At 46.6% G+C, this 1,123,522-nt stretch overlaps 6 protein-coding genes and 2 pseudogenes across 13 annotated transcripts; 4 read left to right on the forward strand and 4 right to left on the reverse strand.

Annotated features, from left to right (window-relative positions):
• Positions 1-197,084: 197,084 nt before the first annotated feature.
• Positions 197,085-198,031, forward strand: LOC114217093 (large ribosomal subunit protein uL18 pseudogene; annotated as a pseudogene).
• A 67,930-nt stretch (positions 198,032-265,961) lies between these two features.
• Positions 265,962-306,296, reverse strand: CUNH1orf94 (chromosome unknown C1orf94 homolog). Of its 2 annotated transcripts, XM_088023016.1 has the most exons (8): positions 305,831-306,296; positions 295,649-295,663; positions 284,864-285,534; positions 281,717-281,980; positions 280,485-280,660; positions 276,060-276,137; positions 272,286-272,482; positions 265,962-266,326 (listed from the first exon to the last, which is right to left on the reverse strand). In XM_088023016.1, the coding sequence occupies exons 1-8, from the start codon at positions 306,157-306,159 to the stop codon at positions 266,251-266,253; spliced, it is 1,806 nt and encodes a 601-aa protein (XP_087879142.1). In that variant the 5' UTR covers positions 306,160-306,296; the 3' UTR covers positions 265,962-266,250. The 2 variants fall into 2 exon arrangements, with proteins under 2 accessions (XP_087879142.1, XP_027969801.1); XM_028114000.2 differs by lacking the exon at positions 295,649-295,663 and having other exon boundaries at positions 284,864-285,549.
• A 12,523-nt stretch (positions 306,297-318,819) lies between these two features.
• Positions 318,820-907,343, forward strand: CSMD2 (CUB and Sushi multiple domains 2). Of its 2 annotated transcripts, none has more exons than XM_088023017.1 (70): positions 318,820-319,009; positions 384,659-384,875; positions 427,853-427,965; positions 518,659-518,853; positions 540,314-540,521; positions 608,093-608,205; positions 621,264-621,341; positions 626,303-626,390; positions 627,084-627,208; positions 634,442-634,563; positions 651,683-651,786; positions 654,903-655,015; positions 669,887-670,069; positions 695,265-695,591; positions 699,898-700,092; positions 710,867-711,005; positions 712,033-712,220; positions 712,979-713,167; positions 713,381-713,497; positions 727,080-727,295; positions 728,726-728,914; positions 733,603-733,772; positions 742,972-743,128; positions 744,872-745,063; positions 750,022-750,148; positions 772,449-772,651; positions 777,585-777,776; positions 782,911-783,049; positions 786,311-786,498; positions 795,611-795,805; positions 796,640-796,756; positions 799,223-799,336; positions 805,837-805,932; positions 807,328-807,531; positions 807,887-808,011; positions 808,962-809,058; positions 810,383-810,487; positions 815,178-815,296; positions 815,787-815,856; positions 817,755-817,871; positions 819,611-819,820; positions 824,972-825,160; positions 827,606-827,783; positions 829,122-829,267; positions 836,641-836,721; positions 837,202-837,315; positions 843,120-843,308; positions 845,757-845,903; positions 848,271-848,459; positions 853,109-853,294; positions 854,373-854,567; positions 856,244-856,417; positions 857,657-857,830; positions 863,259-863,432; positions 866,055-866,243; positions 876,562-876,735; positions 881,112-881,294; positions 885,334-885,510; positions 886,701-886,880; positions 887,314-887,487; positions 892,850-893,023; positions 893,300-893,373; positions 896,089-896,200; positions 896,774-896,953; positions 901,214-901,279; positions 901,992-902,153; positions 903,848-903,957; positions 905,147-905,234; positions 906,809-906,947; positions 907,151-907,343. In XM_088023017.1, exons 1-70 carry the CDS (start codon positions 318,820-318,822, stop codon positions 907,308-907,310), a joined length of 10,824 nt encoding a protein of 3,607 aa, XP_087879143.1. In that variant the 3' UTR covers positions 907,311-907,343. The 2 variants fall into 2 exon arrangements, with proteins under 2 accessions (XP_087879143.1, XP_027969639.1); XM_028113838.2 differs by having other exon boundaries at positions 901,217-901,279.
• HMGB4 (high mobility group box 4) lies at positions 588,869-589,450 on the reverse strand. Its single transcript, XM_028113839.1, has one exon. It carries the CDS (start codon positions 589,448-589,450, stop codon positions 588,869-588,871), a length of 582 nt encoding a protein of 193 aa, XP_027969640.1.
• Positions 907,344-935,159: 27,816 nt separating the features above from the next.
• On the reverse strand, positions 935,160-960,639 carry ZSCAN20 (zinc finger and SCAN domain containing 20). 3 transcript variants are annotated; one of them, XM_028113979.2, is made up of 8 exons: positions 960,588-960,639; positions 954,063-954,589; positions 942,295-942,481; positions 941,761-941,837; positions 941,390-941,474; positions 939,346-940,032; positions 937,483-937,908; positions 935,160-936,911 (listed from the first exon to the last, which is right to left on the reverse strand). In XM_028113979.2, exons 2-8 carry the CDS (start codon positions 954,477-954,479, stop codon positions 935,656-935,658), a joined length of 3,135 nt encoding a protein of 1,044 aa, XP_027969780.1. In that variant the 5' UTR covers positions 954,480-954,589; positions 960,588-960,639; the 3' UTR covers positions 935,160-935,655. The 3 variants fall into 3 exon arrangements, with proteins under 3 accessions (XP_027969780.1, XP_027969778.1, XP_027969779.1); XM_028113977.2 differs by having other exon boundaries at positions 937,483-937,911; XM_028113978.2 differs by having other exon boundaries at positions 937,483-937,911; positions 960,592-960,630.
• Positions 960,640-964,141: 3,502 nt separating this feature from the next.
• On the reverse strand, positions 964,142-979,491 carry LOC148164546 (toll-like receptor 12; annotated as a pseudogene).
• An 11,905-nt stretch (positions 979,492-991,396) lies between these two features.
• On the forward strand, positions 991,397-992,050 carry LOC114217200 (ATP synthase F(0) complex subunit C2, mitochondrial). Its single transcript, XM_028114024.2, has one exon. It carries the CDS (start codon positions 991,458-991,460, stop codon positions 991,881-991,883), a length of 426 nt encoding a protein of 141 aa, XP_027969825.1. The 5' UTR covers positions 991,397-991,457; the 3' UTR covers positions 991,884-992,050.
• Positions 992,051-1,062,934: 70,884 nt separating this feature from the next.
• On the forward strand, positions 1,062,935-1,115,625 carry PHC2 (polyhomeotic homolog 2). 4 transcript variants are annotated; one of them, XM_088022509.1, is made up of 14 exons: positions 1,062,935-1,063,075; positions 1,065,790-1,065,948; positions 1,067,027-1,067,104; positions 1,067,560-1,067,724; positions 1,069,539-1,069,691; positions 1,070,827-1,071,139; positions 1,083,799-1,084,211; positions 1,084,468-1,084,633; positions 1,103,072-1,103,274; positions 1,105,017-1,105,146; positions 1,106,009-1,106,123; positions 1,109,785-1,109,926; positions 1,110,894-1,111,170; positions 1,114,195-1,115,625. In XM_088022509.1, exons 1-14 carry the CDS (start codon positions 1,062,935-1,062,937, stop codon positions 1,114,347-1,114,349), a joined length of 2,610 nt encoding a protein of 869 aa, XP_087878635.1. In that variant the 3' UTR covers positions 1,114,350-1,115,625. The 4 variants fall into 4 exon arrangements, with proteins under 4 accessions (XP_087878635.1, XP_027969552.1, XP_027969553.1 ...); XM_028113751.1 differs by having other exon boundaries at positions 1,069,605-1,069,691; positions 1,083,799-1,084,208; XM_028113752.2 differs by lacking the exons at positions 1,062,935-1,063,075; positions 1,065,790-1,065,948; positions 1,067,027-1,067,104; ... (3 more) ...; positions 1,083,799-1,084,211; positions 1,084,468-1,084,633 and adding an exon at positions 1,088,966-1,089,168.
• The last annotated feature ends 7,897 nt before the right edge of the window (positions 1,115,626-1,123,522 follow it).

The following is a 1,123,522-nucleotide window of genomic DNA, read 5'->3' on the forward strand; positions in this document are numbered from 1 at the left end:
TGCCAGTTCCTGGTGGTGTGTGACCTTAGGCGAGTTGCTAGGTCACCTAATCTCTAGCCTGGGTGTTCCCCTCAGGTCCCTGTGAGGGCTCTATGTCTGTCAGGTACTTAGAATAGGGGCTGGTTCCTCATGAGTTCTGAGTTTAGCCGATTTAGCAATCTCCTGACTTCATGCGTGGTGTAGCGGGATATGTGGTGGATACAGCAGCAACCATGACATCATTGTCTAAGATATTATTATCCAGGCTTGGCATCAGGAAGGGAGAGGCCAGCTGTCCTCATTATAGTGTTCTAGTAGCAAAAAAAGTTTGCCGCCCCTGCCCTAGAGCCTTACATCACTGACTGCTAGAAATGGGGTCTTTTTAAAGAAATGCAGACTCCCAGGCTCACTCCAGATCTACTGAATCAGAATCTTCATTTTCACAAGGTCCCCAGGTGATTGCGTGGAGTTTAAATCTTGTGAAGCACTGAACTAGAGCATCTCTGAGGGAAGGGTCAGACGTGTTCCTGGCGCTCCCTCTGAGGTGGTGCCTTCCTGTGAGCCTCTGGTACCCTCCATGCAGCCTCTATCCCTCCTTGTTACCATTGCCAGGGTCCCTGACTGTCACCCCTACTAGCCTGTGGGCCACGTGGGGCCAAATCGGCCTCAGTCTCCACTGAGGGACGGTATGTACAGTGATTCAGAACACCGGCTTTGGGCCTGGATTGTGGGGCCCCCGTCCCATCTCTGTCACTTACTAAGTGTGTGACTGTGGGCGAGTTATTTTACTTCTCTATCCCTCGGCTTCTCTATGCATAAAAGTGGGAAAATAACAATCGCCCAGGGGTGTTGTGATGAGTAAAAGAGTCAGTGAGTGCCGGGCATTAGGCATTCAGTAAGAGTTAGCTCGTCCTATTGTTGCCGTTGTCATCATACCCCTAGTGCCAAGCCCAGTACCGGGCACCCAGTGAACACTCAATAAACATTGAATGATTGAATGAGGGATCTCAGCTGGGTGCACATTAATGTGTTTCACACCCTGACATGGGCAAAGCTCTTTCAGATGTCGGACATTGAACTCTGCTTCTGTTGTGTAACTTGAATTCCCCGGGGAAGATGAGCGATTGGGAGCAGACTTTCTGTGTCCTCTGAAAAACAACCTGCTGAATGTGCAAGACCACGCTGGCTTCGGTCTTCAGGGCCAGGTCAAGGAAAGAACAGCATTTTAAAAAATATGGTGATTATGGTTTAGGGAGGCAGCCCTTTTAAGCCAAGTAAGTATGATCCAGGAAAAACAAATGCTGCTCATTTATATTTAAGGCAAAGGCAGGGGGCAAAACATTGATGCAGCTTGAAAGCATCCTCTTGCTCTTGAACAAGATATTGTACTTTCAGAATTTTGTCTTTTTTCACCCAGGATCAACGGCTGGAGGAGGGAAATGAGAGGCTCTTATAGTGAGTCCTCGGCTTCTACTTCCGTATCCCATTCTTGAAGTAATTGGAAACATAGATTTCTGGTTCTGTGCCCTCCCAGGCAGCTTGGCCACCAGGGAATAGCACAGAGTGTGTTAGAAATGGTAGAGAATGTTGGAGGCACACCATTTCCAGACAAAAGCACAAGCTGCAGAGAGATAGTGAAATCGTCTTACCGTGGGCTGCTTCCATATCCATGCTCTTGAGTCATCCTTGCAAGCTTGGACACCTCTGTTCCTCCTAGCCTGAGACAGTGGTGACTCTGGACCTGGTTTCCCCAAGAAATTTGAGCTGAGGTTTCCTTGCTGTGTCCTCTACCTGTTTGTGAGAGATTTGAGGGTCATTATCCTATGTGATTCATCACTGTGTTCCTGCAACTCTGGACAGGGCGTGACACATAGTAGGTGTCGGTAAATGTTAACCTGAATTGAATTTAGCCAAGGATCTGCAGCCCTACAAAGAGAGGACACTTCTTGGAAGCCATTGTGGGTAAAACTGAGGGGCAGGGACTGGAAGAGAGGGATTCCAGAGTGATGACAGTAAGAGTTTGCCAGCCTCTGAGCGAGGCCCGTAACATACATTATCTGTCGTCCCCACATTACAGATGAGGAAACTCAGAGAAGTTAAGTAACTTGTTCAAGATTAAACAACTCACAACTCAATATGTGGTGGAGTAAATGCATGCACGTTTTTTCTATTTCCTTTATTTACTCCACTACTGATAGTACTTAAACTGTAGACTAGAACTGACAATCCAGGTGACCTGGCACGAGAGGGCAGAATCTCTGTGTTTGAAGTGCCTGAAAGTCCCTCAGTTGTTGAGGAGAAGGAGCAGTCCTGTGGCAGAGCTCCAGTAAATGGGAGGAGCCATGAGCAGGTGGATGTTAACTCATTGTGAGATCTTTCCGATAATGAAAGTAGAGCCACAACTGAATCAATGCATGTGATTGAATAACTTTAAAAATTGTGTTCCGGGGAACTCCAGGCCTATCAGATCCCTGGGGCAAAAATAGTCTGGGGGAGGTAGAATTTTGATATCAAATAGTTTGAGAAGCTGCATCCAATATTCCTTCTTGAAGATTCACGATGCACCTTCGCCGGTTAAATACTCAGAGACATCCCGAGAGAGGAATGATTGACTTCCTTAAACCCAGTGTTTCCCACGTTTATTGGACTTGTGAACATGTGTTTCAAGGAACGTTTTTTACATTCCACTGAAATCTGTTGGGGAAGGTTGGCCTGGAATACACTCTCTGTGCTCCTTCTTGCCCTGTGGCCAAGTGAGTATGCTGTGGAGCTCTGTGACAGAAAAATCCCACTTAGCCTATTTGTAATGATTTCCTAAATTCGACAAATAACCTCATCCAAATGGCCGACGTGATAAGCTCCCGGGAGGAAAAGGTGCCGGAGGAAGTGCCATGTGCCCAGCTGCACGTGGGCACCTCCAGCAAGGTGGTGCTGATAGCGATGTTTTTATTGAGTGTTTGCAATTTTCATCCCACAATTTTGTCTTAAGCCACAGATAAAATTCACATCCACGTTTCACTCAAGATAAACCTAACATAATAATAATACAAAAAGATTAATTCTTTGGGGAAAAAGAGAGGGAAAAATGGCCTCAGCTTAAAAGGAAGTCAACGCTCAAGACAGGATTTCTGCAGTACTGCACTCCACACTGCCATGGGGATCTGTGTGTTGGGCTCGTTAACACAGGCATGTCTGTGCATGTACCACAACATGCTCCCCCACACATACCCACAAGTGTGACTGCCAGAGGTCCATTTTAAAGCTCCTAACCTCAAAGTCCAGTCCACCCCTTAGGACTCACTGCAGTCTTTTCTCTGTGACCACGTAAGAATCACTAACTTTTCTACGTCATCTTGGAGAGTGTACTGGTTAGCTATTATCACAATCTGCTGCATAACCACTCTCCCCCTCCCCTCCCCCCCAAAAAAAACCCCCAGTGGCAAATGACAATAAGTATTTTTGATCTGTAGCATCTCATGTCTGCAGGTCAGCTGAGGATTGACTGATCTAGGCTGGGCTTTGCTGTAGGTTGTGGGTTTGGTTCAGATCTGCTTTGCATGTGTCTCATTCTTCTGGTTCCAGAAGAACTTGGGTATGTTTTTTAGGATTCCTCTTAAGGCCTAGGTTTTGATTCATAACATTGTTACTTCCACCCATGTTCCACTGGCTAAAGCAAGTTTCATGACCAAGCCCAAGATCTGTGGGGTAAGGAAGTGTATTGGAGGTCAAGTGCATGGAGGTCAAGGGGAAAGGAGCCAATGTTTTGTGAACAACACATGATACACTAGAGAGGGTTTGTAGTCATATCCCTGACTTAGGTGCTTGGTTAGATACTGTGTACCCTAGGAATTGTGTTTCTGTGTCTATCAGAAATGATAACATTGGAGCTGAGTCTTGAAAAGCTGAGGTTTCCTCCAACACCTCTGTGATGCCTTCTGTTCCCCACAGCAGTACTGAAGGAAAGCTGCAGTGAAATGTAAAGTGTATGGATGGACTGGCAGACATAACCATGCATCCTGGCTCTGCTGTGTGCAGGGGACCCTAGCAAGCCCTTTATGGTCTCTTAGTGTTGGAGTTTATGAGTCATAATAAATCACACCCCTCCCTCCTCAAAGTCCTGAACTAAATTCGGCAAATAACCGAATAATAAATAAATAAATAAATAAATAAATAAATAAACAAATAAATAAATAAATAACTGAACTGATTTAGAATTATACATGTTAATTTGATGGGGATGAGAATACTCACTTTTATAACTGGCAAAGCTGAATTCAAGAACAGCTTGGATCTGAAGCTGAAGTGGTTTTCTTGATACCTTCCTTTATAGTTGGACTCTGAAACCCACCTGAGGGTAGTTCTGGGCCTTCAGAACATATTTTTAGCTAGATACATGGGGAACTGTGGCCAGGAGAGAGGCCACTGCTGGGAGGGATGTTTACACATTAGAGAAACATGGACCAATGGGTGTCAGCCTCTTGTCATCTTGAAAATCATGCCAGTCTCTCCTCCACCCACATTAAGGAGGATGTGAAGGGTGGAAGGAAAGATGGAACCATTTCCCTTCCTCCACACCTCCTCTGAGTGGGAAGCCATTTCTGTTGCATGGAACAGCAAGAGTTGGGGAGAAAGGAAGAATGTCTCCAATGACCCATAAAATGAGACTGATTTTATACAGAAAGGGCTACCATTGAGTCAGAAAGCATAGGCCTTTCAATGCCACTTGCTGCAGATGAGCCACTGCACCATGTCTAGCATGCCTATAGCAGCTCTCTCTTGCTCCCAAGTTCAGATGGGGAACATTCTACCTCCATCCCAAATTCTTCATCCCAAATCTTAACCCCAGTCTTCCCCCATTTCCAACTGAACAATGCCACCTGTTTTTGGTGAATTCATCCGTATATGCTCGCCACCTCCCGGGATGGAGCCCATACCGGTCAGGAGACTTGAATTTGTTGTGTTAAACCAAATGCCCTTTTACACTCTCCCCTCTTATCTTGGATGCTAGTTTGTTATGCAGACAATCAGAAGCTAGAAATAAAGCATGGTGACTGGTCAGAGAGTAGAGAAGGTATCGTTAGGCTGAGAGTAAACTTCCTGAGTTTATGAAAAGTTACACAGTTGGCTGGGCGCTTATACACATTCTTCTGGGGCAAGACACTGAGTGAAGTGGAGCCGGAGGGAGATCCTGGGGAAAGGATCTTGCATTCATGAGGACGATGGTGTCATTATTTACAGAGTTACATCTGATGATCCCAACAACCCAAGTTGAGTGGTTAAGAGCACAGCCTCTGGAGTAGCTTACAGGTTTCTTCATATAACAGTTACATGACCTTAGGAAAATCTGTGTCCCAGTTTCCTCATCTGAAAAATGGTAATAAAGGAGGATATTAACAATACTTCCCACATGGTGTTACTGTGAGGATAAAGTGACTGAATGCACATGGTGGGCAACTTCTGAGATGGCTCCACTGATCCCTGCCTCCAAGTATTCACATCCTTGTGGATTCCCCATCACTTGAGTGTGGGATGGACCTAGTGACTTGCTTCTAATAAGAGAATATGGCAAAACTGATAGGGTGTTCCTTTGAGATTCAGGTGCAAGAGATTGTGACTTTCATGTTGCATACCTTCTCTCACTCTTTAGCTTGTTCTGATGGAAGCCACTGCATGTGTGAGCTACCCAGTGGAGAAGCTCATCTGGGAAGCACCTGAGGCGGCTTTTGGTCAATAGCCAGCTAGGAACCAGGCCCTTAGTCCAACAGCCAGTGAGGAACTGAATCCAGCCAACAGCCAAGTGAGTGAGGTTGGATCAAGATCTTCTTTCTTGAGCAGTGAAATGACTATAGCCCCCCCAACACCTTAATTGTGGCCTGTGTGAAACTCTAAAGCATAGGACCCAGCAACGTCATGCCCATGTTCCTGACCCACAGAGACTGAAATGATAAATACTCATGGCTTTGTAATTTGTTAGACAGCAATGAATAATATAACACATAACACATACACAATTCTTAGAGCAGTACTTAGTGTATAGTAAGTCCTCAGGGAGATATTAACTGTCTTTATTATTAGTAGCTCCATTTCACAGATGAGAACAATGAGGCTCAGAAGGAGGTGACATGCCTAGAGTTGCACAATGAATATGTGGTAATGTAGGGTATCCACCCTTGTTCTATCTCTCTCCGAAGTCAATGCTCTCAAAGCATTACTATTTGAAAGATCTAGCTCGTGAGGGTCCCTAGCAAAAGTTATTGAAGAAGAGAAGGCAGATTTGCATGGGAAACTCTGGAGAGGAGAATAATTCCCTAAAGTTGCAGAGGGCCTGTACCTGAACTAGGGAGAGCTATGGCCAGCCCTTTAGGGGGTCTACATAGGGGAGAAGGACCAACTCCTGCACTCAGACTTAGTTAGGAGCTAGGCACATGGGAGAACTGATGCATGGCTGAGTCTGTTCCAAGGGTTAGTAAGACCATGTGGACCAAGGGATGGCGCTCTGGTCTCTCCTTGCCTTTCATTCCCTCCATGAGTTCATGAATACAGTACCTCAGTTAAGTCCCATCCAGAGAAGTCCCATCCGGGCAAAGACCATTTTCATTGCCATCTTGTCATGGTACTGACAATAATGATGAATCATATTAGCTGATTAAGGGGCAGTTATAACCACTTGGGACATCATGTTCTTTGAGCGAAGTGACTACTGGGAACATCAGTGAGATCTCTCAGGTTGTATGAGCAGCAAACACAGGAAGCCTGCAGAGAGGCAGGTGAAGCAGCTGAGTTTTGAGGGAGTGGGTGGCAAGAAGGGTGCCAATTCAAGCTTTGCCACACAAACACCCAAAGAATCAGACAGATACACAGAGGCACACAGCCACTTTATTTTTTTTAACTTTTTAAAAATTTTATTTTATTACGTTATGTTAATCACCATACATTACATCATTAGTTTGTTGATATAATGTTCCATGATTCATTGTTTGCGTATAACACCCAGTGCTCCATTCAATATGTGCCCTCTTTAATACCCATCACCAGGCTAACCCATGCCCCCACCCCCTCCCCTCTAGAACCCCCAGTTTGTTTCTCAGAGTCCATAGTCTCTCATGGTTCACACAGCCACTTTTATTAATACAAACATACTCCCAGACACCCAGCCACACTTATAGGCATACCTACAGAAAGACACACACCCTTAGATATTCAGAAAGAAAGACAAAAATGCTCAGATAAATGTCCAGATGTAATAGAGGAACATTTATACACCACAACTCATGTTTCCAAGAAGGGGAAGACATTTTTATTGCACCATCCAGGAGAGGAAAGTATAGAAGAAAGTCTTCATGCTTTTGTCCATCCCTCAACCATTTTTCCCCCAGAGAAGTTACTTATTTGATTGGTGAGTTTGGGAGAAGAACTGAGCATGCTCAGCTTAGCCCCTCCTAGGGCTTCTCTGTCTTCTGCCCTGGCTGCTTGTAGAGAGGTAACAGCATTCTGGCCAGTTCTCTGGTACTGGGTAGCCTCTCAGGGTTGGCTTCACCCCTCTGGGGAGTTGACTGATGTGACCAGCACTAAACAGATAAGTCCATCTAGCTCAGTGGCAAAGGATTTGCAAACCCATTTGGCTACAGATCTAAAGCCACATCTTCCACTTGACTTTACTTTGTAGAGTTGACATTCTGATCTCCACCTTCTGTCTCATGGGTCTTATTTCTCAGTTGGTTTCAAAATCGGGATTCCCTGGTTCCAATACTAGACATTCTCACTGATAGAAAAAAAAAACAGACATAGACAGATGTTCAAAGACACAAGCGTGGACACGTAGATGAGATGGTACCTTCATGGTTATGAGAACAGTTCTTAACCCTTGCTGGGCATTAGAATCACTTGGAAGATTGACAAATGCATGCTGATACCTAGGTTCCACCCCAGACAAACTGAATCAGAATCCACTGTGCGAGGGGCCTGAGCAGTGGTAATTTTAAAATTTCCTGTGATTCCAACAGGCAGCAGCCCCATCTCCTAATGCTCAAAGGCTCACACAAACTTTTGCCTCTATGGGGAGCCTTAGCGGTCCCCACATCCTAATCTTTCTTCTCTGACATCACCTGCTCCCAGGTGCAGCTCCAAATTTCACTCCCACAGACAGCCTGGAGATTCCAGCAGCAGCTGAGCTGAGGGCTGTTTATAAAATTACAATGGCCTGTGGCTGATGCCATTTCAAGTCTTGTGACTCTTCTGATGGACCAGGAGGACCTTCTCACCACTCTTCCCAACCCTGCCCCAGGGTCTCCAGCATACGTGAATGCTTGGGAAAACTTGGTCTCATGGTATTATGTGTCTTGCTCCAGCCTGCTTCCCACTGCAGCTTTGTCTCAGGTCCTTTGTGGTGCAGGTGCCTGGGATGTTGAGCAGAGAATGGCCCCAGTGACAGTGGGCAGTCTGCTCTTCCTGCAGCCAACAGCACTTTCCTTGCAGTGGATGGAGGCCAAACTTCTCTGCCAGCAACCGAGAGGGCAAGGCCAGGATGGTGGCTCCAAAATGGGGAACTTCCCTGGCGCTGGACCTAAAGCTGCCCAGCTTCCTTCTCTGCCTTTCTCTATGCATCAGAAGTCATTGGCATCCCAAACAGGAATCTGGCCTTCTCCACCTGCCCCTTGCTCTAGGCTCAGAATTCTCAAATTTGTGTGTATCAGAATCACCTGGAAGGCTTGTTAAAATACAGATTGCTGGGCCTCACTTCCAGAGTTCCTCATTCAGTGGGTTTGGGGCAGGCCTGAGAATCTTCATTTCTGACAAGTTCCCAGGTGATGCTGAAGTTGCTGGTCCAGGAACCACACTTTGAGAACCACTGCTCTATGCTGTTTCTCCTCCCACTTTTGAGTTACCTTGTTGTTGTTGTTGTTTTTCTTCTGTCATGTGAAGATTCAGGGCACAGCAGGGGGCCCTTAAGTCACTTCAACTACAATGTTGATTCTGATCAAACTTCTCCTTACTGACCCTTTACTATGAGCCAGACACTGCGCTGAATGCTTTACATGCATTATCTTCCCAAATCTTCCCAACTACCCAACTAGTATTCTTCTGTTTTACCCACAGGGAAACTGAGGTTAGGTAACCAATCCACGGTAGTGGAGTTACTAAGTAGTTCAGCTGAGACTGGAACCCAAGTCAGTCATGGTTTTAAGATATCCATTCATTCATTCGTTCACTCATTCGTTCATTTATATATAACAAATACATTTAACAAAAATATATTAAGCATCTTCTATGTTACCAGCACTGTTCTAAGTCCTAATGAAACAGCAAGGAATAAGGCAGAGCAGACGGCTGCTTTCATGGGCCAGTTCAAGAGGAAGAGAGAAGACATAGCTAGTAGATAAAAAATGCATGTGGATTTTGGTCAGCTGTTCCTTTGTGGTCCACAGTGAGGGAGGACCTGACTCAGTATGTAGTCAGGGTTCGGGGAAGGGTTTCTGGTGTGGGAGAAGGCAGTGTGGTCCTCGGCACCCCCTCCATGCTCCCAGCTGAGGCCAGTGGGTAGGAGCCTGTGGTTCTTGGAAGCAGGGCAGAGCCTGGGGCAGGCCCAGCCTAGGGATTAGCAGTGATCACCCCTAACCCCCAAAACAAATCCAGCCCCCTCAGAGAGCCACTCAGTTCCCTCCATATGAAGGGGTCCTTAGCCCTTTGGTAAACCTCAGCCCCAGTCCTGGTGGTATGGCTGGGTCTGGGCAGAGATCATCTGATACTCACTGTGTAAAGAGAAATGGTTTATTGAGCCACTTCACTGAACTCATTCACAGGGTGAGCAGGTAAGGGGGTCTGACATGAAGCTTATTTTAGAAAGCAGCCATCAGCCTGATCTTTATACAACTCGTATTGAATACCCATGTGGATGGCATGCTAAACTGTCCCCTATTGGTTACAAATACCATCATCACAGCCACTGTCTGACTCCCCATCATTTATCGATACGTGTCCTCAGCTTACTGTGGTTGTCAATTTAATTCAGTGTCAGGCGTCTGCTGCTTGGGGGCTCCATGAAGGCACTGAATGGATCTTAAAACTCTTAATTTCTGCAGTACCCGTCAGAGTGCCTGCCACTTAGATTTCAGTAAACATTGGATGGATGGATGGTTGGATGGGTGAGTGAATGAATGAGATACTCCCTGCCCTCTGCCTGTCCCTGCTGGCCTAGGTCTGCTTAGCTACAGACACTAATGACCTCCAGCATACAGGTTAAGCCTCTGACTTAGCCAGGCTGCATCTGAGGAGCCCAGTCACACCAGCAGAAGGAACTGGGGTGAGCTCCGTTGCTCTCAGTGTGGTTTCTGGAGGGGGAGGAGTGGCTGGTCCTGAGTCCTCATCAACCTTGAGCTGCTGCCCCCTCCTTTTCCACTGTATGAGTACATGCCTGCCTCAGTTTCCCAGCTGTCTGCCAGTCCCCTGTGTGGACTGAAACTTGCCTTGAATCTCCACCTGTCTTTCTAGGATCCTACCATCCTGCCCAGCTCTTTCCAGCCCCCTCGCTCAGGGTCTGAACTCTGCCACTGTAATTCCAGCTGCAGGATGGACTCTCTGGGATCACAATGCCCCTGGGCTCCTACTGCTTCCGTCTGGATGGATCCATCATAGCACCTCCAGCCTGAAACTGCCACACTTCTGATCCCAGCACTGGCACTGACCATGAGTCGCTACCCTTGGCCTGCCAAGTTAGGCACCTGAGATGCCAGCCCCATGTCATTCCGATTCTTCTCCCCTTTCCTCAGTGACTCACTGAAGCATTGGCCTCCCTGGGTCTCCCCAAGTCAGGATACCTCCTTTTCTCACCTTTTCTCTTTCCCGAGTCTCCCTCTGGGTCTGGGAGGGTCTGATGAGCATCTCCTTCCCTCTTTCTGCTCACTCTGGGTCAAGCCCTGTGCTTCCCACCCCCCCCCCAGCACCCTATCATTCTGAGGCTGTCAACTGCCCCCTCCATCCCTTCCCCCTTCTCCTCACGGCTGCCTCTGACCAGACTCCCATGGCCTCCCTGAGCAATAAGCCATTTCAGACAAAAATCCGATCTTCCCAGCATCTAATGTATTCTACTAATCTGCTCACAGGTGCCTTTGTTGATCCTGGTGAGAAAACTTGCTTTAAATATTTTAAGGAGCAGTTAATGTATTAGTTAACAGCGCAGCTTCTGGTGTCAGACTGCTAGGATCCAAATCCTGGCTCTGTCATTTTCTAGTCGTATATCCTAAGGCAAGGTAATGAACCTCTCTGGAGATTGGTTTTCCCATCTGTAAAACGGGGATAATAATGATACCTGCTGTTAGGGCTTTTGTGAGAATAAAATGAGCCAATATGTGTAAAATGTTACCAAAAAGATCTAGTGCATAATAAGCACTCTGTAAATGTTAGCTATTGCATTACACACACCGATTGTGGCCAAAGAGCTGTTTATTTATCCATTTATTCAAGATACAGTTATTAAGAACCTACTATGCATCAGGCTTTACAGAACAATCAAAGATAAAGGAGACACCTCTGGAGCTCCCAGTATGAAAGGAAGCAGGCCTAGACTCAAACCATCCAAAGGGATATGGGTATGTGTGAGCAGGGTAGACAGGGGCAGACATACCAGCCCTCCCGGAGGGATGCACACAGGGCTGCTACATGGGGGTGTGTTGGGAGATCTCAGTTATATCTTGTCCTTGAGGCAGTCTTGAAGGAGAGGAGTCCCCAGGTCTGTGACAGGAGACCAGGCTGGAGAGGAAAGCACTTCTCAACTGGGGACGCACGAGGCACTGTCCCCCAGGGCTCCAGGATTCACAGACCCTACAGCATGTCATGGTGCCCCAAGCAGCAGGGTATCTTGACTGGCAGGGGCCTGTGGGGATAATTTGACCAAGATGTTGGTGTCACTAGGAGTGTGTGGAGAAAACCTCCTGAGTCAGTGGATATTGGCGTGGGGGGTCTCGGCTACCCCAGGATGGGGCTCATTTCCTCTCCAAGGTTTTCTTCTGAAGGCCACAGCCATACTTTTCCCTGCTCTCACCCTCCTGCCCCAGCACCAGAAAGGGCTTTCTTTAATCTGCTTCTCATCATCTTTGTTGAAACTTGAGCTCTTGCAGGGTTTTTTTCCCCTTGGAATTTAGTGGAAAAACAATGACTACTGCTTGCCTCTTCATTTTGTCCATGGTTTAGGTCCTATCCCTTTGCAGAGTTTGCCTTTGCCTTCTGCCTTCCCCAGTCAACCCGCTTCTGTCCACCCCCACAGCGCCGCCACCCCAGGATCATCCCCAGGGGGCTCCCAGGAGAGGCCCGGAAGACTCGCTCTACCCTGAGGCTGATTACAGTTACCCGGCAAAACAGTCCTAACCACCAATGGTACATCGCTACCTTCGCTTGTAGAGAAGGTATGAGATGTTCTACCGCCCAAATAAACTGAACAGACAGAAGACAAATGTCTCAACAGAGAACTCACAAACACTCAGGACTTCATTATCCTGAGATGGCCTTAAGAGATTCCAGACATCTGGTGGGAAACAGTAAAAGCCTGCAATGACCCCATTGTGAGAAAATGAAGCCTGCAGTCAAGGGTAGACCACCCTTTCTAGAAGCTCTTAGTGGAAAGAGGAGGATAGGGTGGGGGCTTAATAACAGATTGAAAGCAGGTTTTCTTTCTTGCGGGAGCCTGAAGGGAGGGGCCCAGAGGAGAGGGGTATTGAAGGCACATGAGTGGGCATGCGTGGTAATCAGTGGATGAGCTCCCTCAGGACAGGGATGCATGTGCTGGAGGCTAGCCCTGGAGAGGGGACATGAAGGAGGCCACCACTCTAAGAGGAAGTACAATTTATGGAGGGCTCACTGTGCCCCAGCCTTCACGCTGAGAACTTCACACAGATCATGTCCTTTTACGCCTCAGACAGGTGTTGTCATGTCCTCATTGTCAAATGAAAAATCTGAAGGTCAAGGAGGCTAAGTGACTTCCTCAAGGTCCCAGAACGAAAAAATAACAGCCAGGAATTCAGAGTTCACATTCGCAACACCGCTTTATCTCTGTTTACATGTTGTGCTTCTTACATGAAAATAATAATCACTGTTTACATTATTCAGTTCATACCCTGTGCTAGACACTGTTTTATATATGCTAAATCCTCATTTCCTCCTCAGCAGCTATAAAGTGGAGGGTGCGGCTGCTATCGTGTTTTGCACAAAAAGCGAATCGCCTAAGGTCACATAGCTAGAAAGAGGCAGTACCTGCTCTTGACGCTGATGGACAGACTCCAGAGCCCAGCACTTTACTCACGCTCCTCTTGCTGCCCCTCTCCTTCAGTGAGAGCATGGTGTGAAGGAAGATGGGAGAAAAGGTGGGGAAATTCCCACCTGGTGGCCTCCATGTTTCCTTGAAGGTCAAGGTGGGGGAATCCCTTGGAAGTGGTGTGGGGTTCGGGGGTAGGCTAAGGGGGAAGGGAGGTGGTAAGGCTTCAAGAGAGCAGGAATCTTGGCTCAGGGACCAAAGAGCTGGCGGCAAGGCAGACCCAATGGAAATTGCTGTGATTATCTCAGCTTGAAATTCCCTTCAGGGCCTCAGCAGAGAGCTCAGCCTTGGGCCTGAGCTGGGCGCCCAGGGATGGAGATCATGTGGTCCCAACTCTGAAACTCCAAGAGCTGGTGGGCCCTATGTTAGCTTTAGGAACATCTGATGGATGAAATGGACTGTGCATGTAGAAGATGCCTGCAACGAACTGAATGAGTCTCCTTTCCTCACCCAAACTTCTATGCTGATGTTCTGATTCCCAATGTGGTGGCATTTAGAGGGGGAACATTCAAGAGGTGATTGGGTCATGAGGATGGAGCCCTCATGAATGGGACTGGTGTCCATAGAAGACATGCTAGGCATGATCATTCTTTCTATGTGAAGATATAATGAGAAGTCAGAAGTCTGCAAACAGGAAGAGGACACTCATCAGAACCCAACCATCCTGAAACCTTGATTTTTTACTTCTTGGCTTCAGAATTGTAAGAAACAAATATTTATCGTTTAAGCCACCCAGTCTGTGGTATTTGTAATAGCAGCCCAAACTGACTAAGACAAAATCCCATGGAATACAAGAGATTGTTAGTTCTGGAGAGAGATCCCCAAGAATGTGCCCTAGGGGCATTAATGGTAGATGTTTATCTTGGCACAATTGACCACTGGACATCTTTAGCTTCAGGGAACTGCCTGGGTATAGGCTTTCCAATGCCAAGTATTTGTGGTCTTTAAAGCCTTGGGAGCTGAGCCTTCAGAAGAGATCCTGGTATGAAAGGTCCAGAATTAGTCAGATGACCACAGCCCCTCCTCCCATGTCCTACCAGTCTCTCTCTGCCTTGACTCTTTCTCCAGGGGCTGACCCTGGCTACTGGCCTTGACTGGTATACCTATTGGTCTCTCTGTCTCTCTCTCTGATGATCTCCTCTCATTGGCCTTGGTTCCTCCATGGCTCTATTTCTGGAATCATGAACAGAACTTGGTTCAGAATTGGCCACTCCACAGCCCAGGAGTGTTGTGGCTCTGTATGTTCCCTGCACTTGAAACTCACTGCCATTAGTGTCCGGTGTCCAAACAGACAACAAACTGCAAGGCTCTAAGAGGAGGCACTCAGGTCAAGTTTGATCCAGTAAGATGCAACCTGTGCACAGATATGGATAGATGTGAGGATGGCAGCCTTTTATTCACAGCTATCCTCTAGGATAAAAGCCTGAGGGGGGCTCCTTGCTCAGTTCTTGTCAGCTGGAAGGACAGCAGCACTCAGCCTCATCCTTGAAAGGAATCTCAGATGCAATGTCCAGAGGCAGCTGGCTTAGGGATGCATCCAGAGAGCTCAGAGGACTCATTAGAGCATCATCTTGCTCTGAGAAGTTGTTAAAAGTTCATGGTGGGGGATGGCTTTATTGCACCCCACTGAGAATTCCTACCCTTTCTAGATGCACACTATTGGGAATGAAGAATTTTATAGATGGTATAAGAGCTAAACATTCTGAGCATTATTTAAGTCTCACATAGTTGTGCTCTTTGGACCTATAGAAACCCAACCTTGTGCTGACTGGGTGGCGATCTGAGGAATCGTGCTGGGGCAGAATTAGGGGACAAACAGACATCCTAATGGTAACAAGAGCAGGAAGATGAAGAGTATCAGTAATTTATGGAGCTTCTATATTCCAGGCACTCTGTCTAGCACCTGCAGTAGGTTGAATAATTGTTTCCCAAAATGTCCAGGTCCTAACCCTTGGAACATGTTAATGTCACCTTCGATGGCAAAGGGACTTTGCAGATGTGACTGAATTAAGGATTGTGAAATAGGGAGATTGTTCTGGATTGCCTGGGTGAGCCCTACATGTAGTGTAGGAAAGCAGAAGGAGAGTCAGCTCAGAAAAGAAGATGTGACAACAGAAGCAGAGACTGGAGTGATGCGGCCACAAGTCAAGGAATGCCTGCAGCCACCAGAAGCTGCAAGAGGTAAGGAATGGATTCTCCTCTGTAGCCTCCAGAAGGAACCAACTTAGCTGACCCCTTGACTTGAGCCTGGTAAGACTCTTCAGGTGCCTGGCCTCCAGGACTATCCGAGAATACATTTCTGTTTTAGGACACTAAGCTTGGGTCGTTAGTTATAACAGCAGTTGGAAACCCATGTAACACCTTCTATACCTTCGCTCACTCAACCCTCATCTATCCTTAGCATTAGGTACTCTTCCAATCTCTATTTGCAGATGAAGCTTGTGGCTCAGAGGGGCTGAGAGGCTTGCTCAAGTTTACAGAGCCAGCAAGTAGAAGAGCAGGAAATCAAACTCAAATTTATTTCCTGAGCTCCTGTTCTTCACCATGAGTCTATATGACTTGCAGCTACAACTCAGTATCAGCCATGGCAAAGGTGGCTAGGAAATCAGGCAGTCCCTGCCAGGTAGTGCTAAGAAATCATGGAGTTGTGACTGAGGCTACTTCGCAGAGGGTTCTTGCATGCAGTCACTGTCATGAGAGAAGCTTCCAGAAGGGAAGGGGGAGGAGCAGTTACAGGTGTCATAATCAAGATATTGCAAGGGGTGGGGGGAGAAGTGGGTGGGAGTCAGCTATGGGGACACACAGGTAGTTGGGATGCCAGGCAGAGCAAAGCCAGGGGTAGAGGTGCTGATCTGGAGTTTGCTACCCCTCAAAAGCGTGTCAGGCATCAGAATCTCAGTGGGCCTCTCAGTTGTGACCAAGCCAGTGTTAAAGGTGTTAGTTCCTGGGAGAGCCCACCGCAGGATGGGGTTGGATGTGTGTGTGACTGCAGTCCTCAGGTCGGACAGGCATGGTGCTTCTCATCCAAAGGGGGCATTGCCCAGTCCCTGCCTGAGGGGAGAGAGAAGCAAGACACCAGTCCCAAGCCCTTGGAAAGGCGAGGAGTGGGCAAGGGCTTGGACCTCAGTCAAGGTGCTGGGCCAGCCAACCAAGGTTGAACCCAGCCGTTTGGGCTGAACCCATTCTGCAGAGGCTGGGAAAGCTGTGACTCATGGCGCAGGCAGGTGCCCAAGGCTCATCTCAGACCATCAGACTCCCCCCAGCACTGGGCCAAGTTCAGCACAAGCTCAGCCTGCAAGGGACAGGCTGGAGCCGAGGTTCTTCAACGGTAACCAGCTCTGCTCAGGACCAGCTCAACGAGAATTCCACAATTGAGTCGGTGGGGGGAGGGTGGGGAGAGGGCAGACTGGCAACAGAGTCCCCTCAGAGCTAACTCCTGGTGTGACCATTCAGGAAGGCCCAGAAGGTCCAGGGCACTGCCTCTCAAGTGTGGTCCCCAGATGAGTAGCATCAGCATCACTTGGGAATTTGTTACAAATGTAGATTCTTGGGGCCGTCCCACACCTCCTGAATCAGAAACTTTGGAGGTGGGCACAGCAATCTGCGTTTTAACAAGCCCTCCAGGTGATTCTGATGCAGGCTGAAGTTTAGGAATCCTGGCCTAGAGCACCAACTAGGATTATCATTGGGTTCCCCTAGGAATATTGGGGTCATAGCCTAATCCTTTGCATTTTCTCCCCATGCCACACAAGTGGCAGATTTTTCAAAGCTGTTCAGAGCTGTATCCAAAGCCATCCTCTGTATGAAAGGAGCCTTTTCTTCCCCTTTCAGGGATGTGAATTCATATCAGGAGATGAGTATCTCCTTTCACTGGGGCTTTTGAATTATACAGGACTGTGGGAGGAGTTCAGGGGATCAGATATTAACTAGACCTTGAAATATATTTTTCCAAATGGATGCGTAGTCTTTATTTAAATAGAAAGCATTTCTGGTTAAATTTGGTAGCTCATTTGTAGGAAAACCAGTGAAAACCTGACTTCTGGGAGTCTCGATGATTTAAGCCCTGCTAATATTAGCTGCCGGTTGAATCACAGGGAGAAAATCGACAGATTCATTCTCCTGGGGGCAGGGAGGAGAGGGAGCTCCCAGCTGAGCCAAGAATCCGCAAGTGTGTGTCTGGGTGATTAATGGCATCAGACCTCAGTGCCCTCCTTAGCAGTCCAGCCAGTGGCCTCAGGGAACCCGGCAGCATTGGGCTTGTTTATGTGAAGCGGCTCCCTGAGCAGTGTTGGGGACAAGATGTAGTGGGGGGGTGCAGTCACAGAGGAGACCAGGTGAAAGAAAGCGTCTCCATGTTCCCTCCCCAGCTGAGCCTGCAGCCTCATGTGCCATGAAAAAATGATGACTTGACTTCATTAAAGCCTTGTCATCTTTCCCCTACTGACGGCTTGAAAAGAGCACTCTTGCCTGAGCAGAACGGGATCCCAGAGGCCACTGGGGGCATGGAAATCACAGACTGAACATTCAGAAAGAAAAATCCTTTTGCCCATGTTAAGCAAATGCTGATTATTAAAATGAAGGGGGTGGGGGAAAATGTCTTCTGAGTGTCGGCAGTTTTGGGGCACATACCCAAGCACACCAAGTCATCAGGCCCCTCCTCTGCTCTGGCCACTTAGTGGAGGATTCTTGGGCATGGTCACTGTCACAAGAGAAGCCCCCAGAAGGGAGGGAGGAGGAACCATTACAGAGATCATAACTAGCAAACACCTTGCTGGTCTTGCCTGGTGTCGCAGCTTCCCTGACACGATCTTGCCTGTTTTGATCTGATCTTACTCCAGCCCACATGTTTCAAGTCCTTGATATCTAGTGAGCATCTAGGAGGCCGTGTGGTGGGCACAGCCCCACGTGTGACCAGCCTGATGCCTTCTTTGAAGGTGGTATCATTACTTCCATTTTGCAGAAGCTGGCAGATGGGAAGAGAGGTCATTTGTTCAAGGTGACCCTGAGAAGGCACCAAGTCTGGGCATAGGCCTGTCTAACTCTGGTGGGCCTTCAGGTCATAGAGATATGGAGGAAAGCTTAGAGAGTTTCTGCCTTGTACTGAACCCCAGATATTCAATGCCTTGCTGGCGGCCACTCAGTTGGTTAGTGGAGAGACCAGAACAGAACCCTGATCTCTGACACGTGCCCGGTGATCTTCTGATTCATTCGTTCATCAACTTAAAAAATATTTTCTAACTTCTAAAAAAATTTTTTAAACAATATATGCATACGGTTAAAAATAAATCAAGTAACAAAAGGCTTATAGTGAATAAGAGCAGTCCCTTTACAATCTCCCCAGAGGAGAGCATTTAAAACACTTTCACATATTTCTTTAATTTAACTTTAAATCTGTATTTCTATGTTTATGCCTAAACTTGTATTTTGTGATTTGTGGGGTTGGGAGAATGTAGCTTTCTTACAGCAGCTCTTATCATCCTCACCCCCCAACCCCACCAAACCATTTAGTCCTATCATTGTTTTTACTTAGATAAGTGATCAGAGTTTATTGCAACTTTATTTTCCTTCTTGAAGTTTTTGCTTTTTCTTAGTTTCTTAGAGTTGCCTAGTATTTTCCTTGCATCCTTCTCTACGTATATATCTTTAAAGTTAAAAAAATCAATCAGATCTATCATCAATCAGATATCATCCACATATCATTAGTTTTTACAAAAATTCCATCATGTCACATATTTTATCATCCCCTCCCCCTTTTTTATTCCTGAGACCTCTACTGTGACGAATTCTTTCCTATCGATTCCAATTGTGCTGGTTAATTTGTAGGCCTCCTGCACAGTTATCCTCCAGGGACTTCTTTTACTCCTGTCTTGGGTTGGATCTACCATTTCTTAATTGTCCATATTACTCTTTTCTTGGCTTACTCCCTAATTTTGCTGGAGCACACCCTCCAGGACCTTCTTAAGGAAAGGTGTGTGAAAAGTAATTTTTTCTGGAGGGCGGAGCAAGATGGCGGAGGAGTAGGAGACCTGGATTTCGTCTGGTCTCAGGAATTCAGCTGAATAGGGATCAAACCATTCTGAACACCTACGAACTCAACAGGAGATCGAAGATAAGAGTAACAACACTCTGAACAGAAAGCTGACCACTTTCTGGAAGGTAGGACGTGCGGAGAAGTGAATCTGAGGCGATATTCAGGAGGGTGGATGGCGGGGAGGCGGGCTCTGTCGGCCACTTCTGGCAAGTGATAGAGCCGCGGAGCACAAAATCGGAACTTTTAGAAGTCGGTTCCACTGAGGGACGTCACTCCAGTGGCTAAGCGGGGGGTGAAACCCTCGCGGGACAGTGTGGTCTCAGGACGCTCGGGGTCACAGAAAGACCGGGGGTGCCTGAGTGCGGCAGAGCTCCCAGGTATCGGAGCGGGGAAGCCGGCTGCAGAGACGGAGCTGAGGCGCGGGCTCTCAGCTCGGGGTTGCCATAAACTGTGATCCGCGGCACAATTGGGCCACTGTACCTCCATCAGGGACCCAACAAGCGGCAGAGCCGGGGAGACTCCCCTTCCTCCCCCAGGAGGAGCGGCGCGGGAGCATATCGCAGAGATCTGCTGGGTTTGGAGACTCCACACGGGGTCGGGTGCCAGACATAGAAACGCTCGGTCACAGGCCAGGTGAGCACGGAGTGTGGCTGGAGACCAGGGAGATGGGAGTGATTGACTGCTTTTCTCTGGAGGCGCACTGAGGAGCAGGGCCCTGAGTTCTTAGCTCCTCCGGGCAGAGATTGGGAGGCCACCATTTTCACCCTGGTCCTCCAAAGCTGTACCAAGAGCTTGCAGGGAACAAAAGCTCCTGAGAGCAAACCGGAGCAGCTTACTTAGCCCGGACTCACAAAGACGGGGCAATTCCGCCTCCGGCAAAACATTTGGGAACCACGGCAAAAGGCCCCTTCCCCAGAAGATCAGCACGATCAGCCAGCAAGCCAAGACCAAGTTTACCGATCAAGGACAATGAGAGAACTCCAGCGCTACGGGAATACTGCACATAGAATTCATGGCTTTTTTTTTTTACCGTAATTCATTAGTTTTTCAAAGTTAATTTTTTTAACTGTTTTTTTTTTGAATTTTTCTTTTTCCCTTTTTCAAACAACATCTTATCAATCCCTTTTTTAAAAAAAACATTTTTTATTTTTCATTTTTAGAGTCATATTTTATCCCTTCAGAGTAGTTACCCTTATTTTTGGCATATATATATAAGTTGTTCTCTCTTTAAAATTTTGAGATACAATTTCTTCTAACAGATCAAAATATACCCTCAATCACTAGTGTATGGCTTTGTTCTATTCTCCTGCCTGATCACATTCTCTCCCTTTTTTTTTCTTTTTTCTTTTTCTTTTTAAATCTTCTTCTTTCTTTTTAAAAACAACTTCTTATCTATCAATTCCTTTTATAAAATCTTTTATGATTTTCATCTTTACAGTCATCTGCCATCCCTTCATTATATCAACCCTTATTTTGTACATATATGTCTTTCTTCCTTTAAAATTTTAGCAGGCACTTTCTTCTAACAGACCAAAATATGCCCAAAAGCTAGTGTGTGGCACTGATCTAGGCACTAGCCTGATCATATTTGATCATATTCTGCTTTTTTTTGTTTTGTTCTGTTTTTGTTTGTTTTTATCTTTTTCTTTTTCCTGTTTTTTTTTCTCCTCTTTCTTTCCCTTTCTTGTCCCCTGGTTTCAGGTCTTTTCTGATTTGTATAGAGTATATTTGCTGGAGACGTTGTTAACCTGTTAGCATTCTGTTCTCTCATTCATCTGTTCTCCTCTGGACAAAATGACAAGATGAAAAAAATCACCTCAGCAAAAAGAACAAGAGGTAGTACTGTCTGCCAGAGACCTACTCAATACTGACATTAGTACGATGTCGGACCTAGAGTTCAGAATCATGACTTTAAACATACTAGCTGGGCTTGAAAAAAGCATGGAAGTTATTAGAGAAACTTTCTGGAGAAATAAAAGAACTAAAATTTAACCAAGTCGAAATCAAAAAGGCTATTAATGAGGTGCAATCCAAAATGGGGGCACTAACTGCTAGGATAAATGAGGCAGAAGAGACAGTCAGCGATAGAGAAGACCAAATGATGGAAAATAAAGAGGCTGAAAAAAAGAGAGATACACAACTACAGGATCATGAGGGCAGAATTCGAGAGATAAGCGATACAATAAGATGAAACAACATTAGAATAATTGGGATCCCAGAAGAAGAAGAAAGAGAGAGAGGGGCAGAAGGTATATTGGAGCAAATAATAGCAGAGAACTTCCCTAATGTGGGGAAGGAAACAGGCATCAAAATCCAGGAGGCACAGAGAACCCCTCTCAAAATCAATAAAAATAGGTCAACACCCCGAGATCTAATAGTAAAACTTATGAGTCTCAGAGACAAAGAGAAAATCCTGAAAGCAGCTCAGGAGAAGAGATATGTAACCTACAATGGTAGAAACATTAGATTGGCAACAGACCTATCCACAGAGACGTGGCAGGCCAGAAAGGACTGGTAAGATATCTTCAGAGCACTAAACGAGAAAAATATGCAGCCAAGAATACTATATCCAGCTACGCTATCATTGAAAATAGAAGGAGAGATAAAAAGCTTCCAGGACAAACAAAAACTAAAGGAATTTGCAAACACAAATCAGACCTACAAGAAATATTGAAAGGGGTCCTCTAAGCAAAAAGAGAGCCTAAAAGCAGCATAGATCAGAAAGGAACACAGACAATATACAGTAACAGTCACCTTACAGGCAATACAATGGCACTAAATTCATACCTTTCAATAGTTACCCTGAATGTAAATGGGCTAAATGCCCCAATCAAAAGACACAAGCTATCAGATTGTATTAAAAAACAAGACCCATCAATATGCCGTCTGCAAGAGACTCATTTTAGACCCAAAGACACCCCCAGATTGGAAGTGAGGGGGTGGAAAACCATTTACCATGCTAATGGACACCAAAAGAAAGCTGGGGTGGCAATCCTTATATCAGACGAATTAGATTTTAAAACAAAGACTGTAATAAGAGATGAAGAAGGACACTATATCCTACTTAAAGGGTCTATCCAACAAGAAGATCTAAAAATTGTAAATATCTATGCCCCTAACATGGGAGCAGCCAATTATATAAGGCAATTAATAACAAAAGCAAAGAAACACATTGACAACAATACAATAATAGTGGGACTTTAACACCCCCCTAACTGAAATGGACAGATCATCTGAGCAAAAGATCAACAAGGAAATAAAGACTTTAAATGACACACTGGACCAAATGGACTTCACAGACATATTCAGAATATTCCATCCCAAAGCAACGGAATACACATTCTTCTCTAGTGCCCATGGAGCATTCTCCAGAATAGATCACATCCTAGGTCACAAATCCTAGGCATCCAAATTGGCAAAGAGGAAGTCAAACTCTCACTCTTTGCAGATGATATGATACTGTATGTGGGAAACCCAAAAGACTCCACCCCAAAACTGCTAGAACTCATACAGGAATTCAGTAAGTAGCAGGATATAAAATCAATGCACAGAAATCAGTGGCATTCCTATACACCAACAACAAGACAGAAGAGAGACAAATCAAGGAGTCGATCCCATTTACAATTTCACCCCAAACCATAAGATACCTAGGAATAAATCTAACCAAAGAGGCAAAGGATCTGTACTCAGAAAACTATAAAATACTCATGAAAGAAATTGAAGAAGACACAAAGAAATGGAAAAACGTTCCATGCTCATGGATTAGAAGAACAAACATTGTGAAGATGTCAGTGCTACCTAGATCAATCTACACATTCAATGCAATCCCTATCAAAATACCATCCACCTTTTTCAAAGAAATGGAACAAATAATCCTAAAATTTGTATGGAACCAGAAGAGACCCTGAATAGCCAATGGAATGTTGAAAAAGAAAACAAAGCTGGCGGCATCACAATTCCGGACTTTCAGCTCTATTACAAAGCTGTCATCATCAAGACAGTATGGTACTGGCACAAAAACAGACACATAGATCAATGGAACAGAATTGAGAGCCCAGAAATGGATCCTCAGCTCTATGGTCAACTGATCTTTGACAAAGCAGGAAAGAATGTCCAGTGGAAAAAAGACAGTCTCTTCAACAAATGGTGTTGGGAAAATTGGACAGCCACATGCAGAAGAATGAAACTGGACCATTTCCTTACACCACACACAAAAATAGACTCCAAATGGTTGAAAGACCTAAACGTGAGACAGGAGTCTATCAAAATCCTAAAGGTGAACACAGGCAGCAACCTCTTCGACCTCAGCCGCAGCAACTTCTTCCTAGAAACATCGCCAAAGGCAAGGGAAGCCAGGGCAAAAATGAACTATTGGGATTTCATCAAGATCAAAAGTTTTTGCACAGCAAAAGAAACAGTCCACAAAACCAAAAGACAACTGACAGAATGAGAGAAAATATTTGCAAATGACCTATCAGATAAAGGGCTAGTATCCAAAATCTATAAAGAACTTATCAAACTCAACACCCAGAGAACAAATAATCCAATCAAGAAATGGGCAGAAGACAGGAACAGACATTTTTCTGAAGAAGACATCCAAATGGCCAACAGGCACATGAAAAAGTGTTCAACATCGCTCAGCATCAGGGAAATCCAAATCAAAACCTCAATGAGATACCACCTCACACCCATCAGAATGGCTAAAATTAACAAGTCAGGAAACGACAGATGTTGGCAGGGATGTGGAGAAAGGGGAACCCTCCTACACTGTTGGTGGGAATGCAAGCTGGTGCAACCCCTCTGGAAAACAGTATGGAGGTTCCTCAAACAGTTGAAAATAGAGCTACCATAGGATCCATCAATTGTACTACTGGGTATTTACCACAAAGATAGAAATGTAGGGATCCGCAGGGGTACCTGCACCCCAATGTTTATAGCAGCAATGTCCACAATAGCCAAACTGTGGAAAGAGCCAAGATGTCCATCGACAGATGAATGGATAAAGAAGAAGTGGTATATATCACAATGGAATATTATGCAGCCATCAAAAGGAATGAGATCTTGGCATTTGCAACGACATGGATGGAACTGGAGGGTGTTATGCTGAGTGAAATAAGTCAATCAGAGAAAGACATGTATCATATGACCTCACTGATATGAGGAATTCTTAATCTCAGGAAACAAACTGAGGGTTGCTGGAGTGGTGGGGGGTGGGAGGGATTGGGTGGCTGGGTGATAGACATTGCGGAGGGTATGTGCTATGGTGAGCACTGTGAATTTTATAAGACTGATGAATCACGGATCTGTACTTCTGAAACAAATAATGCAATATATGTTAAGAAAAAAAAGAAGAAGAAGAAGATAGCAGGAGGGGAAGAATGAAGGGGAGTAAGTCGGAGGGGGAGACGAACCATGAGAGACGATGGACTCTGAAAAACTAACTGAGGGTTCTAGAGGGGAGGGGGTAGGGGCATGGGTTAGCCTGGTGATGGGTATTAAAGAGGGCACATTCTGCGTGGAGCACTGGGTGTTATGCACAAACAATGAATCATGGAAAACTACATCAAAAACTAATGATGTAATATATGGTGATTAACATAACAATAAAAAATTATTAAAAAGAAATGTAATTTTTTCCAAGCTTTTGTGTTTGAAAATATTTTTATTTTGTCCTCACACAATTTCTAGTTTGGCTGAATATAAAATTCAAGGCTGAAAGTAATATTTATTTCAAAATGTTATTGCACTAATTGTTTCATTGTCTTCTAGCTTCCGGTTCTATGCTTGGGAAGTTAAAGACCATTCTAGTGATCTGTCTTTTACATACAATTTTTTTCTCTTTGGAATCTCCTAGGATCTGTTTCTTTTTCTTTTCTTTTCTTTTTTTTTTTAAGATTTTATTTATTTGACAGAGAGAGACACAGCGAGAGAGGGAACACCAGCAGGGGGAGTGGGAGAGGGAGAACAGGCTCCCCACGGAGCAGGGTGCCGGATGCGGGGCTCGATCCCAGAACCCTGGGATCATGACCTGAGATGAAGGCAGACGCTTAATGACTGAGCCACCCAGGTGCCCCTAGGATCTATTTCTTATCCCTGATATCCTGAAAATTTATATAATCTCTGAGGTAGAAGATGCAGTCTAGTTCCAGGAAATATTCTTAACTCAGTTCTTTGACAATTTCTTCTTTTTCCTCTGTTCTCTCATTCTAATTTTTCTTTTTGTCAGATATTGGATTTGCTGATTGGTTATCTAAAGCTCTTGCATTTTCTTCCATATTTCCCACCTCTTTTGTTCTGCTTTCTAATCAATTTCATTATCTTTATCCTCCAAAGCTTTTATAGAATTGTCATATTTTTTCTTTTATTCTTAATTTCTAACGGTTCTTTCCTGTTCCCTAATCGTCTCTTTTTAAATAAACCCTATTCTTCTTTAATGGAAGAAGTATCTTCTCTTATGGCTCTAAGGGTACTAATTCTGTTATTTTAAAGTTTTCTTCTGAGTCTTGCATTATCTCTATTTTCTTTAGTTCTTTTTTCCCCCATTTTTGACATCAGAATTGTTTCTTAAAATTTTTAAAATTCTTTCAATGATACGTTGGTGCATTTTTTCAAGTGTCTAGTAATCCTTTGTGCCCATTCATGAAATAGGTACTAAATAGATGATTGAAATCTGTGTGCAGGGCTGGGGTGGGAGGATTAAGAACTGGTAGGTTTTCACCATAGGACGATCAGATGCCAAACTGACTTTCTTTTGGAAAGTTTCAAATGACAGTGTGTGAGTCTTCTCTTTGGGGCCATTCCACTTAGCCAGAAAAGAACTTTTCAATACCTTGCCTGGTTGGCATCGTCCTGGCTTCTAAAAGGTTGGACGTGGGACATGCGGTAGGGGCCAGGGGATATCACCTTTCCATGTGCAGCTTTAAAAAAATATTTTTATTGAAAAAAAATATTTTTATTGAGGTATAATTTATGCATAGTAAAGTGTAAAAATCTTAGCTGCATATTAAGTGAATTTTTATATTTCTACCATTCTGAAAGTTCCTTCATGCCTCATGCATGCACAGGTTGTTAATTAATTCCTGTTTTCAGTATTGTACCTGGCTCCCAGCCTCCCCTTCCCCTACATCCAATGCCCCTGAATCCTGTCTGTTCCCATTTTCCTTCTCCAGAGAACAATCTTCTCCTTACCACTTCCAGGGTATAGCTGTAATGGATGGAAATTTGACTTTTACTGGCTTAAGCAAAAATAGTCTTCCATATGACTAGAAGTTCAAAAGTAGGGAGCGCTCAGGATACAGTATGGATCAGTGGTTCAATGATGCCATATAGAATTTAAGAGTTTTTCAGGCTCTTTTCTTTGCTCTCTTCAACATCTGATTCAGATGAATTGATTCCCTTCATGACCATAAAACTGTGCCAAAAGAAATGAGCTATCCCTTTACTACTCAAAGTATGGTCCTTTGACCCGTGACATCAGTATTACCCAAAAGCTCGTCATAAATGCAGAATCCAAAGCCCTGTTCCAGACCTACCAACCAGAATCTGCATTTTAATAAGATCCCCACATGATTCATAACGCACATGAAAGTTTGAGAAGTCCTCAGTTATACATGTCCATATCCAACTGAAGAAAGTGAGAGAAAATGTCTCTCTGTTAGTGCTTTTCTTCTATTGTATTGGGTCAGCCTGCATCATGAGCCTACCCCTAGAGCTCATGTGACCTGTCTTGTGCTGACTGGTTCAGACTAATCAAGTTTCATCTGCTAGACCTGGGATCGGGTCTCCCCTTGAAACACATGCTATGTGGAAGAGAGGTTGGTCTAACAAGGCAGGGTTCTGTTGGGAATGAGGAAATGGAAATGTGGACAGACTCTTCACATCCCACTAGAGAGTCTGGTTGCCAAGTGTATCCACTTGGATCTCTGTGTGCAGCCCTGAGCTCCACCTAGGCTCTCCATGGTACCCCGTGCCTCCGAGCCCTGACCTGCCTGGGGGCCCTCAGGCAGAGCACATGAGCTGTCTTCTCTCTGCTCCCATAGGTAACAACCTCTGGAAGGACTTGCAGGCATAGCTTCCTCCTCCCTGATGAAACACCTACCGTACCTCCTTCCACTTTACATCCTCTACAACTTCTTGAAATCTCCCATTTGTTGCTGTTCTTCCCCCTGTTCTTTTTGTCCTTTAAAAGATTTTATCATTATTATTTCAGTGGGCCCTAGAGAAGTAGAGGAGTTGGTGTTCAATCAACCATCTTCCACCAAAAGACTTCACCGCGGAAGGGGTTGATAGAGAACACTATGCCACACCCATGAACATGATTCACCTATGAAAGTGACAATGTCCCTATCTACTGATACGGAAAGTGTCACACAATATATTGTTGAGGTGGTGAGGGTGGGAAGCGATTTCAAAGCAACAAGTAGAGGACATGTCTACTTTTGTCAAATATCTATTTGTAGCCAGAATGTCTCAGACTTCACCAGCCTGGGAGAACATAGCTCAACTAATGCTGTAAATTACGGAGGCTCCAAATCTTGGTTTTGCTTGATCTCAGGGACAGAGCCTCTCTCAAAGTATCATCTGGCCATTTCTGAGAGTCTTCCAGGGCATGGCCTGCCCACGTTGTCCTGCCTCTTCTTCCCTGCAAGCGCCAGGATGCAGGTCCAGCTCTCTATCTGGGACTGGTGACCTTCTGCTGGCCCCCACAGTACCTCCAGGCTGGCCTTAAGGGGGCCACCACTGCCCTTCTCTTTACCATTCTAACTCCAGCCCGGAAGAGCTCTCCCCTTCGTTACACAGCACAGCTAGGACTAGTCTCTGACTGTTCACCAGATTTGGGGAATCAAGTCCCAAAAGGAACCACCCCTCAGAGCAAAACTGACAAGTCCCACCAGAAATGAGTGCTTTCAGTCTCCCAGCCCAGGCCCATCCTTGGGCTCCCCTAGGGACCCGCACTGCCTTGTTGCCACCTCTACCAAGCTGGAGACCATCTCCCTCCCCACCGGAAGTCTCTGTGCTGTCCCGGCTGTGAGGTGTGTCCAGTTGCCCCAGGATGTGGGGAGAGGGACACAGGCCTCTGAGGCTCACCTGTAAGGCCCTAGCTTGCTTTCTGTCTCGGGATCGTTCTTCCCTGGCGGACGGCACAAATGCTCATTTCTCCGTCAGTGAACTGGGTGGGCCCTGTCTAATGGCCTCCAAGTGGACAATGGCAGTGAGTACAATAGTTCAATATCAGTTCATTCCCCCAGAGCCGCAGGAGGGAGGTATTTGCTTAATGTTTTGTTCAAAGGGTTTTCCCAAAATAAACAGTTTACTCTTAAGGTCAATTCTAGTTTCTATCACTTTCTGGACAAAAACTGTTTGTATCAAAACTTTAACCGTCAAGGCTTAAAAAAAAGCCTTAGGTCCAGAATTTTAGCTTGACATTTATTTATACACGTGCATGTAGTAAGTATGGCAGATTTGCACAGAAACATGACGAAGGGTGGTTATTTCAGAATAGTGAGATGGAGAGTCATTTTTCTTAATTTTCCTTTGGCTTATCTGCTTTTTCTATAATAAACATGTATTATTTGTGAAATGTTTTCAAAGTTAAAAAAAAAGATGATGAGCCACGCTGTTCATGTTCCTTCAACCAGATCCTTAATAAAGATGCTAAACACACCAGTTCTGGGCACTGCCTGTCAATGGCCATGCGCCCATTGACCAGAGAATCCATCACCCTTACATTTCCCCACCAGTTAACCTTGCAGTGAATTTCTGTCTGTTACTGTGTCCCAGCAAAGGTGACTGCATTTTCAAAGAAGAGTAGCGTCAGCCAACCTGTATTCTAGAATCTGAGTAGGAAAAGGGCCACTAAGATGGAAGCAGTCTTTTCTGATGGTCCCCCAGGTGTGCCTCCCCACACCCCTGTCCTGCGAAGAGCCACAAGTGGTAGTCATAAAGCCCTGAGGAGAGGACCAACTGGGGTGGGCTCAAGGCTGTGACAACACAGGAGGCAAAGCAGAGGTGGCCCAGGTGCCGGGAACAGAGCTGGACCTCATCAGGTGTGACTCACAGGAGGCTGAAGGAAACCCCTGGTGCTGCCAAAGGGTCTTCAGGACCTAGGGCATCGGAAACAGAGTCCATGAACTCTGTGAGTCCCTAACTCTGTAGTTGGGGGCTTCGGTTGTGGGATCGGAGGACAAGGCTGATGGTGCTCAGATGCTCACGCTGGGCTCCCTAACCCGGATCCTTGGTGGGGTGATGGCTCAGCAAGGTGTACCCTGGCACTGTCATGGGTGTCTCACGAACTTGACCCCTTGGGGTGTCATCCCAGCAAAGGGTAGGTGAGAGTGCAGTTGTCTCCTTGGAACAGGACCCCAGCAGAGCTGGGGAGTGAGATTCAAGGTCCACCCCACCCTCCTCCTCCAGCAGAGGGATCACCCGCTGGGCCAGAGAGCAGGGATTCAGGGCAAGATTCCTTGCCTTGGGAGAGGGGTGTAAACCCTGGGGCAGAACAGCAAAGCAGAAGCTGATGCTAGAGATTGCTCTATAGGGCTGGTGGTTACAGGAAGGCAAGTGACCAGGAGGTGTCTAGGAGGTGAGGCCTGTCCCAGGGCTTGAGGTCTGCCAACTGAGTGAGGAAGGTGTCTCCTGGCATTCTTGAGCCCCAGGATTAAGGCATTAAGAGTGATTCCAATCTCTACCTCACGGGTGGGAATGGGGCTTCCCATGTATTCTCAACCCAGTGGACCAGGCTGAGCTGATTCATTTACTGAGCATCTCTATGCCAGACACTGTTCCGAGTGCTGCACACACACTGACCTGTGTGATCCCACTCCAACCCCACAGGACAGGGAACGCCGTTAGCCTCACTGAAACCCTGAGGACACAGGTGCAGAGATGGTGAAGAAAACAATGTGTTGCTCACACAGACAGACAGTTCCACCGTGTTCTCTGCATCTTCCTCTGTCCTCACTTCTCCTGACCTAGAACTAATGAAACGGGAACAGAGCTGTCCTGTTCCTGTCCCCTTGAAGGGACCATTCATTCTCCTCCCCGGTGACAGTTTTCCACTGCAAGCACCATGTCCCTCTACCTGAGCGCCTTCTCCCGTCGCAACGTGCTTGGCCAGAGGGCAGGACTGCCGGGGAGTTAATAACACCCCTGGGAACCGTCCTCAGCCAGCCCCTGGAAAGGATGAGTAGCTAAATGCCCACTTTCTTCGCCCTCAGGTGTGACAGCTCTGAGGCATGTTCCCCACAGTCTGCCAGAGGTTCCCTGAGGTGCTGAGGTCCAGTTGCCCACACCAGAAAGCATGTTGGCTTCCTTTTCTTCCCTATGTTATTCCCTACTCTTCTCTTCTCATCCCATGTAAATGACTTGCTCCTAAATCCTTGTCCCAGAGTCTGGTTCTGGGGGACACAGCCCCATCCACCTGCTCTTCATTATGCCTGAGCTTCAGGACTGCTTAGACGCCATCCATTGGAGTTGGCGTCTTTCTTTCCAGGTGCATTCTCAGAGGGTGTGGGAGGATGGCAGAGGCACAGTTTCTGGGGACCTGTCAGCTCCGTCCCTGAGTTGAAAGGAACAATAGAACAATGTGCTGTCAGAGGGAGCTGCCGCTTTACTCCTCAAAAGGCAGATGCAGAAGCGTCCCCTTCGTTACTTGTCTCTTAGAAACACCAGTTCACATCTGATCTAGGCAGTCTGTGGAAGATGTGTAAAGATGAGGGTGTAAAATTCTGCTCTGCCATTCAGCAATTTGGGAACAGCGTGCCGCCTCTCTACTGCACATAATTTGACCGGGAGCTCAGGACGACAAAGCCCAAAGGAACCGGAGTCAGTCTTCCTCTTCTGATCTTCATGGGAACTTGCAATAACAAAGAAGGACTTGTGGTCGGAATCAGATTTGCTCAGTTACTCCGAGCCTCAGTTTTCTTGCCTTAAACGGGGAAATAACGATGTACGTAGAGCATTGTTGATGCAAGACTGAGAGCATGTGGCCCACAGGATGTGTGTGTGGTTCTTTCTGAGATGGTTCAGCAAGGCTGCCAGGTTGAGAGGTCCCACCACGGGAGGTCAGGGCGAGCTGCAGTCGGATGGCTTTGAGGAGTGAGAGAGGAAGGCTGTGAAATTGGGATCAGTGGTATTGAAAAGCTCCGCCACTGCTGTCAGATTTCCCTGAAGTTAGTGATGGCAGGACATGTGGTCAGATCACCTAGAGATTGCTCATACTTCAGCTGCTTGCAAGGTCAGACCGATAGGGTAGCATCAGTGTATGAGTGGGCGTGGGTGTGCGAGTGTGCATGCAGTGGGGTGGTGGAGCATGAGCCTGGCCCTGGACTTCCACCGATGGATTGTCTAGTTCCCCGAACTGTTACCCTTAAAAATAAACCTGCCAGGGGCACCTTGTGGCTCAGTTGTTTGAGCATCTGACTCATGGTTTCAGCTCAGGTCATGATCTCAGGGTCGTGAGATCGAGTCCCATGTTGGGCTCCATGCTCAGTGGGGATTCTGCTTGAGATTCTCTCTCCCTCTCCCTCTGCCCGCCCCCCCACTCTCTCTATCAAATAAATAAATAAATCTTTTAAAAAATAGATCTACCAGTAGTTTGACCAGCAAAAAATGGGTTCATTTGGGAATAGCAAAGAATTATAATTCTGGGCAAGCAAGCTAAGGCAAAACCATAGATAAGTCCAACAAACAAAGGAGAGGAACATACTTTATGGAGAAGGAGGAAGTTGGGAGGGGTTGTTTTGAACAAAAGTCCATGGGAGAAAAGCAAGAGTTCAGGATGATGATGGTTTCTCATTGCCTGAATTATAGGGGTTGTCAGATTCTTATAGGAGATACAATGTATAGCTTTCCCTGTTGGGCCTATATTTGATGATTCTTTCCCACTGAGATTCTTCTGTTAGGGTCTGTAATTGACAATTTTTCCTATAATTGACATTAAGTGGTAGGGCTCCTCCTTCCAGCCTCCCCTTCTAGCCTCCCGGGTCCACTTTAGTGAGGTTTCCCTTTATTAAATTTAACATTCACATATCCCTCCTGTCCCCCTAGGGAGTCTCTGGGGGCCCATACATTCTCCTCAATGGCTGTGGAGTTTTTCCCACTACAGCCCTTGGGTTTAAGTGCTACTAGCCCCATCATGACCCCAGTCATCAGGCTCCTGTGCTCATTGCCTCTGACTGCTATATGAATGCCCATCTTGCTCTCAATGGTGTGAGTGCTCCTTATGTTCCAACATTTCTACTGGACTTAAACTCATAGGTCCGATTGGTCCTTTTTTTGAGGAACTTGGGGAAATTTTATCCAGGCCTGGGTTGGAAGACACTGTGTGGTACCACACCAGATCCAAAGTACTGTCTCCAAATTTAGCCACAATAGCTACATTTTAAATACCTTTCTATTTAAATTAAAACAACACTTCCATTTCAGATATATATTTCTAGATCTAGTTAATATCTGACCCCTTGAACTCCTATACAAATCTAAGTCCCAGTGAATGAAGATACTCTGTCCCAAGATTCCCAGCTCTGGGAGGGTGACATGTAAGAACCAAGAGGGTTTTTGTCTTCTGCCTTCTTGTTAGGTTTGGCTAATGGGGAACACCAGTAGGAGATCCCAGGGAAGGAGGAAAGTAAGGAGGGTGCTATTTTCCCTTGCTTCTCTCCTTGTGGTGTCATCATGAAATAGCTGACACCATGAAAGAAAACCATAGCTCTTTTGGCCTCCAGACTCCTGTACGTGCCCTCTCCCCTCATTCCTTCAGGCCTGGGGTCTTACACCATCTTTCATGGTGTCCCTACACCTTGCCCACCCCCTTGTAAACTCTCCTCACTTACCCAAGCTGAGCATGCCACCTATTTTCTGCTGGGACCCCGACTGGTACACAGAGCCCAGGCATTTTGACTAACTGAGAATCTTAGTCACAGGATACAACCTTGGGTTCCAGTGAGGGCACGGTTTATTCCAGAAGATTCTCTACAAAGAGCTCACAACTCCTGTGCCCAGCACCTGAGATGGTAATGTTAGGAGTTAGTTGGACAGTTAGGCAGTCAGGGGCAGGGTTCCCAACAAGAAAATATGGAAATGGGACAGCTAAGGTAAAACAGCACTGACGTCCTGTTCTGCAGGTTAGATAGAACCGTACTAACATTTTGATCTGCAACCTTTGCAGAAATGACTTCTGCAAAATATCCTAAAATAAGACAGTTAACCACAAAAGCATTTGTCAATATCACAGGCAAGGGGCAGTTAAGACTTAAGCCCTCAGACGTCAGCAAAAAAAAAAAAAAAAAAGGACCATCAGCACGTGAATATTAACCTAATAGGTAGACAGATACATGACCAAAGCCCTGATTGACACAACTCAGCACACCCTGATTGCTTAAGACAGTTCCACAGAAGAACTTATAAAACCCCCTAAACTTAGAAACTCTGGGGGCAACCCACTTGGGCCCCCTCCCTCTCCAGGAGCTTTATAGGATTGCTCAATAATCCACTCTTCATCTGGTCTACCTCTTCATCCTTCCAAGTGGCATGACAAAGAACTGTGGGCATTAAGGGAACACAAATCCTGTAACAGTGAGATAATGAGACCCTGACTGTATAGTTAATGAGATTATGTCTTCACCAGTCCATGATCACTTAGGGCCTTCAAAAAAAAAAAAAATGGTGTTCATCGTTTTTCTCTTTATTTATATTTCCTTCCCTACAGATATCAGTTTCCAGAAAAGGGAGCATCCTAAGCCCTAGAACCTGGGAAGAGGATACACTTTTAGCATTTTTTTTTTTTTTTAAGATTTTCTTTATTTGAGAGAGAGAGAGACAGCGAGAGAGGGAACACCAGCAGGGGGAGTGGGAAAGGGAGAAGCAGGCTTCTTGCCGAGCAGGGAGCCCGACGCAGGGCTCGATCCCAGGACCCTGACCTGAGCCAAAGGCAGACGCTTAATGACTGAGCCACCAAGGTGCCCCACACTTTTAGCATTTTTATAACACTTAACAAAATGAATGGTTCTCTGTTAGTATTTTCAATCAATTTTATTTATTTTCTTGTATGTCTCTTTGAAAAGCCATTTTTTCAGTATTTTTTTCTTTTCTTTCTTTCTTTTTTTAAACCAGAATTGCTGTGAGCTATCCCCCTGGAATCTGGCTGGAGGTTGCTTGTGAAATTGGCATTTTTCTTTTTAAGATGTAACTTTTCTTTAAAAAAAAAATCAATAAGCCCATTGTGATACTTTACTAGAGATTAGATCAGCTTTTCTTTAATAAATACTAGCTCTTACCTCAGGATACCTCAGAGTGATAGTTGGACGTTGGGAGGGACTTGGGCCTTGAGGTATTGTATCACGTTCTGAAGATCCTGAAAAGAACTGTCATGTTTCCTGCTTTGCAGGTGGAGGGTGATTTAGGGCAGCAGGTCCCAAGCGCCGTCCGTAGATTCCAGTGGGGCTGGGATGGCATCTCACCTGGCTTGGCATGCTTCTCCGATCCATTCCTGCCTGTGCCCGGGGGGTCGAATCTGGGCTCCAGGATGCACTGTGCTGGGTGTAAACTGGAAGGGCCCCTTCCTGCCGCCCTGGTGAGGCCACAGCCTCCATCAGGGAGGAGGCAGGAGCCTCAGTTTCCCCATCTGGATATTGAGGCCAATATTTCCACCTCACAGGTTGTGTCTTAAGGAGGTCAGGTTTGCATATTACTGAGCATATGGCCCACAGTTAGTACTCACTGAATGTTTTCTATTACCACTGTGGTCACGGTGCTTTGAAGATAGATCCTCACACTGACAAATTTATATCAAGGACAAAAAAATTGCCATGTGACATCATAAAATAAAATTCCACATTATCACTTTTCCGCACCCAAAAAAAATTTTAAAGCCCAACCTTTGGAGGGGGGTGAGATATGTTAATCTAAGTTTGCTAGTTGTTTGTTCTTCGGGAGGACTGCCGTTTATTCTGATAATATGTCCTCTTGGTTTTGCAGTTAAAGTATCCGTGAAATGATTGTAATCATAGATTTTTAAACATAACCTTGTTTGCCAAAATAATAAAAAAAAGTCACACTTTTTAAAACTCTGATGTAGAGGTGGAGGGCTTGGGGTTTCTGCAGTGTCACGTGGAGGGTGACAGCGAGGGAGGGGGGATGAGGCTGCCGTGGGCCAGTGGCTGTTCTCAGGAGTGAGTGTGTAAAACTCCGCGAAACCTTGAGCCGAGCCCCCTGCATCTTGGGTACTGGGGATGTTCTACACTGTCCTAGAACGAGCCTATTCACAGTGGGGAGGAGCATGGAAGGGAGCCAGCGTCCCGGCATCCAGTTAGGCCTCAAGTGTTTACTGAACACCTACTACGTGCCAGCACTGTCCTAGGCAAACTCTCCGCCCTCCTGCAGTTCACATTATCGTGGGTCCGTCCGCCTGATCCTCCAACAACCTTGGTGCGATGGGTAGAAGGCCTCCATCCTCAGGGTGAGGAAACAAGCCAGGGAGGGAGAGGCACCAGGAGCTGCGGCCCGCTCTGGTGTAGGGCGTGTGTCTGTCTCCAAAGGAGCCAGTGCCTCCTAGTGGTCACCTCCAGGGGCGCACTCTGCCACCTGGATACCTGTTTCCCAGGTGAGCGTGCACAGGTTGGCCTCGGGAGCTGAGCTGCATTATGTGCTTTTCCCTCCAGAGCTGTGGTGTCAGCAGAAGCCATGGGCCCTGATGAGAAGTCCGCACTCCATCCTGTAAGCCAGTCTTGGGTAGCGACAGGCTCCAAGCACAGCTCTGCCAATAGCCGGGTGACCTTGAGGCCATCTCTTATCCTCTTCTTTACCGGGGCCATAATATTACTCCCTTGCAGAGCCTTAACAACTCTTCACAAAATAGCATATGTGGAAGCACTGAGCTCATTGCCTGGCAAATATAGTTGCTCAATAAATGTTAGCTAAATTGGAAGCTGAAAAATTGAAGCAGAGGCACGGAGCCTAATTCCTGAGCCTGGAGACCTCATCTGGCTCATTGATTTGCCTTTAAGTGAATGATTTTATATGCCAGGGCACACACCAGGATGGTGTAGGGAACCCAATTTAGCAAGCTGGTTTTATCTGGTGTGGATGTGATCTGTGATTGAATTCAGGCGCGTTTCCGCACAGGGATCCACAAGCTCCATAAACGGATGGCTTAGCACACACACCTGTGGCTTGTGTGTACCTCCATGCCAACCTCATTGGCACTTCAGTGCAAGGTGGGCCCTTCCACCCTTCCTCAAGGAGCCAAGCACCTTCCCATCTCCATTGCCTCCACCACACTTAAGATGACAGCCTGATGCCCTCAGTGAACAGAGAGCTCAGTATCTTCAAAGGTGTTCATTCCTCTTTGGATTGAGGAGCAGGCAGTCAGGAAAAGCCCCCTTGGTAATGTCTTCAGATGTTGACGAGGATAGCAGTGGTGGTGCTGGTGGGACTCCCAGCCTAGGCTGTGGACTTCATTGTCTTGATGCAAAATATAGGCGGTGCTAACCACTGGGTCAACCAGGAGTCAGTTAAGGGACGGTTTCTTTGGATAGAAGGTCATGCCCTCTTTCCTAATGGGGAAGCACAGAGAAAACAGGCCCAGCCAGTAAGTCCTTTGGGCCGACTGGAAAGGAGTGCCTCCTGTGCACAGCTTTGGATCCTGGGAGCAAGAGCCGGAATGGTGTCCCTGGGACAGAGGGCCAAGGCCAGAGACAGTTGTCCAAAATGAGTCATCAAGCAAGTGTGCTGGAGGTGGGTGTCAGGTGCAAGGGTCCAGAGGGGCGCTCTGCACTTGGACATGGGAAGCCCCCATTGCCAGCTCCTGTCTACTCCAGGCGTCGGGTGCAGCAAAGGTCTGGCCGTGGACCTGGCCACAGGTCAGAGTGGGCATGGTGACCACACAGGGTGAAGGGGGAGGTCCCTGGACTCCTCCTGGCAGAGGCAGGATGCAGACTGGAGGTCAGGCTGCTCACAGGGCCCTGGCTGAGGGGACAGCAGGGAGGTGAAGACCCGACAGAACAAGATGTGCAGTGTAGGCTGAGTCCTGGGCCCTGGTGAAGACCTGGAAGCTGAAGGGAGCTCAGAGCCTCTCTGGGTCTGGCTGGCAGCGGGTATGTTCCAGCCCCCGGGTGGCCTCACCCTCAGCCCATGTCTGGCCTTCCAGTCTCAGGCCGCCAACGCCTGAACCCAAATGACCAATGTGTCACACCAGCTGACGGCCAGGCAGTGTGTTCCAACAGACTCTGACGTCCACACAGCTGGTGGTTTGGGGGAAATCTTTGGCTAGAGCCATGTAACGGGGTACTGTTGGTAGACTCATCATTTGTCTACTGATTGTAGCTCTGATAAGAGAAGATTCCTTCCCCTCCTTTGACCCAGCAGAAGGCCCCCTCCTCACCCGGCCCAAGCAAAGCAAAGAACTGAAGCAATTAGCCAGATCATTCAGGCAGAAGTCCCACACTGCAGCTATTGAGATGGGGAAAATGCTAGTAGCACCTTCCCTTCAGAAATCCTACCTCCTCTATTTCGTAGCTTTTTTGAAGAAAAAACAAAAAACAAAAAACCCCAGACCTATTGTGTTAAAGTTACTCTGGAGTTTGACTCAGCTGGGCTCTCACTGTGTGCCCCCCAGGATTCTACATGGGCCCCAGCCTTCCCCACCCCTCCCAGGATGATTACAGCACTGAGTTAAAATTGAACAGATTAATAAATAGACTTCCATCTTTGTACTACACAATAAACAGCATTGGAGAGAGCACAGGAAAGGATTACTGGATACAAAACCCAATCAATCCAGTTGGAAGGGAAGGAGTCTCTGCTGGGACAGCAAAGGAGTGTCAGAAAACACCTGGAGGAGAGGAATGGCTGCAAGTGCAGAAGGTCCCACTGGGGACCTCAGCTCACCCCTCCATGAGCAGAGGTTCTTGCTGGTCCCTGTTCCTCCTTTCCCTGAGGAGCAGCAGACTGACATGTCCACAGCAATATCCACACCGCCCCTGAGCCCATGCTGACCTCCCCACTTCCCTGCTCCTGGGTGAGTTCCTCCAGCCAGAGAGGCTCAGGCTCAGGCTGTGTTCCTGGGCCTCCTGTATCCAAGGAGCCATGCCTTCCTCCTCCTCCACCTGTGTGCCTGGCCTGCACACTGGCCTCTGCCTTGGGTCTCCGTAATGTCCTGTGCATGCCCCAGTGCATCTAGACCAATGCCCAGCATGGAGAGATTTTCTTTTTTGGATGATGAAGGAGCATGCATGAACAGGGGACTTCTCTGTGTCCCTGTCAAGCCTCAGTATGGGGGTAATCGTTACATTCCGAGCAGGTAGTAGGAGTGCTGGGCTTCGAAATCCATCCTAGGCACACAGGATCCTGGGCTGATGGCAGCATCACTAAGCCTGGATCCCCCTGCTTGTGGGGTTCTCACCCAGGCTGGATGGGGTTGAGATGGGCTAAGGGCCTGAGTGGGCAAAGCCTGCTGGGTTATCTGAGTCTAAAAAGAAATAGGAAGGCGGTGGGGAGGAGGGAACAGACAGCAGGCTGCTGGCTGATTATACAAGTGTGATCCTGTGGATTGTAGTTGGGATGTGAGCCAGTGTCAGCAGCTCTTACTAGGCCAGCTTTTGCCAACACTTACTTCATGTCATACCCTCATGACACGAAGGAGTCATCCCAGATTCCCTCCCGCTTGGAACTTGACAGACTGCGTTGGTTGAATTTATTTCAGTCATCTTTTTGTTTGCTAATTCTGGAGGTGTCCATTTGCTGGTACAAAAATACAAATCCTTGTACTAGCATGATCAAATTTAACTCAATATGACAATCACCAGCCTGATGCAAGCATTTCCTCTTTCTAATCCACAAGGTCTCATAAGGAATTAATTTGAAAGTATGTCGTGTCTTTGGAGTTAGATGCTGAGCCTGAGCACATGCCCCTAACTTCCGTGTGACCTCCGCACTGGTGTGGCCTGCGGTGTACAAACAGGAGGAGGATGCCGTGTCAGCCCAGCAACAAGGGGACCAGTCCACAGGCTGGATGTTGGGCTGGCTGGAACCATCTCCTTCATACTTTCAGCCTTTTGATCTCAGATCCTGGTGCTTGGTTGCTGGCACTCACACTTGCTCTGGTCCCTGCAGTTGCGTGGTTCCTCTCATCTGTGTGTGTGTGTGTGTGTGTGTGTGTGTGTGTGTGTGTGTGTGTGTGTGTGTGTGTTTCAGGATTCAGCTTTGGCTTTGTTCTCAGCTTTGTACAGTTTTTTGGTCTTGACGTTCTCAGGTCTCAGGTAAGATACTCCATTCTTCCCTTGCATTGACCGCAAGGTAAGAACTACTCAGAGCCTCTCTCTGTCTGTGGCCCTTCTGGGCTATTGGAATGGCAGAAAGAGCACAGACTTGGGAGTTGAATGAGCATGACTTTGAAGCAAGGCTGTGCCTCCTTATCGCCCCAGGGATAGGGCACTGTACCCTGCCCCCATGGGCATTAAGAACTGTTGTGCCTAAACAGATGACCCCACTATTCTGTTGTCAGGGCTTCACTCTGGTGGGTAACGGGATTGGGAAGGATGGGTTCTTGGTTTTCTTTACCCGAAATAATGGACGTCTACTGCTTTTGTCAACTTAGTGTTCCTTCCCCTCTTATCATGACCACATTGTCTTCTCACTTATCAGTTGCTGTCTAACAAATCCTTGTAAAACTTAGTGGCTTAAAACAACCATGTTTTGTAATGTCTCATGATTCTGTGTGTTGACTGGGCTCAACACGGTGGTTCTTCTACTCCTGGTATTGGCTGGGCTTTAGTCACCTGAAACTGATCTGGCTGGGAGGTCCCAGGTGCTCATTCACATGCTAATAGCTGGTTCTGGCTGGGAGCTGCACACTCATGGGGGCTGTGGGGCCCAGCACTTTGCTCTCCTCCACAAGGCCCATCTAGGTGGCATAGGCTCCTCATAGTATGGTGCCTGGGTTCCAGGCAGGAACATCCCAGTGCCTGAAAGCAGAAGTTGCAGGTCTTTTAAACCCAGCCTTGTAGTAAAACAGCACCATGTCTGCTCCATCTTATTAGTCAAAACAAGTCAAAACCAGTCCTGATTCGTGGGGAGGAGAAATAATCTCCACCTCTCAATCACAGGCAAACCAAAGAAGTTTGGACCCTTTTGTCTACCATACCTTCCTTTGGAAAACTGCCTGGTGGAGCTGCTAGTCAGAGGTTTAGCCATCAGAGGTCTAGCACCCTGGCCATAAAAATGGACAATTTGTCCAGGTCTAGACAATCAAAGTTCCCTGTCCATACTTCCATCTCCACAGGCTCCACCATGACAGTTGGCTCAAGAATGGGCATGTGGCCCAAGTTGAGTCACCCACACTTCTTCCTTGGGATCTAATATATGGGCAACACAGGAGACAAGTTTCCCTCTTTACTGTAGGGTTGGGTAGCTGGGATGACGTAAGCCTGAAGCTACCCACAGCCAGAGTGCATCTCCAAGCCATCCATTAAGGAAGCTCATTTGCCTAAAGGCAACAGTGAAGCAAATGTTCAGAAAATAGTAGGAGAGAGAGAAAGGGGGTGGGGAGAGCTAGTGAGAGAATGGGGAAGATAAAGAGGAAAATGACAACGATGATGACAATGTCATCATTTATTGAGACCTGGAGTCCCCAGACTTCCAGTTCTATAAAGCCAACAAATTCTCAATTTTGCTAAAGCTAGTTTGAGTTAGTTTTTATCACCTATGATCAAAAGTGTTCTGGCTAGGAGAAAGTCACTCATTAAGGTTTGATTTTGCCTCTAGAAAATGATAGCAATTGTAACCAGAATATACTGAGCTTCTACCTAGCGCCAGGCACTGTGCTGGGCATGTGCCATACTTTTCTTCAGTTAGTGTTCATCAGAACCCTGAAGAGCATGGGTACAATAGGACCCATTTTACAGATAACGAAACTGAAGCTCCGATAGCTTCAGATCCTATTCAGTGACTAAACGGTGTGGCCATGTTTCCAACTTTTTAAACAACCAAACTTATTCTGCCCACTACTCTACTTTGCCCCAGGTTGGGTATGCGGACCAGCCAGATAAGGCCTGATTAAAGTCAGCATGACTTTTGGGACTAGTGAGCCAACAGTACAAAGGCATTGTGAGAAAAGGGGGAATCTCTTGGTCCTTTTAAATTCTCCTTCTCTGGGGCACCCTTCAAAATCACTAATTCATGGACAGAGGGCAGCACAATCAGGCCATAGATAATTCTCACATTTTAGGAAAGGAGCATCTCTTTACATTTCTGGTCCTAACAAACTGCAATTGTTGAGGAAGAGGAGAGGGAATCAATAGAGTGTGAGACCCCCACCCTGGTTCTGCCCCAAGTTCCCAGGGTCTCCTGCTCCTGCATTCTCAGCTCTCCTGCAGGAGTCACATCCCATCTGTTGTTTGCAAGTCACTCTGACAATTGTCAACCAGATGGGTGTCTAACAAGGAGTAGGCATAGCAGAGCAGATTAGGGCAGTTTGGGGATTGGACTGTATGCCAAATGCAAAAACAACTTCGCTACCTTCATCTGAAACATTTATTCCAATACCCATTACCCACAGGGGTCAGCTCGAGGCCAAGATGCTGGAGCTGTTAAATGTCTGTGTACAAGGAGCGTCGTGCATTTCTGTACTATTTACTGGGCACCTTCAATGTGCCAGACTTGACCAGCAGTGAACCTTTGATGTTGCTTCTTTTATTGGGGGTTTATTATCCAAAATCTCATCCCTAGGCTGCCTGCCCTCTGGCCCGAGGCAAAGAAATCTGCAGAATTCAATTTGCTTCCTGATGGAAATGGACTTGAGGGCCTTGTGAAATATATAAATGAGCACACACCTGATGGCGTGCAACATACCTTTTCCTGTTGTTCTTGACTCTGCCTGGGCTTTGCTCAACCTGTCCAGATTAAGGCAGCTTTTAAAATGACACATGCCAGACCTGAGATCCCAGAGATGCAGTAGCTGCCCTAAAGCCTCATTGGCAGGGCAGGAAATGATACTCTTGCCCTAACTCGCCTGCCTTCCCCCTCCCCCATTTCATAGTCTGGGTTCAGGTATGGTCTCCTTCACTCCAGGTTCTCTCACTGCACTTCAGAATAACCTTCAGGGCTCCAAGACCTGGAGCAACTCTTACTTGACAAGAGATGTTAAAAATGTAGCTCACAAAAGACATCAGCGGTAACTGACCCCAGGAGAGGACTCTCCCCATTTGGGTGACAAGAGTGGGGACCAGCCTTCTCTCTCGAGGAAAGGGTCCTTTCTGGGCAATCTGGGAAACTAACTTTTGGGCCTCCTGGGACGCTGGCCTTCTTCCAGATCCCAGTGGCCCCACTGCTGCTGCTGGATCGTGCTTTCAGGCCTTTCCTGTATCTCCCAGTACATGCAATGCACCCAAATAGTGCCCAGAACTCTGGAGGCCACCCCTCACCCCTTTTCATCCCATCCTCTTTGGACTAGAATCCTTAAAGACCAAGGCTGAACTTGAACTTGCCCCATGCCCCCAGACATGTGATTAGATGGATCACAGCCATCTCTCTACTGTCTTCGAAGGCCCCCTCCTCCTGCCTCAGAAGGTTGCCCTGGGCTGTGCAGCACCCCACTCAGTACCACCGTCCCACTGCACAAGCCCCCACTGACCCCCACCTGCTCACCGCTAGGCCTCGGTCACACATGCCAGTCAGGAAGGTGTGTCAAACCTCAGGAGTCTCCTTCTCTATGCCAAACTGTCCCCTGGCACTTGCATTTGGAAGCCTCTGCATCATCAGGGTGGTGGGTAGGGCAAAGCCAGGTGTGGGGACGTGCAGATCAGGGGGAAGGGTTTGGGGCTGGGAGAGAGAATATGCCAAATGAACTCTCAGTGTGGGTCTGTTGAGCAACAACCCTGTGGGTAGATGCACCAGGAGGGAAAGAAGGTCAAGTGGATTGCTGAGAGCAGCCTCAGACAGGCTGCACCCGGAACTGGAGCAGCTGCGTGTGGGTAGGGCAGCAGACACGGAGCAGAGGTGTGGTGGGGGGCTGAGCAGGGCTCGCTGTCTTCTGGGTATTGGGGAGCTTGCTCAAGGAAGCAGCGGTGCTAGGACCCAAGGAGTGAGGTTGGGCCCAGCAGTCACAGTTCAGCTCCTTCATTCCAAGAGGGGCTCTCTCGTCCCCTCCTCTTTAAAGCCCTGTAAAATACCGTAACACAGCCTTGCTGCCAACTCCTTTGGCATGAGCTTTTGCCTCGCAAAGGTACCAGTGGGAGATACCTCTGTAGGCCTGTAGGATGGCCTTTTTCTCCTGCATCAAGGACCACACCCTGGGTCTGGTGGGAGTGCCCTGAAATGCCCCAGGGGTGGCCCTGCCTCCTGTCTGCACAGAGCACAGAGACTCTGATGCCTCTTGCAGGCCGTGTCTGGTCCAGAACTCCCTAGAGACCACTGAAGGCTTCCAGGCCTGCCCGCCGCCTCCCACAATGTCCACGTTTTGTTGCCCCAGGCTTTTTGCTCTCCTACAGCTTCACTCATTATTTCTTCGCTCAACAAATGTGGTACATACATTCTAAAGATGTGGTGGAGCTACAGCAGTGAACAAGTCAAACAAGGTCCCTGTCCTTATGGAGCTTACTGACTAATTTGGAGCAGACAAGTAATCCCATAAAAGCATAAAGGACAAGTACTCCGGTGAGAGAGCACGGGGGCTCTGGGAGCACCTGGCCGGGGCGTGTGTCACTTTCCTAGGACTGCAGTAACGGATTACCACAGTTAGGGGCTTTAGAACAGTAGCACTGTAGTCTCTCATCGTTCTGGGGCCAGAGGTTCAAAATCAGCTGTTGGCCAAGCTGCGTTCCCTCGGAAGACTCTAGGGGAGGCTCCTTTTGTATCTTCTTAGCATCTGGTGGTTGCTGGCCACTCCTGGTGTTCCCTGGCTCCCAGGTGCACCTCTGCTTCCGTCGCCATGTGGCCTCCTCCTTCTGCGTCTGTGTCTATATTTCCCTCTTCTTATAAGGACGTCACTCATCAGATTAGGGCTCATCCCACTCTAGTGTGACCTTATCTTAACTTGACTACTTCTACAAAGACTATTTCCAAATAAGGTCACATTCATAGGTACCGGGAATTTAAAGATTTGAACATACTGTAGGGGACACAATTCAACTCACGACAGGACCTTTAGTGTGGACTTGGATCATCAGGGCAGGCTTCCTGGAGGAAATGAAATTAATCTTTGAAAGCAAGTGGGAGTTAGCCAGGTAAAGAAGGAGGAGGGACCAACATGTGTGAAGTTCAGGGGCAGGAGAGGGTTTGGAATACTAAGGCTATAAAGGGCACGCCTTCTGGCTGGGGCAGTCATAGGAAGTTGGAGTGACCTGGATGGACCTCGACAGGGGCTGGCTGGTGCAGGGACCTGTGTCACATGTTAAGGGGTTTGGATCCTGGAAACCCTGAATCTTCAGAATGGGAAGAACTTCAGAATGGGAAGACACTGAAAACTTTCATGCAAGAGACTGACATGGTCATATTTACATTAAAGAGACATCTCTCTTGGAGCTGCACGGGGAATCGATGGGGGAGGGGCAGCCTGGGAGTGGGGACCGGGGGCAGGGGGAGCCTGTGTCACAGTCCGAGGTAAAGAAGACATTGACTTGGACTATGGTCAAGACACAGGAAATGGAGAGAATCGGATAGAGTGGGGAGGTATTTGCAACAAGACTGTATGACTGAAGGCATATGGGGGCATGAAAGAGAAAGCCAAACGAGGATTTCAGGCAGGCCTCTAGCCCAGGAGATTTCCAGAGAGGCTAGATTATACTTCCCAGGGGAGTTTATGCCAAGAAGGAGGGGGACCTCCACATAAGGAATGAACATAGTTGTCTCAGGCTTTGATGTAAAACGCACACAGCATTTACACAGTGTGGAGCGAAATGCCCAGAGGGCAAGGGTCCTGTCTGCCTTCAGAGAAAACTGTAGTCAGGTTTCTACCAACATGGGGCAAGCACAAATTGTGATCTTATTTGGAGGAAGAAAGCTTCAAAGGGGAATGGTCTAGTGCAGGATACTACCTTTAAGATGGGGGCTGGGACAGGGACTCTGAATGGGCAGGTAGGGAGCAGAAAGAAGGGGCTCTGGGCCTCCATCCTGCCTGACCTTTCTCTGGTCTCTGGAGGTCATACCATCCTCCCATCCCCTCTGCCCTCCCCCTCCCCCATGCTCTGGATTGATGATGATTTCTATGCCCTCCGCCCCCAGCTGGCCTGACCTGGCTGCTCCTGGATTGCAGTGTGTAGGTCTGTCCAGCCCCCCGGAAGCTGCCAGCAGGCCTCCCAACCTGGTCCCAGGTACTCACTGTTGTCCCGATAGTGGCCTCAGCAGCTGCTGATCCAGCACCTCTCCCATCAGAAAGCAGCTGACCAAGGATCATGGAAATGAAGTCACATTTCCCATTCTGAGAATTCGTGGGGTTTGGGGACACTGGGCAAAAACCCCAGGAGAAGAAGGTCTGCTGTTTATGAAGCCAAGCACTGTGCTGAGCCCTTTGCAGGCATCATCTCGTTTGACCTCCATACCCAAGTATTGTTGTTTCCATTTTACAGATGAGGGGATGGAGGTTTGGAGAGTGAAGTGACCTTCCAACAGCCACACGACTAGCCCAAGGTCACACAATTAGTTTGTGGCAAAGTCAAGACTGAAACCCTGGACTGTCTGATTCTGAAGCCTGTGCCTCCAGCCCCTCTATTGCCTGCCTCCCTGCACCTGACTGTGGCCCCTCCCCCGGGGATCTTTGTGGCACCTTGTCGCCCATGATCCCCACAGCCACAGATAGGATGGTCCCACCCCAAGCCGTCCCCACTGTAGACCCACTTGAGATGAAAAACAAACAACAGATCTCAGATATGGAAATTAGGTTTATTACATTCATTACCATAAAAAGTCTGTGTGAGGCCTTCTCTTGTTTTATGGGCTTTTTCCCACTTTATCCTCAGCCTTCATGCCTATCCCTTCTCCTTCCCTTGGTATTCATTCCAGTGTGTTTTGATATATGGCCTAACATACTCATGGATCCTTGTTAAAATATAACGTTGTTTTGTGGTGTGTATGTGTTTTTAATTTACACTAATGGTATTGTGCCATAAATCTTGTTCTGTTTCTTACTTTTTTTCCCACTCTGCATTACGTTCTAAAGATCTATTCCTGTTGCTCTTTATATAGCTAGTTCACTGCTTCAGGTGCATCCACCCCCTTTCTCTTGTCCATTCTGCCAGGCTTCAGCTGACCAGAAGCAGCACGAGGATGCTCATTCTGGTACACATGTCTCATGAATCTGGTCAGGAATGTCTCAAGCTCTACACCCAGGAGAGGATTGCTGGGTTATAGACTTTATACAACTTAGTTTCGGTAAATATTTCCATAACACTTTCCAGAATGTCTCTACCAATTTATGCGGGTACTAACAAGAGTTCCAGCTCTCTATTTTTTCTCTAACCCTTGGTTTCATCCACCTTTCTAAATGTGTAACTCCCTTGAGATAAGTTGGCACCCAAGGGAGGGGATTACAAGATCAAGGGATTCAGCTAGTTGCCTACCTCAGGATTGGTTGCTGGCCTGTAGAAGTGTCCATGCACTGGCCTGCCACTGCCTGCCCTGTGGCATCTGTGAATGTCCTGACTTACCTAGCCCTGTTTAACCAGAGTCACCCATCAGCATGGGTAGAACTCAGAATTCGTTGGGCAGTCTGGTGTTCTCGTGTCTGGGGATATGCCCACCATATTGGTCTTCCTCTTGGCCCTCACTAAGTTGGCTCCCAGTGGAACTGGACTCCTTCCTCATTTCTACTGCCAGTCCTTCAGGGCCAGACTTACTGCTGCTTCAGTTTCCCTAGTCCTCTTGATCTCAGCTACTTACCTCCCCCGCCCCCTCCCCCCCCCCCCGCACCACCAACCTGCCTAGGGAGCAATCCCAGCATGCTCTCCTCCCTATGACAGATGATTATTTGCATAAGTAACAGAGTGACCTGCTAAGGAACTTGTTTTTGGCTTTTTACTGTGGCAAGACGTTTCCCTGGGGGAGACTCAGAGAAAGGAACAGTGCTCCTTCACCTACACTCCACCCTCTGGGAAGCATAGAACACTCCTTTGTGTTTCTAAGGTTGTGTTTCTTCCTGATTGACCATCAAGTTCCACTGAGGAGTGGAGAAGTAGGTAAGTCCTCTGTGTCCTAGATTTGACAAAGGACATGGTCTAGGCTGAAAGACACTCAAGGGCTGATGGTAGATTCCTGAGAGCCAGGTTGGGAATCTACAAGGGAATCATGTGTAAGAGGAAGAGAAACCAAAGAAGCTGACCTTTAGAAAAAGAATAGATGAAGCAGAAGAGCAAGGAGAAGCAGAGACAAAAGACCATGAGGAATCTGAGAGCAGAAATAGAAATGGGAAGAATCCTGCTTGATACCTATATTGGTTAACAGTTGCTCCCAGATGCTGCATAACACACAACCACAAAGTCTCAGTGTCATAGGCCAAGGATTCATGCAGCCTATGCTTCTTTTGGTCAGCTGGGATGTGCAGATCTAGGGTGGGCTCGGTTGATACTGGCTCAGCTTCACATGTCCCTCATTTTCACCCTGGGACTAATGGGCTGGCCCAGGCATGTTGTTCTCATGGCCATGGCAAAGCACAAGACAACAAGTCTAATCAGGCACATGCTTCTGGAAGCTTTGGGCACATGATGCTTGTCCTGATTTCATTGGCCAAAGCAAGTCACATGGCAAAGGGCATGGCAATAAGGGAGAGGTGAAGATTTGGGGTCATCAGTCCACCCTTCCATGCAAACTTCCAGTTCTTGCAAGAGCTACTTGTATTCCCTATAGTTTAGTTCATGAGCAGGCCTTTTCTCCCTTACAGCCAAACAATTCCCAGTCAAGGTGGAGTGTCAGGATATAGCTTAGGTAACCAGTTTGACTCTCTTTGCATCCTTCTTATGGCTGAGGGCATGGGGCCAGAAGACACTCTAGACTCTTGATAAGGAAAACTGATGGATTTGACCAGACAGAGAGAAAAGATCGAGAAAGCAGGGTTGTCTCTGGGAACTTGCCCAAGTCACCACATGCAGAGGAGTCTGGTAGACTCCACCCCTCCTGGCAGGGATGCTTTCAGTGACATTGTCTGCAGAGGTGGGGTATAGTGAGCACAGGGACAGGGCTTCCAGGCAATGTGGTTCTCAGCATCAGGTGGAGTGTCAGACAGGGAGGTCTCTCTGGGCCAATGTGAGAGCTTCCAAAAGGATGTTTGTCTCAAGGAAGGAAGAGGGACTGGTGTGAAAGTAGACCCAGGGGTCAGAATCCAGCTGATCAGGCTGCAAGTCAGCTTGAGGTTCAAGTCTGACAGAGAGCTGGGGTAAGAGCCAGGCACCAAGCCCATGATAGAGGGCAGTCCCATCAAAGGGCAAAGCAGTGAGAAAGGCTCTGGCTCCATGCTTCCACGGGTGCCTGAAGCTTTGTCTGCCCAGGCTTAGAAATGGGGCAGTTGATGATTCCCAAACCCAAGGAAGGTCCTTCTAGACCCAGCTCCTGCTGGTTCAGGGCCATGGGGTGAAGCCTTCAAATGCGTGTGTGTGTGTGTGTGTGTAGTTTTATCATCATACTTCAGTGGGCTTAGCACAGGTAGGTACCACAGAAGCAAGAACCGGAAGCCTAGAAATTTAGGCGAGAGCTTTCTCTCCCTTCTTCCACCTTCTAGGAGGATGGGAGCAGTCTGGGCTGCCCCAGCTGCCTGCTAAAACTGCTTCAGAGTTATTGGTGGTCCCAGGGGCCCTATCCCTCACTTACAACAACTGCTCAGGAGCCATATCCTTGGGACGTTTATGGGTGATGAGGATGTATGACCCAGAACAAGTGTGACTCCCTGACCCACCATTGAACTGGCAACAGGAGAAATGAAATCAATTCTGGTAACCTGAGCAGTAGGAGAAAGCCGGCTAGAGTAACGGGAAACTGTCAAGGTCATTTTCTCACCCACACAACAGGGAAGAGGAGAAAAAACGAGCCAATAACAACACAATGATTGTGTATTGATGCCCACTATGTGGCAGGTCTTGCACTGAATAATGGGATATGAAAGTGCATGAGGGACGGTCCCTGAACTGGTCTTGGTCTAGTTGACATTGAAGGGGTACACACAAACACAAAAATAAAACATGCCACCAGGGGAGAAAAGGCAGAGTGCTGTCTGAGCCTAGGTGAGGCAAGAGCAGTGGGCTCAGTCAGGGAGTGTGTATCTGTCAGCACAAGCTAGGTTATGCTGCAGTAACAAACAACCCCAATATCTTGGTGGTTTCAAGCAAAGGTCTCTTTCTCCACTGTGGGTTGGTGGGGCTCTCTGCTCCCCATCATCATTTCTGCTCTGGGACCCAGGTTATCAGAGTAGCCACTATCTGGAATGTTGCTATACTTGCCATGCCCCAGGGAAAGTTCCTAGAGAGTGTCACATGGCAAGCAGGTGCTCGGGCCCAGAAGGGACACGTTTCATCCTGCTCAAGAACCCCTGGCCAGAACTTGTCACAGGGCCTCAAAAACAAGAAGCCCAGAAATGTGATCCTATCATGTGCCTGGCATGTAGGAAAAATGAAATATCTGATGAGCTGCACTCATGAGTGCCACAGATTGTTGGAACTACTTCTCAGAGGAGGAGACACTTGAGATGGGGCTTAGAGAAGTAGACAATGAGGCAGAGACTAGGGAACAGTGTTCCAGGCTCCTAGGCTTCACGGAGACGTAAAAATGTGAGACGTGCTCCAGGAACCCTGGGGACACAGCGAAGTTGGAACCTGGGGCAGTGGGTGGGGGAAGGAGATGAGGGTGAGGGGGCCTCAGTATGAAGCTTCCTGTGAGTCTTGCTTGGGAATTAGGAGTTTAACCTCCAGCAGTGTGCAGGCAGCAGGCATCATTCAGCAGCCCAGTGCTGGGGATGCTTAAAAGGGAAACACCCGGGAGGATTTGGGGAGAGCTATATTGGGCACTGAGCTTCCCAGGCAGGGGCCTGCAGTCAGCTGGCCTCAGCCTTCATTGTCTTTGTTTCCCTGGATAATGCTTTTTATAACTCTGTAATATCCAGAGCTCTGCTGTTTGGACTGGGGTGCAGTTAGACCGTCTGAGCTGGGATCCTCAGAGTGAATGGAACTGTGGTTTTTGTTGTACTCTGGTGACAACACGTATGAGTGATAGCACGGATGCCAAGAGCTGGAGAGCTCCCAGATGTTGCCAGAGGTTGTTCCCAGCAAGGGTTGTACATCGCAAGTCGCCACAAGATAAGAGTGAGCAGTATGATTTTGCGGTCAGACTTCTGAGGACAAATGTCTCTGGAGAGGATATAGAGCTGCATTTCCAAGTTGCCACCGCCCATCTCTCTAGATAATTCTCCTGTCACCATCAATGGAGGAGCTTGGTGGGAGGGAACTTTGAAAGAAGTCGGGATGCGGGAAGGGCTGAGCCTAAAATACCTTTGTTGAGTGCCTAGAGCCATGTTTGAGCATTGTGCGTTCACAGGGGGTGCCCCCTGTGGGGGAGCCCTTATCACCCTCCCTGTGCCCTGCTTTCTCAGAGGGGAGAGGACTTCATTCCTGGTCCCCAAGACAGGTAAGTGTTGGAGAAAGCTCTCTTGGTTTCTCTCTTTCTTGCACCATTGTGCTCCCTTTTGTAATTGTGTACTTTCTGGCATGACGTGCGTGAGCTGACGCTCACAGGTAGACTTTCTCCTTCCTCAGGGAAGCCCCAGCTCCTCTTAAGGCCTTTCAACTGATTAAGTCAGGCCCACCCAGGTCCTCTGGGCTGATCCCTCTTACTTCTAGTCAACTGATTATGGACTTGAATCACATCCACAAAATACCTTCACAGCAACACCTCAATCACTGTTTGGTGGGATAACTGGGGATTGTAGCCCTAGCCAAACTGACACACAAAACTGACTGTCCCAAAGGGCTTTGTCTATTTTTCTTATACCAGAGACTCTGATATGTCAGAACATTCATGAGAGATGTATGCACAGGCCTTTGGCTTTGCTTGTTGGTGGCCACAAGCTCCAGAACTGGGTTTTCATAAAGTGCCACCTGAGGTAAGGAGGAACCTGGCTGCAGAATCATGAATGGCTTGTTAGAAGTCTACCCCGAGGTCCGAAAGAAGGATTTACATCGCCTCCAGGCAGAAGCCCCAAAGAACTGGGCTCCCACGTTGCCTCCGGTGTAACATGGGGATCCTGATACATACTTCAGAGGGTGTTTCTGAGGATTAAATAAGCCGGCAGTGACTTGTAAGCTGTAATGCGCTGCACAAATGTATCAGCTTCATGTTCATACAGATGAGAAAATAATTCCTAAGTACTAGGCTCCAGTTCTAAATGTCTTCCCCGATAAGACTGGTGTTCCTCTTCTATTATTAGTCATCTGTAGCTGTATTGTACGCTAGATTCCAACAACATAATAACAAAGCTTAGCTTTAAAAAGCATGGACCGGTATTCTAGAAACTTATGTGAAGCTATTTCAAGAAGTGTGGTAGAAATGACATTTATGTGACTCGTTTTGTACATAATCTTGGAAAACGCCCACTTATCTTCTCACGTCTAACTGAAATGTCACCTCCTTGGTGAGGGTTGTCCTCATCTCCCCAGGCCTGGTTATGGTCTTCATCTGATGATGACCACTGATGATGACCATCCAAACACAGACTTGACCCCTTGCTGCTTGCCTCGGCTGCCCCCACCTTGAGGTCACCTCCAGCCTTCACACTCATCCATCACCCATGTTCCTGCCTGCTGGTGTATTTGGAGTCCCACTCCTTTTGATGAGGGGGGGTCTGGAAACCTGTTCCCAGCATGCCTGATGTTTGTCGTCCCTGAGGAACGGAGCCCTGGTACCCAGGGTAATGTTGAGACCGCCCCCTGTGGTCTACCATGTTTTAGGCACTGGGCTGAATGCTTCAGGTGGATTATTTCAGTTATTCTTTTACACAATACTAATAGCAACTGACATTTATATTTTGATCTACACACTTCTATTTCAGGTAACTTTCTTAAAACTTGCCACATATTAATTTATGTAACCCACATAATAAATCTACAAGTAGGTACTATTATCATTCCATCGTATAGGTGGTAAAATTGAGCTTAAAGTTCTTGCTCAAAGTCATACAGATTGGTGAGTGACAGTCGAGTTCATCTAACTCCACAGCTGGTGTCCTTAACCACTACCTTGTATCGCCTCCATTAAAACAGCTTAGAAATTCTATTTCAGTCTCTGCCACTCCCACACACACATGCACACACGCGCGCACATGCACACACACACACACACACACACAAGCCACTCAGGCCCCTAAGACATTGCTGTTAGTTTGGAGTTTGTGGTAGCCTAGACCTGGTGATCTGGGCTCCTCCTGGTGTCCTGGCTTAGCTGCACCTCCCGCCCCCTGTCAGCCCTCCAGGAGCCACAGAATCCCAGTGACTCCTTGCGTGCCCGTGACATTGGCCCAGGCTTCTATTCTCCCTTTTACTTCACCGTACTGCCTTTATTTGATTATGTCCATCTCTTCACTGACCCGTGAACTCCTTTAGGGCAGAGACTGCATCTCCACCTCCCTCTCCTCAGATCCTGACTCAGAGGAAGGAATGCCAGAGTGAGTCAATCTGCAGCAACCCTTTCTTTGGCACAGGGTGGAAATAACACCGACGGAAAAGGTGAAGGGGACCAGAGGGGGCTGGAGGTGCTGGAGAGCAGAGTCTGCCACCCCACTGAGAGCCGGAGGCACTTGGGGGGCCAAAGAACTCACACCAGGACCCCAGCTCTGCCAGTCAGGGGCATGACAAAATGTGGCTGACAGCACCCACACTTCTGCTCAAGTATCACTGTCTGATTGCTCTGCCGTTCGCATTTATTGAAATTCACTGCTATTTCTCAGGAAAGAATGACAAAAATACCAACAGACCCACCTTAGATAGCTTGGAGGAAGGAAATGAGGGAAGGAGAATGAGAGGAAGAAAGGAGAGAGCACAAGAGGGAAGGAGAGAGAGGCGTGAGAGGAGAAGATGGGGAAAAAAGCAAAAGCAGGGGAGGTGAGGAAGAGAATATTTCAAAACAGCCTTCAAGAGGCTCCGTGGCTTGGCTGTTGAAACCAACAATCACACGTTAATGGGATCTAATCTCATCTCCACCACGTGTCTCCAGAGTCTCAGTTTTGTCTCCTGTAAAATGGGCAGTAACAAATCTTTCCCCACTCTAAAATCTGCCGTGAAGGAGGACTTAGGTATGATCTCAAGGATGTGTGGTTCCTCAAGACCTCCCTCCCTCCCAAGAAGGCCACGAATCTTGTATCTTTTGCTGGATTTGAGAGAGCTTTGCACAGAGATAGATTTACTCACCTGACTTCTGGGGGGCTGTGGAAGGTAAATCGGCCTCACGCTGCTCCTGGTTTAGGAGCGATGGGCACCCGGCTCATTGGACCGCAGCTCCTGGGGGCTTCATGTTAGGATAAGGGTCTCTCAGCAGGAGGAGCAGCTCTGAAAGACAGCGAGGCTTGAGGGGATGCACTGGAGCTGTTAGGTGTCTTAAAAATTATTGAGGATCCCAAAGGGCTTTGTTACGTTCATTACGTTTATTATATGTACCATATCAGAAATGAAAGTTGAGAGCATTTTAGGACACCAGAATACACAGGCACGTACTCCCTCAGCTCTCAGAGTGGTGACATCATCAAACATTCAGTAGGTGCTGGAGAACTCTGTATGGTTTGGAGGGAAAGGCAAACAGCATCTTAGCGTGGTTATGAAGAGGTTTTTTTTTTTTTAAAGACTATTTATTTATTTGAGAGAGAGAGAGAGAGAGCACAATCTCAGGGGATGGACAGAAGGAGAAGCAGACTCCCTGCTAAGCCGTGAGCCTGATGCGGGGCTCGATCCCAGGACCTTGGGATCATGACCTGAGCCGAAGGCAGACGCTTCACTGACTGAGCCACCCAGGCACTCTTGAAGAGTTTTGATCTCACAGATACTCTGGATATCCAAGGGTCCCTGGACTCCCCTTTGAGAACCTCTGACCTACACACAGGATGGTGTACCTGATGGAATTCCTGCTGTAACTCCTCAAGCCCCCAGACAAAATAGTAAGACGCTGAGCAATGGAATCAAGACCATGATTGGGTTTCTCGAGCTATGGGTATTCGTAGATGTGCAGACAAGTCAAGATGGCTCACCCAGCCAGAGGAGCAAAACTGGAGGGACCCAGGAAGAAGAATGGGCAGGAATTTGCAGAGAAGGCACAGGGAGGGCCCTAGGTCCATGTGAGCTGTGGAATTTGGGGGTTTGGACCCCATTTGTGTAAATCTGCCAGAAGCAGAAAGACCCCATGTATCATTGAGGTCCCGGCTTGTTGTTGCCACCTGAGGGCTTGCCCCCTCCAACAGCCTGTGTCCCCGGGCTGTGAGGTCAGTGTCTGCCCTCAGTCCCCCTACTCCCCTCACTTTCTCCGTGCTAGAGGAAACAAGAAGTGGCTGCAATCAAAATGAAATGTCAAATTTTTTAAAACCAGAGGAATAGCTGTAATTTGCAAGGAGACAGAATGCAATTAGCATACACTTGTCAGAACGGGAGCTGGTTTTGTGAGCGCGGTATAAGACGGGGGCTGATTCCTGCCATTCCATTTGCATCTTGCCCCATTACTGGCCAAACCAGTACAATAAACGGGAAGCCAGTGGGGAGCATTTATGAGCAGCATGGCATGACCCTTGAGCTTCTTCATGGAGGAGAGAGAGGAAGTAAGTGCCTGCCTGTGCCTTTCTGCTTGGAGCAAGGCCCCAGCCTGGGATCCTTCAGCCCCCTGGCCCAAGCACTTTGTGTAACCTTTGCTTTCCGGGTCACAGCTTTGGGGCAGAAGGCAAGAAAATCAGGGCAGATGGTCAGTAGCAACAGTGTTAGCCTGGTCATCTAGATGAGGTCCCAGGGGTTGGGAAATCACCGTTCCCTGGCAGGTCCCAGGGTGGCGGTTTCTGCTGGGGCCACTGCTCTTCGCTATACAACATTTGTCTGCCCCTACCTGACCTTGAGGTTGCCACAGAGGCTTGCTGCCCAAGCCAGTGCTTCTCGAATCCTTGCTGCTGTAGCCTCTCCCTGCAGGTTCTGCAGATCCTTGGGTCAGACCAAATTCCCTGGCGGGGCCGGGGGATGGGGACTGCCGGCCTCCCAGACTCTTATGCATGTGTCCCCCTTCTTCCTCCCCCCCTCCTGCTAGAGTCTCTTCCCTGGGCTCCATTGAAGGACACGGCAGCTGCACGTGGAGCCAGCACAGCCCACGGATACAGCTGAAGCGCGGTTTTATTTTTGCTCCCATTCTCCCCTTAAAATGTATGCAGGGAGGACCATTTCTTGCTTGAGGATGAAATCTCCGTCTCAGGCAGGGCCCATAATTTTCTACTGGCTGTTCGGTAATAAAAGGATCTCTGGTCACTTTTAACCACAAATACAGTCTCAGTTCAGTAATTAAAATGGTCTAGTTCTAGATAATAAAAATTCTGAACTTGCTTTAATGCCAGTCCCCCTCCCCCCGCCGCCCCTGCCGCCCCTTCCAGCTTGGCCCATGACAGAGGTCCTTTGCCGTAGAGCAGCGGCGCGGTCTTTGTCTAGCTTCAAGCTCAGCGTTTCTCCCTCTTTTCCAGCTGAACTGGGAGTTGCTGAGGTTTCTGACCCTTTCTGAGGCTAGCTTGGGGCAGGCAGGATGGGGAGAGGGCACGGGTTTTCAGGTGGAGGCAGTTCTTTCTCATGTAGACCCCTCAGCCTCTGGTTTTGCAGGGTCTCTGCCACACAGCGTCACCTCACTGGAGCCCCTTTGCCTGGATCTAGATGGACCCTTGGCAGAATCTGGACAGCCCCAGGCTTGTATGCTCTGCTTGCAGAATGATGTACAGACATTTGGGGGGAGCACCCTACTTGCCTCCTTACCCATGTGTCTTGGTGGGAGTTGACTTCATCCCAACCCCAGCCGTGGGTCCTGTGGGCTTAACCCAATCAGCTTTCTCTGTCCCTCTCTCCATGGGGACTGGCTAAGCTCTGGGAACCTCGCCAGTAAGAGCAGAGTAGGGGGAGGAGACATGAGCTGGGATTTTGCATGTGGTTTCTGTTCTGTACAAATGATCCAAATCAACAACCTCTCTCTTCCTAGACAGCGAGGTAAGAAGCAGTGAGGTCTGGACTTATGACAACCATTTTGCTACCATAGGGTGAGAGGGTGGGGCTGCCAGGGGATGACCACGTGGACCTAGGATGAAGCCAAGACCGTAGAAAGCATGTGCCTTGATGGTGAGAAACCAGGGCCTGGTGATGTCATTTAGTCACTAGTCAGGCTTCCCTAATGCCAGGTGCTCAACAAGGGGATCCAGGTAGCAATTTTGTCCCCAGAGGACATTTGGCAATGTCTGGAGGTCTTTTGGTTGCCACAACTTGGAGGTTACTACTAGCATCTACGGGTAGAGGCCAGTGATGCTGCTAACCCTCCTGCAATGCACGGGACAGGCCCTCACAATGAAGAATCATCTGGCCCAAAATGTCACCGGTGCTTGTCAGTAATCCGTTGAGAAAGTCTGGTCTAAAGCCAGAACTATATCTGGACTTTTCCATTATATGAGCCAATGTGTTTCCTTTATTTTTGAATCAGTTTGAGTTGGTTTTCTTAGGATTTTTTAAATAGAAAGAATCTTAACTGATAGTTTTCAAAAACAACGCCACCTCTTCTTTCCTCCCCAAACTCTCTCCTCTGTGCCTCTCCTTGGCCTTGCGGATTTCCTCTTGGGTACACTGACATAGCGACTTCTTCTGCCTCCTTGTTGGGCCCTTTCAGAAATGAAGTCCTGCCTATCACTGCACCCCTGTCAAAAATCCCATCTCCTCAAGTGTTAAAGATACTTGGGTGAAAGCATTTACAATTTTGCTTAAAAATTTCAAGGTTGATATTTAAAATTTTTTATTATGAAATATTTCAGCCCTACAAAATGTGCTCATTTCCAGCTTACTGTGTCCTCTTCCCCAATAGCACCTTCCTCTCCTTCCCCAAGAGAAACTAATATCCTAAATTTGAGATTTACCTTCTCATGCGTAGTTTTTGCTCTGTATCATCCATTTATGTACTCCTAAGCAATATCGAATATTTCTTTGACTCTTTTATGTGCACTTATATAAAATGACATTATATTGTATGTGTTCTCTTGTGGCTTGTTTTCTTTGTTATGTTTCTCAGAATCCTCTAGGCTCTTAGGCCTTTAGGTATCTTTGGGTCTTCCAGGTCTGCATCGTGCTCCATTGTGGGAATTTCTAAATCCATTTGCATGGAAAACACCTTCCAATTTTTCACAAGTAGAAAGGATGCTGTTCAGAAGATTCATGAGCCCATGTTCTGGAGCACATATACAAGACCTTCCAGTGGATCTGGCTGGGAGTGGAACTGCTGAGTTATAAGCTATGTGCCCCTTCAGCTCTACTTACTGCTGGTCTCTGATTTTTACTTATGATGTCTACATTGTATAGCTGTGTTGGAGGACACAGATTTTTCTTGGTCTTCATCCATCCTGACACTCCTGAGATTCATGGGGTCTTTGAGTACAAAGAGTGTATGAATAAGTGTGGTAGAAAGAATAATGGCCTCTCAAAGATGTCCACATTCTAATTTCTGGAACTTGTGAATATGTTACCTTACATGGCAAGAGGAACTTTGCAGATGTTAAATTAAGGATCTTGAGATAGGAAATTTATCTTGGATTGTCCAGGTGGGCCCAATGTAATCACAAGGATCCTTATAGGAAAGAGGCAGAGGGATTAGAGTCAGAGAAGGGGGTTGGAGCGGTGCAAGGAGGGGCTGTAAGCCAAAGGAGGTGGATGGCCTCTAGGGGCTGGAAAAGGCAAAGAACAGATAATCCCTGGAAATTTCAAAAGGAACACGGCCCTGCTGACCTATTTTACACCTCTAATCTCAGGAACTGTAAGATAATGCATTTGTGTTTTTCAAACTGCCATGTCGGTGGTGATTTGTTATAGCAGCTGTAGGAAACTAATAAGCAAGGCAACTCAGAATAAAATCCAGAAGGAGAAGCTGGTCTCTAGTGACTCCACACACTTACTATTGTGCCTGATTTACAGTAGATTTTTAACAAATACCTTCCCCATTCCCTTCTCCCCATTTTCAATCCATCCCCACTGCTGGCTCTTCAGGCTTATCTTCAGGTTCTAACAAGGGGCAACCTCCTGATTCAGGTTCTAATTGTGAGGACACCTAGGAGAGTGTTAGGAGCTCTAACCCAAGAGAATCATACTTATTACATGTCAGATGCTGACCAAGGTGCTTTCACATGGTATCTCATTTAAGCTTCACAACAAGGATGTAATAATAATGATGATAATAATAATAATAATAATAATAATAATAATAACAACTACTTACTACTGAGACCTGAGGTTCCAGGCTCCATTCAAAGAGTCAGTTTAACCATAGAGCTGGGCATGGTTGTCCTTTTTTTTTTTTTTTTTTTTTTTTGCTGAGAAGGAAATTAAGGAAGGCTAAGTGACTTGACTGAGACCTCAGAGCTAGCATGACATAGAGCAAGTGTTGTAACCCAGATTCGTATGATCTCAGAGTCTCTGCTTCTTTTATGACAACTCGCTGAGAAAACAGCCATGAAGGTTTCCCTCCATAGCACTCAGATCCAGTCTTCTTCCTGTCAATTCCACATGTCTACCAGGAATCTCCACCCCTCAAATCCAAGAGATACCTGTGTCTGTGGCCATCAGTTATGTTTGCTGAAAGAGGAATATGTTCCTGCTGTTACTAAAGCATGTTGACAGGACACTCCCAGACAAATACAGTAGCGACTTCAGAAGATGCAATGACTCTTCCTCAGTTCCAATTCCCCTGCAAACATTTCCTCTTCCATCTACTGATGATAACCTTCTGGTCTGCCTCCTCTCCAATCAGAAGCAACTAGCATAGGGTATCTGTAAGCAAACTCTGGTGTGTTGTTGTCAACCTGTTCATGTGTTTGTGTGTGTGCTTGTGCATGCACATATGTAAGTGCATGACTCCTGTATGATGGCTGGGTTTGGCCAAAGATTTCAAGCACAGAGATCACTGCAGTCTTTGATCTGTTGATGAAGTTTGGAGACAGGAGTGGGGCTGTGAATGAATGAGGAAGCCCTAGTGGCCATTACAGTTTCCTGGCCATGGCAGTACTGTGGGCCAGGAAAATAGCTCATCTCTGATCAGGCAGAAGATGGGTTTAAATGGCAACTCAGTTTACCAAAAAGAAACAGATTTTTAATTATGTCCTCCAGATCCACTGTCCTCTCCCCATAAACTCCATTGTTCCCTCCCCCAGATTTATTCTTTTCTTCCTGAACACCACTTGTGCTCAGAGACTATTTCCCCAACTTTACTTACAGGTAGTTGTGATCACATGACTAGGTACAAGGCAATGGAATGTGAGCAGAAGTGATATGTGTAACTTCTGAGTCATCTCCAATGAAGACAAGTTGTCTTTCCTGGATGTGGCTCTATTTTTTCCCTTCTTGAGATCTGAATGCTAATGTGCCAATGAATCCAGCTTCCACAATGCAAATCAGAAGGTCCTATGAGAAGAGCAACAGGATGGAAGGGGTCTGGGATCCTGACTGACTTCGTGGAGCACAGGGGCCCATCAGCCTAGACTGTCTGGACTGTTATATAAGTGGGAAATAAACTTCTACTTTATTTAAACCACTTTGTCTTGGGGTGTTTTTGTTATAGAAGCTGAGTAGTTTTACCTTAACATCTACATTATACACAGCACCAAAAGAGAGATTACCCAGGCTTCATACTTGCAGAAAGGATTAAAATTATTTGAGGAAGTAAGCCTTGACTTTTGGCTGCATGGGTTACAAATTGGATCATTCCTCCATCTCTACTTTATCTTGACTATATAGTACAATTGCATTCTAAATTGGGGTTAATTTCTAAAGTTAGGGCATAAGATAAAAATGATTACTATTCAAAATATACTTTAGTACTCTTAGTATGTTCAATGCAGCAGTGTTTTCTTCCAGCTTTGAAATGTGGTTGTTTTTGGTTAAACTCAATGAAGACTAACATTTAGGGACCTTATTGTATGAAAAATACATTTTTTAATATGCTTACTTTTTTTCTTTCTTTCCAACTTTTTCCTTCTTTCTAGTGGGTAGAATCGAATGCACCTAAGTTTAATGTGTGTATGAAGCAATTCAGTATAAACACTGGTGGCCAACAGCTTGGCTGCCAGGAATGAAGTGGACTTTGAATGCTGGAGGCCAGAGAGCTCCCAATCCATCTGGTTTGCTTCAGGTGCAGTCCTGCCTTGGGTAGGGAGCTGGACACAGTGACTTAATGAGATTGCTTTGAGCAAAGACAGGCAGCTCCCGGAGTAGCAGAGGAAGCAGTTGCTTGCATGGGTAATTATTTCTCTCTTTTTCCATCCTCTCCAACATCTATCCTAACAGTAGTCTGATTTACACTTGGAATTCCACAATTAGAAATCTCTTTACTCTGACTCAATGCATTAATAGGTATTTCAACACACATCATCAGAGTGTTTTCTATTTTCATCATTTACACATCATTTTTGCAGGCTCAGCTTGTTTATTAGATGTTCACTATGGATAATTGATAGAGAAAAATATATCACCCACACTCCCATCACCCTTCCCCAACAACTACATTCATTTTAATTCAATAGCTTCAGTCTTTGTCCAAATGGATATATTTTTCCTTACTTGTAATTATATCAGACATACTGTTTGATATTTGACCTTTTTATTTCAAAATTTATTGCCTAAACCTTTCTATGTAGCTACATCTTTGTAATTATAGTTTTAAGAGTTTCACAAAAGTCTGTGGAATTTATGTACTATATTTTACTGCACAGCTGCTGCACCTATAATGGAGAGAACAATCCACTTCTCAGAGTTGTTGAGAGGATTACATGTGGTGCTCAGCCCAGTACCTTGTATATCACAGGATTAGTGGAGAATATAGTTTTGGGACCCAGACTTCCTGGCTTGGAATCCCAGCTTCACCTCTATCTAGCTGTATAGCCCTTCAGAAGTTACTTAACCTTTCTGTGCCAGTTTCCTTAGCTATGAAATGGGAATGATAGTAACTCTAGATCACAGGTTTGTCATGAGAATTCTATAAATAAGGACTACATGTGTTAATCGTCATTTTTATTGTCATAGGTTTTATTTCGATCCAATATACTCCATCTTTGCCAAAGCCTGGGCACCAATCCTTTCAAGTAATTCAATTTCATGTCTTATTGCTTTATCTAAAACTCCCACAATAATAGTAAACTATTATAGGATTATTTGGCATAATTGTTCTGTTGCTTAAAGTTGATGTGTTTTTATGGTTATCATTAAGCATACAGTGGGGATTTTGTGTACAATGAGTATCACTTTTTATATAAAAAGGGGACATTTTTATTCTTTTTGTTAAAATTCTTAACATAAGGAATAGCTGTTAGGTTGTATCAAAGGCTTTGTATCACCTCTTAAAACAGTCATGTTGTTTCTTGCTTACCTATTGAAAGGATGTGCTTTTGTTCTTAGTTAAATGTACTCGGTTAGGTTTCTTTATCATATAGTCTATTTATTATTCCCTTCCTTTTGATGTCCTTTAGGTTTTTGTTCTTGTTGTCCTTTTCCTGTCTTTGTGTATAGCCTCTATACATATATTGAATGGTGAGAAAGTTTACAAGGGCCAAGTGAGGTGACATGAAAAGTTCATAATAGCCAAGTGAGGTCACATGAAAACAACTTCTATTAACTTTTGAACATTGACATTCACAGATGACTAGGAACTAGGTGACCAGTTAAAGGAATTTAATGCATTTTGAATGCTCATTTATTTAATATTTGAAAATAAGCCTTAGCCTTCCTTCAGTATATAATGTTAAATATTTCATCTATTTTGAACTTAAAAGGATTTGTTGTATGTGGTTCTGTGACTGTTATAAGAATGGACTTTTGACAGAATTTGCTTATACTCTTGGACTCATAGGCAACACTGTGTGACTCTTTTAATTTTTTTTCCAGGATTCATTAAGTGTTGTATCTGGTAGGAATATGATTATTAATTGTGTTTACAATTGAATATATACATAAATAATAAGATAGGCAATATTAATAACTATTAAGATCTTCTAGAACAGCATATGTTATGCCAAGTATGGCTGATAAGAATAGATTTCCTCATTATAAACCACCTTTATTTTGCTGCAATAAATTATACATGCTTCTGGTATATTATTCTTGTAATGTAGGGCTGATTTATTGATACTTTATTTCAACACTTTTATCTGCATTCAGATATTGTGTTGGCATAGATTTTATTTTGTTATAATGTCTTTATCAGATTTCAGGCTTTGTATCGTTCTGACCTCATAGATTAATATGAGCACTCTGCAATTCTTTTCTTTGTTTTGGAACAGTTTATAGCACACAGAAATCACTTGCATTAGGAATAATTTGCAGCACATCTCTATGACCCTTGTAAATAATCTTCTATTTAAGCCTAACAATGTTTTCCATTATTTTCTTGCATCAAGCTTGGAATGCCATGTTTTTAAAGATGTCCCCCCTCCATTTTACTGAGGTTTCAAATTATCTGACAATTTGTCATAATATGCCTTTATAATTAAAAAAATATTTTATATTGGTTGTTATATCAGCTTTCTGGTATTAATTAATTTGAATTTGTTTTTGATTAGCTTTGCTAGTTTAGCTTTCTTTATTTCATCATTTACTTATTTTTTCCTTTTTTTCTTCCTTTGGGGTTCAGTTGCTATTATGACCCTACCTCCTTTCCTTAGCCACCAATGTCTGGCTGATGCAAGCACAGGTCTTCCAAAAGGGAGGATTAACCATTATATTCTTACTCACTAGAAATGCAACTAAGAGACCCAAAGACTGTGATTGCTGGCCGTAGGGAGCCGAGCTACAACGTCAGAGTATGTATGAACGAATATTGACACCAGCAAAGCCACATGCAAACTGAAATTGAGGGCCAAAAGGATACCAGTCTGAGCTGTGGAAGTTAGTAGGGAAAAACACAAAGATGGGCAGACTAAAACAGAGGTTAGGGACCAAGTAGCCCCAGGGAGAGGAGGAAGAGAAGCTAGCTGCTTTTGTTCTTCCAGCCCCTTGGGGCCTCACTTTATTCCTCACCATGAATTTCCATGAGGATCTCCATTTTTTACATAATTCCATTTTGTCCTTAAACTAGAATTTCTGTTTCACGCATCTAGACACATCTTAAGATTTTCTTATGCTTTTAAACTTAATGCTTATTTGACTTACTTGATTTTTTTAATAATAGAAGAATTTTTAAATTAAAAGGCTAAAGTGATACAAATTCATCATTTCTCACACTAATTATTCAGATGTATTCATACTCCATGATTCTTTGATAATCTTTGCTTTGCCCATTTTCCCATATGCCTAGCAGCCAATACTGGGACAATTTCTTCACAAAACGATTGTCTTGAGCTTCTCCCAAATATGCAGGGTACCAGATTCTCATCTCATTCTCTCTCTTTCTCTCTGGATTACAAATCAAATTAAGCAAAAATCTTATCAGTATCTCAGTGAATATATATCTAAATCTACATAGAAAAGAAAAAAGAAAATATACAAAAATGTTATCAGTGGTTATCCACAGTTTTTATTTTCTTGTTTGTTATTTTCTATTTTCTGCAAACCATAAGAATACATTATTTTATAATCAGATAAATGTAATTATATGATACTAAAAAATGAACAGTTAATTTTCTCTGAGTCTGAATTTGCTGTACTACAGAAGTTTTTATATAGTGTTTTTATTTTCATTGATTTCCACATTTGCAATTATCTGACCTTAATGCAATTTTGCAAAGGATTTCTTTCTCTTGCAAGCTTGAAAAATGTTTTGTCTGTTCTAACTTATATTACTAATAGAGTATTGTTTACCCGGCCACCAGACTTGGAGGAAATAGGGTCACAACACTTGTTACTGTTGACTGCATCTGTTCTCTTAACTGGTTCTGACCTGTCTTTCCCAGGCACTGAAAGAACAAAGATGATTGATGCAGGTAACTTTGTTCTTTCATTGTTTTCAATAATTATTTGTGTGGGGCTTACCAGGTACCTGTCTCTGTTCTAGGGTCTGAGGATACATCTTAACAATACTGAGTCTTCCTATCCATGAAGGTGGAGTATCTCTCCACTTATTTAGATCTTCTGGATTTCTTTAATCAGAGTTTTGTAGTTTTCTTCATATAGTTCTTGTATCTATTTTGTTAATTTAATCTTAAGTATTTCATTTTGGGGGGGTGCTAATGTAAATGGTATCGTATTTTAAATTCAAATTCCGATTGTTCATTGCTTACATGTATGAAAGCAATTGACTTAGGTATGTTAACCTTGTATCTTGCAAACTTTCCATAAATGCTTACTAGTTTCAGTTTTTGTTGGGTCTTTGGGATCTTCTACATAGACACTGTGAACAGTGACAATTTTGTTTTTTCTTTCCCAATCTGCATACATTTTATTTCCTTTTATTTTTTTATTTCATTAGCTAGGACTTCTAGTATGAGTTGAATAGATTGGTGAGAGGGGAATTTCTTGGGGTGCCTGGGTGGCTCAGTTGATTAAGTCTGCCTCTGGCTCAGGTCATGGTCCCGGAGTCCCGGGATGGAGCCCTGGATGGAGCCCTGCATTGAGCCCTGCACTGGGCTCCCTGCTCAGCGGGGAGTCTGCTTCTTCCTCTGACCCTTAACCCCCTGTGCCCTCTCTCTCAAAAAAATAAATAAAATATTAAAAAAAAGAGAGTGAGAAAGGGGAAATTCTTGCTTTGTTTCTGCTCTGGGGGACATCATCTGGAATCTCATCATTAAGTATGATGTTAGCTGTAGGTTCTTTGTGGATGTTATTTATCAAGTTTAGAAAACTCCACTTTATTCCTACTTTTCTAAGGATTTTGATCATGAATGAACATTGGACCTTTATTTTCTTAATTTTTTATTGTTATGTTAATCATATATTACATCATTAGTTTTTGATGTAGTGTTCCATGATTCATTGTTTGTGCATAACACCCAGTGCTCCATGCAGAATGTGCCCTCTTTAATACCCATCAGCGGGCTAACCCATCCCCCTACCCTCCTCCCCTCTAGAATTCTCAGTTTGTTTTTCAGAGTCCATCATCTCTCATGGTTCGTCTCCCCCTCTGACTTACTCCCCTTCATTCTTCTTACTCCCCATCCTTTCCCTCCTTCTTCTTTTTCTTTTTACTTAACATATCTTGCATTATTTGTTTCAGAAGTACAGATCTGTGATTCAACAGTCTTGCACAATTCACAGGGTTCACCATAGCACATACCCTACCCAATGTCTGTCACCCAGCTACCCCATCCCTCCCACCCCCCACCACTCCAGCAACCCTCAGTTTCTTTCCTGAGATTAAGAATTCCTCATATCAGTGAGGTCATATGATACATGTCTTTCTCTGATTGACTTCTTTCTTTTTTTTTTCTGTGCTCCCTCCTTTTATTTTTTAAATTTTTTTATTGTTATGTTAATCACCATACATTACATCATTAGTTCTTGATGTAGTGTTCCATGATTCATTGTTTGTGCATAACACCCAGTGCTCCACGCAGAACGTGCCCTCCTTAATACCCATCACCAGGCTAACCCATCCCCCCACCCCCTCCCCTCTAGAACCCTCAGTTTGTTTTTCAGAGTCCATCGTCTCTCATGGTTCATCTCCACCTCCAACTTACTCCCCTTCATTCTTCCCTTCCTGCTATCTTCTTCTTTTTCTTTTCTCTTAACATATATTGCATTATTTGTTTCAGAAGTACAGATCTATGATTCAACAGTCTTGCACAATTCACAGTGCTCACCATAGCACATACCCTACCCAATGTCTATCACCCAGCCACCCCATCCCTCCCACCCCCCACCACTCAGCAACACTCAGTTTGTTTCCTGAGATTAAGAATGCCTCATATCATTGAGGTCATATGATACATGTCTTTCTCTGATTGACTTATTTCACTCAGCATAATACCCTTCAGTTCCATCCACGTCGTTGCAAATGGCAAGATGTCATTCCTTTTGATGGCTGCATAACAGTCCATTGTGTATATATACCACTTCTTCTTTATCCATTCATCTGTCGATGGACATCTTGGCTCTTTCCACAGTTTGGCTATTGTGGACATTGCTGCTATAAACATCGGGGTGCATGTACCCCTTCGGATCCCTACATTTCTATCTTTGGGGTAAATACCCAGTAGTGCAATTGCTGGATTGTATGGTAGCTCTATTTTCAACTGTTTGAGGAACCTCCATACTGTTTTCCAGAGTGGTTGCACCAGCTTGCATTCCCACCAACAGTGTAGGAGGGATCCCCTTTCTCCACAACCCCACCAACATCTGTCATTTCCCGACTTGTTAATTCTAGCCATTCTGACTGGTGTGAGGTGGTATCTCATTGAGGTTTTGATTTGGATTTCCCTGATGCTGAGCGATGTTGAACACTTTTTCATGTGTCTGTTGACCATTTAGATGTCTTCTTTGGAAAAATGTCTGTTCATGTCTTCTGCCCATTTCTTGATTGGATTATTTGTTCTCTGGGTGTTGAGTTTGATAAGTTCTTTATAGATTTTGGATACTAGCCCTTCATCTGATAAGTCATTTGCAAATATTTTCTCCCATTCTGTCGGTTGTTTTTTGGTTTTGTGGACTGTTTCTTTTGCTGTGCAAAAGCTTTTGATCTTGATGAAATCCCAATAGTTCATTTTTGCCCTGGCTTCCCTTGCCTTTGGCGATGTTTCTAGGAAGAAGTTGCTGCGGCTGAGGTCGAAGAGGTTGCTACCTGAGTTCTCCTTTAGGATTTTAATGGACTCCTGTCTCACGTTTAGGTCTTTCAACCATTTGGAGTCTATTTTTGTGTGTGGTGTAAGGAAATGGTCCAGTTTCATTCTTCTGCATGTGGCCGTCCAAGTTTCCCAACACCATTTGTTGAAGAGACTGTCTTTATTCCATTGGACATTCTTTCCTGCTTTTTCAAAGATGAGTTGACCATAGAGTTGGGGGTCCATTTCTGGGCTCTCGATTCTGTTCCATTGATCGATGTGTCTGTTTTTGTGCCAGTACCGTACTGTCTTGATGACAACAGCTTTGTAATAGAGCTGGAAGTCCGGAATTGTGATGCCGCCAGCTTTGCTTTTCTTTTTCAATATTCCTCTGGCTATTCGGGGTCTCTTCTGCTTCCATACAAATTTTAAGATTATTTGTTCCATTTCTTTGAAAAAAGTGGATGGTATTTTGATGGGGATTGCATTGAATGTGTAGATTGCTCTAGGTAGCATTGACATCTTCACAATGTTTGTTCTTCCAATCCATGAGCATGGAACGTTTTTCCATTTCTTTGTGTCTTCTTCAATTTCTTTCATGAGTATTTTATAGTTTTCTGAGTACAGATCCTTTGCCTCTTTGGTTAGATTTATTCCTAGGTATCTTATGGTTTTGGGTGCAATTGTAAAAGGGATCGACTCCTTGATTTGTCTCTCTTCTGTCTTGTTGTTGGTGTATAGGAATGCCACTGATTTCTGTGCATTGATTTTATATCCTGCTACTTTACTGAATTCCTATATGAGTTCTAGCAGTTTTGGGTGGAGTCTTTTGGGTTTTCCACATATACTATCATATCATCTGCAAAGAGTGAGAGTTTGAAAGTCAGGAATCGACAGATGTTGGAGGGGATGCGGAGAAAGGGGAACCCTCCTACATTACTGGTGGGAATGCAAGCTGGTGCAACCACTCTGGAAAACAGTATGGAGGTTCCTCAAACAGTTGAAAATAGAGCTGCCATACGATCCAGCAATTGCATTACTGGGTATTTACCACAAAGATATAAATGTAGGGATTCGAAGGGGTACGTGCACCCTGATGTTTATAGCAGCAATGTCCACAATAGCCAAACTGTGGAAAGAGCCATGATGTCCATCGACAGATGAATGGATAAAGAAGAAGTGGTATATATACACAATGGAATATTATGCAGCCATCAAAAGGAATGACATCTTGCCATTTGCAATGACGTGGATGGACCTGGAGGGTATTATGCTGAGTGAAATAAGTCAATCAGAGAAAGACATGTATCATAGGACCTCACTGATATGAGGCATTCTTAATCTCAGGAAACAAACTGAGGGTTGCTGGAGTGGTGGGGGGTGGGAGGGATGGGGTAGCTGGGTGACAGACAGTGGGTAGGGTATGTGCTATGGTGAGCCCTGTGAATTGTGCAAGACTGTTGAATCACAGTTCTGTACTTCTGAAACAAATAATGTAAGATATGTTAAGAAAAAAGAGAAAGAAGAAGATAGCAGGAGGGGAAGAATGAAGGGGAGTAAATCAGGGGGAGATGAACCATGAGAGACGATGGACTCTGAAAAACAAACTGAGGGTTCTAGAGGGGAGGGGGTGGGGAATGGGTTAGCCTGGTGATGGGTATTAAAGAGGGCACATTCTGCACGGAGCACTGGGTGTTATGCACAAACAATGAATCATGGGACACTACATCAAGAACTAATGATGTAATGTGTGGTGATTAACATAACAATAAAAAAATTTAAAAAAATAGAGTGAGAGTTTGACTTTTTCTTTGCCGGTTTGGATGCCTTTGATTTCTTTTTGTGTCTGATCGCTGTGGCTAGGAACCCTAATACTATGTTGAATAGCAGTGGTGATATTGAATATCCCTGCCGCGTTCCTGATCTTAGGGAAAAAGCTCTCAGCTTTCCCCATTGAGAATGATATTTGCTGTAGGTTTTTCATAGATGGCTTTTATGATATTGAGGTATGTACCTCGATCCCTATACTCTGAAGAGTTTTGATCAAGAAAGGAATGATGTACTTTGTCAAATGCTTTTTCTGCATCTATTGAGAGGATCATATGACTCTTGTTCTTTCTTTTGTTAATCTATTGTATCACGTTGATTGATTTGCAGATGTTGAACCAACCTTGCACCCAGGGATAAATCCCACTTGGTCGTGGTGAATAATCCTTTTAATGTACTGTTGGATCCTATTGGCTAGGATTTTGGTGAGAATTTTTGCATCCATGTTCATCAAGGATATTGGTCTGTAATTCTCCTTTTTGATGGGGGTCTTTGTCTGGTTTTGGGATCAAGGTAATGGTGGCCTCATAAAATGAGTTTGGAAATTTTCCTTCCATTTCTATTTTTTGGGCCAGTTTCAGGAGAATAGGTATTAATTCTTCTTTAAATGTCTGATAGAATTCCCCTGGGAAGCCATCTGGCCCTGGGCTTTTGTTTCTTGGGAGATTTTTGATGACTGCTTCAATTTCCTTAGTGGTTATAGGTGTGTTCAGGTTTTCTATTTCTTCCTGGTTCAGTTTTGGTAGTTGATACATCTCTAGGAATGCACCCATTTCTTCCAGGTTATGTAATTTGCTGTCATAGAGTTGCTCATAATATGTTCTTATATTGTTTGTATTTCTTTGGTGTTGGTTGTGATCTCTCCTCTTTCATTCATGATTTTTTGATTTGGGTCATTTCTCTTTTCTTTTTGATAAGTCTGGCCAGGGGTTTATCAGTCTTGTTAATTCTTTCAAAGAACAAGCTCCTAGTTTCGTTCATCTGTTCTACCGTTCTGTTGGTTTCTATTTCATTGATTTCTGCTCTGATCTTTATGATTTCTCTTCTCCTGCTGGGTTTAGGCTTTATTTGCTGTCTTTCTCTAGCTCCTTTAGGTGTAGGGTTAGGTTGTGTATTTGAGACCTTTCTTGTTTCTTGAGAAAGGCTTGTATTGCTATATACTTTCCTCTTAGGACTGCCTTTGCTGTATCTCAAAGATACTGAACAGTTGTGTTTTCATTTTCATTGGTTTCCATGAATTTTTTTAATTCTTCTTTAATTTCCTGGTTGACCCATTCATTCTTTAGTAGGATGCTCTTTAGCCTCCATGTATTTGAGTTCTTTCCAACTTTCCTCTTGTGATTGAGATCTAGTTTCAAAGCATTGTGGTCTGAAAATATGCAGGGAATAATCCCAATCTTCTTGTATCGGTTGAGACCTGATTTGTGACCTAGGATGTGATCAATTCTGGAGAATGTTCCATGGGCACTAGAGAAGAATGTGTATTCTGTTACTTTGGGATGGAATGTTCTGAATATGTCTGTGAAGTCCATTTGGTCCAGTGTGTCATTTAAAGTCTTTATTTCCTTGTTGATCTTTTGCTCAGATGATCTGTCCATTTCCATCAGGGGGGTGTTAAAGTCCCCCACTATTATTGTATTGTTGTCAATGTGTTTCTTTGCTTTTGTTATTAATTGCCTTATATAATTGGCTGCTCCCACGTTAGGGGCATAGATATTTACAATTGTTAGATCTTCTTGTTGAATAGACCATTTAAGTAAGATATAGTGTCCTTCTTCATCTCTTATTACAGTCTTTGTTTTAACATCTAATTTGTCTGATATAAGAATTGCCACCCCAGCTTTCTTTTGGTGTCCATTAGCATCGTAAATTGTTTTCCACCCCCTCACTTTCAATCTGGGGGTGTCTTTGGGTCTAAAATGAGTCTCTTGCAGACAGCATATTGATGGGTCTTGTTTTTTTAATCCAATCTGATAGCCTGTGTCTTTTGATTGGGGCATTTAGCCCATTTACATTCAGGGTAACTATTGAAAATAGGAATTTAGTGCCATTGTATTGCCTGTAAGGTGACTGTGACTGTATATTGTTTGTGTTCCTTTCTGATCTATGCTGCTTTTAGGCTCTCTTTGCTTAGAGGACCCCTTTCAATATTTCTTGGAGGGCTGGTTTCGTCTTTGCAAATTCCTTAATTTTTGTTTGTCCTGGAAGCTTTTTACCTTTCCTATTTTCAATGACAGCCTAACTGGATATAGTATTCTTGGCTGCATATTTTTCTCATTTAGTGCTCTGAAGATATCATGCCAGTCCTTTCTGGCCTGCCAGGTCTCTGTGGATAGGTCTGTTGGCAATCTAATGTTTCTATCATTGTAGGTTACATCTCTCTTCTCCCGAGCTGCTTTCAGGATATTCTCTTTGTCTCTGAGACTCGTAAGTTTTACTATTAGATGTCGGGGTGTTGACCTATTTTTATTGATCTTGAGAGGTGTTCTCTGTGCCTCCTGGATTTTGATGCCTGTTTCCTTCCCCACATTAGGGAAGTTCTCTGCTATTATTTGCTCCAATATACCTTCTGCCCCTCTCTCTCTTTCTTCTTCTTCTGGGATCCCAATTATTCTAATGTTGTTTCGTCTTATCGTATCACTTATCTCTCGAATTCTGCCCTTGTGATCCTGTAGTTGTTTCTCTCACTTTTTCTCAGCCTCTTTATTTTCCATCATTTGGTCTTCTATATTGCTGATTCTCTCTTCTGCCTCATTTATCCTAGCAGTTAGTGCCCCCATTTTTGATTGCACCTCATCAATAGCCTTTTTGATTTCGACTTGGTTAGATTTTCGTTCTTTTATTTCTCCAGAAAGGGTTTCTCTAATAACTTCCATGCTTTCTTCAAGCCCAGCTAGTATCTTTAAAGTCATGTTTCTGAACTCTAGGTCCGACATCGTACTAATGTCTGTATTGAGTAGGTCCCTGGCAGACGGTACTACCTTTTGTTCTTTTTGCTGAGGTGATTTTTTTGTCTTCTCATTTTGTCCAGAGGAGAATAGATGAATGAGAGAACAAAATGCTAACAGGTTAACAACGTCCCCAGCAAATATACTCTATACAAATCAGAAAAGACCTGAAACCAGGGGAAAAGAAAGGGAAAGAAGAAAAAAGAAAGAGAAAAAAAAGAAAAAGATAAAGATAAAAACAAACAAAAACAGAACAAAACAAAAAAAAACAGAATATGATCAAATATGATCAGGCTAGTGCATAGATCAATGCCACACACTAGATTTTGGGTGTATATTGGTCTGTTAGAAGAAAGTGCCTCCTAAAATTTTAAAGGAAGAAAGACTTATATATGTACAAAATAAGGGTTGATACAATGAAGGGATGGAAGATGACTGTAAAGATGAAAATTATAAAAGGTTTTATAAACGGAATTGATAAGATAAGACGTTGTTTGAAAGAAGAAAGAAGAAGATTAAAAAAAAGGAAAAGAAAAAAATGGGAGAGACTGTGATCAGGCAGGAGACTAGAACAAAGCCATACACTAGTGATTTAGGGTATATTTTGATCTGTTAGAAGAAACTGTATCTCAAAATTTTAAAGAGAGAACCACTTATATATATATGGCAAAAATAAGGGTAACTACTCTGAAGGGATAAAATATGACTCTAAAAATGAAAACTAAAAAAAATTTTTTTTAAAAAAAGGGATTGATAAGATGTTGGTTGAAAAAGGGAAAAAGAAAAATAAAAAAAAAAAACAGTTAAAAAAATTAACTTTGAAAAACTAATGCATCATGGTAAAAAAGCCATAAATTCTATGTGCATTATTCCCCTAGCGCTGGAGTTCTCCCGTTCTCCTTGATCAATCAGTAAACTTGGTCTTGGCTTGCTGGGTGTTCGTGCTGATCTTCTGGGGGAGGGGCCTGTTGCCGTGGTTCCCAAATATCTTTGCCGGAGGCGGAATTGCCCCACCCTTGTCGGTCCGGGCTAAGCAAGCTGCTCGGGTTTGCTCTCAGGAGATTTTGTTCCCCGCAAGCTCTCGGTACAGCTTTGGAGGACCAGGGTATAAATGGTGGCCTCCCACTCTCTGCCCGGAGGAGCTGAGAACTTGGGGCCCTGCTCCTCAGTGCGCCCCCAGAGAAAAGCAGGCAATCACTCCCGTCTCCCTGGTCTCCGGCCGCACTCTGTGCTCACCCGGCCTGTGACCGAGCGTTTCTATCTCTGGCACCCGACCCCGTGTGGAGTCTCCAAACCCAGCAGATCCCTGTGGTGCACTCCCACGCCGCTCCTCCTGGGGGAGGAAGGGGAGTCTCCCCGGCTCTGCCGCTTGTTGGGTCCCTGCTGGAGGAGCAGTGGCCCGACTGGGCCGCGGATCACAGTTTATGGCAACCCCGAGCTGAGAGCCCGCGCCTCGGCTCCGTCTCTGCAGCCGGCTTCCCCGCTCCGATACCTGGGAGCTCTGCCGCACTCAGGCACCCCTGGTCTTTCTGTGACCCCGAGGGTCCTGAGACCACAGTGTCCCGGGAGGATTCCACCCCCCGCTTAGCCACTGCAGCGACGTCCCTCCGCCGAGCCAACTTCTAAAAGTTCCGATTTTGTGCTCCGCGGCTCTAGCACTTGCCAGAAGCGGCCGACGGAGGCCCCCTCCCCCGCCATCTATCCTCCCCGAATATCGCCTCGGATTCACTTCTCTGCACGTCCTACCTTCCAGTAAGTGGTCGCTTCTCTGTTCAGAGAGTTGTTGCTACTCTCCTCTTCGATCTCCTGTTGAGTTCGTAGGTTTTCAGAATGGTTTCATCCCTATTTAGCTGAATTCCTGAGACCCGATGAAATCCAGGTCTCCTACTCCTCCGCCATCTTGCTCCGCCCCCCTGCAGTTTTCTTGATCTGATTTGGTTTAGCATAATGCTGGCCTCATAGAATGAGTCAGGAAGTGTACCCTCTGCTTGAATTTTCTAGAAGAGACTGTAGAAGATTGGTATCATTTCTTCCTTAAATGTTTGGTAGAATTCATCAGTGGAACCATCCCGGCCTGATACTTTCTATTTTGAAGATTATTAATGGTTCATCCAATGTCTTTAATAGATGTTGGCACATTAAAATTACCTATTTCTTCTTGTGTGAGTTTTAGTAGATAGTGTCTTTCAAGGAATTAGTCCATTTTATATAAGTTAGCAAATTTGTGGGCATAGAGTTTTCATTATTTTTCTTTTAATGTTCATGGGATCAGTACAGATGACCCTTCTTTCATGTCTAATATTAATTTGTGCCTTCTCCTTTTTTTTCTTAGTTAATAAAACGGATAGACCTCTGGCTAGAGGTCTATCATTTTTATTAATCTTTTCATAGAAACAGCTTTTGGTTTTGTTGATTTTTTCCCATTGTTTTCCTGTTTTTACTTTCATTGATATCTGTTCTAATTTCTATTATTTATTTTTTTATACTTGTTTTAGGTTTATTTTGCTCTTCTCTAGTAACCTAAGGTGGAAGATTAGACGATTAATTTTAGATAGTTATTCTTGTCTAATATATGCATATATTGCAAGAAATTATCTGCTAAGCATGGCTTTTGCCCCATTCTACAAATTTTGATATATTTTCAGTTTCATTTAGTTCATAATTAAAATTTTTCTCTTAAGATTTCTTTTTTTGACCCATGTGTTATTTGAAAGTGTATTGTCAGGGCGCCTTTTTGGCTCAGTCAGAAGAGCATATTACTCTTGAGGGAATTCTTATGAGTTCGAGCCCCATGTTGGGTGTAGAGATTAAATAAATAAACTTAAAGAAATGTGTTGTTTTCTCTTCAGCATACTGAAGGAGCACCAGGAGAAGCTGGGATACAAGTTAGAAGATGTCACAGTCATCCATTCCAGAGCAATTTGGGGCACCTGGGTGGCTCAGTCAGTTAAGTGTCTGCCTTCAGCTCAGGTCATGATCCCAGGGTCCTGGGATCAAGCCCCACATTGGGATCCCTGCTCAGCGGGGAGTCTGTTTCTCCCTCTCCCTTGCCCCTCCCCCCTGCTCATGCTCTCTCTCTCTCAAATAATTAAAATCTTTTAAAAAATGGAATTTATTAAAAAATAAAACACAATTTTAATAAATACATAAGATTCGATTATGGGATACATGAAAATTTACTCTGCTCATCTTCCATTGTTGGATACTCAGGTTACTTTCCATTTTTCACTCTTATAAACACTTACCACATATATTTATTCTATTAGCTAAATGCACACATTCCTACTTATTTCTTTAGGGTACTTTCCTAGATGCAGACAGAGGGTTTGCCCAAGTTAATATAAATGTATTAATTACCCTCCAAATTATCCTCTGATCAGCAGTTTATGAATACCCTTTCCATAGCACCCTTATTAAGCATCATCCATCTACTTACCACAGAGTATTATCGTTGCATTTAATCTTTGCCAAGTTTCTAGGCAAACAATGTTATCTCATTGCTTTAATTGGCTATTCTTTGATTTTAAGTGAGGGTGAACATTTCCTTGACTACATTGGTTGACTCTTCCCTAGTCATTACTCCAGTCACAGTTCACCTGTGCTGGCCTGAAGGCTAGACGAGGTGAGGGGGCGGGGCATTTCTATTTCAAGTGACAAATAACCCAACTAACATAATCGAAAAGTCCAAGGGTAGAAAAGCCATATTCAGGTCTAATTGGATTCAGGGCTCAAAGGATGTTTCCTGGGCTTCATTTGTCACTGTTGTTTTAGTTCTGGTTTCTACTGTGTTGTTTTTTGGTCTCAGCCTCCTTATGGTACCTCTGTGGTGGCAGCCACTGCAGAACTTACTCCTCTCAGCACCAAGCACAGCTGACAAAAACACCTGCCCCTGCCCTGAAATGTTACCCAAAGCTTCAGGCATCCCATTGGTTCTGAGGGCCGAGCTGCCAATCCTGAGCCAAGCCCTGGGAGTGGGGGCTCCTGTTGCTTTGGATCTGGGGCATGTGTTCTGCCTCTGTGACCAGGGGTAGAGACAGCCTCATCTGAAATGGACAGAGAGAAGGAGGAAAGTGGGGAGTCTCAACTGGACATTGAGGTACTGTCATCACTTTGGGGCAAAAATGGGAAACTTCTACCACAAAGGAAGTAAATAACCCTTGTTTCTCTCTACCCCCTCAGGTTCCCCAAATTCATCAAGGACTCTTTTTCTAATATGTATGGCCCTTGGCAGGGCATGAACAGAGCATGGCTAACCAGCCTTGTCTTCAGTGCAATGCTATGCAGTACATATTTATTGATTACCTACAACAGCCAAAGAAATAACCATGGTGCTGGAAAGGAAGGAGGAAGAGACATCAAGATGTCTTAGACATGGTCTCACCCCTCAGTGAGTTTTCACTGAAAGAGGCAGACACAAACAGCCATAATTCAAAGTGAGATTGAAGTGAGATCTAAATGCAGGTGAAATGACCCAGGGAGACTAGATAAAGTGGGGGAGGGGGCAATGATCTAGGAATGCTCTGCAGGGGCAGTGCTTGAGCTGAGCCGGTTTTCCATAGGTAGAGAGAATGATGACACCCCAGAGCCCACAGCATTCAATATATGGTTTCTGAACCCTTTCTCACAGAGCTCTGTGCAAATGACGACTTGTAAATTACAGAGAATTAATTGCATCATTTATATTCCCTACAGATCCAAGCCAGATCTGGTCAAAGCCGCTTTAAAGCAAACGGCTCGGCCACTTTCCTCCCCTATGGCAGATGCTGCTTCTTTCAATAATTTAAGCTTATTTGGACCTAATGCCAGGGCCCAACCACCCAGACAGGCACTCGGCTGCTGCCTCGGGTCACCAGGGGCACTGGGAATGCAGGTGAGACAGCACCAGGCTGGCCCCAGCTGTGTTCGGTCTTTTTCTGATTGGGAAAGACTTGTTAGTCAACAACCTTCCTAATAGTTACTGTTTTAAATTTCTCCTGAAATATCAGCAGGAGAAGGCTGCAGGAGAAAAATGGACCTTGAGAAATTATTCACGGACTCAAGGTGCAGCCATGCTCACAGCCATGCCAGGTTGCCTTATCAAAGGCTGCTCTGTCCATTCTCTCTCCCCAGTTCCCATCAATAACCCGCTAACAATGACAAATTGCTACATGACATCCACACTGTGCAGTTGGGGCTAAGCCCCTGATGAGGTGTTTGTAGGAAACCTGACTCCTCTCCTTGCTTTTCTTGTTCATATATCAGAGAGTCCACAAATATTTATGGAGTGCTCACCTTGGGCGGGGCACATAGCGACAAAGGCTGGGAAGGACCCTCCCCTGTGATATTTACATTCTATGGAGGGACACAGACCTAGACGAAGAAAAACAAACTTGCACAGAAGGCTGTGAAAGAGACAGAATGAGCTGGTGTGACAGAGCGGGGTGACTGGGCAGGGGAGACCATGTCTTATCGAGTGGTCAAAGGTGAACCTGGGGAAGAACATTCCAGAAAGAAGACACAAGCCAGGAATGTGGGGGATGAAGAGAGAGGCCTGGGGGCTGGGCTGCTCTGGGCTGGGGGAGGGCTGGAGTCATCCAGCACTCTGCTGTCTTCCTCTCTGCCTTCTTCTGCCTCCTCCCTCCAATCCCCCACTTGACCCCGTCCCCCTCCCTTGCCCAGGGCTATAGGATTCCTCTCTGTCAGCCCCTTGGTCTAAATCCTCCAAACTCATAGACTTCTGGGAGTCCAAGATATTGTTTTTTTTTTTTTTTTAAAGTTTGACTCTTGGCAAAGAGCCAGCGCTATTTCCATCTTGCGTGGAAAATATAGAATTACCGTGAATTATATTGAAAAATTAGATTCATTCACTGCTGTGATAATTTATCTCCCAATCTGTCTCAGAGAGTTAGCAGCTGGTGAGAAAATAAAATGTAATTTAGGCAAAAAAAAAAATCACTTTTAATCTATGTCTGGCAGGGAGAGAGCCTATTAAGTGAGTTTACTCTTTGCCAATCAGGTGGTTTTCTTTAGCACCCCCTCAAATGCAATGTTGTGATGGAGACTAATGGGGAGATGGTTCTCCTTGGATGGGCCCTGCTGATGGGTTGAGAAGTCAGACCCCATCTAAAATTTAGAGCTTCTAACGAGGAGCTCCTCCCAGGGCTCATCTCCCACAATCCTATTGGACTTGCCCCACTAAGAGAAGGATATACTTCATAGCACTGGGGTTTTCCATGACAGTTTCTGCCTTGAGAAAAGAGGAGAAACAGCCCCCAAATTTAAGCCTTATCAATTTAAGGTGTTTGAAATATTCCTCTCCAATTGGTAATGACGGTCATTTTTCTTCTCTGGAGTGCCTGATTATGTGCCCTGGAATGGTCCTGACATCACTGCATGAGTCAGAACACTGAGCTAATCGTGCTCTGCCCAGAGTCGAGTCCAGAACTCCCCGCCTCTGTGAGTCAGCCCTCCCATTAGCAGGCCAGGCGAGGCCACTCGGGAACAGCAGGCTCGAGGCTGTACCTTTGGGGTGGTTGACCAATGCCCCGCCTCACTGCATCCTGCAGTGGCTGAGGAGGTTTCTCCCTCCCCTTACAAGGGCTCCTGGCCACCCTGAACAGAGCAGGACGAGGTTGGTGCAGCCCACCTGCTTCCTGGAGAATGAATCCCCTGGCTGACAAGACTGGAGGGGCCTGGTAGTAGGCACTTGCTTCTTTTTACCTTTCTTCCTAGCCTAGAATCCTGCAGCCCTGGGGAAATTGAGGCACTACTGAGCAAGAATGTTCTGGACTAGAATCAAGAGATTAGGGATGAAGTGGAGGTTCTGTCATTTGCTTACCATATGACATTGGTGGGGAGTATTCCCTTCTCTTAGCTCGAGCTGCCTCTTCTGTAAAGTGAGGAGCCTGAGCAAGATGGGCACATTTCCTTCAGCTCAGAGTTTATTAATCTGTGAATTCGGAATTCAGGCTACACAGATGTGTGCGCAGCTCCGCTCTTTCCCCACTGGGCAGAGCAGCAACCTTGAATCTGCACTCGAGCCTACTTGGAGTCCTTGCTCAAAAGATAGTGTCTCAGGTGACTTCAGGGAATGGATGGGGGGGCTCTCATTTGGGGAGGGTACCAAGTAGAGGGGCACATCAACTTCTTAGCAGTGGCTTACACACCGAGTGCATCTGACAGAATCACCCGCTGTGTCGACAGTCGGTTTTCTCAAGGAGACTGCAGCAGCCAATGGGACCCTCCTGATTGGCAAAGTGACAGGGAGCCCTGGTGTGGAGGGCCCCCCTAGAAGTCACCTGATCCACCAGGTGTCACTCCGGGCAGAACTGTGCCTCATCCAGTTCCCCAAAGATCTCGACAACTTCTTGAACATGACCCTCGAGGTCAGGTAAAGAGAGAAAGGGTTTGATTTAGATTCAGTTTGAACTTGTGAGAAAGCCAGGGTTCTCATTAGAGATTCTACCTGCCCCACCTCCCTCCCTCCCACCGCTGGTCAGGTTGAAATTACCAGTGGAATATCAAAACAGAGGAGAACATACACCGGTGCTGTAGAGTAGGCAGAGCTGATGGAAACGTAGGGAAGTTTTGAAAAAAGAGGGCAGGCTGGTCTGACGAAAGGAGGGCTGCCGGTGCCTGCCAAGGAATGGGCTGTATCTCTTCACGCATTCAACAAGCACTTATTATGTACCAGGTGCTGCTCTAGGGATTGGGGACACAGGTGAGAACAGGGAAGACACATTCTCTGTTCTCATGAGGATTACGTTCCATTCTGGGGAGATGGACAGAAAACTAATAAACAGAGATGTAAACAGTGTATTTCAGAGGAAGAAGCTCCGTGAGACCTAACGGGGAGTGCGAGGGCCAGCAGGGGCCACAGGTTAGCTCTACAGGTGGTGAGTAAAGACTTTCAGGGGACGTGAGGTTTGGGTGAAGATAGACAAAAGGAGCCAGTCACGTGGACGACAAGGGGGATATTCCCAGTGGTTTTGGAGACGGAAGCACCTGCGTGCTGGAGGGAGAGGCGGAGGGCCGAGTGGCTGGGGTATGGGCAGGGAGGGGAGGAGCAGCTCAGAAGAGGGCTAGGAAGGCAGCTGGGCCACGGTGAGAAATCTTGATTTGATTTTAAGAGCGATGGGGAGACACTGAAAGGTTTAAGCAGAATAGATAAGTTGGTTTATATTTTTTACAAAGCACCCAGTCTATGAACAATGGATTTGGTAGCCTCCTAAGTTACAGCGAGAGACCCTGGGAGAAGTCCTCTATTAGCAGCCCCTGCCCCATCTCAAAGGGAAGGCCTGAAGGTGAGGGCAGGCTGTGGGCATGTCAGGGGCTCGGGAAGCATGCCAGGGTCACAGGAGTCTCACTGTGCTGGGAGTCACAAGTCACATCAGTTCCCCTGACTGGGCCTGAGGAAGCAAGGGCCACTGCCCCATTGCTTTGGGACACCTCACCAGAAATAGCCAGACCACCTTTGGGAGCTTGGGTAAAGAGTCCTGAAACACCTGCCTCTCTCTCTCCTTCCTTCTCTCCTCCCTTAAACTGTGGGGTCTCTGATCACCTAGTACATTTTCAGTAAACCTGTTTTTCCCTCTTCTCTCCATCCAGACCTGACAGATTAGAACAGGGGCCCACCTTGACCATCTCAGCCAGAACTGATCTCACCTCTCAGTACTGAGCGAACCAAACTTGCCCCCGGAAGGACAAAGGGGCAGAAAATAATCAGACACAGAGAAAGAAACGAAAGTTCAAAAGAAGGGGTCCATCTGGAACATCAGACAACATTATGGGAAGAAGCAGGAGATAATTTTAGACAATTTTTAATATTCCTCTCAACGAGATTCAAAATGTCATTGCATCTATGAATCTAAAGCAGAAGCTCAGCCATGAAAGTATGAAGAGAGGACAAATTAGGACAAACGGGGCTAGACAACCATGCAGGGCGAGGGTGGGAGCCTCACCTGAGTAAGAGCTCCACACTCTCTGGTTCTGTGGTCCCAGACGAGTTCTAGATCTCATCAATTTCCTGTAAAAAGGGAACTTAAAATAGTGCTTCTTCTTAGAGAGTCGCACAGCTTAAACCAGATACCACCGTACAATCAGTTCTTAGCACAATGCCAGGCCATCGAGAAGCACCCAACACTGAAGACAAAAGACAGTAGGTTAGAGTCTTCAGAAAACCAAGAGCAAAGTAGAAATCATGTTTAGGGACTCTTCCCTGATTTCTTTTCTTTTTTTTTTTTTAAGATTTTTATTTATCTATTGAGAGAGAGAGAATGGTAGAGAGAGAGCATGAGAGGGAAGAAGGTCAGAGGGAGAAGCAGACTCCCTGCTGAGCAGGGAGCCCGATGCGGGACTCGATCCCGGGACTCCAGGATCATGACCTGAGCCGAAGGCAGTTGCCTAACCAACTGAGCCACCCAGGCACCCTCTTCCCTGATTTCAAAAGAAAAGTAATAAGAAATGAAAATAATAAAGGTTGTTTTTTTTTTTTAAAGAAGCTTAAATCACAGGGGCAGTATATTCAAGACAGAGAGGAAGCTGGGTAGGAGAAAAAAGAGCAAATGAAGCCGGATTAATTATTTTTATAAAATTATTTTCTGCTATTTCTGCAAATTCAAAGAACCAACTGAGCAAAAGCCAAGGAAAACAGACCCACTAGAAACATCCTCGTGGAAATCTAGAATCACAGAGCAGAGGAAAAAGGTTTGCTGAGTGTCAGAGAAAATAAAAGAGGTTTATTACAAAGGAAGAAAATTGGGCTTGCTTTAGATCTCTGCACAAAACCAAACAGCAGATGAGAGGCAACATAAGAGGAAATGCATGATAGAAAATTCTGATTGTCATCCCAGATTATCATTCCTGTGAGGGCAACAGAAAGGGTTGCTCATACATGAAAAGGCTCAGAAGTATACCTCCCGTGGGCCTGGGATGAAAAAAATCACTTGAAGATATGGCTTAATGCTTAAAAAATGAATTAAATACAGAATTTCAGACTGTGGAAGACATCGTTTGAAGAAGAGGAAAATAAACTATGAGATGGATTAAAGCTAAATGATTATCTTTAATGGAGTTTCACAATATGCAAATATAAAAAAATAAATCTGAAAATAAGTTAATACTAACTCAGATTTGAAACCCTGCATTTTTTTTGCATGTCTCTGATGATTGAGCCTTGTTTGAAGATGTTGAGCGTCTTTTCATGTGTCTGTTGGCCATTTGTGTGTCTTCTTTGGAGCAATGTCTGTGCATGTCTTCTGCCCATTTTTTAATTGGATTATTTTGTTTTTTTGTTTTGGTGTTGAGTTGTATAAGTTCTTTATATATTTGGATATTAAGCCCTTATCACATTTGCAAATATCTTCTCCCATTCAGTAGATTGTCTTTTTGTTTTGCTGATTGTTTCCTTTGCTGTGCAAAAGCTTTTCTTTTGATGCAGTCCCAATAATTTATTTTTTGTCTTTGTTTCCCTCACCTTAGGAGACATACTTACCATAGTCAAGACATGGAAGCAACCTAAGTGCCCATTGATAGATGAATGGATAGAGAGGTGGTAAATATCTACAATGGAATATTACTTAGCCATAAAAAAGAATGAGATCTTGCCATTTGCAATGACATGGATGGAGCTAGAGTGTATTATGCCAAGTGAAATAAGTCAGTAAGAGAAAGACAGATATGATCTCACTCATACATGGAATTTCAGAAACAAAACAAAGAAAAAAGAGAATCAAAAAGACAGACTCTCAAATATAGGGAAGAAACTGGTGGTGGCCAGAAGGAGGAGGGTGGGGGATGGGTGAAATAGATGGAGGGGATTAAGAGTACACTTACCATGATGAGCACCGAGTAATGTATAGAATTGTTGAATCACTATATTGTACGCCTGAAACTAATACAACACTGTATGTTAATTCTACTGGAATTAAAAATAATAACAAAAGGTTATTTCAGTTAAGAAAAGAAAAAAACCCTGCATTTCTTTTTAAAAAATTTTTATTGAGGTACAATTGATGTATAACATTACATCAGTTTCAGGGGTACAACATAATGATCCGATATCTGTGTACATTGTGAAATGATCACCGCAATAAGTCTAGTTACCTTCCATCACCACACATAGTTACAACAATTGTTTTCTTGTTTTGAGAATTTTTAATGTCTACTCTCTTAGCAATTTTCAAATATGCAATACAATATTATTAACTCTAGTCACTATGCAATACAATACATCCCTGTGACTTATTTATTTTATAATTGAAAGTTCATACATTTTGACCCTCTTCACCCATTTTGCACAAGTTTCCACACCCCTGCCTCTGGAAAACATCAATCTGTTCTTTGTATCTGTAAGTTTGGTTTGGTTTTAGATTCCACATGTAAGTGAGTACATATGGTATTTGTACTTATTTCACTTAGCATAAGGCCCTCAGGGTCCATCCATGTTGTTGCAAATGGCAAGATTTCCTTCTTTTTTATGGCTGAATAATATTCCATTGATATATATGCCATATCTTTATCCATTCATCCATCAGTAGACACTTAGGTTGCTTCCATATCCTGGCTATGGTAAATAATGCTGTGGGGAATGTTGGGGTGCATATGTCTCTTCGCTTTGGTGTTTTGGTTTTCTTTGAATATGGGAGTTCTACTTTTAATTTTTTGAGGAACCCCCATACTGTTTCCCACAGTGCCTGCACCAGCTTGCATTCTCACCAACAGTGCACAAGCGTTCCTTTTTCTCCACGTCCTCACTAATACTTGTTATTTCTTGACTTTTTGATAATAACCAATCTAACAGGTTCTTTTTTGTAGCAGAGAAATGGGGGTGATAAGAAAGAAGCCAAAATTTATTGGGTTTTTCCTCTTTTCAACAAGGAAGTTTTGATAAAGATTTCTCTTTTGATATGAAGTAGGGAGAAGGTGGTCATTTTTACATTTGAGAACAACTTTTCAGGACAAAAACGGTATAAATTTCATCAGACAAGAAGAAGAACAACAACAAAACTTGCTTTTCTGGAGTGCAACAACAAAAGCAGAACAAAGGAAATGATACATAAGCATAAAAACAAAAGCTTGAAGTAACGGAAATAAAAAGACCAGTTTTTTTAATTGTGATAACAGCTCTGAATGAGCTAAGTTCCTTTGTTAAAATGAAAAGTCCTCAGTTAAGTGATGAATTGAAGTCCATGCCATTTACATCATAGGAGATTTAAAACCCTGCTCTAGGATGTAAAAGTGAATTAGTGATAAAATATACCATGTCACTGGATAAGCAATCTCAACATTTTAAAGATTCCATTTATTTCTAATTAATTCATAAATAAAATATAATTCTAATAAACATTCAAATACAATTTTTTGGAACTTGGCGAAGTTGTTTTTAAGTTATTCTAGAAGAATACATGTGGGAGAAATCAAAATAAAAATTAAAAAAAAATAAAAATGAAAGCAGTAGAATGAAGGAAACACTTTTTTTTTTATATTAAAACCTATTTTAAAGTTGCATTATTTCAGAGAATGTAGTAAGGATATAAAAGTGAAGATATCACTGCAATATCCTCAAAACCCCCAGAACAGACCCACATAAATAAGGCAGCATTTTACATAATTGGGTAAAGAATAAGTTATTCAACACATCATGGTGAAATAAATTGCTAATTATTTGCAGATTAATAAAATTGGATCACTACATCATAGCACATACCTAACTGAAGACCAGATGGATTAAAAAATAATATAAAACTGTAAAACAACTAAAATAAAATAAATGTAAAACAAGGATAAATGTTTGCTTTATCTCTGAACAAAACAAGGATTGGTAGATCCAAAAAACAAAGGAAGGAAAAAACACATTAGAAGAAAATGTAGGACCTCACTATATTATATAAATATAATCATAATCATAACTACTTCTCTTTTTGAAAAAGCCTATAAATGAAGTTAAAAGAGAATAAGCAAAACTAAAAACTGATGTTTACACATACACACACACACACAGTTAATATCCTGACTATATAGAAATTAATAGTAATTAAAAAAAATATAAGCACCAGACAGGAAAAAGTGGGCAAAATACACAGCCTGATGTATTACAAATAATGAAACACAAGTGGCCAATCAATATGAAAATCAACCAATATCAATCTCATTAGTAAAGAAAGATATTCAAATTCAAACAACATGCCCATCAAATTGAAAAAGATTAAAATGTATACAATTACTGAGAGCTGGAGAGGCTCCAAGAAACAGGCGCTCTTACACCCACGGGTGGAGGTTTTAACAATATACATCAAAATCCTTAAAAATGTTCAGCACCTTGGGTATAGGTAACCTATTCCCAGGAATTTATCCTAGGTAAACGTTCAAGGATTTACACTAAGATTTACCTGCAAGGATGATCTTTACAGCCTTTTAAAGGCAGGTCAAAATTGATATAAGATATGTAATATCTATTTATTGAGCACATGAAATGGCTAGGCGCTCTGCCAAGCCCTCCATACGCATTATCTCCTTTTATCCGCAAACAGCCATGTGAGGTCCCTTCTATTGTTACCTCTATTTTACAGATAAGAAGACAGATAATTAAAACAACTCAAATGCCCAGCGGAAGAGGAAAAGGAGGGGTACACATATCATGGAACAAAATGAATATGAATGTAGTATAGCCATGCAAAACCATATTTCTCAGAGAATATAAAGGGGCATCACTAAAGACTCACAGTACATTTGTAAGCGCGTGTGCGTGTGCGTGCGTGTGTGTGTGTGTGAACAGGTATCAAACATGTGACCATGACTTTGGGGAAAAATATATATAGAACATATGTATCTCCCTAGGAGCAAGGATAGATTCAGTGAAAGGAAGCAGAGAGGGAGGGGGAAGCAGAGAGGGAGGGAAGAGTGGATGTGGGGAGGAGAGAAAGCTGTTAACACTGGTTTTCTCTCTCTAGGTTATAGAAGGATGATCATATTAATTTTCTTCTTTTTTTATCTGCTGTCTTCAAAGTTTCTTCAATGAACATGCACTTTTCAAATAAAATAGAATTGTATTTAAGGAGGGGCAGATAATTGATGTCATTTCGAAGGTCTTTTTTATAGAAAAAAGGGTTGTTTTCAGATTTACAGCTGAGCCCTAATGGTTTATCCAGGGTTGCTGGGTCACTAAAGTTCTCAGAGCTACCTGATCCTAGAAGAAGAACAGGGATGATTTATTTACCTTGGAATAATTCTACCCTTCAGTCCAGAGAGACTCTGGCTTAAAAGACATTCCTTAGATCACTAAGTCCTCCCTCTGGCTAAGGGTTTTGTTCTGAGGCTGAAACCCTGTGTGTTTTCCAGCTAAATATACATGTCCTGATGTTACATATTGATATGTCTGAATGCTTCCAGATTCATGCTGGCCCGGATGGAGCGACAAATCCACTGATAGTCTCCTGAATTTCCACAAGCTAAGGTTTTCACTATTTGGGAAAAAAATCCCAAGATGTCCTGATCTGGTCATTGTGGCAAGGGGAGTGGGCTACAGAAAGAGGGGCTTCAACGTGGAAGGGGGTGTTAGGTCAAGTCTGGTTGGCTTGGGGAAAGCAGCCACAAGGATGACCACCGGCGGGTGGGTCACAGTACGCTCAAGGCCAAAGCCCATAGCCTGGAGGCTCTTTCCAGAAGGACAGAGCATCAGAAATCTTATAGGGGATGGTCATCAGGTCAGAGAAGTAAAAGGCTGCCTCTCTGTCAAAGAAGGCAGAGTGCTGGCAGTGTGTGGTTCTATTTGATCTTTTCATTCACCTACTCATTTATTCATTCATTCCTTCATTCATTCAAAAAACATCAATTGAACCCTTGAAATGTGCCAGGTACTGGAGACATAGGGATGAACCCAAACAGATAAAATTCCTGCATTACTGGAAGTTTATAGCTTGATAGAATTAGATATGCAATAAACATGTACACATATAGACAAACAAGTCCACAAGCGAATAATGTGATAATTTCAAATAGGGGTAAGTGTTCAGAAGAAAATAAAATAGGTTACTGAGATGAAAGGGGCTGGGGGATTACGTTCTAGATGACCATGGAAGGCCATGCCAGGTAACCGCGGAGCCAGGATGAATGCGCAGGAGAAGCCTGCCACCCCAAAAAGCACCGGGTCTCCTTATTTCTTCTAGCTTGGCAATGCCTGTCCATTTCATGTCATGTCCATCTCCTCCGGGAGACACTGGAGGTCTTGGCCATGTCACTGTCTTCCTCCTAGAGTGCCCAGACTGTGCCACACAAACCATCAGACCATTTTCCCAGGGATGTGCCTCGGGTGGCTCTACACACGTGGGTACCACAATGCACACACATGTCCTGCCCTTCCACTAAGCTACATGGTCTGGAAGGGGGGTAAGCTAGGGGTGCATTCTGCTGGTCAGTCTACAGCTGAGGGGTCTGAGTTCTTCCCAGGCACTCGCCCGGATTCCCTCACACAGCTGCCCACTAAGTGGATCTCATTGCCTTGTGCTCTGTACAACAAGAACTGAATTCATTACCTTCCCCCTTCCCAAGCCCACCCTTCTTTGTATGTTTCCCGTTTCAGTGACATCTCAGCATTTATTTCTTAAAGGTCTGTCTCTGGCAGGATCGATGGTGTGGCTGGGGAGTTGGTGCACGGCACAAAGGCCAAGAAGTTGAATGGAACTGAAGCCTAAACCGTACTCTCAGTAATCCAGTCAATCTGGCACAAAGCTGGATTCCCCCAAAGGAAAGGGTGCCTTTCTTTTGTCCAGCCCTGTACCATAGGTTGCACTTGCCAGAGGAGGTAGCTTTCTCTAATTTGTACAAATGTGCCCTTCAGCTTGCTAGGCCCCAGGCCTCCCTTACAGTGTGATCTTTCCCAGCGTATCTTTGTATTCCAAGTCAGTCGATATTTCTTCAACCACCTATGCCTTCGCCAACCTTCAAGGTCATTCTAAAATCCTCCTTCCTCCAGGAAGTTCTTCCGGCACCTGAGCCCACAGTAACCTCTCTCTAGAAACCACAGCATGGGCCACCTGCCCTGCTCCCCTCTCCTGGCCCAAACCTTCCACAAGTGAGTTTTGTCACCCCAACTGAACTGGGAGTTTGTAAAGGCTGGGCCTATGTGCTGAACTTCAGGGCCGTACACTGACTAATGCATGGATCCTGCAAACTCCAAACACGCTGCCTTTCTCTGCACATGGAAATCTCCTCGTGGCACTATTTCCCAGTGTGGCTTCTGCAAACTGTTGGCACCAGTCACCTGTGTGATCCTTGGCCCATGTTGGACGTACTACATCAGAATCTCTAGGGAGTGGGTCCCTGGAATCTGAAAGATTAAGAACCTCTCAGGTGGTTCCTACACACATGGAAGGGTGAGAACCACTGTCTTAGTCCCATTAAATCTCAGGGAAAAGAGCACCATGAAGTGAAGGACCAGGCTAGGAGAGACGCCATGGGTCACTGTGTGGTGGGTCACTGCTCCTTGCATCTTCCTTACACATTTCCAACCGTCCGAAGAAAGAACAGAGACCTCTGAGTGCTGACTGGAGAACTTTTTGAATTGTATCTTTGATTGAATAAAAGCAAAGTCCAACATCGGATGAGTATGTGGAATGTTTATAATTTGGTACAAGTAATTAGGTGATAGTTGATAGATAGATAGATAGATAGATAGAGATGTACAGACACATGTTCCTAGGTGCATAGGATATTGCTGGGGGGACACAGAAGACCGGAGGAATGGAGATTGCCTCTAGGGAGAAGAACTTGTAGGTTAGGGGAGTTGAGAAAAGTTTTCCTCATATACTTTTTACAGCCTTTAAATAAAAACAATAATTGTGAAATACCTAATTTCTCCCATATTGTCATAGCAAACCATTATGCGATGAGTACTATGTGCCAGACACTGGTGTGCAATTTAACAATCCTAAGAAATAGGTACTATAATTCTTCCCTTCTTATCAATAGGAAAACTGAGGTAGAGCTGAGCAAAGCAGTTCTCCCAAGTTCATACCCGTAATGATGGAGGAGGCACTGACACGCGGGCATTCTGACTCCAGAGGCCATGCCGTTGACCACTGGGCTACACTGCCCTTGGGCCTCCAACCCTGGATTGGTCTTTGGGAGAAGTTCATCTGTATCTTGGCCTAGCAGGATCCATAAAATTCCTGACTCAAATATTATCTTCTTTCTCCCCAGCTGTTGGGCCAATCATAATTCCAGGCACAGAACTTAGACCCAAGTGTCGACTATCTAAAAGTGAATGAATGAATCAATGAATCAATCATCAATCAATCAATCAACCAGTCAGTGAAGCGGGAGGCCAATCAGTCATGGAGCAGGTTCTTTAAAAAGGCCGTTAGAAGGGAGACCTCTCCTACAGATGGGGTTAGCCAGGAGAGGGTGAGGGGGGTACATTCCATGTGAAGGTGGAGGAAGCCCAGAAGCACAAGGAATGAAGAGAGCTCAGCGGCTGGAGCGCGTGAGGTGGAGTGGGTGACCAGAAAGGTTGGAGAAGCAGGCAGGGGCCAGCTCGTGCGGGCCTCTACAGAGGATTTTGAAACGTGTCCCGTCAAGGAGGCGGCCATTTATCCCTGAAGGCTGCTTGGAGTTCAGAGGCTCGTGAAAGAAACAGTTGGGGGTGGGGATTCTGTCTCTGGCACACACGTGGGGAGCGAGAGGGTGTCCTGGAGTGCCTGGAGGGGGTCTTCGAAAAGAGAATGCTAGAATTCCCTACGGCTAACTCACATGCTGGCTCAGGCCTCCCTCCTGTCCCACCCGCCTAGTGGCCCTGGACTCGGGCTTTTCTCCAGCTGAAATCTCAGCGAAGAACTGGCCTTTCAGGAGATGGCCTCATCCTCTAGGAGTCTGAGTCCTGGGAGCAGTGCTGACAGAGGTGGGGAGGCCAGGCACAGACGTATCAGCGCCGAACAGTCCCTGAGCCTGCGGGGCCAGCCGGGCTTCGGCTGGGGTCATGAGGACAAAGCAGATTGAAGCGCACGGTTGCCCAGGGAGGAGACAGAAGTAGTGGAGCCCATCCAAGTCCACGCGGCCCTTCAGCCTGAAGCACTGCCCTGGCCTCAGCGCTTGACCCAGACCGGAGCCCTTCCCGAGCACCAGCCGCGTCAAGAGGCCCCACAGCCCACATCTTTGCAATCCCCTTGCCCGAGTCAGGGAGCTGGGGCGCAGTTGTAGGTGTAAGACCCGGGGAGAATGCAGTTCGGCTCACTTCCAGTTCTGCTGTAGGTCCTGCAGCTGCAGACACACCTCCTGCTGGGGGCGCGTGGTCAGGGGGATTAGAGTCAGGAAGAAACACTGGAGCTGGACGGTGTTCTATTCTGTTCTATCTTCTATCCAGAAGACCGAATAGAACTTTGAGTGAACGGGGAGAGGAAGGGCATCCGAGGTCTGGGTGGGGAAAGTATAAGCAAAGCCAAGGAGGCATCAACGTCCTCGTGATGTTTCAGAAACAGAGGAGCAGAGTGATTAAGCGGGGAAAACTCTAGAGCCAGACTGCTAAGGTTGGAACCTGACTACCACCACTAGCTGTGTGACCCTGGGCCTGTTACTTAACCTCTCTGTGCCTCCGTTTCTTCATTATTAAAAGAAAAGGCAGTAATAATTGTACTGACTTCATAGGATTGGAGTGGAAAATTTGAAAGTTAATATACATCAAGTGCTTCGAAGAGTGACTGCCATGAAGGATGTAGTCGGCACTAGAAGTAGTTGCTGTTACTATTATTGCTGTCGTTGCTGTGGTTCTTCTCTTTGGAGGGCTGCCCGCGGTGGATTCAGAGAGGCTGCAGGTGGACGAGTGCTCAGAACCCAGAGCCGGAGTGGGAATGGCGGACCAGCAAGGATTCCAGCCCTGCTCTTCCACCGAGCCTCCTCCGGAGCAGAAGGCCGGAGGTGCAGTGAAGGGGAGGCTTGCCCGTGCCCAGGCGCTGGACCCGGGGAACCGAAGTCTCCTCAGAGCCGGAGCCCCAGGTTCGACCCCTGCTCTGACCATCTGGCAGGCTCAGGCTGTGCTCCAAAGATGACCAGATCAACCACGAATGCCGCCGTCCGTCCCGAGGGCCCGAAGGAGAAAGCGCCAACGTACGTCTTGGTCCAAACCAGACAAACCCACAAACACTGTGGGTCTGCAGGGCCGCCTGGAGGCCTGGGGGCGGTGGAAAGGAAGACAGTGGCTGGGGTTAGGACCCGCCCGCCTCGCGTGTCGCACTGGCCCCAGAAGGAGAGCTGGAGACGTTAAGGGCAGGATGGATGGGGGACCTGACCGAGGCCAAACGGAGGGTGAGGACCAGGAGGGGATCCCGGGTGTGCGTCTCAAGCCCAGAGGGAGGCCCCAGTGAGAAATGGCCCCAGCCAGGCGGAGTGCCTCGCGGGTGACCGTCTCAGTGGGTGGGTCAAGCAGTGGGATGATGCCCCGAATGAGCAGGATGTCAGGGGGAAAGCAGAACACAACTTCTTTTCTCTCACACCTGTCCTTTTAATCTCCGCTTTTCTACCTCTGGGCCTATCTCCTGATCTGGGCCACACGCTCCTTCACCATCAAGGCCTCTGGGCACTTTCCGGCACCCAAAGTATCCTGTTTGTCGCCACTGAAGTGCCCAGTGCGGTATTCTAGTGAAACGCAAAGCTTTCGTTAAAACGGCCTTTCCTTCCTTTCCCCCGTGCGTGGGGTCTGCTTCAGTGCAGTTGGGGCAAGAGCAGGAGGTGAGGGGCTGTCTCCTCTCTTACTCCGCTCACACATCCCCTCCGCCTCATCCAGGCCCAGCGGGGTGCCTCTCACTCCTCCAGGGACAAAGCAGAAAAACGGGAGAGGAAGTTAGGGGAGCAAGGTCTTCCCAGTCCTGCTGCGATCAGAATGGATTCTCTCTGGCACTGACTGATGTCAGTGCCCGCACAAGGACCCTTCTTGGGTAAATTCCTTTTGAAGGTGGCTTCAGGCCAGTGCTCCCCCTGTCTTTGTGACCCGTGAGGAAGCTGGCCCCCATTTCACTCTGCTCTGTGGGTGGAAGAGTAGCTAGTCTCCAGCACAACCTGGCCTCTCTCTTTCTCCTTCACCCCATCAGCCAAGACTTGACCTCTTGCTTTAGATTTCTCAGATGAGTGTTGGACACCAGGTCATTGTCTCCCCTTATTTCCAAGGAACACATATCAAGCTTTCCAAGAGGTCTCCTCAAAGTCCCCTTCCCCACTTGCCTTAAGGTAAGGAGGATGTTCCTCCCATCCCCATGTGGTGGTGGTGGGTAGATGCACAGTGCTCGGACAGCTCTCTCCAATAAATCACTCCGGCTCTCATCCTGCAACGTTTCCAACTGGACCCTTTATGCCCTTGCCCTGGTCAATGAGCTAAAGTTCTCAAAACTGGTTTTTCCCACTCCTTCCCACGTGTATGTCCTGTGTGGGCAGTCATCAGCCTCCTTTCGAGACTGAGAGCTCCTGAGGACAAGATTTGTGTCTATGCACAATTGTCTTCTCAGCTCTCCAAACTGCATTTGACACTTAATTGTTATAGTAGGCAGAATAATGGCTCCTCCAAAATGTACACATCCCAAATCCACAGAGCATGTGAATATGTTAGGATACATGGCAAAAGGGATTAAGGTTGTTAATCCAACCTTGAGAAGCAGGAGATGACTGGATTTTGCACGTGGGTACAACATAATCACAGGGGTCCCTGTAGGTGGAAGAAGGAGGCAGAAGATCAAAGGCTGAGAGGGATTTGAAGATGCAACCCTGCTGGTTTTGGAGACGGAAAGAGCCCCAAACCAAGAAATGAGGGCAAGCTGCCCTCATTTCCAGCTCCCTTGTAGGAGCTGGAAAAGGCAAGAAAGTGGATTCTCCCCTCAAGCCTCCAGAAAGAAACACAGCCCTGCTGATACCTTTATTTTAGCCCAATGGAAGCCAGTTGGGACTTCTGATCTCTTCTGAACTTCTGTTAGATAATATACTTGTGTTGTTTTAAGCTGCTAAGTTTGTGGGAGTTTGTTATGGCAGCCATAGAAAACTAATACAATCGGTGCCTGATAAATATTGGTTGAATCATGATATTATATTGAATTGGAGAATTGTCTGACAAATGGGGAAGGAAGGACAAACATCTGGAGGGCTGTCTCTTCCAAGCCACGGGGAGTCTGTGGAGCTATCCCTGGAAGCTCCACCTGCCCATCTCTGTAGTGACAAGTGTTCGGGTCCCTGTGCTCAGAGGTGCTCCGTCCTGGACAGGGCTGGATTCCCAGTGCCAATCGCTGGTTTGCAAACTTCTCCCTTTCCAGTCTGCCTGCACACCTTTCTTTTCTGCACTGCTGTTGTTATTTTTCAAAATTATAAGTTGATGTATGCACCTACTGGATGTTTTCCTTGCAATTCAGGGAAGTATGATAACATGAAAATAGAAGCCCCCCCCATGTATGTGTACACAAACATACTCGCACACACACACCAAGTAATTTGACACACAATGAATCGCGCTGTGAACATTGTTCTGCATCTTGCTTTGTTCGTGTTATATCCTGGAGAGCTTCTCCCATTAATACACAGAAATACACTTCGTTCTTTTGAATGGTTGCATCATAGTCCACTGTACTGTAACTTATTCAACCTCTGCCACAATGGCATTAAGATAGACTGGTGTACAATAGAACTGATTCTTCAATTTTTAATCATGTTCTCCCAGGACCAGACATTCACGGGCATTTTGTGCCTTGTATAGACCCTGAGTACTCATTTACACCCACATTCCACATCAAATATAAATTTTTGTTGTAAAAACTGAAAGGATTTTTACGATTTTGCTTTTGAAATAATTTGACTCTGAGTAACTTATTTAATTTATGGCTGACTACAATTTCTCAGCAATCACCGTGCAGACTCAGGAATTCTCGCAAAGTGAGACAATCTAACCTGCAAATAGTTTGTTAAGTGTGATGACATTTTTATGGATATGAAATTTAATAATCAATGAATGTGACCTAATGCTGCTCTTCACAGACATTTAAATAAACACTTGTTAATTTTTGTTTTGCTGCTTTCTTTTTGTAGTTGGAAGCCAATTGTTGTCTTTGTCAGACCTCCTGTTTTGCTGAGGGTTTTTTTGAGAAGATTGCTTTTCCTAGAGACAATGAGTAGAGTACCCGAGGGGAAAACAGCCCTGTTCCCAGTACCCCTTGGTCATTGGCTGGGCTTGCTCACAAGGTGAGAGGGCAAGAGGGTTGAGGTGTGCCTGGGCAGGAACCTCACGGGGGCCCCAAATGGGTATTTCCCAAGGTCTGAGGCAGCAGATCAGTCTATGAACTGGAATGGGTCATAAAGAAGAACCAGAATCACAGCTAAAGAGTCAAGGGGGATAACCCGAGGCTGGCCTTTTAGGAAGGGAGCGAGACAGATCAGGACTTGCGTGCCCCCAAATTCCTCATCCCCATATTCCAATACTATCTCTGAGAGGCTTATTTTATTCATTGTTATGGGGACAGTCTCCCTCATTTCCCTCCCAAGGGGTGACCAAAGCTTCAAGGCCTGGGGGTCTCTGATTTTATGCTCTGCCTACTGTAAAGCCAGAGCAGGAGATGGATGGGCAAATGAGGGGTCTCCATCAGGAGGTAAATGTCCCGATCTGCATTGCTACATGTGAAAATGTCATACTGATCAGAGCAGTAAGTGCTCAGGAGGGAAGGGCAACATAATGACAGAGACAATTTGGCATCTCATTTGATTTCCTCACACACAAAAAATTAACATTTTTGAAAAGATTGACTTTCTCCATGGAAATTCCTCTCCAATATAAGCACTTGCTCGATGATGGCCTATTATAAATGCTTATGATCATGAGGATGAGATTTCTATAGCATCAGATGCTGTTATTACTTTGAATGAAATCACTGTGAGGACAATTTCAGGTCCCACAAGCAGCTCTTAGGTTTAAGAAGTCCCCGTGGATCAGAACACAATTTTCATAGCTCAGTAACACAGGCAGCCAAGAAGCTGGGCAGAGCCATAGGAAAGGAAGGGAAGCCAAGGGCATGGGATGCTATGTGACCAAGAAAAGAATCAACGAGACAAGGCAAAGATGTGTAATCCTGTCTCTTGGGTTATCCCACCTGGGATAGGGAAGAGCTCACAATGTCAGGCACATACAGTATTTCCTTAGTTTGGTCTTTATAGACTCTCTGGGACTCTCTGGAAGCCTTTTGCCTGGGTCCATGTGTGCACAAGATTTTATTTTTCTTGGCCATCATCTTCCTCCTGTCCACTCTAGGTCACTGCAGTAGTGACTTCTGCACCAACAACAGCAAATGTGTCCTCTTTTATAGCCATGTTTAAGACACCGATATTGCAACGGCTACCAGAGTAGCCACCTATTCTAGATCAAGATTGATGTCGCCCAGTATCAAAGGTGTTTACCCTGGTGCAAGAGAATGCCTGTGGTCCCCCAATACCTATGTATATCTTTTTTCTTAGTAAAAGAACTCCAACTTTTAGCTAGACATATTGTCATCCAGCAAGAAGACCGTATCTCCCTGCTTTCTTGTGGCTACATGTAACTGTGAAAGTAAGTTCTGACCAGTAAGATTTAAGCAGAAATGTTGTGAGAGACTTCAGAACCTCTTGAGATGATGAGGGTATGAAGGCAACCCTCCCATTTACCTTTCCTTTCCTCCTCACTTTGCACAGAATGCAGCAGATGTGATGGGTGGAGCTCTAGCAACCATCTCAGACCCCAGGATGACCCTAAGGATGGAAGCCACATACTAAGGATGATAGAGTCTTGCTCCCTAATGACACCATGGAGCCACCACACCAGCTTGTGCAAGCCACTTTCATTCTGGGTATTCATTCACTCATTCATTTAGAAGCCAAAGCCATTTCCTTCACAGTTATTAAATCAGTTCTTAGAAAACACAAATGGATCTTATCCACCATAATTTGCAACATCATCTTCGTTGTTTTTTTAAATCAAGATATAATTGACAAATAACATTGTATTAGTTTCAGGTGTACAACATAATGATTTGGTATTTGTATACACAATGAAATGATCACTGCAATAAGTCTAGTTAACACCAGTCACCCTCACATAGTTACAATTATTTTTCTTGTGATGAGAATGTTTAAGATCTATTCTCTTAGCAACTTTAAAATCTAAAATATGGCATTATTAACTAGAGTTACCATGCTGTGCATTATATTTCTGGGACTTATTTATCTTATAACTGGAATTTTGTACCTTTTGAACCTTCATCCATTTCACACAACCCCTCCCACCCCCCGACCCTGCCTCTGGCAACCACCAGTCTGTTCTCGGTATTTATGGATTCAGGTTTGTCTTTTCTTTTCATTCCTTTTCTTTTCTTTCCTTTTTTTTCTTCTCTCTCTCTCTCTTTAGTTTCCAAATATAAGTGAGATCAGACACTATCTACCTTTCTCTATCTGAGTTATTTCACTGGGTCTTTGTGTTTTATGTAGTCATACTGTATGCTAACTTAAACACAGCATTTGTTGTAGAAAGTCCTGGTCCTAAAGCTTCTGGAAACCATACAGCAATGGTTCCCTGAGACTTTTCTCACTGTCCATTGAAGTCTTTTTACCCTGTATCTAGATAGGAGTTCACGGAGGCTGAGTGACACTGAATAATAGATGAGGCACTCTGCTATCCCACCCTTGACCACTTACCACAACATCATACACCTCCACCCCATCTTTCCTGGGATAACTCACCTCCCTGCAGACTCCTCTGTCCCCCCTCAAAATAGACTGCTGGTGGACCAGCCCCAGTAGTTGTTTGGTTCTACTTCAATCCCAGGGAGGATACAACTCATGACAAAAACCGTCGAGTCCTACTATAGTCTTTCTCCTATAAAATGCATGTACTCCCCTCATACCTGACCTTCCTTCAGGGTGGTCTCTTTGAAAAGATGAGAGACAGTGGCTTCTTGTAGTCACACTGGGCTTCTCCAGCTGGAATCTCATAGCTCAGCAAGGAGCACAACTGTGTGTGGGGTACTTTCCCCTGTTACGATGGCACAAATTTACCCCTGGGTCAGTGAGTGCTCCTTGGTAGTAACTATGCTAGCTAGATATTTGCTCCACAGGTAGTTTCTCCCTGCCATCTCCATCTTCATGAGAGGAGTAGAGTCTCTCACCCACTGATGCTCAGCTTTGCTATGTGACTTGCTTTGATCAACAGAATATGTGGAGAAGTGATGACATTTGAAGGCTAAGTTTTAAGATAACGTTCCTTCGAAGGAATCCCATGCTTCTGCTTGTCCCTCTTGGAACATCCCACTTACACTGTTAGAAGAACATCCTGGGCTCCAGAAAGATACACATGGAGTAGGGCTTCTCCAACTAACCTATGGCCTGAGCAGAGGCACACCGACTGACCAATGGACCTGCAGGCTTGAAAATAAATGAGTACTGTTTTAGGTTCCTAGATTTGGGGGTGATTTTTTTTTAAGGTAGCATTATTTCAGTAAAAGCCTAGCCAATACACTACGATAAGAATCCCTCTTATGCCTTACAACATCTTTCAAGTCCCCGGGTGGAAAAAAAATCCTTCGAATCCGTTGGGTGTGAATTCAGACCTGTGAATATGGACAGACTGGACCCATGCCCTCTGGGGTGCTCTAGCTCTTGATTTCTCTCTATCCCAAAAGATAAAAGTTATGGACCCCCAACACCTGCCTGGAGGAGGGCCTCCTCCATCTGATTTGTTGCTGGCCCCTTCCGAGACCTACCACCCGCATATGCTTTCATAAACAGTAGATTCTTTTCAAACCACCCTCCAAAACGTAGCCAGATCTGCCATCTCAGTGCCTCTTCAGAACAGCTTAACTGATCTTGTCAGCCCCGTGCTTACAATCCTGCAACAACTCTCAATAAATAATGAAAGCTCCCATTTCTTAGCTGAAGGGACAAGGCCCTTCACATTCTTGCTCCTTCCTTCCTGGTCTGCCAGTCTATGCCACCCCTACCCCCTCCAACTTTAGAGAGGACCAGTAGTTCCCAAAGGCATCCTGCTGCCCCATACCAATGCACATGCTTTCCACAGCTTGCATGTCCTCCCCTCATTCCCTGGGGTGTGGTTGTCTCAAGGTGACAGTGATATGACTGATGGAAAGATGCCAACAGTCACGGGAAAAGGAAATGACTTTCTTTAATATAAAGTAGGGGATACAGCTAATTACACAGAGCAGGGGATACAGCAGCAGGCCCAGTCCAAAGGGGCAGTAGTTAAGAAAGGGGCAGTAGTTAAGATCTAGTTTAACTGCTGTCACAGAGAGACCCAGATTCCCAATGTGTCCTTCAAACCCAGCTCAAGCCTTGCCTCCTCAGACCTTCCTTGGTCTTCTTTGCCACCCACTGCCCAAGCTCTGGGCCCCTAAGGGACCTACCATACTATTGTACCACTGGTCTGTACAGGTCAAAGAGCCAGTCTGGGAGCTTGGGGAGAGCAGTGATCTGTCGTGTGCTTTTTCATTCCCCAGACATCATCTGGCATATTGCAGGTACTCAATGCCTATTTGATGAGCAACTGGGCTGTTGAGTTGGGGGTGGGAAAGGAAGCAGCCCAACTAGTTGATATGTGCTACCTGGATGACAAGGGCCTGCCATGGACTCGGAGGTGTGCCCTTGTAGCTGCCTCCCTGCCTCTTGGCTCATCTCCAAAATGCGGCCAAACAATTTTTCATAGCACAGAACCAGCCATGTCACTCCCCTTCTTAAAACCTTCCAAGAGTCCCCATTACTCTGAGGTTAGAGTGTGAACCCTCCCATGTGGCCTCCAAGGGAGGGTTGCCATATTTAGCAAATCAAATAGGACCCCCAGTTAAACTTGAATTTCAGATACATCATAAGTAATGTTGGTGTAATTATGTCCCATGCAATATTTGCGACATATACTAAAAACAAACTTGTTTATCTGAAATTCAAACTGAGTGTCTTGAATTGTACCTGGCAATCCTGTTTGCACATTCTGTGGCCCTGCCTTCTTCTGCATTCTCCACTCTCAATAAGCCTCTGCCCCAATCCTATGAAACCACTTCAGTCCCTCCTTTTCTTCTTCTTTATTTGCTCCTATGAAGATCAAATGAATTAAGACCTACAAAGTACCTAGAACAGTCCCTGTTGTGTTCAGTCCATGGTAGGAGATACTGAAGTTTTGCTGATAGTACCCACCTCGTTGGGCACTCCCATCCCACCTCATTGTCCTATGTTGCCAGGCTAGCTCTTACCCATCTTAGAGTATGCTGGTGATCCCAGATCGTCAATCTTCTAAAGAAGCTTTCTCCAGGGGCACCTGGGTGGCTCAGTCAGTTAAGCGTCTGCCTTCGGCTGAGGTCATGATCCCAGGGTCCTGGGATCTAACCCAAAGTCTGGCTCCCTGCTCAGCAGGGAGTCTGCTTCTCCCTCTCTGTCTGCCTCTCCCCCTGCTCGTACTCTCTTGCTCTCACTCTCAAATAAACAAATAAAATCTTAAAAAAAAGAAGCTTTCTCCAACCACACTTTTGGCAAGATTTGGGGGTATATGCCTCCAAGCACCTTGCATTTACCCTATTACAGCTCTTATCACCCTGTGTTATAATTTCTTAGTAGTTATAAGTAGTATAAGTAGTTTCTGTATCAGACTGCAACTTCCAGAGGGGAAGGGATTGTGTCTGTCTTGTTCACATCTCGGCACTTGGTGCCAAGCGCAGCATTTAGCATGGGAGGCGGCACTCAGTACATCCTGAATGAAGAAATGGCACTGTGTGGTCCTTAGATTATTCAGGAGCTGGTTTCCTAGATAACTCAATCCCTTTGTGCTCAAGGTCAAGAGAGAGTCTCATGCTGCCCATTTGGGGTGCTCATTCCCTTTGGGGTACTTATTCCCAGTCCTTGCAGAAAGGAGGCAGAATAGCAGAGCTTCCAATGTGGTTCTATGTCACCGCCTGCAAGCCATGTTTGACATCAGGAAAGTTACTTCTGTGCCCTGAATCCAGTGTCCTCATCTGAGATGTGAGGCCAGTAAATCCCCCAACTGGGTTGGGGGGGTGGGGGACGTGGTGATCAACTCTAGTGATGCTGATGGAAGGGACCAGTGCATAAGCAGGTACTCAGCAAATGCTAGTTTTGTTTCTCTCTCTCCCAGTGGGCTACCAAGGGCCTCTTTCCTTCAGAGGAAATATAAAGTTTGGAAGCAGGTGACTGACACCTGGTAATATATTTAAAGCCGTGTATTTTGGTTTCAGATCAGAACCAAGAAACCCCACACTTTAAAGATGAGAGAGGGAAAATGTGGACGTGAGAGAGAAAGGCCATGTCTAGGGACTTGAGAGAGAGAAAAAAGAGTCTGGCAGCAGCAGTTCAATCATCAAGGTGAAGACTTAAAAGATGATTGATTTTCCTCCTTGATGTCCACGTTTCAAGGGCCTTGTTGGATTCCTCCTGGGAAATCAACTTTGAGGCTCATGTGCTGTACAAAGTCATTTCCTCTGAGCTCTGTTACCAGTGGCTCCTGGGCTCTGGGCAGGGAGGAAACACCAGTCACTGGAGATCGGTAGCCTGACCTTGGGGCCATCCCTCACTCTTCCCCTGTAGCCTGATGGTGTTCAGAGCACTGAGCATGGAGTACCTGGGTTCAACCCACCTGCCTGGCTGTGTGGTCTTGGTTGAGCAGATTCACCTGTGTGACTGACTATTGTTGGATAAACTCCAGGGAGCACCAGTGTGGGGTCTTGAAGAGTAGGGGTAAATAGACAAGATAAGGATGAGCCAGATGATAAGGACAAGTGTCCTTGGGACACTCAAAATCAGCACAAGAGAACCAATGTTTCCCAAGGCAGAGTTTGAGTAGCAAGCAAGGTAAAGGGGGGTTGAGGTAGGTACAGAGTGAGAAGGGAGTGGAAAAGGTAAAAAAGTCCATGCTTGCTGGGAGATGGGGAAGGCACATGGTGAAGGGTCTGGAAAGCCCAAGGCCCAAGTTTACCTCTCTCTGGTTGAAATGGGCAAATCTGGCTTAAAAGCCTATGGTCAAGGTTGACCAATGTGACTTTGACCCTACAAGGATGGCATGAGGAGTACATGAAGTAATGAATGGGAAGTTCTGTCACACAGGGCTTGGTAAATGTGCTGAGTCAGAAGAAAAATATAAGTCAGGCAGGCAAAGGACCAAAGAATGAAATTGAAATTTATCTTCCCTGCCTCAGATACCGGTGTTCTCTGCTGGACTCTTGGCCACCTTGAGCTCCCTTGACAAGTGTGGCCAGAGCTGACCTGCCCTAGGCAGCAACCCAAGCTAAACCCTTCCCCACCATCAGCTCCTCCAACAGTGTTGGGCTCTTTCTCTGATTTCCTAAGGCAACTAGGACCCGTGGACCAAATCTGACCCACTGTCTATTTTTGCAAATAAAGTTTTATTGAAACACAGTTACGCCCTTTCATTAACATACTGTCTTTGGCTGTTTTCATGCTACAACAGCAGAGCTGAGTCATTACAACAAAGACCATATGGCCTGCAAAGCCTAAGTATTTATGATCTGGCCCTTTACAGAAAATGTTTGCCAGTCCTCAGATTAGATATATAAATGTTTGTGGGTGAGGCCAGACTCAAGACTTCCTGTCCTGCTCAGGCAACACTGTCTTTTGCCAAAAGGCTTTGGAATACTGCAGCTTGGATTTTGTTGTTCAAATCAGAGGAATAGGAAAGAAGGAGAATTTCAGGGCTGGAAAGAAGGAATGGTAGAAGAGATAGAAGGATGTATGTTGGTCTGACAAAAACTTTCTATCTTGCTCCCAAAGTGAGGAGCATCTGTGAAAAGAGGCAAATAAGATTAAAAAAGTTAAGAGCAAGTTGACTCAAGGTCAGTTCAGTTCTGCCCTCTCGTTGCTGTGTGACCCTAGGCTGTTACTTAACTTCTCTGAGCCTCAATTTCATTTCCTATAAAATAAGAATAATAGAGTGAGAATAATATTTCTCACAGAGTGGAGAGTGACATCACCAATGTGGCTATATAGATTGTTCCTACTTTACTTCCCCTCACAAGAAGAACAACTAAATAACTATTCAAGAACAAGACACCCCTGAGGGAATCCTAGAACATGGGGATGAGGCTGAAGCACTCCCTGCACCACAGAGACCCTACATTTAAAGGGTAAGAGAGGTGGCTACACAATGACTACATTGTACTTCCCCCAGGCCAGCACAGCATTTCAAGAGGTCTCCCCTGAGCCTCCAGTGGGAGACCTGGGGGGAAAACCAGCATGCCCCCAACATTGGGGTTCTCTTTGTAGGAGCCCCTACTCTGATCTCACACCACTGGCATTGCAAGGGAATCTGTGGGGCTCAACAACTGGAAATCTGTCTGTGATGAAGAAGGAGGAAGGGGCTTGGAACAATCAGCCATGGATCTTGGCAGACCAAGTTCATACCTGCAGTGGCCAAGCAGTAATCCAGACTATAGGCTTTGCTCATCTGCACAACCAAGTCAGAAGTGGACTCTGACTGGGGAACATGGCAGAGAGCAGATCTGCCTGATTCAGATCCTCAAATGAGGAGTTTTGCAGGCCGTAGAGCCTGGTGTGCCCATATCAGGTGCTAAGTCACAGCCCCAGTCATTGTGAAGAGTACCTTCTGGCCCCATTTGACCAGAAGGGCTGGTGACAACTCCTGGAAGCCGGGTGGCCCAACAGCTCTCAAGTGGAGAGGCAGGCAGGCAGAGCTAATTGTCCCCAGTACAAAGGGGAATAGTATTCCTGGACTATGCACAGGCAGGGGAATTCATTCATAGCCAAGGCTGAAGGTAGCTCCTGGCCCTTATCAACCAGAGAGCCTGTTTGGGAAATTGAAAGTAGCCTGGAGCAGCCCCTTCCCTTCCCACCCATCCAGGGGAGCTGTGATACAGCCCCATCCACTGTGAAGGGTATCTTCTGGCCCCTTCTGACCAGAAGGGCTGGTGAAAACTCCTGAAAGCCATGTGGTCCAGTGAGGACTTGAGCCTAGAGTTGGGCAGGCAGATATGATAGTTTTCAGAGCAAAGCCAGTGGCCCTGTTCAGTCAGAGAACTTGGGGTGTGGGTCAACTTGAGTTAAGATGACCAACTAAGAGTTTTAACCAGCTTTAAAGCTGCTTTTCCCACTAGCCCAGGCAGGGAGTGTGATTCATAACCCCACTCATCGCTGAACATAGCCTTTAGCTTGTTCTACCAGGGAACCGACCCACAGCACACAGGAAACTCCACAGCCCATTTGACAACCCCTCCTGAGGTGTATTTTGAACAAAGAGAATAGCCCATGTCTTGCTCCATCTGCAGAGCAAAATCAGTGGCTTCACCTGACCAGGAAATTCAGTGCACACTCTGGCCTGATTCATATCCCCAAATGATGGCCCTGAGTTCCATCCTGTTGCCCTGCCAGGGAAGGAAAGTTAACTCATAGCCCCATTTAGTACTGAATATAGTACCCAACCCCAACTATCTAGTAATTAACCTGACTAGAGAATCTAGGTAACCTTGGAGCCCATCCTACAGCCTCAGTTGGTCAGGGAACCAAGCCAGCAGTTCTATTCAACTGTTTTCAGCCAGTGGCATACATCCCCATCCCTGTCCTCAGACCTTCAGCTTTAAAGATGGTGAAAAGAGACAAAGAAGGTCATTATGTAATGATGAAGGGGGCAATATATCAAGAAGATGTAACAACTATAAATATTTATGTGCCCAATAGTGGAACACCTAAATATACAAAGCAAGCACTAACAGAGCTAAAAGGAGAAATAAACAGTAATACAATAATAACCGGGGACTTTAATACTTAACTCTCAACAATGGATAGATCACCCAGACAGAGAATCAATAAGAAAACAGCAGATGTGAACACTATATGCCAAATGGATCTAACAGACATATACGGAATACTCTATCCAACAATAGCAGAATACATATTCTTCTCAAGTAAACGTGAAACACTTTCTAGGATAGACCATATGTTAGGTGACAAAAAAAGTCTTAGTAAATTCAAAAAGATTGAAATCATACCAAGTATCTTCTCCACAATGGCATGAAACTAGACGTCAACAGCAAGATGAAAACTGGATAATTTACCAACACATATAAACAACATGCTCCTGAACAACCAGTGGATCAAAGAAACAATTAAAGGGGAAATAAAGTGGTTTCTTGAGACAAACAAAAATGGAAGCACAACATCCCAGAACTTGTGGGATGCAGCAAAAGCAGCTCTAAGAGGGAAGTTCATAGCAATAAATGCTTACATTAAGAGTCAAGAAAGATCTCAAAAAAATAACCTAACTCTACACCTGAAAGGACTAGAAAAAGAACAAACTGAGCCCAAAGTTAGCAGAAGAAAGGAAATAATAAAGATTAGAGCAGAAATAAATGAAATAGAGACAGAAAAACAATAGAAAAAATTAACCAAATAAAGAATTGATCCTTTGAAAAGATAAACAGAATTGAAAAGCCCCTAGCTAGACTAACCAAGGAAAAAAGAGAAAGGACCCAAATCAACAAAATTATAAATTAAAAAAAAATTACAACAGATATCACAGAAATTAAATCATAGGAGGCTATTATGAACAACTATATGCCAACAAACGGAACAATCTAGAAGAAATGGGAAAAATCTTAGAAACATGCAACTTAACAAGACTGAATTAGGAAAAAATAGAAAATCTGAATAGAACAATTATTAGGAAGAATATGAATCAGTAATCAAATATCTCCCAGTGAAGAAAAGCCCAGGACCAGATGGCTTCGCTGGTGAATTTTACCAAAGCAAACATTTAAAGAAAAACTAACACCAATCCTTCCTAAATTTTTCCAAAAAAATTGAAGAAAAGGAAATACTCCCCAACTCATTTTATGAGTCCAGTATTATCCTGATACCTAAACCAGAAAGGGGTGCTATTAGAAAAAAAAAGCTATAGACCAATATCACTGATGAACATAGCTACAAAAGTTCTCAATGAAATACTAGCAAATTGAATTCAGCAGCTCATGAAAAGTATTATTCACCATGATCAAGTGGGGTTTATCCCTTGGATGCAAGGATGTTTCAACATACGCAGATCAATCAATGAGATACATTGCACTAACAAAATGAAAGAAAAGAACCATAATCATCTCAATAGATGCAGAAAAAACATTTGACAAAATTTAACATCCATTCATGATAAGAACTCTTAATAAGTCAGGCATAAAAGGAACATATTTCAACATAATAAAGGCCATATATGACAAACCCAATGGTGGAAAGTTGAAAATTTTCTCTCTCAGATCCAGAACAAGGGTGCCCACTTCTACCACTCCTACTTAACGTAGTACTGGAAGTCCTAGCTAGAACGATGAGACAAGAAAAAGAAATAAAAGCTATCAGCATTGGAAAGGAAGAAGTAAAATTTTCTCTATTTGCAGGTGACATGATTTTACATAGAGAAAAATCTTCAAGACCCAACCAAAAAAACTTTTAGTCAATGAATTCAGTAAAATTGCAGGGCACAACATTACCATAAAGAAATCAGTAGCATTTCTCTACACTAACAATGAATTTTCTGAAAAAGAAAGAAATCAATTCCATTTACAATAGCATCAAAACCAATAAAATACTTAGGGATAAATTTAACAGAGGAGGTGAAAGATCTCTACTCCTGAAAATTACAAGACATTGATGAGGGAAGGAACTAAGAAGACACAAATAAATAGAAAGGTATTTGATGTTTATGGATTGGGAGATCTAGTATTGTTCTTATCACAAGGAAAAAAGTTTTTTCTTCTTTTTTTCTTTTTATTGTATCTATATAAGAAGATGAATGTTAGCTGAGCCTATTGTGGTCATCCTTTTACCATATATGTACATCAAACCACCATGACACAGGATTTAAAGCCATACAGTGATAAGTATCAATTATTGCTCAACAAAGCCGAGATGGGGTGACGGGGGGAGAAAACAAAACTGACCCTACTTTCACCATCCAGAAAAACTACTGCTAATATTTTGAGGTTTGTATCTCATTTGAATGATGTACTTGTTTCTAATGATCATGTTATGGTATATTAAAATTAAACATAGTTTTAAAAAAATAATAGTAATTCTCACAGGGCAAAATGCATGTGAAGTATTTAGCATGGTACCTGGTACATGGTACATAGGAAGCATTTACAGGATGCCATTATTATCAATATCATCATAAGCAACACTTGAGATGAAGAAAGGGACCTATGTTCCCTTCACTCCCAAGTTCCCAAAAGGGAGCCATTTTTAAGTGTTAGAAATATGACACAAATTGCCTGGGGAACAGGAAACCTGCTATGGAAATTGCAAAGCAGAAATCATCGTTCTATATATTCTGCAACAGTGAAATACTAATAACTATCTATCACATGACAAAATAAAAGTTATGTCTATGCCCACTTGATTGGTGCCACTGCCTGTACCCCAATTTTTTAAATTGGCCAATGAAAGTTACTCAGCTGAGTTCTTGAGTCTGGGACTTCCTGATGAGCACCAGGCGAGCTGCTCCAGCTTCTCCTCCAGTGCCCACTGCAGCTCCAGCAGGAAAGCAAGGCTCTGTCCTGCCTGCCTGCCTGCCCGTGCCAGAGTCTCTTGCTGTGGATAGCTCTTCCCAGGCCTGCCCCATCTCCCCACACACAGGCCTTGGCCTCCACATGTGGGTGAAGGATGCTGGGGGAACGGGTCTGAGGTCAGTCTCTCTCTCACCAGCCCCCAAGTGGGGCGCTGGTTAACCAGCTCTCTGGGGAAAAAGAAAGAACTCTGGTTGGTAAGGGTTTGCTGGTGTCTAAGGTGTGAATACTCCCACCATGGCCAATTTCAAGCTGTCAGTGGCTTACAGAATTATTGAGCTAGTGTAAGCCAGCTGCACCACACCAATGTCTTCTTCCTCCACCTCCATGCTGGACTTAGTCCTATTTCCCTGCTCCAGGTACCCTGTTTGAGGGCATTTCTTTTCCTTTTTTTTTTTATTATGTTATGTTAATCACCATACAGTACATCATTAGTTTTTGATGTAGTGTTCCATGATTCATTGTTTGTGCATAACACCCAGTGCTCCACGCAGAGTGTGCCCTCTTTAATACCCATCACCAGGCTAACCCATCCCCCCATGCCCCTCCCTTCTAGAACCCTCAGTTTGTTTTTCAGAGTCCATAGTCTCTCATGGTTTGTCTCCCCCTCCGATTTCCTCCCCTTCATTCTTCCTCTCCTGCGGTCTTCTTCTTCTTCTTCTTTTTTTTTTAACATATAATGTATTATTTGTTTCAGAGGTACAGGTCTGTGATTCCACAGTCTTACACAATTCACAGTGCTCACCATAGCACATACCCTCCCCAATGTCTATCACCCAGCCACCCCATCCCTCCCACCCCCCACCACTCCAGCAACCCTCAGTTTGTTTCCTGAGATTAAGAATGCCTCATATCAGTGAGGTCACATAATACATGTCTTTCTCTGATTGACTTATTTAGCTCAGCATAATACCCTCCAGTTCCATCCACGTTGTTGCAAATGGCAAGATTTCATTCCTTTTGATGGCTGCATAATATTCCATTATATATATATATACCACATCTTCTTTATCCATTCATCTGTTGAAGGACATCTTGGCTCTTTCCACAGTTTGGCTATTGTGGACATGGCTGCTTTAAACATCGGGGTGCATGTATGAGGGCATTTCTTAACACCACCTCTGGGAAATTGCCTCTTGGCCCTGGGCCTCCCAGTGAGTTCTTCTGAAGAGTCTGGGCTATTGGGGCTCTGGCCCTGATTCTGGATGGGTCCATACTGTTCCTTACACCAGAGCTAGCCTCCTCTGTGACCCACGGGGTGACCCACCAGCTCACAAGCTCATCCCATCCTCAAAGGCTCACTTGCCCCTCCCCATCTTTGACCCCACCCAGCCATGACCTTCATTCTAGACTTGGATGCAGCCTCCTCACTGGTCTCCCCTGCCCCAGACATTCTCTCCCCCAATCCATTCTCCCCAGAGCCACCTGAGAAATTGTTCTAAAATGTAAATAAAATTTGATCACCCCCTCCTGTTTAAAAAATCAAAAACATAGAACAAAAAACAAAAAACTTTTTGTTTCCTATCATCTGCAGGATAAAGTGAGGAATACTTTTCATTGTTAGAGTGGGATTTTTGTTTTGTCTTATTTGGGGCTCCTTTTTGATCTCAGGTACAAAGGGTCTAGTTATCACAACATTCCTTGCTCTGTGGGATGTTAATGTCATGATCCATAGAAGACCACTCTGATTTAATTTATTTATGCATGCTCCTCTCTCACTAACCCTCTCCTCATTAAAGGCAACCACATGAATATATTTTATGTGTATTCGTGAATTCCTAGGCTACCTTGGAAAATAAGGATTGTCTTAATCTATAGAAGTGGTACTGTGCTAAAGATCTTGTCATATTTCCTGTCTTTTCATTCAGCACTCTGTCAACTTCTGTCCACTCTGTCATGCTTGTACCTGGTTTCATTGCTTCCACTGGTTTTGGAACACCCAGCTGACCTCTGAGAACACCTAGCTGACCTCTGATTCCTCTCCCACAGCTGTATTGCTCTGTGCATTCTTGTGCATATCCCCTGTGGACTGGTCTGAGAATTTCTCGGGGGAACAGTGGGGTCATAGAGTAGATGCTTCCTTAGTTGACATCCCACCACATTGCCCTCCAGTACAGCTGCACAGTCCGTATCCCAGCGGCCTAGACCACTTCACCATTTGACCCCTGGCCCCCTCTCCAGGCCCTAACCCTTAACCCCATCCTAAGTACTTGCCACTCAAAGTACTCACCAATTCACTGAAGGTGAGTGTTTCTGAAGACTGGTTAGCCCAACTCCCTTATTTTACAGATCAGGACACAAGGGTCCAGAGAGGGGACATTACAGGCTCAAGTTCACCTAGCACAGAATGGCTTAACTAGGAAAGCCTAGGTGTTTTTGATGATTCAAGACTTTTTCCACTTTACTCCAAGGTCAATTTTGTCCTCCATTTTGCAGAAGTGGACAAGGGAGTTCCAGAATAATGAAGTCACAAACTTTGGGTTACATGGGAAATTTTAAGAAGAGGGAAAAATCATAGCTCTTTTGACCCTGGAATTATCTTCCTTCCTGGTATAGAATAAGCAAGAGTTAGATGCTCATGTCAAAGATGCCTGGGGGGTATGCTGGGCTCACTCCAAATCAAGCAAAGCAGCAATAACCAGGGCTCAGATGGCCATGGCCCACCCCACTGTGCTCACCTGTCACCCAGCACCAGGCTGAGGCCTGGATGATTGAATGGGTCTTTTATCGGCCTGATCTTCCTGAGGCTTCAGCTAGGGGTAGTGCATTTAGAGTGCAGTTTGTTTCCATGTAATTGTCAATTACTCCAATGGATCAAAGTGGGTTTGGGAAACCCAAGGCTAAATTTAAAAGTCAGTTTAAGCTTATGAAATTGTTTGGGGACAACACTAATGTAAACAAGCTGCCTCTTTAATACATTTTAAATGAATTTATTTCATTTTTCATGGGGTTTTCATCTCCTGTGTCCCCTCCACCTTCAGGGCATCATCATTCTTACTCTGAAGAAAGGCTGGGAGGGAGAGAATGGAGTAGAGAAAAAAGTGATGTGTGGCTGCCTTCCCTGGGGTGCCTTTCCAAGCAGACCAGCCACAGGGCACCCTGTGGGAGTGGTTCGTTTCACTGAGTGAGGAAGGGAACTCCCCATTTGGACTTGGGGCCACTGGGTACCCACAGATTACGTACCCAGACTGTATCACTTTCCAGCTTCTGTGGCAAGAGGCAGAGAAATGGTCTTCTTTGGTGCCTGTTCTTTATGCAAGAACAGCCACATCCTGCCTCCAAACCTCTGCCTCCCCTCGGCTCCCCAAATCCACCCACAAGTTACAGGCAATTTAACAGGCAGATCTAATCTCACCAAGATTTCAAGGCCATCCTGTCAGTGCATTCTAACTCTGCCTTTCTCTGCCTGTCCTTCCTCAGCCTCCTCTTCTCCCGCCTGCCAAACTGCACCTGCCAGAGGGATCGGAGCCTCTCCCCCGTGTGGCCTTGGCACTTCCACTGAAATTCACAATGGAGGAATACAGAGTCTTCATGCTTTCTGATAAAATGCAATGCAAAATGGCTGAGAGCATGGACCCTGGAGCCAAGAAGCCTGATTTTTATACTTGCTCTCTGAACTTGAGCAAGTTACTTAACCATTCTGTGCCTAGGCTCCCCAGTTGGGAAAATAGGAGTATTAACGTGTGCCTACCTGTTAGCAGGACCTGCCTCATGGGCTTGTTGGTGAGATTTAAATGTGTAACATGCTAAGAACAACGCCTAGTCTATAGTAAGTGTTGTGTCAGTGTTTGCTGTGATGAGCACGATTGATTATTGTAATAATGGTGATTGGGGCACCTGGGTGGCTCAGTCGGTTAAGCAGCTGCCTTCGGCTCAGGTCATGAGCTCAGCGTCCTGGGATGGAGCCCCGCGTCAGGCTCCTTCCTCAGCGGGGAGTCTGCTTCTCCCTCTCCCTCTGCTGCTCCCCCTGCTTGTGCTCTCTCTCATTGTCAAATAAATAAATAAAATCTTTAAAAAAACGGTGATAACAACGATGATGATGGTGATCAGCAGCTTCAGGAGAGGAAGAGAGGTGGGGATTGGTAGAATTGGTTATATTTGGATCCTCTTCCTCCATTTTCTTTGGAGCTCAGAGATTCTACAGGAATGCAAAGGAACCTCCAGGAGACAGCCTTCCATTGGCTGGAGTGAGGTCGAGGGTAGGAAGAAGTTCTGGACTTGGAAGGGAGTGGAGCTCATCTCATCCAAGACTGTTGCCCAGATGGCTGGGATTTTATTTTCTTCGGACAGAGAAGGAGCATGCTGCCACGTGAGGTGTTCTAGTTTTTCACTACTCAAAATGTGTCTGATAATGAACAGCATGAGGTTCCCCTGGAAGTCTACCAGCTATGCAGAACCTCGGGTCCAACCCAGATCCACTCAACTGGAATCTGCATTTTAATAAGATGTATTTCAAAGTTTGAAAAGGACTCTTCTTGTCCAAATGCAAGGGAGTAGATTTGGTGGCCCTCCTATGGGGCCCCACTGGACTGTAGGTGCCACGCAGGCAGGGACCGTGTCTGTCTTATTCCCACTGTATCCCTGGCATTTGGCATCATTCCCCTCACTTAGTGAGCACACACAAATGTCTGGGAGAGGGATGGATGAGTGAGTAACTGAAGAGGGGAATGACTGAATGCCTGACTGCTGGGTTCAGGAGCTCTGTTGGCTTATTTGGGGGTCCTCAGGGAATAGTGCTAGGATATCCCAGCAGGAGGCAAATGGTGAAGCAGATAGATGCTTCTGTAGCACCTAATTTACCACTGAGATTGAGCGAGATTGGCTTGAGGGCCTTGAGACTTTCTGTTTTGTGTAGCTGGGCAGAGCTGAGGCAACCAGGGCCTGACCTCATGTCTACCACATGTCCCTGCTCTCATCCTCAAGTATCCCTGACAAAGAACGAAGAAATCAGGTCAGTATGACATGACTTGTTCTAAATGTGCCTGTACAGCCTGACAGTGAGCCTTGAGTCCTCATCTGGGCACTCAGCGTCCAGCCCCTACACACACTGGATATGCTTTCCTTAGAGAACTCATCCTTTCCAAGGCTTTGAAAATATGAATGACATTTGCCTGTTTCCAGGCTTGCAGCTGCTACCAGACTGGCATGGTTCCTCAAAGATCAACAAATCACGGATGGGCAATCGCGTTTGCAAGTGTTTCTAAATGCCTTAGCACGTCATTTGTCTGGGCCAAGAGGCAAGGGACAAACATAGTAGCTCAGTGTTTGGTTGTAGTGACCTCTTCCTCCTCTTTTGGATGTCTTTTATCCTACTAATATTTGCTCTAACCTTTATAGTCTAAAGATTATGCTAAAGATCTGTCCAAAGGATTGGGGCCGTTTGGATAGCCCCAAGGCTTTTGAAGATCTATGGGCAGCTCAGAGAGAGTCCTGCTGTTTAGGACTCTCTTTATCTTGTTCCCTGCCAGCCCCTTCTGTGATTACTCAACTAGAAGAGAATCTTTAAGAATGGAGGGAGAGGGGAATGTGCTCAAGGTTTGATGTCAAATAGACCACGGCTTGGAGCAGACCAGCAGGGAGTGCTACTCACTGGGCACAAAGGAATCCAGGTCTCCACACACTTGTGAGTGTGAGGCTTATCCTCTCCTCTTACGTTCTGCCCCTGCCCTGCACCTCTCCCATGCTCTGCCTCAAAGCAAAACATTCCTGCTCCCCCTTTGTGACATGAGTTGGTAAGTGTGGAGGACATGGTGATTGCCTACCCCCAGGATCCATTCTCACCCCGCCTTGCTCCCTCCCAATGGAACCCCTAGTTTGTTCTAAATCTACTTTCCCTGTGTTGCCCTGTCCCTTGGGAGAAGTGAACACAGCCTTGGCCTCACATCCTAATGAGTCTAAACGAGTCTTGGTTAATCCCACTCTTACTGCCAGGGCCTGGGAATCAGTTCTAGACAGTAAAATGAAAAGGGAGTCTGCAAAGGAGCTTCTGGGAGAGATTCACTTGCTCTTGAAACCGGACCCATGGAAAAGAAGGTATTGTCTTTTTCCCAGTGTCAGCAGGCCTAGGCCTAGATAAGATGCGGGAAATGGCTGCAGGTTTGGGGAGAACCAGACTTAGGAGAAAGCGAAGATATTTTGGATAGCAGACAGAAAGTATAAAGCGAGCGCGGGTCCTTGATGACATCTATGGGCCACTCAGTTAATCAACCTGAGAGCTGCCCTACCTCTGGACTTCTTGTAATATAAGATAATAAAACTTCTTATTGTCTGGAGCTGTTGAGTTGAGTTTGCTGCAGCCAAAAGTGAAAAAGCAAAATGTGTGATTGGATATAGACATCTCAGGAGGAGCTTCTGTGCATCTGTCTTCTTTGTGGTGATTGATCTGAAGAGCAATCCAGCCCTCAGTCTCAAGTTTTATGCCTCCCATAAACACACACACACGCATGAGCATTTCATAGACACTCGCACAGATGCACATGTCCAAAATTGGCCAAGAATTGGAAGCAATTATGTAAATATTCTTATGAGAAGAAGCTAGTTATGCTTCAAGTCTGAAGTACAAGGATCCAGTTTTGTTCAGATCAGGGAAATGAAACACCACCAGGTAGAACTGGGTGAGAACAAGCTAATTAAACTGTGGCATTTATTAGTATCTTGTCCTTGAGCTTGGGCCTAATTGGTGAAAATTTGGAGAGGACTTGGAAGCCATAATTCTGTTGCTAAAGCTAAAACTCATCCTTTTGATGCAAAAAGTCCTTCTCTTGCTCAGAGCTCATCATGTAATTCAAGAGATGTATAAAATTCTTGTGAGAAAGGTAAAGAAGATGGCACCAAGCCTGCTGCGTTGAACCTCACTCATGCCAGCATGCTGTGGCCCTAAGAATCGCCTTGCATCCATCCATCATCTTCAGCCAAGCAAAGGCAGGACCTTAGACCCATCTCAGGAGATAGAGACTTGCACACAGACAGTCTATCATGCAAGAGTGGAGGCATGGGAGGCTCTGCTCTTAGGAACTCCTGAAGGGGATGAATGAGGGAGACAGGATTGGGCAGAGGGGAAGGTTGAGTTAGGGCATACTAGCTGTGACTGAGATCTCAGCAGATCCTACAGGGTACTCTGGAACTAGAGTGGCCCTTCAAAGTTGGCCTGAACGAAGGCAAGGAGGCTGGGCCTTTGACTTTACTCATAGATCAGTTATGGGATATGGGCTGTCCCTGGAGAAGGCATATTACCTTGAGTGAGGCAGCACCCTTTGAGGGAAGGAGGACACCTCCCAGGGAGGGATTTGAGAGCCATCAGCTGCCTACATTCCTGACCACTTGGGGAGTAAGTGACTTAATCCTATGGGGGCTTTAGGTGGCACACCACAGCATCAACTACACATTTGATGTAGACATTGGAAAGCACTGAGCAGAAATGCCCTTACTCCCCCTCTATTCCCAACACCTTCCAGAATGCACATTGTAGGTACTTTGCAAATATTCTTGGATAAGTAATGATGGACATGCAGGACCCAATTGGGGCAAAGATGAAAGCATCATGTTCCCATCCTCTCTTCCATCTGTTACTCCCTTCAGAGGAATCACTGTGATCTGCAGAGCCATTAGGTATTATTGTTTAAATTGCTTAGATGGGCCTCAAATTAGGGAAGGAAGAATAACCTGGTTCTGGGAGGGTCTGTTAACTATTTGGGAAACAAGTTAAAGCTACAGCATTAGCATAACATAAAACAAAATAAATTTCAGTGGTTAAAGAGTTAAATATAAAATAATTGAAACCATGAAAGAATTAGAGAAAAATTCTAGAGGAATGTTTTTATAAACTTGGGGTGGTTGGGTCTTTCTAAGCATTACCAAGCATTCAAGCATTTCTAAGCAAAAACAATAGAGGAAAAGACTGATGAATTTGATTACTTAAATATAAAATCCTCACTGGGTCAAAAAAACACCACAAGCAAAATTAAAAGGAAATGACACACTGGGGGAAAATCTAATAAACATATATTATAGACAAAAGGTTGATCTATAGGTTGCGCTCTCAGAAGTCAAAAAGGAAAAGATAAGCAAATGGGTAATTGGCATAAGTAGGCAATTCACTAAAGAAAAATTACAAATCGACAATAAACATATGAGAAAACATTCAGCCTCACTGGAAACAAACGATATGCAAATTAAATCAACAACGAGTGTGGGAAATTGGGCATTCTTGGAGCCTGCTGGGGGAGTGTGATTTGGTGCAACCTTTTCAGAGGGCAATTTGACAACGTCCATCAAAAGCCTTAAAAATGTGCATACGGATCTTCAACTCAGCAATTTACTTTTGTGAATTCATCTAAATGATCAAAACAAATATATGTGCAACAATTTATGTATAAGTATATTCAATAAAGATTTATGTTAATGAAACCTGGAAATAATCTGCATATCCAACCACAGGCAGTTTATTAAACAAATTATGGAATATCCATACTATGGGATGCTGTGGAGCCATTAAACTGAAGTTAAAGAAGAATACTTACGGACCTGTTTGCAACATATTGCTGAGTAAAAAAAGCAGGCTACAAAACAATATAGATAACACCATAAATGGTGTGTGTTTGTGTACCTAGAAACATGCATTTTCCAAATATTTTTATTTTTCACTTGGTGGCCAATTACTGGCTTTGTTTCCCTTGTGTTTTTCTGTATGTTGTCCAAATTTTCTGAATTAACCAAGAACTCCTTTTGTATTTAGACAATAAAATGTCGTGAGCAAAATAATTGGATCTGGTAGAATTAGCAAAAATAATGTAATTGTTGGTATTGAGTATCGGGAATGGACCCCGAATTCAAAGGTGAGTCATACTGGTACCTGTCTCATGTTTGAAGTTGAGGACCAACAGCCAGAGAGAAGCTCACCTGAGTTCCACGGAAGATGCCCAGTGTGAAACAATTGAGAGTATAAGACCATTGGTGGTTTGAGGGCAGGGATGAGTCCCACGTATCTCTGTGACCTGAATAAGACTGACAGTGAGTTGAATGAAGGTGTGAGTGAGTAGCATAGTTATCAAGCCTGTCTTCTACCCCTTCCCTCTCATGTGAAGTTGACTGCATATAAAAGGTGAGCCCCATCCTTGCTCCTGCAGGAACCAGCAGGATGCCCTTGTCACCAGGGCAACCTGCTTGTGAGCAGAGGTCGTAGCCCTATGGAGGCCACTTTCCACCTTGGTTCTCTTCCCTGTGCCTGTCCTTCTCTCCCACTCTTGCCTGAGTCTTTCTCTAGGGACTTTCGGTTAGTTGCATGGTAGAGAGAGTTGACTGCTCTACACAAAGACATTTTGTATTAATTTTGGACCACAGCCACAGCCACAGCCACATGAAACTCCTGAGGCCTCAAATACAGACTATTGATTCAGCTTTACTACTGGAGCAGAGGGTGAAACTGTAGTTAAGCTTGGGTGGGTGGGTGGATGGATGGATGGATGGATGGTTGGATGGATGGATGTTACATTAAGGTTACATTAATTCTTAGGACAACTAGTTTCTGGTAAGCTCACTCCACATATATCTGAATTTCATTCAGACTCAAATGGAATCTTGTTAAAATTGGTATGATTCTCCTCTATTTTACAGTTAAAAAAAAACCCTGAGGACCAGAGAAGTAAAGGCCCTTGTCCAAAGTCACACAGCTAACAAGTGGCAGAGTTGGGATTCAAACCTAGTGGCCACTCAAGTCTTTTCCTTTTTCACTCCACTATGTCCAAGGAAAGATGTTGGACTCTGTGGTTAATGAGCTACATGACACTGACTTATGCAGGAACTCTATCACTGGCTGTCCCCTGTAGGGTAGGACCTCCCAGACAATGTCGGCACTGCCTGCTTCTCCATTTCACCTTTAGATAGAACAAATCCAAGTTAAAGTTCCCCATGGGTGGCCCATCCCAGCAGTTGGTTTGCCTGCCTGTTGGGAGGAGGAAGGCAGCTCCATCTGGCCAAAGCAGATTTCCCCTGATTGTCTGCCAATAGCACAGCTGCATCTGAGAGACCAGCTCTGTGCTGTGAGTCCTCCTGACTCCACAGGCCACCACAGGCTTTCCCAGCTATCTCTGGCTTAGAGGAGCAGCAACCCTGAGCAGCATCTCCATGGGCTTCCAGAGAAGATGGGTCAGCCCTGTGGGGTCATTTCCACCTAGTGGGGCAGGAGCCCTTCAAGGTCAGAGGCTCCTGAGAGGGAGTTGTGCCTGCCACATGGGCTAGAGATAGGTCTCACAAGTCCCAAGCCACAGCCTCTTTGTCCTGCATGTGTGCTTGGCCCCTACTGACAGGCTTCTGACCTAGCCCCTGGTTTCTCCTTCTGCTTCTAAGTCCTGAATCATGGCAGCTTTGCTGCCTGGGGCCTTGCCTCCCCTCCACCAAGATGCCTCCTCCATGCCTGCCTCCAAGCTGGTCTCAAACCCTGTGCTTTTAGCCACTGTCTGGGTCCCACAGACCCAAATAGTACATTTTCACCCTGGCATGATCAGAGCCACCTATGGCTGCCTTATTCCTAATTCTGGGGTCAACGCTTTGGGTGTCAACCTCGGCCCAGGTCAGACAAAATCCACTGGACTTCTTGAACTTTGGGGTTTGGACTGCTGGTCCCTCTCTCAAGCCTGAATAGTCTCTGCCTTAAATTGCTGCCTGGAAGAGCTCTCTTCAGGGCTTTCAAGTGGACAGAGCTGAAAGCCATGGCATTGACTTCTAGTAGGAGAGTTTGGAGGTGACCTCTTACGAGGAGCAGGTGGGGCATCCATGAACCTACAGCTCTGATTCTGTAGCTGAGGGGCCAGGTGATGCACAGTAGTGAATGCTGGGCTAGACTCTGCCCTGCAGGAATCACTAAACAGGAACTGGGAATTGGATTCACAAGATTGCACACACGTGCATGCTTGTGTGCATTTTACTAGAGGGGTTTCCATCACTTTTATTAACGACAACAAACATTTACTCAAACTTACTGTGAGCTAGGCACTCTTTTGAAGCTCTAACATATTTACTGATTTAATTCTTGTCACGCCCTACAAGGTGGGTACTACTGTTATTCTCATTTTATTCATGAGGAAACTAAGGCACAGAGAGGGTATGTAACATACTCAAGATCACACAGCCAGCAAGAAGTGAAACGGTATTTGAACCCAGGTCTTTCTGAATCTCAAATCCATACCTTTAGCCTCTACATTTTATTATTAAGAACTCAAAGACATGTGTGACCCAACAAAGGCTAAGAGCCTCACACAAGCTGAAAAGGGAGCAAAGAACCTTGGCTGGGTCAAAGGGCTGAGCAAGGGAGTGTTAGAGAAACCAGCATCTGCTTTGCACCAGCAGCACCTGCTAGCAGGTCTTTGTGTGCATTTTTCATTTACTCCTCATGACAACCGTGTGCAACAGGCCTCACAAACCCCATTTTACAGATGAGTAAAGCATGGCTCAGGGAGGCACAGTAACCTGCACATGCACAACTTGCTACTAGTACATGGTGGTCAGAGATTCAAACCCAAACCTGCTTGAATCTCAATGCGGGGCAGTATGAGAGGTTTGGTTTATTATTGTGGACTTGCATGCCATAGGCAGGGGTAGTGGCAGGAAGAGAAGGGATCCCTGCTCCTCTTTCTTCGGTCCTGCCCGTCTTCTCTCCTCCTCCACACCCCCCCCACCCCGCCCCATCCACCACATCTATCCCTCTTCACTTGCTGGGGATTAAGTTAGGAAACCAAAAGTGAAATGAACACTGCTCCCCCAACCCATCCCTGGAGATGCCGACTTATACACGTCTGATGTTCTTGATGATGTTCTATCGATTTCCCCTCTAATTGCTGCAGCTGGATCTATATTCATTTTCTGTCTCAAACTTCTCCTTTGTTGGTCAATCAGCTAAATGAAGGGCCCATTTCTCTCTGCTCGTGTCCTGAAAAGTCAAAGAAGTTTCAAATGAAGAGCTTTCTTCAGAAGTCAGAGAGGCCGGTAGACTTAGAGACTAAGAGGGTCAAAATGGGGTGGCCTCTTTTGATTGGCAAAGAGCAAGGCTGGAAAAGAGAGGCCTAGGGGACACATTCACTTGGCAAGAAGCATAAATATCCCACCTTGAATTCATACATCAGCTGTTTACTCATTCATTCAACACTGTTATGGAGCACCTACCATGGACCAGACCCCATGGTAGGATCCAGAAATCTTCCCGACACAGAACCTGCCCTCATGTGGTTAAATGTGAGATGGATGGACAGATATCAGTCAAATAATGTCATGAGTAAATAATTTATGCTATAGAAAATGTCTAGGTCAACCTCAAGAACCACAGGAGAGAAACTCAGGAAGGAAATCAGAATTAATTCAAGCAAGATCCATCTTTTCCTTTGATAACTCAGGAAGCTTTTGAGTTCTACTCAACTCAAGATATACCATGAAGACAGCAAAGAACTGAGGGGGATCTTCAATCTGAATAAGAATTGGTGCCTTTCTCCCAGGAGCTCACTATATTACAGAGAAGCCAGGTGCTGGGGCAATTGCACCGGCTTGCATAGGACCTTGGTTGGAGGGTGGAGTGCATGCAGAAATCAACCCTCTTCCTTTGTGATCTGTGTGTAGCTTTGGCCCTTTGGGTAAACGTGTCACTTTCTCTCGGTGGTCATTTCTGACTGTTCATTCTTTGTTCAAGAGGATTTGAGATTCAGTCCCTATTCTTGAAATCTGACCACACCTTTTCTTTCCACTCCATCCATTGCCAGTTACTGGCCTTCACCAGGCCTTCTTCCCTCAACCCTTTAATTATCAGGCCAGGTGAGTGTATGAGTTATATAGTGGCATTAGTCAGGATAAACTAGGCTATGCTGCAAAAACAACCCCAAAATATCAGTGGCTTAACACAACAAAGGTTTGTTTTTTACTCATGCAAAGTCTGCAGCAGGTTCAGGGGCTCTCCAGGGCCATTCCTTCCAAGCAGTGATTCAGGATCTGATGGTGTTCCACCTTGTGACTCTGGCATCTTAACACATGTTTGCCATGGCAGGGGAGAGGGCCAGAGAGTCATTTAGGAGCTTTTACTGCATTTTCCAAAGTGACACATATTATTTCTGCTCACGATCTTGACCAGAATTAGTCATGTGGCACCACCTAACTTCAAAGCTTCCTAGGAAGAAGAAAATAATCAGATATGTTTAAGTTCTAGTCATGTTCACCACAATTGGTCCAGCCTCTGAACAGAGGACTTACTTACAGACATTCTTATCTGGAGCCCCAAACTTTCAACCCATCATAGCCCAACTTATATCTCATCCGTATTTCTTTAAAGCAACCTTAATTCACAGTCTACATCTGTCTTCTCTAGACATATTTCTTAGCCAGTAACTGGTAAGCTATGTTTCAAGCTCATGACTATCTTCAAAAGAAAAGCACATACCTTTCCCTTTCCCTTAGACTACCTCCATGGGGAAAGCTCATGTGCTTGAAGCAATTCTGTTCTTGTTGGGACAGCAGTATTGAGACATACATGAAAGGCAGGATGGCTCAAGTGTCGGGTGAAGAGTTTAGTTTATGAAGTGAGGCACACATAAGTTCAACTGTCAACTCTGCCATTTATTATTTGGGTGACCCACAATGAAATGACTTAATTTCCAACTTGCACATCTGTAAAATGGGAATTGTAATAGTACTAACTCAGAGTGGTTATAATGCCAAAAGAGCTAATGTAGTTAGTAAGGGCTCAATAAGCAGTAACTGCTATTAGTATTATTATAGATTTCTAGAAGTCAACATCTAATTAAGAGTTTGATAGTGTGTTTCAGACTCAATGCTAGAGATTCTGGGAAAAGAAGGGAAAGGAAGCAGAAGCACTTGGAGATCTGAGTTTTCTGCAGCCTCCAAATAAGTTGTTGGGCAATTAAGCTGCCAAGAAAGCCAGGATGGTGAAGGCATGTACCTCAAGAGTAATGGGGCCTGGAGATAGGGGTCGATAAATTCCTGAATATAACGAAGAGGTTAAGGGTACGCCTATGTAACTTGCTTTCTCCATTCTGCAACCTTGAACTTGGGCTGGCTCCAACACTGCTTGAATTAAATATCACCATGCTTGTAAAATGCATAGCACAGTCCCAGGCTTATAGTTGATGCTCAATAAATAATAATTATTGTCATGATGATAATTATGATTCTCATTCTACCCCAATAAGTTGACACATTAATCTGGGAGACCATAACAAAGAAGTTATCTCTAAAGAGACTTATTCTATGAATTGTTGATCTCCACCCACAGCTTATTAAGGGACCCTATTCTAAACAAAACTTCCCTTAAATAAAGTTTAAAACTAGGAAATGTGCTGTTCCAGACCTTTGAGGAGCTTATGGTCTAGAACGAGAGTTGGATATTGTGCAAAGACAAAGTGTGTGGAGCACTTTGTCTTATATTGTGCACACCACTAACATTATCTCCAGACGTCACAGCAATCAAACAAAATAGGTCTTATATTTCCCATTTTACAGATGAAGAGAATTAAGCCTCAATTCCTTTAGTCTTAAAACAAGAAACTTCACTGACTTGCTATGAAGATTAGGCACAGCACCTATGAAAGGCATGGAATGATTCCATGCAGAGTGATGGTACAGAAGATGATGGAGTCTCCAGTCACCAGAATGTGTCTGTGTAGTTGACGTCTCTACTAGGAAGGTATACAGGAGTGGGGGTTGGTGACCCAGGAGTCTGACAGCTAGAGTATGGGAAAAGGGAGGTGTGTTGAGTGAACTCACAGAAGAAGGACGGAGAAATGAAGGAGGTGATATAAAGCATGTCAGCTCATCCCCATGGAGACAAATCTCAGACCCTCAGGGCTGGCAAGTTGAAGGTTTTGCAGGGCTGTGACCTGCTATGAGTATGGGACAGCTTTTTCCCTGTCCCAACCCTCCATCCCACCCCCCGTCCAGGGTAGGATAACTCAAAGGTCACACCCAGCTCCTAGTCTGAGATCTAAGGACTGCCTACAACTTTGACTTCTTGTGTTTCCCCCAAGTCTCCTTTGTAACCAACTAGATGCAGAAGTCAATGGGTGGGGGGCGCCTGGGTGGCTCAGTCGTTAAGCGGCTGCCTTCGGCTCAGGTCTTGATCCCAGAGTCCTGGGATCGAGCCCCACATCGGGCTCCCTGCTCTGCGGGAAGCCTGCTTCTCCCTCTCCCACTCCCGCTGCTCGTGTTCCTGCTCTCACTGTGTCTCTCTCTGTCAAATAAATAAATAAAATCTTAAAAAAAAAGTCAATGGGTGGGGCAATTCCAAGTTTCCCCACAACCTACCACTCCTTCCCTCTGTATAATTTCAAGGTGTAAGGATAGAATCCTGCCTTTCATTCCCAGTAGCTGCATTCTGGAGTGTGATCTGGTACCATCAGCTTCTCTGCACAGGTTCTGCTATATATTCTCTGCTCCTGAATATACAACTCAAGGTGACATAGTTACAGGACCACAAGGAAGACTTTTGCAAGAATAACAGGGACACATGCTTCTCAAGGTTAGCTGGAAATAGCCACCTGTAGGGTGGAATTTTGGAAGGCCCCTCTGTCCAAAATACTCTCTTTTGTCTGTAAAAGGTCTATAAATTGCACCATCAGAGATATTTCATTTTAATTTAGATTAAGAATCCTTTAAAGTGCAAATATTTCTAATAAGGGTAACACGGTATCAGAGTTCAGACAAAGTCTTAAAAAGGTGAGCTTCTTGATGAGGTGGCCTGTAGCAAAACCTGTAGTCAGAAAGCTGGAGGGTGGAGACAGAGGTCAGCATGGACTTCATAAGGCCAGGACCATGGGAATTTCCTTCCTGGCTTGTAGCAATTTCGGGGAGCTTTCCAGATCACCTCCATCTCTTGTGGGCACCATTGTCTTTAGGCCATCAGCCTCTCTGGAGAAGAGTTCTCTAGCACAGACATTAGACAACCAGGACTTCATTCCTGGGGGAAGGTAAAGGTCATTCCTTTGGACAGAGTTAGAGCTTTGCTTGAAGGTTGTGCTCAAGAGATCAAATCAGGACTTAAGGACACTGACTCCCTTCCCGAATTTATCTTGATGATGATCATGATGGAGATAGTAATAGTAAATATAACTAACATTCACTGTATGTTTACAGTGAATATATTTTCCAGTGCCACTATTTCATACACTTCACATGGGTGAACTCACCAAACACCCAGAATAAGCCTAGAAGATGGGTACTATCATTATTCTCATCTCACAGATGTGGTAGCTGAATACACAGAGAGGCAGGGCTTTCCTATGCCACTGCATCACATGAATCCAAGTGTCATTCTCATTGTGGTCCATGTGAATGGTGCTCCCTGGAGTTGTGTAGGGCACAAACTGTGCGGTCAGTCTGGAGTAACTTACCTGAGGTCACAACGCTAATTAAGAAGTGGGCTGAGAACCCAGGAAATGAAGTTCTTGCGTCCCCATTCTTAACCACTACACTTGATAGGACCCTCTTCATCAGGGCTTTCTCTTCAGTTAAGTGTTCTGTGGACATAACAGGTCAGGTAGTATTTTTTTTTCATTCATTTTTAATCGTTATTTGTTATTACAAAGATAATACATACTCTAGCAGCAAATCCAAACATTACAAAAGCAATCAACGCGAAGTCAAAATTTCCTCCCCCAGCCCCTATCTTCACATTCTCCCCTCTGTGGGTGTCTCTACCCCACACACTTCCACCAGTGCCCTACTGACAAGAAATAGGAAGGGAAGAGATAACACTAGACTGATTGGATTAGTATTTGGGGAGAGGGTGTTGATATAAAAGAGAAGGAAATGAAGCTTGAATTTCATGACAACTTTTTGGCACTCAGAGTAGATGTCCCACCTGGATCTCTCCCATATATGCAACTTTGAGGGGCATATTTTAGAAAGCTTTTGAAGGGGGCTTTCAGAGCCCTTGAATCTTACCACCACCTATTAGACCCCAGCTAGGAGAACAAAGTGAGCATCAGTATATCATACCAAGAGCTAGATGGTTTCTGCTCTCATTTTATGACTTTGAAGTTTGTGTGGCTCTTCTGAACACTCCCTTGGCCATAACCATAGCAGCAACTGCAGGGACATTGCTAACTAAGGGTCATTCAGCCTATTAATACTTCTAGTCTTAAAAAGATCTGCATATTTTTCTTTTATCAAAATGAGATCGTACTATATTTGTCTACAGTTTTCTGCTCAACATACTGTTACATGTCGTGCATGTCTCCCCACATCAGTACAAAAATCCTATGCTTCTTTCTAATAGGGGTGTGGTGACCCTCTGTGCAACGGCACTACGATTTTTTTTTTGTCAGCTTCCTGTTGATAGGTATTTAGATTATTTCTAATTTCCCCTTTTTCACTGTTGCAAGCAATACCATTACAAATGTTCTTACATATATCCTTTCATCTTGCACTAATATTTTTGTATGGAGGAGAATTGCTGTGCCAAAGGATAGGCAATTGGCCAGTTTTAATGATATAACCAGATGGCCTGAGAAACAAAGGAAACACATTCTAATATGAGGATGCAGGCGTAATGGCTTGGAAGTGGTCATGAGGAGTGAGGAGAATGCTGACCTGAGTTTTTGTACCTTAGCAGAATGAGCAGCCTGGACTTGAGAAGACCACAAAGGCAGCAGTGTCCTCCCAGGACATTTCATTCTCTGTTAAGGTTGGGAGTGCAAAGAGTGTTCCGGAAAAAGTCCAAGTATGTAGGGAAGTCTGTTTGGGAAACAGACTGGGCAGGACTGGGAGAGTGGAAGCTGTAAGGCTGGATCGGTGAAGGAGCAGAGAGCCATGTGGGGATGTGAGGGCTGGAGAAGGTAAGAGACTGGAGGGGAGAAAGGGTCTTCCATCGATGAGGTGAATAGTCACAGATGACAAGGCTGTGAGGCTGGGGGATTGTCTGGCTACAAGATTCAAATGGATCTCAAGTCCTAGTCCCTGAATGGTATCCAGAGCTTAGTGACATTTGCAAAATGTGGTCTTAGCACAGTGTCTGTCCTAGGTCTGATTCTCTAGAAATAGAGCCTGCGAGATTTGGGTGCACATGATTTGTTGAGGGAGAGCTCCTTAGGAAATCTTGTAAAGGAAGGAGGGAAGCAGGATAGGGAAGGGGAAAGAGCCAAGAAAATCTGTGGCCTCCAGTAAAGTTGAACCTTGCCTGACCCAAAGGGTGTTCTGGAGTGTCACGTCATAGAGTGGTCATTCAGTGAGACAAAGGGGCCAGGTGTTTGTGCCCTCATGTCAGCCAATTAAGTCATTGGACACCTCTGGAGGAGGTAGTGTAACATCCCAAGCTTCTCTAGGCCAGGAGATTCCTATTAGCCACATATGATATATAGAGGAGGTCACAGTTATAAGCCATTAGCTAGAGCATTTGCAGCAGCTCAGGGAGAGATGCATGAACAGGTAAAATGATCTGGGAAATCTGAAAGTGCTACCAGCCAGGAAGGGACTCTTCAGGGTCCCGGTCTTATAAAGTCCAAAATGACTTTGCCCTCAAGAGACAGTTGGAGTAATCTATTGAGAATGCCTCCAGGGACATACAAGCTTGACACAGAACGGGGGAAGAGTTCACTCATTCCCAGGAAACTTGCCCCACAGCAGAACAGCAAGAATGCTAGCAGGTGGGAGGACTTAGACTTCCTCAGGTGAATGGCTTGTCAAGGTCTAGCTTGGGCACACTTCAGAGGAACACTTGTTTTGTGAACAGGGCCAGTTCTGACCCAAACAAGACTAAAGGCTGGTGCTGACATGGGACATCTGGACTAGTCATCAGCACTGGCCATCTTTCCAGGGCTGTAGAAGGATGTCCAGTGGAACCTGGAAGTTTTGCAGTGAATTGCAGACAAAGGCAGGGTTAGACACCCTCTTTCCTATCTTCTGCCCACATTTTACCTCACTAGAGCATCTCACACTTACTGATGCCCTGCTCCCATCATGGGCACTGGAATTAGACGGACTGGGCATGTCTTCAGATTTGGTCCCTTTCTAACTGAGTGAGCTTAGGTGAGTTACCTCACCTCTCTGAGCTTCAGTATTCTCATCTGAAATATGGATGAAATGGTAATCACATCACTGAGTGGTTGTGCAAAGGAGCTACCGAGTATAAAGCACCAAATATATAGTGGATGCTCAATAAATAGCAGTTGTATTTATAGTTGTATCTTTAAGTCATTATTATTTTCATAGTTCTGGAGTGTCTATGCTGGTTCTCTCTTTGCCTATAGGTCTAAAAATAGACAGTGCATAAAAGGATTTCTCCCTGTCCATTACTCAGAGAATCTTGCCAAGCTCTGCTGCCACTTTGTCCATGCCTCATTCATGACTGATCACAAAAGACTTGTGTTTTTATGGTTCACCCAGAACAGGAAGAAGATAGGACCAGATGGGACCAGGACTGAGCAGGTGGCTGTGCTCTGTGCTGGCATCCCAGAAAGGTCTCCATCCATCCTTTATGGGAGTATGGAGAAGTCACGCTGGACTCCCACAAGCTCCTGTGTTGCCTAGGAATGCATTGAGTCGCAAGCAACAGAAAAATTGGTTAAAAGAGGTTTAAACAAATAGGAGTTAGTTTGTTTTTCTCACACCACAAGGAGCATACAGGTGGGAAACTTCTGGAAACGGCTCAGCAGTTGGATTATGAAAGAAGTGCTCTTGGCCTTTGAAATGCTCTTGGTCTTTATTTTTGCATTTTGCTTCATGGTTATAAGATGGTTACAGCTCTGGACATGGCACCCATGCTCAAGGCAGGAAGAAGGAGGAAGGGAGGGAAAGGGAGAGATTGCACTAACCTTGCCTTTTCCTTTTTATCAGAAAGTAGAAGTCTTCCCAGAACCACTCAAAAGACTTCCATGCAGGTCCAACTAGCCTATGTACAAGAAAAACTCACTCCTATGTTTCTCCTATATGGTCACACTACTACCACACTTCACTCCTGCTTACTAAGTGCCCAGGGGCTCTCTCTACACATCAAACCATTCCCCAACACTAACTAAGTGTCTACAATTTAACTCAATTCTGACAGGATCTATGTGGAGTTAGTGTCAGATCCCACAGGTTAAGGGCTCAGTCCCACAAGACCCCTCCCCACCACTTCAGATGCCAATCGCAAGTCCCAGGTTGTCATCTGTACTTCTGACCAACCAGTTGTAAATCAGGGTCCCCATGACTCCCTCCTTTAGTTTGACAATTTGTTAGAATGGCTCACAGAACTCAGGGACACACTTACTCACATTTACCAGATTATTATAAAATAAAGGATATGATAAAGATACAGGTGAACAGCCAGAGGAAGAAATACACAGGGCAAAGTCCAGAAGGCTCTTGAGTACAGGAGCTTCTGTCTCTATAAAGGACACCACCCTCCCAGCACATGAATGTGTTCCCAACCTGGAAGATCTCCAAACCCCGTACTTTTGGGGATTTATGGAGGCTTCATCATTTAAACATGATCAATCATCAATGTAATCTCCAGCCCCTCTCTCTTGCCCAGAAGATGGGTTGGGGCTGAAAGTCTCAAACTTCTAATCATGACTTGGTCTTTCTGGTGACCAGCCCCCATGCAGAAGCCAACCAAGAGTCACCTCATTAGAACAAAAGAGACTCCTATTACCCAAGAAATTCCAACAGATTTAGGAGCTCTGTGCCAGGAACCAGAGACAGACACCAGTATATATTTGTTCTTTATTTCACAACCCAAATAAGTTCAAAGGCCAGCATTAATTGCCAGGAAAGCCAGGACTAGAAATGTCACATTTGGATTAGAGACTAATTATGGCTCATCTCCAAGGACGGGGTACATTGCTTTCTGATCAAAATCAGGGTTCAGTGGGCAAGAAAGAAGGAAGGAAAGGATATTGAGTAGGCAGTAAACAGAGTCTTCCCACCTTCACACCCAAGAAAGTCAGTCATTAAGAGTGTAGATTGCTGCAGAGAAGCTACAGCTAATGAGGTACCACACCCAGAGTGTGGGGGGCAAATGCCTTCAAAGCTCTGCCCCAAATCCCCAGATCCCTGAGACATTTTTGTGCACCCAGCTCCCAGGGTGCTTTTGCTCCCCTCCAGATCCTGTATCTCTTTGTTAAAGGGTTGTCATAGGACACAGGAGCTCATTTTGTCTGTGCACGCAGACACCAGAAGGGTATAAACACCAACTCCCTTGCCCCTGATTGGGGCAGCTCTGACATGTGACATGGGTTGTCTTCAGAGCCCCCTTACAGAATTAAGCCCAAGGTACCCTACATCAGATTTTGCTTGAGGTCATACCTTGCCTGGCTTCTTCCTTCATTTGTCTCACCTCCTCATTCCCCTGCTAGATTTTCCTGGAAACCCTTTGTAATAAATTGTTTTCACATGGATCTTCAGGGTCTGCTTTTGGGGGACCCAGCCTCACAACCTGTGACAGTGGTATGATTCAAGTAGTCTGTCCAGAGGAGCAGGGGGAACAGGGAGAGGAAAGAGGGGGACAGGATCCTGGAAAGGTCCGAGCAGTGCATTGGAGTCTAGCTGAGGAGGCTGGGATTTAGGACAAGTCTCCCGGCTCAGTGGTAGCTGTGGGAGAAGAAAGGGAATGGAAACAGAAGCTTGAGTAGAGGAATAGGAACAGCATCACAGGAACGAATCCCAGAGCACACCTCCCAGGCACTGAGTCCCAGTGACCTTGTAGCCTGGGTCAGGCTATGTAGGGCCGGGGCATGCTAAGTCCATGGTACTAGATACTAGCCCAGAGCTCTTGCTGAGCACTGAATGCAAGGAGAGTGCTGACTCACCCCATCCCAACTCATTTTATTTAGGAGAGTATCACAGCCAGGAGCAGTTTTTATACTGCGACCCCCAGGGCCCCTGTGCTCTCAGCACAGAACTTCCATATATGATTGCGTTTGAACAAAAGGATCTGCCTTTCAACCTTAAGAATGAAGGTGGAAAATCATCATTGAGGTTCAACCCCTTGGTTGAATCTCTAGACAAAGCTAGTTTCTCCAGTACTCTCATATTCCATCTACACCTGTGTCCCCGGAATTTACCAACCTGATAAGTGAGAGTTAAGATACAAATAACACTGCAAGCCATGGCTCAAAGAACCATAAATTCAGAGTGAGGACTGTTCTGCACAAATGAATTATCTTGGGCAATTGAGGTAGGGTAACCAAGCACTGAAGAGTGTGGGCTCTGGGTTCAAATCCTGATTCCAGCACTTACTAGTCGTACTACTAAGTGATAGGGAACGAGCCTCTCTGACCTCTATTCCCCATTTATGAAGGGGGGATAAATAAAATCCATAAAATAAGACCCATACCTATCAAAAATTTGTTTAATGTCATCTGTGAAGATCAGATGAAATGATTTCTGCAAAGCACTTAGCAGAGTGCCTTATACGTAGTATATATAGGTAAGAACCAAAATATTTAACACTAATATGGCACTAGTGCCAACCAATCAGCATGTTGCACTGACCAATCAGGGCAGATCCACTGTTCAATAAGAATGGATGCCTGCTTGAACTGACCTACAAAGCAACATCCGTGGGTTCTCTCTATAACTCTTACAGTAATTTTATAAATGGTGGCCAGCTAGCATGAACCCTTGAACAATTTTGTTTTGCTTCTTGCTATAGAAATTCCAAAATGCTCTAATTTCTTTATCATAGTCAATAAGGACAGAGGACTGCTTTCCTGAGTGAGGGTGACTTTCTGCCTTCCTTTTCCCCTAATATAAGACTCCAGTGAATATGGAGGGGGGAATCTGAATCACAGCTCCTCAGTCTTAGGTATGCCCTTGTCTGAACCAGAGCAGTGAGAGGAAGATCAGGCATAGGAGCATCCCTTGGGGACTCCTTCAGCTTCTGTGCTGGGAAGCCAACATCTGGATTAAATTTCTCACTGAGAACAGTGTGTTTTACCCTATGCTCTTGCTCAGGATTCAAAGTTTAGGGAGACAGAGTCTGAAAAGATGAACTTTTTTCATGGGTTTATTTTTGACTGTACCAAGGCACTGAGCAAAAAGATCCACCAGAAGGAGATAATTCTCCAAAAGAAAACTGAGAAGGTGTCAGGAAAGGAAGATGCCCAGATCATTGGCCGGCAAAGCGAGGGAGACAGACAGACATGCCAAATGCATAAGGAGACATATGACTCACTCTTTAATGTTCATCCTCTAAGTGTTGACAAGACATCAGTTCACCAACTCACTAGAAACCTTATTACATATACTGTACACTGTTCAACTCCATTCCTTCCAGTAATGATGACCAGAGGAAGGCAGAGAGGTGTCTGTTACCAGGATTTCCTGGAGGTGTCCAAGTCCTGCCCGTTCCAAGTGTGATTTCGTCTTCATGTCCCTTTCAATTGGTCATTCTCATCACCCCTCATAGGTTTCTAACAAATGCCTTTTTTGTGTAAGATACCCCAAACTTTAACTAAAAGACTATGAATAACAGGTTCCCTTCATGCCTACAAATATGACATGATAAGTGGACACTCATTGTACATATAATGTCACAGATTGTACAAAAGAAACTCACCTCAAACTCATTTGCCACAATCACACGATGCACCTTTTTGCCTCCATGTCTCACTGCGTTTGCCAACACATTGTCCTCCAACCAAACATCCTGTCTCCTTGCTATAGCCATCTCTTGGGGTGGACATCAAGCTCTGATGACTCCTCTTTGGGAAGTGCCCTAGGTCAGCGGCTGGGTCTGAACTAACTAAGCTGCATTTTTAGGTCTGGCTAAATAAACCAGGAATGGATCTCTGACTCCAGGGGGGCTGATCAGATTCTTCTAAGAATCTGGAATTTTGGACTGAGACACCCAGGGAGGAGATGTTGGTGGAGGAGAGTTTTGTCCATGTATGCCCTCCAGAAAAGAAAATCATAGATTCCTGCCACCAAGGTCTCCCAAACTTCTGGGGTATTGCCATATGTGAGATTTACTTGTTCATCTCTCGCTTGGATGCCTTGAAACAACCAGGAGCCTTACAGTAACTCTCTTTTATTTAAACTAACCAGTCCATTTTTGTTACTTGCAACCAAAATAACTTTGTTAACACACTCCCCATTCTCTGTTTCCTCAACACGGCTTTGTCCCTCTTTCCATGAAGCCATCTCTGGCTCACCATCCCCTGGCAGGCAAAATTTAGCCCCTTCCTCTTCTGTGTTCCCATAATACTTGATGCTCACTTGTGCTGCAGCATTTTGTACACTGTTATGTAACCTGTTGTGTATTTAGACACATGGGTTCCTCATGGAAAGAAGAGGCTTTATTTACCCTGGTGTCCCTAAAGCTGGTCTTAGTGCTTACAACGTAATAAGTGTTTATTAAATTCTTCTTGATTAACTGATTAAATGAACGAATAATTAGAGCTAAATTGGAGACAGGCTCCATGAAGAGTTAAATCTTATTTCTTTTTTGTGTGTAGGTGAATACTGCAGAGAGATGTCAGCAGCAAACCTGCTCCACTGAGCTCACATCTCTACCACAATGAACTCTACAAGCTGTCAGAATCCCTTTGTCCTGTTGGAGTGTCTGTTTGTTGCATGTTGCTTGGAATGAAAGGCCATCAGATAGGCAACTAGAGATTCCCTTGGTTGTACAGAGATTTCTTGTTTCCGGAGGGTTTGACCTGGCGGAACTTCTGGCCATCTTATTGGCCCCTGGCTGTCTGGAGTAGGTCCCAGAGGAACAGGGAAGGATGCCTCTCTGCCTGGGGAAGGAGGGCTGACAGGGAGCATCAGAGAGTCTAGCCAATCTCTTTTCGTTCACAAGGATTTGATTCTGACAGGCTTCTGAGAGACCTCCTGGGTCTGACTCTGGGCTAAGATTTAAAGACAACTGCATCATGGGTGAACATGAGTCTCCTGGCAAAGTAAGGATTCCAGAACAACTGCTCCAATGAATATAACTCTGACCCAAGCTGCACAAAGCAAGTGCAGTTATGAAAAAGCAGGGCAAGAGTGGAGAGATGAATCTGATGCTGATCAAAGTTCAAGCACTCAAAACACATGCTAACTGAAAAGTTGGGCCACAAGGCCAACGGTTGGACCTCAGTTGAGCTGCAGCATCTATAAGAAAAATGCAATTTGCCCCAGGGGGCTGTAATTGTGCCATTTGGGCACTGGATTAGGAAGGTAGCAACAGCCTGGAAGGATAAGTTCTCTGAACTAAGGACCTAGGCAAAGGATGGTTGATAATTATGATAAAATAGTAGTGATATAATAACAATCATAACAGCGAACATGCCAGACACAGTTCTGAGTGCTCTTGATGTGTTATCACATTAAATCCTCACAATATACTTATGAGATCAATGCCTCTATTATACAAAAATAAAAACAGCCCTGGACATTACATGACTTGTCTAAGCCTACACAATGGGTCAGTGGTAGACTTGAGAGGCTAACCCAGGCAACCTGAAACCAGAGCCATCACACAGAGTCTGAAGGCCACAGATTCTCTTAGCCACCCTGGGCTCTTTCCTGCCCCAGGGCCTTTGGATATGCCGTTGCCTTTGTCTGAGACATTCTCAATGATGACAATAATAGTGTAACAAGATGGAAAATTTTCCTCCAAGCCTCCGTGCAGCAGATCTCAGGTATTAGCATGGGTTGTGAGATAGGCCAGTCAGTAGAATTCAATAGAAAAAGTGAAAAACTGGCTAAGTGTGGGCAAACAAATTTTAAACTCTTCACCCTTTTGAAAGGTATAGTAGAATTAGGAGAAAAGGGAATTGGGGTGAGAGTATTTTGGAGAGTGAAAACTAACGTATAGTGATTTTAACTTATCCAAAGTTACCCAAAAAAACAGAATTGGTCATATGCCCTGGAGCAGGCTTATATTGACTTTCAGTTTTTGTTTGTTTGTTTGTTTTGGGTTTTTTTTGTGTGTGTGGCAGCTACTAAACTACTATTCATCTAAACCATTTCCTTTTGGGAACCCTCGTGCACTGTTGGTGGAAATGTAAATTGGTGCAACCATTGTGGAAAACAGAATGGAGGTTCCTAAAAAAATAAAAAATAGAAATATCATATGATCCAGTAATTCCACTACTGGATATTTACCCAAAGAAAATGAAAACACTAATTCAAAAAGATATGCTCCCTTATGTTTATTGTAGCATTATTTACAATGGCCAAGATATAGAAGCAATCCAAGTATCCATCAATACATGAATGGATTAAGAAGATGTGATACACACACACACACACACACACACACACACAAAATGGAATGTTACTCAGCTATAAAAAAGAATGAGATCTTGTCATTTGCAACAACATGGTTGGACCTAGAGGGTAAGTGAAAGAAGTCAGTCAGAGAAAAATCAATACCATACGATTTCACTTATATGTGCAATCTAAAAAAACAAAAAACAAACAAACAGAAACCAAACAGATTCAAATACAAAGAACAACTGGTTGCCAGAGGGAAAGGAGGGGAAATAGATAGACTAGATAAAGAGTATTAAGAAATACAAACTTCCAGTTAAATAAATAAGTCACAGAGATGAAAAGTACAGCATAAGGAATATAATCAATAAGACTGCAATAACATTGTATGGTAACAGATGGTGACTACACTTATTGTGGTGAGCATTAAGTATAGAATTAATTAATCAATATGTTGTACACCTGAAATTAATATAATATTGTACTTCAATAATTAATTAATTAATTTTTAAAAGGCTGTCTTAGTCAGTTTGGGCTGCTATAACAAAAGTACCATAAGCTGGATGCCTTATAAACAACAAAAATTCATTTGTTAGTGTTCTGAAAGCTGGAAAGTTCAAAGTCAAGGCATCAGCAGATTGGGTGACTGGTGAGGGCTCACTTTCTGGTTCATAGGCCACCATCTTCCTTCTGTGTCTTTACCTGGTGGAAGGGGGAAGAGAGTTTCCTCTTACAAGGGCACTAATCCCATTCATGAGGACTCCAACCTCATGACCTCATCATCTCCCAAACAGCTCACTTCCTATTATCATCACACTGGAGATTATTTTTTAACATATGCATTTTGCAGGGACACAAATATTCGGCCTATAGTAAAGACTATTGAAATAATCCAGGTAGGAGACATCCATTCATGTCTTTGGCCCAGGGTGAAAACATCAGTGGTGGTGAGAAATAGTCTCATTCTGGCTTGATTCTGAAAGGAGAGCCATCACAATTTGCTGACAAATATCCATTTGGATATGGGGGATAGAAGGAGGAGTTGAGATCATTCCAAGATGTGGGGCTTGAACAGCTGGAAGAATCAAGTTGCCATTTTCTGAAATAAGAAAGCTCCAAGAGGAGCTAGTGTGGGGAGAGCTATCAGGAGTTCAATTTTGGGTACTTTAGGCTAGAGACATCCATTAAATGTTCAATAAGTCATGTCTGGGTTGAAGACAACACTTGGGAGTCATCAGCCTAGACGTGGTATTTCAAGCCACAAGACCAGATAGGACAACCTAGTTCAGATGGAGAAGAGAAGTTTGAGACTGCCCTTCAGTGTTGAAAGGCAAGAGAGATAAGAAGGAGCCAGCAAAGCAGGCTGAGAAGACTTCTTGCCCAATAAGCCTAGAGGAGGGTCAGAAACTAAGAGAAGAAAAGGAAGGGAAGAAGGAGGGAATGATCAGCTGTTTGAACCACTGCTGAAAGCCTGAGAGCCCACCTTGGATTAGGCAGCATGAAGGCGCTGGTGACCGTGACAAGAGCTATTTGGTGGAGCCATAAGAATGGTCCAGTGGGTTCCAGGGGAATGCGAGGAGAGAACATAGATAGAGCAAGTACAGGCCATGCTTCTGGAAAGCTTTACTGTAAAGGGGAGTGGAGAAATGGGGCACTGTCTAGGATGAGGGAGGTGTAATCAAGAGGGTTGTTGTTTTGTTTTGTTTGTTTTTCTTTTTCTAATCAGTCATTGAATGCTTTTGAGATTGGTCAAAAAGAGAAAGAAAATTGATGTGAGGGAAACAGAGAAGATACTTTCAGGTTGACAGCTACTCTCCTAAGGCCAAAAGGGTTGAGAGCCAGTGCCCCAGTGGTGGGAGGCTGGCCTAAGACAGAAGAAAGAGCAAGGTAGCACTTAACCAGCAAAGATGCAAGTATCAATCAGGACATTAGCTGAGGCATTTGGAATCTGTGAAAGCTACCTTCTGAGTGTCTCCATTTTCTCAAGGAGCTAGGAAGCAAGGTTATAGCTGAGGGTGAAGAGGAGGAGGAACAGAAGGAAGGAGGTGTGAAATGGTTTTCTAGGACACGGGAGAGAACAGGAGCCAGGAGCATGTAGGATAATTACCAGCTTGCACGAAGAATCTATTTGAGATTGGGGACATAAACAGGGAGAGCAGTCAACATGGTTTGGGGTTTTCCTACAGCCATGTTCAGCTGTAAAGTTGCAGGTGTGATGCTAGGCAGGAGGGTGGGTTTAACCCAAGCTGGGCAACGGTGGACAGTTGTGGCAGGGGAGGCCACCTGGTCTGAGAGAGAACTCACTGATGGCACATTTGCTTTGTGTTGTTCCAAAAGGTCTCCTGTACTAGGATGCCTTCATGCTTTTGGAATTTTATGAACTTCAGTCGTAGTAGTTGGGGTTGTTAATGTTTGCTGAGCCCCTCTCTGCCAGATGGCATTCTAAGCACTTTACCCGGATTATCTTATTAAACTTCTTGACAACCTTATGAGGCAGGTGTTCTTATTACTCCCATTTTGCTGATGAAAATACTGAGACACACAGAGAGATTAAGATACTTGTCCAAGGCTATACAGGTAATAAACGACAGCATTAGAAGTGGCATCCCAGCAGTTCCTAGAAAGCACAGAGGCTCCACCACAGCACACCTCCCAAGCACCGGTAAATACCACAGAACCCTGGGCTTTGCCGTGTATCCTGGTGGCTCATGCAAAAATCACAGATTTCCTAAATTTGGATACCAGATGGGGAAACATATTCTGATTTATTGCCTAATTTATAAAGGGCTCTAACTTAGCTCAAGTTCTGGAGGCATGCTTGTTTAACAGAGGGATTCTACCCCAATTACAAGAGTTAGAAGAGAAAGGAAAGATGGCTGGTAATTCACAGCCAGCCTGCCTTAATTGTCAGCAAATGGAGGTGGGAGAAAGTTTGCCTCGATTCCTAAACTTCCTCTTGATTAACAATATTGTGACTCAACATCACATCCACACACACCCACAAATGTTTGCATTTTGGCTTTCCAAGGGCGGATGCCATATCCACCATGCTTCTCTTTGAGTAGCCAGGGAAATGACCTTCTCCATCAACCCAGAGATACTAAGGAAGTGCCTCAGCTAAATATTTTAAAAATCAATATATTATTCCCCTAAATCCTATTTTCTTGGATATTCTCAATGCCTGCTCCTTGTGCCCCCAGTCATCTTGCCATTTTAGCAGCTATTTCCAAATCTTTTCCAGCTGCTGGGATCCAGCCATTGCTGCTTCATGAAGGTAACCTGCCTTTACCCTTAGATGTCTGTTCCTGATGGGACAAGTATCTTTTTGGTAAAAAGCATCAAATCTCCTCTTGTGTAAGTGGTTGGAATTATTAATTTTGCTTTCAGCACTCTTAAGAGGATAAACTGACCCACAAGACTCCTATAGGAAGAAGTAGGTCAGGTAGGAAGGGAAGGACATAATGGAGGTGCTTCAGGGCCCACGAAAGAGCACAGAACCCTGGAGCAAAGTCAGCTGGAGATTTAGGTGAGATGGGGTTGGACAGAGCTGCCCTGAGTGGACCATTTATTTCCACAAAGGCCCCAGTGGTCTGCTGGGTGAATTTATGGCTACTGGACATTTTTGATTTTTAAGTAGTTCAGCCCATCAAAATAGGGTGGTGAGAGCTGCCTCCTTCCCTTTCAGGGTTCTGTCTTCCTAGTGGAAATGGCATTAATTGGCACCCTCCCTTGGGCCCAGTCAGTGAAGGCAGGACAGGAAGCTGGAGTCCTGCTTGGTTGGGAATGGAGCAGCCCCTGAGGATAGCCACCCCCACTCTCCCCAAAACACTGGCTTCATGGGAACTGTGGGAATGTTGTGGGAAGCACAGAGAGAAGAGACAGATGCAGCTCTAGGTACTCCCAGGTAAAAGAAAACACACAATGGGGGTTGGGAGTGAACTCTGGAGCCTCTGAGGAGCCCCAGGGAGCATACCCGTAGCCTCATGGAGGAGCCAGCTTCCCAGAAGTGGGGCACCCAGTACAGGACCAGACAGCATCAGGCTCAAAAACTCTTTGTGCCAAGTTCAAGGCCTGACAACATAGCCATGGTTCTGACGCCTGTCTTCATGGTGACCTAGAGTGGCTCTCCCATTGCAATTTTTTTTTTTTTTAATGTAGCGAGGTAGTAAATTTCATTGCAAAGAAATTAGAAAAACTAAGATAAAAGGCAAAAAATCCTATAATCTCAACACATAAAGACAGACATGTTCACATTTTCATATCTTTCCACCAAGGCATCTGTGTGCATATCTACACATAAATATATTGTATACAGATGGCTTTGTACTGTATGTACTATTTTGTAACCTTCTTTTTCACTTGACAATGGCATTCTAAGCACCTTACCCGGATTATCTTATTAAACTTCCTGACAACCTAATGAGGCAAGTGCTCTTATTACTCCCATTTTGCTGATGAAAATACTGAGACACACAGAGAGATTAAGATACTTGTCCAAGGCTACACAGGTAATAAATGACAGCATTAGAAGTGGCATCCCAGCAGTTCCTAGAAAGCACAGAGGCTCTACCACGGCACACCTCCCAAGAGGTGTTCAGCTTTCAATGTCAGCACATATAGCTTTACATCATTTTTAATGACTGCACTGCAATCCTTTGGGTAGGTATACTAAAATTCATTTAACCAACCCCCTATTGTTGGATATTTATGCTGCTTTCATTTTTTTTCCTACTATAGACAAAGCTGTAGTGAATATTGTTGGACATACGGTCTGTGCCCTTGAGGAACTCATGGTAGAAGAATTGGGGAGGGGCCTTCCATTGCTTGATTTTATGGCAGGTGAAATAGTGAGTGTTGTTTTTAATGATAACACTGATAATACCAGTCACTTTCATTGAGCATTAACTTCATGCCAGACACCGTGCCAAGGGCTTCACACCTATACATCTGTCATTTAATCCTTACAACAACTCTGTGAGGTTGGGATTATTACCATTCCTATTTTGCAGGAGAGGAAATGAAAGCTCAAAGGAGCAAGTGACTTGCCCAAGGTTTATACAGAGAGTGTGTATTAGAGACAGGATTCAAGCCTAGGTCTGAAGGCTCCAAAGGACAAACTGTAGGCCAAACACTAGACTTTCTTTTGACTGTTACCTGGAACCTTATTCCTGGATTTTAGCCTCAGACCCACTCTCTATCAGGTTCAAGTTGGAATAATAGACCAGCAGTAACAGACTATTTGTGGTAGATGTTTGTTCCCCCTGTATATGCACGCCTTTTTGCACGGTGAGTTCGAAGCTTCTCCCTTTGAGAGTGGTACCTGTCTCTCTGACTCTGGGATCAGCGCCAGCCTTTGTGGTTTGCTTTAGCCAGTAGAATGAGGCGGATGGGATGTTGTACCAGTTCCAGGCTTAGACCTCAGGAAGCCCCACAGCTCCTGCCCTCGCCTGGGAACCTGCCTCTGTCATGTGAACGCACTCAGGCCAGACTGCTGGATGATGAGAGCTATGTGGTTCAGTGGCTCTGTGTCCTTGCCGACAGACTAGTTGACTGACAGATGACTGAAGATGCAGGAAGAACCCCAACCAAGCGCAGCACAGCCACCCACCTAATTGTGAGCTCACAATGCTTATTGCTTTAAGCTCACAAGTTGTGGGGTGGTTGTCAGGAAGCAAAAGCTGCTGGGTACCTGGTTCTGTTAGTGTGGGTGATGCGGTCTGCGAGAGGGGGGCTCAGGTGGGGGTCGGGAGCCACGTGGCTGGGCTGGCTTCAGAGAAGAGGTGACAGCTCTTGTGTTGCAGGGTGTGCAATAAATAGCAAAGTCTCCTGAAGCAGAACAGGGAGGTGGGCCTACATGCACAATCAGATAAACCTCACCGCTGAGGCTGCAGGTTGCCAGAGACGTGTCTCCAGAGCCTGAATTAAGCAGAAACCTCCCTCTGGCCGGAAAGGCAGCTAGACGTCATTTACACACCAATGGGAAAAAATAAAACACCTGGTAGATTCCCTGGCAGCCTCTCAAGTGTGCCCTGAGGGCTGGAGCAGAGATAAATTGGATGATGGTCCCCCTTTCAAGTGGAGAATTGGAATTCCAGTCTCAGGCCAAAGTAAAATGTTTCTCCTTCTCCTGCCATCTTCTTGGCCCTGAGGCACCCTGTGCGCTGGGAAATCCCGAAGGGAGAACTTTCCTGCACCCTCTGACAAGGAATGTAGTGCAAAGTGTTTTCCAGTAACCCTTACACACGTGACCTCTCAGGGCTGCTCTTAGCTGTGTCCTGATGAAAGAATTGAGTCAAATAATCTGCCAGAGCGAGGGACTCAACAAATCATTTGTTCATTCATTCATTCACTCATTCCACAAACACTCTCAAGGGACCTAAGATGCCTGGGAGAAGCTCACAGTCTGGTGGTAAATGCATATCTTGAAAATTCTGTGCCTTGTCTTAACTAAACCTAGGTGGAAAAGCAGGTCGTCCAAGAGGTGGACCAAGAATGGATCCTGCGTACTCTGGGTTGGTGATGGAATCAGTGAGTTCTGTTCCCCAGCATCTGAAGGAGCCTGGAGGCCTGGGAGAGTGAGAAAGGAAAGACCAATGAAGGGGTGTGTGTCCAGATGCTGAAATTGAAGCACTTTGAGGTTTTGGTGTTGCCTAGGAAGACAGCAGGTACAAGGGTGGAGTTGCTGTCTGCGTTCTTGTAGGAAGCCAAGGTGAGAGGTTGGAGTCCTAAGAGCACTCACTGTAAGGGTATTGTAACATCATAATAACAGCAACAATGTTTCACACCTGGAAGTATTTTTAGCACTCTTTTTTTTAATTTTATTTTATTATGTTATGTTAATCACCATACATTACATCATTAGTTTTTGATGTAGTGTTCCATGATTCATTGTTTGCGTATAACACCCAGTGCTCCATTCAATACATAGCACTCGTTTGTTAATGGCGTATCATATTGGCCTGGTGGGAGCTGTTGGGGAGCTGGGGAGGATCCTGCCTCCAGGACCTCACGGCCTGTGGGACACATAGGTCTGCAGACAAGTTATCGCATTCCAGTGTAATGGAAAGAAGCCCAAGATGCTCAGGGAACACAGATGAGGGATGAGGGGACCAGGGCAAGTCAGTGCAGGCTTCATATTTGAGTTGGGTCAGTAGGAGTTTTTGGGCAATTAAGAGACATTTCAGGAGGAATAAGGAATTGAACACACTAAGATGTAGCAGCATGAAAAAGCACAGAACACAGCAGTGTCCCTGAGTGTAAGATGAACAGAGTTCAGTGGGAAGGAGCCTGAAGCATGGCAAGCAAGAGCCAGACCAAAGAGATTTATGGGCCAGTTGAAGGAGTCCGGACTTCAAACTGTGGGAAAATGGAGAGCCCTTGAAAGGTTTTGAGCAAAGAGTGATGTGATCAGAGCTGTCTTTTAGAAGGAGTTCTCTGGTAGCTGTGTGGGGATGGTCTAGAGAAGGGTAAGACCAGGGGCAGTTATACCATCTAGGAGATGCTGCAGGAATCTCACCAAGAGATGATGGTGGCAGATGCAGTGGAAGAGCATTACTGCACTGGTTTTATGAAAAGCTCTGGAGGCAACACTGGGGACTCGAAACCTGCCAGGATCCCTTACCAGCTATGTGATATTGGACAAGTTACTTAACCTCTCTGTACCAGACTTTCTTCATCTATAAACTAGGGATAATAAAAGCAACTACCTCATAGTAGTTGTTCCATGAATGAAATAAAATGGTCCATGTATAGCACTTGAACCACTCCTGGTACACTGCAAATGCTCTATAAGGACTGGTTATTCTCATTTAATCCATTAGATCTGATGATGATTACATGTGGACAATGAGTAGAGGGTGACTCTAGAAGTCTAGACTTTCTTCCACAGAGCTAGTTAGGGTGCTGCCATTCCTGAAAGTTGAGAAATAGGAGAATATTACAAAATATTTACTCTCTTTCAGGAAAATGGAAGTGGTACCCAGTGTACAGAACTAAGCTTCTGCTCTCCACTTCTCTCTGAGCACTCCTAATGCTGTCCTGGTTTTGTGTAAGTAGACTGGACCCCTGCCCGAGACTAGCAGCAATAATGAACATCAGCAGAAATCATCATGCCTACTTATCCTCTGCAAGCCTCACAATAAGCTTGCAATACTAGTGAGACAGGCATACTATTGTCCCCTTTTTACAGATAAATAAACTGATGCTCAATGCCACTGCCCAGGAGAGGTGGCTAAAAAGGGAAACATCCATGAGTCTGATACTCAGGTCATCTGACTCCCAAATCCAGTATTCTTTCCATGACCCCTAATTGCTACCATCCTTTTGCTTCCTTGTGGGCTTGCCAAAGTCCAAAGTCCATGCAACAGTGCAGAGCCTCACTGAAGCTCCAAACTGTGATCTTACTGTCTTCCAGGGGTGGAAGGGGGTCTTGTAAGTACCAAAGAAAGGGTGGAACAAGAAGGTGCCCCAGTTTTGCTTGAATTTCTGTAGAAGGAATTCAACCCCTTGAAAGCCCTTGTCACAAGCCTGGCTATCTTGAGAGGAGGGAGAGATGGAATACTTAGCCACCCTTTAGAGAGTGGCCCAAAAAAGAGCAGAGAGGGAGGTAAGAACCATTATTCTTTGAGCTCTGTGTTCTAGGTGCCAGACATTCATCATCTCATCGACTGCTCACATTCACTGTGAGATAATCAATATCATTTCCATTTTTCATACAAGGAGACTGAGAGCCAGCAAAGTTAGGTACCCAAATTCTTAATCATTCTGCTATGGCAATCCTGACTTCAGATGGACAAATGAGGACATAAATGCTGTGTTAGGACAGCCTCCTCTCACTTTGAGCACATTTTCTGACCAATTCTGGAAGGTATTCTACCCAAATCACTGTTTTTCTGAGGACAACCAGGTTAATTAGGTACTGTTAAAGGGGCTTTAAGGGATAGCCAGCGTCAACCCAGATTTTCCTGGATCTTGACACCATAATCTCAAGCTCTGGGCAATTCTGCTATTGACATTAGCTTAAGGGCGGAGCAAGATGGCGGAGGAGTAGACCTAGATTTCATCTGGTCTCAGGAATTCAGCTGAATAGGGATCAAACCATTCTGAACACCTAGGAACTCAACAGGAGATCGAAGAGGAGAGTAGCAACAACTATCTGAACAGAGAAGCGACCACTTACTGGAAGGTAGGGCGTGCGGAGAAGTGAATCCGAGGCGATATTCGGGAGGATAGACGGCGGGGGAGGGGCCTCCGCCGGCCGCTTCTGGCAAGTGCTAGAGCCGCGGAGCACAAAATCGGACCTTTTAGAAGCCGGCTCCGCTGAGGGACGTCGCTCCAGTGGCTAAGCGGGGGTGGAACCCTCGCGGGACAGTGGGGTCTCAGGACCCTTGGGGTCACAGAAAGACCGGGGGAGCCTGAGTGCGCCAGAGCTCCCAGGTATCGGAGCGGGGAAGCCGGCTGCAGAGACAGAGCTGAGGCGCGGGCTCTCAGCTTGGGGTGGCCATAAACTGTGATCCGCGGCCCAGTCGGGCCACTGCTCCTGCAGGAGGGACCCAACAGGCGGCAGATCCGGGGAGACTCCCCTTCCTTCCCGGGGAGGAGCGGCGCGGGAACGCACTGCAGGGATCTGCTGGGTTTGGAGACTCCACACGGGGTCGGGTGCCAGAGATACAAACGCTCGGTCGCAGGCCGGGTGAGCACGGACTGCGGCCGGAGACCAGGGACAAGGGAGTGACTGCTTTTCTCTGGGGGTGCACTGAGGAGCGGGGCCCCGAGTTCTCAGCTCCTCCAGGTGGAGATTGGGAGGCCACCATTTTTGCCCTGGTCCTCCAAGGCTGTACGGAGAGCTTGCAGGGAACAAAAGCTCCTGAGATCAAACCTGAGCAGCTTGCTTAGCCCGGACCGACAAGGGCGGGGCAATTCCGCCTCCGGCAAAGACATTTGGAAACCACAGCAACAGGCCCCTCCCCCAGAAGATCACGAACAGCCAGCAAGCCAAGACCAAGTTTACCGATCAAGGAGAACGAGAGAACTCCAGCGCTGGGGGAATACTGCACATAGAATTCATGGCTTTTTTTTTACCATGATTCATTAGTTCATCAAAGTTAATTTTTGTTAACTGTTTTTTTTTCTTTTTCTTTTTCCCTTTTTCAACCAACATCTTATCAATCTCTTTTTAAAAAAAAAAAAATTTTTTATTTTTCATTTTTAGAGTCATATTTTATCCCTTCATGGTAGTTACCCTTATTTTTGGCATATATATATAAGTTGTTCTCTCTTTAAAATTTTGAGATACAGTTTCTTCTAACAGATAAAAATATACCCTAAACACTAGTGTATGGTTCTGTTCTAGTCTCCTGCCTGATCACATTCTCTCCCTTTTTTCTTTTTTTTTTTTTTAAATCTTCTTTCTTTTATCAAACAACTTCTTATCTTATCAAGTCCTTTTATAAAATCTTTTATAATTTTCATCTTTACAGTCATCTTCTATCCCTTCATTGTATCAACCCTTATTTTGTACATATATGTCTTTCTTCCTTTAAAATTTTAGGAGGCACTTTTTTCTAACAGACCAAAATACGCCCAAAATCTAGTGTGTGGCACTGATCTATGCACTAGCCTGATCATATTTGATCACATTCTGCTTTTTTTGTATTGTTCTGTTTTTGTTTTTATCTTTTTTTTCTTTTTCTTTTCTCTTTCTTTTTTCTTTCTTTCCCTTTCTTTTCCCCTGGTCTCAGGTCTTTTCTGATTTGTATACAGTATATTTGCTGGGGACGTTGTAAACCTGTTAGCATTTTGTTCTCTCATTCATCTATTCTCCTCTGGAAAAATGACAAGAAGAAAAAAATCACCTCAGCAAAAAGAACAAGAGGTAGTACCGTCAGCCAGGGACCTACTCAATACGGACATTAGTATGATGTCGGACCTAGAGTTCAGAATCATGACTTTAAAGATACTAGCTGGGCTTGAAAAAAGTGTGGAAGTTATTAGACAAACCCTTTCTGGAGAAATAAAAGAACTAAAATCTAACCAAGTCAAAATCAAAAAGGCTATTGATGAGGTGCAATCCAAAATGGGGGCACTAACTGCTAGGATAAATGAGGCAGAAGAGAGAATCAGCAATATAGAAGACCAAATGATGGAAAATAAAGAGGCTGAGAAAAAGAGGGAGAAACAACTACAGGATCACGAGGGCAGAATTCGAGAGATAAGTGATTCGATAAGACGAAACAACATTAGAATAATTGGGATCCCAGAAGAAGAAGAAAGAGAGAGAGGGGCAGAAGGTATATTGGAGCAAATAATAGCAGAGAACTTCCCTAATGTGGGGAAGGAAACAGGCATCAAAATCCAGGAGGCACAGAGAACCCCTCTCAAGATCAATAAAAATAGGTCAACACCCCGACATCTAATAGTAAAACTTACGAGTCTCAGAGACAAAGAGAAAATCCTGAAAGCAGCTCGGGAGAAGAGATATGTAACCTACAATGGTAAAAATATTAGATTGGCAACAGACCTATCCACAGAGACCTGGTAGGCCAGAAAGGACTGGCAAGATATCTTCAGAGCACTAAATGAGAAAAATATGCAGCCAAGAATACTATATCCAGCTAGGCTGTCATTGAAAATAGAGGGAGAGATAAAAAGCTTCCAGAACAAACAAAAACTAAAGGAATTTGCAAACACGAAACGAGCCCTCTAAGAAATATTGAAAGGGGTCCTCTAAGCAAAGAGAGAACCTAAAAGCAGCAAAGATCAGAAAGGAACACAGACAATATACAGTAACAGTCACCTTACAGGCAATACAATGGCACTAAATTCATACCTTTCAATAGTTACCCTGAATGTAAATGGGCTCAATGCCCCAATCAAAAGACACAGGCTATCAGATTGGATTAAAAAACAAGACCCATCCATATGCTGTCTGCAAGAGACTCATTTTAGACCCAAAGACATCCCCAGATTGAAACAGAGGGGGTGGAAAACCATTTACCATGCTAATGGACACCAAAAGAAAGCTGGGGTGGCAATCCTTATATCAGACAAACTAGATTTTAAAACAAAGACTGTAATAAGAGATGAGGAAGGACACTATATCCTACTTAAAGGGTCTATCCGACAAGAAGATCTAACAATTGTAAATATCTATGCCCCGAACATGGGAGCAGCCAATTATATAAGGCAATTAATAACAAAAGCAAAGAAACACATTGACAACAATAAAATAATAGTGGGGGACTTTAACACCCCCCTAACTGAAATGGACAGATCATCTAAGCAAAAGATCAACAAGGAAATAAAGACTTTAAATGACACACTGGACCAAATGGACTTCACAGACATATTCAGAACATTCCATCCCAAAGGAACGGAATACACATTCTTCTCTAGTGCCATGGAACATTCTCCAGAATTGATCACATCCTAGGTCACAAATCAGGTCTCCACCGGTACCAAAAGATTGGGATCATTCCCTGCATATTTTCAGACCACAATGCTTTGAAACTAGAACTCAATCACAAAAGGAAAGTCGGAAAGAACTCAAATACATGGAGGCTAAAGAGCATCCTACTAAAGAATGAATGGGTCAACCAGGAAATTAAAGAAGAATTAAAAAAATTCATGGAAACCAATGAAAATGAAAACACAACTGTCCAAAATCTTTGGGATACAGCAAAGGCAGTCCTGAGAGGAAAGTATATAGCAATAGAAGCATTTCTCAAGAAACAAGAAAGGTCTCAAATACACAATCTAACCCTACACCTAAAGGAGCTGGAGAAAGAACAGCAAATAAAGCCTAAACCCAGCAGGAGAAGAGAAATCATAAAGATCAGAGCAGAAATCAATGAAATAGAAACCAAAAGAACAGTAGAACAGATCAACGAAACTAGGAGCTGGTTCTTTGAAAGAATTAACAAGATTGATAAACCCCTGGCCAGACTGATCAAAAAGAAAAGAGAAATGACCCAAATCAACAAAATCATGAATGTAAGAGGAGAGATCACAACCAACACCGAAGAAATACAAACAATTATAAGAACATATTGTGAGCAACACTATGCAAGCAAATTAGATAACCTGGAAGAAATGGGTGCATTCCTAGAGATGTATCAACTACCAAAACTGAACCAGGAAGAAATAGAAAACCTGAACAGACCTATAACCACTAAGGAAATTGAAGCAGTCATCAAAAATCTCCCAAGAAACAAAAGCCCAGGGCCAGATGGCTTCCCAGTGGAATTCTATCAAACATTTAAAGAAGAATTAATACCTATTCTCCTGAAACTGTTCCAAAAAATAGAAATGGAAGGAAAACTTCCAAATTCATTTTATGAGGCCACCATTACCTTGATCCCAAAACCAGACAAAGATCCCATCAAAAAGGAGAATTACAGACCAATATCCTTGATGAACATGGATGCAAAAATTCTCACCAAAATACTAGCCAATAGGATCCAACAGTACATTAAAAGGATTATTCACGACGACCAAGTGGGATTTATCCCTGGGCTGCAAGGCTGGTTCAACATCCGCAAATCAATCAATGTGATACAATACATTAACAAAAGAAAGAACAAGAATCATATGATCCTCTCAATAGATGCAGAAAAAGCATTTGACAAAGTACAGCATCCTTTCTTGATCAAAACTCTTCAGAGTATAGGGATCGAGGGTACATACCTCAATATCATAAAAGCCATCTACGAAAAACCTACAGCGAATATCCTTCTCAATGGGGAAAAGCTGAGAGCTTTTCCCCTAAGGTCAGGAACACGGCAGGGATGTCCACTCTCACCACTGCTCTTCAACATAGTATTAGAAGTCCTAGCCACAGCAATCAGACAACAAAAAGAAATCAAAGGCATCCAAATCGGCAAAGAGGAAGTCAAACTCTCACTCTTTGCAGATGATATGATACTTTATGTGGAAAACCCAAAAGACTCCACCCCAAAACTGCTAGAACTCATACAGGAATTCAGTCAAGTAGCAGGCTATAAAATCAATGCACAGAAATTAGTGGCATTCCTATACACCAACAACAAGACAGAAGAGAGACAAATCAAGGAGTCGATCCCATTCACAATTGCACCCAAAACCATAAGATACCTAGGAATAAATTTAACCAAAGAGGCAAAGGATCTGTACTCAGAAAACTATAAAATACTCAGGAAAGAAATTGAAGAAGACACAAAGAAATGGAAAAACGTTCCATGCTCATGGATTGGGAGAACCAACATTGTGAAGATGTCAATGCTACCTAGAGCAATCTACACATTCAATGCAATCCCCATCAAAATACCATCCACTTTTTTCAAGGAAATGGAACAAATAATCCTAAAATTTGTATGGAAGCAGAAGAGACCCCGAATAGCCAGAGGAGTATTGAAAAAGAAAAGCAAAGTTGGTGACATCACAATTCCAGACTTCCAGCTCTATTACAAAGCTGTCATCATCAAGACAGTATGGTACTGGCACAAAAACAGACACATAGATCAATGGAACAGAATCGAGAGCCCAGAAATGGACCCTCAACTCTATGGTCAAGTCATCTTTGACAAAGCAGGAAAGAATGTCCAGTGGAAAAAAGACAGTCTCTTCAACAAATGGTGTTGGGAAACTTGGACAGCCACACGCAGAAGAATGAAACTGGACCATTTCCTTACACCACACACAAAAATAGACTCCAAATGGTTGAAAGACCTAAACGTGAGACAGGAGTCCATCCAAATCCTAAAGGAGAACACAGGTAGCAACCTCTTCGACCTCAGCCGCAGCAACTTCTTCCTAGAAACCTCACTAACGGCACAGGAAGCCAGGGCAAAAATGAACTATTGGGATTTCATCAAGATCAAAAGCTTTTGCACAGCAAAAGAAACAGTCCACAAAACCAAAAGACAACCGACAGAATGGGAGAAAATATTTGCAAATGACCTATCAGATAAAGGGCTAGTATCCAAAATCTATAAAGAACTTATCAAACTCAACCCCCAAAGAACAAATAATCCAATCAAGAAATGGGCAGAAGACATGAACAGACATTTTTCCAAAGAAGACATCCAAATGGCCAACAGGCACATGAAAAAGTGCTCAACATTGCTCGGCATCAGGGAACTCCAAATCAAAACCTCAATGAGATACCACCTCACACCCGTCAGAATGGCTAAAATTAACATGTCAGGGAACGACAGATGTTGGCGGGGATGTGGAGAAAGGGAAACCCTCCTACACTGTTGGTGGGAATGCAAGCTGGTGCAACCCCTCTGGAAAATAGTATGGAGGTTCCTCAAACAGTTGAAATTAGAGCTACCATTCGATCCAGCAATTGCACTACTGGGTATTTACCCCAAAGATACAAATGTAGGGCCCCGAAGGGGTACGTGCACCCCAATGTTTATAGCAGCAATGTCCACAATAGCCAAACTGTGGAAAGAGCCAAGATGTCCATTGACAGATGAATGGATAAAGAAGAAGTGGTATATATACACAATGGAATATTATGCAGCCATCAAAAGGAATGAGATCTTGTCATTTGCAACGATGTGGATGGAACTGGAGGGTGTTATGCTGAGTGAAATAAGTCAATCAGAGAAAGACATGTATCCTATGACCTCACTGATATGAGGAATTCTTAATCTCAGGAACAAACTAAGGGTTGCTGGAGTGGTCGGGGGTGGGAGGGATGGGGTGGCTGGGTTTTAGACATTGGGGAAGATATGTGCTACGATGAGCGCTGTGAATTGTGTAAGACTGTTGAATCACAGATCTGTACTTCTGAAACAAATAACGCAACATATTTTAAGAAAAAAGAAAAGAAGAAGATAGCAGGAGAGGAAGAATGAAGGGGAGTAAGTCAGAGGGGGAGACGAACCAGGAGAGATGATGGACTCTGAAAAACAAACTGAGGTTTCTAGAGGGGAGGAGGGTAGGGGGATGGGTTAGCCTGGTGATGGGTATTAAAGAGGGCACATTCTGCATGGAGCACTGGGTGTTATGAACAAACAATGAATCATGGAACACTACATCAAAACAAATGATGTAATATATGGTGATTAACGTAACAATAAAAAAATTAAAAGACATTAAAAAAAAGGGGGCTTTAAGGAGTAGCAAGAGTGGGGAAAATGTTTTTTTTCATAGGCTCAATATGTATGTGTCTCTAGCTTGAAGGGACATTTAACTGGAATGGAACATATTAACTGCCAAGAAATGTGGTAAGTGCTTTACATACAACATTTCATTTAATGCCCCCAAACAACTTTATGAACTGAGGTCTATTATCATCATCCCATTTTCTAGCTGAGACACCTGCAGCTCAGAGAGGTGGAGTAACCTCTTGCTCCAAAGTCATACAGTCAGCCACTCAATGGTAGAGCCCAGTCCGTGTTCTTAACTGGCCATTTATGCTGCCTTCTGAAAGAGAAGGTAATACCCCTGTTAGTTACACAAGAGTGTGGGCATGGGGCATAGACTGCCCAGGACATGTGGATCCACTTGGAGTCCAGAGGGCAATCCCTGAGGTTAATTAAATCTCTGATATGAGCCTAGAACAAGAGTTCTCAACTTTGGTTTTCATCCCTAAATAGGGATCCACAAGCTAAGAACCCTGTATCACCCCTCACTGGGCTTCACAGACCCTTGCTTAACAGGTGGACAGTGATCACTCACAGGTTAATGGCATAGGCCTGTAATGTGAAAGACCTAAGATTCTGGTCCTACCACTTATTAGCTCTTTGACCTTGGATGAGGGATTTATTTGGTTTGGTTCTCAGATTCCTCAACTGTAAAACACAGCCAATAACAACACCCATTGTTCTGGTTACTATTGCTTTGTAACAAACTATCCCAAAACTTACAGGTTTAGAACAGCCACTCATAACTTTGTGGGTCAGGAATTGGGGAAAGGTGAGGATGGGCAGATCTGCTTGGGGACTCTCATATGATTACAGTCACATGTCATCTGGGGCTGCTGGCATGTGAAGGCTCAACTGAGCTGGACATCCACAGCTGGCAATTAGTGCTAGCTGTGGGCTGCAAGCACAGGTGGGCTGCACTTTGGAGTGCTTACACATGGCCTCTCTAGCTTCACAGTCTCAGGGTTGAACTCCTTACATGGCAACTCAGAGCTCCAAAAGGGAGACTCCTCTAACAAGGGGAAGCCACACCCCTTTCTATGCCTGAGCCTCAGAAATCACACAGTCATTTCCACTGCATTCTATCGATTAAAATGAGTCACAGGGCACCCAAGTTCAAGGGCAGAGAATTAAACTCTTCCTCTTATTGGGGGAATGGTAAGGATCTTGAAAAGCAGGTGAAACAGGAGGTATTGTGGCCACCTTTGGAAAATATCATCTGCCAGCCTTGTATTATGGAATTGTACACAGATTAAATAAGACACTGCATGGAAGATACTTAAGACAATGCTTGGCAAATAGAAAGTGCTCGTAAAGGTTAGCTATTGTTAATGGATGTCACATGTTTGTGAGATGTGTTTCAACATATCAGGATGGTGGAAGGGGTTGAAGAAAGACTAAAATTGATTCAAAGCAATGGCAAGGAAAGATTTCCCCAAGAGGAAGAGTCTTAATCATTTAGCTAATCAATGGCCCAAGGAAAGATAAAAGGGAGAGTAAAGGAGTGGGTATCAGGTTTATGTTGGCTGAAGGGCTTGAAGTCTTGGTGAAGGGAAGTGTAATCTGGGAGCCAGGCAGGAAGAGTTGAGAACAAGAGCAGGACTGACAGGCTGAGGTGAGTGGGAGTAGCACATCCCAGACTCATGGTGTGTGAAAAGAGAAGACAAATCTAGGAGGGAAAAAGAGTTGACCAGCCCTGGAGGGGAGTCCAACATGCAGTTTGGAGCTGCCTAGCTTGGTCCACGGAGGTTGGGCTTATGTCTGGGCTGGTCCTCAATGACAAAGAAGTTGGCCTGTAAATGTGTTCACTTCAGGGAATAGGGGGATGGACTGGAGGTGTCTGCCTCCTGGTTTCCTAAAACATTTGCTAACCTAGGAACTCTAACAGAGAGTGAGGGTGGCCATATCTGAATTTCCTGAGAAGATCTGAGAAAACACTTCACTGTTTTATTATTGCTTTTACAATAAAATCCAAACTCCATAGCATAGCCTTCAAGAATCATCTGGCCTCTGCTAGTTCTACACTCTCATCTTGAACTTCTCTCCTCTACTTGCTAGACTTCAGTTCCATTGAACTTCTTTGGGGTGCTTCAGCTCTAAACTCCTTCTCATCTCAGAACCTTTATACCTGCTGTTTCCTCTACTTAGAATGGTCCTTCTTCCTCCCCTTTACATGACTGGCCCCTTTTCATCCTCTAGACCTCAGCGGGAACCTCGTTTCCCTTCATATCATGTATCACAATTTTGTGTATTTACGTACTGGACTATTTTCTTGTTTACTGCCTCCTTTCTGCCAGACTGTGAGCTATATGTGGGCAGGGCAATGACTTACTTTCACTTTATACCCCTAGCACCCAGTCAAGATCCTGGTACTCAGCAGCTATTTAGCGACTATTAGTCGTGAGAAAATCTATAACCTCACGGTGGCTGAGCTAAGGGGTATGGACTTTGTTCACTCTGCAGCCACAAAGCTAGAATAGGTTAAAATGTACTAGAGTGTTGGAAGTGGTGGCAGCCATGAACCTTCATGTAGAAACCTATGGGATTGAGGGGCTGAAGTGTTTTTGTTCCTAAGGGTGAAGACCTTTTCAAGGCAGCTGTGCATGAAACTAGTGTCCTTCTTTTAGTGTGTTTCTTTTGAGATGATTTTCCACAAAATCTGTGGAATTTTTCTGTGTGGATCAATTAGAGCATTTACTGATGTCAGACAATGAAAACCATTGTTACTCAATGTGCAATTGCTACCAAGAACAGAGTGTAATTTATAGTCTGCCCCTTGAAATGGGCTCTGGTGGGGGCCTGACATCAGCAGCACAGGCAGGTTAGACTGCTCTCCTTGGTCCTGAAATGTCCTGTCTTTATATTGTGTCCTCACAAAAACATGCATCTCAAAATATGTAAAAGAATACAAATTTACATGTGTATGTGTGCACACACAAACACAACCCTATAGACACAAATACATCATAAACTTATCCACATGCACTCTCATGAATAGTGAGACAGCAAGACTCATTTGATATGTATGCATTAAGCTTCTGCTGTATTTACGCCAAGAACTCAGATGGTCTAGGCCCTTTTTAAAAAAAACAAAGGACCATCGCATCTCCTGAGGTAGATTGTTTGCAAATCTGCAGTTATTTCCCTCCACCCCTGCTGGCTGCAATGTGAGTTTGCACCTTTTCCCATCTAGAAGGAGAATCTATTTCAACCTGTGAGTCTGGGCTTATCTTATGAATTTCTTTAGCCAACAGGATGTGAGAGGAGTGAGATTGCACCAGTTTCAAGCCTGCATCCCAAGAGGCTTTGAACACTCCCATTTCCCCTGCTTGGAAACCTGACCAGCTGCCATGTGAACAAGCTGAGGCATTCCTGCTACAGGATGAAAAACCACACAGGGCAGAGATGAGCCATCCTAGCTGAGCCCCTTCTGGACGAGTCAGTCCCCATCAGACAGCAGACACGTGAGTAAGTGCTGCTGTAAATGGCCTGGCCCAGCTCAGACCAGAAGAGTTGTCTAGCCAATCAGTGGACTTATAAGTAATAATAAATGGTTTAAAGTCACAAAGTCTAAAAGTCACAAAGTTTAGGGTAGTTTGTTACTTTAAAACAGAATCAGATATACTTCCTTACATGAAGGATAGAATCTGAACTATTCCTGAAAGTAGTATGTCCTTACCAGTCAGATGTCTATGTAGGACCCGGAAACATTTCTACTACTGATGATAAAGCCCCAATAGGATGTGGTCAAAGAGCACTGCTTTGGAAACAAGGAGATTTAAATCTTCATCCTGACTTTGCCACCAACTGACTGTGTGACCTTGGGCAAGTCACTTGACATCATCTTGAATCCTTTATAAATTGAAAGAGCAAGTTTAGCTTATTTTAGGCCTCCAGACTCTGACACACTTTCTGTGGTCCCATGATTTTCAGTCTCTGCTACTTTCATCTGCAAAGCAAGAAAAGATAATTCACAATTCTTTCTGTCTTGCAGGATAATCCAAAAGGATGAAGTGTTATTTCCTTGGTGGCACCTCTGCTTCCAGACACTTTCAAGAATTTGAGTGTCTATGCAGCAGGAACAGACACCCTGAGATGCTGGCTTTGTGATAATTCACTAGGTTTTATCAACATATGTGAACACACAGATTTTCAGCTAATATTAGAAGCTGAAATGGAACTGGTGAATGTGATCCCCAGGCAGTCTCCACCACATCTCCTGAAAGAAGTGCAAGCATCCTATTGAAATATGCATCCTGCTCCCTCTTCTTTTCTCCTGGGTTCCCACTGTAGGTTAATAAAACTTTATTTGTGAGGTGAGATTGGTTTCCCAGGCCCAGAGAGATCCTGGACAGGCAAAAACATACGCACACCATGATTGGAAGAGAAGGTTGCTTGGAGCTCTTTGCTTGCTTCTGAGCACACTTAGATCAGTACAAACGTTGAGTGGGGTAAAATTATTCCTGTGGAAAGTTCCAAATGAGCTCTAATAATCTGATTGAAAATTGGTTTCAGAAATGGTATTTAGGGGGTGCCATAGACTCCAAAACCTGGAGTCTGGCTCAAGACAGTGTCAGTGACTAAGGAGATAGCATGGCAGGCAGATGGTGAGGTTGTAGGACAGGGCCAGGCATTCCTGGAGAGAACACAAAAATCAAGGCCCACAGAAAGCAACCAGCCAGTCAAGGACCATGCAGATATGGCCAGCCAGCATCAGCACCCAATAGAGGATAAAACAAGGAAGGTACCTTGTGCTGGCAGTGTTTAAAGACAAGACGAATAGTGGATTGTTCACATTTTTTTTTTTTTGGCTGTGTATCACAGAAAATCCACCCCCAAGTGACTTAATCTGAAAGAATGTGGTGGATCACAAAACTGAAAAGGTCAGGGAAAAAGACCGTTTTCAGTCATGGCTTCATGCGGGCATTGAAACAACATTACCAGGACCCAGATTTCTCTGTCTTTCTGTTTGGCTCTGCTCTCCCCACTGTGTTGTCATTGATAGGCTCCTACTTTATGAGCACAATGAGGCTACAATTGCACTAGATCTTTCATCCTCTATGATCTGTAATGGGCAGGAAGGTAGAGTCTCTCTCTCTCTCTCAACAGAGTGCACCAAGTTCTGGGTCTGACTTTTGTTGGTCCAATTAGGCCACATGATCATACTTGTATCAATCCCAGTGCCTAAATTATGTCATACACTGATTGGCTTAGGCTGATCAGGGCCTACCCTGGGACCTGGCAGGCACCAACCCTATCCAAACCACAGAAACCTAGACAAGAGAAAGAGTAGCTCCCCAAAGGAAATTCAGACCCACAGGCATCCATGACAGGCAGCTATGGATAGAAATATGGAACAGAGGGCCCCTGGGTGGCTCCGTTGGTTAAGCGACTGCCTTCAGCTCAGGTCATGATCCTGGAGTCCCAGGATCGAGTCCCGTATCGGGCTCCCTGCTCAGCAGGGAGTCTGCTTCTCCTTCTGACCCTCCCCCCTCTCATGCTCTCTCTCTCTCTCTCTCAAATAAATAACAGCCTGAAAGTTGAAGATTTTCTGAAAAAGAGTAACAGTTGTTGCAAGCAGGCAAGGATCTAGATGAAGAATATTAGTAAAATAAGACAAATCATGCTAGAGATGAAGGAAACAGGCTTCCTGGAGAGCTCCTTCTGGATTGGAGGGCTCTGGGGTCATAGGACTTCAGATCTCCTGGATATGTATCCAGAAGAGGGCTCTCCCAGCCTAGGTTGGATACTGTAAGACAATATATCTGAAACTATAAAACCATTCAAATGGAACTGATGTTTCCAGGGACTAAAACTCAGAGTAAAGATAAGCTGCCATGAAAGGAAACAGTTTTGACTTAAAAAAAAAAATCTAGACATATTTTAAGGCATATCAAGCAGAGCTCTGATTCTTTTGTTCATTGTGTATACCCCAAATGCAGCCTGCAGATGCAAAGGTCACTTTTAAATTATCATAGCTCCAAGCTCCTACCTGCTGGATTACAACATATATAAAACAGGATCATAGTTTTCACTACAACTCCCTCACACTGTTACTTAAACCCAAAGCAGTTCTGCTTATCCCCTGAGTCCTCAATATCTCTCAACAAAACAATTCAATCAGCTGTTGGCTTTAGCCCTCTAGCCAGTGATGCTTAAACCTGGCATCTGGAAAAACTAAGGAGGAACAAATATTGTGGCATCTCTCCCCTCTGTTTCTTTCATCTCTATCCTGCACCTGGACTACAATAAACTGCTGTCTTCCTCCCATAGCTTCTCAGTAGATACAAATAAATATAAGTGGGTGATGGTTTATTCATTTAACTAATATTTATTGAGTACATAATATAGTAGGTACTTGAGTTTACAGTTTAGTAGGAATGACAGAGAATGAAAAAGTAAAGATGTGTGTGTGTGTGTGTGTGTGTGCGCGCATAACTAGTGATAAGTGCTATTAAAAACTGGGAAATAATGTAATCCATCACATCAGCTACCTAAAGAAGAAAAATCATGATCAGATCGACAGATGCAGAAAAAGCATTTGACAAAATCCAACACCGCTTCATAATAAATACTCTTAACAAAATAGGAAGAGAGGGGAATCTCCTCAACTCATTATAGAACACCTACAAAAATCCCTTCTGCTAACATCACACTTAATGATAAGAAACTAGATGCTTTTTTTCTAAGACCAGGAACAAGGCAAGGATGTCCCCTCTCACCACTCATTTTCAACTTCATACTGGAAGTCCTATCTAATGCAATAAGACAAAAGATAAAATGTATACAGAATGGGAAGGAAGATATAAAACTGTCTTTGTTTGTAGATGACATGATTGTCTCTGTAGACTATCTCAGAGACTCATTAACAACTAAAAACTGGAACTAATAAGTGATTATGTCAAAGTTTCAGGATACAAGGTTAACATACAAAATCAGTTGCTTTTATATAAACAAGGAATGAACAACTGGAATTTTGACATTTAAAACACAATATCATTTACATTAGCACAAAAATTAAAAGTTTGATATAAATCTAACAGGATATATACAAAATCTGTATGAGGAAAATGAAAAAAAAAACTCAGTAAAAGAAACAAAAGATCTAAACAAATGGAGAGATATTACATGCACATGGGTAAGAAGAGTCCATATTGTCAAGATGTCAGTTTCCCACAACCTGATACACAGATCCAATGCAATGCCAATCAAAATCCCAGCAAAGTTATTTTGTGCATATAGACAAATTGGTTCTAAAGTTTATATGGAGAAGCAAATGACCTAGAATAGCTAACACAATATTGAGAAGAACAAAGTCAGAGAACTGATACTAACCAACTTTAAGACTTGCTATAACGCTATAAAAAACAAGACAGTGTTGATTGAAGAACAGGCAAATAGATCAATGGAACAGAACAGAGACCAGAAATAGACCCACACAAATATAGTCAATTGATCTTTAATAAAGGAGCAAAGGCAATAAAATGGAGAAAGGAATAGTCTCTTCAACAAATGGTGCTGGAACAACTGGACATCCACACAAAAAATGAATCTAGACACAGATCTTCTTTCTCATAGCTGAATAATATCCCATTATACATATATAATACAAAAATATGTATTATATAATATTTATCTCTACATGTGTATTATATATATTTCTGTATATATAGAAAAAACCAATGAAGCAAAAACTCATTCTTCAAAAAAATCAACAAAATTGATAAACTTCTAGCAAGACCTAGAAAAATAAAAACAGAAAAGATACATGAATTACCAATAGTAGAAATAAAACAGAAGCTATCATTGCAGATCCTGCAGACACTAAAAAGATAACAGAAGAATATTATAATTTGGTACTCATAAGTTTGACAACATAGAAGAAATTAACCAATTCCCCCAAAGCGATAAACTACCAAAACTCAGCCAAAAAGAATAGGCAATCTGAGTAAGTCCTGAAACTAGCAAAGAAGTTGAATTCATAATTACAAAGTTCCTGAAAAAGAAATATCCAAGCCCAAAGGGTTTCACTGGAGAATTCTAGCAAACATTTAAAGAAGAATTAACACCAATTTTACACAATCTCTTCAAAACATAGGAGATTGGTAAGCAGGATAATGATGCTGGAACCTGTTAATTTTACTTTATAGGACAAAAATGACTTTATTAAGAATGCTGGGAGGGGGGAGATTATCTTGGATTATCTGGATAGGCCCGATGTAACCACAGGGGACCTTACAAGTGAAAGAGGGAGGCACTAGGGTCAGATTCAGAGAGAGGTTTGAGGATGCTATGCTATTGGCTATGAAAATGAAGGAAGAGGACATGAACCAACATCTTATGTTTAACCCAGTGAATCTCCCTTCAGACTTCTGACCTCCTAAACTGTAAGATAACAAATTTCTTGTATTACTTGTGTTAATGTGTTACAGCAGCAATAGGAGACTAATATGAATAGAAAATTAACACAGAGAAAACATTTCTTAGCTCATTTTATGAGGCAAATATTGACACCAAAACCAAACACAGTACAAATAAAGAAAATAGGCCAATATATCTCATGAATTTAGACACCAAAATCTGAAAATATTAATAAACTGAATCCCACAATATATAAAAATAATTACATGCCTATATATGTATTGATATTACCAATATATGCCATGCCATTATCAAATGAGACTTATTCTAGGTATGCCAGGTTGGCTCAATATTCAAACCTCAGTGTAACCCATCATGCAAGCTAAAAAAAGAAAAATCATATGATCAAATGAACAGATGCAGAAAAAAAACTTTTGACAAGATTCAACTCTCATTTATGACAAAAACTCTCAGAAAAACAGGAATAGAAGGAAATTATTTCAACTTCATGCAAAGCATCTTCAGAAAACCTACAGTTAATATTGATACTTATTGGTGAAAGTTTAAATCTTTTCTCCCTAGGATTGGGAGCAAGACATGGATTTCCATTCTCAATACTCTTACCAAACAGAGCTGGAAGTTCTGGCTATTGCAATAAGGCAAGAAAAAGGAAATAAAAGGAATACAGGCATGGAAAGGAAGACATAAAATCTCTGTTTGCAGATGACATGATCAAATACAAAGAAACTCCCAAAAAATCTTCATATAAAAAAAAACCCTCCTAAAACTAACTAGTGAGTTCAATAGGTTGCAGGATATAAGATCAATACACAAAGAGCAATTGTATTTTTCCATACCAACGTATACACCTATGAACATGCAGAGATCAAAATTAAAAACACATTAACTTTTAAAAAGGAAAAAACACAATACTTTTGCTCCGAAGAAAAGAAACTAACTAGATGTAAAATTAATAAAGCATACAATCTGCATACTCAAAATTACAAAATGCTAATGAAAGAAATAAAAATCCTAAATAAATAAAGATATATACCATGTTCATGGATTTCGTTTCAACATAATAAAGATGTGAATTGTCCCCAAATTGATCTATAGATTTAATGCAATTCTTATAAAAATTTCCTGCAAATATTTTAATAAACATAAACAAGATTATTCTAAAATTTACATGGAAAGATACCAGTCTTAGAATCGCTAAACAATCTTTTTTATTGTTATGTTAATCACCATACATCATTAGTTTTTGATGTAGTGTTCCATGATTCATTGTTTGTGCATAACACCCAGTGCTCCACGCAAAACGTGCCCTCTTTAATACCCATCACCAGACTAACCCATCCCCCCAACCACCTCCCCTCTAGAAACCTCAGTTTGTTTTTCAGAGTCCATCGTCTCTCATGGTTCGTCTCCCCTCCGACTTACTCCCCTTCATTCTTCCCCTCCTGCTATCTTCCTCTTCTTTTTTTTTTTTCTTAACATATATTGCATTATTTCTTTCAGAAGTACTGATCTGTGATTCAACAGTCTTGCACAATTCACAGCGCTCACCACAGCACATACCCTCCCCAATGTCTGTCATCCAGCCACCCCATCCCTCCCACCCCCCACCACTCCAGCAACAATCAGTTTGTTTCCCGAGGTTAAAAATTCCTCATATCAGCAAGGTCATATGATGCATGTCTTTCTCTGATTGACTTATTTCACTCAGCATAACACCCTCCGGTTCCATCGACGTCGTTGCAAATGGCAAGATCTCATTCCTTTTGATGTCTGCATAATATTCCATTGTGTATATATACCACTTCTTCTTTATCCATTCATCTGTTGATGGACATCTTGGCCCTTTCCACAGTTTGGCTATTGTGGACATTGCTGCTATAAACATTGGGGTGCACATACCCCTTCGGATCCCTACATTTGTATCTTTGGGGTAAATACCCAGTAGTGCAATTGCTGGATCGTATGGTAGCTCTATTTTCAACTGTTTGAGGAGCCTCCATACTGTTTTCCAGAGGGGTTGCACCAGCTTGCATTCCCACCAACAGTGTAGGAGGGTTCCCCTTTCTCCACATCCCCGCCAACATCTGTCATTTCCTGACCTGTTAATTCTGGCCATTCTGACTGGTGTGAGGTGGTATCTCATTGAGGTTTTGATTTGGATTTCCCTGATGCCGAGCGATGTTGAGCACTTTTTCATGTGTCTGTTGGCCATTTGGATGTCTTCTTTGGAAAAATGTCTGTTCATGTCTTCTGCCATTTCTTGATTGGATCATTTGTTCTTTGGGTGTTGAGTTTGATAAGTTCTTTATAGATTTTGGATACTAGCCCTTTAACTGATAGGTCATTTGCAAATATTTTCTCCCATTCTGTCGGTTGTCTTTTGGTTTTGTGGACTGTTTCTTTTGCTGTGCAAAAGCTTTTGATCTTGATGAAATCCCAATAGTTCATTTTTGCCCTGGCTTCCCTTGCCTTTGGCGATGTTTCTAGGAAGACGTTGCTGCGGCTGAGGTCGAAGAGGTTGCTGCCTGTGTTCCTCTTTAGGATTTTGATGGACTCCTGTCTCACGTTTAGGTCTTTCAACCATTTGGAGTCTATTTTTGTATGTGGTGTAAGGAAATGGTCCAGTTTCATTCTTCTGCATGTGGCTGTCCAATTTTCCCAACATCATTTGTAGAAGAGACTGTCTTTATTCCATTGGACATTCTTGCCTGCTTTGTCAAAGATGAGTTGACCATAGACTTGAGGGTCCATTTCTGGGCTCTCAATTCTGTTCCATTGATCTATGTGTCTGTTTTTGTGCCAGTACCATATTATCTTGATGATGACAGCTTTGTAATAGAGCTTGAAGTCCGGAATTGTGATGCCTCCAGCTTTGCTTTTCTTTTTCAATATTCCTCTGGCTATTCGGGGTCTCTTCTGGTTCCATACAAGTTTTAGGATTATTTCTTCCATTTCTTTGAAAAAAGTGGATGGTATTTTGATGGGGATTGCATTGAATGTGTAGATTGCTCTAGGTAGCATTGACATCTTCACAATGTTTGTTCTTCCAATCCATGAGCATGGAACGTTTTTCCATTTCTTTGTGTCTTCCTCAATTTCTTTCATGAGTATTTTATAGTTTTCTGAGTACAGATACTTTGCCTGTTTGGTTAAATTTATTCCAAGGTGTCTTATGGTTTTGGGTGCAATTGTAAATGGGATCGACTCCTTGATTTGTCTCTCCTCTGTCTTGTTGTTGGTGTATAGGAATGCCACTGATTTCTGTGCATTGATTTTATAGGCTGCCACTTTACTGAATTCCTGTATGAGTTCTAGCAGTTTTGGGGTGGAGTCTTTTGGGTTTTCCACATACAGTATCATATCATCTGCAAAGAGTGAGAGTTTGACTTCTTCTTTGCCGATTTGGATGCCTTTGATTTCTTTTTGTTGTCCGATTGCTGTAGCTAGGACTTCTAATACTATGTTGAATAGCAGTGGTGAGAGTGGACATCCCTGCCACGTTCCTGACCTTAGGGGAAAAGCTCTCAGCCTTTCCCCATTGAGAATGACATTCGCTGTAGGTTTTTCATAGATGGCTTTTATGATATTGAGGTATGTACCCTCTATCCCTATGCTCTGAAGAGTTTTGATCAAGAAAGGATGCTGTACTTTGTCAAATGCTTTTTCTGCATCTATTGAGAGGATCATATGACTCTTGTTCTTTCTTTTGTTAATGTATTGTGTCACGTTGATTGATTTGCGGATGTTGAACCAGCCTTGCAGCCCAGGGATAAATCCCCCTTGGTCATGGTGAATAATCCTTTTAATGTACTGTTGGATCCTATTGGCTAGGATTTTGGTGAGAATTTTTGCGTCCATGTTCATCAAGGATATTGGTCTGTAATTCTCCTTTTTGATGGGGTCTTTGTCTGGTTTTGGGATCAAGGTAATGGTGGCCTCATAAAATGAGTTTGGAAGGTTTCCTTCCATTTCTATTTTTTGGAACAGTTTCAGGAGAATAGGTATTAATTCTTCTTTAAATGTTTGATAGAATTCCCCTGGGAAGCCATCTGGCCCTGGGCTTTTGTTTCTTGGGAGATTTTTGATGACTGCTTCAATTTCCTTAGTGGTTATAGGTCTGTTCAGGTTTTCTATTTCTTCCTGGTTCAGTTTTGGTAGTTGATACATCTCTAGGAATGCACCCATTTCTTCCAGGTTATCTAATTTGCTGGCATAGAGTTGCTCATAATATGTTCTTAGAATTGCTTGTATTTCTTTGGTGTTGGTTGTGATCTCTCCTCTTCCATTCATGATTTTGTTGATTTGGGTCATTTCTCTTTTCTTTTTGATAAGTCTGGCCAGCGGTTTATCAATCTTGTTAATTCTTTCAAAGAACCAGCTCCTAGTTTCGTTGATCTGTTCTACTGTTCTAGAATAGCTAAACAATCTTGACAAAAAAGAATACATTGCGAGAAATTACCCAACATTAAGGCTTACTATATAGCTGCAATAATCAAAACAGTGTAGAATTGATGAACATGCAGATGAATCAGTGGAAAATAATAAAGGATCCAGAAATAAAGCCACACAAATAAGCCCAACTGATTTTTGACAAAAGTTCAAAAGCAATTGAATGGAGGAAAATAGTCTTTTCAATATTTAAACACAAATTAACTCAAGATGTATCATAATTTAAATGGAAAATGTAAAGCTCTAAAACGTTTAGCAAAAAAACATATGAGCATGTAAATCAAACCATAAACTTAGACAGTGATGTATGTCAATTACTTCTCAATAAATCTAGGGAAAAAATCTTCTTTCATCTTTAATCTATCAATTTTATATCTAGTAATTTGTTCAAAGTAAATAAAGAAAAAACTGCCTGCATTCATATTTAACTATTAATATTAGCAGATTATTTTAAAACAATCTAAATACGCAGTAGGTAAGTTGCCAAATAAAATTTATTGCATCCATGCATAGAAAAAAAATGTGAGGATATTTTCAGGATCTAGGGCTAGGCAAAGTGTTTCTACACTTGACATCAAAAGTATGATTCCTAAAAGGAAAAACTTGGTGAATTGAATCTCATCAAAAGTTAAAACTTTTACAGGGCACCTGGGTGGCTCAGTCAGTTAAGCATCTGCCTTCAGCTCAGGTCATGATCCCAGGGTCCTGGGATCGAGCCCCCTGTCGGACTCCCTGCTCAGTGGGGAGCCTGCTTCTCTCTCTCTCCCTCTGCTGCTCTCTCTCAAATAAATATATATCTTTTTTTAAAATTTAATTATGTTATGTTAGTCACCACACAATACATCATTAGTTTTTGATGTGGTGATCCATGATCCATTGTTTTCATATAACACCCAGTGCTACATGAAGTCCATGCCCTCCTTAAGACCCATCGCCAGGCTAACCCATCCCCCCTCCCCCCAAAATTAAAATTTTTGCTCTGTAAGAGGCCACGTGAAAAAGATAAAAACATACGGGGTGGAGCAAGATGGCGGAGGAGTAGGAGACCTGGATTTCATCTGGTCTCAGGAATTCAGCTGAATAGGGACCAAACCATTCTGAACACCTACGAACTCAACAGGAGATCGAAGATAAGAAGAGTAACAACACTCTGAACAGAAAAGTGACCACTTTCTGGAAGGTAGGACGTGCAGAGAAGTGAATCCGAGGCGATATTCGGGAGGATAGAGGGTGGGGGAGGGGGCCTCCGTTGGCCGCTTCTGGCAAGTGATAGAGCCGCGGAGCACAAAATCGGAACTTTTAGAAGCCGGCTCCGCTGAGGGATGTCGTTCCAGTGGCTAAGCTGGGGGTGGCACCCTCGCGGGACAGTGTGGCCTCAGGACCCTCGGGGTCACAGAAAGACTGGGGGTGCCTGAGTGCAGCAGAGCTCCCAGGTATCGGAGCGGGGAAGCCGGCTGCAGAGACGGAGCCGAGGCGCGGGCTTTCAGCTTGGGTTGCCATAAACTGTGATCTGCGGCCCAGTCGGGCTACTGTTCCTCCAGCAGGGACCCAAGAAGCGGCAGAGCTGGGGAGACTCCCCTTCCTCCCCTGGGAGGAGCAGCGTGGAACCGCACCGCAGGGATCTGCTGGGTTTGGAGACTCCACACAGGGTCGGTTGCCAGGCATAGAAACGCTCGATCACAGGCCGGGTGAGCATGGAGTGCGGACGGAGACCGGGGAGACGGGAGTGACTGACTGCTTTTCTCTGGGGGCGCACTGAGGAGCGGGGCCCCGAGTTCTCAGCTCCTCCGGGTGGAGATTGGGAGGCCACCATTTTCACCCTGGTCCTCCAAAGCTATACCGAGAGCTTGCAGGGAACAAAAGCTCCTGAGAGCAAACCTGAGCAGCTTCCTTAGCCTGGACCGACAAGGGCGGGGCAATTCCGCCTCCAGCAAAAAGGTTTGGGAACCACGGCAACAGGCCCCTCCCCCAGAAGATCAGCACGAACACCCAGCAAGCCAAGACCAAGTTTACCGATCAAGAAGAACAGGAGAACTCCAGCGCTCGGGGAATACTGCATATACAATTCATGGCTTTTTTACCATAATTCATTAGTTTTTCAAAGTTAATTTTTTTAACTGTTTTTTTTTGAATTTTTCTTTTTCCCTTTTTCAAACAACACCTTATCAATCCGTTTTTTAAAAAACATTTTTTATTTTTCATTTTTAGAGTCATATTTTTATCCATTCATAGTAGTTACCCTTATTTTTGGCATATATATATAAGTTGTTCTCTCTTTAAAATTTTGAGATACAATTTCTTCTAACAGATCAAAATATACCCTAAATCACTAGTGTATGGCTTTGTTCTATGATCTGCCTGATCATATTCTCTCCCTTTTTCTTTCTATTTTTTCTTTTTTCTTTTTCTTTCTCAATCTTCTTTCTTTTTAAAAAACAACTTCTTATCAATTCCTTTTATAAAATCATTTATAATTTTCATCTTTACAGTCGTCTTCCTTCCCTTCATTGTATCAACCCTTATTTTGTACATGTATAAGTCTTTCTTCCTTTAAAATTTTAGCAGGCACTTTCTTCTAACAGACCAAAATATGCCCAAAAGCTAGTGTGTGGCACTGATCTATGCATTAGCCTGATCATATTTGATCATATTCTGTTTTTTTTTGTTTTGTTCTGTTTTTGTTTGTTTTTATCTTTTTCTTTTCCCTTTTTTTTTTCTTCTTTCTTTCCCTTTCTTGTCCCCTGGTTTCAGGTCTTTTCTGATTTGTATAGAGTATACTTGCTGGAGACATTGTTAACCTGTTAGCATTCTGTTGTCTCATTCATCTGTTCTCCTCTGGACAAGGTGACAAGACGAAAAAATCACCTCAGCAAAAAGAACAAGAGGTAGTACCGTCAGCCAGGGACCTACTCAATATGGACATTAGTACGATGTCAGACCTAGAGTTCAGAATCATGACTTTAAAGATACTAGCTGGGCTTGAAAAAAGCGTGGAAATTATTACAGAAACACTTTTTGGAGAAATAAAAGAACTAAAATCTAACCAAGTCAAAATCAAAAAGGCTATTGATGAGGTGCAATCAAAAATGGGGGCACTAACTGCTAGGATAAATGAAGCAGAAGAAAGAATCAGCGATATAGAAGATCAAATGATGGAAAATAAAGAGGCTGAGAAAAAGAGAGCTACACAACTACAGGATCACGAGAGCAGAATTCGAGAGATAAGTGATCCGATAAGATGAGACAACATTAGAATAATTGGGATCCCAGAAGAAAAAGAAGGAGAGAGAGGGGCAGAAGGTATATTGGAGCAAATAAGAGCAGAGAACTTCCCTAATGTGAGGAAGGAAACAGGCATCAAAATCCAGGAAGCACAGAGAACCCCTCTCAAGATCAATAAAAATAGGTCAACACCCCGACATCTAATAGTAAAACTGACGAGTCTCAGAGACAAAGAGAAAATGCTGAAAGCAGCTCCGGAGAAGAGATATGTAACCTACAATGGTAGAAACAGTAGATTGGCCAGAGACCTATCCACAGACACCTGGCAGGCCAGAAAGGACTGGCATGATATCTTCAGAGCACTAAACGAGAAAAATATGCAGCTAAGAGTACTATATCCAGCTAGGCTATCATTGAAAATAGAAGGAGAGATAAAAAGCTTCGAGGACAAACAGTACCAAAGACTGGGATCATTCCCTGCATATTTTCAGACCACAATGCTTTGAAACTAGAACTCAATCACAAGTGGAAAGTCAGAAAGAACTCAAATACATGGAGGCTAAAGAGCATCCTACTAAAGAATGAATGGGTCAACCACAAAATCAAAGAAGAATTAAAAAAATTCATGGAAACCAATGAAAATGAAAACACAACTGTTCAAAATCTTTGGGATACAGCAAAGGCAGTCCTGAGAGGAAAGTATATAGCAATATAAGCCTTTCTCAAGAAACAAGAAAGGTCTCAAATACACAACCTAACCCTACACCTAAAAGAGGTAGAGCAACTCTATGCCAGCAAATTAGATAACCTGGAAGAAATGGGTGCATTCCTAGAGATGTATCAACTACCAAAACTGAACCAGGAAGAAATAGAAAACCTGAACAGACCTATAACCACTAAGGAAATTGAAGCAGTCATCAAAAATCTCCCAAGAAACAAAAGCCCAGGGCCAGATGGCTTCCCAGGGGAATTCTATCAAACATTTAAAGAAGAATTAATACCTATTCTCCTGAAACTGTTCCAAAAAATAGAAATGGAAGGAAACCTTCCAAACTCATTTTATGAGGCCACCATTACCTTGATCCCAAAACCAGACAAAGACCCCATCAAAAAGGAGAATTACAGACCAATATCCTTGATGAACATGGATGCAAAAATTCTCACCAAAATCCTAGCCAATAGGATCCAACAGTACATTAAAAGGATTATTCACCATGACCAAGGGGGATTTATCCCTGGGCTGCAAGGTTGGTTCAACATCCGCAAATCAATCAACGTGACACAATACATTAACAAAAGAAAGAACAAGAGTCATATGATCCTCTCAATAGATGCAGAAAAAGCATTTGACAAAGTACAGCATCCTTTCTTGATCAAAACTCTTCAGAGCATAGGGATAGAGGGTACATACCTCAATATCATAAAAGCCATCTATGAAAAACCTACAGCGAATATCATTCTCAATGGGAAAAAGCTGAGAGCTTTTCCCCTAAGGTCAGGAACGCGGCAGGGATGTCCACTCTCACCACTGCTATTCAACATAGTATTAGAAGTCCTAGCCACAGCAATCGGACAACAAAAAGAAATCAAAGGCATCCAAATCGGCAAAGAGGAAGTTAAACTCTCACTCTTTGCAGATGATATGATACTGTATGTGGAAAACCCAAAAGACTCCACCCCAAAACTGCTAGAACTCATACAGGAATTCAGTAAAGTGGCAGCCTATAAAATCAATGCACAGAAATCAGTGGCATTCCTATACACCAACAACAAGACAGAGGAGAGACAAATCAAGGAGTCGATCCCATTTACAATTGCACCCAAAACCATAAGATACCTAGGAATAAGTCTAACCAAAGAGGCAAAGGATAGGTACTCAGAAAACTTTAAAATACTCATGAGAGAAATTGAAGAAGACACAAAGAAATGGAAAAACTTTCCATGCTCATGGATTGGAAGAACAAACATTGTGAAGATGTCAATGCTACCTAGAGCAATCTACACATTCAATGCAATCCCCATCAAAATACCATCCACTTTTTTCAAAGAAATGGAAGAAAAAGTCCTAAAATTTGTATGGAACCAGAAGAGACCCTGAATAGCCAGAGGAATATTGAAAAAGAAAAGCAAAGCTGGCGGCATCACAATTCCGGACTTCAAGCTCTATTACAAAGCTGTCATCATCAAGACCGTATGGTACTGGCACAAAAACAGACACATAGATCAATGGAACAGAATTGAGAGCCCAGAAATGGACCCTCAACTCTATGGTCAAGTCATCTTTGACAAAGCAGGAAAGAATGTCCAATGGCCAAAAGACAGTCTCTTCAACAAATGGTGTTGGGAAAATTGGACAGCCACATGCAGAAGAATGAAACTGGACCATTTCCTTACACCACACACAAAAAGAGACTCTAAATGGCTGAAAGACCTAAACGTGAGACAGGAGTCCATCAAAATCCTAAAGAGGAACACAGGCAGCAACCTCTTCGACCTCAGCCGCAGCAACGTCTTCCTAGAAACATCGCCAAAGGCAAGGGAAGCCAGGGCAAAAATGAACTATTGGGATTTCATCAAGATAAAAAGCTTTTGCACAGCAAAAGAAACAGTCCACAAAACCAAAAGACAACCGACAGAATGGGAGAAAATATTTGCAAATGACCTATCAGATAAAGGGCTAGTATCCAAAATCTATAAAGAACTTATCAAACTCAACACCCAAAGAACAAATAATCCAATCAAGAAATGGCAGAAGACATGAACAGACATTTTTCCAAAGAAGACATCCAAATGGCCAAAAGACACATGAAAAAGTGCTCAACATCGCTCAGCATCAGGGAACTCCAAATCAAAACCTCAATGAGATACCACCTCACACGTCAGAATGGCTAAAATGAACAAGTCGGGAAACGACCGATGTTGGCGGGGATGTGGAGAAAGGGGAACCCTCCTACAATGTTGGTGGGAATGCAAGCTGGTGCAACTACTCTGGAAAACAGTATGGAGGTTCCTCAAACAGTTGAAAATTGAGCTACCGTACGATCGAGCAATTGTACTACTGGGTATTTACCCCAAAGATACAAATGTAGGGATCCGAAGGGGTATGTGCACCCCAATGTTTATAGCAGCAATGTCCACAATAGCCAAACTGTGGAAACAGCCAAGATGTCCATCGACAGATGAATGGATAAAGAAGATATTGTATATATATGCAATGGAATATTATGCAGCCATCAAAAAGAATGAGATCTTGCCATTTGCAATGATGTGGATAGAAATGGAGGGTGTTATGCTGAGTGAAATAAGTCAATCAAAAAAAGACATATATCATATAACCTCACTGATATGAGGAATTCTTAATCTCAGGAAACAAACTGAGTGTTGCTGGAGGGTTGGGGGGGTGGGAAGGATGGGGTGGCTGGGTGATAGATATTGGGGAGGGTATGTGCTATGGTGAGCACTGTGAAATGTAAAAGACTGATGAATCACGGATCTGTACTTCTGAAACAAATAATGCAATATATATGTTAAGAAAAAAAAAGAAGAAGAAGATAGCAGGAGGGGAAGAATGAAGTGGAGTAAGTTGAGGTGGAGACGAACCATGAGAGACGATGGACTCTGAAAAACAAACTGAGGGTTCTAGTGGGGAGGGTGGTGGGGGGATGGGTTAGCCTGGTGATGGGTATTAAAGAGGGCACATTCTGCGTGGAGCACTGGGTGTTATGCACAAACAATGTATCATGAAACACATCAAAAACTAATTATGTAATGTATGGTGATTAACATAACAATAAAAAATTATTAAAAAGAAGATAAAAACATAAGACTGGAAAAAACATTTGCAAAAGACATATCTAGCAAAGGACCAGTATCTGGAATATATAAAGAACTCTCAAAACTCAACATTTAAAAAAAACCTAAAAAATAAGCAGAAGACAGAACAAATATTTCACCATCGAGGAAATGCAGATGGAAATTAAACCCGCAAAGATGTTGAATGTCACCAGCCATCAGGCAAATGCAAATTAAAACCACATGAAATATTACTATGCATCTATCAGAATGGCTAAAATTAAAAATAGTGGTGGGGTGCCTGGCTAACTTGGTAGAGCATGTGACTCTTGATCTCAATGTTGTAAGTTTGAGCCCCACGTTGGATGTAGAGATTACTTAAAAATAAAATCTTAAAAAAACTAAAAAAATATTTTGTGTGGAACAATGATAGACCTATTCTCATGTTGGCTTAATCAAACTCTTTGATGAAAAATATTCGAAGGACCCAAATCTGTAGCAAATTCCATGGCAGTTTTAACCTTGAAGCTGCATTGTAAATAAACTGGGCATTCTTGATATTTGAATATGGAATATGTGCACAGGGAAAGGAAATAAACATTGCATTTTATAAGCACTGTATTGTTAAGTGAAAAATGTAATGTCTTAAATAAAACATTATTTTTATTTAAGTAATTAAATAAATTATTTAAGTAATTAAATAAATTATTTAAGTAATTAAATAAAACTATATTTAAAATTGGCACAATAAATAAATATATAAATAAATAAATACTGTAGCAACACCAAATGCTGGTAAGGAAGCAGAAAAACAATCATCATGCATTGCTAGGGGAATATAAAATGGTACAGTATTCTGGAAAAGTCTGGCAGTTTCTTTAAAAACTAAACATGCAATTAACATAAAATCCAGCAATTGTAATCTTGGGCATTTATCCCAGAGAAATGAAATTTTATGTTCACACAAAAACATACACATGAATGTTCATAGCACCTTTGCTTGTAATAGCCAGAAACTGGAATCAGCCCAGAACTTCTTCAACACATGAATGGTTAAACAACTGTGTTACATGCATACCATGCAATACTACACAGCAATAAAAACTAGTAATACATACGTGGATGAATCTGCAGAGAATTACGCTGAATGAAGAAAGCCAATCATAAAATGTTGCATACTATATGATTCCATTCATATAACATTTTGAAATGACCAAATTTTAGAAATGGAAGACAAATTTGTGGTGGCCAGAGGTTAGGAAGGGGAGGTGAGGAGATGGGGTGGGATGGGGAAGTGGGTATGGGTATAAAATGGCAACATGAGAGACTTTGTGGTGTTGAAATTGTTCAGTATCCAGGTGCTGGATACAGGAACTTATACAAATGATCAAGCTATATGGAACTTAATGCATACTGTACACACACACACACACACACACACACACACACACACACACACAAGTAAAACTAGGGAAATCTGAATAAGATTGTTGGATTGTATCAATGTCCCTATCCTGGTTGTGATAATATACTGTTTTGCAAAATATTACTACTACTGGGGAAACCTGGGCAAAAAGTGCAAGGGATCTCCCTGTATTATTTCTTATAACTGCATATGAATCTATAATTACCTCAATAAAAATTTATATTAGAAAGTCAATTAGCAAACAGTAGACCTAAACTCAAATTTTTTAATAATTATGTTAAGTATACATGGATTAAACATTTCAGTTAAAAGGCAGATATTTTCAAAATGAAAATCATGGCCTAGCTATATGCTGTCTATAAAATATACACTAAATACAAGGATATGAGGGGTGCCTGGGTGGTATAGTCAGTTAAGCATCCAACTCTTGGTTTCAGGTCTGGCCCTGATCTCAGGGTCATGAGATCAAGCTCCACACTGGGCTCCACACTCAGTGCAGAGTTTGCTTGAGATTCTCTCTCCCTCCCTCCCTTTGCCCCTCCTGCCCATGCTCTCTCTCTCTCAAATAAATAAAGAAATCTTTAAAAAAAATAAATAAATACAAGGACGTGAATAGTTTGAGGTTTTTTTTTAAAGGGAAACAATTTCCCATGCATAAACATATATTTAAAAGGTGAAATGACAGTATAAATATCAGACATAATAGACTTTAAGACAAGGAGTATTACCAGAGATACATTTCATAAGATTAAAGCATCACTATTTTAGGAAAACATAAGAAAAATAAAATACATGCACCTGATAATAGAGCTTGAAAATACAGGAAAGAAAGATTGATAAAATTAAGGGGAGAGGAGTTAGGTAAGATGGCAGAGGAGTAGGAGACCTAAATTTTGTCTGGTCCCAGGAATTCGGCTGGATAGGGATCAAACCATTCTGAACACCTACGAACTCAACAGGAGATCGAAGAAAAGACTAGCAACAACTCTGAACAGAAAAGCAACCACTTTCTGGAAGGTAGGACGTGCAGAGAAGTGAACCCGAGGCGATATTCGGGAGGATAGACGGCGCGGGAGGGGGCCTCCATCAGCCGCTACTGGCAAGTGATAGAGCAGCAGAGCACAAAATCAGAACTTTTAGAAGTCAGCTCCACTGAGGGACGTCTCTCCTGTGGCTAAGCGGGGGGTGGAACCGTTGCTGGGACAGTGTGGTCTCAGGACCCTCGGGGTCACAGAAAGACCAGGGGTCCCTGAGTGCGGCAGAGCTCCCATGTATCAGAGCGGGGAAGCCGGCTGCAGAGACGGAGCCGAGTCCTGGACTCTCAGCTCAGGGTTGCCATAAACCGTCATCCGCAGCACAGTTGGGCCACTGCTCCTCCAGCAGGGACCCAACAACTGGCAGATCTGGGGAGAATCCCCTTCCTCCCCCGGGAGGAGCAGCATGGGAGCGCACCGCAGGGATCTGCTGGGTTTGGAAACTCCACATGGGGTCGGGTGCCAGAGATAGAAACGCTTGGTCACAGGCCAGGTGAGCACGGAGTGCGGCCGGAGATGAGGGAGACGGGAGTGACTGACTGCTTTTCTCTGGGGGTGCACTGAGAAGCGGGGCCCCAAGTTCTCGGCTCCTCCGGGGTAGAGATTGGGAGGCCGCCATTCCACTCTCGTCCTCCAAGGCTGTACGGAAAGCTTGCAGGGAACAAGAGCTCCCGAGAGCAAACCCGAGCAGATTACTTAGCCCGGACCAACAAGGGCGGGGCAATTCTGCCTCCAGCAAAGACATTTGGGAACCACGGCAACAGGCCCCTCCCCCAAAAGATCAGCAAGAACAGCCAGCCAAGACCAAGTTTACTGATCAACAAGAACAGCAGAACTCCAGCGCTAGGAGAATTCTGCACATAGAATTCATGGGTTTTTCCCCATGATTTTTTAGTCTTCCAAAGTTAATTTTTTTAAACTTTTTTAAAATTTTCTTTTTCCCTTTTTCAAACAACATCTTATCAATCCCTTTTTTTATTATTTTTCATTTTTAGAGTCATATTCTATCCTTTCATAGTAGTTAACTTTATTTTTAGTATATATATATATATATATATATATATATATATATATATATATATCAGATGTTCTCTCCTTAAAATTTTGGGATACACTTTCTTCTAACAGACCAAAATATACCCTAAATCTCTAATGTATGGCTTTGTTCTAGTCTCCTGCCTGATCACATTCTCTCCCTTTTTTTTTTATTCCTCTTTCTTTTTTCAACCAACTTCTTATCTCATCAATTCCTTTTATAAAATCTTTTATAATTTTCATCTTTACAGTCATATTCCATCCCTTCATCGTATTAACCCTTATTTTTGTACATATATAAGTTTTTCTTTCTTTAACATTTTGGGAGGCACTTTCTTCTAACAGACCAAAATACACCCAAAATCTACTGTGTGGCACTGATCTATTCACCAGCCTGATCAATTTGATCATATTCTTTTTTTCTTTATCTTCGTCTTTTTTCTTTCTTTCCCTTTCTTTCCTCCCGGTTTGAGGTCTCTTGTGATTTGTTTAGTGGATATTCTTCTGGGGTCATTGTTACCCTGTTAGCATTTTGTCCTATCATTCATCTATTCTCCTTTGGACAAAATGACAAGATGGAAAAAATCACCTCAAAAAAAGGAACAAGAGGCAGTACTGACTGCCAGTGACCCAATCAATACGGACATTAGTAAGATGTTGGAACTAGAGTTCAGAATGACGATTTTAAAGATACTAGCTGGGCTTGAAAAAAGCGTGGAAGTTTTTAGAGAAACCCTTTCTGGAGAAATAAAAGAACTAAAATCTAACCAAGTTGAAATCAAAAAGGCTATTGAGGTGAAATAAAAAATGGAGGTTCTAACTGCTAGGATAAATGAGGCAGAAGAAAGAATCAGCGATATAGAAGACCAAATGATGGAAAATAAAGAGGCTGAGAAAAAGAGAGATAAACAACTACTGGATCATGAGGGCAGAATTCGAGAGATAAGCGATACGATAAGATGAAACAATATTAGAATAATTGGGATCCCGGGAGAAAAAGAGAGAGAGGGGCAGAAGGTATTTTGGAGAAAATTATACCAGAGAACGTCCCTAATTTGGGGAAGGAAACAGGCATCAAAATCCAGGAGGCACAGAGAACCCCTCTCAAAATCAATAAAAATAGGTCAACACCCTGACATCTAATAGTAAAACTTACGAATCTCAAAGACAAAGAGAAAATCCTGAAAGCAGCTCAGGAGAAGAGATATATAACCTACAATGGTAGAAACATTAGATTGGCAACAGACCTATCCACAGAGACCTGGCAGGCCAGAAAGGACTGGCATGATATATTCAGAGCACTAAATGAGAAAAATATGCAGCCAAGAATATTATATCCAGCTAGGCTGTCATTGAAAATAGAAGGAGAGATAAAAAGGTTCCAGGAAAAACAAAATTAAAGGATTTTGCAAACACAAAACCAGGCCTATAAGAAATAATGAAAGGGGTCCCCTAGGCAAAGAGAGAGCCTAAAAGTAACAGACCAGAAAGGAACACAGACAATATACAGTAACAGTCACCTTACAGGCAATACAATGGCACTAAATTCATATCTTTCAATAGTTACCCTGAATGTAAATAGGCTAAATGCCCAATCAAAAGACACAGGCTATCAGATTGGATAAAAAAACAAGACCCATCTATACGCTGTCTGCAAGAGACTCATTTTAGACCCAAAGTCACCTCCAGATTGAAAGTGAGGGGGTGGAAAACCATTTACCATGCTAATGGACACCAAAAGAAAGCTGGGGTGGCAATCTTTATATCAGAAAAATTAGATTTTTTTTAAAAGATTTCATTTATTTATTTGACAGACAGAGACAGCGAGAGAGGGAACACAAGCAGGGGGAGTGGGAGAAGAGGCAGACCTCCTGCCGAGCAGGGAGCCTGATGCAGGGCTCGATCCCAAGACCCTGGGATCATGACCTGAGCTGAAGGCAGATGCTTAATGACTGAGACCCAACAAATTAGATTTTTTTTTAAATTTTTTTACTGTTATACTAATCACCATATATTACATCATTAGTTTTTGATGTAGTGTTCCATGATTCATTGTTTGTGCATAACACCCAGTGCTCAACGCAGAATGTGCCCTCTTTAATACCCATCACCAGGCTAACCCATCCCCCTACCCTCCTCCCGTCTAGAACCCTCAGTTTGCTTTTCAGAGTCCATCGTCTCTCATGGTTCGTCTCCCCGTCCGACTTACTCCCCTTCATTCTTCCCCTACTGCTATCTTCTTCTTTTTCTTTTTTCTTAGCATATGTTGCATTATTTGTTTCAGAAGTACAGATCTGTGATTCAACAGTCTTGCACAATTCACAGCACTCACCATAGCACATACCCTACCCAATGTCTATCACCCAGCCACCCCATCCCTCCCACCCCCCCACCCCTCCAGCAACACTCAGTTTGTTTCCTGAGATTAAGAATTCCTCATATCAGTGAGGTCATAGGATACATGTCTTTCTCTGATTGACTTATTTCACTCAGCATAACACCCTCCATTTCCATCCACGTCATTGCAAATGGCAAGATCTCATTCCTTTTGATGGCTGCATAATATTCCATTAACACCCCATCAAAAAGGAGAATTACAGACCAATATCCTTGATGAACATGGATGCAAAATTTCCCACCAAAATACTAGCCAATAGGATCCAACAGTACATTAAAAGGATTATTCACCACGACCAAGTGGGATTTATCCCTGGGCTGCAAGGTTGGTTCAACATCCGCAAATCAGTCAATGTGATACAATACATTAACAAAAGAAAGAACAAGAACCATATGATCCTCTCAATAGATGCAGAAAAAAGCATTTGACAAAGTACAGCATCCTTTCTTGATCAAAACTCTTCAGAGTTTAGAGATAGAGGGTACATACCTCAATATCATAAAAGCCATCTATGAAAAACCTACAGTGAGTATCATTCTCAATGGGGAAAAGCTGAGAGCTTTTCCCCTAAGGTCAGGAACACGGCAGGGATGTCCACTCTCACCACTGCTATTCAACATAGTATTAGAAGTCCTAGCTACAGCAATCAGACAACAAAAAGAAATCAAAGGCATCCAAATCGGCAAAGAAGTCAAACTCTCACTCTTTGCAGATGGTATGATACTGTATGTAGAAAACCCAAAAGACTCCACCCCAAAACTGCTAGAACTCATACAGGAATTCAGTCAAGTAGCAGGATATAAAATCAATGCACAGAAATCAGTGGCATTCCTATATAGCAACAACAAGACAAAAGAGAGACAAATCAAGGAGTCGATCCCATTTACAATTGCACCCCAAACCATAAGATACCTAGGAATAAATATAACCAAACAGGCAAAGGATCTGTACTCAGAAAACTTTAAAATACTCATGAAAGAAATTGAAGAAGACGTGGAAAAACGTTCCATGCTCATGGATTGGAAGAACAAACATTGTGAAGATGTCAATGTTACCTAGAGTAATCTACACATTCAATGCAATCCCCATCAAAATACCATCCACTTTTTTCAAAGAAATGGAACAAATAATCCTAAAATTTGTATAGAACCAGAAAAGACCCTGAATAGCCAGAGGAATGTTGAAAAAGAAAAGCAAAGCTGGCGACATCACAATTCCGGACTTCCAGCGCTATTACAAAGCTGTCATCATCAAGACAGTATGGTACTGGCACAAAAACAGACACATAGATCAATGGAACGGAATCAAGAGCCCAGAAATGGACGCTCAACTCTATGGTCAAGTCATCTTTGACAAAGCAGGAAAGAATGTCCAATGGCCAAAAGACAGTCTCTTCAACAAATGGTGTTGGGAAAATTGGACAGCCACATGCAGAAGAATGAAACTGGACCATTTCCTTACACCACACACAAAAATAGACTCCAAATGGTTGAAAGACCTAAATGTGAGACAGGAGTCCATCAAAATCTTAAAGATAACACAGGCAGCAACCTCTTCGACATCAGCCACAGCAACTTCTTCCTAGAAACATCACCAAAGGCAAGGGAAGCAAGGGCAAAAAAGAACTATTGGGACTTTATCAAGATAAAAAGCTTTTGCACAGAAAAAGAAATAGTCAACAAAACCAAAAGATAACAGACAGAATGGGAGAAGATATTTCCAAATGACGTATCAGATAAAGGGCTAGTATCCAAAATCTATAAAGATCTTCTTAAACTCAACACCAAAGAACAAATGATCCAACCAAGAAATGGGTAGAAGACATGAACAGACATTTTTCCAAAGAAGACATCCAAAGGGCCAACAGACACATGAAAAAGTGCTCAACATCGCTCAGCATCAGGGAACCCCAAATCAAAACCTCAATGAGATACCACCTCACACCAGTCAGAATGGCTAAAATTAACAAGTCGGGAAATGACAGATGTTGGTGGGGATGCACAGAAAGAGGAGCCCTCCTACATTGTTGGTGGGAATGCAAGCTGGTGCAGCCACTCTGGAAAACAGTATGGATGTTCCTCAAAAAATTGAAAACAGAGCTACCATACAATCCAGCAACTGCACTACTGGGTATTTACCCCAAAGATACAAATGTAGGGATCCGAAGGGGTTCATGCACCCTGATGTTTATAGCAGCAATGTCCACAGTAACCAAACTGTGGAAAGAGCCAAGATGTGCATCGACAGATGAATGGCTAAAGAAGAAGTGGTATATATATACAATGGAATATTATGCAGCCATCAAAAAAACCATGAAATCTTGCCATTTGCAATGACGTGGATGGAACTATAGGGTATTATGCTGAGTGAAATAAGTCAATCAGAGAAAGACATGTATCCTATGACCTCACTGATATGAGGAATTCTTAATCTCAGGAAACAAACTGAGGGTTGCTGGAGTGGTGGGGGGTGGGAGGGATGGGGTGGCTGGGTGATAGACATTGGGGAGGGTATGTGTTATGGTGAGCACTGTGAATTATGTAAGACTGTGGAATCACAGACCTATACCTCTGAAACAAATAACACATTATATGTAAAAAAGGAAGGGAAGAATGACGGGGGGGGGGAAATCGGAGGGGGAGATGAACCATGAGAGACTATGGACTCTAAGAAACAAACTGAGGGGATAGGTTAGCCTGGTGATGTGTACTAAGGAGGGCACATATTGAATGGAGCACTGGGTGTTATATGCAAACAATGAATCATGGAACACTACATCAAAAACTAATGATGTAATGTATGGTGATTAATACAACATAATAAAAAAAAGTTAAAAATTATGTTTATAATGGAAAGGTCTAGTAGTCACTACCTTAATCAGTGAACAAATTTAGCAATACCAATAGCAATACCCAGCAATACTGGGACAACTTCTTTTACTTATATAATGACATATTTAATGCTTTATGTTATGCATAGTATACATTTGCTATAATAAGTACATATCATTTTATTTTTACCAAAAAAAAAAAAGTCTATGCTACCCAGAGCAATCTATACCTTCAATTCCATCCCAATCAAAATTCCAATGATATTTTTCAAGGTGCTGGAACAAACAATCCTAAAATTCGTATTGAATCAGTAAAGACCCCAAATCGCCAAGGAGATGTTGAAAAAGAAAAACAAAGCTGGGGGCATCATGTTGCCCCATTTCAAGCTATATTACAAAGCTGTGATCACCAAGACAGCATGGTACTGGCACAAAAAAAGACATATAGACCAATGGAACAGAATAGAGAGCGAAGATATGGACCCTCATCTCTATGGTCAAATAATCTTCGACAAAGCAGGAAAAAATACGCAATGGAAAAAAGACAGTCTCTTCAATAAATGGTGCTGGGAAAATTCGACAGCCACATGCGGAAGAATGAAACTCGACCATTCTCTAACACCATACACAAAGATAAACTCAAAATGTATGAAAGACCTCAATGTGAGACAGGAATCCATCAAAATCCTAGAGAAGAACATAGGCAGTAACCTCTTTGACATCGGCCACAGCAACTTCTTTCAAGGTACATCTCCAAAAGCTAGTGAAACAAAAGCAAAAATGAACTTTTGGGACTTCGTCAAGATAAAAAGTTTCTGGACAGCAAAGGAAACAGTCAACAAAACAAAGAGGCAACCCACAGAATGGGAGAAGATATTTGCAAATGACACTACAGATAAAGGGCCGGTATCCAAGATCTATAAAGAACTTCTCAAACTCAACACCCAAAAAACAAATAATCAAGTCAAAAGTGGGCAGAAGACATGAAAAGACACTTCTCTGAAGAAGACATACAAGTGGTTAACAGACACATGAAAAAATGTTCATCATCATTAGCCATCAGGGAAATTCAAATCAAAACCACATTGAGATACCACCTTACACCCGTTAGAATGGCAAGAAATGGACAGGGAAAGAAACAACAAATGTTGGAGAGGTGGTGGAGAAAGGGGAACCCTCTTACACTGTTGGTGGGAATGCAAGTTGGTACAGCCACTTTGGAAAACAGTGTGGAGGTTCCTCAAAAATTTAAAAATAGAGCTACCTTGTGACCCAGCAATTGCACTCCTGGGTATTTACCCCAAAGACACAGATGTAGTGAAAAGAAGGGCCATATGCACCCCAATGTTCATAGCAGCAATGTCTGCAATAGCCAAACTGTGGAAAGAGCCGAGATGCCCTTCAGCAGATGAATGGATAAAGAAGATGTGGTCCATATATACAATGGAATATTACTCAGCCATCAGAGGGGATGAATACCCAACTTTTACATCAACATGGATGGGACTGGAGGAGATTATGCTAAGTGAAATAAGTCAAGCAGAGAAAGTCAATTATCATGTGGTTTCACTTATTTGTGGAACATAAGGAATAGCATGGAGGACATTAAGAGAAGGAAGGGAAAATGAAGGGGGGGGAAATTGGAGGGAAAGATGAACCATGAGAGACTATGGACTCTGAGAAACAGACAGGGTTTTAGAGAGGAGGGGGGTAGGGGGGATTGGTTAGCCCCAGTGATGGGTATTAGGGAGGGCACATACTGCATGGAGCACTGGGTGTTATATGAAAACAATGGATCGTGGATCACCACATCAAAATCTAATGATGTATTGTATGGTGACTAACATAACATAATAAAATTAAAAAAAATGAAGCCAAGAGTTTGAGAGTAAAAAGAAGCATTAAAGTGTAAAAAATTTAGTAACAAGGAGGTTGCTGGTAACCCTGCCCAAATCAATTACATTTGAAGTGGTGGTAGCTGTATTAAGTGCACTGAGTAAAAGAATAACTAATAGGGAGTCGAGCAAATATAAAGTAAATGCAGTCATCTCTTTCTAGAACTGTTACAATGAAGAAGCCAAGAGAATGGGCAGAGGAGGTTTGCAAGAGGGAGAGCATGAAGTAGGCTTCTTAGAGAGTGGAAATTGAGGTACCAGGAAAACCTATAGGCTTGCTGGCCACTGCTGAGGGTTCTCCTAAGATAGGCTGATCTTCCTATGGGATTAGCAGGATGTTTCTTAGTATAAGTCTCAGTGAAGAAAGGGGTAAATTAAAAAATGAAACAAAGATAACCTGGTCAGCATGGATGTGTACTTGGATGCAGACATGGAGAACAAAATGGCTGAGTTCACCTGCAGTTGGAGTTTTTCAGAAGAGTATGTTAAATGAAGAGATGAACAAGAAGGTGAGGCTCTTTACAAGGGGGTGATTATAGCAATGGACCACAAAGTCTCAGTGATAAAAGAAGGGAAGTGATGACCAAGGGAAACTAGTGGACAAAGGAAAAGATACATGTGTTGGAGGAGGTGAGAATCAATCATTGGGTTTCAGAATGATCAGTGGGAGCACTTGAGAAAATAAATATAGGAGTAGGGTGCAGTCAGAGGGCAGGGTGCTGGAGTTATAATTTTGGAGGTGGCAGTACTATTTGGGCTGGATATTTTAGAGTCCAGGAGGCAGCCTTGGGCATCAGTTTTGGAGGAGAAGTAAGTGTCATGGAGGATGAGGAGGTACCAAAACCCAAAAGATGAGTGTATTAGTTTGCTAGGGCTGCCATCATATAACACTGCAGACTGGGAGGCTGGGATTTGTTTTCATGGCAGAAATTTATTTTCTTAGCATTCTGGAGAGTCTGGAGGCAGGTTTGGTTATTTCTAAAGCCTCTCCTTGGCTTGCAGATGGTTATTTCCTTACTGTGTGCCCATATGATCATCCCCCAGTCTCTATATTTATGTGTGCACTAATCTCCTCTTCTTGTAAGGACACCAGGCGTATTAAACCAGGGCCCACCCATATGACCTTATTTTACTTTATTTGCCTTGTTAAATACCCTATCTTGACAAAGATTCTCTCCTTTAACCAAACTTTACTCTTCTGAACTCTCTTCTCAAAAAGGTCCTTACTTTGGGGCTTCCATGCTCATCTCTGCATTGTCCAATTTTTAAAAAAAATTTTATTGTTATGTTAATCACCATACATTACATCATTAGTTTTTGATGTAGTGTTCCATGATTCATTGTTTGTGCATAACACCCAGTGCTCCATGCAGAACGTGCTCTCCTTAAAAACCATCACAAGGCTAGCCCATCCTCCCACCCCCCTCCCCTCTAGAACCCTCAGTTTGTTTTTCAGAGTCCATCGTCTCTCATGGTTCATCTCCGCCTCTGATTTACCCCCCTTCATTCTTCCCCTCCTGCTATCTTCTTTTTTTTTTCTTAACATATATTGCATTATTTGTTTCAGAGGTACAGATCTGTGATTCAACAGTCTTGCACAATTCACAGCACTCACCATAGCACATACCCTCCCCAATGTCTATCACCCAGTCACCCCATCCCTCCCACCCCCTCCACAGGCAACCCTCAGTTTGTTTCCTGAGACTAAGAATTCCTCATATCAGTGAGGTCATAGGATACATGTCTTTCTCTGATTGACTTATTTCGCTCAGCATAACACCCTCCAGCTCCATCCATGTCGTTGCAAATGGCAAGATCTCATTCCTTTTGATGGCTTCTGCATTGTCCAATTTTAGCAAGAATCCTGCTAAGTCACTTTAACCAGAATGCTCCACCATCAATGTCTGATCACCTTTAATATCTAATCTGATTCCTCATCCTCCATCATCCTCAGGTGATATCGGATTACACTGGCCTGCCTCCAGTGAGAATCTCATTAGGTCTTTTAGGCAGCCCCGCCCCCCCTTACCTCTCTGGCTTCACCTTAGTAACTTTCCATTCACAGACCACTCCCCGCTCCAGCTCCTTGGCTGTAAAATCTCCACTTTTCCTTGTTGTATTAGAAGTTGAGCTTGATCTATTGCCCCTACTCCAAAACCCCAGTGTGGCAATCCCTATACCTAGTGATAGTCCTCCTAAAAACAGTCTGCCTTAGTGTTCTTCAACAAGTGTCAAGAATATATATTTTTTCTTTTTTTTATAATTTTATTATGTTATGTTAGTCACCATACAATACATCATTAGTTTTTGATGTGGTGATCCACGATCCATTGTTTTCATATAACACCTAGTGCTCCATGCAGAATGTGCCCTCCCTAATACCCATCACCAGGCTAACCAATCCCCCCACCCCCCTCCTCTCTAAAACGCTGTCTGTTTCTCAGAGTCCATAGTCTCTCATGGTTCATCTTTCCCTCCAATTTCCCCCCCCTTCATTTTCCCTTCCTTCTCCTAGTGTCCTCCATGCTATTCCTTATGTTCCACAAATAAGTGAAACCATATGATAATTGACTTTCTCTGCTTGACTTATTTCACTTAGCATAATCTCCTCCAGTCCCATCCATGTTGATGTAAAAGTTGGGTATTCATCCCCTCTGATGGCTGAGTAATATTCCATTGTATATATGGACCACATCTTCTTTATCCATTCATCTGCTGAAGGGCATCTCGGCTCTTTCCACAGTTTGGCTATTGCAGACATTGCTGCTATGAACATTGGGGTGCATATGGCCCTTCTTTTCACTACATCTGTGTCTTTGGGGTAAATACCCAGGAGTGCAATTGCTGGGTCACAAGGTAGCTCTATTTTTAAATTTTTGAGGAACCTCCACACTGTTTTCCAAAGTGGCTGTACCAACTTGCATTCCCACCAACAGTGTAAGAGGGTTCCCCTTTCTCCACCACCTCTCCAACATTTGTTGTTTCTTTCCCTGTCCATTTCTTGCCATTCTAACGGGTGTAAGGTGGTATCTCAATGTGGTTTTGATTTGAATTTCCCTGATGGCTAATGATGATGAACATTTTTTCATGTGTCTGTTAACCACTTGTATGTCTTCTTCAGAGAAGTGTCTTTTCATGTCTTCTGCCCACTTTTGACTTGATTATTTGTTTTTTGGGTGCTGAGTTTGAGAAGTTCTTTATAGATCTTGGATACCGGCCCTTTATCTGTAGTGTCATTTGCAAATATCTTCTCCCATTCTGTTTTTTCCTTTAAAAATTTCCAAATTAGGGTGCCAGGGTGGCTCAGTCAGTTGAGTGTCTGACTCTTGGTTTTGGCTCAGGTCATGATCCCAGGGTTTTGAGATTGAGCCCTATTATCAGGCTCTGTGCTCAGTGAGGCATCTGCTTGAGATTATTTACCCCTCCTTCTCCCTTCCTCCCTGCTCCTGTCCCTGCTTACGCTCTCTTTCTCTCTCTCTCTCTCTTAAATAAATAAATAAATAAATAAATAAATAAATAAATAAATAAAATATTTTTTAAAATATCTCTAAATACAGTCACATTCTGAGGTACTGGGACTTAGGACTTGGAGGGGGAAACGCATTTAGTCCCTAACATCAGGGTTTTAGGTGAGTCATTTATGTGGACCTTAGGCTACACAGCAACTAGGACATAGAGGAACATAAAGAACCAGGAGCTAAGTCTTCAGTGAATGAGGGGGAGTGACCAGGCCAGCAGTGGCAGCAATGCGTGTGAGTGTTTGAGAGGAGCGGGGTATATCCTCATGCATGAGTCTCAAAGGAGGGATGACTTTTGAGAAGAGGGACAGAAGTGGTCTGGAAGTAGCCAAAGAGTCAAGGAGAACAATCAGGCTTCCCCCAACTGGCCCTGGGGCATCTGGAAATACAAACCTGAAAATACAGTTTCCACCTGAGAGGGCTACATAAGCAGGGATATGCTCAGGCAACAGCATGTTTTTACAAAGGCAAGAGATGGACAGGATGTTGGGAGAAGGGGCTGAGGATACAGGGGAGTTAGCCAATCAGAGCAGGAGGCTACATTAGTGGTGTCTGAGTCCCAGCCTACAGTGTCCACACATTTGTGTATGGGTGTGTGTGTGTGTGTACATTCCATCTATTTCAAGACCACCAATCAGCCTTTCCCATCTCCAAAGCCATAATTCTTATTGTCTACTGCCTATGTGGGACATTTTCACCACTTAAATTGGTGGCTGAAAGAATCACACTTACTCAATGGTAACAGTGGGCCACCTGTGAAATGGCAGCTGACTCTCCAATTGAACTTTCAAATCCATTTGTCAATTTGTTCCTGGTGAGTAGGGCCCCCAAGAGCTCACACAGTCAGCTTTCTCTCCATTATTCCAAGGACAGCTTGAAGTTAGAGAATCACATCTTGGGATTTGGTGTCTCCATTGGCTTCTCCCATGAAAAGGATCCAATTAAAGTGCCAAGGGCTGAAATGCTTCTTTATTTCATTGATGTAAGGCCAGGTGATTCCTCCCTTCAGATTTGTACATTGATGTTCAAAATAAGAAGTCAGCTGCATGTAGTGGCTTAAACTAATCCTACAAGATACATTTAGCCAAATAAGCATGTGCAAATGCAGAAATTTGAGTTTTGAGCTGGAACATCTGAAGGACAGGATGTGCCTGCACGTTTAGTACATTTTACTCTGTGGAATGAGCCAGGCACTTTACTAAGATGATGCATTGCTGAAAACTGTCTAGAAACAGAAAAATGAACCTGAGCCAGGACAGGCTTGGCTTAAACAGACAGGAATCCAAAATGAGGACCTTAAGGAAATGGGCTGAATTTGAATTATCTTAATCACTAGGAGGAAAAAAAATCAGGGCTTTTTTTTTTTTGAAATTGAATATGTGAGAATATCGGGGCACCTCTCTTTAAATAATAATAAAACCATCATGTAAATAATTCTATTTTCATTCATCCAACCAAGATTTTTAAAAAACCATTTTGTCTTCTGTCCTATACTAGAAGCTGAGGATATTGAAAAGAACAATTTCTCTGCCTGAGGATCTCCCAGTCTAGGGGGAAGACAGATAGTTACAGATGGTATGAATTGCCATTTGTCAATGGTCTAGACTAGACCCTGATTTCCAACCTGTAGACAGAATCCTGGGGCGGAGAGCATCCTGATTTGCAAAGTTTTACCACACCAGGCATTTTCTAGAAAAAAAAATTATTTCACACATACATATGCTACTTTAAAGGTGAGTGGATAAAGTTATGATTAACAAAAAGAAAAGCTTTTCTGAATTCATGAAGTTTCTTGCCATTATGTAGTTTTTAATCAATGGATATTAAAAGTATAGCTACATCTGGAAGAACAGGAAATATTTTGAATTTCAAAGAGGGGCTTCAAGTGAGGAAGAGCTGAGAACCAGGGGTCTTATCACCAGCATGGGACCTCTGTTTCCAGTGTAATCCCAGCCCAGTGGGAGTGCAGGACTAGATGTTTCCTCTGATTCAAGACTGATCCCCAACCTAGGTTCCAGATTCCATGCCCCTCTCCTTAGGGTAGGACTCTAACTCTGCTGATTACCTCTTCAATTTGATATCTTCACTCTCTTCTTACCAGAGCTTTCTCTTATCCATATTCATGCTCAAGTCTCTTTATCTTTACAAGAATATTTTCTATCATGTTAGTTCCACAGACTTTTATTGGGATTGTGTACAACCTCATCTGGAATATCAGAGAAAGACTCCCTGAGATGGTAGAAGTTGACCTCAGAAAAATGAGTAGGCATTAGCCAGCAAGCAAAGGAGCAGGGGTAGAATAGGTATTCCAAACCTTTCATTTTATCTCCTAAAGTGTCTCTCAAACCATTTGCTTTTCTCCATCTCCAAAACCAGCTAGTGCAAACAGTCATTAATTCCTGCCTGGATATTTTAATGTCCTTATAACTGGTCTAACTGTGGTCACTCTTGCCTCCTGTCTGCTCCATACTACAGTCAGAGTGGTCTTTTCAAAATGTGATTCTCCCAAACTTCTTGCCACCAGCACCTCCAGAGCCCCAGTGGCCCAGCCTCTGCCTGACCCTCCTGCCTCACTGAACATATCTTATTTCCTCACTCCTTCCTCCCTAACCTACACTGGCCTCACAGTACTCTGTGCTTGCTCCACTTGCTCCCATCCCAAGAAATTTTCACATGATTCTTCAGCCTCAACTCAATGGTAAGGAATTTGATTTCATTTTAATAGTGATGGGAAGTTTTGAAAGGATTTTTGAGCAGAGAAATGACTACATATGATCTGGCTTACATTCCTGAAAGAGCAGCCTGGCTACTGTGTGAAGAGTGAGTTTGAGGGAGCAGAGGATGAAGCAAAGAGACCAATGGAGAGGTTATTTCTGAGGAGAAATCATGGTGGCTTGGACCCAAGTGCTGGCAGTACAAATGGAGAAAAGTATTCAGAATTGAAATATATTGGGAACTGGAACCAATAGAATTTGGTGATGGATTCAGTGACAGAGGGTGAGGGAAATGGGGTTTTCAAAGATGATTCCTAAGAGTTTGGCTTGAGCAATTAAGTGGGTGCTGGTTTCATTTACTGAGAGCCTGTAGAAGGGACAGATATGGAGGCTCACTGTCCCACCTCTACTGAGCACCTGCTCTTTCCAGCTCTTTTTGGATTGTGAGTTGTTAGGGTAATTGGGATGTGGAGTTCTCGATTAGCAAACTGAAAGGCATTGTGAAGTTCACTCCTTAGAGATGAACTTGAGATGTTACCTTGCTAACCTGTGACACCAGCATTCATTTCTCTCTATACCAACTCCCCCCTGTCTTTCCTTTCTTCCCTATCCAGCCTAGATCCCATTTCTTGTCACTTCAGCCTCTCTCTTACTAAATACCCTTGCCCCACTATTTCCCCAATTCAACTTCTGGCAAAACACCAACTTGGATGAATCCAATTATTCCCCATCTCTGGTTGCTAAGCACTGCTGGAAATCCACACAGATTGGTATCACTGTAAATCACTGGTGCCACTCTGAATTTATGGTCTCCAACTCCAAATGGACCCTCCGTGCTGCCTGGCAATCCTTCTCTATTTCCCCTGTCAGCTTTCTCTCATTCTTCACAGTGGCTATTTCAGATTTTAACCATTTCTTAAACCCTACTTCCCCTTCTTTCTGAGCAGATGAAGTCACTCCTACTTCACAGAGAACGTACAAGCCGCCAGAATGAAGAACGGCCTCAGCCTTCTCCCATCAACCTATATTCTTACTTGAGTCTAAAACTATCCTTTCTTATCCCTCTCCAGTTACATGTCTCTTCCTGTATCTAAAAGTAATACTTCAGCTGGCTCTCATTCCCTTTTACTTTTTAGGAATCTTCTTTATTTATCCCCACTCTTCCCTGTATTGTTCAACCATTCCTTTACCAGCTCCTTTCCAATGGCGCTGAAACTTGCTCAGGGCTCCCCTATATTAAAAAAAATTTTTTTTAAAGAATCTATTCTTCTCTCTATTCCTTACTACCAGATTTCTCTTCTTTCTTCTCATTAAAACTTTCTGATAATATTGTCAACACTGTTTTTTTCTCCAATTCTTATTGCCCACTCTCTACACAAACCATGGAAGTCTTGCTTTCACCATGAACCTGCCCTCACCATTGTCACCAATGATCTCCATTTGGAATTCCAATGGTCACCTTCTGGTCACTATGTTCCTTGGAGTCTCGGCAGCCTCAATGCTTTTCACCACATCTCCCATCTAGAACTCTCTCTTCTCCCTTGCTTTCTGTGAACCACACTCTCCTGGTTTTCCTGTGACCTCTTAGGTTACTGCTCAGTCTTCCTCTTTTTGACCTTGAATGACAGAGTTATGTGCTGGGCTTTCTTCTCTTTTTCTTCTGTACCTTAATCTTGGATGTACTCTGTGGTAGATTATTTGCAAAAAATGGTACCGATTTTCTATCCCTCCTTATATCTATACTCTTTGTTATGTAACCTTGCAACTCCTGTGAAGAGATAGAATCTATTTCTCTAGTTCTTGAACCTAGACAAGCCTTGACTTATTTGACCAAAAGAATGTGGCAAACCAATATTGTGCCGGTTCCAAGCCTGGGTCTCACTTCCATGTGAGCAGACCTGGGCTGCCTTCCTGGACAATAAAAGTCCTATGACCCAGTCGCCTCAGCCAATAACCAACCAAGCAGCTGGTGAGTGAGGCCAGCTGACACCAGTCAGCCTCAGCCAATCTGCCAGCTGACCATAGACACATGAGCAAGCCCATCTGAGATCAGCTGAGCCTGGCCCAGATCACAGAACTTATAAACTCATGAACAGATACACATGGTTGTTTTAAGCTACTAAGCTTTGGAGTGATTTGCTATGTAGCAAAAGCTAACTGATATAGTTTCACTCCCTTTTATGCCTCAGTGGATATCTTTATGTTGGTAATTTCCTAGACTACATCTCTAACATAGATCTACTTTCCTAAGTCCAAATTCACACTTATACTTACCAAATAGACAATAGCATTTATCCAGCTTTATATATATGTATATAATATAGTTATAATAATATATTTTATATATAATATGTATGATATATATATATATAATTTTATCTAAGTCCAGATACAATGCAATGCTACACACATTTCTCTTCATCTTTTCAATCCCCCCAATGTGGTGGATTTTGTCCATTACTCCATCTTACAGAAGAAAAGAAATAGAAGCAAAGGGAAATTAATAACATGTGCATGATCTTACAGCATAAATTGGTAGGTCTAGGATTTGCACACAGGTCTGTCAGACTCCAAAGCTGATGATTGCCACCACTATATTGCCTTCCCCCACTACTTGCATTCCAAGGACATACCACATTCTCATATCTCTCATTTTGCTCATGTTGACTTTCTCCCTTAGGTATTTTACCCTTCTGCTCTTCCTGTTTTACCTTCTGTTCTTATTGGTTAACTTCTCTGGCTTCCCCTCAGAACGGATTAGGTGACTCCTTTCTCAGCCACCGTAGCACCCCCTGCATACCTCTACCTACTCTTATGGTATCATATTGAAGTTGTGTCTCTGTCCCTAGATTGTGAACCCCTTGAAGACAGGGATTCTCACCCCAGGAGGGGATCCGATGGGCATCAGATTGATTTCACCCAGCCAGAAACCATGATCGAATATATTCTAAAATAATAGTTGCTTAGATATCACCTTGGCACAGCCCAAAGTCAGATAAGTAGAACTGGAATACCTAAAACAGCTCCAAATGCCAGCTATTCATATAGAAATGGAAATTTCAGTCCATTTGACAATTTCTAAGACAGTGGGTCTTAGACTGAACTTTTCACAGACAAAGAATTTACAAAGCCACTCACCCCAAACTCTAATACATGGCTTGAAGACAAACTGCAAGCAGATTACAAAGTTCTTCCTCTTCTTTCTTCTGTCAATAGACACTTTCCCATGAAAGCACACTCTAGAAGATGCTGGAAATGAGTGATTTAAGGAATGGAATGAGTCATGCTGGCCATATCTTGGGCAATGCAAGATTCAAATGGCTCCAGAAGGGCACTTTGCTTTTGACAATAAGAGCAAACCCTCTCTAGGCTGACCTGGACTTCCCCAGAGACCCTGTCTCAGAAGCTGCTGTCATCAAGCTGGGAAAAGAAGATGCCATATAGTATAGGCCCATCAATTCCACTTCAGGCATCTTTGATGTGATGAGACAGTAATGAAAAAAGCTGCCTTCGAGAGAGGAGAATCTTTAGAGAACAGAATCCTGGGTTCTAGCAAATGTCTCAAGCAATTAAAAAAACCATTTCAAAGTATAAAGGGTGCAAAAACTGATATGGTGATATAACATGTCTAGAATACATTTTGCAAAGTTTCTCAGAGAAGCATCTACCTTTTAATCCATGTAGCTTTTTAGAGCTTTCTCTTAAAAGTCCTAGATTCTAAAATTAAGCACACACCCATGAAGAACTATGGAGTCAGTATAATCATGTGGGGCTTTGGGTTAGTTTGTCCTGGAGTTAGTGGTTTTTACATTGTAATAATGGCTTCGTATTATTTTGGCATGTAGATGTGTTATACATAAGTGGAGAATGACTAGTGATGTCTGCACAGTGATGTGAATGTATTTAATACCACTGTTCTGTATACTTAAAAATGGTTAGAGAGGTCAAGTTTATATTATGTATATTTTACTACAATTTTAAAAAAATTAATAAGTTTTGAAAAAATTCCCATGCATGCTCAATCACTCTCTTCCTTCCAAATGGCTGAAGTGGAGACAACTTCAGGACAATCTTGGAAGCCACTGAAAATATTGAAAATGACAGTCTCTATAAGCATGGTTACAAGAACTAGAAATAAGTTTCTATCATATTAGAACTATTAAACATATCAGGGTCTGTATTAATTATCTATTGCTGTGTAAAAAATTGCCCCAAACTATAGTGGCTCAAAACAACACCACTTATTATCTCACAGTCTCTGTGGGTCAGGAATCTAGATACAGCTTAGTGGTGTCCTCTACTTCAAAGTCCCTCATAGGCTGAAATCAAGATGTCAGCTGGGGCTATAGTGATCTCAGCCTCGCCTGGGGAAGGAAGTACCCACTCCCAAACTCACCCGTGTGATTGTTGGCAGGATTTATTTCCTTGTGTGCTGTTGGCCAGAGGCAGCTCTCAGTTCCTGGCTATGTGGACCTCTCCATGGGGCAGCTCACAACATAGCAGCTTGCTTCATCACAGCAAGCAAGCAAGAAGAGCCAGAGAGAGTGAGCAAGACAGAAATCACCATCTTTTATAAACTAACCTCAGAAGTGACATCCCGTCTTTTTTGCTGCATTCTACTCATTAGAAGCAGGTCACTAGGTCTGGCACACACTCAAAGGGAGGGAATTACACAAAAGTATGAAAGCCAGGAGACAGGGATCTTTGGATGCTATTTCAGAGGCTTCCTACTACAAGGTCTATTTGTTACAGCAGCTAGCCTATACTGTTACAAGAAGCCTAATGGAGCAATTTGCAGCTTTGGTATTGGTGAGAGTTTTGAAGATTGTTTGAACATTTTACCCCATGCATCCTGCTTATTCCTGGGAGCAGAAGCAGAAATACCCAATTTCAGGTTATTCATAACTGAAGAGATAAGTGATGACATTTCAAAGAGGACTGAGTTTTCCTGGCATGATTAACAGCAGCATCATACCACAGCTGACCAAATCTAAGACCAAATGGAGAATTCATTTCTTCTCACTGCCAGAGGCTCCCTTTTCCCTACATCCAGTGACTAAAATCCATGACAGCAGGATTTTCCCCACATTGGTGGCTTTGCCTAATACTTTGGAAGGTGGAGAAGAGCACATTGGTTTGGCTTTCATAAACTCTGGATTGAGGAAGGGCTGGCCAGACAGCTGCCAGATGCAAGGATCTTCCCTATGTGTATAGTTCAACTTAATTGCTCATCTGGCTAAGCCCCATCCCTCTCCAGATGTTGTATCACGGCACTGCCGGAATTGCTGCTTTCAGCCTCCTTTCATCACCCTCATTAAGCCAAAATAATAAGGCAACATGTTAGACACGATGATCAAGTTTTAATTAGACTTTGATAAACCCAATGTGAATTTGGTCTCGTCAGGTGCAACATTTTTGACAAGCGGTGAGGACAGCGAATCATGAGATGGTTTTGGTATAAATAGCAGCTATGGTTTCAATCTCATCTATGTGGAGGGAAGCCAGGGATTGGGTATGTGCATAACCATAATAACCCTTTACATTAGAGGAACACTTTACAGTTTGCAAAGTTCTTTCAGCCCTTTGCTATGTGATTGCGTGGGCTGAAGCTCATTTGGCAGCAAGGCATCCAGGTCCAGATGGGGAGAAGAAGGAAGAAGCTAACATTTAGTCGGTTCCTAAGACATGCCAGGAACTGTGATAGGAGTGTCTTATATGGAATAGAAGTCAAATGTCTCACCCTGAGTCTCAGGACTTAAGGATTGTTAGGGTGAGAGTGACCACCCAGGGTCTGTTCATTTCCTTTGTAGGACTCTCTTCACCACTTCATGCAAACAGTCTTCCAAAGCCAACTTAGAAGGCAGCTATTGCAGAGGCAGAGCCACAGACTTAGAGCTGAAAGTGCTCTTAGAGATAGATCCAACCTTTTCACTGTACAGATGGGGAAACTGAGGTACAGAAAGGCAAAGGCATGCACCCTGGTCGCAGAATGATTTGGGGGCAGAACCAGACAAAAACTTAAGCCTGACACTGTCACTCTTTCTAATTCATTTGATTCAGTTTGATTCAACAAATATTTGTGAGAACTGTGCTGAGTATTCTTTTAGGGATATGCCAGTGGATTAAAAGAGATAATCCATTCTGGGGGATGGGGAACAAAGAGTAAACAATAGATAAGTAAATTATAAAGATGTGAAGAAAGACTGAGTGCTATGGTCAAAATAAAAAGGTGGAGCAGGATAAAGGGGACTGAGAACAAAAGAGATGGGCAAGCTTACATTTAACACAGGATGGTTAGGGTGCGTCTTTTTGAGAAAGCTTACAGAGAAAGCTTCCTAAAGGAAAAGTTTCCCGTTCATTCACTTATTCATTCGTTCAGAATTTACTGAACAGTTACTTATGTCCAGTCTTTTGACAGGGTGGGCAGTGATGTCAGTAGAACCCAGCCAATCATCTCTCTCAAAGATCTCTGTTGAATTCCCAGGAACACCACTGTGGTCTGAGGCACTTTTTGCTAACAAATGGCATTCCACAAGCTTATGACCAGTGAAATGGCTTCAGTGCTCCTAACTCCTTGTACATGGCACAGAACATCTGGTCACAACATGCAAAGTTTGATAGCCAAGTTGTGGTTGGGCCTGGAAGGGACAAGGTATTCCCAGCTGTGGTGGGGAGCAAGCAGTTTGTCTGCAGGAGCCTTCTTCTCCTCCCTAATGCACCACACCTTGCATCCCTACAGGTCTCTCTGGAAAATGCCCCACCTAACCTTTGTCTGCCTTTCTCCTTCAAAATTTCCCTAGACTGGATTGAAGCCCTGTTTGAAACCCCAGGGTGACAGCTAATTACGCCTGTAAGCTAAATGAACTTGTGGATTCCTGTGTCTTTTCCAGTCTGCTAATTGGAGTCTACTGACCCCAGATCATTCATTTTCTCCCTCCTTCTAATTTGTTTAAGTAGCATTCCAGAGATAAGTGGTCTCTGTCAGAGGCCTTCATGTTACACTATGTGAGAGCAATCATCTTTTGCGTTTAGACAGAATTTCACAATTGACGAGGCACTTTCATATCCATCATGTTATTCGAACCCCACAGAAGTGTTGGGTCATTATTCCTTTTCTTTTCCCTAGATTAGTAAGCCTACACTCTTAGGAACGAAAGAGTTTTCCAACATCACACAGCCATTGAAACACAACTGGATGTCCTGTGCTGTTTCTAAAACCCCAAACCGGCTGGCCCTGTGAACAACATTTGGTGACATGCCAGATGGACAAACTAGAGGTGGCCCAGCCTCAAGTTGAATGAAAAAGTAATAGAGAAAACAAGATGAAATCTAGGAGCAGTAGAGTATAGTATTTCCCAAACTTCATTGTGCACAAAAATCTGCTGGGGATCCTGTCAAAATGCAGATTCTGGGTCCATAGGTCTGGGAAGAGCCTGAAGTTCAGCATTTCTTTAAAACTCTCAGGTGATGCCAATACAGCTGGTCCTCAGGCTACCCTTTGAGTAGCAGGAGGTTGATGTAAGTCCACACACTGAATCATCTGATTGGAAAGAGCTCAAATCCCAGTTCTGCCCTTTAGCTCCCTGTGACTTCAGGCAAGTCTCTTCACCAAGCTGAAACTTAGGGTGGTTGTTCTTTTTTCTCCCCAAACTCAACAATAGAAAAGTGGCATAGTGTGCACTCAAATTAGTCTTGAAGAAGATCTTGATCGATCAATGGCCTGAGACTGTCAGGTAGGGTTATGCATGGTGTGCTCTGCACCCATGGGAAGGTGGGTGTCAGCTGAAATCCAGCCCACATTCCACTCACCATGCAGAGCCCCCTGCACAAGGCTACGTCTACACAAAGAAGGGAGCATCGTTTCTTTCATCTACATAAGGGCACCATGCAGACCAGTGGAGACCTTATATAGTTTGCCACCATCCCTGTCAACTGCTCATGGTCTAATTGATCTGCTTTTATAAGGCTTAATCTAGTTGCCAGGTTTCTTGTTTACATTTACACTGTCTCTTTCTCATTCAGATAATGACCTCTTTGACTCCTCTTCCAGGCCTCTATTAAGTCTCACCCCCATAAATAGCTTTGTGGTGGGGTCCATGTTCATTCATTACCCTTCATTTGTTCAAGAGCAAATATTTATGTGGCATCCTCTGTGTGCCCGGCGTGGTTCCAGGTACTGAGAATATAGTAGTGAACAAAAACAGACAAAGCCCCCACCCTTCTGGAGTTACCATTCCTAAAGGGAAGAGACAATCAAATAATGTTTAAGATAATGGCAGGCAATCATATGCATAGTGAGGAAAATAAAGCAGGAGGTGACATTTGAAGAGAAACCAGGAGGTGAAGGAGTGAGCCTTGTGGGGTGGTGGTGGAGAAGTGCAGTTTGACCAGAGGGACAGTCTCTGCAACAGATCTTAGAGCAGCAGTGTGCTTGACAAGGTCAGCAAAGCTGCAAGAAGGCCAGTGTGCTGGGAGCACTGCGGGTCAACAGGAGCATTTGGGTCAAGTGGAGAACTTTGGGTTTTATTCTAAACACAATGGGATAACATTTAAGAATTTTGTGCCATGACCATTGTTGTTATGCCCCCTGCATGAACTGCCCTCCAGTTTAAATGTTTTAAAGAGTTTGGACTGTGGAAGAATTCATTTATCAAATTCAATGTATGTATCTTGAGTCCCTACCATGTGCCAAGTACTTTTCCAGGCCCCAGTCTAGGTCCTGGCAATATTGGCAGTGAGCTAGATAGGCAAACTTACATTGTTTTTTAATTGAAGTATAATTAACATACAATGCTATATTAGTTTGTGATGTTACTCTCAGGCATACAACATATTAATCCAACAATTCTATCCACTAGTCAGTGCTCACCTTGATAAATGTAGTCATTGTCTGTCACCATCCGTTATTACTATATTATAATATCCCCTATGTTGTACTTCTCATCTCCATGATTCACTTATTTGACAACTGGAAGTTAGTACCTCTTAATCCCCTTTAACTATTTCACCCATCCTCCCACCCACTTCTTCCTGGCAACACCAGTTTGTTCTCTGTATTTAAGAGTCTGTTCTTTTGGTTTGTTTATTTCTTTGTTCATTTGTTTTGTTTTTTAGATTCCACATATAAGTGAAATCACATGGCATTTTTCTTTCTCTGTCTGACTTATTTTACTTAGCATAATACCCTCTAGGTCTACCCATGTTGTTGTAAATGGCAAGACCTCCTACTTTATGGCTGAGTAATATTCCATTGTATATATGTACCACATCTTCTTTAGCCATTCATCTGTTGATGGACACTTGAGTTGCTTCTGTATCTTAGCTATTGTAAATAATGCTGCTGTAAGCATAGGTGTGCATTTATCTTTCAAATTAGTTTTTTTTGTTTTCTTTGGGTAAATATCCAGTAGTGAGATTCCTGGATTATATCAATGCGACATGAATGTCCATACTGCTCTCTTCCTAATGAGATCCACATGGGGAGGAGGGTGAAATGACACTGTTTAACAGAGCCTCCCTCTCTTTAGATTTGCAGATTGGGTTGGGTGTGAAGCCAGAAAGTGCTGAGGGACACCCTACTACCTACACACCAATGTTTTGTGTTGGTGACTCTTGTGGAAATCAAGAACAAGAGGTTGATTCCATGTTTGGGTTAATATAATGAAAAGCCTGTGGGGCTGAGCTTTCTGAGGGACCTGGCATTGACCTTGGGTGTGGACATAAACCTTGGGAATGCACATAAATTCTGGGAAGAAAAGGGCCTGGGACAGAAAGCTTGATGTTGCTTGTATTTGCATACATGTACACAAGCATCCTGCCAAGCTGTGCTTGTCCTTCAAGATCAAGCTTACAAAAATCATTTCCTTTACAGGATCATCCTTAGAAATCTTCATCACTTCTGCCTTCCAACAGGTGTCTCACCTGGTAACAAAGCTTCCAGTGCCTATCACAGAACTTAGCTCATAGCACTCAATAAATACTTGCTGCGTGGTGGATGGATGGGTGCATGGATGGATGGATGGACAGATAAAGTGATGCCCACTGGGGTATAGTTTCATCTCAGACTAGTTTGTTGGTTCCAAAGCGTAAGCCTGTGGGGTAAGGAAGCCTGCAGGAAAGATCTGAGACTGATTAATCTTTTTCTCCTACAGCACCTAGACTGTGGCCTTATACATAATAAGAGTCCAATAAGTGTGTGCTGAATGAAAGAAGATAAGATTTGACCAGAAATATGAGCCCAAGGGTTTGGTTTTTCCCATGAAACTTTAATGCCAAAAAGGATTTCTGCATATGAAATTCATCCTTCTCTGTTCACCTTTACATAATTCAAGCAGCATGTGGTTCCTTGGAGACTTCTTGGACATTAAGTTCTCTCTCAACAGTCCATGGATTGAACAGCTGCACTTAAGCAATTACCATTGATTTGTCATCACGAGGAGGGTATGGGAGCTGTGGGAGGAAGGGCATGGAAATGAGAGCCAGGGACAAAAGGACCCAGCGGTTGAGAAACACAGGGACTGCATTTGTGGAGGCAGGGAACTTGGAGAAGTCAGTGTCCCTGGAAGTGCCAAAATGCTGGACAAGGCCATTAACACACCCCAGAGGCACGGGAGCCTTTAAGCTATTTCTTGGCATCCTTGTTTCTTTCCCCCTGATCAGTATCTAACTCATGCCCCTCAACATCTGCTTGACAAGCACATTTCAACAAGGGAAGACAGAAAAGGGAAGAGGTCAGAGAAGCCGTCTTTGTTTTGCAGTGAAAACCCAGGAGATGATGAGGAAAAGCCTCGAGGCACTCTGAGATGAGAGTCCCCTGGGAGCTGTCAGAGGGGTGGGAAAAGGCTCAGGCAGAGTTTGCACGCTCCCCCATCCTCAGCTCCCAGAAATGCCTGCACTGGTGATGGACAAGGAGAGAGGACCTGGTGAGCATGGATGTCTGGATAAGGTCAGGTCCAGGGCAGAGATGACCAGGACTGCAGAGCAGCAGCTGACTAGGACCTTCCCAGAGGACAGATAGTAAAGGACTTCTGTAAGGGCCCAGAACTCAGAATGTGGAAGCCCTGAGAAAAAGAGGCGTGATCTCCCTCCCCTGACTCCACCTCATTGAGAAGGAAATTCCCTCCAGTGGAGGTAGGGGGAGAGAAGAAATCCCTCAGCCCCTCCCACTGCATTGTGAATTAGCTAACCCCTCTCGAGGACACAGACACCTGGAGGAGAAGAAATGGGGAGAAAACCAGCATTCCACATCCACCCCACTCTGAGGCAAGCAGCTTCACAGACCTTGTCTTGCCAAACCCTTACCACAATCCTCTGAAACAAGTCCTGTGACTCCCATCTATGGTTTGTTGAGTTGTGGTCCCCCCCAAAAAATAGGTCGTTGTGGTGTTATTTGGAAAAAGGGTCCTTGCAGATGGAATTAAGTTAAGGGTCTTGAGATGAGATCATCCCGGATTGTCAGGTGGGGGCACTAAATCCAATGTCCTGTGTCCCTATAAGAGACAGGGCAGCCCCTAGCAGAGCACTCCTAGGCCTGCTGGTCTGTGGCGAGTGGCGGACGCTGGTCTCTGTTCCGCCGGATGGGGTTTGTTAAGGTTGTCAAGAATAAGGCTTACTTCAAGAGATACCAAGTGAAATTTAGAAGAAGACGAGAGGGTAAAACTGACTATTATGCCCGGAAATGCTTGGTAATTCAAGATAAAAATAAGTACAACACACCTAAATACAGGATGATAGTTCGTGTAACCAACAGAGATATCATTTGTCAGATTGCTTATGCCCGCATAGAAGGAGATATGATAGTTTGTGTGGCTTATGCTCATGAACTCCCAAAGTATGGTGTGAAGGTTGGCCTGACAAATTATGCTGCAGCATATTGTACTGGCCTGCTGCTGGCCCGCAGGCTCCTAAATAGGTTTGGCATGGACAAGATCTATGAAGGCCAAGTGGAAGTGACCAGAGAGGAATACAATGTGGAAAGCATTGATGGTCAACCTGGTGCCTTCACCTGCTATTTGGATGCAGGGCTTGCCAGAACTACTACTGGAAATAAAGTTTTGGGGCCCTCAAGGGAGCAGTGGATGGAGGCTTGTCTATCCCTCACAGTACCAAACGATTCCCTGGTTATGATTCAGAAAGCAAGGAATTCAATGCAGAAGTACATCGAAAGCACATCATGGGTCAGAATGTTGCAGATTATATGTGTCACCTAATGGAAGAAGATGAAGATGCTTACAAGAAACAATTCTCTCAATACATAAAGAACAATGTAACTCCAGACATGATGGAGGAGAGGTATAAGAAAGCTCATGCTGCTATATGAGAGAATCCAGTTTATGAGAAGAAGCCTAAGAAAGAAGTTAAAAAGAAGAGGTGGAACCATCCCAAAATGTCTCTTGCCCAAAAGAAAGATCGGGTAGCTCAGAAGAAGGCAAGTTTCCTTAGAGCTCAGGAGCGGGCTGCTGAGAGTTAATAAACCAAACCACAATTTTCTATGAAGATTTTTCAGATAAAGACAATAATAAACTTATTCATCAAGCAGCTGTCTGTGTTAAACTCTTATTAATGAAACTGTTGGAAATAACCTGAAATAAAAAAGCGGAGGAATTGAAAAAAAAAAAAAGAGAGAGAGAGAGACAGGGCAGAAGACACCAACACAATGGGGAAGGCAGTACAAAGATGGAGGCGGAGGTTGAAGCAATGCAGCCATAAATCAAGGAACTGGGGCCTCCAAAAAGCTGGCAAAGGGAAGGGAGAATCCTCTCCTAGATGCTTCAGGGGGAATTGCAGCCCTGCTCACACCTCGATTTCATGTTTCTGGCCTCCAGAACGATAAGAGAGTAAGTAGGTTTGTGGTCATTTATATAGCGGCCATATTATATCACTATATTACTTCATAGATGAGAAAATCAAGGCTCAGAGAGGGTGAGCAACCTCTCTAAAGACATCTGGCTCCAACGGGATGGTTCTGGGTTACAGACTTTGGAGTAGAGCAACAACACCTGCAGAAATAAGTCTAGAAAGACCACCTGAATACACTTCCATAGTCAAAAAGTTGGGGACCACTCTGTTTTGAAAATTCTCTCTGCTAGTGTGTGTGGTAAAAGCTCTCAGAAACCTGCTGACCCATCCCTTCCTCAGCAAGATCGGCCCTCACGCTACAGAAGGTTAAGACCTCATTGGCTATTCCTTCTCATAGTACCTTCCCTGGGCTTCCCTTCTTTGCACTTACAATCACAAGCCTGAGTAAATGCATATTTGGAGCTTGTTTTTGTCTAATGTCTTCCTCCCCAACCATTCCACAAGCTCCATGAGAAACAGGACTGTGTCCAGTTTCTTCCCCATGGTGCTCCTAGTTCTGGGCCCAACACTTGGTACAGGGCATGTGCCCATTAATATCTGCTAAAGGGATGATCAAGAAAAAATTGTTTAACTTTACTTGACCTAAGGTTTTCCAAACTTACTTAACCATTTAACCTGTCTCCCTATAGCACCTGAGAATATCAGATTTGGGGAAAGGTGGGGGTTTCTGCCAGCAAGTTGGATTGATGACACTGTTTTCCCCTGAGGCAGGCATGAGTGCAAACCTCTCCATCCAAAGGGTCTCTTGGCCCAAGGAGAATCTGCTCTCTCCTTGGGAAAGAAACACATTCATAAGTCAATGAAATCCAATGATAAGACGTAAGGGATTCGCAGGGTGAGAAGGAACAGACAAGGCAATTTAAAGTCTATAGTGAAAAACAAACATGATACTAGCCAGGAACATTCTGAAATTTAAAGGAAAGAATAAATAAAAATGACAAGTCTTGCCAGATATTAAGACATAATAGAAATCTATAATACTTAAAACTGTTTGGTACTAAGATAAGCCAGGTGCGTAAAGGAAAATAGAATCCAGACAGAAATCCAAGAACACACAGGAATTTAGTATATAATGAATATGGTGTTTCAAATGAGGCAAAAGGATTCTTCACTGACGAGTGTGAAGACAACCAACTTGCCATATGGAGAAAAGCAAAGCTGGATCTTGTCTTCACTTCTCATGTCAAAGCAAATTCCAGATGGAGCAAAAATTCCAACATAAAAAATAAACCCATGAAAATACTAGAAAGGAACATGGAAATTTTTTTTTATGACTATAGAGTAGAGACAGCCTTTCTAAGCAAGACACAACCTCTTAACTGAAAAAGTAAAGAATTGGTTCATTTGAGTAGAAAAATTAAAATTTTAGAACTTTGAAAAGTACTTATAAGTAAACTCAGAAGTCAACCAACAAACTAGGGGAAAAAAATATCTGACAAACAAAGGCCTGGTTTACTTAATATATCAGAAGTTCTTATAGATCAGTAAGAAAATGACAACCTGACGGGAAAAAGAAATGGACAAAATCCAAACCAAAACAAAAAACACAGACAACTCAGAGAAAAAGACCTGAGGATGGCTAAAAATGCACGTTTAAAATGACAAGTTAGGGGCGCCTGGGTGGCTCAGTCGTTAAGCGTCTGCCTTCGGCTCAGGTCATGATCCCAGGGTCCTGGGATCGAGCCCCGCATCAGGCTCCCTGCTCCGCGGGGAGCCTGTTTCTTCCTCTCCCACTCCCCCTGCTTGTGTTCCCTCTCTCTGTGTGTCAAATAAATAAATAAATAAATAAATAATCTTAAAAAAATAAATAAAATAAAATGAGAAGTTATTTTTTTTTTATCTCTCAGGTGAGCACACTTCAGAAATGCGATAAGACACAGTGGCAACAGGAGTAGGGAAATAGGTACCATAAGGCCTGTTGGTGGAACATAAATTGGTGCAGGCTCTTTGCTGGGGAATTTGGCGACATTTTTCAAAATGACAAGGGTGAGTCAGATGCTCAGTGGATACCGATTCCTGCTTCAGCAGTGCTTGGCTAAACCCTGGCCAGCCACTCTGGTGTCCCAAGGCCACCTCTCCTCTGCCACCTGCTAGGATCCACATACTCCCTGAACTACCACCAGCACTGGAGACCTCCCTCTAGCCCAGATCAACCTGGGGTTCTGTGCCTCCTGCATCTACTGTCCTTGTCTCAGCACCCTCCCCACCCCCACCGGAAGTGGAGTAGTAGCTTTGGAGAACTCTGCCATATCTTTTCTTCTCAGATCCCATTAAAAGAGAGAACACACTGAGAAATCACAGGGACTGAAGACCCTGCAATGTGGCTGAACTTTCTTCAGAGCACCAAGAAAGGAGCCTATAGCCAATGGGAATGGCTCACAATGTGCATTTACATTTGAACAAGAGTGTGAATTTGTTATTAACAGAAATGGCACAACTTGGCTGTAGACCAAATGATCCCCACTTTGTGAATTCTCTGAGACCCTCACCTGAACAGATGTGATCCATCAAAGAATGGGGTGACCATTGAACCAACTTCTCCACCATGGAACTAACTTCCATAAGATGTGGCCCAGGAGTCTGGCATAGTACAGTATCTTTTCGACAAGCACATCTTGAGAGACAGTGACAGTGGGAGCTAAGCCCCAGGCTTCCCTATAGCCATGGGGGTGGCTTCCCAGTGCAGTGCATTTGCATTGCTGGGTCACCTTTAACTTTCTGTACGCTGTACCAAAATATCTACCATGTTTTCTTTGAACATTTCCACTCTTGCTTCCATAAAGGAATCTTGTACCCCTTTGTCAATACAAAAAGTATACAATAAAAAGGCCCATCCTGTTTTACTGCAGGTCAACCCCACCTTAACTCTAAGGGAAGGGAGATCTATTCCCTGAAAAGTGAGGTATGCCTTCAGGTATGCCTGTTCTCTCAACCCAACAGTCTAGAGCATAAAATTGGGCTCTTATTTAGGTTCATCATCCAAATGTGCTTCAGCAACTGAGCTCCCAGCAAGGAGAGGGTGGGGCTGTTCTGCTCTAGCCAGACCTCTAACATACAACCTGGAGGCAGAAACCCATTCCTGGGACACATGTCTCCATTACCAGCTGCCCTTGACGTGTGAAGTATAGTCTGCAGGGAATACCCAGCACCATCTCCTGGAGTCCTGAGTCATACCTCCTGCATGAACAGTGCCTCTTGGAGTATTTACAACTGACATCTGGAGTATCAGGCACCACTTCCTAGAGTGCTAAGCTGTGCCCTCAGGAAAACCAGATACTACCTGCTAGAGTCAACAGCCTGACAAACACCGCCTGCAGTCCTCAGTGCTGTTCCCTGGGGTCCTGAGTGCTCTGCTTTGACTGCTGATGGCTGGCTGTCTAGAGCACAGAGCTCTGCTTGCCTGGAGTTCAGAACACTTCAGTCCTGAGCCCTTGCTGCTGGGGACCTGAGCAGGGCCCCCAAGTACTACTGAACACTACATGCGTGGGCCACGGAGTTGAGTGTGCTGAGGGTTTTGAGTGCTCTCTCTTGCAGACAGGATCATTGTACCTGGAACACTGGAAAGGACCTCCACCTAGCACCACCACTTCATCATGAATGACCACTGTTTCAGACCAGGTTTCTTTCTTCCTGCCATCTGACCTGCTCTTTAGCATCTTCCCCAGGACAGCTCTACCCCATAACACAGTCACATATTTATTGAACACATACTGTGTGCTACCAATCACAGGATTGGTAGTAATAACAGAAGATGGGACCCACTTCCTTGACCCAGGGCTTGCTCAAATGCATGCAGGGTGGTCTGGCAGTTTTCTGAGTTGCTCAGAGTGAGTTTAGCAGCCAGGATATAGATCTTGGCTGGCCAAGCTCCCAGAAAGCTGAGGACTAGAAAGATGGATTGACTTCATTTCAGGAGAGGCCAGAAGATCTCAGATTGGTTGTGAATGTTGATAGATTGGAGCCCAAGATGTGCCAATTTAGTCTCAGTGTGGATTAGGGAAACCCATGCACGTCCTACGGGTCAGAGGCTAGACCAGAGGGTGTCCAGGTTATGCCACAGTACCCAAGACCCTGTCTTTCTCTTGTCTTAGCCTCTGCACTGCCCACTCCTTCCCCCAGCAAAAATTCAGACTAGAGTTATAATTAAACCACTCCAAGTCATGATTGCAGATTTTGCCAGGTGCTCCCTAGTACGTGGCATCAGCAGCTGGCTTGCCTCTGGGCTGCCAACCTGAGCACATGGTCAATGGTTAATACCTGGTAAATGTAGTAGTCAATCTCTGCTGGGGGTCACTTTCTCTCCCCCTCTTTCCCCATGCTGATCTGTATCCCCTATGCTGACCCAGGCTTTCTGGAGAAAGATACCTCCAGGCAGTCTCACATCTGCTTGAGATACATCGTGGGTTGTAATATCAACCAGAAAGTTCTGCAGCCATGACTATCATGTGTGACACCCCTCCTGGTGTCCAGTCATAACTAAGCATGTGAGCACTGACACTGGAGCAACTGGCTGCAAATTGGAGTCACAGCAAGTTGCTTAACTTCTCCTTGCCTTAGTTTTCTTCCTGGCAAAAAAAGGCTGAAACTCGTATCTAATTCATAAGGTTGTTGTGAAGACTAAATGGATTAACATATTGAAAAGCACTTAAAATGATGCCATCACACACTGAGTGCTCAATGAATATTAGCTAATGTCACTACTCACAATGTTATGCTGCCTGTCAGACACTGTCCTTCACATACACCATCTTACTAGAAGCTCACACAGTGTTCACAGGCAGGGTATTATCACCCCCCTTTGTTGATTAGAAAATTGAGTCACAGAGAAACCAAGTAACTTGTCCAAGGTCTGATGACTAGAAAATGGTGGGGCTGACATGGGAACCAAGGGAGTTGGTCCTAGAGCCCATTTTGACTCTAACCACTGTACTATATGGCCCAGCAAAGCAGCCTCCTCAGATGGGTTTGCTTCAAGCATCTCTGGACACCAGGTTTCTTCAGAGACAGGCAGTCCTGCAGAGTTCTCCTTCTGGTATGCAACTCCTTCCTTGTGGCACAGAAGGTTACCTGGCTGAGGTCACTGCAAGAGTAGTTCTTGGTATCAGTGAACCGGCTCCAGCGAGTGCAGGGAAATCAGGACAGGAGTCTGGACTCATACCAGTAGCATTTATCCAGCACTGAGTTAAATACTTCCTCCTCATTTAAACTTCAAGTAGCCCTATGAATTAGATATATTTTAATACCATTTTATAGATGATGAAGCTGAGATACAAACAATCTACAAGATCACACAGCTAGGAAGTGACAGAACCAGTAGGGAACCCCAGACAGTCTGGGGTCATGTTTATTTATTTATTTATTTATTTATTTTTTGATGTAGTGTTCCATGATTCATTGTTTGTGCATAACACCCAGTGCTCCATGCAGAATGTGCCCTCTTGAATACCCATCACCAGGCTAACCCATCCCCCTACCCCCCTCCCCTCTAGAACCCTCAGTTTGTTTTTCAGAGTCCATCGTCTCTCATGGTTCGTCTCCGCCTCTGACTTACTCCCCTTCATTCTTCCCCTCCTGCTATCTTCTTCTTTTTCTTTTTTCTTAACATATGTTGCATTATTTGTTGCAGAAGTACAGATCCGTGATTCAACAGCCTTGCACAATTCACAGCACTCACCATAGCACATACCCTCCCCAATGTCTATCACCCAGCCACCCCATCCCTCCTACCCCCACCACTCCGGCAACCCTCAGTTTGTTTCCTGAGATTAAGAATTCCTCATATCAGTGAGGTCATACGATACATGTCTTTCTCTGATTGACTTATTTCACTCAGCATAACACCCTCCAGTTCCATCCACGTCGTTGCAAATGGCAAGATCTCATTCCTTTTGATGGCTGCATGATATTCCATTGTGTATATATACCACTTCTTCTTTATCCATTCATCTGTCGATGGACATCTTGGCTCTTTCCACAGTTTGGCTATTGTGGACATTGCTGCTATAAACATTGGGGTGCACGTACCCCTTCGGATCCCTACATTTGTATCTTTGGGGTAAATACCCAGTAGTGCAATTGCTGGATTGTACGGTAGCTCAATTTTCAACTGTTTGAGGAACCTCCATACTGTTTTCCAGAGTAGTTGCACCAGCTTGCATTCCCACCAACAGTGTAGGAGGGTTCCCCTTTCTCCACATCCCCGCCAACATCTGTCGTTTCCTGACTTGTTAATTCTAGCCATTCTGACTGGTGTGAGGTGGTATCTCATTGAGGTTTTGATTTGGATTACCCTGATGCCGAGCGATGTTGACCACTTTTTCATGTGTCTGTTGGCCATTTGGATGTCTTCTTTGGAAAAATGTCTGTTCATGTCTTCTGCCCATTTCTTGATTGGATTATTTGTTCTTTGGGGGTTGAGTTTGATAAGTTCTTTATAGATTTTGGATACTAGCCCTTTATCTGATATGTCATTTGCAAATATTTTCTCCCATTCTGTCGGTTGTCTTTTGGTTTTGTGGACTGTTTCTTTTGCTGTGCAAAAGCTTTTTATCTTGATGAAATCCCAATAGTTCATTTTTGCCCTGACTTCCCGGGATTGCCTTTGGCGATATTTCTAGGAAGACGTTGCTGCGGCTGAGGTCGAAGAGGTTGCTACCTGTGTTCTCCTTTAGGATTTTGATAGACTCCTGTCTCTCATTTAGGTCTTTCAACCATTTGGAGTCTATTTTTGTGTGTGGTGTAAGGAAATGGTCCAGTTTCATTCTTCTGCATGTGGCTGTCCAATTTTCCCAACACCATTTGTTGAAGAGACTGTCTTTTGGCCATTGGACATTCTTTCCTGCTTTTTCAAAGATGAGTTGACCATAGAGTTGAGGGTCCATTTCTGGGCTCTCGATTCCGTTCCATTGATCTATGTGTCTGTTTTTGTGCCAGTACCATACTGTCTTGATGATGACAGCTTTGTAATAGAGCTTGAAGTCCAGAATTGTGATGCCGCCAGCTTTGCTTTTCTTTTTCAATATTCCTCTGGCTATTCGGGGTCTCTTCTGGTTCCATACAAATTTTAGGATTATTTGTTCCATTTCTTTGAAAAAGGTGGATGGTATTTTGATGGGGATTGCATTGAATGTGTAGATTGCTCTAGGTAGCATTGACATCTTCACAATGTTTGTTCTTCCAATCCATGAGCATGGAACATTTTTCCATTTCTTTGTGTCTTCTTCAATTTCTTTCATGAGTATTTTATAGTTTTCTGAGTACAGATCCTTTGCCTCTTTGGTTAAATTTATTCCTAGGTATCTTATGGTTTTGGGTGCAATTGTAAATGAGATTGACTCCTTGATTTGTCTCTCTTCTGTCTTGTTGTTGGTGTATAGGAATGCCACTGATTTCTGTGCATTGATTTTATATCCTGCTACTTGACTGAATTCCTATATGAGTTCTAGAAGTTTTGGGGTGGAGTCTTTTGGGTTTTCCACATACAGTATCATATCATCTGCAAAGAGTGAGAGTTTGACTCCCTTTTGCTGATTTGGATGCCTTTGATTTCTTTTTGTTGTCTGATTGCTGTGGCTAGGACTTCTAATACTATGTTGAAGAGCAGTGGTGAGAGTGGACATCCCTGCCGCGTTCCTGACCTTAGGGGAAAAGCTGAGAGCTTTTCCCCATTGAGAATGATATTCGCTGTAGGTTTTTCATAGATGGCTTTTATGATATTGAGGTATGTACCCTCTATCCCTATGCTCTGAAGAGTTTTGATCAAGAAAGGATGCTGTACTTTCTCAAATGCTTTTTCTGCATCTATTGAGAGGATCATATGATTCTTGTTCTTTCTTTTGTTAATGTATTGTATCACGTTGATTGATTTGTGGATGTTGAACCAGCCTTGCAGCCCAGGGATAAATCCCACTTGTTCGTGGTGAATAATCCTTTTAATGTACTGTTGGATCCTATTGGCTAGGATTTTGGTGAGAATTTTTGCGTCCATGTTCATCAAGGATATTGGTCTGTAGTTCTCCTTTTTGATGGGGTCTTTGTCTGGTTTTGGGATCAAGGTAATGCTGGCCTCATAAAATGAGTTTGGAAGTTTTCCTTCCATTTCTATTTTTTGGACCAGTTTCAGGAGAATAGGTATTAATTCTTCTTTAAATGTCTGATATAATTCCCCTGGGAAGCCATCTGGCCCTGGGCTTTTGCTTGTTGAGAGATTTTTGATGACTGCTTCAATTTCCTTAGTGGTTATAGGTCTGTTCAGGTTTTCTATTTCTTCCTGGTTCAGTTTTGGTAGTTGATACATCTCTAGGAATGCACCCATTTCTTCCAGGTTATCTAATTTGCTGGCATAGAGTTGCTCATAATATGTTCTTAGAATTGTTTGTATTTCTTTGGTGTTGGTTGTGATCTCTCCTTTTCCATTCATGATTTTGTTGATTTGGGTCATTTCTCTTTTCTTTTTGATAAGTCTCCAGGGGTTTATCAATCTTGTTAATTCTTTCGAAGAACCAGCTCCTAGTTTCGTTGGTCTGTTCTACTGTTCTTTTGGTTTCTATTTCATTGATTTCTGCTCTGATCTTTATGATTTCTCTTCTCCTGCTGGGTTTAGGCTTTATTTGCTGTTCTTTCTCCAGCTCCTTTAGGTGTAGGGTTAGGTTGTGTATTTGAGACCTTTCTTGTTTCTTGAGAAAGGCTTGTATTGCTGTATACTTTCCTCTCAGGACTGCCTTTGCTGTATCCCAAAGATTTTGAACAGTTGTGTTTTCATTTTCATTGGTTTCCATGAACTTTTTAAATTCTTCTTTAATTTCCTGGTTGACTCATTCATTCTTTAGTAGGATGCTCTTTAGCCTCCATGTATTTGAGTTCTTTCCGACTTTCCTCTTGTGATTGAGTTCTAGTTTCAAAGCATTGTGGTCTGAAAATATGCAGGGAATGATCCCAATCTTTTGGTACTGTTTGAGACCTGATTTGTGACCTACGATGGGATCAATTCTAGAGAATGTTCCATGGGCACTAGAGAAGAATGTGTATTCCGTTGCTTTGGGATGGAATGTTCTGAATATGTCTGTGAAGTCCATTTGGTCCAGTGTGTCATTTAAAGTCTTTATTTCCTTGTTGATCTTTTGCTCAGATGATCTGCCCATTTCAGTCAGGGCAGTGTTAAAGTCCCCTACTATTATTGTATTGTTGTCAATGTGTTTCTTTGCTTTTGTTATTAATTGCCTTATATAATTGGCTGCTCCCACGTTAGGGGCATAGATATTTACAATTGTTAGATCTTCTTGTTGGATAGACCCTTTAAGTAGGATATAGTGTCCTTCTTCATCTCTTGTTACAGTCTTTGTTTTAAAATCTAATTTGTCTGATATAAGGATTGCCACCCCAGCTTTCTTTTGGTGTCCATTAGCATGGTAAATGGTTTTCCACCCCCTCACTTTCAATCTGGGGGTGTCTTTGGGTCTAAAATGAGTCTCTTGCAGACAGCATATGGATGGGTCTTGTTTTTTAATCCAATCTGATAGCCTGTGTCTTTTGATTGGAGCATTTAGCCATTTACATTCAGGGTAACTATTGAAAGGTATGAATTTAGTGCCATTGTATTGCCTGTAAGGTGACTGTTACTGTTTATTGTCTGTGTTCCTTTCTGATCTTTGCTGCTTTTAGGCTCTCTCTTTGCTTAGAGGACCCCTTTCAGTATTTCTTGGAGGGCTGGTTTCGTGTTTGCACATTCCTTTAGTTTTTGTTTGTCCTGGAAGCTTTCACTCTCTCCTTCTATTTTCAATGACAGTCTAGCTGGATATAGTATTCTTGGCTGCATATTTTTCTCGTTTAGTGCTCTGAAGATATCATGCCAGTCCTTTCTGGCCTACCAGGTCTCTGTGGATAGGTCTGTTGCCAATCTAATATTTCTACCATTGTAGGTTACATATCTCTTCTCCCGAGCTGCTTTCAGGATTTTCTCTTTGTCTCTGAGACTCGTAAGTTTTACTATTAGATGTCGGGGTGTTGACCTATTATTATTGATATTGAGAGGGGTTCTCTGTGCCTCCTGGATTTTGATGCCTGTTTCCTTCCTCACATTAGGGAAGTTCTCTGCTATTATTTGCTCCAATATACCTTCTGCCCCTCTCTCTCTTTCTTCTTCTTCTCGGATCCCAATTATTCTAATGTTGTTTCATCTTATCGAATCACTTATCTCTCAAATTCTGCCCTCGTGATCCTGTAGTTGTTTATCTCTCTTTTTCTCAGCCTCTTTATTTTCCATCATTTGATTTTCTATATCGCTGATTCTTTCTTCTGCCTCATTTATCCTAGCAGTTAGTGCCCCCATTTTTGATTGCACCTCATTAATAGCCTTTTTGATTTCGACTTGGTTAGATTTTAGTTCTTTCATTTCTCCAGAAAGGTTTCTCTAATAGCTTCCACACTTTTTTCAAGCCCAGCTAGTATCTTTAAAGTCATGATTCTGAACTCTAGGTCTGACATCATACTAATGTCCGTATTGAGTAGGTCCCTGGCTGACGGTGTTACCTCTTGTTCTTTTTGCTGAGGTGATTTTTTTTCGTCTTGTCATTTTGTCCAGAGGAGAATAGATGAATGAGAGAACAAAATGCTAACAGGTTAACAACATCCCCAGCAAATATACTGTATACAAATCAGAAAGGACCTTAAACCAGGGGAAAAGAAAGGGAAAGAAAGAAAAAAGAAAGAGAAAAAAAAGGAAAAAAAAGATAAAAACAAAAACAGAATAATACAAAAAAAGCAGAATATGATCAAATATGATCAGGCTAGTGCATAGATCAGTGCCACACAGTAGATTTTGGGCGTATTTTGGTCTGTTAGAAAAAAGTGCCTCCTAAAATTTTAAAGGAAGAAAGACATATATGTACAAAATAAGGGTTGATACAATGAAGGGATGGAAGATGACTGTAAAGATGAAAAGTATAAAAGATTTTATAAAAGGAATTGATAAGTTGTTTGAAGAAAGAAAGAAGATTAAAAAAAAAAAAGAAAAAAGGGAGAGAATGTGATCAGGCAGGAGACTAGAACAAAGCCATACACTAGTGATTTAGGGTATATGTTGATCTGTTAGAAGAAACTGTATCTCAAAATTTTAAAGAGAGAAGAACTTATATATATATGCCAAAAATAAGGGTAACTACTATGAAGGGATAAAATATGACTCTAAAAATGAAAAATAAAAAGTGTGTTTTTTTTCAAAAAGGGATTGATAAGATGTTGGTTGAAAAAGGGAAAAAGAAAAATAAAAAAAAAACAGTTAAAAAAATTAACTTTGATGAACTAATGAATCATGGTAAAAAAAAAGCCATGAATTCTATGTGCAGTATTCCCCTAGCGCTGGAGTTGTCCCGTTCTCCTTGATCGGTAAACTTGGTCTTGGCTTGCTGGCTGTTCGTGCTGATCTTCTGGGGGAGGGGCCTGTTGCCGTGGTTTCCAAATGTCTTTGGAAGGCTGAATTGCCCCGCCCTTGTCGGTCGGGGCTAAGCAAGCTGCTCGGGTTTGCTCTCAGGAGCTTTTGTTCCCTGCAAGCTCTCGGTAGAGCTTTGGAGGACCAGGGCGAAAATTGTGGCCTCCCAATCTCCACCCGGAGGAGCTGAGAACTCGGGGCCCCACTTTTCAGTGCACCCCCAGAGAAAAGCAGTAATTCCTGTCTCCCTGGTCTCCGGCCGCACTCCGTGCTCACCCGGCCTGTGACCAAGCGTTTGTATCTCTGGTACCTGACCCCGTGTGGAGTCTCCAAACCCAGCAGATCCCTATGGTGCGCTCCTGCGCCGCTCCTCCTGGGGGAGGGAGGGGAGTCTCCCCGGCTCTGCCGCTTGTTGGGTCCCTGCTGGAGGAGCAGTGGCCCGACTGGGCCGCGGATCACCGTTTATGGCAACCCCGAGCTGAGAGCCCACGCCTCGGCTCCGTCTCTGCAGCTGGCTTCCCCGCTCCGATACCTGGGAGCTCTGCCGCACTCACGCACCCCCAGTCTTTCTGTGACCCCAAGGGTCCTGAGACCACACTGTCCCAGGAGGATTCCACCCCCTGCTTAGCCACTGGAGCAACGTCCCTCAGCGGAGCCAACTTCTAAAAGTTCCGATTTTGTGCTCCGCAGCTCTATCACTTGCCAGAAGCGGCCGACGGAGGCCCCCTCCCCCACCGTCTATCCTCCCGAATATCGCCTTGGATTCACTTTTCCGCACGTCCTACCTTCCAGAAAGTGGTCGCTTCTCTGTTCAGAGAGTTGTTGCTACTCTCCTCTTCGATCTCCTGTTGAGTTCGTAGGTGTTCAGAATGGTTTGATCCCTATTCAGCTGAATTCCTGAGACCAGACGAAACCTAGGTCTCCTACTCCTCCGCCATCTTGCTCCGCCCCCCTGGGGTCATGTTTTAAACACTACCCCAAACTGCATCTGAAGTTGGCAGCCTAGAGCACATCCCCAGACAGTTAAGGGTTGGTTCCCCAGGACCTCCTATACTTCATCAAAGCAAGAAGACCAGCGCCTGAGAGATCCAGGAAAATCCGACAATCCAACGTGAGCATATATTTGGAACTTGTCAGGAGGTGCAGGACTCCGGTCACCCCCTTGGGTTGCAGTAAGACCTGCAGGGAGGAGGCTGCAGAGCAAGGGGCTGGGGATATGGGGAACTGGGTTCTGGTTTGACATGTTTGACCCATGGAGCCTCATTTCTCCCCTCTAAGCATTAGTTCTCTTGTTTGTGAATTAAGGGGATCAGTTCTCTTTTGTTCTGCCACTCTTTTATGGCAAGAGAATTATGGCCCATTCTGGGGACAGAGACTTGTCATGGGTTGATCCACCTGAAGCTGACACCTCCCAGAGGGTGGGGATTATCCCTCTATTTGTCTTGGGAGGGGTCTGGCTGCGTACAGCAAATCTATTTAGCATTGGCAGATGTCAAGAAGGCAATGCCTCTACCTCTGATGTGAATGGTCCCGCAAAGGGCCCAATGATCCTGGGAAGCTCCCAGGTAAAGGTGTGAACAGAATGTAGAAGCTGAAGAAGGACAGAACTCAGCTCTGAACAGGAAAATCAGTGTAATGAGTTATCTTATGAAAGAGGGAGCTCCCCATCACTGAAATTATCATGCAGAGATGCAGGTACATCTACAGAGGTCTTGGAGAGGAAGTTCTTTCCTTCCTCAATGGATTTAGGATGCACCATATCTTAGTCCATTCATTTACTAATCATTTACTCACTCAGTGAATATTTAATGAGCATCTATTTTGTGTCAGACACTGGGTTAACAACAATTGATATAAAGATGAATAAGGTTCAGTTGTACCTCTGACCACAAATGTATAATGTGGTATTAGGGGTATTAAAAAGTTCTCTCAGTCACTGAGTTGTAACCTTTTGGTGAATCATGCACCCACTTGAAGAAAGCTTTGGACATTCACACCTGCACAATATTTTATATTCAAATTTGAAACCCACAGAGGAATGAAAGATGGTGTCATAGAGCCAATGCTTCCAACCTATTAGCTCCCATGCCTGCACAGCTGAGCAAGGGACTGGCTAGTGGCTGGCCATGTGAGGAAGATGGCAGACAAGTCCAGGCACAAGAGTAAGGAGATAGAAGGGATGTGGGGCAACTGTGGGCTGAACTAGTGTCACGGGATGTTGGCCATGGTAACAGAACCCAAGCTCTAAAATGGCACGGACAGACCTATTCCATTAATTTAGGGTCCAAGAGAAAATAATGTTTTTGGTAGGATGAGCAGGGAAGGATGTTTCTAAAATGCAGGGTAGGGACTAGAGGAGAGAGACTCAGGGGCAGGTATTTCCTGGAATTTCAGGAGGAAAACCAAACTAGGCTCATTCTGGGGCAGTGGGAGTTGAAGTCCCAGGCAAAAAACAGGGCCCCTTCAGTATCTTGAAGGATTAGATGGAGAGGTCTGGTCAAAGAAGTGCAGGCAGCTAGCCCAATCTCCCACAGGGATTTCTCTGCTTTTTCTCTGCAGAAAGCAGTCGAAACTATTTCTATTCCATTGCTGTTTCCAGGACAAAATCCCTTTCCATTGGGCTCAGTGGAGGATAGGGCTGGCCAAAGACCAGGGGTGCCCAGAGGGGTAGAACTTGAATGGGTGAGGGCTGCCAAGAACCCACAGAAATGCTACTAGATTCCAAGCCCAGGGTCAGTCCGGGTCATGGGGGGTGGGGGGGGGTGAGCCAGGTCTTCCAAGCAGCCTTCTCAGGGGCCACCCTAGAGAATGGAGGGCCCAGGACCTCTCCTGAACAGGCCCTAGAGACAGCAGAAAACTAGATAAAAGTTGGGATTAGAGGACCTGTCTTGTAGATGAAGCTGACCATTGATTCATCTTCCATCAAGAAGGGATTCAAAGAGCTTCTGTTAGGGTGACGTCGTTCCCAGCACTGGTCTTTCATCATGAAAGCCAGGGGTAGCTGCTCTCATCAGCAGGAAAGCCCATAGCACAGCGGCAGCCTGTCTCTATCCACCTCACCATCAACTTTCAAAACACAGATCCCACACTCTCCCTCCTACTGTATGCCAGACACTTCCGGCCACTTTGCTCACACATCTCCTACAATTCTCAATGACCATTACTGTCTTTATTAGCCAGGTGAGGGAAAAAAAGGCTGAGATGTGGGGAGCTTCAGTAATTGTCTAAGATCACAAGTTAGTAAGAGTAGAGCTAGGACTCAGACCCAGTCAGTCTGGCAGCTGCCTGGGCAACCCTGCCCCCTTGTCATTTGTCGGACCCCACTCCTCCAGCGATGCCACGGGGGCACCTTGCCTCATGGCTTTTCCTACTTTGGCATTTGATGACCACAACAACCACCCTCCTTCTTGGTGAGGATCTGGACTCAGCTTCTGGTTGGTCACCTCTCTGGCTTTCTCCTTCAGATGGCAGCATGAGCTCCAGGCAGCTGGTCCACCTCCATCTCCACCCTCACTCCTGGCGTCCTCCACATGGCAACTGACACCTCCATGCCACGGATCCTTAATGTCAGTGTTCTTCTTTTGGTAATATTTTTTCCAAACTTTTCAACAGTGCTATTGCTCTGCCTAATCCTCACTTGAGTATCAGCCCACCCACAGCTCTGCCAGCTGAGACACTGGAGGCTGGCCGGCTGGACCTGATGCCATCCACTTTGTCTCCCCCTCACAGTAATCCCTCCCTAAATATCCTCTGATGATGTCACAGGCTTTAAGCCTGAGCCTCATCCACTTTTAGTGGATCATCTTTTTTCCAAAACTGGTCCTGCCAGCTGAGATTTTCTATCCTCAAATGGTCTAGTCTAGGATGTCCAAAAATCTGTCTCTAAGTTAAGTGAGGTCTGCTCTGTTGCATCTCAGCCCAGGGTAGATCTGGAAGTTCTGCATATTGGCCATCAAGATCCACAGGAGGAGATGGACCCACTGCTCCATCTGGCACATTTCTGAACAAGCCCAGGCACTTGGACCTTAAATTAATGCCATTGTGAGTCATGACTTAGCTGTTTCCTGTCTTCTCTCCCCACCTAGATTATAGTATCTTAAGGTTAGTCTCATATGACATGCTCAAAATAGCTAATTAAATCAATGATTGGATGAAGAGGAGAGGGAACTCTCATTTACTGGACACCTACTCTGGAAAAGGCACTCAGAGACTTCTATGTACTAAACAGTGTCCCCTTCCAAAGCCCTGTGTTGAAGCCCTAAAGCCCAGTGTGATGGTATTTGGAGATGAGGACTTTGGGAAGTTATTAGGGTTAGGTGAGGTCATGAGGGTGGGGCCTCCATGATGGGATTAGTGCCCATGTTTGCAGAGACACCAGAGGGCTCCCTCTCTCCCATCCTACCACTTCCGTTTCCCTCTCCCTCTGTCTCTTTCTCTCACATACACCTGAAGGAGAGGTCATGTGAGCACACAGCATGATGGCAGATGCCCAGCACTCAAGAGAAGAGGCCTCAGAATGAAACCTACCTTGCTGGCACTTTGACCTTGGATTTCCCAGCCTCCGGAACTGTGGGAAATAAATGTCTGTTGTGGAAGCCTCCAGGTGTATGGTATTTTATTATGGCATTCCAAGCAGATTAGGACGGGGACATTCCATCTTTTACCTGTCTAACAACTGTATGAGGGATCAAGGTAGGCATCTCTGGTTTCTATCTCAAGCCAATCCCCCTTCTTCCTTAGTTTATAAAACCCCAATTTGGCTTGTGTATTAGGCAAATCTAATGCATTTGGGAAGGTAAGTCCCTTCCCCAGCTCCAGCTTCTCAAATTTCACCAGAGTCTAAGGCTAAACAAGTGAACATGGCCTTCATTTAAGTCTGGTTACAGAGCCTGGACTTTATAGACAAATTCCCTGGGTTCACATCTCACCTCTGACAATTATCTGTTGAGTAGCTTTGGGCATTTTTTTTTTAAAGCCCTTTGCACCTTAAAAATGGCACCTATTTATCGGGATTGTTTTGAGGATTAAGTTAGCCCCTGTAGGTATTATTATTTTTTTAGAAGATTTTATTTATTGAGAGAGAGAGAGTGAGTGAGAGAGAGAACACAAGCAGGGAGGGGCAGAGGGAAAGGGAGAAGCAGACTCCCTGCTGAACAGGGAGCCCGACAAGGGGCTCTATCCCAGGACTCCAGGATCATGACCTGAGCCGAAGGCAGATGCTTAACCGACTGAGCCACCTTGGCGCTCCCCCATGTAGGTATTTAGAAGGTGTCTGTCATGAACTAAATACTCTGTAAGTGTCACTATTACTATTGTTGTTGCTGTTACCATGAGCTGTAATGGGGAAGTCTCCTGGGTGCTTCTATGCAATATTATGCTACTTGATAGAAACGGAGGTGACAAAAAAGACTGCCCCCTTCTTTCTGCCTTTAATTTGATTGTGATATGATTTGATGCCTGGAGCTGCCATCTTGGGATATTGAATCCATAACCTAAGGACAAAAAAGCAAACATGCTGGTATAGCAAGATCAAAACTTGGAACAGCCTATTTCCAAACTTCTCTTTCTTTGAGATAATGATTAGCTGTACTACGTGATTTTTAAATTTTTTTGAGTATAGTTGACACAAAACATTATACTAATTTCAGGTGCACAACATGGTGACTCAACAGGTTTATGTTGTGTTATGCTCATCACAATTGTGCTATTATTATTCCACTGTACCAGTGAGGAAACAGGCAGAGGGAGGGCTGGGGAGTGGTTAAGTAATTTGTTCAGGATCAGCTAGATGGCGGATCTGGGATTCTAACCCAAAGCCCAGGCTCCTCCCTTAGAACCTGTAGGTCTGGAGGCTTGGGGAGAAAGGTGCATGCCTTGGAGAGGAGGTGAGGGAGGGGTATGCTCTGCCTGACTCTGTTCTTCCTCTGGAAAAGGTGTATTAGAGCAGGTGCCTGCCTGCCTCCAGTGCCTTGGCTGTCAATAAAACCCCCAGCCTGGCTGTGGCAAGCTGCAGATTCATGCAAATTCAGGGCCTATATTTAGCAGTAATTTAGCTGTCATCAGTCAGAGGGAGAAGAAAAAGCCCTCCCCAACGTAATGGTTATTCATATCAACTACCTACTCCTCCGGTGCCTTATAAATCCAACGGAATCTGACTCAAAGCGGTGGTGGTGCTCAGGGGGGCTGGCTGGCTTGGGTTATTCGACCCTCCCTCATCCCGGGCAGAGATGATGGGGCAGTGGTCTGAGTACAAAGGAAAGGAAGTTTCATTTTTCATGGAGGGTGATGATAAGGGAGAGAGATGGAGAAAGATGAGCCAATCGTAGAAATCTAATAAAAAACACGAAACAAGAAGGATGCCAATGAGTCAGAGGATTCAGAGCTGGGAGGGCCATGGGAAAGAAAGCAGTCCAACCCCGAGGAAACCAAGGCCAGGGAGGAGAGTAATCACAATAAAAGCTATCATAATTACCATAATTGAAAGCTTGTTCTCTGTGCCAGGCGCGGTACTGACCACTTCACAGGTATGTAGCCACTCGGTCCTCCTAGTAACTCTGCAAAATCAGAATTATTGTCCCCATTGTACAGAACAGGGACCAGAGGTGTGGTCACTTGCCCCATGTCCAAAAATGGCAGAGCTAGGATTTGAACCCGGGTCTGCCTGACGCCACAGTCATTGCTCATAATACTAACAATACTGTGTGATTTGTCAACAGCTTCAGGGTCAATGTCAGAGCTGGACCAGCTCTTGGCTTGACCAACTCCTGGTCCTTTTGTTTTGTTTTGTTTTTTCTGTATCCTCCAAGTAGAAATGACTGCAAGACAGAAGGAGAAAGTGAACATGATAGGTGGAAGGAGAGTGGGTTTGTGCTTGAGGTAGTTGGAAGCTTGGGGAAAAATGATTGTAATGTTTTCTCCCTCTAGTGATGCATCCACTGGATTTGTTTGAGGGTGCTGTGAGGTGTCTGGAACTGAGAGGAGAGGCTGCTTTGGGAAGGGCTGAGGGAGGCACATAGGGGGAGGCATGCTGATAGGGGGCTACAGGCATCATGGACACCCAGTGAGTGGAGGGACTGGACACAGAAAGGGGAGGCAATGAAGTTAACTCCACCTACTTGTGCCAAAGTTCTTCTGCTCTGTTGCCTAAAACAGACCAGGCATCACTTTATATGAGGAACTTCAGGAAAAGAAAGAGTCCTAGGAGAAAGTAAGATTCAGACAACACATGTGATCATATAATGGTTGGGCCAGGAGGGAGCCACGTCTCTGCTCTTAGCCCACAGAACCTGACCACAGACTTCAAGAGAACTCAGAATGCATGTCCTGAGCTGGTGCCAGGACCCCGCACAAGCAGCAACTCCAGGACTAAACACATGGACTCTGGGGCCAAAGTGACTGTCTTCCAATCCTTATTAGCTGGCTGACCTTGAGCAAGTCACTTGACTTTTTGCCATGCCTCAGTTTCCTTACCCATACAACAGGAGTAATAAGCGTCCCACCTCCTAGGGTTGATGTAAGGATGAAATGAGTGAATATATGTGAGGCACTTAGCACAGCGCCTGGCACGGAGTCAGTGCTGTGTAAGTGTTAGCTATTACTATTCATTCTGAGATGCTTTTGTCTGCCAAAGCAGAAGGTCTACAGGACTGAGCATTTTCCCTCCGTAAATTCAAGACGATTAAATTATCCCCAGCTATGCCACAGAATATACACACCACTCAGATAATATGCAAAAAGATTATATTTCTATCCCTGTCATTCTCTCGCATGTCTCCCCACCTCACCCTACCCACCACTACCTATACCACCTCTTCATCACTACAATTCTCTGGATAATAATGGAGGAATAAGTCCACTGCTCTGTCCTCAAATTGCTCAGGTATCTCAAGGCCAGTTCATTTGGGGATGCTTTGGCCCAGAGTGACTGACTCTGGCCAGATTCTTCTTCTGCCTCCACCACCGCCCCTGCCCCGGGCTGCTAATATGCCATGTTCCCCCACCCTTGCCTTGTGCTGCTCTGGTCTCGTGGGTCACAGACCATCATATCCCTCCTTTCTGCCCTGGAAGTTTCACGCATCAAGTGTGGCTCCACAGTCAGCACTTTATATCCTGAGCAGCCAGGAAGAGGGATTGCCACAAATAACCGTGCTAATGGAGGTAATGGAAGGCGGGAGACTGATGTCTCTGTTTCCCGGGAGGGCTGGTGGCCTGAGCGCGTTGAGCCAAGCCTGGCCAGAGCCCTCCAGCCAGCTGCTAACTTCTAAAAGGAAAATGCTGTGGACCAGGCTGCCTATAGCAACTGCATTTCAGGAAGGATTCCCGCAATTCTCAGGCCTAGACACTCTGTCCATTCTCCTGCCTCTAAAATGCCTACCCCCCGGGTTTCCCCTTCAGAGCCCCTCGCAGCAGGGAAATGCACAGAGAGCACGTGGAAGCATCCATCAGTGGCTCTCAGGGTGTGAACCTGGACCAGCAGCAGCAGTACCACCTGGGAACTTGTTAGAAATCCAAATTCCAGGGCTCCACCCCACATCTTCGAAACACTGAATCAGAAACTCTGGAGGTGGATCCCTGTAATCTGGGTTTTAACAAGCCCTCCAGGGAATTCTGCAGCACGTTCAAATTTGAGAACCACTGGTCTCCTCAATAGTTCCCAAACTTTGCTGAATATTAGAATCACCTGGGGAGCTTTTAAAACTCCCAGCGGCCAGGCCACACTCCAGCCCAATTAAATCAGAGTCCCTCAGGGTGGGATTCAGACATCAGTGTTTTTAGTTTCCTCCAGGTGATCTATGTTGAGGGCTGTGAACCACTGATCTACATATTTAATAGGCAATCCACAATCATCCTCTTTTTAATACAACTGTGCTTAGTAAAAGCTGTAAAGACAGTTCGCCTTCATGCAAAGAAATCAAGTTTGTGCTGCATCTATTGGATGCCAAGATGGTACTGTGTCTATTTTACCAAGGCATAAAGGAAGGCATGTATTTGTTAAGTAGCTTGTCCAAAGTCAGAAGCAAAGCCTCCATAAGGCAAACTATCTATGTCGTAACCCAGGGCCTCTGGCTAGACCAGACCACAAGCAGAGTCAAAGGCGTGCACCACTACTATCTCAACCACAGCAGTTCCTTAAACTGCCTCAGCTCTTGTGAAGGACACGACCAGCTGACAGACTTCCTGTCCATGCGATCAGTGAGGACTCAGCAGGGTCCAGACCACACACCAGTAGGAGTCATTTGTCTACACTAACAACACAAGATGGAAATTAAAGTGTAGATATAGAGGGGTGGTATGTATATGAAACATGAAAAATTCATCATGTCTGGCTACTACCTAAGAATATAAATTAGAAATCTTTAAGCACCACAAATGGAAGATATGATGTTACAGGTGAGAAATCGAAATCAGATTAGGAAACAAAACCAAAACAGTGATTTCCTCTTTGCTGGTTTCACACACTTTCTGGCCTTGGTTCTTCAATGAGTAAATTTCAGAGCTAGAAACTGACTCCTCCTTCGCCTGATCCCGAAGCTCAGGCACTCATCACTCTTCTTGAGGATTAATCATTAGGGAACAAACTTCTGCATAAGGATGTTCACTGAAACACTACCTATAATTGCAAAAAAAAAAAAAAAAAGAAAAAGAAAAAACATAATAACAGAAAATTAATAACAATAATGGTGGTGTCTGTCCTTACTGAGTGCTCTCATGTTCCTGGGACACTGTGCTAAGTAAGAACTTTGCATGTGTCATTCCATTTTAATTATATGTTGTGAAAATTATCAGTTTTCTAGTTGTCCCTAAGACACAAGGTAAGATTTACTTCTGGTTCCCATTGTTAGTGGGTGGGGCCAGGTTATTCTGTTAAGATAGTTGTAAACATGTGATATATGTATCACATTCTTCATCAGCCTGAGTCCCTAAGTAACTGCAGTGAACAGAACCACAGTACCACCAACCCCCTCCCACCACCAAATAATCCGTGATGCATATGTAACATGAGGAAAGAATAAAATTTGTTTTATTCAACTGAGACTTGGGGGTTGCTTATTACCACAAAATAGCAGCCTATGTTGACTGATACATATAATATACTATAATATATTTATAATATAAAATATTATGTCATTTTAACAACATCCCTGAATGATTAATATTGATTCCATTTTATAGATGTAGAAGCTGAGCCTCCATGATTAAGACCATGTTCTTACTACACTAAAGAAATGCTATATCCACTCCAAAGGACTATTATGAAATCATTAAGATCAATAATTTTAAAGATAATGTGGAAACAGAGAAAGGATATGTATGATGAAATAAGAGATGGAATAAGCAGATTACCAAACGGTGGAACTACTACATGATTTATATATTTGAAGTGAGCCAAACCAGGAAGGAAATATGCAAAAGTGGAAATGGTTGTTATTTTAGAACAATGGGATTATGTGTGACTTGTCAAAAGTTTCTCCAGTGTTATTTCATCACTGTTTCAGTAATAAAACAAATCAATCTTTTTCAAATGTCTACATCTGCACAATGTCAAATACGTGGGTAGAAGGTAAAAAGTGCCATACGTCAGCATCATGCACCTCTTGCCCAATATCAGACATCTGGAAAGTCTGAATGAGCCAAATGACTGAATTTTTCATGCTTCACGGAAGATTTTGGGGAGTGGGGTGGGGAGGACAGATGTCTCTGAATAGCTGGTGAGCTTCATGGAGAAACTGACTTAGGTAGAAATGCTGCGGACAGCAATACACCACTGAGAAAAAGTATGGGAGGAAACAGAGAGTCTCCCAAGCAAATCGGATGAAAGATGTTTCTCTATTCAGCCACCTCTACCTCAGGTCCTAATGAGAAACATGGTCACTGGGAAGTGAACATTTAGCTATTGACAGTGTTGGAGTTTGTGAGTGCTATCTGGACAGGCCCTACAGACCCCCACCACTGAATGTGGGAAGCTCTGAAGACTGTTTTACCCCCTCCCTCTGAAGGAAATGATACTCGGGTCAATATTCATCAAAAGACAGTGCAGATGCAGCCTCCAAACAGGCATGCCCATCATTCCCTTATAATGGAGGCTTCCACAAAAGCTGTCATGCTGGTGCTATGTGATCATCTTCACCAACACCCCAGCTGATGCTATCACAGGGGAGCCCCTGAGCCAAGGGGAAGACAAGATACAGGCTTGACTTGGTCTCAGAAAGCTCTACTCAAGGGACAATGTCCTCCCACAAGACTAACTCAACTCTTTCTAATGGAGGTAGTAACACCAGAAGGAGATTGGGCAATAGATAATAGCAATGGAAGTGGGCAGAAACACAGGGAGAAGCTGAGATGAGAACATGCTCTAGTCACCATCACAGCAGAGCACTGGACACACTCTTGCTTCTGGGGAAAATGAGCCATACTAAATTACCTGGTGTCATTAATTAGTGTTGGATCCTGGAGGATTTTCCAGTTCCCACACTATCTTCCATTCCCAAAGTTGTGAGACTGTGCAGCTGGTCCTAGGATACCTTGTTTGGGGATTTTTCCTAGAGATGTTCCTATAACCTGGGGTCTGTTGGAGGGACAAGAAGCTTTGCTCAGGGAGCTGGTCTAGGACAGGGATGCCAAAGCAACAATGGAGGGAAGTGACCACCAGGTTCTTCAGATAAGCTTCTGGGACTAATATTTTGGGTCAGGAGTCAGCAAACTTCTGAAAGGGCCATAGAGTAAATATTTCAGCTTTGGGGGCCAAATAGACTTTGTTACAATGACTCAACTCTGCTGTTGCGGCTCGAAATGAGTCACAGACAATCTGTAAATGAATGGGTGCCAATAAAGCTTCACTTATAAAAATAGGCAGTAGGCTAGATTTGGCCTGTGGGCTGTAGTTTGCTGACCCCTGAGTTGGGCCATCAGGTTCCCCCACCTGACAGTAATATGTCCACTTGCATCTCAAAGACAGTGTGCCCAAAACTCGTTGAATGCCTTTCCTGTACACTGGCAGCTGACAATGGTAGTGGAGGGATTAGCTCAGGGGAGCAATGGCATTAGTCTCCAGCTAATGTCAACTTCTCCAACTTTGTGGCCCTGTAACTCTTTTGCAGCTCCTGAATTGCAGGGACAGCCTGATAATGAGGAGATATAGGGATGATAGAGGGCCCTGATTCTCCTAAAAACTCTTCTGCCTTCTGGGAAAAAAACAGCTTCTTAAGGTGTGCAGAGATGGTGACTGTTTCAAGAAAAGAAAATACCATCTGTGAAAATCCCCATCCTATAACACTCTCCCTGCTCACAGTGTTCCTTCCACTCTGGTCTCCTTTCTTTTGCTTGAGTCCAGCAAGCTCTCGCTAGCCTCCAGACCTCCATACTTGTTGTCCACCCCCCCCCCCAACACACACACCTTCACCTCTCTTGCTCCAGTTCTTGGCATAATTGGCCTATTGTCACCCTTCAGGTCTCAGTTCACATGCAACCAGCTCATGGAGTCCGCCATATCGAAAACCCAGCCCCAGGTTCCTGCCACACGCCCATCCATTTCCTTCACTGCCCTTATCTTAGTCTGAAAGGATCATTTTGAATGTTTGTATAGTTGTTTATTGTTGCCTTCTCTACCAGAATCCAATCTCCAGGAAGACAGAAATCTTGTCAGTCTTCTCTGCTGTTGCCTCTGTGAGTACCTGGCACAGAGTGATCAGTAAATAATTCTGGTTGGTTGAATGAGTAATATCACCCCACAACATATGGGATGGGGTGGGGGGAAGCCAGTGGATCTTCTCTCTTTTTCCTTCTCCCTAACCACTCAGGGTTCTTGGTCTTAATTACTTGGCTCAAATTTCCACCTCATAGAAGGAAAGAAGGGACTGTGTGTGTGTGTGTGATAGGAACAGTGAACATGAGATTTACCCTCTTAATAAACGTTTAAGTGTACAGTGCAGCGTTGCTAACTATGAACACAATGTTCTGTAGATGATCTCTAGAACTTATCTTGCATAACTGACACTTTATACCTGTTGAATGGCACTCCCTATTTCTCCTTCCCCTCAAGCCCCTACTACTTTCTGCTTTTATGAGTTTGACTATTTTGGATACTTCAAATAAGTGGAATCATGCAGTATTTGTCCTTCTGTAACTGGCTTATTTCACTTAGCAAAATGTTCTCAAGGTTAGCCACATTGTCATATATGGTGGGATTTAAGAAGGGACTCTTTTTGAATTGTGCTGGGGAGCCCACATAGACTTTGCCTCACAGTGAAGAGCAGGAGGAATCAGACAAGTGAGGACATGTGAAGTACAAGATCCCCCATTGGCCTTTTATAGCCTTTACTCTAAGGAAATCCCTTGACTATGTTTCAGCAACCTTGCTCTGAGATGGGATCAATAATAGCTACCTCACAGGGTACTGTCAGGATCAAGTGATAGAATACACATGAAGCTAACTTTGTGCCGAGAAACTCCAGAAACTTGGGGCAAGGCTAGGGTTTTAGGGTGCTTCCTTGGCAGCCATGTTAACCAATGTCACTTCTGAGGAGTCTTCACATCAAAAGCCACTCTAGAGGAATACAAGCTTCATGGAGCAGACACTTGGTTTTGTTGCTGTTGTCTGTCTGGTGCCTATAGCAGGACCTGGTATGTAACATGCTCTCAAGATTCAATGTGAATTTATCAGTGGAAACAAAGTGTTCTTACTTGTTGTTAGTCAAGAAGAATGAGAGACTGGAATCAGAAAAATTAGTCTGGGTTAACACAGCTCAAATCCTCTCCTCTTAGTTTAAATAAAAGGGAGGGAAGGGAAGGGAAGGGAAGGGAAGGGAAGGGGGAAAGAGAGAGAGAGAGAAGAGAAAGAAAGGCAGGAAGGAAGGAAAGAAGGAAGAAAGGGGGGAGGGAGGGAAGGAAGGAATGAGGGAGGGAGGGAAGGAAGGAAGGAAGGAGGGAGGGAGGAAAAGAAGAAAGGAAAGAGGGAAGGGAGGCAGGAAGGAAAGAAGGAAGGAAGGAAGGAAAGAAGGAAGGAGAGAATGAGGGAGGGAGGGAAGGAAGGAAGGAAGGAAAAAAGGAAGGAAGAAAGGAAAGAAGGAAGGGAGGGAGGGAGGAAGGAGGGAGGGAAGGAAAGGAGGAAGGAAAGAAAGGAAGAAGAAAGAAAGAAAGAAAGAAAGAAAGAAAGAAAGAAAGAAAGAAAGAAAGAAAGAAAGAAAGAAAGAAAGAAAGAAAGAAAGAAAGAAAGAAAAAAGGGCGTAACCAAACATGGTCAGAACTGTAATGAAATATCTTGAGCCTGTTGGGGAATTAACTACAGGATTTAGCACTCTGGAATCTTGTTCTGGACTCTTACTTCGCCCCTCCCTCATCTCTCTCCTGTTTGGACTCAATATATTTCCCAGCAGCAAGCCTTCCATATTACTTTTCTACCATGATTCACTTCCCCCAGACAGACTCTGGGATTAACGTGGGCAATCCGTTCTGTTCAGATGAGGGAACTCTTCATTTGGTCTGATCAATGTGGGAATGCAAGTAGATTATTCACTCACAATCAGTCACTCTTTGGCAACTGTGGTGAGAGCAGCACTCTGGACTCTAGCCTTACCACCTCCTGCTCTGGTTTCTGAGGCTGATGGTTCTTCCTAGGTCACTCAATCCTGAGAGCTGCCACTTTCCTCCTAGGTCAGTTCCCAAAGTGAAGCAATTCACGGTAGTCATTTTGATGTCTAGACATAGCCTGAGGCACAAACCAGGGACTACTACTGGCTTGGGACTTGAGTCTGAGCTTTCTTAGCAAGGTTCAATGTATGGATGAAATTGGGGAGGGAGGGAGGAGGATCCCAGAGGCCCTCTGGTCCCAGCCCATCTTAACCAGTCCTCAGTTTGCAAATGCTGTGAGCCTCTGCCTGGGATGCTTCTGCAAGAAAGATGCTCGCCCTCCTTCTTTTGGATGGGGAGCTTATATGTCCCTCAATATGCCTACTTCCAGGAAGTCTTCCATGATTTTATTGAGTCAGGGGTCCTTCTCCCAATCCTTGTACTGGCGCCTAACAAAACCCTTAACTCACTATCTCCTCCACTACACTGACAGCACCCCCATGGCAGAGCTTGTCTTATTCTTCTTTGATCAATAGTGTCTAAAACAGGAACTATTACATAGTAAGCATTAGTGAATTATGGTAGGCATCAGTGAATCTGTTGGGTTTGAATAAATGAAACAACTTTCTGAAGATTACACAGCCCAGAAGTAGCAAGACCTTGTATATTTGTCAGCTTTGAAGTATAACAAACAATCCCCAATCTCAAGGCTTCAAACAACATATATTTACTTTGTGTTTATGTTGCATGTTGGCAGCTGCAGGACAGCTGTGGTTCTACACGGCTCTGCTCTGTGCACCTTCTTATTCGGAACACTAGTGGAAGAAGTATTCCCTGTGGGATACACTCATTCTCAGGGCAGAGGGGAAAAGCAAGAAGCTGACATGAACCACATATTTAAAGCTTCTGCTCAGACATAGTGTATGTCAGGTTCACTCATATTACATTGGCCAAAGCAAATAACATGGCAAAGCTCAAAATCAGTGGGGTGGGGAGATACACTCTTCCTTTGGAGAGTATTTACGTAGAATGAAACAGTCTGCCACACCAGGACAGAATGATTTCAAAGTGGCCCATCTTTCCTTTGTATCTACTTTCTAGTTTAGAATCTCCCTCCCTAGGCTCAAGCTTAGGGATCCAAGTGCAGAGAGGGAGGCTGGTAGTGAAGAACAACTGGAACACCTTTCTGAAAAAGCTGTGTTTGTCTTCCATCTTGCTGAAAAATTTGCAGTGTTCACACCATTGCTGCACAAGTAGAACCATGACTTAAGTTTCACATCTCCTGTAACTGATTTCATGCATTTTTGGCAGTCGTATCACGTTTTCAAGGAATCATAAATGTTCTTTCTCCTCCAGGAACCATGTCCTCAAAATACAATGCTTATAGAAATAATCACAGGAGACACATACAATACAAGCTCAATTCTCTTCCCTGGTCTACATTTCTGAGGCCCAAAATAACAGGTGATGTGAGAAAGAACTGTACTGAACTGGTCCCTGGAATGCAAACCAACATTACAATAATACCCCCTGGCTGAGAGGTGACATGTGTCCTCAGGAACATGGACCTGACTTTCCCTTTTCCCTCAATGCCCTGCCTGCTTGTGGTGCTTGTAGGATCTGGTATCATTTTGATTCCCCAAGGAGCTGTGAAGAAGAAGAAATTCAGAGAAGGACTAAAGCCTATTTGCAAACCAAACTCCAATTAGTGACAGGAAATGTGAAAAAAATCTGGAGATATCACTCAAAAATCCAGGGTTCTGGACCCTAGAAAAATTGGAAAATGAAACAAGGTTAGCCTGCCATCCCACATGGCAATAGTTGGCTAGAGCTGAGTAACGGTGTAGTTGAATAATGGCTGTACACTTTAACTGGGACAGAGGCTCTGGTCTCCAGATGGACATAACCATCTCCCAATGTCAAATGTGTATCCACCTAAACATTCTAGCCTGCCTCACTCATTTATAGTACTTGTCTGGTCCCTGTGTGTATCTGTAGTTTTAAGCTCCTTATTTATTAAGTGCCTACTGTATACAAGGGACTGTTCTAGAAGCTACCTGGTCTCCTTTTTCAGTGGCCTTCCCCATGATCAATGGAAAAGACTGGCCCTTCTTTACCAAACTTCCTATTAAATTAGTGTTCTGCTGAGAGGGTCATGTAATGACTTTGGGGCCAAGGTGACTGATATGCCTAAGGCCCAGTAAATGGTCTTGTTTAAGTCATTGATTCCTTTCACCTCTGGAACATTCCCTAATTACTACACCCATGCTAGCCTTCATAGTGGAAAGAATAAGGTTTTTGGTCAAATTGATCTAAACTCACATTCCAACTCCAAATCACATCAATTCTCTGAGCCTGAGATTCCCTATTTGTAAAATGGGCATATTAATTCAATTTTGGTGGGTTGCTATGAGGATGGAATAAATGAGATCATGTATGTAAAAAGCAGACTTTGCATTATAAAGTATTTGGTAAAGTTAGCTCCCTTCAGAAATCCCATCCACTTACAGCCTCACAAAATATGAATACCTGACATATGTTATAATTACATATAGAGAAAGTTAGCTAACAGACATGAGTTGGAGTATTCTCACAAAGGAATAATGAAAAACTTGGTAGGTCCCTCTGTTTTAGGAAAGGAATGCACTATTACCCATAAACACCATGTCCTATGATGTAGCTTCTTGTGGATGATCTAGTTCTGTTTGGGGCTGTGAAATTGTTTTCTTACTTATTTGTTTGTGGTATTGTTTCTGACCATTGCACTCTGCTTTATGAAGTTGGTTGGACAGACATTGTCCTATATTACAGTTACAGAAATTAAGGCTTCAGTGTTCTAGTCAGGACTCTTGGTTGCAAAAACCAAAAGCTACTTGGGCTAGCTCTGCTTGGGTAATCTAATGAACATACAAGGACTGGTGCCAGAAGATCGCTGAGACTGTCAGGGACAGAAACTGGCAAGTCAGAAAACCATGCTGTTTTTTTCCTCTCTCTGCTGTGTCATATTGTCTCTCATCTTTTTTCTCTGATTATTCAGCTTACAGGTGGCCCAATATGATGAGCAGCCTACCTCTATCCCATGTCCTTTTAACTTATCAGTTTTCCATACCCCAAGGTTGAGCCCCAATCCTGGAGTCTGAATTTCTTTCCCGGCTGCTGGAAATAGGATGCCAGGTGGAGGACCCTACATTGGATACTATACCCACATCCATGAGTTTTTCCTCCCCTCTGGCCATTTTTCATAATAGAATGGAACAGAGGCAATAATCAAAGTGATAGTAACTTAGAATTTTCCAGAATTGGTAAATGAATATATTAATGTGTGGGTATATCCAAATATATATTGACTGTATACATAATAATCATAAGCATAATGTCTAATTTGGGATATTAAAAATATTGAAAAACAATAAACTTGAGGCAGAAGGAGATTAATAATAATTAGAGTCCTTGAATTTGGGGATGGAAAACATATATACTTTGCCTAATCTCTTAAATATGCATAATAAAATGTCTAAAATAGCATTAAAGGAACAAATATAGGATACGTAATTTCCATACTACTTGAGAGATAGTGGATAAGTTTAGTGGGGAATCAATCTAAAAGAAGATCTAATCAACCTAAAAGTAGAACAGAGTGATACAAAATTAAAGAAAAGGGCAAGAATAGTAGGAAGCACAAAATAAAATGATAGAATAAAGTCCAACTCTATAAGTGATTCCAATAAATATAAAGTGACTAAATTTCCCAGTTAAAATTAAAAGGTTACCAGAATAAAAGCAATTTGCTTCTATACTGGATACAAAACAGAAAGCAAATAGAAGTAAACAGAAATACTAAAGCATAAAGATGGGAAAATGTACATCATTTAAATGCCAAACAAAAGAAAGCTGACATAGCTGTATTAGTATTATCTGATTAAACAGATTTTAAAGCAAAAAGCATTACTGAGATAAGAAGAGTCATTTTGTATTGATAAAAGTTCAATTCACCAGAAAATTAAGTAACTCTAAACTTGCATGCACATGATATTGCTTCAAAATAAATAAAACAAGAGCAGTCCAAGTTGGCAGTGTTTCTGTTGGTATAAAATTCTCAAAACTCTTGTTGGCCTCCTGTGCAATTAATGGGAGAGCAAGCTATTAGACAAGAAAGTCCTCCACATATCTTTCCTAAATAACACTATCTCTATTCTTGGATTATGCTTAGATGGTTGATTGGGTCCATCAGTCACATTCCTAGTCTCTTTAGCAAATGGTTGTCCAGCCACTATTTTAGTCCCATTTCCAGAGCATGCCATCTGGATAAACAGATTCGTCCAATCGAATGCTGTATTTTTTTTTTTTTTGCTTAGTAGTTCCTTCTTCAATTTACTTCTCTCCTTTCACATCAAGGAGACACCAGGCTGAAACTTCAACACTTTGCTTAGAAATCTTCTTAGCTAAATATCCAGATTCATCACATATAAGTTCTGTTCTCGATCCAACAAAACACAATACAGCCAAATTCTTTGCAATGTTATAACAAGGATTGCCTTTCCTTCAGTTTCCAAAAACATGTCCCTCATTTATGTATAAGAACTCACCAAAAGCATCTTTAACATTCATATTTTTAGCAAAATTCTATTCATGATGATATATGTGTTCTCTAAGACAACAGAATCTTTCCTTTCTGAGCTCTCACCAGAATCTTCTTTAACATCTATATTTTTACCAAAAGTCTCTTTAAGGCAATGTAAGTTCCAATTCAACCCACAACAATATTGAAAGGATAATACATTATACATTATACATTACTTAAATCAAAATTAATAAGTTAAAGAAATATAAATCCCAGGTATTCACTAAAAAATTTTTAAAACCCTGGAGTATAGTTAATAAGCCAAAGTGGAAATGAAATGGAACACTAAAATATAAGAGAGAGAACTCAATATGAAAGAGGGTAAGAAAAAGTAAAAGAAATAAAAAGTAGATGGGACAAATAGAAAAAAAAATTACAAGATGGCAAATTTAAATCCAACCATATTGATAATTACATTATGCATAAAAAGTCTATGCACTCCAGTTATAAGACAGAGATTGTCAGACTGGATTTAAAAAGCCAAGCTTGGAATGACATCAGAAAGATGAAGGAATAAGAAGTTCTAGCTCTTGTCTCCCCACAAAAACATCAATTTAATAGCCATCCATGGATAAAAATACCTTTATGAAAGCTCCGGAATCCAGCTGAGAAATTACAGCACCCCAGTGGGCCACATAAATTCAGTAAGATGCATTAAGAAGTGTAAAACAGTTTTTATTCACCCACATTACCCCTCCCATAACCCAGTACAAAGGTGCACCAAGAGATATCTCCTTGGCTCAAGTTACCCCACATGGGAAAGAGAGAGCAAGCCTGCCTGTGGACTCTGGCACAGTTCTGTCTACCTGTGGACCCGAACACCAGGTCTGCAGCCCCCACCACTCCTATGGGTTCTGCCACATGGCCTACCCAGAATTTCTGACTAGGCTGACTGGTGAAGGGCTTTTCCTACTGAAGCCATTCTGTAAAGACTGGAAAAGGTGACTACTTCCTCAAATGCTCAGACACCAACAGAAGACTACAAGAATCATGAAGATTCAGGGAAGCATAACACCGTCAAAGGGTCAAAATAAATCTTCAGTAACTAACCCTAAAGAAATGGAGATCTAGTAACTGACTGACAAAGAATTAGAAATATTCATCTTAAAGAAGCTCAATGAGCTACAAGAGAACACAGATAACTAAATGAAACCAGGAAAACAATACATGAGCAAAATGAGAAGTTCAATAAAGAGATAAAAAACATTAAAAAGGGTCAAAGAGAAACTTCGGGAGTAGCAGAATACTATGACTGAACAAAAAAATTTAATAGAGGGGTGCCTGGTTGGCTCAGTCAGTTGAGAGTCTAACTCTTGGTTTTGGCTCAGGTCGTGATCTCAGGGTCATGAAATCAAGCCCCATATCAGGTTCCATGCTTAGTGGGGAGTCTGCTTGAGATTCTCTCTGTGTGTGCCTCCCCCACCTCCCCAAAATAAATAAATAAATCTTTAAAAAAAAAAAACAAAACTTAATAGAGAGCTTCAACAACAGACTCAATCAAGTAGAAAAAAGAATGAGCAAACACAAAGACAAGTCATTTGAAATTATCCACTTAAAAGAACAAAAAGAAAAAGACAATGAAAAAGAGTGAAGAAAGCCTATGGGACTTAGAGTACATCATCAAAAAAATCAACAGATGCATTATGGGAGTCCCAGAAGGAGAAGAGAGAGAAGTAGAAAGCTAATTTAAAGAAATAACGGCTAAAAACTTCCCAAATCTGGGGATTGACATGGCTATCCAGACCCTTATGAAGCCCAAAAGACTGCAGATAGGTTGAATCTAAAAAGATCTACACCAAGACACATTACAACTGAATTGTCAATAAAGATAAAGAAAGAATCTTGAATGCAGCAAGAAAAAAGCAACTTATTACATACAAAGAACCCTTATAAGACAATTAGAATATTTCTTAGCAGAAACCTTGAAGCCAGGAAAGGGGTGGAATGATATAGTCAAAGTGCTAAAAGAAAAGAACTGCAAACCAAAAATATTACACACAGCAAAACTGTTCTTTAAAAATGTAAGAGAGATAAAGACTTTCCCAGATAAACAAAAACTGTCACCAGTACGTACACCTGCCATACAAGTGTTAAAGGGAATCTTTCAAGTTGAAATGAAATAAAGCTAAACAAAACACCAAAGTATAAATCCCACTAGTAAAGGTAAATATATAGACAAATACATAGTAATGTAATACTATAATGTTGGTGTATAAATCACTCTTGACTCAAGTACAAAAGCTAAAAGACAAAAGCATTAAGAATAGGGGCACCTGGGTGGCTCAGTCATTAAGTGTCTGCCTTCAGCTCAGGTCATGATCCCAGGGTCCTGGGATTGAGCCCTGCATTGGGCTTCCTGCTCGGCAGGAGGCCTGCTTCTCCCTCTCCCACTCTCCCTGCTTGTGTTCCCTCTCACACTGTGTATCTCTCTGTCAAATAAATAAATAAAATAAAATAAAATAAGAAAGTATTAAGAATAACTTAAAAAAAGTTAAAAATAACTATAGCCACAAAAATTTGTTAATGGATACACAATGAAAAAGAAGTAAATTCTCAGAATGACATGAAGTATGGGGGACATAAACGTGTAAAGTTTTTGTATGTGATGTTTACCAGCTTAAAATAGATTGTTATAACTATAAGAAATTTTATGCAAGCCCCATGGTAACCACAAAGGAAAAAACCTATAATAGATTAAAAAAAAAAAAAAAAGACAGGGAACCAAGGTATATCACTACAAAAAAAAAAAAAATCAAATCACAAGGGAAGACAGCAAAAGAGAAACAAAGAACTACAGAAAAGATAGAAAACAATAAACAAAATGGCAAAAGTCAGTCCTTATCTATCGATAATGACTTTAAAGGTAAATGAATTAAGCTCACCAATCAAGAGATATAAAGTGACTGAATGGATGAAAAAATCCACTTATATGCTGTCTGTAAGAGGCTCACTTTAGATTTAAGGATGCATATAGCTGAAAGTGAAGGGATGAAAAAAATATTACATGGTAATAGTAACCAAAAGAGAGCAGGGGTGGCTATACTTCTGTCAGACAAAATAGGCTTTATGTTAAAAACTGTACAAGAGACAAAGAAGGTCATTACAAAATGATAAAAGAATCAATTGAACAGGAAGATATAATGATTATAAATATTTATGCATCCAATATCAGAGGACCTAAATACATAAACTTTGACAGATTTGAAGGGAGAAATAGATGACAATACAACAGTAATAGGAGACTTTGATACCCCACTCTCAATAATGGATAGATCACCCAAACAGAAAATCAATAAGGAAACAGCAGACTTGAACAACACTATAGACCAAATGGACTTAACAGACATAAATAGAACATTCAACTCAATAGCAGCAGAACACACATTTTCTCAAGAGCTCATAGAAAATTCTCCAGGAGAGATCACATGCTAGGTCACAAAAAAAATCTTAACAAATTTAGGAAGATTGAGAGCAATTTTAAGTATCTTTCCCAATCACAATGGAATTACAAAAGGAAAATGAGAAAACTCATAAATGCATGGAAATTAAACAACACACAATAACAGAGCTTCAAAATACATGAAACAAAAAATGACAGAACAGAAAGGAGAAACAGATGAATCCACAATTATAGTTGAAGAATTTAACAGTTTTTTTTTTCAGTAAATGACAGAATAGACAGAATATCAGTAAGGATATTGAATACGTGAATAATGCTATAAAAAACTGGAAGTAATTGGTATTTATACAACAATCTTTGCAACAACCCCAGACCACACATTCTTTTCAAGTTTACATGGAATATTCACCAAGATAAACCAAAAATAACAAATTTTTTAAAAATTTAATAACAAAGTTAAAATAATTGAAATCATATAAAGTACATTCTCTGAATACAAGGAAGTTAAATGAGAAATTACTAATAAAAATATATCTGGAAAGATCCATGGATATTTGGAAATTAAAGCAAACTTTTCTAAATAATCTATATCAAAGAGGAAAATCACAAGATAAATTAGAAAATATTTTGAACTGAATGAAAACAAAAGCAAAACATATCAAAATTTGTGAGATGAAGCTAAAAGAGTGCTTTAAGAAAAATGTATGGCTTTATATGCTTGCATTAGAAAAAAAATAAAGGTCTCAAATCAGTTATCTAAGCTTCTGTCTTAAGAAAATAGAAAAGGGGGGGCGGAGCAAGATGGCGGAGGAGTAGGAGACCTGGATTTCCTCTGGTCTCAGGAATTCAGCTGAATAGGGATCAAACCATTCTGAACACCTACGAACTCAACAGGAGATCGAAGATAAGAATAGTAACAACACTCTGAACAGAAAAGCGACCACTTACTGGAAGGTAAGACATGCGGAGAAGTGAATCCGAGGCGATATTCGGGAGGATAGACGGTGGGGGAGAGGGCCTCCGTCGGCCGCTTCTGGCAAGTGCTAAAGCCGCGGAGCACAAAATCGGAACTTTTAGAGGTCGGCTCCGCTGAGGGATGTCGCTCCAGTGGCTGAGCGGGGGGTGGAACCCTCGTGGGACAGTGTGGTCTCAGGACTCTTGAGGTCACAGAAAGACCGGGGGTGCCTGAGTGCGGCAGAGCTCCCAGGTATCGGAGCGGGGAAGCCGGCTGCAGAGACAGAGCCGAGGCGTGGGCTCTCTGCTCGGGGTTGCCATAAACTGCGATCAGTGACACAGTCGGGCCACTGCTCCTCCAGCAGGGACCCAACAAGCGGCAGAGCCGGGGAGAATCCCCTCCCTCCCCCGGGAGGAGCGGCGCAGGAGTGCACCGCAGGGATCTGCTGGGTTTGGAGACTCCACACGGGGTCGGGTGCCAGACATAGAAACGCTCGATCACAGGCCGGGTGAGCACAGAGTGCGGACGGAGACCGGAGACAGGGGAGTGACTGACTGCTTTTCTCTGGGGGCGCACTAAGGAGCGGGGCCCCGAGTTCTCAGCTCCTCCGGGCGGAGATTGGGAGGCCACCATTTTCACCCTGGTCCTCCAAAGCTGTACCGAGAGCTTGCAGGGAACAAAAGCTCCTGAGAGCAAACCCAAGCAGCTTGCTTAGCCCAGACTCACAAGGGCAGGGCAATTCCGCCTCCGGCAAAGAGGTTTGGGAACCATGGCAACAGGCCACTCCCCCAGAAGATCAGCACGAACAGCCAGCAAGCCAAGACCAAGTTTACCGATCAAGAAGAACGGGAGAACTCCAGCGCTAGGGGAATACTGCACATAGAATTCATGGCTTTTTTACCATGATTCATTAGTTTTTCAAAGTTAATTTTTTTAACTGTTTTTTTTTAATTTTTCTTTTTCCCTTTTTCAAACAAAATCTTCTCAATCCCTTTTTTAAAAAAATCACTTTTTATTTTTCATTTTTAGAGTTATATTTTTGTCCCTTCATAGTAGTTACCCTTATTTTTGGCATATATATGTAAGTTGTTCTCTCTTTAAAATTTTGAGATACAGTTTCTTCTAACAGATCAAAATATACCCTAAATCACTAATGTATGGCTTTGTTCTAGTCTCCTGCCTGATCCCATTCTCTCCCTTTTTTTTTGTTTTTTTTTTCTTTTTTCTTTTTCTTTTTAAATCTTCTATCTTTTTAAAAACAACTTCTTATCTTATCAATTCCTTTTATAAAATCTTTTATAATTTTCATCTTTACAGTCATCTGCCATCCCTTCAGTGTATCAACCCTTATTTGTACATATATAAGTCTTTCTTCCTTTAAAATTTTAGCAGGAACTTTCTTCTAACAGACTAAAATATGCCCAAAAGCTAGTGTGTGGCACTGATCTATGCACTAGCCTGATCATATTTGATCATATTCTGTTTTTTTTTTTGTTTTGTTCTGTTTCTGTTTGTTTTTATCTTTTTCTTTTTCCTTTTTTTTTTTCCTTTTCTTTCTTTCCCTTTCTTGTCCCCTAGTTTCAGGTCTTTTCTGATTTGTATAGAGTATATTTGCTGGAGACGTTGTTAACCTGTAAGCATTCTGTTCTCTCATTCATCTGTTCTCCTCTGGACAAAATGACAAGACGAAAAAAATCACCTCAGCAAAAAGAACAAGAGGTAGTACCGTCTGCCAGGGACCTACTCAATACTGACATTAGTATGATGTCCAACCTAGGGTTCAGAATCATGACTTTAAAGATACTAGGTAGGCTTGAAAAAAGTGAGGAAATTATTAGAAAAACCCTTTCTGGAGAAATAAAGGAACTAAAATCTAACCAAGTTGAAATCAAAAAGGCTATTAATGAGGTGCAATCAAAAATGGGGACACTAACTGCTAGGATAAATGAGGCAGAAGAAAGAATCAGCGATATAGAAGACCAAATGATGGAAAATAAAGAGGCTGAGAAACAACTACAGGATCACGAGGGCAGAATTTGAGAGATAAGCAATACGATAAGATGAAACAACATTAGAATAATTGGGATTCCAGAAGAAGAAGAAAGAGAGAGAGGGGAAGAAGGTATATTGGAGCAAATAATAGCAGAGAACTTCCCTAATGTGAGGAAGGAAACAGGCATCAAAATCCAGGAGGCACAGAGAACCCCTCTCAAAATCAATAAAAATAGGTCAACACCCCGACATCTAATAGTAAAACTTACAAGTCTCAGAGACAAAGAGAAAATCCTGAAAGCAGCTCAGGAGAAGAGATATGTAACCTACAATGGTAGAAATATTAGATTGGCAACAGACCTCTCCACAGAGACCTGGCAGGCCAGAAAGGACTGGCATGATATCTTCAGAGCAATAAACGAGAAAAATATGCAGCCAAGAATACTATATCCAGCTAGGCTACCATTGAAAATAGGAGGAGAGATAAAAAGGTTCCAGGACAAACAAAAACTAAAGGAATGTGCAAACACAAAACCAGCCCTACAAGAAATATTGAAAGAGGTCCTCTAGGCCAAAAGAGAACCTAAAAGCAGCATAGATCAGAAAGGAACACAGACAATATACAGTAACAGTCACCTTACAGGCAATACAATGGCACTAAATTCATACCTTTCAATAGTTACCCTGAATGTAAATGGGCTAAATGCCCCAATCAAAAGACACAGGCTATCAGATTGGATTAAAAAACAAGACCCATCCATATGCTGTCTGCAAGAGACTCATTTTAGACCCAAAGACACCCCCAGATTGAAAGTGAGGGGGTGGAAAACCATTTACCATGCTAATGGACACCAAGAGAAAGCTGGGGTGGCAATCCTTATATCAGACAAATTAGATTTTAAAACAAAGACTGTAACAAGAGATGAAGAAGGACACTATATCCTACTTAAAGGGTCTATCCAACAAGAAGATCTAACAATTGTAAATATCTATGCCCCTAACGTGGGAGCAGCCAATTATATAAGGCAATTAATAACAAAAGCAAAGAAACACATTGACAACAATACAATAATAGTGGGGGATTTTAACACCCCCCTGACTGAAATGGACAGAGCATCTAAGCAAAAGAACAAGGAAATAAAGACTTTAAATGAAACACTGGACCAAATGGACTTTACAGACATATTCAGAACATTCCATCCCCAAGCAACAGAAGACACATTCTTCTATAGTGCCCATGGAAAATTGATCTGTTCCTGATCTGTTCCTGATTTTTGATCTGATCAAAAATCTCCCAACAAACAAAAGCCCAGGGCCAGATGGCTTCCCAGGGGAATTCTATCAGACATTTAAAGAAGAATTAATACCTATTCTCCTGAAACTGTTCCAAAAAATAGAAATGGAAGGACAACTTGCAAACTCATTTTATGAGGCCAGTATTACCTTGATCCCAAAACCAGACAAAGACCCCATCAAAAAGGAGAATTACAGACCAATATCCTTGATGAACATGGATGCAAAAATTCTCACCAAAATACTAGCCAATAGGATCCAACAGTACATTAAAAGGATTATTCACCACGACCAAGTGGGATTTATCCCTGGGCTGCAAGGCTGGTTCAACATCCGCAAATCAATCAACGCGATACAATACATTAACAAAAGAAAGAACAAGAGTCATATGATCCTCTCAATAGATGCAGAAAAAGCATTTGACAAAGTACAGCATCCTTTCTTGATCAAAACTCTTCAGAGCATAGGGATAGAGGGTACATACCTCAATATCATAAAAGCCATCTATGAAAAACCTACAGCGAATGTCATTCTCAATGGGGAAAGGCTGAGAGCTTTCCCCCTAAGGTCAGGAACGCGGCAGGGATGTCCACTCTCACCACTGCTATTCAACATAGTATTAGAAGTCCTAGCCACAGCCATCAGACAACAAAAAGAAATCAAAGGCATCCAAATCGGCAAAGAGGAAGTCAAACTCTCACTCTTTGCAGATGATATGATACTGTATGTGGAAAACCCAAAAGACTCCACCCCAAAACTGCTAGAACTCATACAGGAATTCAGTAAAGTAGCAGGATATAAAATCAATGCACAGAAATCAGTGGCATTCCTATACACCAACAACAAGACAGAAGAGAGACAAATCAAGGAGTCGATCCCATTTACAATTGCAACCAAAACCATAAGATACCTAGGAATAAATATAACCAAAAGGCAAAGGATCTGTACTCAGAAAAGTCTAAAATACTCATGAAAGAAATTGAGGAAGACACAAAGAAATGGCAAAACGTTCCATGCTCATGGATTGGAAGAACAAACATTGTGAAGATGTCAATGCTACCTAGAGTAATCTACACATTCAATGCAATCCCCATCAAAATACCATACACCTTTTTCAAAGAAATGGAACAAATAATCCTAAAATTTGTATGGAAGCAGAAGAGACCCCGAATAGCCAGAGGAATGTTGAAAAAGAAAAGCAAAGCTGGCGGCATCACAATTCCGGACTTCCAGCTCTATTACAAAGCTGTCATCATCAAGACAGTATGGTACTGGCACAAAAACAGACACATAGATCAATGGAACAGAATCGAGAGCCCAGAAATGGACCCTCAACTCTATGGTCAACTCATCTTTGACAAAGCAGGCAAGAACGTCCAATGGAAGAAAGACAGTCTCTTCAACAAGTGGTGTTGGGAAAATTGGACAGCCACATGCAGAGGAATGAAATGGACCATTTCCTTATACCACACACAAAAATAGACTCCAAATGGTTGAAAGACGTAAATGAGAGACAGGAGTGCATCAAAATCCTAAAGGAGAACACAGGCAGCAACCTCTTCGACCGCATCCACAGCAACTTTTTTCTAGAAACATCGCCAAAGGCAAGGGAAGCCAGGGCAAAAATGAACTATTGGGATTTCATCAAGATAAAAAGCTTTTGCACAGCAAAAGAAACAGTCCACAAAACCAAAAGACAACCGACAGAATGGGAGAAAATATTTGCAAGTAACATATCAGATAAAGGACTAGTATCCAAAATCTCTCAAGAACTTATCAAACTCAACACCCAAAGAACAAATAATCCAATCAAGAAATGGCAGAAGACATGAACAGACATTTTTCCAAAGAAGACATCCAAATGGCCAACAGACACATGAAAAAGTGCTCAACATCGCTCAGCATCAGGGAAATCCAAATCAAAACCTCAATGAGATACCACCTCACACCCGTCAGAATGGCTAAAATGAACAAGTCAGGAAATGATAGATGTTGGCGGGGATGTGGAGAAAGGGGAACCCTCCTACACTGTTGGTGGGAATGCAAGCTGGTGCAACCACTCTGGAAAACAGTATGGAGGTTCCTCAAACAGTTGAAAATAGAGCTACCGTACGATCCAGCAATTGCACTACTGGGTATTTAGCCCAAAGATACAAATGTAGGGATCCGAAGGGGTTCATGCACCCCAATGTTTATAGCAGCAATGTTCACAATAGCCAAACTGTGGAGAGAGCCAAGATGTCCATCGACAGATGAATGGATAAAGAAGTGGTATATATACACAATGGAATATTATGCAGCCATCAAAAGGAATGAGATCTTGCCATTTGCAACGACGTTGATGGAACTGGAGGGTGTTATGCTGAGTGAAATAATTCAATCAGAGAAAGACATGTATCATATGACCTCACTGATATGAGGAATTCTTAATCTCAGGAAACAAACTGAGGGTTGCTGGAGTGGTGGGGGGTGGGAGGGATGGGGTGGCTGGGTGATAGACATTGGGGAGGGTATGTGCTCTGGTGAGCACTGTGAATTGTACAAGACTGATGAATCACGGATCTGTACTTCTGAAACAAATAATGCAACATATGTTAAGAAAAAAAAGAAGAAAAAGATAGCAGGAGGGGAAGAATGAAGGGGAGTAATTCGGAGGGGGAGATGGACCATTAGAGACAATGGACTCTGAAAAACAAACTGAGGGTTCTAGAGGGGAGGGGGCTGGGGTGATGGGTTAGCCTGGTGATGGGTATTCAAGAGGGCACATTCTGCGTGGAGCACTGGGTGTTATGCACAAACAATGAATCATGGAACACTACATCAGAAACTAATGATGTAATGTATGGTGATTAACATAACAATAAAAAATTATTAAAAAAAAGAAAATATAAAAGGAAGACCATATTAAGACCAAGTAAGTAGAGGGAAGGAAATAATAAAGAGCAAAAATTAATGAAATAGAAGACAGTCTAAAAAGTCAGAAAATTGATAAAAATCAAAATATGGTTTTTAAAGAAAATTAATATATTGAACACTACATCTGAAACTAATGACATACTGTAAGTTGGGTAATTGAATTTAAATTAAAAAATGAAAATTAATATAGTTGTTGATAAAACTATAGTGAGCTTGATCGAGAAATAAAGAAGATATAAATTACCATCTTCAGGAATAAAGAGGGGCTATCACTATATATCCTGTAGGAAATACTATTAACTTTATGCTAACAAATTCAACACTTGAGATGAAATGGGTAAATTCCTTGAAAGACAAAATATACTATAGCTCATTTAAAAAGAAGAAGTATGAATCTGAATAGTCCTATATCTATTAATGAAATTAATTTCTGAATTTAAGCCTTCCCACAAAGAAAACACATGGTTCAGATGGTTTTGCTGGTGAATTCTATAAAATATTTAAGGGGAAAAATAATACCAGTTTCATACAAGATCTTTTAGAAAATGGAATAAAAAGAAACACTTCCCAAATAATTTATGAGTCCAGAATTACCATGAACCAAACTAAACAAAGATATTTACAAGAAAAGCGAACTTTAGGCTAATCTCATTTGTGAGCATAGACACAAATTCCTTAGGAAACTACCAGCAAATTCAGTTCAGCAATATACAAAAAGATAATACATCTTGACTAATTGGGGTTTAGCCCAAGAAAGCAATATTGGTTAACATTAAAAAAAATCAATGTAATTCAGCATATTAACAGAATAAAAGAGAAAAACCCTACTATCACCTCAATAGATGGAGAAAAAAACATTTGAAAACTTCAAGACCTAATCATAACACAATCTCTCAGCAAACCAGGAATAAAAAGGGAACTTTCTCAACCTGATAAAGGATAGCTATAAAAAACTCTACAGCTAGCATCATACTTAATATCAAAAGATTAAATGCATTACCCCCTAAATTGGGACAAGGCAAAGATGTCTTCTATCACTGATTCTATCCAGCATTGTACTGGTGGTCCTAGGCAATATAAAACAAAATATAAAACAGAGAGCTAATAAAAGCTCTCGGTAGAAAATTCTCAGCAATGCATAAAAGTAATCCACCAATACTAATAAGTGAGTTTAAACAAGGTCAATACACAAAATAGATTGTGCTTATATAAATTCCAGCATTCAATTGGAAACTGGAATAAGAAAACCATGGCATTTATAGTAACATCACAAAACATGAGATTCTTAAATATAAATGTAATAAAATACGCTCGGACCTATATACTAAAAATTACAAAATAAAGACAGAAAGTGAAGAAGACTAATAGAAAGATATATCATGTTGATGGATCAGGACTCAATATTGTTATAATATTTGTCAATTTTCCCCAAACTGATCTATAGATTCAATGTAATCTCAACCAAAAATCTAGGGGGCTTTTATATAAAAATTGAAAAGATGATTCCAAAATTTATATGGATATGCAAAGGAACGAGAATAACAAAGACTATTTTTTAAAAGAACAAATAGAGAATTTACACTATCTAATTTTAAGGTTTACTATAAAACTAAATACAAATGTATAGTAAGCAAGGAAATGTGGCACTGCATAAGGGTATAAACGTAGACATCTAGATCAATGGAACAATACGGAAATAGATCCACATATATGTGGTCAATTGATGGTGCCGTATTAGTTTGCCATTGCTGCTATAACAAATTACCATCAATGTAGTGGCTTAAAACAACACAAATTTATTTTATCGTTCTGTAAGTTAGAAGTCCAACACCAAGCTCACAGAGTTGAAGTCAAGATGTCAGCAAGGCTATGCACCTTCTAGAAGTTCTAGGGAAGAATCTGTTTCCTTGCCTTTTCCAGTTTTTAGAAGGTGCCCTCAATCCTGTGTTTATGGTTCCCTTCCACCATCTTCAAATTCAGCAGCTCTGGGTCAAGTACTTTTTACATTGCCTCACTCTAACTTCTATTGTGCTTCGTTTTTCTATTGTTAAGGATCTTTCTGATTACATCAAACCAACCCAGACAACCAGGAATAATCTCCCTATTTTAAGGTCACTCTATTAGCAAACTTAGTTCCACCTGTAACCTTAATTACCCTTTGCCATTTTACCTAATATTTACATGTTGGGTAGAACATGGACATCGTAGGGGCGGGGGGGGTCATTGTTCTGCCTACCACATACAGATGCCAAGGTAAGTCCATGGGGAAAGAGTAGTCTTTTCAACATCTGGTGCTGGTACAACTGGATATCCACGTGGAAAAAAATAAATCTGATTATGACCTAACCCCACCACAAAATTATCCTAAAAAATATCATATATCTAAATATAAAAATGAAAACTAAAACTTCTAGAAGAAAATCTTTATGACCTAAAAGAAGGCAAAGATTTCTTAGGACAGAAAGGACACAAACTGGGGGACGCCAGGGTGGCTCAGTCGGTTAAGCATTTGCCTTCGACTCAGGTCATGGTCCCGGGGTCCTGGACTCCAACCCCACATTGAGCTCCCTGCTCTGTGGGGAGCCTGCTTCTCCCTCTCCCTCTGTCCTCCACTCACGCTCTCTCTCTCTCTCACTCTCTATTAAATAAAATCTTAAAAACAAAAAAAGAAAAGAAAGACACAAACTATAAAAGAAAAATTGGCTAATTGTTTTGCAACAATATTAAAAATTTTTGACTTTAAACGATGCTGTTAAAAAGTCAAAAGCAAGCTTCAGACTAGGAGAAAATATTCGCATGCACATATCTGATGAAGAATTTGTATACAGAGTATATAAAGAATTCTTACAATTCAATAATAGGAAGACAAAAACTCAATTTAAAACATAGGCAAAGGGTTTGAATAGACATGTCTTCAAAAAAGATATATAATAGAAAATAAGTACATGAAAAGATGTTAGACATCATTAGTATTTAGGAAAATGAAAATCCCAGTGAGCTAAAACTAGCAAGACTGATAATGCTAACTGTTGATAAGAATATGGTGCAATTGGGTGTCCACAATAGCCAAACTATGGAAAGAGCCTAGATGTCCATCAACAGATGAATGGATAGAAGATGTGGTATATATATACAATGGAATATTATGCAGCCATCAAAAAAATGAAATCTTGCCATTTGCAATGATGTAGATGGAACTAGAGGGTCTTATGCTAAGCAAAATAAGTCAATCACAGAAAGACAAGTATCATATGATCTCACTGATATGAGGCATTCTTAATCTCAGGAAACAAACTGAGGGTTGCTGGAGTGGTGGGGGGTGGGAGGGATGGATGGGGTGGCTGGGTGATAGACATTGGGGAGGGTATGTGCTATGGTGAGCACTGTGAATTGTGTAAGACTGATGAATCACAGACCTGTACCTCTGAAACAAATAACACATTATATGTTAAAAAAAAAAAAGAAGACAGTAGGAAGGGAAAAATGAAGGGGGTGGAAATTGGAGGGGGAGATGAACCAAGAGAGACTATGGACTCTGAGAAACAAACTGAGGGGATGGGTTAGCCTGGTAATGGGTACTAAGGAGGGCACATATTGAATGGAGCACTGGGTGTTATACGCAAACAATGAATCATGGAACACTACATCAAAAACTAATGATGTAATGAATGGTGACTAACATAACATAATAAAATAAAATTTAAAAAAAATTTAAAAAGTAAACCCTCAAAAAAAAAAAGAATATGGTGCAATTGGTGCAAACTCTCAGATTCCATCATGGGAATATAAAATATTTCAACTACTTTGGAAGTTTCTTTTCTTTTTTTTTAAGATGTTATTTATTTAAGAGAGAGGGAGAGAAGATGAGTGGAGGGGAGAGGCAGAGGGATAGGGAGAAACAGACTCCCCACTGAGAGGGAAGCCCAAAGTGGGGCTCGATCCCAGGATCCTGAGAACATGACCTGAGCTGAAGGCAGCTGCTTAGCTGACTGAGCCACCAAGGCGCCCCATTTTGGAAGTTTCTTATGTTAAACCTACATTGAACATACAACCCAGCAAGTCCACTTCTAGCTATTTACTTAAGTGAATACATTTGTCCATACAAAGATCTGTACTTGATGTTCATCGCAGCTTTATTTATAACAGCCATTAATTAGAAACACAGACCCACCTTCAGGAAAATTATAATATATTCATATGGTGGGATGTAACACAGCAGTGAAAATGAATTAATAACTATTAAGCACAATGTTGATTGAAAAAAATGTCACAGAACAATACATACAGAATGGAGTCTATATATAAAATGCATAAACATGTATATCATTTCTGTGCTTATGTATGTAGGAGAATTATTTTTAAAAACCAGTGAAAGATAAACACAAAATGCAACATAGTGGTTACATCTGCAAGGGTTAGGAAGGATAAGGGTTTACAGTAAGGCGTGAAGAAAAATTCAAAAGTATTGGCAATGTTCTTGCAACCCAGTGTTTACAGCAGCAATGTCCACAATAGCCAAACTATGGAAAGAGCCCAGATGTCCATTGACAGATGAATGGATAAAGAAGACATGGTATGTATATACAATGGAATATTACTCAGCCATAAAAAAGAATGAAATCTTGCCATTTGCAATGATGTGGATGGAACTAGAGGGTATTATGATAAGTGAAATGAGTCAGAGAAAGACAAATACCATATGATCTCACTCATATGTGGAATTTAAGAAACAAAACGAATGAACATAGGAGAAGGGAAGGAAAAATAAAATAAGGTAAAAACAGAAAGGGAGGCAAACCATAAGAGACTCTTAGCTACAAAATACAAACTGAAGGTTGCTGGACGGGAGGTGGGTGGGGGGATAGGTAACTGGATGATGGGCATTAAGGGCAGCACTTGATGAAATGAGCACTGGGTGTTATATACAACTAATGAATCACTAAATTCTACCTCCGAAATTAATAACACACTATATATTAACTAAATTGAATTTAAATAAAACATTTATTTATTTTTTAATTTTTATTGTTATGTTAATCACCATATATTACATCATTAGTTCTTGATGTAGTGTTCCATGATTCATTGTTTGTGCATAACACCCAGTGCTCCATGCAGAACATGCCCCCTTGAATACCTGTCACCAGGATAACCCATCCCCCCACCCTCCTCCCCTCTAGAACCCTCAGTTTGTTTTTCAGAGTCCATCGTCTCTCGTGGTTCGTCTCCCCCTCTGACTTATTCCCCCTCATTCTTCCCCTCCTGCTATTTTCTTCTTTTTCTTTTTTCTTAACATATGTTGCATTATTTGTCGCAGAAGTACAGATCTGCGACTCAACAGTCTTGCACAATTCACAGTGCTCACCATAGCACATACCCGCCCCAATGTCTATCACCCAGCCACCCCATCCCTCCCACCCCCCACCACTCCAGCAACCCTCAGTTTGTTTCCTGAGATTAAGAATTCCTCGTATTAGTGAGGTCATATGATACATGTCTTTCTCTGATTGACTTATTTCACTTATTTCTTCTATATCGCTGATTCTCTCTTCTGCCTCATTTATCCTAGCAGTTAGTGCCCCCATTTTTGATTGCACCTCATTAATAGCCTTTTTGATTTCAACTTGGTTAGATTTTAGTTCCTTTATTTCTCCAGAAAGGGTTTCTCTAATAACTTCCACGCTTTTTTCAAGCCCAGCTAGTATCTCTAAAGTCATGATTCTGAACTCTAGGTCCGACATCGTACTAATGTCCGTATTGAGTAGGTCCCTGGCAGATGGTACTACCTCTTGTTCTTTTTGCTGAGGTAATTTTTTCCATCTTGTCATTTTGTCCAGAGGAGAATAGATGAATGAGAGAACAAAATGCTTACAGGTTAACAACGTCCCCAACAAATATACTCTATACAAATCAGAAAAGACCTGAAACCAGGGGAATAGAAAGGGAAAGAAAGAAAAAAGAAAGAGAAAAGAAAGAGAAAAAGATAAAAACAAACAAAAACAGAACAAAACAAAAAAACAGAATATGATCAAATATGATCAGGCTAGTGCCACACACTAGATTTTGGGCATATTTTGGTCTGTTAGAAGAAAGTGCCTCCAAAATTTTAAAGGAAGAAAGACTTATATATGTACAAAATAAGGGTTGATACAATGAAGGGATGGCAGATGACTGTAAAGATGAAAATTATAAAAGATTTTATAAAAAGAATTGATAAGATAAGAAGTTGTTTGAAAAAAGAACGAAGAAGATTTTAAAAAAAGAAAAGAAAAGGAAAAAAAAGGGAGAGAATGTGATCAGGCAGGAGACTAGAACAAAGCCGTACACTAGTGATTTAGGGTATATTTTGATCTGTTAGAAGAAACTGTATATCAAAATTTTAAAGAGAGAACAACTTATATATATATATATACATATATGCCAAAAATAAGGGTAACTACTCGGAAGGGATAAGATATGACTCCAAAAATGAAAAATAAAAAATGTTTTTTTTAAAAAAGGGATTGATAAGATGTTGGTTGAAAAAGGGAAAAAGAAAAATTAAAAAAAAACAGTTAAAAAAATTAACGTTGAAAAACTAATGAATCATGGTAAAAAAGCCATGAATTCTATGTGCAGTATTCCCCTAGCGCTGGAGTTCTCCCGTTCTCCTTGATCGGTAAACTTGGTCTTGGCTGGCCGTTCTTGCTGATCTTCTGGGGGAGGGGCCTGTTGCCGTGGTTCCCAAATGTCTTTGCCGGAGGCTGAATTGCCCCGCCCTTGTCGGTCCGGGCTAAGCAAGCTGCTCGGGTTTGCTCTCAGGAGCTTTTGTTCCCTGCAAGCTCTCGGTACAGCTTTGGAGGACCAGGGTGAAAATGGTGGCCTCCCAAACTCCGCCCGGAGGAGCTGAGAACTCGGGGCCCCGCTCCTCAGTGCGCCCCCAGAGAAAAGCAGTCAGTCACTCCCGTGTCTCCGGTCTCCGTCCGCACTCTGTGCTCACCCGGCCTGTGATCGAGCGTTTCTATGTCTAGCACCCGACCCCGTGTGGAGTCTCCAAACCCAGCAGATCCCTGCGGTGCACTCCTGTGCCGCTCCTCCCGGGGGAGGGAGGGGATTCTCCCCGGCTCTGCCGCTTGTTGGGTCCCTGCTGGAGGAGCAGTGGCCCGACTGTGTCACTGATCACAGTTTAGGGCAATCCCGAGCTGAGAGACCGCGCCTCGGCTCCGTCTCTGCAGCCAGCTTCCCCGCTCCGATACCTGGGAGCTCTGCCGCACTCAGGCACCCCCGGTCTTTCTGTGACCCCGAGGGTCCTGAGACCACACTGTCCCGTGAGGGTTCCACCCCCCACTTAACCACTGGAGCGACGTCCCTCAGCGGAGCCGACTTCTCAAAGTTCCGATTTTGTGCTCCGCGGCTCTAGCACTTGCCAGAAGCGGCCGACGTGGGCCCCCTCCCCCGCCGTCTATCCTCCCGAATATCGCCTCGGATTCACTTTTCCGCACGTCCTACCTTCCAGTAAGTGGTCGCTTCTCTGTTCAGAGAGTTGTTGTTGCTCTCTTCTTTGGTCTCCTGTTGAGTTCGTAGGTGTTCAGAATGGTTTGATCCCTATTCAGCTGACTTCCTGAGACCAGACGAAATCCAGGTCTCCTACTCCTCCGCCAACTTGCTCCGCCTAAAACATTTATTTAAAAAGTATTGGCAATGTTCTCTTATGATGAATGATTTTTCTTCTTCTTCTTTATAAGCAGACTTTATAATTATTTTTTTGTATAATATAATATTTATATTTAAAATTTTAAAATCACAGCATTTCAAATGGTAGAACTGGGGCTTGAACGCAAGCCTCTTGATGCCAATCTCCCTGAGTCTATGGACCCTGAGCAAGGGGACGAGAAGCAGATCTTATCTCTCTGCTTCCAGGTTGAATCTGAATTTTGGGGAGGGGAGGTAAGAAGTACAGCACCTGGCTGGGAAGATAACCTTTGCCCCGCTCTCCATCACTTATGGATATAGTTGATACTATCTGCTTCTTCTCTCCATCAAGTATCTCCTCTACGTACTAAGACATTGGGCAGCAGATTAGATCCTATACAGGTTAGATCCCTACCACAAGGGAAATTTTCTCCTTCCTAATGAAAAGTGATAGACAATGAGGATGCTGGCAGATGAAGAAGCAGATGTTCATTCCATCCTGAAGCAGTTGGGATCTCAGGGACAAGCTCCCCAGGAGGTGAAGAGCAGTCCCCTGGGCTCCCTTCCCTAACCACAGGCAGAGTGGAAAACCACCTCTGACACAAAGGAAGGGCTCATGAGGCTCTCTGGGAAAGATGGTCTCCATGTTCCACCCACCCTCCTGGCTTACATGAGCAGCCCATCATTTGTTGCTCCCCTGGGACTATATTAAAATGCACATCCTTTACCTTGGGCAGCCTGTTGGCCCTCTCCTATTAACACATCGACACTGATGAGCTCGAATTTCTTTAGAGACTGCCCCTCCATCCTTTCACTGGTTTACCATTTATTAAGCAGGAACCAATCGCAAGAGCTGTCTTAGTGGATGGGGCACAGATGATAAAGCCAACAAGGTATCTTTGCATAGGGAACTTACAAAGGGAGAGAAAAATATATCAACATATAATTACAACACATTAAGCTTGTGCTAATTGAGTTTTGTACAGAGGAAAGCGTAGCAAGCTAGTGGCCTCATCAGAGGAGGTGACATTTTATATAGGGTTTGAAAAAGGAGTAAGACCTCACCAGAGAAGGTGGAGGGGACGGAGACCCTCTAAGAAGGAGTGAGAGGCTCTGGTGTGCTCTGGAGAAACAAAAGAGATCCCCGTGGCTGGAGCCTGGACAGATGAAAGAAGATAATGTGCACAGAGGCCCTTCAGGAGAGCTGTAGGGAGCAAGAAGTTTGGAACTTAAGTTCTAGGCCCCATTATCTTCAACCTGTGAGCACCCAGAGACTTTTGCGGGGTCACGAAGTTATGTGGAAGAAGTCCTCAAATTCCTATGTGCACTGCCCTGGGACGGTTGAATGACTAAATACTGTAAACCTCCATGCTATTTTTAAATAGAAATAAATTTTACAATGATTTTTCAAATTCAGATACATTTGAAAGTCATGGTATTTTTTGGCACTATGCATTTTTTCCAGATGACAGTTACCACCAGTTCATCTGCTGTCACAGGTTCAAGTGCAAGGCCTCTAGGACCATTTTCAGTGTTAAAGGTGGGGAGCGATGGTCCTAACTCAAGTCCGAGCCTTCTCTGAGGAGAATAGGACAGTTTTCAGTGAGGGAAGGACTTGTCAGGTTTCTGGTTCGGAAAGGCTGCCTCGGCTGCCCCTGGGTGGGGAGAGGAGGCAGGATGAGTCACGGAAGGAGACAGAGCCACCAGTTTGGGACTCTGGGAGTGATGAAATGAGAGGTCCAGGTGACCTGAGCAAGACAGACGTGGTGAAGATGGACGAGAGAGGCATTTCAGGAGGTTTAAAGTCAGAATTGTGGGGGAGGGATGAGTAGGCAGAGCAAAGAGGGATTTTTAGGGCAGTGAAAATACTCTGTATGATATTATAGTGATGGATACATGTCCTTATTCATTGATCTGAGCCCATAGGAAAAAAGGCATGAAACCTTGACCAAGTGTTTAAGATGGTAAAAAGGCAAAAGAAATGAAGTGAGAAGGTGATAACTACTGACGGATACTTATAGGGGAGAAGAGAATGAATGACACAAGTCACTATGTACAGGTGAGGGGTCATTGCCAGGGTGATGGCCAAGCAAACTAAAACCATTCTGAGCCTGAGGGTGATGAGGCCTGCCTGCTAACTGCTCCAGCTGCTCATGGGAATGAATGCGCTGCTACAGGATGATGAGGAGGGTAGTTCTGAAGCTGGGGCCTAGATTAAATCATGTGCACAAGGGTTCACAGCTGGTAAGCAGAGAGAGGTTTCAAATAATAATATCTAACACAGATCACTAACTGTCAAGAACTGTCCTCAGCTCATGACATGCATGGGTTCCTTTAATAAACATCCTAGCTCTGTGAAGTAGGTAATATTATTATTCTTTGTTGTTCATTCATTCATTCATTCATTCATTCATTCCCAGATGAGAAAACTAAAGCCCACAGAGGTTAAATAAGTATCCAAGGAAGCACATGCGGTAAGTGCAGGAAGCTAAGAATTAGATCCCAGCAATCTGGAATCAAAGCTTGCTGTCTTGGCCCTTACTCATCACCCTGAGTCTGTCTGTCTCTCTACCTTTGAGACTGACTGAGATGCTATGTGTAACTACAGAGCCACACTGTCCTAACACAGGAGGGAGTCCAAGGGTAAGGGGAAGTGGCTCAACCAGCTCAAGTTCAGGGCAGTGAGGCCTGGAGGGGCGGGGGGGGGGCACCCAGAGGCATCTTTGCTCAGTGAGGTGGGTCCGTGCGGGCCTCTGGGTCCAGGGGACCAGCGGCAGCAGGATGGGTGGCCGCAGCCGGCTCTGGACAAAGGAAGGCAAAGGATGGAAAGGCTGCAAGTGTCTATCCAGGCTGGAGCAAAGGTGAGGTCCTGGGAGGGTTTAGGAGACGGGGGCGGGGGGGAGGGGTGCGAGGGGAGGGGGGAGGAGCAGAGGTATGTTGAGATTCTATGGGGATACTTCATAAGAATCAGGGTTTCTGGGTCTCATGAAATTGATTTTATTTTTATGTCTTAAGTTTGTGCCAGGATGTTATTTCTCAGTTGAATTCCTTTGACTACTTCTATCTCCCAATTACACTCTCATCTTCCTCCTGCAGCCGTGCATTCATTCCCATGTGCAAACAAGGACTGCAAGCAGACAAGCCTTGTTTCCTGGAGGCTAAGCATGTTGTCTGCCTGTTGGTCTTGACCCAGAAAAGGAGCGCTTTTCCGAGTCTTGGAACCTGTGTGAAGTCAGACCTTCTTCCTTGCTTGTTCTTTTTTTTAAATTTCTATTTGCCACATCCCACTTTTTTTTTTTTAACTGTAGAAATTCAGTGACTATCCAAGTTTAAAAAGTACCAGGAGCACTAAGTTTATTTCCTGCCTTTGGCCTCTGCTAACAGGCTCCATCCAAACTTCAGTGCCCCTGGGCAAGGCTACGTCCTACTTAAGACCCAGATCTATCTGATGGAAGCAGCCTCAGGAATGCGCAGAGGGGCAGGGTGTGGGGATGCATATTTACTGAGCCCCAGTTCTGTACCCAGCAAACACTAGGCATTCTCCAGTTTAATAGAGACATTTACTAGGTACGGGACTCCATGCTCAGTACTTTACAAAAATCACAGCAGTCTTTAAAAATACAAATCTAAGCCTGCCATCTTCCTGCTAAAAACCATTCAAGGGTTGCCCAGTGCTCTTAGGATGGAGTTCAAAGTGGAGTTCTTGCCACGGGCTGCAAGGCTGGCTGTGGTCTGGCCCCTGACTACATCACCCCCTTCTCCTTCGACCACTACCTGAACTCTGCTACTCATCCTCAGAACTCAGCTCAGAAACTATAGTATATGGGAGGATGGGGAGTGCAGTGGTTTCAGGCCTTCTAGCCAAACTATCTGGGTTCAAATCCCAGCTCTGGGCCTGGCTGGTCTGATTGGATCAGGTGCCCATCAATAATCCAAGCGCTGGCCAAGGTGATAGAATACGCAGGGCTGTCCCTGGGGTCCAGGAGTGAAATCAACCTCATCGTGAGCACCTGGCTTACAACTCGGGCGAGTGATTCACCAAGGCACATTGGGAAATGTTGCCCCAAGAAGGGCAAGCAGATGCAGGAATAACAAATGTCCACTTTGCTGCCGTCCTGTGTTTTCCAGACCATGACCACTGTGCTCTCTCTGTGATACTTGCTTTATTCCTGTATCACGTGCCCTATAATTTCATTTTCTACCCCTCCCTTTTGGTACTTAGAGTCTTGTTTTAAAATAAATGTATTTACATCAGCACTGTCAATGAAAAGCAAATATTGCTTCCCATAAAGAGGAGGTAATCTTAATGTAGTTTTTTTACAGTGAAAACAAAACAATGCTATTAAATTCTAGCTGGAGATGGTGGCCTGCTAAAAATGCTCTGGGATTGTGGCCTTGTTCTCTCTTTGTTAAAAAGAGAGATTATCAAGTGTTAGAGAGGCGTAAAGACATAAAGACATACTAACACCAAACTGAGCCTTTCTCCCTGATGTAATCGGAAGGCCTAAGAAAGAATTGAAAAGGAAATTACTTTCTCACTATGTGATTCGATGTGATGTGATGCCGTATCCATACAGCATTGAAAAGTCGTTTTCCATGCCACTCACTATCATTGGGCGCACCACCAGTGCTACCTGCCCGACACTTTAGGGAACACTGTCTTGGAGTATTTGAACCTGGTCAAAATTGTTGAGTGAATGGCCAAAGACAGTGAACCTGAGAACTAGCTGGTTATCAGAGAGGGTGGGAAGCAAAATAGTCAGCCCATTTTAACAACCGGAAATTACCTTTGTCCAATTGGGCCTTCTTGACCAATTAGTTCAGGTCGCCGTGTTTCTCTCCTTGCTTCGGCCAACTGCGCTTCCTCTATGTCCCACACTGTCCTTCCAGGCTGGTGCCTACATAGTCTTTCCAGTGACTGAACCCTCCTCCTGCCCAGCCAGAGACCTGACCTCCATCCTCGACACCCCCATTCACTCATCCCCCTCACACAACAATTTCCCTGGCATATTCAGCCATTTCCACAGTCTAAATATTTTCTCACATCTGTCCATTTCTGTCCCTCTCCACTGCAGCTGCTGTGGTTCACACCGTCATTATCTCCCCTCTGGACCCCTGCAAGTACCCCTTATCATTCTGCCTCCTATTTTGCCCTCATTCCTTGATCCACTTTCCGCCGATCAGCCAGAGTCATTTTTTCAGAAAGTGGATTGGAGCACTCACTGCCTTTCATTAAGACTTCAGTGATTTAGGGGGCGCCTGAGTGGCTCAGTTGTTTGAGCGTCCGACTCTTGATTTTGGCTCAGGTCATGATCTCAGGGTTGTGAGATCAAGCCCAGCGTCAGGTTCTGCACTGGGCCCAGGGCCTGCTTAAGATTCTCTCCCTCTTTTCCTCTCTTAAAAAAAAAAAAAAAAAAAAAAGACTTCAATGGTTTATTGAGGTTAGAATAAAAGAAATAGCGAGGCTTACCTGACCGTGCCATCTGGACCTGCCTCAGTCTCACACCTCACTGCACTGCACCCACAAAGCATAAAATCCATCCCTGCACTGGAGCCCCATCATTCTCCTTCCTACGATCAGTTGGCTCCCAGTCCTTAGTGCCTGCACTCTGCCCCAGCTCTTCCTCTGGCTCGTTCCTTCTCATCCTTCAGGAATGCCTTCCCTCACCCCCCCAGTACAAAACATATCCCCTTATCATAGGACCCCATTCTTGGCCTGTATGGCACTTCTCACTGTTTTAACCGTATATATTTGCATGTGTGTTTGCTCAGTGTCATTCTCCTCCATCTGACTAAAAGCTCCATAAGAGGAGGGAAGAAATCTATCTTTCTTATTCACTGATACATCCCCAGCCATTAGCCCAGAGCCTGGCACTCATTCATGTTTGTTGAAAAGAATAAATACTTTCCATGAAGCAAATAACGTCCTTCATGCCTAAAATTGGCTAAGAGGGAAATGCATTGCATTAGAAGAGGAGAATTTGTAGGTTAGGAATTAAGGGTATTGGATGTATTTGGTAAGAGGTTTGACAGTGGATAATTATGTGGCTAAATATGTTCAGGAATGATTTGTGTTTTATGTTTAGTTGGTGGAAAATTTTAAAAATCTGTTAAGTTGGGGGATTCAAGAAAACATGAAGAGCTCATTAAGACACTGCACAAAATAGGCGGGACAACTCAGAGGGTGCTAAGTGTTCACCTCCTTGAGACCACAGGTGTGAAGTGAGCATGGACATGGCTGGATTCTAAATAAGCAGAAAAAAGGACCTCGCAAAGACGAACCCATGGGGCCACCCCTCGACTTACCCGTTCCTCCTGCTGATTACACCAGAGATGGAAAATCCCCCTACAAATGGGGTGGTACAACATGGAGTCAAGCTAGGTCCACCTCGGAGAGGAATTGGGTAGAAATAGGAGGGGCTTGGGGGGATTATGACATCATCTGCAAGCACGGGGCAGCCAGTGTTAAGAAATTAGGGATTTGTGCGGCCACATTTCCCCCTCCCCACCCCTGTCCTACTCACCCCTAGTGCTGCTTAGAAGGGAACCCCACGGGGAGCAGGACAAGGAAAAGCCAGTAGTCTCCACCAGCTGTTAAAAGTCAGATATCTTCGGGCGCCTGGGTAGCTCAGTCGGTTGAAAGTCAGATATCTTCGGGCGCCTGGGTAGCTCAGTCGGTTGAGTGACTGCCTTTGGCTCGGGTCATGGTCCTGGAGTCCCGGGATCGAGTCCCGCATCGGGCTCCCTGCTCGGCGGGGAGTCTGCTTCGCCCTTGGACCCTCCCCCCTCTCATGTGCTCTCTCTCTCTCTCTTTCTCTCAAATAAAAAAAAAAGGCAGATATCTTCTTCCCATTGTGCTGATAAGGCCCATGGGGCCAGCAGACATGAAATGTAGACAGGATGGGCTGTGATGAGGTGATCAGTACCTTGACAGTGTGTGCATAGTCAGTGCACAATGCCCAGAATTTAGAAGTAAGATCACTCTTTGGGAGTGGCTCTGTTAAAGGTGTCAACGAGGGTGAGTTTGACCATTTGCACAAGGCCCTAACTAAATAAACCAGAGGTGTTTTGGAGCCAGATCATACCAACTCTCAAATGTGAATTGGTAAGTTTTCTGGAATTTTGTGACCTGATTGTTAAATGTGGACATTATTAAAAATTAAATTCTCTCAACTTAGAATTAAATAAATTTTACTACAAAGATAACAAATACTCAGAACTCCAACTTCTTAATTATTTTACATTTTACTCCTATCTGTGCTCTTGGGGTTGTTTACTTCTATTATATCTGTATGGTGGAAATGCTTCATAATGGTGTACTCACCATCTCTTCCCCACTGCGGGTTTAGTGACATCATGTTGGTGGCTTGAAATTGGCCAAAGTGGGAGTATTTTTACCATGGAAATCAGAAAATGTTACAAATTACAACTTGATTTATTGTGTTGTTGATTGTTTAGACTTAAGAAAGTGATGGGGAAAAAGTTAATAATGCAGATAAAACTTAAAAGCCTGCCATGTCTGTAAATGTCCCATCGGGAATGGCACAAAAATTGAGGAAATATTCTTGCAGTATTTGCAAACTATTATCTGGTTCAGCAAAGCAGTCACTTACGTCACTGATGAACAAATGGAGTTTCTCATGCTCTTGTTGTTTTAATTCCATCTTACTTGTTAAAGTGAAAGAAAATATTGGCCAATATCCATGTCACCATTCACCAATTCCTTCCTTAGGTGGGCTGTAGATACAAGCATTCAGCAACAATCAATGAAAGCATTCTACGAGAATTTACAAGAAATAGTGTTGCATATTATATTATTTGCAAAGTGCGTGCTACACATCCTTTGTCAGTAGAATTTTAACAAATGTATGTATACATGTACAATATGTACGTATCTTTTTGAGAGCTGGTTATTGAACGCTGACCAGCACATTGCTTGGTATCTCCCAAACCGAAGCGGAGGAATGAGCATAAGAGGTCACTGGGTCCAAATCAATGACATTGATAGTATTGCAGAAAGACATGCCATTGGAAGGAAGCTGAACTTCACAAACCCCAGGAGGATCCCTCAAAGGGGAATTCCACTCTTTATCCAATCCTGCCCAACCAAGTGAGAGGAGACGTGGAGACTGGGAGAAACAAGTTGCAGAGAAATGTTTTTTTGTTTGTTTGTTTGTTTTTTCCTGCTGGGAGAACAAAGACTTCCTCAGATCTCAGTCTACACCATGGTTTCTCAACCTTGGCGCTATTTTGGACCAGAAGACTCTTGGTTGTGAGGGGCCGTCCCATGCATTGCACGGGGTTCAGCAGCATCCCCTGCCTCTACCTACTAGAGGCCAGTAGCACCTCCCTAGTTGTGACAACCAAAAATATCTGCAGACCTTGGCTCTGGAGGTAAAATTGCCCCCGGTTGAAAATCACCAGCTTCGATGAAATATCACGTCCATTCCAGTCAACTCAACGAATAGTTATCATCACCTGTTATGTGTGAGAGGCACTGTTCTAGGTGCTTGGGATACAGAAGTGAACAAAGCCAACAAGGAGGCTTGCTTGCTCTTGTGGAGCTGCCAGTTTACATGCCTTTGATGATCCACTAAGTTCATCTTCCCCACCATACAGTGAGCTCCTTGAGAGCAGAAACTGTGTCTCCAGATCTCCAGCCTCTTTCAGAACAAGGCCTGGCACCCAGGTCCTCAGTAAATGTTGAGCTAGAGTGACCCAAATACCTCGGCTAGGGGAACACACTGCCTGGCTCTACAACCGCACCCCTTCATCCACCACTGAGCTTCAGCCGCTCTGAGCTGATGCAGTTCCCCAGTGTCTCATGCCCTCTTTCTCTTCAAGATCTCTCTTAATGTTACCCTCTGGGTGTGTTAGTTTTCTGTTGATGGGTAACAACTTACTACAAACACAGCAACTTAAAGCAATGCCCATTTATTATCTCACGATCTCCACAGGTCAGAAATCTAGGCACACCATGTCTGGGTTCTCTGCTTAGATTCTCACTAGTCTAAAATCAAGGTGTCAGCTGACTGCATTCTCATTGGGACCTTGGGGCTCTTCTTCCAAGTTCATTTGGGTTGTTAGCACAGTTCAGTTCCTTGCTGGCTATCTGGGGGTTTGGGGGATTGCACTCAGCGCCGAGAGGCCCCTCCTCTGTCCTTTTCACGTGAACCCCTCCATCTTCAAAGCCAGCAGTAGAGAACTTGTGACACATTAGATTCCCCTCATGCCTTGAATCTCTCTGACTTTGATCTCTTTCTCCAGGAAGGGCCTCGTGCCTTTTAAGGGCTTGTGTGAGTAGGTCAGGCTCACGGAGGATCATGTCCCTTCCTTCCTCATGGGTGCTGTGTAACATAACCTAATCATGGAAGCAATGTCCCAACATATTCATAGGTACATCCCACCTCGAGAGAGAGAGGGGGGTTACACAAGGGCGGGGGTCCCTGGGGATCGCCTTAGAATTCTGCTTGCTACACATGGGTGCCCCCACTCTCCCCAGCCCCCCTTCAACTTGGCTACCCCAGTCCTCTCACCTGTTAGGTCTCGGCTTAGGTGTCACTAATGACAATAGCTTCCTCTTAACGAGTTATTTCTAAAAGCCATGCGCCACACTTTACATACAGTGTTGTATTTGCTTTTCACAATAGCCCTCTGAGGTAGGCATTGTTTTTATGCTTTGCACGTAGATTTCCATCTGCCTAATGATCTTCCAGATAATCTTCCTGTTCATTCCTTTACTTTTTTCTGGTCTCCACTCAAATATCACCTCCTCAGAGAAGCCTTCCCTGATGACCCCATCTAAAAACAGTTCATAGTGGAATACCCACTAATGAATGCAGAAGGAATGGTGGCATGAGAAAACCACCACGTGGCAGCCATCATATTAGTAATTGATTCAGGAAGGAATCATCAGTGGATGTTAAAACTGGTGAGTAGCATCTTGAAGAGGAGCAAGATATTTTGTGAGGATATCTCCTCACAAAATATTTATTAATTATAAAAGAAAAAATAGTGACTTTATGATGGACAAAGCTGGCAAACACCACCTTAACTAAATGATTAGAGTTCATATCACCAGTAATGGTACAAAGCTACTTTGTGTGCCTCCTCATACGATGCGCTGAGAACACATTACTTCTGTGTTTTTCCTGTTTTACCAGATTTGCCCAAATTGAGGAATCATGCTACAAAATAACTAGGCTGTATTCTTCAAAAATGTCAAGCAAGAAAAGCTGAGCAGCTATTCCTGATTAAAGGAGATTAAAGAGACTTGACAACTAAGTAGGACATGTGATCCTGGATTGGATCCTAGACCAGAAAAGAGAAGCTTGCTTTTTTTTTTTTTTTAGTATAAAGGACATTATTGTTACAAATGTTAAACTTTTAATCAGGCCTGCACAATAGATAACAGTATTAAGTTAATTTCCTGATTTTGATCATTGTACTGTGGCTGTGTAAAAAAAAAAATGTCCTTGCTCTTAGACACTATACACTGAAGTAGTTAGGAGTAAAGGGGCATCATGTCTGTGACTTACTATTCTGAGTGGTTCTGGAAATAAATTAAAAAAATAATCATGAAGCAGGGGTGCCTGGGTGCCTCAGTCAGTTAAGCGTCCGACTTTTGATTTTGGCTCAGGTTGTGAGATCAAGCCCCGTATCAGACTCTGCAGCTCTCTCTCTCTCTCTCAGAAAGAAGGAAGGAAGGAAGGAAGGAAGGAAGGAAGGAAGGAAGGAAGGAAGGAAGGAAGGAAGGAAGGAGGAAGGAAGGAAGGAAGGAAGGAAGGAAGGAGGAAGGAAGGAAGGAAGGAAGGAAGGAAGGAAGGAAGGAAGGAAGGAAGGAAGGAGGGAAGAAAGGAGGGAAGAAAGAAAGAAAGATGAAGCAAAAGTAGTAAAATGTTAACTGCTAGGGGACCTGAATAAAAGGTCTATGAGAGCCCCTTGTACTCTTCTTACAACTTTTCTGTATATTTGAAATTGTTTCAAAATAAAATTTACCAAAAGAAAAGAAAATATAGTAAGAATAGCTCACTGCCCCACTCTTCATGGCTTACTCTGCTTTACTTTTCTGCATGGCCCTTATCAACACTGGCTAGAGCATGTGCTTTACCAAACTTCGACAACACCATATGAGGTAGGTACTCTTATTATTCTTTGCCTTTATCACCCTCTCTGCCTGCAATGCCCTCTTCCTCGGGTCTCTGCAGGTCACTCCCTCACCTCCTTCTGGCCTCCACTCACGTGTCACTGGTGAGAGCAGCAATGTTAATTTCTTCCTTCACTAGACTTCAGACCCCACGAGAGCAGGAACTTTTGTTTTGTTACTGGTCTTCATCTTCTTCCATGAAAGGGGGCACATAGTAGGTATTCAATAAATATGTGTTGAATGGAACACCTCCATTTTAAAGAAGAGACTTAGAAAAGATCATGGGTGTTGGATTCAGTCTCTGAATTCAGGCAAAGTGATTCTAGAATTACTATTAACTACTCTGCTTTAGAGTAGTTGTTCTAGGAAGTTGTTCTAGGAAGCCCCTTAGCCTCTGTGTACTCCCCTACTCTTGGGTGTGAGATGGACCTTGTAACTCACTTCTAATGAACAAAGTATGGCTAAAGCGATGGGATGCCACTTCCATGGTCAAGTTCGTTGCAAAAAGTTTGCGACTTCCATCTTGCTGGCACTTGGTCTTGCTTTCTTGCTTGTTTGTGGCCATGTTGTAGATGATCTATAGAGAGGCCCATGTGGCAAGAAACCAAAGAAGGGCCTCTAACCAATAGCCAGTCTTGCCAACCAATGCATGAGTATTCACTTTGGAAGTGGATCCCCCTCCCCAGTTAAGCCTTCTGATGGCACGGTGGTCCCAGCCGACACTTGGACTACAGCCTGTCAGAGACCCTGCAGCAGACCAGCTGAGCCACACCTAAGTTCCTGACCCACAGAAACTAAGAGTCATTAAGTGTTGTTTTTAAGCCACTACATTTTGGAGTAATTTCTTACACAGCAGTAGAAAACTAACACTACAGCCTTCCGTACCCCCACAGCTATGTTCTGCTATTACAGAAGCATGTTGGGTGATACTTATCTGTATTTTCCACCCTCCCAGCATGCACCCTATAAGCTCTTTGTGCACATGGACTGTGGCTAGTTTATAATTTTATCTATGCTTTGTAGCACATTGCCTGTTTCATACTTGGAGCTCAATAAATGATTGTCAAAAATTATTGAGAAGTCCCTCATTAAAAATAAATTGCAGTTGGTTTTATATCAACCTATGAATTTGGTCAGATCTAAGGACCCTCACAATGCTCTTGAATTTTCTGCAGGCATCCACCAGGTCTCTCCTCCCCTTCCTCTACAAGAGGCCCCATCTGGGTGGCCAGCTGGTCCCCTAGATGGTGTCTCTCTCACCTTCTTTAGCACCATAATTCTCAAAACTGGTGTTTGTAATACTAAACCACATAAGAGGACAAAGTGACCTGCCCATCCACCTATTCTGATTAATATACTTTTAAACCTCTCAAGAAAAACCATTTCTCCTCCTTCCTTTACACCAAACAAAGATTTAGCCATAAAATTTTGGTTTAGAGTAATCACATCCTGAATCAATGGCTTCTGTTCTGAGTTAAAAAAAAAAAAAGAGCCCTCTAACATGTTCATTTTAATTTTAAAAGTGCTATTTTAAATGGTAGGGAGCCTTTTAATTCTCCACTCTGGGTTATAAAAAAATAATAGATAGGCAGAAATGTGTTATTAAAGCTATTTTTCTTGGTGTTCTGGTAATTTACTAAACTGCTGAAGCTAAGCCTTGAGACTTTATGATGCAGCAAGAAGACAACTTGTCTGTTGATTAATATTTCCTGATCATCCCCCCCCAACCTCCCCCCCCGCCGCCTCCTGGGGGTGATTCCTGAAGGACGAGTGATTTCTGAGGAGTGGAGATTTGGAGAAACATTGTGCAAAAAATGTCTTGTTCAAGGAAGTTTAATCTCTAGGAACACCCGTATACCCTTCTCTAGGACTCAGGGTGCTAGGGAGCTGGTTGAGATGAGTCCCAGAAGGTAAGTCTTAAGGTGGCCACTCACTTATCTGACCACTTCAGAGCATGTCATCAATGTCAAGATCACTGGGGAACATCTGAGTCTGTTCGGGCTGCTGTGACAAAATACCAGAGACTGCGTGGCTTAAATGACAGATCTTTATTTCTCACAGTTCTGGAGGCTGGAAAGCCTAGGGTCAAGGTGCCAGCAAGGTGGGTTTCATTCTGAGGCCTCTTCTTTTGAGTGCTTGGCAGCTACAATCTTGCTGTGGGCTCATACGACCCCTTCTTTGTGTGCATGTGGAGAAAGAGAGCAAGTTCTCTGGCGTCTCTTCAAGCATAGGCTCTAATCCCATCGTAAGGGCCTCACCCTCATGACCTCACCTAACCCTAATTATCTCCCAAAGGCTTTATTTCTAAATAGCCTCACATTGGGGGTTGGGGCTTCAACATATGAATTTGTGGGGGACACAAACATTCAGTCCATAACAGGAGGTGTTCAGTTATTAAGTCTTCATTACTTGGCTTCGAACCCACTCCTAAAGATCCTGAAGTTCTGCGAACCACTTTTCTGCTTTGCCTGCTGGCTCTCTGTTAGGCTCTTTTGAGAAGGGGTACTAGAGGAAGCCCCAAGGCTGGAGGAGATAGAAGGGCCTGTTCATTCTTGTTTGGTTCCTATTCTGGTCAGCATCACCCAGCAATGCCAATATTTTGCATTAGCAACCATGTACCTAGGTTGCCATCTTCCCAACACTTGTAGAACCAGACTCATTGTGCCTTCTTAGAACACCAACACCGGTAGGCTGATACCTCCTCCTGTGAGGTCTGCGTTTCTACCTCAAGGACCCCTTCCTCTGAACCCAGACAACAACGCTGGCCAAACAGTCCCTGCTCCCCAGACCCATATGTCTGAGTTTCAACTCCTCAGGGATCCTCCTCTGGGCTTCCAAGTTTTAATGATTCCACCCTCTTCTCTATGGATGCTATCTGCTTTCTGCAGTTGCCACTTCTGTGTTAACCTTCAATCCCTTTTTTTCTCCTTTTTTAGTTTTTCAATAGAGAGTTAATAATTATTTACTTATATTAAATTCTATTAAAATAACTGAAGTGGCTTTGTCTCCTGTCCGGGCTGGGCCCTGACTGATAGTGGGGACTTGGCCTCATTCATTTGATAAAAAGATGCAAGCCCCTAAAATGTAGATTGACTACTTTTGCATTCTCTAGGCCTGCTGCTCTCCTTGTAAAGTGGAGCAACTGGTGAATACGTTTCATGTATGAGACTGCCCTCACTAAGTCAATTTCCTCCTTCTCCTTTTGGGAACTGCTAGGTTGTATGATTGTGACAAGGAAAACCTTTCTTGTTGGAAAGTTTTCTCTCTTTATAATCAGCTAGCTCTGTGATGGCAGAGAATATGATTGTCCAGCTATGTAACTCAGCACCTGGTTCAATGCCCAATGTACTGGGGAAGTAGTAAACTCTTACTAAGTGATGAATGACTAAATGGATGGATGGATGGATGGATGGATGGATGAGGAATAGATGGGTGGGTGGATGGATGGAAAGATGACATTACCTGATTTCAAAAATATTTAATAGTAGAACAAAAAAATCCTCTTGAAAAAATGGTGTTACTTCATTTTTGAGTATGTGGATTAGGATTAGGTTTGGCTATGTGAGAAAGCTAAGTAACAGTGGCTTTTAAAAGGTGTTCACTTTCTTCTCACATAAGCAAAGTCTGGGGACAGACACTCCAGCTGGCCTGGTACCTCCACTATTAAAGGTTCTCTCTTTTCCGTCTTCTTGTTCTATCTACCAACTTCATACTGTAGCTTTGACCTCCAGGAATCACACAAAACACTTTGCCTACATCTCCTTTGGCTAGAACTAAGTCACATATTCTGGGTGGCCATGTGCAAATCTGAAAAATGATGTTCTATTACTAAGGAAGAAGGGGGAAATGTGTGGTTGGTGCCAAATGGAAATCCTGTCATACAGAGGAACAATAACATAAAGCTGAGGGAGCCTTGGAGAACCTGAACTCCTGGAGGAGGAGTTTCAAGGCTGAGACTTCATTTGGGGATTTACCGCCACATTTCTAGATAATTATGGGAATTCCACTCTCTGGAATCATCCATTTTAGATGTTACATATTGACTTCCTCTTATGGTAAGTGAGGATTTTAGCTTTATTCACACCTCTCTTTTCACCTCCAACCTTCCACTACAGTTATAACACAATTTTTGGTAAAGTCTATAATTGAGCTTTTTATTATTATGACCATGTAAATATTGTCTGCTGCCAAGTTAACAATTGTTTCATTTTGCACTTGAATTTACAGCTAAGTCTTCCCACCCCCGCCAACCTCTATAGAACAACTCTCAGTGCAATGTTCTACACGGTCAACTCTGTCAGGATAATCTGGTGTTTTCTTTTTCTCCAGCCCCGCAGGCGCCTCGTGGACATACCTCCTCTCTTAGGTCTCTAGCTTCCTGTTGCTGTTTGGACGGGTTGGGGTGGTTTCCCAGGCTCTGCCGCATGGTTCTGAGCTGAGACTTTCCTCTCTCACCACCTGGGATGCCTCCTTAGCCTCCATTCTGCTCACGTTCCATTGGCTACCTGCTTCCCGGATTCTGCATCCTCTTTTTTGGCTTACCCACCTGGCTTAGTGGAGCACATCCTCTCTTAATTTGTTGACAAATGTGCAAAGAGGTAACATTTTTGAGACTTTGCATGTCTAAAAACACCTCCTTTCTACCTGTACAGATAGAAACTGAGTTTTAAAATTCTAGGTCAAAAATCATTTCCAATCAAAGTGATGACAGCTTTGTCCTGGGATCTTCTAGATTCACCATGTTACTGTTGAGAAATCCGATGCCGTTCTGATTCTTGCACATTTGTATGTGACTGGGCTTTTCTGAAATTATTAGAATCCTGCCTTTATTCCTGATATTCTGAAATTTTACAGTGATATGCCTTGGGACAGTTCTTTTTAATTCATTTTGCTCAGCACCAGTCTGGACCAATATATCCGGGAAATTTTCTGGTGTTTATCTGTCAGTATCAACCTCCCCTCTACCTTCGCTATTCTGCCTAGAACTCTTGTTAGGCGGATATCTGGTGTCCTGGATTGATCCTCTCATTTTCCCATGTTTTATCTCCTATAATCCATCCCTGTGTCTTTTTTTAGTGTTCTTTTCCATGAGATCTCTCTGATGTTAGCTTCCAACTCTCTTCACTGAAAAATATCAACTATCACTGTTTTAATTTGAAAAGCACTTTCTTGTTCTGATTTTTAAAAATAAGTATATGGCATATTGTCTTATTTTTTTTAAATGTACTATCTTATCTCCCTGAGAATATTATGGTCTGTCTCTCTTTTTTTTGGTTTCTTTTTACCTTCGTTTTGATCTGTTACTTTCTTGTTGAAGACTGTCCATTCCTATTAAGACTCAGGTCTTTAAAAGTTGATTGGGAGCTCTTTTTGATGGGCGTAATCATAGGATAATTTTTGTTGGTGCCTGTAAGTGCCTTTGTGGTAGTTCAGCTTCTCCAGAGGACCCTCCAAACTCCTACCTCTTGGTTAAGACCTAGCTGTTGGCATTAGATGTGTATTTGTATTTCACTTAACCCCCATTTTCAATCTGGACTCTCAGCTCCACAATCCTTAAGTGTGGTCTCCAAGGTTCCCCAGAGAAAATGCCTCCCATCTTCTATAGAAAGGTCCATGACCCCTTGCTTTGTGGGGCTGGGATAGAAGCTACCTCCTACATCACCTCCTCACTTTCATCCCTCTCCAGCCCCACCTTCCATGATGTCCAGCACCCAGCACCTCCTGAGACCTTCAGGACTCTACAGGAGAAAATTGTTCGCTTCTTGTCTCCTTCAGCGGGCATCTCAGCATGATCTCCCCCTGCTCCACTGAGGCATTTACCATTCCCTTATCCCATTTCTGACTTTGTACATAGTGGATGGGATTGCTGGCTTCTCCCAGTTTCACTGAGAATGGGGTTTGTATAAGTTTTCTTGCTCTCTTTCCTATTTGGGGAGCAATTTCAAGAGAAGAGGAACAGAAACATCTTCACTCCACCATTGTAAAACCACAAGTCTGCATTAAGTAGACATTAAATCTATATTAAGTCTACCTTATCTTTTAATCCCCGCAACTATCAACATTGCCATTAATAAAGTTGAGGTTTAGAGAGATTAAGTTCTCTGCCCAAGGTCAACATTTGGAAAGTGGCTTAGAACCAGGTCTGGCCAAGGGCAAATCAGTGCTTTTTCTCTTACTCTCTCCTGCCTCCAAACAGCCTGAGATCAAGAGAGGGTAGTAAACTATGGTCCAGCCTGGGGTTAATACCTGGAGATACCATGTGAGGAAGCCCTTCAGGAACGAAAAGGGCTCCTGAATTTGTCAGAACGCCTAGGTGACTAATGTCTCTCAGAGTCCTTGGGGAATCTAGACTGTTGGCCAAGGCAATCAATAAAAAAAATAAGATATGCTAGAAATAGGGTCCAGCTTTGGGGGCAGGGGCTGAAGAACTTGGGGAGAATCCCAGACTCAGACCATGGAGAAAGGGAGAGGGCCTAAGTCCTAAGAGAACTTAGAAGAGAAATTGATTTCCAGGTTCCCAGAAGGAAAGGCCAGTGAGGCCAATGGTATCACACTGTGAGGGCAGGAGAAATGCTCTTGTGGGCACAGGGCTAAAGCCTGTCCTGAGACATCGGTAATTTCCAGACCCCAGCCTGTCATTGTTATCAGGTTTGGATTCAGCCAGGGTGGGGTTGAGCTTTCAGATAACTAATAGGATTGGTAATAGAGCAACTTAGAACTGATAGTGTTGGTCTGTCTTTTATTTGCGTAGCTCATTTTTTTTTGACCCAAGAGCAGGTCCTTATATTAACTTGCTGTTTAATTTCACCTTGTTAGAGTCTGTCAAAGGATGGCACACAGGTTTCATTTCACAGACCATCTCTGATCAGTGACGGTTGCCTGGACCACCATGGGGAGAACGATTCTATGGCTTTGTACAGGCTCAGGGGAACCGCTGCTTATTGATGCCTGCCATGGGTGTAAGAGAGTTTAGTACATGTGCTATTACCGATTAAGGCCATCTCCTCTCCCCAGATTTGTGTCCTCCACACATGTGGTCAGGATGCTCTGAACACCCTTATTCAAGTCCCTGATAAAAGTTGATTGAGATAGATCCAAGGGCAGTGCCATCATGTACAGTTTTGAGATTGGCCTGGAGCTTAGCCATTGATATACAATCTCTGGATATAGTCCACCACATTTAGGATTGTTTTTGGAATTGATTTCCAGGTCACATTTTCCCATCTTGTGTCCAAGAGAGGTTTTTTCCCCCTATAAAACAGCTCCCTGAGGAGGGTGCTTTACTTTTACATCCACTCCCGAGATGCAGGAACTAGGAGGTTGAGAAGTGAGTGGGTCACAGAAGAGAAGACGTAAGTCCCTTATGTTTATGACTCCTGGGGTCCCATATTTAGACAGCAGCGCTTTGAGGACTCCAGCCTGTGGTCTCTTGTCATGTCCTGGGTTAATGCTGTGTCTGGTGCATGGGGGAAATAAGCAGTGAAGATGACACAGAGCATGATCAAAATAAGCAGGCACACTCCATTTCAAGCAGCTCACACTTTTATCATAAAATACAAACTTTCTATAATTAAGTGTCTTACTTCTATTTTACCAACAACAACAAAAACAAAAAATCACTCATGTCAGCTAAATACAGGTGCATATGTGGTTGAGCAGGTGAGTATGAATATGAGGGAGGTGCGTGTGCAGTGAACAGTGTGTGGTGTGTGTGAGAGAGTTGGTCAATAGATGAGTCTGGTCTTGCTGTTTTCTGCCTGTGACCTGGTCGGAACCTTGGCTTTCCAAACCTCAGGCCACGCTATTACAGAATCCAGAGTTCCAGAGCCCTTAGCCCTAACCCAAGGGCTAAGGCAGGAGGAGGGAAGAGAAAAAGTCATCTAAAACTTTATACCATTCCCACTGGAGGAAAAATACGGGCTGTTCATGACGGGCCTGCCAGCCGTTGAGCCAAACCTGGAAGAGAAAGAAGATGGATGTTGCGATGGCACTCCTGATGTTAGCAAAGATATCGGGAAAAGGACCGTGTTAATGTTGTGGCTGTCAAGGACTAGAAAGATCATGACAGGCTTGGAGGCTACATGCTTTAACACAATAAAAAAGCTTTGGCTCTGGAAAAATAAAATATTAAAATGATACAATTGGAGGACAATAAAGAGCTTCTTCTGCCACTTCCTTAGGACAAGGAGCCCTTGGCAGCCTGTAGGGAGGCTGCCTCTATGGGCCCAGGGCTCTCTCCTTTTCCAGGACCACACTGCAGGGAGTCTCTCTGAATCTGAGCACCTTACCTGTGGGCCTAAAGCCATTCTACCTGCCTGAGAGGACCAGGTGTGTCCTTCAGGAATTCCACAACATTACGGAACTCAGGGCCATGTCCCAGTGTGAGATCCCAGAGTCTAGACAATCCCAGGGCTCCCTCTCCCTTTATCAGCACCAAGCTAAGTCAGGCTCCCCATTTCAACACCAGTTCGAGGAATAAGCGTTGAGACATCACTGCATGCCTGGAACTTTGCTTAGATCCTCAAGGAAGGAAGGGCTGGAGAGCATTTGAACCTCACCTTCCAAGCGTAGAAATATGTACACTTCTGCTTTTCCCCCCGGCACCACTGCCATGCATCCTCCAAAAGAGAGTTCAAAAGCCATCTCCTCTGTGACCTCTTCCTTGACCTCTCCAGATGGAAACATTTACTCACACTTCTGCGATCCTATAGCAATTTCTTCACCCATCTGCTAGGATGCTTTGAATGAATGGGAACGGAGCTCAGTACAAATTGCAGCAGAGCAAATGGCTAGATTTAGTCTAATCCAGGGATTCTCGGTCCCTTTTCAGCTGGGCAGATGCATATGACAGAAGATGTTCACGTTCACGTTCACCACACCCTCCCGTGAATTAATGAAACACAGAAAGCGGGCCCGGGTGGGGAGGGAAGAAGTGATGGGAACAACCACCGCAGTAATGCCTCAGCTGGTGTTGTATCTCTCGCTCGCTCTGTGTCAAGGGCAAGCTAGGCTTTGGGTTGGTTTGATTCCCTTCTCATTAAATAAATTCCAGGAGAGCAGGGACATTATCTGGACTGTTTGCCATTTTATGCCCAGAGGCCAGCACATTTTATGCCCAGGACCTGGCACAAGGGAGGTGCCTCGTAAACAAGAATGCTGGCTGTAATCCCACCTCTTCTTCCCTCTTCTGAAACTCGTACTGGAAAAGAACTGATTAAAAGTCATGTTGTTACAGGGATACCCTGGATTCTGCTCTGATTTACAAAATAAAAACCGGAACCCATACTTCAGCATTTAATAATTCTTAGTAACAAATGACTCAGGACACACCTCATATCTGATTGCCATGCCCCACGCATCTAGGCCATTCAGGTTGGGAACTTCTGATGGGTTCACCTGCCAAGGGCATGGTCTGGACAGGATGTCCATTAGAAGACCAGGAGGAGAGGCAACTCCGTGGACTAGAGTTATCAAGGAGTGCTTCCTGGAGGAAGAGGAAAAGCTCAAACTCGCTCGAGCATGGCGAACTGTCCCGGTGTGCCTGCAACAGCTTCTACACTGGCATTTCCAATGTGATTATTATTGGTGCTCCTTCCAAGTCTCAAGCTTGTTATTGTTTGGAAGATAAATTGCATGATTATCCTGCCCCATGAATGTATGCAATTGATTGGCAGAGGGAGGGGAGGGCTTGGCCCCTCCTTCCCTGAGAGCCACGGGCTCCTGCCTCTCCCTCTTCGTATGGCTGAGTCTCTTGGTTTGCTTCTTTGCTCCTGACCCTGCTTGTCTCCCGGGCTATACTCTCCCCCAGTGCCCGTGGATGTTTCCTGCCCGGTGCAGCCTCTTCTAGACCTGCTTGGCGCCCATCACTGGGAACTCCGGACACCACTGCTTCCTCCATGTACACTGTGTCCCAGCCAGCAGGGCCTGCGTCGTTCTGTGATCTCTCCCTCTCCCCCAGGAAACACTTCCTCCCCCGGCCTCCTGTACTCCACACTCACCCATTTCTTCTCTCACCTCACTAAGACTCCCTCTTAGATCCTCTGCTGGGTCCTCCACATCTCCCCAAGCTCCCTACATGTAGGAGGCCCAGGGCTCAGACCTTGGGCCTCATCGCTTCTCCATGCACACATACTCCTTGCACAATCTCATCCCATCCCATCACGCTTTTCTCCTCCCTGCCCCTCTGCAGACAGCCAGAGACCAGGCATGGACCCTCGGCTCTTCGGCTCCCAATCGGTGCTTCACACCTGCTGACTGCTGAGACCTTGCAGCCACACCCCCTCCCCAGCACAGCCAGTTCTGGCTCCTGCAGTCTGGCCTCCGCTGGGCCCAGCGTCATGGTACAGAATGGGAAGTTGTTGGGTGCAGGTCGTCTGTCTTGATTCAGACAGGTCATTAAATACCATCTATATGCTAATGACTCCCGAATTTATATTGCCAGCCCCGGCCTCTCCTCTGAGCCCCAGACTCACGTACCCACCTGCCTGTCAACAGCCCCGCTCATATGTTTAACAGGCATCTCAAACTTTGCATATCCAAAACCAAACTCCATCAACAGACCCTTCACTAGTCATCTTGACCTTAGTATTTTGTTTTTTAAATTTTTTAATTTTAAAGATTTTATTTATTTATTTGAGAGAGCGAGCAAGAGAGCGAGCGGGAGAGAGCACGATCGGGGGGGGGGGGAGGGTCAGAGGGAGAAGCAGACTCCCCGCTGAGCAGGAAGCCCGGTGGATGTGGGGCTCAATCCCTGGACTCCAGGATCATGACCTGAGCCGAAGGCAGCCGCTTAACCAACGGAGCCACCCAGGCGCCCTTGACCTTAGTATTTCGGCATTGCCACTTGTTCAAATAAAAAATCAGAGAATGATGCTTGACTTCTCTCCCTTTCCACATCCTGCTATCATCAGGTCCTGTCAATTCGATCAAGAAAACAAATACTCCAGATTTTTTCACTTACCTCCTTCCCACAGTCTCTGCCCTAGTCTACACCGCCAGCATCTCTTTTTATTTATTTATTTATTTGTTTGTTTGTTTTAGAGAGAAAGAGAGCAGGGGGGAGGAGCAGAAGGGGAGGGGCAAAGGGGGAGGGAGAGGGACAAGCAGGCTCTGCACCAAACAGGGAGCCCAACGCAGGGCTCAATGAGGGGCTCAATCCCAAGACCCTGAGATCAGGACCTGAGACCTGAGCTGAAATCAGGAGCCAGATGCTCAGCTGACTGCGCCCCCCAGGCGCCCCCCACCAGCACCTCTTGCTCCAACAGCTGTCAGGGCTCCTATCCTGCATCCCTGCATCGGCCCTGTGGTCCAGGCTCCATACATTGACCAAAGCCACCTTCTTTAGACAGAGAATTAGAACATGTCCTCAGCAGTGTAAGAGCTTTAATAGCTCCCCACTGCTCTTAAAACTCCTCACCATGCCCCCCAGGCCCTATCTAGTTCGGCCCTGCTTCGTCTCTGATTTCAATTCCACTCATTCCCTCTCCTACTCACTGTGCTTCAAGCCACATTCCCCCCTCGGGGGCCGCTGCCCAGAGTGCTCCTTGCCCGTATCTATTCTCTCATTTCACTCAGATCTCAGCTCAAGAGACATCCCTTCATTCTCTCGCTCCTTACCCGCCCCCCGCCCCCGCACTTGACATGTGTGCTGCTTGTTTATTTCTTCCCCTGGAATGAGAGAAGGAAATCCTTTTCCTTGGTCCTTCCCCCCAGGAAACGCTGCCTAGAACAAATCATCCTTTAGGGGGACATGGGCCTGCACCCCGCCCCCTTGCCTCACTTTTCTGACCTCACTCTCAGGCCACCAGGCCACCCTGCTGACCACTCCTCCCCCACATCACTGTCCTCCTGTGCCCACAGTGTCTCCGGCAGGGCCCAGGCTCTCTCCCACTTCCCAGACAGCTCCTTCCTCAGCCTCTTGCTCACGCTTTTCTCCTCCCTGCCCCTCGGCAGACAGCCAGAGACCAGGCGTGGACCCTCGGCTCTTCGGCTCCCAATTGGTGCTTCGCACCTGCTGACTGCTGAGACCTTGCAGCCACACCCCCTCCCCAGCACAGCCAGTTCTGGCTCCTGCAGTCTGGCCTCCGCTGGGCCCAGCGTCATGGTACAGAATGGGAAGTTGTTGGGTGCAGGTCGTCTGTCTTGATTCCGTTGCTGTCTCGTATAGTCTCACCCCCAAGGGAGGTGAGAACCTCCGCTCCAGACCCTCCGGTCACCTCCAGGCTGCACCCTGTCTCGCGTCCTATTTCCTCCCCTCCAGCCCATCCATGCACTCCAGTGTGCACAGATCTGCCTTGGGTCCCAGGCCTACGAGTCAGAGCCTTTAATATCCAAGCCCAACCTCCCTTTCTAATCCTATTTTCCACCTTTTTCAGGGATAAATCGAATACTTCAAGCAGACACCTTTGTTCCCCAGGCCTTAAGCCTGCCACACACTTCCCATCTAGGGCTGGACCCTCCTCCAACTGTGCTCCCTGGAACCTCCCCACCCTGCAGGCCACCCAGCAGGGGTGTTCCCTCTGTCCTTGGGCCACTGGGATGGTCCTCACTTTCTCCCAGCACGAGGTTGCGCCCGTATCTCATGCACTCTCAGCCTCTGAAGGGAGGAGCCGTGTCCTTGTCAACTGTGGGTCCCCCACGGGCTACATATTAACCACATGAATTAACACAGCTTTCCAGGGTGGGTTGGATGAAATGCACCCTGATATGCTGTACAAGAAAAGGGAAGAATCGAGGGGGAAGGAGGAAAGGAGGAAGGAAGGGGAGAAAGGAAGGAAAGGAAAAAAGAAAAAAAGGAAAGAAAAGGGGTTGTGGATTTCATGTTCAAATAACACTATCAACCACCCCCGTGAACGTTTTCTATGCACCTTAGGAAATTAAATGATCTGAGAATTCCAACAGTTAAGAAACCTGTTTATCTTTGTTTCTCACAGCTTTTCCTGAACAGATCCGACTCTGGAAACCTCTTTCTAACATGTAATTCTTTTACAAGGCATTCAGGGGAAACACTGACTGAAAGGATGAGAGTTTGGGGACACCCAGGTGACGTCACACTGAAGGTCGGTGGCAGAGGGCTGGACAGGAAGGGAATCCAGGTCAGGCTGGGGAATTTGCCCTCATCTTATCAGCTGAGTTTCTCCAGCTGGGGCACACGTTCCCCAGGGTGTGTGGAGACTCAGACCGTCAGGAGGGACGCGGCACCGCCTGCCTCTTGGAGCAGGAATACGAGCTGAAGCTTGGGTGGGTGGGAATGAGCGGCCGTGTGTTGTTCTATCGAGACAACGAACATTAATTTATGGCGGACCAGCATGTAAAATTTGTGTGGAATTTTCAGCTAAAATATTGAGTTTGTGTTGGCTGCTTGCTGCGAAGTCCTCTGCTGTTTGGGGCCCTTTGGTGGAAAAGCGTCAGCAGCCATGATAAGCCGTGGAAGCCCCTTCGGCGGGGCCTGTTACAAAGTCAATGGGATGTTGGCAAGATTAGCCTGGGAAGGAGCTCAGGCTGCAGTAACTGGGGGGAGAGAGCTCTAAGAAGATTACCTGGCCGTGTCCTGTTGTAAACCATGCAAACGGGTAAAGGCAGATGTGTCATGCTCCACCACCTGCCACCGGCTAAAGACAATGTATCCGTCGTCCACTGCCAACGGGGCAGCTACGTTTCTGCAGCCGGACTGTGGGGCCCCAGCCCCATCATGGGCCTACAACAGCGGCCCAGCAAATCCTGGACCAGCCTCCCGTCCATACCAGGTCCATCCAGGACCCACAGAGCCCCCCGACAGGCACAGGGCCCCTCCCCCCTTCAGCCACGGAGCATATGTACCAAGAACACATCAGGGAGGCTCTCCCAGCATGCCCCCTCCCCTCCTCGGCAGCTTTCTGGATACAGGGTGGACTTCCTGTGTGGGTTGAGGACTCACCCGTACGCCTGGGGGACCAGGTGCTGTGGCCCATCTCCTGCCATGGGGGAAGGGTCTCGGGGATTGGTGGACAGCTTTGGAGGTGTCCTCTGAGGGTATGGATAGTTGGGCTGGACGAAGGGGATGTAGCTCAGCAGGGGCGTGTAGGAAGAGCGGAAAATCTGCTGTCCCATCTGCTGTGGATTGTACGGCGTCACCTGCAGGTCAGAGATGAGAGAGGGACTGGGTCCAACAGAGCCCACTGCTTGCAAACCTTAGAGTTCCTGGCTCTAAGCCCAACCCCAATCCCAGCACCCCCCCCTCAGGCCCTGTGCCCTCAGTCGCTGTGAGTGTATAGACGGCACCGTGTTGGGATGGCAAAAGCCCAGGACTCAGCTTCTGTATCTGACTGGCAAGATACTTAATTTATCTGAGCCTCGGTTTCCTCGTCTGTAGAATGGGCAAACACTCCCTTCACTGTATGGAGACTGAGTCAGTTGATAAAAGCAAAGAGCCTGGTGCATAACAAATAGCAAATAAATTTTATTTCCATTCCTGGCCCTGCCTCCCTACTTCTTCCTCCGTCAATAACCATCCCAAAGTCCTTGTTCATTTTTAAGCCTTTTACTACCTCAAAAAAAAAAAAAAAAAAAAAAAGCTGTTGAGATTTATACGTCCCTGGCTTCTACCTCAGGATCTCAACAGACTCCAAGTCCAAGACAGCCCAGCTCAGTGGAAATGCCGTGCCCGGTGACGGGGCTGTCCTGTGCCTGCACCGCCCGCTGGGGCAGCCGCCAGCCCCCCGTGGCTATTGGCCGACCACTCGAACAGTGACTGCTGTGAATGAGGAACTGAATTGTACCTTTTACTTAATTTTAATTGATTTAAATGTAAGAAGCCACACGTGGCTGCTAGTGGTTACAGTATTGTACAGTGAGTCTAGGAGAAAGGGCAGGAAAGGGCAAAGAGATTCAGCTCAGGGAAAATCAGGAACTCAGTGGGGTTTTGGACACTACCCAGGTCCGACTCCCACCAAGAACCTGGGGTGCCGCTATCTGGCCCTTGACGGACCAAGGATCCCGTCTGTCTTATCTACTGATATCTTCGCAGCCCCAAGACAGTGCCTGGCACACAGTAGCTGCTCAATTAACATGCTAAATGAATGAATGCAAGAAAGAAAGAAAGAGGAAGAGGAGAGAGGAAAAAACAGGCCACTAAGTGCCTTCTTGAATACCCAAACTGATGGGGAGCTCATTACATTTCAGGCACTGTATTCTACCACTGACAGCTCCAAATGTCAGAAAACCCTCTTTTGTATGGAGCCGACATCCATCCTCCTGGATGCTGATGGGAGTTTCCGTCAAAACTGGGGAAACTTCTGGGCTTCCTCTTTAAAAGCAAGAGTCTGGGGTCTGAGGTGTGCAGGGATTCAGCACACTGACAGCCCTCTCTCACCCTGCATGTCCTTATCTAATTAAAAAAAAAATCACAAAAGCTAGGGCTTATTGAGAGCTTAGGGCAGGCCAGGCCCTTCCTATGGATTCTCTCATTTAAACTCCAAACAGCTTGTGAGGCAGACCACCACTCTTCCCATTCTAGAGATGAGGAAATGAGGTTCAGAGAAGTTAACCTTGCACAGTAAGTGCTCCAAGTGTCTGAATTGCAGTCGGAACCCCCAAGGTGTAAGCCTGGTGCCTGTGCCCCTTTATGGCACCTCTACACCTGTTCCCTCTAGAAGCCCGAGCCCCTTCCTCCGGGCCCTCCCCATGTCTCCCCCAGGGGAAAGGTAGGACCTGGTGATGCTGGGCATGGGCCCCCAAACCCCACGATGATGAGTTAAAGGTCCAAAAGAGCCCAGAGCTCACAGAGAGAACCCAGGAAGGCACCTCCCTCCAGGACAGACGCAGAAAGAGCCGAAAATCCCCCTGGTTTTCTTGGAGGTAGGGGGCCGGCAGAGGCCCCAGACCTGGGAGGGGACTGACAAGAAAGAGGAGATGCAGGTCCTAGAGCTCATGCAAGCCTTCTTTAGGGAATGTGTCCCTAACTACGTGTAAACGGTAAACACCATAAAACAGCTGTGTATGCTGCTCGGGAACCACCTCCAGGATACATTTTACTGACAAAAGTAATGATAGATCAGTGTGCCCAGAAAGCCACATTTGTATAAAATGTTTGTATAAATAGGTGTCACTGGAAAGAGACTGAAGGAACCAGCAACAGCGACTGCCTCTGAGGTTTTTTTATTTTGTACCATGTTCTTCTATTACTTTTTCAGATACACGCACATACATGAGGTGATCTCAACATGCTCCCTCTGGGGCTAGATGGATGCATTGCTGTTTGTGGGGTGGGGGTGACTGGTGGAGATCCCGTGAGCCAGACTCTCTCTCATCTCTATTCTTCTTGAGGATGCAGAGCCCCTACTGCTAGAAAAGCAGCTCTGGCCCATGTAAAAAAGTAGCCTATACCTATGGGCTCTTCTCTACCCTCTGGAACATTCCAGCATACTTCAGGTCGGAAGTACAGTTTGCTCCCTGGCGGCGGGGGGCAGAAAAGAGGCCAAGGAGTGTGAGTCTGAGTGTGGGGTCTGTCCACCTGTGTGTGAACGGGGCAAGACCAGCCTGGGGACGCAGTGCAGTGTCAGTATCTCCCCTCACACCCCCATGTCTTCCCCAAGACTTTCAATATCTCTGGATACACATGTGTGTGCAGCTTAGCAGCATGCATGTACCTACATCTTCCTTTGTGTCTCTGTGAGTGCGTATCTGTCTCTGCTGCTTTATTTTGTGTACAAGAGGCAGTAAGCCATGGTCATTGGCAGCATGGACTCTGAAGCTAGGCTGCCCAAGGTCTGACCCCAATTCTGCCATCGTGTAGTCTTCAAGCAGATATCCACTCCTGGCCTACCCATGGAAGTGGGGGTGCCAGATTTAGCACACGAACGAACAAAAAGACCTACAGTTCGGTTTGAACTTCAGGTAAACAGCAAATCATTTTTTAATATAACTAGGGCCCATGCAATATTTGGGGCTTCCTTATACCAAGACTTTACTCACCAACTACCTGGAGTCTAACTGGATGTCTTAGATTTTAACTGACAAACTGACACGGAAGGAGATGACTCCCCAGCCCCACCGACGCCAGGCAAAACCATGTGATTTTCCTTGGCCAGTGGAAGGTGGGTGCACATGGCCATGTGCTAGCTCCAAGCTGAGGTTCTCAGAAGCAGTGGGTGTTTCTGCTCACCCTTCCCGCACTCCCGTCATCCACCGCGGCAGGAGCCAAAGCTACTGCATCGTCAGCATGGTCCCCAAAGGGGAGACTCATGAAACAGGCTTGAACCCAATCCCAGCCCAGCTCCACCAACCCATAGACCTGTGAAGGAAAACTCAGCATTTATTGTTGAAAATCTCTGAGATATTGAGGCTGTCTGTTGCCACAGCAAAAGCTAACTGGTGTGCTAACCTTGGGACCTTGCACACGTTATTGAATCTCTCTGTGCCTCGGTTTCTTCATCCCTAACCTATTCCACAGGGTGGCCGTGAAGTTCATTCAGGTAAAGCCCTTAGAGAGGGGCTGCAACGCAGCAAGGGCCATGGAGGTGCCAGCATTTAGCACCTGGGGACACGGGTTTCTTTCCACGTGCATGTTGGCCTTCATGTCTGTTCTCTAGGGCCAAGGGCGGGCCAGAAAGTCTGGCCAGTGTCCTGCTGGACCAGGATGAGGAAGCCAATGTCCTTCTGACCTGAAGGCCTTCGTGGAGCTGGGATCGAGGGGAGGAGGTTGTCTGCTCACCTGTCGGGAGTAACAGCCCAGCTTGGGGTGCAGGGCCTGCTGATAGGGCATCCTGGTTGCGCACTGTGGGTACTGGCCCTGCAGGGAGAAGGGGCAGGCTCAGCATGGTGGGGCAAAGGGCTCCCCGCCAGAGAGCAGCAGCTGCTCCGCCCAGCTTCCCGCTCACAATGCCTGGATTGCCAGCCTGCTGGAGTCCGGCCCACCATGCTGCTGGCCAGACCCACCCGTTGCCTGGGCAGCCATCAGGCTGAGCAAGCGCAACTCACACCGCACAGGAAGCCCCTGCTGAGCAGGATTCATAGCCTTTCCGGGGAGTATTTCAGGTAAAACTTTGAGGGACCTGATTGCCTCTTGAATCCCAGATCTACTCCTTCAGTGGCTGTGTGACCTTGGGAAAGTCGCTTCACTTCTCTGAGCCTCTTTTCCCTTGTCTATAACATGTGTTCAAACTGGGAAGACCTGTGACGGCAGCCAAATTATCTTTGTTGCTATCTTTACCCTTTTCTTAAGTGCCTTTCCCCAAACTCCATTCCTGCCCCAAGACCTGAGGTATCGATGTGCATCTCTGTGTGTGTGTGTGTCTGTGTGTGTGTGTGTTGGTTTGTATCCATGTTTATTTAAGCACATCAACACGTGTGCTTCCATTTGTGTCCTCAGCTGTGTGTTTCGGAGAATTCGTTTGGGTCTCTGCTGCTGTGTGTCTATGTGCCCACACATAAACCTGTGTCTGCACCTTATGATGAGGATTGGCAGGAAGATAAATAAGTTAGTGCATCTAAAGGGCTTAGAACAGAGCCCAGAACGTAGTAAGGATTCTGCGAATGTTAGCTATTTGCAGCATCTCTCACTGCTCCCCCACCTTGAAGAGGTGGTCAGGCAGTTCAGCCAAATGGGAAGTAGAACCTTTATTCAGAACTCCGTCTGGGGCAGCCTTGGGCGCCCGGGTACACGCGCACCCGCACACACACACACACACACACACACACACACACACACACACACACAACCAGCTTCTGGGGGTGGGGTCAGATCGTAGCCCCTCCGGGCTCAGACTGCCTCTACCTGCCAATTCAGAGTTATCTCCTAAGACACAGCTCAAAGCACCCCTCAGGCCAGTATGTCTTTCCAGAAGATTCCAAACCCCAAGATGGTGCCCCCATTCTGGACTCAGTTTGTGCCAATGATCAAAGTGTTGATGGCTGACACTGTGCCCTTGATGACTTCCTCAGCGCGCATGGGCTCCTCATCAAAGGCTGCAGAATCCGTGATATGGGGCCCCACCTACCAGGTCCCCAAGTGTACGCATCCTCTAGAACCTCCCCCGGCTCTGTGTTCCCGGGCGACTGACAGAGAATGCGGTCGGGCTGCTCCCACTTCCACCAGCCCCTTCACCTGCAACAGGAGCACCTGCTCCCCTTTTCTCCAAGCCCTGTAGCCCCGGGGCAACCCCACTCACGGCCATGACCACGGCCTGGTCTGTGCACCCCCTGCCATGGCCTGAACCTCAACAGAGCAGTCAGACAGATGGGGCCTCCCTGGCCTAGTGCACGGCGAACTCGGAGGCTAGGTTCTGCGTGCCCCTCTCCCTCCCCATCAGCCTAGGCTCTGCGGCACACGGCCAGCTACCCCAGGCCACCGTCCTCCCCACGCCTGGGCTGGGCTGCCCCTGGGGCCTGTGGAAGGCAAACAGCCACCTGTCCCTGCTCCGTCATGGATGGATTTTCAGGAGACAGTACCACATGCATCAGTATGAGTAACACACTCGCCGACTTTGAGGACATTCCTAGTTGTTCAAATTGCAATTCTGCAATTCTGTAAAATCACAAGCAATCACAATCACAACATTCATTCTTCTTTGCTTGAGGTCACGGCCCCTTTCTACCTTCCCTCCTTAACTGGGAACAGAGTTCCTTTATGCCAAGCAGCCCAGGAGCCTCCAGATCTCCTGGGTGCTGCGGACTTAGTTTTCCATGGCTCTGCATCGCTCCACAGTGGAGCTCTGAGTAAATTGGATTTGGGACCTCATCTTTATTCCTAATACCGTGCAAGAAAAGAGACTAGGATAGACCGTTCCCTGTTTCTCCTCTCTGTCTCCTCAAGGTCTGTGCAGCTCCCTGACCCTCTTTCCTAGGAAGATCAGGGCTGAATAATAATAAAAACCAACATCTGTATCGTACTTTAGACTTTTCAAAGCCCTTTCTCACCCATGGACTCAATTAAACTTACAACCGAGTCAAGTACAGGCCGTGCCGCTGCTGCTAATTTTTATAAGCCCATTTCACGAGTGAGGGAAGGAGGGCTCAGAGCCTTTAGCTAACTTTAGCTTGCCCAGAACCACACAGCTTTAAGCAGCAGATTTCTTTAAATGCAAGTCTGCCAGTTCCAAAACCTGCATTCTTTTCATTACGTCAGGCCCCTTGATGAGCCGTCTCAAAGCTAGATGGCATTATGAAATCATAGGAAGCTTCGAGAAGGTAAATTGCCCTGTTCTCCGTCGTTCCCTGGGAGGGTCAGTTTCTCCAGCCGAGGCCAGGAAGCCTTAGAGGCAGCCGTGCGCTGCAAACACCAGCATCTCTGAAAACAAAGGACCTTCGTGCTCAGATAATATGGTCGAATCTCACTCCCTCCAAAAAGTCAAGCCAGAAGCAGTTGACATAGCAAGGAGCTATTATCTTTCCGCTCTTTATAACGCAAGCCAGCATGCATCCACTTTATACACTGAGTTCCAAGTGCACTTAGAGTGAATCGGTTTACACTGCATAAAATTATGCAGCTGCTTCTCTTTCAGAGGTGGGGTGCACAAAGTGCAGGTCTCCGATTTGTGCCTGATGTGTGCTGGACTCTGAGCGTCTCAGTCATCTTTGAAAGCCCTCGCCTGGCCGATACTCGGCCTGTGGTCAGGGTGGAGCAAAGGTTTTTAAATTACTTAAATGAACGAGTAAACACATAAATAAAAATGAACATGGTGGTGAGTAGATGAATAAAGGACTGAATAGTGAAGGAGCAAACACAAAAACGCCAGGGTGAGGAGTACTAGAGAAGACGTTGGTGAATGGATAAGGGTGCGAACAGGGCACTTCGCTCAAGACCTGGGTAAGGACGAGACAGATACAGGACTGATGCACGCTGGCCTCCCCCTCCATCACGCTTCGTGACAGCCCCAGCCCAAGGCTCTCCATCCTGCAGGGGGAGGGGCTGGGCACTTGTCCTCTTTAGCAAACAAACAAAAAGCCTTGAAAACAAAACATCAGAGAGAAAGACAGAGACTTTGCTAAACTCTGTGAGCTTCTGTTTAAGCTTCTGGGGCGAAGTGTGGCGGTCCAGCTCACAGAGGCTCTGTGTGGTGTAGAGAAGATCCACCTTCTGCGCAGGGGACACCTAAGCCCTAAGGCTTGCCGCTCTGTTGTAAAGGAGGAAATGCACAGAGACCGGACAAGATGATTTGCAGGTGTATTGTCTTCTCTGTGTGCCTTCTCCATGCTTTGCTGGGCCAGCCGGGGGCAGCAGGCCCCCAAGGACCTGGGTGTACGAGTTGGTGTGTCTTGCCCATATAGCTACGTGCCATTCTGGAGAGGAGCTAGGGCAGGGACCAGAAGACTAAGAAATCTCAGATGCTGAGCACCTTTCCTGGAGAAACTGAGCACTACCTAAAGGGACTGTTGATGTTGTTGAATTAGACTAAGGTTTAAACCAGACTGGACATTGATTTGATTTTTTTTTTCCTCCTTCTGCCCAGTGGGTGACAGCTCTTAAAGGAGATTGACTTAAATAGACAAACTAAAGAAACTACATTTTCCTGCATAAATAAGTTCTGTGAGTAAAATTTCCAGCCCTGCTCCTCAAGTTACACCATCCCTTTGTGTCTGGTCACTAATTCCCTTTAGGTTAGGAGCCCAAGACCGCGAATGTGTGCCAGGCCACCTGAGCTGGTACAAGCTGAGACTACTCAGATGTTGTTTAAATAAGGTGGCCATATAGTTTGGCATCCACACCAGGACACTTGAGAGTGAAAAAGGGGTGCTTTTAATAATGCTGGGACAAGAGACCAAAACCGGAACTGTCCCAAGTACTCTAGGACACATGTCATCTAACTCTAAAGGAAGTCATAGCATGTGGGTGGGAAACAAGGACTATGCCCTCATCCTCTGCTGGGAGCCCGAGCACTTCACCGGCCAACACTAGCAAAGCAGATACATAACACAGAGTGAGCTGGATTTTGGACAATGGAAAATTTAAGAGTGTGTTTGTGTGTGTGTGTGTGTGTGTGTGTGTGTGTGTGTGTGTGTGTGCCAAGTAGTTGGTCTGATGTGGCCACAGTGAAGAAAATAGCAAGTCTAAGGCCTCATTATGAATTAGGCTCCCTGCAAACCACCACTTCTCCGTGGCTGGAACCTGGGGAGCCAGGCCCGGGACCCACTCACTCACCTGGTACTGTGCGAAGGTGGAGTGATTTGTGAACACGGGCGGGGGTGGATAGTTCAGGTTGAGCCAGAGCGGCTGGTTCGGGGCGGCTGAGGTCAAGGCTGTAGCAAAGCGTGGGGTGAAAACATTCCCTGTGTATTTGAGGTTGCTCTTGTCGGCCGCCGTCACAGGTGGGTTAACTGTGAGCCACAGGAGAGGTAGAGTGTTTCAGTGACTGAGGAGGAAGAGGCCAGCACACCCTTAGCACCATGTCTACCCCGGGATTCATGTTCTCAGATGTCAGGTCCTTTAAGCTCCAAGACGGTTCTTCAAAGTGTGGGTGACTTTCCAACTACAGGAAAACATCGTTAGCACACACCTGGCCAATTTGGAAGAGGTGTGCATCCCAGCATGGTCTGGCTTAGAGTTCTTTCTCCATCATTCACTAGTAAAGGAGGTAGTTTAGCAAGAGAAAACAATAAACCAGGATGCTAGGGCTACAGTTCACCTATGTAGAAAACCAAATGCTTTTCAGTGCTTTACAAAAATCCAGTTTTATACCAACAATTGCTATGCCGTTGGCATTCATTCTTACCAAATTATTTAAAGCAGCCCCGGAGGACCTATACTTGGCGACACTGAGGACCCTACCCAGGTTGTTGTATCTACACTGGCATCATTTTTTAAAAAAATCTTCAACATTATATAATTGACACGGTATGACCCCAAATTAGTCTGAATGAATGAGATCTGGTTGGGTTGTTCTAGGATATGAATCCCAGGTTCTCTCCCTCTGGTAAATGTCCTGTGCTTCCAGAGTCCAAGATGGGACCTCAACTTCCCCTTAGGGGCATCTTTTTGGACAAAGGAGGTTTGGCTGAAACAGTTGTAGGGAGAGAAAGCAGGGACATGAATAATCTCAGGGTAGAAATAATCTGAAGCATGGATTTTTCTTTGGCTTGAGCAACTTGAGCGGATACGATGTATGCTGGCTCGGGGCTGTATTCAAACTGACCACTCATGACACCCCCGGTACCCTGAAATTCACCTGTATTTCTCTAGCAGTTGTACTCCTGATAAGGGACATGGGAGAGAGTCATTTCTCCCATTTTATGAGTTTAAAAACTGACGCCCAGAGAAAGCCAGTGACTTGCACATGGACGAGGCAGCCATTTGGCGGCAGAGCCATCATAAGCCTATTGAGAGTTTCTGGAACCCCTTCCTCTACAGACTCCCCTGGGGCAGGGTCAGCTTACGTTTCAGCTCCAGCGCATCCACCTCCACTTTGCTGCGAAGCTTTAGCTGCGCGCTTGGGTTTTTGGCGGCCCCAAGAAACTCATAGAGCAGGTTCTTCTTGGCTGGCCACGCAGGCTTCTTGGCTGGTAGGGCCATGGAGATGGAGCCCGCTGGGTCACTGCACCCTTCCTCACCACGCGTGTCCTTCCGGTTCTGGGGCCACTGACTGAGAAAGAGGCTCTCTCGACGACCCTTGGTCGGCTCCTTGGCACCAGAGTTCCATTCTACAGCAGGAGGGAAACTGAGTCAATGGCTTTGGGAAGCCACGTGCTGGATGCAGGGAGCACTGTCTTGTGGACAAAGCAACAGGTCCTCCCTAGCACACACCTGGGGCTCAAACCACTCTGGGGTCTTCCTCCCAGCCCAAGCCGGTCCTAGTCTTCTCCCTGACACCTTCATGGACCACTGCCCACTGCAGCCTTCCCCTCTCATGCATGTGTACATGGGTCCGTCCGTCCGTCCATCCATCCATCCATCCATCCATCCATCCTCCCTTCCTTCCATCCAAACTTCTTTCCTTCCAATTACCTTTCTTTTCTTCTCTCCCTTTCTTTCCTTTCTACCTTTTTTCTTTCCTCTCTCCCTCTTTTTGTTTCTCCCTTCCCTCTATCCATCCACAACACCAAGCTTGGGATACAGAGCTGCTTTCAGCCCCGCCACCCTGGCTCCGTGGGGGAGGCTTGTGTTCTTATAGAACACGTGGCCTAGCTGAGGTCCAGCCCCTCACCGTGGACTCTACTCCTGCTTTGTTGCTCATGGGTGATCCAGCCCATTTGTCAGCGCCAGGCCCTGACCTGAGTACTGAGGACACTGATGAGTCAGAGCCAGACTCAGCCCTGCAGGAGCTCACAACAAGGAGGGAGAGAGAGAGACAGACCCAGAAATAGCTCCAGGACAAGGCAGATGGGGACCGTGAGGTGACAGAGGGACACAGTGGGAGAAGAGGGTGGCTGAGACGGCTTCTATCGGAGACTGTCAGAGGCTTTCCAGAAGGAAGTGGGCCTTCCGGGAGGCCTTCCATCCAGGAGTACGGGGAGATGGTGCAGCGGGTGTGGGCATCAGAGAGACACGGCGAGTGCATGTCCCCTCAGTGTGTGCAGTGGGAGCCAGGCCTGGGTCTCTCTGCAAACAGACGGAGTGGTCCCCTGGTGTGAGGGCGCTGCCTGGACCATCCCAATACCCTCCACAGCAGTGATTTTTCACCTAGATTTCCCTTTAAGCAAAGGGACTCGTTCTTCAAACAAAATTAACTATGGGCGAAATTGTATATATGTGGGTTTGTTTGTTTTTAAGACACTGTCTGGTTGAAGCCACACTCTTCACTCCTTTCCCAGCCTGGAGACTTTGCAGGTCTCCACGGAGCTTGGCTGGGAAATCGTGCTGGACGCACAGCAAGCACCTCGGATCATTCCTGTAGCGGCTGGACCAGAGGACCTGTGCCTAGTGTCACCTGTTGGGAATGGATCTGATCCCTCCAGCGTGTGCCCTCACTGCAGCCCAGAGGTCTTGTGGCTGAGTCTGGACAAGACTGGGCCTGCCCTCCTAGCACCCTCCCAGCGAAGGAAAGAGTGCTCTAGCCTGAGCCAATTTAGAAGAAAATGACATTTTTAGCAAAACATGTCCCTAGAGTCTCTTCCAAGAGTTTCTCTGGTTGCCAAGTTTAGCCCCCAGCCAGTGTGCTGAAATAACAGTACCCACTAATAATAGCCCTTTCCCCAGAGACCCACACACCTGCAGTCTCTCACATACCTCCCATTGCCTTGAACACGCGTGCCACTCACTCAACTTCAAAGCTTCCTCTTCCAACGTCTGGGTACACAGACACACACACACACGTTCTTGCCTGTCGTTCCTCTGCCCCACTTACATGTGCGCAACGATGCACACAAGATGGATACACACAGACACATACACACAGACACACTCAGATGCACCCACACCCACATTTTCTCTAACACACCTAGACCTATAAAATTTCCTTTGGCACACCTTTGCCCACACATCGATACACAGCGACAAACACACACAGTGGGGCAGGTGGGTGGGACAGGGCCACCTCCAAGCCTGCAGCCCCATCCCTCAGAGAGCTCTCAGGCATCCTTCCTGGAGAAAGCGGTGGCAGGAAAGTCCCACCCTCCGGGCAGGGCTCAGCCCTTACACACACAGCTCCCAAAAAGCCCACTGGGTCCCAGAGGACTTCCCAGGACCCAGAGTCCAGGTTGCTGTCCCCAGCTCTGATTCCTCGGCCTTCCCACAATGTTCCAGAACACAGAACATGCACCTCTTTTATTAAGGAGATGGATTTGTGCCGTCCCAACACAGCGTCTCAGTTATCCATCCATGCTCACAGCCTGGGGGTGATTTTTCTTTTGGTTGATGTATGATCAACTCTCCTAAAGACTGCTGACTGTAGGCAAATGCCTCTGCCTTGGAACCGTCCAGTCTGCGTGGCTGGATCAGAACAGGCACATCAGGCAGAACCTGGAGGTGTGGTGAGGGGAACTTGGGAGGTGGCTGGGCTTTTGGGAAAGGGTATGGACTCCTCAGTTAGCAGGTGGAAATGCACTGTTCTAAGGCTCAGGAGTCCCAGGGAACAAGTCCAGGCCAACAGTCTGAATGGCACGTGGAGAGTTTGCACGTTCACCCCCAGGCCCAGGAGTGAGGACCAGTTGTCGGGGTCAGAACAGGTGCCTCCATCAGAAGCCAGATGACCCCAGCTGCTAATCATATTTCTCTCCTCCCATCCAGCTTAAAGTCCCCATGCTGCAGTTTCAGCTGGGGTAAACGCTTCCTTCAATGTGCTCTGGATACCTGGATTCAAAACATGAGCCAGGTACCACATGTGCCTATATCTCTTCTCAAAGTGCGTTGGGATACAGGCCACTGTGTTCGCTTACATAAGCCATATCCCCATACATGGGCATCCAGCAGAGGGGGCCTGTAAGTGCTGAAAACAGCCTGCACTTGGGGACTGCAACACATCAGAGAGACCACCCTGTCCTACTCTGCTAAAGATGCTGCACGTCCCTGCTGCAGCCCTGATTGGCTTTCTGGTAGGTCCCTCCCTGCAGGCCCACTCACTAGCCTTGCTCCCAGCCACCACTCACCCATTAAGAGGTGACCCTCCATGGCGGAGTCGGCCTCGGGCTTGGAGCAGATCTTGGCAAACACCGGGAGCTGCTTCTTCTGAGCAGGGAGCTCAGGGAGCTTGTCAGGAGGTGCGGGACACGGGGGCGGCAGCAAGAGGAAGGGGCCCAGCTCCGTGGGTTCCCTGGATCCCAGGCCGCTGAACATGCTGTTCTGCAGGAAGTCCTTGATGACCCTCATCTCCTCCAGCACCATCTTGTTGTCAGGAAACTTGGTTGCCTCTGTGGACTTCAGTGGGAACTGGGCCAGGAGCTTATTGATTTCCGAGTTGGAGGCACCCAGGATGTGGCCCCCATCCTCTGTCCCCTTGACACTCTTGACCTTGGCAGCACGCAGAATGCCCGTGACTGTAGACATGACAGAGTCGCAGTCCTGCCGGCTGCTGATCACGGACACGGCCACCTTCGGCTCCAGAAGTGTGTCGGCGGCAATGATGGTGGTTCCGGGGTACTCACTGCTGTTTGCCACAGGAGGAGGGGCGAGGAGGCAGGGAGCCGGCTGTCTGGGCCCCTCGGGGGAAACGCCGGGTGTGTCCAGCTCCCCCAAGCTCTCTGTGACTAAGATGAAGTGCTCTTTGGTCAGGCTCAAGAACTCTTGCTCCACCAACAGGGAGATCTCATCTTTGTCATGGCTGAGCTCCAGAGCTCTGCAAACAGGTCAGAAAGAGGGGCTTTGGTACCAGCTTACTCGGGGGGGTGGAGGTTGGGGGCTCTGTGGCAGGCCCCAGGCCCCAGGGAGAGGGGATGGAGAGAACACATCTCCAGGTAAGAGAAACCTACTGCTTTCTCAAGAGAGAAAATGGACAAACAGTGGATTCCCAAGACGTTTCTATGCCAGGCCAGCAGGACCAGGACCAAGAGCACAGGTCTGGGAATCGGGAATCGGAGTCTTCTCCAGATACTCCATCTTGCTGAATGAGCTGAGCCTTAATTTCAGTCCATCCCTCCCTGTTCGGTTGTGCCCAGGACCTGAAGCAATGAAAGACCAGCCACATCAGGGCCGGGAGTGAGTAAACAGCTCTGAGCATGGAGGCCAGAGTGCTGGGGCTGAGCCCTGGGATTAGACAGCTGGACTCATGCCCTGGCTCCCTCACTTCCCCACTGTGACTGTGGGCAGGTTGCTCAGCATGTCTGTGTCCTGTCTCCTCATCTGGTCAACAAGAATAACAGACATGTGCAAAGCTCTGGACAGGGTCTGGCACAGTTGGTAAGGGCGATCCAAGGTGTGACAGCCTGGCTGGATCCTGGAGTCCACATTGTGGCCCCGTGGGTGGATACCTGCGTTTCCCCCCATGGCTGGCACAGCCCTCTGACCAGATCACGGCCTCTGGACTAAGCCCTCCTTCCTGGGAGCAGGAGCAGTAGCTTGGGGACTGCACTGATTCCCAAGAATCTCCCTGCACCCACACACTGGCCTCTACCTGCACCTCCAATCCTGGGCCCCAGCTGGACGCTTGATGGTCAACACCAGCCCAATGGGGCCGACTGGGCGCACAGACTCCAGGCTGCTGCTTGCTGGCTCTTTCCAGGTGTGGGAGAGGATGACAATCCTGCCGGCCTGGCATCCTTGGCAAGGGGGCACCTTCCTCCCTGGCACCACCAGAAGGACTGTGGTGACCTAGCTTAAAATCACCTGCTCTCCATATTTGACGGGCTCCCATAAAAAGTGGATGCGGTGGTCTACAAAGAGCATTCTGGAAACTGCTCAATGCCCCTGGGGGAGGCTGGTGAAGACAATGAAGAAGGGGCAGGGGGGAAGATGAAAGTGCCCACGAGTGGCGTTTTACCGTGGGGGGAGGCCTGGTGCACACTCCTACTCTGACAGACCCTCCCCAGGGCTCAGCGACTCCCTCGAGCAGGGACCATGAATCCTGCCAGTAGGGATGTGCCTTCCTCGTAATGCTCTTTGTGTTTGAGCACATACAGCCTCATGCGTGCACAAGAACAAATGCACACACTTGTGAGTGTGTTTGATGCACACACCAGCGCGGGCACAAAACGACTCATACGTCAAGACCCCCACACGCTGAGCCAGGGAAAAAGTCACTGTACTGGACAACCACTCAGAATGGGCACACGCGACAGTCCCAGGGGCTTCCAGCTGCGCCAGGCGTTACCCCCTTAGTTGCTGGGTCCTCGTGAGGCCCAGGGGGTCCTGGGAAAGGAGGTGGGTGGCCAGGGCCCTTGGGAAACATAGGGAAGAGCATGTCACTATACCAACTGAGCCGGCGTGCCTCCTGGTCACCAGCCCCACAGGTGGCCTCAGCAGACTTAGAAGCAGAGAGGGGCCAGGAGAAAGCAGACTCCAGCCAAGCAGACCAGGGTCTCCATCAGGCACTACTGCCTATTTCATGTCAGACCCTGGAACCGCAGGGCCTCCCCTGTAGCCTGGGCATGACACCTGAACCACGGGAGTGACACCAGGGTGAGAACGTGGGGAGGTGATCCGGGTGCGAGCTCGGCACGTGTCGGCTGGGAGCTCCGGAGGGTGGCAGAGCTGCAGGGAGACGGGGCCATCTTCCACTCTGGCTTTCTCGTTCCTTCCATTCTCTCTTCTCCCTCTTCCCCCTCCTCCCTGCCCTCTCCCATTCCCTTCCTTTCCTCCGTCCCATGTCTAGACTTCAGCTATAAATAGGACCCACTCTCACGGCTGTGTCCCTGCGAACAATCAGAATAAAGAGACCCCCCTTCTTCCTCTTCATCATCATCCTCAAAGGGAACAGGTGAATCTCGAGTTACAGAAACCAGACATTTGAAGGATCAGTTTTTGACTCACCCTTCTACAAAAAAAAAAAAAAAAAAAGACTTGCAAAGCAAGCTATACACCAATAGATATTTTTTTAGAAAGACCTACTACAATTATATCAATTTTAAAACACTGTGATAATGTTATTGTGGTTTATACTGAACAAAAAAAAAAATGAGTCCCTATCTCTTAGAGGTAGATAAAATTATGTCTAAGATATTCTTTAAACTTAATCCAGTAGGGGTGGAGGGAAGATGGGGGCATAATGAAACAAAATGGCCATGCGTTGACCATCACTAAAACTGTGTGATTGATAGGTATGTGGGTTCATCACGTACTATTGGTTCTACTTTTGGCTGGGTGCGTGCGTTTTTAAATAAAAATGTGACATAATAGATACACATAGGAAAAGTCTCACCACTTGAATCGTCTCAAGTACAAACTCCAAGGAGAAGTCAAAGCAGATTCTAAAATACCCTCAGGACCCTGGGGTCCCTGTATCAAAAACCACCCACAGATGGTCCCTTCTTAGCACCTGAGAGGACCCACCTGCCCCTCCCCAACCTCGGACACAGGCAGAAGATGAGGCTCAACCCCTGTCCTTTGTTTTTGTCTTTTTCATTATGTTCAGTTAGCCAACATATAGCACATCATAAGTTCTTGTAGAGTTCAATGATTCATTAGTTGCATATAGCACCCAGTGCTCATCAGATCACGTGCCCTCCTTAATACCCATCACCCAGTCACCCCACCTCCCACCCCCTCCCTCTAGAACCCTCAGTTTGTTTCCCAGCGTCCAGAGTCTCTCATGGTTTGTCTCCCTCTCTGATTTCTTCCCGTTCAGTTTTCCCTCCCTTCCCCTGTGGTCCTCTGCTCTATCCCTTATGTTCCACATATGAGTGAAACCATAGGATGATAATTGTCTTTCTCTGCTTGACTTATTTCACTTAGCATAATCCCCTCTAGTTCCATCCATGTCGATGCAAATGGTGGGTATTCATCCTTTCTGATGGCTGAGTAACATTCCATTGTATATACAGACCACATCACCTTTATCCATTCGTCTGTTGAAGGGCATCTCGTGAACCCCTATTCTTACTCCTCTGGCACATTACAGCAGTCGGGGCCTCTTAGGAAGCTGGCATTCCCAGCAGGCAGGGGCAGCGCAGTGCCAAGAATGCAGGGCCCGCTCTGGCTCTGGGCCCCCCATGTACCCCTGAAAGGCTGTCCCCGGGCCCCCAGCCCTCCCTCGGGCCAGCCTCCACAAACTCCTATTTCCCTTGCATCAGTCACAAACCCAGTACAGGCCAGACAGGAAGCCAGGCATCCCTACACATGCTTGAATTTCATCCTCTCCACACTCCTGGGCAATAGACAGCAGCATCCCCACTTTACAGATGGGGAAAAATGAGCCTGAAAGAGGCCAAGGACCTTGTCACCTAGAAAGTGTGGGGATGCGGGTGGGTTTGGCTGCCTTCACGACCTCCTCCTACCCCACCCGGCTTCCTTTCCAGGGATAGCTATCCAGCAAGGACCCCTTGCTCCACGGCTGAGCTCTGTTCCCCAACCCAAGTGCAGTCGGGGTTATTGCTGGTTTCATTCCGTCTCTCCAGCCTGTGGAGGATCATCACGGTGAATCCTGAGTCTGTCATCCATGGCATTAGCTGTCCCTGACAGCTCCATGTCAGCTGCATGTCTGACGAGCATGTCTCCTGGGTCTTCTGCCAATTTATGGATAGAAATGTTGAAGGGAACGAGTCCAGGGCCGAGCCTTGGAGACACTGCCGGAGACCCTCCCCACAGCCTGACAGTAATCCTGGATCAACACTTCAGGGGAATAAATCAATTCTGTCACTATCATCCCATCTCCTCTTCTCCAAGACAGCCTTTATCAAACACCTCACTGCAATCAAGATCCATCACACAGTTACAAGTCCCTGATCAAGGGTGTCCCCACCTGTCCCCCAGCCCCCCAAGAAAACAAGATTCATTTGTTCTTGTTTGTTCTAGAAAAATGTATGCCTGCAGAGTTAGGATGTTCTCAGAACTCAGATCAATCCATTTCTCTGCTTAAACCCTCATGTGGACTCTCATTACATATAGGATAAAATTTAAACTCCTTCCTGACCTTCAGGGCAGTATACAAAGTGGCCCATTCACCCCTTCCTGCTTTAACTCCTCCTTCATCCAAGCCACTCTGGCCTTAAAAATATTCCTTTACATGCCAAGTTCACTCCAGCCCCAGGGCCTTTGCATTTCCTGTGGAATGCTAGATCATGCCCTGACTGCTTCTTCTCATCATTCAGGCCTCTGTTCATGTTTCCTACTCCCCAAGTAGCCTTTCCTGCCCATTTTTAAAGTGCCCCCCCCGCCCCAGTAGGCACTCTGTGCTCCATCAGTCTGTGTATTTTCTTCATGGTATCAACCACCATCCACAGCATCTTTTTTATGTCTTTACTCCCCACAAAAACATAACCTTCCTGAGGGCAGGGACAGTATCTTGTTCAGCACAGAGCTCCGGGGTCTAGATCAGTGCCTGGCATCTGATTCCAGCTCAGGGAGAATTTGTTGAATCAATGAGGAAACTAGCTCATGAACTTATCTTTACCCTTGTCCATCTCTTGGAGCTCCTGACATCAAGAGCTCTGTTGCCAAAGACTGCCCAACTCCTTCCACAGGTTGCAAACTCTCTGGCTTTGGTTCCATTTTCTGGCCCCCGCGTCTGGCCTGGCATTCCTAAGCTGGTCAGATGACACAAACCACCTGCTCATCCCGGTCCTAAGAACTCCCCACCTCTGCACGGCGGTTCCCATGCCAGACCCCACACAAAGCCTGCCTGATCTCCGCAAATACTTTGGGGAACCCAGGAAGACTTTTCATTCTTCCCACGACTTCCCTGGGTTCAATGTCAAGTCTGCTCCCCTGCATTTCCTGGAATCTATCTTTTCTTCTCTCTTCCTAAGAAGTTTTGCCGATTCTGGCACCTCTCCCATGCTATTTCCTTTCTCCTTTGAGCTGGTAAAAACCATAAAATCTGCCACAGACTCTATCACAGTGAATCATTCAGGAAGGTTATTAACCCAGCGCCCGGGCGCTGACATAGGAAGAAGTCGGGATTGGTGCTGTGACCCCAGCAGCTGCCACCACATCTGCGTTGCCCACCTCCAGAAGTGACAGGTGTCTGGTGGCGGCTCTGGATGCAAGCACTGTGCATGATTTCTGCATTCACAATGTACAGAGTCAAAGAAAAATAAAGGCTATTGACTGGTTGGCACCCCTTCCCAGAATAATGACTAAGCAAGCACACTGTTAGCTCCCAACAGTGGTTCTGTGTACATGATAACACAGAGCAAAGATGAAAACTGCTATTCATCTGAGCCAGACAAGAGAAAAATGCAAGCAGAGAATTGTTAGTGCTACAAGAGGACACCCAAAACAAATATTTCTTCCCACCATGGCATTTCAGACCAACGACAAACACGGTGCCCAAGCCTGGTACCTGGGCAACATGGCTGGTTGTGACTGAAGCAGGTGAAGGGCCCCAGGTCTGATGTGGACCCGGGCCTGAGTGATGGTCCCTCCACAGACTGACCTCATGACCGTGGGTGAGGTTCTGACTTCTCTACCTGTCCACACAGCTAAGCAGAGAGTAGTGGCTAAGAGCTCACTCCCTGGGAAGAGTCAGGAGTGGACTCAACACCCCCCCCACCTCGGTTAAGGGGGCCATACCTTATGCAAGCTGGCTAACATGTCTAAGCCTCAGGTCCCGGGTCACAAAATAATAAGAAGGTTAAGTGCTTATGGAGAGCTAACTAACCGGCCAGGCGCTGTGTTAGGTACTTTCCATGCCAAAGTCTCATTTGAATCCCCACAACAGGGCACCTGGGTGGCTCAGTCGGTTAAGCGTCTGCCTCTGGCTCAGGTCATGATCCCAGGGTCCTGGGATCAAGTCCCACATCAGGTTCCTTGCTCTTCGGGGAGCCTGCTTCTCCCTCTCCTCCCCACTTGTGCTCTGTCTCACTATCTCTGTCTCTCTCTCTCTCAAATAAATAAATAAAATCTAAAAAGAAAAAATTTTTGACTCCCCACAACAGCCCCAGTGGGGTAGTGTGGTCGACTGATCACTGTAACAGCCCCCATTTTATCAGGCCTTCCTGTGTCCAGGCCCTTTGATAGTTTCCACACATCTTGATTCAGTAATAAGCAAAAATACCTAGGAATAAATGTAACCAAGAAGATGAAAGACCTGTACTCTGCAAACTCTAAGACACTGCTGAAAGAAATTGAAGATGACACAAATGAATGGAAAGATACACCATGCTCATGACTGGAAGAATTAATGTTGTTAAAATGTCCATACTACCCAAAGCAATCTATAGATTCAGTGTAATTCTTATCAAAGTACTATCATATAACTAGAACAAATAATCCTAAAATTCATATGAAACCACAAAAGACCCCAAACAGCCAGAGCAATCTTTTTTTGTTGTTGTTATTATGTTAGTCACCATACATTACATCATTAGTTTTTGATGTAGTGTTCCATGATTCATTGTTTGCGTATAACACCCAGTGCTCCACGCAGAATGTGCCCTCTTTAATACCCATCATCAGGCTAACCCATCCCCCCACCCCCCTGCCCTCTAAAACCCTCAGTTTGTTTCTCAGAGTCCATAGTCTCTCATGGTTCATCCCCCCCTCCGATTTCCCCCCTTTATTTTTCCCTTCCTACTATCTTCTTTTTTTTTTTTTTAACATATAATGTATTATTTGTTTCAGAAGTACAGGTCTGTGATTCCACAGTCTTACACAATTCACAGCGCTCACCATAGCACATACCCTCCCCAATGTCTATCACCCAGCCACCCCATCCCTCCCACCCCCCACCACTCAGCAACCCTCAGTTTGTTTCCTGAGATTAAGAATGCCTCATATCAGTGAGATCACATGATATTTGTCTTTCTCTGATTGACTTATTTTGCTTAGCACAATACCCTCCGGTTCCATCCACGTTGTTGCAAATGGCAAGATTTCATTTTTTTGATGGCTGCATAATATTCCATTGTGTATATATACCACATCTTCTTTATCTATTCATCTGTCGATGGACATCTTGGCTCTTTCCACAGTTTGGCTATTGTGGACATTGCTGCTATAAACATCAGGGTGCATGTACCCCTTCGGATCTCTACATTTGTATCTTTGGGGTAAATACCCAGTAGTGAAATTGCTGGGTCGTGGGGTGGCTCTATTTTCAACTTTTTGAGGAACCTCCATACTGTTTTCCAGAGTCAGCCAGAGCAATCTTGAGAAAAAAGAACAAAGCTGGAGGTATCACACTCCCAGATTTCAAACTAGACTACACAAAGCTATAGTAACCAAAACAGTATGGCACTGGCACTTTTAAAGTAGACCCATAGATCAGTGGAATAGGATAGAGAGCCCGGAAATAAACTCATGCTTATATGGTCAGTTAATCTACATAAAGGAAGCAGGAGTGTACAATGGAGAAAAGACAATCTCTTCCAATAAGTGCTGGTGGGAAAACTGGACAGCTACATGCAGAAGAACGAAACTGGACAATGTTCTTACACCATCTACAAAAATAAACTCAAGATGAATTAAAGACCTACATGTAAGACCTGAAACCACAAAACTCCTAAAAGAAAACAGGCAGTAAACTCTTGGATAATAGTCAGCAGTATTTTCTTGGTTGTCTCCTCAGGCAAGGGCAACAAAAGCAAAAATAAACAATTAGGACTACATTCGAACTAAAAAGCTTTCACAGAGTGAAGGAAACCAATAAAACAAAAAGGCAACCTACTGAATGGGAGAAGATATTTGCAAATGATGTACCTGATAAGGGGCTAATATCCAAAATCTACAAAGAACTCATATAACTCAACACCAAAAAAACCCCCCAAACAATAATCAATAATTTGATTAAAAATGGGCAGAGAACCTAAATAGACTCTTTTCCAAAGAATGCAGATGGCCAACAGACACATGAAAAGATGCTCAACATTGCTCATCATCAGGGACATGCAAATCAAAACCATAATGAGGTTATCACCTCACACCTGTCAGAATGGTTACTATCGAGCAGACAAAAAATAGCAAGTATTGGCGAGGATATGGGGAAGAGGGGACCCTCATGCACCGTTGCTGGAAATATAAATTGGTAAAGCCACTATGCAGAATAGTATAGAGGCTCCTCACGAAATAAAAATAAAAATACCATACAGCCCAGTAATTCCACTTCTGGGTACTTACCCAAAGAAAATGAAAGCCCTAATTTGGAAAGATATATGCACCCCTATGTTCACTGCAACATCATTCACAATAGCCAAGATACGGAAGCAACATAAGTGTCCATCAATAGATGAATAAAGATGTGGTACACACACACACGTGCACGTACACACAGAAATATTACTCAGCCATCAAAAAGAATGAAATTCTTGCCATTTATGACAACATGGATGGGCCTAAAGAGTATTATGCTGTCGAATAAGGCAGACGAAGAAAGACAAATACTGTATGATTTCACTTATATTTGAAATCTGAAAAAGAAAACAAATGAACAACCAAAACAAAATGGAAACAGACTCATAAATACCAAGAACAAACTGGTGGTTGCCAGAGGGGAGGAAGGAATGGGCAACACAGGTGAAGGGAATTAAGAGGTACAAACTTTCAGTTATAAAATACATGAGTCACAGGGATGTAAAGTACAGCACAGGGAATAGAGTCAATGACACTCTACCATAATAACTTTGCTTGGTGACAGAGGGTGACAAGACATCCAGTACTCATTTTGTAATGTATATAAATGTTGAATCCCTACATTGTACAACTGAAACTAATATAATATTATATGTCAGCTATATTTCAATAGAAATATAATCCGAATTAAAAACAAAATATATTTCATTCAGAAAAGAACAATAAGCAGAGACTCATAAAGTGCTTGGACATTAGGGCCCCAACCCTTGTGTGTCTTGGGACTTAGCCACCTCCACCGGCACGAGCGCAGGAGAGCCTGCCAGAGGATGACACAGCCCACGGAGGGAAACCCCAAGGTCCCTGGGCTACCCCTCGCCACACCCAGCTGACTGCAGACGTGGATGAACACGAGTCACGTGTGGTCAGGCCCAGCGTCTCCCAGAAGAACCACTCGGCTGAGCCCAGGCGAGCTTGCTGAACCGCAGAAATGGGAGCTAAGTAGATAGTTGTGGTTTTGAGTCACCAAGCCTTGGGGTGGTTTGTTATAGATCAAAAGCTAACACGGAGATAATTTTCCCAGTTTTTAAAAATGAAGAAGCAAAGAGACAGAGAAGTCAGGTCATTTTCCTAAGGTCACAGAATTGAGAGTTAACAACGGGAATGAGCTGAGGCAATCTTGCTCACAGGCTACTCTTCTCAACCCCTGGGCCACATTGCTCTGAAAACCAAGAGTGAAAAGCTGTGTGGGAGAATACTAGGTGCATACACCTAGGCTGGGAGAATGAAAAAAGCCTTTTTGAGGAAGTGTCATTTAAGCCGGGGGAGAAAAGAGAGAAGAACATATTCAGGTAAAGAATGCAAGGAAGAACTTTCCAGACACAGGGAATAGCACACATGAAGGCCATGAGGCGGGAAAGGGCTCAGTGTATTGGTGGGACTGGTGCTCAAGGGCGTGGGGCACATTAAGGGCAGGGTCACGTGAGGTGACATTAGCGATAAAGGCAGGAGGCACTACAAGCCAGGCCTCGAAGTGATGTAAGGGGATTTCATTCTAAAGGTGCAGGGAAGCCACTAGAAAGATTTCAGCAGGGAATTGCCAGGCATAGGTATTTTTCCTCCAGGGAGCAGCCCAGAGGAGTGACAGGAAGGGTCCAGGGCCTGAGCCATGAATTGTGCTGTGTCTATTGGGTGCCAGGTATTATGCTCGGCGCTTGTCCTCCCAGCAATTAGGAAGGATGGGTAGCATCTTCATTCCCAATTTAGAAAGAGGAAACTGAGGCTCAGGAAGTCTAAAAGGTAACTTCAAGTTCACCCAAGAGCAGGGTTGGAGCCAAGGCCACATGGCTCCCAGCCTCTACCGTAGCCACTGCCCTACATTGCCCCAAACGGCAGAAGTGGGAGAAGGAACAGGGCCTTTGCAGTCCGGAGACCTGCACTAAGACCCCCAGGTCTTGTCCTTTCTGACGGGGTGACCTGCAATTCACTTCCTTTCTCTGACCTTGGGCACAGGAGGCCAGAGGCCAAGGAGCCAGCCAGGAGTTAAGAGGATGAGGCGGCAGAAGGCAGAACTTGGTGGGCAGGTGAGTGGCTGTGAGTGGGGGTGGGCAGGAGATCCAAAGGGCCCCAGACAAGGAGAGGCCTTCATCCTGGAGGCAGACGCGCTGGTGTCCAGCCTGGCACCATCCCTAGTGAGCACCCTCCCTTGCTTGACCGAGGCTGGTGGACATTTCTGGGTCTTCCTGTCTGCATGAGGAGCAGAGACCCAGTTTCTGTTCCTGTGGTGCATTCGTCACAGCACCCAGGGTGCCCTGCCCAACATGGAAGGAAGGGACACAGCCATCTTGGTCAAAGCTACCTTGTGTCTTCTATCTTCCCTCTCCTCTAGATGTAGAATTCACTGAACTGCCCCGGGTCTCCCTCCCCGCACACACACTGCACACATACAGAGCAGAGCCACAGACACACACGCCACACCCGTGCACACACACACACCACAACCAAGCACACACACACATACCACAGCCATATACACACACACACACCAACCCCCCCCCCCACACACACACACATATACTGCCACAGGCTTGTGGAAAACCGGCAGGAAGGAAAGGAATGAGGAGGGCGGATACTCTGTCCATGGATAGCTCTGACGGGCTGAGTTTAGGGTGGAGGGGGCACCTGAGAGAAGCGGCAGATTCACTTGCAACCCCAGGGCCTGCGCACCTGGGTCCCAAAGGTACCTGGGAACCCCCTGAGCTCTGTCTGCTGGGACATCTGGGGGGGCAGAGGGGCGGGGGGCCTTCAGAAGCCTCGGCCTCCCACCCCTCCTCCACCCTGCAGGCTGTGGGGAGGATTAAGTGAGCCGGTGAACGTGAAGCACTTGGTAAACTGTAAGGAGCGCTATGCAAATGTTAGCAGCTCCAAGGAGAGCCCAGGGCTGCAGGCTGGGAGCCCTGCTGACCCTTCACCGCCCAGGGCCTGGCTAGGGGTGGAGGGGGGGACGTCCCCGGAACTCAGTCTTGTCACCTGCACCATGGGGATGGTGACACCCCTCAGGGTTAAAGGAGGTAACTCTGTGAAATCCCTCAGCTGCCCCAACGCCCAGCCTGGACGTCGCGTTCCTCTCACTTCTCAGCAAAGGCTTTCACACTGAGTAGAGCCCATTTTTTTACGACGTCCTTGGCATACGCTTACAGCTCACTCCATAAAGCTCAGTCTCCTTCCTTCTCGCGCTTCTTTGGAACACCTTCTCAAAGCTGTGTCCCTTTTAAAGCTGAGGATCTGTCATCGTTAACCCCCAAAGTACGGGAGAACTCTCACACAAATGCACAGGAGTCACGTGGGGCAACTGTTCCAAATGCAGATTCCGGGGCACTCTTGGGGAGATGGCAGTTCAGGTGGTCCAGAACAGGGCCCGGGTATCTGCATTCTGAACAGGCATCCCGGAGGCATTCCTCCACTCCCCCACCCCCCCCCCCAGGGTTTTGATGCAAATGATGCCTTTGATGCAAATGAGACACCCAGCCAGGTGGGACTTTCCTGGGACAGAGAAGGCAGACTGGCACAGGGAAGTGGGACACCTCCCACCGCCCCGCCCTGACCCTCATCCCCCCAGGACAGGAAAGGAGAAGCTGACAAACGGGAAGCTGGTGAGGGCTGGGTCCCCCAGACTGGAAGGGTTTTGGGGTGGGACAGGGCCTGCTGAGGAGTGAATATAGGAGTAAAGAGCCTCAGCGGCAGCTGTGAAGCTACTATAATTCGTATTGTTCAAATTATCTTTAAAACTTTTCATTTGAATCTGTTTAATAAGAGAAGGCCTACCCAAAGGAAGAGGTATTTTTTTAATGCGACTTGGGAGCTGAATTGGAAAGAACGTTGCAACAAAGATATTAAAAAGGGGATTAAACCAAACCACCGGTGGCCCATCTCTGCAGGCTCCCACAACCTGCGACTCAGCTTCTGAAACCATAAAAATCAAATTAAAAGGGGGGACACGGGCATGGGACCTTAATCATGATTCATCTTCCCTCTGCTGCTCATGGCTCCTGGTGCTAAGCAGACGCGGAAGGGCTATCCTGATGGGCTCCTGGTGTCCAGGAAGGAGCTCAGGCCTTGAAGCCTCACGGGGTGCCTACCTCTGCTCTGTCCCCTCCTAGCAGGATGACTCTGGGCCAGTTGCCTAGAGTCTGAGCCTTGGTTTCCTCATCTGTAAAATGGGAGTAATATTGACCATCTACTGGGAAGGGTTGCTAAGACAATGAGATAAACAGAAAATTAAAATGGAGAGCCTGGCAAATATAATACAAGTACAGGAAAACGTTAGTTCCCCTCCCTGCAGCTTACGCAGAAGGAGGAAAAAACCCTGTAATGTCTTGCCTTATCGTTATTCTGTCCTTGGGTCGCTCAACGCTTCCTCTGATGGCTGTGGCCCCTTGCTTGGATACTGGCCACCTCCGGGCCTCACCCTCCTTGCAGTGCATTTTTATGGTCCATCCATCATTCGCTTCCTCATTCATTCATACACACTGCATAGCAGCCACCCAGTGCCAGGAACTCAGCTGGGCACCAGGAGACAAAGATGAGTAAGACACAGTCCTTGCCCTTAAGGAGCCCTGGTCAAGTGGGGGAGGAGGGATTGTTGCCACAAGGCAGTGTACAAAATGTGCCTGATGATCAGAAATCTCCTGCCAGAACCACAACAACAGATCCCATGGGATGCTGTGTCCTCCCCTTTGGCCAATGGTCAACACAAGAGTTGGGCCTGAACCAACTTTTCCATTCCATCACCCTCATGTAAAGACCCCTACCTCACAGTCCCTAGAGCTAGGGAAGCATTCGTCTCTCCCGACGATCTCTCCTGTTTTCTCTTATGAGATGATATAAGTTATAGAAACCAACTGCTATGTTCCCACTGTTTGCCCTGGCGGCCAAGAATCTCAAAGCAAAACGCTAGCCTTGGTTGCGTGGTTTCCATTAGGTTAGGTTTTCAGGTATATAAGTTTCCTCCCCTCATACCATTCTTGATTACTTAAACCCTGTTATTTTTCTCCTCGATCAAAACAATAATGGTGATGATGATGATGGAGAATAATTTGGAGTCCTTATGCCAGGTGCTATGTGAGCTTGGCATGCATTCTTTCATTAACCTCCACAAGAATCCTTTAAGGTGGTTGGTCACTACAACATTTTCCATTTTTCCGATGAGGAAAATGGGGCACAGAAAGTCTGAGCAACTTGGTTATAGCTAGGAAGTGTGATGGGATTCTAATCCATCTCTTTCCTTATTTTATTGTTTTCCGAGGCACCTTGAAACTCTTAGGAAAAAGAGAAGGTATAATTATGTATTTAAATTAAAAGGAAGAACATGGAAGAGGGAGGAAGAAAAAAAAATGTTGAGTGGGTGAGCTGTGAAACATTCAAGGGATGACACACTTATTCTACGTTTTTAAGGATGGATAGGATTTCAATAGGCAGAGATATGGAAGAAAGGCATTCCTGGCACTGGAATAACCAAATAACCAAATAACCAAAGCAAGGAGCTATGCACCTGCTGATGGTCCATCTCGGCTTACAGAGAGTTTGGAGAAGAGCAGCAAGACATGCAGCTAGACATGTAGGCAGGGCCGACACAAAGACCCTTGTAGACCAGGTCAAGGGGTTCAGAAGACAAAGAGGGAGCCATGGGAGATTCCTGAGCAGCTCTGTTGACATGCTTCACCTGACATGAAGCAGGTGAAGGGTGAAGCACATCCAGGAAGGAAAGGAACCAGACACAGCCGGATGAGATGTTCTGAAAATGGCAGAAAAGAGAGCAGCAGGGAGGCAAGGAGTCAAAGACCATCCTGAAGGTGAGTGGAGGACAGAAGGGTTGGGGGGGCCTTAAACCTCTGTCTGCCATTTTGTGCACTCATTCACCTGACAGCCAGGATGGGGGATGTCAACGTGACTGGGTCACAGCAGTGGTGGAGACCCAGCCCCAGGAAGCGTAAGGGAGGGAGACACACAGTGCCCAGGTGTAAAGGATTCCAAGCTGGGGCCTGGGGGGGGGGGGGTCTCTGCCATTTACAAAATGTGAAGGGATGTAAGGATGTGTTTTTAGCGAAAGAGTGCACAGCAGCTTTCCTCAGATTCTAAGATGTTTGACCTCTTAGAGAGGAGAAGACTCTAGCCTAGAGCATCAGACTCCAAAGGTCTTCGGAGCTGGCTTTGGCTCTAGGACACCAGTCTGCGTTTCCATGTGTGAATCGTGTCCTAATCAAGCCCATCACCAGGTTTCAAGCTTTTTAAAAAACAATAACAATAACAAATAAATAAAAGTGAGCATATATTCCAAGCAACTTCTCCAGGAAAGAAGGATTCATTCGATTGTTCAAATAACCACAGCACAGAAGATTGGTTTGCTGAGAGAGTGGCTCCAATAACACAGCACTTTGGTTTCCAAGTCCCAGGGTCCCTGCCAGCCTGGAGGAGTGGTCGGTGGGCGCAAACGGCACGGATTTACTAAAGCAAGTGCAGAACAGCCCTCTTCCTTCTTGAGGCAGATACCTCAGAAGGCTGTCAATCAGGAAATCATTTGTTTTTTTAAATACTTAAGTGGATTTCCTTTCTTTGCGTAGAGTTATCTTCCTCCTTAGGTCTGGCTCAGGGTAACACCCACCACAGCCTTCCGACTCTGCAGACCCAAGTTCTGTCTGGCCTGGGGACATGGGAAATCTCTCTAGTGCTGCCTGAGGGCCTGGAAGCCACCAGAGAAGGTAGCCACACACAGCAAGTCCCAGGCCACGTCTCCACTCTCATCCACCCCCACGCATGACATGCCATCTTCAGGGAGCTGCCTATCCCTCCCCGCACCTGCAGGATGCTTTCTGTAGGCCGTTCTCTCTTCTCAAGACCCAACCATGGATCCCCTTTGCAGCGACAATCTTGCCATCCTCTGCTCCCAAGGGGCCGTCTCTGTACCCTTCACCACACGCACTGCGCAGGGGCCTTGTCTCTTGACCTTCCAGCTCGCCTCCCACAGCCTCCTCCAGGAAGCTTTCCCGGAACCCCAAGCCCAGCCCCTGTGTGCCCCTCGGTGTGCTCCCACGGTGCTGGACTTCACCAGCACATGAATTGTAATATGTTGGGTTCTGCCTTCCTCAAGACACTGAAGGCCTGTGAAGGGCAGAGACTGCCCCCGTCTTTCCCACCACTGTATTTGCATTCTTTACCAGGCGTGCAGCAGGTGCACAATAAATACTGTCAAATGTCGTTGCTGTATCTGTGTCCCTCCTGGCCACCAGACTGGGAGGCTCTTTGAGAGAAGGGCCCCTGTCCTGCTTATCTCTGTGTTATGGGACCCAGCGTAGGGCCTGGCACCCAGAAGGCAACTCTGAGTGTTTGTTGAATGAATCTGTAAACAAAGGGACGAACCACTGCCACGTCCCAGTCAGGGCAACGGAGTCAACAGCAAACCCAAAACTCTATTCTGAGGCTGTGAAGGGTCAGCGACAGGGGGAGTGAGGGAACATGTGGTCCCAGGCTCTGGGTCAGGAGGTGGCTTGCCACAATGCTCTAAGCCCAGATTTAAGTCTACTTAAAAGATAGCTGAGTAAGATTCTGGAGTTGAATGAATACTAGACCGAATTAGTGATTTCTTGCCAAAAGCCCATTTCTCCAGTCTCTTCCCCACCTCAGGAAATGGCCCCTGGTCCAGCCAGTGGCTCAGGCGGAAAAGCTCAGTGGAACCCTGATGTCTGTTTGTGTGCCCCAAACGTCCTGCTCCTCGCAGGACAGCCTCTGACTCTCCTGCTTCTTCCATCTCCACCGCAGTTGCTCAGATCCAGCCACCACCGCCCTGGAGCATCACCTGGACCACTGGGGCATCTTCCAGAGGTCTTCCCACCTCCTCTCCCTGTCCACTCAGCAGCTAGAGAGGTCTTTAAAAACCAGTGAATCCGCTCATGCTACACCCCCTTCCTTCAAGCCCTCACACGTGTCCCGTCATACCGCGACTCAAACCCGCACTCACTACATTGACTCCCCCAGGCCGCCTACACCTTGCTGGCCTGCCTCCGATATATCGCCTTGTCCCATGTCCCATCACTGGTTTGGGCCAAGTGCGGTGCCTCAGCCCCGCGGTCCCTCAGTCCCTCTCCATGCTCACTCCTACGTGGGGCCCTCTATCGTCGCTCTCCAGTCTGCCTGGACGCCCCTCCTTGGATTTCCCCTGACCGACTCCTTCTTGGGATCCAGGTTTCAGGTCACATGACCACCTCTCCTCGGAGAGCCCTTCCCTGACCACCCTCTACCGAAGGGTGTTTCCCTTGACGCGGTTTTATTTCCATCAGAGTGCTCGTTGCTATCTGAAATTATCTGGTTTATTTTTATGTGTTTGGTTTCCTCCAACTAGAATACCAGTCTTTTTCATGTTCCAAAACTATCACAGTCTTTTATCTACTTGTTTTCTGTTTCTGTCCCCTACTTGACCCGTAAGCTCCAAGAAGGAGAGCCTTATCGAGTTCACGACTCTATTCCGCTTGCTCTTAGCACAGTGCCAGGCACAGAGTTGATGCTTATGAAATATTTGCTAAATGAATAATTGAATGAATGAATGAATGAATGAATAAACTCCAAACGTGCCCACAAAATGAAGCTGGCTCATGGAGAAAAGTGAATGTGACATTAATCGCCATTACCATGAATACAGAATAGAAACAGAGAAGATCCAGTTTGCACAAACTGAATCATACCTGGATTCCTGTATTTGGTTCTGGTTACCGCACTGCCAAAGGGACCCGCACACATGAGGGGAAACTTAGAAAACCAGAGATGATCAGCTACAGAAACAAGAAATCCTAGGAAGAATATTGTTGCCATCTTTTAATATCGAAAGGGCTATGGAGAAAACGAGGGGATTGATTTAGTTGGAGCCCTAAGTCCATTGATCTGAACCCAGATCAACGAGTATGAGTTTGATAAGAGATAGATTCGATATCGGAAGAAAACGGTCTTTTGACAGCCAGCATTCATAGCAAGGGACAGGACTACCTTAAGAGGTGGTGAGCTTCCCATCTAAGCAAGTGTACAAGTAGATAACCACTTGGCAAGGATGTTGAGGAAGAGATTCAAGCAGCAGAAGATGGCCTCCAATATCCCTTTCGGCCTTGAGATGTTTGGGGGTTTGTGATATAGAGGGATTGAGTCAAGAAAAAATTTCTGGCTAACAGGAGTTTTAGAATTTACTTATCTAGCCACCCTGATAGCAGAAAATATCACCAAAACCAGGTCTACAAATGAAGCGGTGGGAAGATTAGCTGAGAGGTATCTCATGGGCTTGAAGCCATCCCAGAGACACACCGCACTGGATTTGAAATCCGTTGTCTCTGTGTGACCATTGAGAACACGGGGCTGCCAAATATGATAATGATCCAAAAAGATGCTTCCATTTCCAGGAGAACAGAGCCCACACTCTCTATCACCCAGTAGCTAAGATGAACTTGGGTTTGCTTTCTGAAATGCTACCTCTTCCTCACCGGGAGGCCTCGGGCAGAGAAATGAACCCCTCCAACCTGTGACCTCATCTGTGAAAATGATTTCATTTAAAAACCAGGGAGGGAGGACTCGAACCAAGAACGGCACAAGTGTGGTGATTAATGAACCTCGGTGACAGACCCACATTCACTATCCTACTCTATCTTATGCACAAGAACATCTGCATAATACAAAGTAAAAAAGAAGGGGAGTTTTAAAATAGTACCAACCTCATGTAATAATTGCAGGGCTTAACAAGACCATCATCATCATTATTATTATAGGGAATTTATACAAATCCTAGTCATTACCGTTATTACCAGGAATGTTTAAATATCCCATTGATTCATCCCAACCGCCCTCCGAGATGGCGGTAATCGCCATCTCCCCTTGGTAGATGAGGACACTCAAGCTCACAGAAGCTGAACAGATCCCGCATCGGGCGCAGGGTGGCAACTCCGTCTGAAGCCGGTGATCTGACTCCGCCGTGGCAGCTGCTTTGATTACAAGAGGAGCCCCTCCTGTCCTACCGGGTTGATGTCTACATGGTTCTGACATCAGTTATTCATCTACAGCTGTGGTCCCCCGGCTCCTTTCTCAGTAGCAAAATCATTGTTTTTTTGTTTGTTTGTTTTCTCAAATACAGCTTTTACTGAGAACTCCAGGAAGCAAGACCTCAAAAGGTCCAACAGCCCTCTGGCTGAGGTGGGGATGGGGGCCCAGCAACCAGGCCCCTCGATTCTAGGGTGGCCCTTTGAAGCACCTTTGGGTCTATGAGCAGAGTGTGAAACCCCTGAGTGAAGCCAGCAGCAGCAAAAAAACAAAACAAAACAAAACAAAAACGCCAAACTCTGAGAATTCCATTTAAGGACAGCCTCCCTTGCATAATGTGTGTGTGGTGGGGGGGGGTGTCCTGTGTCCACCACATGTGATCCTCCTTATGGACTCTGAGGTGGACCAGGCAGGGCACATCATCCTCGATTTGCAGATGAAAAACATCAAGGCCAAATGGAGTTAAGCAACGGGCCAAAGGTGCACCAGTTCACTTTTGGGCCAAGTGCAGACTGGAAGTAGAGTCTGTCTCCATTAACTCAGTGTGACCTGGCAGAGAAGGTGCCATCTACTGGAAATTGCCACTGACCCTTGGTCCACAAAGTGGACAATCAGCTTCTTGGCCACTGAGAGCTGAGCACAGCCCCAAGGGCCCCCTGCCAAGGCCCTGTCCCAGAGCAGATGGCAACGGGCAGGGGAAGGGGGCTCAGTGCCACTGGAGGGCTGGACAGCAGGATTTTGGCAGTAGATGGACCATTCCCATCCCAGCCATGTCATGCTGAGCACAGGGCAGGATAAGCAATAACAGCCAAAGTGCCTCCCACCTTCATCTGTAGACCGAGAGGGGACGGCAGGTAGTGCACACCTGGGGAGCAGTTCCGCTTTGTCTCTCTTCCTAGCTCTTTCATAGAAATCCCTGAAACCAGACACAGTTGATAATTGCCTAAATGGTCCCCCCGCCAACTCTAGCATCTCTGAGCTGACCTGGAACATGTGTTGGAACAGGCGACACTTAATTATCACTTAGTCTTTAATTAGCACTTAATTATTAACTCTTAATCCATCTGTAAAATGGGGACACTAATACCTGGCTCATAGGGACTCTGAGAGGATTAATTAATGTTTGCAGCCCACTCTGAGGATGCCAAACATTGAACGGAGGCTCAGCAGTGGCACTGAGGACCGTGGTCTTTTATGTGCTTTTCCTAATGAGCTCTCTCCGTCCTCTCCTTGTGAATATCCACCCCCAACAAGATCTGCCCAACATGAAGCTCTGTGTTTCCCAGACACAGGATTTCCCATCCAGGAAAAGGGTTATTTACAGCCGTCTTCCCGCACTTTAATTATCTATTATGCCCTCTGAATATGTCAATGCCTTCCCAGTAAATATTTTGATGTGCGCTCTTGCTGCGGCTTCTGTGGAGGCTGAATGGGACAGCTGCTCCCTGTATTAGGGAATTCCAGATGTGCTTTAAAACCACCAGACTCATCTGTGCCAATGCCTAGCCTTTGGGGGTGGGAAAGGGAAAATATCATGCAGTTGCCTCCAGGGAAAGCCATGGGCATCTGACCCTCAGCCCAGGCCAGCGTGGGTTTTCAGGGTCCTCAGATCTACATCTGGGTTGCCTACGCAAAATGAAAAAATGTTCCCTTAGTGGGCTGGTAAAGAGGCAGCAGAAATACAGCCCTGGTCTGGCCCTTCACCCTGATAACTTCAGGACCCCAGTCACCTCCCCTATAAAGATTGGACAAAGGACCACAACAGGTGGAGGAAAAGCATACAGCCTTTAGGGTTTAACCAGACTGAACAATGGGCCAGAACGTTCCCCCAGAAGGTTGGACCTCAGCTCCTCCCACCGCCCTTGATGCCAGCCCCAGAGGGGGACACTCACTCTTCTTGGAAGCTGAGCCCGTTGTCTCTTGGAGTCCCAGCCATGGGGGTGGAGAGCTGTTCCTTCGAGGTCCTGGGCTTCAAGGCCTCAGGCAGGCCTTGAACTCTTTTCCAGATTTCATGGCAAGTCTTGTCTAAGCTGTCTTGGGGTGTGTCCTGGTGGATCCAGATGTGTCTGGGGAATGGGCCCAGGGCAGAGGGTCTCTTGGCCACCAGGGCCGAGGATAAAGGGAGCCCATTCCCACTGGCCATCTTCCTCCTCTCTTTCTGGAAGCCTCTTTGTCCCCCCAGGGCTCGAAGACAGGGAGACCATCCACCACCACCCCTCATTCACCAGAAAGGGAGATGAAGATGGGCAGAAGCAGGTCAGTTCTGTTTGGCTGTTGCTTCAGCAAGGTGACTATGTTCAGAGGCCTTCGATTTGTGTGTGAGTGGTGGATGGAGGACAGCTTTCTTTTGGGGAGGGGGAGCTTATTTTGATTTCTTTTTATTTGCTCTTTCCTGGCTTTTGCCCCCCTCCTCCTCTCCCTTAGAAGAAAATATTTGAAAGTCAACAAAAACCAGTAGCTTAGTAACCGTGGGATCCCCCTGAGCTCAGGAACCAGGCGCCTGGGCGGGCAGAATGACATCTGGGAACAGCTGGAGGGGGAGTGCGGGCTCTCCCCACAGTCCCTGGCACTCCCCCGTCGCGATGTGCCCGTGACACCTTGCGGCGCCTGCGGCTCAGCCCATTCTCGCCCGCCAAGCCGCGCGGATGGCTGGGCCAGGGCCCGGCACTGGGCACTGTGCTAGGCGCCGTGGGGGCGGCGGCCCGCCATCAAGTTCTCAGCCGGGCCTTCCCAGGGACCCCCGCGCACCCCGAGGGCCAACGGCCCGCCCAGCCCCGCCTAGCTCGGCCCCCTCCCCGCCCCCCCTGTCGCCCTCTCCAGCGCCGCTCTGCCTCGGCGGGCAGGAAGACCCCAGGGAGGGCGGGGCAGGCCCCCCCCCCCGCTCTGTACCCCGCCCCGGCGCTCCCAGCAGACACCTGCGGCGCGCCCCGCACCGGGCTGCGCTCGGCCGCGGCCGGGGGCCCCACGCCTCAGAAAGGGCGCTGTCTCGGCAGGCCGCGCAGGGCGTGGCGGCTTGGGCCGATTTGCTTGCGGGTGGCGCCCACACCCTTCCCGTCCAGCTCCGGAATTCCCCTGTGGGTTTCAAACGTAACGGCTCCGTGCGCGGGCCGCCCTGGGTTCGGTGCCCAAGGCGCCCCGGCAGGGTGGGGGTGGGGACCCAGAGGACCCCGGAGCACTTGCCCCTGTTGGAAGTCAAGGGCGCCGCGCCTCCGCCACTCCGTGCGGAACCTCAGCGCCTGCCAAGGGCCCCTGGCGCTGAATTGTGTGATCTTACCCCAAACTGCCATTGTATTGGCCGCTGACCCTGTGCCAAGCTCTGGGCTTTCTGTGTTATATTCAACGAACAAGTTCGTGAAGTTAGTACCATTGTTTATTACCGTTCAGCGTTTGAGGAAACCCAGTCTCTGAGTCAAGAAGAGGTGTGTCCAAGGCCCACTAGGAAGAGGGGAGCACCCAGCCCCCACCCCCTACGGCGGCCCTGATCCCTTGCTCTCAGCCTTTGAGATCCACCAGTCCCTCCTGAGCTGGGTGCAGCGGGTCCCCGGGGTGGAGGGTGAGCCGGTGGGAGTGGGGTCAGGGGCTCAGGTGCAGAGAGAAGGGCTAAGTTAGCATTTTGCGCCCAGTGGGCTCCCCCTTCTCACTGGATGGGCTTCATTAAACTCCTAACCGACACAGAGCATTTGCCTGCCCAGGGGTCTCTGGTCCCATGAGTCAGTCGTCGTTCCTCCGGGGTTTCACCCAGAAAAGGGAGAGCCAGATCACTGGGAAGAAGAGTGGATGGGAACAGACCAGAGCCGGTTGAACCCGGACACTGCCACCTCCTAGCGGTGGGACCCCAACCACTTTTTTAACTTCTCCCACGCTCCTTCCTTCTTTCATTCCCCAGGATTGACTGAGGACCTCCAGGTGATTGCTGGGCACTGAGGAAGCATGCAGGTGAACAAGCTAGCATGGTCCCTGCTCTCCTGAAGCCTATATTCAGGGCAAGGAGACATCACAAGCTAGCAAGGCAAGTAAATAAGCACAAATTACAGATGAAATAAGGGCTCTGATGGGACAGGGGGAGGGGAATGGTGGCAGCATTAGATGGATGTCCAGTTAGGCCTCTTTGAGGAGCTAAGGTAGTACTGGAGATGAGACTGAAGGAGGAGAAGGAATCCTTTTATGTAAAAATGGTGTTAAAAAAAATTCTTAAGAAAACCGCATTTCCAGCACATAGTCGGCACTCAATAAATACGTGTTGGATGAATTAATGATATATCATATGTGAAGTACCTGGCATGCAGTAGGTGCCCAATACACAACCCTGCTCTTTAGAGAAGGCCTGAGTTCCTGGAAATGTTGACTCTCAATTTTGAAATCCGAGCTTCATTCCCCTTTGATTTTCATTATAAAATTGAAGATGTTCTCCTTTGGGGAAAATTCTGAGGACCTAGACTGAATAAAATTATAGTTAAGAATGTAGAAAACCTTTTAAGATAGTGTATTTAAAGGAAAAGTGATCATTTCTGATGAAATATTAATAGTTCTGAAAATGTCACTCAGTGTTTGTACTGCTTGGCATTTGGTTGGCTAACACCTATGCTTAGAGCAGAACGCCAACAACCCAGCACTGCCCAGGCCAGTAAGTTAGCCAGCTCACTCACTCCTGTTCTTTCTCCCCCCACAGCAGGAGACTAGGCAACAGGGGCTAAATTGGAAAAGATTGGGGAAAAAAACAATAAAATGCAGCAGGGATATGGAATAAAGATAGGAGCATGTTTCCTGGAGCACACAGCTGAGGTTTCTAGAAGATTCTGCAAGAAGAAAAAATGTAAGTGAAGTAATTTGAAATAGTATAAAACTATGTCCAATATGGTAGTTGCTAAGCCACATGTGGCTATTTTAATTCTACTTTAATGTAAATTAAGTTAAAATTTTCGTTCCTTGGTTACATCAGCCACATTTCAGGTGCAGCTTGCGCCTTGTGGCTACCATTTTGGACTGCACAGAGAACATTTTTATGGTCATGAAACACATGGACTCTAGAACCAGACTGGATTTAAATTCTGAGCTCATGTGTTCTGGCCTTGGTGTATTAGTTCTCTAGGGCTGCCATGCCAAAGTACCACAGAATGGGTGGCTGAAACAATTGAAATTCATTTCTTCACAGTTCTGGAGGCTAGAAGTCCAAGATCAAGGTGTCTGCGGGATTGGTTCTTTCTGAGGCCTCTCTCGTGGGCTCATAGATGGCTTTCTTCTCCCATGTCTTCATATGGTCTTCTGTGTGTACATCTGTCCTCTTCTTATAAGGACACCAGTCATATTGGATTAGGCCCCAACCCATGATCTCATTTTACCTTAATTGCTCTTTAAAGGTTCTGTCTCCACTCACAGTCATATTTTGAGGTACTGGGGGTTAGGACTTCAACATATGAATTTGGAGGGACACCTTTTAGCTCATAACATTTGGGTCTCATCCGTCAAATGGGATGATAATAAAAAACACCTGCTTTGTAGAATTGTTGTAGATGTACTATTATTAAGTGATTACTTAACACATGAAAAGTCCCTAGAATGTGTGGCACATAAGACATCCATAAAAGGCTGTATATTAGTTCCTTTGTTGATTACACTGAAATGTGTGCTACTGGAGTTTCTAAGTAACCGCTTTTGTGCTACATATAGGGAGGGAGGACTTTAGCTGTACTGGGGAAGTTAGTCTGTGATGGAGGGACAGACCCAAATCATCCACTAAGCCTTTCTAGGCTTTGTTCGTTTTTGAGCACCTACCATGGGCCAAGATTGTGCAAGGCACAGGACGAGGAGATGAAGAAAACCTCTCACATAGACATTGTTACAGGTGAGTGAAGGGAGCAAAGCATTCCATAAGTGCCTGGTATATAGCAGATGTGGGGAAAAGTGAGCTTATTCCAGTCTTGTTCAACATATGTAGTTGTGTTCCTTCAGCACATATGTATCTGTGTGCCCGGCACATGAAATGATGTCCGTGACCACTGAATGCTTTACTTCAAGGTCTGCAAAGGGGCAGGGACCAGGCCCGTCTTCAGCACCTTGAACAGTGGGTTCAATTTGTTTGGACAAATTCTTAAATTACCTGTTACTGCCTTTATGACACTGGGCAGATTGTTTAACCTCTGTATACCTCAGTTTGCTCATCTGGTGAAACAGGGATAATGCCAACTTCATAGAGTTGTTTTGCAACAGCTGAGATAATGCAGGTACGGGGCTTAGGATAGGAACCCAGTGGATATTAGCTATCAGTATTTAGAAAGCAGGAAAGCCTCAGGAAGAAGCAACCCTCCCTCCCTATTCCCCAGCCTGGCTTCCATCATGGGCACTGTCATGGCCAAGCTCATCCAGGTGGGCAAAGCCTGCCCTCTGCAAAGGCCTTCATAGGCCCCAAAGCAGCTTCCTCTTGTAGGCCCTGTCCCTCATCTAACATATTTGAAACACACCCACCTCTCACCACAAATATAACTTTCTGGCTGTACAAGAAAATTGAAAGGATTTTTGCCATTTTGCTTTTGAAAAATTTTGGCCATGAGTAATTTAATTTACTGTTGGCTATGACTTCTTACTGTGCTTGGTGCCTACCTGGGAGATCTTGCACGGTAAGAAAACTCCAACCTACAAATTGTTATCAAATGTAAGGAAATTTTTATGACTACTAAATTCCACCGTCAATGAAGTTGACATAATGTTACATTTTGCATTTAATTACATATTTACTGATTTTAATGTTGCAGTTGTCTACTTTGTATTGTGGAGCTAATAAAAACATCTTTAGGCTCCTGAAAACCCATAGAGAACCCCCCTCTTCATTCCCAGGCCAGCGATGCCCTAATGGGGTCAGGCTGCCCAGAGGCAGGGGAGGGGAGGCATGCATAGAGAGATGTCAGGTAAATTTCCTGAGGGACAAACCATCAGAGCTGGAGGAAGGGGAGGGTGCAGCCACGTGTCACAGGAACAGGCCTTCCTGGATATTGTCCCGGCAACTGAAGCCAGCCACAGAGCAGCCAGCCATTTCTAGGACTTTGAAAAGGACACCAGAATGCTCTGGAAGCAAAGCTATGACTCTGGCTTTTTTCTCTCCTGCTTTTCCATTGGAAAAATAGAATGGCAATAGATGGCAAACCTTGCCATGGCCCAGGGGATTTCATCTCTTATTCTTGCCCCCATTCCTGATCTACAGGTGGGAAGATTGTTAAGGGTTTAGGCTGTGGTCACTGACATACTTGAATTTGAATTCCTGCTCTGCTACTTACTGTGGATGGCTTTACACACGCTTACCTCCGCTGGCATTTCATCATCGGCAAAGTGGTTGAAACAACAGACAGGTGCAGAGGGGGAGAGGTTCAGATAGGAAAATGCAAAGTTCTCAGCACAGATACCTGATTATTGTTATTACCAGCTAATAAAGTAAAAGTGGTAGCTTATGAGATGTCCATTTAACGTCAGGGAAAAGGAAGACCATAGGTGATGGAAGGAAAGAATACAACTTGGCATTGGTGGCCCAGTAAGGTAGCAAAAAAGTCAGAATGCATTTGACCTTTCACTTCCTGCTCTGGCTTTCCCGCCAGACTCATCGTGACAGGAGCCCCAAGAATTTCTGGAGGGGCTGTATGTGGGATCCTTCTCAACTACAAGCTTGGTGTTCTGCCCTTCCATAACTTCCATGCCAGGATGTTGGTCACCAATATGCATTCATTTAAGATTTATACGAGCTGACTGCTGAGATAATTTGAGGCAGCTTTCAGATTAAAAAGTACAAATTACAGCATTGAAGAATAAAGCAAGAACTGACTTCATCTAAAGAAAATAAAGAGTTGCTACTTTGGTAGCCCCTGAATTGGTCAGAACACACGGAGGTAATAAGGTAATAAAACTGGCTATCCCTATATTTCAGCTAAAGCGAAAATGGAAACACGTCGGAAGGCAGAGTTTTTATTTTCTGACAGCAGAAAATACACATCTTCATCTGTGGAGACAAAATGTTTCCTGGAAATAACCCCAAGCATGAATTTATCATGAGTCCCTGTATAAAGGACACTGAATGACATAGTAGGCAATATATTCAATTCTGTTTTCATAAAGACAGAAATGCCATTAAGTTGGTCAGTTTCTCATATCAGGGGTTCTCTGAAGACATAAAGCATAACATGAAATCATAACTCAGAGAAGGCATTTCTTTAAGGAACTCAGATAATGAAGTCTAGGGGAGACACCTTCGGGTCCATTCCACAACCATTACTGAGCACCTAGTCAAGCATCCCTCCATCCATCCACCCACCCATCCATCCATCCATCCATCCATCCATCCACCCAGCAGAGCTCTACTGAATGCGCACCATGTACCAGGCCCTCTAAGTGGCACTGGTGAAGACTGCTTGCAAGAGCTGACACCTGGACTGTGTTCTGAAGGACAAACAGGAGGACACCAGACACAGCAGCAGGAGGAGAGTATCCCAGGCCGAGGGAACAGCACGCATAAAGGCCCAAGGCAAAGGAGAGAGAAAGCTGGCCCATCTCAGGAGCACAAGGGGCTCCAAATGGCCAGAGCATGGGTGGGTGGGTATGGGGAGTAGGGGCACAGGGGCTAGAGGAGCAGGTTGGGGCAGGTTAATGGAAGCCCCTGTAGGAAGAATCTAGCAGGGAGCTTGGATTTTACTCTGTAGGTCATGGGGAAATGTCCTGGGAAGGTGGGGGAGCTGTGAAATCAGGGTAGTGCTTGCGAAATAACTGGTGGCAAAGAGGAGGCTACCCTGAATGGGGACAAGAGCAGAGCTGGGGCACTTGTGATGTGGCTGTTGTAAGAAACTGGGAAGAAAGACCGCAAGTCCTGGGAGATATTAAGGAGGCAGAATTTAGATAACTTGGGGGGCTTCCTGGATGTGGGGGCCCAGGGAAAGGGTCCAGGATGAGCTTCGCAGCTTTTTGGCCCAGGCACCTGTGGACATGGAGACACCAAGCAGAGAGGTGGGGTGCGGTGACAGGTTAGAAGCAGGGGAGTTCAGGCGTGAGCAGGCTGGGGCACAGCGTCCTGTGGGACATCCAGGAGGACAGGATGCCAGATACCCTGCAGGCACTAGGGACCACCGAGACCTTCAGGAGGAGGTTTCTGCCGGAGGTGACTCTCAGCCCACCAGCAGTGGGGGATGGTGAGACGTGGGACAATTACAGAGCATGGAGAGTGCAGGAGGGAGATCCCCTGCCCCTTCCATCCTTCTGCCAGCATCCTGGACTGCACAAACGCTGCAGAAGCCTCAGACTGTCTCCCTCCCGGCGCTTGCCCACACTGCTTACTTCCGGGACCGGGCCACCTCTCACCGGCCTCTCTCCCTAGGCTGAGCCAGGTGCCTTCCTCCTCTCTACCCCTGGCTGTATTTAATCATGGCTTGCTGTTTATCTCCCTCCCCAATAAACTATCAACCCCCTAAGGGCAGGGACTACTGGCAATGTCTTCTTCTTCTTTGTTCATTATTTGCTTCCTCAGCACCCAGCACAGACCTGGGCATGCAGATCAACATTTGAGACGTGGACAAACGAATGAGTGAGGAGGAGGCCCATGACTACACGGGATACTCCAGAAAAAACCAGGGAGGGTTGTATAAGGGTACTGCTGCTGGGACATGCCCCAGTATTCCAGTGGCTTAATGCTGTTGAAGATCATTTCTCATACAAGGGTCTGATCCTGGTGTCTCTGGTTGGTGGTGATTTTCCTCCACACAGTGATTTGGGATCCAGGCTTCTTCCAGCTTGTGGCTCTGCCATCCCCAAGGGACACAAACGCTCTGTACCGGCCGGCAGATGGAGGAGGAAGGATGAGAGGATTTTATGGGATCAGCCTTGAAGTGGCATACACCACTTTTGCTTACATTCCTTTGGCTGGGACCTTGTCTCGTGACTTCACCCAATTACAAAGGGGACTGGGAAATGTAGCGGCTTCTCAGGACACTTCAGCACTATCGACATCTTGGGCCGAGTAATTTGATGAGGGTGGAGGAGAGCTTCCCCGGGCATTGTAGGATGTCCAGCAGCATCCCTGACTTCTACCCTGTAGAGGCTAGTAACACCCTCCAGTTGCGAACATAGTCAAATATTCCCTGGGGGCCAGTACTGCCCCTGGTTGAGAACTGCTGCATTCTATGGAAGGGGAAGCCTGTGCTTCTGAGAGAGCTGGCCAAGCTGCAAGGGGGCCCCAGCAGGGGGACCAGGGGCGAGGAGTTGGTTAGGAAGGGCCACCTGGGGGAGGTGCCATAGAGCCAAGCGGGGTGGTTAGGACCATTTACTCTGCACGGTGAGAGAGGAATGGTACTGCTGTCAGAGGCAGTGTGAGTAAAGGCACGAGGCATGATAGCATAGCAGACTGGAGCTTCCAAATAGAGATGAGTCTAGAATAGCCCCCAACCTGTGCATTATGGCCTCTGAGAAGCCAAGGAGAAATCTGACCTCTTTTGCCACCGATGGGAGTGCTATCCCTTTCCTTGTATCACAAATGGACTTTTCTACAAGAAATGTCAGAATTCGGGGGCCCGCACATTTGGTAGCCCTGGAGGAAAGGCTGACCAGGGGCCCTTCTCACTTCTCCCTCCTGGCGTCTGAGGCCCACAGCCTCACCACCCTCTGTGCTGGGCTTTTTCTTCCTCAACCCTCGCTGTCACCTTTCCCTGGGAAGCGGATCCCTGTCATCTCCACAGTGACAGCCTTGCTCTTGGGACAGATGAACTTTGATCATGCTGGTGATTTACAATCCCCACCCTCCACTCAGACCCCAGGCTCCTCCTTGGAGCCCTTGCCTTTGCTCTGTGGCCCTTCTCTGCCCTCTGGCTGACCTACCCCCGCCACCCCCCCCAGGGGCCTCCACTTCTGCCCTCATCCTGCAGAGCCTCCTATTGGCCCCTGCCCCCACCCCTTGGCTTCAGAAAGCTCCTGCATTTTCTTCTTGGGTCAAAATGAAAATTGTAGGACATCAAGTCTCCAGCCCCTCCTTGAATCAGGCTGAATTCTCCAGCGCATCAGGTCTTGTTTTCTTTCTAAAACGAACTCTGATCTTATCTAGATATTAGGCTTATCTTGGCGAGTGACTATACTGCACTGGGCTTTTTTGCAACGTGATATTGTGGAGACATCTTGACCCGTGGCTGCCTACTGCTCTGGGGAGAATGGAAGGGGAATGTAGGGGGCCAGTCCTGGAGGCTGGGCTGAGGGCCACCCTCTCCTAGGCTAGCAGGGAGGGCTGTTATCAGCTCCTGGACTCCTGCTTCTCCCTTGCCCTGTGAATGTTCTCAAGGCTCCTGTCTCTGCCTGTACCCACATCACTTCCAGCAAAGACTACTGCAGTCACCTTCCAAGTGCATTCCCTTTTTCTGCCCCCTCCTTCCCATCTGTTATGGGTAGAATTGTCTCTCCTTCCTCAAATTTGTATGTTGAAGTCCTAACTTCCAGTACTTCTGAATGGGACTATATTCAGAGACAGGGTTTTGAAGAGGTCATCAAGTTAAAATGAGGTCAGGGTGGGCCCTAATCCAGTGACTGGTGTCCTTCTAAGAAGAGGCGATCTGGACACAGGCATGTTCAGAGGGGAGACAATGTGAAGAGAGAGGGAGAAGGCCATCTGCAAGTCAAGGAGAGAGGACTCAGAAGGAGCCAACCCTGTGAACACCTTGATCTCAGACTTCGAGCCTCCAGAACTGTGGGAAAATGAATTTCTGCCGTTTAAGCTACACACTGTGTAGTACTTTGTTATGGCAGCCCTAGTGAACTAATACGCCTCTTATTTCTCACCGCCCACGACTAAAACCCACACTCCTCACCACCCCCCACGCCTCTTCACGTCCGCTTCTTGTGCTCCCACCTCTTCCTGCATCTGCTAGGGGCCCCCCGTCTTGCTCACTTGATCCCCTACACTCTGTCTCTCGCCCCTGTCCCTTTTCAGAGACTTGCCCATGGCCCCTGTACCAAAAACCTCTTTCTCACCTCTTTGCAGGGCTGCGCTGCTTAATCTGGATCCCACTTTCGAGGTCACCACCTCAGAGAGGCCTGCCCAGACTACCTATTTAAAGTTACATTCCCCCCATATTCTTTCTCAGAGCACGATGACTTTTCCTTCATCACATCCTTAGTTAGTAACGTTATATATATTTATCTATCACCTACCTTCATCAAGCCAGGGACTGTTCACCTGGGTGTATATTTATTATCTAGTACAGTGTCCATCGTGTAATGATGCTCACTAAATATTTGCTGAGTAAATCTTCATCTTGCCAAAATCTCTATCCAGGCCTCAGGACCCTGCCAAAATCCTGCTTCCCTCCTTAGGTGAGCCTTTCGATCCCCCCAAGTCCAAGACAAGCTTAGTCTTGATTTGTCTCTGTAAAGTGTCCCTTGTGGCATGGTGATCACCATGGCCCGACTGTATGGGTTGTGTGTGGGGTGCCCACCTCTGCCCCACATCCTCCGAAGCTGGCCTGCACACTGTGGATGGCCTCAGTAAATGTATGTGGACCCAAGTAGATCAGAGAGAGGGACGAATGGTGGAGGAACTGGGCCATTTACAGGGATGAAAAGTGCACCCCTGCCCTCCACAGCCCCCAGTGAGAAGGATGACAGACATTCCTTTTGCCAGGGAGGGTTTGGGGGCAAACCTCAGCTGTGGGTTGCAGCCACAGAGCAAAGTTCTGGGGCTGAGAAGGGGCTAGGGGCAGTCCACTGGCCTGGAGCCCCAGAATTATAGAGCAGCCCAGACTCTTCTGCCCAGCTGTGGGCTGCTGGGGAGGGCTGGGCATCTGCCAGCTTGTCTCTGTAGGAGAACCCAGCAGGCAGGAAAGGGGGAAGGCCCAAGCTTAGGAGCCAGGAGCCCACCCCAGGGAAGGCCCCAGCCAACAGCCCCCCAAGGCTGCCATCCACTCACCGCAGAACCAGCCCCTCCCTCCTCCCCAGGGCTGGTGGGAAGGCCTTGGCTAGTCTTGGCTGGCTGAGCCCTCTCTTTCAGGGGCTGGGCCTGGACAATGGGAAGTGAAAAGCCCCCTCCCCACCGCCCTGGGGACATAAAGCAGGCCTTTCACTGTGGAGTTCTGGCTGCTTCGGTTGGTTCTTGGCACCCAGCAAGGCGGTGTCGGGAGGGGCGAGAAAGCAAGTGTGTTGGGGGTGGGGATGGGCCGGCGATTCGGAGGATGCTCGCCGGCCCTGGGCCACCGGGCAGGCTCCCCAGCTGTGGGATGAGCTCATTCAGGGAAACCGGAACAACTTGGGGTGGGGGTGGGGGATGGGCATCAAGGAAGCTGGGAGATCGTGGCTCTAGGGAGCAAGTTTTTCGTGGGGAGCAAGGACAAGCACCTTCTCCTCCGGCCCTGCCCATCACCCCTCTCCATTCGAGATCGGCAATCCCGTAGCCCTTTCCAGGCTCTTTCCCGAAAATTCCCAGGCCCCCGCCGACCGCCGGCCACTGGCCCCGGGACTCGCAGATAGCCGAGCTCCGGCTTGGCCAAACCCCTAAGCCCGGAGCTCAGCCTCTCTCCGGTGCCTCAGGCAAAGGGGGTGGGGTGCTCACCGAGTAGTGTCTCTCCGCTGGGCGCGCCAGCGGGAACCTTCCCCACCCCCAGCCTTGCCCCTCCCGGTCCCCTCCGGCCTCCTTCTCCCCCCCCCCCGCCCCCCGCAGTAGCTCTTCCCTCTCGCCCAGAGTTTGGCGTAGACAGCGAAGGAGCCATCGTGACTGACGGAGGAGTCTAGGGAAGACGAGACAGAGACAGCGACCGACTGGGGGTGGGGGATGGGGTGGGGACCGACGCTGAGCGTTTGGGGGCAGGCGGCAGCGGCGACGGGGGAGAGGTGGGGAGCAGCTCACGCCACTGGGAGAAACTCTCCCGGTTTGGGGCCGTGGCTGGGAGGGGGAAGGGAGAAGAAGCAGGATCCGGTTATTTAATTTTGAGGATAAATTGTACAAGTAACTCTTGCATCGTCCTTCCACCTCACCTGCCCCACGCACCCTCCCAATCCCTCACCCCTCCACCCGAGCGCATACATGCATTTCTCCCTCCATCCTGATTTTGTCTTAGGGTAGGGGCAGGACCGCATCGAGCCAAATAACCGGTCGCCCCCCCGACCCCCGTCACCCAATTCTTAACCCTGGGTGTGAGCGCACACACCCTTCCTTCTCCTGGGATGGGGTAGAAGGCTATTGCGAATGGGTCTCCTAAACATCGGCCCCGACCCCCAGATTGCAAGTTCAAAGCCACCACCCATGATCAGCTCGTAAGAGCCGTGACTTGGGGAACCGCATCCTTCTTTGGTTACCTTTTCACAGACAGTATTCCAATTTCCAAACGTGGAAGAGGCATGTGTGTGTGTGTGTGTGTGTGTCGGTATCACTGTGTGTATGTGCGCGCGTGTGTGGATGGGGGGGTGTATTAATGGGTGATCTTATAAATGGAAACGAGAGGACTGAACTTAAAAGAAACTGGTCAATTGTAAAACAAACAGGAATAAACAACCCTTTAGATGTAATTTGTGTTTTATCTGGAGGTGGAGGTGGCGCTGAAGAGGAACCCCCACCCTCCAATATTTTTTCCTTTGCTGCGCCTCCACCCCCAGCATTTGGAGCGGCGGAGAAGCGGCTCCGGAGTGATTAATCCGGGGATAATTCACCCCCCCCGCCCCCCGGCGCGAACCCCGCGAAGCGGGATTGGAGCGAGTCATTTCCGAGAGCGCAGCGCGCCTCTCCCCGGCCGGGCGGACACTTGGTTCATTCCAGCCGCAGAAGCTCAGGGCTCCCGCGTACCGGGATTTTTTTCCGAGCAGAAAAAAAAGCTCCAGAGCTCTCCTGACCTCCTTTCTCCTCGGCGGCGAGCGGAGCCTCTCCCTCGGCGCTGCCGGCCGCGCCATGCCGCGCTCGCGGGGACGGAAGCAGGGGTGCTGCGGCTGCCCCGCGGGGAGGGCTCGAGGCGAAGCCAGAATTTCGGCGCTCGTGTCGGGCGCCCGGAGCCGCTGGGGCCGCCGGCCGCCGCAGCCAACGCCGCTGCCGCCGCTGCTGCTGCTGGGCTGGGGGCTGCTCAGCGCCTCGGCCGCCGCGGGTAAGTCCGGCAGCGCCGGAGAGCCGCGGCCGCCGCGCGCCCCACCCGAGCTCCTCGCCCACCCCTCTCCGACAGGGTCCCTGTCCCTTTCCCCGCTCTCTCCCTTAACCTTCTCCACTCCCAGTCGCCCACCTTCCTGCTCAGCCTCGCTTCAGTCGATCCCCCATCCTCCTCCCACCCTCAGCCGCGTCCTCACCTCCACCCTCACCCTCATTGCTACCCTCAACCCCAACCGCAACTTGGCCGGATGCGGCCGGCGTGGGGGGCCTGGGAGACAGACATCCCCGCCGGGGGCTGAGGGGCACCCGGACCGTGGCTTCAGTTGCTCCAGCCTCCCAGCCCCCCTAGGTGCCAGGCTTTTCCCCGATAAACTTTCCTGGAGCCCTACCCCCACCGCCGCCTCCCGATTCCGGTTGGCACACGGGTCCTGGGGGCTGGAGAGGAATGGCGCGCCCCCTCCCCGTTTCTGCGTCCGCAGGGTCTGCCCTTCCTGCCCCCGCCCATTTGCTCGTGGAATGAAGCCCGCGCCCCAGCCGGAGCCGTATCGAGATTGCGCCCACCACCCCCCTACCCAAGTGTCCCCCTCCCCCGGGCTCGTGGCTAGAGGTGGGGGGGCGGTCAGGTGGGCGCGCGCCCAGGGCCAGGGTCCCGCGCACGCCTTGCGGGAAGACTAAGGTGGGGGCTGGAGGGTGCTGAGCCACAGGGAGGCGGGGGCGGGGGTTGTGCCCAGGGGCGAGGGAGGGAGTGTCGCCGCCAGGTTCCGCGCCGCCACGTTCCCCTCGGTTCCCACTCCGCGCCAAAGTGCCCTTTCCCGCGCCCTGCTGCAGCCGAGCGCCGGGGCTGCGGCTGCGGCGGCGCGGGCGGCGGGACCTGCTCCCGGCGACCGAGTCAGGGAGGGGGGCGGACCTGGCGGGTGCGACGAGTCCCTGAACTTCGCGGATGTCTGGCTGCAGCTTGCGGACTGGGGGAGGCACGCGGGCCTTCGGGAGAACCCAGTCCCCAGTGGGGACCACTGGCCCCGACTGGTGCCCTTCCACTTTATCTCTCGCACCCCTCTGAGGCTCAGTGCTAGCCACAGCCTAGAAAGTTCCGTGTGCCCGGGTGGGGACGGGTCCAACGGGCGACGCCTGGGGCCGCATTTTCATTTAGCGGGGAGGCTGACACTGGGGGAGAAAACCTGTAACACCTGCTGCCTAGGCCTGGACTCGGGCCACCTCCGGCCTGGATCCGTGGTTTTTGTTTTGTTTTGTTTTGTTTTGTTTAAACCACCGATTGAACCTCTGAAGGCTTGGCCTCCGCCACTCCAGCATCCCAGGGCTCCCTTCTTGGAAAGCGCGCCCCTTCCCTGGCAAGCTTTGTGGCCCATTCTGGGCTCCAGCATCTTATGAACGCGTCCCTTAGCCGAGAATGTTAGGGTTGCTGTTCTGGGAAGGCGCCCTGAGCTCGCCTCAGCCTCCCCATCCCGACTTGACCGGACTTTCTTGGTTCTCCTAGGAGTCATAGCTGCCGACACCCAGAGAGGGGCGCCCGCGGTGCGCTCGCCTAGGAGCTCTGGCCTCGCACACACCCACACCCACTGGGTGGCTGCACTGTTCACCACGACGCCGCTGGTCCCCTAGACTTGCCACATGGGCGGTGAGGGAACCGCTTCTCCGGGCTGGGACTGTCGGGGCTCTCCGACGTTTGTCCAGGTGTGGCCCTTGCTCTGGCTTAGCCGACTTAGATTTGCCCTGAGGCGATGGAACTGTTTTTCTGGCTTAGATTTGTCCCTGCCCCCGGGCATGTCATTCTCCCGGGGAAAGAAAAAGACCGACTCACTGGAGCTTGCACACTGCTGGGCAGTGCTGGAATCCTGCCTTGTGGGGAGAGATCCATTGACTTCCACCTCTTTGGTCAGTAGAGCAGTTGGCCATGGTGGTGGTGGTGGTGGTGGTGGTGAATGGCTTGGGGGAGGAGGCATTTGCTCTCTGGCTGGGGGCTCTGGCTTCCAGTACATTTCTTTTTAAACCTTTCCCGCATTTGGATGTGCTGTTTGGCCTTGCAAGCAGCAGAGGTTTGGAAATGGACCTGGTGACGGGTGATCGCAGGGTTTGGCAGTTTCGAGGGGGAAGCACATTCATTTTGTGTTCTCTTTACACTGTTGACTTTACAAGACGCTCAGGACCGAACTGTCTCCCTTCCTTGGACCCGTGATGACTGAATACAATGAATATAAGGATTTGAGAACGGGGAGCCTCCTCACTCACCTTTACCTTAGACCCTCAACCCTTCATCTCGCCCGTGCCTCACACTCCCCCTGGCTCCAGCCTCCACAGAGACCTCCCATCAGTCACCTCCTCTCCTAACTGTGGCTCAGTCTGTCTCCCTTCCTCCGTGTCCCCTCGGCGGGTGAACAGCTTTCTCTATAATCTAAAACAAGCTAACCAGACTTCTTGGCCCTGTTGACCTTTGAGCTACCATCCATCTCTTTACCTTTACAAGTGTTTTCAAAGGGGTCTTCAACTCACTACTGTTGACTCTCTGCTGTCTGCCTTCTGTCCCCAGGATTGGTACTCTCTAGGAAAGATCACCAAGGACCATCCTGATTGTCAGATCCCTCATACTTAACTGTGTTTATCTTCCTTTACCTCTCTGTGACTTCGAACCCTTTGGGTTACTCCTTTTTAAAATTTCTTCCTTGGGCTCCTGGGATACTGTGCTCTGCTGATTTCTCTCCTGCCTCTTGGCTGTTTCTTCCCAGTCTCTGGTAGTAGCACTTCTTCCCTCCTGTACCCGTTTCCTGCAGCCTTCTATTCCTTGTGCCTTTCCTTTGCTTCCTTTCACCACTTTGTGGGTGAGCTCATCCAGGCCCAGCCCTTCCACCACCACACTCTGAAGCTTCCAGACAGATGTCTCCTGCCAAGACACTTCTCCTGATACATCTACTGGCTTCCTAGTCCATGGAAACTCTGGGTCTAGACAACCCATATATCCAGCTGACTCTTGGATATCTTCACCTAGATGTTTCCCTTAAACTCATTAGCTCCTTTCCTGAGCCTCCAGGATTCCCTGTGTAGGCTGGTGGTACCTCCCAGTTACCCAGCCCAGAAACCTTAATGTCATCTTCAACTCCTTCCCTATCAGGTGGACATCAAGTGCCTACCTTCAATTGTTACTAAACCTAGCTACTTTTCTCTGGATTCAGAGGTTCTGAGCATTGACAAGGCTGTCGTGCCTCCCATACGCTTACTAAGTAGTTCAGCATAAAAGCAATATTGAACCGTAAGTATAAGGAATTCCACCAAAGTTCTGATTTTTCCTGTGCTAACCACTGCATTGCTTTTAAGAAAAAATCAAATACCAAATTACTTTTTGAAAAAATTCTCCCTGCTTTGCTTATTCCCTAAGTGCTTGTTTTCAGAGGTTTCTTGCAGACTGGAGCACTGACCATACCCAGTGTTTGATTGTAGTACTAATTGAATTGTCTTCAAAGTATTTATTTATTTGTCTCACATATTGAACTGCGAGCTTCCCGAAGACAGGGACAGCACTTTATTTCTCTTGGTATCCCCAGCACTCAGCTCAGGACCTAGCAGAGAATTAGTGCCTGATAAATGGTTGTTAAATCAGTGGATGGTTTTGAAATATTTTTTTTTCTTGGATGGTTTTCTAGAGACTGATAAGGCTAAATCAAGAGTTTTAGCGGCCAGGACAGCCAGAGATGACAAAGATGCCTGGTCCCCTGTTGCTTTCCCCCTGGAACTAAATGTCACAGATTGGTAAGATAGTTCCTTAGACTTCAGAACCGATGCACAAGCCCTTCGATGTAAATGTGCCCACCCCACCCCCTCCCCCCGCAAAGGAAAGATATTCAACGACTTGGTCACCAGTGTATGGATTTGAATTTTCATTTGCAATTGAGCTGCAAATTTTTGGTTTTCAAGAAAGAAGCTGACTATAGCAGGTAACGTTGACCATGTCTCCGGCTGGCAAGAGTGTGGCTTTGTTGAAGGTGAGGCAGGGATCGTGTGCAAGGGGACTGGAGAACCAGATTGCGGGCTCTTCGATTGCAGGGTTTGGGTTTGTCCAGAAGAGTCCAGCAGGTGGCTTCGGCAGCACCACCTTGACGCATGTGCATGACCTGCCTCTGCCTCATCATCATTTTCATGTCCGCAGGATTAAGGGACTCTGATTGCCCAGCAGAGCCAGATGCTCCTTGTGGAGAACTGGTTGATCTTCAGACCTGTCCAAGACTCAGGGTCCCCACTTGGAAAAGGGGCAAGTCATTCCTGTGTTGGGGGAAGCACTAGAAATCGGAGATGCACCAGACCCAGCATGTACCTACTTCATCCAGCGTGCCCATTTAGTGGAAGCTGGGGCTGAAGCGGGAACCCTGAGGTCAAAGGACTCAGCCTGGAAGTGTGTGAGCCCGCAGCCTGGCCTCAGCCCCCCAGGTACCCCTGAGGTACCCAGGGGAGTAACACTAATGGCTGGTGGTCAGAGTCCTCATCATGAGCTGGCACCATCCCAAGCACTTGGTTATATTAACTCAAGCCTCACTGCAACCTGGTGAGGCCGGCAATATTATCATCCCCATTTTGTACGGGAAGAAATAGGTTCAGAGAAGCTATGTAACTTAACCACACAACAAGTCAATGGCCAAGCCAGGGCTTGAAGTCAGTTTGCCCAACTCTGAATCCTTTACTTATAACCACACTGTCGTCCGACTTCTAAGGGGACCCAACGGGTGCCATGGCCCCGGAATCCTTCTGCCCAGGCTGCCTGCCTCCTCCCTGCTCTCCCCCCTGGGCTGCTCCCCGCTCCCCACCCTCCAACCAAGTGATGCTGTTCTGCTGTTGGCACTCGAGGCTTGGACCCCAGACTTCCAACCCCGCAAGCAGCCATGGTCCGTCCGTGGTCTCCACCACAGCTCCCATGACTGCACAGGCATCGTTGGTCTGCTGGTCCCAAACACCCATCTTGACTGAGCTCTCCAGTGGGCTCTCACAGCCCCCAAGCTCCCCTGATGTAAAGCTCACCAGGACATATTGGAGTGTCTTGGTTAGTGAGGTGGTACCTGTTCATATTCCCTAAAGGCCTATGTGCTCAGGCAGGGAGGTGTAGCCCAGACCACAGCACCCAGCACCCAGCAGACACCCAATGAGCATCTGTCCAGAGGATGAGAGGCAACTTCTCGGGAACCCAAGGCCTCCTTATCCTCACACTGCTCTCTTGGACATTCCCAAGGCCAGGGGTTCAGAGGAGTGGGGAGGGGCAAAGAGGCATGCCCAAGTGGGAGGCGGCCCAGGCCCTTCTGGGGAGCCCTGGGGTATTTGCTGTCCTTTCAAATGTCTGAGACATTACTATTCAATTCGCATAACAATCCAGGTACTTTATCATATTTGAAGAGATTGAGGCTCACAAATTAAGCGGTTTGGCCAAGGTTATAGAGCAGATGGGTGAAGGAGGCAGAATCAACCCTCAGGGCCACCTGACTGCAGGGACCACTCTCTTAATTCATGGAAAGCAATTGTCATGGTGCCAGACACCCTGTTAGCATTCAGTGCATGTTAGATGCTGCCACCACCGCCATTACCCCTACTGGTGTTGCTGCTACTGTCTCCGTGCTTCGGGCACCAGCCTCGCAGAACTGGGAAGGAAACACGTCTAACACCGTGGCACTCTGAGGTGCTGCTAGATGAATCTGCAAGTCTTCCCTCTTTGTTCCTCCCGTGGAAAGGACACCCCTAAGAACCTGGCCAACTCACCCAACGCCATCAACCCCGGTCACTCCTCTTCCTAGCAGGGTACAGCGGGAGGGTCCTTTAGCTCCCCCTAAAAGTTGGACAATGCCACTGATACTGTGCTGGGGTTTTGCTCCTTGAGAGGGGGAGACGGCCTCCCACCCTCTCCTCTCCGCCTGCTGCAGAGATTTTCCACACAGGGGAACATCTGGGTGAACCTGAAAATGGAGGATTATTTCAGAGTCCTCTGCCTCACAGAGACACCGTGTCAGGATTCACTGGCTTTGAACAGAACTTGGCTCTCCCTTGAACCCACAGAAAGCAAAGGGGAGGCTATGCAATGTGGGGTTTTCTCAACCTGAAAATGATGGCGAGGTTCTTAAGAGCTCTCTCCTGGCTCTTGTAAGTTAAGAGAGACAAAAGAAACTCATTTGTTTTCTTTCTGGACTCTTGAGAGCTCAGTTCCCTGGATTATCTTTTCATACCCCTCCTTTAAATGAGATTCTGTCTTTTTTTTTTCCTCCGCTCCCTCCCAGATACACATTTAATTGTTAGATGTTTGGGGGAGGGTGAGACCCTTTGACTTTCTCGTGTAGCTTCATGTAACACGAAGCATGGTCTCGCCTCTGTATACGATCATAGATGAGAGCTTTGACAAAGCGGGGCATGGGAGGGGAGAGAACGTAATGGAATACCATGGCTGGGAATTGGAGAAATAGGGTAATTTGAGGCGGACTGAGCTCAAGTAGGAAGGAGTGAGTTGGGGCAGGATCAAGAGCCTCCGGGAAGTTTTGGGATGTGATAGATGGAATGAATTGGGGTGGATTGGGATGGGTGGTGGAATGGAAAAGAACAGGGTTGAGTGAAATACAACGGTCTGGGGTGGGCTTGAGAGGGTGGGAGAGAGAGCGTTCAGGGGACTGACTGGCAGGATGGGGTGGGTGGGGTAGGAATGGATTAGATGGATTGGGGTGGGATGGGATAGGATGGGATGGGTGGACTCCGGGTGGGGTGGAATGGGACAAATTAGGATTTGGTGGAGTGGGGGCGACTGTGTCCTGGTGGGATGGGTGAGATGGGGATGAGTCAGGATATACTGGGACAGCTTGAGTTGGGTGGATGGGATGGGATACGGGGAGACGTGGGGTTTATAGGCAATTGAGTGGGCACTATAAGGACATGGAAATGAGTGAGGGCACCAGAAGCAACCTGCTTCACATGATTGTAGCATTTTCTTCTTCCTCTCCAGGGCTCCTCAGGTTTTTCTTTACCAGGCTTGTGAAATCTCCAGCAGATGGGAAGTCCCCAACAGCCCTTGCTTCCACTCTGGCATGGATCCTAAAATGCTGGAGGCTCCAGTCTCCTGCTCTCAGAGGTCATTCTTCAGGGAGAAATTGGGAGTCCTCTGTGGCCAGCACCATGAACCCTGTCAGAGAAATATGCCAGAAACATGACAGGAGCCCCCCGTGTAGTCCAGCTCCAGAGAAGTGCACCGTGTCCTCCCTAAAGCTAATGGGGTGGCTGTACCCACCAGAAGCCATCTGCTTGGTGGTGTAGGGGTTCACTTCAGTGGCACTACTCTCTTGGGGAGCCTCCCCACTGGAAACTGCCTTTTACTTTCTATCTACTTGTTTCTGTAAATATCAGAATGTTTTAAACTGAATTAATATCTATGAGGATGTCCCTCCTATCATTGAAAGTCATCATTATAAAGAACTTTTATGATGCTAGAAATAATATTATTTAACCATATATGGTTAAATTACTGACAGCACCAAGATAACTCTTAGAAACTTACTTGAGAATCTCCCATGGGGTCTGGAGCAGAACATAAACGCTGGCATTGGGTCACAAATAGCCTTCCTCCCTGCCAATTTCTAATTTATACTTAATTAAGGGCAATTGTAATCCCAAAACCTCAAAAAAAAAAATGGTGTGTCCATCCTCTGGGTTTTCAAACTGGAAATCGCCTAAGTTCCATTATGAAGTAGCTACATCTGTTTATTGAATGGAAGCGAGCAAGTGTGACGGTTTCAAGTTTAATGGGAGAGAGCAGAGACTTTGAAATTTAGATCATCTGAGAGCCACGTCCCTGTGAGAGCTCCCCGGGCGTTTCGTGCGGGCTCTTCTAGGATGAGCAGGTTTGGGAGGGTGGACTCAGCCCCGGGAGCTGTGTCTGCTGGTTGCTGCCCTTCTCTCGCCTACTACCTGCTGACCCTCACTGCCTCCTCCCTTGCTGTTTCCGGGGAGGGGGTTGAGTATGGAGAGAGGCGGAGAGATCGAGTGAGACTTGTGTGGGCTTCTGGCACGTTCCTTGGCAAGAAGAAGGAGGTGAGAGTGTGATGATTCATTTTCAATCCCTGTGAAAGACTTCCTAGCATGAAAACAGCTACTTCTGGCATGGTGTCCCCTCCCCACCAGGGACCCGGGTGGCCCTGCCCTCCTGGCCCTTGCCATCTGTGTAGCTCCGGAAGGGCTGACCCGCAACAGATCCTCGGCTGGAAGGAAGGGATTCTCACGTGTTTGATATCTGTCTTGAAATTTGGCGTGAGGGTCAGGAAACTAGTATTCCAGCCTTGGTCGTGCCTCCACAACTTCTGTGAACATGATTTCATCTTCGTGGGCTTCTATTTCCTCACCTGTAAAATGAGGATACTATTACTCACTGTGCCTATGTAATGCTGGACTTGGAAGCTCTTTAATGAACCAAACAAAAAGGATCTGGAGATGTGAGAAGAGGCCACTAGTCTGAGCCCCGTCCAGGTGGCCAGGCTGGCTTGGCTTGGCTTTCTAGGGATGCAGAGCCCCCTCCCTCTGCAGACCACCTGCTTCATAGGGGGAGCTAGTGAAGAAGGGCAGACTTGCTGGGCTCCCTTAGCCCTGATCCATTCTTAGCCCTCCGATGGCCTGCGTGGCTGCTCAGGAGAACTTGGAAGGGAGGGGACCAGCACTTGCCCATCAGACATAGGGCACAGCCTTCTCTGTACCCACCAGCTGCCCTGGGGCAGCATCACTGTGTGCTCCGTGGGAGAGGGGTGATTGCCTAGGCTTCTCCTTCACTAACACATTCATCCAGGGGATGTTCTGCACTGAGGCCTTTTAACTCTAGCAAGATGAAAATTCCTTATGTTTCAGGGCCACTGGGACTCATATCTCCTATGACATATTTTTTCCGAGGAACATGGAACGAGGAGTATGTTAGAGAGAGTTTTCCTGAGTGCCGTGGAAGACACAGGTGTTTTTTTTTATTTTGTGCCTTTTTATTTGTTTTGCGCTCAGGTGCATAACATTGAATTCATCCCACCCTCAGACCATGACCCTTTAAGATCATCTTTGGATCCAAGGCTACTCTCTTGTTTTATTTTCTTCAGTCCCAAGGCATTACTGCATATTCCTCCATCTGTACCCACTCTGATATATTTGATAGATGTCTTGAAATATGCATGGATCCTTATATGTAGGGTGGTTTTGTGTGTGATATGTGTTTTTAATTTACATAGATGAGAGTGAACTACACATTTCATGTAGTTTCTTATTTTACTCAACACTATATTTTAAAGATCTAGCCCTGCTCCTGTGTTTGTCTGGTTTGTGGTTTCTAACTGCTGTGTTGCATCATGAGCTACGCATCACATTCTGTGTATCCCTTCTGCCCGAGCAAAGACTCTGGCTTGGCTGTAGCTCCTGGCCACACATGAAATTCTGAAGAACATCGTCATTCATGCTCTCCTGGGACTCTGTGTGAGAATAACTGGGGGCTCTATCAATGGGGAATTGGAATCCTTGAGTTAATGTTAATTTTCTATGTTCTGCCGGAATGTTTTCCAGAAAGGCTCGGCCAGGGCCCATTTCCCCCAAGAGTTTCTGTCTCCCCATGTCATCACCAATACCTGATATTATCCATCCTTCTAATTTTTGTCGTTCTGATGAGTTTAAAGTGCCATCTCATTGTTTTAATTTGCATTTCTCTGATTACTAGTAAGTTCGAATATCTCTTATATGCTTGTTAGTGGTTTGAGCTTCTCTTTTTGCAAATTGTCTATTCATATTCTTTTGCCTGCTTTGCAGTTGGACTTCCTGTCTTAATCTAGGAAAATTTTCAGTCGATTTGCAGAAGTTCTTTCTATATTCTAGATATTATCCTCTGTCAATATTAGAGGTTACACATAACTTCTCCCAACCTTTCATCTGTCTGTTTTATTTATGGTGTTTTCTTTGGACAGAAACACTTCATTTTATATGGTCAGATCTATCAGTGGTTTATGGAAGGCAGAGGTTGAGACATGTGGGGACAGTGAGGAGCTAGAGGCAAGGCGGGTTCCCAAACCTGTCTGGCTCTGCCCTCTCGCAGGACTGGCTCTCTGTATGGAGGGCTTTGAGGATTTTCAGAGCCTTTCTATCCATACGGGGCTCCTAAATCTTACAAAAGGTCTCTCTTCTGGCTCAAGGCCCTGTGTTATCTGAAGGTGCTAAAGTAGAAATTAATTACTTAATGCTTGCCACACATAGAGAATGTGAGGGACTACTCAGTCCTTCAGCGAGGCATTTATGGAGGGTCTGTGCTGTGCCCGAGCCCTCAGACGCACTGGGGACATAGACGAGTTTCATAAATGAGGAGACAAAAAAGAGGCTTCATGGCTGCATGATTCAGTTTCCAGAAGGTGGAAGCCAACCAAGTGTCCATCAGCAGATGAGCGGATAAACCAGATGTGGTCTATACCTCCACAGGGGAATACTATTCAACCCTAAAAAGGAGGGAGACTGTGCAGGCTACGATGTGAATGACCCTTGAAGACATTCTGCTAAATGAAAAAAGCTAGTCACAAAAGGACCAATACTGTATGATTCCACTTGGATGAGGTACCCAGGGTAGTCAAATCCATAGAGACAGAAAGTAGAAGGGGGTGCAGGGGGAGAGGGGAACAGGGAGTTAGTGTTCAGGGCGTGCGGAGTTTCCTTTCTCTTCTGCGTGTCCCCCACCCCGCTCCCCGCCTTCCCAGAGAACATAAGCGTCCGACAGAAGTGCCAGGAGTCCGTGAACCCCCACTCCATAAATTGTGGGCCGTAAATCACGGTGCCATTAATCCTGCCTCAGTGAGAACAGCACCACACTTTCCTCCTGAAAGAATAAAAATAGGAAATGTACCAACTACCAACTCGGCGATGACTCAGCAGACTGGCTGGCGGGGCGGGCGCGGTGTTCCTCCCGGTCAGTCACGCACGCCCCTCACCATTTCCCTCCTTCGTCCTTCTCTTCCACCTCTGCGGCCTGTCTCCTTCCCCTTGCCTTTTCTGCTCCCTCCTTTTCCCCAGCCCCGTGACCTCCCTGGCATAATCGTGGTCCTCCTCCTCACCCCCGGGTCTCACCTTTAGGTCGACCCTCTCCCTGACCTCTGACCTCATGGTCTCCACCTGCACCTGACCTGGGACACTCCCTGTCCCTGGCCTCTCCTTTGGCCAGCTTTCAGCCCAGCAGCGCTGTCAACTAGGAGGATTTTTAAGGCCCTTGGCCTCTCTTTCATCTGCATAGGGCCAGTGGGCCGCCTGCTGGGGCCCTGGGCTGGGGGTCATGCATATCAATACTACTTCAAAGCGCCGGCCTCTGGCCAAGGACGGTTATAAACTCCCAGGGAACTCCAAGAGCACAGTGGAGGGGAGGAAGGGCAGGGCGGGTGCCCCTGAGGAGCAAGCAGGCTCTCCAGGGGTGAGCACACGTCCCTGGGATGCTGAGGATGCCGGGTAAGAGGTCTAGGACCAGGGAGTGCCTTGCACAAAGGCTGCAGGCCCTGTGGCCTGCCTTCCCCTCCGGTGGCACCACTGTCTCTGTCCCGGAAGCTGGGTGCTGTCCTTTAGGGCACAGTCAGGCCCCTGGCTGAGAGCTGTATTTTCCCCTCCTTAAGCCTGGTGCTCCTAAGAAGTCAGTCTTTCGCGGTTGGGAAACTGAGTTGAAGGAGATGTAGTTCCTCGCGCCAGACCATACTGCTGGGGAGGGGAGAGCCCGGATTTAAAGCTGGTCTGATTCAGGCCCAACTGGGCACTACCGTCACTGTAGCCAGGTTTCCAGTTTCACATGGAGAGTCCCAGGCCCTCCCTCCCCTGGTCTTCTGAATCAGAGTATGTATTTAGGAGCAGGGTGTGCCGTCTGTGTCCTGAAGGAGTTCTTCTTCTTCTTATTACTACACGCATGGGGTCTGTCTGTGAACCTCTCAAGCAAACAGCTCCCCAGTTCCAAAAGTGGAGCTCAAAGGACATAGGCCTTCAACCACCACTCCTGCTCACTTTGCTATGGCCGCAGTCTTGAGGGGCTCCCAGGACCCAGCAGAGGAAGCAAGGAAAGGAGGCCACCCCCTCCCCTCCTTTACTGTTACAGGAATTTTGTCCCCTTAGTGCCCGAGGTTCTCAGTCACACCTCTTCGAAGCATGAAGAGGTAGGCCAGACGAAAAGTGGTGGGCAGCAAAGCAAAGTTTACTGAGCAATCCTATAAAGCTCCCAGAGAGGGAGGAGTGGCCTGAGAGGGTTACCTTTGGAGTTTCTAAGGGGTTTTTATGAGCTCTTTTGTGGAACTATCTTGAGCATCCTGAGTGGGGGGTGGGGGGGTGGGGGCGGGGCTGTGGCCTGTGGATTGACTGCTGAGGTGTGCCAGTCAGGGTTTTGATGATGTACGGGCTACCTATCAGGTTATTGTTCACGTGTTGATGGTCTTTTGGGCTGACATTTGGAGACTAAGTCCCCCTGAAAGTCCCTCCACCGAGCTAGGGCTGTCCTCCCAGCCTCCCCACCCGCCCCCCGCCGGGTGGGCACCTGGTCTAGCTCCAGCCAGGAATGTAAGAAGGCTGGGTTCCTTGGCCCCACTTGGGAGCTTCCTCTGGAGGCCTGCCTTTACTGCACCCTAACCCCAGCCTCACCAGGCCCTGAGCCCACCTTAACCTGCCTACAGTGCCAAGAGTGACCAATGTTTTATGGTTACTTGTTTTGTCTCAGGATGTTTGGCAAAAGTCACTTTTGCAGAAGCTGCAAAACAGAATGCTAGTGTGGTTTTGTCTGTCCCAGCTTCCTGCTTTCTTGTTGGGGATCCTGGCCCTGACTGCCTACGTGTCCAACAAACTCCTAAGCTACTCCCAGCCCTGCCCTGGTGGAGGCAGGAGCAGCAGCACCCCCGCCCCCACAGGTAACCAGATTTGTGCTGTCAGATTAGGCGGCCCCCACAGGAGACAGGAAGCCACGTAGTTTGGCAGGCAGGCATTTACATTCCTAAACTGCTTAACCCACTGAACAAAGGGCCTGTGGGTGAGGGTCGGCCCGCACCGCTTGGAGCTCCAGAATCCCAGAGTCCTTCCAGCCCCTGGTTTGTTAGGTGAGAAATCAGGGCACTCAGGGGAGTCTTATCCCTAACTTCCTCTGTGTACTAATTCCCATTATTCTAGATTTAATATTCACTGAAGAGCAGACAAAAAGCGCTAAATGCCACTTTGCTCAGGCCTTGTGGTGGGAGGCAGCCGGCATTCTAAGGAAGAGGCACTGTAGGCAGGCTAAGGCCGGGTCAGTCAGGTGGGGTCAGGGCGGGGGGAGGCTGGGGTTAGGGTACAGTCAAGGCAGGCTTCTGGAAGAAGCTCCCAGAGTGGGGCCGAGGAATCCAGGTCCCAGCCCTCTTGGCTTCCTGGCTGGAACAGGACCCGGGCCCCCAGGGGAGCGGCCCAAGCTCAGTGGAGGAACTTTCAGAGAGTCTGCCTTCCCTGTGAGGAGCCAGAGACCCAGCAGGGAGACTGAGGCAAAGGGCCAGTAACACAAATAAGGATGCTAAGGCAGAAAGTACAAAGATCCTGGGAGGCCCAGGAGTGACATTCATTTGTGAGGTAGGGACTATTAAATCAGTGCCGTGGGAGAAAAATATTTCATGATCAGATGAGCCTGGGAAACACTAGGTCCTTGGTACCCAATGTGTGGTCCAAGGCCTTGCCAGGAAACTTCTTAAAAATGCAGCCTCTTAGGCTTCACTGCCCACCTACTGAATCATAATTGCATTTTAATAAGATCCAGGTGATTCCTGTGCCTGAGAGAGTCTGAGAAGCACTAGCGGACACACTTTCTCAGCACAAACTTTGGAGTAAGTCCAACCCAGCCCAAATCCTGGTTCTCTTCTGGGCCTCAGTTGTTGCATTAGTAAAATGAGGCAAAAAACCTGACGTTGCAGTTACACCTGTAAAGGTCTTTGTTTGCAAGGGGCCTGGCTCTGAGCACACAGCTCTCCTGCAGGGTTTGGGTTCTTTTATTCACCCCGACAGTGTCCCCAGCACGTAGGACAGGGCCTGGAGGACAGTAGATGTTCAGTCCATGTTTGTTGAGTGAATGAATGCATATCAAGTGGTTGTCAGGAAAAACTGAACACCCTGGAAGCTAGTTTTTAGAGCAGCGAAGACACAGCGAGGTTTTCCTTTCTGTTCTTTGTTGCTGCATCAGATTATGGCAGATTCCCCAAGGTGAAGGGTCGCTGAGAGGCTGGGGCAAGGGAGTAGTTGAAGCTTTTGACACAGAGCGATGAGTTTGCTTGTCTGGGTCAGGCTGTGTTGCAGGAAGATTCTGTTGTTGCTGTTGGTAGAATTAAATTATTTTGAGCAGTGTTAGCCTTTAACACTTTAGTAGAAAATGAACTGATCAGTCTAGAGAGATCAGGGTCGGGTAAGGTGGTAAAGGAGCCACTGTGTCTGAAACCACTCAGCATCCCTAGTCCTCAGACTTTGAACCTAGAAGTTCACCTGACCCAACCTGACTCCTCTCCTTTCTCTTGGATCCACCCCTTGTTGACCCCTGCCCCTCAGTGCGGTCCCTGGTGTATCCCGCCCCCGGCTCTGTGCTCCTCTGAACCATAGGCTCCATCTGGGGAGCTTTCTCATTGCTGGGGCAGCCTTGCCCACTTGCTGTCCTGAGAGTCCTTGTCTCCTCCATCACAGAGAAATTGTCATTGAAGGAAACAACCACATGAACCTTGCTGCTGAATTTGGGTAGGGAGGCCCTGCCCAGGAATGGCACGGCTGTCGTTGGCATCCCTGCTCTGCATGAGCCCATAAACACACTTTGTTTTCATCTTAAAAGCATACTAGGGGCACCTGGGTGGCTCGGTCGTTAAGCATCTGCCTTCGGCTCAGGGTCCTGGGATCCAGCCCCGCATCGGGCTCCTTGCTCAACGGGGAGCCTGCTTCTCCCTCTGCCTGCCGTGCCCCCCACCCCGCTTGTGTTCCCTCTCTCTCTCTGACAAATAAATAAATGAAATCTTTAAAGAAAAGCACACTAAACAACACCCCTTCCTTGACTCTTCACCCCCTTTGGCTGTCACCCCGTCTCCTTCCGTTCCTAGCCATGCTTCCTGGGAGGGTGCCTGCCAGCTCCCTTCTCAGTGCCTGCCATTTGGCTCCCACCCTCCCCACTCCAGGGGAAGGGCATTAGCCCAGGGTGCCACGTGACTCCCTCCTCCCCAAGTCGAAGCGTCTGTCTTGGCCTCTAGAGCTTTCTCTGTCAGGCACAGCCCGCTCTTGACCTTCTGTTTGTCCCTTCCTCTCCTCAGCATCTGACACTGCTCATTCCCCCTCCCTACCTGAAGTTGCGTTGGTATCAGTGCTTCCATGGCTTTGCCCTTAGCCTTCCTCTCTGTTGATCTTACATTTCCTTCCTTCCTGGGGCTTAACACCCCTATCCAAATGCTGATAAACCCCACATTTGGGTCTACAGAACTCCGGATCCAGCAGCACACACATGCGTTCATGGTCCAGCCCCTCCCCGCCCCCCAGTGCTCACCATCCCGTGCTCTTTTGTGTTCCAGCCCCAGAAATTGCCGCAGTACCATCGAATCTTCCTAAGCTGGAAATCTGAAAATCATTCTTGAATTCTACCCTCACGCACTGCCTTCCGCTAATCAAATCTTATGGACTCTGCTTCCCAAATATCTCCCGAGCCTTCCCACGTCCTCCCGGGTGCTGCTGTGACCCAGGCCTGGACACTTGGGACCCAGTGCTCTGGCCATGGCAGTGGCCATGGTGTTGTCTAGCACATCTTTCTTGCCTTCCTCCAATTGGCGAAGCACACTTTGTTCAGAGAGAAGGAGGGGAGGCGTTGCTCTCTGGGGTGCAGGGGAGGGGCATCCCTTGAGGAAGTGGCAGAGACTGAAGCTCTTGGGATAAGCGTGAGCCTTGGCAGGAGTTCAGGCTGATCTGTCCCTAACACCCCCTCCCTTCCGGGGTTCTGACAGATGGGGCACAAGGACAGAGAATGCTAGCTGGATGGAAAAGAAAGTTCTGATTCATTTATTAACAGCTGGGTGTGTGCCTGATACCTGTCAAAGCACAGACTTTGGGGACATCCTGTTGGAGGACATGGCTCAGCCTGAGCCCAGGGGTTCTTTCCACCTCCCACGGTGAGTGTGACTCTTGGCTCTCAGGAGCTTCTGCAGAATTAGGGCTGGGATGGGGGTCTGTGGAGCACCCTCAGTGTCCCCTTCCTCAACCACGAGAATGATGGGTGGCTCTACCCACTGGTTTTAGGTCGGATGGGGGGTATCCAGTGGACACACTTTGCCTTTCAGCTCAGTGGCCCTGCCCACTGGTAAAACGCAGCCCCGCCAGGGGTGAGGAGGGAGGGGGCAAGCGGCAAAACTGCCTTCTGAGCCTTCCCTAGCAGGGGGCAAGGGGGGAGCTCCCCCTCCTCTGTGTGCTCAGACTGCCGCGGGGTGTGGGGGTGATGGATGGGGGCGAAGCAAGGCTCCTGAATGTCTCTCCCCCTCGGTCCGCATAGCCCAACTTTGTTAGGACGGGGACACTGAGTTCCTTCCGAGAAACTTGTGTTTCAAGGCACTGTTTCCACCAGACTGCATTTATTAAGAGGTGCATGGATTCGTTTTTATTCCTAAAAGACATACGTCACTGCCGTTGTTTTCTGGTCTGTTGGCACTGATCAGCTCTCCCAAAGTCGCCCACCCCGAAAAGCTTACCAGGAGACTGCCAGGGGGCCCGAACAAGTTCGCTAGGCTTCCCAGCTTCCTTCAGCTCTGTCCCTGGACTGAGGAAGGCGAAGCCACATCCCCCACGTGGAAGCAGACATGTGACATTTTCTACCTTCCAGCTCTCCTGTTCCAGAGCCCTGGCCTCTCCCCCCCCCGCCCCCCCCCGGGGGGCTGTGGCCTTCTTTCTCCCATCATATATTGTCTGAGTCGAGGTGATGAGATGTTCACTTTCCTAACAGGTGGTTCTGATCTTTGGCTCTGGGAAGAGGCATCTTCTTGGGAACTCATTCTCATTCCCTTTATCTGAGGTTGAGACTCCCCCCATTTTTTCCCACAAATGCACCTCATTGCAGTTTCCCCTTTGGGTGCAGTGGACAGCCCTGCCCAAGGGGCTATAGTTTTCGATGCAGTAAGCAAAGGGCCTGGGGAAACCAACATCCTTTCATTCTCAAGCCTTGTGGGGGGTGGGGTACGGGAGGGCCACGGCTCCGTCCCACCAATCAGAATGGACAAAGGGCAGTGTGACCTCACTGATTGGGAATACTTCCAGCCCAAGGCAGACACTCAGCATTTATTTGGCCTGTGCGTTTTGATCACGGACAAATGCAGCTTCTGTTAGGCTCTTTGAAATATTAAAAATAGCTCACAATTTCTCATTACTGCTTTTGAAGACCTGTAGGGGTCTGGGAGCCCCAGGCTGGGGGCAGAGGTCTGGTCCAGTTCCTCCTCTACACCTTGCCCACCATACCTTTCCTCCCTCTCAAGTTTGGACCAAACTGAGTGAAAACCAGGAGTCATTCATTACTGATAAAGCTGATTGGAGAAGCTGGCTTTGGATATGCGGCCAGATTGGCTTGTTACTACATCACCCCTGAGTGGGCGGGATTTACCTATCCTTTCCCAGGCACTAGGGGACAACCCCCCACCTCCCTCACAGGAGCCAAGCCTGCTGGATAAATTTAAGGAGGTGCCGGGCGGGTGGGGCTGAGCTGAGTGGGCCAACTTCTTCCCGCAGTCTCATTATTTAGACAAGTTTCTCCCTGGAAACATCTGCGGGCCTGCAGTACTCTGCCCTCTGGGGCACGGAGTGGGAACTCTCTCCCTTCTATGGAGACCAGCCTGGAGAGGGCCTGTGCTGTCCCGCACGGATCCTGCTGTAGTGGATCTGGACCAAGCGTCTGCCTCGCTGGAGGCTGTGGGGGCCCCGGGCAGGCAGGACCTGTCTCACGCACCTTGGGCGCAGCTGGAGATGCCAGCCAGCCTTGGAAATTTTGCAGAGCCCCTATCCAGATGGAAAGACGTTACGAAGATGTTGATTATCTGGGCTGCTTATCTCGGTGACATACTTAAATAAGAAAATAAATTGTTCATTTTTCTTTTCCCTTCATTGTCCCCTGGAAGAGTAAATGGAGAATGAGCTTCATCCAGGTGAATTGTTAGGAAATGGGACTGCTGTTTAAAATGCATCCGCTCTGGAGTCAGACCTGATTCTCCTTGGTTAACTCCTTGATAGGAACTGATGTCAGATTAGGGCCGGGCACCATACATTTGCTTTGCAGATGAAGGATCAGAATTGAGTGGAAGAGGAGAAGGGGGGGTGACAGAGGAAAGCAGTGGCAGGTGCCAAGACCTTTTCCTTCTTTCCTCCCTCTCCTCCCCCCTCCCCCGCCTCCTTTTCTTCCTTCCAGACACTCAACCATCTATCCATGCATCTGTCCAACCAGATTGTACTGAGTTCCCACTTTGCTGGGCACTGTGTGGGGTTCTGGGATATAGAGCTGATGGCATGCGTGGTATCTCTCTCCCCACTTCCACCCCCTAAACTTCCATTCTTTCTAGTACATCACCCTTGGGGTGATCTTTTATTTTTATTTTTATTTTTTTAAAGATTTTATTTAGTTATTAGAGTGAGAGTGAGCAGGGGGAGGGGCAAAGGGAGAGAGGGAGAGAATCTCAAGCCCCCTGATGGGGTGCTCACTCTCACCACCCTGAGCTGAAATCAAGTGTCAGATGCTTAACCAACTGAGCCACCCAGGCGCCCCTGGGGTGATTTTTTAAATGCAGTGTGGTGAATATCAGCATAGAGTTTAGCCCAGAACTGGGGTAGGGGTTATGGGCGCAGACAGGAAGGGCAGGAACGCAGCCAGGGAGTATCGGGGAGGACTTCTGGATATACTTTGTAGGTAGAGCCCACAGGTCCAGTGGGAGTCAGTCTGGGAAAGATAGAGAAGAGCAAACCAGAGCTTTGTTATCTGGTAGCTGTTGTTGGTAATGGCCGGGAGGCAATTACCCTAGGGTGAAAGTGCGTTGCCTGGATGGGGCACCTGTCCTATTCTGATTGTTGAGCTGTACCTAGGCACCATGCCACAAGACCCCACCAAGTTGTTCCCATTTTATAGAAATGGAAACCGAGGTCTGAAGGAATGAAATGACTTGCCCAGGGCTCATTCACACAGCAGGCGAGTGATGGAGCTGGGACACCACCCATGTGGGGTTTCTACAGCTGGTTCCACCACAGTGCACAGACCAAAGATCCCTACATGAGTCTAGCACCAACCCTAATCACAAACCATTCCCATGATAGTAGCCATAAAAACATTATCTTCATGTATGGAGCTCTTACTGTGAGCCACTGCACCAAGAATTTTATTCTGTCGTACAATGGGTTTGTAAGCTAGATGGCATTATTATCCCCACTTTGCGGATGGGCAGACTGAGCCTCAGTAATGTTAACTAATGGCTCAAGGTTACACATGGTTGTTACACAGGAAAGCTAAATTAGAACCCAAGGCTGCATGACCCCAAAACTCCTGCTGGTGAGCAGAACATTATTTATTTCCTCCTCTGTAATTTCACAAGAAAATAGGGAGAAGGGGCCCTTCTCATCTTGTGTCACTCCCTGCCCATGCTCCTGCCACTTGCTGGGCCTCAGTTTGCTCCTCTGTGTAGAGTGGACAGTCATCCTTGCCTGTCTTGACCAGGCGTGAGACGGGGACAGGCTCACCAGGGCTTGAAGGGCCAGTTTCGCCGGGCTGGGCAGGCACGTGCTGCTGAGCTCAGAGTTCCTGTCGCTCCAGGGCTGGGTGTTGTATGTAAGGGCAGAGAGGAGCCACTCTGGGCCTCGGCGCCCGTGACCACCTGTCTGAGCCTGGCGTTCAGATCCTTCGTCTCTTAGATGTGCGTGACCATCGGATGTGAAAGGATCAGAGCCTCTTTGGAGGCTGAGGGGGTGCCTAAGGGCAGGACAACCCCTGCCTCTTCCCCCAAAGGCCACACAGCGAAAGGAAGGCACAGAGTGGCAGCTCGGGGACACTCGATGACTGGGACACTCGATGACTCGCACACTCGACAGACCTTAACGGGCCTGGCTCCGCGCAGTGTGGCCAAGGTGGACGGCCGCCGCCCCTGCCCCACAGAGCTCACCTTCCTGTGGGGAAGGCACACGTGGACACACACACACCGTGCTGGTAGGGCCCAGAAACCTGGCTGTCGTCCTGGATGCTGCCCCTTCCCCTTTCCTCTCTTGCTACGCCAAGCCGTCGAGATGCGAGCAAACCCTGTTGGCTCCACCTTCAAAATATATCCAGATCCTACCCCTCCTGCCACGGCCCTGGAGTCTGAGCCAGTGTCTCCTTCGCCTGGACTTCTGCGGATACCCCTCTGTGGTTGCCTTCCTTCCATTCTTGCCTCCTGCCAGCCCAGCCGCTGGAGAGCTTTGAGCAGCGTGGGTCGGATCATGCATTCCCCTGCTCAGAATCCTCCAGTGGCCCCCACTGCATTCCGAAAGAAGTCAAGCCCCTTCCATGTTCTTGCCCCTGGTTTCCTCCCTCTGGGAGGTTTCCTCTCCTCCGAGACGTGGCCAGCTTACTCTTGCTCCAGGCAGGGGCTCCCGGCCGTTCCCCAGACACACTGGACGGCCGTGCTCTCAAATAGTCTTCGGCCCCACATCTCCGGAGGGCCACAGGGCGCAGTCCACCTGCTCAGATGCCATCTCCTCAGAGTCCCTGTCCGCAGTCAGACCACCTTCCCTTGCTCTGCTTTAGGTTTCTTCACTGTTCCTTTTCACTGCCTAATGTATTACATATGGATTTCTCCCCCATTTCCTGTCTGTCTCCCTGAGTAAGTTCCGTGAGGTGAGGTTGAGGGGCTTGTTCCCTGCAGTATGCCCAACTCCCGGGATGGTGTCTTATGCACAGTAGGGGCCCCATGGCTATTTACTGCACATTGAATGAATGGAGATGTAGAGCGTGGGAAAGCCCAGAAGATGGAGCAGAGGACTCCAGTGTGGGTGGGGGTGAGCGGGGTCACTGTCGGAGGGGGTGTCGTGGAGATGGGAGGTCGCAGGGGAGTGTGCAGTTTTCAGGGGAGGGCAGGAGGGGGCGTGACCCCTGGCAGAGCCCCCAGACCTCAGAGGGTCTGCGCTGAGGGAGCAGATGAGAAGTTCTGCGTGGTAGGCTGTGTGCTTGTGTGGTGGCAGGGCCGCCAAAATGAGCTGGGCTGGAGGGCTGGTGGCCTGGGAGCTGGGGGGAGGGTGGCTACTCCCTGCGAAGCAATCGTGAACTTGGACTCTGGAGCCAGCCTGCCCTGCAGGGAAAACTCATCAGTCACTCTCTGAGGTGGCTATTTCATCATCCCTCTGGACCTCAGAGGAGAGCATCGGGCATTCTCAGAAGCATGAGGTGGAGCTTTAGAGAGACGTAGGCTTAAATCATGGCCCTGCCAGGTACTAGCTGGTGCAAGAAAGTGAAAAATCTCTTTTGGCCTTGGTTCCCATCTCTACAGCGAGAACAATAATCCCTAATTCACAAAATCTTTGTAATGATGCGGTAAGGTGGTGTCCAGGAAGCACGTACCTAGGCCTGGCCTGGTACTCGGTCATGGTTGCCAAGGCAACGAGAGGCCTGCTGAATCCAGGGGGATCAGGAACATTGAGAGAAACTTGTTCTTTAAGCTCTCAGTGGGGCCACAGGTGTTCTCCAGACATTTCCTGGGCATTGCCCTGCAAGGGGCTGCACTTTTGCTCAGCGACCCAGCAACCCTGCCCTCCAGCCTGCTCCTTCCTTCAGGTCCTCAGAGCACTATGTTCCCTCCCTCCTGCCTCTGGGCCTTTGCATGTGCTGATTCATCTGTCTGGAGTGTTCCTACTCCCTTTCACTTCATTAACCAAGGCTCATCTGTCACATCTTGGCTCAAGGTTCATGTCTGCCTCCTGGACCCCTGGTCTAGATCATTCTCATCGAATTGTGTTTCTTGCTTTTGGATAGCTTATCTCAGGTGATAATTATACGTTGATCAGAGTCATTAATTTGTTATTGCTCTCCCTCATAGACTGTGAGCCTCAGGAGGGCTGGGACCGTGTGTGTCTCTGCCTGTCATCTCTTTGGACCACAGACATTCCCCGGCCCATAGTAGGTGCTCAGTCAATATGAAGAGTGACTCAGGACATGTGGAAGTTACATGCACAGCCATAGTGACCTCGCCTTCCCCTGCGCCTTCCCAAATGAGGCTGATAATACTGAGGGAGGCCCTTCCCTGTGAACCTCACAGCATTAGGAAGGATGCCAGTTCTTCTCAAATTTACGACAACAACAAAAACAATAATAAATAACACATACTCAGAGCCCCAAGTCGCTATGCTAAGTACTCTGTAGACATTACTTCATTTAATTGAAACGTCATTATTATTGAGTGAGAAAAGCAAGATGCTGAGAAGTGTGTATAATATGATCCAATTTAAAAAAGATAAACAATGTCAAAGCCCTACTATATATGTAAATGTGTATTTGGGAGTACATAAGTTTATGTTTGTATATGGTTTTATGAGCAAGAATAAAAATATGGAAAGATGCAAACGAGATTGCTGCTGCGGGTGATCTAGGGGTGTGTGTTGGCTAGCGGGCGGTGTGGGTAGGTGAGGGTGGGGCTGAGGGAGAGAAAAACGAGTGAGTGAAAAAAGGGACAGTAACAAGCCAAATGGCACTAAAAACCCAATATGCATAATAAGATCATACTTACGTATTCATGCCAGATTATATATGAATTTGTATGTAAAAAGAAATACAAACATTGTTCTGGAGCAAAAGTCTATGTGACGGCAAGGGTGCCCCATGATGGGCATTTTCACAAACTGCCTGTAGGGGTGTAAATTGTTACAAACTTTCTGGAAAGCAACTTGGCAGTATATTCTCAACAGCCTTAAAAATATTAGTATATTTGGACTCAATATTCCACTTCAAAGAGCTTACCCTGAAGAAATAAGCAGACTTGCAGTCAAGCATTTCTGTGTAAGATGCATAGCGTGATTTATAACAGAGGGAAAATGGAAATAAACTAAATAGCCAACAAGGAAAGGTGAAACAAACTGTTCCATCACAAAATAAGTCACAGTAGTTACAGTGTCATGGCCGTCCTGCAGACAGGAGCACTCTTCCTGTCTCCATCTTCCAGAGGGAGGAAGCAGAGGCTACAGAAGGGGAAGCAGGTTGGCCAGTCACATGGCACGTAAGTGGGGAGCAGGATTTGAACCCCTATGGATTGGGAAGGATAGAAGAATTCCTGTCTTATGGGGGGGGGCGCCTGGGTGGCTCAGTCAGTTAGGCGTCTAACTCCTGATTTCAGCTCAGGTCATGATCTCAGGGTCATGAGCTCGAGCCCTGTGTCCAGCTCTGCGCTCAGCAGGGAGTCTGCTTGAGATTCTCTCTCTCCATCTTCCTCTGCCACCACCCGTCCCCCCCCGCTATCTCTCTTTCTCTCTTAACTAACTAACTAACTAACTAACTAACTAACTAACTAACTAACTCTTTAAAGAATAGAAAATGCCTAACATAGTTCTTGCCTTGTAGGAGGTGTTTTTTAAATATTCCCAATTAGAAGACACATTCTTCAGTTGAAGCCTTGCTGAGTGGCACTGGATTGTGAGTGGCTTTAGGCCAAGGTGGACTGGGCCAGACTAGGATGTAAACTGGGCCAGAGGCACAAACAGCATGGCTGGGGCTTTACCCCGGGTTATAGTTCAGTGTGGCAGGTGGGGTCGGAAGGAAATGAACATGTGGTTACTCAGGCCCAGGATGGTGCTAGAAGTTACAGGCAAGTTTTGAGCCTGATGTTTTTGCTCCTGCTGGTACCTAGAAGTTACAGCTGATAAGAGACCAGTGGGGGAGCCTGGGCATGAAAGAAAGAGGAGGGATGCGAAGTTTGGATAAGACTCACTGTTGAGAGTGCTCAAGTATGAGCAGAGCTGGGTGAAAAGAGCTTAGTAGGCCTTGGGAAAGTAGCAGGTTTTTCAATCACTTTTTTTTTTCTTGTAAAGTCATTGGATGTTGGCTGCCCCAGTCTCTTCGCCTCCAGAGGTATACCCAGGTCCGGACGATGGGGTGAGATGAAGAGACACAGTTGATGAATGGATGTGTGGATGGATAAATGGATGGATGAATAGGGTGGATAGAGCGTAGATAATGGAAGGGTGGATGAGTGGATGGGTTAGGCTATTGTATACGGGGGATGGGTGAACGCATGGATGGCTGGGGCGGAAGGATGGGGTTGATAGGCTGGTGGGATAGGTAGGTTGGGTGAATGGACTGGAAGCATGAATGGAAAGATGAGTGGAGAGATGAATGGGGAGGTGGAAGTATTGGCTTGATAGATTATACAGATGAAATGGGATGGTTGAATGGAAGGACTGAAGGAATGGACGATGAGTAGCTTCATCGGATGGGTAGATTTAAGAGTATTTGGATAGATAAATGGATAAAAGGAAGGATGATTGGATAATGGATGGATCAGGGTTTTCATAAGTTATTATTCAAGCAAATCCGTTTGCTTGTTGGCTGGTCAAAAGTGGAAATACAAGCTGAATGAGAGAATAAAATATATTGGCCTTCTTAGAGGGGATAGGAACCTGAACTCCTGTACATCACTCTCTTATCAGTTCCCATGATGTAAACACCAATACAGACCATGAACATACCTCTGTGAGAATAGACTGTGTCTTTTCTAATGCCCAAACATAATCTTTATTGACTCTGACATGCAAATATGAGGTATGTCCACACTGGCATTTACACTCACATGTAATTTTAATGGAGATCGCCTGTTTGTATTCTTCTGGAAACCAGATGAGATCAGTGGCCAGCAGTCCACAGCACACCCAGTTGGGTGGGTTGGGCCAACAAGGAGGAAAATCAGGTGGCTTAGGGGCCCTTGCCTTGTTTAATGGATATAGGGTTTTGGTTTTTGTTAAACAAGTATTTGTTTTGAAAGCCACCAGTTCAATGAAACCAGTTACTTGTTCTTCATCAAAGCAACCTGAAGATAGAGCACAGAAGAGGCCTCCAAGGTTCTCAGTTGGGCCTGTAGTCTCCAGGATACTGTTTTCCAAACGGCTGAATTTCCCTCTTCCCCTGGCTGTGCTCCTCTCTCTTGCTTGCTCTTTCTCTTTCTTTTAAGTTAATGAGTTATGACTACTTTTCAAATTATTATGATAGTCATATATACTTAGGGCAAAAATTTAAACAATGTAGAAGGGCATATGGTGAAAAAAGACCTTCTCCCCACTGCAGATCCCCAGTCCCACTTACTAATAGCTTCTTCTAAATTACTCTAGAAATCTTTAAAACACACAGAAAGAAATATGACAGAAATGCTTTATATCTCACACAAATGGGATCCTTCTGGTTAGAGCAAATATACTATGCTGTAACATGCTTTTTTCTCCTGGCAACATCTCATATGTCTTTCTGGGTGGGCACACGGTATTCCCCCCTTCTTATCCCTGGTTCTGCTTCCCAGGGTTTCAGTTACCTGTGGTCAGCCGAGGTCTGGAAGCAGATTATCCACCTTCTGACAGATGGTCAGGAGGTCAGTAGTACTGGAACTCTAGGTCAGCATGCCTACATCATTCTCCTCACTTCATCTCATCATGTAGGCATTTTATCATCTCACATCATCACGAGAAGAAGGGTGAGTAGTATCCAATAGGATATTTTGAGAGAGGGAGAGAGAGAGAAAGAGAGAGAGAGAGACCACATTCACATAACTTTTACTATAGCATATTGTTATGACCTATTTTCTTATTAGTTATAGTTGTTCATCTCTTACCATGTCTAATGTATAAATTAAACTTTATCATAGATATGTATATAGAGGAGAAAGCATAGTTATATATAAAGGGTTTGGTTGCTATCTATGGTTTCAGGCATCCACTGGGGGTCTTAAAACATTACTCTGTGGGTAAGGCAGGGGGAGGCTACTGTATATTGATTCATCTCATTCTTGTTAATGATTGCATAGTATTTCATAAGTTACCACAAATGACTGAATCAGTACTGTATAATTTAGGCTTTTTCTAGTTCTTGGCCACCCCAGATAATACCATAATAAGATAATTGGGTGTGTGTGTGAGTGATTTCAACCTGAATGGATAGTCTATAGAATGGATTTATTTCCTTAACAGGTATATGCATTTATGCCACATGACATTAATTTAAATATTACCAACAGTATTTGAGAATTCTTGGTTTCTCTACAACTTAGAGTACATCAGAATCAGCTAGATGGTTTGTGGAAGCAGATTTCTGGGCCCATGAAATTCTGATTCAGTAGATCTGAGGTGGAATAGGTCTGGTGTAGGATTGAGAATTTGCATTTCCAACAAGTTCCTGGCTGATGCTGATGTGTTGGTCCAGGAATCACTGCTCTGCACCTTTCCAACAGCTTTTTAAAAATTGCCAATCTGATATGTATCCAGCATCTCACTATTGCATTTCTTTAACTATAAAAGAAATTGAACATCTTTTCATATTTCTTATTCATCTTTATCTCTTTTCCTGCAAACTGTCTGTTCAAATACTTTGCTCATTTCTTATGGCATTGTTCATATTTTTTCTTACTGATTTGTAAGAACTTTTTGCATATGAAGGACATTGGCTCTTTATCATAGCAGTATGGCAAATCTTTTTCCCAGTTTGGAGCTTGTCTTTAGATTTGATAATTTTTTTCCCTTCCTTCCTTCCTTCCTTCCTTCCTTCCTTCATATAGCGGTTCTTCATTTTTGTGCACTCAAATTTGTCAATATTTTGGCTTTCCTGTTTGTTTTATTCTTAGAGAAAGGTCTTTCTTACTCTAAGATTGTATAAACATTAACAACGAATGTGTGTTAATGCTTTTTTTTACTTCTAACCTAAGATGGGGCAAATTAATGAAAAAATAAAATGGGTCAGCAATGTTACTATGGCAGTGTCGTAATTACCTAATGGAAAATGAAAATGTGAAGTCTTCATGTTTCTGAATTAACCTGATGGGATCTTTTCAGCCGCTTCATCCCTTGGGCCTGTAAGAGAGAAAAGAAATTCCCCCTTGTTGGTTTCCCTCTCTTCAGGCTATTGCTCTGATGAGTTCAGATTAAAAAAAAAAAGACAGAGTTTGAAGTCTGAGGGCAAAGTCTGAAGGCTGTTTTCAGGCAGATATTTCCAAAGTGAGGGAGGCACAGAAAGAGCCATGGAGGCTGCAAACATGAGGCAGCACAGAGAACGAAGCTCCCTCCCCTTCTGTCAGTCTGGCTGCCAGAGCCGCCCGCCTGGGCTTTCTCTTGTGCACTGCCCGGCCCTGGGCACGCTCTCTCCCGTTGAGCTGCAGTGCTTACCACTGGAAGAGACATGGCCAGGAATGCGCAATTGTGAAACATGGCCTTTTGCACGACCCATAACAATATATGAACCAATAAATGTGGACTAGCTGATTTAATGGAATCCTCATGATTTTGCAAGGTGTGCTCTTTCTATTATTCAGACAACTTCCTGCTCAGGGTCCTAGATGCCAGGACAGTATCCTTAACAGGCTATGGTGCTGGCCTTGGAGGAACTAGCCGTCCAGTGGACAGCTAGATACAGTAACAGTGATGTTTTTGAAAAGAGAGAGAGGGGCTAATAAAAGGTGCTAGACTGAACCAAGGCAGGGATCGTGTTTTACTCATCATTCTGTCCTAGGACCTAGCGTGGAACCTGACATTTAGGGGCTCCACCCGTGTTTGGTGATTGAATGAATGACTTTGGGGGCAGAGAGGAGGGAGCAAGTCAGTCTGCCTGGGGAGGGAACATAGGAGGGCATAGAGGAGTCCTAACAGGAAGAAGGGTAACAGAGAGAAGTGGGTCATAAGCAAAATGAGTCTCTGTGGGTGTCACCTGTTACTCACCAGGGCTTAGGATGAATTCTACAGTGTCATGTAGCAAAGGTGAGAATATGTAGGCTTTATTAGGGAAATGGAACATTGACAAAGTCAGGGTCAGCAAGATGGGATGATGTGGGTCTCTGATTCTCTGTTATCTCTGTGTCTGGCAGGGTCCTCTGCCTGACACTCAGCATGGGTCTGTGTTCCGGAGGAGGATCACCTTGTCCATTGCTCTTTCTCCTTACAGGTCAGGCATGCAAACAATGTGAAAATCAAAAGGATATTTTATGACTGGAAGGGAATGAGCAGCTTGGTGAATAGTACCAGGGAGCCCCTCTCCCAGCTTACAAGGAGGCTTGGGCTTGGCTGCTGTGGATGTGGGTTAGCATGAGTCTGTGTCTTCATCCAGCACCCCATCCCCCTTTCTGTGTTTCCTGGTGGTGGACAAGCACCTCTCAACCTGGGTGCTGGGGGTGGGGCTGAGGGAGGAGGTACAGGATGCTGAGGCCAAGTCTAGTCTACTCTCATGCCTAGAAGAGTGCAGGATGGAGAAATCCCTAGGCCAGGCTAATCTGCATAAATAACATGTAAGAAATAGTCACCCGTTTGTTTATTTAAAAAATTGAGACACGAACCCCTACTGCCCCACCCCTCTCACTCCACTGGAGCAGGCAGGAGAACTTGGACTCTGGGTCAAATATAACTTGATCCTCATCTGCTACTATTCCTCCTAGCTGTCTGTGCCACCCCGGGGCAAGTTATTTAACCTTTCTGCACCTCAGTTTTCTCATCTGTAAAGTGGGGTTATACTAACCCCTGTCTCAGAGGGCAGCTGGGAAGGTAAAATGAGAACATGTACTTGAGGACACTCAGCACACTGCAGGTGCTTGATAATGTTTGTTGACAAAAACAAGGCATCTGTTGGTGAGATAAGAGGTGGGGGAATTGGGGGAGGGGTGCTAAACCCTGGGCAGGAAAGGATAGGTGCCATATTACAAATATGCATTTATTGAGCACCTACCGTGTACTATATCTTGTGGGTAGATACATAAAGGAGAATCAGATGCCATGTCTGTCCTTGAGTTGTAAGTAAGATAGCATTGGTTTGTCCTTTAAACCAGGTACCAAGTGTTGTGGATGTGCATAGATGGGGACCCCGGGAGGGTCTTCTGGGGAGGCAGCCTTTGAAAAATAGGCTCAGAAAGAGTTGGGGAATGGCCTGTATAACCTGGAGTCATCCTGAGTGAGGAGCCCGAGGATGGGTAGGAGGGTGGGAGATGGGGAGGAGGCAGGGACAGGGTTGGTGGTCAGGGTGGTGCAGGATGAGTCTTTAAAACCCTCTCTGTCTCTCCCCAGGGACAATAGCTCCCTGGCTGATCTGCCTGCTTCCCGATGTTGTCGCCTCTGTTCATTCTGCACACAGCAGCGAGACAGAGCCTCACACAGAGGGATCAGATCAGGTCACCTCTTCCCCCGTTTGCACAGAGCTCAAACCCTCCAGATGGGTGGCAGCCTTGACTGCCCATCTGCTGCATCTCACCTCCCCACTCCTCTGTATGGACTCCATCCCAGGGGTGCTGGCCTTCCTGCTGTTCCCTTGCAAACAAGCTGGTTCATTTACACCTGCCCTTCTCTCTGCCTGGAATGTTCTCCCCCCTAGATCTTCCATGGCTCACCCTTACTTCTCCTCAGATCTCTGCTTCCAGAGTGACACCCTCGGAGTGGACCACCGCGGATGAAGCTCCCCCACATCCCCTCCCCCAATGCTTTGATGGCGCTCCTTATACTGTCTGCCTGTTGGTCATTTGTTGACCTCTGCCTCCCCCAGCAGAAAACAAGCTGCGTGGGGAGGAGCATAGGGAGGGACTTGGCGCCTCCAGTGCCTCTAGCAGGCTTGACACACAGTTAGCCCTCCAGAAAAACTTACCCATTGAGTGAATGAAAGACAGAATGGGTGGTAATTAATGTTTATTGAGTTCCCTGTTCACATCCATAATGTCATTGAATCTTCCCAGCATGCCTGTGGGGGAGCTATTATCCTGCCCTCCTGCCTGAGGGCGCTGCAGCTCAGAGAGGGTAAGCAGGGTGCCCAAGGTCACACAGCCAGCCTGCAATGGTGGAGAGAGCCTGGGAATTCAGGGCCGTCTGACTCCATAGGCAGAGCTTGGTCCTCGCTCCTGTGCCGGGAGCAGCGATGTCCTGGCTGATGTCCTGGCACGTGCATGGGTCTGCAGGAGTAGGGGGCGGTGCAGATTGAATTGCAGCTACCATGGGTTTCTTTTTAAAGGCCTCCACGCTAATGCAAGCTGGTGCAGCCACTCTGGAAAACAGTATGGAGGTTCCTCAAACAGTTGAAAATAGAGCTACCCTACGATCCAGCAATTGCACTACTGGGTATTTACCCCAAAGATACAAATGTAGGGATCCGAAGGGGTACGTGCACCCCGATGTTTATAGCAGCAATGTCCACAATAGCCAAACTGTGGAAAGAGCCAAGATGTCCATCGACAGATGAATGGATAAAGAAGAAGTGGTATATATACACAATGGAATATTATGCAGCCATCAAAAGGAATGAGATCTTGCCATTTGCAACGACGTGGATGGAACCGGAGGGTGTTATGCTGAGTGAAATAAGTCAATCAGAGAAAGACACGTATCATATGACCTCACTGATATGAGGCATTCTTAATCTCAGGAAACAAACTGAGGGTTGCTGGAGTGGTGGGGGGTGGGAGGGATGGGGTGGCTGGGTGATAGACATTGGGGAGGGTATGTGCTGTGGTGAGCGCTGTGAATTGTGCAAGACTGTTGAATCACAGATCTGTACTTCTGCAACAAATAATGCAACATATGTTAAGAAAAAAGAAAAAGAAGATAGCAGGAGGGGAAGAATGAAGGGGAGTAAGTTGGAGGGGGAGACGAACCATGAGAGACGATGGACTCTGAAAAACATACTGGGGGTTCTAGAGGGGAGGAGGCTAGGGGGATGGGTTAGCCTGGTGATGGGCATTAAAGAGGGCACATTCTGCATGGAGCACTGGGTGTTATGCACAAACAATGAATCATGGAACACTACATCAAGAACTAATGATGTAATGTATGGTGATTAACATAACAATAAAAAAATTAAAAAAGAAAATAAAGGCCCCCATGCTAACGTGTATCCTTCCATGCTTTCCAACCTTTGCGTATAAGCCTGGGCACACACAGGCTTCTACTCACATGTACAGTTTCCCCAGACACACACACCGCTCTGCCACTCACAGGCGCAGCACCGGGTGGAAGACACACCCAGAGCTTTGCCCAGATTCTTACAGAAGGCCACCGGGGTCGTGGTGGAGGGCAGGAGGCCCTCCCTTTGGGATGGTGGAGCGACAGCGCGGGGGAGTGGCATGTGCACACAGCAGCCCTGTGTGTATGAGGCGTGTGAGTGGGGGTGTGTGCACGCATGTGGTGAACTTGGATGTTTGTGTCTGGAGGTGCTGATGGGGTGTACCTCTGAATGCTGGCTGCCGGGAGCTGGATGGTCTCAGCTCCCAGCCCCAGGGTGGATCAGGCCTCCCATCCCCAGTCACTGTCCTGAGCTGGTGGAGTTGATGGGCCGGGCCCCTCCCAGACCAGACTTGAGGGCTCTTTTCTCTCTTCTCCCGTCCGCTTTCTGATGACCCCAGGATGTGAGCCTGTGCTTGGCTGCCATGCCTGGCAACAGCCAGGGCCCGGTCAGGCCAGCAGCCTGCGGGCTGTGGGGGGCTTTGGGGAGGTGCCGGCCTGGCGCTCGGAGTTCAGCCAGTGGGGCTGATGCCTCTGCCTGAACTTCAGGCCTCCTTGAGCACCTGGGACTTCTCCTTCAGGGGAGCCTCTTCCTCTTTGAGAACCTGCTTTCTTGGAGCCTGCACTGTGATTTCTGGGTGGAGGAGGAAGAGAGAAGACGTACCCTCAGACCCAAGCGAAGGGCCCTGGCTGTGGTTCCAGTCTTCGGAGGAGATGTGATTCCCCAAAGCTTCTATGAGCCCGAGAGGTTTTCTTGCCTCTGTCTCTTTAGACTCAGTCCTTCCTCAGAAGCTTCTAGAGCTTCTAGGGTGGGTGGGCCAGGCAGAGATGTGCTTCCTGGGCTTTATTTACTGCCTTGGAGCAATCAGCCCTGAGTCTAGGGCAGAGAAGCCCCCAAACCAGTCTAGACTGAGCTCAGAGTCCAAAGAGAATGTGGGAGAAAGGATGTCCATGGCCTTGGTGTGGGCAGAAGTGGAACCAGGGAGCAGTGGAGGCTGACAGTTGGGAAGGTGGAGGGTGACGCTGCTTCCCCAGATGGACTGAGAACTACAGACAAGGGCAAATTGAGGTCATGGCTGGTTGTGACGGCAGAGGAGAGCCCAGGAGGTGGGTGGAATGAGGGCCTGCCCAGTCTGTGCAAAGCCTCTTGGAAAGCTGGAGACCTCTGGCACACTGCCCCCTCCACAGCAGCTTTCCTCAGCCCCTGTCCTTCAGGACAACCCCTTGAATGACTGCTCCACAAGGAACCTCAACCTTTAGTCCTCTGCTGCACCTACCCTACACACAGCAGCTCGCTGCCTGCCCTCCCCGCCCCCCCCCCCCCCCCCCGGGGCTGTGGATCCTGCTGCCAGTGCATTCTGAGCCCAGCACAGTTTAGCTCTCTCTTTATCAGCTTCCTGCCTTAATCCCGAGAGTGGCCATTCCAAGACACAAATTCCTGGTCCATCTCAAGATGACCTGACCAGTACCCCCACTGAGAATACACACACCATCAGGAGTGGACTTCTCCCACATCCTGTCCCCTTCCTGCCGCCCCTGCTGCATGCCGCTGCTCTCCCTCCCCCCACCCCCCACTCCCCAGGAAGCGGTCGGGTCCCTGCTGCCCTTCCTAGTTCCCAGACCTCTGGATCCCATCTCTTGTCTCCAGGATTGGGCTCTTCTCTCCCCTCCACCTTTCCCTTTTTATTTCTCTCCTCTACCAGCTTTACTCTTTAAATTTAAAAGATGTTCGTAATAAAAAGGGGGCTGTCTTGAGTCCCTGAACTCCTCTGGCTACTACCCTGTTCTTCCTCTTAAAGCAAAGCTGCTCCCTGTGGTCTGTGCTCAGTCTCCCTTTCTTCTCCGCGGCCTCATGCGGGGGGTCTGTGTGTTAGGTGCCGCGGAAGGCCTTTGTTGGGAAGCTGTGGGGAGCTGGTGGTTCTCCGTGTTTCTCCCTCTCCCTCCTTCCTTCCTGTTACTGTTGCCTTGTCTGCCCCTGATTTGGTCTTCTCCTTTTCTCTCTCCCCATGTCTGCCTCTGTGTCTCTTCTCTATCTGCCCATCTCTCTTCTGCCTGATTTTTCTGACCCGTGGTTTTCTCTGTCCTGGTCTTTCTTGCTTTCTTCCTTTCTTGGGGGTGTCCGGCCATGGGTTGTGTGGTTAAGGGGGTCCTGATGTCCCCCCTCGAGAGCCTCTCCTGGGGCCTGTACAAGGAATAGTATGGGTCTGGCTGTTCGGGGGGGCCTGGCACCGCAGCCCCACTTCAGGAAATGCCCTCCAGGCATCAGGGGGTTGGGAGAGAGTCTGTCTCTATATGGATCTGTGGAGGTGTGCAAACGGCAGGGGCCTGGAGCGCCTCCAGTTAGTGTAATTACATTCTTCCTGCTGACAATTCCCACCATGGTCTCAATTGGATGTGACATTCTTATTAAATAACTTCACCAGTAACTAGTAATAATAACACAGTCCTTACTTCGTGACTTAAACTGCTCGATGCTATTTTGGGGAGCGGCAGCCGTGCTGCCAGGCTTCTGCAGAGTGGCCTGCAGGATCGCTGCCTGCGTGCACACACATGGATACACGTGTGTGCATGATCAGGGCCGATGGGAAGCGTGCATGCGTCGTTTGTGCACAGCCTACAGGCCTGTGCCCAGGAGCGCACAGGAGGGCAGCACCCCCTCTCCAAACTGGGAGTCCTGGTTGTCTCATGGCCCAGCATCCCATGCAGGGATCTCTCCCCAGCCTGATGGTCACACACAATGGAGGCTTGACTTCCAAAGGATCTCTTGATCCTGTGTCTCTTTCTTTACTCTACCCCAGCCTCTGTGCACTTACATCTGCCTTCCCTGGAGTGTATGTCCATCTCTGGAGTTTCTGTCCCTTTTTTTTCCTACCAGCTGACATTTTATTCATCCTTCAAGGCCCAGTGCAGATGTTGCCTCTTCTAAGAAGCCACCTCTGATTCTGCCATGGTGGAATTAGTCACTCCCTGAGTTCTGGTTTATTTTGTCTGGTCTGGCACTATGTTCTAATTTTGTTAGCTGGATATGGTATTGTCTTTTGGCCAATAGGCCACATTTCCTTAAAATCAAGGACTGGGTCATAACCCATCCACTCCCATAGTAGAACTCATTGTTTACTGAACAGAAGTGGATATAGGTTCATGATGAGGGGTGGGTGTTGCTGGAAGCTGGGACTGGTGGTCGTGGGTTTCTCCACAAAGATGGAATGCTTGCAAGACCCCTAGTCTATCTGTCTTTGTTTTTATTTTCCATCTTGATAAAAAATGTGAGATGTTCACTCTCGCAGAACAAATAGAACTGTGACTTCAGTTTCACAATTTATGTGGCTGATTTTTTCTGCTTTTGACAGTTCTGTCGTGTTCCTGACAGTTACAATTTGGTTTCTCTCTGGGACCTCAGGATGATAAGTTGGGATGCCAACCTTGCATTGATCCACTGTGGGAGAACATGGCCCCTCTTGCTTTCTCCCCATTCTGTACTTATGGATTTGGAGTTCTGCACAAGCCAGGGGGAGGACAGATGGCAAGAGAGTAAGGCAATGTGGGTGTGCAGGTGCGTGTGCCAGGGGAGGGGCGTCACTGGGATCACCTGACCCCAGTGACCATCTGAGGGCATGAATGGGATGCACATGTAATTCCCTAGACCTGCTCCCCACAGCTGCTTAGTCTCCCAGAGGGCAAGTCTCAACTGACTCCCTGCTCTCCTGTGCCCTTTCCTTCCTCCCCAATCCACCCACCAGCCTGCAGTGTGTCTCCATGCTGACGTGAGCTCTTGAACAGAGGGATCACAGCTGATTTCTCTCTGGATCCTTAACGCACAGCATGTGACCTCAAGAAACATCAATACGTGTGCCGAGTGCATGATGAATGAATGAATGAATGAATGAATGAATGAATAGACGAAGGATGAGTGAGTTGTTCTCTATAGCCTGTAGTTTCCTTCCCTGACCTGAGCATAGAATTGAGTTTGTCTTAGATTTCAGTCCTGGGTCCACTGCTCACTAGCTGAGTAATTTGGAAAGGTTATTTTGCCTTTGAGAAGCTGGTTTCCATCTATAATATCCAGAACAGAATCCATGCCTGCCTGTGTTGTTGTCAAGGTGAAAGGCATGAGGGACCATATTTGGTGTAGTGGTTAAACCCCTGGGCTCTGGACCCAAACTGCGTGGGTTCATATGCTCATTCAGCTGCTTCCTAGCTGTGTGACCTTGGGCAAACTACTTAGTCTCTGTGCCTTAGTGTACTCATCTGTACCTGGGGATAACAGTGGTACCTATCTCCCAGGGCTTTTGGGAGGATTTCATGAAGCAAAGCATTTAAAGCAGGGCCGGCAGATGGTAGCTACGCTTGTAGTGAGTGTCGCATAACATATAAACTTGTTGAATCACTGTGTTGTACACGTGAAACTAATATAACATTGTGTGTCAACCTTACTTCAATTAAAAGAACAAAAATTAAAAATAAACCAGACCCTGGTATATAACAAGTGCTCAGGACATGGGCACTTGGATGGGCAACTTGGCAGAGTCACAGCTAAGATTCAGATATGAAGACTCAGGAGTCAGGCTATGGTACTCCTCTGTAGGGAGCCCTTCTGTCCCTTGGTCAGATGTCTCCTTCCCTCTCATGCAAGTTTTGGGTGACTGGCCACACTCCTGGCTGGCATGGAGTTTGGGAGTTTCATGAGGAAGAACTTGAGTTGAGAACACAGATGGGGTTTAAATACATGTAGACCCGTGTAATGGGGGGGGGGGACTGTAGGTGAGATAAAGGGGCACCAGAGAGAAAATTCACTTTGAGTGAGTCATCGATCAGACAGGGTCCCAAGGCTTGAGGATCAAGAGAAGACAGGGGTTCTGAATCAAAGGCAATCAAATATGTCTCCAGACATTGCCAAATATTCCCCATAGGGGAGAAAATCACCTCTGGTTGACAACCATTGTTCTGTTAGACTGGAAGAGGATGACAACTTCCTACCAGCTGGAGAGAGAAATGAGACATGGGAGTCAGGTGGTGGGAAAAACAGGGAAGTTCTTTCCAGCTGCCCAAGGCTCTTAATGCTCCTGCACATCCCAGATCAAAGTGGCAGGTCGGCGCTGCTGGGCTCTCAGCCTACCCTCAGCAGGAGTGGTGAAGTTTCAGGCCCTGAGGCTGTTGAGGAAGGGTGCAGTGGCTGGATGAGAAGGCCCGCAGGGTCCAAAGGGGTGGCTCTGCCTCCATGGGAGTTGGCAGCCTTGTTCTGGGATCCCACTCTCAGATGTTCTAATTTAATTGGTCCAGGATGAGGGGCCTGGGCACTGGGATTTACAAAGCTTCCCATGTGCCACAAAGTTGAGAACCAGCCACTGTAAGCAACAACCCCTGCGTTCTAGAAATAAATTCTATTTGGTCATGGTGTATGATCCTTTTAATGTTATTGAATTCAATTTGTTAGTATTTTGTCGAACATTTTTGCATCGATATTCAACAGGGTCCGTGGTTTTCTTGTTGTATCTTTGATTTTGATATCTGATCGAAATCATACTATTGGCCTCATAAAATGAGTTTGGAAATGTTTCCTCTTCTTCAGGTTTTTGGAAGTTTGAGAAGGATTAGTGTTTTTCTTATTTAAACGTGTGGTAGAATTCTCCAGTGAAGCCACTGAGCCCTGGGCTTTTCTTTGTTGGGAGGTTTTTGATTACTGAGTCAATCTCCTTACTAGTTACCGATCTATTTCGATTTTTTATTTCTTCATGATTCAGTCTTGGTAGTTGTATGGTTCTAGAAGTTTATTTTTCTAGGTCATCCAATTTTCTGGCATATAATTGTTAAGAGTAGTCTCTTGTGATCCTTTTTATTTCTGTGGCAACAGCTGCAATGTCTCCTCTTCATTTCTAGTTTTTGTTCTTTGAGTCGCCATGGTTTTTTCTTAACCTAGCCAAAGGTTTGTCACTTTTGTTGACCTTTTCAAAAAAAAAAAAAAAACAACTCAGTTTTGTGGATTTTTTTGGTATTATTTTTCTATTCTCTATTTTATTTCTGTTCTAATCTTTATTATTTCTTTCCTTCTGCTAAGTTTTCATGTTGAGTTTGTAATTGTTGTTGTTGTTTTTCTATTTTCCTGGGATGTAAATTAAGTTGTTGATTTGATATCTTCTTTCTTAGTGTAACCATTTGCAGGTATAAGCTTTCCTCTTAGTACTGCTTTTGCTGCATCCCATAGTTTTCGTATGTTTTGTTTTCCTTTTCATTTGTTTCCATATGTTTTCTAACTTCCCTTGTGATTTCTTCTTTGGCCCATTGGTTGTTCAATGGTGTGTGCTTTAATTTCCAGACATCTTTGAATTTTCCATTTTTTTTCTTTTGCTGTTGATTTCATTTCATTCCACTGTGGCCAGAAAAGATACTTGGTATGATTTCAGTTTTCTTAAATTTGTTGAGACTTGTTTTGTGACCTAACATGTGATCTGTTCTGAAGAATGTTCTCTGTGTGCTTGAGAAGAATGTGCATTTATTCTCTTGTTGTTGGGCAGAGTGTTCTGTATAGGGCTGTCAGGTCCAGTTGATCTATAGTGTTGTTCAAATTCTCTGTGTCCTTATTGAACACCGGTCTGGGTGATCTATCCATTTTTGAAAGTGAAGTATTGAAATATCCTACTATTATTGTATTATTGTCTGTTTTTCCCTTCAATTCTATAAATGTTCACTTCACATATTTGTGTGCTCTGCTCTTAGGTGCATCTATATTTATAATTGTTATGTCTTCTTTGTGAATTGACCCTTTTATCATTATTATGATGTCCTTTTTTTTTGTGACAGTTTTTGACTTGAAGTTTATTTTGTCTGATAGAAGTATAGCCACCCTTGCTCTCTTTTGGTTACTATTTGCATGGAATATCTTTTTCTGTAATTTCACTTTTAGCGTATGTATGTCATATCCAAAGTTAGTCTCCTTGACAGTATACATTTGGATCTTGATGTTTTCTCTATTCAGTCACTTGATATCTTTTGACTGGGGAGTTTAATCCATTTGCATTTAAAGTAGTTGCTGATAGAGAACGACTTAGCAATTACCATTTTGTTAATTGTTTTCTGTATATCTTTTAGTTATTTTGTCCCTCTTTTCTTCTCTCCCTGCCTTTGTATTTCCTTCCTTTGTAGTGACATACTTTGCTTCCTTTCTCATCCTTTTGTGAGTTTTCTACAGATTGTTACCATTGGGATTACATAAAATATCTTATAGTTAATACAATCTATTTTAAACAGTTACCTTCAATCACATACAAAAACTCTACTTCTTTACATTTCTCCACCTACCTTTGTTATCCATGTCACAAATTACATCTATTTACATTTTGAATCATTAACATAGTTTTATAGTTATAGCAAATTTTGTGCATTTATCTTTTAAATTCTATACCAGAATTAAAAGTGATTTTATATGATTACGGTTTTACAGGATTCTTTATTTTCTGTATATTTAGTTTATCAGAGAGCTTTATATTTTCAATATGCTTTTGTGTTGCTGTGTAGTGTCCTTTCATTTTAGCCTCAAGGACTCCCTTTAACAATTCTAATAAGGCAGGTCTAGCGGTGAACTTTTTCAGGTTTGTTTATCTGGGAAGGTCCTTATTTCTCCTTCCTTTCTGAAGGACAGTTCTGCTGGATATAATATTCTTGGTTGGCAGTGTTTTCCCTTCAGCAGTTTAAATATATCTTCCCACTTCCTTCTGTCCTGTAAGATTTCTGCTGAGAAATCCACTGATGATCTAATGAGAGCTTTGTTGTATGGGGTAAGTTGCTTTTTTTCTCGTTGCTTTCAAGATTCTTTTTCTTTGTCTTGACTTTTGACAGTTTGATTATAATGTGTCTCAATTTGGGCCATTTTGGGTTCATCCTAGTGATGGAGTTGGAGTTGGAGTCTCTTGAGCTTTTTGAATTTGGATGTCCATTTGCTTCCACAGATTTGGGAAGTTTTTGGCCATTTCTTCAGATAAGCTTTCTGCCCCCTATCTCTCTTCTCCTTCTGGGACTCCTATAATATGTATATTGGTCCATTTGTTGATATCCGCTAAGTCCCTTAGGCTTTCTTCACTTTCTTTATTTTTTTTCTTCTTTTTTGCTCCTCTGACTCAATGATTTCAAATGACCTTTGAGTTTAGTGATCTTTCCTTTTGCTTGATCGAGTCGGCTATTGAACCCCTATAGTGAAATTTTCAATTCAGTTATATTCTTTAGCTAAAAAATTTCTGTTTGATTTTTCTTTATAATTTCTGTCTCTTTGCTGATATTTTCATTTTACTCATGCATTGTTTTCCTGGTTTAATTTAGGTGTCTGTGTTCTTTTATAGTGCATTGAGCTTCTTTAAGATGATTATTTTGAATTCTTTGTCAGTAATTCTCCATTTCTTTAATTTTGGTTTCTGGAGATTTATTTTGTTCCTTTGATTGGACCACAGTTCCCTGTTTCTTCATGTGAAATATTATTATTATTATTATTCCTGTGATTTATGCATTTGAAAAAACAGCCACAAAAAATCCCTATTTTTATGGACTGGCCTCATACAGTGAAAGACCTTCTCCAGTTAGCCTGGCTAGAGCTTCTGGATCTGGAGGTCACTCAAAATTTTTCCAGGGATGTGTCTTCTCTGGGCTTGTGCATGTAGTTTCTCAATTAGAAAGAGGTTTGCCATTTCCTTTCTTAGGATCTTGCAATTTCTTGCTCCCTCTCAAGTCTGTCTGTGTTACTGTAGGTTCTCTGGTGCTATAGCAAGTGTTGGGCCCCCTTTTGTTTCCTGTGGTTCCCAGGCATCCTAAGTATGCTGGTTCCTTGTTTGCACTTTAAGTCAGATGAGATAGAAACCAGTCCTTTGGGCAATTTCCTAAAAAGATGGAGCACTGGACTTATGTTCTACTCTTCTCTTTCCTTCCCAAGGGAGAAGGTGCTAGTTGGGCTATACTTCTCAATCATGCTGAGCTGTGTCGGATTGGGGGAAAGGCTATTATGGTTGCTGTGAAATGACTTTTCTCACCTGTTTTACTGGGACTATTCTTGACTTTGAACTTGCTGGGCATACTGTGACTTTTTCTTTAAATTTTTTATTGCTATGTTAATCACCATACATTACATCATTAGTTTTTGATATAGTGTTCCATGACTCATCGCTTGTGCATAACACCCAGTGCTCCATAGAACGTGCCCTCTTTAATACCCATCACCAGACTAACCCCTCCCCCCAGCCCCCTCCCCTCTAGAACCCTCAGTTTGTTTTTCAGACTTCATCGTCTCTCCTGGTTCATCTCCCCGTCCGATTTACTCCCCTTCATTCTTCCCCTCCTGCTATCTTCTTCTTTTTTTTCTCTTAACACATATTGCATTAATTGTTGCAGAGGTACAGATCTGTGACTCAACAGTCTTGCACAATTCACAGCACTCACCATAGCACATACCCTCCCCAATGTCTATCACCCAGCCACCCCATCCCTCCCAACCCCCACCACTCCAGCAACCCTCAGTTTGTTTCCTGAGATTAAGAATTCCTCATATCAGTGAGGTCATATGATACATGTCTTTCTCTGATTGACTTATTTCACTCAGCATAACACCCTCCAGTTCCATCCACGTCATTGCAAATGGCAAGATCTCATTCCTTTTGATGGCTGCATAATATTCCATTTATATATATATATATATATATATATATGTACCACTTCTTCTTTATCCATTCATCTGTCGATGGACATCTTGGCTCTTTCCACAGTTTGGCTATTGTGGACATTGCTGCTATAAACATTGGGGTGCACGTACCCGTTCAGATCCCTACATTTGTATCTTTGAGGTAAATACTCAGTAGTGCAATTGCTGGATCATAGGGTAGCTCTATTTTCAACTGTTTGAGGAACATCCATACTGTTTTCCAGAGTAGTTGCACCAGCTTGCATTCCCACCAACAGTGTAGGAGGGTTCCCCTTTCTCCTCCTCCCCGCCAACATCTGTCGTTTCCTGACTTGTTAATTTTAGTCATTCTGACTGGTTTCAGGTGGTATCTCATTGAGGTTTTCATTTGGATTTCCCTGATGCTGAGTGATGTTGAGCACTTTTTCATGTGTCTGTTGGCCATTTGGATGTCTTCTTTGGAAAAATGTCTGTTCATGTCCTCTGCCCATTTCTTGATTGGATTATTTGTTCTTTGGCTGTTGAGTTTGATAAGTTCTTTAGAGATTTTGGATACTAGTCCTTTATCTGATATGTCATTTGCAAATATTTTCTCCCATTCTGTCTGTTGTCTTTTGGTTTTGTGGACTGTTTCCTTTGCTGTGCAAAAGCTTTTTATCTTGATGAAATCCCAATAGTTCATTTTTGCCCTTGCTTTCCTTGCCTTTGGCAATGTTTCTAGGAAGAAGTTGCTGCGGCTGAAGTCGAAGAGGTTGCTGCCTGTGTTCTCCTTTAGGATTTTGATGGACTCCTGTCTCACGTTTAGGTCTTTCAACCATTTGGAGTCTATTTTTGTGTGTGGTGTAAGGAAATGGTCCATTTCATTCCTCTGCATGTGGCTGTCCAATTTTCCCAACACCATTTGTTGAAGAGACTGTCTTTTTGCCATTGGACATTCTTTCCTGCTTTGTCAAAGATGAGTTGACCATAGAGTTGAGGGTCCATTTCTGGGCTCTCGATTCAGTTCCATTGATCTATGTGTCTGTTTTTGTGCCAGTACCATACTGTCTTGATGATGACAGCTTTGTAATACAGCTGGAAGTCCGGAATTGTGATGCCGCCAGCTTTGCTTTTCTTTTTCAACATTCCTCTGGCTATTCGGGGTCTCTTCTGGTTCCATGCAAATTTTAGGATTATTTGTTCCATTTCTTTGAAAAAGGTGGATGGTATTTTGATGGGGATTGCATTGAATGTGTATAGATTGCTCTAGGTAGCATTGACATCTTCACAATGTTTGTTCTTCCAATCCATGAGCATGGAAAGTTTTTCCATTTCTTTGTGTCTTCTTCAATTTCTTTCATGAGTATTTTATAGTTTTCTGAGTACAGATCCTTTGCCTCTTTGGTTAGATTTATTCCTCGGTATCTTATGGTTTTGGGTGCAATTGTAAATGGGATCGACTCCTTGATTTGTCTCTCTTCTGTTTTGTTGTTTGTGTATAGGAATACCACTGATTTCCATGCATTGATTTTATATCCTCACACTTTACTGAATTCTTGTATGAGTTCTAGCAGTATTGGGGTGGAGTCTTTTGGGTTTTCCACATACAGTATCATATCATATGCAAAGAGTGAGAGTTTGACTTCCTCTTTGCCGATTTGGATGCCTTTGATTTCTTTTTGTTGTCTGATTGCTGTGGCGAGGACTTCTAATACTATGTTGAATAGCAGTGGTGAGAGTGGACACCCTGCCGCGTTCCTGACCTTAGGGGGGAAGCTCTCAGTTTTTCCCCCATTGAGAATGATATTCGCTGTAGGTTTTTCATAGATGGCTTTTATGATATTGAGGTATGTACCCTCGATCCCTATACTCTGAAGAGTTTTGATCAAGAAAGGATGCTGTACTTTGTCAAATGCTTTTTCTGCATCTATTGAGAGGATCATATGATTCTTGTTCTTTCTTTTGCTAATATATTGTATCACGTTGATTGATTTGCGGCTGTTGAACCAAACTTGCAGCCCAGGGATAAATCCCACTTGGTCATGGTGAATAATCCTTTTAATGTACTGTTGGATCCTATTGGCTAGTATTTTGGTGAGAATTTTTGCATCCATGTTCATCAAGGATATTGGTCTGTAATTCTCCTTTTTGATGGGGTCTTGGTCTGGTTAGGGGGTCAAGGTAATGGTGGCCTCATAAAATGAGTTTGGAAGTTTTCCTTCCATTTCTATTTTTTGGAACAGTTTCAGGAGAATAGGTATTAATTCTTCTTGAAATGTTTGGTAGAATTCTCCTGGGAAGCCATTTGGCCCTGGGCTTTAGTTTGTTGGGAGATTTTTGATGACTGCTTCAATTTCCTTAGTGGTTATAGGTCTGTTCAGGTTTTCTATTTCTTCCTGGTTCAGTTTTGGTAGTTGATACACCTCTAGGAATGCACCCATTTCTTCCAGGTTATCTAATTTGCTGGCATAGAGTTGCTCATAATATGTTCTTATAATTGTTTGTATTTCTTTGCTGTTGGTTGTGATCTCTCCTCTTTCATTCATGATTTTGTTGATTTGGGTCATTTCTCTTTTATTTTTGATAAGTCTGGCCAGCGGTTTATCAATCTTGTTAATTCTTTCAAAGAACCAGCTCCTAATTTCGTTGATCTGTTCTACTGTTCTTTTGGTTTCTAGTTCATTGATTTCTGCTCTGATCTTTATGATTTCTCTTCTCCTGCTGCGTTTAGGCTTTATTTGCTGTTTTCTCTCTAGCTCCTTTAGGTGTAGGGTTAGGTTGTGTATTTGAGACCTTTCTTGTTCCTTGAGAAAGGCTTGTATTGCCATATACTTTCCTCTCCGGACTGCCTTTGCTGTCTCCCAAAGATTTTGAACAGTTTTGTTTTCATTTTCATTGGTTTCCCTGATTTTTTTTTAATTCTTCTTTAATTTCGTGGTTGACCCATTCATTCTTCAGTAGGATGCTCTTTAGCCTCCATGTATTTGAGTTCTTTCTGACTTTCCTCTTGTGATTGAGTTCCAGTTTCAAAGCACTATGGTCTGAAAATATGCAGGGAATGATCCCAGTCTTTTGATACTGGTGGAGACCTGATTTGTGACCTAGGATGTGATCTATTCTGGAGAATGTTCCATGGGCACTAGAGAAGAATGTGTATTCCGTTGCTTTCGGATAGAATGTTCTGAATATATCTGTGAAGTCCATTTGGTCCAGTGTGTCATTTAAAGTCTTTATTTCCTTGTTGATCTTTTGCTTAGATGATCTGTCCATTTCAGTCAGGGGGGTGTTAAAGTCCCCCACTATTATTGTATTGTTGTCAATGTGTTTCTTTGCTTTTGTTATTAATTACCATATATAATTGGCTGCTCCCATGTTAGGGGCATATTTATTTACAATTGTTAGAACTTCTTGTTGGATAGACCCTTTAAGTAGGATATAGTATCCTTCCTCATCTCTTATTACAGTCTTTGTTTTAATATCTAATTTGTCTGATATAAGGATTGCCACCCCAGCTTTCTTTTGGTGTCCATTAGCATGGTAAATGGTTTTCCACCCCCTCACTTTCAATGTGGGGGTGTCTTTGGGTCTAAAATGAGTCTCTTGCAGACAGCATATCGATGGGTCTTGTTTTTTAATCCAATCTGATAGACTGTGTCTTTTGATTGGGGCATTTAGCCCATTTACATTCAGAGTAACTTGAAAGGTATGAATTTAGTGCCATTGTATTGCCTGTAAGGTGACTGTGACTGTATATTGTCTGTGTTCCTTTCTGATCTATGCTGCTTTTAGGCTCTCTCTTTGCATAGAGACCCCTTTCAATATTTCTTGGAAGGCTAGTTTCATGTTTGCAAATTCCTTTAGTTTTTGTTTGTCCTGGAAGGTTTTTATCTCTCCTTCAATTTTCAATGACAGCCTAGCTGGATATATTATTCTTGGCTGCATATTTTTCTTGTTTAGTGCTCTGAAGATATCATGCCAGTCCTTTCTGGCCTGCCAGGTCTCTGTGGATAGGTCTGTTGCCAATCTAATGTTTCTACCATTATAGGTTACATATCTCTTCTCCCGAGCTGCTTTCAAAATTTTCTCTTTGTCTCTGAGACTCGTAAGTTTTACTATTAGATGTCGGGGTGTTGACCTATTTTTATTGATTTTGGAGGGGTTCTCTGTGCCTCCTGGATTTTGATGCCTGTTTCCTTCCCCACATTAGGGAAGTTCTCTGCTATAATTTGCTCCAATATACCTTCTGCCCCTCTCTCTCTTTCTTCTTCTTCTGGGATCCCAATTATTCTAATGTTGTTTCATCTTATCGTATCACTTATCTCTTGAATTCTGCCCTCGTGATCCCGTAGTTGTTTATCTCTCTTTTCCTCATCTTCTTTATTTTCCAGCATTTGGTCTTCTATATCGCTAATTCTCTCTTCTGCCTCATTTATCCTAGCAGTTATTGCCCCCATTTTTGATTGCACCTCACTAATAGCCTTTTTGATTTTGATTTGGTTCGATTTTAGTTCTTTTATTTCTCCAGAAAGGGTTTCTCTAATAACTTCCATGCTTTTTTCAAGCCCAGCTAGTATCTTTAAAATCATGATTCTGAACTCTAGGTCTGACATCGTACTAATATCCGTATTGAGTAGGTCCCTGGCAGATGGTACTACCTCTTGTTCTTTTTGCTGAGGTGATTTTTTCGTCTTGTCATTTTGTCCAGAGGAGAATAGATGAATAAGAGAACAAAATGCTAACAGGTTAACAATGTCCCCAGCAAATATACTCTAAACAAATCAGAAAAGACCTGAAACCAGGGAAAAAGAAAGGGGAAGAAGGAAAAAAAGAAAGAGAAAAAAAAAGATAAAGATAAAGATGAAAACAAACAAAATAAAAACAGAATATGATCAAATATGATCAGGCTAGTGCATAGATCAGTGCCACACACTAGATTTTGGGTGTATTTTGGTCTGTTAGAAGAAAGTGCCTCCTAAAATTTTAAAGAAAGAAAGACATATATGGACAAATACGGGTTGATACAATGAAGGGATGGAAGATGACTTTAAAGATGAAAATTATAAAAGATTCTATAAAAGGAATTGATAAGATTTGTTTGAAGAAAGAAAGAAGAAGATTTAAAAAAAAGGGGGGGAGAGAATGTGATTAGGCAGGAGACTAGAACAAAGCCATATACTAGTGATTTAGGATATATTTTGATCTGTTAGAAGAAACTGTATCTCAAAATTTTAGAAAGAGAACAGCTTATATATATATATGCCAAAAAGAAGGGGATCTACTATGAAGGGATAGAATATTACTGTAAAAATGAAAAATAAATTTTTTTTCAAAAAGGGATTGATAAGATGTTGGTTGAAAAAGGGAAAAAGAAAAATTAAAAAAAAAACAGTTAAAAAAATTAACTTTGAAAAACTAATGAATCATGGTTAAAAAAAAGCCATGAATTCTCTGTGTAGTATTTCCCTAGTGCTGGAGTTCTCCCGTTCTCTTTGATCGGTAAACTTGGTCTTGGCTGGCTGTTCGTGCTGTTCTTCTGGGGGAGGGGCTTGTTGCCATGGTTCCCAAATGTCTTTGCCGGAGGCGGAATTGCCCCGCCCTTGCCGGTCGGGGCTAAGCAATCTGCTTGGGTTTGCTCTCAGGAGCTTTTGTTCCCTGCAGGCTCTCGGTACAGCTTTGGAGGACCAGGGTGAAAATGGTGGCCTCCCAATCTGCACCCAGAGGAGCTGAGAACTCGGGGCCCCGCTCCACAGTGCGCCCCCAGAGAAAAGCAGTCCCTCCCGTCTCCCTGGTCTCCGGCCGCACTCCGTGCTCACCCGGCCTGTGACCGAGAGTTTCTATCTCTGGCACCCGACCCCATGTGGAGTCTCCAAACCCAGCAGATCCCTGTGGTACGCTCCCGCGCTGCCCTTCCTGGGGGAGGAATGGCAGTCCCCCGGCTCTGCCGCTTGTTGGGTCCCTGCTGGAGGAGCAGTGGCCCGACTGTCACCGATCGCAGTTTATGGCAACCCCAAGCTGAGAGCCCGCACCTCGGCTCCGTCTCTGCAGCCGGTTTCCCCGCTCCGATACCTGGGAGCTCTGCTGCACTCAGGCACCCCCGGTCTTTTTGTGACCCCGAGGGTCCTGAGACCACACTGTCCCATGAGGGTTCCACCCCCCACTTAGCCACTGGAGCAACGTCCCTCAGCGGAGCCGACTTCTAAAAGTTCCAATTTTGTGCTCCGTGGCTCTAGCACTTGCCAGAAGGGCCGACGGAGGCCCCCTTTCCCGCCGTCTAATCCTCCCGAATATTGCCTCGGATTCACTTCTCCGCATGTCCTACCTTCCGGAAAGTGGTCGCTTCTCTGTTCAGAGAGTTGTTGCTACTCTCTTCTTCGGTCTCCTGTTGAGTTCGTAGGTGCTCAGAATGGTTTGATCCCTATTCAGCTGAATTCCTGAGACCAGACGAAATCCCGGTCTCCTATTCCTCCACCACCTTTCTCCGCCCCCCCCATACTGTGACTTTTTAACTGGTTTCTGGAGTTCTCATAAAGACTCTTTGGGTCATACATTATTATGATCCAAGGTTGGTGACTCTGTGGTGGAACAAATTCTGGGGCTTCTTATTTTGCCATCTTGCTGATGGCACTCTTCAAACCCCTTTCTAATGGCACTTCATCTGGGCACCCTCCCCACTGTCTGTCAGCAGAGACTGCTGGACTGGTAGGGTTGTGACGGTCATCTGAGCCTTATACTTGTAAAGGCCTTGCTGGATCATAATAATCTCTCTCCTGCCCAGCAGACCATGTGATGCTTGAATGTAATTTCGTTCTGCTTTGTCTGACCACGTGCAGCCTGCATGGTCTCCATGCTTCAGGTGACCATGTGCTCTTAGCCCTTTCAGGGACAGATGTGTTTTGAGAGGACATTGCACCCATTGAATCATCAAGATTCAGAGGTCCTAGGTACCAGCTCCATGACCCCAGTAGATGTGACACCTCTGGTTTCTCTTCTGTCATGCATGGTTAGACCTATATTTCCCTCTTGGGAGGCAGAAGGAGATGGGTACCTCTAGATCCCAGGAATGCACATGGGAAGTGTCCCTGGGAGGGTACAAGGAAACAGGTGGAACGGATTCTCCAGCTAATGCCACGAGATCTGAGCTAAGAGGTGGCCCAGCCAGGATAGAGCTTAGCTTACAGCAATGAGGATGAAGCTGTCCCCCACCCTCCCTCAATGTCCCTCTTTCTCTCCTTTCTATAAATTCCTTGCTCTTCCCAGTTATACACCTGCTTGCCAGCTGCCAATCAACTAAGAGCATTGTCAGGGAAGCTCAGATTGTCTTGTAGAAGGCCCTAGTGAATACCCATTGAATTGGCTTGAATTCTGTTCTTTCCATGGCCCTGTGCTACTCCTCAAGCCAGTGTGTTTCCTGCCAGAAAATGTCCAGCAACTAGAGTCCAGAGCCCCCATTAGACTTGCCTTTTTATAGATTCTCCCATTAGAAAGTTCATTCATTTATTCATTCATTCATTTGTTAGTCCGTTTGTTCATTCATTCATTCATTCATTCATTCAGCATATGCTTTTGATTTTTCTTAAGACCACCCAGCAGTGAGCCTTAGGAGTTCCTGTCCCAGTCTCTGGCATGGTGACATCATTTTGGCGTGGGCAGAAGAGAAGAAAGCTAGGATTGGCAGGATTTTGGGAGGCCCTAAAGGGTCTCTAGGACTCTCATCCACAGAACTCTGCAAAGCAGCCCTCTGGTAAGCCCTTTGAGTAACTGAGCACCTCTCGATGGGGCTCTCAGCTGGAGCGAGGAGGCTACAGCAGGTAGTGATTAGCAGGTGGGACAGCAGGTGGGTGATTAGGCAGAGGCTGTGGCTGACCAGACTGGGGGAGCCCAGGGTGAGCAAAAGCCAGTAAGACCAACACTGGGCATCTGGGGAAATGGCCATGGAGATGTCTTCTAAGCCGAAGTCTGAGGTCACTGGGGCAGGTTCTGAATCAGCTGCTTCCACATGCCTAACCTCGTCATGCTGTTGGCTTGCATGTGTATGGGATGGGGGAGGGGCAACAAGAGAGCTGTGATGATTTCCTTTTATAGAGATTCTAAGAGGAAGTACATTTCTCCATTACTTCCTGACACAATTTTTAGATTATCCACCTACTCAGATACATTTTTCCCTCAGTTCATTCAAGTTTAGAGAGGAGAGAGAGGGAGGGGAGAGGAATTGAAAGGAAGGTTTTCAAAGAATTAATTAAAATAAAGTCTCTTCTAGGACCGGATGTGCCATCTCTGTGCTTCCTTTGGGGTAGAGGGTAGGGTGGGGACAGGGCTAAAATGGAGTCGTGTCCAGCCAAGAGGAAAAGCTCCTTAGCTCTGGTCAGCAATTTTAGACTGCCATGCTACATTTGGCATGTGGCCTGCCCACCATCTTTCCTTCTTCCTCCCTCCCTCACGTCTTTCCTCCCACCATCCCTCTCTCCCTCCCTCTGTCCCTCTGTCCCTCCCTCCTTCTGTCTGTGTCTCTCTCCTTCCTTATCTCACTCCCTCCCTTTCATCCCAGTACAGTGGTAAAACATATACTTTCAGATCTCAGTCTCAGGAGTCAGACAGACCTGTGTGGAACCTCAGCTTTGCCATCTATTATTATACGTGTGAACTCGGGCAAGTTATTTAGCCCAAACCTCATTTGTTAAACAGGGTAAAAAAAAACACCAACCTCCTTGGGATGTTTTGAGATTTGAAAGAAATCATGTGAGTAAGATGCTCAGCACTGTGTGGGGCACATAGTCAGTGTTGGATAAAGGATGGCTGGAATTCCTTCATCCTTGTGCTTACTGGTATTGTATTCCTTCAAAAGCCCTGTTCTGCGCCCTCAAGGATGTGTTGGTTAGAAAGGCCGACAATGTCTTCTGCCCTCAGGAGGTCAGTCTGGTGGGGAGATGCCACTCAGGACCCCCCTCCCTGGCTGTAATTCCACTGTGGGCTGAATCTGTGGGCCCTCCCATTCCCAAAATTGCTTTCAGACAGAGCCATACCAGCTGGTTTGGCTTCCTGGGGCTTTAGAGAATTGGGTTCACATGAGCTGTGCATTTGTGATTGCACCGAATTGTAGTTTATTCATTCATTGAACAAATATTTACTGAGTACCATGTGCCAGGCACTGTTCTAGGCATTTGGGATGGAACAATGAATAAAGCAGAGATCTTGCTTTTGTGAAACGAATGTTCAAACAGGAGGAAACAGACACTAAACACACATAAATAAACTACATAGGGTGCTATAGAGTGATACCTGCTATGGGAGAAAGGAAACTGAATAGGTAAGAGAGACTGGAGGTGTTGGGGATGGAGGTGGGGGAGGGTTGTGATTTTATTAAGGGCCATCAGGGTAGATCTCATTGAGAAGGGAGCGTTGAGATGTAAAGGAGGAGAAGGAGTTTGCTTTATCTGAGGAGAAAGGAATTTATGAAAAGAGGGGAGAGCGAGTGCAAAGACCCTGAGGTGATAGCATGGCCTCTTGTGGGAGGAAAAGGCAGGAGGCAAGAGTGGCTGGGGAGGGAGGAGCAAGAAAGGGAAGCTTTGCCAGAGCAGAGACTGAGTCTGTCCTGTGCCTGGCGGGTGATAGATGTACAGTGAGTATTGGTTGAATGAGTGAATCCTTGCTGGCATCTAGGTCTGACCTGAGCTGGGCCAGGCTAGGACTGACCTCATCACTAATTTGCTTGAACAGAGTGGCTCTTTTAAGCTTTCCTTTTTGATAGGAACAATTTTCAGATCACCAACAGAGCTCATATAAAATTCAAATGTGCAGTTGGGGGCATCAAAACACAAAGCTCTTTCCTTAGCATGTAAAAGAGCCGCACATCTGCTGAAGAGTGGGAAAAATAAAATGAAATTGCAGATGACCTTTGAATGCCTAATTTAAAGAAAAGTCTGTACTGGGCTTTCCCTGTAGCTGCTGTGAAAGTCTCTGTGAGTCAGCTATTTGGATTTCCAGTAGATGTCCAGTCTAACGGGTAGGCCATCTATGGAGGAAGAAGAAGTTGCACCCAACTGCTGGTGACCATATGTTATGTCCTCCCTTTGGCCCTTAGGATGTCTGATTTTGTGTCTCACCCCGGATCTCAAGTCTCCCCACCCCTCATCTCTAGAGAGCTAGTCTCCTACCTGTCCTCCTCCTCTTTCTTGGCTGAGGACTGAGTGCCAGGAATATCTCAGGGACACACTCCTAAGGGACCACCCCCCATGCCTCACCCCAGGCCTTCTGAGGCAAACCGTCGCTAGTGTGCCCTCTGGTTCTGTCTGGCCTAGGGCTGATGGACATTGTCTTAGTCACTCAGGACCCTGAATGGAGCTCCAGCGCTCTCTGCCCTCACCTCTGCTCCATTAACCCCTTTCACCAGAGCGCGCTCTCTCTCTTGCTCTCCCCCTCTGCTTCTTCATCTTACTAATTCCCTTTTCCTTTCTCATCTGGTACAGAAATCCGGAGAGAAATTGGACATGCATCCCCAGTGGCCTAGGGTGGGGAGAAACAACCAGCCCTGAGGACATTAGTGGTTCAGGACCATGGATAGGGCTCTTTGGTTCCCTCAGCACCAACCCTTCACTTGGGTCAGCCGACTCAGGGCATCTATATGAAGGTGGCCTTGAGAGGCCCATTTTAAGATGGAGGGGCAGGGGCCTATGTGACTAAGGGACTTGACCATATCCCTTGCTAGTAAGTGGCAAAACAGAATTGAGAACCCAGGCTCTCTGATTCTTTCCACTGCACCATGTTGAGTACCCCCCATTTTTTTTTAATTAATTTTCAAATATGAGTCGCAGAAGGGCAGAGGGCTTAAAGTTGCTTGTGTTCCTCAGGGATGAGGCCAGTTACTCTATGGGTGTATGTAAACCAGCAGCCATGAGCTTTTAATGAATAGAGAAACAAATGAAAATAAAGGGTACAGATGACAACTGGATGTATTAATCTATTTACTCAATAAATATTAACTGCGTGTCTATGAAATGCCAAACCCCATGTTGGGGATTTAATAGCGAATCAGATGTGGTACTTGCCATCAATGTGGCACTCAGGCAAGTGGGAGAGACAGACAGAAGCTTGACTTCACATGCTTTTGACAATTCACTTGTTTCTCGGGTTACTTTTTTTCTTTCTTTGGGAAGTCCAGCGTGCACAGAATTCCTCATGTGGTCTCCCTTCTGATGCCTCAGTGTAGTGAGCTCAGCCTTGAGAAGGCAGGCAGTGCAGCAGAAACCTAGGAGTTTGAGCTGAGGTGATTGATTCTTGAACGAAGGCCCTTCCGAGGCAAGGTTCTTTGCCTGTGAGTATGCTCTAGAAAGAGGTGTGACTGATCACTTTGGCCAAAATAAGCATCTAACCACACTCCTAACCTCCCAATCCATCTATCCATCCATGGAGAAGTAGTTAAGAAGGCAGAATTTGGTACCAGATTACCTAGGGTTGAATCCTGTTTCTACCATTTATCAACTGTCTGACCTTCGGCAGGTTACTTAACCTTCCTGGGCCTCAGTTTCATTGTCTATAAAATGGGAATCGTAATAATACCTATCCAATATAGTCGCAGGGATGGAAGGAGTTTATTTGCTATAAAGTGATAAAAAAGCTCTTGGCACAGGAGGAATGTGTAATAATTATTATTAGACTTAGCTCCATGAGGCCAGGGGTAGTGCCTGGGATACGGCTGGTGCTCAACACTATTTTTTTAAGGTTTATTTATTTATTTTAGAACAAGTGCATGAATGGGGGGAGGGGCAGAGGGAGAGGGAGAGGGAGACAATCTCAAGCAGACTCTCCACTGAACGCAGAGCCCCATGTGGGGTTCAGTCTCACGACCCTGAGATCATGACCCAAGCGGAAATCAAGAGTTGGATGCTCAACTGACTGAGCCACCCAGGTGCCCCTCAATACTATTTTTTAAATGTGTCAATGCATGAATCGAACATTTGCTAAGACCTGAGTTTTTGTGTGTCAGCCCCTGTGCTTAGCCACCATCCCTTGAGTCAAAGCCACAGCTCAGGTGTCTTCTCAGCCGAGGAGAGCGCAGTGCTAGCTCTCTGTATTTGCTCTGAAAGACCCAGCCCAGGAGTAGGACCAACCTGGCAGAGGTGCCTGTCCCTTGATATCCCTGGCCCCTCCTCTCGGTGCTGATCCAGGGATGTAGCACAATCTGACGAGTGAGAGGCCCTGCCCTCAGCAATGCAGAGATCCCTCTGCTGGTCCAGGATTCCCTGTCAACATAATAAACCACCCCTGGCTGGTGTTGGCTCAAAATGATGACAAATGAGCTGCCTGTGTATTGCCAGGCAGGGAAAATCATATTTGGAACACAGTGGTGGCTTCTGAGTTAAGCATGTCCAGGAGAATCAGAGAGCCTGGAGGTAGAATTAGAAAGCTGAACGGCATGGGATTACTCCCCTGGAACAATTGGATGTGGTACAGAGGCAGGCTTGCCGCCTCACCCTGTCTGCTATGCATTGTTTTATACCTTTGCTGGATGCATCCCCAGCTTGAGAGGAGGGAGACCCTGTTTTGTTTTCATGTCCCTGAGGCACAGCAACTGCGTTAAGCTCTTTTCAATAAATCCCAGACTCTGCCCCCAGCGCTGGGGGCAGAGTGTAAACAGGACCGTAGCTTAGGAAGTGTGTCCCCTGATGGTGTGTGGAAGCCTTGCAGCCTGGCAGAGAGAGGCACCGGAGCTTTGCTCTCCCGCAGACCTGGGTTTGACTCCCCGCTCTTCTTCCACTGCTGCTACCTATTTGACCTTGAGCATGTTCTTAAGCCTTGAGGAGCTTCAGTTTCTTCACATATAAAGTGGTAGGGGTGGGACGTAATAGCCATTTCAAGGGGTCATTGCAAATGTTAGGGAGATAATGGTAGTGAAGCCTGTGTATAAATGATGGTTTCCTTCTCAGACCTGCACACAAGCACCAGTCTTTCTGGGTTTGTTTGTACAGTACTCTCTGCTGTGCCCCTGGGACCCAACAATGAGGTGTCCCTAAACCACTTGTTAAGTGGAGAGTTAGTAAGATGGACCATGCGTGTCTATCTCTATATTCCACTGTGAACTCCTTGGGGACGTGGAACACATTATACAAAATCCATCCCTCCCATCTTCCTACCCACATACACATACAGACTGGGACTAAGGAAGCTTCCCCAGATTTGCTGAATGAAAGATTGAATTTGGTTGGATCTCTGGGATTCTTGATAGAATCTAGGGGCTTCCTAACTTGGAGAGGGAAAAATTAGATCTTTATTTTCACTGATTTCCTGTTGAGACTTGGCATTTCTACCAACGATGAATATAGGCAACAAAGTACAGCAGTATTAACCGTATCTGTGAATTTGTCACTGATAAGATCACAGGTATTTTCGTTACCTGAAAATACGGTTGTTGTAACCATCCAGAAATAACATTTATGGTTTGGACTGCAGTATTCGCCAGGCCCACTGCTAGATCTTATTAATAACGCATTAATAGCGGAGTGCCTGTATTACCAGATGACACATCTTCAAAATGTTTTGAAAATTGTATTTCAATATAATTGGTTTCCTTTGTAATTCTATATATTTTGTTTTATTTAAAACATGTCATTAAAAACATTTATTTTATTCAAAAACATCATCTGTGAGGGCTTCATCAGGCTGCCAAAGAGGGTCATGGCACAACAAAGGTGAAGAACCTCTGGTGGAGGAGGTTTGGGAATCCTTTGACATGAATGACAAAGGTGGCAGGTTAGCATCTTATGTATATTATTCTAGAGAGTATTTCTAGCTTTCATTGGGAGCTCCAAAATGGCAAGGAATTAGATCAGTGGCTCTCTACTAAGGGTGATTTTTCCCACCTCGGGACATTTGGCAATGTCTGGAGATATTTTTGGTTGTTTCAAGTGGGAGGTGCTCCTTGGCATTCAGCGGGTAAGGCCAGGGATCCTACTAAAACATGCTACATGCTACATGCAGAGGACAGCCTCCACAACAAAGAATTCTTCTGCCCCGAATGCCAACAGTGCCAAAGCTGAGAAACCCCGGACTAGACTATCACATCATTGGTGGGAATTTCTCTGATTGTTAAGACCTCTAGGGAAAAAAAAGAAAAAAAAAATCAATGCACAAATTCATTAGCAACACCTGCACTAATTCTCTTGTCCAGCCCTAATGCACATCTGCCTTGTGTACCAGGTGCTGGGCCCTGGGATTCCAGAGAGAGGCATGGCTCTGGAAGAGCTCTGGGTCTGCCATTCAGTAGGATGTGTGACCTAGCCGACTGGTGTGCAAGGTACAGCCATTATGCACATATCTACTGGGCACCTGTTGTCCAGGCAATGTGCTGGGTGCTGGGGATTGGTGTGAATAGGACAGAGCATGGTGTCTACCCCCACGGAATCCACACCTCTGAGGGGAGACATGTAAACCACATGTGATGGTTTGGAGATGCAGTGTACTGTGGAGGATGGGCAGCGGGGTGTGTGTTTGGATGCGTGTTGGGTGAGGACGATTCACCCTAGTGTAGTGGTCTGGAAGGTCTCCCCCGGGGTGGTGAACTTTGGAGATGCAGTGTACTGTGAGGATGGGCAGCGGGGTGTGTGTTTGGATGTGTGTTGGGTGAGGACGATTCACCCTAGTGTAGTGGTCTGGAAGGTCTCCCCCGGGGTGGTGAACTTTGACCTGTGCCCTAAAAGATGAATAGGAGTTGTCCAGACCAGAGGATGGGGAAAGGATGCTTCAATCAGAGGGAATGGCAGGTTTGAGACTCAGAGTGAGCCAAGGAACACGGAGCATCCAAGGAAGGAAATGGAGTCTGGCTTGGACCGGAGTGTCATTTAAGGGAAAAACTTGCAAGAGGTGAAGCCCAGGAGAGGAGCAGGGGCTGGCTCTTGCAGGGAAGGGGCGTCTTGTGCACCATATTGAGGATTAAGGCCTTTGTCCAGAGGAGCCACTGAAGGGGTTTAAGCAAGAGTAGCAGGCCATTTTTGTTTCGTTGAAAGGCACAGACTGGGAGAGAAGAGAGAAGAGATCTGGAATTTGGAGATGGCTCCTGGAGAGAGGGAGGAAAATAGGAAAAGACAAACAGAAGAAGGGAGGGGGGGAAGGGAAAGAGAGGAAGAGAGGAAAGGACAGACAGAGGGAAGGAGGGAGAGGGGGAGGAAAAGAGGAAAGGACAGATGGAGGGAGGGAGGAGGGGAGGGGGGAGGGAGGAACTGCCCAGGAAATCAGGGAAGACACCTCAGAGAAGGTGCCATGTGAAGTGAATCTGGAACAGGGAGTAAGGTTGGCTAGGTGTAGAAGGCACAGGAAGGGCATTCCAGGCCCAGCATTGTGAGGGCCAGAAAGGGCCTGCAGTGTCTCTGGATGGTGAACTATTTGGCGTGAGTAAAGCTCGGTGTGCAGGGGAGAGGGGTGAACACGAGGCTCAGGGCCACCCACTCCTGAAGGGTGATTGCCGAGGGCCAGAGGTACTGTGTGGCCCCTGCTCCCCCATCTGTCCAGACAAGGGGCCCCTGCCAGAAGGCATGTCTACTGCTGGGCCAGAGTCCCACTGTGGACTCGAGGTTCCCAGGTGGCTCTCCATGTGGCAGGTGAGACACCTGCAGTGGACATGATGGTCTGCCTCACATCTGCAGCTTTCCCCGGCGTTTCCTCTTAGGGCAGCTTCATTCATTACATGGCTTCGACGAATCCATATCTCAGCCCAGAGTGCACTCCCAGATTCCAGTCTACAGCCCTAATTGCCTTCTGGCCATCTCCGTCTGGAGGTCCCACTGGCTTCTCCAACTAAATTTATCCAAAATTGACCTTATCAGTCAACAAATATTTGCAGAATTGAATTGAATTTTCCTGCCAAACTTCTCAAAAGAGTTATCTCCTCAAAATTATCATTATTTGTAGACAACATGATTGTGTACCTCAAACACCCAAGGGAATCAACTGAGAAATCTTTGGAATGAATGAGAGTTCAGAAACCCAGTTGGATGCGAGATGAATATATAAAAATCAATAGGTTTTATGTATATCTGTAAAAACCAGCTAGAAAACTAAACTAATGGGAAAAAATATTATTCACTAGAGCAAGGAAAAGTGCATAAAATGTCTGGGAACAACCTTCTTAAGATATGATTGGGACCTTATATAAAGAAAAGTACAAATCTTTATGGAAAGATGAGTTGGTATTTATTGATCACGTATTGTGTGTTAGGTACTGTCTGAGCATTTAGCAATGTAGCAGGTATTATTGCATTAATCTATGCAGTCATCCTTGAAGTGGGTGTTAATTTTAAAGATATCCAAACTAAGTTTAAAGGGTTCACATGAAGCGCCCACCAAGTATTAAGTGGCAAAATGGAAATTTGCACACAAGGTTTTTGCTTCTCAAACCCATGCTTTTAACCTTTTCCTAAGCCACCTCCCCAATAAACCCTAGATACACAAACAAATGAAGTTGGAAGGTGTTGTCGTCTGAATATTATAAAAAGATTAATTCATTTCGCCCATCCGTTCATCCCCACAGTGGGTATTGAGTGTCTGCCATGGTCAAGGACTGAACTAGGTGGTAGAGATAAAAATATGCATAAGCTCTCGAGGAGTCTGCTGATGGACATAAACGTGTCATCATGTCACCATCGGTGAAGGCAAGGATATTCATAGTGGATGAGTAGCAAGTAGAGGAGACATACATGCCATTGTCTTGAGGATCCCAAGATGGCTGCTTGGAGGAGGGAAGGAGTACCTGTTAGTCAGCTGGGTGAAGGAACTGGAGAGCGAGTATCCCAAGCATAGAGAGTTGGGTGGGCAATTAATATTTATAAATTCATTCATTCAACCGACAACTCTTCCGGGAGCATCTGCTATGTGCCAGTACAGGTCTGGGAGCTGGAGATAGAGCAGAGAACAAAAGAGCACCTCTGCTTTCATGGACATGGCATTCTCATGGGAAGAGGCAGAAAATAAACAGGAAAATCAACGGCAGTGGGTGCTAAATGCTATGGAGAAAAATAAAGCAGGAAGCTAGAACACCTGGTCTGAAAGCAGGGAGGCCTGGATTTTAGGTAGGGTGGGCTCCGAGGAGGTGATACTTGACTCCAGAGCTCAAGGAAGTGAGGAAGTGGGTCACATGGCTCTTGAGGGAAGAGGTTTCTGGACTGAAGAGTCCCAAGGTGGGCATGTGATGGGCTTCAGGAATGGCCTGGAGGCTGCATGGCTGACCGTGGTAATGAGGGGACAAGAGAGGAGAGGAGCTCAAGAGGAAGCGGGGCATCCTTTCAAGGTAGGGCTTTGAAGGGCCAGGACTTTAGCTTTTATGTTGAGGGAGATGAGAAGCCCGTCCATCTTCAGCAGAGCAGTCTTTCTAAAAGCATGACCAAGAAAGAGGTCAATGTCACTGCTTGCAAAACTGAACATTTTAGTCTTCACGAAAAATCGAAACAACGCAAAAAGCACACAGCCAGGTAGACAACAATATTTGCAACAAATATGACAAAAGAGTAAAATCCGGATTCTATGAAGAGTCAGTACAAGTTGGTAAGAAAATCGTAGGAACTTATGGAAGATATAAGTACATAAAATTTAGGAACCTCTTATGTCAAACATCATAAAATTAAAAGGCTAAAACGGCGATAAACCTGTGATGCCTAGAGGACATAAATATACAAATCAAAAAGAAAAAACTAAAGACTGTAGTGGAAAATTAGCGAGAGTTCATCAGACGGTTCCTAAAGGGAGTATTTAAAATTATTAGGGAATGTTGAAAAAAAAATGTTGAGTTGAAGTTACAAAGAGATACTAAATAAAACAAGATAGCTTTTTTTTTTTTTTTGCACCTGTCAAGTAGGGAAAAACTTTTCAATAAGAGAACACACAATGTGAGTGAAGATGGATTGAGATAGGCATTCGTAAGCATGGCTGTTGAGAATGGAATTGGAGTGTGTTTTCTAGAAAGTATTTTCTAGACTGGGAGATCCAGAGCCAGAGCATCACAAATGTTCCTACCCTTTGACCCAATACCCTGCACTTCTGGAAGTCTGTCATAGGAAAATCATCACCCCAAAGCGTTTAATTCTCCAGGATTGTTCTTGAGCCTGAAATGGGTCTTGGCCATGTCTGGTAGCTGCGCTGACTGGAGAGAGGTATGGGTGAGTGAAGGCAGGCCATCCTGGGTACAGAGAAAGAAATGCAAGGTGCCCTTGGATCAACGTGCACAGCAGCATTCCCGTCCACAGGGCAGTACACTGGTCATTAGATGCGAAGAACAAAGAATTTGAAAACACTCATTTAAAAAGATACAAGCACCCCCATGTTCACCTCAGCATTATTTACAATAACTGAGATATGGAAGCAGCCCAAGTGTCCATGGATGGATGAATGGATAAATGAGATGTGGTGTATATAAACGTGGGCTATTACTCAGCCATGGAAAAGGATGACATCTTGCCCTTTGCCACAACCTGGATGGATGTCTTATGCTTAGTGAAATAAGTCAGAGAAAGACAAATGCCATGTGATTTCACTCATATGTGGAATTTAAGAAACAAAACAAACAAAAAAAGAAACAAAAAGAGACAGATTCTTATTTATTTATTTATTTATTTAAAAGATTTATTTATTTATTTGAGAGAGTGAGAATGAGAGAGAGAGAGCACATGAGACGGGGGAGGGTCAGAGAGAGAAGCAGACTCCCCGCCGAGCAGGGAGCCCGATGCGGGACTCGATCCCGGGACTCCAGGATCATGACCTGAGCCGAAGGCAGTTGCCCAACCAACTGAGCCACCCAGGCGCCCCGAGACAGATTCTTAAATGCAGAGAACCAAGTGATGGGAGGGGGGAAATAGGTGAAGGGGGTTAAGAGGACACTTACCAGGACAAGCACTTACTAACGTATAGAATTGTTGAATCGCTAGAGCATACACCCGAAACAAATAGAACACCGTATGTTAACTCTACTGGAATTAAAAAAGATAACAATTTAAAAAAAGGATGAAGAACAGCTAGCCCTTTTCTTGGAAGAAATTCAGCATTTTATAGGCATGAAAGGACATTTAGCCCTTTTGGCACGGACTCCCACTCTATTAGCATTTCAATCTGGAGTGGCTGCTCTCTGGGTTACAACTTCCTCAACTCACTAACGAACTAACATTTGATTTCAGGAAGTTTTCCCAATGAGTCAGGCTTCTAGCACTATCTGTCTTCAACAGTGCCTGCCACAGAGGTCAGCCAGCCTCCTGTGGACAATACCACCACCCCCAACCTAGAAACCGAAGCTGGATGCGGTTACGGTGTAAGTGAATATTCGTTCTGGGACTCTGGCCATGGAAGAGCATTTTCCACTGCACTGACCAGCATTCATTCTGTCACCAGACCTTACGAAGTGTCCAGGTCTTTTTTAAAACAGAAAAAAAAAAAAAATCCAGAAACAATTTAAATGTCTGACAGTGGGAGAATGGTTGAGTAAATTCTAGTTTAACCATAGAACAGAATGTTGTTCGTCCATTTAAAAGGCTGTTTATGAACAGATTCAATATCTTGGGGGAGAAGCTCGTGTTATAATGTTTACTGAATTGTTGCAAAAGAAAACCAAGAAATGACCTGAATGGCCATCAACAGGGGAGTGGTTGAATAAATTGAGATACATCCATGCTGTGGAATATTACACCTTTATATAAAAAATAAGTGAGATATGTATCTATTGCCTGGAAGTTGTCCCTGATGTATTGTTAAGTGAGAAAGCATGGTGCAGAGAAATGAGCTAACATAGGATCTCATTTTTAAACAAAATAATAAAAATTCTCCCAGAATGTGTCCATTTGCTTGCATGAGAGTGGAGAAGGTTGGAGAGGAACAACTAGCCTGGTCACTTTGGATTGGGTGGAAGGGAGAGAGATAGGAGATCAGTTTTTCTTTACATGTCTTTGTGTTGCATATATGCATATCTATATATATCACCTTGCCTTTGTCATTTAAGACAAGAATAATTTACTGAAGAAAGAGCACACACAATTATATGTGCAGTATTAACTGCACAGTGTGAAATGTGTCTGGAAAAATCTAGGAAAAAAAAGAAAATATTAATAGCAGTTGCCTCTGGAAGGCAGGTGCAGTTATAATGTTTCCTCTTTTTTATCCTTGCCTGTATTTTTCAAATCGAACGAGCAAAATGAATAAATTATTATTTAAAATATACAGGCTTCCACCTTCTCACCATTCCATCTTGCCTTTACTTATTACGATCTGGCCTCTGTCGGCCTTGCCTCCAGCCACCTGCCTTTGCTGCAATTCATGTATCCATTCAGCGCATACTTACTGAATTCTCGGGATTGGGGAGGCAGCGGGAACCAGGATGAATCCCTCGCTCGGCGTTCTCCTTCCAGAGGGACCACTGAGACATCAAACTGAGTGACCTCGCCCCAGACCCTCCTCTTAGTCTGTCTGTGGTGCTCAACACATTGAGTCAAGTTCTCCTGCATGGAAATGCCCTCTGGTTCTCCTCCCGCCATTCTGCCTGCCTCCCTGCCCCCTACCCTGTTACCCTTCTTGTCCCCGTACATGGAAAATGTTCCCAGGGGCTCTGTTTTGAGCCCCTTCCTTCACTTCTTTCTCCATAGCAGGAGTATGGTTTATACCCAGATTCTGACTCAGAAACGGCAGATCTGTGCCGCTCTGAGCCGAGGCAGCGGCCCAGGATGCTGGGGATGGTGGTAAATGTTGGTATCTGTGGTTGCCAGGACATGGATGATAGTGGCCTTTACGGTGTGGTCCCCATGGGCTCTGTACTTCAGATGCACTCTGTGCATCACTCGGTGCCCATGTTGGTGTGTTTGCTTATGTCTGGTCTAGGATCTGGGCCCCATGGTCCCTCACTGGGTCTAACCTAGAGGAATGAATGAACAAATGAATGAATGAATGAATGAATGAATGACATAGTACAATGATATCTCCAGGCAGATTTTAGAAACATGAGTAGATCTGGTGCCTGTGCCAATGAGGGGAAGTTTAGGGAAGTGAATTAGGGGGCTCCTTTGAAGCTTTATTTCATTATTATTGTGGCTGAATATTTTTCTGGTTTCTGGGCCATTTACGTCTTCTTTAGTAAATTAATTTGTTCAAGACCCTGATTTTTCAATTATAGCGCTTGTTGTTTTCCTATTGATTTGCAATGGTTCTTTGTATATTAAGGCAATTACTTTTGTGCCTAACATTTTTGTGTCCTTTTCTCTTCTGTTTCTGTTTTTGACATATACAAACTTTTTGCATAAAACTATCAGGCTGGTAGTATTTTCCAGTTTTTCTGCTCAGAAAAATCAGCCAGATAATTATTTGCCTATTTTTTTTCTAATTACTTTTTTGGCTTGATTTTGTTTTAACTTCTAACTCTTTTCTCCATCTGGAATTTATTTTAGTAGATGGTGTGAGTTGAGGAGGTCGTGGTTCTTTTCCCAGTTAATTCGGTGACTGTGCAAAATGTTTTTCTTTTCTCATTGATTTTTTAATGTTGTCTTATATGTATTTCAATTTTTATGTGTGTTAAGACTTCCCACAATACTGTTTCCCGTTCTGCCTGTCTGCTCTTAGACCACCCCTCCACTGTTTTCATCAGCATCATTTGGTGATTCTGGTTAGTATCTTGCAGAAGGAGGATACTGCATTTTCAAAAAATATGCATTGTCTGTGACCATCTATTTTTCCACTTAAACTTAGGTATCATCTTACCAAATTTAAAACAGGTCATTGGACTTTTGATCAGAATTGCATTAAGCTTATAAATTAACTTTTCAAAAGGTTAATATTCTAAATTAACCTTTCAGTAGTTCGTCTTTCTGCTCAAGATGACGTTATGTCTGTTCAATTATTCAGTTTTTTAAAATCCCTTTCTAAAAGGCATTTTCGTACAGTGCCTGCTCATTTCTTACTGAGCTTATTTCTATGTCTTGCATGCATTTTGTAGTTATCATAAAGAAGAACTTTTTTCTTTATATTTTTATCTGTCACTGGCATATGGAAATGGTATTGATTTTGTAAACTTATTTTGCATTTGGCTACTTTACAGAGTTTTTTTTTTATCAGTACTAATAGCTTTATAATTGATTTCTTTGGGTTTTGGGTATATTAAAATGTCATTTGCAAACCATGTTTTTCTTGCTTTTTTTTTTTTTTTTTTTTTAGTGTGTGTGTGTGTTGCATGAGTTAGCTCTTTCAATAAGTCATGAAACCTCACAGGTGATAGTAGCACTCCTGATCTTAATGAGGTGTTTCGCCGTAAGTATGATGTTGGTTATTGTTCTAAAATGGATGCTGTATCATGGCAAGGAAATCTTTTTCCTAGTTCCAAATGCTTATTTTAATCAGGGTTACACGTCTAATTTTATTAAATGCCTGTTTAGCATTTATTCAGAAGACTTTAACTTTTTTTCTTCTTTAATGGGATACTTTGTGTTAAGAGAGTTCTCAATAGTAAAGTCATTTCAGAGATTAACTGTCCTTTGTCAGTTAATCCCTAAGCGGGCTTTAAAAAAAAAATTGGTGTTGAGTCCATTTATCAGCATCAGAGTTAAGGAGGGGGGTGTGAAGTGGCTGCTCACATGTGAATCCTTCTGTGAGCCGTGTGGTTTGGGCTCCGTTCCTTAATTTCTCTTTGCCTTAGTTTTTCATCTGTAAAATGGAGACGATATTAATAGTATCTGTCTTAAAGGGCTGTTTGTGAGGTTTAAACAACTCGGTCTATACAAAGTACTGAGAAGAGTATCTAACCAAACACTCACTAAATAGAAGCCATATATTAAATTATTAGAAATTTACCATGTGCCTGATACCGAGTTTGGGGTGTGGATTCAGAGATGGGAAAACTCACATATGGTCTGTCTTCTCATGGAGCTTACAGCCTGGCAAGAAGACAGATCCTTATGAAATAATCATGTGGAAGCATGGAAATTTGCTTCTATGATAAATGCTATCAAGGAGAGCTATGGTGTCATAAGAACATGTAATAGGGGGGTTGAGCTAGTCAAGGAGAGACACTGGACTGAGATCTGAAAGATAAATATGCCCCGAAGGTAGGGAAGAGTATTCTAGGAAAAGAGAAGAGGATATGCCAAGGTCCTGTGGCTGTGCAAGGAAGATAGTATGGCTGGTACAAAAGTTGAGAGGGTGGTGTTTGAATGGAACACTAGTGGACACTGGGTCTAAGAGGTCACTAAGGGCCAAACCATGCAGAGACCATCCCAGGCCTGCAAGTGGTTTTCTTCCTTATTGAACAGCAATGAAGAGTCATGGAAGGTTTGGTGTAGGTTGGGGGGAGGGGAAGTGACCTGATCAGATTTCTGTTTTAAAAAGACACCCCTGGCAGCAGTGTTGGTAAGGACCAGAGTAAATGTGGTTGACCAGGTAGGAGGTTATTATGGCAGTCCAGGAGAGAGACTGGTGTGGACAGGGAGTGGTGGGGAGTGGAGGTAGAGACAAGGTGGTAGATTGCCAGTGGGGTTGTGATGGAAAGGAAGGTGTCAGAGGGGAGGGAGGGAGGGAGACATCACAAACCTGAGCATCCCAAAGGAGATGTCGGGGCTAGAGCTCAGAGGGAAGTCTAGCCTGCCAAGTGAAGTTGTGGGTTGTCAGTGGGCAAGTGGGGAGGTCCTCCAGACTAGACAGAGAGGAGGAGAGGTCCCAACACCGAGCCTGGAAAGGGGCCAGAGGAAGAGCAGGGGGCGGAAAGAAGGAGAGAGCAGTGGTGTGGGAGAGAGCCTGTGGTCCCCAAGCAGCAGCATCATTGGATCCAGTGAGAGGAACAGCTTCTGGCCCCAGGAGGATGCTGTCCATTGGAAGGTCAGAGTTCATATTTCAGCCAGGTGCACCCAGGCGGTGTGCATGCACGGTGAAGTCTGAGATGTTCTGGCCTGGCAGGAGTGTTTCCAAAAGGAGGGTACGTGTGAGCAACAGTCTTAGAGGCAGCAGAGACAGAGGTCTGTTAAAGGGAAGACTGAAAAATATCCACTGGACCCATCAGTGACCTTAGTACACCAGCTTGGGTGGATCAGTAGGACCCGAAGGCAGAAGTGACAGGGCTGGAGAGCGAGTGGGAAGTCAGGAAATGGAGACAGAAAGTATAGACAGATTGTGTTTTCCAGAAATTTGGCAGCGAAGGGGAAGAGAGAGACAAGGCTGGAGGGACTGCAGTGGGAATTGTTTTCTCGGTGATGGAGTCCTGAGCACGCTTAGAATGGGAAGACTCCAGCGGAGAGGACATGACTGGACGCATGTAGCGTATGCAAGAGAGAGACACAGGTCAGCTTCGTGATGGGGAGCGGGGGTGGGATTCCAAGGGCAGATCGGACGATCATGTTTAGATCGGAGCAGGGGTGGTTCCTCTGTTGGGGGAAGGAGGACAGCCCAGGGCAGAGTGGATGGGTTCAGAATTGGTGGGGGGAGACAGAGGACCAAGGGATCCATCCTTGTGGCTTTGTTTTCTGTGCCAGGTGGGAGGAGAGACAGTGAGCTTGGAGGAGGGACCTGCAGAGTCGGGAGGGCAGGGAAAATGGAGAAGATTGCAAGTCTTCATTCTGGCATTTGATGTTCTAGAGGGGAAGCCTCTGTTCTGCCCTGTGTGGTGACTTTTAGTTCCAACTCTCTGAGCCTTATTTTCTGACCACACAGTTCTTCCGAGGCTTGAGTCCAACGACACACATTTTGTCATCTGCGCAGTGCATGGCACAAGCAAACCCAAGTTCCGTCTGTCACCCACCCTCCCTCCCTCGGTGCCCAGCCTGGAGCGGCCTGGGAAGCCCGTGGGAAAGTGGGTCAACATTGCTCCTTTTTCTCTGGAAGCTTCTGGGAGTTCTTCTGGCCATACTGACCTGCTCTCTTTCTCTCTCCCAGGCCAAAACTGCACGTTCCAACTACAGGGTCCCAATGGGACAGTTGAGAGCCCAGGGTTCCCGTATGGCTACCCCAATTACGCCAACTGCACGTGGACCATCACCGCAGAGGACCAGCACAGGATCCAGCTCGTGTTCCAGTCCTTTGCCCTGGAAGAGGACTTTGACGTCCTGTCGGTGTTTGACGGCCCGCCCCAGCCAGAGAACCTGCGGACCAGGTACTGTCTCTGTAGCCAACAGCGGGGACCTGAGCCAAGCCCGTTTGCCAACAAAGCCCTCTGTTCCTATGGGCTCTGCCCTCAATTCCTCTGCTTTCTTTATGTTTCCAAATGCCTTTCTCCAACTTAGAAGTACCCAGTAGGTGGGACTGGTGGGTAGTGTACTTAGGAAGATGAGATAGAAGACACAAAGTGTTGTAGAGAAATTCAAGTCTTTCTATTAAGACGGATTTTGCATGGATTTGTGTGTATGTGTGTGTGTATCCATTGGTGTGTATTCTTTGCACCCACGGAGATCTATTTTCTCCCCTTGGATCCAGCAGATATGTGTTGAAAGCTAATAATGATCATGTCTTACATTCTGTACTTGAAAACCATCAATACTTTGTTGGAGTTTGCCTTGCATTTGCATGGCCTTGACTGTGGCCGTAGAATCAGGAGTTTGGGGCAGGGGCACTTGGGTGTGCAGTCGGTTAAGCGTCTGACTCTTGATTTCAGCTCAGGTCATGATCTTGGGGTTGTGAGATCGAGCCCTGCATTGGGCTCTGTGCTGAGTGTGGAGCCTGCTTGAAATTCTCCCTCTCCCCTTCCATTGCCACCCCCCCCCCAAAAAAAGGAGTTTGGGGCAAATTTCCCACTCTCTCAAACCCCATCCTGGTTATTGGAAGAGAAAATTCTGGAAGGGCTTTCCTGACCCCCTGAGCTGTCTCCTGAGGGGGAGAGAGAGTTCACATCGAGGAGGGAGACAGGCAGGGAGACTGCTGCCTTTGCAGTTGGGTAGACTTGTCTGGGACAGAGGTCAAGGCCCCAGAGTCCTAGCTCTCCAGCTTTTGTTGACCTGGTGGCCAGCCGTGCTCTATGGCCAGCCTTATCCTGGTTCTGCCAGCCAGGCTTTGGGCTCCCCAGGGAGCCAAAGGGTTAGTGGCTTACCAGCCAAGCCTTGGGGAGCTCGGGGTGCTAATGAGCAGAACAGCAATGAGCTGGTCCCTGGCAGGTGCTTTAACTCTTGAGGCTTTGTTTAAGATGCTCTGTGCCCTTAGCTTGCAAGCTTCCGGAGCAGGGTCACAAACAGCACTTACAGGACAGCGCTAGCCCTCTTCTCTCCGACTCCCTGCCCTCTCAGGGCAGTGCAGAGGTGAGGCTGCCAAGCCTGCAGCAGAGGTGGGGGCAGCTGGGGCCCCTCTGACTAGTAGCTCCTCCCGGACAAGGCTGGGCTTATCCATCCTGCCTTGACAGCCAGCATGTTTGGTGCACGGTAGGTCTTCAGTGACACGGTGGGGGGGGGGGGCAGGGACTAGAGTCCTCCTCATTTATTCACTGCCCAACTATGTCATGAGCACCCCTTATGTTCCAGACACTGGCCTGGGTGCGGGGGATGCGGCAGCGAGCACAACACAGCCACTGTCTTCACGTGGGCTACTGGCTAATGGGGGCCGGCAGGCATGGATGTGAATATGTCAGTTGAGCATTCAAAGACATCAGAGCTAGAGAAAAAGCAGGAGGAGACTGGGACTGGAGAGTCTGGAAGAGGTCGCAAAGGAGCGAGTCCTTACAACCGGGTGCTGAGCTCAGGTGACACCATCTGTGGGGCCCCTGCATAGACTTTTGATGGATGTTGAATGAAGCTGAAAGATGGAAAGGCTAATGGCGTACTTCGCTGGGGTGTGGACAGCTGGAGGCTGACTCCGGTTCTGCGTCATAGAGCTGATTTTAGCTTTCCTTGTTCTGAGGTTCACATGGACGTGGTCAGACCTCTGCTTTCTGACGCTTGGGTTTGCTCACTGGGAGAGTGAAATGCAGAACATCCACGGGAGGTGGGGGGACTGGTCTGACCTGGAAGGGTGGGAAGGTGGTCCTGGGAGGGGAGGCCCTGGTTGTGTCCCCTGCCCCAGCACAGCCCACTCTGGCCAACCAGTCTTGTGTGAGGAGGAGGCTCCCATGGGTTGTGCCTTCACTAGGTGGTCCCTGCTTGGGTTCTCCCTTTCTGTGATTTTCCCCATCTGCTCATTTCCTTTCATTTCAGTAACCAAGGGCCTGCAGGCTTAGCAGAGGGGGAAGAGCGCTGGGCCTCTTGGGGCCCCTGCAGCCAGAGGAACTCACAGCTTGGAGGACACTGGGCAGGGAGATGACCCCAGAGGACAGCCTGAATAGCAGGAAGGAGTGGAATGTGCGCTCCTTGAAGGTTTTGGAATGGAGCTCCTTCCAGGGGTGTAGGGGGGACAGCATGTGTGTTTGGGGAGGACTCTTGGGTCCTTGTGAATTATTTTCATGTTTTTTGCGTGGTTATTAGTCTACTCGGGTTTTCTTCTTATTTGTGAATCAGTTTCTTTTTTTAAAATTTTTTATTGTTATGTTAATCACCATACATTACATCATTAGTTTTTGATGTGAATCAGTTTCTATATGTATGTTTGTCCACAAAATCATCCCTTTTATGGAGATGGTCAAGGGTCTCAGCCTAGAATCATATGCATTACAGTTTCCCCATCTGTCTGGTATCTGGGAGCGCACCTTCTATCTCGCGTCTGCTCCTGTGTGTTTGTGTTTTCTTTCTTTTTACTCAATTAGTCTTGTCACACAAGTTGCCTCTTTTATTGGTCTTTTTAGCATTCCACCTGTAGGGGTGTCGGTTTTATTCTTTCTCTATTATCTACTGACTCATCTTTGCTTTTATCTTTATTCATTCTTTTCTCCCTCTTATCTTGGGCAGATGTTGCTCTTTTGCTGATTTTGTGAATTGAATTAGTTTCATTATTTCTTGTTTGATAACAAAAACCTTAAGAGACATTGTCCCCTAAGTATAACTTTGACCATATCCCATAAATTTTGATGGATAGTCATTATTTTAGGAAGAGTCTCTAATTATGGTTTTTGTGCCTTCCTTGACTCTAGGGTTTTTTCCCTCAGATTTTCCAGTAATATTTTTTATGCGTAAGACATTATTATCTAGTTGTATTGCATTATGATCAGATGATTATTTCCACTTTGGGGAACTTGCTTTTTTCCCCACAGTATAAGATCATTTTTTTGTTAAGTGTTCTATAAGTATTTGCAAGAAATAATTCTTTGTGAAAAAATTTGTGTTATTAACATTATGCAGTTTTACTAATTTCTTATTGTCTGAATGAGGTTTGTCAAAGATAAGCAATGCATTGTTTTCACATTTTCGCTATTGTTCTTGTCAATTTATCCTTTTATTTCTAAATTTTTACTTTATATATTTTGGTGCTATACTCTTCAGCATGTAAGTATTTAAACATTAGATATTGAGTGAATTTTATGTATTTTTTCAATAAAAAAGTTATCTTTATTCCTCCAGTTTTTTTTTTTGATCTTAAATTCTACTTTGATGCTAATATAACCATCTTCATTTTCTTTGAGGTTTGTATTTATTGGGTCCCCCTCTTTCCCAATTCCTCTGTTTTAAATTTTTCTGCCATTGTTCTAGTTATATCTCTTAGGACATCATATCATTGAATTTTTTTTTAAGATTTAAAAAAATATATTTATATGAGAGAGAGAGAGAGAGAGATACAAGAGCGAGCACAAGCCAGGGGGCGAGGGCAGAGGGAGAGAAACAAGCAGACTCCCTGCTGAGCAGGGAGCCTGACCCGTCCCAGGACCCTGGGATCCTGGACTGAGAGCAGACACTTAAACTGAGCCACCCAGGTTCCCCTGGATTTTTATTTTTAAACCTTTATTGAGAGTCTATTCTTTAATAGGAAAGCTTAATCTACTCACATTTTTTGGTGACAACCTATATGTTTGCTCCAGTATAATACTTAATGCTTTCTGTTTTTAAGTTTCCCTACTCTTATTTACTATTATTTCCTTTTCTCTACTTTCAAGTACAAGTTTTCTTTGCCTTTTCTGTGATTTTGATTCTACTAGTGGTTAAGTTCTTTCTTCAGAACACTTTTTTTTGAGATTTTATTTATTTATTTGACAAAGAGAGAGCGCACAAACAGGGGGAGCTGCAGGCAGAAGGAGGGAGAAGCAGGCTCCTCACTGAGCAGAGAACCAGACATGGAGCTCGATCCCAGGACTCTGGGATCATGACCTGAGCCGAAGGCAGATGCTTAACTGACTGAGCCACCCAGGTGCCCCCAGAACACATTTTAAGGTGTATTTCTCTGTCAACATCTTGTCTGGGTAGGTTTTTTCTTAATCAGGTCATACTGACACTGCATCTTGTAGAAATTCCTTAGTGTTTGTAGCATGTAGTTATCTGTCTCTTTTTCCTAGTTCCCAGAGTGGACATTTATATTGGCTCTTTTTAATACACCTTCGATTATTTCTATGAGAACTTAGGGATTCAGGTGGAAGGGGAGTTTAACATGTTGGCTTGGCTCTCCATCTTCAACTGGAAGTTTGTCTTAGGATTTTTATTCTTTTTGATGCTATTGTGAACAGAACTAATTTTTATTTTATTTTATTTTTGGATTATTCACTGCTAATATATAGAAATACAGCTGGTTTTTGTAACATTGGTCTTATGTCTCATGACCTTGCTGAACTTACTATTAATACTTCTAAGTTTTTTTTTTATTATTATCTGTGAATAAATGTTTTTGTTTTACTTTTTCCTTTACAATCTAGATGTCTTTTATTTCTTTTTTTGCCTAACTGCACTGGATAGGATCTCTACTACCATCTTGAAAGAAAGTGGTAAAACTGGACATCCCTGTTTTCACTCCTGATCTTAAAACATTCAGTCTTTCGCTGTTAAGTGTGATGTTAGCTATAGATGAGTGCTAGATGCCTTTCGAATGGAGGTTTTAAGCAGATGATTTCGGCACAGTCTGGCTGCAGTGGGGAAAATGCACCGGATTGGGGGCCAGACTGGTGACCGCCAGGCCAGGCGGGAGACAGTGGTAGCCGGAGCTAGACCAATGGAGAGAGAGGATGGAGTGGCTTTGTATGATATTAATGGAAAGGCATTGTCCCTGAAGTTAAGGGCGAATTTATAGGGACTGTGGAGTGTAAAGAAGAAGAAAGGGGTGGAGGATGACTCCACTGTGTCTGGCTTGGAGGCAGAAAGCAAGCAAGATCAGTGTGCGGTGAATTTCGGTTTCCAGGGAAAGGTGTTCTCACGGCATACCAGGGTCTTTTCTGTACAGATGTTTTTTCTTTATTCGTCTAGTGGAACAGGAGGGTCATGTCCTCTCAAGTTGTTTTCCTGTGAAACAATATCACACAAGGAGGAGAGAGGGGCAGGCCTAGATTTATACCCAGGTAGGTACTACATTTATTAACGCTGTGACCTGTGTTAAGTTTGGCCTCTTGAAGCCTCATCTATAAAATGGAAGTCACACTGCCCATCTTTGCCCATCTTCCCGGGTGGTGGTATGGGAGCCCCCTGCTACAGATCCCTTAGTGCTCCAGCAACAGTAATCTGCATCCTTCCCCACCCCTTTGTTCCCAGACCTAGGAACTCGGGCTGTTCTAGAGGGCTTTGGCGTCTGTCCTGCCACTGCATCTATAGACTTTTTAGATCACAGGAGCACAGGTGTGGAGCACGGAGAAGGAACCGGGCTCAGGGGCGTCACTCACCATGGGTGGCATTACCGAGCAGCAGGTTTCTCTCTGCCCAGATAGCCCGTGGCTTGCTGTGTTTATTGTCTACAATTCCACAGCCTCAAGTTTTGCAGTTCTGCTGTCTGTGCATTTTGAATGCATTTCTCCTTTCTTCTTCTTTTGCTCCACCACCGATCTTTTTCACTTGGTGGGTGCGTTCCAGAACAAGGCTGAAGGGTCACCTCCCCACCTCAGTCCCCAGCCCCCTTTAAACTTAACCTTTCTCCAACTGCTTGCTCATGGTTGTGCTATGAGCGACAGGCTTCGTAACTGGTTAGATTCTAAGCTCCTCGAGGCTGAAAGTCAGGCCTTCTATCACATTTTGCTGTGGCAGAGCCAAGCAGTGAAATATACCTCTTGCTGGTGGATGACGTGAGCTTGCTTTCCAGCTGTTCCTTAGCCAGGGCATCTGCCAGTCTCTTTGACTCTCAGCCTCAGCATCCCCATCTATGAAGTGGGTATATCAATATCTGCTTCATAGGTTGGTTGGTGAGGATTAAGTTAAATCATGTGGGTAAACCACTTTGAATTGTGATAAGATATAAACAAAAGGAATACTTGTATATTTGGAGAAGAAAATCAGAAAACACAATTAAGCAAAAAGACACCCCCCCCCCCAGTAAATGTCTAAGTCATGTGGCAGAGCAATGGTTCTCAACCCCCAGGGGACATTTGGCAAGGTCTGGAGACATTTTTGGTTGTCACACGGGGGGTGGGGGGGGCTGTGGCGTCCAGTGGGTCAAGGCCAGGGATGCTGCTAAACATCCGGCCATGCCTAGGACCGCCCCCGGGACACATGCCAGTGGTGCTGAGGTTGAGAAATCCTGATGGAGGCCATCGAGGGGTTAAGGCCTTTGGCATCGGACATACTTAGGTTCTAATCCTATTTCTAGGCCAGTGACCTTGGACAAGTGAGTCAACCCATCTGAGCCTCAGTTTTCTCCCCTGCAAAATGGGGAGCTCTGGGTGGTGCTCTGTGCTGACAGCTGCACTGGCATCGTTAATGAAGAGGTGCCAGTTGACACACTGTGCACGGCTCGTTCTCTATGCAGATGCCATTCATCTCCCAGCGACTCCCTTTCTCTACCAGCAGTTCAGAGCCATCTTCTTGAAAGCATCTCACATTTCATCTAGAGCTATTCACAAGCAGCAACATCCCAGGGTGCCAGAAGGCTGCGTCTGGCTGCTTGAAATTAAATTTACAATAGAAGCTGATCAGATTCTTCTCATAATGGATCAGGGTGGGAAGTGAGAGTAGAAGCTGGTCTTGAAAGCCGCAGAGCCTGTAGGAGTTTGGAAATTAGCAAGAAAAGAACAAAGAGCCTTCCAGATAATGCAATGTCAGCTCTGCCTGGATGAATTACTGAAACAATCCCCACATCTCTGCTTTGGCACAATTAGATAGCCTATCCGTGCTGGCAAACATCCTATTGCATTGCAGTTTAATGTGGGAAGAAGTTTTCTAATGAAACACGAGCAAACGTAATCTACGGGGACGCTGCTAATAAACAGCATCACTGTATATTGGAGGATTTATAGGGCGCTGGTGATGACTGCACGAGTTAAGCACAGCTAAGCATCCCTTAATTTAGACATTTGGGCTCAAGTTATGGGAAACACTACAACACGTTCCCTCAATTACTGGCAATACGCATTCTGTCATCTGCCTAAGGTGAAATGCAGTTTAAGTCATTTGGAGCTGGTTGCAGATTTCACTCAACTGGCGTTAGACACCTGTTTGGAAGTTGTAAAAAATCCACAAATTTGCCAGATTTACTGTCTTCTTATAAATATGTATCCCAGCAGAGGCCCCTGAAGGACCTGTCTGTCTGGATTCCTTAGAAAGTATTCCTTGCACATCAGCAGGGTTGTCCTTGGAGAGTCCTCTCTCTCCCCAGACTGCGTCGAGAGTGTGCTCCTGTGTGCAGGAGGTGGCTGGGAGGAGCCATGGGGATGAGGGGCATTCTTTCTTTACCACTGAAGCGGGGGGGTGGGGAGAGGACGCTGAAAAGGGGAAAGACGAGATGGTGGCACTGAACAGCTCTTATGGTCCAGCCACCATGCTAGACATGGTCATTCATGGCATTTATTAAACATTGAATGCCTACCAGGAATGCCGAGTGTTGGAGATGCAACAGTTAACAAGACAGCTTCTGCTTTCAAGGAACTTACACTCTCTTCAGGGAGACAGATAAATACGCAGGCAGTGCGAGTCCAGGATGCTACACACTAGGGAAGCTGATGGCCTCGAGGGAGCTCTTCGGAGATGCTGATCTATGGGCCTGGGATACCCTCCTTCTGTCTGCCCCTTTGCTTAGTTACTGCTTACTTGTTCTTCATACCTCAACTCACTTGTCAGTTCCTCACTCAGGGATTCCTCAGAGCCACCCCCACTTCTCAACCTGGTCAGACCCTCCTATGATTAGCCTCCTCCGTTTACCATGCATCCGTCCTTCATGGTTTTACGTGTGCACATGTGTGTGATTTTGTGATCTGTGTCCATCTCCCACAGGACCGGAAACTCCTTGGCTACAGAGACTATTCCTATTTTACTCTCCATAGTGTCTCCAGGGCCTGGCTGATAGTAGGTGCTCAACAAATGTTTATGGAATGAATGAATGAATGCTGTCTGGAGGAAGGGTCACCTGGCAGGGCACAGAGGGAGGGATGAAGACAGTGTTTCAGACCAAGAGAATAATATGTGTACAGGTCCAGTAAAGCAGAGAAGGTGAGGTATCGGATGACAGTGGGTTCATCCTGGGGTGGGTTGTAGTGGAGAGGTAGGGGTGTGGCCCAGGGAAATCACCAGTGGCCCTATACGCCATGCCGGGGAACTTGTCACGTATTCTAACAGAAGTAGGGACACACCGAAAGGTTTTAAACGGGCATTGTATGTATTATCTAATCATTCAACAGCACCGCCATGAAATAAAGTCGTGTTAATTTTCATTGTAGGAGTTAGATAAGTGTCTGAGGTCTCTAAGCTGCTAAAGGGCTGAAGGAGGAGTAGACCACGGGTCTCCTAGAGCCAGAAATGAGGCTCTTTTCTCCACAACAAAATGCTTTCTTACTACATCGGATTCATTTGCATTCATTTCATTTCCTTTTTAAAAATTCATTCCGTTTTCCTTTTAAAGCAGCTTCTTTAAAATTGTGAAAGTGGTAAGCGCTCACTACTGTAGAAAAGTCAGGCAGTCCAGCAGTGTGAAGTAAAATGATGTAAGCGTCTCCTTCCCCAGGCCCTTGTCCCAGCCCCGCTCCCGAGAGGTAACCGCTGTTCACAGTTTGGTGTGTGTCCAATTTCTTTTTAAATAAAGATTCATTAAACTGCCCGTGAGGCTTATTGGGACATCCATCAGCCCTTTAAAAATTGTTCTGATGAATTAAGTGTAAACTAATTAGAAACATGGATTCAATTACCCTCGAAACACACAAGGGTTTAATAATTAATAGGAAGAGGGCTTGAGGCCAAAGGCATTACGGATTTTATCAAACCCCTAACATCTGAAAAGTAAATATGTTTGATTCACCCTAAATGCTGGCAGATTTGCCATCCGGAGGCAAACCTGTTGGTAGGAGCTTTGTATTTAATCAGGACAGTTATCTGTGATTAATAAGGGGTCAGCTGAAGTGCGTGAAAGCCGAGGCCTTCTGGCTGTTGCTAGAGATGTCAGGACAGGGACAGGACAGCCTGTCTCTCTGGGTTCCTGGAGTCAGCTTTGTTCACGATCTGTCACCAGGCTAGCCTTGGGGGGGGGCGGTGGGGAGGTATAGGGGGGTCCACTGAGGTCCCCCGTGAATTCACTGATCGTTCCTGTGGGTCCAGAGTATCTGGGGAGCATTGCTGGGCCAAGAAACCCTGCAGGATTTGGGGGGAACCTTCTGTTTGTCCCCTTCGATGATGAGCCACAACACCTTAGATGGAATTGGAGGAGAGCCGGGGTGGGGGAGGGAATTTAAATATTTACCTGTTGTGCCAGGGGCTGTATGTACCATAGCTCATTGAATCTTCCCAGTTGTCCCGGAGGTAAGAAGTATTGCCTCCATTTTTACTGTTAAGGAAACTGAGTCTCAAAGAGGCTACATGCCTCGGGGCGGCTGTGTTCAAAGTCTAGATCTGCTCGACAGCCAAGTTCACACAGGTCTGTGCAACGACACCAGGGCTGAAAGGGGTGGTGGGAGGGGAGGAAGCAGGGTCTGCCTGGCTTGGGGCTCAGGAAACCAACTGCCATGACCCGCGGGGCAGCCAAGTGCTCCATCACCTAATGCCAGACGTGGTGGGGGGAGGGGTTGGCAGCAGGTGGTATATAAAGCCAGGTGGGCAGCAGTGTGGGGTCCTGAGCAATCTCTCCATTCACAGTAGGACCCTGTGGTTCAAGGTCAAAGTCAGTTTCTGTGGCAGAGCTTCACTTAGCTTGTTTGCCAAGTCTGCTATTTAATAGCAGCCAAAATTTAAGGCCCCGTGGAGCCCGAGTCTCAGGCCAAAAGGCTGTGCTAGCTCACCCTTCCCCACGATTGGTTCTGCCAGGTGTTGGTCAAAGAGGCAACATCGCCCCAGAATGGATTTGGCCACCCCTTGACCTTCATCTGCCCCTTTCTTGCAAGTGGTGGCTGACAGGGTTGTTGCTGAAATAGGAAGTTGCCCCCTCGTTTATCCTCGGTGCTTATTCCCTGAACCTTTAGGGCACCAGAAATCACTGTGCAAGGACCCTGTAACCCAGGATATGGTCCTCAGGGTAGAGGCGAGTTTGGACGTGTAATTCTAGCCTTCACTCTGTTCGTCAGTAGAAACGGTACCCAAACAAACCGCCTCCTAGATACTGAGTTCCTTGTTCCCTTGGAATTAAAATAATTATAAAAGACAACCAACTGTCAGCTTTTCAGTGAACCAAGAGCCGAGTTACTGCTTCCTGGGGTGGGTGTGAGCTGCCCGGAGCCAGGGGTGGGTCAACAAGACCCGGCTTCCGTCCAGCCTGCTTCCTGACTTACTTGTGATCTTCACCAGGTCTGTCCCTTCTCAGGCTCGGCGGCATCTTCCTGACTTGTCAGTGGAGGCGGTGAGTCCAGAGAGACTCCAGAGCTTCTCCCAGCTCTGCAATCGAGTGATTGAGTGTTGCTGGAAATGCATGGGGAAGGACTATAAAATACTCCGGATCTTCTTGGATTATCTCTGCCCTCCTCGGGTACTGCTCTTGGCTCTGTGAACAATGCCACCCTTTGTCTTTGGCATTGGGGTTTGTTTTCCAGGAGCCTGTCCAGCCCCATGGTAGAGAAGGCTAACTGTCCACCATGGTTCTTGGTCTGCTTCCAGGGTGCAGCGTGGTCTGTGGGAAGCTGCAGCCTCCCCTGTATCCCAGTGCCGCCGTGTGGTTTAGTGGTCAACAGAAAGTAGATGGAAGCAACGCGTATCCCTCCCAGCCTGGCCCAGGAAAGCTCCCCTGCAATCTTGTGTTCCCTCTTCTTCCCTGGAGACAGGAGATGCCCGCATGACTCTATGAAGTAAAGCCCTCCCACCTGCTCTCGACTGGCTGGGTTAAGCTTCAATCTCTGAGGGCCCAAGGTTTATCTGTCACTGTAGTCCGTGTTTTCTTAGCCATTGCAAGCTCTCAGTCCAGCCATTAAGGAATGTACTTTAGAACCTAGAGCTCGGTGAGGATTCTAGATAGCAGAATCCACGAGCTTCCCAGAGTTGACATTTGGTCTTGTTTGCTTTTGGGGAGATGAAGCTCCTGGACGATCTGGCCTCTGTGCCTAAAAATGAGGCCATTGATGCAGAGCTCAGATATTTTTTAAAGCGACTTTTTGTGCCCCTGACTTCTGGTGGATTCCTCTTGGCATCGTGTGGTTCCAGCTGCAGTGCCCATCCCTGTCCCATCTCCTGGGGCCTCAGCCGAGAACACACCGTGGTGTGGTGGTTAGGAGAGAGGCTTTGGAGCCAGCCTGCCTGGATTCATGGCCTTGCTCTGCCTCTTACTGGCTGTGACTTTGAGGAAGTCACTTCTCTCTGAGTCTCCAAAGTTGGGATTCCAGGGGCACCTACCTTGTAGGGGAGTTGTGAATATTCAGTTACCCTACAAGAGCCAAAGTACGTAGCAGTTGCTGGGCCCTTGGTAAGCACTCAGTAGATGTTTATTATCTTGTCATTATTGTCCTCTCCAAAGCTCATGTCTTCCGGCTGTCCCCACTGCCACCTCCCTGGCTCATCCCCACCCCCTTTATCTCCTGCCTTGGTTGTCACAACAGCCTCCGGCTTGCTCCCCTGGCTGTTGCCTTGGGTATCTTCAGTCTATGCCTAATACCAGAGCTACAAGGATCTTTTATTTTTTCATTTTTTATTATTGTTTTAAGATTTTATTTATTTATTTGAGAGAGAGAGTGAGAGCAAGAGAGCATGAGCGGGGGCAGGGAGGGGCAGAGCAAGAGGGAGAAGTAGGCTCCCGCTGAGCAGGGAACCCGACGCCCAGGATCCTGGGATCATGACCTGAGCCGAAGGCAGATGCTCAACTGACTGAACCACTCAGGCGCCCTCATTTTTTAAAGAACAATCTTTTAATTGAAATATATAGAAAGAAATAGTTTTAGATTTACAGAGAAATTACAAAGATGGTACAGAGAGTTCCTATACATGGCTCACTCCGATTCCCTTACTCTGAACATCTCACATCTGTGTGGTACCTTTGTCACAATTAATGAACCCATACCGATTTATTGTTATTAACCTAAAACCATATTCTATTCAGATTTCCTTAGCTTTTACTTAATGTGCTTTTTCTGTTCCAGGATCTCAACCAGGGTGCCTTAGATCCTTAGGCTCCTTTTGGCTGTGATAGTTTCTCAGACTTGACTTGTTTTGGATGATGGACACTTTTGAGGAGTATGGTCAGTTTTTTTGTAGAATGCCCTTCAGTTGGGATTTGTCTGATGTTTTTCTCATGATTTGACTGGACAAGCAGACTGCGTTGATGCGGGGCTTGATCCCATGACCCTGAGCTCATGACCTGAGCCAAAATCAAGAGTTGGACACTTAACCGACTGAACCATCCAGGCACCCCAAGGACTCATGTATTTTTGAAAGGAAGATGGTGTTTTCATCACATCACATCAAGGGTACATACAATCGACATGACTTGTCCCTGCTGATGTTGACCTTGATCACCTGGCTGAGGTCCTGTATGGTAACTTCTGCACTCCACAGTTACTCCCCTCTCCATACTGTCCTCTTGGAAGGAAGTCACTGTGCACATTCCACACCCAAGGAGTAGAGTGTTAGCCTTCATCTTGAGGGCAGAGTGTCTACATAAACTATTTGAAATTCTTCTGCACGAGAGATCTGTCTATTCTCTTCCATTTGTTAATTTGTTTATATCAGTATGGATTCATAGGTCGTTATTTTGTACTTTGGGTTATAATCCAATACTGGTTTATCTATTTTGTTGCTCAGAATGTTCTAGCCCGGCCCCTGGGCACTCCTGTAGTTGGCTCCTCCTGTCTCCTCTGACATTTCCCAACATCATCAGTCTTCGTTACGGATGTTGATGGTGCTGCTATTTCATTAACGCTCTTGGGAGCAATGAGCTGGGGTTCGCTTGATCGGAAAATGATATCAGAACCCAAGATCTGGCTCTGTGTTGGGGCATCACTGCTTCCGGACTCTCTTTGCTACCAGAGCAAGGAACTCTATGTGTACACTAACCCACCTATATACACGTAGCTATGATATTTTTATGTGCATCCATCTGTGTCTCCATTAAGCCAAACGTGACTTCATGGTGCTATCTCCAACTCTGATCCAGTACCACCTGGATCATTGTAGCCTCCTTCCCTTGCTTGTCTGGAACCTCCCACTCCAACAGGGAGACACCTGGCCGCCACCATCTGCCATGCGTTTACTTCATTGTTCAATTGCAGGCTGCATGTATGGTGGTACCAGAGTTGGGAACCTGTGCCCCTGTGGGAAAGGACTTTTTCAGCTAGAGGACGGTCATTATGCTTCCCTTCCTTTTGCCTTTAGTTTCCCAGATTTCACTTGATTCAAAAGTTACTTCAGATAAGCGCTATGGAGAAAATATACATCAGGGCAGTGGTGTGACGTGTAAGGGGTGAGATTTTAATAAGGTGGCCAAGGAAGCCATGTCACTCAGAAGGTGACTCTTGTCTAAAAGCCTGGAACAAAGTGAGTTCCATGTCTCCATCTATCTGCAGGTGGCTCCAGGGGGCACCTGTTGTGTTGGGTTCTGTGTCTCACATGTGTTTCCGTCTCAGGGCCCAGCAGGTTTATTAAGGAAATTTAAGGGACAGGAAATATATTTATCAGTAACTTCAGGGGACACGAAAGACACTCAGGCACACGTTATGGGCACCTGTCCTCCGGGAGCTGCAGCTGACTGGGGTTTCCTGGGGAAATGAGAAAACAATGAAGACAGTGTAGAGTAGCCTGACTGGTGAAGTCAGAGAAGCGATTTCTGAGCTCATGATGCCCCCGAGCATAGTGGAGGCTGGCGACGTAGCGCCTTCCATCCCACCTGAAGGAGAAAATGTCTGCACGAGGTCTCTATCGGTGAGCTCCCCTGCACCCAGCAAGGTCTTTCACCGGACCCTCCTGGTTCTGCCCTCCCCCGTCAACCTTTGCCCCTTTAGGCTCTCACTGAGCAGTGATAGCCTCATCAGGGAAGGAAGTCTACACATTTGGTTCCACCTTCCCAATTTGATTATTTTGTCCCCAAAGGCTCTCAGCTAGTGATCTGGGGGCTTTGTGGTGTCCTGGCCGATCAGTAGAGGCACATCTAACTTGTCTTGTCTGGGATCCTCCAGCCACCCATCATAGACAGGGTGGATCTTAGACTTCTATAAACCCTACAAGGCGAAGGGGATCTTAGACTTCTGCAAACCCCACAAGGCAGCTGCATTTCAGTGATGGCAGGAATTCATTGCTGTTCCTAAATGCCCGTCCCCCCATCAGGGTCCTTGGTGGGTGGGGGAGCTGAAGACAGGAAGAGTCCCTGCAGACCAAGGCAGGTGCAAGGCTCCTCCCTCTGAGTGCTCCTCCCTGCTCTCTGTGACTGCTTCAGCTTCCCAGATGCGCTGTGTTACTTGCTTTCCCCAATCAGCCCGTATGGGCCTTTTCTTTGGTCCCATTTTGCAGAGGAGAAAGCTGAGGTTCTAAATGGTGAATAAATGGTGGATAATAATACAAGGTGGCCGAGTTCTCAGTGTTTTCGATCTGCTCCGACAGTGTCCTCCAGCCATGTAGACTGCGGGTCCAAATGAGGGGCAGGAGAGAAGCAGCCTGGACACAGAGCCAGCGGTCCTAGAGGACATGGAGTCATGGAAACTTCCAGAGATAGAATTTCTCTTCCATAGTCTACCCCTTCCTCCCTACTGGAATTTACCTCTGCTTGGGCAAAAAGGAGAGCAGAATGGACTAACTGCCTTCCCCCTGCTGTACTCTTCCTTCTTCATGGAACTAGGTGAATGCCTGGACGTGGCAAAGTCTTTGTAGAACCCCAAAGGAGTGGGTTCCTTCTATTTTGGAGTATGTAGAAGAGTAAAGATTTTCTTTAATTAGATAGTGCCGGATAGATTTAATTAAAGCTTCAAACCTGCAATTTTCTTTGTTTGATTGATCAGTTGGTGCTGATTGCCTGGAGTAATTACGAAGGGGGAGGTGGCGTTTTCAAAGTCTGGTGGCGATAAAGAGGCAGACTGAGTCAGCTCCTGGGTACTTGGTTGTTGGAGTAGATTCCGAAAAGGTTTAAATTGCATAAATGTTAGTTGGCCAAATGAAAAACAAGGTGTCTAAATTACACTTTTGTCTAAATCGTGGCTCCTGGCTGATGTGCTTCTATAGAAAAGTTCCTTTTTACCTCTTTTCTCCAAATGTAATCGTGCCCCCGAGACCAGGCGGTATTCTGTTTTGTCTTCTTTTTGGAGGGGAACAATTGAAGCACCTTGTTGGGAGTGTCTTGTAGTGGCCTCTTTTAAATTGCTAGAGCCCATGGAGGGTCAGGTGGGAAGGACAGCCTCTCATGAGCTCTGCATTTAGGGAAGTCACGGAGTTTTGGAGTTAGGCAGCCCTGGGTTTGAATCCTAGCTCTGTGACCTTGAGCAATACCTTCTCTTTCTCGTCAGCCGCAGAGAGGAGAGGTATGGAGAGGACCCGGCTAATATTTGGTATCTGGTGCCTGGCCTGCCATGGGTTCTCACTGGATGCCTGTCTCTCCCCCGTCCTGGGCTCTGTTGCCTCACTGAGGTCACCACCACCACGACCGAAGCTCAGTGAGCTCATGAGAGCAGAGCCATCTTGCTCAGCATTACAAAATCACCCCTGGTACGACGGCCGCGGCTTGGTACATGGCCGTTCTCAACAACTATCTGTCCAGTGGTGAATAAGTGAATGAATACCCTGTGTATATAGGTGCCCCCCACCCACCAAAGCAGGTGACACCACTATAGTATGCAAGAAGAGGCTCCATTCATGAAAACCTGAGGGGTCTTGGTTCCCCACTGGACATGGCGTGAATGGCATGGTGGGATCTGCTATTTGAAAGCCATGGTGGGAGAAACTGTTCTGTTTTCTTCGGAACTAGTCAGACCATCCTGGGAGACTGAGTTGACTTCTCAGTCATACACTGGAAGGGGGGTGTCCGGGGGACTGTCAAGGCTGTTGTAGCACAGAAGGATGTTGGAGTTGTAAAAACAGAGCAGGCCGTGGAAATCGCCACTGCATTCCGTATTTCACCACGGAAGAACGTATCCTCGGGCCGGAAACACTGGAAGCGGAGTACGACGGTGTGCTAATAATACAGGTATTGGGATGGCCCGATTGTGAATTTCTTTTTCTTCTTTATTTTAAAATGTTTCGGTCATGTAGCGTGTTATTTGGACAATAAGAGTGCATTTTCAATGGATACAAAGTTAAGTGTAAAGGAAAAGCCAAAAGCTTCAGTGTGTCACTCCTCACCCACATCCGTAGAGGGACAGGGACAGACGAAGTTCTTCCAAAGGAGAATGACCAGGATGAAGGGAGATTGAGTCTGTGTTTGCAAGATGGAAGTTGAAGGACTTTGGGGTGTTTCCTTGGAGGAAGGAGGCTCTCGGGGCAAGCGATGGCTGTTGTCAAAGGCCTGGGAAAGGACTCAAGAGCCGACATCAGGTGGCTGCACTCAGGCTGAGAGGTGGACGTGCCAGGACCGCAGACTTCAAGTCGTGGCCAACACTCGCATCCCTCTAGAATTGGGGGTCCTTGCTTCCTGCTTCTGGAAGAATCAGTGCAGAAGGTAGTGGGGGAGGCTTGTAGGGCTGCCCCTCTCTGGGCCCCAGATGCCCCACTGGAACACTGGAGACTGAGGTTCTTTAGATCAGTCATTGTGTACCTGGGGACTTGCCTTATGCTCAACTGTGACCCCTGGAGTTGGGGGCGTGGCATCCCAGTAAATATTCTAGACAGGAGCCCAAGGGGAGTTTTATGTGCAGTTTGACAAGCATCTTCAGAATCACCATTGCTTCAATTTATGTGTAGTCAATTTATTTTAAAATTTTGAGCATTAAAGAAAAAAGTGATCATTTCATGTGGATTGCAAGGGGCCCCAGGGATAAACAGCGGTCTAGATGGGTGCTTTGCAAACTTTAACATGCAGGCAACTAACTTGGGGGTTTTGCGGAAGTGTCAATTCAGGTTCCGAAGGTCTGGGGTGGGGCCCAAGATCCCGCAATTCCCTGCGAATTTCTGGGTGATGCCGGTGTCTGTTCACGGCCCACCTAGCACCCAACACAACCTCTGAAGCCCTTCCTGGCAGCTCCTGGGGCCTTGGCTCCCTAGAATGGCAGCATATTGGTTGCTTATGTATCAGCGCTTGGCTCATCCTTTATAGAGTCTGTTAAATGAAGAGGAACCAAGTAAGAATGCGAATGAATCCAGGCAGGACTTAAGAACTGTGTTTTAGTAGTAATAGAACTAGGCATTCATTGCTCAGATTTACATCTGCACATGTTCATATCTGTGTTCATCACTGTTGATCATTTGCAAATAATGCTCTGTTATCTTAATCCTAATTTTATGGCTAATGATGTGTGTTTCATTCCGATCAAGCGTAGACTTTGAGTAAACATACATTTCTCAGTATGTTTCCCTCCGATCACTACGAAAGGACTGCGAGTCACTGAAAGAAATCGTGTGTGAGGGAGCAGGATGGCGTCTGGAGCCCATCCGCTAATGGCAGCGTTCTCTGGCTGCCCACTAAGGGCCTGGCAGGGGCGAGCCTGCTCATCCTTGCTCTTCCCTGCTGGTTGAGGGAGCCCCTGCGACTCTCTGCATGAATCTCCATGGGCTTGAGGGAACTGCCAGCACCACTGGCCCCTGCAGAGCAGAGTCTCTGGCTCTCCTTTCCAGGAATTTGTGATGTTTCCAGTTTGATCATTCAGGATCACTCTCTGCTGCCCCCATTCCTGCTCAGCAGCAGACAGCTGTCATTCCCCAGAACCCCAGCACATCCTGCCCCAGCCTGACTGTGCAGAGGGCCCATCCTCACCAGAGGTGGCTCAGGACTCAGCCTCCTGGGCCCAGGATCTGAGCACCTTGGACACGTAGGTGCCCGCAGCCCTGCAGTGTGTGGCACCCCGGCGGGGCCCTGCCCTGCTGGGCCCCGGCTCTCTAAGCCAGGCTTTGGATGCCACTTGACTAACTGTGGCCCCCTTCTCCCAGCAGCTGACTCTGCTCCTGCCTCCTGGTGGCAAGTGAGACAGGGTCCCCAGGGCCCTGCCATTCTCCAGGCCTTCAGCCTCCTGCGTCCCTGCATGCCACACCCCACCAGGCTGGCGGCTGAGCCGCAAACTTTGGTTCTTTGCGCTCCCTTCCTTCCCTTGTCCCTTCCCTCTGCCAGCTTACAGGGTGTTTCATGATGCGAGTGAGCAGGGAAAGCTGAGGGAGAGGTAATTCCAAGGCAGAGAGTGGGGAGCAGGAAGGAATAAGCAAGCAGGAGAGTGGGATGAATCAAAAGCTGGCTTTGGGACAGCGGTTCTTGACGATAAAAATTAACACATGCCATTATTTGTATATATACAGATTTTATACATAAATATAAAATTATCTTTGTGTATTATTTATACGTATGTGCGGTTTTGTATCCCTAGATAGATAGATAGATAGATAGATAGATAGACAGATATAATATATCATGTATGTATGCCTGGCATTCATCTAAGCTTGATGGGCAACATGCCATTTAGTACTCTCAACAACCCCGTGAGGGAGGTATATCATCTCCACATTATGGATGGAAACTGCAGCGGGTCACGAAGTGACTTACTAAGATCACGTAGCTAGTAAATGGCAGAGTCAGGATTTGGACCTAGACCGGCAGACTTCAAAGCTTGTAGTCTTAACCTCTCTGCGATCTGGTCCCAGGTTCCCACCTTGGGCCGAGTGGGGGTTATGGACCCCCGTTAGTATCTGATGTCAGCCATGGGCTCTCCCCTCTCCACCAGATACACGCACCGTCATTTAACCATGTGTATTTGATTCTGATGGACGGACGCATAAACCCCATGGGACCCATCTTTGAGCCTTGGGTTCAAAAGCTCCTGCTTTGGAGGTGGTGCCCATGGCTGGCAGTAAGAGCAACAACAGAAATTTATACTTTGTTGAGTATTTACTATGTTCTGGGCACAGTGGTAAAGGCTTTCTGTGAATTACCTTGTTTACCCCTCACAACGGTTTCAGGCGGAATTATCACCCCCATTATGCAGATGAGAAAGCTGAGGTTTAGAGAGGTTGACTCACTATCCCAAGCTCAAGCAGCTGGTGAGCCCCACAGATGGACTTAAACCTAGGTCTGTTGGCTCCAACGTCAGCACCCTGTATGCTCTGCAGAGGGCCTGCTGAGGGCTGGTGGTGCCCTTGTCCCCAGGCTGACCTAGACTCGAAGGAGAGAAATGGAGATTTCTGGGAATGGTTTCTAGCAGGTGCTTCTTCACCCCAGCCCAGTCCTGCTGGAGTCTGCTTTGCCATCACTGGTTCTGTGCACATCCAGCAGAGTTCCCCCATCTTTGAGAGCAGGAAGACAGCATGAGGAAAAAAAAGGAAGGGTTGGAGAGCCCAGGGCAGAGCCGGGCATGGAAGAAGGAGGAGGATTTGTTCCAAGAAACCTAGAAGACACTCACAGAGGAAAGCACATTGTGAGGAAAGGAGGGGCTGAGGGAGGCTGTGGGAAAGGGGGGGTTTCGGGGAGCATGCTCTTGCAGAGTCGGGTTTGGGCATTGGTTTCTGCAGCCAGTTTTGTCGTTTTGCTTCTGCAGAGACTGTCAGTTGTGGGGTCAGAGAACAGGGTCTTAAAGCCTGGCAGAGGCAAGGGTGGGGCTGGGGACCATCAACCAGGACAGGCCACGGTGGAGCTGGGCCCAGATGCAGAGATTGGAGGCTGCTCTTGGCTGCCCTGCCCTCTGGGATGGGCCCTCATAGTCTGTTCTCCTGCTCATGGTCCTTCCCTGTCCCCTGCATCCTCGTCTTTAGCACAGCCAGCTCAAGCATATGTCCTGAAACACGGCCCCCACAGGACTTCCCGGAGTGGCCATTTTAAAGCATTCACATTGAAGTGGCAGTGTCAGAATGTACCGGCCACTCTTTTGTTCCCAGGTGCATGTGCCGTGGACACCCCGGATTGATGCCCCTGGAACATGCTGCTTGGTAATCAAAATAGCTGAAGGGCTTAAGGGCTTATTTTTAGGCTGGGCCCCAAAATGCTTCTGCCTCAAAATGCCACTGCAGAGCCTCAGAGGCCAGGTGCTTACTGGGTCTTGTCCTGAGCTATTGCCAGCCCCCGGGTCCCAGAGAGGTCCAAGGCCGTGGTGGAAGGTGCTCTGGTTGACTGCAGATTCACTAGGGTCAGGGGTGGAGAGTGCTAAGAGCCACATCTGTCTTACCGGCAGGGAGGCCAGTGAATTCCCCACAGTGGGGTCTTGTCCCGTCCTGGTGCCCCACTGTGGGGATCCCGTACCCAGAATCCCATATGGAGAAGCTTGAAGCAAGTCTCCTCCCCCAGCCGAGCCAACAATATCCTCCTTGGGACAACGGCAATGATACTTCTGACTTGCTGGCCTGCACATGTGAATGGCAATAATAGTACCAGGTTGTATGGGCTCAAAGAGGACCGTGGGAACCCGAGCTGGGGTGTGGTGTGTGGTGGTGGGGATGCTTGCTGCCATGGTGAGTTCTGGTGCCCACTGATCTGTTCTGCTCACCTGGGTAATAGGAATGGCTACTGTGTACTGAGCACTTCCTACCTGCCAGGCACTGCTTTAAGTACTAAACATGTATTAACTCTTAAGTCTTACAAACAGTGTTAGGAAGTAGGTGTTCCCATTTTGCAGTTGAGGAAGCTGAGGCACAGGGAGAATAAGCTACGTGTCTGTGGTGTTGGGATTTGAATTCAGGCAGTGGGGTCTCTGAGCCCCATGCTTGAGGATGAGAGGTGCAGAAACATAAGTGGTGGCCTTTGGAGCCAGGGCCTTGTCTTCTGCTGCAAGAGAGCCTTGAGGAGTGTGTGGGTCCCCAAGGACGGGTCAGAGTCAGAGGCCGCCTTGCAGCCAGATGAGAAGATACCCGTGAGGGGCCTAGCACCGAGCCTGGCACACTGTCAGGCAGGCTTTCTCCACTGGGGCCCTGCTGCCCTTGGGGGCTGGGGAATGCCTCCACAGGGTAGGATATTTAGCAGCATCTTTGGCCTCTGCCAGCAGCACCCCTTTGCAGAAACCAAAAAATGCCTTCAGATGTGGCTGCTCCAGTCCCCAGGTCTCTCCCCCACCGACAGGTTACCGTGGCTTGTGTGATTGATTAGCTAGCTGCCTCCGATTGCTGCAAAAAGCTAGCTTTCCTGCCCCTGGGGATGCAGGTGGGTGGGGCCTCTGTGCCTCTGAGCTTCTTTGCGGAAATCGGGGTGGGGGCGAGGTGGGGCATGCAGGTGAGGCCGGGCTGTGGTGGGGACCCAACAGTCTGGCTTCCAAGCCTTCATGGCCTTTTTATCCTGCTCCATTAGCGAGATGCATGGCATTTCTGTTACAACGTTTCCACAAAGAATCAATTGAAAAGATAAAAAGTATGGCATCTGGAGAGTTTAAAATTAAATTCTTACAAAATACAAAGTGGAAGAGAGAATTAAAAAATAGAAACAGGGAGCCCCATGACTTGCACAAATCCTCCATTTGTTGCCTGGGAACTGAGCAGCCTGGCCTCAGAGGAGAAGGAATTCCAGGCTGCCTGGGGCAGGGTCCGCTGAGGACCAGGGGAAAGGGGGGCCTGCCCTGCAGAACTCAGTCCAGGCCAGCAGCCCGCCTCTCCTCCCCCAAAGGCTCCCCATCCTTGGCTTCCAGGTCCTTCTTCCTTTCCTTTCCATACAGATGCTTCCCTTATATAAATAGATTCTTATTATAGAAAACTTGGAAAATGCAGACTATTATAAAGAAGAATTTAAAAAAATCAGCTGTGATGTTGCAACCCCAGAGAACCACTGATAACACACCCCCTGCACACTTATTCTTGGAGTTGACCAGAACTGTAAATACTGCGTACCTGTTTTGTACGTATGTCATTTTTTTCCCCACTTAATTTGTCCTAGACCAATGGGAGGAATCCAGCTTTTCTGGGGTCTCCCTGTCCCTCCTGTCAGCCACGAAACACCTGCATGAGCCTCCCCGGCACTCAGTACTGTAGGGTCAGACAGACAGAAGGACAGGAACACCCGGACTCCCTTCTTGTGCTCACAGCCTGGAAAGGGGTACAGGACCACTGATGGCCTAACGGTTGTTACAGGGCAGTGTCTTTATCTGTGAAGACTTCCTTGAAGGACCCAGGCTGGGTTTTTGGAAGAATCAATCAAACTTGGCTGGAAGGAGGGACAGGGGAGGACATTCCCAGTAGGGGGTAGAGCATGAACAGTGGCTGGGTGGAGGAGCCATTCCAGGCACATTTCGGGGGGGAATCTTGGAAGGGAGGCTCAGAACATACACGAAACAAGCACTCAGTCCTGTTGACCACACTGATGATGAACAGTTGTTCGGAAAGGTGGGGTTTGAGGCTGCTTACAGAGGAGTTGGATTGTGCTGGAGGCACGGATTTGGGCAGTGGTGGGGCTGGTGAGGGTGGGCTGGAGGGGAAAGGCCTTGTAGTTCCTGGACAACTCTTGCTCTCTGCGTCCGGGGTCCATGGAGCTGCAGCTGTGAGCTGGGCAGCCCTGTTTTGGCATCCTGCACTGGCCGCCTGGGTTGTTCTTGTGGTCTAGACCGCCCCGGTTTCATCTCTCCTGCAGCCAAGATCATGCCTTCATTGGCCTCTCCAAACCTCTTCCGGTCCCCCGACCTCATCCACCCTTCCCTTCTCTGCACACAGCCAGGGCCAACCTCACGGGCACGCGACCTATGCCATCACCCAGGATGCTGTGCTTGGAAAGGGCCCATGTTGGTTGAATGCTCTGCTGTCATCGTCTTCAAATTCCTAATCATTTTTGAAGGAGGGGCCTGCGTTTTTGTTTTGAAGGGGGCCTCACACTTTACGTGGTGGGCCCGACACTCAGTAGAAGGTCTCATCCCTCATTTTACCAAGGGCTTCATCGAGGCCCTCCTGCCCCCCAGACCTGCCAGGTTTCTGTCTGTCCCTCTTTCTCTGAGGCCACCCTTCTCCCTGGCTCTCAGGTGCATTCTCCACAGATTGTCCCTCTCTGCACCTTGCATTCACCCTCTTTCTGCTCCTTCACTCCAGCCCACGCCTAGGCTGGGTTACTATCCTTCTTCAAAATTTAAAAAATCACTACCTTGCACACCTACTTGCCCCTCCTTCCCGTGGCCCCTGCCTTCTCCTCCACCTCATGGAGCTCCCCGAGAAATCTCTGCAGGTTTGCCGGCGTCGGCATCCTCTTTGGGGCATCTTATTTCTGATCTCCCTCCTCCACCTGCAGATCCTCTCTGCAGGATATTCACACCACGCAACCCAGGAGGACCCAGGGGCCTTTTCTTCGCTCGCCCTCCTTGCCCTCCGAGCGTCACCTCTCTGGGCCCTTCCCGTACACCTGGTCCTCATCCTCAACTGCCGGCACCCTGTGTTTTCTTGCCTTTCTACTTTCCCTTGCTTCTCCACCTCATGGATGTGGCAAAACCCAAGGGGTCCATTCCAGCTATGTCTGTGGCTTCTAGAAGCCCGGACAGAAGTGGCCCCATGACGATGAGCCGATGGTCCAGCATGGGGGATGGGGGTTGGGAGGTGAGCTTTAGAACCAACAGAGATGAGCTGGGACCAGCCAGGTGACAGTCCAAAGGGTGGTGGCTGATGGGGACTCAGGCCACAGGGATCTGGGGCAGGGGATTAGGAAAGCGAGCACGCCCCCCCCCCCACCTGGGCGTGCTCAGTAACCACAACAAACAGCAGTTCGCTGCCTCCATTTGATCCTTCATCACACGAGCCCCCAAAACAGTCACCCAGCACCTATCCTAGCCCGGCACTGAGCTTGACCGTATAATGTGTGAATTCTCCTGGGCCCTGTGGTCACCTGCACTGGTCAGCAAGGCATTGGCAAAGCAGTGGGAGAACAAAGACACCAATTCCAACCATCCCCAAATTTAGCCTCTAGTAGGAGAAATTAACAAGTACACAAAGAAACCGACAAAGCCATTACAGCTTTTGATAAGCTTTCTGCTGGAAATAAATAGGGGGGCAAGAAGAGAGACTGTGGGAGTCTGGCGTGAGTCTTCACAGAAGGAACCCCAGGATCAGAGGGGGGGTGGGCGGACCCGACTGGAGGGGGTGCCAGGTAGAGACACACCTAGCAAAAAGCCCTGAGCCAGGAAGTGGGGGCCTTTACCAGGCACTGAAGGAAGTCTCCGCTTGCCTGTGCCGGCCGGCCGGGCATCACCTTTACTGGTGGCAGGAAGCACCCTGACTCCTGGTGATAAGGATAGCTCCATCCTTTTTCACCTGTAGCAAAATGTCACCTAGTACTTGAGCCCTCATGACTCCAGGAGTGCCCCGCCAGACACATTACTGTGGTCATTGCTCATTTCTTTGTGTCCTGCATGACCTTCATGCTTCCATCCCATGCAAGGACCTCAAATATGGGATGGGCTTGGAAGCAGGTGTGTGTGTGTGGGGGGGGGACCTAGGTCTGGGTTTCATTGCCTGGGACGTTCAGTGACAAGTGCCCAAGAGGCAGAAGGTCCTAAAGCTGGTTCAGGCTGGGGTCCCCTAAGGTTGAAAGCAAATTGAGATCTAAGCATCCAGGACCCCCAGCCTGTAAAAAATGCCGTGCCTCTGGCAGGGGATGGGGTGACCATGCAATTCGGCGCTGACATGTGGGGAGCGGGGGTCCAGTCTTCTGGGGAAGGAGGCTGACCAGAGCACAGTAAGGCAGGATGAGCCAGGCTGAAGGCCCGATGTGTGTATTGGGAACCAAGGCAGGGTGGCCCTGCGGGCATGTGTGGACCCTCAGGGCTGACCCCACCCTGATACCCACCAGCCCGAGACAGCAGGCACAGGACGCAGCTCTAGCTCCAGATGGGGCCTGCGTGGCTTTAGTGGCCGTCTGCTGCTGTGGGTCCTTCACATATTTCCATTCCGATCCCACAGCCTTGCAGACTGTGGCCTGACAGTGAATTCCTTCCTTTTCCTTAGAGGAAGTCTTGACTTCTTTTTCTTCGTAAATTTTGTTTGATAGCTGTAGGAATGTAGAGAACTTGTTTTTATATCATCATCATCATCATTGGCATCATATTAACCCCTTACTCTGTGCCAGCATCCAGAGGAAATGAGCATCAGAGAGGGGACGTGTGCGTAAGGTCATAGAAGGAGTAAATGACAGAGCCCGGGGTCTGAGTGGGACCAGCTCCCGTGTGATGCAGGCCCCGGGGGTGGGGGCTTCCTGTGCTCCCAGCACAAAGTCCATCCTTTTCAAAGGGACAGGTTGGAGTGGCACCTCCCAGTACACCTGGGCCGCCTCCGCCCCCGGGAGATGGCGATGCAGCTCCCTCCCCACCCCCACACTGGTTCCCTCTGCTCTCAGGCCAGCGGAAGCCAAGCCTGGCAGCACTCTGAGTTAAAGGAGGGGGTCAGAAGCTGCTCTGTCCAGTGTCACCACCAGCCTGGTGCACAGCTCACCTCCTTCTCCCAGCGGCCCCCCCCCCTTTGCCTGCCAGCGCTCAGAAGTGTGGTGCTATAAAAAGCCCAGTAGTAATATGCAAATCGCCCTGATTATTTATGGCCAAGTTTGTAAATAAGCCAAAGAGACAAGGTGGGTTGTTGTTTTTACGATCTCTGCAGTCCTCGCAGGAAAATCTACGGTAAGCAGAGTTCGGGTGAGCCGAGCCAGAGCTCACGGTTTAATAAACACAGCCTAATTACCAGGCACCGGGGACAAACAAGCGAGGGGGTTGAGCCAGGGACGGAAGCGCGCCGCAGCCCAGCCCGAGGAGGGGGTGGGGTGCGTGGACGGACGGCAGGAGCGGGAGGCGGGGCCCTCTCCCCGCCCACTTCCCTCTGGCCCCGCCTCCAAGCGCCCGCTGGGAGGGGCGGGGCCTGCCACCACTGCCCTACCTGGCTCGGGGTTCTGCTGTGGGTCCTGCCAGGGGCGGGAGCGCCGCTACCCGGGCTGCAGAAAACGGTGTCAGGGACGGGCCTGGCGAAGGAGGCTCGGGGAGAGGGAGATGGGAAGCTTTCTGCCCGCCATCAGCCTGGTGGTGTTGTGGCCCCTGGCTGGTTTCCCCGATCTCTGCCATGGCGGCCCTTGGGAAGCTGGGATCAGGATGGACTCAAGGAGAGAGATGGGGCAGGGGGGCAGGGGGGCAGGGGGGCAGGGGGGCAGGGGCGCTCCACGGACTTGAGGAGAGCAGAAGCCAGGCTGCCAGGGGCACAGTCAGAAGTCGCGTTGGGCATTTGTTCCCCACCCTCTCCAGAGATTATGTGCTCACGTGTCAAATGGGAGTGGAGGGTCCCACCCTGTAGATGCCCCAGCCGTAGCTCACTGGGCGGAGTTAATGGCCCCAGGAGCACCAACAACCAACAAAGGAAAGAGTTTGGTGGATAAATTCCCCAGCCTACTCTCCCTTCAGTCGGACAACTGATTTGCATGTGCTACACCCACTCCCAGCGTCCCTTGTAGGATTCAGCCCCATCCACTCCTATTGGCACCTTATGCAGCTGGGACCCCTTTGTAGGTTGTCTTCCCTTTCCTGTCTCACTGCCCTTCTTCCTCACTGTACTTCCAGGGGTCAGTTCACAAATAAACTGACTTGCATCCAAATCCTTAACCCAGGTCCTGATTTTGTGTAAATCTGACCCAGGTGACTACCAGGTGCTAAACACTACGATAGAATTAATTATAATAATAGCTATTGAGCACTTACTATGTGTCAAGCACCATTCTAAACATTTTACTTATAATAACTCATTGAATCATCTCAATGCTCTATGAGAGTGATACCATTATTAATCTCCCATCTGACGAAGGGGGAAAAGAAGGCACAAAGGTATTAAGGAACCTGACCAAGGTCTCACAGCTAAGAAGTAGCAGAGCCAGGATCCAAACCCAAGCACTACTAACTTTAGAGACTATTTTTTTGTGATCATCATACTAAACTGCAGGCTTCTCAAATATTCCCCAAGCACCTCTCTACTCCAGGCCTTATGCTTGGACCTTGAGATCTAGAGATGAACCATATGTGGGTCCTGACCTTGGACAGCTTGAGGTGACCAGCAGAAAGATGATGGAAATAGACAAGACAGTGCATTTTGGAGAGATGTGTCCAGAGCGAGGAGGGTTTAGAGGCAGAGCACCCGGAAGAATTAGGGAAGGCACTAGGAGGGGGGTGTCACTTGAAAAAGTCTTAAAGAAGAAACGAACTGGAAGATGATGGGATAAAGGGGGTGGGAAGAGAGTCCAGGCAGAGGAACAGTGGGTGTAAAGGGTCAGAGTATGTGCCCAATGGTGAGGTTCCGTGTGGCTAGAGAGCCGGGATGAGTCCGCTTTTTGCTTGTTTGTTTATTGTTATTGTTGTTTGGGGTGGGGTGGGGGCCGGTGACTGATGGGCAGAGAGGCGAGGCCAGACTATGAAGGGTCTTGTCTCCAGGCCAAGGGAAGGGAGAGCTCCCCAGGGGATCCAACTGTGTTTGCATGCTTCATTTCCTTGTGGGAGCTGAATACACAGGTGCTCATTATATTCTTCTCCATGTCTTCTTGTGTTTCTGAAAGATTCTTAGTTTTAAAAATGATTTAGGAAAATAAAAGCAGTTAGCAGGTAAACAGACCCACACGGATAGACCAGAATCATCATCTCCCTGTGGACACTAGTCCTGGGAAGGTACCCCAAGGTCTTATTTCTGGGCACCAAGTCACACAATCAGCTCCAAGAATGTTAGGCAACTAGACTTGTATAGTTTGCGTCTAGGATCCAAGGACACAACTTACTCTTCAATGCAGGTCCTCTTGGATTAAGTCGGAGGGGGCCTTTTGGATTTGGGTCTTGGTCACACCAGCCACAAGGTGACCAGTGTGCCATCCGTGTTCCCATACAAGACATTAAAAATTATGGTGCTAAATGCAAAGTGGTATCCTGGATTGGGTCTTGGAACAGAAAAAGAATGTTTGTGGAAAACCTAGTGACATCAAAATAAAGGCTGTAGTTTGGTTAATAGTAAAATGCTAGTGTTCATCATTTTTGACCAACTACCATGGTTACGGAGGATGTTCACATCAGGAGAAATTGAGTGAAAGGTGTACGGTAATTCTCTGTACAATCTTTGTAACTTTTCTGTAAATCACAAATTATTCCAAACTAAGGAATTTATGTAAAAATTGCAGTGAACAGAGGAGGACTGAGAATTGGCCTCTGTTACAAAGCCCTAGGCCCAGATGACATGTGCACATGGTTGTTGAGCCGGGAAAGAATTACGATTGCGTTAATGTCCAGCCCACCCTTCCTCTTCTTGTGCATGTATAAATGCCTTGTTGGAACCCAAATATTCCATACTTGTTACTTTTTCCTGATTTTCACACCTGGTAACTCTTTTCAAAAGGGAATGAAGGTGATGATAAGGCACTTTGCAGAGAGCATTCCCCTTGTTCAAAAGATTCACCAGAGGTTGCCTTGACACGGCATGCTTTCTTCCTACATTTTAAGAAGTTCATCTACTAAAGTTGTATTTTTGCTTGCCTCTTTGGAAATTCCTGGAGTAGTACAGACCTGTTTTCCCCAAGGAAGAGAAACAGGAAGAGGGCTTCAAGGATGGCAAAGCCCAGCAATGAAAATGGACTCTTACTGACTCCCTATGTGTGCCACTAAATTTTAACTTCTCTGGCGATTTCTTGTCTCCACTTTGCTTGGGGAGACTAAGAATGGACTAATGAGGAGTCAGTCACCCATGGAAGTCGCCATAGGAAGACCTAGAGATAGTGGGGAGCTTTCAGGCTTTCTTAGACAGGCAACATGGCAAATTGTCCTCGTTCTAATTGACCCTGCTGATTAATGAGGTCACTTATGGTATCAATTATTATCCTGCCAAGAGAATGTGTATCAAACTGAAACAAATGCCCATGAACTTGCTTATTCTGTTAAAAAATAAAGTAATGAGAGATGATTAACGGTATGTGCTCTGAGAGAAGCCACAGGAAAGGACAGGCGGGAGAGAAAGGCAGAAATGAGCCTTTCTGATTAGGGGTTTAAAAAGGCTTTTGTTTAAAAGTAGCTTTCTATTGACCCTCTTCCTTTCAATGCCGTGCCTTGGGGGAGCGGTCTAGACTCAGTGGTCTCTACTTCCTTCCTTCCTGTGAACAGCTTAACCCACTGCAACCCACTTTCAGCCTTACCACTCCACTTAGACTGCTCTGGAAAAAAAAGTCACTACTGTTCTACCTGCCAAATCCATTGGCCCTCCAGTCCTTCTGTACCAGTCCCCTCAAAAGTGTTGACCACCACGGACCTCATTCTTCTTGAAACACTTTCTTTTCCCAACTACTCTGACACCACCAACTCCTCCTTCCTCCTTCCTTCCTTCCTTCCTTCCTTCCTTCCTTCCTTCCTTCCTTCCTTCCTTCCTCCCTCCCTCCCTCCCTCCCTCCCCCCTTTCGCCCCTCCCTCCCCTCCTTCTTTCATTCTTTCATTTACTTTCCCATGTATTTATTGAGCACCTACTGTATGCTAGGCACTGAACGTAAAAAGGTAAACAAGACGACAAAGTCCTTGTTCTAAGTGGAGCTTAGGTTCAAGCAGAGGAGGAATAGGCAATGAACAAAAAGTGCCGGTAAATAAGACATTCAGTGTCAGGAGTAGGAAGACAGTAAATCTGAGTGACCATAGAGTGTGAAGACCGGGCAACATCAGGCAGCGTGGTCAGTGGGACCCCTCTGTGAACGTGATACTCCATCCCTTCACACAGCAGTCCCTCAAATCTTGCCATTATCTCTGGAGCTTTCATGTCTTTCTTTGTGTCATTTTACCCCCTGTAGACGTGGGCCAGACCTTGGGGATCATGGGATTGTGCTGGATCAGTCCCCGCTTTGCACCAAAGATGATTGAAGATGTCATCCAGGGGGCGAAACTCAGTTCCAAATTCAAGCTGACAGTTGTCTAATTCTGAGGTTCCAGGCAAAGAGACGGAGCCCAGGGACAAGGCAACAGTTCTCAACCCAGGGCCATCGACTATGATATGAATCACAGCCCTCAGAGTTATGCAGTATGGTGGCCTGAAAAATCCCGGAAGCCAGACTAGAGTTAGAAATTCAGACAGATGCTGGGGAAAAGAGCTTGAGAGATTGCCCGGACCCCCTGCAAAAACTCCCAGGTGACCAAGCTGTCTCACTGCCCCTGGGGCTCAGTCCCGTCCTATCTCCAGCTGAGGGCACAGGGAAGGGCTCTTTACTATTAACTGCACCTGTCATGAAAGGCCAAGTTGGGTCAAGGTTTTCCAGGATCCCACGAAAGCAGATAAAGTCTGCATCTGCTAGAAGGCTGAGCAGCCTCCCGAAAAATCCCCTCTCTTGGGGAGACTAGTAATTAAGCAGTCATGGGAAACACATGGAGGATGAACAGCTGGTTGTATCCATTTGTTCTCCTGTCATTGGTTGGAGACCAATTTCATAAATTACATGTGGAGTTGGATTTTGTCTTTCCTCTGCTCATGCCATCCTCTTTGCTTGAAATGACCTCACTGTTCTCCTGCTACCCTCCATGCCCTTTGGATGATTGGCTAACAATTTATCCTTTTAGATCAGCTCAGGCTGATGATGTCGAATTCCCTGGGAATCGCTCTCACTGAACTTACTGTGTTACATTTTCATTGTGTCTTCAGCAGTAGTACAATTAATTAACTCCTACTGTGTGCCTAGCACTGATCTCTAATGATGGGCATAGACCAGGGAACCAATGGATCAAAATCCCTGTCCTCATGGAATTCACAGAATAATGGGGAAAGGTGGACTTAATAAATAAGGATTAATCAAATATATAGTATGTCAGGTGGTGATAAGAAATGTAGAACTAAGAGATCAGGAGACAGGAAGGGGGGAGGGGAGAGGGTTGCAATTTTAAATAGAGTGGTCATCGAAGACCTTGAAGACCTCGGTGGAAAGGTGATATGTGAGAAAAAAGCCTGAACAAGATGAGGGAACCAGTCAAGTACGTGCAGGGGAGGAAATGGAATAGCTGGGAAAAGCTGAGGGAATAGCAGGTGCAAAGGCTCGGAGACAGAAACTTGCCAGCTACGTTCAGGGAACAGAGAGGGGGCCATTATGGCTGGAGTGAGCGAGCAGGGAAGACTATTTGGTGATAAAGAGAGAGAGAACGGGAGTGCGTGATGGTGACAGAGGTTTGCCCAGGGCCTTTGGGTCATTATGAAGCCTTGGGCTTTATCCCAAATTAAGCGGGACACCTTTAGAAGAGTCATAAGCAGAGAAGTGACATAATCTGACTTAAAGTATCATGCCGGCTGCTGTATTGAGAATAGTCTGTAGGGGGCAAGAGGGATGTAGGGAGAACAGTTGGGAGGTTATTGCAATCGCCAAGGCAAGAGATGGAGGTGGGGTGAACAGGATGATAGTAATGAAGGTGATGAGATGTGGCTGAATTTCTGGGATACATTAATGGAAGTTTCTACTTTTGAGGGTGAACTTCTTGAGGACCAGGTCTATGTCTTATACATTTCTATCCTCAGAACTAAACATAGTGCATGACGTTTAATAGCGCACACAATTAATATTTGTTGAATCCATGGTTGATGAGAAATAATTTTTAAATGTTAATAATAGGAATAAGTCAGCCTCTGGTCACTTTTTGGAACCTGTCAGATCATAGAGCAAATCCTGGCTAACAGCCACCTAGATTTTCCAAACTTTTGTCGTAAAGAAGGCTGCTCATGGGTGTGCTGGACCAAGAAGTATGGGGCATGTTGGCTTCAACTGTGTTTGTCTATTTTTCTGGCTGCAGGACTTCTCAGAGCCTTTAATACACTCATGCACAGGTTCCCAACATTTCTTAGTTTGAAGTGCCATTAAGTGCTTCAGTTATTTTTCCACGGGTAAAATGGGTGCTCCATGGGTAAAAGACACCTATCAGTTCTACTTATTAAATAGTTAAGGCCAAATGGCTAAATAAGTATATACACCATAACAGTTTTATAGCTGTTTGAAAAAATAATAAATTGAAAGAAAAAAATCCTATTTTTATTTCATTCTTAAATAACCACCGCTGGTTACTAATGGAATGTGTGTACTTATTAGGCTATGCACAGCTTCTCAAACCTTGGAATCAGATTGGACACCACCACCCTCATATTGTGTTCCACAGTGACTTCATACAGTACCTGCTTTATATCACACCAACCACCAACTTTGCAAAGATATGATGTCATTTAATGGAATGTAGCTTCATGTTGAAACTGTGAACTGCCTCGAGCTATACTTTGTGTGGCCAACAGAAACTGAGTGTCAGAGATTTCTTTGAAAATTTAAAATATTCCACACTGCTCTTACAAATTTCCCGCAGCACCCTAGCGTGCCGTGGCACACGGTTTGAGAACTATGGTGCTTCTTTGGATGTAGCACTTCCCAAAATTATTTGCAGGTTTTCTCAGGCAAATCTACTAACATAACACTGGATGCAGCATGGAGAGAGAATATCCAAGACTCCTTCCTGCAGAATCAGGAGCTGCAGTTCTATGGCAAATACTCCTGGGTATTGACAGAGTGAGCGTGCTTAACATTTGCATTCTGAGCATACAATGCTGCTTCCTTATTTTTAGCTGTCAGCAGGTGGGCCTGCTCTGACTCCAGACCTTGCTTCTTAAAGCCTGCATGCCTCCCAGACAGTGTATCTAGAGATTTGGATGCCTAGCATTGCTCCTACCCAGCCATACTTAGGACAGGTATACTGGCCTCCCCCAAAATGTCTGTACATGCGCAGCTGAAGGCGGACGTTTTTGAAGCCAGTGGATGTTTTCGGAATAGACTGAGACATTTTAGAGAAGATCCTTTGGACTTAAGCTGGGATTTTTCAGCAGATATCTGGCTAATGCCAGGTGATCCTCAGAAATGGGGGGTGTATTCCAAGGATCCCCAGTCTTGGGATGGCACAAGACCCATTGCTACAGATTTTTGGTTACTGTGGGTTTCAGGGCTTCCGAGACCAGGAGTGTCAGTGCTCTCATGACCTATGTAGCAATAGCATGAGCTCTGGGACCTGCCTTCTCTGGGCATCCCATCTCCCAGAGAGTGCTCCACAGCACCCCAGCCCACAGGGTGCTCTAAGAAAAGAAAGAGCTTATGACACAGACACTTAAAAGCACAGAAAGCCCGTTGTTGTTGGTTTTTTTTTGCAAGTTTCCATTTTAGAAGCTCTTGATGCAATGCAAATGGGAATCACCAGAGAGAACGTGTGTCTATAGGGGTGTATGTGTGTGTCTGTGTATTGTGTGTGATTATGACTAATGTCCATCAATTACCTGCAAATGACTAGACAGTGCCTGTAATGATAGTTCTGTTTTTAGCTTAATGGTTTATATATCTAACTAGTGGTTGCTGTCTGGAGTAAGGCTGCTGGCAAATCAAAACACTATTTGCCAAGCCTGTCAGTGTGATAAATGTTGCTTGCATTTACTCTTTTATTCCCAAGGTCAATTGACATGTCTTTTTTTATATTACTGTTTGATGTGCTAAGAACCTTAAATGAGAGCCATCCAATAAAGGCCCAATTTGCTGTATTCCTATTTATTCCTGGATAATTTTCTATTAGTTGGGCTCTTGAAGATTTCAGGGAAGTGACACGCATGAATCATCCTCAGAAATAGGGATTTATTGCCAGGATCCCTGGGTCTTGGAACAGCACAGGGACCATCTCCTTGGCCTTTCGGTCATCCTGGGTTTCAGGGCTTCCAAGACGAGGAACATCGGCAGCCTCGAACATTGTGACCTGCCTTGTCTGGGCATCTAATTTCCTAGAGGATGTCCCACAGAACCCCAGGCCATACGCTCTTAAGAATAAAAGGGTCAAATGTGTTGGGAGCTCTCGGCATCATCTATTCCTGTCTTGCGAGTTTGCTATTCAGTTATTAAATGCCTCCACAAGCACTTTATTTTTGTTTATTTTCTGAAAACTCCTTGCCTAACTTTGTTTAACCCAGCATTTTCCAATTCTGTTTAACTGACAGACACCCTAGAATATCCTTTGCAGAACAGTCTAGTATTTGTACTTTGCAGACGGATCTGGTTGTGGTCATTGTCGCCCTCTGTGCTGGGGGTCCCCGTGACCACCCTCAGCTTCCATGATGTGCTGGAAGGACTCAGAGGAGGCAGCCTATAGTTGTCCTCATGACTATGATCTGTCACGGTGAAGGCTAGAGAGCAAAACGGCCATGGGAAACCGTGCACGGGATGAAGTCTGGGGGAAGCCCGGCACCGGCTGCCAGGAGTCCTTTTCCAGTGGGTTCACGCAGAACGTGCTTAATCGCCCCGACAAGGAACTGTGACGACACATGTGAAATGCTACCCCCAGGAAGGCCCACTGGAGACTGAGTGCCCAGACTTTTTCCTGGGAGCCGGCGACATAGGCACTGTCTGCCCGGCATGTACCAAAGTTCCAGACTCCCAGAGGGAAGGCAGGTGTGTAGTGTGAACTGTAATGTTCATGCAGATAGTTTAGGCCACCCTTACCAGTTCTGGGAAAGGTGGGGACCCTCCCGAAATCCACGTTCAATACCAGCCAAGGCCAACCTTGTAAGCTGGCTTCAAACAATAGTCAGGCCTTTTCTGTCTATTCTCTGATGGTTGAATATTCATTCATTCATTCATTTTATATTTGCCTTAATCAGCTTGGCTGCAATAACAAGCGTTCCATAGACTGGGTGGCTTGTAAACAACAGAGATGTATTTCCCATCACTCTGGAGACTGACCTGCAAGGTCAGGGGGCCAGCATGTGAGGATCTAGTGAGAGCTGTCTTCTGGGCTGTAGACTGCCAACTTCTCCTTGTACCTTCACATGGTGGAGAGCAGAGATCCCGTTCAAGTATCCCACACAAGAGAGCTCCGCCCTCACAACCTCATTTAATCCTAATTACCTCCCAAAGGCTCCACCTTCTAATTATCACACATGGGGGGAGTTGACTTTCAACATAAGAATTTGGTGGGGGGGCATTCAGTTTATAACACTATCGCATCTAGCATGTGCTATATACTAGTGATGCAGAGAAAAAGGTAACCCTAGTCCTTGCCTTCAAGGGACTTATCATCAGAAAGGAAAGACAGATATATCCCAAGTAATTCAATAAGAAAATCAAGCCATTACAGTTGGAATGAATATTGCAAAGGAAGAAGTACTCTGTCCTCTGAGAACAATGATCAGGGATCCCTCTGCCCTTTCCCAGAGGAGGTAACGTTCAATCTGAGACCTGAGAAGCTAGTGGGAGATGGGTAGGTGAGGTGGTGGCAGTTTGGATAGCTAAGGCGGGGGGGCAATGCATGCAGCCCTATGGACAGCCGATGCAAAGGCCCTGGGGTGGGAAGAAACATGGCACATTCAAGAAAAATGTACAGGCCAGTGTGGGTGGAGGGGAGAGAGACGTGAGCTGATGCAGAAAGAAAGGCAGGCCGAGTAATGCAAGGACAAAGCCTTGAGCAGCATCACGCGAGGGGCGTCCCGTCTGTGTCATCCCTGGGAGGATAGATCTCTGCTTTCGCTTGAGGCGTGGGGCTTTGCAGTCACAGCGGTGTTTGGGCAGTGCTCTGTCCCTGTCCTCAGAAGGCTGCCCTGTGCCCCTTTCTCTTGGGAATCGAGAGTAAACAAACTATCATTTTGCTGGCAATCCTCTCCTGATCTGCTGGCCTCACCACACCTGAATAATAATAAAAGCTACATTTGAAAACACTGTAGTAACAAACAACCCTCAAATCTCAGTGGTTTAACTCACCAAGTTTATTTCTTGCTCAAACTGTAAGTTCAAGAACAGCTCACAGGGACTCTGCTCTCTGCTGCGTGGAGTCACCCGGAGACCCAGGTAGTCAGGGACCCCGGATTACTGCAGTGGGGGAATTGGGCAAGAGGTGCACAGGGTCCTCAAGCCTCCCTCCCAGAAAGAGCACACTCCACTGCTACCCGCGTATCCTTGGCAAAGCCAGTGCCATGGCCAGACCTGCCCAGAGCCACGGTGTGTCCGGGAAGAAAGAAAAGCCAGGGGTACGTGCTGAGGAGCACCAGTGACTTCCCACAGGGACCCATGAGGATGCAAATGGATTGACTGGTCTGGGAGGTCAAGGACGCCTCTTTCAGAAGCACTGAAATGTTGAGACATTTGTGACGAGATTTGAACGATGAGAGGGAGTTTTTTAGCCCAGGAGGTGGAGGGGATGTGAGAAAGTGCTCTAAAAAGGAAACAGCATGTGCAAAGACCCTGAGGAGGGGCAGGTTGGTGTATTGAAGGAACTGAAGCCAGGAGGGGAGTGGGGACAAAGGTGAGGGAAGAACATTTTATCGCTGACAAGTGTTTGGGGTGCAGCCTCATGGGAAGCTGCCATTTTACTATCATTTTCGAATTCTCCACGGGAAATGCACCCCTTATTGCCTGCACTCTGGGCTGACCACCACCCCTGCCCTTGACCAAGGAAGACTGGAGGGGCCGGAGCCAGGTGGGATACAGGGCAGAGACTCTGGCAGGGGCTGAGTCTTCCAAGCTGTGTGGAAGTCACTAAGGGTCCTGGCCTTAATCTTAAGAACAACGGGAAGCCATTGGTGGATTCAGCACTGGGAGAGTGAGAAGTTTGGGGTCTTGGACATCACCAGGGTCCAAGAACCTGGGTGATCTGGGCGTGGAGGCAGAGCAAAGAGAAGGTTCTTGAGGAGCGGGAAAGACAGGGAGGCTTGAGAAAGCGGAAGAGGAGTATTCACTTACATCTGTGGCCATGCCACCAAGCTCTCTGCACATTTTAGAATCAGTGAGGAAGAGAGCCAACAGCAGGAGGGGCTCTTGCTGGTTTTGTCATCCTATTAGCCCATGTCTCTGATAAGTCTGGATTCCACTCTTGAAGGATGCCCCACTCCTTTCAATATGGTATGTAGATGCGTCAGATAAACGACGGAAACATTTGAAAGTTTTATTTGCTTATTCCGACATGCAGCATGGTAACTCTTCCTGACTGTGAGGTCATCAGCGTGTCTCAGATTTATTCAGCGATCAGGAGTGGGTAAGGGAAGAACAGGCACAGAGGCAGGGGAGTGATGATTCAAGGATCCAGACAGGAGATCCAGACTTTCACCCCCCGCTCCAGCATTATCGCTTTTGAGGAATTCTCCATGTTAGAATTTATCTACCAAGGCTGGGAAAGAAAGAGCAGAATGGTAAATATCTGATTAGAAAAAATGCCTTGTAAGCTGCAATTCCATATATTGCAAGCGATAAAACTGTAATTGTTTGTTGACAGTGTACATTAGCTATGCGCGGCCTGTGTCAATATAGTACCAAGAAACTAGGGCCTAGGAGTCTTTAACGGCAGCTCAGAATTATCATGGAAGCAGCCTCGGTGAAGTGTGAGAGTCCTACATGAAGCTGTATGTTGTTGAAGGAAGAGTTTCCCAGACTATCTGGGAAGGGCACCCAAGGGCATAATTCTGGCGAACACGGGTGAGAGGCAAGTTGCACCTGCTGTGACCTGGGCCCATTTGGAGGTTGGAGACACCTAGGGCTGGTTGGGATAGGGCCTGGAGAGCAGAGGCAGATAGAGGTCTGGCCCCAGTGGGGACAATTTGATATTTTAATGGCAGGGTCCATTGGGGGCAGGAATCTGTCATTGGCAGACACGCATATCTGGGTGTGGGCATGTCGGAAGGAAGCCAAGGGACAGGTGAGTTTTGGGGACAGTGGCTTTGGGGCTGGAGTATGGTTCTGGTGGGCAGGGACCCAGCCAGGCTGCAGGTATGTTTGTAGTGGCGGTGGGGTGCAACGTAGGAGCTGGATTGTACAGGAGGCAGCTGAAGAGAGGGGCCTGGCAAAGACCAAGTAGGAGCTCAAGGCTCGATCTAGGTAGACCGAGTCAGAGCTAATGGAGGACTCAGGTGCTGTCTGATAGAAACATAGTGTGAGCCATAAGTGTAATTTTTAAAAACTTTAAATTTAGAAGTCATTATAGATTCATAGAAAGTTGAAAGGGTAGTACAGAGGTTCCATGTACCTTTCCCAGTTTCCCCCAATGGGTACATCTAATGTAACGATAGTAAAATGGTAAAACCAGGAGACTGACAGTGGCACAGGGAATATGCATATGACTTTGTCCGTTTGTCACATGTGTGCATTTATGTAACGACCACTGCAATCAGGGTACATACCTGGTCCATCGCCACAAAGGTCTCCCCCGTGCTACTCCTTTATAGTCACCCCACTTCACTTCCTCTCCCCATCCCTCACTCTTGGCAACCACAAATCTGGATGGAAAAGAGAGTTTTCCATCTCTCTTTTTTAAAGATTTTATTTATTTATTTGAGAGAGACAGAAATCACAAGCAGGGGGTGGGGTAGAGGGAGAAGCAGTCTCCCCACTGAGCAGGGAGCCCAATTAGGGGCCCCATCCCCGCACCCTGAGATCATGAGCTGAGCCGAAGTCAGATGCTTGACCTACTGAGCCACCCAGGTGCCCTGTTTTTGATCTCTTTAATGTCATTCCAAGAACCTGATATAATAGAATCATCTGGTATGTCATCTTTTTTTTTTCTTTTTAGAGAGACCGAGAGAGAGCACATGCATACACATGAGTGGTGGGGAGAGGGGCAGAGGGAGAGGGGGAGAGGGAAAATCTTAAGCAGGCTCCACACTTAGGACTGAGCCTTGTGCGGGGCTTGATCTCGTGACCCTAAGATCATGACCTGAGCTGAAATCAGGAGTGGGACACTCAACTGACTGAGCCACCCAGGAGTCTCTGGTGTGTCATCATCTGAGATGAGCTTTTTTTTTTTTCCACTCAGCATAATGCCCTTGAGATCCATCCAGATTTTATATGTATGAATAGCCCATTCCTTTTTATTGCTGAGTAGTGTTCCATGGTGTGGAGGTGCTGTGGTACATGGAATGGTGTTCATCATTCACCTATGCAGGGCATTTGGGTCATTTCCACTTGTTGATTATTACCAAAAAATAAAAGCTATGAACAACTGTGTAAAGGTTTTTGTGAGGACACAAGTTTTCATTTCTTTGGGATGAATGCCCAGGAGTGTGACTGCTGAATTGTATGATTGGTGTATTTGTGGACTTTTTTTTTTTTTTTTTTTTTTAAGAAATGGCCTGTTTCCAGAGTGTACCATTTTACATCCTACCAGCAATGTTTGGGAGATTCACTTGCTCTGCATCATTGTCAGCATTTGGTATTGTCACGATTTTTATTTTATCTGTTCTAACAGTATGTAGTAGTAAGTAGCTCACCTTACTACATGGTCTCACTTTCCATTACCCCAATGGCCAGTGATGTGGAACATTTCTAATACACTTGTTTGCCATTCTTATATCTTCTTTAGTAAGATATTTCTTTTTGTCTTTTGCTGACTTTCTAATTGGCTTATTAGATCTTTGATTCATTGTCAGTCTTCAGGGAAAAGCATTCAGTCTTTCACCATTAAGTGTGAGGTTAGCTGTGGGATTTTTGTAGATGTTCTTTACCAAGTTCAGGGAATTTCCTTCTCTCCTTAGTTTTCTGACAGTTTTTTTTTTTTTCCCCTATCATGAAGGAGTGTTGAATTTTGTCAGGTGTTTTTTTCCTACATCAGTTAACATAGTTGTGTGATTTTTCTGCTTTTGGCCTGGTAATGTGGTGGATTACAACGATTGACTTTCAAATATTGAACTAGCCTTGCATCCTTGGAATAAACTTCACTTGGTTGTGGTATATAATTATTTTATTATATTGCTGAATTCTCTTTGCTAATAATTTTTAAGGAATTTTGTGGTTATATTCATGTGGGATATTGGTCTTTAGTTCTTTTGATTTGGGACTGTCTTCGGTTTTGGTATCAGGGTAATACTGATCTCATAAATGAATTTGGATGTGTTCCCTCTTTTCCCTATTTTCTGGAAGAGATTGTGTAGAATTAATGTTAATTCTCCTTTCTAAGCTTGGTAGAATTCTCTAGTGAAACCATCTGGGCTGGTGTATATCTTTTTTGGGATTTTTAAAATTACTAGTTCAATTTCCTTAATAGTGATAAGGCTTTTCAAATGATCTACTTCTTATTGGGGAGCTTACAGTAGTTTGCACTTTTCAAGGAACATGTCCATTTCATCTAATTTGTCAAGTACATGTGTATAATCTGTAGTATTTCCTCATCACCTTTTTGATAGCTGCAGGATCTGTTTTCTGTAACCTTTGCCAAGTCTGGATATTTGCCAATGTGAGAGGTGAAAAATGAGTCTTGTGGATTTAGTTTCCATTTTTTTATATTAAGTAGGTGGATCATTTTTCTGCTTTTGTTTGTGTCCTTTGCCCTTTTCCTTTTTACTTATCTTTTTCATAATTTGTAAGTGTTCTTTATAGATTATGAATGCTCACCCTCTTCTTATCATATATATTATAATCTTCCCAGTTTGTATTTTTCCTCCTTTTTTTTCAGTTTCTTTTGCTTTGCTACATGCTTTTAATTTTCACATAATTAAGTCAATCAATATTTTCCATTAATGCCTCTGGGATTTCATGCTGTCTCCATCAGTAATCAATTGCAAGAGATAGAACCCAAATCAAACTAGTTTGAGCAAAAAAAAAAAAGAGAGAGAGCAAAAGAGAAGAAGGAAGGAAAGGAAAAATGGATGGATGGATGGAGGAATGGCTGGATGGAAGGATGGATGGATGGATGGAAAGTAGGAAGGAAAGAAGGAAGCAAGCAAACAGAAAGAATGTTGGCTTATGTAATTGGGCACTGCAGAGGTCGATGTCTCTGCATGGCTGGATTGAGGCTCTCAACAATATATCATCAGGGTTCTGTCTGTCTTCTCTCACTTTCAGCTTTGTCTGTATCATGTGGGATATCATTTTGTAAAGCAGCTAGGCTCTGGGTAATGATAAGAAGTCTACTGGCACTCCCAAAATTACATTCTAATGATTTAGAATCCAAAACTGAAAGCTCTTGGAATCTGTATATCATACCCTGTGGAAGGACTCAGAATGATCCTGTTTGGGTTATGTGCCCTCCTTCTCCATGCCTTGAACTGGTCCACAAAGATGAGGGATATGTCATGATTGGTCATTTGCCCAGTTCTGTAGCAGGTGAGCAGGTGAGGTATTCCGCGCAGCAACAGCATCCTAGAAGAATGATGGTAGAAAGTGGGAGCCAAAGGAGTCCTTTAAACATGTCACTCTTAGAAAGACCTTCCCTAGCATAAGATGATACAAGAAAAAAAATAGCCTGTTTTTTCCTAATATGTATGTTTCACTATTTTACATCTAAATTTTTGACCCATGTGAGAAAGTGAGGGAGACAGAGACAGAAGGCCAGGGGCAGGGAGGGGAGAGATTATGGGGTGATGTAAGCATCTTTTGCTGGAGGCTCTTATACCAGAAAAGAACATGACCTTGGAACTTCTTTGGTCACCCGTTTCACAACTCCATCACTTTCCTTCTCTGTTTCTTGGGTTTATTTTGAGTTAACATGAATCCTATAAGATTAGGATGGTGAGAAGGGCAAGGGCTTCATCTAGCAGAGGGCTTTTCACAGTGGGCATTAACACATGTCTGATTCAACGTGTCTGAACCCGAGATTCATGACTCCAGGGGACATCTGGGCATCCAGATATTATATGACAATGGGAGGAATAGAGCAGGATCCGGGGGCACCACGGTATCCCAAACTACTTGAAAATGAGGGTAAAGGTTAACCTTGAGTTCCCTCCCAGAGCCCTGACTGGGGTGCGGCGAGGCAGGGTGAGCCTCAGGGAAGAGATAAAGGACAGAGGCAGACAGGGGATCGGCCCCCTCACCACCTCCTCTGTGCATCCTCAGGTCATGTGTGGGGGACCCAGCCGTGGACACCTGCTCTCCTAAAATACGTTCCCAAGTATTAAGTAAAAGCTTCCTTATTTTATCTTTTTAACATTAGGAGAATCTTTTACAAATGATTCTCTTGTGTTGCAAACGAATTATCTCAAGTTCAACAATTCTTTCTGTTTCACCTCTGTTTCTTTTTCTTCACTGAACTCACAGAAAAAAAAAATTAAGATTTTAATTTTAAAAGCATGTACAGTATGATCCCATTTGTATGAAATTATTTCATTGACGATGGTCCCAGCTGTTGATCCCTCCATCTCTTTGTATGTCAACTGTCAAGAACAGTTATTTCTAGATTGCATTGTTTTTTTTTGTTTTTTGTTTTTTGTTTTGGTTTCATCTTTTAAAACTAGTAAGCACTTACATTTTTATAAAAGCAGTAGACTCATTCCTTTTAAAGAATAAAGTCTGCAATGAGAAGCATCCACCTTCCGCTACTTACCGTTGGGTATATTTTCCTCAGTATCCAAGTGAATGTTGTCTGTTGGAAATTATTAGTTGTCAATTTGTGGTGAAGTCGACCCAGAGCCGCAGAGGACCTTAGCCAGAAAGGGGAGGGACGAGAGAAGACACCCAAAGAGGAGAAAAGAGAAGAGACATAAATGAGGCAGACCTCCGGGCCAGGGGATGGCCTGTGGCTTCGGGGGGGAAGGGCCTCCACGTGTCTATGACAGAAGACTGCTGCTTGTCACCACCTCGGCTCCATCACCTCTTTGTCCTCGGACACCTTGCATATGCCCGGTGTTAGGCTGCTTTCATATCCCTCCCTGCGCCTAAATCAGCATTGTGCATCCAGCAGGCGCTCAGTAAATGCTTAACAGATGCTCATCTCCCAAGGGGGTCATTCTCCCTAATTGGCACCTCTTTGTCTTTCAGGCTCACAGGCTTTCAGCTGCCAGCTACCATCGTCAGCGCTGCCACCACCCTCTCTCTACGCCTCGTCAGTGACTATGCGGTCAGCGCACAGGGCTTCCACGCCAGCTATGAAGGTAGGTGCCTCCCGGCCTGGCCACAGGGGCCTGGCGTGTGAGGTCAGAATGGCTGTGGGCAGGGCCGTGTGGCTCTCAGCTGCAGGGGTGGGGTGTTCCTGATTCAGAGCTTCCTCCTGTCCTAACAAGGCTGCCTACTAACCAGTAACTTGGTTACCTAAGTTGTCCATGCCATGTTCCCAGGAACCTGAAAATTGAAATCAGAGCTCAGCGCCAGTCATTTACCCTGAGGGTCTGGTAACATCCTACTTGTCTGTCCTCTAAATGCGTTTGGTTGCGTTTTTATTTTTTTAATTCCGTTTTTCTATCGGGCTTAATTGTATAAGGTATCTCTGCTTGGTTTTGGAAATAAGAAAGATAGAAAGTCTAAGTGAAAGAAATACAAAACGTAGCTGAAAAAAAAATTATGCTCCGTCTTGTCACTGCAGAGAGTCAGTGTTAGATCATTCAGAGAAGAAAAATCCATTTTTCCTTAATAGCACAGATTAGGGTTTCTTGGTTTGAGCTATGCAAATAATTTCCACTTCTCTCAGCTTGTTTAAATATAGTGTTGGCATTCAAATTAACACCAATATCTTCAGATTATACACTATTATTATTATTAATTTTATTATATTAGTTCAGAAGGTGGTACTTCTAGATCTCTGTCATTTCCCTGGGAAATTTACATCTCATTAATAGGTAATTGTGCTGCTCTTGGCTAAGACCCACACTGCTATTTTGTGTTGAGATCATTAATAGGCATATTTCAAGACCGTTAATGATAATTAAGAACAGTAATGACATAACACCCTAGTAAAGCATGCCAGTTATTTGAAAGCTTTCTTGCCTCCAAGAACTTAAAGAATAAGTGATGCTTTTTCAAATGGAGCTAAAGCAGTATAGAAACAGATACCACCTTTGTCCTGACTAGGAATAGACTATGGAAACAGGGCAAGTCCTACTTCTTCGGGAAAATCCACCCGTGGTAGTCGGGGTGTGGGGACAGAGTTTGATGCTTTAACCTGAGCATTTGAGGACTCCTGAGAAAGGTCTGTTATTTTTAACTAAAGCTTCCTGAGAAGGCTCCAGAGAAAATTCTGCATGCCTTTAACTGATAGTTTCTGACATAACTCCAGATCACTTTAACAGAGGGCTCCTGACATAACCATAGTCACCCTTAGCTGAGGGCTCCCGACAAAGACCTAATGGTCCCTAAAGGTCTCTTGAGGTAGCCCAATTTCTTTAGAAAAAAATGATCAGTTCCTCCCAGTATCAAGTCTGTGATCTTGGTCATTCTAGCTACATCTTCACCCCAAACCTTTGGTCCCTGAACCCAAAGTAATTCTCTCCAAGTTTGAGTTACAACCTCCTTACCAAGAGACGCCTCTTCAGGAATCCCTTACGGCATCTCTGGTCCTGAGTTCCTCTTACAGCATGTGGGCCTTGGGGAGACTGGGTGTGTTTGGGGATGGTGGTGGGAATGAGTCAGGGGCACCACAGTTGGTGTCTGCAGAGATGCTGGGAGGGGCCGAGCCAGAGGGCCCTGGCTGGAACCTCACGATGTCCTCAGGCCACCATCCTTTCAGATATTTGTCTGAGGCCTGGGCTTTCATGAGTGTCCTATTGACCCTGCCCACGTGGCCCCCTCTGCGAAACAATGCCAAGCACTCTTCCACCAGGCAGAGCAGATCTGAGGTTATAGTCACTGATATTGTTTAAATCAGAGCTGGTATGTAGCCTGGGAATCATGGGCGGGGCTTATAGTTGGACATCAAAGGTCTATAAACCCCTTGAAATTAGGGGCAAATTTCTGATACTTAAAAAAATTTTTTTATTTTTATTTATTTATTTATTTTAGAACAAGTGCTAGCAGGGGGTGGGTGGGCAGGGGAAGAGGGAGAGAGAGAATCTTAAGCAGGCTCCACGCCCAGAGCCGAGCCTGACACGGGGCTCGATCTCACAACCCTGAGATCATGACCTGAGCTGAAATCAAGAGTCAGATGCTTAACTAACTGAGCGCCATTCTGAATTTATATGGATGTGTGTGTGGATGGGTGTGTTTTCTTTTTTTTAAGGAAGGGTCTAGAACAGAGATCAACAAACTATGGCCCGCTGGCTAAATCCAGTCCGTGTTTGTTTTTGTAAATAAAGTTTTATTAGCATGCAGCTAAGCCTATTTGTGGCCATGTTGTCTATGACCGTTGGCCTGCGCTACAACTTCAGAGTCTCGCTGCTGCCACAGAGACCACGTGGCCTGCAAAACCTAAAATCTTTACTCTCTCGTCCTTTACAGAGAAAGCTCGTTGACCCTTTGTCTAGAGCTGTGCCGTCCAGTGTGGTCGCCATTAGCCACACGGAAATATTTATATTTACATTACTCAAAGTGAAATAACACTTAAAATTCAGTTTCTCAGTCCCATTAGCTTCCTGTCAAGTGTCCAGGAGCCACACTTCCATCAGCTTCACAAAGGGTCTGCGATTCAAAAGAGGTTATAAAATAGTACGGTAGAGTAGAGGCTGATGGGTCCCTCCTTCCACCTGCCTGGCACAGAGGAGGGAGCCCAGACACGAAGGGGCTCAGCATTCTGCCGCAGGACCAACGGGCCAGAGGAAGGACCTGCCCTACCCCAGCCACATAACGGTGTCAATGGTGGTAAGAGGACAAAGCCTTGCAGGCAAAAGGCCCAGGCAAACCCCATCCGTGCACACAGGTTGCTGTAACTGAGTCCCCATGCAGTCTCCTGGGCAACGTTTCTTCCAGCTCCGGTCTGTGTGGCTGCTGTCTTTGTGTGGCCTGGCAGAGTGGCTCAGAGATGGGTGTGCTAACAAGGGAGCCAAGCACAGAGAAGCCGAGGCTGGGGCTCTCACCAGATCCCATGGATCTGGCCTGGAACTGGACCCTGGGGCGACCTGTGCATCCACAAAAGTATGAATTGCACTGACTTCTGGAATACCCCAAGTGGAGGGGCCGGGGCGGGTGGCCGAGAAGGTGGGAGGAACCAGTAGGGGCAGCCGCCGCTGGGAGTAAACCACGTGCTACCTGCATTCACTGTGGCGGCCTGGGCCTGTCTGTCACCGGGCTTATCAACATGACGCCAAATAATCCCGTCTTTGCGGATTTACTGATAAACACTAGCTTCTTAGGCCTGTAACTGACTAACCGACCTTGGGCAGAATTTTTGGAACTACCTGGGCCTCATTGAAGGGGAGGGGGGTGATCCAGTAGTCAGAACGACTCTGAAGATTTGGCTTTCTGGGGAAGAGGTCAGCTCCATTGCGGAGTGCACCTTAGACAATTGTGCTGGACAAGTCCTAGACAGACAGGGTCCAGAAGAGGAAGGCCCCGCTCCACCATGAGGCCGGGCTGCCCCCCGCCATGTCGGCCCCCTTGCGTTCTCTAGTCAGGATGTTGCCGAATCCATTTAGAAAACACCTGGGTCCTGCTCTGGATAGCTCCCCTTGGCCGACGTCCCTGAGAGTCCACTATCAAAGCGAGTTTGTCTCCTCCACTGCATCGGGAGCGTGGAAAGTGCTGATACGGGGCTGAGCTCCTGCGGAGACTTTGGAGAGAGGTGAAGTCAGGTGAAGAGTGTCAGCCCACGGCAGCTGGCCCTTCAAGGCAAAGATCAAAAAGGCCAGTCGTCTAATCCTGAAGACGACAGGAGATGCTTGATTTGTAATCCCCGGGGGACAAGAGCGTGGGCTGCGGCCTCGGACCAGAGGGAAAGGGATCAACTTGTATTATGCGCTGACTGTATGCCAGGCACTTTACATACATTTTCTCACTTAATCCCCACGGCAGCCCTGCGGACAGACATTGCTATCTCCATCTTACAGATGTATGGGCTGTATGCGCCTCGAGAGTTTTGTGTTCAGCTTCAGGCTACTTGATGGCCAGGAGTTTTTCCGTGGCTTCACTAAAGACTGCGCTCCCTGCAAAATTCCTAGAGTAGGGCAGAAATGGGTGACTCCATTTCATGGGCAGGTAAACTGGAGCTAAGTCAGAGGCTGGGGGAGGACCCAGGAAGCCTGCCTCAGCTTCAGCACCCCTCCTGGCTGGTGTGGGTCATCCTGGGGAGGCCACAAGAGATGTGTCCAGAACCTCTCAGCTAGGGTTGCCAGATAAACTCCAGGATGCCCAGTTAATTGGAATTTTAAATTATTCAAATTAGAAATTTGAATAGTTAAAGTAGAAGTCTGTCCCGAACATGCCACGGGATATACTTATACTAAAAACTTGTCCATGGTCCATCTGAAGCCCGAATTTAACAGAGTGTCCTGTGTATTCATTTGCTGGCTCTGGTAACCCTATTCTCAGCACTGAGTCCCCAGGAGTCCTCACCCCATTCACTCCCTGCCCCCCTTCCTGACTTCCAGATCCGCCCGTCCTGCTTTGCCCCCCTGGGGTTGCCCATCCTCCGCAGAGGGTCCAGGCTCACCTCTGCCAATCTGGCGAGTGTACATTTAGACAGCTCTCCGTGCATGCACACAGAGGTGTGCATCTGCCCAGGGATGCAGATCCACATGCCTTTGGAGTTATGCTCTACGTGCAGTTCTGTAATCTGGTTAATGGGGATGGCGTTTTTCTATGTTAATAGAAGTAGCCCTGCTTTGTTTGTCCTTCCGAATGAATATCAGCAAAGGGACCACTGTGGTTTGCATATATCACAATTATTTAACCAGTAGTCTTCTGTGGACACTTAGGTGAAGAACATTCTTGTACATACAACTTAAACCCTCATCTAATTATCTTCTTAGAATAAATTCTTGGAAGTGCAATTGCTGGGTCAAAGAGTGGGTAGATTTTACATTTTAATGCATAATTCCACAGTGTTCTTGGAAAGGTTATGTTGATACACACCTCCACCAACAGCACATGAGGGCCTAGCCCTCTGCCCCCTACTTTACCTACATTGCATGTTGGTGAGTTTTAAATCCGTTTCATTGATTAAAATAGATAAAAAATGAAATCTCATTGGTTGTTACAATTTCTGTCTTTTTGATGACAGGGAGGGTCGAGCACCTGTCTTCACTTACTGGCCTTTTGTAGATCATTTTGTAAATTGCCTGCCCTCCCCCCCGCACATTTTTCTTTTGAGGTGTTAGTATTTTTTCTTATCTCTTTTTTTGTAAGTGGGTTTGCATATTAAGGATATTAAAGTTATGGGTTTCCTTTTGATGTGTGGGAGTTTTAATTTTTATGCCGCCGATTTTAAATTAAGAAATTTACTTTTGTGATCTACCTTTGGTGTCATGTTTGGAAAGGTCTTTTCCATGCCATGATCAGATAAATATTCATTTAAATGTTCATCTTATTCTTTTGGAGTTTTATTTTTACATTTTACTTTTTAAAATCCCATTGGAATTCAGCTATGTTTGTCTTGGTTTCAGTGGCTATTTCTATCTCTGGCCCTCCAATGCTCTTTCCTGCCTTTTCCCTCTTTGAGTGTGTGGAAGTCCCTTACTTCTCAATTTGTCCCCAGTGTGACTCTCCCTGATGTTGTCTTTGGGCATTATTTCTCCCAGCCTAGCCGCCAGGCTTCTCGCCTTCTCCATACACGATCTCAAAGACTATGGGATTGTTTCTGTCTATTCCAGACTCATCAGCATGTAAACAGGAGTTATTATAAGCAGACCAGAAAAGTCAATTAGATGAGAGTCTCTGCAGGTTTTAAATGCCCAATCCTGGTTGCACCTTTGCGTTTTCGGACCATTAATCCAGAGTCGTCCGTCTGATACTTCCGTGAAGGAGAACCCATCCCTGAGTGCGGGGTCTCAGTCAATCAGATCTATTTTCATCATCCAGATCTGACAACAGGTATTTCTGCTTAGCCGACTCTGACTGTCATCTTGGAATCCCACTATCAAAATATTGTAGGCTGCCTTAAAAATCAGGCCTGTTCTTTTTCACTTAGTATCTCCACGGAATCTAGAAGGATGAAGAACCCTTATTCTTGCCAATTCCCTGGTAACTGTTAAGGAGAGAGGTGGCATCATACAATGATTAAGACTCCAGGTCCTGAGTTCATACGTGCCCGGAATCAAAGCCCATATCTGCCATTTACTTGCTGTGCAAACTTGGGCAAGGAATTTGGGTTCTCTGAGCTCTGACCTCCCCATCTGTGAAATCAGGGTAAGAATATGCTTCACAGAGTTGTGAAGACTAAGGAAGAGAACACACAAGTCACACGATGTGCCCAGGGCCCTGGCCAATATCCCTGCTCCATAAATGTCCGTGGATTCATGAAGTTCCCCTCATGCTAGCCTAACTCGCCAGAGATTATCTCAGGAGATGGGAGAAAAGATGATGCCATTGCCAGAGGTCACAGTCCCAGCTCCACCCCAGTCCCCTGGCTTCTGAGTTTGCCCCAGACCCTCAAACCAGTTGTTCATGGTGTGTCTGGTCTACAAACGGACCATGGCCTCTGTGGGGAAGGAGCAGAGTGTTGTCCATAACCGTGAACCCCAGCACTGCCATTCAAGGAGTCCACTGGACAGGGATGAGGCTTTGGGCCCTGCCGCCTGGTGACCTGGAGCTGCCCAGGTCACGGCTGGGAACTTAGCCTTTCCGTGGCCTCTGCTCTTTACATCAGAGACGTTGGCTCTAGAGCTAAAAGTGCTAGTAACATGTCCAGCAGGCCCGAGATGGTTGGAGGTTAGAGTCCTGGACTTGAAAGCTGTGACTGTCTTTGAAGACACACACATGCTCGTGTGTGCACATACATGCATGCGCATGCACACACATGTGCACACACACGTACACGCACGCATGCTCACACTTGCATGTGTGCACACGTGCACACACACATACACACATGTACACATGCACATACATGCACACACCACTTTTCCATATTTCCTTTCATCTAATTCAGGTGCCCTGAAGCCCACCCATGAACCACTAGTCCACCTGAAAAGCTGAGCCCAGAGGGGCCGACATCGCACGTGAAGTTGGTGGTAGAGACTCTTTCCTTCACTGAGCCAATATTTCTTGAGTGCCTACTGTGTGCAGTTGCTGATTTTTCAGCCAAGCCCCACCTTCCTAGCCACCCCCTCTGCCCTCATCCACCTGGCAGGGGAGGAAGAAGACACGCTCACTATACCGTCACTTCTGAAAAAATGCCATGGTGACCTTCTGCTATGGGGGAAGGTCAGCAGCGTCCTTGGGGGGGGTCAGACACACGTGTAGGGGACAGAAGAACAAAGATGGAGCTCCCTGCGGGCGCTGGACCAGAAAAGGCAGGTTTGAAGCAAGCTTCAGGACAGAGTGTGCTTTTGTGGCTTTTGGAGGTGGGAGCAGGGTGGGAGGTGACCATGACACTCTGCACACAGGGAAACTGGGGTCCAGAAATGGACTCCTCCTGATTTTATCCCTTCCTGTCATTAGGCCCGCTGATTCCCAACTCTTAGTCTCTACCTCTCAGACAATTTCCTCATTCTGGAAGGGCTCCCCAATTCTGGGACATTATGCAGACATTTCAAAAGTGGACTAATGGAAGCTATTTGACTATATATGTATGTGTATATATACACATATGCACTGAATATGCAATTTGCATCATTCAGGCCACTCTGGTCCAGAACAGCAGGGCTGGCGAGGCCTCTTCTAGGGTGGGAGGCGATGAATGTCCATTTCCTCTGCCCAGGAGGGATGGTGTATGCTTCCTGAGTGAACCTGCTCCATTTCCGATGGCTCTGCCTTGGGAGTTGGAGAACGTTCCTTTTAATCAGTACCGTGGAGTAGCAAATTAATACATAGAGATGTGACATTTGAGACAAATTGTGCAGCACTTCTCAATAAGTGGGGAATCAGGATGAATTTCATATCACGTCCTCAATAATCCCACAAACAGTTCATCATGCACAGTGATATTTCCCCCCTTTGGGGGAAGAGTATTAACATAATTTGACGATGATATCATACCAGACTCTAGCGCCCTGACCCTCTTCACGTCAGCATGCTGGAAGACAGGGCGGTGAAGGCGAAGGAGCATTTTCAGGCGGCTGTGTTACCTGCCAGTAAGGTGCACATCCACTTTACTTCCCTGCCCTCATTCATTCCTCCTTCATTCAACAAATATTTACTGCGCACCTACTCTGTGCCACGTCTCAAGGTAGCCTTCGAGGAATGTGAGTGAATAAGAAGAGGCCCCACCTTTGAGGAGCTCTGACACCTAAGACTCATGGAAGGAGTCAGAGCAGAGGAAGAGGGCTCACAAAGAAGTGGGTTCAAACCCTGGCTAACTGTGAGAACTTAGGCAAGCCTCCCAACCTCCCTGAGCTGATTTTTTTGCAAAAGAGAAACTGTAATGCCCACCTCAAGGGATTATAATGAGGACTAAAAGAGTTAATGCATGCAAAATGCCTGGCACAGAGTCTCTATTCAATAAATACCAGCTCCTCTCTCGCATGGGGAAAATTGCTCTCCTGCCTGGTTGGGTCTCTGGAGATCGATTTGAGCACTGCCCTGTCCCCACGGTGTGACCTCGGGCAAGGCACCAAACCTCTCAGCTCCCTCCTGTGGAAAATGGGATAACCCACTCTTCCTTTCCAGAGGAGTGGGAGCATTAGTTAAAAGGTCTGGAAAGTACCTAGCATGACATTTGGCACACAGTTGACACTCAGCAAAAGGAAGCTATTATAATATGGCCTGGTGTGTTTGGTGGGAGTAAAAAAAAAAAAAAAAAAAATTTCCCAACAAAGCCTTTGGTCAAGCCTTGTGGGTCTCTAAGAATAAGGAATGCCACCTATGTTTTTGTTTCTTCTGTCATCACCATACCTTAGTCCCAGGCTTCGCACACGGGGAACACCACAGTGGTAGCTAGTGCCTGCCTCTGCTAATCTGGATCCCTGCTAGTCCGTATAAGGCTTTTGTGCAAATTAGCACGAGTGGCCACCCTGAGGGGACACAGCCCTGTGAGCATATGGTTTAGGGGGTGGAGGATAGGCTGGGTTTTAGTTCTCATCACCCCCCTGTCCGGGTACCCTTTTGCAGTACTCAACCTGAGCAACTGCACATGGGGGACTTGCTTCAGAGGCTTCCTTTTAGGAGTTCACAAAGAGTGACTCTTTGTCCAACAAAAGATTCAGAGAATCATTAGATGCTTGGATGCAAAGATCTTGGGCAGCTTTCACTTAAACCCTCTGGTTACTTCCTGGATGGAGAACAAACTCCTGACCCGGCCATGAAAGCCCGGGACATCAGCCCCACCTCCACCCCCTTCCTCCTCCTCCGGCCACATCTTTGTCCAGTCTCTGTCTCACCCTCATTCCTCAGACTCCTCCACCCACTGCTCTGCTCTTCCTCTTGTTTTCCTTCCAGACTCTGCTTAACCCAAATCCACAGGCTGCCCATGGTGCAAATGCTGCCTCTCAGCTCCGGGTCTTTCTCCTCCCATCCTGTGCATCGTTCATACCTTCCCTCTTCCTCCTTTGCCTTCTCCCCACCCGCGTATGTTTCTGGATGGCTGGGACATGCAGGAGAGCACCGAGATCATAAGATCAGGTCTGGAGGGAGAATCGATTCCCAGCTCAGCCGGCTAGCAGCTGTTGTGGGAATTTGACCTCCCCTTTCATAGGAGGACTGTGAGAATCCCTCCTCCGTGCACTTCTCACTGGGAGCAAATGAGACCACCCATGTCGGGAGTTCCTAACATGCCCAACAAGAAGACATGGGGACTGTCGTGATCACTGTTGACAGCTGTGTGCCTAGCCCAGGATCTGACACGTGATGGATTCTCAGTAAACAACGATTTAATAAGGGGGAGTGGACAAGCGGTCACCTTGCCCAATGTAAAAGACCCCGACAAGGAGAGAGAGATTTGCTCAAGGTTCCCGGGACTGTATTCAATTGAATGTGAGATGCCGTCTGTTATGATATAGCTCGATCTGATGTACCGCAGAGAAAGAAAAACAGGTTGCCAATTAAAGTATGACATGCTATTGATTATAAGACACAGCCCAGTTTCAAAGATATTAAAATATGGAAAAACGGGTGCCCTTGAACCAATGAAATATGGTAATTCCTTAATTGCTTTTGACCACCCCCAGCCTCATTTGCAAGGGGCTTGTCCTTTTGACCTCTTCTCTGACCCAGGGCTCTCAGATGGTCTGAGCTCGCCCTTTTCAGCATTCAGGTGGTGGCTCTCTCGGCCATGTGATCACCTCTTAATTTATTCTCATGGCTTTGAGTCTCATTACTTCTCAATTTTCTGCATTGAACTCTATTTAACACCTATTAGCACAGGTCTTCAGTTGATAAACGCCTTTTTCGCGGGAGGCAGCACGATGCCCCAGTTTTGACCCTCCCTCCTATATGTGCCTGACCGTTCATTTTAACAGCAGGAGGGAAAAACACCATGTTAGGTGGGAGACTCGGATTTGGAGGTTTGCGGGTGGATGGACTACATCTCTACCCTCCCCCTTCCCATCCCGATGCACGATAGTTACTTCAGAGTCCCACGTCCTCACACGAGCCACAGCGGCCATGCCCAGGGGCTCCAAGAGCAAGAAAACCAAGGAATCAGCATTTGTTGAGCACCTTTGACATGCCCAGCCATGTGGCGGAAGCTTAGCAGACACTGGACATCACCACCTCGAGGGCAAGACCTTCCTTAAAATCCCCATTTCACGGAGAAGGAAGTCCAGGCCCAGAGAGGTTAGATGGCTTGTCCGAGGTTATACAGCACCTAAGGGTCCTGCACCCTTCTCCACTCTGTGCTGCCTCCCCAAATAAGTCCCAGTCGGTCCTCCAAACCCATCTCTCCAGCTCTCCTGACCCCACAAGAAGGAGGGGTGGTGGAGAGTCAGGTGGGTCCACACAGGGCGCTGGGATGTTTCCCAGAGCCTGCAGTCTCCAGTCTTGACCCTTCCGAGGACGCCGTTGCTGCCAGAGACCCTGTCTTGTGGGTGACGGCTTTGCTCTCCTGCTTTTCAACCTTTACCTCCAGCTCTTCATTTCCTACTCTTTCCTGAAGACCTTTATCCATATTCCTGGGGCTTTTTTCCATAATGCATTCCAGGAATTTAGGAATTATTTAGGAATAATGCAGATTGCATTTGGTAATGAATTACATGACCAGGAGTGGTCTTGTGAAATGGAAGGGGGCAGAGAAATGGCAAGCCAAGCACGTTTCAGCCTCAGGGCCTCCACACATTCTGTTCCCTTGACCTGCTCTGCTCAGCCCTGGAGGTCCCATAGCCTTCTCACTTGTCTCGACTCAAATGCCCCCTCATCAGAGAGGCCTTCCTTGACCATCCTATATAATAATGTCATCCTATATGACATCCTATATAGCACCCGCACCCCCATTTCTCCCTCTCACCCTTTCATGGATGATAACAATTATTTGTTTATTTGCTTATTATCTGTCTCCCCTACTAGAATGTGAGTTTTGGGGGGCCAGGGTCTTTGTCTTTTTTGCACTATTATTGTTGTTCTCTGCTGAGTCCTCAGCTCCAAGAACAACAGGTCTTGATGCGTTAGGCACTCAGTAAATATTTGCTGAATGAATGAATGAATGAATGAAAGAAATCAAAAGTCAGAAGAAAGAAAGAGCACATGTATTTGAGCACCTGCAAGAAATCTTGCAGGGCAGAAGTATAGAATATGAGAAGCAGGAGTAGCAGGAACTGAGTTCAATGAGGGTCAAGGGCCAGCTCCTGCAGGGCCTGGGAGGCCACGGGAAGGAGTCTGGGCTTTATTTGCAGAGAAAGGCCATCACCAAGAGGTGCTGGGCAGGGAAGTGACACGGTGAGATTTGTACTTTGGGGATGGTGAGGAGGGCAGGGGGCGGATTGGAGGCAAGGGGCCATTGCAGATGGGGACCACTGCCCAGCACAGAAGGTGCCTGAACCTTCATCAGTGCTGGGGAGGGTGCCAGGACAAGGGGACACATGGCCCCGGGGCTCATACCACACTGCCCACATTCCCTATGGAAGGGTATCTAAGCTGCTGGAACAGAAGAAATGACCTACCCGTGAAAAAACTTGGCTCTCCCAATGGCTTAAACAAAAATATTGATGATATTCCCGTCTGCAGGCATTCATAATGTGACTGTAACTGATGGAACAAGCTCACCTGAAGAGTCCAGATGAATATATGAATGTCCAAGTACTGGGGTCTCCAGTTTTAAGTGCTGAAGCCCTAGAGATCACACTTGGAAATTTTGCAGAGGATTCAGAGCAGGGAGGAAGAGCAAATACATAGGACAATGATGACTGTAAGGACGCCTCATGTGGCATCTGCTCTGGCCAGGTGCCAAGTCCTCTTCAAAGTACCTTACATTTTAACATTTAATCCTCATGATGCTTCTATGAGGTAGGCACGATTATTATCCCTATTTTACTGATGAAGCACAGAGAAGTTAAGTAATGTGCTTGAGGTCACAAAGCTAATAAGAGGTATAATGAGGGTTCAGACCCAGGCATTTTGATTGTCAGCTGGCAAAAAAGAATAAAATAATTCCATGCAGCTGGGACCCTTGAATCAAAATAAAATATGTTGCTATAGGAGAGAGCAGTGCCAAGCTTTGTGCTTTAAAGGACCTGGCAAAAGGAAACAATGTACTCATCTGACTATATTCAAATGTAAAAGTTCTGTATAACAAAAACCATCTCCAATGGAAAAGAAACAGTTGACTATTGAATCATATTATGCCAAGTATGGTGGGAAAGGATTATTCTTTCTGTTACATAACAAGCCTATCCAAGGTGGTAAGAAATCTGGAGTTCACACCAGAGGAAATAGAGTCAGCAAGTAAATATACAGGAAAGCTATTTCGTCTTGCTAGTCATCGAAGTAATGTCAATTAAACCGATGAGATGGCACTCTAGCCCTAGTAAATTAACTCGAAGAGCCTTAGGAGGAAAGAGAGTGCTGGTGTAGATGCAGAGAAACGAGCACACTCACAGGTTGCTGGTGGCTATGTAAATTAGTCCTTTGGGAATCCAATTTGACAACACGTATCAAGAGTCGTAAAATGCTCATGTCGTTTGACCCAGTAACTCCTCTCCTGGGAACATATCCTACAGAAATAATTCACCAGAAGAAGAAAGTTATATGTGTGAAAGTGTTGATTTCAGTGTTATTTATAATGATGAAAAATTGGAAACTGTAAAAATGTCCAACAATGGGGGAATGACTAGGAAAATCATGGTATATCTACCTAATGGATTTATGCAGCCATTTAAAATTATAATAGCATTATTTAGTAATATAGAAAGATGTTTATGAGATTATTTTCAGTGGAAAAAGCAGAATGCAAAGTTACTTCCCCATATTTATTACAAGCATGTAAAGTAGGTCTTCTATGGACAGGGACTGGATGAAAATCTAAAAAGGAAGCAATTGCTATGGGAGGGCAGTGAGACTGTGGGTGATTTTTTAACTTCCTCTTAATAGCTGCTCCAGTGTTGATTGTGTGATAAAGAGCAAACAGGAGAAGATCCAAAATCAAAGAGTGAACTAAAACCAACAGTGGGAAGGGAGGGAAAAATAAAATAAGATGAAATCAGAGAAGGAGACAAACCATAAGAGACTCTTAACCATAGGAAACAAACTGAGGCTTGCTGGAGGGGTGGTAGATGGGGGATGGGGTAACTGGGTGACAGGCATTAAGGAGGGCACGTGATGTAATGAGCACTGGGTGTTATATGCAACTGATGAATCACTGGCCTCTACCTCTGAAACTAATGATACACTATATCTAATTAATTAATTTAAATAGAAAAATAAAATAAAATCAACAGCAATGAAGTCCTGACTTAGTGAAAACTACAAAGAGGTTTCAGTTGGCTGTAAATAGAACATGAGCCAAAGGTCACATGGCTCTATTAATAGAAGTATAGACTCCGATCTTGGGAAGTGGGTGCCGTCCAGAGGAAGGAAACCCACACAATGAAGCAATGATCAGTAAAAAGGTGTTTTTGAGGGTCGTGGACTGTATCTCCAGCATAAGAACCAGCACTGAGTAAATGTTTGGGAAGAATGAATGAGAGAAGTAATGATTAAAGAGAGGACTTGGGGGTGACTTGAGGATTTGTTTCATTGAAGACAAATGAATGTTTATTCTGAATTGTTCCAGAGAGCAGGACAATGTCCATTGCATTGATGTTAGAGATAGGTGAATTTCAGCCAAGCGGCAAGAAGAAATTTTGCATAGCTTTAATTTTCAAGGTAGTGAGCTCCCCATCTCTGAGGTGCACAAGCAAAGGTTTGATCAATCAGGTCAACCAGAGATGCCATTAGCATACTTCTCAAATTGGTGTATGTCCCTGGATCTCACCAATTTCACATTCCATCGATTGTAACGCGCCATTATTTTATGCACCACTAAGAGAGAAAAAACACTACCAATTAAGCTCTGACACACTCTTGATTGTAAAACTCCTCCTAATTCCTGAGCTGTTTAAATGTTAAATGTGAAAAAAGAAATCAGTGAAATACTCTACCACCCCAGGTGAGATACATGGTGTGTTTTGAGTGCCCATATCTATAGGCTAAACATGTCGTATCTTCTGGTTTTATTGGGGGTAGCAGTATTAAGGCTTATATCTTATATTATTATTTATATCTCTATGTATCTCTACATACACATATACACAGAGGGAGAGGGACAGAGAGGCAAGTCAAATGCAGATGGGCATTTTTTCAAAGACAGGGCAGGATACTTAGAGCCATGTCCTGCTGGTGTCCAGCCACACTAGCTTGTCCCCTAGGACCCTGGGTACATGCACACACATTCTTTTCCTGCTGAGGATTTCTTTGGTGTGAGAAGATGTGCTGAACTGGATCGGGAGTGTCCCTAGATGCCTTCTATAATTCGTGGTGAATCTACGAGTTGCTAATTCAATGGCTCTGTGATTCTGGAACTCACTACTTTAATCAGCGATCCCCATCCATTAATTCGATTGACTTTGATCCAAAGCATTTTGTAATCCCTAGTCCTGGCCCAGACCCTGCCAATCAAGCCCCATTAAAACTGAGACGGCAGCGATACAGGCACGTAGCCCATCCCCCACCCCCCATCGCAACCCTCTACCTGACCCATGTTCCAGCAGCATCCTTGGAACCACAGTGGCCCTTTGTGACCCAGGAAGCTGCAGAGAACCCGGAGAAAGGTGTGTCACCTGGAACTTTATCTTTCCTCAGGCACAGGGAAGCCTAGATCCAGTGCCCACATTGCCCCCTCATGCCTCCCTAGTCTCCTACCCCCTTTTAGAGGTGGGGGGGAAAGCAGGAAGCAGTGGGATGAGCTTGCATTTTGGAACCAAATTGTTCTTGGATTAATCTGCTGTGCACTGTGTGTTATCTGGAGAACATGCTGTGATATTTCTGAGCCTCAGTTTTCTTAGCTGTAAAATGGAGTTGGTGCCTGAGCACACTGGAAGAACAACAGGCTCATTGAGAATCATTCATTGAAGCCATGCCCAGCCGAGCTGAGTGTGCCTCCTCCTGCAGACCCTTTCTTGCTCTGGGGCCACGTGGGGCTCTTCTTCCATGTCCATCTTGAATGGAGGCTGAGATGGGGGAAGATTCCATCCTTACTTGGGAAAATATGTCTGGAAGTCTGTGGTTCTGGCAGCTCCACCATTCACAAACCAGGGAGAATGTTCTCTCTCTGGGGCTGCGCACTCAGCTGTTTTGGAGAACAGCATGGCCCTGCTTGGAGGCGGCACATGGGCTGGTTGGCTTCTGGGGATTCTTCTTGGAACACAGAGCATATTCCTTGGTTTCTCGCTGTTCAGTCAAGCACAGATAGGAGAAAATGCCCCAAACACTTGTAAAGCTTATGAAAACCTAGGTTTTTGTTCATCCATCCATCCATATCTCCATCAATCCATCGATCTGTCCATTCATCCATAAACATGCCTTGAATACCTACTCTGAACAGGGCCCGGGAAAACACAGATGGGTAATTTCCGGTCCTTGACCTTGGACAACCATGATCTAGTTGCGGAGATGGATAAGAAACCCCAATCTGTGATGCGACTGCTTGAGGGTGTGGGCTCGGTGGTCGCTTGCTTAAGCCCAAGGAGGAGAGCTCCTTGGATGGAATCTGGGGTTCCATAACACCACCTCCTGGAGAATCCCCAGGCTCTGAGTCACCAGCATCCCAGAGCCCCTGAAGCGAGAGTTTGCCTGGCACATTTGAAGAACAGAGTTGAGCCAGTGTGGCCAGAGTAGAGTGAGCTGTAGCCCTGTGCCAGGACTTCCGGCTCCCTTTCCTGTCTTCCTGAAGCAGGTGCCCAGCGCCCACAGGAACTCGGGAAGTGCTGTTCGAGTGGAGGGATGCAGGGTGTCAGGAGGGTGGCAGAGTTGGCGGGTCCCACCCTGAGCTCCGGAGAGAAACACGACACAAGCAGACACCCTCCGAACCAAACAGCGAGGCAGGTCGTGCATGCGCATGCGTTCGGGTGGGTGCGGGGTGCGGGGCGGCTGGCGGCAGCGCGGCTAAGGATTGCCTGCAGCGTGGGGAGCGGAGCTCGTCTCTGCCTGGCGGGCACCCACTGCCTGGGGGGCGATGGATTGAGAAATCCATAACGGGCATGGCAGTGAGTGATAATACTTGAAACCTGCGGCGGCTGCTTTCAAAGTAGCGCTTTCTGGAATGCAGGTCTGCGCGCGGTCCCCGTAGCTGTCCTTTGGAGAGGGCCGTGAGCACTCAGCCAGCTTGCTGGGGTTCGCACGCGGAGGACAATTAGCAAGACTGTGGCTTGGCCATGGTGTTGGGCTTCTTTCTACGGGCTAATCATGGGTTCCCAAAAGTGAAGCCTTGGGTGGGGCCCCCGGAAAGCAAGGGCTGGTCCTGGTGCTGGAGACACACCGACTAGCTCAGGGCGAGGCAGGTGTGTCACCTTGGCTCTCAAGCCCCGACAGCTATAAAAAGGAAAGAGCTATCTGGGATTCAGCAACAATTTCACTGGCTTCGTTTATGGGACTGTGTGCTTCTGGTGGAGAATGATTCATTCATGCGACAAATATTATTGAGCACCTACTATGTGCCAGCGCAATTTGAAATCCTGGGCTTGTAGCAGGGGACAAAACCAATGTCCTCTGGAGCTTGCATTCTAGCATACAGAATAGATAATAGACAAACTAAATGAGTAAAATATACAGTATGTAGATGTTGATGAGTTCAAAGCAAACTGAAAGGCAGACACATGGGATAGGACAGGTCCAGGGTAGGGAGGTTACAATTTTATATTGGGTAGTCAGGGAGGCCTCCTTGAGGAGGTGCCATTTGTGTGAAGACCTGAAAAAGGTGAAGGGGTGAGCCAGGAGTCTGTTTGGGGGAAGAGTGTTCCAGACAGCAGGAATAGCAAGTGCAAAGGCCCTGAGGTGGGCCTGACAGGTTCAGGGAACGACAAGGAGTCAGGGGTGGCTGGAGGGGGTCCGTGAGGGTGAGATGAATAGGAGGCAGAATCAGAGGCCACAACACCAGGTGACATAGGCCCTGATAGAGTGTTTCCCATCTCGAAGAAAACTCTGAGCCATTCCACCTACAGCCCCAGTTTTTCAGATGAGGAATCTGACCCTAGCCAGGCAAGGTAGTCTGTTCATAGTCTTGCTGTCAGTAGCTGACCTTGTTCTAACACTCAGGTCCCCTGACATCCAGATCATAACTTTTCATTCAACTTACTTAGTCATTTAAAAAATGTTTATAGACATTTCCCTCACTATTGGAAATGAAAAATAAACAAAACTGATGGAGAGGCCCGGAGAAGCAAAGTGGAGAATGGTTGGGCTCTCATGAGAAGATGCTCACAAGACTCTCTGTTTTGACTTTCCATCTGGAGAGAAGCATTTGAAAACATCGCTCCAGAGCCAGTGAAAGTCAGGATTTCTGTTGCCCAGTTTAACAGGCAGATTTCTGGGCTTTTGACAGTTTTGCCCTCAGTCCGCCTCCAGCCACCTTTCCATCTAGAAGTTATTAGACAGAGTTATTAGACCAGGGCTCGGCCTCCAGTGGGAAAAGAAGCAAAGCATGGAGTACTTTGAGCAGGAATTATTGGCATAGTGCAAGGCAGTGGGGGCCCTTTGGTAATCTAGAAGCCTTTGCCTGGGCCCTCCTTGGAGCTCCGAGCCCGGCAGGGGGCAAGCCTGCAGTCCCAGCACAGTGACGGGGACTGTGAGGAGGTTGACGGGGCCATGGGTGTGCAGAGGGTGGGTGTCTGAGCCAGACTCGAGGTGAGTGGGTTAGACAAGGTCTCCTAGAAAAAGCAGTTTGCTGGAGGGTGAGAAGGTGATACCAGGCCTTTCCAAGGCAGAGGGAGACCACAAGCAAATCATCGAGAGGGTTGGTGTGGCCTTTTTGACCTTGGGGACATCACTGAACCTCTATGTCTCGCTTACTTCATGGATAACATGGGATAATGATAGAACCACCTTCCAGAATTACACTGAGGATAAACTAGGGAATGCAGGAATACTTCTGAGCCCACTGTGAATGCTCGCTTGATGGTACATGTCATCATGGCAATCCAATATGTGGGGTGGAAGGGACCAGAACTCCCTGCCTGGGCTCTGCTTCCTGGAGGTGGTGCCACCATGACTGAGCCTTAAAGGGAGTGGTCCACTGAGCCAAGGGAGCGAAGACATGGAGAGGAAGGCCTTCCAGCAGGAGGGGCAGCCTGAGCCAAGGCTTGGAGGCCAAGGCCAGCATGGTGAGAGTGAAGAGCTCCAGGTGGATCAGTATTAAAATTAATGAATAACAATCAGAAGGTAAGGAAGGGGGTTTGGTGACACCGTAAAAACAGGCAGGGTCTAGAGTCAGAGGCCTGTATGCATGTCAGGGATCTGAGTGTTGCCTGTGGTCAGTGGAGAGCCATGGAAGGGCTCTCAGAAGCAAGGGAGTGGCATGATCAGGTGTCTAGAAAGGTCACTGTGACTGCCGAGGAGAGGGTAGATTGCAAAGGTTCAAACCAGGGAGGGGGGGCCCTCCTGGGAAAACAGGGTGTAGGTCCAGGTATAAGATGTGAGGCCTGAACTCGGATAATGGCAGCGGGGATGGGGATGGAGAGGGGAGGCCGGGGATGGCTCACTCAGGGGTGAAATCAGCAGGACTTGGTACTGGATTCAACTCGGGGGGATGGGAGAAGGCAATGAAAGAAAAGGAATATCCAGGAGGTCAAGCAGGTTTAGGAAAAACACTCCCAATGGATTTAAGAGTTTATATATGTATATTTATGCTATATATATAAACATATATATATATAGTTTACTTATATATATAGTTTATGTATATATAACTTGTATATATATATAGTTTATATGTATATGCTATAAACTCCTATTTTTATATGTATATATAAGATATAAAATAAAAAAATGTATAAATAGAAAATATTTTATATATACACAAATATATATTTGTATATATTGTATATGTAAAAATAAAATAATGTATACATATATAAATATATAAATACAAAATATCTTATATATACATATATGTACATATAAGTTGAGATACATATATAAGATATGTACATATATATTCGATATATGTAAGATATAAAAAATGGGGAATTGGCATTGGCTCACAGGATTATGGGGGCTAGGGAGTCCCACCCTCTGTCACCTGCGGGCTGGGGGCCCAGGAAAGCCAGCAGTGTGATTCAGCATGAGTCTGAAGGCCTGAGAACCAGGGGATTTGATGGTGTACATCCCAGTCCGAGGGCAGGAGAAGACAAGAGGAGATGCCCCAGCTCAAGCAGGGAGGCAGGAAAAAAGGGGCCATTCCTCCTTCTTCTGTGCTTTTGTTCTATTCAGGACATCAACAGGTTGGAGGATGTCCGCCTACACTGGGAAGGGCACTCTACAGAACTCACGGATTCCAATGCCAAACCCACCCAGAAACACCTTCACAGACACACCCCGAAACAGCGTTTAATCTGGGCACTGTGTGGCCTGTCGAGCTGGGGAGGAGCGGGACTGAGTCACCCAGGGACAGGCAGTCCCAGAGCAGGGTGCCCTGGGAGACACCCGGGACAGGCAGAGGGAGGGGCTTTCACAGAGGCAGAGCTCCAAGTAAGGTGCCCAGATTGCAAGGGGTCGGGGCCTCCAGGAGAAGAAGAAACAGCAGTGGTAAAGGCAGCTGAGCATCCAGGAAGAGCAAGACTGTGCCCTGTCTCCTGGATTCTGCCCCGGGGGATTTAGCCACGGAGCTCTCCCTCACCCCCAGCGCAGGGAGCTGAGGCATGAGTTGAGTGCTAGACACCTCTTTAGAGACGTTTGAGTGATAGGGGGAGATGTGGGGCCAAGTGAGCTTCTGGGTTTGTTTGGCTTTGTTTTTACTATAAGAGAGACGAGGGGTTTACAAACCGAGAAGGTACTTTCTGGAAAGGAAAGGGATGACAAAGTCCTGTGTAGTTGAGAAATATTCTGTGAACCTAAACCTGTTGTTCTGCTTAGTTCTCCTATTGGACAGGACAGGACAATGATAGAGCCCTGTAGCAGACCACTAGAGACCTACTAGAGATGGACAAAAGCCCACTGCCTTAATCTAGGTCATTTTCCCGGCACCGATGCCTAGCAGTGGTCATGACTCCCTGTTGACTCACGGGAACCTCTGCCTATCCACAGTGCTGCCGATGACAAGAGGCAGCCCTGCACAGTTGAGAGACCGTGGGAGCTGGAGGCAGGACATCCGGATGAAAGTCTCTGCCTGGCTCTTCCCTAGAGCGACAGGTTGGAGTGGAACATTTCACCTTTCAGGACCTGCCTTCCCTCCTTTATAAAAATGGGGTCAGTGCTGATACCTGCCATGATTTCTCCATGTGGTGCTTGGGAAGGTTAGACGGGAGAATGTGGGGGGAGGTGGGTGGTGACGTGGAGGGCCTGAGCACAGCTGTGGTTTCTACTTCTCACCTGTGCCCACTTGGAGTCAGAGCCACTGACGGATGAGTGCAGGGAACGGGCGGCACATTTCAGAACCCTGATTCGGTTGTACGTGCTTTATAAAGCATGATCATTTGTTGGTTTAAGTGAGATCTCTACGCTTTTTCAAAGAGTCAAACAATTTATACTCAAACTGCAGCTTGACAGCCAGATTTGGAGATGCGCATCTTTTTTTTTTTTTTTTTTTAAAGACCACGTCTTGCTTTTATAGATTATAAAAGTATTAGCTGTTCACGGGAGAAGATGGGCGAAGTGCACAGAAGCACAATGAAGAAAATTAAAATTAACCGTGATCCGACCCTTTAGATATCACCACAGTTAATATACTGGTGTTTATCCTTCCAGGCATAGGTTTGTAAATGTGTGTGTAAAATTGAAATCTTATATATTTATATTGCTATAATTATTTAACTAATCTCCTGTGTTTAAAATTGGAATTCTTTCCCCTTTTTCCCTATGAATAATGTTGCAATGAAAAATCCTTATACATAAATCATTGGATGCATCTGATTATTTCCTTAGAATAAATCCATAAGGGCATGGCCTATTTCAAAGACTTTTGGTAGGTGGTTTCAAATTGCTTTCCAGAAAGATTTATCTTCTTGCCAGCACTGTATACACATTTGCTCACGCCCTCCCCAACACTGAATATTAACATTTTTAAACAATGGCTCACCAATTTGACAGGTTAAAAAAGGTGGCGGGACAATCAGCGGAGACCAGTCCTGAGGGGTTGCTTGTATCCCTGCCACTGTAAGGATTACAGCAGAACTCCTGTTTCTCAGGAGCATGTTGTTCCACGGACACTGTCCTGGCCTGCCCCTCACTCACTGAGGACCTAGTAAGTGTCTCTGCGTGTTTGCCCCAGAGTGGGACACTTCCAGGAGGCCGAGGTCAGGCCTGACGGGGTAATGACGCGCAGGGGCATATGAGTCCTGAAAAGAGAGGAAGAGAGAAAGAATGCATTTCAGGCAGAGGCAGGCCAGTCGCCTGCATATCATCTTGGATGTATTTCTAGGCTCAGATTCTAGAGCCTTCTTTTGGGCTCCACCCATAGTCCAGAATGCTCTGTTTGTGCACGGGACCTGCCTCTTTCCGGACTAGATGCAGACCTTCTGGAAGCAATGAGCTCGGCGAATGTTCGGAGTGTCCATGCTTACGGCAATCTATGGCCAGTCGGCTCCCTCGCGGATGCTCAGCCTTCTCCTCGCAGTCCTTTCTTATCTCTTGGGGGCTTCTACTCTCTCAAACCTGGGGCAGTACCCTGCTCCATCTGGAAATGGTCATGCCTCCACCCTGGACATGACTGGGGGCCCATGGCAGAGGAGGAGGCAGAGAGCATAAATGTCCCGTGTCAGGCCCCAAGAATGTACCGTGGCACACTCAGTTAGTCATCCTGTCTGGCAGCGTGCTGATATTAGGACAGAAATGAAGACGAACAGGACCAGGTCCTTTGGTGCCCTCTGGGAGCTCACAGCCAAATAAGACAGAGAGGCCCATAAACCAGCAATCACAAACGCAGGGCTGAGGCATAAGCCTCAGAACACTTTCTTCCAGGCACTCTGGAAGCCCAGGCTGCTCACTTGTCTTCATCTGTTACTTGGACTTTAGAAAACATTCCTCCAGGAGCAGTGTGGGACGGTGAACTGGAGTCAGGGAATGGGAACAGGGGTGGGCTGGGTGGGATATGCGCAGAGGACAAGGAGAGGGAGGGACAGAATATGGCACTGCTCCAGTGCTTGGTCCATGCATGGTATCCCTCCCAGAGGGGGGCTGCCTCTGCACATGTTCCCCACACAGGGACATGAATGTCCACAGAGAAGGAGCAAAAGAGTTGGGGAGGCTTAGGGCAGCCTAAGCTGTGCCGACAAGGAAGGAAAAAGCAGAGGAGAGACCACATCTTCTCTGAAGATAATGCATGGGGATGCTTAGCCCAGTGCCTGGCACCCGGCGCCCAATCAATAAATAGTAGCTATTATTATTACCCATTAGGGATCATCCCTCAGCGCCTGCAGTCTGGACATGATGGATGCAGGCTGTGTTTGTGTAATGGGGATTATTTATTAGTCACCTTGTAAAAAGCAATGACAGAAAGGCACAACACTGTGTTACCACAGAGGGATCTTATCTCATGGCAATCAAAAGCTTCTGTTTTTCCACTAGGAAACAAGAGCACTTGTTCTCAGAGATTAAATCCAATTCCTCAGTTAAGACCTAAAGGGGAAGGAGGAGATGTAATTCCCACAGATCTCAGCGCAGCTTTTAGGATAATTCTCCTCCAGTCTCTAAGTACCTGGGACACGGGGAATGCACCTGTTGCGGGGAGGGCAGGGGTTGGAGGGAATGGGAGCTGGAGAGGGGAGTGGGGCCTGGTCCCCTTGGAGCTCCCTTAGGCCTTGGCCCCAACTTCCCTACCTTTACTGGCTCAGGGCAGAGACCCAGAAGTGATGTTTCTGCGAATCTGTTTCTGTTGGTTGGGGGAGGCTGGACCACCCTGACCACTCCCCCTCCCCAGCCACAGGTGCCTTCAGCTGCCTCCCCTGGCTCAGTGCTCCATCAGGAACCATGTTTTTGTTTTTTTAAGTATTTTATTTATTTGACAGAGAGAGACACAGCGAGAGAGGGAACACAAGCAGGGGGAGTGGGAGAGGGAGAAGCAGGCTTCCCGCCGAGCAGGGAGCCTGATGCGGGGCTCAATCCCAGGACCCTGGGATCATGACCTGAGCCGAAGGCAGACGCTTAACGACTGAGCCACCCAGGAGCCCCAGGAGCCATGTTATAGAACTGTGGCCCTCTACTCATTGCCATCTAGCGGCATATACTATTTTAGAACTACTTACACAAATGTCTTTTAATTTGATATTTTCAGTTAACAGAGGTAGCCAGAACACATTTATGTGGCAGCACTCATATAATTCTGAGCGGCCACAAAGTCCCCATGCATGAGAGTAGGTCTTTTGCTAATTATTTGTTTAATAACAGTTGCCTAACAACAGTTGAAGACCTAAAGACAGCAATCAGCCACTTTCCCCCAGAGAATATGGGGACATTTTACATTTATGTAGATAATAGAAGAAAACGTACAAGTCACTTCTTCTTATGTAGTGAGGCTTAATGGCCACTCTGAGTATAAGATTTATTTAGCACTTACGTTGACTGGCACTTTATGAGTATTGTTTTACTTAAACTCCTCCAAACTGTTCTCCTAACATAGGTGTTGTCATCCCTATTTTATGGGTGAGGAAACTGAGGCACTGAGAGGTTTTAGTAGACTGGGGAAGTGTTGAACTCAGAGGGCCTGACTTCAGAGCTGGTGCCTGCCACTACTATTAGATGGGGCCTCGTATAGACCCACCACATCAGCATGTAAAAAGGGATCGTGATTTTATTCTCCTTAAATGATTCACGTCTATTATAAACATTAAGGAGATGCGGTAAAGTTATAAATACAAAGCGTTTTGTAATTGCACAGAATTCCACGAATGCAAAAGTAAACCATCGTTAACACTTTGAGACCATCACTTCTAGACATCTGGCTACCTAGGGAGATAACAAGCTAATGAGGCTGCTGGACAGAATGAATTTTAGGAAAAAAAAATGGGGCTGCTGCATGCTCTCTGTTTCATTTTTACTTTTTGAAAATTTGACTTGAATTTAACAGATGGAAAAAACAAGTTAAACAGAAATGGAAGGGATTGGTGAAACTTGAGATAAATAGACATCAGTTCCTAAAACATCCCTGGGAAGCTAAGGACAAAGATTAAAGAACACGTTGGGAAGTTGGAGTTTTCCACCTCCTCTTCCTCCTCATTCCCCTTCTCCTCCTCCTTCTTTGTGTAATATTTATTAACCTCCCTCCTCAAAAGATGAGGAAGTCAGTGCATTTATGTTTCTTTTCATTTCCTCAGCCTCTTTTTCCTGGTTAAAAAAAAATGTGTCATCTTTTTGCCCAGCAAGGTCTATAACATTTATATTCTTTCTGTGCAGTCATTTTCACAGTTGTGTTATCTTGGCCCATATTTATAAAAGGATTTAACACTCGCCACCAGTCTTCTTACCACGTGTTTTATATTCCAGAGTTCTGTATTTTGATTGATCTCTTGGTTTGCTGAAATGCAATCTCAAATACTTTTTGCAGGAAGGGCTCATGGATGTTGCGTTCTCTGAATTCCCACATGCTCAAGAGTGTCTGCCTGTTGTCTAAATACTTAAGTGGCAGTTCCACTGGGTATATGATTCTTAATTCTCATCAGAGCTCAATCGGATTGATCTAAGGCTAAGCAGACTTATTTTTCTGTTGGTTAGCTTAGTTTTTCAGCTTGGGTGCCCATATGATTCATACTTTTTCCTTGAAATTTAGTAAATTCACCGGCATGTCCTGGAGGTGATTACTGTACATAAAAGTTTTAGAAACATCATGTGCCTTTTGATCTTCAGATTCAGCTTTCTCGATTTCAGTATCTTTTCACTGATTATATCTTTGTATATTTTTCTCTATGGATATGTTGGATCTCTTTTGTTAATATTCCATACCTATGATCTTCTCCATAATCATGTTTCTATATTTGATCTTTTCCATTTGTTTATTTAATTTTCACGAACCTGCCCGCCACATGCCTGATTTGGGTTTTTGGACATGCCTCATGCACCCCTCCCCCACCCCCTTCTTCAGTTGCTTTAATGTGATCTTTCTGTCTTTTTCTTCCTCCTGCTCTGCAGGCTCACCTTTCCTGTCTTTTGTTTATCTTATAATTTCCCTTTTAGATCCTTGAAACCCTTCTTTGAATTTCCTCTTTTAGAATTTCCTTTTTTAGAATTTAGACTTTGAGACTAGAGAACCATGCTTTTCTGAACTCATATTGTTTCCTTTGATAATTCTTTGAGATCTATTTTTCCATAGCCTTTTACTTCATTAATTTCTTACTTTCTTATTTTGTTCGTTTATTTTGTGAATTCAACCTGTACTTCTCTGGCTAGTTCCCTACTAATTGTTTCTGGTTTTTTGAATTGGACCACATATTTGCTGATGAATAGCATGCAGAATTCTGGGGCGTGGACAACGAGGGATCATGAGCAAGCAGTCCTGCATTACAAGTCAGGTTTTGTAGTTCAGATATCATCTCAGTAAATTCAGTTTTTCTGTTTACCCAGAGTCAAAAAGCTTCTCTGTGTGGTGGTTTGGGATGGATGCCTCCCTCATCCACTGCCTTACTTTGCAACCTCCCTAGGACAGAGGCAGGGCCATAGACCATTCAAGTGAAAGGCAGTGTGGCTCATCCTTCAGCCTCCCTGCCTCCTTTCCTATTTCCAGTGCCGACTGGGTATCTGCCCTTCTGCCAGTTCTCCCATGGCTGGCCCATATTCCGGCAGCTTGTCGGTCTCATCACAAGTTCATGGAAGACTTTCAGGTGCTGAGATGCTTTGTTTTAGGGAGAACTGCGTTTTGCTGAAGGTCTGAGGATGCCCTCAGCATCCTTCCTTGTTTAGGTCCAAATTCTCCAATGTTTGGTGAATGTGATGAGTGGCTTGTGGTTGGGATCACTTCCTTGTTTCACCGAGGATGTGGCTTTTACTTGTTGCTGCTTTTTGTGTTTTTCATCAGTGGATTTTAAGAGAAAGGCAAGTGTAAATGCCCTCACTTGACATTTTTAAAAAAGAAGTCTTTCAGGGCATCATTGTTGCATAGAATCCCGCGGTACCAGTGAGCAACATTTAATGAACTAAAATTCTCAGTGAAGGTCATTTCTGTTTCTTTTTCTTCTTCCTCCTCTTTTTGCATATAAGCCATGCTGTGATGACTATCTTTGGATATTTGTCCAGTTGCCCTCACCCACATTGTGAAGAACTGGGGAAAGCCTCAGAGAGGGTAAGGGATTTGCCCAAGGTAAAGAACCTAGTCACTAGTAGATGTGGGATAGGACCGTGTTTCAGAGCTGTCCAGCCGCCACAAACCTATGTCTCTGTTCATCCCAGCAAAGACCCTTCCCACCGCCCATCCTCTCAAATTTGCCTTCTCTGGCTCTACATTCTTGTAAACTTAGCCCCTGTTCTCAGAGGGATTAACTGTAAGAGGATTTTGGTGCAGCTTTTCTCCTGGATTCACACAAAAGGACTTAGATAAGTCTTGGCTTATGGGGCCTTAATGGGCCATTAGGGGAAACTGGAGCATCTGGGGCCAGCTCTAAGCAGAGGAAGGCATCAGGGAGGCTAGGACATGCCTGGGGAGGGCCTTTCCAAACCTCTTCTTCAATGTCCTCCTGAATAGCATACTCTGGGAGTCTGAGCTGTTTATGCGACCTAGATTTTTGGAATTTCCTAAACTGGGGATCTACTCTTTGGGGGCATTCACCCGCAAATGACAAATCACTGAGGATCTAACATATACTCAGGCCTGGCTTCATAGACATTTGACCTGTCCATTGCACAGGGCTCTGTACCCAATTGGAAGGACCCAAGCTTGGTTTAGTGCTGTGCTGTTGACCTCTTTGAAATTCTTATTTATGTTTGAACAGGGCCCGGAATTTTCATTTTGTACTGGACTCTGATTAGGTAGCTCCTCCTTTGTGTGCCAGATACAGCACTGAGCTCTTACACCTGGGCTCACTGAGGCTGGCAGAGGGAGAAGCAGAGAATGGGGTCTGAGAGGCGTCAGGCTGTGAGTCTTCAAATCCTGCAGGCTGCGGTCCAGGCGGCCAGGCATGATAGAAGCAGCTGTGCAGACAGAGGGACCCCTGGTCATGATGACTGCCCTCTGAGCCCGAAGCCACAACTGGTCACTCTGCAAAGGCCACCACTGGGGGTCTCGGGGCTGCACCTGAAAGGCAAACAAGATGCCCTTCCTGCCTTCTCAGACTGCAGTCAGCTGATGGAGGCGGCTAGAAAAGGTTTTCGCTCCATTTTTGTCCCATCACCAGCAACATCAGCAAAGTGAAGGAGTCCAGTTTCAGGAATTGTGCAGACAGATCTCAGCGCTCCTACTTAACCGTGGCTGGAAGACAGCCTCCCTCTCTCCCGGTCCAAGTCTCTCTCTTTCTCTCTTCCATCTTCTGCTTTATTAGCTGCACAAGAAAAGATTTTTATTACTCAAATGAGCTCTCAGCATGTCTGCTAATACACTCCTAATGGGTTTTAAGACTTAAAAGCAACAGCACGGATCACCGTTTGCTTGCTCAGCAAGAATTTGCCTGGTGGGAGGGCGGGGTGGGAGGGAAGGGAGGCAGGGAACAGGAGTTACCTCTGTTGGCCAGACCCACCATGCAAGTAAGCTGGGATGTGCTCCCAACATATTAAATGGATCAGAGCAGCTTCTCGTTCACATGTGCAAATTAGATTAATCAGAACAGACAACAGAGAGAGGAGAATAATAATGCCGTTACTAAGGACACACGGGCACCCCCAGGGACGCGCAGGAACCGGCCTTGGACCGGAAGTCGTCTTTGGGCCATGGGTCATAACCCGGCTTCTCCAGCCACCCAGCCACCCAGCCACCCAGCCACCCTGCTGGATTCAAAGCCATCAGATGATCCCTGTCTTGCCAGCCTCCAGGGCCTTCCTGTTGGGCCCTGCAGCTTCCAACTGCCGAGCAGGAAATCTGGATTTCTCAGGCCCCGGAGAGACGCAGTATGGTCTGCGGGTTCACAGCACCGATGACCTGGCCCTGGCACTGACCCACTGCCTGACCTTGGGCAGGTTCAGACCCTCACCCGTCTTGAACTCCCAGTTCTGCAGGTGTTGGTAGCTCCCGCCAAGGCTAGCTCCGCGGGTCGAATGAGATAATACCACAAAGTAGTGCCAGACACAGTACACGTAGCTGCTGCTTCCTTCCTCTTTTCTTCCCTGACTCACAGAATTAGTTCCAGTTTTCTCTAAGTCGACGCATAAAATCGACTCCAGGATTCCCCTGATTTGATCTTCCAGGAGAGACATACAAACCCATCCCACCCAGAGGTGGTGCCCTTTGAAAATTGCAGCTGTGTGCCTGGCGTAGCCCTGTGGGCCGTTGCCCCTTTCCTTCTGTCTTCCCATGCTTCTCGGTCTTCGTTCTCGGGGGCCCTGGCTCAGCCCCTCTGTCTGCCCAGGTCTCAGTAGCCCCAGGACAATCAGGACCTGCTGCCAAGACATTCTGTTTGCCCCCTGCATGTTGTGCTCAGACAGCTGATACGTATGGAGCACCCACACCTGTGCGGGGCTCTGCGGGCAAAGAGATTTTTGTGGAAAGGCACGAGCTGGGAGAGAGGAACTCAAAGCTTGATAGAGCGTGGCTTCTCATCCTCCTTGGATGCTCTCCCATCCCTCTGTGCTGACTTTGATTGTGGCAGGCGGTGAGTGCCCTGGGTGGGGGCTGGAGGGAAGGGTGGCTGGCGATGTGGCCGGGGGGCATGGGCGATGCGTCTGGCTCTGCTTCTCAGTGAGCTTGAGCATCTTTCCCTGTTTACCAGCCATTTACATTTCCCGTGAATTTTCTCTGCTATCCTTTGCCTGTTTTCTGGGGTCCTTTGGATTTCTTTTTCCTTTTTCAGTAATTTGCAGGAGCTCTTAATAATATCCGGGCATTCATTCTTTGTTTGTTATGAGTATTGTGCATATTTCCTTCCAGTCGTCTGCTCACTCATCCTTACTTCCTTGTGTTTTTCACCTCGTCCATCACCCCAGCTGACATCAGCAAGGCCCGCACCAGCGCCAGGGGCAGGGGGCCACCGTTACAGATGGCTGGGGTCACTCCCCCCTGGGAATCAGAACTGCCTGGTGTACATCAATGGAAAAATCTTGATGGACCGCCGCCCCAGGGTACTGAATATTAGCACAACTGGACTTTGGCATTTTTAAAGGATTGCTTTTCCTATTTGCAGTGAGTCAATTTCTTCAAAGAAATTACACTTTCTTGTGAAGAGAGTGCAGAGGCATGACGAGCTCGCAGTCCTGCTGGAGCTGGGAACTGCGTATGAACGAAATTGGTGGGGAATACTCCAGGAGTGGGGGCTGGAGAAACAACTGCCAGGTTTTTCTATTTCCTGAGAACTAAGGCTGACCAAAGGCTCTGGGGAATGTGAAAGATCGGAGTAGGCCCTAAGTCTCGATCAGAAGGCCAATTATAGATGCCAAATCCCTCAGCAGGAGGCTGGGCAGTGGCTTTTGCTCCTAGATTGTCAGGCTGGTAAGAAGGGGTGTTCAGGGGGCCTGGGGCTGATGTCACAGAGCACAGCCCTGGAGCCCCCTGCCCTGCCCGCGGCAGCGACCTGGCAGCCTCTGATGGTGACCTGGCAGCCTCTGATGGTGACCACGCCGCAGTCCAGCAGTGGGGGTTTCAAATGGATGATTCCAGCGTTGGCAAAGCCAAAGACCCCCAGTTGGGGTGGTCATTCTATGAGACGCCAAGACAAACTGGGAGTCCAAGTAGGAACTTGTGGGGAGTCTCCCTGGGTCCATGGTGAGAATTTACAGTCTTAGACAACATTGCTTCTCTTTCTCTTCTTCATTGAGAGACACATTTACCAAGTGCCTAGTGGGCTTGGGACTGATGGGAGTTCACGAAAGTCGTCCTTAGTTGCATAAGCCGGCTGCTGGATGTATCGGGACAATGAGATAAGATTCCCGGGCACATTGGTGTGTGAGAAATAAAAGCCGCTTTGGGAAGTGCTTGCAGGGTAAAGGAAGTTTTTTTTTTTTAAGATTTTATTTATTTATTTGAGACAGAGAGAATGAGAGAGAGAGAGAGAGAGAGAGCACATGAGAGGGGGGAGGGTCAGAGGGAGAAGCAGACTCCCTGCCGAGCAGGGAGCCTGATGCGGGACTCGATCCAGGGACTCCAGGATCATGACCTGAGCCGAAGGAGTTGCTTAACCAACTGAGCCACAGGGTAAAGGAAGTTTTAACCAACAACTGGCCCCCCCTTTCTTTTCTTTTTTTTTTTTTTGATGAATATTTATATATCTACCATGTGTTGTGTATGAGTTGGGCTCCAGAGATACAATGAAAAACAAAGACAGGTGCATGCCTTCCCTTCATGGATCTGAGGGAAGAAATTAATCAAGGAATGCATAAACACATGGAAAGGACAGCTGTGGGAAGGACCACTAAGGCGCAGCCGTTGCTGTGAGCAGGAGGGTGGGGAGAGCCAGCCACACGAGAGGTAGTGATCACTGAGCCCTGAGCTGGAGGGGGAGGGCTTCACCAGGGAGCAGGGCGGGCTTTCCCAGCTCCATGAAGTGCTTGGGCCATCACTTATCCCCTCTTCTTCCGCGCCCTCGCCCCCACCACACCCTCAGCCCAAAACCCACCTGCTGTATCCAGTTGGTCATACAGCCTGTTTATTCTGCCTCCTGGAAATCCCTGAAACCTAACCCCCGCCCTCTTTCATGGGCCCCCACTGTGTGTGCCCCTCTTTGCCCCTCTCTCCCAGATTCCCCTAAGCATCCCTTTGCTGGTCCCTAGATCCCCCTTCAGTAGGTCACACATCCTGGCGTCAAGGGTTTGCCTTCACATGTTGGCAGAGACTTTCTTCACAGAGTGTGTTCCTTATTCAGTTAACTGTTGGAGGGTGGCTCTAAGCTAGACACCCAGGAGGATGGAGGACTTACCAAGGAGAAGGGATTGGGCTTCCGGAAAGGCTTGGCCTTTGTGCTGCCATGGCAGAAGGACTAGGAGTTGGATGGAAGGCGTGGTTGAAGAGGCCATTGCAGGCAGCCAAGGAACAGTGGGAAGTGTTGGGGCGCAGGGGCGTGAGCCTCGAGAGAAGGCCCTTCCGGGGAACTTCCAGAGCAGTGTTTCTTTAATTTGGCCAGAGCACGGGAGAACTAGGTAGCAGGGATTGCGAGTCACCAGAGCCACAGGCAAGGGGATGGAGGCCTCTTTCAAGAGGCTGGGTCAGCCGGAGACAGAGAGGTGGGGAAGGGGCAGGAGGGAGAGGAGAGCAGCTTGCTGATAGAGAAGGGCCCTGAGGAAGCAGAATGGGCAGCGTGGGGCCTAGAGGGGTCAAGGGCTCCAGCGCAGAGCTTCACCTTGGACAGGAGGGGGGAGGCTCCTTCTGAGAGGAGGCAAGCGAGTCAGTGCCATTATGGGGGCGCCGTGAGAGGGGCAGAAGCACGGGAAGGAGGGAGCTGTCCAACCCCATCCCTGTTCTGTAAACCAAGTTCTTTTTTTTTTTTTAAGATTTTATTTATTTATTTGAGAGAGAAAGAGAGCAGGAGTAGGGGGAGGGGCAGAGGGAGGAGAAGCAAGCTCCTCACTGAGCGGGGAGAGATCATGACCTGAGCCAAAGTTAGATGCTTAACCCACTGAGCCACGCAGGCACCCCTGTCAACCAAGTTCTCAAGTGGTAAATCTGTGACTAGCACAGAAATCTCGGAAGTAAAAAGGGTCCCCCTTCATGGCCCTCTTCCCCCATTTGCCTCCCAGATTTTCAAGGCTCACAGTTTTCTATGCAATTTAGATCTTTTCTGTACACTTACACCACTGTGCATATATCGAGATAGAGATATATGCATATGCCTAGACCCAGACAGACACATACACATGGACACACACCGATATAATTATACTTCCTTATATAAATGTCATAATACAAAATGTACTATTCTGAAACTGCTTTTTTTTTTTTAATATGCCATATGTCTTTAGAGTTCTTTATATATGTGTATTCATTCCTTTTGGTGGCTCCAAGGATTTCTGTGCCATGAGTTACCCATTTTATGGATGGACATTGAAGTGGCTCCCAGTGATCTCTGTCGAAGCCACAGTGGCGGCGAGTGTCATTGTTCATGCATGTCTGTGTGCAGCTCTAAGAATGCTTACGGGACGGGAAGCTAGAGGTGGAATTGGCGGGTCGGAGTATGCAAGCTATAATTTTTATATTGTTCATTGTCCTCCCCCAAAGCCACACTAATTTACATTCCCACCAAAAACCTAGGTTGATTTCCTTCCCAACCCTAGATTTTATCAATGTTTTACATTTCTGCCATTCGGATTGTCAAATATTGCTGTCTCGTTTTGATTTGCATTTTCCAGATTGTTAATGAGGTCTGTCTTTTCATAAGCTTATCTTCCACTTGTTTGTTTTCCAGTGAGTGACCTGTACCTATCCCCTGCCCATTTTTCCCCCTCTTGGATCACCTTCTTCTCCTTATTGATTTGGAACTCTTAATATATTCTGGGCATCACTGCTTTGTCCATTATACACGTTGTGACTTTTTTCCTCCTACTTTTTCATAACTTGTATTTTAACCTTGTCTTGAGGCCCATTTTATAGATGAAGAAACTGAGTCAGAGAGAGAGAGATTTGAGATGACTTTCCCAGAGCTATATTCTGACTCCCAGTGCTCTTTCCACCAGATGGACTGTTCCTTTGCAGAACAGCGAGGCTGTGTGGTCCTCTGGCTCCCAGTCAGGAGGATTGGTAAAATTGAACGCACCGCTAGGAGGGAGCCGGCATCTTACCAAGCTGCAGAGCTGGGTAGAGAAGGCAGACTCACTTTGGGGGCGCCTGCTCAGCTCTGTTCCAGCCCCTTTCATCTCCTTTCTGTATTCCAGTGGAATAGTTTGGAAGGTTTACCAGCCCACAGCTCATGTTGGCTTGGGACCTGCTGCTGTAAACAAGAGGGTTTCAAGCTGTGTTCTCTGGATCCCTAAAGGTTCTAAGATAGCATACCAGGGCCAGCTGGAATAGGGTTGCTAGACTTCATAAACAAAAATAACAGGACACCCAGTGAAGTTGGAATCTCAGACAGGTAACAAATACTTTGTTAGTATAGGTAAACGCCCTATGTCATATTTATCGATACTAAAAAGATCATTTGCTGTTTATCTGATATCAAACTTAACTGGGATGATGATTCTGTCTGGCAATCCTGACCTGAGGAGGTGGGAAAGGTCAGGGGAACTGGGTAGACTCATGTTCCTTCCCCAGCCCCCAGCATCAACCAAAGGGTGACATTTTCAAATGTCTTAGATTTTTAGATTTAGAAATTTAAGGTACAAAGAGATGAAGTGACTTGGCAGAGCTGGGATCTGAATCATGATGTTTCCCATGTGTCTTGAATTTGGGGAGGTCGGGTCTCCTCTTTAGGGCTCTTACTGTGCTGGGGAGCTATAGAGGGGCCGAGGAGATTGGCCTATAAAGGGCTTCCCACGTGGAGAAAGTATAGGGTGAGGGGAAGTGTAGGGAGAGAGAGTAATGTGTGTTTTCTGCAAGACTCTCATCACCTTAAATGGAGTGCATCCACATTAATTCAGATTAAATAACTATTTAATTGGCTCGAACTCCATTTCCAGGGGCCTACAGCCCATGTGTGCATCCTAGGGCCTCTGATTACTACAGACCTTATATTACTATACATCCTATTACTGTTTTTTGATAACTGTTCGTAATGTGTGTTTTTTTAAATCTACTTTAGTAAAATATAATTAACATACGATAAAATGTACCAATCTTAAATGTGCAATATGAGTTTTGACAAGTGTATGCATACACCTAATGACCCAGCAATCGATACACAAGTATTTCCACTACCCCAGAAAGTTCCTTTGTGTCCCTTCTTAGTTGTCCTCATGCCTCCCCCAAACCCAGGTAACTGATCTCCCTTCTGTCACTTGAGATTATGTTGGCCTTTCCATGAGTTTCCTATTATCGAGTCATACAGTGTCATCATAAAATGGTTATACTCTTTTGTGCCTGGCTTCTCTCATGTCATGATTTTGAGACTCATGCATGTTATTATGTGCATCAGCAGTCCATTCACGTTTACTCCTGAATTATGTCTAGTGGTATTAATGCGCCATAATTAGTTAAGCCATTCCCCTGTTGATAGAAATGTGCTTTATTTCAAGTTTTTGCGCCATCACAAATAAAGTCGCTCTGAATGAACATTCATATAGAATCTTTGTGTGGGCATATGTTTTCGTTTCTCTCAGGTGAATGCCTAGGGATGAAATTGCTAGGTCATGTATGCAGTACACTTCATTAAAAAAAAATTGCCTGACTGTTTTCTGAAGGGGTTGTGCCGTTTTATATTCCCATTGGCAATGTGTGATGGACATACGCTTGCTAAAACTTGGTGTCCTCAGTCTTTTCAGTTTCACCATGCTGCTAAGTGTGTAGTAGTATCTCACTGTGACTTTATTTTTTTATTTTTTCTTTAAATTTTTATTGTTATGTTAATCACCATACATTACATCATTAGTTTTTGATGTAGTGTTCCATGATTCATTGTTTGTGCATAACACCCAGTGCTCCACGCAGAACGTGCCCTCTTTAATACCCATCACCAGGCTAACCCATCCCCCCACGCCCTCCCCTCTGGAACCCTCAGTTTGTTTCTCAGAGTCCATCGTCTCTCATGGTTCATCTCCGCCTCTGATTTACCCCCCTTCATTCTTCCCCTCCTGCTATCTTCTTCTTTTTTTTTTCCTTAACATATATTGCATTATTTGTTTCAGAGGTACAGATCTGTGATTCAACAGCCTTGCACAATTCACAGCACTCACCATAGCACATACCCTCCCCAAGTGTCTATGACCCAGCCACCCCATCCCTCCCACCCCCCACCACTCCAGCAACCCTCAGTTTGTTTCCTGAGATTAAGAATGCCTCATATCAGTGAGGTCATATGATACATGTCTTTCTCTGATTGACTTATTTTGCTCAGCATAAGACCCTCTAGTTCCATCCACGTCGTTGCAAATGGCAAGATCTCATAATTTTTATGGCTGCATGATATTCCATTGTGTATATATACCACATCTTCTTTATCCATTCATCTGTCGATGGACATCTTGGCTCTTTCCACAGTTTGGCTATTGTGGACATTGCTGCTATAAACATCGGGGTGCATGTACCCCTTTGGGTCCTTACATTTGTATCTTTGCGGTAAATACCCAGTAGTGCAATTGCTGGACCATAGGGTAGCTCTATTTTCAACCGTTGAGGAGCCTCCATACTGTTTTCCAGAGTGGTTGCACCAGCTTGCATTCCCACCAACAGTGTAGGAGGGTTCCCCTTTCTCCGCATCCCCGCCAACATCTGTCATTTCCTGACTTGTTCATTTTAGCCATTCTGACTGGTGTGAGGTGGTATCTCGTTGAGGTTTTGATTTGAAGTTCCCTGATGCCGAGCGATGTTGAACACTTTTTCATGTGTCTGTTGGCCATTTGGATGTCTTCTTTGGAAAAATGTCTGTTCATGTCCTCTGCCCATTTCTTGATTGGATTATTTGTTCTTGGGGGTTGAGTTTGATAAGTTCTTTATAGATTTTGGATTCTAGCCCTTTATCTGATATGTCATTTGCAAATATTTTCTCCCATTCTGTCTGCTGTCTTTTGGTTTTGTGGACTGTTTCTTTTGCTGTGCAAAAGCTTTTGATCTTGATGAAATCCCAATACTTCATTTTTGCCCTGGCTTCCCTTGCCTTTGGCGATGTTTTTACGAAGAAGTTGCTGCGGCTGAGGTCGAAGAGGTTGCTGCCTGTGTTCTCCTTTAGGATTTTGATGGACTCCTGTCTCACGTTTAGGTCTTTCAACCATTTGGAGTCTATTTTTGTGTGTGGTGTAAGGAAATGGTCCAGTTTCATTCTTCTGCATGTGGCTGTCCAATTTTCCCAACACCATTTGTTGAAGAGACTGTCTTTCTGCCATTGGACATTCTTTCCTGCTTTGTCAAAGATGAGTTGACCATAGAGTTGAGGGTCCATTTCTGGGCTCTCTATTCTGTTCCATTGATCTATGTGTCTGTTTTTGTGCCAGTACCATACTGTCTTGATGATGACAGCTTTGTAATAGAGCTGGAAGTCCGGAATTGTGATGCCGCCAGCTTTGCTTTTCTTTTTCAACATTCCTCTGGCTATTCGGGTTCTCTTCTGGTTCCATACAACTTTTAGGATTATTTGTTCCATTTCTTTGAAAAAAGTGGATGGTATTTTGATGGGGATTGCATTGAATGTGTAGATTGCTCTAGGTAGCATTGACATCTTCACAATGTTGGTTCTTCCAATCCATGAGCATGGAACGCTTTTCCATTTCTTTGTGTCTTCCTCAATTTCTTTCATGAGTATTTTATAGTTTTCTGAGTACAGATCCTTTGCCTCTTTGGTTAGATTTATTCCTAGGTATCTTATGGTTTTGGGTGCAATTGTAAATGGGATCGACTCCTTAATTTCTCTCTCTTCTGTCTTGTTGGTGTATAGGAATGCCACTGATTTCTGTGCATTGATTTTATATCCTGCCACTTTACTGGATTCCTGTATGAGTTCTAGCAGTTTTGGCATGGAGTCTTTTGGGTTTTCCACATAAAGTATCATATCATCTGCAAAGAGTGAGAGTTTGACTTCCACTTGCTGATTTGGATGCCTTTGATTTCTTTTTGTTGTCTGATTGCTGTGGCTAGGACTTCTAATACTATGTTGAATAGCAGTGGTGAGAGTGGACATCCCTGCCGCGTTCCTGACCTTAGGGGAAAATCTCTCAGCTTTTCCCCATTGAGAATGATATTCGCTGTAGGTTTTTCTTAGATGGCTTTTATGATATTGTGGTATGTACCCTCTATCCCTATATTCTGAGGAGTTTTGATCAAGAAAGGATGCTGTGCTTTGTCAAATGCTTTTTCTGCACCTACTGAGAGGATCATATGATTCTTGTTCTTTCTTTGGTTAATATATTGTATCACGTTGATTGATTTGTGGATGTTGAACCAAACTTGCAGCCCAGGGATAAATCCCACTTGGTCGTGGTGAATAATCCTTTAATGTACTGTTGGGTCATATTGGCTAGTATTTTGGTGAGAATTTTTGCATCCATGTTCATCCAGGATATTGGTCTGTGATTCTCCTTTTTGATGGGGTCTTTGTCTGGTTTGGGGATCAAGGTAATGGTGGCCTCCTAAAATGAGTTTGGAAGTTTTCCTTCCATTTCTATTTTTTGGAACAGTTTCAGGAGAATAGGTATTAATTCTTCTTGAAATGTTTGGTAGAATTCCCCTGGGAAGCCATCTGGCCCTGGGCTTTTGTTTTTTGGGAGATTTTTGATGACTGCTTCAATTTCCTTAGTGGTTATAGGTCTGTTCAGGTTTTCTGTTTCTTCCTGGTTCAATTCTGGTAGTTGATACATCTCTAGGAATGCATCCATTTCTTCCAGGTTATCTAATTTGCTGGCATAGAGTTGCTCATAATATGTTCTTATAATTGTTTGTATGTCTTTGGTGTTGGTTGTGATCTCTCCTCTTTCATTCATGATTGTGGCTTTGGGTCATTTCTCTTTTCTTTTTGATAAGTCTGGCCAGGGGTTTATCAGTCTTGTTAATTCTTTCAAAGAATCAGCTCCTAGTTTCGTTGATCTGTTCTACTGTTCTTTTGGTTTCTAGTTCATTGATTTCTGCTCTGATCTTTATGATTTCTCTTCTCCTGCTGGGTTTAGGCTTTATTTGCTGTTTTTTCTCTACCTCCTTTAGGTGTAGGGTTAGGTTGTGTATTTGAGACCTTTCTTGTTTCTTGAGAAAGGCTTGTATTGCTATATACTTATCTCTTAGGACTGCCTTTGCTGCATCCCAAAGATTTTGAACAGTTGTGTTTTCATTTTCATTGGTTTCCATGAATTTTTTAAATTCTTCTTTAATTTCCTGGTTGACCCATTCATTCTTTAGTATGATGCTCTTTAGCCTCCATGTATTTGAGTTTTTTCCAACTTTCCTCTTGTGATTGAGTTCTAGTTTCAAAGCACTGTGGTCTGAAAATATGCAGGGAATAATCCCAATATTTTGGTACCAGTGGAGACCTGATTTGTGACCTAGGATGTGATCTATTCTGGAGAATGTTCCATGGGCACTAGAGAAGAATGTGTATTCCGTTGCTTTGGGATGGAATGTTCTGAATATGTCTGTGAAGTCCATTTGGTCCAGTGTGTTGTTTTAAAGTCTTTATTTCCTTGTTGGTCTTTTGCTCAGATGATCTGTCCATTTCCATCAGGGGGGTGTTAACGTCCCCTACTATTATTGTATTGTTGTCAATGTGTTTCTTTGCTTTTGTTATTAATTGCCTTATATAATTGGCTGCTCCCATGTTAGGGGCATAGATATTTACAATTGTTAGATCTTCTTGTTGGATAAACGCTTTAAGTAGGATATAGTGTCCTTCCTCATCTCTTATTACAGTCTTTGTTTTAAAATCTAATTTGTCTGATATAAGAATTGCCACCCTAGCTTTCTTTTGGTGTCCATTAGCATGGTAAATGGTTTTCCACCCCCTCACTTTCAATGTGGGGGTGTCTTTGGGTCTAAAATGAGTCTCTTGCAGACAGCATATCGATGGGTCTTGTTGTGATAGCCTGTGTCTTTTGATTGGGGCATTGAGCCCATTTACATTCAGGGTAACTATTGAAAGGTATGAATTTAGTGCCATTGTTTTGCCTGTAAGGTGACTGTTACTGTATATTATCTGTGTTCCTTTCTGGTCTATGCTGCTTTTAGGCTCTCTCTTTGCTTAGAGGACCCCTTTCAATATTTCTTGGAGGGCTGGTTTCGTGTTTGCAAATTCCTTTAGTTTTTGTTTGTCCTGGAAGCTTTTTACCTCTCCTTCCTTTTTCAATGACAGCCTAGCTGGATATAGTATTCTTGGCTGCATATTTTTCTCGTTTAGTGCTCTGAAGATATCATGCCAATCCTTTCTGGCCTCCCAGGTCTCTGTGGATAGGTCTGTTGCCAATCTAACGTTTCTAGCATTATAGGTTACACATCTCTTCTCCTGAGCTGCTTTCAAGATTTTCTGTTTGTTTTTGAGACTCGTAAGTTTTACTATTAGATGTCGGGGTGTTGACCTATTTTTATTGATTTTGAGAGGGGTTCTCTGTGCCTCCTGGATTTTGATGCCTGTTTTCTTCCCCACATTAGGGAAGTTCTCTGCTATTATTTGCTCCAATATACCTTCTGTCCCTCTCCCTCTTTCTTCTTCTTCTGGGATCCCAATTATTCTAATGTTGTTTTGTCTTATCGTATCGCTCATCTCTCGAATTCTGCCCTCGTGATCCTGTAGTTGTTTCTCTCTCTTTTTCTCAGCTTCTTTATTTTCCATCATTTGGTCTTCTATATTGCTGATTCTCTCTTCTGCCTCATTTATCCTAGCAGTTAGTGCCCCCATTTTTGATTGAACCTCATTAATAGCCTTTTTGATTTCAACTTGGTTCGATTTTAGTTCTTTTATTTCTCCAGAAAGGGTTTCTCTAATAACTTCCATGCTTTTTTCAAGCCCAGCTAGTATCTTTAAAATCATGATTCTGAACTCTAGGTCTGACATCGTGCTAATGTCCGAATTGAGTAGGTCCCTGGCAGACGGTACTACCTCTTATTCTTTTTGTTGAGGTGATTTTTTTCGTCTTCCACAAAGTGGTCACTTTTCTGTTCGGAGAGTGTTTGCTGTTCTTTTCTTCCATCTCCTGTTGAGTTCGTAGGTGTTCAGAATGGTTTGATCACTATCCAGCTGAATTCCTGAGACCAGAAGAAATCCAGGTCTCCTACTCCTCCCCCATCTTGCTCCCTTCTCTCACGGTGATTTTAATTTACATTGCCCTGATGGCCAATGGTGATAAACATCTTTTCAGGTATTTATTGGCTATTTGGCTATTGTCTGTTCAAGTCTTCCGCTCATTTTTTAATTGAGTTATTGGATTTTTTTGTCTTCCTAGAGTGAATTAGTAAATTCTACATCTCTCTCTATATATTTATACAGTCATATGTACTTATATTTATGTATATATAGAGAGAGTCAAGGTTCATTTTCTCCCCATATGAAAATGCAATTGTTCCAGCACCGCTGGTCGAAAGACCATTAGATTCTATTAAGATGCAACATGATTGATTCTTTATCAGCCTTTTCCATTTTTCACCTTTTTTCCCAATTAACAAATATTTGCTGAGTCTCCACTACATGTCATGCGTTGGTTTAGGTGCTGGGCATCAGCAGGTGGAGCAAGTGCCTGTTTGTATGGAAGTCATAGTCTAGCGGCAGGAGATGGACAGTCGACCAGGTACTGGAAAGAAATCCAGGATGGGGCCCAGGACCCAGAGAGCAGCAGGATGCGCTGGAGCCGGTGGGGGGGGTGGCAGCGTTTCTGATGAGCCCGCTTGAGCAGAGCAGAAGGATGCAGGGGGCAGGCCTCAGCTCTCTGCAGATGGGCATTTAGGGAAAAGCCTCATTTCAAACTCCACCCCCCCACCCCTGCCTTCTCAGCTTCCCAGAAATGCCCTTGATGGGGAGTTTGTGGCAGGGTCCCTCTGCAGGGTCCTATGTCCTCTTAGCTGTCAGACCTCTTCTATATCTGGTAGCTCTCACAGAGCTGCATCTTACAGCAGTGCTGTTGCTGCACGTCCCCCGGGAGTGGCCTCAGCAGACCTCACTCCTTCATTCATTTCTTGGATCGAAGGCCGCATATTTGGCCCATGAAGTGCGCTTGACACTGTGCTTGAATCTGGGGAGACAGAGAGGGACAAATAAAGGGGGGAGAGTTGAGGAATGGGCCTGAGTGACTGCACCAACAGGAGCCAGCCCAAGAAGAGTCTGAAATACGCTCGGTACATTGGGTGTGTCCTCAGCAGGTGGAGGCGCTCTGTGGGGCGGCTGAGGCCCTGACTGTTCTTGCTACTGTGCAGCTTGGGTTTCATTTGGGGGCGGGGGAAGCTATAAGATTCCATATAGAATTATATATATATATGTATAATTATATGTACTCTCCCTATATATATTCTATATATATAAGATTCTATATTTGGGGGCATGGAGGATGAGGATTGAGCCTAGCCGACGTTGCAATAGGCCAGGCAGGACGTGCTGCCGGTGTGATTTAAAGCAGTGGAGACTGAAGTGGGGGGTGTGGGAGAAAGCCTCTCGGGGGACTCCAGGTTTCCGACTTGAAGGAAAGGGTCTGGTGGTGCCATTGATGGCCTGAGGGGACAGAGGAGGAAGAGCAGGTTGGGAATGGGTGGGTGGGGTGATGATCTCATTTGGGAGCATGTTGTGAGTAAGGTGTGCCTGATAGAAACGTCTAGGGCTTAACAGCACTTGAAGGTCTGAAGCTTATAGAAGAGGTCTCCGCTGGAGGTCCAGCCTCGGGAGCCATCACGGAGAGATCACAGTTCAGGCCAGAGATGGATGAGATACTCCCAGGAGGTTTCTAAACAAATACTCCGTGTCACCCTTTGCTCCCGGCACTCTGCTAAATGTATAGTATACTGGTTATGACACTGTTGGTTGTTTTTTGTTTGTTTTATTTTTAGTTTTTAGTTTTTATTTTTTTAGGGAGAGAGCACATGCGTGGGGTGGGAGGGGCAAAGGGAACAGGAGAGAGAATAAGGCAACCCCACACCCGCATGGAGCCCAACTCAGGGCTTGATCTCACAACCCTGAGCTCATGAGCTGAGCCGAAATCAAGAGTCGGACTTTCAACCGACTGCGCCACCCAGGCGCCCCATGACATTGGGTTCTAATGCTCAGCTCCCTGGGTTCAAATCTCAGTGCTCCTATTTACTAGCCACTCACCTCTCTATGCCCCTGCTTCTTTGTCTACGAAAAGGTGATAATAAATTTGCCTTGTTGGGGGTACAGTGAGGATTAAATTATTTAGAACCTGCATAGCTCTCAGAACAGTGTTATACGTGTGAGCAGTAAATGTTAGTTAACTCTGATGGCCTTTAATTCTCTCAGCACACTTATGAAAGGGATTAGGGATGAGGATTACCCATTTTACAGATAAGGGAACTGGGGGTCTGACAGGTCCCTGCCCAAGGTCATGGAGTCATGAAGTGGAAGAACCAGGCCTTGAACCCACCCAGGTGTGCGTGTCCCGGAGTCTACCATGCAAGACTGCCTCCCGCTGTGGTAAAAGCCCCGAGCGTTCATTGACTTCCTGACTAACTCGGCCCCTCCAGGCAGAGGATTTGTGACACGAGGCTGAACCCCCATCACCACCGTGGCCTCAGCCAGCGCCAGCTTCTTCCTGCCCCCAGCCTGGAGCCAGAGGACCCAGCAGATCAGCTGCCGGCCTCACGCATGCATGAGTAGGACTTCGCTTTTCTTACTCCTCCAGATACTTCGGGAGTGGATCCTCCCACCTCTCCCAGGAAGCCTTCCCTAACCACCCCAGTTCCTGGAACCCTCTGCCTCTGGGCACCCTTAGCTCTGATGGCCCAGCCCACTCACTTGGGACATGCACACACACTGCCCTGGGCAACCTTTATTATCTCCTGGTAGGATGTTCTTCTTGGACCGACTGCCCTGTGTCTGAGTCAGGTGCTGTCGGTCCCCTTCCTTGTCGCAGGGCAGAGGGAGAGAGGAACCTTCGAGTCAGTGCTGGTGGAAGCCTGCTCACCGTGCCTGGGGCCTGGAGTTATGCTCCAGGTGCCCCATTTGGAGAAGAGAGCTAGCCAGGAGCCCTGGCTGAGAAAGCATGGTGGCCAGGGGTTGAAGCCAGGAGAGCAGACTTAGAGAGACTTGAGGACGTTAGCAGATAAAGCACAAACAGTTCTGCCAGGGACAGGGGTGGAGGGGCTGTCCGATACCAGCCCAGCGGGGAAGCAGGAAGGCAGCCAGCCCTAGGGAGAGCACTGAGAACGAGCAGTCCTGGGCTGGAGGCCTGGCTCTACTTACCCTCTCAGTCACGAGATGCCCGGCCTCCCTGAGCCTCGGTTTCCTTGACTGTAAAATGGGTGTGACATAGGTACATCCTTTCCGGGGTTGTGAGAACTCCGGGTGGTGCTGGCCTTCCCTTGTCCCTGCCTCCCCAGGGAGGGAAGACTTCTTACAGAGGGGTAAGCTTTAAGCAGCATTTGGGAGACGAGGGAGGCCTTGGACTGGCTGAGCAGAGGGAGGAGGGTATTGCTGCCCGGGTATGAGGCTCGCAGCCCATCAGCTGAGCCGAGGGCTCTGAGAGGAGAGGTGAACGGGCACACATACATGAAAAGGGAAGGAAGAAGTGGCCACTGTCATTCTGAGTCCTGCATGGTGCCAGGGTGGGCGAGGTGCCACCTCTGCCCTCACGGAGCCCCTGGTGGGAGGACAGTCAGACGCGTCATGGGGCAGCTCCATCCGGGGTGTTTGGTGATGGTCGAGGGTGGGCCAGGGACATAGATCTCATGTTAGGGAGATTTGCTTTTGCATCAATGGCTGAGAACTGGCAGCCTGTGAGTGAGCTGAGGCCTCCACATTCCTTGAAGGTGGGGAAGCAGAGAAGCTGTAGAGGCTGCATGCTGAAAGAGAGCACAGCTTTGTATCAGCAGACTGAGCTGGGCAGTGCCCTGAGAATGTGGGCTCCCGCTGGGGAGGAACAGGGGCATGAGATCTCATCTGCAGAACTGCGGCTGTCACGAACGGCATCCCGCTAACCCCCGTGATGTACAGAGTATCTCTTATTTCTCTAAAAGCCCAGAGAGGTCCAACGCCTCACCCAGAACTGCACAGTGAGGGAACGGGGCACGCTCAAGGTTCGCCCTGGGGTCCTTCCAGCTCCACAGGCCTGATCTCTCCCACATGCCCCCTCCTGCCAGCCCTGGGCCTTCCCAACAGATGGGCCGCTCCCATGTCTCTGCCAAGCCCTGCAGACACCACTAGGTGCTGCCTTCCTCCAGAGGAGCCCAGGCCACCTCGGGGCCTGGCCCACCACCATCCCTCCTGTCCTCCCCAGCTGCCAAGCCACTAATTAGCGGGTCTGGCTTTGTGGACTCGGGTGTGCATGAGCCATGGTTCCTCGCAGCTGCCCGCTCACCCGTGCCTCTCCTCCAAAGCCGGGCTGCCGGCTATAGTTAGATGTGGCTACTTGTCAGGGAGGGGTGGGGCGGATGAAGGGAAGGAAGGCTCAGTCTGGAGCTTGGAGTCTGCACACGGAGCGGGGCAGCCCCGGAGCAACCTCTCCCCCATCACCGGCAGGTGCAGCCTTGCCGCTGTGGCCCTAGGTCCACTAGTACATACTTGGTTTGAATCTGATGGACGCTGAGGTCCATGTACGATAGCAACAGAAATCTTGAACATCAGACCTCATCAAAGCTGCCTTGTTTTCACTGACTGGTTTCACAATAGGCAAGCCTTATACATTTGTATGTGTACGATATTTTCATATTCATGTCCTCTTGTTTCATACACTGGGGTTCCATGCAAGGTTGTTTTCAAGATGAAACAAAGTTTGGAAACCAGAAGCTTCAGCCTTTAGTGCCTTGTGGCTCAGAGTGTGGTCTACGGACCAGGGAGCAGGGGCCCCACCTGGGAACTTGTTAAAAGGCTGCATCTCGGGCCCCACCCCAGACCGAGTGCATTGGAACCTGTGCTTTATAAGATCCATGGGTGATTCCTCTGCTGTTTGAGAAGAACGGCCTTAGCAGAAGTCAGAATCTTGGGGGGGGAGGGGTGTAGAGTGGCTGGCCTTGCTCTGTGAGATTCTGAGTCAGGGCTCCTGGAGGGCCCAGGTAATGTCCGTGCTTCATAGCACCCTGGTGATGGGGCAGGCCCTCCGTCTGCCCTAGGTGATAGGAATGCCTGCACTCTGCCTGCAGCAGCAAGGGGGCAAGCTGGTGAACACTGCACAGAAACAAGCTTTCCTGGACAATCGCTTGTCTCCTTTCCAGAGACACTATCCCCCAAGGTCCCTGGGCCCCGGGGGTGGTAGGATGGGTGATGGCCTCTCCATGTTCAGTCCCGGGGGCAAACACCCCTGGGACCACAGCTTCCCAAGTTTTCCCTTTGGTTGTGGACATGGAGACATCCTTCTGCAGGAAGGAGAGAAGGGCTGAGACAGTGGACACTCGGGGGACCAGGCTTGTCCCCACGAGGAGGCAGCCGTGGTCCCAGACCAGATCGGCACTCTTCCAAATCACCTTCTACGTGACCACTCACCAAGGGGTTCATACCAACTCTTTCCTCTCCTTTCTGCCCTGGCCAGACCCTCCCACGGGGAAAAGTTCCCAAGGAGAGAGATGATGTCCCAAGGGAGGTGATAGGAAGAGGAGAGATAGGTGATCAGACCCACTGGATTATTCACATCTCTCAGACAGCTTATCACAGGAACCCCCTCCCTGGTCCATCCTTCCTTCAGTTATACAGCAAGAGCTCAGAAAGGTCCTCCCATACACCACATACTGAGCTAGAGTCTGGGGTATAAAACACAGCCAATGAACTGAAAGGACTTGCAGGCCAGAGGCCTCTTCTCAATACCACCCATCTCCTCCGGCTTCCCCTTCCATGTCCCTGGTCTTCTTCCCGTGCGCCCAGCTCCGAGGACAGAAACACGGGTCACCCAGGAGCCCAGCCAGAAAGCTGCGAGTCCTCTGGGCTCTGCTCCCTACATCAGCCAGTCCTGTCTGTCTGCCTCCTAAAGTCGCTCACATCGGTCCCCCGCCACCTCCTGGTCCCAGGGCCCCTCGCCTCTCACCTGGGTGACTGCAACAGCTTCTTCGTCTTGCCTTCACCTCATTCACTCTTGCCTTCCTGCAGACCGTTCTTCCCAGAAACCCACCGCCTTTCAGCCAGTCTGACCAGGTCGCCTGGCTCCCACCGGCCTCACGTGCCGCCCTCACTGTCTGTTCTCCTGCCACCTGCCCATTTGTCAGCACTGCCCGGAGGCTCCGCTCATCCCTCACCCCCAGCCCCACGCGGCCAAATCAAACGGTGCCCCTTCATCAGCTCCCAGCTCCAGATTCATCCCGCGGGGGGCCCTCCTCTGATCACCTGACCAGCTCGCACACCTGGGCTGTCTTCATGGAACTGTCTCAAGATTACACACTTACTGGTGTCATTGCTTTATTGGCAGTTGTCCCCTTGACGAGACTGAGAGCTCTAGTGCATCAGCGATACGTGTGCTCAGGGCTTCTCTGTCCCCCCGCACCTGCAGCACCCGATGGATAGGGGGCAGGCCAGAAAGACCTGATGAACCAGTGAGGGTGTGGCTGTGAGCTCACATCAGAGAGTGTCCGCAAAGGCCGTGGCACGGTCCCTAGTATACAGCAGGCCCTCAATTATCGGCTAATAGTCACTGCTGTTGTTGTTGGAACTAATCTTGAGCAAGCCTTACCTGATGCCCAAAGAGGGATGGAAATTGCAAGTAACTGGGAGGGTGGCTGCAGACAGCTGGGGAGGGGACCTGAGGATGTGGGTTGCTCGGAAGTGGGTAGGGGGGCTGCACACAGCTGGAGGGCTGAGCTGCGAACAGCCGGGAGAAAGGCCTACAAGCAGCTGGGGAGCAGCCCATGACAGGCACGCACGCACGTGGGTACGGCCTGCTCTTCCCATCGGCCCTACCCCATCTGCCCATGCAGCGCCCCGGCCCCGGCAGGTGGTCCTCACTCCTAGCTAAGTGTGTCTCTCGTGGGCCACCATCTGTGTCGAGTCACCCGGTGGCTTCTCTCCACTCTTCCTGTGCTCCAGGCACGGCGCCCTCACTCAGCTCCTCAGGCGGGCTGTGCCTCCTCTGGCCGCCTGACCTGGGCAGGGGCCAGTCCCTCCTCCTGGGAGTCCCCACCCTTTCTTTCACATATGAGTTCCAGCCGCACTTTGTCAGGAGGGCTATAGCTCAGATTCTCCTTCTCCATCTTCCTTCACTTCCTCTTCCGCAATGAGAACAACAGTCGCTCTTCTTTGTTTGCAGATACTTGCAGGTTTTCTGACGAATTCCCACTGTCCCTGCTAGACTGTAGCTTCTAGAGAGCCAGGGCCGTGACGCGGTACTCACTCACCTGGCCCTGAGCCCAGCCCCCAGCAGGTGCTCGTAAATGTGAGATGGTGCAAGGATGGTTGGAGGCACAGAGGTGGTGGCTGATGGGGAGCACATAGGTCCTTGAATTCCAGGGCAAAGAAAATAAATAACTCCTTTATGGAGTGCCTACTGTCTACCCAACCCTGGGCTAAGTCCCCTTCTAGTTGGTGCTCAGGAAGCACACGTGTGAATCACTTTATGTTTCTCCGGAGTCTGTCAGAAGGCCTTGATCCCCACGTGGCTCAGCCACTGCTTCTCTGTGGGGGCTGGCCTGTGAGGAAGTCCATTAGGAGGAACAAAGCAGACCTGCCAGGGCTCACACTGACAGCCGCCAGCTCCTACAGCCTGCTTCCGACACAACAAGGAAGAAACCGACCACCCCAGGCCTCAGTTTCCCTGTCCTTAAGAGAGGGCTCCTAACCCCGATGTTTATAGCAGCAATGTCCACAATAGCCCAACTATGGAAAGAGCCAAGATGTCCATCGACAGATGAATGGATAAAGATGTGGTATATATACACAATGGAATATTATGCAGCCATCAAAAGGAATGAGATCTTGCCATTTGCAATGACGTGGATGGAACTGGAAGGTGTTATGCTGAGCGACATAAGTCAATCAGAGAAAGACATGTATCATATCACCTCACTGATATGAGGAAATCTTAATCTCAGGAAACAAACTGAGGGTTGCTGGAGTGGTTGGGGGTGGGAGGGATGGGGTGGCTGGGTGATGGACATTGGGGAGGATATGTGCTATGGTGAGCGCTGTGAATTGTGTCAGACTGTGGAATCACAGACCTGTACCTCTGAAACAAATAATACAGTATATGTTAGGAAAAAAAAAAAAAGAAGATAGCAGGAAGGGAAAAATGAAGGGGGAAATCAGAGGGGGAGATGAACCATGAGAGACTATGGACTCTGAGAAACAAACTGAGGGTTCTAGAGGGGAGGGGGGTGGGGGGATGGGTTAGCCTGGTGATGGGTATTAAGGAGGGCACGCACTGCATGGAGCACTGGGTGTTATATGTGAATCATGGAACACTATGATTCACATATGGAACACTACATCAAAAACTAATGATGTAATGTATAGTGATTAACATAACATAATAATAATAAAAAAAGAGAGGTATCCTAGGTGATGCCTGAGGACCGTGTCAGGTGTGATAGTCTGAGTCGAGAGTGGATTTCTCAGTCTGGGACTTGTATTTTCATTCCAGAACTACCCACACCCTCCCGGGAGTGTCAGTCCCCAGACTAGCATCAAGGGGTCTGACCACTAATGTCTATGACGTTGACCAGGAAAGTGTCCAGAGTGAAGGCTCTGCCCAGCTCTGGTCACACGTGGCATCCACTGAGTTGCTTGCAGGAGTCTCACAGATCCATAAAGCAGGCACAGAACCCAGAATCCCACAGGCACATAAAACTACTAAGAGACCCCAAGTAATAATAGTAAAGCACTGGCTAGATGTTCTAAACTGAAGTTCAGAGAGGTTCAGGAACTTGCCCAACATCACACAGCTAGCAGGTGACAGGGCTGGGCTTTTGGCTGAGGCAGTAAGCTCCAGAGCCCTGCTTTGGCCCCTGCATCATAGTCTGAGACACTCAGGCTCACCCACCAGCAGACACACAGGCTCCCCAAAGTACACAGACAGACACACACACACACACACACACACACACACACAAAGCACACACAGGCGTTTTCAGAGAAGCCAACAAAACGGCTCCTGTCCTTCCCACTTTCCTCTCCTGAAGCGCGCTTAGGCTCTGCTGGCGCAAAGCTCTGCACAAAGCCAGAAAAGGGTCTCTCGTTCCTGGGAGCTTTCTCCCTCGGATGGACTGGCGCGCCTGGTCTCTCTGCCAGCCAGGCTGGAAACGAGGCTCAGCAAGCCCTGAGCCTGCAGTTCCCTTGGATACTGTACCCCTGGCGGAGGCAGGGTGGCAGGGGGGGGCGACAGGGCTGTTTCTCAGCGGGCCCCTGGCCCGGCTTGACAACTGCTTTGGATGGTAGCCGAAATGCCTCCTTTATCTTTGTCCCGTTAACTCAAAGATGCCATAGGAAACCTGTTAAGGAAAAAACAAAATGGGCCTGCCTGTGCTCTGCCCCACCAGCCGCCCTTCCCCCTCCCTGCATCGGACCCAGCGAGGAAGGGGAAGCCAGGCAGCTGTGAGGGGCCTTGGCTCCTGCCCGGAACAGCCAACCTGGGCATCTCACCTGCAGAGGATGGGACATGGGGTGGGTGGGGGGAACCTGAGCAGGGCTGAACAAATCAGCTAGAGGGGTGGGAGCATGACAGCCGGGTGCATAGAGCCATGCACTTGTGGGGACGAAGTCAAGGAGCTTCTAGAAGAAGTCATGCACCTGTGAGGGTGGGGCAGACGGTGAAGACGGGAGGGTGGGATGGTTACTGTTAATCCTGACTCCACTACTTGCAGGCTGTGTGGCTTTGGGCAAGTGACTTAACTCTGTGCTTCAGCTTCTTCTCTGTAAAATAGAGATGGCAGGAGTGCTCACCTCCTCGTAGGGGGTTGAGATGAGCTGGTGCGGTAACTGCAAGGAGCTTGGTGCAGTGCCTGGTGTGTCCTAAACATGCAGTCGATGCTAGCTCTGATTATTGGAATAAGGAGGAGGAGGAGGAGGAGGCATCGGGGAAGGAGAGCTAGAGGCGACTGTGCCCCGGGCAGTGATCCTTGCCAGCCCCCCGGAGCTTCTTCAGTTCCTCGGGCATGCTGCTCTGGCTTGGTCTTGAATATGCCGTTCCCTCTCCTGAGCACTCTTCCCCAATTCTCCTTCTGATTAATTCCTGCAGTGGGTGCTAAATAAACATTCTGAGGATAAATGAAAGAAGTACTCATATGTCAGATATTAGAGTCTTGTCTCATTAAACCCGAGTGTTTCTTGAAGACCAACTTTGGCACCTGTCTCAGCACCTGGCAGAGACACTGAACCTGGTGCAGTCAGGAACCCCGGGCGCTGCAACTCGGACTTCCCTGCTTTTAATCCCATCTCCTTCCTTTGTAGCTGCGTGACCTTGGGCAAGGCACTTAACCTTTCTCTTCCTCAAGCTCCTCATCCACAAAATGGGAATAACAAGGCCATTGGGAGGATGAAGAGGCTCATACTCTTCAGGGACTTAGAACAGGGCTGGCCCAGAGTGAGCTCTGGGTAAGGCTTGGCCATCTTGGACTTGATGTTCAACCTGACGCCTGCCCTGTCCACACTGTGAATCGTGTCTGCCACGTACTGGCCCCTTCTCTCTTCTGTTGGCTGTTTTGATAGGTTGCAGAAACTGCTGTGATTTTTCCTAATTTAATGGTGATAGCGTTTATGTCCTCACCGAAAACAAATAAAAAATAGTATAAGGTTCAAAAAAGAGAAATGAAAGCCATTTTGGTTATGGGGCAGGGTGGGGTCTCACATCTGAGCCTTGGTCAGCGGGGTGTGGCTTTTCAGTCCCCAACTGGGTAGATGGGAGGGCAGCTTCTGATGCATCCCAGCCCCCAGCCCCCACTGGGCCCAGGACATTCCTGGGCATCCCGGGCCAGCTATGCAGGCTCGAAGCCACTAGATCATGGACTGGCCAGGTTGCTCTCAGCCAGAAAACTTGTGCTGATGTTCCTCTCTCTCTCTCTCTCTCTCTGTGTGTGTGGGGGGGGGGGGGCGGTAGGGTTCAGGTCATCCCTCTCCTTGTCTCACAGTCTTCCATGTGATCTCACTCTCTGTTTCTGGACTAATTGATTCATCTTCTGGTTTCTGGCTTGGGCTAACAGTCTCCAAACTTCAGCCTGCTTGTCTGAGTCCTAACATCCTGAAGACTCTCACCAGCCCCTTTCCTCGGGGCTGGATCTGCTGTCCATCCCTCCAGCTGCTAGCTGGGCTTGCTTCATATCTGGTAACTGCCCCCTACCCCAAATCACCCAGAAGTCTGGTGTGAATGCCTCCCCAGGTCAGATCCGAAGACCGCTCTGGCTTCCATGAAGGTCCTGGCATACCTCAAGGACTTTTCCACAAAGGCGAGGACTCAGAATCCAGACCAAATGCCAGACATGGCCTGAAAGTTCCCACGGGCTGGGTCCACGCTCACCTCTCGGCCTGCACTCACCATGCTCCTGGCCACACTGGCCTTCCTCAAGTTCCTGGAGTGCATCATGCCTCCTCAGAGCCTGGGCAGTGCTGTTCCCTCTGCCTGGAATGCTGTTACTCTGCTGCCCTCTCCTTTCTTTTTCTCCCATCCTGCAGAGCTCAAAGGTCACATCCCCGGCATGCCCTCAAGGGGCTCCCAAGACTAGATATAGTACCCCTGCTGCTCACTCCCAAGGCCCCCAGAATCTGTTTACCTGTTCCCCATCAATTTTATCATCACTTATAATTGTTAGTAAGCATTGTTATTTGGTTATTGTCTGTCTTCCCACTCGACTAGAAGCCCCATGAGGGCAAAGCCTGTGCCTACTTTACTTGCCCTGAAGCCTGGCCAGTGCTCATTATGAACAAGCTTTTCTTGATCCCCTGCTGCACTAGGCTCTGAGCTAGATGCAGCAGGTGCAGTGGGGAATGAGCCATGGCCGAGAAGATGGATCAGAAAGGTACCCACTTGTGATAAATGGCGGTGATCCAGCTGCTGGGGGAGCACAGCAGAGGGAGGAGCCCCAACCCCCAGTCTGAGAGGAAGGTGTCCTCGTTGAGACTCTGGTCCCACTACTGAGTAGTAGGGTTCTCTTTCTTGAGCTCTTACTCTGTAGGGTCAGCTCTGTTGAAGGGTTGTGTTGAGGAAGGGTGTTTGGGGTCGAAGAGACAGGAAAGAGTAGACATGGAGCTTCGGCAGCAGCTCAGTGGTCTTGTTGCCCCAGAGGGAGCAGGGGAGGAGGCTGAGGGACCGGCGAGGGCTTGATCTGGGTGACAGTGCGTCATGGCGAGCGTTTGGAATCTAGCCTGAGGACAGCAGCATGCCACTGAGGGCTAAGTAGGAGAAGCTTTAGGGGAACACCCCAAGGGAGGCATCCGTAGAGGAGAGCGTGTGGGGTGATGGACGGGGGTGTCTCCTGCTTCCACATCACTCACTGCCCCACACTAACCAGGCTTGTTTGCGGGTCTGCCCACGCCCCCCCCACCACCACTACCAGCCTGGCACGCCTATGGGCGGGGTCCTTGCCTCCTGGCCCTCTCCCTCAGCACCCTGAACGGGGCCTGGCCCGGCCTGGCCCTGTTGCCTTCCTTTCCTTCTTCCATCCTTATGTAACCCCTCTCCTCCTAACTCCTAATGACTTTCTTTACCTCTCTTCCTCCCTCTCTCTCTCTCTCCCCGAAGAATGGTTTGGGCTATGAACGGATTTCTCTCCTGCTTCCCCTCCCTGCTCTCCCCCATCCCATCATCTGCCACTTCTTTGCTGGAAAAGCTCTGAAGTCAGCAACGCTTGAAAGAACTAAAAGGATGGGTTAAAAGAACTAATGTCAATTGAACACCTTTTGTATGCCAAAAACTATGCCGGGCCCTTTACATGAATTACTTGATCTAATTTTGAAATCAACCCAAGGAGGTAAATATTAGTGTCCATCTTATCAATGACGGTCAGAGGAGTTCAGAGCTTCCCAGTGTCACGTTGCGGTCGGGCCAGACGCCTCAGCAAAATAAAGTTCTGTAGTGTCGGATGTCTGGTGTCATGGTAGGGCCGTGGGAGAGGGATTTAGAAACACGGAGTCCTTCCCAAACCCTGCACATCACGTCCCAGCGGTGGTGCCCCATCCCTCCTGCCTTGAGTCAAGGATGCCCAGTAGCAGCCCTTCTCTGGGTCTGACTCCTTCGATTCCCCCGCACTAGACGGTGCCCTGGGCAGGCAGGATGAGCATCTGGCTCGCAGAGCTGCAAAGGTGGTTTTGGAGCCAGACGAGGAATGAGGCCGGAGGCCATGTCCCCAGAGTTGTAGTGTGGGGTTAAGGCCATACCTTATGACAGCATCCCCTGGTGGGTCCTGAGGGCTCCTGTCATCAGCCCCCCCGCCCCTGGTCTGGATCCTTGTCACCACGTCTGTAGTCATCTCTGCCCCCTGCCCCTATGCATGTCTCCTTGTCCCCATCACAGCCCTTGGCCAGGACAGAAAGCTTTTTTTCTGGACCTCACTGCAGCCAATGGAGACCCCGAGGCATGCACCCCCTGAGCTCCCTCTGAAATTTAAGTCAGTCCATTCTACTCAGGTGAGAAAGTGACCCTGGTCCCTTAGCTCAGCATCAAAGGGCCTGGAATTATCAGCAAGTTGCTTCTGAAAAAGTATAGAAACAAAACATGTGAGGATATAACTTTTAACTTAAAATCCTGTGCCCTCTGCATTTGGATGTCAGGAGGGATCATGAGTGACATTTGCGGAGTTGCTGGGGTGAGCGTGTGAGGTCAAGCATACTCATTAGCCATGCTCAGAGACGGCGACGGAGGGAGTGGGGAATAAATCGGTTTTACCAGCTGGGTTCCTCCCTATCAGAGGGAAGCAGAGCTAGATTCTCTTTGGCATCCCCCAGGCGGGGCCACAGCCAGGCATGGAGTGAGCATCCACGGGGGTCATGGCAGAGCATCAGGAGGAAATCCACACGGCTTCTGAATGTCCCTAGCCTGCAGGGGAGGGGAGACCGACAGGTGGCTCCCTTGGAGGTAGCACCCTGTGGCATTGTCTCTGCTTGGAGCAAACCAAATTGTGGCTGCCAGGAATTTTATCAGGGAAGGAACCTGGATGACCGGACGTTGTATGGAATTCCCTGACTCACAGACCTTGGATATTTATGCAGCTGTGTGTGCGTGTGCGTGTGCGTGTGTGTGTGTATGTGTGTACACTTGGGAGGATCCATAGATTTTTTAATTTCTTCAGATTCTCAAAGGGGTCCATTCATTTCTTTAAAAGAAAAAAAGCACCTCATTGACCAATTACTATATACGTGGCACAGTTCTACGCCCCGGGGGTATAGCGAGTGAACAAAAACGAAGTCTGTTTATACTCTAATCCAGGAGACAGAAAGTAGGTACATGAACAAAACACATGAGAACTGTGTTTGCTGGCTCTGTGTGCCACGAAGAGTAAAGCTTGATAAGGAGAAGAGAGAGGTATGGACAATAGTGCTGTTGGGTGCACCACCCTGAAAACATCAAGAGCGCTTGGTATAGACAGTAAGTCCGATTCCGGTGCGCGGATTCATTGCACCTCACAGAACAGGTCTGGGTATGAGCCAGATGCCTTTGGAAGCCAGGTCCTCTGGTGATGGGGATGGGACTCTGGGGAGACACGGTGACCCCCATGCCCCTCCTTGCACCTAGCCCAGTGCCAGGCTCCTAAAGGGAAGGGTGGAGCTTGTCTAGCCAGGGGCAGTCAGAGTGGAGCTCTGTGCTGTGGAAAGCACGTGTCTTGTGTCCCCAGAGCTGGGGAGGTCCAGCCTCCTCCTCCCTCGAGAGGTGAGCTGGGTAAACACATCAAGCACCTGGCTTCCTGTCTGGCTTTTGGCTGCTCATTTCATAGAGTACCCTTCTTCTTTGGCTTACGAGGGACACTCACAGATAAGAAGTGTGCAAACATCCAAGTGTGCTGGTGTGGGAGGGGCCAGGAGGCTTTTGTCCTGAGAAGGACGCTCCTTGAGAAGCTCCTTCTGCTTTCCGGGACTTGGTGGCTTCACTGTGCAATATGGAGGGTGGTGGGAGGGGTTGTGTTCTGAACTTGCCCTATCGTCCCTTCTTGGGCTCATACACTTACCAGTATTTTCCTGAGGGCTGCTTTGTGCTGAGCCCTGTGCCAAGATGAGCAACGCGTAACCCTGACCTTGGGATGCTCGGTCCAAGGGAGGAACTATGCAGGCAAAGTGGCTCTGCCTCTAACCAGCCCCGTGACCTTGAGCAAGTTACTTGCACTTCCCTGGGTTCCGGTTTCCTCATCTGTAAAATGGGGATCGTCAGAATACCTCCTGGGGCTTCTGCAAGGATTAAACGAGTTACAACGTACAAAGCACTTAGAAAAGCACGCAGTAAAACCAGCCTCTCTGGGGACAAGCCGCCTGATGTGCTCATGTTTGTGTACCCAGGGCCTGGCCCAGTGCCTGGCCTGGAGATGCAGTTCCAGAAGAAAAAGGCAGAACAGGCAAGCGGCAGGAAGTATGTGTTCTGCACGCTGGGTTATCAGTTTTGGGAGCCACGTGAGATTTGTGCGAGCTCATGTGGCCCTCCGACAGCTCTTGCAGGCTGCTCTAAAGCTCTCGCGGGCACCTGTCCCTGCGAGCCCCCGCACCGTGTATTTGAGCCTTTGATATACAGGGGATGTTTGCCAAGGGAGAGAAATGTTATTGGACATTTTTTTGAGGTTGTAAAGATTACTTCTTGATGAAAACACACGCAAAGAAAGACTTACAAGCCGCCCTTAAGGTAGGCAAATGAATGATGTGTGTTTACAGCATCCCAGCCATTGCCCAGGGCTGTCAGCTCTGTGGCTCCTTGCAGGGGTGGGGGGGTGGGGGTTGGGCAGGGGAGGGGAGGGGAGGCAGCCCCGTGGCCACATGCGCATGCATGAGGGGGGCAGGTCTACACTGAAACCACAGCAACCCATTATTCTGAGCCATCCCTGGACTCCCCTTGCTTCTCTCAGCTCGGCTAAGTTTTTCCTATAAAAGAGCCAGGCTCTTCCTTGAGGTCTGGCCTGATCGCTGCTCCCCTCCCTGAACTGGAGAGGACCTTGTGCTGCCCGGAGCGTCCATCCCCTGCTCTGCTACCATGGGGGCTCAAGCTTTTTCCGTGTGGGAGTCCTGTCTCCCCAGACAGATCCTAAGTCCAAAAGGGCAGGTTGCAGGGCCACTCCTGGAGGCCCGAGCCTGAACAACCCCCTCCCTGAATGTAGCAGGCAGGTCAGAGAGGGCTGTGGCTGAGGGGGAGCTCTGGGGAACAGACTTCAGGCAGCCTGTGGACCCCACTTCTCAACTGACCTGGGAACCTTGTCTCATTCAATGCAGGACTCCCTCAGGGTCTGTAGAACGGGGGCAATTCATGGAGTGACTCTGGAGGCACATGGTCAGCCTCCTTGCTGACCTTCCAAACCATCTCGGACCCCACCTCCTTTGCCAGGAAGCCCCTTCGGCCACCGCCCCGGTGGGAAGGAATGCCCTTCTCCCAGCTGGCTGCACTGTTCTCTGGATCTGCTTGCTGCCTGGCATCGAGAATTCTCCTTCATGCTGTACAGAGACATTGGTGCCCTTGCTACAAGGATGTGCGCCGTGCCGGGGTGCCAGGAAATAGGCCCAGAGCATCCACAGGTGGTCAGCGTGGCCGGGGTCCCGGCTGGGCAGGGCCTGGCCTCTGGTTGAGGAAGGAGTTGGAGACAGATAGGGCCTGGGTCAGGATGGGAGGCTGAGAGCTGGGGTGAGAGGCCAGATTAACGTAAAGCTGTGCCAGCTTGGATGGCTGGCTTACCCTCTCTGTGCTCAGCTTTCTCTCGGGCGGCAAGGGAGAAGCCTTGAATGGAGACGTTTAGTCTTCTAGCTGTGGGGCTCATCCTCCCTCTCCAGCCCTTGCCGGGCCTCGCAGGGACATCTGTAGACCGTCGGCAGCCTTCCTGCCGTTCATAGTATGTGTACCGGCTTCTTATTGTCGCTGTGACAAATTACTAAAAATCTAGTGGCTTAAGACAACAGAAATTTATTCGTGTATGGTTCCGGAAGCTCAGAGTTCAAAATCAGTCTCCCTGGGCTGAAGTCAGGGTATTGGGAGGGGACTCCTTCTGGAGGCTCTAGAGGAGAATCTGTTTCCTTCCCTTTTTCTGCTCCCAGAAGCCACCCACATTGCCGGATTTGTGGCCCTGTCCTCATGTCACTTCAGCTTCTTGCTTCCGTGGTCCTATCTCCTGCTCCTGACACTGGCCCGCCTTCTTCCCTCCTGTAAGGTCCTTTGGATTTCGCTGTGCCTACCCAGATGATCAAGCTAACCTCCCCATCTCAAGATCTGGACTTAATCACATCTCCTTTTACCAGGTCAAGGAACACATCCACAGGTTCCAGAAATTAGGACAACTTGGACCTCTTTGGGTGTGGGAGGGGGGACTTCCACAGTGTGGTAAAATATTCATCAAATAATCATCAGATAAAGGTATTATTTTGAGCGCTGATAACACCATGCCCCACAGCAGCACTGTGCTGGAAGAGTATAAGGGGCACTTGGCTTAGCCCAGTGGGGACAGCGAGCTCTGGGCCACATTTCTCCCATTTTCCTCAAGCCCCATCAGGCCTCATGGCCCTGCCTGCCATCCAGAAGTCCCCAGTGAGTCCCTTTCTGCAGCCCCCTCCACCCTTTCCCCCTGCCCTGCTCCTGGCCGGGACGGCCATCAGCGTCGCCAGACTGTAAGGGTAGCTGAGGGGACTTTGGAATGTTTCTAGGCAGCATGTGGTTCTATATAGACCAGCTTCCCTCGGGAGGATCAGTGACATAAATAAAAATATAAATATTTGTCTCCTGGGCTGGAAGAAGTATCAGGCTGTAATTTACTTGGTCAGTTGTGCTGGCTCTTTCTCACCCGTCCACATCCTCCAGAAAAAAGTCCTCCACCTGTCTGTGAACAGTAGACTATTTGCCTCTTTGGAAGTCCTCCAGCAACAGGTATCACCACCAACCTGGAGGGCTCCCGGGGTCCTCCGAGGGGCTGGGCTGCTGAGGACAGGCAGGGTCGGGCCCCCTGCCGACACTCTCCTGCACCCCTCTCCCATCCTGCTGAAGCTACTAGCACATCCCACTTGGCCTTCCCAGAGCTTCCAGAAAGGGCAAAGGAGCAGTCGGCCTCCTCACCACTGGGCTCCATGGGGAAACCACAGCCCCGTTCGCTTTTCACACACTGTGTCTCCCAGAGCCACTCCGGGCTGGTGGCTCTGCTCGGGCCTGCACACACGCAGGAAGGACGTCGGCACATGCCTGGCATCGCACAACAGCTAAAGCAGTGGGGAATCAGGAAAAAGGCCCAAGACAGGCGCCCTGCTTCTGGGGGCCCTCGCAGAGCTGGAGGAAGACTGGGCATGAGCATCCATGTCCATGAGGCTGCCGGGGCTGGCTCACCTGTGCACCCAGGGCCCTGGGGACTCCAGAGCTCAGGCTGCTGTGGCCTGGGCGGGGCGTCCAGGGAGGACAGCCGCTGATGCTTCAACACATGTTCATCTTGGTCCTTCTCTCCTGGAAGGTGTCTCTGGCCATTGCCAGAAGCCTTGAAGCCTTTCCACAGCCAACGACTTGCCAATAGTCACTCTGGACACCAGGAGGGCCGCCATAACGATCGTGGTGATGATTCTGATAATGGTAATTGCGCTCACTTCCCGAGCGTCTGTGCCGTGGCAGGCACTGTGCTAAGCTTCTCGCACGCGGTATCCCAATTAACCCTCCCGGCCGCCTGGTTCTTATCATCCTGATTTTACTGACGAGGAAACTGAGGCTTAGGGAAGTAAACAGTGTTGCAGGGGGCTGGTGCTGGAGGGAGGCAGTTATGGAAAAAAGAGCACCCAGTTTGGAGTTCAACAGATCTGGACTAGAATCCAGAGTTTACCACTTACCAGTTCAGTGGCCTGCAAGTCACACCCCTGCTCCAAGTCTCAGGAGGCAGGAGAGGGCAAGTGGCAGGTCTGCCTCCCCAGGGCTGAGCCCTGTACCCACAGGTATTTGAGCTCAGTCTGGGGAGGCCCCCTTCCTCCGGGGGAGGCTTGGGCTGGCAGGCAGGGCTGCTCTGTAAAGTGGCAGGCAGGGCAGGGAGTGGGAGTGTGCCAGGAGATCCTCTATAGAACTGCCTACTCCCAGGTGCCAAGCCTGAGCTCCGTCTCCAATACGATTCGATGTCACCTTGTGATTCTGCCAGGCTGACCTCTCTTTGGGGACCGGAGACCAGGGGTAGATCTGAAATGGTGGTCGGATCAGTACCTGCAGATAGGGATTCCAGAGGGAGGGTGTGTGGCAGCCTCGCTGGCCAGTGGGGGTAGGTGGGGGGCAGGGAGGCAGGGGTGAGTGTTGGGGTGCCATCTCTACAACGTGGCCTGCTTAGAGAACCTCGTGACAGGAGCTTTCATCACCTCAGAAACGTACACATTTACTCACTCGTTCATGCATCTGAGGGGCCAGCAGAGCATAGTGGGCACCAGTCCTGGCTTTTGAGTCCCAGGGACCTGGCTTTGAATTTCTGACTCTTTATGAATTCTTGTGCCATCTTGGGAAGATCTCCTAATCACTTAATCTCTCAAAACCTCAACTTTCTCATTTGTAAAATGGAAGTAACAATATCTAATTTACAGAGTAACAATGAAGATCAGATGACATAGTGCCTGGCATCAGTAAATACTCGATACATCATTCCAAACTATCTATCTATCTATCTATCTATCTATCTATCTATCTATCTATCATCTATTTATTCCTCTGTTTAGGAGAAATATAATATAAATCTCAAATGCTGCAAGCCATGGATATAATTTTTTTCTATTCTTTGAAATTAGTTGCCATGTATGTAATTTTAAATTTCTGGTATCCATATTAAAAGAGTACAAAGAAACAGGTGAATCAATCTAATAATATATTTTATTTGACCTAACACATCCAAAATATTATCTCTTAAACATGTAATCCTTGCAAAACCTATTGAGATATTTTACGATTTTCCTTCCATATTAAGTCTCTGAGATTGGGCACACATTTTTACGCTTATAGCACATCTCCATTCAGACCAGCCACCTCTAAATATGAGCGTTCCCCAGGGTTTGGTCCTTGTTCTGATCTCTCCACATGCTCTTTCTCCTATGATCTCACTGACTCCCACAGTTTCAATTATCACCTCTAAGCGCATGATGACGGGAGTGTCTTAGGGGGCCTTCTTCGGGGAGCTAGGTAACAGAAGGGATGTACACAGAACATGTCAAGAGGGGCATGCAACCAAGAAAGCTGGGGGTTAGCAGAGGCCTGAGAAAGGAGCTTCAGGGTGGCAAACTCCCAGCAAAGCTGAGTGTAGTAGTTATCATCACAATATCAATGATCACAATTATAGATTATCCCAATTATAAAATTACCACAAACTGAGCAGTTAAAACAGCACACATGTATTATCTCACAATTAATAACATTAATGCAGTTATCTTGTGGATCAGGAATCTGGGCATGGGCTAACTGGATTCTCTGCACAGGACCTCACAGGCTGCAATCAAGTGTTGGCTGGGCTACATTCTCATCTGGAGGCTTGACTGAGGAGGAATCCCCTTCCATGCTTGTTCTGGTGGCTGGAAGGCTTTATTTCTTTGCAGCTGTATCACTGAGGGCTCCCAGATTTCTGCTGGATGTCAGCTGGTTGCCTCCCTTAAGTTCTGGAGGAAGCTCTTGGGTCCTAGAGACCACTTCCAATTCCTTGTCACATGGGCTTCTCCAGCATGGCCACTTAGTTCATGGAGCCTGCAGGGAGAGTCTCTCTCTTCAGTCTAAGACACGGTCTTATGTAATGTGACATTATCATGAGAGTGACATCCCATCATCTTTGCTATATATTCTGTTGGGTAGAAGCAAGTCACAGGCCCCACCCACACTTAAGAAGATGATATTACACAAGGGTCTGAACATCAGAAAGCAGGGAATTTGTGGGAGATCACTTTAGGGTCCATCTGCCACCTGGGATTTGTGAAAAACTATAAAGATGAGTAACAAGAGTTCAGGGGACTTAAGACCCTCGTCTTATTTGAACTCTGAGTCAAAGAAAGGAGATGCAAAGATACCTCACCAAATAGGAGTCAGAGAACCAGCTTTACTTATATCTGAACAGGTTCCCTAAAGTGTGGGACTTCAATAGGGACAGACTGGAGAATAAGGTGGGGCTGGCCATCTTCCTTCCAAAGAGAAGACGTCAAGGTCCATGGGGCAAGGCTGACATGATTTACTTACCTGGCCACAAATAGAAAAGGCAGACCAGAAGGAGAGAATGGTGTGCTTCCCTCTAGAAGGCAGATTAAATTGAAGCAAAATGCAAGAGTCAGCCCTTTTGCTGTCTAAAACATGGCCTGATGGATTTTAGGTTCTCAATAACCAGTTGTGCTTCTCCTCTTTTTTTTTTTTTTTTTTTGAGGAGGAATGAATAAGGGGTTGGGGGAGGAAGCCAGGAGTGTCCTCTCCTCTATAGAAGAGAGATAGGGACCTGCCTTCAACAAACATAAAAGGAATTTACAATTTCGTTGAAGCAGGAGGAAACGTCAGGCCCACTGCTAGGTAATAAATTCCTGCACATGCACTGGAATTTATAGATTCCCAAGCCGCTTTCATGTCCACTGACTCACTGCATCTTGAAAACAACAACAATCAGCAGGCATGATAGTGACCGTTTTAGAAATGAGGAAGCTGAAGCTCTGACAGTCAAGTGACCTTGCTGACAAGTTGCACGGCTGGACCTTGAATCTCAGTTTTCCAGTTCCCCATCTAGCCCTCCTCCCACGGTCTATTAGGCGGCCACAGAATGGAGGGAGAATGCAGAGCAGCTCAACCTCTCTCTCCTGTCTGTTTGGATTTTTGGCAGCAACCTAATAGAACGTTTAGCAAGGACTGTTAATAGCTGGAGAGTACGTAGGTGCCGAATGAGTGGAGGTGCACCAAGAACATGTCCCATCAGAAATTAAGAAAACAATCCCATTTACAATTGCGCCAAAAATGATAAAAACACCTAGGAATAACCCTAACCAAGGAAATGAACAACCTGTGCTCTGAAAACTATAAAACGCTGATGAAAGAAATTGAAGATGACACAAACAAATGGAAAGACATTCCATGCTCATGGACTGGAAGAACAAATATTGTTAAATGTCCATACTACCCAAAGCAAGCTACAGAGGTAATGCAATCCCTATCAGAATACCAACAGCATTTTTCACAGAACTAGAACAAACAAAATTTATATGGAACCAGAAAAGGCCTGGAATGGCCAAAGCAATCTTGAAAAGAGGAACGAAACTGGAGGTATCACAATCCCAGATGTTAAGACATACTATAAATCCAGAGTAATCATAACAGTATGGTACTGGCACAAAAATAAACACAGAGATCAATGGAACAGAATAAAGAGCCTAGAAATAAACCCACAGTTATATAGTCAAGTAATCTTTAACAAAGGAGGCAAGAATATGCAAGGGGAGAGAGACAGTCTCTTCAACAAATGGTGTTGGGAAAACTGGACAGCTATATGCTAAAGAATGAAACTGGATCATTTTCTTACATCACACACAAAAATAAACTCAAAATGGACCAAGGACCTAAATGTGAGACCTGAAACCATAAAAATCCTAGAAGAGAATACAGGCAGTAATCTTTCTGACATCAGCTGTAGCAACATTTTTTTAGACATTTATCCTGAGGCAAGAAAAACAAAAGCAAAAATAAACTATTGGGACTACATCAAAATAAAAAGCTTTTGCACGGCAAAGGAAACAATCAACAAAACTAAAAGACAACCTGCTGAATGGGAGAAGGTATTTGCAAATGACATATCTGAGGGAGGGTTAGTATCCAAAATATATGAAGAATTTATATAAGTTAGCACCCCCAAAACAAATAATGCAATTAAAAAATGGGCAGAAGACATGAACAGACATTTCTTCAAAGACATCTAGATGGCCAACAGACACATGAAATGATGCTCAACATCACTCATCATCAGGGAAAAGCAAATCAAAACCACAATGAGATATCACTTCACACCAGTCAGAATGGCTAAGATCAACAACACAAGAAACAACAAGTTTTGGCGAGTATGTGGAGAAAAAGGAACTCTCATGCACTGTTGGTGGGGATGCAGACTGGTACAGCTGCTATGGAAAAGAGGTTTCTCCAAAAGTTCAAAACAGAGCTACCGTATGATCTAATAGTTCCACTACTGGGTATTTACCCAAAGAATATGAAAACACTAATTCACAAAGATATGTGCACCCCTATGTCTATTGCAGCATTATTTCCAGTAGCCAAACGGGAAGCAGCCCAAGTGTCCGTTGACAGATGAATGAATAAAGATGTGGTATGTATACACAATGTAATATTATTCAGGCATCAAAAAGAATGAAGTCTTGCCATTTGCAACAACATGGGTGGATCTAGAGAGTATCATGCTAAACAAAAGTAGTCAACCAGAGAAAGACAAATATGATTTCACTGATATGTGGAACTTAAGAACCAAAACAAGTGAACACAGAAAAAAAGAGACAAACCAAAAACAGACTCGTAACTATAGAGAGCAAACTGATGGTTACCCGAGGGGAAGTGGGTAGGGGGACGGCCAAGAAGGAGACTAAGGAGGGCACTTACTGTGATGAGCGCCGAAAAATGTATAGAATTGTTGAATCACCATATTGTGCACCTGAAACATAGAACACTGCATGTTAACTCTACTGGGATGAAGGAAAAAACTCTTTAAATTTACCTTGCTTTCCACAATCGTCCAAGCACTGAAAAGACAACAGATGTGGGCAGTTCCCAAGCTTTATTATCTAAGAGTGCTTCAACTGGGGTGCTCTTTCATCTCCAGGAAACCGTCCAAGGAAAACTTGATGTCCCCCTGAGTTTCTTTTACCCTACGGGATGCACCCTTCAAACCAGCCCCCTTCTGCTATCTCAAGGCTTATCCTGCTCCACCAAGGCCCTTCTTCACAGACTAGAAAAGTCTGAAAGTGCAGCAGGAGAGAACCCATTGCCCCAAGTGAGGCATTTCTCTTGGGTTAGTCCAAACCAGTTGGCTCTGATCTCACCGGGTTGGCCCGATGGGGCATTTCTGCCCAACAAAGAAGACCTGACTTCCTGCTGAGCACCTGGTTTGGGGAAGTGGTCACAGACTGTGCCTGCATTTTCCTCAGCATACCTCTAGAAGACCCTGCTGAGGGACTTGTATGGACTTTGGCTAGGATTTGATCTGGGGAACAGAGAAAGGAAGAGGCGGGATTGCCATGGAAGGAGGAAGAAGTCGGTAGAAATATCTGTGTGGTGTATGGGAAGGGGGTGTGTGCACACTGGAGTCTGATACACCTGTGAGTGCACTTGTGAGTGCAGGTGTGCTGGGTAATTAAGCAAGTGTATGCCTGTGTATGTTCACGCTGGGGTGAGGGTATGTACTTGTGTATGGAGAGCCTTGAAATCCAAGTAGGGTATATTCTGAGACCTTGACGTTCCCAAATCCTCGAATATCTTTATAGACTCTTTCTCCTATTAAAAAATCAGTAAAGTGTGTCCTTGAAAAAAAAAGTATTTTGGTGACCTCTTCAGACCTTTAGTGATTACATAAGTGTAAGACCAAAGCCATTTATAAAATATTAAAATCAGTTCTCCACTGAATGAACTCTCCTCTACCCTGCCTCATATCATCAACCTACAAACATTCATGTGGAGTTTAAGTAAAGCCTCTAAACCGCGCTGGGATCATGATGAATAATAATGCCCCGCCCCTGTTAACTTCTCCCACAGCGAGGGAGAGCACTTTGCCAAATGTTTAAACCTTTCTTTGTGCTTAAAGGTCAGTTCCTCAACCACACACTTGCCTCTACCACCTGGCGCTCTATGGAAATGTTTATGGGCTCCCAGCTGCATTCCAAGCGCATTTCCAGGGATGGTCGCAGGTTCCCCGGGCACATTGTCACAACACACTCAGCCGCCTTTTGTAGCCGTCACCGAAGTATTCATTCCCACTCCATGAGCAATTTTTGCCCTGGATGAAGCACTTGCCGGAATGATTTCAGACATCATCTTTTCCTTGTTTCCAAACACTTGCGAAGCAGAGCCTCCATCCGCTTCAACGTTCGCTCCTGGATGCACCCACAGCTTCTGTTTTCAAGCTCAACACCATTACTTCCTGAGGCTCCCTCACTTACTTTGCACTTTCACTACCACTCCGGGCAGTTGGCTCTATTTTGGGAGATGATTTTTCAACAATAAAGATTTTCATCACTTCGGAGGAGTTGGTGCAGAAGCCCACAGAACCGGAGCTGCCGAGGGCTCAGCGAGGTTTCCTCACTAGCTGAGCGTCTCCCTCGCCGGCCAGCCCCCAGCCTCCATGGCCCAGGTCTCAGCCTCAGCCAAATTAGGATTTGCGGCCTGGGCCAAAGGTTCACTTTATGTGGCCTGGGCCTGGAAAGATGTGCAACCCTCAGGATGGAAAACTTACACGGCCGCGGTTAGGGATGTGCAAGTGGGACCCAGCTTGGCCTAGCATCACCAGCTTCCATTGCAATTCACTGCTAATGGGCTGGCTGGAACCTGGGGTCAAGATCAAAGGCTCCACAGGCCAGTGGACTTCCTAGGAGTTGAAGGAGCCTTGTAGGTTTCCTCTCCTATAAAATTCAGATCTTGCATCGTTTCTTCTGGAAGCCATTCCCGACCTCCCCCTTGCCTCTGCACAGCAGGACAGCTCCTTCCGGGAAGTTCACACCTTTCCCCATCATGCCTCGGCCGCGTGACCTGTTACTCTGTACTGCACTTACCTGCTGACTTATTTCCTCTTCTGCATCCATGATTGGACTGTGAACGCCTGAAAGCGAGGGCTGTCCTCCCTGTCCCCCGTCCTGACCTTCCTTCTGTCACTCTGGGTTTGTGGAAAGGACGTGCCCTTTATCCAGGACCAGCTTCTAGGATATGTGGCCTCTGCGGTCACACAGCTGCTTAAGAGACCACTCTGGGAAACAAAGGCAGAAAAAGGTGGGACTCAGGCTCTCAAGTCTTTGACAGCAGAGTCTGTGCTTTCTGCAGCGGGCGCCTGCTCTTCATTCCTTGCTGCACTTACTCACACAGCACGTATTTCCAGAGGGCAGGCCCGGGCCAGGCCCTGCACTCAGCTCTTAGGGCTAGGAAGGAATGAAACCAAAAGAAACCCCTTTCCCCACAGAGCTTACCTTCTAGACAACACAAACGACATAATTGGTGACGATAGAATATGCTAGATGCTCATGAATGCTGTTGAGAGAACAAAAGCAGGGAGTGGGGGTTGGGAGTGGCAGGGCTAGGGGTGGGGCTTGTGATTTTAAAACAGGGTGGGCAGGAATAGTGTCACTGAGAAGTTGACATTCGAGGAAACCCCTGAAGGAGGTGAGGGAGTGAAACTTGCTGATCTTTTGGAGCAAGATGGTTCCAGGCAGAGGGAAGTGCAAGTGCAAAGGCCCTAAGGCAAGAGGGGTAAGCAGAAGGAGATGGGGAGAGAAGGCAGAGAAGGCGTTGTCTGTGTGGGGCGTTGCAGACCATCGCAAGGATGTCAGTGTGCACTCTAAGTGAGAGCGGAAGCCGTTGGAGCATTTGAACAGAGAAGAGGTAAGAAATCTATTCCTGCAGGGTTATTTGTAAATCAGATGTTTGGCAAGTGAATCCTGCTTAAAATCCCCTATGAGAACCCAGCTGACCCAACGGTTCTTGCTTGGAGGCAGCTGGTTCCCACAGAGCAGGTGCGCTTGCAGAAACACTGCACGGGCTTTCTCCAAATGAAATCTTTATGTGCCCCTTGCCCCACCCTTTCTGGGTGAGAGAGCAAGTCTCCCCTGCCACCAAATAGCAACACTGTCTACCTACAGAGCCTGCTCTTCCTCCCTGGGGACTGCGTCCAGGCTGAGCTTCTCCCCCTCTCAAGTGGATGAGGCCTCAGAGAGAGAAGGGAGCTTGTGAGGGTGATGTCAGGGGGAGAGTGAGCCATGTGGGCCCTGCAGTCAGAACTCCAGAGCCAAGGAGGCTGCACATTCTGTCTCTAAGCCAAGCTGCATGAATTTGCCAGAATGATTTCCGTTGTAGCCAGTTGAAGCAGCTACTGTGCCGTTCACTGAGCACTTACTATGTGCCAGGATTGGTGGTAGGTGCTTTGCATGATCTCTCATTTAATCGTCTCAACACTCCTGACTCCTCATAACTCCCATTTTGCAGATGAGCTCATGAATGTTGGCAAATGAGTGTTTCTGTGTCCACAGGAAATGATCGTGGCCCCAGGCGCCCACGCCCCCCCCACCCCCATGCAGGCTTCTGCTCCAGCACCCCCTCACGTCCCTGTAATTATGTGCTTACACATTTGTCTTCCCACAAGGCCACGAGCCCCTTGAAGGCAAGGTCTGAATCTGATCCTTGCCCCTGTTCCTGATGCCCGGCGCAGGCTGATCCATAGAGTTATAAAATAAATTAATGAATAATTAGGAAAAACTGGCTGCCAGAGAGCACTGAGGTTCCAAGTCAGTGGTCTGATAATGTCTTTGTGAGTGAATCCAGCTCCCGTGGACTTTGTGTGTTGAATAATTGAGTGAGGTATGCCAGAGGCAGAGCAGATGTGAGATTTCTCAAACCCAACAAATGAAAGAGAGTTTTGAAACAGAGGAGGTAGACGTGGGGTTGAGACCCATCCTGGGGGCTCATCCTCTGGGGATCCCCAGGAGGCCAACCTCAGCAGGAAGAAGGGGTGGGGAAGGGGTGCAGCTTTGGGTAGAGGGCGGTGGGTAGGTCAGCGCAGTGCTGGGCATCCCAGGGACGACAGAAGGGACCAGGCAGCTCTGAGTCCTGGGACTCAGAGGGCTGCCATCCTAGCGGGATTGAAAGTGCAGGTAGAAAATCAGGCTTCATTTACTCCGTCGACACACGTCCTTGGCGTTGGGATCCAGCAGTGAACAAGGCAGTCACTATCCTTATGGAGGTGACTTCTAGAGTGAAGACAAGTCAACAAGCAAACAATCTCATTTCAGATTGGGATAAGTGATGTGCAGAGGCAAGAGGAGGGGGAAGGGGCAAGAGAGCAGGGAACCGGATTATTTTGGACAGGGCAGAGTCCGAGAGGGCTTCTCCGAGGAGCTGACTCTTTAGCAGATTCCTGAGTGATGCAAATGATGTCTTCCTCGGTGGCTGTCAGCTTGGCGTGTGTGAGGGGCTGCCCAATGGCCTGTGTGGCCAGAGTCGGGGACACGGCGGGAGCGAAGGGGCAGGTGACCAACCGTGCCTCTGCAGCCTGCCCGTGGGGTCTCCTGGGACATGGGACTTTCCATATTAAACCTGGAAACATCCCAGGCAAAGTGGGACTAAGTCGGTCACCTAGAGGTAGGACATGAGAACAGAGGAGGGGCAGGGACCAGAACATGCAGGGTCAACTTTGAGGCCGCGGGTTTTATTCTATGTTTGATAGGAATGGAAGACAATGGCTCATTTTTGATTGAACAAGTAACTGTGAGCGCGTCGTCTGTGCGTGGCACTGGGCTGGCGGGTGAGCAAGGATGTGGCGCGCGCTCCCACCTCCTCGGCGTTTCGGGCTTTTGTGTCCACTCGCGTTGGACATTAAGCCAGCAGAAGCACACTGTCACCACATGCCTGCTTTTTTGCATTTTCCGACCAGGCTCAGGGCAAACAAAGAAAAGCATCCATAGCCTTCAGAGCAGGTGCTTTTCTTTTCCATGCAGAACAACAGGACACTATTTCCAGACGTCATTGTGACCGAGAGGGAAGCGCATGTTATCTGAATCCTGTGTTGTAGTCCGGGTCACCCTGAACATCGAACGCCGGCTCGCTGTGCGCATCTGAGTGGGAAGGTCACAGGATGGCTGGGGAGGCCAGGAGAAGCGGGCAGCTATGGGGGAGCAGAGTGAGGGCCGGGGGAGCTGCGTGCGCAGGGCGGTGTCACACCAGCCATAGGGAACAGCCTCTAAATGTTAACCGTATCAGCTTCTCAGTGCTGCGTGACAAAATGCCACAAACACAGCATAAAACATTTATTATCTTGGGGCGCCTGGGTGGCTCAGTCGTTAAGCGTCTGCCTTCGGCTCCCGTCATGATCCCAGGGTCCTGGGTTCGAGCCCCACATCGGGCTCCCTGCTCAGCAGGAAGCCTGCTTCTCCCTCTCTCACTCTCCGAGCTTGTGTTCCCTCTCTCGCTGTGTCTCTCTCTGTCAAATAAATAAAATCTAAAAAAAAAAAAAAAAAATTTATTATCTCACAGTTTCCTTGGGTCAGAAGCTCTGGGCATGTCTCCGCTGGGTTCTCAATTCAGGGTCACACAAAGCTATACTGAAGGAGTCAGCTGAGGTGGGGATCTTATCAGAGGCTTGGGCTCCTCTCTCCAGCTCATGTGACTATTGGAAGAATTCATTTCCTTGCAGCTGTAGAACCATGGCCTCTTGCTTCCTCAGGGTCAGCAGAAGAATCTGCTGCTTCAGGTCTCTGACCACCAAACCCTCGGGCTCACCTGATTTGGTCAGGCCCACCCAGAATAAGTTCTTTTTTGATTAACTCCTAGTCAACTGATTTGGCTTTAATTCCATCTGCAAAAAATCCGTTCACCTTTGCCAAACAGCTAATCATGGGCGTGATACCTCAGCGTATGCATGGGTCCCACCCACACCCAACGGGAGGGGGTTCTTGGGGTGGGACCAAGGGGCGGTACTCTTGGGGAGCCGTCTCAGAGCTCTGCTTATATTAGCAGCCATGTAAGACGGGCTTTACACAATCTGTGTGATGGACACTGTTATCGTCCCCATCTTACAAATGATCCAACTGAGGCAGAGGGAGGGTAAGGAAAAGTCCGAGGTCCCACAGCCGGGAGGGGCTGATGCTGTGCTAAAGCACAGCCCGTTGGAGCAAGGATCGCTGGGGCAGTCAGGGAAAGAAGAGGGGGCAAGCCCACCAAAGTTCCCATCTCTGTTTCATACAGCGTTGCCATGGAAACCATGCAGGAAGCATCACTTAAAGAGCTGTTTGATTATTTTTTTCTGGGTGGCCTCTGTAGGCGCATAGCAGCAACACAAGCACACGCCGCAGTGGAGTTAATGGGTCTCGTGGCGGGCACGTGGCAAGAGGTCCGGGAGGTCCCTTGATAAAGGAACATGCTCATTGGCAATATTAGAGTCTGGTCACTGTCCCTGCTGCAGGGAACCCAGATCCGGGGAACCGATCGGGTCCCCGTGGTCGTGGTGCTGTCAGTTTTAACTTACTGTGGGCCCGGAGGGACTGTATCTGCCACTGACCCTCTCCTCCCACTGGCCGGCACTCCTGGCCCGTCCCTGCCCTGCTCTTCCTGTTGCGATCTTGGGAACTCTGCCCAGCAGGGGGGAGGCCAGGACAATGTGCAATTTGTGGAAGGCCTGGACCGCAGACCTAGGAAGGCCCCCAACCTGCTCTCTAAGCCCCTTCGATGAGTTCCAGCTCCAGCCATGACACAGGTCGTCCTGGACACTTAACGATCTTGTTCCAAATCTTCAAGCGAGGGCCACCCTGGCAGGTCAATGAGGCAGGAGGTCCAGGGTTATAATTATGACCGCAGTGGCAGTGGCGATCACAATGACTGCCATCTAGCATGACTTCTTGTCAGGCCCCACTGGAAGTGCTTTCTGTACATTGAGTTTAATCGCTTATTTGTCAATTCATTCAACAGATATTTATTGAGCGATGACTCTGTGCCAGGTTCCGGGTCTCACTGGTGAAGCGTTTAGATAGCGTCCTGCTTGTATGGAGCTTGCATTCTAGTTGGGGGCAGGGGAGAGAGAATAAGCAAAGGGGGGAAAATACCCAATTGTGGTAACTGTTGTGCAAAGAAGTGGAATAGAACCGTGTTGCAGAGAGGGCCTGGGGACTTCCTTGGTCTGTGTGGTGAGGGGAAGCCTCTCTGAGGAGGCCATGGTTCAGCAGATGGTTCATCAGACATCTCAGTAAAAGGCTGTGCCGGGGAAAAGGTACAGCTGATGCAAAGGCCCTGAGGTAGGAACTGGCTTGGTGAGTTTGAGGAACAGGAAGAAGAGCCGGTGTGGCTGGAACATGGCAAGTGAGGAGTAGAGGGTACAAGCAGAGGTTGGCCAAGAAGACATTGTAGGTGCAGGCAGGGTGTGGGTTTTCTGTGAAGGGAGATGAGAAGCCTGTAAGTGTGTTAAGCAAGGGAGATACGTGCTGTAACTTATGTTTCAAAAGATCACTCTGCCTGCTGTGTGAAGAGTGGTTGTGTGGGGGACAGGCGTGGAATCAGGGAGTCCAGTTAGTAGGCCTTTGCAGGGACCGGGTGAAGGATGCTGGTGGCTTGGGCCACAGAGGGAGCAGGGCAGCTGGGGAGAAGCACATGGATTCGGGTGTAGCCAGCCGGGCTGGCCCACAGTGTGGACATCAGAGTGGGGAAAAGGATTCTGGCATATTCTTAGGGTCTTGGTCTTGAGCAACGGGTAGATAGAGATTCCATCCCTGCAGAAACTCTTAAGTCGTATTATGATCTGTGTTTCATACCTTAAAAAGCAGACCCCCCACAAAGGCCTGACATATGCTGCTACACAGGTGAACCTTGAGGACATTATGCGAAGTGACAATAAGTCGTCAGGTTCGCAGCAAACAGAGAGCAGACTGGCAGTTGCCAGGGCCTGGGGGGGAGGAGGGATGAGGAGTCCATGTTTAACGGTTGTGGAGTTTCTGTTTTGCAAGATGACAAGAGCTCTGGAGTTGGAGGTGGTGATGGCGGCACCATGTGCATGTACTTAATGCCACTGAGCTGTGCCCTTAAAAATGGCTACAATGGTAATTTTTATGTTACGTGTATTTTTCCCCAATTAAAAAACACAAAACAGGCCCAGGATCCCACAGGGGGTAAGACGTCAGCCAGGTTTTGATCTGGGCCCAGTGAACGCCAGAGCTGGTGTGTTTAACTGCTGTTTCCTTGTCCCCAGAACACAGGGCCCTGGCCGCACGGGAGCTCAGCCACAGCCCTGGCACCAAGGGAGGACGCAGTGCCAGGTGTGGCTGGTGTGGGTGCCTGCCCGTGGGTCGTTTAGATGGGGAAGGGACAACAGGAAGCCCACCGAATCCTGGGACTTCATGACAACGTTGATATGTACAAGGAAGTGATGATGATGGAGATGGCACTGCTGACCACAACAATGACAACAAAATGACGCAAGTGTCAGCTCCCACCCTGGATGAAGGTGGGCCAAGCCCTTAGCACGTAATATTTTAGCGGTCCTCACCATAACCCTACACTGCAGGTAGTTCCATGATCCCCATCCTACAGATGAGAAGACCGAGGCTAAATGCCGTTAAGAGACTCTCCCGGGGCCATCCGCCAGTAAATGGGAGTAAAAATTCAAAGCTTGGCCTGCCTATCTCCAGATGCCTTTCTAGTAATGGCCCAGGTTAAATGAGGGGACTAATTACGAAGGGATAACTGCGCTGCTTCTCAGTGATCTATTTTTTGGGCCAACCTGAAGGGACACAGAGTAATTATTTCCTGGAATGAGCATCTTCTGCACAGGCCCCAGGATGCTCCACACTCAGCCTCCCGCATGGAGGCTGACACTGCCTTTGCTCGGCTACAAGTCCCAGCAAGGCTCGGCACACTCCCACCCTGCCCCGCTCAGGCGGCACCTCACGGCGGGGTGGGGGGGGTACGGGGGGAGAGAACAAGATAAAACAAAATCCAGCTGAGCTCCTAATTCACATTCCATCTCCGGCAGCTCCTCGATGATAAATAATTCTGGAATTGGAAATGAGGTGGAGGGAGGCGGGTGGAGACTTGGGCAGTGCGGCTCACCAGAACTTCCCACTGGGGGTCTTCCTCTCTGCAGCTCCACCGACCAGTGAGGCAGGGCCCACGAGGGGCAAGCGGCCACCTGACCGTCCTTCTGTCTCTCTCTGTCTCCCGCTTTACGTATTATTTTTAATCATGGTAAAGTAGACATAACAGAGTTGACCATTTTCACCATTTGCAAGAGTACGTTTCACTGACATTAAATGAAATGTTTTGCAACCATCCCCGCCACCCGTCTCCAGAACTTTCTCATCTTCCCAAATTGAAACGGTGCTCATGAAATACCTCTCCCCTCCCTTCTCCCAGCTCCTAGCAACCACCATTCTACTTCTGTCTGGAAGGATTTGACTATTCTTGGTGCCTCGTGGAAGCGGCATCGTACGATATTTGCCTTTTTGTGGCTGGTTTATTTCCCTTGGCATAGTATCCGCAAGGTTCATCCATATTAGCGTATGTCAGAATTTCTTTCTCTTTAAGGCTGAATAGAATTCTGTTGTATAGATTTGCCACATTTTGTTTATCCGTTTGTCTGTTGACAGATGCTTGGGCTGTGCCCGCCTTTTGGCCACTCTGTATAATCCAGCTGTGAACACGCCCCATCCCTACCCCAGGTGGGACGTGACCATGTATCACCAGGGTATTCAGGTGGCCAAGTGAAGTGTGCATCCCCTGGACCCCCAGGACTGCCCCCCTGCACAGTGCCCTGCAGACCCCTCCCCTCGCCTCACCACACCTCATCCCGGGCCTTGCAGGTTTCCATGGCAACCCCGTGCCAATCAGCTGGGAAAGGCAGTCCAGTGTGGCGGTTTGAGTCCCAGCTGTCCGCTTACCAGGTTTGCGACCTCGGACAAGCTGTTTCATGGCTGTGGTCTTTCATTTCTTCACCCGTAGAACCAGGTCATACTAGTCCCCACTTCACAGCGAAGGGGAGAAGTTGCAGGAAATGGAATGCGCTTGTTCTCTGCCCGGGTCATACTAGGTGCTCGGCATGGATTACTCGGCGTGGCCATCACAACTACCCTGATGAGTAGTTAGCCCCTTGGTTAGTCTTGCTCTGTCTGTAAAGTTGCCTGCTCTCTAGATGAGAAAACTGAGCTGAAGGTCTTGCCTGAGGTCCCTCCCCGGTCAGCGGTGAGGCTACAGTTGTGAGTACCCAGCTTGCACTCCTGCCTAATGTTTCCTTCTGCCTCCTGTGCATGGAAGGCACCTAGCATAGGATCTGGTCCGCAGGAGGTGCCCAGCAAATGCCGAGCCGCCTGATAAACTTTGGACATGGCCACAGCTGGCTCCTGACTTGAGGAAATCCAGAAGCAAAAGCAGAGTTGACTGTAACAGGCAAGGCCCTTGTTTGGCCCAGACATTCTGATCTTGCAGCTGGGCTGACGGATCATATCTGCCATGCTGGGCAAGGGCACTTGGCATCCATGCTTGTGACCTTGGTAATCTGTGGATGCTGTCTTCCTGTGAAGAGGGGCCGCGTGTTTTATCGTTTCTCAAAAGGTCCCTGATCCCCAAATGAAGACCCACTTGGATTCTAAAGCTCATGGATCCCACAAAGCCACAGGCTCTAAAGTTTCTGAGCAGCAGAGATTGTGTGATGCTGAAGCTCGGAGAGGAGTCAGCTCCTAGGTCAGCGGGGCTGCAGTCATTATGGAAACATGGCAAGTCAGCAGAAATATGTGCCGGAGGACAGACAGAACCAGTCAGGCCTCAGGGTCATAGAAGAGAAGCTGGTGTTGGCAGTAAGTGGGATGAGGTCAGACCACTGTGAATGCTAGGCTAGGCCGTGGCAAACAGGAGACACCACACCTTCCACGGTTCAGCAAATAGCAGTTTATTTCTTGCTCTTGTGTCCGTCCTGAACAGGTGTTCAGTTTGGTGGGGCGGCTCTCCCTCACATGGTAGTTCAGGGACAAAGCCTCCTTCCATCTTGGAGACCCACCATCCCCGGGGTGTGGTCAGGGATATCCAGGTGAGATGGAAGAACTTGGAGGAAGCTGCATGGAGGGTTTTATGGGCCATGCCTGGAAGTGGCCTAGGCCACCACTGAAGAGGGCCCAACTGCAGGGAAGTCTGGGAAATGTCATCTAGCTGTGTGCCCAAAGGGAAGAATGAGTTTTGGTGGGCAGCTGGCTTTTTTTTTTTTTTTTTTTGCCAAACACAGCCAATTTGACATTTTCTGATGCCTACCACTTTAGGAAATGTCTAAGGAACAGAAACCCCCTGAGGTAAGTTCAGTAAAGAGGGGTTTATGTTAAGTATTCAGCTGACAGTCTCAAAGAAAACTAAGTACATGGTGGTTGCCATGCACCCACTCATTCATTCAACAAATAGTTGTGTGGTCTGTTGTTTTTTTTTTTAAGATTTATTTATTTATTAGAGAGAGAGAGAAATCACGAGCAGGGGGAGGGAGGGGCAGAGGGAGAGAGAGAAACAGATTCCCCGCTGAGCAGGGAGCCCAACTCAGGGCTCGATCTCAGGGCCCTGGGATCATGACCTGAGCTGAAGGCAGACGCTTAAGGACTGAGCCACCCAGGCGCCCCCAACAAATAGTTTTTGAGTGTCTGCTGTGTGATGTGCTAGGATACAAAGGTGAACATGTCAGACAGGGTCTCCTCATGGGGTCTGCATACTAGTGGGAAGAGGGGAATAAACAACAAGGAAAGCAACAAGAACACATAAAATGATGACACATGGTGGTTAGTACTCCGAAGGTAACATAAAAGGTGGTGAGACAGAGAAGGTAACATAAAAGGTGGTGAGACAGAGATTGAGGCCAGGTTAGGTGCCACGGTAGGTCTCTCAGAGGAGGTGGCATTTGAAGTGACATGTGATGGATGAGCATGTATTAGCCATGCAAAGATCAAAGGCCAGAGCCCTTCTGGCCAGAGCCCTTCTGGGCCAGGGAAAGTTGTACAAAGACCCTGGGGCAGAAAAGAGCTCATGTACCTAAGCATCAACCACCACCGTCATCCTTATTCAGATCTCTTAACTCTTTACTCCGTTACTTTTCCTCTGTTTAATTCCACTGGTTTCACAGCGGGACCACCAAATTCGGTGGCTCTGTTTCTTCCCTTTCTGGCTTGAGCTCTTAGCAGCACTCCACACACTTTGGGCCACGTTGTCATTCTCGAGATCCTCTGAGGGCCCCATAGCCTCCTTGACCCACCCGTACCTATTTGTACAAGCTTCCCAGAGTGGAAGCAGGGTGGAGGGTTGAAGGGGGGCAGGCAGGGAACCTGCGGTGGGGACTGGATGAGCCGGCGGGAGAAGGGCTGGGAGGATATCCCATGTTCTTGGCATTCAGGAATGTAAGGTGCCCAAATAATGCCTGGCACAGAGTGGACCCTTAGCGGTCATTGCCTCACCTCTCATGGGGCTGTGGCCTGGGGCAGGTGCTCTGGTAGTTTCTTAACTCTAAAGCCTCACAACCCAGAGTGAAAGCACTGTGAGGGCAGGGAGGGTGCTCCTTGTTGGGGCCCCAGCACCACGAGTGTGCAGAGGCATTGGCTGCCTGAGTGAACGAACAAACGAACGAACGATGCCTGTACACCAGTGTGTCTCCTGAGCCGCGGGCCGTGTGGAGGGACAGATTCCCATGACTTGGCTTGAGCAGGTGCAGAGAGAACTAGGCCTGTTCTAGATCACCGCTCCAGCCCTGGAGACGCTGGTAACAGACAGGCCTAAGGAAACGAGGGTGGGGAGGCCAGAGACCCAGACCACGGCAGGCAGGGACCACGGTGGGTCAAGTTCAGACACAGGACAAAGGGGAAGGGGAAGTTGGGAGTCCTCAGGTGTCCGGAAAAACTCCCGAGGCTCTGGGTGAAGTGTGAGGCCAGGCTGTACGCAGTCAGGAGCCAGAATTGAGAGCTTGCCTCTCTTTGGGAAACAGTCCCAGTGATAGAGTGATCGGGTCACATCAGCTCTTTGGAGACACGGAGAGGGGTACAGGCTTTCTGGGGCCTCTCACCCCCTCCTTCCCTGAGAGGGAGGCAGAGCAGTGCGCAGGGACCTGGCCCCTTCTCCCAGCCCAAGCCCCGTGCCCCGGGACAGCTGCAGGCCAGGTCGGGAGATGACTGAGACGTCCTTCAGTTCCCTTGGGGAGGGGAGGGCGGCAAACTCCTGCCTCCGGGCCCTCGTTCCCCCGGCACAGCTGTGCCCACCGCTGTCTTCTCAACTATGTCCCCCTCAGTCCCCATCCTCAGCAGGCTCTCCCTCGTAAATACACGTATGCCGCCCATGTCCCTGCACAGACGCAAATTTTGTATCTACACCTACAGTCTACATATCTATCCACACCTGTAACACCAGCGCGCGGGCACACTTGCGTACACTGTAGAGACACAGTGTTCTTGTTCACACACACACACTGTGCTGGAGGGGACGCAAGAGTTCGGCATTGCTAGAACATCGGGTGTGAGGAGAGACAGGGGGCGCCAAGGTTGGAGACAGGGGTGGGGCCAGCTCTTGGAGAATCTCAAGCGACGTTCGAGGGAGTGTGCATCCCACGCGAGTGATGGGGAGCCACCACAGGGCTTTCGGAGGGAATAGTGTGATCCTATTAGCTCTTTAGAGAATGGGTTGGACTGGGGCAAATCTAAAGACAGAACAGGGAGGAGGGGACTGTCTCCAAGTCCATGAGAAGAAGGTGAGATGGGGGAGGTAGCCCTGAGGCATTAGCAGGGGCATGGGGTGGAGGGACAGAGAGGAGAGAGGAAAGGAAGCCGACTCCAGAGACTGATGTGAGAGGTTTTGGCAAAGGTGACTGGAGGAACCCCCTCCCCGGGGGACAGGTGGGTTTGGGAGAAAGGCAGGAGTTCAGTTGGTCCACATGCAGCTAGAAGCATCTGTACGACTTCCCCATGGAGAAGCCTGGCGGTGGGGAGACCTGGGGCCTGGAGTCGGGAGGAAGGTCTGGCCTGGGACTTTGCAGATAGATGAGGAGTCAGCAACACACGGGACAGCACTGAGAAGACAGCAGCGTGCTCCGGGGGCTCCGTGCTCCTGGCCGCGTGCCACCTCCTCTACCTGGAATGTCCTTCCTTCGCTGCCAAGACCAGACCTAATGCCTCTTCCAGGAACCTTCTCGGAATTATTCCTTCCCGTCATCCCTGAGGCCGTGTGCCGCTGCCTGGGGCAGCCAGGAGGAGGGGTGGAGAGGGGCAGCGCGGGGCCGAGCGGGGCCGAGTGGGGCAGGGTCCTGGGCCCATGTCTGTCCCCTGCCGGGTCCCTGTGCTGTCTGCATTTCCCTAGCTGCTTTGGGGCTGGTTAGGACCACTCAGAAATTGTTCTTATTAGGCCAGGGCAGGCCTTTCAGACCAGCAGCAGACTAGAAGCGGGTGAAGCCGGGCCCTGCTTGGCTCCACAGAAGTGATGTGGGTCCAAGTGATGCCACCTGCCTGGCAGAGACCCGCTGCTCCCAGTTCCCGGGACCCACCTGCTCCCCGCGACTACTGTTCCCACTTACTGTCTCTCTCAGCTCTGGCCTCACTCACACTGCCCTGGCAGCCTTTCCCAGGGAGCTCCTGGGACTTATATATAATTGCATCCCCAATTTAGCGAGCATTTACTATGTGCCAGACACCAAGATAAGTACTCCGTCTGGTTTATCTTATGTAATCCTCTCAGCGGCTCTCTGAGCTGGGTGCCGGGACGACTCCCATTTTATTGGTAAGAACCCCAAGGTGCCGGGAGGTGAAATAACTTGCTCACTAAAGAGCAAGGCTGGTATTTGAACCCAGGCCATCTGTCTCCAGGGTCCGCTCTCCTCACCAGGGCACTCTGCTAACTACATATTAACTACTAACTGGCGGTGGGGTGGGGGGGGGGGAGGTGGTGCAAATTCAAACCCAGGTCTGCGGGACCCTGGCACCATTCTCTGAGCCATGGTGCTCCGTGCCCGCTTGACCCCGACAGCCTCGCCGCCCGCCTCATAGCCCCTGGTCAGCGGCGGCAGCTGCCTGCATCATCACCACAGCTGGATCTGTGTCCCCACCCCAGTCCTGCCTCCCGCTCTGGGCCTGGGTGACAAGAGCATCAACCCGGGAGCTAGGCGGGCCCCGTGAGTGTGGGGATAGTGACACCTGCTTCCAAGACGTGCTCTGCTTGTAGGAAGGAGACACCTGTCAGCAAGTGTTACTCACCCAGGAGAGGCTATGCGGAAGGGGATTGTCATTTCGATACATAATATAGGTTGTTTATCGTGGGGGGCGGGGGATGTGTTGTGCCTGCGGTCATATATGCAAATGCAAGAGCTATGTAAAGATGCCTTCTGTATTGGTCTGTTTTTATATACACATGTTTGAGTATGAGAGAGAGAACATGCTAGAGCGTGCGCGCATGTGTATAAGGAGGGCGTTTGAATGATGGATTTGTGCCTATGGGATGTGAAAGTTCATCGGTATGCTTCTGTGATGTGTAAGAGATTGTGGGGTTCCCCCAAGTAAAGAGCTTGTCTAGGGCAGAGACAGTTTGACCTCTTGCCTCTTGACCCTGGAGGGCTCAGGCGGGTGGTCTTCAGCTGCACAGGGAGCTCCACAAAGACTTTGGACTTTGGGATGCATGTAAAGTTAGACCACAGAAGCGGTCAGAAAGCTCGGGGCTGCTGATGGAGAGAGGGAGAAGGGCTCACAGACTTCCTGCGGGGACTCAGACACGGCGTTTCATCCATGTCTTATAGTCACTGTACCCACCATCCTCTGCAGAAGGGACAGGAAATGGGGGGGTGACAGTGGCTGGACGCCTCTCTTCTCTGTTCCTCTTTGGGCCCCTCTGTCAAATTCTTCTTAGAAAGAGGGAAGCCGAGGGGTGCAGAGCCTTTGGATTATTGTGCTTCTTCCAGTGGAATGCAAGCCAAAGTGTCTCTTGCCTGAAGAAGAGAGATGGCCATGATGTATGCTGTAGCTTCTGGGCCCTGGACAGGGAGCCAAGTGCAGGAAATGGGGGCCCTGGGGCTCCATTGTCCACAGGGCTGGCACTGGTCCACAGCGGGTTCTTATGGGCATCCCAAATGGTGCTGGTGTCCAGACACAGCATTTCCTTGCTAGCCAGCAGAGTATCGGGGACTTAAGCCCCAGCCGGAGGGAGGGGGCTGCAAAGCTTGGGGGAGGTTCAAGGGAAAGCAAGGCCAAGTATGCAGCCCAGTGGGACAGCCCCAGCAAGGGAAGGATGACTTCCCATATGGGCATCCTCACCCAGGGTTGTAAGTCCCAGCCTTATGGCAAGACACCCTGCTAAGCCAGGTCAGGCCTCCCCCTCTTCAAGTTTCTTTTCCAAGATTGGTTCAGGATCCATGACTTCCTGTCTGCAGCTGGGCAGGGCTGAGGGCCCAACATGGCTAGCCCTAGCCAGAAACCTTGGGAAGTCCTAGCCCACCAGGCCAAGAGTCATTCTGCCTCAGCCAAACAGAAAACATACGCTTTTTATATATCTAAAAGTCATCAGATGAAAGAAAAAATCCTATGCCTTTGCCGTTTTGTTTTTTTTTTTAAGATTTTATTTCTTTATTTGACAGAGAGATAGAGAGAGAGCATGAGCAGGGGGAGCAGCAGAGGGAGAGGGAGAAGCAGGCTTCCCACCAAGTAGGGGGAGCCCGATATGGGGCTCGATCCCAGGACTCTGGGATCATGACCTGAGCCGAAGGCAGCCGCTTAACCAACTGAGCCATCCAGGTGCCCCTGCCTTTGCCGGTTTATAACATATGCTGAATTCAACTGGAAGTGATAAGTTTACTTCTTTGATAAGAATTGATCCCATTCCTCAAAGCTCCTGACCAGTGGAGCCTGGGAAACCTCAGGCCATCCCAGCTTCCAGAAGAACATAGGTTTGGATGTACCGAAGGGGGATTATGTTTTTATTTTTATTTATTTATTTTTTAAAACTTTATTTATTTGAGAGGGGGAGAGAGAAAGCAGGAGCAGAAGAGCAGGGGGAGGGAGAAGCAGACTCTCTGCTGAGCAGGGAACCCAATGTGGGGCTCAATCCCAGGACCCTGGGATCATGACCTGAGCAGAAGGCAGCTGCTTAACCGACTGAGCCACCCAGGCGCCCCGGGATTATGTTTTTTAAAAAATTCGTGTTAACTGGGAAAGTTCTATGTAAATGTCAACTATCACTGCTATTGTCCTTTTATGATGGTGATGATTAATAATGTAAACCAAGCAACTCGGGTTTATCTTATCCTAGGATCTAGCAATTCCCGAAACGTGTTCCATAGAACGATTCTGAAGTTACTAGGTGATTCTGAGGAAGAAAAAAGAGGCGGGGGGAGGAGAGATTCTGTAGTTACATTTTTGGAGATTCTGGTTTAAGTAAGGTTCAACAGGTTTCTCGCCTGAAGAACCTCTTGGGTAAACTCGTGAGCATTGGTTTCTGCTAGAGGAGGGAGTTTCTGGAGTATTTTTTAAAAATTACTTGACCCACCGAATGCTTTTTTCACGGAATGTATTTCTCATTTTCGTATGGAACATACTTTGGGAAACATTTCTAGGCTCCATTCTGCAGTTAATCAGATTTAGCCCCAAACTGCATATTTAGCTGCTCTAACAGTATTTTGTAGCATTTCCCCACAGGGCATCAATGATTCTCCATGCATTGCTCTGTCCAGACAAGCTGGAGAATCCCTGTGCTCGGCTGGGGTGGGGGTGGGGGGGGCGGCGGGGGCGAGAAGGCTGAGCAGGGAGCACCAGGGTTTGGGGCTGCAGAGGTCAACAGAGGCTGCCTCATGGAGAGCCTTGTGCCAGCCTAAAGTACTCATCAGAGGGGCTGAGGCTTGCCACCGGCTCTGGAAACAGGAGAGGGACATGTTGGTGCATAAGAACAGAGGCTGGGGCTTCGCTTAGGGATTGGCTAGGGGAAGGAGCGGGTGGCTCAGCCCACTGCTCTCCTTTAATCCTGCAGGGGATCCTCAAACTCATGTAGGCCCCACTCTGGGAGGCTCTGAACTACCCCTCCACAGCCTCTCTTTCTGTTCAGTGTTGTGTTCTCTAAAGGAGGGCTACCTGTCTCCTTTTCTTCTTCCTCTTTTTCCCAGAGAGATCCTAGTGCCTTAAGAAGCTGAAGTCATTGATGGGAAAGTGACTCCCCTCTGGGGCAGGGTTGCCAAAATTGACAAATTAAAATATAGGGTGCCCAGTTAAAGTTGAATCTCAGATAACAAATTTATTTTTAGTGTAAGTATATCTCAGATGTTGTATGGGATATACTTATGCTAAAAACCCCTGTTTGTGTTTCTCTGGAATTCAAATTTAACTGGGCATCCTTTGTTTTAACTGGCAACTCTATTCTGGGGCCTAGGATGTTGCCTTCTCGGTGCTGCTTCTAAAGAATGGCTAGTAAAAATGAGGAGGCCATGGGGTCCTGTGGTTACAAAGCATCAAGGAGAATCCTGCACTGACAGCCCCTGTGGCCCCTGCTGGGGGGAGGGTGGATGCCAGCACAACCCCAGTTCATTGGGATGGGGAGATGGGGCCAACAAGGATCTGCCTGGGTGGGGGTGGGGCCTGCCCTAGGTCTGGCCGAGAGAGGGACTGTGCAGGGGCCCAGAGCACCATCTCCATGCTGGGAAAACAGCCTTGAAGCCAGAGAGGTCAAGGTTCCAACCTGATGAAGGACACGGCACCATAGTCAAATGGCTTGAGTTTCAACCCCAGCCCTGATCCCAACCAAGAGTGTGACACTGGGTCAGAGTTAGCCCCGCTAACTTCCTCATCCCCCAGCCCCCAAAAGGCGACCTCCATGGTACCTCTGTCAGGGGAAGATGAAATAGAAGAGCCCAGATTAAGCGCTGAGCGGAGGGCCCGGCTCATATTAAACATCCAAATGGTGACAGTTACGATCATTACAGCTGACACTGTGACTCTTTTTCCTATAGTGGGGCTCACGAATGACAGCCTAAAGAGGACCATGATGACTAAGAGAAGTACGATTCTGACAGGAAAGAGTGGAGACTATATGTAGGCAAGCCCTCCCCTGCAGCCGGCACAGCGCTACCTGTTTCCAGGGCCAAACTGAAGGGGAAAGGAAAGGGGGCTTGCCTCTCAGTCCTCGGGTGCTTACTGCCTATGTTGGCCTGGCCCACTTCCTGCCAGTCACCTCTGTCCAGGACTCCCGCCTGCTTGGCTCACTCCCCTCCCAGCCTCTGCCCATCCTTGATGCCCGGCAAAAAAAAAATCATACACCTGAGCTAAGTGCATAACCGAATCGACCGTAGTTCGGGGCTGCCCAACGATGGCTCGTGGGCTGGCTGCCTGTGTTCTCAGTAAAGTTTTATTGGAACATGTGTTGTCTGTGGGTGCTTTTGCACTACAGTGGAAAAGTTGAATCATTGAGACAGAGACCATAAGGCAGGGCCCAAAATATTTGCTATCTGGTCCTTTACAGAAAATGGTTTGCCAACCTTGCACTAGTTTATTGCCATATATATTTTTTATGCTAATATATAATGCATATTTTTATATTTATATAATATACATTATATATATGTACATATAAAATTCATTCAACGCATTCCAACCAGGCACCCTCTTCCTGCCAGGCATTAAGTCAAACACGAGATAAATACAGAATAAGTCATTCCTGCCCCTCGGGGGAGTCCAGCGTTGAACACAGACACCTAAAGAAACACTGAGAAGCAGGCTTAGCTCCCGTTTGGAAAGCAGGGTGTCGTAAATGGATGGCTGAATGAGTTGCAATGTTGTGTGACAAGTGCAGGAACTGACGTGCAGCTAGAACTCCAAAGTAATTCTGTAAGTGAGACCCCAAGGCTCCAGTCATGTAAAATGTGGGGTGTGAGGTCACAAAATGACGAGATGACCAGAGGGGCCTGTGTAGTTCACAGACGGGCATCTCCAGGTTTCTGGGAGCTGATTGCCAATGACATTATGCTTGAATTGACCTTCTATCACAACGTGTTCTCCAGGGATCTTCCAGTTTCTATCAGACACGAAGGGCATCAAGGAGGGCTTCACAGAGGAAGTGATGCTGAAGTGTGGCTTCAAAGGATGAGTAGGAGTTTTCCAGATGGAACATTTGAGAGAACGGCAAGATGTGCTTGGGGAGCCTGTGGTTTAGAAGAGCAATAGTGGAGGGGACAAGATTGGGGGAGCAGGAGATAAAGCAGAAGCTGTCAGCCGGGGTCACATCATGGAAGGATGGGCCTGCATGAGCGTAAGCTTTGATTTATCCTGACAGCCATGGGAAAGCTCTCCAGGTTCTTTTTCTTTCCTTTTATTTATGTTTATTAATCTTTCAAATCATTATTATTCGTGTGTTAATAATGCAAAGGAGAAGGGGGCCTGCACTGGCCCGTGTGCCTTGGTGGTAGGGAAGCCACTTCTGGCCCATGCGCGCCTGATGGGGCGAACAAGGCAGGGCCGTGCTAAATTTGCCCTTCTAGGATGCTCACTCCAGCATCAGTGGGGACAGTGCATTGGAGAGGGCAACACCAGCAGCAAGGAGATCAGAGTGGGGTGCAGAAGTCCAGGGGAGAGGCGAGGAGGAATATCAAAGGAGACGCAAGGATAGGGCAAGTGTGATTTATGGAGCACAGCCAAGTCCAGCGGAGAGGCCAGACTTGCCGCCCCCAGAAGTCAAAGTCCAGCCACAAGAAAGGCCCCAGAGATTGAACAGTTCACAGCTCAGAGAGAGAACCCCAGGGGTTAACGGAATAACCGACATGAATAGGTTACCGTGAGTGGTTGTCAATCCCAGCTCTGCTTTGCAGACCCCTGGACAAGCCCAGGCTCTGCCTCTGAAATTCTGATTCAGCAGGTTGTGGGACAGGCTTTAGTAGCTTTATAGAACTCCCCACATGACCCCATGTGGAAGGTTGCAAAAACTGCCAACCTGAGCCAAGAGAATGTGCTCACAGTGGAAGGTTATGGCTGGCGCTGGTCGGGAAACCTGCAGGTGGCGTACCCCATCAGAGGCCCTGGTGCCCCCCTGTATTTGTTTGACTGACAGGCAGCAGGAAATGTACGGGGCCAGGCTAGGGGCTGACTTGCCTGGTGGACACTGCAAGACATCCCCCAAGGGAAATGAGGGTGAGTCCCCTGTGAGGATGTTTCAGGATACACGCGCCACCCCATGGTGGAGTGACTCAAGGTAGAGTGGTCAAGTGTAAGCACAATCTCATGCAGCTGCAGAGTACATGGGCTCAGCAGCCAGGCACTGCCGTGGAAACCCAGCCTTACCCCGCAGTGAGCCATGTGGCCTTGAGTAAATGCCCCAGCCCCTCTGGCAAGCATGTTCATCTCAACAAGGGATAATAATGGCATCTCTGTCAATGGGTTGTTGAGAGGATTAAATAAGAACATTAAGTCATTCAATAAGCTTTTATCAAAGTATTATTATACATGAGGTGGCGTGTTCTAGGAATTGGGACACAGAAGTGAACAAAATAGACTAAAACCTGTCTGTCTTTACGGAGCTTACATTGTAGCAGGGTAAGAGGAAGAATAGCAAATGATTCAAATATATAATAAGTCAGATGGGAGGAATGGAAGCGGAGGCAGCAAGTGGAGACAGTTCTTTGGGGATGGAAATATGTACAAAGCCCTTGGCACTGGGGCTAGCATGCAGTAAGTGGGTGATAAATTATGTTTACAAGGCCAAACAGCTAAAGGTAAGGGAGTTATAAAGAATAACTTGATAAAATAAGATCATGTGTGTGATGCAGAAGTGTCTAGCACAGAGTAGTTACTTGGAAGAGAATGGTTTTTATTCCTCCCTCTCCTGACCATGCCCCCTACCCCTCAGTCACACACACACACACACACACACACACACACACACACACACACACGGAACACCATCTCTTCTTTCCATGTTGAGGGTTGTGGGAGATGTAATGCTTCTCTCTGAATCCTTTTTCCCAGCCGTCCTGCCACTTAGTATCAACCGTAAGGCCACGCAGATGAAACAAGTTACTTGATGGAAGATAAGAAATCAAAACATATGGAGGGTGCTTGTCCAGAGAGCATAAATGACTCTTCTTTCTAAGATGGGAACTAAAGTCTCAAATTAAAAATAAAAGAAGGCACGATGTAGCTTTTGCTGCCCTCCAACCACAGAGGAGATTCATTGTCATACAATCACTGAGAATATTATGTTGATTGGCAAGAGCCAGGCTTTGTAGAAGGGACAAAATTCTCCACAGCTAATCTACAATGGAATTGTTCAATGTCAGGCACAGCTTTAATAATATCGTTCTGGGCTGCGTTGGATGTAAATATCCCCCTCTTCATTTTGTAAGCAATCAAAGGGAAGTTTTATAGGTGGGAGAGCATGAACAGCTATAATATCTGTGCCAAAAAACACATGGGCAAAATAAAAAATAAAAAAAAATCAAAGAATGCCGCACCTCGAAACGCTTGCTTTGTGGCTTATCGCCGATCTCCTCTGTCTGTCCGGCAAGTTGCACATCAGACACATTATAAAAGCCCTCACTTTAAATGTTGCCCTTGACATTATTAAAAAATACAAGGTTAGTAAATCAGACTGGAGGGAAAAAAAACAGACTGTTAAATCTGGACAATCAGGTAATCACCCTTCCTTCATCTTGTCTTGGCACCTACAATGATGGAGGGAGGGAGGGAACTCTGGTTGATTAAGCACCCACTATGTGCTGGATGCTGTCTCTGTCAGAAGCAGTTTCACAGTCCAGTTAAGAGTGCTGAACAATGGAGCCAGAAAGACAGAAATTCACAACCTAGCTCTGTCATGTTGTAGCTGTGTAACCTGGAGGAAGTTGCTTAAATTCTGTGTGCCTCAGTTTTTTCATCTGTAAAATGAAGATAACAGGTATTCCACTGGATTTTGAGGATTAAGTAAAATAAATTTGTAGCCCAGGGCCTAAAACATACCAGGAACTAAATAGTGGCTATTATAGAGCTAACTTTACTTAATGTGTACAACAGCCCGCTATAAGTTGAATTGTGTCCCCAAAAAGATATATTGAAGTCATAACCCCCAGTAGCTGTGAATTTGACCTACCTTATTTGGAAATAGGATCTTTGCAGATGATGAAGTTAAGATGAGCTCATTGGAGTGTGTCCTAATCACAATCCAAAATGATCGGTGTCCTTATACATAGGTGAAATTTAAATACAGAGACACAGAGTAACAATGCCACATGAAGATGGAGGCTGGAAGTGATGTGTCTATAAGCCAAGGAATGCCAAAGATTGCCAGAAAGTCACCAGAAGCTAGAAAGAGACAAGAAGGGGTTCTCTTACAAGTTTCAGAAGACTGTGGCCCTGCAGACACCTTGATTTTAGAATTCTAAACCTGCATATTGTGAGACAATAAGTACCTGTTGTTGTTGTTTTTTTAAGCCACCCAGTTTGTGGTACATTGTTACAGCCTTAGGAAACTAATACAATACCCACCATAGGAAGAAAAGGTATCCTCATTTTCAGATGAAGAATTGAAGGCCAGAGGTGACAATTACAGCTTAAGATCACTCAGCTAGAGGTAATGAGCTGAGATCGGAAGCCACACCTCTCTGAGCCCAACATCTGCCCTCTCTCCCCAGCCACTGTATGGCCTCTCAGGAGCAGAACTCAAGATAAAAAAGGAGGTGGTGTTGGGACTGAGCCCCCATTCATCACACCCAAGTCCCAGCCGAGGTGCCAGGTCAGAGTGGCCTGATTATGAACAGCTCATTAAGTAAAGAGCAGTGAGTGTTTGAGAGTGACTTTTTAAAAAGAATCGACTTTTATTTATAGTGACGTTCCAGTCATTAATTTCAAAGGAAGAAAGCCCAAAGCAGAAGCAGGTTCATTAAAAATTTGACATTAGTAATTTAATTAAATTGGGTCTTTGTGTCTCATTGTGGAAAATGAAACGTTAGTTCTACACCAGTTCTCAGCTCATTTCCTCTGGTTGGCTCCCTCCCCTCACCTTAGCTTGCTTTCTTCTCCAAATGTTTACCTGGCCCGCCCCTCCAACCCCCAACACTCACAAACACACACACATCACAGTCACTGCCTCCGCTGCAAGCCAGCAGCGAGAGCTCATGGGAAACGTCAAGGAAGCCAATAGTGTGGGATCATGGGAAACGCCAAGCTAGCCAGCAGCATGGGATCATGGGAAATACCAAGGAAGCCAGTAGTGTGGGATCATGGGAAATGCTGAGGTAGACAGTAGCGTGGGATTCATGGGAAACACCAAGGAAGCCAGTAGTGTGGGATCATGGGAAATGCCAAGCTAGCCAGCAGCGTGGGATCATGGGAAATTCCAAGGTGGCCAGCAGTGTGGGATCATGGGAAATGCTGAGGTAGCCAGTAGCGTGGGATCATGGGAAATACTGAGGTAGCCAATAGTGTGGGGTCATGGGAAATGCCTAGGTAGCCAGCAGCATGGGATCATAGGAAGCGCCCAGGTAGCCAGCAGCAAGATCGTGGAAATGCTAAGCTGGGCCAGTGGGCAGGATGATAGAGGTAATCCTTTCATCTGGGTCATCATACCCGGTCGAGAGAGAGCATGGGCATGGAGAGCTCTTCAGTCCTTTAGATAACTCACAAAAACATCAGTCTCTCGAGGGCAGGGACCCGCCTTGTCTAGTTCACTGCTAATTCCCAGCATGATAGGTAGGCCCACAATAAATTTTTGTTGCATAAAGGAATTAATTCATGAATGAGTAACTTGCCCAAACAACTAATTAATGAACACACAATTATGTCCCTGCAAGTGCCAGGCATTGTGTTAGGGCTCCCAGGATACACCTACGGACCAGATAGGGCCCCTGCCCTTGTGGTCCTGTGACCCAGTGGAGTCAGGCATCTGCCATTTTCCGAGCACCTACTACGTGCTGGGCACTGTGTCAGCCAACCATGCATCATGTAGTATCGGTAACCCCCTCCACCACTAGGTATTGTTCTCCTTTCTCAGTTGAGGAGATCAAGGCTTAGAGAGGTCACATGACTCAAGGCCACAGAGTAAGACAGAGACAGCGCCTGGTAGCAGACCCAGATCAAGGTGATTGCAAAGTCTGCCATTTCTCTCTACACCATGCTTTCTCCTCCTGGAAGGGGAAGATAAGAAGAGGGAGGGAAAGCCTTCTTTCTGAGGGTTTCTAAGATCATCAGGGTTGGTAGAGAGGGTCCTGGAAGACGGCAACATGGTCAGGAAGAGTGTACGGCAAGGGTCCGGGAAGCTCTCTAGGATTCAGGCTGGCCACCTCCACTTCTTCATCTTTATTCCTCATCCTGGCCAACCCTGCCCTCTCATTTCAGGTTTCTTGAGCTCCTCGGTTATCTTTGGCCTCAGGGCATTTGTGTATGATATTTCCTTTTCCTGGGACACTCTTTGGCCTAACTAATTCTTACTAATCTCTCAGGATTCAACATACATGTCACCTCTTCCAGGAAGCCATCTCGGACTGCCGCAGACTGGGTTTGGTCCCCTGCCTGGTCCCTATCCCATCAGAACATTTAACATACCTTTAATTGTGCACATCTCTCATGAAGTGTGCTCAGATTCACATGTGTCTTATTCACATGTCTGCCAGGCTCTGTCCTAAGCACTTTGCATATCTTCGCTCATCTAATTCTCCCCAATACCCGGTGAGGGAGGAAAGTACTGTTGTGATCCCTGTCTTGCAAACGAGGAGACTGAGGCACAGGGGGTTAAGAGAGTTGCTCGGGGTCCCACAGGTAGTAAGCCGTCTGTCCAGGATGCGCACCCAAGTTCTTGAGTCTGTACTCCCCACCACCCTGTTCTACAGCCTTTCAGTGATGTCTCAGTGAGTGATGGACACGGACAGGTGTGGCACTCTGGACGTGGCTGTGAGCCCTTGTCATTGCCCTGTGGGGACATCTCAGATTGGTAGGCGGTCTGACCTTCAGGGCGCAGGCAGTTCTAACTCTGGGGAGAAAGGAAGAGCGTTGGGGGAGCTGGGTTGGGTTGAACCAGTGACTCAGGCAGAGGAGCTCCCCCTCTCCTCCCCCCAGATTGGCAGGTTACAATGCTCTGGCACCCTCCCCAGTTTCTCGGGATAAAGAGAGCGCACCCACAGCTGGCCGTGATTGCTCTGGCTTGGGTCACACATTGTACATTGTATTCCCTGGCTCCCCATCTCCCCCTTTAAGTGGGTCAGTCGGATCAGAACTCAGGTTCTTGTCTTCCCACTTCACTGTCTGGTCCAGCACTAACACCCTTCAACTCTCCCAAACCTGCTGGGCCGAAGGACCGCTCTGGCTGCCAGGGCAGACAGGCATGAAAGCAGAAACACTGGGTTTAATGAGCACCTACTCCCTGCCATGCTCTGCGCCCCTTCCCTGGTCTTGAGGAATGTGGAGTGTGAAACCAGGGCAACTGAACCCAAGAGATTAAAGTGACTTCCCTGGGGCATCTCGAGTGATGGGACAGACATAATCCACCTCCATGGCTGTGCGGGAGAAAAGGCAGGAAACCTGGATGTCTGGCTAAAGCCACAAGCGTGGCTCCTCCTTAACCCAGGACCACCGTGCATTTTCAGGGACTAGGCAGCCTTGAGAGGGCCAGTCCGTCTACCGGGGAAATAAGACCCGGGGAGGTGACTCGCCCGGGCAGGTGCTGCGGGGAAATGGGCATCAGGGCTGAAGCTGCGCTCACAGGCTGCGTGTCTCCCTCTCTCACAGTTCTCCCCAGTCACACGTGTGGGAACCCCGGGCGGCTGCCCAATGGCATCCAGCAGGGCTCAACCTTCAACCTCGGGGACAAGGTCCGCTACAGCTGCAACCCCGGCTTCTTCCTGGAGGGCCACGCCGTGCTCACCTGCCACGCCGGCTCCAAGAACAGTGCCACGTGGGACTTCCCCCTGCCCTCCTGCAGAGGTAGGCAGCCAGAGAGGGTCTCAAGGGTGGGCAGTACCCGGAGGGGGATGCTGGAGATTCCAGGGGGGGCCCGGTCTTCAGTGGGGGAGCCTACGCCGTCCGCTCCAACAACGTCCAGGGTGCCTGCTCTGGGGAGTGCCTGTCTGGAGACCACCGCGGGTGCTCAGGGTCCCCAGCTATTCTAGAGGCTTCTCAGCCTTACTTGACCTTCCAGCCCTCAGGTGTTCCTTCCTTCGATCCCTTTCCCCCACATGAACAAACTTATTTTTAGCCAGTCTGCCCTCCTGTCTAGAAGAAACACGGTTTCTTTTCCGTTACGGAGCGTCTGTGCCCGAGGATCTCCCCCAGCTGCTTCCCTTCCTACTGACCTCACCCGGGCAGTCCTTCCTTTCCCTCTCCTATAAATATCCTATAAATTCAGCCTCTCTCCCTGTTTCACGGAGTCCTCCTCTCAGCCTCCAAATATGCTCAAAACCTCTTTACCCCAACAGCCACCCCCCCCAAAAAAACCTTCCACCTCAGCCTCCCAGCTAGAGTGACCAACTTATCCTGGTTTCCCTGGGATTTTCCCATTTTTAGCTCTGAAATTCCCACATGCTGGAAGCGCCCTCAGTCCCAGCCACACTGGGATGGTGGGTCATCCCCTTCCCAGCCTATTTCTTATTGTTCCTCCAGCCCATAATAGCTGGGTTTATTTCTAAGCTAATTTCCCATGCCTCTAATCTGATGATAAAAATAGCGCATGATCATTTTTAAATGATCTCAGAAAATTCAGAAGAGTAAAACAAAATCTGTTCATTTTAACAATGATTTTCACGTGTTTCCTTCCTATCTTCTAATTTATACTGCACTATGCATATATTGTGAATATGTGTATAATTGAGATTAGCGTGCATGTAGATTTTTTTAAGGCACCTTTTAAATGCTGTGACATTGTACTGTAGGGTTTCCCAGGCCACCAGGAATGCCCAGCATCTCAAAAGCCCCATCCAACCTTCTCTCTCCGCGCCCCCACCTCCCATTTACTCCTCTGCAGACTGGCCTTTGGCCCCAATATTCTGCATCATGTTGCCAAATCAGATGGGAATTGTTTTGGCCCTTATATTTCTTGACCTCTCAACAGCCTTTTGCACTATTCACCACTCTTTTCTCCTTCAAACTCTCATCTTTAAATTGTGTGGGTCCCAGAACACTCTGCTATAGGTCTGGGGGGGGATCGTTTCAAGGAGTTGAGAAATGATTGGAACATGCGGCTCTCCTTGGGTTCAAGTTTTACCTCTCTGTTAGAGGCAGCTTTTCTGTAAATACTGTCCAAAGACTCGCTCGGGAGCCTGGCTCCCCATTCCCACCATATGCGCACGCCCTTTGTATTGTCTTCACCAGGGGTGGAAAATACTTGGCACATATATCTCCTCCCTTGTTCCCATTCCAATGGCAGACATAATTAACTGATCACGGCACCCTTTCCTGAGCCCACACACGGCTATGAATTCCTTCCCAACAGGCAAGCCACAACCAGTCAGCGTGAGTCGCCACATGATCTCATGTTTGTTTATTCCACTTCGCCATGTTGGTCCTTCTTGGTGGAACCCAGGGGAATGAGAATCTCCCTTCTTACCTTCCTAAGTGCTCCTCTCAGGCCCCATTTCTAAGTTGGGATGTGCCTCTCGTCCCGTGATTGATACCAGGAATGACCAATCCCATCAGGTGAGACCTTGGCCCCTCCGCACAGGTGTGTGGCCCTGAGTGGCCAACCACGGCCTAAAACTGCTGTCTCCACTCCTCTTAGAATCCCTATCCACCCCCAGCCCAGAAGATGTCACGGCTGAACACTCTGACCTTCCCAGGAGGGGTGTCAGAGTTGTGACATGATAATAGAATATGGAACCTGATAGTATATGAAATCAAGTATTTAAGTTGTGAAACAAGACCCACCATTCGCTTTCCTCTTACAACACGATACATACCATGCTCTTTTAATATGGAAATGAAAACAATGGTAGCCCAAGTATGAGAGGCAGAGGGGCTATCACCCCATCTTGTGCCATATAGTTCACATCAACACCCATCCCAATATGGTGGAAATCCACTTCCCCTCCCAGGGTCTCCGGGGATCTTCATCAGCTTTAGCCTCCTCTGAACCTGTAATTCACTGCCATCCCTCATTTCCCTGGGTTCTGCTCTGCGAGCTTAAGTCAAGAACCTGGCCCATTGGTCTTTAGTCTCTCCTTGTCTCGGAGGAAAAACAAAACAAAAGCAAAACCCACTAACAAAGGTGTTTGCACGCAGCGCAGCCTTTATTGAAGATGTTGGTGGCAACACAGGGAGTTTGTGGCTCAGCAATGCAAATGGCTGAGAATGAAAGTCTGAGTCATCATGAGCCTCAAAAGCTTTTGGCCCCTGCTCCCTGGAAGCTTGTCCCTGGCTTCTACCTTGACAGGCTCAGGCTTCCTTGGGGGTGTGCATCACACACTCTCTTCTTTCTCCAGCCAACTCCACTTGGTCCCTCTTGACTTTGGCCCCACGAGGGGACTTGCATTGACCTCTTAGGCACAAGAGCCCCATTGCCTCTTGGTTTTGCCATCTCCTTATAGGCTAATGTGTCTCTTCCCAGGGTGGTATTGTCCTGAACAAAGAGAGCCTTCACCTGGAAGAAACTTGGCTGATTATGAAAATGCCTTTTTTAAATTAATCCACCAGTAAAAGATAAATGATGAGGGCCATCTCCTGGAGGTCTTCCTTGGCTAGGTGGGCTCATGGCCCCCAGTCTAGTGCCTGCACGTCCGGACGTGGGGGGCGGGCTGGTGTGGGCTGGGGTGATGGTACTCCCCCAGCACGCACACCACAGCAGTGGTTCATGGGCGTGGGAGGCCTTTTTGGGGCAGGACTTTCTCCCAAGCCCTTCTCCTTCCTCTCTTGGCCTCTCAAATGATGACGATTCTTCCCCTTAATGCCGGAGGGCCCAGCATGGCCTCGCCTCTGGGGACATCATGCATCTCTGTGGATTTCTCATCCACTACATGGCTTCTAATTGCCGCTTGGAGGTGACTCTCCAGTGTCTGTCTCCAGCCCCACTCTCTGCCATATGCTGCAGGCCCACATGGGTATCAGACTCTACTGAACCTTTCCTGGAGTGTGCTTCAAATGGGGCACATCCAAAATCTAATTCTGTCTTCCCAAACCTGCTCTTTGTGTACCTCCCCCAGCTCAGTGAAGAGTGTCACCATCCAAGGTGGCCAAGCCAGACACCCCAGCAGCATCTTACCCCCTTCACCGTTCTTGCCCCTGACACCATCAGCCACCAGGTCCTGGTGCGTCTCTCTCTGCACCCGCCCTCGCCTCCCAGCCTCTGCCCTTGTTCAGGGGCTCTGGCTAGTGATGGTCCGGACTACCTCACGTCTCATCTCACCTGTCCCACGGCAGAACAGCCCTCCCCGGGTGGCCATCTGCCAGTCCCCCACCACAGGTGACCCAATCCATTCTCCACTGCTGGAGTGAACTTTCTAAGCCACAGATCTGACAGAACACTTGTTGCTTAGAGGCTATCAGTGGCACTTCACCCCTGACGGGGTCAAGTTCAGATTCCTTAGCATGGACAAGGCCCTTCCAGAAAGAGTCCCAGGCTGATCTTTCTAAGTCTTTTCTAAGTAGCTTCCAATTTAGCCACACTGGAGAAGGCCCTCTTCTGGAACACACCAGGGAAGCCAGCCAAGGGTGTCAAGTGTGGTTTCTGAAAAGGCTTCAGGTCCTGGAGGCTCCTTGGTGTCGTAGGGGGCTGAGATATGGCTCCCGCCGTCGGGGAGGACAGATGGCTTTCCTACTCTCCGAGTCCCAGCACCTCCCCTATTCTCTGGGCTCCAGGTCCGGTTCTGGTCCCTAATTCACCACAAGCTGCAAGAATAGTCTGAGAAGTGTCCTCAGTAATGCCAGTGATTTTCTGAAAGCGATTTTCCAAACTGCACTTCCTTAGGAGGCCAAGCTGTACAGGAGCTGAGGGTGCTCATCAGGAGCCACGCGATGCCAGGAGCTGTGGTCATGCCAGAGTTAACAGTTTGTACTCGGGAAGGATTAAAGCCTTTTGGCCTTTTTTCCTCTCATGTAGAACTCTCAAGGGCTGGCATCTGTGAGTGGATAAACCTCATCCACTGGGCAGTGGTCCGTAAATATTTGCTGAATGAGCGGGTGGCTGGATGGGCCTAATTCCCCACCCGAATCTTGCAGTCATACAAGCCCGAAAGGCAAATTGCTGGCCTGGGTTAGCCCACCTGCCCAGCAGTGCCAAGGAACACAGAGTCTGAGGCCAAGGCTTCCTGGAGCAGGTTGGAGGGCAGGGAATGCCACATGCCTGGCTGAAAGGTAGACTCAGCCTGAGGACATAGCCTGCATTAAGGGGGAGTAAGGACCCACTGGGATATTAGGGGACAGAGCAGGTGTGAGGCTGACCTCCAAGGAGGCCCATCCTAAGGCTGCTGGCCCTCTGAGACTTGGTCTAGCTGGCAGAGGGAAGGAGGCAGAGCCTGTGGCCTCCCTTTGCTTTGTGTCATTCTGGGCACCTTGGCAAAGGCAGAGGTCCCTGGGAGGCTCTGAGCTTTGTGGAACCTCTTTGAATCACAAGAAGGAAAACCACGTGGGTTTTAGCAAATGTCCTCTGACTTGTGAGGAGCATGGGCCCTGGAGTAAAGAAGCCTGTCTGGGGAAGGCATAGGGTTCAGATGTGCTGGGGGCTGCGAGACAGGTGGAGAGAAAGCAGCTTGAGCAAGCAATGCTTGGCCTCTGAGGTTTAAGCCAGACACTGCCGGCTGTCCCGACTCAGGGAAGGGGGCATTGGTCTGCAGAAGCTCAGGCTGCACGTGTAGAGCTGCGTTCCCGATTTTCTAGCCCGGGGGAGGAACCTGGGGAAGGCGAGACAGAGGCAGTGTGCCATGGAAAGAGCGTGGAGTCAGACGGGTCCAAGTCAGCCCTAGCCATGCCGTGCCAACTCAGAGCTGCGGGTCACTGGTGTGTTGCTAAGCCTCTCCGCGTTTTCAAGTGGGGAACACAAGCAGCGGGCTGGGTCGCTTACTCATTCATTCACTCAGGATCCAAAAATTTCATGAGCGCCTACTGTGTGCCAGCCAGTTAGTAACTCAATCCCTATTTATTGACTGCCGGTTGTTAGACATTTATTATTCTAGATACAGAGAATTGCAGTGATGAAAAGTCAGACCAGACTCCAAGAGATCATGGAGTATTTATTTGATTTTAGCAGCTGGGAGGCAGAAAACAGATAAAAATCAAATATACAAATTTCAGATCTGAGGGAAATGAAGCAGATTGTGATAGGAAGACTACTTTAGGTGGGGAGAGGACCCTCTGAGCAGGTGATATCTGCACTGAGTCTTGAATGATAAGAGGAGGTTGTTATGTGAAGACCCAGGGAATGGCATTCCCAGCAAAAGGAACAACAGGTGCAAAGTCCCTGAAGCAGGAGAGTTTGGCTTGTTAGAGAAACAGAAAACAGGCCCATGTGGCAAAGTAAAATGGGGGGAGGGGTGGGGGGAGAGGGGTTGCTGTGGTGAAGCCGGACAATAAGTTTGGGTTTGGTTCTAAGCTCAGAAAGGAGCCAGGGAAGAATTTTAAGCACAGGTATAGTGCAGCTGAATTTTTTATTTTTTTTTCAAAAGATCACTCTGAATGCCAGAATGAGAGGGACTGTAGTCGGTAAGAGGTACAACCAGGAGGACTGGTCAGGAGGCCTCTACTGCAGGCAAGCAGGCTGGAGATTCTGCATTTGGGTCACGGGTGGCCATGGGAGAGATGGAGGGGAGGGGGTAGACGGGGACTGTGGTTTGGGGGCACAGCCAACAGCCCTGCTGATGGGATGCATGTAGGTGCGGATGGAATGAAGGGTCAAGATTGACTCCTAGGCTCTTTGTCGAGTGCTGGCAGGGTGGGGTTGGATAACTGAGATGGGCGTGGCTAGCACAGAGCGGCAGAAGCATGTGCCCTGAGGGGAATCAAGAGAGCTCCTTTCATCCAGATGAAGACTGAGATGCCTGTGAGACGTCCAAGGCTGGGGGGAGCGGGTATTAATTCTGTGGCTGGGGAAGTTCTGAGCTAGAAAGAGGTGGGGAGAGGTATACGAGGCCCTAAGTTGGCACTGCAGGTGGCAGAGAGGGTCTGGGAACTGCATGCTGGGCCCCTTTGTGCTGATCACACTACACGAAATGCAGAAAGTACCAAATATCATGCCAGCCAGTGTGGATCTTGAGTAATTCTGGAATGCACCATGGCTCCCAGATACCGTTCCTAACCATGGGGTTCCTCTCCTACCACTGGGGTCACCAGTCCTTCTCCAGTCACCTTTGCCATCACTGTTACTGTAGCAGGACCATCCAAAGTGTGCTCCGGAGTCTAATCACCTGGATTCAAATCCTGGCCTTGCCACTCCTACCCACTAGCTGAGTGACCTTGGGCTAGTCACTCAACATCTCTGTGCCTTGGTTTGCTCACCTGTAAATAATACCAATAACGGTGCTTAACTCACAAGGGGGAAGTGAAGCTCAAGTTGATAAACCCTCCGTGTGTGGCAGAGGGCCCTGCTTGTAACGGTGACTCAGGGAGAGTGAGCTGCCATGATTCTGACTGGCGCCAATGCAGGCTGGCATTCAGGGAGCACTAACTCTCCGCCAGACCCCGCTCTGCCTCCTTCAAGCCTCACAGAAGCGTCACAGGAACCCCAGGAGGTTAAGAGCTTGCTATCCCCTAGTGCACGTGAGGGAACTGAGGCACGGAGAGGTTAGGTACTTTGCCTGCGGCCACACGGCTCGAGCACAGCAGAGCCAGGACTCTAGCCAAGGCCATGCGTCTACCAGCCAAGATCTTGACCACCACGGTTTGCTGCAGACAAGAAGAGTGGCCTGTGACACCTGGCAGGAGACTCGCAACAACGCTGTTGCTTCCAGAGCTCCGGCTTGGTGGCCCAGGGCCCGAGAGCTTGATCCTCTCCTGGGTGCGTCCCCTGAGGGGTCCACGCGGCTAGGCACTGCCCAGTCACCTGTGTTCCCCCCGGGCCCTCCTCTGTGGCCTGTCCCATGAGCTCCAGGAGAGAAGCCTCAGGGAAGGGGCCTGAGGTGGTCCTGCTGGGCAGATGCCACTTTGGTGGTGGGGGGTGGGGGAACCAGGGTCTGGGGGGCTACTTTCATCCTTTAGAGGAAGCCTGACTCAAGACTCACCCACCTCCACCTGAGTACAGGTAGCTGGCCTGCACTTTGGAGGCAGCACAAAGCCCCCACCTCAGGCCCCTCAGGCAGGGGAGAGGAGGAGCGGGTGGAGGCTTCTCAGGCTCAGAAAAAACCCTCTCCGGGGCCTGGAGCAGCATTGGAAACAGGTGGATAACTGCGTGGGTCTGGAGTCAGAGTGTCCGAGCTTCGAATCCTGGCTCCAACAGTTAGTAGCCATGTGACTGTGGGCAAGTTTTAAAAACCACTGAGCCAGGGCGCCTGGTTGGCTCAGTCAGTTAACCATCTGCCTCCAGCTCGGGTCATGATCCCGGGGTCCTGGGATCGAGCCCCACATCAGGCTCCTTGCTCAGTGGGGGACTCAGCTTTTCCCTCCCTCTCCCTCTGACCGTTACCACCGCTCATGCTCTCTCTCTCAAATAAATAAATAAATAAAATCTTTTAAAAAATAAAATAAAAACCGCAGTTTCTTCATCTGTGAAATGTAGCTGATATTATACCTATCTCTTCGAGCAGTTTGAGGAGTAAACAGAAGTATCAGCTAAGCATTTAGCACAATGCCTGGCCTATACTGGAGCCCAATGGAGTCATGTAACTGAATGCCATGTCCCGCCTGCATTCTTCTCCCCAGAAGGATGCCTTGGGGGACCATATCCATGGAAGGCATCCGGGGTTGGGGAGGGGCAGAAATAGCGATGCTCTCAGGCAATTGCAGTTTCTTAATTTCAGGAAGGGGTGTCTTTGATAAAGCCAAGGATAAAGGGGCGAACCCTGAACCCCCAGAAGAGGGGTTGAGCAGGTCACTGGAGCCCCTGAGGACCCTGAGCCACACAGCACAAGGAAAAGGGGGAACATCGAGGCTTTAGGGCACTCGTGCTCACACTTGAGTTGTCAGATGGCAGCTTCTCCCCCAGGGCCTATGGGGATTTTTGTTTCCTCAGAGGTGGAGTAGCCTGAGGATTGAGGATATGGACAGAAGCCCAGAGCCAAGGGCCCCAAAACTTGCAGGCGTCCAGGAGTTTGCACTGACATTGGCCTGAAGCGCAAGGAAGGGAGAAGTAGGCTGTTTCCTCTCTCCCTACCTGAAATTTGTGAGTCACTGGAGAGTTAACAGATATCCCGGGGGACCCAGGGGTAGTTCTCTAACATTATAGTTAATTGAAGAAATTTCAGTGGAACTTAAAGTCGATCATAAAGAAAGTCATAAACTTGGAAGGGCAATGCTCAGCATCACACACCTGCACCTTAGAATATACACGACTTAATGGCGGTGCAGACTGCCCATTACCAGAGAAGGAGAAAGTGTAAATTAGTATTTTAGGACTGTGGTGTCAGCTGAAGGTTATATTTTATGGCTCTGAACTTGTAACCATGAAATACGATGCCTTGTTTAAAGTGAGAGGAAATCTCCAAACAACTTCTAGAGCATCTTCAATCAAAGCAGGATGTTCAGGAACCAGGGTGTTGGAGGAGCCCGGGAGACAGGGACCATTCAAACAGGAAAGGTGCCACCTCTACAGTGGACTCGCAGCTCTGGGCAGAGGGCCTCAAACTCTCGAGTCCTCAGTTCCAGCACAGTCTAGAAACCATTGACTAAGGTTAGGAGCTTTGATATTTGTGGAGCTACTGAGATTTGTGAGTCACTAGAGAGTGACCATCTCAGATTGGCTTACCAGACTGCTTTTAATAAAAGCAGGGACATGTGACTCTGGAAAACAGTATGGAGGTTCCTCAAACAGTTGAAAATAGAGCTACCATACGATCCAGCAATTGCACTACTGGGTACTTACCCCAAAGATACAAATGTAGGGATCCGAAGGGGTATGTGCACCCCAATGTTCATAGCAGCAATGTCCACAATAGCCAAACTGTGGAAAGAGCCAAGATGTCCATCGACAGATGAATGGATAAAGAAGATGTGGTGTACACACACACACACACACACACACACACACACACACAATGGAATATTATGCAGCCATCAAAAGGAATGAGATCTTGCCATTTGCAACGACGTGGTTGGAACCGGAGGGTGTTATGCTGAGTGAAATAAGTCAGTCAGAGAAAGACATGTATCATATGACCTCACTGATATGAGGAATTCTTAATCTCAGGAAACAAACTGAGGGTTGCTGGAGTGGTGGGGGGTGGGAGGGATGGGGTGGCTGGGTGATGGACATTGGGGAGGGTATGTGCTATGGTGAGCGCTGTGAATGGTGCAAGACTGTTGAACCACAGATCTGTACTTCTGAAACAAATAACGCAATATATGTTAAGAAAAAAGAAAAGAAGAAGAAGATAGCAGGAGGGGAAGAATGAAGGGGAGTAAGTCGGAGGGGGAGACGGACCATGAGAGACGATGGACTCCGAAAAACAAACTGAGGTTTCTAGAGGGGAGGTGGTTGGGGGGATGGGTTAGCCTGGTGATGGGTATTAAAGAGGGCACGTTCTGTGTGGAGCACTGGGTGTTATGCACAAACAATGAATCATGGAACACTACATCAAAAACTAATGATGTATAGTGATTAACATAACAATAAAAAATTTTTTAAAAAGACCCTGCTTTTGTTTTTCATTTTTTATTGTTATGTTAATCACCCTACATTACATCATTAGTTTTTAATGTAGTGTTCCATGATTCATTGTTTGTGCATAACACCCAGTGCTCCACACAGAACGTGCCCTCTTTAATACCCATCACCAGGCTAACCCATCCCCCCAACCACCTCCCCTCTAGAAACCTCAGTTTGTTTTTCGGAGTCCATGGTCGCTCATGGTCCGTCTCCCCCTCCGACTTACTCCCCTTCATTCTTCCCCTCCTGCTATCTTCTTCTTCTTTTCTTTTTTCTTAACATATATTGCGTTATTTGTTTCAGAAGTACAGATCTGTGGTTCAACAGTCTTGCACCATTCACAGCGCTCACCATAGCACATACCCTCCCCAATGTCCATCACCCAGCCACCCCATCCCTCCCACCCCCCACCACTCCAGCAACCCTCAGTTTGTTTCCTGAGATTAAGAATTCCTCATATCAGTGAGGTCATATGATACATGTCTTTCTCTGACTGACTTATTTCACTCAGCATAACACCCTCCGGTTCCAACCACGTCGTTGCAAATGGCAAGATCTCATTCCTTTTGATGGCTGCATAATATTCCATTGTGTGTGTGTGTGTGTGTGTGTGTGTGTGTGTGTGTGTGTGTGTGTGTGTGTGTATACCACATCTTCTTTATCTATTCATCTGTCGATGGACATCTTGGCTCTTTCCACAGTTTGGCTATTGTGGACATTGCTGCTATGAACATTGGGGTGCACGTACACCTTCGGATCCCTACATTTGTATCTTTGGGGTAAATACCCAGTAGTGCAATTGCTGGATCATATGGTAGCTCTATTTTCAACTGTTTGAGGAACCTCCATACTGTTTTCCAGAGTAGTTGCACCAGCTTGCATTCCCACCAACAGTGTAGGAGGGTTCCCCTTTCTCCACATCCCCGCCAACATCTCTCATTTCCTGACTTGTTAATTCTCGCCATTCTGACTGGTGTGAGATGGTATCTCATTGAGGTTTTGATTTGGATTTCCCTGATGCCGAGCGATGTTGAGCACTTTTTCGTGTGTCTGTTGGTCATTTCGATGTCTTCTTTGGAAAAATGTCTGTTCATGTCTTCTGCCCATTTCTTGATTGGATTATTTGTTCTTTGGGTGTTGAGTTTGATAAGTTCTTGAGAGATTTTGGATACTTGTCCTTTATCTGATATGTCATTTGCAAATATTTTCTCCCATTCTATCGGTTGTCTTTTGGTTTTGTGGACTGTTTCTTTTGCTGTGCAAAAGCTTTTGATCTTGATGAAATCCCAATACTTCATTTTTGCCCTTCCTTCCCTTGCCTTTGGCGATGTTTCTAGGAAGAAGTTGCTGTGGCTGAGGTCGAAGAGGTTGCTGCCTGTGTTCTCCTTTAGGATTTTGATGGACTCCTGTCTCACATTTAGGTCTTTCAACATTTGGAGTATATTTTTGTGTGTGGTGTAAGGAAATGGTCCAGTTTCATTCTTCTGCATGTGGCTGTCCAATTTTCCCAACACCATTTGTTGAAGAGACTGTCTTTTTTCCACTGGACATTCTTTCCTGCTTTGTCAAAGATTAGTTGACCATAGAGTTGAGGGTCCATTTCTGGGCTCTCTATTCTGTTGCATTAATCTATGTGTCTGTTTTTGTGCCAGTACCATACTGTCTTGATGATGACAGCTTTGTAATAGAGCTGGAAGTCTGGAATTATGATGCTGCCAGCTTTGCTTTTCTTTTTCAATATTCCTCTGGCTATTCGGGGTCTCTTCTGGTTCCATACAAATTTTAGGATTATTTGTTCCATTTCTTTGAAACAAGTGGATGGTATTTTGATGGGGATTGCATTGAATGTGTAGTTTGCTCTAGGTAGCATTGACATCTTCACAATGTTTGTTCTTCCAATCCATGAGCATGGACCGTTTTTCCATTTCTTTGTGTCTTCTTCAATTTCTTTCATGAGTATTTTATAGTTTTCTGAGTACAGATCCGTTGCCTCTTTGGTTAAATTTATTCCTAGGTATCTTATGGTTTTGGGTGCAATTGTAAATGGGATCGACTCCTTGATTTGTCTCTCTTCTGTCTTGTTGTTGGTGTATAGGCATGACACTGATTTCTGTGCATTGATTTTATATCCTGCTACTTTACTGAATTCCTGTATGAGTTCTAGCAGTTTTGAGGTGGAGTCTTTTGGGTTTTCCACATACAGTATCATATGATCTGCAAAGAGTGAGAGTTTGACTTCCTCTTTGCCGATTTGGATGCCTTTGATTTCTTTTTGTTGTCTGATTGCTGTGGCTAGGACTTCTAATACTATGTTGAATAGCAGTGGTGATAGTGGACATCCCTGCCGTGTTCCTGACCTTAGGGGAAAGGCTCTCAGCTTTTCCCCATTGAGAATGATATTCCCTGTGGGTTTTTCATAGATGACTTTTATGATATTGAGGTGTGTACCGTCTATCCCTATACTCTGAAGAGTTTTGATCAAGAAAGGATGCTGTACTTTGTCAAATGCTTTTGCTGCATCTATTGAGAGGATCATATGACTCTTGTTCTTTCTTTTGTTAATGTATTGTATCACGTTGATTGATTTGTGGATGTTGAACCAACCTTGCAGCCCAGGGATAAATACCACTTGATCATGCTGAATAATCCTTTTAATGTACCTTTGGATCCTATTGGCTAGTATTTTGGTGAGAATTTTTGCATCCATGTTCATCAAGGATATTGGTCTGTAATTCTCCTTTTTGATGGGGTCTTTGTCTGGTTTGGGGATCAAGGTAATGGTGGCCTCATAAAATGGGTTTGGAAGTTTTCCTTCCATTTCTATTTTTTGGAACTGTTTCAGGAGAATAGGTATTAATTCTTCTTGAAATGTCTGATAGAATTCCCCTGGGAAGCCATCTGGCCCTGGGCTTTTGTTTCTTGGGAGATTTTTGATGACTGCTTCAATTTCCTTAGTGGTTATAGGTCTGTTCAGGTTTTCTATTTCTTCCTGGTTCAGTTTTGGTAGTTGATACATCTCTAGGAATGCACCCATTTCTTCCAGGTTATCTAATTTGCTGGCATAGAGTTGCTCATAATATGTTCTTATAATTGTTTGTATTTCTTTGGTGTTGGTTGTGATCTCTCCTCTTTCATTCATGATTTTGTTGATTACGTCATTTCTCTTTTCTTTTGGATAAGTCTGGCCAGCGGTTTATCAATCTTGTTAATTCTTTCGAAGAACCAGCTCCTAGTTTCGTTGATCTGTTCTACTGTTCTTTTGGTTTCTAGTTCATTGATTTCTGCTCTGATCTTTATGATTTCTCTTCTCCTGCTGCGTTTAGGCTTTATTTGCTGTTTTCTCTCTAGCTCCTTTAGGTGTAGGGTTAGGTTGTTTATTTGAGACCTTTCTTGTTTCTTGAGAAAGGCTTGTATTGCCATATACTTTCCTCTCAGGACTGCCTTTGCTGTATCCCAAAGATTTTGAACAGTTGTGTTTTCATTTTCATTGGTTTCCATGAATTTTTTTAATTCTTCTTTAATTTCCTGGTTGACCCATTCATTTTTTAGTAGGATGCTCTGTAGCCTCCATGTATTTGAGTTCTTTCTGACTTTCCTCTTGTGATTGAGTTCTAGTTTCAAAGCACTGTGGTCTGAAAATATGCAGGGAATAATCCCAAACTTTTGGTACCGGTGGAGACCTGATTTGTGACCTAGGATGTGATCAATTCTGGAGAATGTTCCATTGGCACTAGAGAAGAATGTGTATTCCGTTGCTTTGGGATGGAATGTTCTGAATATGTCTGTGAAGTCCATTTGGTCCAGTGTGTCATTTAAAGTCTTTATTTCTTTGTTGATCTTTTGCTTAGATGATCTGTCCATTTCAGTCAGGGGGTGTTGAAGTCCCCCACTATTATTGTATTGTTGTCAATGTGTTTCTTTGCTTTTGTTATTAATTGCCTTATAAAAGTGGCTGCTCCCATGTTAGGGGCATAGGTATTTACAATTGTTAGATCTTCCTGTTGGATAGACGCTTTAAGTAAGATATAGTGTCCTTCTTCATCTCTTATTACAGTCTTTGTTTTAAAATCTAATTTGTCTGATATAAGAATTGCCACCCTAGCTTTCTTTTGGTGTCCATTAGCATGGTAAATGGTTTTCCACCCCCTCACTTTCAATGTGGGGGTGTCTTTGGGTCTAAAATGAGTCTCTTGCAGACAGCATATGGATGGGTCTTGTTTTTTAATCCAATCTCATAGCCTATGTCTTTTGATTGGGGCATTGAGCCCATTTCCGTTCAGGGTAACTATTGAAAGATAGGAATTTAGTGCCATTGTATTGCCTGTAAGGTGACTGTTACTGTATATTATCTGTGTTCCTTTCTGATCTATGCTGCTTTTAGGCTCTCTCTTTGCTTAGAGGACCCCTTGCAATATTTCTTTTAGGGCTGGTTTTGTGTTTGCAAATTCCTTTAGTTTTTGTTTGTCCTGGAAGCTTTTTACCTCTCCTTCTATTTTCAATGACAGCCTTCCTGGATATAGTATTCTTGGCTGCATATTTTTCTTGTTTAGTGCTCTAAAGATATCATGCCAGTCCTTTCTGGCCTGCCAGGTCTCTGTGGATAGGTCTGTTGCCAATCTAATGTTTCTACCATTGTAGGTTACATATCTCTTCTCCCGAGCTGCTTTCAGGATTTTCTCTTTGTCTCTAAGAGTCGTAAGTTTTACTATTAGATGTCGGGATGTTGACCTATTTTTATTGATTTTGAGAGGGGTTCTCTGTGCCTCCTGGATTTTGATGCCTGTTTCCTTCCTCACATTAGGGAAGTTCTCTGCTATAATTTGCTCCAAAATACCTTCTGCCCCTCTCTCTCTTTCTTCTTCTTCTGGGATCCGAATTATTCTAATGTTGTTTCGTCTTATCGTATCGCTTATCTCTCGAATTCTGCCCTCGTGATCCTGTAGTTGTTTCTCTCTCTTTTTCTCAGCCTCCTTATTTTCCATCATTTGGTCTTCTATATTGCTGATTCTCTCTTCTGCCTCATTTATCCTAGCAGTTAGTGCCCCCATTTTTGATTGCACCTCATTAATAGCCTTTTTGATTTCGACTTGGTTCGATTTTAGTTCTTTTATTTCTCCAGAAAGGGTTTCTCTAAAAACTTCCACGCTTTTTTCAAGCCCAGCTAGTATCTTTAAAGTCATGATTCTCAACTCTAGGTCTGACATCGTACTGATGTCCGTATTGAGTAGGTCCCTGGCAGACGGTACTACCTCTTGTTCTTTTTGCTGAGGTGATTTTTTTCGTTTTGTCATTTTGTCCAGAGGAGAACAGATAAATGAGAGAACAAAATGCTAACAGGTTAACAACGTCCCCAGCAAATATACTCTATACAAATCAGAAAAGACCTGAAACCAGGGGAAAAGAAAGGGAAAGAAAGAAAAAAGAAAGAGGAAAAAAAAGAAAAAGATAAAAACAAACAAAAACAGAACAAAACAAAAAAAACAGAATATGATCAAATATGAGCAGGCTAGTGCATAGATCAGTGCCACACACTAGATTTGGGGTGTATTTTTGTCTGTTAGAAGAAAGTGCCTCCTAAAATTTTAAAGGAAGAAAGACTTATATATGTACAAAATAAGGGTTGATACAATGAAGGGATGGAAGATGACTGTAAAGATGAAACTTATAAAAGGTTTTATAAACGGAATTGATAAGTTGTTTGAAAGAAGAAAGAAGATTTAAAAAAAAGAAAAAAGAAAAGAAAAAAACGGGAGAGACTGTGATCAGGCAGGAGACTAGAACAAAGCCATACACTAGTGATTTAGGGTATATTTTGATCTGTTAGAAGAAATTGTATATCAAAATTTTAAAGAGAGAAGAACTTATATATATATGCCAAAAATAAGGGTAACTACTATGAAGGGATAAAATATGACTCTAAAAAGGAAAAATAAAAAATGTTTTTTTAAAAAAGGGATTGATAAGATGTTGGTTGAAAGAGGGAAAAAGAAAAATTCAAAAAAAACAACAAAAAACAGTTAAAAAATTAACTTTGAAAAACTAATGAATCATGGTAAAAAGCCATGAATTCTTTGTGCAGTATTCCCCTAGCGCTGGAGTTCTCCCATTCTCCTTGATCGGTAAACTTGGTCTTGGCTTGCTGGCTGTTGGTGCTGATCTTCTGCGGAAGGGACCTGTTGCTGTGGTTCCCAAATGTCTTTGCCGGAGGCGGAATTGCCCGCCCTTGTCGGTCTGGGCTAAGCAAGCTGCTCGGGTTTGCTCTCAGGAGCCTTTGTTCCGGGCAAGCTCTCGGTACAGCTTTGGGGGACCAGGGTGAAAATGGTGGCCTCCCACTTTCTGCCCGGAGGAGCTGAGAACTCGGGGCCCCCTCCTCAGTGCGCCCCCAGAGAAAAGCAGTCAGTCTCCCGTCTCCCCGGTCTCCGGCCGCACTCCGTGCTCACCCGGCCTGTGACCGAGCGTTTCTATCTCTGGCACCCGACCCCGTGTGGAGTCTCCAAACCCAGTAGATCCCTGTGGTGCAGTTCCGCGCCGCTCCTCCCGGGGGAGGAAGGGGAGTCTCCCCGGCTCTGCTGCTTGTTGGGTCCCTGCTGGAGGCTCAGTGGCCCGACTGTGTCACTGATCACAGTTTATGGCAACCCCGAGCTGAGAGCCCGCGCCTCGGCTCCGTCTCTGCAGCCGGCTTCCCCGCTCCGATACCTGGGAGCTCTGCTGCACTCAGGCACCCCCGGTCTTTCTGTGACCCCGAGGGTCCTGAGACCACACTGTCCCACGAGGGTTCCACACCCCCCCGCCCACTTAGCCACTGGCGTGACGTCCCTCAGCAGAACCGACTTCTAAAAGTTCCGATTTTGTGCTCTGCGGCTCTATCACTTGCCAGAAGCGGCCGACGGAGGCCCCCTCCCCCACCGTCTATCCTCCCGAATATCGCCTCGGATTCACTTCTCCGCACGTCCTACCTTCTAGCAAGTGGTCGCTTCTCTGTTCAGAGAGTTGTTGCTACTCTCTTCTTCGATCTCCTGTTGAGTTTGTAGGTGTTCAGAATGGTTTGATCCCTATTCAGCTGAATTCCTGAGGCCAGACGAAGTCCAGGTCTCCTACTCCTCCGCCATCTTGCTCCGCCCCCCCCCCATGTGGTGTCTTGAAAGAGGCCACAGTCCTGGTGCCAGAGAGACTCGGCTGGAATCCTAACTGGCCATCCACTGTATGACCTTAGGGAAGTTACTTAACCTCTCTGAGCTTCCCCGTCCTGTTTCATTTCCTTGTTCAGCAGCTGTTTACTGAGTGCCTGCCATACGCCAAGAGAAGTGGTAGATGTTGGAGGCATTTTCATTTCCTCTGAGCTGAGTAGCCCCGAGGCTCCATCGAGCGCCATTAAACCCTTTGCTTGATGTCAACAGTCCTTTGTCCTTCCCAGCAAGAGAGACTTGCTACCGAGCTTCTGGGTCCAGAGGCAAAGGTATGTTGTTCTAAAAGATGTTCCTTCGGGTGAAACTTACACCTCACATGGAGAACGAACTTCGCAAAGCCCCTGCCTCAGGCGGCAGCTGGATGGCAGAAGGCACTTAGGGCCATGACAGGCTGCACACCACCCAGCCACAGTGACCGAGCAGCCTCTGCCCAGGCTCGCTGCCCACAGACATGGCCCCTGCCCTCATGGAGTTTACAGTCTAGACATTAAATAAGTGACATAACCCATCAATGAATTTGGGAAAATGATTCATTATGGGAAAGTATGTCCTGCTCTGAAAGCATAAGATGGGGGGAAGGGGTTTCTGTATCTGGAAAGATTCTTGAGGAAGTGACACTTAGACTGGCACCTAAAGGCTGAGGAGGGGCCGGCCAGGCCCAACGAGGTAGGGAAGAAGTTTCCAGAAAGAGTAACTGGCACTCTCCAGGTCCTGGAACAGGGAGATGCTTGGTACATCAGAAGAGCTGGAAGGAGGCCAATGTGGCAGTGGGAAGTGGGCGGGGAGAGACTGGTGTGAAGTAAGGCCCTATACGTCTTTATAAGCCACAGGATGTTCTACTCTCATGAGTGACAGTGGGAGTTATTGAAGGTTCTTACAGAGAGGAGGGGTGTTCTCAAGTCTGTGTTTCCAGGATCACTCAGGCTTCTGTGTGAAGAATAATGGGCTGGAGCAGGAGGGATGTTTGGAGACCAGGAGGGAGGCCTCATGGCTGTGGCTGACTTGGACGGTCGCGTGGCTTCACGTGGAGCAGGTGCAGGGTAGATGGGAGACCCGGTCAAGAGCTACTTACAAGGAAGGACGGGTTTTGGTCTCCGGCTAGGTGTGGCATGTGGGCGAGGGGGCTGATGACGCCAGCCCTCTGGCACGAGGCACTGGGTGGATGGTGCCGACACACTGGGAAGGAAATGCCAGAAGGTCAGGGTCAGTGGGCGGAGAGCACGAGGGTGGGCTTGGGTGGCTGAGGTTTGCGAACAGTGTAGGATGTCTGCTTGGGTTTCTAAGACCAGCACCACACAGAGGCCTGAGTCACTGTCTTCCCCCACGACCTGCTCCCCTCCAGCATGGCCGGCTGCTACGCTGACCCGGACTCACAGGCCCGAGGAAACGGGACAGCGTGGACCAGGGCTTGCCACTCCGTCCCTCACTCCTGACACTGCTCCCTTCCCCCATCCCCCCTCCCGGAGTTCCCCTCCTGCCTGACCCTGACCGCTCTTCTTTTCAGGGGCCTCTGCTTCTGCCTGCTGATCATTAAATGTCGCTCTTCCCGGGCCTTCTTTACTCCCGTGGAGCCGCCGTTGCTCTTCATCCCGCTGACTCCCAGCCTCGCAGGTTCCCCAGCTCGTGCTCTCTGTGGGAACCGCCACCTGTTAGCCCTCAGCAGCTCATAATCAGCATGGGAGTGCTGAGGGCCATCACTGTCTCGCAGAGCTGCTTCTCTTTCCCCCCCGCCTTTACCCAAACAGCATCATAATGCTGCCCTGTTAGAAACCTCCACCTCCTCCTTGCCTCCTCCTCTCCCTCGCTGGCCACTCCCGGGTGGAGACCATGTCCTTTCTCTTCTTCCCTGCCTGGCTCCTGAACCCTTCTGTTCCTTCTCTTCCTCCCACTGCCACTGCCACTCATCCAGGCTTTGATGATTAAGACAACCTCTTCACGCTAAGAGTTGGCATTTGGAAATAGGCTCATTCTCTTGAAATAGATCTTGACCCTGTACAATGACATTGTGAGAATAGTTCAGGACCCCCGGATGAACTCACCTTGACCTCCATCCCACACTGCTTCTGCATATGCAGCTGTCAGCTCAGTCTCTCCAGCAGGACATCCCACATAAACACTCAGCCCCGGGATCCAAAACTGGACTCCTGCTTGCCTTCCCCACCACAAGGTACCCTTCTCCTGGGTTCCCTGTCACAGGAGGTACATTTCATTCATCCAGATTCTCATGCCCCAAACCGGGAGCTCATCCCTCCCAACTGCCAAAGCCTGTAGATTCTGCTTCTTAAATCTCTCCGAAATCAGCGCTCTTCCTGCAGTCCCCATGGCCTCAGCTCTGATGTCATCTGGCTTCCCCTGGACTTTGGTGACTATGTCCTACCAAAAGCATCCTGCCCACTCCCCTGACTCAGACCTCCTCTGTGCCATGGCCCCAGTGATCTTTCTAAAATGCAAACTCAATCATATTCCTTCACTACCTTTGATTCCCAAGATGAAGTGGAAGGAAAAGGAGAACTTAGTACTTGTTGGGCATCTACATGGGCCAGCCACTGGCTGACACTAGGCACTGTCCCGTTAATGATCCCATTCAGTTATCCGAGCAAACCATCGTACAGGAAAGCCAAATGAAGCTGCCAGAATTGAAGCTGGGGAATTGTGGAGGCTGAATTCAGATCTAGGCCTTCCTGACCCCCAAATCCATTTTCTTTCCAATATAGTCCGCTGCTTCCAAATCTTCTTGGCCCAGTGTTCTCTGTCATGTGGCTCCTTCTCCATTTCCAGTACTATCACCCACCATTCCTCTCGGTTCGCTCTGTGATAAGCCATCTAGAACCACTTATCTTAGGCATGCCGTGTGCCTTTGTGCTTCTGGGCTTATGACATTCGTCTCCCTGTTTTCTTAAATGCCGTTCCCTTTCTTCTCTATCTAGAGAACTCCTATTCATCCTTCAAAACCTAGCTCTAAGGGCATTTCCTCTGTTAACTTTTCCCAAACTGACTCACCCAAGCAAAGTAATTTGCTGTTTTATCTGTGTCTTCCAAGTATGAACTGTACTCCTGGGAGATGGGAGGCTGTATTGGGTAAGGGCACAGGCCCTGGAATCAGGCTTAGAATTCCAGCTCCTTCAGTCACTATGAGTTGTGTCACCTGTGGCAAACGCCTGAATCTCTGCATGCCTTGGTTTCCTTAGCTGCAAAATGGGAATGATTCTTTACAGGGTCAAAGTAAGGACTACATGAAATTCATAGCATCGTTAGAATGGTGCTTGGTGTAGTTTAAGTGCTCAAGAAATATGAGCTTTCATTATTGTCACTAGGCTGCCTCTGGCACACGTTGGAACATGGCTACTGCCTTTCTCCTTCCTTCCCCACGTAGTCCTGCCTCTAACAACACATGCTAAGTGTACTACACTCACTCGCGTGCATACAGGCTCCAGGACAACAGGCTTAGGGTTTGGATGACTTCCTTTACACCGCCCAGCTAGTGAGCAGCAGGGAAAGGATTCAGATTGCCGTCTGCAATAATTCCGAAGCCAGGCCTCTTAACTATTCGATGTCAGAGCATGTTCCCCAGATCATTTTTTTGGAACATCAAGCCTCAACTGGGGCTTTCAGCCAGAGTGGTGTGACTGCCAGGTTGTGTGGCAGGAGGAGTAAAATGCGGTCCCTGCCCTTGGAGGTTCCCAGCGGAGCTCAGAACCGGTGTGGCAGACAGACGGATGAATGGGTCTCTTGGACAGGGCAATGTACCATGTCTACCGTCGGACGTGTTGCAGCCCAGCGGAGAGAGCAGTCCCTAAACACTGGAAGGCATGAGGCGCTCCCAAGAGGCGGCATTGGAGTCGGGCCTCAAGAGGGCATCCTAGGCCAAGGGAGCAGTGTGGGTGAAGGGCAGCAGGCTGACCGTGCATGGCGTGAGAACAGAGTCGGCCCACAGACAAGGGTAGGACGGAGGATCGCAGAGGTCTGGCCAGGCAGCCCTTCTGAGTGTCGCCCCAGGGATCTGTGTTGCGTTTTCGTTTTGTTTCCCCACATTGGAGGCTTCCTAAGATCAGGTGGGAAGAAATGTTCTGTTCCCCACAGCGGTGACCGTGGCAGTAAGGGTGAGAGCTGAGTCCTTCCTTGCTCATGACACAGCAGGATGTGTGGCACCCCGAAGGTGCCCTGAATGTCAGAGTTCAGTCACAGCTCTGTGGCTGTGTGACCTTAAGTAGGTGACATGACCTCCCTGTGCCTCGGTTTCCTCGTCTGTTCAGTGAGGACAGTCAGATCTGAAATTCTCAGAACAGGGCCTGGCGAATGGTAAGGGCGATGGAAGTCTCTGGCAGCGTTATTCTTAGGCCAGGTCGGACTCGGCTCTCGGCCCACCTTGCCTGTGTGTCCCGTGCTGGGACCCTTCCTGCCTGTCCTGGGTGAAGCCCATGAGTGCCAGGGCCTGAGAACAAGACCAGCTCACGTGAGCCCCTTGTCTTTGTGCCCACAGCTGACGATGCCTGCGGGGGGACGCTGCGGGGTCAGAGTGGCATCATCTCTAGCCCCCACTTCCCGTCGGAGTACCACAACAATGCCGACTGCACGTGGACCATCCTGGCAGAGCTGGGAGATACCATCGCCCTGGTCTTTATCGACTTCCAGCTGGAGGACGGGTACGACTTTCTGGAAGTCACAGGCACTGAAGGCTCCTCCCTGTGGTAAGCACACTGCCCTGCCCCCTCCCTGGTCCCCGGAAGCTGGGGCTCACCCGGATGCACAGTCTCCTCAGTGGCGGGGCCTGCGCTCGGAGGCCCCTTTGCCGGGGCTCACCCGGATGCACAGTCTCCTCAGTGGCGGGGCCTGCGCTCGGAGGCCCCTTTGCCGGGGCTCACCCGGATGCACAGTCTCCTCAGTGGCGGGGCCTGCGCTCGGAGGCCCCTTTGCCGCATCTTGGACCCACAGTTGACGAGTGTGGTTCTCATTGTGATGAAAACTCACTGCATGTTTTCAGAGCCGGGGTCCATTTTTACAATGATTTTGGTATCTGATTTGAAGTATACCCTTGCTGAAGAATTTCGTGTTGGGCCTTGGGGGAGTGACTTGCACTGAGTCTAAAAATGTCCTGTTTCTCAGGCCATGGACATCCTGTTTCTCAGGCCACGGGTCTCAGTGCAATGACTGAAGTACAGTTGCAATTGTGGAGGGCATATTCTAGCATCCAACAAAGGGAACAGAATCGTTAAGTGGCAGTTCCCAGGGCCCTGCACCGGGCAAGGCGTTTCGTCTGGGTTTCTGATGGGAAGGACTAACCTTCTCCCTGTCGTTCTGGCTTGCTCTACTCGCCATGGAGACTCTGTGTTGATGGATTCAGGAGGAGAAGGATGACGCGACTTCTCAGCCTTAGTTGCTCGTACTGTCCCAGACTTAGATCCTTAGGACATGCCTGAGCGGAGGTTGGCTTCCAGAAGTGTCCAGCTTCCTGTCTGGGTGACAAGCCTTGAATGATGGTATGGGGTTAGAATATTCTCTTGTCGTCTCCTCGTGGCTGTGTTATCAGGATGAGGGCGCAGGGGGACCTGTGTCCGCACCTCAGGTGCCCACAAAAGGGTGTGTCAAGATGTGCTTCAGATAAGATAGGGGGGCATCTTGCAGGCTTCATTGCGGCTCAGGGGAGGAGGGCAGAGGAGGTGTCCCCGAGGACTCTGAGAGTCAGGGGAGGACAGTGCGTGGGAAGGAGACGTGGCAGTCAGTGTGAGTGGGAGGAAGGGAGGGGGAGGAAGCAAACAGGAGGCAGGGGCACATTTGTTGAATACCTCTTTCAGACAAGGTGTCATGCCACATGGTAGAAACATCAGCTGTGTAAGAGAAGGTCCTTGGAGGGTGAGAAAACCAGACAAACCCACAGTAGGAACCAAGTTTGACTATTTCAGGGAGATAGAATGGGAACTGAAATCTTCCCAGTATGGACTTGGAGATTCGGGGACCGGTGTAGCCCCGAGAACTCAAATCTCCTGGTACGGTGGAAGGCAATCCGACCTGGGAGTCAGAAGACCTTGGTGTCATAAGCTTGTTGAGTGAACTTGGCCAGATCATTCACTCCCCTGAATGGGGAGTTGAGAGAAGCACATGTGAGCCAAAAACAGACAGCTGTGGGTAGGTGGCTGTTCTGTCAATAGTCTGGGGCAGGGGCTGGGCATGTGGTGCTAGGAGTGGGGACAAAAGCCTGGGTGTCCCCCTTCTGCACTGGGACCTCAGTGCCCTGCCAGCCTGAGGCCCTCCGTCCCCTGCCTCTTTTTGTTAAATACCTGTTTTTGTGACTGTAAATGTAACACAGCTGCTTCTTATAGAAAACATAAAAAGGCATTGAGAAATGAATATGAAATATTAAGAGTTTGATGTACTCCCCTTCGGCCTTTTTTCGCTTTGCTTGGATCAAGCTAGCTGGCTATTTATATATGTTTTAATATTGCAAAATTAGGATCCTAAAATCTATCTGTGGTTATATATTCTTAACTTAGCATTTTATAATGAAAAATTTCCCTATATTATCGCAGATGCTTCCAAAACATAAGAGGCATAATAATAAGCATCATTTGTTGAGCATTTGTTACCAATGTGTCGCAGGCTGGTTCTAAAGCTCTTACGGCTGGAATTTCATTTCTTCCTTATAGAAACTCTGTGAAGTAGGTAGCATCCTCTTCCTCCTTTTACAGATGAGGAAAATGAGGTCCAGAGAGGTTGTGTCACTTGCTTGAAGTCACACAGCTAGTAAGAAGCAGAGCCAGGATTTGACCCCAAGTCAGTTAGACGTGGAAGGCCATCGTTGTAGCCATGACAGCACGTTCCGTCACACACCTTACGTTTGTGAAGGCTTGCCACGGCTGTGGGGCATTCCCTCGTCAGACCGACAAGGGTTTACTCATTGGATCTCTTATTAGGTCGTTCCCAAGTTTTCGCTTCTGTAAACAGTTGCCAAGATGAATAGGCCTGCCAGTTCTGTCTCTTCTAGTCCCAAGGCCTCTTCGACTCCCTTGTTTATCTGTGTACCAAATGGTATCCCACAGCTTCTGCCCCCGCCCAGGTGTGAATCCACACGTTGTCCAAACTTCTGGAGTGAAACAAATCTGAAAGACTATTCCTTTTCCTATTAAGTTCACTCAGTGGGGAAGGAATTAAGCAGAGGAAATCATTAGGGGAGTCATTCAGAACTCTTCGCTATAAGATTAAATTATAATTATTTACAGGGTTGGTGTCACCATTTCTAGGCAGGATGCATTTGTTTTTCTAATTTATACTTGCATAGCAATTACTGATAAACAAACTTGGAGGTTCAGGATGTGTGTGCAGAGGACTCGCGCTCTCGCCTGCCCCTGTCCTTTATGGATCCCTGGGTTCCTGTGAAAATGTGATGCTGCTGGTTTATGAGGATGCTGCTTTATATCGCCGTGCATTAAGATTTTAGGATGTTTTCTTGAGGGCTGTGCCAAGTCATAGAAAAACTGCAGATCCTGTTAGAAAACATGAATGTGAACAACTGGGCATCCCTTCACCTATTGAGAAGATAGAGGCAGCTTTGAAAGGAAAAAAAAAAAAATCCACTACCTCTTTCCCAGATGGCAGATTCCCACTTGATTGAGGATGGTGGGGCGGGGGGGGGGGGGGGCGGTGGCATGGGATGTTCCTGACTCAGTTTCCCCACTCTTCTCCTCCCCCTGTGGGATACAAGCAGGAGAGTTTTCATTAGGGGTTCCGGTTGTTTGGATTTCACCGACCAGTAAAATTTCCAAACAATTAGGGAAATAGAGGGTTGATCATTTTTTATTTTGCCGGGTTAATGAGTCTTTAAAGAAAAGCTGAAGAGGAAGGTGGACCAATGTGGTAATAGTGGCTGTTCTGGGCAGGGCTAGGAGCAGGGGGACTTGGCTGGGGGTCAGGCACAGTGCCTGCCTAGAGGGGGCCTGCAGAGTTGGGGAGAAGGGGCAGAGAATCTGGAGAAGACATTCAGGAGACCACTGTCCCAGACCCAGAGGGGAAGCACATCTCTGCCTGGCACCCTCTCGCTGGCTCTAATCGATGATGCCGCAGAGTTCCGTTGGGCCTTCCTCTCTCCTTTGCTCCTTCTCGTTCTCTGCTTCTCTCCTTCCCTCCCGGGGGGGGGGGGGTGTACAGTTTCGTCCTGTAACAGGGACGGCAGGCAAGGCCGGACCCATGCTCAGAACTGAAGCCACCCTTTTCCTGGGGGCCGGCCAAAGGGCCAGCCGCAGGGGGTGTGTTTGTGGTGGGGAGGCTGGTGGAAGGAGTTCAGAGCTCCTTCCCACCTGTGGGATTTCTGTGCAGATCCTAGAACCCTCCCCCTCCAGCTTCTTGATTGTCACCCCCGCGGTCAGTCTCTACCAGTGATTCCCATCCTCTCTTCCCTGCCCCCTTCAGTATACTTGGACTTCCATTCTTTATTTGTTTCACTCAGATCATTTGCGATCTCCCTGCCCATTCTCTATGTCCCCACACCCCTAGCCAAGCCCCCATGGACTTCTATGTGACAGACTTGCCTCCACCAAACCTTTGAAGTAGGGAAGGAAAGGAGGGCACGCTGCAGGGCTCCAGAAGAGAATGCTGCCCTCAGGTGGGAGGACCAAGGCCTCAAGGCAGGGGCTGCATTGGAGACAGGCTTCGAAGGGTGGGTACCATTTGGATATGGGAGAGAAGGGGACAGGGAGAGCATCATCCTAGGGCTGCTGCCGGGCATCCTACCCAACATGGGAGCTGCCGTGATCCCTGAGGTGCAGGGCCAGGAAGTGGTCCCAGGACTCTCTCCACTGCACCCACACTGGAGTTCTACCGTCTGCCTCTGAGCCTCAGTGGCTCCTCCTCCTGGAGAACAATACAAGAGAACCTGCTGGACTGTCTGGATCTCCTGCCACTTGGGGCTGCCCAATACTCTTGGGCTGTTTCTAGAAAGAGAATTTCCCTGGAGAGCAGGTTCAGCCTCCTCTCTGGATCCAGCTTTTAGGGTTTTTCTTTCCTTTGTTCCCCTTCCTTTTTTGCTTTTGTTTTTTTTATAGGTGGAAGTACAAAAGTTCCCATCCACTTTACAGACATTCAGTTTGATAATTTTGCTAGCAACAGTCTTTTTCCTCTTTGAAATACTTTGTTTTAATTATTAAGCATTTTACCCATGAAATTTGAGCCAACTAGAACCATTTGATCTCAGCGACTTTTAACTAGATATTTCATTCAGGAGTCATTAGATCCAGATATAATTAGAATGAGAACAGCATGCCAACGGGGATTTGTTAATAATAACTATTCATTTATTTACTCATTCGCATGTACTTCATCAAACCATTGGTTTAGATCATTTACGTTCTTTGTTACTTTTCCCCTATTTATTTTCAGTAATCATTTATTGAGAGCCTTCTAGGAACTAGGCTCTCCTAGGTGCTGGGGAGACAAAGACACAGGCCCGTCCCCAAGGAATTATTTATCCCCATTTATGTAATAGCCATGCATCATGCCGGACCCTGGAGCTCACAGTCAGGGCGAAGAGGCAGACTATAATTAAATGCTTGACAATATCCTATGTTAGGGGCTTTTCTAAAAGGTGTAAAGAAGCTCCCGTGGAGACTGAAAAGAGAAATGTAATAGTTAGTATTCTTTTGGTTCAAGAAATAGAAACCCACCTCCAGCTGACTCAAGCTAAAAAGGGAATGTGCTGGCTTCTGTAACTGAAAAGCCGAGGGATTGGCTTCAGGGACTGCTGGATCAAGGTATGCAAATAATACCATCAGAATCTATTTCTCTCCCTCCCACAGCTTTGCTCTCTTATGTGTTGGCTTCCTCAGGCATGCTTTCCCCATGATGGAAATGCAGCTTCGTGCATTCTGTTGGTTTAGCAATCCCAGCAAAAAGGAAGCTTCTCTTTCCTGGTGGGTCCCACAAAAGCCCTAAGATGCACTGTGAGTGTTCTCTTGGGCCAGGCCTAGGTCGCGTGACTCTGTCCTGCTCAAGCTCCCGGATGGGGAGTGGAGGAGGGTGGTTCACCAAAGGCAAACTGAGTCACAGAGAAGATGTTTTCCTGTCATGATGGGAGGGGCTGCTGGAAGGACTCTGATCAATGAGCCCCAGAGGGGGTGACTTTTAAATTCAACTGAGTTGCAGGAGTTTACCACGGTCTCGGAGCAGGAAAGGGCCTTGGTGTATTGGAGGCACTGCAGGGGGGTGCAGGGTGAGCGCAGGGAGACCATGGGTCCGGGAGAATCTTGTCCCGTGTTCAGAAGCTGGGAGAGAATTCCAAACACTGTAACAGGCTGTGGAAGTGTTCTAAGCGGAGAAGTAATGCAATTACTCTGAATTTTAATTGGCTCCAACTGGAAGGCTCGGAAACCAGTGATAAAACTGTTTTCGTGACCACCCAGGCAGGAGATAATCCAGCCTTGAATTAGGGCAGCTGTGAAGGGATGGAGAGGAGGGGGTGACATCAAGAAACATCTCAGATGCAGAATCAGCTGTTTTGGGGGGTTCATTAGAAAGGAGGAATGGAGAGAGGGGAGAGTCTGTGTTGACTCCCAGGTTCCTGGCTGGCTGACTGTGGTAGGAGGGACACAGCAGAAGGAGCAGGGCTTGGGGACAGGGACACAGGTGCCCTTGAGTGCTGACCTACAGGCTTTTGAGGCTCTCTAGTGGAGATGGTCAGGGGGAATCGATAGCGAGGCCTGGAAAGCTTGGAGTTGGGCTAAATACCGTGGCAGGGCCTTGAGAAGTCACTGTCAGGAGCAGCACCAGCACCATCATCCTTGGCAGTATCTCCATCATCATGGTCACCCTTACCGACTTCGTCTTTATTACCAACACCTTCCACCATGATTTATTCATTCAAGCAGACTACTTAGGGCTTCTGTTGCCAACCTTGGGCTTGGCATGGGAATATAGTACTGGAGGAGGCAGATAAAGCCTCTGCCTTTGTGGGACTTCTGGTCTACCTGGCAGAGATTGACATTAATAAAAATCACAAAATAAATGTAAAATGCCTTGTGTTGACTGTCATGAAGGAAATGAACCGGATGAGGACTAGGAGCAGTGGGGCCCTATCAATATGAAGTGGTCAGGGGAGGCCTCTCGGAGGGGGTCAGATTTATGTTGAGACCTGACTACTGAGAAAGAGCCACCATGGGAAGGACTCAGGGATCAGCATTCAGGGCAGAGGGGATTGCACCTGCAAAAGTCCATCATCACAGCGCCCTATATGTCCTTAAACTTCATACATGGGAGTGTCATGAGCCTAATGCCTGTCCTCTGGGATTTTGGTTTGTTTGAACATCAAGAACAAGGCAGGGTCAAGGTCTCAAGCTGGCAGAGAAGCTCAGGAAGCAGCTAAGATGGTGCATGACCAAGGCTGCTGAACCCAGTGGCACTTGGAGCTGGGAGGGGGATAAGCCTATTCCAGCCGAGACGCAGAACCTCCCGCCTTCCTGTGGGGTCCTGAGGCCCTTGCTTCACCCTCCTTCCCTGCCACATTACAATGCTTTCAGCCACCCCAAGAAGCTGTTCTCTTCTGATGGAGCCCATGAAATTGCATCTGTTGTATCCATCAGGAGCCAGGCCATAAATAACCAGCCCTTTAAAATGTCATCTCCCCTATCTCTCAAGAGTTGGAAATAGCATTCCCAGCCCCACTGCTGAGCAGTAGGAAAGGATTAGTGCCCTAGCACGCCACTGGCAGAACACGTCTGCAGAGTCCGGGCTGCGCCTTCTGCGCTCTCCACGGAGCACCAACGTGACTTCCTCACTCCCCTGAGCCTCTGAGAACTTGCTCTCAGAAAGAGAACAAAAGCTGCAGCTGAAGGAGCAGGAAGTGAGCTGGGGTTGTCCACTGTTGGCACAGTGACTCGGCTCCAGAGCTTGTGATTTGGCCAAGTTCTCTGCGTGGGAAGTGAGGGTCAGGCAGCTGTCCTGCCCCCCGTGGATCTGACTGCATGCAACAGGTTTGTACTAAGTACGTCGTCTGCACAGGGGCCCCGGGCCAGGACTGGGAAGGGCACCAGACAAGATGCTCTTTTCGACCTCTCTCTATTGAGGAGCTGCCAGATGCCTGATGGTGCCACTAAGACAGATGGAAGGAACTGTTCCGGGCCCTTCCAGAGACCTCTCATTCTGGCAAAACCTGCCTTCCAGAATGACATCAGTTCATTCAGAATGTTTAAGACCCCAGTCCTGGTCTCTGTTTTCATGAAGCTTGACCATAAAAGTTTGTTCTACTCAAGTCTTGGCCTCACTTATCCCGTGGTTCATCTTGATTTTGCCTGTCTCTTGCTCCTACAACATTTTCTGGCTTCCTGAGCCTGACCTAAACCCTTGGTTCTAACCCTGAGCCTCTACTTCCTTCATCCCAGCTGGCCCTCATTTGGTGGCTGAGGGGCCCAGTGTGTGACACTCCCAGACCCACCAGGGAAGCAGGATTCATACAGAAAACCAGCATTTGACAATGTGAGGAAATGGCCGATGATCACTGTTGAACTCAGCAGATTTCATCATCTGGGAAGCAAGAGGGCCAAGTTGGCTTGAAAAGTGGGAGGCTTCAAGGAGAACCCTATCCCCTCTGGGAACTTCTCATCCAAGGTCTCAGACGAGTGATCTGCCTCGAAGTCCTCTCTCCACATTAATTCCTCACTTACTTCTCCATGGCTTCTATCCCCAGCCTTCCTCTGAAACCATTCATATTAGGATCATCATCAGAGACCCACCCCTCACCCCATCGCTAACCACTTCCAGTGCCAAATCCATGAGATGGTCTTCAGGTCTCCTCTTACTGGCACTTCTTCATTCTCTTAACTTGTTGGTTATTCTCTCCTTTTAGAACATTCTCTTTGTTTTATGCTGCTCTCTCTGATGCTTCTTGGACCTCTCTGACCATTCCTTCTCTGTTTCCTTTGATGTCCCCAAGACTCTGCGCTTGCCTTACCGCTCTTCCCATTCCATACGCTCTCCTGGGGTACTCTTATCTGCTCTCACGGTTTCAGGTACCACCTGTTTTTTAGAACTCCCAGATCTGGCTCCCCAGCCTGGCCTCCCACTGAGCATCAAACTGTAGAGCCTACTAGCTGTGGGACGTCTCCACCTTGATGTCTACCAATGTCCCCGAGTCAGCATGTCTCAACGTCACTCATCATTGACTACTAAAATGGGCAGAGTTTGTTTGCTTTCTTAGTTGATGGTATCACCTTCCACCAAGTCTTCCAGAAATCTGGGAATCCTCCCTGTTCTTGGAGTTCTCCCCATGTACCTCCTATAACATATTTTTCCATCTTTACTGCCACTCCCCCAGTTCAACCCCTCATCTTTTCTTCTTTGTGAGTTGTAATAACCTCCTGACTAATCTCCCAGCCTCTTGGCACTCCCCACTGGTACCAGAATGGTTTAATTAAAATACAGATCTGACATGCTAAGCCCCAGGCAAAAACTTTCAATCATTTTCCATTGTCTGTGGGATAAAATTCCAGCCACTGATAAGGCCCTGTTTGATCCAACCCTTGCCTGTCACCCCGGCCTCAACTCTTGCCACTTCCTTCTTTGAGCTTCATTAACCTTAAAACTCAATGGTATAATACCTCAAAGGTTTCTTTTTCACTCATGTGACCTGTCTGCCATGGGTCAGTCCAGAGTGGCTCTGATCCACATAGTAATAATGCAGGTGGGTATCCAGGCTCATGGAAGTTCCATGGTCTTATAGATGCACCATCTGGAATGTGTGGCCTTCTCCAATGCCATGGTAGGGAAGAAGAGTGGAGAACCTAGCACGTGCTTTTCATTGCCCCAGCCCAGATCTGATACATATCACTAATGTATTTCATTGGCCAGAAATCACCATGTGGTCCAGCCTAGCTGCAAAGAAGCCTGGAAACGTGATGAGCAGGTGAAAGGGTTGGTGAGTCAGTATCTCTCTGCCACACCTCATCTTTCAGGATGACCCAGGCTCCTGTCAAAGGCCAGCCCCTCCCTTTATGTTCTAGACCTCCTCTTCCCCAGACTTCCCTGCTAAATTCATCTCCTTTTTCTTGCATCCATTATTTTTTTCTTCTCTCTTGAACATTGCTAACAGCATAGAGACATGTTCTAGTATCCACTGTCTAAAATCAAAACAAAAGCAGCACGCCCCAAAATCCCATTTCTCATTCCCACGCAGCTGCTGCCAGTTATTGGAAATGGACCCTTTCTGTGTCTGCCCCACCTGCCACTAAAGCTGACCTCGAGAAGATTGCCAGTGACCTCTGGATTGCCAAATCCAGGGTGGCTTCTCCCTTGTCACCTGACTTGGCCTCTTGGCAGCACACGACACCGGTCATCTGTCCTTGAACTGTTCCCTTCCCTTGGCTGTCATGGAGCTGCACAGCTAGCCACCTGTGGCCAGTCCTGCTCCATCTCCTTGTCTGTCTCCTCCACCTTCCAGCCTCTGGCCTGCCCTCACATGCGGACTGCCCAGGCTCCTGGAAACCTCCTCTTCTCCATTTACTCTCTTTTCCAGGTAACCTCAACAAATCACATTTTGGCTTTCATTATCATTTATTTCTATGCCAGTGGCACTCAACTTTAATGTCTAGGCTGGAGGGACCCTCTGGGCTCCATATATATATATATATATATATATATATATATATATATATATATATATATAGTAACAGGAATCTCAAAATTTTAACAGGAATCTCAAAATGAACACTTTGAAGCAGATATTTTTTATTGTGGTAAAATGTACATAAAATTTGCCATTTTAACCATTTCTGAGTTTACAATTAAGTGGCATTAAGTACCTTCACATGGTTGTACAACCAACAGCTCTCCAATTCTAGAACATTTTTCACCTTCCCAGACTGAACCTCTCTGTCCCCACTGAGTAACACCCCATCTGCTCCCGTCCTCTGAGAACCACTTCTCTGTCTCTATGAATTTAACTGGTCTAGGGACCTCATATAAGTGGAATTATACAGTATTTGTTCTTTTGTGTTGGCTTATTTCACTTAGATTGTTGTCAAGGTTCATCCATATTATAGCACATCCCAGAATTCTCTTCCCTTTTATGGCTGAATAATACTCTGTGGTATTATATATCACATTTTGTTTATTCATTCTTCTGTCCGTGGACATTGGTTTCTCATTCCCTCCTCACCCCTAACCTGTCCTCTGCCCAGCCTTCTCCAGCTCTGTCTGCTCCCAAGAGGAAGCTGTCCGTGCCCATTCTATGCCCCAGTATTTCTGGCTGCTCAGTGGCCTTGTCTCCCTGCTTCTGCCCCTTGTAACCCATTCTCCATGCAGTAAGTTGGGTGACTGATGTTTATATACATCAAATCATGTCTCCCTTGTTTAAGGCTTGCTAACGACTTCCCATTGCACTTAGAATAAAATCCTACAACAAGACTCTATGTTATTGGGTCACTGCCCACCTCCTTGACTTCCCTCCTACCACTCACACCCCTCACTGTGCCTCGGCTACACTCGCCTTCCTCCTGTCTCTCGGTGGGCTAAGCAGACTTCCTCCTAGGCCTTCTGCACTAGCTCTTCCCAGGGCTTAAGATTCTCTTCCTTCAAAGTTTTTTTTTTTGTTTTTTTGGTTTTTTTTTAAGGACCCAGCTTTTTTGAAATGCAAAAGTTCAATTTAAATCTTCCCTCTTTAGGGGCACCTGAGTGGTTGGTTAAGTTGGTTAAGCATCTGCCTTAGGCTCTGGTCATGATCCCAGGGTCCTGGGATCGAGTCCTGCATCGGGCTCCCTGCTGAGCAGGCAGTCGGCTATCGTTCTCCTTCTGCCCCTCCCTGCTCGTGCTCTCTCTCTCAAATAAATACAATCTTTAAAAAATAAATAAATAAATCTTCCCTCTTTAGAAAGGCCTTCCCTATGCACACAATCTAAAGTAACCCTTGCTCACTATCCCAGCATCTGGTTTTATTTTAGGCATTTGTCAATACCAGATATTTTCTTGCTTGCTTACATGTGTCTCTTTTCTTTGCGCTTCCCCTGCCCCTCCACTGCCTGCAGAACCTTGAAAAGCCCCAAATGCAGTGCTTGGCACTTAGTAGGTGTCCAAGATTGGCTTGTAGGAGGAGAGACCTACTTCTGTCTCACCAGTACCAATGTCCTGTGGCTAATTGCAAAGGTTAACATCGAGCCTCTCCACCAAGTATTTTAAGTGATAACCTTCTTGGGGGACATTTGCAAATTAGCCCTGACTCTTGCTGATTATTCATCCTAAACTCAGTCTGATTAATAATTAATCAGCAAACTGCTTGGCCAGAGCAGGCTGATCAGTGCTAGAAAGGATCTTAAATTATGCAAGTCACTTGGCCAGTGTTGAAAAATAAAAAGCTCAGCAGTCGACAGAGCTGGAGAGGTTTGATTGCAATGTGAGTGAGGTAAGGTTTCTCGCTTGTTTGTTTTTCTTTCTGTCTTTTTTTTTTCTTTTGACGAAGAAATCAATTAGGCTTCAACTTGCAACCTCAGAGAGAGACTGAGTAGCACAGAAATAGAAATGTGTTAAATATCACTTTCTTTCTTTTCTGTTCCTCCCCTTCAAAGGAGTTTTGCTCTGGGAGACAGAGGTTAAAATTAGCCAGTTTGTTAAGCAAATGGGTGTCTGGCACCTGATGTCAATTTCTGCAGCCACCTGGGTTCCAGCAACAGCCTTCACCTCCTCTGAGCAGCGGCACGCTGGGCCTGGCAATAAGGAGGTGAGAGATTTGATGGGCAGTGCTCACTGCCTGCCCCGGGCTTGGGGCAGAATCAATTTGCCAGCAACCTGTCCCACCAGGAGGCCTTCTTGTACTCTTTGCCTCCTGCCTACAAACCCCAGGGAGACAGGAGAAAAGGCAATCAGAGGGTGATGAACGGGCTCCCCATTGCCAGGAGTGAACTCGGTGACCGCTGGGGACCCTTTCAATCCTCAGTCTGCAGCCTCCACCCTCAAAGGCAGGTCCTGTGTGTGGCTTCGTCTTTCTTCCAGATGCCCCTTCTGGTCATTGGAGATATGGCTGTTGGGGAGACTCAGGGAAAGCCAGAGGGGGTCTGCTAACATTGATCTCTGGGCCCGAGAAAAGGTGCAGGGATACAGGATTTAGCGAAGTTAGTGCGGCCCTGACGTTTGTCAGAACCAGCAGGGGTGACAAGACAACACCCCAGACCAACTGAGTCAGACTGCCTCGGGGTGGGACCCAGGCATCCATACTTTCAAAGCTCCCCGTGGGCTCTCTGTGCATCAAAGGGGCGAATCACGAACTGATGGAGCTTGCTAGGCTTTTAGGAAGGAGGTAATGAAGAACATCAAAGAGGGAAATAGGAAATGGGCTTCTCCTGGGATGATTGTCTTCCCCAGAGTTGCCTGGAAGGTGTTTAGAATGCTGAATCCTGGGTCCTACCCCGGCCTACTAACTCTGAGATTTCCGAGTGGGTCTAAATTCGGGATTTGTAATCATTGTCCCAGGTGTTCGGAAGCAGATGACATTTTTAGAGCCACGCTAGACCTAAACAGAACCACCCTTTCCAGAGCAGCAATATGGAGAGGGTGGACTTTTGCCCGTTATGAAATGTTCCATCTTTTCAGGAATGGATCCATTATCAGATTTCTTGGCATGGAAATCCCTGGGTCACATTTGACGTATATGTCTGGTTATGGTTTATGTTCCAGTTTGGGCAAGTGCCTGTTTTACATAAAATGAGGCACACTGATTCCTAAATACTGTTTTTTATTAATATTTTTATTAATTTATTTAACAAATGATTTTTCTTGCCTACTCTGCATCAAGCTCTGTGATAAGCCCTGTGATTATGATGCTGAACAAGAAAGTCTCAACCCTCTGGCTTTGAAATATAGCCTCACCGCCTAGTCTACCTGGGATGGGCCTATGCAGTGTCTCCTTTCTGAAACCTTGAGACGTGCTGGCCTCTCTGCCCCACCCCACCCCCGCTGGGCTCCTGCTGCACTGGCATAAGCCACTTAGTTTCTCTGGCATCCTTCTTCCAGCAGAAACTCTTAAAAAGCATGAACTTACCCATCATCTCTGAATCAAGTCGTGGCAACAGACAAGGGCAAAGATTTGCTGACAGTTCGTTGAATAGTCAAGAGATTGTTTGCTTGTTTATTTGTCTTGGCATTCATCCTGTTACCAAAGGGCTCTGAGACAAGGCCGGTGCGACCAAGCGCCATATGCCTTTCTTTTGGGTGGTGGTGAGGAGGCGCCGAGGCTCAAGGGTCTCTTGATTGCCTCCATGAGCCCGTTGGTTCCTGTGCCGAATGACGTCTCACATCTTGTCTCATTGAATTTTCAGTACCATCTGCAGGTTAGGTGTTTGCCTACCTACCTTGCAGATGAAGAAACTGAGTCTCAGAGGCTTCGCCTTCTCCTCCCCTGCACACTGACCTCTTAGGCTGGGTTCTACCTATTCCCCTCCCCCTGGATCCTAGGCCAGCCACTCCTGGGACCCTATCTTGTCCTTTGAGCAGGTGCTGCTCTGGTCAGTCTGGCCTCTTCAAGTCTGATTATCTGCCTCCCTCTTGCCTTAACCTACCTCAACAGGTGTAATAATCTTTAAGAGCTACTGCATGTCAGGCCCTGTAGTAAGGGTGTCATGTGCATTATCTCATTTAAATCCCGACAAAACTCTTGTGAAGGGATGTGTCATCCTCCCTGTTTTTCAGGTAGAAAAGCTGACTCTAGGAGGTTAAGAAACTGGCCAGAAGTCCTACAGCTAGTAAGCGTTTGAGCCAGGAGTTGGACCCCTGTTCTCTGGACTCTAAACCCTGGTCTACCCCCACCCCCTCTCTCTTCTGCTCCTCTGAGCTCTGATTCCTTTCCAGGTCTGACCCTATTGTTGATGTGGCTTTTTGATTTTCTCTTTACAAGTCACAGGTCCTCTCTGCCCTCCCTGCATGAGCCCTGGTGAGTCCGTCCTGGGTCCCAGCCCACAGAGAGCAGCCCCTGCCCACCCCACCCTGCAGATGTCTCCAGGATTCTGTCTCCTCCTCATGTCCCACGATAGTCCGATCTGCAGCAGGTCCCTGGCCTTTTAATCAAGCGTTCAGTTTTGCCTTGAATGAGGCTAGAGTCTTCTCTGTTCCTGTGACCCGCCATTGAACCTTGCAGGCTGCTCCCCGAGTAGGGGGTGGGTGTCACGTGGTTTCTGCACGGTGCTTCTCCCGCCTCCCAGGTCTCTCTCCTGATGGTCTGCGTCGCCAGCTCTGTGAAGTAGTTGTGAAACCTCCTTGGAGGATGTCTGTGACAGGCCCATCTAGAGGATGTTTGATGGCAGAGCATGTGGGCTAACTTCCACACGAGGTGCGTGCTGAGTTCCCAGGAGGCTTGGTCCTGCTCCTGGGATGCCTATGGTCCTTCTGCATGATGCCGTGACTCCAGGTGTCCCTGGCCCAAGTGGGGAGGTAGCCGGGACTTGGCCTGCCGTACCTCCGGCTCGGCTTCATGAGCCCAGGTCTGCAGAGAGGCCCCACATCTCCCCTCCGGTATCCTGGGAAAGATCCCCAGGACTCCCGCCTCACCGTGTGGAATAAGGGAAAGGGCATGAATTTGGGAGTTGGTGTTGGGTTCAATGCTGGCCCTGTTGCCAACTATTCACATGATCTAGTGAACTTACCCTCCCAGGGCCTTACACAGAGTCACAAGAAACATCTGGCATGGACGATTTTGGACAGGCCCAGCTTCCCAGCTTTTAAATCCTGCATATGTCCTTTCTCTGACCTTGCGTGGCTAAAGCACCTGGAAGGGCCTCCCCTGCCCCACCTGCTGCCCCAACCTGCCCCTGTCCACACTGCGCCTCCCGCTCCACTCCAACAGCATCCTAGCAGACAGACAGCTCGCACTGCTCCCTTCGGGGCTTCCCGGGTACCGGGGGCTTAGCCTCTGCAGCTGGTGGGTCAGGGAGGCAGCTGGGGCCTGAACCCAAGTAGGACAAGAGATTGGCATCACGGTCTGGGCCAGGCAGCTCTGAGGTCCCAGGGCTGTTTTGGCGGTGCCCTCAGGGGCAAACAGAGAAAGACAGGAGGAACGATGTGGCTTTGACACTTCCCTTTGAGCAGAGTGTTCAGTGTCTGAACCTCAGCTGCCTCAATTTTATGGGGCGGTGAGTCCTTCGCACCCCTCCTCAGCCTGCCACCTGCTGGGGACATGCATCTCAGCGCACAGAGACTTCCTAACTTCTCCTGTATGAACACAGCACCACCAACTCCCTGCCAACAGGGTCCACGCCTGCCAAGGTGATTTTTCCTGGAACTGGGAGGGTTTTATTTTTGTTGTTTTATGTATTTGATTATTTACTTATTTATTATTTATTTTTAATGTTTTTTAATTGAAGTATAATTGACGTACAATATCCTGTTAGTTTCAGGTGTCTATCACAGCGATTGGATATTTTTATGCATTAGGAAATGATCCCCATGATAAGTCCAGTTACCATCTGTCACCATACAGAGTTATTATAATATTGATTCCATTCCCTAGGCGGGGCATTACACCCCCATGACTTGTTTCTTTTATAACTGGAAGTTTTTTACCTCTGAACCCCCTTCACCTGTTTTACCCACCCACCCCCACCTCCCCAATTTGGTGATCAACGGTTTGTTTCCTGGAGGATTTGAGGAAGGAAAGACAAGGACTCTGTCAGCGCCAACTGCATGTCAGGCATTGACGCTGAGTACTTCCTTTGCATCTTTAACTGGGAGAAGCCCAGACTCCAAGGGGTCCTTGCGCAAGGTCACGTGGGAGCTGGGAAGCTGCAGCTTGAGGACTGGGGGTGGGAATTCCGGACTGGGTGTCGTGGAAGGCCTCCTGGGCCCCCAGCCTCGGCTCCTGTTCTCCCCTTGTGCTGCCTTTGTCCTTCGGGCTGGGCTCGGTTGGCGCCGCCGGCCAGCTTCCCAGCTGCCAGGCTCATGGCGGCCTCCACGTACCACCGGCTGCCTAGAAGACACGCCGTGAGCCCGGGACAGATGGCCAGCCGCCTCCCCCGGTAGGAGAGCCCTGTCACTGCAGACAAATGGCCCGTGTCGTTCAACCACGTCTTTCTCGTTGCCGGTCTGCGGCCTGAGTTGTCCAGATAACCTTGTTCATTTAGTGTTGTCTTGAAGGACGTCACAAAGGTCCCCGGGCAGTGACAGCCCAGCCTTTGCCCCAACCAAGGAGAGACGCAGGCAGGCCTGCTTCCTGACTTGTGTCGGCGGCCCGTTCAGCTCTTGCAATTATCAGAATCTGTCAAACTCCATCAAGTGGCGTTTTTCCACATAAAGGCACGTGTCCCTTAGGCCTGGCTCTGAGCTGGGGATGACATCCTGGATGGCTTCCACCAGCCATCTCCTTCACAACTGTGTCTCCCAACCCCTGCCCATGGATGCCACCCTCAGCCCCCTTCAAAATGCCCCCAGTCCCCCTGCTTATAATTACCCTCCTCAACCCCCCACCCCCACCCCCGGTGCCTTGGCAAGTAATTACCTTCCAGGGAAGTTAAGTCTCTGACAACTCCTAGCCCGGCTGGAAAAGATTCATTATTCTGTATCTGGAAATAACCAGGCCCATCAGCACAGGGCTGAGATAACACCAGTGTAAAAGTTCTCTATTCAGGAGAATTAATTAGGATTCCTTATTAAAGATCCCATTAGGCAAAAGGGCATTTTTATCTGTGATAGTCAGCTGCTCCTATTTTTCTAAAGCTATAACTCTAAGTTTTAAAAAAGAGAAAACCAGGGGCTGTGCTTTCCTCTAAAACAATTCAGTGTCAGTTATGTCTTCATCAGGATGTGAAAATAGATTTTCTCATTCAATTTGCAATGCTTTATCTGTTCAGAGTCTGGTAATGACTCCACTGTATCCCTTTAGCAAGAACCACAGCCCCAGGTGGGTATTTGGGGGAGTGGGACGTTCGGTTAGAATGACTGCCAGAGAAACTGCATTTTTTTTTTAGCAACCTGGGCTGGCAAGAAACGCTGACTCTACCATGTACTCTCTCTGTGACTTTGGGCAAGGCGCTGAACCTCTCTGAGCCTCACTTTCCTCCTCTTTAAGTCTATCTCCCGGTGCAGGGGGTGGGGGATCAAGAGTATAGCTGACCCTTGAACAACACGTGATTGAACTGTGTGGGTCCATTTTATATGCAGATTTTTTTCTGTAAACACAGCACAGTACTATAAATGTGTTTTCTCTTCCTTATGATTTTCTTTTCTTTTTTAACTTTTTATTTATTTATTCATGAGAGAGAGAGAGGCAGAGGGAGAAGCAGGCTCCCAAGGAGCAGGGAGCCTTATGCGGAACTCGATCCCAGGACCCTGGGATCATGACCTGAGCCGAAGGCAGACGCTTAACCATCTGAGCCACCCAGGCGCCCTTCCTTATGATTTTCTTAACATTTTCTTTTCTCTGGCTTACTTTATTTTAAGAATACAGTGTATAATACATATGAATACAAAACACAATTGACCTTGAACAATGTGGGGGTTAGAGGTGCCAACCTCCCGTGCACAAATCTGCACCTAACTTTTGACTCCCCCAAACACTTAACTATAGTAACCTACTGTTGACTTTGATAATATGAACAGCTGATGATCACATATTTTGTATGTTACATGTCTTATATACTGAATTCTGACAATAAAGTAAGCTAGAGAAAAGAGAATGTTATTAACAAAATCTTAAGAGAAAATTCATCTTCAGTCCTGTAACTAAAATATCCACGTATGAGTGCAACCCATTCATCCCTGTTTTGTTCAAAGGTCAGCTGTATGTGTGAACCACTCTGACTACCCCTTGGTTTCCTCATCTGCAAAAGGGGAGGGCGATCCCTCTTCCAAGGCTCTGGAAGGGTTCAAGAGCAAGTAAAAGCATGTTGCCCGTGGGAGGCGTTTTATACATGCACATCAAGCCCGAAGTGGACCCATTTGGTATTTCCCTCCAAGAAGCCCTGTCAGGACCCCTGGAGAGAGCTGTTCCTGCTCCCCACCCTGAGAGAACTGAACTCATTTGTCCGGCCTGGGGTCTGGGTATTAACCTCCCTGGGCTATTCTAGGGTGCAGCTGGGGCTGAGACACCTCGCTCTGTATCATCTAGGTGAACCTCAGTGATGGACACACCCTGGCCTCCGTGGCTCCCAAAGGAGGCAGTGCAGGGGTGGGGAGGGGTCGCCTCTTGACCTCAGCGGCTGTACTGCTTTCCCCTCAGCCTGGGACCCAATGCCCAAATAGACTTTGTGAGATGGGCGCTCGCTGTAAACCCCACAGATTTTTTTTAAATTGTCAAAGAGAGCAGCCGCAGCTTGTTTATCTTGAGCGAGAGAATGGGAGGAGTAACAGAATCTGAGGCCTCCAGAAAGTTCTGAACAAAGCGTGTTGTTGTTTTTCTCTTGCCTCACCCCATGGATAAGGACGTGAGTCCCTAAGCACCTCTCAGCAAGTGCATGGCGTAGCCAGGGTGGAATCCGGGCTCTCCGAATCTCATCCAGACCTGTTTCCACCACCTTCCATGCTCCTGGGCTCCCTGCCACTGCACCAGCGTTTGCCAGACTTCTCATGAGAGAGTCACAGCTGCGTCGCCTTCTGCAAGATCTGTATCCACACAAATGTGTTCACACCATGTTCTTCTGTCTGCCTGTCCTGATACACCCCCCCAATTGCTTGTGCCTCAGTTTACCCGGTAGAGGAGCCACCTTAGCTTCTGGGTTTTCTTCTCACTTTTCCTTCATATTGCTTTGGTTTCAATCCTCTTTTAAAGCCTCTGACCCTGCTCCCTCCCCCATTACCTCTCTGACCCCCCTCCTCTCTCATCCACTTCTGCAGCCACACTGGCCTCCTTGCTGTTCCTCAGACACCAGGCTCGCTCTTTCCACCTCAGGGCCTTGGCGCTTGTGGTCCCCTCCACCTGGAATGCTCTTCCTCCCAGGCATCCACACGATTCACTCTTTCACCTCTTTCCGGCGTCACCCCTCAGGTCATCCCCTCAGCGAGATCCCCCTGACCCCCTATTTAAAATTACCAGTGCCTCTCCCCACTCTTTAGAACATCTGCTTACATCCGTTTTTTTCCTCAGCTGGATCTCCACACCTCAGAGTGTCTGGTGCACAAAAAGCCTGGAACTGGGGGGTTCCAACCCCTCTCCCTGGTTCCATCCCTGGAAGCTCTGCTCAGAGCTTCACACCCATCATCCTCATTCTCCAGGTCGGAAAACTGAAGCAGGGAGGTGGCATGTGGCCCTCCCCAAGGTCATGTCAGGTGATAGTCAGGAGTGACTGTGCCAGGTCGTCTTCAACCAGCCACAAAGACTGTCAGGTTAGTTGTGTCTGTCTCCACAGCCTGCCTTGGGCCTCGGGGTCTGGCTTTACTAGGTGAGGCCTCCTGGGTGCAGCTGTGTTCAGCACCCACGTCATGCAGACAAATTGCCCTGCTGCACAGATGTGTTGCTGGGAGAAAACACAGTCTGGGCTGAGAACCAAGAAATCCTCTCCGCCTTGGCACTCCCCTCTTCACCCCCATACCCCGCCCCCCCTGCCAATTCCCCCATCAAATAATTCCTGATAATGAAGTTAGGATGATTCATTGGTTTTCTGATGAGCGTGAATTCATCATCAAAATCTACATATTTCAATCCCCTGATATGTGCTCTCAGATTCCTATCCTGATTAATATGTAAAGTGCTTTATCCTGTGACTTCACAAGAGAAAACCCAGCTTGCTTTTAGGGGCCCGCAGGGTTCTGGGCAGGGTGGGAAATGCTGCCTGCTCCGTGTTGGGGCTGGTAGAAGTAGCTCAACAGGCACCTCAGCTGAGAGGATGTTGGCTCAGAGTTGGCTGAGCTCAGAGTCCGGCCCTGGGAGACCAGGCAGTGAAGCTTCAGACGCACTGTCTCATAACCCGAAAGCCCTGGATGCAAAGTTGTTCAACATTCACAGTCCCCCAAGCTTGCAGGGGCTAGGAATAGCCTACACCGCATGTCTGGGAGCCTGGCGGAGATGCAGCAGTCCCCTTCTGAGCCTTCTGGAAGGCCAGCCAGTGTGCAAGCCACTTTTCAGCCAAGACCATCTAAGCCTGATCCCTGCATCCGGTCCCCTCACCTCTCCACAGAGCAGGCTCAAGTTCAGCAAGCAGCCTTGGGCCTCCCTTTCCCAACCCCAGCCCCTAGTACTGCCCTGGGACTGTTGACCTCCTGTTGTGTCTAAGATGCCTATCATGTCAGATGGAGCCTGCTCCATCCCCTTTCACCTCGCCCACCAGACATCCCTACCGCTCCGCCACCAGATTCTGCTGGCACCTGGACTGGACCAATTCTGGCCCACACCTCCTTGGATTCAGACTGTTGCCTCCTACCCCCAGGTGGGGCCACCCCTGCCTCTCTCAGCCTCCTTCCTCTCTGACCCACAAACCCAGACACAGGTGCACACACACCACAGGATCTCCCACCAGGTGCTGTGGCCACTGAACCCACGAGTGGCTGTTTGCCCAGAGGGCAGTAGAGTCAGACATGATTCAGACCTCAGGGCCAGGATTTGGGCAAGGTTTTCACCTCCCTGAGCCTCTATTTCCTTAGCTTTAAAATTCGGGCCATGAGGAATAATAATTTACACTGCGTCAGGCTGCTGTGAATTTCATCCTAGCACTAAGCGACTTGTCTAGCATGTAGGTGACACTCGGTAGTGAAGCTACGGGTGGCATTCATTCTCATCGCCACGGACTGGGGTGAGCAGGTACTCCCGTTTTCCTGATATGGAAACGGAAGCTCAAAGATGTTGAGGTTGGGGTGTGGTTCAGAGGAGCAAGGCAGCACCTCTTCTCCACAGAAGGACCTGGAGCCTCTTGGGGGAAAAGGATCTGGGACCCTGCAGAAGATGGGAATTCCCATGAGGAGACCTGCCCTGTAGGAGATGGGGACCCCATCAGCGGCCTGGATGTCCCAACAAGGCGGTCGTCCCGACGGAGGAGTGCTGCTTCCTGGCACATCATATGTGTCTGATGCTGGAATTCTTGCCCCTGGTACCAGGATATTTTCCTAGTTTAGGTTTTCCCAAAAGCAGACCTGAGACAAGGGTTCAAGGGCAAGTAGTTTATTGGGAGGTGCAGATGACACCAGGAAAGAAGGGGGACATGATATGGGGAAAGGGCAGAAGTGGACACGGGGTATGTGAGCACACCAGCCCCCACAGTGGGGGCCTGGGGCATAATCCCACCGGGAGACTCTGGACAACCCAGGTCTGCAGAACCCAGGTCTTAGAGTCATGCCACCCAAGGAACAGGGAGCCGGGGTATTTATATACCGATTTCTACGAGTCACTGACTGAGAGCTGCTCCTGGGGGATTAGTGCCTGGCCCTCCCTGCTTGCTGTGCTTGCAGGCAAAGTGGTCCTCTGTGGGGGGGGGGGGAATGCCCTCGGGCACAGGGTCCAAGTGCTGGCAGTGGACGGCTGTCCCACTCTGAAAGACCCAGGAATACAGGGGGACACTAACTGCAACTGTGACAGATTTAAATGTATAAAAACACAGTGTGGAAATGAATTGAAAGAGCTGTAACTCTTGGGGCCTGGGCAGTTCACTAGACATGACCTTGGGGAAGGAGCATCTTCCCTTAAGCATAGAGGAGCCACTGAGACTTTGGCAAATCTACAGAAAGCTGGGGACACTAAGTCCCCTGCCCCCAACACCACCGCCTGACAACAGCCTGGAGACCTCCCAGGACAGGGGGAGGGGTAGACCCCATGTCACGTTGTGTTTAGATCTCCTACCCTTCCCTGCAGGGGCCAGCATCCACCACCCCCAGGGGCCTCAGAAAAGGCTAGGCTCCCTGCTAGTTTGGCAATTAGCCATTGAGATTTGGAAGGTCAGGAACATGAAACGTATTTTGTAGTCACAGAACGGTAAATTCTGTGGATTTAGGTCACACACACACTTACAAAAACCAATTATTCACTGGAATATAAGCGTCTGCTGTCAACATTCAAATATTTTTGGAAAGTTTTGCTTTTTGCTGGCTGTGCATTAAGTGAAGTCGTGCTTCTTCCACCAGAGGTAGGCTCTAGGGCGAAGTCCCCCAGAGCTCATGCAGAGTTAAGCAGCAACGCCCACTTGGGGGCTTTATTTAGACACACCCCAGCTCTCACTTCCTCACTTTCTGGAACCACCTCGGGAAGTTTCAGAACTCAGCCTGGGGAGAAGGAAAGAGGCTCCGAGTTCAAACACATTCCTGACCCATTTACTGCTCTTTCTAAATTATGTGGGTGAAAGCTCCTTTGTAGTTCACCCCCACACCCTTCCTCCTCCTCCTCCCCCTCACCCCAGTCCTCTCACTGGTAGGCCAGGAAGAAAAGCCCAGGACCTGGAGTCAGACAGATCGAATACCATGGGTCAGCCTTGGGCAAGTGCCTGATCAGTGTTCCCATCTGCAAAGTGGGTGCAATATTGCCAACCATGGCCCTCCAGAGACAAGTGTGACACCACGGGTGCCGAATGAGGGCTCCTCTCCTTCCTTTCTTGTGATCTGAGTTCTCTCTCTGCTTTCAGTCCGCCCCTCCCTCCCTCTCCATGCAGACTGTAGCAGGGAGAGTCGTGACCCAGATGTTTCTGTTGATGTGGGGCGTGGCTAGAAGAATGCTGCGATGTTTCATTCATAATCATAAAGCATCACCGACTTACTACACACCTACTACTCCATGAGGAAACTCCCATTGATCATTTTGAAGGTGAGAACCTGAGCCTCTTGCCAGGCCCATCTGCTTGGTCCCACCTTCACTTGGTCACTCACCTCCTACAAAAGCCATCGAGTCCAAACTTGGGGACCGGGGATGCTGGACTCCCACTTTTTGCTTCAGAATCACCCGGCCAGCTTCTGTGGAAAAGACAAACAGCACAATGATTTTACTGAAATGGTTTCCAACAAAAAGGAAACAATTTAAAACGAATAGAGAGCATTTGTTTTTTATTTCCATTATAGATGTAACACACAGTCATTAAAGAAAATTTAGAAAACAGAGAAACTAGATAAAGAAACTCTTATGCATGACCGTTTTGACATACCGCCTTCAATTTTTCCTAGGCATCGCTTTGGGGTTTTGTTTTGTTTTTTTTTAAGATTTTATTTATTTATTTGAGAGAGAGAGAATGAGAGATAGAGAGCACAGGAGGGGAGAGGGTCCTAGGGAGAAGCAGACTCCCTGCTGAGCAGGGAGCCCGATGCGGGACTCGATCCCGGGACTCCAGGATCATGACCTGAGCCAAAGGCAGTCGCGTAACCAACTGAGCCATCCAGGTGCCCTGTTTGTTCTGAATTTAAAGAGCCATGTTCTTGCAGTGTGTGTGTGTGTGTGTGTGTGTGTGTGTGTGTGTGTGTGTGTATGGATAGATAGATCCTTTTCATTATTTACAAAAACAATTCATGTTCATTGTGAAAATTCAAAACATACCCAAGAGTACAGAATAAAATGTTAGTTTTCTGCTTGTTGAGCCCCCACCCTAATTCCACACTCCCTCCCCCACCCACCCCGCCTCCCCCCAGGCAAACATTATTAACAATGTAGCTTTCTAGTCGAGTCCCTATGCGTTTACACACACACACACACACACACACACACAGAGGCAGGATGGGGTTAAATGTAAACATGTCATTCTACAGCTCGTTTTTATTCCCTTTGGTGTATATGATAGATATTTTTCTGTGTTACTTCCTAGATCTGCCTCATTATTTTTTTAACAGTTGCCTTCATGTCGTATTTTTCACCATCAAACAGTGCTATAGTGAACACCGCTGTGCATCTATCGCCATGTGCATGTTATAGCGTCTATAAGATAGCTTCCTTAAAGTGCAATTTCTGGGTCAGAGTGTATGTTTTTTTAAAAACTCAGATTCCACCAGAGCACACTCCAAAAAAGCTGTGCCAATTTAACGTTTTCATCAATCATGTATGAGACCAGCTATTTTCCTACATCCTTCCCAAATTAAAATTTTGCTATTTTTATCCATCTCAATGGGTGAAAAATAACACCTCATTCTTCTTTCGATTGCCATTCCTCCAGTTATTAGTAGTGGATCATCTTTTCATGTGTTTATGGTCATTTTCATTTTATTTTTTTTGATTAACCTATTTATATCCTTTACTCGTTTTTTCTGTTGAATTGTCTGTGTTTTTCCTATTGATTTTTAGGAGCTCTTGTATATTTTTAATATTACTACTGCATCTGTGTCTTAGTCCATTCAGGCTACTATGACAAAAAAGCCACAGACTGGGTGGCTTATAAACAACAGAAATTTACTTCTCACCGTTCTGGAGGCTGAGAGTTCCAAGGCCAAAGTGCCAGCCGACTCTTGGGGTCTGGTGAGGACCCACTTCCTGGGTCCAAGCTGGCAGTCCCTTGCTGTGTTCTCAAGTGGCAGAAAGGAGCTCTCTGGGGCCCCTTTTATATCACTACTCCCATCACAAGTGCTCCACCCTCATGACCTGAGCACCTGCCAAAAGCCCCATCTCTTAGTACCATCACATTGGGGTCAGGTCTCAACATACGAATTTGGAGGGCAGGGGAACACAAACATTCAGTCTCTAGTAGTCTGTCCTACGTGTTGTAAGAGTTTTCTATCAGCCAGTAACTTGTCCTGTTTCCTTCTTCCTCGCAGCACACATTTTATTTGTATGTGACCAAACCAAGTTGATCTTTTTCTTTGTGACTCCCGAGTCTCGTGTCTTGGCTAGAAGTCTTCCCATGGAGTTTATAAAAATAGTCTTCTCTATGTCTTCTAGAACTCTCAGGATTTCCTCTTTTACAGTTAGCTCTGTAAGCTGTCTGAATTATGTTTTGTGCCAGGTGTGGGATATAGATCTAACTTCTAGTTCCAAATGAATGATGAATTGTCCCCAAACCTATCCTTTCTGATTTGAAATGGCCCTTTTATCATAAACTGAGCTCACATCTATCCATGGTTCTGCATCTGGATTTTTTTTTCTTGTATTTCATTTAACCATTATTCGGTTTTTGTGCCAGAATCACATATTTTCAATGACCATAGCTTTTTAGCCCTCCCCCATTATTATTTTTAAGACATTTTATTGGCAATTCTTGTGCATTTACTTTTCCAGATAAATTTCAGAATAAGGTTTTCAGACATCTTCAAGAAATTCCATTGTGATTTTGCTTAGGATTTGTAGGTTAATTTGGAGAGAACTGACATTTTTACAATAGTGAACCTTCCTATATAGGACCACGGTATTCCTCTCATTTTTCAGGTCTTTGTTTATGTTCTTTAATAAAATTTTATGGTTTTCATCATTTAGGCCTAGTAAATTTCTTGTTAGGTTTTATCCCTAGGTAATTTTATAGTTTTTATTATTGTGAATAGTGTCATTTTGTCATTGCACTTTCTAATTGTTGATTGCTGGCGAATAAGAAAACCATTGATTTTTTTACATTTCTTTTGTAACTGACCATCCTATTGAGCTCTCTCATTGGATCTAGTAGTTTTAACGTTGATTATTTTAGATTTTCTAAGTTAGACAATCATATGAACTGCAAGTAATGTAATTTTGTTTCTTCCTTTCCAGTATGTATGCTGGTTGGGTTTGTTTGTTTGTTTTTTTAATTGGGGGGGCGGTTTCGGCACTTTTTTGGTTTCTTACATGACTAGTGCCCACAGAACTGTATTAGAGAGAAATGAAACGTTTGGCAGCCTCATGATTTCTGCAAAGGAGAGACTTACAGGCAAGCACAGCTTTTACTAAATTCTGCATCACGGATCAATAAAAATCACACAATTTCTAAAGATGTTTTTATTCCCACTTTATACAAGACTGAGAAATCACATAGTGTCCACATTAAATGATGCTACTATTTTTTAAAATCTGGAAGGATTTAGAAGGGACTAATGGAGATCGGAGGGACAAGGGCTAAAAAACGCAACCTCAGGCAGCTCCGTGGTACCATCACTAGATGACGTGTTGCATCATTTCATATCCTGATTATTTTGCACTTACACCATTGGCATTTTCCATGTTATTATAAACCCTTGGCCCCAAAATATCTCCATTAGGTGGAGATATCACAACTTACTTAACCATTCCTTTCTCTGTGGACAGTCAGATCATCTCCAATTGGTCGTGTTATAAATATTGCTGTGAAGAACATTGTTGTGTGTAAAGCCTGGTTTTTTCCTCTCTGAATTTATGATTATTTCTTTAGGAGCGATTCCCAGAATGAATACTTTTTAAGACTCTTGATTCTTATTGCCAAATTGCTTTCTAAAAGCTTTTGATCATTTTACCCTGCCACAAGCAGTATGTGAATGTCTGAAGAAATGGGACTTTCAAAATTAAGAGTATGAAATATGTTGTAGAGGAAGGAAGACGGGCTTTGGAGTGAGTTGGGTTTGGATCCTGGTTCCTCCACTGACAAACTGGTCAGATTGAAAAACAAAAACAAAAAACACTCTGGAGCCTCTGTCGCCCTCTTTGGAAAATATGAGGCCAACTCTGCAGTCATGGTCAAGACTGAATGAGAACAAATGGGTGATGGCACTTGGCACAACGTAACTATAAACAAACAGGTGTCATCTTCCCTTTATTTGAACTATTTTCAGAGATTTTTCTTTCCTAACCAACTTTGGAGACTTCCCCAGGAAAGCATACTTGCTGCAATGAGGAGTGACTTCCGTCCCTTAGCTGAGCCTTGTCTGCCTCAGAGGAAACCCTTGACTTGCTGCTGGCCGCTGGTCCTAGCCCTGAGCTCCAAGACATGTCCCATGGAAGAATCTCCCATGGGCTGCCTGCCGGGCCTGCTCAGTGGTTGGGCCACTCACGAGCCTCACAAGGGTGGGGACAGGAGAGAGCGGCGAGGCCAGCGTTCCCAGTGGAAACTGTGGCCGGGGGCTTCCAAGGAGGCCGTGGCTTCTCTCCCGACTAACTGGATTTTCTCCTTCATGGACATTGCACAGAGTGGGGCAGTCGACATCTGCTCACATTTCCTGGCTGCCAAATCCCGCCGTTCTACCTCCGTGGTATCTCTGCAGTTTGTCCCTTTTCCTGCAACCCCAGGACCCTCCCACATCCTTCAGGCTCTCACGCCTGGAAGGCTGAAGCAGCCTCCCGCCAGCCTCCAGGATTTCTGCCTCCCGTCCATCCTCTATTCTGGCCCAGTGTGATCCTACTAAAAGCCCGTGTCCAACCTTGTTGCCATATCGCTGCTGAACACCTTCAGTGGTTGCTGTCGCCCACAGAGGATAGTTCAAACTCTTAGCATCCGGGCCCCTCCAGCTGGCCGTCACTCCTCAGCTGTACATTCCACGCATGCCTTTGTTTGCTCAAGAGACATTTATTACGTGTCAGGGACCAGTCGAGGCATTGGAGTTACACCTGTGATTTGTTTCAAGCTAACCATCCAGAATCGTATGGGCTCTCATGCTTCCTGCACTCTTTTTAGGCACTTGGTGCTGTGCTAAGCACTCCATATGCATCATCTCTCTTAACCCTTTCAGTAACCCTATGAGGCAGGTGTGATTTTCATTTCCCTTTTACAGGTGAGGATGCTGAGGCTTGGAAAGTTAACATCGGCTGCCCAGGGTGGCTCTGCTGGGAAGTAGCAGAGCCAAGTCCTCTGGCGCTGGAACCAATGCTCTGAGCCACTCATCAATCCCAGTTTCTTTCGTCTGTATTATGCCTGAGAATTCCTGTTAGACTGAATGGTGGCATCCTCTCTATATACATATCTTCTAAGAAATATGGGCAGAGGGGCGCCTGGGTGGCTCAGTCAGTTAAGCATCTGCCTTTGGCTCAGGTCATGGTCCCAGGGTCCTGGCATCGAGCCCCACATAGGGCTCTTCACTCAGTGAGGAGTCGGCTTGTCCCTCTCCCTCTGCCCCTCACCCCTGCTCGTGCTCTCTCTCTCTCTCTCAAATAAATAAATAAAATCTTTAAAAAAAAGAAATATGGACAGAGACTTCACAATTCTAATGAGCAGAATTACAAAACCTGCCGCCGACCAGGGACTAGCACAAGGACTTGGGCAAATTCTCTACCGCCTAAGTGCTCCCGGGCTGACCACAAGATTCCTGCCTTGAACTCCGCTTCCTGGCACCCCAATTCCTGCTTCCTTCTAGTGCCCCATACCCAGGTTAGTTATGATTTCCCAAGAGGTGTCTCTGTCTTCCTCTCTGAACCTTCCATAATCAGCCCTTACAGGATGCATAGTGGCCATACGATAACTGCACCGAATTAAACTGGATTGAATTGAACCAAATTGAATTCAGGAGCAGATATTTCCCAGCAGTGGCTGGGATTTAAGTTCACTGTTGTCCTGATCATCTTGTTGTAGATAACATTGCCTCCTCCATAAGCCAAGCTAAGCACTTAGGTGTTTGAGGATAGTATATCTTAAGGGGTTTCTATTCAGGCAGCATGGCTCTTTCAGCATACACCATTGGAAAGAGATCTGAGTTGTGTGTATTCTTTGATACAGTTCTCTGATATGTCTCGGAAGTGGGACAATCTAGGCTTAAGAATCTTCTGTACCTCTTGCACTGCTGCATGACCTTGGGCAAGTTACTTAGCCTCTGGTTCCTCATCTGTCTCTGTCCCATGAGGATATTGCAAGGATTAAAATGAACAATTGAATATAAAGCTCTTACTGTGGAGCTTTACGTGCAAGGAAAGATGCACAAGGCATAGTAGGAGCTCACGGGTGTTGACAATAATTGTAATAATTGTTCTCCTATCCCCGTTTCTCCTGTCTGTGCTGAATTGCATGGATTGGGGGCAGTGACAGTAAGGAAGGGGCAGAGGGAGGTAATCAGAAGCATGGTCTTCAGGGAGATTGCTCAACCCTGGGGCCTGGGAAGGAGGGGGAGCTCTCTGGTTTCATGCCTAGAAAAGTAGCTGACGGGTGTGAATAATGGAGATAGGATGAACCTGGAGAGGTAGATGGAGGCCAGATTATTTGCATTTAATTCCGGGGTCAATAGGGAGCCACCAAAAGGTTTATAGCAAGGAAGTAACACGATCAGCTTTGCATTTTTGAAAGACCACTCTGGCTGCTGCTGGAGAACAGGATGGAGGGATGCATGCAGGCACAGACACCGACTGCTCTTTGTTGCTGTAGCCCAGGTGAGAAATGATGAGGCCTGAATTAACACGAATTAACACAGATTGTAACAGTGGAGACCGAGTGGAGGAGTGGGTTTAGGGAACTGGAGGAACAGAAACACGGCAGCACCTGGTGAGTGATCCAGTGAAGCTGAGGGACAGAGGAGGAGGGGGAGGAGAGATGGCTCCCAGCTCTTGGCTTGAGTAGCTGGTGGATGTGCAGGAGGTGGCCAAGGGAGTGAAGGCAGGTGACGTTTCAGAGGCCCATGGGACTTCTAAGGTGGGTGGATTAAGGAGCTGGAATTTGAGTGGGCTATGGGTTATAAATAGACATTTAGGAGCCATCAGCAGAAAATTGGGTGCAAGGAGAGGACTTACCCCAGGAGATAGCAGGGAAAGAGAGTGGCACACAAAGGAGAGAAGGCAAGAGGGTGAAAACACTGGTAGATGTGAGGACTCGCTCGGGGCCCCAGCTCCTCCAGAGGGCGGCTCTTGGCTTGGTCGCACTGACATCCAGTGCACTGGGGGGAACATCTGGGCATTCTGCTGTCTGCTGTGTGTCCGCCGTTTGTCTGCTGAGGTCATGGTGAGCCTCTGGCTCCCCGCCCAGCCTGGAATTGGCCCTGAGTGTCCATCTGCTTGGCTGGCCCATGAGCCCCTGCCCTGCCCTGCTTCTCCTTCTCCCAAAGGCTATTCCTCTCTATGAAGATTACAGAAATAGTCGAAGCCCTGATCTACCTGGCAGCACATTTCCTAGTCCCCTCCCCCTTCCACATTCTAAATCCCATAATACGGAGGGAACTATCTCTACTCTCTCTCTGAGCGGAAGACAGCCTGAAAATGGGGTCTTGTTCTCAGTTTAGAGGCATATGTCCTCTTTGGGGCATCTCACCTGGGGATCAGATGGGCCCTTGATTGTGGACTCCCTGAGAAGCTTTGGAGTGTTCCCATATGTGTTAATGCCTTCCAACTTCTTGGCACCATGGATAATGCTCTGAACTAAACAACGATAGGTGTTTCCAGATCCCACTCTCACAGGATGTGTCTCAGATTAGAAATCTACGTTTCAAATACTCACCTAGACCACTGTGATTCAATAGGTCAGAGGGCACCTTTGAGAAACAGGATTCAGCAGAAGATAATTCCAAGGGGACCCAACATCTAACCACCACCCGCCGTTTGCCATACTGCTGACATTTCATTTAGTACTCACTACTCCCCAGTAAGGTAAATGCATCATTATGTATGGTCTAGGAATAATTTGAGACTCAGAGATGTTTAACAACTTCCCCAGGGACACACAGCTTGTTACTAGCAGAGTCAGAATTGGAACCCCAAGTCTGTCTGACTCCAAAGCCTAAGACATTTATACTCCAGCACATCACCTACTGAGAGGGAAATGGTACCTGTTTTCAGGTAGTTAAATGTCCACAGAGGAAAGAAAGTCTGGTAATTGGCAGAAACAGAAACAATGGGTAATTGCCAAGAGTCAAACCTTGAGTCAACACAAGCTCTAATAGAATAGAGTAGCTTCCTGGGGGTGACCACTGGAGTGTTAAGTGGGTGCTGGACAGACACTCACTGGAGGCGCTGTGGATTTGTGGAGTAGGCTGCAATGTGACTGAGTCATTGTCAACCTCGTGATGTCTACAAGACAGTGTTTTGATGAGATGACTCCCTGAGTCGGGTCCTCATATTTGCTCTAGACTTATTACATTTGCAGCCATGAAGGGAGGGAGAGAGGGAGAGGGGAAAGAAGTCAGCTCATAGTTCAACATATGAGGATTGAGAGCTATGGATCTTGAATATTTTATCCCTCACTGAGTTAGGTCTTAATGATGAGAGAACTAGTCCCCTCCCCCTTCCACATTCTAAATCCCATAATACGGAGGGAACTATGTCTACTCTCTCATCACTCTACCTGGTGAGTGATCACCAGGTAGAGTGTTGACATGCCTCGTGTTGACTTGTTCTGTAAACCCAAGGCATTCCTGAGGAATCCTCCCTGAATCCAACCTCACATGACCAGATGAGTTTTCACACGTGCCCTTCCTGCTAATGCCAGCCCAAAGCCTGGGTCAACAAGGCAGTAATAGCCAAGAGAAAGGTAGATATGTTATATTCTCTTTGGTCTGAACTAGAAAGTAGTTGCAGAAAAATCGGTATAAGTTAAAATACATTTTGGGGATGCCTGGGTGGCTCAGTCAGTTAAGCATCTGCCTTCGGCCCAGGTCATGATCCCAGGGTCCCAGGATCAAGTCCCCGTATCGGGCTCCTTGCTCAGTGGGGAGCCTGCTTCTCCCTCTGCCTGCCGCTCCCCCTGCTTGTGCTTTCTCTCTCTGACAAATAAATAAAATCTTTAAAAAAACTTAAAAATACATTTTGATAGCTCCCACCACCTACCGGATGAAGAAAAAGCTACTTAACAGGATTTTTATAATCTGACTCCACCCTAATGTAGCAGCTTCATCTTGTGCCACTTCCCATCCTCATCAGCTCCCCACACCATGCTGATGTGCCTTGCTTTAGTCACTCCGAGCTACTTGCCATTCTATAAACACATCATAACCATCATCCTGTCATGCCTGTATCCTTCCTGTGTTCTCCATCTAGAATGACCTTCTCCACATTTTTCAAGAACCAATTCAACTATCTCTACCCCCTCATTGGCAGTTAATTAATTTTTGCTTTTTACTCCTGCAGAACTTTTTTTTAATTTTTTATTGTTATGTTAATCACCATACATTACATCATTAGTTTTTGATGTAGTGTTCCATGATTCATTGTTTGTGCATAACACCCTGTGCTCCCTGCAGAATGTGCCCTCTTTAATACCCATAACCAGGCTAACCCATCCCCCCACCCCTCTCCCCTCTAGAACCCTCAGTTTGTTTTTCAGAGTCCATAGTCTCTCATGGTTGCAGAACTTTTATATATACATAGAAGTTACATATTTAGTCTCTGTCATCTCCACTCTCCCTTTCCTCAAGATTTTGTGGGAGCCCCAAGAAGAAAAGACTAATAACTCTGTTTTGGGGAGTCTGGAAAGTGTTCACAGAGAAGAGGACATTTGATTGGGTTCTTAAAGAATGAATAGGAGTTTGTCAGGTACGCAAAGGACAATAGACATCCCACACAGTTCTGGAACAAGCTTTCAGTTTGCCTACTGGCAAACTCTTGCACTTATTTCTATCAGAACCTGATCTCTCTGCATAGCATGTTGCACGGGGGAATTGTCTGTCCCCTAGCAGACTGTAGGTCCTCTAGGGCAGAAAATGTGCCTTGTTTTCCTTGCAGTGTGCAGCACAGTGCCTGACAGATGCTGGGCATCATAAATGTATTTTTGTACTGGGGCATGAAGGCGTGAAAGTACCAATCCAGGAACTACCTTTCTCCTTGTCTTAGTGCAAGTGGGGAAATGGTCATATTCTTATTGTCTCTTATCACTGGTTTCAAGAACAGGCTCAGAGATGCTGAAAATACTCTATAAATTGTCTGCTGATTTGAAACAAATTGAAGAAGTTGCTCACCTGGCAGGCATTAAGAGGACCTTCTGTAACATTTGGACTTCATTTGAGTATAACAATTTCACCAATATAAGCTTTGCTTCCCCTTTAAACAACATGCCACAGTTCCAGAATGATGCCTTTGAAATAAATCCTGTTTGAGTAATGTTTCTCTTGGACTCATAAAATCTTTATGGCAATCTTCTTTCATCCCATAGACTATGAGAAGGAAGAGAAAACCAGAACCACTGAGCTAGAAGTGGGGAATGCAGTATTTTCTCATTATGTGGGTCACACATTTAATGTAAATAGTTTTTAAATGCAAATCCAATACTGACTACACACATTAGCTCAAAAATCCTAGCTCTGTCCAAAGTGCTGAATCTGTGAGTACTCTCTGATTAAAGAGTAGGTGGTATGGAAATGATGTATCCTTTCAGATAGAAGGTCTGAATGTATTAAAACATCTAGTAATAGCCATACTAGGGATAACAACACAAATGCCAGGAGAAATAAAACACAGATGAACAGCTTAGTGCCCCCACTGCAGGAGAGAGGGAGGGAGGAAGAGAGGGAGGGAAAGAGAGAGAGAGACAGTAAGTTGATAGAACTGAGCTCTTAACCCAGTTGTACAAAGGAGCACTGAATTGGGAGTCATGCATTAATTCAACACAATTTTTTTGAGTGACTACTATATACTAGGCATCGTACTAGAACATTAAATGAGATAAATCATAATCTTTGGTCTCCACAAGAGCACTGTCAGTGTTTACTCAACCACTGACCAGCTGTTGACCTTGGGCAACTTACTTAAACCTTTCAAGCCTCAGATTTCTCCTTTAAAAATTTGGGATAATAGAATCTCACAAGATTACTGTGCAAATTAAGGTGACACTTACAAGCACTTTGCACAGAATTTAACATGTTGTAAGCCCTCAGTGAACATTACATGTTAGGATCATGTGTGGTACATTATGGTAAGTTCTTTATACCCGTTATCTTTTATGCTCTCATTTACTCTGCACCAGTCACATGGGATAGGTTTTAACATCCCCATCCCCAGGTTAGGAAAGTGAGGCTCAAAAAAATGGAGTTCATTAACTTGCCCAAGTTCATATAGTTGTTCAGTCATGTGGACAGAATTCAGGGCCAGCACTTTTTACTCTAACACCAATGCTTATAATTATGGTGATGCTGTCTAGAGCAGGACTTGAAAACAGACTGACTGTTCCTGCCAACAACCAAAGAAATAAGGCCAACTCCACCCTTATCTGGGCTGGCACTTTTGGAAAGGCAAATTCTCAGGGACTGGGGTGGGCATGCAACCCAGATGCCTGTGTGAATTTTAAGTTAGGGATACTTGCAGGTTGACAAAGATGAGGAGGATAAATCTCAACCAGGAGAATAGGGCCAAACCCCAGCCATCCAGGAAGAGTCTCACCAGTCTCTCAGCCCACAAGGGAGCAAGAATAGGGACCAGAGACTAGAGCAGACCAGTCAGGCAGATGGGCCACACTTAGATAGGGTGGTTAACTACAAAGGCTGCAGGGGCTCCAGGGGCTAAGTCCCACAGGGCATATAGATTTTGGGGGGTGGGCAATAGACTATTTCCAGAATCCATTTGACAAGAGAGGAAAGGGCTCATGATGAATTGCCTGCTGGAGAATCACTGGCACCCAGACAGGGCAAGTTAAACCCAAATATGTGGTGAGGCAAAGGCTGGGCAAGAGCCGACATCACAGAAGCTACTGTCTCACATACTCCATCTGGAACCTCCAGCTGAGAGAAATCTGTGATTTTTCTGGTCTGTGTCCTGTGGAGCGGGGGTGATGGGGCTTCTGAATTAGTGACAACACATTGCTACCTCCATGGTAAGAATGTTCTTTTCCTTCTAGTCCAAGAGCTTATGATCTAGACCAATGGACTTCACATAAATATATATTCTCTTTGCTTTCCTCCCTGTGGGAAATAGAAGGCTACAAAGTACAATACCCCCCTTCCCCCCCTCCAAAAGCTGTTCAGTAAACAATGGGAGCTTTGGACTCCTTTGACTGAAACCGAAAAGGTCACATCTCAGTAGTGTCTTTGAGTCTTGCTTGTCGCATTTGTGACAATCCTGGGCTGTCGTGGGGCCTCCCTAAGGTGTCCTTCCAGCTCTGACCTTCCATAGGTGTCTTTTAAATGCAGAGAGTCATCAACCATCAGGCAGGTAAACGGATCAATGTGGGCTGTTCATCGAATTGTGTTCCCAGGGCCTTTGTGTCTGCTGCCTTCCGCCCCTGCTGCTGCTGTCAGATCAATGGGGGAACCAGAGGGCTGTGCGGTGTCATAACAGCGACTCCTTTACAGGGACTTTTCTCAGTACTTCTTCAAGCTGGGAGGTCAGGGGCACCTGGGCCCCACACCTCAGCAACTCTGGGGAGGTCTGTGTTGGCTTCTGATCAAGGTCAGCCGGGGGTCTCCAGAATGGATGGCGTGCTGGTCTCCCACTCACCTGTGGTGCTGTCTGGTCTGTCCCCGTGAGATGGGAAGTGTAGGTGCCCCATCGCATGTACGTGGAGCCCATGGGGCCTGGGCTCATCGTCCACTCAAGCTAAGGGAAGGTGTGTGGTGACAGAGAAAGCAAAGCAGGAGTTACAGGTTATTTCCAATGCTTCACCTTCCTACGGTAATGGCCCCAGGCGATGGCTCCTGGCTCAGGAATTCAGAGGGTTTATTGAACAAATGCACAGGACAGAGAGTGCCGAAGACCAGCTCTCTTGGTACTACGTGGTCTCCCCGCCTCTCCCTGCTTGTGAATCAGTACACACGGTCCTAAATGGCCCCTCCAAATGCTGGGTCGGACTGACTTCCAGTTTTCTGTATCTCTTGATTCGAGTTATCAAGAGAAAGAATCTGATTTGTTCAGCTGGCTAATCGAGTGTCAACTCCTCATCCAGTCAGATGACACTAAGAAGAGGCACACTCAATGGGGACAAGCATAGCTGCCGGAGCCCACCCCTCCAGTGGTGGTGGCAGGGGGCCAGTGAGGAGCAGGGCAGCCCTGAGAAGAGAGCATGGGCTGGGCGCCAAACCCGCGACATGGCTTCCACACTAGTCTAACCTTTCCACCTTCTCTTGGGTCTCCCTCACAAAGAAATGAGGGAAACTTCTTCCTTTCATCCACCTCCTTGAGCTAACCAAAATAAAGCAAAGGGCCCGGCGCTCCATGAAGAGAACTCGAGAGTAATTTCAGGGTGTCCCCACCACTACAATATTGTCTGGCTGGATTTCACAGTCTGCAAAAGGAAGCTCTGTAAACACCGGGGATTACTGTGATGATTACGAATCCTTTAAGAAGCTAAATTTCCCGAGTTCTCAGAGTTGTAACGCTTTGGGATTTAGAGATATAATGAAGAACAGATGAGCCTCAAAAAGTTGATGACCATGATCGGGGGTTGCAGGGAAGAGCAGAGAGGATGTTGGTGGGGGTTCCAGGACTCCGTCTCCCCCACGTGGTGGGAGAACACAGCCTGGGGAAGGGGTGGGGGGTGGCAAGTGGCCTGAAGGACCTTAGTCACTGGAGTCAGGAGTCCCTGCCTCTTAGGCTCCTAGAACTGGGGACACAACCTATAAACCCTCTCAACAGCTTAGAACCAGACAGTGCAGAGTCAGCCTTGGACTGTAGTGCTGTGGCAACAGCTCTCTGCTGTTCTGGGACCCAGGGAGACTGCCACATCTGGCCCATTTCCTCTCGGGCAGACATTTGCCTTCTGCCCACACATCAGTCTTGCACAAGAGGGTTTCCGCTGCGGCATTGGGCCATTCCCCAAACCCCTTTAGTTTTTACTCATTTCCCAGTGTTTTTCTCCGACTTCGGTATTTACTAAAAGGCACGGAAATACCAAAAGGCAATGCTATGTTTTATTTAATTTATTGACCATAGTGACCTGAATCTATAGCATCTGTAACGCCAAGACTGTTTTGACCTTCTAAAAGGAAATGAGTGCGCTCAGAACCAGAGCCAAACGAGCAGCTTAGACCCATCCACAAGCAGAAGTCTGGGGCCTGGGGAGTTTCAGGGCATTAAATTGCCATCAAAATTTGAGTAGAGTCTTGAAACCCTTGCAGTCAGGGAAGGGAAGGAGCAGTGATCCAACAGTTACCATTAGAGGAGGTAGAATGAAGATGTTAGAGCCTGAATCCCTGAGTTCTGCTACTTGATTGCTGTGTGACCTCAGATACATTGCCTAACCTCTATGTATTCCATCTTCCCACCTGCAAACCATAGATTATCATAGACTCTGCCTCATGGGGTTGCTGTATTAAAGGAGTCAACACATGCGAAGTACTTAGAACAGTGTCTGGCATGCAGGGCATGTGCAGAATGGTCTCTCTTGTTCCCAGGGGTTGATTAGGTACTCTATCCTGTGTCTTTTCATTTTAGACTCACAATAGCCCTGGGAAATAGATTTTTTATATTCCCAACGGACAGAAGAAATGGAATCTCTGATGTTCAATAAATTGCCTAGGACCACCTAGCTAGTAAGTGGCAGGGATAGATCTCTAGACTCTAAGTCCTATGTTCTTTCTATTCCCTGTTCTTTCTATTCTAAGGCCAGTCCCCTTCATGGTCTGCCTTCCTTCCCATAATTATACCCCCGGTTTCCTCTGCTGAGTCCCTTGGCACCCACCCGAGTTATTTCAGTGAACTTGGAATCACAGCACCACTTCCTGGCTATGACAACTCTCTGAGCCTCAGTTTCTCTATTTCTCTAGGCTGGGCACGATCACAGGGCCTGCTGAGGAGGAGAGCAACAGCCCCTGAGGGCCAGAAACTGGCCTGGCATCATGAGGCCACCCTTTTGCTGGGAGCTAGCCTGGCACCCACACCAGACCTGGGTGTTTCCTGTTGAACGTAAATGTCAGCATCAGACAGGCCACTTCATGACCGTGATGGACTGAGATAAAAACAAGCCTACTTCATAACCACATCTGAACTCCAGCATAAGCAAGAACATTACCAAACACAAAACCAGCCAACCGTTCCCCTCCCTTCGCATCTTGGCTAACGTGCGAGACACCTATGTCTCTACCAGTTGCAGCTTTAGTCTCGCTTCATTCCTCCTGCCTTTTAGATAAAATTTATGAAGTACCCAATCATAGAAATACACCTACTTCCTCACAGCATCTAATCTAGAGCAAAGCTCCACTTCCTTGGGCCCTCCCCAAATCACCTAACACAAGCCCGAATCCTGCAGTAGGTTCTTTCCAACACCCTCTTACTGACACCCCCATGGTTCCTGGTGGTAGGCATTCTCGCTCATTGCCACAAGCCAATAATGCCAACTGTGTCCAGCTACAGGGGGATTCCTGGTGGTCTTTGGCAGTGGTTTGGTGGGTGGGGTGAGCGTCCACACTGCTTCTGGAATTGAATACGATGATTCCTGAAGAGCACTTAGAAACAGGGCCTGGGACATTGAAAGTGCCGTGCTAGTTAGTAGCAACATATTTATTGCCAAAAATGTCCCTCTTTGGACAAAGCTGGTGCACACCCATTAACCCTCACTAACCAGCCCCCTTCTTCTCAAAAGTCCGTGCAGACCCCCTCTCAGGTTTGCCTCGGGCCCTGAGCATGCCTCATTTGCACTTGACAGACCTTCCCTCCACGCTGCAGACCCCGAGCCTGTGAATACTTTTACCACCCATGACTTTCGGGGCTGCCATCTGCCCACTGGGGCCCCTCTTGGAGAACATCCTGTCAGAGTGTTCCAGCAGCAAGATAGGCAGAGGGGAGGCCAGGCGGGCAGTGGGATGGTGATCAGGTGTCCACAGTCCTCTTTCTGCTTCCTGGAGGAGGAGACCCTGTGCAGATAGAAGCGCCCCTTCCCACTCTCCAGAGGAGTCTGGCCAGAGTCTTCCACATGAGTGTACTCACAGCTGCAGGGGGCAGCCCCAGGGCTGGCAGACCTCTTCCATGCCCACTGCTGCTAATTGCAGATAATGCATTAAAAATACAGAGCCACATCTGTTCATTTCAACATGAGTATCGAGGAATTTACATGGTTTATAATGACAGAGTGTGAGGGGTAGGAAAATCCTTCTTTTGCCTGTGGGCCAGAGGCACAGCTATGAGCAGAGAGCTGGAGGTGTGGTTTCCTCTGGATGCTAGCCAAGCCCTTTCTTGGAGGTGCCAAGAGATAGATCCAGGTATTTCTCTGGAAATACAAAATTATGTAACCAGTCGAGCACAGAGTATGTGTCTTGGTGCTCAGGAGGCCTTCTGGGCCAACTCTGCCATTTGCAGAGTTCCTGTGAGGAGGGGACCGGCCACTGCCAGCCACAGAACAAGAGGAGCAATGTGCCTGTTGTGATTCCAGCAAGCAGGCACTGAGCACCTAGCCTAGAGTCTCAGTTCCCTACCTGCAAAAAGGGGCGTTTAAAGTTCTTGCCTCATTGGGTTTATTATCAAATAAAATAATTACATCTGAATCACCTCAAACAGTACCAGCATGGCATAGGAATGCAATAAATGTTTACTATTATTATTTGAATGCATGTCAGGCATTGTATTAGATTTTAAGAGTACCAGGATGAATAAGGCAAGGTCCCTGCCCTTCTCCCCAAGTCCAAGAGATAAACAGGTGATACAATGTGATCTGCAGTGGGATGATGATATGTTATGGGAGCACAGGAGGAGGGTGGGAGAGTCAGAGAGGGCTTCCTGGAGGAAGGGACACCTGACCTGACTTTCATCTGAAGGTGGAAGTTTACCAGACCTAACAGGTAAGGAAGAGGATCGCAGCCTGGAGTAGCATGTGCAAAGGCCCTGAGGAGAGCGTGAGGGTATCATGTTTCTGGGGGAAATAACATGTAGTAGGGCCTTCGGGTGGGACTATTAAGCATCTGTTGCTGCATAACAAATTGTCCCAGAACTTATGGCTTTAAGCAGTGTTTATTGTCTCACATGTTCTGTGTGTTAGGAATCTGGGTGTGGCTTAGCTGGGCCCTCTGGCTCAGGGCTTCTCACAAAGCTGCAATCAAGGTATCTAACAGTGATGTAGTCCTCTCAAAGCTCAGCTGGGGAAGAAGGTGTGTTCCAAGCTTGTTCACGTGAATGAAGAATTGAGGGCCCCAGTGCTGTTGACCAGAGACCACCTCAGTGCCTTTCCACAGGGCGGCTTTCAACATGGCTGCTTACTTCATCAGAGCAAGTCCTAGAGAGAGAGAATGAGACCAGGAGGCCCAGTCCTTTATAACCTCATCTCAAAAGTGACAGCCTACCACTTTTGCGGCATCCTACTTGCTAAAAGCAAGTCACTGCATTCAGCCCGCACAAAGGGGAGGGGACTGACCAAGGGCACAGATGCCAAGAGATGAAGATCGTGTGGTCATTTCTGAAGCTGCCTTATTACAGGCTGCCCACTGGTCCCCAGTGACTCCTTCCCCTTCCACATGCAAAATGCAATTACCCCTTCTTCAGGTCCCCCAAAGTCTCATCCTATGATAGAATCAGCTGAGAGTCCAGAATATCATCATCTAAATCAGGTTCAGGTATGGACGAGGCTCCTGGATGTAGTTTCTCAAAGGCAGGTTCTAGAATACTGTTACTCTAGAACTGTAGTTCTACAAAACCAGACAGAGAAACATTGCCTGCCCCCACATACCCAACACACAGTGGTACAACAGGCATAGGCTAATGGTTAAAGACATTCCTACTCAAAAAGGGGGGGGAATGTGAGGCATAAAGGAGTCCTTGGTCCATAAGATTTCTAAAATCCATCCAGGAAAATATTGGAACCTTCTTGATTACTTCCAAAATCTGGGAATCATTCCCCATGACTTGCAGCTCCACATTCTGAGCTCTTGGTTCCTCCCTCTGAGTCATTCTTCTCTCTCTCGTGGAAGAAAGCATATGTTGAGAATTTTGGGAGTCCAGTGACCTCTTTTTATTTCATGCTATCTCTGTCCCTTTCAGTGCAAGGTAACAGTGTTTCTTCTAATGAGTTTTCTTAAGACCTTCGGGGGTCTTCTCTAAATCTGAGACTCACTCTTTATACAGAAGCCACGCCCACAGATTTCTTTGGACTAAACCCCTTTCTACCTTGAGCTTCTACTAAGATGAACAAGGAACAATGCTCTGATGCTTCCCAGAGGCCATGCTGTTTGATCTAGAGGGTCTGTGAGACCCACCCTAATTTCTTTAAAGGGCCTTGTGTGACTGACACTATGCTCTTTTTTAAAATTTAAATTCAACTAGTCAACATATAGTACATCATTATTTTCAGGTGTAGGGTTCAGTGATTCATTGCGTGTGACACCCAGTGCTCATCACATCACATGCCCTCCTTAATGTCTATCACCCAGTTACCCATCTCCCTACCTATCTCCCCTCCAGCAACCGTCAGTTTGTTTCCTAGAGTTAAGAAACTCTCATGGTTTGTCTCCCTCTCTGATTTCTTCCCATTCAGTTTTCCCTCCTCTCCCCTATGATCTTCTGTGCTGTTTCTTATATTCCACATATGCGTGAAACCATATGATTACTATCTTTCTCTGACTGACTTATTTTGCTCAGCATGACACCCTCTAGTTCCATCCACATCATTGTAAATGGTAAGATTTCATTTTTGATGGCTGCATAATATTTCATCGTATATACATACCACATCTTCTTTGTCCATTCATCTTTCAAAGGACATCTGGGCTCTTTCCATAGTTTGGCTATTGGCATTGCTCTTACAAACATTGGGGTGTAAGGAGCCCCTTCGGATCACAATGTTTGTATCCTTTGGCTAAATACATAGTAGTGCAATTGCTGGGTCAACACTATGCTCTTTTGATATTCCTGAGGTCTCACCCAACAGCTGGACAGTCATACCTTCACTTTATCTCCAGACCACCTTTCCCTGACAGTGCTGGAAAGCTGATTCTTGATTTTAGTATCCTTTGCTGTCTTGGGAGTCTGAGAATTTTCCAAAACTATCAGGTCCTGGCTCCTTTTTAACAATTGTTCCCTCAATTTATCTCCCTTCTCACCTAAGTGGCAAGAAGAAACCGGACAGTGCCTTTGACACTTTGCTTGGACATCTCCTTAGCTGGATTGCTGAGTAGGCATGTGTTCTGCTTTCCACATAACTGCAGACAACAGTGTTACTAAGCTTTCTGCCACTATGTCACAAGGATCCCCTCCCTCCAGTTTCCAATAACATGTCCTCACTGCCTTTTGAGCCTTCGCTGGCAGCATCCTTAAAGTTCAGATTTTTCTAACAAGCTTCACAAAATATTCCCAGCCTCACCCCATGGTCTGATTCCAAAGCCATCTTACATTTCAGATATTTTTCATGATACTATGCCTCTTTTGATACCACAATCAGTATTATTCTCTCTTTTGGTTTATAACAAATTACCCCAAACCATAGTAGCATGAAACAACAGCATCTATTAGCCTAGTTTCTGTGAGTCAGGAATCAGGTGTGGCTGATCTGGGTCTGTCACAAGGCTGCAGTAAATGTGTGCACAGGAGCCCAGGAGTGGTCCACCTCTGAGCTACTTCATGGCTCTGGGCAGAATTCTTTCCTGGCAGGTAAGCCACCCTCAGTTCCTAGCCACATGAGCCTCTTCACAGGACAACTTTCAACATGTCCTTTTGCTTTGAGAGACAGATGGAGATCATCTTTTGTAGCCTAGTCACTGGTAAAGAAGTGATGTCTTATCACTTTTGCCCTATTCCATTCATTAAAAGTCACTAGGTCCAGCCCACACTTAAAGGGAGGAATTAGACAAGGGTGTGAATTAAAAGAGGTGGGGATCACTGGAAGCTACTTGAGAAGCTGAGTGTGGGCGACAGTGCAGAGGCAGCAGTGGCTTGATTATGCTGCGTCAGACTCCCATAGGTGATGGGCAACCACTGAAATATTTTACTGTTGAGTGGGAAGTCTTACATCAATCAGGCAGCCAGAGCTGAGAAAGGATTGGAAAGGGAGCAATGGGTAGTGAGAGCTAGTGCATGGAAACTTACAAGGGGATGGCCACATGAGAATGTTCATGGCATCCCACCAACCCAGAGGTCAAGGCCAGCCTGGAGCATCACATGACCCCCTTTGGGCCCTAGGCTAAGCTCCCTCCTACTTCAACTGCCCTTTTGTATGTGGCTCTCACCTTCTTTAAACCATCCTTTAGAGACCAGTGCAGGCACCCTCATTCACAGGGTACTTCCTACACACCAGACTTCGTTTACAATGATACACACATCTTTTATTATCCAGCACGCCTGTAGGGCAAGTATAATTTTGGGGAGTGTGATTAGAGGTACGTGACAAGACAAGAGAGTGTCATTGCCTTGGTGATTTCACCCTAAGAACCATGCCCTGTCAATGGACCTGATCCTTAAGCTTGACAGCCCAGAAACTGGATCTTTTGGTCCTCAAACAATTGGAGATTTAGTGGAAGGTAAAATCATTTATAAGATCCCAACACGTGGGGCGCTTGGGTGGCTCAGTTGGATGGGCATCTGCCTTTGGCCCGGGTCATGATCCCAGAGTCCTGGAATTGAGCCCTACATTGGGCTCCCCACCCAGTAGGGGGTCTGTTTCTCCCTCTCCCTCTGCCTCCACCCCCCTGCTCATGCTCTGTCTCTGTCTCTCTCTTTCAAATAAATACATAAATAATATTAAAAAAGAAAAGATCTCAACACAGTTGTGTGTTCCAGATGGTAATCAATTGTTTTGCAACTGGGATCAACTTCTCTGTTGAGATTTGAGGAAAACCCAATAAGTAAATATGCTTATTCCTGTCAGGTTTGGAGGAGTTGCAGGAGAAAGACAGATGAGGATCAACAAATGAACTAATTGAAGTGCAGACCTGAACACATTCTGCAGGCAAGGCTGTGGGGGTGGTAGAGAGAAAGAAGAGTATGGTTAGTTAGCTCCTCTTCTCAAACCCATTAGGCAGATAAGTCTTGCTTATTACTCTTCCAAGTGAATGCCTGGGTTGCAAGAGGGAGAAGTATTCCCCTGTGGGCCTTGGACTGGTAGCGTCAGTGTTACCTGGGAACTTTTAGAAATGCAAATTCTAGGTCCAACTCCCAGAAAAATTGAATCAAATTTTAGGAGTGGGGCCTAGCAATCTGTGTGCTAACAAACTCTGAGATGATTCTAATGTAGGCTCAAGTTGAGAACCACTGGTTGAGTGGAAGCTGTTCCACATGTAAATATGAGACCTGGGAAGAAGTGTCCTTATGGAACATTTTGCAACTCATGCCTTCCCTTCTCCCCATCCCTGGGAAAATGAGTCACAGAGGTAGAAGTTTCACACTTTCCATGTTTGATTTTTAGCTTACAGCTGCTCCAGTGAGTACCAAGTAGAGGCTCCTGATTATCTCCCCTCCAAAAAAGAAAAATGTCATGGGCTTGGTATTTGTTAGCCTTGTCTCTTGCTCTTGCAGACCTTGGAGGGTCTAGCATCCCCTTGTTGGCACTGAATAGTTTCTCAAGATGCTAGAATGACCAATAACCAGAAGTCAAAGTGGAAACACATGGCTCTTCCTACAGAAAATTCTGTGGCTCCCCATTGAACTTAGATTTCAAAATAAACTCCTTTCCAAAGTCTGTCCCACTCCGACTGCATCTCACATCTTGTCACTCTGGCCTCCCTACTCTCCCTGTAATATGCCAAGCTCACTTCTGCCTCAGGACCTTTGCACTAGCTGTCCTGCTGCTTGAAGAACTCTTTCTTCAGACCTTGGCATGCCTGGTTCCTTCTTGTCCTTTAAATCTGAACCCAAATGTCATCTTTGATGACTGATTTAAAGTGCCCTCAACCCCACTTGTCACTGTTTATCTCATTACCCTTGTTTATTTTCTTCAGAGCACTTGACACTATCAAAAAATGATCTCGTGTGTTTATTTGTTGACTTATTATCTGTCTCCCCCTCCCTGGAATCAGGGATCAGAGATCAGGGACCTTAACTGTATTCCTAGCACCAGAACAGTTCCTGGTATATTGCAGGCATAAGATTTACATAAATATTTTTTGAATAAATGAATAAATGAATGAATAAGTGAACATAGGAAAAGCTTTAGGAGAGAAGGATCAGAGTGCAGTGATTCATTCATTCATCAAGATGGCGATGGGCCCAAAGACTCTGCCTTCCTCTTCCCAAGGACAGGGGCACGGAGCCCAGCTGAGTGGGTCTGGAGTCAGCACTCCAGACTCCCTGCCTGCTTCTCCTCTAGCCCACTGTCTTAGGCCCGGCTCCCCCTTCTCCTCCCCCTCCCTCCCTCCACCTCACTATCATTACATTACAGTCATTAGAAGCCTGCAGATTCACACCCTCCTGTCGACTTTTTCATAAAGGAATGTTAATAGAGTTGGTCTTCAGCAGGGCCAACTCTGACTTGGCCACCCACATTCATGTAATTAATCACACAGGAAACCAGAAAAGGGCGGCATGAGGGCTGGGCCTGGCCGTGTGGTGGCCCTCTTCCCGGAGAAGAGGATGGTATAACACACAGCTGCTGCCCACCAAGAGCCCACATGTCAGGTTGGAAGCAAGACAACCCAACTGGAACCACTACAGAGGAGTCCAAGCCAGGATCCAATCCGCCCTGGGGTGGGGAGGGTCTCCTCCACCTTCAAGAGGGTACCAAGGAAAGGAAATTAAACAGATAAAGTAGGAGCTAGAGGGAGAAATAAGGTTAAAGATGGTCTCTTCTAAAATTATAAGGAAGCTGGCATTCATTGAGTACTGTATTGGTTATCTATTGCCATGAGACAAATTGCCATACACCTGTTGGCTTACACACATTCATTATCTCACACATTCATTGTCTCTCAGTTTCTGTGGGTCAGGAATCCTGTAACAGCTTAGCTTAGCTGTGAGACCTCACAAGGCTGCAGTCAAGGTGTCAAGCAGGACTGGGCTCTCATCTGGAGGCTCAACTGGAGAAGGACCCCCTTCCCTGCTTCTGTGATTGCTGCAACACTCAGTTCCTTGTGGTTGTAGGACTGGGAGCTTTAGTTTTTTGCTGGCTGTTGGTCTGAGGCCATCCTCAGCTCCTAGAGACTTACTACAGTTCCTTGCTATGTGAGTTTCCCAGCTTGGCCTCTTCATCAAGCCAGCAAAGTCTCTCGAGCAAATCAAGTGGCAAGATGGGGTTTTATAGATCATTACATAATCACAGAGGTCACAGCTCATCTCTTTTGCATCATTCTATTGGTTAGAAGCAAGTCACAGTTTCTGCCCATATTTAAGAAGGGATCATACATGGATATGGACACCAGCGGTGGGGGGTATCAAGAGACTGCACGTAGAGGATGCCCACCACAGTACATATTAGGTGTTAAGGACTGTGCCAAATGCTCTTGCACATATTATATCATTTATTCACTAAAACAACCTGTAAGGTGAGCAGCATCCCATTGCACAGGGGAGGACTCAGAGGAGAGAACTTGCCCAAGGTCCTGCAGACATTAAGATCAGAACCACCTGTATCATAGCACCAAGCCACCCTGTGCAAGCTTAGAGGGCTGAAGGATTTGCATCTTTGCATTGAGGAGCAAGAGCCCGAGGGAGGCAGAGGAAGGGGGTCGCAAGTGTGTTCTAGCTCCCTGTGAGACTTGAAACAAGGAAGAAGGGATGGGTGTGGATTACATGTTGAGAAAGAAGAAAACTGAGAGCACTTATGTTTGATGATCTCTGTTTTCTCAATAAAACAGAAAATGAGGGCATCTCCTGAGAGTGGGGATTGGGATGGAGGGGAAGCAGAGCCAAGTTGGAACAACAGCTGTAGGGAACAGGGAGTCGGAAACAGGAATCTTGCCAGCACCAGTACAAGGTTGCCAAATAGGATAAAGCTGCTTCCTCCTTGAAGACTTCAAAGGTCTCCTGGGTAGGGGGTACCCACTCCCGCCCCCTGCACTCTGTGTAGCTTGCACTTTCATCATGCCTTGTAGTGCTGTAGTTTATGCCCACATCCATCTCATCAGAAGGGAAGTTCTTGCGGGTCAGGAACCTGACCATAGTCTATGCAGGGGCCTGCCGGTAACCAACACAGGATCTGGTACATGTGAGTCTTCCATAAATGGCCTGACTCAGATCTTGAATTTCTAAATCACTCCACTGTTATCACCTTCTATTCCCTAAAGTCTCTCCAGTTCTAGACTTTTCAAAGGATGTATTTTTACTTTTGTTTTGAGAGTAAAAGTTCAAATAGCAATAGAGGACAAAGTCTAAGTCCATCCTGGAATAAGAGTGGAGATTGAATTAGGGAAGTCTGTTGTATGCATAACGTGTTGACAAAAAAGCAGTTTTGCATTTTGGCCCAGTCTTTTTGATTTCGAGAAGTCAAGAGCCATTTCAAAATATTCCATACCAACGTATATTGATTGATATGAAGCATTGCTCATGGTATGTTGTTGCCTGAAAAATACAGCACAGACACAGAACAGTCCCATTTGTGTCAAATTACCACTTTTGTCTCATTTTAAGTGGCAGAACCCTAACTCAAACTACCTTAGACAAAAGAAAGAAAGAAAGAAACAAACAAACAAACAAACAAACAAACATTGTGGGCTCATTTTCAACGAAAAGTCCAAGACTATACTCTGATGCCAAAGGGACTAACATTTTGGCCCAAGAATGAGGTAGATGGCTTGCAGCAGCCTCGGGGCAGGGCTCTCCCCTAGGACCTCTTGCACAAGTCCTGTGGTCCACTCTGATTGAACCACCCTGGGTCACATGCCTGTAACCAAACCAATCAGTGTGACCAGGGGACTTCAGAGGTGGGTGCTGTGAACAAGAGGAGAAGGAATGAATACCGGGTGGTCATAAAGGCACTAAATGTCCACTCCATGTGTTCTATGCTTCTAACCACAGACAAATGATTGGGTGGATGGCCACCAAAGCCATGACAGGGTTTTCTCCAGGATATAGGACTTGAGCAGAGTCAGATGCCCATGTTTGTAAAATCAGCCCTGTGTTTCATCCTCACCAGAGCAGGGACCACCCCTGGGGTCTCCTCCTGGCCCACTGATGATACCTAAGTCTCGCTGGAGGAGCAGTTCTGGAATTAACTGTAGAAACTGAGTCCCCCTCAACTCCAGTTTGCCAACGTCTGCTGGGGCCTCAATTGGGGGCCTGATCTGAACTCCAGGCCTTCTGGCCATGCTGGTGAGGATGATGGCAGGACTGGCATTCATGCACCTGACCCTGAGGAGGGTCTTCCACCCTAGATAACCACTTGCAACCAGGATGCCCCTACCTCTGTGATTTCCACTTTACACCTGGAGACTCCCATTCCACCTGCCCAAGCCAAGCCCAGTAGCTACTGACCTCAAACACTGCCTTAGACCCATTTGCCCTTCTTTCAAAGCCAGCTCTCCCCAGGATCAGCTTCCCACCCCAATCTCAACCGCCACCCCACTCACTTCCTCAAAGCGGCACCAGCCGTCGCTGCGCTCACACGACACAAGAGACCAGTGACGGGCAATATAGTTGAATGGCATTTTATTTCTAATTGGATCCATCAGCTTTGTCCGAGTCAGTTTTCCCCCTATGCCGGTTCTTAGCCGACCCTTGGAGGCCCTTCCTGGCATTACGTTGTTTACGGTAGATTTCCAGCTCCTCTTGGTATTTGGCTCTCAGGAGAGCTGCCTTTTGCTCATACGGCTGCTTTTCAGCATCTGTTTTTGCTGACCACATCTTCCCCGAGGCCTTTGCCACCTGCACTACTGACCAGTTCGGATTCTCCCTCTTCAGCTGAGCATAGTGGTCTTGGCAGAAGAGCAGGAAGGATGATGGGGGGCGTCTGGGCGCCTGGGGGTCCCGCTTTCTCCGCTTCTTCTTCTTGCCGACATAATTCATCATCTCTTCCTGGTACCGGGCTTTGTCGAGCTTGGCCAGGGCTTCATATTTGGCCTTTTCATGCTTTGAGATGGACCTCCATTTTTCTGAACACTTTCTAGAGAACTCTTTAAAGCCAAGGTAGGTATTTGGCTGCTGCTCCTTGAACTTGTTCCTGTAATTCAAAAAAAAGTGGATGTAAGAAGAGACATTTGCCTTGGGCCTTAGCTGGATTTCTTTTCCCATGTTCATAAGGTCATTTTTTTTTTCTGGATTCAGTAACTTGGACAGCAGAGACTTCTGTCTCCACACTCCAGGAGCAATCTAGAAGGTGCTCTGCTTGCGGTGAATTTTTCCCTCTGCAAGAGCTATGGTCAGGGATCAGCCTTTTCAGCGGTGGTGGCATTATTGAGTCAGAGGAGGGGACTGTGACATCATTCACCAGCCTGTGGCATTTGCATACAGCTCCTCTTGTTGGTTGGCTACCTGAGGGTCCATTTCTGCTTCTCGTGTGAGATGGTGGTTCATCCAGAAGAGGCTTGAGAGCAGCCACTTCCCCTGGAATATTTCTCCTTGACTTCCTGGAGGCAATGGGCTTTGCCTGACTATGGGAGCTTTCAGTCCCTCGGAAGTAGTAATGAGCCGTGGGGTCCGCCTTCCTCACCGTAAGATTGCCAAGATGCCTCATGATCCCTTCCAAAGTCAGGATGCAAATAATGAATGTGAGGAGGTGGATGGCTCCAGAGCTGTCATGATAAAATGTGAAGTCTTTCTGTTTGCCTTGAATGGTGGCAGCTCATGCCGTTCAAAGAGTTTAGTAGTAACTCTAAAAATAATCAGGTATGACAGCCGTGACTCGGTTCCTGTCAGGACAAAGTTGTCTAATTTAAAACCTGAGCACGTGGGCTATGTACATCTGAACTCTTCATTTCTCTGAAGAAACTGGGGTGAAGTGGGCGGAGGGAGGAGAACCTTGAGGGTTTTACTCATTGCACTTGAGTCCGCGAAAATGGGGTCAAATCCTTGGCCTGTCAGGAGGCTTCCCTGCTCTCATCTCTGGGGTCCCTGGCTCTCGGGGTTAGAATAGAGAGCTCTAATGGCTACACTCAAACTAGTTGGCTTCTGACTTTTTGTGGAAACTGTTACCCCTATCCTACTAGTCTTCCAACTGAAGGAAAAAGAAAAGACAATAAAAGTGTCATCTTGTGACCTTTGGACACTCTGAGGGCCTTGCTTGTGTGGGACTGGAGTTAATACAACTCGGTGGTTGATGATAGTGCCAAATTTATAGGACTAGAAAATGGAGCCTCAGGGCACCTGGGTGGCTCAGTTGGTTAAGCGACTGCCTTCGGCTCAGGTCATGATCCTGGAGTCCCGGGATCGAGCCTCGCCTTGGGCTCCCTGCTCGGCAGGGAGTCTGCTTCGCCCTCTGACCCTCCCCGCTCTCATGTGCTTTCTCTCTCTCATTCTCTCTCTCTCTCAAATAAATAAATAAATAAAAATCTTAAAAAAAAAAAAAGAAAGAAAGAAAGAAAATGGAGCCTCATTAGCAGAAAAATTAGGGTAAAATACCCGAACAAGTGGGAGTCTGAATTTGGACTGATGTGCTTAATGCAAGCCTGTGGTTCTTGCTGCGTCCTCAGACCCGGCACCTCGAGGGCCGGTGGCTCTGGTGTGCAACTTTAGCAACTGAGCTGGACAGGGAAACTCGCCTAAGACTAGACCACTTTTCCAGGGCTTCCAGTCCACTCCCAAGCCTCCAAGACTGACTTCAACTTCCATCTTCTGTAAAAGAAAGATGGAAATTGACGAGAGTCACCAGTCCTGAATTCGAGCCCCAGCTCTGCCACAAGGCGGCTGGGTTACCGATGCTAGCCTCTTCCTTCCTGTAAGCCTCTGATTTCATGTCTGTAAAATGGGTGCTTTGGCCTGGCCAGGAAAGACCCTCCAGATGACGTGCTGTAGCTTTGTGGCTGCATTTAGAGGCCTGTAAGATCTCAGATGCCAGCCGAGGAAGTCTGGGCTAGTGGTGGGGCAGAGGGGTCTGGCCAGGGGGAACAAATTAGTCTGAGAACATTTCTCAACATGGTTAGCTTTTTTCACTCTGGTTCTTTCTCCCAAGGGCCAGGGGTTGGCTCGCCTGTTTGTTGGATTTGAGCTGGATTGCCAAGGTCAATAAGACTTAGCTCCTTTCCGAGATGGAAGGACGGGTTAGGAGGAAGAATTTGGCCGATGTGTATAGATATGAATTAGACTCTGCTCAGTCTCACAAAACCCCCAGCAGCTCATTGTGCCTCCGTTCATGACCTTCTACCCTTCTCATGATGAAAACATCCAGAAGGATTAACCCTATGAGAATCATCTGGAGCCTAGCTGGTCTAGAAAGATAAGGTAGTAAAAGGTATAAGTTATGGCCACCCTGTGGTGTTTGGGCCACACTCTCGCCTTGGAGGGATGAAGTAGGGGAACTGTCTGGAGAACCTTAGGGAGGGTCAATATTGGCTGGCTAAGTCAATGCTATGTGCACTAGTAGCTGAGGCTTTCCAACCTTCTCCACTCTGTTCTGTGCCCTGGGAAGCTGACCCATATGGACCACATCAATGGGTCTCATGCCCTGTGGCTTCCATTTCAGTTTGGTCACTGTGGACCCCAACAGTAGATCAGGGAGAGAGGAAGGTGACCCCAGGGCATTTATTCTCCTGGCTTCCTCCTTAAGAGGTCACTTGGAGCTGGCCTCTCAGGCCCTGGACCGAAGGTGTTGGCTCCTATTAAGTTGTCCTTTCTAAATGACTGGCTCCTTCCAGGTTCAGGAATTGAACCCTCTCCTTGTCCCCTCTTGCCAAGGGTAGTAAGAGCTCTGTTTTTACTCTGCTATCCCTTGTGGCTTTCCTACACCTTCCCCTTCCCTTTGTAGATAGCCTCTTTATTAAACACTCTTCAAATTATTCTCATTTGAGTGACCATCTGGTTTCTGCCGGGACGCTGACCGATGTACCTTGTTCCTCGCTTTCCACCATGAACAGCCATGGAGGTGGATAAATAAAGCAAGCATGGGCATCGGTCCAGGGTAGAAGGGTATTGAGCTTCTCGAGGCCCGAGGACCCAGCAGGCTCACAGCCTAGAATGTTCTGCAGGGGTAAGTGTGCCTGCCAGAGCAGTAGCAGAACGGGGCCACGTGGCCTCCACAGGAGGCATTTAATATCCCTTGTATTATAAGATGGCCTCTAGGCAGGAGCGTTGGTCTAGAGAGCCAGATAAGAAAGATTTCCAGCTTTGTGGGCCATATGGTTTTTATTGGATGTACTCAACTCTACCATTGTAGCTCAAAAGTAGCCATAGACATGGGGTGCCTGGGTGGCTCAGTCGTTAAGCATCTGCCTTCGGCTCAGGTCATGATCCCGGGGTCCTGGGATCGAGCCCCACATCGGGCTCCTTGCTCCGCGGGATGCCTGCTTCTCCCTCTCTAGCTCCCCCTGCCTGTGTTCCCTCTCTCGCTGTGTCTTTCTCTGTCAAATAAATAAATAAAATCTTTAAAAAAAAAAAAGTAGTCATAGACAATACATACACCGATGAGTGTGGCTGTGCCCGCGATAAAACTTCACATAAACAGGCAGGTGCCTGGAGGTCATAAACTGCTGACATCCCAGTCTAAAGCTGTGAGTTCAGTGTTTTCTAATTTGTTCATTGCAGTTTACAATACGAATTACATTTTACATCATGACTGTTTGTGCACATGTGTACTTCATAATATTTATATAATACGTACTGTGTGCCCGTCTCTGTTCTAAGCGCTTTACATTTATCAATTCATTTAATCTTTATAACAACTGTGTGGGTGTGTTGGGGGCAGTGCCATTTTTTTTAAAGATTTATTTATTTATTTTAGAGAGAGAGCAAGCACGGGGCAGGGGAGGGGCCGAGGGAGAGACAGTCTCAAGCGGACTGCTCTGAGCACAGAGCCCGATGCAGGGCTCGATCTCATGTCCCTGCGATCACGCCCTAAGCTGAAATCAAGAGTAGGATACTTAACCAACTGCACCACCAGGTGCCCCTGGGCGGGGGCGGGAGAGCTGTTATTTTTATCCCTATTATAAAGATAAAGGTCTCTAAACACAGAGTTTACAGAAACAACATGGTAACACATTATACTTACTATGTGTGTGATGTACTCTTTTCTGTTCTATTCTGTTATGGTCCGTTTTGTTATTCAAAGTGCAACCTGCAGACTGATCGCATGACCCACTATGGGTTACAATCCATGGACTGAGTTGGAAAACACTATCCAGGCAAGCCGAGGGGGAGCTCTCACCTTGGACACTGTGAGATCCTCTTGATTTAGCAATGATGCCATGAAATGGAAAAAACATGGTCTTGGGAGTCAGACAGACATGAATTCAAATTCTAGCTTTGCCACTTAGGCTCTGGGGGGTCCCTCCTTACAACCTTGTCAATAAAGAGCAGTGAGGTGGTAACAAAGCTGTGGGGAGGAACTAACTGAAGTGATGGGAATAATGGAGCCGGCACCCCCCTACCGTGTGGGCAGGACTTAGGGACTCACTTCTAATGAATAGTGTGTAGAAAAGGACAAATTGTATCTTTCCAGTGGAGAAAGCTGGCAGATACCACCCTAACCAATAATGGTATTCTTCCTCCAATTCCATAACCTCTCGTCTAATCATGAGAAAATATTAGACAAACCCAAATTAAGGAGTATTCTACAAAACACTTGACTAGTACCCTTCAAAAGTGTCAAGGTCCTGAGGAAGCAAGGAAAGCCTGAGAAACTGACGCAGATTAGAGATCAAGTAGACTCGATGTCTCAGTGCTCTGGGAGGTGCTGGACTTGATGCTGGACCAAGAAAAAAGGCATTAGTGGAAAGACTGGGGAAATCTAAATGAAGTCTTCCATTGGGCTAACAATACCGTACCAATGTCAACTTTTGGATACGTGTACCACGGTCATGTAAGATGCTAATGTTAGAGGAAGCTGGGTGATGGGTCTATAGGAAATTTCTATACTATATTTGCAACTTGCAACTCTATTCTTGTTTCAAAATAAAGTCTTTCAGAAATCTCCCTCGCTGACAGTGATGTGCACCCAGAGTTGAGATACCCTGCTCTTGATCCATCTCCTCCAGAAATCGCTGGGCAGATTTGACCCTCAGTTGTAACATGTGCTCTTGGCGTGTCTTCTGTCACAGTGTTCCCCGAATTGCAGGGCATGCTGGAACCACCTGAGGAGCTTTCAAAAATCCCAGTGCTCAAGGGTATTATATAAGACTGATGAATCACTGACCTCTACCTCTGAAACCAATAATACATTATATGTTAATTAATTGAATTTAAATTAAAATAATAATAATAATGATAAAAATCCCAGTGCTCAAAGCCCCAAGAAGAAGAGCAAAAGTACCTGGCTCGGGCATCTGACAAATGCTTTGATGCTTCCTCCATTCCCCTCCTGCCCCTCTTCCTGTGGGTTGGGAATCACAGGCAGAATCCCTGCATGTGCCCTCTGAGTGGAGTATCTGTGGTAGGCAGAAAATGGCTCCACAGGGATGCCCACATCTGAAACATGGAAGCCCATAACTATGTTATCTTCCAGGAAAAAAGAACTTTGCAAATGTGATTATGTTAAGGATTTGAGATGGGAGGATTACCCTAGGTTACATGGGTGGACCTGATGTAATCCTCTGGGTCCCTATAAGCGGAAGGCAGGAGTGTCGAAGTTTGAGATGGAGATGTGGTGACAGATGCAGAGGGTCGGAGTCAGAGATCTGAAGATGCGGCATGGCCAGCTTTGAAGATGGAGAAAGAGACCACAAGCCAAGAAACGAGGTGGCCACTAAAAGTTGGGCAAGGCCAGCAAACAGATCATCCCCTAGAGCTCCAGAGAGTGCATCCCTGCAGACACCTTGATCTTGGCCGGGTGATGCCCATTTTGAACTCCTACCCTTCCCCTCCCCGCCCCCCAAGAACTATAAGACAACTGTATTCTTTCAGGCCACGAAATTTGTAGTAATTTGTTAAAGCAGCAATAGAGAAGGAATACAGTGTCTTTCTCATCCAGCTGGTGGTCTGTAATGTTTCCTGTGCTATTCTTTAATAAGTTTTTTTTTAAGATTATTTATTTATTTATTTGAGAGAGAGAATGAGATAGAGAGAGAGCATGAGAGGGGAGAGGGTCAGAGGGAGAAGCAGACTCCCTGCTGAGCAGGGAGCCCGATGTGGGACTCGATCCCAGGACTCCAGGATCATGACCTGAGCCGAAGGCAGTCGCTTATCCAACTGAGCCACCCAGGCGCCCTCCTGTGCTATTCTTAACCCCTGCTTATGTTAATAAAGATGAAAAATGTATGCCACCGCTTATTGGATTAGTTGTGGGAGCAAGGAGCGTGATCTACTCAATTTTACACACTCTTCTTCACTCACTTGCTGACTCATTAAGTCACTAATTCACTCATTTGCTTACCAATTAATTCACTCTTGGATTCCTTCAGTTCATTCACTCACTCATTTGCCATTCATGTACACACGCACATGCACACACATCTCAATAAATAGCTGTGAGTTGTGGAGCAGTGTGGCTGATTCTTTGATGGCCACTTATAAGCAGTGTCTGAAGGATGGGTATGTCTTAGGAAAGGAGGTGATGGTAGAGAGAAGCATCTGAAACTTCCGGGAAGCCAGACTGGTGGGAAAGGCAGGGTCATAAGCACTAGGCCTAGGCTCTTTGGCACTAACCTCGTGCCAAGAACTATTACTCAATCCCATGTAACCATAATATTTTAATAAGAATGATGATAATGTTTTAAGTATATCATCTCCAGAAAAGCCTAAAGAGAGAGATTAATTTTTCCAGGGCTACATAGCAGAGCCAGGCCTCAGACTCAAGTTGGTTTGACTCTTAAGTCCATGCGTTTGGCCTCTACTGGGAGTCTAGGAACTCTCTTGGGTAGGAACAAGTTGAGGAGGGAGCCAGCAGGGAACAAGGCCAAGTATTGCAGGAGGAGGGCAGGTGGAAGGAGAATAAGGTATCTAAATCTCAACACTTAAGGGATTCAGGGAAGACTTTTCTCATTTGGGTTGATGGATCTCTCATGCCAGATGGATCTGCTCAGTTTACCCCAGTTCATAGAATGCCCTGAGTCTAGCGGGTAGAATGACCTAGATAGCCCATAGAACCACACCAGCATGTACAGGTACAAACAGAACCTAGGTCTATTACTGAGAACACAGGCTGGTTGAAGTGAAGTGTCCACACCTAGTCCAGTGGCCTAGTGGATAAGTGGACAGGAAATGGAACAGATGATCAAGCCCAAGCCTGGGATCAGCATGGTGTGGGCCAGGCATGCCTGCTTACCTCTGGCAGGATACAGTAAAGGAGGAGAGGATGAGATCTAGAACAAGACCAACTTTGGGGCGAGAACACCCACAGTGAACTGTGGATGGATATACCCCTCGCAGGCTTTGAGAAAGCCACTCCATTATGCCACAGCATAGGAAGAGTGGTCCCTGATCTTTTTGTCCAGCCCCCTGCCTCTTTCAACCACCATGAACATCTTTCATTTTGTCTGCCTAGCACCGACCCCTCCTTCCCTTTGAGCACAGCCCTTCTTTTGGAGAACTGTCCTCCAAACAGTTCTAGCAGGGGCCTATGCCCTTGGCCCCAGGAGTGGGCACACCCCCCAGCTGGACTAATCAGAGGCTTCCAGTGAGCTTTTTCTAATTAGAACTAAGGGAAGGGATTTTCATCTTGTTTCTGGAAGTGAAGGTGTGAGAATGCATTGGAGCTGCTAAGGGTGGCCATAGGTCCAGCCTTGAGCATCGCCATTTGTCACGGAAAGAAAGAAGCAGGCAGACAGAGCACAACGGAGATAGGGCACAGAGAGGGGGCCCTGGTGGCGTTTGGATCCCTGGGTCTATTCATTCCTGGGGCCAGCTATGGCTTGACTATAGCAGCCAGTCATTTCTTCTCAATTCCAGGCTGATTTGACCTGGATTTCTGCCACTTGAAACCAAAAGTATTAGCCCAGATGTGATGGAGGTGAGCAATATGAGAAGACAGGAACTTTGCTCCCCCTCATTTGTCCATTCTCTCCTTCCTACCTCCTTCCTCTCCCCTTTACTTCCTTTTACTCCACTGTACAAATGGCTAGACCTCTGGCTGGTTATTCAGAATGTATACACACAACACTGGCACATTGTGGACCCTCAATAATAATAGCAAATAGTCTTTGAGCACTTGCTATGTGCCAAGCACTGTACCGAGAGCTTTTATACCCATTGTCTCACTTAGACCTCCTGTCAGCTCTATGAGGTGGGTGATATTGTCATCTTTAGTAAATAGAAGGGCAAACTGAGACCCAAAGCAGGTCAGTTACTTGCCCACAGTTAGACAGCTGGTAAGTTTAGAGCTGAGACTTGAACCTAGGCAGGAACCTTACAGGGCCCATGTTCCTAATCTCCACCCCAACTGCTTCCTATTCAGTAAGTGTTAGCCCTTTGCCCACGAGCCTCCCTTGCTGCTTGAAGACATGTCGTGACCAAGAATATGTGGCTGCTGTGTCTTGAAGCTTTAGCAGGAGTTTACAAGCATCACCATATCACCCTGAATTGTCACAACTCACTGTGAGACACATACTGGGAAAGAGAGACTCCAAGAGGTGAAGCAGTCTCCCAGGGTCACACAGCTAGTGGCTGTGGAGGCAGGATCTAAATCCAGCTCTGTCTGACGAGGGCACCTTGCTCACTGGCCTGCACATCCCCAAGATGTTTTAGCCCACCCATTTTCCAGCCGACGGGAAGTTCATGCCCTCAGCCAGGCCTTCAGAGCTGCCAGGCTCTCGGGCAGGGCTGGCTACCTGCTTCCTTCTGGGGGTGGGGGGTGGGAAGGGACATCGATGATGCTCAAGCTCAGAATGGCAGTCGAGTGGCAGGTAGAGGCTGGTGTGGGAGGCTCCTCGGTAAGCCATCTGCAAACATTTCCTCAGGATGAGAGGTTTATCCAAATATAATCCCCAGGGGCCTCTGAAAGGCATACACTGCCACCCTCCCTGGGAGGGGGACAGGCCCCTTCTCTGACTCATGTCTGCCAGTGACAGGTAGAAAATGGACAAGGCTGAGAAAAGCAGGAGCTGTGGTGGAGGCCAGGCTGGGGCCGCCGAGGGAGAAGGGAAGGTGGCTGCCATGTGGATTGGCTACCCTGGGAGCCACAGAGTACCCTGTCCTTTCCCCCCTGCACTGTCCTGTCACCAGACTGAATGCAGGCATCCTTACTTCTCCAGGGAAACCAAGCCAGGCTACTCTGGGGTCTACTTAATCCCTGTATACTCTGGAAGGTCGGGTTCAAGACACTGATAAGATCCCATCCCTTCTCCTCTCAGACTTAACTAAGCAAGGGAGGAAAATAGTGCACATTTGTGAGGCACCTGCTGTGTGTCAGGCACAATCCTGGACACTTTATATATACAAGCACAGCTGTTCACAGGTCTCCCATTGCACAGATGAGGAAACTGAAACTCAGAGAAGTTCAGGCACATCCCCATCGTATATAACTAGTAAACAGTGGAGCCCAGACTCAAATACAGGACTGTGTTGATTCCAGAGGCCCGGCCCTTAACCTTTGACCTCCTTAAACCCATCGCCTTTGTGTAGGGAAACAAGACAGGTGATGACCCAGACAGGCTGGCATCTCCACCCAGGCAGAGACCTGAGCCAGGAAAGCGTGAAGGTCCACGTAGAGTGTGAGCATGCCTTGGTCACCACGCTCCTAAGGCACCCAGTTCCTAGGCCAGGCCTGATGGGGCAGGCTTTAACATCTTAGGCCATGGGACCATCAGGTCTCCAGGCGAGCTCTCCGGTCTAACCTGGAGCGAGAGAGACTCGGGCTGGGGGCAGGAAATGGCTAGCTAAGGATTCAGCAGCAGGGCAGAGACTGCGCTTAGATTCTGTCCAGGCAGGCGGCCCCAGGACGTGGAGGAGGACAACGTACGAGGCGCGGCACGTCGTGTAAGAGTGATGGGGCGGGGGCTGGGGTGGCAGCCACAGAGGCGGACGCCATGACCCCGCGCCACCCTTTCCCCGAATCTCCTTCCTGTGTGCGAGCCAGGCCTGCGGGGCTCTCCCTTGGTCGAAGCCCCTGCACGGTCCCATGGGCTGATTGGCCCCGCTTGGGTCACATGGCCACCCTGAGCCAATCAGCTGCGGCCTGAGGGTCACGTGGGGCCAGCGGGGCGCTTGCTGTTCAGAGAGAGGCTTGTAGCTCTCGGAAGGGAGTGGAACTTCCCGCTTTAGACGTGGAGACAGAAAACGAGGCAGGCAGACGGGCGGCCCCTGGAAGGTAGTTGAGGACCCGCCACCAGCCCTTTCGCCCAGAGCTCGGCCCCCGGCGCCGCTCGCATCCGCAGACCCAGCGCCAGTGAGCACGGCCTCTGCGCAGAGGCAGGAGACGCCCCAGCCAGCAGCCCTTCTGGGTGAGCAGCCGAGCAGGGAATGCAAGGAACGGGCACCCCAAACCACTCCCAGACCTTCTCAAGGTGCCACCCCCAACGCACGAGCCCCAGGACGCCCACTGGTGATGACACCCGCATCCCAGGGGCAGACACACTGCCAGGAGACCTGTCCCTCCCTCCTCCCTCCAGGGAACAGTGTGTCTGGAGGAAAAGCGTTTACCTGATGTAGCTTGTGTAGGTTCCCTGGAGCTAACAATTAGCTGAGCAGGGAAGAGCCCTGGTAATTCGTTGAGTTTATTGAGTTGCTTCTGGGGAACAAGGAACATTTGCCCACATTAATTACCAGATCTCACTGTTAGTGCATTGGAGATAGGTCAGGATGAGAAGAGTCCCCCAGAAAGGTTCCAGCAGCTGCCAAGTGAATGGGGAGCACGGTGAGGGCTGAGGGACCAAGGGGGTGGGGTGGTCCATCTTCATAGGAAACCGAGATGAAACCCAGCACGGCCTTGGAGGCTCTCCCCACTGTCTCCAGGTTCACCCGCTTGCCTGCTTTTCCCCATATATGCCCTCTGCTTTCACTAGCAGGATCTCATTCGTTCATTCGCTCATTCAAGCGTTCCTTCTAGTAAGCAATATTATTGAGGTCTTTCCACGTGTTAGGTTTCCATGCAATGTACTGAGGAAAGAACTGAAGAAAGAAACAGCTCCTGTCTTCAGGAGCACACAGTTTGGAGGATGAGGCAGACCCCTGGACGATGCTTGGTGAGACAAGCACCAGGGTAGAGGAAGTGCAAGGAGTCACGAGATACACAGGAGAAGCCAGCCAGACTCTCTGGAGCCACTGGCTGTAAGATGCCACCTAAAGGATGAGCAGGAAGTAGCTAGAAAAAGGGTGGGAGTGAATCAAAGTGGACAGGGAGAATTTGGCAAGGAGCTGACTTCTCGATCTTTGGAAACATTCAGAATAGATCTGGACTGACCATCTGTAGAGAAGGCTGTAGATGAGATCCATACATAGCTGGCCCTTAGACCTGGAAGTCCTCTGAAGTCCTCGTCAATTAGGATTTTAGTGTTAACTGATTCCCACTCTCCTAGTAGCAAAGGGGATATGATTAGAAAAGATGCCCACAGTTGAAAGCAAGAGACTGCCGTTCCTTCATTCATTGATTCGTTCATTCACAAAGCAGGCATAATGAAAGTGCTCTCAGGCCTCTCCACCAGAGCAGTTCCCTGGGGTTAGCTGGCACTCCCATGGTCTTGCTAGATCTTCCTGACCGATGCCCCGTGGCACTCTAAGCACCAGCTGCCCGCGGGCCGTCTCCCACCCCCACCCTCAACGCCTGTGCACTCCATGGTCCCACCAGCTGAGTCTTGCACTTTCTGAGAATCAGATGGGTTTGTTGCCAACTCTCTTGGTGCCAGTCATACTTGTTATTGTAATTATGTGATTTAAATTAAACATCACATAAACCGATGAAATATGAGTGTGAAAGGAAATAGAGTTGCATCTCTGGAAACTGAATTGAATGCTTTGGAAAGACTCCATGAAGGAGAATCTCTAAAAAAGATTGCTTCCTAAATATTAGGTGTGAGTGACTGAGACAATTGCTCACTTCCGTCAGGGCAGGGACCAGGTCTGTCTTGCTCACTGCTGCATCCCCAGTGCCCCACACAGTGCCTGGCACATGGCAGGTGCTGCGCGATAGATATTTGTTGACTGAACGAGCTGTAGCAGAATTGGTATGGCGAACGATGCATTACGTATGGGTGGAGTTTATATAAGAGAGACAGTGCGGAGAAGGAAACCTTAGTTAAAGGAAAGACCTCGGTCCTGCATTGAATGGACTGATGCATGAATGTACATTGAAGTCTTTGTACACCATCATGAAATGTTTTAGCTGTGTGTGTTCTTTTATTATTCCTTACTTGGAAATTACTTTTCACCAACAAGCTACGTCGTCTGCAAGGCTTAGGGTAGGTGTCAGGAAACTTTCTTTAAAGGGCGAGGTAAATATTTGGGGGTTTGCAGGTGATAGTTTCTGTCCCAACTACTCAACTCCGCCATCATAGCTTGAAAGCAGACAATGTGTAAATGAATGATCATGGTTGTGATCCAATAAAACTTTATTTACAAAAACAGACAGCCAGCTATAGTTTGCCATCCCCTGTTCTAAGGAATTGACTTGTTCCACGTGCCAGGCACTGTGCTGTGTTGCTGGACATGGCGAGACAAAGAAAATCCTGTCCCTGCTCTTGCAGAGCTTGGCTTCTAGTTGGGGACATGGTTACGATTTGGTGTGTCCAGTACCGTGGCAGGGGCATGAGTGTGGTGCATAGGCGTCACAGTGAAGGCAAATGCTTTTCCCATGGGTTCAGGGAAAGAGAGAGGTGGAGAAAAGGAGACATTTTGGTTAGGTTTATGGGAGCAGTGATATTTCCCCCAGGAAGTCAGGTGGGGCAACAGGAAAGGACATTCCAGGTAGAGGGAGTAGAATATGCAGAAGCATGGAGACATGAAAGAAGCTGGGGCTCAAAGTGGGTGTCACTGGAGGGGGAAGGCATGAAAACGTCTAGACTTTATGATACTGGAGCCAGTGGGCCTTTGTTGCTGGGTTTCCAGCAAGGCAGGAACTTGGGCGAATCTCCCCACATAGTACAGAGATGGATTGAGGGCAGAGGGCTATCTCAGTAGTCCAGGGGAGAATGATGAGGTCAGGAGGCAGAGAAGACTTGGCTGCCATTGGCCATGGAGGGCAGGAATGGAGGAGTTAAGGATGATGCCTGGGTTGGGTGACAAGGAGGATGGTGTGGATTATGGGGAGAAAGAACACTGAGGAGCAAGAATGACTGGCAGAAGCTTGGGTTTGTTCAAACAAGCCCCCAAACCTCCAAGTAGGTAGTTGGGATTTGGATCTTCATACCGTGGCTCAGCTGCTCAGAGCTGCCTGAACTATTGGGATGGGTAGGCACTGCTGAGAGAACCAGATCTTGGGCTGCCTTTCCAAAGATAAGTCTTAAGACTCAGGAACTCCAACAGTCCATATCCAAAAGAGAACTGCATTCATCCTGGGCCTTTGCCCAGTTCCAGGAAAATAGATAACATTATGGGTTTGTCCTGGGGAAAGCATTTATCTCAACATAGCAAGAATCCTAGGCATTTGGCTAAAGGAAAACTGATACGGAAATCATTGGTGATAAGAATGGGTATCAGGGCTGAGTCAATAAAGGCTCTCTTCAGAGATGAGAGGTAGCTTGGGCGGGGACAGAGGAGTCAGGTCTCCAACAAGAGCCTTGGTGCCCTTTGCCCACCACCACCAAGCCATTTCCAGAAGGGTTTTTCCCTGGTTGCATCATGGTGCCCTCTCCATCCCCCAAAGAGGAGAGCCGATGGCAGGTGGGGAGGGAAGAGGGTGTGGGAGTGGGGATAAAGTGGCACGCACCTCCTATATTTTGTATTCTCCCCAGCCAGCTTTGGGGTTGGAAGCATGGTTTCTGCTGGCCCCTGGGATGCAGAGCTTCTCCAACCTTGTATCAGATCCAGGCTGTGCACACAGCTTAGCTGAGAGATAAAGCCCACGGGAGATGCTCTGGGAGCACAGAAGCCAGATGCCATTGACCGAGGAGTGGAGGTTGTGCAGAGAATGGGACATTGCAGCTGAATCTGGTAGATTTCAGGCTTTGCAAGGACTCCCCATATCCAGGGAACCAGTGGGAGTGGCACCCACTGGCAAGCGCTATGCCTCGTATCCATTATGTGCTTGGTCAGTAAATGAATGAGTGAATGTTCTCCTGACCTGAGCATGTCAGTTTTCAGGAATACTGAAACTGAAACCAGGAGCTCCTAATACTCCTCCCCCTCTGCGTACAGCTAGGCAGTGATTCCTTGCAGACTCAGTTATCATCTCAGCGTTCCCAACATCCTGACTGTAGGAGAAGCTTCTTAAGAAGAAATGTTTCCCATGAAGTCTGCTCTGAGCTCTCTTATTACCAAGACAAGAACTAAGAGATTTCTGTAGGGGAATTCAAAGCCACTTTCCCCATAATCAACTACATACATTAAAGGGAGCCGTTGTGGTGTTTTTGTTGTTGTTGTTTTTTATTCTCCCCAAGCCAGATTCCATTAATGAAGCCCCATTTAACGGAAGTCAATTTACCAAAAAGAAAAAAAAAATTGAGTGTAATTGCTTAAATACATTTTATGCTGTACTGCAATAGCAATTTCCTGGGCGAACTTGGAGTTCCCCAGGCCCCCCAGAGTGAAGTTAATGTGGACAGAAAGGGTTGAAGGGGAGAATCTCTCTTTGTGTTTCTCTCCTTCAATTATGATTCTAAGAGGGAGCAAAATTAAAGAGGATCCTGGGGAGGGGGGGAATGGGAGGGGAGGAAAAAGAACAGAAATGGAATTCAGCCTGAACTGTTCTGCCTTCCTTCATGCTTGTGTGTATGTGGCAGTACAATGCAGTGACTGAGTACATAGGCTCTGAGTGGGGTGGTTTGAGTTTGACTCCTACCTCTGCCCATTTAATAGCTGTGTGACCTTGAACAAGTTTCTTAACCTCTCTGTGCAGCCAGGTGGTACAATGGGAAAGGGCAGAAAGAGCAGCAAGTGCAAAGGCAGAGAAACACAAAAAAGCAGTGTGTGTTCCAGTACAAGTAAGGTCTTCTGTATGGTTGGAGATGGTGTGTGTGTGTGTGTGTGTGCATGCGTGCACGCACGCACGCGTGCACATGTGCTCAGGGAAGGAAGGCAGGCAGGCGTCAGACCAGAAAGACTTCACCGAGAAGGTGACATTTCATCAAAGGCTTAGAGGAAGTGAGGAGGTGAGCCACATAGATGTCTGGGAGAAGAGCCAGCTAGCAGGCAGAGGGAATGTCAAGTGCAATGGCCCTGAGGCCAGAGGAGGTCTGGCCAGTTTTGAACAGCAAGGAGACCCATGTAGCTAGAGTAGAAAGAATAGAGATGAAGAGAGGAGGAGGTAGGAGAGGTGAGGACACACTGACTTTTTTTAAAGCCTGAGGCCAGAGTAAGGTCTTTTACTCTAAGGATAGAGCCACTGAAGATTTGTGTTTAATTAACTCTATTCAGGTATAATTTGCAAAAAATAAAGTGACCCCTTGTAAATGTACAGTTTTTAAAGCTTTGACCAACGTGTACATGCCACATAACCACCATCTCCTTTAGAATGTAGAACATTTCCATCACCCTAGGAGGGTCCTTTGTACTCCCTCCCATGGGACCCCCACCAGTGTCTCTCACCCCCAGCTCTGGCAACGGCTAATCTACTTTCTCTCGCTATAGATTAGTCTTTTCCAGAGTTTCATATAAATGGAACCATACCGTATGCCCTCTTTTATCAGTATAATCAGCTTCTGAGAGTCATCCATGTCATTGTGTGTGTCACTGGTTTGTTGGAGAGTTTTCAGTGAGGCACGGCACCATCTCAGTGGCAGAGTCTGATGTGATGACTCCAACACAGAAGCCCCCAATTCTTGAGATAGTTGCCAAGAAAACTTTCCAGTGCACATTTATGTGCAAAGGCAGGAGCAGAACAGAGTAAAGGTGTGTAGGCACCACAGGGCCCAGAGAGTTTAAGCCTTAGGAATGAACAGTTAGCAGGAATCCTAGGGATGGATAAAGCTTTGGGAGAGATAGAAAGACAGATGCCCCTCGGGGCTTCTCCAGGCTGGACAGCTGGAGTTAAAGCAGATACCGGGGCTGGAGGAGCCTCACTGACTTCCGCTTACCGTCTCCAACATTACTCTCATCCTGCTCCTGGGACCCCGGCACCCTCCCCACATTCCATTTTGCAATAAACAGCCTTTGGTTCTGAATTATTCAGGTAAATTCTCCCTATTTCTACTTCCCTTATGTAAATAGTCTCCAAGCTTTGTCATTGAGATAGAATTGAATTTGGCCTGGGGAAAAAAAACCCACAGTACTGTTTGTGGCTCCTTAGAAAACTTAAATGACTCAGCCAAGTAAGAAACTATTTTAAATGGGCTCTGGTAAAATACGGTAATTGGTTTCTATAATAGCCCTTACCATGGTAATATGGGTTGTATTATTGGAGTTTGGTGTGTGTCAGCATTTTCATTATAGTAAAAATTCAGTTTTGCAGGGTATGAAGCCACTTGGTTAGTTCCTTTGTTTAATACATATTTATAGGGACCCACCATGTCGGATCTCTTCCATTTGCCCCTCCAAATGCTCTCCCCTACCTTCTCCACTCGGTTCCATGTCTAGGAAGACTTAGCTGTGGGTGAGGCTACATCAGATGTACGCTCCTTTGCTTCTGGCTTCCAATTGGGATAGATCAACAGAAGCATCAGTAGGAGATTGGAGGAAGGGAGAGAGGAAAGTGAGTTCCAGGTATCCATTCCTTGATCCCTCCTGGTGGGACTTGCACAAACTGCCTGAAGATCTGGGTCCTATATGGTGGCCCTTTCCATACGGCCTTCTTTTTCAGGGATACAGTTTCCTCTCCAGGCCCTCAAGTGGTAACAGGCTGCATGGATACTGCCCCATCCCTGGTGGTTTCCCCTTTATAAAGAGTCCATTCATGGAACTCCTGGAATTATTCTCATACTAGTGCACCACCTATTTTGTATAGGAATCCTGACGTCCCTGCTTTGTACCAACCGTTATGCTAGGTGCTTGGTACAGAGATGAAGAATGCAAGTGGACAAGAAGAAAAGAGCAGCCGCCATTTACCAAAAGCTCTCATTTGCCAGGGACCATGCTAAGGTCTTTGTTGTGTATTGCCTCATTTAATCCTTGCAACTCTGAAGGAATGGTTCTTGTCCCCGTTTTAGAGATAAAGCCACAGAGAGCTGAAGTAATTTTTGTGAAGATAACACAGCTGATCCCTCTAGAGCCCTAGCTTCACCACCAGGCTACAGCGTCCTCTTTGAGGAGGTATCATAGGGAGACACACACCTAGATAGGGAATCATAATCCGAATGCAGTGCTGTGGCATGACGGAGGAGGGAAAAGGAAAATGAGATTTCTTGAGCTCCTATGTGTCTGGTACTGGGCTAGTTCTTTGCCCACAGGTCTTCAGGCTGCTATTCGTATTCTCATCCTCAGAAAGGTTCAGTAACTAGTCCTAGGTCACACTGCTGCTAAGTGCTGAAGCTGGACCTGAACCCAAATCTGTATGGCTTCAAAGCCAAGCAGGGGAGGTAGGCTTTCCTGGGACGTGGTGTTTGAGGACTTCCTGAAGTCATCTCAGGCGACACGGGGGGTGCAGGAGAGAGGACTACAGGTGGCTCTGTTCCAGGCAGAAAAGGCAAAGACCTAGGAAAGGACAAAGCATGTGTGCTTAGGAGATGCCTGTGGGGTGTCCCCGCGGGGGTGGGGGCAGGCAAGAGGGAGATGTGATGCTGTCAGAGGGGAGGCATCCGGAAGCTTTGTACCGATTCTTGTGCGGGGTGGGGGGGGGGGGGAGAAAACACCAGTGCAATGGGCCAGCTGGGAGGCTGTGGGGTAGAGGAGGGAAGGTAAGATGGAGGGGGTTCCTGGGGTGCAGGGAACACGCAGGGGGTGGGGGGAATCACGGTTTAGCTTGAGTGTAGTGGAGAGGGCCAGCGCTAAGCAGAGGCTCGTTCCGGCAGGGGACAGGGTGGGAAGTTTGAAAGGCAGTGGGTCTTGTGTAGCTACTGGGGAGCCGCTGAAGTTTCCTGTGCTCCAGGAGGAAGGATCTGGTTGACCTGGAAGGTGGCTCAGGATGGCAATTGGCCAAGAGTCTAGGGCAGTGAACAGTGACAGGGGGAGAGACCCTGGTGCCCCGCCCTCTGGGCTGGACTGGCTGGGAGCCAGAGGAGGCTAATCTAAGGGAGGAGGGACCCAGCAGGGAAGGGGATGCCTCTTATGGAGGCAGCAGTAATAAAGGAGGAGCCAGAGGAGACCTGGGACCTAGTGAGTGACCCCAGAATGGGCTCTCAGACCCCTGAAGGGCCGCACTGCCTGGAGTGCCTGCCTAGGCCCTTTCCACGGACTCCTTGGGGGCTCACTAGGGGTAACCGATCCTCAGCCCAGGGGTCGTGGGCTGGACTTTTGCTGGGGGATCAGGATCTTAGGTGGGGGTGGGTGGGTTCTGCTAGGAGGGCTGGGCCTCTCTCCTGCAACTGCAGTCCGTGGCACAAGGGAGTGACACTTGTCAACACTCCTGGCTTGGGGGGAGGGGATGGGCCTCTGCTCCTGGCCTGGGGAACCCACCCTTTCCGCAGCATCTCAAGGTAACTCAGTGGTGGGAAGGGCCCCTGAAGAGCCCCCTGAAGCTGCTCAGGCCCCAGGTCGCTGGAGGGCAGCCAGGGTGGCACCGCCCCTCCTTCCCGCTCCAGGCCTGGGCTGAGGCCCCAGCTCGCTTGGGAAGTGGGGACACGCCTGGATGCCTGCCCCTGTCTCACCTCTAACCCCACCCACGTCATGTCCCTGCAGGTTCACCGGAGCCAGCCTCCCAGCCCCTGTCATCAGCAGCAAGAACTGGCTGCGGCTGCACTTTACTTCGGACGGCAACCACCGGCAGCGCGGCTTCAGTGCCCAATACCAAGGTAGGCGGGGCTGCCATGCTTCCTCCGGGGGCCGCAGTGACTCCTGGGAGCTCATCCTGTCCCCAGACTGGGTTCGGGGTGACTTCAGGGTGGGCGTGCCTCTATCGTCCTGTTCTTATTTGCAGGCCTAGGGTCTCCACATCTGCATCTCTGCATCTGCCACAATGGCCTGTTGCCCAAGGCAGCGACGGGGTCGTGTAGCCCGAGCTGCCCCTCTCCAGGCCCCTCCTCAGGTCAGGCTGATCATAATACTGAGTGCCTTCGAAGAGCTAGGCCCTGTGTTGGGCAATTGATAAGCATCGTCTCATTTAACCCTCATCATTCCCCTGTGAAGTCGGTGCTATCACCATCCCCATTATATGGACAAGGAAGCTGAGGCCCAGAGAAATTAAGCCAGTTTCCCAAGGCCATCTGAACTCCTCCTGCCTTTTGAATCCAGAGCCCAACCTCTCTAACCACCAGCATTTCGCCTCCGGCCGTGTAAAGTGGAAGAGGAGCCGTATTTCAACTCTCTTTCGTGTTATGTAGCGCACGAATGCATTACACACGCAGGCTGGGAGCTCTAGGAGTGCTCTAGCTCAGGTGCTCCAATCTGTGAATTGCTGCCTGGCAGCCAGAGCCCAGACCAGGAATGGCAGGGGGGAATCGCAGATTTCTGCTCCAGTCCTAAAGAATTGTCTCACCCCAAGGTGGGGAGCTCCTCAGCCCTGGAGGAGATCCAAAAGTCCAGTGGATGTATGGGAGCAGATGAGGACATTCCTTTCAACCTTGAGTTTGCTCTAAGTACACAAAATTTATAAACACCAAGCGTGGGCTTTAGAACTTGCTCATTAAGCCTTTAACTGCTACCAATTACAAGCCGATGTTGGTTCTGATTGATTCAACAGCAAACTTGTATTGCACACCTATTAAGCAGAAGGCCCCGGAAGGCTCTGGGGAATAAAAGGTGAGGTGGGCTCAGGTTGTAAGTGAGTGAGTGAGGAAAACCACTGTTTTTTCCCATTCTCTGTGTGCAGAGAATGGGACCATGTAAGGCTGATAAAAAGCAAGAAGTGCCTCCCAGTGAGGGTGTGCTGGGGTTGAGGGGGAGGGGGGCGCTCAGATTCTCACGGTGGAGAGCGGGACAGCTGGTCCCTCCCAACCCCAGCTCGGAGGCTCTGGCTCCGGACAGTAGCAGCCCATCACTCGCCTGGAGGTGGCAGGGGCAGGGGGCAGCCCCCGCCACAAGACCCCTGGGGCCAGGCTTTCCAGTCAGAAATTAGGATAAAAGTGGCACTAGAAGTAGAGGCATTACCTTTAAAATCTGGACCTTTCCTAAACAACCTCATTTCCTTAGCATTGGGTGGCAGGACACCTTTGAAATATTTAAAAAATAAACCCAAAAGCCAACCTGGTCTGACAAGCTTCACAAAGCCTCACTCTGAAAGCTTTCCTGGAAACATTTATCCACTGCGGGCGATGGGCTTTTGTGGGAGCGAAGCACCTGTCTGGATCTTTTTGTTGTATTTTCCAAAATAGAAAAGCAGAGATGAATATTATCATTTCATCTGATTAAATAGGTACCAGGATCTCTACTATTTTGGGTGCCTGAAGGCCTGTCTGGCATGGTCGTGGGTTACAGTTTGATGCCAGACAATGGGCGACAAGAACTGAGCCATGGCAGCCTCTAGAAGATCAGGAGCACACCTGCTGTGCAGGAGGCTCTGTCCCCCACTGCCCCGCCGCCCCACCCCCCGCAGTGCAGTGCAAAATGTATTTTTAATTCCCACATTGCAGCTGAAGAAGCCAAGGCTCAGAGAGGTTTTGTAACAAGCCCAACACACACAGATCACACAGGCTGTAGGTGGTGAAGCTTGAATTCATTCACAGGCTCGTGTGAGTTTTCTGCAAAACCAGAGGGCCTTCTCTGGTGCCTCGAGTGTCTTACCTTTCCTATTTAACTGGGAGCTTTTAAACTTTATTTGTTAATCTCATCCCACCATAAAAAAGTACATTTTCCAGCACAACCCAGTACACACATCTATCTATAGAACTGTAAAGAAAATGTCACCAAGTGGCATTTACCTTTATAAATCATGATGCACCCTGAAAATTTCCAATTTTTAATGTTAACTGCAACCTCTAAATGAATTTCACAAGTCTACAGCAGGGAACAACCCCCAGTCTGAAAATCTGCTTTAGTGATGAACTTCTCAGAAGCAGACCCTATCTTATCCTCTTCTGTCTCCCTGAATACAGCCATGAACAGGGTCTGCAAATTCACGTGGGCCAGTGTTTCCAGAGGGCTTTCTAGGCTTCAAGCACTTGGCATTTATTACTCATCCAGTCCTAGCAGCGGCTGTGGGAAGGAGGTCCTCCCCTTAGCCTACAGGTGAGAAGCCAGGGTTTCAGAGAGAGTGCGTAACTGGCTTAAGGTCTCATTGATGGAGTGTTGGAGGCAGGATTTGCACCCCACTGGTATTCATTTGCAGCCAGCATGCTTATATATGGTGGCATATATATTGTGTTAATAAATGATTCTACCCTGGGAACTTCTTTTTCTAATGTTTTCCAGACTGGGGGCACATAGTGCAAGTGTATGCAATAATCAGTTGGCGACTCAAGCAAGGTTCCTCAGCCTCAGCACTGTTGACATTGTGGCGTGGGGAGTTCTTTGTTGTAGGGGACTGTCCAGTGCATTTTGGGGTGATTAGCAGCGTTCCTGGCCTCCATCCACTAGATGCTAGAGGCCAGTAGTGTCTCCCCGCAACACACGCAGTCATGATAACCAAAAAGTTTCCACACGTGGCCAAATGACCCCTGCATACAAAATCACCCCCCACTGAGAACCTCTGCTCAGAAGGAAAGGAAACTTGGGAATGACTAAAATAATCTGTTTTGCAGCTTGCAAACCCAGCCCCAAAGCATGGCTGAGACAGCTTTTAGTCAAGGGGCTAGCAGGAGACAGAAAGCATCCTGCCCTGCTTTCACTGAAGAAGGTTTAGTGATGGGACCTTTTACAGAGAATAGCATGGGATTAAAGGACCCCACAAGGATGATGAGGCCCTCAGGGACCATGCAGCAGGGAGGCCTTCGCCACAGTGTGGGGGGGAAAGGGCCAGAGGGAGTAGAAGAAGCGCCACCTGGCAGAACTGAGGAGCCTGACCCCCACCAACCCACAGTGCTTGGGGAGGGGGCCTGGGAATCAGTAACCAGAGCAGGAGGAGGAGCCCAAAATCAGTAACCAGATCTCTCTCTTCTCTCTCCCTCCTGTCTGCTGTGCCTCCCATCTGCCAATCCAAAAGGAGCCAGAAACGGGAACAGAGGCCCTGCTGTGGCCTGCTGTATACCCTGCGAGGCTAGGAGCCTTACCAGCGGGCCCCCTTGCGCTAGCAGTCCACAGAGCAGGCCAGAGAAGTGTGGGGACTGGACCTGGGGACACATCAGCATGGGGTCAGTTTCCGCCACCCTCAGCTTGATGGCATTAGTCTCAAGTGATTTATGGCACTTCGGGGCTAATCATTATAAACCCCTAAATGGATTGATGGACAATTTTTTTCCCAGAAACCAAATCATACATTGAATAAATAAATGAATAACCTACAGCATGGCATATTCCATTCCCATCTCAGTCCAATGAGAATTTAGGGGTATTCCTGGCCAAACAGGATTTTAAATACTACCTCAGGGAATCAGGGACCAGAGTTATAGTGTGACTGTGTGTCTGGCCGGCTGTCGGACGGTGGGTGAGTGTGTTGAATTTCAAGCATTCTGGCGTGACGCGGGCATGTGACAGCACAGAAAGGGGAACGCGGCTAGACTAGGCTCTGCTGTCAAGGAGAACGAGTTAAAGAGAGGAACGGGCATAAATCTATAGGTTGTGTGCAGCCAGATAAGAGCTATAATTGAGGCCCGGGAAAGGGTTCTAGGATTAGAGATAAAGGAGCAATTAGTTTGGCTGGAAGCACTTAAAGAAGCCAAAAAAAAAAAAAAAAAAAAAAGAAGAAGAAAAAGTGGCAGCGGCATCAATGTGAACTTCAGAAAGATGCCACGCAGATGGTGAGGAGCATTCCGGGTAGAGGGAAGGCAAGAAAACCTGAAAGGGCTAAGTCTTAGGAGCCCCAGAGACCTGCGTGTCCAGTGCGGAGCTGGGCCAACCACAGCCCGCAGGCCTGACCGCACCATCTGACTGCTTCCATGTGGTCCTCAAGCTGAGAATGGCTTTTACGTTTTTAAAGATTGAAGAAGAAAATCAGAATGAGAAGGTTTCATGACACATGAAAACTGTATGAAAAATCAAGTTGCTGCATCCATAAATAAAGGTTTATGGAACACAGCCTTGCTTATTCATTTGTGAAGTGTTGAGAGCCTCCGGAGTGCTACCAGGCCAGAGCTGGGCTGTCTGCAGCTGAGACATGGCCCACAGCCCAACACACGTGCTCCCAGGCCTCTCTCCGAAAACGTTTGCCACCTGAGCATGAAGCCTGCCACCCATAGCTCAGGGCAGCAGTCTGGGCAGCAAGCTCCGAGGCCGGAGAGGGAGGCAGGACTCACACTGTCGGAAACTGCACTGAAGACAGGAGATCAGAAGTCTTTAAAAAGAGGGAGACATGTGGGCGCCTGGGTGACTCAGTCAGTTAAGCATCTGCCTTCGGCTCAGGTCATGATCCTAGGGTCCTGGGATCGGTTCCCACGTCAGGCTCTGTGCTCAGCAGGGAGTCTGCTTTTCTCTCTCTCCCTCTGCCTCTCCTCCCTGCTCATGCTCTGGGGCAGAGGCAGATGAGGGTGGATTTGCTTGGAACACGTTGATCCTGGGGCAGTATTAGCCCACCAGGGCTTGGGGGCCATCTAGCAGGTAGCTGGCTGGTCTGTCAGTCTGTAGCTCAGAGAAGGGTCTGCACTGGAGAGAAAGATGTGAAGACTCAAGGCGAAGTAGAGGCAGAGGCCACCGATCCCCTCCCAAGGCAGGAGTCTTCCTCAGATGTATGTAGCATGAAAGAAGGGAACCCAAAAGAGTGGTTTTCAAAGTGAGTTCCTTGGAGGTCAGAGGGGTTCTCCCTGCAGCTATTTTGATAGGGCCTGAGTGAGTGGGGCTCCAGGTTCATCCCACCCCCACACCACTGACTTGAACCAGAGCAGTTCCTCTTTGATTTGTTTTGTGTAGTGGGCATTTACCTAGAAGTGTAATCACAGGTTCCTGCACCTAAAGTGTTTGGCAACCACAGAAATCAAAATTCCTTAAGTTTCCTTCTAGTTCTGGGAGACCACTGAGGTTATGTAATCAATCCTTCTACCTCCAGGGGAGGACTATTTTCAGTCCTCGCAGTGCTAATTGCTTTCTTGCTTTCTTTTCAAGCCTGCAAGGAATGACATCGAGATGAGCCTTTCTTAAATGCCCCCAGTGGCTGATGACCACAACTGGTGAGGGTCTTCCCTGGCTGGGAAGAGAGCATACCCCACAGCTCACTATTGCCCTGCTGGTCCGTAGAGAGGGAATAATATTGACCCCCACGGGGCTATTGGAAATTGAAGGAGGTCCTGCTAAAATATCTGACCCATGGCAGGTGCTCAGGAAATGGAACCCTCAGGCCTCAGACTCCACCAGTCACCTTGATTCTCTGTTATAGGGGGAACCCCTTGTGCAGTGAGAGGTAGAGCTGGTGGCTCTAGTCCTCAGATGTGGGCTCTCTGCCTGCCATCCTGACATGATGATCATTGTCCAGTTCCCCGAGCCTCCCTTCAGCCAAATCCTCGCCTGACTCTGCCGTCGACTAGCACCGCCTATCTTGTCAGGTGAACTGTGGGAACCAGGAGTTGGGAGATATTCCACAGTGAGAGAATCGGCTCCTCTGCTTTCTGGAAGTCCGATGCCAAGTCTCAATTGTCTGCAGAATAAACTCAAACATTCGAAACCAATTTGCATGTATTAAGATGCTTTTTAGAGTAACAAACCCAAGCTTCTGTTTTCCACATGCACTTGTCTCTTTGTGGCGTGTGACTGAGCCTGTGGTCCATGCTCAGACTCTTTTGTCCGATTCCTGTCTGCATGCTGAGCTGCTGAACCCTTGCCAGCCTCACTGTTAGGTTCTGGGCCTCCGGGACCCCTCCATGAATCGCAGGGTTGCTTTTACTTACAGGCTCAGGAGCCCAGAGCCCAGTGCCCATGAAGCCAAGCCTCTAAACTCAATCGAAAGTGAGCCTGAACTGAAAACAGCATGAACACAAAACACGGCACCCCTCACCTCACCTGCTTTCAAGTGTAACCCCTTCTTTTTGCCAGGAAATGAACTCAAAGCACATATTCTTCTAACAGTTGGTCATTCATTCATCCACTCAGTCATCAGACGGTTCAGGGAACCATCTGAGTGCTTGGCTCTGTCAGTCACAGGTTACAGACCTAGGAGCTCAGGGGACCAATAGCTGGGCTGTCTGCAGAGAGAACAGGACATGATGTCACAGTGTCAAAAGGGCTTCAGCAGATGCCTGAATCAAGTCTTGTAAGGGCAGTGACTTCTCCCCGAGATGTAGACACAGCCACAGAGAGGAGATAGCCTTTGAGTCAGGCCTTCACCAGCGCAAGGTAGCCAAGCAGAGAAGTGGGGAAAAGACGTGCCAGGTAGAGCAGACAGCATTGCCCAGGCCATGAAACCAACAACCGATAGCCATAGGGAGTCCCTTAAATATCTTTCTTCCAGTTGTTTTCTGACTTGTCAGAAGTGGTTTGTGAAGACCACCACACAGCCTATTAACAATGGCAAAGCACTCTTCTAGAAATTAGAACATGCCACTTCCCGCACTGCCTGCCATCTACCCTGCCCAGGTCCTTGTCTTCTTCAGGGATTCTAGTGACTACAAGTTTTGCTGTGGTTAACCCACTTGCCATACCAGCAGCATCCAACAAAGTTCTTCTTACAGACTTCAGCTGCTTTGTACATCTTACAGCCCCGTAGTTGGGCTGATGATTCCTTTTCCCTTCCATATTCAAAATACCACCCAGCATAGTACATAACCAGCTTCTAAGGAGCTGTGCATCATATTCTAAATTATCAACAATCCTTCCACACCTGCATTCTTGGCAGTGGTCATTGCTGGAATTTTGAGTGTTCTTTCCGTTGTTGCTGTACCAGTTTTTTTGCTCTTCATTAGCTGGAGCTGTAAATTCAAGGCAGGAATGCCCCAAAGCAAAGCACCCAGACAGTGCCTTTTCCAGCAGCGGGTCTTGGAGCATTCACTGTACCTGTGACTCCTTCTTTTCATTCTCTTCCACGTCACTTGTCCTGGCAACCTTCAGCACAGCTCTGCCATCTGAAGTGTCCCCAGATGTCCCTGGAGCTTTTCTTTTCCACAGTCACTAGTAGTGATTCCTTGAACATTTCTCTTTTTGAATCTTGTCACTTTTCCCTTGCAAGAATGTGGCATCATCTTCGGTCACAATAACCTCTCTAACTTTTCCTAAATCATGAAGCAAACGATCTTGAAAATTCAGAGCCCGGCTCTCTTCCAAACACCACACCATCAATAGCAACGGCTTTGTTGGTTCTTTCCGTGACACTAGAACCTGGAACTTGGGCAGCTGTAACCTGCAAGCTGACTTTTATCCTTTTCCAAGTGAGTGCTCTGAGGGCATCTTCGGCAGTCATAACCCAAGACTTTCATTGGATGTTGGCAGTTTCAAGAGTGGGCACCATGGACCGGACACCGGAAACCCTAAATACCCTAGAATTTCCACTTCTGAACTTTTGATGTATTATGCAAGTAGGGAGATAGACAGTCTTCGGCACATTCTGTGCCTTCGATTCCTGTTTCAATCCTTCAGTGTTTTCCTGCCCCGTATTGTGAGGATACTTTTTGAGCTTTTGTGATTACATCAGAAATGATACTGCTGATTTGTCTGTCTCTGTTTGCAGAAACTCTAGCAAACTGAGCAGTATCTTCAGAAGTTATAACACCTTTAGGCTCTTCCTAAGTTCAGCAATTACAGCATCAACACGCAACATCACACCTTTCCTGATTTCCACTGGATTAACACCTTTGCTCATCTTCTCGAAGCGTTCCATGGCCATGGAGCGTGCCAGTACAGTGGCAATGATGGTGCCACCCCAGCCTCTTTATTCATGTGTTGGCAGCATCCTGGTCAATGGTGGTGCAGTCGTTTTATATTTATCCCTCAGGTCCACTGACCTGGTAACAGACACTTCACCTTTCGTTACATCGAGGCTTCCCCAGCTCTGTTCCATACCACTGCTCTTCCCACTCTCCTTCTCCATAGTAAGGGCTTCAGCCTCTGCTAGAAGGTTGGTACCTTGAAGCATTAGATCTTGGGCATCTACAGCAAATTTTCCATATTTGGCATAAATCTGAGTGAGATGAGGAGCCAGTGTGCTAGACACTGACTTTTTCTAGTGAAGAACTGTGAGTAATGAAAGCATTTGTGCAGGGCTGGTGGCCAAGCAAGAGGCATGCCATCAGTGACAAGGGAGGGGCAGAGTGCAGGGTGCGCACCCACCAAGTTTTCTAAGGGAAAAATCAGATTACAGTTTTTAAAAGATCATCCTCTGCAACATTTTGGGAGGTGAGTTATAGAGAGTGAGTCGATGAATAAAATCCAAGCAGAAAAGAGTTTAGGGCAGGAGTGGCTTAGAATCCTGAAAGAAAGATATACATTGGAAACTTTTTCTAGGATTGAATGAACTGGGTTTGGTGAAGGAACAGATGTGGGGAGATGAAGGGATGGTCCAGCCAGTAGGACAGCCAAGTGGCGGGGAAAGGGGAGTGATCAGGGTTAGTGCCAGGGCTCACCCTTGTGAAGGGAAGTCTGGCTCCATTGGGAGGAGAAGAAGCTACAGGTTCCCTCCACTTCGTGATTCCCAGAGCCTTGGAGACAGGTTTAGCAGCTCCCCTCCTCCACTAACTGGTCCTTGTCTCTGCTAGCTCAGCCCAATAACTCATGCTGCAGACTAGAGAGGAATTTGTATTGCCAGATTCTTCTAGCTAAATGTGTACCATGTGTCCCGCTAACCTTTACAACAGCGAGGAAATGTCTTGTAATTAACCAGAATATAAAGGATGAATGGAGCAGCCTGGCAGTCTCCTATAGTCATTACCATTCGGAGGAGATGAATGTACCTAGTAAGATTTCCATCAACCAGTTCAAGCCAGCACTTTTCTCTGGGAGTCTTGACTTTGTTCACGGTGCAAAAGCATGTGCAAGTGTGAATTACATTTTGTATGTATTTGGAGCCATGCGTACCCAAGGGCACAAATGTGTTGTGGGTGTGCCCATTGTAGACACAAGATGCCTATGTGTGCATGGATCTATGCACAGGCACATACATACGTGCATCGGGGGTATGCATTCAAGTGTAGCCAGAACCGTGGAACCAGCCCCAGGCTCCATATAATCTGCAGTGCATAAACAATTACAAAATCCATTTTAGAGACCAGAGCTTCAGTGTAATATCATTGGCACTACACTGGTGGGCGCTCCATGAATGAATGAATGAATGAATGAATGAATGAACGAACAACGACCGAATGAACAACATGAACAGATACATGCCAGAAATTCTCTAGGTTCTTTCTACTTTATCCTGCATTTCTGATTGCGTCTGTCAGTAGCACACTGTGGAGATCTAAAGGGAGAAGGGCTCTTGTTTTCTGAAGATTTTTACCTGGCCTGCCCTTGTCTGTCGAGCTAGCTCTGACTAAGCTCATTTTGTGGCTGATTTCCCATGGTATTCCTTTTTCCTTGATCACTCACCACCCACTTGGTCATACTGTTTAAAAGACAAATTAGTTGTATATAATTGAGGGTGTGACAACTTCCCTGGGATTGCTCAAAAACTGAAGCCCCAGCATATGGAGGTGATTTCTCGATGTTCAAATCCCCGGTAATGTGGATCTTGCCAAAGGCTTTCCCCCAGCCAAGGCCACTTTCCTGACCCATTCATCAGCTCCCATGATGGTATGGGTCCTCTGTATGGGCTCCCCTCCCCAGAGCCTGGGCCTGGGCCAGCTGGGCCTGAACATACATCTTCTAGAGATTGCATTGTTGGTGTGAGGAACCACAGTCCAGAGAGCAGGGCCCCTGCCTTCCCCATGCTTGTGTGGGGTGCACACGGACAGCATGGGCCATGCACCTCTGGGACCAGTTCAGAGGAGCCAACAGTCACAAGGTTTATATGTAAATTAAGAAGCCCTAAGGCTTCTCGGGTTCCTTCTCGTTCACTTCTTCTTACTGCCTTTGCAAGTTCCATCCTGTGGTAAGTAGCAGGAAGGAAAAGAGGAAGGACAGGGGTTCGTTCCTGCCGGGGAGGATGATGGTACCAGCCACTGCTAACAGTGGCCCCGGAGGTAGGAAGTATTGACCTGGTGGGTTACAGCCCTTCTCGGGGAGGACCGAGTAGAGCGGGTGGGCACAGAAATTGGAAGGATTCCTTCTGGAGCCGCTTCCTGAGTGCAACCTTGAGAAGAGAGGAAGAAGGGCTCCCTCTTAGCCATCTTCTCATGCCCACCTGCCTCTCCCCGTCCCCCTTCAGCAGCTGCAGGGAAAATTGAAGCAGCATTTGCCCCTGGGAATGACGTTCCTGGTGCACTGGCCCCTCCTCACCTCCCTTCCTCCAGAGGGCACTAGGACGGGAAACGAGGCAATTGGGAAGACTCTCACCTCCTCCTTCTTGGCCAGGTGCCCAGAGCCATCTGCACAGACCTCCCCTTGAGTGGGCCAGCCTTGCTCATGGAGACCGCTCTCCCCACCCCAGCCCCAGGGCCAGGGCATCAGGGAGAAGAGCTCGAGCTATCCCCACAGTACTGGGACAAGCCCTGTTCTCTTAGGAATGACTGAATCCAAGAAATTCCCCCCCTGCTGCACTGTATTAGCTAGGCTTGAATGATGCATGTTTCCCTACTAATAATCTCTGTTTGAGAATGGGTCCACGTTAGCGTTCATTGGAAATTTTCCTGCTGGATATGCATGGAGAGTAATGCACATTTATAAAAAGGCTTTGAATGCACGTTGGGCAGCAGTGACTCTGTGGTAGCAACTGAATTTGATCAGGCATTCAGTTTAGCAGCTTGCCAGGGGACAAACCCTTGGGGAGCTTTTTGATGTAGGCAGAGCTGGGGATTATTGGGGAACTGGGAGATGGGCCCTTGCGTGCCTGATCACTGTGGACTCTAGTTTCGGGACTGGCATGTTACCTCAAGTGCAGAGCAAGTACCGAGTTTTTCGGGCCTGAGCCGGGGCAAAGGAAAGATTCTGGAGAAGGTTAACAGTGCCCCTGGGATGGCTTTGGCGGCAGGTCAGAAGAGAAGATGCTAAGGTTCAACCAAGAGCACAGCTGCCTCCTGGCTGTGTGACCCATAGCAAATCACTTAAACCACTCTAAGCCACCACGTGATTATCTATCAAGTAGGTATAGTAAGTACCGGTCAAGGTCAATGGATGTGTAAGGAGCAAATGAAGTCATTATCAAGGGCCCACCATGTGCCAGACTCTGTTCTAGGCATGGAGGAGGCACCAGTGAACAAAACAGACACAAACCCCTGCCTTCCTGGAGCTTACATTGCAATGCGGGGGGGGGGGGGGGCGGCGGGGCTAGAAACCACCGAGTCAATGATCCCATGTGTTGGAAAGTTAGGGAGATAAAGTAGGGAAGGGAGCCAGGGAGCCAGGGGTGCAGCATTGCTGTGAACAATGGTCAGAGGAGGAGTCTGCGAGGAAGCAGTGTTTCCACAGATGCTTCCAGGGAAGGAGGGAGTCAGGAAGATACCCTCAGAGAAGAGCATTGCAGGGAACTGGCCTGTGTGGCTGAACAAGAGTGCTTAAGGTTGAAGATAAGGTCGGCGGGGTGCTAGGAGGGCAGATGGGTCTGTGCAGGCCACTCGAAAGACTGGCTTTTACTTTAGGAGAGGTGGGTTGCCACTGAAGAGTTTTGAGCAGAGACGTAATATGGTCTGACTTATGTCTTTAAAGATCCCTCTGGCCCTTGTGTTGAAAACAGGCTATATGGGGCAAGGAAGATGGGAAGTCATGGCAACCAGGGGGGAAGTACCAGAGACCTGGACTATGACAGATGTAGAAACTGCACTTGGGATATACTTGTAAGGGTTTGATGGGTCCTGGTGGATCAGATGTGGGTGGTGGGTGTGGGGGGAACAGACGAGTCAGGGACGCTGACATGAGTAAAGGACTTGAAAGGCATTTAACGCAGGGCCTGGCACACAGGGAGGGCCTGGTCACAGTCGCCGCTACCACTGCTGGGTAACCCGTATGAGAGGGGCTGAGCCACCCGGCAGGGGCCAGCTGAGAGAGGGCGTGGGGGTCTGGGACAGATGCATTGAGCAGTAGACCCAGAGACAGGATGAAGCCCTTAGAGGCCAGCAGAATGCCTTAGGGACCTGGGGCAGTCAGACACAAAGGAGGTAGATGGCTTCAGAGGAATGGCCTTTGGAACTGTGGCATCCTCACTCTGGTGCCTTTTCTGTGCTACTTGGCAAACTCCTGATGAGTTGTGGACTGGACTGACATTGGATCAGAACCCAATTCAGTCATCAGGCCACCTCCTGAGCCAGGCACTATCCCCCAGGGACCTCCAGGACTCAGCTTCCCCTGCCCACAATAGGTCGGCCGGCATAAGCTGGGCTCAGCAAGGCCGACTGGCTCTGCTCCACATGTTCCTGATCCTCCTGGGACCAGCCATGTCTTCTCCCAGTGATGACAGGGATGTGAGAGGACAAGCCTAATCTGGCAGGCACTCTGCAAGTCTTCGGGCACATCAAGACCTCCTCCAAAATTCCAGTGGCCAAACCCAAAGTCAAAGGGTGAGGGAATATACCCCACCTTTTTAATGGGAAGAACTATAAAATCACAGTGCAAAGTGTCTGGATACAGGGAGGGTGACAATTCAGGGGTGTTGCTGCACTCCAGTGCCACCTTTGGTGTGTCCTCACCCAGAGGGACTTCTGGCTTTGACCCACCCTGGACTATCCCAAGCCAAGAGAGGGGATCATTCTAGAAGAACCCCATCCCCAGTCACAGATAACAACTGAAACGGTTTTCCCTCTTACCTCCTCTCTAGTCAAGAAGCAAATTGAGTTGAAGTCTCGAGGTGTGAAGCTGATGCCCAGCAAACATAACAGCCAGAAGACATCTGTGTGTAAGTGTCCGCCTGCCTGCCCGCCTGCCGGGCCTCTTGCTTGAGGTCACACCCGCTGGTGCTGTGACCGCGGGGAAGCCAGACGATGCTGGAAGGATTTCCCTTCAATCCTGCCTCCTTCCGTCCCGTTCTGCACATGGACACACTGACCTAGTGGCCAGCGAGCAGCCCCAGGGTCTGACCTTTGCCTCCTCCTCCCCCTGCCTGCACCTCCCTCCCTCCTCCTCTCTCCCCCTCACTTCCCATTGTAACTGCAGTCCAGGGAGTCATTACTGCTACATTTCTCTCTTTATTTTTCCTTTTGAATCACTTCCACCTGCTGAGACAGTCCTCTTTCTGCCCCTTGCCTAGGAGTCAGTGACCCCCAGCTGGGGTCTTGGAGGCTGCAGGGTCCCCATTCCAACTCCCAGGGCAAGACCCTGCTCCAGGGACCCTGGACCTGGCTGGGCTAGAGGGTGGGCTTCTGCGCTCGAGCCCGTGGGGCAGTGCTGGGGTCTCTGCTGGGGGACAGGGGGACTCTATCTATGAGAGCAGGTTTCTGCTATTGGTGTTTGAACGATTAAAAGGGGAACATCTGATGCTGGGGAATGGGCTGGAATGTCACCCTGGAAACAACTGATGAGAGCCTTTGCTAAGGGACTTTTGGGCTAGAGTATAGGAAGGGGTTCAGGAAGGTTCTGGGCCAGCCCAGAAAGCTGGACTTGAAAGCAGTGGAGATTTTCCTGAGAACCCCTCAGGTTTTGTTCTGAAGTTGAGTGTAGGGAGCCTTCCGTGGTCAGGGACACCCCCCCCCAGATGACCAGCCTTCTGCTTTCCTTCTCCTGCGCTTCCTTTGCCTTTCTGCTTCTCTCTCTCCTAACCCCCCCTCCCTCCTTCTTCTGCATCCTCTCTGCTGTTTCCCCCCTTCGTCCTGACTCTCTCCTTTCATCTCACCTCCACATGCTCCCTTCTCTTGAGGGGCTGGAAGTGCTTCCTGAGAGGGCTGGAGAGCAGCCATCGGCAGTTCCAAAGCTCTGTGTGGTGTGTGTGGCAGGGAGCTGGGTGGGGGAGAGGCCCCGACTGAATGGAACCTGGCTGTGGGATTTTTCTCTGGTCCTGCAAGTCTCCGGGGACTGCCGTCTCTGAGCATTCTGCCCTTGATGGCAGAGGGGTGGCCAGGAGCCCTGCTTCTGTGTGCCACGAGGGTGCCAAGGGAAGGAGCGAGGAGAACCGGGGGTTAGGCCAGGAGTCTGCAGAGCAGGCTTGAGCCACAGCCCTGGCCCTCACAGGCTCATTCTTTCTGGAGCCACAGGAGAAGAGAGGAACTGAGGTCGGCATGATTTCACTTTGGAGTTTGCCCTGGAGCCACAGGTGGACTCCAAGGAAATGGCCCAGATTTGGGAGAGCAAGTGTGTTTTCAGGTGACTGTGTTACTCCAGGCACTAGTGTCTCCGTTTCCAAATCTGTGAAATGGGATGCAAAACCTTACCCTCCCTTCTTCCCAAGGGTGCTGTTGGATCTAAGATGGGCGTCCCTGATCTAGGACTTAAGGAGGTCCGTGAACTGGCTAAAAACTACATGTGATATTGTGGGTGCATTTGGGAGAGGGGCGTGTTTTTCATTAGCTACTCAGAGGTGCCTGAAACTCCCTCAGAAAGATGAAGAAAGCTTATTCTCATGAAATAATGCAGAAACTCTGAAAAAGTTACACACACGTCTCTACTACAAGACACTGGTCTCCCCTCTGAGAGTTCCTCAGAGAAGGATGGGTGCGCGACTCAGCTGCTGGGGAGGCAGGCCACCAAATGTCTGCAGGTGTCTATCCCTTGGTGGCCTGCCCACACTCCCTGTGGACAGATGTCCTGAACTTCAGGAGAGGAGTGGACCCCGCTGACCTATCCCGAATCCTACTTACTGCCTTCACTGGGTGGTCCGCGGGTACCACTGACCCCTGGCCATCAGTCCTGACTGCCCACGTGTCCATATCTCCTTCACTTTGGGTGGAAGGCACTGCCTTTCTGAGTGTGTTGCGGCTTTTTGGGGTAAGGCCCACTCTCCCTTCCATTCTCTGTAGCCAACAGTGAATCAATGCTACAAACATGAGCAGCTGGTTTTGAACAGGCAGGAGAGCCTGGGATTAAGGAAAGAGAGGGGAAAGCCCCCTTGACTCCGTCATTCAGACATAAAGTATTCACTGGGACTTATCTTTGCTTGTTTCCTGGGGAGCCTGGATATCTGTGCGCTCAGGCCTCCAGGAAGACAGGGTCTTGGGGTGCTGTGAGTACTGACCCCTGGGCTGCTGACTTCCAGGGCGGTGCCTGAGCCTTACTTCCAGCGGGCTGATGAAAGGAGGGTGGCAGGGTTGGCTGCGCATGTGCGGGGCTGGGGTTGGGTAGGTGGGCTCTGCTGTGGCCTCTCCTCTGGGCCAGCCGCATCCTCATCGCGCAGCCTTTAGCTCTGCGTGCTCCCCGGGTGGTGTGAGTACCAAGCAAGAGGGCAGGAAAGTGCTGTATCGTGTTAACGTGCTACCAGGGGCGGCACGGTTCCCATGCGGTGGGCGCGGGGGACTGTGGGAGGGGTGTGGTCAGTGGGCAGGGGTGAGTAGGCGAGGCCGGAGGAAGGCGAGCGCTTAGCTGATGAGTCCTCAGTAGGGATGGATCGTGGTGAGGCTGGCTTACCAAAGGTAAAGCACAAGATGTCCTCATCTTAGAACAGAGCCTCCCCTTGCCTTTCTATCCCCACCCTGTCACCTCCTTCGTTCCCATTGCTTGTGGAACATGGAGGCCCCAGGAAGCAGGACTTCCGGCTCATTATCCCCGCCTGGAGGGTCCTGCACTGGCAGGAACAGTGACTTTGCTGAGTTTAGGACGTGGAAGCATTGGAAGGAGAGGCTTAGTGGGGAGGGGGATGGGAGCAGGGGAAATGCCTGGCGGGAGTGACTGGCTTTAACAGGGCACTATGGAATGTTGGAGAAGGTGGCTCCCTGAGAGGCCTTGGGCTCAATGCCGCACAACCAAGAAGATACCGGGTGTGCGGCTTGTGTGGCGTCTGCCCAGGTCCCCGGGTTCCCTTGGCCAGCTACCCCCTGGGGTACCCGGAGGTTTGAACGGGGTCTACACCAGTCTTCTCACTGTAGAAATGAACTCCAGGCTCCGTGGGTCTGAGATGGGACTCCACAGGTCCCCGGGTGAGGCACGCCCTTTCTCCCTCTCCCCACACTTTAGTCTTCCAGGAGCCCTGGGGACTCCTTCTTTGCCACATCCATTCCTACACCCTCATGTCCGTCCCCACTGCCAGGCTCTTGTCCTTTGCCTGGACAATCCTAAAACTTCCCAACTGGTCTCACAGGCACCGGCCTCCCCCTGAGCATCTTACTGTGCCCTTCCCCACCCTCAGGACTCTTCAGTGGCTCCCCACCATTTTCAGGATCAGACTTGAACCCCTTAAAGGTCTGACCTCCACAGCTTCACCTTCCGCTCTTCCATGTCACTGGTACCTTCTCTTCTATTCTGGCCACACTGGGCAACCCCCAGTTCTGTTTCCATGTCTTCACTCCACTCCACTGTGTTCCTCTGTCTCCCTGAACTGCCGTTCCTCTGTCACCATGTGTTCAAATCCTACTATCTCAGACTACTCATGTTAAATGCCACCTCCTCCAGGCAGCCTTCCATGCTTCTCTCAGCAACATAAGACAGGTCTTCCCTCTCAGCCTCCCTGTAGCTGCGTCTTCATCACTTCCCCTTTGTGGTTCTGCAGTTTGTTTCTGTTTCATATCTTCACTTGACTGGGAGCTCCCGGAGGACAGCGGTCATATCCGAAATCTGACAGTTGCATCTCCCGTGGTATCCATAATAGGGTCTTGTACACAGTAGGTGCTCACTGAATGCTTGCTGTGTGCCAATGTATGGGAATTAGTGAGTGGGTGAGTGAGTGAGGAATGGAGCCGTTGCTCATATTGTGGGACATTGAGTGGGTGGGATATGGGCCAACTCAGAGAATATTGCTCCACGCTCCCTGTCATCTCTGTCTTGAGGGTGCTGTTGGGACTGTGGGATGGGCAAGGCCTTGAATGGAACTGTATGCCAGGCCCCAGCTCCCGGTGATACCGAAAGCCGGGAATCCAGAGATGTGAGAGAGCTCCAGCCTCATGAGTATGAGCATCTTGAGAACAATAAACCGGCAGGGTCCAGAGGGTTTCTACCCTCTCCACTGGAGACAGGAGAAAACTGTGTGTTTCTGCCACCCCCTGACCAGGCTTCTCCTTCGGCAGAGAGGACCATGCACACGGTTGTATAAACAGCACTCTGGTGTTGGCAAGTGTGAGAGCATCCCACCACCTGCCAGAACCACCATGGGTGCCATCTCTGCGTGGTGCCCTTGGCCAGTGGCATTGGACAGGGGATGCTCTGCTTACTGCTTACTCAGCTTGAGAAGCATCCGATGGGGAGAGGTTTCTTGGCAGAAATAACCACATTTGAGCTGAAGGCCCTGCTTTGAACTTCAGACTGCAGCTTTCTCTTACATTCTTTACTGTTCCTGATCACATATCCACCTTTTATTTAACTTCCTTTGAGTCATTCCTCCATTTGGGGCTGAGGTTGGGGGTGATCATCTCATCTAGAGTCGCCGCCCCCGGATCCAAAGCGCAGGGTGAGGAGGTCACTGGGGGCTGAGGACCGTCCACCTCTGGCCACTGGCGTGGGACGAGGGAACAGGGTGGTTGCTGGTTTGGGGTTCCTGCCTCTGAGCCCCTATGCTCTTGATGAATTTCACTTGGACTTTGCTCACAAAGGAATTTGTCAAAAGCAGCTCCCCACCTTGCATACTCATGAAACCTGAGCCAGGAGACCCCACAACCCCACACAGCCCCATGGAGCAGGGCCTCATTCTGTCTCTGTATCCACCCCCCACCCTGAGCCACTGCCCTGGACATGCCTTCCTGTGATTACCCATCTCTGTATGTGCTGTTTTTTGCCTTGTAGTAACTCAGGTTGGTGTGTCCCAAGGGCATAATATGTGTCCAGACCCTGGCATACCTGAGAGGGGCAAAAGACTAGGCTCGGATTTCAGGTAAGACCCGTTCGGGAACTTTCTAATTGCAAAGAAGGGTGGATGGCCTGGTTGGGGGGAAGACAGGGGCTGGCCTTCCTAGAGGTACAATGCAGAGGACAGTGTGGATTCAGGAATAGACGCTTTCTGGAGAAGAACTGTGGCATCTGGCATTCTTTCCTGGGCCGGTCCTGGGACTGGTGCCTGTAGGTATCAGGGGAAGAAGGGAGCCGCAGACTGCCAGGGTTACACAGCACACCTGTCCCTAGGGTACAGGAACTGCCCTCACCAGTAAGGACGTGCCAGCAGGCAGCTTATGTCTCCCCTCGTCTGGAGATCCTAGCTAGGCCCCAAGATGGTACATCTTGCAGAGTTTCTAATAATCTAAGTATCTTCCCAGAATCCTCCATGTTCATTAAAATTTATGGGTGTCATCCACCCACTCTTAGCTGTCCTAACTTAGAGCATGGCTGTTTTGCTCCCAAAGTCACATTTTAACTCAATCCTAAGACCATTAAATGGTGCAAAAAAAAAAAAAAGATGAAGAGCAGACGTTCCTTTCAGTGGAGATTTTAAGTGATAAAACAGTTGAGTAGAGATGAAGGGACAGAGGAGAAATGATGTTTGGTGTGGTACTTGTTTGTGGAGCAGGAAGGGAATTGGGTGGGCCTGGTGGGCCCAGGGCTGAGCTCACAGACATGCCTTGTCTCCCAGGTTAGGATCCAGCGTCCAGTTCACCTGCAGCGAGGGCTATGACCTGCAAGGGTCCAAGCGGATCACCTGTATGAAAGTGAGCGACATGTTTGCGGCCTGGAGCGACCACAGGCCGGTCTGCAGAGGTGAGGGTGCCCCTGGAAAGGGAGGCTGGCCAGAAACTGGGCTGGGCAGGGAGGATGGAGCCCAGCTCCTGGTCCCTGAGGGTACACGCTTGCGTCCAGACTGACTTTGCCTCCCTCTCGCTGTGCTCCAGGCCTTGGGTTCTGCATTCATTGACTGATTAACTTACTATACTTAGTTAGCACCATCTCTGTACCAAGGCCTATGCTGGGATCAGGAGATACAAAGGTGGGGATGACAGACACGGCCCCTGCCCAGCATGGACCTTACGGTCAGGTGGGGGAGGCACGTAGGAAGCAGGTTGCTAGCTCACTGCGCAAAGACATCACAACTACACTTCAAGTGGAAGGGAAGCCAGCTTGAATAATGTTACCTTGACTCCCTCCAGTATAACACATATACACCCCAAACCCTCTATCTCAATGCCTTTGTTTCTTTCCATGTGCTCGGCAATCCACAGATCTGTCACCTCTAGAAGAATGCTCTTAGCTAGGCAGGAGTCATGTGGACCATGATATCAGAAGGCTTCTCTGTAGGAATCCTCTAACCCCACACCTGGGCATCTTGTTTTCAAAGGCCCCACCACCCACATTCCCAGCCATCACATGGCCTGAGGCTGGGCTGCCAGAGCCCCCATCCCCCACATCTTAAAAAATAATAGACCTGAATGTTTTCCTTTCCTGAGACAGGACAGCGGCTGCCTCTATGGTAGAGAAGCCCCTGGCCTCAACCCCCAGGGCAACGGTAGCTGGCTTTTCATTTCTCCTGCCGTGTGTGCATCTCTCTTCTACTGTTTATGCACATGACCAGAGCTCAGCTCTTGGTGCAAGACTGAGCAGTCTCTCTGGAGTTTGTGAACAAAGCCAACAGTTGCTCTCTTGAGTGCCTCTTTGGAAGCGAAGGTACATTGCCTGCCATAAAGTTACATTCTGGATCCTTCCCAGTTTAAGAAGGAGATGCTTTGCCTCTCTCCAGGCTTATATACTAAGATGAAATTGATGCACAGAAAGGGGTCCAGGAGAAAGAACTTGGATGATGATTACACTAAGGAAGGGAGAGAGTTGGAGCTGAAACCCACTCCCTTCTTTTTTTTTTTTTTCAATGTGTTGTTGAGTAATCTTGGAAGAAGGTCATGAAAATACCTTTGAAAGAAGCTTCAGACGTATTCATTCTCACTCAGCTTTGAGGTGGCCATGACCCACAATTAATAATGTACTTTGTGTTCCCACTGATCTTAGTGATATTATTTCAGAGATTCCACTTAGCTAATATTTTTTAAAAATCAAACAGAAGACGGAGTCTTACGTATAACTCTCAGCTTTGCCACCAGCTAGCCATGGGCAGTTTGGCAAATCATCTATTTTCCCTGGCCTTGTTTTCTTAACCATGTAGATAATGGTACCTACCCTACCCATCTTGTGTTAATGTGGGAGTTGTGGATATGGAAACATCTAATGAATCAGAAAGAGCTTGACAAGAAAACAAATATCCTCACGCTAGAATATCAGCTCAACAGGGCAAGAATGCCTAGAATGGGGCCTGGCAGATAGTAGGTGTTCGATAACAGATGTTGAATGAGTGATTGAATGAATGAATAATAAGATAGGAAACATTCCATTTCCAGGGAGCCAAGAAACCAGCTGTGTAGAGAGGCATAGAATTAATCATGTCTGAGGACCAAAAGGACCCTCGGTCAATCTGTTCTTTCAAAATTCCTTTTGAGGAACCAGAATAACAGTGCCTTTGGGCAGTAGTGGAATCCGATCTCTCCCAAAACCATTTCATTGGCAGAAGATTCTTCTCTTGGAAGAGGGATGGTTTACGTGACTATGCCCAGGCTAGGGAAGGACTGGCATTTTGGAAGGAAGTTCACAGTCAAGTGATCACGCTTATCCAGATGTGTTATGTGGTCCATTCAGGTCATGTCCAGTGATTTTGACACACTGGACTCTAAATTCTCTGCCACCCTGTTAACTGAGCTTTGGGCTAAGCTTTATACATCCATTCTCCTCTCATCCTCTGCCGCTGGGAGGCGGAGGAAAATCATGGGAAACAAAGCCAGGCAGAACTGCATTCAGATGAAGCCCCCACCACTTTGTAGCTCGGTGTCCTCGGGCCAGTCCCTGCACCTCTCTGAATCTTTTCTTTTTTTTTCTGCTAAAAGGCAATGATTATAGAACATGACTACTCCTTGGCATTACCGTGAGGCCTAGAGGAGGTAGTGGATTGAAAGTGCTCACTTAGAAATGATCCAGGAGCATCTGTGAGGCTTGTGTGCCCTCATGGCACCGTCTGCACGTGGCCTCCGCCCGGCCTGGGAGCACCCCCTCCTTAGCATCTAGGGGCTGCAGGGTTTTAGAAGCCTGTGCCCTCACTGTCTTGGCCAATCTTACCGCAATCCCAGCAGCTGGAGGGTGCACACAGACTTTGACCTAGAGCATAACTCTGCCTCCTATTAGCTTGCTGGCCCTGGGCTGGTTCCTACCTCATTTTGAGCCACAGGTCCCTCCCTTGTGAACTAGGAAAACAAATCCTCCTCTCCCTGGTGCTGGCGACATTTAAACAAGCCATTTTATGGAAGGTGACCAGCGCCAACTGTGGTGGAGAGAGAGGGGCTTCTCAGCGCAGGGGAGAATATGCCACTCTCCCCCTCCTGTTCCCCCCACCCCCCCCCCAGGTCACTGGGAGGGAGGAAGAGACAAGGCAAAGCCTCCTGGGTTTGGACTTGGATGGCCTGTCCTCAGCTTCCCTGAAGGCCATGGCCTGAGACAGAGATGAGATTCAAGGGTCCTCTCATTGTGGCAGTTTTGAAAGTTTTTCTTTTAAAAATCTCTTGTTTTTAATTAGTTAGAATCACTATCATAATTGTAAATTTTTATAGAAGTCTAAGTGAACCCCACTTCAAGAATAAAAAGGGACAAAACTCTTTGAATTCCAGGATAGCTCTACTAATAAGCAGGTTATCAAAAGATCACATTCTAAAAAGGATTCACCACTAATAACAGTGGTATTATTTTTCCTCTAATGCATTTAAAATATGATTTGATATTAAATATTCATTTTCCATGCAATTAATTCTGCTAAAACATGGGGACTGGCAAATAATAGGTTCTCAACTAATGTTGCAGGGTGACCTGAATGGATTGGTGATTGAAATGAGCGAACAATACGGACTGTGCCCTCATTTTGGAATTTGAAATTAGGTATTAACAGGTTTTTATTCTCTTTCCATCCCACCGAAGAAATAAGTTCCAAAAAGAAAGGGGGGGGATAGAGTTTTGAATTTCATGTGTCCTAGACAAGTTTGATCATCTAAAGTAGATTGAGGGAAACATGAAACTTACTAATTCTCTTTAGCCCCAGAGAGAGGCGGGTGGTAGAGTACAGAGCTTGGCAGAATTATTTTACAGATGGAGGCCAGTATTTAAAAATCAGCGTTTGCAGAAGCCTAATAATAAAGCAGATACAAATGGAGCTTCTTTCATTGAAGTAGGGGTAGGATATTTAGGGTTGCCCCTCCCTCACCCCTCTCAGCAGCCCCCAAGCTACCTCCAAGGAACCCCGAGGCTCCAGGGAACACTAAACACTAAACCACTAATAGTGGATAGGACCAAATTGACAACCAGGAGACCTGGAGGCCTGGTTTCATGTGCCCACAGGTTGGTGTTGACAGAGAATAGGAACTGAGTTATCAGCCCCAGAGGAGATACAGTTACTGAGCCATAAAGTAGATACTCAACAGAAAACAACACTCTTCTTCTCCTTTGTGGAGAAATCCCCTATTTGCTGTGCAAATGCACATGCATAAACACACACACTCACCCACGTATCTATATATACTTGTATAGCTCTATAGAATAAAAACCTTTTTCCCTCCCTTCCCCTATGATCCTCTGTTTTGTTGGGGGGGAGGTGGGTGGGGGATGGGTAACTGGGTGACAGGCATTAAGGAGGGCACATGATGTAATGAGCACTGGGTGTTGTGTGCAATGGGTGAATGACTGGGCTCTACCTCTGAAACTAGTGATGCACTATATGTTAACTAACTGGATTTAAATAAAGTCATTTAGTAATAAAAAAAAAAAAGAATAAAAGCCTTCTTATGGATAGAACACCTGACTCAGGACTCAGAGACCTAAGTTCAAGTTCCAGCCTTGCTATTAACATACCATATGGCACAGGGCAAATTACCAAAATGCTCTGAATCATCTCCCTCATTCTCAATAAGATGGGAGTGAAATGTGGGAAATAGGGCACAAACCAGCGGAATGAAAGCATGACAGTTACAGGTGGCTGTCTTCCTTCTTGGTGGCCAGCGCTGGATCAGCTTCCCAGGTCCACTCCTTAAACACTAATGTTGTTCAGAGTTCTGTTTTCATGCCCCCCTCCCTCTCTCCGCGCCCCCACTCCTGCTCCACCCTTCCTCCCCTCTCCTTTGTAGTTATTCCCCTGTAGGTAATGTACTGAGGGCATGCCCCATTGTTCCCTGACACTCGTACCTGTATATTTGTACTAATGATAAAGCTCCCAGTTGTTACACTATTTGTACTTGATAAAGCATTGCAGTATATACATTTTCCATAATTTCTTTATAAGGAAAGTGGCAATATCCACATTTTATGTTTGGCTCAAGCTTGGAGTGGTCAGCCTTCTTGCCCAAGGGCACAAACCTAATGGGTTGATCTGGGATTCAAACCCTGACTCCAAAGGCGCTCTTCTACTTGAAAATGGCCCCTGGACATCCTTTGGAGTCAGTATTCTGGATGGAACCACATAGAACAATACCCTCTTCCCTACTTTTTGGTTAACTTTTATTTTGATTTAATTGTAAACTCAAAGACCATTTAAAGGAAGCATGCAAAGAACAATACACTCTTTACCCAGATTTAAACAACTAATTTTGAGGACTTAACGAACAAGAAGGAAGCTGAGAAGGATCAGTCAGAGAAGTAGGAGAAGAGCCAAGAGGCACCATGGAAGCCAAAGAATGTGAATGTCTACACATTGTAATATTTTATTTAAGTCCTTAAAGTGGTAAATGCCTTTTTGACCTGTTCTCTGTAATGACCTTCGGCATGTTTCAACAGAATGCAAATACCATATAATTTTCAGAAACAAGTGCGGGATAAATTGAGTCTGAAGGTGAGGGCTTTTAAGGCAGCAAAACCTGACTTTGCAGAAGAGATATAAATGGTGCTGGTGGAGATTTGTAGGAATTCCCTATAGGGCTAGGGTTCTGAATCCACAAGTCCCCCTTGCAAAGGTAGGCGGGATCATGGTTCTGGTTTTGATGGTCTTTTTCTAATTTGTGTACTAATGTTCTCAGCTATGGGAAAAATTCCTAAGTAAAGAAACCAAGGAAGGTAGGAAAAAGATTTTTGGCCTTTAGACGTGAATGAACGTGGCTTTGGGAGTCCCATAGTCCCCTTTGTGGAATATTGATGATGTCCCAGGACCTGAATGAGTCTTCCCATCCAGTATCTCATCCAATTTCATCCTCACCATGCCTCGATGAGGTGGTATCACTAGCCCCATTTTACAGATGAAGTAGAATCAGAGAGCCTTTCCAACTTAACCAGCAAATGGATTTCAAATCTAGAAGGCTAAGCTGGTAAACCCCACAGCCTATGCTCTCCTCACCATGGTGATCTACCTTCAGGCCCAGTTGTATCAAGTACAATCTGTGAATCTAAGAGTTTGCCAGCACAGAATTATAGGCACAGTGAGCTTACATGGAGGGGTGGAGGAAAGGGTTCCTCTAGGGCTTCTTTCAAACTTGACTCAACTACCATTGGAGCTCCTGAGGGAGAAGATCCTTCAGGTAGAAGACCGGGGCCAGCCACCAGAAGGAACATCCTCGCTGATGGTGCTGTCCCAGTAGAGAAGGAGCCTTTCAGAGCCAGCAGCCTCTTACAAATAACCCTCTGACAACACTTGCTCTGCTTGATTATGGCTGTTCGCACACCTGCTTCCCCCGCTTACCGGTGGCCCTTTCGAGAGGAGGGGTTGTGTCCTAGATATTTTTCTCTCCCCACATTCTGCCTGGCCCATGACAGGCACTCAGTATATGTGGGAATGAGTGAGTGCAGGAACAAGTGCAGGAAATGAGCAGATTGATTATGTCCGGGGGCCGTGGAAGCTGCTTCCCAGGCCCTCCAAGAAGGCTTTCCCAGGAAAGGTTTATCGTGGCTGTTATCCACCTACAGAGAGGAGCCCTAGGATATTTTGCCCCATCAGAGGAAACCAGGTTTGACACCACTTTCATTTTATATACTTAAGCTTGTTGAGTTTGCTCACTATTTCTTTACAGTTAGGCACTTTGCCTACAATTAGAATAAATTGCCATGTGGGCAGCAACAGAACAGACTCATAGAACTCTTTATTAAAATAGCTGAGCGCTAACACTGAAGAATGATGTGGCCAGAACTAAAGAGCACGTTTTTAAAGAAGGCAAACACCTAGGTACAATGTAGTACCTTAACTGTTATCAATCACTACTTGATCTAATTAGTTTAGAAGCTATTTTAAAGAGCTTAATTAGATTAAGCTGTGATTGATAACACTTTATATCTACTTGAGTAGAGCACTTCTAATTCACCTTGAATCTTTATGCTTCCAGTCAAAAGCCTGTTTCAGACATGTGCTGAACATGGGGAAGGAATTGGGAAGTACTTGATTGGCCCGGAAATCACTCTGGGTGCCTTGCACTGGGCTGAGCAGGGGACCTTGGCAGAGTCCTTGGGTGCAGACATTCTCAGACCTCATAGGGTGGCTTTGACAAGGACATCCTGAGATTCTACTTCAGGAGGCTGAGAGCAAATGGGGAAACACAGGTCAGCAGAGCAAGGGGGGAGCAGCTCAGCACTTCCATAAGTGCCTGGGTCCTACCTGGCTTTAGATCAGCATGAGTAGTACTAGCCTACGCCATCCTGGGGGAGATGAGCTGCTCAATCACAGAGGAGTCAGGATAGGGAGGCTTGCTTAGCCTGACCATGGAGGTTCATCATTGCCTACAGAGCAGCAGGTGAGGACTTGCAGGCCTGCCCCTCCACCAGTGTTCCCAGAACTGTGACTTTCCTTTGAGCCTACGGAGAACTGGGGAAGGAAATAGGAAGCAGGTTATATCTGGGGTGGGACTATACAGACTCCAGGCTCTTCTCGCTGGAATTAGGAGGGGGGATGGGAACTGGATCTAGTCTAAACTAAGATGCTTGCCTTTCATCTCCTCTCTGCAGCCCGCATGTGTGATGCCCACCTTCGAGGCCCCTCGGGCATCATCACCTCCCCCAATTTCCCTATTCAGTATGACAACAATGCACACTGTGTGTGGATCATCACAGCACTCAACCCTGCCAAGGTAAGGCTCCTGGGGTGGATGGGGAGAATCCTGTGGGCAGGTCTGACTCGGGAACAGTTGGTCTCCAAGGGGTTTCAAACCCAGAACTTGGTTGTGGTAGATTCTCTGCAGGAAATTCTTAAAAATTGTTTTTTTTTAATTAAATATCAAGTAGTTAAAAAGCATATTTCTAAAACAAGATATGAAGAACATCAATACAACAAACAATTGCCTAGTCATCTCCCAACTTAAGAAAAAAAAAAACACACAGTTACCTTAGTGATGCATGTCCCTCACCAACCCCATTCCATTCCCTATCCCTCAGGTACCTTGACTGTATACTTACTGTTCCTCTGCTTTTCTTTATAGTCTGCATACAAATGTGTATCCTTAAAAATATATTATTTAGTAAGGCAGCATTTGAGCCTCATAGAAACATACTCATGTCATATATATTCTTAATCAACTTCACTCAAAATTATATCCCTAAGATTTGTCTGTGTTGGTGTGTGTAGTTTGCCCTGCTATATACATCTCTTCACATGTTTATTTCACATTTAGTTTTTTTCTATGCAATGCCCTTTATTCTCTCATTTACAAGTATCTTGCCAAGATCCACAAAACAACCTGTGAGAATCTTTATTTTAATTATACCAAAACTACAGATCAATTGGAGAAGAACTGATATCTTTATGATACTGAGTCTTCCCATCCATGAGTACGGTATATCTATTTCCCTAGGGCTGTCAGTAAACTTGTGTAATTTTTTTCCATTATAGGTCTTGTTTGTTTCTTAATACATGTACTTCTAGATATCTTATATTTATTGTTACTGTTATAAATCATATCTTTTAAAATTTCATTTTCTCCCAAGTTCTTGCTAGTATTTAGAGATGCAGTTAATTTTTATTCTTTGGTTTTTTAATATAGCAATTCTTGTAATGATTTATCTATGAATTACTTGGGGTTTCTAGAAAAGACAAAGGATGATGGTTTTATTTCTTCCTTTCCAATCCTTATACCTTCTCTTTATTCTTTTCCTTGCCCTAATGTTCTGGCTAGACCCTCCAATATAATGTCAGCCATTGTGGTGCTGGTGGGCACACTTGTCATTGTTTGATGTTAAATAGAATGTTTTTGGTGATTAACATAACAATAACAAATTAAAAATAAATAGAATGTTTTTATCATTAAGTATGATGTTTGCTGAAGTTTTTTTTTAATTTATGGTTCCCTTCTGACTAGTTTTCTAAGTGCTTTTATTGTGAATAAATGTAGTGTTTTATCAAGCACCTTTCTATATCTAATGATATAATCATGATTTGCTCCTTAATTTTCTTAGTGTGGTGAATTACATTGGTTGATTTTTCTAATGTTAAACCAACCTTTCATTCCTGAGATAAACCCAACTTGGTAATTTAGTATTAGATGCTTAAATAAGCATCTAAGTGTTATAAATGCCTATATTTGATTTGCTAATATTTTGTTTAGTAATTTGCTTCCATTTTGTTAGTGAGATTGGCCTTCTTTTTTTCATCTTATATATTACCCTTGCCAGATTTTTTTCAAGAAGACATCGTTAGCCTCAAAAAATGACTTGGCAAGTGTATCTTCTCTTTCTATCCTATGGAGTTAATAGTAGAGGTTGGAATAACTTTTACTTTGGAAAGTTGGTGGAACTTTTCAGCAGAACTATCTGGATTTGGTGTTCCTTTGTTGGAAGCTTTCAAACTATAGATTTAAGACTTTTAATGACTAAAAGACTATTAGATTATCTTATTTTTTTTCTTGAGTCCATTTTAGTAAGTTTTTTTTTAAGATTTTATTTTTTATTTATTTGGCAGAGAGATACAGAGAGAGAACAAGTAGGCAGAGAGGCAGGCAGAGGGAGAGGGAGAAGCAGGCTCCCCGCTGAGCAGGGAGCCCGATGCGGGGCTCGATCCCAGCACCCTGGGATTATGACCTGAGCCGAAGGCAGCCGCTTAACCGACTGAGCCACCCAGGCACCCCTTTAGTAAGTTTTCTAATTTATTGGCCATAAAGTTGTGTATACTATCTCTCACTAGATATATTTTATTCCCTCTTTTATTTCTAATTTTGTATCTCTTTTTTTGTCAATATTGCCAGAGGTTTCACATTTTTTATTCTTTGCAAAGAACCAATTTTAGTTTTGTTAATATTCCATTTGATATGTTTATTTCCTATTTCACCAATTTTTTTCCTTCTGTTATATTTGGGAATGTTCTGGGGTTATACTCCTTTTTTAGCATTCTAACTTTGATGCTTAATTCATTATTTTTTAATATTATTTAAGCATCTAAGGCTACAAATTTCCCTCTGAGGACTATTTTGGCTACATTCCCACATTGGTACTCAGAAATACTGTAGGTAGTATTTCTGTGATCCTTCAGTTCTGAATATTTTCCAATTCCATTATTCTTTTATCTTTCAACCATGAGTTTTTTTAGAAATATTTCTTAATTTCCAAATAGAGGATTTTTCTAGCTGTCTTTTTGTTAACTGATCTAAAGCTTGTGGTCAGAGAACATTATATTTGAATCATTTGAAATTTGTTGAGACTTTTAGGATCAGGAATGTCATTTTTCACATATATTCTTTGTTGGAAAAAATAAGCTATATTTTGCAGTTTTTGTGTTCTAATATCTTCATTACATCAACCTTGCTAATTGTGCTTATATCTTTTATATCTTCATTGTTTTGCCTTCTTTATCAGTCAACTGTAAGAGAAGGCAAATTAAAATTTCCCACTATGATGGTGGTTTGCCTAATATTCCTTGAAATTCTGTCAGTTTTTGCTTTATATATTTGAGGCTGCTGTTAGAGCTTGCAAGCTGAGAGTTTTATATCTTGCTGGTGAATTGAGCTTTTTCAAAAATAGTTATTTAATGACTCTCTTTACCTGGAGTAATGCTTTTGACCTTAAAGCTTTTACCCCCGCCTATTCCATCAGTTTTTTGTTTGGTTTTTGGTTTTTTTAGTTTTGATTTAATAAATCATTCCTGTTCTCTTGCTTTCAACGTTTCTACTTCCTTATGCTTTATATATGTCTTGTGTATAGCTGGATTTTTAAAAATCCCCTCTGGCAATTCGTCTTTCAACTGGAAAAGTTAGACCATTTAAATTATACTATCATTTGTATTTTTTAGGGTTACCCTAGATGTCTAGTGTTAATATGCATACTTAGCAAAGTCTAATGTAAATAGTAATTTTGTGTTCCCCCTGAAAAGTCAGAGGTCTTAGAACACTGACTTTAATTACTCCTTCCCAGTTCATACTCTATGGCGTGTATATTTTCATGTTGCCTTTCTTTTGCTCACAAGTCATTATTGCTCTTGTTTAATAAAACTAATGTCCATTTAGATTTACTCACACATGTACTGTTTTGTTCACTGTTTCTTCTTGCATATCAGTCCTTCTCTTTGGAATTACTTTCTTTCTGTCCAAAATACATGCTTTGGAATTTATTGTCCTGTTAATGACAAACTTTCTTAGTTCTTGTTTGTCTTAAAATGTCTGTTCTCCCCTTGTTCTTGAAAGAACACTGCTATTCACTAAGTATTTGATTCTTGTTTGATAATTACGTTCTCTCTGCCCATGGAAATATTATCCTAATGTCTTCTAGCTCCCATTGTTGCTGTAAGTTTATTGTCATTCCTTTGTATGATATTCTTCTGGCTGCTTTTATGGTCTTTTCCTTGTCTTTATTGTTCTGCAGTTTCATGATCAAGTGTCTAGTTGTGGATATCTTGGCATTTATCCTGATTGACTTCATTAAGCTCTGGAATCTGTAGATTTTATCTTTCATTAGTTTGGGGAAATTTTTAGTCATTGTCTTTTCAACTGTTTTCTCTCCTTTATTCTCTCTCTTTTCTGCTCCTGAAAGCCTGACATGTTAATATTTCTCACTTCATCTTCTGTGTTTCTTAACTTCTATAATTTTCTGTCATTCTCTTCACCAATTATCTGTTGAGCTACATCTAACCTCTGTTGAATTCATTCACTGAAGATTTATTTTAATTTCAAGTAGCACCATTCATATTTTATGAGATCATATTTGGTTTTTAAAAAGTGTTCTTGATCATATTTTATAGTATTTTGCCCCCTACTCATATGTTCCTTAATTCTTTAAATATGTTAAACATATTTATTTTATACTCTGTATCTGTTAATCCCAATATTGGAAGTCTTTGCAAGTTTGATTCTGTTGTCTGTTGTTTCTCACTTCTTGCCTCCCAGAACATGTTTCCTTCCTGGTCCTGTCTGTAATTCTATGTGGTTAGAATCATAAACTCTGTCTGTGAGACTCCTTTGAGACCTGGGTAGAAGGTGGTTTCTCCCAGAGAGAATTTATATTCACTTCTGCCCAGTGCCTGGGAGCATTACCAGCCAGAAACCTCTCATACTAAATTCTCAGTATGAAGGTTTCAACCCACCCAAGTAACATGCAAACCCATATGAAGGTAGACTTATTGTGAAGGAGTCTCAGGGGAAGTTTTGTTTGTGTCCACTTAGTGTCAAGGTCTCAGATAAGTAATCAGCCTCCAGATCCACCCAGAGGGCAGTAGTGGCAGATGAGAAGGAAGGCAGTCTTAACTTCTCACTCACCCTCACACTATGGGTGCAACTTTAATCAGCCCAACTTTATTCCGGGGTGTCATACTAGAGTCCTCACCTTTGTGGGTCCTGACCTTTGTCTCCTGTTCCCTCTTCTCCACAAGGCCCTGAAAATCAGAGCTCTACTTCACCAGTTTTTAAATATGCACCCGAGGCCAATGCCAGCTTCATGCTCTGAGTCACAGTTTGGGTCGCTACATTCACTGGGTTTGGACTCTGAGTATTCTTACTTTATTAGTCTGCCCAGGCTACCATAACAAAACAAAACAGACTGGGTGGCCTTAACAGGGGACATTTATTTTCTCACAGTTCTAGAAGCTAGAAGTTCACAATCAAGGTGCCAGCAAATTCAGTTTCTGGTGAGGCCTCTTCCTAGCTTGTAGATGGCCTCCTCCTCACATGGCCTTTACTCTCTATGCATGCAGAGAGAGAAACTCTCTGGTGTCTTCTGCTTCTCTTATAAGGACACCAATCCCATTGGATTAGGGCTCTACCCTTATGACCTCATTTAACCTTAATTACCTCCATAAAGGCCCCGTCTCCAAATTCCATCACACTGGGGGTTAAGGCTTTAATATATGAATTTTAGAGAGATATAATTCAGTTCATAACATTTACTAATTTATAAAAAAAAAAAAGTTTTTTTTTCCTTTTTAAATTGTACTCAACATTTTAAAATTGTTTGGTCAGGGTGCTTAGGACCACAGTGCTGGGGACAATGGAAACAGATTTTCTCTGCAAGGCATATTACAAAGAAAGACTCACATTTCATCAAACCATTTGATGATGAACCTAGTCAATGGGGAAGGATGCTTCAGCCACATGGGGATGGAGTCTGGATCAGAAGAAGGACTTCCTATCACAAGGTTATTAAGTTCTTGATGAGAAGGCTCTTTCTTGGCTATTGTTAAAGATGCTTATCTCAATTTTCTTTTGAACCTGAAGGTGAGGTGCAGGGGAAAGTGTAAATAAGGCCTGAGAAGTTTCTGAGAAAAAATTTGATTCACCCTCCCCCCCGGCCCCACAGAAGAGCTAGTCTTACCCTGTGTGTGGAGTTCAGTGGCTCCGTATCAGTCACTCCCTCACATGTCCTGCAGGAGGTCATGCCATTCTGGGTTCCTGAAGCCAGCCCCTCTGAAGGGTACTCCCTCAGAGTCAAGCTGTGAAAAAGGATGTTCTTGTCATCTCCATGCGTTCTTTATGAACTTCAGGTAGTGCTGAGGAGCCCAAAGAGGCTGAAGGGAGTACCTTACTGATATCACACTGGAGGAGAGCCAGGGAGCATTGTGTGCAGAAAGAAGGGTGTGAGTGTGGCAACCAGAAATCCAAGACTGAAGAATCAGAGCTGCCTTCCTGCAAACATCAGGGAAGACGCATAATGTGTTCCCAACCCTGTTCACTGGCCCACAGGAGAGATACAGGTGTGTCGAGGACTGCCTGTCCAATCACCCTTGGAACGTCCCCCTCAACGAAAAGCCCAGTCTCTCCAAGTTCACAATATGTCTTATGAGATGAGCACTCGCTCATTCTTTGACTATAGATATGATCTCTGTCCTTGAGGAACATGTACACAGGAGGGATGACAGGCATGCAAATAAAAAACTAGAGCATGGGTAAATGCTGATGGAGGGGTGTCCAGTTTGCTATCTTGGAAAATGTTGGAAGGAGCCACTGACTGGAAGGTCAGGGAAGTTTTCACATTTGAGCAGCATCTGCAAGGATGAGTAGCTTGGAAATCCATAACTCAGAGTAGATGCCTGTGCAAAGGCACCGAAGTTTGGAACAACCTCTCAGAACTGAAAGGAATTCAGCATGTCTGGGTCAAGATGAGGATGGAAAGGTCACAGGATCCAGATCATACTGAACCTACATGCTCGGCAGAGAGGCTTGGGTTTTGTCCTGAAACAGATTTTTAAGGGCAGAAATGCTAGACTGTTGGTAGTAACAACAATAGTTATGTCTTACTCTAAGTAGCTCATATGCCAAGCACTGAGCTAAGCCTTCTATATAAATGCTTTTATTTCATTCTCTTCATAGCACAATTAATTAGGTGGTAAGAGACCCACCTGATGGGTGAGGAAACTGAATCGTGGCTAGGTTAATCGGTATAGGAAACGTAGCCACAGTGCGTAGCCAGTAAGTGGAAGCGCCAGGATTTAAACCCAGTCCTTGCGGCTCCACTGCCCATGCTCTCAGCAGCTGGGCTGGGCTGCTAGATGGAACAAGGCCCCAGAGCAAATGGGAGGGCATGGGACTGACAGCCCTGGGGTCGGCCTTGGAAAGGACGAGGGTCATCCTTTCTTCTGAACCAGAGCAATATCAGGAAGGTCTGAGTTTTTACAAGATGACTCTGGCAGCAGTGGAGAGGATTAGAGAGGTCTCCCTCCTGGAGGGAGCGAGACCAGTTAGGAGGCAGAAACAGTTACCCAAGTAAGAAAAATGGGAGCATCCACCAAGGCTTTGGAAACATTGAGGGGGAGACAGATTTAAGAGAAATGTAGGGAATGGAATGGGACTTGGTGGCTGACTGGATGTGAGGATGGAGGGAAAAGGAGGGTCCTACTCAACATTGTTTGCCAGGTGACCAGCACAGTGCCTGGCACGTAGTGGGCATACGGCAAACATTGATTCAGTGAACAAACGAATGATGATGCGATATTTTCTGACTTGGACCGATGGGAAGCTTCAAAAGGAAATGGAAGAGGAGGGACATGTTTTACAGGGTCAAGAGGAAAACAGGGTGCATTTGAAGTGCCTTTGTTTCATGCAGTGACATTTGGATGTTACCCAGTTGGAAACCGGGTAAATCTGGGTTCAGTAGAGAGATTGAGTGTTACCTCCTCAGCACATGAGTGAGAAGAGAAGCCTAAGGAATAGAACACTTCCTGGAGAGAGCAAAGAGAATTGGAAGATTCCGAATGGATCTGGAAACACCATCCTTATAGATAAAAGAAATCCAGTGCAAGACCCAGAGGAAGAGCAGCATAAGGTAGGAGAAGAAAGGAGAAAGAATTTCTAAGCAGGATATGTCTGACAATGGTGGAAAGGAACAGGTCTTGCTGGGGAAAGACTGAAAAAAGACCGTTGGCTTTGGTCTTGGAAGAGGACCTTTCAGTGAAGCTTTGGGGGCAGAAACAGCCATGGGGTGGGGAGAGAATGAGGGGAAGGGAGTCTCTAGGAGCAAGGAGCCCAGACAGCCCCTCTGACAAGTCTCAAGGTGACGTGAAGGAAGGAGAAAGGGCATGAAAGGGAGATAGGGTGGACAGAAAGCTTGGGGCTGCTTAGAGTGTTTGTTTAGAATATTGGAAACTGGAATATGTTTGCAGGCTAAGGGCAGAGCGGCGAAGAGGAAGAGAGTGAAGATGTAGGAGGATCTGAAATAAGTGAGAGGCACATGGACCGAGAATGCAGGGGCTCTCTTGAATGGAACATGTGAAGAAGGTTGGTATTAGGAGAGGCTGGGATGTTTACCTTACTTTACCTGTAAGCGTGCAGAGCAGGACACATGTCTGCCCCTCTTTATGATCATGAGATGATTATTCATCCAGGCACCTGGATCTCTGCGGACATGAGGACTCTTGCTGGAATTCCATCCCCCTTGTAGGACCTCTGCGGACTGAGCTTGAGAGGGGGCTGTGAATGTTCCAGTAACTAGGGCCCCCCAAGGGCAGTAAGAAGGTCCAAAGAGAAACGAAATGCTCTGGTGTGGAAATGGCCAAGAATATGTCAAGACACCAGCATTGACTGAGTACCTATGGACCATGCAGCAATGCACGGTGGGGACAAGAACTTACAGTCTTATTGGAGCGGCAGGGGAGGAGTATGTCTTTACTCAGTAAACTAAGAATAAAACAATGAAAAACACCCAGGCCATCCTCCTGGAAGCTTGGCAGATTCGGGGAGAAGAAAGAAGGCTCAGAGCAAGTGATGTTGGCCTACTCCAGATGGGTTCCACATTCTCCCTTTGGTTGAGATGTCCTCAAGAAATGTGAGCCCCACCTTGGCCATTTGGGCTACCTTAGTCCTTATAGTCATTCTACTCACATTCTACTTAGAGCGGGATCCTGGAGGGATCACAGTACTATTTCCCAAATTTGGTTAATCATCAGAAAAATACCTGGAGAGAACTTAAGACACAAATTCCAGAGCTCTTTCCTCCAAGATAGGATTCCATGGATCTGGGATGGGTGCCTTTGAAGGGCGCCCTGGTGGCTCTGACCAGCCAAGCTTGTGTGCTAAACAACGACCCCCTTGCCTCACAGCAAAGTGCACAGCACCACCCCCGCACCCCCCCCCCCCCCCGGCAGCCCTGGCTTCAGCCACGCTGAACTCCTGGTTCATAGATACACGCGGCCCTTTCAGACCTCTGTCTGGACACACCCTGTCCCAGTGTGCCTCCGTTCCCCTCCAGGCAAGTTCCTGTCCCCCTTTAACACACAATCCAAATACCCCCTCTTCTGAGAAGCCCTCCTAACTCCACCAGATCTTGGTTCTTCCTCCATTCGTACAGCATTCCATCAGCACCTTTTGTCTGTGTGCATATCATGTCGCACTGGGTTTAGAATCTCCTTCGCCCATGGCCCAAGAGCACCCTGAAAGCAGGGACAGTGCTTGGCATAGGAAGAGCTCAGCAGGTATTTGAATACATTAATGATTAACGGAGGAGACTTGGCCCCATGTCAGGTGGCTCCTCAGGTACAGCCCTGCCCCCGTGGGGCCCTGGGGCCTCCTTCTCTGAGGACCTCTCAGCCGGGCCTCCCGGAAGACGTGCTGATGGAATTTCTGCGGTCAGAACTAAAGCCCAGACCCGCATCCTACCTGCACACATCGGCCTTTCTTTTGCAGCTCCTCAGGATGAACTTGAGACCTATGATCTGATTTGTATGTGAACCTTGCTGGGTTTGAGCAGGAGAGTCAATCCACCTTTACAAGAGAAGAAGTAAAAGCAAGGCAGATGGGGGGTGGCGGGGAAGAGTCGGGGGTGGGAGAATGGACTGGAGGGAGAAAGGAAAGCTCATTTCATGAACTTCAAAGCCAAAGATAACAGGGTTTTGATTATTCCCTCCTCAGGGATTACCAGTGTCACTCTTCCCTTTGTGCACCTGAAGAATTGGGAAATCACTCTCCAGGCAAATGATTGCTTCCTAGTGCAAATGTCAGGGGCACATTTGCTGGCCCATTTGCTCACTCACTTACTCATTCAGCAAACATTGACTCATGCCCTGTCTGTGCTGGGCCCCATGTGAGATGCTGGCCCCTGGAGGGCTTTCCCCCAAGTGCCCCAAGCCCATTCCTCATGACCCCTTAATGGCCTCCTCCAAGTCCTAAACCTGATTCTGTTCCTCTTACAGTTGTCCTCACCTCACATCACCTCTTAGTGTTCCTCTGTCCCCACACCTGGCTGTGGCCTGGATGTCCCCACACCCCCTCCTCTGTTCTTGAAGGCAAGCCCTGGCCTCTGCTAGCCAGGACTTTCCGTGGCCCTCATACTTGCCCCATCCCCTTCTGACTCCAGCACCCATCACACTGTATGGTGTTTTCCACAGACTCATGCATCGCCTCTTCCAGACTGTGGGGTCTTTCAGGGCAGTGGCCATGTTTAGCTTGCCTGCCATTTCCTTCCCAAAGCCCAGCACGTGGCAAGTGCATTTTAACTGTTGAATGACTAAGTGAATAAATGAACTCATCAATCAGTGAGTGAAAGAGCCAATGAATGGATGAACAGGTTTGGTACTCTCCAAGCCTCCAAAATTCAACCTGAAGTAGTGACCAAAGTTCCAAAACATCTGAAAGTTTTCAGTCTCTGCCCCTGGGCTTTCTTTAGTATATGTGCTGCCGAAGCAAGCACTGCCCCTGGGCTTTCTTTCCCAGCCTCCTCCAAAGCCTTCTCAAGGATCCTGGGGGCCATTCTGCTTGAACTCCTGGGGTTAAGGTCAGCCTTCCCTCTGGCCTCCCCAGCTCCCCACCCCGGGAGCCACCTGTCCAACCCTGCCCTGGGCCCTCAGCAAGATCGGGCCAGGAATCACTGTGCAGGCTATGTTCAGGAAAAGGAACTTCCCTTCCTTTTTTGGAGCTAATGGTCAAACTGACAGAATTCATAAACCAAGGCTGGGTGGGCCAAGGTCAGCCCTCAGGAGCTCAGAAAAGTGCTCTGAGGAGGAATAGGGAAAGTGGGACTACTGCAGAGCAATGTGGAAGGGAGCTCCAACTAGCTAGGAAAGCCATTTCAGCCTGGGCTGTCCTTGCCAAGATGCTAAGCTTTATCCTGATGGTCAAGAGTCGGCAAACTTTTCTATGGTGACGAAAGTCTTTCTTCAGAACCTGTAGCTATTAGGTTGCGATTGGCTATGAACTACAGAAGATGCCTCCACAGAAGCTGAAACAAAGCACAGTTTATTTCCCATATACCAAAGGCCTAGAGGTGAAGAGTCCAGGGCTGGTTTAGCAGTTCCTTTGGGGTCTGCATTACCTTCTGGTTTTCCCTCTGCCATTCTCTGTGTGTGGCTCTTGTCCTCATGATCACAAGAAGGCTGCTCCAGCTCAGTCCTCACATCTGCATTCCAGGAAAGCAAGGAGAAAGGTGGGAAAATGCCCTGAGGGCCCCTCAGCTTGTGTCTCATTGCCCAGAACCCTGTTACTTAGCTCTTAGCTCTGAGGTTAGCTGAGTACATTGCCACACTCCAAACTCAGAGTTCTGTTAAGCATGGGTAAACTGAGGGAGAGACATTGAGTAAACCACTGTCCGTGTCTGTCACAGAATCCCAAAACATGAACTAGATCAAAAGGAGCTGCTTTGGTTGGAGCAGGGTTCTGCTCACTCTGGCTCCTGCTCTACCTTGGTTGATGGCTGCTCAGGTACGTTTATGGAACCCTGGGGTGCCTGGGAACCCGATTTGAAAAACCTTGCTCTACACCAGCGGTCAGCAAACTTTTTCTGTAAAGAGCCAGATAATAAATATTTTAGGCTTGAGGACCACGTGAAGTTTTTGTTGCACATTCTTCTTTGTAGTGCTTTATTTGTTTTTTAAACCTTTAAAAATGTGAGAACATGTCTTAACTCAACGGGCCATACAAAAACAGTCCGTAGGCCAGATGTGGCCCAAGGGCCATGGTTCTCCAACCCCTGCTTTAAGGGATCCTGGGACACAGAGTTTGGATACAGAGTGAAGGATGACAGCAGAGGCAAGGAGCCCAGAAAGGAGGCTCTTACAGAAATTTAGTCATTGGACAAAACTGTCTCAGGTTAGGTCTCTGAGACTCCAGCTTCCAAAAAAAATGCCTGTGAGCAGTCAGATCCTCTGCAGCCTCCCCAAGGCATCGGGCACAGGCTGACAGACCTGGGATCCCTGTCCTTTGGGTGGTCCTGGGCAGTGTTCAGGAAGCAAGGACTGTCCTCCTGGACCCAGTGTGGGTACCCCCCGCCATGGTCTAGCTCCCATCCCCCGCTGTTCCGGGAAGGCAGCTGTATGCTGAGGTTATAGTCTCCAGACCCCTGCCCTCTCCTGCCCTCTGCAGCAAACACAGACTCAGGCTCCCCTGAAGCCCTCCTGCCACTCCTGGACCCTGGACCAGCCTCTTGGCCGGTCTCCCTGCCTCCAACCCTCCCTTCATGCTGAGTTGTAACTTCCCCTCATCTTCACCATCAAGTCCAGACCATGCACTCTGGCCTGCCAGGTAAAAACCAACTGCAGACTCAGCCAGGCTGCTCTTACCCCCCACCCCTCCCCTACCCCGGCTGCCTGCCCTGCTCTTCGCTCCCAGTTCAATGCTCCCAGCATCTCCTGGACAGAGCCCACACCCTCCTCCATCATGCGAGGCCCAGCGCATCCGCCTCCTCCGTGTACCCCCCTCTCATTTCCCCCTTCCTTGTGATCCCCAGCACTCACATCTGCCCCGGACTCTCAGTGTTGGGATTCGGCTCTAAGTTGCCAGGAAAGTGAGATAACTTCCGGGAAGCAGCTAGCTCGGTGCTGGACACACGGCAGGTGCTCAGTAATTACGTCCTAGATGATGGGTTCGTTTATCGCTTTATCTGATGGGTGTAAATTAGGTGTGTGAGCCATATACAAATATGCCTCTTTGATCACACCTATTTCACGTGCTGCCACTCTCCTGCCTCAGAAAGACACTCTGTGAGTTTGATTGATCTGCATGTTAGTTAATGAGTCATTATAAGATCCTGTCTTTAAACAAAGGCCAAAGAAGAGGAGAAAAAAAATGAAAGCATCAGTACATTGTGCAGTGGGGGCTGTCCCAACACTGCAATGTTAGTCTGTTGTACGGTCTACTTGCTGTAATTAGTTCCTGCGTTAGGGTCAGATGCCCTAAAATTCAGTTCACATCAATGGCTGCTCTAACCAGTGATGTGAATCATTTTATGACTCTGGGTTCTGGCCTTCAAAGCAGTATTTTCCCATTATAGACATAACAATCCTACACTCCCTCTTTTGGAGGTGGCTTGGTGAGCCAGTGTCCTCTGCCCCGAGGCTGGCTGGAAGGGGGTGATGGTGGCGAGAGTGTGCATCCAGGGCCATCACTCCCTGCAGAGGCCAGGCCCCTCCTCCTGCAGAAGGCACTGTGGCCTTGCCGGATTTTATATGCAGCAAGTGTTTGCCAAGCTGCTAGGATTCAGCAAAAGAGCTGAGGGAAGATTTGGGAGGGTCAGTCATGGTGGCTACCCAGTGGAACTGAGACCTCTCTGGGGCAGCTGTGAGGCAGTGAGTGGCAAAGAGCCTGGCCTCTGGCTGCCTGGTGAGGTCCAGTTCTACCACTCAGCTGTGTGATCTAAGGCAAGTTGCCTAACATCTCTGGGCCTCCATTTTACGAATGGTTTTTCCATTCGTAAAATGGAGGTATTCCTAGTAGCGGTTGTTGTGAGTTTCCCTGAACTGATGTGTCCTAACTGCTCCAAACAGTGTCGAGCACGTGGTAAGGGGTCCGCGCTTGCAGTGAGGAAATCTCATAAGAGAAGATGATCAAAAACTGTGATTAAGTGTCTCAAAGAATCTCCTCGACCGGGGGTCGGCAGACTCACCCCTGTGGGCCCAAATTAGTTCATTGCTTGATTTTATAAACCGCATGCATACTGTCTCTGGCTACGTTCATGCTACAGCAGCAGAGGTGGGTAGTTGAGACAGACATCCTATGGTCTGCACAAGGCAAAACAGTTACTCTCTGGCCCTTTACAGAAATGGTTTGCCAGTCTTATGTTCTAGAGAGTAACTCCAGTGGGGGACCGAGGGCCTAGCCCTTGGTAGGTGCTGGAGAACTGGGAAGGGTTTGGAAAATGTTGTCTGGTTCAGCACTGTCTGAGCCTTTGGCCTTTGCCTGGTACAGTGACAGGCAGGGGCATCAGAGACAGGGAGACCTGGCCCCTGCCCACCCCTGCCCCCGGAAGTTCCCAGTGTAGTGGAGGAGCAGGTAAACCGATCAGTGCCAGTACAGGAGGTAAGTGCGGACCCAGAGGTGAGGAAGGGTATGGGAGCGCCTGGAAAAGACGGGCCTCAGGGAGGAGACATTGCTAGCGGAGCCAGCAGGGAAGGAGGGGTCTGTGCCAACCAGAGTTGTGAACGGGCCAGTATGAGGGGATGCCCAGGAGCTCAGGGAGCCACACAGGCTTGCAATGGGGAGGGCCCCAGGGAGCAGATGCCCCGGGTCCCTCGGTGTGCATCTGGCTGGGAAATGGTGACGTCAGGACAGGACCAGGGAGGCTGAGAGGGGAAGGAGATTCCGAGACGAGCAGATAGTCCCATGATGTTGCCATTGGCCATCAGGGAGCGTGAGGGGTGAGCTGGCCTGGCAGTGGGACAATCAGAGGGGCGAAGGCATCCCCACTCACTGCCAACCATTCCATGCCATCCCTCCTTCTGAGCACACCTCAGCCGCTGCCTGCTGCAGGCCCACCTCCCCCCTCCCCCCACGTGACTGCCACAGCCCAGAGATGGCTCTCCTGGTTTCCCACCATCCCTCAGTGCTGTTGCTCCGAAAACAAAAATTGTGCGTCACACCTTTGCTCACAACCCTTCCATCACTTCCCCTTGTCTTTAGGGCAAAGCCCCAATCATGACCGACAGCAGGACAGACAGCCTTTCCTACTCTGCTCCTCCCACTTCCTCCCAGCACCAGCCTCCACTCCCCTCTGCATTCAACCACTGCAGATCCGTTTGGAGTCTCTGATGAGTCTCGTGTCCCACACCTTTGCCCGTTCGCCTACCCCGCTCTCTCTTGACGGCTCTCCCTTCCTTACCCATTTAGCTAACTTGGGTTCATCTCCCAAATTCAGCCCCGGCTTCATTTCTTCTGGGAAGCGTCCTTTAACATTTCTTCCGGCCTCCACTTTACTGTTCTGTGCTCACGGGTGTTCTTATACAGAGATGCTCCTCTCTGTGTGGAGGGGCCCTCGGACATGGCAGCCGGGCTGATGAATCAGTGTGGCAGCAGGTGGTTCCTGAGGTCCCTGAAGGCACCAGGGAGTGAGGCTGTGCCAGCACCCCGCCAGTATGTGGGTTTGCACCGAGGAGACCTGCACAATGAGAAAGAACCATCCATGGAACTCTCTACTTCTTGAGTCGTAGAATGGAACACAGAGGAACACCTCCAGCCTCCCCACTGGGAGATGGAAGATCTTCACCACATTGGAACCGCAGATGAATGGAGAAAGAAGATGTGGGAGATATCTACAATGGAATATTACTCATCCCTTAAAAAGAATGAGATCTTGCCATTTGCAAGGACATGGATGGAGCTAGAGAGTATACTGCTGAGCAAACCAAGTCAGTCAGACTAATACCATATGATTTCACTCATACATGGAATTTAAGAAACAAAACAAATGATCATAGGGGGAAAAAAAGAGAAAGGCAAACCAAGAAACAGACTCTTAACTCTAGAGAACAACCTGATGGTTCCCAGAGGGGATGGAGATAGGGGAGGGGGGAACGGGGGAAGGGACTGAGGAGCGCACTTGCTGTGATGAGCACTGAGTACGGTACGGAAGTGTGGTATCGCTGTATTTTACCCCTGAAACTAGTATTACACTGTATGTTAACTAACTGGAATTTAAATAAAAACTTTTTTTAAAAAATGAAACAGACAAAAAGAGGCCCAGATTAGCCATTAGGAGTGGTGTTCCCTGTGTCCCATCTTTGTGCATGGCACCACCTCCCACCCGTCCAGGGGCCCACAGGTCATCCTGAATCCCTCCCCCTCCCTTGGTTCCCACACCCATGCAGTCACAAAGCCCTAAATACTGCTAAGAGCTGTCTCCTCCAGCCCCACCGCCCTCCTCCATCACTCACCTGGACGGGAACCCCCCCCCCACCACCTCTGGCCTTGCTCCTACCACATCTGTTTCTACACAAGCTGCCAGACTGACGTTTTTCTCAAACACCGATGTGCCCCTGTCTCCCACTATTTGAAACTTTTCTTACCCACCCCGCCCCCCCCCCCGAATAAGCCCCAGCTCTTTGGGCCAGGGGAGATTTTAAGACTCTTTGGACTTAGCTCCAGGCAACTTTCTCAAGTTCTGGACCTTCCTGAGTCCCCTCCTTGCACTGAAGGCCCAGCCACATTGTCCCCCAGGGTGAAACAGCCAGTGGCTGTGCTCACTTTGCAGACCTTCCATTGACAGGCAGTCAGCACTTGTTCTGGAATGTCCCATCTCTGCCGAAACTCAGGCCCTGTGCATCTGACTCCTTAGGATGGCCCCCTCCATCCCCCAGCATCCCCCTGTGGCCTGACCATCTTCCTCAGCCTTCAGAACCCTCAGACAGCACCCTCACAGACAGACCTCCTCCAGCCCCCACCGCAGGCTCTATGAGCCCCAGGCTGCCCTGTGTACCTACAGCCCTCACTGGAACACCTGCCACCCGGCAGGGGCTTGGTGGTTCTCGGTGTACATTCTGTCACCAAGGGCAGGGACCATGCTCACTTTTGAAACCCCACCTCCTAAGTTTGGCACATGGTGTGCGCTTAGTAAATACTGTGTAAGGCAGGACTAACACAAACTAAGAGAGAAGAATCTTATTGAAACCTCCTTCCTGAAACATTCATTTATTCAACGAATAAACAAAAGAGGATAGAGAAAAGCAGGCAGAGGAGAGGCTAAGAGAAACTTCTGCAAGTCCCCAGGGGCCGGCAAGATGGCTGAGATTCCACATGTGGCTTGAAAAATTGCCACCAAGTCCAGGGGGACTTCTGTGCATTAAAGCATGAAGAGAGAATCTAATCTTCTCACAGCCAGCCAGATGTGCCTGATGTTGCCATGGCAGCCCCCAGAATTGGCCAGATGTGCTGTGAACATCTTTGGAAAACATCAGGGGACCCCAGAGGCCGTAAGGCCTGGAGAGAAATAGTTCACACTACAAAAGGTGGTGTGAAAACACTCCGCTTGAGGTGGTGTCCCAGGGACTCTGGGCATCAGGACCTAATGGGGGGACTTCCCAGAGCTGTATGAGTGTCTCCCGGAAGCCCCTGCCTGCTCCCTAACCCAGTGCTCCCTCCCCAGGTGATCAAGCTGGCCTTTGAGGACTTTGACTTGGAGAGGGGCTATGACACCCTGACGGTCGGGGACGGCGGGCAGGACGGAGACCAGAAAACTGTTCTCTATGTGTAAGTGAAGCGGGGCTGTGGTCCGGAGGGCGGGGAGCACATGGTCCTGGCCTGGGGGTGGTGGGATGGTGCGCTGCGTCCTGTCTGGTCCCCAGGGCCACGCCGCATCAAGCCAGGGGACCAGCCCCTCTCCTCTGACTGAAGGAAACAGAGCACTGGCCACATTCTCTCTAGGAACTCCCAGGAAAAGTGGGCAGAAACAACAGTTTCTCAGGGAGGAGGGGAATTGAGGTCCTGGGTGTGCACCTGGAGCATTCTATGTGGTGGGCTGCTTCTGCGCGGCCCCTGCTTCTGCCACCCACCGGTTTCTCCTCAAGGCCATGTCCATCCATGGCAGTCTGACTTCAGACAGAGACGGTGGAAGTGTGGTTGCTGACCTCCCTGCAAGCTCAGAACTATCTGGGAAATGAATGGTGTCAGGGATTCAGGACCCCGTACACACAGTGGCCACAATTTGTGAGCCAAAAAAGGCTCACATGGTCTAGTCAAGGGAGAGGATAATGCCGCACTGTCCTGGGATTCCATTCTGTTGGATCTTCCTTTGCCCGCCACCATTAGCCTGACATAAACACAGGAGAACACGCTTATTCAGTGCATGTGGCCTGGCACAGATGGCCTGACCTCTCTCATCTCCCTTACCCAGATGGGTGGGGTGGGGAAGTTTTCCTATACACCGCACATCCATTGTGTGCCCAGGCACTGGGAAGGGAACTTTCACATCAGATATCTCATTTAGTTGTGTCATTATCCCCGTTTAACAGGTGGGGAAACTGAGGCCCAAAGGTTGCAAAGCTAGCTGGTGGCAGAACCAGCTCTTGAGTTCATGCCTTTTAACTTCAGTGCAGGAAAGCATCCCGTGCCATACCCCTTCCCCAACAGGCTAGCCCCTGGCCAAGGCCCTCTGGTTTTCATGCTGAAGGAGAAATGGCTCTTCAGTCCTAGCTGCCTTGTGCAGGAGCTGTTCTGCTCTGGGCACTTCCCACACCTTCCCCACACCTGCCAGAGAAGATCCTTTCAGGGCAGTTAAAGGACTCACGACGTTACCCTCAGAATCAGGTGACATGGCTGGGACTTGGAATCTCCTAGGAGAAAGGAATGGGTTGTGAGCCTGAAGGGCATCCTCCCCCCACCTATTCCACTGTATTAATCAGGATTCTCCAGAGAAACAGAACAATAAGATAGACACAGAGAGCCAGGGATTTAGTATAAGGAATCGGTTCACATGATAATGGAGACTGACAAGCCCCACGATCTGCAGGGTGGGCTGGCAAGCTGGGGCCCAGGAGAGCTGATGATGGCCTTTTAGCCCAAAGGCCAGGGGGCTCTAGACCCGGGAAGAGCTGATGTTTTCCGTTCAAGTCCAAGGCAGGAAAAAGGGAAAAAAAAAAAAAAAAGCAACGTCCCAGATGGAAGTCAGGCAGGCAGGAAGAATTCTCTCTTACTTGGGAGAGGGCTAGCCTTTTTGTTCCATGCAGGCCTTCAACAGATTAGATGAGGCCCATCCATATGGGGAAGGGCAATCTGCTTTATTCAGTCTACCAATTTAAGTGTTAAAGTCCTCCAAAGGCATCTTCACAGAAACAGTCAGAATAATGTTTGGCCAGATATCTGGATACCCCATGGCCCAGTCAAACTGGCACATAAAATTAGCCATCATACTCACTTTCCCCTCTGGCTCATCCCCATCACTCACCTGCCCTGTATGGTGCTCAGAAGGCCAGGGTCCTGGTTCTGTCTCCTCCCAGGACAAAATCCTAGTGAGCTCTGTCAACAGAGAGAACCTTAGAACAGCAGAGCCAGAAAGATTCCTACAACCCAATCCTCTCATTTAACATGAAATGAAAAATCCCGGAGTGGCTCAGCCTCTTGCCCTGGGCCCCACAGCAAATGCATGGCAGCTCCAGGGCTTACACTCAGGTCTCTGTAAGTTTTGAGTGAGCTCTCAACGAGTTCTGTAACAGCCCAGGGGCTCCCCCAGCACCCTCGGATCTCTGTAGGTCAGCATCCGTCTCAAACTTCAGGGAAACGCATGGCAAACTTGCTGGACTCCTTTGCTGTCAGAACTGGGTCAGATGGACTCTGCCGCCCTAGAGTTAGGCGCCAGCCCTGGCTTGGCCTCGATCCTTCCTCACGACAGAATGCCAGCACCCTAGCCCTGCAGTGTCACACGGGCCAGGCCAGTGTGCCCCAGGCGTCTATCCCAGCTCCACCCCCACAGCACTCACACGGTGCCGATCGTCTCATAGAGCCAACCCAGTGCCCCCCACAAGCTTTGAGACCCCAGAATGGAGCAGGCATTAAGACCCATGAATCCAATCACACCTTCCACCACCGCCCCCTGGTCTGTGCTGGTGATCTGTTTGGTCTCAGCAGCAAGAGGAAGCCAGGCTCCTTCTGGAAAGCCCAGCCTCTGCTGTGGACTCTGGCTCTGCCACTCTCCATCAGGCTGACCTTGGGAAAGCCACTGCCCATTTTGCACCCTTATCTTCTCATCCATACGGTGGGGATAACACAACCCCCACCTCACTGGGCTACTGGGGTCATTAAATAAGAGAACGGAAGGAAAATTGTCTGGCTTGGATAGGTATTTGGTTAATGTGAGTTGAATCCTCCCCATGCTTAAACTCTGTTCTTCAGAAAGAATGTGGCCCCGGAGTGACTGGTGTACTTTAAGCCTTGTTTCATATATGGAAGTAGAAATTTCCATATGGAACAGAAAGAGATGTCTCATTAAAAGGAATGGCTGGGATCAATTAGGGAAATGGGTTTCTGTCTGTGTCTTTTTTGCAGTAGTTCACGTGAGAAATCAAAGGTGGCAGGAGTGTAGGCACCCCTGCAGTAGATGTGGCTACACCTAACCCCGGCCCCTGAGAAAGCAAGGACACAGGTCTCCCTCGCAAGCCCAGGGGTCTGGGCTAAGGGGTCATGGGTAAACACAAGCCCTGCCCATGGCCGGAGGGGAGAGGTGGTGAGCCTCCCAGCCTCTGGATCACATGCCTCTGGGCTCCAGTGTTAAACACCGTGGACCCTGAATTTGCCTGACTGGGCAGGGCTCCTAGTCATTCCGTGGGGTGCCAGAGTCGGGGGCACATCTCTAAATCTCACTCTCCTGACAGCCTGACAGGTACGTCGGTCCCAGATCTCATTGTGAGCACCAACCACCAAATGTGGCTCTTGTTCCAAACCGATGGCAGCGGCAGCTCCCTGGGATTCAAGGCTTCTTACGAAGGTAACTGCTGTTGGGGGGCTTATCCACTCACTCTGCAGTCAGACTTGGGGTCCGGATGTGGAGTCAGCAAGCCCTGGGTTCGAATCCTGATTGTGTCCTGCACTAGCTTCCTCTCCTTAGGCATATTATTCGACCTTATTGAGCCTCAGCTTTCTTTGGCCAGTGGGTCTCCTGGATTGTTTTGAGGATTATCTGGGATAAATCACTTGAGGCGCAGGTCACACAGCACCAAGGGCGTACATTAGTTTCATCTGCAATTCATACCTGGCTTGTGTAGACCTTTAAAAGACCCCATAGACTTTTGGAGCTTCCCAAGCTGCCATACTTGGATGTCATATAGTGCTGAGTGACTGTGCATGGGGCTAGAGACAGACATACACCACTGGTGGCCTGAGGGTGACTTGAATCTCCCTGGGAACCAGCATTAAGGGAACAGTGAACTCTGGGTCCAGGAGATACCACCACCATCATCAGCCTTCTGTGTGCTTCCAGATTTCCCATTGGTGATGACTGCTAATGCCAATCCCCACAGAAAGGGGAGCAGAAGCCATCCCCCGAGCATTTGGTTGGCAGATTTGGTAGGTGGCAGAGCTTAGCCCAGCACTCAGGGAACAGATGCATCAGATCTGAGCCCTTGCAAGGGGTCTGCACTCTAGGGGTGAGACAGAGGAGGAAACACACGAGCTATTATTAAAGCAAGATATCTGTGGCCAACAGCCAGTGGGAGCACAGAGAAGGGGGTGGTCATCCCGTGTGTGGCATCTAGAAAGGCTCTATCGAGAAAGTGAGCCTTGGGTCTTGAAAATGACTGAGAGAGACAGGGGCCAAGGGATGAGAGAGAGAAGGTCTTTCTCCACCCCCGTTCAGAGACCTGATAACTCTACATGAGATGAGTTGGGGGGGAGCAACTCCAAAAGGCTCTTATTCTGCTCAGTGTGACCCCCACCCCCAGGGACCAGGAGTTCTTCCTGTACCAGGACCTGTACTCTGTCTCCAAGCTGGGGACACAGGAGGCCTGTCGGTTTCCTCCAGCTACTTTGACAAAGGACCACACACTGGGGGGCTTAAAACAACAGACACCTCTTCTCCCTGGGTTCCGGAGGCTAGGACAGCGAAGGTCCTGTTCTAAGAACAAGAAGCACGTGTCGAGGGGAGACAGAATAGCAGCCAGAGAGGACCGATGGGATGACAAGTGCTGAGTTCACATCCCCGGTTCTGTCCCTCTCTAGCCCCGTGCCAGGTCAGGGAGCCTCCCTGGGGCTCTGTTTCTTCATCTGGGACATGGAGGCAATAATACACTCTAGGTCCCAGGGCTTCTGTGAAGGGTAACTGTGGCCAAGGATGTGAAAATAAGAATTGCACTGCAATTATGGGTGACTAATGAGTGAGGACACAGGTAGTTAAGCAAATGGCTCTTCGGGTACATAGAGTTACACACACGCAGCTGGGGGCCGGCAGAGAGAAATCAGGAGACCCCAATTCAGGGCCAAGCTCTGACACTCACTACTTGGAAAAATGGGAGTGGATTTGGACTCAGAGTTTCAAAAGTTTCCCCCATGTCTGAAGTTCTCTGGATGTTCAGCAGTGAATGTTTCCAGAAGTGGGGAGGAATGATCCTGTGTGCCACCCACCTGCCCTTAATCTGTCCATATTTTATCAATGGTATAGATGAGCCATAAATAGCATGAGCCGGAAAGGGATGGCAGTCAGCAGTCAGCAAACAAATGGGCAGAAAGACCTTGACGGGGTAGAGCTACTGGCTAAGTCACCAGGATAAGAGGAAGTGGGAATAAATAACAAGTCCTCTGTGAGGGTTCAAAAACTTAGCAGCTAGAATTTACCCCAGGGAGTTAGTGATGTTTGATTCTCGGGCATCGAGAATTGGGCTTAATTGTGGGGTAGGGAGAGGGCTGAAGTCAAACCCTGTGAGAAAGGTTAAGAGCCCCCTGAAAGTGCATTCGGGAGAAGAGTGGACTCAGGGGAGAGCTGAGAGCTGTGTCTAAATATCTGAAGGGCTGTCATGCAGGAAAGAGGAATTAGATTTGTTTGGCATGATTTCACCGGAAAAGAAAGGGACAGAACGTTGAACGCCCATTATGTGCCTGAAGCTTTATGCTAATTTTCTCAAGGTTTTCAAACAGTGTCACGCAAACATTTGGGGTACCCTCAGGGACCACCAAGGTCGGGTAGGGGTTGCCTAGCAGGGCAGGCTCTGATCCTGCCTTCTCCCTTCTTCTCTTCTGTTCCTTGTAAGCCTTCTTTTAAGAGGGGATTTGTAGCTACACACCAGTCTGAGAAACTCTGCCTCATCTCATTCAGTGTGACAGCTAGCCAATGGCTGCTCTTTTGTACCTGAGGAATCTGAAACTCAGAAGGGTGGAGTGTCTGCCTGGGGTCACATGAAGTCTGGGACCTGGAAGAGCCGAGATTCAACTCCATGTCTCGCTGGCTTCAAAGCCCATGATGTTCCCCGCCCCCCACCAGGGATCTCCAAAATGACAGAATTTCAATTCCTTATAAAATCTCTTAGAAGCCAACATTTTGCCCCAGTCCCATGAGCCATATGGCATGAGCCCGGGCTCCTCGTTACTAGCAGTTGGGGTTTTGTTCATCAGCCCATGTGTCTACCTCGCCCAGCCAGTAGTGATGACCAGGATGATGCTGGGGGCTGGGATTACAGCAGGGAGCCACACGGACTAGAACAGAAAACTAAAGCAGTCGAGAAACATCCACAGTGGGACTGCTGGTCACAGACTAGGGACATCCTCCTCGGACTCCTGACAGATGAGGAACAGAGTCTGGGCATGTCTGTACATCGTTAATCCAACGGTCCAAGTGGGTCCTGCTCACAGAGGCAGCTGTTTCTGTGAAGATGGAACAGACTCTGGAATTGGACCAGACCTGGTGAATTCCAGCATCGTCCCAGCTGTGGGATTGGCCAAGTTCTGTGGTCTGTCAGAGCCTCAATCTCCCACTCATAAAACGGAACGGATAGTGGTGACTATAACGCCTTGTGAAGAAAGTGAAATGGGGTTCCAGAGAGCTCCTTGCACAGTCCTGGCTCAGAGAGCCGTCTTCCCTGGGGGCCACTGAGGTTCCTCTGCACCCAAGCCCTTGGTGATCAGCACTGTTCCGCACTCCGGGCGTGTCCCCTTCTGCCAGGGAACAGAGCTCCTTGCCTGTCCTGCGGGTGGCCTGGCGCTGGGTCCCCACCTCCCACCTGCACTCTGCATCCAGGGCCCCCACTCCCCAGACCGGCTGGGAAATGAAATGGTTCGCTCTGGCCGCAGCGTAGGGAGGGGAGGTAAAAGTGGTAGGAGGCAGATCCAAGTCACTGAGAGACTTGGCCTCAGAAAGAGTTTGCACTTCGTCTCCAGGGAAGAAGAACCTGTGGAAGTTTAAATGTAGGAATGGGCCTGCCCTTCCACCTTGGACCTTTTGTTTGAGGGTAAAAGCCATCCATCTCTTGCCTTCACGATGAGGAGCCCCCTCTGCTGTGAATAAAGCTGGGTCAGTTAAGTCCCCTGGCATCCCAGCGTGACTTCCCACGCTGCTCTCTGGGCTTCTGTCACCTGCAGCCTCCTGATCGTCTACCCCCGCTCTGGCTGCTCCCTCGGGGCTCCTGCACGGCCCCTCATGGCCCCCACAGAGCAGGCACTTCCCCAGGGTCTCTCCTCAGCTTTCCGTCTTCTTTTTCAGGATCGCATCTACGCCCATGGCTTCCAGCTCAATCTAAACACTGGTGACTTCCAAATCTGTTCCCCATTTGCATATTGGTCTCCCTGTGACACATTTTATACACTTCTCCTTCAGACACCTCAAACCCAAGGCATGTGTGCTAGTCTGCACAGGCAGACATAACCAAATACCATAGACTAGGAGCTGAAACAGAAGTTTATTTTGTCACGGTTCTGAAGGCTAGAAATCCGAGATCAAGGTTCTGGCTGATTCAGTCTCTAGTCTGGGCGGCCTTGTCACTGTGTCCTCACCTGGCCTTTCCTTGGTGCTTGCACAGGGAGAGAGGGAAGGAGCACAAGCTCTCTGGTGTCGCTTCTTATAAGGACACTAATCCTATCGGATATGGGCCACACCCCTATGGCCTCATTTAGTGTTTATTACTTCCTTAGAGTCCCCATCTCCAAATCCAGCACCTTTGAGGTTAGGACTTCACAATATGAATTTGGGGAGGCACCAACATTCAGTCCATTAATACCATCCAAACTGAGCTCACCATCTCCATTTATGGTAATTCCAAGCCATGTTCCGGCTCCTGAGAACCCATTCTAGGCAGAAATACAGCGTGTTCATCTCTTCAGGCCTGCAGGACCGAGCCCAGTGCTTGGCACATGGCGTGTGCTCAGAAAAGCTCTCAGATTAAGTTGTGATGACTTTCTGCACAAGCACAATCAAGCACCTTTCCTCCGTACCCTCTCAGCTTCCCAGCACTCTAAGGCAAGAGCCAGGCATTCTCCATTGTCCCATGGCTTTGGGGTCAGACAGACCCAATTTGTAATTGAGTTCTGCCATTGGCTCTGTGTGTGGTCTTAGCCAGTCCCTCCACATCTTTGAGCCTGGGTATTCTCACCTGTGAAGAGGGGCTGATAAACACTGATCTCTCAGGGGTCTTCCGAGGGCTCGGTGTCGTGAACCTCCCAACACAGGGCCGGCATTTAGGAAACACTCAGTTAAAAGCCGGCTCCCTCCCCTGCTTCCCTAGGCCTACAGCTCCTCTCCCAACCTGCACCCGTGGCCCAAATCTTTAGAACGAACTCCACCCCCACTCTAGTCCTCCTTTTATCCAGCTTCTGGGGGATCCCATGCAGGATAGACACCTTGGCTCAGCGATGGAAGGGTAGCTGCGGCATAGATGTTCTACAGGTGACATGAGGCATTTGTGGGTAGAGACCGCTCCCGGGCACTCCTGGCCCCATCATCATCAATACGCCTTCCGCCCCAGCTTAGGTAAAGAGAAGCTTCCTTGGGGCAGGCAGATGGCACCACAGTATCACCCCTCCCCCCTCATTAAAAGTGTGAGCCCCTGGGTGAGAAAATTGGGGGATTTATTTTCCAGAAATTCTTCCAGTTCTGCTTGTCACAATCACAGATCGGGGTGGGGGAGGGGACTCAGGCGCCATCAAAATCTGAGTACTCTTTGGAGCCTAGAAATTCAGTCCCCCTCCATGGGGGCAGCCAGCTGTAGGAAATGCATTCATAGTTGCAATTGCTTTGCTTCCCAGTAGAACAAGAAATATTTAAGGAACAGGCAATTAGCACTTACCAGAAACATTATAAAATTACATACAACTTGCTAACAAGTTTTAGCATCAATCTGGGAGTCTCCTCGCTTCCTGACTCAGAGCCTGGAATCTGGCAGCCTAATGCTAAATCTGGGGATTTGGCTGGCACAGGGAGGAAGGAGCGGAGACCTTGACCCTGGAGACATGAAGGAGCAGGGCGTTAGGAACTATGCAGAAAGGACGCCCAACAGCAGGGACTCGCGTTAGAAATGAGGTCACCTTGTATTCAGTGTCGTCGAAGGCCCTACTGTGTGTTACAGATGCTGTTCAGGACATGGGGGCCATGAGGACAAGGAGACAATCTGTGCCTTCACCTAAGCCGTAGGCTATGTTCAGTAGAGTCGAGAACGTGTAAGAAGATGGGGAAGTATCGGGGAGGGGCAGCTAACCTTGTTTGAGGGCATCAGGGAAAGCTCCCTGGAGGGGCGGGTGTCTGAAACTGAGACTTGCGTAAAGGATGAAAAGAAGTTGGTCAGATATCCCTGAGAGCAAATAGGGAGCATACAGGCAAGACTAGCCCACTGCTGTTGGCACCTCCGTCCCCTTCCCTAGAACTTAATTCTGCTGGGCGGCATAGGTGAGCTTCCTAGAAGTGATGGCCTTAAGCCAGGCTGGAACGAAGACCAAGGGCAACAGACCCGCGTCGCTGGCTCCACTCCTTTTCGGACCCTGCCTTGCCTCAAGCACGAGGCCATTTTCAACCTCAGGTCCACTATTTTCAGGACACCTCTGCTTCTTACTTGATCTCCATGAGCAGAGAGGCCCAAACTTCCCAACTTTGGCCAGGAGTAACACCAGGCATGTTCCTAAGACACTCACTGAGTTTCCATGAAACCCCTAAAGCTCTCTCAGGCACTGGGAGCTGGGGTCTCGTTAGATGCGGGCAGCAGTTGCCTACTCTCAGGCAAGCCCAGTGGGATCCACGGCTGTACCCAAGTCTGTCCTGGCCCTCGGGGGCGGGGGAGGCAAGCGGCCGAGGATGCTGTACCATTAAAATTTGGCAGGCTGCAAGCACAGCAGCAGTCTGCAATAAACTGGCATTATGATACTGAAGAGAAAATTGGCAGGAAGTAATTTGTCCGTGAGAAATACTCTCGAAATACATGGGCTTTTGCAGATAGCAAGCTCCAGTGTGGGGCTAATGCAAACAGCTTGGAGGTAACCCCGATGCTTTACGTGTCCACATGCACCCCTGGTTCCTGACCTCCTTCAGCTGTGACATCCCCACGATAGTGTTGTGGGGGAAGGAGATGGGGCGGGAAACATGTCACCCACTTCATCCACCCGTGCCTCCATCCCATGTGTGACAACCTTTGCAAGGAGATGCGCGAACCCCGAGATGCACTGGCAGAAGCAGTGTCCCTTGCCTCCTGGTGCCCTGCCCATCAGAAGCAGAAAAGTGGAGTGGGATGTGGTTCTGAGGAAATCCATGAGATCCAGGCATGCCCAGGGGTTATCTTAAGCACCAAAGATGTCTCGGTCACTCGACAGGAGCTTGTGCTCATTGAACAATGGGTCTGGGCTGCTCAGTAGGCATAAGACACTGTCTCTGGTTCTGGAGATACAAAGGGCAGAGGAGATGAGACCCTTGGCTTTGAGGAGCTGATAACCTCCAAGACCACACATAGGTGACTCATCAGTCCTTGACCCAGGCTCCTCACGGTGTCCCTGAGACCCTCTCTGTGGCCTCCTCTGTCTTCCCTGTCACTTTCTGCCACCATGAATTTCTAACTCTTCTCCACATACTACACTCTCTTCCTTCCTTCCTCCTTCCCGCTTCTTTCCTCCCATCCTTCCCTCTACCCGCTCCTCACCATCCTGCAAAATGTGTATTGAATGCCCCCCCTCTGTGCCTTACACCCTACTAGAAGCCGGGAGTATAGACATGTCAAAAACAGTCTTGATCCTCAAGAAACTTGCCATTTAATAGGGAGAAACCCATGCCACAATGGAGCCATAGCTGAAAATTGTCGGGAGGGCTGGGAGTGAGAGAGAAAGATCCCCTAAGTCTGCCCAGCGATGCGAGGGAGGATCCCTGATTGGGGAGCATTTGAGCTGACACTCAAAGGTGATTCTTTGTCGGACAGCCAAGCAGGGGATGCTCATTCAGGGAGAGAGGACACAGGTGCCAAGTTAGAGCCATGTGAGCGTCAGCTGGGCTCTGCCAACTGCAGGGTGATAATGACGATGGGAAACACCTACTGCCCACTGGTTACATGCCACGTGCTGGATATTCTGACAATCATCTTATATATATAAGCTCATTAAGTCTTCACAACAGCCCTGTACGGTGGGCATGATTACCATTTCCATTTTACAGATGACAAAACTAGAGCTCAGGGAGAATCAGAAATGTGCCCAAGGTCTCCTACTTGTGTTGGAGGCAGGATTTAGATCCTCGCTCATCACAATTGCTCTGGTTTGCCTCCCCACAGGCAGCCCAGTGGGGAGAGGGGTGTCTAAATTTCAAGGTCGGTGATGGCCAAAGATAAATCTGGAGCGGGAGGGGTAGGCAAAGTCCTGCCATGCCGAGCAGTTAGGGACTTAATCTGTGGATTTTAGGCAGCCACGAAAGAATCAATGAGCAGGGCACAGTAATGATCGGATTTTCCTTTCTGAGCGATCTCACCCTGCTTTGCAGAGTTCAGAATAGAGGCAAGAGGCAGGGGACCCCCTCTTGCCAGATGCCACCATCCCAATAACGGTAGGGGGTGGACTAGCCAGTGAGAGAGGGGCCGGAGAGCAGAGGGTCCTGGGATGTTTAGTGGGGGAAGCCAGCCTGAGGCGGTTGGTGAGGCTGCAGGTGGGGAGGGGAAGGCAGGATACAGGCTGACTCCCAGGTGACTGGGACTCTCCGACCCTCCCAGCCTGAGGCCGGAGCTGCTGTCCCAGAGGCCGTCCGGTCAGGAGCACACCTGCCCCCTTGCCCTCATCATTTCCCTTGTACTTATTTCTGTGCCCACTTGACTGGGACTCTCCAAGGGCAGGAGCCGTGGGTCAGGCCGCTCTGTATCTGTAGTGCTGAGCGTGGCATTTGGCACAGTTTCCATGCAGTAAATGCTAGCTTGAGTCACACACTGAACAGAATGTTCTCTGTGTTCCAAGCTCTGTGCTAAGCGCTGGGTACGCAGTAGTCCATAAGGCATCTCCAACGCCTGCCTTCGTAGAGCTGACCTCCTAGTGGGTGGGGAAATGGGGGGCCAAGCTTGCAGCCAGTGAGGAGCCGGGGGGCTGAGTTGGGGAATCGTTTTGTCCCTCACACCCCACAGATCATAAGCATCCCGAGGGCACACATTCTTGTCCTCTTTCCCACTGGTGTGCCCCCAGGGTCTAGAACAGTAACTAATAAAATGAATAAATCCTTACAAAGGGTAGTCAGCGCCATGAAGGAAAAGTTGGGGTGCCAAGTGAGGCAAGAGAACAGGACCCACATGAGGGGCATGGTCAGGGACAGCGTCTCTGAGGAGGTGGCCTCTTGAGCTGACCCGTAGTGTGAGGAGTCAGCCATGGGGCATGGGGGGGGAGGAAGCGGGACCCCAGGCTGAGGGGACATTGAGTAGGTAGAGGGACACATGGAGTCCTGCCCATTTGGAAAAGCAGCAAGTCACAGTCCACGCGTGGACTCCCCTTTCTCCGCCAAGTGGCACCACTCTCCTTGGAGGGCCTCAGATGGTGAATTTAGAGAGACATGTGATGCACTTCCCCCCAGACAGACGTTGTCATAGAAGAGGATTGCAATCTGGTATTCGCAATTGAAAAACCCGGAGAAGACAATGAGTTTGACCACAGATGACAGGGATAAGGCTGCCGAGCAAAGGGAGAGCAAATCCACCGAGTTGGCAAGCCCATCACAGCGGAGTTCCAGGCGTCTCTCAAGCACTCCTCTTCGGTCTGCTGGTTGGCTTTTTGTAGACAAAGGGAGAGGGGGAGGGAGAGAGCGAGAGAAACACTGACAAAATGGAATTACATGCGAGATTTTCTACAAGTCGAAATTTGGCTTATCAATTTGTTTTTCTGGGCCCTGACATCAAACTTGGTCAGCAGCTGACCCCGAGGGCCAAGGGCAAGTGCCTTTCAGGCAGGCAGGGGAGCACCAGGAGCCCTCTCCAGGAAGGCGCTGGGCTAGGAGGGAAGGCCCAGACCCAGAGAGGGGTGTTTGAGGCACACAAGCCTGGCGGAGGCTGGTCCCCTCCGCCTCCCTGGAGGGAGCTGCGAACTCTCAAACCACCCTGCTCTGCTCTCCTCCCCTCCAGCAGGTCCTGGTCCTGGCTCAGTGTGTCCCCCTCTGCGGTGCCTTGGACCTCTTTGCTAAGTCATCCCTTAAACTTGACGCCCTCTTGAGGACACCATTACCCAGGAGACCTCTCCAGGGACAGCCCCATGAACTTCACCTTGGAGAGATTGGTTCGAGGTCCACTGTCCAGTGCCGTTCCAGCCACATGCACCCTTTCTCGCTCGACCTCACACTGTCGCCACGTCTGGTTCTTTCTCTCCTCCCATCAGTGTCCCCAGCCTCTTTCCCTCCACTCCAGGTCTTGCCATCACCTTGCCTTGCGGCCAGTTGACCTCACTTACTCTTAGCGTGCTGCACCCTGGCTGTAGCCGGACCTCGTCCTCCAGCACCTCTGACATCCGAGCCTCGCCCAGCCTGCGCCGGCCCTTTGTCTGCTCAGCTCTTCCTCCCCGCTCTGCTCCCGGGCATCATCTTCCCTGGCCTGGCCGTCGCCTGTCCCCTCCCGCTCTTGCCCCCTTTAGCTCGGCCCCGAGGGTAGCACCTCTGCCCTTCTTTTAGCAATATCCTTGGCTCCCTGCCCCCATGGCCTTCCGTTTCTCCAAACTCAGCCCCACCCCTCAAGTCAGTCCTGGAGCCTCTCTCTCCACTTCCGCAGGCACCCAGCTACTAAGGGCTTCAGGGACAAGTCCCACGGCTCTGCTGGGGGGGAGCCCTGTACATGTGTCACCTCCACCTTCCGTGGGCCTCAGGTGGCAATCCGTCTGGCCGTGATTTCTTCTCCAGGGGGAGTGCCTCAGACAGTCTTGTCAATATCATACCCCTTTCGGGGCGCCTGGGTGGCTCAGTCGTTAAGCAGCTGCCTTCAGCTCAGGTCGTGATCCCAGGGTCCTGGGATCGAGCCCCGCATCGGGCTCCTTGCTCAGCAGGGAGCCTGCTTCTCCCTCTCCCTCTGCCTGCTGCCACTCCCCCTGCTTGGGCTCGCTTTCTCTGTCAAATAAATAAATAAATAAATCTTTTAAAAAATGTCATATCCCTTTCCCCACGACCAGACCCCATCCTTCAGCAAAGACCATGAGACCAGTGGACCCTTCCTCCATTTAGAAAGTAGAGCCCATGCCATCGCAGTACCTCCTTCATCCTCCTGCATCGCACCTGAAAGCTCAGTGAGCACCTCATCCCTCCTCCCTCCTGCCATGCAGGAAGGATCTTCCTGGTCTCTCAGGCTAGCCTCGCAGTGTGCTGTGGGTCCCCTGCCCTGCCTGCTCGAGGACCTCGGGCTCTCATCCCCCTCGGTCCTCTAGATCTTCAGCTAACATATACTCTGTGTCTTTCTGTCTGTTTCCTTACTTTAAATATGGTTAAGTTTCTCCAGTCTTAAAAAGATGTTCAGCTGCCCCCTTCAAGGCCGTGTTCCTCATGCATAACCACCCAAGTTCTCTCTTTTCTTTTACTTCCAAGAAATGGCTCCTTTAAAAGTCATCTGCTCTTCCTGTATCATCTTCCTCTTCTCCCATGGCATGTGACCCCGTCACTACACTCAGTTACTCCTGCCAGTCAGTATGAGCAGTGACCTCCTTCCACTAACCTGCTCATCCGTCCCACCTAGACTTCCCCACAGCATTTGAGGCTGGAGATCTCCTCCTCGAAAGTCCTTCTTCTCCAAGCCTCTGTGACCCTGTGCTGCCTGGGATTTTAGTCCAGCATTCTGCCAGTCTATCCGGGGTTCCTAACTGTTCTGCCCAGGACTGACATCTCTCACTCTCTGTGGGTTGTCACATCCTTCTCGTGGCTTCTTTTACCATCTGTGAGCTGAATCCCAAATTCTGTATTCCTACGCCAGACTTTTCTCCTGAAATTAAGATCCATGTAGCCACTCTCCACTAGATGTGTCCACTTGGAGGTACCACAGGCACCCCAAAACTCAGCATATCTTACTGGTGACCCCGCAGACCTGCTACTCTTCCTGCATGCTTGTCTCAGTGAAAACGCACCTGGGTGCCCAGGCCAAACCCTCAGTAGATCCCGGCCTCACCTTTATCCCAGACATGCTCCCTCTCCGGGTGGCCTGTGGCTTCCTGCTCTACACCTCCCAAATCTGTTTGCCTCTCCCATCCCCTCTGCCTTGGCCCAGGCCAGGATGTCATCAAAACATCTCCCAGATGACTGTGAGCCTCCCACCAGAATGGAAGCGTCATGGAGGCAGGACTTGTGTCTGCCTTGTTCTCTGCCGCACCCCTAGAGCCCAGCATGGTAGCATTTGCTAAGGAGACAGCTGTGTGTTTGTTGAATGAATGAATGAATGAATGATCGTCCCGCCTCCAGAATTGCTGCCCCCAGACCATTCTCCAGACAACAGTTAGGGTGATCCTTTAAAATACATAATATGAAATGCCAAATCAAATGAAGCCCTTTGCTGACTCCCCATTGCCTCCCATCCGTAGTCCAGTCTCTTTAGCAGATTGCACAGTGCCTTTTGTGGGTTGGCCCCGCACACCTTTTGCAGCCTCATCTCCCACCACCTTGCAGAAAACCCCTGCGCTTGTACTCGGAGAAAGGCGGTGCAGTGCAGCAGTAAGAGCCTGGGACCGTACAGCCCACGTCTGGATCTCAGGTCACTCAGATGACCTGGGACAGCTACATGATCTCTCTGTGCCTCGGTTTCCTTGCCTTGAAAGTGGGAAGAATAGTACCTCGCTCCTGGGGTTACTAGAGGATGAAATATTCAAATGCTCAGAGTGTTTGCCAGCACGACGTCTGCACCAATGTTTTACAGTGAACTCACTTATACTAAGGATGAGTTAGTTGTGATCTCTGCTCTCCTTGCAGTCAGACAAACGGTGTCACCTCTGAGACTTTGCATGGGCTCTTCCCTACCTGAAGGCCCTCCCCCTCCCTTCCTTCCCACTCCTTCCTTTCTCTTTTTTTAACCAGCTTTACTGAGATATAATTGACATCTAATATTGCATAAGGTTAAGGTGTACAGAGTGATGATTTCGTACATGGATGTATTGCAAAATGATTACCACAGTCAGGTTAGTTAATATGTTTATCACACCACCTCACAGTTTGTGTGTGTGTGTGTGCTGAGAACTTTTAAGATCTCTCTTAGCAGCTTTCGAAGATACAATACAGTATTGTGAACTAGAGTGACCATGCCGCACATAACACCCCCAGAACCTATTCCTCTTAGAACTGAAACTTTGTACCTTTTGACCCCCTTCATCAGTCTCCCCCACCCCACCCCACTGTTTTTATGAGTTTGTTTTTTTAGATTCCACATATAAGTGAGATCATCCAGTATTTGTCTTTCTCTGTCTTGACTTATTTCACTTGGCATAATGCCCTCCATGTTCCTCCATGTTGCGAATATCAGGATTTCCTTCTTTTTCTTTTTTATGGCTGAATAATAGTCGTGTGTATGTGTGTGTGTGTGCACATGCGCAAGCACGCATATACATTTTCTTTACCCATTCATGATGGGTAGTTAGATGTTTCCGAGTCTTGGCTGTTGTAAATAATGCCACAATGAATCGCACTTGTTCCTTTCACCTGCTGGCTCTTGCGCAGCCTTCAGGCCTCAGTGTGGATGTCACCTCCTCCAAGAAGCCTTCCCTGATGCCAGGGCTGGGACTGGGCTGAGATGAGAGAGGCATGTGCCTTGGGCATAAATTGTAGGCTGGAGCTGCCGAATAATTGAGGAGCTGCTCAATAATTAAGTTAATTTAAGTTAAATAATTTAATGTGGTATTTTTTTAAACGAAGATTAATGCAAAATATCCATGATAAAAAATATCAACATTTTAAGTAACAAGAGGCTCTGAAGGCCAGGATGAGGGTGAGGCCAGAGAAGTAAGTCACATGAGTGCTGGGTCAGATCTGGTCTTTTTTAAGCTCTGATATTATTCTTCCGTGTAGGTTTGATTTATATGCATTAGTTTTGATTTTCTAAAAAATATTGCATTAAGGTATTATTTGTCTTGACTGCCCTAAAATTTTGTGCTGAAATTTAATGTCTTACTCCCCACAGCCTCACCTTCCAAATTTGAGTTAGATGCTCCTTCTGGTTGCCTACACACACACACACACACACACACACACAGAAACACTCCCAGCCAGAGAGCTAGAGGCCCTGGTTTTGGGGGTAACACAAATGGGACAATCAAGAGCGTGTCCATGTAAGGCAGTGCGTGGGGCTAGCCTGAGCAGCCCACAGAAACCCACCAGTTGTGGTTAGAAAGTTTTTGCAGCATGATTCCCGTTAGGGTCACACATGACTGCTTTGGGGCCTGTGCCTCCTGATGACTCATTATGGCATCTACAGCAAAGGCAGGGTCCCTTTGGCCTGACAAGCCTGGGAAGGTGTCCAGCAAACTTCCCCAATTACTCCAGCTGCCTCCCTTCCAAGTCACAGGACCCAACTGTCCTCCCTTCACCATCTGCCACTAAATCCATTACTCCCTGTCTTTCCTGCAGGAGGCCTTCCTCCCTGGGAACAGCTCCTCCTCCTCTTCTCCTACCTCCCTTCTGCCCCCCTGCCCCTCCCCCCGCTTCATCTCTTACAGCACCAAGGACAGGGCTGCTGGAAGTGGGGTGACTCCAGAGGAAACTCCAGGGACTTGGCCAGGACAGCCTCCTTTCCTGAAGCCTCCAGGGCTTAACTGCCTCCCCCGTGAGGCTGCCAGCCCATCATGCCCCCCCGCACTGTCCGGGCCCCTGAGCTGTCTCAGGGAACCCACTCCATGTGTGACTCACACGGTTGAATCAAACGAACTTTAAAAGCATACTCAGTGAGCCACTTGTTTCATTTTACCTGCACCATCTCAAATTGAATTTTAAAAAAACCTTTATGAAAGTGCTTCCATGTCAGAAGGCAGCGAATATTGATTCTCACTTAATCTCTGGTTTGGGGAATGGCAGACAGCAAAGCCGCCTCATTTCATGCTTGTCTTTGCTGCTCAGGAATGGACTGAGCAGAAGGTCTGTCTGGTCGTCTGAATGCAGAGGCAAGTTCAGTATGCTCCCCACTGAGATCCGTTAGCTCCTGGGACAGGTATCTCACAGAGGATGGAGACCCACCTTCACTGAGTGAAAATATCCAAGCCCCTCGAGGGCTCTTTGTGAACCCAGAGTCTCGGGCATATTATTGGCTGGAAGGCCTCTTGATCCTGGGATGGGGTTTTGAAGGGACACAGCAGGATTTCTCATGAAAGGTCCTACCTGTGTCACTCTGGGCACTGAGTTGAGGCGGAGGGGCAGCAGAGTGTGTAACGTGGACCTCCCGCTCCAAGAGAGGTAGGAAGTCACCTTTTGTCTCTGTTTTCTCTTCTTCCTGTCTTTCAGAGATCGAGCAGGGCAGCTGTGGCGATCCCGGCATCCCTGCCTATGGCCGGAGGGAAGGCTCCCGGTTCCATCATGGTGACACACTCAAGTTTGAGTGCCAGCCTGCCTTTGAGCTGGTGGGGCAGAAGGCAATCACGTGCCAAAAGAATAACCAGTGGTCGGCTAAGAAGCCAGGCTGCGTGTGTAAGTGAGCGGGGAGGAGGTCTCTTCGGGGTCTCCACCAAGAGGCAGGGGGCCCCGTTGGCTAGCTAATCCAGGGCCACTTCCTTGGGAACCTCGCAGGTCCTAACAATAGCTCCCCTCGTTGGTTTCTTCTGTTCCTCCCAACGTTGCTGGTCATGTCCTCGTTTCTGGCAGTAACATGGACTGTGGCACTGGGAATGATTGCTCTTGATGTTTGGGGGGCCTTCTTCAACGTCATCTTGCCCTCCCCAGTGATCCTTGAGAGCAAGGTAGAGGCCACTGGGGCCTGGTCCATCAGGCTCTCACCCAGACGTTTGCTCCTTGCCCTTGTTGTCACAAGCGATACCATACAGTCAAGCCAGGGTGGAAGGGATGGGCCGGTTTGTAAGATCATAGACTCTGTACCAGCCTCTGGGTACAGTGGGAAATCATGGTCTTGCCAGGGTATTGAGGAGTTTCCTCACATTGCTTCTTCTTGGATTGGAGTTGGGGAGGGATGGGGGATCAAACTGTCTTTGGATTATTGATCCTTTGGAGTGCCCATCCAATGGCAATAACAAGGAAGCCCTTCTTCCTTCCTCTGGGATGGGATGACCATACTTTCCGGCGAAAATAGTACTTTAAGTATGAGGGGCTGTGTGCAGCAAAGGGAGGAGCCCACTTGGTCTCTATTGAGAAGTCGAAGGTTCCAGCCTCTCTGGGCTACCACCTCTTCTTCCCCCAACCTTCACCACCCCACCTTCTCCATCTCTTTCCATCTGCTTCTCGCAGGGGAGGGCAGAAGCCTGACCCTCTGATCATTTCTCCCACCACAGTGGGCTTCTCGGGGTCTCTAGGTGCTATAGACTAGAGTGGCCCCCCAGGGCAGAGGGGGAGAATAGCCTGGGGGTTACCAGGGAACATCAGTGAGGACTGAGACTTTGGCGTATGAGTTGGTGAGTTGGGTCATACCTTTTCAAACCAAAAAATCACTTTGTTTTGACAAAGCATTTGTGATGACTTGTGAGTTTATGCAAAGATTCTTGCAGAGGTTTAAAGAACAAATTGCTCTTAGATATATATCAAAGTGCTCTTAGATATACACCCTTGTTGCAAAAAAATAAAATTGCACAAAATCTGCCCATCTCTGCGGCCGGATGTGGTTAGAATATCGTACCCAACAGTGTTAGCCTCTTAGCACCCTGGGAGCCAAGGGGACTGGGGCCAGGAGAGGCAGGGGAGACTGGCACAGAACAGCCCAGGGCAAGCAAGAACAAAGGCCCGATGTGGTGAGTGGAGCTGGGCTCTGCTCTGCAAGTTGGAGGCAAGGCCTCAGAAGACAAAGGTGTAGACTGTGGGAGTCCCAGGTGTTGTGGGGGCTTTATCTTGGAAATCCATTAGATAAAACAAGGCAAGGAGAACTGGAAGAGGGTCAGGCCTCTGGGGTAGAGAGCTGGTGGGAATGAGGTGGGTAGCCGAGCCAGCTGGCTTCTCAGGACAAGATAAAGTTTCCTGCATCACAAGCTGAGAGATGCAGGTAGCAGAATATTACCTGAGGGCTGTCACTCGAGTCCTCCAAGAATTTACTTGACCCTTTGGCCCTGAGGAAGGGTTTTAGGAAATCTTTCTAGAACCTTCCATAAGAACAGAGGGCCATGAAGTGCTGCTCAGCAGGCTCTTCATTTTCCAGGAGCAAGGCTGGCAGCCTCCAGTGAGCTGGGCACTGTTTACGAACAGCTGAGAAGAAACAAAGACAGAGCTGTTCTGGCAAGTATGGAGCAGTGCACTCTGTGGCATAAAATAAGGAAGAGGAGCCTGACGCTTATTGATGAGAACTGTGAAGCAGGCACTCTGGGGGGCCAGCACAGCATTGCATCTCCTGGATGATTCTGGGATGTATGGGGCTGGCATCCCCAAGGCACTCCCATTGCTCAGGTTTTTTTCTGGTCCTCTTGGTGTAACCGAACACAGCTTGAGTCTCAGAGATGCTGGCTTCAGTGAAGGAGGCCAGAGAGAGCCAGCTGGTCCCATGCCTTTGCACCACAGAGCAAGGTCATGTTCCTATTCCACGAAGTCAAAGGAGCGCCATCTGTCAGCTCCCTACTGAGTAGCCAGCCCCTAAGCTGACACTTCCAAGGGTCCCAGGCTTTGCCCTCAGGGAGTTCACAGTCTAACTGGGGGTGAGAGATGGTACTCAGATGCCCTAGTGCACGGAGATAGCTTTGGATTCAAACTCTGGAGACTTGTTTCTCCGTCCTGGTTCTGCATCATGACGACAGCCGGGGCATCCTCTCGCTGGATTTTGGTTTACTGATCTATCCAGTAGGGTAGCACTCCATTCTCTCTCCCCAAATCCTAAGCATCTATGATCGTATTCATAGAACAAGATAACTATGGCATGAACAGTCCTCACTCCCCACACCGAATGCTTGGGAACAACTACTTAAAGTGAGTCATTGACAGAGCAGGTCATATACTTTGCTTGAGGGATATGTTAAACTGGGGTTCTGACCCTGACCCCAGATCACATGTATCATAGTAGGTGGTCACACCCACTATGGAAAGGGCCAAAGTCTATAAGCATCCATAAAAATATAAAAGAATACAGTCTGTATTTTACAGAGATAAATGTGCATGCAAAAGCACCTCTAGCAAGAGTCAGCATACACGCCCTAAATTTTCCCACACATTAGTCACAATGAATATTAGTACACTATTTAGCAGACAAACTATTCTTACCTTCTTAGGATTTAGAAGGGGATTGGAAGAAATATTTTAATGGTTCAAATTTCTACGAACAATGGTCCAAAGAAGTGCAAAGTGGTGCATTGTTCTTCTCTTGAAACATCTTCAAAACAGCTCTTTACTTGGAAATTGCCCTGCCGAGACTACGCAAATACACACTTTCCTTCGTGTTCCCAAACATTTTCTGCAGCAAGCTGACTTCAGAATCATTCTGTTGGCTTTTGCGCTGCCCTCACAGTAGTAAATGCTCGATAGATGGCCTTTTTTCATCTAGGTTTTAAAGAAGATGGTGTCTCTCACAGTGAAAAGCGTTTTGAAAGATGGGGCTAGCTTCTTGCCTCTCACTGCCTTCCTCCTTGGTCAGTTCACATCTCCAGGGATCGCTGCTCAAAATCAGCTGGAAGTAGTACTACTTGCCATCCATCCGACAACGTTTACTGAGGGTCCAAGCGCCGCGTATTGGATTCAGAGCTGTTCAGTCTCTGCCTGGGAAATGTGTCCAACCTGGTGTCCTGGTGGGCACGCTCTGGCCAGGCTGTGCATTTTCTTCCCTTTCCCAGAGCTCCGCCCATTTCACCCTGTTCCTTGCAAAAGAAGAGAGAGCCCTTCCCATACTACTGTGTCTGGCTAGTCCTCCACCACGAGAGCTCCAACAGGAAGGAAGAGACAACCCTGATGGCAGGCGGTGCTCGGATACTTGATGCCTTGTTGACAGGCTAGCAGAATGCTTCACACTTCATAAGGAAGCCAGGAAACCAATTATCAGTCCATTAGCAGCCACGTTCCAAAGAAGTTTCAAAACGGGCTTCACCAGAGATATGCCAAGGCTTCACAAGCACAGGCTTTCTTTCGCCATTTTGTAAACCGTCTCGGGAGAAGGTGTGAACCCTAACTGCCAAGCCCCTAATGTATACGGGGCATATGTGTGAAATGTGAAGGCAGGGTCCCCTAGGATGGATACAGTGTAAGCTGGGAATCAGCAGCCAAACCTTGAGAGACCAGAGGAGGGGGAAGTGGGTCTTTGGGTGCCCCAAGAAAATGTCACAGAGGATACAGGACTTAAGCTGGGCCTAGAAGAGTTGACAGGTAAAGGAGGGTGTTCCCTATAGGAAAGCTACAGAAAGTGGTCCTCTCCTAGTACCTTCTTGTCCTTTACCCCCGAGTTCCTCCCCTAAACGCCCCCACCCTGCCCTTCACTGGACGCACACACACATACACACATACCTGCAAAGGAATGAATAGGGTCATAGGGTCATCAGGATTCTTAGCCTCAGCACTATTGACCTTTTGGACCAGATAATTAATTCTTTTGGTGGAGGAGGGGCAGTCCTATGCATTGTTTGAGCCACATCCCTGTCCTGTACCCACTAGAGGCCAGTGGCACACACATACCCCTCTTACTGCCAGTTTGATGACCAAAATGTCTCCCTATTGGACATTGCCCAATATCCCCAGAGAGAAAAACCAGCCGAGATTGTGACCCACCAGACCTAGGGTACTGTAGACTTACCAAATTCTAAAAATGAAGAAATATGTGTTTTTGCATTTTAAGTGAGGCTCTGATGAAAACAAAGTTCAAGGAGATGAGGTGACTAGCTCAGAGGTTATAGAACCACCAAGGGTTGGGCTGGAATTTGAAGTGTTCATTGACAGAGAGTTTCCTACTTCCAAACCCTGTACTCTCTCCACTGCGCTAGATTTCCAGAATCCGCGGGCTCATCTGCAGCAGGAAGGACAAGGAAGCCTTAGGACAAAAATACTAGCCCAGAGTACAGGCATACTGTTGCCTGAGTTCCCCCCATGAAGTATCAGAGATTGCCAAGCATTAAACAAATTCATGAAGGCTGGACCCATGACCCTGTTGGAACTGTATGAATGCTGTATACCAATGTGCAATATACCGGCGCCCAAGCATGTCCCTAATCTTTACTTTTTCTCATTCCTTCTACCCATCCATTTATCCATTAATCTTTGATTTATTGAGCACCTACTGTATACAGACTCAGCTGCATAAGAGGGTACGGCTGTTCCTTGTTCCTAGTCAAATTGTAACCTGGAGGGCCTCTGCGGATGATCTTGCTCATCTGGGGATGGGGTTGAAGGGGAAATCTCTTCGTGCCTAGCCTTATGTAATGTGTTAGAACTCTTTCAGAAGTATCTGGAGCTCAAAGGTCAAAACTCAGCACAGCCTCTTGGTATATTCTAGTGTTTTAAAAGTTTAAATAAATCTAAAGGTTTAAACAAATAAAATACTCTTAATTTCACTTCTTTAAACCAAAGCCAATTTCAACCTTGACCATTCTTTTTTGACTCTTACCCATGTGCACACATATTTCGTGTGGTTTTAATCAAAGTGAAAATATCAACTCACATTCTCTGCTTCACAGTTCACATTATGTTGCCTACTTTACCATGTTGCTGCATATGCCTTTCATACTCTCTGTTCTTAGTATTTATGGAATATTCTGTTTAGTGGATGAAGCCATGACTTAGTCAAACAGTCATGTTCAATTATTTTACATAAGCTGTAATGAACATCCTCATGCATGTGGCTTTTTTCTTTCTTCTCTTGAACTATAATTCCTTTGGATAGATTTCCAGGAATGAGGTTATCAGGCCAGAGTATGAACATTGTTATGACTTTCAATGTTTGCTCTTATATTGCTCCCCAAAAACGTTGTGCTGGTTCATAATGCCAATAACAAAAGCTCTGTGATTAAGAATATGATTCATATGCTATGCGGCCTTCCTACCCAGAAATATGGCATAGCTCTCTTTCATGTTCCTCTGCTTTTACTTTTCTAGATGTAACAACTTCGTGGTTTTCTTCATATAGATCATGTAACATATTGCTTACCTTTATCTGCATTGCCAAACCCCAAATATTTGCGTGCCCTTTTATAAAATTGCTAATTTAATAAGTTGAATACCCCACCAGCAAACCCTTGTCGACTTCTGTAAGGTGCCAAATGTTATGATGAGTGCTGTGAATCCAGAGATGAATTGGACACAGCCCTTGACCTCAAAGATCTCGTTCTGGTAGAGATCTAATTATGAGAGAGACATAATTATGTAAATTAAAGGGGGCTCTTGTGGTTCAAAATTTAGTTTTTCAACTAAAAAGCATTGGTGATACAGACGTATTTAGGATCCACCCCATGAAGTGTCATTCTTTTACTTAACAAATATTTGCTGAATGCCTGCGATGGGGCAGATATCATGGTGGGTGCTAACAGGGGAGCAACAGACCCCCCCCTTCTCAAGGAACAGCCTCTGCTACCCAGTCCTCTGCCCAGCCTTCCCGTAGAGGAGAGTTGTGCTCCTGTTGGAATGAGGACGTCCAAGGGACAGCACTGGGTCCTGAGAGAAGCCGTGGGGTTTGGGCCTCTGCAACAGGGGGTTGTTCAGTGGATTTATTGGTGCACACCTGTGCACACATGCATGCATTGCCCGTCCGGGTCCTTGGTTCGCAGTGGTTCCTACAGGGGTTGGCTGCTGCCAATGTATGTGAGTGGAAGAGGAAAGGTGGGGGTGCATGGGGAGCAGGGTCTGGAGAGAGATTGCTGGGTACTCCCAGGCCAGAGGCATATCCCTGGTGGGCCAAGGGGTGTAAAAGTGGTGTCGGGATTTCCAACCCAGGATCTGAGACAGAGACTCCAGTCCTGGCTTTTCTCCAGCCAGCCGAGGTCCACTGCTGTCTAGAGGGGGACGGGAGCACTTGCCGTTTGTGATCCCCATAGGGCAACTGCCTGCACTGAGGTGTGGCTACAAGAGTGTTGTGTTGGTATTTTCCTTTACAATTTGAAGGCGCTCTTTCTCCATTGTGGTGAGAAACTCTGCGGTATTTGGTATACATAGTTTCCCAATCTCTTGTTTTCCTTCTTTTTTTTTTTTTCTATTTTGCATCGTATACTTGTTTTATGTAGACAAACCTTCAATATTTGTGATTTCTTTTCAGTGCTGACAGAGTTATCATTCTGCCACGGATCTGAGAAGCAGTTTGTTCTGTTTTTGGTTATTTGTCAGTAATCTGATTTTTTTAAAAATATAATTTGTTAATCCATCTGGAGTTTATTTAGATAAACGTAGAATGTATGGTCCAAACTATTAAGCAGTTTTCCAACACAATGTATTAAGCAATTCATTTCCCTTTTGATTTGAGGGAAATGAATTGTTTTATCACATACTGAATCCTCACATGCAGTTAAGTCTGTTTCTTGAGACACCACTTTGTTCTGCTGCTCTATTTCTATCTTAGCACCGGCATTGAATAATTTTAATTGTTGTTTTATAATATGTTCTAATATCTGGCAGAGCTGGAAACTACTCCTTCCTCCCTTAATTATTTTCTCTTTCAGAAATGTTCATTGTTATTCTCATCTGTTTGTTGTTCAAGATTAATTTTAGAATCATTTTGTCAAAGTAAAAAAAAAAAAACCCTATTGGGATTTTGTATGTGCACTCCTATTAAACCATAAATTAACTTGAGGAAAATAGGCATTTTTATAATACACAGCCTTCCCATCCAGAAGCATGGCATGTCACTCTTTTTGTTCATCTACTTTCATTTTTCTAAATATAACAACTTTGTGATTTTCTTCATATAGGTCACATACATTGCTTGCTACCTTTATTTTTAAATAGGCAGGTACTTTTTTCATTCCCCTCCCACCTCGACCTCAATGCCCCATGCACAGGTGAAGCCTGTCCCTTTTGCCTCTTCTCTATAGCTGAACCCTGACTTTCCCTGTAAATATATACTCCCAGATTTTCCAGGACAAGAACAATTTCAAACATCTTTTCGTTTGGCCCAGAAAATATGATTGCAATAGCTAGTCTCTTTGGAAATTGCCTTTTTCAAATGTTTGGAGCCAGAATTGGGATCAACTGAGGTTTGAAAGCATCAGCCTCAGCGTGGGGCATAATATCCCTGGGCACTGCTTGTGATCAGGGGCTAGGGGCTGTAACAAGGGCTATGTGAGTATTCTCTGCTGACGTCATGTTCTGCTCAGTTCTCTAGGCTTCCTTAAGGGCCTCACTAGACCACAAGTGGCCCCAGGAGAGAAGCAGGGAACCTGGGGATTGCTTTGGTCCAAATTTGTATTTCAGGCCAATTCCTAGTAATTGAAAACCAGCATGTGAGGTCCCGGGTCCCCCTTCCTCTGCTACCCAGTCCTCAAGAACCCAGACATTGAAGACCTAGTGCTATGCAGAAGTTTTTTTGGGGGGGCGGGGAGGGGGTATTGGTACCTGCTCTGTACAAGGGCCTCCAGTAATCCAGAGGAGTCTTTCCCTTGAACAACATCCAGTAGTGGTAGGAGGCGGGGAGGATCCCTGTCTGCCCCTGCACTGGGGAAGGGACACTGCAGTCAGGGTGGGGAAGCATTCCAGAACCACTGTGCAGCATGGGGAGGGCAAGCCAGGGCTGAGGAAGGCTGGGGTTGGGAGAACTGACCCTGGACAAAGGGATGGCTCATGAAGGTGGCTGCCAGCATTTCCTATCAGAACATCTTAGGAAGTAGAGTCAACACTTGTCCTACCAGACCAATGTGGGTCATACATCACTTGTTAACCTTTACTCCTAAATAGGCAGATATTAGTGGAAGAAGGCAGCTTCTGGGTTGAATCAAGTCTTCACCAAGGAGAAGAAAGTCTACCCCTGCAGGGTAGCCCTGTCCCAGCCAGAGGCTGCAGTACTAGAAAGGGCCTTCCTTACAGTGGGGCCTAGAGAAGAAACCAAGAATCAGAGCAGAAGCTCAGTCCCTAGGCGGGGGCACACATATGGCACAGAGATGACAGAGAGGAGGGTCCTAAAACTCCTGGGTGTATGGGTGTGCTGGACTCCTCACGAGCCCACCAGATGCCGACTCTGGAGCCATGCTCAGACCCCACCCCATGGTTTGAGGGCATGGGCCTTCCCATGACCGTGAGGCATGTCTGGGCCTGGGCTCAGGATTTGGCTGTAAGAACTGAGCCCACGGAATGAAGGTCATCAGTGGATCTAAGCAGGGTCCAGTCAAGCAAAGATGAAGGGATGGGCTTTGCAAAGGAGGCTGCCAGCATGTTCAAAGAAGTAGAGTCAACACTCCCTAACAGGCCAGTGTGGGTCACAAACATCACTTACTATCACTTTATTTTTAAATAGGCAGATATTTTATGGGGAAAGGAGGTGTCCTTCGTGGCCCTGCCCAGTCTCAAGTGGGCCCAAATGTAGCTAATCATTAGAATCCCTCAAAGGCTTTTTACTGTTTTTTATTATTATTATGTTATGTTAATCACCATACATTACATCATTAGTTTTTGATGTAGTGTTCCATGATTCATTGTTTGTGCATAACACCCAGTGCTCCATGCAGAACGTGCTCCCCTTAATACCCATCACCAGGCTAACCCATCCCCCCACCCCCCTCCCGTCTAGAACCCTCAGTTTGTTTCTCAGAGTCCATAGTGTCTCCTGGTTCGTCTCCCCCTCCGATTCCCCCCCTTCATTCTTCCCCTCCTGCTATCTTCTTCTTCTTCTTTTTTTTTTTTTTATTTTTTAATAGATTCTATTTATTTATTTGAGAGAGAGAATGAGATAGAGAGAGAGCACGAGAGGGAAGAGGGTCAGAGGGAGAAGCAGACTCCCCGCTGAGCAGGGAGCCCGATGCGGGACTCGATCCCGGGACTCCAGGATCATGACCTGAGCCGAAGGCAGTCGCTTAACCAACTGAGCCACCCAGGCGCCCTTCTTCTTTTTTTTTTAAACATATAATGTATTATTTGTTTCAGAGGTACAGATCTGTGATTCAACAGTCTTACACAATTCACAGCGCTCACCAGAGCACATACCCTCCCCAATGTCTATCACGCAGCCACCCCATCCCTCCCACCCCCCACCCCTCCAGCAACCCTCAGTTTGTTTCCTGAGATTAAGAATTCCTCATTATCAATGAGATCATATGATACATGTCTTTCTCTGATTGACTTATTTCGCTCAGTATAATACCCTCCAGTTCCACCCACGTCATTGCAAATGGCAAGATTTCATTCCTTTTGATGGCTGCATAATATTCCATTGTGTATATATACCACATCTTCTTTATCCATTCATCTATCAGTGGACATCTTGGCTCTTTCCACAGTTTGGTTATTGTGGACATTGCTGCTATAAACATTGGTGTGCATGTACCCCTTCGGATCCCTACATTTGTATCTTTGGGGTAAATACCCAGTAGTGCAATTGCTGGATCATATGATAGCTCTATTTTCAACTTTTTGAGGAGCCTCCATACTGTTTTCCAGAGTGGCTGCACCAGCTTGCATTCCCACCAACAGTGTAGGAGGGTTCCCCCTCAAAGGCTTTTTAAAATACAGAATCTTCATCCCCAGAAATTCTGATTCAGCAGGTCTGGGATGGGTCCCAGACACTGTGGTTCTAAAATCCTCCTAGGAGATCTAGATGGTAGGTCAGCTCTGTGAGCCACTAATATGTAACTCCTACTGTGTGCCAATTGTTTGCTGGGGAGTTTCGCATCCTTGCTGAGGGGTTTGGCCCCCCAACAAGATGGTAGCCTCTTGGAGGCATGGGGCTATGACATATGTGGCCATATGTTGTTGTTATGAGTCTCACCAGCATGAGGCTGCCATAACTCATGATGCCAGTCATCATGATGGCAGTAACCTCCTGGCATCCAAGAAATGTAGACCTCCACGTTGCTATCCCCTGGGGGATGCAAAGTCCAGTCCTCTGAACATTACAACCTGATGCTCTTGTTGCCTGCCTCTCATTTCATTTGAACACAGCAAAATGTGAATGGGAGCTGCATGCCGGGCATTGTGCTCAGCCCTGGGAGAGTAAGGGGGATGATTCTAGCATGGCTCTTGCTCTCTAAGAGCTCATAGTCTAGTGAATGTGATAAGCACATACTTATATTACAAAGCAGTCTTCGAATTATTACAATAATAGAGGTGGCCACAAAGTGCCCCCAGAATGTAAAGGAAGAAAAATTTATCCCAATTGAAAGATTCTCAGGAGACTTCTTGGAGAATCATTGCACAGGCAAAATTTCAGCCCAGTCTAACTCAGGAATCTGCCCAGAACCAAACTGTGAACACAACTGAGTATAAGGCCCAGTCCAAATGCTATATTCCTACAACTAAGAGTCCTAGTCCAGGTATCTTGGGACCATAGCTACCTGGGTGAAACAAGCCTGGGGAAACTGACCAAGCTTTGGGGGTCTAATCCTGGACCGTGGCCTCTGCTTATAGTGGGGACGGCACATATCTGCCATTCTCACTTCAGTTTTCACCCGTGGTATCAGAGCTAACAAGTTCTTCTCTCTGTAAAATTTCCAAAGTGGTGTGTATGCTAAGTGTGTCCTCACTGCAGACCATGCTTTCTCCACTGTGCTCTGCCACGTTTGACTAAGAGGACTATGGAGGAGACACAGAGTTTCACCAAGAGGATCTGTTTTCACGGCTGTTGGCTCAAGAGCTGGGGCTTGAAGCTCTTACTGGTACCCCTCCTCCATTCTGTGAGCCTCTGGGCAAGTTTGTCATCTCACTTAGTCATAATCACATTGCCATCAGCCCTGGCTGTCTTGGGTGTCACTGGGCTCTGGTTCCTGGAGAAGGTACCACTCACTTTTTCTGGAGTTTGGCTTCCTATGAGAGTCTTAGACTATCCCTCTTGGGTTTATAGGCCCTTCCTCCAGTCCTTTTGTACAAAGGCAGTATTCTGGCAATCTCAGGGAAGATGGGCCAAGAACAGGACTGCTGCCATAGGCTGATTAACTCCCGTCTTGCTCTGGAATTAGGTGAGACTCTCCTATAGTGCTAAAGGTAGCTCTCTCAGGCCAGCTGTAAACTCCCCTGGATCCTTGTGGATTCCTGTGGAGGGAAATCCAAACATACTTCCTACTGATCGTGGTAAGCAGCCACTAAGTGTTCTTCTCCAGTCTTCAATGGGAGATAGTCTGAGGTATGACTGGGCTCTGGGTGGCCAGGACCATGGCTGGTTCCAGACTCCCTGGGTGGAGATGCTTTGCTGAATAGCCTTAGAAAAGATGGTGAGACTCTCTGACAGGGCTTAGATGAAGAGGACAGGCCCTGCGGGCCCCAAAGTACAGTCCCAGGAGCACCTTCTGAGCTGTTGAAGATGTAGTCTACACCCTTTCGTGAACTCCCCTTCCCCATTAGGGAAGGCTTGAGCTCTTGGGCTGTATCACACCAAAATAACTTTTTCCCCAGATAATGTGTTTGGCTGACCAGGATAATAATCTGCTGGAGCTGATCCCCTCACTTGACTGAGATCTGCTCCTGTGGCAAAGAAAGAACCCTACGAGTATCATTCAGGGATCCCAGGGTTTGGGCATGGGCAGCTGAGAGACCTTACAACAGTGAGATGCACCTTTGCTTGGCACTCAAGGAAGACTGGGTCATTGAGGCACCCACTCTTCACCCCTCATGGCACAGCTCATCAGAATCCCAGACAAAATTCGAGACTAACAGAATATATAATACTCAGGTATAGATCTCTTCAGCACCAGGTACCCCCTTATAGCTGATAGACTATGTCTCCTTTTATAAGTTGGTCTTCCCACAGAAGGTAGCACCAAGCATAGTTAGTAACCAAGCCCTCAAATCATTCCTGCAAATGAGTTTTGTCAGAATCTTCTGGATTTGGAGTTACCCACTCACTCATTGAGGAGAAGAGGGACTAAGGACCAGAGAGCAAACCTTGCTTGGTTGAGCAATGGGCTATGGGAAGAGGTGGGGAGTTAGCTCTCCTGCTGCCTCAGTGGGCTGGCTGAGACTCAGAGATAGGCTGACCAGGAGCATGTGTGGAGACAACCATCAGCAGCAGAAGTGGGAAATGCCTCATTTCAAATTCAACAAAAAATTGATTTTATACCTCCCATGTGCCCAGGTATGGTGCTGCACTCAGCACCTTCAGAAGCACAATCACAATGAATCTTCACAGCAAATGTGTGATTTAGAAGTTATTAGTCCCATTTTTATACATGTGGAAACGAAGTCAGTGAAGAAGTAGCCTCCCTCCCCCCCCAAAAAAGGTATATAACTGGTAAGTGAAAGATAACAGGCAAACCCAAATTTTTAAGGCTTCACATTTGTTCCAATTTGGGGGTACTGGCTTGGCTTCGCTATGCATATTTTTCAAAGAATTTATGGTCTATTTTCAAGGTAAAAGCTGAGCCCCGAAAGTATAGACTCAGCCTCTTCCCACGAGTACAGAGCAGGGACTTTCCTCATGCTTTGTTCCATAAGGTTCTAGACCTATCTTAGGAGCTGGTGACAGGAGTCCTCAGCCAGAAGCTAAGGAGTACATCAGACCCAGTTCAGAGCCTGGCTCTGAATAGGGTCTAAAGGCTAGGGTAAGCACCAGGAATGGTTTGGGTGGGCATTATTCCAGAGGCGTGGCAAGAAGCAATCATGGCTGCAGGTGGGTAATTGCAAGAGCTGAACAGGAGTGGCATTGTCCGTTTAGGCCAACAACTTAGCCAACCTCTAAAGAGGTACAGGGAACAGGGTCTGGTTGTGGGAGGCAAGAACTTAGGAATTGTCAGAACCCCACCAGTGAGCTTCAGTTTAAAATTCCAGCTCCAGAAGGGGCCTGGATTGTGAATGGGGAGCTTGAGCCAGAAACCACCCCCTCAATATAAAGGATACTCTTGCAGAAGGAAGATAAAAGTACCATGAGTGAGGTGACCATACATTTAGATTTGTGTGGGACAATTCCAGTTTAAATCTGGTGTCCTAAAGTAATTATTAGTATTCTCAAAAGTGTCCCAATTTGGGCAATGTATGATGTGGCTACCCTAACCATGACCCAACAGACTTTATGCCAAGAAAGGGATTGGTCCTCAGCTGAATGTTTTGGATGCTGAGGGAGATCTCTGAGCGAAAGGTCTATGAAGCACGATGTGACTGACCCCTTCTTACTTCTCTCCTCATCCCATGCCACTATATTTCAGATCCTCAGAGTCTCTAAACTCCTTCCTACCCCAGTACCTTTGCACTTTGTAGTTCACCATGTTGGAATATTCATCGGGTGGCTGGGTCCTTCTCGTTACCTGTTAGCTGCCACCTCCCCAGAGAAGCCTTCTCTAACCAACTTATCCAAAAGGCAGTCCTTCACTTTCTGAGTTCTTCATACCCCTTTTTATAGTGTATTAATCAACTTCTGCTGCGGCATCAACAGCCCAAAAATCTCAGTGGACTGCAACAACAGACATTTATTTCTCACTCATATCCCATGAGGGCTGTAAGTCAGTTACAGCTCTGTGGGGCTTGGCTGGGCTCTACCTAGCCTCTCATTCTGAGATCCAGGCTGAAGGACCAGTCTGTACATAGAGCATTCTGTTCTCGTGGCAGAAGGCAGAAGCTCAAGAAGATAAGGGCGAAGCCATAGCAGGCACTGAGTGAGATGAACCTGGTGTACAGACTCCGTGACCGCAGCCAGGAAGGATAAATGAAAGGTGGGAGGGACCCACACCACTCAAGAGATATGATGCTTAACAGAGTTTTCCAGGTGGATAGGAGGAGAGAATATTCTAGAAAGGAAAAAAGGCCTGGGCAAGACATGGAGTTAGCCTTGCACATTTGTAGGGCTGTGAGTCATCTAATACAGCTGGGGTGGAGGATGCAGTGCAGGAGTGGGAGGGCCTTAGGGCTTTGGGGGTCTTTTGTGCCCTTTTGAGGAGTTTGGGTTTTATCCTCTGTGCAATCGGGAGAATTTAAAGAGGTCCAGGAAAGGATGTAACATCATGAGAATTTGTGATTTATGAAATTCACTCTAGAGGATGGATTCAGAGGGAGTGAGTTTTGAAGCCAGGAAACCAGGTAGACTACTGCGGCAGGAAGAGGGCCTTAACTTAACAGGGGAGTGATGGGGATGTGACAAGTACAAGAGATATTGAAGAGATAGAATCAACCGAAGTTACTGATTGGATATGGGAGTGAGGGAGAAGGAGTCGATATATTTTGCTTAGGTAACTGGGTGTTGTCATTCATGGAGATAAGGAATGAGGGAGGCTTAGGAAAACAGATAAAGAGTTCAATTTTGTACATGCATTTGAGGTGCCAGTGGGATCCCCAGTAGAGATGTACATCACACAGTTCCCTCCCCGGTCTGCCGTGTGCCGGAGGGCCCGGGCTGCTGGAATTTACTTGGGAGGCGTGGCAGAAAGCAGGAGTGGCTGGGTAGTGAGAATAGAAAAGCCCATCACTGAGTGATGACAGGGCTGAAACATTTGCTGACACCCGGGAACATTCCAGACCCAGGAGAACCAGGTTTGGGAAAGAAGACTTCGGATTTCAATATTGGACATATTTAGTTTAATCCGCTGTGACAAAATCCAAACTCCTTCTCATGGTCTGAAAGCCCTTTGCCATCCTCTTCATGTCACCTCCTGTTCCTAGTCGCTCTGGGGTTCACCTTGCCTCTGCCACAGTGCTCCCCCTCTGTCCCTCACCTGCACCAAGCTCATCCCCTCGTCTGTGGCGGTCTTCCCTTGTGATGGCTGGCTCCTTTTTCACACAGGCCATCTCTGACCTCCTCACTGGAAGTAAGCCACCCCCACTATGTTCACTTTTTCCCTGCGCGCAGGCTTACGTTCTATTACAATATCGACCTCAGGGGAGCTGAGGGCTTGCTCCTCTTTGGTTGCCAACCTATGTTCCTCATACCCGGAGCAGTGTTTGGCACACAGCAGGTGCTCCAGTGATCCTTGGGCGAGGTGGAGATGTTGCAAAGACCAGGATATACAGGTCTGGGGCTCTGAAGGGTGGCCTGCCCAGGGGGCATACATTGAGGAGTCATGTATGGGGTGGGGTGCCCTAGAGAGGATGTGAGTTAGTATTAAGACAACCCTGATGGCTGGGTGATAGACACTGGGGAGGGTATGTGCTACGGTGAGCGCTGTGAATTGTGCAAGACTGTTGAATCACAGATCTGTACTTCTGAAACAACGCAACATATTTTAAGAAAAAAGAAAAAGAAGAAGATAACAGGAAAGGAAGGATGAAGGGGAGTAAGTCAGAGGGGGAGACGAACCATGAAAGATGATGGACTCTGAAAAACAAACTGAGGGTTCTAGAGGAGAGGAGGGTAGGGGGATGGGTTAGCCTGGTGATGGGTATTGAGGAGGGCACATTCTGCATGGAGCACTGGGTGTTATGAACAAACAATGAATCATGGAACACTGCATCAAAAACTAATGATGTAATATATGGTGATTAACATAACAATAAAAAATTAAAAAAAAAAAAAGACAACCCTGAAATCGATCCCTTCATGTTCCACAGTGTGAATGTCAGGTAGAGAAGGAAAGCTTGCAGATGACTGCAAAGGGACGCCAGAGCCAGAGGTGGGAAAAGTGAGTGGGTGTGATGGAGGACAGAATGGACATGGTTCAGGAATTAGGGGGAGATCAGCTCGGTTGAAGGCCCTGCTCATCTAACTCAGGACACCAGCTCCCCAGTCTTGCTTGCCTGGGAGGTGGGGATTGGACCAAATGAAAAAAAAGAAAAAGAAAAAAGGAACACAAAGCCATGAGCACAATTCATGGCCTGTGGATTGAATTACATCCAGTATGAATGTAAGAGGACATACCGTGTGCTCGGGAAACACGTGGCCAGCGCTGCCCATTGATCCAATGCTCCCTTTGGAATGTGGGAGTTTCTGTAAGACATCCTCAGTATTCTCAAGAGAACCCCACCTTAACCTAATCTCCTTTAGGATAAGGATGAGCCCTGCCGGGGGGAGCAGTTTCACCCCTCCTGCATGTGACTTTGAGAACCTCTCACCACTTGCAGAGCCCCAGGGAAGTTCAATGAGAACTTTCGCCAGGCTCCAGCACCAGAGATGATATTAAGATAACACGAACATACGCTGAGCTTCTGAGCAGGAGGCCAAAGACATTCAAGGGTGGGTTTGTGAAGCCTGAAGAGCTGCCTCAGTTTACTGGTCCGGAGACCCACAATGAAGCAAGAACGACCTGACTGGGCCTCTCCTGCTTGGGTGAGCACTGCTGGAGAAAATCGCCCAACCAGGCAAATTGGTGCTGCTGCAGGTTCCCGGGTGCCCAGCTCAGTAGAGCCTGCCGCGGCGCCAAACAATCCATCTGTGCTTCTCAAGTCAGCCCGTTGTTTTCTTCTCCGTGGAAGCTGTCCACTCGCCGCTCCCCTCAAACCCATGAGTAGCCCCTGCCCCCACCTGGCACTGGAGAGTGACCTTGCCTCCCACCCAGCAAGCCTGGCGACAGTCCTCAACTTGCAAATACCAAAGTCACCCAGCCTGCAGATTATACTCCTTCCCATCCTTCTCTGCTTTATAATGGAGATGTTCACTCCTCTCTCCCATCAAAAAGCAGTCCCCCTGTAGATTATACATCCCTTTTAGGCTTTAAATCAGGGACCTGTGAACACCTTCGAACTTCCAGTAAGAAATGCAATTTGGTACACACGCGCTTGCGCTAACTGAAGTGTACAATTTACAAACAGTCCTTACCTTCATTACAGTGCGCTCAGAAAATTTCCATTCTCTTCCTTTTTTCCTTTTTTCTCTTTTTATCTCTTAGCATCCACCTCAATACACACCACATCACTTTCACGACCAGGGATTAATGGACTGTTCTCACTATAGAGTCTCCCTCACCTCCCACCTTCTCAGGAACCTTATGCCTTATGTGCAGTCCATCCTCCCTGTTCTGTGTCTCTAGCCTCTCCCCGTCTGCCGAGTCCTGCCCATCACCATTTAAATTTACCCCGGGTCTCTAAAACTTAGAAGGAAAGCTCTTTCTTCACACACCCCCATCACCCTGCCCGTTCTCTAATGCTCCTTTTTACACCCGGACTTCCTTGACAGGATGTCCTCCCTGCTGCATCCTTTCCTCAGCTGCCGCTCCCTTGTCACCTGCCCATTCTGGTGTCCCCCACACCCGGAGACTGCTCTCACCAAAGTCGCCGATGACCTCTTGTCACTAAAACCCAAAGGGTGGCATTCTGCCCTCCTCAGATGCTCCGCTGTATTTCAGAACAGATAGTCCTTCCTTCTAGCAACCACTCTCCTGTTTTTCCTCCTCCCTCAGCTGCTTAACCTCCATCTGCCCTTCCAGCTTCTCTCCATTCTCTTGCAAAGTTCCATGCTGTCTGTTTCTCCTTGCCAACGTGAGAGCTCTGTCACTTGACGTTTCTGTTTTCCAATAATATTGTACATTTCCCGCATCTCTGTTGACCAGCTTTACTCTTCTGTTAGTGACCTCTTAATTTCCTTGGCGCATATTCCTATTTTGAATGTTTGTCTTCTTTATTGAATTGTCGTTCTGTATATGGCAAACATAGTAAATATTTAACTAGAATAACCGCAAATATTTCCTCTCCATTTGCTCCTCAGTGTTGAGGTTTTGTTTGTGGTGATTTTTTTAAAATCCAAAAGTTTCTCATGTCTGTAGGTAAAAATCATTTCCCATATGATTTCCAACTTTGGTGTAATGCTGAGAAAGTCCATCTCCACCTCTGAGATTATATGAATATTCCTTATATTCCTTATATTTTTTTTCTAGTAGTTCTGTGGTGCATTGAGTGAGGTATGAATCTAATTTTTCCACAGCTGGTTAGCCATTTGTCCCAGCATCCTTTATTGATCCATCCACCTTTGCCCTGCCAATGTGAAAAGCCCCCCCTCGTCATATGCTAAATTTTTAGATGTCTGTATCTGTTTCTGAACTTTTCTTTTCTGGCTCCATTTCTCTCTCATTTGAAGCTAATACAATACAGATTTTACTATTGCAGATTGAGTATATGTTTTAATATCTGAGTGGGCAAGGCCTCCTTACACTGGGAGAAAGCAGATGTCATGGCTGAGAGCTTGGGCTCTGGAACCAGCTCGACTAGGTTCATATCCCAGCCCGTCACCCCCATGCAGTGTGACTGGGGGCAGGTTACCTGAACACCTGGACTCAGCTTCTGCATCTGTAAAGTGTGGATAATAGCATCCACCTCAGAGGGTTGTTGTAAGGGACTACTGACTGGCACCTCATCTCTTTAAGGAGACGTTGGCTCTTTTCACCTGTTTATTCCAACAGATGGATCTTACAGTTGTTTTAAGTTTCAGAAAGAAAAAAATTGGTGTGTGCTAGGCCTGGAGTTATGTTCAATGTATACAACGATTTGAGGATAATTTTCATTTTAATAATATGAACTCGTCACCCAGAAAAATAGTGCGTCTCTCATTTTGAAATTTTCTTTTCTGCCTATCAGTAAAGTTTTGTTGTTTTCATTATATAGGCTGTGTTTGTTCATTGTTGTAGGGCTGAATTTGATTTGCTAACACTTTGCATATGGGATTTCTTTTTACACTGTGGGTATGTTGGTGTGTGAGTAGGTGGGTGTGAATATGTGTATCATATATACTGTTTTATGGGAGTAGTTGTATCAAAATTAATTTAAATAGCATGGCTATTATGGTGTGTTTAAAGTTTTAAAGCTCTAGCCACAAAACCACCTACTCCTTAAGTACATTCCAGTTTTCTTGTGTTTTTCTCTTCACACAAGTTTGGTAATTCAGAATTTCCTAGGAAATTCTGTTTTGTCAAGATTTCAAATTTATTAGTATGTTACATGTACTATTCTTTTAAAATAGACTTATCTTCTTAGTTTTACTATCCTATATTTATATGTACCGTCTATTTCTTGAGTAGACCAGTGAGAAGTTTCTTATTTATGGGGCTTTTCTGTTATTTTTTTTCTATTTTTATCTTTTCTAAGTTTATTCTCTGTTCTCTCTTTGATCTTGTTCAGTTATTCTCTCCATAACTTCTGAGTTTAAACATTCATTTAACTTATTTTTCTACAATTTACAAATGAATAAGGCTATGAATTTTCTGTGAACTACAGCTTTGACCTGATACCATCATCATTCTTATAACTAGTCTATATTGACAGATTTCATTTCCTTTTTGAACTCAAGAACTTATTTAAGAAAGGGCTCTGTGAATTTTCAACTGATTTAGAGATTCTCCTGTATTCTTTTAGTACGGATTTCTAGTTCATTTGCACTGTGAACAAAGAATATGGCCCCATAGTTTTTGCTTCGTGGAGAGCTTTATGGAGATTTCCTTGTAGCATAAGATAAAGTCCATTTCTGTAATATTCCATGGGTGCTTGTAAAGAGGATGATTCTCCTTGTTTGAAGGCCACACAGTTTCATGTAACACATACACACTCATAGTATTTTACAGATCTGCTTTATCTTTACTTATTTTTGATTTCAGATTAGTATATTTTTCTCCAACTCTTATACTTTTTTAAAAATAGTTTATTTGATCTGTGTCAGTGCTTTGGGCTATAAAGTATCATAACTGTCATATCTTCATTTTGGAATCTGTGCATCATCCATTGTTTAAATATCATCTTTGGATTTTGTTTTGCTTTGTCAGCTCCCCCCACCCCGTAATTGAATTATCATTTTGAAAGCAGTGAAGCCAGCAATAACAATACCAAAAGAGAAGATAGTAAAAGGGGGTTTTTCCAACAAGCCCCTTGTGTTTTCTATCAAATAATGATCTGATATTACACACAGTAATTATGCATACACCTGCTAATGAGTTTTCCACCTTTATCAGTTTTCAAAAGTCTGAGCGATGGCAGAGCCCTCTGATTTAAAGGTTTATCCAAGGTTGAGATCCATAAGCATAACTACTTCCAAAGGGGGTAGGCACCTTATCTCCCTCTTGTAACCTGGGTGATTGATAATGATGAGATCCAATTATAGCACTTGATGTTTTCCTCATTTTGGACACTGAGAAGCAAACTGTGCTCTCTAACAGAAACATTCCAAAGTAGCACGCAAACATAATTTTCCAGAGCGAGAAAGATTAGACCTTTGTAGCACAATGCATATGCCCTTTTCCTGCTCTCATGGCAGCAAGTCTGAGTTATCTTTTAGGGCATTAGACTGAGCTTTGTAGGGCCACACTCTTTTCTATGAGTGTCAGTTTGTGAGCTTCATGTCCTTCCAGGTGCAAGAATAATGTCTTTTGGTAGCTGTTCAAGACTCTTGACCAAAAACAAGGATCACCCAAGAGTCTGGTGTGACGTTATAACATCCAAGGGTCTGATCTTAATATTAAAACCCCCTTTTTGGGTGGTTGGCATTTGCCTCCACTGGTCCTTCTGAAACCTTGGTTGCACATTTAGGATCACCTGGGGGAGCTTTTGGAACCTGTGGATTCTCTGGACGACTCCACCAAACACATAGGAATCTCTGGAACCTGGCATTGGTGAACTTTAATCCTCTTCTAATGTGAAGTCTGAGCTATGTTGGCCCCTTCCCTTGTTTTTAACTACTCTGAGACACTTTGTGTAAGTCGTGTGTCTTGTTCCAAAATGAGAACTATATTTTACTGGGCTAGGTTAACCTGTACACGTATATTGTCATAAATAATATTTTGTCTCTTTTTTCTTTTAGCATTTACTTTACATTTCCCCTCTTTATGCTTCCTTGTTTTGTCCTTTCAATTCCATGTTTTGCTAAAGTGACTGCTTTCCTTTTTCCCCCTTTGGTAATTTTGAAGATAAGCTACTTTATAGTCTATTACTAATTACTCTTAACATCTTTAAAAACATGGTCTAACCTATATCTCTCTAATTAACCACAGAAACTATATAAGAGAGTTTCTCGCAAGATGAGGAAATTAGCATATCTCCTTGCTCCAACTTTATGCTTTCTACCAGTGTCATCTACAGAGTTTTATCCTGGGGTTTGGGCAGGAGTGGTATCTTTTATCTTCTCTTCGAAGGGATATTTGTATTGCTTGCATTCTGTTTTATAACTATGTTTATAGCAATTATTTAGATTCTTTACTATACCGTTTATTTGCTTTTTCCTAATCTTTTTTTTTTATTAACCAAAACTTTCCCACACTTGAGTTCTTCATTTTGGTTTATCTCTTGGTTGGGTAGAAAACATCTTTGAGTGTTTTTTTTTTTTTAATGAATTTTATGTGACTAATATATTTTTCGAGGTCTTTGACACTGGGAGCAGTTTCTGTTGTCTTTGCTGTTTAGCAACTTGGCTGGGTCATTCTCTTTTCTACTTTAAATTATTTAGGAACAGATCTGTACTGTGTCTAAGAGAAGTGCCTTGAGGGTCATGGCCTGGTATTTTTTCCTAGTTTCCAGAGCTGACTCGGGTATCCACCTGGTTTTCAGACTTTGGTCAATTCTGTTGCTTGGGGGTTAGAACGGGTTGGGAACGTGAGGCACATGTATTCATGTCCCCATCTTTTGAGATGGTATCAACCATTAAATACAGTTAACCCTTGAACAACACGGGAGTAGGGTGCCAACCTCTCCCCACCCAACCCTGTTCAGTCAAAAAATCCATATATAACTTTTGACTCCCCCAAAACTGAACTACTAATAACCTACTGCTGACCGAAAACCCTACCAATAACATAAACAGTTGATTAACACATATTTTATATGTTACGAGTATTATATATTGTATTCCTACAATAAAGTAAGCTAGAGAGAAGAAAATATTATTAAGAAAATCATAAAGAAGAGAAAATGCATTTACAGTACTGTGCTGTATTTATTTAAAAAAAAATCCACGTGTAAGTAGATGTGTGTGGTTCAAACCTGTGTTGCTCAGGGGTCAACTGTATTCATTGATTCATTCAGCAAATATTGATTTGCTGATTGAGCACCTACAATGAATGCACTAGGCATCATGGGAGCCATTAGGGACCGAGAGGAATCAAACAGACAAGATTTCTACTCTCATGGAACATATGTGTATGTGTTGGGGTGAGGGAGGGACAGACCATAAACAAACAAGTGAACAAGATAATTTTAGAGAGTGATAAGTAAAGCTACCATATACAGCTGCTCAAAATAGTGCCCCTGTAGCTTTGCAAGATGGCAACCCACTACAAAGGTATAAAGAAAAAAGAATAATGTGATAGAGTGATGGAGTGGGGGTGGGGACTCAGGTGATGTTAATTAAATTCTCTGCAGCAGAGCCACTTGTGCACATGTTTACAGTTCTTCTGATGGTCTTCCCTCTGAAATCATAGCACTTCTTCTTGCCTTCGGTCTGCCTTGGTACGGTTCTACTGGTAGGCAGGCCTTGTGATTTTGCCCCTTGTCTTCAAGGTCGTTGGCTCTGTTGGGTTAGGATTCCTCATGATTTGCATTATACTTGCAGCTGGAGACAGCATGGCTGTGTGGGGGCACCCATGACCAGCCTAGAGCCCCCCCACTTCAGTGCTAATGTAGTGGTTAGGAGTTGACAGGTCGATATTCAGCAAATTCTAAGAACACCCCATGGACTCCACTTTTAGGCCCAGTGGGCAGTACTGTTCTCATAAGCAGATGTTCGGGGGTGGCTAAGAGCTTGGCCCCTGAAGTCAGATGGATTTGAACTTGCCGTTACCATTTGCTGACCAAGCAACACTGGCAAATTACTTAACCTCTGCGGGCCTCAGTGTCTTCATCTTTAAAATGAGCTACCTACCAAATAGTGTTATTGTGACAGCTAAATTGAGTAATTGATGACAGTGCTCAGAACAGTGCCTGCACTTAGTAACCACCATTAATATATCATAATAATCACTATTAACCCTATATTGTGTTGCCTAAATGCTTTTTCATATCCATCTCTCCCCTTGGCTCGGACTCTTTCTATACCCCTAAAACGCAGAGACTACAGGGGTAAGACTGAATATGTCTTAGGGACCAGGTTCGCTTTGCAGAACTGGATGGGAAGGCTTTGAGTAGCAGGTTGGAAAAGGGGTACCTAATGTGGAAAAGGGGAGGATGAGTAGAGTCAGGGAAAGGAAGGAGAAGCTCAACATAAGGAGTCACCAATTCCTTTGTTTTGTGTGTGTGTTTCTTTTGCAAGCATGATTTCATTATTATTTTTCACCTTAGCTTCATTATAATTAATAAGCCAAATATTTTGCTAACTTAAGTTTCAATATTATTAACACCAAACATCAATATAAATGTTATAAAGGTATTTAAATATTTGCCCATATTAGTTTTTACCCTCTTTATACTTTTACATTTAAAAGTGTTTAGTATGAGCCTATATCATTTTTGCAGTCAGAAAAATTAAGTGTTGTTTTCATTTTGAAAAAGTATTACCCCAAAACCTATTACTTGAAAACAATTTTTATTCGGGGGCTCATGTCCAGTCTTTATCCACATGTAAATATGTAATAGCTATAATCGGAAGTATACATATAATTTTATGATCTACTGTTTTACTTAAAATGATGCTTAATGTTCTTCTTTCTGCAGGGTCGTATTTATCACTTTAATGATTTTGTTCAAACAGCATCACATTAAAGGCTATAATTTACCTCATATTATTAGGCTGGCATATAGGTTGTTCACATTTTTTTTCTCTAATAAAATTATGTCACTATGAACATCTTTGTCCATGCGGCTCTTTTTCTTCTGAATTAATTCCTAGAGACTACGGAGTCAGAATATTTGAATAGTTTTGTGGTTGTTGATAAGAATTCATATCCTCCCTTCCAAAAGGATTATATCAACTTTACTCTGCAGCTGGCAATAAATACGTATGAATTTCCACGAAGCCTCAACAATATTGGGCTGCGTATTTTTTCTTTATTTTCTTTTACTAGTGAAATAGACTGTGTTTTCATTTTAATTCTATTTTCTCTCCTACGAATCCTGTGAGCACACTCTTTGCTTATCCTGGTGATGTTCTTATGCAATTATAAAAGCTCTAATTTAATATTGATATTCACCCTTTGGCATATTTGTTGCAATTTTTTTCGTTCTATTATTTTCCATCTTAATTTTTGTTTAGTGTTTGCTTGTTTGTTTGTTTTTCCACTTATAGCATTTCCCTTGCCTCAGCCTTGTTCCAGGGTCTGTTAGTCACTGGCATGAAAAGGGTTTAAAATAAGGAATTCCAGAAGAGTGAGTCCTTAGGATAAACTAGGAGAGAGAACAGGAAGTGGGCAAGGCATGGAGATGAGGCCACCATCACCCCTCCCCCATGGTTCTTCCAAAGCTTTGGTCTCTGAAAGACCGTGTTTACCCAACACCTCCTTGGCATAGTTATGTAGCTTTGTAGCTTTCAGGTTGCCCAAATCCCCAGGGCATACCTATCATAATGTTTAAAGAGGAGGAATGGACTTGGGTGTCCTGACCCTGGTTACCACCCAGGGAATCACCAGCAGCTAAGAGGACCAATTCCACCCGCCATGTCTGCAGTTGGTCAGAGGGTCCCTTCCCAGCACCATGCCCAGCATGGAACCCAGCACATCTCCCTCCTAGAGCTCAGAGCCCAGCCAGTCCGGCCCAACCCTGGTGTTAGTTTCTTTCAGTTGCTCTTTAGGCCAAGGAAATGCTCCCCACACCAACCCCTGATAGCCCAGGCAGAATGCCGGGACGCGCACTGACCTCCACGGCTCTTCTCTTGCAGTTTCCTGCTTCTTCAACTTCACCAGCCCCTCCGGGGTCGTCCTGTCACCCAACTACCCAGAGGACTACGGCAACCACCTGCACTGTGTCTGGCTCATCCTGGCCCGGCCCGAGAGCCGCATCCACTTGGCTTTCAACGACATTGACGTGGAGCCTCAGTTTGACTTCCTGGTTGTCAAGGATGGGGCCACAGCCGAGGCCCCGGTTCTGGGCACCTTCTCAGGAAACCAGCTCCCCTCCTCCATCACAAGCAGTGGTCACGTGGCCCGTCTCGAGTTCCAGACTGACCACTCCACAGGGAAGAGGGGCTTCAACATCACCTTTACCAGTGAGTCCCCACTCTGTCTCCAGCAGACCAACCCTCGGAGTACTGGCCTCTGAGCATGGTGGAGGGTGCCCCCGTGGAGGAGCATCAATGTGGGTGGGCCATGGGGGGCCCCCGGCATGGGGCTCCAGCATGACTGGAAAAGCCGAAAGTGCTGGCTGCTGGCCAGGGTGCTCTTTTCAGTGGAGTCACTCTCTTTTGAGCATTTCTTTCCTCTAAGGGCAATATGTAACATCAAAGGAGCCCAGGACCTCATTTGTTCGTCCCACCCTCCCCCTCCTAGAAGGCCCAGTGAGCACCGGGGAGGGCCCCCGGGAGAGCAAGCCTGTGTCTTCCTCTCATTGTTGCCCATCCCTCTCAAGGGGCTCTCCCTGGTCCTTGAACACCTGCTTACTGTTGACTTCAGGTATTCCCCGTGGGCTCACACTTCGCCTTGCCCAGTTCCCACCCCTGCGGTCAAATCGGAAACGAGGGTCCAGAGCAGATTTCTGCTTGGATCTGAGGCTTATTAGCCTTGTTGCTGGGGCACTTCCTCATCGCCCCTCTCAGGGCCACAGTCCAAAAGCTGTCACCTCCAGTTCAACCCTGGGTCCCTTCTCTAGAAGGAGCCTGAAGCTAAGTGGAAATTCTTTGCATTTCTGTGTCTCCTGGGGCTATCGTGAGGAGGCGGAGGAAGGCCAGAGCTCGGAGACCAGAAATAGAAAACTGCCAAAGGTAGCAAGAAGTGCTTCTCGGGTCATAATAAGCTGTAGACCCAGTGAACTTAGCCAATGGCAAATAGTCAAATTTGGGCTGAAGTTGGGCCTGCCTGAACCATTCACCAGATCCACTTCCAGGGGCTGCTTGTGAAATGCAAGCCCCCAGTTCCCACCCCACCCCATGCATGCAAACACTCACATAGTCCGGTGCTTTTTGACAGAACAGATCTCCTCCCAGCCCCCACCCCTCTCCCTTGGCATAGATGTCTTGCTTCTTTGTCCCACCTGTCCCTGGAGTCTAGTTGAGATGGGGCCGTTGGGGACCTCAGATTCCAAGGAACCACCCAGGCTCAAGCCCTCTCCCAGCATTCCCTTCAGCACCTTCTTCAGGGCAGTGAACTTGCTAGAAACCATCAGTCTCCTCAGGGCACGCCTCTTCCAGGGCGTACCTGTCCCCACCACCCACAGTCAGGCAGAAGCAGAACCCAGCTCCATCTTCCCTAGTCTTCCCAGTCTAGCACTGTGCTCTAGCTTCTAGCTGATCTATCCCCATCCTTGCCTTACCATGAGATCATGAGCTCTGGGAAGGTGGGGGGATGTATACTTACCTTCTTATCCCTTCTGCCCAGCACAGAGTCTGGACCTGGTAAGGATCAGTAAATGTGTATTGGATGGAAAGGTCCATAAGTGACTAATGCCCTTTTTTCCTGCTGGTGGGAACAGAAAGAGGGGTGAGAGGTATCCCAGGGGGCCCACCTTCCAGGATAGTGAGGGCTGGGAACTCTGCAGGTTCAGTGTAGGTGTGGACATCAGTGGGCAGCCTGGGACAAAATGGCTACTGAGTCTCCCAGCAAGACCAAATCCTAGGAAGTGCCCACTTTCCAAAAAGCATCAAGTGCTGAGTCCTTGGTGGGGAGGGGAAAGGGGAAGCAAAATGCAGGGACCTGGCCTAAAAGAGGATTGAGCCTACCTAGCATTCTTCTCCAAGCCTTCTCCATCACCATAAAAATGATACACATTCAACACATTACATACTCAACAAACAGGGCAGGTCAAAGAAGTACTAATTACCACCCAGAATCCCCCTCACCCAGAAATGGTTCTTGCCAGCCTTTGCTGAACACTATTGCAGACATCAGATATTTCTCTGTGCATTTATAGAGATAGTGGGGGGATAAGTAGACATAATTGTTTTAAATTTGGGCCGTGTTGCTAAATCAGAATCCCTAAAGGGGTGAGGCCCTGTAATCTACATTTTTACAGGCTTCAGAGGTGATTCTGATGTAGCTGGTGAAATAGTAGTCCACAGACAAGTGTCTGGGAACTGGGACGTAAAGCTCCTCAGTCACATGCAGGTGATGATCATCTAGGCTGAGCCTGAATCTGCCCAGCGTAGGGAACTCACTTCCCAGACAGCTAGCTTCTCCATAGTCAAAGAGCACTGGGTGCTTTCCGCTCAGGCTGACTTGAAGCCGGTGCCCCTGGAACAAGGATCAGTGATCCCATTTTCACCCCTAGCACTCCTTAGAGTAAAGCTAATCCTTCCTCCACGTGGGGCATTTGGAACAACGGTGATGGCAGCAGCTGTCCCCCGAGCACCTGCCGTGTGAGCACCTCTGTGGTCATCACCACCGGCTGCTTCAGCAGAAACATCAGTAGCTAAGCTTTATCTACCCCTTCCACATGCCAGGAACCTGAGGTTGAAAGGCCCTTGACTTAGAGCTTTTGCGCCCTGACATTGGAAGTAGCTTCATATTCCTGCATGTAGGCATGCCTGCGTGTAACTGATCAGATTTTTAAGAGACATGTCTGGACTTCTGGGCCCCAAGCACCACTCTTCTTCCCAGGGCACCTTCCTATAAACTTTTTTTTTTAAGATTTTATTTATTTATTTGAGAGAGAGAGAATGAGAGATAGAGAGCAGGAGAGGGAAGAGGGTCAGAGGGAGAAGCAGACTCCCCGCTGAGCAGGGAGCCCAATGCGGGACTCGATCCCGGGACTCCAGGATCACGACCTGAGCCGAAGGCAGTCGGTTAACCAACTGAGCCACCCAGGCGCCCCCCAGGGCATCTTTCTAAATGTCAGGGCAACCTCATAGTCATCATTCCTCATGAAGGAAGGTGGGGAGCCTAAAGTCTGGGCTGACCTGGGCTTTGCATTTCAGTGGGAAGGGTGTTGGGGCATCCGCTGAGGGATCATCACAATCATCTCTGCATCACATGCTCCCGTGGCTTGCCTTCAGTAGGAAGGATCTCCAGGTTTGCAGGTCTCCTGCCTCCAGCAAGATCCAGCAGCCTCTGGGGCCCTTCTGTCTCTGGTTGGGCAAGTGTTTAAATCACTAGTGAGGGGCGCCTGGGTGACTCAGTTGTTAAGCATCTGCTTTTGGCTCAGGTCATGATCCCAGGGTCCTGGGATCGAGCCCTGCGTCAGGGAAGGGAGGAAGCCTGCTTCTCCCTCTCCCACCTTCCTGCTTCTGTTCCCTCTCTTGCTGTCTCTCTCTGTCAAATAAATAAAATCTTTAAAAAAAAAAATCACTAGTGAATTTCAGAGGCTTGCAAATTGATTTCTTGATTTAAAGTGGCACCCGCCTGCAGAGCCAGGGAGCCTGGTCTCCTGGAAAGCTGCGTCCTCACAACAGCAGGGATGCAGATAGGGTGTGGCTCTGAGACTTGAGCTCCAGAACTGTGGCACCCTGATGGAGGCAGGCTGGGAACGTGCTCCGTGGAGACGGGGTGGGAATGGGAAGAAGGCAGTGGACTCATATTCAGGGAGTACTTACCATCTGTCAGGCGCCATCCCAAACATTCTCCACTTTCAAATTCATACCAACTTTCCTTTTATTTCTATCCCAAAATGACCCTGCTGGGGAAGTACGGTTTCCATTTTATAGGTCAGGAAACAGAGGCTCAGCAAGATTACATAAATTGCCCAGAACCGTGTAACTAACAAGAGGAAAAGCTCAATTAAACCCGCAAGTGCTCTCTTTCCTCTGCCCCCTTCCCACTGCATTATCAGTTGCCTGGACAGAGCGAGAGGCAGCCTGACAATACACAAGGAAATGAAGGAAATGGCTTCAGACAGGGTTGAGTCCAGGGCACCTACTTTATGATGCTTAGTGTCTATTAGTGTCACAGGACTTGGAGTCCAGCTCATCTGCAACATAAACGATCCCATAACTGTCTGAAGTTAGGGAAGTGTGGAATGGATGTGACAGCAGGAAGTAGCTCTTCTCCTAAGCCATGCTGAGCCTCAGTTTCCTCATTTGTAACCTGGGGTAATTATGTCTACCTCATGGAATCATTATATGATATAAATGAGCTGACATGAGAAATACTTAGTTCGCTGCCTGAGCTCGATATGTTCATTAGGTTGAAATTGAATCAGGTGCTCAGGAAGGTAGGAGATCAAGTTTTAACAATCACCTGCTTTCTGCCCACTGTGGCTCACTGGTTCTGGGGCATCTGGCTCTGACTCCAGTAGGGTGGGTTCTTGTGGAAGTGATGGGGTCTAGGATTGCCTATCGTAATTAAGCTTATTTTCTCTGGCGGCGGGGGGGGGTCCATCTGCATGCCAGTTCTGCCTAATCCCGTCCTTGGCCCCCATCCACACAGCCTTCCGACACAACGAGTGCCCAGATCCCGGCGTTCCAGTGAATGGCAAACGGTTTGGTGACAGCCTCCAGCTGGGAAGCTCCATCTCCTTCCTCTGTGATGAAGGCTTCCTCGGGACTCAGGGCTCGGAGACCATCACCTGCATCCTGAAGGAGGGCAGCGTGGTCTGGAACAGTGCCGTGCTGCGGTGTGAAGGTACGTGCCTGCCGGGGCTGGGGGCCGGGGCTGTCGGCCAGAGCAGATGTGGAGGGGGATGAGTGGCACTAGTCTGCACCATCCTTCCTCTTCTCCCAGGATGCAGGCCACCCTCTCGCCCTCACACTGGGACAGCAGGGGCTCTATAGGCCGACTTCGCACAGAAATTTGAATTGTCACCAGAGATTCATCTGGAGAAATGCTGGTTTTTGATGGTCAGGCATCAAAGCCCCCTCTCCTTTCAACTGAGAACTCTCTCAGTAACACAGCTGTTAGAAGCCCTGCTTCCAGCTCCTGTCCCAGGGAGCTCTGGGGCCCAATGCATTGGCAGCAGTTTGAAGGCTCGCAGACTGCCTGGCACTCTCTTCTGCACGTGCTCATTTCCCCCAGTTCCCTGGGACGTCTCCCCGCCTTGGCTTTATGCTCCTAGTAAGGCTGCCTCTGTGTCCTTGCGGCTGGTCTTCAGGAGGCTGAAGGCAGACCAGCCAGAAGAGACATAGCTCGAAGCAAGCACAGGGTTATTACGGTGCTCCCTCAGTCCTGCCTGGCCACGCAGAATAGGTTTTGTCTCAGGCTCAGAGACCATTCATCTGTTCCACCAAATTGCAGGCATTTAAAACCCAGATGAAGCTTCCTGAGGGCAGGAAGCATGCCACATCTGCATCCCAAGCCCAGGGCCTGCCCCAGAACAAGCCCTCAGTAAAATTCGTGAATAATGGACGCAAAGTGAGCAGCCCAGCAGCCCCTTGGAGGCAGTGACGGCAGACGCGGAGGCAGGGGCTGCAGTTCTCTATTTTGGGGAGCCAGGAAGCTGCTTCCTCTCGTTTCACATGATGGACAGAGGTGGAGACCTAACTGACCTCTCCCCATACCCAGTCCCCAAACCCAAATCTGAGCACCCTGGCCAGCAGGTGGGAAGGACAGGGGAGGAAGGGGAGCGTTAGGCCAAGCACTCACTGCCCCGGAACCGACGGGGAGGGGAGGGGAGGGGAGGGGAGGGGAGAGGAGAGGAGGGACCCTGACCACTCAGTGCACGTGGCAGAGTGTCTGGGGTTAAGGTGGCCTTCCAAGTCCATGGAATCCTGGCAAGTCCCCTTTTCCCTCTGAGCCTCTGTATTGTCCAGCTGAAAACAGAAGGGAGGGGACAAGAACAGGTACATTATAAAGGGCAGTTCCTGGCATAAAGCACTCAAGTTGGTTTGCTGTGCTGCCACTGGGTTGTAAGCTCTGTGAGGTTAAGAGATCTTCCTTGGCTTCACATCCACACAGCTGGCAAATTGTTAGACTCTTCGATGCTCAGCCAATACTGGTTGATGAATTACTGAATGGATGAATGAAGGAAAGACCTTTAATTAGGTTAGCCTCTCCCTAATGGCCTCCAGAGCCTGCCTCCCACCAGACTGCCCTTTGCCTTCACCCTGAAATTTATCATCTGAGTCACCCTGGGCAAATGACTTGGCCCTTTCGTGCCTCAGTTGCCCCATCCATAAAGTGCGATTAACAACGGCAACCTCCTCACGGGGTCATTGTGAGCACGCACTGCCCTTGGAGCCGTGTCTGGCAGAGAGGCAGCGATCAGTGAGTGTTGGTCATGAGCATTATTTTAACCCAGTTTTAACCATTTCTTCATTCGGAGCAATCAGATAAATACCACTCTACTTCATGGGATCAAGTGGTACTCTTCCATCCTTCCAAATGCCTGATTGGGATCATGCCATAAACGGACTATTTTCTGCCCTCCAGGTTCCCACAATGGGGTCCACACAACCTCATGGCCATTTTCCCCAGTGGAGTGAGCTTTTTTGGAAATGACATTCTCAGCTGTGGAACTAGTAGGTGAAGTCACTCCATCACTGGCAACAGTGGGGTGATCATGCGTGTGTGATCGTGGGTGAAGCCCATGACCCTGCAAAGCCACCATGCAGAGCCCAGGATCTGGAGGACTGTCCACTTTTCCTTCAGGCTTCCCCTCATTCTTCCTCATTCTCTCCCCTGACCTCTTTGGTTGTCCTTGTCTTGGTCCATCGCATCCAAGACACCTACCCTGCTGTCTCTTGCTCACCGGATCTGTCCCTTCTCCTAATTCCTTTTGTTCTTCGGGGGCCACCACTGGACCACGCTGTTGGACGCTTGGTCTCACCACCATTTCATTTTTCTTTACCAGTTCCCTGACCTTTGGACCTGTCTGCCCACCAAGATTCTCTTGTGGGGTAAAAGCCCAGGCTCTCAGTGCCTCCGAGCCTGTGGGGACTCAGTCCCAGTGGAGCTGACCCCCCCCCCCCGAGGAGGCACCAGGGCTTAGTAACTACAGACCCCACTTCTTGGCATGACCCGCCTTCCTGAATCGGGGGCTCCTATACTCTAGTTCCGCCAGTGCACTGAGATACTCGAAACCACGTATGAGTGCATAAGAGAATTAGACTCACTGTTTCAGGGGCAAAGTCCTAATTTTGAAATTAAAAACTATCCCATCCATTCCCTCGGGAGGATGGGGAATGCTGAGGTTGGAGGACAGCAGGCAGCCAGACATAGGGAGCAGCCCATTGGAGAGACCGTGAACTTGGCACAGGGGAGAGCCTGCTCAGTTTCCTCAGAGGGCTGGGCATTGGCCCCTCCGTGGCTCCTTTCCCCTGTGTCCCAGCCTCGGGAGAACCCTGCTTTGTAATCAGTATCTTTTGTCTTTTCCATTTTTTCTAGTTTTGTTTTTGATTAAGTATCCCCACCTTGTGGACAATTAAATGCAAAAGCTAATGGTCTTTTAAAAAATCTTTTAATATATGCTAAGAGCCACTTAGCTTTTGAGAGGCTATAATGGGACAAGGGAGAAAATGGCATCTTCTCCTAAATTTAGAAAGAAGGATGATCATCTCGTTGCTCGAAGGCGCAAGTCAGCAAACTTTTTCTTAAAGGGCCAGCTGGGAGGTATCTTGGGCTTTGTGGGCCATATGGGTCTCTACTCAACTCTGGCACCGTTAGGCAAACACAGCCATAGACAGCACTTAAGTGGATGAGCTGGATTTGGCCCCCAGGCTGTAGTTTGTTGACCCCTTATCTAGAGAACAGAGGACATAGGGGATCCTTATGCTTAAAGTCAGAAATATCTTTAAAAAGCCATCTAGGCAGTGAAGGCATCTACACAGGCATGCCTGGTTATCCCTCCCCCATTCACCCCTTCCTTGTCTTTTTTCAGGAAGAACCAAGTAACCATACTGCACTGGGATAAGTATTTTACAGGTGTCCCTTCATTCCAGCCTTGCACCAGGTAGGAAGCAGGTGTAGTTGTGGTCCCCACTGGGGCCCGGAGAGGTTAAATCACTCACCCAGGGTCCTCCCAGCTTGTCAGTAATGGAGCCAGAATTAAAACCCAGACCCTTGGCTACACTGTTTCTGTATTTTTCTGGAATTGTTTCACTACAGAGAATATCATTTCAAACCTGTTTATGAAATACTTCCAAGCATCCACAAGTAGCATAAAAAGCAAGTTTCTATTTTCCTATCCCAGTAGAAAATTAAAACAAAAGGAAACATAGTGCCTATTGCAAGAGACAGAGAAGACAGGACACCACATGGAAGCATCAGAAATTGACAGCATAAAACAAAATGACAGCAGTAAGACAAATATCAGTTATGACAGTAAAGGTAATTAAACTCCCTATTAAAAGACAAAGAATCTCAAACTGGGTTTAAAAAAATATGCTGCTTATATAAGAAATACACCGGGGGGGGAGGGAAGGAGATAAATTATCTACAGTGAGTGTGTATTCTCATTTTTACAGTAATACTTGGTGGTTGTAAAAAATTTAAGCAATACGTAAGTGAGATAAAGTTCAAAGTGAAAATTCTCATTTCCCCATCCCACTCCCTAGAGGAAAATGGTTTGACTGTTTGGTGTAAACACATCCACATTGTTTTTCTCTGTGTGTATACCAGATGTGTTACTTTTATAATCAGAAAATTAAAAAGTCCTATAAAAAAGACAGAAGGCCAGTTCTCCCCATTCCCACAAGAGGAATCCAAGCAATAGTTGTAGCTCATTTAGGCCTCCAAGGAAGAAGTAAGGGTAGTTACTGAGTTTCCAACATTATCTCACTGAATCTTCTTGGCCACTCTTGTGAGAAAGATGTTACCCTCTAAGCACTAGAAAGCTGCAAACCAGCGAGGTCAATTGACCTGCCTGAGATCCCACAGCTGGTAACAGTTGAGCATTTACTATGTGTTAAATACGAAGCCAAGTGCTTTGCGTACGTTGTCCTTTTGAATCCTCATGACAACCCTAGGAGGTAAGTACTGTTACGGTCCTCATTTCATAGATGAGAAAGCTGAAGCACAGAGTAGTTATGTAACTTGCCCAAGGTCACACAGCTAAACGAATCGGAGAGTCGGGATTCCAGTCCCAGTACTCTGATTCCACACCACCACTTTGAATCCCCCGAGGAGGTCTGACTCCAGAGTTCACTCCCCTGTCATGCTGCTGCAAAACGGTAGTGTAGCAGGCCACAGGAAGAGGCTTTCCCGACTTCTGGTCATTCACACGGGACACCTTGTCACCTAAAACCCCTCTGGCCCATGTCCACCCACAGTGGCTATAGCAACACAGGCCCTGGAGCCAGCCCGCCCAGGTGTAAATCCTGGCTCTGCCACTTCCTAGCTGTGTGTTTCTGGACCAGTTAGCTAACCTCTCTGTTCCTGTTTCCTCCACTCTGAAATGAGGCTAATACCCGTCCCCACCTTATAGGTTGTTGTGAAGGTTAACATTCAGGAAAAGAAAAAGTGCATGTAAATCGATGTCTGGCTCATATTCTTGTGTCCCGTCACTGTTCCCAATTGCTCCTGGCCTGACACAATGTTAGCTTCCATCCTGGAGAACACCAGGCCCTCACCAGAAGCCCTATGTATTAGTCATCTCATGCCATTGTAACAAAATACCGCAGACTGGGTGGCTTAAACAATAGAAATTTGTTTTCTCTCCATTCTGGAAGCCGGAAGTCCAAGGTTAAGGTGCCAACCGGTTTGGTTTCTCTTGAAGCCACTTATTCCTTGGCTTGCAAATGGCACCTTCTCGCTGTGTCCTCATGTGTGCCCATCCCTAGTGTCTCTTCCTCTTCTAAAAAGGACACCGGTCCTATCGGATTAGGGCCACATCCTAATGATCTTATTTAACCTTCATTACTACCTTTTTAAGAGCCCTAGTTCCAAACAGTCGTACTGGGGCTAAGGCTTCAACCTGTGAATTTGGGGGGACACAAATCAGTCATAATACCTGGTCTTCTACCTTTCAACCAGTATTTCATTCCTTCGACAAAGTATTTATTGAGTACCTGCTGTGTGCCAGGCACTGGGGTAAGCACAGGGTCCCTCGTTTTTCTTATTCCTCTATGCAAGGCAAGAAACCTCCCTCTTTTCTTTCGTTGTGTGTGTGAGTGTGTACGGAGTGTGAGTGTGAGTAGGTATGAGTGTGCATGTGCTCGTTTCCTTTTTTTGACCCAGAGTGGAAAATTTCAAACAGAATAATACACCTATGTGCCCACCGCCCAGCTTCACCAGTTACAAACTCATGGCCTATTCTGTTGCATTCACAGCCCTGCCTATGGCCCCTGCCACTGCACTTTAGGATTACCGGGAAGCAAATTTCAGGCAAAATATCCATCCACAGCATTTTAGTGTGTATCTCTAACAGATAAAAAGAACTCTTTATAACATAACTGCAATGCTACCCTCCTAAAAAAAATAAAAATAATCACTTAATACAATCAAATTTCCACTTTATTTTATTTATAAAGATATTTTATTTTAAAGATTTTTTTTTTAAAAATCAGAATCCTGCTCAGGTGTACTCACTACAGGTAGCACATATGTGTCAGTTCATTTAATCTGTGGACCTCTGTGCCCACCCCTTGTTATTTTTTGTGGAAGAAGCCAGGTCATTTGTTCTGAGGTGTCTCCTGCACTCTGAATTTTGGCCACTATGTCCCTGGGAGGTTGTTTAACATGATCCTCTCTCTCTTGTATTTCCTTTAGTTGGCAGTAGGATCTAAAAACCTAATCATAGATTTAGGTTCCATTTTTCGACTGGAATATTCTACGGGCAAGGCTCTGTGCCACCATCAGGGACGCATAATGTCTGGTTGTCTCTCATTTGAGGATGTTAGGAGCCATAGATGGGATTGCAAAATGCCCACATGCTCTCATTTCATCTTCTTTTATAAGCTGGAATACTTTAAGAAAACTCGCCCTTATCAACTATTTGGTTACCCTGAGGTATAATTCATGAAGGAAAGGCAGAGAAAAACTTAATTATTTTCCTTTATTCACAGGTTTTTATTCAATGAGTTAATTCCCTGACATCTCCTAAAGTTGAACATTTTAAAATATCATTACGGTTCAGTGGCTTTAAACATATTTTATGTATTTAAATCCATTGCAATTATCACTCTAACCAACACTCCAATTGTCCCATTGGCCAGTGGGAACTTTCTGAAAGTGGTCCAACCTCAATTTGAATATTTTCTGTCCCTGACCTGGAAGCAGCTGTTTCTCCAAGGAGCCCTGGTCCCTTTTGGGTGGAAAATGATATTGAGAATCTGGGCACTGGAGGTAATTATTCCTATTGAGTTGGCCCTTGTCTCTAAGGCTTTTCAATGAACAGAGCTAAAGAATTGTTTTCTAAAGATAAAGTGCGTAATGGGTTCATTTCATTTCAGATGTAAGAATACTTTCTTTTTTACTTTCTTGATGTCCTGTCTGTACCTGTGTTCATTTCTGCTGAAAATTCCAGTTTCCTACAACATCAGCACAATTTCCCATTCCCTACTGCATATCCAAGACTCGGAGGATGGTACAACCACTACGGACATCAGTGTGATGATGACTGAAAATGGTTTAAGTTGTTTTACTTTCTATTCCTCTCGTTCCTAGATCCTACTAAGGATGGCTATGTCTTAAAATCTCTTTCGCCAGTTACTTCATGTGTGATTATGCCACCAACTGATATAGTCCTGTATTCATTTATTTCACTCTGCTTTTGAGTTTTGAGAAACTGCTTATCAAATTTAAATCTTCCTTTTTAGTTGTGAAAAATATTTACATAACTCCAAACTTAAACCTCTAAAAGAAGATACATTCTGAGAAAGTCTAGCTTTTATCCCTTTCCTCTCTACCCTGTTCCCTCCTTTCCATAGATAATCTTTGAGTTTGGACCTCACTCTTTCATCCAGTTGTTAATATGGGTCAATATATGTGTGTGTCTCCCACCCCTCTCTTCAATAAGTGGAACCATACGATTATTTTTTACCTCTTTGCCTTGCTTTTTTTTTTCACTTACTAATATATTCTGGGGACTACTCCAGGACATTATATAGAATATTCCTCATTCTTGTTTATAGCTGCATCATCCATCTTGTTGATTATTCCAGTTCATTCAGTCAGCTCCCTATTGTGGAACATTTGGGCTCTTTCCATTCTTTTGCTACTATAAATCACGCCGCTTTGGATAGCCTTGTACATATATATGTCTTTTCGTGGATTTGCAAGAATATCTTTGGGATTGAGTTCTAGAAGCAGAATTGCTGGGTCAGAGAGTGAATGCATAGGAATTTTGCTGTACATTAGCAAACTTCCTTTTACAGGAATTGTGCCATTTTGCATTTCCACCAGCAAGGTACTAGAATACCTGCTTTCCCTGAGCCTCATGTGTCCTTGAACTTGGATTTTGCCTATCTGTTGGATGAAAAATATTTTCTCATTGCAGTTTATTTATATATATATATATATATATATATATATATATATATATATATATATATATTTCCTTAGAGTGAGGTTGAACATCTTTTCAAATGTTAAGGAGACATTGCATTTAGGACCCTTCCCTACTCCTCCCTGCCTGACAACTGTCTCCATGGCATGTGAAGATGAACCAGAGAGTGTGAAAGACTGAATGCATAGAGAGGTCATTTGAGCAGCACATGAGCAGGAGAAGAGATGAGCCAGCCAAGGCAATAAAACAATACAGCAGAGAAAAACAAAGTGGTGACCAAAGGCAGGATTTGGGTTTCCCTGTCTGGAGATTTTAGATAGGGTTTTGTTGTTGGTATTTGTGCACTGAATGAAGGGCAGCCTAGACAGAAAGTGACAGTGTGATCTACAGTTTTCTGGAAAGTAAGTGAGGAGATCACAGCTCACAACCCAAGAGGCTGGGCCTGTGCTGAATTGAAGCCAAGAGAGAGTCCCTGCTTCTGCAGGGGCTCAGACCTGCATGGGGACCCCAGGACCAAACAGTAGCCGCCCCCCCACACACACACACCTCCAAGGTCTTACATGTCTATCGGAGAAAGAGAGGAATGTATTAGCAGATTCAATGAGATGCAGAGATGGATCTGGAAAACTGGGGTTACCCAGGAAGTGACAATACGCATGTGCAATTCACTCTCTCAATGTTTGATATAAATGCTGTGTTATTACTTAATTTCTCCATGCCTCAACTTATTGAAAATGGGGTGATAATCCCCACCTATAAAATGAGGATAACAATAGCATCTGTCTTTTAGTGTTGCAGTTGTCACAAAGATAATCCTCCTTAAGTCCTGATGTGCAGTAAACTCTCAATCCCGTGAGCTCATTGTTACCAGCGGTGGCTGAAATACCACTATGTGCCACAGGGGGGGTTGAAGACAGAGGTCTTGAAGTGAAATCCCAGCTCTCCTTTCCTTATTTCTTGATCTAGTCTCTTAGCCTACTTATCCTTAGTTTTCTCATCTGAAAATGGGCATAATAACTGCATAAGTGTTGTATGCCTTTAAATGAAATAATACACATAAAGTAGAGCTGTCATTGGTATGAGTTTCTACTACCAGTATTACTGTTCTTATCTCATGTTAATTAAACTCCCTAATGTATCACAAGAATGCCTGACAATCAGAATGCCTAGGTGGCTCAGTCAGTTGAGCCTCCAACTCTTAATTTCGGCTCAGGTCATGATCTCAGGATGGTGAGACTGAGCCCAGTGTCAGGCTCTGTGCTCAGCAGGGAGTCTGCTTGAGGCTCTCTCTCCCTCCCCCTCTGCCTCCCCCAACCTTCTCTCTCTAAAATAAATAAATCTTTTTAAAAAAAGAATGTTGACAATTATTTTCTGTCTTTCCAAGAAGTTCATAGAATTGAGAGAGGAAAGGTGCAGTATATTTGATTCCGTTTTATGAAACTGATTACCTAGAGAAACACAAAAAACTGCAGAGACAGAAGTGCTGGGTAGCTCTTTATTTCCTTCCTGGTCTTGTTCAGGGCATTTTTGGCATCTGATAGCTCCATAGTAAGGGATTCCAAAGGGCGCGGGGGCTCTTTGAAAACTGGGAGGCTGCTTAGTTTAGGATCTCTGGACTTATGGTGTCTTCCCAGGTCCGAGTCCAGGCTCTATCACTAACTAACACAGGGCTAGTCGCTGCACCTCCATAAATCTGTCTTAGCTGTAAAACGGGGAGGATAATAGCGCCACCCTCGCAGGATTTGTGTTCTGTGAAGAGTGAGCATGACTGTCCCGTGTGAGCCCGTGAGTGGCAGTGGTGATGACAGTGGCCGCAGCGTGGGTGGCGGCTGTTACCAGCATCCTCCGCATCGGTCCTGGGGAGGGACCGGGTGGGCGAGGTTAGACTGCATTAACAAACAAGCCCCAAATCTCAGGGGCTTAAAAACAGGAGTTGATAGCGCACACAGACTGCCTGAGCTGCATGTTTAACATTGGTCGTCAGGGGCCCAGCCCCTGAGTCACTTAAAGGTCCAGCCCGACGGGACTTCCATCTTGACACTTGCTCTCACGGTCGATGAGGCGGAAAACTGCAAATCGGGCGCCAGCGCGTTTCCCCGTGGGCGGGACGTGCGCCACTACTGTCTCATGTAATTGGTCAAAGCGGTCACGTGGCCTAAGATAACTTGAAAGGGGTGGGTGATGAAATCTGACCACCTGTCGGAAGGAGGAGGACTGGACTCGCTCTGATGAGCGCCACAAGGGCCAAGGGTCCGGCTGCGGGAAGAGGCGGTGGTGAGGGAAGGATGCGGGTGGGAACGCGAAGCTGAGGGATGCGCAGAGAGAGACCAAGGGACTGAGAGCACAGGCGGGGCAGGATCAGAGGCATGTCTGCACCACCCAGTGTTTTGTGGAGTCACCTGCCATGAACCACTTTCATTCGCCCTTCCATCCCTTCATGTATTCATTCAGGCAATAATTACTGATTTCTGGCACAGAGGGATAAGTGTGTGCCAAGCTCTAGGCTAAATGTTGGGGATTCCCAATTGTGTAAGACCATTAACAGGGTCCCTGCCCTCAGGGAGCTTACAGTGGAGCAGGTCAGGCCGGCGCTCTGAGCTGAGCTTTGGGGTCTGCCCACTATCCAGTGCCAGAGCACCTGGTGCCAGGTTTGAGGAGGTGGCCCAGTCTCTGCTTTTGCCACAAGCCTGATGGTTGAGCGAGGAGAACAAAGGAAAAACCAGTGTGACCCAAATATTAGCTGTACTTCAACCCTTCTAGAATGACAGAGGACTTGTTTAAAGGATTATTTTTATTTCTCCCTTCTGGCCTTTAATAAAAGTCCAAATGATGTAACTGAGCATGTCTATAAAGGTCCCAATAGACAGAACTCACGGTTTATATAGTTTATGTAATTTTCCATTAAAAAAAAAGCAATACTTGTTGGCAGATACATTTTATAGACAGAGTTTTTATTTGTTTCTTCATTTGTTTGCCCCTTCCCCCAAGAAAGCTGCTTCTCTCCTTTCTGTCCCCCAGCTCCCTGCGGTGGTCATCTGACTTCGCCCAGTGGCACCATCCTGTCTCCGGGCTGGCCTGGCTTCTACAAGGATGCCCTCAGCTGTGCTTGGGTGATTGAAGCCCAGCCAGGCTACCCCATCAAAATCACCTTTAACAGGTGCCTGCAACCACAGCCTTTGAGAAAGCAGAGCCGGGGGGGGGGGGGTGGATCTCGTAGGAGTGGTGTGGGAGGAAACCTGGGCTTGAGGGTGGAGGACCAGCACCTTTGCTGAAACGTCAGCAAAGTCAGAGAAGACTGGAGCAAGTTGCCGTGGGTGGGGACAGGGCACATAGGCTTCGCCCTTGGCCTTGGTTTCACCTCAGTAGTGGGGTTTGTGTTATGACCAGAGGAGTGAACAGAAGGCTGGGGTATCACTTGGGATGTCAGAGGCCTTCTGTCCCCCCACCCCCAGTGATGGAGAGTGGGCAGATAGACACCATCAGATGTTGAAGCAGGCATTGGCATCTGAGGCACATAGCTCTGAAATTTGCAGTATGGGAAGGCAGCCTTCCTGACCTCTGACCCAAATCCTGCTCGTATGCCGCATTTCCCGCTCACACCCCAGGGTGCCTCTTGGATGGGGAAAGTAGTCACACAGATATGAACAGAAGCTTCTTCCAGACAAAGCATCCATGACCTAGAATAGCACTGTTCAGACTTTTCCATGAGAGTCGATAGTAAATATTTTAGGTTTTGTAGGCCACCTGTGGTTATCTGTTGCATATTTTTTGCTTTTTAAAAACATACCCCTTTATAAATGTTAAAAACCATTCTTAGCTCTTAGGCCGTACAAAAACCGGCTATAGAACAGATTTGGCCCTGGGCTATAGTTTACTCAATTCTGGCCTGGAACGTTCTGACTGCCCATGAGGCTAGTCATTGTGCCCCTAAGTCTTAAGATGAGTCTTGGCCCAGACCGCAGGGAGGACTGAGAGAGTGCCTGGCCATGGGAGGAGGGGGAGGGGCTAAATGCAGCAGAGAAGGCCCTTCCCTATTACTAGTGAATGTGTGCAAATTGTATTAAAATGTCCCAGCCTGCCAAAATCTGGCTGTTCTGAAGCCCTGGGTCAGGCAGGGCCTTTTGTCATTTGCAAATTAATAAGCCTCAGGTTTCTCAAGAAGTCTACATTCCCATCTTCGGTAGATTTAAAACGGAGGTCAATTATGATACTCTGGAAGTTCGAGATGGACGGACATACTCAGCGCCCTTGATCGGGGTTTACCATGGGACCCAGGTCCCCCAGTTCCTCATCAGCACCAGCAACTACCTCTACCTCCTCTTCTCTACCGACAAGAGTCACTCGGACATCGGCTTCCAGCTCCGCTATGAGAGTGAGTCTTGGCAGGGAGGAAGATGACAGGGTGGGCTGTGGGGGGTGCAGGGACCCAGGACTGTTCCAGCAGCGGGCCCCCAACTCAGCCCCATCCCCATGGCTTCTTCAGTTAGGCTGTGCTCCTGGGGGGCACTCTCCTACTTTCAGCATCTGTCAGAGCCCACGGGAGCTCAAAGGGGAGCCTTTGGAAACAGTGGAAGCTGATGACCTGCACACATACAAAGCCTCTTCTACCTGGAGGTGATTGGGTGCCACCATGCCAGGCTCTCAGGGCACAGAGGGTCTGAGGATTTTGAGGTTGAAGTGTGATGGCATCTTCTGCTCACCCTCACCCTCCCTCATCCCTTTCTGTATCCACCTCTGCTGCCTCAACTGAACGAGATGGATGTCATTTCCATTCCTTGTAGACCAGTAGAGAAAGCGATGGTTGAGAGAGCTGAGGACAGCCCCATGTTCTTACTCATGTCTGTATCCCTAAGACTTAGCATGGTGTCTAAACCATAGTGGATACTCAACTTATATGAACTGAATGAACAGATGAATGGATAAATACTAGAATCAGCTTGTTTTCTCTGACAGACAGGTCTTCAAATAACCCTCTCAGCAGATAGTGACAGCCACACTTGACGCATGGGTAAATGACAACTTCACCTTTCTGTAAATCAGGGTTCTCTCCTCCCTCCCTTTGTGAGCCAGCTGGGGTCTTTCTGTGGTGATGGTTAGCTGTCTGTTCCAGCTGTGGGCTCTCTTTTCCAGCTATAACCCTGCAGTCAGACCACTGTCTGGATCCAGGGATCCCCGTAAATGGGCAGCGCCATGGGAATGACTTCTACGTGGGCGCTCTAGTGACCTTCAGCTGTGACTCAGGCTACACGTTAAGTGATGGGGAGCCCCTGGAGTGTGAGCCTAACTTCCAGTGGAGCCGGGCCCTGCCTAGCTGTGAAGGTGAGAAACACCCCATAAGGGGGTGCAAGGTAGTGGATTCCTTTCCAACTGTGAAAGACCAGGAGCTAGAAGGGGCATTGACTCTCCCACCCATCAGTGAGGGTTGAGAGGAGATGGCTCCCAGGCTCCCAGGATGATTGGTTGGGGCTGGGGGTGTGGGGGTGGGGCTCCCCAGGCCACTCCAGTCTTTCACCACCATCTTTACTCCCATAGCACTCTGCGGTGGCTTCATTCAAGGCTCCAGTGGGACCATCTTGTCACCAGGGTTTCCTGACTTCTACCCCAACAACTTGAACTGCACCTGGATTATCGAAACATCCCATGGCAAGGGTGAGTGGTTAGGCCTGGAGCAAGTATTGGGATGTGACGTGGCCAGGGCCCCATGTTCCTCAGGTCAAGTTGGCCTCAGTGGGGATCTCCCTATGTAGTGACCTCAGGGCTTTGTCTGAATTTTTCTAGTCAACAGGAAAACTCCCAGAAGCTTCCCATCTCTTTGAATCATAGAATATATTCCATAAATATTTTTAAGAATCTAAAATCTCCATGCTAGAAGAGATCATAGAGATTATCAGCTGTCAAACCCTACATAATGATGCAGACATCTTGTCTAATTGCTCCCCACAAGATGGCACCGCACCTTCTGCCTAAACACCCCCAGCAGTGGGAAGGTGGCCAACCCATTCAGCAAATGGGCACCTGCTGTCATTTTTTGATAGATCTGACCCCTCCTCATAGCCTATGAAGTGTTCCTGGAAGTCTTTTCCTTGTTCTGTGTCCTGGAGGTACATAAGATCCATCTGCCCCCTCTCCTCATGTTCACTCTTCAAACACTGGACCCATGAACCTCTTCTTACATAGCACAGCTGTTCCTCAGATGCCATGTTTTCACATTCCTCATCAGGCTGGACTGTTACCTCAACTTACCCTAACATGAATAATCTTTGGAAATCCAAGTTCAAAGTAAGGGTGCTGGTTAGAAATAAACAGGAAATAATATAGTCTTTGATTCAAAAAATGTATATTGAATAATGCCACCCATGCGGCAGACTCTGGGGCTGGGAATAAACAGAAGCCAGGCACATATGGCTTCTATCCTCAGAAGCTTATTCTGAAGTTCATCCAGGGTCATCGTTCTTAACCCCTCCGCACTGTAGCAATATATATTAATGCTTAGTGACCTTAGCACCTTAGAGGTTTTGATTCTCCACGTTGGAGGTGGAAAACAGGCATCTTTGATTTTAGAACACTTCACTACTAAATCTGATGCATGCCCTTGAATGAGAACCTCTGATCTAGAAGAATTAACATGTAGAAAAGCCAAGAAAATATTTTAAAAGAAAGAGTAACTAACTCTTCCAGATAGTAAAATGTTATTGGCTAAAACAGTTTAAACCATGTGATACAAGTATCGGAGTGGACACACAAACCAGTGCGGGTGTAGGAAGGTCTAGAAGTAGAGTCCTGTGTGTGTGCACGCGCATGTGTGTGTGTGAGTTTGTGCCTGCACACACATGCACACTCATTTATGTGTGTGAGAGAGACAGTTTGTAGTATATAATTAAAGTGTCATTTCTAATTATTGAAGAGAGGATGGATTATTTAATAAATGGTTTTAAAACAGTGGACTTAAACACTTGGGAAAAAAAGAAAAGAACCAAACAGACCTCCTGCATTTAACCACATAAATTCCAGTACTAGAAGAACATGTAAATCTAACCTCAGGTGGGGATGTACTATAAAGACTAATACTAAAAGCAGAATCCATAAGGGCAAAGACTATAAAATTTGATTAAATAAAACTTTGAGTGGATTTATGTAAAAAAAAGGCCATAAAAATTTCAGAGGGTGGAGGGGCGGAGGAAGATGGCGGAGGAGTAGGAGAGCTGGATTTCGTCTGGTCTCAGGAATTCAGCTGAATAGGGATCAAACCATTCTGAACACCTACGAACTCAACAGGAGATCGAAGAAAAGAATAGCAACAACTCTCTGAACAGAAAAGCGACCACTTACTGGAAGGTAGGACATGTGGAGAAATGAATCTGAGGAAATATGCGGGAGGATAGACGGCAGGGGAGGGGGCCTCCATCAGCCGCTTCTGGCAAGCAATAGAGCCGTGGAGCACAAAATCGGAACTTTGAGAAGTCGGCTCCGCTGAGGGACGTCGCTCCAGGGGCTAAGCTGGGGGTGGAACCCTCATGGGACAGTGTGGTCTCAGGACCCTCGGGGTCACAGAAAGACCGGGGGTGCCTGAGTGCGGCAGAGCTCCCAGGTATCAGAGCAGGGAAGCCGGCTGCAGAGACGGAGCCGAGGCGCGGGCTCTCAGCTTGGGGTTGCCATAAACGGTGATCGGTGACAGTCGGGGCACTGCGCCTCCAGCAGGGACCCAACAAGCAGCAGAGCCGGGCAGACTCCCCTCCCTCCCCCAGGAGGAGTGGCGCGGGAGCGCACCGCAGGGATCTACTGGGTTTGGAGACTCCACGCAGGGTCGGGTGCCAGACATAGAAACGCTCCGTCACAGGCCGGGTGAGCACGGAGTGCGGCTGGAGACCGGGGAGACGGGAATGACTGCCTGATTTTCTCTGGGGGCGCACTGAGGAGCGGGGCCCCAAGTTCTCGGCTCCTCCGGGGCAGAGATTGGAAAGCCGCCATTTTCACTCTTGTCCTCCAAAGCTGTACCGAGAGCTTGCAGGGAACAAAAGCTCCTGAGAGCAAACCCGAGCAGCTTGCTTAGCCCGGACGGACAAGGGCGGGCAATTCCGCCTCCGGCAAAGACATTTGGGAACCACGGCAACAGGCCCCTCCCCCAGAAGATCAGCACGAACAGCCAGCAAGCCAAGACCAAGTTTACCGATCAAGGAGAACGGGAGAACTCCAGAACTAGGGGAATACTGCACATAGAATTCATGGCTTTTTTTACCATGATTCATTAGTTTTTCAAAGTTAATTTTTTTAACTTTTTTTAATTTTTCTTATTCCCTTTTTCAACCAACATCTTATCAATCCCTCTTTGAAAAACAAAATTTTTATTTTTCACTTTTAGAGTGATATTCTATCCCTTCATAGTAGATACCCTTATTTTTGGCATATATGTATAAGTTGTTCTCTCTTTAAAATTTTGAGATACACTTTCTTCTAACAGATCAAAATATACCCTAAATCACTAGTGTATGGCTTTGTTCTAGTCTCCTGCCTGATCACATTCTCTCCCTTTTTTTCTTTTTTTTTAAATCTTCTTCTTTCTTTTTTCAAACTTCTTATCTTATCAATTACTTTTCTAAAATCTTTTATAATTTTCATCTTTGCAGTCATCTTCCATCCCTTCATTGTATCTACCCTTATTTTGTACATATATAAGTCTTTCCTTAAAATTTTAGGAGGCACTTTCTTCTAACAGACAAAAATACACCCAAAATCTAGTGTGTGGCAGTGATCTATACACTAGCCTGATCATATTTGATCATATTCTGGTTTTTTTTGTTTTGTTTTGTTTTGTTTATCTTTTTCTTTTTTTTTTTTCTCTTTCTTTTTTCCTTCTTTCCCTTTCTTTTCCCCTGGTTTCAGGTCTTTTCTGATTTGTTTAGAGTATATTTGCTGGGGATGTTGTTAACCTGTTAGCATTTTGTTGTCTCATTCATCTATTCTCCTCTGGACAAAATGACAAGACGAAAAAAATCACCTCAGCAAAAAGAACAAGAGGTAGTACCATCTGCCCGGGACCTACTCAATACCAATATGAGTACGATGTCGGACCTAGAGTTCAGAATTATGATTTTAAAGATACTAGCTGGGCTTAAAAAAAGCATGGAGGTTCTCCAGGAAAGGTCTCTAAGACACCCTTCCTGGAGAAATAAAAGAAATAAAATCTAACCAAATCGAAATCAAAAAGGCTATTAATGAGGTGCAATCAAAAATGGGGGCACTAACTGCTAGGATAAATGAGGCAGAAGAGAGAATCAGCAATATAGAAGACCAAATGATGGAAAATGAAGCTGAGAAAAAGAGAGAGAAACAACTACTGGATCACGAGGGCAGAATTTGAGAGATGAGCGATACGATAAGACGAAACAACATTAGAATAATTGGGATCCCAGAAGAAGACGAAAGAGAGAGAGGGGCAGAAGGTATATTGGAGCAAATTATAGCAGAGAACTTCCCGAATGTGGGGAAGGAAAGAGGCATCAAAATCCAGGAGGCACAGAGAAGCCCTCTCAAAATCAATGAAAATAGGTCAACACCCTGACATCTAATAGTTAAACTTACGAGTCTCAGAGACAAAGAGAAAATCTTGAAAGCAGCTCGGGAGGAGAGATCTGTAACCTATAATGGTAGAAACATTAGATTGGCAACAGATCTGTGGATAGCTACAGAGACCTGGCAGGCCAGAAAGAAAGGACTGGCATGATATCTTCAGAGCACTAAATGAGAAAAATATGCAGCCAAGAACACTATATCCAGCTAGGCTGTCATTGAAAATTGAAGGAGAGATAAAAGCTTCCAGGACAAACAAAAGCTAAAGGAATTTGCAAACACGAAACCAGCCCTACAAGAAATATTGAAAGGGGTCCTCTAAGCAAAGAGAGAGCCTAAGAGCAACATAGACCAGAAAGGAATACAGATAATAGACAGTAACAGTACCTTACAGGCAATACAATGGCACTAAATTCCTATCTTTCAATAGTTACCCTGAATTTAAATGGGCTCAATGCCCCAATCAAAAGACACAGGCTATCACAACAAGACCCATCGATATGCTGTCTGCAAGAGACTCATTTTAGACCCAAAGACACCCCCACATTGAAAGTGAGGGGGTGGAAAACTATTTACCATGCTAATGGACACCAAAAGAAAGCTGGGGTGGCAATCCTTATATCAGACAAATTAGATGTTAAAACAAAGACTGTAATAAGAGATGAGGAAGGACACTATATCCTACTTAAAGGGTCTATCCAACAAGAAGATCTAACAATTGTAAATATCTATGCCCCGAACATAGGAGCAGCCAATTATATAAGGCAATTAATAACAAAAGCAGAGAAACACATTGACAACAATACAATAATAGTGGGGGACTTTAACACCCCCCTGACTGAAATGGACAGATCATCTAAGCAAAAGATCAACAAGGAAATAAAGACTTTAAACGACACACTGGACCAAATGGACTTCACAGACATATTCAGAACATTCCATCCCAAAGCAACGGAATACACATTCTTCTCTAGTGCCCATGGAACATTCTCCAGAATAGATCACATCCTAGGTCACAAATCAGGTCTCCACCGGTACCAAAAGATTGGGATTATTCAGACCACAATGCTTTGAAACTAGAACTCAATCACAAGAGGAAAGTCGGAAAGAACTCAAATACATGGAGGCTAAAGAGCATCCTACTAAAGAATGAATGGGTCAACCAGGAAATTAAAAGAGAATTAAAAAAAATTCATGGAAACCAATGAAAATGAAAACACAACTGTTCAAAATCTTTGGGATACAGCAAAGGCAGTCCTGAGAGGAAAGTATATAGCAATACAAGCCTTTCTCAAGAAACAAGAAAGGTCTCAAATACACAACCTAACCCTACACCTAAAGGAGCTAGAGAAAGAACAGCAAATAAAGCCTAAACCCAGCAGGAGAAGAGAAATCATAAAGATCAGAGCAGAAATCAATGAACTAGAAACCAAAAGAACAGTAGAACAGATCAACGAAACTAGGAGCTGGTTCTTTGGAAGAATTAACAAGATTGATAAACCCCTGGCCAGATATATCAAAAAGAAAAGAGAAATGACCCAAATCAACAAAATCATGAATGAAAGAGGAGAGATCACAACCAACACCAAAGAAATACAAACAATTCTAAGAACATATTATGAGCAACTCTATGCCAGCAAATTAGATAACCTGGAAGAAATGGGTGCATTCCTAGAGATGTATCAACTACCAAAACTAAACCAGGAAGAAATAGAAAACCTGAACAGACCTATACCCACTAAGGAAATTGAAGCAGTCATCAAAAATATCCCAACAAACAAAAGCCCAGGGCCAGATGGCTTCCCAGGGGAATTCTACCAAACATTTCAAGAAGAATTAATACCTATTCTTCTGAAACTGTTCCAAAAAATAGAAATGGAAGGAAAACTTCCAAACTCATTTTAGGAGGCCACCATTACCTTGATCCCCAAACCAGATGAAGACCCCATCAAAAAGGAGAATCACAGACCAATATCCTGGATGAACATGGATGCAAAAATTCTCACCAAAATACTAGCCAATAGGATCCAACAGTACATTAAAAGGATTATTCACCATGACCAAGTGGGATTTATCCCTGGGCTGCAAGGTTGGTTCAACATCCACAGATCAATCAATGTGATACAATACATTAACAAAAGAAAGAACAAGAATCATATGATCCTCTCAATAGATGCAGAAAAAGCATTTGACAAAGTACAGCATCCTTTCTTGATCAAAACTCTTCAGAGTATAGGGATAGAGGGTACATACCTCAATATCATAAAAGCCATCTATGAAAAACCTACAGCGAATATCCTTCTCAATGGGGAAAGGCTGAGAGCTTTCCCCCTAAGGTCAGGAACGCGGCAGGGATGTCCACTCTCACCACTGCTATTCAACATAGTATTAGAAGTCCTAGCCACAGCAATCAGACAACAAAAAGAAATCAAAGGCATCCAAATCGGCAAAGAGGAAGTTAAACTCTCACTCTTTGCAGATGATATGATACTGTATGTGGAAAACCCAAAAGATTCCACCCCAAAACTGTTAGAACTCATACAGGAATTCAGTAAAGTGGCAGCCTATAAAATCAATGCACAGAAATCAGTGGCATTCCTATACACCAACAACAAGACAGAAGAGAGGCAAATCAAGGAGTCGATCCCATTTACAATTGCACCCCAAAACCATAAGATACCTAGGAATAAATCTAACCAAAGAGGCAAAGGATCTGTACTCAGAAAACTATAAAATACTCATGAAAGAAACTGAGGAAGACACAAAGAAATGGAAAAACGTTCCATGCTCATGGATTGGAAGAACAAACATTGTGAAGATGTCAATGCTACCTAGAGCAATCTACACATTCAATGCAATCGCCATCAAAATACCATTCACTTTTTTCAAAGAAATGGAAGAAATAATCCTAAAATTTGTATGGAACCAGAAAAGTCCCCGAATAGCCAGAGGAATGTTGAAAAGGAAAAGCAAAGCTGGCGGCATCACAATTCCGGACTTCAAGGTCTATTACAAACCTGTCATCATCAAGACAGTAGGGTACTGGCACAAAAACAGACACATAGATCAATGGAACAGAATTGAGAGCCCAGAAATGGACCCTCAACTCTATGGTCAACTAATCTTTCACAAAGCAGGAAAGAATGTCCAATGGAAAAAAGTCTCTTCAACAAATGGTGTTGGGAAAATTGGACAGCCACATGCAGAAGAATGAAACTGGACCATTTCCTTACACCACACACAAAAATAGACTTCAAATGGTTGAAAGACCTAAATGTAAGACAGGAGTCCATCAAAATCCTAAAGGAGAACACAGGCAGCAACCTCTTCGACCTCAGCCGCAGCAACTTCTTCCTAGAAACATCACCAAAGGCAAGGGAAGCAAGGGCAAAAATGAAGTATTGGGATTTCATCAAGATCAAAAGCTTTTGCACAGCAAAAGAAACAGTCCACAAAACCAAAAGACAACTGACAGAATGGGAGAAAACATTTGCAAATGACATATCAGATAAAGGACTAGTATCCAAAATCTCTCAAGAACTTATCAAACTCAACACCCAAAGAACAAATAATCCAATCAAGAAATGGGCAGAAGACATGAACAGACATTTTTCCAAAGAAGACATCGAAATGGCCAACAGACACATGAAAAAGTGCTCAACATCGCTCGGCATCAGGGAAATCCAAATCAAAACCTCAATGAGATACCACCTCACACCAGTCAGAATGGCTAGAATTAACAGGTCAGGAAATGACAGATGTTGGCGGGGATGTGGAGAAAGGGGAACCCTCCTACACTGTTAGTGGGAATGCAAGCTGGTGCAACCCTCTGGAAAACAGTATGGAGGTTCCTCAAACAGTTGAAAATAGAGCTACCATACGATCCAGCAATTGCACTACTGGGTATTTACCCCAAAGATACAAATGTAGGGATCCGAAGGGTTACATGCACCCCGATGTTTATAGCAGCAATGTCCACAATAGCCAAACTGTGGAAAGAGCCAAGATGTCCATCAACAGATGAATGGATAAAGAAGAGGTGGTATATATACACAATGGAATATTATGCTGCCATCAAAAGGAATGAGATCTTGCCATTTGCAACGACGTGGATGGAACCGGAAGGTGTTATGCTGAGTGAAATAAGTCAATCAGAGAAAGACATGTATCATAGGACCTCACTGATATGAGGAATTCTTAATCTCAGGAAACAAACAGTGTTGCTGGAGTGGTGGGGGGTGGGAGGGATGGGGTGGCTGGGTGATAGACCTTGGGGAGGGTATGTGCTATGGTGAGCGCTGTGAATTGTGCAAGACTGTTGAATCACAGATCTGTACTTCTGAAACAAATAATGCAATATATGTTAAGAAAAAAACAAAAAGAAGAATATAGCAGGAGGGGAAGAATGAAGGGGAGTAAATCGGAGGGGGAGATGAACCATGAGAGATGATGGGCTCTGAAAAATAAACAGGGTTCTAGAGGGGAGGGGGGTGGGGGGATGGGTTAGCCTGGTGATGGGTATTAAGGAGGGCACGTTCTGCGTGGAGCAGTGGGTGTTATGCACAAACAATGAATCATGGAACACTACATCAAAAACTAATGATGTAATGTATGGTGATTAACATAACAATAAAGAATTTAAAGAGAAAAGAAATTTCAGATAGTAAGTGGACAAAATTATTTTCAACATATATAATCAACTAAAGATTACCAACCTGATGCATGAAGAGCTCTTAAAAATCTTAAAGAAAAATATGTCTGGTCTCTGGTCCTGTAAAATGAGACAAGCTATAAATGCTTCATAACAGAAGAAAAAGAAATGAAAGGACATTGACCCCACTCATAATTAAAGAAATGCAAATTTAACCAGTAATGAAATATCATTTCTTTTTTCAAGTCAGCAGAGAAAATCATAACAGTGTGGGAGACAGTGTGCAGACACAAATACTCTTCTTCAACGCTGACATTTTATGAAATGGTTGAAACTCTCTGGATGATGGTTCCGTGATGTGAATCCAAAGCCTTCAAAATATATGTGCCTTTGGACCCAGCAATTCCACTCCTTGGAATTGATATGAAAAAAAATAAGTACAACTGTACATCAAGATTCAGCTGCAAGGATGCTTCCTAAAACACTTTATTAATTGGAAGATTAGCTACTCAAATGTCCATTGATAAGGAAATGTTAAATGCAATACTGTGCAGCTGCTAAAATGCAATACTGTGCAGCTAATAAAAGGCATAATGGAAGAGAATATTTAAAGATCTACAGGAGTAGGGGTGCCTGGGTGCCTCAGTCGGTTAAGCGACCAACCTCTTGATTTCAGCTCAGGTCATGATCTCAGGGTCATGGGATTGAGCCCCGTGTCGGGCTCCATGCTGAGCATGGAGTCTTCTTAAATTTCTTCTCCTCCCTTTCCCACTGCGCCTCTCCCTGTCTCTTTCTCTCTCTTTAAAATAATAAAATATTTTTAAAAAATAAAAATTTAAAGACCTACAGGAGTAGTTGCAATATGTTGTTAAGTCAAAAGAGATGTTTGCCAAAAGAACATAGTTTATAAAAAATAAACAAGGATATGTGCATAGAAAACTGAAAAGATACACCGCAAGATGTTAGTTGCTACTACTCTCTTATCTTACCCTATTTTATCTTCTCACTGTTTTCTAATTTTGAGCAATAAACTGTGTTACATGTAAATGATACTATTTGTGTAAAAAAAGAAAATTTGTAAGAAAAGTCACTTAAAGTCTCCTCACATGTGCTTAAGTGCTTTCACTTTTGCCTCTAATAGGCCTCACCTCACTGGGATTAGGATGGTGTGCAGCTTCTTGGGGACAAAGGACCCTCCAGACAGCCAGGGTGAGGCCCCGTTGTCCCCTTCTCCCCATAGAGGAGAGGAGGGATCAGGGCAGCATCCTTGTTCATCTTGCAGAGCTGTTTCCAGCAAGTCTGGGCCAGAGTTGGCCATTGCAGGAGCCAGAAGCTCCTCTGTGGCATCAAGAGGGCAAGAAAGGCAGCCCCTTATGATCCTTAGAGGAACAACCCCAATAGTCGTGATTTTCTATCTGGCATCTGTAATCATAGGGGGGGTATGTTTCTCTATGCCTTTCTATATGTGTCTTTGCCTAGAAGTCAATGCAATTCAGATATTTAGCAAATGCTTATTTTATACTTGCACTTACCCTGGATGCTAGGAAAACCCAGTGGCACAAGCTACTCCAGCGTTGCCTGCCTTCAGGAAGTTTACAGTCCAGTGGTAGAGATAGACCATCTCATGTACCATGGCCAAGAGCAGATAGAGGTGGCAAACATCCAGAGGCCAGCTTGAAGGCTTGGTTAGGTAGGTGTCCTGAAGTTGAAACTTAGGCCAGTCTTCAGCGATGAGCAAAAATTAGCCAGGACAAGAGGTGTTCCAGGCAGAGAATTGACACGGGGTCACTGATGTGTGACCAGGTCACTTCTTCCTTAGAACCACTTAAAGTCTTCACCAGACCCTTATAAGGCATAGAGCTCGAAATTGTAAAATAGCTGGTATGAGCCTGTAGCCCTTGCTCACCTTTCTCAGCCTCCTTCCGAGCCCTGTAACTACTAAGTCCTAGCTACGTTGAAGCTTTCTCCGTTTCTAGAACTTCCCAGGCTTTCATTGTCCTCTAGAGCTTTGTGCATTGGGATGCTATTCTCTCTGAACACTTTCTCCCCCTGCACCCTCTCCACCCTCCCTCTTGTGTGGCCAGCCCTTCATCTTCTGAACTCACTTGCTCTAATGAACCTTCGCGACCCCTTCTCCCCAGCCCTGGGTATGAGTTGGGTTCCCCTCCATGGGCTCCCACATGATCCTGTGCCTTCCTGCTCCCCCCACACAGACTCTAAGCTCTTTGAGAGACATGCCTGCCTTGTTTCCTGCAGCTTTCCCAGGTGCCGGCTCTATGTCTGGCACGTAAGGAACTCAAGAAATATTTATATGAATTGAGTTAAACTGAACCCAGACCCTTCTCCGGAGGGCAATGCCTGTAAGAGTTTCTCAGGTTAACAGATCCATTAGGCTACTGACTCTGATTGATCCCTAGCAGGCAGAGGAACAGCTGGGGAAACTCAGAACTCTGTGAAATTCAGAATTGTTCAAATTCCCAGCCAAAGGGAATGGACAATTCAGGAGTCCAAAGAACGTGCCCTTGCTGAGACCCCAGAACTGACATTTTTTCAACCCATAAGGCTGCCTGGAAGTTAGACAAGCTGAGCAAAAAGAATACCTACTGTGTGCCGGACACCATGCTGTGGGCTGTGCATCTGCTATCCTAATTGTTCCTTGCTCCAAGAATTAAATGTTACCTATGAGGAAAGGCTATCATCCCCATGATATAGTGGAGGAAACTAGAACTCAGGACACACTGAGCAACTTCAGCTCAGACCCTTCAGCTCGTAGATGGGCTGTTGACCCAGGTCTGTGCTCCCGCCACCAAAACCCATGCCTTTTCCACAGCTCTGCATGTCTGCTTGGCGTGGTATCCACATCCTTCATAGGACTCGGCATGTCACTCCAGTGAAGTATTGGTTTGTGTGTGCATCTGTCACACCAAATCTGGATTCAAACTCCCAACACGGGGCCTCTCTATCTCTGTGACAATGTCTTCATTTTCTCACAACGGCCAAAAGAGCCCCAAGCAATCAGCACAGCTGGGAAACCCCAGGACTTCATCTCAGTTGTTTACTCATCCTTAGAATGCCAGCCAAATGTTTACTCGTACGGAGGAGCTGTGTTTGCACGCTAAAGAATAGAGTGCGTGCACGCTAAAGAATAGAGTGCGTGCACGCTAAAGAATAGAGTGCGAGGCTTAGTGCTTCATCAACTCCAATTCCCCGTCCTGTGTTTGATCCACTCTCCACTCAACCCGTGCTCTAGCCAGGAGGGAAAGGACGTATATTCCACCGAGACTTTTCCCAAGCTCTGTATACTAAGAACGCTTTCTCGTGTGCACTGGCGTTTATGTGTTGGGAGGGCAGGATACATGTGGGCACACATACCTGTACATCCCCAAAATGCTCACACCCCTCCTGTCAAAGACTGTGACCCTGTGAAGTCTTCCCAACCCCCCGGGCATAGTTGGCACTCTTCTTCTACGCCCCCATTCTGGACTCTTCACCATGGATGTGTCTGTCTCCTCCACTAAACTGGGAGATCTTTCTTACTGCTTAGCCCAGGCCTGGCACTTAGGTGCTTAGGATCTGTTCCCTTGAGGAAATAGATCAATAGCTGCATCTCAGTTGCCCAGGCACATTTACAAGCTGCATGCCTGGTTCTACCACCTCTATGGGGTTTTGTTTCCCCTATCCCCACCGATAGAATCCCAAATACTCTGGGATCACCAGCTCCTGTCAACAGAGAAGCAAGACGATGAAACCATCTAAAATATTTTAGCATTGAAAGCTTGGATCCAACCATCATTTATCAAAAAAACTTGTCAGTAATTATCTAGAGAAGTATTCCTCAAACTTTCATGTGCCTACAGATCTCTTGGGGATCTTGTTAGCATGCAGATTCTGATTTGGAAGGTCTGTGACAGAGGCTGAGATTCTGCATTTCTAACAAGCTCACAGGCGAGGCGCAAGCTGCTGGTCCATGGACTTTGAATAGCAAGTGGATCCAGCCCCCCTAGTCTAGCCAAGCACCTGCCCTTAGCACGTCCATGGCAAATATTCCCGTGGGCACGCTGATGTCTGGGTGGGCTTGCATTTACACATATGCCCACCTAAACACGACTGCCATGTGGACAAGTCCAGGAGCCGCTTTGGGTGTTGAGATCCTGCCCCCCCATCTTTCTCACTGCCTGACCTGTCTCGCCGCCTGACCACTCCTACTGCCTGTTCCCTCTCCATAGCGTGAGAAGCAGTGTCGTGGAGCAGTTGATTACACAGCCCTGCAGTCAGACTGCCCCCAGATCCCAGCTCTGCCACCTGCTAGCTGGGTGACCCTGGACAAGTGACTTTATCTCTTTATGCCTCAGTTTCCTCAGGTGTAAAATGGAGATGAGGGGTAGTCATACCCAGGTCATAGAGTTATTGGTGGGATTAACTGGGTTTTCAGATCTTCTCTTCCAGTTGAGAGGGGCCAACTACAGGGCAACGAAAACACATGGCTTAGTGACACACAGATAGTTAGTGCTGAAATGTTAGTGAATATTATTGCTTTTGTTTAGGGCTTGCCATTCTGCCCCCGGCACACTCGGAACTACATTTGATAGAGCATTTATCACTCTGTACTCTAGCTGTTTGTTGACTATCTCCTATATCCCCTTGCTCCTCCCTGGCCCTGGATCCTAGCCCGGAGGAAGCACTCGGCAAATATAAACATTTGTTGAGAAATGAATGAGTGAACCCGCGAATGAATGAAAGGCTATGCAGCATTCTCACGGGCCTAGCCATAAATCTTTCAAATTTGACAACCATAAAGCAGTGTCCTTCTCCCTGACCTGTGGGCAAATGGCATGTTCCGGATCATTCAGGCCCGTTCATTCCGGTTCACCTGTATGTATTCATCAGTGCATGCTCGCACCCCTCCCCACTGATAGACATCCACAAGTCAGAAATATTTGTGCTGACCCCGTCTCGCATGGGGGCTGCTGCAGCCATCTGTTTGTCACCCGGACCCTTCCGGTCTCTTGGCAGGTGTGTTCTTTACATTCCACACCTTCCACCTGGAGAGCGGCCATGATTACCTCCTCATCACCGAGAACGGCAGCTTCTCACAGCCCCTGAGACAGCTGACCGGCTCGCGGTTGCCGGCCCCCATCAGCGCCGGACTCTATGGCAACTTCACTGCCCAGGTCCGCTTCATTTCCGATTTCTCCATGTCCTACGAAGGATTCAACATCACTTTCGCAGGTAAAGCATGTCGAGGTCCCTTGGCGGGGAAGAGATGGCAGAACATTCTGCCTTTCCCTCTGCTGCCAGCCTCTGGTCTTCCCAGCAGATGGATATTGATCCACTTTCCAGTCCCTGGGAGAATGACCTCAGCACCGCAGCAAAAGGTAGTTGGGTTAGACACAAGGAGGACCTCCCCGTAATGGGCTGGGAAGCAGGTTTTGGGGAAATCTTCCCTGAAGGTGTTTAAGATCCACTCTGAAAATCACCTACCCAGCTGGTTGGATTAGGACGTTCCCTCCTACCCTAGTAATTCCAGATTCTTCCGCGGTTTCACTTCCACTTTTTCATGACCCCGGCAATTAAAAAAAAAAAAAAAAAAGAGTAAGGGTATTTGAAATTCACATATTGGAGTATTTGAGTCTTATGTGGGGACTTCTTCAGCAACACTAATTTAGTAATAATAGATATTTATCTCTGTGTTGAGGAATCCTGAAAAGAATGCTCTTTAATTTGGCATTCGGGAAGAAAATGGCCCCTTCACTGCTCTGGTCCCAAGTACCCCCACCACTCTTGTCCCATTGCTTCACAGAGCCCCCCTTCTCATCACTCTGATTCCCCCCAGGATGGGCAAGAGATATCTGGCCTCTAGGAACTGGGACATGGCCCCACTCAACCCAGCGTTGTCCCTCCAACAGAAGCCACCTGCCATGGGCCTGGGCAGGTCTGGCCTGTGGGACATATCCAGCCACTGTGCCTCATTCCATCTGAGGGACCCTCCTTCTCTTTACCACATAGAGCCCTGGGGCACTGTGTCCCAGAAGGGAGATACCCTTGGGCACAATGGAAATTGTCACTTCTGTACTGTCACTAGAGGTATCGGGCAGATCCCTGGCTGATAAATGCCATCCCATCATGCTTGCCGTCTGCCTCAAGCGCTAGCATTGCAGAGACATAGTTTGAGTGAAGCATTTGGATTCTTTCTCCTGATGTAAGTTGCCCTTGGCTGGGTTATACGTTCTGACCCTCTAGAACCAAGCTGATTGAATTTATCTGGGTCAATGCCTAGGGAGAGAGAGGCAGGAGACTCTTCGAGCCCAGAGGCTTAGGGTTAATATGGGGATGAAGGGACAAAGGAGGGAAAGGTCAAGTCATGAGGAGCCTCATAAATACTCTCAGGAAGCGTGCTTCCAGAAACACCCCGTCCTCTCTCTGCTTGCAGCGGTGAGGTGTCCTCACTTCCAAAAACATGGTGCTGCTCACCTCACTCTATGTCTCTGTGCCTCTGTTCCTCTTAGGATCATTCTTCTTTTCTCTTTGCCTTTTGTGGGTCAGTGTGTATGTATTCTGACCTCTCTCTGTCTTTATCTCTGGCCCTCTTCTCCCTGGTGTTTTTGTGTGTATGTTTCCACATTCTGCCTCTGACCCCAGCTCTCCTGCTCCTTTTCCAGAATATGATTTGGAGCCCTGCGAGGAGCCTGAGGTCCCAGCCTACAGCATCCGGAAGGGCTTACAGTTTGGCGTAGGCGACACCTTGACCTTCTCCTGCTTCCCCGGGTACCGTCTGGAGGGCACAGCCCGCATCACGTGCCTGGGGGGCAGACGGCGCCTGTGGAGTTCGCCTCTGCCAAGGTGTGTTGGTAGGTGGTCACGTGCTTTCATTTTGCTTCACTAATGGGGTGGGCCGAAGTTTAGTCGACTGCTATGAGGTAGTGAAACACGTGGGCCCAGAGGCTAAGAGGCCTGGGTTTCGGGGACTGCCTTAGCACACACTTGCTGCTGCGGGGCCTTAGGTGGGAGGCCTAACCTCCTTGCCAGACTCTGAAGAAGGCTCTCCGGAGCTCTGGGCCCCGTGGGTGGGAGGAGGTAGGGTGATATCCCAGGGAGTGGGGACAATTGCTGGCTGGCCCTCATTTATAAGGTTGATGGCTCTGCTCACTCAGGACTCTCAGCATAGGGCCGGGCAGAACACAGGCTGGGTTAGTGCTCACTGTTAGCATGGAACTCGGGCTTACAGTGAAAACTTGCATGAGACCCCAGTATGCCGGAGAGCTAGACGCAGTACCACACTGACTGAAACAGGGGTTGTGAGGTCAGCCCAGCCAGAGACATCTCTGTGGAGCCTGGGGCTCAGCGGAGGAGAGTTGTAAACAGGCTGGCGAGATGGACCCAGCTGGGGCTGCACAGTCACACAGGGTCAAGGTCAGGTCTCTGCTCAGCCACTTACCAGCTGTTAGATCTTGGGCAGGCCACCAAATGCCCTCGGCCCCAGCTTCCTCACTTATAAAACAGAGATAGCAATAGGCAACTCACAGGCTTCATTCCAGATTAGATGACATGATTTACATAAACCAGTGGGGTGCCATATAATTATCACCATTTTGCTAGTAACCTTTTTACTGTTACTTATCTAAACCAATAACATTTTACAGTCTCAGAGGGCACACACTAAGACAAATAGATGCAGAATTCCATTCTGACCAGTTAAATCATCCCAAAGTTTTTCCTTTCTCCCATAACCATCCCCCAGAGCCTCCACCCACCCTGACCCAGACACACATTCAGACCTACACGTTCACCCATGTAGGTTCAGTGTCTGGCCACCAGCAGCTCTTTCCTTCTCCGGGAAAACATCCTCAGCTAAGTAGTTCTGGGGGAAATTTTTCTTGAATGGGATTATCCGGGACCACAAATGCACACATTCCTTAAGCTCTTGCCTCATTGATCTCATTACATAAACTCATTTTTTACTTATTATTCCAATTACTGTGTGTTCATGACACCTCACAACATTTTCATTATTACATTTGTCTTCTGTTTCGTGTGTTATTAATAATGCACAGAAATTATAATCACTTCTAATTACTACCATCCCTGCAACAGAGCCTCGGGCTTGGAGGTTTCATAGGAATGCCCACCCTGGGGATGCTCCCAGTTGCCACATGCACTGTGGGTGTAAATTGGATGACTTAGCTCACACAGTGTTACCAGGAAATATTCCCAGCTGCGAAGGAGATGAACAGCCCTGGGCTCTAATTCATGGTGTGATGGGGTGACACAGCCCCTGGACTAGATGTGGAAGAGACAGCCCTGACTCCAAGGGCCCCGGTCTGCGGCAGGAGACATGGCCCTGTCCTTGGGAGCCCTGGTGTGATGGAGAAGAGTGAACCCTCTGCCTCCAGAGCCCCAGACTGATGGATCAGACACAGCCCCTGCCCTTAACGAGACCTCCTCTGATGGGGACGACAGAAGTCACAGATGCCTCAGTCAGTGGCAGGACTTTCCTGTGCATGTGACTGTTTCTCCAGAATATTTATTTGTTTCCACTGATGCTTGTGTTTAGCTTTTCAGTGCATCTGCTCACCATCCCTGTTACTTTGGAAACTCTCCCAGAAGCAAGTAAAATGTCCCTCTACCTTCCTGTACCTTCCCTGGTGCCCAAGACAAAGGCCCTGGCAGGGAGTCAGGCCCTGGTGATCAGCCAAGGACTGGCCCCATCTGAAGCTACTAGTTCTGTGTCTCCCCTCACCAAGGTGTCAGGCTGTGCGGGAGAGGAGACGGGCATGCTGGGGCAGCGGCGGCCTCAGAGCCATCGTGCAGGAAGCCAAGGCCAGGGAAGGTGTCCAATAACATGCCAAAGCCCATGCTTAATTTGGCTTAAGCCAAATTTAGGAACGAGGCAGAGGGCAAGAGGCATCAGACTAGTGAGTGTGCTGTGAACACCAGGCAGCTAATGCACACTTCCTAAGAAGCTTCTCAGGCTTTCTGCCAGACCCAGAGCACAGGCACTTAGGGCTCCAGATGGAATCAAGGAAGCCGCATAGATTCACTTGGGTTAGATGGGGAAAGAGAGGAGGAATAACACTTGTTGAGAGCCTACTATATGCTCCCCACTCCCCACATGCTCACTTGTTTTATCATAAAATCCCATGCATTTATTCTCTGTAGTCTTACGTGGATGCTATTATTGCCCAGATGAAGGCAGATGAAGAGAATGAGGTTCAGAGTGTTGATATAACTAGGCTGTCTGACTCCAACGTCCGTGCTCATCCCACCGCTCCCCATGCCTCTCCCTAGGTGAAGGGGAATAGTGTGTGACTCCAGAAATAACGGAGAGCTGCTTCAGGGTGCTGCCCATGTGATAAGACTGAGTAATACAGGGGCACAGCCCTTAGCATCCCTCCCCAAATCCCCGCCCTTGTCTCCGGGCCCCCAGAAAATGTCCAGAGGGTGCCTGTCCACAACTATCACCTTAGTCATATACCCCAGCTCAGCATATTCATTATGCACATTTGGACACTTTGCAGACAGGCTCTAAGACAAATGATCAGGCCTCTGTAGGAAAATACCGTGGGTGGCTTAAACACCAGATATTTATTTCTCATGGTTCTGGAGCCCAAACAGTCCAAGATCAAGATGCCCGCAGATTCAGTATCTAGTGAAGTTCCTCTCCTAGCCTGCAGACGGCAGCCTTCTTCCTGTCCTGACAAGGCAGAGAGAGGGCTCTGGTCGTTTCCTCAGCTTGTGTGGTCACTAACCCCAATCACTTGCCAAGGGCCCTCCTGAGGATACCATCACACTGAAGATTAGGGCTTCAACGTATGGATTTGGCCTGAGGCCACGAACATTCAATGCATTGGAATGGCTTATGTAAACTCCTAGGAAGGTGAAGCTGTCCTGAACTGGCCAGAGCCCAGGGAGTAGGGCCCATTGAAATAGTAAGGACTTGTGGGACACTGACACTGTCTTCAAAGGTCTAAGGAGCAGCCTTGGGGACGAGAAAACACACAAGGGTATAACTAAGACCATAAGAGGTTCAACTCTGAATGTCCCTATATCACAAGCTCCAACTACACTGCCTTGGCCTAGTACACTTCAGGTTTAGGACAATTAGGGTTAACTGTGTGGCCCATTGGTTGACCTCAGGGACAACCTTCCACCAATGACTGTGCCTAGAATAGGGACACCGAGGGATGGTTTGGAGAAAGCAGACTTGCTACCATCAACCTCAGAGATTCAAGATGTGCTCCCAATTCCCCATATGTCCAGACAAGTAATGTGCCTGCCATCTGGACTTGTATTTTCATCCTTCTGGAACCTAATTATTTTTAGGACTGTACATCTTCTGAGGTCTGTGTCCTCCATATTCATTCATTCACTCATTTTGCAAATATTTATTTTACAGACAATCTGGGCTAAGCCTTGGAAGTTTAGATTCATTAAGCATGACCCTAGCCCTCAAGTAACTCCCATTTTGTGGGGGCTACAGGCAAGTAACAAGCAGTCAGGGTGCAATGTGACAGATGCTCTGATACAGGGAAGCACAGGGAGGGGCTTTACAACTATTAAAGACCCTAGAGAGACAGCTGTGGGGCTCTGCAGCCATGCCCTGCCACTGAGCTCCCTCCCCTTTCACCTGCTCATGCCCGACCCCCCCAGGCACTGGGTGGGGGCTGGTGAGAGAGAACTAGGACCCAGCCCTAAAGGACTGACAGTGGAAGAGACAGAAATGTTAACAAATGGGTGAAATACAATGGGATGACTGCTATAAATAAAAGTACGGGAATAATGGGGAAAGAAGGCCTAATTCTGGAGGAGGAGAAAAAGATGTCGAGAGGTGGCTCTGAATTCATTAGCTGTTGAATGAAACAGGGTTTCAGTGGGTCTGTGCTAAAACTTTCTCCAAAGCCTCGGTGGCCTTAAACTCCAAGACCAGGAGGGTTGAATTCTCAGCCCCCTCCTCTCGGTAAATGGAGAGACTTGATCTGAACTGCTAAGTACCAGATTCTTTATTTTTAAAATAGGGATCATAATTATGCCTCCCTTATGGAACTGGTTGTTGTGACTAATGACTGAAGTTTGGAAGATGCTAGCAATAACTATTCAATGTTGACCCCTCTGGATTTCTAGCCTCTGATACTGAAAGGATTCGTCTCTCCTCACTTCACCACCTCCATCCGCCCCTGACATCCTCCTCAGCCATTCTGTTGCTATGATACTAGATGAACAGGTGTGGGGAAGGGCTGCCTCAGGCCACCAAGAAAGTACAGGATGCCTGGTGGGTTCATTTCTATCCCTGCAGAAGAGAGACAGACACACAGAACAAGAGAGATAAAGAAATGGGGCAAAACTACAGGTGGGCAGATATGTTAGAAAACTTTGATAAGCAGCCCCACAGACAGGCAGACGAATGGACAGATAACCAGGCATTTGGGCAGGCAGAAAGGCAAACAATGTGTCATCCTTGTAAGGTCCTCCAGTGCTGTGAGTTGTTTTCTAGATTTGGCTGATGGGGGTTAATCGGTGATTATTGTGGTTCTCTTTCCAGCTGAGTGTGGGAATTCAGTCACGGGCACTCAGGGCACATTGCTGTCCCCCAACTTTCCTGTGAACTACAATAACAACCATGAATGCATCTACTCCATCCAGACCCAGCCGGGGAAAGGCATTCAGCTTAAAGCCAGGACGTTTGAACTGTCAGAAGGAGATGTCCTCAAGGTAAAACCAATAGATCTCATAGAGGATGTAAGTGACAGTAGGCAACAGTGCGCTCAGCACCTACTCATTTACTTCTGTGGGAATGACCCAAATGTTCATCTTCCCTCCTGAGTTCCAGGGTATTGTCCTCACTCATCTGGGAGAAGGTAGGAACCCGAAAGAGAAGGGTCTGTGAGGGTCTAAGAATGTGGCTTTCGAGTGTGCTTCAGAGCTGACTATTCTCAAATACATGTGTGGTAGAGAACAGGCTGACTGTGTGATAAATCATCATAAATTCAGCTGGAGGGGCCAGTGGATCAGGTTTTTCACCATGAACTGTGACCATCAAGCTGGATAGTGAAGAGCTTATAGAATATGCATGTGCATTTGTGTAGACACGTGCTTATGGATGTAGATCCTTTTATTACATTTCCACATGTGTGTGAATCTAAGTCTAGGTACTGGCTTGGTTTAAGGGACCTGTGTGTGTGCATACGTGTCTCAGTGTATCTTATGTGTGTGCACACCTGGGGATGTTTTGCACATAAGTTTCGGTAGGTTAGTAGCTCATTGTGCCATGGTGATGGCCCATGTGTGGCAGTGGGGTTAAAGAAAGTGGATTCAAATTACATGTCAGGCAAAGAGGTGTTGGGACTTGATTGTAGAAAGGGGATTGTTACGACACTGAGCACACATGATTTGCATGTCCTTGTACGTAGGTGATTCATGTGTATCTCCAGTAATATATGGTTTGTATGTGTATGATCGAAGAATGGACTCTGGAGAATTTATCCAAGAGCTGCCTTATTGAAATGAATTATAAGGAAAATCTCACACAGAGTGTGTCCATTTTCATCCTATGCCAAGAAATTTTTTAGCTTATCCTAATACAGTTTTATTCCCTGCAGCCCAAGAAGTCTTGACATCAGAAACAATCAGAGGTCACTACTCTGGAAAACCCAAAGAGAAAGAATTAAATAATCCCCATCCCTTAGGATTCTCTCTAGATATGATGAGTGTACGGTGCATTTTATGCTCACTCTCTGGGGCATGTGTTCTCTGGGGTGTGTGCGCATGCATTTGGAAGGTGTTTCTCACTCTCACCTGGTTATCCTTAAGCCCATAAGATGACTGGTTGGGACCGGATATACCTGAAATAGAAAAGAATATGCGAAGTGGCTGAGTGGGGATTAGGGCCTAATTACTGGCTTCTTAAGCTCTACTTTGCAACCTCTGAGCTCCCCAGACAGAAAAACAGTGCATCTCCTTTTAAGCGAGCAATAGACAAGATTTTATAATTTCCAAGGGCCATGTCTTCAGGCAGCCCCTGGACCTCACCTCTCTCCATCTATGTGTTCATCATCCACACCAGAGCCTCAGAGGATACAACCGGGCCCAGCAAGGCCAGAGTGACTTCCTCTCTCCAGTGCTGCAGATGAAATTGATGCAATGCAGAGCCCTTCTTGCATGAAGGCTGTCGTCAACCCTGCAGAAAAAGGAGTTTTGGAGACGTAACTTTTAAGTTTCAGGTTTTGAAGGGAGTCTATAGCAGCAATTCTGTGTCTGGCCTGATAGGACCAGAGGGTTCCTTGGCTGCCAGAGGTCACACGGAGTAATGGCTGGTGCCTGAGCTTCTTCCCCACGGTGGTCTAGATTCAGAGAAACACCTAACATGTAGTCAACAGGTGCGCACACCCAACTGTCCTGTCCCGGTGCTGTCTCGGGATTAGGTAAGCAGCTCAAAAGATACAAGAGAGACTTTCTGAGGCATTCAGGGTAAGAAGGGAGAGACATGGGCTGTAAGACCCAGGTCAGAGGTCAGGGAGGACTTGTGTAGGAGATAGAACTCCAGGTAGTCCTGCAGGGTTGTGGAGAGATGGGAATGAATTCCTGTATCTTAGGGGGATGTTCCCAGACTTCCCTGCCCAGCTGGCCCTACCACCCAGCCTTGGGGCTCAGCCTTCTTGTCGAAGAAGACCCTCTTCGTCCTGTGTCCAGGCTTCTGTAGTGTCCTCCTCAGAAGGCTGTGTCTCTGACCTGGCTGAAAGGCCACTCACGGGACCCCGGGACCCCCAGAACTTCTATAGAACAGGGTCTGGGGAAGGGAGGGCAAGGCACCCAGGGAGATGGGGTGGTTTCCTGGAACCCCTTCCTGTTCTAAGTCTTCTCCTCAGGGTGGAGAACCTGGGACATGAACAGGTACAGAACTGTTTCAGAACTAAGAGAAACCCATGGTTATGGTTTCCCAAATAGGATTCAGAACAGCCTTGCAGCCATGTCAGCTGCCGGGCACTGCTGGGTCAGCGTGTCACTCTGGTCTACCTTGACAGGAATGTGTGCAGGAGCTGCCCAGAGCAGTAGTCAGGTCCAAGAATATCTCGCCCTCGCCCTCACCCCTCTGGAATTCACCCACCTGCCAGAACACCAGTGGATTCCTAATCCTGAGGACTTTCTTGTCCTCCAAAGAAACCCCCATGCACACCTGAGCTCCTGACCAAGGACACCTGTCACCTCCTCCACACTTTATTTATTGCCCAAGATACAATACTCTATGCAAATTTTATAGTCTTGTTTTTCTGACCCATGAAATGACTCTTTGCTTGTGTTTGTGACTCCTGATCTGTTTCTTACCTTTAATAACTAAAAATTCCTTAAACTGTATCCCTGCTCACACTTCAGCTTCTCTCCCAGAACTGATTCCTTTTATTTTGGCCCCCACCAAAATTTTGACCTGACATCAGCAAGACAGGAAGGGCCTTTAAATTGCAATAGAATGGAAAGACGACTTCCAGCTCAAGATGCCAAATGAAGCACATGGAGATATATATATATATATATATATAACTTCGTCCTCTGCCGGTCCCCACTGAAATGACTAAAAGGATGTAAAAGCAGAGGACTGTGGCCTCAGCACTGGAAATTAGGCAAGGGTACCATTCACATATCACTTAAAGGAATTTTTGCCAAATGGAATATCCAGAAAAGAGTTCAGATTGAGAAAGGGCCCAATCAAACTATGATTCACGTAAGCGAAGTGAAATCCTGACTGTGGATGAAGTGTTAGAAACCGGAAGGAAAAACGCATCTCCGGCCACCTAGCTCAGAGCAGCAGAGCCTGGAGCAAGGACATGCCATGGCCCCATTGGCAGGGACCAGATGTCCACACCACTGGTTCCTCTGGAAGCGTACTAGGTCTGAGAGAACACACAGAGCCACCATTCCCTCTCAGCGGGACATTCTGGGCTTCATGTGGCTTTTGTTGGCAAGCCAGGTGAAGGAGGGCAACACTGTGGTTGGTGCCTAACAAGAGTGGTCAGGCACGTTAGAGGCACCACACTCACACACACACTTCAGCACCAGGAGACTGGAAAGCTCCTGCGATGGCCTATTCTTGTGTAATTCCTCCACTCCCCTCCAAAGACCACTGGGCATTTCCATTCCCCTCTTTTATGCTCCCTCTGTAATGGTGTGCTAACAAGAAAATTAACTGAATGTGTGTAAATAGTCCGTAGATCAGAAGAAGGGGACCCGTCTGAAGAGTCAGAGCTAATTGCCCCTCTGTAAGCAACAAAGAAGAAAAACTTTAAAAACAGCTCCTGCTTTGTATTCTTAACAGGATTTGGGAGAATCTTATATTTATGACACAAAAATAGGCATTAATGAAAACAGAGCAATCTGAGATGAGTAAAGATTAAATAAAGATGAGAAACATGATCACCCAATTAAAAAATGTGATGGAGGCAATGAACAGAAGAGGGTAAAGCACGGAAAAATGAAACCGGTTTATTATGAGATGACTTTGAGAACTTCTCTCACACCTCATAAGGAAATTAAAAAGAGGATTCTTTTATGTTAATAAAATGTACAATCAATCTACAGTCAAACTTTATGTGCCAAATAACATAGCATGAATAAATTAAATAAAAACTGCAGGAAATGTGAAAAAATGTTTAATAAAGTTGCAGTCATGGTGGAAGATTTCAATATACCTCTGTTAGTCTCTGATGCATCACCTAGGTTAAAAATAAATAAGGAGTTGGGTAGCATGAATTATATAACAATAAATCCAAAGGAAGTAGGAGAAAGAGCCTTTTTTAAAGGTAAAGTCAAAAATGACCGAAAAAAAATAGAACCAAAAAGCAATAGCAATTGTCAATAAAACCAACTCGTTCCTTGAAAAATAGCTAATAAAGATCACAAATTTTGCAGGACTGATCAAGGAATAAAGAAGCCACCATTATATAATTTTAGGAATGGAAAAAGGTACATACTTAGAGATGAGGTAGAGATTATGAAACTAACAGAAAATATTTAGGAACAACTATAAGCTAAGAAATCTGAAATGGACATTTTGACAGATTAAAAAGTACTAATATCAAGAAAAGATAAAAATCTGAATAAACCAATACTTAAAAATTTTGACTCCCCCCATCCTGTCTCAAGGGCCCCAGGCATAGACTATTTTACAAGTAAGCTAACAAAAATTCAAGGAATAATTAATACTGCGATAATCAAACTGACTCGGGAAAGAGAAAAATTGGAATCTATCTCCTCATTCATTTTATTTAAATGAGGCAAGTAGAAATATTGATAGCAGACTGAATAAGAGCCATAGAAGAACAAACTATTAGACCAGTCACGTATGATCATAGATCTGAACACCCTACATACAATGTCATATTGAATCTAGCTGTGTATGAAAGCAAAAATGACCAAGCGGGATTGATTCCAGGAATGTGAGGATGTGTCAATATTAGAAAAGCACACAGTGTTACACAATAAGCAAACCCTATGAAACTGACATTTTTGTAGGTCAAAACTGGTCACATATTGGCAACTTCATGTGGTTCAACCTAATATCCTATAAACAGATTAGAAGCCAAAAATACGTAATCCTCCCAGTACACCCCAGAACATCACACGATGAGATTCAGTACTCATTCATGATTTTAAAATATCTCAAAACTATGAAGAGAACTTTATTAATCTGATAAAAATTTCCTACCAACACCTATAGCAAACATTCTTTTTTTTTTTAAGATTTTATGTATTTATTCATGAGAGACAGAGAGAGAGAGAGAGAGGAGCAGAGGGAGAAGCAGGCTCCCAAGGAGCAGGGAGCCCGATGCGGGACTCAATCCCAGAACCCTGGGATCATGACCTGAGCCGAAGGCAGACGCTTAACCGTCTGAGCCACCCAGGGGCCCAGCAAACATTATTCTTAATAACAGAACTTCCTAAGGTTCCCAGTACAGTCGGGAGCAAGACCAGAGTTGTGCTATCACCGTAGTATTATTCAACATTTTGCTGCAGATCCAAGCCATCACAATCAGATCAAAGAAAGAACAAAGAAACTATAAAAATTAGAGAGGAATATATAAAGTTGTCTCTTCTATTTAGAAAATACAGAAGAGTTGACGGATTAACCAACAGAAACAATAAGACAATTCAGCAAAGTGGCTGATGTGTCTACAACCAACTAAAACATAATCAGAAAAAAAAAGATCTCATTCATAATAGAAGAAAACCTATAAAACACCTAGGAATAAGTCTAAAAAATGTGCATAATCTTCACTGAGAAAACTATGAAATTTTATTTTGAAGGACATAAAACCGAAATGCAGGGAGGTTTCATATTCATGGATAAACAAAGGATATGAACAAGAAATACACATAAGAGGAAAGTAGAATTATGGATAAACACATGAAAAGATGCTCAACCTCAGTGATAACCAAAGACATACAAATTAAAACAAGATACCATTTCACATCCATCAAACTGGGAAAAATTAGAATGCCTGAAAATACCAAGTGTTGGCGAAGATACAAAACAATGAAAGCTGTCATACAGTGTCAGTGAGAGATTAAATTTGTATTACTCTTTGGAGAGCAATCTGGCAATATCTAACGAAGTTGAGGATTCCCCTTCCCAGCAACGAGCTTCTCCATTGGAGGCATATGCCCTAGAGTAACTCAAGCGCGTGTGCAAGCAGACATGTAGCAGTGTCCGACCATGGAATGTTTGCATTGTTTGTAACTGTGTGGACAAAGCTGTTAGTGTAGTTACTCTTAAATCTCACTGAACTGTCATATCAGATGTAATGGTACATGTGCATCAAAATATCATGTTGTACACCTTAATTATATACAATTTTTATTTGTCAATTATACTGCAACAAACAAGAAAATAAAAACATCTAATAGAGCAAGAAGAAAGAAAGAAGGTTCGGTGTAACAGATGTGTATGGATTGTCTCGGATTTCTCAGAGACCGATCCATCCCCAGTATATAATAAGGAACTGGACCATCAAAGCATTCTTATAGACAAGCAGTATTCTGTTAGAAAATAAATGTAGACAACGGCCCAATTCCCAATTGCAATAAAAAATTTTAAAATACCCAAAAATAAATACAGAATTTTACTGAGAGACATACAAAACAACTTGATTAAATAGAGCCAGATGCCAAAAAATGAGTAAGAAAATTCAATTATCATGTAGATGGACTTTTTCTCTTACTAACCCATACCTATGATGTTAATCAATCAGAATTACACAAGTTGTCTTGGGGTTTTTCTTGGCAGGGGGGAGCAGGAGGTATTTTTTATTTTTTAATTTAAGGAAGTTCATCTTGAGTTTATCTAGCAAAATAAACAAGGGAGAATAAATTTTTTAAGTTAAAAGAAGGACAAATGAGAGAGGACTTGCCCTATTAAATATTCAAGTATATTATAAAACTATGATAACTAAAATGGTGTGGGTCATGCACAGGAAAAGACAAATAGGTAGCAAATAGGAATAGAATAGAATAGAAAGTTGACAGACAAAACCAAATGTATATAATGTGATATATATGTGATAAAGGTGAATTTAAAATTGGTGGTGAATGGAATATTTATAGTGTTTGGTTAAATGGCTAATCAATCAAGGAGAAAAAAGTAGACTCATCTCCTATCATATGCCTAAGTAAATTCCAGGTGGACTTAAAGACAAAAGTACTAGAAGAAAACGTTGGTTTATTTAATTATCATACTTTTATTGAATGCCTCTTATCTGCCTGGGCACACATTCTGGACAATGATGTGTGAGTAAGTATAGTGTGGGTGGGTTTAATTTTGTGATGAAAATTCCTTAAATTATTTAAATGCCGTTGGGGAAAAATATTTAATGCTTAAAAAAATATGCACATTATATTAAGTGAAAGATCAGGTTACCATATAGTATCTATAGTTGGATCTTGTTTTTATATAAAAAAATAAAGAAATAAATATATATAAGGAAAAGCATGCATAGAATAAAGCCTGGAAAGATAGTCACCAAAATGTTGTGAGTGCTGAAAGTTGTTTTTATCTTCTGTGTGCTCTTCTGTTTTTTAAGTTTTCTGCAATGAATATTTTATCATAATGACACATTATGAACATTTTTGTCCTTAATGAATTAGAATGAATTATGCTTGGAAATAATCCTGTTCCCATTATACTTTTATTAATTAACAACAATCTCTTAACATCATCATATATCCAACAAATGTTCAAGTTTCCAATTATCTTATAAACGTTCTAATATTTTTTTAAATATACAGTTTTTTGAATCAGGGTCCAGATAAGGCCCATACATTGAACTGGTTTTCTCGTACGGTTTTTAATCAATAGATTTCTGCCTCCATCTTCTTTTTTTCCTCCATCCCTTGTAATTTATTTGTTGAGGAAGTCAGGTAACTTGCCCAGTGGAATTTTCACATTCTGGGTTTTGCCAAACATACTCCCAGAGTATCATTTCATATATCCCTCCGTCCTCTGTATTTGCTATAAGTTAAAATTGGATCCAGTGACTTGATACGATTCAGGCTTGATTTTTCTCTTTCTTCTTTCTTTCTTTCTTTCTTTCTTTCTTTCTTTCTCTCTCTCTCTCTCTCTCTCTCTCTCTCTTTCTTTTTTTTTTTTTTTTTTTAAACAAAATGACTCCATAGTAGTGGTGTTCATGTTATCTGGTTGTTTCTCTATGTTTCTCCTATTGTGATGTCAGCAAGTGTTGACGATTAACACCTTGATCAGTTAATTTCAATATGCGTTCATGGGTACAAATATTTTTATTTAGCAACTTGGATGCCCCAGTGGGCTAAACTCTGAACTGGTGTCATCTCTCTGTCTGTTGGAACTCCAGAATTCTCTCAATCTATCAGTGATGTGGTACATGGAATGTGGAAACAGACTTGAGGCTCCCAGGGGCCTGAGCAAGTCTCTGTAATATACAGCACTGTTAGCTTGAAGGATGGCTTCTTTTAGAAAGCTTTGCTTCATAAATAGTAGAATGGAAATACTGTTCCAATTTGCTGACAGCTGGCATCACATCGTGCGCCATGCACAAATATTCATCACCCACCCATAGATCCCATCTTTGATATTTACCAGAGCACCAGGGGGGTCCTCCACTCAATCACAACTTCTGTTGTTATTTGTACAATTATCTGGAAAGGAGCAGCAACCTCAGAACCTGGGGAGCCAGTTCATTATTCTGATGATTGTTGTCTTTGCTAGTGCTCAGAAGTTCAGGGGACAGATGGGCATTGGGGAAGCCAGATGCCTGCACGATTCCACCCCTGGCAAGCCCAGCAGGCCCTTGCTGGAGCCCTCATTTTAGGAGGGAAGGGTGAGCTTGGGGAAAGGAAAGGCACCATGACACACTGGTCATTTTTACTCTGTGCTGCTGGATCCCGGGGGCCATGTCTAGAAGAGTAGTCAAGACAGGCCACTGCCACAGTGCGGTGGGGTTAGGCAGAAGGACAGTTGTCTCATCTGGAAGTTTAGCAATGCAGAGCTGTCGAACGCTCTCCGTGTGCCTGTCTGCAGAGACAGATGGCTTGGGCCTTCTGGTGGCCCCATCCTGACCTCCCCAGGCTGCTGAAGAGTAAGCTGGTGCCATCTCGGGGTTGGGGGACAGAGCAGAGCTCCACTGGAAAGGTTAGAACAGCAAGCAGTTCCTAGAGACCGGATTCACACTGAGATGGGCTGGGCACAGAATGGCACCGAGTAGAGATGGGAGGGGCTGATCACTCTCTCCGTCGCTGCCTCCCGGTGCCATCTTCCCTGAGTCTGATGCTCGCGGCCCCTCCAACAGTAAGCATTGGTGCTAAAGTCTGGGAACATAGGCTATGGGATGAAAAGCTGTTATTCAAAATAAGGCCATGCTGACATCAGGTCGGGGGTCTCTCGTACATCCAGGTCTACGACGGCAACAACAACTCCGCCCGTTTGCTGGGGGTGTTCAGCCGTTCGGAGATGGTGGGGGTGACTTTGAACAGCACATCCAGCAGTCTGTGGCTTGATTTCATCACTGACGCTGAGAACACCAGCAAGGGCTTTGAGCTGCAATTTTCCAGTAAGTCCTTCTTGCATCAGAGTGGACAATGAAGTCAAGCTTTCCCTGGTCCCCCAAACAGGGAGGTCGGGCTTCAGGACGTCACCCCTCATTTAAGAGGTTCGGTTTTCTCTGACTGGTGCATGCTGAGCGGACTGTTTCCTCTGAGACCTTGTGCCTTTGCTCTGGGTAAGCAGCCACTTGGCATCCACTCTAAGGTTTACATCTCTGGTTAACTGAGAGTCACGCACACCTGTTACTCACTTATACCTCCAAAATATAAACACTGAGGCTTTTAACTAAAGCAACCAAACAAAGCCTTTCCTAATCACGGCATTTAAAAAATAAGGTTCGGCTACAGCCAGATGTAAAACATGCAAACGCTAATGTGTAATTATGTTCTTTTGCACTACTCCCTAAAGACTTCAATCTTGATTCTTTCCCTTTTTCGTGGTCTTAGCTTTCCCGAGATTTCAAAAACGGAAAGCACCCAGATTTGTGCACAGCCCCAGGGTACTTGGGATTACATCTCCACACCTGGGCTTCACAGCCCTTGTGTTCATTGATTTGAGCTCCTGTACTTGCCCAGGAGATGCCAAGAAATGTGCTTTTCTAGGTTGTTTTAAAACCCAATGAGCATCCATCAGCTGATAAATGGCTAAACAAAATATGATATACCCATCCGTACAATGGAATGTTATTCAGCTGTCAAAAAGGAATGAAGCGCTGATCCATGCAACACCATGGATGAGCCTTGAAAACACTGCTGAGTGAAGGAAGCCAATCACAAAGGCCACGTGTTATATGATCTATTTATATGAACTGTCCGGAGTAGGCACATCCATAGAGACAGAGAGGAAATTTTGGTTGCCAAGGGCAAGGGGGGGGGGGTGTGTATAGGGTTTCTCTAGAAGTGATGAAAAGACCCTGAAGTTGATTGTGAAGATAGTTGCACACCTCTGCGAATATACTAAAAGACAGTGCATCAAACACTTCAGATGGGTGAGTGTTCGGTATGTGAATTCTATCTCAATAAAGCTGTAAGAAAACCAGTGAATCCAACCAAGATTCCTCTTACCTGGGCTCTAGGCCATCTGGCCTAAGGGTCTGTGCCTGGTATAGCAGGCCCATCAGGGGAAGAGGATTGAATAAAGTGGCATGCGAGTTCCATCTCCATCGTCTAAGAATGTGTGACTTTGGAACCATTTATTAAACCAGGCCAGTGTTCTCGGTCATTACCCCTCCCTACAAGACCGCTGTGGATAAGGAACGTGAAGCGCCCTATAGCAGGTGCTCTGTGGAGACGTTCTGCATAAGCCTTCCCCAGCCTTTCTCAATAGACTGTATTTAAACAGGACGTAATTGAACTCTGAAACATGCATTTGAAGTGACGTTTCCCTATTACAAGATCCCATCAGAATGTCTCAGCGAGCCAGATGGAAAGAGCAGCCCTGCTAACAAAACGCTCTGGGGGTCAAACAAAGGAAATAGAAAACCCAGACCCTGTGTCTGAAAACTATTAAAAGCTGTCCTGGGAGAAAGAGCTGAAGCCATTTCCACGCCACAGCTGGGAGCGAATCCTGCACGCTGCACCTCTCCTGAGCACAGCCATGTGGGGCCCACCCGAGCAGTGAGGCCGGCAGAAGCCAGGGGCACATGCCTGGTGGCTTCCGTGAGGACGTGGGCTTCACACTGAGGGAGGAAAGGGCGTGTGGCTTCTGCCACGCTGGGTCTTGCTTACCCTCTCTCTCCTCTCTTCGGCAGGTTTTGAACTCATCAAATGTGAGGATCCAGGAACTCCCCAGTTTGGCTACAAGGTTCAGGATGGAGGCCATTTTGCAGGAAGCTCTGTGTCCTTCAGCTGTGACCCTGGATACAGCCTGCGGGGCAGTGAGGAGCTGCTGTGTCTGAGTGGGGAGCGCAGGACCTGGGACCGGCCTCTCCCCACCTGTGTCGGTAGGAGGCCTCTTGCTCTTCGAGTGACCACTCGGGCCCCCCTTCCAAGTCCCAGGCTCCCAGCTCTGGTCTCGAGAAGGCTCTCCCGTTGGACCCCACGCTCCAGCACCTTGGGGCTGCCTAACTGGACTGAGCGTCGCTGTTCACAGGAGCCAACACTCGCCCTGCCCCCCTTCACACCTCATTACGCCCATGCAGCAGCACACTCAGGCGGGGGGCTTGCCTCTGTCACATGTTGAGCCAAGTGGGACCACAGCCAAGTCATGCCCTCAGAATTGTAATGCTGGTGACAGAGAAAAGGGGGGAGCGTCAAGTAGGAAGAGGTGGAGCACTTGCCTGGGTTCCAAGGGTTCCTGCAGCACCCAGACTCAAACAAGCCTCCGACTCCCTCTGGGCCTCAGTTTCCCCATAGGCAAAATGGGGCTTATGCCCCCTTTTCTGGGGGAAGTTGGAAGAAAGAGTAAGATAATGAGCAAGCATCTATCTCATTCTTGAGAAAGAATATAATAATGAACCAGCACCTTCTTAAGCCTGCGGTGCTTCCAGAATGTCAGCAGAGGCTCTCTCTAAGCTTTCTCCATGTGTCATAGGATGAGAGAAGCCTGGTCCACATCAGGAGTATGAAGTAGGCAGAATCTGTCATGCCGTCGGTCTGGCCTTTTCCTCTCTCACCACCCACCTCACTGCATCTCTTACCCTCCCTGCTGATCAAGATTCCCACCACCCTGCTTTGTCCTGCTTCCCCATTGCCAAACACCAGGCCTTTCCCTCCATCCCCTTCCCCTGGTGCCACAACCTCAGCATGTTTGCTGTACAGCACCGGCTAATCTTATAAGAACAAAACATCCACTGGGAAAACATTTAAGTACCTACCAAGCGCCACACACCAGAATTGGTGCAGTTATATGTTTGGGTATGTGCAGAAGCAGAGAAATAAAAAAAAGAAAGAATAAAGCATTTTCCCCTGCCCTTTGGGAGCCTATAGCCTAGCAAGGCAAATAGACACATGAACAGATAATTATAATACAAGATAAGCACCATGCAGACTTATGGGCAAAGTGTTGGGGAAACATGAGGAAAGGAAGGGTAAGAATTTACCAGCAGGAGGGGAGGATGGGGGCTGGGCTTCTAGCCTGAGCATGTGTGAGGGCTGGAGGGGTGAACCAGCATGGTGGGCAGTGGTAATAACCAATATTCTTTTCCCCTAGACAGCTCCATGTTAACAGGATCTTCAACACTGTTACAGAACAGAGGGCCTGAAGGAGAGGATTTAAGCTTGACAGTGGACAAACCAGCATGGCGACCTCTAAGTAGCTTATAGAGTCTTCCCCTCCCTCTGAGCTTAAGATCAGCTCAGTCTGCAGGCATGCCCCATCCCTTTCTCCCTGCATCCCTGTTCTTATCCCCTGCTTTCATTCATGTGCCAGGCCCTATGCTGGGCACTAGGAACCCTGACAAGGGCAGATCCCAGGCCAGCGAAGGGGGCACATGCATAGAGATGACAGTGTAATACCACAGGAAAGCTAGAGCAAGTGAAATAGGAAGGAGATGATTCACGTTACAAGACAGTTACGTGCTTTGCAGGAAGGATTCACTGTGAGGTTCTTTTGAATATCAAATGTGCCAGTTGGGCTGAACTTAGCAGATCCACTCAAGCAGTGCTAGTAAGGGTACTTAGATTTTGAACTTCGGGGGTTTTCCCCACTGAGACTCCCTCAGGCCCCACATAGAGGAGTGAAGCTGTGTATCTGGGGTGGCAGGTGTATATTTTTACATATGTCATGTTGTGGTGGACTTTATCACAGTCTAGCAGTAATGACCACTGTAGCTTAAAACATCCCAAGGCTTTCTTCATTGTTGAGTGGACACTGCAGCCCAAATGAAGCAGCCAAGACTCTAAGGATGGGAAGAAAGGCAAAGAGAAGAAAGAGTAGAGTCTTCTGGTCTTATCAATGCATCTGCAGCTTGCTGGCCTCTGGGCTCCTCCCACCCACGTGCCAGCCCCCAGATGTTAGGTCCGGGAGGAAAGGAACAGTAGTGTCCGTAAGGAAGAGCACCCCTATGCTGCCTCCAAACACTCACCTTTAGGGGAACAGGAGGGGCTTCTCCATCTGGAATATGGAAGGAAGCTCTAGCCAAGGGCACGGATAATGTTCTGCCACCTCTCCACTACCACCATTATTTGTGGGGCCAGATAGGCTTCTTTCCCCCAGCTCACGGTCCGTCCTCTTGCACACACTCACTCTTCAACATGGCCCATTCAGCCCTGAGTCCTTCAAGCACCTCCTGTCCCAACAGCACACTGAAGGGACTCGTGACAAGGCAGGAGCAAAGGATCCGGTCTCAGGAGAGTGCCTCCTTTCTAACCCTGCCATAGCACTCCCCTCTGAAGCCATGGGGCTCTTGAGATGCTTAACGAAGGTGAAGGCCAATTTCTACCTGCGACCTTGATCCCATCTTCTTCAGTTTCTTCTAAGGATTTTGCTCAATCATCCCCTTTCCTAAAAAACTCCGCAATAAATCTCCTGCTCTTCATTTTCACTCATGCTCCCTTGACTCAGACCCTTATAGTAATTTTCCTGGGAAGCAGTAAGTGTCGCTTATTCATCTGATCCTCCATGTATCTCCCCATTCAGTAAACACTAAAACGTCTGTGACATGCCAAGCACTACAGCGGCACTGGGTGTGCAAATAGTAGAATGAGGTCCCTGCTGCCAAGGTGTTTGGAGTCTTGAGAAGGAGACTGACGTGACTGTCACACGGTACACGTGTTGTGATAAAAACCTGCTCGTGTTATAATAGAGACACAAGGGAGGACAGTGGCAACTCTACCTGGGAGGGGAGAGGCCACGAAAGGTTCCCCAGGGAAGATGTTTTCAGGCTGTCAGTCCGTGTGGAGGCATGGAGAGGCCTCGTGTTCCTGGCTCATAGCATTCATGAGGCTTGACTGGACTGAGGGCTGTCGGGAAGGGGCCCAAGAGGCCAAAGGGAGCCCGTCTGGGCCTTGGACTTCATTCCAGGAAGGAAGGTTTGAAGCAAGCAGTGACCCAGTCAGTTTGCATTCTAGAAAGATCCATCTCGTGGCACTGCTGGGAGGAGAGTGGGCAACTGTGCCACCCTAGAGATGGCCAGGGCCTAGGCCAAGGCTCTAGCAATGGGGCCGAGGGGCATCGATGTAACAGACACCCCAGGGGTTCGGGGGCTGTGTCTCGGAGGCAGATCAGACGGGGGGGAAGAAGGCCAGAGGATCAGCAGCTTCTGACCTGGGTGACTAGGTGCTCCAGCGGGGCGTGTAGACCTCTGCACTGGTCCCCTGCCTCCAGTTTCTCCTTTCCCGTCCCTCCATGCCCTTCAGGCTGCTCCCAGAGTGTGTAAAGTTCACTAGCATGTAAGGTGACCAGTTCTTCCCCAACAGAGTACATAGACACTAGCCTCATGCACAGCACCCTTGGACGTCTGACGCTGGGCCAGCTTCACAGCCCTGTCTCCCACCCCCATCTCCTCCCCTAGCCCCCGTCCACCACGCTGTTGCCCATCGCCAGGACATCTGCCTTTTCTCCTCTCTCCTGCTGTGCCCCCTACCCCACCCCTGCCACCCAACCAGCCCAATCCACTCCTGCTCCTCCTTCACAACTGCCCCACCCCATGTGAGGGGAAGTAGTCACTTCTCCTCTGAGCTGTCACCTACCACCAGTGTGCCTCTGTTGGGACCCGCGGTGGCTGTCTCCTCCTCTAGACCGTTAGCTCTCGGGAGGAAAGACGCAGTGTCTTGCTTGCCTCCACATTCCTGGCACCCCACACAGGCCCCGTGGCTGAAGGCACAGGTTCAAGTGTCTTGCACATGGCCAGGGAGGCTTCAAGGAGTTTGGGCGCAGAGTAGGCTGTCAGCCATCCACCCAGGGACCTTTGTAAAAATGGCTTTATTGAGATACAATTCACGTCCCATACACTTCACCCCTTTAAAGTGTACAATTCAGGTCTTTTTGGTCTATTCCCAGGGCTTTGCAACTGTCACCACGTGGGATTTTTGAACATCTTGTCCACCCAAAGAAGCCCTGCACCCATTAGCAATCCCTCCCACCTGCCCACTCCCTCCAGGCCCTGGCTACCTCCACTGTACTTTCTGTCTCTATAGATTGTTCTGTCCTAGACATTTTATATAAACCGAATCATATGATACATGGCCTTTTGAGTCTGACTTCTTTAACTTAGCATCATGTTTTCAAGTCCATTCCTGTTGTAGCAGGTACAAGTCCTTCACCCTTTTTTACGATCAAATACTATTCCATTGTATGGATTACACCATATTTGTCTACCCATCCATCGGCTGATGGACATCTGGGTTGTTTCCATCTTTAGGCTGTTATGCATCATAGTGCTGTGAGCATTTTTGTGTGAACATATGCTTTCATTCTCCTGGGTCTGTGCTACTCGTGGAATTGCAGGGTCCTATGGTGACTACGTGCGACATTTTGAGGAACTGTGAACCCGTTTCCCAAAGCAGCTGCGCCCTGTTGCCTTCCTACCAGCACACGCGTATGGGTCCCAGTTTCTCCACATCCTCACCGACACTTTTCCTGTCTGGCTTTTTGACTGCAGCCATCCTTGTGGACATGAGGCACGCCTCACTGTGGTTTTCATTCGCATTTCCCTGATGACTAATGACGTTGAGCAGCTTTCCACGTGCTCGCTGGCCATTTGCATACCTTCTTTGAAGAAATGTCTGTTCAGATGCTTTGCCCATTGTTTAATCGGGCTGTTTACCTTTTCATTGTTAAGTTGTAGGGGTTCTTTGTAGATTGTGGATACAAGTTCCATCTGGGGGCCTTTCTGTATGCTGTGTTCAGTCACCTGGAGGGAACAAGAGGGGCTTGGGCACACTGACAGGAGGAGCCACTGAGTCACTGCTGGCCATGCAGGCCACCCCATAAAGCTCACTTTTTTGGGATTTCTTTCAGCTGAGTGTGGAGGGACAGTGAAAGGAGAAGTGTCGGGGCAGGTGCTATCACCCGGGTATCCGGCTCCCTATGAACACAATCTCAACTGCATCTGGACCATCGAGGCTGATGCTGGTTGCACCATCAGGTAAGTGTCATGGCTGACAAAGTCACCGCATCGTCGCTGGACCACTCAGCCAGTGGCTGGCCCTGCCCACCTCACCTGGGGGCCCTTGTGATCAGCAGTGGTCGCTGTGACCCCAGGCTCGGGCTGGGGCCCGTGGAAAACCTGAAGAGGCCAGTCTGGGCCTCACAGGGCTGCTGTCCAGGTTCAGACAACTCTGGTCTCGATGGCACAGTCATGGAAGAGTAGCTGAGGGCAGAGCTGGAGGTCATACAGACCCCAGCAGGAATCCCAGCCCTGCCACCTGCTGTTTGCAAGACTTTGGGCACAGTCTTTATTTGCTATTACAGTAGCAGCGTCTCGGGGGAAAGCACTAAATGGGACAGCAACACGCCCAGCATCGTACTGGGAACATAGTAAATTCCTAGGAACACTTCTGTGGTTATTTCTCAAACAGTAGTGTCTGCTCAGAGCGGTATGATCCCAGATTGTTTCCTGTTCTCAGTCTGCGTGTCCTCATCTGTAAAGTGAGGGCAAAAAATGCTGGTGTTTGAGGGTTGCAGAGGGAGTAATTACAAAAGCGCAGCAGTATCTGATACTTCATACACACTCCCTCAAAATATAACTTCCTTTCCATACTAGCATCTGACCAGCAGGATTTATTTCTGAGGGTTCCAGAAAGTCAGAGAAGAAAGGAACATCACCATTTGCCCAGCACAGGGCCTGGCACATCTATCCTCTTATCAGTTATTCACTAATAGTAAGTACTAATAATAAATAGACATTGCTCTTGGTCCCATGTTATAGATGAGAACACTGAGATCCCAAGGGAATGCATAGTGTGTCTCAGTTCGCACAGTGAGTCGCACGGAAAGCTGGACTGTGAACCCAGGTTTTTCTGAATCTTCGCACTATTCACACTGCTGGCAAAGCTGGGCCTTGCTTGAGCTGTGGTTCAGAAGAGCTGTGAGGAAAGGAGCAGGTTGGGGTGACAGGATGAGCAGAGGTCTGGAAGGAGGATCGAAAAGGCAATTGGAGAGGAGACAGAGTCTGGCTGGAGAGGGGGAGGCATGAGGAAAAGGAATGAGAGGTAGAGAGGGTTGAAGTATGGCATGGTCATGGAAGATCTTAAATGCCAGCAGAATAGAGGGAGCCATGGTAGGTTCTTGAGCAGGGTTGTCCCACCAGGGTCGTTTACAGTGGAGAGAGCTCACGGGAAGAAAACTGGTCAAAAGTCTATCGCAGTGACCCAGGAATGAAATGTTGAGGATTTGCAATAGTGGGGAGCCAAGGCAAGGAGAAGTGTAGCTAGAGAAGATTCTGCCCTAGAGAGTTTTCAGTTAAAGGGAATGGACGGAGTGGATACCTTGCTGCAAGAGATACAGACGTTGTGTTTTTGCTGCTGTACACAGACGGGTCCTTAGACGCAGTTCAATTACAATTAAATAAATGCATTAAGTGTTTGCTATGTGCACGTTTTTGAGCCAAGCCCTGTGCAAAATGAGGTCAGCAGAGCTCTTAGGGGTTTTGCACTATTGGGGGGACAAGTTAAATATACAAATTCATCCTGCACACTGCTGCTGGAGTAAGCTTCTGGAAGCACACCTGACCAGCTCACCTGCTAATTAGAAACCTTCCATGACACCCACGCTCACAGAAGCCAAACATCTTATCCTTGTTTTCAAGGCCTTCGTGACCTCAACCTACCTGCCCAACCTTATTTCCCACCCCTTCACTCCAGGGACACTCCGGCAGAGCTGAGTGACGGGTGGCTCCTGTGCATGTCCACGCTCATGGCCTCGCTCTGTGCTTCTGTTTCCACTCAGCCCTCCCTGCAATGCCCTCCTCCCTCCAAAGGCTTACATCTGAAATTCCCCATCCCTCAAAGTCAAGACCCCGGAAGTCTTCTGATCCCCTGTCTCGGACTCCTAGGTGTCATGTCCCCCTCTTTTGAACTCCCATTGCCCATGACCTGCATTTCCCTTATGACACTGACCACTTTCATCCTCTCTTTGTGCTCCTGCCATAGCTGCCCGGCCAGAGCTGTGGTCTCTGCCCGGTTCATTTCAGCAAGTCTGCCGGCTCTCAGCACAGTGCTCTCAGCACCTGGCTACACAAGTGTCCAGTGCTGAGTGAATGAATGAATGAATGAATGAATGAATGAATGAATGAAGCAGGACTCGGGTCCAAAAGGGGATCATATGACTAGTAGATCCATGATAGTCCCTCAGTAAGTGTTAAGTGAGCAATGAGTGAATCGGGAGCATAACGACTCTTCCACGGTAATGTGCCTGTATGCAAATCAGGAGGCTTTCCTGCTTCCCTACCTTGGAGCATCGCTCACTCATTCATTCATTGATTCATGTAACACCCACCTGTCTGTTGAACATGTGGTGTTGTCTGGGCGAGGTGCTGGCGTCGCATACGTGATCGAGACCCAGGCACCCAGGTTGTCAAAGGGGAGACGTGTGCATACACACTGGGAGGTGGAAGGATAGGGAGGGGCAGAGAGCAAAAGGCAGGACAGAAGGCCAGAGATGCTCTCCTGGCAAAGGTGACACAAGAGCTGAAGGATGGAGAGGACGTTGCCAGGGAGCCAGGAGGAAGGTCGGCCGGAGGGGAAATGACACAGTGTGGTCAGGCACAAGGCCCGGAGCATCAGCTGTGATCTAGTAGCAAGGGGCAGCGGCGGGAGGTAAAGCTGATGGAGCGGGCTGTGGCCAGAGGGTCAAAGTCGAGGACTGGGTTTGGACCCATCCTGGCCCGAGACGCTGGGTTTGGACCCATCCTGGCAGCCTCATGGAGAACGGGGCAGCCTGGGGCAGGGAGTCCGAGGAGCAGGCTGCCCCAGATTGTAGTCGGGATGCGGAGCCGGAACCCGGGCAGTCGTAGTAGGGGTGTCCAGGAAGGGAAAAATTCAGGAAACCCTGAAGTGGTCACACAAGTGGTCTCACTCTCCTCAGTAAATAGGGAAAGTGCAGTTTCTTCTGTTTCCCTGGGTTTTGTTGCATAACACACAATGTGTAACATACACGGAAAAGTTGAAAGAACAGCACACGAGCACCTGCACACCTACCACCTAGACTCAGCCATTATGAATATTTTGCCATATTTGCATTCTCTCTTATTTCCTTTTTGCTGAATCACTCAAGAGTACATTGTGGACTCTAGTCCTAAGTACTTGGGCAAGCATCTTCTCAAGCGGAGGATGTGCTCCTCCACGACAGAGTGACATTAGCATACCCGAGACAGGCAGCGTCATCCCCAGAAGGAAGGTTTAAGACAAGGGCCAGAGGAGAGCAGAGGGACCTAGGAGCCGCTGACAGGCGAGCACAAGAAATCGATGATGGAATTTCTGGGCAGGGGTGAGGACCATTGTCACTTATGGGAACGGTGAGCATGGGGTGAGCCAGAAGGGAGCCAGGAGGACCCCTTCATGGCGCTCAGGAAGAGACGGTCAGGACAGGGCCACCAACTGCCCTCTGCAGGGTGACGCAGCAAGGACTATAAAGTCGTGGGGCCTGCTGAACGTGTGTGCGAGGCCCCCACACGGGGAACAGCGGGCAGAAGGTGAAGGGAGCTTCCGTCCTCCCTCTGGAAGGTTCTGGCAGCCTCACAGCCTCAAAGGAGCTGATGCCAAGGGAGCAGAAGGGGGCTTCCAGCTGCACTGAGAGCAGCCGAAAGATGGAGATGAGCCCCAGGACACCTTTCCCTTTCTCGCTCAGTGCCCCAACCCAGCTGGCCTTCCCAGACAGTGTGTGTGGTGTCCACACGCACACCTATGCTCATGCCTGGTCTCTCTCTCTCTCTCCTTCTCCCTCCTTCTCCCTCCTTCCCTGGTTCTCTCTCTCCCTCTTTCTCCCCTTCAGTACCCCCCACACCCCTCACTTCAATAGCCAGCAGCAAAGTTAAGGGAATTCATGATTAGACCTAATTAAGACAAACACAAAAAGCCCCGTTTGTGTTTGAGTCCTTATTCAGAGTAAGATCTATTATTTTTTTAAAGGGGAATATCTTTATAGAATGTTTCTATATTTTAAAAATATACACTTGTTTTAAAAACTCAGAATGCAAACAATAAAGACATTTGTAGAGATCAAAAGTCCCCTTAATCTTACTCTGGTTTCCTCCATACACCCCCACAGAAGATAACCCTTGAGATCTGTTTGTTCTACTTGCTCAGCAATACATAGACCAAGCAGTTGCGGCAAACATGGTTTCTAAAGCAAGATCATCTCTATGCATGGCTCAGTGACTTGCTTTTGATTTACTGTTTAATCCTCTATCATCATATTATTATGTCAATATGTATAGATCAGCCTTATCCTGTTTGATGGCTACAGAGGATTCTGTTGTAGGCACAACCGTAATTTATTTTTCTACTCCCCTATTAATAAAGTAAATATTTTCAGTTTTTCACTCCAGTGAACATCCTTATACATGAATCTTTGAACAGTTGTCCAATTATTTCCTTAGGATATGTTCTTAGAAGGCAAATTTTAATATATGACCTCAGATTTCCCTCTTGTTACTGCAGCAATTTACACATCCACCAAAAGCCTGCCTCCCCACACAAAATCATTAGCTGTTGTCAACCCTGTCAGTGTCTATCCGTTTGACGAACAAAATGATATCTAATTGTCTTTGCTGCTTCCAGTTCTTAGTATATTTTTCTTTGGGGAGTTGTTTTTTTTTTTTTTTTTTTCCTTACAGAGTGCTCAACTGGGTTGATTTTTAGATAGTCTGTCATTTCAGTTTAGATTTCCTTTTAACCTGAGGATTTAAATTTCTTTAAAAACATACTAATTGATTATATATATTTCGTATAATCTTTTTTGTCATTTTTACCACATTGTGCCCTTTTTACCTCTGGGATTTTTGTCTTCTTCATGTTCCATGTATATTTGAAAAAAGTGAAAAGAGCACAGGGTTTTATATATTTCTTTTCCATCAACATATTATGCTTTTTTTCAAACAAAACAGGCGATGCTTCTTTATTGCTTTCTTTCGTTTTTAACTCTTGCTATTGTTAGCTGATTTAATTTAATTGGTTTTGTTTTTTCCCCTAGTTATTTGAAAGTTCTCTATCCTATTTTTTTTATTCTGCCAGTGATCTTGTGTTTAATTCTGTTTTCAACAGCATTTATCTTGTTCTCCCTTATTTTGGAAATCTTGTTTTCATTTTTATTTTAAGGAAACTGCTCTTTTGTTTTTTTTTTGTTTTCAGGTTGCTCTTGACAGCTTACTTTTGTTTTTTTGTTTTTTGTTTTTTTTTTTTGATGTATTGTCATTTTGCATCTCCCTGAGAATACTATTTATGTTTTGTTTTACAATGTCTCCTATTTTTTCCTGCATTTACTGCATTTTGCAGTTGGGCCATTTTGTCTGATCGGTCAGGTGGATTCCTCTGAGGAGCTACTTCTCTTTCCATCCCAGGAGTTTTGTTCATTCAGGATCAAGTTGTAGCTCAGAGCTGGACTCCGGCACCAGACTGCCCACCACTCTCACCAGCTGTGCAGCTTGGGAAGATCTTGAAGCAGGTGCTCCAGGCCTCTGTTCTCTTATCTGTAAAATGGTGATTTAAGATGGTACCTACCACCTAAGGTTGCTATGAGGATAAGTGAGTTAACTTATCTAAACACTCAGAACAGTGCCTGGCATGGAATTCCCAAGTGATGAGAACTCCCTCCTGGGGCTGGGTAAGTGGTTGTTCATTTTACCCAGATGGGACATCCCCTAAGCACAGCAGGCTATAAGTCACCCCTGAGCGTCGCAGGTGGTGGGTGCCATGCTGTTGGTGGGAGCAGGTGTCAAGCAAGCTGCCCCTTGGTGTGCCAGATGGAATGAGAAGTGGGAAAGCCCACAGGCCAGTCCATGAGACCATTCCCAGGGGCACAGACAGGACAAAGCTTGCAGATGCCTCTCCTTACCCCGCCCCAAACCCATCCAAGCACTGGAGGTGATCAGAGGGATCTGTGGTCAACCTCACCCCACAAGCCAGGCAAGGATAATCCCTGGCCAAAAGTGCCCAGGAGGGACAGTGGGGAGCTTCAGGGATCACACTCAGCCCTGGGTGGCGTCCAGGCAGGAAAATGGGCCCTTCTTGGATGTGTGTGACAAGCATGGGCTGACAGTCAGATTCTGCCCTTGAACACAGGGGGTGTCTGCAGCCTTTGGCAGGTGCTTTTCCCCTGAGTGCAAAGAATGGGACAGGCTGGCCAATGAACTCTATCCAGGCCTGGCAGCTAACAGCTGGAGAGCAGACAGTGATCTGTACCCTCCATGTCACTCTTTCCTGTGCGGTCAGTACATAGAACATGGAAGTTTCATCCCCTACGGATGAGACCTCTTCTCAGTTTCCAATGTTGGCCTAGAGTTTTCCCTATTATAATCAGTGGACCAGCTCAGAGGAAAATTAGAGAGGAGAGGGAGGCAAAGCCTTCTGCTCTTTGTCCTCCCCTCTACATAATATTTATCAAACACATACAGCATATCATATTCTTGATAGGTTATTACTGTCCCCATTTTACAGATGACACCATTGAGGCCCTGGAAGGGGGACTGTCTCACAGTTACCCAGGGATATGGGTTTCAGACCTGTTCTGTCTAGCTCCAGGCTTTTCTCTCCCCTGTCTGTCATTCTGACCCTGGTTTAGTTCCATTTAACAAAACATGCATTGAACACTTTCTCTGTGTCAGAGACTGTGCAATGGGAAACACAAGAATTAGACTAAGGCCGATCTTTGTCTTCCAGGGGCTCACATTCTATGAAGGAAATAGTCAAACAGGTCCCTCCAAGACAAAGTAGATACTGTAAGTGAGTGCAAGCCAAGTTCAGTAATAGAGAAGAGAGAGAGAGAAGGCCTGCCTGCGGGCATCAAGGCAAACATTCCAACTGAGGGGAGAGTGAAGGCACGAACAGAGGGCAAAATGTAGGGTCTGTCCACAAAAGAGTGCTCCCTTGATGTGGCTGGGGGGTATGCAGGGGAGGCGAGGTTGCCTGGGTATAAAGGGCTTTCTGCAGGACCCTGCGTGCCAAGACGAGAACTCTAAATGGATTTCTCAGTATAATGAGGAGCCATTGGAATATTTTGAAGACAGTAACGACATTCAGTTCAATTAAAATACTTGGAGCATTTGCTCAGTGCCAGGCGTTCTGCCAGGTACTGAGGGTATACATATAAATAAGAAACAGTCTTTTCCCTTGAAAGTCTCAGTCTTATAGATAGACATTTTATCAGTTAGGAATGGAAGCTGAAAAACCAACTAAAGCTGGCTTCAACAGATGGAGGTTCACTTTTCTCTTGGAACAAGAATGCGAAGGTCCCATCCAGACCCAGGACAGCCGCTTAGGAGGCCAGCAGCACCTTTCTTCTCATGCTGCTGTCCTTAGGCCCTGTCCTCCCGCTTACCCCGCTGCACTGCGGCCTCAAAGAAGAGTTGAGAGGCCAGGGCGCAGAGCTTTCTCCTAGCGAGGGTTTGTGTATTTATTCGGGTAGAATCACCATCCTTACAGACATCTTCCTACATTCGATTAGTCAGAACTTGCCATGTACGCCTGGCTGGGAAAGTGGGAAATCAATTCTGTTTTGTTTTTACAGTTTCAGTAGTAGAGATAGATGAGCGTTTTTGGAAATGGAGTGCAGACAGACCATCCTACAGGGTCTGCTACAGATTCTAATGTGACGTGATAAATGTGATAGTGGAAGTTATGTGCAACACACAACCGAAGAGCATTTGCAAGGATGGTTCCTCATTCCAGGTGGCGGCGGCGAAGGGATAGCAGGGTGTTCCAGAGAAGAGGGGCTATGCTAGCTGCATTTGAAAGCACAGTAGTAGTTCACCATGCAGGGCGGAGGTCAGGGCCTTACAGGCATGTGGAAGGGAGGAGGAGGGAATGTATGCAGCTGCTTCTGGAAGAACCCATTATCTGGTGTGACTCCATGATATCTCCATTTCTAAAACGAGATCATTGGTGGCAATGCAGAGGAGAAATTGGCTGGGAAACCAGGGAAGGAGTCTAGGATAACTGAGGGTTCCTGGTTATATTCGGAAGAACTGAGCCTTGTTTCTGAGTACAGATCTGGCTAGGCTGGAGAGCTGCATGTGACTGGGGTGCGGGGGGTGGGGGAGAAGACACGGTCGCTTCCAGGTGTACCTTTCCTAGAGAGATCTGGGGCCCATGGAGGCTGGAAAACTCATTCCAGAAGCTTTAATTTCCACTCCTAATGCTCATATTTGGCTAACGGTCCTAGTTTGTTGATTTTTAACTATAGGGATGCTTTTTAATGATTAATGCAAAGGGTGACCTGGAAGCTCCCTTCTTGGCTATTGGTCACAAAGCAGTAGGATTACTGAGAGATGGAGACCCACAGTTTTGATGAACCAGAACCCCTGCCCACTGGAGCTTGTCTTCCTGGGAGGAGCCTGGGCCAGACAAAACATCTGGCTGCGCCCAAGACCCAGAGTCCCTGCCTGCAGTTTCCCATCAATCACAGGACCGCCAGCCCCAACTGCGGTCAGCGTCACTTTCCTTCAACAGCAAGTGGGCAGCTGGCCCAGAGGAGGCAGAAGGCACCAGAAGTGAAGCTTCTGTTTGTAGCTCTTGCCAGGAATTGCAGCCGCAGGTTTAGCAGCTTCCAGAAGGTTTGTTTTTAAGCAGTGGCAGTGAGTTAAGCCTTAAACAGAGAAGGTCCATGTACTTGCACTGTGAGAGCTGACCTCCTGCAGGAACTGAACAGATAAGCACATACACGGCAGGATGGCCCTTTGTCAGACTTAAGATTTCAACAAATCAGGAAATCGTCAAAAGGAGCTCAGAAGTTTTTTGAAGGAGAGGATGTGGATCACCCTGTCGGTGCCAGTGTAAGAGTGGTGGTGGTCTTGGCAATTTAGTTTTCATGGATCACTTCTAGAAAAAGAACACAAAGTACTTCAAATCATCCAAGAATGTAACCCAGCTGAGCTACACTGGATAGTCGAATTGGCCAGCAGACATGAACTTGACTGCCAGTTTACCATCCCAAAAATAGATTCCAGTATTTCTTAGAGGGGGATACCATTCATTCAGCCATAGACATGCAGACCTGCGTTTCTGTCCATGCTGGACCAGGTGAGAGCTTGCCCTCTCAAAAGATTAAGTAAACAAGCAAAAAGGAAATAAAAGAAACTTGTGTGATGCCATGTCATACCATTCTTTAAAAAAGGGAATTGTTTCCCTAAAGAAAATAGGAAGATATTTTCTGAAAAAATTGTGTTATAACAAACAAAAGAAAATGTAAATGGATAAATGGATACTATTCTCATTTAAATATAAGAAATAGGGATGATCGGTAGCAGAAGGATGGATGATGGAATGGGTGAGGGGAGATCATGAGCTAGAGCGACCATGATAGCGGCAAGTAAAGAATGAAAAGAAGCTAATGACACAGTGGCCAAAATCTACAAGAGCAGCACTTACCTTGTAAGAAATAAAAGCACTGAAGAAAGAAACAAGCTGGAGGGTCTGTCTGAGACTGCAAAAAAAAAAAGTACGAGGGTGTGGAAATAATGAAAGAGAAGTTACCCAATGTGGAAGACAGAGGACCAACCAGGCAGCACAGATGGAGAAGATAATAATAAAATCGAAACTGTGAGCAGCCTCCTCTGAGAAGGGGCAGAGGGAGGGACCGGGGCTAAAGTGTCTTTGGTGACTTGAATGGACTCACTAAGTTCCAGCCAAAATGAATTAGATACAATTTGATGAAAAATGGATCAGTTCCAAGGATAATAAAAGATCCCTGAAAGTTTTTGGCAAAATACACTCACACAGGTAAGCACACAACCAGTCCTCCTCAAATAAAACAGTCATTTACGAGAAGCCACCCCCACACCAAATCCAATCCTCCTAAAATCTCCCCTCCTTCACATCAAAGGCTGAAGCCAGCGGTGTTGTGAGACCCAAGAATCATTGATTCAGCCAGGATCTAATATTCACAAAAGCCACAGAAAATTGCCACTGGGGCTTCTTGAAAAACTCGCAAAGACATTGTAGTAGGCTGAATGATGGCCCCCAAAGACATCAGGTTTTAATGACAGGAGCCTGTAAACATTAGCTTATTTGGAAAAAGGATCTTTGCAGTTGTGATTAAATCAGGGCTCTTAAGATGAGGAGATTATCCTGGATTCTCTAGGTAGGCCCTAAATGCGGCCACATGAATCTTTATAAGAGGGAAGCAGAGGGAGATTTTGTACACATAGAAGTGAAGATACAGAGATTGGAGTGATGCGGGAGCAAGCTAAGGCATGCCAACAGCCGCCAGGGACAGAGGGAATTATTTCATGGGACAAGTGCTCATGCCATAATAATGTTAACAGCCATGGATCTTTATACAACAAATAACCTACCAAGAAAATGTAGAGAGAAATCTGTCATAAATATAAGAAATTGACAGTTGTAGAGGACTTTAACACATCTCTCTTAGTCAAGTAAAAGAAAAAAAATGTCATACACCTGAAACGAATATAACACTGTGTATTAGTCACACTTCAATAAAAAGAGAACAAAAATAGAATTTCTTTTAGGTGATTTCACCATTTATTGATTTTTGTACTATGTAACAAGCTTGGTGCCAGGTACTTTATATGTGATTTCATTTACAATAGTCCTCTCAGCAACACTGCTAGACAGAGGCAGTTACTGCCATTCAACAGAGAAGTAAACTGAGGCTCCACAAGGCTACCTGATGAGCTTTCCCAGAACTAGATTTGAAGCTGTGTCTTTGACTCCATAACCACTGGTTTTCCCTCTGGGTTACAGCCCCTTCAGGAGGCATGAACCTTTCATTTTATGGACAATATTTCTTCCAAGAAGAATAAAGACACATCTGCCCCTCACAGAATCCCTGACACCTCCAGGGCAGGTTCTGGCTAATGACAGGCAGTCACACAGCCTTCATTTACAAGGTGCCCATGATGAGAAGGAGGCCGGTCCAAGGTCACCCGGCAAGGAAGCCTGAAACACACGGCAATAGCCTAAGTCCTGCGTTTGTGCGCTGCCCCAGCCTCCCAGAACGCCATCACCGCGGTCACTTCAGTGACCCGAAACTCAGCTTTATTCTCTCCCTCATGGAAGTAACAAATGAATCTTTTTTCTATCAAGTACCAACTGGCCCCAGGAAAGAAGAGCCTCTTATTTTGCTTTAGACACCAGTGCTTGCTTTGGGCTTTTGTCTGTCTGCTCCGTTTTTTGCTCTTTGGATGGTAGGACGCTTTGATTATTATTGTCTGCTATTATGACCATGGTTTAATTGTTGGTTTGCAGCTCCATGGCTCAGAAGTGGGCATTTTATAAAACAAGTATTATTTTCTTATTGCCATTTCCAGTGTCACTGAGGATAATTTAGGCTGCATTCTCATTTGGGGGAAGGAGGGATTTCTGACCCTCTCCCTCCTGCAGCAGCTGTTCGTTCGTGGACCATTTTCCCCTGATGTAAAGATTCACCCTTAGGACTTGTGTCTGTGCACCATCCGTTGTGTTTATGGGGTGGCAACAGTTGCTCAGGAGGACCCAAGGCCCTTTCACATTCTGGGGCCTGGTCAGAATGCAAGTGAAATCAACATGTCAAGATGCTATGGGTTTTTTTTTCTTGTTTTTGTGTATCTGTCTGATGTGCGATGGATCCAGATGAGCCACCTGTAAGCGGTGGGGTGGGCAGAATCCAAAAAACACCCGAAGTGTCCAAATTTCCTTGGGACTGAGGGAACTGAGGACCCAATCCCAGAAGCAGGTTTTGCCTGGGGACAGCTCTTGAGAGGTACGGGCACCTGCAGTGAGAATCCAATTTCCCCTAGCTTTTTAGATGGAGACTCTGGTGGAAAATCTCTTTGTGTCATTGAAGCTGAGTGTCATGAGCCTTACTCTCTTGGCAGCAAAGTCTGGTGGATTCTTGGTGTCAGGCTGGTAGGAAGAGGTAAGGGAGCAAGGGCCAGGTGGGAGTGCCCTCCCCGGGGCACCTGCTACTGGGAGATTGTGGAAGAAGGTGGGACTCTGCAGAAACACCACAAGAAAAAGGTGTCTGGAGATCCTGGAACAGGGCCAGCCCCATGATTCAGGTTGCCCTGGGGTTGAAGCAGGTGGCAGCCAGCTGAGCAATGAAGACCAGCCCCAGAGAGAGCAGAGTTTCAGGACAGTCCCCAGGGGAGCCAGAGAGAGAACTAGAAACCAGTGGGGCTGAGGAGCTGAGTGCCATATTTGTTGGTCACCACAAGCGCCCATGTTACACCCCAGGCAAACCAGACACCAGACTTAGGACACTGAGACCAACTCCAGCCCCTCCTTTGGTGGGAACTGGTCCTCCCACCCCTGCCCCCAGCCCTGCCCCATCACCATGGAAACCGCTGTGGCTAGGATCACAAGGCCACACCTGTCTTGCCTTCTCTGCAGCAGCTTGGGCATGATTGCCATCCCTCTGAGACTCTCTCCTCTCTTGGCTTCTAGAGCTGCACCTATTCCTGTTTTCCTTCTACCTCTTAGTCTTAGTCTCCATGGGCTTCTCTTCCCCCACTCATCCCTAAAGCCAGCATCCTCCAGAAACTCCCTTCCCTGTGTGCATCTCACGCTGCATACTCATTGGACCTGCTTGTCCAAACCCACCACCTGCACCCCGTGCTTGTGTCCTCCTGAAGAACTGGTACTTTCCTGGGGGGCCAGTCTCTCTAGCCCATCTGTGTCTTTGTGCAGCCTCTCTTCCTTCCCTGGCATTCCCTTTTCTTCTCACACTCCTTGTCCCCCCCGCCCTTCATCTGGACACATCCTGTGCATCTGACAAGACTCAACTCAGTTGTCACCTCCTCCAGGGGGCCTTGCCTCAGCCCCTCCACCTAGGTAGGGGTCTGCTCTGTGCTTACCTTGACCACAGTACTTGTCACACCACACTTAGGGGCAGAGACATGCCATGTTCCCATTGATGCCGTCTGCATCTAGTACCTGTTGTCTCTTGATTGAATATGTGACTCTCAGTATCTGTATATAGACTCAGAGAACCTACCAGGCTGGGCTTAGCCAGTGTGAGACCATGATTGCATCCTCCCCATGTCTCCTGGGTTTGGACTAGGCAGCTAGCTCTGGCCCAGGGTCGGTGTGGCTAGCCCCTCTTACTTTGGTAGTGATAGAGCACCAAAGATTCAGTGGTAAGATCCAAGAAGGTGCATGTGGGCAGTAAAGAGAGATGTCAGAACCTCCAGCAAGATAGGACATATCTTCCTTAGTACAGAGGATTTCAGTTGCCTCTCACCATGTGGCACGCACTTGACAAGGAGAGTGGGTGAGTTTGGCTGAACTATGGGTGTTCCTGAAAGATGGTGAGCAGTTCATTCATTCATCAGTTCAACCAAACCAAGAGCTGAGCGTGGACCAGGCCTGGTGCTGGGTACCAAAGATATAGAAATGAATGAGTCAAAAACACAGCAGTTAAGGAACTCGGTAGGACGGGCATGTCACTGGATGGCTCTGATGCAGCGGGAGCACATGGAGGGAGCATCTCTCCAGACTGGGACCATGGGGTCGGGGGTGGGGGGGACATGGAGACACCCGGGGAAAGGTCACCTCTGGGTGTGGGGTATCAGCTGGTACACACTAGTCAGGTGGTGGAGGAGTTTATGGGGTTGTTGTAACAAACAGAATGGCTTGAAATGAGAACAGAAATGTACTTTCTCACAGTCCAAAATCAAGGTGTCAGTGCTCCTTCTGAAAACTCTAGGGAACAATCTGTTTCTGTCCTTCTGGCTTCTGGTAGTTGCCAGCCACCTTTGTCTCATAGATACATCCCTCCAGTCTCTACCTCCGTGTTCACGTGGTCTTCTCCCCGCTGACCCCTCTGCTTCTCCGCATCCAATCTCCCTTTCCTTTCTCTTATGAAGACACCAGCCATTGGGTTTAGGGCCCACCTTAATCCAGTATGACCTCGTCTAAACTTGATTACATCTGCAGCGATACATTGATTACCAATTAAGGTCACATTGACAATTCCAGTTAAGGTGACATTGAAGGGGTTGAACTTGAGCGTATCTTTGTCGGGGAGACAATTCAGCCCACTGCAGGTGGCAGGTGCGGGGGCTTGAGGGGTGGGTAGGAATGTTCCGGGCAGAGAGAAGTCCCTGAAGCAAGAAGGCAAGAAGGAAACAGGTGGAGCAGAGAGGATTGGAGGATGGCAGCTGGGGCTTGTGAAGGCCTAGGTGAAGGAAGGAACAGTGTGGTTCAGAAGGATCACCCTGGCCCACATAGAAAAGGTGGATCAAAAGGGTGGGAGGGATTCTGGATCCAGGAAGGCCAGCCACACGTTTTATAAGGCTCTGTGTATGCTCTTCCCTCTCTTGTGATCTTCCTCTCTCTCAATCTCCTCCTGCTTTTCTTTTCTGTCTTCAAAACTGCTGCAAAGACACCTCCTCTTTAGAGTTTTCTTTGCTTCGCTCAGGTAGAAAACAATGTAAAAGGAAGGCCTTTGGTACTAGAGAGACACGCATTGAATGCTGGCCCTGACCCTCACTAGCTGTTTGGTACACACTCTCTCCGCTCCCCCCCCACCACCCCCACCAGTGGTCTGTGTGAAACCCCGGGGACTTCAGTCCCCCCCATCAGCCAGGTGGCAAAAGTAGCCTGCAAATCACAGGGTTTTTATAAGGATCCAGCACACATTATTGTGTTTTCTTCAATCCCATCAGCAGCCTCTGGGGCAGAGGCAGAGCGTGACGCACAACACGCTTCAGCCCTCTTCCCTGGCCTGTGTCATGTCTGTGGCCCAAAGAAGCAGGGAGAACCCATGGGAGCAAGGCTTCTTTGTGAAGGAGCACCTTTCGCCTCCTCCCCTCCCTTCAGTGCTTCCCCACCTGGGGGCATTGGTGGGGGAGCTGCGAAGCAGGATCCTCAAAACTGTTCCCAGCTTTTCAAAAGCCAAAGAAGACTGATGCTCACCTGCAGAGGAGATGCTCAGGCAAGCCTACTGTCTGCCTGGGCCTGGAATTAGCCCCATCAATCAGAACCTCTGATTAGCATTTTTACAGGCTTTGATTTCTAGAAGATGAAAACAAGTCTTCAATAAGAGTTTTAATCAGTGTGGTTGGTTTGGCAAAGGAAGTCTTCCCTGGCTCTCATCAAGGATTTCTAATACAAGGGATCATCACATCCCTGCAGCAGCCCCCCCAGCTACCTGCCCTGCACCCCCTCGAGCGTCTGCCCCTATTCCCATCTGGACAGCTACCCGTGAAATGGAAATTGGATCCTGCCAGGCCTCAGTGGGGAAATCCCTCAATGAAACCCAAAGTCCCACCCCCACCCCACCCTCGCCCCTCAGGGCCCCACCTGAGCTGGCCTCCGAAGCGTCAGCCTCGGAGGCCTTTCTGTTGCTCACACGCTCCGGGCTGGCTGCCTTTGGGGGCCTTTGCACATGCTGCTCTTTACCACAGGAAGCTTCCTCCTACCTCTTGCTCCGCCCTGCTCTTCCCAGGGCTGGCACCTGCGAGTCTCGCCCCTTGCTTCCGTGTCCCCTCCTTCCGGAGGGCCTCCCCGGCCACTCTCTGGAAAGCAGGTCCTCCGTCTCAGCACGCTGCTGCCTTCAGCGCAAGTGCCACGGCAGCTGATCGTCTTTCCAGGAGTTTGTGCAGGAGGGAGTATTGCCCATGTCCAGAAACCACTGGAAAATGACACCCTGTCTGTCCTTGTCTCCATTATCTCCCCGCACCCAGCTCAGGGAGGTGTTGAAACAAATGAATGCAGTAAGAGGTCTGGCACTTCAGCCTCTGTCCTTCCCGCTGCCGAGCTGCATTGTTTCTGCCTGCAGAGGACCTCGGGCTCCTGCCTCCCGCCTCCCACCTGCCGTTCTCTAGACCTCCTCAACGCCAAGCCTTTGACTTTTGTCTGATTATCAGATCAGCTGAGCTGAGTGCAACGAGCTGGCACTTTTAATTCATGGTCTCAAAGATTAGCCCTTTCACCCTGTTATGATTCACATGTAAACTATTGATTACTGATAGGGCCTCTCAGACACACACCTGGCTCCCGGCCACAGCCTCTTCCTTCCCGAGGCGCGGGCAGCATTCTCAGGGGAAAGAGTGAGAGCACCAAAGTTGGACCCAGACTATAATTACATAATGTAGTTCTGGCTCACTCTCAAACCAGCCCTTGACCTTGGGCAAGTTATTCCACCTCTCTGAGCCTCCGGAAGGTTTTGTTTTGTTTTGTTTTTTTAAGATGGGAAGGATGTCACCTACAAAATAAAGATGCTCACGGGGGCCTAAGTGGGACCACGAGAAAATGCTTTGTACACGGTGGTTGTTATATAAACATGTTTCTTTTCATCTCTGTTCCGTCTCCATATTCTCTCTTCACAGCTTCCTAACAGACTGCTCCTCCTGGAATTTCATTCATTCATTCATGGATTCATGCACTCACTCCTTCAGTTATGCACCCTCTGGGACCTCAGTGGGTCTCTTAACTAAAAGGGGACGAAACCCAGACTCCGCTAGCTAATTCCGGGGCCTCATTATCTTCCCTCTCTCAGCCCAGCTCTATTGCCTATACCCTCCTGACGCCACTTGAACTCCATTGTGGGAATCACCTTTCTTCCTAGCCCCTTCACCTGCATGAACAGGGGAGAAGCAGGGAGCCTGATGCGGGGTTCGATTCCAGAACCCTGGGATCACGACCCGAGCTGAAGGCAGACGCTTAACTGACTGAGCCACCCAGGTGCCCCTTGTCTCACGTTATTAATGCAAAGAAAACACACTCCCTTTCATGCCATACAAACTTCAAGTCTCATCTCCTCCCTCCTTCCCTGACAAGTCCGGCCCCCGAGAACCTGTATTTTCTGAGAACGCGTCCCGCCGCACCACACAGCTTACCCCTTGGTCTGCTCCTGTGGTTGGCACCAATTTCACAGTCCATCAAGTAACATGGAGAAAGCAGAGAAGGAAGGGGGCAGCTTGGCACAGCAGTGGGTATGCATGTTTGCTCTGCTTCCTGGGGAGCTCCTACTTCCTCTTTCCAATCAAGTGTGGGGCCCCAGGCTGCCAGTCTGTTTCCTGCTGAATTCATGGAAGGGAAGCCCATCTGTCTTTACCCTGTCAGAAGCCCTCCGAGGGGATGCCTGCCAGGCAAACTAGAACCCACACAACTTCTGGTGTGGAGGACCTGCACCTCTATCTATAAAAGGGTTTGCTCAGGAAATCCAGGAGATTCACTTGAACCCTAGTAAAACTAATTGGTAACTGAAAAGAAACATGCGCACACATCCAACGATAAATACGTAACTAAAAATTAAATCTCATTCACAATGGAATAAAAAAAATTTAATAAGAAGTATGCAAAAAGAAAAACATAACAAAGAAGAAAACCATGACACTTTACCAAGGTACCTGAACGAAGCCCTAAATAGGTTAAGATATCTATAGTGTTCCTGGCTGGGAAAAATAATGTACAGGTATCAGTTTGCCCAAATGAATTGATGTATGTGTGCAATTCCAATCAAAATATCAATGGGAATTTTTTGGAACTTGATAACTATGAAGTTCATCTCAAAGGATCAATTTGGGAAAATAGCTAAGAAATTTGGGGGAAACAATATAAAGGGGGAGTTGCCCTGGAAGAATATGAAAATATGAAATATGAAAACAGAAGTAAGTTGCATAGGTGTGTTTGTGGTACCACCAGTAGCATCCACAGAGACCCTGGAGCTAAGGAGGGCATCTGGAATCAGAGTCATGACCAAAGTGACATTTCAAACCCATGAGGGGAGCCTGGATTATTCAGTGACAAATGTCTTCATTCCCCAGACATTCGTGAGCACCATCCAAAGTGTCAGGCACATCATAGGCACTGGGGCCCCCACTCATGAAAATTATCTTCTAGTTGGGGACACAGGTAGTAAACGAATAAACTAAGTATGGACTGCAATAAATGCTCAGGAGAAAGTAAACAGTATTTTGATAGTCAAAACAGGGACGAGGCTACTTTAGACAGGTGGTGGGAGAGTTGGTGTCCATTTGGAAACATAATGAACCTATACCTCAAAAAATAGAACTAACAAGTTCTGGGGAAATATTCAAGTTTGGTTTTTTAATCATTGTGGGAAGAAAAGGGTTTGCCTAAGCATAACATGACACCCAGTATCTTTTTTTCTAAGTTATCTTTTTAAATAAAAAAAAAAGATTTTATTTATTTGAGAGAGAGCACAAGCAGGGGGAGCGGCAGGCAGAAGGAGAAGCAGGCTCCCCGCTGAGCAGGGAGCCCGATGTGGGGCTCGATCCCAGGACCCTAGGATCCTGACCTGAGCCAAAGGCAGATGCTTAACCGACGGAGCCACCCAGGCGCTACGACACCAGCATCCTTAAGGGAAAAGATTAGCATATTTGTTACATAAAATGAGTAAGTCCAGGTGCGCCTGGGTAGCTCCGTCGGTTAAGTGCCCAACTCTTGATTTCAGCTCAGGTCATGATCTCAGGGTCCTGGGATCGAGCCCCACCCATGTCAGGCTCTGCGCTCAGCAAGGAATATGCTTGAGGATTTCTCTCCCTCTCCCTCTGCCCCTTTCCCCCGCTTACATGCTCACACACTCTCTCTCTCTAAAATAAATAAATAAATCTTTTAAAAAAATAAGTAAGTCCAAAACCAAAATAGACACCATAAACAAAATTTAAAGGGCAAAAAGACAGCAGATGCTAGGAGAAAATATTAGCAATATATGAGAGAAATCAAAATATATAAAAAATAATAATTAAAAATTATAATAGAATTATAATTAATTGTAAATTGAATTTTAAAAGACAAAGAACTCAGTTAAGATGGGTAAAGGTTATGAAGATATATAAGTGGACAATAAATATATGCAAATATATACAACATAACTAAATTATCTAAAAACACCAGTGAGATTCCGTTTTGGTTTAGCAGATGGGCAAGTATTTTAATATAGAATATATTTACAACATTGTAATATCTGATGTTGATGAGGTGAAGTTTAGAGAGAAGAGTCACATTGATACTGTTTAGTGGGAATGTAAATTGATGCAATCACTTAAGAGAATAATTTAGCAGCATTTATAAAAGATTTTAAGTGTATACCCATCCCCCCCCAAAATTCTTCCAACAGTCAACTGAAATATTAACAGAAATTGCAAAGCAATGTAAAGATGGGAATGTTCTTCGCAGTCTTATGTGAGATAGTGAAATATAACAATGTCCATTTTTGTGGGAAAAAAAATGAAGTATATGTATTATGTCCATAACAATCTTAAGTGAAAAAAAGTGACTTAAAATTATGTAAAATATGGTCCCTTTTGGAGAGGGGGTGGGGAATGCGTGCACACTGAAAGAAAGTCTGGAAGGATGTGCACCAAGACTAATAATCAAAAAGCTTTAGAGAACAGATTGGTTTGTGTAAGAAAGGGATTTTTTAAAAATTCAGTACAGCTATATATTGTTTGTCTTTTTCTGCCTTGAGCATGTCTTATTTTTATAATTTAAAAAGGTATTTTTTAGGGATTTTATTTTATTTATTTGAGGGGGGAGGGGCAGAGGGAGAGGAGAAGCAGACTCCCCACTGAGCACACCAAGCCAGCCAATGGGGGGCTCAACCCCAGGACCCAGAGATCACGACCTCAGCTGAAACCAGAAGTCAGGTGCTCAACCGACTGAGCCACTCAGGCGCCCCTCTAAAGATATTTTTAAAAGGAGAGAGTGGTAAATGAGTTGGCTTCTGGAACAGGAAAAGGGCATCAGCGGATAAACTGGTGAGATCCAAATGAAGCGTGGAGCCGAGTTCACAGCAATGCACCGATGTCGGTGCCTCAGTTCTGACAAACTGCACCTGGTAAACATAAGACATAAGCAGTGGGAGAAATGGTGAGCGGTCTATGGGAATTCTCCATTTTAACTTTGCAACTTTTCTGCAAGTCTAAAATTGTTCCAAAATAAAAATTTGATTAAGAGAGAGAGGCTGGTAGTCAGTAGCTTTGGCAGCCAGAACCTCTTTGTCCTGGGAGAATTCAGGGTTCCTACTCAGCTACCTTGCCCTGAGAGCTCTGTGGCCTGCAGGCACCCCCCGTCACATGGAAACCCCTGCCTGGCCTCCTCAGATCCCCAGGGATTATCTAAGCCAAGACTGTGTGTAGCCAGTATCTCAAGTTCTGCTCCTGGAAACCAAGATGTAGGCTCACCCCTCCCCCCCACCACAACTGGATCAGCCTCTCAAACCCCACAACACACCCCTTACCTTTACCCGCACACCCCTTCTTCTAAGGCCAAGTTTCTTAGAGCAGATTTAGGTTCAGAGTAAAATTGAGACCAAGGTGCAAAACTTTCCCATTTGCCTCCTGCCCCACCATAGGCACAGCCTCCCCATTATCAACATCCCCAACCAGGGTGGGACATTTGTTACAAGCCTACACTGACACGTCGTTATTGCTCAAAGTTCATAATTTCCATTAGGGTTCGCTCTGATGTCATACATTCTATAGATCTGGACAAATGTATGCTAACATGCGTCCACCGTTATAGGATCCTAAGAGTGTATCCACCCACCCTGAAGACCCTTTGTGCTCCACTATTCATCCCTCCCACCCATCCAGCTCCTGGCAAACAGGGTTTTATTTTTTTTTATACCATTTCCATAGTTTTGCTTTTTCCAAAATGTCATACAGGTGGAATCCTACAGTATGTGGCCTTTTCAGAATGTCTTCTGTCACTTAGTAGTATGCTTTCACGTTTCCTCCATGTCTTTTCATGCCTTTTTAGCTCATTTCCTTTTAGCACTGAATAATATTCCATTGTCTGGATGTACCACAGTTTATCCATTCACCTACTGAAGGACATCTTGGTTGCTTCCAAGTTTGGGCAGTTATGACTACAACTGCTATAAATATCTGTGGGCAGGTCTTTGTGTGGACCTAGGGTTTTCGACTCCTTTGGGTAAATACCAAGGAACATGAGGGCCAGATGGTATGGTAAGGAGAGTATGTTTACTTTTGCCAGAAATGGCGAAACTGTCTTCCAAAGTGGCCGTACCATACTGCGTTCCCACCAGCAGCGTGTGAGAGTTCCTGTTTCCCTCCCCCATCCGCGCTGGGTAGTGTCAGTGCTCTGGGTTTTGGCCATTCTCATAGACATGTAGTGGTATCTCATTGCTGTTTCCATTTGCATTTCCCTGATGACAGGATGTGGAGCATTTTTTCATGTGCTTATTCCCCATTTGTCTATCTTTGGTGAGAGGTCTGGTAAGGTCTTTGGCCCATTTTTTAATCAGACTTACTTGTTTTCTTCTTGTTGAGTTCTAAGAATTCTTTATATATTTGGGGTAACAGTCCTTTATCAAATTGTGTCTTTTGAAAATATTTCCTCCCAGTCCACGGCTTATCTGCTCATTTTGTTGACATCGCCTTTTGCCGAACTGAAATTTTTAATCTCAGTGAAGCCCAGCTGATCAGTTGTTTTTTTCACAGATCATGCCTTTGGCGTCGTATCTAAAAGTCTTCCCCACACCCAAGGTCGTGTAGGGTTTCTCCCACGTTGTCTTCTAGGAGTTTATAGTTTTATGTTTTCATTTAAGTCTGTGATCCAGTTTGAGTTAACTTTTATGAAGGGCCTCAAGTCTACAGCTAGATTCATTTTTTGCATGTGGGTGTCCAATGGCTACAGCACCCTTTGTTGAAAAGACCGTCTTTGCTCCCCGGTCAAAGATCAATTGACTGTATTTCTGTGGGTCTGTTTCTGAGTGCTCTATTCTGTTCCATTGATTTCTTTGCCTGTTCTTTCACTGATACCACACTGCCTTGATTACTGCAGCTTTGTCTTAAGTCTTGACCTCAGGTAGTGTCAGTCTCCAGTCTTGTCCTTCTTCAATAGCGTGTAGTGGTTCTGGGGCTTTCTTCTCTCCATATGAACTTTAGAATCAGTTTGTCGATAGACACTAAATGGCTTTCTGGGATTTTGACTGGGTGTATGCCTTCTCAGCATCCCCCTCACAATCTAGAATGATATGGATGTGGACTCAGGAAGAAGTCTGGGGACTATTGTGTACAGTGAAGAGACCGGGGGGAGGGGGGGGCTTTGACAGTGGCAACACGAAGCTCATGATAATCAACAACAACAAAACCTGCCCCCCTTCACCCCCTCCCTGTTTGCTGGGGACCCCCAGTGGGAGGAGCAGGCCAGCTGGAAGCTACGAGGGTGCTGCTGGACACTGCTGTCCCTTCCTTCTGGCAAGTCTTTCTTGGGTTTCCCACCTTCTCTGACCGGAAGCCCCTGGGAAGAAGGCACTGAGCCCACAGTGACAGCCTTCCTCTTCTCTCTGTTCAGGCTCCACTTCCTGGTGTTTGACACGGAGGAGGTCCACGACGTGCTGCGCATCTGGGATGGGCCTGTGGAGAGTGGGGTCCTGCTGAGGGAGCTCAGCGGAGCAGCCCTGCCCAAGGACCTACACAGCACCTTCAACTCGGTCGTTCTGCAGTTCAGCACCGACTTCTTCACCAGCAAGCAGGGCTTTGCCATTCACTTCTCAGGTCTGTGCTCACTTCCTGCCCACCCCTGTCCATCTGTCCTGCGGCATAGCCCCGCTCCCTCCAGTCCCTCCTTTCCTCCAGGCCTCTCCTCTTGTAGAGAGAGTCACTGAGCAGTGGCTGTGTGCCTGGTACCTGGTTAGCACTTGTTCAAATATATGTGCTAAGCTTACTCTACGGGGGAAGACAAGCAGCTTAAGAGACACGTGCAGATTGATGAGCATCTGGGGGGAGAAATATAAATTATAATGTTTACCGTGGAGCATCAAGGAAGAAAGATATTCCAGAAAACACAATGCCCAAGCTCAGGCCCGCGGGATGAGTAGTAGAAGTTACAGAAGGAAAGACCGTGTTTCAAGCAGGCGGTAGTTGATGATGCTGTGGAGTGGGAGGTGCCACAGAGTAGGACTTGGGGGGCATCTGTGGATCCCTGTTAGACGAAAAAGAGAGAAAAGGGCTCCCTGGGTGCAAAGAACACGTGCACAAGTGCAGAGGCGGGATGAGAGGATCCAGAACATGTGAGCTGAAACACGGGGAGCACGGAAGGAGGCACGCAGGCCCCCGGTGATGGTGGGATGGGGCTTGGTTATGGACAGGCTGCTCTACATGCCGCACACTCTGGTTCTTAATCTAGTGTGGGTTTCAGGAAGGACTGAGAGCCAAACATGAATGATCTAAATTCGATTAATTATGTACTATAGTAGCCAATTATGGAGGAGCATGACGGAGAGCTACCAAAAATGGGCAGTGCTCACACATCCAAGTCCCGGTATTAGATAATTCATGTGTTGGTCCTGCCTCCCCCTGTGATGCACCATCTCATCTCTGAAGTGCCTCTTCCATCACTCATCTCCCTGCATAAGTGACTGTGCCTCGGTGTATGCTTATGTTTATTATACAGCAGCTGTCTTCATTACCATGTCCTTACTCCACTGTGGGGGGGGGGTGGCGTTGCCATGGTGATTGCGGAGCAAGCCCATGTGGCACCCATGCCATGGCTTTGCCTCCGCAGTCTCCCCTTGTTGGTGTATTAACTAAGGGTGGTTGGGTATATTTCTGGTACCAGGTGGGCTGGAATGGTGTTACAGACCCTGCTTCTAGCTCTTGTACACATCTGTCTTCTCCGTGGAGATGAGCATTCAATAGTCTATAGGGCAGATGAGGGCCTCCAGGATTATGTTCCTTTATACCCATTAACTTGCCCAGTTAACACTCATGCAAGCTTCTAGCCTGGCGGAGGAAGAGCTCCTTGCAGGGTTCACTGGGATTCTTCTTACTGGGAATCCTGGCACCCATTCACCCATGGAGAGTCTCTGGGGATCCAGGGTAACGCTGATCTCATCCAAGATTAGGTCCCACCACGGGGCAACAAGGGAGTCATTTTTGATAAGCATTTCCCCACATCTGTTCCCTGGAGTTCCACGAACTGTTAACTGATGTTGCTGAAGAAAGAACTTTGCACGATCAAATGATGTTGAGAAGGTGCTTAGGTCAAGGCAAACCTAAGAGGTTATCTGTAATTTGGGACCTCTGAGAACTTTTGGTATGCTAATTTAGCAGGTGAATTCAGACGGTGTCTATCTAGTAGGTCACAGTTCCCAAACATATTTGACCATGGATGACTTTTTCCTAGACCATCTCAAGAGACTAGCATTTTATGGGACGGACTTTAGAGATTGCTGGGATAAGCCATAAAGGGTCCCCCGGCAGCGAGGAGAGCAGAATGCCGAAGAGACGGCGCGGTCCACTCTCTGGGGAAAGGAGTGTTATGAATAATTAAACCAGAAATGAATTTTCTCTGACTGTGCCCAAGCTAATGGTTATGGCTTTAAAAAAAAAAAAAAAAAAAAAAACTCTAAATTGCTCCGACAGATTCCCCTGTGGATTTGCATTATATGACCTCCCATGCACCGTTAGCGTGTCCACGTGGGACAGTATCCCTGGGCACTGTCGCAAGCCTTGCCTTCGCCCAGCAGCTCAGGCTGCTTTCTCACGCATTGCCCAGCCCATAGAAGTGCTATTCATCCTTCAAGGTTCGTGGCAGATGCCACTTCCTCCTCATCTCCCCATTCAGAATAAATTGCTGTGGCCTGTGGCACCCCGAGCACTTTACTTCAGTTTCTTCAGCACGTGGCCAGTCCCAGACACTCTGCCTTGTTTTGGAGGTGGCCACCCCCTTGCCATTCCACAGACAGCTCTTAGAGAGTCGGGACCATGTCCTGCCAATCAGACCCCTCCACGGCGTATGCATGCAGCAGGTGCTCACTCACTGCTTACTGGATAAGCAGGCACATGAACACACGCACACGTGAACACATGGTTTTCTCTAATGCATGGGTGTCCTGAGGCAAGCTGCCCTGAGCATCACTTAGGTCCATGGAGAGGGGAGTGGGCTAAGCTACCTAGCCTGGGCTCCAGAAAGGCTGCAAAGACCTGGCCCGGGGTCCGGGTGTAACCGAGGTTCAGGAAAGGTCACCTTGCCCTGTGGCTGTCATCAGTTAGCAAATACCAAGACTCCTCTAGGGAAGGGCAAATGGCTCACCCCATGTTAACTTTATAGTGTGTGTTTGACAGGGGATTGTGCAGAAATGCCAGAGACGATTAGTGCAGACTTGGCTTTATTAAGTAAACATGACTGTGTAACATCTAACATCCTGTCTGAAACACGTGGATCCACCGTGTCCCTGGGGCTTTGCCAAGCAGCTCAAATTCAGGAGCATTAAAGAGGGAAAGTGGGAACAAAGAGAGTTGGGGGGGACACTGAAGGAGAGGGAAGCATAGTCACTGCTACCCCTTGAGCCGGTACCATGCCAAGCACTCTGCTATTAATTTTCAAGGAAGCCTTAGAGTATGGTGGCCATTATTAATCCATGCTGCAGACGGGGGCTCTGAGGCCCAGGGAGGTTTCTCATACAAGGTCATCTAGTTAATAAGCAGCAGAGACTGGATCAAAACCCCCATGTCTGATTCCCAGACCTAGGCTCGTCATCATTGGACTCTGTCGCCTCCTATATAAATAATCTTTCTGAGTATGGTCAGAACAGGGAGCTGTTTTTCTTTCAGGGAATCATTTACATGTGTACAGTCACTGTAAAGCTAGAGATGAAAGCTAAGTCTGTTTTTAATTGGGAAGGAAGAAGATTGATTCTTATTTGACTTTATAAATAAATTCAGTAAGTGTCAGATGGTGATGATTTGTTCATTTATTTATTCATTCAACAAATATTTACTGAGCATGGCTGTGTGCTGGGTAATGTTCTAGGCCCTGGGGATACAGTTGGAAGCAAAACAGCCGAGGTCTTGGTTCCCACGGAGATGCACAAGTGATAGTACAATAAAGAGGCAAACAAATTAGCGAGAGTATTACAGATTGTGCAATGAAAAGAACAAAACAGGATAATGTGACCAAATTGATGGAAGGGGGTCAAGGGATGAGCCCAGAAGAAGGTGGTCAAAGAGGCCCCTCTGAGGAGGTGATTCAGGAGCTGAAAACTGAATGACAACATGGAGCTGGCTTAGGAAGGTCTGTGGCACCATCGTTCCAGGCAGAAGGACCAGCAGGTGCAAAGGCCCTGGGGGGGACGCGGGGAGGGACCTGAGCTTGCTGTGTTGGAAGAATTTACAGTTGTGGCTGGAGTATAGTATAGCATATGTAAACAGATGAGCATGCCTGTATTCTGGTAAAACTTTATTTACAAGAACAGGCATAGAGCCAGGTCTGACTGTGGGCCCTAGTTTATCGCGTGTTGCTATTGGGTATGAGGTATCAGATGTTGTAACTCCAGACTTGTTCACACAATCTTAGATCTTATAGTTAGTGATATTAGTGTGTACAGTTGCCCTGGGCTGGGGCTTCTCGAGCTTTTCCACTGAAGTCCACCTCAGAGCAGAAGAGAGTAAATGTATCTCCCCCTGCCAATCTGGAGGCTGTAGGAGGCTACAATCTCTTTTAGGCTTCATGTTTTTGCTGAAGAACTCGGGTGAATTTTACATTCTACTCCACAACAAATTCATTTGGTTTTGTGCATGCTATTTTTCCCAAAATTTGGGGGCAGGGGGAATCTGACCCTCCAAGCAAATGAATGTTACGTGTCCTGTGGCATCCGGTGCCTCCTGCCCCCGGGGCCCGCCAACCACAGTCCAGAGGATGACTAAGTTGCCGCTGCCCCGATTCTTTCTCTAGACTTTCTCTTCTATCATTTCCTTTGCTCACGATGCATCCTCTCATTCATTCGCTCTTTCATTCTTTTATTCATTTACTCCTTCCCTCCATCATTCATTTGACATTCACTTTTAAAGCACGCAGTCCATCTTACACTAAGTTAGGTATCAGACTGCGAACATCTCCCGCATTCCTGAGGTTTTTGAATGTTTACATACATCTCGGCTACGAGTGTTTGTTTTGAACTCCAGTTTATCACCTGCTACAAACATCAGACTTTGCTCCGGTTTCAGTCTGATGGGTCGCTGGGCGTTTGCCGCGCAAGAGAGGGCGCGGTCTCCACCTGACTGCAGTTCTCCCTGTGCCTTCACAGCCGCTGCTCGGCGTGCAGGCAGACCAGCTCCCAGCCCGCCGGCAGACCCTGCTTGTCTCTGCTTATCTATGCAGCAAGGCAGGTATCGTTAAATCGAACCCAACTCACTTCTTCTACAATCACAGCTCTGCAGTCACACCTAACTCATGGTATCTCGTGACAGGTGGATGCCAGCGATGGTGAAGGTTCTGGTAGGGCTCTGATGGTGGTCCCCAGTGGTGGTGGAGGCAGTGACAGGAACGGGGGTGAGAACAGAAACAGTGGCCCTGTTGCCAATGCCGCCAGTGGGAGGTGACAGAGATCATGGCCGTGGCACTGGCAGCGGGCACGGTGGTGACAGTGAGGGTGATGGGCTGGGAGCCTCATTGTCTGGCACTTGTTCTTCTGTTCCCTTGTCCCAGTGTCCACAGCCACATCCTGCAACGACCCTGGGGTCCCACAGAACGGGAGCCGGAGTGGCGACAGTTGGGAAGCCGGAGATTCCACGGTGTTCCAGTGTGAGCCTGGCTATGCGCTGCAGGGGAGCGCGGAGATCAGCTGTGTGAAGATCGAGAACAGATTCTTCTGGCAGCCCAGCCCGCCAACGTGCATCGGTACAAAGCAGCCGCAGGGTGAATCCTGCCCTCTGGGCCCCCCACTTGTGTGTTCCAGACCCCGTGGCCTAAGTGGTAGCTGCATCTGGAGGCTGGCCAGGAGCCTCGGAGCAGCTGAAAGTCGCAGAAAACCCAAAGTTTACGCTGCTTTGCGTGCATATGTGCACACACACACTCCCTCACATTCATACACTCATACTCTTCACACGTGACAAATTCTTCACTCTCCAAAGTGGGCCCCAAAATGTCTAACCAAGCATGTCTGCGTCTTTTCTCTGTGGCTCAGGCCATATAGGTTGGAAGGAGGACGATGGGTGAGCTCGGGTAGAAAGGTCAGCAGGTTCCAAAATGCCCCTTCTAATATCTAAAGCACAAGAAGGGTATCCACAGGCTTGGGTGTAAAGGGAAGAACCTTGCCCTTTCTCTTCTCAAGGAAATTATTGGTTACCTGGGTGTTAGATCCCTAGATCTGTCCTTACTCTTAAAATCTCCCCATTTGACCCATGCAGAAATGGAAGCTCTGTGACTTGCCCAAGGTCAGGTAGCTTGTAAGGGTTAGGGGGTGAATAATCCTGCTCCCCAGCTCCTTGAGCCTGGGAGGAGGAAGGAACTTGAAGGGAGAGAGAAATAGAAACATTCCAGGTGCTCATTGCCCCATGACCCTTTTTCTCAGGCAAAATGCTGAATGCATTTATCTCCTGTGTCAACGACAGGTGTTAGAAGAGAAGCAGAAGTCCCTGGGTCCTCTTACTGTGTGCTAGCCCCACACTGGACATTTTCTTACCCAGCCTCATTTAACTTTAACTTTCCCTACAGCTCTCTGAAATGAGCACCATTCCCTCATTTTACAGTTCAGGAAACCGAAACTCAGACACATTTGGATATCTTGCCCAAATCACAAAGCTAGGATATAGCAGTGCCAAGATTCACACCCACATCAGTTTGAAAGCAGAGCCTTTCAATTTCCTACCTCCCACACTGGCTCCTATGCTGGGGATGGGTTCCAGGGACTTCCCAAGACACAGCCCAGCGGCCTTCACCCTGGCGATGCCCTGCATGGCTTTCCACAAAGGCTCAGTGGGAGGCTCTGTCCAGGCATCCAAGGACTGGCCTTTGCCAGCCAAGCTCTCAGGCCTGCTGCTGAAGGTGAGACACTGAACCCTGTCTCTCGAAGGTGATTAGGAGTCACCCGGGTTATGTGGTAGGAGCATGGTGAATACACAGCTGACAGGAAGTTGAGACCTGGCTTCCAGAAACAGCCCCGATCTCAGCTACATGGAGCAGTATGTGGGAAAGAGTGTGGGATACTGAAGTAGACAGATCTGGGTTCAGATCCTGGCTCTGCCATTGACTAGTTCAGTGGCCTCGGGGGAACTGCTCCATCTCTCTGAACCTCAGTTTCCTATTAAGTGAGAATAAATATACTCATGGCATCATGGCGTGAGGACACAACTAACCCAAATCTCAAGAAATCCTCATTTCCCTCCTTCCTTTTCTCTTTCCTTCTTTCCTTCCTTCCTTCCTCGCTCCCTCCCTCCCTCCTTTCTTTCCCTTCTTTGTTGACTTCTCTCAAGTTTTTGGACTCACCTCCCTTCCCTGAACCCAAATCCCACCTGGGTAGTGGAATTATTCTAGTGAGGCCCAGGAGGGAATCAGATGACCTCTGAGGCCCCTTCCAAAGTTAACATTCTCTAGGGCTGTGATTCCTTAGGCTTCTCCTACAGGAAAGCAGATCCTGAGACAAGATTGGCCCAGGTGGAGAAGAGGGGGTTGCGCACGGTGTTAAGCTGTTGAGAGCAATAAATGTGCAGCGAACAGGGCAAAGAGGTTAATTCAGCTTTCATTACCCATTCTTCTGTTCTCAGCTTGGGGAAACGTTCCTCAGGCAACAAAATGAATGTCTTTGTCTCTTCTCTCAAACAGTCTGGAAATTCCAGTGACAAGCCCCTAATTTCCAGCTCCCTTGGCAGTCTGCCATGACTGGTCTGGCTGGCCTTGATATCCCTTCATTATAGGGAGGAAGCAAAGGGAGAAAACAAGTATTTATTGAGCGTCATCCCCATGATAGGCACTGGGCTAGACATTTTAGCTTCATTCTCGCTAATGGAATCATCAGATGGTAAGTTTAGAGCTCAGGTTCTGGATTGCAACTGCCGACCAAGTCTGGTGGCTTCACCACAACAAGCTGTGTAGCCTTAGGCAAATTACTGAATCTCCCTGGGCCTCATTTTCCTCCCCTGTAAAATGGCATTAGGAGTACCTCGCTCACCGGGCTAGGAGGAAAGAAGTTCATGCCGTAAAGCGCCTAAGACCACATCTGGCTCACGGTGAACACGGTGTGTGTTAGAAGTTATTATTGTTGTTACTCTTTTTTTATTATTATTTATTTTATAGATGGGGAAGTGGAGGCTCAGGGAGATGGGAGAGCTTGCCCAAACTCACAGCTAGTAAGCAGCATAGTCAGAATTGGAACCCAGGACTATGTAACTTCGAGTTCAATGGCCTTTCTCACACCTCTCGTCCCTCGGGTCGGCCCGGCCACTGCTTGGCCCTCTGGGGTGACCAGCTGCCTGCTGCCACCCCCTCCTGGGCTTCCATGGTTTGTAAGCTCCAGCCTGGGCCTGCAGACCAGAGCCCACCCTCTGTTTCTGACTCACAGTAGGGAGGGGACAGGGCGTGACCCGAGGTGCGGGGCAAGCGCCCTGAATTGGGAGCGACACCTGGCTTCTAGTTCCCACCTGGCTTCCCGTTCCCACCTGGCTTCCCGACCTGCTGAAAGGACCAGGCAATGCTGGGATGTTGCCAAGGCCTCATTTGGTCTCCTGCAGCTCGGCTGTCCTGCTGGCTAGTGCCGGGGCCTAGAAAGGGAAGGTGTACCCCTCCATCAGCCCCGAGCAGCGGGAGTGCTCCTGCTGGCGAAGTCGCTAGGAGTCTGGCAGGCCTTGACACACAAATGGTAGAGGGTGATGAAGCCCATGTTGGGTCCTGAGTGGGAAGCAGATGCCCAAATGTCCAACGCCAGGGAACCATCTGGAAGGGAACTGCTCCAGGACAGAGGCCTAGAACCCAAACCACAAGCACTTTGGGGGTGGGGGCAGTTTCAGAAACAGCCAGGCTCACCCCCATCCCTGGCTAACTTAAGGCAAGAAACCCCTGAGCCACAGAGGAAGCTCACGCCCTGTGGCCCTTGCCCGCATGGAGGCGGCACTGTGTCCCCTTAGGAAGGTTTCCAGGGAGCTGGGACTGCCCACGTGACCGCGGCTGCCTCAGACAGTTGCTAGGGTCAGGCCACTCTCGGAGCACGGGACAGTGGGGCCTGTTGTGCAAAGGGCAAGGTCTTAGCCCGATCGTACAGGCCTCCAGCGTGTCGCCTTCGTGTAACCCTCTTCAACAAGAGGGCGCGGGGGAGAAGCGAGCCACACACTAAGCAGACCTGGGGCAGGGAACCGTCCTTGCTCACTGAAGCTCTCCCAGCGGGGGCTGCTCCCCTGCTCCCCCGCCCGCAATCCCGAGCCGAATGGAAGAGTGCAAAAGTGCTGCCCTTCCGAGCCAGACGGGTGAAGGTTGAGTCTCAGAGTGACTCTGGGCGGGTCTTTCAACTCCCTGAACCCCGGGCTCCTCAGTTCTAAACCAGGAAGAGGAATCCATAGCTCACTGAGTGGTTACGAGACGTAAATGAGATGAGGTATCTAGAATGCTGTGTGTCATGTCGGACCTACAATAAGTGCCCCCTTGAGCGTTCCTGGTGTTGCAGTTGAGACTTGGGATATATTTTCCACGGGGCAGGGGGCAAATTCACTACTCTTGTGATCATTCAGGCTTTATGTTCAGCCATGTTAGGGCTTTTATGGCCCAGCCCGAAGCCTGCTGTTTCTTAAAAAGACCCGGTGGGCATTGACCGAGCCCTCACAGGCTTACCCTGGGTGAAAGCTACAGCGTGAGGCAATAAAGCTCAGCTCTGCGACAAGCGAGTGGCTGCTCTCGATTTGGATCTTGGATACGCCCTTGGCTCCCACCTCCGTGTCCAGTCTCAGATTTTCTGGCCTCTCCTTGAATGGCTTTCCCTGCTCCTATGGGCTCCCTGCTGACCTACTCAACCTCAACCCCCAATGGCGCCCTGTGGGGTTTCCTAGACCACGCTATATTGATAGTCTCTACCATCTTTCCTGTTGACGACCCCATACACTTTCCAGCCCCTGGTTTACCAGACCCCACTGCTACAGGGCAGTGGCCCAGCCATTTAGGGGAGAACCTGACTCGGGATCTGGGAAGTGCCCCAGCAGGCTCTGGGTAAGCCGCTTGCTGCATCACCAGCCACTTGCGCCCTCCCTGCCCGTTAAAAGGTCCGTCCTCGGCGGGGGGGGGGGGGGGGACCACCATGGACGAATGGAGCTCTGTCATATCTCCACCCAAGTGAGGTGCACACGCTGTCTTAGACAAGGTCTTCTGGAAACTTGGAAGGTATCTGCAGCTCTAGGCAGATGCTGAGAACACTGACAGGAAGGAGGCCAGCTGCACTTGGCAGGTAAACGTGGCTGTGTTCACACCTCCTGATGGCGGGCGCACTGAACTCGGGATCAACACCCACAAAGCTCACCTGGAAACTGGACGTGAGGCAGTGGAAGGAAACCATGTGGTTCAAATGTCTAAAAGATGAAGGAGTGTCAACTATTTCCAAATATTGACTATTTACCATATGCCAAATGCTTTAACAGACCTCTCCAACATCTTTACTACCATCCCTGAGAGAAATAGTACCTCTTCCTGCAATAGGGAAAGGATGCTGAGGTCCAGAGAGGTTAGGTAAATTCCATAAGGTCACACGGCTAGGAAGTGGTGGGGCTAGGTAGTTTGGTTTTGTTTCTAATAATTTCTTGATGTGAAATTCACATAACATAAAATTCACCTTTTTAAAATGAATGATTCAGTGGCATTTGTCACATTCACAATGTTATGCAACCACCACCTCTGTTCTAAAACATCTCCGTCACTTTGAGGTAAAACCCTGTATCCATTACATCCCACCCTCTTGGCCCCTAGAGTCAGGTTTTCACTCAGGTCTGCCAGACCCAGTCCCTCCTCCACTGTGCCTCGCCAGCACCCAGGGCTGACCTTTGTCTTCCTCTCTCCCCAGCGCCCTGCGGGGGAGACCTGACGGGACCATCAGGAGTCATTCTGTCGCCAAATTACCCAGAACCTTATCCACCAGGCAAGGAGTGTGACTGGAAAGTGACCGTCTCTCCAGACTACGTCATCGCCCTGGTATTTAACATGTATGTACCTGTCCCCCGGGTGGGAGACAAAGGGCTCAGAGCAACTAGGGGTTTTAGACAGGGGTCTCCAGGTGAGTGCACACAGGTCTGCTGGGAGCAGATGAAGGAGCCCGAAGGAGGGAAACTAGCATTTATTGGATGTCTCCTGGGTGCCCTGCACTGTACTCAGCAGCTTCACCCATATTGTCTTATTTCATCCTTATAAGATGTTGAGATTCAGAAAGCAGGGCCTTGCTGGACCCTTTTCCCATGGCTCCGCTGTGTTTCCCCCCTTTGCTGTCCCCGGGCTCCTTCCCTCCTCCTCCCTAGTTTGTGAACAGGCTCAGGTTTTTCTCAGGTCCTCCCCCAACCAGCTCCTGCATTGCCTCCTTTATCCCTTTAGAGGCAAACTCTTCAAAAGAATCATCTCTGCTTGCGTCTACTTCCTCGCCTCCTGTTCGCTCTCAGACCACTGATAGCTGGGTTCTGCCTCCGTGGTTCCGCCAGCAAGTCCTCTGATAAAAGACACCAGCGACCTCCTGGTTGCCACACAAGATGACACTTCCCATGTCTTATCCCGCTGCACCTCTCGACCCCTCCGTCCATCTGTACCCTGCTTTTTCTCTTTGGTTTCTGTGAAGTTACTCCGCTCCCATTCTCCAGCTTCTTCTGTGACTTTACAGCTTCCTCATCATACCCCCCTTGCTCTCGGCCAGGCTCTATTGCCTTTTCTCTTCTCATCCACACTTCCTTCCCGGGCCAGCTCATCTGCTCCAATGGCTTCACCTTTGTCTCATAAACTGGAGACCCCACACTACCACAGCCCAGACTGCCTTCTGAGCTGCAGGCTCTCCTATCCAACTGTTGGGGGTCTGGTGCCTGCAGGCGCCTCAAATGCAGCATGTACACACCTAAGCCTATGACTCCCTCCCCTCCCCAGAAGAGTGCTCTTCTGACCCCTGAGGAGTGCCACCATCATGCACCTGCCCTGCTGCTTCCATTAGTGAGCAAGCTGTGGAACCTCTGCTGCCTTAACAAGCCTCACATTTTCCCCTCTTCTCCAGCCTCCCAGCCACTGTGTTGGTGGAAACTCTTGTTACTTCCCATCCAAACTACTACCATAGTCTCCTAACTGGTTCCTCTGCCCCCATCTTCCTCCCATGCCAACCTCTTTTTAAGTTAGCCGTGGAAGTGATCTTGTCATGTGAAAATGCTAAAATAACCACCTCATCTTTCATTTGGAACACATGATATAACGTGCTACTCAGCGATAAAAAGGAATGAATGACTGATACATGCAACATGGCTGAATCTCAAAAATACCACACTGAGCGAAAGAAAACAGACCCAAAAAAGTCCATAATGTATGATTCCACTTATACAAAATTTTAGGATCAGCGAAATGAATCTATGATGACAAAAATATGTTCAGTGGTGGCTTCTGGGGGTGGTGAAGATTGGCTGGGAAGGGGAGCATTTGGGGATGGTGGGAATGTCCTGGGTCTTGCTATGCATGTGTCAAAACCCATAGGGTGATACACTTAAGAGCTTATCATTTCATGGGGTATAACTTATACCTCAATTTGAAAACAAACACACAAATAGATCTCTTATTTTAAAACCCTGTCATGGCTTCCTCTTCCCTATAAAGTCAGAACTTTGGTTTTTCAGTCCAAGCAATCTGGCCCCTGCCTCCCTCTCCACTCTGTCCCCCCCTCCGCCACCCCGTCATAACCCCTGAGCTCCAGCCAGACTGAACTGCTCACAGCTTCAAGACTACTCCTTGCCCCTGTGACTTCACCTCTGCTTCTCCCTTCGTGGAGGCTTCCTTTTCCCTCCTTGTCCAGCTACCGGGGGGTCTCTGCATCTCCTAAAACTTGACACCAGCTTGGCCTCCATGAAAGTTTCATTCCCTCCTCCCCGAGGAACTTTGTGTTGTGATCCCATGTGCCTGTACAGACTTTATACTTTGCTTTGTTGTCTTCACATCCGTCGCTTCCTTCAGCCCCATCGCCATCTTGAAGAAGGTGTGGCGTCTGACATATGCCTGTGTCCTGAGCACCTTGCACAGTGCCTGGCATATTGAGAGTGCTCAGACGAAATGTGATGACTGAAGGAAGACAGGGACAGACAGAAGGCAGTTAGAAAGTGGTGGAGCCATAATCTGACCAATACTGACTCCCTCCAAGACGCTTCCCTGGTGACTTTTGCAAGAGCAGGTGGTTGGAAGCAGAGTTATAGGAGCAAGAAGACCACACCACCCAGCAGTGGTGGTGTGCCTTTGCAGGTGACCCCAGTGTGAGGGTGCCATGGAAGAAGGAGGCCGGTATACATCTGGCTCCCCCCCCACACACCCCAGATCCCAGGGGCTCCACATTCTTGCCAGTCTTGGCATTTTCCATCATTTTCACTCTAGCCAATCCAATGGGATCGATGATATTCAAGAACTCTAATATCCAATTTGCCAATTTTTTTAATTTCAGTTTTTTTCCCACATGAGGGTCAAGATAACTGAGAAAGAGGCACGCCCGTGGGTGCCAGGAGCGGGGTGATAGCAGAATCTGAGAAGAGCTGGAAACTGGCTCAGGGATGAGGGGACGGAGCCAGGTTCTTTATGAGATCAGACCCCTCCCTGCCTAGGAATGGCCCCCTGGGTGACTCTTTCCCTCCTGGGAATGGAGGTGCAGAAGAACACAATCTAAAGCCCATCGGAGGCAGATAAGAGAGCTCCATATATAGAATTGGCAACTTGTTTTCCCTTCTGTGCAGAGTATAGTGAATACAGACAACAATACTGTGCTATAACCCTCAGACTTACTAAGAGACTAGATCTTAGTTGTTCCAACCACTAGAAAGACGTGATGCCTGTGTGCAATGGGATAGGGGGGCTAGTTTTCACCACTATGGCCATCATATTACAGTATAACATGTATCCAATCAAACATGTTGCACACCTTAAATTTACACAATATTATATGTCAAATGTATTTCAATTAAAAATATATTTTTTGTTGTTTTTTTCCGGAAAGAGGGTATTGGGTTTTGAGCTCTAGCTTTCTGGGCACTGACTGTGGGGCCAGTCTCCTCTGCCCCCAGGCCTGGCTTATCCATCTCTGGGCCCGACTGGGAGGCCGTCGGGGCTTCCCCTTCTCCCTCTCACCGGGAAGTGTCAGGAGTTGGGCGCCGGTGGGGGGGAGGGCTCACTGTGTGGGAGGCCCCCCTCCCTCGGTGGAGCCTGTTTTGACCTTAGTGGGGTGGGGGTGGGATGTTTTTGTTCCCCAGCTTTAACTTGGAGCCTGGCTATGACTTCCTCCATATCTACGACGGACGGGACTCCCTTAGCCCTCTCATAGGAAGCTTCTATGGCTCCCAGCTCCCAGGCCGCATTGAGAGCAGTAGCAACAGCCTCTTCCTCGCCTTCCGCAGTGACGCGTCCGTGAGCAGTGCGGGCTTCGTCATCGACTACACAGGTAGGGCCCCGGCGGCCGAGAGCCGGCCCGAGCCGGCAGAGGGGAGGGGTCGCCGGCAGAGCCCCTGCCCTCCCTGTGGCCCTCCAGGTGGCTTAGCCTTTCCCTCCCATGTGCCCCGGCACTGTCCTCACACCTCATTTCTATTTCCACATCCCTGCTCCTCTCCTGTCCTTTCCCCGTGAGGGTCAGTCCTTGCAAGCCCGAGCAGAGGGGTCAAAGCAGGCCGCAGCACGTTTTTCCTTAAAGGCCCAGAGAGTCCATATTTTAGGCTCGTGAGGCATTCGGTCTGTGTCACAACCGCCCAGGGCTGCCACTGCAGCACTCCAGCGGCCCAGGACAAACTACAGAGGAATGGGTACGACCATGTTCCCATAAACATCTCCTTACAAACAAACAGGCCTCGCTCCCTGCCCAGTCGAGAGCCTAGACTGTCAGATTAACTGCGTCCCAGGCTCATGTTTGCTACTTCGCAGCTGTGTGGCCTTGGGGAGAGTTACTGAACCTCTCATCCGTTCCTTCATCATAAAACGATGGTAGACTGATCCCTGCCTCACAGACACGTTGTGAGGATCCGTGACCCTGTGCTTCAGAGCCCTTAGTCCGGCGTCTGGCACATAGCAGGCGCTCCATAATGTTCCAACAGCAAGAGTAAGAGAGGCTCCAGGCTCCCAGCCACTCCGAGTGCTTCTACCCTGTTATTCTCTGGGTGACCTTTTCTTCTTCCCTAATTATCCCAGACACCATCATCCAAATCCTAGCTCTACTTCTTGCTTGATTTGTGCGCTTGGCAAGTTATTATCTCTTGGAACCCATTCCTCCATCTATAAAGTGGTGGTAATAATAATTATGCTGCAGAAGGTTAAAATTAAAAGATATTTTATACATACATATTATATGTAGGAGTACAATGCCCAGTAGGTGCTAAACACTCTACAGATACTCTAGAGATGATCGATTTTGTTAGTGTTGCTCTAACCCAAGTTCACCCAAGCCTCATCAGCCTGTGTAGACAAATGAGGTCATATTACCCGTTAAAATTAAAAAGTTTCTGGCTCGTGTCCCCCACTTGCATAGTGTCGGACCTCAGCAACATTTTAAAGGGTTCCTTAATTAAATATTTCTGGCAACTGCTGGGAATGTCTCACATACACGCGCAAATAATACCAATCATAACAACAGCTAACGTACCATCTACCACCTGTCAGCACAGTCCTAAGTACTCCACATCCATCAACACATCGAAATCCTCGAAATTGCCGACCGCCTGCTCTGTTGTCAGATACAGTTCTAGAAGATCCTTAGTGCACAAAGTAGAGAAGGTTTTGCCGTGATATTCTCTCCCCATGGGGCTGGCCTGGATAATGGATATTTTGCCATCCTCTCTTCCTCCAGATACCTGCCACTCAATAAACCTCCTGTCCCCAGACCCTACTGCATGCGCTGGAATCAGAACAAATAAGGTCACATAGCGTGGAATTCTAAGAGCAGCATGACTTGGGGGACTTAGACTCAGCCCGGGACTGTCGCTCCACCACTGCCGTCCCCACTGCTATATTATCATCTTCATTTTTCTTACCGTTCCCCTCTTCCATCACACCCACAGAAGTACCCTAAGTCCCCTGCCCCCGGGCCCTTCTGTCGCAGCCTTGCAGAATGGCACCCTGTGTCACACCCACGCTCAAGTGGCTGAGCTCGACCAGAAAAAGTCACACAAACGTGGCACTTGGAGCCACTGCAAGTGATGGCTTTTAGCCCTGGCCGAGCATTAACAACTGCCTTAGCCACCTCTAGCTTGTCCCTGCTGGGGTCTTCTCCCTGGTGGAGATTCCAGAATGTGACCCCAGAGGTCACCCCTCCAGCTCCTTCACAAGAGGACTTCAGCTCATCGTCCCTGGATACAGTAAGCTCCTGGGTTCACGGCATCCTGGCCGCAGCCACCTCTCCCCGAGTCCCTTCCACTGAAGCCACGGGCCAGAGCCACACTTACAGGCCCTCTTTCCCAAAGAAGCCCTTCCCACTTTCAGCTGTTGGTCCAAGACCGCATCTGGAGGGGTCCCCAGCTCCGAAACACAGCCCCACGGAATAAGGCCTGCCCAGCAGCCATCTGAGCCAGCCGAGTGGCTGAAGGAGGCCAATTACTGGGGAGAGGGGAGAGGTGCCCATGCACTCTCCGCCACCTTGTTGGCGTCTGTGGTTCAAGCACTAAGATAAATGTGCCTGTTTGGGGTGGGAGGTGCCTGGTGAGGCCTGAGGCAGCCTTCCTTCCTTCCTTCCTTCTGAGATGGCACACTCCCTAATATCAGTCATCCCTCTCCTGTGGCCCTGGCCTCTGGTCAGGCAGCCCATTTCGTGGGACCCAGGGACCCTCTGCCTTGCCCCCATGGTCTCCTTCTCCCCATCCCAGGATCCCTGGATTCCTGGAATGGGTCTACTCTGCTACTGAATCCCATGGCCTCAATGATATCCCCGCCATGCTCAATGTCTTTACGGGGTGGCCTTCATCACTTACTAACTGTATGACCTTAAGTAAGTCCCTTACATTCTCTGAGCATCCCTGCCTCACCCATCAAAGAGGAACAGTGCAGTGCATGAAAGAGCTGGTGTGGGGGTAGGAAAGAGGAACAGCCCCCAGCACAGGGCCCAACGCCAGGAGCTACCTGGCGCACACTTTGATCCACCTTCTCCATCTGTTGCCTTCTTTCCTGTGAAATGGATATTTCATGTGTTCTGCTCTCGTTTGGAAGAGAGAAGAGTTTGGAACCCTCCTCATGGGGCTAGCCCCGTCGAATGCAGTACAGTTTTCTTTTCTGTTTACTGGAGATATAAAGTGTGAGATGATGTTTTGCACACACGTGAGTGTGAAATATTTATAACATGAATATTTGTGGTGTGTGTGTATATGTGTCCTATTTATGTCTCCGATCCACGGCAAAGAATTGAGACACTGTGCTCTGCGAGTCCGTAGAACACCATACATTGAGAGGTAGCCCACTAAGGACCAGCACACTGAGGCTGGTCTGGATCCTTAGGAAGAGAAGAATTGGCCGCATTCATGTAGATGCCATCCTGTGTCCAGGGCAGAATGCTGTCTTGTCTTTTAGAGAGATCCAGGGCTCCTCTAAGGCTGAGTATCTGGGTCTCTTGGGAGCTGTGGCTTCAAGGGTCCTGGTTTGGGAGGTGAGGGGAGTGATGTAGAGAGATGTTGCCAGACTTCGCTGGGCTTAGTCCAGTGAAAACCACTCTCTGAGGTCAATCCCTCCTCTGACCACAGGCACATAGACCCCTTTCCCCACATCCTGCCAAATTCCCAAGTGGGAAGCAAAAACGATGTGGTTGCAGCTGAGTCAGGGGTCATTTAGTTTCAAATCAAGAGACCCACTCAGACCAACTTCAACAAAAAAGGGGGTAATTTATTATAAAAATGCAAAAAAAACAAAACATGTTCAAACCAACTTGAGACAAAAACTTTCTTATAAGAAAATTAATGGCCAGACTAATTTAAGCTAAAAGGCATTCTATATCTTAATATACATAGTACACATAATAAAAATTCCCTCTCACTTAACACAAAAAGGGAACATATTTTTAAAATATAAGAGCTCAAGGGCAAGAAGCATAAACTTCCAAGGGACTGAAATCAGGAAGGAAGACTCGAAGGTTGGGATTACCTCCTGTCTCCAGGGCCACTTGGTCTCCTCCCTGCTTCTTCCTGAGGATCTGCTACATTCTCCTCTCTCTGCAGATGCATGTTCATTGCTTACCCCAGGACAAGTATGGCTGTCTCACTCTTGACTCTGAATCACTTCCCAGTCTGGGTCCCAATTCCAGCTCCAAAGGACCTTCAGACTGACCAGGCTTAAGGCAAGCATCCAGGGAACAATGTCATGGAATTAGACTTTTTCATTAGGGCCAAGGGCAGATCATTGCAGTTTTATTCTTTTGTTCATTCAGTAAATATTTATTTAGCACCTTCTATATGCCCGACACTGTTATAGGGGCTGAGAACAAAGCAGGGAGCAAAACAAAATTCCTGCCTCCATGGACTTCACATCCTCCTGACAACCAGATGGATAGACATTTCTGCCACCAATGAGATCTTGGAGGTTCCCCTACTTATAAGGCAGTGATCGGCAAGTTTGTAGATGTCTCTGTCCAGTTGCTCCTGGAAGGTGGTTGTGGTGTCTAAGTCATTCTAGGCAGGTCTTCTAGATGATTCTGAACGTAATCATGTCATTTGTGGACTTTTGTAAGACCATGCTCTGAGGCATTCTCATCTGAATTCAGCCACCTGAGTAGCTTTACCCTTTGCTAGAAGGAAATGGGATGAGAAGGATCCTGGTTTTTGGATACAGTTACTAAAAATGAGACTCAGAGAGACTTAGTGTCTTTCTCCAAGCCAAAAACATCAGAAGAATGGGTGTATGGTGGAGGGGACTTTTGTTGTCCTCTTCCAGCAGGTGTGGTGGTCTCCTCCTGGGCAGGGACAGGCTAGGACGCCCATGCATGAGTGTAGAGACCATTCATTCATTCAACAAATGCTTATTGAGCTCCCACTTCCTGCCATGCCCTATGCTGAATATGGATGCTACTGTGGTGAGCACAGTGGTCATGGCCCCCACCCTAAGGTAACATAAAGGTGAGTGAGGGAAACAGACAATACATAAGTAGACCAACAAGGAATAAGAAGCAGAAGTTAGGAAAGAGAAAGCTGCTGTGAGAAAGAAAAATGGGCAGTCAACTACAGAATGGCAGTTGGTGAAGGTGAGGACCTCGCCCAGCGGGTGATATTTAAACAGAGGCCTAAAGGTTGAGAAGAAGCCCGCTGTGCAAGAACGGGGCTGGGCGAGTGTTGCAGACAGAGGGAGTTTGAAGAAGTTCAGAAGAAGAGTTTGAAGCCTGCGTTAGAGAATCTGAAGTAACTCAGGAAAGGCCAAGGTCAGCTTCTACCAGAAGGTACTAAAAAGTACCTGTTTTCTCTTTCAAGCCCTTGGACGTGACACTATGGGCCAAGGAGTTACAACCAGATTTCCACTCCTGCTACCACTACCACCACCCACCACTGCCATGGGTCTTTCTTCTGTAAATTCAAAATGGAAACACGTTCATGGTTGCCTCTTTTAAAAGTAGCACCTGTTTGTTGGAAAAATTCAAATAATATAGAAGCATATAAGATGTACTCTAAAAACGTAACACCTCCCATTACTACCATCCCCTGAAGTACCATTATTAATGGTTTGTTATCTCAGTCCAGATATTTTACGTAAATATCAAGTAGTGTAAATTCTAGAACAAGGGTTAGCAAACTTTTTCTGTAAGGGACCAATCAATAAATAGTTAGGGTTGGCAGGCCCGATGATCTCTGTTACATCTGCTCAGCATTGCTGTTGTAATGCTAAAACAGCCATGGGCAGTATTTAAACAAATAGGCGTGGCTGTGTTCCAACAAAACTTTATTAAAACTTTATACAAAGACAGGCAGTGAGACTATGGGCTATAGTTTGCTGATCTCTGTTCTATGTGAATAGAGATCACACCATATGTACTAATCTGTCATAGGGGTTTGTTTTTACTTTGTTTTGGTTTTTGTCCGATGATAGATCTTGGTCATCTTTCCATATCGGTAGTCAAAGACTTCTGCAGTTCTTTTTAAAGCCTGCTTGTATTTTGGTGGATGGCTGTAATCCAGCCTTTTTAACCAGTTCCTTACTGGTTGGGTGTGTGGACTGCTATTTTCAATGTCTTGCTATTACAATGTTTAGAAATGTTCCTTATCTATTAGGACAAAAAGAAGTTGGTTATTTTACTGCCCCTGTTCTGGAGGGCTTGGTTTTTTTTTTTTTATTATTATCCCAATGATGTTTCAGACATTATAGTTTTATCATTCGCAGCTGAGCTCTGGTCTGGCTGACTGAAGACCTGATTTTGGTCTTAATTCTTCTTACCAGCCGAATGGCTTGGGAAACTCATTTAGCCTCTCTGATCACCACATTTCTCATCTGTAACCTGAGCAGGAGCACACCTGGCCCTGTCTGCTGCAGAGGCCATCGTGAGGCACAAATGAGATAACAGATTGGAAGGTACTTTGAAAATCACAACGTGATACTCCTCTGTAAGGGGCTATCATCATTATCATTACCTTTGTCATTTTCATTAATGTGATAATGCTTGAAATGATGAGCTCTTCTTGCTCTGACATGTGAGTAACTATAAAACACAGTCTGTAGTTGGAATCGCTGATGTGATGGTGGATTCGCCAAGCCCTGAGGTGTTCAGCCAAACAATTCAGCATTCATTTATTAAGCAGCCATTATGTGCTAAACAGAGCCAGCTCTAATACCAGGTTCTGTGCTAATTGCCAGGGTTATGAAGAGAATAGGTGATAGTCCCTGTCCTTTAGGAGTCCAGAATCCACTGGAAAGAAATACACTTATCCATCCTACCAAGATAATGCCACACATGCTATAATTCAGGAAATAAAAACAGAATTCTGCCAGACAGGAGGCAGAGTTCAGGAAACTCGCTCAAGAGAAGGTGGCATTAAAAAGTGTAGGAGTTTTTGCCATATGGGGAAGGGAAGAAAGGGCTTTCTGACAGTGTAAAGTTCTGGGACAGATGTGCCCAGCTGTTACCTAAAAGACAGCTTCTTACATGAGGTAGGCGTTTATCCTCCTTCCTGTAAAAGAAATCTAGAGATTGTCATCCAGAGATGATGAGGTCACCCCCAACCCCATCCCTGCTCCTTTTGTCTTTCTGCTATACCATGCTAAGACATGGCTCCCATCATCATGGCTATCTCAGGATCCAAAATGGTGACTGGAGTTCCAGCCATCATGTCTAAGGTCAGACTGGGGGAAGGAGGAAAGAGGAATAAAAGGCCAATGAGCATCCTCTAAGCTGAGGATATCTTTCTAAAAGAAAGATAAAACTTTCTTTTAAGCAGCCTTTCTAGAAGTCCCACATTTATCCATTTATTGAGTGCCAACCATGTACCAGGCATTGGACTAGAGCAGTACATAAAACTGGATAACTGTCTCATGGAACCCACATTCTAGTGGAGAGAGATAGAAAAAAACTGGGTAGATATATAGTACATGAGATAATATTGATGCCAGTGCAGAGAAACAAAAGCAGAGAAAGGGAGTGCTGGGGAGAGGAATATCAAAAATTTAAATAGCTGGTCAAGGAAGTGTCTCTAAGAAGGAGACACTGCGTTAAATCCTGAAAGAGATGAGAGAGGGAGCCATGCATACAGAGGAACATTCCATGCACAGAGGCCAATGTGGTTGGAGCAAAGTTAGCAAAGGAATGATGGGAGTTGAGATCAAGATCGTAGAGGGGTGGGGATTGGGGATAGAAGGTGCAGGGCCTGTAGGCCTGTAAGGACTTGGGCCTTTACTCTGAGGCAGGAGACTCTCTGACCTGACTGTTTACATCTCTCTGGCCAGATATAGCTGCTTAGATGCTAGAAGGTATGGATTTTAGCTGGTGCCTTGGTACTCTGGATAAAATCTGGTTTCTATTATTTAAGGATGAAGAGGGGAAATGGTTATTGGGGGCCACAGCTAGTTCTGCCCCTTATGAGCTATGTCAACTTAGTCCTAAGTTACCTAATTTCTCGGAACATCAAATTAGGTTTGACCTGCTGTCATTTGTAAAAAGAACAGATGAAATATAAGATGGTGACAGTTCCATGTGTCTCTGTTATTCTCAGATGGGTCACCCAATGGCCAGTTGTATTCTGGCCAGAACCAGTGGGCTTCAGGAAAAGACAGATTTGATGAGGGGGTGAAGGGAACACACCACAGAGCACACAAGGACACCACTGAGGTGTCTTCTGCTAGATGAGGGACCATTTTCTGGGTCCCACCTGAGTTTAAATGCAATAGCATATCCGGGACTACTGCACCCTTAGCTATAGACATAGACAAAGAGCAGGGCCATCATAAGGGCTCCAATGCAAGAGTGGCCAGACTTGGCCGGACCATGGACTCTCAGAGCCCATCCCATCAGTCACTGGGCTGACTGGCAGCTGAGCAACAACCCCCCCCCCCAAAACAGCAGCTATCTCAGATAGATAGCTTAAAAGATGCCCAGGTGACAAGGACAGCCTCAGCAAAATTCCTCGGCTATTCATCCCTGAACTCTGATCCCTTCTATTCTGGCTCTTTCTGCCTTAAATCTGCTATTTGAGCTTCTGAGTCCTCCTGCAAGGACTGCCAGCACCTTTTTGTGAGCCCTGATCTCCAGACCTCCCTGTAGTGTAGCCTCCAGGAGACCAATGGAACCCTGATACCCAGTGGCATGTCCCTGACCCTGCCCAGCCTCAGCTGTGTTCTGACACTGCCCAGCCATGACGACACCAGTGGTCTTTGGACAGGAGGATGAGGAAAAACAGCAATGGGTGCAAGTGAACATTGGCTCCCAGAGCTGCTCAGGATTTCCAGATAATGGTGAGGGAGGCTGCGGAGTGCCCTTCTCCAGAGATGTGGGGCCCCAACTAGTGCTCTCAGTTGCTCAGGCAGCACCAAGTTTGCTCTCGTCCAGCACAGAGGGACAGAGTGGGTGCCTGTTAGGTACCTTATGGGATGCCTAATTGGGAAGACATATATGCAACGAAAATCAAGTGGAAAAATACTACTGTTTTAATAAACTAGCAAGCACCCAATAGCCCAGTGCACAGCCCTGGAAAACTGTTTAGAAAGTCCAGGGCTTGAAATGGGGTTTCCCACTTCCTTCCTAAATCTAAGTATTGGTACCCATGCACTCAGAAGTACCTGCCAGGTATGGATATGACAGCAGGCAGCCTCCCTTGGAGAGGAGTGAGTCAAGGCATGACAACGGGCCCCCAACATTTAGCTGCAACTTGCTCCTTTATGGGTTAGGGCAAGAATGTGGGAGAAGAAGGAAAATTTCATCCTCTAAGATGACCTCCAACCCTAGATTTAGAGAAGTTTTCAGACCTGAAGGGAGAAGGACCACCAATCCCAAATCCCCATATGCTCTGTGGCTAATTTGAGTCAAGGTCTTCTCCTGGGTGCTGCACCATAGACTTGAGCCACTAATGAGTCCTCTGCATGTGTGGTGTGTGTGTGTGTGTGTTTCTTTTTTCCAGAAAACCCACGGGAGTCATGTTTTGATCCTGGTTCCATCAAGAACGGCACGCGAGTGGGGTCCGACCTGAAGCTGGGCTCCTCCATCACCTACTACTGCCACGGGGGCTATGAGGTTGAGGGCGTCTCTACCCTCAGCTGCGTCCTGGGGCCTGATGGGAAGCCCGCGTGGAACAACCCCCGACCAGTGTGCACAGGTGGCGGAGCAGGGACAGGAAGGGGCAGAAGGGAGTGCCAGCAGCGGAGGGGGCTATTGGCTGGGGGGTGGGACATGGCCCTCCAAGCGGGCTCCTCGTGTTCACTGTGAATGAGAAAGGCTGGAAATTCACCAGATGTACTGTCCCTATCAACGTGTCCTCGCTCTCAGATCACATAGTGTTCCCACCCCCACTCAGATAGAGGTCCTCTGCAGAGGCCTCCACACATGCCACCAGCTCGTATGAGGGAGTTGGGAGTTTCAAGGTGACCTGGGCTTATTCCTGAGCCTAGGAAGTCACTGAGAGGTCAGGTGTGTAAAACTAAGGCCAGCGGGGTCTGGCTCAGCCATGGGGCCCTGGCAGGAGGCATGGGCTAGAGTGTCAGAACTTCAAGAGCATGGTGGCCATCCAAGTTGGAAAGCAAGGAGACCCGTTTGCTCAAGGGAGAGGGGCTGGGTTGCATGGGCCAGCCGCTTCCAATGGGACCTTCAGCTCTCACTCATTGGACACTAACTGCCTTGGGGAGACTTCAGCCATGGGGCAGAAGATCATTCCTAGGCCCCTATGCCTCTAGGGACAGATGCTAGTGTTATTAGTTAGAGGGCAAGATCTGACCTGTGGCCTGGAGGGCCTTGGATGGCATCAGGGTGGGTTTCGGGCCACATACCAGGCCAGGGATGTCCTCAGAACTCCCCTCCTCCACGCTAGTGGCTGCAAACCTCAGGGCAGCCCCACCAGGGCCAGTGGTTCAGGCTGGGGGTGGGCAGAACAGAGGATGACTGTTGATGAGAGGTCTACAATGTCACCTGGCCCTCTCTCTGATTTCTCTTTCAGCCCCCTGTGGGGGACAGTATGTGGGTTCAGATGGAGTGGTCTTGTCCCCCAATTACCCCCAAAATTACACCAGTGGACAGATCTGCCTCTATTTTGTCACCGTGCCCAAGGACTATGGTATGGAGGTGTTACATGTCTGCTTGTATGTTTTCTGACCTCTTCCGGGACCTCTGGCCCTTCTCAGTTGTGTCCCAATCCTGCCCTCAGTCGTATGCACGCCCACTGTAGGAACAGGAAGTCTTCTATACAGGACACCTGGGGGCAGATGGCATGAAGTGGAAGGAGGATACACTGTAGGCACGCTCCTGACACATGTGGGAGGAGGGTCCCTGGTGAGGCCAGCAGAACCAGGGGATGCAGCTGGGGAGGGGCTAGCCAGGACAGAGGGAAGGCATGGACACCGGAGGCTAGCCAGCACAGCCTAAGCCTCAGTAGAGGGGCTGCAGTTCCAGGCTGATGGGGAGCCCAGGAGAGGGCAGCCAAAGGGCAGGAAGAAGGAAGGAGTGGGACAGAGCTGGGAACCACCGAGTTCCAGTATTCCATCTGAGACTGGGAGGCTGGTCCAGCAACTATAGGTAGGGCCGACAAGAAAAGTGAGGAGCAGGCCAGTGTCCCGAGACAGCAGAAAAACCTCCAGATTCTAAGAGACGCAGCCAAAAAGAACCAGGCTTGTCACCTGGTTGGCAGTGGGGACATCGAGGAGTCCTGCCATCCCTGGAGGATTCAGGAAGTTCAAAGGGGCAACCAGGCTGGTTGTACCTGGGCAGTCAATCAGGTGACCCACCTGGATGCTTTCTCCCTGGATCTCCTCTTTGTAGGAGGAGTAACAACTATTTCTAAGCAGGATTGGTGTTGGGTGGGGTAAAGGGCACTGATACATCCTGACCATCTGGGAGAGGGACGGATGGGGCAGCCTGCAGAGAGCTGGCCGCTGATTCCTGAGATAGGATGGCATGGGTGTAGGGCAAGGCCTGATATCACCAAACATTTATGAAGCACCTCTCAGGGACCACGCGCTCTGCTGCAGACATGAGCTTGACATGCTCCCTGCCCTCTGTAAACTCCCACTCTCATCTTAACCTACAGCTCCAGCCATCTTGAACCACTCCCACCCCAGCCCCTGTACACTTAGGTGTGTGGGCACATGCTCCCCAACATACTTAAGTGGAAGGAATTTTTGACCTTCAAGGTCACCATTAGCAATGTCCTAAAAGGTTGTCCAATCCAATCTGCCACACAGAGGAGAATCCTCGATAAGTGGTGTGCAGTTTGTGCTTGGATTCCTCCCTAATAAAGAGCTGGGGCCTTTAAAAGGACCAACCCCAAGGCTGGTCAGTTTCACTGGGCTGAAACCTGCATGCAGAGAGCTGGTTGGAGGAAGGGCAGTGATCTGTCCCAAGTATCTTCTCTTTGCCAAGGATGCTGAACCCGGGGATTAGGGGCAGATTTTTGCCTCTGGGTCTGCAGTATTTGTCCTCTAGCTCAAGTCTCAGCTCTGACATCCTCTTCCAATAGATCTTCCTTTGATCCCCTACCTAAAGTGACCTGCCTCATCCTATCATGTTTTCCCATTACCTCCAGGGCTTAATTTTAACACTATCTGAAATTATCTTGCTTATCTCTTTGCTTAAGTGGGGTTTTTTTCCCCCTTTATTGACTTACAAATCACAGGGGCTTTCCTCAGCCACCCCCTCTCTGCCAGTCACTGCTGGAGGGGCTGTGTGTCTGACCCCACAGCGGGCACAGCTCCAATTAAGCTATCTGCAAGACCTTGGTTCAGTCTGCCTGCACCGGCCTCCCAGTTTGTCAGGTGCATCTGAGGGCAAGAACCGGGGGAGGAGAGAAAGGAGCAGAAGTCAGAGGGGTGGGAGGAGGAGCAGGGGGGAGAGCACATTTTGGAGCCCTGAAAATGGGTGCTGAGTTAGGTGAACAGGATAGGAAACATTCCTGCTTTCACAGGGTGTGCATTCTAGTGGGTACCTGGCACACAGCAGGTGCTTAATAAATGCCATTTTGCCTCTTCCTTTGGGTTGGCCAGAGGGAAATGAGCTAAAGATGTTTGCCCATTCCTTAGACAGTTGTTCCTTCCCCAGGAGCAGCTGCTACTCACCACCCTTATTCCTCTTAACTGTGGGGAATCTTGTATCAGAGCTATCCTGGTCAGCTGAATTTTTGAAGAAAAAATAAAGGAAAATACAGGGTCCTGAGATCACATGGAAAATGGGGGATGTTGCCAAAAGCCCTCCCATGTCCATGAGTAGCTGCTGCCACTGCTGAGAAAGGAATAGGCTTAGCTCAGCTCCACTTCCACCAACCCTGACCATTGAGTTCAGTCTTCAATGTTACCTTGACAGGTGAGGGAGAATGCCAGCCAGCCCTCTCCACCTCCCCACAACCCTGTGCCTGGTGTCTGGCCAATGTGCTGATCAGCAGGTAGAAAGCCTCAGCAAGCAGTTAGCCCCAGGAACCAACAACTTCTTCCAAGGCTTCCCTGCTTCCAGCCTGCAGCCCCCACACCTCCAGTCCTTGCCCCCAGGATGGCGGCCAATATTCCATGCTGAGGTCTCCATGTCTCCTCCACAGTGGTGTTTGGACAGTTCGCCTTCTTCCACACGGCCCTCAACGACGTGGTGGAGGTGCATGATGGCCACAGCCAGCACTCCCGGCTCCTCAGCTCCCTCTCAGGTTCCCATACAGGTACCCAGGGCTCAATCGGCGTTGGGAATGGTGGTGGGCTGAGGGCATGGTGGGCCAGCTGAAAGGAAAGAGGCCCTATAAGCCTGGCCACAGGTGGAATCACACAGTTTTGTGTCTATCTGCGCTGGTGCTGTCTCTACAACGCAACAGTCAGCTCCTGGTAGCCCAGACATAGAAGGGGGCTTCAGAAACTACCCTCTCCACAAGCTGTATCTACACACCGCTGCCCCCAAGTGGTGTAATATTCCCTTGTTGGTTTATTCTTGGCCCATGTTTTTCTAATTATAAGCATACTGTGTTTTCAATGTAGAAAACTTAGAGGCAAGGCAAAATAATTGTATGGAGAATTAAAACAAAAACCACCCAGAAAGAACCACTGAAAGATGGAGTGTATCCCCCCCAGGCTTTATTTCTACTTAGACTCAATCTTTTGCATATTTTATTGAATAAAACAATATACATATTTTTATTAAAACGTTCATTGTGAGCATTTCTGTCATTTTCATCTATAATAGGATTTTTAAATGATGCAAAATAGTCTATCATGTAGTTACTTAAAATTTATGTAAAAAATTTACGTAATGAATTCCTTATTATTGAACATTGAGGTTGTTTCTAATTTTTCACTCTCACGAATAGTAGTAACTCTGTATTATGCATATGTCTTTATATACATTTCTGACTATTACCTTAGATTATCTAGAAGTAGAATTGCCAAGTTAAAGAATAGGTGTGATCTTTATTAAGGCTTTTTATGGGAACATAACTATATTCTTTCAAATTTAGTTAATCAGCTGTTTCAAACAAAATTCTCAAAATCCCAGATTTTAAGATATGCCAAAATACTAGTCATCCCTCTAGAAAGTTCTTGCCACTTTGTTCACCACCAATAAATAAGAGGGCATGTTCTATTCTCACAAAAACTAGTTAATTAAGGAAACAAAACATCATCAGTTTGAAAAGTGAAAATGGTATCTCATTTCTTAATTTGCCTTTTTTTTAATTACTAGTTGAGTTAACCTTTTCATAATGTAATTATTGGCCCATGCATTTTTTATCTGTGAATTTAATTGTGAATTGCTGTTGATTTTTCTATCAGCATTTATCTTCTTATTGACTTAGGAGAGCTCCATATTATTACAAGCTATACATCTCATGTACCATAAAAACTTCATGTCCATATTATATGCTATAAAAAGCCTTCCCTTACAGTTTATCATTTGCCATTTAATTTTCTTCAGGGTGTGTTTTAATGTCAGAAAATTTAAATTTCCCATGATATCAGATCTATCAGTGCTTTCTTTTATAGTTTTCTCCTTTACTTTTATGCTGATTAAGTAAATATTCTGTGTTTTCTTTCACTTCTTTTCAGTTTGTTTTGCTTTAATACCTTTGGAATTTATTTTGAGTTCTTATTTGTTTTAGGAAATCTAACCATATTCTTTCAAATTTAGTTAGTCAGTTGTCCTAACAGCATTTTCAAAATGCCAGATTTACATCTATTAAATTTTTATGAAGTTAAGGATATGTTTCTAGAGTTTTTATCCATGTCTTTAAGTGTCTGTTTATTTTTGTATCAGTGTCAAAAAGTTTTTTTACTTTTTTCATAATGTAAGATTATGAAAATGTTTAATATTATGATAATTTTAAACATAGGGTACTATAAGTCCCCAAAGTCATTCTTTCTTTTGAATTTTTTATTGGCTGTTCTTGTTGATTTTTGCCTCCAAATAACTTCTTAGAAATACCTTGTCAAGTTAAAAAAATTTGCATCAGAGTTTTCATTGAACTTCCATTAAACTTATTGATTCATTGAAGGAGAACTCACATCTTTATGATAGTCACCCTTCTTCCCTTCCAGGAACATGGTATGCCTCTCCACTGACCTATCTTTTGTAACCTTAGGGACGGGACTCTAATTTTCACTTCGGCCGTATTCGTTTTTTGTTAACTTCCCTCCTAGATATTTCATGGGAACTTTTGTTGTTTTTGTTGCTGCTGTGAACTCGTCTCCCCTTCCCTCCATTATATTTTCTAGCTGGTCTCTGCTACTATAGTAGAAGACTGGCGTTTTTGGTATAGTCATTTTGTAAAGTCAATGAACCCTCTGTAATAAAGCCGACACTGCCGACTGATTTCTCCCAGGCCCTTAAGGCAAGAAGCAATATCTTCTGCAAATAAATTTGTCTCATTATTTTATCTCTTCCTTTTTAGTGTTTTTTCTTTTATTTTCTTCCATGGTTATTGGTCTATTCAAGCATCTTATCTCAATATCAATGTGGATACTTTATATTTCAGTAAAAAGCCCATTTTGTAATTATTTTAAATTCAGCAGCATAGGTTATATCATCGACTCTAATGCTGTTGAATCTCCTCTGTGTTAGCGGTTATAGCCCCTGCCTTTGCACGCTGAGGGCTGTATTCCTAGTGACTCTCTTTTCCCATAGGGACCAGAGGTTTGATGTTGTTTTGTTGCATTTCTTACTGCTTCTACTTCTCAATTCTTCTGTGGACTTTGTTATTTTTCAATTAATTAACTTATGGCTTTATTTCATAATGTCTCTCCTCCTGTTTTTCTTCAGTTTATGTTGTTCTTCTTGTGCTAACTCCTTGAACTAAGAGCTTTGTTCATTATTTTCCCTGTGTAATGAAAAGCATGTGGATGGTAGTACACTCCCCTCTAAGCAGTTTGGGCTTCATGCTATGAGCATTGATGTGTACTATTGTCCTCCTTGTTACTTTCTGGATAATCTGTCATCATGTTTTCCTCTTTTTGCCTGAGTCCCTTAAGGCTGCCTCTTCTTTTCCTCCAGGAACTTGGATTTTGTTCTTGTTACATTTAAACATTTGTGTTAATTTCTCATTTTATTGCCGCATGGTGAGAGAATATAACCTGTACCATTTCCGCTCTGGGGATGAAATGAGGTCTGCTCAGTAGCCGAAGACCTTTTTTTTTTAATTCTTTAAGTATCTCAGAAGAGAGTGTGTGCTCTTCAGGGTTGAGAGGCCACAGAGAGATGGGGAGCTCAGGCCCAGCACTCACTGCCTGGCCCCTAATCTCAGCCCTCCCCTCTGCCAGCTAGGTGCCTGTGGGGGCTGGAGCTTGACCCCTCTGAGCTGCAGTTCCCTCAGCGTAAAATGCAGAGAGGAAAACCTTTGCCTCCTAGAGCTATTGTTAGGATTAAATTAGCTTTGTAATAGCCATTAGACCAATCTTACTCAATTTTATTATTCAATTCCATTCTATCAGTGGTTCTCAATGGAATGAGGTTTTGATATCAATACCCCACATATGCACACCCAGCCAGGAGTGTAATTCAGGATCTCCTGGGGGGTAGGATGCTTTTTCAAAACCTCGTGATTTTCAAGATAGATAGAGGTATCAGTTTAGCTATAGATATAGAAGTGTAGACACAGGCAGAGAGAGAGAGACAGTTAGGACCTGTATATGCAAATGTGGATATAGATGCATGTACAGATACAGATGTAAAGGACCAATGGGTAGAAAGAAATGGGTATAGATGGATAGATGGATGGATGGATAGAGAGGTAGGTAGGTAGATAGATAGATAGATAGATAGATAGATAGATAGATAGATAGATAGATAGATAGATGATAGATAGATAGATAGAACCAATAGGTAGAAATATCAATATTCTCAAATCCTCCCTTATTCCTCATTTGGAGAAACACCGATGAGGTGATGGGAGTGGTATGCCCCTGTCCCTGAGGTGTGTTGATGGGGGAAAAAGAAGCTTGAGGACCACTACTCAACAATCTTTGTTTTGTTTTTCTATTTGTTACATCACTGATTGAGAATGTTGCAGATTTAAAGATCCCACTACAACTGTGATATTTTGTTGTCTTCTTGTGTTTCCAACCATTTTTGTATCTGTGTTTCACCTGATAGATCTTTCCTCATTTTCTCTCAGAGAAAATGTTTGCTTTGATTTCTCTCAGAGAAAGAGGACGTTTACTTATTATTTTACATTTGGTCTGATAACTGTCATCTGGTTTTGTTCTTTGTGGGTTTTTGTTTCTTTTGTTTTGCTTTTGCTTTCTTGCTTTTCTATTCATATCTGACCCATCTCTAACTTCCAGGGTTTTTCTTATATATATTTAGACTTTCATATGAATGTTATTATTAATTACTTGTAAATTATGGACTTCTTCCCCAAGAACAAGTGTTTACACTTGCATTTAGTTTTGCTATCTCATTGATAATAATTATTTGGGTTTAACTATTATTTTCCTGGTTGTCTTTATCCCTGAGAGTTTCTGATTTCCCTACTTCCAATCATTTTTTTTTTAGCAGGCTCATCACTGCAGTACTTTCTGTCACCTTGCAAGTATGAGTACGTCTTTCCTTTGACGTATCATATAAATGACAACTTGATTGTAAATCAAATTACGGGTCACAAACTTCTTTCAAAACTGCAGCTGCTGTTCTACTTCATTCCACCCATTAATATCAAAGCCAAGTGGACTCCAACCTGATTCTTTATCATTGTAGGTAACCCCTTCTTTTCTCTCTGGATGCCTCTCATATGTTTGTGTTTTACATTTAAAATTTAAAAGCCCACTAGGATATGTTGCAGTGGAAATCTCTTTTTGTTAATTACATCTGGCACTTTGAGTACAATTTTAGTCTGAGCCTCAAGTCTTTCTTAAGCTTAGGAAAGTTATCTTCTTTTGTAAACTGTTTCTTCTCCTTCAATTTCTCCTGTCTTCTCTCTCTCTCTCTCTCTAGAATTCTTGATGTGTGCATATTGGAGTTCCTTTGATCTATCTTCCATGTCGCTTGTGGTGTCTCTCATTATTTTCATCTCTTTATCCTTTTCCTGTGGATTCTGGAAGAATGTCCCAAATTTAATCTCCACTTCTCTGTTCAATTTCTACAGAATCCAGCCACCATGTACTAGTGCTTCTCAGTTTTGAAGGCTTTATTGATATCAGAACTTTCTTTGGCACGCCTGCCCTCTCTGACTTTATAGATGCAATACTAGATCTAATCTTGTGACAACCACAATTGAAAATCTTCTGAAATTTTTCCCTGTTCTTTTTTGTAGTTCACATAAAAATGTTTGCTTTGATTTCTGAGTGGTCTTTACCCTTAAAACTTTGGGAGCTTGTCTTTTCTCCAGGGATTTTACTATGTGCTTGTCCATGGAGAGGGAGGTTTGTGTACATCCAGGGTTGGAAGTTGAAATGGGTTTGTGAGAGATCACAGGGGTCCTAATCCACATATCAGGCCAGAGGATGGGAGGATGGAAAAGTACAGTTTTATTCTGCTCACATCTGTTAAAAAAAGAGGCTTTTGCTTCATGAGTTTTCTTTTTGCTTTGACAGCCAGAAATTATCTGGGGCAATGACTCCTAGCCAGGCTCAGCCATCTGGGTCACATGTAAATAGTGTGCTATATAAAACTCTCTACTCCCTATGGCCAGTAGCATCACATGGGCTTTCTGGAAGCACTGGTGGACCCCAGAAGTGCTTCCCAGTGGCTCCTCGGCTGGTCCCAACTCCAGCCTTCACTGCAGTGGAGACTTAGCCCGGCCGTCTGCAGCCCCAACTTCCCTTCTGATGGTGGCAGGGCGTGGGGGTGTGGTGTGGGCAGTGGCTATCTCAGGGACCCCTAAGGCTGTGGAGGGGCAACATGCAGAGTGGCCGTGCCACTGCCTGCCAAGCCATATTCCCTCAGCTGTCTCAAGAGAGTGACGATAAACAGGACTGCACTTCACAGCTATCGGTCCAGTTAGTGTTGTCTTTACTCTAGTCCATTTGTACCACATCAAGGAGAAGATGGAAATTTATCTTCTGATATAAAGGTATCCTATGCCCATACAGGTTTTCCCCAATTTGTGTGCTATCAGTTGGGTGGCAATACATCTTGCTTTGCTTGTGACAGTCCCAGCTTTCACTTGGTTGTCCCAACATAATTATTAATAACACGCCCTTTGGCTCTCACAAGTGTTCTAGTGTGAGCAATAAATTACACAATTGCTGTGGTTATCGATCATTTTACAGCATCTGGGAAGGGCCAGTTACTCTCAGATATTCACATCACCCTCCTTCCCAGAAGCTGGTGCCATTTTTCTTTTTAAAGTCCATTTTCCAAGTAAACCACCAGTCAGGTTGGTAACGGCCATTCTCCCCATCCTTGTGAGTCAACATATGTCTAGATGCTTTCTCCTTTCTGGGAAGGTCATTTAATCTTTCTGATCCTCTCTTGATCTATTAAATGGGGCACTGAACTCTTGTCATGCCAACCTCGCAATGAACATGGGTCAAGGTAAGACCATAGATGCTAAAGCCTTCTGCAAACCTTAAACTATAAAGTGCAGTAAAAATGGGAGGTTGTATTTCAGGAAGACCTGGGATATGGAAGGAACTGCTGTGGGGGGTATGGGCAGCCTCTCCTTCCTGGCCAGGATCTTCTCTGCTGGGCCGACTGCTGGACTCACTGTCTTCCTCTCCTCCTCACCCCTTACCTCGGCAGGAGAATCGCTGCCCCTGGCCACCTCCAATCAAGTTCTCATTAAGTTCAGCGCCAAGGGCCAAGCACCAGCCAGAGGTTTCCACTTTGTCTATCAAGGTATGCAGGAAGTGGGTGTGAGAGGTGTGAGAGCAATCTCAGCTCTGTAGTGACTTCCTGACCAAAGGAACAGGGACTTTTGACCCCTAGTCTGGGCCTCAGTCTTAGGGTGCTGGAGGGCAGTTGCTGATTTGTAGTGCAGTTCCTTGAAATTCAGTTGAATTTAGACATCCATTTGCCCAACAGACAATTCTTAGGCCAAACTCCATGTCAAATGAGGGAAGAAATCAGACACGGGAGGCTGACTCCTGCCCTCCCCCTCCCCCATTGGCTGGCACAGTCCCAGTGGTATTGGGACGACCAGCCCAGGCCTCATACCTAGGCTCTCTCCCATGGAGTTTGGTTTTCTCTGCAAAGCACAGTAAAGGTGTGGAAAAACACAGACTTGGAATTAAGGTGGACATGGCTTTGAATCTGAGCTCTGCCACTTTCTAACTGGGCACCAGCTGCTCCACCCCTCAGAGCCCCAGTTTGCTCACCTATGAGATAAGAGTAAGCATATTACCTCACTGATGGAGTTAAGAGAGTTCACAGAGTAATTGGCACCAAGCAGGTGATCAATGTCTGTTCCCTTCCTCACTGGCCTTGAAAGGCAAAATCTTGGATTTCCCTGGCTTTCACCTGCAGGCCCCAACCTCTCCTTGTCCAGAAGCATGCCCACTTTTTTAGGGCCCGTTCTAGACATGTCCCATTCATCCCACTGCCCAGGAGGAGCTGAATTCCCCTGCCACAAGGGCACGCCATATCTGGGGCCTGGGTTAAAGCATACTATGTGCCAGTTGGGCAGGGGGAGGGGAGGTTCAGATTCAGGTCATGAGAGTAGAGCCCTGGGCAGAGTCTTTTTTTTTTTTTAAGATTTTATTTATTTATTTGACAGAGACAAAGCGAGAGAAGGAACACAAGCAGGGGGAGTGGGAGAGGGAGAAGCAGGCTTCCCGCTGAGCAGGGAGCCTGATGCGGGGCTCAATCCCGGGAACCTGGGATCATGACCTGAGCCGAAGGCAAATGCTTAACGACTGAGCCACTCAGGTGCCCCAACCCTGGGCAGAGTCTTAAGGCACCTGGGGAAAGAGGCCAAAGACAGGGCGAAGGGAAGAAGAAGGGCCATTCTAAGGGGACATGGGACCCTGATAGTTGAAGAGCATCATGGAGAAGCCACTGAAAACAACTGAGCCTAAAGTCTGCCTCCCAAGGTTTCCAGAAGCTGTGCTGCAACTATATTTCAGTAAAATGGGCCTTGTTCTGGAAAACCCCTACCCCTGCCCTGAGAGAAAGCGCACAGAGCCTCTCAGGGTCCCATCCAGACGGGCTCAGCTCTAGTACCATTGTGTGTCCATCCCTGGGCCAGTTTCCAGAAGGGTGAGGCCTACCCCTCAGTGCCTTTGTCCCCTGCAGCGGTACCCCGAACCAGCGCCACACAGTGCAGCTCTGTGCCGGAACCCCGCTATGGCAAGAGGCTGGGAAGTGACTTCTCGGTGGGGGCCATCGTCCGCTTCGATTGCAACTCCGGCTATGCCCTGCAGGGGTCCCCAGAAATCGAGTGCCTCCCTGTTCCCGGGGCCTTGGCCCAGTGGAACGTATCAGCGCCCACCTGTGTGGGTGAGTACCTGGACAACCGGGACTCTGGGGAAGGGGTGGCCAGCGAGACCCAACAGCAGCCCTTGCTCACCAGCATAACTTAAGTAGGGTGTCCCATTCAGGACAAATCACTAATCCTGTGGGTTGGGTGTGAAGACAGCAAGGAGGAGGAGCTGGGGTTGCTGGGGGAGGGGTGCATGGGAAGGAGGGTTATAGGGATAGGAGCCATGGAAGGAGCAGGGATGAGGGCCTATGGGAGAAGCCAACAGCCAGCAAGGGAGGCTGGGGGACCCTGAGAGGAGTGTTTGGGGAGGCTCCCATAGGGGACCCAAAGATAAGCAGGAGAAACCTCTGACCAGAACTGCCTCCTTCCCAGTGCCATGTGGAGGCAACCTCACGGAGCGCAGGGGCACCATCTTGTCCCCTGGCTTCCCAGAGCCCTACCTCAACAGCCTCAACTGTGTGTGGAAGATCATGGTCCCTGAAGGCGCTGGTATCCAGGTAGGGGCTAGGGGAGGCCTCAGTCCAGCAGGTGGCCTGGAGAAGACATTTCAGCCCTGTCCCTGCCCCTCGGGCCAGATGTGGAGGTGAGGTCCACAAGCAGAAAAACACACCAGCTCGAGGCCCAGAAGCTTCAGGGGGTGTGGAGAGAGAGAGCTGGGTACCTCAGGAAAGAGAAGGGGTGGCACCAGCTTGGGCCATTGGGGAAGGCCGGAAGAGGAAATGGGCCTGGAATGAAAGAAATACAGAGATTGGGGAAGATTCATAGAAGATGTTTTTCTGATGGTTTGAAGGGTTCTTTTATCAAGATGATGGGGGATGGAAGAGGGGACATTGCAGGAGAGGAGAAAGAGCAAACAAATGAGGCATGGAGAAGCCCCAGGCACACACCTTGGTGTCACACATGGAGCCCAAGCTATAGGAGCAGAATGGGGGCCCAACTGGTCCCCAGTGGTAAAAGTCGAGTGGAGAAGCCCTCAGAACTGGTTATGGCAGCAAGGCTACCAGAGTGGCAGCCAGCAGGGACTCGAGGTGGGCAGGTCTGGCCAGGAGTGTGTTCCTGGACCATCACTGAATGATGTCTGATGTCATCCATACAGGAAAGTAGGGAACCTGAGGAATGTGTGAGAGATGAAGACAGGGCCATTCAGACTGAAGTAGTCCCACTTCCTGAAATTCCCTTTCCCCATTCTCTGACTGACAAAGTACCCCACTGTCTTACAACCCTTCGTTTTACATCTGTTTCCCCCACTGGGCAAATGAGGTCCTTGGGGGGGTGGGGATGGGTAGAGAGAGCATCTCACTTTTATCGGAAGGACCTAGCACAATGTCAGCCCCAGAGTGGGTACTCAGTACTGGAATGAACTACATGAATGGAGAAGAGGGGAGGGAGGAACAGACAGACGGACACAGGCTGCCTAACCAACAGTTCAATTACTCTGCCTTCCTAGATTCAAGTCATCAGTTTTGTCACAGAGCAGAACTGGGACTCTCTGGAGGTGTTTGATGGTGCGGACAACACCGTAACCATGCTGGGGAGTTTCTCAGGTGAGGTGGGGCTTCCAGGGACCTCAACTCGGAGGGCAGTGGTGGACTTCATCATCATCATCACCATCATTATTATTACTGACATGTAGTTCACATGCTGTAAAATTCACCATTCTAAAGTGTATAATTTACAGATGTTAACTAGACTCATTTTGGTGATCGTGTTGTGATATATACAAATATTGAATCATTATGTCACACATCCAAAACTAATATAATGTTATATGTCAATTAGAGCTCAATAATAAAACAATAATAATAATGCTACAGTGAAAAAAGAGTGTACAATTCAGTGACTTTTAGTATATTCACAAGATTCTAAAACTATCACTGCTATCCAACCCCAGAACATTTGCATTACCCCAAAAAGAAACCAGGTACTCATTTGTATGCACTCCCCATTGCTCCCCCTCCCCCATCCCTTGGCAACCACAACTTGACAACCTACTTGCCATCTTTATAGATTTGCTTGTTCTGGAAACTTCATATAAATGGAATCCTACAATATGTGGCCTTCTGGGTCTGGCTTCTTTCACTCAGCCTTCTTTCACTCAAGGCTCACCATGTTGTAATATGAGCCAGCACTTCGCCATGTGGATAGACCAGATTTCACTTACCCATCCGTCAGTTGATGGACATTCGGTTGTTTCCACTTGTTGGTTCATTATGAATAATGCTACTATAAACATTCATGGAGAAGTTCCTGTGGGACATGATTTCAATTCTCTTGAGTATATACCTCGCAGCGGAATTTCTGGGTCATATGATAACTCTATATTTAAATTTTTTGAGGAACTGACAAACTGTTTTCCAAAGTGGCTATACTGTTTTCCATTCCAATGGCAGACTTTTCACTGAGTGTGGTGTGTGCTTTTGCCCAATGGCCAGGGCAATCATCTGGGTCCTTCGGGCTCCAGAATTCCATGTTGCCAAGATATAAAAAGGAGTCATGTGCACCATATATACAGTCTACACTGCCTGGATTGCCCAGAGAATTATACGTGTCAGAGTTTTTTGAAGATGGCTGGGAAGGGGACCAAACTCTTGGTCTGCCTGTGGAACTCTCCCTCCTTCTGGCATATGGCTCTGCCACTGCTCATTTTGCAGAAAGTTTGAGGTCTCCTGTTCCTCAGCCACTGAAGAAGACCTAGCACTCTGTGGGGGGGAGGGGGGTGCTAATTTGTCATGTAACAAGTATGATAACTGGGGACATTTGAGGGTCTTGGGAGAAGAATGTCAGCAGGTAGTGAAAGCAAGAGAAATGGGAAGGAGCTCGGGGGCTGGGGGAGGCTAAGTGTGAACGGTCTCTGTGTCCTTGCCCTAGGAACAACCGTGCCTGCCCTTCTGAACAGCACCTCCAACCAGCTCTACCTTCATTTCTACTCAGATATCAGTGTGTCAGCAGCTGGCTTCCACTTGGAGTACAAAAGTGAGGATCCAAAGTCTCAGCTGTGTACAGGGCTCGGGGTGGGAACTGACAGGTACCAAGGACCCACAATGAGCAGGGAGCATACTGGGGCTGTATATTCTCCATCCCACATAAACCTTACCACAGACCTAGATGAAGATGCTAAAGCTCAAAGAAGGTCTGAAACTCCTCAAGACTGCACAACCAGTAAGTGGCGGAGCCGGGATTCTCACCCCAGTGTCTGTTACTCAGACACCTGTACACTTCCCCTGTTTCCCCACCGGGATCGGAAGGGAGCCCCGTCGTTGACTTAGGTCCAGTATAGAATCTGGGATGTGTGAAAATGCAGGTGCCCTCCTCTGCTCCTGAAACCTGTCCTCTCCAAGCCCGGGTTCTGTGATGCAGCCATCTTTGAAGTTCTTGTCCTCATGAGAAATTTCACTCCTCTTGCACCAGATTTCTCTCTCCCCTCTTGGAACCTTCCATCTTGGCTTCCAGTGTCCCGAAGTGATCACAACGAAAAACTCTTAAAAGAAAAAGGCTTGTGGACGTGCCTGGTGGGGCAACAAAGACAGAGGCTGCTGGGGAGACTGTTTTCATCCTGGGACAGCCTGCCATTCTCCTTCCCCTCTGGGTAGAGGAAAGAATGGGTAGACAGAGGCATCTATTATACATTCATCTAGCAAATAGTTATTGAGTGTTTACAATGTGCCAGGTGCTGTGCTGGGGTTTGCTAGGACTAGGTAAGATCAGTAAGTCCTCTCCGAGTCCATTAAAGAGAGGCAGACACATGGACAGAGAAGTGCATTACAAGATTCCAGGTGCTCTCATGGATGTCCCCAGATGGTAGGGCAGTAGTTCAAAAGAGAGCATGGTCACTCCTCCCTGGGGCAGGTGGAGAGGTTGATGTCATGAACCAACACTGAGTGTACCCAATGTGGCAAGCCCTGTGCTAGATGCCCACAGAACAAAGATGAGTAAGAGATCGTTCCTGCCCTCACACACACAAAGTCTAGGGAGATAGAGGAACAAGGGAGCAATAATTTTAGTGCAACCTAATACACTAAGGAAGTACAGAAGAGGGGAGCTAAACCTGGTCAGGTGAGACCTTACAGAAGGAGTTTGGATTGAGAAGTAAGAAATACAGGAAGGTAGAGTTGACTTGACCACCTTGGTCAGCGTGGGCCTTTGCAGATGGGAGCCCCCTTTGGTGCTAGAGGCCTGAGAAGGTTAGCATTGGATGTTATGCAGATGCTCAGCTGGTCTCCAAACAAATGAGCTTTATCTAGATGGTTGGGAGAGGATTGGTTGGATCCCGGGATGCTCGTGGCCTGAAAGAACAGAAGTGTGCACCTGGCAGGAAAGACCTGGGAGGACAGCTTGAAGCAAAGACCCTGAGGGGCAGAGGATAGGACAGGGACCTCTGATGCCCCCCCACCACCCCTGCAGACCTCAAAGGCTTCACTCTCCTGGTGGAGTCAAGTATGCCGGGTTTCTTGAATATTTCCCATTTTTCTTTTTACTCTTTTGCTCTGTTCTATCCAATTTTGTTTTCTTATCCACTGTTTCCACTGGAGTCCTTAAAGGTTCCCTCGAATCTTTTCTTTTCTTTCCTCTTCCAAAGATACATTTCCTTCCTAAATCTCTTTTCATTCTGCTTCCTCATTCCCAGAAAAAATTTACCTCTCCTCAATTTCTTGTTGTTGTTGTTGTTGTTGTTCAAGGGAACTGGTAGTTTTCTTTGTAGCTAATGTTTATCAAGCACTGTCCTCTCATGGCAGGAAGGGCTGAGGGAAAACAGAAGCGACTGAAACTCCTAGGAGCCAAAACCGTTTTTGTTTTGTGAACCTACTGTTCTCTTAATATTTGATAATCTACAAAGAGGGTGCAGAGGGGAAGAATTAACTGTAGAAGCAAATGGTTTTGAAGGGTACTGAAAAGTCATAGCTGCGGCTATGACTCACTTAATGTTGATTTAATTGGAATGGAAATGGAACAATATGCTTTTGAAAGCAATCGATTGCATATGATAAAAAAAATTCTTCCTTTGTTGTATGCATGGCTTAAATGAAGTCAGGCTGTGCACTGTAGGAGAAATGAGAATGGACTTTCCTCTGTCTCTTTTTTTCTCTTGGATTTCACGTTCCTCCCCGTTCCATTTTTTTCTCCTACCGCATTCTTTTGCTTTTGCTTTCCCTCTCTTTCTCTCTGCCCCTCCTTATTCTATCACTGCCCAGTGGTTAAGTAGGTTTCAGGTTACTAAGCTGTGGTCACGCCACTAAATACCAAGTTGAGTAGCTTTGCGTTTTACTTAGAGTGCCAGGAGGAGTGGGGAGAAAAAGACAAGATGACAGCCAAGATGTAGTACTTCAAATTCAGCTTGATGGTTGTTTGAATCCTGCCCTTGGGGTCTCTTGCCTAGCTGCTGAGATCTGTGGATGGACATAGCCCCAAACAGCTTTCGTTTCCAAGAATCCCATGCACTTCTTAAAAGCACCTACAGGGGGCGCCTGGGTGGCTCAACTGGTTAAGTGACTCCATTTCGGCTCAGATCTTAATCTCAGGGACTTGAGATCGAACCCTGCCTCGGGCTGCGCACTGAGTGTGGAGCCTGCTTAAGATTCTCACTCCCTCTGCCCCTCCCTGCCCCCACTTGCACGTGTGCTCTCTCTCTCTCTCTCTGTCTCTAAAATAAATAAATAAATAAATAAGGCACATGTAGGACGGGAATTGCCTGGGACAAAGGAACTTTCTAGAGTTAGCAATGTTCTGTAGTTTTGATAGGGGTTTGAGTTATACAGGTGCAGGCATTTGTCAAAACTCAGCAAATGTACACGTAAGATGTATGCATTTTGTTATATGTGAATTTTCCTCTGAAGAAAAAAAGCACATGTAGTTATCTAATGCACATGCCAACTGTCAGCTCGGAATGTGGAATGAGGGCTCCTCAGCTGTACACCAGGAGCTGGGGTGGTGGTGGTGGTCTACGCTGGCCAGCCCTTCCCATTCCTTTTCTGCACACACCTGGCTCCGTGCAGGCACTGCATACATGTGGCTTCCCCAGGGAACCTGTATCTCCCAAGGGATCTGGGATCTACTAGGAGGGCTATCAGAAGGTATCCACCAGGAATGGACCAGGAGGGCTGAGGCTGCCCCCTCCCGAACACTCTGAGCTGTACAGGTGCCTAGGATCAGACCCAACCATAAAGTCTGTTTGCTCTTGTCCCTGGAAGACTGCACCACCGGTCCCATGCATCCATACACAGGGATTTCTCTAGCACATCTTATTTCATCTTAGTTAGTTAGTGCATCTTAAGTGCCCGCACCTGCAGAGGGGCCCCTGTGGAGTGCATCCCACCAGTCGGGAGATACTCCACTCCCACTTGCTGCGAGTTTCCACCAAGAGGGAATTCAAAGCTGGATGGAGATGATTTCAGGAGAGGAGGTGGGGAGAGCAGGGCTCAGTCGCCTGTGAGCTCATGTGGCCTGTGGGTTTGGCCTCCAGAGGTAGACTGGGCTTGGTCTGAATCCCAGCTCTGTGGCTTGCTAAGGGCATGTCTCTGCCTCTTGGCACGCATCCTCACCTGTGAAACAGGGTGTGAAGACCTTCAAGGGGCTGAGACGGTGCGTGGGACACATATGCCCCAGCCCTGCTCGTGGGGAGTCTCAGCCAGCGGGCGGGCAGCGAGGGGGGCGGCCACGGGGAGGAAGAGTAGGACGGACGTCCCGTCGAAGACGGCATACAATGCTGGGTATAGAATAAGGGTCAAATCAGTGCAGAGGGACGTGGGAACTCAAGAAAGGAGAATGAAGGAGTGCTCGAGAGCCCTCCGAGGGGGTCTTGGAAAGGGACTGGGCCAAGTCCTAGAATGTCCAGTGAGAGGACGAGATTCTGAGTAACACCGGGCGGAGACCCACTTTGAATTGCTGAGTAAGGCTGCCCATGATTCAAGGAGAGAGACTCAGAAATGTCAGCTGCCTCTGGACGCAGGATGGCCCTAGGGCTGGGAAGGAGAGGGAGGCTGCGAGGGGTCCGGCAGTGGGCAAGGACCAGAGTTGACAGTGGGGAGCTAAGCATGAGGAACACCCAGTATTACTCCCAGAAAGGAACTGGCCTCACCTTAAAAACACAACAGGAGAAATAAGGCAGAGAGTCTCACCCACTGGCAAATTTTTTTCTGGACAGCCCGTCCCAGAGAGTGGGACTCTCTGAGCCTCCTGAGTGACACTGAGGGGCCTCTCTCTGATAACTGCTGTCCTTCCTTCTTGCCTCTCTTTCCCCTCTCCCAACTTCCTTGCCCCCAGGAATTGTCTTCTTAAGGCAAGGAAAATGGAGGGAAGTTGAGGGTCTGGGAGTGGTGCAGGAGAAGCCGGGTGGAGAGGTCTGGGGGTTTGTAGCCAAGGCTGGGCTTCTCCCTAGCTCCAGAGTCTTTCCGCTGAGCCCCAGGGGGCAGCCACACGCCCTGCGTAATGCCCACCCACCCCAGGGAGCGTCGGTCTGTTGAGCCTCTATGCTGTATAAATGTTCTGACTTTCTCTGTGTGCTCAGAGGGCAAGAGAGTTAGGAAGCACTGGCCTCGAAGTGAAGGGTGGAGAAAGCACAGATTGGAGCCCCTTCTCCTTCCTGCTGCCAGCAGCACCCTCTGCCTACCAGTGCACTGACCTGCTGGGCTTGTCCCTCCTCCTTTCTCTTTGTCTCTGTCTCGTCTAGCTGTGGGCCTGAGCAGCTGTCCAGAACCCGCCGTGCCCAGTAACGGGGTGAAGACTGGCGAGCGCTACCTGGTGAATGACGTGGTCTCTTTCCAGTGCGAGCCAGGATACGCCCTCCAGGTACCTCCCCTCGACACCCTGGGCAAGAAACAGGAGTCCCCTGAGATGGGCTTGGCCAGCCTCGAGCCAGCCGAGCCACAGTCACTAAAGAACAGGGAGAAGCCCCTCGGGTCCCCCGGGGACCACCGTCAAGCTTTGCTGACTTTGGCGATTTAGCACCAGCCAGCCTCAGAATGTGTCCCTGCAAAGTTTCGGTTTGATTAGACTTCAGGGAAATTTAATCTTCCTTCGAAGGCCATGAGGGAATCTAGTAATTAAAGGAGTCTCACAGGAACCTTTAGTAATGAGAATTCCTTAGTAATGGCTGTTAATAAGCATCCTTCCCCAAAGTCTCTCTCCCTCTGCCTCATCCCACCCCACAGAGGGCTCATGGATCTCTGTGTATCTTGTTGCTCAACACAAGGCCCCTGAACAAGCCCCCTGCTCTGGGTTGTACATGCAATTGGGCCCCCGGGGGCACTGAGCCCACTCCTGTTCCTGATCCCTCCAGGGCCACGCGCACATCTCCTGCATGCCTGGAACCGTGCGCCGCTGGAACTACCCTCCGCCGCTGTGTATTGGTAAGAGAGCCCCGACCTTCTCAGTCCATTCATACCCACTCCTGCCAGAGACTGGGGCTCAGTGACATCTCACGGGGATCGAGTTCAAATCAAAGGACAGTTTGGCATCCCGGGTCTGTCCGAAGGGAGTCCCTGTAGGCTGGCGTGCTGCTCTCACACAAGCTCGACCTGACTTCTGCAGACCTTCGCCACTGAATGAGGGATCACAGGGGGCTTGGCCGTTTGAAAACATTACGACGACCATCCTGAGCGCAGATAATTGACCAAAGCCCAGGTGGAACCACTGGGCAATTAAAGCCTTCCCCTGTGACTTTTCATGGGACAGACGGGTAAAATCCGCCACTAGAGAAATGGTGCGGGGCGGGGGGTGGGGGGGGGTTGGCTACAGGTGAAACAAGGGCTTAGCTCGGTTGGGTTGCGGGAGGGGGATGCAACATTTATTGAGCGTCTACTATACGCAAGTTACGGCGCTACCTGTTTGTTCACAGCAGCGCTTCAGGGGAGGTATTGCCCTCATGTTTGCAAATGGGAAAACTAAGGCTTTTTAGGATTAAAAAGTGATTGGCACCATCAGGGACGGAAACCTACTTTTCTCTGATGCCTCGCCAACTATAAAGTGCAAATCAAGGCTGACCTTGGGATAAGAAGCGAAGTGAGTGAAGGGAGCATCCCTTGGGCATAGTGGCATTTCCCTTCTGAGATTTCACCAGGGACTAGGGTTTGGTTGCCTGCCCTGCAGTCAGAAATGTGGCGGGGCAGGCCAAGGCACTCCCCTCATTCCAACTCCATATTACAAAGTTCCTGCTGGGGAAACCACTCATGTTAGGAGCAGCTACTGCTGATAGAGTGCCTGTCACCCGGTTACTGTGTGCATCGGCCCCTGTTCTAAGTGACACGCAGGCCTTCCTGCTGTAACGTAAGGACCATCCCGTGACATAGGTGCTGTAGTCGGCTCCATTTTATAGGTGAGGGAAACTGAGGTTTGGAGGGGTTTAGATTCACCCAAAGTCACACAGGAAGTGAAAGCGTTGGAATGGTGACCCCGGCGGTCAGTTCCAGAGCTCCCCCCACTCTGAACCCGGGCACAGTTCTGTTTGTCGCCCTCTCCCCAAAGGCCTTCACTTGGACCCTGCAGATCCCTCCCCTCCGCCTCTTTCTCCCAGCTAATCCCTTGTAGCTCACAGGACCGTTTCCTGAAAGCTGTGAAAGAAAAGAATTGATGTCCACTGACCAGGCTGTATTCACCCTCCAGCCCTGCATCTTAGGTGACTCTGAAGTCACCTCAGTTGGAGTGTCAGATGCCCCAGCCCCTCATGGTTGGCTCCCCATGGAATGCTAATCACCATCATTTTGGCTGAGGGTGGGCCCCGGTAGGGCTCGTCTGCTGACCACCCAACCCTATGGGATGTATATTTGCAAAGAGTCCGGTGTGGTGCCAGGCACAGAGTGGGGACTCAGTACATGCCAGTCTCCTCCTTTCATCCTTTCTCTTCAGTCTTGGAAGAGTTGATTGGACAGTGATGGAGGGAGATTTGAGGCATAGCATAAGAAACAGTCACACTCCTCTTGGAGCAGACCACTTCTGCTGCATGACCTCACTAAGGGAACTGACCTGCGAAGGGCGTGCTCAAGGTCAAGAGTCGTAACTCGGGTTTGTGGCCGGCTGGGCAGTGCCAGGATGCTGAGCAGCCCTTCCTGAACTTACATCCGTACTCAGTTTCGCCCATGTGTGCAGTCGTTTAGGGGAGATGAACTGCTGGTTCCTTTGGATTCTCAAAAGGGTTAATGACTTGGGAAGGGATCAGAAACTGCTGCTCTAAGGGAGCATCCAAATGCTGCCATGGCCCCATGCTCTCCTCCATGCTGTCCTAACCCTCTGTCTGGTCTCATTGTCACAGCGCAGTGTGGGGGCACAGTGGAAGAGATGGAGGGGGTGATCCTGAGCCCCGGCTTCCCTGGCAACTACCCCAGCAACATGGACTGCTCCTGGAAGATAGCGCTGCCCGTGGGCTTTGGTAAGTCTGCACGCCCAGGCCCCAGATGACCCTTCAGCCCAACCTTTTGACGGAGGCAGGCCCGTCTCTACTTCCTCATCTGTTGACCTCTCATACAATTGTGCAGATCCGTTAAGAATGCTAGGAATGAATGCTTTGGTAACATAAAATATAGGGAAAATAATCTTAGGGATTGCCCTTACTATTACCTGAGTAGTAAGCTAAAATTCAGGATTGTGGAATGAGAAATTACTCAGGGGTGGTTGAAAAAGAAAAAAAAAAGTCTTTTACAGAGACTGGACCTCAAGTTGTGCTTTTAACTTCAATATCCAATTTCTCATCCTAATTAAATTATACAGCCAAGGTCAATATGATATAGAGTTTGCGTTCTTTATACACACATTCTGGCTGGTCTTAAAGAGTGGGAGATTTTTTTTTGTGGAGATGGAGTATGCCAGGCACGGGGGTTGATGGGGTGTGGAGGACATCGGTCTGGGCACAAAATTTAATTGCTGATGATTCATTCCTGACTGGGAAAATAATTTAACCCCAGCATCTCTGTTGAAGAGATGAAAGATTTGTGGTGACGTGGACCTGATGGATCACCTTGCCTGAGTCACTGCCCTGCTCCCAGGGAAAGGATGTCCTGAGGGGATCGCTCCTGCACAAGCCTGTGATCTCCCAATCTGTGACCTCAGGAATGAAAGCCACCTCTTTTTATTCTGTACTGTTCAGCCTGGACTGGGTCTTCTGATGGGAGAAGGGGCTTTCAGGAGAAAGGGATCCAACTGGCCTGCTTTAAATCTGTTCTGAGGGGAGGAGAGACATTGGTGACCCTTCAAAGGATGGAGTCTTATACTTAGTACCATCTTCTGGAGGAACCTGGGGACAGATGATCAGGGTACAAAATGATGAGGACTTTGGCAGCCTTGGGAAACTCCAGATTTTAGAGATTGAGGGAAGGGGAGCTCTGCATCCAGGTATAGGCCACAAGAATCTCAGATGATAGATGGAGGGAGCACAACATCCAAAGGAAAACAGACGTTTAAGTGGAAGGTACATCACTCTTCTTGTAAGTCCTGATGTTCAGTCACCAGAGCTCTCTAACTCTAAGGCCTGGGTGCTTATTCAGCCTTTGGAGAATAAGCCCCCTGCAGGGTGCAATCACAGAAGAAAGATCTTGCTTTCAAGTGAATGTTGGACTCCAGTAAGGACCCGAATATGGCCCCTGGTTTCAGTGTGTAAAGAACCTCTGCATTTACAAGCTGTTACCACTAGATGGCAGTGGTCATACCCAGTTCTTTCCACATCCGTTCAATTCAGAAATCTGGAAGTGTTCTAGAAGATACCAGTATTGAAGTTCATGTCTTTCGATTGGGTATAGTTATTTTTAAGTGGTGATATTTTCAAGTAAAAAGTTTATTTTAGCAAAGCTATCTTTGTATTGATAGTAGGCCTAGGAACTACAAATCAAATGTTAGCCCTGAGCTTTGTTTTCAGTAAAATAAAATGGACACGGGATGGAGCTCTGGAATGATTGATGCCCTTCATTCTGAATGAATAATACATTTTTAAGTTCAATCCTCCTAAGACATCTGGACTGGATGGTGTCTCCCCGAATTGTGTTCTGGGAATCTCGGTTGAGTGGGAAGCCAGTAGTAGGAACGTGTGAGGTCTGGCAGGAAAAGCTTCCAAGGGGCCACACATTTGAAGCAGGACTCTATTGCTTTGGGCACTGTCTGCCTCTGTCTTGCTCCCAGGAGCTCACATCCAGTTCCTGAACTTCTCCACCGAGCCCAACCATGACTTCATAGAAATCCGGAATGGCCCCTACGAGACCAGCCGCATGATGGGCAGATTCAGTGGCAGTGAGCTTCCAGGCTCCCTGCTCTCCACGTCCCACGAGACCACTGTGTATTTCCACAGCGACCACTCCCAGAACCGACCAGGATTCAAACTGGAGTACCAGGGTAAGGACCAGGATTCCCCTTTGGCTCCTGCCCATCCCCTTCTCTTATATACAACCATCATCTTCCCAGCCTTCCACGTAGGGAAAGAGAGAACACTGGAAGGGCTTTGAGGGATCGGGGGCAGGCCTATCGATGCAGGCTCCCCTTTGGTGGCATGTCTCTCCGGCCCCATGAAGATATCCAACCCCCTTTGACAAGTCTTTTCCAGGGCTAAGGCCCAACAGCACTGCTGAAGGCTCCCTTCTGTCCAGGCCCAACCGCCAACAGTTTTCCCTGAGCGTTCCCATCGGGCATCCCTGAGTGGCCAGCCGGCCACTTCCCCGCAGCCTTGATGGGCTTACTTAGTCCCTCTGGGTCCTCCCCTGTGTGTCAAGCCCAATCACCCACGGCAGAGCTCCTCCTATCACATGATGGAGGATTCCGGTAACAACCCTGGAGCGCCCACTGAGCCTTCGCAATGAGACAAGCCCATTAACTCCCACTGAGGGTTTCCTGACTATGCTTAGTGGGGCTCTGCATTACTGAGGTGAAATCCTGTGATAGGCCCCGCTCCTCCTGGCACACTTCCCCTGGAAACAGCCCTATCCACTCCCTTTCCCTGTGTGAGGGGCCATCACCTGTGTCTGGGCCACTTGTACCTGATCTGTGCCACTATACACAGTAGCCCTAGGTAGGCCCAACGTTTCCCTTGGATGCCTCCCTAGTGACTGACTGAACCATTTGTGCTAAGCTCTTTTTCAAGATTCTTCCACTGACTTTTTTTTTTTCATAATTTTGGACTTTTCTCCAATCTAATACATGCTTATAAAAGATTAAAGCATTACAGATGTTTTTGTGAGTACATCATAGAAAGTCAAAATTTTCCCATAATCCCATCTCCTACCCCACCTTATGCAGAGAGAACCAACTTTTTTTAAGTTTGTTTTTCCCATTTTTTCTGTGCATATGTTGATGTAACTATATTATTATACATTAACCAAAATTGGATAATACTATAAATACTGCTTTTGCACTTTTCTTTTTTAAAGTTAATTTTTAATTATATTAACAGTTATCAAACACACTTTGTTAAAAAGAAAGAGAGAGGGGGAGGGAAGGTACTTTGTTACCAAAGCCTGGAGGGCTTAAACAACACACATTTCTTCTCTCACATTTTTTCTTTAAATTTTTTTATTGTTATGTTAATCACCATACATTACATCATTAGTTTTTGATGTAGTGTTCCATGATTCATTGTTTGTGCATAACACCCAGTGCTCCATGCAGAACGTGCCCTCTTTAATACCCATCACCAGGCTAACCCGTCCCCCACGCCCCTCCCCTCTAGAACCCTCAGTTTGTTTTTCAGAGTCCATCGTCTCTCATGGTTCATCTCCCCCTCCGATTTCCCCCCCTTCATTCTTCCACGCCTGCTATCTTCTTTTTTTTCCTTAACATATATTGCATTATTTGTTTCAGAGGTACAGATCTGTGATTCAACAGTCTTGCACAATTCACAGCACTCACCATAGCACATACCCTCCCCAGTGTCTATCACCCAGGCACCCCATCCCTCCCACCCCACCCCCACTCCAGCAACCCTCAGTTTGTTTCCTGAGATTAAGAATTCCTCTGTTCTGAAGGCTGAAGTCCCAAAATCAGGGTGTGAACAGGGTTGGTTCCTTCTGAGGGCTGTGAGGGAGAGTCTCTTCCAGGCCTCTGTCCTTGCTTCTGCCGGTTTGCTGGCAGTCTGGAATTCCTTGGCTTATAGAAACATCACCCCCCATCTCTGGCTTCAAATCCTTGTATGTCTCCAAGTTTCCCCTTTCTGTAAGGACACCAGTGAAATTGGATTAAGGCCCTCTGTAATGACCTCATTTCAATTTAGGTAAAATGGCAAAGATCCTCTCTCCAAATAAGGTCATATTCTGAGGTACTAGAGGTTAGGACTTCAACATATGGATTTGGGCAGGGGACATAATTCAACCCATAACACCTCTGACAGGCCCACATGCTCTCCCCAGGGCTCCTCATGTTGGTTAAATGCAAGTACTGATGACACCACCATTGTGACAGGGACAGCTTCTCAGGGGCCTACCCATACACATTGTGCCTTCACCCCTATGATGGAGGCCTGCCCACTGAGTCCACACGATGGGACCAGACACTCACTGCGTTCCCCATGTGATAAGCCCGCTTGTCTCTATAAGAGTTGTCCCCGAGTCCCTTGGACTTCGCTGACTTCTCCCCGTAGAAGAGACCTACCTACTTCCACAGAGCCCTGGTCTCAAGCTCAGCCCCTCTCACACTCACTGAGGCTTCCAAGACACAGGCCAACACCCTGGGCCAGCCGTTCTCTCTGTGATATGCCCATTACTCACACTGGAGCTTCACATGTGCAGAGGCCCACTCCTCCTCCGAGGATTTTCCCTTGTTAGGGGGAAGCAAGGCACAAGGGCAACAGGTTTCTAAGTATGCCTTTGAAGGCCCAACACCTCCACTGGTCCAACTGAATGACAGGCCCAGAGGTGTCTACTCTCTGGTGGGCCCACCTCCTCCCGCTCACATTTTACCTTCATGACTTGGTGGATGTTCCCCTTGAGGCTTCCCTCAGGCCCAGCTACTCCCTCAGTGCCTGCCTGAGCTCCACAGACCTAATGATGCCTGTGAGCCCACTCTTGGTATCAGGGCAGTTGCTCCCCTTCAGACTTGACCTCAGCTTCCGTTAAGCTTCTCGTCTGTGGTGGTCCCACCCTCTGGGAAGGGGTTGTCTCTAGTGTCAGAGGCCCAGGTCCTCCTGCCAAGGCCTCCTAATTTATGTCAGGCCCGAATAGTTCTCCCTGCCCAACAGGCCCACATTCTCTACTTACACCTTCCTTAGCCCCATGGAGCTGTACCTTATACACAAGCTCTGACCACTCACCCCAGGTTTTCCCTTATGAGAAGACCCGTTTCTGAAAGGGCCACCTGTCCCCACTGAGGCATTTTGTATGGAGCAGGCCCATCTCCCTGTAGCCCCACGACTTTCTCTGAGGAAATCCAACTCCTTACTTTTTCTCAAAATCCCTCCTGTTAGACACTCTGAACTTCCTAGGCTGGAGTTTTCCTTTCTCCTCTCAGGTAAATATTCCCATAAAATTGCTACTAACAGCTTAAGCCACTCTTCCCGGGCCTCTCAGTTGGACAGGCTTAACTTATATCATTAAAACTTTTCAGGAGATCATGTTTATAAAGAACTTAGCAAAATGACAAGATACATAATTGTTCCAAAATGTTAGGCATCATTATTCATATTTTAATAATACGAATATTTTAATCATTTTAATATTAATATTTGCAGTTGTGGCACTTTATTAAAAATTTTATCTATTCCCACTGTAGTGTCTCCATGTGGGACAAACCCAGGAGCGCTTCGTTAGGAAAACTAATGATTCTGACCTTTAGGGTTCATTTCTGCCTGTAGTGCCCAACCTCTCCGATTGAAGCTTCTTCTGGTAAACAGGCTCTGAGATTTTTCTGTTTGAAAGCAGTCCAGGTTCTCTCACTTAAGTGTCTCTTTTTTCTAAAAAGCCCAGCTCCTTCTGCCTGAGACAATTCCTGTAAGAGACTCCCTCAGGGATGCCTGGGTGGCTCAGTCATTAAGCGTCTGCCTTCGGCTCAGGTCGTGATCCCAGGGTGCTGGGATCGAGCCCCGCATCGGGCTCCCTGCTCAGCGGGAAGCCTGCTTCTCCCTCTTCCACTCCCCCTGCTTGTGTTCCTTCTCTCTCTGTGTCTCTTTCTGTCAAATAATAAATAAAATCTTCAAAAGAGAGAGAGACTCTCCCTCAGGCTGCTCCTGGCTTCTGACGTGCAGCCACTCTCTTCTGGTTCCTCACCATCACGGGGTCCATGGCTTCCCCCTGAGGCTTCTCGTTAGAGGCCCAGCCCATCCATTCAGTCAGCTCCCTGGGCAGTAGCTCCCCTCTCTTACACTAAGGCCTTTATTTGCCGAATCACCCAAACCCCCTGCTGCTGACAGGGCCACGTGTCTCTTTTGGCTGACCAGCCTACCCGCTCCCACAATAGCTGCTTGGTTTTTTTGACACACCCAGTGACCCTGATGATTTCCCAGTGAAACCTGCCCAGTTCCTTCCACTGAGGCCTCCGTCAGTGAGACAGTGAATGGAAATACACAGCACAGGTGCCATCCCAGAGGGAGGTCTTCGGAAATGTCAGCTTCATGATCATTGTTATTTATATTGTTATTACATGTAATGAATGCATCCACTTCCATGGAGCATTCATTTGATCTCAACTCCCACTGAGAATTTCCACTGTCAGAACGCTCTGTCTACCCACTGCCAATTTCCTGTGTAGGAAGGGCCTGACTCTGGCCACAGCAGCTGTTCCTTTTTCCTGTGGATCCGATTAATCGGAGTCTGTGCTCTGTACACGTGCTCAGCAAACCCCGCGGCGACCTCTCCCTGTCAGACAGGTCTCTGGTCCTTCCATGAAGGTGTCTCCTTTTCGAGTTGGGCTCACCATTCTCAGGGAAGCAGCTTTCTTTCTCTTTGGAGAGGCTTCCTTATCTTACAGGCATACACATTCCTTTTGTCATCCAGTGATTCCCTCTGAAAAGTTTCTCTCCCAGCCGCAGACTTGGCTTACTCCCCCCAAGTTCCTCCATCTTGAAAGGTTGTAGTTTCTCAGAGTCAGAAAGACCCCACCCAAGTCCTCCCCTGACTGCTTTCTGTATTTGTGATCCAGAACATGGTTGTCATGGTTAAATGAGACGATCCACATGAAAGAACTGAGGTCAGTGCCCAGCCCCAAGCAGGTGCTCAGCAAATAAGGCTTCAGTCTAGCCTTGTCTTCCTTGAGACTCCTTTTCCCATGGAGACAGTAACAACAGATAACATTTATTGAGCTCTTACTTTGTGCCAGGACTATGCAAAGAGCTATGCATATATTAGCCCACTTAATCCTCACAATAATGGTTTTCTATATAAGAAACCTGAGGCATAGAAAAGTTTAATGTCTAGCCCAAAGCCAACAACTGGTAAATGACAAGGGTCCATCTGAGTCCAAGTCTTGGTGCTTCACATTATGTTAACTCTCTGCTGCTCCTATACTCTGGTTGAGGAGAAAATGTCCAGAGAGAATAAAGTGACCTTCTCTCCTGATCTTTTCCAGCCTATGAACTTCAAGAGTGCCCAGACCCAGAGCCCTTTGCCAATGGCATTGTGAGGGGAGCTGGCTACAATGTTGGGCAATCAGTGACCTTCGAGTGCCTCCCAGGATATCAACTGATTGGCCACCCCGTCCTCACATGTCAACATGGCACCAACCGGAACTGGGACCACCCCCTGCCCAGGTGTGAAGGTATGTCCCTCCCTCATCCCTGGTGATTCTTCCTAAGGAGACTGATTCAGAGTACTCCTGTGCTCCATGGAATCACCCATGCTGGGGAGTCCAGGCAAACCCTGTCCATCCTGTTTTCATATGGAAGGGACCCAGCCTATCCAGGGAAAGAGTCTTGGGGACAGACCTCTGGGCCAAGCTTGGGAGGACCTGGAAGAGATGTAAGCCACAGCCAAGGGAATACCTACTCAGCCCTTGGGAAGATCCAACCCCGTCAGAAGGGAAGACTGTAATTTTATCTCTTTCCTAAGACTTACACCTGTATATCCAATTCCTTACTAAAGAGCTTCACTTACCAGAGGCATCTAAATCCTAATATATTCAAAAGTAAAGTCATCATCTTTCTGCCATTCAACGGAAGTCCTCATTAGTGAAGGGCACCTCTAGTCACCTGGTTACTCTGCCCTTACTTGGCACCTCCCTCTCGCCTATCTGACTTAATTCACTGAGTCTTGATAATTCTACATCCTGATTACCTTCCAAATGCATCCACTTCTTTCTCTGCACTGCCTCTGCTTTTACCCTGCCACCACTCGGATGAGGCTCCTCGCTGGTCTCCCAGTCTTTGGTCCTGCATTATTCAAACCATTTTTCACAGCATAGCCAGTGTGAGCCTTCCAAACCATCAACACACTCCAGACCCTGCCCTGCTCAGAAGCCAACAGGGCATCCCCATCTCTGTTGGGGTAAATTCCAAACCCCTTCGTGTAGCACACCATGTCCCTCTGGGCCTGGTCCCTGCATACCTCCCAGTATTCTCCACTCTCACAGATTTTATGTCCAGCTAAGCTGAAGTGCTTTAGTGGTCCCAGTGTGCCATGTTCCCTTGCCTCTGGTTCTTAGCACATGCTGTCCCTCCCTCATGGAACATCGCTCTTCTCTCTTGCCTTGTCTACTTAGCCTTGTCTACTCAGCCTTGTCTAAATGGGAACAATACCAAGAATCCTTCCCTACCCTCACCAGCCTGGGTGAGGGGTGCCCCCTGTTGCTCCTGTAGCATTCCAGGTTGATGTGTTCCCCCCACCCCCGGGCTGGCATCTACAGAGATCGGTTTACTTAGCTGTATCCCAGTGGGCTGTGAGTGCTACAGAACAAAACCACGTGCTTGGTATCTTTGCTCCCCTTGGTCTCCCCAGGCTGTGCCTGACCCTGACACTGAGTGGATGTGCAGTGTGTGTAGGAGGAATGGTATGTCCATGCATACCCCTTTCAGGACGCATATCTTCTGCCTGGAGGCATTGGGATTCTTTCTCTTCACTCTGGTCTGCCCCCATCCAGACGTCTGCTTGTTTCCCTGTGCCAGCCAAATACACTCATTATTCTGGACCAGGGTTTGTTTGTTTGCCCTTTTTTTCTCCTCCCTGATGACTAAATTGGAACATTATGGAGATTTCAAGGCCTCTCCATCCCCCTACCCAAAGCCTAGATGAGAATGAGCCTAAAATTGGGTGTCACTTTTGGGGGACAGGAAAATAGGGAGAGAGGATCATATCTAGGCAGCAAATGTCTTCTCTGTGAGCTAAGTGCCAGGTTGGACATTTTGCATCCATCAGTTCACCTAACGGCCGCCACAGTCCTACAAGGTGGGTGCTCTTATTTCCATTTTACAGGTGAAGAAAGAGAGTAAACTACTGTCTAAGGTCATCTAATTAAGGTTTAGCCATGATTTGAACCCAACCTTAGCTTCACCACAAGAATCCTTATCTCTTAGGTCAAGACCAAAAGTACCACTCTGGGTACCTGAGTGGCTCAGTCAGTTAAGTGTCTGCCTTCAGCTCAGGTCATGATCCCAGGGTCCTGGGATCGAGTCCCACATCAGGCTCCCTGCTCAGTTGGGAGTCTGCTTCTCCCTCTCCCCCCACCTGCTCGTGCTCTCTTTCTCGCGCTCTTGTTCTCTCTCAAATAAATAGTTTTTTTAAAAAAATCTTAAGAAAAAGAAAGAAAGTTTAAAAAAAAGTACCACTGTAAGAATCTTAGAGCAAATAAGAAGAGAGAAAGAGATAGTTTCCTATTTTCTTAGCTCATCCCAGCAAAAGTACTACAGCCCTGATCCTGACATGTGTCCTCCACTCCATTCCTAGGAAAGGAGAGAGGAGTGCTTTAGTGTGTCCTTCTTTCTGGGCAGGTCCTATCCACAGGAAGAAGAGGGGGGCTGGGGACTGAGGCTGGCCCACAGAGGCACCTGCACTGAAGATCAGGGGCTGGATGGGGAGTGGTGTGCTGGGGTTGGTGGGGGAAACCACGCACAGTCATCCTCAGCCGCATCACCTCTCCCCATCCTGCCTGACCTCCTGGAGCAGAATAATTTGTGCTGGGTGCTGGCACTTCGTAAGGGAATCATAAGGGAATTTTCAGGCGGGGGGTGATCTCCCACACTCATCTGTGTTTATGTTCCCTCCCTGGCAGTCCCCTGTGGTGGGAACATCACCTCCTCCAATGGCACTGTGTACTCTCCTGGCTTCCCCAGTCCATACTCCAGCTCCCAGGACTGTGTCTGGCTGATCACCGTGCCCATTGGTCATGGCATCCGCCTCAACCTCAGCCTGCTGCAGACAGAGCCCTCCGGAGACTTCATCACCGTCTGGTAGGGCCAGCTGCCATGTCGACAGCCAATTAGAAAGGGGCATTAGCTGGGCTTTAAACTGGGTTACTCAGCTTTTGGTTCAGGAAACCAAGAGCTGAATGGTTTTCAATGGTGGTCAGCTTCCTGGCTTTCAAATAAACATAGTAAATGAGGGCTCAGTTTCAATTACCCTCTGTGACCCCTTGAAGGGAGAGGAATGGGAGGACAGTGGTTTCCAGCCCAGAGTGCTCCTAGGGGTCAGAGTACCAATGGGTGGGTGTGTGGATAGGAATGGTCGCAGATACACAGACTTTTCTCACTTTTTCCAGAGTCCAAGCCAAAATTCTACATTTACCTAGGATAAGCTACCCAGTTTTGGGGTGGAATTCCGTAAAGTCCCACTGGTCATCTCATGCTAAACAGTATTGTCCAATACAACGTTGTGCAGTAGTGGAAACATTCTCTATCTGTGCTGGCCAGTACGGTAGCCAGCGGCTACAGGTGGCCATGAGTGCTTAAATGTGACTAGAGTGACTGAGGAACTGATTTTTTAAACTTTATTTAATTTTAATTAATTTAAATATAAAGAGCCACATGGAGCCTAGTGGTTACCAAGTTGACAGTTCCACTCTGAGTGATAGAGTTAGAATATCTTGAAGTGACTTTAAAATGGGAGTACGAGTTATGAGCCAATAAGTGTAGTCTCTTAGACAGTTCTTCCCAAACCACTGGGCCTTTGGACAAATATATAATTTAAGGATTCTTTTGTTTAGGGGTTACTGCCATTCTGGGAATCAACAGGGGATAGTGAGAGTCTCTTCCCAAAATTCCCAGGGCTGGATAACTGTAATCAGACTACCCTGGGTTAATTCCCAGTTTCCTTTCCAGGCAATGATTAAGAACAGATAGGAGGGACTAGATACGTTTCCGGGAAAGAAATCCTTTGCCTAGAAAGGCAACATGGGTGTGTGTCTGCTTGGAGACAAGGAAGTGGGGCTGGCATGGAGAGCAGCATGAACTCTTCCTCAGCCGCATCCTACTTCTGCCCAGAGAGAACCTGCCCAGTGGCTCCTGCTTCTCAGCTGAGACTGTTGCCCCCAGGAGCCCATTACAGAGGCTGGTGAAGAATCAGGTGAACGAGGAGTCAGTGGGTGTTTTGCCAACTCTATCAGCTCTGTTGGCAAACTGAGTTGGGAGAGATTAGACGGAGGTGCACAGGGCATTGGAGAAAGACAGTGTTGGGCACAAGTAGAGTCATAGCCTCCCCCTCCAGGTGACTGTTAAGGCCACTGATGGTAGAGGCAAAGCAAGCAGCCATGGTGACTTGCGACATACCAGAACATTCTTTCCTACGTGCAGGGATGGGGCCCAGCAGACAGCTCCACAGCTTGGAGTCTTCAGCCGGAGCTTGGCCAAGAAAACATTGCACAGCTCGTCCAACCAGGTCCTGCTTAAGTTCCACCATGATGCAGCCATGGGTGGGATCTTCGCCATCGCCTTCTCTGGTCAGTATGGAAGCCTGGCAGGGGAGGGAAGCACCATGCTCTCAAGTCAGGGCCGCGCTTGATCCCTGGTTCCACCATTCCCAGTCTCATGATTCTGAATGAGTTACATAGCTTCTCAGCCTCAGTGTCCTCAGAGTTATAAGAGTTAAATGTGTTAACCTACGTGAAATCCCCCAGCACAGACCTCTACACTATTAGGGTAGAGAGGTACACGGCACTGATCTTGGTGCCGAGTCCAAGCTTAGAGGCAGCAGGATGAGGCTTCTCATTCCACTCATTCACATCAACTCACTGGCTGGGTAACCCACTTACTTGTTCCCCAGCTTGTCCCTTAGCACCTTCTAGAGGGTTGTCCCACTCCAAAGGAATCCAGGGTCTCTGCTGACCTCACAGGAAGTACTGTGCACAAGTGAAGTCATGGAGAATTCAAGCAGGAGGAGCATGAACAATTCAGGGTGGGCTTGTCCTTCTCGACAGCCAGCCAGTTTTCTTCTAAAAGTCCAAAGTTATGGATCTGGATACTTCCTCATTTTTGTTACAGTGGAAACAGCATTGAAAAACTTAAAGAAAGTTCTCTGTGGGCTTGTGTCCCATCTAAAGAGTAATCCTCCATGTTACAGTTTGCAGAGCATTACATGTATTTGAACTGGAGCTTGACTTTATTCCTGGCTCCATCTTACAGACACTGGATTTTATCAGATTTTTAAATTTTTGCCAATACGGTGGATGCATGAAATAGCATTTCACTCTTATGTTAATGATGAGGTGAGCATCCTTTCATATCTTCATTAACTATTCATGCTTTCTTGCTCTGTGAAATATCTGCTCCCCATAGAGCTTTCTTCCTCTGAGGAGAGAAAGATAACAAACAAATAAAGAGACAGATGAAATCTTTGCAATTTGTAATAAGTTGCTATGAAGGAAACAAATAAGATAGACAAAAAGATGAGGAACTCTGCTTCATGTAGAATAATTGTGGAAGACCTGTCAAAAGGCAATATTTGCAATAAGAACTAAAGAAAAAGAAGGAGGTAGATTTGTGGAGACTGGGGAGTAGGGACTGGTATGCGAGAAAGAATGTCTGGCATTCTGTAGGCAAACATTAGCTTTAAATGAATTTCTTCTCATATAAGGACTAGTAAGTAGAAATGAAAAGTACCTTAAGGACAGCTGTGAACAAGATTCTACAGTATTTTCTTAATGAGATAATCAGACTTGAATTACAGAGAAAAATGTCCTTGGAAACATGTAGTTTAGGAAATAGAAATAAATTTTGGAAAGCATCTGCTTCCAGCATAAAAGTCTAGACAACATGGACTCCAAATAAGAGATAACTAAAAGGGGATCTAAATGTCTTCTCTTCCCTTCCTGAAAAATTCAGTCCCAAAGCTGTTAAATGGGATGAAGCAAAGTGGGAAAAGCAAAGAGGAGAGAAGCAAAGAGGAGAGAGGGGGTCCACACTGAGGGGCGACATCTGTACAGAGACCGGGCTGGCCTGGGGTATCAAGGCTCTGAGCAAACTGACGGAACATCCGTGTAGGGTAAGAGCCCCAGCAGAGTGAGAAGGCATCCACACAGAGGATCCATCAGACTCCAAGGTGGGAGAGCAGGGAATTCACGTAAGGGAGGAGTGGCAGTAGAGATGGGGACTTGATTCCCTATGGGTAAGTAAGTTAATAGATTAAGGACAATCAAAGGTAGGTGTCTCACTAAGAGAAGAGGGTTAGAAATGTGGCAAGAGCAAAAATTAGAATATACCCAGGGAACTGGATTGGAATTGGAGGTCTGAGTTTGAGCTATGGTTTTCAATATGTACACACAGATACAGAAGGAGATCTGGGTATAAACGTGGGTGTGCACACGTACATGTGTTCCTTAGCTCTTTCCACTAAGAGGGCTTGGAAGCAATGACTCCTCAATAGCAATGAACACACCTAGCTCCGGATTCTGGTTTCAAATACCATTTTCCACTAAAACGGACCAGAACTCCTTAAAGAAAAGGAAACTATAGGAACAAAAATACGGGCAGCCCAGAATGAAACGGTAAAACCGTGACCTACAATGGCTGTTGCCCAGTTGGCTGCCACTTGACATAGCGCAACGAGCCCGCCCCACCAGTTAACATGTTAACCAGTACTGGAGTCTGCCTACGCTGCATCAGGGCCTCACCGCCAAGGGGAGCAAGGGGAGTAGGGACAAAGTGAAGTGGAGGAGTCCCGAATGTCCCCCCGCCCTCGAGTTCTTTAGCAATAACATGGTAGATACAGTGTGTGCTCTGGGGGGAGGAGGGAGGGATTGTCTATAAAACACCGAAGGTCATGCACCAAAAGACTAGCAATAGTTGTGCCTGGGTGCTGGTGGGACTTGGAGAGTTTCCATTTTATTGTTTTTTAGTATTCCACCAGCTCTCTGCATTGAGCAGAAATGTGTAGTTTTTTAAAAAATATAATGGGAAATCTACCCCAATCAAACTAGCAACCACAATATATTAAACACTCAGGCTGTGTTGAAGTGGAGGTTTCTTTTTACTGATTTTTTTTTCCTGAAAGTTAAGTGTGTCTAAGAGGATATTTTTTTCAGAATTTGAGACCCTTTATTTTTTCAGTTTTATTGAGATACAGTTGGCATACAGCACTGTGTAAGTCTAGGGATACAACATAATGACATGACTTACATATATTGTGAAAAAATCACCACAGTAAATTCAGTTAACAGCCATCATCTCATATAGATACCCCAAAAAAGGGAACTTTTCCCTTGTGATGAGAACTCTTAAGATCTGCTCTCTCTTAACAACGTTCAAATATACCAAACAGCAGTGTTAACATCATGTAACACATGATATCCCCAGTACTTATTCATCTTATAACTGGAAGTTTGTACCCTTTATTCAATTCCCTACCTGGAAAATATACTTTAAAGATATGCACGTGGCCGAGATTGAAAGATATCAAATTTAAAAAAAACTTTATAAAGGAAAACGTTAAGAATTGGCTAAGCAGAGGGATGCCTGGGTGGCTTAGTCAGTTAAGTGTCTTCCTTCGGCTCAGGTCATGATCCCAGGATCCCGGGATCGAGCCCTGTGTCAGGCTCCCTGCTCAGGGGGGAGTCTGCTTCTCCCTTTCCCTCTGCCCCATCCCCAACTCAAGCTCACTCTCTCTCACAAATAAATAAAATCTTTTTTTAAAAAAAAGAAAGAATTGGCTAAGCAGAATGAGCAGAAACTTCATGCATCTACAAATCCAAAGAGTGCCCTAGATAAATATAAGCAGAGGATAAACTGTGAAAATATATTTAACCGGCAGAAGTCAGTCTTTTCTTTTTAAGAGAGGGAGAGGAGGGTAGGGGGAGAGGAAGAGAGAGAGAATCTTAAGCAGGCTCCATGCCCAGTGCTGGGCCCTACCTCACAACCCTGAGACCATGACCTGAGCCAAAATCAAGAATCAGATGCTTAAGTGACTGAGCCACCCAGGCGCCCCCAGAAATCAATCTTAAATATGCACCAGGTTCTTCAAATTTGTAAGAAAAATAGGGGCAAAGGACTAATAGAAGGTTAAGAAGAAAAATCCAAATAGTCTATTACTCTATGAAAAAAAAATGTTTAACTTATTATCAAATGTCAATTTAAGAAAAAAGAAATACTACCTTTTTTGTTGTTTTATCAAATTGACAACGATTAGAATTGATGACTGCTTCCCCCAATTGGCTCTGAGTTCCATGAGGGCAAGGACTGTGTTTTGTTTCCTCTTGCATCCTCAGTGCCTAACACAGTGCCTGACCCAGGCTAAGGCCTCCACAATCATTAAATGAATTGGATGGAAGAATGATAGTACCCAGTGTTGGAAAAACTGCCACTCTGTTGCTGACATCAGTTATAGCCATTTTCCTGGAGAGAAAAATGGAAGCATACATCCAATGCAGGCATGGTCCTCCCTGGTTTCTGTTAAATCACAGTTAAAACTTCGTGGTTACCTCAAGAGTGCCTCTTGGTTTTAATACCTACATTTCCTGAAGCTTCTGTGTCTCTCAATACAACATTTTTCAGACAACACATCTATAGAAAAAAATTGGTTAAATCATCAAAATATAATACAACATTTTTAATAAAACTATATGCAGGGAAATTCTCAGGTTACATTCCAACTGCAATTGGTAAAATGTCAGGATCCCAGGTGAACATTTGGAATGTGTATCTGCATTGCTGCTGGTTCTGAGAGGTTATGATAATGTGATGTTCATTGTGAACCATACTGTACCCCCCACAGTGCCATCCTGAACACATGCCCACATTACCCTTGTTTTCTGGCTAGGGTTTCTCGATGCATCATGCTGAGAAGGCTCGCATGGTGTGCTACGGTATGCAAAGTGCATGTGCTACAATGCATAGAGCCGCTGTTTTGTTACAGCCATAGTCATTCTTGGGTGGTCAAGCAGTAATGTTTCAAGTATTTAACTTCTAGCATTATGGTTTGTTGCATATATATATGTATCTCATTATTTTAAATACTTTCTGGATTTGGGATTACCCACTGTAATTTTTTCCCACTTGAAGTCCTGGGAAATAGGCTCCTAGTTAACATCCTTACACGGAGTTTCTGATTTCTGGAAGTGGGTTACTGATGTTCAGTAGGAGATGCTTGTACTTTACAAAGGTCATACAATTTAATCATTCCTATTTTTTTCAATTTTTTATTTAAATTACAGTTAGTTAACATGCAGTGTAATATTAGTTTCAAGTGTAGAATTTAGTGATACAGCACTTCCATACATCACCTGGTGCTCATCACAGGTGTATACCTTAATCCGCATCACCTATTTAACCCATTGCCCCCACCCACCTCCCCTCTGGTAACCATCAGTTTGTTCTCTATACTTAAGAGTCTGTTTCTTAGTTTTGCTCTTTTTTTAAACCTATGTTCATTTGTCTTGTTTCTTAAATTCCATATATGAGTGAAATCATCTGGTGTTTGCCTTTATCTGATTTATTTTGCTTAGCATAATACTCTCTACCTCCATCCATGTCATTGCAAATGGCAAGATTTCATTCTTTTTGATGGCTGGGTAATATTCCACTGTAGTGGAATATTATATATACCACATATATATACTATATATAGTGTATACACACACACACACACACACACACACACCATATATATATATATGCCACATCTTTATCTATTCACCAGTCGATGGACATTTGGGCTATTTCCATAATTTGGCTATTGTTGATAATGCTGCTATAAACATTGGGGTGCATATATCCCTTCAAATTAGTATTTTTGTATCCTTTGGGTAAATACCTAGTAGTGCTATTTCTAGATCGAAAACTATACAAAGAACTTATAAAACTCAATACATAGAAAACAAATAATCCAGTTAAAAAATGGGAAGAAGACATGAAAAGACATTTTTCCAAAGGAGACATCTAGATAACCAACAGACACATGAAAAGATGCTCAGCATCACTCATCATCAGGGAAATACAAATCAATACCCAACTTTTACATCCACATGGATGGGACTGGAGGAGATGATGCTGAGTGAAATAAGTCAAGCAGAGAAAGTCAATTATCATATGGTTTCCCTTATTTGTGGAACATAAGGAATAGCAGGGAGGACATTAGGGGAAGGAAGGGAAAAATGAAGGGGGGGGAATTGGAGGGAGAGATGAACCATGAGAGACGATGGACTCTGAGAAACAAATGGAGGGTTTTAGAGGGGAGAGGGGTGGGGGGAGGGGTTAGCCTGGTGATGGGTATTAAGGAGGGCACGTACTGCATGGAGCACTGGGTGTTATGCACAAACAATGAATCGTGGATCACCACATCAAAAACTAATGATGTATTGTATGGTGATTAATATAACAAAATAAAATTAAATTTAAAAAAATCACCTGGTAAAGAAGAAAAAAAGCTACAATGAGATACCACCTCACACTTGTCAGAATGGCTAAAATCAGCAACAAAGGAAACAACAAGTGTTGGTGAGGATGCAGGGAAAGGGGAACCCTCTTGCACTGTTGGTGGGAATGCAAACTGGTGCAGCCAGTCTGGAGAACAGCATGGAGGTTCCAGAAAAAGTTAAAAATAGAACTACCCTATGACCCAGCAATCATTCCTAGTTTTAAAAAAGGAAGAAAAAAATTCATAAAAGATGCATGTATAGAGAAAGATGTTTATCATAGTTTTATTTTAAATTGCGAAACTTTGGAAACCTTTACAGTTAATAATAGAGCATCTATTAAATTCTAGTCAGTCATGACAATCCTTATGAAGTCATTTCAATCATTTTTTTAGAAATTTAATTACATCGGAAAATTCTTGCAGTATAATAGTAAGTGCACAAGGATCGATGTAAAGTTTGTAAGAGAAAAATAGATATGCAGAACGTGTATACGCTAAGAATTCACAGTACAGGGTTAACAGTGGTTATCTCCAAAAGGCTGGTAGATGAGTTTAATTTTCTTCCTACTGTTTTTGTAGAAAATCTCATATTTTCTCTAATGACAGTGCATTACATTTGTAACTTTCTTTGAGAGAATGTTCTTTGTAAGAACAAAAAACATAGTGGGGTTTGGGATGATGTATGGAAGTGTTATATCACTAATAACAGCAGTAGCAATGGCAACAGCAGCTTGCACTTACATAGTACATGCCAGGTAGTGAATGGAAACCAAGCTATGAGCCCACACTGAGCTTTGTCTTGGTAACACCATCCATACACAGTCCAGTCTCTGCCCAGAGGAATGTTTTCCAGTGTAGAAAATCCACTGAAGCCAGAGATGTTTGGCCAAGGGTCAAAAGGGAAACTAGCTGGCTTTAGTGGGCATTCGCATGAGCTACACTTGGTACTTAGATGCTATGGAAAGAATGTGGGACTTGAGAGCAGCCAGACCTGGATTCAAGTCCTATGGCACTCACTTCCTGTGTGACCTTGGAGAAGTAAGTGAAGCTTTTCGAATCTCAGCTTTCTCATAAAGAAAGTAAGAACACCTCGCAGGGGGATCAGCCATCATGAGAATTAAAGGTGACAGCGTGTGAAAGTGCCTCACATATAGTAGGTGCTTGGGAAATGCTTCTCTCCCATTCCCTTCAATGCTAGTGACTATTGCTGACTTCTTAGATTCTCTCTCCTTTATCGTTGGTGTTACTATATGGCTCCTGGCTTTTGCATCAAAAACAAACAAAAAGAAAAGGATGACAGCAGATAAGCAAAACAGTACTTGGCTAAACTTGCCCTGTGTGCAGATCAAGTCACTAGTATCTGTGTGAGTGAATGAGGAATGAGAAGGTGAAGTATTGAACAGGTGAATGACAACAGGCCCGGAGAATGATGCTCTTACACCAATTTGTCTGCTTCTGTCTTTTCAGCTTATCCACTCACCAAATGCCCTCCTCCCACCATCCTCCCCAACGCCGAAGTTGTCACAGAGAATGAAGAATTCAACATAGGTACCCCCCCCCCAAACCAGCAAGGACTGGGCAGGCGAGGAGGGGCCAGGTCAGGGTGGGGCTGGCCAGCAAAGTGCATCTCTCTCTCCCGTCCATGGAGAGAAACGGTAGGCCCAGTGCAAGATGGCTGATGTTCTGTCAACTGAGTCTGCTCCAAAAATACAAACACTTCCTTTTAGCCATCACTAGGCAGAGGAGACAGGAAGGCAGTTTTCTTCTGTGATTCAAGTCAGTATGTTTTTGAGAAATAAATCCACGTGAGACATTATAAAAAGTTCCTGGAATGTAGAAGCTCAAGGCTGAGCTGTGAGAAGCAGGTAGCAGCTTTCTGGGTCATTTGATTGGAGCTGACCTGATTATTTAAGTCTGAAAAGAACACAACCCACCACTGATTGACTTGCCTGGAAGTGGGTTTAAGGACTAAGGGGAGCCCCCTCCAGACTTCTCCAGGGAATCCCCATGTTGGTCTCTCTTTGGCAGGTGACATCGTTCGCTACAGGTGCCTCCCTGGCTTTACCTTAGTAGGTAATGAAATCCTGACCTGCAAACTTGGAACTTACCTGCAGTTTGAAGGACCACCCCCAATATGTGAAGGTAATTGCACAGAGCCATGCCTTTATGGGCCTGAAGTTCCTCCAAAACGTAGCCTTTATCTTATGCCTCCCTATCTTCCCAGTCCCTGCCCATAAAGTAAGAGGTCATTTGGTGAATGTTTGTTTATATGAATGAATGATTGTTCTAGAGAAATTCTCTGTCCTACTCTTAGGTCTGGGCTACAAATCGCCATGGTAACCACGTGTATCTTTGTCTTCCTTTTTTCTAACTGGTATTGTCTGGAAGTGGCACACTGATCATTAGAAGGAGGAAGTTCTGGAACCTCAAGGAGAGGTGGGCTTGCACACCAACCTAGCCCTACTGGAGTGCAGATGTGCTCAAGGTCCTGTGTGCTGAACTTCATTCCAGTGTGACACCTTGACAGAAAATGGGAATTGGCTTCACCAAGTGATCCTTACTAAGACCAAAAACAAACTCTCCACTCAAAAAGCATCTGACCTAGGACAAGATATTTAACTGTCCCATGGCTCAATTTTCTCATCTGTAAAATAAAGATAATAATATTACTTATACTATGGATTTATTGTGAGGAACTAAATGGATTAATAATGTAAAGCACTTTAGAACTATGCCTGGCACAGAGTAACTGCCCAATGGGAGTTATTATTTTTACTAGTACTGCTAGTACCACTACTGCTTCTGGCACTAGTGCTACCAACAAATATTTAGTAGTCTATGGAGAAAAGGTCAGCTTCTCCCCCACTTCTCATAAGGTGAGGGTAGAGAATCCACAGTATGGATTGTTAGTGAGAAAGAAAGAAGCTGCAGCCCTAGAATTAGCTGCCCCGATACCTTGAGAAATTCATTATCTCTGAGTTGAGCTGACCTACCCACACACCAAACAACCAGCCCCCTATAAAAGTGGACTTTAGCTTTGATCCTGCTCCGGAACGTCTCTGCTTTGCTCCAGCCCTAGTTCCTCATCTCTGGCTGTTTCTGTGTCTACATGGCTCCAGCCTTCTTGGCTTTGCTCCTATCCTTAGCCTCATGCTTCCCTCTAGGACTTGGTGTCGTACTTGGCTTCTCAAGATGTGACCCTTTGCTGGCTTTTTTATAATAACAGCTTTATTGGGATAGAGTTCATGTAGCATGCAACTCATCCATTTAAAGCACTTCAGTGATTTCTAGTGTATTCAAAGTGTTGCAGCCATTAGACAAATTTAGAAGATTTTTGACACCTCAAAATGAAACACTTTACCCATTAGCAGTCAGCTTCCATTTCTTCCAGGCCCTCCCCCCAACACACAGTTCTAGGCAACCACCAATCTAGTTCATGTCTCTATGAAATTGACCGTTCTGGATATTTCGTATAAATAGAATCCCACAAGAATTTTTTTGTATGCTCAGGAAATAAAAATAAAATCTAATATTGGTAAAGAATGGAAATATCTACCACAATCATTAAGAAAAAAATGAATACAGGTAGAATGGTTCAGACGCAAAAAGTAACAATGAGCTAAGAAATCAGTAAAATAGGGTAGTAAATCTAAACAATACTGACCATAGTAAATTTAAAAATATAACACACAACTAGACAAATAAATGGCGTTGGAAGAAAAAAAAATGAACTCAGGACCCTTGCTTGTTGAGGAGAAGCATAGATATTGATTAACCCTCTATGTTAGTTAAATATATAAATTAAAAATAAAGCTTAAATTTATGGATAGTTTTTTGAAATTATGGATAACCACAGTATGTTTAAGTTCTAAGTCCATAATCAAAAATAAAGATAAAGAGAACTCAATTAATCCAATAGAAACATTGAAGGAGGAAAAAAAATCATGGTAAACAGAAAACACAAAATAAGGTAGCAAATCTAAGTGCAAATATATGTGTAACCATAGTAAATATAACTGAATAAAACTGCTAATCAAAGGAAAGAGACTTTCATATTATTTAAGTAAAAAAAAAAGTTTAATTACAGGCTTTCTATAAACTTAGACTTGAATATCTTCGTCTGCCTCCCTAAAGACATAGCTAGAAAGGTATCACTCATCCCTGGTATGAAACAAAACTTTGAAAAAGTAGTAAGTACTAACCTCTAAAATCTGGTGTAGCAAAAATCCATCAAAAATATATAATAGTCATAAACTTCTATGTACCTAATAATATAGGTTTGAAATATATAAAGGAAAATTGACAGAATTTTAGAGCAAATTCATAATTACAGTTGGAGATTTCCACACACCTCTTTCAATGACACACCAAAAATAAGTAGGTACATATAATATTTGAATGATATGGTTATGTCAGTCAGTAAATCTTTGCTGCATAAAAACCATGCCAAAATTTAGAGGTTTTAAACGGTAACCACTTATTTCCTACAAAAGATGCAGTTTAAATATAAATACCAGATAGATTGAAAGAAAAAGATGTATCATACAAATGGCAAACATAAGAAACATAAAGAAATTTTGGATAATACTGCAAGCAAGGAGTATTACCAGAAGTAGATTTTAAAATGACAAGAGTTAACTGCATTACAAAGGATATATACGTTATGTGCAGATGATAAAAGAGCTTCAAAATACATGAAGGAAAAACAGAACTGAATGTGAAAAAGAAAAGGCAAACTACAGAATAAAAGAAGATATTCATCATACATATATTTTTTAAAGGACTTGTATCTAGGCTATGTAAAGAACTATAACAACTCAATAATAAGACAGTCCAATAAAAATATGGACAAAAGACTTGACTAGACACTTCACAAAATAAGATGTATGAATAGCCAATAAGTATATGAAAAGATGCTGAAACATCATTAGTCATCAGGAAAATGCAAGTTAAAACCCTGATAAAATACTACTGCATACCCACTAGATTAGCTAAAACTTAACACTGAAAATACCAAGTGTTGACAACAATGTGGAGCAAGTGGAATTTTTATACATTGCCAGTTGGGATGTAGAATTATACAGTCACTTTGGAAAACTGACTGGTAGTTTCTTTCAAAGTTAAACATACACCTGCCCTACCTCCCAGCAATTATACTCCTAGTCATTTTCCCAAGAGAAATGAAAACCCATATCCACAAAAAGACTTGTATATGAATTCCATAATAATCCCAAACTGGAACCGGCCTAAATGTTCATTAATAATAAATACAATGAATTAATAAACAGATTGCTATGATTGCTACAAAGCAATAAAAATAAATGAAGTGGTAATACACAAAATACCATGGATTGACTCTTAGAAACATTATGTTTAGCAAAAGAAACTAGACACAAAAATAACATGTCTGATTCCAATTGCATGAAATCTAGTACAATCAAAACTAATCTGTTGTTAAAGAAATAATATCAGTGATTTCCTGAAGCATGGGACAGGTCATACTAATTGCAGAGGCGCATGAGAGAACTTTCTGGAGTGATGAAAATAATCTATATCCTGATTATGGTAGTGGTTAGACAGGTATACACATTTGCTAAAACTCATTAAACTGCACACCTAAAATCTGTTCATTTATTGTACATAAATTATATCAAAAATTTTGAATTTTAAAAAGAAGTTAAATGAGTTATAAAACAGAAAAACAGCCTTACTGATCAATAAAAAGAAGTACCTGGAACAAAGAGTCGCAAAATAATCAAACCATTAGGTAAGTTAAACAAAGGGAGAAGGCAGGAATATACAAAAATAAGAAAGGGAAAGTGGGACATAACCACTGAAGCAAGAGAAAATTTTAAATTATGAAACTATCTTGTACAAACCTAGGCCAAAAAATTAATGATATGAATGATTTTCTAGGAAGGTATAATTTAATAAAATGGACCCCAGCGGATAGAAAGTTTATACTTTCCTAATTCTTTAAAAGAAATAGAGAACGTTATCAGAGGAAACCCCATCAAAGACATCAGGACTGGATGATGGTTTCATGGAAGAATACTACTAAACCTTTAAAGGTCAGACGTCTTGAGCATAATGGGAAAGAAAAACTTGTAAACACTAATGCCCAGATCTGGTAAAGTTGCTCACAAAAAGGCAAACCTGTGGACCAATCTCATTTGAGAAAGCATGCCTATTTCCCCTCAGTGGGAGAGTTTCAAGTAGAAAGGGGAGAGCTTCAAGAGCAGACCTGGTACGGGCTAGAGTGTACCGTGAAGCCTAGGGGAATGTAAATATCACCACACCACACTTCAGGGACCTATAGGTATCAGTTTAGTGAAATCAGGAGCATTTCAAAACCGAGGCGGTTTTTCTCCAAGAAGCCATTTGTTTTTCTTTCCCGTTTACAAAAAAAGAAGGAATTACTCTCTGGAGAAGCTAGTTAGTACCTTTCAAAGCTACTCAGAGAGGGGGTACCTGGCTGGCTCAGTTGGTAGAGCATGCGACCCTTGATCTCAGGGTTGTGGGTTTGAACTCCATGTTGGGCATAGAGATTACTTTTAAAAATAAAGTGTGTTGCAAAGCTACTCAAAGGAATCCGAGATGAGTTGTGTGAATTTGGGGCACAGCAAGCATTTTTGTCTGTTAGCCCAGACTCAGTGCTGATCAGCAAGCCCCATTTCTGTGAAGGCAGAAGGTTTGAGGGAAGCAGTGGAGATGGGTGGAGAGTGCATGGCTAAATCTCCTCCCCAGAAGAGCCACATCTCAGATTATGATCCGGGGATTAGCCCTTGGCTTAGCAGTTCCAGAAACTCTCCTTTATCAGTGTCCTAGAATCCAGTACATTCAGGAAGCCTGTCTAAAGGCACATACAGCAAAATCCCAATTTCTCCATTTGTAGTGATTGGGATACTTGCCACTACTGCCTGGGGACAGGCCTCTTCCAAGGTCCTGAAGAAGTTGATTTGGTCCTCAGAACTTTACTGTGGTGTCCTCAGCCCAAGCAAATGGAGGGGGATCATCCTGAAGTTTGTTTCACATGGGAGGTAGTGACAGGTACCTGTACCCCCAGGAGAGAGCACCTCCCTGGTCTCCAGGATGTGCAGGGCCCCTTGGGACCAGTATCTTCTCTCACCTCCCTGGTGACAGACACAGGAAACCCAATCTAGCCCCTCCAGCAACTCCTTTTCCAAGTTCTACATTGACTGTCTTCCTTAGGGTGACATGTTTTTCTTTAGTTATCTTAATACTATTAATCAGGCCACAGCCAAGCTCTGCTAGTTCCTTCTGCTCCTGGTATAATTACCATCATTATCATTATCATCCCTACAGTTTATGAAGGCACTATGTTGCATGCTTTATATGTATTATTCCCTATAATATTATAGATATTATAATGTTTTTATTAATATACAATGATATAATACGTTATATAATACAATAGCCTTGTAAGGCAGGTGTTATCTTTCCACAACGGAGGTGGAGAAGCCATTGCACAGAGAGGAAATAATTTGTTCAAGACCACACAGCTAGTAAGGGACAGAGGTGGGCTATAAATCCACGTGTGTTTGACTCAAAACTCCATGTACTTACCACTGCCCAATATTCTCTTTGTACAAATCAACCCTGTTTAATAGAATAACTCTTGAATTTGGGGATGCCTTCTCTTGTCTGTCTGTATCTATCATCTTCAACTACTCCAAAGCCTATATCTGAGACAGGAGGCGAAGCCAACCAACTGGCCAGGCCTGAATCCTGGCAATATAGTAACATTGACACAGAAGCTGAGGTCACCTCATGCCATGGAGCAGTGTAATGATGGGCGTTGGGGTCTTGTTTGAATGTGCTCAAATACTCGTGTTCCAGTGGTTGTCTTTTGTACCAGGGAAATGTGTTGGCCCTGATTTCATCTCCATCCCATGTACCTGGTATTTCTCTTTCTTTCTCCCAAGTGCACTGCCCAACGAATGAGCTTCTGACAGATTCCACAGGTGTGATCCTGAGTCAGAGCTACCCAGGAAGCTATCCCCAGTTCCAGACCTGCTCTTGGCTGGTGAGAGTGCAGCCGGACTACAACATCTCCCTCACAGTGGAATACTTTCTCAGTGAGAAGCAGTATGATGAGTTTGAGATCTTTGATGGTAAGTCAGTCAAATGTTGAATAGTTGCCTGCTTGCAGATGGCACAGATTTGCCTCAAAACCCTAGGGATCTGTGCTATTACTTCTCCCATTAGAGCTTTCCAGAGGCTCCATGCAACATCTTTCTCTACCACAGAAACCCCAGTACCACGGGAGCTGGTGGATTGTATGGCCCACGGGGCAGGGATTCTTGTGTTTCCGCCTAGTCCTACTACAGAATCCTTTCTTACTCCAGCACCCACTCAAAGCTGGCACCTTGAATGTCACCCAGTAAATGGATCAGAGCAGTATTCCCACGTGAAGAGTATGCCACTGAAACTCAAAGGGGTCTACCAAACTTTGCACTTCTTTCTTTGTAGTAAAAGGGAAAAGGCACACTAACTTCCTCTTTAATTTGGAGAGAATGTTTCAGCGTGTCCTCAAGTCACTGGGGAAATTTTACCTGCCTCTTCGTAGGACTTAATTTTACCCTCTGGAGCCATGTTTGTCTTACAAAAGCTTCTACACTAATTGTCCCTTCTGGCTCCTCAGAGGCAATTAATACGATGTCTTCATAGAGAGAACCAATATGCTATATTCTGCAGGATGTCCAGATGGTCCACATCTTTTCATAGTATATTCTCACAGTGAGCAGGAGAATTAACAGAGCTCTGGGGCAAGACCGTGAATGTATACTGTTGCCTATCTCACGTGAATGCAAATTGCTTATGATCCTCCTTTCTGGTGGGTCTGGAAAGAGCACGTTGCTAGGTCAATAACTGCATTTCATGCAACCAAGGCTGTGTTAATCTGCTCTAATGAAGATACTACATCTGGCATAGCTACTGCAATCGAGGGCTACCACTTGGTTAAGTCGGTACCATGAGATGGACCTGAGCCAGGACTCCATTCATTGCCAGCTCCAACCCTCAGACACTTCTGTTCTAACAGAGGGGCCATGATAATGCTTTGGGTACCCAGGTATCAGCATCAATTCACACTCTGTATCCAGAATCTTGGGAATACCTGGACATTCCCCTTTTTCCACTATTCAGTTGCCTGAGGAAATAGCAGTAGGTTTTTTGGGCAAGGACTGGGAGAATCACTACTATATACAATTGATGTCATTTTGTTGGGTCCTTTTTCATGGGAACCCAGTCTCTCCTTCAGCCAAAGTGTTCTGGAATAAGATGGAACCTGGCTCAAGTCTCCAAACTGGGTGAGGGGTTGCAACTTTCCATTGGGGTCCGCTTTCCTCACTGTTTTCACTATATGTTCATGATTTTTTTTCATATATTCATACATTGGGGGGCTTCCCATCTATCTTGCCCTTAGGAATATCATGTTCTGTGAGACATCGCCATAGATCCTACAGGTTAGGCCCTCCCAGCTACCATTCCAACCTTGCTGCCCATGTTAGTAGTTATGCTAGTCTCACTTCCGATTGTTAAGTGCCTCCACCTGGCCCCTGTATTCTAGAATCTTCTCATCCCCATCAACACTAGGAAGCCGAGTTCTCTGAGAGTATCTCCTTCCATCAGTTTAGGCTTCAGAGGACAGCTATTACTCAGGTTGTCAATGATGCTGGTGCTCACCCCCTCCACCAGTGTGTTCCTTGTTGCTTTAGGAAATGGAGTGTCCCCCAGGTCCTCCTGAGGGACATGGTCAGCTAGTGGGCGTCCTGGTCTGATGTGGTAGACCTATTCTGGCATGCCACTTCTCTGAGCCTTCTGACCCCTTCCTTCATAGTTTGTCACAGCAGTTCTGTGGTCCATTACCTTTGCCAAGCTTCCACGAGCTGTCTCAGTAGATATCAGAACCATCACTCAGGGCTATTTCCAAGGTAATAAATCCTGTTATGGATTATCGAGCTTTATACTCTGCCTCCCTTGAACCAGCCACCTTAGGATGCACTCCCAGGCATTAAAGGTAGGAAAATAGAAGAGGGAGGGCTTTCTGGAAGAACCTTGGAAAGGAATATTGAGGAACTGTGTTATGTATGACATTGAGATACGATGTTTGACTATAGTTTTATTGCTATATATTCATTCAGTACATAGTTTTTCTATATGACAAGCACTGAGCTATTTTTAGTATGCATGTGAGAAGTAGGTGGCAAGGTAGAAGTTCCCGGTTTGCAAACCAGCTCTCTCATTAACCAGCTGTTTGGCCTTGGCAAGTCCCAAGATGGCAAATAGATTTCATCTCACCTGACAACTCCTGTAGGTTGACAGTGACATCCGGGAGCATTGCTTTAGGGCTCCAGAGGAAAGAACACCCAGCGCAGTGCCTAGAGATGCAGAGAAAGGACAGAATTACAGACCATTGCACTGACCCTGACCATCTCAGCCTAGTGTCATCTCTTGAGGAGGAGAAGTGGGAGGTGATTACATTCGAGGTATCGAACCAAGGAACCTAATCTCTTGCAGCTGTGCTAGTCTGTAACCCTGTGTCCTGTACTCTTGCCCAGGTCCCTCCGGACAGAGTCCTCTGCTGAAAGCCCTCAGTGGGAATTACTCAGCCCCCCTGATTGTCACCAGCTCGAGCAACTCTGTGTACCTGCGCTGGTCGTCTGACCACGCCTACAACCGGAAGGGCTTTAAGATTCGGTATTCAGGTGAGTAAAACATAAGGACACATGAGAAGGGCCACAGCCCCTGAGCCTCTGAATTTGCTTACCCCAAACACCCAAGTAAGCCATGGGCCATATCCCCATCAGTGGCGGAGGCCCTCCATGACGACTGGCAGCCTCTCTCCTCTGAACCTCTCTCTCACTGAACCTCTCTCACTACAGTGGCACGAGTGTCCCTGACGGTCTCTACGCCCCCCCCCTTCTGCTCCTTTCCCCGCTTTAAGCTCTTCCCTCTCCTCTGCTCCTACTGCCAGCCTATCGTGTCTTTTGGATAAGTTTATTATATGTCCTCTGATAATGCCTCTAAGGTGATCCCATCCCCAACACTGTTGAAATGTTAATACAAGTTCCTTAAACCTGAGGAGCCCTAAGACGTGGGTCTCCAGGTGGGAAGTGTTGGACAGGCAGCAAAGGATGGCCTATATTTTAAGTCCAGGGGCCTCTCTATTGCTCTGCCCGCCATAACTCCCAGGCAGAGGCAGACCCAGGGCCATGCCAGGCAGGCGGCTGACCAGGGCCGCAGTCTACAAGAAACACAGAAAGATGCCTGGAAATGTAAGGAGATGGGAAAAAATGACATTTATCTGAACACCCATCATGGGGATTACTGTCTATGGTTGGAAAGAAAACTTGATAAGCAGCCTGGTGCCCATTTTGAAGGGGAGTAGGTCCGCAAACCAACTGGGCTCTGCAAGCATGGAAGCGGAGAGGAATTACTGAAGACTGTGAGGCGTTCTGGGAGATGAGGTTGAGGGGTGCCTGGAAAGAAGACCTTTACTACCTCAGAGTCCATGTTCTCTGCAAACTGAACCCAAAATCCCTTTCCCCCATGCACACAAGGGGAAGGGTGGCTTCACGACCCCCAGGGGCAGTGATCAGCTCTGTCACAAACTAGCTGAATGATTATTAGACAAGTCACTCACCCTCTCTAGGCTTCAGTGTCCTTGGGATGAAAGAGGAACCTTACAGCAGCTGTCGGGGAGGTTCCGGCAGCTTCTGGGGGGTTCCTGGCAGCTGCTGTCATGAGGGAGATACAACAGTGTGATGGTCGCTACACAAGGAACTAGAAACCACCAGGAGTTGCCCTTTCCTTGATGTTTTGAAAGACTGATCACGTTTGGGGGTAATGAGTCAGTCATAACTGGAATACTTATTCACAGAAAGTTGATTCATTACATGGTGAAACCATTAGAACTTAATGAAAATACAGTAGACTTGTGTACTTTGCCCATGCAGCTGTCACTATGACTCAGGATATTTTATAACTGAGACTCTTATTCTGACTAAGGTAAACACAGAGATAGATTGATGCAGGGGGCAAAGCAGGAGCCAGGAAACACATCTGGCATTGAAGGGAGGTCTTTAAAACACCGTTCACCAGCAGAGGGATGTGATCACCAAATAGGAGGCCAGAGGACCTCACCTTGGGATCTTCATCCTCGCCTGTCACATGTCTGCCTGGCAGACTGAGCCGGGGATTCTTCGAGCGAACAGAAGTACATGTTCAGAGTGTTCCTCCGGTCAACCCCATTCCCGGCCTCACAGAGCATCCCCTGGGGATCCCTGGCAGGAGTCTTTAGGGTCAGCCCCCTGAGGCTGAGATTTTTGCCTGTGTTCTTCACTGGTATTCCCGGCACTTAGAACACCTCCTGGCACATAATAGACCCTCCATGTCTATTTGTCGCATAAACGAATGAAATCAGTTGAAGCCATACACCGAGGGGGAAATAGGAGTGTGGATGTGTGTCCTGGATTGCCATGCTCCCTCTCCCCCAACCCCCTACAACAGAAAGGAAAAGGGCCATTTATTGAGCACCAGGTGTCCTGCACGAGGCTGGGGGGCTTTACAAACACAATCCCATTTAAATTGTCCAAAAACCTATGAGGTGGGCGTTTCCAATCCCGATACACAGGGGAGGAAAGGGGACCTCAAAGAACTTCAGGGATGTGTCCCATGTCACAGACACGGAAAGGTCAGATCCAGGACCCCAGAGTCCACACCCCTGCAGTCACACTTTTGTGGAGCCAGCCACCACCCCACGCCCCCGGCGGGGCTTGGTTCCTGTGCCTCTTTGGGAGCTGACAGGTTTCAAGAGCCTGAGCGCAGCAGCTTGAGCAGCACTGCGTCTGGGCCACGAAGGGGATCCAGTGTTTCACGGCTTTTCTGCTCTTTTCTTTGGCTTTTACTACACTGATCAGCTGTTTTTCAATATCAACCACTCAGACCTCCCTAAATAACAGTGGACCCAACAGTGGCAGAGACAAGGCAACGGGGCGGGGGAGGGGGCCATGCAGGAAATCGCACATCTTCCTGCTTGCCTGTGGTCCCCTGAGCCTCATCCTGTCGTCCAGCTCCCTACTGCAGCCTGCCCAGGGCTCCACTCCATGGCTTCCTTCTGGGCCAGCCCAGCACCCAGCCCGGAGGCTCCGTCCACTTCGGATGCAACGCCGGCTACCGCTTGGTGGGACACAGCATGGCCATTTGTACGCGGCACCCCCAGGGCTACTACCTGTGGAGCGAGGCCATTCCTCTCTGTCAAGGTGAGGAGCACTTGGAAAGGGGGTGACAGGTGGCTCAGATCCTCCTCACCTCTTGGGTTCATCCCAGGACCAATCACTTCCAAGTGTGGGTGTCCTCATTGATAATTAATTCATTCTTTCAGCGAGCATATATTGAGGATCTGTAATATCTCGAGCCCTGGGGATATACAGATGCATAAAACAGTCTCAGTGTTTTCAGAGCAAGGAGGGAGATGGGTATGTAGCCACATAAATGCAAAATGGCAGAGGAAGGAAGTGCTGTATCAGGAGTACAGTGTTGTGGGAGCCCAGGGCTAAGATGGGACCTACCTCCTCCCAGACAGCTAGGGAGGGCTCCCCTCTTCTGGGCTCGGGCTCATAGAGCAAGTGGGGTTTGGGGCCAGGCATTGGCAAGGAAAACATTCTAGGCAACAGCAAGAGCATTTGCAGAACCACGGACTGGAGAGAGACCACAAGATATGCAGAACAGCTTGGGCTGGCGGAAGCCCTAGGTCAGAGGAGGCGAGGGGCAGAGGGGACCAGGAAGCAACAGAGGCTCACCGTACTCATTGCCCGCAATCAAGCCCATGATCTCTACAAGGTGTTTGCATGCATTGCCTTTCATAATTGACGGCATTTGTTTTCCCTTAAAGTAACATAATTCAGACTAGAGATCTGGGGGGAAGAAAAACTATAGATAATGCAAAGGGTTGCTGGAGAGGAGGTGGGTGGGGCAGGAGAGGGGGGTGGGTTAAATGGTTGATGGGGATTAAGGAGGGCAGATGTTGTGATGAGCACAGGGTGTTGCATGTCTGTGATGAATCAGTAAACCCTACACCTGAAACTAATAGTACACTGTATGTTAACCAACTGGAATTTAAATAAAAACTTGGCAGAAGAAAAATGACCTGTAATCCCATCAACTGAGATCACTGGGTAACGTTTCAGCACATTTCCTTTGATCTTTTATATATTGTTTACAAAAATGGCATCCTCGGTGTACAAAGCTCTTAATATTTTCTTAACATCTGTCACATAATTAAATACACTTCCTCATCACTATTTCCAGTAGTTGCATACCATTATGGAAAAACTGTCACATGCTTAAGTATCGTCCTGTTGGTGGTCATTTGAATTTCTCCATTTTTTGCTACTGTAAACAGTGCTGCTGTTAAAATCCTTATAATTCCATCATTATGAACATCCACATTTATTTCTTAAAATAAATTCCCAGAAATGGGATTGTTGAACCATAACCTATGCAAAATCTACAGCTCTTGACACTCACTGCCCTCCAGGACATTTGTCTTCACTTAACTTCCACCAGCATGTGAAAGTAATCTTTTCTCCCACATTCACAACATTGTGTACTGCATTAAAAAAAAGAAAAGGAAAACTTTGCTGATGATACAGACAAAAGCAAGAAATCATGCTGATGTTTGATTTTCTTGTTCTTTGATTCCCAGTGTGGTGACAGACTATTTAGTGACGTCTGTCATCTCTGACCCTCACAACCTTCTCACCTCTGCCTGAGCTTCCTCAAACAATGTGTCAGTAGCATTCTGTTTGATGCCCTAAGAATAGGTCCCAGAGAACAGACTGATCACAAATGGCAAATGTCATTTGGCTTTGGTCTCTGTGTCTCTAACTGTATCAACACAGACAAGTCTTTCTTCCAAAGCTCCAGTTGGAAACCACCATGCCTCTCATCTCTGTTTTCTTTTGTAACTTCCCAAAACTAAGCCCCTCTAGGCTTCTCTGTACTCATCCCCATACTAGTTTGTACCAGACCCAGCCCCAAGCTTACCACTGATGCCATTCCACTCAGCCATTCCCCCTGAGTTCTCTGGAATCCCGGTTCCATGGCCAGCCAGCATACACCCTTGGTCACTACCCAGAAGGCTGTCTTCACTTCCTTCCTCCACAGAGACTGGCTCTGCTCTAAGAACATGAATGCTGGGGCCCTTTCAAGTAGAGGGTCCCCATAACCCAGGGCCACAAAAGTCCCGGCATTCTTCCAATTCCATATTGCTTCTTCCAAACCATGACTTTCCACCAACAAATGTATCTCATTAGAGATCCTGTGCCTTCTAATGCTTTCTCTCTCCTTCCCCAGCCCGTTCTTTTGCTACATATTCTCTCCCTCAGAGATCTCATTCCACCACCACCTTCAAATACTTGGATTCTGTCCCCTCCTCTCCTACCCACAGAAAGTGCCCCTCTTATCTTGGGGTTTGGGGACTCTTCTGGCATGGAGATCAGGAGACGGGCTTTTAGTGTTTCGGGCTGGGAAGGTATTCTCTGTCCTCTTAGTTATCTGCATGGAAGAGCTGGGCCAAAAGCTAGAGAACAGTCTGCTGTCCACTTCCTTCACCTGCTGTCTCCAGATTGACTGACTCCTCATACAAAATATCGGTAGGGATCTAAGTATTTCTTCAAAAAAAATCCAAGGAAGCAAGGCAGTTCATTGATCACAATTTGACTACCCTAGTACCACCAAAGGAGCTTACAGCCTTGCTGTTTAGGTACTAAAAGAGCATCATATTCAAATACTCCTCATTTCTTTATTCCACATTTTCTCCTCAGTTCCTCCTTATTTATTCATTCCTTCCGTTTTCCAGTCTTTAAAACCTTCTTCCATCTTGATATCCCAATCCATTTCCCTCTGACGAGTCTATCCTTCCCTATATCATAGTGAAGCCCTGGCCCTGTGTCTCTTCTGGGTTCCAGGAGCATGGAGGATCATTATTGGCCAGTGTGGATGGGCACTTCGTCTGCTTGAGCTGGCACTGAATGAGGGAGGTCTGAGCTCTAGATGAGTTGCAGAGGTGGGGGGTAGATGAGGGAAAACAGTGGGAAACCTGATTAATTCCCCTCTGTCTGTACTAGCTCCTGAACTGTCAAAGGGCAAACATGGTTTGTAAGTATTAATTTCTTTCAAAGACAACACGAGCTACTCCTGCCTAAGTAATGTGTGTTCCTCCAATAAACATAGTGTCGACCCTACTCCTTATAATAACCATGGCCATGTGCTGCATACCTGTGTCTCCTGAGCTGTCACCTTGAAATTCCTTTTCTTTATACTCCTGGATTAGCACTACCATTTTTTATATTTTTTATATCCCGTATCCTCCCCTTTCTTGGTTTTTACCCCCTTTTTGCTGGAGCATAGCCTTGAGTAAATTCCTCATAAAGGGTTCATGAAAAGGAAATTCCCTGAGTCTTTAAATGTCTGAAAATATCTTTACTTTTGCCCTCATATGTGCTTGGCAGGTTGACCAGGTAAAATTCTAGGTTACAGATCACTTCCTTCAGAAATTTGTTCCATTATCTTTGGATATCCATTGCTGCTGATTGGACGTGTGATGCCAGTCTGATTCTCATTCCTTCACGGGAATGTCCTATTTTTTTCTCTCTCTCTGGGAACTTGTAGGAACTTGTCGGAACTTGTCTTTCATCTTCTGAAATTCCATGATGATGCATCTAAGAATGGTTCTCTCTGCATCCCTTTGGCTCCCTTTCAATCTGAAGACTTGTGTCTTTTCAGCTCTGGGAAATTCTCATCTGTGACCTCTGTTCCATCTTTCTGGAACTCTAACCTGTTGGGTGTTGGACCTCCTGGATGTTGACCTCCCGTGTTTTCAGTCCTTTTTTCTCATTTTCAGTTTCTGTCTTTTTGATCTCTCTTCTGGGAAATTCCCTTTACTTTTAATCTCCAGCCCTTCTATCTAATACTTATTTTAGCAATCATATTTTTAAGAGCTCTTAAGAGAGCTTTTCCTTGTTCTGTTGTTGTTGTTGTTTTTTTCAAAGCCCTCTGTTCTCATTTTATGAATACAATATGTCACCCTAACTTTCTCAAGATATTACTAATCAAAAGTTTAAAGCTTATGTATCTTCTATTTTCTGGGTTAGCTCTGTTTCCTAAAAGAGAACTTTATTTCTATTTTTGTCTATTTTTAATCTTATCTTTGTTTATGTCTTTCATGCTGCTGGTTTTCTTCATATGTACAGTGATCTCTGATTAATCCTATTTTAAAGGAAAGGCAAGGCTGATTTTTCCAGGGAGCAGATGTGGGTTACCTTTGTTGTGATTATATACAGGTATCATTCCCCACTAGGTCTCCCACGTGAATAAGAAGTTGAGTTGAGTATGTAGCACAGATGAGCAGGCAGAGGGGCAACCTTTAGGCTGAGAGCTCTTAAATCCTAGAATTAGAAGAGCTTCACTTTGGGATGCCATCTCACACCTGAGCAGCCCTGATTCTCTCAAGGGAGCGCCTTTTATTTTTTTTCTTAAGTGGGAAAGAAAACCCTCTCTATTTTATTTCGGGAATAGATGCATGAATGCCTCTACACTGTATTTGTGGGAAAGGAGGGAGGAGAACTGTTCTCACACTATAGCTCCCTCATATACTTTAAGCTGCAGCTTCTCAGCTCCACTTAATCTATCAACACACTTCGATCTGCATTCCATCTTCCAAAGTTTTTTTTTGAAATCTCCTCTGCTGCTGATCCTCCCATTTTGTTTATTGTTATGAGACTTTTCCACTTTACTAGTCTTTACTATAATTTTATTAGGGCCTTGGGGAAGGAGGAAGATTAAAATACATTCTCAGAATACCATCTTGAAGCAGACATGCTCATGATATTTTTTTTCTCTTTGCTAGCTCTTTCTTGTGGGCTTCCTGAGGCCCCCAAGAATGGAATGGTGTTTGGCAAAGAGTACACAGTGGGGACCAAGGCTGTGTACAGCTGCAGCGAAGGCTACCACCTCCAGGCAGGTGCCGAGGCCACAGCAGAGTGTCTGGAGACAGGCCTTTGGAGCAACCACAATGTCCCCCCACAGTGTGTCCGTGAGTCCTTGGGCAGCAAGATGGGTATAAGGAGGGGCTGGGTATGTAGTTGAAAAGATTCCTACAAGGAGTGAGCTAAAAACCCAGTAATGAGAAAAAAAGCAGGTACATGGAGATTGGGGATTTGGGAAATAGACAGGTGGATAGTGTCATCTACCAAGTTGGGCTTCCATTTGAAATTGCTCTCAAAGCATTGATAGACCATTGCACCCTGAGATGTTTCCATAAACTATCATAGAACTTAGGAATAAGTTCCTTTTAGAAGGGAAAACTACCAGAACATTTGTGCAAATGTCCTTTGATCACAAAACTCTAAAATGTTTTATATGCATCTGATGAATTACTGAACTCTACATCTGAAACTAATGATGTATTATATGTTGGCTAATTGAATTTAAAGAAAAAAAAAAAATGATGTTAGTTGGAAAAAAAAAACAAACAAACTCTAAAATGGCAGAGGTTCAGTTCAGCTTTAAGGCCGGAATCACAAACTTGCAGCCTACAGGGCCATATAGAGTTTGAAGATATAGGGTTTTGTACTTTTGATTTGTTTTGTTTTGTTTCTTTGGCCTGTGGTATGCTTTATGAAATTTCTGAATTGCCTCCCAACATTTTAAAATTGGGAGAGTTTACATTAAAAAATCCATATTTCTGGATTCTCTTGAAAAATAAAGATCTGACTAAAGAGAAATTACAAGGTTCACATCTAACAATCAGCACTGATTACCACCTCCCCTTTTTTCTTTTTTCTTTTCTTTTTTCTTTTCTTTCTTTCTCTCTTTCTTTCTTTCCTTCTTTCCTTCTTTCCTTCTTTCCTCCTTTCTGCCTTCCTTCCTTCCTTCCTTCCTTCCTTTCTTTCTTTTCTTTTTGGTGGATCTGCCCATCCTAGTTTGTTTCATTCCCCCCCGCCCCCCGCCATTCCCAGCCCACTTCATTCATTTAACAAACCTGCCTGGCGACTCAGGATTCTTATTACTGCATTACAGTCTCCCAGTCCCCAGCTCTGGACCCTTTCCAGTGTCTTCCATAATTAATTAATTAATTAATTACTCCTCCTCACTGCTCCTTGTCTCCCCAGCTGTGACCTGTCCTGATGTCAGCAGCATCAGCGTGGAACACGGCCGATGGAGGCTCATCTTTGAGACACAGTACCAGTTCCAGGCCCAGCTGATGCTCATCTGCGACCCTGGCTACTACTACACTGGCCAAAGGGTCATCCGCTGTCAGGCCAATGGCAAATGGAGCCTCGGGAACTCTATGCCCACCTGCCAAAGTAAGCCCAGTAGGGGAGGGTGGGCAAGTTTGGCACAGTGCCTTCCACTTGAACTATACCGTACATGGGGAAGGAGAGAGGAGGGGTATCACCAGGGATGGCAGTGTACCTCTTTTTGAACACTCACCTAGAATCAGGAGCTGGAGAGATGCCTTACTCCTTTAAGGAAGTACTTCTCAGTGTCTTATCATCTCATTAAAAAGTTGCCTTTGTCCAGGTGAGTATCCACTCATTCACGTGTTCAACATTCATGCCAGGTATTGTAGCAGTATGAAGATAAAAGGCTGTGGTTCCTGCCCCAAAGAAGCTTATATTCTGCTGGAGAGACAGACAAAATAAGGAAGCAATGATAATGGGGTGTGACAAGACCTGTAATGGGAGCATACGTAGAAGGAATGGGCACAGCACAAGGGGTAGGCACCTAAGTGTCTGCCTCTCCTTCTGTATTATTGTTTTTGTTTGTTTCTTCAAGATAGTTTCTAAGGTCAGGGTCCCTAGGAAGCAACTCTGAGACAGAGGTTTATTAGGGAGTACCCTTAAGATCTCCGCCATCTTGTGTAAGGGAAAGTGAGGAGGCTGTATGGGGAAGATGGCACAGTTGACCTCTGATGCAGTATCAGTGTGGCCCTCTGCTGACCCCACAGGGAGCTCTGAAGCTGGGATGGTCCTTCAGAACTGCCACAAGTTGGGGCTTGAGGCCTTTATACCTACACACTGACCAAACATTGGGTACAGGATACCCCAGGAAGAAGCATGATCTAGAAGGGAGGACTCTCCAGCTAAAGCAGTCTGAAGAGGGTGAGCAGCTGAGGGTTGTTTGCCAGCAGCTGGGGGAAAAATTCCTCCATCCTAAATGGGGGGTCTGAGTGGCCCATCACAGCACCTGCTACAATGGGATATACTCATGATATTGACTTAATCAATAAGGATGTGATAGAGGAGGTAGGTGTTTGTAATGAGGTAGAAGAGAATAACTTGTCAGTGAGGAGTGGAAATTTTGAGACTGGATGGGATAAGAAGTTATATCTTCCCTACACCTATGATTCAAGTCACTATTGTCTTTATATATCCAAGTTTAGACCCCACCATGGAATATAACCATGTGTGTGGCAGAGCGGAAATCATGAGCGTGTTAACAGCTTCATCACAATGAAGGCTCTCACACTTGAGTGCAGCCTTGGCCATTGGGCCTCACCTCCCATATCAGCCAGTGGCTATATGCAGTGCTCTGTTGGGAAGGAGTGGGAGGCTGGAGCTGCTCTCAGCAGAAAGGACAAGGGACTCGGTTGGCAGTGTCCTCCCTGGACACCCAGGGCACCACAGAATCTCAACCTCTAGTGTGGTGGTTCCTAACCAGAGTACCATCTGAACAGCCTGAGGAACTTTTCTTAAAAATGCACATGCCTGGTCCTTATCTCAAGAGATTGTGGGTCATCGATCCAGAATACAGCCTGGACATTTTAGAAGCTCCTTGGGTCCTTCTGGCAATACTTCAGTTGAGAACCACTGCTCCAGTGTAACACCATGCAGGTCACTCCTGTGCCCCCACATTCTGCTCATGAGTCCCAATAAAGTTAAACAGGTCTTATTTTTGTCATTATTCTTACTGCTCAGAAGCAGCACGTGTCCCTCCTCTTGGGGTTGGCTTTTCACTGAGCACTTTGTGATCATTTTAGTCATCTCCTGTGGAGAGCTCCCCATCCCACCCAGCGGGCACCTAATTGGAACACTGTCCGTCTATGGGGCAACGGCCATCTTCTCCTGCAATTCTGGCTACACGCTGGTGGGCTCCAGGGTGCGGGAGTGCATGGCCAATGGGCTCTGGAGTGGCTCCGAAGTTCGCTGCCTTGGTGAGTGACCTCCCCAGACCTATCCTGCCCATTTTTCCCTCCATAAGACAAGTCAGAGCTTTCTAAAGCTGGATCCCAGTCTTTAAAAGCATCATTTTACCTATGGCATAAAATGCTTAATCCAAACACCAGCTCTTGGGCATCCACCATGACTAAGACCCTGAACTTGCTTCTCTTGGGGCACCCAAGAAGATGAGAAGAACTTCAGGTCTGATGAGACAAAGTTGTATTCATATATATATATACACACATACATATACATATGTAGAGAAGGAATGTATACATATATAGAGACATACATATAAACATATATATGCGTGTACATGTAGACATGCATATATGTCTATATGTAATACACATACATATATACATACATATACACACATATATACATACATATGTATACATGCGTACATACACACATATATATGTATAAAATAAGCAAATGACAAAAGCACAAAAACAACCTGGCTTACAAAAGACAGTTATCATTTCCCCCATGGCCAATCCATTCCCTACCAAACCTTAGATTCTAAGGTATTCTCTCCTCTCACTTCTTTCTTGGATCCCTCAAGTCCAAAGGAGGGTCCCAGCTACACAGACCTAATGGCGTAGATTGGATGGTCTGTTCCATAGTGAACAGTGCTGCCCTCCCACTGTCCCAGGCCTCTTTTAGGGATACAGTCATGAGTTATATCCAGAGAGAGCCAAGAATGCCAGTGGAAATACTAGGAATATGCTCTACCTAAACCCCATTTAACAGAGTAACTCACCTAGGTTAAACTCTCTGTGTCTCCTGCCACTCAAGGAGAAGGAAGGGTGGATTTAGCCAAGCCACCTAGTTGTACATAGTTATTTTCAATTCCACAGGGCTTTGATAGCCTTAACGTAGACCGAGGTGCCCTCCATGCCGTAGACGCTCCATCAGTGTTGGTTGATGAAAAAAAAAAAAAGGAGACAATCCCAGAGGCAGGGAGGTGACAGCAAGCATTTCTAACCTGCGGACAGACACAGAAACTACAGCCCACAGATGGGTGGCCTTTGGGGATTCAGCATCGGGATTTGGGCTTGCCACTTTGTATGACGTCTAGGGCTCCTGAAGCTGTTCCTGGATGGCTACTCTCAGGGGGAGGGGGAACGGTGGGTGGCTGGGTCCTTGGTCCTTTTCCTCACCACCGCCCCCCTCCTCTTATATGAGCTCCTCTTCAATTTGCACTCTTTCCTCATCTCCCACCAAAGCTGGGCACTGTGGGACTCCCGAGCCCATCGTCAATGGACACGTCAATGGGGAGAACTACAGCTACCGAGGCAGCGTGGTATACCAGTGCGACGCTGGGTTCCGCCTGATCGGCATGTCCGTGCGCATCTGCCAGCAGGATCACCTCTGGTCGGGCAAGACCCCTTTCTGTGTGCGTAAGTATGTTACCCACTCTGCTTAGTCACGAGCTCAGGCTCCACATGGACTTGCTCCCTTGTGCTCTTGGTTAGGTTCGCTGGAGGTTTTGTATGTTTTGTAATTTTTTTTGAAAGACGCATCATTACATCTCTTGTTTGCAGTTTTCGGCATCCTTCATTACTGCTTTCGCCTTCACCGTCAGGCTCCTTGTGATTCCCCTTGGTTAACTTGTTTGTTCATTTCTAGCTTTAGTGTTGGGAATCCAATTCATTTATTTTCCTTTTATTATTATTATTGATGTAAGTGCTTAAGGTTGGGAAATGTCTTCCAATAACTGCTCTAAGTGGATCCCATAGCTTGTAACAATTAATGTTTGATTGTTTATTAGAAATTAATAGTAATTTGGGTATGAATTTCTTCTTTGAACAAGAAGTTTTTTCATAGTTGTTTTCTTTTAATTTCTAAGTGGAAGGGCCATTCTATTTTTATTTTGTCATTCATTTCTAATATGATCACACTGTGTAATATTTCTACCTCATGGAATTTATTGATGCTCTCTTGATGTCCTCATATTTGATCAGGTGTTCTGAATGTTCCACGGGCATTTGAGGAGAAAGGGGATTAGGGTATAAAGTTCAGTATATAATCGTAAGATGTGCCTTGATTATGTCATCTGTGCCTGCTGTATGCTTACTGACTTTGTCCACTTGACCTGTTTTGCCCTGAGTGGTGTGTCTTAAAGCTTTCTATTCTTAGTGTCCTTCTATTATTTTTCCTTGCATTTCCTGTAGTTTTTGCTACATAAATGTAGTTCCTGTGTTATTTGGTATATACTTGTTCAGAACTGTTACCTACATTGCAAATTGTGATTTTTAGCCTTTAAAATGTCTTCTTTGTCGCTTTTAGTATTTTATAGCTTGACTGGCACTAGGGCCTGATATTAGGCTTACAACCCCTACTTTCATCCTTTTTTCCATTTGCGTGGCATACTTTGAGCCATCCCTGTATTTCACCCTTTCCGACTCTTGTATACCACAGAGAGTTGGGTCTTGCCTTGCGAGCCCATTTGAAACGTTCCTCTTTTAATAGGTTAGTTATGCTCATTCACATATACCCTATGACTTATATTCTTGGTCTTACGTCTGTCATGTCTTATGTAACTGTTACGGGTTATAAGATATACTCGGCTATTTCTTCCACTGTGTGATGTTTTCTTTTCTTTTTAAGATTTTATTTATTTATTTGACAGAGAGAGAGAGAGAGAGCACAAGCAGGGGGAGCAGCAGAGGGAAAGAGAGAGAGAGCATGAGTGGGGGTGGGGGCAGAGGGAGAGGGAGAAACAGGTTCCCCACTGAACAGGGAGCTGGATGCAGGGGTGGATCCCAGGACCCAGGGATCATGACCTGAGCTGAAGGCAGATGCTTAACCGACTGAGCCACCCAGATGCCCCTATGTGATGTTTTCCTTACTATTTTTTCCCATTTCTTTTGGTATTTAGGGAATTTAAGAGTTTCATACCCCTTTTCTGTAGTCCGTGCACTGACATATCAGGATCCTTTTTCAGTTTGTTCATATTTAAGACGGACTTTCTCTTGCCAGCAGTGACTTCAGATCAATATTGGGCCGCTCCCTGCCCCTCTCTTTTCTTTTCCATACAGTCTTGCTCTCCACAAAGGCTTGCAGCAAAAGCATGAGAAACAGCTCTGCCTGGGTGTCGTGCTTGTTTTTCCACTTACACATAATTTAAAGTTTATAGCATTCTGCTTTTTTATGCTGCAGGCCTGGGCTTTCTATAGTTTTATTTGTTCTTCTTGTTAATCTGAATTTTTTTTTTTTTTTTTTGGATTTAGATGACCACCATTTTTCTCAGTTGCCTGGAAGTAACTTGGAAAATTCTTCACTTTTTAAAGTTCCCTAAAGTGAGCCTTATGACCCTAAAGTGCAGGGTTGGTTTTGTTGTTTAATTTTTTTAAGGCAGGTTTTTGTTTGTAATTCTTCTTCTTCATTTGGTTCTTCATAGATGAGATGGAGCAATAAAATAATGAGACATATTGAATAAGCAATGCGTGAAAAGTTAGTCTTAATAGCTGCTTAAGTATTAGGTTTACACAAAGCAAGACCCATCTATATTCAGTCACTCTTCCAGATGGGTGTGAACAAAACATTTGGTTTTATCCAGAAGATGCAAATTCAGATGCCTCCAAGTAATTGGCACAGAATATGCATGTGGAGATTTAGGTTATAAATAATAGGGAATGTTGGGGTCTGAAAACAAGTGGAGAATGTCTGCCTGAGCCTAAAGATGTTTGATTCTAAACCCGGCATGCACTGAAAGGCAGTATAGTAAAGTATTTGGACACTTGGACCCCGGACCTCGATTGCCTGGGTCCTACCCAGACCTCCCACCCCATATCACGTGGCTATATGACTTCAGATGGGTTAGTTTACCTGCCTAAGTCTGTTTCCTCCTCTACAAGAAGCAGATACTTCGGAGAATTGTGAGGATTAAATAAATGCTCTTCCGGACCCAAAGTAGTCCAAACAGTGCCTGAGAGAGGCGTGCAGCAGATGCTCTTGCTGTCGTTATGATGATGGTGCAGTCGATGCTACCACATGACAGAATCCAGGACCCCATGGACCAAACCCCATTGTGTCCCTGGAGCATAGAGCAGTGGGGGCATCTGGAGGAGCAAGGCAAGAGGAAAAGAACAAGTATTTATAAGTGACGACCCTGCGGTCGGCGCTATGTGAGCCATCACCACGTGTCAGTCCAAGGTTTCCATATCCATCACTCTCAAAACTTCCCGGCAATCCCACATCTCCTCCGGTAGCTCTCCTGTCCATTCCCACACATTCTGCGCGATTTCACCTCTTCCCTGAAGACCCCGCCCTCCACTTCCTCCACCTGCCTTCCCAGCAGACAGCTAAGGCAGATAGCGCACACAGCCTGGAGTCACAGAAGCTGGGTGCGGAGCTCGGGTGAGCCACCTAGAAACTGTGCCCCTGAGCAAGACTCCAGGCTTCTCTGAGGATGACGATGGGACCTATGTCACAGGGTTGTGGAGATTCAGTAAAATAATGCAGATAGACCCCAATAATTATTAGCGGATTGGATAACCTCACTTTCTATTTTGCAGAGATGATGGAAGCCATCAGACACTTAACTCCTTCTACCTCCTGCTTCCCACCCACACGTCTATCCTTCTCCCTTCCCTACCACCTCCGTAGAAGAATCTCTCTCTCCAGGCACAAGGCTGTGCCCTCCATCCATCCCTGGATCTCCTCCCTTCTGCCTCCTTAGTGACCCTAATCTGCTTTTAACTGTCTCCTCCATACTGCTTACCCTTCTTTTCTCTTAATTTCCCTCAAGCCCCAGGGAAGCCCTCAAGCTTCACAAAGACCTCGATTTTCCTTCTTAGTGGGTGTTCTCCACCTCTTCTTTGCAGCCTGTACCAGCCAGGGTCTCCAGAGAAACAGAGCTCTCTGGGGTATCTGACATTTCTTGAGGTTCTCCCTGTGGCTTCAGGGACACTCCCACCCCCCCATCAAGTTTTCTTTTTCTACCTGCTGACCACACCTCCATTTCCCGTGCAGGTGCTTTGGTGACCTGGTCTGCTGGCCCCCGTAGCCCATTCCTGTCCCAGCACGCGGGGCAGTCTCGAACCCCTGCAGTCTGCTAGCCGCATGTGTCCCCCTCTGCCCAGCTCTGGCCGCTAGGGTCAATGATGCTACTGTTGAGACTTACACAAGAGAACAGACCCAGACAGATACCAGAGTTGGCCACAGCAAAAACTGGGCTCTGTCTGCCCTTGCCCCCCCATCAACAGTCACACCATCTGTGTTTGGGGTGGGCTCCTTGTGGATCCAGTTGTTGGGGTAAGAAAACATTCCTCATGGTTTCTCAGCCTCAGGATCCAGAACCAAGGGAAAGGCCTGTCAAAAACATCACCTGAGAGTTCAATCTAGAGAGACTGGGGTACCAGGCAGGTGCTCAATAGAAGGACTAAGGAGCAAAGCAGAAGGCCTGTCATCCATCTGTTCCCACACTCCCATGTTCCTTCACTCGGTAGATATTGATCAAGCTCTTCCTACATGCCAGGCACTGCTATAGACCCCAAGGATGTAGCGAGGAGTGAACCAAAGACCCTGCCCTCGTGCAGCTTAACCTCAGGTGGAGGGAGATAAGGAATGAACAAACGGAGAACTACATGTGGAGTGTGTCAGTTACTGTGGAAAAAAGTGGAGAAGTCACGGGGCCTGAGCAGTGCTGGGGAGGCTGATTATTGGGTCATAAGGGACAGCTTCCCTGATACAGTGACATTTGAGGGGAGACCTGAGGATGTGAGGGCAGGAGCCAAGGGATGTTCTGGCAGAGGGGAAAGCAGGTGCCAAGGCTCTGGAGCAGGCACTTCTATTGGAGAAATCTCAGAGAGACCAGTGCCTGGGTGGAGGGATGAACTCCAGGTCTAGGAGGAAGGAAGAAACCTGGGAGAGAGGGGTAACCCGAGCACTCTGGGGCCAGGCCTGCTGGCACCAGGTCCTCCACTAGTGCTCTGGCCGTGGCTGAAGAAATTACACAATCCTGCATGGATGCCAAAATATCACTTTCATTACTAATAAAGCCTAAGTCGGAAGCAATAGCTTCATGTGAGAGCCCAGTAGGGTCTGCTGAATAAACCCAGGATGGGGTGGATTCACACAATCAGAGAAACATGCAGGGCCGGCATCCCTTCATTGTCAGGGAGCGCCTGCCCCCAGAGGAGCAGCAGAGAACACTGTTGTCCATAGTCACTAGGTCGCAAGAGGAAGGGGGCAGAACTGGGTCAAGCATGACTGCTCATTCTTCCCAAATTGCACAGTTCGGCCACTCCACGTGACCTGGGCCAAAGTAAGTAAAAGAGCACAGAGAAAGGTCAGAAATCACTCCTTCATCTGGGAGGAATAGAGGGGAAGGGTTGTGCTCTCAACAACAGCTTTGGCTCCTGCAGGCTGGCAGGGGGAGCAACCCCTCCATTCAGGCTTGGTTAGTATCGACTCTGGCTCTGTCAAGCTCGGCCCAGGAAATGGGCTGGGTCTGAATCCCCCAAGGGGTAGTCATCACATCCAGAGATGGAGAGTGGAGATGGTGAGCCACGGGGATAGAGGCAGAGAAAAGGAGGTAGGGCTGACTACCCGGACGACAGACCTACAATCCTGGCCAAAGGCCCCATGGGGAGTCACAGAATGATTTCTCTCGATTTGTCCAAGCTACAGATGTGCCTTCATGGAAGGAGGTGCATCCACATGCTGATTTCAGGAGATAAAAATTTTGCTGCTAAAGAGACTATAGTTAGACTTAGGGCTGAACTTCACTCATGGGCATGAGAAATACCAGGTGAGGAAAGGATGAGCTTTGGGGGATGTGGAATAATAGGAGGTCTTACCTCTCTTCTGTTTGGGTTGCAGCAATTACCTGTGGACACCCAGGCAACCCGATCAACGGCCTCACTCAGGGCAACCAATTTAACCTCAACGACGTGGTCAAGTTTGTGTGCAACCCCGGGTATGTGGCTGAGGGGGCCACTAGGTCCCAGTGCCTGGCCAGCGGGCAGTGGAGCGACATGCTGCCCACCTGCAGAAGTGAGTCACCCTTCTTCTTCCAATTGGCCCCCAGTACTGCTGCCATTTGGGGTTATGTGACCCAGAGGATTCAGTCCTGGCGTGATTTTGACACAGGGAAAACTGAGAGCAGAGGAGCATCATAAATGAGGATTTTCTCAACCCCTTGACACAGCCACGTCTGTGTCAAGATTTCATCACTGGTTATATAAGCACAGCAAAAAATGTGTGCCTTTCAAAATAGAAATGGAAAGCAATCTTCTCGTTTACATTGCATAGAACAAATACTCATCATTATCCTATAGAGCCCCATTCCTGATGAAAGAAAAAAGCAGGAAAGTTAGAATGAAAAATACAAAGCTGAGAGCATAGGGGTTGGGATGAAGCAGGGAGGAAGAACAGAACTCAAGAACTCAAGAGGCAGACTCTGTGCAGAGGGTATTCTGACCCCATCTGGACGACTTAAGAAATAGTTTCTAAAGCTTTTCGAGTCTGGTCACGCAGCAGGGGCAAATGGAGCTGCCTTGTACCAGGAAGAGCCTGGCAGACTCCGTGACATCCGAGTGGAGCATCAACGCGGGCAGAACATGAATGAGTCCCGCCCTGACCTGGGGGTGGATTGAGTCTTCATAGTTGTGAGGGCGCAGAGTCCCTGGGACGATTGGCTCCTCGTTGCAGTATGTGCAGGTGCACAGTGATTGGCTGTGCAACGTGTGACAAGTCATTTGTAACTGGTGTTAAAGAACTCATCAAGTAAATCAAGATGCATCCCAACTAACCCTAAAATATCATCCCTCTGGTAACATTTGAAGATGCCATCTTGAGTGAAAGAAGGTTCCAGAAAACACAGGAACAACTGTCATGACCTGGTGTTGTGCCTTCCTCCTATCATCTACTGAGGCAGGAAAGAATTTAGAACTTGGCTGCTGGCGGGGTGTTGCTATCCCACATCCCCTCTCGAAAGCCGTGTTCCATCTCCGCAACACAAGATGCAAATTCTCCTGTAACTCTAGCTCCCGCCCCCACCAGTCCCTTCCCAGAGTAACAAGCTCAGGGACTGGTCTTGGAATCCAGGGGCCGGGGTAACATCTTAGAAGTGGTGGCCGCCGGTCCTGTTCCCGCCAGCCCATTCTCTACGCTGACAGAGTGACCTGTCTAAAACGCAAACCTGATCGAGTCGTCCCCTATTAAAAATGCCTTCCCAGACTCCCCAGTGCCCTCACAAAGGTACTGTCCTCTGCTTCGTCCTGACCTCTGTACTGGGGCCTGGCTGCGCTGAGCCTCTTCCAGTCCTATGGAACGTGCCGTGTCACAAACCCAGGGCACTCCCTCAGTCTCCTCAGATGCATTCTTCTCTGTCCCCCTTGGTCTGGATGACTTTGACCCAACCATCGAGAACCAGCTTGAACATCTCCCCTTCTTGGAAGACCTTACTGCTCCACCACCCCGCACTGGGCTCTCGAAGTACTGCTTTGTGCTTCTGGAACATTCTCTGCTACCCCTGTCAGAGTGCTTATCAAACAAAATAATTGCTGGTTTGTTCTTTTCTCTTCCCAACTGGGGATGATTGTATCCACCCCCCTGCCCCAACAGGGGACAGAGGTCTAGAGACATTTTTCATTGTCACCCCTGGAGGGCTTCTCTTGGCATCTAGTGGGTAGAGGCCAAGGATGCTGTTAAACATCCTATAATGCACAGGACTGCCCCCACAACAAAGAATTATCAGCCAAAATGTCATAGTGCCAAGATAGAGAAAGCCCACTCTTGACTGAAAATTCCATGGTATCTTTACTGCCCAACACACTGCTTGGCACTTGGTGTACGGCCATCAAGAGTGTGAATCAATACATACTAAGTATTTGTTTTGTGATGCCAACTTCTCTGAGCCTCAGAGGGGCTCATCAAAGGTAAAAATACCTTATACTTCAAAAACTTATCCAAGATTTAAAAATATATACCTGTCCTACCTACCTAAATGATGATTAGGAGACAATGGCAAGGATTTGAAAGCAAAAGCGCACATCATGGTTTATGAATGATACTGTCATTATCCTAAAATATCCCTCTGAGTTTGAGTTAAGCTGCTTTGGAAACACTTTCAGCATGTAGCAGTCGAATTTATCCCCCAGGATATTAATCTTTCCCCGAAATACTCTTCAAAGTGGTTAAAACAGTTTCCAAAAAAGACCAGCCCCTGTTGGAGTCAGCTCAGACACCTCTGTTGTCAGGAATGGGGCACCCAGAGGCGAAGGAGTCATGCCCTCCAGGGACTCATGTATTCAAACAACTCACCATCAAGGCAGATAAAGTTAGCAGTAGAGGTCTGTGCGAGAGAGCACTGCAGAGGGAGAGGCTAACCAGTCTGGGAGGAGATGGCAAGGCTTCTCCAAGGGACGTGGAGTCTAGCCGACGTGGAAGAATGAATCCCTTAACCAGGTGATCAAGGTCGGTGATCAGGACGTAGAGCAGCCTGAGGACCAGCTCAGCCTCCCAGGCAGGATCGGCTCTGTGCTACCAGTTTCGGTCTGGAAATTCTGCCCTACTGGGAAGGCATGCCTGTTGGGACTTAGGAATTCTCATTTAAAAGCATAAGAAAATCTTCACATCCGGGTTTCTGTGTCTGATGGTCCCATTCCCTTACAGTCATCAACTGCACAGATCCTGGGCACCAAGAAAACAGCATTCGTCAAGTCCGTGCCAGTGGCCCACACAGGTTCAGCTACGGCACCACTGTTTCTTACCAGTGCAACCACGGCTTCTACCTCCTGGGCACCCCGGTGCTCAGCTGCCAGGGGGATGGCACGTGGGATCGTCCCCGCCCCCAGTGCCTCTGTAAGTAGATGTCATCTACTCCAAGTGACCCCCGTGCAGACTGACGGGGTGGCCCACGTCCAAGAATGTTCTCCCTCGTGTGTGTGTGTGTGTGTGTGTGTGTGTGTGTGTGTGTGTGTGTGTGTCTGTTACATCACAATGACAGTCACTCTGGCTGCTCCTTGGGCCCCTGTTGGGTTACTTCCCACACCTACTCATGCACTGTCTTTCTTCCAGGCCAGAGACCTATTCTCCTTCCTCTCTGGTACGTTACTATCCTCTTCAGCCCTCGAGGGTCCCTTCCTTTACAACAGGCTCCCTGGCGCGACACTGTCTCCTACCTTATCCCTTCCTTACTTTTCCAGAAAAACAACACATGACCCCCTTTCTTTTGAAGGACTGAAGCAGAAATGCCACAGACTCTGGAGGCTGGACATAGAGCCTACTTAATAATAATTTTTTAAAAAGTGGCAAAACAGACATCTGTCTCTTGCTCCTAGTCTTTGGAGAAAAGCTTTCAATTTTTCACCATTAAGTATGATGTTACTTGGAGAGTTTATGTAAATTCCCTTTATGAGTGAGGAATTTCCCTTCTATCCCTAGTGAAAATTTTCCCCTCTATTTCTAGTTCGTTGAACATTTTTACCATGAAATGGTGTTGGATTTTGTCAAATGCATTTTCTGCCCATGTTGTCCCCCACCCCCGTTCATTCTATCAATATATGGTGTATTACGTTGATTGATTTTCATATGTTGAACCACTCTTGTGTTCGGGGAACAAATATAATATATTTGTTGTATATATATTGGACAAATATAATCCTTTTAATCTGCTGCTGGACTTCGCTTGCTAGTATTTTGTTGAGGATTTTTGCAGCGATGTTCCTAAGGGATATCAGTCTGTGGTTTCCTTTCTTTGTGATGTCTTTGGCTCTAGTATCAGGGTGATGCTGCCTTCCTAAAATGAGTTGGGAAATGTCCCTCTTCTGTTTTTAGGAATAGGAAGATTGGTGTTACTTCTTTAAAAATTCGATAGAATTCAGCAGTGAAGTCATCTAGTCCTAGGCTTTTCTTTGAAAGTTTTTTGATTATTGATTGATTCTATTTATTTGCTATAATTCTATTCAGGTATTCCACTTCTTCTTGAGTAAGTTTTGGTAGTCTGTGTACATCTAAGAATTTGTCCATTTCATCTGGATTATCTAATTTGTTTGCATACAGCTGTTCATGTTCATAGTATTCAGTAATCCTTTTTTATTTCTGTAAGTTTGATTGGTAGTAATGTCGCCATTTTCATTCTTTATTTAGTAATTTGAATCATTCTCTCTCCTCTCTCTTCTCTCTCTCTCTGTAAAAATTGTCCATTTATTTATTTATTTATTTAAGAGAGAGCTGGGGGAGGGGCAGAGGAAGAGGGAGAGAATCTCCAGCAGACTCCCCGCTGAGTGTGGAGCCCAACCCGGGGCTCAATCCATGACTCTGAGATCAGGACTGAGCCAAAATGAAGAGTTGGACACTTAACTGACTGTGCCACCCAGGAACCCCCCACATTTGTCAATTTTATTGATCTTTTAAAAGAACCAACTTTTTATTTTGTTTATCTTCTCTATTGTTTTTCTATTTAATTTATCTCTGCCATTAACTTTATTATTTCCCTTCTTCTATTTGCTTTGGATTCAATTTGCTCTTCTTTTTCTAGTTTATTAAGGGGAAAGGTTGGGTTGTTGGTTTGAAATCTTTCTTCTTTTTAATGTAGACATTTACAGCTATAAATTTCTCTCTGAGCACTGCTCTCACTGTTATGGTATGTTTTGTTTTCATTTTTGTTCACCTCACAGTATTTTCTAATTATTCCAATTTCTTCTTTAGCCTATTGATCATTTAGGAGTGGTTGTTTAATTTCCATATTATTTGTAAATTTTTCAAATTTCCTTCTGTTACTGACTTTTAATTTCATTGGATTGTGTTTGGAGAACATACTTTGTATAACTTCAATCTTTTTAAATTTATGGAGATTTATTTTATGGCTTAACACATGGCCTATCCTAGAGAATGTTCCATGTGTACTTGAGAAGAGAGTGTATTCTGCTATTGTTGGGTGGAGTGTTATCCAGATGATTGTGAGCTCTAGTTGGTTTATAGCATTGGTCACTATATTTTCTTGTAGGTCTTTTGTCAGGTTGTTCTATGGGGTAGTGAAATCTCATACTTTTATTGTTGATTTGCCTATTTCTCCCTTCAATTCTGTTAGTTTCTGTTTCATGTATTTGGAATCTCTGTTGTTAGGTGCATATATGTTTATAATTTTTATGTCTTATTGATGGATTGATCCTTTTAATCACTATAAAATGTCCTTTTTGTGTTTAATGACAATTTTTTTATTTAAACTCAATTAGTCAACATATAGTACATCATCAGTTTTTGATGTAGTGTTCAATAATTCATTAGTTGCATATAACACCCAGTGCTCATTACATCATGTACCTTCCTTAATGCCCATCATCCAGTTACCCCATCCACCTGCCCACCTCCCTTTCCACAACCCTCAGTTTGTTTCTCAGAATCTATCCTGTCTGATATTAGGATAGCCACTCCAGGCTCTGTTTGGTTGTTGTACACATGGTATATCTTTTCCCATCTTTTACTCTCAGTCCATTTGTGTCTTTGAATCTAAAGTATGTCTCTTTTAGACTGCATATGGTTGGATCATGTTTTTTATCCATTTTGGTAATATCTGTCTTTAGGTGTTTAATCAACATTTAATGTAATTATTGATAAGGTGGGTTTTACATCTGCCATTTTGCTATTTGTTTTCTATGTATCTTATGGTCCTGTGTTTTTTAGTTTTGGTGTTTTGGGCGGTTTTTTTGGTTCTCTGTTCTCCTACTGCTACTTTCTTTTTCATTAAATAGATCTTTTCTAATGTAACATTTTAATTTCTTTGTAATTTCACTGTGGGTTTTTTAAGTTATTTTCTTAGTGGTTACTCTGAAAATTACAATTAACATTTTAACTTATAACAACATACTTGGTATTAATACTAATTTAATTAGTATTGTTGTATGCAGAAGCTTTGCTCCTACATAGCTCCATTGCCTGCCCCCTCATTTGTGCTGTTACTAGTATACAAATTACATTTTTAGACATTGCATGCCTATCAACACAGATTTCCAATTATTGCTTCATGCCATTTCCCAGCTAGGAGAAGAAAAATTACAAACAACAAATACACTTATACTGTAGTTTATGTTTACCTATGTAGTTACCTTTACCAGAGTTTTTTAGTTCTGCATGTACCTTCAAGTCCTTTCAGTTCAGCCTGAGAGACTTCCTGTAGAATTTCTTTATAATTAAGAATTTCTTTCTAAGTTTGCTAATGGTGCATTCTCTCAGTCTTTGTTTATCCAGGAATGTCTTAATTTCCCCTTCATGTTTGAAGGATAGTTTTGCTAGCTATAGAATTCTTGGTTGAAAGTCTTTTTTTTTTTTTTTTGGTCACTTTAAACATGTCAAATTACTGACATGTAGATGTTAAATCTACCATCTTATTTTGTGTTTTGTTTGTTCTACCCACTCATTTCTTTTTTTCTCCTTTTTTATTGGATTAACTATGTTTATAACTCCATTTTTTCTTCTCTGCTAATAAGTAAGTTATATGCTCTACATTTTAATGGCTACATTAGAAATTATAGCAGGAACACTTCACTTATCAAAGTCTAAAGTTAATCTCTCTTCCTCCTATATTGTACAAGAACATTAGAACACTTTAACTCCATTTACATTTTTCTGACTTTTACATTATTGTTTTCTTATATCTTAATTTTGCCTTGTTTTTTAAATCCACAATGTATTATTGTTGTTGTTCTATGCAATTATTGTTCACTTGGATTTATCCACATATTTGCCATTTTCTTTGCTTTTCATTTCTTCTTATACCTTGTCCTTCCTCATGGATCATTTTCCTGTTCTTTGAAGGGCATCCTTTAGAATCTTATTTATTGAAGATCTATGGGTGGCAAGCACTCTCAGTTTTTGTTTGTCTCTAATATGTTTATTTGTCCCTCATTTTTTGAAGATATTTTTGGTAGGTTTAGAAATCCAGGTTGACAGTTATTTTCTCTCAGCCCATTAAAGAAATCTTTTTAATATCTTCTGACCTCTTATTGCTATGGAGAAGTCGGCTATCAGTCTTTCACTCCTTTGAAAAGTCTGTCTCTGTCTTTGGTGTTCTGCATTTTCTGTAGTTATTAAATGATAATTTAGCTGGATCAGAAGTCCAAGTAGACACATTGCTCTTGGTGGACTTTGCTGGCATTTACTATTACTGAGAAGTCTGCTTTCAATCTAATCATTGTACCTTTTAGGTAGTCTTTTTTTTTACTTCACTGACTTTAAGATCCTCTCTTTCTTGTTGGTATTCTGAATTCTTTTACACTATGTTTAGCTATTTTATTTATCCTTCTTAGAATTCATTATGCTTCCTGGATTTTTTGACATCTGGGGAATTCTCAGCTATGGAGTTCTATAAATATTGTCTCGCCTCATTCTCTTCCTTCACTACTTCTGGGACTCCAACATTAGACCTTCTTGTGCAATTCTCTGTGTTTCTGAAACTCATTCATATTTCCAATCTCTGATAGATTTCCCCGGGTCTCTCCATGTTAGTTACATTAATATTATTAGGGGTCTTTTAGGTTGAACTAATTTAAAGTAGAAGTAAAATTCTGTTCTGGATAATCCGCTATCACTAGGCTTGGTGGGCTTTTCACCTCTACCTATAAATCTTCTCATTATTTTGCTACATAGATGAATTTGTTCTTTTTTTAAAATTTTATTTTATTATGCTATGTTAGTCACCATACATCATTAGTTTTTGATATAGTGATCCATGATTCATTGTTTTCATATAACACCCAGTGCTCCATGCAGTATGTGCCCTCCTTAATACCCATCACCAGGCTAACCCGTCCCCCCACCCACCTCCCCTCCAAAACCCTCAGTTTGTTTCTCAGAGTCCATAGTCTCTCATGGTTCATCTCTAAAAATTGTTCATAGGTAGCTTGTCTGTCCTACCATTTGTTAATTATCATTTTAGCTATGTCTTAGTTGAGGTTTAACTATTCACTGAGTTTCTGTTTTCAGTTATTTCTTTTGTATTTGAGATGTTTTATTTGGTTGTTGTTCAAATTTGCTTGATTATTTCCATTGGGTTTCCTCTATAAATGTATTCTTTTTATGTCTTTCACATATTAGATATACTTATAATGCTTTCCATATCTAATCATTATAATACCATTATCTTTATGACTCTAATTTGGCTATTGTTTTTTCTGGTGATTCTCACTTATGGTGACTTATTTCTCATGTGTTTTATTATGTTTCCATTGTAATCTCTTATTGGGCTGATCTTAATCTGCAGGAACCATGAACCAGGCTCTTAGTCTTATAGAAGCCAAAGCCTAGAAACAGGCTAGCCATTATCTCTCAAAACAAATGACTAATGCTCAATAGTTGCTGATAATTTTTACTCCAGGAAACCAACTGTAACTTCTTTTTCTCGTTAGGATTTACAAGGTGCTAAACTCTGCCTTCACTAATTACTGAGACCACTGGTTTCTATCATTATTAGGGACATAGAAACCAAATAGAAACCAAAACCAAGAGGCAGATCTGCTCTTATTTTTAGAGCAGGTTTCCCCAGGACAGCAATGATTATTACTCACTCTGAATATGAGCTTCAGCAGGACTTCCAGAAAGATGATACACTAACACAAGAACCCAATTAGACTATTCACTTGTTGATGGGGGGAAAGTAAAGACGTTTTTCCCTAGATTTTGTGAGAATATTTCAAAAACACAAGACCCTGAGGAGCTTTCATTGCCTATTCGATCCCAAGTGACTCCCAGTAAAACCATTTTCACTGCTATTTCGTGATTATCATGACATTATTTTAGTGGGCTAACTGAATTTTTCTTCTGGAAGACCAAAGTACCTGTGAACAGGCTTATGGAAAATTGTAAAGTACTTTACATATACATCTGATCAATTCAGTTAATGAAAATCAGCTGTTCCTTCCAGGCGAAGGCAAACTGTTTTAATTGGCATGGATGTGCAGGGACCAAGGAAAATGTATGACCCAGGTCTATATCATATGCTGTTTCCCTGATAAAGTGCTTTAGAAAACAGTGGAAACCCTGGAGGCTGGCCAGCCATCAGTATAACCCTCATACTTGGGGTTTAGGAACCAGCATGAGGTCCTTTTCCTTTTGCTGTGGGATTCAGCATAGCCCACACCCAACCATTAATTCTGATACTGTTTTTTGCTTAATTAAAATTTTATATTTTTTTCTCAATCCCCTGTTATATATGTATTCTGTGTAAGGCAAGAAAGTCTGATATTATTTGCAGTGCTAAATATCTATCTTGCCTATTTTTATGTACACATTTAAACTTATTTGCAGTTAAAAAAAATTTTTTTAACTAATTTGCTGTTATAAATTACACAGCCACTGCAGGATTTGGAGATCCCATATGGACACGGGCATGAACATTAAAAACATTTTTAAAATGTTTTTATATTGACAAATTGAGAAATGCAGTAGCAGTTAATCACCTTCTCTGTGTTCTTCACCTCCCTGATTTGTATGCAAATACACACTGAATATAAGTTGTTCCTCTTTATTATTATCTTATATCTTTTTCCTATTGTTCCTTACCCACAGCAACCAAATGGTATTGATACTATTTTATCTTTTGTCACAAATATTTTTGTGGTTGACTTATTCCTCCTTTAAAAGAACAAACCACAGAAAAGGAATAAAACAATAGAGTATACTCTGGTTGCTAATTTTACAGATACCCAAGTGGCCTAGATCAAGTCAGTGACAAATAAATAATTTCAGGCATTGCATATACATTTTTTGAGACTATTAGATAATACCATAATTTAACACTATCCTCAAATTAGCCAAAGAAAAATTTTAAAGCCAAATAAGAACATCAGAAAAACAGCCAGCCAACTATAATCACAGAAATCAGTAGAAGTAGAGGGGAGGGGGGAGGGGGATGGGTTAGCCCGGTGATGGGTATTAAGGAAGGCACATATTGAATGGAGCACTGTGTGTTATACACAAACAATGACTAATGGAACACTACATCAAAAACTAATGATGTAATGAATGATGACTAACATAACATAATAAAATAAAATTTAAAAAAAAGAAGTAGCCAACATATATGTGTACTATGTACATCAATACACATGAACAAAAATGTTCTTATCAGTGTTATTCATAAAAGCCCAAAACAGGAAACAATCCAAAAGTCCCTCAACAGGAAATAATCCAAAAGTCCCTCAACAGGAAATGGATGAAAAAATGTGGTATATTCACACAGTGCTAGGATAGTCAACCTTGAAGATGGTCCCAATGACTCCACCTACTGGTATTCATGCCTTTATGTAGTATCTTCCTATATTGTACCAGGGTTGGTCTGTGTCAAGTGGAGGGATGTGACTTACAAAGTTCAGTCATAAAAGACATTTCTACTTCCACCTTGCTCTCTGGGATCCATCACCCTGGGGGAAGCCAGTCAGTTATCTATTGGCATATAACAAACATTTCAAAACTTAAAATAGCAACTGTTTGTATTTTCTCACAATGATATAAGTTTAGAATTCAAGGCTTAGCAAATTCAAGGCTGAGCAGGTGTATCAGTCCGAGTTCTCCAAAGAAACAATAGCCAATGGGAGATTGCAGAGATACAGATGTAGGTATAGGTATAGATACATATTTTTATATCTAAATCTAGATCCAAGATGGCTTCACTCACATGTCAGGGAACTTGGTCCCAGCTGTTGCCTGGGGCATCATGATTATTCTCCACATGACTACTGTCTCCATGTAATTTCTTATCATTCAGTAGTCTAAGACAGACTTCCTTACATGGTGGCAGTCATATTCCAAGAAAATGAGGGCAGAAGCTGCTTGGCCTCTTAATCCACAACCCACCCAACGTCACTTCCACCACATTCCAGTGGTCAAAGCAGGTCACAAAGCCAGCCCAGATTCAAGGGGAAGCAAAACAGGTTCCATGCCTTGATGGGAGGAATTGTTGACAGTAGTCTCTGCAGATAATATACCATAGGCACTTAGAACATGACCTGACACACATTAAGACCACAGTGAGAAATGTAGATAGCCAAGACCTAGTCATACCATCCCTGCGCCTGGCCAAAATTCCATCATCAGGAACAGCATTGGCCCAACTCACATGCTATCCCTTTGGTCACCTGTCTGGATCATCACCCATGCTGTGCCCTGTGCCCTTTTTGGGTACGAGCAATGGCTACAAGGATCTCTTACCATACCCCAAGGTTTAGTCCATCCAAGTCATTATCATCTCTTCTTAAACTACTGTGACAGCCCCCTCTTTCTTGCCACACTCTGGAATGTTGTCTACACTGTAGCCAGAATGATCTTATTAAAGTCAAATCACATCACTCCAGTGGTGTCCCATCATACAATCCTAATTCTATGCCATGATCCGGTTCTGAGCAACCCGTCTGTCCAAGTCCTCCTCCATTCTTTCCTTGCTCAGTTCATTCCAGCAACCTTGGCTTTCTTGCTATCCCTCAAACACACCAAGCTAATTGTGCCTCTGGAGCCCTTCCCTCAGAATGCTCTTCCTGTAAATCTCGCATGACTGGCCTCTTTAGAGCACTCAAATCACTATTCAAATGACACCTCCTCAAAGAGATCTTCCTTAACCACACTACTCAAAAATAACACTCACAGCCCACCCCTGAATACCTTTTTCCTGATGGAGCTTTATTTTTCTTCATAACACCCCCTAGAATTACCTATTTTTTTAAATTTATAGTCTCTCTTCTCCACTAGAATATAATTTCCGTAAGAGCATAGAAATTCTTCTCCCAACATATAAAACAGTGCCTAACACATAATAGGCACTCAATAAATATGTGTTGGGTAAATGAAAGAACCCGGGATCAACTGGGGCAAAAACAATGGGAAGCAAACCCAGTGATGTTGAGCACTGCCCTGCCCTATCCTGTATATCTCAATTCTGGTATTCTCATCTTTCCTTTTTAATTGAGATATAATTGACAAACAACATAAGTTTTGGGCATACAACATAATGATTTGATATTTGTATACATTGTGAAATGATCACCACAGTAAATCTAATTAACATCCATCACCAAACACAGCTTTAGAATTTTGTTTCTTGTGTTAAGAATTTTAAGATCTAGTCTTTTAACAATTTTCAAATATGCAATACAGTATTAGTAACTATAGTCACTATGCTGTACATTATCTCTTGTGACTATTAATGTTTGTTCCTTTTGACCCCCTTCATCCATGTGGCCCACCTCCCATCCCATGCCTCTGGCAACCACCAATCTAGTCTCTGTATCTAAAAGCTCCATTGTTTGGGGTTTTTTTTTGAGATTCCACATGTAAGTGAGATCATATGGTATTTGTCTTTCTCTGAATGACTTATTTCACTTAGTATAATGCCCTCAAGGTCTATTCATGTTGCCACAAATGGCAAGATTTCATTCTTTTATGCCTGAATAATATTCCATTGTATATAGACACTACATCTTCTTTATCCATTCATTTGCCAATGGACACTTAGGTAGCTTCCATGTTTTGGCTACTGTAAATAATGCTGCAGTGAACATGGGGTGCATATATCTTTTGAAGCTAGGGTTTTCATTTTCATCAGATAATCTGGTATTCTAATCTTATCACTGGTGTTCAGTTACAATTTGGTGTTTCAGGACAGGGAACTTGCAGACTGAAGGGGACAAGTTGGGGACAATTGATATGGGCATCTGTAAGATGCAGGTGGAAAAAGACTAGACCTGGCCCTTATTTGGGAACCTGTAGCCAATGCAGACTGTCCTAGGATGACAGGTTGTCTCTTCTGTCTTATGTTTGCTATGTGTACCACCTTTCTGCCAGAGACACCTTGGGTATGTCCTACAGCAGTGAGGAAATAGGGAGAGGTGCGCACAAGAGGCAAAGAAGAAAGGAAACAGATATTATTGCATACCAGCTACATGCTGAACAGTTTCCCATGTATTATCTCATTTAACTCTTAAAACAACAGGTATTACTCTTCATTTCACAGATACGGAAAATGTACGGCAAGGTGGGTAGGCTGATGCCGGGTAGACGTGCCAACAGAAAGCAAACTTCAAAAGATAACCCAGGCTTTCTCTTCTTCTCTGCCTGTCATTATGGAAAGCCTATGTCCTGTGATGACAATCCATCGCTTTGCGGAGTTTCTGATGTTTGCTCTTCCCCACAGTGGTGTCCTGTGGCCATCCAGGCTCCCCACCCCATGCCCAGATGTCCGGGGACAGCTTTACTGTGGGAGCAGTCGTGCGTTACAGTTGCACCGGCAAGAGGACTCTGGTGGGAAATGCCACCCGTATGTGTGGGCTGGATGGACACTGGACTGGCTCCCTCCCCCACTGCTCAGGTATGGAGCCTAGCATGAGGGAGCAGGGTCCAATGGAACCCTTGGCTGGGGGGAGATGGGACAAGCTCCCAAGATGTGAGTGTGACAGATGGGCAGGAGGGAAGCCAACCTTTTAGACCCCCATTTCATAGGCAGAAAACACAGCTATCAGAGGTCCCAATCAAACTTCAGCCTTTGGTGGTCTGAGACCAGCTTCCTCTCTTGGTCTCCTTTGGCCAAGCCCATACAACCCAGAGATTGCAAAACTAGGGAGAATGCAAGTTTGTGAGGTACCCCTGTGGCCAGAGTCCTGTCCAGACACTTGTTTCCATAAGTTTCTGAGAAGAGTCCGAGCCTCCCTGTTGTTGGGCCCAGATCTAAAGCCACCCTTGTGTTCTTTTTTTTTTTAAAGATTTTATTTATTTATTTGATAGAGACAGACACAGCGAGAGAGGGAACACAAGCAGAGGGAGTGGGAGAGGGAGAAGCAGGCTCCCCGCCGAGCAGGGAGCCCGATGCGGGGCTCGATCCCAGGACCCTGGGATCATGACCTGAGCCAAAGGCAGACACTTAACGACTGAGCCACCCAGGCACCCCACCACCCTTGTGTTCTTTCCTTCCCTGTTTGGGACTCCAAGGCCCCAGCCTCCTTCCTTTTCTTTCTTATCACTGCCTCCCCAACTTGTCTTATGTCTAGGCTGCCTAGTGGGATACAGGTCTCCCATATTGCCCTTATACACCAGTCTCAGATTTTTCCTATTAATATATTTGTTTTACTATTAATCTCTATGAGGATACTGACAGATGCTATCCAAAGAGCAAATTTAAGAAACTGCCAAAGCTCTTGTGTCTATATTATCCAAACCAGAATTTCCTCTATAATATCTTAACAGAACAAAATATTTGAAATTGAATTGTCCCAACGACAGAAATCACTAACCCAAAAATTAGTACCCCTGAACTTGGTCTCCTTTGAGATGAGCCTTCCTGGCCCCAGAAGGGATCCCATAAGGTGTGTCAACCCCAGGAAGGCAACTGCTCATGTAACTTTATGTTTCTCAGGGGGCCCACCTTGGCATTGATACTAACCCCTATCCCTTCCCATGCCAGGGCCCCTCTAGAGGTAAGAATCCCAACCTCCTCCTATTATAGATGCCTTCTCCTTGATTTGGGACCTCACCCACAAGACATGTATGTAGCTGTTCCTGCAGTCTGAGTTCGCAGATGATCTGTCTCCCAAAATTTAGGGCACTGCCAGAATATTGAACCAGATATTGGTTAGGTCTCCTCAGAAAGAAGAAATTCCTCAAGTGCTGGCCACTGTTTCAAAGGGCTTCTGGCTGCCCAGGACAATCTCAGACACATCACTCTGTATCACCACCCAGGACTTTGGCCCCTCACCTTTATTAATCTCATTAATCACTCACTTTATGAACTGGGTGGGACTATATATTAGCCATGGAGACTCCTTTAGCCTGGACTAGAGGAAAGCCTATTAACCAGGCCCCTAACTTCATTTTGTTTGGACTTCTGGTGGAAGTGACTTGGGGAGGATGGCATGGAGAAGACAGAGTCCTGTATGTATATGGAGGCTTCCTGAGTTACCCACAGAGCAAGTTCCAGGAGGAAAAGGCATTCCAAAAAGGAAAGTCATGCATTTCCCATCCAAATGCCTGCATAAGCACGCATTTGCCCCAGTCTCTTCTGTGAATTGTCCCTTTACATAGTTTCTCCCTCTAGACACTTCTCTAGGGCATTGGGCCAATGGTGTTCTTAAAGCCTATTTTATCTATCTTGGGGATCTTTGTTGTCCATGGGAAAGGGAATTGCAGAGTACAAGAGAAAGAAGCCATAAAGAAAACCTTGAGCCTCTCCTGCCTGTTAACATATATAACCCAACCACACAGCGATTCTCCTGGCCCAAGGCATGGAATCCAAAATCTTTTCTCCTCAGTGTAATTTCCCTTCTCTGGAGTTGTGCTAGCAGATGCTGGAAAATGACCTACTTGAAAAATGACCTACCCCAGAAACAATTCTTGTTTGGGGTAGAAAACTAAGGTAGAAAACCTACAGCCCTGAGATTTCATAATTTTGTGACTTCCCAAATACCAGTCCTCTGTGTGAAAAAAGGGACTCTTCCTTGGTCACATCAAAGGTCAAGGGAGACTAGAAACAAGCTGACTCTCTAGGAACATGAAAAAGTGAAAAGCAAGAAAGGAACCTTCAGAGGACATGGACCCCACTCATTATGGGATATGTTGCATTCAGCTGTTTTATACCTGATGATGAATATTCTGAAGAATAGTTTGCAGTCACTTCTCCCATGTATCCATCAAGGATGACAAACACTTTGGAGACCAGAATCATGGGCAGAGTTTTGCTGGTGACCTCTGAGGACAGGATTAGAGGGGATTATATTAATGCTAAGGCTGAGGAATGAATGAGTTTTAAATGCTTTAGATAAGAAACTGAGAGATGTGAAGAATAAGTGATTAGAAAGTAACACTGGAGGTGCTCTTGTGAGTAGAATATAATTCCTCCCTTCCTAAAACTTACAGATATCATCTTTTGCAACACTGTCTCCTGCCAGTCCTAAGAAATATGCATTCAGAAATCCAAGGTCACATTTCTGAGCCTCATTCTGTATGCCCATGCATATAGATGATACATAACAGGCTATAAGTGTGTGGGCCATCATCAGAACATGCAGAGATTTCTAGCATTTGAGACATGCTTCAGGTTGGTCATTGTCCACCTCTGCAATGTCATCATTTGCTGATATACCTCAGTAGAGGACCAACGGTTACCGTGTGCCCCTGTGGTACAATATTGTGTCTCAGACTCCTTTATATCACCAAAAAAGAGCCCCAAACACTACAGTGAGGACCATTCTGTCAGAATAAGCTCCCAGGACTGGAGACCTCCACCCTCAGGCCTGTTGTTCAGTAGTGCACCTCCAGCTAAGGTCACCTAGCCAGTGTGGGAGTTTGTGTACTCACCATCAGAACTGCCTTCAGGGGGACCCAGTGCAGCCTGTTGCATTAGCTACACCCTGGAAAACTCCAAGAGAGAAGAAAATCTAGCCAAGTGTGATGGGCCCTCTTTTTCCAAATGTTTGAGTTGAAGGTTGAATAAATCCCCCTTCCTTGGTAGAGAGCAACATGGGATCATATAGTAAGTATTCTCACAGTCTGAGACTAAATGAGAAAAGGAAATAATTCCATGATCGAGAAGAAGAGACATAAATGGTAAATGGTGGGTTATACCTGACTTAAACATTTATTTACTCCAACAAACTAAACGTGCTTATTCAGACATTCGCATTTGATGCCCACACATGTGGGTTCCTGAGGAGATGCATGCCACATCAGATGGCACCCTGTCTTCTCATGAAGTTGCCATTTATTCCTTCATTTTCCTCTTCCTTCTTCATGCTTCCCATGGCCTAGTCTGATCTAATGATGTCTCCTATACAACTCTGTATTATGAGGGGTGCTGGCTTCCACAAGCCTCGACCTTGTGGCTTCGTCTCCTGTTCTCTACCCTCCTCCACCCCTTGGGTCCTTATCACTCTCTTGGGTGGGTCTGTACAATATCAGGACCCAGATGAATGCAGAAATGTAGCAGGAGGCAAGGGCCAAAGAAAGAATGGAATGAGAGAGTCCAAAACATTTCACCTAGAATTCACCTGTGTTACATACTTGGTGAATAGGGAATCCTCAACGAAAGGCCCAAGATCCAGATTCAAGCTGAGCTGTTGAGAAGACAAAACTACACTAAGGAGTTTAGACTTTAACCCACAGGCTATGGGAAGCCAGTGGAGACATTTCAGTAGGAAAGAAACAAGATCAGATGGTTGATGGTTTTTCGTTGTCAAGGTTTGGGGGTAAAGTGGAAGATGGGTTACAGGGAGAGTTTAGGAGGTAGGGACATTAGGAGACTCTCACAATAGTTGGGGCAAGAGAATGCTGGGCATGTGAGCTTAAGATGCTGGAACCAGGGACAGAGAGGGCGCAGAATCCGCAGATATTGTAGAGAAGAAGTAAAAGGAAGGAGGAGGAGATGTGGCCAGCTGGGACCACTGACATTCCACACTGGCACTGGCCAGAAAGCAAAGGCCTGATCTCTACCACAGAGCCTTCCGTCTGCTTTCTTCCCTTGCTGTGCAGTCCCCGGGGACTCACCCATGACCTCAGACCTTTGTATTCTCTGACCTCTGGGTAGTAAGGCAGGTAGTAGGGTCCAACTAACTGGGGTAAGACACACAATCAGTTTTCACCCCCCTTATTTCTGGGGCCCAAAGCCTCCCCTTAGCACCGACCCACTATCTCTCTCACGTCCCCACTGCCAACTCTTCCATGCTAAAACAACAGGGTTTGTTTGGTTCTGGTCCATAGGAACCAGCATGGGAATCTGTGGTGACCCGGGGATCCCAGCACACGGCATTCGTTTGGGGGATAGCTTTGCCCCAGGCAGCCTGATGCGTTTCAGCTGTGAGGCTGGCCACACGCTCCGGGGATCATCTGAGCGGACCTGTCAAGCCAACGGCTCATGGAGCGGCACGCAACCTGAGTGTGGAGGTAATGTATGTGACCATTCTGCTTTTCTCCTTTGTCCACCCCAGCTGCTCGTCCCCCATTTGCCTGCTCCCAAGCACCTGCCCTCACCCTTGCAGACAAAATCCGTGGCCCCGTTGGAACCCTTGGCCTGGAAGATAGTGGTCAATAGATAGTCCTCAGTCATGCTCATTATTAATCCAAAGATGAACATATTCCCCACCCTCACCTAAGAGGGGAAGAAACCAGAAGGAACTAAGTTTAGCCCCATTTATTCATTTATTTCCCATACAGCTCCCACAACTATGTGCCAAATACTATAGTAGGTGCTGGGGACACAACAGTGCCAAGACGAACATACCTCACCCTCTTAGAGTTTAGTTTAAGGGAAGAGACTGTTAAACAATTATCCAAGGTGCCAAAAGAAATACAAATCTCATTTTTAAAAGACCCTTTAAAGGTAATAGAAGTCCCTACTGGGGTTTCCTGAGGTAGCTCCAGTGGGGAAATTTAGATTTCTCCACACACTCCTGAATTTCTGAAAATAACTTTATTTTAAAACCTCTCTCGGGACGCCTGGGTGGCTCAGTCGGTTAAGCATCTGCCTTCGGCTCAGGTCATGATCCCAGGGTTCTGGGATCAAGTCCTGCATTGGGTTCCCTGCTCAGTGGGGAGCCTGCTTCTCCCTCTCCCTCTGCCTGCCACTCTGCCTACTTGTGAACTCTCTGTCAAATAAATAAATAAAATCTTAAAAAATAAAACCTCTCTCCCCAGAGTCCAACCTTTTGTAGCTGCTCCCAGGATCTCTCTATCGCTCTCTAAAATACAGCCTGCATAGCACTCTCTTAATTAGGAATCAGTGTAACTGCTGAGAGTAAGGGTGTGTGAGAAGGTGCTGGAAGAGGAGGGAGACCATATGGAAAGAGTCACCTAGCAAGGGGGGCGTGGGAGTCGAATAGGGAAATGTATAATTGCCAGCAGCACCAAGGGCTCACTTAAGGAAAAAGGCCATTAATTAAGTGAGAGTGGTTAGCATTAGCCTGTGTTTTTGTTCAGGCCACATTTTGCCCCATAGGTGTAGCCTTTGGGTAGGTGAAGCATTAGGTATACGGCTGAGGTTTTATCAGGCAGCTAAGACATTGGCAGCAAGTGGGAAGTGAGAGGGTTTATGCAAGGCAGCGATTATGATGGATCTTGGCATCTATGCTGGGTGAGGTGGGAGCAGGTTTATGAGTGGAGTAAGGGACAGTGAAAAAGTGGTAGGATACATGGGTTATAGGTCCCATTGGAACCAAAAATATCACCAGAGAATGAATCCCAGAGGGTATGAGCTGAAGAGATAAGAGGCAGTGGTCAGAGAATGGCCCTTGAAATTGCGGTTGTGGAGTCAAGTCCTACTAGTGCAGGGACCCCCTCTCCCACTTGTCTGCCTAAAGTCCTGCCTTTCTGAGGGTGTTTTTGCAAAGTTAGTTTCCACGGGATTTTTTTTTTTTTCAAGTAGGCTCCACACCCAGCAGCAGCCTGAACTCAGGACCCTGAGATCTAGACTTGAGTTGACATCAAGAGTCAGACACTTAACCAACTGAGTCACCCAGGCGCCCCTATTTCCATAGGATTTTGTAGGCATAGTAAGAGGTCTGTGGTAGTGGGAGAGTATATTGGCAGGGAGAGAATTTAGTGCATTCTCAAATATCCACTGTGACCCAGGTCCCCTTTCATACCACTCAGATCCCAGCATGGAGTCAGTCAACATGTGAGGAGTGTTCAGGGAACAGAAAGCGGGTGGCTAAGAATTTAGACCTGGAAGTGAATGTTTATTAGATGAGTGTGTGTATGATATGGACACAATTCTTCATGACTTTCCTTGACAAGTTCCCACTTACCTTTCGAAGTACAACTCAGATTCTTATCTTCGACCCCAATAAGCTCCTCCCTTCTTAGTGTGTTTTTTCCTTCAAGTAAAACACTTATTGCATCCTATTTCAATTCAGCTATTTATAAGTACGTCCTTAAGATGGACTGGCCTCCTGAAGGGCAGGGGACATGACTTCCTAACTACGTTCCCAGCACCTAGGCAGCACAAATACTTGAATCCATGGGTGCTAAGACCTGTCTGTTGTGCTCATTATGTAGGAATTATTTGTAGATTTGACTTTGGGACCACATAAATGTTGTATATACTTGGCAAAGTAAATTAAATCAAAGATTAGAAACAAGCAATCTCTAAATATCAAAATCAAAATGAAAACAAATGAACCTAACTACTCATCAAATTGGTGATTTAACAATCCAGAGAATTATTTCAACTGACTCGAAAAAAGTGGAATTTGACTATGGCATATGTGCCCTAAGGACAAAGAGAATGACAATGAAATCTTAAATTGTTTTTCAGCAATCATATTATTAGTAATAATATTGATATTACTATCCTGAAACTTTTTGAAAACAAATTAAAATCATTTATCATTAAGAACCAAGATTTTCAGCATTAAAGAGATATAAAAGTAAAGAAGTTAAGGAAAGACTCTTAATCCTAAATTTGGATTGGTAATATCAACATAAACTCATAATGAATTTTCAACCTAAAAAGTTATTTTCCCCGCTCTACCCATTCTAAAAGTCTAGTATCAATGACCAGCTCAGTAGCAGTGAGTACCCTTAATTTTCAGATTATGGTTTTTAAAGCCATTCTCCATTAAAAGAAACCAGAGCTCTTTAGAGAAATGGCTGATTCCAGGACTGGGGCAGGATATACAAGATGAACATGGAGCATAGTGTTACTCCAGCAAGAAATCTACCATAGACGAGTGGGATCATGTCAAAGGAACACAGAAGCCAACATGAAGAGGCTCCCCCCAGCCAAAGATGGGATAATTTAAGCATCAATAAGAATAATAGTGGCTATACCTTGGCTAATTGAATTTAAATAAATTTTAAAAAGAATAATAGTGGCAATGGATGGCAACATAATAAAATAAGTTTAAATCCACGAGTCCAAATGACTATCCATCATCTTTGGAGCTTACTAGGAAACCAAACCATTATTCCGACATCAGGTAAGAAAGAAAATCAAACATTATCCAGCCTTCCTTTATGAACTGTATTTCAGGGAAAGCAAATATTTGATGATGGGCAAGTTCTTTATTAAAGAACTCTAGCAAATAAAATAAAATATTTTTTAAAAAAAGATTCATTATTTATTTGAAATTCAAATATTAAAAAAAGAACTCTAGCTAATTCAGAAAGAATCATAGAATTAGATCACCATTTTCTGTCCCTTAATGAAATAACAAATCTGGTCAACAATCATCAAAGTGCTGCTTAAACCATTAAGTGAACAACCAATGGGAACTCTGTAATGCTGGATGAGGTGGGCTAACCGGAACCCATTCGATCAGCCTCAACATCATGAACAGGGAAACAGCCAGACATTCCGTGCCTCCTGATGTGGTGCAGTAGGAAAGACAGGACCACCCATGAAGTTCCCTTGCCAAGAAGCAGAACTTGACTTACAGGAATTACAGGGGACAGAGCAACATGGGGAAGAGCACCTCACCAGGGCACTTAGCAACATCTAGAAAGTGGGAAATTGCACTGGAGAAACGCCTCTGTAACAGATAAATTCTAGGAGAGGGAACAGGAATCTCTGAATTCAAAGAGGCTTAGAGGCATGATTGTCCAAAGTCATATTTGGATCATGATTCAAACAAATCAACGGTTTAAAAAAAAAAAAAAAAGGATGGGGGGTTGGGCAACTGAGGTAAATTAAGCACTGGTTGGATATTTGGTGATATTAAGGAATTGTCTACAATTTTAGGTGGGATAATAAAAATAATTAGTCTTTACGTCTCAGAAATTTAAAAAAAAAAATTCATTCAGACCTCTCCTTCCCTTCTGGGGGCCAGACGCTTAGACGCAAAAGCAGCCTGAGAGGCCTTTCATTCCTCAGGGTCCTGACGTAGCCCGCGGGTTGCCCTCTGGGCCGCTCTCCGCCCCCCGCCCCCCCCCCCGGGTGACGCCCCACCCTTGTTCTGGTGACTAATGCACTCCTCTGGCTTCCCAGTGATCTCTTGCGGGAACCCCGGGACTCCGAGCAACGCCCGAGTCATGTTCAGTGACGGCCTGGGCTTCCCCAGCTCCATCGTCTACGAGTGCCGGGAGGGCTACTACGCCACGGGCCTGCTCAGCCGGCACTGCTCCGTCAATGGCGCCTGGACAGGCAGTGACCCGGAGTGCGTAGGTGAGAGCCCGGGGCCTCTGGGCTCCGTGGCGAGGGGTGGCCAAGGCGATCGGGCTCCTCCCCGCCGAAGAAGACCGTCTGCGGGAGACTGGGAAGGCTGACTGCAATGGGGGGACTCACCCCCGAATGAGAGTGTCCATTTATTGAGCACGTACTATTTGACCACCGCTGAGCTAAGTGTTTGATTTGATTTGCACTATGTCATTTGATTCCCACCACAGTCCACTTGACATATGAGATGACTGAGGCTCAGGGAGATTGAGAATATATGTATTTGCTACTCCTCGGGCTCTCGCTAGCGCCTTGGGCTTTCTTGTTCTCTTTTACAGCAAACTCCCCGTGCTCAGCCTGATCCTAAAGCTACCACCATCCACCATCTTCACGGGTTCCTCTCGGTCTTGGACCCATTCCCCCACCCCACCCCCCAGCCTGGCTCTCAAGCCTCCGTATAGCCCCACTGCTCCCCTTCCCAGCTCCTCTCTGGGGCAGCCCCAGACCTTTTTCCTTGGGCAGTAAGTCACTGTGGGTCCCAGATGGAGGGAAGTGACAAGATAAAGGTATCTGAGAACACAGTCCCTTTCCAAGCCCTAGCCTGTGATTTCAGGGCTCTGTCTAAATCCCATGTCAAGTTCACTTCTCTTCCGAGGCCAGAGCTCACCAAACCCCACCCTCACTCCATACCATAACAAAGATACGACCATTGCAAGGTTACAAGACCCTGCTTCTAAGCCGCTGGCCCTACAGGGGCTTCCTAGGCAGAACAGCAGGTAGTAACATGCACCCCTCAGCAGACAAATTGTCTTATGAGGTCCAATAATACAGGCTCTTCGGTCAGAAAACTTCCCCCTCTGAGCCCCAGCCTCGTTTAGGAACTAAGCCCTGTAGGTACTTCCTCTGAGAGGAGTGGGCTTTGAATAAGGATGGTCTTCATAGTCCAAGTTGCTGGGGTGCATAAGGATGGTGGGGGCGAGGACAGTGGGGAAGTGGGAGGGCCATTGCAGAGAGACTTGGCCAGAGGGACTTGAGAAAGTGCAGTGCCCAACCGGAAGCCTGTGAAGAGTCAGGGCATCCCTGATCTGACTCTCTTCCCTCCTGGACATGTGCGGAGAGTACTAAGGATAGCATTGGAAGGCTGGGGAGGAAAGGGTTCTGTACCGGTAGTGAACCATGCTTTATCTCCCTTCTCCTAGTCATAAACTGTGGCGACCCTGGAATTCCAGCCAATGGCCTCCGGCTGGGCAATGACTTCAGATACAACAAAACGGTGACGTTTCAGTGTGTCCCTGGCTACATGATGGAGTCACATAGGGTGTCTGTGCTGAGCTGCACCAAGGACCGGACGTGGAATGGTACTAAGCCAGTCTGCAAAGGTGTGTCTGAGGGCTGCACATGTGGACACAGGGCCAAAGAAGATACAAAAGTGAGACATGGGCCTCGAACATGTAGCAGGGAGGGAGGTGATGAGGCAGAGCCCTAATAACATCTTGTCCTGGGGGGTGTGAGATAAGGACTGATCCCTGAACATCTGCAAGGAGGGAGTTAGAGACACCAAGGTAAGGCCTGGGCTTTGAGCATCAAGGGGAGGACTGTGCAGACAGAGGAGTGGGTTGTCACACTTGAGCGCACTGTAAAATGCAAAAGGACCCCAGCTCCCAAACTAAGAGGGGGCATTTCTGATTCTTCCTGCTTAGCCCAGAATCCCAGCAGGCGCAGGGTAGCCAGTGACATCCGTGCTGGGGAGTGGGGCCTAGTGCCCCAGGATGGCACCAGAACTCAGCGTGCTTTGCTCTCCCCCTCCCCCAGCTATCATATGCAAGCCACCTCAGCTCATCCCCAATGGGAAAGTGGTGGGATCCGACTTCATGTGGGGCTCAAGCGTGTCATATGCCTGCCTGGAGGGGTACCAGCTGTCCCTGCCTGCAGTGCTCACCTGTGAAGGGAATGGATCCTGGACTGGAGAGTTGCCTCAGTGTTTCCGTAAGTTTGCTTATGAACAGGTCTTTGTGCATCCTATCTGCCAGCTCCTTCCCCTTCCCTCCTCAGAGCTCTGCTACTGGAAGGCCTAGAATAGGTAATACCTTCCCCCAAAATCGGGGAGAGACTTTACCAAAGACACTCTTAAAGGGAGTTTAAAGGAAAATAATGAGAATATCCCAACTGAGCCCCAGCTATGGACACCATGTGGAGTTACAGTGGGAGGAAGTTAAGCCAGAGATAAGGGAGGTGTCTCTTAACATGAAGCGTTGTTCACTGGATGGGATAGTTCCCAAAGATCTAGAAGGGGCCCATGCTGGAAATGTGCCTGTCTTTATGGAAAATAGCCCACAGAGAAAAGATTCCTGGAGCCTACCTGATTTTTTGGTGAAAGACTTTATTTCTTATCCCCCTGGCCTAATTGTGTCCCCAAGAGCCCAATTCCATCCCAGAACTCACTTCCTCATTTAGTCTTGTCACATAATTGGACTCTGGAAGATCCTCTCAGCACCCATGCTTTGGACAAATAGTAGACCTATTTTTTTTTTCTACTAGGCATTTATCTAATTCTGCAGAAAACCATCAACATACTCATGACATTGTTTGGATACCTCTGAAAATTTACTTCAATTTGGGAAATTTCAGCAGGAACTAGGACCAGCAGCTCAAAAGTGGATGCAGGAAAGGCAGCATCTGGTGCATGGTCAGCCCCTCAGGCCTTTGCATACCTCCAAGGAAACATTTGGAAGGTAGCAAGTCTCAGGGTTGAGTCTGGGCTGAGAAACCCTACTTTTCTTCTTGAGAAATAGCTAAATTGCTTTTGAACAATGAATTATGGTCATCATTAAAAAAAATGTAAATGTATCTGAAAAAGCAAAGAAGAACATAACACTCTGGCTTCCCGAAGATAACCAGGGTTAAGCTCTTGACTGTGCTTCCACCCCGACCACAATGCTTTGGACATAGAGGTGTGCAGTTTTCAGCGAACGGTATTAAATCATGCTGTGCAGACTAGTTTGTGACTTGTCTTCATTGATAGGCCATCACCACCTTTCTCCATCAATCCATACTGACCTACACATCATCATTTTTAATAGCTTAAAGAACTTCCTTATTGTAGCTACCACAACTGGTTTAATCTTCTCCTACTGGTGAAGAATTTAGGCTTCTCCAGTTTAGTTGCATTAGAAGTTCTGCAATAAATGTTCTTGAAGATAACATTTCTTTACTCTTCTAGTAAAGTCCTAGGAGAGAGAAAATGCTGAGCCAGCGGGTATGCACCCTATACATCTTGACACATGGTGCCAAACTGTCTTCTAGAAAAGAGTCCCAACTCACACTCCCACCAGCAGTTTATGAGAATACTTCTTGACTCAATTCCTCATTAACAATGGATTTTGCCAATATCTTTTAATATTTACCAGCCCAAGAAGTTTAAAAAGGTATCTCATTGTTCTAATTGGCATCATATTTCTTATCAGCAAGACGGAGTTGCTCTTGCTTTGTCATCCATTTGTACTTCTTGTTCACTGAGCTGCCTCTTCCTAGATTTGGTGACTTCTGATCAAGTCAGCCTTTAACTGACTTCTGATTGGCTTGTCTAGACCCCCAGCTCCCATAGAGGCTTCCACCAGCATAGGCTGCTGATCCTGCTTCCATTTTATTATTTTCTATTTCTTTAGGATGCATCCTTTTTTTCAGACTTTTTTTAAATTAGTTTGATAGGTAGAATTTAGTGATTCATCAGTCTTAGATAATACCCAGCGCTCATTACATCCCATGCCGTCCTTAATGCCCATCACCCAGCTACCCCATCCTCCCACCCCCTCCCCTCTAGCAACCCTTAGTTTGTTTCCTATGATTAAAAGTCTCTTATGGTTTGCCTCCCTCTCAATTCTCATCTTATTTTATTTTTCCTTCCCTTCCCCTATGTTCCTCTGTTTTGTTTCTTAAATTCCACATATGAGTGAAATCATATGGTATTTGTCTTTCTCTGACTGACTTATTTTGCTTAGCATAATACCCTCTAGTTCCATCCACATCATTACAAATGGCAAGATTTCATTTTTTGATGGCTGAGTAGTATTCCAGTGTGTGTATATATATATATATATATATATATATATATATCACACCACATCTTCTTTATCCGTTCATCTTTTGCTGAACATCTGGGCTCTTTCCATAGTTTGGCCATTGTAGACATTTCTGCCATAAACATTGGGGTGCATTTGTCCCTTCAAATTACTGTTTGTGTCCTTTGGATAAATACCTAGTAGTGCAATTGCTGGGTTATAGGCAGCTCTATTTTCAGCTTTTTGAGGAACCTCTATACTGTTTCCCAGAGTGGCTGCACCAGCTTGCATTCCCACCAATAGGTTCCCCTTTTTCTGCATCCTTACCAACATCTGTTGTTTCCTGATGTTAATTTTAGCCATTCTGACAGGTGTGAAGTGGTATCTCACTGTGGTTTTGATTTGTATTTCCCTGATGCCAAGGGATGTTGAGCATTTTTTCATGTGTCTTTTCTTTGGAGAAACGTCTGTTCATGTCTTCTGCCCATTTCCGGACTGGATTTTTTGTTTTCAGGTGTTGAGTCTGGTACGTTCTTTCTAGATTTTGGATACTAGCCTGCTTCCATTTTATTTTGTATATGATTATGAAACTCTTGGCTGTGTGCACACACACACATTCACATCATAGCATGAAGGGTGTTCTTCATGCTTGAAGTGATGTCTTGGGGAACTATGACTCTGGTAGTCAGTTTTCTTGGAGCTTGCTGTAAAGAAGTCAAATATATTTATTTCTAACCTGCTGTGCTCCACAACATATTTTCCGTGGCCAAGCGGCTGACCACTTGAGATGTGCAGTATTGGAATTCTTATCATTGTTTCCAAACTTTGCATCTGGGCCTTCCGCAGTGCTTGGTACTCCTGCTTCCCTCCTCCAGACTGCATCTCTTCCTCCATAGGCATGCCTCTCAGACCTAGTCACTTTCTTGCTGTATTACTGCAAACATATTCCTCATAACACCACTTCTTCCTCTTACATAACTCCCTAAACATGGGCAGGGATTTTGTCCCCACACTGTAGCACATCAGGATCAAGATCATTGTCAGCCTCACCCACTTCCTGCATGCTTCCCCAGACCCACTCAGCCCTTTCCATGCCACCTCCCCGTTTGGCTTGACAGCTCCCCTGTCTTCAGTAAAGAAGCTTCTGAAGTTGACTACCCCCCTCCCCAGATCCCACCATTTCCAAATATGCAACTTCTACTTCTTCTCCTGAGTCCCTGATGCACTTAATGTACTTTCAGTAAGTTTTGTTGATGCTCAAGCCATGTTATTTATCTGTATTTTTCACCTTTTATACCCTCCTGTGTTATCCGGCTTAGATTCTAAAATCTCAGAAGGCAGGGCTCATGTCTGCGGACTTATTCGGTGCCAGAAGCAGCAGAAAATCAGGAGCTGAAGATGTTTGTTAAACGCTGTTTGAAAATTAATGGAAAAGGAAGTGAATTTAATTCAAGGCAAAACGGACGTGAGGAAGAGGAGTCACACTGCGCCATTAGCTTTGCTCTGATTACCCGCACGTGAACTCCTCCCCTGGGAGGTCACAGAGTATCAGTCCATCCACAGAGATAACATTTTACATTTCACAGGCTTTGTGCTGCCTCCTCAGGGGACATTTACACACATGGTCACATCTGATTCTCACAACGAGATATCCTGAGGTGGGCAGAAGTCCCATCTCCGGTGGCTGGCAGGGAAGATGAAGCTCAGAAAAAGGACCTGACCTAGTGTGTTAGTGACAAAGTCTAGTCTGAAAACAATCATTTCTCCAGACAATTTTCTCTAAAATTCTTACTCAAATTTACAGCCCGTGTTATCACCACTAGAACTTTTAAAATAGGAAAAAAGGATAGACATAAAATTTAATTTTGCATTTTAGAGTGCTTCAGTCAGTGGAACTCCAAAGCCAAATATGATCGGCCTGAGGCCCTTTCTCTTAAGTAAAGCACATTCACAGAGTGTGGGGGACCCATCCGGCCACTCCCCACGGCAGCTGGTTTGTTCTGGGAGAACTGCTGCACAAGTGTTTATGGGAAATCAGTGCAAGCTCCGTGTGCTTTCCGACCAGCTGAACCCAAGCGTGCTGGTGGTCCCGTGGGCCTGCTCCTGCCACACCGCACACCACTGGCTGTCTATTATGTGCCATCCCTGATCTTGAGATCTGTTTGAAAGTATATTGGTCCTAGGAATAAAAACACAGGTAGAATCCCTTTATGCTTATTTTCAAGGCATCAAAATCATATTTACAGTCAGCCCCTTAAAAACACAGGCCTGTCTCTGCAATGTCCTAAGGAAGTAAGCATTTTTAATAAATCATGTGTGCAAACACTTAAGACACTGAGGAGAAGGGACAGAGGAGGGGCCTGTGTTTATTCTGTTTGCTGTCACATGATTTGAATTCAGTAATCATTCTTTAGGGAATCTCTCTGAGGATCTCAATGAAATGGGCACATTCATACCCACCGCAGTATAAATGCACACACTTTGGAAAGACATTTGGCTGTATACATCAAGAGCTGCAAACACGCTCGACCATACTAAGTCCACTCCTAGAGAATCCCTATAAGAAAACATTACCAGGGGCCACCTGGGTGGCTCAGTCGTTAAGCGTCTGCCTTGGGCTCAGTTCATGATCCTGGGCTCCTGGGATCGAGCCCCGCATCGGGCTCCCTGCTCGGCAGGAAGCCTGCTTCTCCCTCTCCCACTCCCCCTGCTTGTGTTCCCTCTCTCGTTGTCTCTCTCTCTGTCAAATAAATAAATAAAATCTTAAAAAACAGAAAACATTACCAGGGAAAGAAGAGCCACATTTAATGGTATAATAATAGAAAATGCCTAATATAAAGGCTACGATAAACCACAACTATGGTACAACCTCTCATGGCAAAATTATGTAGCCAGTAGGTGATAATGATGTCATAAACATGGAAAATATTTACAGACTAGTTAGTGAACAAAGCAAGGTTTATAACACTGGGACACTGGGTTCACAGCCACACACAAGTTTACACACATGAAAATGGGAAAAAGTTTTGCGTAGTGAGTTGTAGTTTACTTTTTCTCAATTTAACTTCCTATAACGTTGCTTCATTACTTGGGTGATTATTAACAAGCATTTTGGATTTGGGAAGGAGAGGACACACACAGCAGCAGGTGTGTGAGGCGGGTGTGACTATTGACCCAGGGCTGCCCCCGTTGGCAGAGTTCAAGTGGCACTGGGAGGAAAGCCAGCCTGTGGTGGCCGATGGGGCTCTAGAAAGCAACTTGGACCTGCCTTCCTCCCTTCGTCTTCCCAGCCGTGTTCTGCGGAGATCCTGGCGTCCCAGCCCGTGGCAGGAGAGAGGACCGAGGCTTCTCCTACAGGTCATCCGTCTCCTTCTCCTGCCAGCCCCCTCTGGTGCTGGTGGGCTCTCCACGGAGGTTTTGCCAGTCAGATGGGACGTGGAGTGGTACCCAGCCCAGCTGCATAGGTGAGAGGTGGTTTGGGGAAGAGCGTTCGAGCTGGTGGGCATCCTTCTTTCAGACCCAAGCTTCTTAGAGCAGGGTGTGAGATTGAAATAGCCAGAGTGAGCGTGCTGCCAGGAATCACATAGTCGGCCCAAGGGTATGACTCGGGTGGAGATATTAACAGGTCGGGAAGTAGGATGTGGCTCCCATTTTTCCCTCCTACACCTATCTCTCAGAGTGAGTGGAGGTGATGAAAGCTTCTCTGACTGTGGGGTCTGTTTCTCTGTTTTGCAATCTAGACCCGACGCTGACCATGTGTGCAGACCCCGGCGTTCCACAGTTCGGGATACAGAACAATTCCCAGGGATACCAGGTAATGAGGTCAGCCAGGATCAGGCCTGCCTGCCACCTGTCCCTGTCTATCACTGTCAGCCTCAAGAGGACTCAGGGATCTTCCCAGGTACAGCACTGGGGGGAACAAGACCTTGAAAGCTGGAGACAGAAAGTGTTCTGCGTCTTTGAACCATGCCACACCGGAGCACCCTGCAGAAACGGAGGCACTGACAGCAATCCGAGAAACTGATGCGCAAGAGATTCTCACATAGTGACAGAAACACTCCCCAGCAGCTCCCTGCGGTTGGGGCGGGCAGTTGTGGGAAGACAGAAATGAGTGAGACAGGCAACCGTCTGTCCGCACGGCACCTATACGCTCCCCATAGACCCGGGGCTCAAAGTGGCAGGAACGAGCAAGTGCCACATGGGAGGCAGGCTCCACGGACACATCTCAGAAAGAACTTCAGAAAGAGGAAGGGATTTGGACAGCCTGGGATGGGACACTCGGAACAGAGAACAGGAAGCAGGGAAGTATGGGTGTGTTCGAGACAGGACAGTTAGCTGGAGCCTGAGATGTGCCCAGGAGAAATGGCCCATGGGGATCCAGCCAAAGAATGTGACTTATTCACTCAATCTGTATTCATGTAACAAATATTTACTGCCATAAACTTTCTAGGTGCTAGGAATGCAGTGGGAACAAGACAGGCTATGTGCCCACTCTAAGAAGGTCTCTGGCTGGTGACAGTGAACAGGATAACTTCTGAGAGCAATAAGCCCTACCCACCATCTAGTACCAAGGGGTTGTGACAGAGTGGCCTGCTATTTTAGGAAGAGCCCTCCTGAAATTGAGCTGTGGCCTCCAGTTCAAAGGGGCACCAAGGCGGGGGAACACTTAGCAGGCTGGAGGAGTGGAAAGCAGGGGGGCTAATGAGTCCAGAGCAGTGTGAGCCGAGGAGGAGATGTAGCCAGAGAGCGAGGCGAGGTTTGAAAACAACTGGGCACTGTCTTGTAAAGTTAAATATTCACACATTCTGCAACCCAAAAGCTCCATTCCTGGAAACGAACCCCAAAGACACCCTTGCACATGTTACCGAGATCTGAGAAAAATTTTAAAGTCACAGCAGTGAGAATGAATGCAGGACAGCTCTCCACGACGTGGGTGAATCTTAGAAACCTAGCATCAAATGATAAGGTGGGATGATGCTATTTCTATAAAGATTAAAACTAGGAAGGACATATGATTAATGATATATGTGCATATGTGTGATAGAATTATCTTTTAACAAAGCAAGGAAATTAAAAAACACAAAATTCAAGACAGTGCTTACCACCGAGGAGGAGCCAAGGAAGGAGGAATGGGGCAGGGAAGGAGGACGCAGAGAGCAACAGTTGTGTTGCTAACATTCTAGCCCTGGAGCGCTGGGCTCAACTTAACGTGTCCAGTTTCTTTCCAGATATTCTTTTGCATGCATCAAATATTACATAATAATTTTTTAAAAGAGAAAGCCATGGGCCAGGTCACCTGGGGCCCTTGAGGCCATGGTGAGCATTTTGGATTTTATTCTAAATGTCATAGGAAACCATCTGAAGGGGACTCCGATCCATCATTTGAATGCTGCAGAGAAAGTGAATAATGGGGTTAAGACAGAGGCACCCAGACAAGTAGAACACTGTTGTCATGGCTCGGGGGAAGGGCGAGGTAGTGACAGTGACACGGAGAGAAGTGAAGGGATCAAGATGGACTGTGGAGGCAGAACCAAGAGGACGCGCTGATGGATGGGAGGGAGGGGTTGAAGAAGAGGGAGGAATCAAGACTGGCTTGGAGGTTTTGATCTGCACACCTGTACGGACAGAGGGGCCATTGCTGAATGAGAGGATGAAATTCCAGACAAAGCAGAAGGGCCTGCAGGAAGGGAGTGGAAGTCAAGAGTTTCACTTGGTGTTGGAATTTTGCTCCCATAGGTAATAGGGACATGTGAGTGTTTTGAGCTGGGAAACAGGGACATTGGAGTTACAGCTTAGGAAGCTGCCATGCGAAGGGCGGAGGGAGAGATGGAGCCGGTGGTTGCAGGGATGTTGTGTGGGACAGTGAGGGCTGGTGGATGGGGGGGGCGCAGACACAACTGAGCAGAGGCAGAAATGGCAGCAGGGTGGTAATTCTGCCCAACAGATACTCACTAAGCAAGTGCCAGGTTCTACGGGGGAGCTGTCTATAAAGAAGACAAGTCTCCCTTAAGGAACATGTAGACTCATAGAAGAGATACACCCAAGTAATAATTCTGTGTTGTGCAGTGCTTCCCATTTTATAAAATGCTTTCAAATCCAGCACCGAGTTTGAGTGTCACGACACTGCGCTGTAGGCGTGGCGGGGCTGGTGGTCCCATGCTCTGCACCGGAAGACTCAGGTGTCAAGTTCCCGGCAGCCTGTCATTCCGTGAGCAAACGTTGAAGCCGGAACTCAGACGAGGGTCTTCTGATTCTGAGTCAGGCATCTGCCCGCCACAGCAGAGCGTGCTACGTCCAAGAAGAGCATTGCTCTGGCCCGGGGGCTTGGGTAAGGGCTGAGGGAAGAGGCATAAGGCTGCCTCAAAGGGTAAATAATATTTAACCAGGCAGAGAAGTGGAAGAAGGATGTTGCAGGTGGAGGCAAGGGTGTGGGTAGGAGCTGGGTGATGGGAAAGTAAGTAGTCAAGTAACAAGGTATGAAGCATCACTGGATAGAAAGGGATGAAGGAAGCTTCCGTCCTCCCTGCAGGTGGGAAGCACAGTGCTCTTCCGTTGTCAGAAAGGTTACCTGCTTCAGGGTTCCACCACCAGGACCTGCCTCCCCAACCTCACCTGGAGCGGAACCCCACCCGACTGTGTCCGTAAGTGCAGACTTCCCCTGCATCCCTTGACAGTTCCTCTTGGCAACACATTATCTCCCCCACCTGGGCACCCAGGACATGCTCGAATGCTCTGACCGACAGGAAACTCATGACTTCTCCCTGGGACCAATATTGCTTTCTTTGTAGTCCTTATCCCTTGGGGCCTCACGGAAGACATTTCCACACAAAAGCCTTTCTGATATTTGAAGGCAATTCCTATGCCTTAGCGACAAAGAAAGAACTTTCTAGTGGCAGCCAAAACTCACAACTACAAGGTCAGCCCTCAGGTTGAAAGATTTCAGGCTTTTGACCATAATTACTCCTCTTCCCCCAGGAAGAGTGCTGCAGGCCCCCCAGGGGTGACTAAGCCTGGATCCACATCATCTCCATCGTGGCCATAGGTCTAGACATCAAGGCTGGCGTCGGAGGGGAGGTGTGGGGAGGGGATGCTGGACACGAAAAGGGCCTAGAGGGGAAAGGAAGGGAACGTTCCATGTAGGAACAGGAATAGTCGAAAGGCCTGCTGAAGACCCTATTCTCTCCGGGTCCAACACTGTCTTTCCTCTCACCCAGCCCACCACTGCAAGCAGCCAGAGACGCCATCCCATGCCAACGTTGGGGCCCTGGACTTGCCCTCCATGGGCTACACACTCCTCTACTCCTGCCAGGAGGGCTTCTCCCTCAAGGGTGGCTCTGAGCACCGCACCTGCAAAGCAGATGGCAGCTGGACAGGCAAACCACCCATCTGCCTGGGTGAGTGCGCCCACTTGGCGAACCTCTCCAGGGTGGGAGACCAAAGGTGACAGCTGAGCTTGAGCAGAAGACAGCAAAAGAGAAGGAAGAAATAGGATTTCCAGGAGCTGGATCCTGCTTCTGAGTTTCTGAGGTATTGAGCCTCTAGGATATGAAACCAGAGCAGTCCAAAGAGACACATAGTGAGGCCATCCCAAGTTTTATTTTGCTACCTTTCTGCCTGGGCTTAAAGATTTATTTATTTGAGAGAGAGAGTGTGTGTGTTTGTGTGTGTGTGCATGGTCTCTCTCCCTCTCTCTCTCAAAAAAAAGGTAGACTTACCTTAAAAAAAGAATTGTTTTGTAGCCCATATGATCTGTCCTGGAGAATGTTCCACGTGCACTTGAGAAGAATGTGTATTCAGCTGCTGTTGGGTGGAATGTTCTGTAAGTGTCCATTAAGCCCTCTTGGTCTCAGCTCAGATCTTGCTCAGGTCTCGATCTCAGGGTCATGAGTTCAAGCCCCGCACTGGGCTCCACACTGGGCATGGAGCCTACTTAAAAATAATAAGTAATTAAATAAATAAATAAATAATTAATAAATAAATAAATAAATAAAGCAAATAACAACTTAACTTTGAGTGCATACAACAGCTATACATTTTTACACTCCCTTCTTAAATTTTATGTTTTTGATGTCATAGTTGACATCTTTTTATACCATGTATTCATTAACAAATTATTGCAGTTCCAGTTTGGGGTTTTTGTTTTGTTTTGTTTTGTTTTTAGGCTCCACACCCAGCCTGGAGCCCAATGCGAGGCTTGAACTCACAACCCTAAGTTCAAGACCTGAGCTGAGATCAAGAGTCAGATAGTTAACCAACTGAGCCACTCAGGTGCCCCTGCAGTTGTAGTTATTTTAACACTTTTGTCTTTTAATCTTTATACTAGAGTTGTAACTGATTTATCCACCACAGTTACAATATTAAAGTATTCTAAATTTAACCATCTATCTATATCAGGGAGTTTTATAGTTTCCTATGTTTTTATATTTAGATCCTTTCCTCTACTTGAACTCCTGCTGTTAAACCATGTGTAGCTGTACATTCAGTGCGTCCATGACAGGAGGGGAATTCAGGGGCCTCCCATGTCACCATCTTGGTCCAGAGTCTCTTCAAGAGTTCTTTATATATCTAGAATATAAGACTCTTATCAGATACAAGATTTGCACATATTTTCTCCCATTTTATGGGTTGTCTTTCACTTTCTTTTTTTAAAATTTACAAGTACTTTCTTCTTTATTTCACTCATCACCTAAAATGAAATTAGACTGTCACATTTCAAGCTCCATTTTAGTCCTGTGTTAAATTTTTTTCTTCTCTTTTTAATGGAGTGTTTTTACAGCCTTATTGAGATATAATTGATATATTAAAATGCACGTATTTAATGTAGACAACTTGATGAGTTTGAATCTTTTCACCTCCTTTTGGTGTCCTTTTAAGCACAAAAGTCTTTAAGTTTAATGAACTCCAATTTATCTATGTTCATGTTTCCATATCATACCTAAGAAACCATTGCTAAATCCAAGGTCCTGAAAACTTATGTCTATGGTTTTTTCTAAGTTTTATAGTCCTAGCTCCCAAATTTAGGTCTTTTGTTCATTTTGTGGGGGTTTTTGGGGGGGAGGTGGTCATTTGGGGTCCAAATTCATTCTTTTGCATGTGGATATCCACCTGTCCCAGCTCCATTTGTTGGAAAGACTATTCTTCACTATTCTTCATTGAATTTTCTTGGCACCCCTGTCAAAGATCATTTGACCATAAATATGTGAGCTTATATCTGGATCCTCAGCTTTATCCATTGATCTGTATAACTGCCTCTATGACATCACCACAGTTCTGATTACAATAGCTTTGTAATAAGTTTTGAAGTTGGGAAGCATACATCCTCCTTTTTGTTCTTCTTTTTCAAGATTGTTTTAGCTCTTCTGGGCCCCTTATATTTCTATATGAACTTTAGGGTTGGATTGTGGAATTCTGCAAAACAGACAGCTGGGATTTTGACAGGGATTGCAGTAAATCTGTAGGTCAGTTTGGGGAATGTTGCCATCTGAACAGTATTAAGTCTTCCAATCCATGAGCAGGGGATGTCTTTCCATTTATTTAGATCTTTAATTCCTTCTAAAACGATGGTTTGTCTTTGTCATTATACACGTCTTGCACATCTTGGCACATTTGGTCTTAAGTATTTTATTGTTTTTGATGCTATTATGTACTTGTCTATAAAAGTACAAAATGCTTTAGATGCAGTTGAATTTCAATTCATCCCCTTACTGTGTGATCTTTGGCAAGCCTCTTCACTTCTCTGCCTCTTAATGAGTTTCTCTTCTATAAAATGGAGATAGTAATCTGTACCTCATAGTTCTGAGAGCAGGAGTAAATGAAATAATGTGAATAACATGGCCTAGCACAGCTCTTGGCCTATAAGCTTTCTCCCTCTTACGTCCTTCATCTTATAAAACCTAAGACAATAAAGGCATTTTCTTCATAAAAGTACTTTGACTGAGACACTGTGGAAGATTTCTCCACAGCCTTCTGTACATAAGCTGCCCTCCGGAGTTGGTAGGATTGTGCTCAAAAATCTAGCCTCCTCAAGGAGAAAGAAGGGAGAGTCTGCCCTTCCTTGGTGATAAGGCAGATATTTCTGTTCTTTCTGTGCAAAAGAAGAAAAGACATTAACAATGGCTGACTGTGACCTTCATGTTCACAACCTCATTTATTCAGCGTAGACCTGTGAGGTATGTTTCAGTATTTTCCCATATTTCCAATGAGGAGATGGAGACTCTGAGGGGTAAAGGGACTGATCCAGGTCACACATCACGAAGTAGCACTGCTGGGACCTGAACTTACACTATGTGGCTCAGGCCCAGAGCTTGTGACTTTGCCTGTGAGGGCTTCTCAGTCTTTTTTACTCCCCACACACAAGTGCTTTATTGAATTCAGCTATAGACTGATGCGTATAGACACTGCTATGAAAGGGGTGAGAGCCTCAGACCACGGGCAGCTACTAGCAGCCTCCATAACATTTTACGGTCTCTGAAATTGCATGGAGAATCATCAGTGAGCCAGTGGCAAAAGTAATGGTGAACGTAATGATCAGAAGGAGGCCCAAGACCAGGGCCCGGATGTTCAGTCACTTGGCAGCAGGGACGTAGGCCAGGGCCCCAGTCACGTCGCCTGCCATCTTCAGCTCCCTAGGCTTCACAGAGTAGGCGAAGGCCAGGAAGCCCAGACTGTGTTGAACAGGGACCGGATGATGTGAGCTCATATCTGGATCCTCAGCTCTATCCAGCTGTATAATTGCCTCTGTAACATCACCACAGAGGTCTTGCTGTGGATATCAACCGTGGTGGTCCTCAGAGGAGCCACGCCCTGGGTACCCCAAGTACATCCCACTCGTGCTCCTCCTTGACCATCTCCTAGGTTGGTGGGATGCTGGTGTGGACGCCGGAGAAAACGCGCTGGGAATTGTGGTTCATGGTGCAAGACGGAGCAGCTGTTGTGGGCCTCGCAGTCTTAGTATCATCACTCCAAGGGAAGGGAGCATACCACTCAAACTCCCACCAGGCCTCAAGGAGTTCACTTTTGATTGTTGGAAGGTCCGCCTTCGTGCCAGGCATCTGGGAGGAAAGCAGAGTCTGGGACAAGGCTTTTCAACCTAGGGTCATCAATAGGGGCATTCGGCAGATCTAGGTACAAGGGTGGCAGAAGAGACAGCTTTATTGTCCTTTACCTCTTACTGAAATTTAGCATTTCCTTTAATGTGAAATGTAGACAAAAGCCTATAGTAATGTTAACAATACCTATGACTTTGTCACCAGTAAAAATTACAGAGATTCTCATATTATATTGCAGTTGTTACTGATATCATGAAATATTGCTGACTACTTCAAGGATACGGTAGTGACTGGACCTGCTATTAGATCCTGTTATTTAATGCAGTAATAAAGAATCACGTATCTACCTGCATCCTAATTCTTTGTTTAATATGTCAATGACTATAATTGATAAAACGGATTTCCTTTTAACTCATTGTTTTATTATTCCAAGAGGGGTCCATAGCATCACCAGACAATCAAAGTATCCACTCCCAATTTAAGAGGATAAGTCCAAAGCAAGATCTCAGAGAACCCATTAACCTAGTGTCAGAGAGGTGGCCATTATTTTTCCAATAGAGTGCAGACCAGAGGCTGAACCTGTGTTCTTCCATTCTCTTTCCCCAGCAGAGGTCCGGCCTAGTGGGAGACCCATCAACACTGCCCGGGAGCCACCACTCACCCAAGCTTCTGGTAGGTATGGTCCAGATCTTCGGCTCAAGAAACTGGTGTTGATTCCTTCACCTGGTTACCCAGAAACATGCACATGACTTTCCGAGTACTCAGTGAAAGGGTGTGAAAACTGTCTACGGAGCCAAACAGATTCCTCCACCCACTACCCACCCCTGACAAACTTCAGGACGAAGTGAGCCTGAAGGAAACAGAAACCTCATCCAGAAGAGAGAGCCAAAGCCTTCCAGAAACAAATCCAGACCTTCGAGCTCAGGAGCCATTGTTTACCACAACCGCCCCCCGCCCCCCCCGCCCCAGCACAGGACTGGCCAGTGTGTAGTCATACAGACACAGAGATCCAAGTCCTGCCCAGGGAGCTTCCTGGAAACAGTTACTTTTTTAACACAGGTATTGTTTCTTTCAAAGTGCAATGTCCAGAACTGGGCACATAACTACAGGTGTGGCCCGACCGATGCAAAACTATTGTGGACTATCGTAACCTTTTTTGAACTTTATACTTTTATTCATCACATTAGCGATGTGTGTTATATAAGAAGGAAACTAGAGTTGGCATCATACTCAGTTCAAGTTCCATTTTGGATCACAGGAGGACCGGAGCACTCCACCATCCTCTCCCGAGTTAGGCTTTGGAGAAAGCAATCTCCGTGAGTGAACTGGGAGCAGCCATCAGGTGGCCTCAGTCCCTCTCACATCTGTTTCTCACTTCCTCCAGTTCCTGGGGATGTTTTTGCCAAGAACTCCCTATGGAAAGGAGCCTATGAGTACCAGGGGAAGAAGCAGCCGGCCATGCTCAGAGTGACTGGCTTCCAGGTTGTCAACAGCAAGGTCAACGCCACCATGATTGACCACAGTGGCGTGGAGGTGCACTTGGCTGGTAAGGAGTAGGCCACCCCCGCGAAAGCCTGGGTGTGATAGGGGTGGGCGGGCACACGCCCTCTACAAGGACAAGTCTACTGTCATTGCATCCTCATGTCCTGGGGAGACTTGTCTGATGGGCAGGAGGAGGAGAAATTGTTCATCTTTGTTTGCATGATAAAATCACCAGGGTCTAAAAGGAAATGGTTAGATGATAAACAATAACGTGAACTGAAAAGGACTCTTAAATAAAGAGAAAAAAGACCAAAATCCCTAAAACTGAACCAAAAGTAGGGACAGAGAATTCCCAGAAGCCAAAATACAGTCAATAAACAAAAGAAAGAATATTTTTCAGCAATAATCAAAAAACTAAAAGTACACAGAAAATGTCATTTTCCACTTATCCCACTAAGATTTTTTTTTTTTAAGTGATAAACTTTAGTGCTGGTCAGGGTCCAGTGAAGGCACTGATGCAGTTGATGGTCAAAGTGTAAAGCAGTACAGTTCTAGAAAACAGTTTGGCAATTTGTGTTAAGATCTTTGAAAATTATTGAACCCATTAATCATATTTCTAAGAATTTTTATCATAAAAAATAACTATGAAGGGAGTGAAACATTCCTGAATAAAAGATGTTGACATTACAGGGCTATTTTTATTACATAAAAACTGGAAAGAGAAAATTGTCCAAAAATAACAAAATGGATATATTAATTATAGTACACCTGATAGATAAAATAGTATGCCAATTTGGGGGCAAATGGACCTACCATAGTGCATTTACAATGTGACTCCAGTTTTTAAAGGAAAAATTATAAGAAAGAAAATTGGGGGGTACCTGGGTAGTTCAGTTGGTTAAGCATCTGACCGGCTCAGGTCAGGATTCCAGGGCCCTGGGATGAAACCCTACCTAACCCTAACCCTGCTCACTGGGGAGTCTTCTTCTCCTTCTCCTTCTGCAGCTCCCCCCACTCGTGCACTCTCTCTTGCTCTCTATGTCTCTCAAGTAAATAAAATCTTTAAAAAAGAAAGAAAATTGGAAATAATTCCACCAAAAGTTTAACAGTGGCTATTTCTTAGTGATATCAGAAATGATTTCTTTTTTTCTTCCTGCATCTCTGCCTTTCCCACAATTGCCCCAATTTTCAATCTTTTTATAATCAGGAAAACTAAATCTCTCAGAAAACAAACATTTCTGGAAGAGATGGACAGGTAAAGGAACGCATGAGTGAATGGATGTGGACATTCATACAAGGCCCACACACAATCATACCCGCTCATCCATGCGAGCGCGCACACACGCACAGGTGAACAGTCGGGTTCCCCATTCGCTCTAAGGCAGGGTAGTAAAGACATCACAGAAGCCCACCTACATGCCTCCTGCATTCCCGCACCCACGGAATCGTAAAGCATACTCATGCGTTAACTGACACATTCACGTATGCAAAATCATATTCACTTTATTCTGACGCATGCATGTGTTAAAAGGGTCACAAACACAGGTCAGTGATCCAGTTGTCTGTAACACACATGCACACACTCTCGTGTATCCTCACAGCACACACAATCTCATAGGCCAAACTACGCTTACCTACTGGCAGTCATGCATGCCATGTTTACATCAACATCGACACGTGAAATTCCACGTACCCGCAAATTTGGGCTTGGAGATTTTTCCAGATCTTTAGTGTACTGCCTGAACTTCCTTTTCCCAGGAATTTACAAGAAAGAAGATTTCCATCTCCTGCTCCAGATTTACCAGATTACAGGGCCTGTGGAGATCTTTGTGAACAAATTCAAAGACCACTGGGCTTTGGATGGGCATGTAAGTGCTGCAAAATCTCAGTCCTTGACCTCCCTGTGCCCTTGCCCTGTCCCTGATTCCCAGATCACAGGCAGGAAAGGGGGGAAAGAGAGTGGAGATGCGTAGGAACAACATGGAAACTTGGAAGGTTTACTTGGGGGCCAGAACTAGGATCAAGGGAATCCTCATCTCCTAGTGAAATAGGTAAAGGAAAAGATGAAGGGGCCAGGAGGCGGAGTGTCCGGAAGGCCAGCACACCTGAGTGATACGGAGTAGGGTCTGATGTTCGAGCAGAAAGCAAGGAACCCGAACAGCTGTGTAAGAGTGAATTCAAGCAAGCTGGAGGTAATGGTGTGATGCTGGGGTACGGGAAAAGGTCCCAGGTGACTACTTCAAATATCCACTCACAATTGAGGATGCAGATTACAGATGATTTAGCACAGCTTGAGAGACCAAGACACAGGGGAGGAGATACGGCTTTCTTGCCTTCCCGTGTGGGAAAGCCTAACTACATTCTAGGGCATTCTTAAGGCAGAAGGCAGATCCACAGTGATGCTTCTCTGCCTGCACCTTCCAATTTCACGGAGGAGGGGGAGAATTGAGCATAGTGTCCCGTATCTCACCTGTGGCTTCCCTGTCTCGGATTGTTGATGCTGGGCATGGAAGGGTGGGAAGGAGGGAGAGGTCATGGTGGCCAGAGTAGCTGAGGAGTCAGAGTGCATCCACAGGGACAAGACAGATGAGCCAAGAAGACTTACATCCCCAACTACCTCCTCAAATTAGTGGCTATTGGAACTGTGATGAACCGTCCAAAGTATGTTAAATCTGCTGGGTACACTTTAATCACAGCTCAGTGGTTCCAGGGGCTCTTGACGGCCGTTTTCATCACAGTGATAATGGCTAACAGTTCTCTAGGCCCAGAAGTGGTCTAAGTGCCTTCTCTGCGTGAGCTCAAGCAGGCCTCGCCACCACCCTGTGCACAGGTACTGTTGTTAGTCCTGCCTGGCAAATGGGAGGCCCACACAGATGAAGTGATGGGACCAGTAGACGATGAGGCACCTCCCCACCTCCCAGGAGCACCTGGTGGGCCCGGCCCACCTCCAGCACCACAGTCCCAGGGTACACCAGAGTCTGACAGCCTGCACCAGGAGGGCGTGCGGCTTCACCTGGCCATGCCCCCATCTCACCGCCTCTGCTCTCACCTCCGCAGGTCTCATCAGAGTCCCCCGGAGGCACCTTCATCTACCAAGGCTCGGTCAAGGGCCAAGGCTTTGGGCAGTTCGGCTTTCAAAGACTTGGTAACTAGCATTTGTCCCCGGGAAGGGAGACACTTGTGTACAGGGGTGGGGGGTAGAGGAGTGAAGTGCAACAGCCAAATCCAGGAGTTCTTAACACATTTGGGGGTCACAGCTGCCTTTGAGATTCTTTTTTTTTTTAAAGATTTTATTTATTTATTTGACAGAGACATAGCAAGAGAGGGAACACAAGCAGGGGGAGTGGGAGAGGGAGAAACAGGCTTCCCGCTGAGCAGGGAGCCCGATGTGGGACTCGATCCCAGGACCCTGGGATCATGACCTGAGCCAAAGGCAGACACTTAACGACTGAGCCACCCAGGCACCCCGGCCTTTGAGATTCTGATAAAGGCTATGGAATATGTCCCCCAGAAACAAGCACATACACATGACAGGCTCGACCTTTGCCAGTTTCATGGCCAGGCCTGGAGTTGAGAGCCCCGGCGTAAGGGACGTTGGGTCTCGAATACGGCCCCCAGCAACACCAGCCAGCCAGCCCTTGGGCACCACCCAGACACCCTGAAGCATGCAGATGTGGGGTTCTTAGGGGTGCCTTTAACTCACATTGTCCTTCCCCCCCCGAGCAGTCCCGGAAGGTGGCTCTTCCCTGGCATCTTTACCCTGCCTGCTACAGTCATCAGCATCCAGTCTCCTCCCTTCAGAGATTGACCTTGACCCAGAGCCTCAAACCCTAGTCCAGGGAGGGCCCCTGGTTTCTCCGAGGCGGTGGGAGGGGAGACAGGAGGCAGTCAGGGGTGCTCAAGAGCCAGCTCTGTGTACCCGGCTGCTGACACCACCATGCCCAGGAGCCCTGCCTGCATTTTCTCGCAGCTCTGACCTTCAGGAAGCTTCTCCTTGTCTTAGTGAAAATCTGCTTCCCTGTCATTCCCACTCTCCTCCCCTAGGGGAGTTCTTAGCTCACCCTTGTGAGGAGCATGGAGTAAGACCTCTCTTTCCTGACAGCAGCCCTTCAAGTACTTGAAGACAGTTCCCCTGGTCCCTCAGCCTGACACACTAGAGAGAACTCAGAAGCTGGAGTTCTCGATTCTGGCTTCTCAACTGACTCCCTGTGCTCCGGGGCAGACCTGTCCCCTCTTGGAGCCCCCACCCCAGTGGGGTGGGCCACTTAGCAGGCCGCGTGTCTCCCTGCACTCCTCTGAGCCCGCCCGCCCAGCCTGGTGCCAGGAGGACCACAGGAGGAGCTGGAGGGAGACCCCCCCCCACCCAGGCTGCTCACACCTCCTCTCCCACACCACCACCCCTCCCCCAGCAGGCCCACCCTCACCTGTTTTGTATTTTGGCTTCCTCCTACGGTTTTACCTGATAAAAGGCTTCTGTGGCCAAAAGAAGTTTCAAAACTTCTGAAGGCAGCACCCTCTGAAGATTTTAGCCTGTGACAGGTTTTAGGGTCTCCCGCAGATTGGCTCCCCGGGGACTGGGGGCGGGGGAAGGCAGCTGGCTCGGGGTCTGGGCTGCAGGAGATGACCTCCCTGCTCGAGGCCGCACCGCCCCCCGGGGGGCTGTCCCCTCACATAGCTGGGTCTCTGTGACCTGAGGTTTCTGCTTCTGCGACTTTGCAGACCTCAGGCTGCTGGAGTCCGACCCCGAGTCCATCGGCCGCCACTTTGCTTCCAACAGCAGCTCGGTGGCCGCTGCAATCCTGGTGCCTTTCATCGCCCTCATCATCGCGGGCTTTGTGCTCTATCTCTACAAGCACAGGTACCGGAGGGAGGGCGGAGGGGAGGGGGGGCCTGGAGGGGGTCGGGCCCCATCCCCGACCCCAGCCCACAGCCTTCCTGGGGCCTTCTGAAAGTTAGACACAACCTCCCGTTCCCTCCCTCTCCCCCTTCAGATCCTGAGTCAGTCTCTCTCTCTCGCTCTCGCTCTCGCTCTCGCTCTCGCTCTCGCTCTCTTATTCCCAGGAGAAGACCCAAAGTCCCGTTCAATGGCTATGCTGGCCATGAAAACACAAATGTCCGGGCCACATTCGAGAACCCAATGTACGACCGCAACATCCAACCCACAGACATCATGGCCACCGAGGCGGAGTTCACAGTCAGTACGGTGTGTACAGCGGTATAGCCCCCAGGCCTGGCTGCCACCGCCGCCACCGAGAGCCCCGCCTCCGGCAGCCGGTGAGACGCGCGTGCGCGGGGAGGGGGGGGGACAGCCCCGCCCACAGCCCCGCCCACAGCCGGGGTGGCGGGGCGGGGGCCAGACGGCGCGCTGAGTACCGCTGTGTGCCAGGCGCTGAGCTAGGGACGGCCCCCCTGCGAGGTGGGTACTGTTGTTATCCTCATTCAATGGGAAAACTGAGGTACAGGAAAAGAATGAACTCGACCAAGATCACATGGCTAGTAAAGTAGCAGGGGCAGAATCCAGTCTCAGTTCCAGGCAGCCTGACTCCAGAGACTGTGCTCTTCCTAGCCTTTGGGCTTGGCAAAATATCCGAGTAGAATGTGGCCGTCAGGGCTCTCCAGAGAGAGGTGCATGTGTGTACACATAATACATGCATGAAGTCCACATACCATGCATATATGTCTACATCTCCATATAGACAACTGCATATCTATGTCCATACAGGAAGATGTATGCATCAGTGTGTCTAGATGTATAGAGCTATCCATCTGGAGAGATGGATGTACATATGTATGTATTGTATGTATACACAGAGAGAGAGGTGGGGGGAGAGATTTAGTTTAAGGAATTGGTTCACATGATTGTGGTGCTGGAAAGTCTAAAGTCCACAGGGCAGGCCTGCAGGCTGGAAATTCCATCAGGGGTTGATTTCATCTTGACCCAAAGGCCATCTGGAGGCAGAATTCCTTCCTCCTCAGGGACCTTAATTTTTCTCCTCAGGCCTTCAACTGATTGGATGAGGCCCACCTCTATGGGGTGGGTAATCTGCTTTACTCAAAGTCTACTGATTTAAGTGTTAACACACCTAAAAAATTCCTTCACAGCAACATCTAGACCTGTGTTTGACCAACTAGTGTCTGACCAGAGCCTTGTCAAGTTGATATGTCAAATTAGCCATCACCTAGAGCATGGTAGATGGTTGACACAATCCCTGCCTGTCTCTGATTCTCCCCTCCCTCCTTTGAGTCCACTTCCTCCTCTAGATTATTTCTCTGGCTTAAGTCTAGGCTTAAAATTGTAGGCATTAAGATAATTTATACATAAAGAGATAAAAATTATTTTCAGAATATACAAAGGCAACCATTGAACACAATTAACTTATTGAGTCTTTCCACATCCTTTGACATCCATCTGAAACAAACATTTAAAGAAGGAGTAGAAATTATTCCAGAATTCCATACTTAGTTCTGAGGTTTCATCTTTATGATCCCTCTGTACTTTTTCCTACTCAGAACTCATACAAATAGAAAGCAAAAAAGAAAAAGGAAAAATCCCCTCTGATGACATAAATCAGGCCTTATGCGTGATCAGTAATGACTCTGAACTTCGAGTTGCTGAATTACTGAACAGTATAAGAGAGAAATCAGAATGCCCCCTGATCTGCATCACGCCCCTCCCCAACCCCCGCTCCTCATTTCGGGCTCCATTGGGTCCCCACACCTGTGTGCATATGTGTCACCTCCAGGTCACGTGCAGTTGGTGTCTCCAAGTCTAGGAGCCCCCAGCATTGTCTGTCATCAGCATTCAGGGCTTCAGAATATTCCACCCAGGCCACAGCCCTCCAGTGAGGCTCCCCTGGAAAGGGGCCCACCATGCCCTGCCCAGGGCAGGAGCACAAAGAAAACACAGAGAAAGCGTTGTTGACTCAGGGAGGGGATGTGTGAAGAACTACCCTGAACACACACACGTAGGTTTAAAATGAATAATTAGGTGATAAATTCAAATGATGCCTAAGAAGAACAGCTGAAATTAAAATAAGAACCCGAAACAGGAACATCATGGAGACCTGTGGGGTCAGCAAGTCAGGGAGCAGGACTGTGGTACGGCTCTCATGGGCCTTATCCTCCATTAAAAACAATATATTAAACATGATAGTGGACAACTGTGTTGTTAGAAAGATGAATATAATCCAGTCTGGACACATTATTGTATGCCCATTATTGTCACATTCATATTTTTCCCTCCGATTTTGAAAGAAACTAAAGTTAAACCATTCTCCTACACCCCTAAAAGTGTGGTGGCCCCTAAGCATTGGGTCTCTTGTGCCTAATGGATAAGTTGATACTGCCAGAAAAAAAAAAAAAAAAGACAACATTGGGAGAATGTGCGTCCTGCTGTGTGTGTCCCCCACCTACACCCCATCCTCAGTTGGGGAAGATCAAGATCAAGGCTACTAATCTGCTTCTTTCCCCTTTATCCCGCTCTGCTTTGCCTCTTTTCCTCTCAACGGCTCCTTCTCCCCGCCCCCCCCCCCCCGCCTCTCTTGTTTACCATCTCTGGTGCCATCTGTCCGTCCCTGGTTCTCCGGGGACAAGCCGAGAGCCCCCTGAGCACAGCGCCCGGTGCCCATCTTCGTCCGTCTCTCTGCTGCCTGTGTCTGCTACGGCTGGGACTCGGGCCCTCGCTCCGCCACCATCTGCACCCGCCACCCCAGAGAAGACGCCCAGTGGGCCCCGACTTTGGACAGTAGAGGAAGAGGGGGCTGCAGATGGATGAAGGAAGCTTACAGATTTAAAATAGCAAAGTATCTTGTGGACGTGCCCGTGTGTGTACGGGCCCGAGCGCACACAAACGCACACGCCTCTCCTTCATTTGAGTCTATGGAAGAGACCACAGAAGCTTAAGAAAGAAAGAGAGACGTGTGTGAAAGATGCCCCATGCCCTGCCCCCCGCACACAGGGAGAAGGGGTGAAGGGGGGACGCCGGGTCCACACTGAAACCGGCACGCCCCGTCTGCCCCGTGTGTGAGGACGCGGTGAATGTGTCGGCAGGTGCCCAACGTGCAGGAAGCAGCTGTCTGCCAGTGGACGCCCTCATCTGCAGGGTGACAGCAAGGAGTACCCCAAGGGCAGAGAAACATCTGGAGAAGTACTGTAGAAAGCAGTTTATTTTTTCCAACAGAATTTTATTGAGTTCTAAGCGCAGTAAGTTAAAAAAGTCATTCCGGGTCCCGGGAAGCACTGGAAAAGAAGGGTGAGTTCGGGGGGAGGGACAACATGAATCAGGCCTTGGGTTCAAGGTTAAGTCTGGCTGTCAACTGACAAGGAGAAAAGAAGCAAGTCAGTGGCCCGGACAGAGGTGGCCAAGGCTGCAGGCATCGGGAAGGGGCTGGTACAGGAGGGCAAGCTTAGCCCAGTGTCCAAAAAGTAATGGCTGCCATGTGCTGAGTTTCTTCTCTGTGCCTGACACTTTCAGTGTATCATTTCTAGACCTTACAACACCCAAAATAGAGGAATTATTGTTCTTGTCTTATAAATGAGAAAACAGAAGCCCGGAAAGGTTGAGGAGACGTAAACCACACAGTAAGTGTGCAGTCAGGATGCTAACCCAGATGGGTCTGACTCCAAAGTCCACGATACCAGCTGCCAGACACCCAGGTCTAACGGGGCACCAAATAAAGGGGGGAGTAGGTGCATCTCTGTAGCAGAGCTGTGGCCAGGGCTGGTGGGCCAGGCAGGGGACCTGTGTGTCCCAGCTGGGCTCTGTTCTCTCCACCTGGGCAGCGTCAGGGAAAGGACCCAGTACCCAGGCCTCCTGGAGTCGGCGCTGGCCCCTTGGCTCCCAGCAGCCCCTCGCTACAGCAGACAGAGAACCCGAGCGCTCCTGAATCAAAAGAATGGAGTGAATGAAAGTCACATTCTCTCCAGTTCCTTGCAAGTCGGCTTGATTCATTTTGAGTTCCATCGTCCTTGGGTCATTATTGAATTCCATATACGTATTGTTGGGACACTAACAAGTTTAGGGATCAAACGGTGGCATTTAGAGCTGTTTTCTCTGTCTTCGGGAAGGTCCCCCTGGGCTTAAGCACCTGTGCACATGTGACATGCTGTCCTAAGATGTTCATATCACATAACTGAAATAACGAATAGAAATGTAAGGGAGTGGAATGGCAGGGACACCTGGTTCTTAAGCAAATAGTGATCTGCCTAACGCTAAGATGGGCTGGAGTACAGTGAGAGGTGGTCAGTTTCCAGCAGATGGGACTGGGACCCGCAATGGCAGGAGCCCACAGGCGCCCACACCTGCTCTGGGTCACCACATCCCTGGGCTTGGCGGGAGAGGACCAACCCAAACACACACACTCACGCGCTCATCTCTCTCTTTCCCTGGAAACAAATGCAGGAGGTTCTTTGGCTGCATCCTTTCCCTGTTCTTCACTCCTCTCAGACCACACAGTGGACTCCTCCTCCAGCCCTGCCTCCGCCCCCTCCCCTGTGTCCCCTTCTGAAGTCCCAGGAGACGCCCAAGGAGCACATGCCGGTGGGGCACCCAGCACTCCGCTGTGCATCACCCATGCCCACCTCTGGCATTTTCACACCACCTCCAGAGGCTTGGAAGGAACCGGGGCAGACTAAGCCTTTCACTCACCGTCCACACCATATACCCACCACCATCCCATGAGGAGAAAAAAAAAAAAAAAAAGTAAAACAAAAACAAAAAAAAAATCTTTTGTACAGAGATATATTTTTATTATACAAAGTTTGTACAGTACCAAAAAAGAAAGAAAAAAAGGTGTAAATTTTTTTTCATTATTGTAGGTAAACGGTAGTGGAAGCCTTTTTTGTAAATGTAATAAAATGTATAAATATGGTTTTCAGAAAACATCAAGTACTGTAAATATGTAATCTACACACCTTCTTGGCTTGTCTGCGGTATATACATTTAATTTATCTGTCTCTGTATATGAGGCTTCCCCTGGGGTCCTGCATTATGGTACTTTCCTGAATTTGAAAGCAATTTTAAATTTTTTGAATTCAAATAAAATATAAATTTTTGCATTGGTTTCTTACATTTTAATGGCCTTTTTCGTGGCTAGGGGCAAGTGTTTCCTGGGGAAGGGGAGGAAAGACATATTTTGGGCCAGAAGCCAAGAGTGGAAATATGGAAATCTACCACAGACAAAAATTAACACAAAAGGGAGTACATACCTAAACATAAGACCTAAAATATAAAAATCTTACAAGAAAGCATAGGGGAAAGCTTCATGACATTGGATTTGGTGATGATTTCTGGGCTAGGACTCCAAGAGCACAGGCAACAAAAGAAAAAATAGATAAATTGCACTCCATCAAATCCAAAAGCTGCATCAAAGGACACAGTCAACAGAGTGAAAAAGCAACCTATGGGATGGGAAGAAATATTTGCAAATCGTATACTGTTAAGGGATCAACATCCAAAAAAATGTAAGGAATTCCTACCATTCAACAACAACAAAGCCTGATTTTATTTTTTTTAAGATTTTATTCATTTGAGAGAGCGAGAGAAAGGACACGTGAGGGAGGAGCAGAGGGAGAGCAACAAGCAGACTCCGAGCTGAGCATAGAGCCCAATGCAGGGCTTGATCCCACGACCCTGAGATCACCACCTGAGCCAAAATCAAGAGTCAGATGCTTAACCTACTGAGCCACCCAGGCACCCCTCAAAACCTGATTTTAAAACAGGCAAAGTACTTGAAGAGACATTTCTCCAAAGAAGACACACAGGTGGCCAACAAGCACATGAAAAATTGCAAAACATCACACATTGGGGACACGCAATCAAAACCACAGTGAAATGCCACCTCACATCTGTTAGGATAGGTTCTGTGAAAAACACAGAAAATACCAAGTGTTGGCAAGGATGTAGAGAAACTGGAATCCTTGTGTGTGTGAAATAGTACAACTGCTGTGGGAAATAGTATGGAGGTTCCTCAGAAAATGGGCTGCTGTATGATCCAGCCATTCCTCTTCTGAGTATATATCCAAAAGAATGGAAAGCAGAGTCACAAAGAGATATATGTGTACCCATGTTCATAGGAGCATTATTGGTGATAGCTTAGGGGTAGAAGAGCCCAAATGTCAATTGACAGATGAATGGATACACAAGATGTGCTGCATGTGTACAACGGAACAGTAGCCTTAAAGAGGAGAGAAATTTTGACACATGCTGCCACATAGAGGAAGCCTGAGAACGTTATGCTAAGTGAAACAAACCCATTACAGGACAAATACAGCACGATTCTGCTTTTATAAGGTGTCAGATTCATATAAATAAAGTAGAATGGTGGTTGCCAGGGGCTGGAGGGAGGGGGGAGTGGGAGCTGTTTAATGGGTACGGAGTTTCCATTTTACAAGATGAAAAAAATCCTGGAGATTGCACAACAACGTGAATATATTTGATAATGCTGACCTGTACCCTTAAAAATGGTTAAGATGGTAAATGTTATGCAATGTGTATTTCATCACATTTTTTTATTTAAAAAATTAAGTTATAATAAAGCCCGGATCAGCTCAGGATAAGAACCTGGGGACAGAAAAGCTATTCTCCTTCAGGGATGGGGTTTGGCCTGGACTGAAGAGGTCAGGTTCCAAGGATGGCAGCCTAAAGGGCAGGTGGCTTAGGCAGCAGGAAATCTATAGTAGACAAAGGCCAAACTAAGGAGGATCATCCAGGCAAGATGGCCACTGCAGGAGAGGTAAAGAAGAAAGGACTGGCAAGAGCTGGGGGTCTCCTCTAGGGAACCCTCGTGCACTGTGGGAGGGAAGGCAAACTGGCTCAGCCACTGTGGAAAACAGTATGGAGATTCCTCCAAAAATTAAAAATAGAACTACCATATGATCCAGCAATTCCACTTCTGGGTATATATCCGGAGGGAACAAAATCACTATCTTAAAGAGATAACTGTATCCCCATGTTCATTGCAGCCTTGTTTACAATAGCCAAGACATGGAAGCAACCTAAGTGTCCATCAGTGGACGAATGGATAAAGAAGACACACACACACACACACACACACACACACACACACACGTAATAGTATTAAGCCATAAAGAAAAGAGAGAGAGAGAAGGAAATCCCCACATTTGCAACAACATGGATGGATCTTGAGGACATTATACTAAGTGAAATAAGTCACACAGAGAAAGACAAGTACCGTATATTCTCACTTATATGTGGAATCTTACAAAACAGAACTCACAAATACAGAGAATAGATTGGTGGTTGCCAGAGGCAAGGGTGGTGTGCAGGAGAAATGGGTGAAGGTGGTCAAAAGATGCAAACCTCAAGTTGTAAGAGAACTAAGTTCTAGAGATTTAATGCACAGCATGGTGACTATAGTTCATGATACTGTGTTGTGTATTTGAAAGTTGCCAAGAGAAGAGATCTTAAAAGTTCTCATCACATAAAGAGTGTAACTATGTGAGGTAATAGATGTCAACTAAACCTATGTGGTGATCATGTCACAATGTATACATATAGCAAATCATTATGTTGTATGCTTTAAATTAATACAATGTTATGTATCAATTATATCTCAATAAAACTAGGGGGAAAACAGAATAAAACAGAAAAAAAGTGGTAAAATATTTAGCTAATGAAAATACTCCCCCCCAAAAAATATAAGCAAAAGAGAGGGGAAAAAAATTTTTTTAGAGGAAAAGAAAACATTCTCTGGGCCTCCAGGTTAAAAATTAAGTCCATTGCAAGAAAAGAAAATCAGGTTGTCATCAGGTTTCCTAATAGCAACACACAAAGCAAAATAAGAGTGAAGCAACATTTTCAACAAACTGAAGGGAAAATATAAGCCAACTATTATATATGCAGTAATTTTTAAGCATCGAGACTATGAAACACAGTATTAAATATTCAAGAACTTAGGAATATTTTACTCGGGAACCCCTCCTGAAAAATCTACTACTAATGAGAGGACAGGTTTTATCCACCCCATTGAGAACTTCAGCAAAAAGACTGGTATTGAGAACTGAGTATATTGAAATCTAAGATGAAGAATGGAAGATGGAAGAATAGTATATACTAAATAGTATAAAGATGGAAGAATAATATATAAATGTCATGTGTCTGACAAAGAGGAAATATCTTTTTTAAAGATTTTATTTATTTATTTGAGAGAGAGAGAATGAGAGCCAGAGAGCACGAGAGGGAAGAGAGTCAGAGGGAGAAGCAGACTCCCCGCTGAGCAGGGAGCCCGATGCGGGACTCGATCCTGGGACTCCAGGATCATGACCTGAGCCGAAGGCAGTCGCTTAACCAACTGAGCCACCCAGGCACCCCAAGGAAATATTTTTTTTAATGGGAAGAGAAAGGAGAGGAAAGGGGAAAGTAAAATGAACCCATTGTTGGCCACAGAGAGACTAGGTGGGAGTCAAAAGATCACCTAAAGAAAGATTTCTCAAACTCAGCACCATTGACATTGGGGGCTGGATACTTTTTGTTGTTGCATTTGGCTGCACTGTGCATTAGAGAATATTTAGAAGCATCCCTGGCTTCTACCCACTAGATGCCAGTAGCACTCCACCTCCAGTAGTAACAACCAAAACTGTTTTCAGATATTGCCACATGTCTTCTGGGAAACAAAACTGATACTCACACACACCCTCCCTCCCCTCCATTGAGAACCACTAATATAAAGCTAATAAAATAGTAAGAACCTAAGTAGTGAAAAGGAGGACTAAGGGCATTACATGAATGTATTAGTATAAAGGAAATCATTAGAATAAAAATACAAATTTTGCTAAATATTAATACACATTTTAGGGCACCTGGCTGGCTCACTTGGTTAAGCGACTGCCTTCAGCTCAGGTCGTGGTCCTGGAGTCTCAGGATCGAGTCCCACGTCGGGCTCCCCGCTCAGTGGGGTGTCTGCTTCTCCCTCTGACCCTCTCCCCTCTCATGCTCTCTCTCACTCTCTCTCTCTCTCAAATAAATAAAATCTTTAAAAATAAATAAATAAATAAATAAATAAATATTAATACACATTTTAAAAGGACCCAAAATATCACATTGTGAAAGAACCAGTACATATGACATATACACAAAGCAAATACAACATAAAATATTATGACAGATCTGAAAACAAACATGGCCATTGTACCACTAAATGTAATTAGGTTTAATTCACCTGTTAAAAGGTTTCAGATTAATTCACAAGGTAAAACTCAACTCTGTGCTATAACAAGAGGCATACCTAAAATAAAATAAATCAAAACAGCTAAAACCAAAGGAATAGGCATATGTTCTGCATGGTTCAAGACAATTATACATTCTGTAAGCTGGACTTTTAGTAGGGCAGGGGAGGGGGACAAGCTCTCATAGCCACACTGGGGGTCAGATATGGATATGCTGGGGGTCCTAGAGCACATGGATGCATGGCTTGGAGCTAAAGTAAAGAAACATAGTTGCTACAGTTTTTACTGTTAGTGTTTCAAAGGGAGAATCAGGAAAAACAACAAAGGAACAAACAAAGGAGCAGCAGACATATGCAAACAAGAACCCAGGGACCTTTGTCTTGGCATCAGACAAGTCAGAATTCAGGCCCAAGGCATCAAACAAGACCAAGAAGCTCATTTTACATGCTAAAGGACACAATTCACAATGAAGATGTAACATATGTTAACTACTCACCCTGTAAGAAGCAGCCACTTTCATACAGCAGAAACTAAGAAATGCAAAGAGAAATAGAAACACACCAATAATAGGAGCTGTAAGTGACTACCATGAGGCCAACATTAATTGAAGTAACAAAAAAAAAAAAAAAAAGGAAGGTTGCAGAAGACCTAAACAAAATAATCGTAAGGAAGTTTTTATGAATTTCATGAAAAAAGAACTGCAAGTGGGCGCCTGGGTGGCTCAGTTCGTTAAGCGACTGCCTTCAGCTCAGGTCATGATCTGGAGTCCCAGGATTGAGTCCCGCATCGGGCTTCCTGCTCAGCGGGGAGTCTGCTTCTCCCTCTGACCTTCTTCCCTCTCGTGCTCTCTCTCATTCTCTCTCTCTCAAATAAATAAATAAATAAATAAATCTTTAAAAAAAAAGAACTGCAAGAAAATGAACTATTTTCAAAAATCATGGTGGTAATAATGTTGGTATTTTATTTGGATACTGTTTTGTGTGTTATGGGAAAAAATAATTTTGTTGGTGTAATTTTTTACGGGGCTTTTCTCAGGGAAGAAAGGAAATTCATATGTTAGATAAAGGAAGTTAAGTAAAACCCAGTAGTCCTGAATTTAATTGGAAATATCACCATGATGTTACTTTATCATTAAAATGTATGTATGTATGTATGTATGTATTTCCTAGCTCTGTCTACTGAAAAGGCCTAAAGACAATGTACAATCCGTTTGCAATGAGCATGCTTAACCCTCAGTGTGTGGTCTCTAAATATTATTTTCCAATAAAAGGAACCAGAGCTCTTTGGAGAAAGAGCTGATTTCAGGTCCAGAGCAGGAAATTTACAAGATGAACATGGAAAATCTTGTCATCCCAGAAAACGAGAACTACCAAAGGCCACTCATGTCAAGGGGACTCAAAAGCCAAGTTTGAAAGGCTCCCACTCCACAAATACAGGACAATTTGAACATTGCTACCACTAATAATAGCAATGGATGGAAACATAGTAAATATGTGTTAATCCATGAGTTCATAATAACATTTTTTAAACTCATTCAGATACCTTATGAAAAACGCCAAGGAATCAACTCATTATTTTGATAACCAGTAAATACAAGAGAAAAAAGCAAGCATTTAGCCTGCGTTTCTTGTATGAAATGTATTTCAGGATAACCAAATATTTACGGAGGGGAAACATGATATAAACTTTCTCTTTAGAAAAGTATTCTGGCTAATAAATGAAGAAGGATAGAACTTAAGTATCACATTTTGAAACCCCTATTAAAATAAATCCCAATGATGATCATCAATAGTTAATGTGACAGAAAAAGAGGCAACCAGACATTATGTTTTCTGATGGAGTACACAACACCATGTATGAAGAATTCTTGGATGGGCATCTGGTTGGCTCAGTTGGTAAAGCATGCAACTCTTGATCTTAGGGTTGTGAGTTCAAGCCCCATGTTGGGGTAGAGATTACTTAAAAATAAAATCTTTAAAAAAAAAAGAATTCTTGGGAAAAAGTTTAAAGTCAAATCTAAATCTGATCAAATCTCTAGGTCTCAGTACTAGTTCACAGATGATATAGATGACAGAGAAACAAGTTCAATGACACTAAGGATGCAACTGACAATATACAGAGTCTGGAAAACTCCTCAGTAAAAATGACCTAACTCTAAATTGAGTTGCAAGGTATGATCTTATCTGAATCCTGATTCAAACAAGCTATTCTTAAAATTTGTGAGACAATCCATGAAATGTGAACACTAATTTAATATTTTTATTATATTAATAAATAACTTTTAACTTTTAGGTGTGATGAGGGTTTTATGCATATGTTTATTATTAAAGGCATCATTACCTTCTGGAGATACATACTCAAATATTTATGGATGGACTGATATGACATCTGGGATTTGCTTCCAAGTAGTCTTTGGAGGGAAAGGGTAACAACATACATAAAACAGGAGTAGCCATGAGCTGATAATTATTGAAGCTGGACATTCATTATGCTTTCTACTTTTGTAGATGTTTACAATTTTTCTTTAATAAAATGTCTTTTTTAGAAAACAAAAGAAGGGCAAGTAATAATTTGTCTATGTATACTATATATATCATGTCATATATAAATTATTATATTATATGTAATATATATACAACATAGTATATATATAATTTGCTTTGCTTGCCAAAAAATGCAGGACTGATTAACCATCATTACCTACAGAGGATAGGTGGTAATGGGGTGAAAATCTAGGAATGGGGGGGAAAACCTTGAGTACATCTCAATAGTTTTACATTGTATACCAAGTAAATTTACATATTTAAATATTTTTAAAAAAATTTTTTAAAGATTTTATTTATTTATTTGACAGAGAGAGAAAGAGCAAGAGCAGGAACACAAGAAGGGGGAGTGGGAGAGGGAGAAGCAGGCTTCCCGCCGAGCAGGGAGCCCGATGCCGGGCTTGATCCCAGGACCCTGGGATCATGACCTGAGCCAAAGGCAGATGCTTAACAACTGAGCCACCCAGGCGCCCCTAAATATTTTAAAATTAAAACAGAGACAAACGGGCGCCTAGGTGGCTCAGATGGTTAAGCGTCTGCCTTCGGATCAGGTCATGATCCCAGTGTCCTGGGATCAAGTCCCGCATTGGGCTACCTGCTAGACGGGGAGCATGCTTCTCCCTCTGCCTCTCTCTCTCTCTCTCTCTGACTCTCATGAATAAATAAATAAAACATTTAAAAAAAAACAGAGACAACATAAAACGAAATTGGTATCATAATCACAGAGAGAAAATGATTATTTTAAATCACTTTTGAACACAGAATTCTGACTTAGTGATATATACTCTAAGGATTAGAAGGATTGCAAAGAAATCTTCAGCATGACTTAGCTTATTGTTAATAGTGACCTTGGTATCACAATTTTGAAATAATTTTATGAATATATATGATTAAGCAAATAATATATTAATGTTAATTAGCACCAAGATGTAATCTGAAAAGGAGATATAAACAACAAAATAGCTGAATAAAAATCATGTAATATTAAATTTGAATTAGTTTATTAACAGGAGGGTGCCTGGGTGGCTCAGTCAGTTAAGTGACTACCTTTGGTTCAAGTCATGATCCTGGAGTCCCGGGATCGAGTCCCGCATCAGGATCCCTGCTCAGCAGGGAGTCTGCTTCTCCCTCTGACCCTACCCCCCACCCGGTCGTGCTCTCTCTCTCAAGTAAATAAATAAAATCTTTTTTAAAAAAAAGAATATTAACAGGAATTAGTGAAATTTAAAATACATATGTGTTTACTAACTCTGTCCCTTGAAAGTGTCCAGAAGCAATAACAACACAGCAGCAGCAATGAGCACACTAAACACCCAGATCTTGGGGTTTTTTTCTTTCTTTTTTTTTCTCTTTGTTGTTGTTTTTCCCCCCCTTAGGTACAGGAAGATGACCCTAAGTAACTTTTTTTACTTTTACTTTTTAAAAATTGAGGTATAATTGACATACATACACATTATATTAGTTTCTGGGGCACAACATAATGATTCAATGTTTGTATATATAGTGAAATGATCACCACAATAAGTCCAGTTAACATCCACCATCACACATAGTTCCAAAATTTTTTTCTTTTGATGAGAACTTTAAAAATCTAATCTCTTAGCAACTTGTAAATATATAATATGGTATTATTAACTATAGTCACTATGCTATACAGTACCTACCAGGACTTACTTATTTTACAACTGGAAGCCATCTCGTGGTTTCCAAATACCATTTCTCACTAAAAGAAACCAGGGCTCCTTTGAGAAATGATTGACCCCACGTCTGGAGCAAGTTAAACCCAAGCTGGGGCATCTAGTTATAATGCAAAGCAAGGAGGCACTCAAAGACTGTAGGTCAATTATTAGATGATATCATGTTCAAATCCATATGTTAACTGTTAGAAATCTTTCAAAATACAAAGTTGCGGGGAAAAAACAGGCCTACACTATTTTACAGAAGAATTTCATCAGACCTTCAAAGAATATATAATCTTCAAAGAATATATAATTATATAAATTATTCCAGAGAACAGAAAAAGAAGGAAACTCTCTCAAACCCTTAATTATGAAAAACATAAAGAAATCCTCAACATCAAAAACCAAATGAAGTAAATGAATCTAACAATATATAAAAACTGGTAAGTAATTATTTCAAATTACTGTGACACAGTACCCTGTCTGTGCATCTCTGATGGTATATATCCTAAGAAAAAAATTGGGGCGGGGTGGACTTTAGAAGCCCAACGAGTACTCTAGACCATCTCTGGTCCTTGCTTTTATCTCATGGAAGTATAAATAACTTAAAATTTCATGGTAAATTAATACTGAACATTGTATAAAAATCACCAAAGAACACCAATAAGTCTATAATTCCAGCACCCTGAGATTACCATGGTAACATTTTGCTATAGATCTTTTCAGAGTGTTTTTGTGCCTACACCCACTTTTGTAATATTGCTGTTAACAGTTCATTGTGGATATTTTTACATGCAGTTGTGTATGTGTATTTTTTGTCACATTTTAAATGATGGCTTAGTCATTTGCTGCTGGTATATAATTTGTATCATATTCCCCTTTATTGGACATTTTGATTATAAAATGTTTTGCCATCAAATTGCTACCATGAACAACCTCATAGGATGATTATTGGGCTTGTTTAGGACCTAATTGACCATGAATTTATTGTGGCACCAATCTTTCTGATAATGCTTTTATTTTCTTACAGAAAAAGTTAATAGCATGAATGCAGGTAATAGAGAGATTGCATTGTTGGATTCTTAAATGATTGAGATTATGCCAGGCAGATGTAATAGAAGATGGCAGTAAGAGTGCAAAGTTATTGGTAAGAATGGCTGAAATTCTGAATATGGCATCTAAACTGGGTAGAAAGGGATATGAAGACAGGAAGGAGGTGATAGAGAGGAGAGGGGGGCCTAGAGACTAAAGATCCTTAGGTGCATTTCTCTCCACCTCAGAAAGGGGGAACCCAGCTCAAACTAACCAAACAATAAAATACATTGGCTCACGTGACAAAGTGCAGCAACTGAGTGGGCTTTGGCTTAGCTAGTATCTCCAGCTCCATTTCTCTGGGATTCCCTTGGCTCGGTGCTTGTGACTCCTGGCAGGCCTTCTCAACGCAGTAAAGTTCAGAAACCAATTTTCCAGCCCCAACCCTCCAGCTGCTATTTCATTGGCACAAATTGGGTCACACGTTTCTGATTATCCAATCCCTGTTATCGTGGGAATGTCATCACTGCATAGCAACTTGTGTTCTTAGATGGAGAACAGGCCAAGGAGAATGGGATTATCCTCAGACAAAGCAAGCCCTGTCTGGAACCTGGAGTAGGGGAAGCCCTGAGGCATGTGGGCCTCAGAGAAGGAAAAGTTACCTAAAAAAAACTGCAGGGCACCTGGGTGGCTCAGTTGGTTAAGCGACTGCCTTCGGCTCAGGTCATGATCCTGGAGTCCCGGGATCGAGTCCCACATCGGGCTCCCTGCTCAGCAGGGAGTCTGCTTCTCCCTCTGACCCTCTTCCCTCTCGTGCTCTCTATCTCTCATTCTCTCTCTCTCTCAAATAAATAAAATCTTTAAAAAAAATAAAATAAAATAAACTGCAGTACTCCTAAGAAGGAGGGAAGCAAACAACAGTGTCCACACAGACACTAAGAAATAAACATGTAATAACAGACTGGGATAAATGTTATGAGGGAAAGTGGGGGAGGAGTTTGTGGCTTTTAAACTGAGACCTGAGAGAGGCGCCTGGGTGGCTCAGAGGGTTAAATGTCTGCCTTCGGCTCAGGTCATGGTCCCAGGGTCCTGGGATCGAGCCCCGCATCAGGCTCCCTGCTCAGCGGGAAGCCTGCTTCTCCCTCTCCCACTCCCCCTGCTTGTGTTCCCTCTCACACTGTGTCTCTCTCTGTCAAATAAATAAAATAAATAAATTGAGACCTGAGAGAGGACCTCCAGGGAAGATGGTGGAGTAGGAGGATCCTGGGTTCACCTCATCCCATGGATACAACTAGAAAACACATCAGTGTAAATAACCCAGAAAATGACCCAAAGACTGGCAGAACAGACTCTCTACAGCTAAATGTAGAGAAGAGGCCACATCAAAGAGGACAGGAAGGGTGGATATGCAGTCAGAAGCTAAATAGACCCCAGGGACTGTCCAGGGGAGGGAGGGACCTGCAGGCATAGAGAGGGGAAAGGACCAGGCAATCACACTGGGGAGACCGCACAGGGAAGATGAATCCCCATGACATTTGGCTTTGAAAACCAGAGGGGCCAAATTGAACAAGTTCTTACAATCAGCAGGACTTAACATCTGGAACTTTAAAAATCTCTGGGAAAGCCAGGAGGGTGAGAGGAAACTGAGTCCCTCCCCTTAAAGAGACTGCACAACAAACGGCCCATAGAGATACAGCATAGAAGCAGCAGTTTGACAAACTCCTGGGACATATGAGAGGGAGATTTGTTTACTAATCTCAGAGTGTGTCTCAGAGGGACAGTGATCACTGGAAGACTCTTCCAGGAGCAAAGGAGCTGCTGAATGTCATTTCTCTCCCTCATCCCGCAACATAAACACACAGCCACCTGTGGGAACCAGCACAGGACCAATTCTCACTACTTATCTTGCTAACAGCATGTCCCACCACCACATGCTCCCACAGTCATGCCCCTCCAGCCAGGCCTCTCCTTCAGGTCCTCTCACACAGCAGATGCATGCAAACCTTGCTAACACCATGTGGTCCCACCCCAGAGTCCTTTGGCAGACCACCCCCTGACCAACCCAGCCTGCCTTGGTCCTAGGTGGCTGCAGGTACCCTCCCACATCAGACCAGTGGGGATCTTGCTGGGACCATGCACCTCATGTTCTCCAGCCAGTCCTCCCCCTTCCAATACACCCTTGGCTGGAGCCCACCCCAAGCATTGCCACAAGCTTGGCAGTGTGAAAGCAGCTCCAACAGGAGCCAGCACCACTCCAAAGTGACTCCTGCCCTGGGTAGAGGGGAAGATAATCACACACACCAGTCCAACTTTGGCACCAACAGTGGGCTGGGGGGAGATATCTGGTCTAACGGCAGGCCCTGCCCACCAGTGAAAGTTTCTTAGGGGACAACACAGGGAAAGTGCCTTGCAGTTCAATACTGCATCCCTGGCAAACACCTCATCTAACTCAAGTCCAATGTGTCCCCAAACTGCCCACTAACAACACAAGGACCAAACCCTGCCTGCAAGGGGGAAAGCGAACCATTGCAGACAACTGGACTAAAGGAAAAATTGGCTTAGCCACAATAGCAGGGTACAGGCAACACACATAGGAGATACCCCTGAAGCATCAGATTCTAGTGAACAGGGGACAATGCACTGCAGGGCACTACAAGACCTCTTCTTCATAAGGCCACTACTTTCAAGACTGGGGGGTGTAGCTGACTTTCCTAACACAGAGAAACAGACACAGAGAGGTAGACAAAATGAAGAGACAAAGGAATATGTCCCAAAGGAAAGAACAGCACAGAGGCACCTGGTTGGTTCAGTCAGTTAAGCATCCGACTCAATCTAAGTTCAGGTCTTGATCTCAGGGTCATGAGTTCAAGCCCCACATTGGGCTCCATGCTGGGTGTGGAGCGTACTTTAAAAAAAATTTTTTTTTAATTAAAAAAAAAAGAACAGGACAAAATCACAGCAAGAGAGCTAAACTCTTGAAGATAAGTAATGGAGATAAGTCATATACATGATAAAGAATTTAAAGTAATGATCATAAAGATACTCACTAAACTTCAGAAGAGAGTGGAAGACCTCAGTGAGACTCTTAACAATGAGAAAACATTAAAAAAAATCAGAGATAAGGAACCCAAATGAAATTAAAAATACACTAGATAGAATAAACAGACTACAGGAAGAACATATATCAGCAAACTGGAGGGCAAAGTAATGAAAAGCAATCAAGCTGAACACGAGGGAGAAAAAAATAATAATAAATGAAAATAGACTTAGAGAACTCAGTGACACCATCAAGTGTAATAACATTCACATTATAGGAGTCCCAGAAGGAGAAGAGAGAGAAAAGGGGGCAGAGAATTTATTTGAAGAAATAATAGTTGAAAACTTCCTTAATCTGGGGAAGGAAACAGACATCCAAGGAGACACAGAGAGCCCCAAACAAAATCAACCCATGGAGGTCCACACCAACACACATAGTAAAATGGCAAGAAGTAGTCATAAAAGAGAATTTTAAAAGCAGCAAGAGAAAAGAAAAAGAGTTACATACTAGGGAAATGGCTATCAACTGATTTTTCAACAGAAACTTTGCAGGCCAAAAGGGAGTGGCATGATATATTCAAAATGCTGAAAGAAAAAAACCTGTAGCCACGAATACTCTATCCAGCAAGGGTATCATTTAGAATAGAAGAAGAGATAAAGAGTTTCCCAGACAAACAAAATTTAAAGAAATTCATGACCACTAAACCAGCCCTACAAGAAATGTTACAGGGGACTCTGAGTGGAAAGGAAAGACCGTAAGTCGGAGTAAGAAAAGTAGGAAGCACCAGTAAACCAGTAAAGATTTTTTATAAAAAATCTTTTATAAAACACCCAAACCAGTAAAATTAAGTATATCTATAAAAATCAGTCAAGGTACAGATGTTGGCGGGGATGTGGAGAAAGGGGAACCCTCCTACACTGTTGGTGGGAATGCAAGCTGGTGCAACCACTCTGGAAAACAGTATGGAGGTTCCTCAAACAGTTGAAATTAGAGCTACCATTCGATCCAGCAATTGCACTACTGGGTATTTACCACAAAGATACAAATGTAGGGACCCGAAGGGGTACGTGTACCCCAATGTTTATAGCAGCAATGTCCACCATAGCCAAACTGTGGAAAGAGCCAAGATGCCCATCGACAGATGAATGGATAAAGAAGAGGTGGTATATATACACAATGGAATATTATGCAGCCATCAAAAGGAATGAGATCTTGCCATTTGCAACGACGTGGATGGAACTGGAGGGTGTTATGCTGAGTGAAATAAGCCAATCAGAGAAAGACATGTATCACATGACCTCACTGATATGAGGAATTCTTAATCTCAGGAAAGAAACTGAGTGTTACTGGAGTGGTTGGGGGTGGGAGGGATGGGGTGGCTGGGTGATAGACATTGGGGAGGGTATGAGCTACAGTGAGCGCTGTGAATTGTGCAAGTCTGTTGAATCACAGATCTGTACTTCTGAAACAAATAATGCAACATATTTTAAGAAAAAAGAAAAAGAAGATAACAGGAGAGGAAGAAAAGGGGAGTATGTCAGAGGGGGAGACGAACCATGAGAGATGATGGACTCTGAAAAACAAACTGAGGGTTCTAGAGGGGAGGGGCGTGGGGGGATGGGTTAGCCTGGGGATGGGTATTAAAGAGGGCATGTTCTGCGTGGAGCACTGGGTGTTATGAACAAACAATGAATCATGGAACACTGCACCAAAAACTAATGATGTAATATATGGTGATTAACATAACAATAAAAAAATTTTTTTAAAAATCAGTCAAGGTATTCACAAAATAAAAGGATGTATTTACCTAAAACAGTGGGGAGAGGAGTAAAGAATGGGTTCAAACTTAAGTAACCATCAATATAATATAGACCACTATATGCATAAGATATTTTATGCAAACCTAAAAGTAACCACAAATCAAAAACCAGTAATAGATATGCAAAAATAAAGAGAAAGAAATTCAAGTATATCACTTAGAAAGCCAGTCAACTGTGAGAAAAGAGAGCAAGAGAAGAAAGAAACAAAAAACTATAAAAAAACCATAAAACAAGAAAAAAATGGCAATACGTATATACCTATAAATAATTACTTCGATTATAAATGGACTAAATGCTCCAATTAAAAGACATAGGGTGACAGAATGGACAAAAAGCAAGACCCATCTATATATTGCTTACAAGAGACTCAGTTGAAGACACATATAGATGGACAGTGAAGGGATAGAAAAGTATTTATCATGCAAATGGAAGTGAAAAGAGACCCAGGGTAGCAATACTTATATCAGACAAAATAGACTTTAAAACAAAGACTGTAACAAGAGACAAAAAAGGACACTATATAATTATAAACAGAACAATCCAACAGGAAACTATAACAATTGTAAATATTTATGCACCCAACATGGAAGCACCCAAATACCTAAAGCAGCTAATAACAAACACAAAGGAAGTAACAACCAATAGTAATACAACATAGTAGGGGACTGTAACATCCCACTTATATCAATGGATAGATCATCCAAACAGAAAATCAACAAGGAAACTGTGGCTATGAATGACACATTGGACCAGGTGGATCTAACAGATGTATTCAGAACATTCCATCCTAAAACAGCAGAATACACATTCTTTTCAAGTTCACATGGAACATTCTCCAGAACAGATCACATATTAGGCCACAAAACAAGTCTCAACAAATTCAAAAACATTGAAGTCATACCAAGCATATTTTCCAACCACCACGCTGTGAAACCAGAGATCAACCACAAGAAAACATCTGGGAAGAACACAAATACATGGAGATTAAATAACATGCTACATAAACAATGAATGGGTCAACCAAGAAATCAAAGAGGAAATCAAGAATACATCGAGACAAATGAAAATGAAAACACAATGGTCCCAGATCTTTGTAGCAAAAGTAGTTCTAAGAGGGAAGTTTATAGCAAGGCAGGCCTACCACAAGAAGCAAGAAAAATCTCAAATAAATTGAGACCTGAAAGATGAGTGGGCATTAGCCAGGGGATGAGGGCAGGGAAGAGGGATCCATGAGTGGGAACTGCTCACCTGTGTTGGAGGAACAGAAAGAGGGTCACCATGGCTGAAGTGTGGTGAAGTAGGGGAACAGGTATGATAGAAGGCAAGTGTAAAATCATACACCTGGGGAAGTGTAAAATCATACACACTGGTGGGAAGCCAAGTGACATAGCCTGATGTATGTTGTAAGAAAATAACGTGCAACTATTGGGGCTCGGGTTGAAGAAGGCCAAAAATAGAAGTAGGAATGCTCATTAGGAGGTGGCTGCCGTTGACCAGGTGGGGTGATGGCAGCCAGGACAAAGGAAGTAGCCATGGGAATGGAGAGCAATGGGTGGAATCAAGACGTCTTTTGGAGATTCGTTCCACATGATTTGGTGATTGAATGTAGAGGCAAGGGAGGGAGAACATTCAGAGGTGACTCTAATGTCTGACGAGCAACTTGGATGGATGATGCTATCTTCACTGGAATGAAAAAGGAAGAGGTTGGAAGGCTAGGAGCAAGCTCAGGGGGAACCTGTGTAGACCTGCTGAGTCCCAGAGGAGATGCCAAGTCACTAGTTGTGCAGATCTGAGCTCAGAAGAGAGATTAGTGGCTGGACTAGTTGCATTAAGGATATCAGAGGTGGTGGGTTCAAGGACAAATGTGGCTGAGCTGGAGTGGTCAGAGACTGCCTGGCCATCCTGTGGTTGCCCGAGCCACCCCGGGTGATGACAAGACTGCCTGCCAGCCAGGGGAGGAGGTCCTCGGTGATTGCAGGGGCACATCCAGGAGGTGGGTTGTTGGAGGCAGGGAGGGGCTATGGGAAGATACAGGTGAATGGCTTGAGCACCACAGGAATGGGCCTTCAAAAGACCTACTGGTGGAGCATGGCCAAGAGTGCAAGCCCTGGAGCCAAACTGCTGGCCTGGAATCTGGGCTTTCCCATGGAACTAGCGGTGTGGCCTGGGATGGGTCATGAACCTGAAACCAGGTTGTAACTGACATTTGTAACTGACCTCTGGGCTCTGCTAATAGCAAGAGCACAGCAATGAGATGTCTATGCCCTCTGTCCTGTCTTCCAGGAAGACAAGCCCTGTGGATCTGGTCCCTGTCAGAGCAACTGCCAGAAAGAAGTCGCATGAAAACATGTCAGCAAGACCTAGAACTTCTCTTCCAGGGAGACAATGACTAATTCTCTCCCAGATCTCATCTTTGTCCCAAAATGTGCAGAATATTAGTGCATCCCAGCCACTACTATAACCTAACACTTCCTACAAGAAGAAACAGTTTCCAGTGGATTCTGATCAAAGCCATGTCAAATTCTGAAATATCACTCTCTCGCTCCCCCTCTACCAGCTTACAACCAGCATTCAAGGACAGCAGAGTCGAAAAGGCGAAAAGTTGCCTATGCCCCACTCAATAAAAATACAGAGTGAAAGTTGATTAGGAAATTTCAGTCTTGAGCCCCAAAGTCTTCTGGACATTACTGGAAGAGGTGGGTGGAGGAATGAGGGGGAAAATCCCCATAAAGACCCTCCAGCTCTCCCCTCCTTGAGTACCAAGGGTGTCCCTCTGTTCCATGAACCGGGAGGCAAATCAGAGGAGCCAGGTAAAATTCAGCCCTCTGAGAAACCTTCTTTTCATCCATAATCATCCTTGTGTTATTTGGTCCCCAGATACCTCAGATTTCCTAGCACAGAGATCCCAGGAGAAAATCAAAGCAGGTATATGGAGAAGGCCAGCAGACCAACGAGCCACATGTTATGGACAAAGGGCAATGGCTCACGAGTTTGTACATCCACCCATGTGTGAAGGACCATGGAGAACAGTGAAAAAAAGATGTCAGTCCAGCACAAGGGGCCTTTGATCATACAACCTCATTGTGTACCCGATTCCCCCTCGCCCTTTCCTCCCTGCTTTGAGGGTCATGAAAGAGATGCCAGGAGAGCTCAAAACAAGTTTGTTTTTTCTTTCAGTTTAATCAGTATAATTTATTATTTTATCAGGCCACTTCGTCCCAAAATAGGATTTAACTAGCCAAAAAATGAAATAATCACCAAAAAATGAAAATATGAAAATAATGAAATGAAATGAAAAATGAAAATAACAAAGCCAGGCAAAATGAAGTCAGGGACTGGCGCGCAAATTGCGAACTAAAAAGGGCCTGCTCGGTTTTTAGAATTGGATCTTGAACCTGAGCCTCCTGGTGGCCTAACTTCATTCCATTTTCATTTCAGAGTCCCTAAGATCGATCACAAGTGTCTGGTCTTCGTAAGATATTAGTTGCTCAAAGAGAGTCCCTGGAGATCACATGCCCAGAATGTGCCAGAAGGGCTTAGTGTGACCTCCAGCCCGGCTAGGCCCACCTCCTCCCATCTATTTCTGGGCAACTTCAGGAGTGGGGTTGGATTGGGGGCCACATGTGTATGGTCATGAACAAGCCTTTCCTTATCAGGTGCTGTCTGGGGTGGGGGCAGTCTCCTGCCCTGCCCACCCTCTTCCCAGTGAAGTATGCGTGAGGGTTTCAGAGTAGCGGCTCACCACCACCACCGTTCCCAGGCCCGCCCTTGACCCTCATGCTCATCTCCACTCCTCTAAATATACAGAAGCTGCTCCATGCCCTGTGAATTCCCCAAAGTACTGAAGCCAAGCCACGTTGTACACGGGAGGAAGAAGAGGAGTCCCTTCCCCTGTGTGTCACAATTGTCACCTGGTACCACAGCAGGGCTCCCTGAGCCCCGGTGACTCTCCAGAGGTGACGATGGCTCCATCAGCCGCTGTCCGTGGCTCCTGTCCTGCTTGGGCTCAGGTGATCCAGAACCAGCCTTACAGGCCCATGTGTTTCCTTACCCTTCCCTCCTGAGGCCCTCCCCCTCTAGGTGGCACAATTATGGGGCATTTTCCAGCAATGAAAATGTGAAAAACAAATGTGACTTCAGAAAGCATGATGTGATGGCAGATGGCAGACAGGCTCAGAATCATCCGCACAAACCAAGAGAATCCCTCACCGGACTGTGATTAGAAAATCGATGTCTGCGGGCACCTGGGTGGCTCAGTCGTTAAGCATCTGCCTTCGGCTCAGGTCGTGATCCCAGGGTCCTGGGATCGAGCCCCGCGTCGGGCTCCCTGCTCCGCAGGAAGCCTGCTTCTCCCTCTCCCCTCCCCCTGCTTGTGTTCCCTCTCTCACTGTCTCTCTCTCTGTCAAATAAATAAATAAAATCTTTAAAAACAAATTAAAAAAAAGAAAATCAATGTCTGTGTGCGTCCGTATTCTGCCCATTCAGTGTGTTTAGGCAAAATTGTTTAACTGTATCCTGCCCTTGACCGGTCTGATGCTCTTGACTTAACTAACTGGCTCTTAGACCAAAGCAGTGCTCAGCCTTGAGATGTGGGAGGACAGACCCACATTGAGAAGAGGGGCCTCTTAAGCTCTCTGCCTCTTCCTCCAGGCAGCCCACCGAGCTCAGGCTCCGTCTAGGCTTCCTTCAGGGACAGCTGAGAAGGACGCCACAGGGCAAAGAGCTCCCAGCCTGGGGCGGGGAAGTAGAGTGAGGGCCACCACAAGTACATTTGGAGGTAATTCCAGATTTGCCTCAAGTCAGAGTGAGGGGAAAAAAGGTGCTACAGACACAGTTGTGTTGATACCGATGTCAGAAGACAGGCAGCAACCAGGAGCTGTGGGAAGACATGGTTGCACCCTGAACTCCTAGGCACCACTTGAATCCCACTGTCCAGCCAGGCCTTCCCTGACCTCCTGCCACCTGTCACTGACCTCTAGGAGCAGCCAGGAGCCAGGGCTCAGCCTCAGTGTCTGCTAAGAAGAGGGCGCACTAAGGGACATCGAAAGGAGAGGTGGGCTCAAAACTGAGATAAGGGGCTGCTTCCGGTGACTGATGGTGACTGATGGTGACTGCAGGCATGGGCCCCGATCAGAAGGTTCCCAGTGTGGCCCGCTGGACAATGCCCTGCCGAGGGAGACTGTGGCTGGGGCACTGATTCTGCAGGAGGTGGGATGGGCGCACCTCGCTGGAGCTGTGGGGGACAAGGAAGCTGAGGCGGCCGTGACGGTGAGATCCCTGCAGGAGCCCAGGTCTAAAGAAGTTGGGTATCTAAATGCAGCCACAGCCCCCATTCCCGGCGCTCACCTTCGGGCCTGCTGCCTCCATGGAGTGAGAATCCTCTGAGTGTCTTCCGGTCACCCCAGAGGAGCCGATGCCCTTCTTGAGGGAGGGTACACAAGTCAGGTAAGGGGACACAGTTCACATGCGACACCCTGCCAGGGTCGCATTCGCCACCTCAGTTTCCCATCACCAGGGGCTGAGCAGTGCACACACAGGCTGAGGCCGAGGCTGCAGAGTGGATCTGCTTCCCAACGGCAGACTCGCATTAACGAAGCTCAGAATGTGCCAGACCCAGGCGTCCATTTATTGGAGCAGCAAAGACCTGCTGGAGGATGTCTGGGTGCCCCCGCAAAGCGATGGGGCAGGACCCAGACACAGAAGCCACCTGAACAAGAACTTCCTACAAAGGAAGGGTCGGTTATGCAGGGAGGAGGGTCCACCTGGGCCCCGTCTTCCCTCCCGGCCCACCGCGCCTGTGTTCTCAGGCTGAACCTGCTGTTGCTACAAAGGATCAAGGGGTAATGAACACCCAACTATTCACTGGAAGCGTGAGACACTAGCACACCTCCAAGAACAGGGGAGCTGGTGACACGGGGGAGAGGGCTCAACTTGGCTTCCACAGTGAAGGTTCCAGAAGACTTGGGACTATACTGAGAATTAGGCATTGGCAGCTACGGAGAGTGTCCAAAAGATGACAGAGTGTGCGGGGGGTGGTGGGAGTGCGGAGTGGTCTAGAGCTCCTTTGAGGAGAGTCTCACCCTCCCTTTGGTGCTTCTCAAGTTCTGTCCTAGGACCGGTATTTCTAGGACTTGAACATACTCCCTTTCCTGTGGTTTAACTCCCATGCACACAGGTGACTCTCAAGTCCTGAGCTGTCCCCTAGGTTCAGGCCACACATGCAAACGCCTGCTGCAGTGCCACTCAGATGTCCCTCAGGCACCCGAAGTTCAAAATGTCCCAAACTAACCTTGTCATCTTCTGCCCTCCTGCATCTCCTCATGTTCCCAGCTCTGGTGACATGCTCCGCCTATCACCCAAGGCATCCTCGCTTTCCTCTGCTGTCCCCAGTGCTGCTTCTGAAACCTCTCAAATCCATCTGTTCCCCTCCAAGGTACCCACTGCTCCAGTCCAGACCTTCACATTTAACTGGAATATTGCAGTAGCGTCCCTACTGCAGCATAGCCAAGCTCCCCTCAGACAGTGCACGTCCACGCTGCCCACGGCCTGATGTCCAAGCTCCCCTCAGACAGTGCACGTCCACGCCGCCCGCGGCCTGATGTCCAAGCTCCCCTCAGACAGTGCACGTCCACGCCGCCCGCGGCCTGATGTCCAAGCTCCCCTCAGACAGTGCACGTCCACGCCGCCCGTGGCCTGATGTCCAAGCTCCCCTCAGACAGTGCACGTCCACGCCGCCCGTGGCTGATGTCCAAGCTCCCCTCAGACAGTGCACGTCCACGCCGCCCGCGGCCTGATGTCCAAGCTCCCCTCAGACAGTGCACGTCCACGCCGCCCGCGGCCTGATGTCCAAGCTCCCCTCAGACAGTGCACGTCCACGCTGCCCGCGGCTGATGTCCAAGCTCCCCTCAGACAGTGCACCTCCACGCCGCCTGTGGCTGATGTCCACACTCCACTCTGCCATGAATGAGGTTGGGAAGCTGCCCCAGCACCCTGCCATCTCAGCTCTCACCACTGCTCACCTCTCCGTTTACACCCCAACGGTCCTAAACTGCTCTGGCGCCAGCCCGCACCCTAAGCCATGCTCTTACACCACCATGCCTCTGCCTGGAACTCCCTTCACCTCAGCTCGCATGGCGCCCTGTGCCTCCTCTTGTTCCTGCAGATCTGCTGGTGCCAACCCAAGGCTCACCCCAACCCCATCCCTCAGAGATCATGTGAGCCAGGAGAGGTAAACGGGGAAGGAGCTGACAGGCAGTGGCCCTGGGGAAGCTGGTTCTCGGGGAGCATAGGAAGTGGTGGAGGACTGCTCTCACTCTGTGGACTGCAGAGCACGCCACTGACTCCCTCATGTGTGAGTAGAAACTTCCACGCTTCCCGTCACATCCACCATCTGATAGGTACTTCCCAAGCCCATGAAATAACCAGGGCCTGAGGGCCTTGCGACATCACGGGCAGAGATGTCAGGACAGGGATTTTCCTTTAAGATCCTCTGGAAACCAAAGTCCGTGGTCAGTATTTTTAAACCCTCCTAAGGAGAAACTCTGAAGGCCAAAGTACGCTAATCAGCAAGCCATCCTGGTGAGCCCTTCCGATTGGTCTGTGTGGAAGCACTGGGCAGGCCTGGCACAAGCTGGCTCCAGATAAAATTGTGCCATGCACCTGGGATGCGGGGCAGTGTTCAAAGTCCTCTCAGTAGGGAAGCACCAACTCCTCCCGCCTCCCCTCTGCTCAGCTATCACATGGCCATCGGGAACAAAGCTTCCACCAAGAGGAAAAGGGCCAGGGAGGCAAAAACGCAGGCCCGGATTTCTATAAGGTTTAACATTCAATTCAGCCCAGTCTAACTCGAGGAGGACTGACTCCTTGAGAAAAGGGAAATTCTTAAACCCCATTTCCTTCGTGGAAGTAGTACCCTGTGAGAAGAGGTACACTGTGGCTGAGTGTTCTCCCCAGTCTCGACCCTCTGTATCTCTCACCCATATTGTTGCAAAGAAGGAAATCCACATCAAGTACTTTAATAGAGCTCAGCCTTGCTCCAAGTGTTGTCAATTCGGGTCATTCAGACACTTTCATATTTAGGGATTCTCAGTTGCTGTATCTGCTAAAAGGAGAATTCATAAAGGAATTTTAGTAAGAAACCTGGTCCACAAAGTGCTTTGGGATTCTCACACCTGAGTTACCAGCGGAAGGGGATTCAGTACAATAGTTAGGAACACCTCAGGCTCCAGAGACAGACAGATCTGGTTAAAGTCTGCCCCCACCACTTTCAAACATGCCACCCAAGCACATTACTTAGCTTTTCCAAGCCTCAGTTTTCTCCTCTGGGAAATGGGGAGATTAGTACCTTCCTCCCAGGGCTGCCGTGAGGAGTGAGAGGATGTGTACGAAGCGCCTAGCACAGAGCCTGCCAAAGAGCAAATGCTCAATAAATACTGGCTACATTTGCTATTATTAATATTTGGTAATGACGTCACTGATGTTCCTCCTCTTTGCTGAGGTCATGGTGGTCTGCTTCAAGCCAGATTCCCAATTATGCCCTCTCTCCCCCATCTCAAAAGTTCTTCTGTATGGACACACCCCAGCTGAAACCTGCCATTATGAAAATTTGCTGACATGAGCCAACGGACCATGTGTACCTGGGGACAGTGTAAAGGCACAGTGGGGTTTGGAATCACTGCTCAGGGCCATGGATTTACTCTAATCCCCTACGTTATCAGTCCGGCTCAAACACTGATAAAGTCCTCCCATGACAGCAAACGTAAAGACAGCCTGAGGTCCGCATGGAGGATTTTTATAGGAGAAAAACAAATTACACTTAAGAAAAGTGGCTTCAAACCATAAGAGACAAACTGAGGGTTGCTGGAGGGGAAGTGGGGGATGGGGGCCGGGGTAACTGGGTGATGGGCATGAAAGAGGGCACTTGATGAAATGAGCACTGCGTGTTATATGCAACTGATGAATCACTAAATTCCACCCCTGAAACAAACAATACAGTATATGTTAACTAAATTGAATTTAAGTTAAAAATTAAAAATTTAAAAAATTTAAAAATTTAAAATTTTTAAAATTGAAAAAAAAGTGCCTTCAAATCTGGATCCTTAGCATTTGTAATTCACTTCCAAATAACCTGGATTATACCAAGATGGCTTCCCTGGGTATACACCAAGCTTAAAAACTGGGTAAGTTTCTACCATACATCTTATGATCGGAGGAGATTTAAATATACATTTTTCTCTTTTGCTGTTGTGGCGGGGTGGGGGTGGGGCGTCTCCTATGATGCCTTCCCTCCCACATGAGTTCTCCGGTGGGCACTGAAGTGGGAGCTATTGTTGAAGTCTTTCCCACACTCCATGCACTTGTAGGGTTTCTCCCCAGTGTGGATTCTCTGGTGAATAATCAGACTAGAGCTCTGGTTAAAACACTTCCCACACACTCTGCACTTATAAGGCTTCTCTCCCGTGTGAATCCGCTGGTGAGTGATAAGGTTGGAACGATCACGGAAGAACTTCCCACACTCGAGGCATTTGTAGGGCTTCTCTCCCGTGTGCACTCTCTGGTGTGTGACGAGCTTAGAGCGCTCACTGAAGCTCTTCCCACAGTCCACACACTTGTACGGCTTCTCCCCGGTGTGGGTTCGCTGGTGGTTAGCCAGCGTGGAGCTCTTACTGAAGCTTTTCCCACATTCAGCACATTCATATGGTTTCTCTCCCGTATGGATTCTTTGGTGGCTAATGAGGGCAGAGCTCTTAGAGAAGGTTCTTCCACAGTCAGAACACTGGTAAAGGTTTTTCCCTGAGTTGGTGCTGTGTGGGCCAGAATTCAAGTTCTTACTGGCACTCTGAGGTTGTTCAAGAGATGTCTCTTCTGTAGAGTTCCTGCAGTGAGCACTGAAAGATGAGCTTGGGCCCAAGTTTTCCCCAGGCTCACTGCAATGGTCAGGATTGCCTCCCAAGTGAATTCTCTGATGTTTCAGGAGGTTTGAGCTCTGGTTGAAACTTTTCCAACATTCCCCACATTTATAGGGCTTTTCCCCTGTGTGGATTCTCTGGTGGGTGACAAGATTGGAGTGATCACTAAAGCTTTTTCCACATTCAAGGCATTTGTAGGGCTTCTCTCCAGTGTGGATTCTCTGATGGGTATTGAGGTTGGAGCGGTCACTAAAGCTCTTCCCACATTCAAGGCATTTGTAGGGCTTCTCACCTGTGTGGATCCGCTGGTGGGCGATGAAGTGGGAGCTCCGATTGAAGCTCTTCACACATGTATCACACTTGTAGGGTTTCTCTGCCAAGTACAGGCCTTGATGGTCGATAAGTTTTTCTAAGTCCTCTTCAGAAGAACATTCTTCCCACTGCTCCTGGGGGGTGTTTCCCCAGTGCCCTTCACCTTCACCTTCATTTTCACTGTCTTGCCCCCAGTCAGGAGGGTGGCAAACATCCTCTCTAGTACATTCTGATAAGGCTCCAGGCAGATCCTCAAAAATATCCTGCTCCAAAATCTGGTCTTCATCCTTATGCCTCATCTCAAACCCTAAAACAGACAGAAATGCAGTTTTTCTTCATTCATTAGTTAACATCTATTTATGGACCTTGTGTCTTGTGAATTTAACATGAATTTATATCACATATTTTCTGTTCACATCTTGTAATATGACTAACATGAAACTGATCAACTTTTGGTGCATATGTAAATTTCTGACCTGCAAAGCAGAAAGCGGAGCCTGGAACATGGTGACCCCACCAACAGAGTCATGACGCCCAGGCCATGCAGCCAGCTCATCGGTCTCTGGCCAACTCCCCCATCCCTCTACTCAATACTGAACACTTCCTTCTTCTAGCACATTCCAAATAGTCTGCATCATGGGAAATTGAATAAACTCTAATTTCCAAGATAAATCCCAGTAAAATCTGGACCTGACTGCTTATCTCATTTGGGGGATTACACAAAGCTAGAGACTGAATCATCTGAGCAAGTCACAAATGCTTTTCCTATTCATTTCCATTCTCTCTTATAGTTCAGAGACAAACAAGAAATGAGCTGGCCCCCTTGCTCTCCCTGCATGCTTCTGGATTTTGTGGGCATCAAATTACTCCCAGCTTACCGGTGTCTGGGGTATTAGGACGTGGGACTGGAGATTTGATGGCATCTTCATCTGCCATCTCATCCCAGGCCTGCTGGTCATCAGCCTCGGTACTGCTCTGCCCAGACCTAGGGAGAACTGCTGCCTCCCTGAGGGTTCCCATGGCTCTGACAGCCGTCCGAGCCCTCATCAAGGAGTCCAGCTCCTCATAGAAGGGGCACGTCCCTGGTGGGTGGCTGCTCTTGGCTTTCCGGTAGCTTCGAAGGAGGTTTTTGAATCTGTAGCGACACTGCTCCAGGGTCCGCAGGAAGCCCTGTGCACAGAGCCGCTCTGCGATGGCCCGGTACACCTGGCTGTTCTGGTGACAGGTGCGAAGCTTTTCAGAGAATGGGGACTCACTGAGAATGGTCAGGAAGGCCTTGGTCTCCTCGTAGCCCCAGTGCACACCTGCTGTCAGGAGTGAAGAGTTCAGAACTGTGAGGCATAATGAGACGTGCCTCGGTCATCAGGGTTCAGGGTCCCCTGCCCCACCAAATGCCTAGAACACAGGCCCCTCAGAAATTTTCCTGGCACCCAGGGCCCCAGCAAAGACTATTCCCTTGCTTCTCAGAGGTATGCCACGGGCCTCCCACCCCACCCCCTTCTAAGAGTTTCCATTAATTCTTGAGTCTTAGCTGAAGAGGACTTAGGTGGCCACATTATACCAGGTGACCCCACTCCTCTGGTTTCAGTTGACTGGTGTGGAGAAAGGCCTCAAGCTGGGACCCAAGAGACTTTCTCTATGTCCATGCCATACACATCCTCTATTTTATGAACTTTTCTCTTAACAAACATGGTAACTGAGAATCCCTAGACATAAATGGACTTCAAACAATCTTGCAATAGCATCCACCTGAGGATGCCCTTTCCTTTGGAGGAAAAGGAGGTGGTCTGTTCTCAGGTCCTCTGCAGGTAAATGATGCAGCCCAAGCGGACAGCATGGTGGAGGGGAAAACCACATAAAACTGGAGACAGGAGATCTGGGCTCTGATCCTGACTCTGCCCCTACCTCACTGCGTATCTTTAGACAAGACACTTCATCTCTTGGGCTTCCATGTTTCCACTTGTACAGTGATTGGGTGTTTCCCAAATGTCACGTGTTCAACTCTATACCATCATGATTTCTGTGACATGTTAAGTATCTCACTCAGTATCTTTCTTTACCTAAATTTACTGTCTGTGAAATCACCAGTTGATGTGCTCATTACACATTAAAATTAAAAGTTCACTCATAACACAATAACCATCCCCACACTCCTAGTGACACACTCTGGCAAACACAGCTAACCCTTGAACAACATGGGTTTGAACTGCACGGATCCGCTAATACACAGATTTGGGTTTTTATATACAGCACAGTACTGTAAATGTATTTTCTCTTATGATTTTAATAAAATTTTTTTCTCTAGCTTACTTTATTGTAAGAATACAGTATATAATACATATATAAAGTAAGTATTATTTACGGTACTGGTAAGGCTTGTGGTCCACAGTATGCGCTATTAGTTAAATTTGGGGGTAGTCAAAAGTTATACGTATATTTTCGACTGAGCAGAGGGTCAGTATCCTAACCCTGCATTGTTCAAGGCTCACCTGATACTGAATTAGCTCTTTAAGATTCCTTAAGGTTTTAAAAGTTTGCTTTTATAGCTAAGAAAACTCATTTTAGGAAACTGATCATAGGCGGCAAGAGTAGGAGTTTGGGGACGACCAAAGAAACTTAACACCTTACTCCAGTGGCATCAATCTAGACTTGCAATCCAGTCTATGCCCTGAAGTCAGGGAGCAGAGGTTTGGCTGGCAGGAGAGTTGGAATCTGGATCCACGACACCCCCTTGTTCTTACCAATACGACTCTGGAACAGAGTTGGGCCCCCTGGAATCCTGGGCTCCTGGACGGACTCACCAGCGGCCAGGTCATCACCATTACAGTCTTCTGCTGTTTCCTCAGGCTCCCAGCCTCCTTCCTCCTGCTCATCCATCTCTGCATCGCTATCCCCCAGCCTGGGGAGTGCCATAGCCTCTCCTGGGCCATCTGTGGCTCTGATGGCTGTCCGGGCCCTCACCAGGGCCTCCAGCTCCTCATAGAAGGGGCAGGTCCCTGGTGGGTGGCTGCTCTTGGCTTTCCGGTAATTCCGTAGGAGGTTTTTGACCCTGTAGCGACACTGCTCCAGGGTCCGCAGGAAGCCCCGAGCCCTCAGCCGCTCTGCAATGGCCCTGTACACCTGGCGGTTCTGGTGACAAGTCCGGAGCTTTTCAGAGAAAGGAGACTCACTCAAAATTGCCAGAAAAGTCTTGGTCTCCTCGTAGCCCCAGTGTACACCCGACACCTTCATGTCCTCCGTGTCCCACTGGTATGGTTCCTCCCAGGCCTTTGAGTCTCTCCAGGCCAATGACTGAGCTGGTCTTATTTGCTCATTACCTGGGTTGTAATCTGCACTGTTCCTTTTTCCGGAATTTATAAAGCTTGGATGCCAAAATTCTGGTCCTTGCTCTCGCTGGCAGTTGATACTTGGTTTTGAAACTGGGGGAACTCAAACCAAAGAAAGAAGAGAAATGATTAAGTAGAAATGATACACTGAGCAGAGCATTTGTCCAAAATGCCCCTGAAAGAGATCATTTCCCTGCATGAGGCTAATGAGAAATTCCCATGCCAATTCCCCACGTTAACTGACCTGTTTGCTTTCTTCACTTGCTTTCTTTGTTGTAGTTATGAGACAACACACAGAGTGAGTGTTACTGGTCCACAGATGGGCACCTGGCCTAAACTGGCCCAACCAGAATGAATTTAATGGTTGGAGAAAAGGTTTTCCTCTCTCTCACTCATTTGCTCTGTGTGTGTGCTTGTCTGTGTCTCTTGCTAGGAAACTTGTGAGCTCAACTGACATTGGCATCTATCTTCGATTATGACACATGATACTCCAGTGCGAAGCAGACACTGAGGACGGCAGAGCAGAGAGAAAGAACCTAGGTCCACCATGACACTGCTGAGCCACTCTGCACTATGGTTGGAGCATGCCCTCCACTCGACTTCCAAAAACGTGAGAAAATAATTTCCTTATTTTTTAAAACACTTAGCAGCTATGTGTAGAGGACTGCTGTCCCAACAGCTCCTAGCCCTAACAAAACAGGAAGCCTTTAATTAAAATAAATATCTGAAGAAAACCAGATCAGAAGCAGCTGAGAGCTACAAGAAACTTTAGGCTTACTTGGTTCAGCATTTCCCAGTTTGCTGTGAACACTACCTTACCCAGATACCATGGTTTATGTAAAAAAGGAGTTCTACTGTCAAGAAAGCTGCCAACAAGCTTCCCGTGTCTCCCCTTAGCTCCCCTGAGAGGCACACCTAGCACTATCTCCCACTTTATCCCCTTCTTGTGTCTAACCCCTCACACTGACCCCAGGCTCTGCAGGGAAATGGTTCATTTTTGTTTGGCTCCCTGGAGATGCACCTACTGAGACAGGTGCAGGCCATGTGGGCTTCAAGTGCTTTGAGCCCTATGATGCTTACTTCTCACTGTGGTTTAGTACATCAGTCTCATGGGTTCAGCTCACTGGAGTCTGCCCCTGAGAGATGGACCCTGTTTGCTGCAGAAAGGACTGGGTTTCTGAGACAGCCTAGGACCGCCATGGTCAATGTACTGAGGAAATGAGCCCCAAGAGGGTAGGCTCTTGGAAGCCAACCGCCAGCCTCTCTATGCAGGCAGACCCCACGCCCCCCACTCCATCCCTGCCACCAGTGCTGGCCACAGAGAGCATGTCTTCTTCCTGTGTCTCAAGTGCCAGACTTCCTAGAGCCACAAGTCTTAAGGGAGCGACGAAACATTCTTCCGGAACTGAGTGTACCAGAAACCAGACAAGATCTTCCTGAGAGGGAACTATTTCCTTACCTAGGGGCACGCCATTTCCACACCTGTCTCCTGGGGGGTCCTTGCAGAACTCCTTCTCAGCGTGTTTGCCAGGGCCCAGGGCTTCCTGTGAGATGTACAAGACAAGGATGGCAATTGAAAACAGCCTGGGAACCCTAGCAGGCCCCAGGAAAGGTCACGGACACAGGGAGACCATGTGTGAGGCCAGCGTCGTAAAGAGCAGCATGACTGAGGAGAGGCCCAGCAGACTGGAGGCCAGGAGCGGGGCAGCGGCTAACGCCCTCCAACACATGCCCTTCTGCTGAGGGCAGGCCACGGAGAGAGGGGAGGGACGCAGGGGCACAGGCCCAGGAGAAGTCAGAACAGGAAAGAAAGGACAAACAGCAGCTTACCTGGGACTCGGCTGTCACCTCCCAATCTCCAACACTCCCCATCTTCGGGAGAGTAGGGACTCGGGGAGTGAGCACAGCTGAGGAGAAGAAAAAGTCTCTGAAACCCAAGCTCTGGTTCCCAAAAACCATCCCCTCCCAGGTCCAGCTTTCCAACGGCCACGCTTGCATCAAGCTGAGACTGCCTGGCTAGCCAGGTCAGATATTCCCCTTTTACTTCCCTTCTGGAGTGTCTGGTTCCGAAGCAGGCCTGAGAGAGGGCTGTGTGTAAGATGCCAGCTCAAACTCCTATGATCACCAAATGGCCCCAAGCCAACCTGAACGTGCTGTGTGATTCAGCTCAGTGGGGCGTGCCAACATCGCTCAGAGCTTCCTCTTCTTGCACAATGCTCACCTGCCTTACCTCGCAGCGTGGCCATCAGACACCATTCTACCCCTTGCCTTGAATTCTTCACGTCCCTCCTCCCCGTGTGCCCTTCCTTACCCGCTCTAACCCTCTCCCCTCTTCCTTCCTTTTCCCTGATTCTTGGTACTCACCACTCTCTCTCAAGGGCTGTGGCACCATCTTGGTGTCTAGATGCTTGGGAAGGTCAGGGCATGAATTCTTCACCCACTGCTTCTGGCACTGTGCCTCAGGCCAGTGATTCACTGGCTGCAGCTGACAACGCTGAGATTCTTGCATTGCCTTTAAGGACCTGGTCTCTTCTGCACACAAGTCCAATTCCTACACACAGACAGTCAAAATTCCCAATCATCAGTTCAATAAGACCAATTTTGCTAGGGCAGGGAATGCTCTTTTGAGTACAGCTGTGGTCCAGAAGTTCACAGGCTCATTTTAAGATTCAAAGATGACTACGTATGACAACAAAGCCATGAGACCGACATGAGTAAACAGACCAGCACTGATATCACCAAATGACTACTGTTTTGTTCAACACAGGGAGGCTATGCAAGTGTCTCAATGAGGCTGCTACTGTTCCAGACATTTTTGAATCATAAAGAGATAAATCATGTAACATGATTTTATGACATTAAAACATAATCTCTAGATGTCAAAAACAGGCAGTTTCATTTTTAAGGTATCAAAAAAAGATAAAAGTTAACCAGGTATCTGTCAAAAGATAAAAAGAGATATAGCAATAACTTTAAATATAATTGCTCTAAATATTCCTGTTGCGAGGCAAGGAAAATTCAAAAATAAATATAAGAGAAAGGAGAGGCAAACAACTACAGATGGAATTTTAAAATGGAATAAAAGTACGTGCTGTTTGAGAGAGGTCCATCTACTCTTAAAACAGAAGGAGAAGCAGAGAGGAGGCACTGTAACTCAAAAGGAAAACAGAAGAGGTAATTTCGATTTCAATGCAGAAGTTCAGGCAGAAAAGCCCCTCAGAGACAGAGCACACATATATGAAATAAGAAGGAATAATCAATTAAGAGAGGACATTACCCAACACAGCATTATCAATCATAAAGCTCATTTCTTATCCGTCTGTCGGTTCCAAATTCAGAGATGGAGGTGGAGATGTTATTTGCCCGCCCTAAAACCCCAACAAGTAACAATCTCATTGCCTTACAGAAACTTTAAAAAATGTGTTTCAATGTCTTCATAGATATTTTCAATACTCAGGTGGTTTCAAAAATAGAAACTATGAAGGTCTAGTTAGTGAAAACAGCCCATCCCATCTGCCCAGTGTCTTCCTTCTCCCCACTCCTCCCCACAGGAAACCACTGCTCTGCATCCTTTCGGTTTCTGTATATATAAGCATCTACGAATACAGATTCTTATTTCTTCCCTATTTTTATATAAAACATAGCAATTATATACATTGCTCTGAACCTCATTTTTTGATTCAAAATAATAACATCCACCTTCATCAACTTAGTGAGTTTGTGAAACCTATAACTCCAAAACTCTTTTGGCTGATCTGAAAACTCCAATCTTCTCCCCAAAACGGGGATGTTTATCCTTAAGATATATAGGACCAGGCCATAAGCATAAAAAGCCATTCCAGATGAGGCCGTCCACCAATGTAGTGTGTGGTTCACAGGGAGAAAACATCTGCTTACTGCCTTCTTCCGTGGCTGTTTCAGGAAAAACCAAATCAGCCTCTGTTTGTTACAGCCATAATCTTACCATCCGCAGAGAAACTGTGTGACTACGCTCCATAACAATCCTCACTCCCAGCCCAGGCTCCTCCAACTACTGCCACACCTAAGCAAAGATTCTGAGTCCACGGATGGCAATGGTAGACACAGAAAGAAGAAGATTCAAGTGACAAGGAGAAGGAAAGAATCAACAGAATACTAGTTGGGGTATGGATGAATAAAGAACCCACCAAAAATGCCTGTGCACCACACAAAAGCCTGCACATGGATGTTTACACAAAAGCGTACACATGGATGTTTATAGCAGTTTTACTCCTAATTGCCAAAACTTAGAAGCACCCAAGATGTCCTTCAGTAGGTGAATAAAGTGCAGTACATCCAGATGATGGAATATTACTGTGCTAAAAAGAAATGAGTTATCAGGCCATGAAGACACATGGAGGAACTTTAAATGCATTACTCAGGGCAAGATGGCGGAGGAGTAGGAGACCTAGATTTCGTCTGGTCTCAGGAATTCAGCTGAATAGGGATCAAACCATTCTGAACACCTACGAACTCAACAGGAGATCAAAGAGCAGAGTAGCAACAACTCTCTGAAGAGAGAAGCGACCACTTACTGGAAGGTAGGACGTGCGGAGAAGTGAATCCGAGGCGATATTCGGGAGGATAGATGGCGGGGGAGGGGCCTCCGCCGGCCGCTTCTGGCAAGTGCTAGAGCCGCGGAGCACAAAATCGGACCTTTTAGAAGCCGGCTCCGCTGAGGGACGTCGCTCCAGTGGCTAAGCGGGGGGTGGAACCCTCGCGGGACAGTGGGGTCTCAGGACCCTTGGGGTCACAGAAAGACCGGGGGAGCCTGAGTGCGCCAGAGCTCCCAGGTATCGGAGCGGGGAAGCCGGCTGCAGAGACGGAGCTGAGGCGCAGGCTCTCAGCTCGGGGTTGCCATAAACTGTGATCCGCGGCCCAGTCGGGCCACTGCTCCTGCATCAGGGACCCAACAGGCGGCAGATCCGGGGAGACTCCCCTTCCTTCCCGGGGAGGAGCGGCGCGGGAACGCACCGCAGGGATCTGCTGGGTTTGGAGACTCCACACGGGGTCGGGTGCCAGAGATACAAATGCTCGGTCACAGGCTGGGTGAGCACGGAGTGCGGCCGGAGACCAGGGACAAGGGAGTGACTGCTTTTCTCTGGGGGCACACTGAGGAGCGGGGCCCTGAGTTCTCAGCTCCTCCGGGTGGAGATTGGGAGGCCACCATTTTTGCCCTGGTCCTCCAAGGCTGTACGGAGAGCTTGCAGGGAACAAAAGCTCCTGAGATCAAACCCGAGCAGCTTGCTTAGCCCGGACCGACAAGGGCGGAGCAATTCAGCCTCCAGCAAAGACATTTGGAAACCACAGCAACAGGCCCCTCCCCCCAGAAGATCAGCACGAACAGCCAGCAAGCCAAGACCAAGTTTACCGATCAAGGAGAACGGGAGAAATCCAGCGCTAGGGGAATACTGCACATAGAATTCATGGCTTTTTTTTACCATGATTCATTAGTTCATCAAAGTTAATTTTTGTTAACTGTTTTTTTTTCTTTTTCTTTTTCCCTTTTTCAACCAACATCTTATCGATCTCTTTTAAAAAAAAAAAAACATTTTTTATTTTTCATTTTTAGAGTCATATTTTATCCCTTCATAGTAGTTACCCTTATTTTTGGCATATATATATAAGTTGTTCTCTCTTTAAAATTTTGAGATAGTTTCTTCTAACAGATAAAAATATACCCTAAATCACTAGTGTATGGTTCTGTTCTAGTCTCCTGCCTGATCACATTCTCTCCCTTTTTTCTTTTTTTTTAAATCTTCTTTCTTTTTTCAAACAACTTCTTATCTTATCAAGTCCTTTTATAAAATCTTTTATAATTTTCATCTTTACAGTCATCTTCTATCCCTTCATTGTATCAACCTTTATTTTGTACATATATGTCTTTCTTCCTTTAAAATTTTAGGAGGCACTTTTTTCTAACAGACCAAAATATGCCCAAAATCGAGTGTGTGGCACTGATCTATGCACTAGCCTGATCATATTTGATCACATTCTGCTTTTTTTGTATTGTTCTGTTTTTGTTTTTATCTTTTTTTTTCTTTTTTTTTTCTCTTTCTTTTTTCTTTCTTTCCCTTTCTTTTCCCCTGGTTTCAGGTCTTTTCTGATTTGTATACAGTATATTTGCTGGGGACGTTGTAAACCTGTTAGCATTTTGTTCTCTCATTCATCTATTCTCCTCTGGACAAAATGACAAGACGAAAAAAATCACCTCAGCAAAAAGAACAAGAGGTAGTACTGTCAGCCAGGGACCTACTCAATACGGACATTAGTACGATGTCGGACCTAGAGTTCAGAATCATGACTTTAAAGATACTAGCTGGGCTTGAAAAAAGCATGGAAGTTATTAGAGAAACCCTTTCTGGAGAAATAAAAGAACTAAAATCTAACCACGTCGAAATCAAAAAGGCTATTGATGAGGTGCAATCAAAAATGGGGGCACTAACTGCTAGGATAAATGAGGCAGAAGAGAGAATCAGTGATATAGAAGACCAAAAGATGGAAAGTAAAGAGGCTGAGAAAAAGAGGGAGAAACAACTACAGGATCACGAGGGCAGAATTCGAGAGATAAGTGATTCGATAAGACGAAACAACATTAGAATAATTGGGATCCCAGAAGAAGAAGAAAGAGAGAGAGGGGCAGAAGGTATATTGGAGCAAATAATAGCAGAGAACTTCCCTAATGTGAGGAAGGAAACAGGCATCAAAATCCAGGAGGCACAGAGAACCCCTCTCAAAATCACTAATAATAGGTCAACACCCCGACATCTAATAGTAAAACTTACGAGTCTCAGAGACAAAGAGAAAATCCTGAAAGCAGCTCGGGAGAAGAGATATGTAACCTACAATGGTAAAAATATTAGATTGGCAACAGACCTATCCACAGAGACCTGGCAGGCCAGAAAGGACTGGCAAGATATCTTCAGAGCACTAAACGAGAAAAATATGCAGCCAAGAATACTATATCCAGCTAGGCTGTCATTGAAAATAGAAGGAGAGATAAAAAGCTTCCAGAACAAACAAAAACTAAAGGAATTTGCAAACATGAAACCAGCCCTCCAAGAAATATTGAGAGGGGTCCTCTAAGCAAAGAGAGAGCCTAAAAGCAGCAAAGATCAGAAAGGAACACAGACAAAATACAGTAACAGTCACCTTACAGGCAATACAATGGCACTAAATTCATACCTTTCAATAGTTACCCTGAATGTAAATGGGCTCAATGCCCCAATCAAAAGACACAGGCTATCAGATTGGATTAAAAAACAAGACCCATCCATATGCTGTCTGCAAGAGACTCATTTTAGACCCAAAGACACCCCCAGATTGAAAGTGAGGGGGTGGAAAACCATTTACCATGCTAATGGACACCAAAAGAAAGCTGGGGTGGCAATCCTTATATCAGACAAACTAGATTTTAAAACAAAGACTGTAATAAGAGATGAGGAAGGACACTATATCCTACTTAAAGGGTCTATCCAACAAGAAGATCTAACAATTGTAAATATCTATGCCCCGAACATGGGAGCAGCCAATTATATAAGGCAATTAATAACAAAAGCAAAGAAACACATTGACAACCATACAATAATAGTGGGGGACTTTAACACCCCCCTGACTGAAATGGACAGATCATCTAAGCAAAAGATCAACAAGGAAATAAAGACTTTAAATGACACACTGGACCAAATGGACTTCACAGACATATTCAGAACATTCCATCCCAAAGCAACGGAATACACATTCTTCTCTAGTGCCCATGGAACATTCTCCAGAATTGATCACATCCTAGGACACAAATCAGGTCTCAACCGGTACCAAAAGACTGGGATCATTCCCTGCATATTTTCAGACCACAATGCTTTGAAACTAGAACTCAATCACAAGAGGAAAGTCGGAAAGAACTCAAATACATGGAGGCTAAAGAGCATCCTACTAAAGAATGAATGGGTCAACCAGGAAATTAAAGAAGAATTAAAAAAATTCATGGAAACCAATGAAAATGAAAACACAACTGTCCAAAATCTTTGGGATACAGCAAAGGCAGTCCTGAGAGGAAAGTATATAGCAATACAAGCCTTTCTCAAGAAACAAGAAAGGTCTCAAATACACAATCTAACCCTACACCTAAAGGAGCTGGAGAAAGAACAGCAAATAAAGCCTAAACCCAGCAGGAGAAGAGAAATCATAAAGATCAGAGCAGAAATCAATGAAATAGAAACCAAAAGAACAGTAGAACAGATCAACGAAACTAGGAGCTGGTTCTTTGAAAGAATTAACAAGATTGATAAACCCCTGGCCAGACTGATCAAAAAGAAAAGAGAAATGACCCAAATCAACAAAATCATGAATGAAAGAGGAGAGATCACAACCAACACCAAAGAAATACAAACAATTATAAGAACATATTATGAGCAACTCTATGCCAGCAAATTAGATAACCTCGAAGAAATGGGTGCATTCCTAGAGATGTATCAACTACCAAAACTGAACCAGGAAGAAATAGAAAACCTGAACAGACCTATAACCACTAAGGAAATTGAAGCAGTCATCAAAAATCTCCCAACAAACAAAAGCCCAGGGCCAGATGGCTTCCCAGGGGAATTCTATCAGACATTTAAAGAAGAATTAATACCTATTCTCCTGAAACTGTTCCAAAAAATAGAAATGGAAGGAAAACTTCCAAATTCATTTTATGAGGCCACCATTACCTTGATCCCAAAACCAGACAAAGATCCCATCAAAAAGGAGAATTACAGACCAATATCCTTGATGAACATGGATGCAAAAATTCTCACCAAAATACTAGCCAATAGGATCCAACAGTACATTAAAAGGATTATTCACCACGACCAAGTGGGATTTATCCCTGGGCTGCAAGGCTGGTTCAACATCCGCAAATCAATCAACGTGATACAATACATTAACAAAAGAAAGAACAAGAATCATATGATCCTCTCAATAGATGCAGAAAAAGCATTTGACAAAGTACAGCATCCTTTCTTGATCAAAACTCTTCAGAGTATAGGGATAGAGGGTACATACCTCAATATCATAAAAGCCATCTATGAAAAACCTACAGCGAATATCATTCTCAATGGGGAAAAGCTGAGAGCTTTTCCCCTAAGGTCAGGAACGCGGCAGGGATGTCCACTATCACCACTGCTATTCAACATAATATTAGAAGTCCTAGCCACAGCAATCAGACAACAAAAAGAAATCAAAGGCATCCAAATCGGCAAAGAGGAAGTCAAACTCTCACTCTTTGCAGATGATATGATACTTTATGTGGAAAACCCAAAAGACTCCACCCCAAAACTGCTAGAATTCATACAAGAATTCAGTCAAGTAGCAGGCTATAAAATCAATGCACAGAAATCAGTGGCATTCCTATACACCAACAACAAGACAGAAGAGAGACAAATCAAGGAGTCGATCCCATTCACAATTGCACCCAAAACCATAAGATACCTAGGAATAAATTTAACCAAAGAGGCAAAGGATCTGTACTCAGAAAACTATAAAATACTCATGAAAGAAATTGAAGAAGACACAAAGAAATGGAAAAACGTTCCATGCTCATGGATTGGGAGAACCAACATTGTGAAGATGTCAATGCTACCTAGAGCAATCTACACATTCAATGCAATCCCCATCAAAATACCATCCACTTTTTTCAAAGAAATGGAACAAATAATCCTAAAATTTGTATGGAACCAGAAGAGACCCCGAATAGCCAGAGGAATATTTAAAAAGAAAAGCAAAGCTGGCGGCATCACAATTCCGGACTTCCAGCTCTATTACAAAGCTGTCATCATCAAGACAGTATGGTACTGGCACAAAAACAGACACATAGATCAATGGAACAGAATCGAGAGCCCAGAAATGGACCCTCAACTCTATGGTCAACTTATCTTTGACAAAGCAGGAAAGAATGTCCAGTGGAAAAGACAGTCTCTTCAACAAATGGTGTTGGGAAAATTGGACAGCCACATGCAGAAGAATGAAACTGGACCATTTCCTTACACCACACACAAAAATAGACTCCAAATGGTTGAAAGACCTAAACGTGAGAAAGGAGTCCATCCAAATCCTAAAGGAGAACACAGGTAGCAACCTCTTCGACCTCAGCCGCAGCAACTTCTTCCTAGAAACATCACCAAAGGCACAGGAAACCAAGGCAAAAATGAACTATGGGGATTTCATCAAGATAAAAAGCTTTTGCACAGCAAAAGAAACAGTCCACAAAACCAAAAGACAACCGACAGAATGGGAGAAAATATTTGCAAATGACATATCAGATAAAGGGCTAGTATCCAAAATCTATAAAGAACTTATCAAACTCAACCCCCAAAGAACAAATAATCCAATCAAGAAATGGGCAGAAGACATGAACAGACATTTTTCCAAAGAAGACATCCAAATGGCCAACAGGCACATGAAAAAGTGCTCAACATCGCTCGGCATCAGGGAAATCCAAATCAAAACCTCAATGAGATACCACCTCACACCCGTCAGAATGGCTAAAATTAACAAGTCAGGGAATGACAGATGTTGGCGGGGATGTGGAAAAAGGGGAACCCTCCTACACTGTTGGTGGGAATGCAAGCTGGTGCAACCCCTCTGGAAAACAGTATGGAGGTTCCTCAAACAGTTGAAATTAGAGCTACCATTCGATCCAGCAATTGCACTACTGGGTATTTACCCCAAAGATACAAATGTAGGGACCCGAAGGGGTACGTGCACCCCAATGTTTATAGCAGCAATGTCCACCATAGCCAAACTGTGGAAAGAGCCAAGATGTCCATTGACAGATGAATGGATAAAGAAGATGTGGTATATATACACAATGGAATATTATGCAGCCATCAAAAGGAATGAGATCTTGCCATTTGCAACGACGTGGATGGAACTGGAGGGTGTTATGCTGAGTGAAATAAGTCAATCAGAGAAAGACATGTATCATATGACCTCACTGATATGAGGAATTCTTAATCTCAGGAACAAACTGAGGGTTGCTGGAGTGGTCGGGGGTGGGAGGGATGGGGTGGCTGGGTGATGGACATTGGGGAAGATATGTGCTACGGTGAGCGCTGTGAATTGTGTAAGACTGTTGAATCACAGATCTGTACTTCTGAAACAAATAACGCAACATATTTTAAGAAAAAAGAAAAAGAAGAAGATAGCAGGAGAGGAAGAATGAAGGGGAGTAAGTCAGAGGGGGAGACGAACCAGGAGAGATGATGGACTCTGAAAAACAAACTGAGGGTTCTAGAGGGGAGGGGCTGGGGGGATGGGTTAGCCTGGTGATGGGTATTGAGGAGGGCACATTCTGCATGGAGCACTGGGTGTTATGAACAAACAATGAATCATGGAACAGTACACCAAAACAAATTATGTAATATATGGTGATTAACATAACAATAAAAAATTTAAAAAAAATGCATTACTCAGTGAAAGAAGCCAATCTGAAAAGGCCACATACATCCTGTATGATTCCAACTATGTGACACCTTGGTAGAGGCAAAACTATGAAGACAGTAAAACGATCAGTGGTTGCTAGGGGTTTGGGGAAGGGAAGGATAAATATGCAGAGCACAGAGGATTTTTAGGGCAGTGAAACCACCTTCTTTGATACTATAATGGTGGATACATGTTGTTATACATTTGTCAAAATCCACACAACTACAACCTTAAGAGTGACATCCAATGTAAACTATGGACTTTGGGTGATAATGACGTGTCCATGTAAGTTTACCGATCATGACAGGTGCGCCACTCTGGTGGGGAATGATGTGCATGTGGGCTGGGGGGACAGGGGGCATATGAGAAATCTGGGCACTTTCTGCTCAGTTTGGCTGTGAACCTAAAACTGCTCTAAAAAATAAAGTCTAGGGCGCCTGGGCAGCTCAGTTGGTTAAGCGACTGCCTTCGGCTCAGGTCATGATCCTGGCGTCCCGGGATCGAGTCCTGCATCGGGCTCCCTGCTCGGCAGGGAGTCTGCTTCTCCCTCTGACCCTTCCCCCTCTTATGTGCTCTCTCTCTCTCATTCTTTCTCTCAAATAAATAATCTTTAAAAAAAATAAAATAAAATAAAAAAATTAAAAATAAAGTCTATTTTTTTTTTAAATGCCTATGCACCTGATGGGGAAAGAGGTTCTGGAAGAGGTGACGACAGAATCAACAAGCCAAAACCCACCCAATAGCAGAGCTGAAAGATCTCTTTGAGGAAAATATCTTGGACATTTAACCCAGCAGCACCGCTTTTTCCAGGCAGTTCTCTCTGAGGAACCTAGTTAGCTAGTTAAGTCTTGGAAAATTTTCACTTGCAGAAAATGTAACTGAGCCAGGTACCCTGCAGTGTAATCACAAGCTGTAACATCTGTGGGGGCAGGGAGCTCCTTTCCTACTTATCCATTTGTTTGGACATCTGTGAGCACTCAAGAGCAGGGAGAAAGTTAAAAAATAAAAATAAAAGTCACAGGAAGATAATACATCATAGAGAACGTTCCATTACCTTACTTTTTTTTCCCCAATTTTAGAAGCAGTTCAATCTTGCCTCAGCTCATAGGGGTATAATTTGAGAACTCTTGGTCTAATCCAACCCTCTCATTTTACACATAAAGAGTCATAAAGACCCTGATTTAAATTGATCCTCATCTCTGGGTCTCAAGGTCTTCATCTTCCAGCTCTGAAGTCCTAAGACTTCCATTTGTTTTTTCACTGCTACTTAAGATGAATAGCTGGTTTCTTTACAAGAAATAATATGGGAGGGTGGGCTGGCATATTCAAATACGGTACACTCTCTCATACTTAGTTCTGTAACTTCAAATAGGACACTTTCTGTGTCTTCAGTTTGTAAAGGAATCCAAAAAACCAACCCACAGACCACAAACCGTTCTTCCCCTGATCTCACATCTGTCCAGAGCTTTACCTTTTACAGAAAACCCCTGCCATTTGCAAGGGATGTTCTCAAACCTATAATTTCCCCCAACAAAATGTGATTAACTATAACATCAAAAAACTACTGACCACGTAACCAGGGGAAGCAACAGGGTTCTGCTGAGATGAAGGTTCTGGGCAGCTGGCTCAGCCCGTAGCCAGCTCAAGGACTTTGTTCCACATATACCAGCTCCAAAAGCAGGATTCAAAAAAAAAAAAAAAAATGGTGCCACAGAAAAATTATCAATGACATCATGGGCCTTCAGTCTCTTGCAAACTATTGAAACTGTGAATGTTAAATCCACGACGCTTTCACTTCCCTTATCTCGGCTCTACCACTTACTTACATAAATCTAGACAAGTTCCTTACCTCTTTGAGCCTCTATTCACACAGTTGGAAAATGGTGGCAGAACAGCACCTACCTTCTTGGGCTGCTGTGTTGATGAGATGAGCAGTACATATAGAAAGCTGAGAACGGTGTCTGACACACAGTGAGTGCTCAGGAAATGTCAGTTACTAACCCATTTGAGCCTCATGCCTCAGAGGTATTTTAGTTCCCATGGTTTGGCAGATGAGGCATCTGTCGTGTCATAGAAAGAACATCAACCTTGGAACCTGAGGATCTATGTTTAGGCTCCAGTTCTTACTGACTGAGCTCTGCAAGCCACCTGAGTTTGGGGACCTTAGTTTAATCTACACAATGAGGATGATGATGCTACGTCTGTCCACCCAGATTTCTGCTATAAGCACCCAAAGATTTCATCACATGGGAATCATAATACAAATCATCCACACTATGAATACGGTCCCAGGAGGCAATCTGGGCAGTGGTTCTGAACGTGGTCTTCAGCATCAGGCTGCCTGAACATGCTCTATTGTCTGGGGCTGTGTGACCTCAAGCCGACCACCTAGCTGTCCTCTGCCTCAGTTTCCTCATCGGTAAAATCAGGGTAACAGTACCAATCTCATTAAACCTTTGACAGGATTAGATGAGTTAATACATGGAAAGCACTGAGAACAGTATCAGGTACACAGCAGTGCTCAGTAAATGTCAGCCGGTCAATAACAACAACAATCACGATTATTACCGCTGTGGTTTCAGCAATCATTAAGCTAATCACAGCCCCGCCGCCCTGCCTGACCCACTCCTTGGAGGACAGACTGTTTGCCTCACCCTCTGGCCTGCAGCCCGGACTTCTCGGTGCCAATCCTCCACCAGGGCCACTGCCTCCTCACCACTCTCAGGGTGGCGTGCCTGCACCCAGGCCTGGACCTCCCTGGGTAAGATAGTCAGGAACTGCTCCAGCACCAGCAGCTCCAGGATCTGCTCTTTGAGGCGGATCTCCGGCCGCAGCCAGTGACAGCAGAGCGCCCAGAGCTGGCTGAAGGCTTCATGGGGTCCCGCCGCATCCCTGTACCGGAACTGCCTGAAGCGCTGGCGGGAGGCCTCGGGGCCAGGGACGGGGTCACGGTCCTCCTCCCGGAGTCTGGATTCTGATCTCCAAGAGTCCCCCTCCAATTTCACAATCAGGAGTTCTTCAGGCTCCGGTCGGGGAGAGGCCTGGGTCTGGGGTTCCAGGGCCACGGCCATGGTTGGTGCTGGATACCTCGCTTCAGCTGGACTGTTCTTGTTTAACGTCTTCCTGCATCTAAGGCGTGTCCTTCAAGGGGCTCCTAGGAGAGGCAATGCTCCCTAAGGCTCTGAAGGCAGAGAGACAAAGGACAGTGTAAGAGGACCCCCGTACCTTCCACTGCCTTTACCTGCGGCGGGGGTGCTAAGAGAGGAATATGCATAAGCGGGGACCCAAGCCAGCAGCCAGCAAGCCTTGGAGGACAGCACAGCATGAAGTCCTCTGGGATGTGCCAGAACACTGTATTCTGGCATCAAAGCCTTCATCATTAAGCATGCCTGCCTTCCTCTACGCATGCCCAAAGTCTGACCTTTCCTCAAGGTGGGTTCCAAATGTCACCCCCTTCATAAGGCCTTTTTTCCCAGACCTTCAACTCTCCCCTAAGGGTGCTCTCCTCACAAAATCCTCTCAATCCACACTCCCTCTTGGCCAACCCATCCATTTGGCATTTTTCACCATCTCAAAACTGATGACTCCCAAAACTCCCACCAGGACCTGCCACCACACCTCCAGACCCCAAATCCAACCATCTACAGGACATTTCCGCTTGACTGTCTACTAGGCACCTCAAACTCAGTGGGCCACAAACTAAATTCATCTTTTTCTCCCACAAACCTGTCCTTCTGGAGCTCTCGACCTCGCCAAGGCACCACCTTCTTTTTTTTCTTTTAAGATTTTCTTTGTTTATTTGAGAGAGAGAGAACACACAAGCAGGGGGGGAAGGGGAGAGAGAGGAGAAGCAGGCTCCCCACTGAGCAGGGAGCCCGATGAGGGGCTCGATCCCAGGACCCTAGGATCATGACCTGGACCAAAGACAGACATCCAACCAACTGAGCCACCCAGGCATCCCAAGGCACCACCTTCTATCAAGTTACCCACACCAGAAACCTGGTCATCATCTCTCTCCAACATCCCCCACATCCAATTCATTACCAAGCTGTGCCCTCCTGGCCTTCTAGGAATCTATACCCCCAATGCCACCACTTCGAGCCAGTGAGTAGCCATGCTTTTCACTGCATCAGCCTTCTAACTCATGTCCCTGCCTGCTCTCCCCTCACCCCAACCCGGGGTTCTTCACACAACAACCAGACTAGCTCCAAGTCTGACCAGGTCACTTCCTGCTAAATACCCTCGGGTGACCTCCCACATCCCTCAGGATCAAGTGCAAACCTTGCCCACGTCCCCACCTCATCTCTTTGCCACACTCCCGCTGGTCAGGGCGTTCCAGCCGCAGACCTCTGAACCCTCCCACGGGCTGCCAGCAGTCTCCTTTGGGAAGTGTTCTCCCTTTCTTCACCAAGCTAGGTCTCAGCTTCAATTATACTTTTTCCAAGAGGCCCTCCCTGTGCCCTGAAACAAGATTCAGTCCTTCCTGTGCCACCAGCTTCTACGCCACCTACATTTGCTCCGTTGTTCTCTTACCCACGAGATCATAAGCTTCCTAGCACAGTGCTCAGCACACGCAGGAAGTGCTCAATAAACAGACAATGGTCAACTCACGATGGTGACGTGTCATGAAGCAAGAGTTAAAATTAATCCCCTGCTGCACACACTAGATTTTTTTTTTAATGACCTTCTTGCTCATGCCAGAAGGAATTCTCTTCTCTTTATTTCCATCAATGTCACACAGGCCACATTCTATGTTGTGTTACAGGGGTGTGTGTTTGTGTGGCCCCAGACGGATGACAGCCGGAGGACAGGACTATAGTTTGCCCCTTCCCTCCCCTACCCCCAAAATAAGCGTGGTGCACGACGCACAGGAGGCTCTGAGTAAATGCTTGCAGAGTGGACATCTGGGGTTGCTTCTTTTACACAATGAAGACTGACGACACTCATGCTGGCTTATCTGGAAAAATGAGCTCCTTGTGTCATTCCCAACAAGTCCAGATGACATAAAAAACACCCACTCAAAGGAGGCTATTAGCTACCCCCAAGTGGGAATGACACAGCTGAACTGAGAATGGAGGGGGGTAGTATTTAGATTTTAGGCCATCTGACTGGACTGCCCAGAAACAAGGCAAGGACAATGCAAAATAAAGCCTCGTCCTGAAGACCTCCACATACACAAGGAGGCTAGGAACAAAACTCATGAGCACCTGGCAACCTCCTCTTTGTCCTTCAGCTACCAGGTCATGCCCTTGTCATGCCCTGCCCCCATCCCTGCTCTCCCAGAATCACCGCCCCACACCCATGTCCCAAAGCAGTTGGCACATGCCTCTACTATAGGTGTCCTTCTACACCATTGTAGTTCCCTGTTCTGACCTCTGACAGCCCCACTGCATTGTATTATTAGGGCCAGGACTCTATTTTACCCATTTCTGTATCCACAGTGCCTAATAAATAGCAGGGCCATTTGCTGTTTTGTTGCCTTTTATGAAAATGGTAAATCTGGTACATCAAAAGCCTAAGGGGCTATGGAAGGTCCATCATTTATACTAAGCTAAAGAATTAAATCTTCATGAAATTTCTTTTGTAACCACAACCTTAATCATGCACTAGTCCAAAACCTTTTGTGGTGCTCTCTCACACAAGTCATTCACCACCAGTCATTTACAGAGTCCTACTGTGCACCCACACTGTCCTGGTAGCTGGAGAGCCACCAGTAACTGGGACAGACAGTCTCTACCTTCATGAAAGTTACGCTGTCATGAGAGAGACAGTCAATAAGTAGCAAAGAAGTCTGCATTCCTGCACCGAGAGAACAACATTACAACAAAATAGGCAATTAGTAGTTTTGCCAGGCCCAAAGCCCAGGGTCTCAGGTAATAGGTATTTTCTTCTGGGAAGACTTGAAAGTCCCAAAGGTTAGTTTCAAATACAAATCTGAAAGCTTTTTCTGCTACTCTCTTAGATAATGAATAGTGGCCTATCCACAGAGGGAGGTCAATACAGTCAGCAAATAGCAGGGTGACTTTACACAGAGCTGATGGAAAAAAAGAGACAAGGGCATTCAACAGTCCTAAGACGACCACGAGTATCCGGGCCACTCGAGGATCAGCAAACTCAAAGAGTACCCATCTACTGAGTGCCCATGAGGCGCCAGCCTGCTGCGAAGTGTTCCACCTTCATAATCTCATTGAATCCTCCAGGCAAGCAAGAGGGTGTCATTGCTGTGGAGCTGTACTACACTGATCTGTAACTTACTCATGTGAAACTGCATGCAAACACCAGAAAGAGAAAGAAAGCACGTAATTTAAACAGTGCAGTCAGTTCCATTCACTAGGTGTCTGTTCCAGAATGAGCATGACTTTCCTGGTCCCCAGGGTGGTCTGAGTTCCCTCAGTCCTTCCTTTCCAGGCTGTGAGCAAAGTATGTTTCATACGGCCGGTCCCTAAACACAGGCCAACTCTTTCATCTGACATTCAAACGAGGAAACCCAGCTGCGCTGGTTAGCTTATTGAAAGGCAGTGTGTTGGTTTCTAAATGGCTCCTTGCCAAAGGATTTTCAAGCTGAATGTGATTTTTGGCTAAATGTGATTTCCACCTTCTGTGCTGAGTTTAGAATATAATTATCCTGTAACGTATGAATCCACATCCTCAATTTACATATAGGGACCCGAGCTTCTATGAAAAGACTCACTTAAAGTCACACAACTAGCAAGCAGCAGAGTTGGGACTCAGCCAAGATTCATTCTTTCACTCGTTTTTCTTAACTGCACCATACAGCTTCCTCTAGGTTTGCCAATCACCCAAACTCCTGAGAAGATGGTATGAGAGTGGAAAGAACATTAAGGCAGGAGGGAGCAAATCAGGGTTCCAGTTCCACTCATGCCATTATCAGCTGTGTGACTTTGGACAGGTCATGTGGCCTCTGCAGCTTACAGCTTGACCCTACTCAGCGCTTGCCCCAGATTCCCCAATTAGTATGATGGGAGCAGAGCAAAGGGAGAGGAAGACTAGAATCAGTGGCTACACATTTAAATGGCTACAGGGGCCAGGGAATGTAAATGGGTACATGAGTGGAGCAGGGGCTGTGACTAACTATGGAGCACTAGAGAGAACACTGGCCCAGTTCCCAGGCCTTCTATTTTTTCCAAGAGAAGCTAACTCTGGATTTTTAAATATTGGCAACCAACTCAAAATTGTTTCAAACACCAGGACTAAATAGAGGATGATGACAGGCTTCTTTCAGCATGGACTGTCATCACTTTACCATCTTTCAGCTAAATGATCTCAAAGGTCTCTTCCAATATCCTAGAAGACCTAGAAAGGGTACAGGTTCCCCCTAAGCAATGAGGGATCGGTGTTGACTGGGTCAGGATCCCTTTACAAACACAGGGAAGCTGAGGGGTATCCTGGCTCCTGGGGTACTAAGTGTGGATGTGGACATAAGGAGCCCACCCGCTGACCAGTGAGTTGGTAAGAGATCTGCCCCAATCCCATGGCAAAAGCCAAGACTGGTCTGTGACTTCCAAAGAAGAAACCAGGAGTCCCCAAAGGCTGTCAAGCTTACTGGGCTGATGGTCCAGGCTACTGCTTAAAGTAACTTGACCTCACATTTAAGGGATTAAACCAGGGAGAGCAAATGGGTTTCACATAAAGCACCAACTTCAGTCAACTGCAGTAAGGACTCTGAAACCCGTGTCAATATGTGTTGTCACCAATTAGCTATAACCACCAGACACAGGAAGGAGAAGCGGCAGCACACATTCTATGTATTTGCCACCCCTGGCTTAAACTCCCATAGGTAATGAATCAGCACCCAGCAAAGACAGCCCTGACAGGCAGAAGACTAAAAGCTCATGCCCCTAGAAACCCACCGGAAGTAGCAGCCTTCAAGACTGGTATAGCAAAGCTCACCCTAGATTGTCATTATTCACACATGCATCAAGTATTCAAGTGTTTACTGATTTACTTGATTTACATCAAGTATTTACAACCCTAGGCTGGACAATAAGGAAATGGAGGTGACTAGGAAACTGTCTCTGTCCTGGAGATGCTTATGGTCAAGTGGAGGAGACTAAAAAAAAAAAAAAAGTCACAGACAATTATGATCAAATGTGGTAAATGCAGTAAAAAGGTCTGTGGGAACTGGGGTTGGGGGGGTGACTTAATCTGCTTAAGGGAACTGAACAAAGTAACATTCGGGTTCTCTTGGCAGACAATGGGGCGACAAAGTGTACTCTGAGCTGAGAGAACAGCATACCTAACGGTGGAAAACTAAACAGCCTCTCCAAGAGATGGGGAAAACCAACCAGTCCTGGAGCATGGGGTGCACAGGATTAGGCTGCAGAGAGAGTTTATGAGAGTCTTGACCATCAGGCTAAGGTGTCTGTACTTAATTCTACAGGTGATGGGAGCCAAGAAGGTTTTTGAGCAGAAGGCACAGTCAGATTTGTGGGTTAAATAGATGACGCTAGCTACAATGTGTCTGTCCAGGCTGGGGAGGTCTTCAGCAAAAAACCCGACCAGAAAGGGGCTGGCTGATTCAGGACACATTAAGGAAACAGAGGGATCTGAAGATCCTGGATGTGGAAGAATGCAAGAAGAATCAGAGGGTGCCTGGCTAAAGTGGACGACGGTGCCATTCACTTCCATCAGGCAGAAGGAAAGAAAGAGCACTGGTTTGGGGCCGAACACAATAGCCAGTCCCACCTACTGGGTTCCAGAGGTCACAACCATTAGGGAAAGTGTAAGGGGGTATCAAATCGGCTGTTTGTCGAGGCGGTCAGGTAGAGGCTGGAACACTATTTTTAAGGTCGGGCTTCAAGCTCAGGCCCTTTTCACTTCTTGCCAGGGCCCGAGAACCCTCTATCCTTCCATCTGTGGTCTCCAGACCCTTCTAGGACTCTACCGCCTCCAGAACTTCTCACGGTCTCCTCACCTAAAGACCTTTCTACGAACCTCCTCACTCCCAGGGTGTTCTATCTCCCCGTTCATCCCCGACCCTTCTATGACCCTTCCCATCTCCGGACGCTTCATCCTCTGGCCGCCCTCACCCCCACCCCCACAGAAAAGCTTCTTTCTCCCCTCTCACTTTCCCTGCCCTCCCTGGGACACCACCACCTCCTAAGCCTCCATCCCAGAGCCTGAGTCTCGACTGCCCCCGCCCCGCCACCCGGACTCACCCACCGAGACACCCACTTCACCAACAGGGCGGAAGTGCTCCGGGGTTCGCGCAGGGAATGCTGGGACGCGGAGTCCGCACCGCGCCACCCCGGGAATGGAGCCTCTGAGACTACAACTCCCAGAAGGAACCGCGCGAGCGCCGATGGGCGGCCCCCTCCGTTTGCTGCTTGTCAGATGTCATCAGCCAATAGATGTGTCATCTTCTCCCGGTCGCGGGCACCGGAACAAATCGGAAAAAGCGTCTATTTGTGGGGGCGGATACTGTCACGATCCCGGTCCTTCTACAGGCTCCGAGATTATGGCACCGCCCAGTGGGCGAGCACTCCAGCCGAAGGGGCGGGGCCTGCTGCAGGAAAGAGCGGGGAGCGGTGGGCCGGGAGAGGTCACAGCAGAAACTGGGAGAAATGGAGAGGGTGACTGGTGGACCGGAGAGAGTTGGGCAATTGTAGGTTCAATTTCCAGCTCACACTTAAGCCACGTGATTTTGGATCGATGGTGAACTTCGCGTTCTTCACCTGCAAAGTGAGGATAATAATAGCATCTGTTCGCCGGGTTTTTGTGAGGCTTCAATGAGATAATACACCTAAGACGATTAAATCAGGGCCTGGGTCCTAATAATACACAGCGAATGTTAGCCATTATTATGTAAATCAGTACAGAGCTTGGCACTTCGTGGGTGTTGGAAAAATGTTAATCATTATTCGAATAATAATAATCAGAATAATTTCAATATAAATGCAGTTGCTTTGTACAATTATGAATACTTAGTGATATGAGCAATCTAATATGGGGTTGAGCATGTGGGTTTTGCAGTCAGGCATGGATCCAAATCCCAGCCCAACCACTCCTGTAGCTGTGTGACCTCGAATGTATTACTGCGTCTCTTTTGTGTTAGGTTTTCGCATCTGTAAAATGCAGGTGATATAATAGAACCTACATCGCAGGGTGTTGTGAAGATGAAATGAGGTAATGCAGGTAAAGCATGGTCTCTGGAATCAAGCTGCTTGTGTCTGAAGCGTCTTTCAAATGCAGGATGTAGGTTTTGCCACTCACTAGTTCTAAAACCTCGGGCAAATCACTCAACTTCTTTGTGCCTCAGTTTCCTTATCTGTAAAATGGGAATTATCATAATGGCATCTACCTAATAGGGTTTGTGAGAGGAATAAATGGGGAAAAGTTTGTAAAGGACTTGGCACAGGCGGGGCAGAAGGAGTTTAATAATCATTAGCTATTATTATTTTTACTAATGGGTATGAGACTTTGGGGAAAGTAGTAGTACCTAGCAATATAGCAAGTGCTCAATACATGTTGGCTCTTGTTAAAAATTAGGGGAATTCTATATTTTAGTTTTAAAGCCCCAGTTCCTCCTCATGTTCAAAGTGAAACATGTTCCAACTTACAGAACTCATGGGATTGTGCTCAGTGAACATAATAGTGACCTGTATACCGCTCCTTGCTATTTAAGTCTTTCAGCAGCCCATGAGGCTGGTATTATTACCTCCAGTTTACAAGGAGGAAATGGGGGCTTACACGGATGAAATGGCCTGCTCAAGATCACATGGTAAGTGTCAGACTGGAATTTGAACCGCTGGCCGTGACTGCAAAGGTTTCTTCTGGGCTCCACACTGATAGGGAAAAGATCACGGTTGGAGAAGGGTGGGGGTTGAGAAGTGAGAGAGACCTTGTGTCAGACATTTGAGAGACTGTCAGGATCTGAAGCTGGAAAGGCAGGATTTGCCAGGCAAAGGATGGCCAGGCACTTCAGGATCATGTGTTGGAAAGACCTGTGGTGAGGTTGTACAGAGAGAGAAAAACACCATTAAACACAAGAGGGCGCCCTTCACCCTAAATCCAGCCTGGAATTGTTTGATGGTTTCCCTTAGCTTTTTTCTGATTAAAGCCTGACATTTTACAGAAGAGGAACACTAAGTCCCTAAGAGGCCACGTGCCCTGCCCAATGTCACATAAAAATAATCAATAGCCTGAACCAGACCCCAGTTCACTGCATCACTATCCACCAAGATTTTTTTCTCACCACAATTGTCTACAAGAATCCCCTTTGTGCTGGGCCAGCACTAGGCTCTAAGGATGCAGAGATGAATCAAACTGGTCCTGGTCCCCAAACCTTCCAGATCGAATTTCCCCAAGATCTCCAAACTTTCCAGATCAAATTTCCTATTAGTAAATTAGTATTGCTTCCTATTAGTAAAATAGTTTTGAACACACACTCCCAACGTATGTGTATTTATTTACTTATAAATGGTATACATACATGTAGTACATATGTACTTACACAGAAAGCTAACTTTTATTGAACATTTATAATGCATCACGAGGTCCTGCTCTCAGTGCTTTATACATATTAATTCACTTAATCTTCACAAAACCCTCTGAGCAAGAGTCTAATACTATCCCATATTACAGAAGAGGAAACTGAGGTACAGAAGTTAAGTAACATAAAACCATATGGCTAAAAAACCGGCAATCTAGCTTCAGAATAAAATGAGATCGAAAAATAGAAATTTAAGTCTTAACATTTTTTCTAAACCCCCGTGTCATCTTGTGCACATCTCTTTGGAGACCAGTGCTTGAGGGGCCCCCAGACCTGTGCTGGTGAGTACAGTGTGACCAGTACTTTGAGAAAGGGAAGTGCAGGAAGCTATGGGACCCAGAGGCAGCAGCTTACCTAGCCTGCGAGGTCAAGAAGGGCTTCTGGAGAAAGTGATGGCTAAACTAAATCTGAAAAGATATGTAGTAGTTTCCCCAGAGGAGAGAAATTGGGGGAAAGGTGTTTCTGGGCGAACGAGCAGTGCATGCAACGGCCCAGGGGCAAGAGCACATGGTGTTCTGGGAGCTCCAAGTAGTTTAGCGTGGCTGGACACTGAGTGCCAAGGGACTGGATTTCTCCTCCCAGTGTTGTTATGAGGTTCAAACAAGACCATAGGTATGACCATGCCTTTGTGTCTTTGCTGAGGGAACAGGCAATCAGTCTGCTGCCTCCTGGGCAGCATCCCAGCTTTTCCGTCCTCAGCTGCCAATTCCTCTATAACCCAGATGGCAAAAGGGGCCCCTCTGCCCCTTGAAGATCTGATTTGAACTTGGCCTGGACTCCATTCCACAGCTGAGGACTGCTCACAGCCCTCCCTCCTTCCCCAAAGCCTCCATGAATTTCCAACTTTATTTCCTCTGAGCTACAGTTTCCATGACCCCAGCCCCTTCACCTCCTGCCTCATGTGGATTTCCATCAAAAACAAAAAGTCCAATTAAGCCAAGCATTTCATGGAGTTAGTAAATTTACTAAGGATTTGGAGATCTTGAGATCACATCACATACTGCATGGCCACCTGCCATCTCCCAATTTTCTCATTCAGAGGCTCATCCAGAGCCTTCTCAAAGCCTGTGCTCCCAAAATCAGCTGATCCTCCCGACACATGCAGCACCCCCACCTCCCACCAGAAGCTGAGTTCAGTCTCGTGCACCCACATGTGCCGCTATCTCCCTGCCAGGCTGGCTTGCTTTTCCTATCCCGATCTCCAACATGCACACACCCACTCTAGCCCAACCCAGGCTGCCCTACTCTGCTCCCCAGCCAAGCCCAGAAGCCTTCCTTTCTTTCATTTTCCCTGGGCCACACACAAAAGTCCCCTCTGCAGAGCAGCCAGGCCCGTCCATGGTAGCTGGGGAAGTGGTGGTGGGAGACAGGTTCCAGGAAGACCAGCAGCAGCACTGGGGGATGGGGGAGCTGCCAGCCTGAGGAAGGTAGCCAGGCGGGGAGCTCCAAGAGGCTATGTGGGCTGTGTGGGAGCTGGTGACTCAGTACACAGTGTGACCCGGCTGCTTGCCGTGCTATCTGCCACATTGTCAGCCACATCCTTGCCTGCCTCACAATCCTGCTTGGAGAGGCAGAGGCACGGCCCCTGCCCAGCAAGAAGGCCACTCTCCAGAGTAGACAGCAGCTCCTGCACCACCCAGCCCTGGTCTTGCCTGGGGTGGGATACAAACACATCATAGAGGAACCTCTTACCCTCAGCCTTCCAACCCCTCAGACCCGGCAGCCAGGCCCTGAACAAGGCTGGAGATAGAGAATCTAGGAGTTTCTGGCTTCGTGTAGGAGGAGCTAAGAGATCAGCAGAAGCTACAGGCAGAGCAACCCCAAAAGAGTTCCAACCCCAAAATTTTGGGACAGCGGCTCCAGAGAGAGGAGAAAAGGGGATTCTTGGGGGTGGTCCCCAGCTTCTGGCCAGCACAGCCTATGTGATATGATGTGCATCTATGTTCTGGGGGATCCACTCAAGCCCAGGCCCCACCCGGGTCCTGGCACTCTGGCAGGCCAAGGAAGCACCCAGAATATACACGTGCTATACTGTGTATAGCACATACTGTGCTCCTAGAAGCTGCCATCCAGCACGAGGCCTGGCTCACAGCCTAGCACCAAGACCTGGAGACTGCCCGGGCTCCGGAAAGCAGCAGTGTCTCCAACCCCGCTTTGACCAGAGGCCGCAGCTCAAGCCTGGGTCGCTCGCCTACCCATTCCTCAAGCCCCCCTGGGCAGGTCCAGGCTCAGGACCACAGGGCTGGCAGCTTCAGCTCCTGTAGACTGGGCAGCCCCATGACTCAGCAGGCCCCGGGCTATACCCATCCACCCAGACTGCAGATACTGGAGCCTGGCAAGCTGCCAGATGAAGAAATTAGAGCCACCCTGGGAGCACAGGGCCTCCAAGTATGGCCAAGCAGAGAGAGCTGGCCAAGAGTGGGGAAGATCTTGGCAACTTTCTGGGTCCCCAGCTGCAGTGCCTCATCTTTGAGAGCCAGGGTTTGCAAGACTGACAAGACAATTGAGAAGCCAGCTTTGAGAACTTCCTATCTGAGACAGCACAAAGCTCCAAGGTGGTCAGCCTCTTGGGCAAGGAAAGCTCTACCCAAGAAGGACCAGAGGGGAACTACAGTCTCAAGCTATGTATACTCTCTGGGCCCTGGAAGTCCAAAGCCAAGCTCAGCACCATGGGTATCCAGCTGGGTTAGGGGGGTCAGGGAGGGCAGAGGAGCCAACCAGCCCTGGCCTGGGGCTGCCAGTGAATTCCTGCCAAGTCCAATATCTCCAGCCTTCTTAGGCCCTGGAATACCTGGCCCCCAGACAAACCAGCTGGTTTCCCTGAAGTAGCGGCTCTCCAGGAGGAAGTGGCTAGGGGTAGGGAATGCACCCCGTTGTTGGACAGAGCCGGGGCCTACGGTCCTGACACAGCCCCTGCTTCAGCATGGCACCCCGCCGTTGGTAGCCACTCGGGTTCAGTCTCTGGGCGTGGCAGCCAGGAAACCTGGTTTGACCCTGTTAAACCCGGTTAAACCACTGTTAAGACCCAAACCTTTCAGGCTATGGCAGGAAGCCAGGGCCTCCGGAGCTATGTGCCCCATGAGAGTGGATCCCAAATTCAGCTCCTGCAGCTCAACATGGGCAGCTGCCTGGCAGGCAGCCCGGCCGTGTTGGTGTTTATCACAGACCGGCTGTCCCGTCTCTGCAGCCCCAGTCCTACAACCGCAAGCTGCCTCCATCTTTGTGTGGTCCAGACACAGAGTCCCCAGCTGGAGGCCCCGAGGGGCCCCAGGACTAGCCATCTTCAGCCAGTTGGTGAATGACAGGTCCAACATGTCCAGGGTCCAGGCATCACCAGAGGAGGGGCCAAGCACCAGGTCTGGGAAGATGTCGGCCAGCTCCCCCCCATTCTGAAAGCAACTATACTTGGCAGCCAACTGTGTAGACTGGAAGGCAACTGAACTTCCAAGTTCCCATGTAGGCAGGGGCCTAAGAAAGCAAGATACCGGAGGAAGCTTGGGTTGCCAAAGGTGTCGGGGCTAGAAAGAGGTAGTAAGTTCAGGGGGCCAGTGAAAAGGCTGCTGCAGCTGCCCCAAGCCCCCGAGAGCTCCTGGCAGAAGCTCAGGGAGATGCAGACTCAGCCCCAGGACCTGAACTTAGGGAAGTGGCAGAAGTGGAACCAGCGAAACAGAGCCCCTCCATGCTCTGTGGCACAGCCTCCAAGGCATGTGTCAGCTTGGTCACCGAGGAGCCTGCTGCAAGGAGGGGCAGACTGGAGTCCAAGGGGCAGATCAGGAAGAAGCAGGAGACAGAGGCAGCTGGGAGCCTTCCATCACAGGGCAGCTGGGAGCAGCGCAGCCTGCAGTCCGAGGAAGGGGTAGGAGTGCTCACCCACCTGGGCACCAAGCCTGGTCTGCAGAGAGGCAGAATCAGGACCTCCCTCTCTGCCCCCCACTTCCTTTTCTGGAGGGGAGCCCAGGCCCCATCCTCCCTCCCCACACACATCCAGTTGTCTCAGCACTGACAGGGTACACAGCGTCCAGGGGATCCAGGAGGCTCCAGAAGCAGGGTCAGAGGACCACAATGCTTCCAAACTGCACAACTGCTGGAAGGGTGGGACCAGCCTCAGAGACGCTTGGAACCCAGGATCTAAGGGTCGGGGAAAGGCAGAAGTACACTAGTGGGGGGGGGGGACTCTGCCCTCACCTTTCTGCTGCGACCAAGCACATAGTGTTTCTGAGCACAGGATTTGGGGCTAGAGGTCCCAGATCTCACTCGGACATTGTCCTTCAATGTCCTTGAACTTGGGATCCACTCACACAAGCTTTAGTTTCCTCCTCAGCTTGCCAAGTGTACTGTTACCTGCTCCACGGGTTTGCTGCAAATGGCATAGGGGTGACAGAATGGGGTTTCTCTCCTCAAGTATACTACTTCCTCTCCTTTGTCTAGTAGAAAGGAAATCCTGAGTAAATCGGGATTTTTGTTTTAAAGATTTATTTATTTATTTGAGAGGGGGCGGGGCAGAGGGACAGGGAGAGAAAGTCTTAAGCAGACTCTGCACTGAGCATGGAGCCCGACTCCGGGCTCAGTCTCATGACTTGGGAGATCACAATGTGAGTCAAAACCAAGAGTCAGCCACTTAACTGACTGTGCCACCAGGCACCCCAAGTAAATCAGGATTTTTAAAATGCAGATGTTTTATAAGCAAAATAATACATCAAAATGATGCCTTCATAAACATCTTGTAATACTCCATGTGGAAGATCCCCCAAAGCCCAAGATTTATCTAAGAAGACTCTAGGGCGTCTATTCCTGCCCTTCAGGAAGAACAGTCTTCAAGGCCTTGACCTTGATGTGCACTACCAAGATGGAGTCAGGACTCCAGGGGAGAGCAGAAAGAGAAAACGGACCCTTATGACGATCTCAAACAATGTAGTAAACTATTCAATAGAATTCAATCTGATCATGATTTTAAAAAAATAACGAACTCAGAGAGAAGAAAAATGCCTTGACTTATAAAAGGGTATTTACCCCAGATCTACAGAACATATAATTCTTAATGATGAACCATCTGTTGCATTCAATTTAAAGCCAGGAATGAGACAACTATGATTATTTGCGTTCAACATGATAATGGAGGCCTTAGCCAAGAGAATAAGAAAGGAAAAGAACAGAGATTAAAATTATAAAATGATAAGTATTTTAAGAAACAGAAGGGTCACCATTTATAAGATGCTGTGATTGCTTACACAAGAATTCCAAGAATTTTTAGGAACAAACTATTAAAACTAAAGAATGTTTAGCAAGGGTGCTAGATACTTGATACTTAAACAAATAAAAACAACAACAACAATAAAAAAAAAGCTTTCTACCATACCAGTGCAGTACTGAGAGTCCCAACAGGAAACCACACATTCAAATTGCAATTTTTCTAAGGGGTTTGTGTGTCAAGAGACTAATCACAAGCCTGTTAGCAAGGCTTCAGGGTACCACGAGGGGTAGTGCAGGACCCAGAGCCGGCAAACACAGGAGCGGTCCTCATACCGAGAACTGAAGGCGACTGTATTTCATCAGATCTAAGATGCTCATTTGTTCATATTTTTAACACCTTTGAAACACGGCTGTGTCCTACAATTAACGATACCTTGTTATTGCTGGTAACCAGGCAACGTTCATGATATGGTTACTCCTGCCTGTGCATATGTATACTTGATCATAGCTGTTCATATTATTAGCAATTCACCTGAGTTATGGATATCGTTGATACTACCCATTTTACTTTGGCTGTGCTTTACAATGTCTTCAGGAATATTACACTATAATTCCACATTGAAATGGAGTGTTACTGTATGTACAAGGAGAGCATGGAAAGAAAGCAGTGGGGCGCATATTCTCTGTTGGAGAAATCATGTGGGAGGAGCTCAGAGGAGGACTATAAATATGAAGGAGTCTGAGGAATAATCAATCAATTTTTCTTATATTTTAATTTTTTGTGTGTACAAAAGTTATGTAAGATAAAAATCTCTGTCTAAACGCGTATAAAATAGCTCTAAGTTACAAGTGATGCGAAATCGTTGTGTCATCATTTAACTGGATCATTTTCCTTAATGGTACGTAAAATAATGGTTTGTTCTACAACTGATTCTTAGAGTCAATCAAATGCAGTAATTTAACTATTTTAAATAGTTTTCCTTTCCTTTCCCTCATTATTAAATAGTGTGTTGGTGGTGGTGAGTTTTACAATTTATTGCTTAGATTATAGAATTTTGAGACAAGATAGTACTCGTCAGAGGAGGCACCCTATCCCACAGCTCATGGACTGGCAGCTGGATATAATTACTCACAAGACTTAGGATGATTCCTCTGGGGATGAGTAAATCATTATAGGTTTTTCAAAAGATGATTATTGTATTGTAGTTGATGGAAGCTTTATTTTGAAGTGTAAGTATTGGAAAACGGGGTTATGTCAATGGACAAGCCAAGGGGTAGACAGTAGAGGGCATCTGTTATTCATTTAGCATCTGAACTCCCTATCTATGCCTATAAGTAACCAAGTCCACCTTGCTTCTAGTAGTTAAATGCTATTGCTTGGGGTCTGCTCTCTAGGATGCTGGAAGCACTACTGAAATCAGGGAGCCCATGTCAACTGCAGCTTCCTACGCCTATCCCAGTCTTACAGAGAACAGTCACAATGGAGTGTTTCAGAGATGACAGTATTAACCCTCACTAATGCATTTTCTCAATGCTTTCAGAAAAGGAATTGTCTTCTGGGCCCATTCTGGGAATACAGTTAGTGGGTGGGGAACACAGGGCACATGGAAATGTACTCAATATTTCAACCTCCCCTCTCCCACTTGACACCAAAGAATTTATGGCATCTTAACTTCGTTTAGGAGACCACTGGTTAGTCCAAGATCCAGTCAACCAACAAAGCGAACAAATTAGAACACTTCTGGCTACTGAAAACTAGTCTATTGAAATAAAAACCTCTGGTAAATGCATCCATATCAATACATTCAGTACAATCTAAAATCATGTTGCTTCCTCCTTGGCCCAACACACCCTCAGTGTCTGTTTCCACATGCATTCTTTAGATTTGGCCAACATAAATGAGCAGAACTCTACCCTGATCTGCCTCTCCCCTTGGGTTTACTTTGTAATTGCCTCCTAGGTATACCGGAATCTGATGCTAGTTAGACATCTCTAAACTGCAGAGAAGATGGTTTTCCATTTGTACCACTTCCGGGCCTGCTTCTCAGATCCATTCCTCTCCTTCTCCTCCTCTGCTCCATATCACTGGCAAGCCAACGCCTGCAAGGGGTATTTCCTGACCTCTCTGGAAAAAGGCTAGAGGGCAGGATATTTCCCCTCCTTCTCCATCAGTGGCTCCTTCAACATCAGTTGCAAGTCTTCCACTGTTCCAACACCTGCAGGGCAGGCCTGCCGTACTTCCAGCGTCTACTGGTTGACTCTGGGCCCTTGGTTCCAGTAATACTACCTCTTCCCCTTCTTCCTGCCTCTGGAAGAAATTTGAGATTCTTCAATGACAGTCATAAAACACCCTTAGCTTTTAGGCGGACAAGTGGGCTGAGAAGTTAGGATATGAGCTTGCAGTCTCTGAGCCCCTCATGTGCTCTCTGGCATGGTCAGTCAACCTCTAGATCCTTGCTTTGCATGGGCGCTTCATTCCAGGTGACTGGAACTTTTCATTTAATTGACTGCTTCACCGTTGCTTGTCTAATCTGTCAGAGTCCTATGACTTAAAGCTGGGTTTTCCCTGCGCCTGGTCCCGCTTCTGCGGCCATTGGGGTTAGGTTACGCTACCCATCCCCCAGAAATTAGATGCTGGAGCTGCTGCCTCATTACCAAAAAGGGATTCTGCCTTAGTTTCCCCTTGTTATGGTTACCAGGAGATTGATTTGCTTTACCCTAATTCCTCATGTTGGAGCTGGGGACCAGCATTTGATGGAACCCCAGAATCCTTTCCTTCCTCAGTCATTCAGGGATCTCAGAGACTTGAGACTGCCTGATCAGGAAAGGCCCTCTGGGTTCATCTAGTCCAACATCTTCCTTTTCAGATGGGGAAACTGAGACCCAGCTTGGGGAAGGGGATTTTCCAGGGCCCAACAGAGAGCAGGTGGCAGAGCTGGGATCAGAACCCAGAATCAGGCCATGGGAGGGTGGTGGGATGGAGGGAGTATTCGTGGCAGCAAGAGGCCTCCATTCCTGACCATGGGAAGGGAAGTGAAGCTCTTGGAGCCCAGAAGACCACTCCCACCATCTTCCTGGCCCAACTCACCCCACACACATTCAGAAGACAAGGGTCTCGCCATCACCTCCTTGGGATGTGATGTGAGGAGTTTATGGAAGGATGCTGACGGAAGTCAGCCCGATTCCCATGTTAAGGTCCTGCCAGAATGGAGAAACCAGCTTGGCAAAGAAATGAAGTGGAATGATAAAATAAAATATAGTATATAAAATAAAATGAAACAGATGCCTTTGCCTTGGTCAGGGGGCCACTTTCAGAGGTGCCTTCTTTCTCTCTCCATCCACCTATTTTTCTTGCCTCCGTGCTTAGCACATCCTCTCTCTACTACTTTCCCTCCATCCCCTGTCTCTACCCCCACTTCCCCCCTACCCCACACCGCTGCCTAAGCACTGCTGTCCTCCTGGAGGATAGGCTTCCAATGCAACCAAGTGACCGCCTTCTCTGTGAGTTGTTAACTGGTCAGCAAATATAATTTCTAATCATAACCAGTTCGTAGTGATTTCACTGCATAAGCAATTCAGATGACATCACTGAAATTCTAAATAAAAAGAAGAGAGGTGTGATAGACATCTCCGCCATCACCAAATCAAATGGCTTTTGCCTGCCTGAGTTCATTTCGGGTCTTGTCCCAGCTTTAAATACTTTTCCCGAAACCACCACTTCTTACATTTTCTTATGTGCCAGGCATCCTGAGAAGCACATTAAACAATATCAGCCCAGAAATGTTTTATTTCCCAGAATCCCCCCTTTCTTGGGCTACCTAGAATCCCTTTTGATAATAAAAATAACTAACATTTGTTGAGAATGTACTGTGCCAGACACGATGCTCTCATGACACAGTTTCTGTGTGCTTTTCCTTCACATTCTCCAGATGGAGAGATGTGGCCCAAGGAACTTCAGTGGCCTATCCAAGGGCTGTCCCTGAGGTGGTTAGGTTTTTCCTCTGTAGAAAGGTGAGAACGTGGGAGCACCTTGGTGGCTCATTCCGTTAAGCGTCTGCCTTCAGCTCAGGTCATGATATCCTGGTCCTGGGATGGAGCCCCGCATCCATCCCTGCTCAGTGGGGAGTCTGCCTCTCCCTCCCCCTCCCCCTGCTTGCTCGCACTCTCCCACTCGCTCTCAAATAAATAAATAAAATCTTTTTTAAAATTTGGCAATGATTAAAATAAAAAAAAGAGGTGAGAATGCCCTAGTTACTACCTCCCCATTTGGGTTTTCAGGGACCATTGGGGTTTGACTGTGAGTTCCTTTGTTGTTACTGCCTTTGTAGCTTTGGTGTTTTCAGATGTAATTCCCAGCAGCCCTGGGTAAAGGGTGGCCTTGTTTCCTGTTATTTCAGACATCACAAGGACAGACAGAGGAGTCTAAACAAAAGCTACGGAAGGAGGATAGATACACTGATGCACAGAACAAATGGGAACCCAGCGGGGTAGCTGGGCAGAACCTCAGGGCAAGAGCTCCCTGTGGGCCATGGCAGTGGGGGCCCTGCTGGGGAGGGGAAAGAGGCCGCCCAAGAGTGGCCTGGGCTACTTTATTGTCTTAGTGGAGGCTCCTTTTGTGTCCAGGAACAGAAGTCAACTTAGACTTCTGCAGGCTCAATTTTTTGGGAAGATGTGGAGGTAGTTCATGGAATCCTCAATCAGCCAGGCCTGGGGAAGGACTGAAGCCAGGGAATGGGGCAGTCAGAGACCTTCCAGTAGTTTCTCTCCCATCTCTGCTTCAACTTTCCATTCCCTCCTGAACAGCCATGTCTGCTTCTGGGCTTTCACAGCTGACATTGGCCACCCCATCCAAAAGGAACACCAGGCTGGGCTAAACCAAAGGCCAGCTTTGGAGGGTGCAGGAGCCCCACCCCTCCCTGCATGTTTACCCCTCCCACCCCTTCCCACCAGCCACCACATCTGCTTGAGGTCCCTCCTCGCTGCAGATTTTGATGCCTCCCCCCACCCCACCTGCCCCACTCCACCCCCCAGATCTACTGCGGGAACCCTGAGAGAAAAGAAGCCAGCATCTTCCCTCCTTGGAGACCACTGAGAAATCCCTCTCCATATGGCTCCCTGTCTGTGTTGTAAGCTTGCTGGGATGCTCTGCTTGGGCATGAATGGGTTTCTCTACAGCTCTGGGGAGAGAAGCAAACGGTCTCTTGCCCAGGGGAGCAGCAAAGCAAAGCACTGTTCCATTCCCAAAGAAAGCTTGCAGGTTGGGCTATAAGGGGCCATTGGGTCCTGGTTTCTCAGTTCTCCCTTCCCCTTCGGCCTGCAGATTTCATTATGTAGACAGTCTTCTTTGTTGACAATTGTGTGCAATTGTTCAGCAGTTGTGCGATTTCCCCATTTATGCCCACAGCTATCGTGAGCCTGGCATGGGTACAGAGGCCAAGGGGGCAGTTTCTGCCCTTGAAAGGCTCACGGTAGGTGACAAACCCATGAAAAGGGGAATGACCCACATGTCCTCTAGTTTCTCCTGCCCTCAGTCCACACTCCCTTTGGCGAAGAAGCAGCAACAATCTGAGCGCTCAATCTGCAAAGACTTTAGGAAATCTGGTCTCTTACCAGGTTCCCTTTTCCAAGCATCTCTGAGAATTCTCACGTATTCCACCCATTCATTGTGGTTGTCACTCGTCACTGGACCCTGGGTCTGAACACCGGCAGTGCCTGCCCTCAGGAGAGCTGCTCTCCCCAGGCCCCTGCTTCCCATACAACTTTGCCTAACATGGGACTATTCCCACGGAAACCCCAGGCTCCCTCCTCTCCTCAGCTGTCTCTCCCTGGGTGATCTCACCCGGTCCCACGGCTTTTAAATACCATCTGTCATATTTACCAATGACTTTAGAAATCTGTATCACCACCAGTGACTTCTCCCCTGAGCTCCAGACTCTTATATCCACCTATCTATTTGTCACCTTCACTGGGAAGTCAAATAGGCAATTGGAACTCAATTCAACCGAAACAAACTCCTGATTTCCTGCCCTGCCATGTCTGCTCCCCTCTGAGTATCTCCATTTCAGGGACATCTCAGTACATCACATGACACCATGCAATTCGTTGCTGGACCTACAAATCTGAAAGTCATTCCTCATTCCTCCCTTTGCTCCCTCCCAGCAGCTGGCTGATGATACCACCTCAGGACCTATTCTGCAACTGCCCACTTCCTATCATCTCCCATCTAGATGACGGCACCGGTATCCTCACTGTCTGCTTTCACTCCTGCCCTCTGCAGTCCATCTCCCACACAAAATCCAGAGTGAGATTCTAAAAGTATAAACCAGATCATTTCACTCTCCTGATTAAGCTTTTCAATGGCTTCTCATCACATTTTTTTTAGAGAGGGGGAGTGGGGGAGAGGGAGAGGGAGAGGGAATCTTAAGCAGGCTCCATGCCCAGCACAGAGCCCGATGTGGGGCTCGATCTCAGGACCCTGAGATCAGCACCTGAGCCAAAATCAAGAGCTGGATGCTTAACCGACTGAGCCACCCAGGCGCCTCTCTCACAGAATAAAAATTTAATTTCTTACTCTGACTGTCAATGGCCTCCTTGAACTGGTCCCTGCTTACTTCTGTCCATACAACTCCCGCTCTTGCGCTCTCTCTCGCTCTTTCTCATCCTCCCCCTCTCTCTCTTAGAGCCACACTTGGCCTTCTCTCTGTTCATCAAAAGGACCAGGCCTACCTCCACTAAAGGATCTTTGCAAGAGCTGTTCCCTTTGCCTGGTGAGCTTGACCTCACCATTGAGGGCGTGTGTGTGTGTGTGTCTTTTTACTAACCATGAGTTAATCCTACAAAACTAATGGCTTTGCACGTGGGTTAGCACTTTAGGAAGTTTTTGCCTGTGACAAAACAATTCTCCTAGGCCATTAAAAAGTTCTGTTCTCTGACGGGTGTGAGGTGGTATCTCATTGAGGTTTTGATTTGGATTTCCCTGATGCCGAGCGATGTTGAGCACTTTTTCATGTGTCTGTTGGCCATTTGGATGTCTTCTTTGGAAAAATGTCTGTTCATGTCTTCTGCCCATTTCTTGATTGGATTATTTGTTCTTTGGGGGTTGAGTTTGATAAGTTCTTTATAGATTTTGGATACTAGCCCTTTATCTGTTATGTCATTTGCGGATATCTTCTCCCATTCTGCCGGTTGTCTTTTGGTTTTGTGGACTGTTTCCTTTGCTGTGCAGAAGCTTTTTATCTTGATGAAATCCCAATAGTTCATTTTTGCCCCTGCTTCCCTTGCCTTTGGCGATGTTTCTAGGAAGAAGTTGCTGTGGCTGAGGTCAAAGAGGTTGCTGCCTGAGTTCTCCTTTAGGATTTTGATGGACTCCTGTCTCACATTTAGGTCTTTCAACCATTTGGAGTCTATTTTTGTGTGTGGTGTAAGGAAATGGTCCAGTTTCATTCTTCTGCATGTGGCTGTCCAACCTTCCCAACACCATTTGTTGAAGAGACTGTCTTTTTTCCACTGGACATTCTTTCCTGCTTTGTCGAAGTTTAGTTGACCATAGAGTTGAGGGTCCATTTCTGGGCTCTCTATTCTGTTCCATTGATCGATGTGTCTGTTTTTGTGCCAGTACCATACTGTCTTGATGATGACAGCTTTGTAATAGAGCTGGAAGTCCGGAATTGTGATGCCGCCAGCTTTGCTTTTCCTTTTCAACATTCCTCTGGCTATTCAGGGTTGCTGGAGTGGTGGGGGGTGGGAGGGTTCGGGTGGCTGTGTGATAGACATTGGGGAGGGTATGTGCTATGGTGAGCGCTGTGAATTGTGCAAGACTGTGAATCACAGATCTGTACCTCTGAAACAAATAATGCAATATATGTTAAGAAAAAAAAAAGAAGATAGCAAGAGGGGAAGAATGAAGGGGGGTAAATCGCAGGGGGAGACGAACCATGAGAGACGATGGACTCTGAAAAACAAACTGAGGGTTCTAGAGGGGAGGGGTGTGGGGGGATGGGTTAGCCTGGTGATGGGTATTAAAAACGGCACGTTCTGCGTGGAGCACTGGGTGTTATGCACAAGCAATGAATCATGGAACACTACATCAAAAACTGATGACGTAATGTATGGTGATTAACATAACAATAAAAAATTTAAAGAAAAAAAAAGTTCTGTTCTCCCATCGTATTTTCTTAGCAGATAACATGGCTTTGGACAAAACAAAGCAAAACACATTGAAGTCTTTCCAACAATAAAAAAAATTCCATAATTTGGGAAGAAGGAGAATAAGCAGCAGCAGCAGTGGGCAGAGAAGCGAGAAGAAATGGAATCTAAGACCAAATCATTATGTGAGGTTAAAGAGGATCACACTGAAATAATAAAAGCTATGTTACTAGAGTAATAAAACACACAAACCATGGCTTTTAGAAAGATAAGGAGACGTTAATAGAAGCAAAATGATAGTTTTCAGTTCTTCTCCCAGCAAATGTTAGACTGCTATGTGCCAGGCACTGTCCTAAGCGGTAGGGAGTAAGCCGTGAACAAAACCTAACACCTCTGAGCTATGGAGCTCACTTCTAATGGGTGAGAAATGACAATTTTAACTAAATATACTGAGCTCTGTGAAAAAAGATAAAGCCATGAAGGGGGTTGGAGAGAACCAAGGGAGGGATGGGTTTGCAATTTTAAATAGCATGGTCCAGTAAGATCACTTCTTTTTTTTTTAAAGATTTTATTTATCCATTCATGAGAGACAGAGGGAGAGAGAGAGAGAGAGAAGCAGAGGGAGAAGCAGGCTCCCAAGGATCAGGGAGCCCAATGCGGGACTCGATCCGAGGATCCCGGGATCATGACCTGAACCGAAGGCAGATGCCCAACCATCTGAGCCACCCAGGCGCCCCAGTAAGATCACTTCTAATGAGGTGACGTTTGAGCAGAAGTCTGAAGAATGAGAGAGAGATCCATGCTGCTCTCTGGAGAAGAGCACTCAAGGCAAAAGAAAGAGCAAGGGCAAAGGTCCTGAGGTGGGAGCAGGCCTGGCCTGTTAGAAGAAAAGCCAGGAGGCCAAGGTGGCTGAAGTGGAATGAGCCAGGAGAGTTGTAGGAGATGAGGCCAGAGAGATCATTGTAAGAACTTTGGCAGTTCTGAGTGAGATGGGGGGCCAGTCAGCGTAGGGCTTTCAGAAGAGGGATGACACAATCTGATTTCTACTATAAAAGAATCACTGAAGCTGTCATGATGATGGCAGAATGGCTGAGGGTAGCAGTGGTAATGTGAGAACAGAAGCATAGGGACAGGCAAGGAGCTACTGCAAAAATTCAGGCGTGAGATGACGTCACCTTGGACCATGATGGCCAACCTGCAGAGGAAGGAAAGATGTGATTAGATTTTGGCTGCACTTTGAAGGCAGAACTTGCAGCACTGACTCATGGGTTTGAGGGGGGATGTGAGAGAAAAGAAAGTCAACGGTGACGCCAAGACTGTGGGAGAACAGGTTTTGGGAAGTTAAGAGTTCGACTTTTGACATATTGAGGTTAACATGACTATGAGATGGCCTAGTAGTGACAGCAAAAAATGTCAAGTACTAGATGTAGGGTGTGTGTGTGTGCGCATGTGCAGGCATATCATAATTAGACCTGGTTCTGTCTCTTGGTGCCTGTGTGATCTTGGCAAGCCACCCTGCTCCTCTGGAACATTGACCCAGTCCGGCCCACTTCGCAGGGTATGGTGTTTTTAAAACATGTCCACAATTTTTTTACCCTACTTCGAACCAAAGGTAAAGTTTAATTCCTCTCCCTTTGCACATGGAAGACCTTAGTGACCAGCTCCTAACAAGTCAAATGCACAAATGATACAATGTGACTTCCAAGGCTACGTTAGAAGAGCTACTGCCTTGTTCTCACTCTGGGGACACTCACCCTTGGAACCTAGCCACTCCGTGGTGAAAAAGCCCAGGTCACAAGCAGAGGCCACGTAGGTGTTCCAAGGCACAGCCTCTGCTAATGTCCCAGCATCCAGTGCCGGACACGTGAGGGACGGGGCCTTCAGAGGATTCCAGCAGTCCTGCTGATGCCGAGTGGAACAGAGACAAGCTCTTCCTACCAAGCGCTGCCCAAATTGTGGGTCTGAGAGCAAAATAACTGTGGTTGCTTTGGGTCGGTATGTTATGCAGTGATAGAGAGCTAAAGCTGTAGGAAGCTGTGAAAGCATTTTGTACACCGGAAATGGATCATTAGTCTTAGACATCCTGAGCTCATCTCATGACTCCAGCTATGAGTTCTTCTGAGCTGGCTGTCGTCTCAGGCCAGGCTCTGACTCTTTCCAGCAGCAGGTAACATTACCCATGACACCTCACAGCCGTCATCTGGCTCCAGGCCTCCTCTCACACCCCGCCTCCATCAGCTGCCCCCTTTGCTCCCACCACTTAGGACTCCTTCAACACACATTATCCAGCTATGTCTCTGCACTTTTTCTCATACTTGCCTTCTGGCTGAACAGCCTTCTCCTTGGGCTGCAGGGACTCGCTTCACCCAATCTTATCGAAGGCAGGACCCCAAACTTTCCCGTGGGGAAGAGCTTCTTCCCACGTCTCTGTCGAAGTCTGAGGGCCGCTTGCTACAAATACGCCGGACCCAGTGCCTCTCAGCAATACAGTCCCAGTGGAATGAGGTGGAAAGGGACCGCCACCACCCACCGATGGAGAGAGAAGAGAGGAAAGGAGCTGGAGCAGTCCATGTGAGTTTGGGGCAGTGATTTCGGAGAGATCAGGTGGTCTCCAGCTCCCTGTAAGGCATATCCACCAAATTTTATTGGTTCCCAAGCACACCTCACTTATGTTCAAGGATGAGTCCTTTCCCACAGAAGGTCTGCTGTTTTGCTGACTGTCCGCCCTGTCCACACTCCTGCTGAGCCGACCCATCCTTCGGAGCCTGATTTCCACAGCCGCTCCTGCCAGGCACACAGCTGTTGTGGGCCACTGGCCACCTGCTGGGCCGTGCAAAGCCTGCACGGTAGGCGATCATCTGTTGGGGGAATAAGTGAAAACTGCAAGTGTGCTTTGTGAATGTCTTCCTAGCTTTTGATCTGGTGCCTGGACCTTCCTTCCCACGCCACCCCTCCCAGGCCCAGCAGCACTCGGAGCCCCCTAGATGACGTATAGTGGCAGGAGGCCCCTTCCCTTGTGTTACAGGGATAATGTAGATGCTCACAGACCTCGTCAGCCTGCAGGGATGAAAGAGGCCAGAACATCACTTGGACATACACGTTGCCAGCTCAGTACCGCACCATCCTCGCGCAGGTAACTGCTGGGCTCAGAATCATCACAAGCGCACTCTGCCCTTGGCGTCTGTGGCAGTCCCAGCGTTGTCCATGCTTCCGCAGCGGTCAAAGCTGCTGCTCATGCTGCCTCCTCCACTCTGCCTGGACATCACGTGGGCAGATGCTTACCTTGCGGGGCTGGCCTCTGAATGCCTCCTAATATCCTGCCAGAATGCTGGTCGGTGTCTGTTTCCCTCATACTCCCCCTGCCTTTTCACTCGTAGAAGGATAGAGAAACTGGTCTCCCCTCCACTATGTCGCTCCCTTAGCTGAGAATCACTGCTGAGTCCTGAGGTGGTGCGTTATTTAGATTCTTGTTTTGTTTTGTCTACATCTATGGATACACACAGACCCTGGGGCCAGAGCCATGACCTGTCTGTATCATTCAGACTCTGAGTTGAGGCTCATTCTTCATTTCAGGTTCCTTTGTGCATTCAGCTGCTAGCCACCAAGTGGCTGTGTTTAAGGGACTATGGCAGTAACTTGTATTAATTTTGCATTGCTGTGTTACAGATTACTGCAATCTTAGTGGTTTAACACACCATACATACGTTCGCAGTGTTGGAGGTCAGAAGACTGCAGTGAGTATGCAGGGCCTTCTGGAGGCCCTGAGGGAGAGTCCATTTCCATGCCTTTTCCAGCTCGTAGAGACCACCCACATTCTTTGGCTCGTGGCCCTACATCATCCCAACCCCAACATCTCCTTCCCTGACTCTGACCCTCCTGCCTTCCTCTTACAAGGACCCTTGTGATTACATTGGGTCTGCCTGGGTAATCCAGGATAACCTCCCCCATCTCTAAATCCTTAGCTCAATCACATCTACAAAGTGCCTTTGGCCATATAAGGAAGGTAATATATTCTGAGGTTTGGGGGATAAAGACATGGGGAGCTGCTATTCTGCCTGCCACGCTGGGTATCCTGCTGAAGGGATTCTATCTGAGGGAGGCATACTCTTGTCCTGCAATTTACCCTCAGGCACTCACCCTTTCCCTCCCCGTTTGCTAAATACACCTGTTCATACCTGAACCCAATTGTGGGCCAAGTTCAAGTTCTTTTCTCAAGAGCTTCCTCTTCAGCCCCCTTGTAAATCAGAATGGACATATTTTCCCTTCCGGGGGGCCTAATCCACCCTCAGACGTAGGGCCCCTGGCTCTCCTGTTAGTGTCACAGAGAGAACTCAGATACTCAGCTAAGAATCTGGAGTCCCTGCTACATGTGTGTACATCCACATATAATCCTAGGGAAGCTTCCTACCTCTCCCCCCGCCCCCAGCCCACTCTCCACCCATCCCCAGCCTATTCTGTACACCAGGTGACTGACCTCCACGAACCACGTCCATGAGCGCTCTTGTCCTCTGGCTTCCTGTTGGGATTCAGCCAATGGGAATTCTGGCAGGAGATGGGAAGGTGGAGGAGAGTGCAGGCAGGGTTTGCCTCCCCCTAACTCCCTCCCTGCGGGGCTGCCCTGGACTAAGGCATTCCTCACTGAAGGCCTCAGCTCCTGCCGGCCCCTGTGGGTTCAGGCAACTGCTCTTCCCCACCTCCCCAGATATCCAGGCCGTAGGGATAGCCCCAGATTTCACACGATTTCTTGTGGTTTCCCCAAACTCTGCCCACACCTTTGTAAAGACCCTCCATTAAACTCTTCTCAAATTACCCAGTTGGAGTGTGTCAACTCTTTTCTGATGGGCTTCTGACTGTTCCATTCTCCAAAACGTAACTCAGATGTCCCCCAAGCTTGCTGGGCCTAAAGGAATGATGTCATGATATAATTTAGATCTGAGTGTTGGCAGCTCACTAACCACACACCTGAGTCACCGCACAAACTCAGTTCCCTTTCAACCTTCTAGAATTCTTGAGTCCCCAGGGATTGCTCACAACTGGTCACTCCTTACATTTCCTCCATGCCTCCTCTGCTCGGGCTGTGGTCCAAGACACTATTGACAGAATGGAGTTTTTCAGTTCTTTTGGGAGCCAGGCTCTCCCTGAGACCCCAGTACTTTCTCCAAGGCAGACTGAGGTGGTTTGGGTAGGCTGCAGATATGGGAATCAAAGCCATGTGACTCTGAATCTGACTTAACTTATACATGTGCACACCTACTTTCTTTCCTGATCAACTATTTGCCAACACCTCTTCTGTACCAAGAGCCCCCTGGTTTATGGAGAAAATGGAGCCATTGGGCAGGAATTATGGGAGGCCATGCCCCATCCCACATCCACAAGTATAACCACTTCACCATTCATCCTCATGCACCTTCCTCATCTCAGAAGACACGTTTCTCTTTCTGCTCTTTCTGTTCAAGGCTCATCTCTGTATCTCTGCTCTTGGCCCCACGCCCTCCTGTCTCCTCTGAGAGCTGTCTCTATCTAGCGCAAGGAGCTAATTCCTCTTTCCACATCTTTGAACTCTCCTCTATGGAAATACTCCTCTTTTCTTGTAACTGTTCTCAGAGTTTTCCCAGCGTCAAGAAGGAGGAGGAGGGGGCAACATCCTCCTTTGTTCTAGAGTTGGCTATTTCTGCCTCTCCTTCTCTTCTCCCCCAAGTTACCCAAAAGAGCTACCTTACACTTCTAGCTCCATATCCTCATTTCTCACCCTCAACCCACTTCTATTTCACTCCTGCCCTTCTGGGGCCAAGGAACTTCTTAAATGCCAAACCCAATAGGCATCTTTCATCCCCATCTTATGGGACTTCCCCACTGCATTGAGCTGTTTGGACCTTCCATCTCCTCCCCCTAGGGTAGGGTCCTCATAGCAGAGACTTTGAACTTCCCACCATGGGTTCCTTTCTCTCTTCTTTTTTTCCACACCCCACCCCTGCCCCGAGCTGTAACAGAGAACACAGCTGCCCGGCTGGATTCTACACTCCCCCCCAGACTTCCCAGAGCTAAGTGTGGCACTGTGACTTGTGAGGGGAGCAGAAGGGATGTGGCAGCTTCCTGGCCTTACCCTTGGGGTTGTGGACGCAGAAATGGGAGCCTCATTTTAAGGACTGTAGCATCAAGCCACCAACCTAAGTCCCAGATGACTCTTTGGAACAGAGTTGGTCCTGCCTGCTGTGAACTACTCATATCTGGACTTTTCACATGAGAAAAATAAACTCAGGTCTCATTTAAGTTATTGTACTCTGGGACTTTGTTACAGCAGCTTACCCTGTACCCTAAGTAATAGAGTATTGCCTCAAGAGCAGTCAATCTGGAGGCTTTTTAAAGCCTACCTCACCCCCAATCTAATTTAGATCCTCTCACACTCTCTTATAGCACCCTGTACTTCTCCTTCAAAGCACGTATCACAACTTGCAATTAAATAATTATTTGGGTAATGCAGTGTTGATTGCTTTTCCCACAGCTCTCTGCCTGCCTTCCTTTTTATCTCGCAGAATCCCGATGTTACTCAGGAACTCATAGCTTCCTCATTCTGATTCCTGCTGCAGGAAAAGATGAGTGTAAGCCCATCAGATTGTCTCTCTTAGATTTTGATGAAGTAAGGAACGAACAAGAAGACACTTATCAAAAGGATCTAAGATGGAAAGTTCACGTGGGGCTACCGCGGACCACGTGCAAACCAAAACTAAGAATGAGAGTGACGGGCAGGTAGGAAAGGAGCAGGTGCATGAGGTGCAGGCAGTGGTGCCTGTGCTGACCTGTGCATCATGTCCGCTGAGGATCTGCAGCCCCCTGGATTCAGGGTTATGTCCCAGTTCCATTCTCTGTCCTTGGTCCTCCACAGCTAGCATCTACAATTATCCCGGCAATACACCATCTTTCCCTGGGTTAACAAGAGTGCACACTTGTTTCTTATCATCAAGCAGGTCTAGATAAAGCAGTAACTTTGGGCAAATTTATTCAAAAAGGTTTTTGAAGACCTACTACGTTCTAGGGCACTCCTATATGCACTGGGGTCCGAGGGAGAACAAGATGGGCTGCCTAAAGCATCTTTCTGAGAAGCAAAGTCAACTACACTCCTCGACCTGCTTCTAATTCTTCAATGGCTCCTCATTGACTTCAGAATAAAGCCCTAAATCCTAAAGGTTTACAGGCAACCTGGCATGAAACAGCCTCTGTCTATCATTTGAATCTCAATTCTGTTACTTTACCCCTCCTTCCATTTCCACCAGATCAGCTCACACTCAAGTCCCCCAGTGTACAAGCCTCTCTCATGCTTGCAAGCTTTTGCACCATACTCTTCCATTTACTTGAGTGTGGTAAGCAACAGCATGAGACAAGGATAAGGGGGGTGATGAAGATCAAATAATATTACCACCTGAGCACTCATATGTACTTTATATATATTCTTCTTAACCTTTGTCACAATATCGCAAAGGACATTCTGTTTCCCTCATTTTACAGATGTGGAAACTGAGGCTTCGGTACTTCAGTAACCTGCTTCAGATCCCACAGTTAAGCAGTGGCAGAGCCAACATTTGAATCCAAGCTATTTGACGCCAAAGGACAAGCTGTCTAAGCCAGCTGTCATCTTTTGGCCACTCTTTTGAGCTCAGCTTCTGGACGCAGACAGCCGTGGGTTTGGATTTGGGGTTCTGCCGTTTCCTGAGTGGGTGGCCTTGAGCAAGTCACTCAATGTCGCTGAACCTCAGTTTCCTCATCTGTAAAATGAGGTCATCAACAGAACCTACCTCAGAAAGTTATAAGGTGCTTGGTATCGTGCCTGGCCCAGTGCATTTGGTGAAGGTAGATAACCATTTCCTTATCATCATCTTTACCTTCTTCACTTAGGCCAGTAGCTCTCTCCTTCGCCCCACCCAGGTCGGAGCTCTGCATCTTGTCACAGACACAGCCCAAGAGCTGCTTCTCTGCGGGGCCTCCTGGGGCCAGGCTTCCACGAATCTGTGGAAGGAAGCTTGGGCCGCCAGGGGAATGGCCTGTAATTGATCCCAGTTAGAGGTGGACAGGCCCTGTCCTCCTCGGCTGGGGCCTCAGGAAGCAGGGCTTTGCCTGATTTATGTCCCTGTTGCACCGAGGATGACCTGGTGACCTCTCTACGTGTTCTAGCATCAGACAAGGCCATAAAACGGAATTGGTGTTGCACGTTTTTTCCTATCGGGGCCGACTTGTCCACTGCTGCACCCCACTTAGGTCAATCCTCTGCAGGGCCCTCCCCGGGAAAGGTTGGTGTGTGTGGCCTGTCTGTGCAGTCAGGCTTCTGGGAGTTCAGGGACAGTGTACAGAGGGGAAATCACAATCTCCTATGCTTTCATGGCTTCCGTGACCATCTTCAGTGAAAGACACCCAATCCACTTCCTGAACCTATAGCTCCCCCACCCAGCCTCAGACCCAGATGTCCATGGCCTGCTGGCCTCCTCCTCCCGCACGTCTGAGGTCATCATGTTCACCTCTCTGCCGGCTCTTCTCCCTTCCCTGGGTGGCACCACCCCTGCGCTGAGGGGGCCGCTTCCTCCCTGGCCTGGTGCAACATCTTTGAACAGACTCCTCCACAGCTCTGACCTCCCCATTTTGTGATTAGAACAACTTCTTGCAGGCTTCACTATTATGCAAATCTCTGTCTCCTCCAATAGACTGCGAAGTCCTAGAGGCAAGAGACCACGTCTGATCCATCTCTGTACCCCCAAGACCTAGCACAGGGCCTGGTACAGAGGACAAGCCACAAACCTTTGATGAAGGAATAAGGGGATGGGTGGATGGATGGGTGGATGGATAGATGGATGGATGGATGGATGGCGGATGGATGGATGAAGGAACATAGAAGGGTATCTTTCGAGGTAGTTTTCAAATAAAGAATAGGGCTTCTTAAGAGGGACCCCAAAGTTCTGCTAGGAAGAGTGAAATTAGATATTAGCATCTTAGAGCCAGATTAACCTTATTAATTGCATACTCTGAGCTATACTCAGAGCTCTTCCATGTGCAGACAACAGAGACCCAGAGAGGTTAAAGAACTTCCCAAAGGTGAACAGTGATTTAGTGGCAGACCCTGGACCAGACCCCAAACCTCCCACCCCAACTCTCTGTAGCTTCTCCCTCTCTTTCTATATGCTGAGCTTAAGTGAGCTCTTCACAAACTCCAGAGCTTGGCTTCCAGAAATGCACTATAGAAGGCAGAGGGTCTTGGGGCGTCTGGGTGGTGCAGTCACTTTAGCATCCCACTCTTGGTTTCCGCTCAGGTCCTGATCTCAGGGTCATGAGATCGAGCCTGCATCGTGAGATCGAGCCTGCATCGTGAGATCGAGCCCTGCATCGTGAGATCGAGCCCTGCATCGAGCCCCACGCTCAGCGTGGAGTCTGCTTAAGAATCTCTCTCCCTCAGGGCGCCTGGGTGGCTCAGTCTTTGAGCATCTGCCTTCGGCTCAGGTCGTGATCCCAGGGTCCTGGGATCGAGCCCCCACATCGGGCTCCCTGCTCGGCGGGAAGCCTGCTTCTCCCTCTCCCACTCCCCCTGCTTGTGTTCCCTCTCTCACTGTGTCTCTCTCTGTCAAATAAATAAAATCTTTAAAAAAAAAGGATCTCTCTCCCATTCCTTCTGTGCCCTCTCCCCACACTCTCTCTCTCTCTCAAATAAATAAATAAATCTTTAAAAAACAAAAAAACAAAAGTCTGCTTAAGAATCTCTCTCCCTGTAAGTCGGAGGGGGAGACGAACCATGAGAGACGATGGACTCTGAAAAACAAACTGAGGGTTCTAGAGGGGAGGGGGTGGGGGGATGGGTTAGCCTGGTGATGGGTATTAAAGAGGGCACGTTCTGCGTGGAGCACTGGGTGTTATGCACAAACAATGAATCATGGAACACTACATCAAAAACTAATGATGTAATGTATGGTGATTAACATTACAATAAAAATTTAAAAAAAAGAATCTCTCTCCCTCTCCTTTTTTTTAAAGATTTTATTTATTTATTTGAGAGAGAGAGAATGAGAGATAGAGAGCACGAGAGGGAAGAGGGTCAGAGGGAGAAGCAGGCTCCCTGCTGAGCAGGGAGCCCGATGCGAGACTCGATCCTGGGACTCCAGGATCATGACCTGAGCTGAAGGCAGTCGCTTAACCAACTGAGCCACCCAGGCGCCCATCTCCCTCTCCTTCTGTGCCCTCTCCCCACACACACACACACACACTGTCTCTCTCAAATAAATAAATAAATCTTTAAAAAACAAAAAAAACAAAAATGAGGCAAAGCGTCTTCCAGACTATCTACAAGGTTTTATTAACAATGTGATCCATAGCAGAAAAATTGAAATGAGCTTCTCAGAATTTGCAGTTGGAGAGTAGCATAAGACTATATGATGGTGTGGCCCTTATCTTCTCTGAGCCTCAGTTTCCTCACCTGCAAAATGGGAATAAGAATAGCATCTGTCCTGGCAGAATACATGTTTTTTCACTTTAGGCTCTTGCAGTGGATTGTATTATTATTCCCAACTATTTGCTGCACTCCTAGTGAAAAGATGATCCATCTCTGCCCATAGCAATGAGACTTGCAGTGCTTCTCTGTGGGGAGACTGTACCTCACTAACCCCCTTGGTGTCAGCCTAGGCCATTCGCTTCCTTTGACCAATGGAACGTGAATAGACATGACATATGCCACATCCCAGCAGAAGCTTTAAGAGTCATTGCAAGATTCAGCCATGGCATTTTCTCTTCTGTCTCTGGACTGATATAGGGGCCACTCCTTTGGTCTGAGACACAGAATGTGAACACGTATAGAACAGAACTTCAAATAACCTGCAGCTGTCATGGAGCATAAACAAGAAATAACCTTCATTGCTGTCAGCCGTTGAGATCGTAGGGTGGTTTCTGCTGCTAAGCCTAGCAAATGCTGCCTAATAATCTTTTGTTTATAATAGAGACAGACTCATTTGGGACCTCTTAAGACAGAGGATAGGGTTTGTGGTAATGATATCCACAAAATGCACCAAATCCCAGGTATTCCTAGAGCTAAGTATTCGTAGTCTGCCATAATAAGAGACTCCAAAATAAAAATCTTGGGATGCCTGGGTGGCTCAGTGGGTTAAGCATCTGCCTTCGGCTCAGGGCATGATCCCAGGGTCCTGGGATGGAGCCCTACATCAGGCTCCTTGCTCAGCGGGGAGCCTGCTGCTCCCCCTGCCTGTGCTCTCTCTCTCTCTGACAAATAAATAAATAAAATCTTTAAAGACATTAATTAATTAATTAGTTGAATTAATTAATTAAAGTACACATTTACTTCTCTCCTGAAACAGAAGATGTAAGTGGCTGGTTCAGGATGGTTAGGCAGCTCAGCTCCATGGCTGCCCAAAGATCCAGGTTCCTTCCAACCTGCTGCCCCTGCTACCTTCCATGGTGTTCTCCTCATCTGCACCACATCACCTTCCAGCCTGCAGGAAGAAGAGGAGAGAGAGCAGGGGTGACCATTTCTCCTTTTAAGGATGTACAGAGAACCAGCCCACACCACTGCTGCTCACAGGCCACTGACCCGATCTTCCTTACGTGACCATGGGTTGTGTAATATAGGGCGCAGCTGTAGATCACAGCGAGTGTCCAGCCACATGACTATGAGCGTAATGAAACAAAAGTGCACCTTCTATTAGTAAAAAAAGAAGGGGACAATTCGGTGGTGTTCAGAGCTGGCTTACACAGGCTCAGGAGAGCCCATCACATGTATTGCCCACCCCCCAGTTCAATACTTATTGACATGACCTGAAATTGGCCTTAGTGGGAGTACACCACAGAAATAGGTGAGCACTACAAATCCGGACTCCCCACCCTGACCTGCCAGAGAGCCCACTGCTACACATTTGCTTGCGTGGAGGGTGACAGGTAGTGAGAGGTAATCAGCACTCTCTGCCACGATTGGGCCACTGTTTCTTGGTGTTTTCTCTGCTGCCTTCTCTCACTTCTGAGCAACTTCCTCACCTTCTGCTCTACAAGAAGTCCTCCTTGGTTCAAATTTGTGCGTGCAGCTCATCTTGCTTACATCTTTCTTGCTCTATCTGGCCAGACGCCTCCACCTGGGCTCCTCAGCTATGTCCAGGGGTGGAGGGGCTGGATGGGGATCATGCCCAAAGCTTCCTTCAGAGGAGCTGCAAGCAGAACCGACCCCAGAGGCAGACACTGTGTGCAACTGAGGAGCGAAAGTTCTTTCTCTGTCCCTACCATGCAGTTTAGGTTGCAGGAGACCATCTTTATGCAGTTTGTTAAATATTCCTGTGTATTGTGATAAAGTACCCATAACATAAAATTTACTATCTTAACCATTTTTAAGTGTACCGTGCAGTGATATCAAATACATTCGCAACGCTGTGCAACATTACTCCCATCCATCTCCACATCTCTGATACTCCTTTTGTCTCTCTTGTGACTAGATGGCCCAGTTTGGTGAAAGAGGCACTTGCTGAGGTGGCAGGAGTCCTCTGGCTGAGGCATGGCTGTGCCCTATATCACAAGGGCAGTAATTTGCGGTATAGACAGGACAGTGGTGATTTGCAGGAGACCTGAGGTCCACACCCAAGGATCAGGAAAAGTGGCTAGATGAGCACTCCCCGCAGCAAGGCAATCCAGGAGGAAAGAAAGAACGCAGACCTCAGAGTCAGACAGCACCCAGAACCTAGCCCTGTCCCTTGGTGACCTTGGACAAGTCCACCTAACACCATGTTCTTCATAAACGCCGTGCCTTCTGGGCCTGAGCAGTTCTTGCCTCGCTTTGGCTGATTAGTGCCTGAAGCCCTTCGGGGGCCTCTAAAAGTGGGTATCTGTATGATCCTCTCTCACAGACCCTGGTCTTCTTTTTTGTACCCTAGTCAGGTTTTACCTTATCTCCTAATTTTTCATCTGTGTCTGTACTAATCTAGATGTGCCATTATTTTTGTTCAGCATTGTGACCTGAGTACTGAACCCAGGATTGGCACAAAGCAGCCATTCAAAAAAAATGTGTTAAATGAATGATTGACCTAGGTTAGTTAGCTTCTTTAAATCTTACCTGTAAACAGGAGGGTATTTAAAATATCTAACTAGTGAAGCAGAGGCAAGAACCCATTGGTAAACATGCCAAGGGTTTAAGCCAGAGTCCTTGCTATGCCTGGTATCAACCTTTTAGTTGCTGGATGGTGTGGAGGTCTGGGGGATCCCAGGGAAGAAACTAGGGTACAAGGGAGCCGGAGGGGCACTTAGGGGACTTGGAGCAACACACAAGAAAAAAAAATTTTTTTTACTAAATTAACAAGCACTTGAGTCTGTGCTGGTGCAAGCCAGCTAAAAGTCATTCCTGCCTATAAATTGGAGGAACTGATACCTAGCGGATCAAAAGGGGTGCTGGGGAAGACATCAATCAGCCCTGTGACACCCTAGGAGAGGCAGGCCCGAGGAAAGAAAACACCAAAAGCTTAGAACATACTAGAACAGGAATGGCTGCTCCTCACCTTCCTGCTCTCACCCCAACCCCCATCCCCAAGAGAGACAGACAAGTCCTAGTAACCAGTTCCAGGTGTGGGGGCGGAAACCAGCTCAATTTGGGAAGGGTGTAAGCGACTGAGGAATTGCAAATATTAAAGAACAGAACGGGAAGAGGTGGCATGGCTCTCAGGAGATCCCTCCTTAACTAAGGAGAGTTAGAAATAGGGGTCCCTCCCATGGAAGGCCTGGCCAGGCCCCCTCTAGCGTTCAAGACCCAAATCCCTTCGCTCCTAAAGTTCTCTGACCCAAAATCTCATTCAAGCTCAGCAGAGACAATTCGGTCCCGAGACCCCAGATTTGAATTTTCTTCCCCCTCGAGTAGCCCTTGAAAAACTGATCTCTTGGGGCGCCTGGCTGGCTCAGTTGTTAAGCGTCTGTTTCAGCTCAGGTCGTGATCCCGGGGTTCTGGGATCGAGCCCCCCATCAGGCTCCTTGCTTGCTCAGTGGGAAGCCTGCTTCTCCCTCTCCCACTCCCCCTGCTTATTTTCCCTCTAGCGCTGTTTCTCTCTCTGACAAATAAATAAATAAAATCTTCAAAAAAAAAAAGAAAAGAAAAACTGATCTCTTGAACATGGAAGACCCAGTTGCTGGGGGGGTACAACCTGCCTTCCAGGCACCAGGTGAAAACGGGAGACACCCTACATCTGACTTCAACACAAAGAAGAATTTACTAGAAGGATAGAGGATGTGTCACAGAATCCCAGGTTAGGGACAGCATAGGGAGGCAGTCAGGAACCTCAGCACCCTAAAAACTAGCCATTGGCTTTGCTTTTCTTTCTTGCTGCAGACTAATTGGTTCTTTTTCCTAATATGCACGGTGCAAAATGTCCACTGCCAACCACTCCTAATATCACCTCCATTCAAGAGAGCAGCCAAAGGCAAGCAGCAAGGCCTCAGCTCCATTCCGGAGTCTTGGACATAGGATGTGATTGGCTCAGCTTGGGTCTGTTGCCTGCCCTGACCAATTATCTGTGGCCTGGGGTGAGGGGCGGAATCACAGGTGTGTTTAACTGCTCTTCTCCCGGCCCTGTGGTTATAGGAGAGGCAGAACCCATTCCTAGAACAGTGATACTGAGCAAGCAGTAGACACAGGTACCTTCTACATGTGATTTGTCCTATGTCACTTAGCTAGAAAATGGCACACCAGGTCGAAACGATTTCTATGTTCTTTCCATTTTGCTCCGTTTCAAGGAGCAAACGAAGGTCATCACACCGGAGGGACACCAGAAGAGAAGCCGAGAGCTGCAGACTACAATGAGGTTCAGGAGGCAGTGAGTAGAACTGTGCTTCCGAGGTCTGGCTTCCCTGTTAGACTATAACTGGGGAGGATGGTGTGTGTCTAGCAAGGGTCTCGGCAGGTAGGAATACTCAGTATTAATAAAGGAAGAGAAGGAAGGATGGAAGGAAGGGAGGAAGGGAGGGAGGGAGGGAGGAAGGACTGTACTTCTAAATCACTTGTAGTTTAGTAAAAAGAAAGATTGCAATAGCAAGCAACATTTATTGAGCACTTCGTATTTTCAGACTTCACATCAAATCAATGAGTTGAATATTATTATTACCTTTTATAGATAAGATACCGAGGCACAGCCCTGCCCCTCTGTGTCTTCTCTGCACTGGGAGCAGCTCTCCAGCCACAGCCCCTCATCCCCTGAAAATGTACGCCTGTGCAAAGTTCGTCTCCACCCCCTTCTTGGTCAGGAGCACCTCTCAGCTGTTGAGCCGATCACTGTCTGCAGTGGTGCTAAAACCACCAGAGACACTGACAGATGAGAGCCTCAGCAGCTTGGCAGCCCCACGTCCCCTAACCTCACGTATTCCTAACCGCAGCTTCCAAACCAGCGCCATTTCAAGGGACATCGACACAGCAGCCAAGTTCATTGGGGCTGGGGCTGCCACGGTAGGGGTGGCTGGCTCTGGGGCTGGAATTGGGACTGTGTTTGGGAGCCTCATCATTGGTTATGCCAGGAATCCCTCTCTGAAGCAGCAGCTCTTCTCCTACGCCATTTTGGGCTTTGCCCTCTCGGAGGCCATGGGGCTCTTTTGCCTGATGGTGGCCTTTCTCATCCTCTTCGCCATGTGAAGGAGTCGTCTCCACCTCCCATAGGTCTTTCTCCCGTGTCTTGTCTGCCCTGTATGTTCCTTTTCCTATACCTCCCCAGGCAGCCTGGGGAAAGTGGTTGGCTCAGGGTTTGACAGAGGGAAGACAAATAAATACTGTATTATTAAGAAAAAAAAAAAAAAAAGATACCGAGGCACAGAAAGGTTAAGAAGTGCACCCCAGTTCACTGGGTTAGTGGCAGAACGGTTGCAAGTCTAAGCAGCCTGGCTCCAGACTCCCCCATGAGTAACCTCTGCACCGCACAGCCTCTCAAGATGTCAAGAGCCCAGCCCAGACCTAGAGAATCAGACTCTCTGAGGGTGGGACCTGGGAATCTGCATTTGACCAAGGTTCACAGGTGATTCTGATGCACAGCCAGAGTCAGACCTAAGACTGTGGATCTAAAAAGTAGCAGCAAGTCTGGGACCACGTGATTAGAACAAATAAGGCTACCTCCAGGATATTCGAGTTTGTCTGATCGTGTGAACATGAGGCCTGCTGAGGAGGCCTCCTCTTTGTGAGGAGGGAACCCAAACCCAGATCAATCACAAAGAACCCTCTGGAGACCTGTAAGCCAAAGGCCAACTCAGGAGACCGGCCTATGAGACACTTGCTGAAGGGGCTCCAGCCACTGGCCACCGTCCTCCCAAGAGCCGGGCCTGACTGTGTACCTGCCTAGTTCCTGGACTTTGATCTCCCATCTGACCTCCTTCTCACCCCTGCTCTGATCTGACAACTCCCGCTGGGTTGACCCCATCTTTGACCCAAGCCTGCCCCAGTTTTCAGTCTCACTGCTCCAGGCTGACATCTCACAGGGTGACAGCTCGAGGCAGGACAATATTCGGATCGGCCACCAATAATGGGAGCAAGATGCCATGTCTTCTACTGATGGAGTGACAAATGGAATAGTCATGTCAAATGAACTGTGGATTTCAGAGTGGAATTCGGGGACCTGACCCCAGCTCTGCAACCATCACTGAGCGTGGAATGTCAAAATAGCAATAAACAGCCCTTGGTCTTAACTGGAGCAATGTTCTTACATTCACCGAGCAAATGGCTATTGGGTGCTGATTCCATGACAGTTTCTGTGTCAGCCCTGGGAACAAAAAAGATGAACAAGACATTGTCTCTGCCCTCAAGGAGTTTCTGTATGCCTGATTCCGCTGTGGCATCCAGAGAAGATGATGCCTCGAAGATTAGCCAAAGAATTGGTCCAAAAAAGAAAAAAGCCTGCCGGATTGCACTTTCGGATAAGGAATGGTTCTAGCTTTGTCCAAGGTTCCAAAGTCCCTCAATGACAGGACCTGCTTATGGAAGTCTGGGGGAGCTAGTTCTGAGCCTCAGAACACAAACAGCTTTTTAAAAACAAGATCTGTGGGTGCCTGGGTGGCTCAGTCGGTTAAGCCTCTGTCTTTGGCTCAGGTCATGATCCCAGGGACCTGGGATCAAGCCCCAAGTCAGGCTCCCTGCTCAGCTGGGAGCATTCTTCCTCTCCCTCTGCCACTCCCCCTGCTTGTGTGCTCTCTCTCCTCTCTCAAATAAATAAATAAAATCTTAAAACAAAACAAAACAAAAAATGAGATCTGTCTGTGCACCAGAGGCTTAAGCCCAGGGGTTGGGTAGCCTTCCTGGTAGGTATCAAAAGGGCTCAGGATTAGGCCTTGGGCTCCCCCATTCTGTTCTTGGCAGGATGCAATCCTAGACAATTCACACTCCCTCCCTGGGCTTCAGTTCCCTCAGACCATTTCCTTTCTCTCTGAATGAATTCTCTCCAGCCGTTCAAAATGTATTTGATAAATGTGTGTTGAATGAATGAATGAACTTCTGAGGTCCCTTCCAGCTCTGATACTGTGAGTCTATGAGCTGGAAACATCTTTGGGAAAGAATCTTAAGGACACCTGGCTGGCTCAGTGGATGGAGCATGTGACTCTTGATCTCGGGGTTGTGAGTTCGAGCCCCACATTGGGTGTAGAGATTACTTAAAAATAAAGTCTTTAAAAAAAAAAAAAAAGGAGGGCGCCTGGGTAGCTCAGTTGGTTAAGCGACTGCCTTTGGCTCAGGTCATGATCCCGGAGTCCCGGGATCGAGTCCCGCATCGGGCTCCCTGCTCGGCAGGGAGTCTGCTTCTCCCTCTGACCCTCTTCCCTCTCGTGCTCTCTATCTCTCATTCTCACTCTCTCAAATAAATAAATAAAATCTTTAAAAAAAAAAAAAAGGAAAGAATGAAAATGAAATTGGCCAAGAAGAAAAAGTTTAGTCCCATTCCTAAGCGACCCTGGGTCACACTCCATTCTCCAGATATGATCTGCTCCTTATGGACAACCTCACCTTTCTTTTCATCCCCTTCCTTCATTTTCCATCTCCTCTGCACATATTGTTGTGGGTTGAATCGTGTCCCCCAGAAAAGGTGAAAAGATATGTTCAACTCCTAACCCCTGACACTGGAGAATGCAACCTTATTTGGAAATAGGGTCTGTAGATGTAATGAAATTAAGATGAGGTTACACTGGGTTAGGGTGGGCCCTACTCCCATAGAACTGGTGTCCTTACAAGAAGAGGGAAATTGGGACACAGATGCACAGGAAGAATGTCATGTGAGGATGGAGGCAGAGACGTGAGTAATGCATCTATAAGCCAAGGAATGCCAAGGATTGCCAGCGCCACCAGAAGCCAGGAGAGAGTCATGGGAGACATTCTCCCTTTGAGCCCCAGAGAAGAAACCGACCCTACAGATGCCTTGATTTTGGGAGTCTGGCTCCGAATTGTGAGAGAATAAGTTTGTGTTGTTTTAAGCCACTTAGTGTGTGGCAATTTGTTATGGCAGTCCTAGGAAACTAATATATGGCTCCAAGGCCATTATTTGGAAATCACCTAACTGATGCATGTTAGCAGAGCCCTAAAAAGCACCAGTGGCCCTGACAGCTCTCCAAATGTTCATTGCAGATGAGTCATCATTGTGCCTATTGCGGATCTCTGAAACCAAGAAGCCTGACTCCCCCATGGGAAGGAAGAAGGCCTTCCACAAGATTAGCAGGAAGAGGGTGCTGGGGAGGTGGGGGGTTGCCAGCTGCTTTTCTTCCCCACTGGGGAAAGCCCAAAAAAGGGGACTATCATCACTATTAAATGTCACAGTCATTTCCTTTCGCTCACTCAGTAAGTATACGCAGAGCACTTAGGGTGCTGGGTGCTGCTGGGCGCTGGTGGAAAGCATGCGCGTGTGGATGGGGGAGGCACACTACAGAAATAAAGCACACTTTCCATGAGTTTTATGAGCCACTCTGAAGTCGGAAACCTGGGGCATGGTGGGTTACCAGCATGGACTTGGGAATCAGACAGTCCTGCTTGAATCCTGGCCACTGACTTCCATTGTGATCTTGGCCAAGTTACTCAATCCCTCTGGGTCTTTGTCTTATTGTAAGTATTAAATAAGATGAGGTATATAGCACAAGGCCCGAGTAAGTGCACAATAAATGTTATTTTCATTATAGGAGAGCAAAGATGTTCACGAGAAACAGCTCAATAAAAGGGCAAGGTGATTATGATCAAGCAGGACCCCATCACCTCTTGCCTAACACTATCTGATCAAATGCTCAGAGCAACTCTGGGAGGTAGTCTCAATTTACAAATAACATAACTGTCGGGGTGCCTGGGTGGCTCCGTCGGTTAAGTGTCTGCCTTTGGCTCCTCTGGTGATGAATCCAGAGTCCTGGGATCGAGCCCCGCATCAGGCTCCCTGCTCAGTGGAAGTCTGCTTCTCCCTGTCCCTCTGTCTGCTGCTCCCCCTGTTTGTGCACACGCGCTCTCTCTGTCAAATAAATAAATAAAATCTTAAAGAAAAAAAATAATGTAAGTGTGGTTTAGGGATGTAAAAACTTGGCCAAGTTCACAGAACAAGAAAAGTGGCAGAGTCTGTTCAAACTAGAGTTAGCAAGCACATACTCTTCTTATTCCTGGGCAACCTTTATTTGCAAGTCAGGATGGGGGTGGGTGGGGCAGCATCTGGTTGGGGGAGAAAGGGTCTAGAGCACTTTGCTTAAGGCTGTGCCTGCCTCAAAAGTACATTGTTTGTACTGGACTTACACGTTTATTTTGTTTAATTAGCAAATACAGCTCTAGTGCTTAGTATAAGGGGTGCTAAGCGCTTTATGTTAGTAACTTATTTACCTTCACAAGAGACTAAAGGGTGGGCACTGTTTCATTCCCATTTTGCAGATGTGGAAATTGAGACCCAAAGAGGTTAAGCAACTTTTCCAAGGTAGTGGAAGCAGGATTCACACTTGCTCCTTTAGGTCCAAGTTGTATGCTCTTAACCACTCTTCTATACTGCCTTATCTTTTGGAGTGGTGGTGGGTTGACTGTCCAAGTGTGTATACCCAGGGGGTAGGGGGTTGAGGGAATTAACACCCCACACCAGCCACCCTTTGGTGCTATTCCTGCAATAAGACCGTGAGTAATTTGACCCTATATGGTGAATGGCAGGATAGGGGCTGTTTAGCCCTGGGTTTCTCTGAGTCAACAGCTTTTCATCCCTGCCCCACTTCCTGAAAACTCTTTGCTCCTCAGCTTTGGAAATCCTTTGAGCACAAAGAGCTCATTTCCTGTGGCCAGGAAGGACGGAGGAGTTCCTGATGACAGCTCATCTCCCTCATTAAGGCGCTCATAAAAGTGTTTCAAGGAGCCTGACTTATGGCTCCGCTGTTTGTCAAGATCCTCTTCTGTAAGAAGCCACTCTGGTAATTTGGTGCTAGGAGATGTGCAGGAGAAACCAGCTCCTTTGAGTCCAGGAATTATTTATGATCCTAAGAAGAGGGAATGTCATTGGAGAGATAACAAGTCTTCACCAGCACAACAGGCTGTTTAATATGCCACGAGGGATGGGGAACAGCTTCAAAATTCCAAAGCCAGCTAGGAAACCTTGAGAGATTCTGTACATGTGGGTTGTCTGTTCCTAGGCAAGCTCCTGGTGCAATAACAGCTAACAATTATGGAAGTTTTACCCTAAGCCAGGACTTGTGCTAAATGCTTTTTATATGTTAATTCATTTAATTGTCACACCATTCCTACCCTACTTTACATATGAGGAAATCAAGGCACAGCGAGGTTAGGTAACTTACCCAAGGTCACACATTAGTGAGTAGCCAAGTCAGGATTTTATTCAAATAAGTCTGCCTGCGCAGTTGTGCTTGTGAACACCAATTACAGTTTAGGAGGAAATTGGGTTTTAAATCAGCCCAATAAAGTGAAATGTACAATATATTCAAAATTACCTTTGATAATCCCTTAAAATGCCTATAAAGTTCAGCATATTTGATTTGAGGCATATGGCCTTTCTCCAGTAATCAGAGAATCACTGAGCTAACTTAAAGGAGCAAAGGGAAAGTCCATATGCAGATGTTTACACTTTTAAACTACTCTGCTTCAGATCTCTAGGGGTAAAAATCAAAAAGCAGGGAATTGTAGAGTGTACGTACCCACCTACAGAGGTGACTCTATTCTTTTTTAATATTTAGCCTCTGTGACCCTAACACATACCACTTGTCACGTGATGGTTTGCAGAGAGCATGGTCACATTTTAAGAGGAGAGGCAGGGAAGTTCCGTTACAGAAGTCCAAGTCCAAGCCTAAATTAAATGAACCTGGTACAATGAGACTTCATGAGACTAGCTTTATAGCCAGATAAACCTAGATTTGAACCTAAATCTGTTACTTACTACCTGTGTAGCCTTGAGCAATTTGTTTAACTTCTTAAAGCCTCAGTTTCTTAATCTGTAAAATGGTCGTAGCAATACCATGTGTTGAGAAGATTGAATTTAAAAGTTTATAAAGTATCGAGTTTGAGTATAAATCATAGTAATTAAGTACTAGCTCTTAAGAGCTGTTTGACGGGAGGCAGGTCACGTTACCTCTCAGCCTCATTTCTCCTCATCTGCAATATGGACATAACTGTTCTGCCTACTAACGTCAAGGGTCATTGTAAAGAAACGCTAAAGCACTGTATAAAGTTTGTAGGAGGATCTTCTCAGCCGTCTGGTATACCTGGAATTGTGAGGAGGTACTGGGAGACCCCTGCTGGAGAAAGTGACTCTAAGGGAGTCCTGGGCCTGAAGTCAAATATGGACTCAGCTCTCCACTTTTGCCATTTGGTGTGACTGTGTGACTTTGAGTGAGTGACCTAATCTCTCTGAGCCTCCACTTTCCCTTCTATTAAGTGGGGTTGACAGTACTGACATCACAAGGTGACCCCGAGATTCATATTTTGCCGAAAAGTGTTAGGCACGTGGTAAGCGCTCATTTACTGTTTGCTGAGTCTGAATCCTTCTGAGAGGAGCCAAATTCAGCCCCTCTCCCTCCTCAGGGTGGGGAAAGTGCACGGTGTCTCCACACGGAATTCGGGTAGGAGAGATGCTCCCGGGGGGCCACTGGGCTCCAGTGCCTCCCCGCTTCCCCCCGCCTCCCGTCCTCCCAGCCGTTGCCATGGCCACCGGTTCAGGCCCGGAGCAGCACCTAGGCGTGTTCAACCCAATCCCCGCCTTTCCAGAGTGACCATTGGTTGGAGAGGCCACGTGATGCGCGCTGGTATGCTAATATATGGTAATCGCCCCCACGCCCCTCCTCCCCGGGCTGTGTCCGAGTAGCCAGCAGGGTGCGCGGCGCCGAGCCGAGGGGGCGGGCTGAGGGGCGGCCCCCGGGAGAGAGCGGCCAGGTGGAGGAGGAGCGCGAACGCGACCGCAGGTAACGGGCGGGCGCGTGCGCGCTGGGGCCGGCTCGCGGCGGACGGGCAGCGAGCGGGGCACTCGGGCCGCTGCGCTGCCGGCTTAACCCTTTGGGCACCCAGCTGTCACGCCCGGGCCGGGGCGCGGCGACCGGGCCGGGCCGCGCGGGGCGGGGCACTGCCGTGGGCACGGGCGGGCAGGCGGCGGGCGGCCTGACCCGGGATCTGGGGCGCGGGGCCCGCGCGGGCACCCGGCAGTCGGGCCCGCGGAGCAACCGGCCGCGACGCTCAGAGTGCCGGGACCCAGCGGCGGCGAGGGCTGCGGGGCAGCCGCGGGGCCGGCACTTGCGGCAGGCTGAGGGGGACTGACCGGAGCACCGGCGCTCGCGCGGCTTCTCGGGGGCCGAGTCCCTTCAGCGCAGAGGCCCGCGCCTCGGCAGCCCGTGGCCTGGCGCGGCCTGCGTCCGCTCGGCTCGTCCCGCAGAGTGCGTGGAGACCCGGGGGTCGGGCCTGACAGCCCGGCCGCCGGCACTTTGACCCGGAGTCAAGCAGCACCCCCCCCACCCCCCGCGTGGGACGAAAGCGAGATTGGTGCTTGGGGGGGCACCGGCAGAGGGAATTGGGGATTGCCGGTGCTGGGAAGAGAGGACAATCCCCTAAAGGAAAGCCAGGCCCCAAGATTTGCCAGGTTTGAGAAGGAGGGATGCCCAGGAAAGGCACTGGCCCCTTGTTTTCTGTGCTGGGTGATGACCTGACACTCATGGGCAAAGGTCACTGCCGGACACCTGGATCGGGTCTGTCATGTCCAGAGGAAGCGGCTGTTTTGCGTGAGTTTCTAACAAATTTTTTATAAGACAAGGTTTAAATTCGTCTTCCTTTCTCGCCCTTCAACTAGGTCGGCTAACAGTGTGTTCTTTGGATTATCCACCTCCCCTCCCCCAACCACCACCGGTTCTTGTGGCAGCTTTAGGCTCACGGTGTAATTTAGCTTTCACTACAACAGAGATGGTAGGATGGGCGATGTGCCACTAATGTTAAGCTTGCCCTGGGAGCTTCTTGGAAGAGTGGGGTGAGGGGGATGTTGCTATCATCAATGGGGATGAAAACCCGGCTAATGTGCCAGTGATATCAATAGAATTTCCTTTATGAGTCTAAAGTCGTTTCTCCCAAATCAAGGGAAAACGTGGTTACACATGAAAAGTACAGGAACCAATTTGATTTTTGCAAGTGAAGTGCAAATTGCACTTCTTGATGCTCTTGATGTCTTTTATCACACAACAACAAACACTTGCTCTATGCCAGGCACTCTGCTGTGTCTTGTGCTATGTCTTGGGGATGCAGAGATGAATAAGATAATTAGGCCTTGTCCTCAAAGAAGTAGTGGGAGAGACAAAATTGCCAGTAAAAGTGATAGCATAATAGATGTGTATATAAAGAGCTGTGGAAACACAAAGGAGGGAACAATTAGCTGTCTGAGAGGGTCAGAGAAGGCTTTCCAGAAAAGAACATGTTTAAGCAAGATCTTGAAGGATGAATAGGAGTTTGCTTTGCAGAGAAGATTGGGAAGGACAGGAAGGGCAGCCAAAGCAGAGGAGAGAGTGAATATAGACACTTGAGTATGGTATCTCTAGGCAATGGCTTTATATTGTAGCCATGGCCTTTTTCCTTCCTTGATAAAGTAAGTTTCCAAAAGTAATCTAGAATTTCTAATTGCCACTACAATTTTCAAGTGGTATTTTCCTTCTTATTGTTCTTCTTCCCCACTTTTTCCCCTTACCGGTTTTTCTGAGCCTCACCCCTGGTCTTTGTCACTTGTATCTTTCCAAGTAACAGTCCAACATACAGAGATAGGAAAGGGATACTTTGCAGTAGCTCCAAGGTAGAAGGCATGGACACTGGGTAGAATGTGTAGCAATAGAGGCACAATCCTGAAAGGACAGATCTACACCAGACAACAAAAGGAAAATACAGGGCATAACCAGGGAAGCAATGCTGAATGTCAGATCTGTGAGGTCAGGTTTCTGAGACCTGAGGAAGTGAGTAATAAGGTCAGAAGCTGGGAGGATCTGGAGCAAGAGAGGATCTGGCCTGTGATATGGGTCAGGACAAGCAGTTCAGGACTGAGCCATGAATCATGCAGAAGTGACAGAACCCACTGTTATATGGTGCCAGTCGCAAAGGACAGGGTTGGATCCGACAGCTTCAAGCAACTATTCAGAAAAGGACAGCACCATCTTCTCAATAGAATATTTCTAGCATTTCCTTCTTCCTGTTCTGTCTCCCTCCTTACTCTTACCCTCTTTTGATCCCATTTTCCACCCACGATGCACTTTTATTGGGCTTCTTTTACCAAGGGCTTAGCTACCAAAGCAGAGAAATCCTATTCTGCTGCCTTAGCATCCACCTCCAGAACTCTAAATAGTCCCATTTTACCTCATAAGCCATCAACTAGCCAGCCTATGTTCACTTCCTAAACATTTGGAAACAGCAGGGTTGGCCCAGAGGTAATACAATGGACGTCCCCAAAATTCACCTAATGTTCAAATTAGATAAAGGCGTTTTAGCTTTGCTTAAACCAACATTAATTTTTAGAATGGATAGTGGTGAAGTTTTGGCAAATCCTCTGTCTTGAACTATGCTACAGATCAAGCAACATGAAGAAGTTGATGTGCCTAATACGCATTGCTAGGATTGACAATTCTGTAAGTGCTAGAGAATCACGGGTGCTATTTAAGCAATTTTCTCAATCACCATGTTTACTGAACACCTGCTTGTGTGCAAATACTGTGCTGTATTTGTGGTTTGGAAGAGACAGGAAAATGGGAGAGGTGGTGTAGTTTGGGGATTATTCTCAGCTAGGCAAGGATTTGGAACCCAGTTCCACCAGTTACTTGCTATATGACAAGTTAGTTGACTTTGTTTCTTTGTAACAATGCCACCTACCTCATGGAGTTGTGAGGATTAAATGTAAAGCAGCCATTCGGTAAGTTTTCAAAGTGCTGAAACATGGGGCGCCTGGGTGGCTCAGTCGTTAAGCGTCTGCCGTCAGCTCAGGTCATGATCCCAGGGTCCTGGGATCGAGCCCCGCATCGGGCTCCCTGCTCAGCGGGAGGCCCGCCTCTCTCTCTCCCACTCCCCCTGCTTGTGTTCCTGCTCTCACGCTCTCTCTCTGTCAAATTAATAAATAAAATCTTTAAAAAAAAAAAGTGCTGAAACATGTGGTATTATAGGAGTCAAAAAAAGGAGAAAGATCATTATGGACTATGATTACAAAGGAAGGCTTGAGAGAAGGAGGGTGGAAGGAATTTCCAGATGGGAAAAATCATGTTTATAAAGCATGGGACAGGAGTATAGAAGAAAGTTTTCAGGGACCAGTCTGGCAAGATCAGGTTTAAGCAGAGAAGTTGTAAGACTGGAAGGGGTGATTGAAGCCTGACTTTAGCAGGCATTGAATGGTGAACTAAGGAGTTAGAACTTTATCCCACATGATGGAAAGTCTGAAGATATTTGGTTAGGAAAATGTGGGGTCGTGAAAGTATTTTTAAGAAGATTCTCAACAACAGTGTGGAGAATAAACTTTAGTAGGAATAGAAAGAGAATTGCACAACCAGCTAGTACATTATTTACGTAGTCTAGATGTGAGGGGGTAAGGAATTGAATTAGTGTGACAGTGAAAATAAAAGATGGATTCAATAAGTATCACAAAGGAAACATGAACAGGACTCTATGACTGTGGATATGGAGGACAAGAAATAAGGAAGAATCAAATAAACCCTTGAACTTGGGTGACAAGATGAACAGAGATAAGACAAAAAGGAAAGCCAGTTTGGGGAGAAGAGGAAAAGCTAGATGCTAGATATCCTGAGGTGATACTGGAACTCACAAGTGGACATGTCCCATATGTATTTGGAAATGGGGGGCTAGTGCTCAAAAAAGAGAAGTCAAGGAGTCTTATGTAGAGAAGGTGATCAGTGAAGCCATGTGATTAGCTTAGTCGACCAGAGGTAGCGGCATTGAAACAGAAGTATAGAGGACCAAGGGCTGAAGCTTGGAGAAGCCCACATCTAGGGAGGTAGGAAGAAGAAATGGGGTTAGTATGGTAGAAAAGAAGGAATATCAGAGAAGCCAAAGAACCATCTAGTTTATTCATCCAACAAATGCATTCTCTTCATGACCATTTTTTTAAAAGATTTCATTTATTTATTTGAGAGAGTGAGAGAGAGAGCCCAAGAAGGGGTAGGGTCAGAGGGAGAAGTAGACTCCCTGCCAAGCAGGGAGCCAGATGTGGGACTCGATCCCGGGACTCCAGGATCATGAACTGAGCCGAAGGCAGTCGCTTAACCAACTGAGCCACCCAGGGATCCATCTTCATGACCATTTGTGTACCAGATAGATGCAAGGCTGACTGGACATGCTGTTAGCCATGAGGGTGCAGTGTTAGTTAACAAAAGTCAGAAAGGAGAAGAGAGGGTTTTGAGCTGGAGGAATCGGTCAACAGTATGAAATTGTACAGAAAGTGGGAAATGCCCATTTTATTTAGTAAACAGGAGGTCATGAGTAACTTTTTGAGAAGGGGGTGGCCATGAGGATATTAAATGCCAGAGTAAAGAGGATTGTGGATAAAAAATGGAGGCAGCATGTACATCACCCTTTGTATGCTTTGCAATACATGGGAAGAGAGAAGTAGGAAAGTGGTTAGAGAAGGCAGAAGAGCCAAGCAGAAGATTCGATCTTCCTTGTCTGCCTCATTTAGTTGCCCTAAAATCCCAGTCGCATGCTTTCATATCCTTAATAGCAGTTCAGCAATTCATTTCTTAAACTCACTGCTTTGATAATTACCTGCATATTTCACCGAACAATAATAGTTCAGCTACCACTTGTTGAGTGCTTACCATATGCTGAACACTTTGTATACATTCTATTCCTTATCCCATTTAATCCTCACAATACTGGATTACAAGCACACAACCTCTTGGAAGTATGAAGAGGCTAAATAGATTGCCTAAAATTCCATAAATAATGGTTGGCAAAGATGGGATTTGGACCCAACTCTGACCCTAAAGGACCATGCTATACTGTCCCTGAAGGCAGGACCAGCTTCGCAGGTATGCAACCTAGGCAACCTCCTAGGGCCCTGCACTTAGAAGGGCTCCTCACTTGGCTTAATGCTCCGTTGTTGCTATCTTGAAATTCTTAATTTTTTAACAAGGGTCTTGCTCTTTCATTTTGCACTGGACCCCACACATCATCGAATAGGCTCTGCCTGAAGGTATCAGTACTACTTCCTGAAGCTGGAAAGCATGTTGTGCTGGATCCCTTGTTTTGATTGTGTAGTGTGTCAAAGTCCTTGTTGTGTCATGGTGCATGATCACATTTTTCTGTGGTCTTCTCATTTTGGACTCCTGATATTAAGGGCAAATGGGGAATATTTTGGGGCTCAACTAGATAGTCAGTATGAAGATAAGAGAATAAAGAGGCAAGGAATTATTACCTGGAATGGCTCCTGGAAACTCATCCATCACATCTTGAGAGTATTATTAGGTAGAGTTACAGTCCTGATGCTGTTGGTACTCCCAATTTAAATAAGAAATGAGTTCATTTCTATTCTTTTTTAGTCAGATATTCCCATTTGCTTGTAGGAAGCTATGGCAAGCTTTTTTTAACCTGCTAAAACAGAAATTGGGATTGAACAGATATAATGCAACTTATCTGCCCTAATCTCATGCCTTTTTAGTCAGGCTGATGCTACCCCGTTGCCCCCATACCAGGGACTACCCAGAAACTTTGAACAATGTGGCCTGTTTACCACATTTGTCTTGAATGCTCATGGGAACATGACACCCTTGTCTTTGTTGCCTGCTCTATTCTTTTATCTACTCGTCTGAATCAGGAAAACTTAATCTTTGATATTATCTCTTATTTTTGGCTTTACAATCATTCCTTGGCACTGACAACAAATGACGTTTTTCTGGTCCTCCTGATTACTGCTCTCTCAAAAACAACTTTTACTCATTCTCTCGTTCCTCCCACTCCTGGTCCCTCTGAGTAATTATTTGGCCAGTACTGACCAAGTCCTTACACCATGTGATACTAGCTGACCACCTGACCAGGTCCGAACACCAGCCAACTTAGGTTCTTCTGTGGAGGATATCAAACAAGCCTGAGATTGTGTTGCTTTCTCTCATTCCCTGTGTCATTCCCAGAGGGCTTGTTCTCACTTTCTACTCCTGATATGGACCAGGTGAGCCTAAGGATATGTAAGATTAAAACTATAAAGAGATTCAGAGTATAACCTATGGTATATGTCACAAAACAAAGTTTAGATGGCCAGGTATTCTCCATGGTCTCCTATTTGTACTAGTGGTATAGTTGCCAGAAGGCATGTAGTAGTTATCTATTGCTGTGTAACAAATGACCACCAAATCTGTCAGCTGAAAACAACAAACTTCTCTATCTCTTAAGATTCAATTCAAGCATTGCATCTCAGAAGCATTTCCCCACTTGCTTTTTTTTTTTTTTAATATTTTATTTATTTATTTGACAGAGACACAGCAAGAGAGGGGACACAAGCAGGGGCAGATGGAGAGGGAGAACCAGACTCCCTGCTGAGCAAGGAGCCCAATGCGGGGCTCGATCCCAGGACCCCGGGATCATGACCTGAGCCGAAGGCAGCAGCTTAACAACTGAGCCACCCAGGCGCTCCTCCCCACTTGCTTTTAATGAATTAGTATCTTTCCTCTCTGGGCTTCCTTTGTGCTTTAGCATCTCATTTTAGCACTTACCACAGTGTTGTAATTGCTAAGGAACTATGTCTTTTTCATATCCATAGTTTCAGTTCTGAAAACCATTCCTTGAACATAGTAGATGCTCAATAAATAGTTGTTGACTATGCTTAAGAATAGCTTGTACCTGGGGCACCTGGGTGGCTCAGTCATTAAGCGTCTGCCTTCGGCTCAGGTCATGATCCCAGGGTCCTGGGATCGAACCCCACATCGGGCTCCTTGCTCCGCAGGAAGTCTGCTTCTCCCTCTCCCACTCCCCTTGCTCGTGTTCCCTCTCTTGCTGTGTCTCTCTCTGTCAAATAAGTAAATAAAATCTTAAAAAAAAAAAAGAATAGCTTGTACCTCTATATACTTTTTACTCTAGAAAACATATATACTGCAAAGTATCTAGCCTTGTGCCCTGTGATAAATATACCCTTCTTCATTTCCTTGTCTAGAGGCTCAAGTATCATTGTTGTTGAAGATGTAAAGAGACTATTATACATATCAAAGACTTGTTGATGTGCCAACTCACCTATTCAAGGGAGGGCTTCTCGAACTTGTTTCTGTTGGTTAAGTCCCTTCTCCATCCATCTGAAACCAGTTCTAGCCCTTGTAGGAAATTGTATAATGAGCCCCTAGCCCAAAGATACTTGATTCAGTAACAAAGCCAACATTGGTTCACTATTTAAATATTTGACTATAAACCTTATGAAGGCAGGACCTGAGTCTGGCTTATTCACTGCTGTATTCCCAGCACCAAGTACTATTAGATGCTTAATAAATACATGGTGGATGAATTAATGACACTCCATACTTGATACTCATGTTCCATTCCTGTTATCCAGGTTCTGAACTCTGATCACCCAGAATCTTAGGTGTTCATCATCTCGTATGCCCCAGACATTTTGTCTTGGTCCTTGACTCTTCTCTTCCCACTCTTTATCATAGCTGATCTTTGGGAATTTGACTCCTTGCTTACTCTGAATTAATTCAGAGGCACCTCTTCCTCTCTTGATCTTCCTAACTAATAATATTGGCCAGATGCCCTTAGGAGAATATTCTTTTCTCTACCTATAGCCAGAAACTATATGTGTTGAAAAATACTGAACTAAAGAGAATTACATTCAAATTTCAAAGGAAAGGAGACAGGCCCCTTAAGAAGCAAATTTTGGCCAGAAACCAAGTTCTAAAATTTTGTGAGTCTGTTAAACTGATTAACTTGTAAGCTTAAGCAATTCAATGCAAATTAATTTTTATACCAACCAGCAAATCAAAGGAGGGGAGGGAATTAAGTGAGTGTGTAAATATGGTTGCCAGGGAAACTTTTCCTGACAGAAGAGGGAACCTCACAGGAATTTATGCAGGCCCAAGAAGGCAATGTAACCTGATCTCTCTGTTCTCTCTCTGATGGGGGAAGAAAACAATGTAGAAACCATGGGTACAGATAAGGGTGGCTAAAGCCTAAAGGCTTTTCTAGAGACTTGAGGAGTAAGTTCTTCCTCTTAGAGCAGGACTGAGTAGTAGAGTTCTCCAGAGCAAATATGACTATTATAAGGCACCCGTTACTTCTGAGAAAACATCTGGAAATGCAGAGTTCTGAATCCATCTCTGAAACGGTATTCATTCATTCAACACATATGTATTCAGCACTTTCTAAATGGCCCATTGCCCAAAGGGAATATGATTATAAAGGATTGATAACAATTTGAAGGTCCTATATCACACCTAGTGGATGGTCTTAAAATTTTGTCTAAATTAAGTTTTTGAATAAAGGGTAATATGGACCTAAATAATGCTTTTTTAAAAAATTAAATTCTGTTTCTGTAGAAAAAGCATGAACACAAGGGCATTTTCTGCCATATTTCTATTCTCAGGTCACCATTCTTGAGAAATACCTAACCTGTTGATCCATAAATTCACACCTTAAGGTCGATATTCATCTAGTGACAGTGTCTCATCTGTGTTGTAGGCTTAGTACCAGTAAAGGACAAATCTATCTCCTAGATAGCTAAAATCATAAGAGACCCTTAACATCTTAGCTATAAACGATGGGTGGTTTGAGATCTAAAATCTTGGCTGTAAAATGCATTTGGATTGAAATGTGTAACACTGTTGCGTATCTGAGGCCTATCATTCAGTGTTTGCCCTTTTGCCTTAATGTGCTGGAGTTTTGTATTGCGTATGGTGCCTTTCAGTGGCCTGCAGAGAGGGCAGTAGACGGTAGTGGTTAACAGCATGGACTCCAGAGCCAGACCATTCAGGTTCCAGCCCCACCTCCACCACTCATTAACTGAGTTTTACAGCCTTCTTCGAGTCTCCTTGTGCACAGTGGGGATAATAATAGTACCTACCTTGAAATATAGAATTAAACAGGTTAATACATGTGAGGAGCATAGTATGCCCTGTGTAAGCTGTACCTTTTATTATTTCCTGTGTCTTCCTAGATAGTAGGGTTGATTCCATTTGAAGGAAGAGCTGGTTGAGGTATACAGAGGTATAATTTCCCTAAAGTTGTATGCTAAGTTTGGGCTCAGATTATTTGCATCCTTAATTTAGCCCTGAAGTTTTCCATTCTACTTTGTAAGAGAGAGAGAAAAGGAGCATTTGAGTAGGAGAGGAGAATTTGGCTTTTGGAGCACTTTGAAATAGGGGTTATTTCACAAAAGATGGTGACACTAAAGCACAGGAAAATAAAGTTGTCTTCTCAAAAGCAAAATCAGTGTGAGAAATGGTTGGGAGTCATGTAAGACAGGGGACGTCATACTGGGCAGGCCTTTATATGTCGAGCTCCAAATTCTGTCTCTGATCAGGATAACGGGACAGTTGGAGGAAGTCTTGTAGCTGCCATCCATGACGGGATCTTCTAATTATAGGGATGGACCCACCTATCCCTAACTGTCTTAGTGTCTTGCTATGTCTTGGTCACTCAAAAATGTAAGCTCTACTTCTACTTTGGGTCTTTAAAATCTGTTCATTTATTCAACATTTTTAAAGCTCTGCACCCCCATGCTAGTAGCTAGGGATGCAAAGATGACTAGACTCCAATCCTAGCACCCTAGAGGTTTATAAAGGAAGACAGACATGGAAACATTAATTATGGTATCATACTCACTGTCATTAATAGAAGTATGGACAAGATGTTTTGAAAGCTTAGAGGAGGGATCACTTAATTCTGCTTAGAAAAGTCACCTTCTGAAGAAAGTCACAAATGAGATAATGACAGGAGGATAGGGAGTCCTTAGGCGGACAGCGTGGCTCAGACAGAAGGAGCAGTATGTGCCAAGGTGGGGTGTCCATGCGCAGGAGAGCAAGTATACGCAGGGAGTTGCAAATCATCTGACATGACTGAAGCAGAGCATACGAGGCGGGTAGCGGCAGAAACGAGGCTAAAAAGTAGGCCAGGGGCAAACACAAAAAGTTTGGCTGGCCAAGCTAAGGAATCTGGTCCTATTGTTAGAGGCCCCAGAGAAGTGTTGAAGCAGTGAGGGGCTCAGAGCTGCAGTCCAGAGAGTGGTTTGGACAGGAGCAAGACTGGACACACAGTCTCACGATCATAAGGGCACCTCTAGCTCGACTTCTCATCTCCTGCCAGTATTTTCACTGAGTGTGTGCACTTGTTCTTCTCCAGCCCTGATTGATCGATGACATGCCAGGTAGAGGGCTAACTGCTGGAAATCCTGAAGATTTCCAGAAGTCGAGCTGGGTTGGGTTGGCCTTGTCTTTGCTCATGGTGATGTCCCTGTCCCTGTCCCTGTCATAACTCACCCCTCTCAACTTTCCTCTCTCCTAAGTGCAGAGTTTTCATCATTAGTGAATTGCTATGCCGAGTGAATCAATAGCATCCCCCTTTTTAGACTTTTGCTATTTAAATTCTTCATCTTGTTTCATTTCTGCAAACATCAGGCATTCTAGGTTAGAGCGCTTAGTCCTACATTAAACTCTTTGGGCCCTACTTCCTGTCCTTTACTGGTTTACAGAGTCCTTACTCTCTTCGTCCTTCTTTTCTTCTTACCCCAAGGAGGATACCAGAATTGCAGACTGTGTTATTTTCCAGGCTTTTTCTATGTGGTGTTAACACCTTTCACCTTGAGATCACAGTCCCCAAAAGAAAAACTCCTCCCACTCTGAATATAAGGAAATTGAAGATGAAAGGATATTTCTGCTGCGATAGAATAGCAGATAGTGTTTTATTAGAAATAATAGTGTTTAGTACATAATAATAAATTGTGATTATGATTTACTGAGCAGTTATTCTATATGCTAATTACCATGCTAGAACTTTACATGAGTTCTTATTTAAACCTCACGGCCACTCTGCGGGGTAAGAACTTACTACTCCTATTTTATAGATGAAGAAACAGGCTCAAAGGGGTGAAATGATTTGTCCAAGTCACATCACTAATAATAATAGCATCAGGTCTTGAACTCAGGCCTGATTCTAGAAATTAATTTCTTCACTACTGTGGAGCACAAGGTAAATATGCAGGGTCTGGGTGGGGTACCTGTGGTCATTGAGAGTGAGCCCATTTTTTTCAACCTTTAGTGACAACTGCCATTGTCAAATCTAGTTCTTGGTTCTTACTAGCCATTTTAATAAGCTATTTTATTTGGATCATAGGAAGGCACAGTAAGTTTCTAGTAGCACCCCTCCCCCAAAGTTTGTGATGTTTCTCTTAATTTTATGGATTTTAGTTTGTATGTTAGTCCTTAGAGATGTTGTAGTTCATTATGGATTCGGTGCTCACAATTTGGGGACCTATCAGGTGAAAAGTTTGTGCCTTGGCATGTTGCATATTCTAACAGGTTTGTTGTAGAGAGAGCTAAATGTCCTCTTAAAAAATATTATATATGTTGTAATTTCTCTACAAGATCCGTCTACCCCAGGGATGGGTATAATAGGTTGAATAATGCCTATCCAAAGATAATTAGGTCCTATATATAAGGTAACTTATAAATGTTACCTTATAAAGAAGAGGGGTCTTTGCAGACGTGATTAAATTAAGGATCTTGACATGCGGAGATTATTCTGGATATCTGGGTAGGCCCTAAATCCCACCACAAATGTCATTCTGAGAGGCGGAGAGAGATTTGACACACAGAGAAAAGGCGGCAATGTAAACACAGAGGCGGAGATTAGAGGGGTGCAGCCACAAGCCAAAGAACGTTGGCAGCCACCAGAACTCGGAAGAGTCCAGGAGTGGAATCTCCCTGAGAATCTCCAGGGAGAATGCAGCCTTGCCAACCCATTGATTTCAGCTCAGTGAAACTGGTATTGAAATCCCAGCCTCCAGGACTGCGAGAGAATACATTTCTGTGGTTTTAAGCCAGGAAGTGATTTGTTATGCCAGCCACAGGGAACTAATACAATGAGAATAGTCACTTCTTACGCTGCTTCGTTCATTTTGAGGACACATATCATGACTTAATAAAGGTGACAACCAACTAATATAACATGAATAATAATTGTAATTTCAGCAAACACTTGTATAGTGCTCACTATGTGTCAGGTACTATTATAAGCATTTGAAATGTATTTATTCATTCAATTTTTGTAACAACCATATGAGGAGGTTCTATTACCATCTCCACTTCAAAATAGGGACATTGAAGTACAGAGAAGTTAGGTGACTTGGCCAAAATTATGTAACTAGTAAGTAGTGGAGCTAGGACCTGAACCCAGGCAGTCTGACTCCAAGTTCATGCTATGAAACACTATGTAGGGGTTTGCACTTGGGAGGCACTGTCATTGTCAGTCCTCTGGCCACTTTCTCTCTCCATGTTTTCTGCTGTGTTCTTCCTCCATGTGTTCTGTATCTTTAATGTCTTTTCTCTGTTTTGTTGTTTTTTTTTTTTCTTTTTATAATAGCCTTGTATGGTTTTCCTATCAGTAAATCTGGCCTCATAAAATGAGTAGGTAAGAATTTCCTTTTTCTATTTTCTGGAAGAGTTTATAGACCATTGGTTTTATTTCTTTTTTTGAATCTTTAGTAGAATTCACCAGTAAAATCACTGGGGCCTGGCATTTTCTCTATGGAAAGATTTATGCCAAGAGCTTATGTTCTTTAATAGATAAAGGGCTACTATTCAAGTTATTTATTCTTTTTTTTAAAGATTTTTATTTATTTATTTGAAAGAGAGAGAATGAGAGAGATAGAGAGCACGAGAGAGAAGAGGGTCAGAGGGAGAAGCAGACTCCCTGCCGAGTAGGGAGCCCGATGCGGGACTCGATCCTGGGACTCCAGGATCATGACCTGAGCCAAAGGCAGTCACCCAACCAACTGAGCCACCCAGGCACCCTCAAGTTATTTATTCTTGAGTGAGCTCTGATAGCTTGTGTCTTTCCAGGGATTTGTCCATTTCATCTAAGTTGTTTACTTTATTGCTTATAGGATCCTTTTAATGTCTGTAGGATCTTTCATTCTTATTATTGATAATTTGTGTCTTTTCTCTTTTATCCCCCTGGTCATTCTGGACAGATCTTCATCAATTTTATTGGCTTATTTCAAAGAACCAGCTTTACATTTCATTGATTTTTCACCATACTTTTTCTGCATTTTATTTTACTGATTTCCATTTTCATCTTTATTATTTCCTTTCTTTTGTTACATTTCACTTGCTCTTTTTCTAGCTTCTTAAGTAGATGCTGAGATTAATCATTTGAGATCTTCTTCTCTAACATAGGTGGTTTAATGCTATAAATTTTCCTCTAAGTATGGCTTTAGCTATATCCCATAAATTTTGATGTGTAACATTTTTGTTTTCATTCAGTTCAAAATATCTTCTACTTTCCCTTGTGATTTCTTCTTTGACCCATCAGCTATTTTCTTTCCACATACTTAGGATTTTCTTAATAGCTTTATGTTCTGGATTCAAGTATAATTTTCTTATGCTCAGAAAATATATAGTTTGCATGATTTTAATTCTTTTAAATTTATTAAGACTTATTTTATGATGCAAAACATGTGTTCTGTTGTTACTGGGTAGAGTAATATAGATACAGATATGGATATAGATATATAATATCAGATTGGTAGTGTTGTTCAAGTATGTTACATCTTTATTAATGTTTCTGTCTACTTGTTTTATCAATAACAAAGGGAAAAGAATTGAAACTTTTTTAAAATTTTTTATTGTTATGTTAATCACCATACATTACATCATTAGTTTTTGATGTAGTGTTCCATGATTCATTGTTTGTGCATAACACCCAGTGCTCCACGCAGAACGTGCCCTCTTTAATACCCATCACCAGGCTAACCCATCCCCCCACCACCCTCCCCTCTAGAACCCTCAGTTTGTTTTTCAGAGTCCATCATCTCTCATGGTTCGTCTCCCCCTCCGATTTACTCCCCTTCATTCTTCCCCTCCTGCTATCTTCTTCTTCTTCTTTTTTTTTTCTTAACATATATTGCATTATTTGTTTCAGAGCTACAGATCTGTGATTCAACAGTCTTGCACAATTCACAGCGCTCACCATAGCACATACCCTCCCCAATGTCTATCACCCAGCTACCCCATCCCTCCCACCCCCCACCAATCCAGCAACCCTCAGTTTGTTTCCTGAGATTAAGAATTCCTCATATCAGTGAGGTCATATGATACATGTCTTTCTCTAATTGACTTATTTCACTCAGCATAACACCCCCCAGTTCCATCCACGTCATTGCAAATGGCAAGATCTCATATTTTTTGATGGCTGCATAATATTCCATTGTGTATATATACCACCTCTTCTTTATCCATTCATCTGTTGATGGACATCTTGGCTCTTTCCACAGTTTGGCTATTGTGGACATTGCTGCTATAAACATTGGGGTGCATGTACCCCTTCGGGTCCCTACATTTGTATCTTTGGGGTAAATACCCAGTAGTGCAATTGCTGGGTCGTATGGTAGCTCTATTTTCAACTTTTTGAGGAACCTCCATACTGTTTTCCAGAGTGGTTGCACCAGCTTGCTGGGTGAGAATTTTTGCATCCATGTTCATCAAGGATATTGGTCTGTAATTTTCCTTTTTGATGGGGTCTTTTTCTGGTTTGGGGATCAAGGTAATGGTGGCCTCATAAAACAAGGTTGGAAGTTTTCCTCCCATTTCTATTTTTTGGAACAGTTTCAGAAGAATAGGTATTAATTCTTCTTGAAATGTTTGGTAGAATTCCCCTGGGAAGCCATCTGGCCCTGGGCTTTTGTTTGTTGGGAGATTTTTGATGACTGCTTCAATTTCCTTAGTGGTTATAGGTCTGTTCAGGTTTTCTATTTCTTCCTGGTTCAGTTTTGGTAGTTGATACATCTCTAGGAATGCATCCATTTCTTCCAGGTTATCTAATTTGCTGGCATAGAGTTGCTCATAATATGTTCTTATAATTGTTTGTATTTCTTTGGTGTTGGTTGTGATCTCTCCTCTTTCATTCATGATTTTGTTGATTTGGGTCATTTCTCTTTTCTTTTTGATAAGTCTGGCCAGGGGTTTATCAATCTTGTTAATTCTTTCAAAGAACCAGCTCCTAGTTTCGTTGATCTGTTCTACTGTTCTTTTGGTTTCTAGTTAATTGATTTCTGCTCTGATCTTTATTATTTCTCTTCTCCTGCTGGGTTTAGGCTTTATTTGCTGTTTTTTCTCTAGCTCCTTTAGGTGTAGGGTTAGGTTGTGTATTTGAGACCTTTTTATTTCTTGAGAAAGGCTTATATTGCTATATACTTTCCTCTTAGGACTGCCTTTGCTGTATTCCAAAGATTTTGAACAGTTGTGTTTTCATTTTCATTGGTTTCCATGAATTTTTTTAATTCTTCTTTAATTTCCTGGTTGACCCATTCATTCTTTAGTAGGATGCTCTTTAGCCTCCATGTATTTGAGTTCTTTCCGACTTTGCTCTTGTGATTGAGTTCTAGTTTCAAAGCATTGTGGTCTGAAAATATGCAGGGAATAATCCCAATCTTTTGGTACTGGTTGAGACCTGATTTGTGACCTAGGATGTGATCTATTCTGGAGAATGTTCCATGGGCACTAGAGAAGAATGTGTATTTTGTTGCTTTGGGATGGAATGTTCTGAATATGTCTGTGAAGTCCATTTGGTCCAGTGTGTCATTTAAAGTCTTTATTTCCTTGTTGATCTTTTGCTTAGATGATCTGTCCATTTCAGTCACGGGGGTGTTAAAGTCCCCCACTATTATTGTATGGTTGTCAATGTGTTTCTTTGCTTTTGTTATTAATTGCCTTATATAATTGGCTGCTCCCATGTTCGGGGCGTAGATATTTACAATTGTTAGATCATCTTGTTGGATAGACCCTTTAAGTAGGATATAGTGTCCTTCCTCATCTCTTATTACAGTCTTTGGTTTAAAATCTAATTTTCTGATATAAGGATTGCCACCCCAGCTTTCTTTTGGTGTCCATTAGCATGGTAAATAGTTTTCCACCCTGTCACTTTCAATCTGGGGGTGTCTTTGGGTCTAAAATGAGTCTCTTGCAGACAGCATATGGATGGGTCTTGTTTTTTAATCCTATCTGATAGCCTGTGTCTTTTGATTGGGGCATTTAGCCCATTTACATTCAGGGTAACTATTGAAAGATATGAATTTAGTGCCATTGTATTGCCTGTAAGGTGACTGTTACTGTATATACTGTATATTGTCTGTGTTCCTTTCTGGCCTATGTTGCTTTAGGCTCTCTCTTTGCTTAGAGGACCCCTTTCAATATTTCTTGTAGGGCTGGTTTCATGTTTGCAAATTCCTTTAGTTTTTGTTCATCCTGGAAGCTTTTTTATCTCTCCTTCTATTTTCAATGACAGCCTAGCTGGATATAGTATTCTTGGCTGCATATTTTTCTCGTTTAGTGCTCTGAATATATCATGCCAGTCCTTTCTGGCCTGCCAGGTCTCTGTGGATAGGTCTGTTGCCAATCTAATGTTTCTACCATTGTAGGTTACAGATCTCTTCTCCCGAGCTGCTTTCAGGATTTTCTCTTTGTCTCTGAGACTTGTAAGTTTTACTATTAGATGTCAGGGTGTTGACCTATTTTTGATTTTGAGAGGGGGTCTCTGTGCCTCCTGGATTTTAATGCCTGTTTCCTTCCCCAAATTAGGGAAGTTCTCTGCTATAATTTGCTCCAATATACCTTCTGCCCCTCTCTCTCTTTCTTCTTCTTCTGGGATCCCAATTATTCTAATGTTTCGTCATATGGTATTGCTTATCTCTCAAATTCTGCCCTCGTGATCCAGTAGTTGTTTGTCTCTCTTTTTCTCAGCTTCTTTATTTTCCATCATTTGGTCTTCTATATCACTGATTCTCTCTTCTGCCTCATTTATCCTAGCAGTTAGCGCCCCCATTTTTTATTGCACCTCATTAATAGCCTTTTTTATTTAGACTTGGTTAGATTTTAGTTCTTTTATTTCTCCAGAAAGAGTTTCTCTAGTAACTTCCATGCTTTTTTCAAGCCCAGCTAGTATCTTTAAAATCATGTTTCTGAACTCTAGGTCCGACATTGTACTAATATCTGTATTGAGTAGGTCCCTGGCAGTCGGTACCACCTCTTGTTCTTTTTGTTGAGGTGATTTTTTTCCATCTTGTCATTTTGTCCAGAGGAGAATAGATGAATGAGAGAGAACAAAATGCTAACACGTCAACAACGTCCCCAGAAAATATACTCTAAACAAATCAGAAAAGACCTGAAACCAGGAGAAAAGAAAGGAAAGAAAGAAAAAAGAAAAAGAAAAGAAAAAGATAAAAACAAACAAAAACAGAACAAAACAAAACAAAAAAAAACAGAATATGATCAAATATGATCAGGATGGTGCATAGATCAGTGCCACACACTAGATTTTGGGTGTATTTTGGTCTGTTAGAAGAAAGTGCCTCCCAAAATTTTAAAGAAAGAAAAACTTATATATGTACAAAAATAAGGGTTGATATGATGCAGGGATGGACTATGACTGTAAAGATGAAAATTATTAAAAAATTTTATAAAAGAAATTGATAAGAAGTTGTTTGAAAAAAGAAAGAAGAGGATTTAAAAAAAAGGGTGGCGGGAGAATGTGATCAGGCAGGAGACTAGAACAAAGCCATACACTAGAGATTTAGGGTATATTTTGATCTGTTAGAAGAAACTGTATCTCAAAATTTTAAAGAGAGAACCACTTATATATATATATGCTAAAAATAAGAGTAACTACTATGAAGAGATAGAATATGACTCTAAAAATGAAAAATTAAAATGTTTTTTTAAAAAGGGATTGATAAGATGTTGGTTGAAAAAGGGAAAAAGAAAAATTAAAAAAAAAAAGACAGTTAAAAAATTAACTTTGAAAGACTAAAGAATCATGGTAAAAAAGCCATGGATTCTATGTGCAGTATTCCCCTAGCGCTGGAGTTCTGCCATTCTCATTGATCGGTAAACTTGGTCTTGGCTGGCTGTTCGTGCTGATCTTCTGGGGGAGGGGCCTGTTGCCGTGGTTCCCAAATGTCTTTGCTGGAGGCGGAATTGCCTCGCCCTTGTCGTCCGGGCTAAGTAATCTGCTCGGGTTTGCTCTCGGGAGCTTTTGTTCCCTGCAAGCTTTCCATACAGCTTTGGAGGACGAGAGTGAAATGGCGGCCCTCCAATCTCCACCCTGGAGGAGCCGAGAACTTGGGGCCCCGCTCCTCAGTGCACCCCCAGAGAAAAGCAGTCAGTCACTCCCGTCTCCCCGGTCTCTGGCCGCACTCCGTGCTCCCGGCCTGTGACCGAGCGTTTCTATCTCTGGCACCCGACCCCATGTGGAGTCTCCAAACCCAGCAGATCCCTGCGGTGCACTCCTATGCCACTCCTCCCGGGGGAGGAAGGGGAGTCTCCCCGGATCTGCCGCTTGTTGGGTCCCTGCTGGAGGAGCAGTGGCCCGACTGTGCCGCGGATCACAGTTTATGGCAACCCCGAGCTGAGAGCCTGCACCTCAGCTCCATCTCTGCAGCCGGCTTCCCTGCTCCAATACCTGGGAGCTCTGCCACACTCAGGCACCCCCGGTCTTTCTGTGGCCCCGAGGGTCCTGAGACCACACTGTCCCACGAGGGTTCCACCCCCCGCTTAGCCACTGGAGCGACGTCCCTCCGCGGAGCCGACTTCTAAAAGTTCCGATTTTGTGCTCCGCGGCTCTATCACTTGCCCGAAGTGGCCGACGGAGGCCCCCTTCCCTGCCGTCTATCCTCCTGAATATCGCCTCGGATTCACTTCTCCGCACGTCCTACCTTCCAGAAAGTGGTCACTTTTCTGTTCAGAGAGTTGTTGCTATTCTTTTCTTCGATCTCCTGTTGAGTTCGTAGGTGTTCAGAATGGTTTGAACCCTGTCCAGCTGGGACCAGAGGAAATCCAGGTGTCCTACTCTTCCACCATCTTGCTCAGAATTGAAACTTCTAACTATAATTGTAAATTTATCTTTTCCTCTTTTTGATTCTATCAATTTTGCTTTATGTGTTTTGAAACTCTGATGCTGGGTGCATACACATGGATTGTATATCCTCTTGATGAATTGACCCCTTTATTACTATGAAATGATCTTCTTTTTCCCTGATAATATTCCTTGTTCTGAAATCTACCAATGTTGATATAGTCACTATAGCTTTCTTATGGTTATTATTTGCATGGTATATCTTTTCCATCCTTTTGCTTTTAACCTATATGTCTTTATTTTTAAAGTGGGTTTCTTACAGAATGCATTTAATTGGGTCTTGCTTTTTAATCCAATATGCAAAATTCTGCCTTTTAATTGAGATGTTTACAATTAACATTTATTATAATTATCGATATGGTTGGATATAAATAGCCCATCTTTCTATTTGTTTTCTATTTGTCCTGTTTTTTTTTCTTTTTTCTCTTTTTTACCTAATTTTGGATTATTCAAGTTACTTATTTATGACTTTATCTTCTTACTGGCTTATTGCCTTTATATTTTTGTTCTATCCTTCTTTTTTAAAAGATTTTATTTATTTGAGAGAGAGAGAGAGCACAAGCAGGGAGAGCAGCAGGCACAGGCAGAGGGAGAAGCAGGCTCCCCGCTGAGCAAGGAGCCCAATGTGGGACTCGATCCCAGGACCCCGGGATCATGACCTTAGCTGAAGGCAGATGCTTAGCTGACTGAGCCACCTTGGCATCCCTTTGCTGTATTTCTTATCTTTGGTCCTCTGTAATATGTCTTTTTTCCCTCTGGCTACTTTTAAGATTCTCTTTTTATAACTTAAGCAATTTGACCATGATATTTTTGGGAATCATTTTCTTTCTATTCTGTGTGGATTTGCACTCCTTGGATCTGTGGGTTTATAGTTTTTATCAAATTTGGAAAATTTTTAGCCTTTATTTCTTCAAAGGTTTTTTCTTGTCCCCTTCCTCCCCAGATCTCTTTTCCTTTTGGAACTCCAAATTCATGAATGTTAGATTGCTTGATATTGTCCCACTGTTCACTGATTCTCTGCTTATTTTAATTCTGTCTTTTGTTTCTCTGTGCTTCATTTTGGATAGTTTCTAAGGCTGTGTCTTCAAGTTCACTGATCTTTTCTTCTGAAGTTCCCAATCTATTTTTAATCTAATTCAGCATATTTTTAATTTCAGGTATTATATTTTAGTCTCTAGATGTTTAACATCTTTTTTAAAAATAATTTCTTTCTCTTGTCCTTTTTCCTCTACTTCTTGAACATGTGGAATGTATTTGTAAAGGTATTTTAATATCCTTGTCTGCTAGTTCTTTCATTCCTGTTATTTCTGGGTATGTCTTTATTTATCTTGTTTTCTCTTACTTAACAAGTTTCTTTACATGTCTGGAAATTTTTTATTGAATAGTGAACATTGTTTATTTTATATTCTTGGCTGCTGTATTTTGCTGTGGAATGTACTTAAATTACCTGGAATCAGTTTGATCTTCTCAGGGACTGCTTTTATGCTTTGTTATGGGGGTCTATAGCAGCCTTTATTCTAGGTCTAATTTAGTTCCTACTACTATGGCAGTATTCTTTGAGGATTCTAATTCCTTGTGTATTACAAGATTGTTCTACTCCAACTGATGTGAATACAAACTATTTCCAGTCCTATGTGAACTCTGGGAATTGTTCTGCTTGGTCCTTTGTAATAGTCTTGGGTAGTTTTCTCTCACACATGTACAAATCAGTGCTCAGCCGAAGACTCCAGGGAGGCTTGTCTATAGATGGAACTATGGAGTATGTGCTGTCCCTCCCTTCTTCTCTCTGTGCAGCACCATTCACTCTGGCTCTGTGTGCCACAAATTCTAGGCACTTGGCTCCCCAGAGCTCTAATCTCAGTCTCCTCAACTCAGTGAGCTCTGTTTGGGCTCACCATCTTTATACCACATCCTGGAAACTGCCTTCAGGCAATAAGCTAATACAATCATAGGGCTCACTTTTTTCTCTCTCTCTTTTTTTTTTAGAGATCATAGGCCTGTATTGTCTATCAACCAATGTCTGAAAAACATTGCTTTATATATTTTGCCTACTGTTTAGTTGTTTAAGACAGGAAGGTAAATGTGATCCCTGTTTCTCCAATTTTTTTTTAAGAGAGAGAGAGAGCATGCGAGTTAGAGGAGGAGGGGGAGAGGGAGAGAGAATCTTAAGCCGACTCCATACCCAGTGCAGAGCCCCACGTGGGACTTGATCTCACAACCCTGAGATCATGACCTAAGCCAAATTCAAGAGTCAGACACTTAACCAACTGAGCTACCCAGGCACCCCTCTCTAGTTTTTAAGTGAAAGTCTCTGACATCTTTTCTAGGGACCTTACATGTTGTTAGTACGTTCCTTCTTTAAAGAAGCTTGGGTCACTTCAGACATGGCTTTTGAAGAGTTAAAAATTAGGTCTGTATTTAAAGTAATAGTCAGGGCTCCTGGGTTGCTCAGATGGTTGAGCATCTGCCTTAGGCACGGGTCATGATCTCCAGGTCCTAGGATCAAGCCAACGGGCTCCCGGCTCAGCAGGGAGTCTGCTTCTCCCTCACCCTTTGCCGCTCCCCCTGCTTGTGCTCTCTCTCTCTGTCTCAAATAAATAAAATCTTTTTTAAAAAATAAAGTAATTGTCATACATCTAGATAAATCAAAATAGGGTTTAAGAGATTTAAAGACTAATTCATTGTTATTAGGATGGCAGGGGGTCAAAAAGGACTTTGAAAATGGGGCTAAAGCTATCCAGATGGTGATTTACTGAGGTTCCAAGGTTGTACAGGGTTGTATCCAGTTACCGAGTCTTGGCTATAAGCTTTTTAACTGCCCTACTATCTATTTAAGTTCCTTTTGTTAATGTTTAGTTTATGCCTCATCCCGATATTCAAACAAGAGTGAAACACTCCAAACCACTGAGATAAAGATCAAAACTGTAGTGAGAGGATCGAAGAAAATGCTAGCAGTTGGGGCACCCGGGTGGCTCAGTCGTTAAGCGTCTGCCTTCAGCTCAGCTCATGATCCCAGGGTCCTGGGATCGAGCCCCACATCGGGCTCCCTGCTCAGCAGGAGGCCTGCTTCTCCCTCTCCCACTCCCCCTGCTTGTGTTCCCTCTCTCACAGTGTCTCTCTCTGTCAAATAAATAAGTAAAATCTTTAAAAAAAAATAAACAATAAATTAAAGAAAAAGAAAATGCCAGCAGTGTTTAAACTGTGGAACGCTCCACCAACTACTGACTGTCTGACCCTAGAATTGATATTTTTGTTCATGTCCTTGCTGGCTGCACCGAAAATAAGTGATATTATATTATTAAATAAGTCTATCCTTGGACTAGGTTATGGAGGCCAATAAATCAACCTCAACTATTAACCTTGTGTGTGTGTGTGTGTGTGTGTGTGTGTGTGTGAGAGAGAGAGAGAGAGAGAGAGAGAGAATATATGTGCAGGTATGCATGTGCACATATTTAGCATCTTATATGTGCCACGCATCCCATTTAATCTTTATAAAAACCCTATGAATTTGGCTTTTAGGTATTACATATTAGGTATTCAATGAAAAAGCTGAGATCCAGGGTGCCTGGGTGGCTCAGTTGTTAAGTGTCTGCCTTCAGCTCAGGTCATGATCCCAGGGTCCTGGGATCGAGTCCCACATTGGGCTCCCTGCTTGGCAGGAAGACTGCTTCTCCCTCTCCCACTCCCCCTGCTTGTGTTCCTGCTCTCACTATCTCTGTCTCTGTCAAATAAATAAAAATCTAAAAAAAAAAGAAAGAAAGAAAGAAAGAAAAGAAAAAGCTGAGATCCAGAGATACCAAATGACTTGTTCAGGTTCATGATGCCATACTGCATTACCCTCAGTAGTATCATAATTCAGTTGTCAATAGACCATAAACACAACCTGGGCCATTCATCTTGCAGTTATGTAATCTGGACCACAAGAGGTATTGTAAGACAGGGTTGGATAGATAATCACAATGTCTTTCAATAGCAAAAACAATTCCGAGTTCATAATTTACATACAGTGAGTCAAAACAATAATTAGGCAGTGAGGACAGTATATTATTATCTATACAGGCCCATTTAACTGAAAAAGACTGATACACCCCCAATACCATACTGCCTGTTGCTCAAGGACAGACATTTTAGTTTGAAGTCATAGTTCTATTATTAGCAAAGTCTAACAGTGTTTGCAACTTTGTCTTTTAAACTTATGATCTTCATAAAGAACCTTCACATTTGAGATTGCTACCATGGAATGGTTTTTCTGTGGTTGCTTTCCAGCTGTACTATTGCAGTATAATGTTCTACATTAAAGTCATAATTTTATCTACTTTGCTAGCAGTGTCCTTGATTTAGCTCATCACAATGAAGCTACCTCAAGTTCCTGCTATAATTTTTTTCTGCCTATGCCCTGTCTAGTGTTGGTAGACTGGCTGTATTTCAAGACTGTGGTATTCAGTAGTAGGTTCAATAAATTCTTGTTCATTTAGCAATGCTAGTTATCCTATTATTCATGTTATTTCCAGTAAAACCTGGATTACAACTACTTAAAAATCCCTACATAGAGTCCCTGATGATAACCCCAAGTTTCTTCCATAAAGACATAAATGCCACTAGCCTTACTTTGGTGTGTGGTTATTTAGATATTAGAGCCTTACTTTTGAAGTCTACAACTGTTTTTAAAATTCTGTTTTTGAATGTGTCAATGAATATGCTATCCTTCATATACAAGGATGACAGTTCTAATGCATCATCAGTACTCTTTCAAGTTTCACCCTCTACAATTAGAGATAAGTTGTACTGAACTAGAGCATTTGCCATTTATTTGGGCAGGGTCTAGGTAGGGTATATATATCCAGGTTGTATTAGTGAGGTTTTATTCAGTGTGAAATGTGCTCACCTGTTAAAGATTAAATGTGTAACTTTATTAGGCAATCAGCCATCATGCTTTTTATATATATAGTGAAGATTCAGGATTCATATCTTGTTTTTTTCTTCCTCTTCACCAAAATTTAAGGTGAAGCTAGTGGTAATTCAGTAGAAGAACAGAAATGATGTTAATGTTTGTGTGTATGTATATAGTAACACCTTGATTAGTAAGTGGTCTTATAATAGTTAAGAGGAAGGATCTGTTATTGTATCTTGTGATTTTGATAAATTCACTTTAGTTCTAATGGCTTTTTGGTAGATTCCTTAGGATTTTCTGTAAACACAATTATGTTGCCTACAAATAAAGACAGGTTTACTTCTTCCTTTCCAATCCTTATGTGTTTTTCCCCCTGCCTTATCTAGAACCTGCAGTATAATATTGAATTGTCATTCCCAATTTTGGAGGGGAAGCATTTGGTCTTTCATTAAATACTTATTATGTTAGCTGTAGGTTTTTGTTTCATGTCCTTTTTCATGCTGAGGAAGGTTTTTTCCTATTCCTTGTTTGCTGAGAGTTGCTATGATTAGGTATTGAATTTTGTCAAGTGTTTTTTCCTCATCTATAGGGATGATCAAGTGATCTTTATTCTGTTAATACGGTGATTTGCAATAGCTGATTTTCAAATGTTTTTATCTTAATATAGCAAGGAAATAGAGATATTCCAATATATATTCTGTGTATTTGTGTATATTCTGTGTATTTGATTTCTGGCGAAATCTTAAGGTAGTTTAAAATCTCTAGGCTTATTGCCTAGTTGTCTCTCAACTTTAAAGCTATGTGTTAAAGGCATAATAATAATTAACAATAAAACACCTTTTGGGGGAGAACAGTGACTATATAAAGTCTTCCTGATTTGTGATTTAAAGATATTTTAGTGAAATCTGAACCAGGGCAAGGAGAATATAGTATTTACACTGGCTGACCATTTACTTCTCCCATAATTCACAGAAAAATAATCTTCTTTTGAGATCTTCCTTTTTAAATAAATGAATATACTAGGTAATGAAACTAGTAGGTAATACATAATTGTTGAGAAGTAGTTAACTGGATATTTAGAAGTTATTTTGGAGGGGTACCTGGGTGGCTCAGTCGGTTAAACATCTGCCTTCAGCTCAGGTCATGATCCCGGGGTCCTGGGGTTGAGTCCTGCGCAGGGCTTCCTGCTCAATGGAGAGTCTGCTTCTCCCTCTCTCCCTGCCCCTCCACTCCTCTCTCTCTCTCACTCACGTTTGCTCACTCTCTTTCCCTCAAATAAATAAATAAAATCTTCTTTTTAAGAAAGGTTATTTTGGAGTAATAGTCATAATAAGCAGAATTTCCAGATGAAGAAAGGCTTGGTTCTTCATCTGGTGATAAAGAAAAGGAAGACCCCCCCCATAGTTGGTGCCTTGATTTATCATGCTTGCTATTCAACTATGACCATAATATAACGTTCATTCTCTTTACAGGAAGGCATTTTTATTGTTTGTTCCTAGGTATTACTGGGCCTGTTTTATTATAGTGACTGCTATTTTTGTAAAGAAGGCATTTAAATATAGTAGGAATGACTCATCCTCCCCATTGCCACTTTCAGTTCTACAAATGGAAACAGCACTGAAGGGGACATCAGCTGATTTAGTCTCCCACTGAGGTTCTATTTGGAGAGCCCATGATTGCTAAAGGCTTAGTCTGCCCATTACCTCAACAGACCTTTGGTACAAATAAAATTGAATCAAGCAGATGAGTGAATAAGTGTCTGGAACGCAGCCCTGCAATCTCACTGCCCTTCTCCTGTGCATAGCTGCATTTCCCAGTCCTCTCTGCACACATACCGCTTGTGATGATTAGGTGCTCTCATCATCTCTTTTAAAGGATTGGCCTCTTCAGCTTCGATAAGCAGCATGACCTGTTCATTCAGCTACTGTTCCCAGCCCATTCTTTAGCTTCTTCTCTTACGTTCCCAGGGAGTGAGGCTTTGGGTTTGTCTTGCACATGCTTCCTGAGCAAATCATTCCCAGAGACGGTCTGCTCTCTAAGGGAAAGCAGTGAGCCAGTGAGGAAAGAGATGACGGGTTGCGCCAAGAGGGGAAGAGTAAGGCATATTAAAAATGACATCAGTGCAGTAATCCCACAGGGTCTTCAGTTGAGCTGGTATGTTTTTCCTGGAAATTCCAGTTCATTACAGGCATTCATTTTTTTCTATAAAGGATTGGGGCAGGTTTGATTCTCTACATACCACAGAGACAATTAAGCAGCAGAGGCAATTAGGCCTTATTGACCAGCACTACACAGAACTACTAAATATACAATGGCCTTCCAGGGAAAATAACATGAAGTTGTTATAATAATGACTTTCCCTTTGGGTATTTTCTCAAAATATTTTTATTTAGCTTGCATGTGAGAGATAATATAATGTCATAAGGATAGTTTAAAATGGAGATTACTTGGTAGAAAACAATCACATTTTAAGTATACGGCATTTTTTTTAAGATGTATTTATTTTAGAGAGAGAGTGAGTGAGCGAGCACAGGGAGTGGCAGAGGGAGAGGGAAAGAGAAACTTTAGCAGACGCCACACGGATGCAGAGCTCAATCTCAAGACCCCAAGATTATGACCTGAGCCGAAACCAAGAGCTGGTCACTCAACCGACTCTGCCACCTAGGGGCCCCAGTATACCACATTCAGTTTCCAATTTACGTGGGTAAATTTCTGGCTATTAGCAATCAGTTCAGTTCAAGAAATACATACTACAAGTCACCTACCCACTGCTGATGGATGAATGTTACTCTATTCTCGGTGGCCAAAAAGCTGAGAAAAGCTGTGTATACATTAGGCATGGAAAGAGGATGGAATTAGGAGAATATAGACTTCTCTGTTAATCAGTGATAGATGGATTGGACCTAGAAATGGCTCGTCTGAGGTGGCCAATTATATTTATCTATAGGGAAAGGAACTCTAGTTTATTTTATAATCAATTTTTTCTTATAAAAGTAATATGAAAAAAGTAGTATGTTTTCATTACAGAATACCAGCAGGGAAAAAAAAATAAGCAAAGCTAATGAAAAACCACTGTTCTCCTACCACCCCAAAGTAATGCTGTTAACATTTTTAGATCCTTCTAGTTTTTATGAGTACGTATATATTTTTTACCAAAAAAAGATCTTGCCATATATGTTCTTTCATAAATTACTTTTATCATCTTATGGTGAACATTTTTGTATCATTAAATATTCTATTATATGAAGTTACAATTACAAATCCCCTTCCGATGGGATTTTAAGTTTTTTATTTTCCCTCTTATAATGATCATCCAGGTAGCTAAATCTTTGTGAACACCCATGAATATATTTAAGACAAGTTCATAAACATGGAATTAATGGATCAAAGTTGTATAAAATACAGTGGCTCTTGATGCATTTTTTTTTAATTTCCCCCAATTTATACATCTGTCAACCATGATTATATGAGGAAAGTCTGACTTCTAAGTTGGACATAACTGAACAGTATCAAACTCCATATTTGTATTTGTCTACTTGTATATACTTGCACTCTGATTAAATCCTCAAAGTTGATGTAAAGTAGTTTTCATTCAAAAACAATAATTTTCATTGCTTTTAGTATTCAGCTAATGCCCTGAGGGAAGAGATGAATTCCTAAAAATCTAGTTCTCAGGTGCCTTCAAGTCCCAGGATGGTAATAAAGATGACAAGAAGACTGGAATTTTATCATTTTTGTCCTGGATCTAGAGAAAAGGGGATACTCATTAAAAACAAGAAGGATTTCAGGGCACCTGAGTGGCTCAGTCAGTTCAGCGCCCCTCTTGATTTTGGCTCAGGTCATGATCTCAGGGTCATGAGATTGAGCCCTGCATTGGGCTCCATGCTGGGCATGGAGCCTGCTTAAGATTTTCTCTCTCTCCCTCCCCCTCTGCCTCCACCCCCTCCCCATTCACTCTCTCTAAAACAATAACAACAACAACAACAACCAAGAAGGATCCCTATATCTTAGGAGTGCCTGGCTGGCTCAATCAGTAGAGCATGTGACTCTTGATTTTGGGGTTGTAAGTTTGAGCCCCACATTGGGTACAGAGATTACTTAAAAAAAAAAAATCTCAAAAACAAAAACAAAAAATGGATCTCTAATCTTTAAGTGCTTATTGCCTAGTCAGGAGAGAGAGAGCACATATGTCTATGTGAAGCAAACATCATGCAAATAAGAAATTCACTTAATTCAAACTGTTCTTTTTGGTTAATGTTTTAAGTATGTTATCCTTTTTGCTTATAAACAATCTGACAGAATGTGACCAACTTGATTCCCCCCTCCCCTGTTTAAAAGTCATCTGTTGGCTTCCTATCATGCTTAATCTAGGAACTTTCATTGCTGATAATGTTAGCCTCGATAATTAGGACCATTGAGGAGAACTAGAAAAGTTGAGAGAAATACTCCTTTTATATTACCTAAATGTATCAAAGAGCTAACAAAATGGTAAGATAATAGTTATCTATGGTAAAGCAAGAACCTAGAAGGCAAGGTGACCACTCAAAGCTGCTTTTTCTCTGAAGGCATTCCAGTCTGGAAGAAATGCTTGTGAAATAAAACTGAGTTTTTGGTAGCCTTATAGGACAAGGGAGACAGGAATCAAACCTAACATTTAACCTAGGTAAGAAATCTAATTAGCCCTCCCCTTCTTTAAGCTGGAACCCTAAAGAGTTACACCTTCAGAGTAAGAGTAACCTGGAAGTAAACCCGCCCTGGAGCAGTTCAAATTTGTGTCACTTAGGTGGTCCATGGAACTGCAAACTTTTAACTTAGCCCAGAATGGTTCCATACTAGTAATGTCTTGGGGTACCTAGCAGAAACAAAGGAAAATCCTTTCTAGTGGATGGTGCCATTATCCTAAGATTCAAGTTAATTTTAAAAAATAATTTTTTTCAAATATAATGACCAAAAGTCAAAGATAATAAAAAATAACAAGATACCCTGAGTGATAACCAACAGAAACAACAGATAACACAAGGTCCCACAAAAACTTAAGATATTGCAATTATTAGGCTACAACACAGTTTTGTGGACTATATTTAAAGAGATTTTTAATAAGCTTGAAAATATCTGCAGGAACAGAAATCTATAAAAAGCATTATAACAGATTTGAAAAAGAACTAAACAGAACTCCTAAAAACTGAAAAATACAACAACCCAAATTAAGAACTCAGTGAACATATTTATTAGCAGATTATACACAGCTGAGGAGAGAACTGAAAGATAGATCTGAGGAAATCATCCAGAAAGCAGCAGAGGAGAAAAAATGATAGAACATAAACAAGCTAGGATATTTGAAGAGGTGATGACTGAAAGTGCCTCTGTTCCAAATTGCTTCTCCACACCTTCTGGGGCTCTCATTTAAAGCGTGTTAGGTCTTCTTATTCTATCTTTCATGTCTCTTATCCTATCTTGAGATAGGATTTCTAGAGATAAAAGGTGTTACTTCAAAAGAATAAAAGTTTTAATTTATCAGAAAGATATAAGAATTTAAAAACTATATGCACACGATAAAATGGCCTCAATACATAAAGCAAAATATTTGCAGAACTCTGAGGACAAAGATAATTTTATAATCAAGGTATCTTGTTTACTTTCCCTTGTGGTATTTGCTATAACAGAAAAAAAAAAACAGTAGGAATATATAAGATTTGAATAACAACAAATTTCACTGATGGACATATATAGAACATTAAAGCTAACAACTATAGAATACATATTCTTTTCAAGCACACATGGAAAATTTATAAAAATTGACCATGTATCACACCACAGAGCTAGTCTCAACAAATTTTACAGGATTAAAATCACACAATATTATGCTCTCTGACCACAGTGTAATTATATTAATCAATAAGATAAAAGTGACTGGAAACACACCATCTTCCCCAAACATTTAGAAATTAAGCAGCATACTTCTATATAAACCATGGGTCAAAGAACAAATCATAGTGGACAACAAAAATATTAACTGAATGATAATGAAAAATACTATATATAAGAACTCCTGGGGTGTAGATAAAGCTGAATTAGAAGGAATTTTATAGCTTTAAACTCATCCATCTCAAAAAGTTAGAGGAAAAATAACAAATTAAACTTGAAAATGGAAGGAAATAAGAAAGACAAGAATAGAAATTAATGAGATAGTAAATATTCACAGAGAATCAGCAAAACAAAAGTTGGCTCTTTATGAAGACTAATAAGATTATAATCCTTACTAAGACTGATCAAGAAAAAAAAGACACAGATAAGCAAAACCAAGAAAGAAAAAGATGTCTCTGTAGATCCTACAGACATTAAAAAGAATACATTTATAAAAGAGTGAACTCCAGCTTCTTATTTTGCGTGTACACAGCCCTATGTTTTCTAATCCCTGCATTCCTCTGGTTTTATACCACTTGCTCTCTTGTCTACTATGCAGTCGTCAAACATGGCCAAATTTGTTTCTATCTTAGGTACTTTGCACTAACTAGTCACTTTTTCTGGGATGCAATGACTGTCTCCTTGTAATTTGATCTCAGTTCTAACTATAATATCCTCAAAAAGGCCATTCCTGACCACCAGTCTGAAGTAGCCACCAGTCATTCTATGTCACATTTTCCAATTTTAATTCCCTAATTAGCACATATTACTACCTGACTTTTTAATTGCTTCCTGCCCCAAATATGAAACACATGAAAGAAGGAACCTTATCTTGCTCACCACTTTGTCCCAGAGTGCACACAGTAGGTGCTCAATAAATATTTGTTGATTAAAATACCATCTTCTGATTCAGTCATGGAAAGGTGGACTAGGGGAGATATGGTAAAAATTAGAAACAAAATGAAGAAAAATCAAACTATTTAAGAACCTATTATGTACAAAAATACAAAGAAAAGGAAAGAAGAGACAAAAAATGTGCACAATGGATTGAAAAGGGAGAAGAAAATACTTTATATAGTAGTACTGTCATGTTTCAAAAAACTCTTAATTATGGGAAAGGAACTAACTTTATTGAGCTCCCTCTATGGAGGAAGCCTAATTTCCAGATGATGTTTTTTTGAAAGGTTTCATTTGTACTTAGAGCTACAACCAAAATTTTCCTTGTTTTCCACACCTTCCAAGGAAGAAAAGAGAGCAAGTTCTTTTATCTTACAGGAGGGCAGGGGCAGGGGAGGGGGGCTATTTCCTTTTGTGGAATAGTATTTGCCCGGGACTACTCGTAGTACCATTCACTGAGACAGACTACTAGAAAAAAACATTTTGGAGGGAAATCATGAGTTTCATTTTTAACAGGTTAAGATTGAGAGACTTGTAAACGTCAACTAGAGATGTTGACTAAATAATGGGATACCTCAACCTAGAACTGAGAGGTCTGAACTGGAGATCTAAGTCTTTGATGTACAGTTGGTAATTGAAGCCATGGGCATGGATGTAAATGTCTAGAGAGAGAGAACAGAGTATGAACAAAACAAGGTTCTAGGGATGAACCTTGAGAAGCGCCAACATTTAATGGTTAGGTGGTGGAAGACAAGCCATTTGGAAAGCAATTGAGAAGGAATGGCCAGGAGACCATGGTTTCATGAAAGCCAAAGTGAGACACTTTTTCAAGGAAAGAGGATGGTTAGCAGCATTGAATGCTGCTGAGATGTCAAAGAAAATAAGGAATGAAAATGTTTTTTAGATTAGTGACAGTAAAGTCTTTGACCACAATGAAAGTAATTTCAGCAGAGTGGTAGTAGAATTTGAGTCAGTCTTAGGCATGCAATTACAGTGCCTTTGCATATGGTAGACACTTGATATATTTTTTTCATTTGTTTTAGTGTAAAATGTTTAATTGTGTAGAGGAATGTGTAATATATACATGTGGAATTTTAAGAATATTTATAAAGTGAACAACATTTACTGATCACCCAAGTTAATAAATTTTAGAAGACACTTCCCTAGTTGCATCTACCTTCTTCCTCCATCCAGAGGTATTATTCTCCCAACCGTTGTAATAAGTATCCCCTTGCTTTTCTCTATGGCTTTACCATATATGAATGATTTCCTAAACAATGTGCTGTTATTTTTACAATATATGTTTTAGTTTTGACTTTCTTTGAATTCTGTATAAATGGAATCCTACTGTGTCCATTCTTCTGGGTCTCACTTCTATTGTTCAACATTATGCTTTGCAGATTTGTCTGTAGTGATGCATGAGACTTTACATCATTCATTTTTACTGCTGTATACTATTCTATTGAGTTAATATACAAAAAATTGTTTTTACATGCTGCTTTTGATGGACATTTCCAGTTTTTGCAGTAACAAACACCGCCATGAGCATCATCATCCATGTCACCTTATGAACTTATTAAGAGATTTTCTAGGATAGGTGCATACATAAGAATAGAATTTCTGGGGGCATGGGGTATGGGGTATAGGTATGCTCAACTTTATTGTGAAGTACAAACTGTTTTCTGCAGTGGTTATATGAATTTACACTCCTGCCCTCTCTTAGGAGAGTTACCATTGCTCCAGATCCTCCCTAGTGTTTGATATTGGCAAATGCTAAAATTGCTTGATCTGATAGATATGAAATTTTTTCTCATTATGGTTCTAATTTGCATTTTCCTGGCTATTAAATAAGGAAGAAAAATTTTATGTTTATGGGCCATGTACTATTTCACAAAAGAGAAAATCCCATTCTATTGTCCATTTTTTCTGTTGTATCTTTTTCTTTTGATTCATAGATATTTTTTAATATTTTGGATGCAAATTATTTTTTGATTATGTGTGTTGAAAATGTTATCTTCAGGGAAAGGCTTGAATTTCACCTTTTTTTTAAGATTTTTATTTATTTGTCAGAGAGAGAGAGAGCACGAGCAGGGGGAGCAGTAGAGGGAGAGGGAGAAGCAGGCTCCTCACTGAGCAAGGAGCCTGATGTGGGACTCGATCCCAGGACCCTGGGATCATGACCTGAGCCAAAGGCAGACGCTTAACGACTGAGCCACCCAGGCGTCCCATTGAATTTCACCTTCTTTATGATACCTTTTAATCAATAGTAGTTTTTAATTTTAATGTAGTCAAATTTTATCAACCTTTTCTTGTTTAAAAGATCTTTTCCTATCTGAAGTCATAATGGCTTTCTCCCACATTTTCTTCTAAAAGTCTTATATTTTTGCCTTTTCCACTTAAATATTTAATTAAAAGCTTGGGGCTTTGGCGTAAGCTAGAATCAGTTTGGGGAATCAGTTTGGGGTTTGCCTGGGTTTTTTTCCATATAGATTCTTGATTTTCCCAGCACTATTTAATGACATGTCCATCCCTTCTTGATTGATCTGATATATCCAACTGTCATAGAACAAGTATTCACAAATGTTCGGATCTGTTTGGAGAATCTCTTATTTGCTTTCATTCAGTGGTATGCTGGTAGATATTTCACAACCAGCTCTACTCTCTCCTCTCCAATACACACAAAAAGACCTGATTTTTGCCAATTTGTGTGTTATAAATACTCCCACTATGACCAGTTGCAAGCTACCAACATGATGTCACAGAATGCAAAGTTGGTAAGAGATGCTAGCAGTTGGTTCTCAAGAACAAGGTTTATCCCAGAGCTAATATACTTTTTAAATTACTATACCTTGATATCTGATAGGGCAATTCTCCCCACATTGTTCTTCCCTTCAAGCGTGATGTGCCTATTCTTGGTCTTTTGTATTTTTCATATACATTTTAGAATCAGCTTGCCAAGTTTATTTTTAAAAAACTTACTGAGACTTACATTGGAATTATACTTAATCTGTAGGTTGATTTGGGAATAAATGAAATTTATATAATACAGAGATTTCCAAGTAACAAACATAGTATATGTCTCCATTTGTTTAGGTCATTTTAAGTGTCTTTCAGTGAATTTTTATAATTTTCCCCATAAGTGTCTTGTACATCTTTTGCTAGGTCTATTCCTGAGTGCTTTATATTTTTTGTTTCTATTATAAATAGTTTATCTTTTCAAATTCCATTTATAACCCTTTGTTGCTAGTATATAGAAATATAACTTGGGCACCTGGGTGGCTCAGTTGGTTAAGCCACTGCCTTCGGCTCAGGTCATGATCCCGGAGTCCCGGGATCGAGTCCCGCATCGGGCTGGGCTCCCCCTTCTCTGTGGGAAGCCTGCTTCTCCCTCTGCCTCTGCCTGCCACTCCCCCTGCTTGTGCTCACTCTGTCTCTCTCTCTCTCTCTATGTCAAATAAATAAATAAAATATTTAAAAAAAAAGAAATATAACTGATTTTTATACATTGATTTTGCTGTCTAAAAAATTTTGCAAACTCCTATTCATTCAACTGTAGATTCAGCTGGATTTTCCATATATACAATCATGCAATCTGCAAAAAATAGCAATTTTGTCTCTTCCTTCCCTACACTTTTACTTTATACATTTGAATTCTTGTTCTGCCAGAAGGGGGTGGCTAGGATACCCAGTACCATATTAATAAAGGGATAGCAGGCACCCAGTCAGTTTTCCCCATAAAGCATGTTATCTCAGTATATACTTGTACAGTTAGAATCATATTGAGGATTAAATTGAGAGGTGTGGACTAGAAAAGCTACAGCTGCTTTGGAGAAGCGAGGGCTCTGTTGTTTAAGAAAGGTTCTTGATTGACATCCTGAAATCCAGACTGAATAGACTTTGCCTGAATAAGAAAGGCTCGCCAGGGCAGGAGGAGGAGAAGAGCAAGAACAAAGGCAGGGATGAGCTTGGCATACAGGTGGCCGAGTAAGAAGGCCAAGTGATTATAGTTCCTTTTGATGAAATCAGCACATTCTCTCAGCTCAACCTTCAAAATACATTCAGAATCAGACGCCTTCTCACTTCGTTTATCAAGACACCCTAGTGCCAACTACCATCATGTCCTGCTCAGATCTCTGCAGAAGCCTCCTGACAGGTCCGTGCTTTGGCCCTGGTCCCTCTGCAGTCTGGTCTCCTGGCAGCAACCAGAGCGAGACTTTCAAAACATAGCTGAGACCATGTCACTTCTTTGCTCCCAGCCCCTAATTGCTTCCCAGCTTGCTTGGAGTAAAAGCCAAAGTCCCTGCACTGGTCTACAGGGCCCTATATCAGTGTTCCTCAACCTCGACCCTATGACATTTGGGCCAGATAATTCTTTATGTAGGAGCAGACCTGTGCACAGCAGATGTTTAGCAGCATGCCAGGCCTCTACCCACGGGATACCTGGAGCACCGCAGCCTCCAGCTGTGAAAGCCAAAAATACCTTCAGACATTGCCCAATGTCCCCTAGGGAGTAAAATTGCCCTCAGTTGAGAACCACTGGCCCCCACGGTTCAGTTTGCACCATACCACACTCTGCTCAGCCCCTCGCACCCCACCTCAGCCACACTGGGGCTTTCCCTTTTTTTTTTAACTTCACTTTTCTTCAAACACATGAAGCGTCATCACCTCACCTTAGGGCCTTCACATAAAGCAATTCTCCTCTGTGCTTGGCATGCTCTTTCTCCAGATAGCTACATAGCTCACTTCTTCCCTCATTTCTATCAGGTTTCTGCTCAGATGTCCCTAAAAAAAGTCCTTCCCTATATACTAACAACCTTCCCTACCACCCCAGGACCCCTGTCCCCTTGGTCCTACTTTACTTTTCTCTGAGGTATTTAACACTGCAGATATTGGTTTTCTGTCTCCCCCCAGCTGGAATGCACACCCCACAAGGAAGTATCCCCAGTGCTCCGCTGCTGTGTCCCCAGTGTTGAGAATAACCCCTGGTACATGGTTGATGTTCAGTACTCTGTTGAAGGAATGAACAGGGATTTTGGATAGGTGGGGCCAACAACCATCAGAAGGCAGTAACTCTCACATGAAATTGCATGAATTCCTTCCTGAAGTTTAACTATTAAGGTATTGAAGGAAGGGGGCTGAAAAGTCAGTAGAAAGCATAGATTTATTTATATAGACATCTTAAACCAGGGCGGCTGGGCATGATGAATTAGAGAAGGGACGTTAGACAGAGGGAAAACCTGTGAGAACAGTACAGGAACCCAGCCACATTATGATGAGGACCTGACTGAGGCGGAAGCCATCAGAATCCAAAAGAACGGAGAGAGGAGAAATGACAGATAGCGGCCAGACGCGTGGAGTGCCCTGCCGTAACTTGGGTTTCCTCCAACACACACCAGCTGTGCCGCGTTTCCTAACAAAATCCACACCCTGCATGCTAATCCAGACTTTCCCAACCTCCTGTTCACACTGCGATGGTAATGCCTGCGCACGTTCTTCCTGCGTTTCTGCAGCTTGTTCTATCCCACACGCAGCCCTTGGAACACTCCTCCTCAAAAAAATTGAATTGTATCAATCCCTTCTTTTTGTTTTTATTTTTTTAAAGATTTTATTTATTTACTAGAGAGCGAGTGAGAGAGAAACAGCATGAGAGGGGAGAGGGTCAGAGGGAGAAGCAGGCTCTCCGCTGAGCCGGGAGCCCGACGTGGGACTCGATCCCAGGACTCTGTGATCATGACCTGAGCCGAAGGCAGCCGCCCAACCAACCGAGCCACCCCGGCACCCAACCCCTTCTTTTTATAAACAAATCTGCAAAGGCTCCTTGTCTCACTTTTAAGGCTAGATCTTACTAGGCCTTCAAGATTGTCTTACTACCCTCCCTTCATTCTCTCCCTTACTATCCTGAGGAAATCGGTTAGTTTAGGAAAACCCACCATTGAAATGTACATTGACCAGCCCTCTTCCCAAACAAAACAGTGGTAATTTTTACATTAGGAAAGAATTTATATTTGGACTGGAGTCCTTCCCTTTTCAGATAATTCCCCTGATGCTTTTATTACTTTTTAAATATAAAGAAAAATAATGATCTACTCCTATATCTTCTTTTTTATTAACACGAAGGGAGGAGGATGTCTGAAGTATGTTATTCCAACCTGGATCTTTTCAGTTAGTAATTGGTCTTCGAGATCTTTCCATATCAACGTGTACGATTCTAACTCCTTTTAACTGATGCAGTGTTCTGATGTGTGTATGAGAGAGAGAGAGAGCGCGCGCGCAGGCGCAAAAGCGAGCATGGGAGCGAGCACATGAGCTCTGGAACCAGACTATCTGGGAATCCTGCCACCTACTGTGTGACTTTAGACAAGCCTCTTAACCTCTGTGAGTCTCATTTTCCTCATTTATAAAATGGGTGAGTAGCAATACCTACCTCAGAATTGTCACAAAGAGTAAATGAGATATGTACGTAAAGCATCAGAAACTACCCACCACATAGTAAGTGCTCAATAAATATTAGCAGTTACTATTCTGTTATTACGCCTGGTGTTTTCATCATTCCTATTGTGGCATTGCTCATGAACACTCGGTTTGTTTCCAGGTTGTGGCTGTGACCAACAGTGCTGTAGTGAACATCCTAATATATATCTTAAAATACATTGAGAATTTATATCCCTAGGATATAAATTCCTATAAGCAGAATTGTTGGGTCAAATGGTTGGGTTTAATGTGCATTAAAATGTTGTTATCTCTTGCCAAATTGCCCTCCAAAAAGGATATTCCAAATCGCACTCCCACCAGCAGTATAAGAAATGTATTTACCCACCTTATTCAGCCTGGGTATTATCAAATTTCTAAATGTTTGCCAGTCTTATCGGTGTTATTTTGATTTGCATCTCTTCGTGTTTTTTTAAGATTTTATTTATTTGAGAAAGAGAAAGTGAGCAAGAGAGCACATGAGCTGGGGGAAAGGCAGATGGAGAGGGAAAGGCAGACTCCCCGCTGAGCAGGGAGCCTGATGCAGAACCCTGGGATCACGACCTGAGCCGAAGGCAGACACTTAACCAACTGAGCCACCCAGGCACCCTTGTATCTCTTTAAATATTAGTCAGGTTAAACATCCTTTTATAGGTTTGTCACTTGTAATTTTTTTTACAAGTGATGGTGAACTGCTTATTCATATCCTTTGCCTATTTTCCTACTAAGTTATATATTTTTTTCTTACTGATTTCTATGAGCCCCCAAGGCCTTATAAATAAAAATATTGACAATCAATTTTCAGAAACATAGTTGCTGAGAAAACTAGGTGTAATTGTGAGTTAGTTACATTCATTTAGTATTATAAATATTTTTTTTAAAGATTTTATTTATTTGACAGAGACACAGAGAGAGAGGGAACACAAGCAGGGGGAGTGGGAGAGGGAGAAGCAGGTGTCCCACTGAGCAGGGAGCCCGATGCGGGGCTCGATCCCAGGACCCTGGGATCATGACCTGAGCTGAAGGCAGCCGCTTTACCAACTGAGCCACCCAGGTGCCCCAGTATTATAAATACTTTAAAGCTTCCTCCCCCATGCCACTGCCCCACATATATCCCGAACATTCCCACCTAAAAGTGCGTGGGGTCAGTGCTATGACTTCTCTTCCTTGGTGCCCTCCTTTCCCTAGTTCCAGTAGCACCTGCTCCTTTGCCAAATTCAATGACTGGTAGAAGGGCCTTGCCATGGAAATTTCAAAAGAGTGGACTGAGTTACAGCCCTAAGACATAAGCCACCTGTTGAGCCTTGTAAGGCTTAGAAAACAAGAAAGTGGTCCAGAGGCTAAGCAGGCCCCCTACACATCTCCAAAGGCAGCCATGTTTAAGACCATTATAGCAGAGAAAAAGATGGGCCTGTTTCTATGGCATCAGCCAGGAAAACTTGGAACAAATAACCGAGGCTTTTTGTGCCCATTCACCTGTAATCATACGGCTCCATGGAACTTTTCCAAATGGGGACAGTGATGATGATAATGTGACTACAGTGTGATCCCTCGAGGCCCCTGTCAGCTCAGTGTCCAAAATAGGAATAATCGCAGTACCTTGTGTGTGAGCGCACCTCACAGGCATCCTGCCTGTTCCTCACAGTGTCCCCTCAAGGGCTGCCATCTCCCTTTTAGAGATTGAGGAAACAGTGACTCCGCAAGGTACAGCACGCTGTCCTAGGTCACACTGGCAGCAGATGGCAGAGGTGTGTCCCATCCAGGCCTGGGTAGCCCCAAAGCCACTGCACCACACTGCTTGGCTCCACTGTTCACATCTGTGGCAGAACTGTTCATATTTTGCTTTGCATTATAGTTCCTTATATCTATGTTTGTCATCCTTACAAGATTGTCAAAGCCCTTGAAGGCAGAAACCGCATCTTTTTCACCTACCTTCCCAGCAGCACTAAGTGAAGTGAACTGGATTGAGTGACTTGCCCCAAGAACACTCTGTGGTCACTATCTGGGTCAGGGGTTGTACCCTGTGCTGGAACTGATCCTAGGAGTCTGATGCCGCCCATCTTTGTGTGCTTTCTAGCTCTGCAAAATACCAAATAGCCCCTGGATCCGTTGGCTTATGTATTTAGGGAACCCGGACTGCCTCCAGCCTGGGTTCAGCAGGTGTCTGGATGCTGTGGCCCAATGTGGACAGACCTGCACCACCAGCTTCTGAATGACCAGGACTTGTCCAGATGGAGAATGAGCACCCTTTCCCTGTGGTTTTCATTTTTCATTTGTTTTATGCTGAGAATATTATGATGTCTCAGCCCAGATAATTTAAAAATATGGACAATTTGGAAAATAAAGAAAAGCACAAACAAGAAAATAAACATCAGCAGTGACCATACCACCCCAAGCAACCATTATTAACATTTTGGTATATATCCTCCCATGGAGTTATACATCCAGTAACACATAATTCACAACAATGGGATAATACTGTGCATATTACCTTCATAACAGGCTTCATCCCCTTCATTTTGCCTCATTATTACAAACCTAGTGAAAACCCTGCTGGAGGCAAGTCCTCTCCTTCCTCTGGCCAAGACTGAGCGGGGCGGAAGTGGGTTTAAAGCATAATTACACTTACTTAATAGCATTTAATAGTGGGCAAAGCACTTCACAACCTAATGAGGAAAAAACGTAATCTTGCTCATAGCCCCGAGGCGAGGTCAGAGTCCATATCTGCAGGGCGGTCTCAGAGGCTTCACACCAGCTTTCCACGAGGCTGAAACTTGCAGGTTCCAGGAGGAGAAAGAGAGAGAGGGCAGCCCAGTTCTAAATGGAGCTAGATGATATAACGGCAGGGCCAGATGGGCTATTGTTTTTCATTGCTTTTCTATCGGAGGCATTCTTTTTTAAAATTATTATTAACTAACCAATTTCTGAATATGTTTTACATGCATAGGGAACAAAACGGCAAAGAAACAAAAGGGTATCCACTGAAAAACAGGCCTCCTCTCGCCCTGTCTCCCAGCTGCCAACTCCCTTGGGCCACCTCCCTGCCTTCTGTGGGGCATGAGCAGCTCTTGTGGGTCCTTACCTGAGGCATTCGCAGTTCAGAGGGCAGGAGTCCACAGAGGTTATCAAGGATGAGAAGAATGCCCTTCAGTATTTTCCTTCATCATATCAGTCTCCTCCACTGAGGTCATCTGAGTAACCAGGCCTCACACCCCCAACGTAGTCCAAATAGAACCTAAGTTCCTTCTTCCAAAGCTCACTATGGATGCATCTCAGGCTGGGGGGAACCCCCCACCGCTGAAGCCACTGCAAGGGGAGGGAGCAGAACCTCTGCTGCTGGAGGCAACAGCCTCAGGAAGGCCCTGCAGAACCTGGGCTAGCCTCAGGGTCAGGGGACCGAAAGCTTCATTCGGGCTCTGCCATGGACTGAGTCTAGGTGACTTAACCTTCGCTCTCTGAGCAGGGCGTTTGACCCGGTAATCTCCAAGGCCCTTCCTTCTCTGACCATGCAAGACTTTTAGCCTGGGCCACTCTAACAAAATACCATAAACTAGTAGCTTAGAAAGGACCAAAATTTATTTCTTAGAACTTTGGAGGCTGGAAGTCTGAGCCAGGGTCATCAGTTCTGATGAGAGCCCTCTCTGGGTTGCAGGTGGCCAACTTTGGGTTGTAGCCTCACAGGGCAGAGAGCCGAGCAGGGAAGCAAGCTCTTGTTAGCTCTTATAAGGGAGCTAATCCTGTTTCTGAAGGCTGTACCCTCACAACCTCATCTAATCCTACTCACTGTCTACAGGCCCCACCTCCTAAGGCCAACACGCTGGCGGGTAGGGTTGCAATTTAGGCATTTGGGGAGGACACACTCAGTCTGTAACAGGGGATGACTTGAAACAGGGCTTTTCAAGTTTTAATACGCATATGAATCACCTGGGAATCTTGTTATAATGCAGATGCTGATTTGGCAGGGGCAGGTCTCGGGTGGAACCTAGGATTCTTAATTTTCAACCTGCTCCCAGGTGATGTGAGCTTGTGGAGATTCTAAGGACTGAGCTAGCCTGAAAAATGGCCTGTGACTAAGGGAGAAGGGACTGTTCTGGGACTGAGCATCTGGGAGTTGGAGTAAGGATTACTTTGAAGCTGAGCAGCTCCCTCTGGAGAACGCTTGGCGTCCAGTTTCCTAAATTCTTCTCTGCTGGAGAATGCTAACATTCTGTGAGCTCTCCTGTGTGCCAGAGCTCTCTCTTAATCCTCACAGCTACCCAATGAAGTCAGTGCTGCGATTATTCCCATTTTATAGATGAAGGCACTAAGCCTTCGAGGAGTTAAGATTACACAGCTGGCAGAGTGGGCATTCCCAACCAGACCCAGACCATCTGGCCCCAGACCCCGCATCTTGCCACCAAACCAAAGAGCAGAACCGTGTTCTGGCTTCCAGCCATGGAGGAGGACACCATAGGGATTGCTGCATCACGGCACCTCCTCTTGTATGTGGGAGACGGATGCTGCTGGCTGTCAGCTCAGAGGGTCATTTCCAAGGAAACACGACTCCACTTGCAGACCTGTCCTCAGTCTAAGATTTTCTTGATAACTCTTAAGGGGTTCTGACTGCTGTAATATCAGTCATGGGGTAGGAAGGCTTCTTCCACGAGTCTCCTCCGTCCCTCAACAAGAGGGTTCCTCGGCTGGGAAAACAGGTAGATTGTGTCATAGGAAGGCCATGGGCCTTCACAGGCCACATCCATTTTCATTTACCTTCTGAAAGAAGATTAAGGAGAAAATTCAATTTTGCCTAATGCCTCCCCCAAATGGCTAATTTATATGCTAATTAGCAAGATAAGAATCGATGAAACTGGTAATCAATATGATATCCAAGGCACCAGTAATGAAATTCATTTTGAGATACACTGCCAGTGGAAATGAAGCAATTATGCAGAATAAATGGGGCAGCTCGGGAATAGGGGCTCCCTCCATATTGCACTTGACGGCACTTTTCCCCTTCTGCCCTCCCTCACTCTCTCCCCCTCCTGCTGGAATCAGCTGTCCACTCAGATCCCTTGGGGCATCTCACACCAGCTCCTTCCTCCCTAAATACCTGACCCTGCACTCTCCCTGTGGCTCTGTGGGCCGCCAGGGGGGAGTGGAGCTAGGGAAATTAGAGTCTCAGAAGACCAGAGGTGCAAGCCCTGGAGGGGAATCAGGTGCTAACTAGGCACTTTTAAGCCATAGACAGAGTAGTGAATAGCACTTTACCCTCACACGGGCTGAGGCTGGGTTACAGTTTTTAGTTCTTAGAGCATAAATATGATATTGCCCAGATTTTCCAGACCTGTCCTGATTTCAAGTAGTTTGTCCCATCAGACTGTACGTTGAGTGATGTGTCCTACGTGAGTCCGTGAAGTTGGCCCTAGTATCTCTGCAAGATTTCACCTGACCCTAGACATCTTGTTTCAACCTGGACATTTATGCCAGGGATTCTGCTTTTCTTTTCTTCCGTGTGTGTGTTGGGGGTTGATTACAATCATCTCTGGAAATTAGGGGCAGCATTATTCATTTCATCCTTTCAACTAAGAGAACTGAAATTTATATTTTACTCCCATGTCTGCTCATTGGAATCACCTGGGGAGCTTCCCCCCAAATTTTATTCTGAAAAAATTTAAACATACCAAAAAGTTGAAAAAAATCACCCAGTTAATATTACATGTATTTGGATTCTACAATTAACATTTTGCCATCTTGCCTTATCTCGTATCTGTCCAACTCTCCATCCATCTATCCACTCATCAGTCCGTCTTAACATCTTGTCACACATTTCAGAGTAAGTTTCAAGCATCAGTACATTTCACCCCTAAACACTTCAGCATGCATGTCATTAAAGTTCAGTATTTGTTTCTTTTTTTTTTTTTTTTGAGGTAAAATTTACTGACAGTGAGAGGCACAAATCTGAAATACACCATTCTGTGAGTTTTGGCAGATGAGCACAGCAATGTAAAACAACCTTCTCTGAGTATCTGGAACATTGCCCGCACCAGGAGTTCCCTCATACCCCCTCCGCAGTCACTCCCTACCCCCACTTCCATCCCCCACTTGCAGAGGCAACCATCACTCTGATTTTTCCCACCATAGATTAACTTTTCCTGTTCCTAGAACTTCATAGAAATGAGACCACTCAGACTGTACTCTTGTATAAGGGTGGGGTTTTTTGGTCATCCAGCATAGCATTTTTGAGATTCATCCATTTTGTTGCCAATATCAATTGTTTGTTCTTTTTTTCTTGCTGAGTAGTATTCCACGGTGTGGATATACCACATTTTTTAGCTATTGTGAATAAAGCTGCTAGCAACATGTTTGTACAAGTCTTTTTGTGGACATATGTTTTTATTTTGCTTCAACAAATTCCTAGGAATGGAGGTAGTTGTATATTTAGTTATATAAGAAACTACCAGGCCATTTTTCAAAGTGCTGTGCTCTGCCTAGGAAGCTCTTTAAAAACACTGCCAGGGTGGCTGGGCGGCTCAGGTCATTAAGTATCCAACTGTTGATTTTGGCTCAGGTCATGATCTCAGGGTTGTGAGATCGAGCCCGCATTGGGCTCCACACTGGGTGGGGAGCCTGTTTATGATTCTCTCTCTCACTCTCTGCCTCTCCCCACGCCATGCACTCTCTCTCTTAAAAAACAACAACAACAACAACAACACTTCCTCCCCTGTAGCCCCTAGAAATTCTTTTTTTTTTAAGATTTTATTTATTTTAGAGAGAGAATGAGAGAGAGAGAGAGAGAGCATGAGAGGGGGGAGGATCAGAGGGAGAAGCAGACTCCCTGCAGAGCAGGGAGCCCGATACGGGATTCGATCCCAGGACTCCAGGATCATGACCTGAGCCGAAGGCAGTCGCTTAACCAACTGAGCCACCCAGGCGCCCGCCCCTAGAAATTCTTAATTGGTGTGGAGTGGGACTCAGGCATACGTATTTCTGATATGCTTATCTAGTAGTTCAAATGTGCAGCAAGAGGTACGAGTCACGGAAGGTTTAGCAGTTAACACTAGATGAAAAAACTTTGGGTACCTATACTAAATGCAAAAAAAATCCTTTTTTTTTTATTTTGAAAGGTGGCTTTCTGTTGCTGACCTCTTTTTTTCCCCTTTATTTTTATTGCTGTAACGACCTGGGCATGATCAGGGATGATCTGGACATTGCAGTTCAGACTTGAGTAAAAATACCTGCTTTTTAATCCCAGTTTTGCCACTTTATAACTATATAGCTTGAGCAAGTCACTCATCAGTTTCCTCTTCTGTAAAATGGCGTTTATAGTATGTATTCCAAGGTAATAAGGATAAAGGTGCCTGACTCAAAGAATCTTCTGAAACTTACTATAGACCAGGGTGGGAAGAGTTATCCAACCCTCCAGGTGAGTGGGATTCGTTAACTCTGCCTTTCTGAACAAAGGCAGACTGACAGATTTTTTTTGTTGTTTGTTTGTTTTTTGTTTGTTTTGGGAGGGTGTTCTATAATATGGCTCAGGATGGTAAGGCTGTGAGTGTCAAATATTGGAGAGCTGTCACCACCTCTGTATAATGATTGGAGTATAATCATCTCTGTCTTAACAAATATGTAAAAGCTACAACTCAATAAGATAGGGGATTTGAACTGGTTTTCCATCCTGGCGGTAACTTGGGCTGATCTTTCTATGCACTGTCCCTGTGTAGCCAACAACACACCTTCCCAAGACTGCCTGCTAGAGTCCATATTAGGGGCACAGTGAGGAGCTATCCAGCAGCTGAGGTCACTTGCCTTCATGCAGGATTACTGAGCATTGAGTCAACAACAAAACAAACTACCGAAATCTGGTTCCTACCATCTGAAACCTGGCCCACTCTCCCAGAGGAGACAGACCTGGACACTGTCTTCTGAGTGATCTAGCCCCTGGACCTTACAGAAAGTTGGTAGGCATGGCTCCCAACAGCGTTTTACATCAAATGCTCAGTACTTGTTGGGAAAACAAGCACAGAAACATCTCTTAAAGGGGTCTTATGAGTGATGTGGCTTCTCTCATTGTTCAAACATTTGAATGAAGATTTGCCAGGTTGGCACCAGGAAGAATGCAGTTGCAAACAATGGGTTTTCTCCTGTAAGACAGGTCAGCATGGACATAGATAAGCCTCTTAAATCAGGCTAGAAATGCCAGGTTTTAGCTCCTTTCTGAACAGGAGGGCTGTGGAGGATTCTCCTTCATGTCCTCCCCTGACAACTACTGAGAATGTGGTATTCCTCGCCTTCCCAGGAATGTATGGTTTCCAGAGTATTAGAGGTTTCTCTGAGCTGTAGTTATCAGTACAGAAATCCAGGGTAAAGGATGGCGGCTAATAAGCCTCTTTTCAACTTTTTGGCCTCCCTGAGTGTCCGTCTGTGGAACCTGCATGCTTTTGTCAGAGGGTACAAGGCGGAGGGGATGAGGGAAAGAGATCAGATGGCCTGCTACCCGAGGCATGTGCCTGACTTCAGTAGTCCCCTTTGGGGTTGGTTTTATTCTGTAATGTGTCCCCTGAGAAGACAGACTAAGCAGCCAGGGTTACCCTGCAATTTCTCCAAACTATTTGCATGAAATACTGCAGGCAAAAAGCCCAGGCCCTGATTGGCTGTTGCTAGGTAACAACATAATCATCAGGAAATTAGGCTGTCCTTTTTTTTTCTCCAACCCGGAGTATGTGTGTGATTGCAGCGTTGTGCAGGAAGAGAGAGGGAGTGAAACAAAGAGAGATAAATGGGATGGTCTTGAAGGCGGGGACACCACAGCCACAAACCTGCATCCCACGGTAGGACAATCTGCTTTGGGTTGGGCTCTTTCCTCAGTCAGGCCGATATTGGTACCTTTTTTTTTTTATAAGAATGACAAAGCTAGCGTTTCTGCAGACAGCAGGAGCAGAAGCTATGGAAGCAACTTTGACATTTGAAGTGATTTTTAGAAGCAGGATGTAGTGTTTTAATATATGAAAATGACTCCAAGTGAGGATGAATAAATGAATGTGTATGGAGAACGTGGGTAGGTGGAGAAGAATCCATTAGCGTGGCTATAGAGCTCCTGCGAGGCACAGAGCGTGAGAATGCGCATGTGAATGAGGCGTGTGACGGAGAAAAAACAAGCATGCTTTACAATGTGGAAGGAAGCCCCATAAACTGAATGAAGTTCAGAATTGTGCCTGCTAAAACTCCGACAGCGTTTAGGCATGTGGTCCTTCCATTATTTAGCCGGGCGGTCTTCAGCCTACCTTTCCGCCTGGCTAGACTTGGCAGGTGGATGAAGAGTAATATAAAGAGAGCGTTTGTGTCTGTGTGTCTCGTTCACGCAGGTGTGTGGTGCATGTGCACTGGTGTGTGTGCACGTGCACTGAAGCACCTAGTTCATTTTCAAGGCTGTCTCCTAGCATAAGAGCATGGGGCACCCTGACAAGTGTACGACTACACCTGGACACTTCCACTGGCTAATAAATATCCATGGAGACCGTGAGGGCTTTCCTTTCCCTTCCTGCCAGCCCCAGCCCCAGATGGTTTTCCCAACCCCTACCCTCCCTTATCTTGTCCTCCTTTTGAGTTCCCTAGCAATGACCCTGCCCTTACACTAGACCCTCAGTTGCCATACTGCATACTTCATTGGCTTGCTACAACCCCAGGCAAGCTAATTGCCTTTTGCCATTCATTGTCTACCAGATTAATGACTCCTCCTGCATCTGCCTGCCCGTAGCCTCCTCTGAGATTCCTCTGTGTGCTCTCTTGCCCTTCTGCCCCCTCCTCAGCCCAGCCTCTCTGAGCCCCACAGCTGACTTTTTCGAAGTCATTTAATCTAAATGCTAAAATAGAAGCACTGTTGTTTTTTTTTTTTTTGCCCGATCAAAGGAGGTAGTCCCCAGAATAATGCCGAGAGGACCATCTTGTAGCAGTGGTAAAAATACAGAAATGTATCAGGAGCAAGAAAGAATGTATGCCAATAACCAAGATTCAGACAGAACTATCCTAACCACACAGCACCCCACAAGGACTTGCTGCCTCCAGTGGGTGAGCCTAACAAGACTCAGAGCTCCTGCTGTGGAGGTAAAGAGCTGTCACCCAATCTCCAGGGGCTCCAAGCCCCTTTCTGAATCTGTGCACTAAATAGAATGAACCTGGTGCTCTGCAGAGCATCCATGCCCTGTATGCAGATGAAACAAGATATTCTTTAAGACTATTGTTCTCAGAGTGCGGTCCCTGGACCAGCAGCATCAGAAATCTGGGGGTGGGGCCCAGCAATCTGTTTTCCAAAACCTCCAGGTGATTTTCATTTTTGCCAAACTTTGAGAACCACTGTGGACCTGAAAACTTATATTTTTAGTAAGTTTCCAGGTGATACTGCCCATTCTTTGAAAACCTCTGCTCTAAAAATAGAAAACAGGGCTCATGTGTAATTGCCCTCCTCCCACCTAGCATACCCCCTTCCCATTTCCAAAGTCTCAATCAAACCCATCTTTATTTTATTTTTTTAAGGATTTTTTTTAAGATTTTATTTATTTATTTGACAGAGAGAGACACAGCGGGAGAGGGAACACAAGCAGGGGGAGTGGGAGAGGGAGAAGCAAGCTTCCTGCCGAGCAGGAAGCCCGATGCGGGGCTCCATCCCAAGACCCTGGGATCATGACCTGAGCCGAAGGCAGACCCTTAGCGACTGAGCCACCCGGGCGCCCCCAAACCCATCTTTAAAGACCTACCGCAAATGAAACTTCTGATTCAACCAAAGGTTATCACTTTACATCTTACTGTATGTTTAAACATCAGCAAACTGGGGCCCACGGGCCAAATCCAGCCCATAATCTGTTTATGTAAGGTCCCAGAACTGAGAATGGCTTTTACATTTTTAAATGGTGGGGGTAGGGTGACGGTTGAGGATCAAATAAGAATATGCAACAGAGACCATATGTAATCTGCAAAGCCTGAACTATTTACTATCTGGCCTTTTATAGAAGAAGTTTGCCTACTCCTGTTATATTTATTTATGTACTTTTCTTACTTCTCTTAAACTGTTAGCTCCGTAAGAAGAGTCAATATCTTAATCATTATTGTATTCCATTCAGTACCAAGCACATAGTAATTGTTCAATAAACATGTAGAGGATGGAGAGATGGATGGTGGTTGGATGAGCTAGTTGGGCAGTTAACTAGCATTCTGGGAATCCGAAAGAGATCAGCTTTCCTACTTTGCCACTCTGTTGCTGCCCCATCCATGAAATAAGAACAGTGGTTTCCTCCATCTGAGTAGATGATAAGAATCAGGAAGTTCATATGAATGGAGCTTATTCTTTCCATTAGTAACCAGAATGGTAAAAACCATCTAGACGCCGTCCTGCCCCTTGACAAACAAGATTCCCATTTAGAACATTCATAAATGGGAGAGTTTAAAAATAGGGAAAAAGCTTAAAATTTCGGGTGGATTTCTAGCATCCAGTAAAAGATTTTCATGGAATTAGATGCTAGCAGTGTTAAAATAGATCCTAGAGGCAAGGCTGCATGCCTCACACCTGCCATGTGGTTGCTCCAACACTGGCCGCTCACCTCCATCCACTGGGAACTCGCTTCGCACAGCCCTCCTTCCACCTCGCATAGCCCCACCTCGCATAGCTCGCTCCACATGTTCCCAGCTCCAGGTGTTGGTGAGTACTTCTCTCTGTGGAGTTGAAATCTATCTCCTTATAATTTCCACTCTGTAGTCCTATTTCTGCCTATTCTAGCTATCAAAATGAGCTACCTACATTTCGAGCAAAGAAGTAGGGTAAAGTTGTATTTGGCTGGAAAAAGTGGAAGATGGAGGGGCATCTACCCCACTGAGATCATTTTCCCCTGCAAACAGTTACAGAGCAGGTTAGATATATAAGAAGCTGTGAGCCAGCCGGTACGCTAAGAGAGGAAAAGCAAACGTATGGGTATAAAATGGAAGAGAGCAGAGCGCCTGGGTGGCTCACTCGGTTAAGCATCTGCCTTCGGCTCAGGTCATGATCCCAGGGTCCTGGGATGGACCACCACATCGGGCTCCCTGCAGGGGGGCAGGGGCTAGCTTCTCCCTCTCCCTCTGCTGTTCCCTCCGCTTGTGCTCTGTCAAATAAATAAATCTTTAAAAAATAAAAATAAAAAAATAAATGGAAGAGAGCACAACATTCCCAATACAATAGGAAGCAGAAGGCTGGTGGTCACAGTAGATCATAGGCTGACCACAGACGTGCAGTCTGTTTCTGCTAGAGAGGAATGTTAATAGCAATTAGAGGCCATTATTCGGGACAAATGAGGGAAAGAAGGCCCCAGAGCTGGGCCTGGGGGACTCCGGAATTGCTCTGTGATTCCAAAGCTCTGAAACAGCTGCCAGGACGAGTTGCCAGGGCAGAAGCAGAGCAAGAGAAAGCCTCTTAGGAATGGCCGAGGCGTCTAAATGGTGGGCTGGGCCAAAGCAGTGAGGGCCCATGGAGGAAACTGTCCCCGAGAGGATGGGAGGAGGGGGTGGAGAAAGGAAGCTTAAATCTCAAGATGGACGGCGGCGGACGATGTAATGTAGTCAATATTAATCCAAACACCTGGACAGCCGAGAAATCAATCATTGTTTGAACAACAGCGCCAAGAAGAATGTTTAGTGATCACTTACTTTCTGCATTCCTAAGGTACTTTTACTGCACAGAGGCTGGTGTTGCGTGAGGAACTTAACCTGGTCATAGCTTCGGGGCTCTCGCTTTCCCCTCCCTCCCCCTCCCCCATACGTACCTGAGTGCGCACGCGTGAGCACCCCTCTCACCCACGCGCACGCACTCTGTGGCTACGGCTACCCTGGGTATCACTTCTTTCAGGTTCAGGTGGAGGTGGGCTTTTTTTCCCCTTATTTTTGGTTTCTTAAGAAGAAAATTCCTGAGATCTGAGAATGGGGCTTTTTTGGACTCTGGAGAAAAGCTTACAATCGAGCCTGGACTAAGAGTCTATTCTGTAATTGCAAAGGATTACAAGCCCAAAGTTTTAGTCTTCCCCGCTCCACTTTCACATCACTCCCTGATTACCGGGACCCACCTAACAGCTCTACGGTCTCGGGCGAGTGACAGCTCAGAGCCTGCGTCCTCATCGGTAACTGCTACTCTAAAACAACACTGCAAGCTGGCAAAGAGCGGCTGATAATTATTAAATGCCTATTCTGTGCTGCACACTGTGCTGGGTGCTCTGCTTGCATTTTCGTATTTACTTTCCCCAATAGCTCTTAAGACTCTGTATCACTGGCACTCTTTACAAATGAGGAAACTGAGGCCCAGGGAGGCGAAGTTACCTGCCTGAGATCTCCCAACAAGGGCAGAGTCGGGAATCAAAACAGCCCTCTCTGAATACAGAGCTCCTCCTCTTTCTGCTAAATCTTGCTGCCTCCCTGACACTGTGCCCAGCATGGAGTGGGCAATCAGGAAAGGTGGGTGTCCTTCATCCCTTCTCTCCAAAGGAGAGGTGGGTGGTTCTTTTTCTTTGGTATTACTTTTCAATTAAATAGTTAAAGTTGGCTTTGTAAACACTGCTAACAGAACCAGCCATATATGAAGGTAAGATACCAGAAAATACCTCTGAAAGGAAAGGCCTACAAATATGAGACATGCCCCAGTGACTGCTGCATGTTGCCAGGGTACAAGGCAGACACTGGGAGAGTCCGAGTTGACAGGTTTGCCATGGACTGACCTCCCTGCTTGAGATGGCTCTTGTGAGACAGTCTGTCAGACACAAGGCAATAGGAGCCAAGTTAACTTCATAAGAACTCACTGGCCCAGATTGGCCTAGACTGGAGTAAACACAAGTAATTCTGCCTCTTACGCGGGACTTGCAACCCTGGTTTCCGACACCTGCCATTTGCCAGCTCCGTGGGCTCAGAGAAGTTACTGGACCTTTCTGAACCTCAGTTTTCTTGTGGGAAAAATGAGGAAGTAATCCCTGTGTTCTAGGGTTGTTGTGAGGACTACATGAGACAAAGCCCTTGGCCTTGAGCAATAAATGGCAAGAATTTTTTCCGAGGACCAGGCCAGAGACCACTGGCCTCCTAATGGGTAAAAGATCACTTACATACAGAACAAAAGTGTTCGTAACAGAAGACTTTTATCCCAGGCAGTCTATCTCTTTATAATCCATCAAAGTCTATAAAGCTCCATTCCCAAAACTCCTATAGGGGATATAAAGGGAAACTCTTAAGGAAGAAGCCTACACTCCTGGAATAAGTTCTAGGGGGAGCATACCCAGATAGAAGCAGGAAAACAGGACAGTGCCCGCTTTTCCAGGGCACTCTCAGCTAGTGTTCCTAAAAATGAGCAAACTCCTAACCCCAAGTGCCACACAACACTGGGTTGGTGAGACCTACCTGGCCCCAGTAGGTCTGAGCTATGTCCCAGATTGAAGGAGTAGAACAAGAAGAAAAAGAGAAAAGAAGGCTAGTAAAGGATTTATAGACAAATGTCCATGCCCTTGAACAGTGATTTTGAAAGCCTGGCTGCTGTCCATGATCCCTGTCCTGACTTAGTTATGCTTGTCAGGAAGCAGCAGTGGCAAAAAGACTGGCCTACCATGGCTTACCCTAACAACAGGCCAGTTCAAGGCTAAGACGAATGCAGAAAATGGTGAGTCCTAGAAGGGGAAGGGGTGTGTGTCTGTGTACGTAGGCCTGCTTTGTGAGAGACTTAGGATGGAGAAGTTTTGTTCTTATTCAGGTATAATTAAAATTAACATACATTATATTAGTTTCAGGTGTACAGCAGAGTGATTTGATATTTGTATATATCATGAAATAATCGCAGTAAGCCTAGTTAACACCTATCACCACACATAGTTACAGAATTCTTTTTCTTGTGATGAGAAATTTTAAGATCTATTCTCTTTTTTTTTAAGATTTTATTTATTTATTTGACAGAGAAAGACACAGCGAGAGAGGGAACACAAGCAGGGGGAGTAGGAGAGGGAGAAGCAGGCTTCCCGCTGAGCAGGGAGCCCGACACAGGGCTCAATCCCAGGACCCTGGGACCATGACCTGAGCCGAAGGCAGACGCTTAACGACTGAGCCACCCAGGCGCCCCTGAGATCTATTCTCTTAGCAACTTTCAAATAGGCAGGATAGTATTATAAATCATAGTCACCATGCTGTAGGTGCATCCCCAGATCTTATTTATTTTGTAACTGGAAGCTTGTAACTTTGAAGAGATTTTTATAGAGGTCTTTTTTTATAGCCTTGGCTCCTGAGATTTCTGTGCAAAAATCCCAGGAACGCATAGCTCTACTAAGAAAAAACAGGGAAGAATTGACTAATGGAAGAATTTACTCACCAGATTTTTTTAAAAAAATCCAAACTTTGAGGTAATTGATGGAAATAAAATTTTCTTTTCCTCTGGAAATAAAGTCTTCAGTCCTAACCCAACTTACTCTCTTTCCAGCCTGTGCCATGAAGTGGGTGGCTTAAAATGACAGAAATGTATTGCCCCACAGTTGTTGAGATTAGAAGTGTGATGTCACAGAGTGCACAGGCCCATGCTCCCTCGGAAGGCCTTCCTTGGCTTGAGAAGGCCTAACTCCAATCTCTGCCCCGATTGTCACATGGCTGTCTACTCCCTGTGTATGTCTGTCTCTTCACATGACATTCTTGTCTAAGGACACGAGTCATATTGGCTTAGGGGCCCACCCTGCTCCAGTATGACCTCACTCACATCTACAGCGACCCCATTTGCAAATGAGCTCATATTCTGACGTACTGGAGGTTAGAACTCTGACTTATCTTTTTGAGGAGACACAGTTTAGCCCGTAACAAGCAGTATTTAAGGTGTAGGCAAAAGGACATGGACACTGTGTGTCATGGCTAGCCAGGAACTTAAAGAAATGAATGTCTCAAAGCTAGGTGCCAAGTGAACAGAACGATGGGATCCAAGTTTGTGTACATGTTCATCTTTTGAGCATCCAGTAGAATAGCATTGCTCTTTGGCCCTGGAGTAAAAGTTCTTCCCGAAGGACCTTTAGCAATGTCAGTAATAATAAAAATGTCAATAATAACGATGACGATGATCACAGCTCACATTTATTAAGTGTTTGCTAAATGACAGACATGGTTCTAACTGCTTTACATGGATTATCTCATCTAATACAACAACCCTCCGGGATGGATTTTTTTTTTTTTTTGTAAACACTGACTTTTATTTTTTTATTTTTTATTTTTTTATTGTTATGTTAAGGATTTTTTTTTTTTTAAGATTTTATTCATTTAGGGCCCCTGGGTGGCTCAGTTGTTAAGTGTCTGCCTTCGGCTCAGGTCATGATCCCAGAGTCCTGGGATCGAGGCCCACATTGGGCTCCCTGCTCAGCGGGAAGCCTGCTTCTCCCTCTCCCACTCCCCCCTGCTTGTGTTCCCTCTCTCTCTGTTGAAAAATAAATAAAATCTTTAAAAAAAAGATTTTATTCATTTATTTGACACAGAGAGAGCACAAGCAGGGGGAGCCGGAGGCAGAGGGAGAGGGAGAAGCAGGCTCCCCCCTTGATCCAGGAACTCGATGCGGGGCTGATCCCAGGACCCTGGGATCATGACCTGAGCCAAAGGCAGACGCTTAACTGACTGAGCCACCCAGGTGCCTGCCCCTCAGGAAGGTATTATTTACAATTGAGACTGAAGCCTGAGGTCTCGTAACTTGCTCAGTCACACAACTAGGAAGATGAAGTTCTAGAGCATACATTCCTAAACACAATATAGAGACTTACTTTCTTTATATCTTAGGTTCCTCAAGGGCCTTCTGGAAAAGCTACCCTTTAAAAAAGAGACAAAGATTATACAGGTAAAATGGACCATGGTTCTTTATAAAGAGATTTTTAAGTGTGACTCTGACCTGTGACCAATGATGAGAAATAACTTATGGGATCCCCACTATTTGAGGTGAAAGGAATTGCTTCCATATCCCAAGTCGGATTCACACCCTTACCATGTATCACATGCTTCCTGTTTGCTAAGTATTGTCCTCCGGGTTGTACGGACACTTTATTTAATCCTTATAATGGCCCCATAGGGATATGTGATCTCATTTTACTGCTGAGGAAATTGAGGCCCAAAAGATGACACAGCTTGCTCAAGGATACACAGTTAGTGTGTGGCCTGGTTGGAATTTGAACCCAGGTCTTACTAACACAAAAGCCTGGGCCGTTAACCGGTGTGCTACGGGTACCCTGCCGGCCACATGGCTGGTGTATAAAAAATGAGTTTGCCACAGAACAGGGCTCCTGTAAGCTATAGCCTGCAGGCCAAATCCGGCCCGCCACCTTTTTTAGTAACTAATGGTTTATTGGAACACAGCCACACACCCCTTATGATTTGTCTAGGGCTGCTTTTGTGTAGCAGAGTTGAGTAGTTGTGGCCGAGACCATATGCCTGCAAAGTGTAAAGCACTGGCTAGCCAGTCCCTTACAGAAGAAGTGCCAGTCCCTGCCATGGGAGACGCAGGCTGTGAGGTTGCCCTGTCTTAGAGCAATGGGCCGAAAGCCTCCTGGGTCCAGACACACTCATGCTTGTACCTCAGTCCCATCTTCATCTGCATAACGTGGCTTACCCATACATTCCTTCCAAAAGAAATCAAATCCTTCCTTTTCCTCTTCATATGCTTCAACCAAGGAGCACCTGCATAGAAACACTTGAGATAGTCTCCTTTCTATAACTTATGAAGAAAACAATGAGGTTTCAACAAAGTTTATTTAAATTGATATGGTTCTCTTTCACAATGAAATCATTATATTTTGATTGCGAGGGCTATGTGATCTGTTTTAATTTCTCATCCTTCATTTCTGTCTTTGTTAGTCTTCATGTATTTACTTTGGTTCCTCAAGACTCTGAAGGAGGCATCATGCAGAGGATTGGGGAGAGGGAGGGAACTTTTTGAGGAGATTTGAGCTGAATCCATCTGGACTGCTTCCAATGTATCAGTAGCGTCAGACAGCTGCCAGGGGCATAATGAGGCTGTGTAAATCAGGATATTTATGTTAATGCAGCAGCTTAGAGGTGTAAGGCGGTTTCCCCCAGGTCCCCTACATCTAGAGAGCCTGAACACTCTGCTGTTATTGACTTACCCTCCGACAGAGAAGCAACCAGAGAGGAGAGGCAGAGCGAGAGCAAAGGAACACGGTCACCCCATCACCCTGCCTTTCAGACTCTCCATACACAAGCCACTACAGGAATGATAATACCAGCAGCCTCTGTGGGGCAGACTAGACCTCTCATTTCCTGTCAGTCTCCAAATCCATTAGGAAAAGCTCCACCCCACTTTACCCCAAGGGCTTTAGGCTCAGGATTTGGAGGGCTCTGTTTTTAGTATCTTTCCCCTCCACTTCCCTGGACCCTCTGCCGCAGCTGTAATCCGCAGCAAATGGATTTCCCTGACCCCGGGGACAAAGGCCTGGTGTTCCCAAGACTTGGTGGCTCCTGGGAGGGCAGAACCTCAGCATTTCTCCAGCTGCTGGTCTCAGGCCCTGTGGGCAGTGGGGACCTGTAATAAGATCACTCTCCAAGCAGGGTACAGTCATCACATCGTTCAAAGTGGCCCCTTGCGGTTGGGAAAGGAGAATTAACTAAAGTGGGAATCATAGCCTTCAGAGCTTGGGCTCGCACAAAACCACAAAGTGAGCTGGAACCTAGAGAAAAAGAGACTTCAGGTTCTGGATGGTGGCCATTAATCAGGTTTGGCTGTGGTTCACAGTGGGAGTCCACAAGGATGGGTGGTCTTGGGGAAGAAATAAGGAACTAGTTAGGTGGAGAAGGGAGGAAATAAGAGCAGGAATTAAAAGGAAATTGAATAGGGGTGTAGAAGGTGCTGAAAGCCTAGATGCTATGAAAGTTTAAAGGTTCAGATTTTCTAATATGAGGCCCCAGGGTTGGGGGCATACTGAGAGTCCCCAGATCCCTTACTGAGACTCCAGAACACCTCCTTTGCATCCCGCAGACCAGAGCTTTGGGGTAAAAAGAAGTCAAGAGTGGGTAAACATGGAAAGCTTGCGTTCAAAGAGAAAGTTTGAATGCTACCATATCAGTCCACACTTTCTAATTAATTCTGTTACTCTAGCCCAAGCTCCCTTCTACTGGGAGACCACTGAGAAAGTGACATATGACAGGACCCTAGCTTCTGATCTCTCCTCACAGCAAACTCCAACCCTCCAGTTGAGTAAATCCCAATGAGTCCAGTAGGTTTTCTGGGGGTGCCTTCTGTGCCCATGCTACTGGAGGAGAGTCAAAGGAGCCAAATCTCCTTGAGGGAGCCACTTCCCCAAAAACTGGGCCTCAGTCTCTACGTAGGAAAAACAAGGGAGATTATGCTGTTGTTGGATTTCTTAAACTGGTCGGTGGGTACCCATGCATATTATCTTTTATGTATGTATTATATATAGGGAGATTATTTTGTAAGTATAAAGTATTTAATAGACATTGGGGCCCCTGAGTGGCTCAGTCGGTTAAGCATCTGAGTCTTGATTTCAGTTCAGGTCATGATCTCAGGGTTGTGAAATCAAGCCCTGCATTGGGCCCTGCACTCAGCATGGAGTCTGCTTGGGGTTCTCACGCCCTCTCTCTCTGCCCCTTCCCCTGCTCATGCTCTAAATAAATAAATAAAATATATATTTAAAAATATATTTAATAACATTAATAATTAAGAGATCAAATTCAGTGGTCTCAGTTCCTTTCCACTTCTGAAAATCCAGTATGCTCTGACATGGGCTTTGTCCAATGTCACTGAATAACGGCTCAAGGTGAGATTATGGGTGAAGCCTCAGAGGGTATAGTGGGAAGAGCTCTGGCTTTGGAGTCAGACCCAGTTTTGAATCCTACTTCACTGATGATCTTAGATGAGTTACCTAGATAAGTTCCTCATTGACAAAACTGGGATAATAAATCCTACATCATAAGGGAGGTCATGAGTATATGTAAAGCATCTATTACAGTGTTGACATGTAGTAGGTGCTCAATAATAATCATTATTAGTAGTATAGACACTCCTGATGGAAGGTACAAAATTTAAATAATCAGTAGTGTATGTTTTAAAGTAGTTTGGGAGAATTCTTCAAGTGAGGTAGAAAGAAAGCTGAGCTTTCAGATGAGAAGCAGGACTAAGTGTGGTGCCTTTCAAACAATTCTGTTCAACAAACATTTATGGAATGAAGCACCAGGTATATATGGGAAAATATATTATCCTATTCTCCAGGAGTTCAGAAGCCAGTGGGAAAGACAGACATATAAGTAAACCACTCTCTTGTAAAACTACATTACAAGTGCTAGGAAAGAGGTAAGCACACACAGTGTTGTGGGGAAAGCCATCCAACTGGATGGCTTAGCAGAAGACGTTAGAACCTAGTTTGAAGGAAGCAAGAGAAGTGTTAGAGGAGGTTGTGCTGAGTGCATGTTTCACAGGAGAGACTGAAGTTGTTTTGAAGATCAAGTCGGTTAGGTGAAAAATGGAAGGGAAACATTTCAGGGAAAACCACATCAGTAAATAGTAGAAGTAGGGAACAGCAAGGCATCCAAAACTTCAGGTTGTTTGGAATATGCTGAGTGAGAGTATAGTGTGGAAAACTAGTGGGAAATGAGGCCAGGGAGGTAGGAAGGGTCAATTCGTGGAGGGTTGATATGCCATACTGAGGAGCTTGGTGGGGGAATTGTGTTGGCCCAAGAACAAGTAATTTAACAAGTGGTTCAGGGACAACAGGAATATCCACATGCAAAAGAATGAAGTTGGGAAAAACAGTTTGATGGTACCTCAACAAGCTAAACATAGAATTACCATACGATCCAGCAATTCCACTCCTAGGTAATACTCAAAAGAATTGAAAGCAGGGACTCAAGCAGATATTTGTATACCAGTGTTCATAGCAGCATTATTCACAATCACTAAAATGGAAAAACAACCCAAGTGTTCATCAACAGATGAAGAGATAAACAAAATGTGGTATATACATAGAATAGAATTCAGCCAAAAAAAGATACATGCTACAACATGGATGAACCTCGAAAACATTGTGCTAAATGAAAAAGTCAGACACAAAGGACAAATATTGTCTGATTCCATTTACATGAGATATCTAGACAAATTCATAGAGACAGGAAGTAGATTAGAGGTTGCCAGGAGCTGAGCAGGGGGGAGAGGAGAAGAGTTCCTGCTAAAGGATTATAGAGTTTTTGTTTGGGTTGGTAAAAAGTTCCGGCCATAGATAGTGGTAATGATTTCACAACATTGTGAGTGGCAAATTTTATTTTATGTATTTTTTACCACAATTTAAAAAATGAAAATGAAATAATGTTGTCCCCTTACCTCACACCATATACAAAAATTAACTCAATATGGATCTAAGTCCTAAATGTAAGAACTCCACGGGTGCCTGGCTGGCTCAGTCAGAAGAGCATGTGACTCCTGATCTTGGGGTTGTGAGTTCGAGCCCCACATTGGGTGTAGAGATTACTAAAATAAATTTAAGAGACACCTGGGTGGCTCAGTCAGTTAAGCATCTGCCTTTGGCTCATGTCGTGATCCCAGGGTCCTGGGATCGAGTCCTGCATCGGGCTCCCTGCTCGGCAGGGAGACTGCTTCTCCCTCTGCCTGCCACTCCCCCTGCTTGTGCTTGCTCGCACTCTCTCTCTCTCTCTCTCTCTCTCTCTCTCTCTGACAAATAAATAAATACAATCTTTAAAAATAAATAAATAAAATAAAATAAATTTAAAAACTTAAAATGTAAGAATTATAACTATAAAACTCCTTGAAGAAAATTTAGGTGTAAATCTCCATAACTTCAGATTAGGCAATGGTTTCTTAGCTATGGCAGCAACCAAAGAAATAATAAATAAATTGGACTTCATCAGAATTAAAGAGCAGAAGAAATTATGAGCATGTCGTATATGGTGAAGGAAAGCAGAGCCACCAGCCCAGAGCCATAGACTCACATCATGGAATACAGCCTCTTTTGTTATGCTTCACAGATACTGTGTTTTTTACAAATCAAAGTTTGTGGCAACCCTGTGTCAAGCAAGTCTATTGGTGCCATTTTTCCAACAGCATTTGCTCACTTTGTGTCTCTGTGTCACATTTTGGTAATTCTTGCAATATTTCAGACTTTTTCATTATTATATTTGAATGGCTGCAATCTCATGATAAAACTTTAACAGATGAAGAATTGCTTCTTGTGGATGAGCAAACAAAGTGGTTTTTTGAAATGGAATCTACGCCAGGTGAAGATGCTATGGAGAAGGTCGAAATGACAACAAAGAATTTAGGGTAAGACATAAACTGAGTTGATAAAGCAGCAACAGGGTTTGAGAGGATTGCCTCTAATTTTGAAAGAAGTTCTATGGTGGGTAAAGTGCTATCAAACAGCATCACATGCTACAGGGAAATGGTTTGTGAAAGGAAGAGCCAATCGATGCAGCAAATTTCGCTGTTGTCTTATCCTAAGAAATTGCTGCAGCCACGCTAACCTTCAGCAACCACCATCCTGATCAGTCAGCAAGCATCAGCATCAAGGCAAGACCCTCCTATAGCAAAAAGATTACAACTCATTGAAAGCTCAGATGATGGTCAGCATTTTTAGCAATAAAGCAGTTTTTAAGTAAGGTATGTACCTCATGTTTTTAGACATACAGCTGTTGCATACTTCACAGACTCCAGTAGAGCGTAAACATAACTTTTATGTGCACTGGGAAACCCAAAAATTCATCCACCTCACTTTATTGTGATATTTGTTTCATTGTGGTGGTCTGGAACCAAACCCGCAATATCTCTGGAGGCATGCCTGTATACGATTAGAAAAGTGGAATGAGACTCAGAGATGAATCCTCACACATACACACACACACACACACACACACACACACACACACACACACACACACACCACTACCACCACCCCCTCAGCAGGTATTATTACTACCCAATGTTGTGATTAGGGAACCAACACTCAAGAGAGCCTGCCTTGCCCAAGGCTATACAATGGCAACACTGCACTGGTATTCCCAAAGCTAGGATTACCCACCTTCTAATCCCCAGCTCTTTCTCCTTTAATGCATTGCCTCTCCTAGGAAAATTGAGCCACTGGAGAATGCCCAGAGGGAGAGGTTGGGCACTGTTCACCTTACAGCATTGACTGTTTATCCAGCAGCTGCGTAAATCCGGGCTTCACAAAGCCTGGAGTAGCTCCTCCACTGTCCATCTACCCCACTGTACACATTCCTTATGCCTCACTTTTCACAACACTAGCAAATGTTGTCTCAGTCACTCATCTGAAACTTGGCATATGGTAGCAAATAATATTTTTATCTTCAAATTTGTACTTCCTGCCCGATTTCTACCTAGCTAAGAAGCAGAGCTTCTTAGTCCAGAGTTAATGGACAGGCTTCAAAGGATTCATTAACCTCTGTAATTACAAGTACATTTTTGTGTGTCTCTGTGCATTCTTTTCTGGGGCAAAAGACTTTAGGTTTCACTATTTTGGATATGCCCACAAAAGTGAAAACCTTAAAATGAGGATTCATGTCTTCTACCTCATCTATTCCCAGTACTTAGCAAGAATACCCTGCATGTGGTAGATGCCCAATAGATGTTCATATCTGGGGGGAGCCAGGAACTTGTTGATTGCGAAAGGTTCTAGAAATGACTGACAAGGAGTGGAAGGTGGGACAGGGCAGCTTTATGCAGTGAAAGCGAGAAAGTGTGGGTTCAGGCAGCTCAAATGTTACTTCTCCTTTTAAGTGTTCCCTGATCTCCTAGGAAGTCTGTACTTCCCTCCTCTGCTTTGTATGAGTGAGTGAGAGAGAGAGCCAAAGAGGAAGCGTACACCTGAGAGACTGCTGTAGCTATCCAAACCTTGAGCTAGAACAGGGAGTGCTGGCCCAGAGAGGGAGGCAGAGGGCGCATGCACTATCTAGAGCATGAACTTGAATGAAGGCGAGAGAATATGCTGGATCAGGCCTGGGGGAGAGATATCCTCAGGCACAAACAAGAAGAGAGGGCTCGAGCGTGGGAGGCAAGGGAGGCAGACACAGAGTGAGCCAACTGCAGAGCAAGGGCCATCGTGGGCAGGGCAGGCGAGCAGGGCTAGGACCCAGTTTGGGGAGAGAGCAGAGGTCAGGAATGGGGAGAGAGAGCTCACTACAGTAAACTGGAGCAACCACTCAGGATCAATGGGACCTGGGTACGAGAGAGGGGACGGGGAGGGGGAGATGCATGCACGTGTTCCAGAGTCAGAGAGAGAAAGAGTCCAGAGCCAAGGCACCAATCGAGGTAAGTGTGATCCTCCCCATGGAGGAGGATGGGGCCAGGGCAAGGAAGCACAGGTCGGACAGAGGATAGGGACAGGGGACAGGAACCAAGAACAGGGAAACCCGAAAACCAGGGGTTGGGGGCAAAAATTAATGAGACAGAAAAGGCGGGGGGCGGGGCAGAAGCCAAGAATGCAAGAATGAAGAGAGAAGGGAAAGGCGTGCTTAGCAGCAGGAGGAAGGAGACAGGCAGGGTAAGAGAGTTCAGGAAACGCACTGTGTCTGTCCCCATGTTGCTAAGTCTCCTACCCCAGCATGAGGGGCAGTTGCTGTCCTTGCCTGTGTGGTTTTTCAATACAGGAGTGCCATGCTCTCGTTAGGATTTTGCCCTGTTTTATTTCTCAACAAGGACAGAGTATACACTGTGCACGAGATCTGCCAGAGCTGCTGCAAAGGGAAAATAAAATAGAGCTGAGGCTCTGCCATTTAGGACGTGTGGATTACTCCTTCTGTCTTCAGTTTGCTGTGACTGCAGCTGTTTCCCCGTTTTACATTTTACGTTTGTAAGTACTTCCAGTGAACTGTCCTAGGGCAGAATGAAAGCAAGAACTGAACCCAATCCTGGTCAACATTCTGGGAAAGGTATTTCACAAAAAGACGACTTTGGGATTCTATGGGATATTCCGTGTTTGAACATAACTCTGATTTGTTGGTGGTGATCCTTGACATTTCAGCTGAGCCTCGTCTCTACAACCAGTTTGTTGGTTTCCACAAGATTGCAATTAGGCCTGTACTCCTTCCTATCCAGCCTACCTGTCCCTCCCTAGAACATAAGATAAGATAGCTTACAACTGAGCAGAGCACGGGAAATATTTGTCGACTCTGGGGTTTCATTGATTCCTGCATCGTTGTTATCATCGTAAGAATCTTTGACGATGATGGCCATAATGAGGCCCAGCCCTGAGTGCAGCTCTGGACAAAAGGGACTCATGACAAGAGCCTTGTCCTGTGGCAGTGAAAGCAGACGTTCAAACATTAGGGAAAAATCACTGCTCAAGGACCCAGGACCCACACGTTCCTGTCCGTTAGCCTTTACCCCCACTTTGTTCGGCTCACTGTGAAACCCACCCGGTCAGAAGAAGGCAGCCTGAGGAATGTTGACCACCTCCACACTGAGCAGCGTTGGGAAGAAGACAATAGGACATTAATGACTATTTTAGTTTTGGGTACTAACCAATGCTCTCATCAGTATGAAAAATCATTATTTTTTTCATTTCTTAAATTAGCCTAATCTGCAAGCAGAGAATTCAGTGTTTATGATGGGACGACAAGTGTCGTTTCTAGATATAGGAAAGAATAGGTAGAAGGAAAAGCTCATATAGAGAAAGGAGAATTTCAGGAATAGCATGAAAGAAGAAAGAGAGGAACTTGACCTCGGACCTGGGTCTGCCTTTCCCACCACCCTTCCTTCCCTTCCAGCCCCTTCATTCCCCAGCACGTGTCTCAAGGGTATGTGTGATTTCCAGTTCTGAATCCAGCTCATAGGATGGTCCCTGAGGGAATTCCTGGCACCCTTTAGTGACCGGGATAGAAGGTTCCAGGAGGCTGGGCCAGTTGTACCTTGGAAGAAGATTGATCTATTGGAACCGGACTGGAGACAGTTTTAATAACCACGACAGCCAGCCTTCGGGAGCACTCCGTATTTGCCTGACGCTCTACTAAGCACTTTGTATCCTTTTTTGACTTGCTTCTCTCACCAATTCATGTATTCTCACATCTGACAGATCAAGACAGAAGGCTGGAGAAGTGTGACTTGCCAAGGTTTCCCAGCTACTAAGCGGCAGAGCCAGCACTCAAGCCCAAGTCTTTCGGATCCCAAAACCTGCAGTTTTAACCACACCACGTGATGCAGTGCCCTGCTCAGCATCAGATCAGAGGGCACTCACTAACTACTTCATCGAGAAAACAGACTCCAGACACACTGGCTGCTCTTTGGGCCTGGAACAACACAACCAAATAAACACTCCAGCTCATCTTACTGCCGCATTTGTCTCTTTCTCTCATTCTGTTCCCTCCAGACTTGGAATCCCATCTCTTTCATTTATTGGCTTTATACATACAGACACATAATAAGTTCTCTGATGCCCAATTTCTCCATCCCAAAGGTGAAAGCGTAGACAGCGGGGGAGAGATGACCCCTAAGATCACTGGCAGGAAGGCCACTGGAGGAAATCAGCCTCCTTGGCTGGTTTTAGCTCCTTCAGCAGAAGGAGGAGTGCCAGGTCATAGACTTTTTTTTTTTTTTAAGGATTATTTATTCATTTATTTGAGAGAGTGAGAGCACGAGCCGGGGTGGGGGCAGAGGCAGAGGGAGAAGCCGACTCCCCGCTGAGCAGGGAGGCTGATGCAGGACCCCGGGGATCGTGACCTGAGCTGAAGGCAGACGCTTCACTGACTGTGAGCCACCCAGGCGCCCCCAGGTCATAGACTTTAACATCAGGCGGGTCTGATTGTGAGCCACACCTGGCCCTGTTCCTTGCGGTGGCAGGTACGCCTCAGGCCTCAGCTGAGAAGCGGTCCCACCCCAGGCTGATGGGAAGCTGATGCGTACGTGTGGGTTCTCTGGGAGGCATCTGTGTGACGTTTCACTTCTGCCTCTTCGCACCCAGCACACGCCTGCCCTTCTGCCATCGGAGCGCCCTGACTGTGCCATACCGCGCAGGCCATGGAGAACGAGCTGCCAGTCCCCCAGACGTCCAGCAGTGCCGGCAGTGCCTGCTACGGCAGCAGCAGCGGTGGGAGTGGCCGGCCCTCGGGGCCCCAGATCTCCGTGTACAGCGGCATCCCTGACCGGCAGACCGTGCAGGTAAGATTCTGGCTGCTCTGAGGTCGTACTCCTGGACCGCGTCCGGGCTAGCGGGAGGACGGGTCTGCATGGGCTGGTGGAGCAGCTGGGCTGTGGAATCTAGAATGGGCATCGGGGAGTGTGTTCGTGGATATATACTTAGGCACAGTTAGAGGAGAAGTGATGCTAGACGGGTCCGATCAAGGGGGTTCGGGGAGAGTGGGGATACTTCGCAGATCTGGAAAATTCCTATCTCACCTGGTGATTCAGATCCCAGAGTGCTGTTTGGGAGGACAGGCGTGTGAAAGTGTGAAAAGGCTAGGGGGCTGGGGAACAAGTAAAAATAACAAGCAGAAAAAACAATAAGGAGCCACTCAGCCATGACCTAGACCCACTATCTGAAGAACCATTGCCCTGTAATAAAACTAAGTTTCTTAGACAGAGGACGAAAAAGGAGCCCCAAAGCAATCTCCCTAAAGCAGCCGTCTGCTAAGTGTCATCCCTGAGGCCTTCCGGGTGATGACACCCGGTTCCCCACACAGCCGTGCCCATGTCTCGCCATCTGCTTTGTGCCCTACGTGGTACAAAAATCACTGCAGATTTATCTTCTCCTCCAGCTAGAAATGGCTATTACAGGTACAATTCCATAACCGAGAAGACTGGGGCTCAGAGAAGGTAGTAACTCGTCCAGGTCATTCAGGTAAAGACAAAAAAAGCTGAACCTCATGCTCCCCTCAACCCTGTGTCTGTGTGAGGTCCCCAGATAAGACAGACAGACACTGCCGCTGAGAAGTGTTCACCCCAAGGAGCTGTGCTAACCCAGCATGATGTACCAGACAAGTGACTTCATCCTGCTTTGGCGCCTGGCCCAGGTTAGGGAGTAGAAGGCGGGTCACGGCAGGCAGCGAGAGCATCTGAAGACACCATCAGATACCCTGGAGTCTTCCCTCTCCGGGTTACTTCTGCCTCCCATGGAGTAAAAACCATGTTTCCTGAACCCATCCTTGCCACCCCTCACACCTAGCCTCTTCCCAGCCCCTCGGAACATGAGAGTTTGAGCCTAGCTTCTAGCAGCCCATGTTAGGATGTGCCGTCCTCCCATCCCTCATCACAAGTCTCTACGCAAGGGATTTGGGCTTTTCTGCACTGGCAGATGGAATCCCCCAGAGTTGCGTTGCGCACCCAAGCAGGGTCGTTCAGGGTTCCTGCCTTTTCCACTCGTTGACACCGGCCCTCTGGTGAGGAAGAGCCACGGTGTCTCTGCTACTGCTGTCCGGACTGCAGGGAGGTACTCGGGAGTCTAAGGGAAAGAGAGAGGCCCGGGTAAAGGGAATAAGAGGAAAGAATTCTGGGAGAGAACAAGGAATAAACAGAACTGTGCTTGTATAAACCAGGACCCTCCGAGGAGAGAGAACACTAAAGGGGAGTGGGATCTGAAGAGTTGGGTTGGGGTGGGAGAATCAGGAGACCCCAGAGCCCATGAAGAATCTGTGATATTAGCCTGTTTTCACAGAACTCCAAATCTGAGCTCACAGATGGTTTTGTTCTAGAGCCACCAGCCCTAGAAGTCAGGCTAAGCCAGAGAGAGCCAGATTGGATGCTTGCTTGTTGCGGGCAGGACCCAGGTTTGGGAGAAGCCCCATGGCCAGGGTTGCAGCAGGTCTAAGGGTAGCAAGTGGGCCAAAGACTGGCCAGGGCCCACAGGGATCATCAGGCGGCAAGAGATGGCAGGAGGGTGACCAGACAAGGAGAAGGGAAGAGAATTCTCTGTGGGGCTGAGAAGAGGACAGAAGATCTCAGGGCTGGGTGAAAGGCATTCACTTTTCTTTGTTCCTGGGGGCGAGGGGAGGTTTTGGGACACCGGGAGTGAAGAGCAGGTGGGGGGGATCAAAGGCAGCCTTTGTCGCTTCCTAGAGACAGTGGCTCGGCCAGTCCCACCCAGAAAAAGGAGGAGCAGTAAGGCAAAGTGATGGTGGCCAGAAAGAGGGACCGGTGGAGAGGGGGAGGGAAAGAGTACAAGAGAAATGCATCATCCCTGTGGCACCGGCCTGCTCTGCAAGGCCAACGGGACCTTCTTCTAAGGGACTGCTAGGACTCTCCAGCAGCTGGGGGCAGACCTGGGAAGCAGCCCCAGCCGGGAGGGGGCTGCCCTTGGGTAAGTTTCCACTGCTGGCTGTGCTGCTAAGGCTGCAATAGGCCCCCCTTGGGACCTGCCTCTCTCTCCCACCCCTTTCCTGCTCTCTGCCTTATCGGGCTTCGGTTCCCTGCCATCACCGTCCAGTGTTCTGGCCCCCCGAATCTGAGGACGGGGAATGGCCGGGGGGGTGGTGAACAAGCCTGGCACGGGACACAGCATCACTGGAGGCTTTCTCCCTGCTGTCTGCTATCTCCCCGAGCCTCCCCGCCACCCAGAGCCCGTCAGAGCAGCGGTATCCCACGATGACTTTTCCCAAGCGGGCGGCGGCCGCAGAAGCAGATGGAGTTGGGGAGGAACAGAGGAGAACACGAGCTGAAGATGTGCGGGACAGACGAGGGCAGGGGAGTATGTGGTGTGAAAGCCCGCCGTCTTCCCGCTCCCTAGGGCGTGATGACCCGTTGCCGTGCTGCTCACCAACCTGGGGTGCCCTGAGCAGTTAGGGGGAGATGGGGCTGGCAAAGCGTTGCGGCAGAAGGGGTGGCCCCCCCACCCCACGAGCCGGGTCACAGTGCAGCCTTCCCCCTGCTGCCCGGCCTAGGTGATTCAGCAGGCGCTGCACAGGCCGCCCAGCACAGCGGCCCAGTACCTGCAGCAGATGTATGCAGCCCAGCAGCAGCACCTCATGCTACAGACGGCCGCGCTCCAGCAGCAGCACCTCAGCAGCGCCCAGCTCCAGAGCCTGGCGGCCGTGCAGCAGGTGAGGGGAGTCTTGGGGTGGGGGGGCGGCGGCGTGGCAGCAGTGAGGCGGGGAGGGGCAGGCCCCATGCGAGTGCCCCCAGGCCTTCTCTGACTGCACCCTCACAGAACCCCCGTGCGCAGGCACGATGGTCATGGTCCTTTGCCAGACGAGGAAAGAGTCTGTGGGAGGTTCCACACCTGGCCCAAGTTCACACGGCCCCGTGAGTGGAGTGATGGAACTGTCCACCCAGCTGGCCCCAGGAAGAAGGGCTGGGAGGACCCCACCTCCCCACCGCACCACACTACACACAATGCGGAGGGGGCCGAGGGGCCGAGGGGGTGTCCACAAGAGAAGGCCACCTAGCTTCCTGTCTGTCCTCAGTGGCTGAGAGGAACTCATGCGTTCCTTCATTCAACAAGAGTCTCGCACACCCACTCTGTGCCACAGTTCATGTCAGACACTGAGTCTACTGTGGACCCTGCCTTCTTGGAGCTTAGATGAGGTGAGAGCAAGTAAACAGAAACCCAAATAGACAAGGAAACAGAATGTCTAAATCTCTAGGTTGCCATAAGCACTCTGAAAGAGAACAGCCTGAGAGACAAGAGGATTGTCCTAGGTTGGGCTGCCAGGGACAGTCCGTCTGCTGGAGTGACGTGGAAGCTGACACATGAGGGATGAGAAGAAGCTGGCCACGGGGAGGCGGGCAGGCGGGACGTGCCAGACAGCCCGTGCAGAAGTCTCTGTGATACGAGCCTGGTGTGATAGAGCAGGGTGGAGTGGTGGGGGGGGGGGGAGGGGAGGCTACAGAGACCCGGAAAGATAGGTGATCATCATAGTTAACGATTTGAGCTCTTGCGTGTAAATGCTTCGCCTTGTTCCATCCTTTCCAAGATGCTACAAGGTAGGTTCTGTTATTATCCCCACTTTATAAAGAGGAAACTGAAGCAGGTGCTTGAGGCCACACTGATGAGGCAGAATGAGGGTTTGACTGTAGGCGTTGGACTCCTAACCTCCGTCCTATAGCACCTCCTTTGAGAGCTTGGGCAATGACTGGGGGAGATCTGGTCCCCTCGTGCCAAGAATTGTTCTTTTCTAGGCAAGCCTGGTGGCCAACAGACAAGGGAGCACATCAGGCAGCAGTGTGTCTGCGCAGGCCCCAGCCCAGTCATCCTCGGTGAGTCGATGGGGAAGCATCAGGCAGAGCCCACAGCGCTGGGACCAGCTCCTTCCTCCTTGCCCCAGATGCTCGCAGGCTCCCAGACCCAGCTGGCTAATCCTTAGCCACATACAATCATGGCTGGAATCTATCACTCTGGCCGGGGAGGGGGAACCATGTGCCTCTTTCTAACCCTTACTTTAGTAACTCCCTGTCGTCCTTCATGCCAACGTCCAGGCTCTGTGTTTACAGTTCAGTTCTCTTCCCCATTGGACCCTCCCTGCAGCTCCCCACATAGGCCAGAGGTGGGGCAGTGCTGGGGGGCGCTCCAAGGCCCAAGTACCAGAGATGGTCCTAAAGAAGGCTGAATCCACCAAGGAACAGAAGAGGGGGAGAGAAAGAAGTGGATGAGGGGGGCACAGAGTTAACCAACAGAACCTCCTGCTTCCTACTGCACGCGTCTCTCTCTTCAGATCAATCTGGCAGCCTCCCCAGCAGCAGCCCAGCTCATCAACCGGGCGCAGAGCGTCAACTCAGCGACAGCCTCAGGCATCGCCCAGCAGGCTGTGCTCTTGGGCAACACGTCTTCTCCGGCCCTGACTGCAAGCCAAGCACAGATGTACCTAAGGGCACAGATGGTGAGTACCCAGACTGGGCCACGGCTCAGGTGGGCTAAGAGGAGGACAGCGGCAGACAAGTCGGGGCCGGGGAGGTTAGAGAGGGTAGGGATTAGCGAAGTGGGGGGAAGGAGCACCAAGGGACAGGTGGCAGGAGGTAAGGGGTGGAATAAACAAGAGGGCAAATGGGAGCTTGGGTCCAGGCTCAATGACTCAAGGACAGGGTGGGTGCCCGGCTGAAATGGAGAAGCTTGCCGATGATGCCTCCTTTCCTTCCCTAATTGTCCTCTTCTTATCAGAAGCCACTCCCCCAAATTAATTAAGGTAGAAAATGCAGGGGTCCGTGCCCAGATGGTCAGTATATGCGGATACTTAAGCAAACACACAGATGTCCCTGTAAGTACTCTACAGAAATGCGGTCTTAACCCCCTGTGGCAGTCCTTACAGGGACTGGCCACCCCTGGCTCCAGGGCCAAAGGAAAATTCCAGCCCAGGTGGTGAAGGTGGCATTCCACTTCATGACATGCTGCTGCCTCCACTGCTCTCCCAGCTGGGCCCCCTTCCAAATCAGGGTCACTCTCACCTGTTAATTCAGCTTATTTGAATGTGCCACATGTGCTCAGGATGGGATCAGCGCCGGACCTGCATACCTAGAATCTCCCCTCTACACCTGTCCCTAAGGGATGCAAAGGTCCTAAGGTCTGGGTCCCTACGATTTGGAAGAATTTCCAGGAGGCAGTAACATCTAGCTCTCTGTCAGGCTCGGATCGCTGAGTCTGATCTCATGTCTCCCATCCTGAAAATTTCTCTCTCCGGCTCCTTGACACGCTATCCTGAAGAAAATACAGTCCTACCCTCCCTTTGCTTCTGTGGCCAGAACTTGACACTTGGAGCTTTTCTGGTCTTGCTCCAGCACTTCCCTTCTTGACTCCGAGTTCACTGTGGTGTTCCATTCCCAGGGAATAGCCCCTGGGACACACAGTATGGAATAGACTTGCACTTCTCTAGGGAATGGGATGGCCGCAGTGTGACCCTGCCCAAACTTGCCTTTGTCTTCAGTTTACGCATTCCCTTGTGCTACTCAGCCACCCAGCTGGAGTCCTTCAGCCTGTCTGCCTCCCTCCCCAACGCAGGGCATACATGCACAGAGGAGTAGACATAGGTGCACCTCAGAGTTCGGGGAAAGCAGCCTGTGAGATATGAGCACGTCCACGGGGGAACCAAACGAGGCTCGTGGGGTTGGAAGTGTCACGCCGAGACCATCATATAGCCCGCACCCACCGAAGGAGAGGCAGGCATGGCACGGCTCTAGGCACCCTGCTTCCTCTGCCACCGGTGTCTCTGCACCCCCCACCCGAATCTAAATTTGACTGAAAACCGAGAAAAGAATACATCTAATTTGATCCCTTGTGCGGGGGGGGGGGGGGGGGGGGGGGTCCTGTTCTGGTCCAGACCTGGAGTCAGGAGTCAGTTAGACCTGGAAAGAGGTCCTGGGGCATCTGTTTGAACCCAAGGCCCCTGCTCCCCGGGTGCGACGGAGAGAGTGACTTCAGGGTGTCCCGGGAATGTTGGCCCCTCTAGGATGAGCTCCTCACAGAGGCTTCCGAAGTAAACCCAACGTGCATCCCCAGATGGGCTCTCCTCTGCCATCCCCTCCACTACCCAGCGTGGATCAGTACGCTACAAGCCTCTTGAGACTTTCAGGTGGTCGCCCTGGACTCTTTCCCTCTCTTGCCTCCCTCTTTCCCCATATCTGCTCCTTGGCTGAACTGTCCTGTCCTGTGGCTGAGCCCACGTTGGGCAGGTAAAAGGCGTCTCGTTTCCTGTGATTCCAGGCCCAGCCAGGTAACCTGGTGCAGGTAGCTAGGAGCCTAGGCGGCACTGTTCCTTTGTCCCCTCAGCTCATCTTCACGCCCACGGCCACCGTCGCTACTGTGCAGCCTGAGCTCGGCACTGGCTCCCCCGCCCGGCCCCCCACCCCCGCCCAGGTGAGGATTCCATGCTGCTGGGAGGGCAGGGGGGGGTGGGCACCTCCGTAGAGGGGTACTGATACTGGGGATGGGCACAGGCCTGGAGGCGCTTTGACTCTTTGGAAAGGTTGGGATCTTCTAGGAAAGCCGGGGGGAGACAGGACATCCCGATGCTCCCAGACTGACTCTTTAATCAATTCCCCATGGAGAAGACCTCAGCCACTCTTGACTCTGCTCCTCCATTCCCTCAAACGTAGATCAGGAGTCAGAGAGCAACAGGCTGAGGCAAACGCGGTTGGCAGTAATGGGTGGTCATTACTATCTTTTTCCCAGTATAACCTCTGTGTTGCTTTTCAAGTGGAAAATCCCACTCTGGCTACACACACTAGCACCTCTAGTTCAGGAAAAATGGCACGGAAGAGGGAGCAAAGATAAGTCCTGGGTCCCCACCTTCCGCTGGGAGCACGCAGATACTGCTGTGGCTGTAAAGATTCTCAGGGCAGCGGGGCAGCACCCCACCCCCATCCCCACCCCCACCCCCTCCTCACCCCAGCTACAGACCGGGAGAGCACTTGGGAGCCAGAGAATCCGATTTGTCAGGAGCGAGTCTGGCACAGCCTCCGCGCGTCCAGCAGAGGGCACCAGGGGCCAGCTTGAGTAAGCACGCGGATCCTGGTGGAAACCTTATCCTGAGGACAAGATGATCCTTTGCCTGGTGGCTGCACTGGTCAATTAGCTTCCACTTTTGCCCTGGCCTTTTTGCGTGTGGAAAGCCCCATGCCCCGCTGTAGCTGGGAATTCTTTCCAAATGGAATGCATCCCATCCTGATAGTTCGGGGGAGGAGAGGAGGTCACAGAAGGGAGAGAGAGCCCACCCGCCCCAGCCTGGGCAGTCATCCCTTCTCAGAATTCAATTTCTTCTGCTGATGGATCCAATCACTAGCACTCTTTCTTGTCCCCTTTAGAAACTCTACCTGTTCCTGGTTCCTCTTTCAGCCCCTAACTCGTTTTCTCTCTTTTCTCTCTGATTTTACAACCTGCTGTCCTGTTTAGCCATTCCTAGGTCCATCCCTAATTCCTTCCCTACCTTAGCTGTGTGTTGCCCCTGCTCCTACCCGCATTCTCGGGACTCCTATAGACCCCTCTTTTCCAGGTACAGAACTTGACCCTCCGAACACAGCAACAACCAACTGCAGCAGCCTCGGGCCCTACCCCCACGCAGCCTGTCCTGCCCAGCTTGGCCCTGAAACCCACGCCGGGTGGTAGCCAGCCTCTGCCTACCCCATCACAGGGCAGAAACACCGCTCAGGGTTCCCCCGCAGGTGCCAAGCCTGGCATAACTGACAGCGTGATGGAGCCGCTCAGGAAAGGAGATGCTAACAGCAGCGTACCAGGGAGCATGGAGGGCCGGGCTGGGCTCAGCCGGATGGCGCCCGCTGTGGCCACCCATCCCCTCGTCGCACCAGGTAAGGGCTCCAGGGACAAGGGTCCTATCCCAGAAAACCCAGGCGGACAATAGGGGAGGGGGAAACTTTCAGACCTTCCTTTTTCCCATGGACATGCTAAGATACCAGCCCCGCATCTCTCTTCCCTCTTTCACTCTTGAGCAGTTCATCAGCTCCTGGTTCTGTACCACGCCTCCATCTAGCTTTAGAGGAGCTTTAGAGGTTATCCACATCATTTGGAATAAATGAGTCCTTCGCGATGGGCACCATGGTGAATCTCGGAGTGCACAGTCATAGCTCTTAGCCTTGAGAGAGGGGAGTTTGGCAGGTGGGCAATTTTGAAATGCTCTGAGGGTCAGCAAAAAAATGCTCTGAGGATGAGCCAGATGCACACGACACCGCACAGGGAGAGGAGGAAGTGGGAAGTTGATTTTCTCATCATTCAACAGACATTTGTTGACTAATATGTGCCAGTTCTGTTGCCAGTTCTGGATGTGCAGAGATAAATGAGACTCGGGCTCTGCCCTCAGGGAGGGCACCGTCTGGGAAGATAGACAAGTACAATGCGGGACAATGTGATCCTCATACACGCAAGCTCTGGGCACTGCAGGGGCATGGGGGAGCTATCTAGCTCCGGGCAGAAGAGCCAGAAAGGCTTGCCAATGAGGGTGACACTTGAGAAAAAAATCTAGCAGATTAAAAAATAATAACAATAACCAGATTACTTGTGAGGCAGATTCTGTGAGGAGGCTGACTCAGCATTCCCTGAGGCTGGACTTCTTTCCTTGCCTGTTAGCAATGTCCCAGCTCTGCCTGTTGTAGGCAGTCTTTCCTTAGAAAAGCCTTAGGAGGAGTGCCTGGGTGGCTCAGTCATCAAGCGTCTGCCTTTGGCTCAGGTCATGATCCCAGGGTCCTGGGATTGAGCCCCGCATCAGGCTCCCTGCTCAGTGGGGAGCCTGCTTCTCCCTCTGCCTGCCACTCCCCCTGCTTGTTCTCTCTCTCTCTCTCTCTCTCTCTCTGATAAAGAAATAAAAAAAAATTTTTTTAAAGCCTTAGAAGCCAGCTTATCAGTCTAGGGAATAAGACCTCACTGTTAGACCACAGGAGTAAATATAGCGATAGACTACACGGCTTTGCATTAAAGAGAGAATCACCCTGGTCACATCCCCGAGACCATCACTGACCCTCTGTCCTCATCCAGAGCATTTTACCACCCATTCTAACCTGCCTTGTTTTTTTTCTTGAGAGCCCGTGTATGCTGGTTACTAGATTAACCGAGAGGGCCAGAATAAAATGCTTTAACTAAATGAGTGTGCAGTCAGAAGGAGGGAGCCGGACATATAAGCAAATCCATTCAATTTCATAGATTTTATTAGAGGAATAAGTCCAAGGTAAGTGTGGGCACAGGCGGCCAACTCAGTGCCAGGAGCATGGGTCAGAGATACTGTCCCTCAGAGGAAATGGCACATGAGTCTCAAAACATGAGTAGTTTACCCACCAGACAAAGTGGGGGAAGATATTCAAGACAGGGGAAAGCACAAGTCAAGTGTCATAATAGTGAGCAAGGAAGAATCTACGCTACAGTCGTTTAGTTACCTTCTTGAGGTTTTAAGGACAAAGGGTTGGTGATTCTCTGCCTTTGGACAGTCACTGCTGAGCTAAGGAAGGCAGCTCCCTACAGAGTCCTCACTGCCCTCTGGTTCCAGATATTTCTCACTGTCCAGGATTGCTTTCTTCCGAGATTAGTCCAGCCTCTTCCTATGGAGAAAGAAACTAGGCTCAAAAGGGTTAAGGCTGGGGATCTTACAGTGAGTTGACAGCAGCTTGGACGAGAGTGAGACCCCAAATTAGCACTTCTACCTTCTCATTCAAGCTACAAACCCTACAAATCCTACTTCCTGAGAACTGTTCCCGTCCAAGCCAAAATGGAGCCTCTCCCTAGATCAAAGCCAGCCCCCCAGATTCAAAGAACCCTTCAAAAGAAAGACCAGTTCTCGAGTTCTTCCTAAACGTGCTAGGCAGCCCCGGGGTCTCGAGAAAACCGGGCACTGATAAAACATCTACTGTAATCTAGATCATATGCTAGGCATTTTTATGCACACCACCCCCTTTTAACCTTTGAAAGAACCTTGTAAGGTAGGTGTGTTTATCCATTTTGCAGATGAGAAGATGAAAGCTCAGAGAGGTTACCCGAGTAACTTACTACATATGTCACTCAAGGTCACATAAGTGTGGCAGAACTGGGAACCAGTTCCGTGTATGGCTGAGTCAGATTCTGTGTTCTTAGTCATTAAGCTGTATGTGCCTCTCTCATTTCTTACAGTGATTTGGGTCTTTCCTAGGCCTTCCTGTTTGCGACCCAAAAGTCAAAGAGCCTGATGGTTCTAAGTTCTGCAGTTTACAGAATCTAGTGGAGGGCTCTCTTCTCTTGAATCTTATAAAGGTGAACACCTGTGAGTTACAGGCTGAGGTCCAGGGCCCCAGGCATGGCCTGGGACTAGTAGTATGTGGCTCTCTGCAATACAGAGACCAGTGGTTCCACAGAACTTTCAGTGGAGCAGCTGTGAGCTGCATCTAGATCACGCAAATCGGTGAGCCTTGCATGGTTCCTGCCTCCTACCATCCCCTCCCGTTCTTCCTTCCTTCTTCTTCTACCCTTTCCTCTCTGTAAGCCAGTGGTTCCACGCCCCCACCCCTACCTCCCAGATGGAAGGCAGTGTGGGGAGGGTTAGGATGCTGCAGATCCTCTCAGGGCCTCTGGAACAAAAAAAGACAGAAATAATCCTTATGCCCTGCTGGGGGCAGCCTGGAACAGCACCTGCGCTGGGCTCCCAGGTCCTCAGGCAGAGGTAACTTTTGGCTTCTGGCCCAGCCAACCCACTGTGAATGAACAGAGGGATCAGAACACGTGGGCATGCGCATGGAAGAGAGAGAGAGAGAGAGAGAGAGAGAGAGTGTGTGTGTGTGTGTGAGAGAGAGAGAGAGAGAGAGAGAGAGAGAGAGAGAAGGGGGGCGGTGGGTTTTGTTGGTTATTGGAGCATTTTCGAGCTGGCTGGCTGGTTGCCCCCAGGGAGAGTAACCAGCGGAGACCTGCGGTGGGGGGCAGTGGGGGATCATAGTGGAGAGGAATGTGTCCCCCTGGGGGCCATGTCCTCCCAGAACAGGCAAATGCTGTAGTCCCAGCTGGGACTGCTCCCACCGACAGCTGTTTGGGGGCAAAGCCCCTCCCCCGTGGCGAGCTCCCTGCTGCTCCTGCTCCTGTCACCTTGGCAACCAGCTTCTTTAGGATCTGCAAATAGAAAAGGTCCCTTATGCCCTGAAAAGGGGTGGGTTGGTAGGTGGGGGAGGGGAGTAAGGGGCGGAGAGCAGAGCCTAAGAGGTTGGGCTTCTAGGAAGGAAATTCAAGGACAGAACCAGGGAGAGCACAAGAGGGGCGGGTGGCAAGTTCCCATGGGCCCAGCCTCCAGGGAAACCGAGTCCTAAGGGGGCTGGGCCACAGCTGCCCACAGGAGGCTTGGTTCTTGGAGTCCTCGTTCTAGGGGATAAACTCAGGGCCTTGGCTGCACACTCAGGCCCAAAGGTGAGGAGTGAGTTGCTGACCAGGAGGTTGATGCTGTGGAAAGAGGAAACTGTCAGGTCGCTGAAAATTCTAGGTCGTTCCCACACAATCATGCTCCGGATGCCAAGTCTTTGTTCCGTCTCCTCATCCCTTCTCAGGTCTCATCAGAGGAGAGAAAACTCTCTCCTGGGAAGGCCTGCCACATAGCAGCTTTGTTTGATCACAGAGAGGGGTTTGTGTCAGGGAATAGTGATTTCTGCCTGTGATTGGCCCAACAACGTGGTGCTTGCTGATTCTAGGACTCTCGGGTACCACGTTGCTCTCCCAGAGCAACTTCTAAGCTGCGAGAGAGACAACTGTACTTAGAGAATCCAATAAAAACAAAACATGCAAGTGGGCTCTTGATCTCGCTGGAGTCAAAATTCCCAACAATTTTGATGTTGAAATCATGCAACCAGCCATGAAGGTCATTTCAACTAACCACTGTAGGACCGAATTTATATTACTAAGAAGTTCCTCTTTATATCAAGGGCAAAAGGGCTAGAGGATATCAGTGGAGGAGTTTATATTTTGCTTAGCACGTCATGGGTGTATACACGTGTGTGTGTGTATGTGTGTGTGTGTGTGTGTGAGACAGAGACAGAGGAAGAGGGTACAACGGTGATGCACAAAGGCCTTGGAACTGTTGAGCCTTCTTTCCTGAAATCCTTCACCTTAGACTCCTATTATATTACCTCCACGGGTCATTGCCAGCCAATAATAATAATTACTGGTTAATAAACAACCACGTTGCAGGCACTGTACTAAATACCCACATATCTTACCTACATATCTCACTTAATCCTAACAATGGCTATTCCATTCCCCCAAATGAAGAAGATATGACTCAGAAAGACAAATTAACTGTCGTCCCCAAATAGTTTTTCTCTGTCTCTTTAATTATTTAGTTCAGCTCAATAAATACTCATTTAGCACCTAGTATGTGCCAAACATAATGCTAACCATGTGGGAGTAACAGAGACGAACAAGAGTTTAAATTCTAACTGGGGTTGTGGAAATCTGAGTTGTGCCTGAAAAATGAGTAAGTTTCAGAAACAGAACAGGAGGATGATCTCAGCCGGCACCGGGAGGTACCGACGCCCAGAATGGCCGTGTGTGCATGTGACCTTCTGTGCATGTAGGTGGGGCCTGCTCCTCCCTCCTTCCCCCTTACCCCATTGCCATTAGCTGTGGGGGTCCCAAAAGACTCAGTCCTGTCCTCCTGGCGTTTTACTCCAACACTTACCCCCTAAAGGAGCTTATCTGTTCTTACATTTCAGACACCTGCCACCTGTCTGCAGATGACTTCTCAAGATGTGTCCACCCCTGTCTTCATTCCCCTTCCCTATAGATTTCCTGTCTACAGGATATTCCCCCTTGGATATCACCCCACCTGCATACACCTTTTTTTAAAGATTTTTAATTTATTCACTTGAGAGAGAGAGAGCCAGCGAGAGCACGAGCAGGAGGGAAGGTCAGAGGGAGAGGGAGAAGCAGACTCCCCACTGAGCAGGGAGCCTAACATGGGGCTGGATCTCAGGACCTGAGATCATGATCTAAGCTGAAGGCAGATGCTTAACTGACTGAGCCACCTAGGTGCTCCTGCATTCACATTTTTAAAATCTACAGAATTCATAAACAAAATAAAAACAAAAACCTGGCTGTGTTCCTCTAGGGAAGAATCCCCATTCCCAGTATCCTGGCCACTGCCCACAGTCGTGAGCCGCTCTTATATCCCAGGCTCTCGACCTCAGGGTTATTTTGACTTCATTTTCCTTTACCGCACAGGCAGAGTGTTATAATGGGAAAAGCATGGGCTTCAGAGTTAGATCTGGTTGCAGACCCCAGCTTCCCTACTTACTAGTTTTATGACCATCATCAAGTTACTTAATCTCTGTAAACCTCAATTTCCTCACCTATAAAACTAAGATGATTGTACTTCCCACAGGCTGTAAAGATGAGTGTGGTGGCCTGCAGAGGTGACCGGCACAAAGTAGGCTCGCAACAGCTACCAGCTCCCTTTCCCTCCAGAGTCCCCTCTTCCGTCAACACCCGGCTCATCGCCAGGCTCCGATGATCCTTCCTCTGTGTTGGCTCCCTGCCTTCCTCCAGGCCCGCTGACTGTAAGAGGTTTAACTGATGGCCAGGAATTCCCACTCACAGCTGCTAGAGTCATCTTCCTCAGAGACTGTGATTTCTTTCTTGTTTAGAACTCTTCACTGTATCTTTATTTCCTACTTTATCAGCTGCAATGCCTGGCCTGTAGGAGGGACTCAATAAATAGCGTGTTCATGACTTCTGATAAGACTGACTGACTCCGGGAGGGGCGGGGGGGTTGCAAGATTCTCCCCAAATTGCCCACTGAGCCACTGGAATTGCTCATGGCTTCCGGGGACAGATCTTCTGCCTCCTCTCCCCCGACTCCTACCCCTACCCCGTTTGTGACTTACTTGACCTGTCACATACCTTTCTTTTACCTCCCTGCCTTCTGGCAAAATACTCCCTCTTCCTTGGCCTTCCCTCCAAGATGACCTGCAAAGGTCTGAACAGCCTCCAGCTCATATCCCAAGGCTTGCCATTTTACTTTGTGCTCACTGGCTTTTATTATTCACTTGCCCATCAGCATTTTTTGAGTGTTTGTGACGTGCAAGGCACTGGTGTCTCATCTGCCTAGTAGAGTCGATTTTCCTTTAGTGCACCACATTGTCGCAGTCAATTGGAAACTACTCTCAGCTCTTGCTTATAAATTTCTTGCTCCCATTTGGGAGCACTGCCCACTTGCCTCATCGGCTTACTGTTATGCGTAAATGGGATTCAAATTATAAAAATTTGAGAAGTTCAGAGCAACATGCAAATAGCTGATAGTATTTTAAGAATAGCTTCATTTGATGAGCATCTCCTAGGGACAAGCAAAGCCAGTGAACCTTTTCATGATTTAAACTTCATATTCCATGTGATGCTAACAGCTACTCTGTGTGGTGCATATGACCATTTCTAGAACAGGAAATCAAGATTCAGGGAAGGTAAGCAATTTGTCTAAGGTTGCATAGTCTATAGGTAGCAGAACCAAGCTCCAAACCCAGATCTGGCTCTAAAACCCATGCCTTTAGCCACTGACACTGTACTGCCATCTCTCTGCCAAGGTGGGGTGGGGGCACACATGCAGAAGCCAGTTTCTTTTTTTTTTTTTTTTGAAGATTTATTTATTTATTAAGAGAGAGAGAGTGTGAGGGGGGGAAGGTCAGAGGGAGAAGCAGACTCCCCGCTGAGCAGGGAGCCCGATGCAGGGCTCGATCCTGGGACTCCAGGATCCTGACCTGAGCCGAAGGCAGTCGCTTAACCAACTGAGCCACCCAGGCACCAGGCCAGTTTCTTTTTTAATGCTCCAAGCTGCCTTATTAAGGAATTCTGCTCACAGAGGATATTTGCTAGTTTTGCCAGATGGCTGCAGCGCAGGCCTAAAGACATGAAGGCATAAACAGACCACCATGGCGTGTCCCTGCAGTTGGCAAGCCTGTTGTTATAACCTAGTATCTTCTTACAGGGAAACTTCCCTTAGCTCCACTTGCCCTTCAGACCCTTAGCCCTCAGCACAGAGGAACTGCATCATGGAAAATTCATGTGGCTATTGCTTTAGGTTTTTCTAAAAGGAGCTTCCCTGTCTATTTTGTGTATGTGGGGCTCTGACCTCTAGAGTCAGCCTCAATCTCAGTCACTCCCAAGGCCTGATCCCATGAGACCTCTTCAGAGAAGAGCAGCCTCTTGTGGATGCTAGCGTAATTTAGACCCAACCCAAAGCAGCCTCCTTGTCCAGCTCCTCTGCTGTAGACACTCTGGGCCCGGCTGTACAGGATGCCCTACAGCTTTCTGAATGCACCATGGCATTTTAGGTCTCCGGGTCTTCCCACGTGCTATTCCTTCTGTCACCCTCCTAACTCTGCGTCATGGTAAACGCTTCCTCTGGGAAGCCTTCTCCGCTCTCCTCAAGGTGAATCCCCTTTTCTGTGTTCTCACTATTCCGGGCTTATCTCCTATTGCAACATTTACCAAGAATGGCCAAGAGTAAACGTCTCTTTTACTAGACTATAATCTGTTCTAGGGACCATGTTTTAGCCAGCACCAAACATAGTACTTGGTTTATAGTGGGTGCTTGCTAATGTTTGTTGAGTGAATGAATGGTTAAAAGTGCCTCTTCACTTGCTAAACCTTGAAGAGTAGTGGGCAGTAAAGAGTTATGCCATCCTCTCTCACAGGCATCCCCCCTCACCCGGAGACCAGGTAACTCCAGTAACTCTAGTCCATTATAACAGAGTCTAGAAAAATAAGTGTACACTCAAGCCTGGACCCGTGAGGAAGATGCTGACAGCTCTGGTGTATTTTGGGACAAGAGTCTCAGCCTGTCTGGGGCAGTGAGCTGTTTCCTGCATACTTGAAGCCTTGAGATCAATAGAGATTAATTATTGATAAGTTCTGACAGTGGATGCAGGGAAGGGGGCGTGCCAGTAATCCCTCCTGCCTGGGGGACCTTAATCCTCTTGTTGCTAACAACCAACTGGTTTCGGAGCAGTGAACTGGCCTTTTAAGATTCTAAGGAGGCCGTTCAAGGTTAGAGCACCAGATGGGAAGATGAGCATTGCCTAGAGTCTCTCTTTTCTTGCTAGGATCTAATCTGTGGCGGTCCTGGCCCTGCCCCTCCCCTGCTCCATAACAGAAAGGGCTGATGGGGCCTTTCAGGGTTGAGGTCCCCTGGAAGCAACCCTCTGTTCCTTAGAAGCAATGGACTCTACAGCAGGAGGGGATGGGGGAGCCAAAGTGGGTGCAGGGGAAAAAAATGAAGCTACCGGGCATTAGAAAAAATTAAGAAAAAGAAAAAAGAGATTTCTGTGCATTAACATTTCATAAACTGATATGCCCCATCCTACCTGTGGGGAAGAGGGGCATGGCCTGCTCTGGTATCATGGCTGCAATCAGGCCCTTTACCACCCCAAACTGAGGTGGAGGGCATGGCAGAGGGAGAAGCATTGATGGATCTTACCATGATCAGCAGCAGACATTTACAAAGCATCTGCAAGCATGTAGAGTATCATGTTGGACAATGTGGAAGGTGAAAGAGACATAAAAACTTTCCAGCTAAATTAAAGCATATCTTTTAAATTAAGAAAAGATTAAAAAGCATCATAGAACATGCCTTTGACTGAAAAAGGATAGTTGGAAAGATAGGAAACATACACAAGAATAAAAGCATTCCCGTTTGCGTTCATCTAGGACACCACCGATTGCAAGATGCACCATTATTGTATTAAAGTCTAAGGAGGAAAAGCACCACCCGGTTGAACTGACAGCAACTGCAATATGCAGCCCAATTCAGAGGATGTTATGTTAAAACGAGGGGTGGGGGGAGTAAAAGAATCAATTTTTAAGAATCAGTGAAATATGTATACAAGATAGCACATGTTAAATCATAAATGAATCAAAGAAACAGAAACCTTCAGGAATTCTGCAGGAAAACCCATAATTGAGAGTTAAGGCAACGAGGGAGACAACAGGAGCTGAGCCTGAGCCAAAGAAGCTTAAGCCTTTGGATCACTGAAGCAGAAGGAGGGCATTCCAGAAAGTGGAAGCACCGAAATCAAAGCCAGACAGGCACAGTGGGATATGACGTTTCATGCACAGCGAGTAGAGCAGTTGGGGTGGGTTGAAAGTGAGTGCAGGAAGGTAGTGAGCAGGGGTTGAACAGGAGGAGGGTCTTCCGTAAACCAGAATGCTGCTTAAACCAAAATGATCTGTGGGCTTATATCCCTCTCATCCGTGTTCTGGCTCTAAAGAGGAAAGGTTTTGTGGGACAAACAAGCTGGAGTCCCACAATGTTGTCATTCGTGCATTCATTCACTCATTCATTCATTCCCCAATACTGATTGAGCATCCACTAAATTCAAGGTTCTTTGGATGAAATAAATGAATCCCATAAATTCTGCCTACTAAAGGAGATAAGTCTTTTACTGAAATAACCATGAAATAGGTATCATCGTTACCCTTTTAAAGATGATGACACAGAGGTACAGAGAGGTCAGGTAACTTGCCCAGCAGCACACTGCTAGTAAGTGGCCGAGGTAAGATTCAAATCCAAGCACTTTGACTCTAGAGCTTACACTTGACCACTGGACACACTGCATCTCTGAGGGCGGTGCAAAGCAGAGAGACCTTGGTGTAGCTCAAAGGGAAGGGTCTCCTCGGCTGTAAGGGCAGGGAAAGAATTTGATTTGTGTGGCACTCTGGGCAGGATGAGACAAGGCATAAACTCTGTATGGAGGACAGTGAGTAGTAGATTGCTCAGATCAAAGTAATAATAAAAATTAAAAGGTTGCAAAGAGATCTTGAACGCCAGGGGCTTTACACAGCAGACATAGGAGGATCCCTGATGGCTTTTTATCGGGGGTCAGATCTGTGCCCTAGGAAGATTAACTTGCAAAAGAAAGATTAATGTGCAATCTATAAGACGGATTATAGAGAGAAGAAAACGGAATCAGAAAGACCAATTAGAAAGTTTTTGCAATACTTTAAATAAAAGGACTTTTGACCCAGGATAATGCCGGAGTTAAATCGTGGTCTTTGCTTTTTATTAACCTCAAAAGGTTACGGATGTACACCGCCCCCCAAAATACCTTGAGTCTTTGATCTATGAACTTATCTAGGGCTTCATGAGCTTTGTTTCCAGCATGGCATAGACTAGCATCATCTGTTCTGAAACAACGCCTCCGGTTTCCACGAGCAGCACAGAGGGGAGAGAGTGGGCTAGTGGGATAGACAGGGGCACCCTGGGAGAGCGGCCCAGCAGTTGCTTTCCCAATCTTGGCAAGCAGACGTCTATTGTCCCTAACTGTACGCCATGCGCTGGAGACTTAGAACCCTTTTCCTCTCTGACCTTCTTTTTACCACCTTATACATCCTGAATTTTACACTACCTTCCTATGATAGCCACCGCCATCAGATTAGAGCTGGGAGAGACTCCTGTGCTCACCTCACCCAAACCTCCCGTTTCAGAGAAAACTCTGAATCCCTAAGAAGGAGCAGGCCCCGCCTCCAGCCACACAACCCGGGAGGTGGTGGGACATGCCGCTGATGCCCAGCTCCCTGCCCCGCACCTGCGCCCGCGCTCACCTCACATGGGCAGCCCCTAGAACGACTGTTCCTGGGGCAGGACTTCGTGACTTTGTACTGAAAGACAGAAAGTTTGCTTGAGTTCTCAGTGACGGTGCCCATCCTTCTGCAGGTCTTCGTGGCCGCTCGAGCCCTAACGGGGCACTGCGTGGCGTCTGTGGGATCTCCCGGGTACCTTCTCAACAGTCATCTCAAAAAGTCCTGATTGTCTAGCTTGCCTGATTAATAATCTTTGCCTGATTAAGTTTTGAGCTATTTAATGTGGAATTGGAAGACAAGGCTTAAGTTGGAGGCAAGGGCAATTTATAATCACCAAATGCCTACTGGCAATTTCCGTTTGGATGTTCTACCATCACCTCAGACCCAGCGCATTTCTCTAAAACCTCTTTTCCCTCTCTCTGCCGACAGCGGTCAGTCACCAGGGACCACGTTGTCTTCCCTTAACACCTCTTCTTCCGATTGGCCTTCTGCTTGGAACTCTGTGTTGGGCTGTGATGAGATAGTGGGAAACGGATGCATAAATAGACGAAATTTAAGAAAGAAGCCCCCCTCCCCAATTCAGTTTGAAATCTGCTTGCTTTGCACCTGTCAGGATCACAGGATTCTTTTAAAATGTTAGCTCAGGATCCAAAATTTGCCTTTATTCTTATTGGCTGGGAGGCTTTGCTTGTAAAAATCCATTTGTGAGCTTCCAGCTGTGACCCTCTGCATTTGCAAGGCACAGCCTGTCTGCGGGGGCTCCCCAGCTGTGGAAGTCTTGGTGGAGGGCCTCCGTCAGGCAAGACAGATTCGGAGGAGCTGCCCTCATGGCGAAGCTGGCCTGGATGCCATTAGGCAGGGTGAGGAGTAAGGACAGTCAATCTCTGAGCTGAATCTCTGAATCCCTACTGTATACAAGGCATGAGTGAGACACTGAATGGATTACTAAAAAAGTATAAGAATCCTCACCTCAAAGAGTCGGCCTGGGTAAAATGGGAGAAGAGAAGGCTAGCGGTGTGTAGCAACAAACGAATTCCAGTTCAGGACAAGAAGTTTATTTCCTTAGCACCCATCCGATGTAAGGCATTAGGCCCGGTTCTGGATAAAGAGATCCAGGATAGTTTCTGACCACAAGGGGTTCATGATCTTGAAGGGAAGGCAGCTAAGAAATAATTATAGTGCACTGTGATACACGTTCTTATGGTAGACGTCAGTCCAGCATACTTTGAGAACCTAAACCGGGATTGAAATCATCACTCTAATTATAGCTAGAAATGATCGAGCATGACTGTCTGCCAGGCACCATGCTATGCACATTGTGTCACTTTTTTTCTCTTTTTATTCGCACAGCTTTTTCTCATTTCATCCCTACAACAACTTTCTGGGCGGGAACTGTTTTTTATTTTCAACTTTGAGAGGAGGAAGCCGAGGCCCAGAGAGGTTTAGCAGCTAGCCCGCGGCCCCTGTGTATGTAACAGAGTCCGGGGCCCCGTGTGCAATCTGCTCTTCCTGGAGGAGACCCAGCCTGAGCACAGCTAGGGTTGGATTGGGCGGAGGGAGGCCCCACCAATTGCAGGCTCAGAGAAAAGCGAGGGAAGGGCACGGAGGGGACAGAGAACATGGCACGCTGTAGAATCCAGGGGTCCTCTGAAGAGCTGGCATGGTCCAAGAAGGCTTCCCAGAGGAGGTGAGTTTTGCACTGGGTTTTGAGGGACAGCCTGAGGGAACAAGGCTTCAGCACAGGAGGAAGGCAAGGAAACAGAGAGAGTTGGGCCATGGCAGTGGCCAGGCCAGGCCAGGCTCTAGGTGAAAGCTGAAAGATCAAAGCCCGAGACCTCAGTCTGGGAAGCCATCGTGATACGGAGGTGGGAGGGGCAGAGTGGGGGCCACGGCAGAAGATGAGGTCAAGCTGTGCCCCCTGACCTGGTCTGTCCCCCCCCTTCAGCCTATGCTCAGCTGCAACCGCACCAGCTCCTCTCGCAGCCGCCCTCAAAGCACCTGCAGCCCCAGTTTGTGCTCCAGCAGCAGCCCCAGCCGCCAGCACCGCCGCCACTGCCGCAGGCCCGGCCAGCGCTCCAAGCCCAGCCCCACCCCCAGCCTGCCTCGGTCCCTCCCAGCCTGACCCTGCAGCCCAGCCCCGAAGCCCACGCCATGCCCCTAGGCCCAGTTACACCCGCCCTGCCTCTCCAGTGCCCCACGACCAGTCTGCACAAGGCTGGCGGCACCCAGCAGTGTCACCCTCCCACGCCAGACGCTGGGCCTCATAATGGATACCCTGAGGGCCTGGCCCACACCCCTCAGCGCAGGTTCCAGCACGCTTCAGCTGTCATCCTACAACTGCAGCCCGCCTCACCAGTGGTGAGTAAGCCAGTGCCAAGGTCCAGGGAACAGACGGGAGGACGCAGCTCCATCAGTGCCACAGCACCCACGTGGAGGTGTTTTTGTCGAAGTCCTCTCTGTGTGATCCAAGAAAGCCCAGGGGCCCCTCCCTAATTTGGGGCTGGCTGAACCTTAATGTCCTTGCCTGCTACCCAGACTCCTCGGAAACAGGGGAAGTATCCGAGGATGTAGAGGCAATGTGTGAGCAGATGAACCCTGTCCTGTCCCTTCATAGCCCCAGCAGTGTGCCGAGGATGACTGGAAGGAAGCAGTACCTGGGGAGAAGAGTGTGCCCGAGACTCGGTCTGGCCCATCACCCCACCAACAGGCCATCATCACTGCCATGCCTGGAGGCCTGCCCGTCCCCAAGAGCCCTAACGTCCAGCAGCCCCCAGCTCACGGTATGAAGTGGAGTGGGGCCCTCGAGGGAGGGGAGCAAGTTGGCCTTCCTGGCCATGCCCTGGCACGTTTCACTTGGGCATCTAGCCTGGGCGGGTAAACCACCGCAAGCCCACAAGGCAACAAGGAAGCGGGGTGGGTGGAAATGGGGCCAGGGGTGGGAGGAGGAGGACTGGAAGATGAACCAAAGGGAAAGAAAGGGGACTCAGATGATAGAAAAGGAGAGAGAAAGAAAAGGAGAGTTGAAAGTTCTAGATCCAGACTCTGAGGCCTACATGTCATTGCTGTCAGGTGTATCTGCATATCCATATGCCAAGTTGAGAGTTCAGGCAGGTTTCCAGTTGTCTCAATTCTCTGCTTGGCTTGCTCGGAGAAGGAGTTCTTGAAATTGGAAATACGACAAACGGCTGCCATAGATCAAAGATACAGCAAATGCCTAGGGGGAGCCAGAAGGGGATTCAGAATGAGTTCAGCTCGTGGAAAGCGTTTTTGAAAGGACTGCTCAGTTCCAGGATCCCCAGCTGTCTGTCTGTGAGTGCCCAGTGACAAATGGCCTTCTCCATGACTGGGTTTCAGGACACACTGCTGGACCCCTCTACCCTGTTGGGAGAGTCACAGCATGACTTCTGGGTCCCCTCTCTGCTGGTGCACAATCTTGGCCCAGATCTGTGACATTCTGAGCTGTCAGGGAGGCAGTTCCAGTCACCGGACTAAGTATGTGCTGGGAGCCGGGGTGGGGAGAATGGAGAGCCAAAGAGTTTGGAAACTCAAGAAGGAGAAATGAGAACACAAGCACTTGGGGACAAAGTAGGGGAAAGGGCTATCAGTGTCCTATAAGGAATAGAGGGTGGGATCAAGGAAAAGGAAAGCAAAAGAATGTGGAGAAAGAACATCAGGAAAATTAAAAGACAGGAAGGAGGCCATCCGTTCTCTTGGCACACTTGCAATAAGAAAGGATTCACCAGTTTGAAAAGCAGCCCATTCCACTGTGGAGTTGCTCTAATTATCAGAAAGTTGCTCTTCAAATTAAGCCAAAACCAGCTCTCCTGGAACTTCCATCACTGGCTGTGAACGTCTTGGGAATTGTAACAGTCCATCTCCTGTGGCCTTTGTAGACAGTTACCGTGTCTCTTTCCTCTCCTTCCCATTAAAAAAGGGAAAATCTCCAGGCTGCATATCTGAGAACTTTTTTTTTTTTTTAACCCATCCCATGTCAAGACCTCCCATTCCCACCACCATCTGGTCATTCTTGTTTAGCCACATTCCACCTTTGCATTAATTCTCCCAAAGTGTGAGCTCCCAAATTAAGCACAGTAATTCCAAATATAGAAAGCCACTGGCCACCATTGGTTGGCACCTGGACCTAGCTTCGTACGCCCTTCAAGGGACAGAACTGTTTCGCAGATCTGCGTGGTATGGTAGGGAGGAACTGAGATTTGTCTGCACACCTACTAGGTGCCAAGTACTGTTTTAAGTTTTCCTTCCCTCGTTCATGATAACCCTGAGAGAGAATTATTACTGTCCCTGTGATTCAAAGGAGGGAATAAAAGCCCATAGAGGGTCCAGGTCACACTGCTATGAAGGGCAGTGCCCTGACTCTGGCTCTGAGCGTAACTCCCCCACCTTCCTGCATCAGCACGATGTACCTATAGCCCCGCAGTAGCTCCTCCCAGCCAGAGGAATGACACCGTTGGCTCATAGAGCACTGTGTCACCTGCATCCCAGAGGGCTGGGTTTGGGGTTTATTTTTTATTTTGTTTTTAAGGTTTCTTTTAACATGGACTGCTATCATTCCAGGTCTCCACAGTCTCAAACTTGTACAATTTATATTTTGATCCAAAATATATAGTTAATTATGCCTATTAAATGTTATCTTGTGAATTCAGCCGGTAGTTCCTGCCCAGCAAGAAAATAGTTAATAGCTAATATTTACTAAGCCCTCTCTGCCAGGCTTTATGTGTATTTCCTCATTTAGTCCTGACAGTAACCCTATGAGGTAGGAAGGGACTTTTATCATCCCCATTTTAAAGATAGGAAAACAGAGACACAGAGAGAATCAGTGAGGGGGCAGAAATGTTTTAGATCAGGATTTTGTGATTCTTTATATTAACTCCTCTGCTTGACTTTGCCATCTGTAAATCATATAGCATGTTCTCTTTGTCTTTAACCAATGTGCTGATAGAAATGTTGAATAGGACCCGACTGAGGACACATGCTCTGTCTGCAGGTTGGTGATAATATGCATTCTTTGTTCAAGTGCTTGTTATCCAGTAACTCCTAAATGAACTGACATTTGCCTATCTTTCTCTGTCTTCTCTATAAAGCTCTCAAAAATCTCTTTCTGAAATCTATACTTATAACAAGCATCCTGTTCCTGAGGTACTATCTCATGAGAGAAGTGGGCTTTGCACAGTGGAAACAACTGTGAACTACCCAAGACTTAAATATTTATCCATTCTATGTTTGAATGCCTGCTCCGTGCAAAGCTCTGTGGGCTGGGAGGTAATACATAGAGAAATAAGGTCTGTGCCCTACCTTCAAGGAGCTTAAGTTCTGCTGGGAAAGACGAGAAATGCACAGGAAGAAAACATACAATAAAAACCAAAATGTGATAAATGCCATAGAAGGATTATAGGTAAGTACTTTAAAAGTTAAGAGGGAAGAGTTACCACCAAGTAGAGATTATCAGGATAGATTGCTGAGAGGAAGGGGAGTTGTTCTAGAGCAGAGGTTGGCAAACAACATCCCAAGGGCCAAATCCATCACATCGCCAGTTTTTGTAAACTATTTAATAATGGTTTTTACATTTAAAAATTCTTTTAAGAATCAAAGGAATACTATATGATATGTGAAAATTGTATAAAATCTAAATTTCAGTGTCCATAAATAAAGTTTTATTGAAGCACAGCCGTACTTATTCATGTGTGTATTACCCATGATTGCTGTCCTGCTACAACAGCAAAGCTGAATTGTTACAACAGAGAAAGTATATCCAGCAAAGTCTAAAATATCTGCTATCTGGCTCCTTACAGAGAAAGTTTGCCGACCACTGTTCTTGAGTCTAGAACTTGAAGGATAGGATAAGTAGGACCTAGACATGCAGAGTTGGGGAAAGGGCAATCTAGAAGGGACTATAGGAAGTAAAGGTAGGGAGGCACGAAAGTATGGGCCTGTTTGGGAAATAGAAGTTGAGTGTTCTATCCCATGTTATCTTTGTAAGTATAAGAAATGCAAATCAGAAAGGAGGAGGAAATGGGAATGTTAATGAAAGAAGACTTTGAAAATTCGAAAAATAGGGAGGGAAGAGGGATAAGGAGAAGAGGGAGTGAAGTAAACAATCAGGGCATATAAAATAAATGTAAGATGCAGAAACAAACAAAAAGGGATGAGACCTGAAGGGGAAAAGCGGGGGGGGGGGGGGGGGGGCGGGGAGGGGGAGGGAGAATACGAATGCTTAAAAAAGCAAGAAAATGGGAAAATGTTGGGAAAAGAGAGACGTCAAGCATGGAGGGAGAAGTACGTGTCATCGATTCCTGGTAAAGCTGGGGGGTGGGGCGGTGAGACGCGTGAATCACCTTGTACATCTCTTGTACCCCCCACAGCTCCTAGCGTATCTAGTGAATGAATGTGCTTCGCCATGACAATCCAGTTTAAATCAGTGTGGTTTAGGAAGAGAAGTAACATTTATTGGGCTCCAACTGTGTGCCAAGCACTGCAGGCAATTTGTGTAAATGTCCTCATTTAACCTTCTCAGTAAGCCTAAAGAGTAGGCATTATCCCCGTTTATGGAGGTGTAACTGGGTCACTTTGGTCATTACTTAACTTCTCTGATCCTCAGTTCCCAGTGGGGAGAATAATGACTACTTGTGGGGTTATTGTGAAGCCTAAGTGGGAATGCGTGCGCCGAGGGCTTGACACATACTAAGCACTCGATTACTGCTAGTCGTTATTATTATTGCCTCCGAATTGGCCGGGCGGGAGTCAACAGTCCGCCACGCCACTGGGGACTGCTGACCGGCCGCGGGCAGACGTCCGCGCCGCGCGGCGCCCGCCTCCCTAAACCGGAGGCCGACGTCCCTAACCCGTAGCCCGGCTCGGGGCGCCTTCCGGAGGGCGCGGGGCGGGGCCGGCGCGGCCGCACAAAGGAAGCGCGCGGCCCGGCTTCCGCGCCGGCGCCCCGCCTCCCGGAGACCCCGCCCCGCGCGACCAGGCCCCGCCTCCGGCGGAGGCGGCCGCGGGAGCCCTGCCGGGACGCGCCGCATTGTCTCCGCGGCGGCTGCAGCCCTCGAGCGCCCGCCGCGCGCGCGCAATCCGGCCGCCGCCCGCGCCCCCGCCCCGGCCTCGCGCCCCCACCGCCCTTTGTTGACGCCGGCCAGGCCGGTGTGGTCGGATGCGCCGCGGCAGCCCCGGGCCCCGGCTCGGAGGCTCCCGGCGGAGAGGAGGCGGCCCGCCCGGGCCCGGGACCCCGCGCGAGGCGGCGCCCGGCCGAGGGGCTGCGTAGGCCCCGCCCGGCCAGGCCCAGCCGGGCCCTGGACAGGTCAGTGCCCGTGGCGGGGGAGGGGTTCTCGCCAGGAGGGGGCCTGCGGCCGGCGCTCGTCGGATGGGAAGCCGGGCACCGCCCTCCGGTGCCACTCCCGGCCCGGGCCTGCTCGGCTGCCAGGCAGTGCCAGCCCGCGACTCTCGCCCTCTCGGCGCCTGGGAGGTGTCCTCCGCCTGCCCCCCTCGTCGGGGACCCTGCCTGCTCCGCACTCCCCCGGAAGCCGCTGTGTCAACCTCGGCGTGCCAAACGCTTCCGTGTGTGTCCGCGCCCCTGCCCCCGGTCCCCGCACACCCCACCCCCACCCCACCCCCGTCCTCCCGGGACGGCGGTTTACCAGGGCGATGGACCGGTCGTTTAGGGGCAGGGCTGCTGGCATCCGCTGCGCTCTGTTGGTAGGGGACTACCTAGCTTGGAGGGCCTGCGGCTTCGCTGGAGAGTTTTGTTTTTAATCTAGTTCAGTCTCACGAGGTTTTTAATTGGATGGAAAGGACAAGCTGTTCTGTGTCTGTCCTGTCTTCCATTTTTAGAAGAGCGTTTTCTCTCTTTCCCATGCCAAATGAAGGTATGCTGAATTGTGGATTCTTTACATAAAAATCGGGATTTGTGAGATTTCTCTATTTCAATTGAAGTCTGCAGAGAGAAATAATTTGCCCACGGTCAGGTTGCAAACTGATGGTGAAGCTCCAGTCAGAACTCGTGGCGCCTGACTCCTGTATGGCTGGTTACCCCCAGTCTGTGCCAGCGATACCCCCACCCTCCCCACCCTCTCCGGCCCTTCCCCACCCCCGCCTTCGATACCTAAACAGATTTCACTGACATACTTTCAGTTCTGATAACTTTCCTTTCCTCCCTACTCCATACCCAGAATGTTCCCCTTCTTCCAGTGCGGTCTACAGACGCAGTCTTTTATTACGATTATTTTTTTCCTGCTTTACAAATCGGTGGACAGCTTTCCCCTTCGCCGGCTCCCATCCTGGGCTTTAATCCCCTCTATTAGCATATTGGGCCCAGAGGATCCCTTGTTGTGAAATAAGCAACCGACCTAAATCCACCATATGTCCCCGATTTTTCTAGGACAGCCCCAATTTAAAATATTCCATCCCATTGTCTATCAGCCCAAGTGTCTTGATTTTTGGTTTAGAAAATAATGCCACTTTAAGTGTATCAGACCCTCTGTCCTGGCCTTTTCCAGCCATTTGGCTCTGGGGCATAACTGGGTAATCCAATTATCATTCACCTGGGATTTTTCTTCCCCTCCTGAGTCAACCCAAATGTTGGAACTGCCAGGATTTCTAGATGAGTCTGAAAATTACAGGCTAATGAAGCAAGGAAATGCCTTCTTGCTCCTACATTTCTGCCCTCCCCATCTTTTATTCTAGTGCAGGGCAGCAGACCTGTGGCAGGGTCTGTCGATCAGGGCTTAGGTTTAGGTCGCAGGGATGTAGGGCTTTGTATCATTTCGCCTGTAAAATAGGAAGGAAGTAACTTACCATGTTGGTTATAGGGCAGGAGATTCTGTCTGGAATCTTAAGGTACCTGCACAGCTAAGTAGTTTCGGTCTCATGCAGATCAACACACTTTTATTCGGCTCCTGCTTCATATATAAAGCACTGCGGTAAGCATTGTGGAGAAAAAAAGTGATTTTCCCACATAGCCCCCAACATCTGGAGATCTGTATTTGGAAGTACCCACACTTTTGAGTCAGCTGATAAACTGTGTTTCCCACTGTTTCTATATCTGAATTCCAGTCCCTGCAAGGCAGGAACCAAAGTTTCTGGTTTGGCTCATTCACAGGGGCTGGCTTGTTTCACAGAGGGTCCAGCAGATGGGTAATGGTGCTCTTTTGGCACCTGCCCTTTCCAGGCACTCCTCGTCACATGCGCCCTGCCCACCCAAGATCTGTTTCCAGGCTTGTCTATACACACTGGAAGATAGATGCCTTTTTTCCTCCAGCCTTAATCTTGAGAGAGTAGGTGGTTTCTTGGTGTACATTTCTGTTGTTCTTGAGTTGGTTTCTGTTATCCAGCGGTGTTTGCTTGAGCCATCTCTCCTGTTGTCACTCCTTCTTGTTTTGTTGTGTTTTTTTTTTAAACTGTTGTTTTACTGAGATGTGGCACATAGATGCTTAAAGAATATTGGTATTCCCTCATGTACTCACCTCCCAGCTTTTTCCACCTCTCTTCCACATCCTGACTTAATTTCTAATTTCCCTTTGTCAGGCATACTCAATATATATTACTTCACTTCCCTCAAAGTAAGGTGGAAACTCCAGCTCTTCTTTCTGTCCCAGTAATGATTCTCTTAGCTGTAGGACTCGTCAGCCATTGTCTCTCTCCATTTCAGTGGAGGATTAGCTTTTAGGAAGGTGTTTGTTATGCTTCTCCAGACCTATCTCCTCTGTCACTGACTTTCTAGTCTAAGCTGATTGATCCTGAGACTTCTCTTCCTGCCACCAGACCCCCTCCCCCATCTATGACCCTGTGCCTGTTACTTGCTCTGGCTCAGCCCCAGAATCCACTCTTTTTCAGACCACATCCTTTTTCCTGCCTTACTCATTTCCTGTCTCAGATACTTTGGATCCTTTAATTCTGATCTTTCCAAGGGGAAGAGAATAAACCAAGAGAAGAGGAGTAAGTGGATAGATGATCTTATAAAATTGAACTGTTCTTTCTCACTCTTACATAGGCTGTCCCCTCCCTGGGTTTTCTTATTTAAGAAAAAAAGAAATGATGACTGTCTCAGAATTAAGAACCTCCACCCGTGAGTCCCTGTCTTTTTGTCTTTTTTTTTTTTTTTCCCTGTTGTGAATGTGTATAAAGAGGATAACTTAGAATCTTAGACTCTCCCTCGAAGTCTCTGTCCTTCTTTGGGCTGTGGGCCTCATGCTAGGCATTTGGTAACCATTTGCAGAATAAAGTTCAGCCACTTACTATCAGAGTCCTTCACTTTCAGCTCCCGTGGATCAGTAAGCCAAAATAAAATTTAAATTAAAACAATTAGGGAATAGGATGATGGTTCCAGTTCCGGTAATACCGCTCCATGTTAGTGTGCTATTTCCCAAGGGTTTTTTTCCCCCTCCTCTTGTGTCATTCCAACTTTATGGTAAAGTTCTCCCAGCTGTTCAGTGTCATGTAATCTCTAGGTAGGTTCGGTCCCATCCTCAGAAAGATTCTCTTCTGAAAAGATACATCTGCTAGAGAGGAGAGTAGGTAAATGAGAATAAGGAGTCTTTGTAAGTGATATTTTTTTCTTTTATTCCCTTTGTTTTGTGCCATTTTGCAACTGGAAGATGAAGATGATGACTTTCTGTGGTCTGGAGGAGTCTCCCCGAAGTGGTTGTAGAGAGATGCTATTGTGCTTTCCACCCCTGTGGAAAGGCAGGGTGAGGACTGGCTGCCTTGTGCAATCTGCCCCATGAGGCCTTTGTGCCAGTAACAGGAATGACTCTCTGCAGTGACTTGGCACCTTGTTTGGTGGAAAGCAAAGCTGGCCTACCCCTCAAGGTAGATGTATGAACATGTGTAGATTTATATTTTAAAAGTTTTTATGGCACGGTTTAAACTATAATGTGAGTCACCACTTAAAGATTCTGAGTATGTTTTCTCTTAAAAAATTAAGAAGTATGCCTGTTTAAGATGACTTACTCACATCTCAAATAGATGTAAGGTTTCATTTTGAGCATTAAACTTATTTCAAAATTTCAGTTTGAATTACCAGCCACTTCAGACCACTGATTTGAGAAACTCAGAGGCAGGCCACCCCTAGTTCAACTTTATGACACTTGGGGAATTGTTAGGAAAATAATCAACCATTTGTTTATCCAAAACAAAAATCTTAACAGATTCTGGACTTTTTCCCGTCAGTAACAAAAGTAGAGTGTGACTGACATAGTCAAGAAATGGGCTGTTTTATAGTTAACCAAGAGTTATACAATGAAAATTGACATACAATTATATTTATGTACAATGAAAAATGTTAGTTTTTGGAGAAAGAAAGTGTAGTAAGAAACAGCACATAATTTAATAAATTGTTGTGTGATTCATTGTAAGACCATCCCAGCCAGCATGATAAACTTAATAGGGTTTGTTTTTTTTTCCTTCCCCTTCCAGATTATTTATAGTTAGTGAAAAAGGATGTGCTTTCCTTCTCTTCCAAATGATTTTTTTAGTTAAGTCCAAAAGAAGAGCACGTTCTTTTGACGTCCCCAAGAAAGGATTGTTATTAAACAGGCATTGCCAGTTCTGAGATAAATCCAGATGTTGAAAAGAGTCCCGGTTTGCTAGTAGGGTTGCTTCTCATCCTGGGGATTAACGAGTGTTGAAGGTTGTTGAAGCAAATATCTGTGTCCTGGATGATTTTCTTCTCAGCAGTGAAATTTATTTATTGTAGCTTCTCTTAAAAAGAGATGCCTTTCAGATGCCATGTTGGCTGGCTCTTCTCCAGTAGGTTAGGAGGGCCAGGCCTGAGACTGTTGGCAACAAAGTGAGAGCACTTGACCACTGGGGCTTATTGTTAAGGCTTTAGTTGCAAGGCTATTATGTCTCAAATAGTGTGATTATCCCTAGTTACTGATATCTTTAGCATATTTGAAACCATCCATATGGGGCCTAAATCCATATAATCCAAATCTATCTTAATCTGTAGTCATCCAGTCTATAGTAAGACATGTTTTTGTTTTTAAGATTTTATTTATTTATTTGTCAGAGCGAGAGAGGGCATAAGCAGGGGGAGCGGCAGGCAGAGGGAGAAGCAGACTCCCTGCCGAGCACCCTGGGATCATGACCTGAGCCGAAGGCAGACACTTAACCGACTGAGCCACCCAAGCATCCCAAGACATGTTTAATTAAACGATCAAAGCAAAGGACACTTTAAATTGAAACAACATTAATGCCAGTCAGATACTGTTTTTACAAAAATCAGTGAAGTCCACGTTTTCAGGCCTCCAGTAGTCAGTATTAATCTGTTTTATCAGCTGATTGGTAGCAAAGTAGGGTGATTGCAGACTTGGACAATGATTTTAGGAAGGAAGAGAGTAGTGTTTGCCACAAGCAGAAATGGTCAGGAGGATTGGTTGGCAAGATAAGTATTATGTATCTCATTCTATGGGCCAGACAGCGGAGGCTTAGCTTTTTCCCCACTTTCTCTGTCTCTCTCCCCTTCCACCTCCCCCTCTCTCTCCCATTTATCTGAGAATATTAGTGCTCCTGCAGTTGATAAATAATAAGGCAGCGTATCAGGCAACGTAGTGGCCTTTCCTTATTAACCTAAAAATAATTATGGAATTTACTAAACATTTCTGTCTTTTTTTTTTTTTTTTTAACTATTAGAAACCCATCTTCCATGATTTTGTCTTCAGCCTTTTAAACTAACTTCTTTTCATGGGCTAAACTACCTCCCGGCTTTACAAATTCCATGAATTTACTGCTCTCTAGGTAAAGTTCTTTAGTTGCTCCAGGCACCTTGTCTGGCTTCCGGGGTTCTGCACTGTGTAATACCCTGAGACTCTTTACCCAAGAACTGTATAGAAAGGGAGCGTGGTGGTTGCCTCATCCTGGGGATTAACGAGTGTTGAAGGTGAATTGAGACATTTGGTTCGCCCTGAAGGCAGGTGCACTTCTGTTCTGCTGCTACCATCGTCAAAGTGGAAGTAACATTTCTTCCTGAAGCCTGACCTCAAGAGGACAAGAACAGGACACCCGGCGTAGGCCAGGGTGTCTGAGGAGCATGAATGGTACCTGAGTTTGGGCTGATGGAAGAAGAGTTCTCTCTGCCCTGGAGCTACAAGAAGCCAGTCTCAGTGAGAGCGAGATTGAGAGATTAAAGCAGGTTTCCTAATATCTCGGGTTTCAGTGATGTTAGCCCTCCTAGGGCCAAGTCCAGCCTGTTCCACTATGTTGTTCCTACATTATCTTATTTAATCCTTACTGTGGCCAAGTGAGACAGGTCTAAGTACCCATTTTACAGATAAGGAAACTAAGACCTCGGGTAACTGGTCCAGGATTACAAACTAGGATTTAAGCCTAAAGGGCCTTCAGATCCCAAAGTCGTAATGGGCACGTTGCACAGCTTCTAAATGAGATCAGTGCCAGGCATCTTACATATAAAAATTCTAATATTCACTCTAACCTTGCAACATAGGCAGTATGATCCTCATTTTTACAGATGGATAGACTGAGGCTCAGAGCAGGTATCAAGTGCTTGAAGCTCACAGATAAACCAAAGATGGAACCAGAAGGCAGAACATAAACCTGGAGGCACTGGCTCCGACCAGTCAGCACTCCTTCCACTCTGCTGCTCTGACCTCCATCTTCAGTGGTCTTGAGGCCTCCAGTGTAGAGCCTCTCCTGGGGTCCCAGACATGTTTTCTTTTGAAGTCCTAGCACCTGCTAGAGAGCTATGGTGGGAGAACATCTGGGAGCCCTCGACCTCAGCAGTGGATCCCACGGGCCTGGCTCCATCCAAGTAGAAGTCTGAAACCTCTCCCTGACTCCCTGCTGCCAGTTAGCTGCTCTTCCCTGGTGCCTTGACCTGGCCCGTGGGAAGTCACTGCGCGGTCGTGCAGGTGCTGCTGCCAAGCTCAGTCCGGGTGCCGGAGGAGCCTGGCGCGGGTGTCCGCCTGCGGGCTGGGCAGCAGCTCCTGCAGCTGTTTGGAAATCCCCCAGGGCTCCCGTTGGCCTGACCTGCATGGGGGAGGGTGACTGTTGGCTCCATTGCCTCCTTCCTTCATGGGGGGTGGGGTGGGGAGGGTGGCAGCTTGGAAAACATTCAGCTGTTTACAATTCAGCTTATGTACACTGTAGCTGGGGATTGTGGGTGAGTCAGAAGGGCCACTCTCTCTGCCTGTGTCCTCAGAGATGGCAGAAAAGTCAGCTGTATGGTAATGGCTGCCAGCGAGGAGGAGGAGCCCTCCCTCACAGATGCCTTAACCAGAGTCACTCAGCCCAGATGCTGAAGATCCGAGAAGCACGTCTGCCCTCCAGGCCTCTTAACCCAGGCTCGACGAGGTCATTTTGCTGTGACACCGAGAGCAGGGTTGGGGCTACCTGGCTGAACCTCACTTTCGTTCTGCCAGCCAGCTCCCCTGCAGGGACCCAGGCGCGGACCCCGAGCCTTGCCGTCCTGTGCCTGCTCCGCCAAGTGCCCAGAGCGCCCTGCCTGTCACTGCCGACTCTTCCCCTCTCGAGAGAGCTCGGTCAGAGCAGGCTGCTCTTGTTTGCAGAGCCCAGGAAGGTACTCTGAGGAGCAGGATGGTGATGGCCATAGCCTGCTGTGGGTCCTCGAGGTAAGGACTTCTTCTGTGTCTGACAGCTCGGTCCTTAGCAGAATTGAAAAAGTTAAAACATTGGGCATTGGTCCCTACTGCCTTCTGGGTCCTCAGGGGACCCCAAGGTGGGAAGGGACGTGTCATTTCCCCCACGACTAAGAGCTCCTTCTGTGCGTCTTTTAGAAGGTCCTGCCTTCCAAATATGTGCCATCCACTCTTGCCTTGATTCTGAAATGCACACTTCTCCTCATCTGGAAAATTGCTAGACTCCCGGCCCTGTGCTGTAGTGCCCGTGATCCAGAATAATCACTCTCCCTTCCCACCCCTTCCACCAAGCCTGCTGTCGCGAAATGGGAAGGAAAGCTATCTGCTTATCTGTCAAGTGGTTCACAGCCAGGTGTGAGTGACTGCAGGTGTCTATTTGCATTTTAAAGAAGGTTGTTAACCAAATGAATCTCTTTGATTGATGGACTCAGGGTCCCAGGATGGAGCCACCATTCCCCCTTCCCTCGCTCCCGCCCCTCATCCCCCTTCTGCCTGTTTCTACCCAGCCCTTTCTCTCTCATCGCCACCCGCCCTTCACTTTCCCACCTCCCCCTGGGGGCGGTGGAGGGATGCCAACAAATGGGCGATTATGAAATATCTTACCTCCCCCCCTTTCCGAATGGCACCAGTTTCTTTAGGTGCCCAAATATAACCGCAGAGAGCCTAAGAGCGGCGGCGGACATCACCGCCCTCAGCTTGCTGTGCTGTTACCCCCCCCCCCCGCCCCCGCCCCGGACCAGCTGCCTTCCGCCTCCTGGATCTGGTTTCCCTGGCGGGAGCTCTGCAGGTGCTCCACACGGGCGCTCTCCCGAGCACGCAGTTCTGTAGGGATCCTGCTGTCCCCTGTCCTGGCCTCGTGACGGGGCCTGCTGAGCTGAGGCACTGAGAGCGGGATTTCAGAGCCAGGGGCCTGGAGAGAATCCTCCGTGTTGTATAAGCAGCCTTGTTTTGCCATTTGTCAAGCAGGATTTGCTGCAGGCAAATGACCCATGTTATCACCTACTTTGCTTCCTTAAATTCTTGATTAACTTCATTAGCTCTGTCTCACTCCGGCTACAGTCAAGGAAGGATAGTTAGAAGTCTTGTAAATGAAAACACTCCTCCTGTCGAGAAAATAGAGACAGTGAAGGCGTAGAAGCAGCTCTGCTTGCCCTCCCGTTTATTCTGAAGTCAGGTCTTAAAGATGACTTGTTTTAGGAGCAAACACAGTGAATGGCCAGGCCATCTGAAACACCCGTAATAACTGTTCGTCCTAAACCGGATTCCAGCATAACTGATTTTTGGTGGTGTTTTGTTTTTTTACTTTTCTATTTGCTTTTTTTTTTTTTTTTCTGATTTTTTAATCTGCTCATGTAAAGAACATCAGAACTGGTTCTAAAATGGCCCAGATTTTGCATAGCTATAGCCAGCCAGACCTCTTTCTTAAATAGGAGAGCTCAGCCTCTCTGGACACCTAGTGACTGGTCCTGCAGGTGGGGCCATTTTTATAGGAGCCTCCCAGCCTCTGACTCTAGAGGTCATCATACCTTTCTAGATGCCCGGAGCCCGAACACATATTTCAAAGGGGTCAGGGAATCCAGAACTCCAGCCTTCGGGGCAACTTAATGCTCCTTCTTACTGAAGAAATCCCCACGCTAACAGGAAGAAATGGGCCAAGGAATAGCTCTTGTTCCTTTTAACCAGGTACCCAGAAATGCCAGTCCTGTAGAAGGCACTGGCCTGACTGCTGTCTAATCATTATAGCCTCAGTAGGTAATTTACAAATCTCAGATGGTGCCAAGTTCCCTGTTTGAGACTAAGGAGACCTTCGAAGATGGAGAACATGGGTTCTAGACCATCCCGTTTAACAGACATTAAGTAGTTGTCCTAGAGCGGACATGGGGTTTAGCCCCTAAAGATACAGAGGTGACAAGACAGAGCTCCTGCCTAAAGAAACTTGCTCTGCCTAGCAGAAAGGACCCAGCCCTGAAGCAGATAATCTCACAAACAGACTGCTGGGTGGTTCTTCCTATTTTATCCAGCCCCTATAAGGACTGTTGCTGCCACAGCCTATGAATGAGACCAGGATTGAGAAGCAAAGCCTAGAGGTTGAGATATATATATATATGTGTGTAAAATTTATATATCTATAAAACATATACATAAACATATATATACAACTTCCCCAGAACATACTGTCCTGTTCATTCTTATCTGAATACTCAGCCGTTTGTAGGCACCTTCATTAGAGGCTTGATTCTCCCTCCCCACACCTTTACCACCACCAAAGCTTGGCCTGCCTTCCCTCCCACAGCCTCTGGTGTTCATAGCACCCTGGCCTCCACCTTTCAGATTCGGGTGCCTGGCTGTGTGTAATGACTTTTGAGACCTGTGGGAATCTCCAGCAGCAGCACCAGCCTCAGGACTGGTCAAGAGAATTCAGAAAGGAAGAATTCCTAAGACAGAGTCTTTATCTTTTATCTAGCCTCTGAGCCAGCAGGACAGGTTTGTGCAAGTTTCCCTATTAAGCTGCTTTCCCTCAAGCAGGCTGCAGAGCAGTCTGGGAGAGCGGGAAAGTAGATTAAATTAATCTCAGCATGCCGGGCTTGGCAGGGGGTTAGATTGTGTTTGGTCATTCCAGAAATAGCCCAAGCTCCTTTGTTCCTAAAGCAGATGAGGAGGCCTTGGCCTCCAAGATGACTGCAAACCTTTGTATATTCATAAAACACCCTCCCTCTGTCCCCTGGCTTCTGTCTCTTCTGCAACCTGCCCTTAGAGTTATAACGGAGAGTGATCGATTCTGACGTTAGGGTGAAAGGATTTATTTGTTTGTTCTCCTGCTTAATAAGATCCTTTTTTTAAAAAACTTAGATTCCAAGAAGTCTTTGCTTCCCAGAGTTAAGCATCGGCCCTGTCAACTCTGAGCTACTGAATGTATCTGTTCACTACTGAATTTGGCATGAGGAAAGAATCTGACCTCAAGAGTTATGCCCGTGCCGCCCTGTCTTGCAGTGCCCCGATGCACATTAATAGACACCGCTCTGAGAGACAGGAGGGAAGGGGGGTCAGGGGGAAGGAGAAGAATGGAGCCAGGATACAGAGATCCCATAAAAGGAGACAAGATATCAGAAGCAGTTTGGTGATGAATATCCATGAAAAGCCGGAGGTGGGAGTGGTCCCAGAATTCAGGGAGAATGGATTAATTCCACTGAGGTATTTGAAACTAAAACAAGGGAGTCACTTATGCCCCTTCTGTGCTCTCAGTCAGGAATGTGACCATGTGTAAAAGAAACACAACGAAAATCGTACCAACCCAATCTCTTAGATCAATGCACTTGATTTTTTATGTTAGTATTGACCGGGTCCCTGACTTGAAAAGACGTAAACAGGACACGTAGGATGATGATGGAACTTGGCGCCTTTTGTGCAAGGAATAGTTGAAGCAGCAGAGGGAGCGTGGCCTAGAGGAAAGATACACTGTGGTGGTGAGTGCCGTGCTCTCCGACACCAAGAGCAGTTTGTGAGCATTTCCTAGTGCGCTAGCACAGCTCTGCTGGTGGTTACCTCACATGGTCTGCAGAGCCACCCAACACTGTAGGGCAGGTATTGTAATTGTCCTTATTTTACAACTAGTTAAACCGAGGCTCAGAGTCGAGGACTTACCCCTAATTCACTTGAGTGATGAAGACCAGTCTCTAAGCCCATGTTTTTGCCCATTATACAAAGATGATTAGCCTTGTTCTGCGTGGTCTTAAGGAACAGAACCAGGATGGGTGGGCAGAAATTAACAGGAGATAGGTTTTTGGCTCATAGTAAAGAAGAACTTTTTAATTGAACTGTCCACAGAGGGAACTACTCCAGAAGGTAGTAAGTTCCTTTGTCATTGGAGGTATTCCAACAAATGCCCAGAAATCACTGGGTGGTAGTATTATAGAGAAGGTTCCAGCATTGGTAAGGGATTGAACCAGGCATTTCAGTCTTGTGATTCTGTAATCTGTAGTTCATTAGAGAAATCGGGATATTTTACCAGAAGGAAATAAGCACCATGTAAAAATAAAATGTTAACTTATATATTCGGTTTTTTATATATATATATTTATTTTATTTTTTTATTTAATTTTTTTATTATATATATATTTTTAAAGATTTTATTTATTTATTAGAGAGCATGAGCAGGGGGGAAGGGTAGAGGGAGAAGCAGACTCCCCACCGAGCAAGGAGCCGAACGCGGGGCTCGACCCCAGGACCCTGAGATCATGACCTGAGCCGAAGGCAGATGCTTAACCGACTGAGCCACCCAGGCGCCCCTTGGTTTTATATCTTAACAACATTTATTTATCATTTTAAGTAAAATATATATTTCTTTGCATATTTAAAATATTAAATAAAAGAAAACATAACCATGTAAATGCAGGCTTAAGTGTTTAAAATTTAAAAGCAGAGAAATTTAATTTGATTGATTCAGTTTGATTGACTCAGTCCTGCTAGTTATTCATGGACAGTTAAGGAAAGATTTTTTGTTGTTGCCAAACACCTTTATAATTTAGAAAGACTAATTCCAAAGGGGAAAATTTCCGTCTCTACAGTAAAGTCAAAGCTGTCAAAAATTTTTTTCCAAATGACTATGAACACTGAAGGGAATCTTTCTAACTTGCCGGTGTGACTCTGTCTCAAACAAAAACTAAGTTAAAGCAGTCTCATCATTCATATTTCTTGGATGACTCCTGCTCAGCTCTGAAATTATCGTTGCAATGCAGAAGTCTGAAGATTGACAGCATGGGTCACAGTACAGTCTTTTTCATCAAACAAGATTTATTCTGGTTTGGGTGCCTGGGTGGCTCAGTCGGTTAAGCGACTGCCTTCGGCTCAGGTCATGATCCTGGAGTTCTGGGATGGAGTCCCGCATCAGGCTCCCTGCTCAGCCGGGAGTCTGCTTCTCCCTCTGACCCTCTTCCCTCTTGTGCTCTCTCTCTCTCATTCTCTCTTTCAAATAAATAAATAAAATCTTTAAAAAAAAAAAAGATTTATTCTGGTTTATCAAGCACTAGGACTGCTAGTAAGAAAACGAACCAGTTATAACCTTTTCTAAAATGAATTTATTGTCATTTCTCCATGCTCCATATCAGACACTGAATTTCTGTTCCTTGGTGGGATTTTCCATTTCTAACAGGAAATAAGAGCATCGACAAAAAAAAGTCTTGTGCAAAAATCACTTAACTAAGGTACTAAAATCATTTTTCAAGTATATAACACACACAGGGTTATACTTAATAGGCTTGTTGCAATAAAGAAATGGCTTTTTCTTTCTCTTTTTTCTTTTTTAGGAAGTTCCAGGTTACAGGCAACTTCAGCTCCCACAGTTGGTGGTGGTAGAGAATGGTCTCGGAAAGGGGCAGGGAGGGGGTGGCAAAAGTGAGGTAAAGAAGTTTCGTGCCTCTAAAGCATGGAGCAGCTCAGGAGAGGGGCCGGCCAAGTGGAGAAGAGGAGGTTCCCTGTGGTGTGGTCTGGATAGGCACCTCAGCACACTTGTTTTTTTTGGTTTTTGGGGTTGTTTTTTTAAGATTTTATTTATTTATTTGAGAGAGAGAGCGTGCACACACACACACACATGTCGGGGGAGGAGCAGAGGGAAAGAATCTCAAGCAGACGCCCTGCTGAGCGTGGAGCCGGACCTGGGGCTCGATCCCATGACCCCAAGATCATGACCTCAGCTAAAATGGAAAGTGCACACTCAACCGACTGAGCCACCTAGGCGCCCCTCAGCACATTTTTTAGAGCACTCTGTCAGGTCCTTCAGAGGAAGGCCCACGGTGGGTGGGGGCGGGAGGGGGGAACCTCAGAAGGGTTGTCCACAGAGGGAAGGACTCTGGTTGGCTGAGGACCAGATTGTGTGGAGCTGAGAGCAGGGCAAGGGGCTTGATCAAGAGCACGGGGCCGGCAGAAGCAGCATAGAGCCCCACAGCCTCGGCGACCTTCCCGGGGGAGAAATTGAATGCGTGTATATCTCAGCACGTGACCTCAGATAACCAGCCTCTGGAAAGCACTGTGTTCACTTGGGGCCCAGCCCTCTTGTTCCCTTTGTGTTCATCTCTGGGGTTCACAGCTTGACATTTCACAGGATGCTTAAAATCAAATCCTTCTCCATGGACCTTCATAGAAGGTGTAACCTCTCTCCCCCCAAAACCCCATCATACCCCAAGCCCCCATACCTAGTGCAGCTTTTCGTCCTGGTTGAAGAGATCACCTTAAGTACGTTTTCTCCTTTGAACTGAAGATGACCTTGTTTGTCCAGGTCAATATTGACCAAGGTCTTAACTCCCCAAAGAGAATTCTTGTCTGACTTGGTTGTACTGTTCTTAGCACAGTTGGGAAATTAAGAAATGCTGCTTTAGCTGCCTCATTGCAAGAGCTGACTATAGTCACACTTGGTGGCTTGTCCATCGACCCTACCACTTTTAAATAGGTCATTGAGGGGAGGGGACTGCTCGGTTTGCATTGTCGTTTGGCTCCATGGAAAAAGCCAGGCACATGCTGAGTCCCTGCTCTCCTTCTGCTGTTCTGGACCTGGTTCTGACCTTCCCTGCTTGTGTTTTCCTACTCTCCCTTGTACAGAGACAGGGCAGGGCATTGTTCATGCACTGACCGACCTCAGCAGCCCCGGCATGACCTCAGGGAACGGAAATTCTGCCTCCAGCATCACCGGCACTGCCCCCCAGAATGGTGAGAATAAACCACCACAGGCCATTGTGAAACCCCAAATCCTGACGCATGTTATCGAAGGGTTTGTGATCCAGGAGGGGGCGGAGCCTTTCCCGGTACGGACTACTTCTTTTCCCCTCTTTTTTTTTTGTTTTGGTTTGGTTTTTTTTTTTTTTTTTAAGTATATTTTGGATGTGTATTAGAATATTTTTACATTTCCATGTAAAATTTCCAAAAATGTAAACAGTTTGCTCTTTCCTTGCTAATTTTCCCCCAAAAGAATGTCAGAGCCATTTTCTTTCTAGGATTGAGTGCCTTCCTATGGTCCAGAAAGGATCAGTGATTAGGAATAATTGGCAAGGCCCCTTGGTTAGAAGGGTCCACACACAGACCCAGCTGTGTCCCTGCCTCGTGTTGTGTGACACCCCCCCCTTAGTTAGAAAGGAGTTCACATTGGGGTGTTTGGGGCAAGATGATGGGTTTTGGAAAATGAGACCTCATTCAGTTTTGAATGCCAGGACCGCTGAGTGGCAAAACTTTAACCAGTTAGAGAACAAAAGGAAAATGTGTAGAATAGAATCTTTTAAGATGTGTCTGAAATGAAGATAAGAGAACAGGGTTGTAGCCTCGGCTGCTTTTCTGGGATTAGAGCCTTGAAAAGAGTGAATGCAAGTGAGGATTGTGCCCTTTCTTCAGAAAGGGCACAATCAAATGTCTCCATGGAAAGCATAAGACCAAAGGGAAATATAAAAGAATCAAGAAAATGGCTTATTAGAACAAAGCACCCCAAGCTGATTCCATGCAGTGTGAGTTGGTGAGGACAGGGGGCGCTGCTCTATGGGTGGGAGGAGCCCAGAGCCAGGTAAACAACTGCCTCTCCCGGGATGAAATTATCTGGCTGTGAGAGAATACCATCTTCATGGGACGCCATCTGCCTTTTGTTCATTCTTTGGGTCCGTGAGTGGTTTGAATAGTCAGTGGAAGACTCTGAGCTTGATGAACTGAGCTGGGTGAACTGCCCTTCTAAAATGCCAGAAGACAAATAGGTTCTTGTCACTTTCCCTCTGCAGGTGGTGCAAGGCCCATGGCAGAGAAATCCCCCTGGAGCACCTTAGCTATCAGTCAGTAGCTCCGCCCTGCCACATCCCCTCCCTCATTAGACTACGTCTTCAGCTTGGCCTCCTAGAGAAACACCAGAAACCAACCCATCTCACAGGGTGGATACAGACTTGAGTAACAGCCCCAGCATCACCCTAGAGATCTAGCCACCAGCCCGCCTGAACAGAGGCAACAAAGGAAGGACCGGAAGAGTGAATAAGCCAGTCTAGGATCCTGGCAACCACAGAGGGCATTTGCTTTGTGGCCCAGAGTCCCATTTTCCCCCTCCACGGCCGCCTGCCCCTCTGGCTGGGGTAGACCAGCGATATGGTGGAGGACAGTAGGAAACCACAATAGGGTTGCTGAGTCTCCTCTCCCCCCCATGCGCTCACACGCGGGGCCCGAGCTGTATTCCTGCTGGTGACGCTTGAGCCCCGGGTCCTAGCAGTTTTGGTGCTGTGGGAAACCTGATTGCTGCCTCTATCTCTGCCCCTTAGTCACTTGGAAGAGTAGGTATTTTCCTAACTTCCCAAGCCGTCCATTGGTCCTGGATTGAAGCCATTGCTGCACTTTGGTGACAATTGGCATCTTGCCTCATGAGCTACACGGCAAAATAGGGCCTTGAGCAGGACACACTTGAATGATGTAGAGCCCAGCGTCTGTGCCTAGCTGCGTTCTATATGTAATTTTGATGAGGCTGGAGAGCAAGGAAGCACCTCCCACCTAACCCTCATGGCCTCCGTGTCACCTTGTTCTCTAGGTGGGACGCTCGTCCCTGCTGGTGGGGAATCTCAAGAAGAAGTATGCACAGGGGTTCTTGCCTGAGAAACTTCCACAGCAGGATCATACCACCACCACTGACTCTGAGATGGAGGAACCCTATCTGCAAGGTAGGTGTCCCCGCACCCCGCCCAGCACGAAGGCCTTCTGATCTGATCTGGCCCACCTGACCAGGGGCAGAAGGGGCTGCAAAAGCCGGCCATACACACTTCCTCTCATGGTATCCGTGGAGGGACATGTCCGTCTACTAAACATTCCTCCCGGTCCCTTCTCAGCCGCTGTCCCTAGAAAACAGGAAAGGGGGAAAGTCACTGCCCTTGGAGAGCTGTTTGTCCCCTGCCTCTCCTGCAGCCCGACACCAGCCAGCCACGGGATTCCAAGAGTTGCTTTTCCTTTGGAAGTCATTGGCAAGAGGTGGGAGTGCCACGGGCCAGGGTGTCCTCCCCTCGGGCCTCGGGGGCTGGCCCTCGGGCAGCACCATGGCCCCGCAAGGACTCTACACTTGCAGCCTGAGCCACTGACTGGGTGGGGGCTGTGGAGGTTGCAGAACTCCTGGGTTCTGGGATCTAGGTCCACAGCAAACTAGACAGATCGAGGTAGGGTAGAACAATTCCAGATCAGTTGTGAGAGCACCCAGAGTATTCCCTGTGAGCCTGCCAGTCTCTTCCAGGGTCATAAAGAGGGATGCTGATTCTTTTACCACCTGTGTTTGCCTCAGGCTCATAGCACTTGGGGAAAAAAATCTGTCAGGTGTCATCACCAAACACCCCTGGGTACTTTCCCGGGTGGGGGAAGCTTTTCGGCCCTTCCCAAACCAGTGGCGAAAGCAGTTGGGCGTTTTCCAAGTTAGTCCGCCACTGCGTGTCACAGCTACGGGGACGTGAGCAGGGAAGGCAGGCCTCTTGGGGGGCTGTCAAGGGTCTTGTGGGAATTGCTCCTCTTTACATTTACTCCAGTTTCCATACTTTCCAGAATCCAAAGAGGAGGGTACTCCCCTCAAGCTCAAGTGTGAGCTCTGTGGCCGGGTGGACTTTGCCTACAAGTTCAAGCGTTCCAAGCGCTTCTGTTCCATGGCGTGTGCAAAGAGGTGAGTGGCCTCAGCCCCACGGCTGTACCACCCCTTCCCTCTCAGGATTGCACCTCGGGTCCTACCCCACCCTTCAGTGATTGTCTGACCCGGGAGCCCCTGCGTGCAGCTTAGCTGCATTCCATCTCCTCCACCTGCCTAGGAGCAGTGCCGTGTCACTAGTCTGCCAGGTACTGGAACCCAGAACTCGAGTGAGCAGCCCCGGGTCCAAGGAAAGGAGGCAGTGCATTAGCTTGGCTGTCCCTCCTGGGGCCCTACTGAACCCATACTCTGTTCCTGCCCTTGGCAGCTACTGCCCCTTAGGGGAAGCCCTCCACCAGAAGCTTTGCCCAGAGCCCCTGTACTAGTTACGGTTGCTCCATCTGTGAGCTTTCACCCAGCATAGGCCAGTGACCCTGGTCAGGCACAGCGTTGGGTACTGAGTGCCGGCCACGTGCTAGGCTCTGCACTAGGCAGGTGGGGTGCGCGGTATCATCTAGTTTTCAGAGTAACCTCGAGGGCAGGGATTGCCGCTGGCCCCTTCACACCCACTAGGAAACTGAGGCACAGAGGGTAAGTACCTGTGCCCAGTGTCCTAGAGTTGGGGAGTTGGACTCATCTGCCTCTAAAGCCCTGCGTGGTCTTCATACCACAGCGGAAGCAGGAAGCCCTGAGCCCTCAAAAGAATAGCAATCTCTAGCCCCCTACGCAGAGGTGCTCTGCATGCCGGCTGGAATAAGGCTCCCCTCGGCCCTGTGCTGGAGGTCAGCAGCCCTCGTTTTATTGAGCTTCGCAGATACTGCGTTTTTTACAGATTGAAGTTGTCGGGCCAGTCTGTCAGCACCAGTTTTCTAACAGCGTTAGCTCATTTTGAGTCTGTCACATTTTGGTAATTTTCGTAACATTTCAGACTTTTTCATTATTATATTGTGTGATCTGTGATCAGTGGCCTTCGATGTTACTAGAGTTATTATTATTGGGGTGCCACGAATTGCACCCACGTAAGATGGTCAGTGTCATCTGTGTTCTGACTGCTCCACCAGTGGACTCTTCCCCCGTCTCTCTCCCTCTCCTCCAGCCTCCCTTTTCCTGGAGACACAACAGTACTGGAAATTAGGCCCATTCGCCTGGGTGGCTCAGTCATTAAGCATCTGCCTTCAGCCAGGTCATGATCCCGGGGTCCTGAGATCCAGCCCCGTGTCAGGCTCCCTGCTCAGCGGGAAGCCTGCTTCTCCCTCTCCCATTCCCCCTGCTTGTGTGTTCCCTCTCTCGCCGTGTCTCTCTCTGCCAAATAAATAAATAAAGTCTTTAAGAAAGAAAGAAAGAAATTAGGCCCATTATTAACCCTATAGTGACCTCTGAGTGTTCAAGTGAAAGAAGTGTGGTGCGTCTCTCACTTTAAATCAAAAGCTAGAAATGATTAGGCTTCGTGAGAAACACTGTGGAAAGCTGAGACAGCCTGAAAGCCAGGCCTCTTGCACCAGACAGCCAAGTTGTGAATGCAAAGGAAAAGTTCTTGAAGGAAATTAAAAGTGCTCCTCCAGCGAACACATGAGCAGTAAGAAAGCAAAAACAGCCTCATTGTTGATAAGGAGAGAGTTTGGTCCGGATAGGCGATCCAACCCGCCACAACATTCCCTTGAGCCAGAGCCCAGTCCAGAGTAAGGCCTAACTCTCTTCAGTTCTGTGAAGGCTGAGAGAGGGGAGGAAGCTGCCGAAGAAAAGTCTGAAGCTAGCAGAGGTTGATCCATGGGGTTTAAGGAAAGAAGCCATCTCGGTAGTATAGAAGTGCAAGGTAAAGCAGCCGTGCTGATGGAGAAGCCGCAGCAAGTCCTCCAGAAGATCTGGCTCAGATCACTGATGAAGGTGGCTACACTAAGCAACAGATTTTCAATGTAGATGAAACAGCTTTCTACTGGAAGAAGATGCCATCCAGGACTTTCATAGCTGGAGAGGAGAAGTCAGTGCCGGGCTTCAGAGGACAGGCTGACTCTCTTGGTAGGGGCTAGTACAGCTGGGGACTTAGGTTGAAGCCAGTGCTCACGTCTACCATTCCGAAAATTCTAGGGCCCTTCAGAATTGTGCTAACTCTACTCTGCCTATGGTCTGTCAGCAGAACAACAAAGCCTGGAGGGCAGCACATCCGTTATAACATGGTTTAGTAAATATTTTAAGTCCAGCGTTGAGACCTACTGCTCAGGAAAAAAAGAGTTCTTTCCGAATTTTACTGCTTACTGACAGTACACCTGGTCACCCGTGAGCTCTGATGGAGATGTGTGATGGGATTCACGCTGTGTTCATGCCTGTGCACACACCATCCGTTATGCAGCCTGTGGATCAAGGAGTAATTTCAACTTTCAAGTCTTCTTAAAAAAAATGCATTTTGTAAGGTTCTAGTTGCCATAGATACAGATTCCACTGGTGGATCTGGGCAGAATCAATTAAAAACCTTCTAGAAAGGATTCACCATTCTAGATGCCATTAGGAACATTCAGGATTCAGGGGAAGTGCTCAAAATATTAGCATTAACAGGAGTTTGGAAGAAGTTGATTCCCACCCTCGTGGATGACTGTGAGGGGTTCAAGACTTCAGGGGGGGAGTAGCTGCAGATGTGGTGGAAACAGCCAGAGAACTGGAATTAGAAGTGGAGCCTGAAGGTGGACTGAATGGCTGCAATCTCATGGTAAAACTTGAACAGATGAGAAGTTGCTTCTTAGGAATGAGCAAAAAATGCAGTTTCTTAAGGAGGAATCTCCTGGTGAAGACACTGTGAGGATTGTTGAAATGACAACAAAGGATTTAGAATATCAAACTGAGTTGATAAAGCAGCAGCAGAGTTTGAGAGGATTGACTCCAGTTTTGAAAGAAGTTCTCCTGTGGGTAAAACGCTATCGAACAGCATTGCATGCTCCAAAGAAATCATTCGTGAAAGGAAGAGTCCATCGATGCAGCCAACTTCATCATTGTTTTTTTTCTTACAATTTTTTTAAAGGATGTATTTATTTGAGAGTGCGAGCACACGTGGGTGTGCACACAAGCAGGGGGAGGGGCGGAGGGGGAGGGAGAGACGCTGACTCCCCACTGAGCACGGAACCTGTTGCAGAGCTCGGTCCCATGACCCTGAGATCATAACCTGAGCTGAAATCAAGAGTTAGAGCTTAACCGACTGAGCCACCCAGGCGCCCCCATCGTCATCTTAATAAACTCCAGTGTAGTGTAAACCTTACTTTTATATGCACCAGGAAACAAAGTCATGTGACTGGCTTTCTTGCCAGTCCGATCTGGAGCTGAAGCCGCAGTATCTCCGAGATGTACCTGTACTTCCCAGCACCACAGCGCACACTTGTTTCCTGGCACAGGTCATACTTGGTGTAGGGTGTGTCAGCCATGAGTTCTTGCCGTGATCCAAGTTGTTTTGGCCAGCCCTTTGCACGTGTTAGCGCATACAGTTGTCAGAGTGGGTTTAGAAAGTGAGCGGTCTCATCCCCAGCTCCAGATGAGGAAACCGAGGCTCAGAGGTCAAGTGGCTTGCCCAGAGCTGGCCGGCTAGCAGTACCCGATGGCCTTGGGAGCAGAGCACACAGACGGACTCCGCTATTGCTGGAGAGCCTGGCTATCCTCACGCTGCGGGGGCCCGCACGGCCCGCCACTGCTCTGACTCCCGTTTCCCTGACTGCGGCAGGTACAACGTGGGGTGCACCAAACGAGTGGGGCTTTTCCACTCGGACCGGAGCAAGCTGCAGAAGGCAGGAGCCACGACCCACAACCGCCGTCGGGCCAGCAAAGCCAGCCTGCCCACACTTACGAAGGACACCAAGAAGCAGGTGAGAGGTGGGCAGGGCCCGAAGCTCCGTTGTCACAAGTCCCCACCAACTCCCCTCCCTGACGGACCCAGCACACCCACATTCCTCTTCCAAGGCTGCCTCACCTCCGCGCCGTCATGTTCTCATTTCTCACGAGCCGTCAGATCAAGCCTTTCCCGGGCCCCGTAACAGGCCCCTCCCTACGTTTAGACCCATGGATGCGTGAGAGGTGATTTCCTGCCTCAGTGACCTTGCCCCCTCCATACCCCTCCCCTCCCAGTTTGCCTCCATCCTTCTGGGGCCAGGGAAATGGGGTCTCCTCTGCCCGGCCCCGGGAAGAGACAGACTGTCCCCATTCCCTTGGGTCTTAACACAGAGGGCCAGGTAAGGAGGAAGGAAGCCTGCCCCCTTCAGCCCTGCTCCTCGCTGCCACCTCGAATCCAGAGCACGGAGTTCTTGCAGCCTCTCCCAGGAACACGGGCGTTCCTTACAGATGTTGTAGACCCCTCACGTGCCCGGAGCGCCGTGAGGCGCTGAGGCTCTAAGTTGCGCCACAGGAACCCACAGTCTTCGTGGGACGTTTCAGAGCCTGATGGTTTTGGCTGCTTGTCACTTGGGTCATAAACCTCTTGAAGAATCTTGACGAAGGCTGGGACCCAGCACGCACACGCACAGGAAATTTTCCATGCTATTTCATAGACCACCCCTGAAACCTCCAGCGTCCTGGTTTAAAACCCCACATCTAGAAGAAGGGATAGGCGTAGATAGAATCAGATGGGTGCAGTGCGGTGCAGGGAGGGGCTCACTCTGCGTCGGGCCAGAGGGGACAGCCCAGAAGACGGGGGGCGTTTTGATCTAAGCATTCAGAGGTGTGTAGTCATAGACCAGGTGGGAGGTGGGACGACCTGCCTTCACCCGTCGCCCTGCTGGAGACCCAGAGTCAGTTTGTTCCCCGATCCTGAAGCCAACGGTTTCTCTCTGCTCGCAGCCGGCGGGCACCGTGCCCCTTTCGGTCACGGCTGCGTTGCAGCTGACACACAGCCAGGAGGACTCCAGCCGTTGCTCAGATAACTCAAGCTACGAGGAGCCCTTGTCGCCCCTCTCGGCCAGCTCGTCCACCTCCCGCCGGCGACAGGGCCAGCGGGACCTGGAGCTCCCGGACATGCACATGCGGGACCTGGTGGGCATGGGACACCACTTCCTGCCAAGCGAGCCCACCAAGTGGAACGTGGAAGACGTCTATGAATTCATCCGCTCCCTGCCAGGTGAGGCCCGGGAGGGGTCCCGTGCGGGACTGGAAGAGCGGCCCCTGGGAGAGAGGGACAGTCGTCCCCCCCCCCGCCAGGAAATGACTCAGTTAGTGACTCAGGCTCAGGAGTCGCCATGCTGCAATCCGCTGCACCTCCTGGCATGGCAGGGTCTGTGTGAGATGCAGGGGTGACCGTGCACCAAGCCTGTGCCTCTCCTGGGACAGGGGGCGAGGAGTCAAGTGGGAGTGTAGGAAACCAGTCAAAGAGAACCCCAGCGTAGGAAAAGGGAAGCTGCGTGACAGTGGGCAGGCGGGCCTCGGCCGGTGGGAGACACGACCCCGGGAGCGGCTCGAGCGGAGGGGCGCAGACGCGGAAGGGTACGGTGTAGGGAACCGCACAAACCCTGTGGGGGTTGGTGGTGCACACGTGGGTCTGAGGCCTAGAATTGAGCCGTGAACCTTGAAAGACCTACCTCACATTATTCACAGATGCTTTCAGGGGGATATCCCGCAGGCTTCTCGGCTGTTGTTTCTGGCAGTCGCCCCCAGCTGCTGGCCACGTCAGGTACGGACGGCAGCCGCAAGCCTGTTACTCAGAGACCGGAGTGGGAGCAGTGGCCGGGAGCACAGACTTGTGTGTCAGAACTGGGCTCACATCCCTGGCTCTGCCCCTCACTGCAGCGTGTTAGTCATCTCCGGCCACGTTCACGGAATTTTATCACCACACAGTTTTATGGTGGCTCAGGAACGTGGGAGTGGCTTGGCTGGACATTTCTGCCACAGGGTCTCTTGTGAGGTTGCGATGAAGGTGTGACCCAAGGCTTCCTTGGGGCTGTAGGATCCTGTTCTCAGGTGCTCCACGCCCCTGATTCTCAAGGAGGGTATGGCTGCCCACAGGAGGCTCCGTTCCTCTCCACACGGGCCTCTTCAGGACACTTGTGTGTTCTTTCCCCACAGGTGGGTAATCCAGGAGAGCATGGTGGAAATTACTGTGGCCTTTTTGATCTAGACTCAGAAGCTACATGGTGTCACTTTTCACAATATCACACAGGTCATGCCCACAGGGACATGAAAGGGAAGCCAGGTTTATTTAGAGCTGGTTACCATAGTTCTCCAGTCACTGGCCCCCATGATTCATGTTCCTCCCTCAAGCCGACCACCCTTGCCCCCTACCATAGACCCCACAAATCTCATCCCATTGCAGCAGTAATTCAAAGCCCAGGATCTCACCAGCAAACTCTGGTCCAGGCATGGGTGAGCTCCTCAAGCCCAGTTCCTCTCCATCTGAACACCTGAGAACTAGAGACACGGTCCCCATTCCCTCCACAAACCCAGGATACGGTGGGATAGGTGTAGGATCACTGCGGTAGGCACACCTGTTCAAAAAGGAGAGCACGGTGCCGGAGGACACAGGAGTCACCCATCGTCCCAGTTCTGACACCTAGCAGGGCACGTGTTGGCATTTCCCTGGTTAGGGCTCCAAGCCCGGGAGGGATTATCTTTCCTTCTTGCTTCCACCCTGTGAGTCCTCCTTCCTTTCCCATGAAAGGTGGCCTGAGCTTTCAGCAGACTAGTTTTCTCAGCCTGTTCCTGCTGCTCTTCATTTTCTGTGACCTCGACTCTTACAGTTCAGGCAGTGTTTATGCTAGTACAATGTCTTAAAATCGTTGTGGGCTTCCGGTGCGTGCATCTTGTTGGGATTTACTCCATTAGACAAAAACCATCCCCCAAAATGCTCCAAGAGAAGCCTTTCTCTATGTTGGCGTCTTCTGAAGCTAAGGGACAGTGCCCTTACTATGTTGGAAGCTCTGCTGTTGAACGGCCAGAATCCATGAGGCACGCCCGTAAAATCTGTGAGTGAGTTCTCTGAGGCAGCACGTTCGAGCTTCTGAGATCTTGGTGAAAAGACGTGCCACGCCCTCAGTTCCGGCTCTAGCCCGGTGTTCTTACCTGCGTCCCGGGTTTGATCTTTGCCTAGAAACTGCCTCTTGGTTTTGGCATCATTTGCGGAGAGGCCAGGGATTTTCAAACAAGCAACTCCTGGCTCCTTGAGGTCTAACAGTTTCACCTTCACCTCATCTGTCCTTGCTTTCCTGTGAGCAGTGGTCAGAAGCCAGGCCGCACCTTCAGCGTTCTGCTGGAAACATCCTCCGCCCGATGCTAGATCGCTCCGTCCGTGAGGCCCATTACACTTACCATGTTACAGCTGCTGCAGCGTTCTGACATTTTCTCCACTTCCCAGCAAGGATCCATTTCTCCCAATTTCCAGAAACCGTTTCCTTTCCCTGAAGCCTCACCCAGTCTCCTCCCAGGCCATCAGACTGCTGTCCAGTCCCTCAGAGTATCTTAGACACGTCCCTGACCCTCTCCTCAGAGTCCTTCCAGCTCCTGCCCCCTGCCGCCCCCCAGGCCACGGCAGCACCCCTCTTCCAGAAGCCAGAATCTGCATTCGTTACCACAGAGTGTCATGGTTTACCTTAGGTTCTGTGGGTCAGGAACCCTGCTTAGCTGCGCAGCAATGGCTTGGGGTCTCTTATGAGGTCTCGGTCAAGATGGCAGCCAGAGCTGTGGTTGTCCGAAGGTTTGGAGCCGGATGACCCGGTTCCAGGCTGCCCCGCTCACGTGGCGCAGAGTGGCAAGCAGCCTCGGTTCCTCTCCACGTGGGCCTCCTCTGAGTGCTGCTTGAGTGTCCTCATGACGTAGTCGCTGGCTTCCTCCAGAGTAAACTCTCTGGAAGGGCAGGGCGGCGGCCGCTGTGCCCTTTGCCACCCGGCCTCGGAGATCACAAGCTATCGCTCCCACAGCACCTTGTTGCTCTGCCGGGTCTGCCCCATTCGTTGAGGAGGGCTCTGACCAGGACATGCATGAGTAAGACGTGTGGATCACTTGGGTAAGTCACTTAGCCTCTCTTGGGCTGTCACACGAGAAGCCTTCCTCAAGGCGTGCTTAGGAGGGTTCAAGGAGATCGTGCGCAGTGGGTGCCAAGCATGAACGCCACTAGCTCTGACTGACCCTCTCTGTGGTGGTGTGTCCCCCTCAGGCTGCCAGGAAATAGCAGAGGAGTTCCGTGCCCAGGAAATCGATGGGCAAGCCCTGCTGCTGCTCAAGGAGGACCACCTGATGAGTGCTATGAACATCAAGCTGGGGCCTGCCCTGAAGATCTATGCTCGCATCAGCATGCTCAAGGACTCCTAGGGCTGGCGGGCGCAGCCAGGGTTCTGGCCCGGGGCTCCTCCTCCCGACTGAGCAGAGCCAGACAGACATTCCTGAGGGGCCCAGAAATGGGGCCAGTTGGAGGGAAGGGCTCTCCCTATGGGGCGTGGCTGGTGAGGAGGTCTTGGCACCCCCTCAATGGCTCTCAGGGGCCTTTCTCTCTGTGGGAGGGGCAGAGAGGTAGGTGGCGCAGAAGATGGGGCTTTATGCTTGTAAATATTGATAGCACTGGCTTCCTCCAAAGTCCCAATACTCTAGCCCCGCTCTCTTCCCCTCTCTCTGTCCCCCATTTTCCAGGGGGTATACGGTCAGGGCTCCCCAACCTGAGTTGGGTTACTTTCAAGGGCAGCTGTCAGGTCTGGATAGAGGCCTTGCAAGCCCTTGCCTGCCTTTCTCCCACTTCTTTTTCTGGGCCTGGCTAACTCTTCTGTTGCCGGCTTCTCCCCCCTTCAGCCCATTTCTGAAGCAGCCAGGGGTTCTCCCCCTTCACCCTCTGCAGGTGGAGAGAGAGAAGCTGGGCCCGGTTTGGCCACGCCTGCTGGCACAGACGCCTTAACGCTGTGTGTGTGACTGGATGACTGTGTAGGAGCCTGGACTGGCAGGTGGGCCCAGAGCCACCCTCTGGCATCTCCAGGTGTTCTGTAGCAAACAGCCACTTAGTGCTTTGTCCTGGACTCCACTCAGCCTCAGGATGGGGAGTAGAACAGAAGGGCAGCCTCCGTGCAGAGAGGCGAGATCAGAAAGCAGCGAAGATCAGGAGTGGGCACGCTGTCTCCGAAGTCCTTCCCACACTGTGAAGTCCCCCACCCCCCGCCCAACTGCCCTGCTGTGCCACACACAGCATTAAGGGAGCTGCTGTGGGCCGGGCTGGGTCTCCTGGCCTGCCCACCTGCCCACCCGCCCTGGGAGCCCCAGAGTGGGGGCCCAGAAAACGTCTTGAGGGCAGAGAAGAGCCGGGGTGACGTTGTCGTGAAGAAGGCAGCCTTGGGCCTCCCGCTTCCACACTTCTTTGCCTCTCGAACTTGCTAGCAGTTTGAGCTACCTGCGGAGGAGGCAGGGCAGGAAGGGCGAGGGCCTGCCTCTGACTTGCCCTGTCCTTGGAGGCTCCTGGGGGAAGAGCAGGGCTCTCCCCGGGAAGAAGGGGGGCACCTTTCTCAGCTTGTTCTATTCCCCACTCACACCCCCAGGCAGGGTTGGAAATGAAGGACTTTTTTAACCTTTTGTTTTTGTTTTTTTAAAAATAAATCTGTAAAATCTGTTTCTTCTGTGTCTTTCTCCACTGGCTCCTTCTCATCCAGAAGGAGAGGGATGGTTCCCTGGGCTGGGGGAAGGACGGTCTCCTTAACTGGACAGCGCGCCCTCCACGCTTTGCTGGGACCAGGTCATCTGAGGGCGCCCTCAGCCCCATCGAGAAACGCAAGACAGGGCCTCATTTTCCACAGGTGTCCCTTGGAATGGGAGCCTCCAGAGCCCCTCCGCTCTGAGCCCCACCCCCACCCCCTTCCCGCAGGGGAGACATGATACTGTTGGGCCAGGAATATCTGGAACACCTGGGGCAGAGCCCAGACTCTTCCATCCCATTTGGTTGTTGCTGCTGGGCGGCTCAGTGCAGCCTCTGCAGCCTCTGCCCAAGTCCCTGAAACTCCTGCTCCTAGCCCTGGGGAAGGGAGTTGCTTCTTCCCTTCTCTGGGTTTTTCCTTACCCTGTTTGTTTTTTAATTTTTTATTGTTATGTTAATCACCATACGTTACATCATTAGTTTTTGATGTAGTGTTCCATGATTGTTTGTGCATAACACCCAGTGCTCCACGCAGAATGTGCCCTCTTTAATACCCCTCGTTTGTTTATTTTTATTTATTTTTAAAGATTTTTATTTATTTGACAGAGACACCGCGAGAGAGGGAACACAAGCAGGGGGAGTGGGAGAGGGTTTCCCGCAGAGCGGGGAGCCCTGGGATCATGACCCGAGCCAGAGGCAGACACTTAACGCCCGAGCCACCCAGGTGCCCGTTTCTGCCTGTTTAAAACGTGCATTTGAGGCCCAGCCCACTGAATCAGTCTCCAGGGGTGGGGCCCAGGAAGATTAGGCACAATAACTTTGAGGAGTTTGATAACACTTCTCTGGAAAGCCAGTTAAATTGTAACTAGTACCTGGAGGAAGAGCAAAGGCCTGCCGGCGATTCTGATTACCCAGAGGGCAGAGCCAGGACTGGAGGGGCTGCTGGGCCAGGGCCGGGGCCAGGGGCTGAGCCGCAGGGAAAGTGGGAGGGTGGGGCACCGCTGGGCAGGTGCCCTGAGGTCCCGGCGGGTCTGGGCAAGTCTCTGCACCCTGGATCCCCACCCCCGTTTTCCCTTCTGAGGAAAGTCAAAGCCAGGCCTCTCCTGAGTTTGTTCTTACACGTGTGGTGAGGGAGGAGGGCACCAAAACTCCTCCGAAGAGAGGATGTGGTGCAGTCGAGGGGACTGGCCGACACAGACAAATACCGGTGCCATTCTTTGTATGTGAAGGGTGGTGCTCTAAATCCAGACAGATCTCCCCGCTTGTGAAAGCTCACCTTAGGCCACTTCACTTTTACAAAAGACCTACATGAGTCCCTGTTTTCACGGAGCAAAACAAATCCCAAGAGGGTTTTTGCTTTTCTGGAAAAAGGCAAAAAGTGCAAATAGCTTGTTCAGCGTCTGTTCGGCAGCCAGCCGCCAATGGAAGCCCCCGACCCCCTCCCGCCCCACCCCAGGCTCTATCTACGTTTATTTGTGCTATCTGTTAGCAAGGTGTGTCCTAAGGTAGCAGAAAAACCTAAGACGGGTTACTTTTGGGTCTGGGAACGCTGAAAAAACTTTCCATAAATTTAAATTAACGATTAAATTAAATTAAACCGTCTTTGCTTTACATCTTTTCTGCTTATGGAAGTTTTCACAAAGAACACTCTTCTTTCAGAGACCAGGAAAACCTGTATTTGTTCCTGTTGTTTACACTTTACAGAGAATTTTGCAGACCTTTTTTTGATCACGAGCCACCATTAAAAAAAAAAAGTTTCCCACTCTCATACACACTTAAATATAGATATCTGAAGCAACAATTTCACAAAACAATACCTACCCTTATGTACATTCTGGTATTTTCAATTCTCTTCCTGTTCATACGTTTTAAATCTTGGTCACAATCCATGATCCACAAAACATTTCTGAGGGCTCCCAACCTGCACTTTTTTAAAAACCCTGCCCAGTGTAAACCTTAGAGAATGGTTTCATATCCTCTATCTTGTGCAGCTCTTACACTGTCCTGGGCAACTGGTGCATGTCATGTACCCCATTCCATGGTGAGTTCCCCAAGGTCACACTCAGGCGACCAGTGCCCTTGAGATCTGGCTGAAGCTCCATGCAGAACAGGGTTTTCCCTGGATGGCAAACACCGCAGCCTGACCCCCACACCCTTCCCAGGGCTCCAAGACACTGAAGAAGAGCCCCCACACCCTTGCACAGGTTAAGAGAAATCAATACGAAATAGCTCAGAGCCTCCGGCCAACCAGAGCTAGCTGGCCTTACTCAGATCCACCTTCTTCCAGGTGATTGGCCCCGAAGGGGCTCCGGGCCCCCACCCCATCCTGGGGCCAGCTTCCTCCAGCAGGCACCGCCCCCAAGGGAGTCCCTCTTGGGGCAGTTCATCTCTGCCTGCCCCTGTGGGTGTGGTTTCTGACAGATGGCCTGGAGCTGCTTTGTCCCAGTCAACAGGAACTGGTCATTTCTTCCCTGGCTCCGAGCTCAAGGGCTCTTCTTGGCCGGCTGTCTTACCAGCTTCTCGACATGGCTCTCAAGGAGAGACTCAGGTGAGTTGGGGACACTGCCAGTGTGTCGGGGGGAAGAGGAGGGGACAGCTGACCTGGGAGGAGTCCAGCCTGGTGGCCAGAACAGTCAGGGAGGAGGCACGAGAGCTGGCCTGTTGAGTACCAGCTGAGCCATGTTGATCCTGGGAGAAGGGGGACTCTGAAAGAGGAGGACATCACTCAAGGGGTAGAGATGGTCCATGGAGCAGAGTGGGGTGGAGGGAGACGGCATCCTAGGAGATCTTGTGGATCTTGTCGAGAGAGCTGGGTAACTCCTCTTGCTGTCCTTAACTCCGAGCCCCCTTGGTGAGCGAGAGAAAGAAGACCTAGGGCTGTGTCCTCCACCATAGCTGAGAGCTCTCTCTCCTCCCACTGGGACTGACCACCCAGGACTGAAACTTGTTCCCACTTAAGAACTAATGATTGATCTTCAACCCGTTCTTGAAAGCCAGGAGGCTGTAGGGGACAGAGCATGGGGTGGGCTTCAAGGACCACCTTCTGGAGGCGGAGGTGGGGTGGAGGGGGTGCTTTTGAAAATAGCTGAACAAGGCATGTGGAAGAATGGGTCAGGCAGAGGCCGCTGTGGACTAAGGGCTCCCGAGCGGGGGCCTGTGAGGGGGCAGCAATAGTGGGCAGCTACCTACCACGGGCCTACATCTGGGTGTCCTCCAAGCCCTCACCTGGGCCACCTGGGGCCAGCTCCGCCCGGCTGCCCTGGCTGAGGCCCAGTGCCCAAGATAAGCATCAGCTTTCCCCACCCAGGTTGGGGGCGGGGGGGCTGGCTAAGAGGGTCAAGACAGCTGGGGGCTGAGAGAGGTATTCCAGCTTTTTCCTGCCCCTGTAGCACAGACGGGTGGTGCTTCCGGAGGGGCCCTCTGGGGGTAGTACTGCAGCCCGTCCTCCGGGAGCTGGTGTGGCGTGGTCGCTGCAAGGGAGAGAAAGCTTCCTGTGGGAGACACTGGCGGGGGGCGTGAGGTGCCTTGGGGGAATGACATGGCCAAAGACCCTTGGGAGATGAGCCTGAGGCTCAGGGCTGAGCTGGGGCCAGGTCGTAAGGAGCCTCCAATGCCATGTTCCGGCTTGGGGATCAGACCTCAGTTCAAACCTCCGTTCTGCGGCATAACCAGCTGTGTGACCCTGAGCAAGTGATTTAATGCTTCTGAACCTGTTTCCTCATAAGGTGGAGACAATCACGGCATCTCCTTCAAGGGCCTGTGGGCAGACCTCCATGAGATAGGGACATAAAACACTCGGCAGGCAGAGGGTCTGCCTCGTAAATGTCCGGCATTATTCGTAAAGAGTGTAGACTGTTCATGAAAGCAAACAGTCTTGAGAGTCACAGCTGGGGAAAGAGAATGAAGACAAGAAAACCATTCATTGCTTCATTGGTTTACTGAACAAACCATCATTAATACCACCAACTACAAGGCAGGCTCTCAGGTTTGGCACCGAGAACACAAAGCCCAAGAAAACAGACCCCCACCGCCTGGTGGGGCAGAGGTACGGTCTAGTTGGGCGTGTGCCGGAGGAGAGGTTTGCACGGGTCCAAGGGGCACCTGGCGGCAGGTGTTGGGGGGGCGTCGAGGAAGGCGTCAGTCACAAGGAGCCCAGGTATTGAAGTATATTATCTGGAGCTTGGTGGTGGTTGGTCGGAAAATAAGGGCAAACATACAGAGGTGGGGGAAGACACAAGTCAAGTCAGACACAGGAATCCAGGTGAGAAGCAGTGAGGCGGGAATGGCTCTGTGCGGTGGGGACAAGGGAGCTTGGGGCTCTGGCGGGAAGGCAGAAGCAAGAAGACTCGGTAGACTGACAGCTATGAAGGGAGGGGAAGGGGCCCCACTCGGGTCACTGGGACCAGTCACAGAGAACACAGGACATCATGATGTCATTTACCAAGATGGAGGAGACCTGAGTGGGGAGCAGGTTTCTGAGGAAAATCAAGAGCTCCGTTTTGGCCATTAAATGTGAGACGCTTGGGAGACATCCAAGTGGAGAGGGCGGGTGGCACCAATCCCCCCAGGTGTCCTCTGTCACTGTACTCGTGATGCCCGGAACCAGAGGCCCTGGGCAGTGCGATGCGGCCCCACCCCAGGTCCAGGAGGAAACTCTGGTCGAGGGTGTGGTTTAAGACGACTTTTGGTCTTTTCCCTGCGTGCCCAGCGCAGAACTCTTCGAAAGGTTGGCATTTCCTGAGTGATTGGAATGTCTTTTGTTATTCCTAATAAGCCCCCCTCACAGCTGAGTTTATGCTAATGAGGTGACTTGAGTTGGCCCCCCCCCCCATAGCGTCGGGATGGGGCTAATCGCCAGAAAGACCCCATGATCAGAGGCTTGGAACTTTCAGCCCCACCCCCAACCTCTTGGACATTGGTGTTGAGAAAGTTTCCAGGTTGGTGAATGCATCCAAATGCTGGGAGGGTGGCGCCCTGCAACTGCAGGGGGCATAGACCCTCCTGAGCTCTGGACCCTTCTGGACGCCCCTCTACGCAGTCCTGGATCGGGGTCTCCATAAATAAACCAGGAAATGGAAGGAAACTGCCTCCCTGAGCTACGTGAGCTGTTCTGTGAGCAAATTAATGGAACACGAGGAGGGGGCTGTGGGAACCCCTGAGTTAAAGTCAATGAGCCACAACTAGGGGTAGCCCACAGGGTGACTAGAACAAAAGGGGAAGCTGGACGAGAGACGAGTGTGAAGAAACAGACATTATTTTCTTCTGTTAGACAACATTAAAAAAACAAAATTCAGCCGAGTACATTTGAAGACCGAGTGGGCTTTCTTTAATGATTCATGAATCGGGCAGCATCTCAGCAGACAGACAGGAGCTCTGTGGAGCTGTACAAAATGGCAGGCTTTTATAGGCAGGAGGGGATGGAGGAAAGGAAGCTTCTAGCAAAGAGTGGACTGTTTCAGGCAAGGTCACTTTCCTTTGGGGGAAGGCAGGGTTTCATCAGGCAGAAGACACTAGTGCTGACAAGGTAATTCCAGCCTGACTGGTTAAAAGGTACGTTCCTGTGGGAAGTTGGAACTGCAGTTACGTTAGGTACCGAGGCGTGGTTGGCTGACGGGACCGAGTGTGAGTGGCTCCAGGTGGGGCCCGTCGTTTCTTTTGTCACCGTTCCCCCTCCTTTTGATCAGATTCCCCGTTTGACTGAGAGGAGCGCCACTCCAGCCGTCCCTGCGAAGCTCCCCCCACTCCTGCTGCTCCTCTGTGTGGTGCTCGCAGGTCATGACTTCAGGCTCACGTGTGTTAAGTTAGACATTCACTCCATTCCCTTCTTGATGCTCCAGTCTCAGGGAGAGCATTCGCTTGGTGGTTAGGGGCGTCGAACGTGCATTTAAAGCTTCTGAGAGAGGACAGGGCCCCAGGATTCCTGCTGTGGCTCTTATCAGCAGGACACTTGTCTCTGCTTAGAGAGCACTCAGGAGCCACGGGCCCCAAGACCCAAATCCATCAAAACCAAATAAGGCAAAGAAAGACCCCATGGAAGGAGTCACCTTTTTAAGCCAACTGGCTTGCTCAGCACTCTTCTGGAACTGAGTTTCAACTTCCCTAGAAGTGTTCATCCCAGTGCAGCAGGGGGTACTGACCACAGCCCAGACTCCTCTGTGTTCGGCTCAAAGTTCATTAGGGGCTGTCCTAATATCAAAAACAGCTCAGGCAGGGCGCCTGGGTGGCTCAGTCGGTTGAGCGTCTGCCTTCGACTCGGGTCCTGATCCCAGGGCCCTGGGATGGAGTCCCGCATCGGGCTCCCTGCTCAGCAGGGAGTCTTGCTTCTCCCTCTGCCTCTGCCCTCCACCCCCCACCCCACCCCCACCCCGCTCCCTCTCTCTCTCTCTCTCTCTCTCTCTCTCTCTCTCTCTCTGCTCTCTCTCTGTCTGGCAAATAAATGAATAAAATCTTAAAGACAAAAACAACTCTGGCCAGAGAGTCTAAGGATTTTCACTGTGTGTCTATTGCTTCAGCACTGGATTTTTGCCACACTTTCAAGAGTTAAGGAGAGTGTCCTGATCACAGCCTCATTTGTATTCACTCCTAACCAGGGAGTTAGGGACCTGCCAAAGGAAGCAAATCCTGAATCACAAAAGCCGCGTGGTAGGTCCTTTCTAACTTGACGTTGTAAATTTAGGGGAACTGACCGATGGGGTGTCTGGGTTTGTCTGTGACAGTCAGGGGCACAGTTAGCTAACCCTCTTAGATAAGAGGCACTGCCCCTCTAGGCATTCAAAGGCCCAAAGAAGATGAAAGCCACTACAAAGACAGACCCTGTCTGCCCCGCGAAGGTGGCATTGTGAATGGACTCTGCCGTCATGGTCAGATCGGAGTTTTTTAAAGACAGATTTAGAAGTCTGAAAGGTTACCTCCCTTCAGCAATGGCCCAGGACATACAGATGAAGGTGTTATCTTTCCAGGCCAATGCTAGAATAAAGGAAAGAAAGAAAAGAAGTAAGGGTTTTAGCCTTAAAGTAGGAAGTCTCTATCTGGTGCTCTGGGCGGGAGCCGTCTACCTGGATGTCAGATACTTCTCTTCCTCGTCCGTTGATGTGGAGGTCTCTGGCATCTGCACAGGATGGCAGGACACGTGCAACCTTCTTTAGCTGCGAGATGTGGACCCAAGGTTCAAGTCCCTGATGTTTCGCTGCCATCAGGGTGGTGAGGAGGACCTGGAATAGTCCCTTCCAAGGAGATTCAGGGCATTCTTTGGGCTCGGTGACTCCCAAGTCCGAAGGGCGGAAGAAACTTGGAAACAATTCTTTCGGAGAGTTGTAGCCAGATATTTGAAGAAACTAGAAGAATTCAGGATCTAATTCTGTGTACAGGCATTTAACAGAAACTCAAAGACAATAAACAGGATTAGAATCTAATATCTACAAAGTGCAAACAGAATTTTTCTCTCTACAATTACCCCTATTTGCCAGATATAATTACAGTAAAACTAATCTGTTTGCGTTAAGTTGGCCTGATTATTTACATAAGTGCAGTAAGAATAGTGGTTGACCATACAAGCCCATCTTAAGACTGCTTTGCTGAAATTTTTCATAAGGAATCTCAGATTGAACTTTTAAAAGTCTCTGAGGCAGAAAGCCAAGCCAAGGACTCACCATTAAATTTTACCTAAAATACCTATAGTTTGGGTGAATTCCTGTCAGTCAAAACCTTGGTAAATATAACCAATGCTTCCAGTTATGTCTTACAAGAACAGATTCTCATAGAACTTAGGCAAATAACTAACTATATCACCATGAAAAGAAGACTCAAGAATTTCCAAATTCAGGAGGGGATCAGGTAGGGGGAAAAAAAGTAAATGTTTCATTTTTGTTTACAAAGG

Source organism: Eumetopias jubatus, unplaced genomic scaffold, assembly GCF_037043125.1.
Source record: "Eumetopias jubatus isolate StellerSeaLion01/CBP00866 unplaced genomic scaffold, mEumJub1_p1.0 scaffold_4, whole genome shotgun sequence".
In the NCBI taxonomy this organism is placed as follows: Eukaryota; Metazoa; Chordata; class Mammalia; order Carnivora; family Otariidae; genus Eumetopias; species Eumetopias jubatus.

What these genes read in the sequence shown, in the direction of transcription:
- PHC2 (XM_088022509.1), top strand. Translation starts at nt 1,062,935, where the DNA reads ATGGAGAACGAGCTGCCAGTCCCCCAGACGTCCAGCAGTGCCGGCAGT. An exon ending in GGCCCCCCACCCCCGCCCAG is followed by an intron (nt 1,069,692 to 1,070,826) that starts GTGAGGATTCCA and finishes CCTCTTTTCCAG; the next exon opens with GTACAGAACTTGACCCTCCG. An exon ending in TGCAGCCCGCCTCACCAGTG is followed by an intron (nt 1,084,212 to 1,084,467) that starts GTGAGTAAGCCA and finishes GTCCCTTCATAG; the next exon opens with CCCCAGCAGTGTGCCGAGGA.
- ZSCAN20 (XM_028113977.2), bottom strand. Translation starts at nt 954,479, where the DNA reads ATGGCCGTGGCCCTGGAACCCCAGACCCAGGCCTCTCCCCGACCGGAG. An exon ending in AGGTGACAGCCGAGTCCCAG is followed by an intron (nt 941,475 to 941,760) that starts GTAAGCTGCTGT and finishes TACATCTCACAG; the next exon opens with GAAGCCCTGGGCCCTGGCAA. An exon ending in TCCTAATACCCCAGACACCG is followed by an intron (nt 936,912 to 937,482) that starts GTAAGCTGGGAG and finishes TGTCTGTTTTAG; the next exon opens with GGTTTGAGATGAGGCATAAG.
- HMGB4 (XM_028113839.1), bottom strand. Translation starts at nt 589,450, where the DNA reads ATGAACATGGGAAAAGAAATCCAGCTAAGGCCCAAGGCAAATGTCTCT.
- CSMD2 (XM_088023017.1), top strand. Translation starts at nt 318,820, where the DNA reads ATGCCGCGCTCGCGGGGACGGAAGCAGGGGTGCTGCGGCTGCCCCGCG. An exon ending in CAGAAGGAGATGTCCTCAAG is followed by an intron (nt 733,773 to 742,971) that starts GTAAAACCAATA and finishes TCGTACATCCAG; the next exon opens with GTCTACGACGGCAACAACAA. An exon ending in TACCCAGCCCAGCTGCATAG is followed by an intron (nt 893,024 to 893,299) that starts GTGAGAGGTGGT and finishes TTTGCAATCTAG; the next exon opens with ACCCGACGCTGACCATGTGT.
- LOC114217200 (XM_028114024.2), top strand. Translation starts at nt 991,458, where the DNA reads ATGTACGCCTGTGCAAAGTTCGTCTCCACCCCCTTCTTGGTCAGGAGC.
- CUNH1orf94 (XM_028114000.2), bottom strand. Translation starts at nt 306,159, where the DNA reads ATGAGGGGTGGTGGTGGATGGTCTCCCTGTCTTCGAGCCCTGGGGGGA. An exon ending in GGGCTCAGCTTCCAAGAAGA is followed by an intron (nt 285,550 to 305,830) that starts GTGAGTGTCCCC and finishes ACCTGTTTGCAG; the next exon opens with AGCTCTGGAGCTCAGCCATG. An exon ending in GGATGCGCTGGAGCTGAAAC is followed by an intron (nt 280,661 to 281,716) that starts GTAAGCTGACCC and finishes TGTGGCTCACAG; the next exon opens with TTAACCCACCTGTGACGGCG.